This window comes from Sorex araneus, chromosome 1, assembly GCF_027595985.1.
Source record: "Sorex araneus isolate mSorAra2 chromosome 1, mSorAra2.pri, whole genome shotgun sequence".
In the NCBI taxonomy this organism is placed as follows: domain Eukaryota; kingdom Metazoa; phylum Chordata; class Mammalia; order Eulipotyphla; family Soricidae; genus Sorex; species Sorex araneus.
The window spans coordinates 403,636,742-404,702,211 of record NC_073302.1 but is presented as its reverse complement, the minus strand read 5'-3'; the positions used below and the strand labels follow the sequence as shown (position 1 = coordinate 404,702,211).

At 41.2% G+C, this 1,065,470-nt stretch overlaps 4 protein-coding genes and 5 pseudogenes across 15 annotated transcripts; 4 read left to right on the top strand and 5 right to left on the bottom strand.

Moving 5' to 3' along the window:
* The first annotated feature begins 21,185 nt into the window (after positions 1–21,185).
* Positions 21,186–21,639, top strand: LOC101541055 (10 kDa heat shock protein, mitochondrial-like; annotated as a pseudogene).
* A 13,246-nt stretch (positions 21,640–34,885) lies between these two features.
* Positions 34,886–254,419, top strand: SRPK2 (SRSF protein kinase 2). Of its 5 annotated transcripts, XM_055130757.1 has the most exons (18): positions 34,886–35,097; positions 35,791–35,845; positions 125,688–125,751; positions 182,776–182,868; positions 193,972–194,123; positions 212,617–212,725; positions 214,227–214,314; positions 214,664–214,753; positions 217,259–217,363; positions 227,133–227,298; positions 228,510–228,535; positions 230,083–230,332; positions 230,949–231,431; positions 237,949–238,049; positions 238,165–238,272; positions 244,155–244,224; positions 244,887–244,979; positions 252,574–254,419. In XM_055130757.1, the coding sequence occupies exons 3-18, from the start codon at positions 125,714–125,716 to the stop codon at positions 252,756–252,758; spliced, it is 2,157 nt and encodes a 718-aa protein (XP_054986732.1). In that variant the 5' UTR covers positions 34,886–35,097; positions 35,791–35,845; positions 125,688–125,713; the 3' UTR covers positions 252,759–254,419. The 5 variants fall into 5 exon arrangements, with proteins under 5 accessions (XP_054986732.1, XP_054986739.1, XP_054986709.1 ...); XM_055130764.1 differs by lacking the exons at positions 125,688–125,751; positions 182,776–182,868 and adding an exon at positions 245,285–245,377 and having other exon boundaries at positions 34,947–35,097; XM_055130734.1 differs by lacking the exons at positions 125,688–125,751; positions 182,776–182,868 and having other exon boundaries at positions 34,947–35,097.
* Positions 254,420–256,490: 2,071 nt separating this feature from the next.
* Positions 256,491–341,491, bottom strand: KMT2E (lysine methyltransferase 2E (inactive)). 5 transcript variants are annotated; one of them, XM_055130706.1, is made up of 27 exons: positions 341,104–341,491; positions 322,544–322,616; positions 317,372–317,556; positions 307,605–307,719; positions 306,300–306,529; positions 302,953–303,033; positions 295,828–295,886; positions 294,584–294,756; positions 289,162–289,200; positions 285,657–285,887; positions 285,431–285,561; positions 284,290–284,407; positions 282,461–282,570; positions 277,706–277,970; positions 276,329–276,427; positions 267,766–267,930; positions 267,194–267,502; positions 264,963–265,217; positions 264,671–264,815; positions 263,489–263,739; positions 263,165–263,221; positions 262,489–263,052; positions 261,251–261,537; positions 260,375–260,463; positions 260,142–260,267; positions 259,876–259,973; positions 256,491–258,826 (listed from the first exon to the last, which is right to left on the bottom strand). In XM_055130706.1, exons 3-27 carry the CDS (start codon positions 317,440–317,442, stop codon positions 257,327–257,329), a joined length of 5,568 nt encoding a protein of 1,855 aa, XP_054986681.1. In that variant the 5' UTR covers positions 317,443–317,556; positions 322,544–322,616; positions 341,104–341,491; the 3' UTR covers positions 256,491–257,326. The 5 variants fall into 5 exon arrangements, 4 of the variants coding, with proteins under 4 accessions (XP_054986681.1, XP_054986675.1, XP_054986688.1 ...); XM_055130700.1 differs by lacking the exon at positions 322,544–322,616; XM_055130713.1 differs by lacking the exons at positions 260,142–260,267; positions 322,544–322,616.
* Positions 341,492–354,346: 12,855 nt separating this feature from the next.
* Positions 354,347–355,578, bottom strand: LOC101541579 (pre-mRNA-splicing factor SLU7-like; annotated as a pseudogene).
* A 49,293-nt stretch (positions 355,579–404,871) lies between these two features.
* On the top strand, positions 404,872–406,228 carry LOC101541843 (40S ribosomal protein S28). Its single transcript, XM_055128947.1, has 2 exons — positions 404,872–404,971; positions 405,962–406,228. The coding sequence occupies exons 1-2, from the start codon at positions 404,872–404,874 to the stop codon at positions 406,213–406,215; spliced, it is 354 nt and encodes a 117-aa protein (XP_054984922.1). The 3' UTR covers positions 406,216–406,228.
* A 29,957-nt stretch (positions 406,229–436,185) lies between these two features.
* Positions 436,186–436,675, bottom strand: LOC101541666 (histone deacetylase complex subunit SAP18-like; annotated as a pseudogene).
* Positions 436,676–445,818: 9,143 nt separating this feature from the next.
* Positions 445,819–996,814, bottom strand: LHFPL3 (LHFPL tetraspan subfamily member 3). 4 transcript variants are annotated; one of them, XR_008631063.1, is made up of 5 exons: positions 996,229–996,814; positions 629,127–629,363; positions 501,145–501,191; positions 459,361–459,390; positions 445,819–447,982 (listed from the first exon to the last, which is right to left on the bottom strand). XR_008631063.1 is itself a non-coding variant. In XM_055144598.1 (4 exons), exons 1-3 carry the CDS (start codon positions 996,662–996,664, stop codon positions 501,175–501,177), a joined length of 690 nt encoding a protein of 229 aa, XP_055000573.1. In that variant the 5' UTR covers positions 996,665–996,814; the 3' UTR covers positions 445,819–447,982; positions 501,145–501,174. The 4 variants fall into 4 exon arrangements, 3 of the variants coding, with proteins under 3 accessions (XP_055000573.1, XP_055000584.1, XP_004602178.1); XM_055144598.1 differs by lacking the exon at positions 459,361–459,390; XM_055144609.1 differs by lacking the exon at positions 459,361–459,390 and having other exon boundaries at positions 501,165–501,191.
* Positions 649,068–653,478, top strand: LOC129400852 (enhancer of rudimentary homolog; annotated as a pseudogene).
* LOC105943486 (60S ribosomal protein L21-like) lies at positions 837,349–837,939 on the bottom strand (annotated as a pseudogene).
* Positions 996,815–1,065,470: the final 68,656 nt, after the last annotated feature.

The window sequence follows — 1,065,470 nt, the reverse complement described above, 5'->3', positions numbered from 1 at the left end:
TGCTCCTTAGGTTTCTCCGGGCCGCATGGTGCTGGAGATCCAATCCGAGCCTCTCGCTGCCTCACACATGCCCAGGTCATGCAGCCCTCGCTGGCCGAATTCGATACATTGAAAAGTCTTTCCCGGGACTGGAGCGATAGCACAGCGGGCAGGGCGTTTGCCTTGCACACGGCCAACTGGGGTTCGATTCCCAGCATCCCATATGGTCTCCTGAGCACCGCCAGGAGTAACCCCTGAGTAGCACCGGGTGTGACCCAAAAAAGCAAAAAAAAAAATAAAGTCTTTCCCTTAGGCACTTCCTGGATGACCGAGTGTCGTGTATTTATCTCTTTTGTTTGTTCTGGGCCACAACCTGTGGATGGTGCTCAGTGCATGCTCTCTGCTCAGAGCTGAGTCCTGGCAAGACTTGTGGTGACTACATGAACCTAGGGTGGCTGCATGCAAGGCAAGTGTTCTACCCACTGCAGCAGTGGCCCACAAATCAACGAGAACCAGAACCTTTATTTACCTATTTGTGGTGCCAGTGGTTGAACCCAGGCCCTCACCTATGTGTAAAGCATGTGTCCTACCACAGAGCCATGTTCCTGACCAGACCCGTGAGTTATTTAGGGGGCCCATTAGAGCTCCAGATACTCAGATTTGGTTTGTTTCAGTGTCGAGGGGCAGACTGAGGGTCCCATGGGTGAGGCAGGTACTCTACCATGGAACACTGCAACCACTTCCAACTTGCTTTCCTTTTAGCTTTTTAGCTATAATTGGTTTTAGTTTAAAATGTACTTACTGTTATCTAAGTGGGGTTGTTTTGTTTGTTTGGTTTTTGCGTTTTGGGTCACACCCAGTGATGCTCAGGTGTAAAAAACTAAAGCATGCCAAGGGGCGTGTGCACTCTCGGGCTCTCCGGGCTGCTGTGTCTCACCGCTCGCATTCGGTGCTCTGGAACTGCTGTGTATGGGAAGGACAGGCGAAGGAAGAACGAGGACCAAGTTGGTTGCTGATTAGTTACCATTTATTCAATCTTCCATCTTTCTCATCTCCCACACTCCCAGCTCAGTCCTCTCTCTGGATCTACTCCAGCCTCTCTCACTTCTCTAGTCTCTCCTCCTCTTTTCTCTCCCACCTTGCCCTCTAGGCTACACCCAGCCAGGTAGCAAAATCAACATAAGAAAGCCCTTCCTGACTCTTAAGGTTTTTTTTCCTTTCCTTAGTCCAAACACTTATTAACATCTTAATACTAGTTATTTTTATATGGACATAGCTAGAGATACATTGAGGTTTGCAAGGCAGCTCTCCTGGCAACATCTTGCCACAGGCTCAGACCACAGCACTCAGGCCAGATTAATCACTCCTAACCCTAGCAGGGTCCAAATCTAGTTATCACTGTTTGGATCATGACAACATTTGTCCATGATCAAGCTCTTAACTTATAGTTAAGCATTAGGCACTTTGGCCAGGCCCATCTCGATGCCAGGGTAGCACACAACTCACCGCTTGCCCTGGGTCCGTCTCGTCCCTTGTCGGGACCCTGCTTTTGGGGGTGCTAGGAAGTAAGGGCAGCTGAGGCTTAGGTTGAGAGAACAGATGCCCAGGAGGAAAATATCATGTAGAGTCAAATGACTCCCAGGTTACAAAAGCATAGCATTTGCTAAGTCTTCCTGTGTCCATACAAAAAGGACATTGCTCTGAATAAACTATGCAAAGGACTAAAGGAGAAGAGAAAACAAGTATTTACAAGTCAACAGAACACTAAGAAAGAAGCTATAAATAAAGAGGAATGGGAGCACATGACGGGAGTAACCCAATAAACCTAAACTACCTGAGGCTATGTTATCCTACACTCAGGGGCTACTCCTGGCTCTGCACTCAGGAATCACTCCTGGCATTGCTTGGGGCACCATATGGGATGCCAAGGATCGAACCCAGGTTGGCCGCATGCAAAGCAAACACCCTACCCGCTGTGCTATGCTCCAGCCCTCTGAGTATGTTTTTTATACAATTCCTTTGACACCTGTGTGTGTATACATATGGAGGTGCACACCCCTTGGCGTTGGGAGGCCGTGCAGGGATGAGGATCTAACTCAAGGCTTCACGCCTGCTAAGCATGTGCTCTCTTCCCGAGCTCGCTCTTTGGGTCCTCTCTGACTCTTGGTTTTTGCAAATTGTTTCATGGCCCTGAATGTGCATCGCTTTGGCAAATGTTCGCAAAGAGTCTGAGAAGTATGTAGTGTTCTGCAGTGGGATGAAATTGTCTTACAAAAGCTAGTGAGACCGGGGCTGGAGCGATAGCACAGCAGGTAGGGCGTTTGCCTTGCATGTGGCCGACCAGGGTTCGATTCCCAGCATTCCATATGGTCTCCTGAGCACCACCAGGAGAAATTCCTGAGTGCATCAGCCAGAAGTCACCCCTGTGCATCACCGAGTATGACCCAAAAAGCAAAAAAAAAAAAGCTAGTGAGACCGTGCTGATGCAATCTGCTGTTCATGTCAACAAGAAAATCTTTGCTGATTTTCTGCCTCTTCAACTTGGGTTCTCCACCATGGAGATTGGCTTACATCATGCCTCCTGTGCTTTTTCCCCTCTGGAGAAACTCATGTTATCTCAAATATCCCTCCCTCTCGCTCTGTCTCTTTCACTCTCCTGCTCTGTTTCACTCACACAGCAACAACAACAGAAATCCTGTGCCAGCCCCAGCACCTCTGTTATTTGTATACCCCAATTACTGAGTTCCCGTATCCTGGTGTTTTTTTGTTTGTTTGTTTGTTTTGCTTTTTGGGTCACACCCAGCAATGCTCAGGGGTTACTCCTGGCTCTCCACTCAGAAATTACTCCTGGCGCTGCTTGGGGGACCATATGGGATGCCAGGAATTGAACCCGGGTTGGCCGAGTGCAAGGTGAACGCCCTACTCACTGTGCTATCACTCCGGCCCCTATCCTGGTGTTATTTTGCTTTTTGTTTGGGGGCCACATCCAGCAGTGCTCAGGTGGACTCAGGCCACAGATTGTGAAGCTCACGGCCTACTCCTGGCTCCGTGCTCAGGGATCACTCCTGGCAGGGCTTAGGGGGACTGTAAGGCAAGTCCTACCTGCTGTACTACCACTCTGGCCCATAACCTGGTGTTTGTGAGGGACATGACCCCTGGTGGGCCATGCAACTGGGAAGGACGTGCCAGCACCACAGTGACCCCTAGAGCTCCACCACCAGTCCCCGTGTGCCTCAGCAAAGAGTGGAGACCCCAAAGGGCAGAGCCAGAGCACAGGGGGTAAGGGGCTTGCTTGCCTTGCACACAGCTCACCCTAGTTTGATCTCTGGCACCTTATACAGTCTCCTGATCCCCTCCAGGGGTGGTCCCTGAGTGCAGAACCAGAAGTAAGCCCTGTGTTTCACAATGTGTGGCCCCCACATTCGCGCCGCGTGTCATCTCTATACCATTGGTCTACCAGGAGGGGCACACATTGGATAGGATGTAAGGTAGAAGGCAAACCACCACAGTTAAAAAATACATATTAGTACACAAGACTCAACCTGTAACATTTCAGTAATCTCTTATACAAGGGCTCAATACAAGGGCAGTGTAGGATATAATACTCTTCACACACTTTCTTCTAAGGAAATCTTGTTGGTTTTTATAGAATTATTCATAGCAAGCAATACAAAATAGGGCCTACTATTGGGGCAGTCTTGAATGGTGGTTGGGAAAATTCAAAAGGATGGTACAGGTAAGGTGTAATGGTGGGATTGGTGTTGGAATATTGAATGTAATAAACTATTGTGGGGGCGAGAGCGATAGTACAGCAGTTAGCATTCACCTTGTATGTGGCCAACCCGGGTTCGATCCCCAGTATCTTTTATGGTTTCCTGAGCACCCACCATGAGTAATTACTGAGTGCAGAGCCAGGAATAACCCTTGAGCAACGTCAGGTGAGATCCAAAAAAGGAAAAAAAAAAAAACACCCTATTTTTAACAATCTTAAAAAGTGTGACCCTGAGGGATAGAGCAATAGCACAGCGGGTAGGGTAGCCTTGCATGCCACGTTCGATTCCCAGCATCCCACATGGTCCCCCGAGCACCGCCAAAAGTTATTCCGGAGAGCCAAGAGTTAACCCCTGTGCATCACCAGGTGTGACCCAAAAAGCAAAAAAAAATAGTGTGGCCTAAAACCCCCTCTAAAATAAAAAAACAGTGGTGTCGGCCCCCAGGAGCAACGCAGCTAACGGAGTACAGGCTGCGGAGCACCGTGACTGTGCAGACACTGCGGCCCAATGTGCACCCAGCGAGCCCTGCAGCTGAAAGTGAGAGCCACTGCCAGGCCTGTGCTCAGTCCCTGTTTGTTGTGGGTCTATGAGCAACAGAAAAGTCACTTCCCACTTACTGTGTGGTGGGGGGGGAGGGAGCGAGGGAGGGGAAGGCATCAGTTCTGAGAACAGAGCTCAAGTACCCCCACTTGTGAGGCAAGTGGTCCACCACTGACTCATATATCTAAACCCCCACTTAAGAATTTTGTTTTGGGGCTGGAGCGATAGTACAGCGGGTAGGGCGTTTGCCTTGCACGAGACTGACCCGGGTTCAAGTCCCAGCATCCCATATGGTCCCCTGAGCACCGCCAGGAATGATTTCTGAGTGCAGAGCCAGGAGTCAGCCCTGAGCATCACTGGGTGTGACCCCAAAGCCAAAAAAAAAAAAAAAAAACAACCAATTTTGTTTTATATAATATATATCAGGCTGGAGCCATAGTGCAGAGGGTAGGGTGTTTGCCTTGCACTCAGTCGACCCGGGTTCAATTCCTCCGCCCCTCTCAGAGAGCCCGGCAAGCTACTGAGAGTATCTTGCCCGCATAGCAGAACCTGGCAAGCTCCTCGTGGTGTACTTGATATGCCAAAAACAGTAACAAGTCTCACAATGGAGATGTTACTGGTACCCACTCAAGCAAATCAGTGAGCAAATGGGATGACAGTGACAGACTGTAAGAGTCTATCTCACAGAGATTTAATTAAAAAAATTTTTTTTGCTTTGTTTTTTGGCTTTGGGGCCACACTCATGTGGTTATGTATACTCTGGGCTTACTCCTGGCTTTGTGCTCAGGGATCATTCCTGGTGGGAATCAGGAATATGTAGTGCCGGGAATCAGATGCAATGCAGTGCAAAGGCTTTAGCCATTATACTATCCAGCCTTATAACAACTTTTTTTTTTCTTTTTGGGGTTGGGGGCAGCACACTCAGTGTTGCTCAGGGCTTACCCAATGCTCTGCATTTAGGGATCACTCCTGGTAGGCTCGGGGACTACATGGGGTGCTTCAGATCAAACCCTGGTTAGCCGCATGCAAGGCAAGAACCTTACCTACTGTACTGTACTATCTCTCCAGACCGCCTCCATTTCTTTTCTCTTTTTTTTTTTTTTTTTGGTTCCATGACAAGTTTTGAGGAGTTGTGAAAATGCTCTTAAAAATGCACAATGGTGAGAAACAATGTTGCCTCCAAAATAAATAGTTAATGTTGTAAAATACAATTTTCTTAATAGTTAATTTGAAGATCAGCTTCTGGGTTTTGGCAGACTAAACACACACATCTACCTTCATCCACAAAGTATTAAATTTTGGAATGATAGAAGGGAGTCGACAGACGGAGTCCCGTTCATAGAGAAAAAGGAGAGGAAACTTCTTGTAGTCTGACTCACAAGTATGCAGTAAAGGAAATCCTGGCTGTTGGCAACAGGCAGTCATGCAATTCCAGGAAGCCATCTTTAGAGTGAAAAGCAGGTTTAGGATCTCAAGGGAGGGGCTTCTGAAAGAGTACGGGGGTATAGGTGCTTCCCTCGCTTGTGACATCACATACGATCTCCCGAGCACCTCTTGGTGTGGCTCCAAAATAAAAGCAAAAAAATCTCAGGAGACAGGGTCGGAGCCATAGTACAGCGGGTAGGACGCTTGCCTTGCACCTAGCTGACCCGGATTCAATCCCCAGCCTCTCCGATGCTCCTGTGAGCACTACCAGGAGTGATTCCTGAATGCAGAGCCTGGAGTAAGCTCTGAGCACAGCTGAGGGTGGACCCCCCCCAAAAAATAATAATCTCAGTGGACAGTTGCTTTGCTCCCATACCTACCATTATTTATTTGTTCAACAAATGTTGTTGGGCACATGTGCTGGTGCCATTGGGGTAAAGGTAGTGCAGGTTCTCACAGACAGTGTCTCCTCACACACGCCTGGTGGTGAGGCCGGAGTGTGGATGCTGAGCTGGCTTCAAAGCTCCAAGGAAGTGGGTGGGGAGGAGGGAAACACTGCCAACGTGTCCTCCCTCCATAGTCTGGCACGTGCTGGGAGGCCGCTCTGCCCGTGGGAGGCCTAAGGACAGGAGGGAACATCATGCCCACCGTCCAGAGGGGCCAGGAGAGAGACCTTGTCCCCAAGCTCAGCACAGACCTGGAGCAGCGGTGTGCAGAGAAGGGTCTGATGAACAAACCGAAGAATCGACCCCATCAGAATCTCACGGGAGCCAAAACGAAGAGAGTTTGTGATTATCCTATTTTGTATTCTCAGAGACTCATGTCTCTGTCCAGCCAGGAAGCTGCTGCAAGGAAAAGGGGTTGATTTGACAACTGAAAGAGGGATTGCCGAAATAACTACCAGGCTGGGGATTGACTACAGGCAAGTCATCAGGAAGACAAAGGAAAGGAAACTCAGAACAAAATAAGAACAAAACTGAGAGGGTAGAAGAATGGAGAAGTAGAACCAAATTTCCTCCAACTGGATTTAGGAAAATCCATTTCACCAGGTTTCCAGCAAGAAAAATTGGTTTGAGGCATTCAGATGAAATTCGTCACTGTATCAATGTCATCCCGTTGCTCATCGATTAGCTTGAGCGGGCACCAGTAATGTCTCCATTGTGAAACTTGTTGTTACTGTTTTTGGCATATCGAATATATCACGGGTAGCTTGCCAGGCTCTGCCGCGCCGGCGAGATACTCTCGGTAGCTTGCCAGGAGGGGCGGAGGAATTGGACCCAGGTCAGCTGCATGCAAGGCAAATGCCTTACCCGCTGTGCTATCGCTCCAGCCCGAAACAGGATGACTGTATCACTGTCATCCCGTTGCTCATCGATTTGCTCAAGCGGGCACCACTAGTTATTACTGTTTTTGGCATATCGAATACGGCATGGGTAGCTTGCATGGCAGAGCCTGGCAATGAAATTTCATAAGTCTTAAAATTACTAAAGTTGGGGTTGGAGCAATAGCACAGCAGGTAGGGTGTTTGCCTTGCACATGGCCAACCTGGGTTCAATTCCCAGCGTCCTATATGGTCCCCTGAGCACCGTCAGGAGTAATTCCTGGGTGCAGAGCCAGGAGTAATCCCTATGCATTGCTGGGTGTGACCCCTCCAAAAAAATTGTTTGAAAAGAGGCGACAAGTCATAGTAGTTGCAGAATAGCCAAAGTCAGAGAGATTCCAGCTTGATTTCTCACTGCTAAATATTCCAAAACATTAATTGAAACAGTGTCTTCAGACATCAAGGAGAAAGTGTTAAAACTAAAATTACACACTTCGTGAAGTCTTTGATCGCATATGAAGGCAAAATAAAGATGTTTAGAGTCAAGGGAGGTAGGAGAAGGGCCAGACAGCGTGCAGGGTCTGCATCCCACCCGGCTCAAGCTTCAGCACCACTCAGCCGGCTGAACACACCCCGTTTTGACCCAGCTGGAGTCCACGGGTCCACCTTACATGAGACCTCGCTCAAGGGAACTCTGGAACAGAATCAAAATGCTCAAACGGTGGGGAAGATAGTGGTAGCAGTTAGAAATGAAGTATTAATAGTTCCTGATATTAGAAATAACAGGCTTCAGGGGGGCCAGAGTGATAGCACAGTGGGTAGCGCACTTGCCTTGCATGCCGTCAACTTGGGTTCGATCTCCAGCATGTCATGTGGTTCCCCTGTGTACCATCAGGAACATTTTCTGAGTCAGAACCAGGAGTAACCTTGAGCATCCTTGTTTGTGGCCCCCAAACAAACAACAACAAAAAAGAAATAACAAACCATTATTAGGCCTTGATAGTCAAAAGCTAGTGCTGAGCTGAAACATCAATAACATCGGGTTATGTTTTCCTTTTTCTGGTTAATTCTAATGTTCTGTTTGGCACTTGCCTATGCTTAACTTTTTATGACTCTTGTACTTCACTCTTTTAGGATTCTTTTAGTTCTTCAGCAAATGTTTATTGAGCAGCTGTTGGCCAGGAACTGTGCTTTATGCCTTGAACACTCAGTGACCACAAGAGAATGCCCTCATGGACTTGCATCTTGGTGGGTGAGTAAAAAGATGGGGAGTGGAGAGGGTAAAAGAGAAGCTTTGCTCTTCTAAAGAAGTCAGTCCCCCTGGGAAAGGTGACTGTGAGCTGAGATCTGAATTAGATGAGAAAGGGAACCATGAAGAGCAAAGGCCCTGAGGCAAACACACACATGGCTCGTATAGCAAAGAGGAGTAGAGACTTTAGATGTAAAAATAAAACATACATTTTATTCTTGGTATAAAAGAATAACAGCAAAAATTGAGAGGAAACAAGAAGAATAAATACATTTACTGGTTTGGGGGAAAGGGGGTCATACCCAGTGGTTCTCAGGGCTCATTTATAGTGCTCAGGGACCATTGTAGTGCAAGGAATTAAACTATGTGGGCTCTGTGTAAGACAAGCATGATACTATCTCTTTAACCCCTACATTTACTGATTTTTATGGAGGAATATCAATAGATACCAGCTGACATCTATAAGCAATGACTTTCCTTGGACAGAGATGGTACAGCAAGTAAGGCGCTTGCCTTCCATGTAGCCTACCCAATTTTGATCCTAGGCACCACCGGTGAACATATGGCCCCTGAGATTCCGCAGGAGTGATCCTTGAACACAGAGCCAGGAGCCAGCCCTGAGTGCTGGTAGGTATGACCCAAAACCCAAAAAACAAATCAAACCAGAAACTGTTGCCAACCCTGTGACTTATTACACAACCCCTGGAAAGCAATGTGGTCTAGTGTACAAGCACCACAACTGGATGCATGACCCTGACAAACAACAATTCAGGGAGCCAGAGCCATAGTACAGTATGACAGCATGTAGGAGGTTTGCCTTGTACTCCGCTCACTCAGACTCCATCCCTGAACATCCCACTTGGCCCCCCAGCCCTGCCGGTACTAATTCCTGAGTGCAGAACCAGGAGTAACCCCTGAGCACAGCTAAGTGTGGCCCCCAAACAAACAAAAGCATATGAAGTATGTGGGGCAGGAGAGACAGGACAGCTGGTAGGGTGCTTTGCCTTGCACCCATTTCCAAGCATCCCATAGTGTCTCCAGAGTCTGCCAGGGGTGGTTTCTGAACGCAGAGCCCCTAATAGTTACTGGGTATGGACCAAAACAAAAGTAATTTTTTTTTTTTTTTGCTTTTTGAGTCACACCCAGCAATGCAAAGGCTCCTGGCTCTGTACTATCTGTACTATCTCCCTGGCCCTGACTCAGGAATTACCCCTGGCGGTGCTCAGGGGACCATATGGGATGCTGGGAATCGAACCTGGGTCAGCTTCGTGCAAGGCAAATGCCCTACCCGCTGCACTATCACTCCAGCCCCCCAAAATAAAATTTTTTAATAAGGGAAAAAGAAAAAGATAGTGTTATTGTGCTCCTGTGCAATGATGGTGATGTGTTTGGGTACCACTGCCAGAGCCATCCTGACACATTCATAGGTGGCACCATACTTGTCTTTCCCCTTCCCTAAACTGTTGTCTGTGGTGGACTGGAGAGACACTCAGCCTGGCGCTGAAGCTTGCACATGTAGTTACGATGCTCAGCAGGAAGGCACCCTTTCCAGTTGTGGCGTTTGCACTCGAGTTTGCCAGGGTTGCATCAGTTTTGGGGGGTGTGGGTGGGCCACATTGGCCTGAACCTCCTCCTGGCTTGGTCTGTTGGTGTGTTGGTTTTTAGGACACACCCAGCTATGCTCTGAGGGTACTCCTGGTTTTACACTCAGGAATCACTCCTGGCAGTGCTTGGGGACCGTATGAGATGCCAGGGTTCGAATCCAGATCAGCCAATGTTCAAGGTAAATGCCCTACCTGCTGTACTACCTCCCTGACCCTGAGTCTGAGCCTCTTGCATGCAAGGAAAGTGTTCTACCACTGAGCCATGTTCCCAGCCCAATTTTTCTTTGTGGGAGACAATTTGGGCCAGTTTATCGGTACCTAGGGCCTACTGCCAACTCCCAACCCCATGGCAAGTTTTTTACTGCTAAACTACATTCCCTCCTCTTCCTTATTTGTTTTTCATCTGTCTGTTCATTTGTTTATTTTAATTGATGCCATAGTTTCAAACACTCTTTGTGGAGCTGGAGAGAGAATATAGGTGTTAAAGACACTTGCTGGGGGCTAGAGCGATAGCACAGCAGGTAGGGCGTTTGCCTTGCACGAGGCCAAACTGGGTTTGATTCCCAGCATTCCATATGGTCCCCTGAGCACTCCAGGAGTAATTCCTGAGTGCATAAATCAGGAGTAACCCCTGTGCATAGCGGGGTGTGACCCAAAGAGCCCAAAACCAAAAAAACAAACAAAAATTAAAGACACTTGCTTGTATGCAGTCTACTCTGCCTTAATCCCTAGCCTTGCATGGTCCTCTTCATATCACCAGGAATTAGCCCCTGAGCACAAAGCCAGGAGTAGCTCCTGAGCACTGCTGAGTGTTGCCCCCAAACACAATTTACCTCAAAACCCCCACTTGTATATGAGGGCAGAAAGATAGGTCAGGGGCCAGAGAAACAGTACAGCATGTAGGGTACTTTCCTTGCATGCAGCTGACCCCAGTTTAATCCCTAACATCCACCAAGTTCACATCTTGAGCCCATCCAAGAGAAAAAAAGAAACAAATGATGAGTCAGGTGGCAGATCACTTGCCTAGCATGAATGAGGCTCTGAGGGGCTAGAGCGATAGTACAGCGGGTAGGGCATTTGCCTTGCACGCAGTCGACCCGGGTTCGATTCCCAGCATCCCATATGGTCCCTTGAGCACTGCCAGGAGTAATTCCTGAGTGCAGAGCCATGAGTCAGCCCTGAGCATCGCCAGGTGTGACCCAAAAACAAAACAAAACAAAACAAAACAAAAAGAATGAGGCTCTGAGCTCAGTCCCCAGCTCCGATGTCCCCCTGAGCACTGCCAGAGAGCAACAGCAGGGGTCAAAGACCTAGCCTGGTGGTCTGAGCACTCTCTCTGCATTCGGGAGGCCCCGGTTGAGTCCCCCAGCACTGCCCAGTGTGGCTCCAAACAAAAAACACAGGGGCTGGAGCGATAGCCCAGCGGGTAGGGCGTTTGCCTTGCATGTAGCTGACCCGGGTTCGATTCCCAGCATCCCATATGGTCCTCTGAGCACTGCCAGGGGTGATTCCTGAGTGCAGAGTCAGGAGTAACCCCTGAGCATCGCCAGGTGTGACCCAAAAAGCAAAAAAAAAAAAAACAAAACAAAAAAAACACAAAAGCAGTAAGAGCAGGGGGAGGAAAGGGTACGGGGGGTCACTCTAGGTGGTGCAGTGCCTAGGAAAGAACCTGGGCCTCCTACATGTAAAGCTTGCATGAAGCCCATTGGGTTATCTCTCCAGCCCAAGAGCTTCACCTCTTTTTTTGTGGAAGGGGTGGGGGTGCACAACCAGAGGAGCTCGGAAGTACTCCTGGAGGTGCTCAGGGAAACATATGCATTGCCGGGGATCAAATCCAAGACAACTGCATGTAAGGCAACACGCCTTTTACCCCTGCTCCAGATCTAGGGACTCAGAGCTTCACATCTGGTCTGTAAGCTTGCTGTCTTATTGAGCTGCCGCTGCTACTGAGAAGGCCTGTTTGTGACACAGTGCTAGGACTGTGCTGGCTACCTGTTCCCTACTACCCGAACTCTACAAAACCGCAGAAACCTAGGCAGCAGGTATTGTCATTCTCCTGTTACAAAGGAGGAAAGTAAGACTTAGGAAGATTAAATTACTTGTCCAGAGTCACTGCTGGAAAGTGGCTGGGGTGGAAATTCAGCCCCTGTTCCGCACAGACCAGGCTTCAGATGCAGATTTTAATTCAGTATTTTTTCTCCTTGTTTTCCTTTCTAATTATTTTTAATTAATGTACTTATGATATGAATTTATTAAATTAGTAGTTAATGCAGTAAAGACTTTAAAGGGGCCAGTAACACACCAGTTTACAGGAAATAAAAAAGCAGTCCGGGGAGAGGGGGCTGGTGTTAGGACCGCACCCAAAAGTGCTTGGTTATTGCTTCTGGCTCTGTGCTCAGGGATCGCTCCTGGTGGGATTTAAGGGACCACATGTGGTGCCAGGGATCAAACCCAAGTGAAAAAACAAGTGTCCTACCCACTGTACCATCTCTCTGCCCACTGGAAAATGTTTGTATGCAGTCCTTACTGAGGACTTCGGAGTAAAAATAAGTATCTAAGGATACCTGTTACTGGACGGGCGGAGGCTTGGATCTCCTACATTACAGAGCAGACAAGGAAGATATAGCTCAAAAGAAATAAGAAAGGAAAAAGATTTTTTCCTCTGCTAGGGTGAGGGAAAGTAAGTTTGGAGAAGGCTGTGATAGCAATGAGACGCGTGACACAGCAAGTAGGCGACTCTGGGTGTAGCATTAGCAGCTTAGGGTCGATGTAGTGAGAAAAGCTGGGTATTAATTAGGAGACTTATTAACTAGTGGAAAATATAGGAACACTGTAGCTTTAGCGTCGAATTTTTTTTCTTTTCTTTTCTTTTTTTTTTTTTTTGCTTTTGGGTCATACCCTGCAATGCACAGGGGTTACTCCTGGCTCTGCACTCGGGAATTACTCCTGGCGGAACTCAGTGAACCATATGGAATTGGTTCAGACCAGGGATTGAACCTGAGTTGGCTGGTGTAAGGCAAGTGCTCTACTCTGTACTACCACTCTGGCCTCAAGTGTGTAAATATTTAAATCTGTTCCCCCAGCTGGTGTATTTGCCTCTTAAAAAAAAAGGGGGGGGTGCTGGATCGATAGCACAGCGGGTAGGGCGTTTGCCTTGCATGCGGCCAACCCAAGTTCGATTCCCAGCATCCCATATGGTCCCCTGAGTACCGCCAGAGGTAATTCTTAAGTGCAGAGCCAGGAGTGACTCTGTGCATTACTGGGTGTGATGAAAGAAAGGAAGGAAGGAAGGAAGGAAGGAAGGAAGGGAGGGAGGGAGGGAGGGAGGGAGGGAGGGAGGGAGGGAGGGAGGGAAGGAAGGAAGGAAGGAAGGAAGGAAGGAAGGAAGGAAGGAAGGAAGGAAGGAAGGAAGGAAGGAAGGAAGGAAGGAAGGAAGGAAGGAAGGAAGGAAGATCCCAATGTAAGAGATCAAAGCAGGCTAGGGGAAGATATTTAGAAGACAGTTTTGCTCCAAGGTAAAAAGCAGAAGAGCGTGTTCACAGACTGTACAGAGTTTGAAATAGAATCTTGAGCAGGTGCCCCTGCGTGATGCTGAGGCCAGTCCACTGCCGTCTTCTCTGTCAAGGTGCTCCCAGGAGAGAGTGTTGTGATAACTCTTGAATTAACGTGCAATGGTCTAGCTGCTGCTACTGCTGCTGCTGCTGGCAAGAACTAAAAGTGCTCTCAGAAGACATTGGTCTACTTTTCAGACTTCATCCTACTGCAAATATTATTATTATTATTATTATTTTATCATTATCATTTTTGGTCACACCTGGCAATGCAATAAGGGCTACTCCTGGCTCATGCACTCAGGAATTACTCCTGCCAGTACTAAGGGGACCATATGGGATGCTGGGAATCAAACCTGGATCGGTCACGTGCAAGGAAAATGCCCTACCCACTATGCTATCGCTCCAGCCCCCTACTGCAAATATTAACAGCAAGCATTTTATTTCTTTGCTAGATCTCACATAGCTGATTTTCAAGACACTTCCAAAAGCACTATCCTTTCTAAATTGATTTTGATGCTTGCCAGGAACTATTCTCTGATAAATTGGTTTTCATCATGTTCCGTGCATTTGTTCTCAGGCAGCAGTGTTTTTTCCCACAGCCCCCCTCCGCCCCCAGGTTTTGGGTCACACCCAGCAGTGCTCTGGGCACTGCCAGATGTGGCCCTAAAACAAAATTGCATTACTTCAGTCCTCAGATTCAGATACACATTGTAAGACCCAAACTTTGGCTATAATTGGGCTATTGGCAAGTCCCACAAGCCCTTCCTCAGCCCTGATAATTTGCCAGCATGGCTCAGAGAACTATTATCAGTTGTTGTGCAGATCCTGATGTTTTTTCATGCCTTCCTCAACTCTTGTCCTTGTTCGCTTGTCTCTTGCAGTGAATTTGGCCTTATGATGTGTTCAACCAGCAGCTACTGTGGAGAGGAAATTAAGAACTCCAGTGACTATGTAATTTGTGTCAGTGTTGAGACTTAAAGAAACTCATGTAATTGGGGCCAGGGAGATAGTAAAGTGGGTAAGGCTCTTGCCTTGGGTGCAGCTGACCCCCGTTTGATTCCTGGCACCACATGTGGTCCCTGAGCACCATCCCCAGTGCTCACATCTGAGCAGAGAGCCAGGAGTAGCCTCTCTCTCCACCTGATTTTGGTATCTTGAGCCTCTTCCCTACTCCAGACGGCCGATGGCAATGGGTGAAAGAAGAAGGAAGTGAGGGCCTGGCTGATTGGTCTGGACTGCACTTCATTCCAATCTCATCTCCATTCTCTTCTGATTCTCCTTCACCCAATCCCCTTTATCCCTCTTGGATTCTTCCTCCTGGATTCTCTCCTGATTCCTCCCCTTGCCCACTCTTACAGCCTTAGTTTTCTCCCCCCATCATTCGGGGTTCCAGTAGCAATTACACCTAAGTACGGTCATACAATCAACAGATGTAAGGTCCCTCCCTCAGGGGAAGCTTCTTTTAGGACAATCTCTCATACAGCAAGAAGATCTGCCTAAGGGCGTAATGCCATCTATGGATGCGTTTCTCCTTTCCTTAGTCCAGCAACCATATAAACATTCATTCTTAATTCTACTTCTTAATAATATTAGTCATTTTGTATGGACACAGTAAGAGATCACTGTTATCACTGTCATCCTGTTGCTCATCGATTTGTTTGAGTAGCCAGTAACGTATCTCATTGTGAGACTTATTGTTACTGTTTTTGGCATATCCAATATGCTGCGGGTAGCTTGCCAGGCTCTGCCATTTGGGTGCCATACTCTCGGTAGCTTGCCCGGCTCTCTGAGAGGGGAGGAGGAATCGAACATGGGTCGGCCACATGAAAGGCGAATGCTCTACCGCTGGGCTATCACTCCAGCCTACAGTAAGTTGCAGTAAGAGATACATTAAGTTTATAGGATTGCTCTTCTGGGGACATCTTGCTATAGATTTCTGACTACAGTACTCAGGCCAGATTAGTCTTTTCTAACCTTAGTAGGGTCCTAATCTCGTTACTCTTTGAATCATGATAGAATTTGTCCATGACCACGCTCTTAACTTATAGTTAAGTATTATGGCACTTTAGCCTGGCCCATTTTGATGCCAGGGTAGCTCAAAGCTTGCCCTGGATCCATCCAGTCCCTCATCGGGACCCTGATTTTAGGGTACTAGGAAGTAAGGGCAACTGAGGCTTAAGTCAGATGCCCCAGAGTGAATATTAGTCAGAGACAATTAACTCCCAAGTTACAAAAGCACAGCATTAACTGTCTTCCTGTGTCTATACAAAAAGGACATTGCTCTAAAGTAACTATGCAAGGGACATAAGGAGAAGAGAAAAGCAATATTTCACTCACAAATACAAAAATCATAGATTTCTTTTTTTTTTTTTTTTTTGCTTTTTGGGTCACACCCAGTGATGCTCAGGGGTTACTCCTGGCTTTGCACTCAGGAATTGCTCCTGGCAGTGCTTGGGGGACCATATGGGATGCCGGGGATCGAACCCGGGTAGGCCACGTGCAAGGCAAACGTCCTCCCCGCTGTGCTATCGCTCCAGCCCCCAAAAATCATAGATTTCTGAGGAATCTGACCTTACAAGTTAACAGAGCCTGATTAGGGGAGAAAGGTGATAAACCGGTTGGAGAAGCAGAGCACAGAGAAGGAAGTTACAGATAAGCACAGAGGAATGGGAGTGCCTCAGGAGCACTGTGATAAGCCTAAGCTCCCTGTGGCAAGGGAGAAAGAACATACCAATGTTATCCCACAGGATGGTCAGGGTTTCTTCCTGGCTTTGCTCAGGGATCACTCCTGATGGGCTCGGGGGACCATATGTGGTGCTGGGAATTGGACTGAGGTTGGCTACATGGCAAGGCAAGTGCCTTTCCTACTGTACTGTCTCTCTGGCCCCTATGCCAGTTTTATAGCCAGAGGCTCAGAAAGATAGGAGAGGGGTTAAGGAACTTGCCTTATCTGTGACTGACTCAGATTCAAATCCTCAGCACTGCCCATAGTCACCTGAGCACCACTAGAAGTGATCCCTGACTCCAGAGCCAGGAGTAAGCCCTGAGTACTGCTGGGTATGAGCCAACCCCAGCAAAGCAAAACAACACCTCATTAAATCTGTTACAGTAAAATGGAAAAAAATTTATTTGGGGGGCTGGAGCGATAGCATAGCAGGTAGGGCATTTGCCTTGCATGTGGCCAACCCGGGTTCGAATCCCAGCATCCCATTTGGTGCCCCAAGCACTGCCAGGAGTAATTCCTAAGTGCAGAGCCAAGAGTAACTCCTGTGCATCGCTGGGTGTGACCCAAATAATTTATTTATTTTGGAGGAGAGCTATGAACCCGCTGGGCAGTGCTGGAGCTTACACCTAGCTTGCACTTCAGGGACCATATGGTACTAAGGTGGGATTCCTGTGGGCCAGTGTGTACTCCAGCCCTTTTAGGCACCTCCCCACTCCTCAACTCAGTTTATTTTGGATTATACTTGGTGTTGCTCAGGAGTTACTCCTGCATCTGCGCTCTGGAATCAGTCCTGGTGGGGTCAGGGTACTACATGGGTTGCGGGGGATTGAACCCTGGTTGGCTACATGCAAGGCCAACTCCCTACCCTCTCTCTGGCCCCCTCAAGTCAGTTTATTATAGCCAGATTTTTAAATATCTCTAGATATGTGCTAGCATCCCAGCATTCTGAATTTATCCTTATGTAGTTCTGGGCAAATCTTCACAGGACCCTTTCATTCTCATGGGTCACTTAAAAAATAGCTGTTTTGGGGCTGGAACGATAGTACAGCGGGTAGGGTGTTTGCCTTACATGCAGCCAACCCGGACTCCCAGCATCCCATATGGTCCCCCGAGCACAACCGGGAATGATTCCTGAATGCAGAGCCAGGAGTCAGCCCAGAGCATCACCGGGTGTGACCCAAAAATCCAAAAAAATAATAATAATAATAATAAATTTAAAAAAATAAAAATAGCTGTTTTAGGTAAATATATATAATGCACTTGTTTTTTCTTTTTTGGGTCACACCCAGTGATGCACAGGGGTTACTCCTGGCTCTGCACTCAGGAATCACTCCTGGTGGTGCTCGGGGAACCATATGGGATGCTGGGAATAGAACCTGAGTCGGTTGTGTGCAAGGCAAATGCCCTACCCACTGTACTATCACTCCAGCTCTGCAATACACATTTTTATTTAAAACAAATATATTAGGTGCATATGCTGCTCAAATCCATGTGCTGCTTGTGCCCACGTGTCTGAGCACATGTATATCTGAGCACATGTGTTGCCTGCATCTCCCCTCTTAAGATGTGTACTTTTCATGTTTTCATATCTAATGCTGGAATGTATGTAAGGGCTTCTTCGTCTTTGGGGAAGTCTGCGCTGTCATTTTTTTTTTCTTTCTTTTTCGGTCACACCCAGTGATGCACGGGGGTTATTCCTGGCTCATGCACTCAGGAATTACCCCTGGCGGTGCTCGGGGGGCCATAAGGGATGCTGGGAATCAAATCCGGGTCGGCCACGTGCAAGGCAAACACGCTACCTGCTGTGCTATCACTCCAGCCAGCCGCGCTCTGTCTTGAGTGCGTTACTCTATCCTCTCCCACTTTCTCTCCCTCCTCTCCTTCAAAACCTCCAAATAAAATCTGTTTTGCTTCAAAAAAAAAGCAACAAATATATTACTATTAATGATTTTAGATAACATATCTAACAAGGCTGAATGTTAAATGGAGAGCTCCCTTTCATTCCTACTATTTAGAAAAGAACAGAAGAGGCCTCTGAAAAAGTCTCACTTATAAATCAAAAGCGCTAAAAGGAACGATGGAATGACCCCTGGTGGTGGTTTCCAAACAGGCCCACACATTCTCAGGTAATCCACCATCCAAGCAGCTTCTTTTCCCTTCTTTTAGCAAGTGTGGTGGCCATTCCTCAAGAATAGAATGTGGTGGAAGTGGTGGATTGTGACTTCTCAGGGTAGGTCATAAAAGGCATGTTCAGTTTCTTGCCTGCCCTGTCTGGGCCCATTCACTGGGGGCACATCCAAGCAGCCTTATGGAAAGATCCAGGTGGAAGCAGTGAGGTCTTTAAAAATAGCCCGCAAGGCCCCCGGGGCTGCTGCTAACAGCTATGTGAGTGAGCCATCTTCAAAACAGAGTTCCCCGCAGACTCACGCCTTCCCATGGCTGCAGACCCAGACGACGACAGCTCCACTTTCCATAGCAGCTTCTCCGAAATGCCCGGACAAGAGGAACCGTGAGAGATTGTTTGCTGTTTCATATCGCTAGATACGCAAGGAATTTGTCATACTGCCATAGACGTACACATCTATAAGAATAGTTCTCATCGTATTATCGAATATTGAATGCCTAGATGTCTCTCTAAGTATTTTATGTAAAATCATTCATTTATTCCATTATGAACGTATAAGGTCTGCCTACACAGTCTGCCTTTTGCAGATCAGGAAACTGAGACACAGAGTAACTTGTTCAAGGGTGCCCAACTAGCTGAGAACAGAATTTGGATTTGAACGTGGCTCTACTTTTCTGAACACTAAACTTCTGTCATAACACTGCTGCTCTTATGGTATTGGTGCCACTGGGGAAAATGCTATAATGAAATTATGAGGTAGGTTAAACTTCATAATAGAAAGCATTGATTAGAGATAAAGAAACTTTCCCCCAAATTTAAACAGACCAAAGAGCCTTTAAAAGAAGACTAACTTTGGGCTGGAGCGATAGCACAGCGGGTAGGGCATTTGCCTTGCACACGGCTGACCTGGGTTTGACTCCCAACATCCCATATGGTCCCCCAAGCACTGCCAGGAGTAATTCCTGAGTGTGTGAGCCAGGAGTAACCCCTGTGCATCGCTGGGTGTGACCCAAAAAGAAAAAAAAAAGACTAACCTCTATACTATTAAAACATACCTATTCTTGTAAATCAAAGTTACTGTAATTATTTGATGCTATATTAGTTTGGGGTCACACTTGGCAGTGTTCAGGCGTTATTACTGTGTCTGCATTCAGGGATCACTCGGCGGTGCTAATAGGACTGTATGTAATGTCAGGGTCTGAATCTGGGTTGGCTGTATGCAAGGAAAAGCCCTACTTATTATTATTTTTTTAATTTTATTGAATCACTGTGAGATAGTTACAAGCTTTCATGTTTGGGTTACAATCTCACAATGATCAAACACCATCCCTCCACCAATGCACATTCCCCACCACCAATATCCCCAGTATATCCCCCTTTCCCACCCTCCCCCTGCCTCCATGGCAGACAATATTCCCCATACTCTCTCTCTACTTTGGGACATTATGGCTGGCAACACAGACACTGAGAGATCATCATGTTTGGTCCATTATCTACTTTGGACACGCATCTCCCATTCCGACTGATTCCTCCAGCCATCATTTTCTTAGTGATCCCTTCTCTATTCCATCTGCCTTCTCTCCTCTATTCATGAAGCAGTCTTTCAGCTATGGGGCAATCCTCCTGGCTCTTGGTATCTACTGTCCTTGGGTGTCAGCCTCCTGTGATATTATTCTATACTCCACAAATAAGTGCAGTTCTTCTATGTCTGTCTCTCTCTTTCTGACTCATGTCACTTAGCATGATACTCTCCATGTCTATCCATTTTTAAGCAAATTTCATGACTTCATCTCTCCTAACAGCTGCATAGTATTCCATTGTGTAGATGCACCAAAGTTTCTTTAACCAGTCATCTGTTTTAGGGCACTCAGGTTGTTTCCAAATTTTAAAACCCTACTTATTGTACTATCTCTCTGGCTCCTAATTTAAAAAATATTGTGCAGGGGGAGAGAGAGAGAGAGAGAGAGAGAGAGAGAGAGAGAGAGAGAGAGAGAGAGAGAGAGAGAGAAAGAAAGAAAGAAATGGAGACTGGATTGTTATCCATTGAAGATACCAAAATGGGCTATATGACCTTCCAGCCCTGTTCCAGTTCTCTGTTGTGCTAAATATAGCTTTTAAAATATAACAAGGGGCTGGAGTGATAGCACAGCGAGTAGGGCATTTTCCTTGCATGTGACGGACCTGGGTTCAATTCCCAGCATCCCATATGGTCCCCTGAACACTGCCAGGGATAATTCCTGAGTGCAGAACCAGCAGTGACCCCTGTGATCACCAGATGTGACCCAAAAAGCAAAAAAAAAAAAAAATTAAAAAAAATAAATACAGCAAATTAGGTACTGGAGAGATAGTACAAGGGATAAGGCACTTGCCTTGCACATTGCCAAACCCAATTCCTTCTCTAGCACTACTTATGGTCCCTTGAGCACAACCAGAAGTGATTCCTGAGCATTGACAGGTGTGGGCCCCCTGCCCCAGATTTAGTTACTCTACTTAGAACTATCCGAATACATGGGACTGGAGATAGTACGGTAGGTTAGGGCATTTGCTTTGCATGTAGCTGAACTGGGTTTAATTCCTGGCAACCCATATGGTACCCTGGAGTGATACCTGAGTGTAGAGAGAGGACTTAGCCCTGAGTACAGCCAAGTATGGTCCCCAAACAAAACAAAACGAAAAGAAACACCAATACAAATGGATTAATGATATTGTTTTAATTTTCTCATAACTTGATAAAAATGAATATGATATATTGATTCTTTTCTCAGAGGACTAAGTTGTATCATGGTTAGCCCCATGCAAGGCAAGTGTCTTAACCCCTGTATTACTTCCAGTCCCCCCTTTAGGTTATTTGGATTGTTAGAGAGATTAGAATGTATCCAGGTTCGGCAACGTGAGTGCAGAGCTTGGGAGTGCGGCAGTCGGCGTCATGGCAGGACAAGCATTTAGAAAATTTCTTCCGCTCTTTGACCGGGTATTAGTTGAGAGGAGTGCGGCTGAAACTGTAACCAAAGGAGACATTATGCTTCCTGAGAAATCTCAAGGAAAAGGTGTTGCAAGCCACGGTGGTTGCTGTTCGGTCGGGCTCAAAAGGGAAGGGTGGAGAAATTCAACCAGTTAGTGTAAAAGTTGGAGATAAAGTACTTCTACCAGAATACGGAGGCACCAAAGTGGTTCTAGATGACAAGGATTATTTCTTGTTTAGAGACAGTGACATTCTTGGAAAGTATGTAGATTGAAATACCACTATTGAAATGGCATCCCATGAAGCTGCCCATTCCACTGAAGTTCTGAAATCTTTCATCATGTAAATAATTTCCATGTCTCTTTTATAATAAACTAGTGATACCCAAACTAATGACAAAAGTCTCGAACTTTTAGTTTCACTGTACTGATATAAATGCTTCTAAATAAAAATATATATAAATGAAAAAAAAAGAATGTATCCAGTTTTATCCGATACTCTCCTTAATTATGATATTTGTGTAACTGATTTATATAGCAAGCAATAAATCATTGTAGAATAAATTAAATTCATGCTTTTACGTTTCTTTTTCTATTTCTTCTAAAATGCCATTCTAAATCATGAGGGTATCTAAAGAGATAGAACTGTGGGTAGAGGGGCTGGAGCGATAGCACAGCAGGTAGGGCGTTTGCCTTGCACGCAGCCAACCCGAGTTCGAATCCCAGCATCCCATATGGTCCCCTGAGCACCGCCAGGAGTGATTCCTGAGTGCATGAGCCAGGAGTGACCCCTGTGCATTGCCGGGTTTGACCCAAAAAGCAAAAAAAAAAAAAAAACAAAAAAAAAACTGTGGGTAGAGCCTTGCCTTGATTACAGTCGAACCAGTTTCAATCCCTGGCATCCCATATGGTCACCTCATCTCGGCCAGCAGTGTTCCCTGAGTACAGAACCAGGAGAAAGTCCTGAGCATTGCTGGGCTCCAAAACAAACAAAAACCAACAACAACAAAAAAATCATGACAAACCTCCAGGAAATATTTTTTCCTTTTTTGGGTCACACCAAAAAGTGCTCAGGCATTCCTCCTGGCTCTGCACTCAGGAATTACTCCTGATGGTGCTCAGGGGGACCATAAGAAATGCCGAGGATAGAACCTGGGTCAGCTGAGTGCAAGGCAAATGCCCTACACACTGTATTATTGCTCTGGCCCCTTGAGAAAAAAAAATTTTTTTTTTTTGCTTTTTGGGTCACACCTGGCGATGCTCGGGTTACTCCTGGCTTTGCACTCAAGAATTACTCCTGGCGGTGCTCGGGGGACCATATGGGATGCCAGGGATCAAACCCGGGTCGGCCGCGTGCAAGGCAAACGCCCTACCCGCTGTGCTATCGCTCTGGCCCCTCCCTTGAGAAAATTTTTAATTTCTGAATTAGCAATGAGTAGGTCTACAATTTCTCATTTCTGAAATTTCTAATGTATTGAAAGTTGTTTATTAATAATTGATTCTTTTAAAAATCCATGAATCCGGATCAAGTCACAATATTCTAGGTAGCATAGTTACTCTCCTGATTTATAGAAGCAAAAGATAAACATGATAAGCATCAACACTGTGTGTGAGTGTTGTGTGTGTGTGTTGCAGTGTTGGAAATGGACTCCTAGGGCCTCACCCACACGGGCACATGCTCTGCCCCTGAGCAGCGTCCCACACCCCTCACAGCTCCCTCTGCCCCCTTTCCCATGAAATCTTTCCTGAAAACCTTCCCAGCACGTTGCTGTCTTTTAACCACGGACGTTACCATCATCCAGCAAACGGCCTAGAGTTCAAGTTTATTTTGTGTCTTTTCTGTCTTTTAGCCAGAGGATGTAAGTTTTATGAGAACATGGAGATTCTGTATGCTTTGTTCACTGCTGTATCTTGAATAATGGCTGCTACGCTAAGAGATTTTGATAAATATTGGTTGAACAAATACAGAGAGCTCGCAAACAGGCAGGAGATGTATCTTCCAACTGATGCTGTCGTGACTATTTATTGACTATTTGAGTACCACATTGATCTATGAGGGGTTCTTTTTAATCTTTATTTATTTATTTTTTTGCTTTTTGGGTCACACTCAGCAATGCACAGGGGTTACTCCTGGCTCATGCACTCAGGAATTACTCCTAGCGGTGCTCAGGGGACCCTATGGGATGTTGGGAATCGAACCCAGGTCGGCCGCGTGCAAGGTAAACACCCTACCCGCTGTTCTATTGATCCAGCCCCGATCTATGAGGTTTGAAATTAATATTATTTTAAAGGGTCGAAGAGATAGACCAGTGGGTAAGACATTTGCCTTGAATGTGGCCCACTCCGATCCTTGGCACCCTGAGCCCCTCCCTGTGTGCAGAGTCAGGAGTAAGCCCTGAGCACAGCCTGGTGTGATCCAAAACAAAACAAAACAAAACAAAAAAGAATGTTTTAAAGTTCCAGGTGTTGGGGCTGGGGCAATAGCACAGCAGGTAGGGCATTTGCCATGCATGCAGTTGACCCGGGTTCGATTCCCAGCATCCCATATGGTCCCCTGAGCACTGCCAGGAGTGATTCCTGAGTGCAGAGCCAGGAGTAACCCCTGTGCGTCGTCAGGTGTGACCCAGAAAGCAAATAATAATAATAATAATAATAATAATAAAGTTCCAGGTTTTGTACTTAAATAACTTGCTCAAGATTTTGCAGAAATATGTTTCAGCATTAAGCTAAGTGAGAGAAGTGAGTCAGGAAAGGTGATGCGCTTATATGGTTTGACCAGAAGGGGAAGGATATAAATTGAGCTAGTTTAGGGAAATGGAGAGTGACTGTAAATGGTTAGAAAGTTTCTTTTAGTGGTGAAAAAATTAGTTTCACTTTTTGACTCACACCCAGGGCTTACTTCTGGCTCTATGCTTAGGGTAATTCCTAAAAGTACTCAGGGGATCATGTGCAGTCCCAGGGATCAAACTGGAATCAGCCACATGCAAGGGAAGTGTCTTAGTCTGTATTATCTTTCTTTTTATTTAATTTATTTTTTAAAGTAATTTTTGTGTTGGCATTTTTATTTTTATTTATTTTTAATTTTTATTGAGTCACCATGTGGAAAATTACAAGGCTTTCAGGCATAAGTCTCAGTTTTACAATGCTCAAGCAACCATCCCTTCACCAGTGCACATATTCCACCACCAAAAAAAACCCAGTATACCTCCCACCCCAAGCCTCCCCAGCCCCCCAACCCCGCCTGTGTAACTGATAAATTTCACTTTACTTTCTCTTTACTTTGGTTACATTCAATATTTCAACAAAAAACTATTATTGTTTGGAGTTTTCCTCCCTAGAATCAGACCTGAAGAAATATGAGGTCTGAAGAGATATGAGGTTTTGGATTTCTGTATTTTACTAAGTCCAGGGAAATTTGTGGCAGAAATTGGATCATTGCAAGCTCGTACCTCTCATTAGTGGTCCTCCTAAGCTGGCGGTCGCCATGCCCTTCGCCCCCAGCAAGGAAATGGTGAGAGAGAAAAACCTTTCCCCTCCTGGGAAGACATGGAGCTGCGGCTTAGTTCATAGTCTGGAGACATTTCTGCAAGAAGCTGCCGGTACCAAAAGTAGTTTAGCTGGCCTCTGGAATCATACTTGTGCAGCTGCAGAGAGACCCCACACGTTCGGCACTGGGGTCACATCTTGGCCTATTTTTTTAAATTTTCATTTAGTTTTGCTTTTTGGGTCACACCTGGTGATGTTCAGGGCTTACTACTGGCTCTGCACTCAGGAATTACTCCTGGCAGTGCTTGGGAGGCCATATGAGATGCCAGGGATCAAACCTGGGTCGGTCCCATGTAAGGCAAATGTCCGACTTGCTGTACTATTGCTCCAACCTCTTATCTTTCTTTTTTTAAAAAAACATTTTTGGATGGACATGGAGATGATCATGCTGAGTGAAATGAGTCAGAGCAAGAGGGACAGACATAAAATGACTGCACTTATTTGCGGGATGTAAAAAAAAAATAAATAGTATGAGACTAAAACCCAAGAGCAGTGGAAACAAAGGACTGGTCAATGGTTGGAAGCCTGCCTCAAGTGTGTGGGGGGTGGGTGTGAGTGGAGGGCAGTTAGGATAGAGAAGGGACCGCTATAACAATGACAATGATAGTTGGGAATGATCACTCTGGACAAGAACGTGAGTGCTGAAAGGAGATAGATATACACAGTAACCTTTCAGTACCTACATTGCAAACCATAATACCCGAAAGGAAAGAGAAAGAGAGAGAGAGAATAAGAGAGAGAATAAGAGAGAGAGAATAAGAGAGAGAGAGAGCAAATGAGAGAGAGACAGACACAGAGAGACAGGAGACAGAGAAGTATCTGCCATAGAGGGAGGCTGGGGGTGGTAGGAGGGAAACTGGGGACATCGTGGTGGTAGGAAATATACACTGGTGGAAGGACAGGTGCTGGAACATTGAATAACCCAAACTGAATCATAAAAAAGTTTGTAACTGTGTATCATGGTGATTGAATTAACAACAACAACAAAAACAAGAATAAGGTACTAGGATTTACAATACTGTTAACCATACTTCTTCCTGGATACATCATTCCAACATTACATCATCACTAGAGAGCCTCCTTCCCTCCACCCATGTCCTCCAAACACCCCCACCCCTTTTAAAGTCAGATCTGTAAGCAAAATTGTCAGTTCTGATGTCTTTGACCAGTTGTTGTTCCTTTACTAATGTTTCTTTTATTCATCTCACATTTGGGATAGATCTTTCTAGCTCTTTTTTATTGTGGATGTGGTGACACCTATATATACAGGCTTACGTAAAGAGCTCATGTCCTTGATCTCCTTGAATTTCACAAAATTGTAAATAAAAATTGTTGGAATAAAGCCAACCTGGGTTTAATTGCAGCACCCTTTATGGTTCCCAGAGTCCTTCTAGGAGTGATTCTTGAGGGCAGAGCCAGGAATAAACCCTAAGCACTGCCAGGTGTATCTCCCTTCAAAAAGTGTCCTTCCTGGGCTGGAGTAACAGCACAGTGGGCAGGGCATTTGCCTTGCACGCGGTGGCCGACCCAGGTTCAATTCCCAGCATCCCATATGGTCCCCTGAGCACCGCCAGAGGTAATTCCTGAGTGCAGAGCCAGGAGTGACCCCTGTGCATTGCCGGGTGTGACCCGAAAAGAAAAAAAAAATCAAGGAAAAAAAATGTCCTTCCTGATCAAAAATGGGGCAGTTCTAGAATAAATTATCAAAATAATAGCAGTTACCATTAATATTCATTCCTAAATAAAAATAAGAATCCGGAAGGAAAAGTTAAGGGCTAACAAGGATGCCTTCCCTCAGAATGACATGTAATATGTGTGTGTGTGTGTGTGTGTGTGTGTGTGTGTGTGTGAAGTTAAAAGAAATTGCATGTGTATGTTGGGGGGGTGATTAAGTCACACTTGGCAGAGCTCAGTGGTTGTTCCTAGCTATTCAGGAGTGATCCCTGGTGGTGCTTGAAGGGAATAAATACAATGCTAGGATAAAATTGATTTCTGCCACATGCAAGGTAAGAGCGTTAACCCCTGTCTTCTCTCTCTGGCCTAAAGTAAAATTGTTTTATTCAGAGAATATAAGGAGGGGGAGAGATTGAATCAGTTTCAGCCACATGCAAGGCAAGTTCCTTAACCTCTGTCCTAGCTCTCTGGCCTGAAGTAAAATTGTTTTATTTAGGGGACATAGGAGGAGAGAGGGCAAGAGTGAGTGTGAGAGTGATAGAACAAGAGTGAGCAAATGAGTGAGAATGAGAGAGAAAAAGAGAGAGACTGAAGACAGAAAATGGGGGTTAGAGAGATTGCACAGGGTAAAGGAACTTGCCTTGCATGCAGCTGATTCCCAACTCAAGATGAACCATTGCATATAGTTCCCTGAGAGCTGCTGGAAGTGATCCCTGAGCCCTGCTAGTGTGGTCCAAAGATATGAGAGGGAGGCAGAGAAAGAGAGACAGAGACAGAGAGAGACAGACAGACAGAGACACAGAGACAGACAGACAGACAGAGAGGAGAGAGAAAAGAGAGAGAGAACTTATATCCAGAGGAGAGAGTTAGGGGTACTCCATAAAGTAAAAGAAATTCAGAATTATACATCCCAGGTTGAGATGGTGGGCCCCAGAACAGAGATGTGCCAGAATGTCACTGGTGGAACAGATGGATAGGACTAATGTGTCATTGTTCTACTGTCACTAGTATTTGATTCAGGTAAGCTTCATCAGTGGATTCTAACCCACTGAGCGAAAGATTCTTGGTGAAAGATACATGTCCTCCAAGTACTGACTCACAGAATAAAATTCTTAGCTCCAGCAACTTGAGAGGCCACCAGGACCACAGCCAACCAACAATGCTGACACGGGCCCCATGTTCAATTCTTTTCATTTTATTAAATTTTTGAAAAATTTGAGGCACTGTGGAGGCCAGAGTGACAGTACAGCGGGGCACTTCCCTTGCATGTGGCTGACCCGAATTAGATCCCCAGCATCCCATGTGGTTCTTCAAGCACCATCAGGAGTATTTCCTGAGTACAGAGCCAGGAGTAACTCCTGAGCACTTCCAGGTGTGGCCCCCCCGAACAGAAAATAAACAGTATAACTTGAGGTACTGTAACTCAGTCCTGTTCACGGCAGGGCCTCATGTATTCAGCACACGAGCCCAGACCCTCGCCAGCCTGGCTGCTCCCCCTGCCATTGTCTCAATGGCCCATCTCTCACAATTTTTTTGTTTTACAAATTTATTTATTTACTTATTAGCTTTGGGGCCACACCCGGCAATGCTCAGGGGTTACTCCTGGATCTGCACTAAGGAATTACTCCTGGTGGTGCTCAGGGAACCATTTGGGATGCTGGGGATCAAACCTGGATTGACTGCGTGCAAGGCAAACACCCTACTCGCTGTATTGTCACAGCGAGTCCTATCCATCTGTTCCACCAATGACCCCTAATTCTTTTTTAAATTTTTTTGGGTCACACTCAGTGGTGCTCAGAGGTGCTCTTGTCAGTGCTGAGGGAGGACTATAGGGTGCGGGGAATAAATTCGTGTCTTTTGCATGCAAAGCATGAGCTCCAGTTCTTTGAACTATCTCTCCCATTTTTTGCTTTTAGTTATCTTGGGTGTATACTACCTGGGAGTAAAATTGTTGATATTCTGTGCTTAGCTCAGTTTTTCTGTGGAATCATAAAACTGTTTCTTTTTTTCACAGTGTTGGAGCTATTTTACATTCCTACCAGCAAAGTGTAAAAATTCCAATGTCTTCACCAACATATTTTCCATTAAAAACTGAGAACTGGACTTCAGTAGGAAGCTTAGCAAAGCCAGGGGAATGGGGGCGGGAGGCGGTTGGGGTGGGGGGAGACACTGGGACAGTGGAGGGGGGAAGTGGGCACTCTGGGAGGGTGTGATGCTGGAATGTTTCACGGATGAAGCCTCAGCAACAGTTTTACAAACTACAGTGCTTAAAATAAAACCTAAAGCTTTATCAGTATGCTAATAAATATAAAGTGGTATCTCATTGTAATTTTGCTTTGCATTTGCCTAATGTTAAAATCTTTTCATATCTTTGATTATTGTTTCATTAGAAAGTTATTTGTGCGCATATACTGCCTGAGCCCATGTGCTGCTTGCGCCCACGTGGCCGAGCACATGTGTCGCCCGCATCTCCCCTCTTGAGATGCGTACTTTCATGCTTCCATACTTTTGTGTCAAAAGCTCGGTTATGTGTAGGGGCTTCCTCCACCCTTGGAGAAGCCCGAGTTCTCTCTTGAACGCGTTACTCTTACCTCTCTCTCCCTTTCTTATCCCTTCCTCCTATCCTCAAAGGCTTCTAAATAAAATCTGTTTACTTCAAAAAAAACCAAAAAGAAAGAAAGTTATTTGTTTGGTGTTTGGACCACACCTGGCAGTGCTCAGGACCTACCCCTGGCATCGCACTCAGGCATCACTCCTGGAGGTGCTCCATCACACGGGGTGCCAGGGATTGAACCCAGGTTGGCCACATGCAAGAAAAGTGTCCTACCATTTATAATAGGGCAAATGTATTATTGCTCTGGCACCTGTAGCACTGTAGCACTGTCGTTCCATTGTTCATCGATTTGCTTGAGCGGGCACCAATAACGTCTCCATCATGAGACTTGTTGTTACTGTTTTTGGCATATCGAATACGCCACGGGGAGCTTGCCAGGCTCTGCTGTGGGGGTCAGATAGTCTCTGTACCTTGCTGGGTTCTCTGAGAGGGACGGAGGAATTGAACCTGGGTCGGTCATGTGCAATGCAAACGCCCTACCCGCTGTGCTATAGCTCCAGTACACTCTGGCACCTATATAAAAATATTTAGTTTAAGGGTCATACCCAGTGGCACTCAGGTTTACTCCTGGTTTTGTCTTCAGGGTTGACTCCTCTCAGGACTCAAGGGAGTTTTATGGGGTACTGGGGATCCAACCCTTGTGGGCTGTATTCAGGGCAAACATTTGAAAAATATCCATTTTAAGTTTTTTTGGGGAGAGTATCTTATTCTCTGTACTATAGCTTCGACTGCATCCTTGGCTATTTTTAATATCTTCTGTGGAGAAAGGTCAACTCAAATATTTTCCCCTTTTTAGGGTGTTTTGGGGAAGGCCACACCTGCTGGTATTTAGGGCTTACTCTTGGCTCTGCATTAATGGATCACTGCTGGCAAGGTACAGTATGGGATTAAATCAGGGTTGGCTATGTGCAAAGCAAACTCCCTCCTTGTTGTACTGTCTCTCTGGCCCCAGCAAACTTTTACTTAAAAAAATAGTTTGTTAGAAATTGAGTTTCCATATGACCCTGCAATACCACTTCTGGAAATATATCTCAAGGATGCAAAAAAGCACAGTGGAAATGACATCTGTACCTATATATTTATTGCAGCTCTGTTCACAATAGCCAAAATCTGGAAACAACCCGAGTGCCCTAAAACAGATGACTGCTTAAAGAAACTTTGGTACATCTACACAATGGAATACTATGCAGCTGTTAGGAGAGATGAAGTCATGAAATTTGCTTATAAATGGATAGACATGGAGAGTATCATGCTAAGTGACATGAGTCAGAAAGAGAGGGACAAACATAGAAGAACTGCACTCATTTGTGGAGTATAGAACAACATCACAGGAGGCTGACACCCAAGGACAGTAGATACAAGGGCCAGGAGGATTGCCCCATAGCTGAAAGACTGCTTCACGAGCGAAGGGGAGAAGGCAGATGGAATGGAGAAGGGATCACTAAGAAAATGATGGCTGGAGGAACCAGTTGGGATGGTAGATGTGTGCCAAAAGTAGATAATGGACCAAACATGATGACCTCTCAGTGTCTGTGTTGCAATCCATAATGCCCCAAAGTAGAGAGAGAGTATGGGGAACATTGTCTGCCATGGAGGCAGGGAGAGGGTGGGAAAAGGGGGGTATACTCGAGATATTGGTGGTGGGGAATGTGCACTGGTGGAGAGATGGGTGTTTGATCATTGTGAGATTGTAATCCAAACATGAAACCTTGTAACTATTTCACGGTGATTCAATAAAATTAAAATAACATGTTTAAAATGTTTATGTTTATAATAGACATAGTTGTATTAATATTTGTGACATGTTTTTATAAAATTAAATAAATGTAATCTATAGAAGCATAAAGAAAAGTTTGTTTTTTGGCAGGGGTTGGGGACCCAGGAACTAAGCTCAAAGGACAGAAGGCTTGCCTGAATTTCCACCCCTGTATTTCATAGCTCCTCAGCAACATAGAGTGCTGCCTTGGAGGCCCCCTCCCCCAAAAATGTATTAAGACAATATTTTTTACAGCACTTTATAGATTTCAGGTTTACCGCACTATATACTAGCACCTATATATATATGGCTTCAAGTTCACTACCCAATGTTTGGTTTTCATCTTTCACCATAAAATTGGCCCATCTTACCTGATATCCCTACCCGCTGTTTCATGGACCCTTTTCTTCTCATAATCACTGTTTAATTCTTTTTTTTTTTTTTTTTGCCTTTTGGATCACACCTGGCAATGCACAGGGGTTACTCCTGGCTCTGCACTCAGGAATTACTCCTGGCGGTGCTCAGGGGACCATATGGGATGCTGGGGATCGAACCCGGGTCGGCCCCGTGCAAGGCAAACAAACGCCCTACCCGCTGTGCTATTGCTCCAGCCCCAATCACTGTTTAATTCTTATAGAGACTACATTTTATTTTACTTTTGTAATGTAACACTTGCGTATGTTTGTATTGCTGGGGATCAAACCCATGCAAGGCAGTGTGCACTTGCTCTACCACTGAGCCATATCTTCACACTATTTTAAATTGTATTTAATGTTCCTTTCTGGTCCTCATTGTTACTATTTTGGTGTCTTAGTGGTCTTTGCTGCTGCTGCTTCAAGGAACTGGGGTTGCATTTCAGGCGACGCAGCGGTGGTGCTTATTGTAGCAGTGTTACCTGCTGCAAGTAACATACTGGTTGTAATGTTGCAGTTTTAGTTGTGCTTGCATTCATGTTTGGGGTTGTCACACTCTTCCTTGGTGCAGAGAAGTGACAGTTGGGTTACTTGCTTGTTGCTGCATTGCTCATACATAAGCTCACTTGGGATCACTTGTGACTATGGCTCTTCATCATCATGGTTTTTTTTTTCTTTTTATGGATTATCAGAGTCATAACCTGGTTCTTTGCTTAAGGTCCATTCTTCCTAGGTCTGTACTCAGGGATCACCCCTGGGGATGCTCCGGGGGACTGTATGTGGTGCTGGGATTGTCATATGCAAGGCAAGCACCTTAGCTGTTGCAGTTGGGATAACTCTTCAGCCCCAGCTTCTTGTTAATTTTGAAGCTTGCCTGGGCTCACCATTTTTTTTTTTTTTTGGCAGTCACTTAGTCACTCTACTATAGTGCATCTAGAAATTACTTGCGGTCTCTGTTGATCACATTAAGACTGAGTGGAGCTGCCAGGCTCAAAGAGTAAGGCTGCCAGGATGCCGTGTGCTTGGGGCATTTTGCACACCAAGAATTTGCACTCTTGCCATATGCCTGACCATGCTGAGAGCATGGCGGACGCTCTTAAACCAGACTAATCTTTTGTTGTTGTTTTTGGTCTACTCTTGGCTGTGTTACTCCCAGCTTGATACTCAGAGGTTGTTCCTGATAGTGCACAGGAGGAACATGTGCTGTTAGGCATTGGGTTTGGGGCTCCCCATGCAAAGCACACTCTCTAGCTCTTTTTATTTTTTTTTAATTTATTATTTATTATTTTTTATTTTTTTAATAATATTGACGACTTTATTTAGTTATTTATTTATTTATTTGCTTTTTGGGTCACACCTGGCAATGCACAAGGGTTACTCCTGGCTCTGCACTCAGGAATTACCCCTGGCCGTGCTCAGGGGACCATATGGGATGCTGGGATTTGAACCCGGGTCAGCCGCGTGCAAGGCAAACGCCCTACCCGCTGTGCTATCTCTCCAGCCCCATATTTTTAAAAAAATTTTAATTAATTAATTTATTATTATCTTTTTGCTTTTTGGGTCACACCTGGCGATGCACAGGGATTACTCCTGGCTTTGCATTCAGGAATTACTCCTGGTAGTGCTCAGGGGACCATATGGGATGCTGGGGATCAAACCCAGGTTGCCAGCATGCAAGGCAAACGCCCTACCCGCTGTGCTCCAGCCCCTCTCTAGCTCTTTAACCTGTGTCTCTCATCTTACCTAGGCCACTTATTTTTTTTAATTTGGTATTTTGTTTGTTTTTAGGGCCACACTTGGAAGTTCCACTTACTTGCTCTGGGTTTATTCCTGGCAGTGCTGGAGGGGACCATGCTCTGACTATGCAAAGCAGGTGCTATAGCCCTAAGCTATATCTCTCTGCGCCCTAGTCCACTTTTTAAATATATAGAAGGTAGGTTTTTGGGGCCAGAGCCATAGTACAGCAGGTAGCATTTGCCTTGCACGTGGCCAACTCAGGTTTGATCCCCAGCATCCTATCTGGTCCCCTGAGCAATGCCATGAGTAATTCCTGAGTGCAGAGCCAGGAGTTAACCCCTTGAGCATTGCCGGGTGTGACCCACACACACACAAAAAAAAAACACAGAAAAAAGTAGGCTTGCCCTTCAAACTCGTACTCTCCCTCAAACACATCATCTTCCTTGCGTTTCTCTGTCTTTGCTCACCTATTTCCACTCTGAAGAAGCCAGAGTTTGTCTTGAACATGTTTTCCCTCTCTCTCTCTCTCTCCTCACATCTTTCTAAGTAAGTTTCATTTAATAAAAACTATTTTGCTTCAGGGGACAGAAAGAGTGGGCTCTGTGTGTGTGTGTGTGTGTGTGTGTGTGTGTGCATGCCTTGCAGGCAGCCATTCTGGGTTAGATCTCTGGCGTCCCACATGGTCCCCTGAGCACCATCAGGAATAATTCCTGGGTGCAGAGCCAGAAGTAACTCCTGAGCACCTCTGGGTGGGCCCCCAAAGAAAAAACAACCAAACCCCCCCCAACAATCTCGCTTCACTAATATATATAGTATATATGTGTCATATATATACTATATATAAAACATATATACTAATCTATAACAAATATATACACACATAGGCCTTTGCTATGAGAAATGACTAAGTGTAACACTTATAATGGAAAAAACTGAATTCTCTTTCTTTTCTTTTTTTGTGCTCAGGGATCAAAAAACCAAAAACAAATGTTTTTGGAATAGAGTTTCTATGTTATAGATGAATATATTCATATTGTTTTCTTCACATAGTAATCTGATTAAGGAGAATATGTGTTGTTAGAAAAAACACTGAAATATTCAGAGATAAAATAGTAATATCCTCAAAAGATTCAGTGATTCAGCAAAAAAGAAAACAACAACAACAAAAGTGCACACACATACACATGGAAAGTAAACATGAAATGTTAAGAATTGGTTGGGGTTAACAGGATTGTATTCATTGTTTTTCTCATAATTTTTTTTCTGTAGGCTTGATATATTTGAGAACAAAAAACGGAGAAAGTATAAAACAAGAAACAATTTCTGTTGTGTTTAGCATCTTCAGAGTAAAGCTAACTACTTTGATCAGCTAAGGAAATAGTTGTGGAGGTTTGGAATGTAGCTCAGCTGCGCACGTTTGTGACTTCGGGTTCCACCAAACAACAGCAAAAAGTTACCAAGGGTCAGAGTAGCATCTTTCAAAAACGTAATTACACCTGACAATTACTGAAGTAAAGGAACCTCTTCAGCCATCATTTATGTTCCATTATCAACTTGGTTGCTTCTTTACTGGGTGGTCCGATCTTGGGAAAGGGGTTTGGAGTCAGCAAGGCCTAAATATGAGCCATTGCAGGATAAACTGTTCAGCTCTCAGGATCATTTCCTCCTCGTCAGGTGCACAAAGCAACTTCCCGGTGGGGAGTGGTCCTGTCTCATTGTTCTAGGCGGGGTGCTGGCATAAACCCGGCTTCTTCAATTCATATGTTAAAAAAGGGTCCCATCTATTCTCGTGCCATTTGCATCTTCGACTTAAAAACTCCAGCACTCCGGTGGGGTGGGGGGTGCAGGCGAGCCGGTGACTTCTCCAAGGTCACCTGGCTAGTGAAGGACCCAGGTGTCTCGCAGCTCCGGCTCCCGGCGCGCCCTTTCGCACACCCCGCGCCGGAGAGGGAGGACGCGGCGCTCATGGGGATGCAAGGATGTAGGGGCGCCAAGGGAGAGAAGAGGCCGCGCGAGGAGCGGTGGTGCGAGAGCCGCGGAGGCGCCGGGCCGCTCGGGGCTCCTGGCGAGGCGCGCGGCGGCGGCGGCGCCACCGGCCGGGGTACGTCCGGGACAAGTGCGGCTGCGGACGGAGAGGGTCGCGCGGGCGGGCGGCCCGGGGAGAGCCGTGCGGGGAGGCCTGGGGCCAGCCCGCGAGGGCGCGGGGAGGCGGAGGCCCGGGCCGAGGCTTGGGACAAGTCCTGGAGGGCCGAGGGCGGTCGCGGGGTGTGTGTCTGTGTGTGTGTATGTTGTGTGTGTGTGTGTAAGGGGTGCGTGGTGGGGGGAGGGGCAGAGTGGCCTCCGCACAGGTAGGATGCGCGCGCGCGGGTGGGTGAGGGGCGCGGCGCGCGGCGCGGGGGTCCCGACCCCCACCCCCGCGGCGGCGGTGGGGGCGGGGCGGGGGCGGGGCGGGGGCGGGGCCGTCCGGGGGCGGGTCCTGCCGGGCCCCCCGCGGGAGCGGCGGCGGCGGCGCAGGCGCGGTGCCCGCCTCCTCCTGGCCGGCGGAGCGAGTGGAGAGCTGCAGCCGGGCAGGGCTCCCGCGTCCCCGCCGCTGCCGCCGCCGCCGCCGCGCCGCCCCGCCGCGCCCCCTCCCCCCGCCGCCGCCGCAGCCGCCGCCGCGTCGGGATGAGCTCCCGGAAAGGTGAGTGGCCCGCGGGCGCCCCCTCGTCCCCGCCACGCGGTCCCGCGGGCCGGCCCACCCGACCGTTAATGTGTCTTCTCTTTCCTCTTCCCCCCACCCCCCACCCCCATTCAGTGTTGGCCATTCAGGCCCGAAAGCGGAGGCCGAAAAGAGAGAAACATCCGAAAAAGTGAGTCCGCACTGTGCTCAGCACCCCGGCCCCTCGCCCTGGCGCCACCCCCCCCCCGCACCTCCCCTCACCCCAGTCCGGCGCGCCTTGGGGAGCACGCCGGGGAAAAGTTGTCCCGATCCCCGCTCCCCCACCCGGTGGTCCCCCCGGGCCGGCCGGGCACAGGCTCATTTCCCCCCCCTCCCTTATCCCTCCCCGGGTCCCCCCAGGGACGCCGCGCTCCGCTCCTGCGCGCCCCAGCGGGGGTACCCAGGGGAGAGGGGCGCGCGCGTGCTGCGGTCCGGGCCCCCGAGGACCCCGGGGGGTTGGGGGCGCCTCCCTGCTCGCCGCAGCTTGGCCTGGGGGTGGTGGTGGGGGGCTGGGGGACTGGCGCGGGCCGTGCGCGCCTCCTCCTTCCCCGGGGCGTGCCGAGGGTGGGGGGTGGGGGGTCCCGGGTGTTCTGGCCCCTCCCGGGAGGGGCGCTGCGGTCGCGCGGCCCGGGGCGCGGCGTTGCAGGCGTGGGTCTCGCGGCGCCGCCCGCTCCCACCTGGGCGCCCGGGACCCGCGTCTGGGGTTGGCGCGCGCGCGCGCGCGTGTCGCCTCTTCCTCCCCGCGCACTCCCCGGGCGCCCCTGCCTCTTCTGCGGAAAACCCGAGCGGCTGGCGGGTCTTTCGCGGGGGGCGGGGAGGTGTATGTGTGCGGGTGTGGGGGCGCCCGGGAGCTGGCGGACCCGTGCGTGTGTGCGCTCGGCTCTCGGATTCGAAACTTTGCGCCCCGGCCGAGCGTGGTGATGACTCGGCGGCGCCCGGGTCGCGCGGGCGGCGCGGCGGCTGCGGTGGGCGTGTGCGCGCGCGCGCTCCCCGGCGCGGCTCGTGCTGATGGATATGCGGGGCGCTGGGGACCAGAAACGTGCGGGCCGCGGGGGCCTCTCCCCGAGGAGGAGCCTGCCCGAAACCGCAGCGAGAGCACCGTCGCCGTATTTCGTCTTAGTTCTTTAAAAAAAAAAAAAAATTAAAATGATGCATGCGCGCATCCTTGCATGGTTCCATCGTCTCTGGTTTTTAAATTAAAAAAAATTTTTTTTCGCCCTTCTGAACAACAGCAACAAAATCTGATAGTTTGGGCACCATGGAGGCCCGTCTGTGCTTGGAATAACGTTGGGGGAGCAGCAGCCTGCAGCACGCCGGGGTCTTCCTGTTCCCCCACCCCACTGCGTTCTCTGTTCTCTGTACCCAGCGGCCAAATCTGCGAAAAGTTAAAAGTCAACACACTCCCTAAGTCGTAGTAACGTGTGGAGAGCGTGGCAGGGTTTTTGTTCGTTTGAAACGGAACTCAAAATGTGGAAGTATTTTTAGGATTTGACAGAAATGTAAATAAACCTTTTCAAAATGTAAATTTTGGGGGGTGGGGTGGGGCCGGGTGCTGGGGGTCAGATTCTGAATTTCACACGCGTGTGCTCAAGGGAAGTGTTCTGAAGCTGAATCATATCATTGGCGCTGAGACAATTCCTTTAAACAGGTGTTGCACTAGATGTTGTAGAGAGAGAACTGCGGGGTAAACCTTGTGCGCAGCGTGCCCGGGTGGAACCCTGGTGTGCATAGTATAGCCTGCCCTTAGCCTGCCCAGGTGTCTGGGAAATTAGTCCCCAGCAGGCCTTGCATCCTCCAGCCCTCGCGTCTGACCACCTGGGTTGGCTGAAAAAATTGCAAGGAGAGGCACTCCGGCTTTCTGAGCGCCCCCATACCTGGCCTTCCTTGCCAGAAGGGGGAAAAGGCAACAGCCCTCAGCTGAGTGGCTGGGGAAATAGTTAACTGGACCAACTGCTTTGCATGCAGAATCCCTGGTTCTGTCCTTGGCACCACCTGATTCTCTTGAGCACCTCAGGTATTTCCGGGGAGCACCAAGCCGCGAAGCCCCAGAACACTTCAGGCTGCGACCCAGGAACCAAAATTCCAAACCCAAACAAGCCATTAGGATGAGGAAAAAGGGCTTGAACTAATTAGTGTGTAAAAGTTGGCTATTGGTTTAAGGTAGAGTGGATATCTGGTAGTTTCAGACGCCTTTTCTTTGTTGATGGGCCATAAGCAGCAGCCAGTGCTTGCTTTTGGCTCTATGTTAAGGGATCACTACTGGTCCTGCTGGGGAGACAATTTATATTGCCCAGGTTTGAACTCAAAGTCTGCCATGTACAAGGAAATTGCCTTCCTGGTATGCTCCTTCTGGCCCTGTTTTCAGATTTTTTGAGGGGAGGGGCTTGTCGAGGGGGGTCACACCTAGCAGTGCTTAGGACTTCTCCCTTTACACTCAGGGATCACTTCTGGCGGATCTCAGGACCGTATGGGATGCCAGAGATTGAACAGGACTCGGCCATGTGAAAGGCAAATTTGCTATCTGCTGTGGTATCACTCCAGCCCATAATTTCAGATCTTTTTTTAAAAAAAAAACAACCTAGCCTTTGGGCCTGGAGCACTAGTAAAGTGCTTGCATTACATGCAGCCAATCTGATTTGATCCCCAGCACCCCTAGTAAGCCTCAGCACAGCCACGCTTGTTTTGGGGCCACACATGGCTGTGGCTTACTCCTGGCTCTGTGCTCAGGAATCACTCTTGGAAGTGCTCAGGGAGACCATATGGGGTGCTGGGGATCAAATCGGATTGGCTGCATGCAATGCAAGCATCTTACCCACTTTACTAGTGCTCCAGCCCCAAAGGCTAGTAATTTTTTTTTTTTTAAAGATCTGAAATTTTGGGGCCTAAAACAAAACAAACAAAAATTAGCCTTCAAGTCACTCAGAACCTTCTATTTGGCATTTCCTCTGTAATTGTTAAAAGTTTAGCCTATAAGAGTTTTCGCCTATAAAGAGAGCTATAATGTTTAGAATCCTGAGTACTGAGTTTTAATCATAGCCTTTCCTGATACTTGTTTCCACATAGCCCATTAAGTTAGAAATGAAGAGGAGTTGAAAAAAACATGGCCCTGGAGCCAGGGATGGAGGTCTGTGGTGGAGCACTTGTCTTGGAACAAAAAGTAAGAGCTACACCCTGCTATCTTCAGGGTTTACTCCTGGCTCTGAGCTCAGGGATCACTCTTTGATAGCTCTGGGTAGGTTGAACTAGGGTTGGTTATGTGCAAGGCAAATGCCCTACCCTCTGTACTATTGCTCTAGCTCCAGTGTCCAACCCTTATAAATATACCTTTTTTTTTTTTTTTTTTTTTTTGCTTTTTTGGGTCACAACGGCAATGCTCAGGGGTTACTCCTGGCTCTCCACTCAGGAATTACTCCTGGCGGTGCTCAGGGGACCATATGGAATGCTGGGAATCGAACCCGGGTCGGCCACGTGCAAGGCAAATGCCCTACCAGCTGTGCTATCACTTCAGCCCTTCAGCCCCCCTTTTTTATGCTGTTTCTCTCTCTCTCTCTCTCTCTCACACACACACACACACACACACACACACACACACACACACACACACACGATTATTTTGGTGCCACACCCACCCAGAAAAGCTCAGGATTTTCTCCTGGCTCTGTTCCTGGATCTCTTCTAACAGTGTTCTGGGGACCTCATGGGGTGCTGGGGAACAAATCCAGGTTGCCCAGGTGCAAGGCAAGCAACTGACCTGCTGAATTAACTGTGATTAAATTTGAGAAACAACCTCCCCCCTACCAGCCCCTCCAATCCTCCCATGACTAAATGAACTGGTTGGTCTGCAAAGTAGTTGGTAAGAAAAAAAATGAGCATAATTATGTACTTATTTGAAGCAGTTTAATTTTTGACTCAGTTCTTTGAATTAAGACTCGAGCACAACCAGCAGTGCTTCTGGCTCTGCACTCAGGGATCACTCCTGGTGGTGATTGGGGGACCACCTGGGATGCCAGGAGTCCAACCTGTGTTGGCTGTCTGCAAGGAAAGTGCCTTACTCTATGTGCTCTTGCTTTGGCCCCCAATAAATCTTTAAAAATTGATGTTATTCAACTTTGTGTTATATTATTTTTTACCAGTTTTTTTTTAATGTTGCAAAATTCAATACGTATTTACATGCTTTTTCTAGGAGATGGTGATCCCTTTGAGCAAAAGGAAAGTCCCTCGGGATGTTTTCATTCCCTAAGGTGACCCTCCCCCACCCCAAGGATGACGGGTAAAGATTTCTGATGGTGCCATGAGTTAGGGAGAAAATTAAGTGGGAGAATTATGTTAGTTGTTTTTATTGGGGTTGGGGTCACGTCTAAGAGTACTCGGTGCTCATCTCTGCTCAGTGCTCAGGGATTGTTCTGGTGGTGCTCAGGGGACTCTGCCGTGCTGGGCATGAACCCTGACCTCCTGCGTGCAAAGCACATCACGTGCTCTCTGCTCCCAAGTTTAGAAGTCTTAAGAAATAAACGATGAATGACATTTAAACAGAATGCTAGTCCTAAAGCCTAATCGCTTATGTTATCTCGTGACTGTCCGATGAGTTAGGCACTGTGAACTGCCATTTTCACCGATGAGGAAATACTATATGTCTACGTCAGTGACATATCCAGCTATTATGTTGGATCCAGGCAGGCCGGGACCAGAGTCCACGTATCTGTCCCTTGAGGACGTGACATTTGAACAGAAGCTGGAGTGAGGCTGAGATGGCAGTGTGGCAAAGGCCCTGCTGAGGAATGTTGGATGGAACCGCAGGCCTGGGGTGCTCAGATGCGTCCAGAGATGTTGGTAGGGTGAATTCCAAAGGAGTTGGCGAGGGGAAGGCCTTCCTGGGTCTCTGAGAACCTTAAGGTTGAAAATGACCAGATGTTGCTACTGGTTTTGTTAAAAACGATAGCTGTGGAGAATGGATTAAATGGGGGCAGAAGAGAACTCGAAGCTGGCCTGCTATGGGAAGTAATTGTAACTTGGTGTAGGGTGCTAGGAGTGACTGGTACACTGATAGTCTTGGAGGTATTCTCATTTTACACAACTCTGATAGGGTCAAGTCGCACATTTAGCTTTGTGTGTGGACCAAAATTCAGGTCTCTTGATGCCCAGTGGTTTTGCTAACTAATGAATTCTCCAGAGGAGGTAAAGCAGTAATATCTCTAATTTTGCATGATATTAATGGACTAGCAAACTTGAATTATGTGACTGCATAGGCATGGTTTGGTGTAAGCAGGCTTTGCTTTTGTCATTTACCTATATATAGATAAAGATACATATCTTTATCTTTTGTCATTATTTACCTGTATGTGCAAGCTGGCTATTTCGGGTCAGTTTCCCTTTGTTTTTATTTATTTATTTATTTTTTTGGTTTTTGGGTTACACCCGGCGATGCACAGGGGTTACTCCTGGCTCTTCACTCAGGAATTAACCCTGGCGGTGCTCAGGGGACCATATGGGATGCTGGGATTAGAACCCGGGTCGGCCGCATGCAAGGCAAATGCCCTACCCGCTGTGCTATCGCTCCAGCCCCCTTCCCTTTGTTTTTAATTTTTAAAAATTTTATTTACTTAATTTTTTGTTTTTATTTTTTTAAATTAAAAATTTTTTTTTCTTGTTTTTAATAGCCTAAATCTAATAGTCTAATTCTCTCTCTTGGAGAACCTGACAAGCTACAGAGAACCTATTGTCCGCTCGGGAGAGCTCCCCATGGTGTATTCATATCCCAAATACAGAACAGATATATACATATCTCTTGGAGAGCCTGGCAAGCTACCGGGAGTATCCCTCCCGCATGGCAGAGCCCGGCAAGCTACCCGTGGCATATTCGATATGCCAAAAACAGTAATGATAGGTTTCATTCCCCTGACCCTGAAAGAGCCTCCAATCATTGGGGAATATGAGTAAGGAGAGGCTGCTAAAATCTCAGGGCTACTGAACTAATTCCGGCATGGGACCAGAGACCCCACGGTGCGCTGAAACAGTGGGACCCGGGCATCCCCCAATTCTTTTAACCTGTCTCTCTCTCTCAACTCCTCCCTCCTGAGCACAGCGCAGGACTTCTCCATCTTATGAGCACCATAAAAGGGTAAAAGTTTGTAGTGATGTTATTTCTGGTTGTACTTTCCCTGGACTTTATACAGAAACCCAAAACCGCGCGGCCGCTGCTGCGGCCGCGCGACCTAATGTCATCTTAGCATCAGCAATATGTAATGGTTCGCTTTTAATGGGTCGGACTTTTGTGGGAGATCCTAACAAGAATAGTAAGTCTGTTGCTGAAATATTGAAGGCAATCAAAACGGTAGCCATCTCTCTAGACTAAACTAAGCTATATCCCCACGCCAGCTGAGAAGAAATTTTCTTCTTTCTCGGGAAGAAACGCGGCGTGTCGTCAACTACAGTGTGATGTCCATTAAGCAAACAGACCTGGTGGCGTGGGAATGGGATATAAGGGGAAAAATTATGTACATGGAACAGTGGGACGCTGGTGGAATCTCGAGCCGGAGCCGATACCAGCGCAAGACCTTCGGTTCCAGAAACTGCTTCCAGACACTCTACTAGTCTATCAACTAAGCCAGAGCCCCACGTCTGCTGATGACGGGAAATAACCATCCTTTTCGTTTTTTTCGTTTTTTTTTTTTTTTCCCTTGTCAGGCAGCGTGGCGATTACTAAACAGGTGTGAACTCGGTGGCGCGGGGCAAGGGGGAAAAAGAAAAGTTATGTAACAAACAGCGGGACTTAATATCTCTATATTCTTAGCAGTGGAGAATTATCAAATGCCTCCTTGGCAATAGGACTGCTTTTCTTTTTTGGGGGAAACCCCAACAACGGTAGTGAGTTGTGTGTTGAAACATGGAATGTAATCGAGATAAGGCATAAATGAAGTGAAACTTATCAAGTACAAGGGTGGGGACTGGGGAGGTGGGAGGGGGCGGCAGGTATACTGGGGGGGTTGGTGATGGAGGATGGGCACTGGTGAAGGGAAGGGTGTTTGAGAATTGTATAACCGACATAATCCTGAGAACTATGTAACCCTCCACATGGTGATTCAATAAAATTTAAAAAAAAAAAAATCTCAGGGCTGAGTGTAATAGAGACATTACTGGTCCCCGCTTGAGTAAATCGATAAAGAGCCGATGACAGTGATACAGTGATTTTTTTGTTTTTGGAGCCTCTCTGGTTATACACTTAGAAATTACTTCTGGTGGGGCTCGGGGGACCAAACGGGATGCTGAGGATCAAACCTGGGTAGACTGGGTACAAGGCAAACACCCTACCCGCTGTACTGTCACTCCAGTTCTGTGAGGTCTGATCCGTACTGTGCGCTTTTGCGAACCGAGCCAGTTCCTGCAAGCAACTTTTTTTTTTTTACACTGGAATTGTCAGAAATAAGGTTTCAGTAGTTGCGTTAAAATTGTTGTGATCTCATCAGAGATTGCTCCACTGCATTTAGTTTGCTAGTTATTGTTCCTGTTACGTGAGTAACAGTCAGCAGGACAGGGCTGCAGTTCATTCAATCAGAAATGTTACAAAGGAGTTAAATTGCATAGCTTCAGGCTAATTTTTGCCTTGGGACACGTGTATGTATAAAAATAAAAACTCATCTGGCTATAATTCACAGATCATAGCACTTACCTTTTAAAATGTATAATTTGCAGGGTCTTATATGCACAAGTTTGTGCAGTCATCACCTTTATCTAATTTCAGAGCGTTTTATTTGGTGTGTGGTGGGGTATACCTGATAGTGCTCAGGGTTAGTACTGACTTCTGCTCTCAAGAATTACTCCTGGCGGGCTTGGGGGACCAGACGGAGTGCCCGGGATTGAATGTGGGTTGGTTGCACGGAAGGCAAATCCCCTAACTATTGTACTATCACTCAAGCCTCTCCTTGCAGAGCTTTGTTGTTGTCTGTTTTTGGGCCACACCTGGCAATGCTCAGGGGTTGCTTCTTGTGGCTCTGTGCTTAGAAATTACTCTTGGCGATGCTTGGGGACCCTTTGGGATGCTGGGGATGGGATCCAGGTGGGCCGCATGCAAGGCAAGCACCCTACCCGCTGATTTCTATTTTTTTTTTCTTTTTGGATCACACCCAGCGATGCTTAGGGGTTACTCCTGGCTTTGCTCTCAGGAGTTACTCCTGGCGGTGCTTGGGGGACCATATGGGATGCTGGAGATTGAACCCTGGTCGGCCACGTGCAAGGCAAACGCCCTACCCGCTGTGCTATCGCTCTGGCCCCTGGCCCTGATTTCTATTTTTTAAAAAAATTTTTTGAGGCTGGGGAAGTAATACCTGGCTGTAGTGCTCAGGGGTTGCTTCCAACTCTCTGCTCAGGTCTTGCTTCTGCAGGTGCTGGGGAGCAGGACCTGGTGGTGCCTGGATTCATCCTCGTCTCCAATATGTACAGCCTGTGCCCAGCTCCTGGAGCTGCTTCTGATTTTTACCATGAGCTATTGAGCATTTTGTATAGGTGTTTTTTCCCCCCTGTATAAACATTGTTTCCATTTCTGTAGGATTAACTACTGGAGAATTTGTTGCTGGAGGATTTACATTTTGGTTTCCTCCAAGTTAGTCAGCAGCTTGGTTTTAATGCTGTTCTTAATGTTTTTGACTTTGCACAGGGGACGGTGCCATTTTCTGAAGCGCAGGTTCTGAGGGCCAAAGAAAATGATAGGCCTGAGGTTGGTGGCACTGGGTCAGGAACTCAAAGTGAGACAATTCAGGAATGCTGTTGTACAAGTTTATATTGTTATTAGGTGAGCCTCAACCCTTACCTGTAGTATAAATTCAGGTGTCCGTGATTTTGGAATACCTCCCCATGGAAAGTGTTGATTTAGCTTTGACTTTTTATGATACATTTATTCTAAAACATGTTTGCTTACCCGTAATTTGGTTTAATTAAACACACACACACACAAACACACACGTGCACACATGCACACACAAAGTCCAAACCAAGGGCTCAGTAAGTAGTGTGTTGAATGCTAGAAAGGTTATGATAAAAGTGAAGTCCAGGCGGATAGTACAGCGGGAAGGGCATTTGCCTTGCGCATGGCCCACTCTGGTTCATTTTCCTGGCATCCCATCTGGTCTCTCGAGCATTGCCAGAAGTAATTCCTGAGTGAAGAGTCAGGAGCAACCCCGGAGCATTGCCAGATGTGACCCAAAAGCCCCCCTGCCCCCCCCAAAAAGAAGCACCTGGTATTATGATAAAAATCAATCTCAGTATTAAATGATGAATAGAAAGCAAGACTTCTCTTAATCTGTAGTTCAGTGTATCACCTGTGTGAGGAGCACTGTGAAACTCGGTAAGTGGGGCTTTGGGGAAACTCAGGAGAAGGAAAGAAGCCTGTTCGATTTGAGCATTATTGTTTATTTGGGGGGGATGCTCGGGCTTGGGTCTCAGTGCTGGCTCCTCGCTCTGCTCAGAGATGCCTGCCTTTAAGTGCTTGGAGGACTGTGTGCCATGGCCAGAACCAACTGGGTATAAGGTGCCCAGGGTCTAAGGAAGCACCTTACACTGGACTATCTCTCCAGCACCATGAAAGAGCTGTGCGTTTTGGACTACACCCTGTGTTCTCAGGGTGCCCTGCTCAGTCGGGTGGGAGGAGGTGAGCTTCTAGCTCTCGGATTGCTACCTTGTCTCCCACAGGTTAGCTCCTGCCCTTTGAACTATCTGGCCCAGAAATAGAGTTTTTTTAATGATAAAAGTAATATGGTAGAAAATAATATGTAATCAACATAATTAGTTCCACTTATTTGGTCATTGTTTTACCAGTGTGGAGGTTTTTTGGTTTTTCTTTTTTTTTTTTTTTCTTTTTGGTTCACACCTGGCAATGCTCAGGGGTTGCTTCTGGCTCTGCACTCAGGAGTTACTCATGGCAGTGCTCAGGAGATCATATGGGATGCCAGGTCTGCTGCGTGCAAGGCAAATGACCTGCCCTCTGTACTGTCACGCCAGCCCCAAGCATTATGTTGTTTTGTTCTTGGGTTATACTGTCTTGCTCAGATGCTGCTGGAGGGAGGAGGAGCCAGGAATTGCGGGGCCTTAACCTAGGTCTCCTGCATAAGGAGCATGCGCTCCAGCCCGCTGAGCTGTCTTTGGCCAGTCCCATTGGTGCTCAGGGGCCACGTGGGCTCAACCCGACAGGGCTGGGCAGTTGTCCAAGTAGTTCAGGGTATCAAACCCAGGGCGCCACACAAACAGGGCATAGCCGTTACGTCTTGAGTCACATCTCCTGCTCTACAATTTAATTTAACATGTTGTTTCTGGGGCAGCAGTTCTTTCTTGCCATTTTAGGGCTTCATTAGGGGTTGATGAATTCATTCATCAGGTAAGGCGCTTGCCTTACATGCAGCTGACAGTTTTGATTCCTGGAACCCTGTAGGGTCCCCAGAGTGATACCTGAGCACAGAATGATGTGACCCAGATCCCAACCCCATACACGTAATTATAAATACATATTAGAATTTGAAATTATCGGAAAGTAATTTTTAACGACATGCACAGTTTGTTCCTGTTTACCAAACCAATCTACTGACCTCTTTTTATTTTTTAATTTTACTTTATTTTATTTTTTTTTGGATCACACCTGGCGATGCACAGGGGTTACTCCTGGCTGTGCACTTAGGAATTACTCCTGGCGGTGCTCAGGAGACCCTATGGGATGCTGGGACTCTAATCCCGGGTCGGCCGCATGCAAGGCAAATGCCTTACCCGCCTGTGCTATAGCTCCAGCCCCGACCTCTTTTTATTTGAGTGTACATTGTCTGATGTGACTTCCCAAGTATGAGCCATAGTGGTATGCACTGGTATCAACATGTTAGTAAAAGGACATTGTGTATGTAATCACGTATGATATGGAAATTATAAGTATGTGGATCCCCCCCCCCCTTTTTTTTTTTTTGGCCACACCAACAGTGCTCAGGGCTTACTCCTGGCTCTGCACTCAGGGGTCACTCCTGGCAGGGCCAGAGGAACATACGGGGCGCTGGGGATTGAAACTATACTAACCTCATGCAAGGTGAGCGTCCTGCTTGCTGTACTCTCTCTCTAGCCCTGGGTTTTGTATTGTGTTCTCTCTCTCTCTCTCTCTCTCTCTCTCTCTCTCTCTCTCTCCAAGTGACGGCTGGAGGATGCATTGCTCCTTTGGCCTGTTGGTGCCAGTCACCTTAACTGGTGCTTGGGGGGTTCCAGGGCCACACCTGGTGATGCTTAGAGGCCAAGTTTTACGGGGGATTTACCCAGATGGGGATGGGCACATGTGCTCTAACGACTTGATGCTGTCTGCCTGGCTCCTGCAGATGGTGTATATGGATATCATGAGCGTGGAAGTTAGCTGTACTATTTCACACATGTATCTTTTTCCTGTGGAGACATTACTGCTTCATAACATGTCCAGCACAATGATTGAGATTGACTGTCCCCCTCAGCATATTGGTGCTGGAAAAATAGAGATTCATTGATATTAGTGGGTGGATAAAATCCTTTTTTTAATTTTTTTTCTTTTTTGAGGGAGAGTCATAGCTAGCTGGTAGTGTTGGAGCTCCTAGCAGTGCTCATGGACTCAAGTAGTAATCCTTGGTCTCCCTCATGCAGAGCACGCACTCCAGCCCTTTGTGCTTTCTCATTTCTTTTCATTGCTGGGTACTAGTTCATGGTGAGCGTTATAGTGTTTCCCCACTACCACGTGTATATTGTGAAATGATTACGACAATAGGTTAGGTAACACCTCCATTCTCTCACATCATTACCTCTTTTTCCTTTGTGTGTGTGTGTGTGTGTGTGTATAATATTCAAGCTCTGCAGTCTTAACAACTTACAAAAATTTAATATGGCACTGTTATTTATAGTCTGCTCGGACAGGTTATTTAAAAAAAAAAAAATGGGGTTTACATATGAGGCCCTGGATTTGATCCCTTCTCCCAAAGCAAAATTGAGCTATTGCTTTATGTCTATTAGGGCGTCTTACTGGTGTATCACACACACAGTGTATGTATCCCTAGATGTAGTCTGTAAGTTCTCCATTCAGTCTTAATGTAACTTTTAATTTATTTTGTCCACACCATCCATACCGTGGACAAAAGGCAACTTTTAATTTATGTTGTCCACACTGTGCAGTGCTCAGGATTTTTGGCTCTGCGCTCAGGAATCACTCCTGGTGGGCTCTTGGGACTTTTTGGGGTGCTGGGGATTGCACCTGGTTACCCTCTGTACTGTGGCTCCATCTCCCAGAGGTAACTTTTTTTTTTTTTTTGCTTTTTGGGTCACACCTGGTAATGCTCAGGGGTTACTCCTGGCTCTGAACTCAGAAATTACTCCTGGCGGTGCACAGGGGACCATATGGGATGCTAGGAATCAAACCCGGGTTGGCCACATGCAAGGCAAACACCCTACCCACTGTGCTATCACTCCAGTCCCAAGAGGTAACTTTTTGGGTATCTTATCATCTCTGACTTGTTTTACCTGGAATTTCATGTGAATGAAATCTGGTCTGTGTTTTTGTCTTTGTTGTTTGTGCCACATTTGGAGGTGTTCAGAGCTTACTCCTGACTGCGCTCAGGTATGCTCCTGGCACGGTTTAGGGGCCCCATGGAGTGCTGGGGATAGAACATGTGGAAGATAAGTACCTTACACAGCATGTACCAGTGGTACTCTCTCACCCCCGTTTGCATATCCACTCTCAAACTTTGGAATGATACGTACCACGTTGTACAGAGGGTACCATATTATGTGTGGAAATTCTGAGAACATTCTCTTGGAGAAAGTCTAGCCCTGAGACTTGTGGATTGCACAAGTAAACCCTGAGCACAGCCTCCGTGCCTCAAAAACCATATTTTTTAAAAAAGGCAAGTGAGGCTTTTAGAAAAATGCCCACAATTTTGGGAAGTTGTGGTAAAAGCTAATTATGGGACATGAGGAGGAAGCAAAAAAAAAAAAAGAAATGTTACATTTGCAATGAGAATATTGGAGTATGTTTTTTGGAGGTGGGAATTTGACAAGATAGGTATCTAAAAGGAGGTGTTTATTGTGGGGAGCTGGTGCACAGGCCGGAATCTGTTATATAGAATAGGAGTTGAGGACAGTTAGGACAGAGGGGTCTGCTTACTGAGAAAAAAACCTTTTTTTTAATGGGTTAAGATCTGAAACGTGGGAAGTATCTGTTGGGCAAAATAAAAGAAAGGAAGCTAAAGTTCAGTTCCTAGAGGATATATGTAAATGTATCGAGATGCGTAAGAAAAGCTACATTTGATCATATCTCATTGGATATGTTTATTTAGTTCATGGCTTTCATCTTCAGCAGTTAGAATTTTTTCCTTGCTTCCAATCCTCCCTTCATCTCCTCCTCCCTCCCCTTTCTGGATTTTGGACCATAGCTGGTGGTTCTCAGGGAGTTTCTGGCCCTGTGCTCAGGCGTGACCTCTGGCAGTGTTCTGGGGACCATAAGTGGCCCGGGAATTCCATCCAGGCTCCTGGCCCACACAGTCACACGCAGGGCATGCACCTTAGCCTTCTGTAGCACCTCTTTAGCCCCTTTTTCCCCCTTTATATTTTTCTTCTTTTGGTTCTGGGGTCAAACTCATGGCTTCGCACATGCAAGGCCTAGTCAGCTCTCAGTATCCTTGGCCACTGGTCGATCTTGACAGCTCTAAGTAATTTATGTATTTTTGTGTCATCTGATGTAGGCAGATAGTAATATTTGTATCTATGACTAAGGATAAAAGGGATTTTTGCTTTGCTCTATTTTGTATTAGAGTTCTCTTAGGATCCCAGTTTTTGATACCAATCTACTGTTCTCAGAAAAAAAAAAAAAGAAAAAAGTATTTGCAGTTGGCTGTTAGGGTTTTGTTTGTTTTTCCCCTCTCAGGTCTCATGCATGGACGCTTCTGCTGAGCTCCAGCCTTAGCCTAGTTGCTAGGTTTTTAAGCTCTTTTAGTTTGCCTTGATTCTGGGGACATGACTAACCAGGGTAGGGGGAGGGAAGGATAAGTGTGTACGTGAGGAAGAAAACAGGAAAGAGCAAGAGCAGGGCATGGAGGGCTCCACATGATCTCAGGGACAGTTGGTAGTAAGGGAGCTTTTCCTTCTTGTTCTGATGGGAGTGCTGAATTTTGTTCTGTTTCCAAGGAGACATTCAGATGGTGTTTGTTTAAGATACATCCCATACCTCTATCGAGAGGTCTCCTCTCCCAATGAGAAGATTAAAAGGTTACATAACTTGAACATACAGATTTCAGAGATGACATGGAAGCCAATTATGTTCTGTGATCTTACTATAGTTGATTAAACATTAAGTTTCAGGGGCTAGAGTGATAGCACAGTGGGTAGGTGTTTTGCCTTGCACGTGGCTGACCCAGGATCGATTTCCAGCATCCCATATGGTACCCTGAGCACCGCCAAGGGTAATTCCTGAGAGCAAAACCAGGAGTAACCTCTGTGCATTGCCGGGTGTGACCCAAAAGCAAAAAAAACAAGTTTCATTTTTGGCCTCCATCTGGAGGTGCTCAAAGAGCCAGCCACTCTGTTAGTTTAGTGCTCTGGGGACCATCCAGTATGCCAGGGATTGAACCCAGGCCTGCACGCAAAGCTTGTACTACAGATTAAGCTATCTCTCCAGCCGTGGACTTAATATATTAAGTAATATTGGGGGCTGGAGCAATAGCACAGCGGATAGGGCGTTTTGCCTTGCATGCGCCGACCCAGGTTCGATTCCCAGCATCCTGTATGGTTCCCCGAGCACTGCCAGGAGTAATTCCTGAGTGCAGAGCCAGGAGTAACCCCTGAGCATTGCCAGGTGTGATCCAAAAAGCAAGATAAAATATATATATAAAGTAATATTAAATAGCACTGCACTGTAGCACTGTCGTCCCGCTGTTCATTGATATGCTTGAGCGGGTACCAGTAACATCTCCATTGTGAGACATGTTACTGTTCGTTTTTGGCATATCGAATATGCCACGGGGAGCTTGCCAGGCTCTGCTGTGCGGGCAGGATACTCTCGGTAGCTTTCCTGGCTCTCCAAGAGGGATGGAGGAATCGAACCCAGGTTGGCTGCATGCAAGGCAAACGCCCTACCAGTTGTGTTATCACTCCAGCCCAATATTAAATAAGTAAAATAACTAAAATGATAAAATATAAAATATTAAATAATATATTTTTGGTGGGGGTGTGCCATGGAGGGCGGCATACTCAATGATGTTAAGGGGTTACTCCTGGTTCTGTGCTCAGGGACTGTTCTGGTGGGGCCTGGGGGACCTTACAGAATACTGGGGACTGAACCCAAGTCTGCTGTTGTATTCTCTCTCCAGTCCCTGTGTATTTAGTTACATGTGAATTTGCATCTGCAAATTTATACCTTCATGCTGAAGTGCCTCTTTCCCACTTCATAAGGCAATTTTATTCTGACATTTGCAGCACTAGTGATTATTGGAAAAATTAAAAACAAACAAACAGCCATTAGAGGTTGTCGGCAGCAGGGCTAGGGAGCCCAGGGGCCACTTTGAGCATTACTTGATCTTACAGCGCCAAGCTTGTACTTAGTGGGGCTCAGCCTTTTCTCCAGCTCCAGGAGGCCCCATTTCTCATTGGGAACATTTCTTACTTCTACGGTTTATGTGACCCTTGAATACAGAGCCCAGACATAGCCCTGAGCCCTACTGGGGGTGGCCCCCAAACTAAAAATCAAAAAGTCACTCAATCATAATATGAGACCAACACCCAAGCACAGTAGACCAAAGGGCAAGGAAGAGTTGGGAGCCTGCCTTATGAGCCGGGGAGAAGGCAGCTGGGATAGAGAAGGGACCACTAAGTCGGTGGTTGGAGGGATTGCCTGGGATGGCAGTTGTGTGCTGAAAGTAGACAAAAGACCAACCGTGATGGCCTCTCAGTATCTGTATTGCAAACCATAATACCCATAAGTAGAGGGAGAGTGAGAGGGAAATTGTCTGCATAGAAGCAGGGGGAGGGGTGAGATGGCAGGGGGGGAGGAGGAGAGGGATACTGGGGACATTGTTGGAAAATGTGCACTGGTGGAGGGATGGGTGTTCGATTATTGTATGACTGAAACTCAAACATGAAAGTTTTGTAACTGTAGCTCATGGTAATTCAATGAAAAATGTCATAAATGACCTCATATTTTATCATTCCTAATGTCTACAATAGTCATCCATATAAATGGAAACTAGATTATTAGTGATGGCTGAAGTGGGGATGGAAGGGAATGGGAAATGATTGGATATGATTTTTATTTTGAAGTGATGAAAATATATTAACATTAATTATGGTGATGGCACAAAACTGAGTAATATTGTTGAATTGTGCACTTGAGTGGGTGAATTGTTTGTTATGTGAATTATTCACGATTAAAATTTATACAACATACTCAGCTGAGGGGAAGGAGGCAGTGGAACAGGTAGAGGTGATGAATAGTGACAAGATATTTGGTGGTAGGTGTGGTAGGACAAACACTTGCTGAGGTGAGAAACTATAGCTGAAGCTTGTTTTATTGTAAACCAATATTACCTCAGCTAATCAAAAAAATGGTGAGGGCGGGGCTGGAGAGATTATAGCGTAGTGTGTAGGGTGCTTGCTTGCCTTGCATGCAGCCCACCTGGGTTCGATCCCCAGCATTCTATGTGGTTCTCTGAGCCCTGTCAGGAATAATTCCTGAGTACAGTGCCAGGAGTAAGCCCTGAGCCTTGCTGGGTATTGCCCAAAACAAAATAACAAATAAAATATATTAAAAAAAAAATAGGGTCTGGAAGATGACCCAGTGTCTGAAAGTCTTGGCCAGGGAGAGTACAAGGTTGTGAGTTTCCAGCTTGATGCCCCTGCAAGTGCTGTGGCCGTCTTCCAGGGCTCCCTGTTTGAAATGCCCAGGGTGGGTGGCTTAGTGTCATTCACATGCCAGGTGTGCCCACAGTCCTAGGTCCTCAGCAAGGAGGGACAGACAGACATGCGCGCGCGCGCACACACACACACACACACACACACACACACACTCTTGATGATAACAAAATGGAAAGGATTCTAACAGCACAGTTGTTTTCCTTTGACAGACGAGAAACCAGTATTGCTCAGACTGGTGGAACACCAGGCCCATTGTTGACAGCTGGTAGATTGTGACTGGAAGTCCAGTTTACAGTGGTGCTGTTATTGCCTTTTACAGTCCTGAGCATAAGACTCATCCTTATGGAGCAGTGAAATTGGCAGTAGCTTAGCAATTACTTGATTCCTTATTTTACTGGGAAAAAATGGAACTTCAGATAATGCAATGACTTACTTAAGATTGCAGAGTTAATTAGAGGCAGCCAGGGATTTTATGACCTGTTCAGAGAGGCAAGTAAACAACTGGGATGGAGAGTAGAAGGGATTAGTAGCAATTTGAGCTACAGGCATTGTACTGTGTAAAACATGGGAAGGGAAAGGCCAGCTCATCCTGATGACTAACCAAAGGAATTTTCACAGAGGCCAGGGCTGTATTGAGAGGTTCTAGTCCACTAATCAGGCACCAGTATCAGGGTGTGAGACTCGGCCCGAGTGTCTGAGTGCTGGTGGAGGAAACAGTAGGTGGCAGAAGGTCAGTCAAGTGGGAAAGTCACAAGGCGTCAACATGGTAATGTTAGGGAATGCTCTCTGACTGTTCTGGGGCTAAACCCAGGGCACACTCAAAGGCACTTCTGGCTCTGTGCTGAGGAGTGACCCTGGTGTCCATTGTTCAGCGACCCCTACCTGGGTTGCTGGGGTATACGATTATATTGCACTGTAGCACTGTCGTCCTGTTGTTCATTGATTTGCTTGAGTGGGCACCAGTAATGTCTCCATTGTGAGACTTGTTACTGTTTTTGGCATATCGAATATGCCACAGGTTGCTTACCAGGCTCTGCCATGTGGGCAAGATACTCTTGGTAGCTTGCTGGGCTCTCTTGAGAGGGACAGAGGAATCGAACCTGCGTACAAGGCAAATGCCCTACCCGCTGTGCTATCGCTCCAGCTCTCTGACTATATTACCTCCCGTATTCTCTCTCAGGCCCAGGGAACTCTGGCTTTGTAAGCTGTGCAACCATTGCAGAATTTAACAATTTAATTTAAAAAAAAAAATTTTTTTTTTGGTTTTTGGGTCACACCCGGCGAAGCACAGGGGTTACTCCTGGCTCTTCACTCAGGAATTACCCCTGGCGGTGCTCAGGGGACCATATGGGATGCTGGGATTAGAACTCGGGTTGGCCGCATGCAAGGCAAACGCCCTAGCCACCTTGCTATTGCTCCAGCCCCACAATTTAATTTTTGTTAGGCACCATGATTGGCAGTTTTGTTAACAACACAATTTCAGGTACAAACCCACTGTCAGTGTTAAGTGTACCCTCCCACCCCTGCCCTACCTCCTTAGCAAACCCAGTTAAAAAAAAAACCTGGCTTTTCTAGTATCTGCTAGAATACTGGATCAGCACCCCTAGGCTCCTTCATTACTCCTCTCTTTCCCGCTTCCCCCAACCCCTTTCTTGGCCACCTCAATGCTTCCTTTGACACCAAGAGTTCGCAGATTCTTTCAGAAATGGAGTATCTTGAGAAAGATAATTGGCAGGCAGCTTTGTGAAGGGAAGAGATGGGAGATTTGGGGCTGTTCTAGTATGTTCCTGCCGTGGCCTTGTGTGAGAAGCTGGGTGGCCGTGGTTGAAACTAGAAGGGAGGCGGGGGTGGGAGTCTGCCCAGGTGGACACTAAGACACTTAGTCTTCTTCGGGATGGACTGGACTGGCAGTGCCTGCAGGCGTTTGTCCTGCTTGCCTGCTGTAGATCACCGGCTCATGGCATGGTGCCAAATCTGTTTGCCGAAAGCAGAAGGGGAAGGATTTTGCTATGACTTTGGATATTCCATCTCCTGACTGAAGATTTTGGTCTTAGTTGTTAATAGATAGATGGGGAAAAAGGAAGCAAAAGTAAGGAGATGGGCAAAAATAATTCAGATTAGGGAATGGGCTCAGCGGTAGACGTGGCATGCTGCACGCATGAAGTTCTGAGTTTGATCCCTGACTACACATACATAATCAGATTAAAAAAAATTTTTTTTTCTTTTTGGGTTATACCCGGCGATGCACAGGGGTTACTCCTGGCTCTGCACTCAGGAATCTCCCCTGGTGGTGCTCAGGGGACCATATGGGATGCTGGGAATTGAACCCGGGTCTGCCGTGTGCAAGGTGAATGCCCTACCTGCTGTGCTACCTACGTGCTCCAGCCCCAGATTTTTTAAATTTCAAGAACTTTGCCTGACTTTGACATGGGTTTGTTGAGTTAGAAGAATTAGGACCTGTGACTCAGAACAGGAGAGGTAGAGATTGTAAGACATTTAGAACTCAGAATCGTTCATAAAAAGGTTTTTGATGAGTATGAGAATTGACGATAAATTTACTTTTCTTTCTTTTTTAAATTTTTTTTTATTCTTTTGGTTTTTGGGTCATACCCAGTGATGCGCAGGGATTACTCCTGGCTCACGCACTCAGGAATTACTCCTGGCGGTGCTCAGGGGACCATATGGGATGCTGGGAATCGAACTCTTAACTTGGGTTGGCCGGGTGCAAGGCAAACACCCTACCCGCTGTACTATCGCCCCAGCCCCTCTTTCTTTTCTTCTGACTTACACTCGGAAGTGATCATATTTATCTCTTGCTCAGTTGTCAGGGGTCTCTTCTATTGCCTTGGTGGAGGGTGGGGTGGGGGAGGGGGATAACCATATGTGGTGGTGGGATTGAATTATAATGGTCCATGTACAAGGCCTTATCCACTGTATTATCTCTCTGGCCCCAAATCTACTTTTCGAAAGAGCAGCAGTAGCAGAGACCAGAGGAGTGATCATGTTATTCAAGTTCTTTCACCAAAGGAATTGATTGCCTGAAGTAAATGAAGACCAGTAAGAAAAGACTATTCAGGCAATGTAGGAGAATATTGGCAGTGCTCCCCTCTTAAGAATTGTTAACTTTATTATTTGTAGATCGAGGGATCAAATTCAGGGCTTCACAGTGATTTACAGTCGACTTACATCCTGGCCCCAGAATTGGGATTCTTTTTTTTTTTTTTTGGTCCATCTGTTTTTGGGCCACTCTTGGCTTTGTACTCAGGGATCATTTCCCAGGATCAAATGGTGTGCTGGGGGCTCAAACCCAGGTAGGCCACGTGCAGGGCGAGTGCCCTACCCACGATACTATCACTCCTGCCCCCAGAATTAGGAGTTTTTTGAAGTGTGGTTCCAAGTATCTGCCCTAGTGAAGGGCAGGTAAGAAACTGGACTAACATTAGCCAGCGATTCCGGAATCTTTACTATAGATAGCTTGACAGAGTCTGAGAAATTCCCCTTCGTCAGGAGTTCGAGTAGAACAGGTGTCTTGCACGGGTTCGACCCTGGCAGTGCAGGCCTGAGAGCACTGTCAGCAGTGGCCTCTACAGGTCACAGGTTACCTGCAGAGCCTGCACTTTTATTTTTTAAATTTAATTTTGTTTTTATAAAGTAGTTCACAATATTTGATTACATTTAATATTTGAACACCAGTCCCACCACCATTATACCTTCCCACTATCATATTTCGGATGTTGCCATCCGGAACCCTAACCCCTGCCCCAAAGCAGAACCGAAATAATTTATTTTGTATTGTTTGCTATGAATAAGCCGCTGATAATGCTCCAAAAAAGTTTCCTTAGAGGAAAGTGTGTGAAGATTGTTATATTTCATCCAGGAGTTGTTAAGCCCTTCTACAAGAGATTACTAACATGTTGTATAAGGTTGAACCTTGTGTGTTTTTTATATATATATGTATATATATATAAATGTATATATATATATATAAATATTTTCTACCTTCTACTTTAAACCCAATCAAATGTGGTGTGCTACTCTTGGAATATGAGTGGTTTGAGTTATGAGATTGCAGCCGCGTGGTCCAGGAATAGGTTCACTCATGGGTGAGGCTCGACCTGAGCACTTGGGGAGCGGCCGTGAGCATGAGCCTGCAGTCTCATTATCTTGATGGCAAGGTGCTGGTCCCTTCCATTCTTTCCTAGGAGTGATAGCACAGCAGGTAGCGCATTTGCCGTACACGTGGCTGACCTGAGTTGGATTCCTCCGTCCCCCTTGGAGAGCCCGGCAAGCTACCGAGAATATCCCGCCCACACAGCAGAGCCTGGCTAGCTACCTGTGGCGTATTCGATATGCCAAAAACAGTAAATAGTCTCACAATAGAGACGTTACTGGTGCCCACTCGAGCAAATTGATGAACAGCGGGATGACAGTGACGTCCTATATAACAGATGACTTTCATCCATAGCAGTGACTTAATCACAGGATGTGCACTTGAAGTATTTTCCCCTTTGGTCAGTCATCAGTGAGTTCTTGAGCCGAGGGGGAGTTGTGTTCTGGGAAGAGAGGTGTATTGAGCGACTTGGGATGTCTCCTGTGAGGCCTTGGGCTGGGGTCGTCCTACAGATGCTTGGCCCGTCTGGGCCAGCCCAGTGGTCTGTCGTGCCTGGAGCCCACCAGAGCCACTCCAAACTGTGCTAGGGCCTGGGGATTGAACTCGGGGCCTTACACCTGCTGGGCAAGTGCACCCCACTCGAGCTCGCCTCTCCGCTTGATGAGTATATACTCTTTCCTCCTCCTTTCTCAGGGCTTATGCCTGGCAGGTTGGGGGCCCATATGGGGTGCTGGGAATCAAACCCAGGTGGCCACTTGGAAGGCAAGCTCCATACTATAACTCCTTGTATCTCTTTCTCCACACCTGGGGGTGCTCAGGGCTTCTTCCTGGCTCTGCACTCAGTAATCACTACTAGTGGACTTGGGGAACCCTCTGGATTGCCAAGGATTTCCTGGTGCAAGGCAAGCCCTCTCTCTACCCACTGTGCTATGGCTCCGGCCCCACCACCATTTATTTTTAATAGACGTGCTACTTTGGAGACCTGTATAAATATGGGATCCTTCAGTATTTGTCTGTGACTGACTGATTTAGCATTATTTTCTCCAAGTTTTTTGGTTTTTTAGCCTATGACAGGATTTCTCCTTTTAAAAGCCTGAGTTTATTTCATTGTATTTATACATTCTCATTTAAAACCTACTCTGATTTATAGCCAAATAAGGAGGAATTTTATATTAATCTTACATTTTTTAAGACAATGTGCAGTACTTTCCCCTCCCCCTCCACTCAATAGACTTCTTTTTTCTTTCTTTTTTTTTTGTTTGTTTTTTCTTTCTGTTTTGGTTTCTGGGCCACACCTGGCGGTGCTCCAGACTCACTGCTGCCTCTGTCCTCAGGGAGCAAGGCACAGGATCACAGGGAGTGGATCAAGCTAGTGTCACCCAGGTGCAGGGCAAATGCGTTCACCCCTGTACTGTCTCTCCTCAACCTAGACTTCATTTTTATTGTTAATTAGTTTGACTGAAGCAAGATTTTGTTGTTGTTGTTGTTGTTTTGTTTTTGGGGGCCACCCCTGGCAGTGCTCAAAGGTTACTGCTGGCTCTGCATTCAGGAATTACTTCTGGCTGTGCTTGCTGGGGACCCTATGGTGTGCTGGGATAGAGCCCGAGGCAGCTGTATGCATGGGGAGTTCCCTACCTGCTGTGCTCTCTCTCCAATCCTTCCAATAGCTTTTATTGAAAGAAACCTACTTTCAGCTTGTAAGGGGAGAGAAAGAGGCCAGTACTTGGACAAGAGAGAGGGTGGGCTTGAAAGAACAAGCCTTGGCCTTTTGTTTTTATGCACAAGAATCTATGCTTAGGATCAGCTGTTTGGCATTCCATTAATGTTTGTATTGAAATGGAATCTGAAGTGTTGTTGTTTTTGATAGTTTTACAAAGAAAGAGTTCATTTACATTTTTTGGTTTGTTTTATGTTGGGGCTGTCCCTGGAAGTACTCTGGGGGTAGCTGGTCAGGGCTGTGCACTCGAGGATCCCTCCTGGCGTTGCTCCGGGGAACTATATGGAATGCAATGCCGGGGTTGGAACTCAGGTCGGCAGGTCCCGGGCAAGCGCCCTACCCATGGTATTCATTGATCTTTTAAGTAATTATGTGAGTATTTTCTGTGTGCAGAGGTGAAAAAGAGAAACTTTTCCATTTTATTTTATTTTATTTTTGCTTCTTGGGTCACACCCGGAGATACTCAGGGGTTAGACTTGGCTCTGCACTCAGGAATTACTCTGGGCGGTGATCAGGAGACCCGAGGGGATGCTGGGAATTGAACCCGGGTCGGCTGTGTGCTAGGCAAACGCCTTACCCGCTGTGCTACCGATCCAGCCCCTTAATTTGCTTATTAAATAATAATCATGAGTACTTACTGTATGCAGAGGTGAAAGAGAGAACCTTTTCTCTTTTAAGGAGAGGGACAGTTGTGGGACAGAGCAGAGCGCTCAGGGGCGGGAGCATATGCTTTGCATGCTGGCTTCCCGAGCACCGCAGGGGCTCCTGAGCACTGCCAGGTACAGCTCAAAACAAACCCAAACAGTGAAGTTTAGAATTAGTTTGTTGGTTTGTTTTTGGACCACACCTGCTGAGGGCTTAGTTAGACCTGGCTTTTTGGTCAAGACATCATGCCTCAGGGAACCATTTGTGGTACCAGGGATTAAACACGGCACAAGTGCGTGCAAGGCCAAGCCCCTTACTCTCTGTACTCTGTCTAGCCCCTCAAGTTCAGCGTTGTTTTACAGTGAAATACTCCAATTGGAAATATTGCAGGTGTGATCAAAAGTGGTTTAAAGCTAATTAGGTTGGTTTGGAGAAATAATTCAATGGGAGTCTCTTGCCTTTACATGTGACTCACCTGGTTTGATCCTTTTATTTTATTTTTATTTTATTTTATTTTTTTTTGCTTTTTGGGTCACACCCAGCAATGCACAGGGATCACTCCTGGCTCATGCACTCAGGAATCACCCCTGGCGGTGCTCAGGGGACCATATGGGATGCTGGGATTTGAACCCGGGTCGGCCGCGTACAAGGCAAACGCCCTACCCGCTGTGCTATCACTCCAGTCCCCTGGTTTGATCCTTTAAAAAAATTTATTTTTAGGGGCTGAAGGACATTTTCTTGGCTATTTCACTCCTGCCCTGGTGCAGAGGATGGAGGTACCACCCTTATAGGTTCCATCTTTTTTTGTTTGTTTAGGGTGTTTTTTTTTTTTTTTTCTTTTTGGGTCATACCTGGCGATGCACAGGGGTTACTCCTGGCTCTTCACTCAGGAATTACTCTTGGCGGTGCTCAGGGGACCATATGGGATGCTGGGAATCGAACCTGGGTCGGCCGTGATCAAGGCAAATGCCCTACCGCTGTGCTATTGCTCCAGCCCTGTTTAGTTTGTTTTTTGGCAACACTTGACATACTATTCAAGAATGACTCCTGACTCTGTGCTCAGGAATCACTATCCTCCGCCCCCCTGTTCTTTCCTTCTGAAGAAAGGAAGAGAGCTGAGTTCATGTTTCTGTCTGGTGAGGGGTGAGCCGTGGGTGCTGGGGCTTACACAGCCACCACCAATAGCACCCGGTGTGACCGTCAGTCCAGTAGCATGACTGTGAGTCAGCTCTTGAGCACTTCTCATGGCTAGGGTGACTGAGGAACTGAAGTTTCAGTTTGATTTATTTATTTAAATTTTGGTGTCACACCCAGCGGTGCTCAGGGGCTACTCCTGGCTCTGCACTCAGGAATTATTACTCCTGGCAGTGCTTGGGGAACAATATGGGATGCAGGGGATCAAACCCGGGTTGGCTGCGTGCAAGGCAAACGCCCTACCCCCTGGACTATTGTTTGGTCCCTAATGTTAGAAGTTCATTTAAATAGTCACATGGGGTAGTCACTATGAGAGGGAACACAATGGAGAACATATATTTTGTGTTATCCTAGACCAGGACTGTTCTACACTCTCCCTCTCCCTCTCTCCCTTTCCTCCTTTCTCCATAACCTACAGTTATAAAACTTTCATGTTTAAGTTTTAGTCATAAAATGATCAAACACCCATCCCTCCACCAGTGTGCATTTTCCACCACCAATGTCCCCAGTATCCCTCGCCCGCCTCTGTGGCAGACAATGTCCTTCTTACTCCCTCTACTTATGTACTTGCCCAACTTTGTATTAAATCACATTGAATTAATTTATGCTTACAATAAATACTTAGGAATTCAAATGAATTTGAGAAGAGTTTTTCTTTGTTTCTGTATTTGGGGCCACACCCAAGCAATGTCCAGTGCTCACTGCTGGCTCTGTGCTCAGGGGGCAGTATGTGGGTGCTAGTGTTGGGGTTTGAACCTGACTTTGGCTGTCCATTATACTCTCTCTCCCACCCTTAAAAAAATTATTTTTCTAAAATAAGAATATCTCAGCTTTTATCTTGTTGCCTATCATAACAATCGTTGAATAATGTGTTTTCCTTGTAATGCCTTATTCCTTGCACTGTACTTAAGCAGATTAGACTGCGTCATGTTATCAGTATAAAACTTAAAAACTATGGTTTAGTTTTTGGTTAGGTTTTGAATCTGTGGGAGGGGAATTAGGACTGAGAATTGAGATTCATTATAATAGACTCTTTTGACACTTGACATCAATATAAGAGTTGTCATTGTTCTTTGTTCCATTTACACAATTACTTAAAATCCCTTTTCCTTCCTTCTCTGTTTTAAATCAAAAACTAGATAAGCAAGTTTAAAAATATTTTCATTTTTTTTAGGTTTTGAAGTGTTAATGTGGGTGAAACTGAGAAAGGGTTTAAGAGAAAAGAATGCCTAATTATTTTCCCAGAGGCTATCACACACTTGGGACTTAGCTGAAAGACTTACAAGTAAAATTGCTTATAGTCCTCAGGAAATAATAGAATAATGAAAGCCTTGTATATGGAACCTTTAGGGTGTAGAGCAGGAATCTTTGGCTGGCTGTTTGAATGGAGCCTTTCACCTGTGTCACGCATCTTATGCTGTGAGATGACATGGGTTTTTATTTTCTTTGGGGGGTGACCCTGTGGTGCCAGCGTGGGCTCCAGCCCTTTGAACTATCTCCTTGTCCTGGTTTTTCGCTTCTGGTTTCTGTTTTTGGGCTACACCAGGCAGTGCTCAGTGCTTACTGCTTGGCTCTGTGCTCAGGGATGATGCTTGGGGATGTCGGAGAGCCATACATGGTGTGTGTTGGGCATCGAATCCAGGTCAGGCATGTGCAAAGCCCTCTGCATCTCTTCAGATTGTTTTTATATATATATTTAAATGATTGAAAACATCCAGAAGATTATTTTATGACATGAAAAAATAATGTGGAATTTAATTTCCAGTGTTCATAGTGAAAGTTTTACTAAAAATGTTTGTTTACATGTGGTGTATGTGCTTTTGTGCTTACAAAGGCAGAGTTGGGTTGTAGTGAAGCCTGGAATGTTTACTAGCTGGCCTTTGAGGGTGAGCTTGCCAACTTCTAGTGAGAGTATTACTGAGAAACAGAACAATATGACACTGTAAACTGAGATGCAGCTATGTGAAAAATGGGAGACATCACAAAACTAATAGTGATGATGCTGCAGTGGAAAGTGCACTCATGATGGTGAATCAGCAAGAAAAGATGAAGGAGAGAGGTTTTCCTTCAAAGGGCTGGTGTTCTTAAGCGGGGAGGAGCACTCCTTTGTTTTGTTCAGGGATAACTCCTGGCAGTGCTCTGATGACCATAGATGATACTGGAGATTGAGCCAGGATTCTTACCATTACTATCTCTCTGGCCCCAGACCCAAGTTCTTTTAGAGAAGTTGACAACTGAACATACACATTTCCCCTCCCCCCCTTTTTTTTCTTTTTGGGTCACACCCGGCAATGCACAGGGGTTATTCCTGGCTCTCCACTCAGGAATTACTCCTGGAGGTGCTCAGGGGACCATATGGAATGCTGGGAATTGAACCCGGGTCGGCTGCATGCAAGGCAAAAGCCCTACCCGCTGTGCTATCGCTCCAGTCCCCCAGCCTAATTTTTAAATGAACAGAAAAAATGAACAACGAAGTCAGAGTACCTGATGAAAGACAATACACTATCATTTTCTTTTTTCTTTTTTTTTTGCTTTTTGGGTCATACCCAGCGATGCACAGGGGTTACTCCTGGCTCTGCACTCAGGAATGACTCCTGGCAGTGCTCAGGGGACCATATGGGATGCTGGGAATCGAACCCGGGTCGGCTGCATGCAAGGCAAAAGCCCTACCCGCTGTCCTATTGCTCCAGCTATTGCTCTTCTTAATGCATCTACGTTAAATTTATAGTTTTGTATATGTGGGGGCTATATTTTATATAAAGAGAGCTACATAGCAGGTATCATTTCACATTGAGTTTCTTAATGGTTAATGATGTTTAGCATCTTTTTAAAATTTTTAAAAAAAAATTTTAATTGAATTACTGCAAGATACAGTTACAAAGCTTTCATCATTGAGTTTCAAGTCATTCAGTGATTGAACACCTATCCCTGCACCAATCAGTGCCCCCAGAATCCCTCCCGCCACCCCCACTCCATCCCACCCCCTGCCTCTGTGGCAGGCACCTTTCTTCTTACTCTCTCTCTACTTTTGGGCATCGTGGTTTGTAATACAGATACTGAGAGACTGATGTTTAGCATCTTTTCATGTGCTTCTTCGCTATCCTTAGAATTTTGGTGTGTTTAAGTATTTCCAATTTAAAAGAAATGGAGCTGGGAATGTAGCTTTGGGCTAAAGCATATGCTTTGCATGTATGTGTCTCTGGACTTGATCCTGGCTACTTCACACAAAAAAGATTGTACCTTTTTGGGGCCGGAGAGATAGTGTAGCAGAGCAGCTGACCCAGGTTTCATCCCTGGCATCCGATATGGTCCCCCGGGCACTGTCACGAGTAATTCCTGAGCGCAGAGCTGGATGTAAGACCTGAGCAGCTTCAGGTGTGCATCTCCCTGCCTTCCCCCTCTTTCCCAATCCTCTCCCCAAACTCCCAGAACCGGTAACAGTCTGTGTTATTGGCGATATGGCATAAACTGTCATCCAGTGCTGTTGGGAATGTTGTCTGGTTTAGTTTCTGTGGAATACAGTGCGGAGATTTCTCAGAAAAAAACTGAGCTGTTCACATGACTCAGCTTCTGGCTGTCTACTCCCAGAACACAAAAACATACCTTCAGAAGGACATATGCACCCCATTATTCACTCTAGCACTGAGCACACATAGCTAAGATATGGGGTCACCTTTAGGTATCCAACAGCAAATGAATGGATGCGGAAGGTGTGGGATACGCACGCAGTGAAATGCTAAATGTGCTGTGTGCCTTCTCTGCCTGCATGAGTCCCAGTTGTGATCCCTGGCTCCAAGTGGTCCCCAAAGCACTGCTGGGGGAGGCCCAAGTCTCCCTCTTCCCCTACTCTTTGTAGAAACTTTATGCTAGTTGGAGAAGTTATAGCTAATTGCATTTTTTTTGCATGGCAAAGAGGAATGAAGAAATGGAGTCTGATTCCTGTTAAGAAACAGTACTGCTGTGCGTACTTTCTCTTGTGTCATATCTTCCTGGTGTGGTTTTATTATTTTATGTCCAAGGTTGTTGATTTCCTGAATATTTTTTAAGGAAAAACTAGTGTATTTAAAAATCATAGAAACTTCACCTTGTCTTGTGTGCATGTGTTGTTTTTTTGTTTGTTTGTTTTGTTGTTGCTGACCATCATTTCATCATCTTTCTGGGGGTGGATTGGGCAATGCTCAGAGCTTATTCCTCTTAGCTCTGTGCTGAAGGATTATTCCTGGTGAGGCTCGGGGGACTGTGTATGGTGTCTGGGTGAGCTGCTCGCAAAGCAAACACGTCCCCTGCTGTAGTATATCTCTGGCCCACTTCCCCCCAATTTAAGTTTTCTCCTAAATAATACTCCTAAAACCTGAATGTTATGGAACTATTTTCAAATCAATATTATAAATGAACATTTTACATGTACTGTTTTTACTGTTTTTTAATGTATGCTCATTGCTTCATCTATTTTCTTTTTAGTGGAGAGGTGTTTTGTGAATATAAAAGTGCTCTTGGGGCTGGAGTGATAGCATAGCGGGTTGGGTATTTTTCTTGCACGAGGCCAACTCGGGTTCGATTCCCATCATCCCATATGGTCCCCCGAGCACCTCCAGGAGCGATTCCTGAGTGCATGAGCCAGGAGTAATCCCTGTGCATTGCTGGGTGTGACCAAAAAAGAAACAAAAAGTGCTCTTAATAAAGAAAAATACTGGTCTACAAAAAAAAATACCAAAACCAAAAAGCAAATTTCACCTGGGATTGGCCATTCTTTTTTGTTTTGTTTTGTTTTTGCTTTTGGGGTCACACCCAGCGTTGCACAGGGGTTACTCCTGGCTGTACACTCAGGAATTACTCCTGGCGTTGCTCAGGGGACCATATGGGATGCTGGGAATCGAACCCGGGTTGGCCACGTGCAAAGCAAGTGCCCTACCCGCTGTGCTATTACTCCAGCCCAAGAGCCATTCTTTTTTGAGGTTGAGGATAGGCTACACTGGTTCTTGGAGGCTACTCCCAGCTCAGTTCTGGCAGTGCTTATGGGACCCTGCAGTGCTTAGAATTATACCCAGGCCTACTGCATGCACAGCATGCTTTCACCCTGTTTTATTCTCTCTGGCCTTGGTGGTCCGTTTTGAGACAGATATCACATCCATTTGATGGTGTAGGTTTTTCTGGCAATGGAGTAATTTTAAAATGAATAAACCAGAAAGTAGGAAATGTTTTACATTCTACACACACAGGGAAACTACCTATTTCCGTGTGTGTGTGTGTTTGTGTGTGTGTGCACTTGTGTACTTGCGTGTGTCTGTCTCCCAAGCAGTGGTCTAGAGACCCGGGGGCCCACTGGCAGTTCTCTGTCAGCTGGGCCAGCCATTCAGTGCCAGGGCCTAAGGATGCCACGTGCTGCCTTGGGGCATCAGAGCTGTGCCCACTTGCTGGTCTCCTGCCCTAACTGTTGAACTAGCTCCATCCTGCCCCTCCTCCCCAATATCCTGTTTTAAGAAACTTAACTTCTCTTAGGCTAGAATGTTTTTGGTGTGCTTAATAGCCTTTTTTGGGGGTTTGTTTGTTTTTGAGCTTACAGCACTGAGTTTGGCAGTGCTCAGAGTTTACTCCTGGTGGATTTGGGAGATTATGTGAGGTGTCAGGGATCAAATCCAGATCTGCTGTGTGTGAGGCTCTCTCTCTGGCCCTGGGATCAGCATCTTTTTCTTTGCAAGGGGAGAATCCATACCTGGCAGTACTCTGGGCTGTTTGCTGAGGGATCACTCCTGTTGGTACTCAGGGGGGGACCATAAGGGATGCGGGAATCGAACCTGGGTCAGCCACGTGCCAGGCAGATGCCCTACCCCCTCTATTATTACTCTGGCCCAGGATGAATATTTTTTATCTTTAGTCTGAATACTATCCAGATGTCATTGAACTGGGTGGTTCTCCCAGTGAAGGTCATGATGAAAACCTGCCTGGCAAGTCTTCGTGGCATATTCGAGATGCCAAAAACAGTTACAAGTCTCACAATGAGACGCTACTGATGCCCGCTTGAGCAAATCGATAAACAACTGGACAACAGTGCTACAGTGCTACAGTTGTCAAGGTGACTGCCATGGGTTTGCCTTACCCCCTTCCCTTGTCTTGACTGCAAGTAGAGTTTCTGGATATTTAGGTGAATATTCTTTTGGACCCGGCTAGTCTGGTGATTGCCTAATGAATTTTCGGCAAAGATGTATCTGAGAATTTGTGATCTTGGAAAGCAGATGAGACTGCATAGATTCTCAGTCTGCGACACCTCCTGTTATTTGAAAACCAGCTTGCAGGGTATCCCTTTTCAGTGGCACTTGAACATTTCCCAGGAAATTAGAGTAGAGGCCTCTTGTCAGCCTTTATTTACTATTTGACTTTCTTTAATCTTGGAAGTAAATTACTGTGCTTAAAGGATCTTGTTGAAAAGAGTTAAAAGTTTCCTTTCTTAGAAAGGAGCTCCATCCTTGTTTATGGAAACTGGTATTTAGAATATTAGTAAATACCCAAGACTTACAAAGCTCTAAAAAAGAAAAAACACCAAAACCTCTACAACAAAAACATCTAAGAAACCCATCAGAAAATAGGGTGAACAGATGTTTTCATGAAGAGGACAGAGGGAGTCCCAGGAGGCAAACTGCTCACTGTCACTTCTCTGGGAAGTGAAAATAAAAACAGCAGTGAGTTAGCTCGCATGCCTGAGAATGGCATTGCTTCTGTTAACATTATGAAGGTCTGATTGATATTTTGTAACATCTGCTAGGTGGGGCCACACTGTGCAGATCTTGGAGCTGCTTACAGCTCAGTGAGAAGAGGCTCTTGCAGCAGTGCTCAAGGGACCGTGTGGTGCCAGGGCCTGAACTCTTGAGTCTTCCTGAATACAGCGCTTGTGCTTTCCAGTTTTTTGAACTGTATCTCCTTGGCTCACCTTTTTTCTTAAAATTGTTTTCCTTTTTTTCCCCCTTTTGTTTTCCTTCATTTTTTAAGTTGAACCACATTGTTGTTCACAATTGGGTTTCAGTCCTTGGCTCACTTCTAAAGTTCTTTTAGTTTGGTTTGTTTTTGTTTTGGGGGGGCCACATGCTCAGTGCTTATTCCTTTCTGACTCCGTGGTCAGGGATCACTCTCGGTAGTCTAGGAGGACCACATGGAATACTGGGGATTGAATCCAGATCAGCTGGATGAGGGCATGAGCCCTGCCTGTTGTACTCTCTCTCTGGTCTCTACCCCTCAAATTCTTGCTTTTTTTTGTTTTTTGGGGTGTGTGTTGTGGGGGGGGAAGCACACCTGGCTATGTTCAGGGGTCACTCCAGCCTCTGTACTCAGGAAATAATCCTAGAAGTGCTTGGGAGAGGATATGGGATGCTGGAGATCAAACCTGTGTCTGCTGTGTGCAAGGCAAGGGCCCTTATTTCTCCAGCCTGCCACCCCTAAAATTCATAACAAAAGATCAGGGTTTTTATTTTTTTTTCTTCTCTTTTGGGCCATACCTGGCATACTCAGGCTTATTCCTGACTGCACTACTCAGAAATTACTTGCCAGGGCTGGTTGCGTGCAAGGCAAATGGACTATGACTCTGGCCTATTAGTGTCAGGCTTTTCAGATTTTGTTTTCTGATAGTAAATTAGCATTGTAATATACATGATTTCAGAAATACCTGCTGTCCTCTTCATTTTATTATTTTGTAAGTGGTTTGGGCCAAACCCAGTGGTGGTCAGGAATACCTAGCTTTATGCTCACTGGCAGTGCTCCAGAGACCATCCCTTTGTCAGGGATCAAATCAGGGTTTGCTTTAGGCAAGCACCTCAACTCCTGTAATATATATTTATGGCTTCTAGAAGATTCCTTTCTTTCCTTCTTTTTGAAACAATTTGGGGTAGTGGTAGGATGTAATATCTACAGTCTTACTCTGAGTCACATCACTGAACTTCTGTGACTTTTAAAGTGGAGGTTTGGGGGGGGCGGAGCGGGTAGGGTGTTTGCCTTGCACACATCTAACCTGGGTTCAATCCTGGGCATCCCATATGGTACCCCAAGCACCATGAGGGGTAATTCCTGAGTGTAGAACCAGGAGTAACCCCTGAGCATCGCTGGGTGTGACTGGAAATCATCATCATCATCATCATCATCATCATCATCATCATCATCATCATCATCATCATCCCATTGATCATTGAATTTCTCCAGTGGTCTCAGTAACATCTCCATTCGTCCTAGCCCTGAGATTTTAGAAGCCTTTCTTTACTTGTCCTTCCCAATGGTGCCACATTGGAGGCTCTTTCAGGGTCAGGGGAATGAGACCCAGCATTGTTACTGATTTTGGCATATGAATACGCCATGGGGAGTTTGCCAGGCTCTCCTACATGGGCAGGAAACTCGGTAGATTGCCAGGCTCTCCCAGAGGGAGAACTAGGCTATAAGATGTCGCTCGGTTACGAAGCTTCCGGGAGCTTGATTTTAAAGTCTCTGGATGTTGACCATTGGTGGGATTACAGGGCACCAGGGGCAGTCCCTGGTGACTGCCTAGGTGCTGGAGATGGGAAATCCGGGCGGAAGAGGCCCAGTCCCTACCCGAGCAGGCTTGGAGGTCTCAGCCCTGGGTCCCACACACCTGGGTTCCTCTGCCGGTTCCTTCATGCATGAGGCTCATCCTAATGTGTGGAGAGGGGCCTTGAGCATGGCTGTGCTAGAGTCCGGAGGTCTTCGGCCGCAGAAGTTCTGCTCCAGGCTGGGTGGAGGGGTTGGGGGGACTGAAGCCCACCCCCTCCGAGGGGCCCCGGGGAAGACAGCCAGGCACGAGGTCAAGAGACTGTCTGCATGGCAGAGATTGGAAAAACAAAACCAAAAACAAAGCCAAAAACAAATAAAGTCGGGGGTTGGGGATGGGATGATAGAGCAGGTAGGATGCATGCCTTGCACATGGTTGACTTGGGTTTGATCTCTGGCATCCCATATGGTCCTGGGTGCAGCTCTAATAGTGATTCCTGAGTGCAGAGCCAGGAGTAACCCCTGAATACCCCTGGGTGTGACGCAAAGACAAAACTAAGAAGTGGGGGTCATAGTGGTGATCACAGCTATCTGGAAATCAATAGGTGGCCTCCAAAGAAAGTCCTTGAGCTGCTAAAAATTAAGTTGCATCTATTGTAACTGGAGGAAAGCCTCTGAATTTTATTGTTAGCACCTTCATGGTTGTTTCTTCATGGTTTATAGATTTATACTTACATGTTAGGTTGTGAAAGAATAATAGAATTATTATGACCAAAAATGCTCGGGGTCATGGAGTGCTGGTGATTGAGTCTGTGTATCCCACTTCTGAAGCAGTACACTAGCCCTCAGAGCTAATTCCCCAGCCTAAGTTTTATTTTTTTATTATTTTTTAAAAATAATTTTATTTTATTGAATCACCATGTGGAAAATTACAATGCTTTCAGGCTTAAGTCTCAGTTATAAAATGCTGAAACAACCATCCCTTCACCAGTGTCCATATCCCATCACCAAAAAAAAAACAACGTACAGTACACCTCCCATCTCCCCCACCCTTCCCCCTACCACCCTGCCTTGTAACTGATAAATTTCACTTTACTTTCTATTTACTTTGGTTACATTCAATATTTCAACACAAACCTCACTATTATTGTTAGGAGCACCCCACTAGAGTCAGACCTGTTGTGAAGAGATATGAGGTTTTGATTTCTGTACTTTAGCAACTAAGTTCAGGGAGATTTCTTCCAGATATTGGATCATTGCAAGCTTGTAAACCCCACCTGTGGTCATCATAATATGGCGGTCACCCCCCCGGCAAGGAAGAGGTGAGAGAGAGAAATACCTTTCTCCTCCTGGGTGGGCATCGGGCCTCGGCTCAGTTCACAGTCTGGAGACATTCTTCGAGGAGCTGCCCATGCCGAAAAATGTAGCTGGCATCTGGAGTCACGCTCGTGCAGCTGTGGAGAGGCTGCACACACGTGCGGTCCCCGGGATCACATCTTGGTGGCAGGCGGGGCCGGTGCCACCCACCTTCCCAAGAACACCCTCGCGTCCTATTGCTGCAGTTTGTAAATCCCATCTGTGGTCCTCATAATATGGCGGTCACCATGCCCTTCACCCCCGACAAGGAAGAGGCGAGAGAGAGAAATACCTTTCCCCTCCTGGGCGGGCATGGGGCCGCGCCCAGCCAGCCTAATTTTTAAATGAACAGAAAAAAATTTTTTTTATCATGGAAAAGAATACTATAAGTACTGTTATTGGTAGCTGTCACTGCCTTGATTCATAATAAGGCACTCACACTTTTACCAGCCATTCTTACTGCCTTTTCAAGGACAAAAGCAGAGTATTTTAGCATTATCTGGAATACTGCTCTGAGACTATCGATCAATACCACTCAGTATTCACTTTCTCTTGAATTCTTCTATATAATCTCCAGCATCTTTCTCTGGCATTTTAAACATTGCAATGATGTGAGCTCTTTGAAGATGGGAATTTTCTCTTACTCTCATAGTTTTCCTCGCTGTCCCTGTAATATGATGCATAGGATGAATGAGGTGTCTGAAAGAGACACTTAAGAACCCATGCACTAGTCTCAAATATATTGGAAAGATAGAAATGGCTGTTTATACTCAGTTCAGAATTCTCGGAGTGAGCCAAAGGCAGGTAGGGCACTTTCCTTGCAGCGTCTAACTTGGGTCGGATCCCTGGCCTTCCATGCGGTCCTCTGATCCCACCAGGAATGATGCTGAGTGCAGAACCTGGAGTAAAGCCTGAGCAGTGCTGGGTGTGTTGTCCCACCTCCCCTGCATTCCCCCCACAGAAAAAAAAAAGAAGAGAAAAAACATTTCCAAGGAAGAGGACTGTGATACTGTGAAAATGGAAGTTAATCACAACAGAAATGAAGCTGGGGTTGGGTGCGAGCTCAGACACTCGGAGTGAAGCAGGTACTTGCTGAGAGGGACCTGGAAGAATCGAGCCCTGGTTCAGAATACCTGCCTCGTGAGCCTGGTGTCCCGAGTTGGGGCTCGTGCTGCGTGTGTGGCGGGGCAGCTCTGCTGTCTGTGATCTTCTCTGCAAGGGACTGTGTAGCCCCACAGCCAGGAGGTGAGCGTCCCGGCAGGCCCATGTGTAAGGGAGGCCCGTGACTGAAGGAGCCGTGCGGACCTCGGCAGCCTGTGCCTGATGTGCTCCCTCTCCCCCCCCCCCCCCCCCCCCCGATTCATTGCTGCAGAAACCCTGCAAGAGAAGGGAAGGTGCGGAATTTAAAAAAATCAGCTCTCGAGAAAAGTACTTTCTGGGCACCTTGTTATTTATGTGCATCGTTCACAACAGTAACCTACAGTTTTAACATTGACTTTTATGTATAATAAAACATTTTTTTACACCTCATTGCTTAGGCCAGGACTTCTGAGCCATGTTTGCCTGTATTGGAAACTTTATAAACTAGGATTGGGACCTTAACATCATGAAAAAAGCGGGGGCCAGAGTGATAGTACGGCCGTTAGGGCACTTATCTTGCACTCGCCAACCTAGGTGAGGCCCCAGAACAAAAATGTCAGTAGCATAAAAATATTTCAGTAGTTATCTTTGGGGTATATAATAAGATGTCCTATTTGCCCGTGGATTCAGATTGTAAATTCTCTTGTTGTCTTATTTTGTTTTGCATTAACTATTTTTTGTATTACTATTACTATTTTTATGTTTCTGGGCCATATCAGGGGTTGCTCAGGGCCCAGTCTTGGCTCTGCACTCAGGGACCACTCCTGGCAGCGCTTGGGAAACCATGTGGGATGCCGGAGGTTGAACCCGAGTTGGCAAGCACCTTACCTGCTCCAGTACCTCTCCTTAATTTTAATTTATTGGGGAGGTTGGACTCCCGGCTTTACATGGGAACCCAGAGACCACTCCCACCCATAGCCACTGTGGGTGATGCTCAGGTCCACTGGGCTGTCAGGGACTGGCCTGGTGTTTGCCACTGATTACAGGATCATCTCGATGCTGGATGTGGAGTGCTGGACCTGAATGTGCAGAGCAAGACTTCTGTCACAGGCTGGCATGGGTCTCTGTGCCCCTTGTTAGCAATTTAAGCCGGCAATTTGGGCAAGTTACTTAATTAGAACATGAAAGAATGCTTATGGTCAGCACTTTTAGGCTGACTCTTAGGTGTGAGAAATCATTTAAGATTTTTTTTTTTCTTTTTGGGTCACACCTGGCAATGCACAGGGCTTACTCCTGGCTCTGCACTCAGGAATTACTCCTGGCGGTGCTCAGGGGACCATATGGGATGCTGGGAATGGAAACCAGGTTGGCTGCGTGCAAGGCAAATGCCCTACCCTCTGGGCTATCGCTCCAGCCTTATTTAAGATCTTAACATGAGTCTTTCCCAGATTTATTCAAAGAACGTTGCAGACTGGTGAGGTAGCTCAGTGAGTTCAGTTCTTGGCATCACATGGCCCCGTGAGGGAGGAGCTCTGGGACTCCTCCCTGCACACAAAGATGTGGGTGTGGTCTAAAAACCGAGAAAAAAGAGTACTAATACAGCGGGTACTAGTGATCCCTGAGTCCAGAGCCAGGAGTGAGCCCTGAGCACAGCTGGGTGTGGTCTTAAAATTAAAAAAAAAAAAAAAAGAAAAAGTTTAACATTTTTTGATAATTACAGATGAGTGTTTCTCCTGAAAGAAAATGTCTCTGGAGCTGGAGTGATATTCCGGTGGGGAGGGTGCTGGCTTTGCATGTGACTGACTTGGGTTCTATCCCCGGCATTCCAGATGGTCTTCCTAGCACTGCCAAGAGGAGTTCCTGAGCACAGAGCCAGGAATAAATCCTGAACACTGCCAGGTGTGGCCCCCAAACAAGCACACAACTGCTGCCCCCCCAAAAAAGACCCAGAACAACCCAGAAAAAAAAAAACAATGATAATGTGGCTGTGGGGGCTAGGGCAGCAGTTCAGCAGTCGGGTACATGTGTGGCACGAGCCGGGACCCAGGTTTGAACTCCAGTACCCTATGGACCCTGGGATCAGCACTGCTGGCAGCCCTGCTCGCCTCTGAGCCCCATCAGGCTTGCTCTGATGGCTCCCAGTAACATCTGGTCCCTGCTGTGCTGTATCTTGGGGCTCCAGCACTGAACTGACTGACCCCATCAGCCAAGTGTTACTGAGCACCGTTTGGAGGCGCCTTCCCCTCCTCCCAAAAAGTCATGAAGTGATTTGCTTATGATGCAGGAAGAAAACCTCCTCTAGGGATGGGGGAGAGAGTGCAGAGTGAAGGTAGCATACGAGTTAGTACACATGCAGTCAAACCCAGTTTGATCTTTGGTACTCCATGGGGTCCCCCAGACACCACTAGGAGTGAGCCCTGGGCACGCTGGGTATGGCCCGAAACCAGAAGTCAAAAAAAAACTCGGCGCAAAACAAAAAAGCATTGCACTTGGAAAGCACACGCTTTACACTTGAGCTGCATCTTGGACTCATTTTGAATTTTATATTAATTGTGGTAAATATTTGACATGAAATGACATTCAGATATGAATTTAACCAGTAGGTGGCAACAAATCAATATCTTTATTTCTCAGAAAATTTTAGGGCAAATAGGTACATTTGATTTCTTTCACAAGTGCTTTGTGCTTATTAATGAATTTAGTCCATTTAGAAAAAATACAGCTCATTTAAAAACAGTCTTGATAGTTGGTTTGTAGTTATTTAAAAAGCAGCTATGCATCTATCTGCCTTTGGAGCAGGCTTGGATGGCTGTGGGAAAATTTGAACTAATGATAGTGGGATTGGTGTTGAAATACGAAATTTAATCAACTATTGTGAATAACTGTGACAATAAAATTAAAAATAAAAATAAAAAGCAGCTATGTGACATTTGGGGAACTTTTTACTTTGCTTTTTTTGAAGTAATGAGTGGTACTAATTGTAAGAAAAAATTTCTTGTACTTAAATATTGCCAGAAATAAAGTAACTGTGTTTAAAGAAATTGGGAATGATTAGTATTGACCAGTGGAGGCATGTGCATATGTTGTCGTGTTTTCAGTTCATTAGATCTATTTTTATTTCATCAGTTGGATGGCGATATATTAGAAAGCTTGATGTGATACCAAAAGTACAGTGCTACTTATGAAAGTTTTCCAATAACTTGGTATGATATATTGCTGATGTGTCTTCTTTCTTTTCAGAGTGGTGCTGGGGTTGGAGGGCATGTGGTACTAGGGATAGAACTTGGGTCCTCACATGTGTCAAGTGAGCACTTTAGAGGTTCTTCTCTATGTGTTTTGTACAACTATGAGAATGAGTCATAATTTAAAAATGAAAAGTCACAGGTGGGGAGATCACTGTCACTGTCATCCCGTTGCTCATCGATTTGTTCGAGCGGGCACCAGTAATGTCTCTCATTGAGAGACTTATTACTGCTTTCGGTATATCCAGTACGCATGGGTAGCTTGCCAGGCTCTTCGAGAGGGCCGGAGGAATCAAACACAGGTTGGCCGAGTGAAAGGCAAAAGCCCAACTGCTATGCTATCCCTCCAGCCTAGGTGGGGAGATAGTACAGCAGATAGGACACTGGTGATCCCTGGTCCCACATCTGGTCTTCTGAACTCAGCCACTAGAGATCCCTGAGTTCCAAGCTAGGAGTAAGCCCTGGGATACTGCTGGGTGTGGCCCCAAAATAAACAAAAAGAAAAAGATGAACTACTAAAGGTAGTTTATACCTTCCTACCTTTAGGGAAGGAACTGTACTGTAGCACAGAAGAATGGAATTTAGTTGAAGGAACAGGTGTTGGAACATTGTATTACTGAAATCAAATCATGAACAACTTTGTAACTGAGTATGCCACAGTAATTCAGCTAAAAAAAATGAGAAAGAAAATATAAAAGGGCTGATTTAGTTGTTTCTGTAACATTTGCATTTCTAACTCTGAAGAGTGGCAGTAAGAATATTTATTAAAAAACTTTAGTCATAGCACAGCAGGTAAGTTCTTGCCTTGCATACAGCTGGCCCAGATTCGATCCCTGACATCCCAGATGAGGTAAGCAGTGAGCGTCAATGGCTGTGAATCACCACATCTTCCCCAAAAAAACAAAAACAGAAACAAACAATCCAAAATATTTCATGAGGGACTGGAGAGATTTTTTAAAAAAGATTTTAACTTTAATTTTATCATTTTTAGGAACTGGAGAGCTTGTACAGTAGTCAGGGTGCTTGCATGTTGCTGACCCAGTTTTGATCCCTGATACCTCTTAGATCCTGAACGTATCATCAAGAGTAATTTTTCACCCCCTTTTTGGGTTACACCTGGCAATGCACAGGGGTTACTCCTGGCTCTGCACTCAGGAATCACCCCTGGAGGTGCTCAGGGGACCATATGGGATGCTGGGAATCGAACCCGGGTCAGCCACGTGCAAGGCAAATGCCCTACCCACTGTGCTATTGCTCCAGCCCTGCCAAGAGTAATCTTGAATGCAGTGCCTGGAGTAACCCTGAGCACTGCTGGGTATTGTCCAAAACCAGGAAGCATCAAAAAACTAAGCATTTAGGAGTAAATTTTACGATTTTCCTGTTTCAGACTGTAGCTTTAAGATACTGCTTTTGTTGTGTGTGAGGGGTTGGTGGGGGCAAATCAGACTCTGCTTAGAGTTTACTCCTGGCTTTGCTCAAGGATTACTGCTGGCAGTGCTTGGGGACTGACTATATGTGATGTCAGGGACTAAAGCCTGGTAGGCTGTTTGCAAGGCAAATGCTCATTGTTTTTAAATAGTTTATTTAGTAATAAGCTTTAAAATTCTGGTAATATACATGTATAACAATCACCATTTAAATCGTTTTAGTATTTTGTGAAGCCTCTAATAATTTTACTATCAGTGTGTCATAGAAATTTTTCGTAGTTCCTCCTTGACATTTTAATCTCTAATGTTAAAAGGCAGTGCTATGCTCATGCTTACGTAGGTTTCTTATTAATTAGTATTCAGTATTTGGTCTCTCCTTCCAACTTTAGTATTTTAGTAATTAGTATTTAGTAATTAGTATTTTGTCTCTCCTTCCAACTTTATTTTGTTTTTAACTGTTTCGAGAGTATTGCTGACCCATGTTAACTTCATCCCTAAATAATTATTACAGTATAAGAACAAGATAATTTCTGTGAAAGGACAATATGATTATCACTCAGAAAATTTAAGTAATGCAGTATTGTTGCACAGTGTATAATCTGTGTAAAATTTCCCCGTAGGAAAAATCAAAAGGGTGCTTTTGGAAAAGTACTGTAATGGCCAGACAAGTCTGTGGGTTGGAGCCCATACTTTGCATGCGGGACAACGGGGTTCTCCCCTTAGCACCTTAGGGTTTCCAAAGTTCCCTGTTCCTGAGTCCTAGCTTCCTGTTGAGATATGAACTTGTCTTCATGTCAACGGAAAGGTATGAACTGTTCTGGTGGATTCAGCAGACTGTTTTAGCCCTAGAAGCTTTTGATTTTGACAAGTCACTGCTTTCTCATGACCCTTGGTTCAAGAGCTGGAGAGACGTGGTTTATATAATGGTTTTGGATAATTTGGCACCAGTCTTCCGAAAGTATTGTTGAACCAATCACCAACCTCAAAAGAGCTTGCTGGTGTTGAGGTAAAATACTGAATGGTTTTGATCTTATTCTCTTAACTCTTCTCATCACTGAGCTGTATGAATGCACAAATCATTGGGTTGCTAAGTCAGTATATATCCGGGTATTGTTAATTGCTTTTGGGGGTAATTGGGAAGATTCTGAACAATTGGGAATCACAAAAAGCCTTGTTTGAATGAAACCGGATATCCGTGTTTGTTGTCCTCCTGATGCACCCACTTCAGTGTCCATAGTTTGGAATTTGTAATAAGATTGGACAGTAGATGGTCGGAAATGTGAGTGTCTGGTGGTTGAATCTCATACAGGTCAGTAGTTTTATTCCCCAAGGGCATACCGGCTTTGCTTATTCTAGAGTACATTCTTTAGCTTTGGACTTTTCATAACATTCTCTTTCTCTCTTTCCTTCATTCTTTCTGTCTTTCCTTCTTTCCTTCATTCTTTCTGTCTTTCCTTCTTTCCTTCTTTCTTTCTCTCCTTCCTTCCTTCCTTCCTTCCTTCCTTCCTTCCTTCCTTCCTTCCTTCCTTCCTTCCTTCCTTCCTTCCTTCCTTCCTTCCTTCCTTCCTTCCCTTCCCTTCTTTTCCTCTCTCCTCCTCCCCTCCCTTCCCCTCCCGTCCCTTCCCCTCCCCTCCCCTTCCCTCCCCTCTCCTCCCCTCCCTGGGTTCAGGAAGGTCCTACCCTGTGGTACTCAGGGATCACTCCCAGCCCACATGCTGGAGATTGAACCTGGGTTTCCTGTTTGCAAGGCAGATGCCTTCCCCTGTGTACTATCTCTTGGACCCTTGTAACATGCTTTAAAGTTATCCCATTGTTCATTGATTTGCTTGAGTGGGCACTAGTAACGTCTCCATTGTGAGACTTGTTGTTACTATTTTTGGCATATCAAATATAGCATGGGTAGCTTGCCAGGCTCTGCCGTGTAGGAGGGATACTCTCGGTAGCTTGCTGGACTCTCCAAAAGGGACAGAGGAGTCGAATCCGGGCCGGCCGCGTGCAAGGCAAATGCCCTACCTGCTGTGCTATCACTCCAGCCCATTGTAACAATAAAATTAGAAATACCTAAGAGGGATTTAAAAAAAAAATCTTTCAACATTATGGTTAAAGAAAAAAGTGCTTTCTCTTTTTTCCTTTTTTGCTGTGCTGGAGATCTAACTTGATACCACACATACCAGGCATGAACTTTTCCACTGAGCCACGTTTCCTCCCCTAGTCAAAGTGCTTTTAATGAAGGACAGTTTGAATTCTTTTTTGTTTTTTAAAAATTTCTTTTTGTTTTCTGGGGGGGGGGGTCACACCCGGTGATGTACAGGGGTTACTCCAGGTTCTGCACTCAGGAATTACTCCTGGCGGTGTTCAGAGGACCATATGGGATGCTGGGAATCGAACCCGGGTCACCCAGGTGCAAGGCAAATGTCCTACCCACTGTGCTATTGCTCCAGCCCCAGGACAGTTTGAATTCTTCCAGAATTTTGTTTTATGCATTCTTGAGTTGGGCATTTTTTATCTTAAAAATAGCATTAGATGAAATATTTGGTCACATAGTTTGGATCTACTATGGAAAAGAGAGGAAGCTGAAGTGATAGTACAGTGGGCAAAGTGCTTGCCTTGTGTGCAGCTGAACTGGGTTCAATTCCTGGCACCATATGTGGTCCCCTGGGCACCTCCGGAGTGACCCTTGCACACAGAGCCAGGAATAAACCCTGAACATAGCTGGGTGTGGCCCCAAGGTCCTCCCTATCCCCCCAAAAAGGAGAAAAGATGGAAGTGATAAATTCAAGATATACATATAAGTAAAAATATTCACTCTTTGGGCAAGAAACACTGTTCCTCTATGTTCTGGGTTTAGTAGCATCTTGTAAGCATCTTGTAAGCTTTGTTGCTGAGTAAATGCATAGTAAGTAACTGAGAAGAAAGACCTCATTGTTCTTAACTTTCTGAACAGAGCCAGTAAGAAATTTATTTGTATTGAGAAATCACCACTTGAAAAAAATGAGGCTCACTGGAATGTCTGTAGGTAGTTGCATATTTGCAGCATAAAACTAGTACTCATTCAACCATTTAATTTTAAATAAGGTCTTTACCTGTTTTATATAGTTACAGAGCTTTTTTGGGAAGGTGTTCCGCCTTGTATTTGCTGATTGAAACTTAGGAGGAAGTCCCAGTGTGCACACTTGAATACCAGTCACTTTCTTCCTGGAAAGTTTTATTTGCACTTGTTTTTAAATGTTGTTAAGGTTGTTTTGTTTGGAGGCAAGGAGTTACAGATGGTGATTCTGTACAAATGGTGTACAGAATATCTCCCGGGGCCTTTCTGGTTTGCCCAGTCCAGACAGTTTAGTGCTGGGGACCCTAGACGTGGTGCTGCTCAGACCCCCCCCTAGGCAGTGTGGGGGTGGGGGTGGTGATGTGATGCCTGGAATCAGACTTGTTGGTCCACCTCCAAAGCCTGTGCTGCAGCCCTTGAGCGACTGACTTCCTTAGCCCTGCTGTTAAATGAGGTCATTTTTAGTGTATTAATAAGGTTCATAGTGTTGAGTTTCGATGGTGTTTCCTTGACCCCCCCTCCCTTTTGGTTGTTTGATTTTGGTGCTTGCACACTTGGTTGTGCTCATTGGGGGGAGGGGGTGTCCCACATCAGCTGTGCTCACAGTTGGCATCCTCACACTCGCAGTCCTGTGCCACAGTTGGGATTACACTCACCATGTGTAGATTGAATTTGTAGCCTCAGGCCTTTGAAACAGACGCTATCTCTCAGTCCGCTTCTTTTGAAATTTTTTTTGCCCAGCATAAAGTTTCAGTTTTAAATGCACTTTCTTCCTCTTTCTTTTCATAGGCCCCTTTTGACTGTTTTCTGTTTCATCCAGGTCAGAGGAACTTAAAGTGTTGGAGAGGGGTCTGCAGGGCTGGGGGTGGCCCAGGCGGCATGTGCAGACTTGAAAATGGAGACATCTTTGCAAATCTTAAAAAAAAAAGAAAAAAAGAAAAGGAAGGGGGGAAAGAGGAAAGTGTAAGGCTGAGCTTTTAATCCCCAGTGTCATCTAGATGCCCTGAGCATGGTCCAGGCTAGCTCTGCTCTTTGGGGCGCTGTGGCCATGTGTGTGTGATCACCACAAGGAGGAGATGTGACCCCAGGTGAAGAAGACAACTAAGGAGGTGTCAGCTCTATGGTCAGTTGTGTGACTCCAGGTGAGGTGGGGTGTGGACTGAATCCAGAGTGCTCTCTCTGGCTGGACACTTTCCTGGCTCGCAGCTCACCTGGGTTCAGTCTCTGGCATCATGTTTGTTCCCTTGAGCCACCCCTGGGAGTGACTCTGAAGCACAGAGTCAGGAGTAAGCCCTGCATATGGTAGGGTATGACCCAACTCCCCCCTACCGCCCCCAAAAAAGCAGTAGATGTTCAAGCTATATATACCTTGTCTTTTCTGAATAGTGATTTGAGAATTTCCACTGCTTCAGTAACTCAAATGATTTTTTTAAAAAGATAATTTAAAGAATGTCTTTATTTAATATGTCTTTTTGTTTTCGTGTAAAAAGGCTGGAAAATTTTTAAGATACTGATCAGGAAGTGGGGGCTGAAGCGATAGCACAGCGGGTAGGGCGTTTGCCTTGCAAGCGATTGACCCGGGTTTGATCCCTCTGCCCCTCTCAGAGAGCCCGGCAAGCTACCGAGAGTATCTCACCCACGAGGCAGAGCCTGGCAATATTTCGATATGCCAAAAACAGTAACAAGTATCACAATGGAGATGTTACTGGTGCCTGCTTAGGCAAATTGATGAGCAGATAAGCAACGGGATGACTGTGATACAGTGACAGACAGATCAGGAAATAATTAACAATTTTTTTTTGGGGGGAGGCCACACCCAGCAGTGCTCAGGGCTTTCTCCTGACTCTGCACTCAGGGGTAACTTCTGGTGGGCTTTGGGGATCATATGGGGCTCTGGGGATAAAATCTAGGTTGGCTGTGTGCAAGGCTACTTGCTGTACTCTTGCTTCTGCCACAAGAATAAAGTTTTAGTGGCTAATAATCTATTAACTTGGACAGGTCTTAAAAGTAAGGCGATCATAGAATATGAGATATATATATATTTTAATAGAGGCCCTCTCCATATGGATGTGGGGCGGGGCGATCACATTCTGAGATGCTCGGGTTGGTGGTATAGGACTCACGGTTCGGTGATTGAGCCCAACAGTGCTCAGGGCAGCACCTTAGAATTAATAAAATGAATTTTGCTGTATATCAGTCATGTCATATATGGTTAGCCTGAGTTTTTATTATTTGTATGTTGGCTGTTTTAGAACTTGCCATAAGGAAGAGAATACAGATGTATAATGTTTACATTAAAATAATATTAAGACTATAGATCATCTAGGTAAGTGGTTTCAAAACTTTCAAAATAGTGACCATTATTCTTTAAGTGTGAAATTGTAGATAGGAATCCAACATTTTAAAGTAGCAGATGATTGAAATGAAGAGTTGTGGATTGGAATGCTGATGCATGTTTTAAGATCTCTGGCTGTTGCTGTGATTCTTAATGGAAATAAATGGTATTAATATGTATAAAGTGTTTCTTTGTGGATGAAGTATTGAAGCACTTTATTTTATGCGCATGAGTTCATGGTCAGAAAATCATTCTTTTTTTAATCTCTGAAGAAATAGATCCAGAGAGCTTAAGTGAGTTTTCTGGTGTCTGAAACTAGTTTTAAGTAGAATTACTGTTAATGTTTTTTTTTGTTGTTGTTGTTTTAGTCAGTGTAGGTAATGGTATGTGTATGTGTTATTTCTGCAGACATTCAAGTAATTCGTGCTCACAAATTTCTGAGTTCACATTGAATTTACAAAGAGTAATAAAAGGAAAAAATACGGTGTTAATATTTTGGGGTTTTTTTTGGCTCTTTGGGTCACACCTGGCAATGCACAGTGGTTACTCCTGGCTCTGCACTAAGGAATTACTTCTGGTGGTGCTCAGCGGACCATATGGGATGCTGGGAATAGAACCTGGGTCGGCCGCGTGCAAGGCAAATGCCCTGTCCTCTGTGCTGTTGTGCCAGCCCCAATATTTTGGTTCTTAATCTTATTATTATTTTTTTTCTTTTTGGGTCACACCCAGCGATGCCCAGGGGTTACTCCTGGCTTTGCACTCAGAAATTACTCCTGGCGGTGCTTGGGGGACCATATGGGATGCCGGGGATTGAACCCGGGTCGGCCGCGTGCAAGGCCCTACCCGCTGTGCTATCGCTCCGGCCCCTTGGTTCTTAATCTTTAGCTCCTTTATAAATTTTCTTTATTAAAGGACTGGACATGTGGCTCAGCGGTGAAGTATGTGGGCTGGGGTGAATCCTGATATTACCTGCCCCTAATAAAGCAACAGCAGCTAAAAATGAAATGGAATGTTGAGACTATTTGAAACTACATTTTCCTTATTAGAAATGGAGATACTCATATTGTACTTTTTTTTTTCATGAGTCTTATATCTTTTGTAGTCCCCCTTTTTTTTTTTCTTTTTGGGTCACATCTGGCGATGCACAGGGGTTACTCCTGGTCGTGCACTCAGGAACCATCCCTGGCGGTGCTTAGGGGACCATATGGGATGCTGGGATTCAAACCCGGGTCGGCCACGTGCAAGGCAAATGCCCTACCCGCTATGCTATCACTCCAGCCCCTCTTTTGTAGTCTTTTAATTAACAGAGCTATCTCTGTGTTCCCTTGTCACCTGTTTGGTCTCCCTGTGGGTCTCTCTGTGGGTTGTTTGCACATCAAGATGTGGCACTTGTGGGTGGTTGCAAACTTCAGTTGTATTCACACCCAGCTAAAGGGGTGAGTGTGTGCCAGTCATCCTCTTGTGGCATTAGAAGCCCATAGCAGTGCCACTGGGCTTGCACTCAGTGTGGATTGAGCTGTGGCTTTATACCTGCACATCTGTTTTGTCATTGTCATTGTACATTGTATCTGTTTTATGGATTGCACATCTGTTTTATGGATATCTATGGAGCACATTCCCTTTTTCTTAAGCTGTCTTTGTGACAGTTATTATTCAATGAAGTCTTACTATACATGAACAGTTTATTATTATTTTTTGGCTTTGGATGTTTATGGCAGTAGCAGTAACAAACGATATACTTCTATATTGTAACTTTGTAAATTTCAGGTTGCTCGATCAGCAGATGTTTGAGACTGTATATATGGGGGAGTCTCCTCAGGAGGTGCTGGGGCCTCCAGGGCCCATCCAGTGTGGTGCTCAGGCCCTCCAGAGCTGTACCTGGTGGTGCCTGGTGACTGTGGTGCTGGAAATTGAACCCAGGTTGGAGGCATGCCAGGGATGTGCCCTAACCCCTCTACTGTTTGTGAGTCCCTGAGAGTATAATTGAAAACTTATTTTTAGAGGCCAGAGTGATAGTACAGCAGGTAGGGCATTTACCTTGTATGTGGTTCACTAGGCTTCACATCTCTTCATGATGTGAGGCTTGTGGTCTCCGAACCCTGAGAACAGAGCCCTGAGCCCTGCTGGGTTGCCCCTGAAACCAAACAAACCAGACCACTAAAAAAAACAAAACAAAACAAAAAAAACCCAAAAACCCTTATTTTCAAATTGGAAAAAAAAAAAACTTGCTTTGTTATTAAATCCTGTCAAATTTTTGCTGAGTGAAACTTAGATATCATTTTATTTGAATGGCTATTTGCTTTACCTCCCTATATTTATTAGCCATCCATATCTTTTTTATTTGTAAATGTCCAGTTTCTGTACTTTGCCCTTTTTTTTTTTGAGTTCATAATACTTTTTTTTTACAGTTCATAATTTTTTTTTTCACTTTCATGTTTGAGTTTCAGTCATACAATGACCAAACACCCATCCCCCTACCAGTGGACATTTTCTACCACTAATGTCCCTAGTATTTCTCTCCGCTCCATCTCACCCGTCCCCATGTCTCTATGGCAGACAATTTTCTCTTACTCTCTCTCTACTTTTGGGCATTATGTTTACTTTGCTTTTTTTTTTTTTTTTTTTTGGAGGTGCTGTGGCTGGACCTCTGGGGCGCTTATCCCTGCAGTGCATGTACTAGACCTCTGAACTCTATCCTTGGCTTTCCCCCTCCTTCAACTTTAAGACATCATTGTTCAAGAAACACATCCACACAACTTTCTACTTTCCATGCCCAGAAACCCCCATCCCACTTTTTTTCTCCACCCCTCCACCAAGTATCTATCTCGTAAGTTTTTACTCAGGCTTGTAAAAAAGTCATTACATTTTGCCAGAAGCTTACAGTTTATGTTTCAGAGTATATGATGTCTGGATGTCTGGTTTTACTTGCGTTCCTTTTTGGGGCCACACCCAGCAGTGCTTGGGAGATACTCCTAGTGCAGTGCTTGGAGGTTTCACCCTAGCCATGAGATGCTGGGGCTCAAACCAGGGCTCCTGCAAGCAGTGCCTGTGCTTCAGCCTGGTGCGTCATCTGCCTTGCAAGCTGCTGCTGACCTCGCGATGACCTCTGCCTGTGTCCATTAATTAATTCTTCAGGTGTTCCCAAATATTAATGTTTCAGTTTCATTATTTCTGCCTTTCTGTATTCACTCCTTGAAATATCTACTTGAGGAGAAGCTTCCTCACTTGTGAACTATGTCATATGCAGTTTTGGAGGAAAGTAGAAAGGCTTGATTCTTTTACTGTAGCAGATTCAAAATAATAATAGATGTCAGATGTCAGTGAAGCAGAGTGAGCACTAACACTTGTAGTCCCAAACTAGCTATACCGAGACACTTCATTGTTAAACTTCATTGTTAAATTGTCAAAAATCAAAGATATGGGAAAAAAATATTGGCAGCTGCTAGTGAAAAGAAGAAAAAGGTAAAAAGCATGGCGATTATGTCAAGCTTTCATCACACTTCTTTGCAAAAACATTATGTAGGCTAGAGGAGAATGGAATGATATTTGCCCTACTGGAAAGAAAAATCTGCTAAGAATTTTTCTGGCAGAATTATTCTAATATGAAGAATTTAGGGATTTTTTTTCAGGCAAACAAAAGCTGATTGAGTTTACCAGGAAAAGATCTGTCCTGTTCAAAATGTTCTCCCACATGAAAGGGAAAATAAAAGTTCATAAGTCTTGATTTAGGGGATTAATAGTAATATATTAACAGATATAAAGACGTGATACAGGACAAGAAGATAAAAGGGGGGCGAGGGGGGGGGAGAAGGAGAGACCTGGCACAGCCCTAGGAGGCAGTGATGAATGACAGTGCTTGTGCAGATAGTATGGCCTGAGGCCTGGGAGTTGCCTCAGGGGCCTGCAGGAGACCTGGGGTTTGATCTCCAGCCTCTGGTGGTTCCCCCAGTCCCACAAGAGTGACTCCTGAGCAGCATGACCAGAATATCCCCCAGCTTGACATCCCCCAAATAAAAGAAAGTATGACTCCCAGGCTAACCACAAAACAAAAATAGAGAGCAGAAATATTTTTAGCAAGGGAAAAAAATTGAGATATTGTGGAAGGAGCATGAGGGTGTAAAGTAGTTACCCATGACACAAATAGCGTGTTTGAAAGTGAAAAAGTGGTGTCTTTCCTCAAAACCGCAGAGTAAAAGAATGATCATGAATAAACCCCACATACCAGTAATCAGACTAAATGTGAATAGTCTGAACTCACTATTCAGAGGAGTCAAAATGGTTGAATGTATTTAAAAAAATCTGGGCCATGTGTTGATTCCCAGCATTTAATACGGTTCCCTGAGCTCTGCCAGGTGTGGAACAAAGTGCCCTCTCAAAGCAAATAAGTAGAATGAGTATTAAAAAAATCAGGATGGGGGCTGGAGTGATAGTACGGTGGATCAGGCATTTGCCTTGCACGCGACTGACCCGGGTTCAACCCCCAGCATCCCATATGACCCTGAGTGCAGAGGCAGGAGTAACCCCTGAGTGTTACTAGGTATGACCCAAAAAGCCAAAAAAAAAAAACAACTTACCAAAGCAACAACAAAAAAAGTCACGATGGGCTCAGAACATGTCAGTGACTTAGAGCGCCTGTTGTGCAAGTGTGGTCCATGTATGGCCTTTTTTAATACTTCAAGGGATAGGTGGACAGTGTTATGCTACCTCCTGCCCTTGCTTTCAGAGACCACATGCAGTTAGGCCATGTATACCAAGAGATAACAGAAGATCACTGAAGAGTTTTCAAGGGGAGCTAACTTACTGTTTGTTAGTATCTATTACTGTCATTTCTTTGTTCTGCGGGCTAGAGATGCAGTAGTGACTGAATAATTTCAGATGCATGCTCTTGAGAAAATAGGCAGGGTGATGATGCATACTATGTTGAGTGAGTGTAGTAGTTTAAAATCAGTGAGTAGAGCCGATCTGGAGTAATAGCACTTGGAGAGACTAAACAAATGGTTGACATCATCATCTTGAACAGTAAAACTATATGGACACAAGGGCTTAATCAGTAATTGCTAAAGTGACTGTTGAAGTTCCTAAGGTCTTGTATTATTCACTGACTTTTCCCCCGTTCATGTCATATAAATGTCTTGATCATTTAATGGGAGTTAATTTTATTATGTTTTGGGAGGGGGGGTTGGGCAACATCCTGCAGTGCTCAGGGTTTCTCCTGGCTCTGAGTTCAGGGATCACTCCTTTGGGGCTCAGGGAATTGACCATTTGGGGTGCTGAGGATCCAACCTGGTTCAATGCCATGATAAGCAAGTCCCCTGCCTACTGTACTACCCTACCTTTTAAATAATGAATTTAAAAAAGGAAAGCAAGATTTGACTCTGTCTCCTTAGCTTGTCTGTAGTTATTTTTCCCTTTTTTTTTTTATTGAGAAGGGCATTTATGGATTTAATTAAAAAAATTGTTTTGTGACTTTTTTGGTCACACCTTGTGATCTGTTAGGGGTTACTCCTGGCTCTGCACTCAGGAATTACTCCTGGTGGTGCACTGGGGACCATATGGTGTGCCAGGGATCGAACCTGGGTTGATCTATGTGTCGGCCAAACACCCAGCATGCTGTACTATTGCTCTGGCCCCCATTATGGATTTTTAAAACCAGCATTATTAGTATTTTAGCTAGTATTATTAATACTAATTGGTATAATTATCAGTTAGCATTAATTATCTATTTGTATTAATATAGTGTTGGATATCTATTTTTATACAATATAGTATTACTATTGTAGCAATAATGGGTTGGGTCTATTATTGCTTTATAATTGTGCTACTTGCACATTTATATTATGTATTTGTATACATAAATATTTGTACAGGAGATAATACTTTATTTGTATAGAAGGTATTACTTTATTGTATAGTAAATTTGTATAGGAGATATTATTTGCTTTATTTTTGTTTTTGGGCCACACCTAGCAATGCTCAGCAATACTCCTGACTCTGCTCAGGAATCAATCCTGGCATTGCTCAGGGTTATATGGGATGCTGGGAATGAACCCACCTTGGTTACGTGCAACACAAGTGCCTTACCCGCAGTACTATCTCTCTGGCCCCCATTACAATTAAGAGAAACTCTAAATTACATTTTCCATATTACATTCTTCATATTCTCATTTGCTTCTGCCTTTGAGTTTACATACTGGTTCTAGTTTTTTCCTATGTGATCATAGCTTCTGGAGATCTCATCCTGATCCACCAGAAGAGGAGACACAGGAGACACGTTTTGTTTCTGAGCAAGCAAAACTATGGTAGTCACCAGGTGGCCTGGCACAGAGGCTGAGGCCTTGCCTTGCATACTACCAACCCCCATTCTCATCCCTAGTTCCACACTGGCTCCTCCAAGCACCTATAGGGTTCAATCCTGAGCCATAGATCCAGATCTAGAGTCTGAGCAGTGCCAGGTTTGTCCCCCCCCCAAAAAAAAAAAAAAAAGAGAAGCTACGGGGTAAAGTTGGGGGAGAAGATGGGAGGAAGAGTCAGTGTCTTGTGTCTGCTGGGATAGTTTGGAACCTTGATGGTGGCTATTAAGGGCATATTATGCACATGGAGAGAAGTGTTGCTCTGCTCTTAAAAGTTCTATGTTGGGGCTGGAGCAATAGCACAGCGGATAGGGCATTTGCCTTGCACGCGGCCGACCTGGGTTCGAATCCCAGCATCCCATATGGTCCCCCGAGCACCGCCAGGAGTAATTCCTGAGTGCATGAGCCAGGAGTAACCCCTGTGCATCGCCGGGTGTGACCCAAAAAACAAACAAACAAACAAACAAAAAGTTCTATGTTATTGTAAACCAGTGGAAAATGGCATTTTTTTTTTGAAAGGGAGAAAATACAAAATGCTTTTTTTTCCTATAAGAAAAGGTTGATCATCATCTGAAGGTGATGGAAAAAATGGTGTCTAAGGGATTAGCTTAGTACTGCGTTGCTCCAAATCTTTAATTTATAAAAAGTACAATATCTGTGGAGTGCATTTAAGTGAGTTGTAGACCATAGAGAAGGACTATATGTGGTACTGGACATCAAATTTGAATGTTGTGTTTTTTTTTTTTTTTAAAATTTTGGGCCACACCCAGCAGACCTCAGAGCTTCCTGGCTCTGTACTTAGGGATCATTTTGGTTGGCTTAGGGGGGCCATATGGAGTGCCAGGGCTCGAACTTGTGTCTGCTGCATGCAAGGCAAGCCCTCCCTGCTGTACTATCGCTTGTACTATCAATACATTTTTTAAAAAGATCGAAATTAAATTTCTTTTTCCAGAAGAGTAACTGGTAATTAGAAATATTTTTAGAAATAATTCACATGTGAAATTCACCCATTGAAGTGAGTACTTTTGAGTGGTTTTTAGTGTGTACATAGTTGTATCACCATTATCTAATTGTGGACTGATAATTATCTCACAGACAGACTACTAATTTGCAATTTTCCCCTACTTTCCCCCCCTCCCCCCGCCTCAGTTTCTGGCAGCCACCAGTCTGCTTTCTATAGCTGGATTTATTTTTTTTTGTATTCTGCAAATCTCATAAAAAATGAGATGTTTTATAGCTAAGTTATTTCAGGATAGCATTTCTTTTGGAGATTGAGGGACTCCTAGGCAGTGCTCAGGAGACCGCGGGGCCTTCATAGAGATTCTCAGCCATCCCAGCAGGTGATTGAGCGCAAGGTGCCGTGAATGTGGTGCTGCTTGTGCCCCCAGTGCCAGGGTCAAGCAGGCCACCTCAGCAGTGCGTAGGGACCCCCAGGCCTGTGCCTCTCATGTGGAGAGTTGCGTATGCACTAACCTCCCTGTTATTCCACCGCCCCTGTATGCCAGCAATTCTTCGTATTGGCTACTCGTTTGTGCTCTTCGTGTCTGCGTAAAGAACCTATGTGTGCTTTCTGGGGTGATATACGGCCCATAATTTCCATTATTATTTCATGGGGGTACTGTTCTCAAGGCCTTCAGCAATGGACTGAAGCAGTGGGAAAGGGACAGATTGAAGGGTGTTAAGCAGGGCAATACTGGGATCAGTTTCCTCTTTTTGAAAATATTGTGGCATTGTGGGCTGAGAATTAGAGAAGTGTGAAACACCAGGGGCAGAAATGTTAAGGGCCCCTAACTAGAGTGAACTATTGGAGTGGGAAAAGTTCTAGCATTTTTTTTGGGGGGGGGGGAGGTGGCAGGTGGTGAGGGGCCAGGGCGTGGCGAGGGCTGGGGGCAGGGTGGCGAGGGCTGGGGGCAGGGTGGCGAGGGCCGGGGCAGGGGACAGAGCGGTAGCATTTTTACTTTTATTTAGTTTATCTTTTTGCTTTTTTGGGTCATACCCGGCGATGCTCAGGGGTTACTCCTGGCTCATGCACTCAGGAATTACTCCTGGTGGTGCTCCGGGGACCCTATGGGATGCTGGGAATTGAACTCGGGTCAGCCTCATGCAAGGCAAACGCCCTACCGACTGTGTTATCGCTCCAGCCCACAAGCATTATTTTTAATAAATCATCTAAGTACCTAACTCACTATAAAACTGTGAGATAAAAATGATTGCATTCTGGGAATTCTCTAGTTGGCCGTATGCTTTTTTGGTAAGAATTGAATGAAAAACTAGGTGAGACAGTGTCTGAATTCTCTGGTGGAAAATAATTTTGTATTTTAATTGGAAGAAATTAAGATGTCAGGTGTTTTAGTCACTCTGAAAAAGTGAGACCTGCCAATGGTTACCTAATCGTAGCAAATTGAGAGTACTTCCACGGTAAAAGCAACTAAAAGCAAGCAAGTCTCTGGTGGTGCTAGAGAGAGTAGAGGGGGCCGGGAGTGGTTTTCCTTGTGTGCCCCTGACCTGAATTTCATCCCTGGCAATATCTTTTTCTTTTTTTTTTTTTGCTTTTTGGGTCACACCTGGCGATGCACAGGGGTTACTCCTGGCTCATGGACTCAGGAATTACTCCTGGCGGTGCTCAGGGGACCTTATGGGATGCTGGGAATCGAACCCGGGTCGGCTGCGTGCGTGGCAAACGCCCTACCCGCTTGTGCTGTCGCTCCAGCCCCATCCCTGGCAATATCTTGAGCACCACTGGGAGCTACCCGAGTCAAAGCTTGCCAAATACTGGCGGGTATGGCCCCAAGCTCCTTCATTTCCCCAGAGAAAAGCAAATGGTTCTGTTACAGATTTGCCACTTCCTTTCTCTGTGCTTCAGTTTCCGGAGCTATGCCTGGGAATCCCAAAAGTAACTACGTCATAAAGTTTGTTGCAAAGACTCAATAAACTCCTCCATGAAATGTTTACAACAGTGTCTTGTATTTAATAGACACTTAGTACACAATGCCTCTGCTACCACAATTTTTATATGGAGAGTTGTAATTTTTCTGAGTGTAATTTCTATTATGTATTGTAAATGCCATGTGAGATAAAATGTTATATTGCTGTAAGAACATAAATGATAATAAATTATTAGAAAGCTTCAAAATTATAGATAATACCATTAAATTAAATTAAGTTTTTGTATTACAACTTTTTTTTTTTTTTTTTTTGGTTTTTGGGTCACACCCGGCGATGCACAGGGGTTACTCCTGGCTCTTCACTCAGGAATTACCCCTGGCGGTGCTCAGGGGACCATATGGGATGCTGGGATTAGAACCCGGGTCGGCCTCGTGCAAGGCAAATGCCCTACCCGCTGTGCTATTGCTCCAGCCCCCTGTATTACAACTTTTTAACTGGTCACCAGAAACCAAATTAAATTCAGTGTAGTTTCATGGAAATCTGTATATATAGACCGCTCGAGACAATCAACGATCAGCGGGTGATGATGATGATGATATCTATATCTACATATATGTATCTCAATCATTTCCTTTAGATAACCTGGGGCCCTATATTGATTGCTCTAAATAGGTATATTATTAAGGCAACACAACCATTTTTTTTTTCTTTTTGGGTCACACTCAGTGATGCACAGGAGTTACTCCTGGCTGATGCACTCAGTAATTACTCCTGGTGGTGCTCAAGGACCATGTGGGATGCTGGGAATCGAACCTGGGTCGTCCATGTGCAAGAAAGTGCCCCACTGCTGTGCTATCACTCCAGCCCCTTTTCTTCCTTTCTATACAGTTTCCTCAGCACCATTTGTAGGCTTTATTTCTCCAATGTATGATCTTGACTCCTTTGTTATAGGTTAGCTGTTCATATATCACATGGCTGTGCTATGCTCCAGCCCCTGTATCAACATTCTTGCACATAAAGACAGCTTGTAGCAGAATGAGTTTTCTCGAGCTTCCTGAGAGTCTAAAGCTATGCATGTTTGGGACATGAACTGGACATGAACTGGGAGACGGATACCAGATGAAAGCAGCTTCAGCTAGTTTCACAGTTTGTTGTTGGAGAGAGTTAAGTTTGTTTCTACTGCATATTTTACTTTTCTTTTTTCAGAAATGAAAATACTTTCTGATTTAGGTCCTTACCTGGCAGTGCTCAGGGCTTATTCCTGGCTCTTTGCTCAGGAATCACTCCTGGTGGTACTCGGGGAACTGTGTGGGATGCCGGGGATCAAGCTCCCTACCTGCTCTATTATTGCACTCGCTCCTCCAGTGTGTATTTTAAAATTCCCCTTGGTGCAGAATTAATTTTTCATAAACAGTATCATAAACCATTGTGACCTCCAGGTGGAGCAACAAAACCTCTTGATTTCAGACTTCTGAGTTTGAGACCCATTTGGGTAGTAGTGAAACTATTAGCTGATATTTGTTACACTTGCAAATATATTTATTACAGTTGCAGAGTATTTGAAATTTTTATCTTGTGTGGTCTTCACCTCATATTTTTTTGGGGGGGATATAGCCTTGCTTTTATTTTTTTTTGCGTGTGTTTCCTTTTAGGAGTTGTCATTGAAGTCTTGGGAGTTGGCTAGATCTCACACTCTAAATCACAGTTTGATACAGCCAGGTTTCATTAAAGAAAGTATTGTGATTATGAAACAGTATATATACTAATTTTTACAATGTTGATTTATGGCTAAATGTGGGGAACTCAGTAGTCTAGAAGGGAGAGTTGTAAAACAAAGAAAAAACTACTCCTGCTGGTCTTATACTCATATAATCACTTTGAACTTATCTGGATACTACCTCAGATTGGATTTACTGATACTTCATAGTTCCGCAAGGCACTGTGTCCAGGCATTTTTCTAGAGGAATACTTGGGGGGCCAGAGACTTGGTAGAGTGGGTAGGGTACTTAGCAATCTGGGTTTGTTCTCTGGCACCCTTTGTGGTCCCAGGCACCACTAGGAGTGATCTCTGAGTGTAGAGCAGGGCGTAACCCCTGAGCATTGTTGGGTGTGGCCCACCAAAACAAAAAATTATACCTGGGATCAGAGGGAGAGTATAGGAGGTAGGCCTTTGCGTTACGCATGGCCTGCCCAGGCTTGATCCCCTGTACCATGTGTTTTTGCCTGATCACCGCCAGAAGTGATCCCTGAGTGCAGAGTTAGGAGTAAGCATCAGCAGTGTGGGATGCAACTCAGTTGTAGAACTCTTGTCTTGGAATATGGGAGGCTCTCACTTCATTCCCTTATAAAGGGAAAAAAGGGAGAAGGAAAATGACTATGTTGTACTTGGAAACAACAGGTGAGAGTCAAATCTGTCTGCACCAATTGTCAGTTGGAGGACAGTGGCAGCAAGTGATGTAAGAAGAAGCTTTCTTGCCCCCCTTGCTCATTTTAGTTTGAGTCCTGAGTCATCACTTTAGCCAACTATGGTTATATGCTTCCCCATTAGAAATTGTTAGATTTCTATGTGCCCTCTTTTGGTTTATCCTTTTTTTATCCTTTGTTTTAAAAGATCACGGAATTCTCTTTTAATGATAAGACTTTTTTTTTTTTTTTTGGCATGCAGAACAACAAAAAAGGCCTCTTTGTATTCACCATGGCAGATGGAGTGGCATTTGTACTTCTAAATTTTTTATTAGTGAATTTCTACTAAAAGACTGCTGAAAATTCATCACTTTAATTGCCCACCCCACCCCTATTAGTGAAGTCAGCTTGGTCAGTCTCCCTCTAGGGCATAGTTCATTATCTCTTTTCCAGTATAAAACAGAACCTTAAACAAAACCGGTCCTTGTGTTTTGGGCATGTGTAGTTAGACCCGCCAGGCCTCTTTTATGGAGAGGCAGACTCATTACTTTTCCAGTAGGTCAGTAGGTTGGGGGTGATAATTTGACCTTTCTTGTATTTGCATTTTCATCGTCAAGCTTTTTGTTCATTTAGTTTTTTCACTTATTGTGTTCACTTATTTTTTTTTTTATATTATTCCCATTTCTTGTATTTCTTTCTTTTAGGTATGTACATGCTCTTATAATATTTCTGATTCTGAGAATTTTTTCACATTTGTTTATTTTCTTTTTAGATGTTCACTATCCACTTAAGTTAGAGATAGTGCAAAACCAAGATGGATATTTGTAAGTGGACATTTCAGTAGGCGGTTTTCCAGCTGAAGGCGGCATGCTGCCAGTGCGAGGTCGGCAGTTAGCCAACAGGTCTTTTTCTACAGGACTGTTATTTTTTTTCCCTTTGTTCAGGCAAAATAACATCCTGTTGCTTTGAGTTGAGAAACTGCCTCTCTTGGCTTTATGAAAAAAATCTTTTCGTGTGTGGGGCCACACCCAGCATTGCTCAGGGGTTACTCCTGGCCTTGCACTCAGAGATTATTGCTGGCGGTGCTTGGGGACCATATGGAATCCCGGGATTGAACCCAGGTCTGCCGTGTGCAAAGCCAACACCCTTCTCACTGTACTATCCGGCCCCTTGCTGAAATTTTAAAAGATTGTCTTTTGCTGAGCCAATGGTGATTATGGTATGGATTTTTTGGTTTTGCTTTTATTTTGGTCACACCCAGCTGTATTCTGGGGGCTACTCCTGCCTCAGTGCTCAGCCTACCATGAGGTATGGGTTTCAAACTTAGATCTTCTTGCAAATCATTTACCCAAAACATTGTGTGATCTCTCCATCCAGGTTGTATTTTCTTAAGCTTAAATTTTTTTGGAGGCTGGAGAGATAGCCCAGAGAATAAGGTACTTGCTTTGCATGTGGCTTACCTTGATTTGAGCCCCAGCATTGCAGCAGTGAGCCCTGAGCTCCACCAGATGTGGCCCTAAAACTCCATTTTTTTTTTTTACTTACTCTAGTGATAAGTCCCCCCATTCTTTTTACTTTAATAAGTCCTTTCCCACAGTAATTTGTAATTATTAGGACTTTGATTAAAGTTGGAAAGCTCTTTGGTAGTGTTAATTTTTTAACAAAATCACTTTTTATTAATAAATCACTACTTTGTTATTAATAAATTATTTTATTAATAAGTTACTATTTTGTAATACGGTGCTCAGAGTTTACTCTTGGCCGCACGCTCAGGGATCACTCCTGATGTGCTTGGAGAACCATGCGGGGTGCAGGGATTGAATCCAGGGTGGCTGCTAGCAAGGCACATGCCCTACTCGCTGTACTATCTCTCTGTCCCAACTTGATGGTATTTTAAAATATATTTAAAGCCACAAAGTGAGAACAAATAGATGATCTTCCAGAACTGAGCTACCCAGACTTGTTTGGTTTCCCACCCTCTTGGGGGGTAGGATGGAGGGAGCGTAAGGAGAGTCCGTGCCCCACTGGAAGCCTGCCTTTTCTAAGAAGGAAGTGATTACTCTAATGCCCTGAAGTTACTCAACTACCCACCCCCCTAGTTTTTCTTGTGGTCTCCTCTCCCCAACATAGCTCCCACTTTGGGAAACATTGCTGTAAGATCTTTAAAGTCTTTAAAAGGTCCTGGCACTCCACCTCTTTGTCCCCTTTCAACATGAAACAGAGGATACTGACCTTGCAAACTAAAGAAGTCTCAGAATTCTTCAGTTGCCTGATACCTGGGAAAGCACACAAGGGGGCCAGAGAGATAGTACAGGGGTTAAGGCACTCGATTTTTCACACCTCTGACTCTTGTTCGTTCAGTCCACACCATCACATAGTGTGCAGTGGACCCGAACTCCGCCATGAGTCAACCCTCAGTACAGCCATGAGAACTGCTGGATGTGGCTTTGCGGGCAAATACACAAATGAAAACAAAACCAACCTAATAATACAGAAAACATTAAAAAATTAAAGTGTTCTCATATACATATATATATATATATATATTTGACTGCACCCACCTGTGCTCAGGGCTTACTCCTGGCCTTGCTCTCCGGGATTATGCCTGGTGGACACTGGGGGCCCCACTGATCGAACCTGGTTTTGCCGCATGCATGGCAAGAGCCTTACCCATTGCACTCTCTCTGTGGTCCCTCTCCTAATTGTCTTGATAGTCTTCTTTTGATTCCCTGTGGATGCTTAGGTGGATTAGAATAGGTATATCCCAGGTACCAGCTATGTCTCCTTGGTATAAAGGTTGTTTTGGATCAATGGCAGTTAGGTCTTTGTCCTTCTACTTTCTGCTTTGCCCTAAGTCTCTTTCCAGGAAGAGGAGACTGAGCTTCACAAACCTTCCTAAACAACCTCTGTTTACCAGGCAGTTGCTGGTTACCTGCCCACTGCCCCCTTTCCTTTGTTTAGCTGTTTCTCTGCCCTTTAAGTACCTTATAGCTTAAGATGGTGTCAGATTCTAAACAGTTTCAGCAGCTATGTTCTCCTGTAGCAGTCCCTGTCCTTCCTCTCCCCTCCCCCACTCTTGGTGACTCTTAATGGGTTTGATTTGTGTATCTCAGTTACTGGGTCTGTGAGAGTAGATGGGAGAGTCCCTGCACCTCTACAACACAACATGCTCCACCTTTCTTTCCAGTAATTTAGCATTGACTCGCCCCCAAGTTTTATGATTAAAACAATACAGGAAGAGGAAGGAGGGCATAGTTTATCAGGAGGAAGGATTTTTTTTTTCTTTAAAAAATTTTAAAGATATTTCTCTTGAATGGCTAAATATTAATTCCTTGTCATGGTCTTTTGTGTACTGCTGTCATAAAATAGTAAGTGGCAGGATTTTTGTTTAGTGAACATCCTTTTATTTTCTCCATTTGAGGTTTCAGAATTCCCAATAGATACTTGAAGGGATGGATAGAGTACCCAGAGTAAGGTCCCCTGCTTTACTTTTTGTTTGTTTTTGTTTTAGTGTTTGGGCCACACTCAGTTTAAGATTTATTCCTGGCTCTGCATTCAGGAATTACTGCTGGTTATATTTGGGGGAACCATATTGGATTCCAGGGATTGAACCTAGGTCAGCTACATGCAAGGCAAGCTACCTACCTGCTCTACTATTGCTCCAGCCCCTGCCTTGCATGAGGCGACTCAGTATGACCTTTTGGCACCAATGTAGTCTCTGAGCATTGCTAGGAGTGATCCTTGAGTGCAGAGCCAGGAGTAAGCTCTGAGCACTGCGGGGTGTGACCCAGTGTATTCCCTCAAATAGATACTTACTCTGAAGCATTTTGAGCAATACTTATTTATTATCATAATCTGGGGGTGATGGCAGGATCTTTAATAGTAGGGTGGTAATTTGGTTTTAAAATCATGTTTTCTGGAGGGCCAGAGATACTAGAGTATAGTGAGTAAGGCCTTGACCTTGTGGCTGACATGGTTTCTTTTCCTAGCATTTCATGTTTTCCCAAGTCCTTACAGGAATGATCCCTGCGCATAGCCAGGAATAAACCCTTGAGTGCTAACTGTGTATAGCAATAAAAGCAATCCCCCCACCTTCCCATTTTTTTCTGATATCTGTAGTCTAGGGAATAATTCACTTGTTTAGAGTCAGAGATAGCTCAGAGAGCTGAACTGAGACTGATTTAGTCTCTAACGTTGCATATGGTTCCCTGAGCACTGCCAGGAGTTAACTCCCCAGCATTGAGCCGGGAGTAACTGGCATTTTGGGGGTGACTCAAAAAAATTGTTTTTAGCAAAAGTTGGAGGTACTTATCTGAGGACAATGTAAGCAGTTACTAGTAACTGATAAAAGTAGTCACTAATTTGTACTACTAGGGCAGTCTTGAGGCTTCTATCTTGGATTGCTTCACACTTTTAGATTTCTGTAAGAAGGATGCTAAAATGAAAAGGTGTGCCAAGTAATTTGCCATTTTAGTTCTTCTTTTTCATTAGTTTTTCTCTATTAAACATCTAATTGAAGCTCAGGAATTTTTGGGAAGGGAAGAGTTAAGACTCAGGTCAAGTCTGGGCAAGACATTTTTATTTACTTTAGTAGTCATACGTATATCCTGTCTTTTGAGAAAGTAATTAAGGTGGCACCTCTCAGATTTTCAAGGCTTAAGATTTACTTATGAATACACTGATAACTCTTTGGTTGAAATGAATCTGGCTTTCAAATGACATTACATTATTGCAACAATGCTACCATTGTACTCGAGGGGCTCGATGCACCTTTAGGGTTTGAATATATTGGTCATAAGTCCTTAAGCTTTGATGTTAGAATCAATTTTTGGCATCAGCCACATGTCATTAAGTGCCAAGTCTGGTGAATAAACTGGATTGTCAATCTAGGCTGTTGGAGCTTTTGGTTTATTATTTTTGACTCATAGAGTTAAGTGCCAGAACGGTTTCAGGATGATGAAAGCCGTTTCTCAGCCACAGTTAACTCTTTATTACATCTAGCAGACTTGAACAATGAATCCAATTGACTTGGTCTTTGTGGGATGCTCTTGCTTTAGTAGTGCAGCTGAGATAAAATAAACTTGACCATTGTCTTCACTTGTGGTTTTGATAAAGCTCTTTGCTTGAGTTTGGGTTACAGCAAATTTCATATTTGAACGTATTAATATACTAAGTGTTACTTCTTTCTTGGATTTTTGGGTCACACTCAGCAGTGCTCAGGACTTAACTCTGTCCTGTCTCTGTGCTTGATGTTGTGGGCCCCATGCATGGCTTGTGGGAAATGGGGAGGAGAAAGATGGTCACTTTCTCCCTATCCATCTCTTCCACCTGCGACCTAGGGCTACTGGTCTCACTTTGCAGAAAAGAATTTCAGGAGTAGATGAGCAGTGAAATAAAACAGAATTTATTTGAATGTTTTGAAGGGAAGGAGGAAGAGAAAGTGGGAGAGAGTACAGAGTAACCTGCTTAAGAGTGAACCCGGGCTTTTCTAAGGGCTACACCCATCCCGGCATTAGATATGAAAGCATGAAAGTACACATCTCAGGAGATACGGGTGCTCAGGCACCACACGTGCTCGGCCATGTGGGAGTAAGGCATCACATGGGCTCGGGCAGCACTCTCCCTTTGTTCAAGGTGGCTTTTATAGGGTATCTTCTCAGAAAGTCTTGGTCTGGAATGTTCTGAAGTCTTCCCTCGTCTGAATTAGTTAATTAGGGGTTGAAGGAGAGGTTGTAGGGTATTCCAGGAATTTCCTTCATGGGGAGGGCTTCAGTCTCCCCGGGGTCCTCTGCTGAAAGTCATATCTAGGGTCTTGTCCGACTTTAGGACTTTTTTCTTCCCAGCAGTTTCATTGTAAATTCTGGTGGCTTTCTTCCTAGAAGTTTCATTGCCGTGGGATCCTTCCCTGTCTATCTGCCTGCCTACACGGTGCTCAGGATCACTCCATGATGTGCTGATTTTCCCTGGGTTTGCCTGGGTTTGCCTTGTGCAAGTTAAGCACGTTATCCAGTGTACTCTCTCTCTCTCTGGCCCCTCGAAATACTATATTCTTTAAAGTTATCTGTGTAAGATCTCGGTGAACAGACTCTGTTTTAATATCTTAGTGAAATAGATACAACATTATATGTATCTGTTTCCTTGCCACCATGCTGCACCCTTTATTGTGTTCTGATTTTCCTGTTGGATGAATGGAATCATTATTTTATCGATGAAAACAGCTTATGGAATATGAGACTTGATTTATAAGAATCCAGGGCACGGAGGCTCCTCAAGCCGTGCTCATGGGGACCCCAGGGCAAGGATGGGTGCTGCTCAACCACAGTGGGATTGGAGACCATTCAGAACCACCCAGTGGGTGGGGTTTTCCTCAGGATCTGTTCCCGTGGCCAGTGAGATCCAGCGGGACTTTTGTGCAGGTTTGCATAGGCGCTGAGGATCCTTGACCCTGCCATCGACTCAGATACCGGTTTGTGTCCTGCTGTATTTGCTTTCAGTTGGTCATCATTATCGGTGGTGATTCAAGGGCCATAAGCTTGGAATATTGGTGTAAATCCCCAGAGTATCTGTCCATCTGTCCTCAGGATTAAGTTCTACACTACATATATATATGTATATTTCAGTGCCTGGCACCCTGTGTGGTTACCTATGCCCGCCAGGAGTGATCCTGAGTGCAAAGCCAAGAGCAATCCCCGAGCATGGCCAGGTCCTCCCCCCACACACACAAAAAAGTCTTTTCCGGGTCATAAGTGGTGCCCTGGGTGGGGTGTGTCACACATCCGAATGCCCTGCTTTCATTCCCTGCTGAAATGAGCTGGGTGGCTGGGTTTCTTGGTTCCATTGTTGGTGTGGATTTGTTTGTGATGGGCGGGGAGAGAGGGGCTGGTAACACAGGTCTAAGGTCTTCTCTCTTGGGTCACATTGTCACTCATCTCTGCACAGTTGATTGCAGCTCTGGTCGCACACTTACTGCCCTGCGTGGGGTATACGTGATGCGGGAGGTGGAACTGGCCTTGGTGCCTGGAAGGCATGTGCTCTGAGTCAGTCTCCAGGCTCGGTAGCCTGTTGGTGAGCGGGGGTGTGTGGGGGTGTTTTGGGCCACACCTGTGGGGTGGGGTGGGCCATGCCGACTTTACCTGTTTGTTTTATTGATTTATTTTTAAGTTAAACATTTTAACTCATTAAAATGTTTTTATTTATTTTAAATTGAATTATAGTGATATACACAATCTACCTGTTTCGGGGTCACTCTTGATGGTGCTTAGGGAAACATTCAGTGTTGGAATTGAAGTGGGGTCAACCACATACAAGGTAAACCCCATAATGCCTCTGCTCTCTCTGGCCTTTGTGGTTTTATTTTAATTTAACTTTTTTTTTTTAGTTGCCAATAGCGTGGGAATCATTCAGATTTCTCTCATATGGTGAATCAACAAACTGTGAAATATTCTTGCTGGATTACTGCTTAGTAATTAAAGCAAAACTAATGCCATGCATAAAAATGACTACTAATTCCATGAAAGAAATAGATGAGTTAAAGATGTATTGTGTGAATGAAGGAAACTAGGCACAAAAGCATATGAATGCTGTTTAGATACCTTTGTGCAGGGAAAAAGAAGGTTCTACAGATGGAAAACAGGTGCATGGTTGGTAGGTGTGAGTGCGCTGTTGAACAGTATTGAACACTTTTGACTATGTCTCTCTCCTAGGAATATATATATATATATATATATATATATATATATATATATATATATATATGCCTTTTGGGTCACACCTGGTGATGCACAGGGGTTACTCCTGGCTCTGCACTCAGGAATTACTCCTTGCAGTGCTCAGTGCTATGGGTTTCTGGGAATCGAACCTGGGTTGGCCGCATGCAAGGCAAACGCCCTACCTGCTGTGTTATTGCTCCAGCTCCTCTCCTGTATATTCTTTGTTACACAGCTGTGTGGTTGTGTCATAGCAGAATACTGAAAAATGGAAATGAGGCAAAACCAATTTATTAATTTACAAACCAATTTATTAATTTAATTTTTTTCTTAAAAAAAATTTTTTTTTTTTGAGGGGCTGGAGTGGTAGCACAGCAGCTAGGGCATTTGTCTTGCACTCGGCCGACCCAGGTTCTATTTCCAGCATCCCATATGGTCCCCTGAGCACCAGGAGTAATTCCTGAGTGCAAAGCCAGAAGTAACCCCCGTGCATCACCAGGTGTGACCCAGAAAGCAAAAAAAAAAAAAAAAGTAATTTCTGAGTGCACGAGCCAGTAATAACTACTGTGCATCACCCGGTGTGACCAAAAAGCAAAAAATAAAAAATAAAAAAAATTTTTTTTTTGAGAGGCATTTTGGGTCACATTTAGAGGTACTTGAAAAACTTTTTTTGGCATGGTGCCACATGTGCCACATGTGGCTGTGCTTTGGGACTACTTGAAACTCTGCTTGGGGGTAAGTACCAGGTCTGGGGACTTTGTGGTTCCAAGGATTAAAACTGGATTTCTCTCATACAAAGAATGTGTCCTTTAACCCATCCCAGCTAAGGTTTGTTCTGGGTTTTGTTTTGGGATGGGGTACATCCAGCTGTGCTGAGGGATTACTCCTGACTCTGCTCAAGGATAATTCCTGGCGTAGAGCTCAGGGGACCTTGTGTGGTGTTGAGGATGGAACCGGGTTAGTTGAGTGCAGGAGAAGCACCTTACCTGCTGTATTGTCTTACCTATCTAGCTCTATCTCAGCAGCGTTTTTTTTTCCTTTTTAGGTCACACCTGGCAATGCACAGGGGTTACTCCTGGCTCTGCACTCAGGAATTACCCCTGGCGGTGCTCAGGGGACCATATGGGATGTTGGGAATCGAACCCGGGTCGACCTCGTGCAAGGCAAATGCCCTACCCGCTGTGTTGTCACTCCAGCCCCTCAGCAGCGTTTTTATTGACACAATAAAACAAACATACTGGTTTCAAGGAACCAACTACTATAGTCTCTGATGGCCTTCCCTGCATGCCAGCCCTCTGTATGGCTCATCTTTGTAGGACTGACCCTCTCTACAGCTCATCTTTCATAGGACTTGTCTACCAAGGAGGTAGATTGCAGGGAATTGGCAAATCTCAGGTTTGAGTTGCTCATTGTGTCAGGGAGATGATACCCTGTGGGTTTTTTTTTTTAGCCTAAATATTCAATATGACAATGCCAAGGACAGTTTATGAAAAGAAAATATCTGGTAATGCTGACCATTATTTGTGTTTTATGGAATCAAGGTCTGCATCACTTTATTCTTGCTGTGCACCATTGAATTCCATGTCACAGTGAAAATTTCTGACAGGCAGTTGGTTTATTAGTTCTATTAGTCTTTTTTGCTTTTTGGGACATATCCGGGGATGCACAGGTGTTAGTCCTGGTTCTTCACTCCTGGCAGTGCTCGAGGAACAGCCATGGAATGCTGGGAATTGAACCCGGGTCTGCTGCATGCAAGGCAAATGCCCTACCTGTTGTGCTATCCAGCCCCAGTTCTATTAGTCTTTGTTTAAAATTTTTATCTAAAATTGAGTTTTTAATCTCTTTTCTCCCTTGACCCCCCATCCCTTCCTGGTTTTTGGGCCACACTTAGGGATGCTTAGGGATATCTCCTGGCTCTGTACTCAGGAATCACTACAGGTGGTACTGGAGGGGATCCTATCTCTCCACCAGGATCATATTTCATCTTGACAGATTGGTCACACCTGTGAGGTACTGTGCCTAAAGACTCTGCTGGGTATTGCCTAAGGGGAGTGGTGGCAGCTTCCATAAGCATTTATATCTATTTTTATGTGTTTTATTTTTAAGCTCTACATCCCATTGTAATGCTAACTAAGTATCAGGAGAGACAGGTGGTCAGGACTGTTGTCTAGCTTCATGTTGCCAGGTTTTGTGTCCCAGGGCTACCTCTTGCTGTGTGACCTCAGGAAGAAGGACTCTTGCCTGTTGTTCTTTCCTTAGTAAATAAGGGGTGCAAATTACATCCCAGGTGAGAGTGGGTAAAGGGTGTCATTTGTTGAGCTAGTAAATATAGCAGGCAGCCCTGGGTGGGCTGGTTTGCAGTTAGGTGTTACTATTTCTGTTGTTATTGTTTCAGTGATTAGCCTTCAGAAGCTATTTTTTTCTGTTTAATACAAGCATGGCTACCTTCTCTCTCCTTTGATTTCCTGACTTTGCTTCTTAATAAGCCAGCAGGCATCGTTCCCACCCACCCCCCAACCTCTCCTCCCATTGTTGTTTTATGTCTCATTACATATTTGATTGTTAGTAAATGTTTGATACATTTGCAATCTATCCTGCAAAGAAAGTGACTCTGTGCTCAGCAGGCAGGCTTGTTACAATGTAACTTTTTCTTTGGTGACATAAAAATACCTCATTGTTTTGGGAGGTATAGATATATTTAAATGTATCAATTTGAAGCTGGGGTTGCTGGTTAGAAGAAAAAAATTGGAAACCTGGGTATGAGCACTGAATTATGACAAAACTAAAGACCATATACTTGTGAAATCTGTTTCTTTTGTCCTCGTCACAGGCCAGTGTTCAGGTTGTAGGAAGTTTGTGGACATCACTGTGAGGTGGTTCTCACACAGTTTGTGTTCTCAGATCTGCTCTGTAGTTTGTAAAGGTGCAGTTTGCCTTTTAAACTTAATAATAGCAAGCCAAATTAACAAATTAGCAAATTTCTTTTGGAGCTTAAATTGAGTACTGTTCATTAGGGTTACTTTAAAAAAAATTGTGACTTGTTAGTAGTACTGCTTCATATCCTCTGTGCTGAAAATTTAAGGTAAGTTTTGGGGCTTCTTTGTGGAATCTAACCCCCAATTCCTTACATTTTTTTTTCTGGCTCCAGTTAACCCTCTCTCTCCCCCACCCCCCTTTCTCTTTAGTTGTTTATTCTCAGTACTTAAGTGGAATCATGCATTATTTTTTATTTTGTGTGTGGCTTATTTTACTTAGTGTGTTTTTGAGGTTTGTATTGTGAACATATAACAGAAATTTTATTCTTCACAGCAGCTACATTTCAGGTACCTATGAACTAAATGTGACTTATGGCTGCAATATTGGATGGTGACTCTGGAATAAGGACCTTTCAGATTATGAAGTCACACAGGGACACCCCCGCCCCCCTTGCTGCTGGGTTGCTAGGGGTCACACTATCTTTAATAAGTGTGTTGGTGGTGGCAGGGATCCAGACTTGGGGCATCACATGTGCAAGACGAGTGTTCTGCCACATGAGCCACATCCCTATCAGGCACGATTTATTTTTGGGGCCCACATCCGGTGCTACTGAGGGTTTACTCATAGCTCTGCACTCCGGGGTCACTCATCGTAGGGTTGGGGTGCCCGGGATTGAAGCTGGGTACGCTGCAGGTAAAGTGGTGCCCTACCCGCTGTCCTATTGTTCTGCCCCATCTTTGTTTTTTTAAAAAATGGAACAATTATTTGCTGAAAAACAGATCCAGAGAGGGAGGGAAAAGGTATTAAAACATGATCCAGATATTCGATAAGGTCCCAGTTACAGCTTCCCTTTGCTTCACCCTTGCTTCACCCTTTGCTTCACTGCAACACCTGAGGCGAAGACCTGAGGAATAATCTGGGAGTTTTCTTTCATTCAATCCTTACTGTCCTAAGAGCAGTGCTAGTAAAGAGTTGGTAATTATGCTTGTGTGGAGAAAAAATTTGAATGAGTAAAATTGGAGCAGAAATTGGCAGTGGGTGCCTTGGGGCCTGCTGAAAAATGTTTGGCTGTGCTGTGGGACTTTTCCCTTTCTGTTCCCGATTGTTTTCTGCGATGTATGTCAGTCACTCTGCGAACACCTGGGGCTGTCCTGTCCTATCTAGCATCACACCGTCGGGTGCAGACTGCAGCCATCTCCAGGCAGATTCTTTTTCCCACGTGGCTCTCTTGCATACAGTGTTGTCCAGAGGAATCGGCCGAGGCGGGCAGCCGGCACCCAGTGCGGGCAGTCCAGGTGTTCATGGGATCCTACGGAGAAGGGCAGCCTGGCCAGCAAGGTTGAAGTGGAATACTCCACCTGGTCCCTCGGGCCTGGAGTTCTGAATGAGACCAGGTCAGTTTGGTGAGTTTGGTAATAGATAGTAGCATTGGACTTTAGTGTTTAACATCTTTGTGGGGAGGAGATTCTGTGCTGGCTCCTCAGAGCTGTGGACATGTTATTTCATGAACGACTCCGGCTTCCCTCCTCATCTGCTGATCCAAAAGATGAACCTGATATTTGGAATTTTTTTGTTTAGCTTTGTTGTGTTTTGTTTTTGGGCCACACCTGGCAATGCTCAAGGCTTACTCCTGGCTCTGCATTTGAGACTCGCTCCCAGCAGTGCTAAGGAGATGCATATGGGATCCGGGGGACTGAACCCAGGTTGGCTGCGTGCAGAGCAGACACCTTGCCCGCTGTACTATTTCTCTGGCGCAGTGGAAATGTTATATGTAGTGGTTTTATAAAGATTAAAATATACCGTCTATGCTAGAGTCAAGGTTTACCTTTGTCATCATACCAGGAGGCAAGAGGAATTGTCAGTGTGGTTCTGTGGATCCTGGTGGTTATGTGAGCTGCAGTTATAAAGTTTCTCAGTCCGGAAAGAATGGAACAGGTGCCCCAGAGGAACTGATGTGTTGTGGTCCTGCGACTTCTTGAAAGGGAGTGCAAATAGAACTCATATTCATATGTGGATCTTTGTATATTCATCTATGGTGGTAGAATTCATAAACATTGATGTGATTATAGTTTAAGGGAAACTATAATGTTAGCTACTTTTTATGTTTAGTGGTTTTGTTCACGGTTTTAGTTATTCTCCTAGTTTATGTATAATCTTGTTAATATGTTTCTATAATAATAAAATAGGGACTTGTATTTGCATGCCTTAACTCAAGATATAGGACACAAAATAGTCATCTTGTCTTCTTCTTTTTTTTTTTTTTTTTTTTGCATTCCAAGAAGTGCTCAGAAAGATTGAACTCAGGGTTGGCACTTGCAGTGCATTTATCCTGAGCCTTCTATAGATGCATTTGCAGTGCATCTATCCTGGCGCCCTAGTATTGCATCTTTCCATCCCATCCACTTTCTTGTAGTGAGACCCAAATTCCAGACTGAACAAAAGGAAAAACAATGTATTCATTTTATACATGGGAGAGAGAGCTATTGTTATGGACTTGTTGCTTGCTTTGTATGTGGCTAATCCTTGTTTGATCCCTGATCCCCGGCACTCCATAAGATCGCCAAACACTGCTTTTGAGTAAAGAACCAGGATAAAGCCCTGAACCACCAGGTATGGGTCGTGGTTCCCCCCTCCCCCATTGCCACCAAGCCAAATCAAAACACAAAACAAGAAAAAAATAGTGTATTGCAGTATAAATTGAAAAAATATTTTGTCATTAAAATAGGCATCACTTAGTGCAGGGGTGATTGTAGATTGTAGAGCTCACTGGTTCCAATCCCTAGTGTCCCATGTGGGTCCCTTGTGCACTGCTAGGAATGATTCCTGAGCACAGATCCAGGAATAACCTGAGTATGACCAGGTGTGGCCCCCAAACCAAAATAATAATAAAAACAAATAAACACTACTGGTTGGTGTTACCAAGAAACAAAGAAACAAAGATTGGAGTGCGTGTAGGGAAACCAGCTCCCAGCCACGGTCCTGGGGATACCTGCCCCTGTGGGCGCCATGCTAGACACAGGACTTGAGCTACGTAAGTACTGGCAGGCACTCTAAGCCCTATTCTTTGGGCCCAGACTCTGCTTTTAAATTAATTTTATATTTATTTAATTTTGTTTATTGGGTCACACTTGGCAATACACAGGAGTTACTCCTGGCTCTGAACTCAGAAATTACTCCTGGCATGGCTTGGGGAACCTTATGGGATCCCAGGGGTGGGGTGGGGGGATTGAACCTAGGCTGGCTGCATGCAGGGCAAGCTACCTTATCCACTGTACTGTCTCTATTGCTCCTGGATTCCACTTCTCAAAGGCTCTTGTTTCTTGGGCTGGAGAGATGGTATAGCAGATAAGGTTCTTGCCTTGCATGTTTGTTGACTTCAATCCCTCAAAGTCCACCAGGAGTGACGCCTGAGCACAGAGCCAGAATAAGTCCTGAGAAGAGCTGGGAATATCCCAAAGATTTTAAAAAAGAAAAAAAAAAAAAGAAAAATGCCTCCCAAATTAAAGAGAAGAACGCATCTTCTCGAACTGATTTGTAGATTTATCTCTTTAGAGTTATGGTTCCTTTTGTGGGAAGCAATTCCCAAATATTTGACTCTAGATTGATTCTTTAGTCTTTACCTGCCTTAGTTCTAGCAAAAGGATCCTTATATATATATATATATATATATATATATGTACACACATATACATATATATACATATATATATATATAATTTATTTTGCTTTTTGGGTCACACCTGCCAATGCACAGGGGTTACTCCTGGCTTCGCACTCAGGAATTACTCCAGGCAGTGCTTGGGACCATATGATATGCTGGGAATCGAACCTGGGTTGGCTGTGTGCAAGGCAAATGCCCTACTTGCTGTGCTATCGCTCCAGCCCCAGGATCCTAATATCTTTATTTCAAGATTTTAGTTTCTTTTTTTGTGGGGGGTTGGTGGAGTGGCTTTTGGGTCACACTGTCAGTGCTTAGGGCTTACTTCTGGCTATGTGTTTGAGTCATTCTTGGAAGCCTTGGGTGACATATGGAATGCCAGGGATCTATCCAGTTGGCTGCGTGTATGGCAGATACCCTACCCATTGTACTGTCCCTGTAGCCCCAGATCACTCCAGTTTGAGTTGCAAAGTTCTGAGATGCATAGTCTTTGTATGGCCCACACAGACTTGGCAGGATGTATTCGGAATTTTCAGGAATTCCCCATCTGTCCTGAGGAATGCTGGCTCGAGCTCCAGCAGCATTTCTTTCATGTACACATTCCAACCACATGAGACTTGCTTTATTTGTATATATATTTTTGTGGGCTGCTATGTTTGTGAATTTTTTCTTTTAAGTTTATCAATAGCCTAAGTTTCTTTTATCAATCCCCTCCAAGGGGCACTGGTGAAGACAGCCAGGCGAGGGGGTTGGGGAGAGGACTGGAGGGGGAGAGGGGCAAGAGACTCTGTGTCACTCTCTTCCGGGAGCTTGGTTTTATAGTTTCTGGTTGTTGGCCGCTGATGGATTACACAGTGCCCGGGGACAGTTTCTGGGTGTGACTGCCTAGCTACTGGAAAATGGGGCATCTGGGTGGAAGAGACCCAGTCCAGATCCGAGCAGCCTTGGAGATCTCAGCCCCAGGTTCCACAACACCTGGGTTCCTGTGCCAGTTTCTTCATGTGTGAGGCTCGTCCGAATGTGTTGAGAGTGGCCTTAAACATCTAATAGCCTAGTTCTCCCTCTTAGAGAACCTGATAAGCTACCCAGAGACTATTCCTGCACGGGAGAGCCTGTCAAGCTCCTCATGGCATATTCATATCCTAAATACAGTAAAAGATATATACATACCTCTTGGAGAGCCTGGCAAGTTACCAAGAGTATCCTGCCCGCACAGCAGAGCCTGGCAAGCTACCTGTAGTATATTCGATATGCCAAAAACAGTAACAATAGGTCTCATTTCCCTGATCTTGAAAGAGCCTCCACTCGTTGGGAAAGACAAGTCAGGAGAGGCTGCTAAAATCTCAGGGTGTGTGTAATAGAGACGTTACTGGTGCCGGCTCGAGTAAATCGATGAACAATGGGATGACAGCGATACAGTGAAGTTTATCAATATATTTCTGCAATTTTGTTTTAAAAGCAAAGCTGGTTTTCAATGCAGTTATACAATCTTCCCAAGACTCCCTCTCTTGTTGATAGAAGTGTCGGGAGAATCTAGCTGTTCTTTTTTTCCCCTCTTGTTTCAGTACAACACCCTCAAAATTTCAACAGAACATTGCTTTGACCTTGATTAAACTGTGAATTTTATTTGAACGTGAAAATTGGCCTTTCGGATGCTATTTATAATAGTGTGGTAGCAGTCTTTTTGCAGTGTGTCATTTGAAAGCCACAAAAGGAATTTATTTATTTTAAATTGAGTATCCTTTGTAAACTTAACATTATTTAAGAAACTGATTTTTAATTAGAAAAAAATTCATCCTGTTCAAAATTAAGTGTAGATTAAGGCCAAATCATCTTAACTAGTAAGAAAGATCTTTTCCAGTCATTTTGGAGTATAGTCTTTATTTTCATTTACCTAAAAATCCATGAAATGCCATGAAAGTGCCGATCTATAACAAATGTTTATCACATGAATATTACTTCTAGTTTGATTTGGAAGAAGTGGAGTTACTGGATTATAAAAATTTACTGTGCCCTCCATGTGTCTGTCATCAGAGCAGAGGTTCCTGGTCTTCATTGTCCCACCATCTTTTTGATGGAAAAAATAAAATAACCTAATGCCCTACTGAAACTCTTCCTCCTTTAAACAAACAGCTTCATTGACTCTTAGTTGCTTCCAAGGCACTTCTGGCCCTCACCCCAGCAACCCTCTGGCCTGGATGCTGGCCACTTAGGGAAAGGGTGCTGTAGGGCTGATTGGCTAATTAATTGTGCTTGTGAAATGAAATTTGCTTTTAACTACTGTTATTTATTTATTTTTTAAATAAAATTAGAAAATGGAACTCAGGGGTCATGGCCTAAGTGATTCTCAAAACTGATTTTCAGCATAGGATTTTTTTAATTTATCATATGTCTGGGAAGAAGTACAGACATCCCTTGTAATGAGGAGGGAAATTAAAGACTAGGGATACATCACCAAACTCTTCAAAAAGTTTAAATGAGGAGCCCGAGGAGGAAGATGATGGGGGAAATCACAGTTACCCAGGAAGAGATTGGAAAGGGACCTGGCAGTCAACAGAAGGAGATTGCTAGCACCATCTGGGAGGAAGGGGATAGATGATTTCTGATCCTGCAGTCACAGAAGTGCAGGTAGATCATTGAGACATAGCAGTCACCCCTCCCAATCGGGTATCACCGCCACCAGCGTGTGTGAGACCATATTAAAATTTATTTGCCTGAGGAAAAAAATAAAGCCAAATTACCCATTACCAGTTCTATAACTAATTCCATAAAGGAGACAAGATAGAATTTTGTTACATTTTCTTCAGACTTCTACTGGAAGTAATTTTTTTTTTTTTTGGTTTTGGGGTCACACCCAGCGATGCACAGCGGTTATTCCTGGCTCATGCACTCAGGAATTACTCCTGGCGGTGCCCGGGGGACCATATGAGATGCTGGGATTTGAACCCGGGTCAGCCAAGTCCAAGGCAAATGCCCTACCTGCTGTGCTGTATTGCTCCAGACCCGGAAGTAAATTTTTATCCTCTACAAGAACTTAGTTGAAAATTGTTGAGAACTTTGTAACTGTCTTAAAATTGAGAGGGAGGATGGAAAAGATGATTTTTTGGGGATAGGGACACACCTGGTGGTAGTTGGCTCAGTACTGGGGGGTGACGGGGGTCACTCTTAGCTGTGCTTAGGATACTACCAGTGCCAGGTATTGAACCCAGGCCTCTGCAAGTGAAGCATGTGCAAGACTGTAGCTCTCTGGCCCCTGAGAGAGATTGTTTTTAATCTATTAAGCAATAACCAGAACAAGAGGTCCTGCATGTGGTCCATGGCACATCATCTGGTTTCCTGAGCATCACCAGGAGTGATCCCTGAGTGTAGAATCAGATCCGAGAACCCAGAGGGCAACATCAAGGTTGCCACAGCAGGAACCACTTTGGACCGCCAGGGACTGGCTAAATCAGGTACATGATTTAAGACCAATGAAGAACTTGGACTTTGAACTTGGATTTTGAAGGACCAGGTTATGTTGACTTAACCCCCTAATCACCTCCAGATATGCCCCCCTCCAACCAAAAAACAAACAGAAAACCATGACTAGGATTGAATTTGAAGGATATTGTTATGTATGTTTTATAAATAGTGTGCTTGTAAATGGTTGTGTTCCTTCTTTCCTTTAACAGAAAAGTTTGAGGACATTGTAAATCAGAGACCTAAGAAGCAGAATGATCGAGGGTGGAGGCCAGAGATTCCCAGACTTTCTATCATCCTCTTTTCAGAAAAGAGGATCACTCAGTTCCCACCTGGAAACCTGCTTTCCTGACACAGACAATAAGAACCTCTGCCTCAAAATTGCTCCTGAGGCTTGTGTCACCCCCCACTTAAGTTCCACTTAGCCCAGAGCACCTCACCGATGAGACCCTGTGCCGAGACTGCCTGGTTATAACCTTCTCCCACACTGACTCTGGGAACCCCGGCAGGTTCCTTAGGTTCTCTCTGTGCCTTAAATTTTCTGTCTGTACAATGGGCCTAAAGGCAATAATTCTGTTACTGGGGTTTGGAGTATTGAGAGGGAAAAAAATGAAAGAACTCTTTGTAAAATCTGTGTATAATCTTAGCTATTGTTATTACTATCTAGATTCTGTTATTCTGGAATCATCTTCAGGAATTATTTTATGTTAAGATAGGGACTGGCTAAATCAGGTACACAGCTAAAGATAATGAAGTACTTGGACTTTAGTCTGACTCAAGATCACTTTGACTTAACAAAAAAAGCTTAAGATTTTATCATCCTTGTTGCAAGGACACTTTTTTCTGCCTGCGAGTTTTTGGGTCACACTGGCAGTGCTTACTTCCGGCTTCCTCCTGGCTCTGAGCTCAGGGCTTGCTCCTGGTGGGCTTAGTGGGGTGGTCTGCGGCACTATGTGTCAAACCCAAGTTGGCCCAGGTGCAAGGCAGACAAATGCCTTGCTCACTGTGTTCTCTTCTCTGGATCCTGAGAGGACATTTTGTTTATTTCTATATCTAAAAAATGGAGAAATAAATTAGTTGTGTTGCTCATATGGTTGATAGGAAATCAAACAGAATGCAAGGCACAAATAAAGTATTCCCAATATGGTTTGCTAAAGTGTTCATGGTACTTCATAACATTTTGTATAGCAACAAAACCTTGAAACTAGACTTTACTATTGCTTGCTGCTGTTAACGATTTTTATAGAAACAAGCAACAACCGAAGCTTGAAGTGAGAATTTTAGGATTTACAAATGAGAGAAGTGATAATTGGCAAAGTTTTAGTGGGGTACAATGTAGGTGTATAGACACAAAATTAATTATGGTGAATTGACAAGCCTTATAAATAGCCTCATGAAATTCAATGTTTTTCCCCAGTGTGACATAAAAATTTTTTTTTAAAATCACATTCACCTGTTGAATTTTTATTTTCTTTTTGCTGCTATGTGTGTCTACTAAGTAAAACATGTGCGGTGTGTGTGTGTGTGTGTGTGTGTGTGTGTGTGTGTGTGTGTGTGTGTGTGTGTTTTGGGAGGATTGGCATATAAGATTCTGTAGGACTAGGACCTGACAGTAGGTCTATTTTCACCTTTTACTTTTTCCTCTCCACAGTCATTAAGACCATTTGCATGTCCATTTGATTCCAGTTTTGTGCTTTTGCTTGCAACAGAATAGCCTTTTCTTCGCCTGGTAAATCCTACTAAACCCAGTAACTAAACCTAGTAATTTAGCCCAGATGCTTACTGTAGATGCTAAATCCTACTAAAGCTAGTAACTAAGCCAAGTTACTAAACCAAGTAACTTTAGCCCACGGGCCTTCTCTGACCATTCCTTCTCCCCTGGACATACTGATTATTTCTCCTTTGTAGGTTGTGCCACTTGCCTTTTAAGGTCAACTGTTAAATGTGAGACTTTGTAGTTAGACTACTTATATTCTTATCTTGGATCAACTATATATTAACTCCGACTCTTTAATAAAATATATATTTTTTGCTTTTGGTTCACACCCTGCCATGCAGAGGAGTTACTTCCTCGCGGTGCTCAGGGGACCACATGGGATACTGGGAATCGACCCCAGTCGCCTGTGTGCAAGGCAAACGCCCTACCCGCTGTACTCTTGCTCCAGCCCCAATTAAATATCTTTAAAATAAATTGAGATTAAAAAAAAAAAACCTCAAATGATTGTTTTAGTTATTTTAATTTGAACCAGAAATTTGCAGGTTTTTTAAAGTTCTAATGTAAAAATATTATTTCCAGAACCTTTTCATCATCCTTCAAAGAAACCACTGCTGTGAATGTTCACACACAACTTTCTTTCTCCTCCTAGCTTGTTTATCATAAATAACCCTAGTTTGGATATTGCTGAGTGATGGAGTTAATTGAATGTTTATGCATGATATTTTTCTCTATCCCTGTTACCTGCAACATATTTTTCTGTATCCCTGTTACCTGCAACATCTACGTGGTAGGAGGTGTCTGCACTCCACCTTCTGTTTGAATATATCACATTTTGATTATTCACTTGAGGGACATTCAGATTGTTTCTATTCGTGGATTATTGTAGATAACACCTTTTAATATTTGTGTGCACAGTAAAAGCATGTGTTCAATTTTCTTGGTTGTATTCTTGGGAGTGGAATTGTTGGGTCGTTTATTAAAGAAGTACAGATTGCTTTCCAAAGTTACACCCTTTTAGATTCTCACTAGTAGTCTGTGTGGGTTTCAGATTTCCACATTTCCCTCAGTTTTTTGTATTTTTGTTTGATTTGTATAAAATGCCATCTACTGACAAATTATTTCAATCTCTTTGTGGCCATTGTATTTTTCCTTGGAGAAATGACCGTGATTGTTTAAATCTTTGATCCATTTGATTTTTATTATTTTGTGAATGGTAGACAAATTTTAATTTGTTGGATGGTGCTTCTTGATAAGTTATATGATTTGCGAATATTTACTCTTTTTTAAATTACTTTAAAAAAGGGTGCTGGGGATTGAACCCAGGACAGCTGAGTGCAAGGCAAATTCCTACCCACTGTACTATTGCTCTATCCCCCATGCTTTGTTTATTGGTGTTTTTAATTTTAGATTTTATTCACATCTTGTATTTGTTTTTGAATTAATTTTTTAGTAAAAGTTTTTTTTTTTTTTTTTTTTTTTTTTTTTTTTGGGTCACACCCGGCGATGCACAGGGGTTGCTCCTGGCTCTTCACTCAGGAATTACCCCTGGCGGTGCTCAGGGGACCATATGGGATGCTGGGATTAGAACCCGGGTCGGCCACGTGCAAGGCAAACGCCCTACCCGCTGTGCTATTGCTCCAGCCCTTTAGTAAAAGTTTTTAACTTCATATTCATTTGTGTTTGGACTCTTAGTTTCCTAGCACTGTCATTAGTAAAAGAGACTGTTATCTTCCCTCAGTGTGTTCCTGGAGCTCTTGTTGAAAATCAGTTAACTAATATAAAGTTTTATTTTTGGATTATCAGTTCAGTTCCATTGATTTATATGTCTCCTCTTAAGCCAGATACACAGTATTGATTACTATAGTTTTGTTATGTTTTGAAATTGAGATATTATGTGTCTTTTAAATACGTTCTTGTTTCAACACTGGTTTGGCTACTTAAGATCTCTTATACTTCAGTATAAAGTTTATGATGAGCTTGTTTGCTTCCTTCTTTTCATTTTTGAAATACTGTTTTGCAGTTGACCCTAGAGATAGTGCAATGGTAAAAGGTACTTATTCTATGCATGAGATTAACAGGGATTGATCTTCACCACCTCACTTCTGAGCACATATTAAAAAATATCCCTGAGTACCACTAGGTGGCTCCCAAATCTTTTAATAGTGGTAGTGATAATCATAATCATAATCATAACAATAACAACAACAATATTTTTTCATGTACAAGTCTTGCACCTTCTTGGATTAATTTATTCACGTGTTTTTTATTTTTATTTTAATATTCAGGTTGTTGGGTCACACCTGGCTCTGTGCGCAGGAATTACTCCTGGCAAAGTCAGGGGACCATATGGGATGCCAGACATCGAACCCAGGTCAGCCACGTGCAAGGCAAACGCCCTACCCATCGTACTACTGCTCTAGTTCTAAATATTAGATTTTAAACTAAAAAAGAAAAGGAATTTTGCCTTCGATATGTTTGGTGGTGCTCTCTTTGCCCCCATTCATCCTCAGCGTAGTTCTGTAGCTAGTTAGCTGTAGGAAACAGCAGTCAAGGGGGAAAGCTGTTACTTTGCATCAGTTCCAGTTCCTAAGGATGTTTGAAAGTCAGTGCGGTTTGGGAGTTAAGGACCTCCTTCATGCTAACTTTGGCCTGCATATGTTGGCTGGCTTTACTTTCTGAAACATGTCCATATACGTTACATATTAATTTTGCCGCCTTTTAACAAAATGAAGTTTTAGTTTCTTTTTGACAGGGTAAGTGGGGTTTGCCTTACTTAAAGAACATAAGAAAAAGGAATGAAGGTACGGGCCCTTGCTTGTCTTGCACATGGCTGACTCAGGTTTGATCTCGGACATCCTGTATGGTTCCAGGAGTAATTCTCGAGTGCAGGCCTAGAGTAACCCTGAGCAGTGCTAGGTGTGTTCCTTAAACAAACAGACTGAACCTGTGCTGCGGGTGTAGCCCAGTAGGCTAGAGAGTATGCAAGTAGCCTTGGGTTTGAACTCCGGGTACCACTTTGATCTTCTTTGGGGAGCAACTCCTGAGCACTGGGTGGAGAATAGCCCTGAACACTGCTGGGTAAGTCTCAAAACCAGAACAGAACAAAAAATAAATTGAAAGCAGGCACTCATTAATTTGTTAACAGTTTTTTTATACATTAAAATTGTAAGGTAAAATTAAGTGTCTTAATTTATGACATTTATGACACTTTGAACCAGTGTCAGTGACCTTGTATTTGCACATTAATAAAAATCTGTCTTTAAATTAGGATTTTGAAATGCTTGTTTTTCCTATCTGCATTGCAATTTAAAAAATTTACACATTGGACAAATATGCAAATATTTAAAATGTAAATGTAAAACAGAACAATATGAAACAGACTCATGGTGAGCAAAGCATTGCCTCTTGCCCTGTGTGTAACAGCCACATCATCTCAAAACTTGTGTTACTTCTGCCTCTGTAGTTTGTGAGTAGCAACACCCTTGATCTATTTAGACTTCATATGAATTCTATTTTCGATTGTTGTTCTTGATTTTCGTTGTTGCCCGGCGGTGCTCAGGGCTTACTCCTGGCTCTGTGCTCAGGGATCACTCTTGGCAGGCTTGATGGGGGGCCCAATGGGATGCTGGGGATCAAACCTGGGTTGGGCCACATGCAAGGCAAGCACTATGCCCACGGTCCACAACCCAGAATAATAAGGAGAGGTAGAACGAGAAGCCTTTCCCTCCGGGAAACCAAGTCCTCTGCTGAGTGGCCACAGAGCAGCTCCCCAGGAAATCACAGCAGAAACCTACCCTGCCCGACGAGGTGGAGGAGGTCCTCTTTCTGCTCCTCCACAGCCGCCTCCCACACCCAGGCCATTGCAGTTGGAGTGGAGGTGGTTGGCACAGTACCACATTTAGGAACGCAAGGAGTCCTGTTTCAGAATTGTCCCAGGTAGAAATTTGATCCTGGAGAAAAGGCTGTCCTGGGAAGGGGGTGCTGTGAGATTGGGAGTTTATTAGGACATGAACATTTGAATTTCAAAAGTAAGCTTGTGTTATTAAAACGATATAAGTTGTCATTGAATAATATGAATGAAACTTTAGAGTAAAGTGATGATGTATCAGGTATTGATTGTCTTGGCATTCCTTTTATGCTGTTTTATGTAATAGAATGATTGTATATCCTTTTAACTTTTCTGTTAACATGCACTTACCAAGATGTGATTTTTTTTTTTAAATCCCTTTCTCTAAGAAGAACAAGACTTGTTCTTATCAAGAATTGTCATTCCTTCGGGGCTAGAGTGATAGCACAGCGGGTAGAGCATTGGCCTTGCATGTGGCCGACCTGGGTTTGATTCCCAGCATCCCATGTGGTCCTCCAGCACTTCCAGGAGTAATTCCTGAGTGCATGAGCCAGGAGTAACCCTATGCATCTCGGGTGTGACCCAAAAAGTGAAAAAAAGAAAGCAAAAAAAAAAAAACACAGTTGTCATTCTTGAAGCACATTAGGGTTTAATTGACCTTGTTAATGTTTTTCATCAATTAGTCATATTCTTCATTCTTCTTCATTTATTGGTGCATTGGCTGAAATTTAAAACTTTTTTTTTTTTAGGCTGGAGCTAGGGTTCTAGGCCACACCCAGTAGTGCTCAGGTGGACCATACGCAGTGCTGGGGATTGACCCCGAGTTGGCCTTGTGCAAAGCAAAAGTCTTACCCACTGCACTATCGCTCCAGCCCAATTATAGATCATTTTTTGTACAATTGTTCTTTTTCTGTGCATTCTTTAACAGAAGATTTGAGTAATAGATGTTGGATAGTTTGGACTATTCTAGCCTTAGTCGGTATTGACCTTCTTGGAAGCCTCTGGAATCTTGGTTTACTCCTTTGCATTTGTGCAGTGGCCCTTATATGTCAATTTCTTGAATTTTGAGTCAGGACATCAATCTTGGTCATCAGGGATAGATACAGAGGCTTTAAAGTCCTTGTCTCATTTTTGTGTTTGATTTGGAGTCCTGAAAAAAATACTCACTGGGGCTGTGGTATGTGGTTCAAGTGGTAGAGCATGTGCCTTGTGTCTCTGTAGGACCCCTTGACCCCATGACCCTTTCCCCTCCACCAGTGCTACCATGAGGGGCCCTGGTCTCCTTTGAGCACTGTTGGGCCCGAGCACTGCTGGACTTATCCCCCCTGATTAAAAAAAATGAAAAGAAATGATAATGGTAGGGCCTAAGTTGGAGATCCCAGCCTGAGGAGAGCTTCTATCCTGAAGCAGTAGACTTGGAAAATGTTGGCTATAGAAGAGACACGGTTAATGGATAGTGACAGGAGAAATGAAGTGAAATTAGGATCCAAGGAGAAGCAGAACAACCAAATTGGGGAAGTAGGAGCAGAGAAGAATCCAACGGTAGCCCAGGTTGAATTATAAGAGCTGTCTTGACTTTCGACAATGATTCTGCTCAGTAGACGTGCTGAGGCACTCCCCTGATCTAGATAAACTAGCAGCAGTAATCTAGCATCTCCAGTACCTGCAATAGGACGGTTTTTGTTTGCTTTGAGTTTGGGGGTTGCACCTCATGCTCAGGATTGACCCTTATCAGAGCTTGGGGGCTGTAAATGGTGGTGGACTTGAATCTGCATGCAAAAAAAAGTGGCTTAGCTGCTGGGCTATCTCTGTAGCCTCAAGCACTGAGTTTCTTGCAGGCTGAAATGGCTTCATGTAAATATATGGCAGTAATTAAAAATTCTCATATAGCCATAGGGATAACATTAAAAGGATTGACAAAAGGCTTTTGCATGTCTGATTTGATCCCTGGTGGTGCATGCTCCTCTGATTTTATCCCTGGTGGTGCATGCACCTGGGAGTGACAGGCCATCCTCCACCCAGAGCACAGAGCCTCACATAACTGCTAGGTGACTCAGGTGCAGATGACAACCCCCTCCCGCCATCCCCGTTATAATGAAGCTAAATTAGATTTGTTGATAATGATGTAAAGATTTTGGCAAGTGTAAGGAAGTTTTTTCAGTCTATCAGACTAATAACCATGGGAAAAGGATGTGGGTCTAAGTATTTAGGTACAAATACTTACTAATCCAGCTGCTATGTCTTGTTTAATTTGTATATCATGAACGTGAGGGTCCTGTCTGAACCCTATGCTTGGGATTTGATCTACAGGACAGACACAGGACTTCATATATATATATTTTTTCCTTTTGGGTCACACCCAGCGATGTTCAGGGGTTACTCCTGGCGGTGCTGGGGGGGACCATATGGGATGCTGGGAATCGAATCCGGGTTGGCTGCATGCAAGGCAAACGCCCTACCTGCTGTGCTATCACTTCAGCCCCAGGACTACATAGTTTTTATGTTGCCTGCTTTGTTAATTTTTTGGTGACTGTTCCTAGAATTTTAGATTCAAGACTCTTAAGTCTTTGAAGTGCCTCCTTGTTTGGAGTTTGTTTTGATACTTGTTACTAATACTTTACTTCTACTGGCTGGATTGTCTTAACTCTGGGCTCGTAGCCCTAAATTTTCCAGGAGTCTTCAAACTCATGTTACTGAGTGGAAATTCAGTGTTAGAGAGTGGTTGGCCATTAACTGAAAAGTTAAAAGCTGTTCATTTTTATAAGGGAATTTAAAACCATTTGTTTTGTTATTTGATGGGTTTTAGGACACTTGTGCAAAAACCCAGTCAAACACCTGGCTGTGCTCAGGCCTTACTCCTGGGTCTGTGCTAAGGTGTTACTGCTTGGAGAGGACCAGGTAGGGCTGGGATTGAGCCCGCTCACCTGAATGTGTCCCACAAACGAGCAATCTCTCCAGCCCCGTGAGAGCCTCTACAGTGAGTATATATGAGGTTTAAAGGCAGGATCTCATAAGGAAGGTCTGTAGGATGGAAGAAAAGAATGTGTGAGGGAATCCCAGTGGATTACTTTCTTTCTTCATATATAGAGATTTCTCTCTCTCTCTCTCGCTCTCTCTCTCTCTATATATACATATATATTTATATCTGATGATTTTGAAAATGAAGAATAAGTATTTATACAAATAGCTAGTTGTTTTTTTAAAGAAAATTTGTGATGATTTTAACCGAGACATGAGAAAAATAGCATTTATAGGATGGTTTTAAAATGGGGTAGAGAGAATCCTGAGATTAAGTACTGCCTTGTGTGCAGTTGATCCTTGACCCCTGGTCATTAGCATGCATAGTCCCTTGACTCTGCCAGTTATAATTCCCCAAGGGGTGGGGGGTGGGAGGGAATAAGGGAAGGGAAAAATCATTGGTTGAAAGAGGGACCAAAATGTCTTGTTAATCTCCTGTCAAGTTTCTTCTTTATAAACTCGTGGTTCTTCTCAGTGATAATCTCTGAGGAATCCTCTCACTCTAGTTATTTGTATTTCTGAACAATTTCATCTGGAAAGATATATTTACAGAGAAGGAAACGAATGTAACTAGCTTATTACTTTATAACATAAGTATGTTTTTGGCTCGTGGACCACACCTGGCAAGCTCAGGACTTAATCCACTCCTGGTTCTGTGCTCAGCGGGAACACCTCATCGAGCTCCAGGCACCATCTGTGGTATATCATCATCATTCTGGTCACTTGGGGGAGGGAAACAAGGAAAAGAAAGTATTTTGGTAAATCAGCATTACCAGTTATGCGGTTTATGGTAACAGTGTTGCACTGTAGTCCTGTTGTCCATCAATTTGCTCAAGTGGGCACCAGTAATGTCTCCATTGTGAGACTTCTTACTGTTTTTGGCATATCGAATACACCACGGTTGGCTTGCCAGGCTCTGCTATGTGGGTGGGATACTCTTGGTAGCTTGCTGGGCTCTTCGAGCGGGACGAAGGAATCGAACCCAGGTTGGCTGCGTGCAAGGCATATTCTGTCTGAAAGATGTCAGGGAGGCGATAGTGTTTGGGCTGGGATTAGAAGGAGGGGATAGCGTTTGGACTGGGATTATAAAAGTGAGTTAAGGGGCTAGAGTGATAGCACAGCGGGTAGGGCGTTTGCCTTGCACAAGGCTGTCTAGGGTTCGATTCCCAGTATCCCATATAGTCCCCTGAGCACTGCCACGAGTTATTCTTGAGTGCAGAGCCAGGAGTAACCCTTGTGCATCGCCAGGTGTGACCTAAAAAACAAAAAAAGAATAGAAAAGAAAAGTGAGTTAAGTGTGTAATGGGGAACAACTGGCAATCCAGGGAGAGAAACTTAGAAAAAGCTTGGTGGCGTGAGAGAGCCCGGCATTCCAGGAGCATAAAACATGGAGGAAAGGAGAATGGTGATGAGTCAGGAATCCCTAAAAACAAAAATTCTTCAGGGGGAAAGGGAGGTTGTTTTGGGGCTACACCCAGTGGTGCTCAGAGGGTATTTCTGACTGTGCTCGGGAGGGGCAATGCTCAGGATCGTATGTGGCATGGGAGATTGGAACCCAGGTGTGCAAATGACCTCTCTACTAGCTCTTGGTCCCTGTCCCTCATGGTGGGTTTTTATTTTCCTCTGAGGGGCTGTGATATGTTCGTTCACTAAGAAAGACACAGAAGAGTGATTCGAGTGAGAAGTGGTTGGTTAATTCTGCCTTGTGTAAGGTATCCAGCAATTAAAGGTGGGACCAGGATATTGGTTGTTGTAGGAGCGAGGATTGGTCTAAAAATTCTTAGTCATTATCTTCCAGTTGTGTGTGTTCAACTATCCACAGTGAGTTGTGTATAGTTGTGGTTAGGGAACGGAGGTTGTTAAAAGAATCCTTAGCATTTAAGGTACCTATGAAAGGAGAGGATCCCCCTAAGAACCCAGAGGTAGGAAAAAAATTTTAAAATACAAAAAGTTGGACTGGTGAGTGAGTATGGCGGGTCAGCCCGCCCAGGTTTCATCCCTTGTTCCACAACGAGTAAGCACTGCCCAGGAGTAAGACCTGACACTCAGTAACAGCTGGGTGTCCGCCGCATCCTTCTCTTCCTCTCCCCACTCCCACCCACAGGGGGAAAAAACCCTCAGTTCCAGAGAAGCTAAGGGAGGGAGGGAGCAGCTTGTATGTGGTCCCAAGTGGAGCCCCAGCACTGCATGGTCTCCTGAGCCCCAGTGGTGGGTGTAGCCCTGGAGTATTGGCAGGTTAAGCATCCATGGAGGGACCCCCGGACTCCCTGAGCACTGCTTGGGAAGTGCACTAAAAAAGAGGGAAGGAAAAAATATGTACAAACAACATTTAATGTTTTCCTATTATTATGTTCTCAAGAAATTAAAATTAGACTGAGGAAAGTCAAGTGTACCATGGTGCAAAATGTGCTTGTTCAGACTACTACACAAGTATTATTTGCTAATTTTCTTTGTGATCAGAGGAGGTACGATGTGGACAAGAGGGTGGTATTTTGCCTGAATGCCTAAATGGATGGTTGCTTGAGTTTGTAGGTATTTGCAGGGCTTATACCTTTTGCGAGTTTGAGAGACACAACAGGCTGGAGTGCCTGGATTGCGTGTAGGAGACACTCTTTCCATCTCTCAGGATTAAGCAGTCCCAGAGCACTGAGCTGAAAGGAAGCTTGGAGTCCTGGTGGATGAGGCTAAGAAACATAAAAAACAAACACACACCTCTAATTTTGAATGAACAAATGTGAGTGGTAGAGGGAGAAAAGAGAATGTTTTAGAATTGTGAGGATAGGTTATAAACTTTAAAAAAATGACCTTTGATGGTAAAATGCAACTTTTTAGTTCTCAGATAAAAATTAATTCTAGAGGGCTCTACAATCTATTTGCAGAATAAAATTGTGAAGTTTATTAGAGAAGGAATAAAATTGCATTTTTAACATTTATTCGGTTAATGGAAAGTTTAACAGGAAGTTTAACTAATTCAGAAAGGAAAAGTTTATTAGTATATTTATTTACAGAAATAGAAAGTACGGGTTATTGGATACCGTGAATTAAATCAAAACAACACATTATTTTTGGGCCGAACAGTAGCAGCGTGCTCAGGAGTAAAGTGTGGTCACGGATGACGCAGGTGATCGGAGATTCAAGAGGCTTTGAGGAGGCCTTGCCCAGACCATGGTATTTATTAGCCAAGAGGCTTTTTTTTCCCCTGGGGAACTCATATCAACATGAATATCAAAGCTCTTAAGATATGACTGGTATTTTGGTGCAATGAAGTGCAATGACATTGGTTCTGGCGATCTTTTCTTTTTTTTTTTTTGTGAAGGTGTGGAAGGTGAAGCAAGATAGTTTTATTGAACTTGTTTAGAAAGATGAGGGAAAAATAGAGAAGTACGTGTTCAGGGGAGAACATGGCTTGCGGAGCAAGATGGTTCTGGAGTTCTTTCTTAGGAGTCACTAAGGAGTAACACGACTCAAGGACATTGTTGATAAGGAGAACCAGATTGTAGGAACATGGAAAACTTGGGCTTGGGCCTATCGGCAGAGTGTTTGTGAACTTTCAGTTTAGTATTGGAAGGTTTGAATAAAATATGAGCATTGAAACCTCTTTGTATTACTCAAAGCTTTTTATTTGGATTTCCCAAAATCGACAGCCAAGAATTATGATTAAAAACATCACTGTATCACTGTCATCGATTAACTTTTTTTTTTTAATTAGACAGGCAGCTGTATCACAATTTTCTCCTTTACCTTAGTGTCTTTCTATTTCCATACCCAGGTTTTATATAAATCTACTGGTATGTAAGCATTTTGTCCTTTTGCAGAGGGAATTTACTCTGATGATGATGATTCAATCCTAAATTGTTATCCTTGTTTTAAAAGCATGTATTTTGGGGGGTGTAGGCCTCTGTGCTCAGGAATCTCTCCCGGGACTGTATTCAAAACAGGGTTAGCTGTGTATACTGGCAAGTGCCTTACCCTCTGTTATATCTTTCGTTTCTGAAGTGGTTTGTTGGATGAATAATACAATTTTTTAGGACTGGGAGATAAAGGAATGGAGCACATGGTTTGCATTTGGGAGCCCCAGGTTTAATTCCCTCAGTTGGGATTGGAGATGCATGCTGAAAGTAGATAATGGACCAAGCATGATGACCTCTCAGTGTCTGTGTTGCAAGCCATAATGCCCAAAAGTGGAGAGAGAGTACGGGGAATATTGTCTGCCATGGAGGCGGGGGGAGGGTGGAAAAGGGGAGGTATACCAGGATATTGGTGTGGGGGGGAATCCTCAAGATAAGTTTTATCACTGTGGTGGAGGGATGGGTGTTTGATCATTGTGTGATTGTAACCCAAACATGAAAGCTTGTAACTATCAATAAGATAAAATTAAAAAAATGTTGCGTACCCAATGGTCCCCAGATCACTACCCAGTATGGGACAGTCCCTAAAAAATAAGTTTTTTGGAAGGAAAACATACTATAGTTAAATTTTTACATAGAGTGATAAAGAGCTCAATACTGAAATCGATGATAAGAATGAGGAAGTAGGTTTAAATTATGAAAAGCTTTTAACATTGGACAGACATAGTATAGCTCATTAACTCATTCAACAAATAATGATTTAGAATTGCTATCTTAAATAAATCCTAAATAAAATGTTAAATAAAATGTATTGCTAGCTGCTGACCCGTGTTACATCCCTAAACATGAGCCAGGAGTAAAAATGAACAAAAAACCCCCCACAGAACCAAAAGAATGACACCACGTAACTTTTCATGGATCATTAGAATAGAACCTGGGTTGACCACGTGCAAGGCAAATGCCCTACCTGCTGTGCTATTGCTCCAGCCCCTACAAAACAGGTTTTAATATTGGAATTACTATCTCATTTGTAGGAGAGGAGATAGAGGGTTAGAGTTTAAATAATTTCTCCAAGGTCAGATGTGACTTTTGCAAATGATGGAGGAGACTGCTTTCAGATCCAAGGTTGCTTGATGATGGCAGGGCCTTTGCATTGAAACCCTGTCTTTTTAAGCATGCGCAGGAAGGGCTTTATTGAGTTTGCACTGTGGCACCAGGTGCCAGGATCTGTCATGCACTTCAGAATCCTCAAGATAAGTTTTATCACTGTCCCCGCTTAGCCACTGTGCTTTGTGCTCTCCCCCGTGATTCTGCAGTTTAGATGTACCGCCTATGATACTTTGTATTCTCCCTGTTTTATAATGCCTATTGTGTGAAGTTGTAAGCTTACACAATCTGGAAAAAGCCTTAACAACATGCAGAGGGTATTTTTGCAGAAAGCCATTGTATCTCATGCAACTCTGTTTTTCTTTTTCTTTTTTGCTTTTACATCTTATTAATTTAATTGCTGTATAATCGGGATTTTTAACGATTAAGAATTTTACTCTTAAGTAAAAAAAAAACTCCAGAATTATTTATTTCGAAATTCAGACACTGCAGAGCAATTCATTGGATCTGTGTTTTATTTTGGGAGTGTGAGCTTTTCTATATAAATAGGAAAACGTGTATATACGTATGTATCAAAGCAACTATGTATGTGAATTAATTAGTCTGGGCAGTAGGGCCATATCGGTTTTATTTATGTAAATTTAATGTGCTTCAGATCAGTCAGTATTTATTAAGAAATATGTTGACTGTTTTTTCTTCCACCACCCCCCATGCCCCAAATTAGCATCAGAAATTTTCTATTAATTGAATGGAGTTGGTGCTTGCATTTGTGTTGTAGAGATGGCATTGTCAGTTTTTTCCTAAAAAGACAAGTATATTATCTGCTCGGTAACTGGGTGTTGCTGTTCACTTGTGCTGTACTGCGAAGGAGGAGGGGAAAATTAAGGTGTAAATTAGCAATCTTTTTCTAAAGGAGTTAGGGACCCGACAGTGAATTTATAGTTTAAATTAAGGCAACCAAGAAATTACATACAGGCTAAAAATTTAAATGTATATAAACTGGGGTTCTAGTTTAATATTTTATTCTTAAGTGACAAAAATGATTCACTGAGCCATATTTTTTAGGACTGGTAAAACAGAAGCAGTCAAGGGTTACAGCTTTGTTCATTTACAGACTGTAACTTTATTACCCAGACTTTTCAAATTATCTTGTGTATTGAAGACAGATGTTAGCGTTTCTTGGTTGTATTTTAATTCGCTTCATTTAAAAATCTTCCTGCAGAACCATGCTGGTTCTACCTTAAAAAAAAGAAAACACCCCTCTGCTGAAAAGAAATGGTACTTCCTGCTTTCATAAACAGTCATGTGCATACTTTAGCAAGGCCTGATGCCTCGGGAGCTTTTTCCCTTTATAGCACCATTGAATCCCAGTCCTAACCGAAGTACTGCGAATCTTGTGGCCTCATTTTGAACAAAAGGGATTAGAGAAGAAAAATCTCTTGATAAAAGGCTGGAAAGCAAAGGCAGGCAATCTTGGTTGTGAATATTTTCTGATTTTTCCAGAAATCAAGCAGAAGATTGAGCTGCTGATGTCAGTTAACTCTGAGAAGTCGTCCTCTTCAGAAAGGTACAGCTACATCTCTTGCATGAACAATTAATGGTGTAGCATTGCTAAGAAACCAGATTATATATATATACATATATACACACACATAGACATATACACACACACATATATATGTAGTTTTTTTCCTGCCTTGTCAGGTTTGCCATTTAACATTTTATACTGCATGCTGGTCATTGTGCTGTATTGGAGATGTTTTGGGGAAAGCTATGCTGCTTTTGGTAAAGGGTAATTGATTTTTTTTAAAACAGTGAAGCCTAATCAGCTGCAGCATGCACATCATAACACAGCAGACCGCTGGTTCATGTGTGACAGCTGTTCAGGGCTTTAAAAATAATTTACTTAGCTAACCAACAAACACATATACTGCTTTCTTTCAGTGTTAGATTTTCCTCCTATATTTTGAGATTATTCGTGTACAAATTACCAAAATTATTTGTAAGATTTAGGTAAATTTTTTTTTAATTTTCGTGTTAATTTTTTCTTATGTGGAAAGGGAGTGCCATTTGTAAATAGCTTAGGAATTGCAAATCCCACATATTAGTCACATTCTGAAAAAGAGATGTGATGCTTCTTCAAGTCTGTGCTAGGAAATGGAACAGTCACTGCATGCAGTAATGGTTCATGCCTGCAGGTAAGGACAAAATGACTCACAAGTATTTTTAAAGCAATGGTTTTATCTGTCAATCAAATAATTGAAAGGAAATAGTATCTTAAAAAATGACTATTTTTCTTATAAAACAGAATTCAAGTAATTTTACCTCTTATCTCAAAGAGGTTGTATTGGCCTATTTTGATCCATAAAAATTGTGCTCACTTCTGTTTATCCAATTGTGTATACCACATCATTGAGATTTTCGTCATTTCCTTTTTTGGTTACTGATAGTTTATATATAATGTTGATATTTTGCTTTTAAGGGGTGTTTCCCCGTTTTGTAAGGGTTTCAAGATTAGGGTTAGCTTTTTTTGTTGTTCATGGATTTAATATTCAGGAAAATATTTAGAAAAAATAATTTGGTAGCTTGTTAGTTAAAGGATTGAGGTAGAAAAACCAGTGAGGGGTGGGGGCAGTCGGAAACAGGGTGGCAACCTAGCTTGATAAAATAGATTTAATTAAAGTATACTAGTTTATGGTGATCTGCTGGTAAAATGATGACACTATTCCAATTTATTAGCATTATTATGTGAAAGGCTCCTAGCTATAATTTAGGGAATTGCAAATAAGGAAATGTGACTGTTTCCTTTGGAGACTGAAAATAAAAAAAAAAAAAAGGACTATTTGTGTTTATTTTTCAGCGTAGCTTCTAACTTTTGGTTTGTGGCTAGTCATCCGGTCTTAAGCACACAGTTTGCAGAGATGTAAAACAGTCTTGAGCCTTGTGTATGTTCTGCCAGTAAAATGGTGGTGGTGGGAAAGGGAGAGAGGATGGCGTGAATTGTGAACAGTCTGGGTGCCAACTGTAATGTAAGAGTTTTGTTACTAGGAAGAACATTCTTAATGGGAAAACACCAGTAATTATGTTAGTCCTTTTGAGTAGGCATGAATTCTCTATTGATAAATTGAAGGTTGAACAGCGTAGATGATTTTTGAGAAGGAAGTTAGGCACCAGTGAGGTTTTTCAGTGTATAAATAAATTTACTAAGGAAAGGGTATAACAGGTTTTTTGTTTTTTGTTTTTTTTTTAAATCAAGCTCCTGGGTTAAATTTGATGAAAAAGGAAGATGCATCATGATTTTAAAGTTCAGAAACCAGGCACTATGCTTATGACAACTTTGAACACAGTTTTATCAGATCTTGCTTGTTTTGTTGTTCTGTTGGTGTGTCACGTATTTGACAGTGTGATCTGTCATAACGGATGATAAATGGACATACATGTCCGCTAACATTTCAAAACAAGTTTTATTAATGTAAATATATCTAAAATAAGAATTGTTTGACCTTTTCAGAAAAAGTATGCAATAAGTGATGAAGAGTCGAGTCATCTGTCTTTGTAATATTTTTGGGAACCGTTGTAAACGAATCTTAAGTTAAAAAACAACTAACGACCTAGTAACACTATATCCTGCCCAAGAATTTAATAGCTTAGTGTCATGTAGCATTACCTTCACATCCTTCAATTCTTTGTTCACCATTCAACTCAATTACAAGGCTTTGACTTCTTATTGTTGATTGAGGCAGGCCCTGAGTCTTAAATATATTGAAATTTAAGTATGGGTTGTATTCCTGTGTATTTACAACTAGAAAGATGGTCGAAGAAACCGTCTTTCTTTAAAGGTAAAGGGGGGGAAGCTTTCTGGGAAACCAACTTTACCATGTACCACTAGAATTTTCTTTATGAAAATTTTGTGGTGAAACACTTTATAATAATATACATAGTATATAGTGTTGTGATGCTTCTAATAACTTTCCCTCTGTACTTTTACCTTGATTATAAATTGCTAGTCTCATGACAGTTAACATGGGTTGATTTAATTTTATTCAACAGTTTGAATAAAGGGGAAAAAAACCACTGATTTCTTTTGGTTTTTAATATCCATCATTGAAAAAAAATAAAGGTGGTTTTGGGGCCTAAATGAGAAAATATATTGTCTAATATGATCTCAGTACTATTTTGAAGTCTGAATTTTTATTATTTTCATGAAAAGATAAGTAACAGGGGTCAGTTTTGTAGGGGGGAGCGCGGTATTAATTCCATAATAAATATTTTGTCTTTGAATACTTTTTTGGGTGATATTTTTGTCATGTTTTACTGCTTTAACCCACTGAATGTAAAGTCATCCAATATTTATATGGTAAATTAAGTTTCAGGAATTGGTTTCTTTGCCCTTTTGTGTCTAAAACACTCTGGGGCTTTAGAAATTTATGTTAGCGAGAGGGGAGGAAACGTAATGAAATTGGTAAGAGGAAAAGAGGAGTTATTATTTATTAAAAAGTATTTCTAAATGAGGGTATATTTTAGTTTCCCATATTAGTTATTATTAGATGTTAGCTCAGTCAGGAGGAAGGGAGAGGAGAGCGAATGTGTGGGCGTACACAAGGAATGGCTATTGAGAACACTCTGACACATCCTAGAAAGAGTCTGAGGGAAGAGAAGACACTTGATGCCTCTAAGGTTTTTGTCAAACTGAGTGTTCCTCTTTCTGCAGTGAACTTATATAACAAAATTGTACAGCTTTTAGTAAAAGAGTTGAATTTAGACCAACTGGAGGAGTTCAACCTGGGTCAGCCTGCAGGAAAACTTGCTGAGGGACCTGAGCAGGGGCACTTGATCTGCATGCATCTGGCCTGGGTTCTGTAGGAACCAGGCTTGGTCCCTGGCAATGCTGATGGTTCCCCAGCACTGCCAGGAGTGATTTCTGAGCTCCGCAGGGTGTGGCCCAAACCCTTCCAAAATAATCTACATTCACTGTAAGCATTGAGCATATCTGCTATTGCTAAATGTTAACCGATGATGTTGTTGTAATTAATAAAGTTCACACTTAGTCAAAAATTAAGTAACAGTGCCTTTGTAGCCTTGCATTTTCTCAGGAAACAGATGGGGGTGGGGCTGTTAAAAATAGGTCCTTAGACTGTAAAGATAAGAAGTGCTAGACCCTCATCACTCACACCCCATCAAGAGTACATACTTGAATTCATGATTTGCTAGATACCTTTTTTAGGAAAGCAGAGAGAGAGAGACTCATCAAACTATTTATGCTGTGGGTTTGTGTTTTTCCAGTGCTGCACGGACAGAATTTGATGCAAAGTGAGAGATTGTGTATTGTCCCTCCCCCAATGCAGGAACATTTGAAACTAGAACTTGTGCTATTTTTGCATCTGATTTTTAGAATTTCTTTTTTTATTTTGGAACCTCTCAAGTGGAGAGAAAAAGGGCATATGATAATGATGCGTGGTTGCAGAAGCAAAAAGAGAAGCCTGGAGAATTGGAAGGGAGGAAATAAAAGTGAGGGCAGGCCTGGGTGAAGAGAGAAGTCAAAGTCGATTGTGTGGGAAAGGCTCCAAGAGCAAAGGTGTTGTTTCCTGCTTGAATGTGGACTCCATCCCTCCGGGGCTCTGCGGTGGACACAGAGAATCACAGAAAATTTACACTGTACTCCTCCCCCACCGCGCCCTGCCCCTCGCCGCTGCCTCCACCTCCGTGGCAGCCAGAGGATAGATGGACGGATGCTTTCTCATGACTTATTGTTCCTTTTTCTGGCCTTCAGGATTGGGGGGGGGGGTGCGCGGGGAGTGGTGGGTGGAGGGTGTGGGTGAGGGCAGGAGCATGGGAGCTACACACACAGTAGCCTTCAGGGGATCACACTGTGCTGGGGAATGGAATCAGGCTTCCAGAAGGCAAAGTATCTTTCCCAGTCCTTCAAGCTGGGTCTTAGGCCCTGCCTCTAAGAGTTTTGTTTCTTTGCTTGCAGAATGTGTTATTTCCAGAGTATGGGTATAATATAAAAACGACTGTTTTCATCATTCTGGTCTACCCTTATGCTTGCTTTTATATCCCTTTAAGTAATAGTTTTTATTATAGGCGTAAATGCCAAAGTGTACAAGTTGCAGATCAGTATGAAATCCAGTTTGTTGATTTCTTTTTTTCTTTTTTAGTGTAAGTTTGTGTGTGTTGTATGTATATATGTGCTATAGGTAAGAAATCTTTCCCAAACTCTCAAGGGCAAGATTTTTTCTTAGGTTATTTGGTTTTTGTCTCTTACTAGTTAAGATTGTGATTAATTTTGAGTTTTAGGGTTGAGGTAAATATTGAGACTTGTTATTTTTTCCTGTGGATATATACTTGCATGTGATTTTAAGCATTAGATACAAATAGAAACCCCCTGTGTATTTTTTCAAGCCGTCTTTCCCCAATGTTATTTATGTGAGATTCTTAAGTGTTATCTTTTTTCCCCCTTTGGGCTATGAGCCACGCCCCATGGTGCTCAGGGCTTACTCCTGGCTCTGGGAATATACTGGGGGCAGGGGATCGGATCGAACCTGAGTCTGTTCCATGCAAGGCAAGTGCCCTAGCTATGTGTATTTGCATTTGATTCCATCTCACTCTCAATTTGTACAATAGTATTTACTGTACGAATATTCCTTTCTTTATGGGCCTGAGTGATAGCCTAGTGGGTAGAGCACTTGCATTGCAGCCATCAGACCTGGGTTCGATTCCCGGGCATCCCATATGGTCCCCTGAGCCTGTCAGGAGTAACCCCTAAGCATTGCTGGGTGTGGTCCCCAAACAAACAAAAGCTTTTATTTGTTCTTCCTTTGATGAGAGCAAGAGGACTGCTTGCGATTTGTGGCTCTTAGAGTGTTTCTGTGAATATTTGTGTACCTGACTTTCCGTGGATGAGCCCATACACAACCTTCTCATAGTATAGTGTACGTGCAGAGCGTTACTGGACATTGCCAGTCTCCCTGAGTGGACACGCCAATATGTACTGTACGGCAGATTCTTGCTAAGTTGCTACAGTGTATTTCTATCCTTTTCTTTAGCCCTTTCTTTTCTTCATCACGTATCTTTAAAAAAAATTTTTTTGTTGCTGCTGTCCATGTGACCCAGAGTTTGAACTATTTTGAGCAAGATGAGAATTGCACGGGAGACTTCTCAGTATTTACTTTTCGTTTAATTATGTTATTGTTTCAGTATTTGCTTTCATGAGTTTAGAATTGGTTTAGCCCAAACAGGAAACACAGGGCATATTCTATCTCAGGTATGCATTGTCCACTGATTGGTTTTATTTACCTTTTTCTTCCTTCTCTCCTTTAGCTTCACCTGGCTATGCTCAGGGCTTACTCCTGGCTCTGTAGTCAGGGATCATTCCTGGAGGTGCTTGGGGGGCCGTATGGGATACCAGGGATAGAATCTAGTTCAGGCACATGTCTTTGGCCAGGTTCTAGAAACCACTTCAGTTTTCCGAGTTAGGTTTAGTTGTATAACCATTTCTTTAATTAAACCTTAGTACCTGTAATTTACAAAGCAGAAGTCTGATTCCCAAACCGGGGCAAGTAAGGCAGAGCTACAGGTATTATTGCTCAGGCATTCCACTTTTGGGAAACTTCCTAGCGGTCTATTTCTCTTTTCTTTAAAACCCTGCATGTAGGCTGACCTTGATAGGTTTTTAGATTTTTAGGTATGACTAAGAAAAAGTGACTTTTGGTTGTTTATGTGTTCAATTTAGGATTCTTTTAGGTGTTTAAATTTTCTGTGTCGTACACCTAAATAAAAATGCAGTGTTATTTATTTTTTTTAAACTTCAATTAGAAAAAGTGAAACCCAGACCTGGAAATCTGGGCAGTTCTTTGAGCTTCCTGTTAGTCATTGTGTATGTGGTCTAGATTGAGTAGTTTGTAACTTAGTTTGTGTTTTGTTATCAGCTTGAACTTGCATTCTGATTTCTAATGTCCCTTTGGTAGGTCATACACATTATTTAGCCTGAGCTGCTCAGGTGGGTCTGTTCCACTTTTTATTTCCCTCTAATCATCTTCCCATTGTTTGGGGTAGATAAATCTCATCTATGACCCAGTGAACCATCACACTCTCCAGCCTCAACTCAGACTCTGCCTTGATGTTTGGCAGATTCCATTGTTACTGTACCTAACCTCCTCTCTTCAGCCTGGGAGATGAAATCCAGTTGACCCTGTAATAAATCCCTACATCTATATGAGAACCACTCACATCTCCATTTTTGTATTTGTTGCATAGCTTCTGTTTGACAGGGTGAGTATCAATGACATATCGTTTACTTACTAGTAGTCGCAGCTAAACGTATGTTTGGAATGTTTTCATCAGTTTTTTCAGGATGAGTGTTGCTTTTGCCATCTAACAAAGGTCAGTAAACCTGGGAACCCCTCTTGGTGATTTGGCTAGCCTGACCTCTGTAACACTAGAGATTACCTAGGTAATTACCCTCTTGTTGCTCAGGGGCCCATGTGGGACCCTGGATCAGACTGGGTTGTCCAAACACAAGTTATGCTGCTTAATCCCTTTACTGTTTCTCTGGCTTCCATAATGTATTTTTTAAAAAAATTATAGTTCACAATAATTTATTACATTCAGTAATTCCATAATGTATTTTTGTTAATATTTGAAGCTTCCACATTACAAATTATATGAGAGGCTCTTAGTCTGGCGTTGTTTTACTTTATGAAATTGGCCTAGATTGAAGTGTTACTCTATACACACATGATATACAATCAGATTTATTCGTTATTTATTATTTAAAGTTATTCATTAATTAAAGTCACACGCTAAAATTTAATCATTCAGGATACAGGTGTTAGGTTTTTCTGGTAGAAAATAGTACAAAAATGAGACTTAGTATATACACTTTTACAGTTGTTTTCATGTATCAAAAATTAAGGTAAATCTGAATATTTCCATATCTGTGCTAAAATGGTAACATGAAACCATGATTTGTTTATTGCCCAAATGCTGATGTTTTATGTAACACTTTCTGTGTTTTTTGGCCACTCTCTGCTGTTATTTTTGCTTTATATTGTGCTTCTTGTAGCTATGCTAGAATACATGTAAATTAAACTATCTTTCTTTTGGGTTCACACCTAGCTGCCCTTGGGAATCACTCCTTGTGGTTCTTAGGGGACCATGTGGTGCTGTGAATTGAATTCAGGATCTCAAATGTGTAAGACATGTACTCTACCGCTGAGCTACATCCTTGGCCCTGAAGTTTTTCTTTCTTTTTTGTGGATTCACACCTGGCATTGCTCTGGGGCTACTCCTAGTGCCTTCTATATACAGCCTGCTTTGTATATGCCCAACCATTCAGCTGTCTCTCATAAACTTTTAAATGCATTCTTAAAGTTAATTTCTTAAAAAAAAGTCTTATCTCTCTGAATTGGAGACTCAGTATCGTTCCTTTTAAAAACAATTACCATGCAGTCTCATCTAGATTTTCTGTTTGATAAGAGTCCTGAGCCATATGCTCCCTCTGTTTACAGAGAAATTAAATTGGCAAGTGTCATAAAGCAACTTAGATATGTGTTAGCACAAAAGTGAGACTTGCTGTCTGATACACGGGGATAGATAGATAGGAATCTTGGTAAACGGATTGGCTTTCTCACTATGTGATTCATTATAACTCAATATCACGTTCTAAGTATCACCTAAGATCATTTTTGTTTATTTGTAGTTTCACTTGAAAACCAAACTGCTCCTGGATGGAGATAAGGGAAATTTTTTGACAAACCTGAGCAACTATTATATAATATGAAAGCAATAAAGAATAACTTGGCTTTCAACAGTCTCATGTCGGTTTTGTAGCAGAATTTATCATGAGCCGGTAGGTAGCTACAAGAAATTAAGACTTAACTTTGGTTGCCACTCTCTGTCAAAATTGGAGCAGCAGGTGCAGTCCTGAAGAAGAGAAAGACTCGTTACATGAGACTTTACCACGTGGCTTGCTCCTTGCATTACGTTCTTCATTTTGGTCATTTATTGCTGAGCACTGTATCATGGATGTCTGTACTGTGGGAGAACTGTCACTCTCTTTGAAATAATTGCAGATAATCAACGACTGCATTTCTGGGAAACTTACATTAGGACCATTCATTGCCGAATTACCAACACAGCTGACGTACCAACACAGCTGTCTACCAGAAGCCACCATAAATGAGTGACGAGAGCCAGGTGGTACTCTAGGAAACTGGAGACCGAAAGCCCAGAAAAGGGGCAACTGCTGATCGGTTTTGCTGATTACTACCTCATTGAATGTAGGCCAGATGTTGCCAGATCCTGTGATTTTATTTTTCACTTTTTTATTTTTCCTGCTCCCGTGATTTTTAAGATAAGATTGATTCTTGGGACAGAGCTCTTATTTTATTTTAAATCAAAGTGCAAATTAAAAAGCAAAACCTCATACCAGCCTTTAAAAAACAAAAACAAGGAGGCTTTACTATGTGAATTCAAGTTGTGGCAGATATGGGATGTTGAGGATTGAACCCAGGTCAGCTGCTTGCAAGCCTTACCCTGATGTCCTGTTTTTCAGGCCTCACTTTGACATTTCTTAAATGAGAAATTGTTATATAGATTTATTTTCAAAGATTGCGTATATTTAGTGTGATGAAATGAACTTTGATAGTCAAATTATTGACAGAGAATGATAGTCTTCAGAACTTCATTTCTTACTTTTCTTTGTTCACACTCCTTTCCAGTGAGAATATTTTGAGGTTAAGATAGAAGAGTATCTTATAGCTAAAAGAGACTCAACACAAAAAGGGTCATAAGTTCAGCATAGAGAGTTTCGGAGGATAATTATATTTATAGCGGTGTAGATGCATGGCACCAAGCATCATCACGAGTGATCACCCCTGAGCATTGCTGGGTGTGGCCCTTAACCAACCAACCAAACAAACAAACAAAAAAGGTTATTTTATTTTGTTTTGGGGGCATTCCATCTGGTCATCTGCAGAGGCTACTCTGGTCATTGTGGTTGGTTGGTTGGATACCACAAGTCCAGTGCTGTCATCTAATTTGCCTGGAGCAGGGGCCGTGTGCTGGTGCAGAAAGGTTGAAGGCCTGGAGAATAGGCTTTTTAAATGTTTAGAATATTCTAGGCTTCCATCATACAATATGCTTTGTGCACTGATGAAAGATTGTAAAAATACAGATATAGCTTATTAACTATTTAAAATGTGACTATAATGACTAATGCAATAAACTTTCCAATAATTTTAGGTAAAAATGAACTCATCATAAGACAGGATTGCCAATGAACTTTTAAGTGTTTTGTTTTATTTTTAATTATTTGTGGTTCCGTGTATTGAGCCTAGAGCTTCCAACATGCATGGCAAGTGTTCCCGCAGTGGGCTACATCCTTGGCCCAGCCATTTTTTCCCTTATTTTAAAATAAAAGTTTAGTGGCCAGAGTAATAGCACAGTGCAGCAGGGAGAGTGTTTGCCTTGTAGTTGGCCAACCGGGGTTCAATCTTCAGCATCCCATAAGGTCCCTCTGTGCACAGCCAGGAGTAATTCCTGAGCACAGAGGCAGGAGTAACCCCTTTTATTTTTAGAGGAGGTCTATGACTGATTATTGCTTTAGCTCTTTGGACTCCAAATGAAGCAGAACGTCCTTGGTGCCAGCATATTCATTAGTCTTTGTAATGCAGTACTGAGATAGTTTATAAGTAGGTAGAATATTTATTTATTGATTGATCAAGGAATTTTGTAAGGGACTTAATTGGCAGATTAAGTTGGATAAAGAAAAGTTTTTTGTTCATTTTAATTAACAGTCTATGGATAAATAAATGACTTCTAGTGTTTCTTGAATTTGGAGTGTGAACCCATACTGGGCCCTGGAAACTGGATGGGCAGGGACGAAGTCAAGAAGAATTTGGTGACACTTAGAAGTTTCTGCACATACAGAAACCAAAAATGAGTTTGGAATCAAAGATTCCTGAGGTGCTCTTGGCAGTGCTCTTGCATGGTGCATTTCTTGGCTGTCAGGTCCTCCTACATCCTGCCCCTTTCCTGGCATGTGGCTCAGCAGCTGTGCATGGCCTGTGTGCTCGAGAGGTCCTGGGTCCACTTCTTGGTACCAACAGCAGCAGAAGAAAATCCTGCTCAAGCAGAATCCTTGGTCTTAAGTGATTTCCCCTCTCACCCTCCCTGTGCAGGACACATTTTGATGGTCATTTTTATTTACTTTGTAACTGAAGCTGGAGACTATATTAGAGTTATTGCGTTGATGGCATTTTGCTAGTCTCCCATTTCAACATGGGTGCAAAGTATTTATTTCACATTAAACAAATCAGGCCTTTGTGTTTGCATGGATTGAATTGTGCAATGGCCTTCCTCCACTGCCTTTATCTCTTAAGTAGATAGTTGCCCTCAGCTCACTACCTTTCTCAGTGGCAGTTTGCATTTTGCTTAACAGTCTTTCTTTCCTGTAGAAATACTTTTTACTCCAGATTTGCTTTGAAGAATATTGAAGGAAGTGATACTACTCCTCCCTCCCCCCAAAAAAGTTCCCCAAAAAGAGGGAACTCCTGATTCTAATTGTAACAAAATTTATCTGCAGTGAAGTTCTATTTTATGGAGAATTTTTTTTTAATTCTTAGAAATAGATACTAGGATGGCCTGTTTATAGCTTTACCTTTTTGTTCAATTTTGGACCACACCTGTTATTGCTCAGGCCTTACTCTTGGCTCTGAGCTCAGGGATCACTCCTGGCAGGCTCAGGGGACCCTGTGTGGCACCAGGTATTGAATCCTGGTCAGCCTCATATTGGCAAGCTCCGTACCTGCAGTACTGCTCTGTTCCGTATCTTTACTTTTAAAATATATAAAGCACTTTTCAAGGAGTTGCTTCCAATTTAATTAATTAAGTAATGTATTTATTTGCCACACCATACTCGAGGACCATAGTGGTATTGGGGATTGAACCCAGGTCAGCCATGTGCTAGGCAAGCAATTTGCCTGCTGTACTGTTAGTTGGGCCCTGTCCTTTTCATTTCTATTGGGTTACATTAAGTGATGCTCAAGTGGTACTTCTTGCAGTGTTCAAGTCCACTTCTTGGAATATTTGACCTTGTGAGCCTGAAGGCTCTGGCCAGTACTGCGGACCACTGTGGCCATTCCTCATGGTTCTGGAGATGGTGTGTAGTTTGGGGGATCATATTCTGGTTTTACATATGCTGGCCATGTGCATTATCACTTGAGCCATATCTCTGGCCCACATCTACTGATTTTAATTTTTATTTTTAATTTTTTTTAATTGAATCACCCTGAAATTTGACCCTTACGAAGCTGTTCAAGATTAGGTTTCAGTGTTCCAACAGCCATTCCTCTGCCCGTGTACTTCCCAGCATCAGTGTCCCCAGTTTCCTTCCCATCCCCAGCGTGTCTATGCCTCTGGCTCTCTCTCTCTCTCTCTCTCTCTCTCTCCTCCCTACCCCCCATCTCCCTCTCCCCCCTTTCCTCCTCCCCCCTCCCCATCTACCACCCCCCCTAGTTCTTTTCTGGGAGGGCATTGTGGTTTGCAATACAGATACTGAAGGGTTATTCAGGAATATCTCTTTACCTACTTTTAACAGTTAGTTGTTGTTTTACTTGTTTTCTGGCCATCATACCAATTTTTTTTTTTTCTGGAGGACTCAAACCAAAATACTTTATTAGGGTAAGATTTTATCTATTTGACATTTAGCTAGCTTCTCAGCACCTTAAACAGTATTTTCCAAGCTTTAACCACTAACTATATACATTTGAAAGGTATAATCTGAATTATACATGTTAACCAATCTACTTCCAATTAAGATGTTATTAAAGACCAGTATAATAATGATGATACTACTTGGTATGCATTAAGTGATATAGATGTATTATTTCATTGGATTCACAATATCATGCAGAAAGTTCTCATTATTCTCATCATTAAATGCTTATATATTCACAAGTGTAAATGCTCAAATCAGAAATCAAACACAGGTTTCAACCCATGGGTTTGATGACCAAGTTATGATGCTTTCCACTAACGTATGTCTTAATATTTTGTATACTAAAACCTGATCATCATACCAATTTTTAAGCCCAAATTGATACCATGCGAAGATAATTATGCATTTTCTTTGGAAAGTGGACCTGTGTTTAAATATAATGTGACTCTTACACTCTGTCATTTCAGAATCACTTCTCTTATCTATTAACGGCTGTTTTCAGAAAATGATAAAAGTTATTAATATAATCAGTAATTCAGCACTACAAGTTAAACCTGATCTTTTAAGCTTTGTAATACATTTATTAGGTATTGTTAATAAAATTTAACAGCTTTGAACAATAAAAATGAGGCAAAGCAACAGAAGGTGTAGTGGTTCCCTTTGTTTTGATTCGGGTTCAGTTTTTGGGATTTTGGGCCATACCCATCTGGGATCACTCCTCGCAGGCCTAGCAGACCCGGGATACTGGAGCTCGAACCCAGGTCTGCCAAGTGCCAGGCAAATGCCACACCTGCCCCTGACCCTAGTGTTTTCTTTTCTTTTCTTTTCTTTTTTTTTTTTTGATTTCTGATTCTTATGGTTCATATCTGCAGTGTGGGCATTTTAATGATTAGTGATTCTTCTGTCCCTCTCGGAGAGCCCGGCAAGCTACCGAGAGTATCCTGCCTGCACGGCAGAGCCTGGCAAGCTGCCCGTGGCATATTGGATATGCCAAAAACAGTAACAATAAGTCTCACAGTGAGAGACGTTACTGGTGCCTGCTTGAACAAATCGATGAGCAACGGGATGACAGTGACAGTGACCCTAGTGATATATGTGCAGGGCAGAGCCTGGCAAGCTACCTGTGGTGTATTCGATATGCCAAAAACAATAACAGCAAGTCTCACAATGTAGATGTTACTGGTGCCTGCTTGAGCAAATTTGTGAATAAAAGGGACTACAGTGCTACAGTGATATATGTGAAGGTCACGTCATCACTCCTTTTGTTTTCATTCATTTTTAATCATAACTGTCTGAAGCTTTTTTTATGCACTCTTAATCTTCATGGATTACATATGAATTGGAGATCATTTTCACAAATCACTGTCAATTAAAAAGTATCTCCTTTTACAGTACAGAATGTATTAACATTTCATCAAAAAAAACTGTAGGTGGCTTTAAAAAAGACTAGCAATATTAAAGAAAATTGTGTGACTTTGTATTTCCATTTGATACTGGCTTTGATTCCTAGTTCACAGGGACTATAAATAAGCAAAATTCTGTTTTTGTTTACAAAATATTGGATTTTTCTGTTGGAGGTAAGGAGGCTCAGGCTTACTCCAGAACTAGGATTTCATATTTACTGTGGTAATTCACTCATATCATCTTGATTCTTTTTTTGAGGCATGGACTTGGAAAAAAACAAAGCTTCCTTTATCCAGAAATGCCACTTATCAGCCATGCTTTTGGGAATCTCTCTTTCTCTCTGTCTCTGTCTCTGTCTCTGTCTCTCTCTTAAGGGGACCCCCAGGCCCCCTTGTGGCATTAATTAGCCTATTGAATTTGGTAGCACTGACAGTTGATTGTCTTCAGTTTCCAAAGTCTCTGGCATTGAAATACATAGATGGTGTTTTGGGTGTCCAGTGTCCAGCCGGAGTCTAGTCCGAGGCTCTCTTACACAGATCATGCGCTGTAGCCCTCCCAGCCAAGCCTGGGCTCATGGACGTACCCCACACACTGGATTTCTATCTTTGGATATTTGAAGATGTTGGGATAAAAGAGAGAGAGCGTGAAACTCCTTCATCAGTTTTTCGTTCGGTTTGTCCTTTATCTAATTTTGGCCTTTCCTCGCTCGCCGTCCTGGGTCTATTGCTCTTCTGTCTGCTCTCTTTCTGAAGATGATCTCATCTGTTTCCATGGTGTTGAATACCATCTGTGTGTGGTGACTCCCAAATTTCTGTCTTCACTTTTCCATTCTGAGCCACAGACTTCTATATCCAGCTGCCCACTTTTCATCATTATCAAATGCCTGATGAAACCGCACATTTAATCGGCCCTAAACCCAACTCATTATCAGTCCTTCCTGACGGTGCTGATAGATTCTATAGTCAGTCTGTCTTTTTCTGACTTGCAAAATGCAGATGTAGTAGGCAGGGAGAGAGAATTGATCCTTTTGGTTTATGGTTGCCCTTAGGGATCTGGAGTCAGTGACAAATGACCCCTGTGTGTAACCTGCCTCTGGTTTTAAATGAACTTTACAAATATATTTGAAACAAAGCAGAAGGCAGCAGGAAATGTATGTCTGCACAAGGATGACAGGACATTCCCTAGTCTGCCCCCAGCAAGCAGTAAAGAATTTTGCTGGTTTATCCAGCTTCTTTGGCCTGTGGCTCCCTGGGCCACCGTTACACTTTTTGCTCATGTTGTTCTCGACTGCCAGCCTCTCACAGCAGGGGTACCCACAGAGGGGACTAGGAAGACTCCTGTCGTTGCTCAGCTCATTTTCATGTTTCAAAGTGAATGTTGATAACTTCATCTGCAAACTCAAAAGCCTGCACATTTTCTAGATTCTGTTGATTCCTTTGCAGAATCCCTCCCTGCTTCATGTGCTTTTTTCCTGAGCTTATTGCCCTGCTCTTATCGAGCATCCTTCTGCCTTCCTTTCTGCCCAGTCAGCTTCTCCCTTGGCCTTTTGCACAACTTCCAGGTTTGCATTCCTAGCAGAGACTAGGAGTGCAAATTCCTAGCAGTGACTTAAGAATATTCATCTTGTGCTGTGTGACGCCCTCCATCTATAGTTCTCATGATTCCTTTTCATTTTATAACTGCCTTTCCCCCTCTGCCTATCATTTTTTTTTCTGTTATTTCTTTCTGGAGCTGCAGGTCATTTGCAGAGGATCCTCCTCCCCATTTTTGTCTTTCAGTATACCTTTTATACATTTGTATTTAGCGATCTGCTACCCTGCTATATAGTTTTATCTGTATATCTTCTGTCTGTGTTTAGCACATTCTTAGATATATGTAGGTATATGTTCATTCGAATCAAGTTTTTGTGGTTTTTTTTTGAAGTCACACACATTTACTAAGTTCTATAAAGAAAAAATATCTTGAAAAACATTATTTTGGACAGTATTGTTTTACTCCCTTCTGCAAACCTTTGCTGATGTTTCTTTCATCAGCCTTCCCATGTACTGAGCATTTGAATGGACGCCATTGCTTTTAGTGGTGGTTCTAGCAGGTTTATTTGGTCAGCTTCTTTCCTTTTGAGGGGAGGAAACTTATCTCATGTTCGGTTTGCTCCTGAGCCGCAATCCTGGAGCACATACCGAATTAATCAGGGGCCGAGTTGCAGCTCCAGCTAAGGTCACCTCTTTGTCCTCTTCTCTTGTCTGGCTCATACCAGTGGTCAGAACACTAGATACAGCTCCCAGGATTGAGTTAAGGGAAATTTATGTTAATTATTATATTCAAACTCATGTAATCTGCTGAATTGTCAATATTTATAAATCAGTGCATTAAAATAGGTAAAATAATCTTTTAAATGGAAAGTCAAATTTTTTACCTTATGCATAGTTTATTCTCAACTTTTTTTTTTTAACAGCTAAGTACTCATTCATCTTTAATTACTTAAGGTTCTTTTAACGTGACATTAGATTTTTATTTTTTGGTGTTTGGTGCCACACTCGGCAGTGCTCAGGGATTCCCTCCTGGCTGGCTTGTGGGGGCCTGGCACTGAAACAGGGGTGGTCACATGTAAGGCAAGCTCCCTACCCACTGCACTGTATTGCTCAGGCCCCAACTTTAGAATTTTGATCTTGACACCATTGCTTCTCACACTCCATAGTTGTATGTAAAAATATGCACAGAGACCTGGAGAATTCAACTAGAACATAGAGATGCCCAAGCATTTGCGCCTCGTCTGTGTCTTCTACCAGAGTTACGAAAATACCAAGGTAGTACTTTTGAAATGCTACTTTCTCAGTTAGCTTTAAGCTCTTCAAACTTTCTGTTACTGTATTCAGTTGAAACCCTTATTTCAGCTGAAGGCTACTGTGAAGAGTTGGCGCTCCCGTGCTGCCTTAAGACTCATTGGTGAGCCCAGCAGTGTGTTCAGTTGGCTGTTGCAGGCTGGGTTAGGCCCTCTCTTGGGTAGTTTTGAACTAATAATCGATTTATTTGGAGTTCGCACTGTGTACAAGATCTAGTTTGTTTTTCGTTTCACATTGGACTTTGTGTGCCTGCTTTTGGGTATGTATGTATGTATGTATGTGTACATCAGAAACTATGATGACTTCCATGGAATTTTATCTCTAGTCGTGTTCCCAATTTCCAGTCTTTACCTACAAGCAAAGAATAAGGGGATGTGCATAAGGTAAACAATAAAACTCCAATGATGAAAATGTGAATCTTGAGAAGTGGTGTGGACTTTATTGCAGGGGTTAATTCAAAGGTCCTGTTTGAGCTTTGTTTTTTACAGAATTACTGTTGAAGGTGAATGATAGGATCAGCTTCTGGGGAGATGGTGTAGAATGTCAGAGGGCATATTTTGCACGTGAAAGCCTGGGGTTTGATCAACTGGGTCACACCACCAACTTGGGGCTCCCTGCACACTGCCTAGAGCCACTGCTGAGCATTCTTCATGGAAGGTACTTAGGTGGCATCTCCTGTTAGGGTTCAGCTCAGGCCCTTGCACATGTTGGCATATGTTCTAAAGAGTGGAAGGAAACATGATAGAGTTATTACATGACTTTGGAGCTAGGACCATTTGTTAAATCACCACATTGCCTAAGTTCTGTTCCACCTGTTAATTTTCCTAATCTCCATAGATATCGTAGTTCACCTCCTAGCCATAAAGGATGGAAAGTTTATATGATGGCTTGTCAAGAAGTGGTGGGTGGTGTTTTGTGATAGAAAATTTTGTGCAGAAATTATTAGAAGATCATTAGATAGTTTTGAATCAACTGTATTTTGTTTTAAAAATTTGGGAGGGGTTGCTGAAGGGCTAGAGGAGCTACCCACAGCTAACCCCCATTTAAATCTCGGCACCACATATGGACCTCTGAGCCTGACCAGGAGTGTTCCCTGAGCGGAGTTGAGTGTGGCCCCAAACAAGAACTATTCTACCTATACCTTAAACTTTATATATATGTATATGTATATACACACATATATTATAATATACACACATACATAAAATGTCTGAAAGATTATTTTCCTTCTCTGATTTTTATTTAGACATCATAATTTATAATAGTGTTAATGTCCTAGAGCCAGAGAGATAGTACAGGGAGTAAGAGGCTTGCCTTGCATAAACTTGACCCTTTTTGAATCCGTGGCTCTGCATATCGTCCACCAAGCACTGTCAAGAGTGACCCCTGAGCACGAGCCAGGAGTAGGAGCAAACCCTGAGCAGGACTGGGTGCAGAAAGTACAGTGTTGTGACTCTACAGGAGCCACAATTGTTTGTTAGACTTCCTCAACCAATGTCTGAAGATTCCTTCTGACCCTCCTTGGAAGAGTCATTTTTTTTGGTTTTGGGCCACACCTGGAGACTTTTAGGGTCTGTTACCGTGGTCAAGGTTAAGGAATATATTTTCATAGGATCCCCAAGCTCTGAATTGCTTTGTTTACTCTAAGGTCAAGTAGGCAACCGTCTCTGGGTTAAACATCTCTCTCTGTATAAAGTAAATGTAATGATGCATTACCAATTGGCAACCACTTGTGTTGGGCAGTGCACACAGAGTATTTAGGCCAAGATATCAGTCACTGTCACTGTCATCCCGTTGTTCATCGATTTGTTCGAGCGGGCACCAGTAACATCTCTCATTGAGAGACTTATTGTTACTGTTTTTGGCATATCCAATACACACAGGTAGCTTGCCAGGCTCTGCCCATGCGTGCTCAATACTCTTGGTAGCTTGCCGGGCTCTCTGAGAGGGGCGGAGGAATCAAACACAGGTCGCCCCTGTGAAAGGCGAACGCCAGACCGCTGTGCTATTGCTCCAGGCCAAGATAACCATTTGATAAATGGTCTAGGATAAGATGGTTACTGCAAAGAAGGAGCATCTAAATTTAACCTCACAGACTTTTTGCATATCTCAATTTGTCACCATATAATTTTAGTGTCGAAATTAGAGCTCTCTGAAGCAAAATTGTAAAGAGAAGTTTACATCCCTTTCTTCCCATAACATTTTTAAAAAGTTGATTTGTATATTTTGTACATTTTTTTCTTTCCTTTGCAGCTTTTACATCTTTTTATTTTTGCCTTCAAACTTCCCTTCTAATTTAGCAAAATTGTTCCTTGAATGTTATTTAAAAGGTAAACACAATATTAAAAATAAAGCACTGAAAGCTGTGAACAGGAATAGTACTGCCAAAGATACTACCTTATTCTTACTTATTTGATTTTATTTTTAAGCCACACCTGGTGATGCTCAGGCGTTAATCCTGGCTTTGCATTTAGTAATTACTTCTGGGGGACTTGTGGTGGTGGGGATTGAACCCATGGTGACTCTATGACTTTATACTAGTACCCACTGTACTCTCTCCCTGGCTCCCAGCTATCTCTGGCCTCCACTGTATTATTATCTCTGGTTACTTTAATGAAGTATCTTAAACACTTAGATGCATGATTTTTGTTAAAAAATAATTGGTAAATCAGAAAATGTCAGGTTTTCACAAAAAGGTTCTCATTTTGTGGTAATTAAAAGTCCCACAATAATCAAGAACATGTTTAAAACACAGCATATGGGGAAAGATGTTTTTTCAAATTGCTGTTTCAAAGCAGTGTTCTCATTGCCCGGAAGTCTTACCATTTGCAGAGATATGAAGTTCAAAGGTCAATTAGTTCATCCTATACTCTTCTGAAAGGATTATGTTGAGGATAAGCTTTTCTCCTTCCTTCCCACCCTTCTTTTCCATGAGGGATTTATAGAGAGAGAACTTTATTTGCCAGACATAATTGTATTGTTTCAATTTTTATACCTTTTCTCTATTTTTGGTTATTAGTTTAAAGAATGTCTATTCATTCCATATTGCTTCCAGGTAAACTTACTGTTCTTCAAGTGGATATGAAAAGTGTAGTTAATTTGCTTTTTATCTGTGCCTAAAATATTTGATTGAACTTAATCTATTGTAGGTGAACCTTAATGGGAGGATTAATCCTAGTAGGATTCCTTTTCAGAAAAGAACCCAGCAGCTAGGGAAGTCTCCTGTAGATCAGGCCTGGGGGCTGACTCAGAACACAGACAGATACCCCGAGATTTAAAGGGGGAGCTGAGCTGAAGCTCAGAGACTCCATGACCAAATGTGCAGCACTCGGTTGAAATCTGTACTCAGGTTTCTTTCTTTCTTTCTTTCTTTCTTTCTTTCTTTCTTTCTTTCTTTCTTTCTTTCTTTCTTTCTTTCTTTCTTTCTTTCTTTCTTTCTTTCTTTCTTTCTTTCTTTCTTTCTTTCTTTCTTTCTTTCTTTCCCTTCCTTCCTTCCTTCCTTCCTTCCTTCCTTCCTTCCCTCTTTCTTTTCTTTTCTTTTTTGTTTTTTTTAAAGATACTTCATGTCCATAGAACCACCCAGCCCTGACCTCCCGTGGTACTGCTGTAGGCCTGTGCACTGCTGAGATCTGGTCCCCAAGCCCTGGTCCCCACAGGAGACTGTGCGGCTGACAGTGACCAATTTCTCAGTACATGGGAGGCCCCTGGTATAGGGGTATGGGCACTTCCTGTTTACTTGCTTCAAGAAGGAGATTGGGGGCACTGCATGATGCCTTAAAGATTTGTTCTGTATTGCCCAATTTAACTGGACTTTGTTTATGTGTATGTGTTTGTGTGTTTGAAATACGATTTTATTTTATTTATGGCTTTTTGGGTCACACCCAGGACAGTACTCAACACACCTGTCTCTGCACTCAGGATGTTCTCTTGGCAGTGCTCTGAGAACCATGCGGGATGCTGGGGATTGAACCCCAGTAAGCTACATTCAAGGCAAACATCCCACTGGCTGTACCATCACTCAGGCCCGGTTTTTATCTTTTGTTCTCTCTCACATCTATTCAATTTCTGTATGTTTGAAACAATGTATTTTGATGTTCTGGCTTTTTTGCCTTCTCCATTCTTCTTCAGGGCTCTGACCTACTTTATGGGGTGGGGGAAACAATGAGGTAGTTTGTATGTGAAGAACTGAATGTACCATTTCAGTGGTGCCTTAGATAATTCAGGAAAAATGTCTTTTGTTCTCTTATTTTTTATTGTGTTACTTCCTGTCCAAGGACAAATCATATCAATACTTTTTTTGATTTAATGAAGTGTCAATGTATCTATAGTTGAGCTTTCTGTTGCTGATTATATCATAGAAAATTGTTTAATACTTTTTTTCCATTAAAATTAGCAAGGTGTTTTGTTTAGAGGAATAAGAGTGGAATAAGAGTTATTAATAGGAGGGAAAGAAGTTTTTAGCTTCACATGTATGTTCATCGCAGCACTGTTTACAATAGCCAGAATCTGGAAAAAACCCGAATGCCCCAAAACGGATGACTGGTTGAGGAAACTTTGGTACATCTATACAATGGAATACTATGCAGCTGTTAGAAAAAAGGAGGTCAAGAATTTTGTAGTTAAGTGGATGGGCATGAAAAGTTTCATGCTGAGTGAAATGAGTCAGAAAGAGAGAGACAGACATAGAAAGATTGCACTCATCTATGGTATATAGAATAACAGAGTGGGAGACTAACACCCAAGAACTGTAGAAATAAGTACCAGGAGGTTGACTCCATGGCTTTGAGGCTGGCCTCACGTTCCGGGGAAAGGTCAACTCAGAGAAGCGATCACCAACTACATTGTAGTTGAAGGCCATGTGGGGGAAGGGAGTTGCGGGCTGAATGAGGTCTAGAGACTGAGCACAGCGGCCACTCAACACCTTTATTGCAAACCACAACAGCTAATTAGAGAGAGAAAACAGAAGGGAATGCCTTGCCACAGTGGCAGGGTGGGGTGGGGGGGAGATGGGATTGAGGAGGGTGGGAGGGACACTGGGTTTACGGGTGGTGGAGAATGGGCACTGGTGAAGGGATGGGTTCCCAAACTTTGTATGAGGGTATAAGCACAAAAGTGTATAAATCTGTAACTGTACCCTCACGGTGATTCTCTAATTAAAAATAAATAAAAAAAATAAATAAAATAAAATAAAAACAAAACAAAAAAAAGAGTTCTGATAATTATTTTTACTTCCTTTGTTGTAATTTTATCTACCTTCTAGCATTCTGGTAAACAAAATGTTAGCAAAATTAAAAAGGAATTATTATACAGTGGTTTATTCACAAGCTGTTTAATTTTCAAGTAAAAGAAAATGGAGACCATGCAGTGGTAAAGCCTGTTAATCGGGCTTCTCTTTCCCCTGGTAACAAAAACTGAGTTGCACGGCTTAAATTAGAAACCCAGCGTACTGGAATGGTAAATAAGGCCCCTTGTGGGAGAGACAGCACCGCATCGGGGGCCTTCATGTAGGTCTGTCCTCCCGCTGCACTGGACCCCGTTTGCTGTGACTCTGCGGACGCTTGTCCAGTGGGAGTCTCCCAAACTGAGCCTGTTCTTGGGCGCCTAGGGAGCAGGGAAACTACATCTCCCGCCCACAAGTGGAGGCGAGGCTTTTTTTTTTTTTGTTTCCTCTGTTCTGCATTTGTCTTACAATCTGTTCACACCCCGGGGAAGAAGGTAGCCATAATAATCATCATCTAGTGATTTTTATGCATCTGGTAAGAATTGGACTTGGGCAGCCAGCATCTATAACATCGCTCTGCTTTGATTTGAATATAATTGATAATTTACCACTATTTGTAGTCTCCAGTGATGATTTATTGCTGTTTGCTTTCCCTGGTTCTTATTTGAACTTTTGTCATTTGTCTGGTTAAGGAAGTGTGAAAACAGTTATTTTGACAGAGAAATTGGTTTAGATAGATGCTCTGTGTTTTAATCCTTGAGTTATTTTTGCTAATTTGTTGTGTCAAATGAAATGGCACTTGCAGCCTTTTTGGTACTTTGTCATTAGGTACTGTCACTTGTTATTTATAAGGTATAGTTACTGGCTGTTTACAGATACCTAAATACTTTCCCCTAAATCAGTCCTAAGAAAGTTTGGCCAGTGGCTTTAATAGAGGACCCAGATGTTCCGTAACTGGATGGTAGATACTGTGGATATAATAGTTCTGTGCTTACCAAGTTCTCAGTTTTTTAAAGCACAGGGCGATTAAGCTTTGTAGCCTCTTTTTTGTTCTGTTTTGCATTTTTCTTCTTAAAAGTTGACTATGAAGGGGCTGGAGTGATTGCACAGTGGGTAGGGCGTTTGCCTTGCACGCAGCCAACCCGGGTTCAAATCCCAGCATCCCATATGGTCCTCTGAGCACCGCCAGGAGTAACTCCTGAGTGCAGAGCCAGGAGTAACCCCTGTGCATCGCTGGGTGTGACCCAAAAAGCCAAAAAAAAAAAAGTTGAATATGAAATGTGTGTTTAGAATTTCGTAGAGATGAAAACAATAAGAATCATCAGCTCAGAGGGTGGCTTTGCACCTCTCCCTTTTGGTGAGGAAACTTTGTTTGATGAACAAGAGTATTTGCATATCTCCCCCCCCCCCCCCCCCCAGGAATTGGAACACTTAATCCACACCAGCAGAGGTGTACACGTGCTTTCCACAGTGTATTTAGTAGCTTGCATAATTCAGTGGATCTTTTCTTAGTGTTCTTTCAGTCAGAAGGGGGAATGTACTTACAGGATGTCATGACAAAATGGTGGATTTTCTCTCTTTCTCTCTCTCTCTCTCTTTTTTTTTCCACTTAAGTTTTAGAATTAAATCAGTTTGACAGCCTGCAGAGTGATATTCTAGAAAGCCACACCTTTTTAAACCCAATTTTTTTGCTGTCTAAAGTTGGTAAATTTTGGGATAGTCCGTGTTGTTTGCTGTGGGACTGCCTTGAGTTGTTGGCAGTCTCGCAGGAAGCTGATGCTGATGGTCTCTGGCAGCCTTCCAGGCTCAGCGCCCATTTTGGCACACAGCTGACTTCATGTTATCACATACTATCATTTAAACTGAATCCTCAAACCAGAGTCTGTCTCTTTAGAGACGTTATGTCATATTCCGAGTCTTGCAGCACTGTGCGAAACTGTTCCCAAACGGCTGTTCTGATTCTGTCTTCATATTTGTGGAGGTGGTTCATTTGACTATTTTCATCACTTTCAGTTCCTTAATAAAAATCTTGAAGCAGTTTTTCAAACTTGGTATGCTATACCTGGTGTCTATAAACTTTCTTGGGGTATGGTGGTGGTGGTGGTGGTGGTGGTGGTGGTGGTGGGTTTTTTCCTGTGTGTGCACTGGCCTGTACTCCTCGTCCGTCTTGCTATTTGGCAGGCATACATTAGCCCGTTACTGTGATCGTTATCATATTATGGGAGAGCTGTTTGGTTTCTGTGTTCAATTTTGTGTTTCCTAATTTTGGAACTGTCATGTAGTAGTTGTGTGATCTGTACGGCATCTCAATATTAGGTTCTCTAAATTCTGTTTCCTTAAGTATAAGATGGGAATAAAATCTACCTTTTCACCCTTTTTTGTATGAGAAGAGATAGTATTGTTTTTCAGTGAATTATCCACCACCAGTAAATTATAAAATTAAGTCTTTTAACTGTGATATACACCACTGATTGCAAAATGCGTGCTGCTGCTGGAGATTATGTGTGCCACAAATGTTAGAGCAAATAAATATTGCAAAAGCAAATAAACAAATGTTAGAGCACATGAGAGTAAAGAAGATGTGTTCTGTGTGAAAATTCTGTTCTACATTTTTAAAGGTCCCCCAAATAGTGTTCAGTAAGCAAGGGAGGCTTTTCTGACTGTGCTAGCGAAGGTTCAGTTCTGGGGTCCAGCACTGCTCAGGGCTGGTGATTCCTACCCACAGAGCTACAATTGGCAATGCTCAGGGGGCCCGAACAGTGCTGGAGATAGAGCTTGGGCACCTAGCTGCTGTCAATCATGCACTGTTTCCCTGAATTCCAGAGTATACCTCTTGTAATGCCACTTCTCTGCCTTGACCTCTTATTAACTTCCCATCACATATTGATCAATTGCTAATTTGCATCTAATGTGGTGAATGGGAGTCTGGGACGTATGGGATGCAGGGAATCGAACCCAGGTTGGCTGCGTGCAAGACGTATGGTCTAACCACTGTACTATTGCTCCAGCCCTGAATAGTTATTTCTGACTTAGGATAACAGTTTGACTAGCAGTATTGTAAATGCTTAAGTAAAAGCAACAGTCTGCCTCAGACAACTACATATGAACTGTTGTAGTAGTAATGTATCTTGGGAAACTGATTTTGAATGATAATAAAAATGGTTATGTGGAGCATTTGAATAAATTTGGTTCATAAGACTGAAAATGTATTTCTAAATAATATACAATATGTGACTTAAAAAAATGAAATTCATCTCTGTATCTCATGTCTGTACCTAAACTTCACTGAGAATATATGAAAGATTTTAACACTATATAACATTTGTAGTTTCCAAATATTGTTCATTTCTGTGTGGAATGAGTTATCACCTCTTTCTTCTCAGCCAGTCTACTCTGCCCATTTTTTTCTTTTTATCCCAGTGTTAAGGTACCTTTTCTTTGCCTCCCATAGCATTCCTTCTGTGCTTAGTACTTTGTATTGGCTAGTACCTTCTATTTGCTTCATTTAGTTCTTTTGTTAATGTGTAAGTTACTCCAGGTTCTCAATTAAGTTAATGTATAACAAAGTATTTGCGTGGACTTTTTAGATCCTCTTAACTGAGAGATCCATTTTTATTCTGTTATGTAGGAAGGTTACTTCGTTTTTCACAGCCCCAGAAATTGAATATAATAATTAGTTTGTTGGATTTTTCACGTTTGTATTGTTTTCTGAACAGTATTTGATTATTCCCCCTTCTTAAAATAACCCACGGGGGCGGGGGGACAGTGGGCAGGTAGTACAGAGGTAGTACAACGTGCTTGCCTTGCTGCATGCAGATGCTTGGCTCATCATGTCGGGCTTCTAAATTGGCCAGGATTGGTCCCTGAGTTGCAGGATCAGATTAAGCCCCGAGTAAATGAAGGTATAAATATTTAAAATTACCATAGTCTCATTTGGTAATGTCTACCACTTTGTATCTTTGCATTTTTTGTTTCTTTTTTAAAAATTATGTTAAATAGATTTTTTAAAAATGCAGTCTCATTCAATTAAATTCAAATTAGAAAAAGTTTTATAAAATGAGTATTTAAATAGGGATTTAAAGTTTATGTAAATGATTAAGAGTTAAGATAAATGATTTAAAGTTTATGTAAATGATTAAACTGGACTGTATTTTGATAAAAGAATAAAACCAAATTACTAAATTTCTGCTTTGTCTTACATTTAAATTATATGATTATTACATTTGGAAAGCCAGTTCATAAAAAGAACAGTAAAATGACTAAAGCATTGCTTCTGGAATAATCTATCTATATATATTTAATTAAAATTTTTTTATAAATAGGTTGTGTCTCTACCCTATCCCCCATGTGCAGTGCTATGGGTCAGACTACATTTGTCTTAACCCCTGTATCATCTGCCCATTACCCACCCACTGCCCTTTGTGCTCACGTGAGCTCGAGAGCGCATGCGCACGGGGAGCTGGGGGAGAGGGCGGAGAGAGAGAGAGTACATGGAGAGAGAATACACTGTTTAAAAGTATTTAGTCATTTCTTGTCAATAGATTTTCCCTATATTATGAACAACTAAACGTGTTTTATAGTTCCCATTGAAATCTTGAATATTTCAGGATTTTCCTTCTTACTGAATTACATCTGTACTCTCTTATCAGCTGCTTATTTTTAGTAAACACTAATGAATTGATCTATGCCTCCATTACAGGGATGTATGATTGTTTGTTTGTTTTTTAAATAGATTTGAATAGGCATGAATTTTATCAAGGGTAATTTATTTACAAATATTTTTGTACTGTTATTATTTTCTCACTTGAAAGAATGTGAATGACACATTCAATTAAAGTTATATGACTAGATTTTAATTTTCATGGTTTTTAAATTAATGTTTTATGGTATTGGTATTCAGCATTAAGCTTTATACCTTTATATATATCTAATAGTCAGCATTTCTAAAAGTTCTGATGTCTTCCACTGAACCCTGCTACATAGTCTCTGTACTAACTGGCATAATTCCCATAGTTCTCAGAATGTTCATTTGTTAATTTTTTTGTCATTTTTCTAGCAATTTTTCTATTTAGTTTTGTTGTTAATTTCTAATTTATTTTCATTGTGGCTGTGAAAGTTTGCATTTATTAAGTTTGTCTCTTGGAGTTAACAAATAATGTGACTTCTTTGTAAGGAAACTTTTCCCATTACTCTAAGTGGCATGTTGAGATCACCTACAATTTTGTGTGTATGTGAGTTAATTGTTTTGTATATTTGGGTTTACTAGGCCGGGTGCAAGTGTATTGTTGACCATTATATCTTCTTGCTGAGTTCTTTGGTTTCCCTTTTCTTTTTCTGGTATATTTTAATGAAAAGCCTGCCCCTTTTGTTTGCATTGGTAGTCTTGCAACACCTTGCTTCAGATTTTCACTCTTGAGTTTATGTTTGAATTTACTTATGTTCTCACATGGTTTATATCTAATATTTAGAAGACTCTTGTCTACAGTTATAGATCCTGATGTTTTTCATCCACATTACCACTGTATGTGTCTTTTGGTGCATCTCCAATACCAAGCTGCTTTTATGTCCTTTGTTTTCTGCTTTATGTCATTATTTTCTCCCATTTGGTTCCGTCTCCTAATCTCTTTCTTTGGATGCTTTGTCCTGATGATTCTCATCATTTCCTGACTTTGTCTGAAATCTTTCTCCTCTCCGACTGGCGCAGTACTGTAGTGCGTAGGGAGCCTGCTTTGCTTGCAGCCAACTGGGATTTATTCCCAGCAACTGGGGTTGGTTTCCAGAGCTCTCCAGGAGTAATCCCTGAGTGCAGAGCCAAGGGGAAGCCCTCAGAACAGCTGGGTATGGTCATGAGACTGGACACCCTTTCACCTCCACCCTCCAATTTTTCCTGCTTCAGAAAGAAAGAGAATGAGAGGGATGGGGTGGAGAGCTTATTACGTCTACTTGCAAGGAAATGAGTGTTTGGGGCCACATCTCGTGGTGCTTGGGGTCTACTTCAGCTCTGTGCTCAGACCATGGTGTACAAGAGTTGAACCTGGACCTCCTAGAACTTTAGCAAAGCATGTGTCAATGTCCTCTGGGCCCTTTCTAGCCCTGCTGTGTGGATTTTATCAAACTTTCTGTGTTAGTATTGCCTCATCGTATGAACTATCAGTTTTGTACTTCCCCTTTCATCTTTCTCTTGTTATCTCCTATCAGTTGTTTTTGTTTCTGTTAATATCTTACTGTTTGTCTCCTTGTTCAAGATCTTGAAGTCTTCTGTTGATGTGGGAGAACTCATTTTCACATTTCTCACTCTTCTATACTCTCTTCTCCCCCCTTCGCCCTTGCCTTTAGGGGCTACTTTTGGTCACACCCGGCAATGCTCAGGAGTTACTCCTGGCTCTGCACTAAGAAATTATTCCTGGCAGTGCGTGGGGGACCGTATGGGATGCTGGGAATCGAACCCAGATCGGCCACGTACCGGGCAACTGCCCTACTCTCTGTGCTATTGCTCCAACCCCAATATATTATAGCTCACAAATGAATGCAGTCTTTCTATATTTGTCCCTCTCCTTCTGACTCATTTCACTCCACGTCCACCCATTTATAGTCTACCTTTACTTTAATGGTACTCTTTGCTTGTTTCTGAGGAAGTCAGTGCAGTCGTTTTTTTTTTTTTTGTTTGTTTGTTTTTGGGTCACACCTGGCGATGCACAGGGGTTACTCCTGGCTCTTCACTCAGGAATTACCCCTGGCGGTGCTCAGGGGACCATATGGGATGCTGGGATTCTAACCCAGGTCGGCCGCGTGCAAGGCAAACGCCCTACCCGCTGTGCTATCGCTCCAGCCCCCACAGCCGTTTTTTTAAACCTTTCTTCTTGGCCACAAATGATAAATTTTAGTTTAAAACTGCTTTTAGGGGGCCGGAGCGATAGCACAGCAGGTAGGGCGTTTGCCTTGCACGCGGCCGACCCAGGTTCGATCCCCGGCATCCCATATGGTCCCCCAAGCACCGCCAGGAGCAATTCCTGAGTGCAGAGCCAGGAGTAACCCCTGAGCATCGCTGGGTGTGACCCAAAAAGCAAAATAAATAAATAAATAAATAAATAAATTGAAATAAAATAAAACTACTTTTAGGCTTAGGGATAGCGCTCAGAGTGCCGGAGTACATGACTTAGATGGTTGAGGCCCCCAGAGCGGAGCACCTTGTGTGTGTGGGGTGCATGTGTGAACGTGGGTGGGTGTGGGTGGGCTCATGTGCTGGGAGTACTCATGGTCACAGCAGCTCCTCGTCATGCTCTGGGCACCGAACCTTAATGGCCCTCACAATCAGGCTAAGTATAACCAGTTCCTCCATATTACTGCCCCTCGGAACACTGTTGAAGAGGCCGAGGCAAAATTATTTCTCATAAATCCAAGCATATTTGTACTAGTAATATAAACTCTTAAAGCAATATTTCAGTAAGTTTTGTAATATGGTTTTGCAATAGGGTTTTAATATTTAATTCAACAGGGTTTTCTAATATGTTTGTTTATCAAAATATGACTTTGAAAAAATTTTATTGGATCACTGTGAGATAGTTACAAACTTGCGTGATTATGTTTCAGTCATGCAATAAAAAAATGATTCTTGAATGTTTTACAGTTTTGTTTTTAATGTCATATTTGGTTGTGTTCAGTGATCATTCCTGGTGACTCTCTGAGGAACCTGTGATTGCCAAGTTCCTTACCCCGTACTCTCTTTCTGGCCTCTTTTAGTTTTGTTTTTCTTCAATTAAATATGTAGGATTTTTTTTTGGGGGGGAGGGGAGCCCACTTGTGGTGCTTAGAGCTTACTCCTGGCTCTGCACTATCACTTCTGGCAGACTCGGGTGCCTCAGGTTAAACCCCAGTTGGCCATGTACAAGAGCCTTCCCAGGCGTACTAGTGCTCCAGTCCCTTGTTCGTTCGTTTTTCTTTTTTTCTTTTTTTTTTTTTTTAGTGTTTCAATTAATGAAAATAGATGTTCTAGATACTAATTTTTCCTTGACTAATAAAGGAATTTCCTGTGGTCTGTGGCATATGGTAGTTGGTGGTTGATTTCTAGTGCGGAAACAAATGAGATTAAGGTATAAAAATTAACTGAGAGGAAAAGTAGGTGGGAGGGTGATAAAAAGAGAGTTTGCTGCAACATAGTCTTGTAAAATGTTTGCATTAAACTTCTCTTACATTCCTGATGATTCTGGCTTCTTCTTTTCCCCCTTACCTGACCTAACCCACCTCAGTTTTCTATAAAATGGAGTATCCATATAAGAAAAATACATCACAGGGTTCCAGAGAGCATTATTTTAGTCAACTTAGGAAATTGCTTAAGATTTAATATCAGTTTTACCAGTTTCTGTTTTGTTTTTGTTCTTTTTGCTTTTTGGATCATACCCGGCAATGCATGGGTTCACTCCTGGCTCTGCGCTCAGGAATTACCCCTGGCAGTGCTCAGGGGACCTTAAGGATGCTGGGAATCGAACCTGGATCGGCCGCTTGTAAGTCAGACACCCTACCCGCTGTGCTATCACTCCAGCCCCTTAATTTTATTAGTTTCTTTGTAAGTCATGTTGAATAAAATTACTACTTCTCCTTTTTTTAAACATATGTAATGGATGGGACCAGAGATAGCATGGAGGCTAAAGTGTGTTGCTTGCTTATGGCCCACCTGACTTTGATCCCCAGCATCCCATTTGGTTCCCTGATCACCACTGGGAGTTATTCCTGAGTGCAGAGCCAGGAGTTAGCCCCCTGCGCATCACTTGGTGTGATCCAAAAAATTAAAAATAAACTATATATTGGCTTCATTTGGGGAATTTTTTTTTCCTGATACCTGCCTCTATAAAAGGAAGAAATGGAGAAATAACAAATGCCGCTTTGTTTTCCAAATAATGTATCATTTTATTTTATTTAAGTTTTTTTAATGAATCACCATGAGATTACAGATTTACAAACTTTCATGATTATATTTCAGTCATACAATGATTGAGTACCCATCCCTCCACCAGTGCCAGTTCTCCACCATCAGTTTCCCTCCGCCACCCCACATCCCCTCTCCTCTGCACGTGCGCGCCCACCCCGCCCCGCCCCCCCCCTCGCCTCCCACGCTATGGCAGCCGCATTCCCTTTTATTCTCTCTCCTTTTGGGTGTTATGGTTCGCAATATGGGTACTAAGTGGCCATCATGCTTGTCCATAGTCTACTTTTAGCACACATCTCCTATCCTGAGTGGGCCCTCCAACCATCATTTACTTGGTGGTTCCTTCTCTATCTCAGCTGCCTTTTCCCCCAGCATGTGAGGCCAACTTCCAAGCCATGGAGCGATCCTCCTGGTCCTTATCTCTACTATCCTTGGGTGTTAGTCTCTCATTATGTTACTTTACATTCCACAGATGAGTGCAGTCATTCTATGTCCCTCACTCTCTGACTCATTACACTTAGCATGATACTCTCCGTATTGATCCACTTAAAAGTAAATTTCATGACTTCATCTTTTCTAACAGCTGCATAGTATTCCATTGTGTATATGTAGCAGAATTTTTTTTTTTTTTGCTTTTTGGGTCACACCCAGCGATGCTCAGGGGTTACTCCTGGCTTTGCAGTCAGGAATTGTTCCTGGCAGTGCTTGGGGGACCATATGGGATGCCGGGGATCGAACCCGGGTCGGCCACGTGCAAGGCAAACGCCCTACCCGCTGTGCTATCGCTCCGGCCCCTGTAGCAGAATTTCTTTAACCAGTCATCTGTTCTCGGGCACTCAGGTTTTTTCCACATTCTGACTATTGTAAATAGTGTTGCAGTAAACAAAGAAGTTCCAGATATCATTTCTACTGTACTTTTTTGCATATTTGTGATATATATGTATCATTTAAAATAGATGAAAATTTTGAGAACTCTGGAGGATGCAGTAAAATAAATCTGGGAGGTGAAGAACATCTTTGAGATGTACTGTGTGCTGAGTTGTGATAGGCAGTTAAGCATTAAATACTGGGAACCCAACTAATTTCACTGTTGATGCTGCAGAATAAACATTGATGAATGAAAAGAATTTATAAACATTGAAAGGGGAGAAAAGGCTTGAAGATGTTTGGGTGGGTCATGAAGAATATGACCCTCACTCATTCTCAATTCTTCCCAATTCCTAAGAGCATTTGCTGCATTTTGACTTTGAAATGTGTATTTCCCTCCCCACCCTGCCCTCTTTTGTTTCTGTTTTTGCTTTTGTCTTTGAGTCACATTCAATAACATGGTTACTTGGAGGTTTGTAGTCAGGCTTTACTCCTGGTGGTGCTCATGAGATGCTGGGGATAGAATACAGGTTGGTCATTTGAAGGCAAGAGCCCTACCTGCCATACTCTCTCTCCAGCCCCTGTGTGTCAAACTTTCTTTGTGGCAGATATCCTGGAGTTCACTAGCATCTCAAAAGGCTGGGATGTGTAGTGTTAGCCCTTTGCTCTTGGAGAAGCCAGTTCTCACATCAAAGTCTCTCTGCCATCTGTCCCCTTTCCCTAATCCTCTCTCCCCCATAGTCCTCTTCCTCTAAAATTTCTGTAAAATTACACACGTTGAATTCATAATGGAGTTTTCCTTTGAAGGTAAGGTATGAACTTGGAATCCAATGAAAGAAAGAAGACTATCTTCTAGTGCCCATTCAATCAATAACATGCAAGTCATAATTGCTATTTGTTGATTTTCTGTTTGTAATTCAACTATACCCACCCCCACTCTCTCTCTCTCTCTCTCTCTCTCTCTCTCTCTCTCTCTCTTTATATATATGTATGTATAAACTGTGAAGTATTTTAGCAAAAGATTGCAAAATGTCAGGGCTGTATTACTCTGGCATCTCTTGTTACCCCAGAAAGAGCCCTGTCATTTAAGCAATCATACTTTAGTTTTTAATCTTCTAGTAGTGGGAAACCACTAGTTTCTCTATTTGTCTAATTCAGAAACTGTATCTAATTCAGACATTTTGATCCTTGAATTTCTTATACTCAATGATTTCAATTACTGAAATGTTTTGATACTGTAGCATGTATACTGGTGCCTCATTACTTTTGATTGCCAAGTAATTCTCCATTTTATATGTTTTGTTTATCCATTCAGTAGCTTACTAGTCTTTTTTTTTGTTTTATTTTTGTTTTTTTATTGGCTATTGTAAGTAATGCTTCTCTGAACACTGATGCAAGTTTGGGAGTGGAGGAATGTTGTGATTGTTCTTTGGTTTCTACTTGGAAGTGAAAATGATGGGTCATATGGTAACTCTTATTTTGAATCTTTTGTGGAAACTAGCCAGACTGTTTCCCAAAGTTGTTTCATTCTTACATTTCCATCTGTAGTGTAATAGGTTTCCAGAGTCTTCACATCCTTGCCAATACTCAGTTCTTGTCATTAGTTAACTTTGTTAATTATAGCCAGTTTACTAGGTGTGGATGTGTATTTGAATTGTGTGCCCCTGATAGCTAATGATACTAGATTTCATTATTTGCCTTTTGCTCATTGGCCATTTAAATATCACATGGAAAAAAATCTGTTAGGGTCCTTTGCTCCATTATTAATTGTATCAATTAATAAAATCAGTTTTGTTCTGGTTGTTTTTTATGACCACACCTGGTAGTGTTCAAGCACCGTTCCTGGCTTTGTACTCAGGTATCACTCCTGGTGGGTTCAGTGGAACCTTTGGGGTACTGGGTATCATATTCTGGTCGGCCACATGGAAGGCAAACTCCCTGCGCTCTGTACTATTCCTCTGTCATGTCCCGTGGCCCCCCCAGTCACCAGATTTTAAGAATTCATTATTTGCTTTCAGTTACCGTGTTTGGAATCATGTGCCTTTGATACCTGGGTCAAAAGGGTCAGGCAGTAGATAATAATCCAGATTATCAGTGCCAAGGTCTTTCCTATAGTCCAGCACAGAAGGTTAAGAAGAGTCCAGAGGAAGCTGTTCCTCAGTGCACAAGAAAGAAGTAGTTGCTGTTTGACTCAGCAGTCCTTTTGATTTTGCCCTGAAACTGGGAAACAATAGTATGGGAAGGGCTCTGTATCATTTGACATGAATCACTATCAGATGCGTGAGCAGTATTCTCAGGGCCCCTCAGCTTGAGGTTCAGTTTCTGTTCCCGAGGTGCCATTGGGATCTATGAGGACTCTAGGCAGGACTACTGGAGGACTACTCTGGGGGCGTGGGAGGTGCCACGGATTGAACTTGGGGGCCTAGCACATGCAGAGCTCTCACTCTGACCCCTTGTTCACAGCTTTAAAGCCTTGCAGCAGTGTTGTTTAATAAAGCTTGTCATCACGAAGCTGTTCAGGTCACGCTGGCAGCTCCTAGCCCCTTGGCCCCTATGTGGTGACTGAACACTGGCCATTGTATGTGACCAGTTCAGTAGGACCGCTGAATTTTTCAGGGTGTGTGTGTGTGTGTGTACATCTGTGTATATATACATATGTGTGTATGTATCTATGTGTGCGCTGTGTGTGTGTGTGTATAAATATATGCGCTTTTGGGGTATACCCAGTGATGCTCAGGTTATTTCTGGCTCTGCACTCAGGAATTACCATTGGTGGTGCTCAGGGGATTTATATGCGATACTTGTGATTGAACTGAGACTTCTCCATGCAAGGCAAATGCCCAACTCGCTATAATATCGCTCTGTCCCTGGAGTCTCATTTTTTTAAAAAAATAAAAATTCACTCTGGAAAGCACATGCGTGGAACTTCAATGCCATATGGTTTTCATTCTCCCCCTCCACCCACCCCACCCCCCCACTGTTCAATTTAAAGAGGTGTTTTTTATTTTTGGTTTTTTGTTTGTTTGTTTTGTTTTTGTTTGTTGTTTTTTGCTTTTTGGGTCACACCCAGCAATGCCCAGGGGTTACTCCTGGCTCTGCACTCAGGAATTAGTCCTGGTGGTGCTCGGGAGACCATAAGGGATGCCAGGGATTGAAGGCAAGGCAAACGCCCTACCTGCTGTCCTATCGCTCCAGCCCCAATTTAAAGAGATTTTAGAACCAATACATACAGTATAGTTTGTAACGTGTGTGTGTGTGTGTGTGTGTGTGTGTGTGTAAAACGTTAGGTGAATGGATATGTTTATGTTTGTTTTGGGGCTGTATTCTATGGTTCTCATGCATTTCACTTGGAAGGCTCTGGGACCAAATGGGAATTCAGGAACTGAACCGAGTCAGCCACCTGCACGGCAGACTGACCTACCTGCCCTACTTGCTCCATCCCCTGTTTTGGTTTATGTTTTATTCAACTAATTCACTCTTATTAATGCTTGTTTTCTTGATACAGACCATTTCATTTGGATACACATAACATCAAATTTGTTTCTGTGCCTGTAAATTACAGTGAAAATAAGTTGCTGGAAAAATTTTCAACAAATTCAAAAGATATAAGATGTTCTAGATCAAAATACTGGCCCCGTGTACGTTCACTCTAACTGTGGGGGTCACTGGGCTCAGAAAGGATGAGAAGGGAGTCTGGTGCCTCATGGATGGGTGATGGGGAAACGCTACCACATCTCATCCAGGACATGGGACTCACAGAGGGATCCAGTGGTTTGAAGTACATATCTTGGGGTGAGAGGTGGGGTGACTGTGACCCCCTGGATCCAACCCAGGGTCCAGGGTCCCCAAATGTGGAGCATGCACTCCAGCCCAGTGACCCCGCTTCCTGGCCAGTTGGAAGGGAACCTTACAGGGAAAGAAAGGCTGACTGTGCTCCAGCATCTCTTTGCCATTCCCTGCACCCTTCCTTCTCCAGGGAGGAGTAGCAGTCGTCCTCCAGTGCAAAAAGGAGAGAAAGATTGTTGGTCCCAAATCAATCACCCACAACCTCTCCAGGCAGAAAAAATGAGACAGATTTTATTGTGTTTGGTTGTTGGCAAACTAATAATTTTGCAAACACAGTGATGGAGGCTTCAGAAAGGAAAGGAAATGGTTCTTTGATAATTGAAGCAACCGTGTAATGTAGCTTAGTTGGATCTTGTGAAGAGGGCCTTTAAAAAAATTTTTTTTTATTTTATAAAGTAATTCACAATAATTGATTACATTGAATGTTCAAACCCCACTCCCACCACCATTACACCTTTCTATCACCATATTTTGGATGTTTCCATCCCAAGTCCTTGCCCCTGAGCAGCTGAGAGCAGGGCAACAGCTGGGTTCTGGAGGTTTTCGGCTGGGTCCTTTGGGGTGAGTAGGGGTCTCAACCGCACCCCTCTGGGGCGCCCCAGAGAAACGATCTGGTTCGGGGTCCGTTGGCCTGCGTATGTTATGTTCCCTGCTGGAAGAGAACGTATATGAGATCTGGATGGTGGCTGATGACAAAATGATCTTGCGCCAGCCAGGGGTGGCTTATAGGTGTGACACCTGGGATAGGGGTGAGGGCACAAATACAGTGGGTAGGGGATATCCAGTCCTAGTCCACTGAATCCTGAGTTCTCAGTCACAAAATTCCTCATACGTGGGTTTTCTGGGGGTTCACTTGTGGGTGAGGCTCAGCCGAGCATGTGGAAAGTGGCCGTGAGCAGGGATGGGTCCCTTCGGGCAGGGAGGGATCTCATCAGCCCCTCAAAGAGGCCTTTTTGGGGCAGAGGTGGGAGTAAATTTTATATTTGATTTGTCAAATGTTTGAAACATTTTCCGGGTAAGGTAGGCTGTTAGGTTCACTTTTGGAATGCTAACTAAAAACTAAATACGAAGAATGGGTAAATGTATTTTTAGTGATTGTAGTTTCATTTAGAATTCCAAGTGCTCAAAAGTAGAAGATGGGAGCAAACTGAAACTTGAGCCAGCACTGACCAAGTGATAGGTGAGGGTATTGACTGGGTAAAGTATTTTTTTCCTGTAAAGGATCAAGATTCTGGATTCCTAGAGATAACAAACAATGTACAACCTTTACTGAGAAAAATTACAAACTATTACTGAGGTCATAGAACGATCACTGAATATAAAATGAATATTGAGGATGGGTTGATACCATTGGGAAGATGTTATTTTTTCAAAAATAGCCTGTATATTCAGACAAACCTGTGTCATATGAGTTTGATCTAAAATAAATAATTACTTGGAGAGTTGGCTAGTCATATGAAATACAACAGTAGTAGACCTCTACCTTGCACTTGAAAATGTCCAGGAGGACAGTTCTTTAATTTATTTGTGTCAGAGTTGAAATTGTTCACAAGTCACTTCTGAGGGATTTTGCAGAGATTTCTTTTAGCACTGTGTGATGTTACTTTTTTGTGACTCAGTGCATAAACATATCTCTCCATATTTAACTGAGGTATGTTTTAAAGAGGCTCTTAACTGCATGAAGCACTCTTCTCTGCTTCCTGCTACATACCACATAAAATAGAGCTGCCCGTGAACCTGTAAATTGACTTTACAGTTTGCGAAGTGTAGTTCAGTGATGGTTGTCTCTTGTTAGGTCTGCATAGAATGTGTGTTAACAATTTGACATATTATACTATAAAGTGGTACATCCTTAACATTAATTTAAAAGAGTTCAGTGAAGTACTGTGTTAAAATTAAATGATTGGACTAGGATGTATATCAGGAAACAAAAATTGGCAGGAAATGAAAACTAATACTGTTTTTTGCCACGTAGTAGAACGATAACATAGAGCTTTTGTTGTTTTTAAGGTTAACATGATTTTTTTTTTCTTTTTGGCTCACACCTGGCGATGCACAGGGGTCACTCCTGGCTCTGCACTCAGGAATTACCCCTGGCGGTGCTCAGGGGACCATATGGGATGCTGGGAATCGAACCCGGGTTGGCCGCGTGCAAGGCAAATGCCCTCCCTTAAATTTTAAGGGAGAATTTCAACTTAATCTATAATTAATTTTCATTTTTTCATTTTTTGGCCATATCAAGCTGTGCTCAGGGATTAGCCCTGGCATCACACTCTCACAGAATCACTCCTGGTCTTCTCTGGAGATCATATTGTTATAGGATGATTGGAATTGAAAGTGGGTGGGTCTTGTGCCAGGCACGCAACTCTCCCATTATAATGTCTCCTGGCCCCTTTACTACTTTTAAGAGTTCCAGTTTCAGTGTAACAAAATATTAGAACGTATCTTTAACATTTAACTTTAGGTTGTGATTCCAGTTGTTTTTGTTATGTTTTAAATATTGGAATATAAATTTAGTCTGTTTTGGGCCATCCATGACTACGACTGGCTCTGTACTCAAGAATTTCTCCTGGTGGGGCCTGGGGCCAGTATAGATGGGGTGGTGGGAATCGGACCTAAGTTGGTCATGTGCCAGGTGAGGGCCTTACCTGCTGTATCACATTGCCATTGTATCATGCCTGGGTTTGGGCCACACCTAATGTTGCTCAGTGATCACTCTAATTATTCTTCAGGGACCCTATACGCTGCCTGGGAGAAAACCAGGGTTCCCTCATAGAAAAGCGTGTGCCTTAGTCCCTATTCTCTCTCTGCCCTAGAATATTGTTTTCATAATATAATTTATTATAGCAGAATCTTGTGTTAAACTTGTTTAAATTCACACACTTGAACACCTTCATATTTTCTAAAAATCTTCTCAAAGATGTAACTAAGGATTAAAAAAAAACTCATATAGCTGCACCCAATCTGAGCAATACTCACTGTAGTGTTGTTCATATTGAACTCAACTTCAGTATTAAAGTTGAGAGTGAAGGAGGTAATAATACAATTTTCAAAACATTCCACAGTGATTTACTAATACTATTTTCTGCCTAAAATACTTCACGATCACGATCACAATCACGAAATCCTGTTAATCATCGATTTCTCAAGCGGGCTCAATAACCTCTCTATTCGTCCTTTCCCTGAGATCTTAGAAGTCTCTCTGGACTCGGCCCTCCCAATGATGTCTCACTGGAGGCTCTTTCAGGGTCAGGGGAATGGGATCCAGCTTGTTACTGGATTTAGCATATGAATACACCATGGGAAGCTTGCAAGCTTCCTAAAATACTTAGCATGGTAAATATTGTCTTTATTATTTGGTTGGCTCTTCATATTTAAACTATTTTGAGGGAAATGTCTTTAATGTTTTATAGCACGAGTTATACTAATAAGTTGCTGAGCATTAGTAGAAAGGAGCCCTTTCTGTATTGCTTAGGATGTTTGTAGTTAAAGTGCCAAGAAATACTCTGAGGATGCGTAACTTGTTTAGAATTCCATAATAGCAGCTTGGTAATATTTTGGCTTTCAAATTTCTGTATTCTTTTAACTTGATCAGTTACTTCTGAAAGCATATTTGAAGAAAATTGCTTGCTCAAAAGGGTAGAAATGTGTGACTAAAGATGTTTTTGCAGGAGTGCATACAGTCCCTCAAACCATAGGCCAAGGAATCCTTACATAATGTGCCTGCCAAAATGTATTTTTAAAAGTAATATGAGAGAATGCTTTATGAGAAAAGTAAAAGCAATCATCTCAAAATATGTAAAGTATATATAGGCAAAACTTTGGAAAAAGTATGTGATGATGTTACAAATTTTCTGTTTATCAGGCCTGTAAACAATGTAAATTTCTGAGTGTTATACATACACAGAACAGGCAGACACACTATTACACACACACACACACAGACACACACACCCACATTGTTTTGGGACCCTGTCCTACTGTGATAGGCAGGGTATGTGGCTATTTCCGTCCTCCCATCTGGGTTCTAGGCCGATTGGTTGCTTATGTTGTTTGAAGTATGGTGGGAGGCATCAAACCCTAGACTATAGCATGCAAAGCATACATGTCAGTCCTCTGAGCTATTTCCCTTGCCCCTGTATTTTTAATGATGAATAAGAGTCATTTGTGCAATCTGAAGAGACACCCTTTTCAAACAGAAACCTCAGGTCATCTGTTTGAACTCTCAAACGGTTGTACTGTTTGGTGCCATGGCATTAGAGATCCATGATGCAGGATGGCTTTAGAGGCAAAGGGATGAATGAAAAGGGAGAACAACATGGGAGAAAGCAGTAGGAAGATTCACAGTGGGTAGGTAGCAAGAGTGTGGTCTGAGTGTTAAGGTGTCAGACTTGGCAGAAGGGTGTGACTGTGACAGAGGAGGCATTTGTCCATGTTGGTTTGGGAGTCTAGAAGAATCCGTGGGTTCTCCACTTAGGTTCAGTAGGCAGATGGAAATGCTTTTCTGGATGTAAAGAAGAGCATGAGGACTGGAGGAATGAATTTGTAAGTGGGTGAGAAAAAAGCTATATAGCAGATTGTTTAAATAGACCTGCTCAAGGCTTTGAAGTCCTTGCTGTCAGGTACTTGCTTTTGAAAAACCACTACTACAAGCTTTGCCAGTTTTAATGAAGTAATTAAAAGAACTTATAGAAATGGGTGTAAAGTTATAATAATATGCTTTATTAGTGATTTTTGCCTAAAATTGGTAAATGGGGTTAGTAAATGTCTTTCTTGGGCCAGTTCAGTTTTGGGAATGTTATTTCTAAAAATTCTGCCAATGTTTAATAAGAATAAAAGCTTTGTAATTAACATCAGTTTTTGTCCTGTGTTCCTGAACATAAAGTTTATTGCTTGACACATTCTTTACTTTCCTCCAGTTTTCCTTTAAAACATTTTAAATGACTCAGTTCTGTTTGAAATGAGTTAGACATATCCTTGGATGTGAATCTGTCTTGGATTGTGGGTTCAAGAGTATCAGAAATAGCTAATGGGAGTTTGGTTTTTTAAAAAATCATATATTGATATTCAATTCAAAGAGTAAAATAGTGAGAATTTTTTTCTGCCACACCCAGTGGTGGTCAGGGCTTACTCTTGGTTCTGTGCTTAGGGATCAACATGTGGTGGGACTCAGGACCATTGGTGGTCCTGGGCATCAATCCCTTGTTTGTCCTGTGTAAGGCAAGTTACCTGCACACTGTACTATGTCTGGCCCGGAAAAGCTAGTTTTCAATTTCGTAGGTGGTATATTTGATGTGCTTTCAGGATTATTAGTTTTAATTTTAGCTTGGTTTAACTAGGAAGATTTCCAGAATTACAAATGAATCCAAGAAATAAAATACAGAAGACCTTAAGTACGTAAGCATTGATTTTATAGCCACATTGAAATGCCATCTTTCCCCCTTTGCTTTTAGTGTTGATTTTTAAATTAGAAAACAATTTTTTTTGTTCACCAATTTTTTTTGTTGTTCTTGTTCATTACTTTTAGGACTGGAGCTATAGCAGGGGGTAGGACATTTGCCTTGCACACGGCCGACATGGGTTTGATTCCTCTGTATGTGTTGGAGAGCCTGGCAAGCTACCCACAGTATCCCTCCCGCACAGTAGAGCCTGGCAGGCTACCCATGGCTTATTCGATATGCCAAAAATAGTAACAATAAGTCCCTTGGAATTGACCTGGAGTCCTTATGTTTCTCTGCAATGTTAACAAGGCATGACTGCACGAAGTGTAAGCACCTACTTCCCTGTACTGTCTCTCTGGCCCACACCTCATTTAATGCATGTATTACAGGGGAGAAATGGGTCTCCGAAACATTAATACAGAATACTATGGATCCCTTGATGAATCAGCATAGTAATAATAGAGTTTAAGGAATAGAGTTTAAGAGATGGGCCTAAGGTAGGGTAGAGTGTTCGTCTTGCTTGTAGCTGACTTGGCTTTGAACCCTGTTTTAACTTTTTTTCATTTTGATTTTTTTCTTTAGTTTATATTATTTACACATGTCTCTTAGGATGATCAGTGCCAATCAGCACAGTCACACTAAGGTATAGCTTTTTATTATTGTTGTTGTTTGGTTTTGGGCCACATCTGCTAATGCTTGGTTATATTTCTTTGTATTCTTTTTTTTTTTTTAAATGAATCGTCTTGAAATACAGCTACAGACTTAGAAGCTTACTCTTACTCTCTCTCCTTTTGAGTGTTACGGTTTGCAATACAGGTACTAAAATGGTCATCATATTTGGTCCATAGTCTACTTTCACTATGCATCTCCAATCCCGAACAAGCCCTCCAACCACCAATGTTAGTTGTCTCTACTCTATCCCAGTGGCCTTTTTCCCCTAGCATGTGAAGCCAGCTTCCAAACAGTGGAGCGATGCTCCTGGCCCTTATCACTATTATCCTTAGCTGCTCATTTCCTATTATGTTACCTTATATTCCACAAATGAGTGCAGTCATTCTACGTCTGTCCCTTACTCTCTGACTCATTTCATTTAGCATGATACTCTCCATATTGATCCACTTATGCAGATTTCATGATTTCATCTTTTCTAATGGTATAATATTTCATTGCGTGGATATACCAAAGTTTCTTTAGCCAGTCATTTGTTCTTGGGCGATCAGGTTTTTTTCCAAATTCTGGCTATTGTAATAGTGCTGCAATAATATATACAAGTGCAGATGTCATTTCTACTGCATTTTTTTTTTTTTTTGCATCTCCAGGATATATTTCCAGAAGTGGTAATTGTTGGGTCAAATGTGAGCTCAAATTATGTTTTTTTTTTTTTGAGAAACGTCCATTTTCTCTTCCAAAAATGCTGGACCAGTTGACATTCCTACCATCAGTGAAGGAGAGTCCCTTTTGTTTGTTCTTTTGGGTGTGTGTCAGTATCTGTGTCGTAATGCTTGGTTCTTTCCCCATGATTAGTGCTAAGGACCGTATGGGTTGCCAGGCATTCAACCTGGTTTGGGTGTGTGCAAGGAAGCACTTTCTGTGCTGTTCTGTCTCTCATGCCCCTCTAAGGTATAGCTCTTCTACTCAGTTAACGATTCAATATAAAAATAGTGAAAAGGGTCAGGACAGCATCCAACCCCCTATTCCCACCCCAGCTCACCCCCCATGCTGGAAATGAGCCTGGGTGTTGGAGTTCATAAGTTCTATGGAGAGCCCACTGCTGTGCCAGGTTTTATCCCTGGCACCCCACATGGATCCCGAGCCCCCATCATGAGTGATCCCTGAGCTCAGAGCCAGGAGTCTGCCCCAGGCACCAGTGCGTGGAACCAGATGAGCAAAATAAAGCTACATTTTCTCAAGAAAAGGGTCAGAAAAAAATTATCTTATTGTCATATTTTACTATGACTTGTGTGTGGTTATTCTGTTTCTCCAATAAAAACTGTTTATTTATTATTAATGGTAAACAGTTCAAGGGTGAGAGAAAGTGAAATCGGTGTGTTCTCGGAGTAGAGTCAGGGAGGGGGAGATAACAAACTCTTGCAGGTTTCACTATTCATTATGAAAACTGTTTTTACCTACTCTCTTTCCAAAAGTGCCAGAATCACCAATATTCTTAGTCCTTAACCTTGGGAAAGGTTGTGATCTGTTACTAGATGTCTATGGGGTCTAGCCGTGACTCCATGCCGCTGAGTGTTGTGGCATGTACTTAGTGTGCATATATTCTCTCCCACCTTTCCGTCATTCCTCAGAATCTCTAGATTAGGTTCTTGTGTGTCCAGCTTTATTTTACAGTTGCTTATGTTCTTGTTCTGTTCTCTGTTCCTTTCTTGTTTCTTGATTTTTCACTTTTATGTTGCCCCCTCCTTTTTTTTCATTTTTAAACCATGACGGGAACATGAAAAGTGTATACTTCAGTCACATTCAGATTAGAATTCCTGGCTTGAGACAGAAGTCACTCTGATCACTGGCATACCCTGGTCCTGGACCACAGCTTTGTACCACTGAGCTCAGAGCTGGGAATAAACGGAAGCACATGCAGCCCCCTCTCACCTTCCCCCCACCACATGCACACTGGGACCATTCCTCATAAATATTCTGGATAACTGTCAGCAGTTAACCAAAAGCATAATTCTGGATTTTGATTTCTATACCATAAAAAATACTCCATGATATTGGCTTCAGTCACGTCTTTGGAGATTAGACCACAACAAAAGTCAAAATTTAGCAGATGGGATTAAATCAAACTAAAAAGTGTCTGCACAGTGAAAAAAATGATCTTTAGAACACAAAGACATCATGTCAGTTAGGGAAAAAGTAACAATACCTTAATTCTGACCAAGGCTAATATCCAGAATATATAAGAACTCACAAAGCAAACACTTTAATCAGAATATGTCAGAAAGTGCTCAGCAGGCTGTCAGGAAAATGGGAAAAATGCTCATTATCACTTTAGGAGGGTAGTGCAAATAAAAAATGACAAATAGGATGCCACATCAGAAAAGTCCAGAATAATTGTTGGCAGGGGAGTGTTTGTGGTTCAGAGTTACCTGATGGGAGGGAGTTGGAGGACCCTCATTCACTTTTGGCTGTGAGAAAGCCTTCCAGCCTCTGTAGAAAGAGTGTACAGGACACTTAGAGCATCACAAGTGTATCTACAGGATAGCCTGGCAATTTCTCTTTTACATGCCTCTCTGAAGAACACTAAAACACCAATTCAGAAATAATATGCGGAGGAACTGGAGTGGTAGTTCAAAGAGCTGAACACATGGCCTCCACACAGGATATAGAAACAACAACATATAATCTCAATTATGTTCAGTCAATTATGTCCCAAATAACTAAGGTAACCAACCCACATGTGTGTTTTAAAAGGCGTAGAAAATAAAATGTGCTGTAGGTACATAAGGAGATACTTTTCGGTCAAAAGAAAAAAAAGAGAAATGTAACTCTTTTGATAACATCGATGGAACTAGAGGGTGTCCTCTTAGGTGAAATTAATCCAAATGAGAAAGTCAAATCAGCTGATCATCTATGGAATATAGAGAAATAAAGCACTGAAAGAGTAAAATCATCAGCGTACACTTGGACCTGCAGCATAGTAGGGCTTCTAGGATGCTTGCCTTGTACTTGGCAAGGGTTTGATCTCCAGGGTGATGACCTGGTTCCTCCTGCACAGCCAGGAGTGATCCCTGAGCACTGCTGCGTGTGGCCACAAATAGACAAAAGTCAGTATACCCAAACTGGTGGGTTAGGGCAATAGAGCGGGCTGTTGGTGCAGTAGTGTGGGGTAGAGGAGGATGGGGAAAGGGAGGGAGTTCCAGTGCAGAGTGGACTGTAGGGAAAGGAAAATCAAGAAGTATGAAAGTGTGCCCTTAAAATGTGAAGTTTTATACACAGTTTTAAAACACAGATGGTTTTCTGGGTTAGGGTTTTTGTTGTTATTTTTTCCTTTTAAGTAGGAGTCTTTTAAAAGTGTTTTAAAAGTGTTTTTAGAAGTGGTTTAGAGTTGTAAAACGCTGTGTTTCATTGATCCTGGTTTCCACATAAAAGTTGATTTTCTTTGAATCAGATATTTGAAAAGAATGTGGTGGAATGGGCTGGAGTGATAGTGCAGTGGGTAGGGCGTTCGCACTCGGCTAACCTGTGTTGATTCCTCCGTCCCTCTCGGAGAGCCTGGCAATCTACGGAGAGTATCTGGCGCGCACGGCAGAGCCTGGGAAGCTACCAGTGGCGTATTCGATATGCCAAAACAGTAACAACAAGTCTCACAATGGAAATGTTACTGGTGCCCGCTTGAGCAAATCGATGAACAAAGGGATGACAGTGATTCTGGTTCTGTGGTGGAATAATAGTCAAAAATGCATTTATTTGAAGCACCTTTTTGAAGCTTTAGAAATTTTTATTTCTAATCTGCTCTTTGCCTATTTCTGTTTCTGATTTTCTCACTTGCAGAATCTGTGGTGGGTTACCTGTTGACATCTTGTAGAGATGGTAATGATGTCTTACCTCAGTGATTCTTAGCCCTGGGTGTGTATCAGCAGCCCAGGGAGGGGTGCCCAGACCACATTCCAGAACTGCTGAGTCAGAAACTCCTGTCTAAATGCGTCTGTATTTAAAAAAAAAAAAAAAAAAAACTTCAACTTGATTGAGATTTTTCTTTAAGAACCAGTTTGTTACAGCTTCTGAAACAAAACGGATTATAAATTCTGTAACATTTCCTACTTCTCTAGTAATACACTCCTACTTCTTCATTCATTGATGGTAAAATCTTGCCCTAACCTTTCTTTCTTTTCTATTGGTGTACTCCTTTGTGGGTTCCTTGTAAGTCAGCAAAACTGAACAAGCCCATTCCTGCTGCTGTGCCAGAACTCACTCACACAGTTCCTCATACCTCGAACCCCTTTGTTACCTAGCACATTTTCTTCCTTCCAGACTAACTTCAATGGTTACTTTCTCTCAGCATTCCTCTGGACACACAACCAGTCAGAGAACACTACCATGTTTCTTTGAATTCATTCATTTTTGTTAGTTATTGTGTGCCCTCCCACACACTCCCCCCCCTCCTCCTGCGCACAGCACTTGCCCCCCCCCCCCCCCACACACACACACACACATTTACTTCTGCCCCTTTTCTGTGGGGTCACTCTTTTTTTTTTAAATGTCGGAGTACTGCTAGTTATTTGTTGGGTAACTCTTGGTGGTCGTCAGGGATCCATACATGATGCCCACAGATCCAGCCAGGGCAGGTGTTGCCTTAATTCCTTCCTGTCAATCAGGCCCTGCATTTCATTTTTGTGATTACAAACCTTGAATCCTATTATAATACTGGAAGCATTATATCTAGAATGTAAGTTGCTTCATTTAAGAGAGTTTAAAAAAACACAGTAAGAGTTGTTGTTTCCTAATCTGGTTTAATAATTTGTATTTTATTTGTAAGTGAAAATATTTGATACATCGTTTGCTTATTAATTTCATTTTGTACAAGTGCTTTGAAGTTCACCTTTTTGCCTGAAGGCACAATTTTGACTTTTATAGTGATAGACTAATTCTCTGTAGCACTGTCGTCCCATTGTTAATCAATTTGCTCAAGAGGGCACCTGTAACATTTCCATTGTGAGACTTGTTGTTACTTTTTTGGCATATCAAATACACCAAGGTTAGCTTGACAGGCTGTGCTGTGCAGACGGTATACTCTCAGTAGTTTGCCAGGTTCTCCAAGAGGGACAGAGGAATCGAACCCAGGTGGGCCGTGTATAAGGCAAACACCCTACCCTCTATGCTATGGCTCCTGAGTGTAATAAACCACAGCTTCTTTATGCCAGTCATTATTGATGGGCTTTTAAGTTGATCTCATACTGAGGTTTTAGTCCTGGGTCTGCATTCAGGGATCACTCCTAGTCGGACTCACACTCAGAGCTGGGTATCAAATCTGGGTTGACTGTGTTCAAAGCCTTCCCATGTGGGCCATTTCGGACCCTTGAGTGTTTTTGCTTTTAGTTATTGTGGGTCATCTGTACATGTTCCTTGAAGAAATACTGTTCATAAATCTTTGCTTTTTTTTTGGATTGGCTGAGTATCTTTAGTTGTAGGCAATGTTGGTGCGAGCTGTGTTCCAAAGGTCCCAAGAAGCAATAACCAGCTATTGCTTTTTTTTTTTTTTAAATTTTCAGAATGGGGTTGGTCTTAAGTGGTGCTCCTGGGTTTTGGAGATGCTCTCAGAGAATCTTCGTCAACTTTGCTGTCATTTAAATGGAAGATCCTGTGGTGCAGCAGCCCTAGTTATTCCCAGGATTCTGGGAAAGGGGGCTAGGTGGTCCTTAGGCTAGAAACCAGAGCCCCCCTGTACCAACTTACTGATATTTATTTTTTAATTTTTGTGCTTTGTGCCAGACTTCTGGCTCTTCCTTCAGGGATCACTGCTTGTGGGGCTCAGGGAACCCATTGGGGTGTCAGGGATAGAACCTAAGTTAGCTGCAATCAAGACAAACACCTTATTTTCCTTGTACTATCTCTCTGGCCCCTCATTGATGTTCTAAAAATCATCTTTGTTGGGGCTTGGAGAGATAGGATGAGGTTAAAGCAGTTGCCTTGCATGCTGACCCTGGTTAGATCCCTGGAACCACATGTGGTCCCCTAAATATTACTAGTCTCATACTTTTACAATTAAGAAAAAAGATGTTTGGTAAGATCTAAGTTTTCATTTATTATTTCTTTGCTTTATTTGTAATAGTACATGTTCCAATACTGATTTTTTTTTGGTGTATCTTAACTACATTCATCTCTTTATTTAATATCATTGTTTTCTTTTATCTGCTTCTTTTTGTTTGGGGCCCCACTGACCAGAGCTCAGGGATTACTCAAGTGGGGCTCAGAGGACCATATGATGCTGGGGATTGAACCTGGACTTGCCTTTTGATAGGGAGACACCCTACTCTCTGGACTATCTTTCTGGCCCTGTCTTTTGCATCTCTAATGTGGACTATATATGTGGTATGTTGAGTCCCCAGTGATGATTGTATTATTGTTAATGGTTCTCTTGAGCTCTGTTAATAATTGCTTTGTGTATTTAAGTGCCCCACTGTTGATTGCATATATATTGATGACAGCTCTATCTTCTTGCTGGATTGACCGCTCAATCAATATAATATTCCTCTTTGTGTCTCATTTTCTTGGTTAGTGGAAAGTTAATTTTGTTAGGAATGAGAATAGCAGTTCCTGTACTTTGATGCTTCATTGGCTTGAACACCTTGCTCTCCAGCTTTCCCCCCTTGTTATTTATGTATTTATTTTTATTTTGTGAGGAGGAGTGTCTTTGTGTGTGTGGGGGGGGTCACACCTGTCAGTGTTAGGTTACTCTTGTCTCTGCACTCAGGTATCAGTCCTGGTGAGCTGGGGGAGGCAGGTTTGGGTTCTTAGAGTTTTGGAAGGGAGCAGTGTTCACTCTGGAGCATTTCCTCGTGAAGCCTCTCTTCTACCAGTGAGTGAGGGCCTAGGAGGTGACTCTGTCTGGGAACAAACTCAGGCCAGGGCGTGCATGTGCTCTGGCACTCCTCCCAGGCCCCAGGTCCGTTCAGTTACTGTGTCTTTTACTTGGTTAATGAAAACTATTTATAATATTTCCCCCCCCCCTTTTTTTTTTTTTTTTGGTGTGGTTGTGGAATCTGGCAGTGCTCAGGTCTTATGCTTGTGTTCAGGAATCAATCCTGGCGGTGCTGGTCTTAGACTATGTGGGGTGCAAAAACATGACCTACCCACTGGACTGTTACTCTTTTATGAAACTTACTATATTCTCTCTGTGTTTCGTGTTTGTGTGTGTGTGTCTGTATGTGTGTGTGTATGTTTATAATTTATCTGTATTGTTATGTGGTTGGTTTGCCATGATCATTGTTTTCAACATATCATTTTTTTCCCCCTCTGCCTGCTCAGAGTGTGTGTGCGCATGCGTGCATGCACATGGGATTTTTATCATGTTTTCTGTTGTCTTGAATCTTATTTGAATTGGCAGGGACATCATCCTTTGGGTATACTCTCTCTCTTCCTCTACCTTCATTTTGTTGTTTAAAATATACCTTTTTTTTTTTTTTTAACCAAAGTGGTTTTTTTTAAATCCCCTTCCTCAGTATTTCGTACTCTTTTTGTTTCTTTTCATGTGGGAGAAAATTTTTTGGTTGGGTCCTGAGTGATAGTACAGTGAGTAGGGCGTTTGCCTTGCATGATGCTGACCAGGGTTACATCCCCGGCATCCTGTATGGTTCCTGATGCACCACCAGGAATAATTCCTGAGTGAACAGCCAGGAGTAACTCTGGAGCATCGCTGGATGTGACCCAAAAAGAAAAAATATTTTTTTTAAATTTATTTTCATGTGGGAGAAAAGACCTAGTGGTATTTAAACTAATAGACCTTGGGGACTGAGTGATAGCACAGTGGGTAGGGAGTTTGCCTTGCATGTGGCCGACCTGGGTTCAATCCCTGGCACCCCATATTGTCCCTCGAGTACAACCAGGAGTAATTCCTGAGTGCAGAGCCAGGAGTAACCCTTGAGCAATGCTGGGTGTGACCCAAAAAGCAAAAAAAAAAAAAAAATGAAAAAGAAAAAGAAAGAATAAATAAACTAATAGACCTTTTTGTTAATCATCTTATTTAAATGTTCTTGCCACTTAAAGCATTCTTGGCTAGCAGTTTTGGTTGTTTTAAAAATAAATGTACTTTTATTTATTTGTGATGAAGGGATTGGTACGTCAATACCTGGTGGTGCTCAGGGGACATTATGTGGTGCTGGGGATGGAACCTGGGTTACAGCTGAAGGAACCTTGTGCAAGGAAAGTGCTTCATACATTTACTGTCTCTAGGTGATTTCTCTCCGCCCCAATCCAGCAGTGCTCAAGGCTTGGGAGTGGACACTCCTGGCTAGTTGGGCCTGACACATCACTGCTGGGCCCAAGGAGTCAGTCAGTGCTGCTTGGGTCTGCTGTTCCAAGAACCACTTGGGCCATTCTGGCAGTACCTGGGCTGCTGTGTGGTGCTGAAGATCAAGTTTGGATCCTGTGCCACTGCAGAACATGCACGCCTGGCCCCACATCTTGTCTTTGAGCAGTTTGCTGCCATTTCAGTCTCTTCCCGCCCACAGGCTTTCCGCTGTGACGAAAGGCTTGAGATAAACCCCTCAGTATTTCACTCTCTCTGAGTCCCCAGCTGCTTTCAGTATTTTTTTCTTTATCAAGACTTGATTATTTACCAGTATTATGTCTCGGTGTCACTCATTAAGAATTGGGGAGCTTTTATCAGCATCCCATAGCTCTGTGGTCAGCGTTCCTTTAGCTTTGTGGAGTTCTTAATTATTTGTTGATCTGATGTCTTCTTTTTTCTTTCTAGCTGGGTACTCTTGTAACTGTTTACTCATCTTTCGTCATTTTCTAAATCTTGTTCTCCTTCCTTTTGCGTCATTGCTTGTGATTTTATCTCCACTTTCTCATATTCTTTGTGAAATGGAGTCTACTTGTTATGTTTTTCATGTTAGATTGAGTTTCATTTAATGTGGATCTGTCTGGACTATTTTAATACCTTCAGTGTCTGGTGAAGCAAAGGTTTCCTTTTTTTCCTGTAGCTCTTTTTTTGGTGCCTTGGACTTACTTCTGCGTTGGGTTGGGATTCTGTAAGGTTTTTTTTTTTTTTTTTTGCTTTTTGGGTCACACCCGGCGATGCACAGGGGTCACTCCTGGCTCTGCACTCAGGAATTACCCCTGGCGCTGCTCAGGGGACCATATGGAATGCTGGGAATCGAACCTGGGTCGGCCGTGTGCAAGGCAAACGCCCTACCCGCTGTGCTATTGCTCCAGCCCCGGGATTCTGTAAGTGTGTAAAAAGTTTTTTGTTCTTGGGTGTGTGCCCAAAAAAAAGAAAAAAAAAAAGCTTTTTTGTACCTCTTTTGTGAAAGTGGACTGTCATCACTAAAGTTTTGTCCCTGCCTGGGTGATGCTGGCTTGTTTATAGTCATGGCAACTGATAAGTGCCACCATATTCATTTATGAAATGTTTCACTGATGCATCCCTCTCCAGTCGTCCCATACTATTATCCAGCAAGTACCTATTACACCTTCTAATAGCGGCATAGATAACATCTCTTAATTGAAGCAGACTGTGTTCAGGAAAGGCTTTTTCTTTGCTGTTTATTCCTAGTGATTTTAGGGGAAATTTTTGTTTATGATGTGGTTCAGTATATTTGCTGAAATTCTGGATCTAATGTTTAATAAACACGGTCCTCTCTCCTCCCTTCCTCCCCCCCTATTCCACCCGGTTTATATTTTGTCAATTTTTTATTGCCTATCTAATCTTTATTACTTCGGTTTAATAAGTTCAACTATATATTAATACTTGTTTTAGGAATAAAATATTTTATTAAGTAGTTGAATACCCTATCGAGCCCTGGTCTGCATACCTGGGTAATCGAGCAGAATTTGGAGCCGGACGGAAACTGCAATCTCTGCCCAGGGAGCACTCGCCCCCGTGAGCGTTCTCCCACCTCGAGGTGTCCCGGGGGCCCCCAGGGTGCTGTGTGTCTTTCTGATGCTCTCCCAGATAGTTTTTAGTTTCAGATCAACTTGCAGGCTGAGAATACAGTATTGTCTGGGCCTGCTGGAGAACAGTTTGTTCTGTTTGGTTTCGCGGCTGCTATTCTCAGCACTGTCTTGTGCTTTGAAATTTTGTTCCAGCTTAGGTAAGGCGTCTTACCTTCAACCCTTCACAGCGATTTCAGTTCTCTGACATTGTCAGTGCTGCTCTTGGAAGCTTGTTGACAGTGAGGCTGGGAGGTGGATGACCTATTTTCCTGAGTGATCAAAGAAACGACTTCATGGGCTTCCAGCGTTTCCTATTTGGTACTCAGAAATAGTGGTCAGTATCCAGTGAGACTGCTGATGGGAATATGTGTTGAGAATAGCACCCCTCGCACTACTTCTTAACCCAGGGGGTCTCGAGTGATAGTTTCAAGGGCAGGAGCACATGCTGATCCCCAGATCTCTGCAGTGACCCCCAGAAGCATGGTGCCCCAGTAGGAGTATCCCCTGAGTATCATGGGTGTGACACTCCTCTTCCCCCAAACAAAGCAAAACAAGATAAATAGTTGACAGGAGAGAAGCTGTTGCTGGCCATGAAGGTAGTTAGCTTTACTGACCGTAATGTATAGCGAGTGTAGCTCTGTGAGTAATGCACCCATACATTGTGCTGTTCAGCAACAGTCATGTAGTCATATGCCACCAGCACCTACTTCCCATAGCGCCCTGCTGTAGCCAGCATTCTCCCCCAGGGGCCCTGAGTCTGCTTCCCCTGACTTTGCCTTTGTCTCTCAACAAATAGAATATTAAGCCATGTAATCATTTGCTTGGCTTTTCACTTGCCTGATGTTTTAAGTTTATGTTGTTGGATTTATCGTCTTACTATTGCTGAGTAACTTATTCAGTGTTTAGCCATAAGTTGTTCTTTTACAGACTTAAGACTATCCCTTTCTAGGTATGAACTCACAAGGCACATAATATTCAAGCTGCACATGAATATGAAAGGTCCTTAAAATGCATGGAGAACCAGGCTCAGGGACCTGAATGTACCTCAGAGTGGTGTCTTGTGCACGTGGTGATGTTTCTCGAAGGCTGGCATTTGATCAGTTTTTCCAGGTGCTGCTTTTCTCAAGTGAGTTTTGCATTGGTGAAGTCTGGATTGCCTTTGTGGGTTTCTTTACTCACAGAGGGCTCACCACTGCATCCTTGGGGTGACTCTTTCTGTAATGCTTCCTGTTCTGACTCATCTCCTGTGTCAAACATTTTTCACCTACCCTTCCCTCTGCCTGTTGGAAGACCGAGAGGACAGCCAGGTTGTGTGACTGCTCTCGGAGCAGGCCGCTCTTTGTTCCTTCACCTCCATGCTACTCTGGAGCTCAGGTTGGAACCACTGTTCTCTCTGCCTCTGTAAAAACAGGGTGACCGAAAGCAGAACTGTTTGATTAAGCGGGTTCACTTTCTAGAGGCTACTCCTGCCCCCTCCGAATGTTCAGTACCAGTTAGGGGCAACATTACACACTTCGATTAGACCATTGGACCTTTTGGGAGAGGGGACACACCCGGTGATGCTCAGGGCAGAGTCTCAGCTCTGTGTTCCGGCATTGTTCCTGGTAGGGCTTAAAAGGGACCATATGGGGTGCCAGGGAGCCCAGTTTGGCCACGTGCATGGCAAGTGCCCTACCCACTGTGCTATCACTATGGTCCCAGGTACACATTTTTTTCTTTTTCCACTTAACTGCCTAAGGAATTCTTGCTTATGACTTCTTTATATTCTTCCATATTCTTGTTTTTGGATATTTGGGTGAGCAGTTCCTGGATCTTCACTGCCCACTCCCCACTCACTTGGTTCTGAGCTCAGGGATGAATCCTGTCAGGCTTGGGGGACAATGTGAAGTGCAAGGAATTAAACCTAAGCCCCATGCAAACTACATTACCCAGTGTAAGGTAGTGTCCAGCTTTCTGGCCACTCATCTTTTTTCTTTTGCTTTAGTAGTTTACAGTTCTTTCTTCATTGTGAAATGATTTTATTGTATTTTCATATTCCTAATATTAATGATTATCTGAAAAAATTTTTTTGCTGTATATTATTTATTTTAGCTTGTCTATGGTTGTTTCTTCCTTTCTGAGTTGCAGAAAACAATTGTTGACATGGTGGGTTCTTTTTAAGTGTTTAGAATTTCAAAGAGCTGTGGATGAGGCTTCATTTCTCTTTGGAAAAATTCTTTTTAACAGATTATTGGAACTAAACTGGAGGGCCGTTTGATCATGAAATAGCCGAAATTAATTTTTTGCTAAGGGTGGAGGAGTGGCCTCCCGTCCCGGTATTCTAGTCCATTGAGTTGCTGACCCAGTACGAGTGGATAGCCTGCTCCTGCCATTTCCCTTCTCTGAAGGAGCACAGGTGTGGCTTCTCATGTTCTCTCTGAACTTTGGGTCTAGGCTTATTTTTGTTTTGTTTTGGGCATTTGGGGTCACACCTGGTGATGCTCAGGGGTAAATTGTGGCTCTGTTCTCCAGGATCACTCGTGGCTGTTCTTTTGGGGCCTATCAGGGGTGCCAGGGATTGGACTCAGGTCCAACCTGCAAGTTGCTGTACTCTATCCAGTCACTGGGGTTTGGTTTTTCTTTCTCAGCTTTCTGCTGGGGATCAGACCTGGGTCGGCTGCATGCAAGACAAACCCTCTACCCTGTGTACTGATTGCTCTGGTCCCTTATTTGTAGCACTGTCGTCCCATTGTTCATTGGCACCAGTAAAATCTCCATTGTGAGACTTGTTGTTACTGTTTTGGCATATCAAATACACCATGGGGAGCTTGCCAGGCTTTGTCCTGTGGGCGAGACACTCTTGGTAGCTGGCAGGACTCTCTGAGAGGGACAAAGGAATCGAACCTGTATCGGGCCCGTGCAAGGCAAACACCCTACCCATTCTATTTATTCCTTATTTGTAATTAAAAAAAACTAATTAAAAAAATTCCCTTTCATTCCCTTTTTGTTGTTTTTGCTCCTGTTGTGGCGGCCTGAGGGAAAAAGCATGCTTGGTTCAAGCGCTCATACACGGGGTTTCCTTGTAACACAGATCTCCTGATTGTTTATAGTGCTGACATCCTGAAGGGATGGGCTGTGTTGATTGGCACGTGGGGTTGAGCACTGGGGACAGATCTGGCAGACTAGGAGGACAGTATGCAATGCTTAGGGCCACCAGGGCCACACCCAGTGGTTGGGTGGTGGGGGAGGGTGGAAGCCATGATTTCACTGTATGCATGGAATGTGCCCCAAACCCAGCAGCTAATTCCCTCTGGGGAGTATGGTTGGTGTTTTTTTTTTTTTGTTTTGTTTTGTTTTGTTTTGTTTTTTTTTTTGCTTGAGTGGTGCAGTTCTGAGGGACAGGGTTTGGCTTACACCCAGGAATGCCTGTGGGGTACTCCAGACTCCGTGTTTGCTGTTTGACTCCTGTGGTGGTTGGAAGTATTGCACTGTAGCACTGTCTTCCCATTGTTCATTGATATGCTCGAGGGGTCACCAGTAATGTCTCCATTGTGAGACTTGTTAACTGATTTTGGCATATCGAATATGTCATGCGTAGCTTGCCAGGCTCCGAGAGCAGGGGGAGGAGTCAAACCTGGTTTGTGCAATTGCCCTACCTGCTGTGCTAGTTCATATGTAAGGAAGGTACCTTAACCCTTGTTCTGTCTCTTCAGCCCCAGGAAATCTTTTATTTTGGATCTGGGGCTGGGGAGCATACCAGGAAACTCTTAGGAATTGCTCTTGGCTCTGCACTTAGGAACTAGTTGCTAGCAGGTGCTCAGGGAACACTGTGGGATGCTGAGGATCTAACTGTCAGCCTTGTGCAAGCCAAGTGCCCAACCATCTACACTGTTGCCCCAGCACCCGTGTCAATGATTTATTTAGGTTTTGTTTTTGTTTTCTGATTTGTTTTTTGGCCACAGTTTAGTGCATTTTGTTTTGGTTTTGGTTCTGGTATTGCAGAGGCTGTTCCTGGTTCACTTCTTTATTGCTCCTGGTGGTGCTCTTAGGAGTATGTGTTACAGATTTTAACTGAGGGCTCTCACATACTAAGCCTGGGTTGCGACCGTTTGAACTTTTCATCCTAATTCCATAATACAAATTTCTAAAAATATTTATTTTACATTTAATGCACCATAATTTAGCAAATTCCAGAGTATCAGGCATACAATATTCCAGCCCCCGTTCGTCCTGCCACCTTTGGGACCCATTAGGGCTCATTGTCCAACAGCACTCTCAGATTTCTTTTCAAAACTCAGTGTTTCTCCTTGGAGGCACAATCTTACGTTTATTGTTTCGTCCTGCTTATGTTGTTTTGGTTCTTTGGTTTAGATCATGCATGCACCTCACCTCTACACCACCATGTACCCTTGGACCTGTTACCTGTAGACTGCTGCTGCTTACTCCTCCCTCAGTTTCTTTTTTTCGTTGTTCTTCTCATTTCTGTAGTTGGGGGCCATTGGTGATCTCAGTATCCTCCCGTTTTGATAACTTGCTTTCCCTTGTCCTGTTACTCTATGTGCCACAGATAAGTGAGATCATTAAGCATTTGTTTGTCATCTTCCGACTTAAGTCAGCACAATATCCTCCAGTTCCCTCTGTATTGCAACAAAATGCATGATTTCAACATTCCTTGCAGCTGCATAATATTCCACACCTTCCTTATCTTCTCATCTGTTCATTGGACCACCTGGGTTGATTCTGTTTACGAAGTTATTTATTGTAATAATTTTTGCAGTGACTAATGGTGCCCATATATCCTTTTGTAAGATTGTTTGATTGACAGATACCAAGAAGTGGAATTGGTGGGTCATAAGGCATCTTAATTTCCTGAGAGATCTCCGTACTGTTTGCCATATGGGTTGAAGCAGAGAACATTTCCACCTGTAGTAGCTTAAGGTTTCTTTCTTTTTTTTTTTTTTTTTTTTTTGCCACATCGCCACCAATACATTGTTTACTTTTTCCTTTTTGATGTATGTCATTCTCACTTTTAGGAGAGATCTCGTTGTTTTAATTTGGATTTCTCTGAAGGTACATGATAGTGAGGACTTTTCACATGCTTGTTGGGCATCCATATATCTTCTTCAGAGAAATATTTGTCCATTACTTATTAAGCTTTTTGAATTTTTCTTTGTTGTTTTTGCTTTTTGTGAGTACCTAAGAAAGCTTATCACTGAAAACAATTTTGAGGTACAGATCTTGAGTTTTTGCTTATATTTTTTGCAGTGTATTTTTAAATCAGTTTTCATCTGTTCTAAAGGACTTTAATCCACCTTGAATTGATACTAATGTAAGGTGTGAGGTATAGTCCAGCTTTTAAAAAAAGTGATTACTCAGTTTTCCCAACATTATTTGTTAAAGAGGCTATATTTCCTCCATTTTCATAGTATAGTTTCAAATTTTCATTTTGTTCATTCTTTGTGATGCTCTGTACTATTCTGAATTCAGTCTATGTGTCTGTCTGCTTTAATTTTATTGTGTTAATTACAAGTTACTATACTGTTGACCAATATATTGCTGTTTGCAGACATATCATTTTGAGCAGATTACTTGGGTGAATTCCAATAATGAGTTGTGCTGAATGAAAATGTATTTATCTTTTGGAATCATCTGTTGAATTTTAATGTTTATATCCTACTTACCACTATTACTTACTATTATTATTATTTTTGTTTTTGGGCAACACCCGACGATGCTCAGGGGTTACTCCTGGCTCTGCACTCAGGAATTACTCCTGGCAGTGCTCGGGGATATGGGATGCCGAGGATTGAACCCAGGTCCGCCGCATGCAAGGCAAGTGCCCTACCTGCTGTAATGTTACCCCAACTCCCCTGTATCTTATTTTAAAAACTTTTAATCATTGTACTATACAAACAAGTAATTTGGGCTTTCCCCCGTGTTACATCCTTCATAAATGTGTATTTGCTGGGACTCTTGAGTACTTTTGCTGGGACTCTGAGTGGACTGGAGTGCATGCCTTGCGGGGGGCCCGGGTGTGGTCCCAGCCCAGTTATCATGAGTGATGCTGAGTACCGAAACCAAGAGTAGCCTCCAAGCACCTCAAGTACTACCCCCAAACAGCACAAAAGAGCATGTGAGGGAGGTGCCAGCCCGAGCCTGCTGGACTGCGGTTTCCCAAAATGAGGACTTCCTACAGCTGCACGGCAGCACTGTGAATGTTTAGAATGGAATGAAAGGTATTGGATGGTGAAGTTATTAGTGTTTGTTTAATTAATGTGGCTGTGACGTATATCTTCACTGAGTTTTTGTTGACTGTGTTTCATATTCGATGTGGAATTATACTTGTGCTAGAAGTTGAGGAATAAGGTGGTCCATCCACCCCGCCCTTTCTACCCTGTTCTTCCTGAAAAGGCACTTGCCTGTTTGTTTGCTTTTTACATTCAAGTCCTTTGAGGCCAGAATCTGATCCACTTATAAAGGACTGTTCCTATTTGGAAACTAGGCGGATGTCTCCATTTTTTTCACTGCTGAGAGTAACAAATTGCCTCGCGCTTAACAGCTGAGCACAGTTCCTGGATCCTTGCTTTGGGTCCTGTGGGTGAGGGGTGCCGGCAGCTGCAGAGCCACCGGGCTGTGGCCTGAGGTTGGCTTCTCATTCTGGGCTCTGAGCCCTGCTCCGGGATCCCTGACCGCTGGCAGAGTCCGTGAAAGCTTTGTGATTCGTCAGGGTTGGCTGGGACCGCTCTCACTCCTAGAAGCCACCCGACTCCCTTGCCATGTGGTTCTGGGGAGCATCGCACAGCTCCTCCTTCCATGGCAGCCCGAGCACACCTCTGACTTGTTCCGTGACCAATTGGAGATAACTTTTCACTTGTTATTTTCAAAAGCTTTTGTAATTATCCTAGGCCTGCATTGATGTTGACCCTTTGCCATATTACATCTAAGGAGAGGGATATTGAATTTATAGGGAATTCCATATTGATGGGGAGGAGGCAGGGGAGGGCGCTCATTGCAGAACTCTTCCTACCCTAGGAGACATTTTGGGGTTCAGTTGGACTTCGATGATGGTTTGAAATTCTCTTTTCATGTGAGAGGAGCACATCAAATTAGTAGAGAGTGTTTTCTTCTGTAGCTGTGTGGCTGTAGCCACTGGTTTTTGCAGTAGGGCGCTGTAGACAAGTTGTTTTCAGAGACAGTGTCTCTTGAATGAGTGTGTCATAAAGCGGGAATGCCAGACTGCGTCTTTCTGAGGCTGACAGTTACCACTGAGAGAGGGTGAGGAGGTGGGATGGGAAGGAGAGTATTTGGGATCTGGTGGTGCCTGGAGCTGGAGAGCTAGTACAGCATAAGGTGCTGGCTTGACCTGCGTTCAACCTGGGTTTGACCCCTTGCCCTGCAGATAGTCCCCCTACACTGCCAGGACTAAGCCCTGAGCACAGCAGAGTGTGGAGGTCGAAGGTGGATGGGGGTCAGGGACATGACAAACGGAAAGGGAAATTGACCTAAAATACCACCTGTAGAAATTAATTGGGAACTCATTTCTAATCATTGAGAAAGCGTTTGTTAAAGCGTGTTTTGTTGACCAAGTCTGGAGTTTTGTTTTTTTTTGCTTAATAGAAATATTAGCTGTAACGAAATCATATCCCCTACTTAGTTGTGGTGGCAACATGGAGCTGATGATATAGGAGTTTTACTAGGATTGTTTAATTTCTTTTTTCTTTCTTAATCCCTTTTCTAATAAAGCAGCTGATGATGTCATGTTCAAGAAATTAACATTGTTTTAACCAATGCTTACATTTTTATCATAGTATAATCTGTAATAATGATTTTTAGTTCATATGTATTTAGGGCGAGATGAATATAGTTATTTGCAAAATATATGAATAGCGGTTAGTTGGGATTTTGAATTTTAAATACGATATTCCTGTTGGTGAGGTGATGGCATTTTATAACATATATACAATAACATGAAATTCATTCCTGTATAAACTTTGGATATAATAGACTTTTTTTTTTTTTTTACAAAAGTGTTTATTTTCACTGTGAATGTGGCTACAGTAGTTATAAATGTGCCAAAATAAATACTGATTAATATCTACATATACACATTTTTTCTGGAATCATAATCTGGGAATAAGCTGAACACTCAAACTACTACATACATAGGTTGTATGGGTGTTAGCTTTTTTTTTCTTCACAGAATTGCTCCTTTGAGATATTGTTAGTTTATCATTCAGTTTTCCAGTGATTTTCATTTTTCCTGAACGCTGCTATTCCATTATAACAATTTGCCACTTTTTTCCCCCATTTATCTATTTATGTATTGATGCATAGGTTTTTCTTTTTGTGTATTGAGAATGGCTGGTACCCTGGACATTTTCGCATAAGTCATGTGTGTTACGTTTCCCCCCCTAATCTCTCATCTCTCTGCCCTCTGTTCATTCATTGAACCCCAGGCGTCATACATGCAAAGCAAGTGCTTTACCTTCGGAATGCATATTTGGTCCTGTTTTCTTTTCTCTTGGGTATACATGCATAAAGAGTGGAGTTGTGTATGATAACTCTGAAATCTGCTGTTTTTCGTACTGGCAGATATTCTCAGATCATGGTGCCATCCCAATATTCCTCATTCACAGTTTGAGATTGCCAGCTTTTACTTTTGACAGTTCTTGTTCCTGTTATTAAAAGAATTATTGTAGCTGCCCATTTTAGGTGGTATGTCGTCATTCTCGTTTCTATGTTTAGCTTTTCAAATGATGGTCTTCTGTTCATATTCAACATGGTCATTTGTGTATTGTGCTTGAGGAAATGCCCCTTCTAGTCCTGTTTCTATTTTCATTAATTCCTTTATGTGGAGCCACACCCAGGTTTGGCTGGAGTCTGTTCCTTGTGACTGAGCTCAGGGGACCATATGGTGTGGGGGGTGGAGTGGTCCCCTGTGAGTGGGAGGGTCAGGGGTGTGTGTTTGCTTTTCAACTTGGGTTCCTGGATACAACGCAACTCTCTGTCCCCCTTTTCCTATTTTTAAACAAATGTCTTTTTTTTTGAAGTTGTAGATAAAATATCTGTTGTATATAGAAGTTTATGCCAATTTCATGATTTGATAGATATTTCCTTCCATTCTTAGGGTTTTCTTTATTTCCCTTATGGTACCCTTTAAAATACAAAGTTACTAATTTGGATGAAATCCAGTTTTATTTTCTTATTGCTTATTAGACTTTTAGTGTCAAATTTAGAAAACATTGCTTAATAGAAGGTAACACATTGACCTTCAGTATTAATTTGGTCAGTCTTAATTTTATTTCTGGAACCTTTGTAGCTTTGTAGTTTTAACTTTTTTCAGTGAAATATTTTCTCTTGTTCTGAGATAATATTCACAGATGTGAGGTTTTGTTCCAGCTCTTTATCTTTGCATACAGATCTCCACTTGTTGGAAAGACAAAAGCACCCTTTAGTTTTATTGGCAGCCTTGTCAAAAATATTTATTGCTTTTCCTCCTCAGGGCTTTTTAAATGCTTCTGAGTTCTTGCATGAAACCACTTTTTGGTGGTTTGAGTCAGTTGATATATTTTATGACTATGTGTGTAGTGAGACAACCTGTCAGCTTGATTCTTTGAAAAATGAGATTTAATCAGACTTTGAAGAACTGTTGAGGCCAGTAGGTGCCACTTTAAAGAAGTCTGTCTTAAAGATGACACAGCATTGTTTTCTTTCCTTACATCTGCCCTGAGACAAATGTGCCTGTTTTCTTCTACATAGTGGGTTGGAACAAGGTTGGATAGGATGAAAAATGAATCACCGATGGACTGTATCATGTGGCAATTAGATTGTACCAAGATTAAACTATAATGAATGGGATGGTTTCAAAAGTGCTGATGATTGGTGTGTAGGAGGTTCATTAGAAAAAGCCTTAGAGAAAACCAGAAGTCACTGGTAAAACCTGGATTCTTTTAAGTTTAAATCTGATGCCAAGATGTTCTCCGGTATCAATGAATCAGAACCATGTAGCATTTTGTGAAGGAATGTATAAGACTCATTTGTAAACTGTTACAGTGACCATGGATTCTGCGGAACATAGTAGGTGGGCAATATACAGTTTACACTTGCAAATCCCTTGTGTCCCTTATACTCAGACCCATTTGGACTTTCTACCTGTCACATGCTTGGTTCCCACCTGCCACTAGTGGCCTCTATATTGGACAGCCTAGTTCGGGGTGTTATGTCAACTATTACATCAGCATTACTCAACATCCTCTGTACTTCAAGGTACCTTAGTCATCTATTTTTAATTGATGGACTGGCCTTTGGGGAAATTCCTGCCCAGCAACCATGGGGAAAGGTGAATGCCTGCTTACTAAGCACAGCATCTGAGGCCTGTGTGACGAGAGGTGGCAGAACATAGTAGGTGGCTAAAGAGGAACCGAGAAACTGCTACTCCCTCCTTACTCCTTTATCCATTAGGGTGAAGATACCAAAGTGTCTCAAAACCCATGGCAATGGGACATGAAAATGGGATCATTGAAGAGCCTGATCAAGTTGAGTAATTGAGAGTGAGTGTGAGTGTGTGTGTGTGTGTGTATGTGTGTGTGTGTGTGTATGTGTTTGTGTAAATAAAACTGGTAAATGCGGTGATTTTCAAATGGGCATGATTTTCTTCCCAAGGGGTTTATTAAAGTTTGGAGATGATTAGATGGTCACAACTAGTGTTGTGTCTGTGTGTGTCTGTGTGTGGGGTGTGGGGAGGGCACATGTAGTTGCTAGAGACCAGAGGTGTTGGTCGCTCTCTATAGGGCACAAAATGGACACATACAACAATGAATGATCTGGCCCCAGAGCCCTGTGTTCCTTGCTGTTTGTAGCTCAAGAATAGCTGGTTGTTCTGTTTTTGTTTATTATTACATAGTTTCTATAGGGATTGTCTTTTATATTCTTCTGTATGGGGCAGGGTGGGTGGATGCTTTACACAATGTGTTTTGGGGCTCCTCTCTTGATACTCAACCCTAGCTCTGGGGTGTTGATGGTTAGCTCGTCTGACCCCAGCGGTCATAGGGGACGGCCAGTCGTGCCTTAGCTGAGGGTGCTGTTGGGTCAGGCTCCATCATGGAGATCCAGCTTGGATCCTCGGTGTCCCAGGCATTCGTGCAAACCTTTTAACATACCTCCCAGCCCCATCTTATTTTAATAGACATATTTTCTGTGGAAGAAAGTAAACTTTTTAAGAATTTTGGATTGAGCAAGATTGTCAGGTAGAGTCTGCTGACACAACAGAAGAGCAGTTCTCTCACCTCATCTTCCCCCGTGGAATTGGTAGGTTGTTCCTCTCCTGCTCCTCTCTGAACTTTCATCCTGACAGTTTCACATTAAGGAGCAGCGTGCGCATTCCACAAGAACTGCACAGGGGGCTGGGGAAATGGTTCAGCAGGGAGTGCGCTTGCCCTGCATGTGGCCAAGCTGGGTTTGATCTCCGGCATCCCATATGGTCCCCTGAGCCTTCCACAGGAGATCCCTGAGAACCCGCGTATTGGGTGTGTGTCCCAAAAACAGACCAAAAAAGTAAGAAAAGAAAGTAAAAAAAATGTTGTGGGCGCAGGCTGCTGCTGGAGAGGTAGCAGACAATCTGCCTTGCATGTGTTGGCCCAAAGTTCCATCTTTGAAGTCCACCAGCTTCAGCCCAGGTGGACGCTTCCCGTCACTGGGAATCGCTCCAGGCTAGCAGCCTTAGCCCCTTGAGAAACAATCAACAAGACCACCAGGAGAGGCTCTCAACTGACTCAGAGCTGCTGGAATTTGAAGCTTACTTCTTTTGTTGGGCTTTGATTTTGGGCCATACTGGCCGTGTTTAGGGTTTATTCCTATCTCTGCACTGAGGATTCACTCCCGTTAGTGCTCCGAGGGCACCATATGGGATTCCAGGAGTTGAACCTGGCTAGGTTGAGGACCTGGGTTTGTCAAATGCAAGGCAGGTTCCTTCCCTGCTTGTACTATCTCTCAGGCCCCTTGTTATTCCCTTCTACATCCTGAGGGCTTGTTAGCTCCAAGATGGTGGAGAATGATGTCTCCCTAGCTGGATGCTCTTAATGTTTGTTATTTGGGGAACTATAACTTCATACATTGCAGGTAGGTGTCGATATAAGTTGTTTTCAGCTTACGAGGACTGGAGCAATAACACAGCTGATAAGGTGTTTGCCTTGCACCCATCTGACCCGGGTTCGATTCCTCTGCCCCTCTCAGAGAGCCCAGCAAGCTACTGAGTGTATGCCTCCCGCAAGGCAGAGCCTGGCAAGCTACCTGTGGTGCATTCGATATTCCAAAAACAGTAACAAGTCTCACAATGGAGACATGACCGGTACCCGCTCGAGCAAATCAATGAACAGTGGGGCAACAGTGCTACAGTGCTTCAGCTTATGGGGGTTTTATTTTTGGGTGTGTGTGTGTGTGTGAAGCAAAGCAGAATCATTTTTATCAAATGAAATTGAGAGATGTGGCTGGGAGTCAGAGAAGAATATACATTCGAGAGAGAATCCAAACTTGGAGAAGCCAATACACGTGTTTTATTAAAAATAATATCTTATTTAAACACCGGGCTTTATAGAGTTGTTCATAGTACAGTTGTCTAGAGTTTTCGGTGGTCCAATAACAGTTCCACCACCACAGTGAGCTTGTTACACATATTTCTCTGTTAAAGGTAAATAACGGGTCGGGTTTGCCTTGCAAGGTCTCCTCTAGGGTCTGGTTTAGGCCCATCCCTGGTTCTAGTTCCTTTTCTCTTCCTCCCTGGACCTTGTGTAGCTTATGTTGGTATTTGGTGGCAAATGAACTAAATACCTAACAGGATAAAATAGCTAATAGGAATCGCACAGCTTCCCTAAGGCTGTTTGGGAAATCTCAGATTGAGCAAGAATTTAGGCCCCTGCTTAGCCAGGGCTTTGTCAGTCTCTCTTCCTTGCAGATGCTGAGAATCCCGTGCCAGTGGCAGCTGACATTCCCAGGATTCCAGGAGCGCCCCTGAGCAGTGTTTCTCAACTTGTTCTGATGGTGACCCCCTTCTGACTGGTTTCCTTCCTGGTTTCCTTCTGCTGGCCCCCAGTCAGCTGGTTGGCGTTTTGGTCTTGTCCTGTGTGACCTTCCCATGAACAGGGTTTCCACTTGTGGTGTCCTTGCAGGGCGAGGGAGGGTTAGCCGGCTGCTGGTTGACACCTTCAGTTGCAGAGGGAATCCTGGAGCTCTGTTCTCATGTCTGGGAGTGTGCACTGCATCCTGCAGAGACACTTTTGCAAACAGAGCTTCTGTTCTGGGCAGGTGTCCGTGAGTGACACTTTCCCCTCAAATGGGACTCCACTCAGTCCCCAAACTAGTCTCCTCCTTTCTTGCCTGACTAAGGCGTAGAACATTTGTGCCCCCAGCCTCCTAACCTCTGCCCAGGCACTGCCCCTCCCTCCTGCTCTGGCCCTTGCAGCGTGGTCCTGAGTGATGGGTGTGGCAGCATCCAAATTCATGGAGAGATGAGCTTCTGGCATTCAGATGGGTAATTCCTCTTCAAGTTGTCCCATTTTGGCATGGTTAGAAATTACATGCATTTTGTACTAAGTTTACGTTTGATTTTTACAAAGCTTTGTTACTAACACTTTTAAATTTACTCTTGTTATTTTACATTTTGGGGCCATGCACAGTGGTCTGAAACACCTGGGCTTTTTGCTCTATGCTCAGGGATCACTCCTGTCAGGCTTTGGGGAACCATATGGGGTGATGGGGATCAACCCCAGGTCAGCTCCTTGCAAGGCAGTTGCCCTGCCCGCTGTACTGCTGTTCTGGGACCATGAATTTTTAATGTGCCCTTGAACCAGTTTGTATATTTGAACAGTTGACATTGATATCATAACACCCGGCTATGCACAGGGGTCACTCCTGGCTCTGCACTCAGAAATTACTCCTGGCGGTGCTTTGGGGGACCATATGGGATGCTGGGAATCGAACCCGGGTCAGCTGTGTGCAAGGCAAACGCCCTACCTGCTGTGCTCCAGCGCCCCTTTTTTTGTTTTGTGCGGTTTAGGACTTGGAGCGATAGCACAGTGGGTAGGGCATTTACCTTGCATGCAGCATTCGATATGCCAAAAACAGTAACAAGTTTCACAATGGAAACGTTACTGGTGCCCGCTCAAACAAATCAGTGAGTAAGGGGATGACAGGGATAGGGACAGGGCTTAGGAGGTGTCAGGTACCACTGACCACTGGTGCTGGGGAAGCAGGAACAGGGTCTTGGCATTGCCCAGAGGGTACTTGTCTCAAGATAGAAAACAGCCATAAAGAAACAGGCTCTCTCATGTATAGTATGCACTCCAGCCTCTTGAGCTATCTCCCTTAACTCGTCTTACTTTTTTGGCCTATCATTAATCATAAATTTTCCTATTCTTTGAAAAGTGTGTGCTAAATATCACCTAGCTTCTTCTTCCCACTGGGTAGTGCAATACTCAGGGCTCACTCTGTGTTCAGGAATCATTGCTTGCAGTGTGTCGGGGTACCTTGTAGGGTTCTGGAGGTCAAACAGTTGCATGCAAGGCAAGTGCTTTAATCCCTGGAACCATCCATCTAGTCCTTCCTACCTTCTCCCCACACCCTGTAGTGTTCGGGGGCTACTTCCGGCTCTGTGCTTGGGTCACTCCTGGCATTTGTGTAGGGGACCCTGCTGTGCCAAGCGTTGCAACTGGGCTTCCAGCATACTTTGTGTAAACACTTGTCCAGGGTTCACTCTCTCTGGTACTTGGCTTTTTTCTGTTATAAACATCAGTTGAGGCGCTGTGATTTATTTTGTTGGTAACAATGGTTTCCTGTGTATCACATTTCGTCACCAGTGTACCAAACTCCCTCTCACAAGGTTCTCAGTCCTCCTGCCTTACAAACCACCCCTCCCCCAAAATCAGTTTTGTGGATCAGTTTTTGTTGTGTTGAAAGAACTTTGTTGCTACCTGGCTTGCTAAGTCCTACATATAAGAGAGATAATTTTGTCTGGCCCCTTTCATTCTGAAGAACTTCATGCAGCCTGTTATAACCTACTAGTTCCACTGCTGTGAATTACATGATTTTGTTTTTTCTTAGAGCTGTGTAGTTATTCCATTGTGTATATACCATCAATTCATCTGACATTGGGCACCTAGGTTGCTTTAATGTCTTGGCCATTGTATTAAGCATTGCAATAAACACAGGTGTTTATAAATCCTTTAGATTTACTATTTTTGTGTTTTGGAATTGGTATGGAAAGGAGGTATCAGTGAGTCATAGGGTTCTAATTCCATATACTCAAATCATTTATAGGAGATCTTAACCTATGTTTTGGACAGATCTCCTTTTTTCTTTCCATAGAGGCTGAACCAGATGACATTCTTTCCAACAGTGATTGAAGGTTCCTTTGTCACTATGATCCCGCTAAATATAATTGGAGTGAGATGATATCTCAGTTGTCCTTTCTCTCATAGTGACTGTCACCAGTTTTCCATATTCCATTGGCTATCTTGTATATATTATTTGGGAATGTTTTTGTTCATCTCCACAGTTTTGAGTGGTGACATTGGATTTTTTAATTTTTGTGAGTGCTTTATAGAACAAGTTTGATATGAGCTCTTTATCCGATGTGTGCAAAAAAATTTCTTGCATTCAGTCGGGTTTCTTTTTATTATCCTAATTGTTCTGTTAATAGTTTCTCAAATTGAGTTTTTGGGGTTATTTCTTTTTTTTTATACCTTCAAAAAATTAAGAATTTTTAGTGTTATCTTGTGTTTTTTTTAATCTCTTTTACGTTTACTTTCCTGAAGAATCACTGTCACACTGTCATCCCATTGCTCATCGATTTGTTCGAGCAGGCACCAGTAATGTCTCTCATTGTATGATTCATTGTTACTGTGTTTGGCATATCCAGGCTCTGCCATGTGGGCGAAATACTCTCGGTAGCTTGCCGGGCTCTCTGAGAGGGGCGGAGGAATCAAACTCGGGTTGGTCCCGTGAAAGGCGAACGCCCTACCTGTCATGCTGGAGACCGGGGTTTGATTCCCCGATGGGGAGTCATCAAAATGATTATCACGAAGAATATGCAGTACAATTTTGATTTGATTTTTTTACATGTCAGTTTTTCTTATGACCATTTTCTTATGATCATTCGAAAGGCCATTATAAAACTTTATATTAGTGATTTTTATCTGACTGATGAGCTTTTTATCTTTCTGAACATTTCTTGCTAAGCAAGGTTGAGTGGACACACAATTGAATTTTTTGATGAAAACTGATACATCAGCTACACTGTCTATTGATTACTATTGATTACTATTTATAATGTTATCTAGGAAGCATTATAAAGTTATCTAGGAAACATAACCACATTTCTATTCAGTATCAAAAATAAATTGTTTAAAAATCCTAGAAAATACTCTCCTTATAAGTACATGATTTTTCTCATCTGTGGTCTTTGTTCTTACTAATCAGGGTGTCTTAATTAGGGAGACTATGGGTTTGTGCTATATGTGTCACACCTAGACGTTTATGGAGACTACTTCTGGCTTGGGATCAGTAGCAGATCCTTCTGACTGGGGACCTATCAGAAACTGTTGACATACAAAGCATACTAGCCCTTTTAGATAATCTCCTTGGCCCACAGTTACTGCTTTATTTCACTTTCATTTCATAATATTGTTAGGATATAAGAAATCTTAAAGCTGTAAGTGAATATGTGTCTCCAGAAATAAATACACTCGAGTAAAATCATGATGTTGTTTTCCTCCAACCTGAAAGAGAAACTATTACTAGAGTCAACTATAGTGGATGGAGTAATATTAAACTGCATTTCTTAGCGTGTGACAGGTTTTATTTTTTGCCTATCAAGAACTCTTGTATGTGTCAGTACTTCAGTATTTTTCTCCTAAGTAGGATCTTTTCCTTCTGCTCTTTCAGGCCGGAGCCTCAGCAGAAAGCTCCCTTAGTGCCGCCGCCGCCACCACCACCGCCACCACCGCCTCTGCCAGACCCTACACCCCCAGAACCAGAGGAGGAGATCCTGGGATCTGATGATGAGGAGCAGGAGGACCCCGCGGACTACTGCAAAGGTGATGTGCAAACCCACCCGTTGGGCCACCCTGCAGTTTGTTGTGCAAGTTGGACAGATGGATAAGGGAAGTTAATGACACAATCTGCTTTATTCACTTTAGACTATGTTTTACTTTTGGAGGGGAGGTGTGTTTGGTTTCTGGGCCACTTGGGCGGTCCTCAGTTCTCAGAGGATGATGGTGCTTGGAGAACTATATGGGATGCACGGCCTCAAACCCGGGTTGGCTGAAGGACTCCTGATAGCACTCAGGCGACCATACGGGATGCTCAGCATCAAATTGGGGTGGGCCGCATGCAAGGCAAGCACCCTACCCGCTATGCTATACTATCACTCCAGCTCTCATTTAGACTGTTGATATTATTTCAAATACCAGACTCAGTATTGAGTGAAGCCAGGAAATGTTAGTGATATAGAAGGAAAATTTTGTTATAGACAGAAAAGCTGTATGTTACATATTTTTTGAGGCAGGACAATAAACTGAAATAAGCAAGAGGAATAAGCAATAAAGAGAATAAGCAAGAGCAACAAAGAGAGCAGATAGTTCCATACTCCGTATAACTATGCACTGCATGTGACTATATTTTCTGGCAGCTAAGTCTATCCAGGACTCTCTTTTCTCTGTATAGCATGGATTTTTCATGTTATTTATTGTTGAAAGAAAGATTGCCTATTTATCTGCAGAGACATTTTCCTGTCACTTAATACAACAAGCTTTGTGAGTTCTACTATTGTTTTCCAGTATTACGTTGTTTTTTTGCTATGGTTGCACAGAAGATTAACTTTTCCAGTGCACTGCTCTTGTATTGATGGTGTGTAAGACCAAGAGTATGTAGCTAGTACCCAAGGAGCACGCAGGTTATGTAAGGAAATTGAGACCAGCATTATCCTGACTGCATCCTCTGTGTAGATTAGACAGAGAATCTCAGGGAAAGTAACGGTCTAAGTTGCTGGTTTCTCTGGGTAACCCTCACTACTTTGGGGTTTGAGTGTCCTCTAATAGAAAATTACCACTGTTTGGAATGTTTAGCTTTTCAACATTCATCTAGACTTTCAATACAGAGTAAGGAAAATGTAAATTAGAATCTATTCCGCATCATAATATATAAAGAACATGGACACTTGTTGAGGACAGCAAAGCATTAATGAATCTTTTGCGCTGTGTTATCAGTTTGTCTAGTGGACTGACCTAGGCCATTTTTTAAAAAATCTATTTGAGGAACAGTATATTTTGTGCTTTACTGCAAAAGGATGAGAAATTTATTCATTTTCTCTGAAAATTTTAAAATAATAATTTCGTTGTTAAGATAGTGTTTCTACCATACGTCTCAGTACCAATATTTCTCTTAGAAATAAGCTCATGGGGGGCTGGAGCAATAGCACAGCGGGTAGGGTGTTTGCCTTGCACGCGGCCGACCCAGGTTCAATTCCCAGCATCTCATATGGTGCCCCAAGCACTGCCAGGAGTAATTCCTGAGTGCATGAGCCAAGAGTAACCCATTGTTACTTGTGCATTGCCGGGTGTGAACAAAAAAGCAAAGAAAAAAATTTAGGCTCATGGATCTATAGAAATTGTATGATTATTTTTTATAACTGCAACAGTCCATGCTATACTACTTGGAAAAAATCATACAGGAATCATTTGGAAGGTAAAATTATATTTTTCATTCTCCGTTTTGATATGTGTTTCTTGGTTTGACTCAAATCCAGGTCAACTGCATGTGAAGAAGCAGGCAGCCGGCCACTATATTACCGCTCTGGCCCTGTTCCATATGTTTGAAAATATTTTTCAAATATATGAAACTACTTTTCAAATACATGGAACAGTTCCTTAACCTTAGATTTCCTGTTTGACTATTTTGAAAATAGTAAGCCAGTTTTTTTGAAAATATTTCTTTATTTGGAATACCAAAGGATTCTCTGAGAAGTTTTCTTTTTGTTGAATTAAGTATTGTATATACACAATGTGTGTGTATATATACAATTAAGTATTGTATAGCAGGTAAGGCACATTAGCCTTGCATGCAGCTGACCTTTATTCAATTCCTGCAACATATATAGTCCCTAAACCCCACCAGGAATGATCCCTAGCCTCACCAGCTGTGACCTATCACATGATAAGGGGGGGGAAAAAGATTTTTACAGTTTACCAGTTTATTATCCTTTTTCCTTCAGTTGTTGGTATTTTGTTGAGAGTTACTTTGAAAATATGTAGATTAAGGCTGGAGTGATAGCACAGCGGGTAGGGCGTTTGCCTTGCACATGGCCAACCTGGGTTCGATTCCCAGCATCCCATATTGTCCCTTGAATACCAACAAGGGTAATTCCTGAGTGCAGAGCCAGGTGTGACCCCTGTGCATTGCTGGGTGTGATCCAAAAAGCAATTATATTAAAAACCTTTTGTCAGCAAATTTATTTCCTTTTACTCCCTTTGTCTGTGTCAGATCTTTTTTCCCATCCATCTCTCAGGGAGCAGTTTTATGTCCTTTGAAATGTCATTGTCATTTCTTTGAATGAGAAGTAGGGTTATATGTTTTAGATTCATTTTGCCTTATTCTTCCTTTTGCTCCAGCCTGGTATCAGCACCTGGCACAGGACTTCTGATTTCTTATATTAGAGAACATTATTTAGGAAGCAGGATTTGGACATCAGATACTATTCACTGCTTTGGAGTCTCTCAACGCGGAACTGGGTTCACACATTTACATACACTTCTTATTTAATGTGTGTATACATATGTATATATATGTGTGTGTGTATACATATTTACATGCACATTTGTATTCGTGCATTCAGTCTGATCATGTCTACTTCTACTGACATGTCACAAGCTTCAAGTTTCTTTTTTAACTGATTTCATGTCAAGAAATGAGGCTGTGCATTGTTCTCAGTGCAATTTCTGGTATCCTTAGTGTACTTGACAAGTCACTTCCTTTCTGCATGCCCTGCGTCTTCCCTCCTTAACCTCGATGTTGCTCAGCCCGGTCAAGTAGCTGTGAATCAGTTCTTTGGGACGGGGCAAAAGGGATGGTAACTTTCCTAGTCCAGGAATATGTTTTTCTTAGTCCACTGAGTTGATTTGTCTTCTTTCATTTCACCAATTCCTTTTTTTTTTCCTTCGAGCTTGTTCCCAAAGAAACTCTGCCCTTCTGACCTCTCCCCAGCACTGCCACATAAAACAGAGCACCCTTATCAGCGATAGAGAGCACCACGCAGTGTCTCCCTTTGAGAGAGAGAAATGTTTGTTCCTCACAGGAAGTGGAGGCTTGTTGTAGGACAGAGTGTGGAAAGTTACCTGGAATCCCCCGTCGTTAAACCGAAGCTGCAGTCAGTGTTGCTGCCGTTTTCAATCACTCATGACCAAGTTTGCGTCTTAAGTTTTTGCCTCCTTCTGCTTGGATGTCTGTCCCTGCTTAAACCTTGTAAAATCTCAGATTCTTTAATGAAAAGGTTGTTGTTCCCAGGTCCTTTATGGCTCAGTGCCCTTATTATTATTTTTTTCTATTATTTTGTTTGCTTTTGTTTGGTGGCCACGCCCATCGGTCCTTAGTGGTTACTCCTGGATCTGTTACCATAAATCACTCTTGGCCTGGCGTGAGATCATATGAGGTGCTGGGGCTTTAGCCCGGCTCTGTCTGTGGAGGACAAGGGCCCTGACTGCTGTGTCATCTCTCCAGCCCCAGCTTTGTCTGCTTATATATGCATATATATTTTTATATGCATCTCTACATATATATAGTACTGTCATCTCATTATTCATCGATTTGCTGGAGTGGGCACCAGTAACGCCTCCATTGTGAGATTTGTTACTGTTTTTGGCATATCGAATTTGCCACAGCCAGCTTGCCAGGCTCTGCCGTGCGGGTGGGATACTCTCGGTAGCTTGCCGAGCTCTCTGAGAGGGATGGAGGAATCGAACCCAGATCGGCCTCGTGCAAGGCAAACGGCCCTACCCGCTATGTTATCGCTCCAGTCCATATATATATATATCTGTAACAAATATTTCCCTCTAAGATTGGTTGCCTCTTACTTTAAACCCCATCAGATGTGGAGTGGTTCTCTTGGAGTTATGGGTGGTGTAAAGTGTGAGTTGATAGGCGGCCCTGGTGGTCCAGGAATAGGTTCACTGGTTTAACCCATATCTTGAAGTGATTGGTTTTTGTTGTTGTTAAGTTTTGTATGTTCTTCATTAACTTGACTATTAGCCCTTTGTAAAGATGTATTGTGAGCAGCTATTTTTATCCCCCATTAAGTAGGATGCCTTTTTTTTCTTAATATTTCTTTCATAATACAAGTGTTTGGTTAAGACACCTCCCCTAATCTGCAACCCACCTAGTGGGAGGGATGGGAAGTGCACAGCATAAGCTAATGTGCTCAACACTCACTCTTGGCTCTGTTTGCAATTGTCACTTCTCCTGGTCCTTGGGGCACAATATCCTGGTGGTGGAGATTGAGCGTGAGTTGACCACTTACCAGGTGAGCCCCCTACCTGCAGTGCTATTTCCCTGGCCTGTATGCAGAAGTTCAGGGATCCCAGTGTCACTCCTGGTGAAAACTCACCTGCCATCTCTGACAGCTCCATGGCGCGTCTGGAGAATCCTGTGTTGTTCAGGCCTCTGGTGCCTTCAGGTCTTGCTGTGCTGAGGAGCAAAGTGGAGCTGTGTCCCTGAACTCTTGTCTGTCTCCCCATGCAGCCCTGACTAAAGGACTTTAAAATATTAATTTTTTTATTTGTTCGAACTCTTTCCTTCCTTTGGTGGTTGCTGCAGAAGCAGCATCAATGCTCCAGGATCAGTTTGTACACTTTGGTGTGGTGCTGCATTTTTAGTTGTGAACACACTTTCGGTTGTATTCTTGCTACTGCTCATAGCTGTTCATAACTTTCTTTTTTAGTACAAAAAATGAGATGAGTCCCAGTTACAGAATTTTAGAGTTGCCCATTATTAAGTTTCAGGCATACCATGTTTCAACACTAAACCCTTTGCCTGTGTCCACATCAGTGTCTGCAGTTTCCTCTGGCCTGTCATTGTGGCATGTATTTTCCCCTCCCCCATTGTCCTAGAATTCCTGTCCCTACTTTATCCCCATCCCCCCTTCCCCGCCACACACCAGTGGCAAGCTTCCTGCTGAAGATCAGTTCTCCTGGTCTTCATTTCTAGTGTTATTCCCATCCAAAGTTTATTTATATCCCAGGTATGAGGGAGATCAGGGATTAAGCTCTGAGCACTGCCAGGTGTGGCTCAGAAACACACACACATACTCTCTTTCTCTGCCCCCCTTGGCCCATGTGTAGAAATATGGTTGATTCTTGGGGCTGGAGTGATAGCACAGCGGGTAGGGCGTTTGCCTTGCACGCAGCCAACCTGGGTTCGATTCTCAGCATACCATATGGTCCCCTGAGCACCGCCAGGAGTAATTCCTGAGTGCAGATCCAGGAATGACCCCAGTGCGTCACCAGGTGTGACCCAAAAAACAAACAAAAAAAAGAAATACGGTTGATTCAGAATCAGATTCTTCCAGGAAGTGGCAAAGTGGCAAAGCTGCTGGTTGGAGCTGCTGAAACCACACCACTTGGCTACCCCACAGCATGTGTCTGCTTGCCCGGGGCTGGGGAGGGATCTGTTTCACTTCAGGACTTTCCACAGAGGACTGCCAATTTAGGACAGATGCAGGAGCATGTGGGTGGGCGTGGGGGTGGGGAAGCACCCAGATGGAAGCCAGGAGTACGTTAATTGGGGAGTGGATTTAACTTGAAGGTTGAAGCTTTGATTATCATTTCAGGTGATTTTAATGATTAGGTGAATTGTTTGTCAAGTGATGGGTTAATTGCTTGTTTTCTCTGGGTAATTTTGGCAGCTATATGTCATCTTAATGTGTGGAGTCCCAAAGACTTTTTTTTTACTATGCTAATGAGGTTGATTATATAAGAAGCAATTTTGTCATCTTAAATGGCTGTAGACAAACCCCTGATACCCTCTCATGGTGTCTCATTAATCTTTAACATTCCTTCAGGTGGGTCTGGGATAATGCCAGGTCAGCTCTGTCCAGAGATGGATTCTCGAGATACAGCCATGTGTGCAGAGAAATAAGAAGCTCTATGCAGCACAGCTAGTAAATACCACTACCATGATTCAAAATAGTGTCTTTGCATTTGTATAATGGTCAGCAGGCAAGTGCTCGAAATTATTTGTTAGCCTCTATGTGAACCTTTCAGGATCTCAACCTGTGGACTTTAGTCTCCCTGCAGTCCTGTTTCTGCATTCATTAAATTTGTCTTAGCATAAAGACAGATTGTTGCCTTTTTTAAGCCATTAACTGGAATCTTCCTGGTTGGGTTTTTTGTTTGCTTGAATATATTATTTTTTCAGGTTTCTCCTAAGAGCTCTCATTCATGAATTTTTGATAAGAATAGGATTAAATTACCCTCAATTGTATCTGATTGACTGCTTTTGAGAGCTTGATTGGGGATTGTAGCAGGGAAGCACAGCTAGAAGTTCGCCCTCACTGAAGGCTGGTTTGTCTCTCTGTTCTGTTATGGCAAGGGAAAAGGGGGACCACCTTGGGGCGCGGGTGGGAGCTCACATCTGGCAGTGCTCAGAGTTTATTTTTGGCCCTGTGCTGATGGATCACTCCTTGTGGTGCTGGGAGCATTTGAGCTGCCAGGACATGTGCACGGTTAGAGCCATCCATCTGGCTCCAGGTGTCACATCTTGACCCGTTACTCCTTCCGTCTTATTATACTTTAATTGTTGTGTAAGAGGCTTCTTTATATTTTTATACTCTTGGTTCTGTTTCATTTTTCGTTTTTTGGGCTTTGCACCACACCAGGGGAAGCTCAGGGTTACTCCTGGCTCTGTGTGCTGGCTTCACTGCTGACTGTTTGGGGGATCATGGGATGTTGGGGGAGGAGCAAGGCAAGCACCCCACCTGCTGTCCTATCACTCCACGCCCCCCTCCCTACTTTTTTCTATATTGGAGATTTATATTTCCACTGGGGTGTATTGAATTTGAATTACTAAGGAGGAAAATAATTGTTTTCTTAGATTTAAAAATTTTAATAGATGCTATGTATAAAATTTTTCAAAATTCAGATGTGTCAAATTTTAGAGTTTGATAGTATTTTAAAATAGTAATTTATTTTTCTTTGTTTTGTAATAGAAATTATGGCACCTAAAACTTATATATTTTTATTTATAAAGACCAGTTATAATAGATTCTCATGAATCAGTTGCTGACAGACGGTTTTTATTTTTTTATTTTTATTTTATTATTTTATTTTTGGTTTTTGGGTCACACCCAGCGATGCACTGGGGTTACTTCTGGCTCTTCACTCAGGAATTACCCCTGGCGGTGCTCAGGGGACCATATGGGATGCTGGGATTAGAACCTGGGTCGGCCGCGTGCAAGGCAAACGCCCTACCCGCTGTGCTATGGCTCCAGACCCAACAGATGATTTTTAAATCAGGCAATGTCTTTTCCTCTTTCATTGAGAAAACACCTAGCATTTAAAATCGCATTTTTATATTTCAGACTTTTTGTTGGTTTACTCATTGTGCTGTATACTTCTTTCATGTTGGAATTGTTGTAGAGAAAAGGGGTATTCAACTTTTGAGTCACTGTCACTGTCCCTGTAGTCCTGTTGTTCATTGATTTGCTGGAGCGGTACCAGTAACGTCTCCATTGTGAGATTTGTTATTACTGTTTTTGGCATGTCGGATACACCATGGGTAGCTTGCCAGGCTCTGCCGTGCAGGCAGGATTCTCGATAGCTTGCTGGGGTCTCTGAGAGGGACAGGAGTCGAACCTGGGTCAGCCGCCGCGAGCAAGCGTGCAAGGCAAATGCCCTACCCACTGTGTTACCGCTTTGCGCAGTGGCAGTATCTTAGCCATTGAGGTTTATCTGAGGCGCGATTATTGCAACTTTTGAGTAAATACCAAAATATAATAGCAAAGAGGACAGTTTATAGCATCCTGTAGATCACCATTCAAAACCTGATTCAGTTTATTCCGTCCTGTTGATACTGCTTTTGATCAAGTACTCTCTAGAGGTTTTTCTCTCATGTGTCGCTCAGTAGGAACTGTGTTAATAAAGTATTACTTGTTTTTCATGACACAATAACTGCAAAGAGTCTAGAATGGGCTTTAATTAGATTCTGTTTGTAACATTTGGAACACCCTGTCATTATTACATATTTGGGGAGGGATCTAGAGTTCGTATGGTGGTGCAGGGCATTTTTTAGATATTCTGTCTGCATGTTGCCCATGGTCATCTTCATATGACATCTGCATTAGCTGTTGTTTTATCAGCCCTCTCTCTGTTGAGGTGTGTGTCTACCTACTTGGACATTTGTCTTGGACATTTCTTCTCACTGCACGCCTTGGGAATGAGGAAGAGACTGGTTAAATATTATATTATTGGGCCAGAGAGACAGTACAGGGGATGAGGTGCTTGCTTTGCATGTAGCCAACTCTGGTTATGTTTCTGGCACCTCTATAGTCTTCCGAGCACTGCAGTGCATATCCCCAAAACGTACAGTACAAATTACATTTTTGTTTTATTTTAAGACCCACCAGAAATTCTTTAGGTCACTCCTATTGCAGTACTTGGGATCAGATCTTGAGTTTCCACATTCATAGCATGTACTCTAGTCTTTTTAGTCATCTCTTTTGCTCTCCCACCCACTCCCCCCAACTGAAATGAAACTCCTGGGCTTTTTGTTTAGTTTTGGTTTTTGGACCACATCCTGCAATGCTCAGGGATTAATCCTACCACTGCACTCAGGGATTTTTCTTGTGTGTTTCTCAGGCGATCAAATGGGGTGGTGGAGATTGAACCAGGTCGGCCACTGTGCAAAGCAAGCACCATACCCACTGTACCTTCGCCCCAGCACTTGATATACAGAATCATTGAAGGGATACAATAGTAGTGATCTATTTTCCCATTTATTGATAGCAGTGCTTTTGGAAACACTGTTGAAGAATTGCTAATATTTTATTTTATGTGCTTTATTTTTTATTTATTATTATTATTATTATTATTATTTGCTTTTTGGGTCCCAGCAATGCACAGGGGTTACTTCTGGCTCTGCACTCAGGAATTACTCCTGGCGGTGCTTGGGGGACCATGTGGGATGCTGGGATTCAAACCTGGCCCTACCCGCTGTGCTATCGCTCCAGCCCCTGTGCTTTATTTTTTGTTTTTAATTTTTTTCTTTTTTATTGAACCACTGTGAGATAGTTCTTTTAAAAGCACTTCATGAATAGACTTCAGTCTTACAGTATTCTAACATTTTATGTGCCTTATTCAATATTTCATACACCTGAAGGTTTCTTTGGGAGTTTTTTTTATATTTTGTTGTTGTTGTTTTAAAAGTCACAACTTTATAATAGTACTTTTCTTGCCAAATTATTGCCCTGCCACCACCACCATAGTGCCCAAGACTGCCTCCCCCTAGTCTTGCCATAGATGCTCAGGACTCAGCTCTGGACTGCTGCTTCTTCTTGCTGCTTGAACCTTCATTTCTTGATTCAAAGTCCAAAGGGTTTTTGTCTTAGGTAATGGCCTCCATTTGGGTTTTGTTCTGTTTGTCTTTGAAGGAAACTAGTTTCATTTAGAGAAATTCACTGAAGAGAAATATAGTAGGAGACCGAGAACAGGGGTTCTTCCAGAAAGGGGAAAAAGCTGAGAGTACTTATCACAGGTTGAAATGGGGGCAAATCTCCAGGGTGAAGAAGCATCTTGTTGGATAGGGTTTTTTTGTTTGTTTGTTTTTTCTTTTTTTTTTTTGTTTGGTGGCCATACCTGTCCTTGCTTCCTCTTGGCTTTGCATTCAGGGTTCACTCACTCTCGGTGTTTTGGGATCCAAATGAGTGTGAAGGACCCAGCCCTGGCCTGTTGGTTGCATGCATAGCCTGCTGTCTTGCCTGCTGTACTTCTCTAGCCCAATGAGATCACCTGGTATTTATCATTCTTTCAATGACTAATTTTGCTTGACATGACTCCTCTAGGTCTATGTTAGAGTTGTAGCTAAAAGCAAGATTTAAGCTTATAGCTGAGCATTGTGTGTATATCACAATTATTTTTTTTACAGTCTCTATGACATTTTCCATAAAGGCTGAACCAAATGACACACTGTGCGAGTTGAGGGCCCACATCTTTACCATCACCAGTTGTTTGCAGTCTTATTACTCACTTAGGACACTTTCAGTGTTGGTAGATGATCTCTCCTTGTCATTTGATTTGTATTTTCCTGGTAGGAAGTTATAATAATCACCTTTTAATATGCTTATTGATCATTTGGTTTCTTCAGGTTAGTGTTCATCTCCAATTATTGTTGGAGTGGTTTGTTTTATTGTTGTTCAGCTTTATGAATGCTTTGTATGTATTTTTTCATTTTCCCATTATCAGATATTCAAGTTGTAAACTTTTTGTTCTTCTTCAATAGGATGTATTTTTATTTTGGTCTTTGATTTTTTTTAATTCGGTATAATCCCAGTTATTTGGCCAATGGAGTTGGTTCATAGATGGAAACCCTTAATGTTAATATATTTGAGAGTTTTCCCTATGTTTCCTTTTATACATTTTATTGATTCTGGTATGATATCAATAATTTCTATCTTTTTTTTTTTTTTTTTTTTGCTTTTTGGGTCACACCCAGCGATGCTCAGGGTGCTTGGGGGACCATATGGGATGCCGGGGATCGAACCCGGGTCGGCCGCGTGCAAGGCAAACGCCCTAACCCGCTTTGCTATCTCTCCGGCCCCTCGATCTATTTTTGAGTTAACTTTTGTATATGGTGTAAGACTTCAGTCCAACTTCACTTTCTTTCCTACTGGCTATCCCATTTCCCAAACACCACTTGTTGAATAGACCTTTTTTGCCTCACTTGATGAACCAGTAGCTTTGTTTGTTTATTTGTTGTTCTGAGCTTTCTGTTCTGTTAAGTTGATCTGAAAGTCTGCTTTCATTCCATTATGATACTGGTTTAATAACTATGAAGATGAATTTGAAATTTACTTTGAAATTTAATCACTATAAAGTTTGGTTTAAAATTGTGCTTCTCATTCTCAGACTTGTTTTGGCCATTATGAGAGTTTTATGGTTTCCTATAAATTTCAATAGTATATTTATGTCCTTGAAAAGTGCTGTTGGAACTTTGAAAAGGATTCCATTGAATCTCTGCAATACTTCGAGTAGTATTGAAATTTTCATGTTTGTTCTAATCTGTGATATAGGTGTAGTTTGCCACCCCCTTTTTTTTTTTTTTTGGTGTGTGTGTGGGTGTGGGTGTGTGTGTGTTTTGAGAGAAAGACAGACTTGGGGAAGGAGAGTGGTGGGAGGGCAACTGGGGATATTGGTGGTGGGAAATGTATTTCTTTTGATAGTGTCATAGTTTTCAATGTCTGAGATGTTGTTTTGGAGCAGGGACACACCCAGCCGTGCTAAGGGCTTACTCCTGGCTCTTTGCTTGGGGATCATGGATGGGTTGAGATATCATATGTGTTCCCAGTAATTGAATTCTGATCAGCCTTGTTGAAGGCAGACACTCTGTTCACAATACTATTGTTCCAGCCCCATTAGTGTTTCAGACTTTGACTTTGCATGTAAAATTGATTCCTAGGTATTTGATGTTTTGGGGTACAATGGTAAATTCTTCTTGTTTTGTTGGCCACATTAAGTGATGCTTAGAGTGTATGCCTGGATCTTTGCGAAGGGATCACTCCCCTGGTGCTCAGGGAACACTTGTGTGGCATCAGGGATGAAATCAGTTTTGGCTGCATTAAAGAAGGCACCTTAGGCCCTGTACTGTTTTCGTTTTGAATTCTCTTTTATGCTTCCCTAGAGAAATGCAGTAGAGTTTCCTTTGTTGGTTTTTTAGCCTGGTATGATGTTGGATTGCTTTATGGGGTATTTTTGTGGTGGAGCCTTTTGGAGTTTCACGTAATGTTGTTCTGCTAGATGATCAAAGTATATAAAATTAGACATGTGAATTTGTAAAAAATCAGGATAAGCATGTACTAACATTTTTTTTTTAGGTTTGAATTTGTATTTTAGAATTAACTTTTCTGACCCCTCCTATTGACTTGGCTTCTTTTGAGCACTGTATTCTTAGCTAGTCTGTGGGCTCCAGAGAGAGCCGGACTACACTAGTAATTTCCTTTGCTCAACTTTCAAACTCCCATTGAGCACAGTTACTGCTGTGCTTAAGCTGTCATTATACTGGAAATAGTACTCGTCTATTTTTGCTCACACATACACACAGGCTGATTGAGAATTCAGTCTGAAATGTACAATCGTGACAGAAGTTTCTTTATACATAATTAAATGTTAATGGCAATGTACAATTAATTGTAAATAGCTTTTAATTAAACTATCAAGTATTCTCTGTGCACTGAGACCTGGAAACAGTCTTTAGTTGTTAAAAATGGGGCATGTATTTTACTGCTGGACAGAAAATAGGCTTTGTAGGGAGAGGCAGTTTCCAGTCCTGAACCTACTTTTTAGTGTCTACGAGACTGCGCTCATTCCAGCAGTGTAGAAATAATACCATCTACTTTGCAAAATAGTAAGAAATTAGGGACATCACTGTTTCTTTACCTTTTTTTAAATTGTAGTTTAGAGTCATTGACATTATGATATGACATTTATGATTTTGACATTTATGGGTTTCGGTTTGTCATTATTCCATACTGGAGATTCTCTTGTTTTGTTCTTCTGTGTTCTAAAGGAGAGTGAGACCACCTGATTTATATTTTCCTTCTCTCTCTGACCTCCAGGCAGTATACCCTTCAGCTTCATCCATGTTGTTTCAAACCTAATGAATTTTTTTTATACAGCTGCATGGTATCCCAGTGTTCACATATACCACTTTTTGTGGTGGGTTGTGCCCGGGGATTAATCCTGGTGGTAATCAAGGGACAATATGTAGTTCATGAAATAAAATGAGATCAGTTGTGTGCAATGCAAGGTGCTTTAATTTCTGAACTATCTCTTTTCACCCTCACAACTATTTACCACCTCTCCAGTCTTTTTAATATTTCTTCCTTTTTTTTTCTTTTTTCTTTTTCAAGTGCAGAAATTAAAGCTCTCCTTCCCGAATCCCATTCACTCTTTCTTTGTTGCACTCCTATCCTCTTCTCTTAATAACTTCTCTTGTCAATGCCCACTGATTTCATTTTGTTTAGTCTTTAGTTCATCACCTGTATCTATTTCAGATAGGTGTAAAATCATCCTTGTCTTGTCTTCCTTTGAATTTACTCCACTTTGCATAATCCTCTTGTTCTGTCCATTGTTTTAGGAATACCAAAATCTCTTTATAATTCTTTTCTTATCTTTTTGTTTGTTTAGTTTGTTTTGGGGCCACACTTGGTAGTGCTCAGGGCCTGCTCCTCACTCTATTTGGGATCACTCTATGCAGTTTCAGGGGGCTAGAGATTGAACCTGAGTCGTGCAAGGGAAGTGACCTACCAGCTGCACCATGGCTTTCATCCCTGATCCTTAAATATTTTGTGGTGTAGGATGACTAGCTCTGAGAGGCATTGGTTTTAAGCACATCTATGACTAGATTTTGCCTCACGCTTTATTTTATTACGGGTTCACACCTGTATTAAAGATCTGGGACTTTGAAAACTCCCTTGATCAGGAAACATGCTCTATTTTGTCAAAGGAAAGTTTTCTTAAACACAAAATTTTCCTTCTATCTTTCCTATCTTTCCTGTGTGTTCCCTCTGGCATACCTGCTATATCTTTTAGTTTAGTTTTTGTTTCATGGAGCATGGTTATTAATGTACAGTGCCCTTTGTACTTGAAAAGTGAGTTTTTGCTTTTTCTTTTTGTAGTTATTTTTTGTGATTGAACAGTATAAAGTTGTATGGTGAAAAATGGATATTAGTGGTTTAGAGCAATAGTGCAGTGGGTTGGGCACTTGTGCATAGAAGACTTGGTTCAATCCCTGGCACTTCATATGATCCCAGATCCTGCCAGGAGCAGACCCTCGAGCACAGCCAGGTGCCATCTTTCCCTCTTCCCCCTCCCCCCAATAGAACAAACTGATATCCAATAAAACTGGGGTCCAGAGAAATAGTATAAACCATTTGCCTTGTGGCCTACCCTGATTCCATGTCCAGTACCACGTATGCCTTTTGAGCACTTCTCAGAGTGAATTCTAAACACAGAGCCAGGAGTAAACTCTGAGCACTGGCAGGTGTCGTCCAAGCCTCCCCCCTTTGTGCTCCCACCCCACCTTTTCCCCCATGGAGAATAATACCAAATACTCAGACGAATAAAATAGATTTAAAGGTCCTGACAGATTTTCACATATTTAAATGAATAAAGAAAGGAGCCAAAAGCCTAGAATGGAGAAAGGAAAGCCTTTGAGAACTGTTTCACCATATACATAAAATGAACTCAAATGGAATCAAGACGTAGACATGTGATCTGAGACCACAAAGTCTGTACAGAAATTTTGGGTAAACACTCCACCATAACTCTTTACTGGTATATTCAGTGATTTACTTACATTGTCAAAGAAAACCAAACTGAATAATATCAAACTTAAAAGCTGCTACACTGATAAGAACCTGTCCCTAAAACAAAAGAACATCCTACTGGATGGGAGGAAATATTTCCTCACCATACTATTCCAAAGAGCACGATACAGAAAGCAGTCACAAAACATCAAAAATACAGGCACCCCATCTCATAAAGGACAATATATCAACAAACACTTCTATAAGAGGATACATACAGATGGCCAATAATCACATGAAGAATGCAAATCAAAATGAAAATAAGATAGCACTTCATACTAAAAAAAGAATATCAGAAAGGCAGAAACAAGTGTTTGCTGACACATGGAAGAAAAATTACTCCCATTCACTGGCTGTGGGAATGCAGACTGGTTCAGTCTCTTTGGAGAAAATAGTGCACACATTATTCAGACAATTAAAAATAGACCTCTATAATCTTGTAATTCCACTCCTAGGTTTCTGTTCCAGTCACACACTATTTAACAAGGTAAATTCATGGCTATAGTTATTGCAGCTGGGTTTCCAAAAATTAAAATCTGGGAACAATTCCGGTACATATGGACAAATGAATAAGTACGTGGTCAGCGAGATAGTACAGCAGATATGGTTCTAGCCTCTTGACCTGGGTTTAGCCCCTAGCCACACAACCCCCTCCCTTCCAACACCCCCCCCCCCCCCCCCCCCACGGCTCAGAGGCAGGAGTCAGCCCTGAGCATATCCAGGTGTGTCTCAAGCAAACAACAACAAAGATGTTGTAATAAACCATTGTGTGGTTTATTACACAATGGAAAACTTAGTTAAAAGATGAAGACTTTGATTTCACTGCAACCTGGATAATACTAGACAATGTTATGCTCGGCAAAATAAGTCAGAAGGAAAAATAAGCAGATGGTGTTTTTTGTGGTCTGCAAAGAAAAGAAGCAAGGGAAGTGCCCCACCTACTGTACTACCTCGACCCCTGATAGAATGTTTGGTTCCATACTTAACTTGCAGTGTGAGGCACTGAGTTCAGTTTTGGTCACCTTTGCCACCCCGTCCACTCTCAATGTTTTTTAAAGTTTTTTTTTCCCCTTCCTGTTGTGTTGAGATATCATTGCCAAGCAAGCTTGTATACATTTAAGGTGTAAACTAAAAGAATGTGACATATGTATAGAGTGTGAAATATCACTACCATAAATAGAGCAAGGCCAGTTTATCCATGTAATAGTGTAATATATTTATTACTAATTTTGTTCCTAAGTTCATATCTTTTGCCAAAAATGCTTATGTTAATTTTGCTATTAAAAGTTGGGAGAAGGAAATATTGGGAATCAGATGTTAGAAACTCAGTGTTTGGTCAGGAACCTTTCCCACCTTGTTTTAATATTCATAGTCATTTGGTCTTTCTTCTTTAGTTGTTTTTTTGTTTTTGGGTTGCACTTAGCTTCACACAGGGCTTAACCCTCCTGGGTGTGGCTTGGGGGACACCATATGAGGTGCCTGGGATCAAATCAGTCCATTCCAGACTAGAGCCTTTCCTGCCTTACTAATGCTCTGGCCCTCACCCTGTTTCTTGAAGGATTGCTTAGTCCTACCCTTGTGGCCGATGGCATACATGGCCTGTATAGATGCAGTGCTTTAGATCCTTCAGTTTCGGGTAGCCTCTCACTAATAGACACGAGACATCAGTGACTTTCTTGAGAGTAAATACTGAGCAGATTTAAAAGTAAAACATAACATCCTGGCAGCAGAGAGATAACACATGGCTCATGATGCATATCGTCCACTCAGATTTGCACCCCAGCACTGTGTGGCTGTTGGAGGATCTCTGGATGCCCTTGTATGGTCCCCAGCACTTCAGGGACTCTATCCTCAGGACTTCCCTTGCAAGGAATTATTTGCTCTATTAGCTCAGTATTGGGGGGTGGGGGGGAGCGGGGTAGCAGTCTCCCTGAGCACTTTGTAAAAAACTAAGGCTAGCCATGGGGCAAGTGCACTCGTGGGCTCTCCAGGCGGCTCTGTCTCACTGCCCGCGTTCTGTGCCCTGGAGCCACAGTGTGTGGACTGGATCAGGACGGCTGGTGGTCAAGGAAAGGCTAAGGAAGACCAAGGACCAAGCTAGTTGCTGATTAGTTATTCAGTCTTTCATCTTTCTCATCTCCCTTACTCCCAGCTCTGGCCTCTCTCTGGATCAATTGCTGCCACCTTCTCTTGTGTCTCTCCTCCCTTTTTCCTCTGTCCACCTTGCCCCTAGGTTATACCCAGCCAGGTAGCAAAATCAACATAATAAAGCCCTTCCTTCCCTTTAAACCTTCCTGTCAGGCTTAAAGGGAACATAACCTAGGGCGTTTTTAAAGCCCTTCCTGACTGCCAGTAGGCAAAATACCTCTTAAGGGTTTTTTCTCCTCTCCCCATTCCAAACACTCATTAACGTCTTAATACTAGTTATTTTTGCATGGACACAGTAAGAGATACATTGAGGTTTGCAAGGCAGCTCTCCTGGCAACTTCTTGCCACAGGCTCAGACCACAGCACTCAGGCCAGATTAATCATTCCTCACCCTAGCAGGGTCCAAATCTGGTTATCACTGTTTGGATCATGACAACATTTGTCCATGATCAAGCTCTTATAGTTAAGCATTAGGCACTTTGGCCAGGCCCATCTCGATGCCAGGGTAGCACACAACTCACTGCTTACCCAGGGTCCTTCTTGTCCCACTTGGGGATGCTAGGAAGTAAGGGCAGCTGAGGCTTAGGTCAAGAGAACAGATGCCCTGGAGGAAAATATCATGTAGAGTCAAATGACTCCCAGGTTACAAAAGAATAACATTTGTTAAGTCTTCCTGTGTCCATACAAAAAGGACTTGCTATGAATAAACTATGCAAAGGACTCAAGGAGAAGAGAAAAACATTATTTATAAGTCAACAGAACACTAAGAAAGAAGCTACAAATAAACAAAGAGGAATAGGAGAACTGTAAAGGGAGTAACCCAATAAACCTAAACTACCTGAAGCTGTGTTATCCTACACACTTCTTGTCAGCAAAAACCCACTCCCAATAGTACTTGCACTAAAAAGTAGTAGGCATTAGGAAATCAAAGTCACAAAGACTGTTTTAGGAAAATTTCAAGTTGTGTGACCTTTTCTGGGAAAAGTGTGTTACTGTACATATGTAGCCTGCTTGTTTGACTGAACTTGAGAGAATCTGGGGTGAGGCAGGGATAGGGAGAACGAAGAAGAAAGGGAAGGGGTGGGGGAAGTGTCTGCCTTAGATTGGGGAGGATGGTGGGGGCTGGGGAAACTGGGGACATTGGTGTTGGGATATTTACACTGGTAAAGGGACAGGTATTGGAACACTGGCTCGCTGAGGAAAAAATGCTTAGGGGCAGAGAAATAGGAATTTTGGTGCTTGCTTTGCTGATGGCTGAGCTCTGCATGGTCCCCTGAGCACTACTTACTGGGTGTGACCCAACACAGACCAAAAATCTTAAAAGAAGGCATGGGCCTACAGAGTCGGGGAGGGTATAGAAGCAGCCTTCTGTTCTCAGGGCTCACTGCGGGCCGGGCTCAGGAGTGCCAGCAGTCACACCCTGGTTAGCCATGTGGAACCCAAGAGCCCTGCCTGTTGTGTTGTCTCTCTGGACTTACTAGGCCTTTTAAATTTTTTTTTTCTTTTGGGTCACACCTGGCGATGCACAGGGGTTACTCCTGGCTCTGCACTCAGGAATTACCCCTGGCAGTGCTCAGCGACCATATGGGTTGCTGGGAATTGAACCTGGGTCGGCCGCATGCAAGGCAGACGCCCTACCCTCTGTGCTATTGCTCTAGCCCCCTGGGCCGCCTTCTTTTTTTAAAAAAGAAGGTTTTCAAAAAAAGGTTATTGCAGGAAAAAATGTTTTATTTGAAAGGAAGAGATGAGGTGACTTTCTGTTGACATTTTATATATATATATATATATATATATATTTTTTTTTTCTTTTATGACAGGTGGATACCATCCAGTGAAAATTGGAGACTTGTTTAATGGCCGGTATCATGTTATCAGGAAGCTCGGATGGGGACACTTCTCGACTGTGTGGCTGTGCTGGGATATGCAGTAAGTCTTCCTTGTGTCTTGTGCTGTGGGTTCTCTGGGTCTGTGCCAAGGGTTTGTCTTTTACAGCTGCTACAACTGAGGGCACCCCTAATTCATGTGGAGTGCTTGCGCGTAGCCCTGTAGACATTTTCCCCCAGCTGCTTAGTTACTGCCCCCTTACTGTAAAACACTGATAACTTTCTCTCCTGTCACATCTGAGGTTATCATTGATATCTTTTTATTTCCATTTTGGTTCCTCCTCCATAGTTAAAATATAATACATTCAGGGCCCGAGAGAGAGCCAGGTGGTCAAACACTTACTTGCGTTGCATACCACTGACTTGGGTCCTATCCCTGGTGTCCCACACAGTCAACCAAGCACTGCCGGGATTCATCCCTGGATTAGCTCCAGAAGTTATCCCTGAGAATTGCTCACTGTTGCCCCAAAACAAAACCAAAAAATTGCACAGCTATAAAACATTGTAGAGAAGTTTTAGGTTAATGGTTTCTGACTTTAATTTTTTTCTATTTAGCTATCATTATTTAAATAATACAGTTTCATGCATGCCAGCATCACACCCACTCATGCCCTTCATGTCAGCATCCCTCCGCCAAGGCGTCACTGTCCCTTCCTATCTACCCTCTTGGGAAACTCAGCTCCTTACGTTGAGTCTCTCTGTCTGTTGCCATAGACTAGTTGGTATCCGCTCACTAGATGCTTCTTTATACTCCACATCTGAAGGAAATCGTGCCTATCCTGTCCCTCTGCTTCTGACTGATTTCTCTCAGAATGGCTCCCTGTATTTATTCCCACACTCGGAGAAGAGTGCATGGTTTCATGTTATTGTTACTGAATTTGTTTGACCCAGGGATTGGGGGGTTTGGGCCATACCTGGCTGTGCTCAGAGCTTACTCCTGTTTCTATGCTCAGGGATTCCTCCTGGTGGTGGTTGGGGTTGAGGTGTCAGGACTTGAACCGTAGTTGGCCACAGGAAGGCCAGGGCCCTACCTGCTGTGACAATCTCTCTGGCTCCGAATTTTTTCTTTTTTATCCTGTGGCCTATAGTATGAAACTGCATTCTTAGTCTGCATATAAATTGAGTCTGTGTGTATGGACTAGAACAGCAGTCAAAGGATTTACCCTTATATGTGATGAGTACAAACCTTTATAGTTTACTGGTATATATTTTTTTCCTATTAGAAAAAACAAACACAAATTTCAGAAATGTGGCATTTGTACCCATGGCTCCATGGCTGGAGAATTTTTAAATTATTCATATTACTGTTAATTATTCCTTTCCTTTGTGATCTTTGTTGCTGCCAGGCTGGAAGTTGTATGCCCCTGGGCTCAAATGTTCAGGTGTTTCTTTGTGTAGTGTGGCAGGGTGTTCATGCTTGGTTGTTGTGCTGCGTGGAAAAGTATCATTTATATGAAAGCTTTTCAAAATTTTCTCTTTCTTGGAAAGTGTATTAATCACCTCTGTTTATTATGTCAAACAATGTATTGTTTTTTTTTCCCAAGGGGGAAACGATTTGTTGCAATGAAAGTTGTAAAAAGTGCTCAACATTATACAGAGACAGCCTTGGATGAAATAAAATTGCTCAAATGTGTAAGTACTACAAATACTGTGAATGATAAAGGAGGCATTGTTGATAAATTCTTCCACAAAAATTTTCTCGGCTGGTTTTTACTCAAGTAAAATTGAATATATGTTTTATCAGTTCTCATCCTGAATCTTCTCTGAAAACATCACTATTTTTGCATTTAGTGCATGTGCTGCCTGGGGGCTCTCAGGAGCTGCTCCGGGCTATGTACTCCCAAGGGTGCCGCGTAGTACTGGCACTTGAACTTGGGCCTGCCGCATGCAAAATGCTGCCCATGGAAACATCGCTTGGTAAAACAGTTTTGATTACTGTGACTTTCTGTTAAACATTTTTGCTTCCTTTTTCTTACCACAGGTTCGAGAAAGTGATCCCAATGACCCAAATAAAGACATGGTTGTTCAGCTAATTGATGACTTCAAGATTTCAGGCATGAATGGAATTCATATCCTTATTCACAGTTCTGTTACTTCCTGACAGTGGAATTATATTTTAGTTTACTTTTTAAATTTAAGGCCTAGAAATATTTCAAGCCTGTATAAACTTCTACTTTCTGCTTCATCATTCACTGTGACATACCAGTTACTGTTATTCATAAAATCTGAAGCAATTTGTCTGACAGGCTCTGTCAGGGCCTTTGCTGATTTTCTTTTGTGTAGTAATAATCTTAAATATTTTTATATCAGCGTAGATTTTGTTGTAGGATTTATTTTGTCTATTTTTATCGAAGTGAGTTATAAATGTATTGGCGTTGCTTGAAACTTAAAAGAGAATAATACTATCTGCTGGAGTATCACAAGAGGTTGATATATTCATTAACACAGATAGCTGTTCTACTAATGTCAAAGTAATAAAGTTTACTTCATCCTTCAAAGTTTCATATTTCTCCAGGGAGAATATGGAAGTATTTTTGCTTGATGCACTTTGCTTACACATTGAATATGAATACTTAAAACACTCATTAAAAGTCATTCTCTGTAAATCTGACAAAGGTTAGTGCTTAGTGGATGAGACTTCCTTTTTTCCTCAAAGTATTTATCTTGTAAATTTTCCAATTCTTAAAGTAAAGAATGTAATACAGTGATTTTCTATAGATCCATTATTCATATTCAACAGTCCTCAAGTTCTTTGCATGATTGCTTGATCTATTATTTCTTGCTGAATCTTGCTGAATTATTTCTAAGAAAAATCCTAGAACTTCTGTTTTTACCAGCATAAATGTTCACTGTATCACTGTCATCCCCTTGTTCATTGATTTGCTCGAGCAAGAGCCAGTAACATCTTCAAAATGTTATTGACAGTAATTTCCTTTGCACACATAAACCTATTGGTAAAGTTTATAAGTTAAGCATAATAAAAGCAATAACACAATGAGCAGTTTTGACAGTGTATAGTAATGCATAATTCTGGTCTCTGTCACCTAAATGACATTGATTGAGTTAGAACTCAAACGTATAAAATTGTTGATCTAACTCTTCTCAGAGTATTGATAAACCTGCATTTTGTTTAACAAGTAAAAATAGCTCTCCTTCCCCTATTTTCAAAATGTTGCAATACCATTTGGTTTTTTTTGTCTTACAATTATTATATAGTAGAGTTGTTGAGCTATCATTCTGGCTATTTGTGGTTTACTAGAATTCCCATTAAAAACAGTAAAGGTAAATAAAAAAGACACTCCAGACTTCTGTTGGATTTGGACTTAATGCAATACATTAAATTTATTGTAGTCTTCCACTTCAAAAACAACAACAGAAAATTGTTGTTTTGAAGGGAGGGTTTGGGCCGCAGCTTAGGAAAGACCCCTCGTGGTGCTTGGGGCAAGTATATGGTGCCAGGATTTTGATCAGGTCAGCAGAAGGCCAGGAAGGACCTTCCGTCCTGTGTCACCGCCCCCCAGGATTGTCATTGTACAGTTGTAAGGGCGAGCTGCTTCTCTCTCATGTGGGCAGCCCCGTCCCAATGCTTAGCACCACCTGCACTACACAGCTCCCCCCAGCATTGTCAAGAATAACCCGCAATCCTGCTAGCTATCAGTCAGTATATCAACTCCTTCCATCCCCTGCAGCCCCGCGGGCCCCCTCTCTCCATTTAGGCTCCCGAGAGTATTAAAATTGATTTAGCATACACCGAAAAGTGTGATTGATGGGAAAAAATTGAGTCTTGTTTTAGAGCTCTATTTTGCAAAGTGTTTTATTTTACCCATAGCATAGAAATTTATACAAGCAAGCAGATCCCTGTGCTAGACTTCTTTATCTTTCTTTTTTTCCCTGAGTAGTTTCTATGAGGTTTGAACCTTCCTCGTTTTTGCTATTAGTGATCAGTAAGGAGTAAGCCGAAAAGAGTATAATGTGTATGTGACATTAGCCATAGTTGTGCTACCAGTAGACTATAGAACGCAGGAGAGTTACTCATTTATTGGAGATACTCAAGGAGTCTTCAGTCTGTGGGGCTCTTATGGCCAGTGTTTGCTTGGCAATGTGTTGCTACTTGGACAGGAATTTTGGGATGCTGCCAGGGTTATACCCAGCAGTGTTGGGGTGGGTGGGCGGGGAACCATGTGCCAGGCTGAGAACTTCCAAATACAAAGGATGCACCAAGTGAGCCCTATCTCGGTTCTCCAGAGAGATCGGGAAAACAGTAAGGTTTTGCTCTCCTTATAGAACTCTATTTTTGCTATTTAGTATGTATGATTAGGTCCTCTATTCTGAAAGTGATTATAGTTGCACATTAATATGTAACCGGTTACCAATAATCATAGATGTTAGATCTTTTTGGGCGAGAAACAGCAAATGATCATTTCAGTATTCTTCATAGTGTTGATGTTGTATTTTATAAAAGTTGAAAAGTTGAAAGTTTTGCCTAGTGCTGTAATGCTGTTGCTTTTTTTTTTTTTTCTCCAGTAAATCCTTCCAGATATTCTGTCTGTCATTGATCCTTAACTATCTCCCAGATGTCTGCATGGTCTTTGAGGTGCTTGGCCACCATCTCCTCAAGTGGATCATTAAGTCCAACTACCAGGGCCTCCCAGTGCGTTGTGTGAAGAGTATCATCAGACAGGTGAGGCTCAGGGGACAACCCCCACTCCACCAGTGCCTGTCTGTTAGCTGTTCATCCCACACTCCTGTTATAATTATTTTTTTTAACACAAACACCTGTGTGTGTGTGTAAATTTTTGTTTTACATATAACATAAAAATAATGAGCATAACTTTTCCTCATATAGTGCATTTTGTGGGAAGCATAATACAGGGGTTAAGCCACTTGTCTTGCATGCAGTTGACCCCTGCACACATCTGGTCCATGCTTGGGAGCGGCCCTGCGTACATAGCTGGAAATAACCTTCAAGTGTTACTTAGTGTGACAGCCCCCCTACCCCCATCAGTATGCCTTTAATGATCTGAATGTATTGTCTTGAACAATATGCAATATATAATTTTTAGTCATTTCTTCTGATTGTTGGTCTTTTTCAAAAAGGTCTAGAATGAAATTGTTATATTTGAAATCATTATTGCAACGTGCCCCGCTGAGTTCCTTAGTACATACATGGGGGATCTTGCAGATAGAAATGTGCACCAGAATCAGCTTCCTTGCTGAACATCGCAGTCTGTATTCAGCTATAATTTAAACAAATTGTTGATCAGGCTTATTCTGGATTTCCTCTTCTCACCAAGTGGATAGCTACCATGCATGAGTCTTCATGTAAGTTTCACTCTTTCAGAGATGTTGCCTGTTAGCATGAGAAGAGGACGAGGTGATTTGACACAGACCTACTTGGCAGTCCATCCGCCTGGGTCAGGGATTCTTCAGTAGGAGAAGAATCAGGGAATATTTGTAATTGAGGAATTGTGAGTTCAGGGGTCAGGAAGTGTTTCAACAGTAGCATATACGGGTATGTTTATGTATGAGGCTCTGCATTTTTGTGCAAAGATACACATCTAAAAAAAAACCTAATCACTGGGAAATATGAATATAATGGATGGAGTATCTAGCAGGGCTGGAGGTAGTAGTGTTAAGGCACCTTCTTTGCATGCGTCCAGCTCCAGTTCAGTCCCCGAAATTTGGTCCCCCACTAATGCCAGTATTGATAACTGAGCACAGAGGCAAGAGTAAGTTCTGAGGACTGCTGTGTACAGGAAATATGATATCTGCAGAAGAATGTAACAGTTATGGATAGTATATATTTTCATCATTGCTTATGTGAGTAAGATTTTGCTCTTTTACAAGCAGCTTTTTCAGTCAGTAAATTTTTTTAATTAATTTATCTTTTAATTAGTGAGTCACAGTGAGGGTACAGTTACAGATTCACACATTTTTGTTCTTGTTTTTCCCTCATGCAATTCATGCAATGTTTAAGAGCCCATGCCTTCACCAGTGTCCATTCTCCACCACCCAGTATCCCTCCTACCTCCCATTCCTATCCCCCCACCCCACCCAACCTCCTTGGCGAGGCATTCCAATTTGATATCTCTCTTTCCTTTTGGGTGTTGTGGCCTGAAATAGGGGTATTGAGTGGTCATCCTGTTCAGTCTCTAGTCTACTTTCAGCACGCATCTCCCTTCCCATGCAGGATCTCCAGTCACATATTACTTGGTGTTCCCTTCTCTGTCTGGGATGTTCAGTCAATAAATTTTAACTTAAATTTGTTTAGTAAGAGTAGTCTATATTACTGTTTTAATAGTGTTTGAATTGCTTTGTTTAGTTGGTTTTTGTGTTGTTTTTTTTTTTAATTCTGTGGAAAGTTCAGGTATGCCTCCCCCTGAGTTTAAGAACAGGTTTCCTGACACATGTCCCTCTTGGCATGCAAATCGTTGTGGTCAGACGAGGTCTGTTTAGACTACCTTAACTGTCTAAAAATGTTCTTGTTAGGTCTTACTCAGAGATGTTTTCTTTGTCATTTTTTTGGGGGCATACTTAGCTGTGAGCAGGGCATACTCCTCACTCTGTGCTCAGGGATCACTCCTGGCAGGGTTCAGGGGATCATATGTGGTGCTGGGTTCAAACTCCAGGTTGGGGGCATGCAAGGCAAGTACTTTAACAGTGCAGTAAGTGCTGTACTATTTTTCTGGTTCCCGAGTTGTTGTTTTCACTAGAAGTAATCTTTTCTGAGATTCCCATTTCTGTAGCAGGATGGTACAACTCCTTACAGAGCTTCCTCTAGTCTCTGCACTGTGCGTCCTTCTCTCCTCTCCACTCTGGCTCCCTTCCTGCCTCCTCCCAGCTGACCCCCCTTACTTCCCATCTTTAGATCATGATGTGTACCTGCATTTTAGCTCTGTCTTTACAGTCACCATAAGTGCAAAGCTGCTGTCAGATCTACTGGCTTTCTTCCCAGTATGTTTGGTGTTCATTTGATTTTGGCTGGTTATTTTGTTATATTATGTATTTGCTCCCTTTTAGATTTTAGATGATCATATTTGTATTAGCGTCCCGAGTGGGTTAGGGATATGACTTAGTGTTAGGGCACCCATCGTGTGTGTGTGGGTGGGGGTTGCAGGGTGGGGGGAAGGTGGCCTCATTCCCTCCTTGCATCCTAACCCCTGTCTCCCAAAAGTAAGTCACTAGTCGCTTGGATAATATCTAGTGGGGGAAAAAAAACTATTCTTCTTTAATGGAGAAAAATCTATGTGGTTTGTGTGCTAAGCTGGGGAAAATGAATGTGCATGCGAGGATTATATGCTCCTGGAATAACATGTGGGAATTAATTGTTATTAGTGGCAGTACTAAACTTGGAAAATTTCATATTGCTAAATGTCTGAAGAAAACTATAGTTCTGTAAATATTAGGAAAAAAAAGAAAACATGCACTTGGTTATAATGTCGGAAGTAACAGTTCTGGGAGTATTCAACACAGGCCTTGTCATTCCCTTGAAGGCAAATCCAGTATTTTGCACGATTTCCTGCGCCCGGCCCCCTCGCTGACTGCCCTGTGTCATCTCAGCTCCAGCGAGGCATTGTTGGCCACATGAGCTGGTGAACTGCAGGGCTAATCCTCTATGGCCAAATGGGAAAATAAAATCTAGCTCACCTGAGTACGTGAAGGAGACTCGCCTTTGGAGCATTCCCGGGGCCTCCCTCTATACTTGTGGAATGCTGCTATTTCTTTAGGTCACTTACTTATTTTTTAAAAATACATGATTCTCCCTGTTGTGTTCAGGGGACCATTTGTGGTGCAGGGGTTTGAATTGGGGTCAGCCTCATGCACGGTTCATGCTTAAACCTCAACAGTATAGTCTCTTCGGATCCTTAGTTCTCGCTCTTAACTCAAACCCTTATTCTTTGATTCTCACAAGCTCTTCTGTGCTTGTTGAGACTGTTGCTTCCTTTATAAAATCAGAATAATACACACTCTGTGACTTTTATTGTGAAGATTGATAGTGAAGCATTACTATGGTCATATTACTCAAGCATTACTTGAGTTATATGACAACTCAAGTGGAAGAGTTTTGGCTTACCTTGGCCACAGCCCTGATTTCTGCCCTGGCCACTGACTCCCAGCCCCTTGTGTCCCACTGAGTGTGGGCCTCACAGCTTTTTAAATTTTTTTTTTCTTTTTGGGTCACACCCAGTGATGCTCAGGGGTTACTCCTGGCTTTGCACTCAGGAACTACTCCTGGCGGTGCTTGGGGGACCATATGGGATGCCGGGGATCGAACCCGGGTCGGCCGCGTGCAAGGCAAACGCCCTACCCGCTGTGCTATCGCTCCGGCCCCACAGCTTTTTAAATTTTTATCTTTACTTTGTTGGCTCCTGATAAACAGCATCACCCACTGTGGCCTGCACAGAGTGGCCCTTGCACTATGACATTGGAGTTCCACTTCTGTCGCTTTTTCATGTAGTATGTGATCCAGAAATGTTTTCGACAGTTATCTGTCCTTTCCTTTTATTTTATTTTGCATCAACTCCAGCTGTGTTCAGGGACCTACACCTGACTCTGCACTCAGAATCGCTCCTGTTGGTGCTCTGGGGGTGGTATGGGATGCCAGGGATCGAGCCCAAGTCTGCTGTCTGCAAGGCAAGTGCCTTTGCCCACTATACTTGCTCTCCAGCTCCAGTTAATCTCTCAGGACAGAGCTTTTGTTAATCTTACACATGACTGAATCATGGGCTGTGTAATAGGTTCCTGTAATTTATTATCCCCTGATTAAGTTTTAGCACTCATACAGCCCTGGTGACCTTGGCTGCTGGTGCTGGAGGTTGAAAACTCACGCCACCAAACGTGTGTCTCCCCTCGCCTCAGAGTGTGAAGTCTTGTCTGTTACCGCCCCCAGCTGCTTTTAATTATTTTGGTGCCAAGTTGTATTTTATATCTAATTTTTATTTCTAAAACTGATAGGAAAGGTGTTGGCAGTACTTAGTATTTGTGGGGCATTACAAATGTGTCATAGGTGATGACTTCTTAAAAAGTCCTTGCTGTCTCTCTCTTTTTTTTTTTTTTTTTGGTATTGGGGCACACCTGGCAGTGCTCCGGGGTTGTTCCTTGGCGTTCAGCTTGGACGGGGACCAAATTTAATTGAACCCAGGTTTGCTGTGTGCAGTGTAAGCTATATTTGGGGAAGCTGCTGCACTATCTCTGGCCCTGCCCTTGCTATTTTTAAATGGGGTTCAACTTTCATGTGCAATTGAAAGATTAGGTGATGTTTTAATTTTGAAAGCTTTATGGTGTCTTTGCTACAATACTCTAGTGCCAGAAATTTTCCATTTTCATTTTATTTTTGGACCATATCTGGTGGTGCTTGAGAATTACTCCTGGCTTCAGGCTTGGGGATCTCTGTGTCAGGGCTCCAGGATTGTACCTGCTCCTGCGAATCAAACCTGGATTGGCTTCATGCAAGGCAATTAATTACCTTCTCTTCTGTATTCTCTCCCCCCCATCCCCCGCCTCCCTGCTGCCCTAACATTTGAAATCAGTGAACTTTTTCTATTACATTTGTGATATTCTTTTAGGGCCTTGCTTTTTGATGTCGATGTTGTCTTTGAGGTTCTGTTTGGTGGGAGCCTAATTCTGCTGGGTTGTTTAGGGGACGCCCTGGGCTGTGCTCAGGGGGGCCAGATGGTACCATGGCTGGAACCTGTGTCACATCTGTTTCAACCCTTTGGGCTATCTCCCTAGCCCAGTTCCCTCACCTTGTTATTTGTGTTGATCTGTCCTGGCTACACCACACCACAATTTTGCTAGATCAGGGGTTTAACTGTCTCTACATTTTACATGGCATGTTACACAGAAGATAAGAATCTTCCTCAGGATGGTACCAGAGTGATGGAACAGGAGGAGGGCATTTGACATGCATATGGCCCACCCCTCTTAAAAGCCCCACCGGCATCCCATTTGGTCCCCCGAAAATCGCCATTGATTCCTGAATGCAGAGCCAGGAGTTAGCTTGGAGCATCGCCGGGTGTGGTCCTGAAACCAAAAACAAAAAGAGTCTTATCCAGGAGTTGGGCTATAACTCATGTGGTAAGGTGCGTGTCAGGAGCATGGCCCTCCGTTCCCTGCATGCTGCCGGGCCCGAGCATCGCCACGTCACTGGTCTCAAGGAACAGTCGTGGAGGCCCCCTCCCCCCAACCCAACATCCAGTATCTTATTTCAAAAAAGAAAATTTGCTTCAATCCCACAGTTACTCTGATGGAACCAAGGTTTGAAATCAGGTGATGTAACTCCAGAATCCACGCTCACGTTTTGCAAGTATGAAATTGTCTACAATGAAATGTTTTGGAGCATTTTTCTGAACATTTCTTTGTGAAATGTATGCAGTCATTCCCCCGTCACAAATGGCTTTCTTAATCAAAGTAGAGCTGGCGATCATACGCTTCCGAAGCGCAGGGCCACAGAGTTGCTCAGCGGGCTGCAGCATATGCTTTGCATGCAGGAGGCCCGAGCTGGACCCTGAGCTTGTTCTTCATCCCTGAGCACCGCCAAGAGTGACCTCAGAGCATAGAGCCTGAAGTAGCTTGTGAGCACTGCTCAGATTGAGCCGCTTGCGCGCCCCCCCCCATCCCCAAAGAAAAATAAAATGTAAAAGCATTAGATTTTATATACTAAAATTGTTGGCTTTGGGGCTCGTGTGTGATACCCCGGGTCTTTACTCCTGGCTCTGTGTGCCCAGGGGTCACTTCTGGCTGTGCTTGGTCTACTGTAATGTGTGCCCGGACTTAGAGTGGCATCAACTTTAGGGCGAGTAAGCACCTTAACCCCACCTGTGCTATCATCAGTGACGAGAAACTTTCTATATTGCTCCTCTGTGCACGTGACTAGGACTTTATTAACCAGTGCCCTGTGCTGGAGAAAGAGAGAGATAGCCCAGTGGCCCCAGGCTCCATCCCAGGTATCACAGGGTCCCCCTGAGCACAAAGTTGGGAGTTTTCCTCAAGTATGGCTAGGTGTCACGCCCTCCTTCCCTACTAGCCCCCCCCCTTCAACAAAGCAACCAAAAAAATGCCTAAAAATTGCCAGTGTTTTTTCTCGTTTCCCCCCCCAAGCCTTCTGTGGGCTCTTGGACCCTCTGGGTTTCTTGAGGGGCTCTGGTCTTATGCATCCCAGTTGGTTCTCCCCCCCCCCCCCCCCCCCATTACCAGGGAATGATTTTCTCTACGCTTAGCACTTACTGTCGTTATTTTACTGTTCTTCATTATCAATGAGCCATGGTTGTTCCATTTTAGACCGGGAAGAGTAATTTAAATTGGTAAACATTTTTACATTCTTAAATGTGTCCAATGTGGTGTCCATATGGTCCTGTTCCTCGCCAAGCGTTGGCGCCTTTCCGCCAGGATGATGCGTGCGCGCTCTCCGCTCCCCCGGGTACAGTCGCCTTGCTGACTCTGGTTAGAGGTACAGCTGCTTGGATTCTTGCCGAGTCCATTTGAATGGGCGCTGAAGGAAGGCCGCTTCAGGACTGAGTAGAGAAGGCCAGAACCCCTGAATCCTTTGAGTGTGTGACTGTCATGGTTACCTCCTCTGTTTCTCCTTTCTCGATTCGGCTTAATCACATGCTTGTCAGAAGACACCTGGAGCATTGGCCTTACCTGTCCTACTGAGGAAGAGAGGGAGATGTACTTGTCAGCTTTGGTTGGCTAGGAGTGAGAAGAGTGCCTCTAGAGTTTGACTGCATTTTTTTTTGTTTTTTTAAACAAATCAGCATGACACAGCTATCATGTTTGAATTTCAGTCATACAATGATTGAAAACCATTGAAAACCCCTTCCCTCTACCAGTGCACATGTACCACCACCAATGTCCCAGTTTCCCTCCCGTGAACCCCTCCCCAGCCCACACCCTGCCTCTGAAGGAATGGCAATTTCCTAGTTTCTCTCTACTTTTGGGCATTATGGGTTGCAATACAGATAATGAGAGGCCATCATGTTTGGTCCTGTATCTACTTTCAGCACACATCTCTTATCCTGAGTCATCCCGCCAACTATCATTGATGTAGTGATCCCTTCTTTATTCCAGCTGCCTTCTCCCCCAGCCCGTTGGCAGGCTTCCAACCATGGAGCAATATCCTGGCCCTCGTCTCTACTCTCCTTGGGTATTAGCTGTTCTGGAAAGAGTCAGTATGTTGGGAGAGTGCTCCTGGTTTCCCACGCCCTTCCCCCAGCCCCATTGGCTTCCTGTTGGCTTTCCCTTATTCTACAGGGACTTTGGAACCCGGGGTAACCATGTGTCCATACTCTGTGTCCTTTGTTTCAGAGTGGGGACAGGACCGGTGGGGATGGGGGGAAGCGTGAACTTGTCTTGTGACCAGTCAAAATAAGCCAGGGTATGAAGAGACGGTATCGCCTGCGAGGCTCTTGCCTTGTGTGCCTCTACCTCCTTCCAGGCACCACACAGTCCTCCTAAGCACTGCCAGGACCCAGGGCATCAGCATCAGCAGTTGGGAAGATTTCCCTTTGCAGTTCCCGATTTGAGGGTGACTTATCTCTTGATTGTTGAGCCATTGCTGAGCTAAGTCTTTGAGTTCTCAGTATGTTCCTTCTATCTGCCAGATTTTGAGATTATTTAAAACTTCAAGCGAGCTGTGCCAGCCTGTTGCAGTGAGGAGCAAGTTTATGATGTTAACACCAGTAATGGGTCTGTTTTTATCACAGGCACATAAATACTAAGAAACCTCAGTGGTATCTTGATCAGGCAGTTTTTCATTATAGCTGAATTTGAGGTCAGAGAGAGGAAGCCACCACTAGATAGCTCGTTAGTTCTGGACTGGCACTGCATTGCTGAGCCCTGCAAGCTTGACTTCCCTGGAGTAATCCAGGCCCTGCCCAGGGAGGCTGTGGGCTGCCCTGGCCTTCTGAGCTCCAACTGCTGGCAGCCTGCTAGCAAGGCCTCTCCACAGCCTCTGCTGCCTCCTGCTGTTGTTGAGGGGGAAGGCAGCTAGGCAGGAAAGAGCCAGCATTTCACTCATGACAGCAACAGAGGAGGCAGTTCTTTAACACTCCTTTTCACCGTTTTTCACATCTTGCAAGAGGAAATCTAGTCTTCGTTGTCAGTCTTGATTCATTTATAATTTGCGTAGTCCCTAGTTATTCTGCATAAATCATAGTTACTCATCATAACCCATTAATAGTTTGCTCATCATCATTGTTTGAGTCTGGATTTGGGGGTAATTTATTTCTTTAGACCTCACTAAGTGAGAACAGAAATACATGCTAATTTTGATAAATAAAACCATTTCCTAAGTTTGAAAGAAAATGTATGTTATTTTTAAAGTCCCAGATTAGCAAATTCATGGTTGTTTAGTCACTATCCATCCATGTCTTCTCACTTATTTTGGCTTTCCATTTATGTTGAAGGCCTTGAGGTGTTCTGGTTTGTTTTTGTTGTTTTTTAATCAAGTGTCCTGATCCTTGCTCAGCCTTAAAATTTGAGGTATGTGCTATGTCTGATGCCATATTGGTAGGGCTTACTCCTGGCTCTGTACTCAGGGATTACTCCCGATAGAGCTCAGGTGACCATATGGGGTACCAGGGATCAAATCAGGGTCATCCATGTGCAATCACTGTACCTGCTTTAGATTGTAATGTTACTCCCAACAGCTATTGCCCCTGTTATTTTATAAAAATAGGGAGAGGTCATGCTCAGACAGCTTCAGTTAAGATCAGCTTGAGCCCCAAGGTTGTGTTTCAATGCTGCACTGCACTGTCTCTTTATGGTTTCCTGCTCTTTAATGATTCGCTGTGTTTTAATTAACCCACTTAATTTGTCCCAGTGGTAAAGTCTTTTCCTGTGTTCATTGTCAGATGGCACAAGTTGTGCTTTATACAGAAATCCAACCCAGTCTAAATGCAATAACCAGTGTTTTAAAAATCTGGAACCTTGGACCAGAAAGCTAGTATAGTTGGTAAGGCATTTATTTGGCATGTGGCTGACCTGGGTCTGATCCTTAGCACCGCATATAGAGATGCATTTTGCCTCCTTGAACATAAATTATCTGCAGAATGATTGACATTGAAATGGGGGGAGGGGTGCCAGAACTACAGTCCAGGAGGTCAAAACTGTAGTACAGTTTGCTCTGCATGCTACTGGCTTGGGTTTTGTCCCTGGCAGCCCATATGATTCTCCTAGCGCCAAGTGGAATGATCACTGAGTTTAGAGCTGGAAGTTAGCTCTGAGCACAGCCGGGTGTGGCCACCCCCCACTGCAGTACTCCTCCCCCCCCCATCCAAAACAAAAGAAAAAAAGTTGTGGCAAAGAGCTGGATTCCTGTGGGGCCTGATAGGGAGAGGTGTTCACTCAACAATGTCTTTTTGTGCCTATTGTATTTTGTGTCTCTTGATCACTTACCTGTTTTGCCAAATAAATGTTGGATAACAAATTTTTCAATTTTCTATAACCAGGTCCTTCAGGGGTTAGATTATCTACACAGTAAGTGCAAGATTATTCACACTGACATAAAGCCCGAAAACATCTTGATGTGTGTAGATGATGCATATGTGCGAAGAATGGCGGCTGAGGCCACCGAGTGGCAGAAAGCAGGGGCCCCTCCGCCTTCGGGGTCCGCAGGTGAGGATGCCGAGCCAGCCCCCCGGGCTTCCCTGTGTGGGCGACCTTTGCCAGTCTGCAGAGTTGCCCTTTGGAGGCATCCAAATATATCTCTCCCCAGAGACCTTTCTCCTTGAGGAGGAAGATGTCCTAAGTCAGACATCAGCGTTTTTAAGTTGTTCAACTTCTCATTTAAAAAAAAAATTATTGAACTTCTTAGCTGCATGTGAACCGTTTTCTTATTTGCAGTTTCTCTGCCAGAGGAATACGGACAGGGAGCTTTCTTTCAGCTGAACAAGTCATCGGAATTTTCCTTTTAGATTCAGGGGATTTTGGTTTTGTTTGTAGTATACTCTGGAGTTAGCAAATCTGTATCAGGCTCTGCCTCCCGGTAGATTTGGAACCAGGTACCACAGGCCTCACGGGTGGGTCAGAACAGACACAGCTCTTATCGAGTAGCTTACTAAGATGTTTTCATTTCGGTTTTTCACTGTGTATAACGGTGATGATGAAAGTGCAGCATGCGCCTTGCCGTCCCTTCACGTTAGCAGTGACTCCCATTTTGTCAGGCAAGTATGAAGACCAGAGAGAGGTCTTGGGGCTCTTGGGAGATAAGTCACCATCAGCACGTCGCAGCTTTCTCCCCTCTGGGTCTTGGTTAGGTCAGGGGGGGCCCTGCTCAGTCTGACAAGTCCTAGCCTCTGAGGCAGCTTCTAGGTTAGTTTCCACTGTCCTTCCCCTGTCCCTTTCCTTTCGGGAGGCCGCCCCATCAGAGCCTGGGGTGCACTTAGTGGTGCTGGGGTGGGGGTGGGGGCACGCCACGCTTGGCTGTAACCTTTTATTGTTCCCTCTGATGCATTAATGTTGTATTTGATTTACTTTAATTGGCGAAACTTGCCTGATGGTTTTCAGGCATTGATATATATCTTGTAATGTAAAATGTTTATTTTCATTGTAAAAAATATTTCCTAATGAGTATATGAGTCCTTTTGTATATTTTTTGTCTGCCCATTGAGATTATCTTGGAAATGAAATTATAGTTAATTTTAGTTGAAAAAAGAGAAACTCCACTATAGGTATGCCGTTGAAGAAAGCCACCTTAATAGTTTTTGAAGTCAGATTGCCATTAAAAATGGCAGTAATTTATTTCATAGTCATATCATCGACATAAATAGTTGTCTCTATTTTCCTGTAAACTTTCATTTGATTTATTTTGTTTCTTTCTGTTTTAGTGAGTACTGCTCCACAACAAAAACCTGTAAGTAGTCACGTATACAGCTACTCAGTTTCATGTCAAATGTAAATGATCATGCTTGTGTGATCTTTCTATCATTAAATTCGACTGTACCAATCTTTCTGTTTCTTTTTATAACAGTTTTTCATTCAAGAATTGTTCGAGGGATTAGCTTTAGTTTTTGTGCCTTTCTCTGTGAGCTGCAGATCTCCTCATGTAATTTAATTTAAAATACAGTTGTTTAGAAATGCTGCCTTTCGATAAATGCTTTATTGTTTCGGTCAGTTGACGTGATTCTTATAATTAGTCTGATGCAAATCTTTCCAGGTTCCATCTTTATTTTCCTTGTACCCTGTTGGGGGCGCTGTGCTCCTCATTATCTGGTAAACTGAAAGATGGTGGCATCAGGGTTGAATATGATCATTCCAAAGTCACTCCATATTTTTTTTCATTTGATTTCTGGGGTTTTATTTAAAACTATTGGTCTTTCTTGTATTTTAGCCAATATGAAAGAATCTGCCCGATTTTGTGCTCCTCTATTTTAGTACACGTAGTCCAATAAAAAGAAATGCTGCTTGAAATAAAATGGTATTCTTATAGATCTAAGCCTGGCTTGGTTCCAGTAGAAGAATCTTACCATTGACTGTCTACAGAAATGAATTTCTGTATAACAATATTTCTTCTCGATATATAATCTTAGAGAAAGAATAAAGTGTGGGCGTGTCTGAGCTCACATGCGTGGACAAGAGGCACCTACAAGTTTTAAAAGAGCTCTGTGTATCAAAATGATCTGAAAGGGAAATCCAGATGTGAAGATTGCTGGAATAGATGTCTCAGTGCATGGCAGAGCTGTCAGGGGAACAGCCCCTGGCCTGCTCTGGAGCGGGGCCACTCCCTATCTTTCGGCTCATGGCTGAGTTCGGGAGACAGGCACGCTCCCAGTCACATGCCTGTGTCTGGAGACAGACCTGGGATTATTTCTTTTTTTGTTTGTTTGTTTTTTTGTTTTTTCCTCTCCCGACCTTCCTTTAATTCATATGCTCATTTGTGATAGTTCACCCAGTCTTGGCTGTTAGTAAGGCCCCAAGACAGAACTTGACGTTCCCAGCACTGCGTCAGATGGCACACCTCTGTGGGCAGGCTTTTCAGTCAGGCATGTTAGAAGAGGGGAGGCAGCTTGTGGCTCTATATCTTGGCATCAGCATGGAAAACTTGCAAGAGGTGCTCCTAGTTCAAAGGATGCGCGTGTTCGCTCATTCAATTCTCTGTGGAGTCTACACCAAAGGGACTTCCTGCATTTAAGCTCTGTTTCTTGGCGGGCAGGATCTCCCAGTTGGTTCATTAATTGCAATTAGGCAAAACTCTGTTATTGATGGTGGTTTGACCTCACCATAGCCACAAGGTGCTGGTATGTCTGGGCATGCGATTTTAATAGACTATGGCCTGGGGAGGGGGGTGGGGGGCGTGGATAATAACCTGTTGGTATTTGCCACATTGTCAGCATTCATTCTATTGTGCAGTGCTTGAAAAAGAAGCTAGCTGACCTTTGGTATTTTCTTAACATGTTGTAGATAGGAAAAATATCAAAAAACAAAAAGAAAAAACTGAAAAAGAAGCAGAAAAGGCAAGCTGAATTATTGGAAAAGCGCCTACAGGAGATTGAGGAATTGGAGCGAGAAGCCGAAAGAAAAACAGTAGAAGAAAACGTCACGCCTGATATACCCTCCAATGAGCAGGATGGCGAGTACTGCCCGGAGGTGAAACTAAAAACAGCGGAATTGGAGGAGGCGGCCAAGGCAGAGCCGGCCGCTGACAACAATGGTCAGTAAGAGCAGAGGGAGGGCTGCTAGCGGGGCCCTGTCAGTCACCACGTGACTGATTCTCTTTAACTCCTTACAGGGATGCACGGGACATTCTGGCACTTTTTTGTGTGCCAGAAGTATGTAATTTTTTTTTTAACACTTTTTAAATGGGCAGGCAACTCTGGAGAAAAGCTATTCCTCTTTTGGGATCATGATTGTTGTTTATAATTAACCTTTTACTTAACAGGCCTTTTCTACAGTTCTTGTGGAGAGGTTAGAAATGGAAGCCTACCGCTCTGGAGATTGTCATTCCCCCAGTACTGGCTTTCTCTATTGAGAGCATGCCGATTAGTAAAAATAAAAACCCTACAGATTGTACCCTGGGGAGCTAGAGCTTTCGCTGTGTAGTCCATGAATTAAGTACATTAAAATATCTTGTCTGTGGAGAGAAGTACCTAGTGCCATTGTTTCAAGGAGATTAATGAGTTCTGATTCTTTTTAATTTTTTTTAATTGAATCACTGTGAGATACAGTTACAAATGGTTTCAGTCATACAATCTCCCAACACCCATCCCTTCACTAGTGTCTCTTTCTGTCAGTGAGAGTTCTAAATCTTAACACCATTGATTCCTAAGGTGAAACTGAGGATCAAGAAGAGAAAGAAGACACCGAGAAAGAAAACATCGAGAAAGATGAAGACGACGTTGAGCAGGAACTTGGAAACATAGACCCTACGTGGATAGAATCCCCCAAAACCAATGGCCATATTGAGAATGGCCCGTTCTTACTGGAACAGCAGCTGGATGACGAAGATGAAGAAGAGGAAGATTGTCCCAATCCTGAGGAGTACAACCGGGATGAGCCCGATGCAGAGAGCGATTATGCATACAGCAGCTCCTATGAACAATTCAATGGTGAATTGCCAAATGGACAACATAAAATGCCCGAGTCACAGTTTCCAGAGTTTTCCCCAGCGTTGTTCTCTGGGCCCTTAGAACCTGTGGCATGTGGCTCTGCTCTTTCCGAGGAATCCCCTCTCACGGAGCAAGAGGAAGGCAGTCCATCCCGTGACCGCAGCAGGACCGTCTCAGCCTCCAGCACCGGGGAGTTGCCAAAGAGTAAGTGTGTCTCCTTCCTCACACTGCCCTCGGTGGCCCTAGCCAGACCCTTGGCAGATGCAGTGTCGGGAGCTAGCTTCAGGCCCCAGGGGGTTCGTGTATGTGTGCATTGACTTTGTTTCTTTAAAAAAAAAAAAAAAAAAAACACCACAACTACTTCCTTGTGATTGAAGTAATGTAATTTAAAATAATTTTATATCTATCCGTTCCCTTTTCTGAGCTTTTCTCATTCTCTTTTTATAGACAGTGACATTAGACATTTGGAAAAATCCTTCCAAATCTCACAGCTTCCACCCCTTTTTTGGAGGTCGGGGGTGTGTGTGGATCACTCCCGGTGGTGCTCGAAGGAATTCAGAGTTGCCAGGGATCCAACCTGGGCCGGCCCCAGGGAGACCAGCACCCCACCTGCTATCTGATAGTCTAGGGTTTGGGTTTAGTTGGTTTCTACTTATGGAAAAATGTGCCTGCTCTTTGTCCATACTGAGGGAGAAGCGTCTTATTCTCTACTGGTTTCTAATGATAGTATGCTGCCATTGTAATTTTCACAGAATCTTAGAGGAGGTGCAGTGGACTTAAATGTCATGGGGACTTACTCCGAACCTTATTTTAAGCATGAAAGCCATATCACGCACACATGACACGCCATGGGTAGCTTGGGCAGGCAGATGCGAGGCATTCCTATTGGTGCAGTGTGGCTGCAGTGAAAAAACTCAAATCTCATTTGCTCCTGCTACTGACAAGCTTGTTTTTCACGTGGCAAAAGAATTGTTGTTGGTCCAGGAAATCCTCCAGCCCCCTCCCCTGTGGTGGTGGGGGCGTCCTGCTCACCGGCGGTTACCCCTAGCAGTAATGACTCATCCTCAGGGTGGGGGTAGACTTCTCCCCTCCTAATGCCCCGCACTGATCACTCCGGTTTGAAGATGCTCTCACATGAGAATCCAGCACCTCTGCGTTTGTTCTTAGATCTTAGATACATCACCACCTCACTACTTGTGGCACCTGAAACCCATGGTGTGCATTTCTTCCCCTCCCCTCCACACCCCCCTGTATCACATAGTGCTGTGATGCCAACTGGTTTTCCTACCTTTTAACTCAGTTTGTCAAGGCTCCACAGGGTCACATTTTTTTCACACACGCCCCAGGCCAGTGGCAAGTACCCATTGTCACCTGTGATTCTGACCTATCAGCTTGATTCAGAAGTGTCCATGGCTTCTCAGATTTGGCTCATGAGTTTGGGTACGTAACTCAGGAAATAGGAGCACAGGGAAAGCATTTCCTGTATTAGAATGCCAGTTGATCCTGAGCCACTATAGCACAGAAGGAAGTGATGTGTGGGATAGTGTGTCTGGGAGGGGTGAGGCACTGTCTGACTCTTCTGGAGACACTCCCCGCCCCACCCCCACACCCCCATTCTCTCTCACGTGTCTCAGACCCACACAGTCTCTTTCCCTCTTGCCAGTGGTCATCATGCTTTTGAATAACTTGTAGCTTTTATTTTATTTTATTTTATTTTGCTTTTTGGGTCACATCCGCAGATGCTCAGGACCTTACTCTGAGCTCTGCACTTAGAAATTGCTCTTGGCATTACTCAGGGGACCATATGGGGTCTGGGGATAGAACCCAAGTCGGCAGTATGCAAGACAAGCCCCCTACCTGCTGGACTGTTTTTCAAAAAGCTCTGGGTTTGAAAAATGCAGTGCTGTGTTTAAAAAACTCTTTAAAAAAATTATTGTTGTGATTGGCCACATGCTCAGGCTGGTCTGGCAGTTCCTAGTAACCCAGTTGTGTTGGGGACAGAACCCCAGGCCTTACAGAGATTCCGCATGAGCTCCACCCCTTGAGCCATACCCCTGGCCTCAAAAGCCTCCCCACCCCCCTCGCAGAGTTGGTTGGTGTGAAATATTCAAGTTGGCTTATATTCTTTTTACACAACTCCAGTTTTGGAGGTTAGGGGTGGTGGGTCGGGGGTACACGGTCAGGTGCTCTGCTTTCTAGAACCAGGGTCTGTCTCTGGGTTAAACTTCCACTCTCCTGGACTGGAGTTGACCATGTCTGCAGACTGTTTTTGTTATTATTCATATTATTTTAACAGTGTCTTATGTGTCGAAAACATCAGGACAATAATCTGTAAATATAGTTACAATTAGTATATCACTGTATCAGTGTCATCCCATTGTTTGTGGATTTTCTCAAGCGGGCACCAGTGGCGGCTATTCCTCCCCAGCCCTGAGATTTCAGCAGCCTCTCCTTACTCATCTTTGCAACGATTGGAGGCTCTTTCAAGGTCAGGGGAATGAGACCTATCGTTACTAGTTTTGGCATATCAAATATGCCCCGGGTGGCTTGCCAGGCTCTGCTCATATGGGCGGATACTCTCGGTAGCTTGCTGGGCTCTCCAAGAGGAGATTAGTATAAATTAGTATAAATATATAATTAATATATATGTAAATGTACAAAATACATATAATTAGTATAATGTATAAATATACAAATGAATTATATTTTATAGATAATAACTATCTATATAATATAAATATATAAATATATTGCATATTTGATATGCCAAAAGCAGTAACAAGTCTCGCAATGGAGACGTTACTGGTGCCCTCTCGAGCAAATCAAACAATGGGACAGCAGTGCTAAAAATATGTTATATAAATAGATATAAACTATAAACATACACTGATGTTTGGGTTGTATTTAACTGCACTAAAACCTATTTATCAAGGGGCCGGAGATAGGATTTATCAGTGGGATCATACTCCTGCATGTGAGGGGCCCTGGATTTGGTCCTGGCTTAAAACAAAACAAACTCTTTGCCCACCTCCTCTACTGACTTTTTACTAGTTTCTGAAAAGTCTGTTCCATTGTCCTCTTTGGACTTGCTGCCAGACCTCCTCCCACCCCAGCTCCCTCTGCAGTCTCCCCCTGCAGGGTCCTGCCCAGAACACACCTCCTCCCAACCCCCTCCTCATTCCCCGTGTTATTTCTCTGGTTTTGCTACGTTGTTGTCAATAGCAAAGTAAAGCCACTTGGCAGGATAGGCCAGAGTTGTTTATTTTAATTCCTTCCATTCTCGATTCATCTGTGAGTATTTCCAGTGTGAAGAAAACATCCAGCTGCTAGCAGGGACAGTGTAAATCCTTAATGTCCACCTAAGTCTGGAATCGGCTGAGGTGACTGAGCCTCTTGATCCTGATACTGGACTGAGTACCAGGAATAAGCTCCTGTGCTTAGGAAGGGGTTGCAGGTGTCCCTGGTATTGTGAACTGTGACGTCAGGCTGGAGCGGGCCTTGCCCAGGTAAGGCCGCTGGCTCCCATCATGGTGCCAGTGGTTGCGATTGGTTTGGACAGCCGCCTGCAGGACTGTCCGTCCCTGTGTTTGCACGGCGGGGGGTGTTGTAGTCAGTTGCATGGTACCAGGAGCTGCCGACACACTGGTAAGAGGTAGCGAGAAGCACCAGCAGGTTCCCCTTTACTTCCTCCGTGTTCTCTAGCGGGGAGGCATTCGCTCTCTGTTGGGATTTGCTGCGGGCCAGTTCACTCCTTAGAAACCTGACCCAAGGGACCACAAAAAGCGTCTGAAGAGATGATTAGTCTCTGATGGTCAGTGAGGGGTACTAAACGCAGAGAAACAGCACTGTTGATGATGCTGTGTCTGTTGGAACGTAGTGTTTTCCTCAGGTGGCTTCATGTCATCAGCTCCTGTGAGAGGCTGTGAGAAAGGCAACCCCGGGGTGTGAGGCGGATGGTCCCTTCCTCCTTAAGTATCCAGGCCTCGTCCCCTCACCACAGCTCTGCTGCCTCAGGCCCCGGTGCTGAGTGGGGTGTCGGGGGCTGCCCAGCATGTGTCTCCGTTCTCTGGCCGTGAGGCCGGATGGCCAGCCGGGGCCTCAGCCTTACCCAGTGCCGTCTAGTGGCCGCTGTTCCAGTGCTCGTCTTCCCATTCTTTTTTATTCTTTTTTCTGACTGCCTCAGTCCTTTTCCTTTGTCTCTGTTCCCGAGAACCAAGTCTCAGGGAGTTGTGCTCATTCTTCAACTGGATGGCGGGAAACGTGCACGGGTGCTAGACCCCCAAGCCTGGGGTTCCTTTGGCCTGCCCACTGGCCCTCCTCGCGTGCGTGCCCTGCGGAACCCGTCTACCGTTTTCCTCCTCTCCTGCCCATTGTACCCCTGGGCGTCCCTTCGGGTCCCCTCACTGCTGGTGATCCATTCTCAGCCTCCTTCCCCCAGTTTGAATGTCCTTTTTCCCTCCTGGTGTGGGTCTTGGACCATTCGCTTTCTGCTCAATTCCGTGTGTCCGTGTCTCTCCTTCTGGCTTCTGGTGAGGTCCCCCTGTGGGGCCGGAGCACTGGCACCTGGCAGGCCCGGGGCACCCGCCAGCCTGACCAGTGAGTCTCTTTTTTTTTTAAGATTTTATTGCTGAATCACTCCGAGATAGATCTTCACAAAGCTGTTCATAATTTGGTCTCACTCATACAGTGTTCCAACACCCATCCCTCCACCAGTGCACATTTCCCAGCACCAGTGTCCCCAGTCTCCCTGCCCCCAGCCTTTGTCTGTGGCACACACACTCGCTCTCCCTCCCTCCCTCCCTGCTCCCCATATACTGAGTGGTTTTCGTCCCTTTACCTATTTTTGACATTCAGTATTTGTTTTGCGTCATCATTTCCTGCTATTATTGCCATCTTCTCTATCTTACCTACCCTCCACGCACCCCCCCCACCCCAACACACACACACTTGTGGTCCTTCTAGACCCTGTTTTCCCTGGCTGTAGCTATGTCTTCTACATATATACATTTGTTATATACCACAAATGAAGGCAATCACTGTCTCTGTTCATCTCCTTCTGACTCATTTCATTCAGCATGATATTCTCCATGTCCGTCCATTTATAGGCAAATTTCTTGGCTGCATTTTTCCTAACAGCTGAGTAATATTCCATTGTGTCGATATGCCATAGTTTCTTTATCCGTTCGTCTGTTCTCAGGCACTCACACGGTTTCAGATTCAGATGAGTAGTGCTGCACTGAACATAGGGGTGCAGATGGTGTTTTTTCTGAGTGTTTTTGGGCCCCCAGACGGAGTGAGTCTTCAGAGGGTGCTGGTCTATGTTCTTGCTGCCTCCCTAGAGTCCCAGAAAAGATGAAGGAGACCGGGACCTGCCCGGGAGTCCGGGAAGGCCTTGTGCCCAGGACTGCTCCATCTAGAGGCTGGGCGGTCTGCAAAGGGTCGCACAAAGGCTGGACAGGAGGAAGCACTGCGGAGCGGTAGGAAAAGCTCCAACAGGGGAGCAGGAACAGGTGCACACATGCCAGAGTCAGATGCGCTATTCCATCTTGCAAGCAGAATGGGAAGAAGGTTAGGGCTCAGTCCTGGTGGGGCTCAGGGGCCCACAGGAGATGCTGGTCAGTGAGCCCAGGTTGTCTGCCTGGAAGGCAAGCCCCCTTCCCGCTCTTCTATTACGTTGCCCACTCTCCAGCAGCCTCTTACTCCCTCAGCCCCCAGTGCTGATTGGGGGGTCGGGTGCGACCACCCCGAGCCCAGGTCAGCTCTGGCTCCTTGCGCGCCCGCTGCCTGGCTGACGGCGGGGAACAGAGCCTCCTCTCGCCGCCACTGGAGACGGCCTGACGTGGGTGTGCCCAAGGGGAACTGTACAAGGCTGTGTAGTGTTTGTGCCGGGCAGACTTTGCTGTTTAGTCTCTAAGTTCCAGTTTGGAATCCTGAAACACATAGAAACCGCAGCTGCATTTCATCCTTTGCAGAAATCTGAGCTTTCTAGGTCAGTTTGAGGTTGGGTGATGAAGATGCTGAGTCACTTGAAGATTCTCTGTCTGGCCCACACTGGCTTTGTTTCCTTTGTTACTTGTCACCGGGTTTGCTCCTGAAATAACCGCCATGGTTTGGGATTGACTGAAAAGCAACCCTGGGGCCCTCCGAAGCTGGTGTGTGTGTGTGTGTGTGTGTGTGTGTGTGTGTGTGTGTGTGTGTGTGTGTGTGTGTCCGTCCGTGTCCTTCCTCTGGGTCACCTTGGAGTTGAGAGTGGCCAGAGCAATCTCAAATTTCACCAGGACCTTGTCCTGGGGATTTTTCTTCTCCACGGCTTGATTCTGTGGTTGTGGGTAGTCCCCGAGCCAGTGCAGTCCATGCACTCAGCCCGGCCCGAGGCAGAGGTTGGCTGTGGGTGTCAGGCAAGCACAGTCACCGGGAAGGGGGTGGGCTGCCAGAGCAGTCTCCTTTCTGCTGTGCCTCACCAATCCGAACTGGGTGTGCTCCACAGGAAGGGGGTGGGCTCTGCCACTGCGGACTCAAGAGGAAGGGGAGGAATGTAGCCGCCTGTGAAATATTCTCAGAGGCAGAGACTGAGAATCGCAGAGACTCGGGATTCTGGGCCTAAATGGCCCTGCAATGTGTTCTCCTAAGACTGCGGACCCCATGCCCGGCAGGCGTGGCATCCGCACAAGCCTCTCACTCAGCCCTGAGTCCTAATCCTTCTGCTGTTACTTAACACCAGCGAGAACCCGGGCCGCCGACTTGTTGGTGAATCCCCTGGATCCACGGAATGCAGATAAAATCAGAGTGAAAATCGCCGACCTGGGAAATGCCTGCTGGGTGGTAAGTGGCCCCTTTCTCTCTGAAGCCCGTCGGTCGTGATCGTATGTGTCGAAGCCTTGATTTCTGCTCTCCGTGTCCATGTCCCTCCCCAGTAACGCCCTCTGTTCCCTTCCAGCACAAACACTTCACGGAAGACATCCAGACTCGTCAGTATAGATCCATAGAGGTGTTAATAGGCGCAGGTTACAGTACACCTGCGGACATTTGGAGTACGGCGTGTATGGTAAGAACGGCCTTTTGCCATTCTCTCCCACCTGTGCACTTGGCCCCTTCTGTGCTCCACCCACGCAGTGAGGCTAACGCCGGTCCGTATGGGGTGCCGAGGGGAAGGTTGCTTCGAAGCGTCCTGGTCTAGAAGGCACCTCAGTGGGGTCAGCTGCTGTTGTGGCAGCAGGAGGGCTGGGTTTGCTCCCCCAGCCCCCAACACCCTTGGGCACTGCCCTGGTGTTACCAAAAAAATGGAAAAGAAGAAGATTCTTCTCAAACCATCTCTTTCTCCTCAGGCCTAGTCAGGGAGTTTTTGCTTTCTTCGTGTTTCCTGAGGACCCACTCCTACAGCCTCCCCACGTGCTGTACACATCCCCCTGTCTCCCCGTCCCGGGCAGGAGGGGCCTTCTCTGATGGGGAGGGTTGTCTGTGCGCGAATGCTGGCACCTTCTCCGTGGCCTCTCTGGTAGAGCCTGTCTCCCTGCAGGGGAAGAAATCATTCCCCAGAGCCAGCGCTCACCCTGCCTTGCGTTGAATGTCTTCTTTTAAAGCTGCTGCACCCAGCAGTAATAAAAGGGCAAGGGGCAAGGGTCCCTTCCAGCAGTGCTTTGAGGGAGTCCAGGGCCATGCCCTGTGGAGCTCAGCGGCAAGCGAGCGCGTGCGCGCGCGTGCATGCATGGGGGGGTGTGTGTGTGTGTGTGTGTGTGTGTGTGTGTGTGTGTGTGTGTGTGTGTGTGTGTGTCCATGTCCTCATGCATGGATACTGGTCAGACTGAGGGCCCCTGCTGGGCCTGTGCTCTACTGTGAAAGCTCTGTCATGGCCCTATTTCTTCTGCCTTTATGAAGCGCAGTCTTGAAAACCTTTTAGCATGTTCATTGCCCTCGGCTGTCTGGGCACTTCTGCATAGCCCCAGAGTGCTTGGGGAGTGCACGGTGAGTGCTCACTCAGCGCCCTGGGGTGTGCCGCCTCACCCCGCTGTCAGCCCTCGGGGTGCCACTCCCCGCCCTGCACCTCATACTTTCCAGACCTGTGAGTAGATGAGCATGAATGTTCCCTCTTAGCCAGTCTCTGTCTGTCTGTCTCTCAGCAGCTTTTAGTGTGTTCAGCCACATTGTTCTTACGCTTAAAAGGGAAGCGTTGGTGGTAACGGTGTGTTTCTTAGGCTGGTGTTTTTTTTTTTTTTTTCTTTTTGGGTCACACCCGGTGATGCACAGGGGTTACTCCTGGCTCTGCACTCAGGAATTACTCCTGGCAGTGCTCAGGGGACCATATAGGATGCTGGGAATCGAACCCGGGTCGGCCGCATGCAAGGCAAATGCCCTACCCACTGTGCTATTGCTCCAGCCCCAGGTGTTGTATTTTCTTAACTCTCTAGCGACCAAAGTCAGGACTTCACACCTGTAAGGGAAGTGCTCTCCCTCCCACTCAGCCCCCTTCCTGGCTCCCTCCAGTGCTCTGATACTTGGTAGTTTCTCTCAGCCATATGTTGTCCTCATTCCAGATTCTCTTCTCATGAAGTGAAAGGACGTTGCAGAAAGCAGGGCCCTTGCCTCCTCATGCGCACAGCATGCACGGCCAAGAGCCGGGAGCATGAGCTTTGCCTGAAGAGGCTCTGGGTCTGGCTCCAGGCACCACGCTGTCTCCTCAGCACCCCTAGGTGACACCCAGGGAGAACAGAAAAAATTTTTTTATAAAAAGCTATGCACAGAGCCAGAGCGTTTGTCTTCCATGTGGCCGACCCAGGTTCAATTCCCAGCATCCCACATGGTCCCTTGAGCACTACTAGAAATAATTCCTAAGTGCAGAGCCAGAAGTAACACCTGAGCGTTGCTAGGTGTGACCCAAAAAGAAAAAAAAAAACACCAAAAACATAATAAATGTAACTTTTTTTTCAAAAATTAATGATTTTTTTTTTTATCTTAATGTGCTATACTGTGTGTCTTTGGATGTTAAAGGACAAGTTTTACAGAGATAATGCTATAATCAGCATTTGATGTTTTTCATTCAGGTTTTTATTTTTGGACCACCCCACCTCAGTGGCTCAGGGCTTCCTCCCAGTGGTGCCCAGGGGACCATACAGTGATGGGGAACGAACCCAGGCCTCCCCCATGCAAAGTCCGCCGCTCTGTCCCTTTGGACTGCCTCCTGACTATATCCAAATCATCAGTATTTTTTTTTTTGACGTGAGTCACCAGATGCGAATGCTTTGCTTTTCTATTTCTGTATGCCTGTGACATAACACTAGATCACAGCTTTAAACATAAAGGTTTTCTGTGACTATCAGCACCTAAGCCATGCTCAGTATGTTTGGAGAGAACGCTTCAAAGAAATGTTGGCCAGGGACCGGTTCCTTTGTGCTCATCTGAGACGCTGCCATGTGGAGCAGAATCCACCTCACCGTGTGAGGCCGGAGGAGGACGAGGAGGTGGCGCTGGGTTGCAGCGGGTGGCTGAGGTCGGGGCGCTAGAAAGGGAACACGGCTCGAGGCCGTAGCTGTGGGGAAGGAATGTTCTGCCTCTGGATGTGGCGAGATGGCGCCTCCCCCCCGTGCCGGCAGCAGAGACGGGCCCCCGTTGGGGCTGTCCAAACCCGGGCTCTGAGAACTCTTTCAACTCTGAAACCTTGTGCTTCTAAGTTGGAGGGTTAGATTCTGATGATGTAACCTGAGAAATAGGACATGGTCACCGAGGTGAGGAAGTGATGGTGGTGCCCTCTTTCACTCTCTCTCGCCCTCAGATGAGGACACCTTAGGCTGGTGTCCAGTCTCAGTTTGGTTGGCTGAGGCTGGCACACAGTCTCAGTTTGGTTGGCTTCTGCTCTTGCCTAGGAAAGTGGCAGGAGCCACAGTGGGCAAGAGTGTGCAAAGACCGGGCGCGTGGGCGTGTGTGCACGGGTGTCCACGTAAGCACCTTGAAAAGTGGCAGGAACCTCAGTGAAAAGGGGGGTTGAAAAGACTGCTGGGAGGGGAGCTGGTGTCTCTGTGTGTGTGTGTGTGTGTGTGTGTGTGTGTGTGTGTGTGTGTGTGCACGCATACGCTCTTTTGAATCTGTTCCGACACCACTCCTGCGACTCAGGCACAGTCGTTTCCAGCTCTTTGTGGGCTACTTCTGAGGTTTTAGGCTTTTGTTTGTTTTAGTTTCTTATCAGAAAAGATTGTTGTTGTTCTTGTTTTTCTTCCTGGTAACCTGTTAAAGCTGCGATATTATTTGATCTTATTTGCCCACTCCTCCATTTTCCTTATGGTTTAATATGCAACTGTGTGTTGAATTCATAGGACCAGGCTACAGTGATGCCTTGGAGAGTTTTGTGGGCCCGAGCCCGGAGTTCCTCCAGTGTTGCAGCCATGGAGACAGGCACTGTCCCTGCCCACACATGTTCTGGGGCGGGAGGAAAGAGAAGGAATGAAAGGCCATGATGGCTTCTCGAAGGGGGTTTTTGGAAATCCCTTTCCTCTTCTTGTGCTTTGGGGCTCCTGGAGTTTTCTGTCTGGTCCGAAGCTTCTGTAGGGGGAGAGAAGTTGCTCCTTTGTATGTTACATGTGGGGGCTCCTCAGTCGGTGACTTTGCTTTGGCCTGTCTGGAAGCCACACCTGGTGTCACTCGTGGGCTGTTTCCAGCTCAATGATCAGGTCACGTGGAGCAGACAGTGCGGTGCTGGGGGCTCAAAACTAGCTGTCCTTCAAGCCACCTTCCATCCTGGCCCCTGAGTAAATGCCTTTGTACCCGCTCCATAGTGATGTGGAGTTGAAACAGGAAGTCAGTCAGACAACCTCACCACCCTGGGTTCCCTCCTGGAGCAAACAGGCAGCATGTGAGGGCGATTCCTGTCTGTTGTCTTCAGATACTGAGAATAGAGGTCCAGCTAGGTGCACGATCTCCCGGGGGGACGGGGAGTGTGTAGTGAAGATTCCGAATGCCCAGGTAGTAAGAATTAATGGTCAGGGCAAAAAATGTGACTTTAAAAGTGCTAGAGCACAGGCCTTGCATGGCAGAGGCCTTGGGTCCCAAGTCCCTGACACTGTACTTCCCACCTTGAAGGCCGCAGACCTCTGTCATATTCCCAGGTGTGCATTTTTGGCCTGTTGTCCATGCCCCAGTTGTTTGTGTTTTGTTTTGGTTTTTGGGTCACATCCGGCAATGCTCAGGGGTTAAGTCCTGGCTCGGCACTCAGGAATTACTCCTGACGGTGTTCGGGGATCGAGATGAGATGCCAGGGACCGAACTGAGGTCGGCGCATGCAAGACAAACACCCTACCTGCTCTACTATCGCTCCGGCCCCTTTGCCCTGGTAGTTTAGATCTCATCCCTCTGCAGCAAACCCGAGCCAGGTAAACCCAGACCAGGACTCCAGGCTGGCTTGGTACTGGGGGCAGCCCTATCAACCCAGGAGGCCACTGCCTGGCTCCACCTGTCAGAGTGGACCCGGCGTCCTCCCCTCCTTAAAACAAAGCCTGTCCCCTGGGGTTTTTTGTGCTGCTATGTTGATGGGACCTTCTTTGGCCAAAGCATCTCGTTGGACACTCATCCACGGGTGCCAGTCCATTGGCTTTCCTTTCAGAGGACACTCACCTGGCACATCTTTGTGTCATACCTTAAGGACATTGCTCTACCACCCTGGAGGGCTTAGGCAAATGCCCAGAGAAGCAGTGGTCCTGGACCTTGGCCCCAGTGGGTCCTTCTCAGGGGCCACTGGCTGCAACCCCGGCTGGGGAAGACCTTCCAGTGTGTTTCCTGTCAGCTCTGAGTGCTCCCCTAGGCTTGTGCTGCATTGATAGGTGGTGAGGGGCTGACTCCATGTGTGTGTGGAACCATCATCCCCCATGCTGGGACTCGGTGAGCTGCGTCCTGGTCAGACCGCAGGGCTCTTCCCCACTGCCTCCCATCCTCCCGCCTGTGGACTGTGCTCCCTGACGCCCAGCTGGGGTTGCCAGCAGAGCAGGACAGGCAGAAGCATGGGTGGGGAAAGCCAGAAGTAAGATGGAGCTTCCTCTTGAGAACACACGCCTGTATTGGACTCTGGTGCTGGAGCATTCGGTTGGCAGAGAGCTGTCAATATTTTTCATTGTCTGTTGCCACCCAGGTGGTCCTGAGGTGGTTCTATTCGGTTAGCTGGCTCGCTGGATGCAGTTATGTCAACCCAGGAGGCCACTGTCCTCCCCACCCTCAGGGGTGTCTTTGTTTCACTGGCTTTCTCCTGAGACCTGGGACTGAGCAAGAGTGGCTGTCCTGGGTCTGGCTTGTCCTTTGAGTCCGGGATGGTTTAAGAGAGAATGGAAATAGGTGATGAGGTGCTGGTAAGAGCTGCTGGCCATAGCGCTGCAGGCTCAGTGTCCTCAGATCTGCCGTGGGGACTGCCTGTGGCCGCGGGCGAGCCTGAGCCGGGCCTTGGCCCTCAGACCTGCTCTTCCAGCTCCCGGGATGAAATAAGTCCTGCTTACTTCCTTTCAGAGATCTAATGATGTTGCCGAAGCTTCTTTGAGCATTCTGGGAAGAAAGCTGGTTTTCAAAAGTGATGTGGGTTTTTTTTTTTTTTTTTTTGTGTGTGTGTGTGTGTGTGTGTGTGTATGTGTGTGTGTGTGTGTGTGTGTGTGTGTGTGTGTGTGTGTTTGGCTTTTTGGGTCACACCCAGTGATGCTCAGGGTTTATTCCTGGCTCTGCACTCAGGAATTACTTCTGGAGGTGCTTGAGGGACCCTCTGGGATGCTTGGGATCGAACCCGGGTCAGCCACGTGCCTTGCAAACACCCTCCTTTCTCTGGCTTTGATGTAAAGTCCTCCAGGAGGCCTTTTGATTTTATTTGGATCCTCATAAATGGGTCCTTTGAACCAGGAGAAAACGTTGCTGACTCAGGGGTCCGTTTCCGAGGCCTGCCTGAGCCTGTGATCTGTTGCGTCCTAGGCATTTGAGCTGGCAACGGGCGATTATCTGTTCGAGCCACATTCTGGGGAAGACTATTCCAGAGATGAAGGTGAGTTTGTCTGGCTGCCTTCCCACGCCCCTCAGCCACTTGACCCTATCTTCCCCAGGAGGGTTGGGTTTAGTCTACCCCAGTGGGGCAGTGTTCTTGTTTCTGGACACCAAATTCAGAAGCTTTTCATTTGCTCTGAAACCCCCTTAGTGGCAGGGAATGGGCAGAGTATCCCGGGAGCCCTCGGGGCTTCTCCTGCAGCTGCTGCTGCTGGCCAGGAAAGGTGGTGTTGGGGGGGGGGGGGTGCCTGAAGCTGCTCTGTTGACTCACGGGTCCACTCACCACCTGTCCACTTCCAGGTGTCCCATTTGGGAGCTGAGTTGGGAATCCCGGATTCCGGCTAATGAATCCCATCCGTAGACCTGACCATCTCCATGCTTATTGGCTTGGCAGTGCTGGGGCGGGGAGGGGGAGGGGGGAGGGGTGCTGGGGGAGCGGGCACAGCTACTGCCCTGCTGGGTCTGTGCCACCGGCCTGCCCTCCTGGCACTCCTCGTGAACATGCTGCAGACATTGTTGGTTTGAATTGAAATCTGGTTTTAGTTTAGTTTTGTTTTTTTTTTTTACTAATTTCAATTTTTTCCCTCTCTTCTTTTATCCCATCCTTCCCTCCACCCCTCCTCCCATTCCCATATCCTTTTTTTTTCTTTCTCTCCTTCATAGACCACATAGCCCACATCATAGAGCTGCTAGGCAGTATCCCAAGGCACTTTGCTCTGTCTGGAAAATACTCTCGGGAATTCTTCAATCGCAGAGGTAGTACCTCTTCTTTTCGGAAAGCGCCACGATGCAGACAGAAACTGAATAGCAGCCGAGTTGGTGGCGTTAACGGTGACAGGCAGTGCTCCTAAATTTCCAAAAAGCAGAATCTCTGAGCAGGGAAGTCTGCATTTCGGCCCGGGGCCGTGGTCACCTGTGCAGCAGCCTCCTCGGCGCCCCGGGGCGAGCCCGAGGGCCCAGGCCGCTCTGTTTCTGTCTGCGCGGGCAGCGGCCGTGTCTGCATGGTGTACTGATTAAACTGTCGTGTGTTTCTGTTTTGCTGGCAATGTTTCCCAATGCAGATCACATAGCATTGATCATTGAACTGCTGGGGAAAGTCCCTCGAAAATACGCTATGTTGGGGAAATATTCCAAGGAGTTTTTCACCAGAAAAGGTAAAGGTATTTATGCAACACTCATTTTCCTCATAAAGTACTCTCCCTAGAGGGGGAGGAAATTTTGCATTTGTCTTTGGGCAAAGAAGATCTGGACTTTTACGACCGAGGAACCTGCTGAAGAAGACAATGCTCAAGAAATAAACTCGAACCATCTATTCATGTGGTAAAAGAATTTTGTAAGAAAATCTTTATAAAAAAAAGACTCATAATCTCCTCTCCCTCTTCGCTCACCAACTCAAAGCACCAATCTGTATAATAGGGGTTTAAGATGTGTTTATATATATATATATATACACATATATATATACACATATATATATATGTACACTTTTTTTTTGGGGGGGGGTTGTTTTCCTGCTATACCTGGCAGTGCTCAGGGTTGACTCCTGGCTCTGCACTTAGGGCACACTCCTGGCAGGGCTTGTGGGGGGCATCAGATCTGGGGTTCGAACTGGGTTGGTCACGTGCAAGACAATCGCTTTGCCGCCTATATTGTGTTCTCCAGCTCCAAGTGATATTTAAGAGTCCACCAGAATTATCTTCCCTTTTTCAATTTTTTCCCCCTTGTGGTGCTCCCAGCTCCGTGCTCCCAGCAGTGCTGGACGGACCGTGTCTGCAGTGTCAACTATAGTCGTTTTGAGCTGTCTTCACAGCCTGTGGCCCCCCCGCCCCCGTTTTCTCCTGACTGTTTTGTGGGGGTGGGGGAGAGCCCGCTCTGAGTCCGGGTCTCGCAAGTGTTGGGCTGCGGTCTCCTCATGCACGCGTTCCCCTGCAGTGTTGCAGTGAAAAGTCCTTGCCTCGTGCATGGTGAGCGGCAGAGAGGGGAGCCCAGGGCACCTCTAAGCATCGTGGAGTCGTCTCCTGGCCTCTCGGTGGGCAACGTCGGTGGGCAGCGTCCAGCCTCTCATGAGAAGAGGGCAGGCGGGTGCGGCTGCTGGGCCCTCTGAGTTGCTTCTCAGGTCCTGACGGAGCCAGATGGCGCTGGCTCAGTGAGCGGGTGCGCCCTGCCCCCAGGACATGTCCAGAAAATTATTTTGGAGAATGGCAGGATTTCTTTCGGCCCGGAACCCAGTGTGTCCTTTCTCGAATCAAGGCAGACCACTCCCACCCAGACTGCAGAAGGTTTCCGGATCTCGTGGGGGACGGACCTCGTGGTTGTGGGTGGCCTTGCCTGGTAGAAGACATGCAGCCAGCCCCTCGGGCCGCCCGCCTCACCCTGTCGTGAAGACGGTATCGTTGACCTGCTGACGGAAGAGAGAGGTGCCAAGCACCAGCAAAGCCCAGGTTGAGCCGTTTCCCGCACCAGGCCACGGGCACCTCCCTTCCCTGTTGTGGGCATCAGTGAGGACCAGTGCACACTCGTTCCCTTCACCAGCTGGTGCTCGAGCGCTGCAACCCCAGGGTGGTGTGCCCCAGTGCTTGCCCGCCTTTGTTTGGGCTGGGAACCACCTGTTGGAGAGAAGAGAAAGGGCAACAGGAAGGGGCCGCCTGGTGGAGGTTGCGCGGGGTAGTGTGTGCAGCCTGCACTGGGCTTGCTCTGGTCTCGGAACGATGCCCTGCACGGGCTTCTTGCCAGCAGGACAGCCCTTGCTTTTGGCTCTCCTCTCACCCTGTCGTCTATTAGTCCATTCGTCCGACTGTCCATTGGTCATCAGCAGGGCTTTCCTTCCTTCGAGGTCAGACTGGTGAGGGAGCCTGGTTCGTTTCTGCTCCGAGCCCCTGCCCAATGGGCCGTGTCTGACATCACTGGCTTTCTCAGGCGCCCGTGTCAGTGGAGCTGCCTTTGCTCCCTCCTTTGCCTGTGCCCAAAGGAAAATAGGAAGTGCTTGACAGAGGCTCCAGGGAGAGAGTACAGCCTCCCCCATGCAGCCGCTCTGGCTATAGCCCCGCTCCCCCAGACCCACACCCCTTCACTCTGGTTTCCCAGCCAGGCCAGGAGTGAACCCTGGGCACAGCGGAGTAGGCTGAGCGCCCTCAGTGCCTGCATGTCCCTGGCCCTCAAACACGGCAGCATCCGCCACCAAAAAAAAAAAAAAAAAAAAAAAAAACCAACAAACACGCCACTCTGTGGCAAAAATGATGCTAGAGTAAAATCGGTAAGTGTATTGAAGGTAAGGGGCTTCCCCGCGCACAGCAGACCCAACTCCACGTGAGGCTTTCTGAGCACCACCAGGTATGATGTCTTCCCCGCCCCCGCCCCACATTGCTTATGTGGCATTGTGTCCCATGGGGTGGGACACGAGGATTTTTGTGTTACAGTTAAAAATCAGTGCAGCTAAAGTGTCATCTTTCTAGCTTATACGTCAGTGTCAGTGATTGATGTTTATCCTATATTGTCCAGGAATTTTGATAGGAAGCTGGAGTTTGTGGTAAAGAATATCATTACTGTTCTTAGCTTATTAAAATTTGGTTATATAGCTTTTTGAGCTATATATCACACCCAGCAATGCTCATGGGCTAATCCTGGCTCTGCACTCAGGTCCAGAGCATCACTCTGCCCTTGGTGATGCTCCGGGGGCCATATGGGATGCTGGGGATCAAACCCAGGTCAGCCGTGTGCAAGGCAAACGCCCTACTCGCTATACTATCATTGCGGTCCCAAGTTATTAAGATTTATGATTTTTTTTTTCTTCAGGTGAGGACATCAGCCACCAAAGATGGTTAAGAAAAACATTTTGAATAGCGTGGCAGGATGTGAGCCAGTAGTACTCAGCGCTTATGAGTTTAGTCTTCATCCACTTCTGCCTCTCTATGTCAGATTCATATATCGAAATCCTAATGTCCCCCAACAAGCGACAGCTTTATTTGCTTTGGGAGGCCAGGCCATGGGGAGCCCTCAGGAATACGTTCATCTTCCAGTGGGTTGAGAAGTGATTTCTCCCCATTCCCTCTGCCTGCTGAGGACAGGAAAGACCAGTCTGACCTGGACTCTTACCTCGCCCAGCCCTGTGGGTGGGCACCTGATCCCTCCCTTTTTTGACATCTGGATGTGGGAAAGGCTTATTGCTGTCCTTTCACCAGCTTCCCTCTGTTTGGGATCACGACCCCACCCTCCACCCCCTCCAGCCCCCCACCCCCGCCCTAGGGGCAGACACTTCCCCAATAGGATGTGTTCCTGCAGAAGGCCTAGCCCCTGAGTGATGGGTGGATAGTGCAACCAAACCCCCTTGGAGATATTAACTGCCTTCTCCCTTGTAAACTTGCCAGAGTTGAGGATGGCAGTGTCAGAGGAAGAAACATTTAACTTTTTTAATTGTTTTAATTGTTTTGTTTTGTTTTTGCTTCAGGGCTACCCCTGCAGTCCTCAGGGCTTAACCCTGGTGGGCTTGTGGGACCATAGGGAGTGGGGAGGGGATCCCTGGATTTGAGCTAGGATTGGCCATGTGCAAAGTAAGCGTACTACCCACGTAATTACTGCTCCTGCCCCTAGCTTATCTTTTTAAATTGGTGTGTGGTTCTGGATGAGAATAGATTTTACTGGCGTCTGTGTCCGTAGTGGTGTGCATCAGACCAAAGATGATCGAAAATGTTTAACTGACATTGTAGTTGCGGGATCATCTTTGTGGCACAGAACACCTCTTGCCTTTGGCGGGTTATGGATCCCAAGGAGAAAGGTGAGAACCAGGGACTGAGTAGTCCTGAAAAGCAAGAATTCATCAGGCCAAGGATATGGGTACCACAGGTAGGGCGCTTGTATTGCACACGGCACACGAAACTATACGGATTGCCAGGGAAGGAACCCGGGTTGCCCAAGTGCCACGCAAATGCCCTCCCTGCCATGCCATCTCTCCAGCCCAAGGTAAAAATTCCTTGATTTGATAGGGTGCCACTGTATTTTGTGTTAAAATAGTTGCAACCTGGGCTGGAGCGATAGCACAGCGGGTAAGTCTTTTGCCTTGCACGCGGCTGACCCGGGTTCGATCCCCAGCATCCCATATGGTCCCCTGAGCACCGCCAGGAGTGAGTCCTGAGTGCAGAGCCAGGAGTGACCCCTGAGCATCGCCGGGTGTGATCCAAAATGCCAAAAAAAGAAAAATTGGTTGCAACCTTTTATTTTATTTTATTTTATTTTATTTTATTTTATTTTATTTTATTTTATTTTGTGGAGGGGTTCCCTCCAGCTTGCTCAGGGCTTATTCCTGGCTCTGTGGTCAGGAATCACTTCTGGTGGGCTTGGAGGGGGTGCAAATGAATGCTGGGGCTCAAACCTGGGCTAGCCACATGCAAGGTAAACACTAAATCAAAAAAATAAGGAAAAAAATTTTTCCATGTTATTTGCTCCAGCCCTGTACCCCCTCCTTAAAAAAAAAAAAAAAACACCCTTACATTCTGTGCCAGTTTTGCAGTGAAATTTGGTACTTTTCCAAGAGGAAGATGTGTAAAATAGTTTTCAAAGGGTCACTTGTACTCAGGGGCTTCACTGGCTCTATGCTCAGGAATGACCCCTGGCATGCGGTGATGGCAGGATACAAGGTAAATTATCTCTGTGGCCCATATCATTTTTGTATTATTTATTTTGGGGTTTGGGACAAACCCACCAGTGCTTGGGTTTTCTGGTTCACTCCTGCTTGGGCTTGGGGGACCCTGTGCTGTGCCCGGGATTGAAGCCTGCTTGGCTCATACTATTTTTAAGATCATCAGTAGTGGTAGTCGAGGTAGCTGGAAGTGAGGGTGGCCTGACTCCTCATAAGGTGCTGCTGTTTCTGCAAGTAGGAGACATGCAAGCCTTAGAGCTCCCAGGTGGGTTTGGGGCCACACCTACTTCCTCCTGGAGGTGTTTGGGGGGCCCTCTGCTGCAGATGACCAAGTATGTTAAGCTTTGTACTCTCAGGTCCCTTGGTGGTAGTTTCTAATTTACTCTTATTCCTTAGCAGAAGTCATTTTGCCAAGTATATGTGATTTTATTCCCTCTCGGAGAGCCGGCAAGCTACCAAGAGTATCCCACCCCCACAGCACAGCCTGGCAAGCTCCCCATTCGATATGCCAAAAACTAACAAGTCTCACAATGGGGACATTATTGGTGTCCACTCCAGCAAATCGATGACCAATGGGACGACAGTGCTACAGTGCTATTTGATTTTCTAGTCATCTTATTTTGGGGTTGGGATGGTTTCTTTAGGTTGGATTGGTATTTTTTCCCCTTTTGGGGCCACACCCAGCAGCACTCAAGACTTATTTCTGCATTCCTGGCAGGGCTCGTGGAACAATATGTCAGTGAGGAATAGAACCTGGGTAGGCCGTGCGCAAGGCAAGCACCCAGCCCTCTGTACTGTCACTCTAGGTGCATAGATTGGGTTAGGAGAATGTCAACTGAGAGATTAACGGGGATAAACATATGATGAGTGCCTGAGCTTTTGTGTTTATGGAGACTGTTTCCTTCCATAGGATGGAACCCTTTTTCCTAAGTTGTCTGGCCACTTTCTAGTTTCAAACAGAACCAGCTGTGGTCTGGAAGTGATGCTTAACTCTCACTTCATATTGAAGCCAGAAGCTTACAGCCCGCCTACCCCCCCCCTTTTTTTTTGGCTTTTCTTTTGGTCCAGCTATGCTCAGGGGTTACTGAGCAAACCCCTTACCCGCTGGCTTACAGCCCCTTTAACAGGAAACATTCTCAGAGCCAGAAACATAGTACAAAGAGTAGGGTGTTAGCCTTGCATGCGCTGACCTGGATCCCTATGTGGTCTCCTTAGCATCTCCTGGAGTGATCCCAGAGCCCACAGCCAGGAGTAAGCCATAGGCATAGATTAGAGTTCCCTGCCCCAAACAAAAAAATTTTCAAATATTTTGAGTCATGAGTCAAATTCTGCAGACATACGCTTCCATAAGAAGGCTGAAAACATTATAGGCAAAAATGAGGTGGGATTTCACATCATTCCTCCTCTCTAAGTTTTAATTTTTTATGTTTTGCGATTTCCTATAGTCTTTTACTAACTTATTAGTAAAAAAGAAAGTGTGTTGAATGAATTGTGGTGAAATAGATCTGGCTTCTAATCTGGCTTTTTGTAATCATAGACATGATTCTCTGTCTGTGCACTATCAGAGTGAGGGTACGGCACATCCCCTCTGTGGGTGCTGCTGGGACGGACACTAGAGGGGACTCAGGGAGGCCTCTGGACAGAGTGGTGTATTCTGTGGAAATATCTATCAGAAAGTACCTTGACAGCTTCCGCCTCTCCCCCTCCGCACCCAGATCACTTGCCATTTCCTTGTCAGGCCTTTTTGAACTCCCAGAATTTATTTTTTAATTGAATCACTATGAGATTACAAAAGTTACAGAGTTATTCATGATTGGGTGTCATAGAGTGGTCCAATATGGTCCTTTCACCTGTGTTCACTTCCCACTACCAATGTCCCCACTCCCCCCACCCTCCCACCTGTGCGCCCTTCCCACCTACCTTTATGGCAGACTGTTCTCTCTCTCTCTTTCTCCCTTCTCCCTCCCTTCTTCCTTCCCCATTTTGGGCATTATGGTTTGCAATGCAGATACTGAAAAGGTTATCTTTTACATCCTTTTATCTACTTTCAGCACTCACCTCTTGTCCAGAGTATTATGCCCAGAATTTTATACCTGAGTTAACTCATTTAAAAGATTTGCAGATGAATGCCGTGACTTTCATGAAATTCTGATAGACTTAGGTACTGACTGATTTGAATTTTCCACCAAAATTGTGCTTGCTGTCCAGGGCAAGTGGCTATTTAAAATGAAAATTGGAACGTGATTCCTTAGGCCCATGAATCACATCCCAGGTGCTCCTAGGTACCACTTGCAGCGCCGCTCTTGGGCAGTAAAGTCGGCTGTCCCAGAAAGCACTCTAGTGGTGCTGCTCTGTGGAAGTCTCACGCATGCTATAGGTGTACAGAATATTCTGTGGAGTTTAGCCTCTTAAAGCTCATTTATACCTAAATTGTTTTTTTTATTGCAGAAAAAAAAGTTCTATGGTGAACTCAGTTTACCTAGAGCCCCTGTAACCGGAATTGTTGCCTTGTGAATTAATCTTGTTTACATTGACTGTGCTCATTGGAAATACCGAAGGGTCTTGGTTACTGCTGGGGGTGGGGGGCTGGCTTGCTTGGTTGTTGCTATAGTGTTGAGCAGGTTGGTTTTCCTTGCTTTTACAAAAATAACCTGACTGGACTCACAGTAGGAAAATGAAAACTTGGACTTGCTTGACCTTGCCTGTTTTTCCCTGTAGGAGAACTGCGGCACATCACCAAGCTGAAGCCCTGGAGCCTCTTCGATGTACTTGTGGAAAAGTATGGTTGGCCCCCTGAAGATGCGGCACAGTTTACAGATTTCCTCATCCCGATGTTAGAAATGGTTCCAGAAAAACGAGCCTCAGCTGGCGAATGCCTTCGGCATCCTTGGTTGAATTCTTAGCAGATTTTACAAATATAGCATTCTGAGCTAGCAAATGTTTTCCAGTACATTGGACCTAAACGGTGACTCTCATTCATTAACAGGATTACAAGTGAGCTGGCTTCATCCTCAGACCTTTATTTTGCTTTGAGGTACTGTTGTTTGACATTTTGCTTTTGTGCACTGTGATCCTGGGGAAGGGTAGTCTTTTGTCTTCAGCTTAGTAGTTTACTGACCCACTTTCTTCTGGAAACAATAACATGTGTCTAAGCTTTGTTTCTTGTGTTGTGTGACATTCAAGTGTCAATTTTTTGGAACGAAAAATACTTTCCCTCCTTGTGTTTTGGCAGGTTTTGTAACTATTTATGAAGAGATATTTTAGCTGAGTACTATATAATTTACAATCTTAAAACATTATCAAGTTGGAATTAAGAACTATAGCAAGGAAATGTACAATTTTATCTCCTGGCAAAGGGACATCATTCCTGTATTATAGTGTATGTAAATGCACCCTGTAAATGTTAATTTCCATTAAATAAGGATGGGGACTCAAATTTCTGAAGAGCTACTAAGTCTTGAGTGCTTTGTAGCCTAAGTTGCATGTAACAGAATTTAACTGCCCAAGGAGTTGTGAGAACTTTCATTCCATAGCATAATCCTTTTGCATTGGAGTTTTAAACAAAGTGGCTCTGGGCTAGAGTATCATTCCATATATGGCACTTTACAGGAAGTAAAGATATACTTCTCATGCTAAAATAAATATTTGTAAGGATTAGGATTTAGTGTTCCCATACTTTTTTTTTCTTCTCTCTTCTCATAAGTTACTTTTTAAGAAGAGCAGTTTCCGGGTCTAGAGCTATAGCACAGCGGGTAGGGCGTTTGCCTTGCACGCGGCCGACCCGGGTTTGATTCCCAGAATCCCATATGGTCCCCTGAGCACCACCAGGAGTAATTCCTGAGTGCAGAGCCAGGAGTAACCCCTATGCATTGCCAGATGTGACCCAAAAAGAAAGAAAAAAAAAAAGAGCAGTTTCCTCTTAAAAATGTGTTATCTTGATACCATGCGCTATTGCCTCTTCCAGGCACCTGTAAGTTAAACTCAACATAGATTAAATTGGACAAGGAAACATGTTCAGTGTGTGAATGAAAAATATATATCTATGCTGACGGGTGGAAGGCTTGCGAATGTTTGCTAAAACCAAGGTATGGCATATACAATTTACAATAGGCAGAATTCTAACACTGGGAGGTAAAAGTGATCACATTCATTCCATAGGCAGTTTTATGTATGGCTATGGCACGTTTTACTACCTTTTTATTTTCTTCTCATGAACTGAAGTTGAAAAACTGATTTTCCCTTTGCAGGTCGCACAGTTTAGTTTGTGCATTTCCTCTAAATTGCAGAATCCAGGTCACAAACCATAGTAGGCAATACAATTTTAGAATGTAACATATTGAGGTGAATTTAGCCTCTTTTAGAAGTCATTGGATTGAATGTTTTTTTTTTTATTAACTCATTAAGGTGCCTCTTTTTCTTGACTTTGTCCATTAATATTTATCCATATATGCCTTTGCAATAACTAGATTGTGAAAAGATAACAAGTGTTGTAACAATAATCCATTGTTTGAGGTGCTTGCAGTTGTCTTATAAAATTAAAGTATTGGTTTTTTTTTTTTCCAGACATTGCCTTGGTCATTGGCCTATATATGAAGTGATAGTCAACAAACATTTGCTATTTTAGTGTAATCAAAAGTAAAGAAAATATCCACATTCTCGTTGCAGGAACTGTAGTTTTATAACATACATTGAGGCTAACAAGGAAACCCATTCATTGTTTTTGTAAAGATAGAATGTAGATGTAGAAAAGATGCTGTAGTATAGATATTTACCTAGAATTTAAGTGCTCCTTTTTCAGATTCATGTTTAATCAAAACTGAATTTCATTGAGCATTGTAATTTTTTAAACTATTCATTGTAAGAAATAAGACACATATCCTCTTAAAAGTTAACGGTGGAACAGACCAATCATTTATGAAAGGTGCATGCTTTTTAAAATTGAGGCTGTGAGATACCTATATAAGTTCTGTGGCAGATGGTGACTATGCTAACCACAATTCCCATAGGATACAGTCTTACAAGAACCGCTTTACAGTTGTCTTCCCAGGTTCTATACCAGTTTTTATCAGGGTTATTTACACACTTGAACTAAAGTTGTCTAGGTCAGTTTTGATTCGTGTTAGAAAAAGTTACGAATTTTGTTTAAGGGTTTATTCCTTATGATACATAGCCAGTTTCCAATGTAGAAACAGTTACTCTAGAAGGAATATATATTTGTATTAGGTACAGCATGGATTTTAGCATTCTTGGTATCTTCACAAAGAACGCATAGTAAGTTAAATGAAAACCACTGGTTATGCAAAACATTATAACCAGCACCATGATTTTTGAACTTCCTCTATTTTTCCCTTTGGATATGTAGAGCCTTCAGAATAAAGACAAGCAGCGGTCACTTACGTTATTATAGCAGATTCCAAACACTGGCTATATGAAAGTTAGGACTTGTCTTAAGGCAGAGAACTGTTACACTGTTTTTACTAGGTTAGTAAATGCCAGTTTTCCTTCTCCCATTATTATGTATTTCTCCCTCTATTATAATAGAGGGTAGTATTTGAGAGGATATGAATGTCCCTCATCAAGGAGTCAAAAAACTGTATGAGATTCAGCAGTTCACACAGTATATACTTTTTTCATACATTATATGTATAGTAGTAAAAATTAAACTGAGAAATTTAACATCCTTAAGACATTCTCCTTAAACAGGTAGTTATGGACAATTTACTATGCTAGTTCAATCTGTTCTGTGTTTTAAAATTCAAAGAATGGATGATACAAGCCATCTCTTTTTGATCAAGCGTTTCTTTAGTGAATACTTAAGTAGAATTTTGTTTGCTGGTAAAGGATGACAAAGTTCATGTAAGTTCATTTAAAACTTGAAACTAATCGGGTTTGAGTAATAAGTGCAGCTCTGTTAATGTGTCATTCGAACTAATTTTCAGAAAGAAATGAAAAGTGTAAGACAACTTATACTACTGCTAAATATAATCTGCTTACTTCTCCAAAGCACAGAATTTGTGTGCTGTGCCAAATTGTCAAGTAATTTGATGATGAAAAATGTGCTGAAAATAGTGTCATTATTGGTTATACTTAATCCTTCTCAGAAGAAGACAAAGAACTTTTTATTTTTCCAAAGTTATAAACTAGCATTTTATATTTCAGCAATAAAATGCCTGCTTGAGAGGCCATTTTCATTTCACTTGATATATGAATGCCTTTTTTCTTTAGTTTTATACACCCCAATTTTAAAATATTTCCCACTACTTTTTTAAATACTATAGCAAATAGTAAGTGCTAAGATTTTAAAACAATTTTGATTAACCAAGGAACTTTCAATCATGTTCTAAAGTGTACAAATTAGATATTACTGTGTTTTTAGGAAAACTATTCCATATTTTCAAACAGTTGTAAATGATAATCCATAATTGTATCATGTATAATGCTTTAATGATATGGGTTTAGTTTGTATGATGTTAGATATAAGAAAATGTACATACATAGCATGGTAGTTTCCTATGGCTCTTGGCTCCTACAAAAATGACAAGTAGGAATACTCTGGGAGTAAGTCCTTCTGATGTTTACTGTGGTCCAACTGAGGTAGTAGTCACTAAAGAAAATGGAAGCTCCTTACAAACTGATATTGTAAAAAATGTAACTTTGTAAACACACTTAAACAGATCCCAGTTTCAGAAGTTGTACAGGACAATTTGGTAAAACTTACATAATTGTGATTTATTAACATGAATTAAAATGCCCAACCAGTGCTTCAATGTGATAGTATATTTAAAATAAAAAAGAAATTAAAGGCCATATACTGTTCTACTTTCACAAAGATCACACAGTTTTGCAAAGACTTGTCAAATATGTACAATGCTATATATCAAATGAGAAAAGCTGTAAGCAATTATATACGCGAAAGAAATTCAGTATTTACAGTTTGTCAGGAGACATTAAAAATCATCTATACATTAAATTACATCTTCCTTGCAAATAACCGGTAAAACAAAATGAGCCATGTTCACACCAAACTATAAAAATCTGTATTGCATTTTTATACTTACAATGCACTCAAGAACGGCTGACAAGGTGGGGAAGGGAGGAAAGAAAATTCTCATAGTGCTATTACCTAGTTCTGTACTTAATGCATATGTATAAAATAATATAGAAAACATTCACTAAATGAATTTAACTGCAACAATAAAATTTAAAGATCATGTAGCATCCAACCAATTGCAAGAAAAAACAGCTGGAATGTTCACTTACAAATTAAAGATACCTAATACTGGCTTAACAGCACATTTTTAAAAGGAATTTTAAAAAGCAAAAATGGGGAAAATACAATGAAAGAGCACTGGTGCTTTTTTTTTTTTATACAAAGTTTCATGTACAAGCTTTAAAAAGTACCTTAACAGGTACATATGAAATATACAATTTATCTTACAGAACATTTAAAAAAATGCTTTTGGAGTCCATTTTAATGCCACCCTGAACCATGGTAATTGTTCTGAAATGTTGGTGGCACCTGTGCTCTGTGAATTGGAATCTGTCCAGGCACTGGAGATGCCTGCTGAGGTCCTTGAACCCCATGTGGCAGGGCCACAGAGCCAGGATGAGGACAGAACCCTGAAGCAGTAGGTGTTGGAATACTGTTTGGTCCTTGGGGCTGGAGATGAGGACCTGCAACTGGTAATGGACAATGTGGCCCTGCTGTTCCAGAAGGCTGGTGTTGGGGTCCCGGTCCCAGAGTGGTATGATGTGTAGCCTGTGAGGGATATGGTGGTACAGGTGGATGAGTGCTTGAAGGAAAGAGTGGCGGTCCTTGGTGAGGAGGATGGTGTATGGCTTGAGCTGATGTGGTATGGTGCCCAGGAGCCAAAACACTGGAAGGTGGCGGAGGAGGTGGGGGTGGGGGTGCTGAATTGACAACATGCTGGTGTTGTGCTTGTAGACCTTGGAGTCCCGTGGAAGGATGGGGAGGTGGATGGTGGTGAGGGGCAGGACCAGGAGGTGGAGGGGGTGGTGGCAAATGGTGTCCTGTAGTTTGAGTGTGAATATGTGACCCAGGGGTGACAGCATGAACAGGGCCTACCACATGTGCTACAGAGTGTTGCTGATGGGTACTTGGCTGTTGTACAAGGTGTGGTCCTGGCGCGGGTGGTGGTGGAGGAGGGGGTGGGACTACAGCAGCAGAAGTTGGATGGTGAATAGTAGGGTTCTGAGATGGCAAAAAATGCCCTGGAGTAACATGGTGTCCCGGAACTGTTTGTTGGCTTGTGGTGCCAGGAAGTGCTTGATTTGGTCCTGATGTAAACACAGTTTGTTGAGGAAGACTACCTTTAAGCTGATTATAATTCTGGAAGTTTGCAGAGGGCTGCTGGTTTTGATAATAAGAAGAAGAAGGGGGTGGAGGGGGCGGAGGGGGTGGAGCCGTGCTGTTCAGGCTCTGTTGGTTAAACTGACTGTATGGTGCTGAAGATTGTCCTGAGGGTGTTTGTGTAAATAGTGCTCCGGAAGTTGCTTGTTGAGTATTGCCTTGAACATTCTGTGCTGCTGGATAGTAGTTTCTCTGAGATTCTCTCTGAGGTGTTCCCACTTGAGGTGACTGTGAATGATGAGGCCTGTAGGGAGATCCTAACTGCTGTGAAGGAGGCTTTGGTGAAAGGTAACCATGTTGTACAGGCGTGTGAGGCGTCGATGACTTTGGAGGATTTTCTACTTGAGGTGATGGAGGACAGTGCAGCTTGATTGGTACAGAAGGCAGCTTTTGTGAGTGTTGCTCAGACGAACTGCGAACAAATGGCTGAGGAGGAGGATTTTTTGAAAGTGCTTGGGTGTTATTTAATATCTGTTTTTGTTGGAGCTCTGCTGTTTTGAGATGAACACCGTTTTCAGCTTCTGATGGTTCCCAAAGGGAATCTGGTTTTGTGAGTATTTTTCCATGTTGTTGAGAAGAAAGTGGACCTGGTGAACCAGGCTATGGAAAAAAATTAAATATTTTAGGTACACTGAAATTTTAACAACTAACAACTTTTTAACAACTACCCAAAAAACATTAAGAAGTAAAATCTATCTGCTAATTCAAATGGCTCTGGTAATAAACATCGACTCGATCAATGTTTTATTTCAAGACAAAAGTATTTAGCTTCCCCTTTTCTTTACCCCCCCACCCCCCTTGCAAGTGATGAAGCCTAATTTATGAGCTTTATTCTCGGGGCACTGGTGGGGACACACCCAGCAGTGCTCAGGAATGATCCCTGGTAGCGCTTGCAGTGGGAGGACCATATAAATTGCTAGGAATTTGATCCAGGGCAAGCACTTCTCTGGCACTGAAAGAATTCAAGAATTTAATTTGGGTGAATAAACTTGCTCCTCAAGCGGTTTTCAATTCTAATTCCTTATCCAAGTGTACAAGACTTTTAATTCTTTCTCTTCCCCCCTTTCCCCCAACACACACACAATCTCTGTTTTCTTTTTTCTTTTTGGGTTGCACACGATGCTCGGGGGTTACTCCTAGCTCTGCACTGAGGAATTACTCATGGTGGTGCTGGGGGGAAAACCTGGTCGGACTCTCGCCACTGTACATATGCTCCGGCCCCTGATTTTCTTGATTTCTGTGTTGAGTTGTAGTTGTAGTGGGAAGGGGCAGGGTTTGAAGGGGAACCAGGGGCTCACAGTGGCAAAGCAAGTGATTCATCCCTTGAAGCCTTGTCCCCAGTCATTAGGGTTGTTTTAGGGGCTACACCCAATGGTCCTTGGGGTGCTGCCAGCTCTACCCACTGTACTATCACTTAAGCCCCTTTTTAAAAATCAAATTTTCTTTAGTATGCAACTACATTCCTCAAAATCCAGAATAGAAGATGCATTCTATCGTGACCTTATGTGTTTGGGATGAAACACTTGGAGAGTATACAAGATATTAGAACCTTGAGAAAAAGCATAAACTAATAAACAGGATTGACAGGGGAAATGTCCAGAAATTACAAACATCATTATTTCAGCAGGAAAATCTCTGCATATTATTACCTTGCTTGTTTTTGAAGGACTTCTGCAAGTATTTTGAGAAGCATCTGGGGATGGACATTCATTTGCAGCTGTGAGTTCTGGATTATCAGCATCAGGATCTACAAAACAGGAAACTTTAAGTGTAAAGTTTCACAATAATTTGCCCCTTATTGTTAATTCTACAAAAGCATTACGAATTCTGTTCAAACAGACTTCATTTTATAAAGGTTCTCTTACTTAAAAAATTACTTAGAACAATAACCATGATATGTCATCTGGTTACTGACCTTCCATATGTTCACTGAATGAAGGGACTGGGCCCTTGGGTTGCAACTGGGGAATGTGATTTGAATGAGATGAAGGTGAAGACGGAATATGACTCGGTGAACATGGGACACATGGTGATTCTCCCCCTAGAGATGAAGTAGAAGCAGACCCAAAGAGAATATTAGCACAGCAAAGAGTGAGGGAGCAGAGTGATTAGCTGACTCCATTTTGGTGAAGGAGCAAGTTCACTTACCACTGTCTTTATCTTTTCGATGGTCACTGAGAAGTAAAGCTCTCTGATAACTCCTTTCTCTCACTTGCTCCACTGAAGTTGAAGCAGTCCTTTAAAATAAAATCATGTCATGAATTCAGAGCAATTACTATGAGCTAGATTATTTGTCTTTTCATGGTCAAGTGTCCTCAGATCAAGGGTTTTTGCTCTTTGGGGAAAATACTTAGGCGTAAAGCTTTGTAACAGCACCTCAAACATATTTAACTTAATTTATTTAAAGAACTTGATCATGGTCTGCTCCTTTGTCTAAAGCAGTTTCTAGTACCAAATAGATGTCTTTTAATATCACCCATGGAAGGGAAGATCCTTGGGAACAAAGGTTTCCTGCCAACGTGTGTGTGTGTGTGTGTGTGTGTGTGTGTGTGTGTGTGTGTGTTACACTATGTGCATTGCAAGCAGCCATGCCTAGCTCGATCTCTAGCACGCTGTGTGGTCCCCCAAACTCTACCAGGAAGGAGTATTACAGATTCAGGAGTAACCACCGAGCATCACCAGGTGTGACCCATAATATAATTATTATAGGGTTTCAAATAAACTGTAGAACTATTAAGGAAAAATGTTTTTTTGGCAAGTAATATTTGTGAAAGTCACCAGAATTTATACCTTTAACAACACAGATGGTTAAAATCCCTGTCATTGAAGAACTTTTAAAATCACAATCACAAATCTCTATCTCCTCAATGTTGGAAAAACAGCAGTAAAGGAAAATTCATTAACAATTTACATATTTGAGAAATATGAAAATTATCTTTCCGACAGTGATAAATAACAAACTTTTAAATTATACATATTGTTTGCAATTCTAAACTTTCTATTAGAATTTTTAAACAGGTTTACCATTGAACTTCTGGGTCATTCTTCTCATTGGCAGAAGCTTCCTTTACGGGACAGTTATTGCTGGCTTCCTCCAAAGTAGTATTATAAACTGCAGATGGAGCTGGTAAGGGAAGACTGGTAGAGCTTTCTACCTGCTCTCCATTTTCGTTCCTGTTGGCACATCCATCACCATTGCTGCTCAAGTTTCCACTTGCATGAGGTGATACACTAACCAGTGGGAAGTGTTCCGCTTTAGAGCCACTTTTTCTAGCTTCACGTTGTCTTTTACGGTATTCTAATAGAGAAACCTTTACCAAAAAAAGATAAGAAGCAAATCTTTTATTCTTGTTTTATATGTCAGAGTCAAACTATTTTTTCCAAAAAGAATTAATTTATTTACATTAGGAAAATTATACAAAATAATTTGATTCCAAACAATAGTAATTAACAATTATCAAATGCCTGGTGTACATACCAGGCATCATATTTAGATGATTTAAGCACATTATCTCATTTAATCCTCACAACAACCCTAAGAAATAGGTATATTATCCCCATTTTACAGATGAGGAAATTGAGTAACTCACTCACTCAAGGTCACACAGCTGGTGAGTGTTGGAGCCGGGATTCGAACCTAGGTCTTACTTGAAAGCCCGTGCTCTTTCCACTATACTACATTGCTTCCCACAAAGTTGCCAACTGGACTCTGTTATAAAAATTAAAAGCACACCATCACTAAAATTCTTTGACTTTCAAAGCAATAAACCTATTAACAAGTAAAATTAAGTGTTGTAGTTTCTCCCAATCCTTCAAAAATAAGGCATTCTAACCATTTTGGTATGTCTGAACCAAATAACAATGGCAGTAAACCAATGAACTTTTATGTTAAATTCATCTTTTAGCAAATTAGTTATGTTCCCATCTAAATGTTTTAAATATAATGGATAAAAGGCATTTCTTACATATAAGAATGCCTACTGTGTATGAAATAACAGTAACAACATAATTTTCAAGTCTTGTTTATTTGTTGGGAAGTAAATTACTTTGTTTTTAATATTTGAAACCATAATCATTATAAAATTTTTCATATTCAATTTTCTACTTTTCTCCAAACTTTTTCTAATCCAATTTTAACAAAGCATTTTTAAATGTATGTTTCCAAAATTGAATAACTAAAGAATGCCTTATAGAACATTTATAAGCCTTCCAAGTAAATATTTAAAACTGCTATTTAAAAGATAAATAGTTAAATTTGTAACCTTTTTCTTCTGTGGTGGATTCTGGGGTGTGCAGCTTCCATCCATCAAACTGTCATTAACAGCCCTTCCAAAAGCAGATACCAGGCCATCTTCAGAAGTACAAAATACAGGCGTTTCCATAAACATGCTTCTAGTATCATCCTGTATCAGGCACTTTGACTCACTCATCCGGAAGCCACCTCCAACTTCCAATTGATGTGAGGGTGTCAAGTCCCTCAAGTTTGAGTTTACTGAGAAGTTAACTCCTGTCCTGTCAGGACTCTTTACCCATGAAGAATATATCGTGCCCCGCCCAGAGTGAGTAGATTCCAGTTGGTTGTTCGAATCAGTCCTGTCATGTGTAGGTGTTTCCATGGTCTTATGCAAGGCTGTTTGCTCGATTGCATCGAGTCCCAGTTGTAGGTCTGACACAGATTCTTTTTCTCCAGGGCACTGTCTATTGACTTCAGTCCTATTCCTAGGGCTGGTATAGCCAATAGTTTTAATTTCTTGCAGACCCAGTTCAGTTAAATTAGAATTTCTAAAAGGCCCCAAAGTTAACATTGTTGAAGATCTGTCATATCCCTGTTTATAGGATTAAAAAAGAAAAATTACACAACCACATATTGAATCTTTTTAATAATCAATAATTAAAGCAAAACTGATAGAAAAAAGACCTTTTTGAATAACTCCTTACCTCTTGACTATAAGTGCGTCTCTTAATTTCTGGAGAGCTTTCTGGGGATGAAATATTCTACATAAAAAATAATTAGAATTGAAAATTAAAATCGGTCCATGAAATTTAAAAACTTAACATGATCAGTACACTAAGATGCTTTAAAGTCAATTCAAAATATGATCATTTAGTCTTACTGTATATATCAATATAGGGTGAATGACTAAATTTTTTTCATAAGTTCATATTTCAAGTTTTTTGTACATGAATTGTTAAAGAAGAGAGAAAAGCTATTAAATCTCATCCCCATGAGTTCAGACTTTTTTAAAATTTAATTTTTTTTACCTCAAAGTGCATGGTATTTCCTGGTGTGCCAGGAGTTACTGGAGTAACTGGTGAATATATGGGTTTATAACCATTTCTACAAGCTTCATCATCTGACTTTATCCGTGGTGGAGTAGCAAATGATGGGTCCGTAGGAGTAATATCTGTGTGAGTTGGTGTAGCATATGGTGAAGGAGTAGGTGTGGAGGTTTCTGAGTAAACAGAATCTAGCAACTGATAAAGTCTTCGTTTTTTTAATGGTGTAGTTAAATCTGTTGGTAAAATAATTTACAAGAAATTAGAAAGCTGGTACTTACAATACTCTGTTTTTGGAAGAATTGAAATATCAACAGTAATCAATTACAATGACCTTCACACCAAAACTAAAATTAACAGGCAGGGAAATAGTTCAGGGGCCCAAAATACATGCTTTCCCGAAGGTTCAATTACCAGCACTGCCGGGATTAGTCCTAAGTACCACTGAGTGTGGCCCCCAAAACAAAGCCTATCTATGGGTATCTAGGAAATCATGACAAGTACAGGTCATAATTACAACCAGATTCCTAAAAGGTAGCCTCCAAAGCTAAACCTAGGAGAAAAATACAGTCACATACCCCAATATACATAGTACTAAAATGAAGGTTTTCATTCAGAAAGTTAGATACAGAAAATACTGATCTTCCTCAATTACCAATGAGGTTATTTCCATATAGATAATATTAAGTTGAAAATATTGCATTTCAAACCTATATTCCCACTGGCAATAACACACCGTGGGGGCTGGAGCGATAGCATGGCAGGTAGGGTGTTTGACTTGCATGAGGTTACCTGGGTTCGATTCCCAACATCCCATATGGTCCCCCGAGCACCAACAGGAGTAATTCCTGAGTGCATGAGCCAGGAGTAACCCCTGTGCCTCCCCAGGTTTGACTCAAAAAGAAAAAAAAAGCACACTGGTACACTGATGACTATTAACTCTCAATTACATGCCACTTCCACTATCCCAAGAGTATGTAGTCTGGGAAAAGATTAAAATTTAAAGAAGGGTTTTAACTATGTGCTTTCCCACATTTAAAATAGAAAAATTGTAACATAGGTACTATCTATCTTAACAATGCACCTATACTTATAATATGCTGTTTTTATAAAGCATATTCATCATGCCAATTCTTTATGCTGAAATAGTAATGAAAAAAATTCTACCTGGAAGGGAACAGCTATCATTTAGTAATAGTGGGCTTTGATTTTCACCATTGACTGTAGGACTTCTGGATCTTTCTTGGCAAGATGAATTAAATCTATGTAGAACTGTTGAGTTTTCCTCTTCTAGAGCTTGTTTCAACCATCGCTGAAATATATGAAAAGAATAGAAACAAATTTGTAGCTGTAGCCCATAAATACAGACCTGGCTCCCAAAACATTTTATTACTAGAAATGGTATAAAGGAGTGAGATTGGTATTTGCTTCGGCCTAATATATTCAAAGGAAAGTTTACCTTCTTGCACGAGCCAGAAATGTTTTCAGTAGGTTCCTTCCTCCTCCTTTTTTCAGAAAGGAATGGTGAAGTAAATCTAATATAATGCTTAGGAGTAGAGTATACGTGGGGACTGTAAGTGAGGCCTGGTAAAGAATTGAGCTGTGTAGCTAACACTTCAGGATCTGTAGTTATGCGCAGAGGCCTTTCTGAAAGGCTATCTGAAGATTTTCCTGTCTTCTCATTCTTCTCATTTAACCATTCATTGACCAAGTGCTAGAGAAAAGGAAAATTTGATTACCGTATGTGCAAACTTTTAGTGATTCTCCTATAGACTATAATATGCAAATTGAAATTGATCTAAAATGATGTGTTAAGTCATTTGTGTGTGATGTCTAAAATCAGCATATTATGAATAAAATACATGGTAGATTTTGAAAAAATTTAAAATCTTGGAGACTAGTAAACTACTGCTACATAAACACAAAGCTTATATTTGTTACTGCTTTTCTTAGAGGTATAAAATGTTCAGATAATTAGAAATACCTGGCCTTTATTCAGTGTTTTTCTATTCTCTCTGTCTGTCATAATCCCTGTTACAAGAGGCCAGTTTTTCAAAAGTTCTCAGCATTGAATATCTATCTCCAAGTTAGCATGCCCTGAAAACTGAATGAAATTTTTGAAATCTCTTAAATTCTAATGCTTGAAAAATTTAGAATTTGCTTTTACTGTTATTACTTTTTTGATCTGTGTGGTACATAATTTAATCTTTACTTGCTACATGAAGATCCTAAAGTATAAATAGCACTTCCTCCATTTTTAATTTATAATAGATTCATTTATATCTGTGTATTTCTGTATACATGCTCGCATATAAGCTGAGGTAGAAACATGCATTTAAAAAAAAAAATCTAGGGGCCAGAGTGACAGTATAGCAGGTAAGGTATAGCACAGTGTGCTATTGCCAGCACTCCAGGAATATAGGTTTGAATTGCAGTATTTTCAACTTAAGGTATTTGCCTTACACATTGGCAAACCAAGTTCAATCCCCCACATATGAGAGTGTCCCACGAACTCTCCACGAGTGATCCCTAAGCATGGAACCAGCAGTAAGCTAGGTATTACCTATGACCTTTCTTCCAAAGATAATCAGTAAAACATTTGACATCTTTCCCTTCTCATTTTTCAAGGGAAAGTAAAGTTTGCAGCTTCCGTACCCAGGTATGAATTTTTAATTATTCACTCAACCTTGAGCGAATTTTTTACATTTCAGTCCTTTCCTGCAAGGAAAGATCCTAGCAGAAACTATAATTCTACAAATATGCTAATTTTGATATTAAAAATGTTAGATGTATAGCACTTCAGACAGTATGCAGTACTAGAGGAAATCATTATTATTCGGTAGTCTGTCAAAAGAATCTTCTTAAAGGAGAATCAAATGATATAGGATATGGAAGTCTACTACCTCTCAAACCAGGGATTTAAATCAATTTACTTTTATGAACACTAAGCAGTTTGGTTTGTTTAGTAATTAGTGATTTAAAACAGCATCTCTTTTGAACACTTCTTTTCACTAATAACAGTTATAAAGAATAGTAGCAATTAGCAGTTACTTCCTATCCCCCTCCAAAATTGCCAAATTGCTCATAGTTAGGTCCATGTATTGGCTTGCCTGTGCCAAATCTAATGTACACTAAGTAGAATATGGACTGGGGTTAAGACAGAGCTCTAACTATACTCCGACCTACCTTTAAATTATACTAAATATGTAACGATGCTTATTAAATATACATCTCATGATGTATCTTGTTTCACAGTTCCTACAGTAACATCAATGATTTTGTTAAGAACCAAGGCAAGATATGTACAGAAATGTACATACTGTCCTTCTCCAAGATGCCTTTTTTGTATATACTCTAATCTTTTGTACTCAAGAGTAAACCAGAAACTCCATAAAATGTCCTGATATTTCTAAGCTGTCAATCAGTGAAATTTCCCATTACTCCACAGATCTTTTAATAAACTGATCTACATAAGATTACCTACAAATTTTGATAATAGCAAATTCTAGGAAATTAACAAATATGTCATATTTGCTTCTTATAATCCACCTATAAAGTGGAAATTAAAAACAAAGAATAAAGGAAAGGCAACATCTGAGATTCATTGCATTTGACAGGTGTTACTCTGACATAGATAAATTAAATATAAGACCTTTGACAGAAAACAGTGCTTGACATCAAGAATTATACCTTCTTTGTTTTGGGGTACTTTGTAGGACATTTATTAAGTGCTGGAACTTCAGTTTCAGTGATTATTTCTGCTAATGCAGTTTCAGTTTCTGGTTCTATTGCAAGTACAGTATTTTCGATATCGTTTTGTTGTGAAGTAACTTCTATGTCAGGAGAAGATGGTTGGATATCTGAGCACATGCTGACAGTTCTGTGTCTACGACGTTGCTGTCCAATGTGAGTTCTACTTCGAGAAAAACTTTTTCTCTGTTTAGTTCTATTCACTTTGGCAGGTGTTGGCTTGCTAGTATTTTCTTCTTTCACATGTTCCTAATCAAAACAGCAGAACGAAGCGTTAGATACTGTGTTTATATACAGTGCAAAGGTGAAATCTATAATTGCTTTAAATCTAACTGTTCCCATATGTTCGATTCTGATTTAAACAAAATCGACATTATTTTTCTTACTCTAATACGGAAATCAAGTGGAGTCCTTATCATGAGATAAATTAAGTATTAACAAAAATAAAAATAATTTGTACCTGTAGTTAAATCATGTGTAGCAATATTACTACTAAATGTTTAAAATAGTACCTGGATAACTTCAGCATCACTGGCAATCTGTGCATCTTTACATTCACTTTTAACTTCAGTTTTGGCTGTGCTGATTCGTTCCAAAGCTTGTTCTCTTCTTTTTTCTCTTTTTTCAAGTCTGGCAAAAGCTTGCAGAATTGCTTCCATTTTCCTTTCTTCTCTTGTCTATGAAATTCAAATTGTAAGTGACACAATATTATTGTTCTGTTTTGACATTCAAAATCCACATTTTCATGGCAAATTTTATAAAAACGTTAGCAAAAACTTGTATGGGAAGACATTTATATTCATTTGATCACTTTATTCCAATATGTTGGTAGTCTGGTCATTACAAATCAAATACTTGGATGTTTGTCATTGATAAACTAGCATATAGAAATCTCAAAAGGCCCCTTTAGGTTTTATTAAACTGAAATCTTTCTTTCTTATCCACCCCCAAGATTCTATGACAATGATATACTGAAAGGGATAAATTCATATGAACTTACGAAACAAATATATTGTTTTAAGGGGTGAAGTCCTGGTTTTAATCATGACTCTCCCAAATCATTCTACATGACAGCCTAGTTTATAACCTTTTTGAGACTCATAAAATGTGGGTGATAATACTTACACTCCACTGATTTGTTATTGAGTTCAAACAGAAAATATCTGTGAAGTTTTCCAACAGTACTTGGAAAATGGTATGTATTCCATTTTACTTATTATTTCTACTTTAGCTCTCATGCCCTCCTTACAGGCATTCCTCTACCTTCTGCTCTTCCTGTCTTACACTGACAGTTCAAGGCAGGGACTGAGGAACAGCAAGAGTTCCTTTGAACAACATTAGCTCTCTTTGGAGAGAGAATATTAAAAGCAAGACCCAGAGCCTTGACCAGTGGGCCTGGCAAATGCTTCAGTTTCAACAAGAATCAGGAATCACGTCCATCAACTGTCCAGTTCTCCAAATGAAAAGAACCAGGTCCTGAGGATCAGATCCATTTGTCTTTCTTCCTTTATTTGTCATCGATGTGGGGAAGAAAGAAAGAAAGATCAGAAACTCAAGGTCTAGCTGAATGGCTTACTCAACAGTGGAGCTTTGTTCCAGTAATTAGCAGAGATTCAAGCATCAAGACATCTACACTCAAAACTAGTGCTTCACTCTTGGATTTTATTTTTTTCACACAAATTTGAGGGAGGGAGGGGGCAGGGCACACCTGTTAGTGCTCAGAGCTCGCTCAAGGTGAGCTCACTAGGGATCAAAATGGGTTCATCCATATGCAAGGCAATAGCCCTGTACTCTTTTATCCAGCCCTCATATATGCTTGTTCATAAATTCATGTATCTTCAAAATGACTCTTAAAGAATAGTTCTGAGTTTGTTCAGTCACAACGAATTGACATACTGCAGACATGCCACTTATAAAATGTGTTACCCTTGCCATTCTTATTTTGCAGGTAAGGAAACTGGGGTCGAGAGGTAAGATTACTTGTCCATGGACTTACCTCTGCATTTTATGGGACTGGTGATCAAAAACTAGTATAGCAATATTTTTTAAATGGAACTGGAAGTGATAAAGCTTACTTCTAGACTCTCCCTCCCCCTCACCCCCTGCCAATATAACTCCTCTCTCTCTGGGTTTGTTTACTTTGGTTTTTGGTTTGGGGGCCACACCTGGCATTGCTCAGGGGTTACTCTTGGCTCTGCACTCAGGAATTACTCCTGGCAGTCCTTGAGGGATGCCAAGGATCAAATCTGGGTCGGATGCATGTAAGGCTAACACCCTACCTGCTGTACTATCGCTCTGACCAGAAAGGATTTTAACAGAGTTCCATATTTACTTGTCTCAGATGGTGACATGGTTTTATATTCATGTGTTTTGGATGGTGGGAATGTCATAAAATTATTTGATGTAAAAACTCAAATTTAATTATAATCAAATAATTTTACATATTAATATAATAATATAAACTATTACAATAGCATATTATCGATCTGAGGCTGTAGAGATATAGCACAGCAGGTAGGCGCTTGCCTTGCACATGATCAACTGGGTTTGATCAACAGCGCTGCATATGATCCCCAAGCCCAAGGAGTGATCCCTGAGTGTAGAACTAGGAGTAAGCCCCGCTAAAAATCTGAATTCACTACTTTCCCTACTCAAGTAACACAACTGTCAAACGCTCTTTCAGATGATTCATAATTTATCTTAATTCATAATCTTATCCTACACTAAAGAAACCAAAGTTTGTGTGTACTAATAAACTCAAAGGTGGAGCCATAGTTATCATTCAAGTTTTCTAGCTCCTTGTTTCCTATCAGTAACCGGACATACTATCTATAAACAAAAAGCATAACACTTCCTACATTCTGTATAACTATTAAATGAAAAGAACTTATCATAATGGTTTTAACCACACTTCATCTTAGAACATACAAATGCTAGGAATATGTGCTTTTTTGTTTGATTTTGGTCCACATCTGGCAATGCTCAGGGGTTACTCCTGGCTTTGTCCTCAGGAATTACTCCTAGTGGTGCCCGGTGTACCAGATAGGATGCCAGGGACCAAACCCAGGTGGGCTGCACGCAAGGCAAGTGCATTTCCCACTGTACTATCTCTTTGCTCCCTAGGAATTAAAATGTGACTTTGATTTTCTACCTGGAGGGAAAAAGTCGTTGAATAGCTACTTGTAAAATATTTCTTATTTGTTACTATGCTTTTATATTCACCATTGCATCTAATACACTGACAAATACATCCTCATTACAATTGATTGCATAGCGGATTTCAGAAATTAGTCCCAATTGACTCTAGCAAATTTTCAAAGATGCTTAACATCTGTCTTGACGTAGTTTAGATATGCCGTGTTAAAACACTATTTAAGGCCATGAGTCTTCAAGCCAGTGACGACTCACATCTCAAGATCACTTCACCAACTGTGATTTGGGCAACTGACAGAACCTGGTAAAATCAGAAGACTGCCTTTTAGGAAAACTACATCAGCTTTTGACATACTGAATTATTATGTGCTAAGCTGTTGTTTGGGCAAAGTTGCACAGAGCTTTGTTCAGGGCTTACTCCTAGATCTGCACTCAGGAATCACTCAGGAGATGTAATGTGATACCAGAGATTAACCCCAAGATTGGCTCTGTGCAAGGCAAGTGCCCTACCACCTGCATTATCTCTCCAACCCCTTTGGATTTGTTTTTTGTTTTTAAACTGAACCTAATGGTGCTTGGGGCTTACTCATGACTCTGTCCTAAGGGATCACTCAGTCCTGTGCCTAAGTGCCGAACTATTAGTCACATTTACTGTATATACTGTCTTCTGAACAAGTCTTCTGAATACTGCCCCTTTATAAGATTTAATCACTTAAGTGGATATTGAGAATTTCTGTACCAATTTTGTGTTTCAAAGTAAACATACATCTTAAACACAGATTTACTTAAAGTCAAATAAATTTATACTTGAAAGAAACTGGGGGGCTCTTAAGATTCCTATTCAGCAAATGAAAAATAATCTGTGGTCCCCATGGCTCAAGGATTTACACAATGAAGAACAGAATTAGAAATGGAGATAAAACTGAAAAGAGAAACTGAACAAATCATTCCAGTACATCCCAATTAGTAGAAAAATGTACCTGATAATTAAAAACTGAGTTAAAATAACTATAATTTGTGACAGCTTCAGAGGGAAATTTGCTTAGTATTAAGAATTGAGAACAGGCTTTGAACCCACAGCCAACCTGGGTTCAATTCCCAGCATCCCATATGGTCACCCAAGCCCAAAGGAGTGATTCCTGTGTGCAGAGCCAGTAGCAAACGCCTGAGCACTGTTGGATATGGCACATAAAAGAAAAGAAAAGAAAATTGAGAACATAGAATGAAAACGTCGAGTGACATGTTCCATTTTTCCTTGCTAGAAGTGGCTCTTCCTACCTTGATAGAATAATCACATAAAAATCTTGCCTCATCTTTATTTTCCTCCAGTGCAACTGATTAATCCAGGGCCTCATTCATGCAAGGAATGTATCTACCACTCAGTCTTTTAAAGCTTTATGTTTTAAAAATATTTTTAAGTTGTGGTCCTCCGTACCAAACCAGGGTCATCTGCATATCCCCTGTACCAGCCCTTTAAATTTGTCTTTAAAGGAAAGGAACATTCAAGGATTTCATCCTAGCAAGCTATCTTTATTCCTCAAATTTCTTTTTTGTTTTGATTCTTGGGCCACATCCTGCAGTGCTCAGGTTACTCCTGGCTCTGTACAGGAATCACTCCTCATGGGCTTGGAGGGATATATGGGATGCCAGTGACTGAACCTTAGTCGGCTGCATGTAAAGCAAGGGCCCTACCAGTTTTACTTTCTTCAGCCCGTTTCTCAAACTTTTACCCTTATAAATGTAAAGACCTGAACACCTTGTTGGACTTCATTTTAAACAGTCTGACTAATTTATCAACTACCAGAACTATTCCAAGTAAATATTTCTGTAAGCTCATGACAAACTATTTTCAAAAATACAAAAGATTTTTTCATGCAGTTCTCAAGTAGATGTATAAAGGAGAAAAGCAAACATTTTTCATTTAAGTCTTTTGAAGGCTTATATTTCAGTTGAGTGTTCTTTACATCTCATAATAAGGTGAATTTCCCAGTATACAATTTCTAATTCCCTACCAACACTCTTTACCTGAAAAGTCACCTCAGCTATCATGTAGGCTGGAGGGGTGAATGCGTTCTAAATAGTTCCCTGATTTTGGAATCCAATGAGTATTGTGTAAACAACCTACTGTATTTGAACTACCAAGGCTTAATTGGACAGTCTCTCAATTCCAACCCACTGTAAAGAAAAAATTATCAGTTACCATCTCTATTAGGAGAAGAGAATTATTTTCTGTCCTGACCAGAGTGATTTGAGTAAGCTAAAATCAGAAATTGATTGCTTAAGAATCTTTCTTGGAATCTGAATATTTCTTAGGATCTACACTATCTCACTATATCCCTCTGTTACTTTGCTAGAGGACCAGATTGTAATTCCAGCTAAACCACATTTGAATTGCCTCCAGATGAGACCCCTAGGGAAATAGAATCAATTCCATATAATTTAGTCACAGAGCTAACTTGTAATTATATTTTCTGGTGTGGGGGACATATGTGGCTCTATGCTAAGGGGTGTCTTCCAGAAATGCTTGCAGTGCCAGGGATTGAACAGGGACTAGCTGCATGCTTAGTTCTCGATCCAGCCCTTATCCTGTTTAAATCTCTGCGCACAAATCCCATCAAACTTACTGCCTAGTTCTCTGATGACCCTGGCTATATGCTATCAGATTGCTATATCCTTTATCATTTTTGCTGCACTGTAATTATTTTTTGTAAAAATGCCTCTGCTGAAAATGTCTTCCTTTCCCCTTTTTTCCCCCTTGGGTCACATCCAGCAGTGCTTAGAACTAAACCTGTTTGAGGGCTGGCTTCGTGCAGGGCCCATCACACATGTATTTTGGAACCAACATTCAAATACACACCCTGGCAATCACATTGAACCACAAGCCTGATAATCACCTGTAGGCCCTTCCCCCACAAAAACAAGAAATCAGAAGTTTGTTTTGGCTGCAGTATCTGAGAAGGAAAAAAATCATTAAGGCCAGAATATGTAGTTTGAAATGAAGATGGGAAGTCTTGAGATAAGTGTAACTTTGGAACTCCTGGGCTTAGTTTCTGAAAATGGGTCTCATAACTACTCAATATAATGTTAGTAAACAATTCTTTATATTCCACTGTTACCAGCTTACAATATATTCCCTTTTAATTTGGAATCCAATGAGTACAGACTATAGCCTGAGCTAATGTGATTAAGACCTCAATCACTATGCCATTTTATTTGTATTAAATCCTTTGTCAGTGTTGATACATTTGGGGTGGGGGAGGGGGGAGATGGTGGCACACCAAGATTTGTTTAGGGCTTACTCCTGGAAGTGCTGGGGAATCGAATCCAGGTCAGCCACATGTGAGGCAAGCACCTTATCCACTGTACTTTTTCTGCAGTCCCCAGTGTTTACTTTTTAATACTCAGTTTAATCACTGTCATCCCATTGCTCATCGATTTGTTTGAGTGGACACCAGTAATGTCTCTCATTGTGAGACTTATTGTTACTGCTTTTGCATATCAAATACACCATGGGTAGCTTGCTGTGCTCTCTGAGAGGGACAGAGCAATCAACATGGGTTGGCTGCATGAAAGGCGAATGCCCTTCCGCTGTGCTGTCGCTCCAGCCCTACTAAGTTTAGTAAAGGAAAACTAAAAATTTTATTATTGCAAATTTTGGAAACTAAGCAGAATGATAATTATAATGTGGAGCATGAAATTGCTATTTGTATAAGCTAAAGTGAACTTTATATGGTTCAAGCCAGAGTGTATTTTAGAGGAGACTTGATAAGTACACCTGATGAATCCTAATCTCATAAATATACTTGAAAACTAGTGTCTCCATTATATCCATGATTTAAAATCTGTCTTTTTTTAGGAGCTTTATGATAACCTATTTCTAATAACCTATTCAATAAAAACAAGGTAAAATAAAAGTTTTTCAAATCAAATATTTTGGTACTCACAAAGAAATAATACATTGGAGTAGTACAAAATTTAGACCAACTGCTTGAGTTCCAGGATGCATATTTTTTAATTTTAGGAGAACCAAAATTTCTATAATAGAAACACTGGAGTGAATGTGCCAGTAAGATACTGCAATGACTGTTAGAAATGCAAGCTAAGAAGCTGAATATTTTTGTTTTTAACCACGCCTAGCATTGTTCAGTGGCTATAACTGGAGGTGCTGGGGAACCATGTGATAGTAGAGATCAAACTGTGTTAAGCCAAACATTTTTAACCATTTCCTATTCCTTTAAAATACTACACAAGATTATACTTTTTCCACACTTTATTATGAAATATTTACTTGAGCTATTCAGCTACCTTGTTGGCATAGTAATACACCACACTATTAGGCAAAATCAAATGAAAAGTTTGATCCCAAAGTAAATTTTTCTGTCTATTCAAAGTTTCACATTGCTTAACACTAACAAAAGTGATTCAGGATTGGGTCTATTCTAAATTCCACTAACTTTCTGAACATTGATACAAAATAATATTGGGGGATTTTCGGGCAGGGGGTAGGATTTGGTGCTACATACAACACTGCTGAGAGGACTATATGGGGTGCTGGAGATCAAATGGGGGACTGAATTTGGCCAAGTGCAAAAACAAGCACCCTACCTGACACAATGTGCCCCAGCCCCTTCACTTCGACACTGTGATCTGAATAAAATTATTGTGCATGCATTGTAGAACAAGCATCTAAATCTAAGATTGTTAACATCCCCTAAAGCAACTTGTGAAGTATGCTCCCACAGACACAGGAGGTCTCCTTTTTCCCCCTAAAAACTACTGCAAAATTAGTACAAATGCAAGGATGCAGCAATTAACTGGCCAATAAATACTGAAAATCAAGTTAAAACAGCCTTAGTTTAGAACTTCATGATAAATTTTAATTTCTAATAAATTTGGGAGGTTTGAGGCCATACCCATCTGTGCTGGGGATCATCAGGGGTGCTAGGAATCAAACCTAGGGTCAGCAGCAAGCCTGTATTATCTCTTGGACCTCAAAGTAATTTCTTTAGGTAGAACTATTTTTTCCTTTTTATTCCATCACAGCAGTTTTTCTCAAATTCCAAGTATGAACAAAAATGAATCATTATCAAATGAATAACTATCAAGGGATTAAAACAAATGACATATGCCTTACAGTGATCATATTTCAAATACCTTATACCTGATATTGGTGGAAGACAGCATAAAAATTGTTAAAAATAAGAAGATATAAAATAGAGGCAGTGAGGAAAGTCATTTCTGAGATGAGATCATTTGTTAGTGATTCAAGTCATTTTCAAACCTTGTTTTTAACTGGCCTAAATATTACATTTACTGAAAAATTACTTTAGATTTTTAAGAAAGTATATTGTCCCACATGCCAGGGAGATAAGTTATAGGGTCAATCCCTGGCTTTACATGGGTCAGAAGACCTCCACCCCTGGCAGCACAGGGAATATCAATCCTAAATTCATTTTCATGAAAAACCTTATGTTATTAGTATGAATACAGGAATAGTAGCTACCAAAATAAGTTATTTTTTTGTTTTGCAAGATGATTTATTTGATTTTACTATAAGCTTTAAAATTCCATTTTTACATTAAATCATGAAGAGAAAGGATACATTTAGCTAATGAAAGACATTTAGAACAGAAATTCTATAATTAAAATTTATTAAGTTTTGAAGTAGAAACTTAAAATTTCCTAAATAATTTTAAATACAATGTGATTTTAAATGCAATCTAAAATTTCTATTTAACATAGTAAAAATACAGGAGAGAAATTGAAGTTAACGTGAATAATATTGACAAAGCCCAAAATCCAGTGGCACAGAATGCTTACTAACTACAAAGAACAGTTTGTAATCCCTCATAAATGACTGGTATTACTGTAGGAAGCCCACTCGACCAACAGCATGCAGTAGTTACTGGCTTCCCAACTTACCATCTTCCTTTTTCTTTCTGCAATCTGCTCCTCTGATTCCATTTCTACTTCATTGCTAATGGGAGTTTTTTCTTCTATATCATCAATAAAATCTGGTTCCTGTAAGATAGAAATTACTCTGTAGAAGTACACCTTACAAAACTATTATAAATCTGCCTTTCAACGTTACTAAGCATTCCAAAATTACAATTCTACTTGTATTTGCAAAGTTTAAAACCTCATTCAGGAAGATTTTAAATTATCAAAATAATTTTACTTTTTAAAGTATGTTTATTGGGGGTAGGGAGAGGGCACACCCAGCGATGCACAGGGGTTACTCCTGGCTCATGCACTCAGGAATTGCTCCTGGCGATGCTGGGGGGAGGGGGGACCATATGGGATGCTGGGATTCGAATCCGGGTCGGCTGCATGCAAGGCAAACGCCCTACCCGCTGTGCTATTACTCCAGCCCCTCCAGCCCTGTTTTTTGTTCTTTTAATTGCTATCACTATCATCCCATTCATCGTTTGCTTGAGTGGGCACCAGTAACATTTTCATTCATCCCTGTCTCGCGCCAGTGCAGCCAAACAGCATCTGCTCATTCCAGGAACACGAAGAGCACGTTATTGTTACTGTTACTGTTTTTGGCATATCAAATACATCTTAATATTCTTAAAGCACAAGAACAAGGATATTCTTGTGAGTATAGCCATTTATATTCTCCAAATTTCACAAAACCATATTCTTTAAATATCAAGAATCCAATAAATGTTTCAACATATTTTGGGTTTTGGGTCACAGTGGTGCTTGGACAACCAACCATAGTTGAGGTGACTGAGATAAAACAGGGCTGGCCAAGTGTAAGGCCTTCCCCTGGAGAAGGTGTTCCTAAACGTTATTTTCAATAAACTATTCTGGAAAAACAATTTAAATTTGTTTTTGTTTTTTGCATTGAGCTATCTACCTAACCCCTCAATTGAAAACTTAAGGCATATAATAAAGTATAGATATAGAAGTATTACCAAACTTTACCCCAAGTTACCTTAGATGTTAATTTTCTGTCAAAAATCTTATCTGCCACCCTCTATAAAATTAGCTTATTTCCCAATTGCTAAAGGAAGTTTTGTGACTTACAGCATTATATAAACATAAGGAAAATTGACTTTTCAAATTACCCATTCTTAGAAAAATGCTATATTTTGCTGGCTTGAGCTGTTTCTTGATTGTGTAACAAATATTAAAAATAATAAGTTGTGAATTTTCACAGAATCAGTACTTATCAGTAATTCATTATATAGCCTAATTAGTGAACTTAATTTTAAAAAATATTTTACAAAACAAAGACAATTTAAGAGACCTTTAAAAAAAACTTTTGTCATCAAGAATCAGAGCATGTACCTGATTATTCGATACTGATAGTCTCAGTGGAGAAAGCTTCCTCTGTTTTGTTTCTGGGCTCTTCATTTTGTTGGTTGTTCCTTCACAGTCCAAAGTAATATTCTGATTTTGTGAGTCTTTTTCTTTTGAAATATCCTTTTCCTTTTTTCCTTTTTTTCTTCTGGTCTCATAACCACTACTGATGTTTTCCATGGATTCCAAACTACGTTTTAAAACAGGGCACTCTGGATTTTCTTTGAGGCATGCACAATCCACTTTATACTTACTGGAAAAATAATAAGTTGAATATTAAAGATCATAAATAAAAACTTTCTTTGGGGGAGGGCATACTCAGATTGGCACTCCTGGATTTCTTTGTGGGGTCATATATTGCTGGGAATTCCTGCGTGCAAAGTATATGCTCCAGGCTGTTGAGCTCTTTGGCCTCTAAGCTAAAATTTCTGCTCCATTTTATTATGCAGTTCCTGGAAACTATCACAGAAGAAATTTCACGTCATAAAAATAATAGTCTAAAATGAACCTTAAATCATAAGGGTAAATTATAAAGTATATATATATAAAAAGAATATGTGACAAAAAGTACTTATTCTAAATTTGACTTTTAATAGCCCTGGAGGCCCCTAGTTCCTCTACTGTGGCCTGAAGTAGTGTCATATCCTCGTCATTGTACTGACCCAATGTACTGGTGCAGCTATCTGAGAACTGACAGTGGGGCCTCTGAACCTCCTCCACCCCCACAAATAAAAAATTAGTTAAGGACAGAGAGACAGTTCATATCTAAATATAAACTAAATACCTAAACCCAAATTAAACATAGAAGCCTTCCACTTTGTTTTCCAAGGAAGGGTTAAGTAAGACTTCCCTTTCACAAAGCCAACAAAAAAAACCTAGTTACGATAAATATCAAACTTCATCTGTATTACAATTTATGGGATGATTTTAGTAACCCCAGGTATTTGGGTGACAATTCACTCTGCTCAGATATTATTCCTGGTGGTGTTTGGGGAACCAATCATACTTGATGTGCCTGGGGTTGAACCAGAGTTGGCTGAGTGTAAAGCAGGTGCTTTTTCCCCTGTACCATTTTGAGAAAATAAGTTATAATTTATTTTTGCTTCTTTTAAATACCCTTTTTCCAATGGGAGCTTCAAAATTATTACTCCCATTTAATAGATGAGATGTCTCAGGTTGAATAAGTATTTTGCCCACAGTAGAAAGTTTAATAAGGGGCTGGTGCAATGGCATAGCAGGTAGGGCGTTTGCTTTGCATGTGGCCGACCCGGATTCGATTCCCAGCATCCCATTTGGTCCCCTGAGCACCACCAGGAGTAATTCCTGAGTGCATGAGCCAGGAATAACCCCTGTGCATCGCTGGGTGTGACCCAAAAAGCAAAAAAAAAAAAAAATGCTTAATAAAAGAGATGCTATTCAGATACAGTTCTGAGTGTAAACCTCACATTTTAAGTCTAAAGGGTATTTTTAACTCTCTCTTAAAACCAACACTCAAAATTTGTTCATATCGAACACATAGGCTGAAACCGCAAGCCCAAATTAAATATTTTGTTCCAAATTTACAAGTTTCTATACTTTGACTTACATATGGAAGGAAATGTATAAATCAAGTTGCCTGGTTCTGTAAGAAGGTGATAAAAAAAAAATATATTCCTGGTCTAGCTCTCACCTCTCCCAATTAGATATTCATGGAAAACTAATTTAAAACCCTTGGGGCCGGAGCGATAGTACAGCGGGTAGGGCATCTGCCTTGCATACTGCTGACCTGGGTTTGATCCCCAGCATCCCATATGGTCCCCTGAGCACCGTAAGGGGTGATTCCTGAGTGCATGAGCCAGGAGTGACCCAAAAAGCAAAAAAAAAAAAACAAGAAATAAAACTCTTCTAGATGTTTACTTTGATTTCAGGAATACTCAAGTAACAAGGTGAAAAGATAAACTGACCTTAGGTCACATATTAAGATATGAAACCTAATATAGTAAAGGAACAAATGCACAGCCTGTATAAATTCTTAGGAAAGGAGCCTTGTCGAGTCACTTCCTGCTTTGATGCCCATTGGCTCTAAATGGGCTTGTGGAGACAAATACTGAACTTTGCTTTCTTCCTTAAAAAGAAAAAAAGCTGTTTTGTTGTTGTTGTTTAGGAATGATAGTTTTACAATACTACTGAAATTGTTAACAACTGCAGAGTTATTACATAAATCTGTCTACTTGAAATTAGTGTTTAAGATCTTTGCTTTATGCCTTTAGTCTTTAAAAAAATTCAGTTTTTGAAAACTACTGTAGGTCTTTTGTTAAAGGCCAAGTATCATAATGCAAACTTTAAAAACAGGAAATACCTATATTCTTAACCAAAGCAATATATAAAGAGACATAACTCTGATAACTCTGAGTCTGTGAGTGAAGTGGAGATGAAAATTAAAACCGCTATATTTTGGGCTGGAGAGATAGTACAGGGCTCTTGTCCTGCATATGTGCTTCCTTCCTCCCTGCATTGCCTGGTCCTTCAGTTACCTACCATGGAAGATTAACATATGCAAACATGTTCAAAAAGCAGAATGTTGAACTTTTTGTAAATCTAAATGACTAATAGTATAATAAATAAAGGACATAAGAAGTGAAATTATAAGCTCAAAGTACACTTAAGAGTATAGCTCTAATCTCTCTCTTTCCCCCCATTCTTTATTCTTATGAGAATATAGTGGAACAGGCTTGCAAGAGGCAAATCTGGATGTGATCTCCATCACCACATCAGGTCCCCTGAGCTCTTCCAGGAATGATCCCTAAATACATTGGATATGGCACAAAACAATAAAGAATGGAAATAATGAGTTAAAGATTATTATTGATAGTACTTTACATACAAGAACACATATGGACAATAAAAAAAAAATGTTAAGATACCAAACTCAAGATGGCAGTTATCTCTGAAAGAGGGAAGAGATGCAACCTGACTTCCTTACATAAGAGGATTCAATGAAAAGCTTATTAATTTGGATAGCAAGTATATTAAATTTAGTATTTATATTCTTTATATATTTAAAATTTCAAGTTGATGTCTATACTGAGAATTAAAATTCCCCTCCCAGTATTCAGAATATTATTTCTCAGATTTTCTTTGCAGGATCTCTTTATCTTGCAAAGGAAATTAGTCACAATTTTCATTTAGAAGAGAATATGAAACTATTCCAAATTGTTTTTGGATTTAGGCCACAGCCAGGAATGTATTGAGGCCAGAAGGGTCAAAGTGGTGCCAAGGAAGTACCTTGATCCTGGTACTATCTCTCAGGCTACTAACCAAAGTATTTGTATTGAGTAAAACTGTCTGGGGCCAGAACAGTAGTATGGCAGATAAAGTACTTGCCTTGCATATAGATAACTCAGGTTTGATCCCCTGAGCATAGCAGGGTTGCCACCCACCCCCCCACCTGTACACTTAAAACTGAAGGAAAAAAAAGAAAAGTCATATTCAGTGTTGTATACCTGCATTATTACTGTAATTATTAAGAGCCATTTATATTATACTTAAGGAAACATTTAGAAAAGAATAGACAAAAATACTACAATGGAAACTGATACCAAAATGCTTGTCCTTAAGTACTTTTAGTTACATCAGATAAAAACAGAAAGCAATAGGCCTAGACAAGACCCGAGCCGCACACGAACGGCTCCTCTGTTCCTGAGCGACCATGATCCCGGAGGCCCACTAAGTACTTTCAGCACCCAGCGGCTTCTTGCAGAAATGCCTCTAGACTGTGAACTAAGCTACAGCCCCATGACGCCCCAGGAGGGGGAAAGGATTTCTCTCTCAGCCTTTCCTCTCACTGGCGGCGTGGTGATCGCCATCTTGTAGACCCCACTAACAGAGGTATGAGTTTGCAGTGCTGCAACTTCAGGCAGAAATTTCTCTGGACTTAATTACTAAATACCAGGAATCTAAAAACGCGCAGGTGTGCTACCTCATATGCGCTTCATTCTCAACAATGGAAAACATTTATCAAATGATGCCTTTTCAGCAGATCTGATTGCTGGGGGAAAATTCCAAATAATCATAGTGAGTTTTCTGTTGAAATATTGAATGTAATCAAAGTAAAGAGAGATTAAAGTGAAAATCACCAGCTACACAGGCAGGGGGTGGATGTGGGATGGGAGGTATACTGGGGTTCTTGATGATGGAACATGTGCACTGGTGAAGGGATGGGTGTTTGATCATCGTATGACTGAGACTTTAAATCTGAAAGCTTTGTAACTTTTCTCATGATGATTCAATTAGAAAATAAATATATATATATATTTTTTTTGCTTTTTGGGTCACACCTGGCGATGCACAGGGGTTACTCCTGGTTCTACACTCAGGAATTACTCCTGGCGGTGCTCAGGGGACCATATGGGATGCTGGGATTCGAACCCGGGTCAGCCACGTGCAAGGCAACCGCCCTACCCGCTGTGCTATCGCTCTAACCCAAAAAATAAATAAATTTTTTAAAAAGTGAAAAAATAAAAGCAATATAAGAAACTATATACCTATCTGTTGTAAGGACATTAAGGAATTTTTCTTGCTTAGTTTTGCCACACCTAGTGGTGCTCAGGGATTACTGCTTGTGAGCTCAGGGGATGATATGGGATGTTGAGAACCCATTCAGTGGCATTTAAGACAAATGCCCTATACACCACTGTACTATCTCCCCAGCCTAAGGGATTATTTTTAAGTAACAAATACATGTTATTACAGGTTTGAACTTACCAATTTCCATAGTCAAAATCAAACGCAATAGTGATTTCAGTTCCCTTTGGAATACTTTGTATGGAATAAATATAAAGATGTATGGTTCCATCTTCAATTTCATGCCTCACCTGTTAAAGAAATCATTTTATTTATAAATTATTTTCTAACTTGAGAAGCATTTTATAATTTGAGAACTTCAAAGCATTCACTTTCGGGGGCTGGAGCAATAGCACAGCAGGTAGGGTGTTTGCCTTGTACTCGGCTGACCCGGGTTCGATTCCCAGCATGCTATATGGTCCCCTGAGCATGCCAGGGGTGATTCCTGAGTGCAGAGCCAGGAGTAACCTCTGTGCATTGCCGGGTGTGACCCAAAAAGCAAAAAAAAAAAAAAAAAAAAAAAGAACAAAGCATTCGCTTTCAAGGTAATTCACAAACAGTATGAAAAAGATTCTCTCTATAAACGCTGTTATATATAAATCAATGGATAGCAACTAAGGAGAAGCTTACATTGTGGAAGCCTAAAAACAAGTTTTATTTTTATGGGGTTGGGGTGAGTTGGTAATAGATCACACCCAACAATGTTCAGTAGTTACTCCTGACTCTACTCAGGAATTACTACTGGCAGTGCTTGAGGACCATATGAGTTCTGGGAATCAAACCTGGGTCAATTGCATGCAAAGCAAAAACCCTACTCACTGTACTATTGTTCTGGCTCCTGAAAACAAGCTCTATAGCCCACCATGTGGCACTGCATAGAAAAAATACTGTATTTCTCTCATTTTTTTAAGATTTTTGCCCATATCCAGTAGTGTTTTGGCCTTACTTCTGGCTCTGTTTTTAGGGATCACTGCTGTTGGGGTTTGTGAAACCAGATGGGGGGTGGAGGGGGCGAGGATCAAACTCAAGTCATCAGGCAAAGCAAGCCCCTTATCCATTATATTGTCTCTCTAGACCAGAAAATTCTACATTTCATATATTCTATAAAGAATTTTCACATTAAATATCTGTAAAACTGGGAGTTTTTATAAGTGATGGCATCTCTATTTTCTCTGATCTAATGAAATACAATAATGACATAATATTCTCTATTATCTAAGTCAGACACTGTTCTGGCTACTTGACATAATTAACTCCTTTTAGTTCTCATGCCTTCTTACAGACAAATTAAAGCATAGGTAAAATCACAAAAGCAGCCAAAAAGAAGATACAATTCTAAAATATAGTCTGACTTTCAAATCGTACATTTTAAATGATTATAAAATTTTATTAACGTATTTATGGAGCTTAGTCCTACACCAAGTTCCTCCCCAGCTGGGGAGTTTTTCTCTTTTCAATAGTTCCCTATGTAGTAAAAGGAAAAAAGGGAATTTTGGGGTGCCAGAGACAGTACACAAGGTAAGGAAGGTACTTGCCTTGAACATGGCCAACCTGGGTTAAAACCCTGGCACTACATATGGTCCCTCCCCTGTGCCCTGCCAAGATACTCAAAAATAAAAATGTACTTTTTGACATGTAAAACACCCAAACCAGAAATACTTTACACTCTACAGAAAATACAATACTGTTAAATTATAGTAGCATGTATGAAATCTACTTTATCGTTCATGTTTGTAATCTATTTGACCCATAAAATTTTCTAGGATAAAAAGATGCCCATGTTCCTCATAGGGAATGATAGTTATCTCCAATGTACAAAATAAGACTTTCCAGTCACTACCACCTAAAATTTCAAAATGAGAAGATGCTGGGCAGTATAAAATGCATTAACAGTAAAATGTTTTTAGGTAACAATTCTCAGATTCCACTTATCCACAATCTCTGCTTTCCCAATTTTCCTATAAGCTTACCTCTGCATTTGGTGTACAAGAACGCCTGATGAACCGAGCCTCATTCCCAAAAGTCCTTGAATCAACACACATTTCTAGCCCATGAAATTTAGAATAGAATAAAACAAAAGGGTATGGTCTACAAAGAAAGAAACAAAGATTTGAGAGTTAGGAAACTTTCTAAAGACTTAAAGATTTAAGTATAGGCAATTGAGGGCCAGTGACATGGCTCAGTGATGGATTGCGTTGCATATAATGTCTTGGGTTTCATCCCCAGTACTGGAAATATAGGCAAACTCCAGACCTGATTTCTTTTTGTTTGAGGTGCCAGGGGCTACTACTGGCCCAGGGGTCACCTCTGATGGTATTCTGGGGACCACTGGGGTGCCAAAAGTCTACCTAGGGACTCCTGCATACAAAACGAGTTCTAGCACAATGAGTTATCTTTCCAGATCCCAGAACCCATTCTGAAGCACTGGGTTAGTTAACACTAATCAGATGAGATTTTTACCTATTTCCATAATTAACACCTAACCCAAAAGAAACTCAGTTTCGAAAGAAATAAATAAAGACAAAAAGGGCATTACTACTGCATTTATCAAACGATTCCTAACTAGATACTTTTAATGTGTCTAGTTCCTGGTGCTTTTAATGTCTGATTTAGAACACTGCTTCAAATTATATTTGCTACATAGAAGGAAGAATTCTTATATATCACTTTTTAAATTACAGTTATAATTACCTTCAATAATAGGATACAGACTGAGAATGTCATCTCCCTATTGATAAAAAATACTTAAAGAACACAGGAAAGTAATAGCTATATAGGCGAGCACATGTTCCCACTCACAGCAAATAAATTCACAAATGAAGGCATCTTTCAGTAGCAAGTGTTCTTAGAGTGTTGAACTCTGAAAGGATTGACAGTTGTCAACAAGATTAAGAGATGGATAGGCTCAGAGGGTGAGGGCATGCTTTGTAATCTACAGGCCTGCCTTCTGTGGTGGAGATCGGGATACCACATAGCCCCCAGAGCACAGCAGAGAGCACTTGAGAGTTTTAAATACTAAAATAATCACTTTGGAAAACAAATGCACATAAATATGAAAGCACCTCAATGGCCTAAATTTTAATATTTAACCCAGAAACAAAGTGTTTATACCTCTTAAAGAAATATCCATTTGCTTCAAATTGTTCTCTTAACATAAACTTCCCTCTGTATTCAATGATAAGTGCATCAGGAGGCAAATCTTTCGCAGATTTTAGAATTTTCTTATTCTTTTGTATGTGGCTCTAAAAGAAATGTTAACATTAATTAAACCTAATTGTTTTTAGACTACTTAAAATGTAAGGTAGAAAAAGTTTTATAATTTTGGTAAATTATTTACCTCTACGGGAGGTTTGAAAAGCAAATTGTTGGTATTCAAATCTGATTTACTCATCTCTTTTTTGTCGTTTCCACTGCCTAATCTCAGAGCTAATTTTTGTGCCTCCCTCTGAACACCCTCACTATATTGGTTGTTATTTGCCTCTTCATATCGATCCATCCATGCTTTGATTTTTGTCTCCCATCCAAAATTTGAACCATCAGATGAAGGATCAATCTCTGGAGCTGAACCCTAAAAATCAGAGCAAACTAGCATTAATATCTAGACTTTAAAGTATTGTATACACAGTAAATAGTTATACAAAATATAAACTAGAATAATGTTACTTTCCAGATTAGTCCTAGTAAGAAGACCATAAATAATAATATACTGAATTTTTATATTCCATATGCCAGTAGAGGAAAAGACAGATAACCTGGGCTAGTTAAAAAAACAGAAATTAAAGCATCACTGTCAAGATTTCATGAAGTTTTGTATACAATCTGCGAGGTATGTTTATGTAAATGTTACAATTTTACATATAAGTAACTAATCTTACTATATATAAAGTATCATGTAAGGGACCAGAGAGATGGTATTAACAAGTAGGGTGTGTTGCACAATCCAGGTAGGGCCCAATCCAGGTTCCATCCCTTCCCAAGAACACTGCCAGAAAGAACAAAGATCCCTGAAAAAACAAGATCTCTGCCACTCTAAGTTGCTCAGTTATTTGATGGGAGAGGTAAATCTGCCAACTGATACTGAATACTTTTATATTTTACATTACAATGACCACTTGATAACAGATTTAAGGCTTTCCTTAGCTTTTATTAAAGCAATCTATTCAGTTATTGAAATTTTCTTTTGGGGGGCCGTAGCAATAGCACAGTGGGTAGGGCGTTTGCCTTGCACGCGGCCGACCCAGGTTCGATCCCCGGCATCCCATATGGTCCCCCAAGCACCGCCAGGAGTAATTCCTGAGTGCAAAGCCAGGAGTAACCCCTGAGCATCGATGGGTGTGACCCAAAAAGAAAAAAAAAAAAAGAAATTTTGGATCTACCAATGTTCTCTAATGATTTGACATATACTTCATATATATACATGTATATATATATCTTCTGTAGCTCTTGAACTTTATAAGCATCTCTTAATTTCTCAAAGTATAACACTCTTACAAAAAAAGAGATTTAAAAAAAGAAAAGATTTATTTTTAGAGTGAAGGGTATTCACAGTGTTACACATCTAGAAGTGGTGTTCACCAGAGTTATACATCTAGAAGTTCTGGGTGAGGGAGGGCATACAGTGCCAGGGATAGAATTCAGGGCCTCTTACTAATAAGGAATGTGTTCTTACTACTTCAGTCACATCTCTAATCCAGGAAAAAGATTTGTTTGTTTGTTTTAAGGCTTGGGCTGCCAGTGCTTAGAGGACTATGTGATGCCAAGGATGCAAATTCAACACATGCATAAGCCCTTAGCCCTTTGAATGATCTCCCCAGACATATGAAAAAAATATTTTTAAGTATCTGCAAAGCAAATTTTGGTCATTTATTTATGCAGTAATAAATAAAAATATTTTAATTAAGCAAATGATACTCCTTCCTCATTAACATGTTGATGCTGATGCATACTACCCTGGCTCACAGTTGAATGTGATTTAATTAAAAAAAACTGCAGTGCAAAAATCAATGTGTTAAGCCTGAAATTGACGTGAATCAAATAAACTGGAAAGGAAGACTGCTGGAGTATCAATAGTTAATCCAAAAACTTACAGACCTCTTTATTTTTGTCAGAAAAAAACTCATAAAAACAAAATTTAACATATTAAGTATATAATCCAAGTTCAAGGGTCAGAGAGATAGCCACAGGGCTGGAGTACATGCTTTGCATCATACAAAATCCCCAGGTTCCATCCCTAGCACCACATGGTCCCCTCTCCCCCTGGGCAATGTGGGGCATATCATACTGACCATTAAAGAGCTTAGTTCTAAAAGGGGGGAAAAAAAAATCCAAGTTCAGTATATTAAATAAATGTTAGCATTTGGGGACCAGAGTGATAGTATATCAAGTAGACATTTGCCTTGCACACAGCTGACCCTGGTTTGATCCTGGTATCCCTTATGATCCCCCAAGTACCTCCAGGAGTGATTCCTAAGATTTCTAAGAATTCCTGAGCATCTTAGGAATGCTAAGGTGTGCAGCCTCAAAACCCAACTAATAGTAGTTATTGTTAGCATTTGAACTAATTATAAAATTGCAATAATTAACACTGTTTTGGTTTCCTTTCCAAAAATAATGACTGGGTGATAGGGTCAAAGATGGACTGTAACAGAAAGAGAGAACAAAAGGGAATTCCCTGCCATAGTGGCAGGGTGGGGTGAGGGGAGACGGGACTGGGAGGGGGGGAGGGATGTTGGGCTTACGGGTGGTGGAGAATGGGCACTGGTGAAGTGAAGGGATGGGTTATCGAACTTTGTATGGGGGAAACATGAGCACAAAGATGTATGGATCTGTAACTGTACCCTCACGATGACTCTCTAATTAAAAATAAACTAATAAAAAAAAAAAAAAGATGGACTGTAACATGCTCCCCATGCCTTATTGTAAGTCTAAGAAGCCACAGAAACATAGTACAGCTCAGGCGCCTTGCTTCCATCAGCAGCTGTTACAATATGCAAAACACAAGACATATTCTAAATAATCCAAGGTACAAGTGACCAATCGGAAGTGATGTAGCAAACCTATACAGTTTTATGGAGCCACTTCAAACATGTGACCTGACTAAATTATGAGACTCAGAATTATTCAAAACAGTAAACTTTCTATTAGAAAATTCCAAATGTGATTTTGCTATTATGTGTCCTGTATTTAGTACAAAGTGATACTGGAGAAATGGAAATCAATGATGACTGAAATTATATTACTCAAATTCAAAATTTCTTATATATAAAATGCTTCTTAATGTAGTAACAGTGGTGGGGCTGGAGCAATAGCATGGTGGGTAGGGCATTTGCCTTGCACAGGGCCGACCTGGGTTTGATTTCCAGCATCCCTTATGATCCCCTGAGCACTGCCAGGAGTGATTCCTGAGCATCGCCGGGTGTGACCCAAAAAGAAAAAAAAAGGGGGGCTGGAATGATAGCACAGCGGGTAGGGTGTTTGCTTTGCACGCAGCCGACCCGGGTTCAAATCCCAGCATCCCATATGGTCCCCTGAGTATGGCCAGGGGTGATTCCTGAGTGCAGAGCTAGGAGTAACCCCTGTACATCGCCAGGTGTGACCCAAAAAGCAAAAAAAAAAAAAAAAAAAAAAAAAAAAGTAACAAGTAACAGTGGTAATAAAAACTCCCAAGAGTCCTAAATCAGCCCAATTACAATTCTCTTCAATCCAGCTTCTGGGTAAAAAATAATAAGCAACAAAATGAAAATCACTGAAAAATAAAGGAAGATAATAGACAAGTAAAACTATTTAGCAAGCTCATGAAAAACTGGCAGTTTATATTAAGGGATAAACTTTAATATACTTACCTTAACTCTTGATGATTTTCTAGATCCTTCACGAAAAGCCTGAAATAACATGAAACTTTGAATTAGCTTTTTCCCCCAATCTTAATATAATATTTATGAAGAAACTGGTTTCTTAGAAAACATTTTCAAACAAAAGTTTTAAACAACATTTTTTTATCATTCTTACCTACTAAGATAGTATGAGTAAGGAAAAAAATATCATGAGCTCATAGGTATCTCATTTTAAAACTTATACTTTTATTAATTCACAGGACCACACAAAAAAATAAAGATACGAAAGATAGTGTAGAAGGTAAGGTGATTGCTTTGCATGCAATTAAATTCATAAGATTCTCAGAGCACCACCAGGGGTCACTCTTGAGCCCAGAACCTGAAATAGTCCAAAATCAAAAATATTTTTAAAATAATAGAGGGTCTAGAGAGATAGTACAGCAGGTAGGGAGCTTGCCTTGTGTGTGGCGGACTGGGTTCATTTCCTGGCATCCCATATGGCTCCTTGAGCCCACCAGGAATGGTTCCTGCGTGCACCAGGTGTGGTGTCAGGAGCACCGCCAGGTATGGCCCAAAAACCAAAAATAAATTAATTAAACCTAGAAAGTTGGGCCACAGAGATAGTACAATAGATAGTGTGATAATATGTGGAAACAAAGGCTCATAATGGGTTTGCAGAACAAAGAAAGAAAAGCAATACTTCAAATAGAAAATTTGTTGGGAGGACCAAATAAAAGGGAAAAAATAAAACATTCATAAATACATATTGACAATGATTTTATGAAACAAATGGAATATAGTTAAAAGAATTTTCTAGTTAAGGTTAAAAATATTACCTTAACTCTTGGATACTATACATACTATATCTTCATAGTACTTTACTCTGCATTGTTAATGTATTCTAGCATCTGAACTGCTGAAACACCAATACCTGAAAAGCATATATTTTGAATTTTCTCTGCTCCAGGGCTTCTCCTGGCAATAATCAGGGCTCAGTTTTAGATCTGCACTCAGATGCTGCTTGAAGGAACCACATGTGATGCTGGGGACAGAGTCCAGGTTGGCTAGCAAGCCAAAGCACCTACCCAATGTATTGCCTTTCCATCCCCATTATAAGTAGTTTTAAAAAAGAAATAGTACAGTGTCACATGCTAGAAATGTATCCTTAAACATGTGGCACCAGGAAAAGGCCTCCACGGCAACACTGAGTGTGGTCCTAGGTGCTCCAAACACCAAGTTGGCCATGATGGGTCCCATTACAGAAGTGCCTAAGAAGCACCATGTACTGAGGCCATAGCGTAGAATCACTAGTCTCTTTGGTCAAGTATTGACTGGAAGTGGGCCCTAGGTCTCCAGAACCCCACTAGGGAAACCAACTCCCACCAATTCATCTCCCCAGAATGTTTGTCAACTCCACATTTCTAACAATCAGTCGTTATAGGCTAAATTTCAAAACTACAGCTATTGTAACAGTAGTTTTTCACTACAGTTCTATGAGATAGTATAGCAAATAAGGTGCTTGATTTGTATTGCAGCCAACTCAAATTGAGTCCCCAGTACTAAGAGGGTTCCCTGAGGCTAGCTAGGAGTGATCCCTGAACATAGGGCCAGGAGTAAGCCCTGAATATAGCCAGGCATGACCAAAAAAAAAAGAAACCACTACATATATGTTTTTGTTATTATCTCTTAAATTACATATTGTCCCCAGTTTTTTTTTGTTTGTTTGTTGGGTTTTTTTTTGGGGGGGTCACACCCGGCAATGCACAGGGGTTACTCCTGGCTCTGCACTCAGGAATTACTCCTGGCGGTGCTCAGGGGACCATATGGGATGCTGGGAGTCGAACCCAGGTCGGCCGCATGCAAGGCAAAAGCCCTATCTGCTGTGCTATAGCTCCAGCCCCTTGTCCCCAGTTTCACAGTAAAAATTGTAGACTTTTTTTATGCCCATTTCCTAATTTTTTTTTTTTGAGGGGAGGGCTGCCAAAGCAATGCACAGAGGATCAAGGGGTTCACTCACAGTGATTTCAGGAGTGGGAGGGATGGCTCAAAGGGCTAGAGCACATGCTCTGTTATCAGGAGTTCTGGGCTTAATCCCCAGTAACATACATATGGTCTCCCATCACTTCAGGGAGAGGCTCCTAATCATTGCCAACTATGACTCTCAACCCAAAATAATTTTTTTTCAAATTCACAGCAATAAGCAGAAATAAATTACACATTTCAAGATAAAAGACTAATTCAATTTTACCACCCCAAAGTCAAGCCAATGAAAATGCTTCAGTTGTGCTTTACTCAAAATAAATCTAAATTAAACCATACAAGTTATATAAGGTTTAATTAGTTTTAATTTAAGATTAAATTTTCAACTCATTTTTATGCAATTATGAAAGAAATACTTTAATGAAATAACAATGACAAAAAAACATGATTAAAAGCTATAATAAAAAAGTCAGATGGTATAGCAAAAGAGTACCCATGGGTAAGGCTCTTTGCATATGATCCACCTGGATTTGATCCCCACCACACCATATGGTCTCCTGAGCCCTCAAGGTATGATCCCAAAACAAACAAACAAAAAACAGTAAAAGTACCATGATGAAATAGAAAGATAGATGACTGCTTTGTACAAGAAAGGAAAATCTAAGGCTTAAGATGGTTTTGAAAGTAGAGTAGAAGTTTAAAAGATAAAGATGGAAAACAGAATTTTCTAAATGGTAAAGGTAACAGCATAAGCAAATATATATATTCACAAAGCAAAGGTAGAATTTGGTAACATCAAGTTGTCTAGAGTGAATAAAATACAGGTAGAAGAGTAGCAGAGAAGCAGAACTGGAGAGGAACATATATACAAAGACTTAATTCAAAAATCATTTCACACTACTGAAATAAATTAGAAAACAAAAATTATATTTTTGAAAAGTATACACTTGGGGGCTGGAGCAATAGCACAGCAGGTAGGGTGTCTGCCTTGCCCGCGGCTGACCCAGCATCCCATATAGTCTCCTGGGCACTGCCAGGAATAATTCCTGAGTGCAGAGCCAGGAGTGACCCCTGAGCATCGCCAGGTGTGACCCAAAAAGCAAAAAAACAAACAAACAAACAAAAACAACAAAAAGTATACACTTACTATATACGTGTATACTTATATACCTCATGAAGAATTATTCAAGGAAATACATACTTATATATGTCATACATACTTATATATGTCATGAAGAATCATTCAAGGAAAAATTATTTTTTTAGTTTCTGGCTCACATCTGCAATGCTCAGGGATACCGCTAGCTCTAGGAATCACTCCTGGCAGTGCTCAGGGGACCATATGGGATGCAGGGGATCAAACCTGTGTTTGCTGTGGGCAAGTAAGACAAGTACCATTGTTGTACTATCTTTCCGCCCCCAAATTGCTATTTTTTTTATACTAGTTTATATCTAGGTGCAATTTTACTCTATAATAGCAAGACACTGAAAAATGTAGTCTTAACTGTTTATGAAAAAAAATCATTAGCAATTAGAATCAATGAAAAAGTTCTATAAAAAGTTGTCTACATGGGGGCTGGAGCGATAGCACAGTGGGTAGGGCATTTGCCTTGCATGCGGCTGACCCGGGTTTGATTCCCAGCATCCCATAAGGTCCCCTGAGCACCGCCAGGAGTGATTCCTGAGTGCAGAGCCAGGAGTAACCCCTGAGCATCGCCAGGTGTGACCCGAAAAGAAAAAAAAAAATTGTCTACCATCATAGGTATGAAATTAATCACATAAAATTTAAGTGAAAAAAATTATGTGGTAAGAAATTCAATATTTCAGCCCACCCAAACAGAGCCCCAGCAGCCAAAAACCTCCATAACCCAATCTCCACCCATGCTCACTGCCAAACTCCACATGCTTGGGACAAGCCTCATCCAGGATTGAATCTGTTGGAAAACTCAGTTATGGAGGTTTTGTGACCAAAATCTCCAGGCTCTCACAGAGTCAGAATGGGTGATCTCCCCCCATCCCTCTGTTCTTCTGAGAGCCTGGCGGTCAGGTCTACAATCTGCCTCTGCGCCATGTAAGTTTTTAACCAATCAAGATCCAGAGTCTCACAAATAAATCTCAAGAGATCAACAAGCTGCAGAGATGGCCTCAGTCATCAAAAGTCACCATCCAGTTAAAAATTTAACTCCAGCTATATCACCCTATTTAAAACTTTAGATTTCCTAGAGCGACATCTCATGGACTATACCACTGATGTACCAGGAGTAGCACAGTACAGTGGATAGAATATAAAGTAGAAGGCAATCAATTTTGATTAAGGAAGTATTAGCACTTCCTTAAAACAAGGCTCAACCAGTAATAGCAATCTCTTAAATAAAGGCTTAGTGGCTCCAGGGTGAGATACAATAATCTTCACACTTCCTTCTAAGAAAATCTCTCTTGATCATTTTTTGTGAATTATTCATAACAATACAAAACAAATTATTTAGGTCCTGCTATTGGGGCAGGCTTGTGGTGGTTGGGAATATTTGAAATAATGGTGGTGGGAAGGTGTAATGGTAGTGAGATTGGTGTTGGACTAGTGGATGGAATAAATCATTGTGAACAAATTTATCAAAATAAAAATTTTTTTAAATTCAATAATAAAAACAGAAACTCAATAGTCTTACTTAAATGATTAAGTATGATTCAACTACAATCATTCAACAATCTTATGCAGGAAAAGACCTGCCTGTAAATTATTAAAAAGTTAGGACCGTTAGTTTTTTAAACAGCAATCTTTTTCCATGATTAGTTTCATTAGAGTAGTGATTTTAAAGCAGTTTGCAATTGGGGTGGGTGGACAATTGTGTTCAGGACCCACTCAGTTTGGGGGGACCATACGGTGCTGGGGATCAAACCCAGGTTGGCTGTGTACAAGGCAAACACCTTACCCACTCAGTGTACTATCTCTCACACCTGCTAACATTTTTTTCTATCTTATTATTTTATTTTATTTTATTTATTTATTTATTTATTTTTGCCTTTCGGGTTACACCCCGCAATGTTCAAGGATTGCTCCTGGCTCTACACTCAGGAAGTACTACTGGTGGTGCTTGCGTACTACTAGTACGCAACAGGGATGAATGAATAGAGACGTTACTGGCGCCCGTTCGAGCAAACTGATGAACAATAGGATGACAGTGATACAGTGAAACCAGGTGGAATGGTAGGGATGGAACTAGGGTACAGCTACATGCAAGGCAAATGCCCTACCTGCTGTATTATTTCTCTGGCCCCTTTTATATCTTACTCTTAATAAAAAATTTTCTCCCAATTTGTTTGTTGGGTCCTACCACTTTTTCTAGGTACTACTCGTACCTAGAAGTTGTCTAGGTACAACTGTCTTGCCTTTCCAGTAAAAACTCAGTTCTAATTATTTCCTACAGTCATCTAAATAAGAGGAATGACTTACTTTTTTGCATCTTGAAATGTTTTGTTCTTTTTCTCCACTTTTTTTCCTTCTTTTATCATTAACTTTGGAAACTCTTGAAGCTGTTAAAGTAATTGATGTTGGAGTATGCTGAAATGCAGTATATAGTTCCACAGGAACCTCATCACCACTCTCAGTTGCACTGGTATCACCATCTTCAAAATCAAAACAACATTAATGTTCATATGATAATTTTACTTCAAGTAACAAAGTGGAACATTCCACAAATTACTGTCATGCCCAATTTTCTTTAAAAATAACAAATTTTATGACTTTTTCACCTTACTCATAAGATGATACATTTAAATTTAAAAACAAACTTTATAATTTCTCAGCTGTTAAAAGAGAAAAGCTACAAAAGTCTAACTATGCTCAGGTAGTATGACTGTGGAAAAGTACTTTCATGTATTGCCAGTGAAATTTTTTATTTCCATATGGGAAATTTACCATATTTAGTAGCATTTACCCTTTCATCCAGCAATCTCATTTTTAGGAATCTATCCAAAGATAAAATAGTGGACAAAGAACCTCATTCAACAGAATCTCATGAAAGTCATTATTAGGCTGTAAACAACCCAAAGCCTATCAAACAAAAATAGTTTAGTAAACTAAGATTCCCACATGGCAGAGCCTGGCAGGCTACCTATGGCGTACTCAATATGCCAAAAACAGTAACAACGACAGTCCTCATTCCCCTGATCCTGAAAGAGCCCCCAATACACCATCGAGCTACACTAGTACGCAACAGGGATGAATGAATAGAGACGTTACTGGCGCCCATTCGAGCAAACTGATGAACAATAGGATGACAGTGATACAGTGAAACTAAGATTATTCAAAGCCATTTGTATTAGTATCAAAACATTTCCAATCAAAAATTATGATATAGGTTTATTAATAAATTTTGCTCCTAGGAATGGAAGAAATTCTACATGATAAACTAATGAATCATCAACTTTTGGGAGAACAAACATATTTACTTCAGTAGTAGGCTTATTATTTGTAGAAAAATATGATTTAAGGATTTTTATTGAATTTTCTTCTACATCCCACAGTTCCTAAAATAAGTATATTATTCTATAATCTGTAAATCATATATAAAGTCTATACCAAGATTGTAAATATATTTCCAATCAGTATTCATCAGTCAGGTAGAACTGACTGAAATATGCAAGCAATTTATTCACAATCACGTAAATCTTAATTTACTATAAGTTCTTTCTTACCTGACATATTTTCCCTTTTCCGGCGTTGTAGTAGCACAGCTCTTTCTTTATCCAAACTCCTACATTAAAATAACAACATTATTATTATAATATTTTCATGAACATACATAACATAAATAGATATCTTAAATATGATAAGCCTTGCAATTCTGCTAATATTCTTGCTGAAAGCACCAACAGTAAAAAATAGGGCTTGTAGTATAGGAAGTTAAAGTACTTAACTTGTACATGGCTGACCCCAGTTAAATCTTCAGCCCTGCATATGGTCCCCTGAGCGACACCAGGAGTAATTCCTGAGCCACAAAAAACGACCTGAGCTCATATCCGCAACAGAGAGAGAGAGAACAGATAAGAAGGGGGAAGAGAGAGGAGCAGAGGAGAAGAGAGAAGACGAGGCATACCTTACAGTTTTTTAGGGGGCCACACCCAGCAATGCTCAGGGGTTACTTCTAGCTCTGCATTTAAGAATTACTCCTGCCAGTGCTCAGGGGACCTCATGGAATGCCAAGGATCAATCCTGGGTAGGCTGTGTGCAAGGAAAATGCCCTACCCGCTGTACTATCACTCCAGCCTCAATGCCTTACAGTTTACAGTTCATCTAGTGCTGGTGAGGTAGTTCAAAGATTAAGGTGATTGCCTTGTAAGTGGCTCCCTAGGCACAGTGGCTCCTAAGCACAATGATTTCTCCCTAAGCATATGGATCCCTAAGCATAATGCTAGGAGAAGCTTCTGAGCACTACGAGGTGTGACCCAAAAACAATAAAATAAAACTAGTGTAATTAGAAGCTGCCTGTGACTACTGCATTCTATAGAGAATACAATTTACTTAAAAAATGAATACCTCTGCCATTGGTGTAATGGTATATAATATCATCTTTATTAATATTCTATGCAATGACATGAGGATATATTATATTAGGTCAGTTTGTTTTTGTAAATAATAATATTTATCAGATTACAATGTTCCAAAAGGTATGAATAGATCATAAAGAAAATAAGACTTAAAAAAAAATGAATACCTCTTTTCCCAAGTATATTTAACAGAAAACATTTTTTTAAAAGACTATTAATTGAAATTAAAACTTAATTTTTTTTTCAGTCCTTATCCAGCTTTTCTGAGACAGTATACCTGGCTCTATACTGTTCTTGGTAGTCACAGGGAACCATGAAGTGCCAGAGACCAAATACAGACTCCCAGATGCAAAGAATGACTTTGAATTCTTTGGTCTACAACTTAAATTCTTTAAAATGAACATATGAGTATTATAATCTATATTTGCAATCGATATTATCATTTTATAATCTAAATTATAATTTTCTTAAAATTATTTTTAAAGTCTATTATCATTTGCTAATTTACAATCTATATTATCATTTTCTTAAAGTTCTAATTTTGAAACAATAAACAAAAAAATAAGATATTCTCAGATGGGAAAATAAAAATTAGACTGAAATTCACATTTGCCTTAATGTTTACGCAGATATGTAATTTTCCTGATATCACTCATTACTAACCTTATAAAAAATGGTAAGCAGATAATAGTCAACAACTACCATCCCAATGTAAGTTGCTTTTGGGACGTTCAGGGGCAAGAAGTTGAGCAAGTTGAGCCACACTTAGTGATGTTCAGGGCTTAGTCCTTACTCTATGTTTAGGAATCACTAATTATGGTGCTCAGGGAACCATATGTAGTGCTAGGGATCGAACCCAGGTCAGGCATGTGCAAAATAATTGCCTTGCCCAGTATTAGTTAATCTCTCAAGCCCTCTAATGATCAGGTTTTTAACCAACTTTTACAGAATCCAACAACAGATATTACTCCATCAAAAACCATCTGGGAACTGGGGAATGTACCATTTCAAATGATGGATGAGGAGACTTAGGTTTGACCCCATGTATCACATGGCCCAACAAGTATGACCGGGAGCATCCCCCAGAATTCAGTCAGGAGTAGCCCATGAACCCTACACCAAGTGTGGTACAAAACCAAAAAGTCTTAATGATGGAACTTTTCTTCATCTAGCTATCAGTGTCAGTATCCTGGCTGTGAAACCACAGTCATAATTTTCTAAGATGTTACCAGGAGAAACTCAGTAAAGGAGACAAAGAATCTTTATATTATTATTTTACTCTAATAAATCTATAACTCTAAACTTAAAAAAATTTTTAATAAAAAAATGAAACTAGGGGGTATGATGCTGCTAACAGGTCAACCTGTACCTGCGGGGCAAGTGCATCAGCAGCCTGATGGTGTCTTCAGGCTTCCTGACACGCCAAAATTGCCGCTGTGCCTTTGGTCGGACCCCAACAACTTGGGACCAAGTTTACCAAGAAATTAAATGGCCAAAAGTTAGGTATGTGGGAGCCATGCCCACAAACCACCTCCGGCTCAGCTATACAAGCTCATTTATTGGCCTTATTTCAGAGACCCATAAATAAATCTAGAAAGAGACCAAAAGTCACAGTTAATCTCAGACCTGTGCATTGCTGAACAGACTGGGGTAAATTGGAGAGGGGCAGGTTGGCCTGTACCTGCCCAAGCAGAGCCCCCAGCAGCCACTTGCTTCCACAATCCAAAATCGCCATCACACCCCCAGCCTGACTCCACCGTCTCAGGACGAACCTCACCAAGATATAATCTGCTGAAAATTCAAGTATGCGGGTTTTGTGACAGAGATCTCCAGGCTTTCATGGAGTTGTGGTGGGCTACTTCCCCCCACTTCCCAATACATATGGAAGCACTTACAGTCACCCCCATGAACTAACTCCAGTGCCATCCTGTAAACTCTATTGCTGGCCTTGCTTCAGAGACCTATAAACAAATCTCGAAAGAAATCAAAAGCCAGAGACACAGCAGCGAGTCCCGGAAGACACCACAGAACCGGAGATCACTCCAGGCCCCATACTGAGCAAATTTCACCAGGGCACCCCAGATGGAGCAGGGGCAGTCTTCCCGCCTGCTGCAGATGGGATCCCGGCAACCAAGAGCTTCCACAAGCAAGGCCAGGTATGTGGGTTCCAGGATTAAACCTCGATGCCACATGGTGGCAGAGGCTCGGGGCTGTCCCTCCCTGGCTCCCCTCCCGCTCATTGGCCTGACTGTCACCCCCACAATGTGCCTCCGGACGCCACCTTAGTGCACCAACAGTCCTCATCCAGAGACATAACAGCAAGTCCCAGAAGACACCACAGTGCCGGAGATCTCTCTGGGCCCCATACCTAGCCAATTTCACTGGAGCACCCCAGATGGAGCAGGTATACTCTCTCCACTTACCCAAGATAAAATCCCGGCATGAGGGTTCCAGGACTAAATCTCCATGCTGCATGGCGGAAGAGGCGCTCGACTGTCCCTCCCTAGCTCCCTGCCCACTCATCAGCCTGGCTGTCACACCCACAATGTACCTTAGCACACCAACAGCCCTGGTCCAAAGACACCCAATTGAATCTCAAAATGGATTAGTGCCCTACAGAAATGTCTCTAGAACCCAACCATTCACAATCTAGGATTCCAGAAGTGTGCGACCACGGCACCCAAGACATTCAAACTGAGCAACGGACAATAAATTAGCTAGTGTCTGCCCCTGGCAGGCAGGCTTGAATGATTGTGGGAAAATCTGAGCAAAACATAACACCCAAAAGTAGAAAGAGAGTAGCATTGTAGCACTGTCCTCCTGTTGTTCATCAATTTGCTGGAGTGGGCACCAGTAACCTCTCCATTGTGAGACTTGTTGTTACTGTTTCTGGCATATCGAATACGCCAAGGGTAGCTTGCCAGGCTCTGCTGTGTGGGCAGGTTACTCTTAGTAGCTTGCCAGGCTCTCCGAGAGGAACAGAGGAATCGAACCTGGGTCAGCCTCGTGCAAGGCCCTACCCACTGTGCTACTGGGGAAATTGCCTGCCATGGAGGCAGGATGAGGATTGGGATGAAAGAGGGGATACACTGGGGACACTGGTGATGGAAAATTGCACTGGTGGAGGGATAGGTGTGCGATCATTGTACAGCTGAATTTCGAACATGGAAGCTTTGTAACTGTATCTCACGGTGATTCAATTAAAAAAAAAGTAATGTGAAGTTCATGCCCAATTCAATCAGCTTAATCAATGGCTGAATAAATAGCAGTACTCCTACATTAAAAACAAGGAACTAATAACTGCATCAACACAAGAACAATGGTGTAACAACCACACAGAAATTCTTTTAGGGATTTAAACACAATAAATATCACTTGTGTAAAATATTTAATAGGGAAAAAGTTCTGAACCATTTTATGTAATTATATTTTTAATGTTAGTGTTGGTACTGTGATTCTAAGTCTACTGCTTCAATGAGATTAAGCAATTGAGTTGTTACATAATATTTAAATTACTATCTGTGTTGAAACTAGGGTAACAAAGAGCTTAGATGAAATGTAAGAATAAGACAAAATATATTCCCAAACTTAACATGTAGTTAACATTATAAACATCTGCATTTTATCTTAAAAATAAAAAAAACAGCATAGTCCTTGAGCACTCCTGGAACACTGCTCAAGCTCTGAGTTAGGAGTAGTCTATGAACACCACCCTGCTGTGCTCCAAATCAAAAGCAAACAAAAAGTTTTTTACATTTATTTCTTTGGTTTGGGGGTGATACCTGTGGGGCTATTCCTGGCTATGAGTTCAAAAGTGACCACCGGCTGTGCTCTGAAAAATCTTATGTAGTGCTAAAGATTCAAACTAGGATCAGCCCCATGCAAGGCAAGTGCCTAACCTCTATACTACTTCTCCCTAGAAATATATTTTTAATTAAAAAAGTAAAAAATAAAAACAGTACAAGATGCATTTCCTAGGTTTGTCTATTGAGACCTAAGAAAAATGACCGATCTAGTAGGAAGGAACATGTCTAGCACTCAGATCTATCTGACCTTGCAAACCTTCTGACTTTGGGACACAGAACCCTAAGATTGGCCAGAGATTACCTCTTCCTTTTTGTTTGTTTTGGGCTACATCCAGCTATGCTCAGGGCTTACTCTTGGCTCCATTCAGGGATCACTCTTATTGATACTCATGGGACCATACGTGGTGCCAGGGATTTAATCCAGGGTTGCAACATGCAAGGCAAGCACCTCACCTGCTATACTATTTCTCTGGCCCTTCAGACCTCTTAGGTCTTACTAGATAATGCACACATAGGCGCATGCTTGTGTGTGCGTGCACACCCACATACACAAAACCCAAAACAAATACACAAAACCCCTATTAAATTCTACTAGTATACTACCAAAGGGTAAAAGACTTTAAACTGGATCCCAGTGACTAAATATGGCATAATTGTGAAATAAGGATAACTGAAACAAATGGAGATCTGTATGCTTAAATTACTGACCTGAGGTCTCGAAGTGATAGTAGGGTGTTTGCCTTGCATGCAGCTAACCTGAGTTTGTTTGATCCCTGCATTCCATATGATCCCCCCAAGCACCACCAAGTAGTAATTCCTGAATGCCTGAGCATCTCCAGTGTGACCCAAAAAGAAAAAAAATTCCTGGTCTCATAATAACTTAAGTGTTCACTATTCTGAAATAGATACTAACGCTGCAAATAGCATTTATCCTTAATGCAATATACCCTGAGAACTAGTTTGTTTCTGTAGGAACAAGATACATGTGTCACCTGATAGAACAGTCTATGAAATAATCTTATCAAAACAACAAAAATAAATTAACTTAACTCTGATCAAAAACCTATTTACAGAATTACTGAAATCTATTAAATCATGGCAATGTTCTCAGGAAAATCATCAAGATAAAGAACGGTAAAGGAATCTCCTGGGGGTAAAGGAAATAGGTTTATATTACTAAAGGCATAGAAGTGTCTACACATGGTTGGACCAGAAGAACAGTATAATGTTTCAATCCCTGGTATCACATGGCTTTCCAAGCATTGCCAGATATAGCAAGCATCACTAGGTATGGTTCTAGTGGTTGCTGGCATCACAGGGTCCAAGCAGCATCAAATTGTTGGGTCTTACCACTGAACCATTAGCCTGGTTAGCTGAACATTAACGTGACTAGGAATAGCCCCTGGATTGCTAAGCACTGCTTGGGAGCCCCCCACACCCTCACTCAAAAAGAATCTATGAACTAACCAGTATGTAATTGATGGCTGTTAACAGGTTTTGTTTTGTCTATAATATTGAGCATATAGTAATGTTTAAATTATTTAGGGATTCTTTTGTATTTATAAATATATACATACAACATATATACCAAATATAAAACAATACCTGAATGAATATCTGGGATTTATATTAATACTGAAGAGTAGAAAAAAGTGAATATACTGAATAAGTGATTGATAAACAGGATGTGAGAAATAGGCAGGTTAATTTAATTATTCTACTTTTATGTAGATCTGAAATTGTCAACTAAAAGACATTTTGTTAGTGGGGGCCGGATTGATGGTACAGTGAATAAGGCTCTTGCTTTGGCCAACCCAGGTTTGATAACCCTATTCCATATGGTCCTGAGAGCATTGCCAGGAGTAATTCCTGAATGCAAAGCCAAGAGTACCACTCTGAGCATCACTGAATGTGGTTCAAAAACAAAGAAATAAAAGATTTTGTTAGTGAGAAAAACACAGTACTGCCAATAGGAGCAATACTAATATAATCTACAAAATTCTGTAAATAGGAACTAACCATCTAACAATTGTTTTTTGCAGCAGAGGACCACTCCCTTCAGTGCATGGAAGACCATGCAGTGCTGGGAATCAAACCTAGTGCTCCTACAAGCAAAGCACGTGCTCTAGCCCTTTGAGTCATTACCCTGTGCCCTCCTCTAGTAATTTTCCAACAGTGCATATTCTAGTGAAAAACAACACAGTTACTTAGAATACATACTATTATTTTATAAATCTTCAATAAATTAAAAATCTTTCCAATCACGAAACACTATAGAGAGCTCAATTCTTCCTGATTGATAGCTCATAATGTCAAAAAACAACTAATGTAAAATCAAAATCATTTACCTTAAAATTAACTATAATAATACAAAAACTGCTTAATCTATAATTCATACATATACTTAAACTGACTAAGGATTACCTTTGTATAATTACTAGCAATCTTTTCAGTATGCACAACTTACCTAGGTTGACAACGTTCACACAGGTAAGTATCAGGAATATGCTGCCTGTTAATCCCCATGCAGTCAATATGCTGCCAAACACTTAATAAAGAAAAAAAAGAAAAGTATAAAATATTAAAATAATCCTCAAATTGAGATTTAATACTGAATAAATTCTGAGTCGTCAAAACATGAAGACAAATATAGAATACCATATATATATAATATAAATTCCAAAACAAAGTATTTTAAAATGTTAAAAGTATAGTTTCAAATATCAGAAATTAGAAATTACAATGTGGAGGTGTCAACATTACTTGAGCTTAAAAAGGAAATAAGCCTGAAGAATAAAAATCTCAATTGGGAAATTCAGAAAATAAAAATTAAGTAGCAATATTTTCTCAAGTACATAGATTAAAAAAAAACAAAGGCAGTTAATACACGTGAAAAGGAATGAATGTTCAAATTCAGAAACATCGAAATAATTGGTTAACACTGTAGTCGGAATATATAAGATTTTGAATGTCAGTACGCATGCAAATTTCCTGTAACATATAAGAGGGTAACTAGAGATGCCTTAATACAGTGTACAGTATAATGTTAATTAAAAGAAATTTTAAAAACTAGTAATTTTTTCAAATAAATCAAACCTGAGTTCAGAAAGAGAAAAGGAAATAATGGCAGAGATTTAAGAAGGCAAAGATTAAATCTATTTATCCTCAAAATCTTTCGAATAGAATACATGCACTGGATTGAAGCAAACTTTTCCATCTGTTGTTATATTTTATTACCAAGACTTTAGTTGGTCTAAGGTAGATATATATGCCTGATTCTAAAAATAATCTTAGGAGCTGGAGAGATAGTACAACGGGTAGGGCGCTTGCCTTGCACGCAGCCGACCCGGGTTCGATCCCCGGCATCCCATATGGTTTCCCGAGCACCGCTAGGAGTAATTCCTGAGTGCAGAGTCAGGAGTAAACCCTGAGCATTGCTGGGTGCGGCCCAAAAACAAAAACAAAAACAAATTAATTAAATTAAAAAATTAAAAAATAATTTAAATTATTCTTTACATAATAATTAGCCACTTCTAACGTACACCTTCTAAGCTGACTGTTCATCACTTAAGGATGTTGTGTCAAGAACCAGTAGAATTTGAAAAGCTATAAAATATATATCAAAGATGTGAAAATAAAAAGAGAAACATTCCAGAGGATCAGATAAATTTATTTTTGGGGAAAGGGAAAAATAATAATGGGATAAAGACAATAAAAAAAGGAAAAAAATTAGGAAATTAATAAATGATCATGGCTTCACATGTCAGACTTGAAATAAACATAGTATGTGCATAAGAATACAGAGAATCAATGTAAATGAAAAACAGAAAAACAGAGGTTGGACATATGACTCTTTTATAGAGTACATGGTTTACATCAAGTCCTAGGTTTGATCCAGAACACTACCAAAAAAAAAAAAAAAAGAAAGAAAGAAAGATGGAAGGGGAATGGGGTGGAAGAGATTAAATCTTATAGTACATCAAGGTTAAACAACAGAAAAACAGAAGAACAACAACAAAAAAAATCAATTCCATATCTAAAACAACAGCTGCTGAGAAGCAAGTACTTCAGATTATCTAAAAACCATAAACTGGTGCTTTATTTTATAAACCATAAACTGGTGCTTTAGTTTATAAGTACGTATGCAATTACTTGCTTTACATGCGGCCAACCCTAATTCAATATTCAGTATTGCCTTGTGGTCCCCTGAGCACCAACAGGAGTGATCTCCTGGAGCACAGAGCCAGGAGTAAACACTGAGCACTTCTAGGTATAGCCCCCAAACAAACAAAGAACCTTGGACTGGAGATATAGTTTTAGTGATAGATCATTTGCTTTGCATGTATGAGACATTAAGTGCAACCCCCAGCTCCAAATATAAATAATAATTAAACAAAAAAACCCAACTATCTCAATATAGAAAAGACAATAGATTATGGATTTAAGTAAAAACATTGCCAAACAGCATGTAATTCATCACATTAAGTAACAGCTATGGCAAAATTTTAAAAGGCTTTTATTTACAAAGGCTATCTATAATTAAAGTATGAATTACTACTTAAATAAGTAACTAATAATTAAAAGGTTTTAAATATTTTTAAAATAGTGAAGAAAAGAAGTTACAACTGAAGGATATATTTTTTGTTTTCAAATTTACCTACTAAATAAATTTACCAAGGTGATTACTTGTGGTAATTATATGTGCACAGGTAATAATTTAAACTTGAAGAAACTAGATGTTTTATTAAAATTAACTCAAAGTATTAATATTAAAACTTTCCATAAAAATAATGACCACATAACACATTCCACTTAAGACAATTTTCCAACTATTTGGCAAAGACAAATCAACTTTTTTAACTAAAACACAGCTATTTTTATCAACAACATTCAACTCTTAGCTAATCTGATAGATAGGATTATTATAGATAATGCAAAGTCACTTATATTTGGTTCTAGCATGGACTTTTACACTCACAAACAGGGATATGTGCTATGCTACTATAAATCAAAGAACAAAGTTATGCTCTATGAACCAAGTACAGAAAAATTCTGTAAAGCTACCAAGTTTTCTTAGCCTGCACAGCAGACTTCTTGTATAACCTCTAATTCTCTCACCCTACATAGGGGATGGACACAAAAAATCCCAGGCTGAAATCTACTAATCCCTCTCCATCCTCCCCAAATCCCTCCCAACAAAAACAACCCCCAAAAAAGCTAAATATATATATATATATATTATATAAATGAAAGCAAAACCCCACTTTCTCTCCCAATCACACCTTCTCTAGGGGAAGAGGCCTTTCTTGGTGGCTGAACCAGGGTTGGGGGAGGGGAGACAGTGGTTCTGGTTCAAGGAGATTCCAGAGTGCTGCAAGGTTCAAGTCAAAAGGAGGTAAGAGAGTCAAGTCAAACAAACATCAACCAAAATGTATAATTCCCCCAAATTGGAAAGTCACAGTTGACTATACAGCACAAATAATTCCAGAGAAAATAGATTCATTTTTCTTATTTCTGTCCTGTCTACCACTATATGTAGTTGCATCGTTATTGAATGAATGAAAAGAACAATGTGATACCCTAGGAGTAAGTTAGAACAGTTTATTGCTCAGTTAACAATGGTGAGTTCTAATCTAAGACTTTTTTCCCCAGAGGAATTTTCTAGGTAGAAAATAGACTGTGCTGACAGTAATAGAAATCTCACTTTAAGAAAGTATATCATTATCTTTAAAGGTGATTTAAATATCTTTTCTAACATTAACAAAGATTAGCAGCATTTAAAACCATGTAAACTAAAGGTATGAAATATTTTACCTGCATTTGTCACAACAGATCATGTATCCATCATCATGTGTAAAACCACATATGCACCTGGTTACATCAGTACCATAACTTCCATCCTCAGATGTGCTGATGGTAGTAGCACTGGAAGTTTCATCAAAATTAGGAGTGGTAAAAATGCCTACTTCATTTTTGCTAATAAGAACTGTTGGAGGAGGGGAAGCTGGAGGTGTTGGAGGAGGACGAGCACCATAATTGTGGTCCTGCATAATTGAACACAAATATAGCACAATACTATTTCAACAGTAATATGAATTTAACAAGTTAGAGAAAATTCAATGATTAATTTCAATATATAAGAAATAAGAAATTGGCCCATTTTTACTCTTAATATCTTTAAAATAATGATATTAAAACACAATAGAAAGTATGTCTATCAAACACCTTGGCTACCTTCACTAAGAATTCCCTCAAATTCTGTCCCTTTACCTCACAACTCAGGTATCTTATTCATATAGTCCTGCTGTCACATAGTTCTGTTTTCAAAATAAAGACAGTGCAAGATATGAGGACAGAGATTAATAAACCTCTGGAATACGGAGCCAAATAAATAGCAATATCCAGGCCAGAGTGATAATATAGTGGGTCAGGTGTTTGCTTGGCTGTGGCCAATCAGGGTTCAATCCCTGGCACCCCTTATGGCCCTCAGCCTACCAGTAGTGATGCCTGAGCACAGAACCAGGCATAAGCCCTCAGCACCACTGAGTGTGATCCAAAACAAAACAACCCAGCAATATCCACAATAAAGATACAATATGACTATAAAATTCGATCCCATGGGATCGAATTTTATAGTCATATTGTATCCCATATAGTCTCCTAAGTACTGCTAGAAGTATTTCTTGAGTACGGAGCCAGGAGAAAACCCTGAGCATTGCTAGGTGTGACACCTGTAAGGCTCCTTCCCCGCCCAGCCCCCACCCAAAAAAAAGGAAAAACAAAGCTTTGCCTCTAATAGCTTATGCAACACTGAATAAGTTAATCTATATGATTTTTATTTACTTAACCATGAAATGAGAATTGAAATTACATCTCATTTAGTGCTTAACACTGGATGAGGTCAGTCTATGTAAAAATGCTTAGCACAGAGCCTGGCAAGTGACTGCTCAATAAATGGTTGCTATAAAATTCACCATATAAATTACCACTTAGAATTAAACTGATAGTTTAATTAGTTTAGAAAAAAGGTTCTTTTAAATATGCAGTTTTAAACTCAGTACCATGCATGTTCAATCTCCAGATATAAACTATCTCTTTAGAAAATTGTTTGACACTTACCGCATAAGGCAAACCAATATAACTGTGTGAATGATGCGAGCTGCTGGTATATAACTGGTGGGGATAACTGTTGGATTTCTCAACTACCACAGGGCTAGCTTCTACGGATTCTGGTCTGGAGAAAAAAAAAAGTTGCATCAAAGAGAATTCCATTTAATTTTTCCTTTTAATCAATTTAAAATTATAAGCACAATTTTTAAACAAGTCTTATTTTTGTTTTAGGGTCACACATGGAAATGCTCAGGGCTTCTCTTGGCTCTGCACTTAAGAATCACTCCTGGCAGTGCTCAGAGTACCATAAAGGATGCTGGGGATTGACCCCAAGACCAGCCATATGCAAGGCAAGGACCCTATCTGCTGTACTACATCTTTAAAAAAAAACTTATCCCCACACTTCCCTTCTCTCTGTTAATGTTGTTGCAATGCTCCAGGTTTGAACACATACTTGCTTGTGGTGTTTGTATATTTTGGTAGTGGTGCTTGCCAGAGGTCACACACTTTAGTTGTGTTCAAGCATGTGCTCTTTGGGGAAGGAGGGTGCCATGTACTTATACACCTCTTTGGAGGTGGGGAGACTGGGGGGAGGAGCCACACCCAACTGTGGAATCACTCTTGGCAGTGCTCAGAGAAATGTATGTGGCCCCAGGGATTTGAGCCAGAGTATCCAACAGGTAAGGCAAGCATCTTAACTCCTGTATGTAAGAGAGATCTCCAGCCCCCAGGTTTGTTTGTTTGTTTGTTTTAAGCTACTATGCTGGCCAGAAGTCACACCCTTTGGCTATGTTGCTTTGTACACACTGAGCTAAAATATGAGTGGAAATTGCTTGTGGAATTAGGAATCATGCAGCAGAGTTGCCAGGATTGGTGCTTCAAATATGTGGATGGCACTGGGGATCTAGCAGCCTTGTTTGCAATGTAATCACTTTGGACACTGAATCATTTCCTGGCCCTTTTTATAATGAGTGTACAACCTGTAGAAAAGCCGTATCTAATACTGATTTACTTTAAAAAAGATTTTTTAATTAAAAGTTTCACCTCTGAATTCAAATATAATTTCCTTCTCTAAGGAGGAAAAACAGAGATACAAGTGGGAATCATAAAATAATACAATTTACTAAAACTTAAACATTATTCAATACACTCGAGCACTGTGTCCAAATAACTGAAATAGAGAAAAGGACGCACTGTTCCAAATTTGTGCCTCACTCTTGTCAGTGCTCAAAACTACATGTGTTACTGTGTCAAGAAATAACACAAAACAAATACTTAAAATGTCAATAAAATTAAAGGCATAAAAAACTTTAAAATAAACCAAGATTTTGCCAAGATGAAAACCAAGATGAAAAAATAATCTCTATGGGCTGGAGCAATAGCACAGCGGGTAGGGCGTTTGCCTTGCACTCGGCCAACCCAGGTTTGATTTCCAGCATCCCATATGGTCCTCTGAGTACCGCCAGGAGTGATTCCTGAGTGCAGAGCCAGGAGTAACCCCTGTGCAGAGCCAGGTGTGACCTAAAAAGCAATAATAATAATAATAATAATAATAATAATAATCTCTACTGGGGGAAAAGGCAACTCAGATAAAAAAGGGACCACCAAGTAAAGGACACCAGGACACACACACACACACACACACACACACACACACACACACACACAACGAGGTGGGGGTGGTGGGAGGGATGCTGGGACCATTGGTGGTGAAAATGGGCACTAGTGGAGGGATGAGTACTCGATCACTGTATAACGGAAACGCAATCACGAAAGTTTGTAAGTCTGTAACGGTATCCACGGTGATTCATTAACAAATAATGATGATAATAAAATTATTTTTAAATCTCTAAGCAGTAGCCTGGCAGACCAGCAGTACTGGCTTGGCAAAGGTTATGTGATGATAATCTGACTGATTTCAGATACAACTCTGAGTAACAATACCTAGCATTGTAGAAAGTTCCCTGACCCAGAATTTTTCATCTGTCACTTTTCCAACTTATTTGCTCATACAAATTCTCCTAACCATTACTCTGGCTAATTTGTATTGATCAGTGTGGCAGAGAATCAACTTCTAAGACCAACTTATATTGAAATTAATTTGTTCCTTGTACACACACAGCAATATAATATCTTTGCCTTTATTCTTACCAAATGACCATTTGAGTGTAAACCCGATGATTACCCTTATTCTCTTATTAGTCAAAACTTACCCTTAAAACTAAGTACTATTTACATTCTATAAGATGTTTAAAACATCTTATAGCCAACTATTTCTTTTAATACTGTCTCTATTTCACCAGTATAAAGTCAAAATTTAGCTCCAAGTAGTTATGTGATCCTATGCTAGAATCAGTAATAAAATATGGTTGTTCAATGGTTCTGAAGATTACAAAAGAAGAACTCCAAAATATTCTGAATACTTTGAAAATCCTGCCACTGTATATCTACACCACTATCAAAAATGAATTTTAAAAAATTTTTCTTAAACTTTAAAAGTTTCTTAATCTTAAAATAAATTATGGGGGCTGGAGCAATATCACAGCAGGTAGGGCGTTTGCCTTGCACGCAGCCGACCTGGGTTCGATTCCCAGCATCCCATATGGTCCCCTGAGCACCGCCAGGAGTAATTCCTGAGTGTATGAGCTAGGAGTAACCCCTGTGCATCGCCAGGTGTGACCCCCAAAAATAAATAAATAAATTATGGTCACAATATAAAATTTAAACATGGGAGTTTGGAATGTAGCTCATATATATAGTACGTGCTGTATTAATATGAGACCCCGAGGTTCAATTTCCAATACTCTAAACTTTAATACAAAAGTATATGAATGAAAGACCACTATCACCATGTCTCCATACCTATATTTCATGATTTTATAATGCTATGCACTGTAGCACTATAGTACTGTCGTCCTGTTGTTCATCGGTTTGCTTGAGCAGGTGCCAGTAACGTCTCCATTGTGGGACTTGTTACTGTTTTTGGCATATCGAATACGCCACAGGTAACTTACCAGGCTCTGCCGTGTGGATGGGATTTTCTTGGTAGCTTGTCAGGCTCTCTGAGAGGGACTCAGATCGGCCAAGTGCAAGGCAAACGCCTTACCTGCTGAGCTATTGCTCCAGTAACTGCTATGCATCCCACTCTAAAAGATGGTGCTCAGGGCTTACTCCTTGCTGTGTTCAGAGATCACTCCTGTCAGCACTGAAGGACTATATGGGTATAAGGCAAGCACTCTACCCATAATACTATCTCTCCAGCCCCTCTGCCCCTTTTTGGCTAATAAAAATTTTTTTTTGAAGTGGTATGGTTAACTCCTTTTTTTTTTTTTCTTTGTAACCACCTGCCTCTGGGTTCAGGGATCAATCCTAGAGTTTGGGTGGAACCATTACCAGTGCCAGAGATCAGACTGAATAAGGGTTAGCCAAATACAAAGCAACCACCTTAACCCCAGTATTATCTCTCTGGCCCAGAGTTGTTCTTTTGCATTTTTATTTTGTTTTAGGGCCACATCCAGCTGTGGTCAGGGCTTATTCCTGGCTCTGTCCTCAGGGATCACTCCTGGCATACAAAGAAATGACCTACTCAGCATGCAAAACAAAATGCCCTGCCCACAGTACTATTGCTCTGACCCCAAGAATTGTTCTTTCTTTGGAAAGAGAAAACTTCTTTCACTTTAGAAAAGAAGCTGCATAGTGGTTAAGTATTCTCAAAGTGGTACACAGCCCACGTAATAACTCTACTTCATGACAAATTCCAAAATACAAACAAGAAAATCACAATAAACTCCTAAGTAACTGAAATGTTTGTGGTAATACTATCCAAAAACTAGATATACAAATATTATTTTAAAAGAAATAAATATTATCTAAAAGACTATCAATGGTAAGTGAACAATTAAGCCCAAGCAATTTTACCGTGTTTACATGTTAACAATAATTTAGAATTCACTGTTCGCTGCAACAAAAATAACTATATTAAGGTCATAGTTTTCTTCAAAAATCTCCTGGGATAATGCCATAGAACTTTAATTTCAATAGTAGGTTTGACGGAAATAAAATGCAGAAATTAATTTTTGTATACAATATTACTCATTTCATTGTTATGAAATAATAGTATTGTGTCTTTAAATAAAAGTGCTTGCCTGACATGGGTTTGATCACCAGCCCAAGTGTGGTCCCCAAGCACCACTAGGAGTGACGCAATCCCTAACTAAATACTACCATATGTGATCCAAGCAGCAATAAAAACAAAGGCAAACAAATTTGTAACCTATATAATTCACTGTTACTGTCATCTCGTTGCTCATTGATTTGCTCGAGCGGGCACCAGTAACATCTCTATCGTGAGACTTGTTACTGTTTTTGGCATATCAAATACGCCACAGGTAGTTTGCCAGGTTCTGCCATTCGGGTGAGATACTCCCAGTAGCTTGCTGAGCTCTCTGAGAGGGGCTGAGGAATTGAACCCAGGTTGGCCGCATGCAAGGTGAACGCCCTACTCACTGTGCTATCGCTCCAGCCCCACCTATATAACTGATAATTTGAAAATTAGAAAAGCAAAATGAAATATCACAAAAACTTTTAAAGTGGGCCAGGAGGCAGAGGTAATTAAAAACGCTATAGAGTGCATGCTTTGCCTGTTGAAGGCTCGAGTTCAAACCCCAGCACATGATCCCCTTGAAGCACCCAAATTGGGCACAGCACCTAAGTAGCCCAGGTGTAACTCAAAAAGCAAAACCAAACAAAAATCTGGCGACAAGGAGGTAGCACAAAAGTTAGAGACACGGGGCCGGAGCGATAGCACAGTGGGTAGGGCGTCTGCCTTGCACGTGGCCGACCCGGGTTCGATCCCCGGCATCCCATATGGTCCCCCAAGCACTGCCAGGAGTAATTCCTGAGTGCAAAGCCAGGAGTAACCCCTGAGCATCGCTGGGTGTGACCCAAAAAGCAAAAAAAAAAAAAAAAAAGTTAGAGACACATGAAAATCATGCATCAGATATTAGTTTGATACTTGATAGCCACCCAAGCATTGCTGAGTGTAGCCCAGAGGTCCCTGAGTACTGCCAGGTGTGGTCCCAGAGACTCCTGAGCACTGCTGAGTAGCCCTAATGATCCCTAGTACTGCAAGGCCTAAGCATCACTATATCCCTCAGGATTTGGCATTGAACTGCTGGCCTGGCTAAGTATGAGTGGCCACCCCTCCCCCAAAAAACATTAAAACTGTGAAGCAAGATAGATAGTACAAGTAAGGTGTATGCCTTGCACGCTGCCAACCTAGGTTCAATCGCCCTGGCATCCCACATGGTCCCCCAAGCCAAGCAAATTCCTGCACTCTCTCTCCAGTTTAACACTATTTCAAACTTGAAATAGTATGATCTGGTAGTACAGTACACTAGGCACTTGCCTTGTATGAAGCCAGTCTATGTTAGGTCCTTGGCATCCCATACGGTGCCTAGAGCCTGCCAGGAGTCAACCCTGAGCTCAGAGCTGGGAGTAATCCCTGAGCACAAATGGATGCAGCCAAAACAAAAATTAAACTTAAAAATAAACAAAAATTCTCAACAGTATGATCTGGAAAATGTATCATTTAATCCTTCACTACTGAAAGTCAAAATAGTATCAATTTTCAAAAGTATATCCCTTCATGAATCAAACCCAAGTGTCCCAAGTGTTCAACCCACTGATCTCTGAAAAACTGTAACATTTAACTAACTGAAATTACACTATTTTGTAAACATAAGGGACATACTGCCCAAATAAACAGCCTCTTACATCTCTCTACAATAGAAATGCTATAAAATATGTGTTTTCCTTAAATACTAAAACACAGTACTTTAGGATTACTGCACATCCCATGATCATTCTTGTATATTATGCTTTGGGATTAACCATGAGATTTCAAGCAAACTAAATCATTATTCAGTACACCTCAGTGGTAGCTGTTACAGAATCAGTGAGATTTATATAAAACAAAAGAGATAAGGTATTTGTACTCTTGCAGCTTGTATTTTTTTTAATTTTTGGGTCACACCCAGCGATGCACAGGGGTTGTTACTCCTGGCTCTGCACTCAGGAATCACCCCTGGCGGTGCTCAGGGGACCATATGGGATGCTGGGATTCAAACCTGGGTCGGCTGCGTGTAAGGCAAATACCCTATCCACTGTGCTATTCCTCCAGCCCCACAGCTTGTAGTTTAATAAAGAATAAATAACATAATTTCAGAAAGATTCACACACCATTTTAGATAGTGAAGAAGGAAGACATTAACAGAAAAAAAATTTTTTTTTCTTTTCTTTTTGGGTTACACCCAGCGATGCTCAGGGGTTACTCCTGGCTTTGCACTCAGGAATTACTCCTGGCGGTGCTTGGGGGACCATATGGGATGCCGGGGATCGAACCCGGGTCGGCCATGTGCAAGGCGAACGCCCTACCCACTGTGCTATCGCTCCGGCCCCCAACAGAAAATTATAATTGAGGTTAGCTAAGACTATAATAAGAAAAGAATAATGATCCACGTAAAACAGAAGAGTAAATATAAATAAAACAATCAAGAACAAAGTTAGAACAAAAACTATAAGAAAAATAGTATCACTGTGGGAGTAATAATAGGCTAGTGGTAAAACAATAGAGACTAGAGAAGAAGTGGTTAGGTTGAGACCAAAGGAAATTATGATTTTATTGTCAATCAAGAATGCACTAAGGAAGCTGAAGCGACAGCACAGTGAGTAGTGCATTTGCCTTGCACGTGGCCAACCCGGGTTTGATTCCTAGCATCCCGAATGGTCTCCTGAGCACAGCCAGGGAGTAATTCCTGAGTGAGTCAGGAGTAACCCCTGTGCACTGCCGGGTGTGACCCAAAAAAAAAAAAAGAATGCACTAAAAGGTTTTCAAGCAAAAGCTTGTGATTTGGTTCATAGTTTAGAAGAATCATGTTACAATCTTTGGCAGTGACTAGGCAAGGAATCCAGGTTTCATAAATGCATGTAAGCACTTTACCACCGAGTCTCATTCCTACTCATCACATTAATTTATGTTTTGTAGTTTTGTTTGGTTTGGGGGCCACACTTGGCAGTGCTCAGGGCTTATTCCTGTCTCTGCATTGAGGAATCAAGTCAGTTGGAGCTTGGGGGATGATATGGGGGGACTGGGGATTGAATCCAAGTCGGCTATATGCAAGGTTAAGTGCCCTGTCTGCTATATTATCTCTCCAGTCTCTCCTCTCCTTACATCAATTTTTCATAGAAAATAGACTGTAGAAAGCGAAGAAGCTTAGCAATTATTTAAGAGATGACAAGGGTAATTCTGAGTGAAATGAGTCAGGAGAGGGGCAGACATATAACAACTGCACTCATTTGTGGGACATTAAAAAAAAAGGTATGATGCTAATACCCAAGGACAGTGGGCTGGAGCACAGTGGTTGGCCTTCCGCCTTTCACTCGGCCAACCCGTGTTTGATTCCTCCGCCCCTCTCGGAGAGCCCGGCAAGCTACTGAGAGTATCGAGCCTGAGCGGCAGAGCCTGGCAAGCTACCCGTGCGTATTGGATATGCCAAAAACAGTAACAGTAAGTCTCTCAATGAGAGTCGTTACTGGTGCCTGCTCGAACAAATTGATGAGCAATGGGATGACAGTGACAGTGACCCAAGGACAGTAAAAAGGATCAAGAGGACTGGTCCATGATTGGAAGTTTGCCACATTTGGGGGGGGAGGGGGACCACTATGACAATGATAGTTGGAAATCAGCATTCAAGAACTGAGACAAACATGATAAATCTTTCAGTACTTGTATTGAAAACCATATTGCCTAAGGGAGAGGGGGTAACAGGGGGTGGGGGGAGGGGGAGAGTACCACTAGGTGTGGCCACAAGGCCCAAAACAAAATTAACAAAAATTCTTAAAAGTCTGATTATTCATCAGAGAGATGCATATCAAAACAACCATGAGATACCACCTCACACCACAGAGACTGGCACTCATCCAAAAGAACAAAAGCAACCGCTGTTGGCGGGGATGTGGGGAGAAAGGGACCCTCCTACACTGCTGGTGGGAATGCTGACTGGTTCAGCCCTTTTGGAAAACAGTATGGACGCGTCTCAAAAAATTAGAAATTGAGCTCCCATTTGACCCAGCAATACCACTCCTGGGAATATATCCCAGAGAGGCAAAAAAGTATAGTCGAAATGACATCTACACTCAAATGTTCACTGCAGCACTGTTTACAATAGCCAGAATCTGGAAAAAACCCAAGTGCCCGAGAACAGATGACTGGTTAAAGAAATTTTGGTACATCTATACAATGGAATACTATGCAGCTGTTAGAAAAGATGAAGTCATGACCTTTGCATATAAGTGGATCAACATGGAAAGTATCATGCTAAGTGAAATGAGTCAAAAAGAGAGGGACAGAGATGGAAAGACTGCACTCATCTGTGGAATATAAAATAACAGAATGGGAGATTAGCACCCAAGAATAATAGAGATAAGTACCAGGAGGTTGGCTCCACGGCTTGGAAGCTGGCCTCACATGCTGGAGGAAAAGGCAGCTCAGATAGAGAAGGGAACACCAGGTAAAGTGTGGTTCAAGGACCCGCTGGGGATGGGAGATGAGAACTTAAAGTGGACTATGGATCAAACATGATGGACATGATGGCCACTCAATACCTCTATTGCAAATCATAACACCCGAAAGGAGGGAGAGAACAAAAGGAAATGCCCTGCCACAGAGGTAGGGTGGGGTGGGGGGGGATGCGATGGATACTGGGATCATCAGTGGTGGAGGGATGGGTACTCAAGCATTGTATGACTGAAACACAAGCATGAAAAGTTATAAGTCTGTAACTGTACCTCACGTTGATTCACTAATAAAATAAAAGTCTGATTATTTTGGCTAAGGTACTTTGCTAACCAACTTAAAAAAATTATATTTGCATTTTTCTCCCCTTTCCCTTAAAAATATTACTTTTCCATATTTCCATACTAAGGATTGTGCCAGGAACAAGTGAGAAAATCAGTGCATCATTATGTTACTGCATGTGATATGATTAGCATTTTTTTTTCTTTTTTTTTTTTTTTTTTGTTTTTGGGTCACACCCGGCGATGCACAGGGGTTACTCCTGGCTCTTCACTCAGGAATTACCCCTGGCGGTGCTCAGGAGACCATATGGGATGCTGGGATTAGAACCCGGGTCGGCCGTGTGCAAGGCAAACGCCCTACCCGCTGTGCTATTGCTCCAGCCCCTGATTAGAATTTTTATTTTTTAAAAAGGTGTTAATCAATAGTGCTTGAAAGCAACCAAGAAAACCTCCAGTGTTCAGGATGCCATGCAGTGCCAGGAATTAAAATTTAGCACTGCCGTGTGTGAACCAAAACAAAGAGAAAATTACAGCATTTTGTCTCAAAAGTTATATACGATCATTTTAGTGAGTGGCAGAGAGATTATTCAAAGGGTCAGAACTCGTGATTTGCATAAAGGAGCCCGAGTTTCAATCACTAGCACTGCATGGTCCCCCATGACTGCGTGAGCAACCTCTACAGCAACACACACTGTGTAGTCTCTTAGTCCCACTGGGTAATGATCCAAAAACAAAATGTAAGTAAGCAAAAAGTAATTTTAGTAAAAGTAATTTTTGCCTTCAACCTTCCGATGTTTTCTTTCAACCAAGAGTTGAAAATAAGTAAAGCTACAAGACAAATTAAGCACTGTTTGGCTATGCTAACTGAATGAGATATTTAGCCTTCCCCTACCCAAAATACCTTTAATTGAAATACTTACTCTGAGCCTGCAGCCATTTCCAAGTATGACGTTTCTGCTGTGTCAACCCCCAAAGGGATCACTATGCTCATGACGTTCGCCTCTGGTAAATTCGATTACTATGGAGTCCTATGCATTGGTATCCAAAACACTGGGGCATGCCAGCCACAGTGCTCATTGCAAACATCTAAGTGCATCCACAAACCCTGTTTAAAAGAAAAGAGAACAAAAATGAAAATAATCTTCAGCCTTTGAATGACAGTCACACTATAACAGTTTAAAGTTAAAGATATGAAGAAAGTAATCTTTATTAAAAATACCAGTAGATTGCTTTGCACATGTCCGACCCAGATTCAATCCCTGGCATCCCATATGGTTCCCTGAGCACTGCCAGGAATGATTCCTGAGTGCAGAGTCAGCAGAAACCCTTGAGTATGGCTGGGTATAGTCCCCAAAATAGTAATTAAAATAAATACCAGTAGAAGTTTGGTATTGTTCTAGGGATATATATATATTCCACCCCCACCCCCACCCCCCAAATCAACTTATATGCTTGTGATCAACAGTAAAGTTTCTGGGCTAGGGAGATAGCTCAAAGGACTGGAGTGCACGCTTTGCATGCTAAAATCCCAGGTTCAATCCAGGGCATTCACATGATTTCCCCCACCAGCACCACAGGTTGCTCCCTCCCCGCAAAAAAACTTCTGAATCATAATCTTCCTTAGGGAATAAATTTAATATGCCAAAAGAATAATTAAGACCATAGCAATAATACAGTGGGTAGGGTGCTTGCCTTGCATGCAGTTGAGACCCAAATTTGATCCCTGGCACTCGATATGGTTCACTTAACCCACCAAGGAGTGATCCCTGAGTGCAGAACCAAGAGTAAGTCCTGAGCACTGCCAGGTGTGGCCCCCCCCAAAAAAAAAAAAAAAAAAATAAGATTTACTAAGACACTCTGCTGAGTGAAGAAACAGCATACTCATTTTGAAAGGTAAATGGAATTACTTATAGTATAGATATCCCACAATAATTCTTGTTACAGTGATGAAGAACAAATAATGAATATTTACTATGGACTACCACAAATATTAAGTTTTTACATGGATGACTTGTCACAACTCTGAGACAAGAATCTCCATTTTACCACAGAAGAACATAAAAGCAAGAAATAGTAAATAACTTAACCAACATTGCCTGGTGTAAGAGATAAAATCAAGATATGAACCAATTCCATCTATTGTTTACATATACATATTTAAATTTCATTTGTAATATATTTTACAGTGGTTGTTATTTTCTATACGAAACACATATATTGACTGGGGTCTCCATTGGTGGGGAGGGCAGAACTTTATGCAGGGATGGTAACTGGGTCAGCTTCATTGAAGGCAAGTGCTTTACCCACCATTGTATCTCCCTCCATTGATCACTAGTATTTTAATAAGTACTAATTCCTCAAGAATTAATGCTCCCAGCAGTAAAGAAACCAATATACTTGAAGAAATTTTTTTTAAAAAATTTACCAAAGCAATAAAAGTAGACTGAGCTTTAACATCAATTTCTCTATTCTCAATTCACTTTAACACTTGCTATGTGTACTGTTTGTGAAACATTCACCTGAAGTCATTTCAATATATTCAGTACAACTTAGGAATGAAATGGATAATCCTATTAGCAAGATAAAATAACTACCAAATTGTTATCTTTAAAGAAACATTTTTTTCTGCATTTCAGGTATACTTTCTGCAAATATTATTTATTTTTAATTTTCACAAGTAATCTTGAAAATAACCTCACAACTTAATACATATTTCACATCTGATACAGATTGTATGACAAATTACCAAGATCATGGTAAGGAAGGTTTAAATTCCCCAAGAAAACTAGCCTTTACTATATATGATTAAGGGGGAGCTATTACACTGTAAGTTAAGATTTAAAAAAAAAAAGAAACAATAATAGGGGCTCAAGTGATAGTATAGCAGGTTAGGCATTTGCCGTGCACATGGCTGACCCAGGTTTGATCCCCAGCATTCCATATGGTCGCTCTGAGCACTGACAGGAATAATTCCTGAGTCCCAGGAGTAACCCCTGAGCACCACTGGGTGTGGCCAAAAAAAAAATTTAAGCAAGCATTTACTAGATGTGGGTACTAGCTAAATCATTAATCCTTTCTAAGCACCATGTTCCTTGTTTATAAAATAGGGAGCCAGAGGCCAGAATGTAGCTCAGTGAGACCCTGCTTCCCTTGCTTGTGTGAGTGAGTCTCTGGTTTTAACCTCCTGCATAAAGGAAAGAAGGAACATCGTCTTCATAAAGACAGAAGAAAGAAGAAAATAATAATGAAAGAATTTACACAATAACTACATATATTTTAGCAATAAGCAAGCAGTTGTCATAAGTTTTTCTTCTCTTATTACAAAATATAGACAGAAAATTATTTAATTCTTAAAGAGAATCTTCTTAGAGATTTTAAAATTACGGTTTAATAACTGCCATTCTATTTTCTCCATCAAATTAAATTGTCATCTAAAAGCAAAGCAGAATTCATTTGTGGAATATAAACTAACAGAATGGGAGACTAACACCCAAGATTATTAAAGATAAGTACTGAGAAGATTACTCCACAGCTTAGAAGCTGGCCTCACATACTGGGGGAAAAGGCAGTTCAGTTAGAAAAGGGATCACCAAGTAAATGGCGCTAGGAGGATCCACACGGGATGGGAGACGCACCTAAAAGCAGACTATACACCGAACATGATGGTCACCTTAATACCTCTATTGCAAACCACAACACCCAAAAGAGAGAGGGGGCAAAAGGGAATGTCCTGCCACAGAGGAGGAGTGCGGGGAGGGGGAATGGGATGGAGATGGTGGGAGGAATACTGGGACCACTGGTGGTGAAAAATGGGCACTGGTGGAGGGATGGATACTTGACCATTGTATGACTGAAATGTAAGCACTAACGTTTGTAAGTCTGTAACTGTACCTCACAGTGATTCACTAATAATAAAAAAAAAAAAGCAAAGTAGAGTCTACATACAAGTAATATACAAAACTATGCTTGCTTATCCTAACCTAATAATACATCATTCTATATTCTAAAAGCTTAACACTTAAGGGGACTGGAGAGAATACAGGGGTTGAGGTGCTTGCCTTGCATGAGCTGACTCAGCTTATTTCTGGCACCACATAATTCCTCAAAGCACCAGTAAGATTTTAATTTTTTGGTCAAGTATCATCCCAAAATAAAACTAGAAATTAAAGTGGAAGACTTAACCTAACTGTAAAGAACTGTAGTTTTATAAATTACTATTCTTGTTGGTAACAGGTAATCAGACATTTTCTTGAATTCAATTGTTCTTATTTTAGACTCAAAGGAAGTATTTTAGGATATGTTGTTAAAAATTTAAGGTGTGCAATATTTTAAATCAGAGGCAGACACTGGAAAGCCAAAACTTAACCATTATGCATGGGGGAAGAGGGGAGTTGGAGAGGGAAGTACACGACTGGTGATACTCAGGGGTACTCCTCACTCTACATTCAGAAATCACTCCTGGCGGTGAGCCAGAAATCAAACCCAGGGTGGTCATATACAAGGCAAGTGCCTTACCCACTGTACTATCTGGCCCCCATTATGTATTTTTTTAAACAGTAAAATATCCAACTGTAACAAGAAATTTGAGTATATATTTAAAATGTACTCTATTCTTTAAATATACAATCCCTCAACATTCCATTTAGCTATTTTTAGACAGCAGTGAAAAGTTTGCCCTAAGTCTGAAACAAAGGTTCATATTTTAAGATAACTGATTGTCCATAAACCCTGGGGCTGGAGCAATAACACAGTGGGTAGGGCGTTTGCCTTGCACTCGGCCAACCCAGGCTGGATTCCCAGCATCCCATATGGTCCCCCGAGCACCTCCAGGGGTAATTCCTGAGTGCAGAACCAGGAGTAATCCCTGTGCATCGCCGGTGTGACCCAAAAAGAACCCCCCCCCAAAAAAAAACCCACCTGTATAATGACAACTACATAACTGCAAAGGATTGTTGAATGAACTTCACGTTGGATGACACTGCAGCTCCAGTCTCATTAATCAAACTATACAGTTTAGTGTCTTATAAACAACTAAATATAACTGTATCAAACTATAAAGTGTCCTATAAACAACTACATGACACCTTCCCCAGAAATGTATCTTTCTGAAAATACAGAAGCTCATTCTCTGGATAAAGACCCAACATCACATTTGAAACAAAACCACATGCTAAAAGTTTGATTCAATTTTTAAGTTTAAGCAATTTATAAGTGAGAAGTGTTGATACCAATTCAAACCATCACACAGCAAATATTCCCTACATGCATTAAAAGAAAAAAATCCACAGTCAGAAAATTCATGCTACTCAAAAATACAACTAAGCCATAGCAAAAGGTAGAGTGGCAGTGAGTAGGGTGCTTGACCTTGTATGTGGCCAACCTGGGTTTTCATCCCCAGCATCTCATATGGTTCCCTAAACCCTGCCAGGATTGATCTCTGAGCACAGAGCCAGAGTAGGCCCTGGGCACCACTCTGTGTGGCCCCAGAACAAAAATACAACTGATGGGGGCTGGTGCGATAGCACAACAGGTAGGGCGTTTGCCTTGCACTCGGCTGACCCAGGTTCGACTCCCAGCATCCCATATGGTTCCCTGAACACTGCCACAGGTAATTCTTGAGTGCAGAGCCAGGAATAACCCCTAGGGGTGGATCACCAGGTGTGACCCCAAAAGCAAAAAACAAAAAAATTAAATTAAATATATATACACAGATATATACACACACAACTGAAAATAACAAGAAATTTAAGCTCTTCTTTTCTAATCACAGATCATCCAATCTTGCTCAAATGATAGAGCAATATTGGCCTTTCATGTGCAAGACCCTTGGTTCTATCACTAACAGATGCGCCCCAAAATCACCAGGAGTAGCCTTAGGAATCACCCTCACCCCCACCACCCAAAAAGTTGCAAGCACATAATATAAATCCAACTGGGAGGGGGGGAAGTTCAACAGAATCTAAACAATCACTGCAAAGTTTTCCATCTCATACATGAATCCAATACCTGGTTATCCAACCAGCAGGAAAATACACACAACATATACTGAGACTAAATGGTAGCCATTGAAGAAATAATATAAAAGGAAATACCATGAGATGTCTGGTAAATCTGAGGTCCAAGAAAGAATAAATGTCTTCACAAAACCTGCTATCCAGAATAGACCTAGAAACCAAGTGAACATAGTAGTATTCAGCTGTTTTTAAAATATCATAAATTGTAGTCATTTTGTTTAACATAAAAATACCTAAAAATTAAAGGGACTACAAAAAGACAACAGCTAGTTCTTTAAAAATCTATGAATTTGCTTTTTTTTTTACAAATGTTCAATAAAAGTAATGGCAATAATTACACTAAAAAAACTGGGAAAATACAGTGTTAAAAAGGAATATTGTAATACAAAAACAACAATATTAAAACCAATGTTAACTTAGGAAAAACTCAAAAGGAAAGAAAAAAGCAAACTAAGTTTATCAGAAAAACCGGAAAACTGTGGCTGAAGTGATAGTATAGTGGGGAGGGCATTTGCCTTGCATGTGGCCAACCCAGGTTCAATCCCTGGCATCCCATATGGTCCCCCAAGCAACACCAAGAGTAATTCCTGAATGCAGAGCAGGAGTAACCCCTGAGCAGGGCCAGGTGTGAGCCCACCCCCTCCCAACAAAAAGGGAAAAAGGGGGGGGGGGAAACCTGGAAAACTGAGTCACCTTTAAAAGCCGTATTTTTAAAAAGTCCAGAAGACAAAAAAAAAAACACTGAAAAGATGCATGTGATATCCAAAATGCAGAAAAGGATGAAAATTCAGGAAATATTTTTTTAAAACTGCAAATAAAAATGCCGCTTAAACAGTCTTTTTGAGGGAAGAGTTAATTCGTATTATTGTTCTCTTTTATAAGCACCTGAGATCAATAAATATTTAGAGAAGTATTTATAATTAGACCTGCATCACTAAGAAAATAAGTAAAGGAATTTTGGGTTGAAATGACTGGATTACTGATGGAAATAAAACAAATTTGAATTTGAGACCAGATGCCTGCTATTTCCTTATAAATTAGAAATTAAATTAGCCTCATTATTCACAAAATGTTTACTGATTTATAGCTAAAGACTGAAAATATATTATGATCCATTATCGATTATTGCCTATGACACTGGGCAAGTCATTCCACTTGAAACTCAGATTAATTATAAACCGGAGGTAGGTTAATTTGGTGCCCTACAACACAACATCAGATTCTTAAAAGCTATATTAAAAAAAAATCTGACAACAGAATGAACTGCACATTTCTCAAATTATTACTACTTGTACCAGACAGTACTTCATTACCATTTACCTGGGTTAAAACTCAAACTTCCAGAACTAGTATTTATAACAGCAGAGAAAACATATACTGAATACCTATAATGCTTAATTCTATTAACAAGCCTATTGGTATCAGTATATTTGTTATTGTTATTTTACCAATAAGAGTAGTTATCCAAAGTATAGATTAAGGATTTAATAGTTTGATTCCAGAATAGGGCTGGAGCCTTTCATGAGGCCGACCCGTGTTCAATTCCTCTGCCCCTCTTGGAGAGCCCGGCAAGCTACCGAGAGTATCACACCCGCATGGCAGAGCCTGGCAAGCTACCCGTGGCATATTGGATATGCCAAAAATAGTAACAATAAGTCTCACAATGAGAGACGTTACTGGTGCCCGCTCGAACAAATCGATGAGCAACGGGATGACAGTGACAGTGACATATTATTTTGACTGAAATTCAAACTTGCTAATGACTGGCAAAATAAAGAATCTAGAATTTACAGTTTAATAAAGAAATATTGACAAAAAGGGCTTGAGCAATAGTACAGCAGGTAGGGCATTTGCCTTGCACAAGGCCAACCTGGGTTTGGTCTCCGGCATCCCAAATGGTCCCGATATGGTCCCCCAGCACCGCCAGGAGTAACACATGAGTATCACAGGGTGTGACTCAAAAGGCAAAAAATACACAAATATATTGACAAAAGACTATCAATAAGAGGTGAAATTAAGTGTCTAGTCCTAGAGTATCTGGGCTAAATAAAAAACAAAGTAACAACACTTATAATTCACTCCCCCTAGGTTCCACAGCAATACCTTAAGACACTATAAAAATACAGAAGTACAGGCTTTAAGTCTAAAATTTGTGTTTAAGTATTTCAGGGATTTAACTCAGTGATAAAAACACTTGCAAATGTTACGGTAGAGGTTCATGTTTTACATATAACCGGTAGACGGTTTAGGTTCATGTTTTACATATAGGAGGCCTAGCAATCTCTGGCACTGCATGGTTTCCAAGCACAGAGCCAAGAGTCCCTGAGAACTTCAGGTTATAGCCCTGGAATAAAAAACAAACAAACAAAAAACTTTTTTTAAAAGGCACATTTTCTGGTTCTACTGGAGATTAACTGCAACATATTGAGTAATATCAATCTAATCAATCTTACTAATATCAAATCCAATAAAGTAACAATGTTGTAACTGTCACATTTTGCCATTTATTATTGGTTACTTATTGTCTTTGAGTCATAGTTCCCCATCTGCAAACTCAAGTAATCAAAGAACATATTCCTAAATTGTTCGAAGGGCTGTGTGTTGCACTATGTTTGCTGTAATTATCAGCTAACCTTTTGGGAAATTAAGTATTTAGGAAAAGTCCTTTAGGAAAAATTATATTAAAATAATTCATAGCTATTGTACTTGTAAAAGTCAAGTATATTACTAAGAATTTCTTTTTGGTACTGGAGATGGAACTCAGTCTCACTCAGACTCTCATGTGGAGCATGTACTCTACCACTATATTCCCAACACAAGAAATTCTCACTATTCCAAAGTCCATTCCTATCAGTACGGGAGAAAGGATACTTCTGTAATACAATACAAATTCAGAGACTGAAGTATAGTTTCACTTAAAATGTCAATCATCAAGGGCTAGAAAGATGATTCAAAGAGTTTATCTGCATGCAGAAGGTCTGGGTCTAATCCCTGGCATGGTCCCTCAAAAAATGCCAAGGAGTGATCTTTGAGCAAGAGCTAAGAGGAGCCTAAGCATTACCATCCCTGGCATAGTCCCCCAAGCACTTCCAGCAGTGTCCTCTGAGCACAGAGCTGGAAGTGTAGCACAAAACAAAACAAAACAAAAAAGTTAAGAGTAAGAAAAACTTAATTACAAACCTTGAAAATAGTTTCAGTTAACAGCAAGAGCAGCAATAGCATAATCATCACCATAGTGCCAGGAATAGAAATCATGGCAAGGATGTGCTTACCCCAATTATTTTCTTAAACTTAATTCTGTGTGCAATATAATAAATCATCAAGGTTGTTTTTTAAACAGAATTTTGGTCAAAAATGGGATTGGCTCTGATGAAATTCTTCAAAGAATAAACCAGGGGACAGGGAGAAAGCTCAAAGAGCTGAAGCACAGTCACATATGCACCAGGTCGCAAGTCAGATCCCCAGCACAGGAGGAAGTGGCCCTAATGATACCACTGAGCACAAGCAGCACCACACAACCAGTTCTTAATAACAAATTCTCAAGCCTCCACAATTTCCAACTGGGAGTGGCCTCCAAGTACAGAGTACTACCCCCAAAATACCAAACCATCCCATGTATATTTAAGAATAAGGTACTCTCCAACGTCAAACATTATAAATTCAAACTCTGGAACTGCAAGGTTACTAATTTTGCAATCTAGTTTACCTCATCACTAAAGACTCAAAATTAGCTACATACTGCAACAATCTTTTCTTCTCCTTGTGTTGGGGCCAGAAAGCAATGCTCAGGGCTTTCTCCTGGCTCTGCACTCAGGGATCATCACTCAAGGCAGACTTGGAGTGCTGAGGATCAAACCCAGGTTGGCCGCATGCAAGGCAAGTGCCCTACCCACTATACTTATCACTCCAGCCCCAACATTTTAAAGCCCATATTTAAAAAAACTGTGAACATAAAGAGTATACCATACTGATAAAGAATGTTAATGGAGAGGAAAGGTGGGAGGGATGGTATGAGGAACTCTGCAATTTCTGCTTTTCTTTTTTTTTCTGGGGGGGGGGCAGGGGCAGGGTGCCTCCCAAACAGTACTTATGAGGCTCTAGGGCCTATGCTTTTCTGTGATTGCTAATATCAACAAAATAATGTGTAAAAGAGGCTACCGTCACATATAATGGAAAAAGGCCAAAAATAACAATGCCTACTAATGGAGATAAAAATAGGCATTTATCTCTCATATCTGCTGAGGTTAAGGACAGTGGCAGAACAATGTCCCTTTCCTGTACATCCTCCCACCTATCAGTTCAATTTGATGAAAAGTCCAGTCTTTCCTAAAGAGTATTTTGCAAAATTAATGGTTCTACTCTAGACTCAAACTATGAAAAAAATTCCACTTTTAATTTCTACTTGTTCAAAGGGCAGCAGAGAAAAAAGAAATTCCAAATACTAGTGCTTAAAAAGTTGTATAGGGTCAGAGTGATAATACACTGGATAGGGCTGTTTGCCAATGTGGGTTCAATCCCTAGCATGGTATATGGTACCCTGAGCCTGCCAGGAGTGATCTAGTACAGAGTCAAGAGTAAGCCCTGAGCACTGCCAGGTGTGGCCCAAAATAAACAGAAACGAAAATGTTGTATGGGGGCTGGAGAGACCGTATATCAAGTAGTGCACTTGCTTTGCACAAGGTGGAATTGGGTTTGATCCCTCGCATCTCATATCATCCCCCTGTGCGCCGCCAGGAATAATTCCTAAGTGCAGTGCCAGGAGTATCACCAGGTGTGCCCCACCCCCTACCCCTTCTCAAAAAAAAAAAAAAAAAAAAAAGCTGTATAGATAAAAACAACAACAAAAGACCCACATGCATCGTTCAATCTAAAATGGACTACTAGAGACTGGTTCATTCTTACTTTTTTAGCCCTCAAGTATGCCACCAGGTAAGGGCACACATTTTGATGAAAACTGTCAAAGTTAGCAATAATTTTTTTCTTCTTCTTTTTTTTAATCTTGTTTTGGCTCTTTGGATCACACTTGGCGGTGCTCAGGGGTTACTCCTGAATATGCACTCAGGAATTACTCCTGACACTGCTCAGGGGACCATATGGGATGTCAGGGATCGAAACTGGGTTCAGCCAAGTGCAAGGCAAACACCCTACCGACTGTACTGTCACTCTGGCCCCGAAGTTAGCAATAATTTGACTCACACATTTTTCACTGTAATCTCAAGAAAACAACGTCCTCAGTCTGCAGGATGATTATTTGAATATTTTAATATCATTTCTTACAGACTAGAGAACTAGCAGCTTCTTCTCAAAAAAGAATGTACATCAAATTGAATAGGATTTAAACAAACCCATCTATAGTCAATGATCTCATAAATTATCATTGCCCATATATAATGATCTCATCACCTAAGACCTGAGCTACCAGAGTAATTTCCCAAGTAGTGTCTCTTCCTACTATAATTCAATCTTTAATTTTGTTGTTTTCCTTCTTTTCTCTTTGTTGTTGTTGTAATGACCAACACACACACACACACACACACACACACACATTTGGTTATAATACTAAGGTTGTAGTGTTTGCCTGTCAGAGACTCACATGCATATCTCAAACTCTTCATTATGACACTGGGGATTATAACTAGAAAGTAGTGCCATGATTACACTTGACATGTGAAGCAGTGTCAGGGCTTGAATTCAAGGCCCATGCATGCAAGACAGGAACTGTAACACTGAATGCCTTACTTCGCTGCTAATTTGACCTTTGAATGTCTGAGTGGTTCTCAAACACAAAAATATAAATTGCTATTTTTCATATTTTAAGAGTTGGGAACTGGAAATGACCATATTTCTAGGTCTCACACAAAGATTGATTTATTTAGGCCTATCCTATAAAAAAAAAAAGTTGTTTACTCTAGTGGTCTATTTTTGGTGAGTCCTTAAATGGTGAATATATTCCAAAATCAACTTATTTCCTAACTTTGACCTATTCAAAAAAAAAAAAGCACAGCATGCACAGTAATTAGAATTGAGATCCTAATTATGACATTACTAAAGTAATAGCCCATAGTAGTAGTTCAATAAGTAAAATCTTTGATTATGTCAGCCTTTTTTCTATTTTTGTTATATCCATGGCTCACTCCTCTTTGAATTTTCCAGCCGTTTTCCTCTACTTGCATTAATCCTCTTTGAGTAAATCTTTTCTTTTTCTCTTTGATTAAATCTTAGCAAACCTTCAGTGACCATTTAAGTAGCAATGCTTCCTTGAAATCTTCTCAAGTTAGACACTGCTACCACAAAACTAGCTTGAGATCTCTAGAGGACTATTTAGACCTCTTGAGGACTGTTTCATTTGTACTACACTTGATCTTGGCCAAAAGGCCAAAAAGTGATAAGGACTGTTTCATTTGTAAACAAAAATTTGACTAGGCTTTTCAAAAAAAAAAAAAAAACCTAGTCAACTATAAACTTGTTCTGCACTAATCTCTTAACCTCCCAAAGAAGGTATTACTTACATTTTTTTTAGCCACTGGTTTATATTTTGACACATTATTCTGAAATAGTTGTTAGATGTATAGCTTCCACAATTACACCATCTACTTCACCCTAAGCAAAAACTGAAATATTTATATATTAGCTCTTAAAACTGTAATGTGGTGGCTAAGATGTTATTTTTTTATTAAACCATACATTTCCTTTCCCTAATATATTTAATGCTCACATCCCCCCTTAAGATGAACATGTATCTTAAAAAACAAACAAAAAATTGGGGGCTGGAGCAATAGCACAGCGGGTAGGGCGCTTGCCTTGCACACAGCCGACCGAGGCCGACCCAGGTTCAATTCCCAGCATCCCATATGGTCCCCTGAGCACCGCCAGGAGTAATTCCTGAGTGCAGAGCCAGGAGTAACCCCTGTGCATCGCCAGGTGTGACCCAAAAAGAAAAAAAAAAAAAAAAAAAATAAGGGGCTGGAGTGATGGTACAGTGTGGGAAGGGCACTTGTCTTGCAAGCAGCTGACCTAGGGTTCTATCCCTAGCATCCTATATTGTTCCCTCCAGGTGTGCCCAAAAAACATACTTAAAAATAAAATTAAAGGGGCTGGAGCGATAGCACAGCAGGTAGGGCGTTTGCCTTGGACGCGGCCAACCCGGGTTCGATTCCCAGCATCCCATATGGTCCCCTGAGCACCGCCAGGGGTGGTTCCTGAGTGCAGAGCCAGGAGTGACCCCTGTGCATCACCAGGTGTGACCCAAAAAGCAAAAAATAAATAAATAAAATTAAAAACTTACAACTGAAAGATGTTATTTCCTTATAGAACCTTTCTTTCTTTCCCTTTTTTTTTCTTGGAGGGCAATGGCACACCTAATAGTGCTTAAGGATTGTTCCTGGCAGTGCTGGGGGACCACATCATATGGGGTGATCAGGGATCAAACCCAGATTGGCTCCATGCAAGGAAATCACCCTACCAGCACTGTACTATTTTTCTGGCTCCAGAAACTTTTAATGATACTGAAATATTTCCCTCCAAATTATGGCAACCACTACTTATAAATATAATTAAATTCAAATTCACTCAACATTTATTGGGTACCTATATACTAGGTTCTGGATACTGGGGTTCAGGGGAATGAATAGTGAAAAATTAAATTATATGTAGGGCACCTGAAGTAAGCCATAGCAATCTAATATAATCAAGGGCACCTTAATTTTTAAATAGCCATCTTTGATCAACAATTTTTGTATTCTCATTATATTAACAAGTAATGAAAATTTTCAAATGACTTGATTCCAATTTGCTTTGTTTTGTTTTGTTTATAGGTCACACCTGGCAGTGCTCAGGCTTACTCTTCCTCTGCTCTCAGGAATCATTCCTGGAGGGGTCTTCAGGACATATAGCCCTGGTACATGACAGGAAAGAACACAAGGAACAGGAAAGACACTGTGACCTATCTGCCTATATTGTATGGCCCACAAATGCTATTATAAATACCCAAATGGTCCATGGCAGAAAAACAGTTTCCTACCCTCGAATGGAGTTTACATGTAGGGAGTTGAAGGATAAGGAGAAAAAGAGATCTATGTATGGAATTATGGAACCCATTTTTTAAACTAAGATAATGAAATACATAAATGTCTTTCTCATTATGTACCTTGCTGGAGACAGGTTTTGCTAGTGTAGCCGGTCTTTCCCGCCCTCCCCCCCCCCCCAGAAGGTGTGGGTTTGGTCCATAACTAGCAGGTGGTGTTCAGGGCTTACTGCTGGCTCTGTACTCAAGAGACAGTGTTACCACTATCAGGGGGACCATATCCAGTGCCAAGGAATTGAACTGGGGTCAGCAGCGTACAAGACAAGCACTTTAACCCCTGTACTATCTCTTCGGTTCCTGAAGTAGGCTGTCTTTAATGGGACATACAATGAATGAGAAATTTTTTAATAAAGGGAAAAACAAAATGTCAAAATAAAGTTGGTAAACAAAATGTGTGTTATGAGACGAGTATTTTTGCTATAAGACAAGTTACACCCGCTTTCACTTCAAACTCTACAGCAAAAACATTAACATGAAGAAATGATAAATGAAAAGTAACCCACATGTACTGGGCTGATCTGTCAGCCACTATTATGAAAGTCATTTTAACATGAAGCTTAAGTAGCTCTGAGAAATTAGGAGCTGAACTTGCAAGTACTTTTCCCTAAACTGTCAATGAATCATTTACTTTAGGAGATAAGACACACTAACTTTAAACTTCTTTAAAGGAATGGCCTTTCAAACTAGATCAAAGAGTATCTCTTTAAACATCCATCATTCTATATTAAATTCAAATAGTATTTTAGTTTCTTAGATATTCTCAAAGTAATTACATCAAAAAAATTTTGTCTTTTAGCATAACTATCCAGTCCCATAAGATGTCAGATTTTTAAGAAATCTAGTCAAGAAGAAATTGTTACATTAACATATAACTATTTGGTTACTACACTTACAGCAACTATGTTACTATACATCAAACAATTACAGGCTAAAATTTGTTAAAATTACAGGCTAAAATTGCTAAAACAATTACAGCCTCAGAATCAGACAGGTTCTATTAAATAGGGAAAAGTAACTTTCTCAAGGTCATACAGAAAAACCTGGTCTGAGTGCAGCTTAAGAACGGTTCTGGAATTTCTACTCTTAAATTCTATGAGCAGCTTCCACTGAAGAAGTACTGCTGGAGTGGCTGGTGTACACTTGCCTTGCAGGCAGCTGATCTGGGCTCATTACCCACTACCTTATATAGTCGGTCCCCTGAGCCCACCAAGAGTGATTTCTGAGCATAGAGCCAGAAATAAATCCTGAGCACTTCTAGGGGCAGCCCAAAAACAAAACCAAATAAAAAAAAACATTTCTGGAAAGGCAGACTAGAAGTAACATTTAAAAAAAAAATGGTGGGGCTGGAGCGATAGCACAGCGGGTAGAGCGTTTGCCTTGCACGCGGCCGACCCAGGTTCTAATCCCAGCATCCCATATGGTCCCCTGAGCACTGCCAGGGCTAATTCCTGAGTGAAGAGCCAGGAATAACCCCTGTGCATCGCCAGGTGTGACCCAAAAACCCAAAAAAAAAATAATAATAAAATAAAATAAAAAAAAAATTTAAAAAAAATGGTGCAGGAGTTGGAGTGATAGTACAGTGGGGTAGGGTAGTTACCTTGCAAACCGAAGACCCAGTTTTGATCCCAGGCATCCCACATGGTCCCCTGTGCACTTCCAAGAGTAATTACTGAGTGCAGAGCCAGATGTAACCACCAGGTGTGGCCCCAAAACAAAACAAAAAAAGAGTGTTGCATGGTCCTGGGCGTTTTGATGTGAAAGTGCAGTAACTTTGTACATCAAAACCATAAATATTAACACTATTGTAACCAGGTTACCTGAATTAAAACAAAAACTTATTTTTTCAAAAGCTCTTAAATTTACGTTGAGTTCTTTTAATAAGTGTATAGTTTCAGAGTTGAAGAGATAGTACAGTGAGTAAGGCACTTGCCTTATATGCAGCTGACCAAGGCTTGATCCCAACACCACCACTTAGGGTCCCTTAAGTATTACCAAGAATGACCCTGAACAGAGAGAGTAAGCCCTAAGCACCACTAGGTGTGGCTCAAAACCTTAAAGGATTTTTAAAGCACGTATTTTCAAAATCTTAAGATTTAGAGGGAATAAAGTATGTTCTAGTACATCACTTCCCAAAGCAAAATTTTCACCAGATCTCCCATTTCTTCTCCTAATATTCAAGGCTCCCATTTGATACCAATTTGTATGGACTGCTATAAATCCAACAAAGGATTCATCAAAATAACACATGGGTTCTAGAAATCAACAGATCACCTAAATGCTGGTGAACAGAAGCACTAAATATAGTCTATCACCTGATACTACACAAAGAGCAGCATTCCCTCAGAGAATCCAAAAATACTGGCCTAGCTTTGCAAGAGGAAAGTCAGCACAGTTCTTGGGGAAGAAAAAAACCAAGGAGCATCAGAACCTAATTTTTAATTCGTGATCAAACATTAACTCTATGACATTTAGAAAATTATTTAACCTCTCTAGGTTAGGACTTGGTATATTGATGATGTGGGAGGGTGATGCAGCTATATATCCAAGGCACAAACTCAACAACACTGGAAATATGACATCTAAGCTGCAAACACCGAAATTTGTAATGTGTCTGTCAAGTGTCAAGTTGACAGGTTGGGGTGAAGGGGGTGAGGTGGGTGGAGTATGAGAACACTGGTGGAGAGAAGTTGACACTGGTGGTGGAACTGGTGTTGAAATATTAAATGCGTTTGTAAACCTCAACTATCAATAACAATAAAGTCAGGATTTTTAATTAAATTTTTTAAAAAATTTAAAGGAAAAATGTGTTTTACAAGTTGGTTAGTCTATTAATATGTTAAAAGCAAAATGTTTGTCTCAATGTTTTCAGAAAAATATTTTACTTCAGGGAGACAGGAGTCAAGGTGCTTGCCTTACATGTGTCATGTGGTAGGCCCAGTTCAATACCTGACACCACCGGAAGCAATCCTGGAGCACAGAACTGGAAACAATCCCTGAGTATCACCAGGTATGACCCACTCCTCCCCATTTACATTAAATTAAAAAAAAAAAAACTGAAGGGGAAGGGAAAAAGTTCAAAGGACTATAATAGCATGCTTGAAATGCAGGTTGATCCCCAGCAAGGGGATCCTCCAAGCATTAAAGAGAGAGTAGGGGCTGGAGTGATAGCACAGCGGGTAGGGCGTTTGCCTTGCACGCGGCCGACCTGGGTTCGAATCCCAGCATCCCATATGGTCCCCTGAGCACCGCCAGGGGTAATTCCTGAGTGAAGAGCCAGGAGTAACCCCTGTGCATCTCCGGGTGTGACCCAAAAACCAAAAAAAAAAAACAAAAAAAAAAAGAAGAAAAGGAAATTAAATAAGTGACAGGCGGTGGGCGAGGTGAGAGGTGAGCATGAAGCTGAGGACACCAGTGGCTGTTAATGTACACCAGTGAAGGGATGAGTATTGGAACACTGTATGACTGAAATTCAATCATGAACAACTTTGTAACTGTGTATCTCATTGGTGTTTTAATAAAAAAGAAATTGTTAAAACGAAATAAAATAAGGATTCCTTATTTACCATACCATAATGGTTTGGTAAAGAGCATGAAAAGAGCAAAGGTCTCCAGATGACAAAAATACCAATACTTATACTTAATATTCTAGTTTAAAATGAAAAATCTGATTCTAATCCTAAAGAAACCTTAAATGAACCCAAATTGAGGAGTGATATATAACTAGCCCCCCAAGCCATGAAAGGCTCTAAAGAAAGAATGAAGAACTCTTCCAAATTAAAGGAGAATAGTGGCTGACACTGTCAATTCCTGTGAAATCCAAATGTACTTCTTCAAATAGTCTGTGAGACATTCCCTCATAGTCTTATATCAAATCTTTTACTTAAGCTAGATGAAACTGATTTTTATTTCTTACATCCAAACAAATCACATAAGAGCAATTATTTTCAATGATGTTGCCGGGGGGCCTCCAAAACTGCATCCTGTGTCACTCAGAAGACCACCAGTCCTGGAATCTGACCTGAGTGCATGCTTTGAATGTGCCTTAACTGCTGTACTATCCCTGGCCCCAGAAGTAGAATTAAATGGTGCATGGGAAATAGCAGCCATTCAAATATCTTTTATTTCAAAAATTGTGTTTTGGTGGGACACAAGGCTGTGTCAATTCAATCAATTTTATTACTTATTTAAATTGAGGTAGCAATGCAAATAATTCCAAAAGAAACAATCTTACTTTCTCAGAAAAGTTACATATCAAGCCAGTCTCAGACCTTCATGATTTCAGGCTACAGAAGCTCAGTCCTAAGCATTCATATCAGTTACATCAAGAATCTGCCTATCTTCTGCCACATCATTTAAAGAGGAAATGGATCTTCAAATTCCTGAAGCTTGTATTTCTTTAAAAGACAGATAAAGCCAGCTAGGAGCAAGCCAAGAGGTCTCTCTGTAAACTCAAAAATAGAAGCGATTATATTTCACTACCAGAATATAAAAAAAATAGATTAGTGTTTCTCATGTGGCTCCAGATATGTGAGCTTCTGGGAAAAATGAAACTTTTCTGACAACATTATAAGTAACAATGGTAAAGTAATAATGTTTTTTTAGCACATTTCTTATTTTTTGCTTTAAAAATGTACCATCATATTTTATCTTATCAAAGCAAATAATGAGAAAAATCACAAAACATTTATTCTTTTTAATTTACTTAAATCAAGTTTAAAATAACTCATCAAGGTGAATTTTGTGTCAGATAGAAATATTTAAAATACTCTGTAAACAAAAGCCATCAAAGATTTTAAAAACTAAATTGTTTTTTGATCTGAGATAAATTGTTAAATAACATGAGAACTTGAATTATAAAATTACCTGATAAATACCAAACCAAAATAACTCAATCCTACTGTTATAATACTGGCTTGCTGCCACAGACTCAGACCTTAATGCTGCAACCAAGTTGGCTGTAACACAGGTGTGATTACTCAATATTATCTTTCTCAATAATAAACTTCAGGATCAAGAATATTTACTCTTCTGGATTAACTCTTATATTGAGCAACCATCTAAGACTGGCTAGTTTTGCTCCACTAATGACTGTTTTTCACACTGATTTATATAAAGGTCTGTTCTTAAAACTAAATGCCACATTTCAATGATTTGCAAACACAGAGATAAACATTTTAAATAAAATAATGGAGCAGGTGCTGGAGAGAGAGAGGGGCTTGCCTTTTATATGACCAACACAGGTTTGATCCTGGCGACCCAGTCCCCCAACTTCCAACAGGAGTGACCCCTGATAGCAGAGCCAGAAGTTGCCCTGAGCACCACTGGGTATGGCCCAAAACAAAAACAAAATGATGGAATTTTTACTCACTAAACTATTAAAAGGTGTAGTATCAATTTTGAGGCATCCTAAGGCAATTGAATAAAAAATGAATTCATGTGATTGACCTGTTACATCAATTGAAAATGTTTATCATCCCCAAAACCTTAAGCAGTTTTGGGAAATAACCAAATCAGATTTTCAATAAAGTTGTAATAGTCATCTAATAATATGAACATGTCTTTCCAAAACTATGTACAAATCAAATTTTACTTACAATCTATACACAGGAGAAAAAAAAAACTGCTTTCATGTCAAGTAAAGAAACTAAAAGAACTGGTTTTGAATCTTTAAATGAAAAGAATCAGGACAGAGAGAGCACTGGGATAAGGTGCTTGCTCTGCAGAATGGACCCCAGTTTAATCCCTGGCACCACATAGGGCCCCTTAAGCTCCATCAGGAATGGTTCCTGATTACAAAGTCAGGAGTAAGCCCTGAGCACTGTTAGACATGGCCTCCCAAAATAAACAAAGAATCCTGTCACCAATGGCTAACAAAAAGTTCTCTCATCTTTAAAAATATAAATAAGATCTTAGCTGAGTCATCTCTGGTTGAATTTTAAAGTACTTAGCCTAAGTATCCCTAGTGACAAAAACAATTTTGGTTAAGTCTACCTCTTTAAATAATAACCATTTTATGGACCAGAAAGAGAATTCACAGGCTGACTCCATTATCACAAGCAGGAGGCCCTACTAAATCTCCAGCATCACAGTCTCCTGAGCACCACCAGGAGTGACTTCCCTAGCCTGCAGAACTCAAGGAGTAGCCTCTGTGAGCCCTACTGAAAAATTTTAAAATACTCAGTTTAATTGTAATAGCAAAATTTTTGCAGTCAAATATTGCCTGCTTCAAATTAGTGCACTAAAAACAACTTTCAAACACAAATAGTGCAATTTCATATAATTTTTAAATGTAAAATTTTGCATTAAAAAAAAGTTTCTCCCAAAATACAAAAGTGCAGCAAAACATTCCAATTTTAAAACCCCGCATAATGCTGGCCAGCATTTATATAGCAATATCAAGAAAGTAGTCAACATAAAACTTTTACCATGTAGTAAAAATAATTTTATATTCAGAGATGGGGTAAATAATTGTATATTCAGCATTAAAAAGTCTGAATACATTTATTCTAATACATGACAAGGAACAGTCCTGATCACCCTGATATTTAAAATGTAAATGTATTCTCTTAAACAAAAGCTTTAAACTCAACAAATAACTGAACACTGAACACCTACCATCTGCTAAGAATAAATTCCATGGAGATAAAAACTGTTACATTGAAATATTTTTTAAAATAAACTTAGCATCTCTTAAGAAAATTCCTCTGTAACATTTCTTAAGCAGTTTTTGATAGCTCTTCAAAGTCTCTTGGCTTTTTTATACAATGTTTTAAAACACACAATGGTAACATTTAGTTACAGTTCTAGCTTCCAGAAAAGCTGAGCTGGTAAGTGTTAAGGGATTTACATAATACTTTAAAAAACAAAACCATTGGTCTAAGTTTGATGCATGAAAATGAAAACAATCTTATAAGTAGTCAATTTAAGAAGTAATAATTCTACAACGATTACTAAGATATGTACTGTGAGAAAGAATTTCTCCTTATTAACCAGCTTTTTTTCTCACTTCAACATTTTTCAGATCCAAGAAGTCCTAGAGCCAATTATGATACATGGCAAAATTTTTCTGGCTGAGAGATGTGAAGACAGATAGCCAAAAATTTTGGAAAGCTTTAACACACCTAAACAGCTGAAGGGAAACGGTGGACTAGCAAAAGCTCTAAACTTAAATGGATATAAAAGAAACCCTATAACCTACACAGACAACAAAAAGATCAAAAGTAGCCCTCTAAAAATAAAATTTACTCTCCAATTACACTTTGATTTCCAACAAATTCACATAAACAGAAAACTAATCGCTCAAACTCAACAATCATAAAAACAAAGACCATTTGACTAGTTTCCCCCCAAGCTATCAGACGTTTCAAAACTCTGGAAACATAAAGACTTAGCAATCCTAACTTGAAGTCAATTAGGACATACACTAATAAAAAGCAAACATCTATGGTCATATTATTTCTAAAATCATTTAAAACAAAAAGCAATATGCTGTAAAGAGCTGTTCTTATAGGAAACAAAACTATCCAAACAAGCAAAAAGGAAAAACAATCCAAAGAAAGGAAGCAGTGAATATGAAGCAGAGTGAAGTCAGCTTTTCTTATAATTTCTAACTGGATATTGTTTGTTTGAAGCCAAATTAAGTCCAAATGCTTTGTGTCTGGTTCTGACCATGGTCATGACCATGGTCACTCAAGAAAAATTCAGTAACAGAAAATGTTCCTTTCTGTGGTTGCATAAAACCAAATTTCCATAAGCATATGATTCCTTATTATTACATAGGAAGCTTAAAGATTCAACCTTAACCACAGATCTTTGCCACTTAGTCTATAAAATATACAATCTTTATACAGCAGTTAAGGAACTGGGCCTCCGGGATCATTCAGAGAATAACAGAATGAGTATTGACCCCAAATTCCTAAATAAGCCCTCACTACTCATGATCAGTTCTCTCTAAATAATGACATATTTTGAAGATTTCTCAGTAAGGTTTTATGCTCAGTCATCCAAAATGAAATCCCTAAGCCAATTTTCCTAATTGTCTCTGCAATTATTTTGCAAAATAAAACTATCAATCTAGCTTAAATGAACATGATTCTCTTATTTCACTGTAAATATTTTAGAGCAGAACTTACAATGGAAAGGAGAATGATGAAAGGGTGTGTATGCTCCAACCTTTAAGTACTTACTACTGCATTGAAAGGCACAGCTTTCAGGAGCTCCACAATCAGAATGATCATTAAATGCTATTAATGGCCCTCTCATACCTCACAGCACAGTTCAGGCCAGAAGAGATCAACCTCATACTAAAGAGATGAATTCTTACCATCCACTTTTAAAAATACACTTAAATGATGCAACTTTAATTTTCTGCCTCAATATGTGAGATTCTAAATTAGCATAAAATGGACTCAGGACCCTATTATGGTATGACTTTTACTTCAAGTCTATTAAAACTGAGTAAATTCCACATCCTATAATAGGTAAATGGACATGTACAGAGGGCTTGGGAGGGGCGGGTACAGACCAAGAACTAAAGCCTTACTTTTTACATTCACATAATTATAGTATACTAGAACACAATTTTAAAAGGCATCAAGGCAAAGAACTACGTTTTACCAAATACAAAACCATGAAAATTCTTAACACACAGAAAAACCTGGATGCAAACTATAATAGTAAGAAGGACAGTCATCTCCACACCAATGAAGTAACAGGTTTGGGCTTGTTTGCACAGGTCCCTAAAAATTAATCTGCAACAGAACAAAACCCCACATTCACAAAACTGGTGGAGTTGAATGGGAAATGTTTCACTCTAGATTAAAATGACTACTGATACGAAAAGGGTGCACTTACTAAACCTTTTAATTTACTTTGGCATACTAAATAAAAGAGGATTAGATCAAATGGTACAAAAGCTATTATGCGCCCCCAAATTATTCTTTTAAACATTTAAGCTTCACCAGTATAACATCTAAGGCTACCTGAGTTTTAATTTTTTGTTGTTGTTGTTAAAAGTACTGTCATTTAAATTTTTCTCTCAAGGAAAAAAGAATCTACTAAAAGCACACCATTCTGATTTGCAGGAAAACCAACACTTTCTTTTTTTTGTAACTGGTTTGGGAAAGGAAAAAAGCACGGTCTTTTCATGTAAACATAATAAGCCTGTAATATGCTGCAGACAAATGCACTGCATGGGGTGTGGAGGACCCGAGCTGATTAGATTACCACAACATCAGCCTGGGGCCGCCATTTTTAGAATCAGTAAAGGACAAAAGAGGGAAATTTCACTTTTTACTCTGTATATCAGGAAGTAAAGCGGCAAGGGGGCTCTATCTCAATTAGGTATTGATGTCTCCAGCCTCGAGTTGAATGCACCTCCCTTAATTCTCGGCAAGGTCTCCAGAACTCCGAACACCTTTACGGATATTCACCTCCCTTCTCCAACAACAACAACAACAACAAAAAAAGGTGGCGTGTGGGGCGGGGTGGGGTGTGGGGGTTACTTTAGCAAGCTGCCTCCCTCCGACTTTAAAAACTGGACCCTCCGTGAGCGCCCAGCAGGAAGAATAGGCTCGCCACCGACGCCCGGGCTAGGGGACGCGAGCGCTCCCCGGCTTGTTGTTCCTCGCTCCCCCTCCCCCGGGCAGCACAGTGAACCGTTTGTTTCCCCGACTCGACTGGCCCGGGTGGGTGCCAGCAGCCCTCGGTGAGAATCAGCTTTTCTGAAACGGGCCATATTGTGGCTCCCGCAGGCTCCCGAGGAACCTGGAAGCCGGCGAGAATGCAGGAGTGGTGGTAGTGGTGGTGGTGGTGGTGGTGGGGGAGACCGAGACGGCTGGGGACCCGGGAAGACCACCTCCGGGGCTGGCTCGCCCACCGCCCGGAGAGGAGAGGAGCGGTCCCGCTCGCCCCACAAAAGAGGGAGCTTGGCCCGGGGGGCGCGGGGCGGGGCGGGGTGGGCGCCGTTCTCAGAAGCCCCTGGGTGGTGGCGGTGGTGGCGGTGGTGGCGGTGGTGGCAGTGGCGGCGGTGGTGGTGGAGAGCAAATGCAGCCCGGGCCCGACACGGCCGGGGAGAGGCAGATGGGGCCGGCCCCGGCGCTCCGCACCTGACCGAGATGCGCCGGAGTCCCGGGAGCGCCGGCCGGCCACCGGGACGGCTCGGCCAGAGGCGCTGCCAGCAGCAGCAAGCGCCCTCCGCGGCCCCCGGCGGCCTCGCCCCGCTGCCGGCGACGGAGTTCGCCCCCTCCCTAACTCCCACTCTCAAGGGGGTTTAACTGCCAGTCCCCCCTTCCCCAGCCCTGAAAACCCGCCATAATGCGCCCTTCCCCGGCGGCGGCGGCGGCGGGGAGAAAAAGGACAAATCCCGGCCCACCCAGCCACGTCCAGCCCCGACCCAGACACCTGAGAGTCCCGCGTCGCCTCCCACTCACCCCCCACCCACCCACCCCGGAAGGATGGAAGCGGAGCGAGCCCCCTAGCCCGGGAAACCCCCCGTCCCTGCGTCCCTCCGGTCCCCCCCGCCAGAAAACTCCCCGGGAGACGACATGGCACTGACCTGTGATGTTCACACACCAGGCACCCGAACCCCGTTATTGGCGCGACCCCCACGGAGTCTCTCGGCGCCTCCGCGACCAGGCGACCCCTAGACAGCAGCCACACTGCGGACGCGGGACCCGGCGGTTCCACACACCCCCTCCCCAAACAGCAGCGCGCAGACTCTTCCACCGGCAGCCGAGGCGCAAGGGGAGGGGGGCCCCCGAGTCCGTCCACGGGAAATGCAGAGATGACGGCGAGGCTGCTCGCAGTGTCTGTGGGCCCCCCCTCTGTTCGCCGTCCGCTCCCGAACTCAGGCACCGTCTCCGACTCGGCCCCCTGCGCCCGCTCAGTGTCACTGCCTCTCGCTCTGGGAAAATGGCGGCGACGGCGGCGGCGGCGGCCGCGGCGGCGGCGGCGGCGGCGGCGGCGGCGGCGGCAAGTGCACGGGGCCCGCCCGCCCCGCTCCGCAGGGGCAGAGGGGGAGGGGACGAAGCTGCCCGCCGCCATCTTGCTTGTGGGCTTGCCGCCCGCCCGCCCGCGGCCTTCCCCCACCGAGGCTCGCAGGGTGGGCCGCTGGAAGCCAGGCAGGTCGGCAGGATCTTCGGCCTTTTCACAACGGGTGCATTCGGACACTTGACCGGAGGTTAGGGGACGTTTCGGGACTTGGGTCTTTAAGCGCTTTTTTTCCCCCTGAGTCACCCCCTCAGAGCTGGATCTCGGCGAGCGTGAGCTGCAGAGCGCCTCGGGGTGGAAGGCTATCAAAGGCCGTCGGGCGCCCGGACGACCCCTCCGCGGCCACTCCACGCCGCGGCTGCCCCCCTCCCCCCGCCCCCGCTACCCAGGGACGCAACTTTCTCCCACTCCCAAAGCCCTGGGTCCGGCCTCCCTCCCCCCGCCCCCAGCCTGGCCTCCAGCTCAGGGTGAACTTGATTGGGGTGTCACTCGACGCCCACTAGGGGCCGAGGCGGCTCCACTGCGCAGGCTCCAGGCGCCGGATAAAAGCGGAGCTGGCGAGTCCTGCTTCGTCTGGATGGAGGAGCGAGAAACCGAAGAGCTGGGGGCCGCGGGGGGGGGGGGCGGAAAGGTGCGAGAAGGAAAGCCACAGGGGGGGTGGAAAGCCACCACGACAGTCTGCGCTGCCTCCCTGCCACCGTGTCTCGTGGTAAAAAAAGCCGCCGTCGCCTTCGGTGCCGTTGACCGTTGCTGCCTCCTGCTTGTCGGCCTTGGGGAAGAATTTCCCCCGCTGGGGGATTACTGTGTGCGGGAGGGGAGAGGGGATTCGTGTGATGTGGCGGTGATTACAACTAGGGAGGAACGGAGACGGGTTATCTTGAAGGCGAATGACGGGGGAGGGGGAGACCAAAAAAAAAAAAAAGCATTTTTTCCCCCACTCTTCCCCCGCCCCACTACCAAAATGACACGGAGATTCCGGCTCTTGTTTTCGGGGGGTCTTTCCCCGAAATGGCGGTTTCCTTCTCGCCCCACGGAGACCCGGAGCTCCGGGTACGCGGAGTGGGGAGAGGCAGAGGCGGTCCCTGGGGCCAATCAGCGCCCGAGGCGTTCGCCTGGGCGCGCTCTGATTGGCTCACGATGACCTCATGCTGCAGTACGGGTGGGGCTAGAGCCGCGGAGGGGCGGCGGGGGGCGGGGGGCTGTGGAGGAGGGAGGCTGTGGCAAAGGCAGAAAGCGAGAAGTGACGATGGTGATCGTTGCTGCCGCGGCCGCTGTGGACCCCAAGCAGGGGCGAAAGGGACTCTCAAGGCGCTTCCCTGGCCATTTCCTCCTCTCCCTGCGCGAGGTGAGGGCCCCGGCTCGGCCTCTGCGAAACCTGAGGGGCGCTGGCGCGGACGAGGAGACCATCTCTCCCCTCCCTCCTCTCTCTCCCTCTCTCCCGTGACTTTTGTTAACTGCGTCAGGGCAAGATGGCGCTGGGTCTCTTTGGGGCGCGGGGGGAGAGGCACGTCCACCGCCGCCGCAGCGCATGTGACCGGGCTGCATTCCTGTGGGGTTTGGCTCCGACCCAGGCGAGGGCGGGGGAGGGGAGCGGGCCGGGGCGGAGGAGACTGTGGTGCGGTCGGCGTTGGCGGCCTGAAGAGGAAGAGATGACGGTTGGCGAGCGCTTTCCCTCCCCTCCCCCCCCACCCCACCCCTTCCCTTCCCCCCACGCCGCTAAACAGCTGCGGCCCCCGGGGACGGCCCCCAAAGGGACACTCCTTACGGGGTGTGACGGCTGTCGGGGAGGAGAAAGGTTGGGCGCCCTATTTTCTTATCTGCCTTTCTCCTTTGCCAAAGTGGCCTTACGTAAGGTGGCGAGTGCCGGCCTCGGTGCCCTGCGAGCCGCCCGGCCGCGCGCGCTGCCGGGCCCGCCCTGCCCGGGGGTCGCGGGGATGCCCCCTGAAGGCCTCGGGTCTCCAGATCCCAGTGGAAACGGCCTCCCTCGGTTTGGAAGCAGGTGTTATAGGGGTCCGGGACCTGCCCCTCCCCACCCCGCCCCCGCCGGGGCCTTTTCCTAAAAGCTCAAAGAAACCAAAGAATTGCACCGGCTGGATGTTGAGTGCTCGGGGTGGATTTCGGGCCTTCGCCGTGTCCCCAACTTCTGCCCAACCCTCCCTCCCTCTCCCTCCCCCGCCCTGTATCCTACGAGAATATGTCACCTTCGTGGCTTTGTTTTTCTTGTGCCACTTAGGCCTGATTAGTCATAGTTAAGAGTCGAAAGGCTGCTGGGCTTCCCCTCTGTTGCAGTGCTGAGGGGTGCTTTCAGGACTTCTGTTCTCTTGTCTTAAACCGTCGCCGCCCTTCTGTGTGGTTTTGAAAATAAAAGATGGAATTCTAATCACTTTTGGTAAATGTTCTTCATTGAAATGACCTGCACCGTTATTAAAGCCTCCGTCTCTAAATCACGCATATCTTATTTGAGCTTGAGCATCTGGTGTGGGTTCTTCAAACCTTGATAGAATGAAGATCTCCAGCAGTTTAGAAGTTTTGTGTGGTCTGTATTGGCAGATGGGGGGGGGGAGGGCGGAGGGACGCGGGGAACAGCTGATTGTTTCCCCTGTGCCAAACCTCTGTAGTAGCCATCAACTAATATGTTAAAGGCTGCGGGAAGTAGAGAGATCAGGGAGTTACCGAAACCAAAGGATCATCCAAAACCTTTTTTGACAAGGTGTTTGCTGAAAATATGGGCTTACCCTGGGGTCAAGGTAGTGCTCTTCTCGGGTGTTGACTCTAGATAGTTTGGAAATAAGTTTTGAGTTTTTAATTCACTGTTTTACTCAAATCTTTAGATGTTGTTGTGACTCTTTTAAGTAACTGACCATAAATTGAACTACATATTAAACAACAGGTCAGAGGTTTTAAAGTTCAGGGCTTTAAAAATCCTTGTCAGCTATAAAATGGGCATTTAGCTATAAGAACTGAATAAGGGTGTTATGTTTAAGTAATGTTTCCCTTTTCCACATAGCAACGTTTATTCCTGCTTAAGGAGAGGGACTAAACAGGAAGTAGGTTTTAAGTTAATTTAAGCTAGAAGAATGTTTCTAGTTTCGTTGCCTTAATAAGGAAGAGTCCATCTTTCAAGCTAATAGAAACTACTTTTGTACATATTCAGCTTGGGTCCTTAATTACCAAAATCATAAACCTCTTTTTTTTTAACACTTCGAAAGCAATTTAAATTCTGGGTCTTGTGGTTAAGTTTCTTTGTCTCTTACATTTAGTATTCTCTGTGTTTCTGTTAACAACATCAAAGTTTGTCTTTTAGTTAACTAGCTTCAGAGTTGCATAAGCAGTGTAAGAGTTGACAGCCTTCCTGAACTAAGATAAAAGTACTTCATTCTTAAGAATATCTCTCCCATTCCCTGAAAAACAACTTTTTGCAATTCCTTATATATTTTATTATTCAAGTTGAGACCAGGGTCTGCCTGTCATTGTTTTTCTTCAGATAGTCTGTCTCTTTTACAATTGCAGTCATCTTCTTATTAGGTCCACATAACAAACATCCTCTGTGTTAAAATACATACTATTTCTGGTGCTTCTCAAACAACGAGTGCTTTTTCTTTGCCTTGGAAACTACCAAATCCCAACTCCCAAGTAATTGAGGCCATTCTGGTGATAAACCCAGTGGTGCCGAATTGGTATTCTGATGTGGATTTTTGTTGGGTTTTTGCTTGTTTTTGGATTTAGGGCTGTGTCCAGGGGTTACTCCTTAATCTGCATTCAGGAATTAATCCTGGTGGGCTTTCGAGACCATATGGGATGCTAGGGATGGAACTTAGGTCAGCAATGTGCAAGGCAAGGGCCCTACCCACAATGCTATCACTTGGCTCTATGTACTTGTGTCTTTAGAAACTGACAAATGGGGGCAGAGTGATAGTTCAGGTATGGTGTTTGCCTTCAAGCAGCAGACCCAGCTTCTATCCTGGCTATCCTGTATAGTCCCTTGAGATTTCCAGGAGTAACTCCTGAGCACCGCAGGGTGTAGCCCAAAAAACAAAACAAAAATAACTGGGTAACTATTTACAAATAGACCTTCCAGAATAATTTGCTAATGGTTTCAAGCATTTCCAGAAGAACTCTTTAACCAACATGCTGGAGAAAAGATGAAGGTTTAGGGGCAAGCGTTTTCTTTTTCTTATGGATGCAGGACAGAAGGCAGCTGATGGAACTATTCTGCCCTCCCCCCAAAAAGATAGAGTATTTTTAATTTTGTGTGATTTTTATGCCACACCCAGCAATACTGGGATGTGCTCTCAAGGTTCAGTGCTTCTAGAGTCTATTGTAGTGCCAATGATCAAACCTAAGCCTCCTACATACAAATATGCCCAGCCCCTTGGTATTTTCCCAGTCAAGGTGGATATTTTTTTAAAAAGCGAAACTAAAACCAGACTCAGTATTTTTGGACACAGTTCTCAAATCTAGATGGCTTTTTGCTCTACACCTGGTGGTGCTCAGGGCTTATTCTTGGCTCTGTGTTCAGGGAACACTAATGGTGGTATTAGGGGACCATACGTGATATGAAGGATTAGATCATGGTTGGCCATGTGTAAAGCAAACACCTTAACCACCATGCTATCTCTCCAGCCCTTAGAACATTTTAACTTACAAATTTGAACAGTGTATAACCACAAGTGATTTTGGTTTGTAATTCCTTACTGTGATTGAGATTTATCTGGGTATGTGGTATTGTTTGCCCTGATACTAGAGAAGTTGTTATGCCCTTGATTTTTGTTTTTGTCACCTTTTCTGCTGTCAGTACTTGTGTCAGTATGCTAGCTCTAGTAACTATGTTCCATGTGTCATGAGATTGGCATGCCAGTAACAGGGTTTTTAAAATTCTGTATGTGTGAGAGGATCACTATCACTGTCATCCGGTTGCTCATCAATTTGCTCAAGCGGGCACCAGTAACGTCTCCATTGTGAGACTTGTTACTGTTTTGGCATATCAAATACACCACGGGTATAGGGAGTATATTATCATACAGGGGATCGGGGACCTGAACCCAGTTCTATCACCAGCACCACACAGAACCCCAGCACTGATTCAGGTAGTCCTCCTATCCCACTCCCACCCTCCAGCAGCAGTAGAGTAGCCCTGGCAGCAAACTACCTGACAAGAGGTGTCCCCCAGGTTTCATGGCCAGTGCTTGGGGAGGCCCCGTCTCCCTCCCCATCCTCCTCCTTTGTAGGTAAGATAAAAACTTTTAAGACAAATTCATGGGGGGGGGGGTTGTTTTGTTTTTTTCCATAAGTACATGCATCTTTTTGTCTGCCCCTGATGATTTTTGTGATTTTTGGACTTTTAAAAAAGATATCCTTTAATTGGATTTGGTTTTTTTGTTTTGATTTTGGGGCCATACCTAGCAGTGCTTGGGGCTTACTCTGGCTCTGCACTCAAGGATCACTCCCTGTTGGACTCCAGGGACCATGTGGGATGCCAGGGATTGAACCAGGGTCAAGCATTGTGCAAGACATGTGTCCTACCTGCTGTGCTATCTCCCCAGCCCCTGAAGTCCGGTTTTGGTTTTTATCTTTTGTTTTTTTAATATGAAATGTTCCTCTACTACATCTGACTATAATACTTCTCTCTGGGTATAGAATGGAGAGTTAAATCTGAGTCACTTGAACTTAAGCCATTAAAGAAACTTAAAATAACATAGTTAAACTATACATAACCTGGTTTAACTACTCAAAAACGTAAAAATGCCCTATGTAGACAACATGTTGTTTCTGTTAGCATTAATCGTAAAGTACATATTTGCAAGCAAGGTCAAAATCTCAGGAGACTTATAGGTATCTTGAATACATTTTATTTTTCTTTTGATGAGACAGGGGTGGGTGAGGATCAAGGAGCCAGGTTATACCAGGATCAAATCCTGGCTTCCCACATGCAAAACTTGGTCAGGCCATTGAGCTCTCTTGGGCCCTGATTTATTTTGTTAATGTATTCCTGACTATAGGAATCAAAAGAAAGAACATTTGGGGATTTTTTTTTTCATCCTTTTTGGGTCACACTTGGCGATGCACAGGGGTTGCTCCTTGGTTTGTACTCAGGAATTACTCCTTGTGGTGCTTGGGGGACCATATGGAATGCTGGGAATTGAACCCTGTTAGCCGCATGAAAGGCAAATCCACTGTACTATTGTTCCAGCCTCAGAAAGAACATTTTGAAAGTTACCTATAGTTACATATTATGTCCATAGTTGGTGGTATTGTTCAAATTTGAAACATTACACATTTTCACCTTGAATTTAGAACTAATTTCTTACACTCAAATGAAGTAAATAGGAAGATAGCAGAAACTTTTAGAACGCACTATTCTTTACACTGGTTTAGTAAACAATATGGTTGTAGTAAAACAGACTCATGGCATTTTCTGACTACTCATATTAGGACATTTGGAATCGCTGGTTTGGGGTCCACTCTTGTCAGGGCTTACTCCTGACTTGTTGCTTTAGGGGGACTGTGTATAGTGCTAGAAATTGGTTCAGGGTTGGCCACCTGCTAGGCAATTAACACCTTGTACTATCTCTCTAGCCCAGGAATAACTTTTAGCAAGTTCTATTACATCAGGTCATAGATATTAGTGTTGCAAATAGAAGGGAATTATTGGAAAGTTGATTTGTTAAGGACAATTGTACTTCAATGGGGATGTACTTTAATATCTGGTAGTGTTTAGGGGTACTCCCAGCTCTGCTTGAGGGAAGCATGTATACCAAGGATCAGATGCAGGCCTCCCACATACAAAATTGCACTCAGCCGTTAAGGACAGACTTGAGATTTTGTTGTTTTGATTTGGGACCACACCTTGTGATGCTGAGGGCTTGCTCCTGGCTCTGTGCTCAGGTATCACTCCTGGCTCTGTTTAGGGGACCTGTAGGGTGCCAGGGATTTAACTCTGGTTGGCATGTGCAAGGCAAGCGTCATGCCCACTGTATTATTTCTCCAGCCCCAGATTTCAAATTCTCAACTGCTCATGACTCCCTCAGTTCCAAATAAGAATGTTCTTGGATGCCCAGAGACATGTTTGGTATTTGTATACTTTATCTTTTAAGTGATAATCTTCTCTAAGGTGATAGAGCAGTGAATTCATCTTATCTCTCCACCTTCAGCAAAGTTCATGTTCCTTGCTCTAGTTACAGTAAAGAAAAACTTTAAATTTTGAGCCCAAACACTGGAAATGTGAAGCACATGGTATCATTTAAAACAAGTGCTAGGGGCTAGAGCAATACCACAGTGAGTAGGGCATTTGCCTGTACATGGCCAACCCGGGTTTGATTCCCAGCATTCCATATGGTCCCCTGAGCACAGCCAGGGGTAATTCCTGAGTGCAGAGCCAGGAATAACCCCCATGTATCACCGGGTGTGACCCAAAAAGAAAAAAAAAAAAAAGAAAACCAAGTCCTAAATCTCTCAGCTTATGGGAAGGGACTGACCTTTGATCCCTGGATGTAGATGGAAAAAAATACCTACAGTAGTAGTAATAAATGAGGTACATAAAACATTGTAGAACTATCTATGCTTTTGTTGCTAGGGTATGAAGAGAACTGAATTTTAAGGTGTAAGAGTGGTGATTCGGTGGTCATCGAAGATTAAAGTCAGGAGAGTGCAGCAGGCTGAACACATGCTTTGCATACATGAGAATGGATTTAATACCTGACACCACCAGATGTGGACCCTCAAAAGTTAAAACTGAACAGATTGACTCTCTCCTGAGGTTGAGAGTCACTCCCAGTGGTGCTTGGGAGACACCCGTGGTGTTGGGGATAGAACTAGGCTTTCTACTGTCTCTCCCAATCTTATTAGGAAACATATTTAGTAAGAAAACTGGTGTCTACACTTTAAATTTATTTATTTATTTTTTTTTTTGCTTTTTTGGGTCACACCCAGCTATGCACAGTGGTTACTCCTGGCTCTGCACTCAGGAATAACTCCTGGCAGTGCTCGGGGGACCATGTGGGATGCTGGGAATCGAACCCGGGTCAGCTGCGTGCAAGGCAAATGCTGTACCCGCTGTGCTATCACTCCAGCCCCTGGTGTCTACACTTTAGACACAGGAGAAGATAACTATTCCATGTGTGTATGTGTAGTAGTCTATGACTGTTAGCTTTGTGAGAATGTTTTATTCATAACTATCCTAAAATCTTTTGTTGTTAGTATAATGCCAAAAATGATATGGTGCATTTATTTTTATTTTGGGGTCTTTGGGCAACAGTGCTCAAGGACTTACTCCTGGCTCTGCTCAGGGATCATACCTAGTAGGGCATGGGGGAACTATATGGGGTGCCAGAGGTCCAACCCCAGTCTGCAGTGGGCAAGGCAAGCATCCAGCCCAATTTTTGACCCTAGGATTTTCTTTGTGAGACCTTCCTTAGGTAGTGTATAGATAAACTCTAGAAACTGAAAAGCATATCCTGCTTACCTCTCAAGTGCAGATTGCTACTACCACTTAATACTTGAGGAGAGGCAAGGTAACAGGAATTCATGGTATCACATGAGACAGTTTAATGATATTGTATCATACTCTGGAGAAATATCTGAATTCATACTATATGCTAGGACAGAAATAAAAGTAGGAATTCATAAACTTTTATTTACATAAAAAATGTACTGTCACCTATTTGCACCTATTGTTACATACTGAGCCCTTTGTGTTGTGCCCAAGCCTAGTTCCTGTTTGTGTTTCTGATAAACATTAATGTTGTTAGGTAAAGAGAACCTGTTCCTCCAGTTCAGTTGTAGAGTTTGCGGTTTGCTTTTTTTTTTTCCCCCATTGGTTGGTTTTGGTTTGGGGACCACACCCAGCAATGCTTAGGGGAACCATATGGTGTTGGGAATTGAACCTGGGGCTTCTGCATGCAAAACATACTCTCCAGCACATTGAGTTTATCTCCCCAGCTTTCCACTGTAGTTTTAATCCTAGGATTTAAAAATTTTCTTAAAGGCTTATAATAAAGTGGCTACTCATTTCTCTAGTTGAAACTTGAAGACAGCAAAAATATTCATCCCCTGTCCTAAGTGCAACATTAATACAACAAACATTCTGTGGCTAATCATTATCTTTATTTCCATACTCTCACTTTATGGCCCGTTATCTTTTATTTCCCTGCTTTCACTTTATGACGAGTTAAAGGGCAAATGGGAGTGAAAGATATATTACATCATATAAATGGAGAATCCTTTAGAAAATTGACAAATATTCTGCCAGTAACCTTAGTTGAGTTCACTTTTGCCAATGTGGAGTTATATTCTGCCAGTAACCTTAGTTGAGTTCACTTGTGCCAATGTGGAGTTTTTGTTTTCTTGTTTGGTTGGTTGATTGGTTTTGAGGCCACACCCAGCCGTACTCGTAGTTTATACCTGCTCTGCTCTCATGAGTCAACTCCTAGCAGGCTCAGAGGATCTTATGAAGTGTTGGAGATCGAATCTGGGCTGGCCGTGTGCGAGACAAGCACCCTGCTTGCAGTACTATCACCCTGTTCCTTAGATTATTTCTTTTTTAAGTATAAATTATAAAACAAATTATAAAATTACATTTGTAAATCCAGCCTTATAGTTAACTCTTACTCCCATGGAATGGAAATACTATGTGCGTTTTTTTTTTAAATTTTTATTTATTTATTTTTTGCTTTATGTGCGTTATTTTAAACATTTGTGAAAGTTCTGTATTTTCTCTAGTTGTGAGTAGTTTTATATCTTCTTGGGCTTTTTTTTTGTTTATTTTTTTAATTTTTTTTCTTTTTTATTGAATCACAGTGAGATAAAGTTACAAGGCTTTGGTGACTGAGTTTCAGTCTCACAATGATCGAACATCCATCCCTCCACCAGTGTACTTTTTCAACAACCATTGTTCCCAGTATTCCTTCCGCCACTCCCACTCCAACCCAGCCCTTGCCTCTGTGGCAGGTACTTTCCTTGTTACTCTCTACTTTGGGGCATTATGGTTTGCAGTACAGATACTGAGAGGCCATCGTGTTTGGTACTTTGTCTGCTTTCAGCACACATCTCCCATCCTGAGCAATCCCTCCAACCATCATTGACTTAGTGGTCCCTTCCCTATCCCAACTGCCTCCTCTCCTAGCACTTGAGACAGGCTTCCAACAGGACCAATCCTCCTGGCCCTTGTCTCTACTCTCCTTGGGTGTTAGTCTCATACTGTTATTTTATATTTACTTAGACTTTTTCAACAAACATATGTATATTTGTATCAGATACAGAATCATCTGATTTATTTCAAGTGGGTGTTAGTCTCATACTGTTATTTTATATTTACTTAGACTTTTTCAACAAACATATGTATATTTGTATCAGATACAGAATCATCTGATTTATTTCAAATGATTACGTTGAAAAAGTTTGGGGGGGAGATGCATACATCAGTGTTGGTTCTCAAGTCTGGTTTCCATCCTTTGTGTCCTAGTCAAGCAGATATTAAGCCATGTATATGTGCATTATACATCTTCAGGAACTCTGGTTCGTGGGGAACATGTTTTATAGAGAAAAAACTATTTGGACAAGGGGGCAGATGTTTAAAAGGTTTCAGTAGTGAAGAAGGAAAGACTACAACAGGAATAGAGAAAAGGTGTTTGAAACAAATGTTTCAATTAGACTTCCATGGATGAAGTACCAGTGAGCTGGTGAGGCTAGGAATAGGAAAAAAGATTGGTTTGGGGACTAGAAAATTAGTTACTTCTAAAATTTAGGGTTCTGGGGCCAGAGAAATAGTAAAGGGATTAAGGTGCTTGCTTTGCATGTTCGATCCCCAGTACCACGTATGACCCAATAAACACCACCAAGGGCCCCCAAAACAAGAAATAAAATCCAGAGTCCTTTCATTAGTGAAACTCGAGTTATTTTTTTTTCTCCACCACCCCACCCTTTCATTTTGAGGAATTAGTCTTTTTTTTTTTCTTTTGGGGTCACACCTGGCAATGCACAGAGGTTACTCCTGGCTTTGCCCTCAAGAATTACTCCTGGTGGTGCTCAGGGGACCATGTGGGATGTAATCCTGGGAATCAAACCTTGGTCAGCCGCGTGCAAGACAAACACCCTACCCACTGTACTATCACTCCAGCCCCTGAGGAATTATTCTTGAAGAGGAAACTACTGGAATTCTTTATATGGGCCCTTGAGCACCACTAGGAGTGATCCCTGCGCCAGGAATCCCTGGGCCAGGAATAACTCCTAAGCATCACTGTTTATGGCCCAAAAAGAAAAAAAAAAAAGGAATAAAACCAAACACAACTGGGTGAGAGACAAACCCCACTTCCACCCCACAAAAAAGGAAATCAAAAACTTCAAGAATATTTTATTTTCTTGGCATACTCAAATTTGGGTTTCTTCCCCTTACATGAATCCATCATGTTAATGACATTCAGTTTTGTTTGTAATACCTATAATGTATGGCTGGTCATTAACAGTACATGAATCCATCGTCATATTAATGACATTCATTTCTGTAATGCCTGTAATGTATGACTGATCATTAACAGAATAGACACCTAATTTTTGGTTTCCTTTATTTCAAAGTTAATTTATTTTGGGTTTGAGGCTATAACCAGCAGTGCTCAGGGCTTCTGGCTCTTTGCTCAGGGATTGAATGCTGATCAGTCATGTGCAAGGCAGATGCCCTGCCCACTGTACTATCTCTCTGCACCTCTGCTTCCCATTTTTATAGCCACTCTGTCCTCCCACACCCATACTTGAAAGACTGCACCTCTTAACTATGTAATTTCTGTGTACTAATTTAATAGTTTATAGTTTTCTTTTGTGGATACATATTTATTAGTCTTTCAAATTTGTTGTCCTTACCTCTGGAGCCAAGACTTTCATTTGTAACATCACAAATCAAACTTTATTTGTTGGGTGTCCACAGCCTCTGTAAAAATAGCCAGGGATTCAGCCAGGTGATACAGATACAGCTCACTAGTAGAGCCCTTTCCTTGCCTGGGTGAGATCTTTGGGTTCAATCCCCATAACAAAATCAAAACCAAAAACCTGGAGTTAACATAGTTAAATTATTTCATCTGTGGCTGCATTGGCCTATTCCTAGCTCTCTGCTCAGGGATCACTCCTGTTAGGACTTGGGGTTTCATATGGAGTGCTGGGAATTGAATCTGGCATCAGCTTCATGTAAGGCTAGAGCCCTAAACACTGGTACATTTTCTCTGGCCCAAATTTAGAACTTTTTTAAAGCTCTTTTCTCAATAAATATATAATTAATTGACTTTCAATTGCACCTAGGTAAGGATTACTTAGTAATTCATAAGTTAAGGTTACAAATAACCTTGTTTGAAGTTAAAAACAAAAGATACAAACACTGAAAGCAGACTGAGGTTATGGCATGACAATTAAAATGACCTGGGGCCTGAGCGATTATATAACAGGGGTAGGGTGATTGCCTTACATGTAGCCAAGCCAGGATTGACCTGGGTGTGGCCAAAAAAGCAAAAATTTTAATGATCTTGAGACTTTAATAGGTATGATATACAGCTTTTTCTGCATATCTGTCTTTTTTCTATCAGCTAAATGTGGATTATCAAATTATGTTCAAGTTTAAGGACTAAAGTCTGAATAGTTTAATTAAAAGCCTTGATCAAAGTATAACATTTTAAAGATTAAACTTCATTTACTATGCAACCTCTGGAAGTTTTATTATTTAAGTCAGGCAGCATGAAGACCATACATGATTTTTTCCGTTTCTCATCTTCGGCTATAAGCCGAGAAGAGTGAGTTCACTGTGTATCTGGGATGATGTCTGTGACTAGTCTCTACTGTCCTAAAAAGGAGGCCATAGGGTTGTCTGGCCTCTGGCATTTCATTCTGTAGGCCTCCATTTCTTCCTCTGTGGGCTCTCGGAGTTCATATTGTACAGCCGCTTCCACTCATTGATCTGCATGATCTCCTTGACATGAAGGCGCGCCTCCTTGGCATTCAGCACCTTCTTCAGTTTTTCGTGTTTCTTTTCTTCATCATCACTGTCTGAACTACTCTTTCGATGCTGCTTTTTCTTTTTCTCTTTTAGTTTTTCCTGATGTATCTCCATAAGGGTTTGAGGCTTTTTCACTGATTCTTCTTCAGTTGTCTCATTTAGAATATATATTCCTCTGAATTAGCAACCTCCTTCCCAGCCTCTCCAGTACAGTAGGATCTAGATGAAAAAGGGGTGACAACATTTGTATCCCCATCTGCCATCTTTCCAGTAAGATTCCCAAATATGAGTGTGGTTGTGGATCTCCACATCCTCCTCATACTTGGAGCAGGCGACAGCCCATTCCTGCCCTTTGGTGACAGTCCTATGTTGAGTATTCTACATAGTCTTTGGCGTGAACTAAGAGTTCTACTGGAGGGGCATCCAGATGTTCTTGGCCACGATGCTTGCTTTCTGCTGTTTTTGAAGTCTTCTTTTTTGACTTTGAAGGACTTATACAACAGTTCGAGTTTCATAGAATCAGCTTGTAGATGCACTTCTGATCCTTTGTCAGAGGCTTCCCAAGCGAACAACTGTGTCTGAGCCATTGAAATGGTATCGCCTGCATAGCTCACTTCATCTGATTCTTTCATGCATTGGAATAGGGATTCTCTCATTGCTCTGGTTTTTGGGATCATAGTGGGCAGAATTTGGATCTAAATTCCACAAATATCTTGCAATATCTTCTCGAATCCTAAGATTCCGGAGAGTGATCTGTCTCTTGGAATTACTGGTGCCACTTAAGCAAATCGATGAACAATGGGACGACAGTGCTACAGTGCTAAACTTTTGGCATAAGGGTTAAATTATATGTACAGATGCTCAGTGAAATCAGTTCTTTGTGGAAGAGAAGCAGCTGCTGGATTCTTTACATACATAAACACCCCTCCCAGCCTTGTCATCATGCATTATTCTCTTCTCACAAAGTGAATGAACCATAATTAGGTTCTGGTGTCTTCCAGTTGTAAAAGTTAAACAAGTTGTGTGTTCTCTGGAGCAAACTTCATTTTTGTAAATAAAATTTTTTCCTTGCACACATTTTTATAACAACTATTTTGTATGAAAATTCTTTGGAATTTTATATACAGTATAAAGATATAAAATTATGGGGTGGAGCTTGGAGATAAGAGAGTTAAGCTTTCATATGTAGAATTTTAATTATGTGACAATTATTCTCATGGGAAGGAATTATCAAAAGGGGAAAAGATATTTTTTCCATCATCAAATTTGGTATAAATATAACCATTGTAGATTAAACCAGAAAACTTTTTCAAACTTGATATTCTCGGGTAATTTATATAAAGGTTTATTCTCAGGTAATTTATATAAAGGTTAATACAGGGTATTTGGATTTCTTTACGTGAATAGAGAATGTTGACATCCGTCTATTTGGACTAAAATTTATGCATCTGAAATTCATTAAAGTTTAATTATCCGTGCTCCTTGCCTCTCCATCTCACAGGTAAATTTACTTCCTTGTCTGTTCTTTGTGTTAGTACTGTGTATCAAAGAGGCATTGTGTCCCAAGAAGGCTTTGAGCTACTTGGAAAAAAGGTGCTTATAAAGAACAGGGTAATTATTAATCATAATAAACAATCTTTCTCAAGGTACCTGGGTAACTCCCTTATATTAGTAGCAGTCAGCAAGCAGATAGCTTTTCCCAACAGGCAGGTTGGATTTGTTCACTTTGAATCAAGTAGTTCATAATTTAGGTCAGTGTCTTATAAGAGCCTTTGTAACAGAATGGTTAAGATGGAAAAGACTGGGACAAGAGAGAGAACGCAGCTGGTAAGGTGAACTCCATACACATCCAAATATCTATATAGGATATGAATCAGCAGAGCAAAATAATTAAACTCTTAGAATTGGGGTGGGGGGTGTTTGTTTTGGTAGAATCCAGTACAAACTAAAAAGTGGTTGGTAGGGTTTTATAGATAATAAACCCCATTAATTTTCAGACTTTAGTATTTCTTGAGTGAATCAAATGAGAAATATGAAAAGTAACGTTTATCAGTGCAAATTTCTGGGTAGTAACACTAATTTTAACATTTAGTTTTAAAACATTAGGGGGCTAGGGGCTGGATTGATAGCACAGCGGCTAGGGCGTTTGCCTTGCACACGGTCAACCCGGGTTGATTCCCAGCATCCCATATGGTCCCCTGAGCACTGCTAGGAGTTAATTCCTAAGTGCATGAGCCAGGAGTAACCCCTGTGCATTGCCGGGTGTGACCCAAAAAGCCAAAAAAAAGGGGGGTGGGCTAGCATAGGCTTAAGGCGTAGAGCACATGTTCTGCCATGTGCAAACCCTGAGTTTGATTCCTGGAACTACCTGAAGTACTACCCTCCCCGCCAAGAAAATAAAGACTTTTTTTTTTTTAGGTGCTAAGATTGTATGGTTTATTTGTTTTGTTTTGTTTTGTTTTGTTTTGTTTTTGCTATTTGGGTCACACCCAGTGATGCACAGGGGTCACTCCTGGCTCTGCACTCAGGAATTACCCCTGGCTTTGCTCAGGGGACCATATGGGATGCTGGGAATCGAACCCGGGTAGGCCGCGTGCAAGGCAAACGCCCTACCTGCTGTGCTATCACTCCAGCCCCTGGTTTATTTGTTTTGACTATGCCAAGAATCTGAGGACCTCACAAATACAAGGTACACTAGTAGCCTTATATATTCCAGCCCTAAGAATGTTACCAGCATATAAAAGCATTATTTTAAAGTCGTGAGGGTGAGAGGGGTTGAGGAGGAAGGGAGAGGCAGTGCTCAGGACTTACTCCTGACACAATTTGGGGATTACTCTTGGCAGGACTTAAGGTGCCATATGGGTGCTGGGTGCAAGGCAAAGACCCTACAGACTGTACTGTCCTTCCCCCATGCCTCCTTAAAAGTCTTTTTTTTTTTTTAAGCTGTCACTTTCTCATTTTGCTGTGGAATACTGAATAATTCAAAATTAGGTTGTTGGGGCTGGAGTGATAGCACAGCGGGTAGGGCGTTTGCCTTGCACTCGGCAGACCCAGGTTCGAATCCCAGCATCCCATTTGGTCCCCTGAGCACCGCCAGGAGTAATTCCTGAGTGCATGAACCAGGAGTAACCCCTGTGCATCGCCGGGTGTGACCCAAAAACAAAAAAAAAACAAAAACAATCAAAATTAGGTTGTTGTTTTTTGTGTTTTAATTTTATTTTTGCCTCACACCTGGCAATGCGCAGGGAGTTACTCCTGGCTCTGTATTCAGGAATTGCTTCTGCTGGTGCTCAGGGGACCATATGGGATGCGGGATGCTGAGGATGAAATCCAGGTTGGCTGAGTGCAAGGCAAATGCCCACTGTACTGTCACTCCGGCCTCAAAATTAGTTTTAAATTTGATAGTCACTTATTTTATTTGTGACAAGTCTGACTTAAAAAAAGAATATGTGGCTTAGGATAAGTTCATGAGACTGCCATTAAAATTGTTTCAAGGTATCACTGCAAATAGCAAAAATATGAAAATGGTATAAATGTGTAGGCCTTTTAGATACTGCTTTCTTAGAAATCAAAAAGGTGGCCAGAGAACCTTAATGGGGTGAGTACATGTTTGCATGCTGAGTGTGTTTGATCTGCGTCCCCCTCATGGTGACCCCTGAGCACCACTGGGTATGGTTCAACAAATAACAAAATGGTTTTACTTGTTGTGTTGGAGTTCTGTGTGGGGTTGGGTTTTATTTGTTTGGTGTTTGGGTGTTTTGTTTTTTTTGTGTGTGTGATCTTACAAATGGATACTTTACAACAGACATTACCCAAAAAAAACAAATTTTCGGGGCTGGAGCGATAGCACAGCAGGTAGGGCGTTTGCCTTGCATACAGCGGACCCGGGTTTGATTTCCAGCATCCCATATGGTCCCCTGAGCACTGCCAGGAGTAATTCCTGAGTTTAGAACCAGGAATAACCCCTGTGCGTTGCCGGGTGTGACCCCAAAAGGAAAAAAAAACAAAAAAGCAAATTTTCAAAGATACTCTAGATTGTAATAAGAGAATGATCTCAGCTTGTCAGCAATTTAGGAAAGGGAACTTTAAATTTTGGGATGGAGGACCCTCTGCGCCTAAAGACTTTGATTCCAGAGACCTAACACTTTCGGGCACCCAGTGCATTTTCTAATAACAATGCACTGGGACTGCGAACTGGGCTATGCAATTTCTGGTAGAATTTTTCCTGGACTTTATACAGAAATCCAAAACCGTCCACGAGACTTAACATCTATAATTGTCAGCTATGTGAAACAGTTCCTTTTGAACAGGTCTGACTGGGCGGGGGGGGGACTCCAAGTAATAACAGTAAGTTTTTGTTGAAATATTGAAGGTTATTAATGTAGCAGCCACCTCTCTGGACTGTGAACTAAGCAAAAGCCCCACGCCAGACAATGCGGTGTGGCGTACACCATACTATGAGGAGCGGGAAGGGGGATGAGGGGGGAAAAAAAGAGTTACATACTTGTAGCAGTGGGGCTACATATCTCTTCATTCCCAGCAAAGGAAAACTGATTATCAAATGCTTCCTTGGTAGTAGGTCTGTCTCTCTTGGGTGGAAACTCCAGCAACTGTAGTGAGTTGTGTGTTGAAATATGGAACGTAATCAAGGTAAAGAGAAAATGAAGTGAAATTCGTTAGTTATACAGTAGAGGGTAGGGGGTGGGGGCGGGGGGTATACTGGGGTTTTTGGTGGTGGAATATGGGCACTGGTGAAGGGATGGGTGTTTGAATATTGTATAACTGAGACATAAACCTGAGAACTTTGTAACTTTCCACATGGTGATTTAATAAAAAGTTTTTTAAAAAATGGGGGGTGGAAGGGAACAATCTCTCAAGCAGTGCCCAGAGGGTGCCTGGGGCCACATTCAGTGATATTCAGCTTATGGCAATCAGGCAATGCCAAACACCTTTCCCACACCCACCAAAAAATGTGTTAAATTGTGTTGGAAGACTCAAAAGATTCCTTCCTCCAGTTTTGGCTATAAAATCTGGGTGGAGTGGGGTCAAGGGTAGAGCGCTTGTTTTATCAAGTACAACAGGGATTTGGTCCCCAGTGTCCCATATGTCCCATATCGTCTTCCATATACTACAGAAGTAATTACCAGAATAATTCCTGATCACAGAGTCAGGAGAAACCCTAAGCCCAAAAACCAAAAGAAAAAAATCAGAGTGGGGGTAGAGGAGTTATGTTCATCATTTACTATTTATTCCTGTTCTGTGCTCAAGGATCACTCTGTAAGTGCTCAGGGGGTCATATTAGTGCTAGGGATCAAACTGGGGTTGGCTACATGCAAGGCAAGTACTTTTCTTTCTCTCCCCTACTTTGCCATTTTTCTTTTTTTTTTTTTTTTTTTTTTTTTTTTGCTTTTTGGATCACACCTGGCGATGCACAGGGGTTACTCCTGGCTCTGCACTCAGGAATTACCCCTGGCCATGCTCAGGGGACCATATGGGATGCTGGGATTTGAACCTGGGTCGGCCGGGTGCAAGGCAAACGCCCTAACCGCTGTGCTATCTCTCCAGCCCCCTACTTTGCCATTTTGTTTTTGGTGAGAGCAATGGTCAGAGGACCATGCAATGCCAGGAATGGAACCTGGGACCATGTTCACTAGCCCATTGAACTCTCTAGTCCCTACCTTGCCTTTCAAATGCATACTTTTTAGAAAAAAAAAATGTGGAGACACTCTCAGCAGGCCCTAATAACAGGCTTAGAAATTTAAGGGTAGATTCTGGCATCTTCAAAAGAATTAAAGGCCTATAAGTATGGTTAGATCCATAATGCATACTAATATGCAAATCCTAGGGATTACACTGGTGTTTACCAAAAGGCATTTTTTTAAAGGTTTATCTTCTCACAGAAAATTATTTTGCTTCCAATCTGATTAAAGCTAATGAAAGATTATACTGTACACATTTTTGTAAGATTGGACTCCCATTAGTATAGCCAGATCTACAAACAACTTGATATTCTTTGGGAAGATTTGGCACTAACAAATATCTTTTTGTATAAGGTATTAGTTAAAGATACTATGTAACTGGTAGAAAATATAAAGCATTTAATCATCTAAGTAGATGTTAGTCATAAACTGAGAGGGTGGTTTGGGAAGAGGGTGTATCTTCCAAGGGCCCAAGGTCTATTCCCAAAGCTGTGTTTGAGGATCCATGTGGTGCCAGGTACTAGACCCCATCTTCCTGAATGCAAAGCATGTACCCTTGCCCTTTGAGCTGGTCATCAATTTCTAAGAGATTTTTTTTTAACTTCAGGAAAGTTCTTATGCCCAGGGTTATAGGTCATGACTTGCCAGATTCTTTGAAAATTACACTTTTTAGAATATTTTCCTAAGTCAGTCATGTTAAAATGTTCAAGTCAGTGGTTCCCAAACCAGTTAGATCACCATAATTATCTGGGAAGCTATTAAACTGTACATTACTGACCTCCACACCTTGAGTTCCCTAAAACAAGCTTTCTGAAAAATCATCTGCTGAACTAGTATGTTCCAGGCTCTACATTTTTGAAGAATCCTTCAGTTACAGAGTTGTTCGTGATAGTTTTAGGCACAGTGTTTCAATACCCATCCCTTCACCAGTGCACATGATTTCTATCACCAACGTCCCCAGTTTTCCCCTGCTCTCCACTCCAAAGTATTTTTTTTATTTATTTATTTTTTTTTTATTGAATCACCTAGTGGAGGGTTACAAAGTTCTCAGGATTATGTCAGTTATACAATATTTAAACACCCTTCCCTTCACCAGTGCCCATCTTCCGTCACCAACCCCCCCAGTATATCTGCCGCCCCCTCCCACCTCCCTAGTCCCCACCCTTGTACGTGATAAGTTTCACTTCATTTACGCTTATCTCGATTACATTCCATGTTTCAACACACAACTCACTACCGTTGCTGGGGTTTCCCCCCAAAAAGAAAAAGACAGTCCTATTGCCAATGAGGCATTTGATAGTTCTCCATTACTAAGAATATAGAGATATTAAGTCCTGCTGTTTGTTACATAACTTTTCTTTTTCCCCCTTGCCCCGCGCCACCGAGTTCATGCCTGTTTAGTAATCACCACGCTGTCTGACAAAGGGGGAAAAAAACCGAAGAGGATGATTATTTCCCGTCATCAGCCGGCGTGGGGCTCTGGCTTAGTTGATAGTCTAGTAGAGTGTCTGCAAGCAGTTTCTGGAACCAAAGGTCTTGCGCTGATATCGGCTCCGGCTCGAGATACCACCAGCGTCCCGCTGGTCCATGTACCTAATTTTTCCCCTTATTTCCAATTCCCACGCCACCAGGTCTGTTTGCTTAATGGACATCACACTATGTTTGACACCACACCACGTTTCTTCCCGAGAAAGAAGGATATTTCTTCTCAGCCGGTGTGGGGATATAGCTTAGTTCAGTCTAGAGAGATGGCTACCATTTTGATTGCCTTCAATATTTCAACAAAATACTTACTATTCTTGTTAGGATCACCCACAAAAGTCCGACCCATTAATAAGGAACCAATGCATATTGCTGATACTAAGATGACATTTTGGGTTTCTGTCTAAAGTCCAGGGAAAAAGTTGAAGGAGAGAGAGAGAGATTTCCGCACGGGGGACCTGGCGGAAACTCTCAAGTCACATACTGCAGGTTGCTGGTGGGCTGCTGGTGTCCCAAGCAGCTCCCTCCTCTTCGTCAGTCATTCTGGGGGTGCTGGCGCGGAGAAATGGGAAAGCCCACGTGGCTGCACTCTCTTTAAGTGTCCGATGTGGGCGGAGACCGGTACTTCCCCGCCCTCGATCCCCCCCGCCAGCCGCGCCGCGCATTTGGGTGCGTCTCTCCATTTTGTGCTCAGAGAAGTGGGGTAGATGCTGTGCTGTGCCCCGGAGAAGTTGAGGGAAAGAGAGAGAGATTAAAGAAAAAAAAAAAGAGAGAAACGCCGGTCCCCCGCTCGGGGGACCCGGCGGAAACTCTCAAGTCACATACTGCAGGTTGCTGGTGGGCTGCTGGTGTCCCAAGCAGCTCCCTCCTCTTCGTCAGTCATTCTGGGGGTGCGGGCGCGGAGAAATCTCCAAAGTATTTTTAACAACTATTTTGAGCAACACTATATAGAGGTATGAGATGAGGCATTTTATTAAAATGTATAAAGCTATACTACTTTGATTTATAATTTTTCTAGCAGGGGTTGGGAGATAAAGAGTTAAAACAGTGCCAGAACTGGAATTTTTTTGGGGGGGGGGTCACACCCGGCAATGCTCAGGGGTTACTCCTGGCTTTGCACTCAGGAATTACTCCTGGCGGTGCTCAGGTGACCATATGGGATGCTGGGAATCGAAGCTTGGAATTGCCTTTAACACTTTGTTTGTGGTGGAGAGTAGCAGGGGGGGTTCAGTTCTGGGCTCAGGTATCATTCTAAACAGGCCTCAGAGAATTTTGTGGTGCCAGAAATCAAACCTGAGTCCAGTGTACAAGGCAAGCATCTCATCCACTATACTGAACAGTTTCTTCAGCTACTTCATAGAGATTTCATCAGAATAGCAATGTAAGTGATTTTCTGGTGTTTTTTTTCCCCCTTTGGGGTCTCACCTGGCATTGCATAGGAATTAGTCCTGGCGATGCTCAGGGTACCATATGGGATGCTGGGGATCGAACCTGGGTTGGCCACATGCAAGGCAAATGCCCTACCCGCTGTGCTAACTAACGCTCCAGCTCCAGACTTGAAGTGTTTTTTTTTCCCCCCTAAAGTGTGGTTGAATTTGTTGTGAGAAGATTTTTAAACTCTACTTTTTCTATACGGCCATCTTAAAAGGGAAAGCAGTAACGATTTTAAATATAGGGAGGACCAGAGAAATAGTACTGAAGGGTAAATTGCTTACCTTCCAACCAGCTGACCCTAGTTCAAATTTCAGCACCACTTAGCTCCTCCAAGCATACCAGGAATTATCACTACTGAGCAGCACCAGATGTGGCCTGAGTTTGTGGGAGTTTTGTCATTGTTTTGGGCCACATCTAGCAATGCTCAGGGGTTACTCCTGGCTCTGCACTCAGAAATTACTCCTGGTGGTATGTAGGGAAACGCGGGATGTCAGGGATTGAACCTAGGTCAGTCATGTGCAAGATAAATGCCCTACCCATTATACTATATCAAGTTGGGTATTTTTGTTTTTGTTTTTAGTTTAAATTGAGAGTGTATGGAAAGATAAATGGGACTGAGAAGGGGTAAAGATGACTTTCTAGCTCCGTGTGCCTAATTAATGACTTGAAGGGACAAATGAGATATGGAATTCAATTCTCCCAGCATTCTAATAAGTTTTCTTGTTCAACAAAGCATTAGGAGCCATTTATGAATGACTGCAGTTATAAGTGCATTATAAAATTATGCACCCAAAGGTAGGGTGGAATTAAGGTACTCAAAAGAATAAATTGTGCTTTATTCTTTATTGTTTATCAGTTGATGTTTTTCCCTAGAGGCACATCTAAAATGCAATATTTCCCAGACTGACATGATTGCTCAACAAGCTGAGTATATGTTTTGTTTTCAATCCTCAGTACAGCGTGGTCCACTGAGCATCACTGGGTGTGACCCTAAAACAAAAGTACTGATATTTCTAAAATCAGTCTACACAGTGCCAAATATGTTAGCAAGAGCACCCCATTAAAAGTCTCAAAACATTGTATAGCTTTTTTTTTTCCTTTTTTGGGTCACACCCGGCAATGCACAGGGGTTACTCCTGGCTCATGCACTCAGGAATTACTCCTGGTGGTGCTCAGGGGACCATATGGGATGCTGGAAATCGAACCCGGGTCGGCCACGTGCAAGGCAAACACCCTACCTGCTGTGCTTACTGCTCCAGTCCCTGTATAGCTTTTTTTTGAGAACAGATTTATCTTTTTCTTTTTGGGAGGAAGGAGGGCATTTGGATAGCTTTCTTTCTAAGGGGCCCCAGAATACAGTATCAGAAACTTAAATGTCTCACAAAACAGGAATAAAGAGCAATTGAGTAGGAAGGTGAAGGGGCAGCATAATTTATTTGTACATGTAGCCATTCCATAAGTAGATTAACATAAGTAGATTGTTCCAGAGGCCAGAGTGAGTACAGCAGGTAGGGCGCTTGCTTTGCACAGTGGACCAGTTTCTGTTTGTACACCCCATATAGTCCAAGATTGGCAGGAGTGATTCCTGATCTCCAAGCCAGGAGTAAGCTCTGAGCACCATTTGACTTGGCCTAAAAAACTCTTTAAAAAAAAAAAAATTTAGCTGTTTCAAAAACGTAAACCTTAAATCTTTTTAAAATTTATTGATTTATTTGTGGGCTTGGGAGCCACACCTGCAGTTCTCAGGACTTACTCCTGGCTCTTTGCTCAGGGATCACTCCGGACAGTTCTTAGGGGTATGGGGTATCGGGGACTAAACCCAGGGGATCAAACCCAGGTCACCTGTGTGCAAGGCAAGCACCCTACCAATTTAATTGTACCATTGCTCTGGGCCCATTTTTATTCTATGAAAATGTTCTCCAAATATAATAATTTCTATTAAGTTTGCTACAAGAATTACTGTGGCAAGTTTTAGGAGCTATTTGGGATGTATATAAAATTATACATATCAATATATAACGTATTTATGTTGGAATAAACAAGTCTGTTTCGGTCCTTTATAGCCATTGAATTTATCTTCATCAGGGCATAGTATAAATTTTAATATTTGCTATATTAATCTGAGATTTAGAAAAAGAACACTGACATCCAAACTGAATATTCCACTAGCACTAAAGCTACTGTGATCATATATGCCTACATGAAGCTGGATTTTATTTGCTCATTTCTCCATTAAGAACAAGGAACAAGCAAGCACAGCCTTTTTTTGATACTTAAAAAAATGAAATTAGTGATGTTAATCAATTGAAACATCTTTATTGGTAAAAATAAAATTCAGAGATGACACTACTCAGTTGAGAGTTCTGATGCCGTGGAATCACAAATTACAGTGGCTACTTTGGCAGACCAATAATTAATCATACATAATAAATATTTAAGATGTGAAGGGGCCAGAGGAAGTGTAAGACACTTGGTTTTACATGTGGCTGACCCTGAGTTTGATCCCTGGCACCACATGTAGTCAGTCCTCTGAGCATTGCCAGGAGCAAAACCATCAAGGAGTAAGCCCTAAAAGTTGTTGGCTTGATCCCAAAACAATATGGAAAAAAGATTTTAGGATGGAATCATCTGTAAAATACAGTTTACAAAGTAGTTATTTAAGCACTAAACTCACTGGATTTTTTTAATTATCAACATTTCAACAACCCCATATTTACCTACCTTCCTTCAGGAGCCTCTAACTTAAATAAAAATTTAGAAAACAGTGGTAGTTTTTTCTTTGTGTTTTTGGGCCATGTCCAGCAGTGCTAAGGGACTGAACTCAGGTCACCACAAGTCAAACAACTAATTCAGGGTACTCACTGGTCCCCAACACACCTATATACTTAATCCCATTCTCTTAAAAAATAAATTAATAAATTTATGAATTTATGAGAATGAGGCATTAATAAGTAATAAACAATGAATCTTCAGTATTATCCAGAGATTCTTGGAAACCTTGAGACTAATTATTAAGAAAAAACTTGCTAATATAGTATATTACCAATCACTAAAAACAAAAATTCTAATTAAAGATTCCAAACACTTTTTATATTGAGAAATAATTTGTATTCATTCACTCATTTTCCAACCCACTGGGTAAAGTTTAAAGCCTTTCCTGGCAACTCAAGGGCCCAAGACCGGAACTAACTCCAGACAGGATGTTGTTTCATTGTAGGGTACACTCACACACACACACCCATACTTACTCATTCTGGAACAGTTTAGACATGCCAATTAATATGTACATCTTCGGGATGTGGGAGGAAATAAGTACCTGGAAAAAACACACACAGACATGTGGAGAACATGCAGAGTCCACAGACACTATCCACCTGGGATGAGGTTTTTTTTCCTTCACTGATAATTTGAAGACCTGTATACTCTAAGGTCAGTTTCATAGGAAAGGCTGGTGTAAGAGTTTAATTAGAAAAAATACCAAATCCCATGTATTTATCAAATTATTTATGGGAATGAGGTTTAAAAAACCTTTGGGAAACATACTGGATTTACTTAACTACCGTACCAAGTATTTGGCAGGGTTGACTGCTTTTAATGCCTAAGGCTCCATTTGCTAACTCTAGTACTTCCCTCACCGTAGGCTCTTTTTTCACATTAATCATAATAGAGAACTGTACGTTTTAATCATAAATAGGTGAAAGATTTAAAAGCTAATTTAAGAACTTGGCCTATATTATCATAGATCTTGGGTCAGCGTACGTCAGAATATTCTGTTTAAAGAGCAATTTCTTGGGCTGGAGTGATAGTACAGCTGATAAGCCATTTGCCTTGCACACAACAGACCAAGGTTTGATTCCCATCGTCCCATATGGGCCCCTGAGCACCATCAGGAGTAATTTCTGATCATGTGCCCCCCCAAAAATTTCCATAAATAAGAAACAGCAGCTTAGGACCAGAGAAATAACAGGGGTTAAGGTGCTTTCCTTGCATGCAGGCAATCCCAGTTTGATACTGAGCACCGCATTGTCCCATGAGTACCACCAGATAGGTCCCCCAAATCAAAGGAACCAAAACAAAGTTCTTGACAAACCCACCATGTCAAAAATCAGATTAGTTTGAAAAGCTATTAAATTTTCCCTTTTTGAGATATTGAAGCTGTGGTGAATGACTCTGCTTTTGAACATTTCAATATGAAATGCCATAAAAGACATTTACAGAATAATTGATAAAACAATGTACAAACTTTGTAGCAATGCAAATATTTATTACAGGACATTGCATGAACAATTGTAGTGTTTACATGAGGAGTCTTTTCTTATATTTAGGGAGCTATGAAGTTAAAGCACCATCCTCCAGGGGAAAAGTGAGGGGGAGGAAACTGCTATTTTGAGCTGCGTGCAGAGCAGAATTACATCATATCTGAGATTTGATAGTCCCTATCATAATCCTCTTAAACAGGAAAGCTACACGATTAAAGGGTAACTTGATATAAAAATATTTTTAATTGCAGGAGGTCAGAACATAAGAAAAATATTTCAAAAATTAATGGGAGCAGGATTCTTCTGATCAAATGAATTAAAATTACACAGGGATTGACAATATCTAAAAGAAGTTCTCTATTTGCTTAGTGGGGTCAACATAAACTGGTATGTTTATGCCTAGATTATCATTTGTTGATACAATTAACTTTTTTTTTTTAATGTTAAATTAGTGGCTGGAGAGATAGTACAGTGGGTAGGGCAAGTGCCTTGCACATGGCAGACTAGGATTTGATCCTGGGTATCCTATATGGTCCCCAGTGCACTGGCAGGAGTAACCCCTGAGCACTGTCAAGAAGTCATAAAACAAAGTTAAATCAGTAGGCTCTGATCTAAAAACAAACCCCCCAAAAGGTACATTAGTATCCTGTGCAGTCAGCTGTAACTGGGAATTAAGGGGAAGCAAGATGCAAAATCTAGGTTCTTGTATTTGATATTAAGAAATTCAGCTTCGTATGGATTTAAAATAATTACCAACCAGAATCGTTTTGTGATGGTTTTACTGAACCAGCTTGCTTACGAAGAAAAATCAAACTTCTGGGGCCAGAGCATTAGTACAAGTTGAGAGGGTGCTTGCTTGCCTTGCTGGTGGCTGAACTGGGTTCAGTTGCCGCCATCCCATACGGTTCGCCGAGCACCACCAGGAGAAACCCCTGGGCATTGTCAGGTGTCACACCAAACCAAAACTAAAAAAAAAACACAACATCTGGTTTCTGTGATAGTCTTTTAAAGACTAAGTATATATATATATATATATACTTTCCTCCCAAAAAACCTCAATATTTGGTTAAAACAAGTTTAAAGTGTTTCAAGCTCCTAGGAAATGAGCTTAATTGGCTTTTTTTTTTTTCTTTTTGGGTCGCACCTGGCTCTGCACTCAGGAATTACTCCTGGCCGTGCTCAGGGGACCATATGGGATGCTGGGAATCGAACCCGGGTCGGCCGCGTGCAAGGCAAACGCCCCACCCGCTGTGCTCTCGCTCCAGCCCCTTAATTGGCCTTACTAGGAGTTGCTTTCAGAGATGTTTGCCTCATCAAATACTCGAGACTCTTTCTGGTTTCGTGCTGTGGATTTTTGATAGCCTCATGAAGCTTCTGAAGCCCTTTCTCAGTGTTTATGCACATATCCAGTTCTGTCTGTGGGTTTCAGGTGAGGAATCCCCTGCCAAATGTTAAAATTTGGAGGGAAGACTGAGTAATGATTAGACCCGTAAGGAACTAAAGAATTCCAGCTACCTGTTGTGTACCTGTTCAGTTATGTTGTTCTGGTGTCCAGGTAGAACGAATGACACACAGCACCACACCCTCCCTGGAAAAAACTAGCACCTTACAAAAGAGGCTGAGATGAAAAGCCGCAGTGAAGAATTCTACTTTAGAGAGAAACACAGAAGGCACTCCACCCTCTCCAAACAGTCTGAAACCAGGGGTGCCATTTTCGGCCGTTGGCGGAACCGGCCCCCACGGCCCAGACTAGATGTTACAGACGCGCGCCAGGGCCCGCCGCACCAGCCATCCACACCCGAGAGGTCTCCGCGCCGGCTCGCTCTCTGCGCTGCTGTTTTGCCCTTCTGCCCCTCTGGCCGTGCAAACTCGGCCAGCCCCCCACCCGTCCGAAAGGCCGAGCTGTGGGCGGCTGTGCGGACGCTGCCCGGGAGGCCCTGCACAGTCCCCTGGGGGAAGGGAGGGGGAGGGACGCTCCAGGGTTTCCCCAGCCGGAAGCCCCAAGGCTCAGCCGGCCCGGGGCGCGGGACCGGCGGCGCTCGTCATCTCCGAGGAGCCCCCCGAAACGCACTTCCTCTGCGCGGGGGCTCCCCAGCCCCACTTCCGCTTGGCGCCCACCGGAGGAGCGCGGGGCTAAAGCTCAGGCCCGCTCGCGCGTGTGGCACTGGTCGGGAAGCGCCTCGCCCGGCGGTGACGCACTTGGCTCCCGCCCCAGCCCGGCGCGCCGCCATCTTCCGGAAGCCTGCGGGGATGGGCCGGAAGGGACTCCATGATTCACGGCGTCCTTCCCCGCGCCCTCTGCAGCGCCGCCCGGGGTTCCGAGCTTCCTTGGTTCCTGAATCTGATCCAAAGGCAACGAATTCAGAGCCCTGAGAACAGTAAGTGGCCTGGAGTGGTGTCTGACAAAGGTTTCCTGAGGATTTCTTGCCCACTCCCGTAGTTGCCCGGTTGAGTAGGGAAACTGAGTCTCTTCCCACAGAATGGTCTCCTCCTCTCCCCCTCACCAAAGCCGGCTTTTGCGGACTGCTCCCGTCTCCCAGGCAGCTTCCCAGGTAGCTAGTTCCAGGGGGGTTTCTTGATCGCTCGCGCGGGCGCTCTGCAATTTTGCCTGGGGAAGCACACGCAGGAATCAGCGCGAGCACTCCCGGGTGGCCTAAAAACTTTTTTTTTGGGGGGGGGGTTACACCTGGCGATGCACAGGGGTTACTCCTGGCTCTGCACTCAGGAATTAACTGCTGGCCGTGCTCAGGGGACCATATGGGATGCTGGGATTTGAACCCGGGTCGGCCGCGTGCAAGGCAAACGCCCTACCCGCTGTGCTATCTCTCCAGCCCCGGCCTAAAAACTTTTATTTTAGGGAACAAAATGGAAATGAGATTCACGAGTTTCTTCTCAAGCACATTCTTGGCTGAAGTGGCAGCAGATCCCACCCAAAGCCTCTTCCTTATTGCAGATGGGCAGAGAAGAAGTTTCGCCGAGGGCTAGCAGTCAGTGTTTCCTGTAGTTTTAAAGGGATTGGTAATCATACACAGACGGTCATCCACTAAAAAGTGTACAAACTCCAAGCGTGAGATACAGTACGATGCAGTGAGTCTTGAGATGTTTAGGAATAATAAGAACTTTCCGAGTTAAATTTTGCTGGCTTTCTGCAATCCTTCCAGGACTCTAAATCCTCACCCCTTCGCACATGAACTATTCTTAGAGGCCTATAGCAGATGGGATGATATTTTCAGTCACCACAATTGCCACTGTGGAGTGAAATGATCTAATCCCTACATGGTTGAAGAACTGAAGGACCCTTATGCTCTCGAGCAGCTTGAAGCCAGGGGCCACGTGGCCGTCTTTGTGCTCCCAGATTATTGCAAAAGGGGCACAGGTAAAAATCATAAATGGGTCTGGGTGGCTGGGAGTATGGCAGGAAACTAGGGAGCCAATGGGCCGGATTGGGTGGGGAGGGAAACGCAGGAAAGAAAGAAAAAAACGACTGAGAAACTTTCAGAGCATTTGATTTTTAATTAAGTTATACTACAATAGAAAAATATCTAAATATGAATACTTGATGACATGGAAAATGAGCATGGTTACATGTATGCAAAGCAATCATATCTGTAAAAAAAAACTGTAGATATGTATCTAAATGTTAATAAATTCCTGTCTTCTGAATGTTATCCTGTGTTGTATTTCTCTCACAATAATAGGAAAATTATTTTGTAAACTACTCTGGGATTTATATTGATATTCTGTTAACCCCTCCATTTTCATGAAAAAAATATAAATGATAAGGAATAAGTAAAAGCATAGTCTAAACACCAGGGCTACTTCCAAGAGATGATACCACCATTTTGAGGTTAATGGGAGAAGAGCATGTATACTTTTTTTTTCAGGGAGATATTTTTATACATATCATCTTATCTAGATTTCCCTACATTTTTCCTTCTCACTCAGCAGGCAGAAGAAAGAGAAATTAAACACCTGACTGAAAGGCCTTTGAGTAATAATCAGTATCAAAGAGGCAAATTATGAATTGCTCAATATATGGCATTTAGTCTTTCTTAATTGAGAAGATACAGAATGATTTCTTAATTATTGTAAACTGCTGCATACTTTATTTGGGAGGGCCTTTTGACTTGAATCCAATCCACTACTGATACCTGGTAGTACTGTGGGAACTGCATTATCAACAGTTCTTAGTACTTGTATTTGGCGCCATCTAGTGCATTGTTTATAGATTACAAAGGCAGAAAGTATTGGTTCTGTGTCTTCTAATCCCTCTGGAGTATTCACATGTCCTGGGTGTAATAAATATCCCCATTCTTACTTTTCCCTTGTGCCTCAAAGTTTATTACTCCACTGCCTTGGTGGTAAAGAAATCACCTCAGTTTTCTCATAAACAGTGACCCTTTACTTGGACATGCTCAGAATTATGGATGCATTACTTTTCAATCACTCAACCACAATTCAGTAAGGTAAAGATATCTTGCTTTTCAGAGCAGAAAACTGTGCTAGGCTACCTGTATACCAAGTATCAGAGCCAGACTTGTAATCTGAAGTACCAGAGCCAGACATGTAACCTGAGCCAGATTCTTGAGCTCTTGATTTCAACACTACATCAGAAACACTTTCTCAAGGGGGAATTTTGAGTTACTCAAGTCTTCAGAAATGTAAGGAGAACCTCACAGCTACCTTCTGCCAGTAAGTCATCAACTGCAGAGGGTTTGGTTTGGTTGGGGGGGGGTGTCACATATGATGGTGCTCCAGCCTACTGAGCATTGCCCCAGCCCAAGCCATCAGTTCTGCAGCTTCCTCCTCTTCATGAAAGCCTACCTACCTAATCTTTCATTCCATAATAGTCATCATTAAAACCATGAAACGTTCACATTTGTTTGATACCTAAGAGGGAAAGTTTATGTGTTGGGGGGGGGGGGGCGGAGCAGACCCAGCAGTGCTCAGGGTCTATCCCTGACTCTGCTCTCTCGTGATCCCTCGTCCAGCTCAGAAGGACCATATGTGGTGACAGGATGAACTAGGATTGACTGTGTGCAGATTAAGTGCTTTACCTGCTATCCTATTTCTCCTGCTTTGGCACCTCAGTTTTCAAAAGATGATCCATATTCTTTTCCAGAGAACCTTTTGCACTCATGATCCACTGCACCCTCTAGCTGGGGCAACAAGTTCTATTATTGATAGCCCCACCTAAGCCTCAGGGCTGATACATGGTGGAACCCTAGTCTTCCTGGGAACACTGAGCTCTGGCTCTGCATATAAAAGGAAATCTTGACCAAGCCAGAGGAGTGCTAACATACTGATCACAATGCATCACGCCTGGAAGCTGTGCTTCAAAACCAAAGGGGCTGCCTTAGCTACCAGGACCACATTCAGCGCCTCTTCAAATCAGTGGACCTTGCAGACACATGTGCCCATTCACTTAAGCCTAGCATGTGGCCTCTTAATTGCTTTTCTTTTAACTCACTCCCTCTCCCCACCTCTAACTGTAGACTTGAAGAGTTCCCTCCAGGTTTGCACCTTAGCCTACAAATGGTAAGGGTCTCAGTGAATGCCAAGGCTTGTGAGGGTGGGAAATCAAAGGCACACACACATAGGCACGGGGGAGGGGCCGCCGCCTCCATGGGTGGAAGGGCCACAAAATGAAAACAAATGGGCCTCTTTCATCCCAGTGGGATTTTTGTTGTTTTTTCTAAAGCCTGCTGTTCCAAGCTCAGCCAGAAGTTAAGCTGCCTGGAAAATTTAGAAAGAACAAGCACAGCAAGCAGCCTTGCCCATATGTGTGTCCTCTGCAAGTTCCAACAAAACTTGGGCGACCCAGGGAAGTGTTAATTAAACAAATCTCAGTTTCTCCATTGGCAAATGGATTTGAAAAGCAGTTGAAGCATCGGCCATAACTATTTTCTCAATGGTTATTACTGAGTTTCACAAAATGACAGGAGTCAGAGTTGAGAGATCTGACTGAAAATGAAGAAGAAAAATCTGTCAGTTCTTAATTATCTGTGCCAGTGGAAGGGATCAAGACAGAAAATTCTATTGGGACTTCAAGGCACTGTTCATTTACATTGGGTTTTACAAGGCATTTTAGTAATTAACTTTTATAAGGGTGTGCCTGTGGTTGTGGGAATTTACATCTGTTTACAGCAAATAACAAAGCTACTCAGAGAAGACGCTGACAGGGCAGGAATGCTGTCAAAGATTTTTCCAGTCTCTCGGTCAACTCTGCTTAGAGTTAGTTGGTTGAAAACAAAATGAGCTTTGGCCTCAGGGGAAGATTTAAATTCTGATGCTGTTTGTGTGCCTTTTCTTATGGGGGGTTAAAAAAACGGGGGAGGGGTAAAATACCGTGGTATCAGGATAACCTTGTTAAGGAATTCTCAGACAAAATGATGAAATATACCAAGCATTATTTTAATTTGGAAGTAATCCAGATGGATTCCAAACACTGAGGAACTCAGAGCGCTGGCTGCTGCCCGCTTGGGTCAGAGAACTTCAGACCTTCAGCCTCCCTTTTTTTTTTAATTTATTGATTTTTTAAAAAAATTCTTTGGTTTATACACACAGTTTGTTTTGTTTTTGAGCCACACCCTGTGGGGGGTGTTCCGGGCTTACTCTTGGCTCTGTACTCGGGGATCACTTCTGGTGGGGCTTGGAGAACCCTATGGGTGCCTGGGATAAGACCCTACCCACTGTACTATTGCTCTGGCCTCTTCAGTTCCGCTCTTTACTAAGAAAAAACTGGGAGGTTTTAGGGAGCACCCCCAGCAGTGCACAGGGCTCATTCCTGGCTCTGTTCAGAGGCTACTGCTATGCTTAAGGATCAAATTGGGGCCAGCCGCATGGGAGGCAAGTGCCTTAACCTCTGAATAACCCTGTGTAAACTTTTTTTTTCATTTTTCCATGTTTCAAGTGGAAATTACATTTGCTTTTTCTAAATTACATAAGACAGTCATGAGAATCAAGTATTCCTTTAAGCACTCTAGGGTGTGTACCATGTGGCACATATCCAGAACTAGATAGACATGTTCTGTTTCCTGGAGTGGGAGCTCAGGGGTAATGCATATAAAGTTTGTTTTTCTGCAGCTGGAGAGTGCTCAATGGACTGTACAGCATGCTTTGCATGCAGAAGTATTGAGCTAGGAGTAATCCCTGGAACTACTGGGTGTTGCCAGATTTTTTGTTTTGTTTTGTTTTAATTTTTCCTATTAAACTACATTTTTGTTGGGCTACATAGTATGGTGGGAAGTGCTTCCCTTGCATGTGGCCAACCCAGGTTTAATCTTGGCATCACATATGGCCCCCCTGAGCACCACCAGGACTAAGCACAGAGCCAGGAGTAAACCCTGGAAACAGATCACTGTATCACTGTCATCCCGTTGCTCATCAATTTGCTCAAGTGGGCACCAGTAACATCTCCATCGTGAGACTTGTTGTTACTGTTTTTGGCATATTGAATACGCCATGGGTAACTTGCCAGGCTCTGCTGAGTGGGCAAGATACTTTCAGTAGTTTGCCGGGCTCTCCGAGAGGGGCGTAGGAATCGAACCCAGGTCAGTCGCGTGCAAGGCGAACGCACTACCTCCTGCACTATCGCTTCAAGCCCTGGAAACAGATATAGACCGGAAAACAAAAACCTTTATTTTAGCTTTTTTATGGTAACAGTGACTTGCAAGACTGTTTTAAAGGTTTTGTTTCACCTCTTCAAATATTACTGCACCCACCATCCAAGCACCAGGATCCCCCAATATCCCTCCACCAGAGCCCACTGGGTCCCCTTCTCAACTCCCTCCAGCAAACTCAGTCCTGTGGTCTGAGTTTAAAGATTTGTTTTCATTTGGTTTTGTTTCTTCCCTTGATTTGCTTCTCTATATCCCACATATGAGTGAGGTCATCTGTCTTTCTGGCTTACTCGCTTAGCACGTCCCCCTCTGGTCCCATCCACATTTCCACAAAGACAGAATTTCCTCTTATAGCTGCATAGTATTCCGGGGGCGGGGAAGGGGAGGAGTGTGTGTGTGTGTGTGTGTGTGTGTGTGTGTACCACTTGGGTTGTTTTCATTTCTTGAAGACTATTTCCACGGAAGACAGAATTTCCTCTTACAACTGCATAGTATTCCGTGTGTCTGTGTGTGTGTGCCAGACACTTGGGTTGTTTTCATTTCTTGGAGACTATAAATAACACTGCAATGAACCTAGTATACATCCTGTCAAAATGCACATGAGACCTAAGTAATGACTGGACTGCACATGTCAAGGGGAAACAACCACCCAGTGTTCTTGGACCCTCAGTTCCCTCATATATCTTCCCCCTGAGGTTAAAAAGAAGAGGTGAGAGATAATGGTTCAAGGGGAGGCTGTGACCTCTGGTCAGGCTGCCATTTTGTCCTCCTCCTGCTCCTTCCCTCTCCCTTCTAAAACCTGCCAGCCCTAACTACCACTGTACTAATCAACATTTTCTGGGTTTATCTCAGTTCTACTTGCCCCACCCTCTTACAGGAAGTAGGGAAACAGATTTGCAGAAGTCGGTAGAAACTAAAGTCAGAAGGCAGAGTTCCACTGCAGAATCCAAGAAAAACTTCCTGTTTTGTTAAGACCCTTCTTAGGAGCGGAAACTTGCTCACTCAAATGAAAACCACAATGAATAATTTCACTGATTTATACCATATGTTTAGTGAGTCTGAACTCCCAAGAGGATGTCGGTGAATAAGAAGAGAAACCATCAGAAGGGAACTGTCTGCTATCAAGATTGGGGCTTTTCCTCGCTCCCTCTTTCTTCACCACTCCCTGCAGGATAGGCTTAGGGTGCAGTGAAGTAACCGTGGGGCACTTGGCCCGAAGGCAGCCAGGCAGAGCCTCCCGTGGGTCATTCAAGGACTACATATCTCGGATTGTTCATCCTTCCTCCAGATGGAGTTTCCTTTTTTATAAAAAAAAGTCTAGAAAAAGCACAGTATTCGCCTAAACAATGTTGGCATAACAGATTAACCCCAGAATCTGAACTTGACACCAGAGTTTATTCTCACTTTCATTTCCCGATGATTGTGGGGGAAGAGGAGGCAGAATCCTTCAAGAACCCTAATTGCAGATTGGAGACGGCTCAAAGGGTTGGAACCTGTGCTTTGCATACAGGAGCCCCAGGTCAGTCCCCAGCACTGCATGGTCCCCTGCACTGCTGGGTAGAAACCATACACACACACACACACACACACACACACACACACACACACACACACACACACACCTGGTTGGCATTTCAGTCCCCAGCACTGCATGGTCCCCTGCACTGCTGGGTAGAAACCACACACACACACACACACACACACACACACACACACACACACACACACACACACACACACACACCTGGTTGGCATTTCAGTCCCCAGCACTGCATGGTCCCCTACACTGCTGGGTAGAAACCACACACACACACACACACACACACACACACCTGGTTGGCATTTGGAGTTGTATCGCCTGACTGCCAGCATGAGGCCACACTGCCTGTATGACAGAATGGAGAATCCACAAGGGCTTCTCTACGCTTCAGCTCAGAAGTTCCACTTCTGCAAACACAACAAACTGATAGCTGGGATCGACGTTGAGGTGTACATTAACTCAAGGATCCGCGTAAGCATCTGCCATAGCAGCGCTTTAATCAGGCTGCAAACAAGTAACCAAGGTTCAGAATCCCAGATGGTGAAAAGGTCACTTAAAGTTTGTTTGGCTGGAAAGATAGTACATCAGGATAAGGCCCTTGGCTTACACATGGCCAACCTGGGTTCGCACCCCAGCACCACATGAAGTTCCACAGGCCGTAGGAGGAGTGATCTCTGAGCACGGAGCCAGGCGTAAGCCCTGAACAAAACAAAAAAAAATTTAAATTGGAATTTGTTGAAATTGGTCTCACCTAACAATCTGTTTTTATGTTGATTGGGGGTGGTGGTGAACCTCAAAACTAAATGCGTGGGGCCTCTCCCAGGAATACTCAACCTGTCTTTGCTGGTTGAGCAGTTTAGTGCCTGGTGGTGCTGGGGGCCTGCCAGGGTTACATCTAGCAGTGCTCAAGCGTCAAACCTGGGGCTACATGCATGACAGACATGTGCTTCAGCCCTTTGGGCTATCTTCCTGGCCCTGTTGGTCTTTTCTTGATCTAACAGGTTGCCCTCAGGTCAAACCTATTAAAGGTGGGTTTTACATTAGGTTTTTACATGCCATGAACTCCACACATCATTAATTTACATAATTCTTTTCCTCCTATGTTGGGGATTGAACCCAGGTCACTTGCATTCAATCATCTACCCAATTAGCTTATCCACAAGCACTAACTTCTCAGCACGGGCCACAATACATTGACACTGACATACATAGTTCGGTGTCCCCAGAAGCATGATTTGGTCAACAACAGGGATTATAGCTGTGTTTTATTTTACAGTGCCAAGAACTGACCCCAGGACCGTGCATGTGAGGTATGTGTTCTGTCACTGAGCCACATCCCTGGCCCCAAAGCTGGAGTGCTCTGAAATTTTATAATGTTGCAAATGAATAAGCCAATTAAAGGGAGGGGCAATGATGAAAATACATAAGCCACTTAAGATCCTTAAAAAGCTATGGGGGAGGGGCATTGCTGGAGAAGATAGTTTAGGGGTTAAGGTGCTTGCCTTGCACTGCCAACTTGGGTTTGATCCTAGCACCCTCAGGCATCGCCAGGAGTGATCCCTAAGTTTGGAGCCAGGAGTAAGCCAGGTGTGCTCCCTCCTGAATAAAATAGAAAAAAAAATTTTAATTATGGAATTTTAAGCTGGCCTCCTTGATCCCACAAAAATGAGAACATGAAAGTGGAGAATTGTTCTCTACAGAACTGTTGACCAAAATGGTTCAAAATATATTCTGATTCAAGCCTTCTCTTGCAGTTGACTCATGTCTGGCTCTTGTGCAATGTTTTAGGCAAGGGAGTATGCTCTGTATTCACCGTCATCCTCAATTACACACACACACAGGGTCTGTACACAGACGGTGTCTTCTCTTGAATGAACTGGTATGGCCTTGCCCTTGCCAGGGGGCAAGGGAGTCACTTTCTAAAGCAGCTCACTCAAGTCCTTAGTTTCTCTGCCTCCCTTCCTTACTCCTTGTTTTGGGGACATTTTGCCAACCACCGAAAAGGCAGGAAGAGAGGGAGGGAAATACAGCTCAGTGTGAGACCAGCTGACTTCACTGGGTGGTTCTCAGTCGTTTTGTTGTACTTGGCCTGCTTTGGAGCTGTTTGGGGACATCTGAGGTTCTCAAACCGCAAAGCTCTTTCCAGACCTGCTTTCCCCTTGGAATGACACATTATCCTCCCTTCAGCTGTACCAATTGTAAATTCCTGCCTAGGGAGCAGCAATTGCTTTGAATTACAGGCTATTTGAATAAACCAGTATGGGATTAACAAAGCCTTATTGTTCTGCAATAGTTTACTGAAACCTGCTATAGTAATTTCTGTTGACATTATATTTTCCTGCCTAGCATTTGACTATGCAAAGGAATACTCCTCCCCACACATCCCCCTACCCCTCATTTAATCGGTCCTTTTTAGTTGTATGTAATGAAAACCTCTTGGTACCATTTTACCAAGAGAAAGAATACTATCAGAGTTTTTTTTTCCCCTCTCCTCTTCTCTTTTGGCATCTTTACCCATAATTCCACATCACGAAGAGTGTTTTAGATTTGTAGGGAGAGATTTATTACTTCAAGACAGTTACAGACTTGTGCAAACAAAAATACAATGCACACAAAATTTAGAGTCCTCTCTTTTATGTTTGCATATAAGTTTGCTTTTCCTTTTTTGAATTTGATTTTAGTTAAGGTCATATTGACATAAGTGTTAACATTTCTGACTCTGATGTACGATTACTGCACCTCACCACCACCAGAGTGCCTGAGACCCTCCAGCACCATCCTTGTGTTACTTCTAATCTCATTTCTATACATCATGGCCAAAGGTATTTATAGATATATTTATTCCCATTGTTTCTCTACATATCATAGATGAGTGACATCATCGAGGGTATTTGTCCTCGCTCTGATGTATTTCACTTAACAAGACCTTCCAGCTCCATCCAAGTTGCTGAGGGGGGTAGAGAGATAACAGTGGGTAAGGCATTTGCTTGCTAACCCAGGTTTGATCCCCAGAATCTCATGTGGTCAACCAGGCACTGCCAGGAGTAATTCCTGAGTGAAGAGCCGGGAGAAAATCCTGAGCATCACCGGGTTGTGTCCCCACCCTGCAAAATAAATAAATCCAAGTTGCAGAGAGCTAGAAAATTTCTCCCTTTTCTTATGGCTGTATATTTTTCTGTTGTTTGTATATGCCATAAGCTCTTTTTCCATTTATTTGTCATTGAACATTTAGGTTGTTTCCATATCCTGGCTATTGTTACTAAGTGCTGCAATGAGTTATGTGTGCATGTCAGGAATATATAATCAAATCAAGAAAAGTCCCTGATTTGTGACACTTTTCATCAATCTGTAAACATCTTTTAGAACAGGGCTTTCGACAATTAAAGGAAACAGTTTACACTTATCCTATTCCATTTTTTTAAATGTTCATACATATCCAGGAGAATGACCTCTATCAAGACTGGAATGGGGCTGCAGAAAATTCTGTGTGTGGTAAGAGGATATATGTAGCAGGTCTGAGGTCTGTAAGGCTTGTGTTCAGTCCCTGCACCACCCCACAGACCTACACATGATCCCAGGGGCTCTGCAGTCTGGCATTTCCAATGCTCCACAGACTCTGTGCAAGGTGACACTGCTAAAATGTCATGCCTGGCACTGTAGGACCTGATCAGTTTTGTTCTTTGGCTTTAGCACTGAGCAGCCACCCCGTTGGCCAAGTATCATTAGGTGTTGCCTTTGGTTCTCCTGACCACCAATTCGGAGCCCACCACCACCACCATCTCCAAAGAATGGTAGCCGCAGTGAGCACATGTGCAAGTTACCATAACCATGTGTGTACAATCTCCAGTTATCACAAGAAAAGAAGGAAAACGAATAAAAAAACAAAGGGCCAGGGAGAGAGTTTAACAGGCTGAGCATATGCTTTGTATGTTGAAGGCACAGGCTGAATCCCGACACTGCATGGTTCCCCACGCACCATCAAAGGCGACCCCTGGGTGTGGCCCAAACATCAAAAATGTCAGCAAAACACAATGACACAGAAATATTATGGGGAAAAAATTAAGTGTCTGGAAAGGCAAAATTAAGGTGTGTAGATCAGTGGTAGAACGCTTGCCTCTGGCATGTCTGAGGTTCTGGGTGCTGTTCCTGCATTGAAGAGAAGAAAAAGATGGGAAACAAACAACTAGGGTGGGTGAGAATATGGAGAAGAGTCTCTGGCACACTGTTGGTGTGAATGCAAACCTAAAGTCAAGAATTCAATCCTACTGCCACTACAAGTGCTGAACACAGTTCTGGCAGCTCTGCTCTTTTTGAGCACCAGAACGACTAGTGATTTTAGGGGCACATCAGCCAGGTGCATGAGAGCCTCGAAACTTAAGAGACACCACCCCCGGGAGCAACCAAAGCAAGAAGTGCGAACCTTGGAAAACACACCATTTAGTACCACAACTAAAGGAGTTGTGGTGAACTAAGACTGTGTGACCCCTTCCCCCCAAAACCCAAAAACCCTGCACTCCACCCCCCTCAGCAAACACCAAATGTGTAAGCCCCCCAGCCAGGTAGATGCATGATCCCTAGTCCTCTTATTAACTATTATAATACAGAGGTTGGGGCAGGAGAGATGAAAAGCAAGGCTGGGAGATAGTTCAGCAGTTAGGGCACATGCCTAGCATGCACCTTACCTGGGTAAAATTCCCAGCACCACATGGTCCCCATAGCATCACTAGGTACAGCCCTGGAACCCTAAACACCACTGGATGTAACTCTGGAGACCCTTAAATTGCAAGGCACAAGTAGTAAGACATCCGTGGACCCTTACATACAATCACAGGCCCAGTGATTGACTGAGAGGTACTTATAGAACTTCATAAAGTGTGATTCGCAAAAGTGAGGTGATAAAGAGTATTTTCTAGCTGGCTTGCCAGCGAAGTCTAATCAAGATCATAAAGACAGAAGCCAGGGCTGAAGCGATAGCACAATAGGTAGGGCGTTTGCCTTGCACGCGGCCAACCCGGGTTCGATTCCCAGCATCCCATATGGTCCCCTGAGCACTGCCAGGAGTAATGCCAGGTGTGACCCAGAAAGCACAAAAATAGAAAAAAAAAGAAAACCAACATAAAGCCAAAATAACAAAAACCATTTTGTATTCTGTTAACAGGTGATGAAATTAAACCTCAGCATCCCTGAATGAAAATATAAATTCTAATTACATAAAATGTGGGCACACAATTATCACTCTAGAAAGAACATCTTTGCAAAACTTTTAAATTATTTTGGTGCTAGGAATTCAACTCAAGTTTTCATATACAAGCACAGTGTTTTTAAAGTTAGTTTTGTTGAAAATCCTCAAGGAAAAAACTATTTGTCCCCAAAACTGTTTTCTAAAATCTTGTACTTAAGTTGAAATTTTTGTGTCAGAAAGAAATTGAAAGATACCTTCAGCTAGTTACTCTAAGAAATATGATAAATTGTTTTTAAGTCATTAATAATTCAACTTAAAAAGGTAAGGGGGGTCTATTGGGGAGATAGTACAAGGGGTAAGGCACTTGTGTCACCTGCAACTACTTCAACCTACCCAGTTCAGTCCCCAGCACTACATTTGACTCCCTGAGCACAGATCCAGGAACAGGAGTAACAAAGGGAAAGGGGGAGACTTTGTCTCCCAAAGTCTCTCTGTCTTGAGAGACTTTCATTCTATAATAGGAACCTGTTTCGCCTCATTTTCAAATCGGGAGCTTCAGTGAAATATTTTCTCTTAGAAAAAATAAATAAATAAAATGGGGGCTGGAGCGATAGCATAGCAGGTAGGGCATTTGCCTTGCATGCGGCCAACCTGGGTTCAATTCCCAGCATCCCTTTATGGTCTCCTGAGCACTGCCAGGAGTAATTCCTGAGTGCAGAGCCAGGAGTAACCCCTGTGCGTTGCCGGCTGTGACCCCAAAAAGAAAAGAAGAAAAGATTAAAAAAATGGTTGTGGCTGCTATAAATAATTTCAATACCAGGGCCAGAGCACGTAGGTTGTTTACTTTGCACATGGCTGATCCCTGGCATCCCCATAAAGTCCAGGAGTAATTCCTGAGTGCAGAGCAAGGAGTAACTCTTGAGCATCACCGGATGTGACCCAAAAAAGTTAAATAAGTAAATAATTTTAATAGCAGGGACAGAGTTGATTCTTCCTCTAGGGAGCTGTTTTCAAAGCTGAAGTGAAGTGTAGCTGGAATCCTCTGACTGGCTCTTGAAGCAGGGTTGGCCTTATATAGGCAGCGGCTCCTGTAGTTCATAAACAGAGTCCAGTGAGACCAAAAGCATGGCTTCTAGGGCAGACCTAGATATTCTGAAATACAACCTAAAGAGCTGTTCAAGTCTTATGAGCAAATAAAATCAGCTATAAAATTTAGGAAACTAAAAAAGTTTCCTTTTAAAAAATTTTTAGGAAAACTGTCCTCAATCCCTGTCTCATATGACATGTCTACAAACAAATTAGTATTGAGGCTGGAATAAGAGTACAATAATAGGTAGTGGGCTTGCCTTGCATATGGCAGATCAGTGATTTCAGGATGCACGCAATCCCAGGTTCTGCACATACCTAGTGACCTTGAATCCCGCAAGCAAGTGTGAGTACAGAAGGAGGATTAAGTCCTGAGCAGAGCTGGGTGTGGCCCCAAAACAAAAGAAAATTTAAAAAACAAATGAGTAAGGAAAATGAAATAGAAACCTCCAGACTCCTTATAGTAGTTTGTACCAGTGTTGAAATACCTAGGGTAGCTTTTATTATTTTTAAGTTTTTAATTGAAAAAATTTTTTTTTCCTTTTTGGGTCACACCCGGCTCAGGGGTCACTCCTGGATCTGCACTTAGGAATCACCCTTGGCAGTGCTCAGGGGACAATATGGGATGTTGGGAATCGAACCCAAGTTGGCCGCGTGCAAGGCAAATGCCCTACCCGCTGTACTATCACTCCAGCCCCTTAACTGAAAAAAATTTTTAAGTTTTTTAGCTACACAGACAGAGCTCGCTCAGGGGACCAGCTGGGGTACCCCAGGGATGGAACCTGGGTCAGCTACATGCAACGCAAGCATCCTGCCCACTGTACTATGGCTCCGGCTCTTTAGGGTAGCTTTTACAGTAAAAAGAAACAAAGTGGGTAAAGCCCTATTTAAATCTTTAACTTTTGTGTTTGGGCCACACCTTATGGAGTTTAGGGGCACCTCCTAGTATTATGCTCAGGGGCCAATATGCTGTGCCAGGGACCAAACCAGAGTCAGCCACATGACAAGGCAAATGCCTTAGACTCCATTGTCTTTCTTTTTTTTATTATTTAAGTTTATTTTTTCATTTAATCACAATGAGATACACAGTTACAAAGTGGTTCATGTTTGGGGTTTCTGTCATACAGTGTTCTAACACGTGTCCCTTCACCAGTGCACATTTCCCACCATTTCCTACCAGTGTCCCCAGTTTCCCTCCTGCACACCCCCACCTCTCTGGCAGGCAGCTGTGCCTCCCTCATTCCGTCCCCCCATAATCTTTCCAGGATAGGTCCAGGAGGTGTTTCTTGTTTGGGGCGTTTCCCCCCCAGTTCTAGGGATGTAACTCAGGGCCTTATACAACATCTGACGCATGTATTGTGCTGCAGAGCCTCATTCCCAGCATCTCAGGGGGCTTCTTTGCCAAGAGCTGGCATGTACCACCTAGGCAGGTGAGGTCTTTTCCTAGGCCAGGGAGATGGCTCCAAGGCCTTGAATACTGCCGTGTCCCCTGGCTTCGCTGGAAGTGACCCCAAACACAGCATCTGAGGGTGCAGCCCCCCAAACAGAAAGGAAAAGTCTTTTTCCTTCCAAGTTCAGTCTCCTCTCACTCACTGCTGAGGAACATTCTTCCTCCTGTCTCCCTCAGTTCACCACATTCTGACCACTCTGACCTCCTGAGCATTGCAGCTGGTCCTGGTGCCAGTGAGTGACTTGTCCGGCCACAAGGTCTCCAAGTCACCCATCCTCCCTCCCCTTCTTCCTGTTCAACATCTACCCTGCAATGACCTAACTCATTAGACATCTCCAGGGCTTTGGTTGCCCTTCCCAGGACTGAAGCCCTACTGCCCCTTAGCTGAAGTTCCGTTGCTCCAACCTGCATCTTGCCAACTACATGCCTTTGTATCCACTGTTTCACAGTCCCCACCAACTGTCACAGTGCTGAGAGCGTCACTTGCTCAGGAGTCCGCATGACAACAGCCCACCATCTAGACACACTCTGCCCTTACATACTCAGCTCCCTGAACAAAGCCTTAGTGACCTGAACCAGATCCTAAATTGCCTGGTCTACCAAGCCCATCTGCAGGATCACCTTTTCCAGAGGCAGCCTCGGGGGCCAGATTAGTCCCCTGCTCCCTTTTCTCATCAGCTGACACTGCTAGAATCCCGAGGAGGATAACGGCAACAAAGGGTGGGACCAGCTCAGGTGCCTGATGTACTGACATTTATCTAACAGTGACTACAACATTTGGAAAAACACTGGGAGTAATTATGCACCTTGCTCAAGGTTACTCAAAGAGTTCATAACAGCACAGCTAGAGTGAGTTTTCCAAAGCCTGGTATATTTCTGCTCCCACTTCTCACTTGCGATTTGTTCTCCCCATGCTACACCAGAGCCAGATACCAGCTGAGTGTCCTACAATTCAGCTCAATTCTGAATTCCAGGGTTAGAGAGAGTACAACAGATAGGGCACCTGCCAAGCATTCAGCAGACCCCAATTTGATCCCCGGTGCCTCATATGGTCTCCAAGCACCACCAGGAGTGACCCCTGAGCATAGAGCCAGGAGTAAGCCCTTGATCACTGCTGGGTGTGGCCCCAAAACCCAGGGGAAGAAGGCCAACATATTATCCCTGGAGTCATTGTCAGATCCCAGAGGTTCAAAGAGCCTCCCAACTGGGTTCATAGTGCAAGATAGAGCAGTTCACAGAGCTCCTAGAAATAACTCACTTACCAAAGCGCTGGTGTATCAGGTAACTCAGGAGCAGCCAGATGGAGGAGCAGGATGACGGCGAGACGTGGGAAAGAGCACAAGCTTCCACACTCTCAGGGCACAGCACTCTGTCCACATCTCCGTAGTAACTGAGAACTCAGAAGCTGTCTGAACTCCATCCATCTGAGTTTGGATGGAGGTCTCCCGAGCTGCGCTGAAGGGGGCCAGGGGTCACTTTCAGTAGTACTTGGCCAAGCAGGCTGGATGGTTCAAAGCCCAGGCTGGCAATGTGGTGCTTGAAAGCAGGGTGACTGGTTCTCCCCAATCCTCCCATTAGAGCTATACCTGGTGGTGCTGAGATGGTGACTTGTAGGGAAGGAGGTAGAGCCCAGGGCCTCACACATGCGAAATGTGCTTTCTCACTTAAGCAGTGAGCACATCAAACTCAGCTGGAGGAATGAACTCTGTCTCAAGAAGTGGGACGTTGAGTCTCAACTCTAATCACTTGGCTGTTTGTCCTGACAGAATGAACCCTTGAGGCTGACGCTGTAAGTAAGGTGTTTGCCTTGCATGTGGCCGATCCAAATTCAGTTCACGCATTCCATATGATCCCCCGAGTCCACCTAGAGTAATTCCTGAGTGCAGAACCAGGAGTAACCCCTGAGCATTATTGCTGGTGTGGTTCAAAAAGCAAAACAAAAACACTCAAGACAAACCCCCAACCATAAGTATGTTCCAAAAATTACCTCAGTAGACTGCACTCATTTGTGGAGTGTAGGGTAGCATCACATGAGGCTGACACCCAAGGATGGTAGATACAAGGGCCAGGGGGATTGCCCCATAGCTGGAAGACTGCTTCATGAGCAGAGGGGAGAAGGCAGATGGAATAGAGAAGGGATCACTAAGAAAATGATGGCTGGGGGCTGGACTGATAGCACAGCGGGTAGGGCCTTTGCCTTGCATGCTGCCAATCCGGGTTCGATTCCCAGCATCCCATATGGTCCCCTGAGCACGGCCAGGGGTAATTCTGAGTGCAGAGCCAGGAGTGACCCCTGAGCATCGCTGGCTGTGACCCAGAAAGCAAAAAAAAAAGATGGGAATCAGTTGGGATGGGAGATGCATGCCGAAAGTAGATAATGGACCAAACATGATGACCTCTCAGTGTCTGTGTTGCAAGCTATAATGCCCAAAAGTAGAGAGAGAGTATGGGGAATATTGTCTGCCATGGAGGCAGGGGGAGGGTGGGAAAGGGGGGGTATACCCAGGATATTGGGGGTGGGGAATGTGCACTGGTGGAGGGATGGGTGTTTGATCATTGTGAGACTGTAACCCAAACATGAAAGCTTGTAAGTATCTCACGGTGATTCAATAAAATTTTAAAATTTTTTTTAAAAACTACCTCAGTAACAAAACAGCTAATGCTACTTCCTGCAGGCCTCAGACACCAGCTATTAGAAAACTATGTCCTGCTTCTGCTCTCCCTCTTTCAACTAGCTTCACTTGGTTCTTTGGCAACGTCAAACCTTAACCCCTGAGTACACCCAGCCTGTGTAGGTCTGAGGCCTGTATAAGTTTCCCTATGGTATAGAAAGTCCCAAATATTAAGGTTCTAGCCCAAGACTTTAACCTACTACTCAGAACTAAAGCTCAGAGAAGTGAATTGAGTTACCCTATGTCACAGTGTAACATGGGAGGGCAGAGAGTGAGATTTCACAGGTCTCAGTCCTCCCTGACGAAGCTGGAATCCTGGAAGGCTACATTTCACAGCAGGGCTCTTAATAGCAAACAGGGTAACTGGATGATACTGCTTTAACCTGTGAGTTCTGCCTTTTATTTTTTTTAGTTATCGAGTCAGTCCCAGTGGTTCTGGGGAGCCAGCTATTCTCGACTCTTTGCTGGGGAGACCATTCTGTGCCAGAGATCAAACCCAGGCCTCCTGCATGCCAAGCATGCACTCAGTCTGTTAGGCTTTCTCTCCCTTGCCCTCTGCCCTTTCATAATTTAGTCTGACAAGCAGTAGCAAAGATGGCCTAACTAAAAGGCTAACAGATGCTATTTATAAGGAGCAATTTATAGCAATGTTCCTCGTCTTTGCCAAAGACCAAGACTTTGTAAATCTGTTACCAGTCTGGAAGCCAGCAAGATACTCATGTAGTGGATGTAGTCATATAATTGGGAGCTAATTTACAGCACACAGAGCAATGTCATAGTAAGAACAGCCCGTTAATCAGTTCACTACAATCCAGGAACTGCTCCAAGCAAGCACTTCCTAGGTATTAATTTACTTGAACTATACAATAATCCTATAAAATGGGTCTTTGCTTTATCATTCACATTTCACAAGAAAGGAAACAGCCTTAGGTTTTTATTTCCTTTTTGTTTTCTTGACTGAAATACTTACCTGCCTTGTCAGGTGGCCAACTCCTGTAATGTGTTTTTCTAAGTGCTGAATGAATTATGGAGCTCTGGTTGTGCAGCCCGCTTTCCTATAACAAGTCTTCTGTCTCTGGAAGCTTCCGCACCAACTGTCTGATCTAACCTTCCTTCAGGGCTATGGCTCCCGAGAGACCCGAGACCACACTTAACAGGCAGTTTGGACAGGGACCATACCATGAGGTGACTTGTCTCTACCCTGAACGGGGTCTGCTAACTTGATTTTTATTATTATTATTATTATTATTATTATTACTATTATTATTCTCAGAGACCCTGGCAAGCTACTGAGAGTATTCCCCTGCACAAAAGAGCCCGGCAAGCTCCCCATGTCATATTCAATTTGCCAAATACAGTCTCATTTCCCTGACCCTGAAAATCATTGGCCTCCAATCATTGGGAAAGACAAGTAAGGAGAGGCTGCTAAAATCTCAGGGCTCGGATGAATGGAGCTGTTACTGGCACCTGTTCGAGTAAATCGATGAACAACGGGATGACAGTGACAGTGACAGTTTGTTTTCTTATTTTAGTGCTTCCAGGGATGGAACCTATGGCCTCACACATCAAAGAGCCTTTGAGTGTTTAAGTAACTTGCCCCAGACCACACCATTAGGAGGAACAGGAACTGGGTCAATATGTCTACTCCTAGGGGTCACAGTCCATACTGTGGGGTCAGGACGATGATTTTTTTTTAAATTTTATTGAATCACCATGAGATAGTTACAAGCTTTCATGTTTGGGTTACAATCTCACAATGATCAAACACCCATCCCTCCACTAGTGCACATTCCCCACCACCAATATCCCGGGTATACCCCCTCTTTCCCCTGGTATACCTGGTATATCCTCCTGGTGTACCTGGTATATCCTCCAGGTATACCCTCCCCCTGCCTCCATGGCAGACAATATTCCCCATACTCTCTCTCTACTTTTGGACATTATAGCTTGCAACACAGACACTGAGAGGTCATCATGTTTGGTCCATTATCTGCTTTCAGCATGCATCTCCCATCCCAACTGGTTCCTCCAGCCAGCATTTTCTTAGTGATCCCTTCTCTATTCCATCTGCCTTCTCCCCTCTGCTCATGAAGCAGTCTTCCAGCTATGGGGTAATCCTCCTGGCCCTTGTATCTACTGTCCTTGGGTGTCAGCCTCATATGATGCTACCCTACACTCCACAAATGAGTGCAGTCCCTCTATGTTTGTCCCTCTCTTTCTGACTTATTTCACTTAGCACGATACTCTCCATGTTTTTATAAGCAAATTTCATGACTTCATCTCTCCTAACAGCTGCATTGTATTCCATTGTGTAGATGTACCAAAGTTTCTTTAACCAGTCATCTGTTTTAGGGCACTCAGGTTGTTTCCATATTTTGGCTATTGTGAACAGTGCTGCAGTGAATGTATAGGTACAGATGTCATTTCTACTGTGCTCTTTTGCATCCTTGGGATATATTCCCAGAAAAGGTATTGCAGGGTCATATGGAAGTTCAATTTCTAGTCTTTGAAGGACTAGAACGATGATTTTTAAGGGCCAAAGTGAATGAAAACTTTTGAAAACACCCCAGAAAGACATTCAGATCCTCAACTAAACAAAGTAAAAGATGAGGCTCTGCAATGTTTTGCTGGGAGGAGAACAGGAACCGGTTATGGACGCCTACAGCCCTAGTGGGCGTTCAAGGCTCCTTCCAGGTGTGGCTGACTCTGCTGGCCTGCAATCAGCTGATTTTGGATTTAGCTCAGAGACTGCCCTCCAGCCCAGGGAACCTGGTCCCCCTCACGGCGCTCTACTGCCAGTTCCCTTCCTGAGCTTAAAGTCCAGAGCAGATAAGGTAAACAAGAAGAAGGAACCAATGAAGGTTTCCAATAAAAGCTTGGCAGCTTTGGAATCTTATTGCGTAAATCTTCACTTGGGAAGAAGTGCTCAAAAAAATCAACAAAAGGAGGGAGAAACAGGATGTTAAAAAGCGCTTTAGTAATGTTTTAGACTTTGACTGCCAGACTGTAACTTCTGCTGCCAAAAATAACAAGCCTCCTCCCTACACCGTTCACAGTACAACTGGGGGTTTACTGGAAAGTTCATGAGATTTGGGGAATGAACCCATAAATTCCTGCCACATACATTTATTTACTTTTTATTTATTATTATTATTATTATTATTATTATTATTATTATTATTTTGATTTTGGGGTCACACCCAGGAATGCTCAGGAGTCACTCCTGGCTCTGCACTCAGGAATTACTCCTGGCGGTGCTCGGGGGTCCTTAGGTGATGCCAAGGATCAACTTGGGTTGGCCACCTACAAGACTAAACCCCTACCTGCTGTACTATTGCCCTGCCCCCACACACACCACATACATTTAAAAAAGAATATCTCTCCTGGACTGAAAGAAAGCTTGAAAGACTGGAAGCATGACTTGCACAGAGTAATCTTGGGATGATCCTCAGGATCACCCCAGCACTGCAGGGATCAACCCTGAACATAGAGCCAGGAGTGACCTCCAAACATCACCGGGTGGGGCCCCCAAAACAAGCAAAAACTGTCCCAGAAATAAATACCTAGGGTAAGATCCCTCTGGATGGAAACAGTGCTCCACCAGCCCTTTTTTGAGTGACCTGTCCATCCCCTGAGGTGCTGACCAGGAGTGCGATGGTGGGTTTCCTGCAGCTTCTAGTGTGCCTGAGGCAGTGATCTGGATCCTCTGGGCTGGGCATGCAGAAGAAGGCGGGATCGCGAAGCCATAGGAAAGGAGCCAAACAAAGCTGGTCTGGAGCTGTCACCTAACACTGTCACCTCTCAGCCTCCATCCTCCTCTGAACACAGAGAACCCAAATTGTATCCTGCAGGACAGGTTGGTGGTGGAATGAGTTGAAGGTTGCTCAATGTGGTTTCTGGAAGTAGTGTGAAGTAGTGGGTGAAGTTCTTCCACCATGTACCAGCCTGGAAACACCAGGGTGACTGGCAGCCAGGAACAGAGAGGGAGGAAGAAAGAGATGGTGGCCGGACAGAGGAGTTGGGTGAGAGACCAAGGGTCCAGAATGGCAAGAGAGAGAGGCAGGGCGCAGAGAAAGGACTCACTGCATTTTATCCTCCTTGATATACTTGGTGGGAAATGAGAGAAGATTCCAGGAAACAGAAAAGTATTTTTTATTATCATTATCATTATCATTATTATTATACAAGCCTCACACATGAAGGGACCAGCAGAGGAATCTAGGTATGTGGGACCCGGGGCTGATATCTCCAAGCCTGCTCAAATTGGGCTTGAGTGAGCCTTCTCCATCCAGAACCCCCATTTTCCAGTACCTAGGCAGCCACACTCATAAACTGCCACCACCACCACCCCCCCCGGCGCCGTGTAATCCCACCAATGACCAACATCCAGAGACTAAGACCAAGCTCCTGGAAGCATCTAATAGACATCTAATAGCCTTGTTCTCCTACTTGGAGAACCTGACAAGCTACCAAGAGTCTGTTGCCCCCACGGGAGAGCCTTGCAAGCTCCCCATGGCGTATTCATATCCCACATACAGTAAAAGATATATACATACCTCTTAGAGAGCCCAGCAAGCTACCAAGAGTATCCCGCCCGCATGGCAGAACCTGGCAAGCTACCCATTGCATATTCAATATTCCAAAAACAGTAATAATAGGTCTCATTCCCTTGACCCCGAAAGAGCCTCCAATCATTGGGACAGACGAATGAGGAGAGGCTGCTAAAATCTCAGTGTTGAGTGTAATAGGGACGTTATTGGTGCCCGCTTGAGTAAATAGATAAACAACGGGATGACAGTGACAGTGATTATTATTATTATTATTATTATTATTATTATTATTATTATTATTATTGGACTGGAACTATGGCACAGTGGGTAGGGGGTTTTCCTTACACACGGCCAACCCAGGTTTGATTCCTCTGTCCCTCTCGAAGAGCCCGGCAATCTACCGAGAGTATCCTGCCCGCACGGCAGAGCCTGGCAAGCTACCCGTAGCGTATTGATATGCCAAAACAGTAATGACAAGTCTCACATTGGAGACATTACTGGTGCCTGCTCGGGCAAATCGATGAACAATGGGAGAACAGTGCTACAGTGCTATTATTATTATTATTATTATTATTATTATTATTATTATTATTATTATTTTGGTTTTGCCATACTTGGTGATGCTCAGGGGTTATTCCAGGCTTTTCACCCAGGCATTAGTATTCCTGGAGGTGCTCAGGGAACCAGATAAGGGACTATGAAGCGAAAACAGGTCAGCCGTGTGCAAGGCAAACACCCTTCCTGCTGTAAAATCACTTCAGCCTCAGAAAAAATTAACACATTCAGTAGCAAACATTTAAATTCTATTCTTCCATTTGATCTCCGGCACAACAAAAACAATAATAATAAAGTCCATGGTATCAAACATTAAAAGCATGGTAAATATCATTATGAAGTGGTGGAAAAATTTTTTATCTTTTAAAAACATTAAGTTTTTCCTAGATGGTTTCCAGTTGCTTTATTTAAAGAAATAAGCTATTCTCTTGTTTTTCAATTCTTATTTTTGTGTTTATTTGAGGATCCCACCCAGCGGTGCTCAGGGACCACACCTGGCTTTCTTCTCAGGAGCCTCATCAGGCATTGCTCGGGGTATATCTGAACTCTAAGCAGGGTTGCACCACAGGCAAGGGAAACGCCTTACTTTTGTATTATTTCTCCTACCTTTTTTTTTTTCTTTTTGGGTCACACCCAGCGATACACAGAGATTACTCCTGACTATTGCACTCAGGAATTACTCCTGGCGGTGCTCAGGGGACCATATGGGATGCTGAGAATTGAACTTGGGTTGGCCACGCGCAAGGCAATTACCCTACCCGCTGTATGATCGCTCTGGCCCCTTCTCCTACCTTTTATTTTATTTGTTTTAATATTTTTTTATTGAGGTACTGTAATTTACAAAGTTATTCATAGCTCCCACCTTTACAATCAGTCAAGACCAAATTCCATATGCCTGGTTTACCCGGCCTCAGATCTCAACCTCATCACACATCACTCCCGCCTGGGCTCTGGGGCCATATGGGGTGCCAGGGACTGAACCCGGGTCAACTGCATTGCAAGGCAAACGCCGTAACCGCTGTCCTGTCACTCTGGCTCCTCTCCTATCTTTTAATTTTGCTTTTTATAGCACTCAGTGGGGGATAGGAGTCAAGAGGGGAAGTAGGACCCAGGGAAATGCTTGACCTGGTGGCTTGGTGCTCAGAAGCCACCAGGCAATACCCAGCAGTGCTTGGGCAGGGTGGAGGGAGGGCATGCAGGATCTAGCATTGAGCCACACCCCTGACCCCAGATAAACCATTCTTTTGCTTATCTGGAGAATGGGAGTTGAAAATAGCACAGACTTAAAGAATCTCAAAAGTTTGGGACAGGGGCCAGAGTGATCATACATGGGCATGGCATCTTCCTTGAGTCGATCCAGGTTTGATCCCCAGCACCCTATATGGTTCCATGAGCATCGCCAGAAGTAATTCCTGAGTGCAGAGCCAGGATTAACAACCCCTGAGCATGACCAGCTGTGGGCCCAAACAAAACAACAACAAAAAGTCTGGGACAGTGCTTTGCAAAATGCATCCCCAAGCTAGCAGCATGAGCATTGCCTGGGTTTCAAGAAAATGCTTATTAGAAAGACAAAATCCCATCCCCGGCTATTGAATGGCTAATATACTCAGAATGAGGCCCCGCAGACAGTGTCTCAACAGGCCCTGCTAATGATTCTGATGCTGGTGCAGGTGCTTACACTCATATGGCTGACAGGGTTCAATACATTGCCAGGAGTGGACCCTGAGTACAGAGCCGGGAGTAAGCTCTGAGCACTGCTAGGTGTGACGCAAAACAAACGGACAAAAAAAAAAGTGTGCATCAAATTCAAGAATCCTTTGGTCAATACATAAGGAGAATCAAGGACCTGCGTTTATGACTCAGATGCTGGTTGGCCTATCGGAAGGGGCGCGCCCCAGATGAAATAAGCCACTCAGTTTAAGGAGCAGCAGGCAGTGACTGAAATGAAAGAGAAAGGGGAGTAACAGGGAGAATGTCCTGCTTGTTCCAAACACTTCCTGGAAGTCAGATCCTCACTGGACAATGCACTCCTGTGATACGCCAGCTTTGGCATCAGTCTTACAACATGAGACTAGGGTTACCCCCACTCTTTCCCACAGGTTTATAAAATGTTCACATTGTTTCAGAGGCCCCTGAAAATATGCCGGATTGCTTTCTTTGATTTGCCATATTTGGTCAAAGAGGACAGAAGAAAACAAGTCACTCCATTTTTCTAGTCTATTTAGCTGTTATAAATTCTAATAAAGGAAAACATTGTGACACGGTAAATACTGTATAACCTCATCATCATCATCATCATCATCATCATCATCATCATCATCATCATCCTGTTGATCGTCGAATTTCTCGAGCGGTCTCAGTGAGTTATACAGCTCTCACTGTATACTATAAGCTCTCACCTTATACTATTTTATGGTGTCTTCTGGTTTAGGAGCTAAGACATTATCTCCTAATCTGATTTTCACCTTGAAAGTAGATTATATGTCTGTTTCTGCTTAGATTATGTGTGCATGGAGAGAGTCTCCATTTTTTAAATTAAAAAAAATTGTGTGTTTTGGGGCCGTATTCAGGGTGCTCAGGTCTGTGCTCAGGGATCACATGGGATGCTGGGGATTGAACCCAAGTCAGTTGTGTACAAGGCAATGCTCAGGGGTTACTCCTGGCTTTGCACTCAGGAATTACTCCTGGCAGTACTCAGGGGACCATATGGGATGCCGGAGATCGAACCCAGGTCAGCCACATGCAAGGCAAACGCTCTCCCCGCTGTACTATCATTCTGACCCTGAAGAGAATTTTTCAACAAATTAAAAAGTCAGCCTCTGGGGACAGGGAGGAAGCTCAACAGGATGTGGCATATGCCACTGCATGCAGGATGCCCTGGGTCAATATGCAGCATGATCCCCTGAGCACAGCCAGGACTGATCCCTGAGCACCACCAAGTGGTCTTCTTAGCCTAAAAACAAGAAGTTAGTTTCCATGGAATCAACAGTTAACTGGTGGGTTTTGTTGGTGGGGAAGGGGGTGCTTTGGATTGGTCACATCAGCAATGCTCAGGGCTTAATCCTGGCTCTGTATGCAGAAATTACTTCTAGTGGTGCTCAGGAGACCATATGGGATGCCAGGGATTGAACTCTGATGCAAGGCAAGAGCCTTAGTTGCTTTACTTTCTCTCTAGCCCCTCAACAGTGAATGTGACACCTTGAAAACGATCCCCACATCCAAAAGTGTTTTTAAAACGAATCCCATTATTTGTTGCACATTGTGAACTAGAGCAATGTTTTTTTTTTGGGGGGGGGAAAGGAAGGCACACCTGCCAGTGCTCAGGGATCACTCCCAGTGGGGACCAGGGAACCATAAGTGGTGGCTTGTGATCAAAGCCAGGTCAGCCACGTGCAAGGCAGGTGCTGCTGCACTATCCCTGTATTACTGGCTGTACTATCTCTCTGGCCCACGTTGAACTATTAGGCCCGCATAGCCAGGACCCTTCAAGCACTGTTTGAACCTCGCTCAAGCTGCTCCCCCAAAAGAAGTGGAAGTGACGACACAGACACACACAAAGGTAAGATCATGTGAAGACACAGGAAGAAAATAGCTATCTGCATGCCAAAGAGACCTCAAGAGAAAAACCAAACTGCCAGTACCTTGATCTAAAACTTCTAAATAAAGCCTTGGCTCTAAAGTTGGTTAAGTTACCTACTTCATGACACTTTGATCTAGCAGCCTTCACACACTGCGGCTAGGGCCCAAGTTTGAAATAATTCCTCTTTTAGAAATAATTCCTCTTTTTCAAATTCAGTCATTACTTCAACCCATAATTAGTTGAAGTTTCCTTTGCTCTCAATTCTTCAGAATAAAAAACATCTCTTAAATTTTGTTTTATTATTATGTAAAACATACTTATCAGAGCTACAACATAAAGTTCACTGAGAGAAGTCGAGTGTCGTTTCTTTCTCTTTCCTCTCTTCTCTGTGCACCCTATTTCCTCTAGGAAACCCTTTTGACTAGTGTGTGGTCTACTTTTCCAATAAAAGAGAAGGCAAATGCTTGTAAGGAGTTGCAGTTCCTGATCTTGGGTAATAACAGCGTACTCCATACTGCTCTGCACCTTGCTTTTTCCACTTAACAATATATTCCACAGATCATAGGAAGACAGTTACTTTTCATTTTTTTTCCCCCCACAGCTGCACAGTATTCCATAGTGTGGATATTTCCTATTGAGACACATTTGTATCCTGTCTCAAAGTGGGTATTTCTATAATTTAGCATATTGCATCTTTCACTCTCATCTCACTTCACAGAGGAAATGCTTAGCATGAATAAGCTTCAGTATTCAAAATAACAGCCACAGATTGCAGAAAAACAGCAATCTATAATTCTCTGACTTACTTACTGTTCAACAACTAATTCCTCATTCCTCTCCTCAACTTCTCCTTTTTCTCTCCCTTCCCCTAAGCAAAACTAAAGCCAGGGATTGTGCAAATGATTTTGGTTCAGTATTCTTTATTTCTAGAAAAGGAAACAGACCACAGCCCCGTAGGCCCCATCACCCATCGCAGGTATTAAAAGCACGCTGTTCCGTAGTTCCACATACTTACTATTCAACAGACTAACGTGCATTGCTGATAAACACCAGGGTAGGTGCGGATACAAAGCCATGATTAAGACAAACTCAGTATCTGTCTTCCTAGGGCTCAGAGAGTACCTCTTATATAAGGATGACTGGCGCAAGCCTTTTTAGTCTGCACAAAAGACAGCATGTAGTAATCCTTTTGCAAGGAGCTCACAGTCTCAGCAGCCAGAGTTTCCTACTTCACGGAAGTGAAGGGAAAAGCCCCCAGGCCCCGGCAATCCTCCCGGGGCCTCTGTCTTTCTGTGATCTGAAGGATGCTATTGCTCTCATTCTAGTGGCCATCTTCTCCTTCACATGCTCCTTCTAAACCAATCATAGCCAAGGGACCAGAGTGAGAGGACAGAGTGCTTGCTTTGTATGCAGCAGACCTGGGATCAACTCGCATTCTGTGTGGCCTCCCGAGACTAGCCAGGGAGTGGCTATTCCTGAGTGCAGAGCCAGGAGAAAACCCTGAGCATTGCTGGGTGTAGCTTCAAACAAAACAAAATACATTGAAAAATCAATCACAACTCAGTCCTCATTTTGCTTTATTTTCACTGGACTAGACAATATGAAACAATGACGAACCCTTGGACTTCAGAAGAGTGTTTTAAAGATACCTTTGGGGGATTTGAGCTGCTTTAACAGGACAGTCCTCACCTGCATTTTCTGAAGAAAAGAGAGAAACTGCCTTGGGATTGGGAAATAAAAATGAGTCAGGAACAATTTTTGAATCAGCCTAAGGGGAATTTTGGGGGGTATGACATACCCAGAAATTCAGATAAGCAAGCAGTGGGGAGCCAGGAAGGAAGATGCGGACACGAAGTGACATGGGGACAGTAGTACAGGTCTTGGGCACTTTGGTGGGGTGAGATACATGAAGACCATACACTCACCTTAGCACAACGGTAACCATGCTACCTCAGTCAAAACAGGCAAAACAATACCAGTTATAAGGTTGTATTTTAATCCCATTAGCTTGGTTCCTCCTGGCTTATCCTTTAATTACTCAGAACCTTGTAAAGAATGAATAATACACTTTAATATACTCTTTAATTTTATTTTAATATTCTTTTTGGCTTTTTGGGTCACACCCAGTGCCAGGATTGCACAGCGACAGCCAGCGATGCACAGGGGTTACTCCTGGCTCATGCATTCAGGAATTAACTCCTGGCAGTGCTCAGGGGACCATATGGGATGCTGGAAATCAAACCCGGGTCAGCCGCATGCAAGGCAAACGCCCTACCCATTGTGCTACCATTGCAGCCCCTTTAATACACTTTTTTTTAAATATATATATATATGTACACCCTCTTCATGAAACCTAGACCTTGGGGCTATCAAGATGGCCTTGGCACACATAGGGGATTAAGTTTGCAGACTAACACTTGCCCTAGGCACTTTTTTTTTTTAAACCATGGAATCCTCTTCCTAATATCCTCTTGCTTCCCCAAACTATGAACTCATTTAATCCTAACAAGAATTCCATTTGAAAAGTACTGTTCTTCTAGATGAAGAAACTGAACAGACCTCATTTAGCCTTTCCATTGGAGTAAAAAAAAAAAAAAAAAAGTTCTCAGATCAGGTTCAGATGAAATAAAACCATGTGAAAGTATTTGCAAACAATTCAAGCAGCGTTCACAGAAAGCCACGCTTGATGGGCAGCAGTTCTGGGGTCTCACGCGCTAGCTGGAGGACCCCCCACCCTCCATCTCCCATCTTGCTTGCAGTTTCCCACTTCTGGGTTCCTCTCTCAGTACCTGAGGGCACCAATGGCTGCACTTTGCGGATATTGCTCAAATACTGAGTCACTGTATGACAATGAGGACTAGCCCTTGACTATTTCCTAGGGTTTCCTTTGCGTCATCAGGACTTTTGTAAACCACTTTCCCTGGGTTGAACTAGGCCAGCTGTCTGGGGAACTCAAGGCTTTTGAAATCCCCCTGCCCACAGACATGTTTGAGGGGTTGGGTCTTCTGAGTTTTGCTGCCGTAGCACAGCACTGCCCACAATTCCCTTCTGAGAGTATACTGAGGGCTGAGTTGCTGTCAGACAGTTACAGGGGCTCTCCGCGGCCCAGTTCTGCAGCAAGCCAGAAGGCAGGGAAAGAAATCCACCCATCATTCCTAGAGAGTTTTGTGGAGGAACTCAAGTAAAATCAAGCAAATAATTTACCAGAGAAAAAGCAAATCTGCACCAGGTCAGTATTGGAAAAATCTCTGAAAGATTTGGTGGGAGTGAAGGGACTACATGTGCCTAGGCTAGGGTCTCCGCTCAGTTCTATTTCTGAGGGTCACTCCAGGTGGTGTTCAGGGTGGCAGACCAGGCCTCACACATGCAAAGCATGCACTTGACTCTTTGAGCTACATGTCTGGATCTCCAAAAGAAAAACAATTCCTTGGTTGTTTTTGTTTTTGAACATGCGGTACCGAGGGCTTACTCCTGGCTCTGTGCTCAGGGATCACTCTTGGTGGAGCTTGATGAACCATATCAGGTGCCGGGGATTGAACCCAGATCGGCTGCGTGACAGACAAGCACCCTACCTCTGTACTATTGCTCTGACTCCTGAAAGAAAAATCTTAAGTAATTCAGGCTCAATGTTTAGAGTGTTGCTCAGAACAGCAAATTCTGTCTTTGCAAAAGTGTGCTCTATTTAAACAACTGGCCTCAGGAAATGTAGTTTAGTCACCACATTCTAAGGCCGGGTGGCAGTCCTTCAATACAAGTTTCATCTGATTCTGAAACTTGGTGGTTAAACTCCGGAACAGAGCTTAAAAGCAAGGAACAGGAAGTGGAAAAAACATTTTGCCTAGTGGAAACTACCTTCAGTTCACCTGCTTTCCTCCAAAATAGCAGATCAGCCCTGATATCCACACTTAGGTATCCCCAAATGGTATATACCACCTGCACCCTAAGAAATCTTATCTGATAAATTTGATGCCCCGGAATTTCAGAAGAGAGTTTTAAAGATATCTTGGGGGTATTTGAGATGTCTTAAAAGGACAGTCCTCACATCTTCTGAAGAAAAGAGAGAAACTGCCTTGGGGTTGGGAAATAAAGATGAGTCAGGGACAAGTTTTGAATCAATTTAAGGGAAATCTTTTGAGGGTCCAGTCTAGTGGTGCTCAGGGCTAACTCCTGGCTCTGAGTGTGGAGATCACTCCTGGCAGTGCTCAGGGGACCACATGTGGTGCCAGGGATCCAACCCAGGATAGCTGTCTGCAAAGCAACTGCCTTATCTGCTGTATTATCTATCTTGCAGCCCCAACCGTGGAATCTTGGCACTCAAGGGCCTGAGACAGGACTCGTATAAGGAACAGTGATTTGTGTTTGCTTTGGCTGACAGGATAAGAGAGGTAAAACAAGTACAGATTTGGTACTGGAGACATCGTACAGCAGGTAAGGCACTTGCCTTTCATGAAGCAGACCCAGATCTGATCTCTGGCATCCTATATGGTCCCTTGAACACCACCCAAAGTAATTCCTGAGTGCAGTCAGGAATAACCCCTGGGCATAACCAGGTGAGATCCAAAAAACAAAAGACAAACACAAAAAGACATACACTGATTCTCAAAGTGTAGAAGTATGGGAATGACAGTGTGTGCCAAAGAGACCCCAGCAGGAGTCCAGGATAAGAAAGCTTCGGTCTTCCTAGCTCTTGCCTTCTGTGGACATGCCTCCAATGCAGCCTGCATTCACTTCCTCTTCTAGGTGAGGGAGGGCGAGGGCGGCTGTGGCCCCTGTGGCATTGTTCCCAGAATGGAAAATGTGGCTGCTGGTAGCCCCATCAAAGGGCTCTAAGAGTTCAGAAATCTTTACACCTCAGATCACCAGATGGCAGAGCCCAAGAGTCGTCAAGGCCGCGGAAACTTTGGAACAATAGCTTTGGCTCCCTGCCTATCAATCTGCGGGGCTTTCTGAAAGAAGGGGCGGGGCCCCCCAAAGTTGACCAATTACCATCTTACCTCTCTCTTTCAAGCCAGTTCTCACAAGTTGAAGCCTTGCTGAGAGTCAGCACTGGGTTGCGATGTGCAGCTGAGATTACTGCCGGCCTGCCAAGGAGCCAAGACCAGACTAGACTGAGGCCAATGAGCTGCTCCTCTGGCACACATTTCAGAGGGTGCCAGAAACACAGTCATCAAAACAAACAGCATTGCGCACAGTCCTTAGAGCGTGCTCATTGCAGGTTACTTTGCACTCATTTCCTACATCAAGATATTGTTTACCCAATAATAGTGAGTTTTGTTGAAATATTGAATGCAAAGTGAAAGTAAAGTGAAATTTATCAGTTACACAGGTGGGGGGGGCTAGGGATGTGGGGGAGGCTAGGGGTGTGGGGGGGGCTAGGGGTGTGGAGGGACGGGGTGGAGCTATACTGTGATTCTTGGTGGTGGAATATGTGCACTGGTGAAAGGATGGGTGTTTGAGCATTGTATAACTGAGACTTAAACCTGAAAACTTTGTAACTTTCCACATGGTGACTAAATAAAAAAAAATTTTAAAAAGATATTGTTTACCATATGGACAGTCCTTCAAAAACTAGAAATTGAGCTTCCATATGACCCCGCAATACCACTTCTGGGAATATATCCCGAGGATTCAAAAGAACACAGTAGAAATGACATATGTACCTATATATTCACTGCAGCACTGTTCACAATAGCCAAAATATGGAAACAACCCGAGTGCCCTAAAACAGATGACTGGTTAAAGAAACTTTGGTACATCTACACAATGGAATACTATGCAGCTGTTAAGAGAGATGAAGTCATGAAATTTGCTTATAAAAACATGGAGAGTATCATGCTAAGTGAAATGAGTCAGACAGAGAGGGACAAACATAGAGGGACTGCACTCATTTGTGGTAGGGTAGCATCATATGAGGCTGACACCCAAGGACAGTAGATACAGGGGGCCAGGAGGATTGCCCCATAGCTGGAAGACTGCTTCATGAGCAGAGGGAAGAAGGCAGATGGAATAGAGAAGGGATCACTAAGAAAATGCTGGCTGGAGGAACCAGTTGGGATGGGAGATGCATGCTGAAAATAGATAATGGACCAAACATGATGACTTCTCAGTGTCTGTGTTGCAAGCTATAATGCCCAAAAGTAGAGAGAGAGTATGGGGAATATTGTCTGCCTTAGAGGCAGGGGAGGGTGGGAAGGGGTGTATACCCGGGATATTGGTGGTGGGGAATGTGCACTGGTGGAGGGATGGGTGTTTGATCATTGTGAGACTGTAACCCAAACAATGAAAGCTTGTAACTATCTCATGGTGATTCAATAAAATTTAAAAAATTTTAAAAAAAAAGATTGTTTACCTTGATTGAGAATTTGGGTGCCCCCTTAGATTTTGCACCAGATAGCCTCATTCCCTTTGCCATCTGTCCCGGACCTGCAAAGATGTGATGTTCTTTACACTCAGAAAGAGACACGGCAGAGCTCTACGGGGATTCATCAGAATGTGAAGGTAAACCAGGCTAGGTTCTTTTCTTCTTTCACTCTCCAATATTTATCAAGGCATTGTGATTTATGGTACTGTTTTACTAGTTTCATGCATACAGTGTCTAACACCACCCCCACCCCCAGTGTGTCAGCTTTCGTCCACCAATGACCCATGCACCCACATACCTCTTTGGTAAACTCAGCTCTGGAGAACAGTTCTTAGGTTCTGTTGCCTTTGGCCATTCAGGCTATGTTTCTTTTTCTTTTCTACCACCATCCCCCCCCACACACACCTCTTTTGTTTTGTTTTGTTTTGTGTGCCACTCCTTGCAGTGCTCAAAGCTTACGCCTGGCTCTACTTCCTGCTCAGGGAGAGAGCTCAGGGTCCATAGAGGATGATGAGATCAAACCTGGGTTGGTCACGTGCAAGGTAAGTTTCCTACCCCCTGTACTATCACCCCACTCTCACTGGCTATGCTTCTTAAGACCTAGATGTTGATAGCTGGGTAGGGATGTGAAAGAAGTTAACCTTGCCATGCTCCAGATACACAACAACTCTGCTGGGGAGCAGCTGAAAAGCCATCTGCAAGAGTCAAGCCTAGATTCCCTGGAATCTTTCACCGGGAGGAGAGTAAGTATGATTTGATATTACCTGAGAATGGGGAAGGCTCCATACCAGGTCAATCTTTTGCCTTTTGAAGTTAGTTTGCTTTAAAAACCTTCTATTTGGGCTGGAGCTATAGCACAGCAGGTAGGGTGTTTGCCTTGCATGCAGCCCACCCGAATTCGATTCCCAGCATCCCATATGGTCCCCCCAAGCATCGCCAGGAGCAATTCCTGAGTGCAGAGTCAGGAGTAACCCCTGTGCATTGCCGGGTGTGACGCAAAAAGAAAAAAAAAGAAAAAGAAAAACCTTCTATTAAAAATATAGCCATCGAGGGCTGGAGCAATAGGACAGTGGGTAGGGTGTTTGCCTTGCACGCGGTCAACCCAGGTTCGATTCCAAGCATCCCATATGGTCCCCTGAGCACTGCCAGGAGTAATTCCTGAGTGCAAAGCCAGGAGTAACCCCTGTGCATCGCCAGGTGTGACCCAAAAAGCAAAAAAAAAAAAAAAAAGCCATCGATAAAGTAACAGAAGAGAAGACTAACACCCAAGAATGGTAGAGATAAGGTCCAAGAGGCATGCCCCACGTCTTGGAAACTGACTTCACATGCTGGGGGAAATGGCAGCTCAGATAGAGAAGGGAACACCAAGTAAAGGGTGTCGGGAGGACCCTGCTCCGATTGGGAGATACGAGCCAAAGTAGACTATAGATCCAACATGATGGCCCCTCAATACCTCTATCGCAAACCACAACACCCCAAAGGAGAGAAAGAACAAAAGGGAATGCCCTGCCACAGAGGTGGGGTATGTGTGTGGGGGGGGAATGGGATAGGGATGGTGGGAGGGCTCCTAGGATCATTGGTGGTGGAGAATGGGCACTGGTGGAGGGATGGGTACTCGATCATTTTATGACTGAAATGCAAACACGAAAATCTGTAAGTCTGTAACTGTACCTCACGGTGATTCACTAATAAAAAATAAATAAATAAAATAAAATATAGCCATTGGGGCTGGGTTGATAGCACAGCGGGTAGGGCATTTGCCTTACACACGGCTGACCTGGGTTCGATTCCCAGCATCCCATATGGTCCCCCGAGCACTGCCAGGAGTAATTCCTGAGTGCATGAGCCAGGAGTAACTCCTGTGCATCGCTGGGTGTGACGCAAGAAGAAAAAAATAATAAAATATAGCCATTTTAGACTAGGGAGATAGCGCAATTCAAAACATTGCATGTGTGAGATGCTGAGTTGGATCCTAGCATCACATGCCCCCCTCCAATAGCATAAGCACTGCAGGATGGTGTCGGGGGCACCCAGAACCACTAGGCCCAAGCATTAAGCTGTCAGTCCCAATTGACTTGTACTACAGGGACCTGGGACTCGGGATCCCTGAGCCATGCTTGAGAGACTTCTTCCCCCTATCCCCCCCCCCCCACACCCCGTCCCCATCTCCCCACCCCAGAGAACCATTTCTGAGGAAGCACCGTTGTCAGAGATGTACACTCACTCATTCATTCCTTTAATGACCGTATCCTGCACATGCCCCACAGACAAGAGTAAAAGAGTTAGAGAAAAATCAACTCTGTACAGTAAGGACAGGACTAGGACCAGGACAGAAGGCTGCAGAGAACTTCCTTCAATTCCGATTCCTTTTTAGACAAGACCCAGCTGAGGATGAGCAGAGCTCGAGGAAGGATCCTGACTGGGATCACTAGAACAAATGTAGGAAGGGATGGAGGGAATGCTCAAAGCGCAGACTGACTGTTCCCTGTATGTCTGGGAGTGGACAATCCCCTGCTCCTCACTCTGCCTCCTGGAAATCTGAACACAAGGCTCCAGTGACCGGAGCCACCTAAAATACAATGTGGGGTCAGTTGCCTGGACTTGGGACTCGGAATCAGCCGCTCACCAGGAAGGTTGGCTCGGTTCTGGGGTCCTGGCCCATCTCCATGTTTCCTGATGAGAAGGCCGCTGTGACCCCAGTGGGACAACTTTCCCTGGGAAAGATAAATGGCTCCAGGGGCCCTGTTTGATGTACTTCTCAGGGGAGGTGACTGGGGAGCTAATTATTGACTTAACAGCCTGGGGAATAACCCGAGAGGGGAGGGCGGTCAAATTTCTGGGTCCTAAAAACACTCTTTGGAAACAACCCGCATAAGCAGCACCCTGGGAGGCATGATCCAGGCCTTGCAAGTTCCTTCTCGGGGCAGCTGTCGGGAAAGCAGCGCAGCAGGTGAAGCTCCTGGGGCATGCAGTCGGGAGCGTTCTTGCAAAGGTCAGCGCAGTAGACCTGCGCTCTTCCCTGTGAGTCCCCACACAGTGCCTGTGTCTCAGGCTGGACACCACAACTGTCCCCTTTGCTTTCCCCTCCCTCTTCCTCCCAGCTCCTCACATGCTTCCCATGACAGGTTTGTATTTTTTTTTTTTTTGGAGGAGGGGGGCAGGCGGAGGGAACCACTCCTGGCTCTGTGCTCAGGGGCCATGTCTGGCAGTGCTTGAGGACCTTCTGCGATGTTTAGATTAGCACCTGGGTCACAGCCTTCCCTCCATCTTTGCAGCCCATGACGAGCTGCTCTACTGAGAAAAGTTTCTCACATCCGATCATTTCTCTGCCTCACTGTCCCCATTCTTGGTCAAGCCATCTTCATCTTTCACCTCATCTCTGTGGTCGCTCTAGCACACTTCCGAAGAATTGTTTTTATTCCTACCAGTTGTTTGAATATGGGTCACTGTCACTGTCACTGTCATCCCGTTGCTCATCGATTTGTTGAGCGGGCACTAGTAATGTCTCTCAGTGAGAGACTTATTGTTACTGTTTTTGGCATATCCAATACGCACGGGTAGCTTGTCAGGCTCTGCCAAGTGGGCTCGATACTCTCGGTAGCTTGCCGGGCTCTCCGAGAGGGGTGAATATGGGTACATTCCTTTTGTGTGTGGGAGTGGGGGAGTTCTTTTCAGCAGCTCAGGATCTATGTGTTTTCTAGGTAAGAATGGAAATGAGGGGGGTCAGAGAGATAGTCCATCAGGTAAGGGCCTCGCTTCGCTGGTGGTCACCCGGGTATGATCTCTTATACCCCATATTGTTTTCCTGATCCTTACCAGGAGTAATTCTTTAGTGCAGAGGCAGGAGTAAGCCCTAAGCTTCACTGGGTGTGGCCCCAATTTTTTTTTTTTTTTTTAAAAAAGGAAATGGGAATAGCATGCTCTGGTGGGAAGTTGGCAAAGAGCAGACACAGGCTGTGTGCTTGGAGTGCGGTGGCCTAAGAAAAACGGAGCTCTCTACAGTCCCCTTGCCCCACGGCCGCCATCGTGGACACCAGCCGCATGCAGCCTATCAAATTAGCCCGGGTCACCAAGGTGCTGGGAAGGACCAGCTCGCAGGGACAGTGCACGCAGGTGTGCGTGGAATTCATGGATGACACAAGCCGCTCCATCAGCCGCAACATGAAAGGCCCGGTCCGCGAGGGGGCTGTGCTGAGCCTGCTGGAGTCGGAGCGAGAGGCCCGGCGGCTGCGCTGAGCCCGGTCCTGGATCAAACCGGCTCGACCCCTTGGCCACCCGCGCAGGACCCATCACTGTTAATAAACCGATTTCTACCACGTGGGAAAAAAAAAATGGAAAGACTCCAGTTATGGAATACGACCAATGACAAAGCACTTACTTGCCCTGGGCTCAGTCCCTGAAACCTGTAAACAGACAAAAAAGAAAAAGAAAAAAAGAAGCAAGAATTGCATCTTCAAATTTTGTAGTGGGACTCAGCAGGAAAGCGCATGCCTTGCATGTGTGAGACTTGGGTTCAATCTATAGTACCTCCTCCCTGAAAGGTTTTTTTCCTAATCACCATAGTAAAAAAAAAAGAAAAGAGAACCCTAGAAAGCAGGGAAACTGATTGTAGTCATCGAGTCTATTAAACACACCATAGGAAAATAGCACCTGATTAAGGTGCAATCAATATTTGTAAAAGATTAAAGGAGGGGGCTAGAGTGATAGCACAGCAAGTAGGCTGTTTGCCTTGCATGCGGCCGACCCGGGTTCGATTGCCAGCCAGGAGTAATTCCTGAGTGCATGAGCCTGGAGTAACCCCTGTGCATCACCAGGTGTGACCCAAAAAGCAAAAAAAAAATAAATAAATAAATAAAAAAGATTAAAGGAGCCCTTTTAGATTCCTCGTTTAGTAGAAAGTCCGACAGGGGTACTTGTCTCTGAACACCTCTCATAGGGGAAGCTGGTCCAGTACCTGTCCAGTGTCATGGGCCGTGTGGCCTCTGGGGCTGAGCCCGAGGCTGCCTCACTCTTTCCATGATGGAGACTGTGCCAGAACCTGGACCACTGGCTGGTGACTCCGCCTGCACTCGGTGGCTAGATATACTGCTCACGAGCTCGCGCTTGCTCTCAGCCTGCCCACCACCTTCCAGACAGGAGGTGACAGGACGGATGGTCAGAGACACCACAGTCAAGTCTCCTGTGATCCTGCCAGACCTCAGCGGTCCTACGGTACCCTTGCACTTAGCTAACCTACTTACGTGAATCCACCCTCATGTAACTGGCACATCTCTTGGTTCCCCAGGAGTGGGAGGACATATTTTGGGCAAGGAGGGCTCAGGAAATGCCTCTGGAGTCAGGAGAGGACATGGCTTTCCCTGTCCTCCTTTCTCTGTCCCCTGTGGGGGATGGGCCAGGCAGGAGCTGCCTCAGAAGGCCGTAATTAGGGAGGGACTTGTGGGCAGCTTAGCACATCCTCTCCATTTCAAAAGCCTTTGGGTGCGGGGTCAGAGAGCCAGCTCAAAGGGCGACTACTGTGCCTGTTTTGCATGTTAGCACCCCTGCATGGTTCCCTGAGCACCACTGGAAGCAACTTCCCCCCACCCCCTCCCCCAGCCCCTGCCAGCACCTGGCAGGAAGTAGTTCCTGAGTTCTTCAGGGTGTGGCCCTAAAATTAAACAAAATGAACCGACGACAACAACAACAAAATGTTTGCCTGGAAGCACCTGGAGCCTGGAAGGAGGTTCTGCCCTTCCCCTACCCCACCCAACCCCCCATCCACGACCCCCGCAGGGGTTCCTGCCCCCATCCTTACTGCTACCCACTGCAGCCCAATTGCAGGAACAAAATTCTCTCTTCAAAGATGAGAGTCAGGCAGGGTCTCTCCTGGGGCGGCACGCAGTCGCTTCCTCTGTGCTAGGCCAGACCTTGTGCGCGTTCTCCAAATAGGCTGGCTCTCCCCTCCCAACGTCTGTCACAGGCTTGGCTGCCCCAGGGCCTGTTTCTCAGAATTCAGCAGACGCGACTAACATTCAAAGCACCACCGCTGGGAGGCTTCCGGGACAGACAGCTATTGTCTGGGCTCTGGAGCTAGAAGCCGGAAACCAAGGTGTTGGCAGGGCTGGTGGTGTCTTCTATGACCAGAGAGGGAAAGATCTCTCTCTCCCTCTTTTTTTTTTTAAAAATTAATTTATTTTTGTTGTTGTTGCTGTTTTGTTGGGCTACCCCTGGAGGTGCACAGGGCATCCTCCTGGGATCACTCCTGGCGGGGCTCCGGACCATATGGGGTGGCAGGGATTGAATCCAGATTGGCCGTGTTCAAGGCAACTGCCCTACCAGCTACAAATGTACTATTCTGTGGGCCAGAGACAGTCTCTGGCCCACAAAAGTAATAGTACATTCCTATTTTTCTGGAAGCCTCTGCAATTCCTGGGTTTGTAAAGGATGTTCTTCTTGCATCTCGCATCATTGTCGCTGCCTGCATTCTGTCTCTGGGCTCACGTATCCCCATTTAATCTATTCTAGTTTATATTTTGGTGGTACTGGCACTCAAACCCAGGGTGTCACAAATGCAAAGCAAGTGTTCTATCGTTGAATTACATCCCCAGTCCCCTATCCTCTTATTTGAGAGAAGGAGGGGTTCCAAGCAGTGCTCAGGCAGCTTGGGGTCTCTCCTGGGGATATGCAACAAATGAATGGTGCAGTGCCAGAGCCTGAGAATGACATACTCATCAGGTCCTATTGTGCTGGGGACTCCAGGACGACACCCAGTGAGGCTGGGGAGGCACGGGGTGCCATGGGTCAAAACTAGGTTGGGGGCATTGCAAGGCATGCACCCTAACTCTGCTACTATCTCCCCAGCCGTCTTGTTATTCTGCCCCCTGTCCCCCACCCCATGTAGGCAGGCAGATACGGAAGACCCCTCCTCAAGCGACGGCAGTATATTTCTTGGGAAGTAATAGCCCTGAAGTTGCAAGGGCCAATCTTGCAAAAAAACAAGAACTAAGGACTGATAAGACCCTCACCTGGAGCCAGTAGCAGACCCTGAGGAGATAGGATCCCTCCATGAGGGAAATTCCTCAAATACTCTCGGACCTCTCCCTTAATCTGATTAACTTTAGTGATTCAACGCAGAGAAGACCTTCAGAACATTCCAGACCAAGACATCCTGAGAAAATACCCTATAAAAGCCACCTTGAACAAAGAAGGTGCATGCATATGCTGCCCAGGCACATGTGTCGCCTGCATTTTCCCTCTTGAGATGTGAACTTTCATGCTTTCATGTCTAATGCTGGGATGTATGTGTGGGCTCTCTCCGTCCTTGGAGAAGCCTGGGGTTTCTCTTGAGCATGTTACTCTCCACTCTCCCCTACTTTCTCTTCCTCCTTCTCTTCAAAAACTTCCAAATAGGGGCTGGAGCGATAGAATAGCGGGTAGGGTGGACTATATTTTGTAGGCAAGTGGGAGGGAGGGGTGTCATTGAGTCATTGAGAGTTTTCCAGCAGGAAGATAACGTAATTCTAATCACTGGTCAGTAAGAACTTTTTGTCAGCAAGAACAGATCAAGGAAGAGTTAAGGCAGAGTAGGGGATAACAAAGACAAAAGGCCAAGCAGTGCAGGAAGGAAGATAAATAGCCAAGATAGGGCATTTAATTATGGAAGTGGCAGGAGGGGGTGACAAAAGCCCTTAGAACTTGAGGATGGAGTGGCTGCTTTAGTGTGAGAAAGAAAACAAATGATGCTGGGTTTCCGAGTTGGGCAAGAAGGTGAGGGGTCCAGAGACACAGCAGCCGGTCCCAAAAGATACCACATTCCCAGAGACTGCTCCAGCCCCCGTACCAAGCCAATTTCACTGGGGCACCTCAGATGGAGCAGGTGCGCTCTCCCCGATGGCTCCAAAGGAAGCCCTGGCGACCATGAGCTTCCACATGCAAGGCCCAGATATGCGGGATCCAGGACTAAGACTCCAGGCCACATGGCGGCGGCTGCAGAAGAGTCCGTCTGTTCCTCCCCAGCTCTCCGCCTGCTCTTGACCCTGGCTATTTTTGGATATCAACCCTAAGTGTTTTAGGCTTCGCCGGTGAATTGCCCCTTTCCTCCTCCCAGAGAAGCTTATTAGGCCCTTGCTAACATCTCTAATTCGGTTAGAGCCTATCTTCAACCTTTCCTTTGTGTTGTATATTAACCCTAAGTGCTTTAGGCTTCAGCAGTCAATTGCCCCCTTTCTTTCTCCCTGAGAAGTTTAACATGCTCTTGCTAGCATCCCTAACTTAGCTAAAGTTTATCTTTAACCTTTCTCTTGTATTTTACCTCTCATTGTCACAGTTCCCCAAGTCAGTCTTGATTACTTGTAAGCCAAAACTTTCTGGTAATTCTGAACTTGTATTTGTACTGCTTTGTATTTGAAGTGTTTTATGTTTGTACCTGCTTTTCTATTTCCCCTATAGCCTTTTTGTATTTTACTATAAAGCAATGTTCTTTGGTTAAACACAGAAAGACCATTAATGCTATGCTCCTAATATTTGGGAGTTGATTGACACTGAAATGTATCTACTCCTGGGCATAATTACTTGGTCATAACTACTTGACTCAGGCTTCAGTTTCTGTAGTTCCTAACACCCCAAAAGAAAGGTCCCGCTGTGGGACTGGGATGAACCCGGGGCGAGTGGCAAAACTACCCGGCATCAAAATGGGACATTCTAGAAAGCATAAATGCATGGTCTTGATGCAAAACTTTTACAACCTAAGAGACAGGACCCCTATGGGGAAGGATTAGCTGAACTGTTCTGAGGACTTAGTCTGGGATTTAAAAGCCTTGCTTGTTCTCAGAGCCCAGACAACTAAGTGTTAAAAGCCTTGCTTGTTCTCAGAGCCCAGACAACTAAGTGTTAAAAGCCTTGCTTGCTCTCTGCCCAGAGAACTAACTGTTGGGATCTTTGTCTCTTACTGTGTTTATCCAAACAACTGCAAGTATTGATAACTTATATAATTAGAGGGAAACATAAAAGCAATGTAGCTGTCCCTGGAGACAGAATTTCTTCTTAAGTTGATCTCCCTAAGAGAATTTCCTCTGCCAAATGTTTATCTATGTAAATGACCAATCACACCGGTCCTTACCTCAACCCCCCTTCAGGTGTTCTATAAGTATGTTAGCAACTCTGCATTAAACGGGCCATATTCACCATCAGACTGTGGTCGCCAGCCTCCCCATCTCCCCATCTCTCTGTGTCTCTATTGGGGAGCCCTGGGGAGGTGGGGATGCAGGGAGGCAGCTGAGGGCCACAGAACGCACACACATGTCCAGCAGCAGCCCCCGAGGATTACTTGGTGAATTTACAGCTGTCACGCCCAAAACCTGCCCTCTGGGTGTCATGCATAATACATGTATATATGCATATATTATTTTATGCTATATACAGAATGTACACATGTATAAATTATATGCATTTATATATGCATTATATACATATGTATACATTAACTTCGGCATACACACATATAGATAGATAAATAGATGGAAAGATATAGATATAGATATAGATAAAAACATAAGTTCAGCCTACAGCTGGCTTGGAATGTTTCTGATTCTGATGTTGGCACAGATCCCTGTTTTCAGTCCATGTGTCCTGGCTTCTCTTCTTCTAAAATGAATAGAAGATAACTTTGTTTCTTTGGAAAAGCTTTTTATTTTCTATGTGCTTGTCCAGGACTCTCTCTCTCTCTCTCTCTCTCTCTCTCTCTCTGTTTGCTTCCTGCTTGGCATACCTTCTTCCTACCCAGACTGCAGGCTTCGTGCTTTAACTCCCTGCTTGCCAATTCCAGGCCCCGTGACTAATGAGGCAAACACTCTAATGTGGGCCAGAAGATGTCAACAAGTTCTGTGCCCACTGGCTGACTTGTCTATTTCTTTTATTTTCCTAGGTTTTTCTTTCTCCTTCAATAAAAATATGCTTCTCATGAGATTTTAAATCAAATACAAGGATTTCACAACATAGACCTTTGGGAACATTTCCTCTGTGTTTTCCCAGGAGAGCAGAGGGAGAGGGAGAGCCAGCCCCTTCTCATTGCTTCCCGTCTCAGTAGGATTGCTCCTCTGGGGACTGCTGGGACGAGCGAGCCTGGGCCCTGGCTCAGCCTCACTGCCTTCCTTAGGCAAGGGAGGGACTCTTGGGCAGGTTGAATGGCTCTTGCTCCCAGAAGGCCAGTTAATTGGGTCCTGTAGGAGGTCTTTCTCTCTCTAGCCTTCTGCTTGCCACCTGCCAGCTGCTTCATGAACAGGGTTTCATGACTGTTTCTGGTCTCAACCCTCTGACTGCCTTCCAGTGCTATTGTGCCCAGGCCAGCTGGTTAGCAGGACAGGTTTTTAGAGTAATAGAGTCTTCTGGTCACATAGGGGTTACGCACCAAGGGAAGGCACATGCAAAGCTAGAAAGGCAGCAGGAAACCAGGGACAGTGGTGACAGGTGGTGACCTCTCTGTACAATCGTGGCTGAGCATGTGTCCAGTAAGTAGGTGGAGTGTGTGAGCAGGGACTGGAGTGTAAAGTTCCTGCAGTAAACTTTCAGGGTTCAGGGGGCTGGGAGGATATCTGTGTGTTCCTCATACAGTGATACGAACCTTTATTTTATTTTACTTTTTTATTGAATCACTGTGAGTTACAGTTACAAAGCACACTGGTGGAGTGAAATGAAAATGATTGAGTTTCAGTCATACAATGATTGAACACCCATTCCTCCACCAGTCTGCATTTTCCATCACCAATGTCCCCAGTATCCCTCCTCGCCACCCCCACCTCTGTGGCAGGCACCTTCCTTCTTATTCTCTCTCTACTTTGGGCATCATGGTTTGCAATACAGATACTGAGAGGCCATCATGTTTGGTCCTTAGCCAACTATTGCAATACTTGTCTCCTGCCCAGACAGCTATGCAGACTTTGGCCACTGCACTGCATTGAGATCGCACCTCGATGCACTGTCTCACCTTCCAAAGAGTACCAAGTCTGCAATCAAGGGTCCTCTTGAGTTTCTAAGTTTCCCTCCTGGGAGAGCATCTGGGTGCATGTGAAGCTTTTGAAGCTTTTGAAAGCAGGGCTTGCTTGTGCTTTGGGAGTCTTAATACTGACCGGTGTCGGGGCTGGAGCAATAGCACAGCAGGTAGGGCGTTTGCCTTGCACGCAGCCGACCTGGGTTCGATTCCCAGCATTCTATATGGTCCCCCGAACACAGCCAGGAGTAATTCCTGAAGTGCAGAGCCAGGAGTAACCCCTGTGCATCGCTGAATGTGACCCCAAAAGAAAAAACAAAAACAAAAACAAAACACTGACAGGTGTCTTCTAGTGGAAAGATCTTGTGAATGCCTGACTCTGGCTGGCTATACTGCTTTTGACTCCTTTAAAGACAAAAGTCCTCAGGGCTGGAGAGATGCCCCAGCAGGTAGGGCACTTGACTTGCACCAGGTCGGCCCAGGTTCAATTGCCAGCACCACCCATCATCTCCCAAAGCCCTGCCAGAACTTTATATTTATTAATAAATAATAGCACCACTTTGGGGCCCAGGGGATAGAACAGGATCTAAGGCACTTGCCTTGCATGTGGCCTACCCTAGTTTGATCCTAGGCACTGCAGAAGGTCCTGCAAGCACTGCCAAGAGTAATCTCTGAGCACAGAGTCAAGCTCTGAGTACTGCCAGGTATGGCCCAAAAACCAAAACAAAAAAAGATGAAGGCACTAAACGCATCAATTCCAGGTCCAGAGACAGAAACTGCTGAAAAATTCTGGCCATTTTTTAGTCACCTGACCTCAATTTCTTTTTATATGAAAGAAAATGATAATAGCATATGCTTTGGAGGTATGGTGGAACAATGGATCATAAAGAATTGAAGAGGACAGTATTGGGAGCCTCTGAAGCAGGGGTGAACTTGAACAGCAAGTGACAATGAGTGAGGGCAGAGACAGTCTCCTATCTGAACGGAGAGGAGCAGACTGCTCAAGCAGGTTCTGGAGGACCTTCTGGTGTGGGGCATTAACCCTTGAATTGCTGGGTTGTAGAGAGTGTAGAGTAAGGCTAGAGATGCAAGTAGGTAAATAGTGCTTTTATTGTTTGTTTTTGGGCTACATCCACCTGTACTCAAAATTTCTGGCTCTGTATTTAGGAATTACTCTCAGTCTTGTATTCAGGACCATCTACAGTGCCAGGGATCAAACTAAGGTAGGCCATAGACTAGGCACATAAGAATCTTAAATCCAATTCTATCCGTTCAGCTCCCAAAGTAGTGCTATTGATAAACAAATATAAAGTTTCCTTGAATATTTTTGTTTTGTATTTGGTTTTTGTGCCAAACCTGGCAGTGTTCAGGACTTACTCCTGGCTCTTCACTCAGGAATTACTCCCGCAGACTCAGGGAACTACAGGAGATGCTGGGGAATGAACCTGGTTTGGCCCTGTGAAATGCAAACACCCTACATGCTGTAGTTTCTTAAATATTTTATTTTTTTGTTTTTTGTTTTTTTGCTTTTTGGGTCACACCCAGCGCGATGCTCAGGGGTCACTCCTGGCTCTGCACTCAGGAATTACCCCTGGCCGTGCTCAGGGGACAATATGGGATGCTGGGAATCGAACCCGGGTCGGCCGCGTGCAAGGCAAACGCCCTACCCGCTGTGCTATCGCTCCAGCCCCATTTTCTTGAATATTTTAACAAGTAGGTATGGCAGCATGCCACCCAAACATCAATTATATTTCTAAGCATTAAAAATTAACATTAAGGGACTGGAGCGATAGCACAGTGAGTAGGGTGTTTGCCTTGCACGCAGCTGACCCGGCTTCGATTCCCAGCATCCCATGTGGTCCCCTGAGCACTTCCAGGAGTAAATCCTGAGTGCAGAGCCAGGAGTAACCCCTGTGCATCGCCAGGTGTGACCCAAAAAAGAAAAAAAAAGAAAACATAACATTAATTATTTATATAAATTAATATTAGTGATAGGGACCGCAGTGATAATACAGCAGGTGGGACACTTGCCTTGCCTGTGGCTTATCCAGGTTCAACTCTGGCACTCTGTTTGTTCCTCCATCACTATTTGTTATACTATCACTTCAGCCCCTTATTCCGTAGCTGCATGGATTTCTTTTTCTTTTTGGATCATACCCGGCAATACTCAGGGGTTACTCCTGGCTCTGCACTCAGGAATTACTCCTGGCAGTGCTCCTAGGCCTTATGAGATGTCAGGGATGAACCTGGGCCGGCTGCATGCTCAGCGAATGCCCTACCCGCTATACTATCACTCTGGCCCCAAGATGCCATACTTCTTGATTTTAAAGACAGAAACACCAGAAGGCATATAGTGAAGGGTCAACATGTGTCAGCCTGGATTCCCATGTTTCCATGTGCAAGGCCTGGGATCTGGGCAGGCACGGGGGCTGCCAGCCTGTCCAAGGCCACTGCTTTCTGGTGAGCGAAAGAGAGCTGGTTTCTAGGCTGATGGGGCCTTGCCGTCATGTGCTACCTGGTGTGGGTTCTGGTTGCCAGACTGGTTACTGCAGGGACAAAGGGCTGGGGTGAGACATGGGAAAAGGCTTTTGTGTTGGGGGGATTTGTCTTCCCAAAAGGGTCTGCTAGGCTTGTCTTAGCGTAGACCTTCTTCCATAAATGTCACTCACGTAAAGGGAACTCCAGGATAATTGAGTCCTTCACAGGGAGAAATAATCATTACTTACAGAATGCAGATTATTGGGCTGGGGAGAGAGCATAAAGGGCTGGAGCATGTTATTTGCACACAGGAGCCCTAAGTATGTTAGGATCCCCTGAGCAGAGTGTGACCACCAAGCTCCACTGCCAGGTTTGCCCCTCCCCCCCAAACCAAGGGCAAAAAAGAAGAAAAAGAATTCAGATTATCTTAAACTAAGAGAAGTGATGGCCCTTCTCCTTTCATAGGCCTGTGTGTGTGTGTGTACACAGTTGTGTGTGTGTATATGTGTATGTACACACACACACATAAAGAAGCCATCAGGGTCAATGAGATAGTACAGTGGGTAGAATACTTCCCTTGCAGCAGCCAACCTGAGTTCAATACCTGCACCCCATATAGTCCCCTGAGCCTCACCAGAAATGATCCCTGAGTGCAGAGCCAGGATTAAGTTTTGAGCACCACCAGAAGTACTCCCATCCCCACAAAGAAGCAGTCACTGCAGCTCCTCCTTTATATGATCTAGAATGTAGTTTTGGGGATAGTTTCAGGGGTGCAGATTTATTAGTGAGGATGCCCTCCCAATCTGAAAACATTCCAATGATGCCAGCCTATCTTATTATGTGAAATCTCTCCCTCTTCTCTCAGAGACACCCACAGTTTCTGGGTCCCTCTTCAGTTCTTTGAATTGACAGCCTTGTACATTCTCAGAGCTCTGTTATTCAGCTGGTTTTCCCCTTGGCTCACTTGTATAATGCTGTTTTCATGGACCATCCAGCTGGAGAATGCAGCAGTGTGCAGAACCAAACCCCCTGTGCCCAGACAGGGGCAAGTTGAAAGTTGTTGTGTGTGGGTTTGCTGTGGTGGCCTTCACTAAACACTGCAGGTGCTGCGATAAACTACTCACAGTCCCTGAGGCCAGATGGTGGGAATCCGGGCCTGGATTCCCTCCCGAGTCCGAGAAAAAGGGTCTGTTCCTCACTTGGATGGAGATGGCCATCACATCCCTTTGTCTTCAACCAGATTCCTTCTGCCCACATTTTCTTTTTTGGTTTGGAGATGGGTCATATTCATTTGGGCTCTGTCTCCAAATATGGTTACAGTCTGAGTTACTGGTGGTTCGAATTTCAACATATGAATTTCTGGGAGATACAATCCAACTCATAACCATTTTATTCTTCCCAGCCTGGTATGACCCAAGTAGTGTGTGGTTTTCTTGACTAAACATTGGAGGGTGCCTGATCACAAAAATATTTACTCTTGTCTTTCTATGCTTATTTCATGAGCTGACATGTTTTTTTCTTTTTTTGGTGGGGGGTGCTAGGGATTGACCTCAGGGCGTAGGACATGAGCAACAATTGCTCTAGGAATTGTTCCACATTTCTGGTCCCTATCTTACTTAGTTACTGATAGTGAAAAAAAAAAAGAAAGAAAGAAAGTTAGTTCCACCTATATCTCCACTTTAACTCAACCCTGGACAATATTTTGCTAGATTTCAAAACTACTTCTAAATATATCAGGATATTGGGCCAGAGAGATGGTGTTCAGGGCAGGCTAGTACACATGGGTTGCATACAGGAGGACTGCCTTTGACCCCTGCACAGCATGGGTCCCTGAGCACCTAACCCAGAGTACTTCCTGAGCAACACTGGGTGTGGCCCAAAGACCAAAAAAAAACTAATAAAAACACTCAGAATACAAAAGAATAAGGGGATGGAATGTTAATACAACAGGTAGTGTGTTTGCCTTGCATATGACTGACCCGGGTTCAAATCTCGGGTAATCCATATGGCCTCCCGAACTTGCCAGGAGTGATTCCTGTGCACAGAACCAGGAGAAAACCTTGAGCATTTCTGGGTGTGACCCCTCAAAAAACCTAAAAATTAAGCCAACCCCCCCAAAAAAAGAATAAATAAAAGGAGATTCCTTTACACATAGCCATAAATCTCCTGCCCCCGCGCCAGGCTATCTTCACTTGGGGACCCCCTCAGAGCGGGGCGGGTTGAGTTTCCCTCCCCACCCCAGTCAGAACCCCGATAGTTGAAAACCTCCAAAACCCAGCCACAGCCATGCTCAAGGCCATTCTCCACACACTCGGACGAGCCTCACCCATGAAGGAACTGACAGAAGAACCCAGGTATGCAGGACCTGAGGCTGAGATCTCTAAGCCTGCTTGGATTGGGACTGGGCCTCCTTCACCCAGATTCCCAGTTTTCCAGTAGCTTGGCAGTCACACCCACAGACTGCCCCCCCCCCCCCAGTCTCATCAACAGCCAAGATCCAGAGACTATAAAACAAAGCTCCTGGAAGAGAGCAATGCAATTTTTTCTGGAGCATGTGGCTGTGAATGACCTCTTTATTTTTATTTATTTTTAATTAATTAATGCTCCCCTTTCCCCGCATGGCAGAGCCTGGCAAGCTACCCATGACGTATTTGATATGCCAAAAACAGTAAGAACAACGTGCTCTTCGTGTTCCTGGAATGAGCAGATGCCATTGGGCTACATTCACATACAACAGGGACAAATGAAGATGTTACTGGTGTCTGATCAAGCAGTCGATGAACAACGGGATGACAGTGATACAGTGATACAGTGATAGCCATGATGCACTGTCATCCTTAAATGTCCTATAATAATTAGAATGTAGAAATTTCATCTAATAATCAATCCACATAAAAATTTCTCAGACTACCATAGAAATGTCTTATATTGGTTTCTTCACCAACAAAGATTCATGCATTGAAAATGGTTACATCTTTTCACTATCTTTTTTGGGGGTGGGTGGGGTGAGCCACACCTGGTAGTGCTCAGGCTGACTCCCTACTCTGTGCTCAGGGATCACTCCTGGCAGGGCTCAGAGGACCATATAGGATGCCAGGAATTGAACCAGAATTGGCTGTGTGCAAGGCAAGTACTTCCCTGATGTAATATCTCTCCAGCCCCCTAACTTTTCACAATTTTAATCTGGGCTACTTCTCCCCTGCCTTTTGTTATTATGGTATTGATTTACGGAGGGGGTGTTGCGGTCATGCCTGGTTGTTGGGGGGGCTGTCTCTGGTTCTATGCTCAGGAGTGACTCATGGCAGTGCTTGGAGGGACCATATGTTGTGATGGGGATCAAACCAGAGTCAGCTGCATACATGGAAGTGCCTTAACTCCTGTACAATATTTCATGCACAGTACCGATATTTATTGGGGGCGTGACACTGGCCATGCTCCAGAGTCACTTCTGGCTTTATGGTCAGGCCCACACCTGGCCGTGCTTGGGGGACCCTGTGCTGTACTGGGATTTATTTTTATTTTTTATTTTTTTGCTTTTTGGGTCACACCCAGCGATGCTCAGGGGTTAACTCCTGGCTCTGCCTGGCCACATAGGATGCCGGGGATTGAACCCAAGTTGGCCACATGCAAACTCCCTACCTGCTGTACTATCACTCTGTGCGGTGCCGGGATTTAAACCAGTGTCATGGCTGCAGCCACATGCTAGGCAAGTGCCTTAACCTCTGCACTATCCCTCTGTCTCCTATCCCCATGTTGACTTTTTTTTTTTTTTTTGCTTTTTGGGTCACACCCAGCGATGCTCAGGGGTTACTCCTGGCTCTGCACTCAGGAATTACTCCTGGCGGTGCTCGGGGGACCATATGGGATGCCGGGGATCGAACCCGGATCGGCCGCGTGCAAGGCAAACGCCCTACCCGCTGTGCTATCGCTCCGGCCCCCCGTGTTGACTTTTTGAAGACACTAAGCTATGCAAGAATATCCCGGTTGCTGGTGTTATGTAATCCTATCCCTTGGGGTGGTGTTTTATTTCAGATTATTATAATAAATAACCACATGGAAATCATTAATCTCTGTAAAACAGTTGTTGAGGAAAACTGGAGAGATTCCAGTTCCTTTTATATATTCTATTCAAGACATTTTCACCAGAATTTAGTGCCAAGAAAGAGCTCTGTCTCCCCTTACAATTGTGACATTTTCTTTTTCTTGTTTTTTTCTGGGGGTGAGGGTGGGAGCCCACACCCTATAATGCTCAAAACTAACTCCTGACTCTGTACTAAGGGGTCACTCTTAGCAGTGCTCAGGGGACCTTTTAGGGTGACGGGGGTCAAACTTGGGTTAGCCATGTGCAAGGCAAGTGCACGCCCCTTTGGAATAGCTCTCCAGTCTTTATTAAGATCATATACACCAGGGACATGTGTGCCTTTCTTATTTAATGTCCACACTCTTCTACAATACAGGCATCAGTGAATACATTTTCTAGACTAGAAATAGGAGGCTCAAAGGTGCAAAATAACATGCCTAAGTGGGCAAGGGAGAATCTGACTTTCCCTCTTTGTTTGTTTTTTTTTTTCTTTTTGGGTCACGCCTGGCAATGCACAGGGGTTACTCCTGGCTCTGCACTCAGGAATTAGTCCTGGCGGTGCTCAGGGGGGCCATATGGGATGCTGGGAATCGAACCTGGGTTGGCCATGTGCCAGGCAAACACCCTACCCACTGTGCTATGGTTCCAGCCCCACTCCCTGTTTTTTAAACTTGTTCTTCAACAATGGGCCATATTGTCTGGGTTCTGTGTTTTGCAGAGAAGAAAACTGGGGGTGAGAAAAGCACGGCTACTAAACCCAGAGTGCAGAACTGGAAGTGACTCTGCTCCGACTTCTCCATCTACACGGGGCAGGCGCATTCAAAGGCAGAGTTGGGACCAGGTTAATTCTGGCTTTTTTCTTGACCACAAAAACCAAAATGAGCTTCTCATGACCACAATGGCAAGTGTGCTTGACAGTGTGACACTATCTGGTTACAGGCCACCGAATGGCCAACAACAACCTGTGCCCTTTGTACTGGTGAAAAAACAAAAAGGCTTCCACGTTCCCTGACCACTGGGCTTGCCATCAACTCAAAAGTTTTGTCAATACTATGCTCAAGGTTCAAGAGAAACTTTGCAATTTGCTTATATGTACCGGAAGGCAGAGCAGCTTCTTCCCCGAGCACCCTCAAATAGTTTTGTAGAGGGAGGAACTTGGTCCCAGGTGTGATTTCCCCAGAGCCATCTGGATGTGGAGGGACATTATGTGGCTACTTCGATTTAAGAGGCGTTTCCTGGAGCACTAGAGTTGTGCTTTAGAAGCAGAGCACCTGCTTTGCAGCTGTGAGGCTGCGAGTTCAATCCCTAGCACTGTCCCCTCCTGCCAACTGTGATCCCAGCGGTGCTGTCCTGGTGTGATCCCCAGGGCCACAGCAGAAGTGTACGATCCCCAGTACCCCTCAGCCCAGCAGCACACTGTGGTGTGTGTGTGTGTGTGTGTGTGTGTGTGTGTGTGTGGTGTGTGTGTGTGTGTGTGTGTGAGAACATTGTGAATAAGTGTGTGGCCCCTGATCATCATAGCAGCAGCAGCAACAAAAAGGGAAGGAAGAAACAAAGAGTTCTCTCCATCTTGTATTCAGGGAGTCCCCAAAATCATTTTTTTTTTGCTTATTGGGTCACTCCCGGCAAGACTCAGGGGTTACTCCTGGCTCTACACTCAGGAATCACTCCTGGCAGTGCTCGGGGAACCATATGGGATGCTGGGGATCAAATCCGGGTCAGCCGCATGCAAGGCAAACGCTCTCCCCTCTGTACTATCGGTCCGGCTCCGAGTCCCCAAAATCTTATGCACAGATTATATCTCTGTGTAGCTGTACATCTTTCTAGGAAGAGGGATCTTCGTTACTGTCAGATTTTTTTCAGCAGAGTGCCAGACCTCTAAAGGTTAAAGGTCATTTCATTGGGAGGTAGGGAATGAACCTCTATGAGCTGGACTCTGTGTGCAAAAATGTATAGCTTTGTATGCACAGGGACCCAAGTTGGATCCCCTGTATTGCACGGTCCTTTGAGTACTGCTGGGGTGGCCCTTGTAAGCCCTGGCACCATCCTCCCATCCCCATAAAAAAGAACCATTCCTTTGCAACTAACTAATATAATGTTTTGTTGATTTACTATTAACTTGAGCTAGTTTAAAATTAATCTACCTTTCCTACGAGACTTCTGTTTGTGTGTCTTGGAATTTGGCTAAGTAGTGGGAAATGTTAAGTAGAGTGAAAAAAATATGTCATTGATGAAGTGGGAAATTTAATGCAGCTCTGAAGTGCCCAGGGCCTGGAGTGAGATGCTGGGGCCCAGACCCAGCTTTGCTGTTCACAAGTGGTATGAACTCAGGCTAGTTATTTAATCTCTGAGCTTCAACTTCTCTGTAGAAGGTGCTGATAACTCCATCTTATAGCCTACTTCTCTCTCTGGGAGAACCTGGCAAGCTACTGGGAGTTTCCTGCCCACATGGGAGACCCTTACAGACTCCACTGGCATATTCATGTGCCAAAACCAGTAGCAATGCTGGGTTTCATTCCTCTCTTGGGAAGGACGAGTAAAGAGAGGCTTCTAAAATCTCAGGGCTAGGACAAATGGAGATGTTACTGAGACCGCTTGAGAAATTCAATGATCAACGGGATGATGATGATAATGATGATGATATATTAGAAAGGATACATAAAGAAACTAAGTTAAACTTAGCTGAAATTTGGATGGCTGTTTTGCAGTTACCATGGTACTTAGAACACTGGTTTAAATCCCGACACTTACATAGTCTCCCTAAGCACCACCAGGAGTTATCCTTAAACACTACCTGGTATGCTATGCCATTCCCTCCCAACATCCCCCAAAAACATAGAAGGGAAAAAAAGGGACATTTTGTAATTTTTTCCCCCTTTGATTGTTACTTATTGTAACTTTCCCCATCTTTCTTTCTCTCTCTCCTCATTTGGTCCTTAGCACAATCTTTCAAAGATCTTAATATATCCTAGTAGTCTAATTTGATATGTGAGCAAACTGAGGTAAGTGATTTTTGGGGGGAGGTTTGAGCCACACCCGGCAGTACTCAGGAGCAAGTCTTAGTTCTGTGCTTGGGGAACCATGAGCTGGTAGTTTGCCAACCAGTGTCAGGTAAGTGATTTTTACCTAAACCCACAGAGACAGTAGATTGCAACTCTGATTGCAACTCTGAGGTTGAAGAGTTATTCCCTCAAAGCAAATCTAACTCTCCATGCTATTTAGTCAAAATGTTCTTGCAACTTCGCTCTTCGTATTATCTAATAGTATTGTGAAATTTACTGTACAGAAACCCTATGTATTTTATTTCATGGTATTGGGGATTGTACCTAAAGCCTCCCAGATGAGGGGTCCTATACACATTACAGCCTGGACCCCGGAAACCCTATTTAAATAAGGTCCTGGATGCCCAGAATTAGCAAATAACAGGTTCTGACATAATTGGAATCTCAGAGGGGGAAGCAACGCTGCTCTCTGGCCCCAGTGGAAGAAGGAAGAAGGAGGTTCCCCTGCGCAGCCTGGGCAGTGAGGTAGCACTGTAGCACTGTCAACCCTGTTCATCGATTAGCTTGAGCGAGCACCAGTAGCATCTCCATTGTGAGACTTGTTGTTACTGTTTTTGGCATATCAAACACACCACAGGTAGCTTGCCAGGCTCTGCCGTGCGGGCGGGATACTCTCGGTAGCTTGCCGGGCTCTCCAAGAGGGACGGAGGAATCGAACCCGGGTTGGCCGCGTGCAAGGCAAATGCCCTACCTGCTGTGCTATCGCTCCAGTCCACATATATATATGTATATACATATACATATATATATAATATCAGGAAATGTCCTGAAGACAGCAATGGCTTCTGAGACTGTTTTGCAGATATCATGGTACTTAGAGCAATATCTGGTATAATGGGTTTTCTAGAAACACATGTCCATGATTTTATTTATTTATTTATTTATTTGCTTTTTGGGTCACACCCAGCGATGCTCAGGGGTTTCTCCTGGCTTTGCACTCAGGAATTGCTTCTGGCAGTGCTTGGGGGACCATATGGAATGCCGGGGATCGAACCCAGGTTGGCCGCATGCAAGGCAAATGCCCTACCCGCTGTGCTATCGCTCCGGACCCATGTCCATGATTTTAAATAATAACAGGTATAAAATCATTTGGAAGTAGTTTTTCTCCATAGTTGCATACTTTTTCTAGAATTCTTTAATAGGCTTGCATGTATAAAATCACTGGGAAATAGTTGAAATGCATTTATATACTCTTTGCATTTTATTTAATAAACTTGGGGAGGGGAGCCCCTAAGTGGTGTTTAGGAGACCTCAGGGCTCTTCTTGTGATTCTCAGCACCCCAGGCCAATGATCCAACACGAGGGCAGGATGATACGATGCTTCTCAGACCCAGTGGAGCTGGGAACCACCCGGAACTCCCCAGCTCAGGGACTGAAAGAGTTACCCACGGTGGTGCCAGGTCAGCTGCATGAATCTTTCTTTCTGGCCTCTCTTTAATAATTTAACTCCTCTCGTTTACTCTAAATAGTCATTGTTGTTTGTGGCGCTGCGGATCGAGCCCAGGATCATACACATGCAAAGCATGCATGAGCTCTCCCACTGGGTGCCCTCCCGGGTTGCCCTCTGTACGGATTAAGTGCATGCAGTTTGTGTAGAGTATTTTAAAAGCGTGGAGACAGTTTTTAAAATAGGGGCGCCCCCTAGTGGAGCTTGATGCCTGGAGCCGCCAGGGCCACACACAGCAGGGCTCAATCAAACTCAGGGTTTCACACATGCTAGGTTTGTGCTCTACCCCTTGAGCTACCTGGCTTTCTCTATTGTCCCTGTTTTTTAAATATTTTTTTGGTTGTGGGTGCATACCTGGTGATGATCAGGGACTACTTCCAGCTCAGTGATCCTCAGGACCTTCCTGAAGGCGCTTGGGGGACCACACAAAGTGCTGGGGATTGAACCTGGCCCTTTGAGTTAGCTTTTCAGTCCTCCAGAAGGGCTTATTAAGTATAATTTCTGTTTTTTTTAAAGTTTATGTATATAATATTTCTATTTATTTATTTTTGATTTTTGGGTCACACCTGATGATGCTTAGGGGTTACTCCTAGCTCTGCACTCAGGAATTACTTCTGGCAGTGCATGGGGGGACGATATGGGATGCTGAAGGTTGAACCCTGGTCGGCCATGTGCAAGGCAAACACCCTACCCACTGTACTATCACTCTGGCCCTACATATAATATGTTTAATGCTGTGCATTTTCCAGTGTAGCACAGGAAATGTAAAAGCACAGAGGGAGTTGTGGCACAGGAAATTCCAGAATTAAAGTGCAAAGCACATTGCACGAAATACACTTGCACAGTTCCTTTTCCCCTTGTTTTGGGTCACACCACGAGGAGTGCTCAGGGCTGGCTCTGCACTAAGGGATCACTCCTGGTGGGGCTTGGAAGACCATACAGGGTCCTGGAAATTGAACCTAGATTGGCTGCAGGCAAGGCAAGTACACTGTACTATTGCTATGACTCAAGTTATACAATTATTACCCATCATCATCACAGAACTTACTTTGAGGGAATTCTTTTTCTCTCCCCTTCCTATCATTTTTGTCACAGCAGTGTTTTGGGGGAGTGTCAGACTTAGCAGTGTGGGGGCCGGATTACTTGCCCTCACACTTACAAGATAGGAGCTGTACCCCCGGGCCACATCAATTTCTCTCTTTCTCTCTTTCTCTCTTTCTCTCTCTCTCTCTCTTTCTTTCTTTCTTTCTTTCTTTCTTTCTTTCTTTCTTTCTTTCTTTCTTTCTTTCTTTCTTTCTTTCTTTCTTTCTTTCTTTCTTTCTTTCTTTCCTTCCTTCCTTCCTTCCTTCCTTCCTTCCTTCCTTCTTTCTTTCTTTCTTTCTTTCTTTCTTTCTTTCTTTCTTTCTTTCTTTCTTTCTTTCTTTCTTTCTTTCTTTCTTTCTTTCTCTCTCTCTCTCCCTCCCTCCCTCCCTCCCTCCCTCCCTCCCTCCCTCCCTCCCTCCCTCCCTCCCTCCCTCCCTCCCTCCCTCCCTTCCTTCCTTCCTTCCTTCCTTCCTTCCTTCCTTCCTTCCTTCCTTCCTTCCTTCCTTCCTTCCTTCCTTCCTTCTTTCTATTATCAAGGGCCACATTTTCAAGACCAGAATTTTTTGTCGTTGTTATTTTTGTTTTTGGGCCACACCTGAGCTAGGGGTTACTCTTGGCTCTGAGCTCAGAATTACTCCTAGTGGTGCTTGGGGGATCATAAGTGATGCTGAGGATGAAACCCAGGTTGGCCACATGCAAGGCAAACACCTTATCCACTGTACTATCTCTCTAGCCTCATGGGACCAGGAATTTTAATTTTAATTAATTAATTTATTTAAAATTTATTGAATCACTGTGAGATAGTTACAAGCTTTCATGTTTGGGTTACAATCACAAAATGATCAAACACCCATCCCCCCACCAGTGCACATTTCCTCCCATCAATATCCCCGATATACCCCCCTTTCTCACCCTCCCCCTGCCTTCATGGTAGACAATATTCCCCATACTCTCTACTTTTTTTTTTTTTTTTGCTTTTTGGGTCACACCTAGCGATGCTCAGGGGTTACTCCTGGCTTTGCACTCAGGAATTACTCCTGGAAGTGCTTGCGGGACCATTGGGATGCCGGTGATCAAACCCAGGTCGGTTGCGTGTAAGGTAAATGCCCTACCTGCTGGACTATTGCTCTGGCCCCATATTCTCTACTTTTGGGCATTATGGCTTGCAACACAGACACTGAGAGGTCATCATGTTTAGGACCAGGAATTTTTAACTCAGACTTTAAAATGTTGCAGCTTTGTGTCCACTCCAAAGTATGCCCCCCCTCAAAAACAAAAATTAAGAAGAAAAAAGGGATCTGTTGCTGTAAACTTTTCCTCTTTGATTGATACTCAGGCTGTAGAATAAGTGTCATCTCTGTTTTCACCTGAGTTCTAGCGAGCTCGTGCTACTGACCCAAGGGTTGTTGAAATCAGAGTTTAAATGCAGTGGTGGGTCTGTCTTCAACTCCCCTTCTACACAGACACTACGACTGGAGAACAAACAATACCCAAAGCAGCAGGTAAAAGCAATCCATATTTCTCCTTTCAAGTGGTGTTGGAGGCTGAAACTGCGATCAAGCTGTTCACTGGGCTGTGTACGAGGCTCTGCTGGGGCCAGGGGTGAGGCTTCTAGGCTCTTGTGCCGGGTGACTGGCCGGTGGGGTGGAATTCAGCCAAGCGCCTCCCTCTTTGCTTTGGAGGCTCTCCACAGCCTCTGGAATTTGGATTCCTCCAGGGGGCAGGAGAGAGCGTTCCAGGCAAAACTCTTTATCTTAGTATTTTTTTTTTTCTTTTTTGGGTCACACCCAGTGGTGCTCAGGGGTTACTCCTGACTCTGCACTCAGGAATCACTCTTGGTAGTGCTCTGGGGATGCTACGGGATGCTGGGAATCGAACCCAGGTTGGCCATATGTAGGCAAACGCCTTCCCCGCTGTCCTATCGCTTCGGCCCCTTTCTTATTATTTTTATTTTTTCTTCTTCTCTTGGCTGTTGTTTTGAGCTGGGGTGACCAAGCTCCGGTGCTTCTGGGGTTCTGGTGCTCCACTTTGCTACTCTGGAGGCGGAATCACACTCCGAGCACGTGGCCAGGGTGGAGCTGAACTCTCGCTCTTAGATTGGTAAGGCAGGTGCTTTTTGTCACAGAGCCATTCCCAGGCAAAGATACCATATTTTATATATTTATTATTATTATTATTTTTTGCTTTTTGGGTCACACCCAGCAATGCACAGGGGTTACTCCTGGCTCTGCACTCAGGAATTACCCCTGGTGGTGCTCGTGGGACCATATGGGGTGCTGGGAATCGAACCCGGGTTGGCCGCGTGCAAGGCAAACGCCCTACCCGCTATGCTATCACTCCAGCCCCTATATTTATGATTTTAATTAACTAATTCATTTTGCTTTGGAGGCTTCACCCAGAGGTGCTTGTGAAACTATGCGGTGCCAGGGATTGATCCCAGTGTTCTTGGGAGCACGTAACTTAGTCCTTGAGCCACCCCACCCCCACAGCCCAAGACAATGCACAGGGGTCACTCCTGGCTCTGCACTCAGGAATTACCCCTGGTGGTCCTCAGGGGACTATATGGGATTCTGGGAACCGAACCTGGGTTGACCACAGGCAAGGCAAATACCCTACCTGCTGTACTATCGCTCCAGCCCCCACATACTCCTGGTTTTCCACTCAGGATTAACTCCTGATGGTGCTTAGGGGACCATATGGGTACTGGGCATCAAACCTGGCTCCATCAAGTGCAAGACAAGTTGTACTTTCGCTCTAGCCCCTAGACACCATAGTATAAGGGCAAACATCAGAAATGACATATTATTACTTCTGCCCTATATGGTTGGTTCTAGGCAATCCTGGTAGAGTAAGGGAGATTATGCAACAGTCTGAATGCTGGAAAACGGGGATCAGTGGAGGCCTATTGGAGGTTGGTTATCAGAAATACTTAAGCTGATGTGGGAGCTACACTAGACAAAAACTCTGGGATGCCAATTCCTGTGCCAAGTGCACTGGCTGTTTTGGGGGAACTTGAGATCACTCTTAGGGGCCACCTGAAACACCCCGACTTCTACCCTGGGTTGTGTGTACATGTGACTGTCCAGACTGATGAAACCATGTCTATATGCAGCCTGCTTCTGAAACTCCAGCCCTGAACATGGAAAGAGCAGACCATCAAACTCCTGCCATAATTATATATATATATATATATATTTTTTTTTTTCCAGCTCACACCTGGGAGATGGCTGAGTAGCAGAAGGGCCTGCATTGCCATCACGAGGCCACACAAGTTCTATCTGCGGTATCACCACATGTGCTAAGCACAGTCCCGGTGGCTGTGCTGTGTGGACCCCTCAGTGCACAGTCAGAGCTGGAGAATGTGGCATGTCTGAGAAGCATCGTGACTAGAAATGTGTCAGCACTGCGGTTGGGGGTGCAACCTCCAGGGAACATTGTGTGAACACCCCCGTGGCCCCTGGATGAGCACTACACCAGGATGGGAAAGAACATTAACAGAAAGTGTGGGGGACCCCGAGGAGCCCATGTACACACACAGTACCTGAGGTGTGAGGTCCTTGCACCATGGGCTGGGTGTGTTAGAGCCACGGTCAAACATGAGTGACTGCCACGGCTTCCAACAGTGGCGAGGGGATGAGGTTGAGGGGGGCAGAAGGGTGAGTATTCATAGACCTAAAGTGTGACTTTCCACCGGAGTCTTGTGTAGATCAGCAGAAGGGGCCCCTGGTGGTCAGGGCTTGAACACTGAGGTTAGACTTCCTTGAACCATGTGTCTGATGTGGAAAAGTGAGTCTTGAGATCTTGCTTTCCTATGCCCTAAAACAAGGTTAATAATATCCACCTCATAGATGGTTTTTAGGGAGAGAAAAGGAATGAGAATTAACTTCAATAAGCTATAATGGGACCCCCCATAAAAAAAGCATAATGGAACAAACTGTGTTTTCCAAAGACTGGCTATCCATTTATCTGTGGAGGGATAGTTAGATTATTTTTACCTTTTAATAATGGTGAATAATCCTGCAAAGAACATTGACATACAAATACCTGTGTTTTTGCTGTTCGATACCAAGAAATGGATCACATGCTAATTCCAGAATCTTGCCTTTGGGTTTAAAGATCTATTTGAGTTGGGACTGGAGCCATAGCACAGCGGGTAGGGTGTTTGCCTTGCACGTGGCCGACCCGGGTTCTATTCCCAGCATCACATATGGTTCCCCGAGCACTGTCAGGAGTAATTCCTGAGTGCAGAGCCAGGAGTAACCCCTGTGCATTGCTGGGTGTGACCAAAAAAAGCCAAAAAAAAAATCTATTTGAGGGGCCAAAGAGATAGTACTATGGGTAGAGTGCTGGCTTGCACACGGTTGACCCAGGTTCAATTCCTGGCACCACATATGGTCCCTGAGCCCTGCTGGGAGTGATCCCTGAGTGCAGAACCAGGGCCTGGAGTGATAGTATGGTAGGTAAGGCATTTGCCTTGCACATGGCTGACCCAAGTTTGACCCTCAACATCCCATATGATCCCTCAAGCACTGCCAAGAGTAATACCTCAGTGCAGAGCCTGGAGTAACTCCTAAGCATTGCCAGGTATGACCTCCCCCCATCCTCTCCCCCGCCAAAATAAAAGTGAGCACAGGACCAGGAATAAACCCTGAGCACCGCTGGGTTTGGCCCACAAACAAACAAAAAAATCTACTTGGTAATGAAATGGGATAGGGTCCTTAAAAATATCTAATATCAATATGCATGAGGACATAGCATACCCTACATTTCCTTCTCACACTGTTCCAGGGTAGAGGAAGAAATCTTTTCTGTTTTTTTTGCTTTTTGGGTCACACCTGGCTCTGCACAGGGGTTACTCCTGGCTCTGCACTCAGGAATCACTCCTGGCGGTACTCAGGGGACCATATAAGATGCTGGGAATCGAACCCAGGTGGGCCGTGTGCAAGGCAAACGCCCTACCCGTTGTGCTATCGCTCCAGCCCCTTTTCTTTTCTTTTTTTTTAACTTTATTTTTTTAAAATGAGTCACCTTGAGATACACAGGTACAGAGCTGTTCATGATCAGGTTTCAGTCATACAGTGATCCAACACCCATCCCTCCATTAGTGTCCATTTCCCACCACCAGTGACCCCAGTTTCCCTCCTGCCATCGCCCCCCAGCCCCCTTTCAGCCTGCTTCAAAACTGCATCAACATAAAACGAGGCCAAAGAGCTGCTGTGTGATTCCAGGACCAGGCAAAAGGCAATGAGCTGGGGCTGGAGTTATATCATAGCAGGTAGGGCGTTTGCCTTGCGCACGGCTGACCCAGGTTTGATTCCCAGCATCCTATATGGTCCCCTGAGCACTGCCAGGACTAATTCCCAAGTGCATGAGCCAGGAGTAACCCCTGTGCATCGCCGGGTGTGACCCAAAAAAGAAAAACAAAAAGGCAATGAGCTTCTCCCTGCTGGCTTATCTTGAGCCACTCGCCCTTTGACCCCAGCTACCACGTTGTGAGGAAGCCGGGACCCAAATGGATATGGAGCGCATATGTGGGTTTTCCCACTGGTATTTACACAGCAGTCAGCGTCAACTACTGACATAAGATTGGATGAGCCTTTTTTTTTTTTTTTTTTTTTTTTTTTTTTTTTTTTTTTGCTTTTTGGGTCACACCCAGCGATGCCCAGGGGTTACTCCTGGCTTTGCACTCAAGAATCACTCCTGGCAGTGCCTGGGGGACCATATGGGATGCCGGGGATCGAACCCGGGTCGGCCGCGTGCAAGGCAAACGCCCTCCCCGCTGTGCTATCGCTCCGGCCCCTGGATGAGCCTTTTGATGATTCCACACTCCAGCCTTCAAGCTCTCCTTGTAAGATCCCAGACACCCTAGAATAGAGATAAACCATTCCTACCTTACAGTACTGGAATTCTTGACCCACAGAAAATGTGACAAAAAAGATTTTTGTTGTTCTAGGCTATAAAGTTTTGGAAAACTTGTTACACCCAGCTTGTTACACACACACACACACACACACACACACACACACACATTTCAATTCTCAATGTATTCAATACAATTCTCTCAGTATAGTATCTAAAAGTAGGCAAGCCTTACATTCTGGGCCGTATGTTAAAAAAGGAGGTGCCTCACCTCGGAGCCGGGGGGGTTGAGTTTCCTTCCCTGCCCCAAGCAGAACCCCAGCAACTGGAAACCTCCAGAACCCAACCTCCGCCATGCCCAAGGCCACTCTCCACATACTCGGGACAAACCTCACCCCAAACGGGATGAACGTCACCAGAGAGCAGACCGGCAGGAAAACACAGATATTCGGGAACCTATGACAGATCTCGAGGCCTGCTTGGAGCGGGACTAGGCCTCCTCCCCCGGGGTTCCCAGTTTTCCAGAAACTTGGCAGTCACACCCACAAACTGCCCGCTGCGCCATGTAATCTCATCAATGGCCAAGCAAGACCCAGAGACTATAAACTAAAGCTCCTGTAAAATAATGACACAAAATTTCCTGGACATTATATTCTATCCATAACAAGCAATACAAAACAAATCTAGCATTGCCTTTATGGCAGGTTTGAGTGGTGGTGAGGCTGGTGTTGAAATATCGAGAGAGAGAGTATGGGGAAATTGTCTGCCACACAGGCAGGGGAAGGGTTGGAACAGGGAAGGGGTGGAGAATACTGGGGATTTTGGTGGTGGAAAGGGAAAGTGCGCACTGGTGAAGGGATGGGTGTTTGATGATTATATGACCGAAGTTCAAACATGAAAGCTTTGTAGCTGTATCTCACGGTGAATAAAAAAAAAAAATGGGGGGAATAATAATTATAAAATACTAAAATAAAGTTAACATTCAGAATAGAATAAAAAAATAATGTGGAGTTCATGCCCAATTCAATCCTCTTAATCAATGGCTGAATAAATAGCAGTACTCCTACGTTATTAAAAATAATAAATAAATAAATAAAGGAGGTGCCTCAATATAAAACAGTTTTAAAAAGTTGGGCCAAAGTTTTAGCTTCCAACCCCTCCACCCCCGCCCCAGCTCCTTTGCCATGTAAAATGAGTTATTCTGAATACAAAGCATGTAAAGAAGGTTTTGGGTTCTCCATCTGCTGAGCTGTCACGGGATTTCCGGCCCATTGCTGGGGCAAGAACCACAGATGTTTCTGAATCTGGCTTATCTTTTGGTTCATTGGTTCACTTAAACTGTTTCTCAGCATTAATAAACAGTAACCAAGTTGCTCTACTTACAAATGAAAAAAAAATTTTTTTTTTTGCCACACCCAGCTGTGCTCAGGGCTTACTCCTGGCTCTGTGACCAGGCATCACTTCTGGAGAGCATAAAGGGTAGTGGGGATGAAAGACATGGGTCAGCTGTGTGCAAGGCAAGCACCCTATTTAATGTATTATCTCTCCGGCCTCCAAGTCAAAATATGAACCACGTGTACTACTTTTCTGATGTTTTTTCTTCTTTTATTTATCAATTTTATTGTATTATTTGTTTTACTTTTGGGGGTCACACTTAGCGGTGCCTGGTGCTACTCCTTGTTCTCTGCCAGGGTCGCTCCTTTTAATGAATTTTGTTTTGGGATAACACCTCATGGTATTTGAGAGCCACCGCTGGCTCTGTGCTGGGGGTCACTCCCAGTGGTGCTGGGAGACCAAGTGGTTACAGGAGATCAATGGTGCTGGAATAGAACCAGGACTGGACACAAGAAAAAAAAGTACCTTAACCTCTATACTATCTCTCACATTTAAAATGTTAAACCAGGGGCTGGAGTGATGGCACAGAGGGTAGGGCGTTTGCCTTGCATGCGGCTGACCCGGGTTCAAATCCCAGCATCCCATATGGTCCCCTGAGCACCACCAGGAGTAATTCCTGAGTGCAGAGCCAGGAGTAACCCCTGTGCATCACTGGGTGTGACCCAAAAAGCAAAAAAATATATGTTATAAGTATAAGGTGAGTTACAAGTATGAAGTACAGTCATATCACTGTGCACAACACCTCCTTCATACTCAGAACTTTATTATCTCAAATTCAAACTCTACCCACTTACACAATAGCTTTTCCTTCCTCCCTCTCAGCTCTCACTACCCACTATTCTGCCTTCTGTCTCTCTGGATTTGGCTTGTTTTGGTTCTTCTTCCCCTCTCTTTGGTGCTCATGGCTTACTCCTGGCTCTGTACTCAGGGATCACTCCTGGCAGGACTTGAGGGACCGTATGGGGTGCTAGAGACAAAACCCAGGTTGGCAACATACAAGGCAAATACTTTACTTGCTGTACTATTACTCCACTTCTAGTTTAGGTTTTTTCATTTGAAAGGACTCATGCAAATTCCTTCAGTGCTTGACTTATTGCATCAAGAACAATGCTTTCAATGTTCACCCCTGTTGTGGCATGTATCTGAATTACATCCCCTTTCTTTGATTTTTCTTTTTTGATGTTGGCCACACCCTGGGTATTACTTTGGATGTTACTCCTGGTTTCGCATTCAGGAATCACTCCTGGTGGTGCTCAAGGGATCATATGGGATTGAACCTGGGTTGGCTGTATGCAAGGCAAGCACCCTACCTGCTGTACTATCTCTCCAGTCCCTGAAGTGAATTCTTTTTAAAGGCTAAATAAAATCCCACTGTATGTATATATCTCAATTTGTTCATCCAATATTATTTGTTGAGGGACATTTGTGATTGTGACTAACAGTATAATGAGCAGTGGTGTACCAACAGCTGTTTAAATCTAAGTTTTCAGTTCTTGTGGTATACCTGGGAGTAGACTTGCTGAATCACACCGTGGTTCTAGTGTCCAGAGACCTCACCTTGGGCTCTCACTGGGTCTAAGGATCCATCTGCTACTGAAATGGCTAGGGGGTTGTGCTACTATCTCAGCCTCCTTAGGGGCTATGCAAATTAGGCTAATTGGGATTGATTTATTCTTTTTTAAAAAATTTTTTCTGTATCTATTTAAATTTTTTTAAAATTTTATTGAATCACCGTGAGATAGTTATAAGCTTTCATGTTTGGGTTACAATCTCACAATGATCAAACACCCATCCCTCCACCAGTGTACATTCCCCACCACCAATATCCCTGGTATACCTGCCCTTTCCCACCCTCCCCCTGCCTCCATGGCAGACAGTATTCCCCATACTCTCTCTCTATTTTAGGGCATCATGGCTTGCAACACAGACCCTGAGAGGCTATCATGTTTGGTCTGTTATCTACTTTTGGCATGCATCTCCCATCCCGACTGATTCCTCCAGCCATCATTTTCTTAGTGATCATTTCTCTATTCCATCTGCCTTCTCCCCTCACTCATGAAGCAGGCCTCCAGCTATGGGGCAATCCTCCTGGCCATTGTATCTACTGTCCTTGGGTGTCAGCCTCCTGTGATGTTATTATATACTCTTGTATCACCCTCATGTGATGTTATTATATACTCCACAAATGAGTGCAGTCCTATGTCTGTCCCTCTCTTTCTGACTCATTTCACTTAGCATGATACTCTCCATGTTTTTATAAGCAAATTTCATGACATCATCTCTCCTAACAGCTGCATAGTATTCCATTGTGTAGGTGTGCCTAAGTTTCTTTAACCTGATTTATTCTTATTTATTCATTTTTTTTTGGTTGGAGGGGAGTTATGCCCACAAGTGCTCTGTGGCAATTCTTGGCGCAGTGCTTGGGAACTGCTCCTGGAGGTGGTTAGTGGGCTCTGAGGTCTTGGAGATTGACTACAGACTTTCTGCATGCAAAGCTTGTGTTCATCTCATGGGACTATCTCTCTGGCCCTCACTATGATTTATTAATACTTTACTTTGTGTTAGTTAGTCTCAGTGCTAATTATACTTTCACTAAAAGGACTCCCTGAAGTATATTTGATGATTATATTCAATTTGCAGATTTGGGAACTTTTCTACATGGAAAAGTTTCATAGCTTGATTTTTAATTTTATTCATAAATTTTATTATCCATGGAAATATTTCATAACTTGTACAAAGACACACAGACTGCAAGTTCTGAGCTAGGACCTCCTCCAGAAAGCATCGTTTAGCTTCTGTACCTTTACACAATTCTGTCTTTACATAGAGAGTGACCATTAAATTAGTCATCTGGGAGAAACAAATATGATTATTTTGGATAATCATAGAAAAAGAAAAAAATTAATGATGTAGATAACAAAGCTAATTTAAGAGATCCTTGTGATTATAGAGTAGTTCTTTCCTCTGGGCCCCACTTTTATATTTATTATAGTGTAAAGTATACGAGGGGACATTTTATGCTGCATATAAGAATGATTTCTCTACCTATTTGCTCTATACATCGTATATTTGCACTATACATACTGTTTTTGGGGAACCTTACAAAAGGTTCTTCGGGGTGCTGAAAGTGCCAATAATATATTCACCACTAGATGGCAGTACAAATCAATTTTTTAAAAATCCAACTGCTTCCTCCTTGACAAGAGCAACTGCATAGAACTAGAAATGGATTTTCATCACCTAGAAGAGAATTTAAAAGTTCTTCTTTCAGGGGGCTGGAGCAATAGCACAGCGGGTAGGGCGTTTGCCTTGCACGCGGTCGACCCGGGTTCGATTCCGAGCATCCCATATGGTCCCCTTAGCACCGGCAGGAGTAATTCCTGAGTGCAGAGCCAGGAGTAACCCCTGTGCATCGCCAGGTGTGACCCAAAAAGCAAAATAAATAAATAAATAAATAAAAGTTCTTCTTTTAGAAGACTTGAAAAGTGTAAAGGACTTCATAAAGAAAAATGGTTTTAACTTTTTTTTTTTTCAAATGCTCAGGGGTTATTTCTGGTTTACACAGTAAAGAAAAGTGGTTGTAACTTTTTTTTGCGGGGGCTTTTTGGGTCACACCTGATGATGCTCAGGGTTTATTTATGACTCTGCACTCAGGAATTACTCCTGGAGGTGCATGGGAGACCATATGGGATGCTGGGAATCGAACCCAGGTTGGCTGCGTGCAAGGCAAACGCCCTACCCGCTGTACTCCAGCCCCCACTTTTTTTTTTTGAGGGGAAGAGTAAAGTTTATTTTACATAACTGAATGAAAAACACTCCAAGAAACAGCAAATAAAATTTAATAGGGTCTCATGCCCAGACGGTGGTGGTGCCCTATTTGGAGGGGTGATTGCTATATCCAAATAATCTCCCATCTGGAACTTCTGCGACTGTAGGGCCATAGAATCATCTGTCCCCTTCCTCCCAGACATGGTGCTGCCAATCTCCTTAACTCAATAGTCGGGTCTTTTAAGGTCCGTAAAAACAATGGCAAAATTGAAGTGTGTGCCCTTCTTTCTAGCTTCTGGATAAACTTCCTTTACTAACCTAGTCAACTCTTTCAAGGTTGCATCCATCCAGGTGTAGATCTGCAGCTCGCTGGATGGCACGTTCCCGAGAGAGAACTCGTCCATGGCGGCCGTTATTGGTGGTGAAGACACGGAGCAGCAGCGGGCATGTCTTCTCCTGGTCGATTGGCTTCTCGGGTTCCTTTTTAATCTCCTCCTGGGTAACGCGAGACTCCACTGCCATCTTCTTCCTCGGGCAGCGAGACGATCACTTTGACCTCCGACCCCGCAGCAAGCATGAGCACGAATTCTCTCGTGAGGATGCGCGAGAATCCTAGGACACTGAACTTATATTATAAGTTAATATTGCCTTTCTCAAGTGTTCTGCATCACTAATCATCAGAGAGATGCAGATCAAAACAACTTTGAGATACCACCTCACACCACAGAGACTAGCACACATCCAAAAGAACAAAAGCAACCGCTGTTGGAGAGGATGTGGGGAGAAAGGGACCCTTCTTCACTGCTGGTGGGAATGCCGACTGGTTCAGCCCTTCTGGAAAACAATTTGGACGACTCTCAAAAAATTAGATATTGAATTCCCATTTGACCCAGCAATACCACTGCTGGGAATATATCCCAGAGAGGCAAAAAAGTACAATCGAAACAACATCTGCACATGTATGTTCATCGCAGCACTGTTTACAATAGCCAGAATCTGGAAAAAACCCGAATGCCCCAGAACGGATGACTGGTTGAGGAAACTTTGGTACATCTATACAATGGAATACTATGCAGCTGTTAGAAAAAAGGAGGTCAAGAATTTTGTAGTCAAGTGGATGGGCATGAAAAGTTTCATGCTGAGTGAAATGAGTCAGAAAGAGAGAGACAGACATAGAAAGATTGCACTCATCTATGGTATATAGAATAACAGAGTGGGAGACTAACACCCAAGAACTGTAGAAATAAGTACCAGGAGGTTGACTCCATGGCTTCGAGGCTGGCCTCACGTTCCGGGGAAAGGTCAACTCAGAGAAGTGATCACCAACTACATTGTAGTCGAAGGCCATGTGGGGGAAGGGAGTTGCGGGCTGAATGAGGGCTAGAGACTGAGCACAGTGGCCACTCAACACCTTTATTGCAAACCACAACAGCTAATTAGAGAGAGAAAACAGAAGGGAATGCCTTGCCACAGTGGCAGGGTGGGGTGGGGGGGAGATGGGATTGGGGAGGGTGGGAGGGACACTGGGTTTACGGGTGGTGGAGAATGGGCACTGGTGAAGGGATGGGTTCCAAACTTTGTATGAGGGAAGTATAAGCACAAAAGTGTATAAATCTGTAACTGTACCCTCACGGTGATTCTCTAATTAAAAATAAATAAATTAAAAAAAATAAATTATGGCATAGTATCAACAAATGATTGATTTGCATTCATTTTTTTAATAAGAATTTTATTTTATTGAATCACCATGTGGAAAATTACAATGCTTTCAGGCTTAAGTCTTAGTCATACAATGCTGAAACAAAAAAAAAATATTGCCTTTCTCTTCTCCTTATGTCTTTTGAATAATTTACTTTAAAACAATGTCCTTTTTGGGGGCTGGAGCGATAGCACAGCGGGTAGGGCGTTTGCCTTGCACGCGGCCGACCCAGGTTTGAATCCCAGCATCCCATATGGTCCCCTGAGCACCGCCAGGGGTGATTCCTGAGTGCATGAGCCAGGAGTGACTCCTGTGCATCGCCGGGTGTGACCCAAAAAGCAAAAAAACCAAAAAAACAAAAAAAAACAATGTCCTTTTTGTATAGACACAAGAAGACAATATTATGCTTTTGAAACTTGGGATTTAATTGGCCTCGAATATTATTCCCTCACGGGCATCTGTTTTTCTCCACTTAAGCCTCAGTTGCCCTCAGTTCCTAGCACCCCAAAAGCAGGGTTCCGATGAGGGACGGGACGGATCCAGGGCAAGTGCTGAGTTATATGCTACCCTGGCATCGAGATGGGCCTGGCCAAAGTGCCTAATTCTTAACTATAGGTTAAGAGCTTGATCATGGACAAATGCTGTCAGGATCCAAAAATAACGATGAGAATAGGACCCTGCTAGGGATAGGAAAGACTAGTCTGGCCTGAGCACTGTAGTCTGAGATCACGATGGCTCCAGGAGAGCAATTCTATAAGCTTTAATGCATTTCTTATTGTGTTCATACAAAATGATTAACATTATGATTGCTTATATGTTTGCTGGATGAGGAGAGGAGAAACACACTCATGGGACTCCACCCTTGGGTAGATCCTCCTGCTGAAAGAGAATCAGTCCTAGGAGAAGCATCCCCTGAGGGAACGGAACCTTATCCCTGTTGATGGTAACCACACCTATGTGTACGCTCCAACCCCCTCATGCTGGGGGGATTTAACTAGGCTGTAAGAGTGGCTTGGGGGCAAGATCCAGAGAGAGATCCAGAGCCAGGAGAGAAGCAGAGAGAGAGAATGAAATAAACTGATCGAGCAACCAGTTTGGCCTTCTTCCTTCCGTCGCCTGCCCTTGACCAACAGCCACACACAGCGGTTTGAGAGCACCGAACCCGGGCGGTGAGACAGAGTTGCTCGGAGAGCCCGTGAGTGCACATGCCCGTCGGGTGCATAGTTTTTCACATCCTGGGTCTAATTTTTTTAAGGAGTCTGGCTTTGGAGGAATCCTGAGTTGTAGATAAACGCTTAAAAAAATTTTTTTTTTTGGCCACACACAGTGGTGCTAAGACCATACTTCTGGCTCTGTGCTCAGTATCACTTCTGATGGGACTCAGCATATGGGATGCTGAAGAGTGAACCTGAGTCAGTCGTGTGCAAGTTTAGTGCCTTATCCACTGCACCATCACTCTGTCCCATAAAAACTTTGACTTGAGAAATTAGCATGAAGAGAATGCCATAGCCACAGGTTTCTAAGGGTCTTTCAGATCACTGTCTCAGTAGGGCTAAGAATTAGCCTGTTGTTCATAATTGTAGACATCTATTTAGTCCTTGGGGTCATTTCTTTCAGTTAATGCCAGAGAAAAATCCAGTGCTTAAATACTCTGGGAAGGAAAGATTGATTCACAGGTTAGTTTTCTAAGCGCTTGGGCTTAATGACTTCTAAGATAATAAAAGCTATCTCACCATTCCACAGGAATTGCTAGCATTTTATTTAATAGAGTGACTAGCAGTGAGAGAGGAGGTAAATGCTTTTACTTATTTATCCAATTTTGGCTCTCATAGGATGGACTATAATAATATCATAGTTATCCTACCCAGGTTAAAGAAATCAATGTTTTGTTTTAGAGAAGATGGTATACTTGTACTTGGATGCTGAATGTTCGTAAAAATAGAAAACTAACTTAAAAGTGGATTCTTTATTTTTCTATCATCTGCAAGTACTAGTCTCTTCTGGAAAGATCACAGAAAAACCTGCATCAAAGCTATGGGCTTTAGCTAAATCCTCCAAGAAAATGAAGTTTCAGGTGGTGACTTCCAAAAGGTCAATACAAGCCCCAAGTGTATCTGAGGACAAGTCTGGTCTCTGCAGCTCTTTCTCAGGTCTCTCTGAGCCCAAATCATTTATAAAAAGGAATGAACTGTGGGCCAGAGCAATAGTACAGTGGGTAGAGCTTTTGTCATGCACATGGCTGACCCAGGTTTGATCCTGGTATCCTGTATGTTCCCCTGGGCACCGCCAGGGATAATTCTCCAGTGCAGAACCAGGAGAAATCCGTGAGTATTGCTGGGTGTGACCCCCCAAAAATAAAAAAAAAACCAAAAACAATCCCCCAAAACAACAACAACAACAAAACAGGATTAACTCAGAGAGGCTATTGTGAGGGCAAATGAGGTATAGGAGGTATAGAACGATGGTGCCCACAAGTTCTTTGCTGCAAGGCAAATAGTAACTAGTACTGATGAATCATGTCATTTTACCACCCCACTGTCATTTCCACCCCCTGCCTAGCCACATCTTTCTCATAATGTTATCTGGAAATTCTGGAAAAATAGCCCTTTGGGGCCTGGTATAGGCGGTAAAGCTCTTGCATGCGGCTGACTCTGGTTTGACCTCTAGCACTGAATAAGTCCCCTAGCTTATCCTTGTGTATTCAGGAGTAATCCTCTGAGCATCGCCTCTGAAAGTCATCAGGTATAGCCCAAACATCACCCTCCCCCAATAATAATGACATATAATTCTAAAAATATTTTAATGTTTTATATACAAAATATAAAATGTTAATGTTTTGTGTATGAAACCTGATTACTTGATATTCCGTATCTGGTAGCTCTACATCTAAGATCTATGGAGCCATCCAGGGTTGATTTTTCCTGCTCACTCACTCTTGTGGTTTATTTATGTTTCAAATGTTTTCCTCCCTCTGTAACTGTGGTTATGGTGACCAGAGGTTGCACATTGACTGGGGTGCTACCTACACTATAGCTGCAGTGCTTTCTGGGGTCACAATCCTGACTCCAGTGTCTGCACACACACTGCAGAGACCACATACTCTATCCTGTCCAGGGGGGACAGTGCAGTTTGCCAGGACAGCATGATTGGAGCATGTGGGCAGCACCAGGGATGCAACTCATAACCTCACACTTGCAAGGCAGATGCTTTTAGCCAGTGAACCACAATACTCCAGAGTAATGTGTAATGAGTTGATCCCCTCCTGCTTTGGGCGACTCTTGGGGTTTGCTACCCGTGGAGTTGGGAGAGTGGGGAGGACATGTGGTGCCTGAGATGGAAGCCAAGAGACCTCCATGAGACCTCTCAGGCCGCCCCATCCTTTTAATGATCTCTCCAGCCTTGTATTGAACAGTTTTACAACTGCGGGGGAATACTTTGTTGTGCTTAATCAGTGGGATCTATGTTAAGATGCTTTCTTCCTAATAAAATTGACATCTGTCTGCACTTACGTCTACTCACTACCAGAAAGTCTAGCTAATTCTGTAATTTCTTGGGGTATAGTATTTCTTTCTCCAAATGGAAAGTCTAGGATTGAATTATAGGCTGGAAGTGGGGCAGAAGTGGCAGGTGTATGGGGAAAAAAAATTCCGGGTGTGATCATCTCTCTTCTTTTTTACCCTTCATCTGGAGGAAACGTGGAGATAGAGCTCTTGATAGGCTTTTTCATTTTCCAATACAAGTATTTCTCCTGGGCCACCCTTGCCTAAGGCTGTAAAACAGGACAGGATTTAGGGCGAGAATCTCAAATTTAGCTCATCTACTTCCAATGGCCCAAGGCTGAATCTCTGCTAAGATATAGAATCTGCCTATAGAAAACCGATTTGTCTTTTGCTTACACTTTATTTTCAATTTTCTCTTCTCCCCTCTCTCTCTCTCTCTCTCTCTCTCTCTCTCTCTCTCTCTCTCTCTCTCTCTCTCATGCCATTGGGATTTCTCTTAATTTCTTGCCAGCTAAACTGTGTATTAAAAACAAGCTCAATGTAATTTATCCCAGACCTGGTGGTATTATGTAAGGAACATTTCTAAGTGTATGTAGTATATAGAGCTAGAAGCAGAAGCCAAGAACAATCTGTCAAAAATGTAAAAAATTTTGCGTCATTGTCAGTTTAAGACCAGAAAATGACCTTTTATTGCTCTTCAAAAATGAACAAATTGGGGCTGAAGTGGATACTCAGCATGCTGGGGCCCTGGTTCTATGGTCTCCCAAGCACTGCAGGGAGTAATTTCTGGCCACGGAACTGGGAGTTGCCCCTGAGCACCACCAAATGTGCCACCCAAATAAAATAAAATGAAACAAAATGTACAAATGCTGGGGGTCTGTATAAAGGGTTTCAATGGTGCAAAAAGCGGGTCATATGTTTCACATATGGGAAACCCCAAGGTTGATCATGCACTGCATGCTTCCCCAGAACTGCTGAGAGCAATCTCCATTACAACACAACAACAACATAGAAACCACCTTGCCTATAAAGTCTGCAGCTGTTCCTGGCTCTACCTTTCCTGATGTCATTTTGGTCCACAAATATTGAAATTAGAGCCCTAAAGTGATGCCTGTTGTGGATAGCCCTCCTTGCCTCTTCCTCTTTCCTTACCTCCCGTCTTTTCATCCCTCCCTCCTTCCACTCTTCCTGTGATTGGCTCCTTCTTCATCATTCAGGTCTCACTTAATTTTTTTCTTTCTGGGTGACATCTAGCGATGCTCAGGGGTTACTCCTGGCTCTGTACTCTGTACTCTGGAGACCATATGGGATACTGGGGATCAAACCTGGGCTGGCCGCATGCAAGGCAAATGCCCTCCCCGCTGTGTTATCACTCCAGCCCCTAGGTCTCACTTTTTTTAAAAAAAATTTTATTGAGTTACCATGTGGAAAGTTACAAAGTTTTCAGGTTTAAGTCTCAGTTATACAATGCTCGAACACCTATCCCTTCACCAGTGCACATATTCCACCACCAAGAATCACAGTATAGCTCCACCCCGCCCCCCATCCCTAGCCCCCCACCCCCTTCCGCCTGTGTAACTGATAAATTTCACTTTACTTTCACTTTACTTTGATTACATTCAATATTTCAACAAAACTCACTATTATTGTTTGGAGTTTCTCCCCCTAAAGTCGGACCTGCTAAAAAGGAAGACTTTCCTTGTGAGGGAGCAGTCAGGTAGGAACTTTTGGCAGTTCTTTTTTTGTTGTTTTGTTTTGCTTTTTGGGTCACACCTGGCGATGCACAGGGGTTCTTCCTGGCTCTGCACTCAGGAATTACCCCTGGCGGTGCTCAGGGGACCATATGGGATGCTGGGAATCGAACCTGGGTCGGCCATGTGCAAGGCAAATGTCTACCCGCTGTGCTATCGCTCCAGACCCGACTTTTGGCAGTTCTTAAAAAAAAAAAAAAGAAACCTTTGGAGAGACTTTTCTTTTTCTTTTCTTTCTTTTTTTTTTTAAAAAAAAATTTTATTTAATTGAATCACCATGACAAAAGTTACAAAGCTTTCAGGTTTAAGTCTCAGTCATATAATGATCAAACCCCCATCCCTTCACCAGTGCACCTTTGCCCCACCAAGAACCCCAATATACCCCCCTCCCCCCCCACCTCCCCGCACCTGAGTGGCCAATGATCTTCACTTTATTCTTGGAGAGAATTTTCTTGTGAGGTAGCAGTTAGGTAGGAACTTTGGCCGTTCAAAAAAAGAACCAAAAACCTTTGGAGAGACAAGATGCATTCTGAGAAGGAGTCCCTGGTGCCAGCTCAGGAAGAAAAACAGACCTGTCTGGCAGAGACCTGCAGTGCTGAAAGCCTTTTTCTTGACAGCTCCCTAGCAATTACCCGAAAGGAAAAGAACCCTCTACCCTCAGCTTCCCAAAGCAGATCCCCCATCCCGTTGCTTTGGTTGAGCAGCTCTGAGCCTTTACTTCATGGTGCCCTCACTCTACTCTGGTGTGACCTGTCCCTTCCAACTTGGTGGTGGTGCTGGTGGGGAGCTAATTTCCTTTTTTTTATTTTATGGGGTCCTCTCATCTCTCTTTCTCTTCTCTCACATTTCCTAGATGAAACAGCTTTACTAGCTGTCTTCTCTGGAATTTTTTTCTGCGACAGAGAGACAAGAGCTTGAACCTGAGTGGAGAAGGGGACTGATTTCTTTGACTAATCCCGAGTTCCTTGGACTTTCCCCCTGCCCCAGGCTCCCCGACAACCCCCACATAGCCTCCACATTTCTCCAGCACATCAGTAGACTCTGAGTCTCTGGATATTGACTGATCTCTTCTGTTTATCGTCTCTTTTCCTGCTAGAAATGGAACCAGTGTGAATAGGGATTTTATTTTGTCTGGCTTACCACTATGTATGCAGGGTTCAAACAGCTCTTGCATATAATAGGGACTCAGTATTTTTTGTTTCTGTGCCACACTCAGAGATACTCAGGGATCACTCCTGTTGAGCTTGAGGGCCATAGAAGGTACAACTGGCAAGGTGAGCACCCCATCTGCTGTACTATATCACTCTGGCCCTGGAGTCAATGTTTTTGAGTCACTATTCTCCAGTGCTCCACTGTCCCAACTCTTTCCAATGATTTCTCCTACTCAGCTTTGCTTGGCTCATTTAATCTGATTGGCCCCTGTCATCACCTGAGTTTCCAATCTTTAGTTATAAATGTCACTCTACTGATCTACAGCAGGGGGCAAGGAAGGGGCTCAGTTATGGAGCTCTTGCTTTGCCTGTAAGGTCCTAGATTCCAGTTCCTGATGTCGCAAAAAATAAAACAAAACTGGACAAGTAAAATCTTGGTGGCCAGAGAGGTAGTATAGGATGTAAAGCTCTTGAATTGCATGAATACAACCAATCCCATTTCCATCCCTGGCACCACCTATGGTCCCTGAGTAGGGCCAGGAGTCACTCATGAACATAGAGTCAGGAGTGGCCCCTGAGCACTGCAGACATGGCTGAATTACCCCTATCTATCCCCTCACCAATTATGGATAGAATTTTGAGAGCAGAGGTTATATTTTGTTTCTTATTTGTTTGGGGGCTCACACCTGGTGGTGCTCATCCTGGGTCTGTGCTCAGGGATCACTCCTTCAGTGCTCAGGGGGGTCATATGGGGTGCCGGGGATTGAACCTAGATGGGCCATGTGTAAGGCAAGTGCCCTGCCTGGTGTATTATCTCTCTGGACCCTATATTTTGTTTCTTTCTTCAGTGTCTTGCATAGAGTAGATGGGGAAGAAATTATTATTTATTGACTGTCTCCTACCTGCCAAGCACAATGCTAGAACTCATTTTATACCTGCAGGACAACACCATGGAGTCAGGTGTTATAGACACAAAATGACCTGTGTCTATTTTGTAGATGAGGACACAGACGCTTTGAGCTGGCCACAGTTATCAGTAAATGAAGGAGCTGGCATTGACTTGCTACCCAGACAACACATAGTTAAGATGAATCATTGCCAAAAGACTGCTTAATACTGTGGAATATACACCTATTTTCAATTTGCAAAGTGGACATTGAACAATTCATTGGATATATTAGGTTGAATTTTATTTGAAGAGTCTGGCTATTAATTATCAATTTCATTCCACTGAGAATATGAAAATTAGCTTGAAGGTATGTCTATATTTGGCTAGTAGAGTCTTTGGGGATGTTAATCATGCCTTCTACATGAATTCTTCCCGCATAGCTAATCAATGCCTGCTATTGGCAAATATAGAACTTGGCAGCAAAGGGATTTTCTGAAAATAGTTCTTTTGGTCACATCATCATCTGTCTCTGGATCACTGGACATATACTGAATGCACAAAATATGTACCATACCACCACACAATTTTTAAGTAACAAAATCTTATTTTTATTTTTACAGAAATTCAGATATTCCAACAAATTTCTTTACATTTCCTGGACCTTAAAAAAATTACACACAACTTTTGGACGCAATATAACAGAACAGAATGAGAAAGGGAGTCACTTTATTTATTTTTCTTAAAAAAGATAAAAACAACTTCTTATACTTAACATTTAGTGATTTACATGTGTATTATCTATGTACAAATGGTACATCATCAATGACCCATCTTCAGAGCACTGTGGCATGTTAAATTACACTTAGGTTTAATGGGAAAAGAAACTTTTAAAAAGTGTTTTCATGTAGATAGGAAGCACTTTTTCATATTTTGCAAGTTCACTATTAGTTCACTATTATGGGACTCCCAATGGAATCCACAATTTGTATGGATTAGGAAAGTCAACACCTTTTATTTTTGTTGTAGATAAAGTGGAAAGGTACCTTTCTTTAAATAAAATATGGATTCTTGAAAAGTTGTGTGTAATTAAATCTAGTAAGGAGGGTGTTTTGAATATAGTGGGAGAGCTAATATTTAAAGCAACAAATAACTCCCAGAATGGTTAATACTTCAGTTAGAGATAATAAGTATTCGCATGTTTTTCAAAAAGAAAATCTCTGAATTGTGTTTAACTTATTGAAGCATACCTGTAATAGACTTTCAGTCATTTGAAACATCATTTAATTTTTGGTGAAAAGATGGTCAATACCAGAAGCATTTAGCTAAATTTGGTGTGCTGTCCTAAAAAATAGAGGGTAAGAGAAATCCACCTTCCTGTCTTATCCTCTATCTGATATTATTTGCTAAGTTGATCTTATTTTTGAGTCTATGAATGAAAGCATTCTGTATGCTTGTATTTTTTGCTCAAGTAAAGAACGTGATTTGACTTAACACTGATAATTTCTGCATGTACAGTTTAGCTTGTGTTCATTCTCAAGCTATTGGCTACTTCACAATGAAATATTTTCTGCTGTTGTGTATTGTAGGATATGTAGTGAGGATGATGGGGCATGGGGAAGCCTGGGAGTGGAAGATCACTGAAGACAACTGATCAGTTATAACTACTTTCAAATGCTAACCGACCCCAATAATCTGAGTATTTTTTGAAATCAACATTAGTAAACAAAAAGTCAACTTACTCTTACCAAGTTTCTTTGACCTGTATAAGTATATATTCATTTATTTCTAAGGCTATTAAATTATTATTTTTGCTAGTACCATTTACTATCATTTAGAAATAGGATTAATGGAACATTTTTTTAAAAAAACAAAAATGATGTTAGTAAATAAAAGGATATAAATTTCTGATGGCATGTATGATAAAGAAATAGAAGGGGAAAAGGAGATATCTTAGATACCTATTTATAAAGTGTATTAAATTCCTATGCATATACTAGGGAGAATTAGAAAAAGTGTTTATTTGATAGAAGCCTATATATTACATGTGAGCATCCATGGTGAAAATGAGCTTTCTAGATTTTTCAGTATTCCTTGGCATTATTTCCTGAAAGACAAGGAATTCTATGTTGCTCAGGATCCTATGGTGTAAAGATGTACTTCCTGTAATATACAGCTGAATGGAGTAGTAGTATGTGTCAAAAACACTTTCTCAGTAATAACTTGTACGGACAGATTAAACTGAACAAAGACTTGGTAAAAAGTTTGTACCAGTCCATCTCTTAACAGAGTGGCTGTAACTAATTACATGGTGAAATGAATGGCAGAGATGGGGACCCAGATAGCGAGGATCCTGTGAAAACAAACATTCAGAGGCATTTTCTAAGATACTTGCTTAACAAATGGTGCTTTACTGAGATCGTAATAATTTAGATAGACTGCCTTTTTTAAAAATGACGTTGAAAGATTAAAGCTTTTGTTTTCAGTTTGATTAAAAAAGGACAGTTTACAAACCTCAGTACATACATTATTTTACACGTTAATGCTAGCACAAGTGTATTTCTCTTTCCCAATGTATTTCCTGAATATGATTTCTCATGAATGTTATCTGATCTTATTCAATGACAGTTTCCAATGAGCTGGTGGTGTTTGATCCATGATTGTATCTCTTTCCAGAAAACACTCCCATCTCTGCCCATCTAGATTTAGAAGTTGCTTTCACGAGAGGGTGCTTCACTCTTGTCCGTATCCATCTCTGTACTCTGATCTTTCCCAAGCATCTTCCTTTTGGATGTTGATGTACAAAAGCTGTTGTTTGATTTGTTTAGCTGTTATTTGACTTGTTTTGTGCTCATTCTAGAGAATATTGGCTTAGCAGAACTGCAGAAAGGGAGAGAGAGAGAAAAGAGAGAAAGAAAAAAATGCATCATTTTCTGTCAGATTTTGAATGCAATACATGTCACAGAAAACCTGGATTCAAACGCAGTCTTTGATTTGTTATCAAAAGAGATGGAAAATTCCACTAAACTGCAACCTTTGGCAAGGAGCCTTCCTATGACCCAGAGTGAGGTGAAGATTATAGGTGGCTTTGAAGGAGCAAGGAAGAAGGGGGACTGATCCCAAGTATCACTGATTTTATTCTGCCCAGCATAGGAAATATTCCACTTGAGTTGTTTTCTTTTCCTTTCCAATTTTGCTCATTATACAATCACATGATAATAGCTACAAAAGAAATGATTATGAAGAATAATTATCCACAGGCCAATCACCTTGACATACAACCCGTTTTCTTTCTATTCCATACTTCCTGTGCACTTGCTTTATTTGCATATGATTTCTAAAACAAATTGTAGTTTAGGCAACATGGCTACAATAATGCTAACACTGGTGGCTTTGATATATAAAGTTCTGTGCTTCATTACCACTTAAGTGCCCAAGGCTCCCACCACTGTCCTTATGTCACTTCTAGTCCTCCTCTTCCTACTGCTTGGTGATTTCAGCTTTGCAATCAAAGACCAAAGCTTTGTTATAATTTGATATTGTCTATTCCCTTGTTTTGTTTCTCTCTATCCTACAAATGAGTGAAATCATCCATCCAGTATTTTTTCTTCTCTCTCTGACTTATGTTGCTTAACATGATGCCTTCCACTGCCATCCAAGTTGCAGCCAATGTGTGCTTATTTATACTGTTGGAATCACAAAGGACATTTTTAGCATAATTTTTATATTTTTACAGCTGGAAATATTAAGATTTTTTTTCTGCACCCCATTGGTGATCATGACTTACTTCTGGCTTACTCCTGGCTCTGTGCTCAGGGATCACTCTTGGTGTTGTTCAGGGGACTATCTGGGGTCCTGGGGATTAAACTTGGATTGGCTGCTGTATTATCTCTCCAGCCCCTCAGGATCAGTTTCTAATGACGGCATAATATTCATCCCATTCTTATTCATTTCCATTTCATGATTATCATTCCATTATCAACTGTTAGTTTATATGTGGTTGGTTTTAATGTCATTGTTAAAATAAACAGTACTGTATTTAAAGTTTAATTTGTTCCTGTATTTTCTTTCTTCTTCTTTTTTTTTTGGAAGGGTCACATTTGGTGGCTTTCAGAGTTTACTCTTGACTCTGTGCTCAGGAATCACTCCTAAGGGTGCTTGGGGAACCATATGAGAATCAAAGGATCAAACTCAGGATGGCTGTGTGCAAGGCAAGTACCCTATCTGTTGTACTATCCTCATGGCCCCGCTGTTTATTTTTGAGGGGTCTTGGGGCGTGGTGCTAAGGAAACTTTCCTTGTTCTGTGTTCAGGAGTCACTCCTGGCAGTGCTCAGGGGACCATGTGTTGCTAAAAATCAAACCAGTATCAGCTGCAACAAGACAAGCCTCTTAACCTCTGTACTACCTCTCTGGACCCTCTTGCTCTTTTAAATTTCTCCTCTAAGATAACTTCTTAGAAAATGGCTGCTTTTCTTTTTCTCCAACATATTAGACCTATACTTTTACTGATAAACTCCCTTCATTGGATGGTTTTCATAATATGGAACTATTATTGGAAAGTGCCTATTATATTGTGAAGTTGGGTAAATGCACTTCATTGGCCACATTTGGCCTGGAAAGGAACAGCTTGCTAGGTTTTACATCACAGAGCACTTAGAAACACAAATTAAAATCAAACAAATGTGCCATTTTTCAGTTATAGTCCTTGTTCCACATCATAAGAAAAGATTAGGGTTTCCAAATGAGCACGAGAGAATCTGCTGATTCTGTGGCTGTTTCTAGTATTTATCCCCTTGTTTCCCAACATGCTTAACAAAATCTTATGCACATTATGATTTTAAGTAACTTCTCTTGGGGAGAGAATTCACAGTTACTTTAATGTATCCAGACTACACAAAGGGATAATTGAAATATGATCATGTCATAATGATGATTAGTCTGTAATGATTTCAAAAGCTGAATCACGCTGGTAAAAATTCTGTGGAATGAGAATGTTTTCTTCAGATATTGTGAAAAACAACATAAACTGCCATGGAGTTTACATGGTACTGTAGATGGTTCTGAACCTTGGGAGGGGGGGGGGCTCTTCCCTGGTACCATGGAAATGCTCCAGCTAAATGAAAGCCAAAGTTAAGATTGTGGATCCATGATTTCATTATTCATTCCAGCATTACTCACTCTGAATCAATTTCTCCTGTTAAAAAATCCACAAAGCTGCGTGCTTGGGTTTTCCAGTAAGCTCCATGGAAGGTTCTAGCTGGGGTGGGGTAAGAAGTGGTGGGGAGGAGATGTAAATGTCTAAAGGCACCCAGGGAAATGAGTGCTGGAAGTGGTCAGGTAGAGAAAGTGTCCATGTTCTTCTGCATGTGACTCAAAGGTAGAGAGATGCAAGAGTCCCCATTTTCCTGAGATATACAAATAAATCTATCCCTATATTTAGAAAAACCTGATTTGTGTCAGCCACATGTGACTATACAGGAACCAGAGACTTCCACTTTCTTTCTCTCTGGCTCTGCCACTGATTTGGAAAGACAGCAATAGATGGAAAGGCTTCAGATCAGTCCCCTTAACACTGACACTCAAGCCAGGGCACAGAAGGAAGACAGGATAGCCATCTCCCTGGGAAACACACCTGAGAATACATCTGAAACAAGGGCCTAGTCATGGCCTGTCATCTGGACTCTCTGTCCAGGGCTACCCAGGACAGGTCAGCATCACCAACTCTTCTAGCATCTGCTCTGTGAGTGGTAGTCAACAAGTGTCCAAATTCCTCAATGGACCCCCCACTGTAATCCCACCAATGATGAGTCTACTCCTCCTCCTAAAGCTCTTCTTTCTTGACTATTGTCAACAGTGGGAATACAGAGTCGGTGTCTATGTTAGGCAGTCAGTTGAGTGAATGGGAATGGGAAAATGAGACAGTAAAGCCATGAGCCAGACCTGGACTAAGCAGAGGCAAGTAATACTTCGAGTAGAAGCTACAAGGGGGCCTTCACTCTCAGCTCATGCAAACACAGAGGAGAGGCTCCTTAAATTTTATACATTTGTCACTCATTTGTCTCACCCTAGTTCTCAGCCCTGCCCACTAGCTAGCCTGTCACGAGGCTTCCTTTCCGTGTGTTTTGGTTACTTAGATGCTGCTACCACTATATATTTTTTTCCTTCCTATTTCATGTCACTACCATGCAAAGGAATCCCAGGGCCTGTGAGAATTCTGCAGGCTGTGCGAGGCTAAAAATAATTCAGCATGCTTGTGCTAGTGGCGATCAGAACAGAAACATTCCCCACAAAATGTCAGAAAAAGCTTTGCTTGGAGGGGTAAAATTAGGAAGCTAGACAATGACTAAATGGCATGTGCAATAATTTTCCACCTGCAGGCTCAGAAGGGCTTTAGCCCTTCAAACACATTTGTCGAACCAGTAGGTGGAAGAGGATAAAAGTCAGGGTTTTCTTCCCTCTCCAGATCTGCTATTGGCCCTTCAGCCTAGAGACTAATTTTTTGTTTGTTTGTTTGTGTTTTGGGGCCATATCCAGCATTGCTCAGGGGTTACTCCTGGCTCTTCACTCAGGATTACTCGTGGCAGTTCTCTGGGGACCATATGAGATGCTGGGGAATCGAACCAGCGTTGCCCACATGCAAGGCCGACACTATCCACTATACTATCCCTTTGGGCTTCCAAGTCTAGAGACTGTGCGACACAGGGGCAGTTTGCAAACTCTACTGGAAACCTGTGTATAGACTGTGATCTTCACTTTGTAAAACATTCCACTTTCCCCTGCCCCAAACATTGGTGAACATTTCCCATGCCCTGTGATGCAACTGGCAGAGCTCAGGGGAGGCAATTTAAAAGATGTCATCGTTTCCCAGGTTTGCAGAGAGCAGGACTGAATAAATAAGTCATTCAATGCTGGTCTGAATCTCTGTGCAGCCGGGTTTGTCCTTGTAACATGTCATGGGCTCTGAGTTGCTCATGTTCTCCTTCCAAAGGGCTTTCTGCAAATCCTTTTTGAAGCAGTCCTTGGAATCATTGCCCTTGAGTGTATAACGGTCACATCACCCTCCCCCAAGAGCCTTATTGCAGAATTTTTCCACGTGCTGAGGTTTTCGAAAGGTCTCTGGTGGTTGGTCCACTGATTGTTCTTTTCTGACCTATTCAATTAAAGCCTGGAGCCAGCGGGCACTGACTGAGGGGAGAACCACTTGGTGAGAGGATGAAGCTTCAACAGAGTTTGGTGAATTTGGATTGGGAAAATGAATGAGAAAAACGGTGAGCCATGTTTTTACACATTGGCTAGAGGGTTTTGCCATTTTATCTTATTCTGTTGTTTCAAACTGCGGGCACTTCTAATCTAACAGAGCCTTCTAATTACCCTGCATCTCTGGGAGGCTGAAAATGGTCTCCCAGAAATAACATTTTATACCCTACATCTTCAGAAACCGCAGAGAAGACTCAACCACAATGGGTGTGGCTGGTGCAAATCAGCTGTAGATTCCCTGCCCTCCCCCTCACGGAGTTGATTCTTTGTTCCCTTTCCTTGAAGCTGGACTTTCTGAGTATTGGCATTTTTTTTATGGTGCTTAAAAAAAAAGTAAATTATCTTGAATATTTTGTTGGAGGCGGGGCAGTGGGGGTTGGGGGAATAACTCCAGACGGTGCTCAGGGGTCACCCCTAGCAATGCTGAGAGTCCTGCATGCAAAGCATATGCTCCAGCCCTTTGAGCTGTCTTTCCAGTAGTATCCATCTTAACTACTTAAAGAATTTTTTTTTTTTTTGGTTTGGGGGCTACACCCATCAGTGCACAAGGCTTACTCCTGCTCATCCAGTTCTCTAAATGCTAGGTATACAGTCAACTGACCTTCCTTGAAAATTGAATTCGATGGAAACTGAGCTGACAGGGATGGAAAATGAGGGGGCAGATAGCATAATGGCTAAGTGCTCATGTCCTTGCTTTGACTCCTAATCACATCTTCTAGTTCGGTGACTCTATAAGTTCCTTAACATTTCTGCTCTTCACTTGGAAGCTAGGGCCCCTTTTCCTAAAACTATCATGAAGAAGGGTTGAAATGTGTTTATGACTTAATGGACAGACCTGGCAAATTAGAAGACCTCAAGAAATGTGAGTATTTGTTTTTTTTGGTTCATTCTGAATGTAGAATAGTATAAGTAGCACTATCTTGATCTAGAATTCCTACATATGCACTTTGACCAGTAATGCATCGTGAAAGCTTTGACTTTTTCCTGAATCAGGATGGTCCAATGGTTCTAACTGGGGACACTGTAGATAGATGATTTGAGTATGTACTACAGATTTACTATTTTATCAGCTCTATGGTCTATCTTAGTTCTTTCTTGTGCAAAATGGGATGGGGGAGTAGTCTTGGCTTTGTGCTTGGGGGGTCACTCCCAGTCATGTTTAGGAAGCCATGCAGTGCAAGGGATGGAATGTGGGTCCCCAGAATGCAAAGCATGCACTCAGGTACTTAAAGGTGCAATCGAGGTTAAGTAAAGTAATAAAGGGGAGCCCTAAGCCTATAGAACTAGTATTTTTATTAGAAGAGGAAGATATAACACTTTGCCTGCATTAAAAAAGTAAAGATACAGTAAGAATGGGAAGCTGCTGGCCACTGAAAGAGCCTTCAAACTTCTCTCTCTCTCTCTGTCTATCTCCTTTTGGTGGGTGTGAGACTCATCCTACAATGCTCAGGGCTTGCTTCTGGCTCTGAGCTTAGGGATCACTCCTGGAAATTAGACCATCATATAGGGTGTCAGGGATCAAACATGGGTCAGTGACATGCAAGACAAGCACCTTACCCACTATATTATCGTTCCAGAACTTTTCTTTACGTTCAACCTTTAGAACTGTGAGGAAAAGATATTTCTTTTATTGTTTAAACACCCAGCCTGTGGTGCTGTGTTAGGGAAGCCCAAGAAAACTAAGAAAGCTATCAACTATTTATGCCAAACTTCTTTTTTGTAATTGAGATTTTATAATTTACAATTGATAATGGCTTCTTACACACATAATTCCAATACTACCACCAGTTTCCTTTCCTATTTCCCCTTCCAAAGACCCTTAATCGCCTTCTTCTCATCTTTCCCTCACCCCAAACTCAATTGCAGGGATCAATTTTACCATTATGTTGCTTTTGGACTTTGTTCTACCTCACAGTGCATTTTTTTTTCTTTTTGGGTCATACCTGGCGATGCACAGGGGTTAGTTACTCCTGCCTCTGTACTCAGGAATTACCCCTGGTGGTGCTCAGGGGACCATATGGGATGCTGGGATTCGAACCCGGGTTGGCCGCGTGCAAGGCAAGTGTCCTACCCGCTGTACTATTGCTCCAGTGCTCACAGTGCATTTTTTTAAAATAATTTTTTATTAGTGAATCAAAGTGAGGTGCAGTTACAGACTTACAAAGTTTTGTGCTTGCATTTCAGTTATACAGTGGTCAAGTGCCCATCCCTCCACCAGTGCCCATTTTCCACCACCAATGGTCCGAGCATCCCTCCCACCCCATCTCCTCCCGTTCCCCCTCCACCCCGTCTCTGTGGCAGGGCATTCCCTTTTGTTGTCTTTATCCTTTTGGGTGTTGTGGTTTGCAGTAGAGGTAGCAAATGGCCATCATGTTCAGCCTATAATCTACTTTCAGCCCGCATCTCCCATCCCGAAAGGACCCTCCTAGCACCCTTTACTTTGTGGTCCCTTCTCTGTCTGAGCTGCTTATTCCCCCAGCATGCAAGGCCAGCTTCTAAGCTGTGGAGTAATCCTCCTGGTACTTATCTCTGCTGTTCTTGAGTGTTAGTCTCTCATTCTCACAATGCATCTGTAAGTTACACATATGGGAGAGATCATTCTGTATCTATCCCTTTCCTTCTGACTGACAACTCAGCATATCCTCTAGTTCCATCCGTGCTGTTGTAAATTGCATGTTTTTGTTCTTTTTTAGACTGCATAGTATTCCATACTGCAATTTCTTGATCCATTCATCAGTAGTTGGGCATTTGGGTTGTTTCCATATCTTGTATGCCAATCTTTCTTGGTGAGAGTAGGTAAGCATTCTGAAGCTCAGAGAAATAAAATTTGCCCCAAGAGCTGGATTAGAATTCTTCTCTAAGGCATTTGTCTCACCTGGCTAACCTTGATTCGATCCCTGTCATCACATATGGTTCCCTGAGCACTATCAGGAGTGGTCCCTGAACACAGAGTCAGGAGTAGCACTGAGTCACACAGGATGTGATTCCTTCAAGCTCTTCCTTGCATCCCTCCACCCCCCTGCATCCTAAGAACTCTGACCTAGAGCTGGGGATGCGGCTTAAATAGTAGAGCATATGCTTTGCAAGTATGAAGCCCTGAATTCCATCCCTAGTATTCCATATGAAAGCCCCACCCCAGCAATTTAAGATGTGGGCTAGAGGCCCCCAAGTGTAGACAGGAGTGTGTGTGCAACGCAGTGTCATATTTTATTTTTTGCTTTTTTTGGGTCACACCTGGTGATGTTCAGGGGTTACTCCTGGTTTTGCACTCAGGAATCACTCCTGGCGGTGCTTGGGGGACCATATAGAATGCCAGGGATTGAACCTGGGTCGTCCATACGCAAGGCAAATGCTCTCCCTGCTGTAGTATCACTTTAGCCCCCCACGTATTGATAGGTGTGTGTGGGCCCCAGAACAATTAAGAAATGAACAAATCAATTCTGACAAAGAATGTTCTTTCTCCACCAGGTTTTCAAATTTCTCCCCCCCAGGGAAAGCATTTTTTCTAGTGAATATTTTAGGAATTCTAGTCAGAGGAACTGAACAGAATTGATTGCAGCTGCCCAAGTGAAGAGCTCAAAGTCCTGCCTGTCCAGACTTTCCTCTCAGCCTGGATTCTGCCTCTGAACTCTTCATGGAGTCATGGAATTTGGTTTTAAAGCTGTTGTTGTACCCCCTGCTGCCTTCTTCACACAGTATCACAAATTTCCTAATTTATCTGGTTCCCTTTGACTGAAGTAAAGCATTAGAAGCCTGTGGTGAGGCAGAAAAGCCAATGGAGTGAGCAGAGGATAAAAGACGATGACCCAGGGGATAGACGGATGATTAGGGTCTCAGAGATAGAAAGGCCACTGGAGGTGAGAGGATGCTGTTCTAAGCTGATGATAAGGAAGATATCAACAAATACAGCAGAATCATCCAGAAACCAGGACCTGGTCTGGGATCCATTAAAAAATAAAAATCACATGCCCCCTACCTTCTACAATATACCCAGGCTCCCTTCTAAGTTTACTATAAAGTTATTCTGGTAAAATCATAGTGCTCGAGCGACCCCTCAGAAACTGCTGGCCAAGGTGGCTGCTTTTCTCACAGTGTGGCCCTTCCTGGATCTCAGTCTCTTGGTATTTGTTAATATGCAGATTCTGGTTCCTTCTGGGACATGGTAGCTTTAGAGTCAGTTCCTCAGGGGACACTCAGGTGCACGAAATTTGATGAGTTGGGGATGTGACTCAGCAGTAGAGCAGTCAGGCATGTGTGAGGTCCTGAGTTGGATCTCTGATACTTGAAAAAATCAAAACCTGGAATCTGACAGATCGAAGTTTGAATCATGGTCTGGTCACTTCCTAGATGTCATTCATTCAGTTTACTTTTCATAACTCTGGTTTTTCTTAACAATAAACTCAGGAGAATAAACATATTATGGGGTTGTTTTAAGGAATCAATTGAAATGTATCCTCCCTAGGGATAGTTACAGAGGAGATAAAATAAGGTGGATTTTAGAAAAGATGTTTCTAAGATCTCTCTCTCTCTCTTTTAAAAAATTGAATCATCATGAGACACACAGTTACAAAGCTGTTCATTGTTGGGTTTCATTCATACAATGTTTAAACACCCCTCCAACAGTGTACATTTCCCAGCACCATTGTCCCAAGTTTCCCTCCTGCCACCTCCCCAACCTCTCTCTCTCTCTCTCTCTCTCTCTCTCTCTCTCTCTCTCTCAGCATTATGGTTTGCAATACAGTTACTGAGAGGGTATCTTGTTTCAGCACACAGTTCCTACCCAGAGTGAACATTTCCAACTTCACTATAAGTTAAGACCTCTCTTACACAAGACCTCTCTTATGTAGGGAATTGAGTATTCCCTATCTCGACAAATTATCAAATAAGAAACCCAGATAGTTTCTTAAAGCTCATCTAGAAGAAAGCACTTAAAAAGAACTCTGGAGGGTCTTGAAGGACCCAAGGATGGACACAGAAATATCATTGCATTCAGGATTAGCTTTGGGAGGAGGAGGGAAGAGCAAATGACTTAACCCCAGAAAAAGACTGTTTGCGGTTTCTTGGGAGGAGGTGAAGTCAAGTCTCCAGCATCACCTTGGCTGTGAGGAGATTGATGGGACTCTCAGGCTTCTCTACAATGTTAATAGCTTCCTTTACTGAGCACTGGGCCTCTTTTTTTTTGAGGGGGGTGTATGTGGGGTTTCAACTCAGTACTGCTCAAGGCTTACTCCTTGCTCTATGCTCAGGGATCATTTCTGGTGGAGCCTGGGATCAACGCTGGTGTCTACTCATTGTTCTGTCTCTCCAGCCCCTAGGCATTGTGTTTGGCTTTACCTCTACTGTCGCACTGTAGGGTCCTCCCGTTGTTTATCAATTTGCTTGAGCGGGCACCAGTAACGTCTCCATTGTGAGACTTGTTACAATTTTTGGCATATAGAATACGCCATGGATAGCTTGCCAGGCTCTGCCATGTGGGTGGGATACTCTTGGTAGCTCGCCGGGCTCTCTGAGAGAGACAGAGGAATTGAACCCGGGACAACCATGTGCAAGGCAAATGCCCTTCCTGCTGTGCTATCGCTCCACTCCCCTGCTAAGCTGTTCAATCCCCACAGCAGCCCAAAGAAGCTTCCATATCATTAATTCTGCTCTGCTAATGAGAAAACTCATTCAATAAGGTTGACTCTGGGTCACAGCCATCAAGATAAGAAGAGCAGGCCCAAACAAAACCCAGTCTTCTTATTTTCTTGGGCATTATACCATACTTTGCTATTATTCCCCAGACAAGTACAAACCTTGAGGCAATCTTGGGCCATGGAGCCTCCATCAATAATGGGCTATGATGTTGCCACTGAGTGGGCGAGCACCCCACTCAGCATGTGCATTCACAGTTAAAAATATCTGTGATCTTAGCCAGGTATGTGTACAATCCCCATTATTACAGCAACAATAGCATAGGGAAGGGAATAACAATTAAAAAAATTGCTGTGAGTTTGAAGACCATCAATGAATAGCAGTCAATTGATGTTAGTTGGGTTGGGGAAAAAGTACAGAGGGTAAGGCCCTTGCATTGCACACAGCCAATCGGATTTCAAATTCTGGCTCTGAATATGATCCCCTGAGCTCATCAGGGGCAAGCCCTGAGCACAGAGCCGGGAAGAAGACCTGGATACAGGTTGGTGTAGCCTTTAAACTGAAAACAACAGGGTGGGGGACTGGGGAGGTGGGGGGAAGGGGGGTGGTATATTATGATTCTTGGTGGTGGAATATGTGCACTGGTGAAGGGACGGGTGTTTGAGCATTGTATAACTGAGACTTAAACCTGAAAGCTTTGTAACTTTCCACATGGTGAACTAATAAAAGAAAAAAAAATAAAAAAAATAAACTGAAAACAACAACAAAACATTAAAAAAATTGCTCTGAATATACTATAACAGTAAAACAGAGTTGTGATATTAATGATCATAGTACAAAGTTGAGAGAGTAGCCTTAATATCCTCAATAAAAGATTGGATAAGTTAGGGCACTTCCACCTAGTCATTCAAACAGAGAGTGTATGTATATTTAATGATATCTATGACATATTCAATGAGAAAAAGCAGGTCATTAAATAGCGTGCACAGTGTGATGGCATTTTAGAAAATGAAATATGTTCATATATGCATATAAAAAGCATAGACAGATCTATCCTATAATAGCTAGTTAAACATTGAGTGATAGGTTTAGGATATTTTCACTTCTTTACTGACTGATATTTTGTTTTACAGTGAGCCAAGCATGCACTACTTTTATAACAAGAAAAATGGTAGTTATCATTTTGAAATTTAAATGCCTTAGCAAGAAACAGAAACCAATTATTCTATCATCCTTTGTGTTTCCACCAATGGTGTTTTTTTTTTTTCCCCGAAGAAAGTGTGTAGGAGAAGGTCCAAAGGCTGAGCCTACCAGGGGATTGCAACAAGGGGTTTCGAAGCATCTCTTTGCCACCTCCCCATGCACTTACTGTGTTCCTGGCTGCATCACTCTGTACAGACTTGTTGAATGAATGAGCATGGAAAAGAAAACCTGTGATCAATATGCAAAGTATCTCAAAAGGACCTTTTCACAAGGATCGGAAAAAGCCACAAAAATGGGAAGAGGGCTGGGGTTACAGCTCAACAGCTGAGCACGGGCTTCACAAGATCCTTGGTCCTGCATGGTCCCCAGAGAGTCAAGCTGAGAGGAGCCCCAGAGCATCCCTGGGTGTGCCCACAAACCAAAGAGTAGGGCTGGAGAGGTAGTACGCAGATAAGGCACTTGCCTTGCATGCAGCTGACCCAAGTTCGATCCCCAGCACCACATATGGTCCCCTGAACACTGCCAGGAGTGATCACTGAGTGTAGAGCCAGGAGTAAGCCCTGAACACTGCTGGGTATGCCACCCCCATGCCCCGAAAAAAAAAAAAGCAAAAACAACAATGAGACAACAAATTCAATTTCTTTCTCTTAGATTCCTGGTAGCAAGAGTAACTCATGTTCAAAATGATTTACTCGATTCTGTTGAAACCAGAGTTTAGGTGGAACAAGGTATGAGGTTTTGTTTGTTTATTTGTTTGTTTGGGTTATGAGAGCTGGAGCTGTCCCTGGCCCACGCACAATTTCTGCTGGCCTATCTCCACCATCTCTCCTCTCTTCATGATTGTAGCATTGGTGGCTCTCACACACAGGCATGCCCATGCAGGGTCCCCCAGCACACACACTATTTATCTTTGTCCAGCTCCTATTTGTACTAGGGCTTCCTCCTCCCACAGATAGGAAACAGGCTCCTGGTTCTTAGAAAGGCTACCAACCCCTGACTCAGCTTTGCTGATTTTATGTTTGATTCAGGGGAATGATTCCTGGGCAAAATAAGACAAGCCTGGTTCCAGAACCATTCAAAACACTCTTAATTTGAGTTCTGCCACAGAGGCACTTCAGGATCCAGGAGAAACAGAAAGGATCTGTATGAGACATTCCAGGCAGATACATACACACAACAACATCAAGGGGCCGGACAGACAGCTCAAAGGGCTCAAGACATGCTTTGCATGCAGGAGATCCAGGCTTGGCCTCAGCACCACATGGTCCCCTGAGCACGCCTGAGAAAGACCACGGAGCAAAGAGCTGGGAGCAGTTCCTAAGCACTGCTAAGTGTGGCCTCTAAAATCTTAAAAAACAATAAAATCAAAAACAACATCAGACGAACATTCAATGACCACCTGCTGTAGTCCACGCAGGCACAGCATGAGGCCAGTGGAGGCTGTGGGGGCCACCGGCCGGGCCCCCTCTCTGCTCCAGTCTCTCCTCAGGCTGGAGATGCACGAGACACCTGGCCCAGTCACACTCAGCTGGGAGCCACACTCAATCTGTGCTTCTGAAACACAACCACACACAGGATCAAGCCTGCTGCAAGGCTGAAGGCTTCCCTGCTGGTCCTTGGCCGTCCCTGGCTGGTAATTCTTCCTTCCCGCCAGCAAGGAATCTCAGCTCCAGGGCTGAAGCTTCCAGCAGGCAAAGGTTCCCAGCCCAAGTGGGAGTCAGGTCCCAAGGGATAAGCACACCTGATGGACGGGGCAGTTGGGTTCATTCCCTGGTACACACAGCACCCCGGAGGCTCAGGGTGGGGGGAAGCTGTGGCTTGGAAGCAGTGATCAGACCTGAGCTCCATGGGGAGGGATACCTCAGGGCTGGCAGGACTGGGGCGGGGGGTGTGGTGGGGAGGGAGGAAGCGGATTAGGAAGGGAAGCAGTCGATGGGCTAGAGACTCTGAGAGGAGGAATGCTTTATGCAGGGTGCCACTGAGAGCCCCCCAAACTCCATGTTGCTTCCTCTTCCCAAGACTGAAAAGAGAAGAGGAAAGCACACTTCTAGGAACTAGAATTGCTCCTTAATAAGAAAAATGGATTGAGTTTACATAATTTCGAGAAGGGTCCTAGGTAGAGTGCAGCAGCTTGAGTTTTTAAATTTCTCTTTATGAAGGCAAGAGGTGAATGTCATTAAAAAAACCAAGCTGTAAAAGTGATCTTCTGATGAAAAGAAGAAAACTCTCTGTCCTTTCTCATATCCAGTCTTGTTCCCCTGAGACAATATTTTTTTTTGTTTGTTTTTGTTTTTGTTTTTGGTCTACACCCTTGAAGAGCACAGGGGCTACTCCTGGCTTTGTGCTCAGGAGTGATCCTGGTGGTGTGTTCAGGGGATCATGTGGTGCTAGGCAGATGGTACCCCCCACCGTTTGGTAGTAACCTGCCCCCGCTCACTTCCCCTAGCTTCCATACTGAAAAAACGACCTGCATTCTCCTGACAGGATTTTCCTTGTAACTTGCTCTGACTCTCAGGCTATTACAAACTGTCACACACCAAGTCCAAACTCAACCTTGAAAATCTGACCAGTCCACACAACATGAAGCAGAATGGCTAGTTTCAAAACACATCTTCATGGTTTCAGCTTTCACTGAAAACATTCTAGATCATTCCTATTAGGCTTTGTTCCTACACTAGATGACTGAACATTTGTTTTATTGATGGGGTTAGGGGCGAGGGCAGGGCCACACCAGTGATGCTCAGGGTTTATTCCTGGCAGTGCGCTCAGGGATCAGTACTGGTGATGCTTTGGGGAACCCACATGATGCTGGGGGAACTTGAACTGGGGATCAAGCTGCTGTCAGTGGTGTGCAAGGCAAACTCCCTGCCTTCTGTACTATTGCTCTGGCCCCCAAATACCATTTTTAGAGACAAATTCTCCGGAAAAGTCAACACTCATAGCAGAAGCTGTTGATCCAAATCCCAACACTAACCATGGTATTTTATTTTTGGACAGGAACTTTTTCTGGACAGCAAAGTTCTCTCTGCTTAGTCACAGGGCAGATTGGACACGCCAGGGAACCAATGTTCCTACCGTCAGCTGCCCGATACTTGATGTATTAATATCACCTTCATTACTCCTGGGTTTAGGAGCTGCATTACCCAAAGAGTAACTGGCCTAATGACCCAACTACAGTGGCCTGCCCTCCTTTACCTGAGAAAATATCTCACACATTCTCACCTCCAATCAGAGTTTCTTGAACAAATTGCTAACATTTGATTTCTTGTTTTGGATAGACCTCTGGAGGAATCCAAGCTAAGATACTATTTTTAGGGGGTGGAAGGCTGGGGCTTCACCTGGTACTCAGGGATATTCCCTAATACAGAGTTTGGGGGTTGCTCCCAGAAATGCTCAGGGAGGACCATGTGGTGTAGCGGCTGAAACCTGGACTCTGGCATGCAAAGCATGCACACAAAATCTCTGAGGAACTAAGAAATATTCTCTTATTTTTGTTGTTTTATTTTTTTGGTAGAATGGAGCGATAGCACAGCGGGTAGGGAATTTGCTGCATGCGGCCAACCCGGGTTTGATTCCTCCGTGGCTTTTGGTGAGCCTGACAGCAAGTCTCATAATGGAGATGTTACTGGTGCCCATTTGAGCAAATCGAACAATGGGACAATGGTGCAGTGCAGTGCAGTGCTATCTTTTTGGTCATACCCTGCAGTGCTCAGGAGTTACTCTTGGCTCTGTGCTCAGGAAAGATCTTTGGAAGTAAAGTTCCAGGGTTAGATAGGGGCTGGCAAAACCTTAGCCACTGTACTATCTCTCTGGTACTTTGGGGTGGATGTTGAGTCAGACCCAGAGATGCTCAGGGGTTACTCCTGGCTCTGCACTCAGGAATTACTCCTGGTGGTACTTGGGATGCCTAGGACCGGAACCAGATGAGCCATGAGCAAGGCAAACACCTTACCCACTGTAGTATAACTAGGGACTCTACTTTTTTTTTTCCTAATGTGCCACAAACATGAAAAAGCTCTGCCCACCAACCCAGGCATTGAGCTAGGATGAAGGAAGGACCATCTGCTTTATCCCTCAATAAGACCAACACCACCAATGAGTATCTTTTTTGTCCATTGCCTGGGTCTAAGAACATCCCTGTAGAATGTTAGATAGTCGCTTTCCCTTGAGCCCAACCATTTCCCACAAGGAATCACTTTTGCTTTTGGTTCTGCCCTGGGGGGCAGAGGCTGCTGGAAATTGGTATCCACTGCTGTGCTTTCCACTATTGGGAAAAAGGTTGCCAGAACCACCAGCTTTGGCACGAAAAGAGAAAATACTGTGGGTTTCCTTAAGATAAAGAACCAAGGCCCAAAGCAGATTTCCTCATCCATAGTTAAATGTTGAGAGTCCATAAGCTGCTTTGTAAAGCTACCTCAGTCTTCCCTTCCCTTGACCCCTGAGACTTGGGGAGTCTGAAAGAGTTTTAATGTGATTTCTGGAATGTGTTTAACTTTCAGAGAGGAAGCAGCTTAGCTCCTGGGAGAATTCCATTAATATAATTTTGCAATATAAAAGCTTCCTATTGCCTAATCTCATTAGCTCTGTTTTATGTACAGTAAGTGGGTAAAAGCTGAGTTTGTGATTTGGTAATTGTGAATGTGTAATTTTTGAAAGTGTTAGAATGTGCAACAGAGAAGAGATTTTTCTGTGTGTGCAAATAGGATGCCGAGAAGACCAGGAAGGACCATTTATTGGGATGAAAGGGGACCTGCTTTCTCTAACGACTCCATCATGAAAGAACACAGCGGGAAACAGGAAACAGTAACTCCATTTTCTCCAAGTAAATAAGAACTTGGTTGTAACCTTGAAACTCCCAGTCAGTAGTGCACCTCACTTACATTCCTCCTTTTTCTGAGTTCTGTTGTATGATTTCATTTAAACAAATGAGCACCAAGAATGTGTCAGGCGCTGTTCTAGGCACCCAGGACACAGTGGTGGACAAAAGAGACGAGTCCCAGCTTTCATAACACTTATGTAGAGATGACGAAATTTGGCAGCTGAGAGATAATTCAGGGGCTGCGTGTGGTCAACTCTGGTTTGATCCCTGGCATGGCCTATGGTCTCTCTTCAGGGGTGACTTCTGAGCACAGCTGGGTGTGTCTCCCTGGATAAAAAATTCAGTAAAAGAGAGCAAGAAAGAGGTGGGCACTGGAATTGCATATTTGTGAGTCTTCAGTTACACAGATGGGCTGGAGCGATAGCTCAGCGGTTGGGCGTTCGTCTTTCACACGGCTGACCTGTGTTTGATTCCTCCGACCCTCTTGGAGAGCCTGGCAAGCTACAGAGAGTATCGCGCCTGCACGGCAGAGCCTGGCAAGCTACCCGTTGTGTATTCGTATGCCAAAAACAGTAACAATAAGTCTCACAATGAGAGACATTACTGGTGCTCGCTTGAGCAAACAGATGAGCAACAGGGTGACAATGACAGTTATACAGATAGTCTTTATGGTTTTGTTTGTTTTTGTTTTTTTGGGGGACCACCAGGTGCTGTCAAGGACATACTTCTGAGTCTGTGATCAGGGATAAATTCTGGTGGGCTCTGGGGATCACAGGGGGTACTGGGTATGGAACCTGGCTTGACCCGGTGCAAGACAGGCACCTAACCCACTGTGCTATCACTCCTGGCCCTGGTAGGGGGAGGATTTTAAGATCCCATGTCCCTCTCTTGTCTGTACCACACCCCACTTCTTCCCTCTTTCCCATCCCCTCGCTGTGCCTTCCACTTCTCTCCCTCCACACCAGCTCTTTCCTCTGCAGCAAGCCTGACTCATATATCCTTCCTCCCTGCACATACATCAGCGGCTTCCCCTGAGGTGTGGGTCACAGGCAAGGTCGATTTTTCCTTTAAACATCCATCCCACAGGTTTCACTAATTGGAAATTCATTAAGGTTTGCAAAGTGTCAGAATGCAAATTTCCCTGGTAGAGGAGTTTATTTGTTCTTCTCAATTCAGTGTGAATTACTTTAATCAGATAATCAGCTAATTTACCTCCTAACAGCTGGTTGAGATCATGCTGCACTTGATTCTTTTTTTTTTGGGGGGGGTGCACACCCAGCAGTGCTTAGGGCTTAGCACTCAGGAGTTGCTCCTGGTGGAGCTTGGGGGACCATCTGAGGATCGAATCCAGGTTGGCTGCATGCAAGGCAAAAAGGCCTGCCCTCTGTACTATCTCTCTGGTCCCACATTTAGTTGCCTGTGCACCTGACTGGTTTTTTTTTTTGTGCTGTGGGGGATCACATTCGGTGATATATTTCAAGTCCTCAAGCCTACAGGCTTCCTATGTATGAGTTATCACCAGGTCCCACCAATCCCAACTTTAAGCCCCAGATGATTCTGAGACAGGAGGCTCCTGAATCCTGATCACAGGGAAACAACATCAGGGTGGCAAAGATGGTGCAGACTTTGGTGGAGGGGGTTGGGAGGGAGGCATCAGTTTCTCTTATGGAGAGCATCCATCAGCTGCAGAGGGAAGGCCTTTGCACTGACAGAGGAGGGGGTGTGGAAAGGAAAGGGAAGAGAGTGGAGGACAGAATGAAAGGGAAAGGAGCTAGAGCTTCTCTGCCTGTTGTCAACTCCTGAATCCACCCAACTGACTTCCAGCACCTGCTTCCTGCTTCCAGAGGAGCTGGACTGGCCTCACAATTGGCTGCATGCTTCAGAGCAAGCACTTTGCAGTGCCAGTTCTTTCATTCTCACCACCTCCCTCTAAGGGCAGGGGAGTGGTACTTTGTAATCCCTATTAGTGGATTCAAGTGGCAAATAAATTTTCAGTGGCAGAGCCTGTTCTGGAACTCTTGTCTGGGTCATTTCCCCATTGACAGGCTCAGCACTGGCATGCTTTGCTGAAAGGTGAGGTCTGGGCACGGAAGCTCTGAGGGTAGGTTGAGAAGATCACTCAGGAGCAGAGGAGTGTCAATGACTTGATGAGGGGCCTATATGCCTCTGGGGGTGCTGCTTTCCTGCCCTCACCCTCGGTGGCTGTTAATTGGGAGCATTGAAAAGTTTCCAGAGATCATCCCTGAGACATAGCTCCTAAGGAGAGGGAGGGTGCATTGGGATAGAAATGGTTCGTTGTGTATTTGAAAAATAAATTACGAAAGGCCACGGCGACTCTCTCCCTTACCGCCTGCATTCGGTGGTCTTGCACTGCTTCCCCCACCTCAGGGTGGCCGATGGCAATGGGCGGATGAAGGAGGGAATGAGGGCCAGGCTGGTTGGTGTCAAGTGCACTTTATTCCAATCTCATCTCCATTCTTCTCTGACTCTCCTTCTGCCTCTTCGGTCCCCCTCACCCTCCTCATGGATCCTGCTCCTTCATACTTCTCCTTCCTGTTTCTGCCTCCCCCAGCCCACTCTTACAGCCTTAGTTAAATCCCAGGTCATGAGGGGATGGGGTAATAATTACATGTAGGTGTGGTCATACAATCAACAGAGGTAAAGTCCTTCCCTCAGGGGAAGCTTCTTCTAGGACAAGCTCTAATTCAGCAGGATGACCCACCCGAGTCAAACACATCTATGGGTGTGTTTCCCCTTTCCTTAGTCCAAACATATATGTTATAAAACATATAAATATTCATAATATTAGTCATTTTGTATGGACACAGTAAGAGACATGTTAAGCTTATAGGGTGGCTCTGCTGGGGGCATCTTACTATAGATCTCAGACTACAGTGCTCAGGCCAGATTAGTCTTTCTTAACCGTAGCAGGGTCCTAATCTCGTTATTACATTTTTGGATCATGACAGAATTTGTCCATGATCATGCTCTTAACTTATAGTTAAGTATTGTGGTGCTTTGGCCTGGCCCATTTCGATGCCAGGGTAGCTCAGAGCTTGTCCTGGGTCCATCCAGTTCCTTTTCGGGATCCTGCTTTTGAGGTGTTAGGAACTAAGGGCAACTGAGGCTTAAGTCAAGAAAGCAGATGCCCAGGAGTGAATATTATTCGGAGTCAATGAACTCCCAAGTTACAAAAGCATAATATTAACTGTGTTCCTATGTCTATACAAAAAGGACATTGCTTTAAAGTAAACTATGCAAAAGGACATAAGAGAAGGAGAAAAGCAATATTACACTTATGAATACAAGTCAAGTGTCCTTAGAAGGATCTGACCTTACAAGTTAATAGTCTGATTAGGGGAAAAAGGTGATAGACTGGCTGGGGTGGAGAGCACAGAGAAGAGTTTACAGATTAACACAGAGGAATGGAAGTGCCTCAGAGCACTGTGATAAATCTAAACTCCCTATGGCAAGGGAAACAGGACATTACTAATGTTATCCTAAAATGTTTAGAGCTATATTCCAATAAACAAAGAGGAATGGATGTGCTTCAGGAGCATCCTGATGGGTATTACTCAGTAAGCCTAAACTCCTGGTGGCAGAGGAGAAAGCACAAACCAATGTTATCCTACAGTTCGTAAAAGACCATGACCTTGCACTTGATCAAATACACAAATCCTTCGCTCCCACTAGCTGAGCATTCCCAGGGAACTCAGCCCTGTCCTTAATCTGCCTCAGTGACACCTTCCTTACTAATTTCCAAATTATAAGTCACAGCCTTTTAATCTGATCACCGCTACACACACTTCCCTCCAACCATTTAGGCTCAGATAACTGGCTTCATTTTCATTAATCAGGGAGGAAAAGCTCCCTGACTTCTGTGCTCTCCTAGGTCTGCTTCTATTTTCAGACCGTCTGTCTGCCAATGCACTCCAGGGCTAAAAATAGACATAATACAATTCATCATGTATTCAGCTGCTAGGGGGAAGCTTAATTTAAGCTTCATCTGCGGCAAAATACCTTTAAAAAACATATTACTTTAATGTAGCTGTTTGTTTGTGTGTATATATGTATACATATACACACATATACATACATATATTTTAGTATATATAAATTAATCCCTTAGTTCCTTGATATGAACACTTTGACACAGACCTTGAAAATGAGACCTTTAGTCAGAATGATTGTGGAAATAGGTTTTGGTAAAAGCTATGTTTTTGTGTCACAGTCTGAGCTAAGATTATAAAATGCTTTCAGAGCCATTTTCCTTATCTTCAATCTCCTTTAATTTTTTTGTTTTTGTTGATGTTTATTTTTGTTTTGTGGTCACTCCTAGTGATGCTCAGGGGTTACTCCTGGCTCTGCACTAAGGAATCACTCCTGGTGGTGCTCAGGAGACCATATGGGATGCCAGAGATTGAGCCCAGGTCGTCTGTGTGCAAGGCAAGTGCCCTATATGCTGTACTATCTCTCCAGCCCCTATACCTTTGCTTTTTAAGATTTTTGTTTATTTTTTTAAATTTTATTGAATCACAGTGAGATAGTTACAAGCTTTCATGTTTGGGTTACAATCACACTATGATCAAACACCCATCCCTCCACCAGTGCACATTCCCCACCACCAATATCCCAGGTATACCCCTCTTTTCCACCCTTCCCCTGCCTCTATGGCAGACAATATTCCCCATACTCTCTCTCTACTTTTGTGCATTATGGCTTGCAACACAGACACTAAGAGGTCATCATGTTTGAAAAAAAATGATGGGAATAAACTATAAAATGAGCAAAAAAAAAAAGAAAGGTTTTTCTTTTCATGTTTGTCAATTAGCTTTATGTGTTGTGAGATCAAGGCGCTCTCTTTTCTGCTACTAAGACAGAAAGTCTCAGATTGTAAGTTATTTTATTGGTTTGCCCAGAAAATGAAGATACATGTTACTTCAGATATTCTACATTCATAACAAAACTAGTTTTTATATTAAGATAGCTGTTCAACTTGCAGGTTGAAGCTTTGCTACTTGTTAAAGTGGGTAGTTTAACCAATGAATATTTTTTGACATTTATCTGTGTTTTAAACATTTTAATACCTGTGAGACAAAACTTCTCATAAATAAAAAATCTAAGAAAAAAATTTTTGTTTATTTATTGACTTGGTTTTAGGGTCACGCCCAGAAGGGCTTACTTCTGGCTCTGCACTCAGGGATCATTCCTGGTTGTGTCTGGGAGTGGGGGATGGGCATAATTATGGGATGTGGGGATTGAACTTGGAAGGCAAGTACCCTATCTGCTCTGCTACCTCTCTGAGCCTGATTTTTAAGATTTCGATGCCAGGAATTGAATGGAGGACATAAGGACATAAGCAGCACGTACTACTACATGAGCTCCAGACACCCCCAGCTGGCTTTTCAATATGTATTTGAGATTCCTAGTTCAACTTGATCTAAGTGAATTGGATCATCTAGTAAACAGCAGTGGTTGCCAGATTTAGCAAATGAAAATACAGGATGCCTAGTTAAATAAACACTGCACAGATTTTTAGTATAAATATGTCTCAAACATTGTAGGGTTTGTCTAGGACTTGCTCTCTGAAAGTTGTATGTTTAAGAATGTCCTCAGTCCCAGGCAAATTTGTCACCATACGTGTAGACATCACATTGAAATGTACCTTAGTCCTTTGTAACTGATTTCTTTTAGTTAGTACAATGTTTTCAAAGTTCATCCATGTTGGGGTTGGAGTGATAGCACAGCGGGTAGGGCGTCTGCCTTGCACGCGGCTGACCTGGGTTCGATTCCCAGCATCCCATATGGTCCCCGAGCACTGCCAGGAGCAATTCCTGAGAGCATGAGTCAGGAGTAACCCTTGTGTATTGCTAGGTGTGACCCAAAAAGCAAAAAAAAGAAAAAACAGAGTTCATCCATGTTGTAGTTTATGAGTACTTCTTTCCTTTTTATTGTCAAACAAAATTCCACCATATTGATATGCCACATTTTGTTTACTCATTTTTTAGCTGACAGTTCCTTTCTGCACCCCACCCCCACCTCATCCTTTTAGGCCACTCCTGGTGGTGCTCAGGATGGTGCAGAGGATAGAATCCAGGACCCCCCACATAAAACATATTCACTCCACCCCTTGCACCATCTGCCTGACCCATGAGAGTTTAGATGGTTCCAACTATTGACTTATAAACAATGCTGTTATAACCTTTTCATTTTTCTTGAACATTTACCTAGAAGTGCAATTACTAAACATTTTGAGAAATGTCTAAACTGCTTTATAACAGCTGTACTATTTTTATTGCCATCAGTAGTATATAACTTTTTCTCATATCTTCAACGTTAGGTATTGCTCATCTTCTTTGAATTCATAAAAAAAAACTATAGCCATCCTAATGGTTTAAAGTAGTTGCTCATGGTTTTGGTTTATTTAATGCCCTAATGATTAATGATATGGAGTATCCTTTCCTATGATTCTTGATCATCGGTATATATTTTCAGAAATGTCCATTGCAAGTCCTTGCCTAGGTTTTACTGGATTTGTCTTTTTAGTATTGATATCTTCATAGGTCAGGGCTGTACTTCTGGAGTAAGGCACATGCTCACATTTGGGTTCTGTCCCCAGACTGCCCCTGCCCTCCCCGGTGCCTCACAAATTCTTTATATATTCTGATATAAGTCCCATATTGGAATATATTGCAAACATGTTTTCCCATCCTGGGAATTGTCTAAGAAATCTCTTTTTTTTTGTGGGGGAGAAGTTGCCACACTTGGGGGACCATGCAGTGCTGGGGATTCAACTAGGTTTGGTTGCATGTAAGACAAATACTTTATTTTATTTTATTTTTGTTTTTTTTGCTTTTTGGGTCACACCCCGAGATGCACAGGGGTCACTCCTGGCTCTGCACTCAGGAATTACCCCTGGCGGTATTCAGGGGACCATATGGGATGCTGGGAATCGAACCCAGGTCGGCCTCGTGCAAGGCAAGCGCCCTACCCGCTGTGCTATCACTCCAGCCCCCAAGACAAATATTTTAACCATTGTACTTTCTCTTCAGCCAGAAGCAACTTCTTTTTAGTTGAGGAAGACCTACTAGAAGGAGTTCAGAGTCTGATGGAGGAGAGAAAAGTGTGCAAGCAATGATTTTACAAGAGCGAGAAGGAAGAATTTTGTAAACACAGTTTTTTTCATCTATCTCTAGCATTTGGTAAAATGTGGGACAGACAGTGGTAATTGACAAATACTTGAATTTGGCAGCTGACTAGACAAGTGTCTTCCACCTCTCTTTTTTGTGATGTGGAGTTATGGTGGTTTTTTGTTTGTTTTGTTTTTTGGTGTGTGTGTGTGTGTGTGTGTGTGTTGCTGTGTGTTTGTTTATCATGTAATTTAAATACTAATTAGCACCATTCCCATCACTGTTAAATATGCTCAGACTGGAGCTGGAGAGATAGGATAGTGAGTAGGATGCTTGCCTTGCATACCAATGACCTGAGTTCGATCCCTGGTACCCCTTGCAGTCCACTAGCTCACCAAGAGTGATCTTTGAGCACAGAGCCAGGACTAAGTCCTGAGCACCACCAGATGTGGCCCCTAGTCACCCCTTCCCCTCAAAGCTTTTCATGTTGTAAACATCTTGGGGAACTTGGAGTTCTGTTATTTGGGGGAAAGGAAGAAGCTTCCCTCCATCTGGTCACATTCCACCAGGAATTACTGGCTCAGATGAACATGGACTCTAACAACCTGCCAGGTCTCAGGACCAGTAACTTGTGGAGAACTCTGGCCAAAGAGCACAGAGTTTGCAGTGATGTGGGTTAGGGGAGGGAGGGTGGTTGGAGGTGTGGAATTTGGGGGTGGGCACCAAAGAAACATGGAGGAGTAATAAAGGCAAAATCTGATTTCACCAGTGTGCCTGGGGACAGCCTATCTCATGGTCAGTGAGCATTTTACCTTAGGAAGAAAGAGAATACTTCATGTAAAATTATTCTCTGCGTGGAACCATTGAGATACCAAGCTTTAATGTCATGGGATTAGGGGCAATGAATGAGCATGAATGAACATGTATGCATTATGTCTCTGAGAACCTCTGGAGAACTAGTTCATTTGAATGTAAAAATTACCTTCGTGTAAAAAACGTTCTTTCAGGCACTAGAAATACCATCAGTGAAAAGACACTCTTTAAAACCCTCTCCCACTCATCTCCTTTTATATAAGTCAAATATTAATTAAAGCAAATAAATTAGATTGCAATTATGTGTAATTGTGAATTGTAGTATTAAGAGGAAATGTTCTTGAGTACAGTTAATTGGCATCAATTGTGATTTGTCCAAATTAATTTAATATCCAGAGTGAGGTTAATAGCTTGAATATTCTGATAATAAAGAGAATTAGATAAGATGAGAGTAGCAGCCACTCTCTATGGGTGATGTTGCTTGGAAGTCTTACCCTCTCCTGGGCTTTCCTTCCGCTCACTTCAACACAGTGTGTCCAATGAGGGAGCCAGATTTCTTTACTTTATTTTAAAATTTTATAAAGCAGTTCACAACATTTCATCATATTCAAACATGAATTCCACCACCATTACACCTTCCCACCACCATAGTTTGGATTTTCCATCCCGAGCCCCAATCCCTGCCCTCAAACAGAACCAAAATAATATATTTTGTATTGTTTGTTATGAAAAATCACTGAAAATGCTACAAAAAAGTATTCTTAGAGGAAAGAGTGTGAAGACTGTTGTATTTCACCCCAGAGCCATTAAGCCCTTCTATAAGAGATAACATGGTTTTGTTAAATGTTGAGCCTTGTGTACTTTTATATATAGATATGTAAAAAAAAAATTCCATCTAAAATTAGTTGTCTCCTACTTTGAACCCCATCAAATGTGGTGTGGTACTCTTGGAGTAAGGGTAGGTGTGTCCTATGAAGTGTTTTGAGGTTGTGAATGTGGCCTCACAGTCTAGGAATAGGTTCACTTGTGAGTGAGGCTCAGCCCGAGCATGTGGAGAGTGGCCATGAGCTTGGTGGTGATTGAGTTCTGGGGGTTTTCGGCTGCTGGGGTTGGGTCCCTTGGGGCGGGGAGAGATCTCATTCGCTCCCCTTCCAGGGCACCCCGAGTGAAACAGCCTGGCGTGGGGTCTGGTGGCATGGTTATGGCGAATGTCATGTTATGGGAGAGAAGGACATTGTATCTGGATGGTGGCCAATGACTAGATTGTCTGGTGCCAGCCAGAGGTGGCTTATGGGCATGACTGCTGAGTTGCAGGAGACAGGGGGAGATGGACACAGGATTTCCATTCCTGGTCCCATTGAACCCAGAGTTCTCAGTCACGAAGTCCAGCATATCTGGGGTTTCTGGGGATTCACTTGTGGGTGAGGCTCAGCCCGAGCATGTAGAGAGCGGCCGTCGGCAGGGCAGCAGTTGAGTTCTGAAGGTTTCAGCTGCCGGGGATGGGTCCCTTGGGGCAGGGAGGGATATCACCCGGCACCCTTTGGGGGAGGGAGGCTAGATTTCATTAAGCATCTCCAAAGGCTTGCTGACCCACCACAACATTTTCCCCTGGCCATTTCTCCCATGAGAACATTTTATCATAATATTGACATGGGCTGGAGTGATAGCACAGCAGGTAGGGCATTTGCCTTGCACGTGGCCGACCCGGGTTCAATTCCTCCGTTTCTCTTGGAGAGCCCGGCAAACTACCCATGGCATATTCGATATGTCAAGAACAGTAACAACAATTCTTCCAATGGAAATGTTACTGGTGCCCACTCAAGCAAAGTGATGAACAATGGGATGACAGTGATACAATGATACAATGATTGATATGGTGGTGGGGAGTGGGGCTGGACCACAGCTCATGGTGCTCAGGGGTCACTCCTGGCAAGCTCAGGGGACCATATGGGGCACTGGGGATCGAGTCTAGGTTGGCTGCGTGGAAGGCAAGCATCTTATCCACTGTATTATATCTCTAGCCAACTTTAACATACATTCTAATATTCTGAGGACAACTGAGACTAACTCAGTGAAATATGTACAACTAGTCTGTGGACACATTCTGAAACCTCCCGTGTGGGGAGGCCAAGTGGGTGAGAAGGTGGTTTGCAGCCAGCCCTGAATTCCTTTGGAAACACACAAGGAAAAATGTGTGCAAATTGAGAAGGTGGGCGTGTTAAGAAGAGGTGTATGGGAGGTAACACGACAGGAGGCAGGGAAAAAAATAAAGAAAAAATATGCGTTGAGTGAGTGAGGGCTTGAGCATCCTCAAATACATATTTATTTGTTTTTGTTTCCAGGATATACCTGGTGGTACTCAGGGCCATACCTGGTGGTACTTGGGAGAGCACACACAATTCCGGTATTCAAATGAGGGCTGTAGACTCAGTTTCCTAGGCAAGTGCCTTAACCTGCATATGCCCTCTCCTGCCCACACAGTTATACATTATAAAAAAAGTAAAAATTAAAAAAATGTAATATTCTGGATTCATTCATTTGTTTTTTCTTCATCAGAACTCTGCCACTGTTTTTATTGAATAGTCATCTAACATATATTTATTTGACACTTATTCTATTAAGAGGGAGTGTTGAAGACAAAAATAGCAGAAACACTCACCTCTATCTACAGAAACAACCTCTTTGTCTTCTCTGGCCCAGAGCACCCACCTGCACAGGCTCTGTCAGGATCCAAGTGGTCAGTGGGACGAGACCAATGAGGCCCCTCAGTCAGCTCTGCTGGATGATCCAGCCCAAAGCAAATAGAATGAAGTCTCCTTCCCTTTGGTGAGGCAAAGAGGAGCCAGATGAGGTCCTTCCCTTCCTTTAGGATCTTGGGGAGGATGCTCTCATGGGGAGATTTTGTGGTCATGTTGTCTAGACACTTGATTCTACCTTGCAGTTAGTTTGGTTCTGCCTCCCAGTGTGCTTGTTAGAGAACATCAGAATTTACAGAAAATCCCACTCAGAATTTCTTTCCTGGTCCACAGCCTCTCACCTTGGGGCCTGACAGCTCCCTGAAGTCAGCTTCTTGGACTGGAGATGCTGCCCCCAGTGACATCAGCAGTCATAGTTTATTTTGCCCTGACTGAGGGTGAGGCAGGCTCTGGGCTAAGAGCCTTCATCCATTCTTACTGCATCTTTATCCTGTGAACCAGATAGTACCGATTCCTGTTCTATAGAAGTGCAAAGAAGCTTGGAGAAGACAAATGTCTAGTGGTTATAGGGCTTCATGAAGTGGCAGACATGGGGTTTGTACTCAATCTTTGTGGAACCAAACCCTCTGTTGTTGCTTCAAGAATTTATTGCTATCTCCTGCACAAAACATTTTTGTTTTTAGCCCCTCTTGGAGAGCCTGGCAAGCTACCAAGAGTATTTTGCCTGCACGGCAGAGATACCTGAAAGCTACCTGTGGCATATTCACTATACCAAAAACAATAACAACAAGTCTCACAATGGAGAAGTTACTGGTGCCCGCTTAAATAAATCGATGAGCAGCGGGATGACAGTGACAGTGACAGTGACAATTTTGGACCACACCTGGTGGTGCTTAGGGGCTATACCTGTGATCACGAGTCACATGGTGTGGTGCTGGGTATTGAACTTGAATCAGGTGCATGCAAGGCAAGTGTCTTAACCCCTGTGTTATCTTTCTGGTCCCTGAACTGAACTTTTGCCACAGGCATTTGCTGTCAGAGTGAAGAAGAATTGCTAAGAGTATAGAGCTAACTATGCCAGCAAGGCCCTGGGTGTTTATGACTATAGAGATCATCACAATTCTACTGCAATTCCAAGGCTATCATGATTCCCATTTTATAGATGGAGAATGGTGGCATAAAGGGGTTATGTCACCTGTTCAAGGTCCTGGAACTAGCAGGTGGCAGTATCATTATCACAATAACTGGTAATAGTAAAATGTACTTATATTGCTGGGCTGGAGCAATAGCACAGTGGTTGGGCGTTTGCCTTTCATGTGGCCGACTTGAGTTCGATTCCTTCGCCCCTCTCGGAAAGCCTGGCAAGCTACTGAGAGTATCTAGCCCGAGCGGCAGAGCATGGCAAGCTACCTGTGTGTATTGGATATGCCAAAGACAGTGACAATAAGTCTCTCAATGAGAGACGTTACAAATCGATGAGCAACGGGATGGCAGTGACAGTGACTTATATTGCTATATCAGGAATTTTATCACAGGAAGTTTGAGGGCCCCAAAGTCTGAGATCCTGAAAACGTAGAGTGTACTTCCTTTTTTTTTAAAAAAAATTTTATTAGTGAATCACTATGAGGTACAGTTACAGACTTACAAACTTTCGTGCTTGTGTTTCAGTCATACAATGCTTGAGTACCCATCCCTCCACCAATGTCCATTCTCCACTACCAATGATCCCAGTATCCCTCCCACCCACCCCCCACCCCATTCCACCTCTGTGGCAGGGCATTCCCTTTTGTTCTGTCTCTCCTTTTGGGTGTTGTGGTTTTCAATAGAGGTATTGAGTGGCCATCTTGTTTGATCTATAGTCCACCTTCAGTGCGCATCTCCCATCCCAAGTGGATTCTCCAACCACAGTTTACCTGGTGTTCCCTTCTCAATCTGAGCTGCCTTTTCCCCCAGCATGTGAGGCCAGCTTCCAAGCGGTGGAGCCAACCTCCTGGTACTTATCTCTATATTCTTGGGTGCTAGTCTCCCATTCTTTTACTTTATATTCCACAGATGAGTGTGATCTTTCTATGTCTGTCCCTCTCTTTCTGACTCATTTTACTTAGCATAATACTTCCATGTTGATCCACTTATATGCAAAGGTCATGAGTTCATCTTTTCTAACAGCTGCATAGTATTCCATTGTGTAGATTATACTCCCTCTCTTGAATAAAATGTTAAGTCCATCTGAGAGCTGTGGTGTGGTGTGACTTTTGATGTGTTTGTTTGTAGAAGATTCTGTTGGTATAAGGATGGATTATCCTGCATGGGGAAATTTTTGGAAGGTCTCCCAGTGCCCCAATCTACTTAGCTAGTTCTTTATTATAGGATCAAACATTACTTCAAGTTGGTTTTCTTGTCTGTCTCTCTTGGTAGGTAATAGGTAATTCAACATATTTTAAGTGAACAAGTGATGAAAAGTCAACTATTCAGTTCTTACTAGGCAAGGCAAGGTAAGGGAAAAAAGGGACATTAAAAATGTTTTCGAGGGTGTGACTCAAAAAGAAAAAAACAGAACAAAAAAAACAAAAAAAAGGGGTTAGAGCAATAGCACAGTGGATAGGGCGTTTGCCTTGCATGTGGCCAACCCGGGTTCGATTCCCAGCATCCCACACGGTCCCCCGAGCACCACCAGGAGTAATTCCTGAGTGCATGATCAGGAATAACCCCTGTGTATCGCCGGGTGTGACCCAAAAAGAAAAAAACAAAAAAAGTTTTCAAAATTGGAGAGGTAGTACTGGGGTTAAGACATCCTGGAATCAATCTAAGTACCACCAGGACTGATCCCTGGGTCTCTGAGCATAAAGCCAGGAGTAAACCCTGAGCACTGCCAGGGTTTGAAAGTACAAAAAGAAAAAAATATATTGGAGGACTGGGCAGGTGGCCCAAGTGACAGAGCAGGAGCTTTGCATATGCGAGGCCTGGACTCATTTCCAGAACTGCATGATCTTGGTGACCTTCAAGCACGGCTGGCAAGGGGGTTCTGAGGCAACATTTTCACACACCACTGGGTGTGGGCCCCCAAAATGACTTTGGAGAACAGGAGAATGATAGAGAGGGGGAGGAAAGAAAATGATGTGATTTTGAGAAAAAGAAGAGTAGGAACTAAACCAACTTCTACAATGGAGTAGGGGGTCAGAGAAATAGTACAGGGGCTAAGGTGCTTGCCTGCATATGACTGACCTTGGTTCAATCCCTGACACCCCATAACGGTCCCCTGGCACCACTGGGGATGTTGTAATCCCTGAGTAGAGAGCCAAGAGTAAACCCTGAACACTGCTGGATATTGCCTAAACCCACCACCCCCACCAATAAAAATAAGTAGATCCCTTCCCTCACCTCAACTACGTCCGTCTGTGTCAGGACATGGCTTTGTCCATGCCTCCTTAGCTAGCATCAGTGACTGATGCCCATTTTATAGAGCCCAGTGCCCCCATTCTCCTGGGAGTGAACAAGAGACAGGAACACAACACATAGAAGATAGACTGTGTAATCAGAGAGAACTGTGTTCAAATCCTGACCCAATGGTCACCTCACATCAGTCCACGCAGTCACTCAGACAATGAGGATGATAAATCCCACTCCTTTGGGTCATGTCAAGAACAGAATGATGCTAACAGATGGAAAATGCCTGGCGTGCAGTAGGCACTCAGTGAAAGTCAGCTGCTTCCCGCCAACTGGCCTCGAGCTGCCCCAAGGCCCTCAGAATTTGGGCTTTGTGAATCCCAGCTGAAGAGGTGCATGTATCTGAGACAAGATCTTCCCATCAGCACTGCATTTGTAGAGCCTCTGCTGTCACTGAGAAAAACGGTTTTAACAGCACTGCTGTATTTGTCGTCAGTTAATAGCAATTGTTGGCAGGTGCTCTATAAAAACAGGGGGCAGGAGAGCTCACTTCATTTGACCAGAATGAAATTCAATACACCCCTAAGAATAGATCACAATGACTCCAGTAGAGGACCAAGCCTGTGTCCATCACTTTTGCAGTGTCTGCGTTGTAGGGTATTGAGATGAAGAGAGGGAAGTCAAACAGAGGCCAAGGGGAAAAAAAAGACAACTATTATCCAAAATCAATAACACAGATACGTCGAGTCTGGATTTCTTTTCTGGGTGGAACAAGGAGCTTTCATTAGAGAAGAATAAAACCCACTCAAGTCAATGATGAAGAGCATGAAGAGAACATCATGTGACTCTGTGTAGCCAGGCCACTGTGGTTGCATCTAATCAGGAAACACTAACTCTAGGATATGGCAGGTCCAAATCCATGTGCAGCTTTAAGCTTTGCAGGGCTGAGGAGCACCTAGTTCTGGCATTCCCGAAGCCCAGCAAGACCTTCTGCTCAGAAGCAGGCATCCAGGAAGCCCAGATCTGCCTTTCTCCAAATCCCAGATCGAAGCACCAAGCCTTCAGCTGCCTTGAGGGGTGTGGCAGCATGAGCTTGCGCTTGAGGTTAGAGAAAGTTGGGATCAAACACAGACCTACCACTGTGTGACCCTGGGCAATGGCTTGGCAGCTCAGAACCTACACTTCTGATCTGTAAAAAATGAAAGAAAGAATACCACCTACCTGAAGGGTAAGTATTAGAGGCAATGTTTTAAATTGCTTGGTGCCTGGAGGTGGCAGTGTGTGGGAGCTCCTACATTCACTCCTTTCAAGTCACCCCCTAAAGTTCATTTTGATCTCATTTCGCCTGTATTAAAATTCAGGAGACAGGGGATTCTGACTTGCCCTCGTCTGTGACTCCCAGCTAAAGGAAAGGCTTTAATTCTACTAGCAGAATGACTCTAAGGCATTTTGCTAAGTTGTAGTTTTGTTTTAGTTTTATTTCCCAGTGATTCTTGGGAGCTATTCCGAGCTCCATGATCGGGGGTCGCTTGCAGTGGTGCTCAGTGGACCACACAATACTGGGGCCAAACCCGGACCCCCTGCATGCAAAACTGTGCCCAACTCTTTGAGCTGTGCCCCTGGTTCTGGGAGGTTGTTGAGATTTAAACTTGAAGATGAAATTTGGAGAGTATCTTCTAGTCTCAGGTCAATTTTTCTCCTTTCACTCTTTAGTAGTATATCCCATTCCCAAATATTTGGTGGGGTGGGTGGAGGGGGAGACACACCCATTAAAGCAGAGAGCTATTCCCCGCATAGTGCTTAGAGGACCATGGGTGCTGGGGTCAGACTGGGGCATCTGGGGCAGAGCAGCTTTTCAGCCCTCGAGCCCTTTCCCAGCTCTTACTCTTTTTTAAAAAATAAATCACCATAAGATTAGTTACAGACTTACAAACTTTTGTGATTATGTTTCAGTCATACAATGATCAAGCACCCATCCTCCACCAGTGCCCATTCTCCACCATCAATGTTCCCAGTATTCATCCCACCACCCTCACCCCTTCCCACCCCCTGCCTCTGTGACAGGCACATTCCCTCTTACTCTCTTTCTCCCTTTGGGTGTTATGGTTTGTAATACAGGTACTAAGTGGCCATCATGTTTGGTCCATAGTCTACTTCCAGCACACATCTCCCATCCCGAGCGAGCCCTCCAACTATCATTTACTTAGTGGTCCTTTCTTTTAAATTTTTTATTTTTTTTATTTATTTATTTTTTTTTTGCTTTTTGGGTCACACCTGGCAATGCACAGGGGTTACTCCTGGCTCTGCACTCAGGAATTACCCTGGCTGTGCTCAGGGGACCATATGGGATGCTGGGATTTGAACCCGGGTCGGCCGCGTGCAAGGCAAACGCCCTACCCGCTGTGCTATCTCTCCAGCCCTCTTTTAAATTTTTTAAAAAAAATTTATTGAATCACCGTGAGATAGTTACAAGCTTTCATGTTTAGGTTACAATCTCGCAATGATCAAACACCCATCCCTCCACCAGTGCACATTCCCCACCACCAATATCCTGGGTATACCCCCCTCTTCTCACCCTCCCCCTGCCTCTATGGCAGACAATATTCTCCATACTTTCTCTCTACTTTTGGGCATTATGACCTGCAACACAGACACTGAGAGGTCATCATGTTTGGTCCATTATCTACTTTTGGCACACATCTCCCATTCCAACTGGTTCTTCCAGCCATCATTTTCTTAGTGATCCCTTCTCTATTCCATCTACCTTCTTCCCTCCACTCATGAAGCAGTCTTCCAGCTATGGGGCAATCCCCCTGGCCCTTGTATCTACTGTCCTTGGGTGTCAGCCTCATGTGATGTTATTCTATGCTCCACAAATGAGTGCAGTCCTTCTATGTCTGTCTCTCTCTTTCTGACTCACTTAGTGGTCCCTTCTCTATCCCAGCTGCCCTTTCCCCCAGCACATGAGGCCATCTTCCAAGCTGTGAAGCAATCCTCCTGGCCCTTATCTCTACTACCTTAGGTGTCAGTCTCTTATTATGTTACTTTATATTCCACAAATGAGTGCAGTCATTCTATGTCTTTCCCTCTCTTTCTGACTCATTTCACTTAGCATGATACTCTCCATGTGCATCCACTTGTATGCAACTTTCATGATTTCATCTTTTCTAACAGCTGCATAGTATTCCATTGTGTAGATATAGCTCTTACTCTTTGATGGCTGAAACAAGCTGCTGGATGTGGGTGAAAGAGAAGCTCTACAGCGCCACCTGGCTGAGTAAGATCTAGCTCTCCATGTGTCTCCATGAATGAGAAGCCATGGTGTAGTCAGAACAGGTCATCAGCCAGCCCTCACTTGTCTATCTGCTTCCCAAAGTCTGTATGTTGCTTCCCTAGTAGCATCGGACACTCTCTGTGCAGACAGAGATGCAGAGAATAAACCAGATGCCTAAGCCAATGAAAACCCTAACAGAAGAGCCAATTGAGAAAGAGGTTCTCTAAGGTTCACCACTGACCGTGTCAGAACATGACGACGCTATCCCAGGACCATTGTTGTAGCATCTCCTGGAACCACATCACCGAGATCCACTAGAGTGTTACGCCCTGATCCATCACTCCTTGGAAAGGACTCCTTTTATTTATTTTTACATTTTAATTTTGGGTCATACTGGCTGTGCTCAGTGCTTATTCCTGGCTCTCCACTCAGGGATCACTCTAGGAAGGTTTTTTTGGGACCATATGGGGTGCTGGGGATTGAACCCAGGTTGGTCACATGGGAGGAGAGAGCCTTAGCCACTGTACTATCTCTAGCCCTAGAAAAACTGCATTAAAAAAGAGTCCTCTGATCTGGGGAGACAATGGGGACAGAGTTGGAGCATATGACTTGCATATTGGAGCTGGGGTTTGGTTTCTGGCACCACATGGTCCCCCTGAGTACTGCTGGGTATATTCTCCCTCAAAAAGAAACTAAAATATAGGACTAGAGTGATAGTACAGTGCAAAGGGCATTTGCCTTGTATGCAGCCAACCTGGGTTCGATCCCCAGCATCCCATATGGTCCCCTGAACCCACCAGGAGTGATCCTGGAGTGTAGAGCCAGGTGTGCCCCTCCTCCCCCAAAATTCCCCCAATTCCCAAAAAACTAAAATAGAACTCAAAATCTATTGTCAAGGAAACTTTCCAGGGTGTCATTGCCACACACACACACACATATATGTATATATATATATATATATGTATATATATATATATATATATATATAAAGTCCTCTACTAGATGTTTATTATAGGGGCCAGAGAGATAGCAGCTAGGGTGCTTGCCTTGCACAAGGCCAACAGGTTTGATTCCTGGCACCCCTTATGATGCCAAAAATCATTCCAGGAGTAATCCCTGAGTGCAGAGCCAGGAGTAGGCACTGAGTATCAACCCCCAAGAGAGACGAAACAAAACAGAAATTGGTCACAGCATTTAGTGTTAGAAATATGTCTCTTTTTTTTCTCTAGAAAATACTGTGATACTCCTTTTCTGATAGGGACAATTGTGGATCGGACTGAGGCCATCAGACTTGACACTCAGCTAGGGAAATTGGACCCACCACCTGATGGGCATAGTTGAACAGTGCCTCATTTCTTGGAACTTTTTCTCTTTTCTATCAATAAAAGTACCTTTAGTGGTGCATATATTATTTATGATAAGTAATACAGAGAGGGGCATAGATGTGTTTATATACTAAGATATATAATTTATGTAGTAATCAATGCTCATTGAAAAAAGCCTGAGTGCCTAAAATATTTTCAACTCACAAATCTGCGTGCCTCAGTGAGGGAAATGCATAGGCAGAAGTGAGGAAGGACTGAAGGGATCAAACGCTGGGTTTAGTGCTTTCTCACTGCCCCATCAGTCCATTCTCTACCGCTTCCCCACACAACTCTATGCCCCAGGCAGCCAACCTGCACCAACTGGGCTGCTCTGCCCCTTAGTTTCAGCTGGTAAGGTGAAAGCAGGAGATGGGAGGATGGAAGGAGAGGAAGGGTTTGCTCTTTCCTGGCCACAGTTTGGATGGATGCCTCTGTCTACTCCCGGCTCCTCCCTTTACTCCTCCCTGACTCCTGCCAGGGCTCTCTGTCCAGCCAGCCACACATGCACCTTCAGCCACTTTCCTCACCTCTCGGCAACCACTACTTTAAGGAATTGCCCCCTCTGATGCAAACTGGGGAGGGCTCATCAGTTCTGCTCATCCTGCCCATGCCATGGTAAATAGCTGCTTCACTAAATTCTCCTAAACAACCCACTTTGAGGGCACCATCTGTTTTCTGCTGGGGTCTAGTTAAGGCTCTCCCACCCTAGTCTCCCAGCACAAATCCTCACAAAAATCTCTTTGAGGTTAAATATCGCTTATTTAGCAGATGAGAACAAGATACGGATAACAAAATTTCCAAAGGCCATATAAGAAGTTCATGCTGTAGAGGTAGGCATAAAACTTCAATCTGTCATAGGTACTTTCTGTCTTAATTCTGGTGGCAGTGGGTATATGTGTGTATGTTTGTGTGTGTGTTTGTGCTTACTTTTTGTTTGTTTTTGGGCCATACCTAGTGGTGCTCAGGGCTTACTTACAGCTCAGGGGACTATAGGGTACTGGGGAGCAAATCCCACTGAGCTTCATGCAAGGCAAGTACCCTATTCGCTTGCTCTGGCCCCAACAATTTTTTAAAAAATGAAAAAGAATGCCTTTATTTATTAGTAGAATGTATTTAAAAATAGCCCTTGTTACTAGCAGTGTTAATTATCTACATTATTTCCCTTGCACATAATATTACAATATCAACTATTAATCTTGTAGAGCAGGCCATTACAGACATTTTTCTCAGCATGAGTTTACAACCAGCTCTAAATTGTTAGTGTCAGTTCCTTAGGTTGAGAACTTCCTAAGATCACGTTATTTAGATGCCAAGGATTAGGGGTATTTATCAAACTAGGGGACTGGCTCCAACATTTTTGATATAATAGCAGGACCTCAAGCATAATGTTCAATGGGAGAGACATTGTCTTTTGCTCCTGACTTTAAGAGAAGGATTTCCAATGCTTCACAATTAAGAATGACATTGTTGTGTTTTTTTTAAAGACTACACCTCGCAATGGATTAAGGAAGTTCTGTATTCCACATTTAAAAAATTTAAAACATTTCCGAAATCATTGACTCCCCCCCACCCCCCGCAGCTATAAGAATATTGGGGCTAGGGACATGACTCCAGTGATAGAGTTCTTGCCTAATACATGTGGAGTTCTGTGTTCTATCTTTGGCACTGTGCAGTCCTCAAAACACTGCAGCATACTACAACAGATACTGAAAACTGACTTTTTTCAATTTTAATATATTTTATGGAGTCCAATATGCTATCCATTGAGTGATAGAGCCTGATTTCCCATTTAGGAAGTTACAAATAAACAAGGATCTTGATGGTAGAAAAGATCTGAGTAGAGGGAAATGGAATATCCAAATCCACTGAATTTAGAAACTTCCCCCGGTTGCTCATTACCTCCCCGGGTCCTTTCTGCAGTTCCAATTTGGCCTGTGTTGAGCCAGAATCCTAAAGCGCCCTCTACTGGCACTGAGTCATGAAGCCATTTAGTTTCTTTTTTTCTGGATAGCCCTTAGAACATTGTTATAGATTGCTGGCCATATTGTAGGTACTTTCGCGGTCCCATTTCTTTTTGAAATGCCCTCAAAGTTTCCTGCAGTCTTGATTTCAATATACTGTCCAGAACTTAAATCAGTACTGTATTCCTGAATCAAATTCTGTAGAATTGAGGAGAACTTCTTTGCTCTAGATATTTTATCTTTTATATCTAAGATTCCATTGAGTTTTCACAGTATTGGTATCCAATGATATTGCCATTTAACTCCAACTTAACTTACAGCCTCTCTAATCATGCTAATGGGTATTACCATGTCTGGGTCTCACACTGACCTTTGTTAATTTCATCCTTCAGATCAAACCTGCTAGGATCCACAGTCTGCTATTCTGTGATAGGAACATTACAAAGATTTGTACCCTTCACAAATGTGATAAGCTCATATTTCCGACTGAGTAACCCATGAGAAAATCAAACAGGAGGGGGTTGAAGACAAAGCCCTTGAGTTTGCCAGTTTGAGTTGCTAGCCAAATCATGTAAACAGAGATTTGTAAATAGATCTTCCATGAAAACTATTGACTGGGGATTTAGATTTAGGAGCCAAGGAAAGATGAAGCCATGGAAAAAGATAGTATGGAGGCATTCCAGAGAGAGGAGAAGAGGAAAGAGATTAAGCGATGAAGAATGGAAATAAGGAGCAAACAGTTCTAAGGAGAAGGCTTAAATAAGGTTGAAGAGACATTTTGAGAAAAAAGGTCCATGTGTTTCTGTGTATGAGCAAAGGTAACAGTGCTGGGGGATCAAAGCAAACTGAAATTCCAGTGCGACTCTGTGCTTTTGCTTTGCTCTGGGGTCTTCCTCAGCTGTGATTAGGTCTTACTCCTGGCTTAATGATTTGGTATCACTTCTGGTGATGTTTAGGGAACCACCACGTGTGTTGCTGAGGATTGAACTGGAGTCAGCCACGTGCATAGCAAGCACTTTCTCCCCTATCATATATCTCTGTCCATACGCTCCCCCTGACAGTCCAATTCTAAATGTGGATAGTGGTAATTTCCCCACCCACATCAATTGGTGTTTACTACATCATAGTTTTGAATGAAGAAAATAGAAAATGTATCATTTTCCAAAAGAGAGTGAATAAGAAAATGTTGCAGTAGCTATCTAAAAGACAAAGGTTCCCTCTGTCTACATCCATTGCTGATGGCTGTTGTGATGACAGGGAAGATCCAGGCTTAGTTGCAGTGACTGCTGGAGATTGGCACTTCTGCTCTCTTGCTCATAGGCTCATTGCAGTGCTCTCTGGAGTGGCACATTTTCAGCTGGGATGCTTGAGCACACACACTCAGTGGGATTGGCACTCCTTTTACTGTGCTGCCTGTGTGCTTTCTGGGGTGTGCTCACTCTGGCTGTGTCTCTCTGGGATGTGGGGTGCTCATACCAGCTTTTAGTTGTGAGGCCCACTTTAGATGCAGTGCACACCTAGACTTTGCTGCGGTGTTTTTCCGGAGATCACACAGTCTGTGACTGGGGGTCTGACCAGTCGAGTGACCAGGACACCAACCAGCACCTGCAGCACATATGGGTGGCACCAAAGACCTCACACTTGCAAGGATGCCTTATCTATCTATCTATCTATCTATCTATCTATCTATCTATCTATCTATCTATCTATCTATCTATCTATCTATCTATCTAGGTTCAGAGCCCCACAGTGTTCAGGCGCTATTCTGACTCCGGCTCTGTGCTCAGGAGCAACACCTGGTTGTCTTCAGGGGACAATAGGTTGTACCTGGGATTCAAACTAGGGTTGGCCACATGCAAGGAAAACACCTCACCTCCTGCATTATCTCTCCAGTCCAAGGCAGGCATTGATTTTTGGCCAAAAGAGTCATCACTAGGGCCCCAATAGATTGTTTTTAAAAATAAAATTCTAGTGGTGGGAAGGCAAAAGCAAAAGTTTAAGATGAGGAAGGTGGAAGCCATGGATGTGAGTAGGATCTAGTGGGATGAGGGTAAGATGCCGATGGAGTGAAAGAGGTTTCATTAATGACAAAGGAAAGTGACTGGAAAGTGAAAGGAAAGGGCCAAGAGGATTGTCCCATAGCTGGAAGACTGCTTCATGAGCGGAGGGGAGAAGGCAGATGGAATAGAGAAGGGATCACTAAGAAAATGGTGGCTGGAGGAATCAGTCGGGATGGGAGATATGTGCCAAAAGTAGATAATGGACCAAACATGATGACCTCTCAGTGTCTGTGTTGCAAGCCATAATGCCCAAAAGTAGAGAGAGAGTTTGGGGAATATTGTCTGCCATGGAGGCAGGGGGGGTGGGAAAGGGGGGTATACCCAGGATATTGGTGGTGGGGAATGTGCACTGGTGGAGGGATGGGTGTTTGATCATTGTGAGATTGTAACCTAAACATTAAAGCTTGTAATTATCTCACAGTGATTCAATAAAATTAAAAAAAGAAGGTTCAGTTCCAAATTTACTGTCCCCCCTCTCCCACATGAGTTTTGTTTAAATAGGGAGAGTCAAACTGGTACTTGTTTCCATGTCGAAATAACGCAGGAGTTAGAAATTACTTTCCTGGGGAGAATGGAGAAAGGCATTCTCCAAACAGTTAAATGGTTTCGAGATTGCTCAAGGGCACTGCGGGTTCTGACATCCAATTTTAGACTTTCTATATGACTAAATGTCTCTGTATCTAGAAGGTTCTTGAGCACACATTTATTCATTGTGTGTCCCTAGAGCCTGACATAGATTTATACTGCATGAATTTAACACAGAATGATTCAAGGCTGGCATAGAAATAAGCCGACCATATGGTACAGGGCAAAGCATTCACATTTGCTAGCAGTCCCTCCTGGTTTCCTGCCTTACTGGGGGAAGGAACTCTATCACGACAGCTGGAATAGGAAGAAGAGCCTGCGTGCTGGGAGCAGAAGCCGGGAAGTGAATTCCTGCTCCACTGCTTACTAGTCAAATAGCCTCCGTAAACTGCAGTAGGATCCTCGTTGAGAAAAAAAGGATAATGTACTCGTGCCTACTTCCCAGATTATTTGAGAATGAAATCATATAGGCAAAGCCCCAGCACATAGCAAAATTACAAGAGGGCAAGGGAGTTGGGAATCTCTTAGCTATTATTACCTTTCCTCTTACTCCTCTCAAAGATCCATTCTCCTCCTTCTCATGCAGCCTGAGGCTTGCCTAAGTACCTATACACCAAACACAGAGGGTGTCATTGTTCATAGACAGCTAGAGGTCAGTTGATTTAAAGAGCTTGGTACAGTATCAGGTCATCATATGACTTCGTATACCTTTTATTTTCATTGAGTTTTTGGTTTTGTAGGCCACCCCAGTTATGTTCGTGGATCACTCATGGCAGTGCATGTGGAATCATATGTAACATCAGTGATTGAACCGGGGCCAGAGATGTGCAAGGCAAGCACCTTAACCTTTGTACTATCTCTCCAACCCAATCACACAACTTCAGTGCATGCTTACTGACAAAGGCTTGACAGAAATTTGCTCTCAACATCTGGAAATCACAAATGTACAACTAAAGTTGACTAAGCAAGCAACTGAGAATCTTCACATGTGCAAAAGAAGTACTGGATCCTCAGTATTTTTTTTTTTCAACAAAACCAGGCTGGCCAGGGCAAGGCCAGTGCCTTTATTTATTTATCTTATTTTTTTGGCTTTTTGGGTCACACCCAGCAATGATCAGGGGTTACCCCCTGGCTAAACTCAGGAATTACTCCTGGTGGTGCTTGGGGGACCATATGGGATGCTGGGAATTGAACCCAGGTCAGCCGAGTGCAAGGCAAACACCCAACTGGCTGTGCTATCGCTTCAGCCCCTGGATCCTCAGGGTTTGAATGTTGAATTCCCTGGGATTACTCAAAGCATCTGGAGGTCAGTGGTTCTCAAATATGATGATGCAAGAATCTCCTGGTTAATTCAAAATTGCCTGAAGAGTAAAAATGGGAAGATCTGAGCAGAAGAGAGATGTCACCATGTTAAAACTATCCCCAGGGAGCACAATTGAAGGGGGCTGGGGGGTGGTATGCCTGCAGGCCTCTGTTGAGAAGCTCAAGAAGTGAGTGAAAATATGATGAATGTGCATCTGTATTAATTCCTTTGCTCTTTTGTTTTGGGCTTTCTTTGTTCTATCTCCAGTGATTGTTCTTTCTTCAGTCCTAAGCTGTATTGCAGGAACTGGGTAGTGTACGTGCACAGACATGCTTCGGTGATTTTCCACAAAGATCTAGAGTTACCGGGTCACTCTATATGCCTGAAAAGAAAACAGAAGGACCATTCTTTGGGCTAGATCACTTAGAAGTCAATCTGTTTCTCACTCTAACATTTCAGGAGGGCTGTATTTTCTTCTGCAGGATTAAAGGAAGAAATATTCCACAATGCCATTATAAATAATTCAGGATCGAGAAGGCTTAGTATGAACGGCAAGAATAGAACCTGCTGTTACCCCTCCAAGCCCAGGAAAAATACACCTAGATCAGCGTTAATATTTAGTTCAAGGAAGTGAGCACGAAGTCCATCAAGGAAAATATTTTTATGTATTTCTAGAATTTTTTTTAAAGGAATGAAACTCCCCCAGTGTCTGGCCTTGACCTTAAACCTCTAGTTGAGGTCACTGTCTGTTCCATCACGACCCAGTGCCCTGCGCCCCACAGCCCAGAGTGCAGCACCACGCTCCCCCCCCCCCCACTAATCAGTTGTTGGAAGTGTTGCCTTGAAAGGTTTTAAGATTCAATTATTAATCAGCACCAATTTACCAGGCTGTTGATGCCAGGAATAGCACTTTTTTTTCCTCTCCCTATTTTCAAAGCTGGGATAAGCTGATCAAGGAGAATGGTACAAGTTCACAGGAAATAATACATTAAGCTTCCCATCTTGCCCAAAGAGTTTCCCCTCGGTTCACAAAAGTGCAGGGAAAGGTGTGTTTAGGTGGAGACATTACTGTTGACGAAGAATAATTAGGTGGCATGTATTAACCTTAATAGGGCACAGTTCAGATAAACTTTTCATAAACCGGAGCAAGGGCCAAGCTGCTCTGTCTTTAAAATCTCATTTGTAATGTAGCCTCACAAATTTCACTTAGTCAAATACAGCCATGGAAATGATATTTTCTACACTTAATGTGCTTTATACCTCCTTTTCTCATACGAAAATTATGAGAAGCTGTGAGTTTATTAATTATCTTTTCAGGCGCCAGACTTCAGACAGGAAGTAATAAATGACCGAACTTATCGGCAATATGCTGAAAATACAGACAATCCGTGTTGAATGTGAGAAGCTCCTTTGTTGAAGGTCTCATAATGAAAGAATCGACCTCACCATGGCTCCCTCCTTAGGTGTCTACAAAGGTCCCTAAAAACAGGGTGGATAATGCCCAAGAGGGGGGGGGAGAGAGAGAATGAGCAGGAGAGGGAGAGAGAGGGGGAAGAAGGGGAGAGAGAGGGAGAGAGAGGAGGGAGAGAGGGAGAAGAAGGAGAGAGAGGGGGGAAAGGGAGGGAGAGAGAAAATGAGAGAGAGGGGAAGAGAGAGAGAGGGAGAGAGATGGGGAGAGAGAGAGGGGGAGAGAGAGAGGGAGAGAGATGGGGAGAGAGAGAGGGGAGAGAGAAAGCGGGAGAGAGGGAAAGAGAGAGAGGGGGAGAGAAAGAGGGAGAGAGAGGGGGGAGAAGGAGAGAGGGAGAGGGAGAGAGAGAGAGAGAAAGAGAGAAATAGAGGAAAAATTTCCAGAGGCAGGTGGTGGGGGTGGGGTGGCAGGGACTGGGGACATTGGTGGTGGGAAATGTACACTGGTGAAGGGACGGGTGTTGGAGCATAATATAACTGAAACCAACCATAAGCATCTTTGTCAATGTGTATCTCACTGTGATTCAGTAACAAAAATTAAAAAAATATTAAAAATGATCGGCTGGAGCGATAGCACAGCGGGTAGGGCATTAGCCTTGCACACGGCCGATCCAGGTTTGATTTTCCATCCCTCTCGGCGAGCCCGGAAAGCTACAGAGTATCCCGCCCGAACAGCAGAGCCTGGCAACCGTGGCATATTTAATATGCCAAAAACAATAACAAGAAGTCTCACAATGGAAACGTTACTGGTGCCCACTGAGCAAATCTATGAACAATGGGGCGACAGTGCTAAAAAAATGATAAAAATGGGGTGGGGCTCATCTGAGAGGCAAGAACTTTTCTGCTTTTTTTTTTTCCCTTCTGTGGGTGATAGACACTTAGATTGGGATTATCTTCAGTCATAGACTAGGAATGCTCTGTCCTCATAGGATTAGCATTTCATCTCTAACACTGTATAAGAATTAGTATGGTCATCTCAATGGTCATCTCAAGGCAGTGTACCCCAGCCAGCTACACAGCTGGCAGGCCCAGTGCTAGATGAGGATTGTTCCAAAGCAAGACACAGAACCCCTGAAGTTATTAAAACCATGAGTGTTTGCCTTTTTTCCCCCTGTGCTCTGTCACCTGGTATTGGAGTTCATTTTTGTTTGCTTGGGGGTTTTACACTTTTTTTTACTGTGGAAAATTACACATAACATAATATTTACTGTCTTACCATTTACATCTAAATGAAAGCTTAGCAATATTAAATACATTCACAGTGCTGGGCATCTATCACCAGTCACGGTACTTTAATTTAATTAGTGAATGAATTAATTTTGGGTGAGCATATTGGGTAGTACTCAGAGGCTACTTCTGGCTCTGTGCTCAGGGACCACTCTTATTTTTAAATTTTTATTTTTTTAATTGAGTCACTGTGAGATACATAGTTACAAAGCTGTTCATGATCAGGTTTCAGACATACAATGGTCAATACCCATCCTTCCACCAGTGTACATTTCCACCCACCACTGTACCTCCCCCATCAGGGAGCACTCTTGGCAGTGCTGGGAAACCATATGTGGTACCAGGTATAGACTGAACCAGGGTCGGTGGCATGCAATGCAAGTGCCTTATCCCAGTTTTGCTTCTTCTTCTTCTTTTTTAAAAGTATGTTATTTAATGTCATTCTTTTTTAAAAACAATTTATTATTTTTTTAATTAGTGAATCACCATGAGGGTACAGTTACAGATTTACATATTTTCATGTTGTGTTTCAGTCATACAATGCTTGAGTACCCATCTCTCCACCAGTGCCCATTCTCCACCACCGATGATCCCAGTATCCCTCCCACCCCCCCCCACCCCCCACCCCACCTCACCTCTGTGGCAGGGCATTCCATTTTGTTCTCTCTTTCCTTTTGGGTGTTGTGGTTTGTTGCAATAGAGGTATTGAGTGGCCCTCGTGTTCAATCTATAGTCTACTTGTCATTCTAAGTAAACAAAAATGTAAGCACTGGTGTTAATTTTACCATTCGTTTTTACACTGTATAATGCCAATTTGAGATGCAAATGTCAGAACATTTAATTCACTGGTGTAATCATCAGAATCACAGTTTGGAGTTGGTCCCTGGAGGATGCCTGGCACTGGCCAGGAGAGACAAGCATAGGCAGCCTGAGGAAGGCTGGGGGAAACGGAGGCTTCTACCTGGATGGGGGCCCCATGGGCCCACCTAAGAAGCCCTCTCAGACGGAAGGTCCTTCAGGAGCCTCCTCAGTGCCCAGGATCCTCACTGTGACTATCAGGACCAATAACTGACTGACCACCCTTCCCCGCAGTGCGTCCACCACTGTTTCCTGTCCCGATGGAGGTCCTGGGAATTGTCCCCTTCTTTGTGACAATACCCCCAACTCCCTATCCCAAGTCAGTTCACCTTGTATGCACAGAAACTGCATCAACAGTGGGCAGTGGACTCGGCATACACTGAGCCGTGGCTCTTGCCTGATGTCCACCACGTGGACTTCGTACAGTCCGTGTGGGCTGGGGGCACCGCATGCCCACCCCAAGAGGCAGCAGTAGAGATGCAGCCCACCATGTCCTTCCCACCTGTGCTCAGATACTTGCCTGGCACCCAGGGTGGGGGGCAGTGATCTTTGGGCAGCCATAAGGCCTGGATGCAGCCAGGTACTGGTTCCAGGGGGCAACCCAGTGGACCTGGTATGGGGAGTGAGCTGGAGGGCGGGAAGCCGGGCACCATGGATGGTATCAAATGCTCCACTGTCCCATTGATGTCACTTATAAAACACTGTTTCAGGAACGAGGTGCAAAGCATTCAGCTCCTGTGAAGGCCTCCGGCTCACGACCCCATGACTACATTGGCCACACAGTCATGGATGGAGCTGCCTGGGCTGGCGCCCAAAAAACATGGGAGTGAGGACAGCTGGAAGGTCCCCACTGGCACCTCTGTTGGAGGGGTGGGCTTGTTCGCTGGATTAGTGTTCCCCAGTCAGAGATGATACAGCTCCTGGGGTCTCCCAGGAAATTCCAGGTGGGTCTCAGGTGAAAACTGCCTAAGTAACAGGGCACAGCAGAAGACTGGGGGTCAACCAGTAGGGGGGCCATGTGGAAGGAAGCAAGATGGCGGGGGTGGGGGGTGGGCATAGGAAGGAAACACGGTCAGCAGGAGGCCACAGTTGGGAAGCGCTAGAGAAGCCTGCTCTGGAGAGAAAGCCCTCGGTCCTCTGTGATGGCCCGGCCACCCTCTTCTGTTCCTCCTCCTTCCTCTCCCATGTTCAGCATTAGACCTGGGCCCCACTGCTGGCACACGGAGTTCTGCAGACAGAATATGTTTAATAACTCAGACTCCTTCATGGCTTTCACTTGGGATTTCCCTTCGTGGCGCTTCCCTCTCCTGCGTCCCTGCTTTCTCAGTGAAGGGAGATGGAGGCCTGCTCATTGTTTAACAGAAAAACGAAGGCGGTTCTCCTGGTCCTGCAGGGTGTGTGTGTGTGTGTGTGTGTGTGTGTGTGTGTGTGTGTGTGTGTGTATGTGTGTGTGTATGTGCACAGTAAATGCAGGCGGGTTCCTCAGACCCCAGGAGTGCAGCATTGGGGAGGTCCAACAAGAAGAAGGGAGAGACAGGGAGGGGGATAAGCTGGAAAAGGTCACAGAATATCATACAATATGGGAATGGCAGCATGACAAATGGATAAGGGTAAGAGAAAGGAAAGAAGGGATAAAGGAGGGAGGGAGGGAAGGAAGAAGGCATAAAGGAAGAAAGAAAGAAAGAAAGGAAGGAAGGGAGGAAGGAAGGAAGGAAAGAAAGAAGGAAGGAAAGAAGGGAGAAAGAGAGGGAAGACGGGGGGAGGAAGGGACAGTGTTCCCTTCACTTCATCTGCCCACAGACAGCAGAGTCACACCATGTGCCCACATGGTCTGTGAGTACAGGTCTCACCTGATAAAGCTGCCGCCACAACTCACTTCTGCTGACAGGAAGGGGCGGCAGGAAGTCTTTTGTTTGGCTCCTGGGAGACTCTTCATGATGTATGTTATTCTCAGAGCACAAACCAGCAAATCCGTGCCCTCAGAAGGGATGGGTGCTCAGAAGAGTATTTTTGGGGAAGGGGCAAGGGGCTGGGTGAGCTCAGGAGAGTTAAGTGTGAAAGAACAATGGCCCATCTCTCCCATGGCCCCCCACAGAACCTTGCTCTGCATTGAGAATTGGGAGTTTCCATTCATAAAGCCCTGCACAGAAATGAATTCTGCCTTTCTAGAATGATCAGTGTGGAGGCCCTCAGAGCCACATGTATTCCCAATGTGAAAGGAAACCCTTCTTTTCCAGCAGAATGGCAATGAACTGGCCTCGGGTTCTGTTGGGGGAGCACCCCTGAATCTAACCGGTAGAGAGGCCACAAGAAAAGACAAAACCCAGTGTCTTGATGGAATGTGGCACATCACCCCGGAGACCTAGACTCCCAAGAAACCACATGCCCCCTTTTCCTGCTCTCTCAGTAATTAATATCCATCCAAGAGACGTTTCACTTTTGGATTACAATATGGACCCCACTGAGATTTCCCTCACAAAGGCAGCAAAGCCTAATTTGGTAAGAGAGCAATATAACTCCCTCAAAAGACAGTGGCGGTGGAGGGGGTGGGGTGGGGGGAATGACTTGCAAACACCCATTGCGATCTCAGCCATGGCCAGAGAGATATGGAAATATTTCTCTTTAACCCAAGAGAGGAAACGAAACTGTGTGAGCAGAGATAGCCCTGCTCTCTCAAGAGTGAAATTTCTCCAAATGCTGATCTTCAGTTATCCCATATCAGAATTACATGGAATAAAACTTCTATACCTCTAGGTCAGGGACCAGTCTCTCTCCCCCTCTCCCTCCCCTCCCCCCTCTGTCTCCCTCTCTTTCACTCTCCTCTCTCTCTCTCCCTGCACTCCCCGTGTCTCTTTATTATATATGTATACTTGTTTTTTTTATTTTTTATTTTGGGGCCACACTCAGCAGTACTCTGGCGCTACTTTAGACTTGGTGATTGGCCACCAGTGATTCTCTCCTACAGTACCTGGGGGACCATATGGTGCCGGGGACTGAGCGTGGGCCTCTCGCAAGAAAAGCCTATACTCCAGCCCACAGAGCGATCTGTCCAGCCCCCAGATCTACACTTCAACTGAGCTAGAAGCCTGGAGTCCTGTATGCTCTGGACATCAATGTCTCGGGCAGTCATTCTCAGACCTGGGACCACAATATACTGCCCACTGGGCCTGTAACACGTCTGGCCTGTCCCCACTTGTAGAGTTTCTGATTCAGTAAGTCTGGGTCAGGACATGAGGATCTGTGAGATTTCTAAAAGCTCCCCAGTGACACGGAGGCTGCTTTCTCTGGGGAGCCCACCCCGAGAACCACCAGGCTAGGACACGGGGGGCAATTCACTCTTGTGCCAGTCTTGTGTCGTCTACTTCCTGTACTCATTAGGACCCTGAGGAGCAGAGAGGCATGGGAGACAGACAGGGCTGAGGGACAGGTTTTCTGTGTCTCTGGGGGTGAGGAGGCCCTCAGGCCCTGAGGAGCTCCTCAGGGCACAAGTGGTGGCACACCGGTCAGGTAACCCGGACAGTCTCTTGGGCTGGTTCTTCAGACTTCCAGGTGCTCAGTGGATGCCCGGTAGGAATGGACTTGTAGATCTGGTCTGGGCCAAGACAAGAACCAGCCAGATCCAGCCCGTCCAGTGGAGCCCAGAACCACGCACGGAAGAGGACAATGTCTCTCCACACTGTTAAGCAGGAATCTGGCCAGGGGTCCGGAGAGCGTGTTCATCAGGACAAACTCTTAAGCCCCCCAAGGACCACCAGAAATAACCTCCAAGTGTAGAGCTGGGACGAGCCCCTGACCCAGGAGAGCAATCTCCCCCCGTCCCTACAACAAGGTCAGACCTCTTTGAGAGGCAATATTCACATGCCATAGGCCACCCTGGGCTGATATTTCAGGGGCCCCAGGCCACAGGTGCTTCCTTCCTTCCATCTAGAAAGTGTTAGGTAGAGACCTCCGCGCACAGTCCTGGCAGTGCTTGGCCTTGGCTCAAAGGCAGCCAACGGTTTGGGGCTCATTTTCCTCAGACATCCGCAGTTACCAATGCAGCCACTAGAGGTCTCAGCAGGACAGTGATAGTCCTCCACAGCTCCCGGAGAGGAAAGGAGCCGGCGCAGCCTGAGAAAGGGCCCCACGGGTGGTGGTGGTGGTGGTGGTGTGTGTGTGTGTGTGTGTGTGGGGGGGGGTTAGCTGTCTAAACTGAGAGGTAAGATAGGCATGATCTTTGCCTTTTCCTCAGGAGTCCTCAACAGAGCAACAGGGCTTGGGCGGCTTCAAGTGGGCTACAGTTGTATCTGATGAAGGAAGGGCAATGCTGTGGCTTGCCAAGAAGGGGTCTACAGGCCCTTGCTACTCTTTCTTTCTTTCTTTCTTTCTTTCTTTCTTTCTTTCTTTCTTTCTTTCTTTCTTTCTTTCTTTCTTTCTTTCTTTCTTTCTTTCTTTCTTTCTTTCTTTCTTTCTTTCTTTCTCTCTCTTTCTCTCTCTTTCTTTCTCTCTCTCTTTTTTTCTTTTTGGGTCACACCTGGCAATGCACAGGGGTTATTCCTGGCTCTGCACTCAGGAATTACTCCTGGCGGTGCTCAGGGGACCATATGGGATGCTGGGATTAGAACCCAGGTCGGCCGCATGCAAGGCAAATGCCCTACCCGCTGTGTTATTGCTCCAGCCCCTCTTTCTCTCTCTCTCTCTTTTTTTTTTTGCTTTTTGGGTCACACACAGCAATGCTCAGGGGTTACTCCTGGCTCATGCACTCAGGAATTACTCCTGGAGGTGCTCAGGGGATCATATGGGATGCTGGGAATCAAACCCGGGTTGGCTGCATGCAAGGCAAACGCCCTTCCCTCTGTGCTATTGCTCCAGCCCCTTGCCCCTGTTTCTAACAGCTGCTTGTGACCTGGCCAACGTTTGTACTTCAATCTTACATAAAGTTATATAAAGCATGCGAATGCAGCCCGAGGAGCCTCTTGGTACAACAACAGAAGAAGAACCCCTGTGCCACCACCAAAATTCTGGTGCTAAGTTTCTACTCCAGGGCACCTTCCTGAAGTCACATCTTTTTTTTTTTTTTTGGCTTTTTGGGTCACACCTGGCAATGCACAGGGGTTACTCCTGGCTCTGCACTCAGGAATCACCCCTGGTGGTGCTCAGAGGACCATATGGGATGCTGGAAATCGAACCTGGGTCGGCTGCGTGCAAGGCAAACACCCTACCTGCTGTACTATTGCTCCAGCCCCCTGAAGTCACATCCTTCAGGGCTCTGTTTTGAGCGAAAAGGTGCACAGAAACAAAAAATCTCTCTGTTTGTTTTCCCTTGCTCTCCAGATCATTCCTGTTTCCTCCCAGCTCCCACTCCTCCCTACCCCCCACCCCATCACACACACACACACACACACACACACACACACCAGCTTAGAGTTAGGATCAGATACGGGGAAGGACTGCTTGCAGACTAGGTGGGTTAGTTTAGAAGAAGTTGCATGTTCAATGAAAAAAATGCTGATCCTCACTTATTATTAGGGAAATCCCAACCAAGATGACAAGGAGATCCATGGCACAGCAGTGAGAATGGCACATACCAAAAATACTGGGAACAATCTGTGTTGATGGGGGTGGGGTGAACTCTCATTCACTGCCAATGGGAATGCTGCCTGGCTCACTTTTACGGAGAACAGTATGGGGAGTTCTCGGTAAACTAAGAATTGAACTGCCATATGATCCAACAGTTCCATAACTGGGTATCTACCCCCAGGACACAAAATCTTTCACTTAAAACAAAAACCATATGCACACCATTATTCATTGCAGCACTTGGTACAACAGCTCAGATATGGAATCAAACTATCTAATGACAGATAAGTGGATCACGAAGATATGGTTTATATACACAACGGGATATGATGGAGCTCTAGGGAAAGATGGAATATTCCATTCAACATGGATGGAACTGGAATATGTATTAAATGAAGTAAGCAAGAAGAAGGACAAGCACAGGGTGATATCACTTATATGTGGTATACAGAAATACAGGACAACGGAATGCAATGCTTGAAAGCGGGGATGCTTAGATAACCTGTGATCCCAGAACACAGGGATGAGAAGGACAATGAAGAAAAGAAACCCAGGAGAAAAAAGAGAGAGACAGGAAGCAATGAGGAGCAGGCATCAAGGGGATCTGAGGACATCAGTGATGTAAAAAAGTGGTATAGCTAAGTATCCAAAGCACAGAGTCAATGACACTATTAACAAGAGATCCAAACATCACCAACCAAAATTTAAAATGTGCCTGTTAGGGCCAGAGCGATAGTATGGCAGGTAGGGCACTTGCATTGCATATGGTCAACTGGGGATCCATCCCCAGGACCTTATATCATCCACTCAGGAGTGATTCCTGACTACAGAACCAGAAGAAAGTCCTGAGTATCACTTGGTGTGGCCCAATCCCCCACTCAGACCCCAAATGTGTCTGTCTAGGTGGGGGACTGGGGATTGGGGTAGGAGGGAGGGAACCTGGAAACTGTGGTAGAAGGAAGAAGACACTTGTGGTGGGATTGGTGCTGAAACATAGTATGTCTAAAACTGAACTACAAATAACTTTGTAAATCATAGTGCTTTAATAAAAAAAATTTTAAATGTTTTATGATTAGCTAAACTTGCTTTGTGGAAACCCAAAGAGTCCCAAATGTTAAAATCAAATGACAATTTCTTGGTTTATAAAATTAATTCCTCATAAAAATGCCATGTATTTACCATGATAAAAGGAAGCTACATATTTACATAATTTTATGCAAACAAGGTATGTATCTCAAAACTCTGCAGGCAAGTGTGGGTCTCTGCTCTTGCCTTATTGGCTTTCAAGTTATTCTCAACCTGCCTCAGAGGTTTCTCTGGCACTGTTAATTCAGCTGTAGGTAATATACTGAAAGGAGAGAATGTAACCTCGTTTACCTACTGGGGCTCCGAAAGCTCCAGAGCTCATCAGTGGCGTCCTGGGAAGAAGAGAAGTCAATACCTGTCAAATAACCCCAAACTACAGAAATCAGCGTATACGAGATGATCAAACTTGAGAGTCATTCACAGTCTCCCTGCATGCGCGCGCGCACGCGTGTATGTGTGTGTGTGTATGTGTGTATGCATGTGTGTGTGTACGTGCATGAGTGTGTGTGTGTATATATGTGTATGCATGTGTGTGTGTACGTGCATGAGTGTGTGTGTGTGTTTATGCCCTTACTACTTACTTTTCACCTGCATCTTTCCCCTCCTGTCCTTGTCTTCTGAGACTCTTGGAGCTCTAGCTCCCACAGGCTGTCAGCAATTGCACAGCCTGACTGTAACTTTCCCCATGGTCTGGTGGAAATAAGCTTGTGTGAGAGAAATGTGCAGGAACAACAGCCTGAGATTAGGAAGCAAACTTCGTATCATGTGCCTTTTGAAGCCAGTTGTTGTCAACTTCATTTCATAGATGATGAAGACCATGTGGTCAAAGAGGTGAAGGAAATTCCTCAGCTCCTCAGACAGTAACAGAGCCAGGACTAGAGTCCTATCTTGAGATGTAAGTCCCCTCACTGTCATTCACTTGTACAAAGCTCCCTTGGCTGTCTACAGGTTTGTCTCCTAGAGAACAAACTTGTCCCTGCTGAGCAGAGACACCATATCTGTAAGATGCTTTGATAGAAAGAGGATTGAGGTTTAATCCAGGCTCTGCCCTATCTTTGGCATTTTTTGAGGCCTCAGTTATCATCTAGGAATTAAAGGATTTAGAGAGAAGGATCCAATGTTGGATACACACAGAATTCTGGAGCAAAATTTTCCAGAGTTTTGTGCACGTCCAACATTGCAGAGGACTGAGCGGTGCTCAATCACATCTGAGAGCACGGTCAGTTTAACAGTTTCTGGGCTGAGAAGTCAGCACAGGGGGCGCTTGTCTTGCATGAGGCCAACCTGGGTTTGGTTCCCAGCACCCCATGTAGTCCCTCAGCACTACCAGAAGTGATCCCTGAACACAGAGGCACAAGAATGCCCTGAACACTGCTGGATGTGGCCCTCCCCCTCAAAGCAAATAAACAAATAAACAAAATTTTTCCTCATCTCTGACAATTTGGAAAGTCCCCATGTTATTGCCCTTCAACACACACTTTGAAACTTCTGATGGATCAAGAACAAGTTCCAAGCCTGAAATCATGGCCAGATGGGGGAAGGCTGCACCCTTACATACTTTCATCATTTCAGGAGTGCTCATTGTCAGCTTCTCCACACCATGCCCCATCTACTTATTCTATTAATGGGATTTTGATCCTATTGTGTAGCCCTTCAAAAAACCATTGACAGCTCAGGTAGACTGGAGGAACGGCAAAAGGGATTGTGTGCGTGCACATGTGGGTATACAATGAAGGTCCAATATGACCCGTATTTAGCTGATGAATGATTATTCTTTCTGTTTCCCAATCCCAGGCGTTTCCAAGCTCTGTGTGTCTGCCCTGTCCATATGCACAGAGAGACAATAATAAATAACCAAGAGGGACTTGCTCCTGCAGAGCCAGGGAGCTGTCCTCTGCTTAGATGGGCAGCCCTAGGAGACCACCGCACAGCACACATAGGGAAGGCGACACCGCACAGCACAGACACAGGCGGTGACTGTGGCGCCACACGTTCACAGCCGTGGAGCCCGTGGCAGTAAGAACATGGACACATGTCGGGAATCCTGAAAGCTGACACTCTGAGAGTTCCGTGTCAGCACAATCAAAGGCGGGGAGCTACCTTCCCCCAGGAGCTCCCCACTCCCCTGGAAAACCCTAGGTACCAGCTCTCTTCCCCCAAGTGCTTGCATTTGCAGGAAGAGAGCTGCGCCAACAGGAAACGCAAATCAGAGACACAGGATCTATGGCTTAAAAGGGACGGGTCATGCGGCCCCGGTGCTAAGCGGCGGAAGCGGGAGTCGGAGAAGAGCGGCGAGGGCATGCGGGGATGGTAGGCAGAAGCGCACAGGACAGCGGCCACCCCAGGAGCCATGCTCACACTTACATGGTGACGTCTCACACTACCTTAGTTTGCTTAAGCATTTCCGTCGTCTGAGAGTTTGGGAGGGAAAAACACAATGGTTAAAACTAAAGTACATCAAGAGCTTAGGCTTTTTTTTTTAACACTTAAATATTTTTCTTTAAAGTATTAATTGCTTTTTTTTAATTGAATTACTGAGATAGTAGACCCTTACAAAGATAAACCCTTACAAAGCTGTTCATGATTAGGTTTCAGTCATACAGTGTTCCAACACCCATCCCTCCACCAGCGTACATTTCTAAGCACCAGTGTTCCCCGTTTCCCTCCCATCACCCCCCACCCCTCCCCGAGCCTCTATGGCAGGCGCTTTTCTTCTCTCTCTCTCCCTTTCTCTCTCTGTCTCTCTTTCTTTCTCTCTGTCTTTCTTGTTGGATATTGTGGTTTGCAATATAGATACTGAAAGTTATACTTCATTTTTAAAGGTTCAATCACAATATCACTCCCCCTCCTCCCAGCCCCTTTACGATGCAGGGACTTAGGCACAGAAAGGACAGCTCCTTGGAGAGCTAGACAGCGCAGTCCTGTTTCGTTTCTGCCACACAGCCAGAGAGCTGTGTGACACAGGCCCTTGGCTTAGCTTTCTGTGCCTCAGTTTTACCATCTGCAAAGTGGATCTAGTAGTGACACTTACCTTATAAGATTGCAGTAAGGGTGGAATGGGTTAAGAGTGGTGAGGTACTTTTTAGTGCTATTGTTATTTTTGGCTTCCTCAGGCAATTATCACTTGGACACAAGAGGATCAAAAATTTATAAAATGCCAAGGACTTTTAGGTGCTCAATAAGAAAAATAATATCCAAAATAACACCTAGGAGAGGGATCAAGGATGTAACTCTGTTTGTTTGCTTGTTTTGCATTTTGGGTCACACCCGGTGATGCACAGGGGTCACTCCTGGCTCTTCACTCAGGAATTACTCCTGGCAGTACTCAGGGGACCATATGGGATGCTGGGAATCGAACCCGGGTCAGCCACATGCAAGGCAAACGCCCTATCCGGCATGCTATTGCTCCAGCCAGGGGTAATTCTTGAGTGAAGAGCCAGGAGTAACCCCTGAGCATCACTGGGTGTGACCCAAAAAGAAAAAAAAAGAAGGATGTAACTCAGTGGTATGATATATGCTTCACATAGATGAGGTGTTGGGTTCAATTCTTGGCACCCAAACCAAAATGGAATAATCCATGACTTCCTCAACCCCCACCCCACAAATTAACCATTTAGGAGAAAAAAGATAAAGTTAGAAATGCACAGTCTAGAAATAATTTCACATGGTTGTTATTGATGCTTTTGGGGCATAATTTTAAATTCCAATACAGTTCAGAGTAGCTTTTCAAAAGAGATAAATGCAAACCATTGTACACACACATACAGATCAATTAGAACCTGGAGTCCAGGCTCACAGCAGACAATTGGAGGCTGCATACACATCATTAAGTACGGCCCTTTGGATTAATGTCATTTGCCTTTTCTAACTTGCTTCTGTCCAACCCCTCAAATGGAGAACTGCTGCTCAAAGGTACTAGAGCAAGAATTTGGTGGGCGTGAGTGCCAAGCTGTTGAGTAAGCGGTGAAGAACAGACTTCTGAGAACCACTGCATCAGCTGTAACCTCCCCTAGCAGGATATGGTGGGCAACAGGGAGGAAGAGGATCTAAGTGTAAAGGGCACCGCAGAGTCTGCTGGTGTGACCTGGGCTGATCCCACCTCTGTGAGTCACTCTCTGTGTCCCTGGGTGGCTAAAACAAGTACCAACTTATTCACTTCCAACTACGCCCACTTCCAGTGGTTCGTGCTAACAAGTTTAATTAAAAAAACATTAAGGAGCTGGAGAAAGACAAACACAAGAATATAATGAAACAAAACAACTGAACAGCGTCCACTGCACACACACTGTTAGACTCAGATGACAGAACTGAGGTTACAAAGGTAAATATGTTTACGAGAAGGACAGATGTGGACACTGGCACTTTGGATGTGCATATATATGGCAACACTGTACCTTTATTTTTATTTATTTATTTATTTTTGGGTCACACCCAGTGATGCACAGGGGTTACTCCTGGTTTTTGTACTCAGGAATTTCTCCTGGCAGTGCTCAGGGGACCATAAGGGATGCTGGGAATCGAACCCGGGTCGGCCACGTGCAAGGCAAATGCCCTACCTGCTGTACTATTGCTCCAGCCCCAACACTGTACCTTTATTTAATTTATTTTTTTTGTCATCTGGACTTTATTGATCTAATAAAATTACATTAAGAATTGAAATGAATTATACAATATTGTGCTCATGTTTCCCCCATACAAAGTTCGAGAACCCATCCCTTCACCAGTGCCCATTCTCTACCACCAGTAAACCCAGCATCTCTCCCACCCTCCCCAGTCCCGTCTCCCCCCCACCCCACACTGCCACTATGGCAGGGTATTCCCTTTTGTTCTCTCTCTCTGATTAGGTGTTGTGGTTTGCAATAAAGGTGTTGAGTGGCCATTGCAACATTGTACCTTTAAAGCATAAACAGCTCTTTCAAAAATAATATGGATGATTCTTTCAAAAAATTAGAAATTCAGCTCCCATTTGACCTAGCAATACCACTCCTGGGAATATATCCAGGAGAGGCAAAAAGGTATAGTAGAAATGACATCTGCATTTGTATGTTCATTGCAGCACTGTTCGCAATCGTCTAAATCTGGAAAAAACTGGAATGCCCAAAAACAGATGACTGGTTAAACAAACTTTGGTACATCTACACAATGGAGTACTATGCAGCTGTTAGAAAAGATGAAGTTATGAAATTTGCATATAAGTGGATCAACATGGAAAGTATCATGTTGAGTGAAATGAGTCAGAAAGAAAGAGACAGACATAAGAAGATCGCTCTCATATGTGGAATATAAAGTAGCAGAATGGGAGACTAAGACCCAAGAGTAGTAGAAATAAGAACCAGGAGGTCTCCCACAACTTGGAAACTGGCCTCACATGCTGGGGAAAAAGGAAGCTGAGATAGAGAAGGGAACACCTAGTAGAGAATGTTGGGAGGACCCACTCGGGTTGAAAGATGCGTGCCAAAAGTAGACTATAGACTGAACATGGTGGCCACTCAATTACAAACTACTATTACAAACTATAACATTCAACAGGAGAGAGAACAAAAGGAATGCCCTGCCGCAGAGGCAGGGTGGGGTGGTGGGGGTTGGGGTGGGGGTGGTGAGAGGAATACTGGGAACATTGGTAGAGGAGAATGGGCACTGGTGGAGGGATGTAAACCAAATGCAAACATGAAAGTTCATAAGTTTGTAACTGTACCTCACAGTGATTCACTAATAAAAATTTAAAAAAATAAAGCATAAACATTTGTCCTCTTGTAAACCAATGTGAACTCAATAAATAAAAAATGTTTCCCCCTAAGAAATTATGGCACATCTACACAATGGAATACTATGCAGCTGTTAGGAAGAATGAAGTCATGAAATTTGCCTATAAATGGAAGGATGTGGAGAGTATTATGCTGGGAGCAATAAGTCAGAAGGAGAGGGACAGATATAGAATGATTTGCTAATTGAAATTAGCCAGGAAGAGCGGGACAGACACAGGATAACTGCACTTATTTGTGAAATATAAAGTAACATAATAGGAGACTAACACCTAAGGACAGTAGAGATAAGGGTCAGGAGAATTGCACCATGACTTGGAAAACAGTTTCACATGCTAGAGGAAAAGGCAGCTGGGATAGAGAAGGGACCACTAAGTAAATGATGGTTGGGGGGGCTCGCTTGGGATAGGAGATGCATGCTGAAAATAGACTATGGACCAAACACGATGGCCTCTTAGTACTTATATTGCAAACTATAACAACCAAAATGAGAGAGAGAGAGAGAGAGAGAGAGAGAGAGAGAGAGAGAGAGAATAAGAGGGAATGTGCTTGCCACAGAGGCAGGGGGTGGGAAGGGGGTGGGGGTCAAAGAAGGAATACTGGGAACATCAGTGGTAGAGAATGGGCACTGGTGAAGGGATGGGTGCTCGATCATTGTATGACTGAAACGTAATCATGAAAGTTTGCAAGTTTGTAACTGTATATCATGGTCATTCATTAAAAAGAAAAAAGAAAAAATTAAGAAAAAAGAAAAAAAACCCAAACCAAACCAAAACAAAAACTAAAAGCTTCACGGCAAGTTTTTATTTTATTTTTATTTAAATATTTTTTTATTAGTGAATCACGGCAAGTTTTTAGCCAGGAGCCCACAGAAGGGAAAAGTGACAAGTTACAAGTCAGGGGAGTCTCTCTCTCTCTGTCTCTTTTTTCTAGATGTGGTCTAGCATTATTTATTTCATTTTGAAGAGTAGAAAACTGATACACAGAAATCTCTTCTTGGATAAATTGCAAATCTTGAATGATTTCTTTGGAAAATTAGGGTGCTTTTTTTTCTAACATACTAAAAATTGAGTTATGCTTTCTTCCCTTTGTTTTTCAGTTTCAACTTGTCTTTTATTTATTTCATTGAATCACTATGAGATACACAGTTACAAAATTATTCATGATAGAGTCTCAGTATCCAACAGTGGTCCCTTCACCTGTGCACATTTCCTACCACCAATGTCCCCTCCAGGGTTCCTTTCTGCCCTCCTCCACCACCCTGCCCCTACAGCCTGCCTTGATGGCAGACTCTTCCTCCTCCTCCTCTTCCTTTTCCTCCTCCTTTTTTTTCCTTCTCTCCCCCCCACTTTCCTTTTAGGCGCTGTGGTTTGCAATATGTTACTGAAATGATATCATGCATATCATTTGACCTCTTTTTAGCTCTCAGTATGTGTCCAGAGTGATCATTTACATCCATCATTGTCCTAGTGGTTCCTTCTCTGTCTAATCGCCCTTCTCCTCCCCTTGGTGACAAGCTTCAGAGTAAAAGTGAATAGGAGTTGCCTCAAGAGTGATGGTGTCCCCAAGGGCCCAGGGGACATGATGGAGCATTTTCCCAACAAGCAGGGCTCTGTCTGTGTGCCCCAGGACGCAACTTTAGGCTGTGGGGCTCTGACAGACAGACCTCAGTGCAATCTGGAGGATATTTTTACTGTCCTTTACTTTTCCATTTCCCATTTCCCATTTAGGTGTAAATATACGCCAGCGGTTAAATTTTCCAGCTGTTCTTTGAGCCGTAGGCTCCTTACGCTGGGAAGCCTCCTGACAGGAACACGAGAGCTGAGAGCCCCGAGGCTCCTGGCGATCCCAGTGATTAAGGTTTCGTTGGCCTGGCAGGGACTCTGGCTTTTTAAAGACCCAGTTGTCGATCTCTCCCAATGCGAGCACTGTTTCAAGGACATCCATTACCGTGCCTGGGCTCTGGAATACAGAGTGACACCCTGATTGGTTCAATATCTTGCTGGAGGGATGCTATTTATGGCCTCAGAATGTTGCCCGGGCAAAAAAGTACACACAGGAGAGATGGGCAGAGGATACTGAGAGAAGCTGCAGATTTCCAACCGGAAAAAAAATAAAGGCAGGGCCAATGAATGGATGTTTGCAGAAGCAGAGAGACATTTAAACAGAGTTATTAAGCAATTAGCTAAATTACAACCAGGATGGGAAGTGCAAGATGATTTCAAAGGGAATCATTTCAAATAAGTCATCCTCTCACTTTCATTCTGCACTCTCCAGAAGGTGATTATTTTGACAAATGAGATAGTGGCTGTCAGTTTTCTCATGGAAACAATGCCTCATCTCCTGGAGGGTCAGTGGGCCCATGGAGGGCTGGACACAGAGTTTTAGGAAAGAGTTCAAAGGCAGCGCCTTCTACATTATCCTCTGGGGCCCAGGACCCAAATCTCTCCTGAGGGAGATATATGTTGTCAGTCGATTTTAGTGTCTGTGTCACATAAGTAAAAAACACCAAAACTGGGCTCTGTTACTAGACCAGGGGCTGGTGTATGAGAAATCTTTACATTTTTGGGGGGTTGGGGGATGCCGTCACATTAGCCTTTATATTTCTGTTTCATTGACTCACAATCAAGTGAACAGCTGTCTCATTTATTTGAAACGTTATTTAAAAAGCACCTTAGCTGTCCCTCTGGGTATTTCTTTATGTCTGGGTGATTTACACAAAGCTCTGGGATTTGGGGTTCTGGAGTTTGAGCTCCTACTTCCTAGAAGATGGTAGATAACAGGAGAAATGCTGAGTATGAGTTGATGTTTCCTCAAGAGCCCTAGGTGCTGAGGGGTGGAGACTAGCAACAGAAAGAACCTTCTAGAGAAACCAAGGTTCAGCTGAGAGGGAACACAAGGCAGCCCAGTAACTAATGAACTGGAATTAGAGACTCCTGTGCTGGACACAACCCTGGTTATTCTCTAAATACAGCTTCATTTCACAGACGAGGAAATAAAGCTTGGGGGAGCAGCAGGCGACACAGACTGGGGGAGAGAGTAAGAGTGAGTGGGAGGCCCAGAGAGACAGTACAGGAGAGAGGGCATCTGCCTTGCATGCTCTTGATTTCTCTTTGATTCCCAGCTCACCCTTCCACCCTCCTTGGCTGCACGGAGCCCTGTCAGCAGCGGTCCCTGAGCACAGAGTCGGTAGTAAGCCCTGAGCACAGCCTAACCTGAAACAACAACAAAACAAAAACAACACAAAACAAATAAATCACTTCCCTCCTCACCCCCTCCCCGCAAACAAATATAAAACAAGCCAAAAATAAGAGTTAATGGTTATTCCTGATTCATGTCTGGGGTCCACTTCATCGTTCTGCTTCCCATTTTCAATGGAGGAGTGGAGTTTTCTATGCAATGGCACATTGGGAAATAGTAATGTAAGCACTGAGCCCATCTCTAGAAAGGCTTAATTTCTTCATTAGGAAAATAAGGGAGTTAGGAAACTGTTTTAACTTCTTCCATCAGATAAAAATAAAATGGTGCCAACACCCAAAAGGAGAGAGAGAATAAAAGGGAATGCCCTGCCACAGAGGTGGGATGGGGTGGAGGGGACAGGGTGAGGTTGGTGGGAGGGATGCTGGGACCATTGGTGGTGGAGGATGGGCACTGGTGGAAGCATGGGTACTCGACCATTGTATGACTGAAATGCAAGCATGAAACTTGTAAGTCTGTAACTGTGCCTCACGGTGATTCACTAATAAAATTTTTTTTAAATGGTGCCTAGACTCTAGATCACTGATGTACAAATACAAATAAATTATGGTCACCTAAAAATAATTCTCTAAGACTTAAGTGTGTGTGTGTGTGTGTGTGTGTGTGTGTGTGTGTTGGGAATCAAACTAAGGGCCTCATATCTGAGAGGCTTAGCCCTTAGCCACATTCCTATTGCCTTTGAATAATTTTTCTTAATTTTTTGATAAACATTTATGTGACAAGGCTAACCTCACTCTTTGAAATTTTTAACTAAGCATTTTCACTGAGGAGAGACAAGTTTGAACTTTATTGATGGTAAAAATAAAGCACACAATTTAAATGCTCTTATTAAAATCAAAGGCTATGCCTAGTCCTGTCCCACCTGTCCAAGACTGACTGTATCTTTGAAACCAAATTCAAGAAGCCTTGTTGTAACTCAAGATTCATTCAGGATCTCTTCTCTGAGTGTATTAATAAATTTCAGCTCATGTCTCTTCCCACCCCTTCCCATCTTTGTTCCTGTAGCAGTGACTCGGGTAGAATGGAAATGGCTTTTCCATTCATGGGTTTGGAATAGAGTTTGCACTTCTTATACTGCTGTTACCTCATCACTCTTCCTCTTTCTGAATTCTGGGTGATCACCCTAATTAGATGAAAATGCAGCATAGTCCTGTTGGTGGGGGAATGTTATATTTAATGAAAGCACTAGATTTCTACAATGAGGTTCAGGTTTTGAATATGCCATATAGGCAGCACCAGTCACTGCCTGGGTTTCAGGAATGAAGTTCTAATCTATTAAAATGCACATTATACACTCCAACTAGTCTTGTACAGTAGTTAAGATCCCTGTTTTACAACCTCACTGATTTAAAATTGCCATCTTCTCCTCCCTCTGGGGTACCAGGTGTCTAAAAACACATTTAGCTGCTCCTTTGAGGAAGAATTTCTCTCTCCCTGACAGTCTCTCATGCTGAGTCTCATAGACAAGGAGGAATTTGCCAGTGAGCTCCCCTGGGGATGTCTTCTATCCTACCTACCTGCTTTCACCTGCCCCTGGGTCAGAATCTTTTTTCTCATGAAGAAGTCATTCCCCAGAGGAAATGCAAGCATACTGAAAATTCTTCTTGGCAAGCTTACATGGTTTTTTGATGTTGTTTTGGATTTTATGAAAAGTTATTTAAAAAACAGGAAAAAGGGTCTAGTTTTACATTATTTTGGTTAAGAATCCAAAAGGCTATTTCTCTGTCCTTGCACATTCCAATATGGTAGCCACTAGACAAATAGCAATTTTAAAGAAAATTAAACTGAAGTACAATGAAGCGCTTAGGTCCTCAGCCTCATTAACCACATTTCAAGTAATCAAAGCCACATGCCGGTTAAGGGACTACTTTGTGGAAACAGAGAGAGATTTCCATCACTTCCTAAAGACAGTGTTGTTGTCTCTCTCTCTCTCTCTTTCTCTCCCTCTCTCTCTTTCTCTCTCTCTATATACATATATATATATATCATGCATTTAGCACTGTAGCACTGTTGTTCCATTGTTCATCAATTTGCTTGAGTGGGCACCAGTAACTTCTCCATTGTGAAACTTGTTACTGTTTTTGGCATATTGAACACACCACGGGTAGCTAGCCAGGCTCTGCTGTGCAGGCGGGATACTCTCGGTAGCTTGCCAGGCTCTTGGAGAGAAATGGAGGAATCAAACCCAGGTCGGCCACGTGCAAGGCAAACTCCCTACCCTCTGTGCTAAGCCGAAGTGGAGAAGGGTTCCATGCGAACATTTAAATAATGTCATTGTCACTGTCATCCCATTGCTCATCGATTTGTTTGAGCGGGCACCAGTAACATCTCTCATTGAGAGACATTGTTACTGTTTTTGGCATATCCAATACTCACGGGTAGCTTGCCAGGCTCTGCCGTGTGGGCGGGATACTCTCGGTAGCTTGCTGGGCTCTCCGAGAGGGGCGGAGGAATCGAACATGGGTCGGCCACGTGAAAGGCGAACGCCCTACCACTGTGCTAAAATTTTTTCAATAGGAAATCACCCCCAGGAATAATTTGGCAACTTAGGGGTCACTCATAGAGTGTAACTCAGCCTGGTGTTGTGGGCCTGATGGTGGAGTGACGCCTGATACTGCAGTGGCCAGGCCCAGTGGTGTTGGGGGCCTTTGGTCTATATTAGTGGTGCCGGTGGACCATAAAGCACTGGGGGATAGAACTCAGGACCTCTCATACGCCAGGTAGGAGCTCCACAACTGTGAAGCTGGTCTTCATTTATCTCTGACCCCAGATCAGCCTTTATTTGAATGAACATATGGGATTGACTACACCAAAGTGGTGATTGTCAATGGTGCTGTGTATGTGGAGTGGGCGGTGGAGGAAATACCTGGGAACACATTAGACATCTGGGAACTGTGTCAAGCTTGGTATTTCCTTCCCTGCCAAGAGAGGACTAGAACTATAGGGGACTGCCAGGGAGAACTTTGTGTAGGTTGAAAAAGTTCCTTGGGTTGTTCTCCTCTCTTTTCTTCCACCTCATCTTTCCAGTTCAGATCCATCTCTACAAAAATGGTTAAACTAGTCAGCAAGATATGCCTAATTACAGAACAGCAGGAGCCTTTATAGTAGGTTAAGTAGATGAGTGCTTCCTTAAATTTTATCAGTCAGGATTCTCTAGAGAAGCAGAAACAATAGGTAGATTCATTAGAGAACTAGTTCCGGTGATTATGGAGGCCAACATGATCTACTGCCTATAAGCAGGAGAACCAGGAACAATATGAGTCAGCAATGACATGAATTTCAGCTATTCAGAGCCAGTATTTCAGACCAAGACTAAAGCCTGTGAATGCAGGCAGCTGCCAGTGAAAGTCCTGGTCTGAGTCTTTAGATAGAGTCAGAGGCAAAATAAGTGTGACAGCTAAGTTCTTGCATGGGCTTTTGAATCAGTCTTGTTTTAAATCTGTTTCCAATCAGCATGTCCTCAGGGAAATTACTTGACTTCTTTAGGGTTCAACCTCTGGCATTAAATTTGGGATCTGTATGCACTTACTTCATGGAGTTATTATGAAGATTGAATGACCAAAAGTACATAGAAATCATTCAGCAAAAGAGGTGTCTACAATATTGTTAGAGTAGAAAGAGTTGGGCAATTGGCTCAAGCAGTGGAATACATGTATTGCATGTATAAGACATTGGATTAGATTCCCGCACAGCCCCCTGGGTACAAGCAAATGTGATTCCTACCACAATTAGAAATAAAATACATAGTATAGGAAGGAAAATGAGGGTTACTCATACTTACTACAGAGAGGCTGGTTCAGCTGAGAATGAAATGGTGCTAAAGCCAGTGGGGAGTCTGTCTGATCCCTGTGTGACACTCAGGTTTTGGAATACATCACATGCTCCTGCGCTCAGTCATACCTTCTCACAAACTGGGCCACTTGGAAACCTGGATGATGGTTCATCAATATGGTTCATTCATCATGGTCAATCAAATGTGAGAAATGAAAATGATCCAGAATGGAGTCAAGTTCAATCTCCTTCAGAAATGAGCAGACCAAGAGCTTGGTCAAAGTTTATTTTAAATTACTTTAAAAAAGTATATTACTGGCCCTCCGCCGACATGTAACCCCGGCGGCCGCACATGTGCGGCTTCTCCGCTGCTGCACGACCATGGCCCTGGAGGCCAGCTAAACTACTTTGGGCACCAGCAGCTTCTTGCAGAAATGTCTCTAAACTGTGAACTGAGTCCCAGACGCCATCTTATGATGACCACAAAAGGGAGATACTTGCAGGGATGCAATTTCTTTCTTTTTTTTTTTTCTTTTTGGGTCACACCCGGCGATGCACTCAGGAATTACCCCTGGCGGTGCACTCAGGAATTACCCCTGGCTCTGCACTCAGGAATTACCCCTGGCGGTGCTCAGGGGACCATATGGGATGCTGGGAATCGAACCAGGGTCGGCCGCATGCAAGGCAAACGCCCTACCCGCTATGCTATCGTTCCAGCCCCAGGGATGCAATTTCTGGCAGAAATTTCCCTGGACTTAGTTACTAAAATACAGAAATCCAAAGACAGCCTACCAAGAGATCCTGAGGAGGGTCAGGGTTCCATTACCCATGATACTTGGCCAGTGCTAGGACCTGAGGATGGGATACTGCTCAGGCTTTGTGGTACCCAGATCTTCAGGACTCCACCTGGAGATGCTTGGCAGGCTGTGTAGTGTTGGAAATCAACTTCAGTTAGATGCATGCTAGGCATGTGCTCAAACTGCTGTATTATTTCCTGGCCTCGTATTTTATTGTATTGAAAGAAACATTTATAATACTGTTAATGTTTTATGCTTTGGGCATACAAAGTCACTGTACTAATACTAAATCTAAGTGTCTAAAACCCTCTGTAGCACTGTACTTAGGTGAGTGATTTTTCCCCATCCCCAAGTTAGTAACTTTAATTTAGTTGTTGAGTCCAAGGATTTGTTTTCACTGGATATTGTCCAACCCCTTTGCTTTCTATCTATATGTGCTACATACAAATGAGATCATCTAACACCTGTCCTTCTCCCTCCGACATATGTTGCTTAACATGATAACCTCTGTTTCCCCAAGCTGTAGTAAAAGGCAAAATTTCCTTTTGCACTGTAGCACTGTCGTCCCTTGTTTATTTGCTCGAGTGGGCACCAGTAACGTCTCCAAGTGAGACTTGTTACTGTTTTTGGCATATTGAATACGGTATGGGTAACTTGCCAGACTCTACTGTGAGGGCAGGATACTCTCGGTACATGATAAATTTCTTTCTTCACTTACCTGTCATTAGGCATTTGGTTTCAGACTTTCTGCCCAAATGTACACCCCCAGAGTTTTGTTTTTATCTTTGTGCCACAGTTGGTGTTGCTCAGATGCTACTCCTTCCTTGGTGCTCAGGCATCATTACTTCTTGTGATGCTTGGGGAACCCGTGAGGTACCAGGTATTCAACCTGGGTGTTCTGCCTACAAAGCCTGTGATCTAGTCTATTGAGCCATCTCTCTGACCCTGTTTCAGATATTGACTATTGTATATAGCACACTCATGAATATGCACTGCAGATATATTTTAAAAATTCACGTTTTCGTGTTCATAGGCTGGATGTCAAGGCAAGGAATCATTGAATCATATGATAGATCAATTTTTAATTTTTTGAGAAGTCTCCACACTGCTCTCCCTAGAAGCTGAGCCAGATGAGGATGTTTTCCTTTTACCCTAATCCCCACTGGTTATTTCTGGATTTTGTCATCTAGGACATTCTTATTAGTATAAGATGATATATTGTTATAATTTTTATTTGCATTTCCTTAATAATCAGTGATAATAAACCTGTCTTCATATTCCTGTTGGCCATCTGCATATCTTCTTTGAGGAAGTGTCTATTCAGTTCTTCTCCCCATTTCTTGGATGGTGTTCTCTGTTTTATTGTTGAATTTTGAGAATACTTCATTAATCTTGGATATTAGCCTTTTGTTAGATGTATGGTATATGAATATTTTGTCCTATTCAGTAAGGTGTCTTTTTTATTCTAGTCATAGCTTTTACACAACACAATTTTTTTGATTTGATCTAGTGCCATTTGTGTATTTTAGCTCTTGTTTACTTAATGAATATAAATCTGGCAATAAATACCTTCCATATACATAAATAAAAGGTATTAGTAACTCTGATACCTTTGATACCAAGTTACAATGGTCGTCGGTGATATGAAAATGTCAGGGGGCTGGAGAGATAGCACAGCGGGTAGGGCGTTTGCCTTGCACGCGGCCGACCCGGGTTCAAATCCCAGCATCCCATATGGTCCCCTGAGCACGGCCAGGGGTAATTCCTGAGTGCAGAGCCAGGAGTAACCCCTGTGCATTGCCAGGTGTGACCCAAAAAGCAAAAAAAAAAAAAAAAAAAAAAAAGAAAATGTCAAATGAGGTGAAGAAACTTCTTAGCATTATAGAATTCCAATAATGGGATTCCTTGAGTATGTTCAGCCAAACCCCCATAATCCCTCAGCTGACTTTTAGTCTATCTATTTCCCACTTGTGAAAATGTTTGTTTCTATTTGCAGCTCGGTCTTATGCACATTATCTACCATACTGGTCTCTCTTGCTAAGATGGATACCCTTGGTGTTTCAAATTACCCAAGTTCAAGATTTTAGGAAGCAAATTAAGCTACAGAATATTTCAGGTCAGAGTCAAAAATAGTGGTGTTATCCAAGGGCATCCAAGAGATAAAGGAGAGAAAAGGGTGAGGGTACAGGGAAAGCTTGAGGCTGAGCCCTGATGAAATCTGAGGCAGTAAGTCCTCTTGAGGATTTAGTTATTAAAACCATTCTGTCTGACTTTTACCTCAAGTAGAAATACTGAGCAGAAAGATTGTAAGACATGATGGTGAGCCATGACAAGGAAAGAGCTTTCTGAAGTGGATGGAACAGTACTTTAAATGAGAAGTAACAGTAAAATAAACGGTTTAGGAATCACTTTGTGGGTTAGGTATGCTTTCCAGGACTATTACTCTGTGACACATTTGGACAGAACGAACACTGGTTATGAAGAAAACTCTTTCTGTTGATGTAAGCATTCAAGCCCAATGAATTAAAGTCCTTGAATGTGTAGCTGGGAGCAAAATTTGGTTCTTCATTGTTACTCATTTTTATGTTCAATAGAGGCTGTACCATTCTGAATATCAATAACACCCAACAGAATGATGGACAATGCAGTAGATTTTAGATTTTCCACCACAAAGGGCCAATGACAAATATCTGGTGCATCTAAAACGTCAACATTTTAAATATTCCAGTCTATCTTCTTGGCCAAGTTAGTTCACTGGAGCAGAAAATAATGAAGAACAATACTGAATACTCTAAGTTTTATTACATTTTAGGGTTTTCTTGCTGCCTCAAGCTTGGCTTTCACCAATATATACCAAAATGGCAAAAGATAGGAAAACAGAAGTACTTGGAGGGCTGAAAAGTGTTACATTGCACACACATCATAAGTCCCTTAATAACTGAAGGGTCATCAAAGAAAGGGACTGAGGGTGTTTACTATATGTCAGGCATTTCTCTGCTGTCTCAGTCCATTTGCACCGCCTCTTCGAAGCTGTGTACTATTAATCTTCCTATTACAGATCAGAATAGTGAGTCTAAAAGCTTTAGCCTTTCCTCTAGTCACCTAACTAGTAAGTTGTAGTGCAGGTTTAGTGGAGAGCCAAATTCAGTTCTATTGTTCCAAAGACTCTATCTAGAATCCCACATAGGTCAGAGAGCACACAGAAGAATCTCTGTTCTGTTTGGGAGCCCCAACCTGTTAGTGTTCAGGGGCTACTTTCAGATTGGTACTCAGAGATTTGCTCCTGGCAGTGTTCCTGGCTGTGTTCAGGGGACTATGTGGTGTTGTGGGACCGAATTCAGGGTCTTAGGCATGCAAAGCATGTTCATTAGCCTTTTAAGATATCTCCCTGGCCCTCAGAAGCATCTACTTTTTTTCTTTTCTGATGTAATTAAGATGTTCTGTGAGCCATCACATCAATCATCTTTACACTCTTTCATAATGCAGGAAAACTCCTGCTGCCTATACTTTGCAAATAAGAGAACTTTGCTGCCTAGAGGCTGTCAGAAAATCTGGAAATCTTACTAGACCGTTTTGTGCTTTGGGGTAAAATAAGTAGACACAGGGACTGCAAGTGAGGGGGGGATGAGGTCTGGAGGAGAGGGCACGGTGGGTCACTCTGACACCAAGCAACTGGCTTACATTTGATTTAACTCTCTGACACCAGGACTTGGCTATACATATGTGGACAAATAGCTTCAGGCTCCAAATGTTGTTCCTTGCTTGGTTTAAAAAAATTTTTTTTACCCCCTTGAAACAAAACAATCTGTTTCTTTAAAGGAAAAATGCTTTCAAGTACAGTTAAGTTTTGAGAGCATGTCTACTTTCTCCCCAAAGTTTTCTTTATATAAGTTGGAGCTGACTGAATTGAATTTTCTAGCAACTGGGAACAAAAAAATTGCACAAACTGCGCTTTCATGAAAATGATTTAATTCCAGTGTCGTCATTATACACGGATGAAATTTCTTTTATTAAGAATAAAAGCACAGCTTGAAGACATAGAACTTTGATTAACTTAGTTTAGATATTAAATTTTAATTTCACATTTAATTTTCAAGTAAAAACAACTAAAAAGAATAGGGTCAACTATAATCCTGGGTTATTTTGACTCCATGTTTCCATGACACTTTTTTTTTGATAGAATATTTTTTATACAGTATATTAATTTTTCATATTTCCATGCGGTTTATCTTTTTATAGAATAGATAATGTATCATGGCAAATTTAGTACCAATTCATTGCATAGGCAACTCTTGTCTAAATATTCCTTAGACCATCAGGTTCACTGCCGCTCTCCCTGATACCTGCCTGCCAACCCGTATGGGGAAGTAGAGAGAGTGATGATCCCCTGTATCTCTTTGACTTTAGGTCCCAGTTTCTTCTATTGCCTTCACTACCTAAACAAACACTCTTCTGGGTTTTTCCCTTTTTCATACATGCTTGTCAGAAGTGGATAATAAAGGCTGTGTGATGGGCTATCGAGTTATTGGACCCACTGTTCCATTCTAATATCATCCATTTGTGTATCCAGACATACAAGCATGACGGACACCACTAAGTCCGATCACAAGCTGGGGCCTTGTGCTTTTCAAGCTCCTAAATCTTATTTGACCAGTTTATTAACCATCTCTCCCTCCTCTCCCCTCCTTGCTGTCTTTCTACAGTTTAGTAGCCATATTAGTAAATGTGGAGGTTGATTTACAGTTTATACTTTGTGCACTCTCTGAAGTGGAGCAAAACATTGAAAGGCGATAATATCAAGCCATTTCATTCAAAGATATATTCAAGATCAAATTAATTTTAATGCATTTATGGGTGATTTCATGTTTCTAAGTTTTGTCCTACATGACTATAGTGATCTTTATAGTATATCAGTTTCAAGCTAGAGAAATTGCAGACGTAAGAATATAAACTTTCTATATAAAATATTCTGAGATGAGATACACCATAGGAGATATAATTAAGCTCAAAATAAAGAGGCTCCAAATAGCTTAGAAAATAGACTAAATAGGGGCCAGAGAGATAGTACAATGGGTAGGGTGCTTGCCTTGCATGTAGCTAACCTGAGTTCAATCTCCAGCACCCCATATAATATCCTGAGCACCACCAGAAGTGATCCCTGAGCACAGAAGTAAGAGGGAGCCCTGAGCACAGTCAGTTGTGAGTCAAAAACAAATAAACAAAAAAAAAAAAGAAGAAAAATAGACTAAATAAAATGTTCTGGAGATAATTAACCAAAAGGGGCTCAGAGCCATGCAATGTTTCTGTAGGAAGGTGCAGTGAGATGACTTTGTGCTCCTCTTTCTTCTCATGGAATGAGGTCTACGGCAGGAAGTGGCAGCCAAGGTGCTGCTGAGCTGGCTAGGGCAGACCTTGAAGCAGGCCTTCCTAACCCATCATTCAAATCAAAGATACAGAACAGGCATTTTGGTAATAGGGTTTTTCGGAACAAATTCAAAATATCTGTCAAAAAATTGTTATCAAGGGAGCACTGGAGAACATATTTCACATACTACGCTATAGGATATTTTCTATGTCCTACAGCACATGAGGAAGGTCCTCAGATAATGTTTTTTTTAGTTTACTTAAATTTTTAATTTTGTTATTTTCTTTCTATTTGTGTCCACATCTGATAGAGTTCAGGGGCTACTCCTGGTCCTGTGCTGGATGGGGAAGGACTGTTTCGATGTGTGTGCAGAGTCCAAGCATGAAAAGTGTTTCTGCTTGTCAAGCTACATCTCAAGTCCTGAACTTTTACCTTTTATGGTAGCTTAGGTAATGTATTACAATAATGTTAATGTTTATGGTTTTGATGCACAAAGTTACTGCACCTTCACAATCCCCAAGTTCCTCCACTGATGTCTTTATGTTACTTCTAGTTAACCTCTTCCTCTGATCCTTATTGCTTGGTAAACTCAGTTTTGTGATCCAAGACCAAGGATTTGTCCTCATTTTATACTGTCTATTTCTTCATTTTCTTTCTTTTCTTTTATTATAGATGGGTGAGTACATTTGGTATTTGTTTTTCTCCCTTTGACTTATTTCATTTAACACAAAGCCTTTCAATTCCATTAAAGTTATAGCGAACTGCAAGATTTTAGCTTTTTAGTTAACAGCATAATATTTCATTACACACATAATATAACTTCTTTATCCACCCATCTGTCGTTGGGTATCTGGATACCTGCTATTGTACTTAGTGCTGGAATGAACATAAGTGTGCATATATATCTTTGAGTTAATGTTCTCAAATAATGTTTTATTCAATGTCACTTTACTACAAAGATGAAAAAATATATTCTGGTGGATGCAGAATGAAATTACGTCATTTGGAGGCCTGCTTTTGTTATAAAACTGCAGTTTCTTTGTGTGTATACCTGAAGATTTGGGGTTTTGGATTATACTTGAGGGCTGCTACCAGGGATGTCTGGGGGACCATGCAGTTCAAGAGACTGAACCTCGCTTTCCACATACAAAATATTTGTGCTAGCCTATTTAACTCTCCCTGGCACAGAGTGGCCAGTGTTTAAGACCCCATTGGCAAGTTAAGTGATCATTCTCTTTTGTGCATCACATATTGGCATGGAATGTAATCTTGCTGTTGAGTATGTCTACGTTCATCTCAGGCAGATTCTAAAGTTCTGGAACTTTAGAACAACTCCATGCTATTTTGATTTTATGTCCCAATAGTTCTGAGCCTGTCATAAGTAGACATTAAACAAATACTTTCTTTTTCTTTTTGGGTCACACCCGGCGATGCACAGAGGTTACTCCTGGCTCATACACTCAGGAATTCTCCTGGCAGTGCTCGGGGGACCATATGAAATGCTGGGAATCAAACCTGGGTTGGCTACATGCAGGGTAAACGCCTTACCTGCTGTGCTATCGCTCCAGCCCAAATGAATACTTTTTTTTTGTAGAATTAACAATACAAACCAAGCAATCTTTGGCTATTAGCCCACTGTCCTTTAAAATTCTTCTTTGCTTTCACATTTCCACTTATGTCCTATCTTTTTGTGCTAGTTCTTTGCTGGATATCCAGTGATTTTGAACCCCTATTCTATCTAAGATATCCCCACAAGCTAATCTGGCTCATTTGGTCTCAGGGGTTTGCTAAAAGGCCACCACCAATGCAGAAGGTGCCAACCCATAGTAGAAAAAAGTCTCTCCTTCCTCTAGTCAGGAATTCTCAACCAGGGGGAATGATGAGAGATATGTGAAAGATGTGGTATTAGGGAGGAGAGAGGTCAGAATGCTGTTACACATCCTACAGATGCACCAACAAGCAGCCCTTCTAAAGAATTGGCCAGGATAAAACATCAACGGTGGTGAGAATAAAAAGTCTGCAGCAGTAGGAAAATTTTCAGAATTATCAATGGCCAAGATCCAGAGACTATAAGACAAAGCTCCCGGAAGAGAGCGATGTAGAATCTCGCACGGCAGAGCCTGGCAAGCTACCCGTGGCGTATTCGATATGCCAAAAACAGTAACAATAATGGGCCTCATTCCTCCTGACTCTGAACACAATAGGGACGAATGGAGACGTTACTGGTGCCCACTCAAGCAAATCAATGAGCAATGGGACGACAGTGATACAGTGATACAGATAGCAAAAGGTTTCAGGGGTTTGCTTCTACTTCTGAAGGAAGTAGAATAATAACAATTTAGTGTTTCCTGCATCAAATACCAACGTGGAACAAGACTGAATACTTATAGACATCTATATTTAAAAACATCATGGCCAGGGGCAGGAGTGATAGCACAGCGGGTAGGGCATTTGCCTTGCACGCGGCCGACCTGGATTCGATTCCCAGCATCCCATATGGTCCCCTGAGCACTGCCAGGGGTAATTCCTGAGTGCAGAACCAGGAGTGACCCTTGTGCATCGCTGGGTGTGACCCAAAAAGAAAAAAAAAACATCATGGCCTATCTTGGAAGTGGGCCTCACATGTTGGTGGAAAGTCATCCCAGATAGAGAAGGGAACACCAAGTAAAATGTGATTGGAGATCCTGCGCGGGAAGGGAGATGCGTGCTGAAAGTAGACTAGAGACTGAACATGATGGTCACTCAATGCCCCTGTTGCAAACCACAACACCCAAAAGGAGAGAGAGAGAACAAATTAGAATTCCCTGCCACAGAGGCGGGGTGGGTCGGGGGGATGGGATCGGGGGGTGGGAGGGATACTGAGTTCATTGGTGGTGGAGAATGGACACTGGTGGAAGGATGGGCTCTCGAACATTGCATGAGGGAAAAACAAGCACAAAAAGGTGTGAATCTGTAACTGTACCCTCACTGTGACTCACTAAAAAACAAACAAACAAACAAACAAACGAACAAACAAACAAAAACAACATGGCCAACTAAGCTGTAAGTTTTCCAGCTTTGAGAAAAGCCCTTCATTTGTGGAACGGTAAGAGCCCTGCGTTCCTAAACTACCATCCATCACCGTCCACAGAAAGCTTAAAGGGAACAGGATAAATCCCATTTGTGGTGTTAATCATTGAAAGTACAATCACCTCCTTGCTCTTTTAGGTGATAATGTCATCAAACTAAGTGATAGCCTCTAATTGCTTCTCAAAACAGGCCCTTTCTCTCCTTAGTATTGATGCCCTCCTAATATATACAGCTTGTTATCATCACCGCCATACAATTCGGGAGCAAAGTAGCTCTCTAAGGCTCTTGGTATATTTACCAACCTGTGATTCAGTACTTAATCTGTTTGTAAAAATGATTCACCTATGTTCTCCTAATTTTGTCTTGTTTGGGTTTGTTTTTTGGTTCATACCAAATAGTGCTCAGGACTTACTCCTGGTTCTGCAGTCAGGGATCACTTCTGCTGGGGCTCAGGGTACCATATAGGATATTGGGGATTAAGCTTGGGTTGCCCATGTGCAAGGCAAGTGCCCTACCTCTTGTCCTATCTTGTTCCTGCTTCACCTATATTTGTATTTGTGCAGTTTATTGTATGTAAGTGAAATTTCAGTTGGTGCTGGAAAGACTGGTTATTTTACTCATTTGTCTGCAAATTCTTTTCTTTTTTTCAAATTCACCCCATTTTATTGTCTTGCATGGCAAATATGCTGATCACCTGGTTTCTTTTTCTTTTTTGACAGCAGTCTATTTTATAGAATATAAAAAATCACTGTCGCTGTCACTGTCATCCCATTGCTCATTGATTTGCTCAAGCAGGCTCCAGTAATGTCTCCATTGTGAGACTTATTGTTACTGTTTTTGGTATATTGAATATGCCATGGGTACCTTGCCAGGCTCTGCTATGATATAAAACATATATATGATATATATTTATATATAAATGTATATTATATATAAACATATAGTAATTCTATTTCTGTACTTTCTTAATTTTACTTTATTTAAATAACCATGAATACACAATTGCAAAGTTATTTATGATTGGGTTTCAGTAGTATCATGTTCCAACACCAATCCCTTTACCACCAATGTCCCCAGTTTCCCACTCGCCTCCTCCCCCCAGCCTACTTCTATGGCAGGCACTTTTCTTCTCTCTCTCTCTCTCTTCTCTCTCTTTTCTCTCTCCTTTTGAGCATTATAGCTTGTAATACCTGCAGCTCTAGAAGCTCTAACTCTACTGCTTCATCTTTAAAGATGAAAAAGCAAAGCTATAAAGTAGTGCATTGTGGTGGTCACACTACAGGTTAAATCAGATTCCCTGAACTGGATGTTCAATCTCATTCACCTCATATGGCATGCCTTGGAAAGGATCTAGTTTTGTCTTTCAGAAACTCTGGGAAATTAGGTTCTAACACCTGGAATCTGGATGTGATTCTCTTTGAGGAGCAGGGGACATTGAATTTACATAGAGTATATTTTGAGATTCCATTCAGAAACAAGTAAAAATTTACTCTCTAGCCTTTTTTTTTTTAAAACAATGTGGACTCAAGAACGAGGAATTGAACTTCCATATGACCCAGCAACTTCACTCCTTGGCATCTATCCCAAGGGCCCCAAAGCACTATAGAAAAGACATTTGCAGTTTTATGTTCATTGCAGCAGTATGCACAAATTCCAAAATCTAGGAACAACCCAAGTGTCCAAGAACAGATGACTGGATAAAGAAATGATGGTACACGTACACAATGGAATACGATTCGGTTTTAAAAATGATGAAATCAAGCAATCTGCTACATGGGTGGTTCTGGAGCATATACTACTGAGTGACATTAGTCAGAAGTCATAGTTAAATCCCTTTGTATTCCTAATGATAGCATAAACAAACTTTTGCAGCTGGCTAGTGAGCACACACAGAGAGCCTGCCCAAATCTTGGGTTCGGGAGAGAACATAAATGTGAACTTTAGTACTACCCTTGGGAAAGCTAAAGGAAAGTTGTCACACACAGTTAGGAGAGAAGGCAAAAACACTTAAGATTATGCTGCAGAAAGAACAAGAACTGTAGAATAGGCATACAACAAAGATCTGAGAATAAGGTGCCTAGCAGGGCTGAGGAAAGGAATTTCCCCTTGAAGCAAGGAAATGCTATTAAAAATGCAAGGACAATATTGCATGATATCACAGAGTAGAAAAAAAATAGAAAACAGGATGCTACTAAAGGCACATCATAATTTTCTAGTAACTAATCCCAAAGGAATAGAAATCTTTAATTTACTTGATAAGGAATTCAAAACGGGTTCTTAAAGGAAGTAGCACAGAAAGCATAGAAAGATAAAGCAGGGGAAAAAACATGAACAAAGCTAGGAGTTTAACATAAAGATAGATAACAACAAAAAGAAGCAAATTCTAGAGTTAAGAATACAATGAATAAAATTTTTAAAATGCAATAGGAATAATCTTTATCAGAAGAGATAAGGAGAAGAAAGAATCTGTGAATTAGAAGATAGGAATTCATTATTTTTAAATTTTTTATTGAATCACTGTGAGATACAGTTACAAAGCTTTCACAATTGAGTTCCACTCATACAATGTTTGAACACCCATCCCTCCACCAGTGCGCATTTTCCACCACCAACGATCCCTGTATCCCTCCCACCATCCCCACCCCATCCCACCCCCTGTCTCTGTGGCAGGCACCTTCCTTCTTACCCTCTTTCTCTACTTTTGGGCATTATGGTTTGCAATACAGATACTGGAGGCCATCATGTTTGGTCCTTAGTAGAATACAGAAATTTAGAGGTTATCCAATCAGAAGAGAAACTAGGAAAAAAATATCAAAGACTGAAGAAAGCCTATGTGATCTATGGAATACCATTAAAAGGACAATCAATTAGGGAAAGAGAGATAGTACAGTGGGTAGGGTTCTTGCCTTACATATGGCCAACCAGGATTAAATCCCTGGTCCTCTATATGGTCCCCCAAGCACTTCCAAAAGTGATCGAGCAGAGAGTCAACAGTAAGCCCTGAGCATCATGTGGCAAAAATCCCTACTCTTTCTTTTTAATTTTAATTTTTTTAATTAATAAGTCACCATGAGGGTGCAGTTACAGAGTTTCGTGCCTGTATTACAGTTATACAATACTCAAGTACCCATCCCTCCACCAGTGCCCATTCTCCTCCATCGATGGCCACAGGGTCCCTCCCTCCCCCCTCCCCCTGCTCTCTGCCTCCCCCCGCTCCCCCCTGTAACAGGGAATTCCTTAATGCTCTCTCTCTCCTTTTGGGTGTTATGGTTTGAATGGAGATACTGGGTAGCTATCATGTTCAATCTATAGTCTGCTTTCAACCCGCCTCTCCTATCCTGAGTGGATCCTCTACTGCACTTTGGTTGATGTTCCCTTCTCTGTCTGAGCTGCTCTCTCCCCCAGCATGTGAGATCAGCTTTCAAGCTGTGGAGCAGGCCTCCTGGTATTAATTGCTACTATTCTATTTTATATTCTGCAAATGACAACTCCCTACTCTTGTCCCAATAAACAATTTAGTGAACTATCAGGATTCCAGAGGAGAAGAGAAAGAAGAGTGCAGGAAAATGAATAAGCAAAGATTTGAAACTTCACAAATCTTGGGGAAAATTTAACCAATCAAACCTAGGAAGTTCATAGGTTTCCAAGAAACTCATGGAAAAGAGACCTTCATCAAAAACATTAAATAATACTGTCAGAAATTGAAGACTATCTTAAAATAAGAGCAAAGAAACTTGGCATTTATAAGTAAAATGATTTAAGGCTAACAAAGGACTTTTCAGCAGAAATTTATAGGAAAGAATGGGACAAAATACTTTAAAGTGCTGAAACTGAAATTTAAAATTACATCAAGAATATATGGCAAATAAGAGAATTATTTTGTCCTTCAGAAATGAGAGATTTAATGACTTCCCTCATGACCATTAAGATCTACTTTACAAGGGATATACATGACATCCTTCAGTATCTGTATTGCAAATCACAGTGCCCCAAGGAGGGAGGGGAGAGAGAGAGAGAGAGAGAGAGAGAGAGAGAGAGAGAGAGTGCCTGACATAGAGACAGGCTGGTGGTGGGGTGGGGGAGAGAAATTGGGAACACTGGTGCTGGAAACTAGCACCAGGTTGTTCAACAGTCAGTAACAGATATTCCACTGAGCAATTATATCTTTTCAAGTGCTTTTATATGGAAAAATTATATTTATCTTTTTAGCTAATTTTTAAGTATATGTGAAAAGTGCTCTATTGAGCAAAAAAGCTCCTTTAATATAACTAAAAAATTACCTTGCAAAGAAGAAAGGAGTCGAGGTGCAAGAACCTCTGAACCACTTCATGCTTTTGAAAGTTTTTAGGCAATAACCAGTTTCCTGAGTTTAAGTATTTCACCAGCTGCTCTGAGGCCTTCTGGTGCTAATTTTACATGTATTCTCTTAGAGTTATCCTTTGCCAAAAATTATTTAAAAATACCACAAACATTTCTATACATATTGGCTAATGTTGATATAAATTTTGGTAGAAACTGAATGTTAATTTTTCCTCTGAGGGTATTGGGATACTTCTAAAAGAACTTACATGACAAACTGTTGGTAGTTTGGGAAAATTCCAAAAACCCCTAGTAAGTGCAATTTAATATTTTTAAAATCAGCCATCAGTATGGTCTATAGAGCATCACTGCTACCATATGTGGGGCAGAGATTTCTCAGTCTTACAGAGAATGCAGACAGGTGGTGCCTGGAGGCATTTGCAGCTCAGAGTAGGCAGCAGATTTTAGAGTATAAGCTTGGAGTTTTGCAGTTAAGTCTTAGCTGTACCACTTACCAGGTTTGTGACCTTGGACCAATTACTTTAACCCTTTTAAGCTTTCATTGCTTCCTTCCTATCCTGACTGAGAAACTAATAGTGTCTTGCACAAGTAGGAATACCGTTAACTGTTAATGGGGAATCTGGGTGGAAGAGGCCCAGGTCTGATCCGAGCAGGCTTGGAGATCTCAGACCCAGGTACCACACACCTGGGTTCCTCTGCCGACATTTTATAGCCTAATTCTCCCCTTTGGAGAACCTGGCAAGCTACTGAGAGTTTTCCTGCCCGCCCAGGAGAGCCTGGCAAGCTCCCCATGGCGTATTCATATGCCAAATACAGTAACAATGATGGGTCTCATTCTCCTGACCATGAAAGAGCTTCTAATGCAACACTGTTGGGAAGGACAAGTAAAGAAAGGCTGCTAAAATCTCAGGGCTAGGACGAATGGAGACGTCACTGGGCTCGCTCGAGCAAATCGATGATAAACGGGATGAGAGTGATAGTGATAGTGGTGCTGGAAAATTAAAAAAATATTCACTCTACAAAACTGTTGGAAGGAGAGCTGTGCCCACCCCCCATTTTTTTTTTATTGAATCACCATGAGATAGACCCTTACAAAACTGTTCATGATTGGGTTTCAGTCATACAGTGTTCTAACACCCATCCCTCCACTAGTATACATCTGCTAGCACCAGTGTCCTCAGTTTCTCTTATCACCTCTCAACACATCCCCAGCCTGCCTCTACGGAAGGCACTTCTCTCTCTCTCTCTCTCTCTCTCCCCCCTCCCTTGTTTTGGGCATTGTGGTTTGCAGTAGATACTGAAAGGTTGTCGTGTATATCTGTTTACCTACTTTTAATACACAGTTCTTTTTCAGAGCGATCATTTCCAACTATTATTGTCATACTGGTCCCTTCTGAATCTTACCTAACCCCCCCACCCTCACCCCGGTCCCACACACACCTGTGGTGGATTCTAACCATTGATCAGTCTGGAATGATAATTTTTAGAGAAAACAAAATCAACATAAAGTGGTAACATAAAAAACACATGGAAACATAAAACACTCAGGTAGAGGTAAATATACTGTCAGATTCAGAATATTGTAATTCTGAAACATTCTGAGTAGTAAGTCTTTAACTTTTTGTATAAAGGTCAAAGAAAAAAATAACTAAATTACATGATTTTGGTAAAGAGTATATAATAGAAAAAGAGGTAAATTGTGATATTGGGGCAGAGCGATAACTCAACATTTTAGAGCACAGGCTTTGATTGAGGGAGGCCCAGATGCTAGCCCAGACACCACATTGTCTCATGACACTATTGAGTGACCTCTGAGCACAAAACCTGTTGTAGCTCCTGAGCACTGCTAGATGTAACCCCAAATCTCACCTACCCATGCAAATAATTGTGACATCAAAAATATATTAAAGTAAATCCTGGCCTTTGTTTGCAGTCATAATTGTTGTTAGGATAAATTAGAAGTTAATTGAAATTGTTATCAGTCTAAAATAAAAATTATACTCATAAGACATTTTATGTAAACCTCATAGTAACTACAGCAAAACCTACACTAGACATGCGAAAAATATACAGGAATTGAAGCACATCAATGGCAAAACCGCACCAAATTACAAAAATAGCAAGAGAGAAGATAGGACTGTGAGAACCTCAAAACAATAAGTTGGCACCAATAATTCCATACCTACTAGTAGTTCTAGCACCCACTATTGATTAAAACTTCAATCAAAAGGCACTAAGTGTCTGGATGGATAAAAATAGAAGACCCAACTGTTTGCTATTTAAAAGAGTCTCACTTTGGTGTTGAGGATACATTGTTCAAAGACTGAAAGGGAAGGGATGAAAAAGATATTCCAAGCAAGTGAAAACAAGAGTCAGAGTGGGACTGACAAAAGTAGACTTCAAAAATGTCACAGGGTATGTAGAAAACCACTAAAAAAGACAAATATTTTTGATTTCATAAGAAAGATACAGCAATCATAAATATATGTGTCCACTGTTATTGCATGCAAATATTTTAATCAGATTTTTAATAGTATCAAAGGAAAACACAACTTAAAATTTATTAATAGGGCATGTGGATGGCCTGTTTGAGAAATGAAGAAAGCTTGATATAAGATGGGCTTTTTGGAATCTTAACAAAGATCCCTGCAAACACCAATTCATCCACCTTATGGTCTTGCTACTGTAACACCTGCCAGCTTAATATTTGCTACTGGTGTGACAAGGTGTGTCTTCTTTATGAAAATGTATCTTGACCATACAGTTTACATTTCTTTGAGGAGCTTCCTTTCCTAATAAAAACCCAGAGAAGCATTTTAGCTGTTCAGATGCTGAGCAAAAGAACTGACACTTTAATCTGGAGCTGTGGTACGTTATTAGCACTCCGCTCACCCTTTCATTCATTTGCTTCTCTTGCAGAAGAAGCCGCCTGTACAATTTCTTCACTGAGAATGATAAATGGGCTTGGCGTTTCCCACCCTCGTTTTCTGCACGGTCTGTGAATATACTTGCATTTTCCAATTTTCAGATATAACATGCCCAGATGTATGTGAGTAAGAAGGTGCAAATGCCCTGATGAGCCCAATTTTTCTGGAGGGAATTCTGTAAAAATATAAATATGGAGTCCAAATTGTGAAAAACACAAAGAAATGGAATAGAGAGCTTTCACTCTCACTGGGAAAAAGTCATAATCAGTTCATTTTTGAGCAGTGCTTTGATCTTACTTCCCTTGCATTAAATAGCTAGTAATTGTGAGGTTGGGAGAAGGTGATGGCTGACCTCTATATCTACGCTTGACTTTTTGTAAGTTTTGAGACCTATTTCTCCTTGACAAGTGTCCACATGCTTTCAAAATTATAGACTGCACTGGTGGATTTGTAAAGATGGCATGGAATCCCTACTAAAGTATGCAAAAATCAATGAGCTCTGATATGAAATGACTGGAATCCTGAGTGGTTATGTCTACTTTTGGACCAAAGGGCTTCCCAGTGAACAACATTGAAATTGATTAACTTCACTGCTGTGATTTGGGGTATTAGTACTGTAGAGAAAAATATACTTTATATTACAGGAGTAACAACTTCTATTTTTTTCATGAGAGAGAAGAAAGAGAAGAAAGGGCACAGACTTAAAATTGAAAATTCCCCCTCACCCCCTGTCAGGATTTAGGAAATCACTCAAAAGAAAGGGCCAACATTGTGTGTGTGCGCGCATATGTGTGTGTGTGTGTGTGTGTGTGTGTGTGTGTGTGTAATCACAGAGAAATCTGTGCAAGACTGAATGTAAGTAGTTGACACAGTGTTTTTTTTCCCCCCAGATTCAAATCAGCCAGAAGACTGTATTCTTTTGGAGAATGGATGAATGACAGCAGAAAATGTTGGCATAAAACTGAACTGTGGTGAGTCATGTTGGCTTTCTAGTGGTGACATGTTCATTGTGATGGTTGTAAATAGGAACCATCTGCTTTACAATTATTATTAGATCTGCAGTCACGTTTCCTATCATTCATGTTTACTACTTTCTTAGCAGGATTCAGATGAGAAAATTTCAGAAATTTCAGTTGCATTTACAGAGATCAAATTAAGCTAATATTAAATTCATTTTAGAAATTCTGGGAATTGTTTAGGGCCTTGCCTAGTGCTTGGAGGCATGTAAAATAAACATTATAAATACTGATAGGGTCATGATAAATTTTCTCTAAAAATTCTCTATAGTTACAATTTTTACTATTAGTTTCCTTATGTAGAAAACACTTGATAAAAAATTACATCAGTGATGGCATTATCAGAGATTAAAAGAGAATTAGTGGGAAAAAAGGCCCCAAAAGATAAAATCTCAAAGATCTTGAATTTGTTTAGAAACTCCTTCTTTTGTAAAAAAAGCATTTGACTGAGAGGATGAAAAAATTTACTAAAACCAACCAACCAACATATTCCCAAACTATGTAAATAACATTACAGGGAATCAAAACATCTTTTCCCCCCTCCTCGGGTTTGCTATAATTGCACTCTGATTATTTCTGAACATCTAAAATTTAGGCCATTGATTAATTCATATACAAATCTGAGTGCATAGTGACATACTAATAATGTCAGGGCCAAAAAGACTCGAGAATAAAGCACTAAACTGAAATGAAAATGACTGGCATGAAAAAATCAAGATGATAGGAATATTGAAGATGCACATATATAGAGCTGCCTAGGTCAGCTACCATAGGCAGGTAAGAATTTGACAAAACTAAATCTCAAAAGTTCTCACAGGAGAACTTTCTACCTGTGTAGATTGTGACAGGCTCAACAGATTTACTGAGAGTGGTGCAAAAAGGCTTTTCTTGAAATCAATATAAAATAAAAGAGGGCGGGAAAATGAACCACCAGATTCCTCAAAGTAGTGTGGACACACACACATCCCTAAGAGCTCTGGAATAAACTAAATGACCTGTTCTGAACTGACAAACCCTTCCTTCTGTTTTCTCATCAGTTGTCTATTTTGCTCTAAGTCAGCACTCACTGTCCAGTAAAACTTTCTGTGGTGTTGGAAATGGTCAGCATCTATGCCATCCAAAATGGCAGCCACATAGTGATTGATCATTTGGAATGTATCTAACAACGGAGGGAATGAGTTGTATTAAATTTTAGTTAATTTAAACAGCACAAATCTAAAGGCTAGGTATTGAACTAAGGTTTCAAGTTAAAATTTGACTATGATTCATCAAGGACAGGGTTTCAAAGGACAGCTGATGTGATATGAAGGTGGGACTGTTTGGAAAGGAAGATGTGATGGTATAGTTGTGGGGACCAGAACAAGCAAATTGGTAGTGTCTGAAGGAGGAGTTTTAGTGAACCAATAGCTAAAATTATCAATCAGTGAATCAGGGAGACTGAGTTTCTATGGGATGTAAAGTTTAGGTGTGCTATATGTCTGAGGATTCTACTTTTATATTCAGAACATACAGCAGCTTAAACATAAGCACAAATATTGCAAGATATTAAGGGAAAGAATGGAATCCAGAGTTTGTGCGGGGAAAAATGGTTACCCAGTGCCCCCTTATGGGGAACAAAAAAGACATGTTCTTTTCTGATTTGCGTTCTTTTCTGCACTGGGTTAAAGTAGAAGTGCAAAAAGGTGAGTCAGGTGAAAAGGGAAGGGAAGTAATCCCGTGTTGTTTGAATGAAAATTATGGGGGGGGGAGTTAAAATAGAGCCTTTACTCAACACATGTCTAGGAAAACCTAGCACTACAGAGACATGTATGCACTTGAACAGGTGTACTGAATAAATCCTCTGCTCAGGGAAATTTGAACAGATGGGCCAACCAACCTTATGGAAGCAAAGCCAAATGTCAACCCCCAACAAAGTGCTCAGAGAGGCAGACACAGACACAGAGAACTTTCAAATTCAGACCAGAGAGAGGACATGTGATTCGGGGCAGATATGGTGAGATGGTGTTTAGGTCATGAAGAGTCTGGGTGAAATGAAGAAAAATGCTGAAGGGAAACTGCAGAACGATTGGAGAGGTGGTCTTTTTTTGTTCTTTTTTTTTTGGGTCACACCTGGAGATGCTCAGGGGTTACTCCTGGCTCTGCACTCAGGAATTACTCCTGGCGGTGCTCAGGGGACCATATGAGATGCTGAGAATCAAACCCAGGTTGGCTGCGTGCAAGGCAAAAGCCCTACCCACTGTGCTATCATTCCAGCCCCTGGAGAGGTGGTCTTGGTCAGAAGTGTGTGCTTGACCCAGAAAAACTGAAAGGTCAGAAGAAAGAGGGTTAAGGCAGCAGGGCTGAAAAGTGCACTTTTCTCGACAAATGAGGCAACTTTAAAAGTTCCCAGACCTGGGAAATCCTCAGGGAGGTAGTAACTGGAGCAAGGTGATACATTTCTACAGCTGGGCAAAGGCTGTTTTAGATCTGAGCCCTTGACCAGGTTGAGTGGGCTGCAAAGGAAACTGCTCAGCTTTGACAGCTGCTGCCTGCCTTTTAAAATCAGGGTCTGAAGTTCATTCCATAAATGAGTTGCCACCTAGACAAGTGCAGAAATTTCAGATGGGGTTTAAGAGATTAAACCCACCATCTCCTTTATTCAACCACTCCTAGTAATTGAAAGAAGGCTTCGGAAACCATGGTTACCAAAGAGAACTAAAATTAAGATCAAAGGTGATGATTTCAAATCCAAGGAAATAGAATAGGTTCAAGCTAGAGCTCACGTTTATGCTCTTTATAGACTATCTGATTATCTTTGGTAAATGCATCCTTTCATGAAGCAATCTCAGAGGCTTGTGGCGGTTGGTGAAGCCCTAAGTTTAGTGCAGAACCCCAATCCTAGGTGGAGGATCACATGCTCCTAAACTGAAAGGAAACTGGTTTGAAATAGGAAAGTTTTAGATCTGATCTTCATCCAGACTGCTGATACTATCAGCTACACTGGACCTTATTATTTTTTTTTAAATTTGTACCATTTTACCTGTTTCTCTCAGAATCTGTTTGCTCCCTCGCCACTCAGAATCTTAAGACTAAAGATCTTTTGGGTGAGGCACCTTAATGGGCTGGAGTGCCTTTTGTCCTTTTCTATTTTTTTTCTCTTTTGCATTCAGGAGACTAGGTTCAATTCCTGGTAGAATTGGAAGCAAACGCTGAGCACATAGCTACTAAGAAACATGGGGTGTGCCACCCCCCCCAAAAAAGAAAAAGAAACAACCAAGAATAAAGACTTTGCTTTAGCACTGGCTCCTCGAAGTTCTTTCAGGCTGGGACCTTCATCTCTGACTCAAGCCATCAATCAAGTCTGAGGGAGAACAGACGGCGAGAAGTACATGAGGGGCTGAGTCTATTCTCTATGAAAGATTCTACATGGAAAACTGAGCTCAGCTCTGAATTATGTACTTTCCCTTCTGGGTGAGTAAAGCAGTGCTATGCACAGTTCTGCCTGCTCCTGAGGTTGGGGCTCCCATTCAAATACTGTCAGTGGGGCAGTGGCCAGTTATTCTCACCACTGCCTTTCCCCCAGGACTGCTCTGAGGCACTGTGGCCACTTTTCTGTAGCCCTACATGAGCCACACCTATAGGCTGCCAAAAAGTGGACTTCCTTTTGTGTCAAGAATCAAGGAAAGGTCCGGGTGTAAGACTTGACTGGGGGTAGCAGAGAATTGAGCAGAATTAAGAGAAAGGATTATCTGTGAGAGAGGGGGTATCAGGAAGAGCTTTGACCTGAAAAAAAAAGCAGAAAAAAGAAGCAGGACTAAAAAAAGTTCTGTGTATCTTTTGGATACATAACAGTAATTAGAATTTGAAGATGTACAGACAGGTTCCATCATTTATCCAAGTAGCCTTTTTATCTTAAAAGGTGTGTGTGTTGCCCTAGAGTGGGGGCGGGTGAGGCCCCTCCCTGCCCCAAAAGACCCAGCCCCAGCAGTCCAAAACCTCCAGAACTCAGTCACCACCATGCTTACATCCACTCTCCACATGTTTGGGCTGAGCCTCCCCCAGAAGTATATTTTTAGGCCGCGCGACAATTTATACCTCACACCACCCATACTCCAAGAGTACTGCACCACATATGATGGGGTTTAAAGTAGGAGGCAACCAATATTAGAAGGAAATATAATTTTTTTACAGATATATATGCCTATACACACATATATGAACATAAGTCTCATCCTTTTATTTTTTTTCCTTTTGCATCACATCCGGCGATGCACAGGGGTTACTCCTGGCTTTGCACTCAGGAATTACTCCTGGCAGTGCTCAGGGGACCATATGGGATGCTGAGAATTGAACCCGGTCAGCTGCGTGCAAGACAAATGCCATACCTGCTGTACTGTCGCTCCAGCCCCAAAGGTCATCCTTTAAAAACATGTTAGTGATCTCTTACAGAAGGGCTTAATGGCCCCTGGGTGAAATACAACAATCTTCACACTCTTTCCTCTAAGGAAACTTTTTTGTAGCATTTTCAGCAATTTTTCATAACAAATTATGCCAATGAAATAATTTTGGTTCTGCTTTGGGGCAGGGGTTGGTGTTCAGGATGGAAACATTTGAAATATGGTCATGGGAAGTTGTAATGGTAGTGGGATTGGTGTTCGAATATTAAATGTAATCAAATATTGTGAACTACTTTATAAAATAAAAATATTTTAAAAAGGTGTGTGTGCATTTGAGAGAGAGAAAGAGAGAGGGAAAGAGTATAGAACACACATGTCATGAAGTGCACAGAATATAAATGCAGCCTAACCAAACAATATAAAGTGAACATTGGCCTAACCACCACCGCAAGAGATAGGACATTGTCAGAACCCCAGAAAACCCATGTGTCTTTCTCTCATCCTTTCTTCTGCCTCCTTGGGATTACATCTTCCTGATTTGCATCACTTCCTTGCCTTTCTCTATGGGACTATCAGCTATGTTTACATTCTTATAATATTTGTAGTCACTTTTTGATCATGGAATAATGTGGTATACAGTTCTTTATGTTCTCCTTCTTCACTCAACATTATGAATGATAAAGTCGACCTGTGTGGAGGGGCTTAATTGTGGTTCTTTGATTTTTGTTGTTGTAGACTATTCCATTGCATGAATACAGGAATTCATTCATCCATTCTTCAAGGAAGGGCATTTGGAGAATTCACTTTTATTTTCAAGACCTGTTTTAGCAGTTGTTAATTCTGCTAACAGAAATCATGCCAAAAACAATGAATTGAAATCCAGAGGGGCAATTCCAAAATTGTAACAAAGATCAGTCACTGAGAAAGTGTTACCAATCATTTTCCAAGTAGCACATAATAAACAAAAATAGAAAAACTGGGGGTGGGTCGTCTTGGACACATATTTTCACTTGCTGCTCTTTTGTCAGACTTAGAGGAGAAATAATTTTCTGTATTATTATATTCAGGTAAACCAAATGATCAAATAAAAAATTAAAGCTTGTTTGTGGAAAATAGTAACAATTCTGCAAACTTACAAAATCCATCGTTATTGTGTACATTTTCTATAATAGCTTTCTCTTATGATGCTGTAATCAGCTAATAGGTGACAGCAGTGAATGCCTTCATGTTATTTCTGGCTTAGTCTTCAAAGTGGGAACAAACTAAAAGGGGAAAGAACTTTAATATATGCATTCATTTATGCTAGCATTGACAAAGACTGATGCTTAACATCAGCATGGCATCTGTCATAATAATAATGATAATTGCTAATGATTATAACAGCCACCGCAACAACATGCTGTCACGAAGATAGAAAACGATGTCACTAATCCAGAGCCAGTAGACCCTTTTTGAGCATTTTTTTTCTTTTTGGATTGGGGATACGTGCACTCATCCATCCTTGTTTTCTTAACTGAACCCCATTAAAAGTCCATCTCTGAGAATGGAGCAATAATATAGTGGGTAGGGTGCTTGCCTGAACCTGGTTGACCCAGGTAGGATCCCAATACCACATATGGTCCCTGAGTAGTTTTCTATGGTTGCCATACTAAAGTACCACAGACTGAGTGACGTAAGTAATCGAAATTTATTGCCTCCAAGTTCTGGAGGCAGAAATTCTGGGATCTTGGTGTTGGCAGGGCTGATTCCTTCTGAAGGCTGGGAGTCTTCCAAACCCCTTTGTTCCAGATCCCCCCCTCTAGATTCATGTGGTTTTTGATGATATTCCTGAGTTTGTATCACTTCAACACTTGCATCGTCTTCACAAGGCAATTTTTCTCCCCTCCCCTCCCCTCCTCCCCTGCCCTCCCCTCCCCTCCCTCCCCACCCCTCTCCTCCCCTCCCCTTTTTTCTCCTCCTCTCCTCTCCCCTCCTCTTCTCTGTTCTCTGCTCTCCTCTCCTCTCTTTTCCTCTGCTCTCCTTCCCTCCCTCTCCCCCTCCCCTCCCCTCCCCTCCTCTGTCCACTCCCCTCTTCTCCTCCACCCCACCTCCGTCTATGTGTGTGTGTGTGTGTGTGTGTGTGTGTGTGTGTGGTTTGTTGGTAATGGGATTAGGTTCCACTTTATTACCCCAAGATAACTTTATTACTGCTGTATAGAGACTACTTCCAATAAGGTCTGTACCCTAAGGTGCTGAGGGCTAGGACCTGAACACATCTAACTGTTCTGTCCACAGTAGTGTTCTATATGCAGAAGGGAGAAAGAACTGAAAAAATAACTTCCAAAAAAAGCGTTTAAGGCCCGAGACGTGTTTTAAGAAGAAGAAGGTTGAGAACTCTGGCAGCTGGGAGAGTTAAAGCAGAGGCCTGGGATGATACACTGTCAGCATTGGGGGCACTTTCCTCATTCCAGGACCCAGTCCTGCAAGGACCTTGAAAAATATTCTGTTTACAACTGAATGAAGGCAAAAGTATCTCCCCAAACTTTCAAATAATTCTTCATGGAATTTAACTGCCCATGGAATTTAATCAATTTATTATGTTTTTACATTGAAACACTCAGAGGATGCTCACCAAACAACACAACAGGCAAAAATACCTAAAAATAGCTCAAAGGTTTTTTATTTTAGGGCCAAAAAGAAATTTGTTCATTGTCATCTTGAGAACATGTATTATTACTGAAAAGAGAATTTTGATACTTTGGTCCTCAGAATCCAGAACTTGTATAAAAAAATGTTTGAAGTCAGTGCAAACCATTTCTTATTGTTAAAGAATGTGCAAAGGCTGACAAACTTTTGAAGGTTTTTAGGATCAACTGTCATTGAAAATTTTCCCCTAACAGAATGAATAAATAATTCAAAAGATGAATCTCTAAACAGTCTATGAAAAACATAGTCCTGCCCTAATGGAAATTTAAGTATGAGTGAATCATGCTGTATAGCATATAGCAACAGAATTCTAAAGAAAAAAATAAAACTAAGTAAAATACCCAAAATTTCCAGGGGACGGCAATCTAACACATGTAAATGTCAATTAGAAAAAAATTTAGTGAGCTTTCCCTTTAGAATCCTGTTGTCTGAAAGCTTGTGTATCATGGCAGCCATGCGACAGGCAGAGCTGTTTCTTCACCTCGGATTGCTGGAATTCCTGCACTGCCACTTACGCATTATAAACCCGTGGCAGGCTTTAATTACCCACAAATACCCCACCTGCAGCCTTTTTTAGTGCTTAATCATGAAACAGATCATAGTTTACCATGCAGTGTGACTGAAATACGACACCGAGTGGAAGCTCCACAGAAATATAAAGCTTAGAATTCAAATAAAGCAACATAGCTCAAATAAAGCTGTTAAGTCCTATTTCTGGATGGAACCCAGTCCGAAGACTGTGGATCGGACCCAGAAGAGATAGGTGAGGGCAGAATGGGGTTCTGCGTCAGTCTAATAAGACTAATCTCACAGGAATGAGCCAACCGGACAGGCCACATAGGATTTTGGTTCTGCTGAGAGCGGGGAGACGCAGGAGCCTGGCTGAAAGGACGGCTTTGTGCTCGGATGGCTGGAAGCTTTTGTGCAGCTCTGTGAATCCTCCTTCAGTGCAACCACAGGCCTGCGCTGGGGGCTGCAGCTGCACATCCCTGGGAAGTGTGAGAGAGCAGGGGGAGAGGAAGGAACTGAAGGCAGAAAGAAGGCTGGTGTGGGGCTATGTAGGTCACGCCTGGCCATTTCTAGCAACTCCAGATAGGAGAGGATTTCAAAAGCATTAACAGGGCATTATTACCCACACCGTCACAGCAGTCATGACCTACCATTAAAAAGGGTTACATTTTCATCAGAGCCGTTTCTCTTTCCAGAAGTAGTTACTTGGGGTCTAAGAGGCATCCATGCCTTTCTGCTTGGCACTCACATTATGTGCGAGGAAAACTGAGGAGTTGAACTTAGGGGATTCCGGGTGGACCCCGGATTTCATCAAAGAAGAATGACACTGAATGTCCTTTCCTTTGGGTGAGCACATGAGGAATCTGTGACATATGGCCAGTCAGACACTTTTCTCTGAACAATAAAGTGGGGTCAGGGCACAGGTCTGTGAGTGAACTGCATGGAAGAAGGAGTGCTAGGCTTTGCCCAGGGTACCAAGCCCTCTGGCTACGCAAAATTGTCAAGGCTGTGGAGTGGGAGGACCTGAGCAGATGTGGGCAGCCTGTATGAAGTGTACTGGCTGTCTCGGGCTTCCTACAAGATCTGCAACCCTAGTGCTTACAATACCACACACTGTTGTCTAGCTCTTTTGTGCATTATGTCAGCATCTCTCACAAAACTGCTATCAAGGTTCCAGCACTGAAATCTCTTCTGAAATTACAACTGGGAAGTTCAGAACTTGGATCACAGTCGGTAAAATTCAGGGCTTTGAGGGTTTTGAGGCTGAAGACTTCATTTCTCTAAGACCGCCTTCAGGTACCTGCCACAGGACAGTGTGTGCAAAGCAGGCAAGCTTGGAAGGTTATAGCATCCACAAGCAAGAGGGAGGCTACCATCTTATGCTTCTTAAACATAGAAGTGATAGTCTATACTGTTTCCCTATTCTGAGGATTACAAATAAGGATAGGGGTCCCCCATCTGGACTCAAGGCAGAACAAAAAGGGCAGAGCACCAGAAATTGGGGACTATTGGAAGACATTCAGAGGCCACCCATGCAACCAGAGAAAAAAAGAGGAATGATGGCATTATTATCTGTGACTTTTTCTTCTATCTGTCCATCCCCTTTCTTATAGTCAGTATACTTAGATTTTCCCTTTGAGGAAAATCCCATTAATGTCAAAATGATTCTGGCAGTCTCTGCTTCAGCTGTGGACAGAGATGTGATGTGAGCTTGGGCAACCAGAACACCTGAAGTTTAGGGCTTATGACTTGCTTAGAGTAAGACATGGGACCTAACAAGAGACAATTAAAATATAAACTTCTCTTTTGATGGTTTTGTTTTTGTTTTTGGGCCACACCTGGCCATGCTCAGGAGTCAGTCCTGTCTCTGCACTCAAGAATCACTCCAGGTGGTGCTCAAGAGACCAAATGGGATGTCAGGGATTGAATCCAGATCTGCTGCATTCAAGGCAGGTGATTTACCTGTTGTACTATCAAGTGGCCACCCCCCAAAAATATTTTTTTTTCAAATTAAATCACCATGAGATAGTTACAAAGCTTTCATGATTGAGTTTCAGTCATACAATCTCAAACACACATTCCTCCACTAACATTTTTTTTGGATCCTTGAAACTGTATACATATATGCTACATTTCTCAGACTGACTTGAGACAGCAAGTAGGTATTTTAGCCAACACAGCAAAAAAGAACCAAGAAGAAATATCAAGATTAACTGCCATAAGTGAATTATCACAAATGTGCTCAATCCAGTTTGGATAAAGTTTTCTGAAAGGATCCTAATTAGCACCAGGGAAGATGACCATCGGGTATTTCTTCTGGGGGTAACATTCGTATAGCCTACAAATTTAGTATTGACTTTATTATTTACTTAGTATTGACTTATTTTAGCTGTCAGGAAAAGTATTTTACCAAAAACATTGGTAAAAATTTTCTAAAGTAAGGAACACAAGGTTTGAGATAAAGATGGTGATATGAGTTCCATGTTTTCCTTCATCCTTAGGAAACTAAGAAACCCTAAATTCACATAGTCCCTGAAGAGGAGTTTATAGAGCTTCTTCTAGAGCAAATGTATAGCCAATACATGTTATTAAAGAAAAACAAGGCAGACCACAGTACAGTGCCTTTATTGACACACACTGTGTCCGTAGAGGATTCTAAACCTCTCTCCTTACTTTACTTTCACCTTGGCAAGGAAAGGCTTGTGCTAGCATTTCAATTTACTTCAGCCCACACCAGAGTCTTGCTGGCTTTGTTCTAAGTTAGCTTGAAGACTCAATGTGGAAATAGTCTGCGGGGGCACACTCCAGCTGGTTGAGTGCTTGAGCCATTAGCAAGAAACAGACCTGGAATTTAGTAATAAGCCACTAATATTCCACCAATGTTACGGCTGCTGTTATTTTTATGACACAGTCAATTGTTACCTTAAATCTAATCTCTGAACACAGTTCACTTACTGTCAGACAAGAGATGGGGATAATGGCTATACTGCAGCCCTTAAGAGAATGGCAATACAATTTCTAATATTAATGTCAGTTTTATTTACTAAGCATATGTTGAGTACCTGTGCTCAGTGCTCTACCACTTACTGGTAAATAAGTTTTCAGTGATGCTGCACATTTCACAGTATAATCAGTTTCTGGGACTATAGAAATCAGAGTGTACCAAAAAGCTAAAATGGTGTTTTATTATTTAATTTTTTTTAAAATTTATTTTGCTTTCTGGGTCACACCCAGTGATTCTCAGAGGTTACTCCTGGCTCTGTGCTCAGGAATTACTCCTGGCTGTGCTTAGGGGACCATATGGGATGCCGGGGATCGAATCCTGGTCAGCCGCATGCAAGGAAAACGCCCTACTCTCTGTACTATTGCTCCAACCCCCTGTTTTATTATTTTTATTACAATATGTAAATGATAGGTATGCAGTTCATAAGATAAAAGCAGAAAAATGGGGGAATGTTTAATAGAAAAATTCATCAACAACAATTTAATTTGGAATTAAGTCATTGTTCTATTCATTGGGCCCTTTGCCTTGGTATAGAAGTACAGCCATCCTAGAGAAGTTCTTAATTGCTTCTAGGCCACTTAACCCTCTGTTAATCTGTGTAGGATAGTAGTTTTGTACATCATAGGGATTTAATTCAAATGAGGGGTTCGACATACAAACTGAAGAGCACAAGAAAATACAATGAAAAGGGTGATAATTGTGTTAGTCTTTTTTGTGACCAGGGCCTTAGAATCTCAGGCTGAGGAAGATGGTACTCCAATATTTCCTTTTAATTTGTGAATGTGCCAGAATAATAGAAACTAATACACAAAGAAATTTGTGTTTGACTTGAGGGGAAGAAGAGTTAGAGCATATGTCGAAGGAGCAGAATGTTTGAGCTGATTTGAAGGATGGGCTGGAACTGTCAAGAGGAGAAGAACAAACAGCAAGTGCAAAAAGTGGTGGTGTGAAAGCACTTGGCTAACCCTAGAAATGGCTGCCCTGGCTTACATCTGCCAGGGTGTGAGAGAGGGAAAAGTAGGATAGAACTGGGGGTGGGGTGGGACTGGCTGAGGAAGAGAGTTCTTGAACAAGTCATGAAGTTTGAACATCACCAGAAGATACAGGACACCACTTGGATTTTAAAGCTAGGAAGTGACAATTTTTAAGAAGATTCAGTTGTATATGGGGATGAATGGGTTAGAAAGAGCAGATATGGAGGATAGGACTACATAGATTCACTGGGGTCACAATATTGAGTTAAGAAACAACCAGAATGTATCTGGGTATTGGCTTTGAGAATGGAAAAGATGAAACATCCATACGAGACAGTTCAGACAGTGACCCTAGTCTCCTATTAGAGGTAGAGAGAGAGGAAAAGAGATTACAGTGATGCTTTTTGTATGTCACTATTGAAAACCACAAATACAACTTAAATGGGGGTTGGGGGAGAAATCATAGTTTTTCGACTGTCTGCTATGTAAAAAAAATCATAGCTTTTCTACTGTCTACTATGTAATCATCTTGGATAGCTCTCAACCCAATTGTAAGGGAGTAAAAACTTAAAGAAAAACATGCCAGCTATGGAAATCTCACTCATCCACCTTTAAACAGTCCACATTTCAGATTAAATCAATAATCTGTGGTTATTGAGAGAGGATGTTCAGCAAGCTGAGAAGTAACTCAAATTAAAAGTTGGATTTTTCAATAATTTGTTGATGCAGTTTCTCTTTTATTTTAGTATAGTTAGATGTTATTTACAGTTATTGCCCAGATTTGAAACAATATAGTTTATGATAACAAAATAATGAGATCAATTTTAAAAAAAGAGTTGGATTATTTATTTATTTATCTATTGCTTTTTGCATCACACCCAGCGATGCTCAGGGGTTGCTCCTGGCTTTGCACTCAGGAATTACTCATGGTGGTGCTTGGGGGACCATATGGGGTGCCAAGGATTGAACCCAGGTCAGCCTCGTGCATGGCAAATGCCTTACACGCTGTGCTATTGCTTCGGCCCCAGAGTTGGATTTTTTGTTTTTTTATTTTTTATTAGAGAATCACCATGATGTACAGTTACAAACTTATGAACTTTAGTGTTTGCATTCCACTCATACAGTGATTATTTACCATACCTCCACCAGTGCCCATTCACCTCCACCAATGATCCCAGTATCCTTCTCACCACCCCCACCCCATCCCCCACCATCCCACCCTGCCTCTGCGGTAGGGCATTCCCTTTTGTTCTCTCTCCTTTTGGGTGTTGTAGTTTGCAATAGAGGTATTGAGTGGCCTTTATGTTCGGTCTATAGTCTACTTTCAGTTCGCATCTTTCAACCCGAATGGGTCCTCCTAACATCCTCTAATTGGTGTTCCCATCTTTATCTCAGCTGTCTTTTCCTCTAGCATGTGAGGCCAGTTTTCAGGCTGTGGGGCAGACCTCCTGGTCCTTATCTCTACTACTGTTGGGTGTTATTTTATATTCCACAGATGTGTGCGATCTTTCTGTCTGTCTCTTTCTGACTCATTTCACTTAACATGATCAGAGTTGGATTTTTTAAGGGAAGACAACATCAGCTGTGGCTTAGCATATCTTTTCTTCAGGAACAGCAGTTGCATGTGAAAAACGGCGATTCAGAACTTTGGAGGTGGAGGTGGTAAATCAGATACACAGAGGTAGAAAAGTATTAAGCAGTACCTTTGAAATGCTCCTATTCTGTAAACTGTTGAATATCAATTCCTTAAAAAAGGGAAAGAGTTCTACTGCCTTTCCTAACAACCAAGGACAAAGCCTAGACCTGGTGTTTGAAGCTGTAAGAAGGAAAGTCATCTGCAGGAGCAGAACAATAGATTCCAGCCACCACTGGTCTTCAGTCAGGAGAAAAAGAAACCTATCAATATCATTGTCAGGAAGTGGAAGGAAAACAAGGCACAGAGATCACAATGGCTACATTGATAGCTGACCGGCGGCTACATGATGAAACTGTAGGAAGCAACTTTATAAAGGGCATTCATCAAGGATAAAGCAAAAGGCAAAGCAGGTGCTTCACCTGCCTCAAGTGCTGGGGGAGCAGGCAGTTGGGATAGAGAAGGGACCCTTATGACAATGATGGTTGGAAGAGATTGCTCTGGATGGCAGATGTGTGCTGAAAGTGGGTAAGGGACCAGTAGCTGTACTGCAAACCATAATGCCCAGAAGCAGAAAGAGAGACAGAGAAGAAAAGTGCCTTCCATAAAGGTGTGAGTGTGTGTGTGTGTGTGTGTGTGTGTGTGTGTGTGTGGTGTGTGGCAGGAGGTGCACTGGAGATATTGGTGGTGGGAAATGTACACTGGTGGAAGGATGGGTGCTGGAATATTGTATAACTGACACCTGATCATGAAAGTTTTGTGCCTGTATCTCACCAGTGATTCAAAAAAGAAAGAAAGAAAGAAAGAAAAAAATATTAGTGAAGAATTAAAATAATAGTTTATTAATTACATGGAAGATAGGGTTATTGCCAAATACAAAATTAAAATTAATGCAATATATTTAGACACCACACAAAAAAAGGTGCTTTAGCACAACATGTGTAAGGAGCAACAGTGACCCAGACACTAGTGGAGATTCCTGAACCATCCCTGCAACTCCCACCGGGCAGGCACTTTTATCAGTGGGAGTCTATGCTTCTAGTGAAGTGATGAGTGATCCTGGGAGAGCCTGTCCCTTCCTAACAGTGTCTAGACCACAAGAGAGGACAGGGGTAATGGAAAGTGCTGAGGCTTCCTCTCTGGATACCCACAGACCCTTTGGTACAGGGAATCTCTTCTTCAGGGAGGGTTACTGAGGTGGGTAGGTTGAAGGGGGCTGCACCTCTTTTCCATCAGCTTAGGTCCGCATTGCCCTTCTTGTCTAAACCTTCTTGCTCCAGCACCAATAAGTTGGATGGAAACCAGAGACTCCCAGGTCTCACAAGCCAAAAGACAATTGAATAATCATTTCTGTGCCCTCACATTTTGTCTCAGAAAAAAAGGAGTATGAAAACAGCTCTCAATTTGAGAATTATGATTGTACTTCAGAATGGGGCAAAAGAAAAACCCCAAAACCTGAATATGAGTATCTCATCACCATGCCATTGTACACAGTATGTTTTGAAGGCATGGCCTTGTCAAGAATAGCCAGGTATTCTGGATGAAGTATTGAGAACTTACAGCCAAGAACTCTTGGAGTTCTCAACACCTGGACAGGCTGCTTTGGAATGCAATAATAAAAAATTATTTAGAAGAAAGAAAATAAATGGGCTGAATCTTAAATATTACACACAGAGTAGAAAACAAATTCCGAATCATTCTCAAGTTATCCCAAGGAATTCCACACAATCCATTCTTGTTGTGGTGGTTAGAATTTTTGTCAGTGGGCTGGAGCTATAGCACAGCAGTTGGGCATTCACCTTTCACGCGGCCGACCCGAGTTCGATTCCTCCACCGCTCTCGGAGAGCCCGGCAAGCTACTGAGAGTATCGAGCCTGCGACGCAGAGCCTGGCAAGCTACCCATGCGTATTGGATATGCCAAAAACAGTAACAATAAGTCTCTCAATGAGAGACGTTACCGGTGCCTGCTCGAGCAATGAGATGACAGTGACAGTGATACACAAGTCAGAGTCAATCCAGAGAAAGCATCAGTAAAGACAGCCATTTATTTTTTATTTTAGGGGTTTTATTGGGCATCATTTTGGTGATGCACTGAGGTGTGGTGCTCAGGGATCATGCCTGGCTGTGCTTTGGGAGCCATATGTGATGTTGAAGATCTAACTGGTCAGTTGTGGGAAAGGTGAGCTCCTTAATGCTTATAATAACTCTCTGAGTTCAGTAGTTGGTTTTTAAAGATTTTTTAAAAATAGGAGAGTAGTGGTCTAATATCTGAAAGAGGTTCTAGATATTAATATGAGACTATTTGTTTCATTTTCAAGAATTAAACTTTCAAAAATAAACATTCTTAAGGCTGGGGTGATAGGAAATCAGGTAGGGTATTTGCCTTGCATGCAGCTGACGTGGATTTGATCCTTGGCACCCCATATAGTCTCCCAAGGCCACCAGGAGGGATCCCTGGGCACAGAGCCAAGAGTATGCCCTGAGAACTGCTGGGTGTGGCCCTAAGACCAAAGTAATAATAAAAAATTCATAAACTTTATAGCATTTAATTTGTTACTAGTAAGATAATCTATGCTATATATTTATTTGTTTGTACTTTTAAAATGCTATTACTTTAGGGGAAAAGGTAGTTTTTAGATAACATGTTACTAAATTATAATTTATGGTTGGCTAATACCAGAACAATAAATTATATATATGTATAGCTATGTGCTGAAGCCCAGCGGGTAGGGCGTTTGCCTTGTACATGGCTGACCTGGGTTCAATTCCTCCCCCACTCTCGGGAGAGCCCAGCAAGCTACCAAGAGTATCTCTCCCATACGGCAGAACCTGGCAAGCTCCCCATGGCGTATTCAATATGCCAAAAACAGTAATAAGTTTCACAATGGAGATGTTACTGTGCCCACTTGAGCAAATCCATGAGCAATGGGATGACAGTGACAGTGATGTATAATTATATACGTACATATATGTTCATTAGCAATAACCTTCATATATCAAATGCATTTCAAAATGAAAATATAAGAAATGGTATTCACTTTTCTCTTTTGTAGGCTATTTATTTTCATTAAAATATTTCTGACTTAATAGTTTATACAAAATCCACTTTTTTCTGAGTTTTCAAAATGTCTTGAATAATTTTCTTACTTAAATAGACAGAAATAAGTTTCCTTTTAATACTTTTTTTATGCCAGGCATGAAAACCACTTAAATTATACATTTTCCCTCTCCAAAGATAAGTAAGCAATGATCTTTTTCTTTTGATTCTCCTGAGGACAAAAACTAGAGTGGCAGCTCATCCTTAGAAGGGAATTTGCAGGAAAAAGGCCTTTCCTAGTTCTCTTATATGCTTACTCACCCTGTTCATGTAAATGGGTCTAATAAGGCCTGTCCACACCTCACTGGTATCTAGCTCCTCTGACCTCCCTAGCTAGGACAAGACACCAACTGCTCACATCAGCTGCTGTCAACATGATGTGCCTCAGAGAAGCAGCTCTGAAGTGAAATGAAAATATTATATTAAAGTGAAATAAAATATTAGTGGCTTTGCTCTTTTGGGGAAGGGGAGCTGGGGCCGTGCTCAGGCATGACTCAGAGTGATGCTGGGAATTCAAACCATGAATGGCTGCATGTACTAAGTCTCCACTTCATCTTAGTTTTTTTTTTGGAAAGGGGGAAGTGTGAGAAGATACAGCAGTAGTACTCAGGGCTTATTCCTGGCTCTGTACTCAGGGATCATTTCTGGTGGTCCCTGGAGGACCATATGGAGTGCCAGGGATCAAACTCAAGTAGGCACCCTTCCTGCTATACTATCTCTCTGATCCTCTAGTGTTTTAACACCAAAGGTTTATTTCTTGCTCATGTCCATCATGGATTGCCTTGGTTGTCTGCTCTATGTATACTCATTTGGGCATAGAGACTACAGCAGTAGTTACTATCTTGAACATTTACTTATTCTCCAAGCATAACTAAAGGTAGGTCTGGATGCCTTATACTGGCCATTGAAGTTGCTGGCCTGCTAGTGACATGCGTTGCATCTGCTTATTACTGATTGCAAAAAGTCTCAGGATCCCACCTAAGCACTAGGAAGCAAGAAAGTGGGAAATTAGAAAAACTTGATGAACAGCATTCATGACTATAACTGTCAGGTGCACAATATAAATCATCTTCTCCTTACTAAGGGAGTCCTGATTTTCATTAGTTAACTTGTTTTCCCATATTCCCATGATTTTACACAGATCTGACCCTCCTTCCTGTCCAGGAACAAACTTGGATGCATTTGAATCAAGCAAAGTCATCTGACACTGGTTCTACTTGGTTCAGGAAGGAGACATTGGGGGCCAATGATTGTCTTGAAATTTTCTTCAAAGTCTTCTAGGTGTGACTCTCTTGCTTCAGGGAGAAAGCATGGAAAGCTATTACTACTCACAGCCTGCCCAGCCTTCCTGTGACCTTGGGAAACCAAAGACACGATGGATTTGGCACCAGAGAGGGCTGAAAAAAGTGAGGGAAAAGAATGAAAACTACCACGGGTCCCTGATGAAATGAATCTCTGATGAATACACCAAAAATCTAAAGACCAGCTTTAATTTTGGACTTCAGATACCTTAATCAACACATTTTAATGTCATTTTAATTTAGATGATGATGATGATGATGATGATGATGATGGTGGTGGTGGTGGTGGTGGTGGTGGTGGTGGTGGTGGATCATCATTATCAGCAGCAGCAGCAGCATGGTGGATTGAACCCAGCACTATACACATGCAAGGTACAGTGCTCTGCTGCTCAGCCATGCCTCTGCCCTGACTCAGGGTTTTGTTTGTTTGGGGGCCATACCTGGCAGTACTCAGGGCTATTCTTGGCTCTAGACTAAGGGATTGTTTCTGGCAGTGTTCAGGGGATCACATGTGGTGCCAGCAATCTAACCAGGGTTCTAGCCAAAACAACCACATGCAAGTGCCTTACCTTCTCCTGTATTATATCTGACTTGCAGTTTTGCTTTACCTGCGGTCAAGAGCATCCAAACTGTACATTTGGTTGCTAGGTTTCTTGCCCTGGTCTTCCTACTTGATCTGTGCCCCATGACTTCAAACTTGGTCTTCTTACTCACACCCTAATGACTTCTCTCTGTCTGATCACTTGGATACTGAATTTAAATTTGCCTCAAACTCCCAGTAGTGCCCTATGTTCCTCCCTTTGCTTCCTGAATTCATGATCTTCATACAAGTTTCCAATTCTTTAGTCTCTGCTTTTGAATACCTGGAGCTTTTTTGGCCTATCTTGAAGGACTACCTTTCCCCCAGTGCTGAGAAGAAATACTGTTTTTCTATTTTTTCCACCAGTATTTTATTTAGTTATTAAAATTTTATGGAGGTATCATAGTTTACAACACACCTGAAGAAACCAATTTCTCAAGGATGGTTTAGTTTTCTGAAAAATGTCCTTTGCATCACTGAAATTGCATCTTGCCTACACATGGCTAAACTAAAGCAGTTTAGGTGGTCAGAAATTGCAAAATAGAAAAGGTCAGAGGAGCAGTACCTCCATGGGGTCAGCTGCACATACTAGCCCAGAGTAGTGAGCCTCGTGATTTAAAGACCTGCATGAATCCTAGATCGTGAATCCTGCACTACTGATGCCTCAGCAAGCTAATTTAGCTGCCCTGAGATACATTAGGCCATCCTATACCATCCATAAGCTGAAGGGGACAGATGAACCTGTTTCTATGGCACTTCTCAGAGCAAAAGAAAGAAGATTCATACTCATATGGGTAGGGATGTTCTTTTTGATCTGGTTTTAATGAGTATATTTTAAGTGAATTCCAATAGGCATAAAGCTTATATATTTCATCCAGTTTACAAACTTTCTTCCAGTCTGGCTTATTAACACCGTAAGATGAAGAAGCTATGTGTTAGGTGCTGAAGAGATAGTACAGAGAGGTAAGGCACATGCCTTGCCTGTGACAGCACATGGTCCCCAAGAATAAATGGGTGCAGCCATGGCGGTCCCTGAGTACTGCCGAGTGATCATAGACCTTGAGCTCCATGGGGGTGGTCCAGGTAACCCAGCACAAGGCCCAATCAGTACTGCATCCTTGGGTCTTAGTGTCGAATGCCTGGTACAACTGACTGAGAATCACGGGGAGGTACCACTTTGAGCACCCCCACCGCCCCTCCCCCCCAGTCACACACATGTACATACACACACAAGAAGCAATGCCGAGTTAATGTACCTTAAGCAGCTTGGGAGAAATCAGGGACAAGTCAAAGCTGCATGTAAGCTAAGAGCTAGGTATATCCTAGGAGCTGTGCAAGGTAAAGGCATGTTATTACTGATGTGAGTGGACATGGGGAATCTGGAGTGGCCTTTTCCTGAGTTATTAATTATTCCTAAGACTATACCAGGGAAGAACTGGACATTTAAAAGACATAGAAAATTTATTGTCCTTGTTTTGAACACAGAAAATTTTTTGACTTTGGCAGGTTCTAGGAAAGTAGTCTAAGACTGACAGTGGCTTTGGGGAATAAAGAGAGAGCATGTGTCTGTGTCTGTACCCCCTACTTCTCATCCCCCCATTCTATTTCTTTTCTTTAGCTCATTTTATCACACCATGCAAAGCTTTCACTAATACAATTGAGGCTTACAAACTGTTAGAAGAATTGCTGCTTAATGAACATCATTTAAGGAAGAGAGAAAGAAAGAAAGAAGGCTAGAGATGAGGAGAGAGAACAGAAGGCTGTTATCTAGCTGGTTTGGCCTCCTCTCATCCAGAGGCGGACTTTCCGGCAGTGGGAAGGAGGATGGGTCAAATTATGGTAATTAGGATCTTATGTGGCAGCTCATGATTTGCATTTCCTTCATTTCATTGTCTCCCTTCATGTGTTCGCTGGAAGACTAAATAATACACTTCTATGTAAGTACCAAAGGATTATTCTTGGGATTCAGAAAAGACATGGCGAAGAGAGAGTCTGTCTGGCCTGGTTTTCCAGAATGATTTTTAGAGGAATGAAGGCAGGTGACTTAGTTGAATCAGGTGATTTAGCTGTAGGGATCTTTAGAGACTTTAGAAAAGGGTCAGAAGATTTTAAGAATTTCCCTATGGATCTATTACCCAAATGTTGACTACCTCACTGGTGCAGTGGATGATCAGAATCATTCCCACCACCCCCTTCTGCTTCCTATCAAACATATTTTATCTTCTGAGACTAAAGTTGAAGATAAGTCCACAGGGAGTAGTAAGGCAGAGTGCGTTTCTTTATCAAATGGAGATTATGGTAAATTCTGCTCTCTGGCCAGCAAATATCCTCTAATCCAGGCCATGGCCCTTTCTTGTTCACTGTGAGAAGTGATTGGCAACTTCTCGTTGACAATGGACATTGTGATTCTCCCTAGCTGCCAGTTACTTTACAGGTCACCTTCAAATACACTGTAAATAAAACAAGAAGGGAAAGGAACTATTTGAACCCCCAAATGCAGGACTGCTTGGAAATTTCTGTAGCATATTTGAACAAAAACACAATTTCTAACAACTATTTTAAGAAGAAACTATTAGTGAATACTGGCTCTCAAATTTAAAGTGATCCCACATATAACTGATAAACTGTCACTGTCACTGTCATCCTGTTGTTCATCGATTTGTTCAAGTGGGCACCAGTAATGTCTCTCATTGTGAGACTTATTGTTACTGTCTCTGGCATATCCAATACACCACGGGTAGCTTGCCAGGCTCTGCCGTGTGGGCGAGATACTCTCAGTAGCTTGCCAGGCTCTCCGAGAGGGCGGAGGAATCGAACACGAGTCGGCTGCATGAAAGGCGAATGCCCTACCACTGTGCTATCGTTCCAGCCCAACTGATAAAGATCTGCTTTTAAAGCGGGAACCCACGTTGAGAGTCACTCTACCTCTCTTTCTTTACTATGCTCATGAGCCCTGTAAGTGCAGTGACTCTATATCATCACCCACATAGCAAATGTATACAACCTTCAGTTCACTGCCTGTTCTGGGAAGGCCATTGGCAACTTTGCTCATGTTTGGTTTATTTATTTATTTATTGAATCACCATGAAAAAAAGTTACAAAGCTTTCAGGTTCATGTCTCAGTCACTCAATGATCAGACCCCCATCCCTTCACCAGTACACATGTTCCATCACCAAGAACCCCAGTATGCCCCCCCCCCCGTCCCTCACCTGTGTGGCTAATGATCTTCACTTTATTCTCTCTATACTTTGAATACATTCAATACTTCAACAGAAAACTATTATTATTTAGAATTTTCCCCCAACAATCAAAGCTGCTGAAAAGGCATCATTGGATAATTTGTTTTCCATTGCTGAGAATGAATATATGAGCTTGCTCGGCCACAACTTGGCCACGCGGTTTTGGATTTTTGATATTTTAGCTCAGTTCACAGTTTCGTGTGCTCCGGATCTCGTCTGGGCGGAGAGCGTGCCGGTAACACCCCCATCCCACGAGCTCCTGCGTGCCCCGTCACTGAAAGCTCGTACCTCTGGGTAGTGGGTTCTAGAAGATGGCGGTCACCACGTGGGCGCCGCCGCAGCCGCTGCTGCCACCCCCGCCGAAAGAGAAAAACCTTTCCCCACCCGGGGCGGCATGGGGTTGTAGCTCAGTTTACAGTCTAGATGCATTTCTATTAGAAGCCTCTGGGTGCCAAAAGTAGTTAGTAGACCTCCAGGATCATAGTCTTTAAGCAGCAGAGGAGCCGTTTCATATGCGGCTGCTCTGGATCTCCTTGCTCATGTTTTGACTATTATTTGAATCATTAAGAGCAGCAATATTGTGGTACACATTAATCATGTGCCAATGATCACAGCCCTGAGAAGCTCCAGAGCTGGCTCCGTCTGGCCAATCTTTTGCAGAAAAATAAGGGTTCCAGTGCCCTCCTCCAAATCTATTGGGTATTTAGAGTAGATTTGCACAGAGAATGCAAACACTTTTTAATGTGAATGTTTTGTTGTATTATGTGTATTATACCTCTGTTGTATCTACAGAAAAGTGCATTCATATATGTCAGTCTGATCAGCTCACAGACTGGAAACACCTGTTTCTGTAGCCAGCTCAAAACACAGAATCAGCATCTTTCTGCTCCTTCCCGGCTACACCATGTCTCTCGAAGTGTGAGCCCACCTTGACTTCTCAGACGTTACTCTAATTTTGCCTATGTTCTTAGACTTTATATTCATGGATTCAAAAGCTCTTAAAAGCAGCTTCCTCCCACCAGCACAATTTCTTTGAACAAGCACAGTCTTCTCAAAGAGATAAATAAAAGGATGTAGCAGCTTCAAAAATGAGACCGAGAGTAGAATCAAATTTCTCCATTTTGAAGCAAGGTTTCCATCAATTTAAGTGGACAGCAGTATAATCTTTCACCTTTAGGGACAAGACAACTTTCCCAAAATTGAGTTGCTGAAACAAAACAACAAAGAACAAAGCCCTCTCCTCTCCCGTCAGCTGCTGTGTGTGCAGGCCCACAGTTGCAACCTGGCCACCCTGCTGATGGTTATAATTCCATAAAGTGTGAGTTCAGTCACTCTTTAGAAAAATGTATTACCTCTTGTGGCTGCTATTGATTTTTTAGTCTGACATATTACTGTCTTGGAAATATTGCTTTTTTAATCACTGATACCTTAGTAGACCCAAAGAGAGAGATCATTGCAGCGCTTTGTAAATTTCTTCACAATGAATAACCAACTTTCTACTTCCCATCCTCTATAATGCAATATTAGTCTATTTGCTTTCATTTTGGTTTCAAGACTTAGTTTTTTATAACTGACATTTTCTCCCTCTCCTCTGTGCCTGTCCCCTACTCCTCCAGGAGGTAATGTAAATCTAACCGCTTCATTTGCATCCAGTTGTGCAGCTGGCTGCATCTTATAAATGCTAGCTAAGAGCGGAGCTGATATGGACGAGTGAGTTGCTCACAGGATAACTACAAGATACCCATCTTTCGGTCACACATTCCTCTGGGCACAGTCAGATACTTTCCAAAGCAGTTCTTTACATATCAAAATATATGTAGATGCAAAATTGGGTCTACCAGCTCTTCAAACTTTTCCAGAATTATCTGTGAACTTTTTCTGCTCTATGAGCTACTGAATATGATAAAAAATTCTCCTTATCCAGTCAATGAATGGGGGACAAAGAGACAAAAGTGTTTGGGTTTGTTCCCCAGAGGGGCGTGTACATCCAGCCAGAGAGGAAGAAGTGTGGTCTGTCATCTGAGTCTTGAAGAAATATAAGTACCAAAAGTGGCAAAGGTATGTAGTCATAGAGAGTGCCACACCAATGTAGACTAAAATAAGTAGCTGTGATGTAGATCGTTAATTTGTCTGTAAGAGGGTCTCAACTAAGAGAATTCTAGCAGTTTTAGTATTCAAATAGAAGAAGAGATTGGAGTTGGAACAAAAAAAACTGGTATTAATAATTTTATAAATCATGTTGCCTAAATAAAAGGGAAAAATGTATATTTCTTTGCAAAGAAAAAAAATAGGACACATGTGACTCCAAGGAAGAAATTTGCTACAGAGAGTTTTATTTCCCCCTTTGGATTAGCATTCTTTTTTTTTTTTTGCAGTGTTGAGAACTGAACCCAGGGCTTTGCACATGCAAAACAAGTGTGCTTCGCTTGGGATTGGAGATGTGTGCTGAAAGTAGACTATGGACCAAACATGATGACCACTTAGTACCTGTATTGCAAGCCACAACACCCAAAAAGAGAGAGAGAGTAAAAGGGAATGTGTCTGCCACAGAGATGGGGGATGGAATGGGGGTGGTGGGAGGGATATTGGGAACATTGGTGGTAGAGAATGGGCACTGGTGGAAAGGTGGGTACTCGATCATTGTATGACTGAAATGTAATCATAAAAGTTAGTAAATCTGTAACTGTATCTCCTGGTTATTCATTAAAAATAAAAAAAACCTCCAACTGTGCTTTACCACTGAGCTACAATATCTCAGGTTAAATTAAAAATTTTTTTTCTGATTGTTTTAATATTTGGGTGACACTTGGTGGTGCTTGGGGATTACTCCAGGTACAGTGCTCAGAGATCTTGCAATCCTAAGGAACAAACCTGGTACTCCCACATGCAAAGGACACAACCCAACCCTTTGAGCCATTTCCATGGCTGCCAGCATTTTAGTTAACAGGGACGCTGGAGGCACATTCTTCTATGCACCCTCCCTCCTGAAATACCTGCTCAATGCTTCTCTCTTTGTGGGGCAAAGAAAAAAAGTAAGAAAGAGGGTAGAATGACACAGATAGAAAAACTATATTTTGACTTTGAATGGGAGTGGGAATGTTTCTTTCCCTCAACAGTATCAACATTTTGGTAACTTAAGTATCTTAACCAAGTACTTTGGCGGGGATGAAGCTCAGTGGTAGAATTCATGCCTCATGTGGGCAAAATCCTGGATCAAATCCCTGGCACCACAAGGGGAAAAAATTTCCCTCATACTCTCTCCATGTCCCATGGAGAGACTGGGAATAACTCAAGTTGTCCCAGGTGAGCTTATTGGTCCCTGAGAGTTGAGTATCTCAAGAAAGAAAAACCTGAATCATTGTGTGGCCACAACCAAAGATGTCTCAGACCTGCATGTTTTCATGTGATAGGCCAGGAGAATCAAGACTTAAATGCCTTACAGTCTAAGAATACAAGGTCTTACATTCCTGGGGGGTGGGGAACATTACTTATAGTCAGGCAGGATTATACAGCCCTGGGGATCCCTAAAAATCAGAGCATATTTTCAATCTTCTTTGATGGACAGAAATAGCGGTTGACCAAAGAAGTTGAGATTCCCAAGGGTGGTAAGACAACCAGCAATTGTAACGATGCACTCCAGGCGGGTGGGAAGAGCACTGAATGGCAGATGCTAAAAAACGGGCAGGGAAGATCTCTTTCTCTCTATTAATGCCACAATGAATGAAACTCATTTTAATTATGCCAGAATTAGCCTTGTCAATAGAAATGTTGCCACAAGCTTGGTTCCCAGATTGAAATTTTCTTTGTACTTCTGTGTTTGTTTTGTGAGCAATCAGAAAATTTCCCCCAAGCCAAGGAAGGCTGAGCCAACACCCCCTCCCTCCTCAGATCACACAATAGTGATAACTTAGTTACTAGCGAGGACTCAGCTTAGAAAGATAATTCCAGTTGTACTAACAAGAAGCATGAAGGAAAAAGGGAGGAATAGCAACAGAACATAAATCAGAGAAAACAGTGATAAAGCTTGAAATTTGAGGAGGATCTCTGAGAAAGTTTAAGACATTCTAGCCATGTGTTTCTTCCTTGTTAATAATGGAAAGGAAGACCACACAATTTAATAATTAAGCCACACTTTTTATTCTGGTGTTTGGTCATAACTGACAGTACTCAAGGCTTACTCCTGGATCTGGGCTTAGGGATCACTCCTGACAGTTTTCAGGGAGACCAAACGTGGAGCCAGGGAATCAAACTAGGTTTGGCCACAGGCAAAAGAAAATCGCTTAGCCCCTGTACTAATTTTAATACTCATGTTATAGGCATCCAAAGTTACTTGCACCACATCCAGCACCAAAGTGTCTGGAGCATGCAGGGGAGGTGGATCAGCCCTGTGGGCTGGCTGGAGCTTAATTTCTGATGCCTAGTATGCCTGGGAGTACAACAGAAAACTGGAATTTATGCTGTTAAGTTAGTTTTGTTTCTTTCTTGGTGTCTTCCTAGACAGATAGCTGAAGGTTGTTTGTGATATGAAAACCCCAGAAATACAACTCAGTTAAACATAACTATTTAGTATTGATCTCAGCATCAATACTCTGTTGGAATTAAGTCTTTAAACTAATTTATTCCCTGACTATTGTGTTCACTGGTCAATTGAGTTAGGTTTATCCATATAGTCTCCACAGAAAATTTAAACCATGTAGAAAGGTTATTGGCCTTCCACTGCAGTTATATGGAGCCTAAACGGCCAGTGAGTTTGTGATGAGATTATGAGTATCAGTCTTTACTCAGGGCTTCTCAGTTTCCTGTGATTTCCATACTGTGAGCATCTTGCCATGCTCTGTGTTTTAGAATTTAAAAATAAGTACTCAAAAAACAAACACTCTAATCCATAAGAGCGAATGGTGTTGAACCAAGATGCAGCAACTATTTTCTGTGTTCACAGGAAAGTTTGGGGCTTTGGACTTAGATAAATGGTAATTTCATAAAGATATGAAAGTGTAATCTGGATATACATAATTTTTCCTCAGGCACTGACCTTAGACTACAACTCATGAATAAACATAGTCAAGTTGAAGAGAGAGAGGGAATGGCTGAAAGAGAAAGACTCAAGTGTGCTAGTGTGTTTTAGAGGATTCTCCTGTCATCACCTGATGAAAATATAGCCCTGTCCACAAATGGTCACATGCTTCATTGCAGAATTCCTCTCAGAATTCAGCAACTCTCATGGCTTTCATATGGGACAGCCAGTGATAAAACAGTTTTCCCTTATTACAAAAAGAAACAATGAGAAAGTCACAATATTGACTGACTTTAGCCACTGAGAAAGCATTAGACTTTGAACTTCAGACTCAGTTTATCTTTGCACATGTATAGTTTCAGCATAAAATTGAGTTCTGCTTTCTCAATAGTGCAAAAGTGAAGTAACAATAAAAGGTTGTTAGAGTCTCATTGAATGAAGCCCTGCAATAGATTGGAAAGATAAAGTGTGAAATGGCGTGTGAAGAGAATGAGCTCAGTTAGTGGAAGAGGCAGTAGGGATGCTCTCACTGACATGGTTCAGGATGTAGCATCGTGGATGCCTTGTGGAGAGCCTGGTCTCAAAGTGTCCAGTCAGACTCCCTGATACTGAGTTGACATGGGATCACTCCCTGATACCGTGCTGAGCTCCATAACATTTAGATTGTGGGTGAGTCACTTCTGCTTATTAAGCTATAAATTATTTGACCCACATCATATATCAGAGATTAGAAGAACAGAAGTGGGAAATCTGTTGAGAATACCGTTCATAAAGGAACTACATTTTATTCCATGTTTAGTTTTTTTTTTTTTTTGCTTTTTGGGTCACACCCGGCTATGCACAGGGGTTACTCCTGGTTATACACTCAGGAATTACTCCTGGCGGTGCTCAGGGGACCATATGGGATGCTGGGATTCAACCCAGGTCGGCTGCGTGCAAGGCAAACGCCCTACCCACTGTGCTATTGCTCCAGCCCCTTTATTCCATATTTAAATGGAAAGAAATTATTTCAATTCTTCTGATGGTACTACACACAATTTATGAAATGATCAATGGGGATAGGTTGCAATGAAAAGGTTTTACAAAAAAATTCAATGAGTGTTTTTTTTTTACTTTTGGGGTCACACCCAGCGTTTCTCAGGGGTTACTCATGGCTCTGCATTCAGGAATTACTCCTGGAGGTGCTTGGGGGACCATATGGGATGCCGAGGATTGAACCTAGGTCAGCCACATGCAAGGCAAATGTCCTACCCACTGTATTATTACTCCAGCCCCCCAAAATTCAATGAGTGAAATGAACAAGAAGATAAGCACTCCACATCTATTTGTTCTCATGCTTTTTATTGTTTTAGGACATGTGACTATATAGGGGACAAGCTAACATTAATTTCTGGCCTCACAGCTTCTGTGTTTCAATAAGTCAACTTAAATTGAACTGAAAGCAATTGCAAGACTTTTCTATATCTGAAGGGCAAAGAGCATAAAAGGAATAACATGAGGTTTCAGAGACAACACAGTGTTCTGAATGCTGCTCAGCACAATTCTGAGAAACAAAACAAAACAAAACAAAGCAACAACCACTATTTAGAAGTGGAAGAATATCTACCATAATGTCTAAAGATGAAACATTTATAAGAGGACAAAACACAAAGGCAAGGATTTGCAATAACAAAGATGGATCATAATCATTATAGGTTGCAACTAGGTCTAGTCATAAATAGTACAAAATTTTCAACAAGAATTTTCTAGAACTCTTTTTTTGCTTCTGAATAATGGTAGTTTTTTTGACAAATACACTGCATTATTTTAGAAGTTATTTTTATGGTAATACAAATGCATTCATATGATCTGGGTAATTAAACTTAATTGCATAATTAGAACAAATGAGCAACACTGGATTGCACTAACCATATGTAACAAATTATTAGGCATATAAATCTTTTCTTTAAGTTTTATATAGAATACACACAGCGATTTTGTTCGACAGGACCATGTACCTTCATCTTATTGTGTTGTTCAGGATGACACCTATACCTTTATGCCTCCTACAAGGAATTATATAGCAGTACTAGAGATATTAATGTGGTCTGCTGGTAAGATTGCATGCTGAAGCAGTGAGTTGGGAAAGTTGATTCTCTGATAATTATAATAAAAGCTGCCATTTATAAGCATATTTCATGGTAGGTACTGGGCTAGTCACTTTATATATCATCTCACTCAAAATTGAACATACTCGTGAGATGGGCATCATTTGCATCCTATTTGACAGATGAGAAATTTGAGTAAATAGCAATTCAGCAACAGATAATTCCAAAGCTCAGTTCCTAACCAATATGCTACTCTAACTTTATTGAAATTAACTATTTTAATTCCAAATTCTGGTATTCAAAGCTTCTATTGCCTATCCTTATTGCCTATCCTTCTATTGCCTATGCCTTTCTGAACTTTGCAGAATTTCAGTCTGAAACTAGCAGCTAAGATGGTTGTATCATTTGCAATGAGGTGGGGCAATTTTCAAAGTAAAATTGTTTTCTCCATAGTTAACTTATTCCTTGGCTAAATGTTGAGTTAATACATATGAAGCAAAAATTGTTCTCCGGGGAGAAGTTGGAGGTAGTGTAGAGTTTAACCACATGGAGGGTCTGGCGTGGGCATAGACATGGTGTTATAGAATGTCTGTTCCACAAGAAAATGTGGGGTTTGGGATGATGGATGAACAGGGTTGGGGATGAAGGAGTCGCAGGACAGATGAGCATCAAAAAAAGGGGTCTGGCAGGAAAAACCTTCAAATGCTCATGAATTTAACTCTTTAGGAGATGGGGGTGCTATTGAGTACAAGGTTAAGCAGCATCATTATAAAATGAAAAACAGCAAATGAAGAGAGGGAGATAGCTACTGTGGTAGTCTAGCGTGGAGAAGAATGAGGGCATGAGCAAAGAAAAATGAAAAGCATATCAAGATACTCCTACCTTATTATCAACAGTGTTTAGAATTCAATTGGAAGAGTACTACAGAGGTGGCTCTAGGGCCCCCTAAGCACTGCTTGGGAACACCCCCAGTAAATGGACTCAACAGGGTTTACATTGTGAATGCAGGTTGAGAACATTAACAATATTACTTTCTTTTTACTTCCCTTAGGAAAGTTTATATAAAATAAAATGCTGGATATGTTGAACTTGAGACCTACAGGACACTCAGCTGGAGGTGTTCAGAGAACAGATGGAAACAGGGTTTGGGGTTGAGTAGAAGCTACTATAGATTGAGGCCTTAATTTATTCAACAGGTTTTTATTGTTTACAAAGCTCCAAGCCCTATTTTAGAGATCTGGAGTATAGCAGTCAATAATCATCAACATGCAAATGATTGGTGAGACAGAAGTGTGGCTAAAATTCTTGACAGCATGAAAGTAAGAAGAGAGAATGGTCAAGGACAGAACCATGATGAAATTTGGTAAACAAAAGGGAGGTGGAAGACACAGAGGATAAAATGAAGGGATAAGCATGGGGAGAAAGGCAGGAATATATAGACTTAGAGGGAATAAGAGGAGAATATCATGCCCTTTTTTTTTTAAGAGAAGATTTAAAGTGCTGGCGAGATAGTACAGCAGGAAATGCACTTGCCTAGAAGTAAACACCGAGCATAGCCAGGTGTGCCCACAAACAACAAAAACAAAATAGATATGAACCTTTTCAGTGCTGGTAAAAAGCAACACATCTTTTGAAAGCTACCATCATAGTAATTTTCAAGCATGAAATTTAATAAAATTTAAGTATAGTTCCAATGCTCGCTCATCTGTTTTGCCACTCCTTCATTATTGTGCAATGGATTTCCAGAATTCTATTTTTTTTTTGCTTTTTGGGTCACATTCAGCGATGCACAGGGGTTACTCCTGGAATTACTCCTGGCAGTGCTCGGGGGACCATATGGGATGCTGGGATTCAAATCCGGGTCAGCCGCGTGCAACCTCTGTGCTATTGCTCCAGCCCTAAACATTCTATCATCTTGTAAAGCTGAAACTATATACCCTTTAAACCGCATTACAGGGCGGATAGTAGAGTGGGTAGGGCATTTGCCCTGCACATGGCTGTTCCAGATTTGATTCCTGGCACCCCATATGGTCCCCAGAGCTCTGCCAGGAGTGATCCCTAAGCACATAACCAAGAGTAAGCCCTGAGCACTGCCAGATGTGGCCAACCTTGAAAAACAAATAAATAAGTAAACACTACATTCTTCCTCTGCCCAGACCCTACTAACCAATATTCAGCATTCTGCTTCAGCAAGATTGATTATATTTATTTTTTAAAAATTAAAGAAATGTTACATTTTAATATTATGAAACCCTCAAATATCTATTCTCAAAAATCAACGTGTGTATATGTTACATTAAATTAATCACTGGAAGCTCAGTTCTTTTCTTCACCACACATGTAAAGTTTGACTAGTTTAGATTTCTCATGTAAGGGGGATTGTATAATAGTTATAGTTTTGTGATTTGCCGATTTTACTTGGTATGGTGTTCTCAAGCTCCATCCAGCTTGTGACTGGACTTGCTTCCATTTAGGGATGGTATAGGTATAGAACATATTTCATCTATTATCCATTAATGGACATTTGGGTTCCTTCCATCTTTGGCTACTGTGAAAATGTCTTTCCAAGTAATTGATTTCAATTCATTTTTGGTTTCAATTCATTTTCATTTTTGCAGAACTAGGGAGCAAACCCTGGACCCCCTAAACACAAGGCAAATATATTTAAAATATATTCTGAGAATATATTTCATATTCTCAGAATATATTCTCAGAATATATTTTATAAGGCTGCTCGATCATAGGGTAGCTTGAGAAAATACTACACTGTTTTCTATAGTCCACTTGGCATTTGATTCCACTGTCTAATTTTTCTTGGGAAGAACAGAGTATTAGCTGTCTTGAATATTAGCTTTGCATTGAGCAGAAATTTCCCATTATCTTATTCATCATCATCATCATCATACCGCTGACCGTTGAATTTCTCGAGCGGTCTCAGTAACGTCTCCATTTGTCCTAGCCCTGAGATTTTAGAAGCCTCTCTTTACTTGTCCTTCCCAACAGAGCATTGGAGGCTCTTTCAGGGGAATGAACCCCAGCTTGATACTGGCTTTAGCATATTAATACACCATGGGGACCTTGCGAGGCTCTCCCATGTGGGTAGGAAATTCTCGGTAGTTTGCCAAGTTCTCCTAGAGGGAGAACTAGGCTATAAGATGTCGGGAGCTGGCTTTTAAGTCTCTGGATGCTGGCCGTTGATGGGATTATACGGCGGGGGCAGTCCCTGGGTGTGGCCACCTAGCTACTGGGAAATGAGAAATCTGGGCAGAGGAGACCCAGTCCCGATCCAAGCAGGCTTGGAGGTCTCAGCCTTTGGACCCACACACCTGGGTTCCTCTGCTGGTACCTTCAAGCGTGAGGCTCGTCCAAACGTGTGGAGAGGGGCCTTGAGCATGGCTGTGGCTAGGCTCCGGAGGTCTTCGGCTGCCAGGACCTCTGCTCGGGGTGGGGAGAGAAGCTGGAGCCCATCCCCTCTGAGGGGCCCCGGGGAAGACAGCCAGGTGCACGGGTAAGAGACTCTCTGTGATTATCTTATTATCTTATTTGATCTTCAAAACAATATTTTGGGGGCCAGAGCGATAGCACATCGGGGAGGGCGTTTGCCTTGCACACGGCCGACCCGGGTTCGATCCCCGGCATCCCATATGGTCCCCCAAGCACTGCCAGGAGTAATTCCTGAGTGCAAAGCCAGGAGTAATCCCTGAGCATCGCTGGGTGTGACCCAAAAAGCAAAAAAAAATATTTTGGGACTGGGGATGTGACTTAGTGGTATAGAAATTGACTGTGCATAGGTGAGGTTCTGGGTTTGGTTCACAGCAAAGAAAAAAAAAAACAGCCCCAACCCCAAACAAAACAATGTTCTGAGGAGGCTTTACTATTCACTGTTATTCCTACCATCACATGCAGGGGAGGTCCCGAAACATTAACTAGAGTTTATGTTTGACACAGACCTATTATAACCTGAGGCTTGAAATCAGGTCTACTCTGATTTTCAGAAGTAGACATTTTTACATTTTATTTCTAATGAGAATGGCTTATTTACCCAAATCCTTGAGCAATTTATGAAATGTTTTTCATCATTTGAAGAGCATTTTGTGAATCACAGGTTACATTTAAAAGGACTGAGAGTCAGTAATTATACTGCCACTTTTTGATAATTCTGGCTCCCAATTCTTAAAAAGTCATGTCTTTCTGAGTAGAAAAAAAGCTGTTTCTTCCTGTTCATCAACAACAGCGTCCCAGGTTAACACTACACTGAGCCTCTCATCTTCAACTTGGTGTCTGCATTGTACACGGTTGCTGTTATTGTGCAGGATTAATGAACAGTTTGCAAACTAGCATCGCTTCTGTGAAAGTTGATGGACATGTTAATTATACCTTATTTAGATTTCACAGTTCCATGACCCAGATTCTTCTTTTCTGCCAAATTTTCAAAGATTCAGTGGCATTTTAGAAACACCAGTAAACATAGTATATTAATATGCAAGTAATGGAGGAACCGACCATGCAGAAATGGGCAGATGATGAGTTTGGTTTATCTGATTTCAGGTGGTTTATTCTCAGGGTTTTAGGTTGATTCAATAGTACATCTCCTTCCCTCTGAGATTTTATTATACACTCTGTTGTAGTCAGGTGCCCTGTATCTACTTTGCATTGCCTTTTTATGAAGCAAGCATCAAAGCCTTTCCTTGAAACCTGATACCAGCTCATTTCAAAGGACCTTAATGCACTGAATACTTTGTTTTTGGTGTTTGTCATCTACCTTGGTAAAAGATTATCCGCTGTTCTAAAAGATTGCAAACCCAAATGTATATCTGTTTTTACATCATGGCTCTACTGTTTCTTATTGGGCTACTACAGTGTCAGGGATTATGTAGATGCTGGGGAAACAGCCATAAACAAGATACAGTCCCTGCTTCGGAGACAGCCCACTGGGGTTGAACAAATAATAGCAATTACACCACCGCGTGATAGGGATATGATCAAGAGAAGGAAGAGGGACTCTGAAAACATGCAGGAAAACATACACCAGTAGGTGGGTGGAAAATTAGGCTAGGAAAAGCTGCCTTGAGTAAATATCTAAACTAGCAATTGTCAAGCTTCAGCGTACACCACAGCTATCTGGGGGATATTATTTCTGTGTGCCACCTCTGGATTTTCTGAGTCAGCAGATCTGGGGTCACATCTGAGAATTTGCCTTGCATCGATCTCTTCTTGCTTCTTGTTGCTTTTGAGAATTATATCTCTAAGCTGAGATCAAAAAGAAAATAAAAAAAGAGAAAAGTGTTTATGTGTGTATGTGTATGTGCACGTGTGCCCATGAAATCCTGTTCACCCATGGGAGGTGGGACATAGGGGTAATCAGTAAAGAAGAATTATGAAGCACACAGAAATTTGAGATTAAAAACACAAGCAAGACATACATAGGGTAGAGTAAAAACGTGGTCCGAGTTATAGGCAGTGACAATCACCAAAGGTCAACTTTCCATGCTAAGGAGTTCAGGATTCTCCTTTCGGGCAATAAGAAGCTATGAAAGTGGAGTAAGCAGGAGAGTGATGTGATGCTATAATCATTTTGGACATGCTGCTCTGGCTTCTTTGTGGATAAGGGCCACTTCTGAAAACAGATCAAGGGTATTCCCTATAGTAAGTCCTGAGCAAGCATGGAGGAACAATTTGGAACCAGGGAATCCAGCAATGAAGGCATTGCAGCAATCCAGGAGAAAGATGTTGGTGAGTGTGCAAAGAATTTTTATCATTGAGGAAAAAGTGATTGAAGATGCTTCTTCCTTCCTTCCTTCCTTCCTTCCTTCCTTCCTTCCTTCCTTCCTTCCTTCCTTCCTTCCTTCCTTCCTTCCTTCCTTCCTTCCTTCCTTCCTTCCTTCCTTCCTTCCTCCCTCCCTCCCTCCCTCCCTCCCTCTCTCCCTCCCTCCCTCCCTCCCTCCCTTCCTTCCTTCCTTCCTTTCTTCCTTTCAAAAATTTTTTTTTTATCGAATCACAGTACAGTGAAACACAAAGCTGTCATGATTGGGTTTTAGTCATATAATGTTCCAACACCCATCCCTTCATCAGTGAACATTTCCCACCACCAATGTCCCCAGATTCCCTCTCCAACCCTGCCTGCCTCTGTGGCAGGCACTTTTCTTCTCTCTTTCTCTCTCTCTCATTCTACTGCCTGAGTTTCTGACCCCAATATTATGTAGTAACAGAATGGTTGTAAGCTATTAAGTCTTAGGATGGTCTTTTTCTTTACTGGAATAACAGATCACTGAAATAACTTTTAGTAACAATGATAAGGAATGCCACACTGACAGAAGAGAAGAGAAAACCTTCAAAGCAGACTTTCAATTTGAATTATAAGAAGGAAAACAGAGTGTGGCGTTGCACAATCCAAAAGAAAACAGCACTTCAGGTCGGAAGGAGTGGGGATCAGTCTCAAATGTTACAGAGAACTAGAAAAAAGTTAATCAACAATTTCCACTGAACTTAAGGGCGTAGAGGTCACTAATGGCACTGGAGAATGTTTAGGAGGCAGTTTTCCCTGTGTGGGAGCAGAGGCAGAAAATGAAAGTAACAAGTCATGTTGCTTCATGATGAAGTTAGAAGGCAGATCTGGGAGTATGGTGAAATTCCTATATTACCTCTCTGGCCACAAAAAGATAAATAAAGGCTTTTACTTTCATATTTCAGGGATGAACATATTTGTAAGCATATTTCAGGGCTGATCTGAAAAAATATGAAGTGTAGGAGTGTAGGGAGAGAGAAAAGAGTTATGGGGGAAATGGAGACTGAAAGAACCCGCAGGAGCTGAAGGAAAATGCTTTAGCGTGCAAACAGAGGGATTTGCTGGGTATAGAAGAGGTGGGTCTCTTCTTCCACGGTGACAGAGAGAATGGGAACATGATGACAGAGAAGAAGATAATGTGTAGATATATATGTCTATCGGACACTACCTGCTTCTCCTGTGAGGTGGGAGATAAGATTGAGTACTTAAGACTAGTGGAAGAGTTGGTGATATAAGCCTTTTAGGAAAGTGGAAAAGGTTTGATATAGTCACAAAGGGGATGGCAGGGAACCATGCAGAGAAATGGGAGTGCATCTTGGTAAGCAGTTAGACCTGTGTCAGCTGGTCATGCTTGGGGGCCAACCCGGGCTCTGTGCTTAGGGTCAACACATGGGTTTCAAGTGGAGTCACAGCACAGTCACATGCTAGGCAAGCCCCTTAACTTTTGTACTGTCTCTCAGGCCCCTCCTCCTTTTAAAAAATATGAACTTTGTCTTCTTGTTGGGGCCACACCCAGAGATACTCAGGAATCACTCCTGGCTCCACACTCAGGAATTTCTCCTTATAATGCAAGGGGGAACATATGGGATGCAAGAGATTGAACCTGGTTGGCTGTAAGACAAGCACCCTACCTGCTGTACTACTTCTCTGGCCCCCCAAAATATCAACTATGAACTTCGAACTTCTAAATTTTTTATTAATTCATCACTGGTTTATAGTATTATGGAATAATTGTCACCACATCCATCACCAAAGTCCTAGAGTTATGCCACCTCCAAAAATATTCCTCCTACCCATTCTTCCCACTCCCTTTCTCCTTTCTCTCTGGTAATCACCATAGTTTTTACTGAGTCTAGGAATTGATTTTTTTAATTTCTTGCCAGTTAATTTACTTCAGTAATTGATATTCTGTGTTTCACATTGATAAACTGTGTTTCACATCCTTAATCATTTCACTCAGCATAATAACCTTGCGTTCCATCTATTTTATCCTAAAAGTTACAATTCTATCCTTTGTAATGGCGTAGCAGTCCACTTAGTGTATATACCACAGCTTCTTTATCCACTCATTTATCAGTAGGCTTAGAGGTTGATTCCATGTCTTACTATAATGAATACTGATGCTATATCCCTTGGTCTTCATGTTTTCACATCCTTTGGATAAATGCTTAGGAACTACCAGTATTGCTGGATCACACGGACTTTCTACATTTATGGTTTTTAAGGGCCCCTTCCATTTAGAGGACTCTGGAACACAGAATGGTTAGCACCACTGAATTGACAGACTTGTATTGGACCCTAAAGTTTAGCTGAGGCCCTCTACTGGGCCTGACCATGCTGATGTAGGTGCCCCAGCCCAGGAATGGATGGAGAAATGGCAGGCTGTTGTAGGGGGTGATGGAGACTTCAGGGATATGTGTGTGTGGGTACTACACTAGACATCATCAAGCTCAGGGAGTTCCAGAAGAGTGCATGCAACTGCTAGAAAACTATAGAAATACCATGAAGAATTTATTTTCAATGGGCAATCAGGATCACTGTTGCTTTCATGCATTTTTGTTGGGTGCCTTTTGATGCTATCAGAGTTATCTCCACCTGTTTGGTTTCCAGCACTGAGTATTGAGCTAGGGCCTTAGATATGTGTGCTGCTATGGCACATCCAGTTAATTTACTTCAGTAACTGATATTCTGTGTTTCAATTACTGAGTAAATCTGTGGAGTAAATCTGTGGAGTGGTCCAATTTGTCCTGGGTATGCTCCTGCCTTCTCAGTGTTGGTACAAGGCATATGTTTCAAATTCCGCATGGTTCATCCATTCTAGCAGCCAACTGATTCTGGCTTGATGAGGCCACCGTTGTTCAAGACACTCTGACTCAAGGCTGGAGGGCTTGGCACCAGGTTGTGGGGAATGCACTGGTTCATAATGGAGATGGGCTTTAGGTGAGTCAAGGATGTGGAGACCATTTGGAGACCATTGAGAGCCCACAAGGGCAAACAATCTATACCCCAATCTTCTGGATCTGAAATATCATGATGGACATTTATTTATTTATTTATATTAGTGAATTCACCGTGAGTTACAAACTTATGAACTGTCATGTTTGCATTTTGTTTACATCCCTCCACCAGTGCCCGTTCTCCTCCACCAATGTTCCCAGTATCCCTCCCACCACCCCCACCCCAACCCTCACCACCCCACCCTTAGTGCCTCTGCAACAGGGCATTCCCTTTTGTTCTCTCTCCTATTGAATGTTGTAGTTTGCAATAGAGGTATTGAGTGGCCATCATGTTCGGTCTATAGTCTACTTTCGGCACGCAGCTTTCAATCCGAGTGGGTCCTCCCAACATTCTCTACTAGGTGTTCTTTTCTCTATCTCAGCTGCCTTTATCTTCAAAGATGACACACCACTGGCCAAGCAAGTGAAAACAGAGATAAATAAATGGAACTATCTTAAACTAAGAAGCTTCTGCACCTCAAAAGAAACAGTGACCAAAGTACAAAGACAGTCTACAGAGTGGGAAAAGATAGTTACACAGTACCCATCTGATAAAGAGTTGATATCAAGGATATACAGGCACTGGTTGAACTCCACAAGAAGAAAACTGCCAACCCAATAAAAAAATGGGGTGATGAAATGAACAGAAACTTTCTCAAAGAAGAAATCCGAATGTCTCAGCGGCACATGAGAAAATGCTCTACATCACTAATCATCAGGGAGATGCATATCAAAACTCCAAACAATAATAGTGAGTTTTTTTGTTTGTATGTCATCAAAGTAAAGAGAAAGTAAAGTGAAATTTACCAACTACACAGGCGGGGGAGTTGGGGGGAGGTTTACTGTGGTTCTTGGTGGTGGAATATATGCACTGGTGAAGGGATGGGTGTTTGAGCATTATGTAACTGAGACTTAAGCCTGAAAGCTTTGTAACTTTCAACATGGTGATTCAATAAAAAAATAAATTAATTAAAAAAATGAGATATCATCTCACACCACAGAGACTGGCACATATCCAAAAAAACAAAAGCAACCAGTGTTGGTGCGGATATGGGGAGAAAGGGACTCTCCTTCACTACTGGTGGGAATGCTGACTGGTTCAGCCCTTTTGGAAAACAATATCGACGATTCTCAAAAAATTAGAAATTGAGCTCCCGTTTCACCCAGCAATACCACACCTGGGAATATATCCCGAAGAGGCAAATAGGTTTAGTAGAAATGACATCTGCACTTCTATGTTCATTGCAGGACATTTATTTTTTAATCAAATCACTGTGAGATACACAATCACAAAGCTTTCATGATCAGGTTTCAGTCATACAATGTTCCAACACCCATCCCTTCACCAGTGTACATTTCCAACCACCAATGTCCCCAGTATACCTCCTGCCACTCCCTCCCATAAGCCTGCCTCTATGGCAGGCACTTTTCTTCTCTCTCTCTCTTTTCTCTCTCTCTCTTCCCCTTGAACAGTATGGTATGCAATATAGATCCCAAGAAGCTATTATGTTTGGTCCCTTACCCACTTTCAGCACATATCTCCCATCCAGAGCAATTCCTCCCAACCATCATTGTCACAGTGTTCCCTTCTCTATCCCAACTGCCCTCTCCCCCAGGAAATGAGGCAGGTTTTCAACCGTCCTTTGTATCTACAATGATAAAGAAGCTTCATTCATTAGGAATGCATTTAAATTTATCCCTACTGAATCAACATCTTTTTTTTGACTTTGGGTACCCAGTTAGTTTACACCTTAAATACAAAGTAGGAAATACAGATATAGCCTATTTAGGGATATAGTTTTACTCTTTGCTTCTAAGCAAAGCAAGGTTTTAATACCAATTAGATGCATTTTAGAGTATGTGGTAAACCAAGGTTGAAGAAGAATGCCAGCACTTGTAAGATGTTCTGATAAGCTGAGAAAAACAGATGAAAAGAAAAAGTTCAGAGACTTTCAAAGAATGAACCCTGAAAAACGTCTTGTTAGGTTTTTGCTATATTCAGAAGATTTACATTTTTAAAGTTAATGACTAATGTAATAAAACGTCCCAGTTAAATTATTACAGTTGGCTGCTTGCTTCTGGGCAAGCCAGAAACCTTTGAGGTTTTAAATCACATTCTTCAGACTGGCAAGAGAGAGTATTTTAAACTCCAGCAAACGATTTCTTTAATCTCTGTAACTTTTTCTATCTGGCCTCTAATTCTCACACACCCGACAGTAAGAAAATCTTTTCTTCCATTTTTTTCATTTTCTTTTCAAAAATTGTTGGTATTCAGGCACATCAGGGTAATCTTAAGAGAACCAAGGCTTCTGTGGAAATTGTGGCTAATAACTAACAAAACATTAACAGCTGTATGTAGTGACATGAAATATATCTTATTATTATGCCCATTTTTGAGCTTGGTGTGATTCAGTCTTTGACAAAGAGGCGGGACCATAGGAATGAAACATACCCCTAGAAAAGCCAGAGTGATTGGCTGCAACATAGCATCGGGGCTGATGGCTCAGCTGAGAACTTGTCCTGCATCAGAAAGGAAGGGCAAGTGGAAATTTTTTTTTTTTGCTTTTTGGGTCACACCCGGTGATGCACAGGGGTCACTCCTGGCTCATGCACTCAGGAATCACCCCTGGCGGTGCTCAGGGAACCATATGGGATGCTGGGATTCGAACCCGACTTGGCTGCGTGCAAGGCAAATGCCCTACCCGCTGTGCTATTGCTCCAGCCCCGCAAGTGGAAATTTTACAGCGTGGTTCTTCTGCTTACATATATAAAAGTGCTTAAAAGTGCTAAGATCCACAGATTTAGCTTCTGGAATGAGGCTTTTAATCCTGTATGCTCCTGTCATTGCAAACAGAGATCCTCAGAAAAAAACCTCTATAAACAGAACAAAATTTGAAAGAACTGAATATAAAAGGACTTGGGCAAAATGGACCTACAGATGGACCAAGAATATAAGAGGTCAAGCAACCTTTCCCTTACAACCCCTCCATCCACACCCTTGTCCTGCTCTGCCAAATAGTTCTTATTAAATTAAATTTAAAGAGATGTGAGGGGAGAGAAAGAGGGAGAGAGATAAATGGTTCAGTGAGAACATGGGCTTCTTCAGCAGGGAAAAGGTTTAAAGCAACTTCTTTCTAACAAAGCCCAAGTTCTGTAAAGACACTGTGAACCCCAGTGACAAACATTTGTTGAGATGCTTTCCTGGGGTTTAAGCACTAAAAAAAACCTAAAGGCTTTGTTGACCTCATGGTACACAGACCCTTTTCCTCTACTTGTCTGAATAAGAGAAGCAAGACAGCAAAGAGGTTAGAACCAGGCTCTGGAGACTCACTTCCTGGGACCAAATCCTGACCCCAACCAGAATGACACTGATTAAATTGCCTAAAAATCTTTGACTTTATTTCTTCATCTGCGCAATTGGGATAATAGCAGTATTTAATTCACTATAAGGTTTAAGTAATGTTGGAAATGGTTAGAATCACACCAAGTATATAGCAAGTGCTCACCAATTTAGCGATTATTACCGATTTAACTGTAATTGTTATTAATGAGGATCCTGTGAGAAAAGGAAAAGAGGAAGCATTACTTTCTTATTTTCCCTTACTTTTCTGCCACATCTCCAAAGAAATTAGAAACTCGGGCGTGAGCATGGACTGTTTCCAATGTTCCAAAGAAGGCAGCGCTGTTTGAAAGGCTGAGCCCTACACTCTCTTTCCAGCTTTACCATGAATCCAGCTGTGTGACTGCAGGGAAGTCTTCTTACTCTTCTCTATTAGTTTTCTAGGCCTGCTAAAATGAATCACCATAACATAGGTGGCTAAAGACAGCAGAATTTTTTTTACATGCATTGTAACTTTATTTTTATTTATTTATTTTTTTAGGGCCAGGTGACAATGACTTTATTTATTTATTTAAATTAATTTATTCTTTTATTGAATCACCATGTGGAAAGTTACAAAGCTTTCAGGTTTAAGTCTCAGTCATACAATGCTTAAACACTCATCCCTTCACCGGTGCACATATTCCACCACCAAGAATCACAGTATACCTCCCCCCTCCCTCCACCTCCCCAGTTCCCCACCCCGCCTGTGTAACTGATAAATTTCACTTTACTTTCACTTTACTTTGATTACATTCAATATTTCAACAAAAAACTCACTATTATTGTTTGGAGTTTCTCCCCACTAAAGTCGGACCTGCTGAAAAGGAAGCATTTGATAATTTGTTTTCCATTGCTGAGAATGAAGAGATATGCAGTCAAGTGGCTGCACTAGCGGCCGCACAGTTTTGGATTTCTGTATTTTAGTATTTTAGTAACTAAGTCCAGAGAAATATCTGCCAGAAATTGCATCATTGCAAGCTTGTACCTCTCAGTTACTTTATATTCCACATATGAGTGCAATCTTTCTATGTCTGTCTCTTTATTTCTGACTCATTTCACTCAGCATAATACTCTATGTTGATCCACTTATATGCAAATTTCATAACTTCATGTTTTCTGACAGCTACATAGTATTCCATTGTGTAGATGTACCAGAATTTCTTTAACCAGTCATTTGTTTTTGGGCACTCTGTTTTTTTCCATATTGTGGCTATTGTAAACAGTGACAGCAGAATGTTTTTGTCTCATGATGCAGGGGGCTAGAGGTTTACACCAAGATATTGGCAGGGTTGGGTCTTCTGCAGGAGAATCAGTCCTGAGCTACAGGCCTAGCTTCGGGGGGTGGGGGGTAACCAGTAACCACCACCTTGGACTGTCAGGGCTGCAAGAAGCATCATTCTGCAATCTGTCCTATGGTCCTATGATCTTCTCCTTGTGTGGCTCTTTGTGTTCAAATATCCCCTTTTTGCTAAGGGTTGGATTAGAGAGCCGCCCGACTCGAGGTAACGAATTTGCTTTAATTAATTATAGGTGCACAGGTTCTATCTCTGGGAAGGTGATGCTCTGAAGAACTGGGGGTTAGGATTTCAACCTACATTGTGGAACAGGGGCACATACACCATTCAATCCCAAACACCCACTGACAGTTTTCGAAGTTGTCTGGACATTGCTGTGTGATGGAATGCTCCAAGAGGGACCTAAAGTGGGTGTGGTGGTATTTATCACACTTTGCTAACTGGAGAGAACTTTGTCCTACTGTGGAGTCACGAAGACCTTGAGATGACTGTCTGTTTGGGTGATGCCAATGGAGCCACGACATTCCCCACGGTAAATGTAGACACTCAGGGCCAAGCATCCCCCCCACACAGGAAGCCCTACTGGCTCCCTCTGAGGGCAGAGCCTGCCCTGTTCGCTCCCTCAGCAGTGCCCTGCCTATTCCTTAGTTCAGTAGGGTGAGAGGCGAAGCCACAACAAGGACTCCTCCCTGCCTTGTCAATTCTTGCCCCTGCCCCGTGAGACCCCCAGAAAACCCTCTGGTTCAGAGGCAGCTGGTGCAGAGGACAGGGCACTGGGCAGCTTCACTCACATCCCAGCAGCCTCGTTCCTATACAGGCTAGAAGGGAAAGTCCACAAGGGAGAAGAAAAGGACTGACTCATACAATTTTAACAAATCGCTTACAAGCAAAATCGGCCCCAGCTTCTCTTTGTGCTCCTGTCAGCGAGCTCATCTCTCAGCGAGCTGACACTCTGTTCGACAGCGCTGTTAACAGCGCCCCGAATCAGGCAATTACCCAATAAAGTTAATGCTAGCCAAATTGCATGAATCTTGAATTAAATATATATCTGATTGCAGAACTGAAGCCCAAGTCACGAGCCTCGCCCACTGAACGTGCAGCCTGCTTGCTTGGAGAGTAAGCACCGCCACAGGAAGGAAGCTGCCATTGGTATTCTGAAGGTGACCCTCCTGCTCTGAATGAGGAGCCCCAAGGATGCTTCCTCTTCTACCCTGAGGCGGCAAGGGAATGAGAGTTCTGCTTTCTATTTATCTTTGCGTGATGGGTCTGTTTGCTTTGAGGTACCGGTGCGGATGAGCACAGACTGCCCTTCCTCCGGGTGACAGTGAATCAGGTGGCCTCAGAATGGGGAAGGGATGATTGCCTATGGCCTGGGGTCTGGACAAGATGGGTGAAGAGGCCGTGAGCACTCCTGTTGGTACATGCTGGCCACTGCCTGCCTGAAAGACAGTTCACACAGAGGTCACTGAGTTTGAAGAGAAAAAGTGAAGGACCCGGGGGTCAAAGAATTGGGTTCTAATAGTTACTGTGACATTAGCTAGCTGAATGGTTTCAGCAAGGCAGTTCCCTTTTTCATGCCTCATTTTCTCATCCGTCAGATGGAAGTAACACAATTCACTCAGTTTCTCCAGCATGATGAAACCAAAAGTATAACAGACAGAGAAGGACCTTGCATTTAAGTAGTTATCTTTTAATGGAAAGCCTGAAATGACTACTGGTCAGCAGGAAAGAAATCATTTTAGGATCTTAAAAAAGACCCTTGAAATAAAAAAACATAAAAATCAAGGGTTGATTGTGCACTGAGGGTAAGACCCCAATGTACCTTATTTTCTTTAGAGAAGGTATCAGAATAAGCAAATTATTCAGGGGTGAGGGTCATGATGAGCAGTAATAATTAGCAACAATGGAATGGAGGCAAATATATCCAAAATCATTGGGCTGAAAAGCCAAAGCTTTCTTTTAAAAACATCTAGTAAAGTACTCAAAACATCATTACAACTACATAGCTAATATGTATTTGCAAAGTCTGTAGATATGGATCGGAGTATATTCTGAAGGAAATAAAATGATATTTCAAATGACAGAATTATCTAATGGAAAGGCACTGAGCAGATGACCACTGCCTCTGACACAAATTAAAAGAGAACTATCTTTCTCTCTCTGTGCCCTCACCTATAAAACTAAGATGACGATTTCTGTCCAATTTGGCTCACAAAGTGAAATGAAATGAAATACATGACTGATAAAGTGAAAGTGCCATAAAACTGCGAGATACCATTATTTTAATTATGGGGTCAAGAATCTGTTCTTATTTTAACTTAATTCAGCTGACATTGGTTGAGGGCTACAGGCTGACTGTAGGAAATTCTTCAAAGAAGTTACTTCTCAATGGTTCTTTGAAATAAAAGGAGAGATAGATGGCTTCTAGCTGGAAGGGCTGGGGAGAGTTCATTACAGAGGTAATGTATGAGCTAATCCTGACCAGTCTGAATAAACAAAAATTAATTCATTCACTCATTCATTCATCTCATATATGTTAGTTGAATTTTACCCTTAGGTGGGAGCACTGTTATTGAGTCTGAGAGCTCATCAGTGAACAGAAGGAAAACCCTCCCCCACCACACACACACACTTAGAGAACACTTAGAGAACATTCTATAGTGGCCCATTCAGCAGAGAATGAAAGTGGAGGTAGGAGAGATCATCTGGGAAGAGACAGTAGGATGAGCAAAGGCACAGAGTGGGATTCACAGGGTGATAGAAAACCGGCTTCACTCCTGGTGTGAATGCAGACGTTGGAGAGACTGCAGAGGATCTATGTTGAGGATTTTGCAATTTCCTCTGGCTCTGGGAGAAGAGTACCAGCATTTGCACTCTGAGGTCTGCACAGGGTGTGGAAAAGGAGAGAGCTGGGACATCCACATAAGACTTTGTCAATCCCAGAGAGGCCCTACAGGGCTGGATTAAACCTGAGCCATTTTGGTTTGTGTTCTTTTAGTCTCCTGAGAAAGTATGACACTTATTAAATAAGTATTACATGTAGCACTTATTTGTGCATAAAAATACTTGGAAATTCTTGGAGAAAATTATCCTCCCTACATCCAAAAATTATTGCAGTATTTCCCTTACTTTTAAAAAAATATCCTCTACATTGAGAACTATGAGTAGTCATGTAACAGCTATGTTTATTGCACCTGTTTCTATCTGTGGCTCCACTTTTTGGCCATACTGGACCTTAACTCAAAGAGAGGGTCAGTTTCTTAGAGTCTGTAGAATTCTAAGTTGCTTATGAGCTATTCTTGTCCTCTGCAATCATCTAAATCTTCCCCTTCATAGCATCTCAGAGAGCAATCTACCTCTTTCTTTTAAGTCTCCTGAGGAAACAATACAGCCCTTCTTGTTGACTTTACTCCTGCCTTTATAATTCTTTCAGTACACTGAAAGTCCAAAATATCTCATACTATGTTGATTCTAGCTATCTGGCTGGGTCTTGAAGCAGATGACATTTGAAGGGGTCTGTATTTCTTAGTCCTAACTATGAGAAATGCATTTAAAAATGTTTTTCTTTGTTGAGATAGTATTGTTTTCAAATTATTGTTTTGTTAATAATGTCATCATTGTTTTTTGAGACACACCCAGTGGTGCTCAGGGCTTACTCCTGCCTCTGCACTCAGGGGTCATTTGGTGAGCTTGGGGACTCTATAGGGTGCTGGGAATTGAATCCATGTCAGCTGCATGTAAGGTAAGCACCCTTCCCTCTGCCCTATCTCTCCAGCACTAAGTTATTGTTCTATATATGTCATAGATAAATTGCTCATTTTTTTCCTACTTGATTAAACTATAAAAAGATTCCCCTTTAAGGTAAGAAACCAAGTGATACTTTTGAAATTTCACTCTTTCAAACAACTATTTGTATATCTTCCTTAAAAATTCTTATCCTGAGAACCTGGGCTTTGGTCATTTAGGGAGTGTGTCTTATACTCAGAAATGCAAATGAAGTGAACATCAATACTTTTTTAAAATATGTTTTTATGTCTTCAAAGATGGTCTGTTTCCTCCTTTAACGAGAAAAAAGCTGCTGTAGAATGCGATGAATTATACAGCCCTAAACTCAGCTTGTCTCCTTTAGCATTCACTAGCTGGGAGGGGATATGAATCCTTTGATGAGAAACTTCTGGAAAGTTGCAATGATAGTGACACTCTATTTGTTTCCCTGTGACTGAGGGTATTGTAAATTAAGAGGGTCTATCTGGATTATATCAACTATATTTGACAGCTGATGGAACGCTGTAGGAAGAAGATGCAGGTGTTCATAGAAGTTTTGTTCAGGTATTCTATTTTATGCCATCAGCGGTCGGGTATGGGCCCGACTCTCCAGCGCCATCCATTTTCAGGGCTAGTTGATTCGGCTAGCATAAATTGAGGCTCCCATAAGCATGCCACCGGACTCTGCGCCAGAGGCTGTTTCCATTCAGAGTGCCCCAGCGAGGGGCGGCTGAGAGCCCTCCTTGACCCAAGGGACCCACCCGGCCCCTGCAGCCCACCACCACTACCCGACCATCACCATGCTCCAGGCCACTTTCCACATGCTCAGGCCGAGCCTCAAGCATGAGTGAACATATTCCTGTTGCGGCCGCACGACACATCATCATAAAGGGAAATATATATATATATATATCCATATACATATGTACCTCTCAGAAAGCCCAGCAAGCTACCTAGAGTATCCTGCCTGCACGGAAGAGCCTGGCAAGCTTCCCATAGCGTATTCGATATGCCCAAAACAGTAACAATAACAGTATCATTCTCCTGATCCTGAAAGAGCCTCCAATCGTTGGGAAAGACAAGTAAGGAGAAGCTGTTAAAATCTCAGGGCTGGAATGAATGGAGACGTTACTGGCGCCCGCTCAAGTGAATCAATGAACAATGGGATGACAGTGATACAGTGATTCTATTTTATTTCATTCATTTAGTCTTACAACTAGATGCATGTGGGTATGTATAGAAGTAGCTAGGTGTTCTGATGAACATTTGTATGAAGGGTATGAAGGGTTCTAGTATAACCGGAGCACCACAGTTGCAGAGGTCTATTTTAATTTGATGAAAGGTGGCAATAAACCTATCTTCTAAAAGGGAATTCTGGGAGTGACTGTCTGTTCCAAAAAATGTAAAATCAAACTAATCTCTTAGTACCAGGGTCTTTGCTCATCAGACTCATTTCTCATCTTTGAAAAGTATCAGTCTGCTTCATGAGTGAAGGGGAGAAGGCAGATGGAATAGAGAAGGGATCACTAAGAAAATGATGGCTGGAGGAACCAGTTAGGATGGGAGATGCATGCCAAAAGTAGATAGTGTACAAAACATGATGACCTCTCAGTGTCTGTGTTGTAAGCTATAATGCCCAAAAGTAGAGAGAGAGTATGGGGAATATTGTCTGCTATGGAGGCAGGGGAGGGTGGGAAAGGGGGGGTATACCCAGGATATTGGTGGTGGGGAATGTGCACTGGTGGAGGGATGGGTGTTTGATCATTGTGATATTGTAACCCAAACATGAAAGCTTGTAAATATCTCAAGATGATTATATAAAATTTAAAAAATTAAAAAAAAAGAAAAGTATCAGTCATAGAAATAATGCAACCAGCTCTGTAATTCGCCGGGATTTTTCTGCTCAGAAGGGAGAATGTCTAGATGACAGGAGATGCTAAAAGACCTTAGGTGTTCCCTGCGTTGTAACTCACACTGTTCAGCCACATAATGTCTCCAGTTCTGGAGACAGAGGAGAAGATTCAAGTCCAACTCTCTGACTTCACTAATAAAAATGGTAACACAGAGAGTGGTGTTCACCCTCCGGAGATAAGAGTGAGAAGTCAGTTTGCAAAAGGCCAGAGAGATGTTGGCGTCTTGTGTCAACTTTTTCTCACTGAGCCAAGTAAGTATTTTCAGCAAATTCTCAGACTCCCTTAGCCAAGTGACCAGGTCACTGTGCTCAAAAACAATGTACAACACAAAGATCAAAACTGGAGGTGAGATATTTCCAGTAATATAAAGGAAGAAGCAATGTTTCTGCCAAATTCTTTTTATTAGAAGAATCACAAGGGTTTTGGGATGTGTACTTCAGACTTTCATGAGTATTGTCTTTGGAGGTCGATGTGAAAGAAGTCAATAGCTTCTTTTATGTTGTTGTTAGATGAAACAAACACTTTCTTAGAAGCTGAGAGATCAGAAAATTGGGGGTGCCAGGTGGTAGGGATGAGAAAACAAAAAAGAGAATCTGAGAGTATATGTTTTTAGGTAAATATTAAATCAAGTCTTCCTTTTCTCCATCATTCTATTTGTCACTAAAGGCATGCCAATATGAAGACAATGTAAATTAAAATTATAAGTGGGGAAAAAAATCCCAAATGTGGTGTTGTGATGATCAAGAGAGGGAGTTGAAAGCCCAATTATGAATTTTTATAGTCAAGATAACCCTATAAATTTGGTAATATGCTCTGGGAATGGTTTAATTTCTATGACCTTATCAACAAAGTATTTCCCTACCTAAGTAGAAGTTGCAAAGGTAATTTAACAAAGAGTTTGTACTTGGTGAATCTCAAAGAAAGGTGCCTATAAATACAAGGTAGTAAGCTGAGAACACTGTAGAAAAGAGATGAAAACTGTACACAGGGTTCCCAAAGCTAATTTTGAAGGAACAGAAATGTAAACTTTACCTAGAGACTACACAAATGCCAGCCAGGGACAATCAAATCTGCTTCCCTGGGTCTTAATATCAGAGATGGGTTGATTTTATTAATCTTTTCCCTCTTTCCCTCTGGGTATTATTTGCATTTTCAGATGTTCTTTCTTAGGTTCTCTCCCGGGCTGCAATAATCTGCCAGATTGTAACTCTGTATGTAAAGATCCACTAGCATCCAGAGATCATTCCTTACCTACAGGAACAAAGGACCTTTCAGTTCCATGCAACCCCCAAATACTCTAACCCAAAACCTTTCTATTTGATCACTATTAGTTTCCTTAGACAGGACTAAATTAGAAAATTACTCTCTAGGTAATTTTCATATCCTATAGGCATCAAGGCACATGATGGTTACCTTGACCCTCCAGATTGTCTTTTGAGTTTCCTTTGTTCTCTAGAGAGCAAAATAACAACAAAACACAAATTTACCATCATATACATGATTGGAAGATCATTCCAGATAATGATTATGGATTTCTGTGCTAAGAACAAAGAATTTTGTTAAGTCATGATGATATGGCAGAAAATATATTAAAATTAGCCACTGAGTACAGTTTAGAATTATAAGGGCTGACTTCAAAGTAGGGAAGAACTTATTGACATTTTAGAAGAGTTCCCAAGTACTGATCTGAAATGTAGAGGGTTGGTGAGAAACTGGCGTTGACCGTGAGCAAGCTGCAAGAACTATTTCAGAAGAGCAAAATTTCTACACAAGAGAGTAGTGTAGACACTTCCACCACTGCACTACAAAATAATCAGACATCTGCACTTCACATAAACGGTGGGAAGTGGAAGTGCCTGCTGAAAGCTCTGCTGTGAGAGAATTATAATAATTGAGACTTTGATCACGGGGTTCTGCCCTGCTGGCACAAGGTCATCATAGAATAATGGAGAAGTTTACAAAGATGTAGAAATTTGGTTCTTCGGATGCTCCACATTGCATTTAGTATACAACAGAAGCTCAAAAAGATTAAGGATGGTGACAGAAATACCTTTGTGATTTCTCCTAGGAAATGTCTTTCTTTTCAAAATTTAGGTTGAAAGGAAAGCATATCTATGTCTAAAAGTGATGGAAAAAAGAAAGAATTTTCATGCTAAAAACATTCTTCCCAATGGAAATAATCTCCAAGCTTTATTAAAATGGTAATATCTTTGAAGAACCAGTTAGCAATACACTATAGCAAGGTCTTCAGCCTAATACTGAGTTCAATAGCATTCTGTCTTCAAGTTGATCTTTTATCTATGAAGAACATATCTAATTTCTTTTTAAAATTTTTAAAAAAATTTTATTGAATCACCGTGAGATAGTTACAAGCTTTCATATTTGGGTTCCAATCTCACAATAATCAAACACCCACCCCTCCACCAGTGCACATTCCTCACCACCAATATCCTGGGTATACCCCCCCCTCTCCCACCCTCCCCTGCCTCCATGGCAGACAATATTCCCCATACTCTCTACTTTTGGGCATTATAGCTTGCAACACAGACACTGAGAGGTCATCATGTTTGGTCCATTATCTACTTTCGGCATGCATCTCCCATCCCAACTGGTTCCTCCAGCCATCATTTTCTTAGTGACCCCTTCTCTATTCCATCTGCCTTCTCCCCTCTGCTCATGAAGCAGGCTTCCAGCTATGGGGCAATCCCCCTGGCCCTTGTATCTACCGTCCTTGGGTGTCAGCCTCATGTGATGTTATTTTATACTCCACAAATAAGTGCAGTCCCTTTTTGTCTGTCCCTCTCTTTCTGACTCATTTCACTTAGCAGAACATATCTAATTTCTATTTCAGATGTTTTATCAGCCTCTTGCTAGTGTCAGAGCCTTTCAGTCTGCTGAGAAGGGAATGGCAAGGAATCTTCTTGCATAGAGTCTGGAGTCCAGTCCTTCCCTTAAAACTGTCATATATTTAGAGTTATCAGATTATTAGGGTCAAATATTGACCACTTCATAACAAATAAAACAAAAGTATAATGTAGCTTCTACTTAGAACCCACGCGTTGAGAAATGGCTTTGGTTGTTGTACAGAGTGTTAGGTGATTGCGTGTGTGTGGTCCACTCTGGTCTCTGGCACCACATGATTCTCTATTGCTGGGAACAACCCTTACCCCAAGCACAAAGAGCAGCCCCCAGGTACTGCCAGGTGTGGCTCCTGCCTCTTCTCTTCAAAATGTAAAAAACAACAACAACAACAAAAAAACCAGCTTTGGAGTATGAGATCTGTTTGATAGTCTATGAGATTAAACTTCATTTGCATTTTTGTTTTCTCAGACTTGCAGCCCAGCATTGATTCCTCTAAGAACCAGAAAGTTTGAACAATGATGGCAACTCTTATGACCTGTATGACCTTGAACAAGTCACCCAACTTATATGTTAATTTTCTTTTTTTTCCCCCCTTATATGTTAATTTTCTTATGGGTAAAGTGGGGATAAAAATAATAGTGGGGTTTTAGAAGGATCAAAAGAGACAGGATACAAAACACTGTGTATTGTAAAGAACTTACAGGCAGGGTTAATAAATATCAAAGAGACAATTATGAGAGATCATCAATGGTGAAGATGATGGTACAGTGGAATGGGCATCAAATCTGGGGTCATAAGAGTTGGTGTTACTCCTGAATATCCTGCTTTATAGTTGTGTGATTTGGGGCAAAACATTGTAAACTGTCTAAGAATCTTGATTTTAGATTATTAAACTACTAAAAATTTCACATGATTTTGTTCTTAAAATAATAACAAACTGAGTTGGGAGGGCAGTGGGAAGACGTTTAGCCTTAAATAGGCCAATTTGATTCTTTTCCCTGGGAGTTTGAGATTGAAATTAAAGAGTGTTTTATCATTTCTGAGCAAGCATGTTAGATAAAGAAGAGCTCAAGTGTGTTATAGAAAGTGATCATTAGTAGAGAAGTAAGTAGGGAAGATCATAAGTAGAGAAGAAACAATGAGAGAGAGCGAGAGAGCAAGAGGAAGTGAGCGAGCGAGCGAGCGAGCGAGAGAGACAGTGAGTAGAGTGACAAAATATTTCTTAGTCTTTGCTGTCCCATGGTAAATTCTTTCTGGATTAGTCATGGTTCAGTTGGAGATAATATAATCCATTCTACTCAGTTTATCAGAAAGAGGTTTAGTGTAGGAGTTGGTTGCTTACAAAACTGGTAGGAGAGGAACATGTTCTAGAACAAATATTCAGGACAATTCCCCAATCCATCCCACAGAAGTGTCCCCTCTAGGAAATTAATGTCCCTTCAAATCTCTGCAGAAGAAGCTACTGTATGGGAACAATGTCCTTCCTTCCTTCCTTCCTTCCTTCCTTCCTTCCTTCCTTCCTTCCTTCCTTCCTTCCTTCCTTCCTTCCTTCCTTCCTTCCTTCCTTCCTTCCTTCCTTCCTTCCTTCCTTCCTTCCTTCCTTCCTTCCTTCCTTCCTTCCTTCCTTCCTTCCTTCCTTCCTTCCTTCCTCCCTTCCTCCCTCCCTCCCTCCCTCCCTCCCTCCCTTCCTTCCTTCCTCCCTCCCTTCCTCCTTCCCTCCTCCCTCCTTCCCTTCCTCCCTCCCTCCGTCCTTCCTTCCTTTCCTGCTACAGTGATTTACAAAGTTTCTTATATTTGAATTTTAGGCATACAATGTTCCAGCACCAAGCCTCAGGTTCCCCTCCCACCCTGTAGCCTGCCTTCTTTACAGGTACATTTAAAAATTTGGTTGTTGTAGTTTGGATCTCTGGCTTTCAGTCTTGCTGACTCTGAGATTTGGACATATTGATAGGCCACTCCTTTGCACCATGGATGTATCCGAGGCCCTTGATTCCTGTCTACTGTTATTTTCCATGCAGTTCTTCTTGCTACCTTCCTTGATTTCTTTCTTTCTCTGTCCTTCTATACTCAGGACCAACAGGTGATTTAATTATAAACTCCTCTAATAAACTTGAATTCCCTTGTCCAATTATTCTATATACCACAGGTAAGTGAAATCATGCTTCTTCAGGCTTACTTCACTTAACATGATATTCTCCAGTTCCAGTCAGTGAAATTCATGATTTCATCGTTCCTTGAAGCTGCATAATATTCTATTGTATATGTGTGTACATATATATACATATATACATATATATATACATATATACCACATCTTCATAATCCATTCAGCTGTTGTTGGACACCTAGGTTGATTCCATTGCCTAGCTATTGTACTTAGTGCTATAATGAATAATGGTGTGCATATGTCCTTTTGAATGAATGTTTTGTGTTCGCATGGTAGATACCAAGATAAGGACTTGGTGGGTTGTATGGCAGTTCAATTCTAACTTTACTGAGAAATCTCCATACTGTTTTCCCCAGGGGTTAAACCAGACAACATTCCCACCAGCAGTGGAAGATAGTTCCTTTATGAAATATTTTGGTTTTCGATTCACATCCAGCTGTGCATGTCCAGCAGTACCATATAGAGTACAGGGGATCAAAGCAGGAGGGGCCACATGCAAGGCAAATGCTCTATCACAGCATAATCTCTCCAGCCCTAAGAGAGTTCATTTTTCACCATATCCCTGCCAAGACAGATTGTTCCCAGTCTTTTTTTTTTAATGTAGGAATGGGTTTGTCTGGGATTTGAACCTGGGACCTCTCGCATCCAAAGTGAGAATCACACCCCTAGACCAATGAGCCGGTCTAGCATAGTGGGTAGGGTGTTTGCCATGCACGTGGCTGACCGGGGTTTGATTCCTTCGTCCCTCTGAGAGAACCCGGCAAGCTACTGAGAGTATTTCGCCTACACGGCAGAGCCTGGCAAGCTACCCGTGGTGTATTGGATATGCCAAAAACAGTAACAACAAGTCTCACAATGGAGATGTTACTGGTGCCTGCTCAAGCAAATTGATGAGGAACGGGATGATAGTGATACAGAGATACAGTGAATGTAGGAGTACTGCTATTTATTCAGCCATAGATTAAGCAAATTGAATTGGGCATGAACTCCACATTACTTATGTTTTAATTTTTTTAATTGATTATCTGTGATAGACCATTATAAAACTGTTCATAATTGGGTTTCAGTCGTACAATAATCCAGCATCCATCCCTACACAAGTGTATGTTTCCCACCACCAATATCCCCCATTTCCCCACCACCATCCTCCAACCCCCAGCCCCCCACCCCAAGCCTCCCCTATGGGAGGCTCTTTCTTTCTTGTGCTCTCTCTCCTTTTCCTTTTGTGCATTATGGTTTGCAATACAGGTGCTAAGAGGTCATGGTGTTTGTTGAGGGCATTCAGTATTTTTATTGGGATGGTAAGGCTGGAGTAGCTTTTAAGTTAGGTGGCAGCTTTGGGTTGTGGATGTGACTGCCAAAGATTTTGGAAGTACAGGGTGGTGGGAGGAGGTAGCCCATCCCGACCCCGAGAAAGCCTGAAGATTTCAGTCACAAAACCCACATACGTGAATTTTCAACAGATTATATCTTGCTGAGGTTTATCCTGAGATGGTGGAGTCAGGCTGGGTATATGGCGGCAATTTTGGATTGTGGAAGCAAGTGACTGCTGGGGCCTCTGCTGGGGCCTCTGATAGGCAACCTGACCCCCTTTGATTTATCCTGATCTATTCAGCCATGCGTGGGTCCAAGATTTTTTTTTAAAAAATTTATTTTATTAGTGAATCACCGTGAGACAAAATTACAGACTTACAGGTTTTCATGCTTACGTTTCAGTCATACAATCCACCAGTGCCCATTTTCCACTACCAATGGTAGTGTGGGTCCAAGATTAACTGTCACTTTTGGTCTCTTTCAAGATTTATTTATGGGTTTCTGAAGCAAAGCCGGTAGAAGAGCTTACATGGTGGTGCTGAAGTTGGTTTGTGGAGGTGACTGTCAGTGCTTCCATGAGTACTGGGAAGTGGGGGGAGGTAGCCCATCCCAACTCCAAGAGAACACCTGGAGATTTCAGTTATAAAACCTGTGTACCAGAATTTTCAACAGATTATATCATGGTGAGGTCTGTCCTGAGATGGTGGAGTGAGGACTGGGGTATAGTGGCAATTTTGGATTGTGGAAGCAAGCGGCTGTCAGTGGCTCTGCTTGGGCGGGCACAGGCCAATTTGCCCCCTTCAATTTACCCCAGTCTGTTTAGCCATGTACAGGTCTGAGATTAATTGGGGCTTTTGATCTCCTTTGAGATTTATCTATGGATCTCTGAAATACGGCCAATAAATGAACTTGTATAGCTGAGCCAGAGGTGGTTTGTGGGCATGGCTCACAAATACCTAACTTTTGGCCATTTAATTTATTGATAAACTTGGTCCCAAGTTGTTAGGGTCCAGCCAAAGGCACAAAAGCAATTTTGGGGTATCAGGAAGCCTGAAGTCACCATCAGGCAGCTGATACACTTGTCCTGAGGACAGGTTGATCTGCTGGTAGCACCATACCCCTGTGTTCTCAGTATTTTTGATGTGTGCTATTATCACTGGTGTGAGATGGTACCTCATTGTCACCTTGATTTGGATTTCCTAAGAATGATAAACATTTGTGATGGTAAACATTTTTTTCCTTAGTACTATTTTTATTGAATCACTGTGAGATAGCTACAAAGCTTTCATGATTGAATTTCAGTCATACAATGATCAAACACCCATCCCTTCACCAGGGTACATTTTCCACCACCAGTGTCCCCAGTATCCCTCCTGTCACCACAACTCTACCCCATCCCCTGCCTCTATGGTGGACATTTTCCTTCTTACCCTCTCTTTACTTTTGGGCATTATGGCTTGCAATACAGACACTGAAAAGCCATCATGTTTGGTCCTTTGTCTACTTTAAGCACACGTCTTTTACCGCAAGTGATCCCTCTAACCATCATTGACTTAGTGGTCCCTTCTCTATCCCAACAGCCTTATCTCCCAGCTCATAAGGCAGGCTTCCAATCATGGACCAATCCTTCTTGCCTTTGTCTCTACTATCCTTGGGTGATAGTCTCATAATATGTTACTTCATATTACACAAATGAGTGCAGTCATTCTATGTCTGACTCTTTCTTTCTCATATTACTTAGCAAGATATTCTTCATGTCCATACAAATTTTATGACTTCATCTTTTCTAACCCTGCATATTATTCCCTTGTGTAGATGTGCTATAGTTTCTTTAACCAGTCGTTTGTTCTTGGGTACTCGGGTTGTTTCCAGATTTGGATACTGTGAACAGTGCTGCAATGAACATACAAATCCAGATGTCATTTCTATTGTGCTTTTTTTTCTTTTTGGGTCACACCCAGCGATGCACAGGGGTCACTTCTGGCTCTCTCTCAGGAATTACCCCTGGCCGTGCTCAGGGGGCCATATGGGATGCTGGGAATCGAACCCGGGTCGGCCGCGTGCAAGGCAAACGCCCTATCCGCTGTGCTATTGCTCCAGCCCCTCTATTTTGCTTTTTTGCACCCTCTGGATATATTCCCAGAAGTGGTATTGCTGGGTCATATGGAAACTCAATTTCTAGTTTTTTGAGGAATGACAATGAATGAGAGTCCCTTTCTCCCTGCATCCTTTTTTTTTTTTTTTTTTTTTTTGCTTTTTGGGTCACACCTGGCTATGCACAGGGGTTACTCCTGGCTGTACACTCAGGAATTACTCCTGGCGGTGCTCAGGGGACCATATGGGATGCTGGGAATCGAACTCGGGTCGGCCACGTGCAAGGCAAATGCCTTACCCACTGTGCTATTGCTCCAGCTCCCTCTCCCTGTATCCTTGATAGCACTGGGTGTTCTTGTTCTTTTAGATGTGGTCCAGTCTCTGTGGAGTAAGATGATATCTCATTGTTGTTTTGATTTGCATTTCCCTGATGATTAGTGATGTAGAGCACTTTTTTCATGTGCTTCTTGGTCATTTGTACTTCTTTTTTGCAGAAGTTATTTATTCTCCCCATTTTTTGATGGGGTTGTGTGTGTGTGTGTGAGTATGTGTGTGTGTATACAATGTCTTGTATACCCTGGATATTAACCTAGATATTAATCAGGTGATGGGTTTTTGTAAATAATTTTTCCATTCCATGGGCTCTCTCTGTATTTTGGTCACCATTTCTTTTGAGGTGCAGAAGCTTTTTAGTTTAATGTAGTCCCATTTGGTTAAACACTTTTAAATGTGCCAACAGGCTGTCCAACTGACTTCCTCAGAGAAGTGCTTGTTTATTTTCTCTCCCCATTTTTGTATTTTTTTGCTGATCTTGTCAGTACTTTATATGTCCTGAAAATCAACCATTTATCTGATGGAACACTATTCTCTCTCTCTCTCTCTCTCTCTCTCTCTCTCTCTCTCTCTCTGTGTGTGTGTGTGTGTGTGTGTGTGTGTGTGTGTGTGTATACTCAGAGGTAATCAGAGGTTACTCCTGGATCTGCACTTAGGAATCACTCCAGGCAAGCGCCATATGGGATGCCAGGATAGAACCCAGGTTGACCTCATGCAAGGCAAACACCCTACCTGCCACATTGTCTCTCCATCCGGAAATGGTGACTTTTATTTTTTTTATTTTATTATTATTATTATTATTATTTGCTTTTGGGTCACACCTGGCAATGCACAGGAGTTACTCCTGGCTCATGCACTCAGCAATTACTCCTGGCGGTGCTCAGGGGACCATATGGGATGCTGGGAATAGAACCCGGGTCGGCTGCATGCAAGGCAAATGCCCTACTCGCTGTGCTGTCACTCCAGCCCCAGGAAATGGTCCCTCCAGCCCCAGGAAACTTTTAAACCACACTACTTTTGTTAGCATACACTGTAGGAAGTTTCTTGACACAAAGCTAACACTTTCCAAGGAGTTCAAATCTGCTTCCACTCTCACCCTCCAACCAATGTTAACTGTGGCCTCCATCTCTTGATTGAATCCCTGCTCCCCAGAAGCTAAATGGTATGAAAAACTGCCCTCATGGGAACTCCCATATAAGGGCTGGGAGTTCATCTGTATACCCACAGCATATCTTCCTGGCATTCTTACTTCCAAACTAGGTCAAGTAGATTTCTGCTCCTCCTGGAGTACTAATCAACACCCACTCTGGATGGCCAGGCTCTTGAATATGCTCTAGGACAACCATCTAGAGGTTCAGGGAGAGGCACCTGAGAGATCCACAAAGAAATAAGGACAAGGTGTAGCTAAGGTCAGAATGTTAGGACCTTTATAATATCTCCCCATTTTTTTTTGTTTTAGTGAGGCAAAATAGTTTCTATTGAAAGAAATTTAGAGAAATGTGAGTGAGGTGGGTGGAGGGAGAGAGAGAGGAAGAGAGAGAGAAAGAGGGAAATAGAGAGGGATGGAGAGAGAGAGGGGGGATGGAATGAGGGGAGGAGGGAGAGAGAGAGATGGAGAGAAAGAGAAAGAGAGAGAGAGGAGTGATGAGAGATTCAAGTTGGGAAGTTATATACAAAGTCTCCAAATTGTTTTAGCCTGCAGTCCAACCTTTTCTGGTTGGTGCCTCAGTTTCTATTACAATTTCTCCATCTCCAAGGTGCTCAGGATTTGCATCTCAAAGAGATGTGTTACTCTTACATTTAGGCTACTTCAGGGCTAGGCATTTTAATTAAGTAATTAATTAATTTTTAGTTTTTGGGCTACATTGGACTGTGCTCAGCGTTGATTCCTGTCTCAGAGCCCAGGGATCACCCCTGGTAGGTTTGGATGCCAGGGATAAAACCCAGCTTGGCCGCAAATAAGGCAAGGGCCCTTTCTACTGTCCCAGCCCTAGGCATTATCTTCTTGTTTTTATCATTTCCCAAACACTCATTACCATGGCCCATTCTTTTGTCTTCTTTCAATATTTGTTGTGCTTGTCTGCTTCACACACTCAGGGCTTCACATATGAGTATTTCCCATGTGAGATGAGGTAACTCTAAAAAAGTGAGGATGACTTTTGGCATAATAAACCATAACCTTAAGTGGTAGCTCTTTACCCAGTGTCATTCAGTGCCTGGCACCCGCCACTTCCCTCTCTCTTCCATCTATAGGGCAGTCCACCAGTGGTACAGAACACTCCGCTCCCCCGATGGAAAGCAGAGGGCATGAACTCCAGGTTAGCAAACAATGTGTTCTTAGGTCTGCATGGGCATGGGAAAGAACACAAATGTGAGCTGATTGCTTTATCACTCATTAAATAAGGGATCTCAGGTAACATGAAATCCCTCTGGGTTGCAGACACTTCTTCAAGTAGAGTGATAATATGCATCACTGAGATTTGTGAGAATTACACAATAGTCAAGTACAAAGCCCACAGTGACAAAAATACCTGATGTGCCAGCCATGCGTACTCAACGCTGGCTTTTTGAGGGCTGGCTTTGAGCAGCTGCCTTTTCAAATCTCTATATGGGCTCAATCATGTTTCTTAAGGTCCAATTTTGGCTAAATGAAATCTTTTCTTGTCATTGGTGTGCATTTGTGTATCAGACCTCTCACTGTCCTTTTTTATTTTTTCCTTCTTTTTTTTTTCTTTTTGGGTCCCACTTGGTGCAGTTCAGAGGTTGATGCTGGCTCTGCACTCAGGAATTACTCCTGGCAGTATTTGGGGGACCATATGGGATGCTGGGGGTTGAACCCGGGTAGGCCACATACAAGACAAATGCGCCCTACCTGCTACACTGTTGCTCCACTCCCCTTACCATCCTTTCCTTCTTACCAAAATCTGTATCTTCCTCTCCTTCCTTTTCCTTAATACTTCATCTCTCCTCTGAATCTGTGGCTAGAGACCTACTCAGCTGTTGGCCTGTACAGATGCTTTATATTTGTGAGATTGCTAGGGGGATGGGAATCCTTTCGATGACAGTGACTCTTAGATTGATAGTGCTTGCCAGAGTTACCGCCTGCTATTTTGCCCATTACTTCCTGGATGCCAGATCCACTTCTTTTTCTTGTCACTTGTAGCTGGATCCTTATTTTTTTGTCCTTGCAACTAGCCTCTTTCCTCAATCCTTCCTGCACCAGTGAATATATCTACTGTCTTTTCAAAGTATGATGCACTGACATCACTCAGAGCTTATTCTGAATCAGAATCTGCATTTACACAAGATTGCTAGGTGATTCACGGGCATAGGAAAGTCAGCAAAACACTGCAACAGTGAGCAGATGTGACTAGGCTAGAATATCCTGAGGCAGTATCTAGCAAAATCTATTAACCTTCTTTTTTTTGTAATGTTCTAAAGGCAAACTGTCTCCTGACATGGCTTTCTGGTACTTCTATCAAAAGAGACTGCAGCATGGTATTCTGTCTCTTTTCATCCAGGATATGGGTTTTGTGTACTAAAGATGAAGTATAGGCTTATGTCAAGATGCATTTATAAGAAAATGATAGTAGGTTATGCATTTGAAGAAATTAACTCTAAGGTAGCTCTATTTCTTGCTAAAATAGTCTAATTATGAAATGCATTATAAAAAGAAATAGTTCTTTAATGCATGTATCTTAAATTCTATTAAAATTACTATTTTTTTGTAGTGGTCTCTCTTATTAGTGCTTAGGGGTCTGGGCCAATTTATTGCAATACTCGGCCTGGCAGTGTGGACTGATGCTTTCAGGCTTGGGCCCAGCATTATGGTGCTACTCTTTTTTTTTTTTTTTTGCTTTTTGGGTCACACCCGGCGATGCACAGGGGTTACTCCTGGTTCTACACTCAGGAATTACTCCTGGCAGTGCTCAGGGGACCATATGGGATGCTGGGATTCGAACCCGGGTCGGCCGCGTGCAAGGCAAACGCCCTACCCGCTGTGCTATCGCTCCAGCCCCCTATGGTGCTACTCTTAAGTCTGTTTGTTTTTTTTTTAATCCTATGCTTTCCTCCTCTTCTTACTTGTCTGTCCCCAAACCTTGCTTTCGAAAAGTCCCTCCAGAATTTGTACCGAGGTTAAGAACACAGTCATGTGGTGGGGGAAAGCTTTGAGGAATGGTATTTGGATAACAGGGCTGAATGGGGGGGTCTCTTATCCCAGAATTTCATTTTCACTCAACACTGGCCTGTGACAGTGGCCATTAGACTGTTCAATCTTTCCCATCGATTCAGTGCACTTGCATTCGGCCTGCTTTCTTGTCAAAGTTCTAAGTCCAACAAGGGCAGACTAATCAAAAAGTGAAAAGAAAATCCCCCAACACCCTCCCCCACAAACCGAACAGACCAACCCTAAATCCATTCATTTGGACTCAGATAAGGAAATAGGATTGAAGTATCTTTATAAAAGGTGCAGACCCTGAGTGGAGCTGGGAGTCCCTTAGGTCTAACAGATTAATGAGGAGAACACTAGCCTGCCATTGCCAGGACTGAAGAGACAGTACAACTCATAAGGTACTTGTTTTGCATGTGGTCAATGTGGCCACCTTCGCCACAGTTCAATGTGAGACCTGGGGATGTGGCACTGTTCAGGTTCTGCAGTGCCAAGGACCACCAGGGCCAGCTAGCAGTGCTCTGGAGGCCATGTGATACTGGTAGTTGAATTTGGTTCAGGCCATGTCTTGCCTCTGTCCTAACCTAATACTCTCTCTTTTGCTCCTCTAACATTTTCTCATTTTTGTATTTGAGGTTTTTTATTGTTTTTGTTTTTGCACCTGGCTCTGCTGGGGTGTATACAGTGTTAGGGACAGAACTGAGGGCCTCCCAGATGCAAAGTCATCCACTCTGCCCCGTGAACTACTTCTACAGTCAGATATGAGCATACCCAAAACAGTTTTGTAGATTTCACTAGGTAATATTTTAAAAAATACAAGGTGAGTTTTTCCAAAAGGAAGTAGCAATGACATAGATTACTACCAATGATTATACAAAAGCATCTGCATATATTATTTCTTCTTTCCTCAGGAACTGAGTGAAGTGCAAAAGCTTCCTAGCTTGTAATAAACAGTTTAATAATTTTCATGATAAATCAATAAAATATTTCATAATGGGGAGCCCATCCCAGTCCACATTACATGGTGACTAAGGTGACTGAGAAATAACAATGGATACATTTATAAATTGCAGTTTAGTTTGGGTAGTACTGGCAAGAAGTTGTGGTATATATTCACAGTGGATGGAATATGATGCAGTTATGACAAAGAACAAATATCATGAAATTTGCAGCAACATGAATGGATCTAGAGAATATTATGCAGAGTGAAGTCAATCAGAAGGAAAAGGATATATACAGAATGATCTCTCTCATATGTGGAACTTAAAGGTACACAGCAAAGTAACAATAAAGGTCCAAGGCAATGCAACGGAGGAGTGGTCCACACAATTGAATTGGAGGGATGGTGAGGGAGGGGGTACACTGGTAATGTGTGGGTTGTTGAAATTGTGTGCGTGAGAAACCATACTAATAGCATTGTCAAACACAGAACCTAAGCCAAAAAAGAAGGAAGAAGAATGGGACCTCAATTCTCAGCCCTATTATCATCTGACAAACAAAACAACCTCTGAGGTTGGAGCCCCAGTACCAAGGTTTTTGCAAGACCCACAGGTATTAGGGATATTTGTGAGTCAGAGTGTGATTCTCAGACTTAAGAACACAGTGGAACTGCCTGAACAGCCTTAAACATACTGAGGTCTGAGTCCCTGCCTCAGAGATGATTCTGATATAATTGTCAGGATTGTGTCTGGTTCTCAACCAGGTTGTTCAAAATGATAGAAAAGCATTCTAAAAGCTCTCAAGGTGATTCAAATAAGAAAATATAGGAAAGCTGAATTAGAGAACGACTGGTACCTGGTGATGTTTGACGAGAGACTATGACACAGTGGAAAGTGTCAGGGCTCAAGATCTAAGTACTGCCTTTGCCTGAACTAGCGGTATGACCTTGGCATGTCCTTGGCCTCCCTGAATCCTAATTCTATCCTCTGAAATAGGAGAGTTCTTTTCTTTGCTTACAAATTTGTTGGGGGTACAAATTTGTTGGGGGTAGTAGGTGAGGAGAGCAAAATGAGAATAAGTTTTGTTCACAGAACAGGTGTTTAGAAAGCATTGTTGCTTTTCCTCTTCCTGCTAGAAGTCTAGGAGGTAAGATTCATTAATAATTAGGGGAAATCAAGATCATTTTCTCATAGTCATAGACAATTTCAATGAAAGTTGGAATCTCATACTATGCCAGCTGGGTCTAGGCTTATGCTGGTCATGTGTGGCCAAGAAGCACTCAAATGGCAGTTTGTCTGAACTGAGACGAGCTGTGAGTGAAAACAGACTGGATTTCAAAAACACCATAAAAATTATAAATATTTAAAATTGTTTATACTGTTAGCTTAAGAAAGAACCTTGCCAAAGCAAGTATATCCATACTCAAGTAAAATTTTAGGTGTATAAGTCAAATTATATTCTTAGAAATGAATTTCATCTTTAAAAAACCTTCAAAGATATGACTACTAGACCGAAGTGCAAAAGGCACCCATGTGCTCTGCGACATTTCTGAAGGACACTACTGGCTTGGGCAGCCCTGGGGGTGGCCGTTGCATTCTCCTCATGGCAAAGCCAGGGGACAAAGGAAAAGTCTTTGATAAAAACTGCTTGTTCGTTTCTTGGCTACAAAACGTATGATCTCGGTGGGACTGTTTCTCATTATCATCTTTCCAGCATTTTTGTAGTTGCAAAAGGTTCCATGATTTTTTCATCGGTTATTCCTCATAACACAGTCTGTGAGGCAGGTCACCGCTAAATTGTGAGGCTCATTAAAGTGATCTCCATCACTCAGAGGTCGGTGGAGGCCTGCGGAGGCACACCCTCACACAGCGGTAAAATGAGATTTCAAAGGAATGACAGGACTATAAAGCAGAGGTGTGGGGGTGCGGGGTGGCGGGGAGGGGAGAGTTAATGCAAACACAGGTTTAACTCTGAATAACTTAGGCTTGTTAAGAATGTCTTCTCCTAAAGAAAAAGTGCACTGAGGGCTTCCCAAGCCCATCTAGTATCACTCTACTCCCCTCCCAGCCCCCCGCCCCCAACCCCAATTTTACCGTCTTTTCCGATTTGGTGTGGACAACCTCACTCTGTAGTGGTGGTGGTGTGTATGTGGGGGGGTAGATTCACTCTTGGCCCAGTACTCGGGGGACCATGCATTGCTGGGGGATAGAGTCCAGGGCTCCTCCACACAAAGTATATACTCCAGCCTTCAGTGTCACCTCCCTGCTTCCCATATTTTTTCTTACACCCAGAATCTTTGGGAGTTCTGAAAAGCCAGTTTTTGGGAAACGAGAGTTCTTAAGCATCAGCCTACTCTATCTTCTCTGGTTTAACAAAGTCAGCTAGAGGCAATTCCCTCAGACGTCTATTTGTCCTCGGTTTGACTTAAAAATCGACTCAGGAAATCATCCGTCAATCAAGCATATTGCAGGGAAAAACATTCTTAGAATTACCTGAGTTGAGATCTATCAAATGACATTTTGTATTTGCACCTCTTAAATTATTCAAGACAATCGCTCTTATCTTTAAAAGAGAGTTTAGAATTAAGGGCACTTGGTATCTGGGTTATAAATATTTGGTCTTTCAGGAGACTTAAAGGGACTCTATTTAAAGAAAGTCCCTCGGTGTGAGGTCTAGGACAGACAGCCTGCAGCTGTCTTCAAGCCCTTTTGGGTGACGTTTCCCCATGAAATGAAAAGCAAGTAAAAGGAATTGTTGGTGGTAAAGACAGATGACTCGATCCCTGAGAAGCCATATTCATAATGCATGGAGTATCTGTTCATTTTATTTCAGGGTTATTTTTTTAGGGGTGTGTGAGCAGAAAATACTCAGTTACGTTCAAATGAAGACTGAGCACCTTTCGATACCAGGCACTGTGGGGTAGAACAGAAAGAGACCTGTCTTTATCCCAACTCAAAGTAAAATCTCCACTACAAATTTGTGCATATTTCATTGGTTTTCATATAAAAATATGGACTCTCTTTTTCTTCCTTGCAGGATACCAGACCCTTGGTACAATGCCCTAGTTTTAAAATATGAAAGGCATATTTGAATATAGTTTTAGCAGTACTGAAAGGGATACTTTACAGAGTGGTGGGAAAAAATTGTCTTTAGAAACTGTATTTAGTATTCAAACCAAGATTACCTTTTTGAATAAAGGAATGCTTCTTTGAAAGGTGGAAACTGTTGTGTTTATGATGTGATATGAATACACATTTCATGCCGTTTAAGTAGAGTGCTACTACCCTGGGACAAAGGATTTTTTTTCTTCATAGAAACTTGTGCATTCCACATGGAACTGTGAATTTCACATTTAAATTTTATATACACTAGACAGTAGCTGGAGATATTCATATGGGCATCAACATTAGGCCATGATAAGTCCTGGGCAAGGTACAGTTTCTTAATGCCCAGGAAAAAAGCTCTATAAAAACATGCAGTTTCATCTTGATCTTAAGTAAATATTTCCACGTTTGCCTGGGTTGCAGAAAGCTGTTTTACATCAGGGGCAAAGGGAGGGATCACACTAAGCAAAGTAAGCCTGAAGGAGAAAAGACAATTATCAGATGACCCCACTTGAGTTATTTACAGAAATACAGACGGGACAACATCCAGAAAACACTGTGTTTGTGTGTGTGTGTGTGTGCACGCATGATGGGATGAATACTGGGGAGATCAGAGATAGGAGGGGAGAGAATGACACTCTGATGGTGGGTGGGTGTGGTGTGGTGACACTGTACTCTAAAATGTATAAACATTTATATCCTCGTAAGTCAATATTATCTCAATTAAAAAAGTTTCATCCTGGAGCAGTGCCACCATGGCCCCAGGTAAATTCCTAGCACTGCAGTGTCCAAGTTGGACCTTGTCATCAGGTCTTTGTGTTGAATGACTGGGCTGGTTGGCCAAGAATACCAGGTGGGACCTCTGGCCCTTTGGAGCACTGCTCAGGAAACCACCGTCATTTCATAAAAGAAATTTTTTCTGTTAGTTTCTGCTTGCTTATGGTTTTGGGGCCATACATGGTGCTGTTGAGGCTTGACTCCTGGCTCTGTGCTCAGGGTTCACTCCTGATGGGGCTCAGAGAACCTATGCAGTGCCAGAGATCAAACCTGAGTTGTCCATGTGCAAGTAACTCTTGCACTGTCTTCCCAACCCTTAAAATAAAGTGGGTTTGTAAAAAATATTCCCAGCAGGAATATTTTTATATTCCTTTATGGACTGAATATTAAACATTTATTAATACTTGCAGAAATGTAGTCTCAGAATGAAACTACTCCCCACGTTGGTTTGCCTTAAGTAAAAACTTCTGATTGCAATGATTACTCTGTGTTCAGGTGTCAATGTGGTCAGTGGTAATTCCAAGATCTAATTCTCTTCTTGAAGCAAAAAGCTTAGACGTTTTTGTTTGTTCTTTGGCCAGTGGTGCTCAGGGTTTATTCCTGGTTCTGCACTCAGAGATCACTCCTAATCAGCTTTGAGGATTATATTGAGCACTGGGAATTGAACATTGGTCAGCCAGTTGCAAGGCAAACACCCTACCTGCTACACTATCACTCCAGTTTAAAGGGTTTATTTTATAAATATTTATAATATTTCTGTAAAGAGACTGGAGCGATAGCACAGCAGGTAGGACATTTGCCTTGCATGCGGCCAACCCGGATTTGATTCCTCTGTCCCTCTCCAAGAGCCCAGCAAGCTACCGAGAGTATCCTGCCCGCATGGCAGAGCCTGGCAAGCTACCCGTGGCATATTCGATATGCCAAAAACAGTAACAACAAGTCTCACAATGGAAATGTTACTGGTGCCCGCTCGAGCAAATCGATGAACAATGGGATGACAGTGCTACAGTGCTACAGTGATTTCTGTAAAGAGCCAGTTTCTAGTTATCAGTATATTCAAAACATAAAATCAAGATAAAAAGGATAACAAAGATGTAACAGACTAAACATATTTCCCTTTGGATGGGGGAAGACTTTCAAAAAGTCTGAGGCAACCAGTTGTCTTTAAGGATTTCTTTAAGGATTTACTTCCACCTCCTGAACTTTCTATAACAGCTCCCATGGCAGGACTATCAATCTGTGTTTATCAATCAGCTGTGTTATAGCCAATACAGTCGTTGGTGCTTCTGCCATAATGTGTGTGAGTAATTTTGAGTGTATATATAAGCTGACCTGGGCTTGTTCTTTGCATTGTCTGGCACTCAGAAAATTTCCCTGATTTCTTGGACTTCTTGGCTAAGTGTATTCCCTTTCACCTGTCACTCATAAGAAGTATAATTATGTGGTTCCCTGTGTTGATTTCAGAAATGGTCCCAATTTTTACACTTTTCTGTTCTGTACAATTTTAAAGGTCATTCCTATGGGTGAGGTATTATTTCCCACTGGGCACAAACATGTAACTTACTTGTGGGATGTTAGCAGCTTGGAGACAGCAGACTTCAAGTATCTCAATGATCATGATTTTTCTGTTAACATCATGAAAAAGACATCCTACTAGGTATAAAAAGAGGACCAGGGACAAGTGAGGGAGACAAATCTAGTCTATAGATGCACCAACCTCCAGGTAACACCAATTTGTAAGGAATAAAAACATAATGGTTTCCTTAAGCCCTTGAGTGTCATTTGTCTTTTCATTTTTTCAGGGGCTAAATCTGGCTGTACTTAGGACTTATTCCTGACTTTGTACTCAAGGATTGCTCCTGGCAAGGTTTGGAAGACAATATGTGGGGTCAGGGATTGAACCCAGGCTGACTGCATGCAAGGCAAGGACCCTATCCACTGTACTATCTTTCTGTCCTAAGTCCTTGAATGTTGGGAAGGCTGGTACACAGCAGTAGCTGTCTTCTTGTTCATCATCATAGATCTCAGATTTTCACCTTTTCTGCTTCTTAGGAGTCTCTTTTTATTAAGTCTCACTCTGCTTTAGCTCCTGAGTGCAAAAATGGGATCTACTGAACAAAGAGGAAGTTGAAGAGAAAAAAAGGGGAAGAAAGAGGAGCAAAGGAGAAAAGAACCAGGAGATTCCCAGGGGAAAACTGAAAACTCCATTGTCACCACACTAAGCATGCTCCTGCCTCAATCCTTCATCTTCTTTCTTCCTCACCAGTATTTCTTACTCTTACCCTGGTACATAATTTTTTGTGTGCCACAATCAGTTTCACAATGAGGCTGGTGTGTGTGTGTTTACTATTAATATTCACATTTACTGAACATGAACTATAGTAACCACTGAGATTAGTGATTTAATCACTGTCACTGTCACTGTCATCCCGTTGCTCATCGATTTGCTCGAGCGGGCACCAGTAACGTCTCTCATTGTGAGACTTATTGTTACTGTTTTTGGCATATCCAGTACATCACGGGTAGCTTGCCAGGCTCTGCCGTGCAGGCGTGATACTCTCGGTAGCTTGCCGGGCTCCCCGAGAGGGGCGGAGGAATCAAACATGGGTTGGCCTCATGAAAGGCGAACGCCCTACCACTGTGCTAATCAGATCACATATTTTATATCTTACTATGATGCTCTAAGATAGATAACAGTTTTTACACACAAAGAAGATTAAGATAAATCAAATGATTTACCAAAGACAGCAATTCATGGAGTTGAAGTTATCATCAAGCAAATTTATGTCAAAGCTGTGCTCTGGCCCCCTACACCACACTGTCCCCTCTTGTGTCCCTTTATTCCCATTAGCCAGTCTTATGCAACCATAATGAATATATTTGCATTCAAATATATGTCAGCACATTGTGGGTCACTGTTTTGTATATGCTATTTTAAAAGTACATAAATACTATTACCCATCCTACTGTTTCCTTTTATGTTTTTTTTTTTTGCAAACTAACCATTTTTATGATCCATTTTAATGTTGCTCTGGGTTTCTGCTTGTCTCTGATGTGCTATTTAATAGCTAATACTTTCCATAACACTCCAATAATGAATTCCCAGATTTCCTCCACTTCTCTGCCAAATAAAAAACTCCAGTGAGCACCCACGTAGAGTCTATTAGCTCTATCGAGAAACTTCTAGTTATAAACTCAGGAGCAGAACTGTCAGGTCACAGGGCGAGTTCAATGCTGGGATGGGGGTTATACAGGTTGCTTAGGCTACACTTTCATTAGCGGTGCATGGAGGAACATCCCTGTCTGTTCACTCTCAATTCTGCCAGACTTAAATGGGCAAGCGGAGAACTCACTGTTTCAATTCACGTATTTACATTTTCTTTTTAAATTATTTTTTATTTTTAATTTTATTTTCATAAAGTTGTTCACGATATTTGATTACATTTAATATTCAAACACAAGTCCCACCACCATTACACCCTTATATTACATTTTCAATCCATTATTAATTGTTCTGGGACAATTGTTCATATGCAGGTTCTATTTTTGATCTTCCTCTTCTACTAACTGACCACTCATACCCTACTCATTTTTAATTAAGCTTAATTTTCTTTTGGGGAGGGGTTTGGTCCATACCAGGCTCTGTACACAGGACTCATTCCTAGTGCCAGGAACTGTACTGGGATCAGTAGGGTGCAAAGCCTTAACTTTTCTAGCCCAGCTTTTTTCTTTCTTATCTTTTATTTTTAAATTTTTGGGTTTTAGACCACCTCGCAAAGTTTAGGGCTTACTCCTGACTCTACACTCAGGGATCACTCCTGGTGGGCTTAGGGACCTATATGTAGTGCTTGGGGATCGAATCCAGGTTGGCCACATGCAAGGTAAACATACTAGCCACTATGACTATCACTCTGGCCCCACTTCTTGTTAATTTGATTAAGATTCTTTGATTATTTGGTACTTGTGGATTTGAGACACCCCAAATAATTAAGTGTCACCTGGCCTTTGTCCCTGTTGCCTTCATTACAGCAGCTCTACTTTGATGTAATTCAACAAATGATATATTTTTTCCTTTATGGCTTGTGTCTTTAAAGTTCTGTCTAAAAATTTCTATCATACCTCCAGATTTCAACTACTATAACATTTTCCTGTTAATCTTATGGTTTTATATTTTTGATTCATTGAAATTTTTTTAGTTAATTTTTTTAAATGTAGGAGTACTGCTATTTATTCAGCCATTGATTAAGCTGATTGAATTGGGCATGAACTCCACATTACTTTTTTTTTTTTGCCTTTTTTTGGGTCACATTCAGTGATGCACAGGGGTCACTCCTGGCTCTGCACTCAGGAATTACCCCTGGCGGCGCTCAGGGGACCATGTGGAATGCTGGGAATAGAACCTGGGTCGGCTGTGTGCAAGGCAAACGCCCTACCCACTGCGCTATTGCTCCAGCCCCTCCACATTACTATTTTTAAAAAATTACTGTGAGATACAGTTACAAAGCTTTTATGTTTGAGATTCAACTGTTCAATGATCGAACACCCATCCCTCCACCAGTGCACACTTTCAACCACCAGTGTCCCCAGTATATCTCCCCTCCCCCATCCCAGTCCTTACCCTGCCTCCATGGCAGGCAATTTCCCCAATACACTCTCTCTACTTTTGGGCATTATGTTTTGCTTAAATTTTCCCACCATCACTCAAGCCTGCCTGCCAGGGGCAGGTGTTAGATCATTTATTGTCCATTGCTCATTTTGAAAATCTTGGGTGCTATGGCCACACTCTTCTGGAATCCTAGATTGTAAATGGTTGGGTTCCAGAGACATTTCTGTAGGGCACAAATCCATTTTGGGATTCAGCTGGGTGTGTCTGGACCAGGGCTGTTGGTGTGCTAAGATGGTGCCTAGAGGCACATTGTGGGAGTGACAGCCAGGCCAATGACTAGGCTGGGATCTGGGGAGGGACAGCCCGGCTCCTCTGCCACCATGTGGCATGGAGATTTAGTCCTGGAACCTGCATACCTGGGCCTTGCTTGTAGAAGCTCTTGGTCACCGGGATTCCATCTGGAGTAGGCAGGGAGACTGCACTTGCTTCATCCTGCTTCAATTTCACCCAGTGAAATTGGCTCAGTATGGGACCTGGAGAGATCTCTGGCTCTGTGGTGTCTCCCAGGACTCGCTGCTGTGTCTCTGTTTTTATTTTTTTATCTCTTTCAAGATTTATTTATGGGTCTCTGAAGCAAGGCTAGTAATAGAGTTTACAGGGTGGCGCTGGAGTTGGTTCATGGAGGTGACTGCCAGTGCTTCCATGTGTATTGGGAAGTGGGGGGAGGTAGGCCTCTCCAACTCTGTGAAAGCCTGGAGATTTCAGTCACAAAACCTGCATACCAGAATTTTCAGCAGATTATAACTTGGTGAGGTCTGTCCTGAGACAGCAGAGTCAGGCGGGGGTTATGGCAGTCATTTTAGATTGTGGAAGCAAGCGGCTGCTGAGGGTTCTGCTTGGGCAGGTACAGGCCAACCTAACTCTCCCTCCAACTTACCCCAGTCTGTTCAGCCATGCACAGGTCTGAGATTAACTGTGGCTTTTGGTCTCTTTTGAGATTTATCTGTGGGTCTCTGAGATAAGGTCAATAAATGAGCTAATATAGCAGAGTCGGAGGTTGTTTGTGGGCATGGCTCCCACATACCTAATTTTTGGCCATTTAATTTCTTGGTAAACTTGGTCCCAAGTTGTTGGGGTCCGGCCAAAAGCACAGCGACAATTTTGGGGTGTCAGGAAGCCTGAAGTCACCATCAAGCTGCTGCTGTACTTACCCCACAGGTACAGGTTGACCTGTTGGCAGCATCATACCCCCTAATTTAATTTTTTTTAATTTAGATGCTTAGCCAGACTTTGTAGGTCTAATGGTTTAATTTTAAGGATTGTTGCTTCTTTATTTTAATTAAAAAATTTTTGGAGGCTCAGGGCTTATTCCTGACTCTGTGCTCAGGGATCACTCCTCATGGTGGTTGGGGACTATATGCAGGTATTGGAGATGAGCTTGAGTTGGCCACATGCAAAATAAGACTTTTGGCCCCTGTTTCTTCCTTTTAAAATGTGACTTCTAAATTAACCTCTATTCCTCTAACATTATGAATGAAAAATTAGCTTTGGAAGGTAGTTCCAAGAATTTGAAAGTGGTGTACATCAATTGTTTCTATGAAAATTGTGTGATATGAATTTCAGAACACCAAACTAGGAGTAATTTTTGGAAATAGAGCCTATTTGTGCATTAAAGGTAGCTAGGATATTTATAAAAAGGAACTATAAAATAATAATCTGGCTATGGCCGTTGGCCTGAGTATTATTACATTATAATTGTAGTGTTAACCTGATTACAAATGACCAATAAGTATACTGCTTAAAGTGTGATCATCTAATCAATTACATCACATTAATTTAATGTGTTTACTAAAAACAAAGATTTCCTTTGTCCAAGGTCATTTATATACAACCATATATATAAATAAAACCATAAAGAAAACTATGGATTTTGGTTGATAATAATGTCATTGATGGCTCACTGATAGTTACTATCACTAAACCACTGATTGTAATTATCAATGGTCACAACCATTTATTTAGTTATATACTAAATGAATCATATTAATGGGAAATATAGATGGTAGGGAGTCTGTATATAATGTGATGGGGGTTTGGGGGAAGTCTGTACTTTCTGCTCAATTTTGCTATTCATTTAACCTACTGTAAAACATAAAGTTTATTAAGAAAAATTACAGAAATGTTTCTTAGAACTACTGAAGCTAGAATTTCATTTTACTTAAAATAAGCATCCCAGGAAATGTCATTCCATTTAAATTAAACATGTCAGAGAGTGAGTGAGTGAGCAAGAGAGAGAGAGACAGAGAGAGAAGTGCCTAGAAGTGCCTGCCATAGAGTCAGGCTGGGGGTGGGATGGGGTGTGATGAAAGGGAAATTGGGGACACTGGTGCTGGAAAATATACACTGGTGGAGGGATGAGTGTTGGAACACTGTGTGATTTAAACGTAATCATGAGCAGCTTTGTAAGGGTCTATCTCACAGTGATTAAAAAAATAAGGCAAACAGAATGATCAGAAAATAAATCAGTAAAAGCCAATTTGTAATTATTATATAATTTTGATCTATGTAAATGAGAAACTTAAAACCATTTAATACAATAAAATGTTTATTCTCATATATATAAGTTTTCAACTCTGAAATCTAAAGCATATTACATTAAATTGCAATTTATATTTGGATCTCATTATGGCAAAAAGTAAATACAATAAAAGAAACATGTCAGTTAAAAATTATGTTCACAGAAGTTGGATAACTACAGGCTGAATATCATCATCATCATCATCATCATGTTGAAGATATTATCTCAAGGGTGTAAACTAGCTGGTAAGGGAAGGAACTCCTTCCAAGTGTATCAGGAAGTTCAGTCAGAGAGAAATGGGTTTCTGAATACTGGGGCACAAGTCCCCTTCATTTTAACACCTAATAAAATGTTTACTACTATGTTTCTTGACATGTGGGTTTTATTTGCTATATTTATAGGAAAGAAAATAAAGATGTGTTCTGATCAAAACCTACGGCCTTCTGTGCTTAGTGGCACTAAATTTTTATTGCTCTGTGGAAGAAAAACAATGATTGCTTTCTCTTAAATTCAAGGGATTCTTAACTTTATTACTTCTGCCTGAGTGGAATTCCTTCCTTCCATTTCTTCTGAGGGACATCTCTCTCACAGACATTTTTAAGGTATTGGGTTTGCTCTTCATCTGTCCAGTAGCACAACTGGAGGAATCTTAAGAACAGTAACACCGTAGGGTCACATTTCCACCTGGGGATCCTAGGCTCTCCTTAATGACTGTTGCTGAATTTATATAGCTTATATAGAGTCAGCTGGATTGATTGAGCTTTCTGGGTGGCAAATGTAAAGGAATAAACTCTCGCTTCCCCAACTCATCCTGAGACATGGTTGTCAGGGAGCATGGCAAATCAGTAATCTGCCAGCCAACCACCACAGTGTTCCTCACCAGTCTTATTTGAAATATTTGTAAATCCACCATATGAAAAAAAATTAGATAGGTGGATAAAGTAATCCCTAGATTAACGAGCTTCTTTTTATGACTGAGAGATCCTAGGGGCCATGGGAGGCAGGGGGCCTGTGGCAGCAGTGAGGGCTCTGCACTGAGCCCAATAGGCACTCAATATGGGTTTGCCAAGTAGAAGCAAAGCTCTGGCAATAGCCCATGGATTTGTGTCAGACACTATGACAGTTTACATGCATTGCCTCATCTGATTTTCACAAATTTACTAGGAGCACGTTCTTGTCCTTCGATAAGAAACTGAAGCTCAGAGTAAAGAGATGGCAGAAATCAGTTTCTCAGGGCCACTAGGGAACGTTATTTCTAAAAGACATAGTCATGGAGCACCAGCATGGTGATGGAGGCTGTGTGTGGTTGAATGAAATGTGTTTCAATGTCATGGGCTACACTGACTTCTAAATTATGATTATTCAGACTGAGGAGGTGCTATTTTTCCTCTCTTTGTCCATTTATCAAAGGAAGGGGTTGGGTAAACTTATGGATCCTCAACCCTGGCTGCATGTTGGAACAATCTGGATAGATTTTCTACCTGGATCCTACTTTGATTTCCTACATAATTAGAACATCTGGGGGAAGGCCGGAGTCTGAATTCTTCTCCCACTCCTCTGCAAAAGAGCTGCCTAGGTGTTTTCTGGCTTTAAATGTTCTCACATGTTGGGAGGACCCACTAGGGTTGAAAGCTGCATGCTGAAAGTAGACTATAGACCAAACATGATGGCCACTCAATACATCTATTGCAAACTACAGCATCCAACAGGAGAGAGAACAAAAGGGAATGCCCTGCTGCAGAGGCAGGGTGGGGGGTGGGGGATAGGATGGGGGTATTGGGAGGGATACTGGGAACATTGGTGGAGGAGAATGGGAACTGGTGGAGGGATGTAAATAAAATGCAAACATGAAAGTTCATAAGTTTGTAACTGTATCTCACGGTGATTCACTAATAAAATTTTTTTTTTTTAACCTGTAGCTCCAGAAGAATCTTTGATGTCCAAACCTTTCGGGCAAGACTTCTGTTTTATTGACAAGTTTGATAAACATTTGACTAAAAGCAAAAATTAAAATCATAATATTTTGTAATTCATAAAGCATGATTTGACTAGAATTTTTTTTTTAATTTATTTATTTTTAATTAGAGAATCACCGTGAGGGTACAGTTACAGATTTATACACTTTTGTGCTTATACTTCCCTCATACAAAGTTCGGGAACCCATCCCTTCACCAGTGCCCATTCTCCACCACCCGTAAACCCAGTGTCCCTCCCACCCTCCCCAATCCCATCTCCCCCCACCCCACCCTGCCACTGTGGCAAGGCATTCCCTTCTGTTCTCTCTCTCTAATTAGCTGTTGTGGTTTGCAATAAAGGTGTTGAGTGGCCGCTGTGCTCAGTCTCTAGCCCTCATTCAGCCCGCAACTCCCTTCCCCCACATGGCCTTCGACTACAATGTAGTTGGTGATCGCTTCTCTGAGTTGACCTTTCCCCGGAACGTGAGGCCAGCCTCGAAGCCATGGAGTCAACCTCCTGGTACTTATTTCTACAGTTCTTGGGTGTTAGTCTCCCACTCTGTTATTCTATATACCATAGATGAGTGCAATCTTTCTATGTCTGTCTCTCTCTTTCTGACTCATTTCACTCAGCATGAAACTTTTCATGCCCATCCACTTAACTACAAAATTCTTGACCTCCTTTTTTCTAACAGCTGCATAGTATTCCATTGTATAGATGTACCAAAGTTTCCTCAACCAGTCATCCGTTCTGGGGCATTCGGGTTTTTTGCAGATTCTGGCTATTGTAAACAGTGCTGCGATGAACATACATGTGCAGATGTTGTTTCGATTGTACTTTTTTGCCTCTCTGGGATATATTCCCAGCAGTGGTATTGCTGGGTCAAATGGGAATTCAATATCTAATTTTTTAAGAGTCGTCCAAATTGTTTTCCAGAAGGGCTGAACCAGTCGGTATTCCCACCAGCAGTGAAGAAGGGTCCCTTTCTCCCCACATCCTCTCCAACAGCGGTTGCTTTTGTTCTTTTGGATGCGTGCTAGTCTCTGTGGTGTGAGGTGGTATCTCATGGTTGTTTTGATCTGCATCTCTCTGATGATTAGTGATGCAGAGCACTTTTTCATGTGCCTTTTGGCCATTCGTATTTCTTCCTTGGTAAAGTTTCTGTTCATTTCTTCGCCCCATTTTTTGATGGGGTTGGATGTTTTCTTCTTGTAGAGTTCAACCAGTGCTTTATATACCATTGATATCAACCCCTTATCTGATGGGTATTGTGTAAATATCCTTTCCCATTCTGTGGATAGTCTTTGTATTCTGGTCACTGTATCTCTTGCGGTGCAGAAGCTTTTTAGTTTAATGTAGTCCCATTTGTTGATCTCTGTTTTTACTAGATTGCTTAGTTCCGTGTCACCTTTGAAGATACCTTTATCTTCAATATCCTGGAGGGTTTCGCCGACCTTGTCTTCAATGTACCTTATGGTTTGTGGTCTAATGTTGAGGTCTTTAATCCATTTTGATCTGACTTTTGTGCATGGTGTCAGGTCAAGGTCTAAACCCATTTTTTTGCATGTGGTTGTCCAGTTGTGCCAGCACCATTTGTTAAAGAGGCTTTCCTTGCTCCACTTCACATCTCTTGCTCCCTTATCAAAGATTAGATGGTCATACATTTGGGGTTGTGTGTAGGGATATTCCACCCTGTTCCATTGGTCTACGGCTCTGCCTTTGTTCCAGTACCATGCTGTTTTAATTGTTACTGCTTTGTAGTAAAGTTTGAGGTTGGGGATGGTGATGGTGATGCCTCCCATCATCTTTTTCCCAAGAATTGTTTTAGCTATCCTTGGACGTTTGTTATTCCATATGAATTTTAGGATTGCTTGATCCATTTCTTTGAAGAGTGTCATGGGTATATTTATAGGGATCGCATTGAATCTGTATAATGCTTTAGGGAGTATTGCCATTTTGACAACATTGATTCTCCCTATCCACGAGCAGGGTATATGTTTCCATTTCCTCATGTCCTCTTTGATTTCATGGAGTAGCGTTATGTAGTTTTCTTTGTAAAGGTCTTTTACTTCCTTGGTTAAGCTGATTCCGAGGTACTTGATTTTCTGGGGCACGATTGTGAATGGGATTGCTTTTTTCATGTCCCTTTCCTCTGCCTCATTGTTTGCATATATGAAGGCCATGGATTTTTGGGTATTGATTTTGTAGCCTGCAACTTTACTGTATAAGTCTATTGTTTCTAAGAGTTTCTTAGTAGAGGTTTTAGGCTTCTCTAGATATAGTATCATGTCGTCTGCAAATAGTGAGAGTTTGATTTCTTCCCTTCCTATCTGGATGCCCTTAATCTCTTTTTCTTGTCTAATAGCTATCGCAAGTACTTCCAGTACTATATTGAAGAGGAGTGGTGAGAGTGGGCATCCTTGTCTTGTGCCTGATCTCAGAGGAAAGGCCCTTAGTTTTTCCCCGTTGAGGATAATGCTTGCCGTAGGCTTGTGATAGATGGCTTCGACTATCTTGAGGAAAGTTCCTCCAAACCCCATTTTGGCGAGGGTTTTCATCATGAAAGGATGTTGGATCTTGTCAAATGCTTTCTCTGCATCTATTGATATGATCATATGGTTTTTATCTTTGCTTTTGTTGATATGCTGGATTATGTTGATTGATTTCCGAATGTTAAACCATCCTTGCATCCCTGGGATGAATCCCACTTGGTCGTGATGTATGATCTTTTTGATGAGTTGTTGGATCCTATTTGCTAGTATTTTGTTGAGGATCTTCGCATCGGTGTTCATCAGGGAAATTGGTCTGTAATTTTCTTTCTTAGTGGTGTCTTTGTTTGCTTTTGGTATTAGGGAGATATGTGCTTCATAGAAACTGTTTGGGAGAGTTCCTGTTTTTTCAATTTCCTGGAAAAGTTTGAGGAAAACAGGCAATAGGTCTTCTTTAAATGTTTGGAAGAATTCGCCAGTGAAACCATCTGGGCCTGGGCTTTTGTTTTTGGGGAGGTTTTTGATTACAGTTTCAATTTCCTTAACATTGATGGGTCTATTCAGGTATTCCAGGTCTTCTTTCTTCAGTGTTGGGAGATTGTAGGAATCAAGGAATCCATCCATTTCTTTTAGGTTCTCCTTTTTTGTGGCGTAAAGACCTTCAAAGTAGTCTCTAATGATCTTTTGAATCTCACTGGTTTCTGTTATGATGTCCCCCTTTTCATTTCTGATTCGATTTATTAGAGTTTTCTCTCTTTCTTTCTTTGTGAGACTTGCTAGCGGTTTATCAATCTTATTTATTTTCTCAAAGAACCAACTCTTTGTTTCATTGATCTTTCGGATTTTTTTTTGGTTTCGATGTCATTAATTTCTGCTCTAATTTTTATTATTTCTTTCCTTCGGTCTGGTTTGGGGTCCTTTTTCTGGTCCTTTTCTAGGGTCTTGAGTCGTGAAGTCAAGCTATCTATGTGGATCCTTTCTTCTTTCCTGAGGAATGCTTGGAGAGCTATAAATTTTCCCCTTAACACGGCTTTAGCTGCGTCCCATAGGTTTTGGTAGCTCGTGTCTTCATTCTCATTTGTTTCTAAGTATCTTTTGATTTCTTCCTTGATTTCCTTCTTGACCCACTCATTGTTCAACATGGAATTGTTTAATCTCCAGGTGTTTGATTTGATTTTCCGTATTTGTGGGTGGTTAGCTTCTATCTTCAGCGCATCGTGGTCTGAAAAGATGGTTGATACAATTTCTATTTTTCTGATTCTATTGAGGTATGTTCTGGGGCCCAGTACATGGTCTATTTTTGAAAATGTTCCATGTGCACTGGAAAAGAATGTGTATTCTTTCTTTTTGGGGTATAAGGCCCTGTATAGGTCTATTAGGCCTCTCTCTTCAATTTCTTCATTCAGAGTCAGTGTTTCCTTGTTGAGTTTTGTTCTTGTGGATCTATCTAGAGGCGATAAGGCCGTATTGAAGTCTCCGACTACAATTGTGCTGTTAGTGATGTCCTCTTTGAAGTCTGTTAGGAGTCGTTTTAAATATTTAGCCGGTCGTTTGTTAGGAGCATATACGTTTAAGAGTGTGATTTCTTCCTGTTGTACATATCCAATTGCATCACTCGCTGGCAGCGCCTGGGCCAGAAGCTCCAGCACACAGTTTGGAGGCATTTTGGGGGCGCCGCTCGTGTCCAAAGTGGTTCAGTTGCCTCCGGGGTCGATCTCGCGCGGGGCCCCAAAGGAGCGTCCCCACATGGCTCTCTGCTTAAATGTCGGCCTGCACAGGGCGGGTCCGGGAGTCCCGCCCATCGGCTATCCCGGGCTTCCTGTAGAGTCTAAAAACCGGCTATAGCCTCGCTGCGTTCAAACAGAAAGAGTTGAGAGAGAAAAGAGCATACCCTGCCGGCAGCGCCTGGGCCAGAAGCTCCCAGCACACAGTTTGGAGGCATTTTGGGGGCGCCGCTCGTGTCCAAAGTGGTTCAGTTGCCTCCGGGGTCGATCTCGCGCGGGGCCGCAAAAGGGTCACTAATAAAAATTTTAAAAAATGTTCTCACTCTGTGATTGGATTTTTAGTATTCATTTAGTTTTTAATTTTTTTTTTTAGTTTTTTGCTTCTACCCAGTGATGCTCAGGGGCTGCTGTTGGCTCTGTGCCTCTTTGTGAGGCAAATCTATAAGGCATGTTGAGGATCAAACAAAATTTATCAGGGTCATTCCAGCTGCCACCTTTACGAATTTTGGTTCCTGATAGAGATGAGGAGTGAGGTAGTCACTATCACCCCACACCTAAAAGTTATAAAGCCCACCAAGATTTTCCCCCAGAGTGACCCCAAAATAAACAAACAAGAAACAGTACAGTTTCTCATGCTTTTTTGAACACATTTCTGGAAAAAAAATGGACTTCCAGAGTTTTATTTACCAGTATGCACCAGTTCACAGAACATCTCTGGACAACCTAACCTAACCTTATTTAGGTTAGAAAAAGATTTTCATTCATTCATTCATTCATTCATTCATTCATTCATTCATTCATTCATTTATACCTGGCAGTGTGCAGGAATTTGTGGTTTGAACAGCCAGGGGTTTTTCCTGACTCTGTGCTCAGGAGTAACCTTTGGTGGTACTTAGGGGATCCTGTGTGGTGACTGGGATAGAACCTGGTTCAGCCACACACAGGGCAGATGCCTTAACCCCTGCATTACCCCTCGGTCTCCAGAACTTTTGTCTGAATGTGTTAATTAGAAACAGAGCTCCTAACAATGACCAGTCCATGGCATAGCTGCCACCTGAACAGTTGGAGAATACCTCACTGATTTTGGACCCTGGCACTTAAAGGCCAGCTTCTGCCAAGGTACTCACAGGCTGGCCTATGGAGTCAGGGGACTTGTTCTGACCATGTCATTTTCTTTGAGATGTGGCACATTCACTTTAGACTTCCTTTGGAAGTCAGCCATAGGAGAACTCTGGGTCAGACCGTCCTGGAGATCTGTATTGTCTCCTTGCTTGCCTTTGTGATGGGCTTTCCCTGCACCCCATTGCTTGGGTTTCTTTCCAGTGAGTAGCCTGTCTGTGGCTTCACCAGAATACATGTAGGGCTGGCTGACACAGACCCCTCACCCTTCTGTCCTCCCTTTAGTGGGCTCTGCCAACACACCACCAGGAACAGCATGGTAGGGTGTTGTTGACATTCCTGGTTCAACTCCTGATTATTCCAGCCATATCTTCAAAGGTTACATGGTTAAGTTAGGGTGATGTTATCTCTTCAAGCCAAACTGATTTCTCTCCTTACCAAATTTTATGTGTGCAGTAGAGCAGAAAGAAAAGTTCAGCAAAAGGCTTCCATATATCACTTTCCCAGGGTCAGCTGTCAGGCTGACTGAAGGCATGGTTCAAGAGTGATAATATTGGCAGCTACAAATGCAACTCTCCCCTCTCCAGTTTCTAGATTTGAAATAGGTAGCTCTAGAATGCATGCCTTAGAGAGGAAACTATCCATCTTGCCCACCATTTTTCCTTGCTCATCATCTACTTTATTTCCCACTTTTGTCAAGTTATGGTATCCTTTATTTTACTTAATACAAATAGACTCAGGGCTGGAGAGATAGCACAGCAGGTAGGGCGTTTGCTTTGTGCTTAGCTGATCCGGGTTTGATTCCTCTATCCCTCTCGGAGAGCCCGGCAAGCTACCGAGAGTATCTTACCTGCACGGCGGAGCCTGGCAAGTTACCTGTGGCATATTCGATATATTCGATATGCTAAAAACAGTAACAACAAGTCTCACAATGGAGATGTTACTGGTGCCCGCTTGAGCAAATCGATGAGCAATGGGATGATAGTGATACAGTGATGTAGTGATACGAATAGACTCACCAATGTTTTTTGACAAGCTGGGGATTTTTTTCCCCAATTCCACCAGCAGGTGATATCTGTTCATGTCAAATTGTCCTTGGGAAGAAGTTCTGCTTATTACAGCATCATCTTTCTCTGGAGCATGACTATGCTGGCTGTCAGGAATGGCAGTTACTCATTTTTTTTACAGAGATGACACCTCCCAAGGACCTTCAGGAAGCTCTACTCCTACTACTGGTGACAACATCCTCCACTCCCAGGCCCACCAGTGATCCCAGTTTCTCTCTTCATCATTCCCCCCCACCCCACCCCCACAAGCTGCCACCTTGACAGGCACATTTTAAAGTTTGGTTGTTGGAATTTGGATCTGATGTTTACAGTGTTGTTGACTCTGTGGTTTGCGGTTTGGATGTATGGCTATACTACCCTCTCCCCACCATTACTGAGGTACCCAAGGCCTTTGACCCCTACTTCCCTTCCCCATCTTCTTATTTCTCCCCACTTACTGTTTTCCTTAGAGAGACTTCAAGAAAACCCTGTCCCACTCATTCTGAACACCCACCCAGTGTGTATTACAGGCTTGGCATAAGGCAAACACAAAATGCTTAAGAGAAAATTGAATGCTGTATTTTTACCCATTGCTTCAACATATGTTTTACATGGTTGAAAGAAGGCATAAAAAGGTATGGTGAGACAGACAAAGAAAGATTGCACTCATCTGTGGAATATAGAATAACAGAGTGGGAGACTAACACCCAAGAATAGTAGAAATAAGTACCAGGAGGTTGAATCCATGGTTTGGAGGCTGGCCTCACATTCTGGGGAGAGGGCAACTCAGAGAAGGGATCACCAAATATAATGCTGTTGGAGGCCATGCGGAGGAAGGGTGATGCGGGCTGACTGTAGACTAGAGACTGAACACAGTGGCCACTCAACACCTCTATTGCGAACCACAATACCTAATTAGAGAGAGAGAGAACAAAAGGAAATGCCCTGCCACAGTGTCAGGGTGGGGTGGGGGGAGATGGTATTGGGGAGGGTAGGAGGGATGCTGGGTTTACTGGTGGTGGAAAATGGGCACTGGTTGAAGGGATGGGTTCTCGAACTTTGTATGAGGGAAACATGAGCACAAAAATGTATAAATCTGTAACTGTATCCTCACGGTGATTCACTAATTAAAAATAAATAAATTAAAAAATAAACATTTTAATAAAAAATTCATCTTTAAGAAAAAAAGGTATGGTGATTTTACAATATATTAGCTAATATATTATGCCTAGATTCTTTTAGAACATTTATCCATGTCTTATGTGCAAATGCTATTTCCCCTATGATCAACAAATTAAGAAGGGACACACTGCTGCTATGTACTGAGGCAGGTTAAATGGGGGGATTAATTTTTTACAATTTAATTAGCACTCAAATTATTAAGCAAAATATTCCAGGAACATCACAGATAACAGATAAAAAATATACAGTTCTAGTTCTCAAGAAACTTTCTGTACAAATACAATTTGAGGGAGGGGAAGTCATGTTTTGTAAGGCACTAACAGAGATAATGCATATTCTGCAAAGAATTCAGCATTTATTTATCTCAGCAGTATTTTATTTGGAACTGTGTTGTTTCCTACCCTGCTAGATATTAAGAACTAACTATGTTTCTGTTTTGCAAGTGAAGTAACCGGCTATATTTCCACTGTATTCTTGGGCTTCACAATGGGGTCACTTAACCTGCAGTGAAAATGCAAACATTTCTCTGCCCAAACAAAAAACAAATCTGAGGAGGGAGGCAGAGGCCCAAAGAGAATAGACTTGAATTAAAGTGAAGAAAACAAATGTTCAATTTATCTCTTCTGTTCTTGTCTCCATAAGACACACGGAAAAGAAACGGAGCCTGTAAAATGGATGAGATGTGCATATATGTGTGTGTGTGTGTGCATATATATATATATATGTAAAGAGAGAGAGCTGGAGAGAGAGATGGAGAAAGAGAGAAATAGAAATGTCCATTGTTGGCAAATTAGAGCAGAGAAAACAAACTATTTGTGGTATATTTATGGGAAAAATACTTTAGAGGCATATTTGTGGTAAGAGAAACTCTAAACAATAATAGTGAGTTTTTTGTTGAAATATTGAATGTAATCAAAGTAAAGTGAAAATAAAGTGAAATTTATCAGTTACATAGGCGGGGTGGGGGGTCGGGGAGGTGGGGGGTGGGGGGGAGGTATACTGTGATTCTTTTTTTTTTTAATTTTTTTTTTTTTTTGCTTTTTGGGTCACATCTGGCGATGCTCAGGGGTTACTCCTGACTCTGCACTCAGGAATCACCCCTGGCAGTGCTCAGAGGACCATATGGGATGCTGGGAATCAAACCCGGGTCGGCTGCATGCAAGGCAAATGCCCTACCCGCTGGGCTATCGCTCCAGCCCCAGTGATTCTTTTTTTTTTTTAATTGAATCACCATGTGGAAAGTTACAAAGCTTTCAGGCTTAAGTCTCAGTTACACAATGCTCGAACACCCATCCCTTCACCAGTGCACATATTCCACCACTAAGAACCACAGTAAACCTCCCCCCACCCCCACCCCTCAAGTCCCCCACTTCGCCTGTGTAGCTGATAAATTTCACTTTACTTTCTCTTTACTTTGATTACATTCAATATTTCAACAAAAAACTCACTATTATTCTTTGGAGTTCCCCCCCACCACCCCCTGCAAAGTCAGCCCTGCTGGAAAGGAAGCATTTGATAATTTGTTTTCCATTGCTGAGAATGAAGAGATATCAGGTTGTGTGGCCACAATAGTGGCCGTGAGTCTTGGTGGTGGAATATGTGCACTGGTGAAGGGATGGGTGTTCGAGCATTGTATAACTGAGACTTAAACCTGAGAGCTTTGTAACTTTCCACATGGTGATTCAATAAAAAAATAAATTAAAAAATATTATGTTTAGGAAAGTATTTGGGAAGTAATTATTGACAAGAAAAATTGTAATAAGCTACTATTTGCTGTTTTCAGCTGGGTCTGGATACAACATTATGGACTTTTCATACTCATAAAAATCAACACAGAAACAAAAAAAAGAGAAATATGGATGAAAGGACTAGAAATAATAGATTTTTTTTGAATTAAAAGCAAATTTGCTTTACTGAACCAGTCTGCAGTGAAAGTTAAAACAAAGCCAGCAAATTTAGAAAGGAATCACTTACTGATAATTAATTAACTTCCCATACTGAGGTGATTATCAAAACCTGTTTAGGCAAAGAGAATACATTTAGTCTTATAAAAGAACTAGCCCTAAACCAGTAACTTTAATGATACATCAATCCAGATATATAATCCCTACACGTGGCCCCCAGTACTCTCCCAGCAGTATGGCGGGCCAAGGTGTGGTGGCATGTAGTTCCAGGAATCAAATCCAGGGCCTCAACCATCGGAGACACTTCGCTGGTCTTCCAAAGCTGTTATATTTTAACACAACCTATAAGATTCTATTTTATTTTAATTTAAAAAATTTACTTTGTTTTTTGGGCCACAGCGGGTATGCTCAGAGTTTACTCCTGTCTCTGTACTCAGATTTCACTCCTGGCAGGGCTTGGGGGATTGAATCCAGGTTGGCCGCATGGAAGGCAAGTACCCTATCACAGTACTATTGCTCTGGCCCTACAATACTTCATCTAAAATTATGCAGGAACATTGAAACTTTACTGATAGAGTTAATTCTCAAATTTTATGACTCTGTTGCAGAAGTTTTTTTTTTTTCTTAAACTTCTTCCCTCTCCTGTTTTTTCTTTCTGGTCTGATATTTGCCCAGAGATCCTTCTTCAGGAATAAAAAGATTAGTCCTTATCTCTTGAATTGAAAAGATCATTGAAAATGTCAAAATTATCTTCTCTATTGGAGTAAATAACACTGGAACGTGAGAGAGCCATTCCAACACAGTACTTCCTTTGCCCTCAGAGATTTAAACTGCTTATTGGAAGTATATGTATTGCACAAGGCTGAGAGGAAGACTCCAACTTTGAGGGTTAATTCCCCATGCTCAGGGAGGTTCTTTCTTTTTTTTCAATCCTAGGGGTCACTTCTAACAGTGCTCAGGGACCAAAACAGTGCTAAGGATAGAATCTGGGCCTCTCATACTCAAGGAAATTGCTCTGCCATTGAGTCGGCCACATTGCAGCAGCTCTTGTGGAGGTTTTCTGGGGAGGAAGGGCAGAAAATAAGAAAAAGAACTAGAATGGGTAGGATGCCTGCCTTGCATGTAGCCAACCTGGGTTCAATTCCTGGCACTCCACATGATCCCCTGAATGCTTCCAGGAGTGCTCTGATCCCTGAGAACAAAGCCAGGAGCAAGCCCTGAGCACAGCCTGGTGTGGAAAAATAACAAAAGGAGAAGGAAGGGAGGAAGGAAGGAAGGAAGGAAGGAAGGAAGGAAGGAAGGAAGGAAGGAAGGAAGGAAGGAAGGAAGGAAGGAAGGAAGGAAGTGAGGGAGGGAAGGAGGGAGGGAGGGAGGGAGGGAGGGAAGGAAGGAGGGAAGGAAGGAAGGAGGGAGGGAGAAAGGAAAAGGTAAATTTGTAGTGAGTTCAGTGGAATACATGTGTATGTAACATTTTAAATAAATTGGCTGTGGAATACTTCATTTTCAATGTGACCTTTGGGTAGAACCTGAAAAGTAATGGTATGGTCTGTGGAGCTTTGAGAGCAAGTACATCAGGCAGAAGATACAGCAAATGCAAAGTCCCTGAAACAAGTCTCTCTCAGTATGCTTGAGGAACTTGGAGGAAGTCAATGTGCTCGGAGTAGGGAAAATGAGGGGGCAAACAGAGCGAGGGTGAGAGTAGCAAAGAAAGTGATAGGTCTTTCCACAGAATGGGAAAGGATATTTACACAATACCCATCAGATAAGGGGTTGATATCAATGGTATATAAAGCACTGGTTGAACTCTACAAGAAGAAAACATCCAACCCCATCAAAAAATGGGGCGAAGAAATGAACAGAAACTTTACCAAGGAAGAAATACGAATGGCCAAAAGGCACATGAAAAAGTGCTCTACATCACTAATCATCAGAGAGACCACCTCACACCACAGAGACTAGCACGCATCCAAAAGAACAAAAGCAACCGCTGTTGGAGAGGATGTGGGGAGAAAGGGACCTTCTACACTGCTGGTGGGAATGCCGACTGGTTCAGCCCTTCTGGAAAACAATATGGACGATTCTTAAAAAACTAGAGGTTGAGCTCCCATTTGACCCAGCAATACCACTGCTGGGAATATATCCCAGAGATGCAAAAAAGTATAATCGAAACAACACCTGCACATGTATGTTCATTGCAGCACAGTTTACAATAGCCAGAATCTGGAAAAAAACCGAATGCCCTAGAACGGATGACTGGTTGAGGAAACTTTGGTACATCTATACAATGGAATACTATGCAGCTGTTAGAAAAAAGGAGGTCATGAATTTTGTATTCAAGTGGATCGGCATGAAAAGTTTCATGCTAAGTGAAATGAGTCAGAAAGAGAGAGACAGACATAGAAAGATTGCACTCATCTATGGCATATAGAATAACAGAGTGGGAGACTAACACCCAAGAATCGTAGAAATAAGTACCAGGAGGTTGACTCCATGGCTTGGAGACTGACCTCACATTCTGGGGAAAGGGCAACTCAGAGAAGGGATCACCAACTATAATGTAGTTGAAGGCCATGCGGGGGAAGGGAGTTTCGGGCTGAATGAGGGCTAGAGACTGAGCACAGTGGCCACTGAACACCTTTATTGCAAATCTCAACAGCTAATTAGAGAGAGAGAACAGAAGGGGATGCCCTGCCACAGTGGCAGGGTGGGGTGGGGGGAGATGGGATTGGGGAGGGTGGGAGGGATTCTGGGTTTACTGGTGGTGGAGAATGGGCACTGGTGAAGGGATGGGTTCTCGAACTTTGTATGAGGGAAGCATAAGCACAAAAGTATATAAATCTGTAACTGTACCCTCACGGTGATTCACTAATTAAAAATGAATAAATTAAAAAAAATAAATAAAAATAAAATTAAAAAAAAGAAAGAGATAGGTCTGATCTTGTAAACAATGTTAGAGGAGCTGCTTTTATTCTGAGGCCATCCTGCCACAAAGGCTGTTGAGCTGAGCAATCACATGATCCAGTTTCTCTACTAGGATTTCGCTGTCAGCTTTGCCAAAATTGAGCTGAGTGTCAGTGTGTAACCAGTGACACCATGCAGGAGAGTCTTATAAGAGATGCCAGGGAGAGCAGAGGTGGCCTAGACTAAGGGGCAGCAAAGATGGACTGAGAAATGGAAGGATTCAAGGACATATTTGAAGGGAAAGCTGACAAGATTTGGGGATGAGTTAGATGTGAGTTGTGAGATAAAGAACAGTACAGAATGATTTAAGCATTGCTTCTTTTTTCCTTTTGGGCCCACACCCAGCACTGCTCAGGGGACTATACGATGGTGGGGATGGAATGAGGAACTCCAGCTCTTTGAGGCATTTCCTTGGCTTCCAAAAGGATGGGAGTTTCAACCTGAGAAGTTGGAAAGAGAGGTGTTACTATCTGAGAGCAGAGAAGATCACGAGAAGAGGACGGTTGGTGGGAAGTATCAGAATCTCAGGTTCAAAAATGTTAAATTTGTGATATAACTAGATATTCAAAAAAGGATGATTATTGGTGGTAAAGATCAGGGTTCACTGGGGGAGGGGAGGACAAATCTCAACAGCTATTAGGGCACAGACATTATTTAAAGTAATAACACAAGACAACCAAGAAAGAGAGTGCAGACAGAAATGTAGAAAGATATGGAGTTGTCAGCAAAGGAGATTGAAAAGAAAGGGAAAACCCAGGCAAAATAAGCTACTGGAAAAGTCAACTGAAGAGTCTTAAGAAGGAACCATCAGCCAATGAAAGTTGTGATTGGGCAGTACAAGAACTGACACTTGATTATGAAATTTAGCAACTGACTCAGAGTGACCTTTCTATGACAATGTCAGTAAAATGCTGGATGAGAAAACCTTAACGGGGTAAATTTAAGAAGTAGTGGGATGAGAAGAATTAGCTATAGCAGGTACATGAAACTATTCAATGAGGACCCCCAAATTCTGCTCAATTCTGAGCCCTTGTGGATAAGTGTGAGGATATAAGCAATTTTTCCCGGCACATTTTGAAATGCTTTGACCACTATGACTTGGTTCAATAGAAATCCAACTAGAGAACAGACAAATCACCCTGGCCTTATTAAAAGTTTAATTCAAAGCACTTGAAGATAACTTTTTTTTCCTGGGCTTCCTGCGATTCCTATTTTCTTTTTTTCACCCCCTAACGTTACATAGTCAAGCAAATGACTCCGTTTGAAAGGCTATTCTCCATTCTCAAGTGTATTAAATTTTTGATCAAATGCCTATGAGCCACCGAATGAAAAAAGACCAAACTCTTTACTTGAAAAGAGCTGATTGATAGCAATAGAAGCCACATCTCTCATGATTATATCATGTTGTATAATACAAAGAAAGAGCTGGAAATTTTGAGTAAAATGATTTGTGCTTGAGTCCTGGATCCATTCCTTCTTAGCTATGAACATTTAGACAAAATATTTAACTATTCTGGGTCTCTGTTCCTGATGTGTGAAAGCAGGATAATGATCTCACAGAATCAAATGTTAAATAAAATGTTACAGGGGAAAATGATTAGTAACAAGTGAAACCTATACAGATATTGATTATAAATTGCTTCCTTGCACACACTTTCATCAGATTCTACCAGGTGCAGTTGGGCCTGCTTATTCTTCCCACTATAAAGAAGGTGAACACAGGATGCTGAGTTGCTATTGGACTCAATGCCCTGTCACTAGGAAGTAGTAGAGTTAGGACCAGGTTTCTTCTGTTTCTGTTTTTTTGAGTGAGTAAACTGTGTTAGCCAAATGATATAGAATATGACATTGACATATTCCACCAAATGAGTTTTGCTACAGTAATTGGAAAAAACCCACAAATTAATGCATAACTTTCCACAGGATTTAACAAAAATAAATCAAATTATCTTAGTAAACATATCTACTTAAATTATGTATCTATGTTTTCAATACATGATATTTTAGTTAATCATTAAAAAGTGACAGACTTCATGAAACTATATTGACAATTCTATGACATGGGGTAGGGGGGTTGTGACACAATAGTACAGTGGGTAGGGCACGTGCCTTGCTCATAGCCAACTGTTTGATCCCTGGCACCCCATATGATCTCCTGAGTGATTCCTGAGTGCAGAACCAAGAGTAAGTCCTGAGCACCACTGGGTATGAGCACCAAAAACACAACAGAAAACTATGACAACATATCAAAGTTTGCAAATACATTTTTACTCTCTTATATGGAGATATCAATATTTGCAAACAAAACCACATCTTAAAGAAGAGTGAAAGAAGTATCAAACAATGTGTATAATAGTTATATTTGCCAGGTGTAAGCACAATACCTTGACCCAAGACTGGCAAGAAGTGACACATTGGGTTGATGATCAAGGTGATAAGAGATTTTGGGTTTTTTTTTGTTTACTTTTTGCTTCAGAGCTATTCAAAGGGAATAGTGAGTGAAATGCTAATTTTGTGGTTTGATTTCATGATTGGTATATTTGAGACCAAAAAAATTATTTTGTTGTTGTTTTGGGGCCACACCTGGGGGTATACAGGGCTCTACTCCCAGGAGGGTTCTGGGGACCATATAGGGTACTGAGGATGGAAGAACATAATCTGGCCTGCCACCACAAAGATTTTGTCTCTGAACGGAAACTCTGTCTATAATCCACATGTCCACAAGGACACCACACAATGGGACTCTAACCAGAAAGGATTCTTCTCTGATGTGGTCAGTTTCAAATATCACACTCTCTGTTCTTGGTGGAGTGAGTGAATGGGGCTGCGTTTGGTACAATTCAGTACGTACAGTGAGAGATGCCCTTCGAGTTCAAGAGCTTCTTCCCCTGGACCTTTATCTCTCTCTCTCTCTACCCCTAGCTCTTCTCCTGGCTAACAAGTCCCTGGAAGAAACTCAGTGTGTTCACTGCAGTGAGAGCAGGAACTCTTGATGGCCTAGAGATCTCTCCGGGACAGCTCAAAAAGTGTCCTCAGGGTGAGGAGGGAGAGAGAGAGAGAGCACAGAGACTAAAGCACTTTCTTGTGGTTCGAGGCAGTTTGATCGATCCTTGACACTATATATTGTCCCCTAAGCACTGTCAGGAGTGATCCCTGAGCACAGAGCCAGGAGTAAGCCCTGAGTACAGCTAGGTATGAGCCAAACACTCTCTGCCCCCACCCTGCCCCTTAAGAAATATCACCAGAACTGAGGTGGAAAATATCTCAGATGCCATTAATATATGTCTGAATGTTTTTGATAAGGAAGCTGGATTTCCATCCCTCCATGAAGAGGATGAAGAGGGAGGCTCAAGGTCCCAGAGTTCATACTGGACAGAACCCTGTATGGTGCCCGTGTACTCCCCCTACACCATGCCCAACACAGGGTGGAGGACCGTAAATCTAAATTCCGAACGGTTTCACAACTAATTATTTCAGTGAAAGGAATTTATTTTAACTTCCTCTATTATGGCATTAAAGAGAATTTAAACCACTTAATAAAAAAATGGTAAGTGAGGCTACCTCTTGATGGATAATCATGTTTTCTCATTTGCAGTTTAAGTGCTGGAAGACAAAGTGACTTTAAAACTGCTCATGAGAGGACTCAATTTTCTGATAAGCAATTCCAAAGACTATATACACAAATGCAGAAACAGACCTCTTTATGAATGATGTCAGACGAGGAAAGAGATATTTGTGGCACCAGAGTTCTGGAAAATGTAATTATTTATCCTTTCACAATTAATGAAAGAAATTAAAAATGAAGCTTTCAATTCAAATCCCTTTTATCTGGATGCAATTTTAATTTTACATAATTAAATTGACTCCATAATTCAGTGTGTTAAAATATGCAATTAAGCAGCATATCAAGGTTAAATGCCTACTGTTGTTGGCTCACTTAGAAATCATGCTTTTGAACTCCCAAACAAGAATAAGTACCTGCCTGTTCACTATTATCCCCAGGGCCAGGGGCAGCACATAACTTGGACTTGGTTCTTCCAGTTTGGAGCAGCACTGCTCACACAAACTCCAGTATAAAGTGAGCTGGATATATAAGAAGTTTTTACTTATTTTATTTTCAGTGAATGGGCTTTTTTTGTTGTTTGCATGAACAAAAGTGTTCTGGGATTTGGATAAAGTTCTTAAGTATTAATTCTATTTCTTTTATTATTATTATTTTTAATTTTTTAAATTTTTTAAAAATTTATTTATTGAACGTGTGGAGAGGGGCCTCCAGCATGGATGTAGCCAGGTTCTGGTGGTCTTCAGCTGCCGGGAGCTCTGCTCGGGGTGGGGAGGGAAGCTGGAGCCCATCTCCTCCAAGGGGCCCCGGGAACATAGCCAGGCGTGTGGGCAAGCGACTCTCTGCCTCATGCATGGAGGTACCGGCAGAGGAACCCAGGTGTGTGTAATCCCATCAACGGCCAACATCCAGAGAGAGACTTAAAAGCAAGCTCCCAGAAGCGATATCTTTAGCCTACTTCTCCCTCTGGGAGAAACTGGCAATCTTCTGAGAGTTTCCTGCCCACATGGGACAGCCTTGCAAGCTTCCCATGGTGTATTCATATGCAAAATCCAGTAACAAACTGGATCTCATTCCCCTGACCCTGAAGAGCCCCCAGTGCAACATTGTTAGGAGGGCCAAGTCGAGATAGAGTTCTAAGATCTCAGGGAAAGGACGAAATGAGATGTTACTGAGCCCACCCGAGAAATCAGTGATTAATGGGATTTCGTGATTCGTGATGTATTGAATCACCATGAAAGCAGTTACAAAGCTTTCAGGTTTAAGACTCAGTCATACAATGATGAAACACTCATCCCTTCACCAGTGCACATTTTCTACTACCCAAAACCCCATTATATCCCCCATCTCACACCCTCCCCCTACCCTGTGTGGCAGATGATGTCCACATTACTCTCTCTACTTTGATAACATTCAATATTTCGACACTGGCCCCACCATTGTTATTTGAGATTTTCCCCCAACACTTAGATTTGCCGAAAAGGCAACATTAGACACTTTGTTTTCTACTGCTGATTATGAATAGCATAAGATTTTGGAATTTTAATACTTAAATCTGGAGGGATTTCTGCCAAAAGAAACAAGATTTGTTTCTGAGTCTCTGGGATCATGGCCATTCAGCTACTCGATTGGGAGCCAGCTAATTCTATTTATTTAAAAATAAATTATTAATTACAGAATTTCCTTTGAAGTCAACACATCTTCAAAGTCATTGCCTTCTATTTGTTAAAAGTGCGCTAAGATCTCTTTATTATAAATTTTCTATTTCACGACTTGTGGCCCATTTCAGCTGAGGCCTCTTTCAAATTATCTTTGTGATCTTGGGAAAAGAGGTGCTTCAGATAATGTTGAGAGGAAGGTTTTGAGGGAGTGGGACACAGAAGTGGGACTAAGTGTGCATTACCTAGAAACTTATCTTAAGAGGCAGTGGTCTGACTAAATGAGCTCTTTCATGTCTGGAACCTAAAGATATACAGTAAGGGTGAAGAGAATGGCCAAAGGAAACAGAAGTAGAGATTTGATCCTTTCAACTTAGCTTATTAGGTGGGGAGAGAGGGTGTGAAACAGGAGGGCCCTTTGGACTTTAGTGGAAGGAAGTGGGTTCCCTGATGGTGAGACTGGTATTGAAATGCAGGATGCATGAAACTACTATTAATAGTATTGTAAATTACAGTACCTCAATAAAAATTAAGAAAAATAGTAGAGATAAAAAAAACTAGCCATATGAATGGTTCCTCTGCTCTTGAACGACCATGATCCCGGAGGCCCACTAACCAATTTTGGAACCCAGCAGCTTCTTGCAGAAATGCCTTTAGGCTGTGAACTAAGCTATGGCCCCATGCCGCCCTGGGAGGGGAAAGATTTTTGTCCCTCGGCCTTTCCTTTCAGCGGTGGTGGCAGTGTGGTGACTGCCAGCTTTTGGAGCCCATTAGACAGAGGTACGAGCTTGCAGTGATGTGGCTTCTCAAAGAAATTTCTCTGGACATAATTACTAAAATACCTGAAATCCAAAACCTCATATGCTCTTCATTCTCAGCAATAGAAAACAAATTAGCAAATGATGCCTTTTCGGCAGGTCTAATTGCTGGGGGTAAATTTCAAATAATAATAGTGAGTTTTCTGTCGAAATATTGAATATAATCAAAGTAAAGAGAGTAAAGTGAAAATCATGAGCCACACAGGCGGGCGGGGGAATTAGAGGTATACTGGGGTTCTTGGTGGTGGAACATGTGCACTGGTGAAGGGATGGGTGTTTGATCATTGTATGACTGAGACTTAAACTTGAAAGCTTTGTAACTTTTCTCATGGTGATTCAATAAAAAAATAAAGTTAATTTTAAAAAAATCTAATAAAAGTAAATTAATTTACCTTCAAACAACTAAAACAAGAATTTCATATGCAAACAATTCTAATTTTTGAAATGTAATTTAAAAATAAATTTTATGTAATTTTAAATTTATTTGTTTTAAGAATGTTTCCCACTACCAATGTCTCCAGTTTATCTCTTGCTCCCCCACCTCCATCCATCTCAGCCTGCCTCTAAGGCACTTTTCTTCTCTCTCTCTCTCTCCCTCTCTCTGTGTCTCTCTTTCTCTGTCTCTCTTCCTTTCCTTTTAGGCACTGTGGTTGCAATACTTTCACTGAAAGGTTATCATGTATATATCACTTTACCTCCTATCAGCATTCAATTCTTGTCCAGAGTGATAATTTCCAATTATTAATATCATAATGGCTCCTTCTCTCTGTCCTAACTGTACTCCCCCAGCCCACACCCCCTCACATACACACAACTTGTAGCAAGTTTCTTACCATGGATAGGACTTCATGGCTGTTGTTTCTACTGTCTTTGGGTATTATTCTCATATTATGTATTCCTATGCTCTTTATAGCACTATTCACAATTGCCAGCATATGGAAACAACATGAGTGTCCGAGAACAAATAACTAGATAAAGAAACTATGGTACATCTGCAAAATGGAATACTATACAGCCATTAGGGAAAAATGAAGTCATGAAATTTACTTATACATGGATGAACATGGAGTATATCATGCTGAGTGAAATGAGTCAGAGGTAGCAAGATAGACATAGAATGATCACATTTTTGCAGGCCATTTTTTTATTCTTTAAAACATAAAATTGTATTTTTATGAGAAATATTTTATAGATCTCAATTTTCTATTTTTTTCTTTTTTCCCCCTGGGACATACCCAGCGGAGCTCAGTGGTTACACCTGGCTCTGACCTCAGGTATCACTCCTGGTTATGCTTGGGCAACCATATGGGATGCCAGGGATTGAACCTGGGTCTGCTATTTGCAAGGAAAACACTCGACCTGCTATACCATCACCATGGCCCCTCAATTTTCTATTTCCAACAATTAAAATGGTATTCAGAATTAAAAATAAAAGGGACAATAGTCTGTAAAGATAGAGACACTGACTGATGCCTCTCTGTGTTTTCCTTTTTGAGTAGCACTTTTGTGGTAGAATAGTAATTTATAGCTCCACAGAATCCTATACTGCCTGCAATCTTAAATCTGACTCTGACAGGATGATATCACTTATCTGTGATGCACAGGCTACCTGGATAAGGAACTGTAATGTAGTAAAGGGGGGTGCCTAGATCAGCCTCGATCCTGGAGTACAGGGAGGAGAAAGACAGACAAGGAAAAAAATCAAGGGGGGTGGGGAAGGAAGAAGAGAAAGGGAAGTAATAAGAGAAGAGGGGCAAAGGGACCTGGGTATACAGGTGATGTGAAGAGTGGTGTAGTGGTGTATCCAAAGCACACACTCAATAGAACTGAAGACATGAGATCTAAACTACAACCACAGAACTGTGAAATGTGCCTGTCAAGATGACAGGTAGGGGACAGGAGGAACAGGTGGTAGGACTAAGGTGAAAAATACTACATTCCTAAAACTCTATCACTAACTTTGTGGATCATGGCTCTTTAAATAATTTTTTTATAAAACTAACAAAAATAACATTAAACATTTAATAAAATTAATAACATTAAAAACAGACTATGAGAGGAGAATCGCATAACAATTATATTTGAGCTTCTATAGTATGTGTATATTAAATGTTTAATGCTATTAAACATTTAATAACTTTAAAAACAGACTGTGAGAGGAGAATCACATAACAATTATATTTGAGCTTCTATAGTATGTGACAGTGATTCTTGCTTCATTCGTTGGCATGGCTGTTAAGATGGAATCTTAGAATTTCCTTGCTATAAAGAGAACCTGAACCCATTTGCTGACTTTTTCAGGCTAACGGGGGAAAGTACTGCCAAACTACTAAAGCCCCTCTTCTTCTTATAAAAGAGATTTCACGAAATGAGACTGCTCAAGAAACCCCTCTTCAACTTGTGCACATATTAGTATTTCTGGGTTTATTCTTTCTATAATACTCCTGCTACTTATTATAGGATGTAGGTAGGAAGATTATAGGATGTAGGTAGGAAGATCAGCAGACAAGAAATGGAAGAAGACTGTGAAAGATATCACAGTATGAGATATGGTGTATCAGAATATATACTGATCTTACCCTTTGAATCATATCTTGAGATACAGTACTGTTTACTTCCATGATACCAGATAAGATTATGGAATTAATAAATTCTTCTAAAGTATAATATGAACCAATTATGCTTCTTTCTCAAAAGCATTGCTCTGAACCACAAAGGAAGACTCTCAGAAGACACTTGGTAGTTTTGCCAGAAAAAAAGTAGAAATACTGTTTTAGTAAGTAAAAAGTTATATTAATGTATCCATGCAAATTGTAAAATCACCTACTTATAATGAATTTTAAAATTACAACTTGTCCAACTAGAGCTGTTTCCCTAGATCTGTGGATAATACCACACCACCATTCCCACCAGGGGGCACTGGAGTGACCCATGGTGGGTGGCAATGGGACTGGGGGCTGCTTCCTGTCTGTTCTCTTAAAAAAGTTAGATTTCCGGAGGGCACTGAGAAATTTTTGTTTTAGGGTGATAGGCCAAAGAGCTTGAGAATCTCTGTCTTAGATATATGTAAGGTAAATTTGGTGACGATGATTGGTCTGGTTATTGAACACACTCTAAAGACATTGAAATATTGTTTAGTGAAACTATGTTCACACACAAACACAGAAAATTACTAATTAATTTTCAAACAATTTAACTTTGGAAGTTTCAACACTGAACAAGTGTTTAAGTAATATCAAGCAACAAAGGTTATTGTGTACAGCAAGTCTAAAACCTGTTCAATTTAACAGAAACATGTAGGCTTGATTACATTTTCTACAAGGTTTATAAACCCTGTTGTGATTTTATATAGACCCTATTTATTGTGTGAGGATCTAAAATGCCTGCATAGAGTCTCAGAAAAAAGGAACTCCAATTGTGAAATAAAAATGTAGGAGCACTGAAATGTTCCATCAATGTGGTCTGATTCTCTTTGCAACTTTAGTGGATCTTATTTAATACAGACCAGTTGCTACTGATTTTAGTTATTTAGAACCAGATGGAAGAAGCTATAGAAACAGTCACATATGATATACGAAAATGGAGATGACAAACAGAAAAATCATATACATCTAAACCTTATTATATTGGCCTCTTTTAACTTCCCCATCAACACATTTATCAAAGTGTTTTTAAACATTGACATTCCACTGAATCAACCAGAACAGAATTCCAATTTTGAAATCTGTAGACTGTCATACTACGCTTGCTTTGCTCACTTCTAACTTCTAGAAGAAAATAAAACAAAAAATATCTCCCAGCCTTGCTCCTTTTTCCTTTTTCTGTCTTTCTCTTTATGTGTGGCTAAAGGATGCCTGGAAAGTTATAGGGTCTCTATGTGTACTGTGCACACATAGCATTCTGGGCCACTATTGGATCAGGTGGGAATTTAGAGTTTGCAGGGGAAAATGGTGTTTTATTTGACTATTTTTTTTTTTTTGCTTTTTGGGTCACACCCAGCGCTGCTCAGGGGTTACTCCTGGCTTTGCACTCAGGAATTACTCCTGGCGGTGCTTGGGGGACCATATGGGATGCCGGGGATCGAACCCGGGTCGGCCTATTTGACTATTTTTTAAGTGATAGTGATATATGGTTAAATTTTAAGATATTTAATTCATTTGTTAGGGAGGGGAAATATTCTAATACTGAATTATCCATCTCATTAAGTCTCAAGTTAACTGGACAGAGACCTGTATACATTCAATAAATCACCAACAAGAGCATCAAATATATGAAAGCATGTGCTGGTACTTTAAATCTGCAAATGCTTTCTAAAGTGCATTTGTTATCTTCCTTCATTGACTGTATTAAGAATTGGCAGGCCTAAGAGGGAAGTAGCTACATTGTCAGGAAGGGTCAAAACTTCTTTCCTGTGAAAGGATAGCTTGGTGTTTAGGATACTTTTGATAAGGATGACACCTGGTAATGCATATACTAGCAGTGCTTGGGGAGAAGGGGGCTACCAGGACCACCACTGGGGATGAGTATGGGGCCATGTGGTGCCAGAGACGACCTCACTCATGCCAGGTTTATGTTCTAACACTTGAGCCACTCTACAGCCATAAAATATTTTGGATAGGGGCTGGAGCGATAGCACAACAGGTAGGGTGTTTGCCTTGTTTGCAGTGACCCCAGGTTTGATTCTCAGCATCCCACATGGTACCCTGAGCACTGCCAGGAGTTATTCCTGAGTGCAGAGCCAGGAGTTAATCCCTGTGCATCACCAGGTGTGACCCAAAAAGCAAAAAAAATTTTTTTTAATAGAATGAATGAACAAATTCAAAATAAGTAAACTAATTCTGCCAATAAATAAGAGAAATAAAGAGTTTGGTGATTCCTGATATGCCTCTGGATTTCTCAGTCTTGTGTCCTTGTATTTCATAGTTTATAAGTATAAGCACCAGTGATCTAAATACAAAGCTTGCTGCACTACCATTAAGAGTGACATTCGCCCTCCATGCAGATAAGATCCGGAGCTGCCACGCGCAAAACGGATCCTCTGCTCCTAAAGACTATAATCCAGGAGGTCTTCTAATACATTTTGGCACCCAGAGTGGCTTCTTACAGAAATGCATCTAGACTGTAAACTGAGCTAAAATATCAGAAATCCAAAACTGCTCACAGAATCTTCATTCTCAGCAGTGAAAAGAAATTATTAAATAATGCCTTTTCAGCAGGCCTGATTGTTGGGGGAAAATTCCAGACAATAATAGTGAGTTCTCTATTGAAATATTGAATGTATTCAAAGTATAGAGAGAATAAAGTGAAGATCATTAGCTACTTAGGTAGGGGGTGGGTGGAAGGGGGGTTTATTGGGGTTCTTGGTGGTGGAACATGTGCACTGGTGAAGGTATGAGGGTTTAATCGTTATATGACTGAGACTTAAACCTGAAAGCTTTGTATTTTTTTTTCACGGTGATTCAATAAAATAAAAATTAAAAAAAAGAGTGACATTAAGGTAGATACTAATAGACGCTTATATTTGAGGCTGGCTAAAACAGTGAAGAACTTGTACAGTTAGCAATTAGAAATAAGTTTTCATAATTCAAGGATGGATTGAACATACAGTGATAAAAGGTAGAAGGGGTGAAAATATGGCTCAGTGATAGAGTTCAGGCTTTGCACGTATGTGGTTCTGAGTTTCATTACCATTTCCAAAAAACCCAAAAGATAAAATAGTTAAATGTATCCTAATCTATAACCAAAGACAGTTTTATTCCAAGAAATTGACTTAGAAATATGAAAAGGAATTTAAAAAATCTTTAATAATGAATTGATACTTTTATCAACCTGCTCTGGTACTTCTGTGTCACTCACAAATGTCTTATTTCCTATCTTAGTTTTGTTATATTTCAGAAAGCAATTTTTTTTTGGGGGGTGGGGGTGGCAGGCTCCCAAGCAGAGCTCAGGGGGTCTCTCTTAAGTACGACTCCTGGTGAAACAGAGCTCAAGGAATCTCTCCCAAGTGTGACTCCTGGTGATGCTCAGCGCAGCTGTTCAGCCCTGACAGTTCAGTGCTTGGGCTCCAGGTAAGGTGCCGCTCAGGTGCAGCAGTGCTAGGAGCCAGCAGGACCTTCCTCTCACTTTGAGCTATTTCCATGGCACTGGAAAGGGAAATTTTCTTTTTGAAAAGAGATTTTTTGGGCTGGAGCGATAGCACAGCGGGTAGGGCATTTGCCTTGCACACAGCTGACCCAAGCTCAATTCCCAGCATATCCCATATGGTCCCCCTCAGGAGTAATTCCTGAGTGCATGAGCCAGGAGTAACCCCTGTGCATCGCCAGGCCAGGTGTGACCCTAAAAGCAAAAAAAAAAAAAAAGAAAAAGAAAAGAGACTTTTGACTAATTGGACACTGCTGGACACTGTCACTGTCATCCCGTTGCTCATCGATTTGTTTGAGTGGCCACCAGTAACGTCTCCATTGTGAGACTTGTTGTTACTGTTTTTGGCATATTGAATATGCCACGGGTAACTTGGTAACTTGCCAGGCTCTGCCCGGGTCGGCCGTGTGCAAGGTAAATGCCCTACCTGCTGTGCTATCGCTCCAGCCCCGCTAACTGGACACTCTATTTAAAATTGAACTAAGTAGGTAACTACTGAAATTTCCAACTATAACTGTTTAGGACTAGTAAAACAACCTTCCAGTGGATGAGGTGAATTAAAAAGACAACAATTGTGAGCAGTTTTATAGTTTTCTGAGTGATTTCTCAGGTGTTGATTTCAACATAGAAAGCAGCTGAATTTATTAAGAAGTAGCAGTCTCTATTTAGACAGACAAAATAAAAGCATCGTTGTCATCAACTTTAAGAGGGAGGGGGTAAAAAAACTGGAACAGTGTATTTGAAGAATAATAATAGGCTCAGAGAGTCCATTAGTGTAAAATAGTCCACAGTCTGTGAATTAGACAGTATTAAAGAATGAGGCCAATTAGACTCTCAGAGGTATCTAAGAGAAGGCCTGGAAAGTATCATATTTTGTGATTGCAGTGTTACAGTAAGAAATCCCCAAAGCAATCTTACCTTTGTTTTCTGCCTTCAGTTCTTCTGCCATCAAGCTGTCTTGTCGGTTACCAAGAACAAATGCCAAAAACGAGAGGATCAGGGCATCCAAAATCCCAATAATCGCCAGGATGTATGCCCAGCGGACAGAACAAGCTCCAAGAGTGTACTTGTCTGTCTTTTCTCCACACATCCGTTTTACTTCATCAGAATCCCAGCCATCAGGGAAAATCATACAGCCAAGCACAAGGCAGGCAGCTGAAGAAAGACAAAGAGAAAGAAAAAGTGTTGTTATCAATTTTATTTTCATAAAACATCTCTGCAGTTTGTCAGATCACTGTTTCATTCTAGATTTCAAGAACTGACAACAGTACCACTGTCCTACCCAGACTAATTCTTTCTGGTTAACTGCACAGTGAAAGGGAGTTCTGGAACTGCACTGTGTAGTGAGTCTGCACATACTGAGAAGGTATGCTGATCTATAAGACAGCAGTGAAAAATAGAATTCTGGTGCGTGTTTATGGCAAGGCTTCCATTGTAAATAGGTCAGAAGGAATCATAACACTGCAGAATGACAATTCAATGCTGGCTTTGAAAAGCTATGACAGCAGCTAGATAAGGGATTAGGATAACAGGAAAAATATCAGTGTATATTGACTTTCAGTCACAGTAAAAAATAATTTCATACAGTGACCTCCTATACACACACACACAGAAGCAGCCACTGTGAAATGTTTGTTGAAATGATACCTACCACATGCAATGCACTCTGTTATTTTTTATTCTATTCTCGGTTCTACTTCATATTTTAAAAGACTGAAAAATATGGCAACAGAGTGTGGCACCACAGTGCTTTTATGGAAATTCAGAAACTCAAGGAAAATACTTATTTCCTATTTCCAAAACATCTCTGAGGGAGTCATATGAACACTTTTTATAAAAATATGTTATTTAGAAAATAAAAGAAGGTAAGAAAGCTATTGTTGCCATTCTACTTATATAGAAATAATTTATGGACAAATTATGATTGAGATAAACTCACCAGCTCCTTCCTTCCCTTTTTAATTCATTATGTCAACACTTATTGAGTATCTCCTATGGAGTACCAAATATGGTTCTTGGATCAAGAAATGTAGTAGTCAGGAAAAAAAAACATAGCTTTGTTAACATGGAGCCTATGTCCTTCTCAGAAAAGAAACAAATAAAATAAACAAAGCCCCAGAAAACAAGAGCAGACATGTACATCAAGTAGTTGTAAGTTGCATTAAATGTGAGGTAAGAAAGAAAGTATTTATATTAAGACTAACAGATGAGTCCTTCTTTAAAGTGGCAAATAGGTAAGGTCTCTTGAGAAGTTATTAAAAGGAGTATCTTAGGCATTGGACATGCAAAACTGATGGGAAAGATATTCCAGACAATGGCACATACAAAGTCCCCAAGGATGAAAAGAGACTGTGTAAGGAGTCTCATCAAGGAGATGAGAAAGTGGGATGGAAAAAATCATGTAGAGATTGTTTCCAGGACTAGCAATAGAAAGACTGATACTAACACAAGATAGAATTCTGTGGCTGTTAGAACCAAAGAACTTCTAAAGCTGTCAAGAAGTATTACTATCTGTTTTAATACAAAAGGAAAAATTTAATTTTTCTTTAGGGCTGAGTAAAATTCTTGCAAAGACCATTTTGATGAATATAACAAAAACCAGACTATTTTGTTTTTTGAGACCCACTCAGTGGTACTCAAGGCTTACTCCTGTCTCCGTGCTCAGGGATCACTTCTGGCAGACTTGGGGGACCATATGGGGCACCAGAGATTGAACCCAGGTCAGCTGCATGTAAGGTGAGTGCCCTACCTTTTGTACATCACTCTGGCTCCTGAAACCAGATTTTTGAAATGCAATTAAAAAAATGTTGAGGTATCACTATAGTACTAAAGCCATTGTTTTATGGTTGCAGAGGTGCTACACCAAGCCTTTCATCACTGTATCAGAATTTATTCTGGGAATTCTCTTTCTTTTTAAAAACTGAATCACAAAACTGAGATACAGTTACAAAGTTGTTCATGATTGGGTTTCAGACATATAGTGTTCCAACACCGGTCCCTTCACCAGTGCACATTTTCTCCCACCAATGTCCCCAGTTTCTCTCCCAGCCTCTCACCCCATCTGCCTCTATGGCAGGCACTTTTCTCTCAGTTCTTTAGATCATGCCTTAGGGTTTGTTTCCACTGGAACTGTATAATTCCTCTCAGTGTCTTCACACTCTGTAAATGAAAGAGACCAACCAGTATTTCTCTTGATTTCTGACACTTCACTTGCATGACACCCTCCAATTCCATCCAAGCTGTGACAAATCACAGGTTTTCATCTTTTCTCATGGCTGAGAAATATTGCATATACTATATTAAGAGTATATTCTCAAGAGTCTAAGCAATATGTCTATTTAGAGAACTCTTAAGCTAAAACCTGGGGTAATTATATCAGGTTTTGCCCTTCTGAAAGATGTCTAGGTTCCCCTAGGAAGTATACTCTAGGTGGCCCTCAGACTACAATTCATGGGGATATGTCAACTTTATAAATAAATTCCATCATTTAACTCCAATTAAAAAAATACTATTATCCTGGAAGCTCTGTGAATACATATATTTTCTCTTCTCCTCTACTCAAACTTCCACTTCTTGGCTGTTTTATTTTTGAAATACAAGGACTTCTAAAAGTCCTAGTGTATTTAAGTAATGTTTAATTCACTGAAATGGTTAAACTTAAGGCTCTGTTGGCTTCTTTGGGAAGGTATGATTTTTACAGTCTGTACTAATGCTTGACTGCTATAATAAATTCTGCTTTCTGACATTCTATTAACCTAAACCTTATTAACCTGCACTATTTGTACAGCGCCACTGAAAGCTAACAGTTGTTCCAAATCCTCTCTAAGAAGTACTTGCAAGATCCCAGGCTAATGTCTCAGTCAACCAATGATTAAATAATATTTTTTCTTGGCTTTATAATTGTTGCCAATTCTTTAAGAATTGATCATCCTGTAAGATGTAGCACCCTCCACAAAACATCGTAATATACAATATTGTGTGCACTGCTCTAGGACATTTGATTAATTTGGACATGCTGTTTTCTGTCCACAGCATAGAGGAAAATTAGACCCAATTGGGTTATTATCCCCAAATGGGTTTCTTATTAGAATGTCACCTTCTTCACAATTATATATTCTCTTCATTCCAGCAGCAGTTTTACCTGAAGTGTATCAGGGAACATTCTCGAATGCTAAAATAAGCTGACGGGCTGGAGGTGAGCAGAGATGCATGATGAAAAGAAACCCACAGTCTCAAAGTCCACTGTCACAAAGTCTCTGACTTGGAATATATAATAAAGGCGTCCTTGTGAGGGCATGGCTGTTGATTTCAATTTTAAACATATTCCAATTGGTGAGGAAGTGCCCCCATTCTCAAAGAAATCTCTGTGTAAGGGGCTCTGATGTCGACAAAGGGTTCTTCTGAGCTAGTATACAAACAGCTAGTAGTCCCCAGAGCCACTAATTACTCTGGTATTTTTCTTGCCAATGAGCTGAATGTAACCTCTGTGAAGAAAATATCCTTAGAAAAATCCACAATTATTCTTAATTGGGTCTTTCTCCAATGGAGAATGAAGCAAGATGAAAAAAACAACAACAAACAAACCCACAGTCAGGGGTCTATAACTCAGGCCACGTGGGCCAGCTGATATTGCTGGTCCAACTTCTTAGTCAGGACTTTTGAAGTTGTGAACTGAAGAATTGCTTATTTTTTGGACAGGAAGAGAAAGTCTAAATTCATCCTTTAAAAAGTCTACGCACTGTTGCACAAAAGCATGATAAATTGCCTTGTGTTGCTGAAGCACTCAAGGGGAACTTGGTGGGGGAAAAAAAGGAAGCCGAATTCACTTAACTCTATCAATTATTCAGGCATACAGTAATTGAAGAAACTGATGCCAGCTGAGCTGCCAAATGCAGAAGGGGAACTTCCACATGAGTATTGATGGTCTAACCACCTGGCAAAGAGGATACAAGAATCAATCCTACTGCTTCTTCATCAGCACATGTGAGACAAACTGGACCTAGATATAGTATTTGTGTAACCTCTTGGAAAGGTTTTCTATTTACACTCCAGTTTACAAATGGAAAAACTAAATAGCCCAGGGTATAAAATAGGTATTGAGCCAGAGAGATATTAGAGTGGTTTAGGTGCTTGCCTTGCATCTGATCCCACAAACACCACCAGGAGTGACTCCAGAGCACAGAGCCAGGAGTAAGCCCTGCGCACCACCTGTTGTTGTTGGTGTGTCCTCCCCAACAACAACAAAACCAAATGAATAAAAAGATACAGAGGTGGAGAGTCTTGTGAGAGAGCAAACTGCATGTTGATAAAGCTTGGCTTCAAATCTAGCATAATTTTATGAACATTTAGCTTGGGGGCTTATAACACAAAAAATACAATATCCTTTAAATGTGAGCGGGAGATAACTTCTTGATTAAGGGCACATCACATACCTCGCATGGGTAGTCCCAGAGTTTATTCCCCTGCATCACATGGCTCCCCAAGTACTGCTGGGTGTGCTGCATTGCCAAACCCTAGCAACAAACCCTAACTTGAGCGGAGTTAACCACAATACCTTCACCACAGTTGAAAGAAGGCAATTGCCCTTGAACTTATGAATAACAGCTAGAGGAAAAACAGCATTCATAGACCGTAACAATACACTGAAGAGAAGGAATAACATTTCATTGTACAGCACAATTTGCTAATTTGTCCCAAACTAGAGGGTTTATTATCAAAGAAAATATAAATCAGAATTTGGTTCTTAAAATTCAACATAAAATTTTGTTTTGGGGTGATGCCCCCAAACAATCCTAAGTGGTCATTCATGGTGGTTCCGGGGGTACCACAGGATGTCTGGGATCAAATCTGGGTCAACTGTGTGCAAGGCAAGTACCTTACTTGCTGTACTATCTTTCCAGCTCCAGCATAGTTTTGACCTTTAGTATGTTATTTGATACTTTTTGATAGGTATGTTGGAACCTCACAAATAAACTGAAATTACAAAGTTAATCTTAGATGTCATATTAATAGCTGGTATTTATTCAAAGCTCACCCTGCATGGGGCACACTACACATGCATCATCTCATTTAATCCTCACAGCTCAGAGGAACATGAGAACACTGCCTTCTGTGTTGACTACCACAAGATTTCTGTGAATTGTAGTTGGTGCCTTTGCCAGTCCAATTTCTCTCTATGGAGAAGGAGCAAGTTCCCTGACGAATATGTGTAGGATAGGAACTGGGCACATGAGCCCTGGTGCTCGTCCCTTTGTTCAGGAGCTGTAGCCACACAAGCTCACATTCCATCCATTTCCACGTGGTGCAGACCTGATCTTCCAGCATCGTGGGAGATGAGGAGGATCAGCTGGACTTTGTGGTGCGGGCTGGGGAGTCTCTTAGGTGGAGACCTGAAGCCATGTTCTTCCACCTAACCTTCCTTATGTCTGCTCTTTTCTCAGTTGTTAGTGAGCTCTTAGAGGCTAAAGTCTGAGAAGCTTGCGCCTGCGCCTCGTGGCTGTGATGGACACCCTCCTCTGGGCTGTGGCGGCTGCCCGCTGGTTATTTCCTCATACAGGTGCAATGAGTCAAGAGGCTAGTGCTCCCTCTGGCCTCTTCTGTGTTTTTTGGTTTTTTGTATTTTTTTTGCTTTTTTGGGTCACACCCGGCATTGTGCAGAGGTTACTCCTGGCTCATGCACCCAGGAATTACTCCTGGCGGTGCTCGGGAGACTATATGAGATGCTGGGAATCGAACCCGGTCGCCGCGTGCAAGGCAAACACCCTACCCGCTGGGCTATTGCTCCAGCCCCCTCTGGCCTCTTCTTCCAAGGCCACCCATCTCATCACGAGGGTCTCCCACTCCCACCCTGATTACCTCCCAAAGGTCCCGTCTCCTCACACATCATTCTGGGATTAGAGTTTTCAACAAAGGAATTTTTTTGGGAAAGGCATCTCCCAAGTGGTGCTCAGGGGGTCGAGGGACCCGTCCTGGCAAATGTAAGCCAACCTGTCCATTGGTGGGGGTTCACTACGAGGGCCTGAGATACTGCTGCTGTTTAGACCCTGCAGTGTGAAGATTGCCCCGGCAACCCCCAAGGTCTGGGGCCTTCACATCTGTGTCTGGCAATGCTCAGAGGACACTAGTGAGAGCCAGGATTGAAGAGGAGGGCTGAATTAGCTCCTGTAGTATCTCTTTATCCCCACAGCATATACATTTTTGAAGGTCACAAATATTCAGTCCATTACAGAGAGAAATAGTTGCCATTCATGGATTCTTTGAAAGCCCCAGCCTTTGACTTTCCTTTTTTTTCACATGAGAGAGCAAGAGCAGGCAAAGAAATTTCAAATAGCTGGTTCAAGTCACACAAAGTGAACAAATGGCAGCATCTGAATCTAGACAATTTAGCTTTGGAACAAATGTTTTTTTACACTATCTACATGCTATTATCCTTCACTTATCTACAACACGGTTGCGTGTAAAATCACTTTAGGATATTGGTTTTCATACTAAGAAGACTTACAGAATCTTGGCAGTGCCTAACATGTTTATAATTAGACATTTATTCTGAGTACAAGAGCGAGTACTAAAGTGATGCCTTGAAACTGTTAGCTTTCCTGTGTATAAATATTTCTTTTGCTTACACCAGTATTTTACTAGTATTTTACTTAATCAGAATTTCATCATATATGTACTGCCAAGAACATTAGGGTAGTTATAACTTCAAAATGCAAGAATTGAGAATTAATGAGGTTCTATTGTATAAATATGAGTATATTTGGGCTTTATGCATTTCAAAAGAAAAAGCATCCTTTCCCACTGCTGCCTTCTGCTTGATATATGAAGCTGACAATGTGTTAGCCAAATATTTTGGGAGGGTTGCTCTTCCTGGAAATGATCAGTGTTACTAGGGCTATACTTGATGGTACCTGGTGAGGGGGCAGTGCTAGGAGTGAGTCTAGGCCAGGTTGGAGCTACCTCCTGGCCTGAGGTACTCATTTTTTAAAAAATGCTCCTAAAAATAAACTCTTCCTTAAGCTTACACACACACACACACACACACGCACACACACATGCATGTATGTGTTTATGGCTACGAATATTATATCTCCTTTATTCATTTATAACTGATTACTTATTTATAGAAGTTTATGGTTTTTTTTTGCTTTTTGAGTCACACCTGGCGATGCACAGGGGTTACTCCTGGCTCTGCACTCAGGAATTACCCCTGGCCGTGCTCAGGGGACCATATGGGATGCTGGGATTTGAACCTGGGTCGGCCGCGTGCAAGGCAAACACCCTACCTGCTGTGCTATCTCTCCAGCCCTAGAAGTTTATGTTTCAAGTGAAAACAAAGATATGAATCAATTAGGTTCTCTTTTAGTGTTTGTGAAATACATTTTCTTTAATTTTTAAAATTTTTAAATTTTCACAGCCAGTATATTTTGGCAGATGGGGAGCATGCCCCTTAGTGCTGAGGGACCACTCCTGTCAGGAATTAGGGGGACATATGTGGTGCTGGGGACTAAATGTTGGGGATATGGGGTGCTGTACAAGGCAGGGGCCTTACCGGCTGTATCATCTCTTCAGCCTCTGTAGCCAGTGTTTTAGCAAACATTTTGGCAAACTCAGAATGGAATGTTCTGGCAGGTCACAAATGCATCTGAGTTTTATAGGACAGCACCTGTCTAAGGTCACATTTTTACATGCTAGAATCTATCATTTCGGTCACAGATTTGAAGAGAGATCATTTTTTCTCCATGGCCATATGAGCAGGACTTTGTGTAGGGCCTCCTATCACTGTTCTTCCAGAAAAATACACTTCAGTCACGGGAACATTCAAAACAAGGGGACAGGGACAAAAAACTTCTCCATGAAAGTGTTTCATGTGGTTCCTTGTACCAAAGCAAAGTAAAACAGGAAGCCTAGGGCTAGATCAGCAAACCCCTCCCTTGCAGGAGTATGGATATGTGTGTGTGTGTGTGTGTGTGTGTGTGTGTGTGTGTGTGTGTACATGCACGCAGGCACTCTGAAATAATCCAGATTTTTTTTTTTTTTGGTGGGAAGTGGTGGAGCAGCATACAGTGTAGCTGCTTTAGATACAACAGGGGGTATTTTCTGTTTTGTTGAAGAAGGTTGATTTTCAGGGGGCTGGTGAGAAATTCTTCACTTGAAAATGGGGCAGTAGGCCAAATAGATTTCAGAAACTGTTCTGGATTCTTGAGTGGTTACCTGCCATTTGCTTTCTATTACTCATCTTCAAAATAGATTTGTATTCATCCATGCATTTCTATTATTATGTTATAATTTCTATAACATAATCCCAGACATAGCTGAGCTTACAGAAACAACTTAGGAGCTGATTCTGTGCTCTTCTATGCAGCAGAGAGGATAGAGGGTGCCAGCCTTATACCCGGCTCACAGTCTGGGACTTCTGAAATGGCACACTTGGCTGGAGTTAGACAAAGTCAGGATCTCTGGTAGCCAATCTAGCTACCAGCATTTCATTTCTCACTGAAAGTAGTGACCTTGGAACAACTGAATTTCTTCTTCATGAGGACAAATTTTCTCAAGTCTGCTAGACCCCAGGGGGACACAGTGCCCATTTCTAGATGATCCCTTAAAACAGAACTTGGCACTAATACAGCATTAGTGTGGGGGACTTTCCTTCCACACAGATTGACAACTATTTTACTCTTCAGACTTAAAAGTTTAATACTTTAAAAATTTCAAATGGCAAAAATTAATTGTTTCCAAGAAACCGTGGAAAAATATTGTATACTAAAAGGTCAAAGGGCAATCAAGCTGGAGAAAGATAAGTGCTTTTCCAACCTTCTTTCATTTAGATCATAAGTGCAAATTTGATGCAAACGCCATAAAAATGACTTTATTAGACATGAAGGCACCGTGATTTACAGTTATTCTTAGCTGAGTTTTCAGGTTCACCCCATCCCATACCCCATAAATCTAATTTTTGGTTGTTGTAGTTCTCATTTCATATGCACAATTTAGTTGGCTCTATCATTTAGATCTATACACGTATGCCATCTCTATACCAGGGCTGTGCTCAGGGCCTCTGATCCTTACACATTACCTACTATGCCTCTCTTCTTATTAACTGTACCTCTTGGTATCTTTCCTTCCCTGTACTTCTCATTTGTATGCTCAAGGGTTAATGGTAATCTGGGTATCCCTTTGAGATCATGCATTCCCTTTTCTTATTAATCTTTTATATGCTGCAGATTAGTGAGATCATCCCAGTATTTGTCCTTCTTACTTCACTTTACATTATAGTCTCCTGTTTGATACAAGAGGCAAATACTTTTAAACAGATTCCTAGGTAATAGCTTTCAGTCTATCTTCCCCCCACCCAAACTTGATCCTAACACAGTTTAAGAACAGTTGCACAGGGGCCCCATAGAGATGGTATAGTGGGTAAGGTGCTTGCTTTGCATGCGGCTGACTCAAGTTCAATCCTTAGCATCTCATGTGGTTCCCCTGAACCCCACCAGGAGTGATTCCTGAGGACTGCTGGGTATGGCCCCCCAAAACTGTTGCATAAACTATGGAGTACTATCAATCTCAGCATGGAGGGTTTATTAAATCATTTATGACAGACAGTCTAGATCAGAGGATCCCAAACTTATTTGATCTTTTCAGAAAAAAACAACCTCCCCTCCCCTGAGAATCTACCTTTAATGCAAACAAAGAGAACCTCCTCTTCTTTTCCTTAATTGTACCCCCACACCCTTCATACACCACCTTCTGCTCACTTTGAATTATTTTCCATGCATCAAAATGTCTGGGTGACAACAGTTTGGGACAATACACCTTTCCAGATGACTGTCCCATACATCTATTCTCTTGCTATTTATTTTGGGGCTTTTTTGGGGGGTACACCCAGCAATGCTTAGGGGTAACTATTGGCTTTACATGCAGAAATTACTCCTTTGCAGTGCTCAGGGGACCATATTGGAATGGTGAGAATCAAAGCCCAGTTGGCAGCTGGCAAGACAAATGCCCACCCACTTATACTATATCTCTGGCTCTATTCTCTTTCTCTCTAGTGTCATTTTCTTCCTCTAATCCCTTGGTCCTTTGGATACTTCAGATTAAGATTATGTAGAATCAGAAAGAACAGCTTTCTTACATCTACAGCAGAAACTGCTAAGGAAAAGAAAACACTGGTAAGTTGTTTGAATTCTTGCTTTTTTTCTTTATTGCTTCCATTCCCCATAAACATTTTTTTCAAAAACTTTTTAGAATTATATTCTTTTTGCTGCTCCTTCAAAAATAACTTAAGGCTTTGAAAAATAAACAATTTGAGACATGTCAGGCTACTTATGGAGAATATTGCCGCTTTAGAAAAAGAGACTGTTTCAAGAGACACTGAATAGGCATCAAAAAAAGTGTAGGACAAAACAAGGTCAAAAAAAGGTGAAAGAAGTCAGAGTGTGTTAAATGTTCTGTCAAAAGATTTTCACACATTTTCCAACTTCACCTTCTAAAAGCAGTAGTCAAAAGTGTGTAGATGAACCTTGACCAGTAAGACAGTCTAAGAACAATGCTTGAACTAGAACAATGCCTTCTCGTGACTAAGACTTTACCTGCAGATAAAACACCCAGAAGGAGGTTTGGCTTTGAACACAGGAGATGGAGTGCCCCAGGGGGCTGAAACGGAAGTTTGGAGTGTGGACAAAGAGCGTTTGCTTAACCTCTGAACATTCTCTCTGCCCCGTGACTTCACAGCTTAACTACTTCCTGAATTCATGTATCTGCCTAGAATAGGCAGTATTATTCTTGATATAAACTAATAAGTAGCTGTGACCAAAGCTTAACTTTTCAGAATGGAAAGGAACAGTGATAATCTTGGGCATTGGTCGGGAAATAAAACATTCATTCTCCACCTTACAATGCTGCTCACCCTTTTTCCAGGGCACTGCAATTCTTTAAAGACAAATTCATTCTTATATAGAAGAAAAAGTCATTTGGGACATAATGTGCTATTTTAAAAAAAATTCAAGTCAGACACAAACTCTAGCAAACATTTCCTTGTTGTAATGTGAATCAATATTCTATTGTGACTGCAGCAAATTACTACAAACTTAAGTTCTTAAAAACAGCACAAGTATTTTATAAATCAGATATGGCCCACAGCCCACATCAAATATTATTTTCTGGAGGCTCTAAGTTATAGACTACTTTGTTGCCTTTTCTGATTGCTAAAGATTGCCCACTTTCCTTAGTTCACGCTTCCTGCCAATTTTCAAAGCCAGCAATGGCAAATAGAGCCCCCATTTAAAATTTTGTATTTTTTTAATTTTTTTTGATTCACCGTGAGCTAGAGCATTACAAAGCTATTCATGATTGGGTTTCAGTCATACAATGTTCCAACAACCATCTCTCCATCAGTATAATTTCCCAGCACAAATGTCGCCAGTTTCACTCCCACCCCCTCAAACCACCTCCCACCTTCCTACCTCTCTTCTCTCTCTCTCTCTCTCTCTCCTACTCTCTCTCATTTTAGGCATTATAGTTTAGCAACACAGATGCTGAAAGGTTATTATGTATATCCTTTTACCTGTGGAACATAGTTAAGACAGAGGATGGTCCATTATAACAATATTAGTTGAAAGTGATCACCTTGGACAATAGACCTCCCCCCCTTAAAAAATTTTTTTTTATTAGTGAATCACCATGAGGTACAGTTACAAAGTCGTGAACTTTCATGTTTGCATTTCAGTCATACAGTGATCGTTTACATCCCTCCACCAGTGCCCATTCTCCTCCACCAATGTTCCTAGTATCCCTCCCACCACCCCCACCCGAACCCCCCTCTCTTCCCCACCTTTTTTAATGAAAAATATTTATTAAGGCACTTTACTTTACAAAGTTTTTCATTGTTGAGTTTTAGATATATACTGTTATAGCACAGATCAGTAACAACCTCCATCTACCAGTGAATAGAACCCTTTTAATGTACCCTCTTTCTTGAATCCCATTCACCTACTTAAAACAAGTTATGTGTTAAAAAATTTAGACATTGTGATTTACATAGTTAATTACAATGGATCTTCAGACTTAACCTTCCCACCTCTAATGCCTTGCTGTGCCCCCATCCCTCCACCACTGATTCCATGTTTCCTAACCTTACCCCCCATCCTGATTTCTTGAAAATTCTACTTTAAAGAATTCATTTGGCTAAGTTGACCCCAGATGATCCAAAATAATATTGTTCTGACTACGACATGATGTTACACAAAGTAGTTTGCTGTCATACCTTATTCTGGACTTCTAATTTGTAGTGACTGTGTCCAGCCTGAGGGACACTAGATCTATTTGTACTTTAAGTGCCTATACATTCACAAACTATGTTTCCAAGGATGTCAGTTGGGTTTGCTCAATTTGTAACAAGGATCTGTCTTGGTTTCTTCATTAGCTTTGTATTTCCTCTTGTGACATTTGACCTTATTTTGAGTCTTAAAAAGAGCCCCAGTGTATCTATATATATTTTTGTTTTTTGTTTTCGGGGGGGCATACACATTACTTCTCAAGGCTTACTCATGGCTCTGTACTCAGGGGTCACTCCTAGTAGGGCTCAGGGGGACCACATGGGGTTCCTGGGATTGAATCTGGGTGAATGACAAGTGCCCCCTGTAGTAGAGTCCTGATATTCTGCCTGATATGGTTGCCCTTTCTTGGGGCAGGACCTAATTCAGTACTTGACCAACTCTCTGTCTTAGCTATTGCCTTTAGCGGGAAGCATGACAACCTTCAAAATTCTTTAGGTTACTGACTAGTCCACTAATGACTATAAGTCCCATATTTATCTCTTTCAGCAATGGCTGCCTATTGTGTTTTGACAAGCTATTTGGAAGAACACATCTAAGCTGCAGCAAATGAGGCTACCTCAACAGCTCCAGTTCTGTAGAGGATGTATGCAAATATATTGTCTCCATTCTCTATTAAAGCATGATGATCAATATTGAATAATTCTGATATCTGCAGAGTGACAGTGCTAAATAAAAGTTTCCCAAAATTATTTTTTACCATCGACACATTTGGAAATTCGAGTAAGAGTGACTATTATTCTGTCATATTGTTTCTAAGTACTAATGTGCTCAATTTGTGGGCTCAGCCTTTGCGCTTCTAAACCTATGAAGTGCAGCAACAAGTTCAAAATGTAGCTGCCAGATTTAGTTGTGTATCTAGTGTATAGAATGAGCTCAACAATTCACTTTTTACCCATTATTGCCATGTTATCAGGAGTGATCCCTAAATAATTAGTGGCATTGTGGTTGTTCTTTTATTTTGGGACCATATCTGGTGGTGCTTAGGTCTTTACTACTGGCGGTGCTTGTGTACTGAACGGGGTTTGGCTGCATGTTATACAAGCATGGTAACCCTATACTATCTCTCCTGCCTCTGGTATTATTATTCTTATATAAAATCAGTCATTATTTAGGTCCAGGATCTCTAGTGAGATTAAGTAGTTAGAGCCAATGTTAAAAAAAATGTCAGGAAATGCAGAACAAAAATTAGAATTGCTTTTGTTTTCCAAAACTATTCTGAGAATTCAAAAAAACAATAGCTAATGTTATTGAGCAGTGTCAGAGAGAGTATCTATAAATCAACTCATTTAAACCTTCTTATACCGTGGGGGTAGAGAAATTGTACAAAAATTAAGGCACTTGCCTAGCATGTGGCTGCAATCTTGATTACTCCTGTCACACATATGCACCCTTTGTGCTCCCCCTCCTCCCCAACACACTGGTAGTAATCAAGTGCAGGATTGACTCTTTTTTTTGCATCAATTTTTTCTTTTATTTTTATGTGGTTTATGGTTTTATCTTTTATGTGTACAAAGATGAAGGACTGACTCTTGAAGTTGTCTTCTGTTCTATTAATCATTATCTAATTATAGAGCTTAACTTTTACTATTTCAGGAAACTACTGAGCGATTAGACTTAGAATATATATAAACACAAACATAAAAGAAATGAAATTAATCAAAGAGCTGATGAGACTGATGTAGATAATTTGACAAATGACTGTAGTTTAAATAGCCAATTGAAGTCCCAGAAGTTTGGGAATGTGCAAATATTGCATTCATTGACTAATATTTCTATTGAAATACATGGTTAGAAGACCATTACTGAGAAATGGTCTTATGGTTGAGTAATACCTGAGTTCTTGTGAATTTCAAGAAATGGACCAATTTATCTAAAAACACTGGCATTTTGAGTTGTCAAAATGACATTCCTAGGAAAAACAATCTGGCAGAAAAATTCTAGTAAACTAAAAATGCAGGAACGTCATTGATTTTTGTTGTTGTGAACTTTAGAGCAATATATTCCCAGCTAAGGGAGTTCCTGTCAGTGACTGATGAGAGACTTAAGAGATACCATTTTTTTGGGGAATGACCAGCAATTAAGCAATTAACATATTATTGGCAATTCAGTCAGGCAACTATTTTCTATGTCTTGGGTCTAGGGACATCAGTGATTAAGATAAAAAAAATTTCTTTTATAAAGGAATTTACAATCTAGAAAGGTATTCAATTTATTTGTTGTAATGATAATCTAATGGAGGACAGAAAAAAGAAAGGCATAGGCTACTGAGTTTTTAAAATATATAATGTTAAACCCCCAATCTATACTTTGGAATCTCAAATTTTATTGAAGGGGAAAGATTGAGATTTTAATATGAGGTCATTATTCTTTTCACCAGATCCAAGATGTGGAAGGGGACTGGGGCTTAGAGAACTAAGAGGAGGAAAATAATAGTGTTCACATGTATCTGTGTGGAGGAGTATGGTTATTAAATTGTAGACTATGAATGTTAAGATATAAATGTTAAGAAGGCAATCAGTTAAGGTAATATTTTAAGATAATTATGATGGTATAAGCATCAAAATTGAACTATGCATCAGATCTTAGGATAAAAACATCAGATTTTAGGGTGAAAAAGTTTGTGTGTGTATGTGAGAGAGAGGAAGAGAGAGAGAGAAAGAGGGAGAGGATATGAATGAATCTAACCCAGGGCCTATACCTGCAAAGCATGTACTCCACCACAGAGATCTATTCCTAGCCTCCCTTTAGCAGGAGATGTGTCTGGTTTCTAATCTCAGGCTGAAAAGGTCTGGGTATCCGTTACATTATAGGACTGAACCTTAAGATTCCTTATCAGTAGGGCTGTAGGTTGTTCATATCTTCTAATCAACTAAAAGTTTTATTCCCTTTTAAAGAGTCCGAAAAACAACAAAAATTATATTACTAATTGCATATTTGGGGTGAGGATATTCATACCATTCTTTTCAGTGCCAGATCCTTGAATGTTGTCCCCAAATCACTGAAATGCCAAAAACTCTCCACTGTTGTTCTATGATCTCTTCAGCCCTCCCCATATGTCTTCCCTGCCATCATGATAACTGATCTTCCAATCCTATTGTATTGTTCTGAGTCATATCTGTTTGTTTGATCTGAGTATTTTTATTCCAGTACCACACTATTTTTTTTAATTAGTTTATTTTTAATTAGAGAGTCATCGTGAGGGTACAGTTACAGATCCATACATCTTTGTGCTCATGCTTCCCCCATACAAAGTTCAATAACCCATCCCTTCACCAGTGCCCATTCTCCACCACCCGTAAACCCAACATCCCTCCCCCCCTCCCCAGACCCATCTCCCCCAACCCCACCCTGCCACTATGGCAGGGAATTCCCTTTTGTTCTCTCTCTCTGATTAGGTGTTGTGGTTTGCAATAGAGGTGTTGAGTGGCCATTGTGTTCAGTCTCTAGTCTGTATTCCACCCGCCTCACCCTTCCCCCACATGACCTCCAACCACATTTTACTTGGTGGTCCCTTCCCTGAGTTACCCAGAATGAGAGACCAGCCTCCAAGCCATGGAAACATTCTCCTGGTACTTATTTCTACTATTCTTGGGCGTTAGTCTTATAGTCTATTATTCTATATTCCACAGATGAGTGCAATCTTTCTATGTCTGTCTCTCTCTTTCTGACTCATTTCACTTAGCATGATACTTTCCATGTTGATCCACTTATATGCAAACGTCATGACCTCATTTTTTCTAACAGCTGCATAGTATTCCATTGTATAGATGTACCAGAGTTTCTTCAACCAGTCATCTGTTCTAGGGCACTCGGGTTTTTTCCAGATTCTGGCTATTGTAAACAGTGCTGCGGTGAACATATAAGTGCATATGTCACTTCGACTATACTTTTTGGCTTTTCTGGGATATATTCCCAGCAGCAGTACCACACTATTTTTATTGCTTTAATATTGTAGGATAGTGTGAAGTCAGGGAATGTGATGTCTCCTGTATTTTTTCCCCTAAGGATTGCTTTGGTTATTTGGGTATTTTGTGATTTCCTACACATTTCTATAATGTTTGTTTTAATTTCCTTGAAGAATACTACTGGAATCATGTGTGTGTGTGTGTGTGTGTGTGTGTGTGTGTGTGTGTGTGTGTTGGTGGGGAGCAGGGGTTGGTGCGAGGGAGGCATACTTGGCAATGCTCTGAACTACTTCCATGCTATGCTCAGGAGACCATATGGTGGCAGGGACTAAACCCAGGCCCCCTGCATGTGAAGCACATGCTCAGCTCTCTCTCCATTTCTGTTATTGGAATCTTGGTAGGGATCGCATTGATTGGTATAATGTTTTGGGTAGGATGGTCATTTTATTTATCTGTTTATTATAGCCATTTTTTTTTGGTGGGATCAGGAATCAAATCCAGGGCCTCACAAATAGAAGGCAAGGCTCTACTGCTGAGCTGGTAGTAGTCAGCCCTTATCATTTAAACAATGTTAATTCTTCCAAGAGGGTTCCAGTTCACCCATGACCATGAAGTTTTCACATATGGAGAGAGAGACTGGGGGTTTATTCTTCCAAGATTGATGCATTCTAAATATAACACAATGCCTTTATTCATTTGCTTGTTTTATTTTTAGTGAACTGGCTGTTGAGATAACCTACAGCTTCTGATTCTCCCTGACTAAAGAATCTTTAGTCTGGGAAATGGTTTGCTGGAGTGAATTAAGCCTAATGGAGCATAAACTTAGGTTTCCATCCATCTGCTCTCAGGGACATTAATATACTGGGTTTGACTTGAGATAGTACTTGATATGAAGTTGAGTGATGATGCAGTTGCTTCTGTGGCATCTAAGATGTTGAACGCCTGGTGTCAAATGAAAATGAAGAACTAAGGCCATTTTCCATTATTTCATCATCATGCATGGAAGGTCCAGAACATTGGTCAGCGTCATACACTAGTTAGCTGGGCATCAGATTTTTCGGTGGTTTTTAACCTCTTTATGCCTGCAGACTGCTTGGTAAAAACCACAGGTACAATGATTACTCCTTTTGCACCTCCCCCAGAATCACCACTGCTACTCTTACTGGTGAATTTTTTAATTTGGTTTGGATTTTGTGCAACACATGTGGTATTCAGGGATTATCCTGGCTCTATTCTCAAGGATTATTTCTGGCAGTGCTTGGGGGACAATACGCAGTGCTGGGGATCAAACCTGGATTGGCCATATGTAAGGCAAGTGCCTCTGCCTGCTGTACTTTATTTATGGTCTTAGCCAGTGGGTTTGTAAAGACCCCACCAAGAATGAGAATCATGACTAGGTCATTAATTGTGGGATGATATTAACATCCGTGCATACCATTGAAATTTTATGACTCAGACAAATATCTCCTTTACACTAAAAGGGGAGAATAGTATTATCCCTGAACTAAAGCTTGGAAGCAGTTCAAAAAACCCCACAAATTTTAGTGGAAGCAGAATGCAGTGGTGTAGTGATAAATAATTACCAACTAACTCTCTAATCATCTATGGTTTTTATAAACAGAATTTCTCTGCAATGTTTGACAATTTCCAAGGTACAAACTCTAATAATACCTTTCGAGCTATCAAGATGATGTTACCAAATATGGGTTAAGGAACATATAAGAGTCAGTACAAACTATTTCCTGGACACCACTGGAGGGAGAAATAAGGTAGAAGAGAGGTTATAACAGCCTAAAAATATCTTCATGGAGTGCAAGACGAATTCGCAAAGAAACTACCTTGAGGGAAGACACTGTTCATTTTTATGTGTTAATAGACAAAAGGTAGGTGGAATTATAGGTATGGAGGCGAGAAGGTGAGATTTAGCAGAATTGAAAACAATTAGCACTTCTAAATTAACTAGGCAAAACACATTGAGAGAGCTGATCAAGTTAGTGAAGAAGGAATCCCCCATGTAAGGAACTCAGAAGTTACCATCCATCCTAAATGGATAAACAAACAGCTGAAGAAATTAAAAGCCAGATTATCAGGAGAGAGAAGTGCAGGGCAAAGCTCCACGTCCCAAAGGGAAGAGACAGACAGGTGTACATAGAGAGTTACAACATATCAGAGCAAAAAGTCAGGATTAGAAATCTCCTTGGGAACTAGAGCCTGGAAAGGAAAATTTAAACTTTAATTGACAAGTTGCTGGAGGTTCAGAATGGATATCTGACGTAAAAATACCAGAGGCCCTAAAGGGTAGCCTCCACATTTCTCCGGTTTCACCTCCTGGAACTCTGCCAGGTCCTTCCAGTGAAGGGTAGAGAAAACATCTCCTGGTGCTTCTAGCAGAAGAGGAGAAAAAGGGACCATTCTGAAATATGCCAGACCATTGCTTTCCTGACCATGGCATGGCCTCAAGAAAAACTATCCATTGGGGTTATCAAATTTTAATCAGCCAGTCAGGGGGAGGGAAACTAACTCGGTTTAGCCCTTTCTATCTATCCTGTTTCACTCAAGGCTGGGTGATAAACTGAGAAGCGATTGTGAAAAAAATAAAGTAGAGAAAACAAAAATAATGTAATATGTTAAACAGTATACCTAAGATAAATGAAAAGGATGATACAAAGATAAATGTTAAATCTGAACTTCCTAATCCAAATACATCATCATATATTAGAAAAAATTCAACTATAAGTTAACAAGAATCACAATAAAAATAAAGTGACAAATAAAGAGTGAAAATAAGGATATGGACAAAGATAAGCCTTGTTAGTGCAAAACAAACAAGACTACCAGAAAATTCAAAGTCAAAAGTATTAAAAAAAACCTATCAAAATAGAAAGTATTGTATGAAACAAAGAAATTGATATACTGACAAGAATACACCCATGAGAAAAATAGGACATAAATCTTTATACACTAGGTTATATATAAAAATAACATCCAAGTACTTAAGGAGAAATAGCTTATAAATTTGAAGAGAAAATGGTAAAATCACAGTAGGAGGTTTTAATAAACTTCTTTTAGAATTTGACAGATAAGACAATCTCAAAATAAACAAACCAAAGGAGCTGAATAACATAATCAACAAGGTCAAGTAAATTGACATTTGAAGAATTTTTACCCTACATATAGAATAGATAATCTGAGTCCATATATTTGGCTATAAAGAGCTGAAGTAAATTCATCAAGTATGAGGTTTTTAAAAGATGCATTTTGATTTGAAAAGACCAGAAACCAACAATAAAAATTTGTCCAGAGAAAAATGTTTTGAAATTACATACTAGACTTTTTTTTTAAACTTTGAGAAAAAAATGGAAAGGAAGGGTCCCTCATATTAAACTCTATAGTATAAAGTTTTCCCTGTCAATGAGACTGACGATCATACTTATTTCATGGTTTTGAGCCCCAAATTAACTTATGATAGAGGAAAATGATAGAGTTCTACTACAAACAAGACTGTAGAGGGAAATGATTGTTACTGGCAACTAAATCTACAATGGAAGCAGAGAGAGGAAGGGGCCACGAAGGAAGATAAATGTAGTGTCTCATAATATTCAAAAAGCCAAGTGGAGTTCAGGATGAGAACTGGGAAACAGGAGTTAACTGAAGGTGTCTATCGGAAGAGTTGGCCTCGTCCTTCCCAGATGCATCATGCCCACCAATCAGAAGTTTATATCTCAGGTAAGATAATTGGAACATTTCCTTTACAGAAGATGAACTAATTGGGGGAAAACTAAGAAAATGATTATAGGAACTGACTTTTAAGAGACAAAAAGGCTTGCTACTCTGGTCTTTTATTTATTTTTTATTATTTTAAAAATTGAATTACTGTGGGGCTGGAGTGATAGCACAGTGGGTAGGGTGCTTGTCTTGCATGTGGGCGACCCGGATTCAATTCCCAGCACCCCATGTGGACCCCAAGAGTGATTCCTGAGTGCAGAGCCAGGAGTAACCCCTGTGCAACGCTGGGTGTGACTCAAAAAGAAAAAAAAAGGAATTGAATTACTGTGAGATATACAGCTACAACGTTGTTCATGATTGAGTTTCAGTCATACAGTGTTCCAAAACCCATCCCTTCACCAGTGTACATTTCTTGCCACCAATATCCATAGTTTCCCTCCCGCTTGCCCCCTTCCACTTCCACCCCGGCAGTCTGCCTCTATGGCAGACACTTTCTCTCTCTCTCTCTCTCTCTCTCTCTCTCTCTCTCTCATTCTCCATCTCTCAGTATCTGTCACTCTCTCTTTCCTTTTAGGCACTCTGGTTTGCAATACTGTAACTAAAAGGGTATCTTGGATATCACTTGACCTCCGTCCAGCACTCAGTTGTTGTTCAGAGAGATCATTTCCACCTATCATTGTCATAGTGGTTCCTTCTCTGTCCTAACTCCATTACCCCTCCCCTTCGTGGCAAGATTCTTACCATGGACCAGGCCTCATCACCCTTGTTTCTACCGTCTTTGGATATATTCACATCCTATTTTTCATATATATGTATGTATCTATCAAAAATGAATGCAATCATTCTATCTTTGTCCCCCTCTCTCATTTGACTGGCTCATTTGACTCAGCATGATATTATCCATGTCCATCCATGTATAAGCAAATTTCATGACTTCATTCTTCCTAACAGCTGTGTAGTATTCCATTGTGCTACTCGGATATTTTTGTCTCTTAGTCTAGATGCGAGTTTGGAGGTTGCTTATCCTTATTTTGTTTGTTTGTTTTGGGGACATACTCAGCAGTGCTCAGGGCTCATGCCCAGTTCTTCACTCAGGGATCATTCCTGGCGGGGCTCGGAGGACCATATGGAATGCTAGGAAATGAGCCCAGGTTTGCCACATGCTAGGCAAGTATTCTACCAGCTATACTATCTCCACATCCCCCTGGTTGCTCTTCCTTATTAGAAGTCTAGCAATTAGTTAGCCCATTTCAGATATTTTGTGGTCACAATGAGCTTCTTTGACCTCGTTCTGAAATGTGAATTAAAAATTAAGGATTATCATATGTCTAAGAAAAATCTGTGCATGAGAACACAATAAGCACAAAAGTAAAACTAAATGAATAAGAAAAAGTGTTGCAAAAAGAATATGGCTAGAAAATGAAACACACACACAGACACCCCCCCCACAAGCTCTACTTACTGCTCCCACTAGCACACAAAAATACTGATCAGTATCCTCTAAAGAATAAACACGGAGCACCACACAAAGAATCAGAACAAAAAGGAGTTCTCAGGAAAAGAATTTACCAAAGCTGGAAGAAGGAGATTTTTAGATGAAAAAACTTCACTAAATGCTGAGCAGGATGAATAAATTAGATAAAAGGTCATTTTATAATTATAGAACACCAAAGATAATAAAGCAATGTTAATGGATTTTAAAAAGAAAAATGGACACTCAAAAGAAAAGAATCAGATGGCTATCAAGGTCTGAGCAACAACTGAATGCTTGAAAACAATGTGGTGCTTTCTTAAAATTTTAAGGAAAAAGGATTTTTCTCTTTTTTGTGAAAAAAGATATTCTATAATCCAATTATTGGCCAAGTACATAACAGAGTCAAGACACTTATTGAGGCAAAAAGACTCACAGTTTAACACCTACACATCTATTCTTCAGAGTTACACTACAGCAAAATGAGTATAAGCCAGTTTCCCAAAGTAGGAAATACTGCGCCCTGAGGCACTGAAAAGATGAAGGGTTGGTGAGTTACACACATTGGAGCGATGGGTGGCACTTTCTCTACATCCAAATAAGATTTCCAGGGGGTTCTGGGGATTTTTTTTTCCAAAAAGAATGGGAGACCAAATAACTCTGAATACCACTGGTGGAAAAAAGAAAAAAAAGAGAGAGAAAAGCACAGGAGGCTTTAAATAATAGGTGCAAACAAAAAGAGCAATAAAAACAAGTTATTAAATGTATTGAAAGTATATCAGGATGGGAGAGAAAGTGGTGCAGATTGGACAGGAGGATAAGAGGTTCCAAGAAAAATTAATTTTGTCTAATAGAAAATATGGGTGTTGGGGGGGAATTGGAGGACATAGTAAAGTTAAATAAGAAAGACAAAAGGTAATTAAACTAGGTAAATCAAAACTTTAAAGTTTGGCAATAATTTAGATAACTGGTTAAATGTAAGAAAAGTGAATCTATTAACCTTAATGATAAAAAATACCCATAGAGAAAGGAAATATATTAACCTGGAGGCAAAAGCACATTTGCAAAATCATACTCAGGCAAAGATGTGTTAGACCTTTCCAACTTTTGTTTTGTGATTTTGAGTCAAACCTGGCAGTACTTGGGGGCTACTTCTGGCATGGTGCTTGGGGGGCAGGGGTCCCCTCCTGAAGGTAATTTTGAGATTATGTGGTGTTTGGATCAAACTCAAGGCTTGTGCATGCAACATATACTCCAGCCCTTTGAGATAACTCCCAGACTCCTTTTCAAATTTTTGAGTCAATTAAGGAACAGAATACAGAGGATTTGATATTGTTTGCAGGATAAGTTATAGAGGAACTTATAGTCTTCGTCCCTGGATAAGAAATGGAAAGCTCTGAATAATGGTGCAGTCAGAAGAGGGTGAGACACATGGCACCGAGTAAACGAGAATGAAGACTAATTTGGCTCCTCATGAAAACAGTGGCTACATTGATCTGGACTGAGATGATTGGAGAAATAATGGAACTCTTGGGAAGGCTCAAAGGAAATAAAAGTATTTCCTTCCTTCCTTCCTTCCTTCCTTCCTTCCTTCCTTCCTTCCTTCCTTCCTTCCTTCCTTCCTTCCTTCCTTCCTTCCTTCCTCCCTCCCTTCCTCCCTCCCTCCCTCCCTCCCTCCTTCCCTCCCTCCTTCCTTCCTTCCTTCCTTCCTTCCTTCCTTCCTTCCTTCCTTCCTTCCTTCCTTCCTTCCTTCCTTCCTTCCTTCCTTCCTTCCTTCCTTCCTCCCTTCCTATTTTTATGCCACACCCAGAAATACTCAGGGGTTACTCCCAGCTCTTAGAAACTACTCTTGGAAATGCTCAGGGGACCATACAGGATGCTGGGGTTGGGGGCATGCAAGGCAACTGCCCTATGTGCTGTACTATCTCTCTGGCCCCAGATCAAGTACTTCCTTTGTTGGTGATCCCTGAGCCAATATTGGGAAGAAATTGTAGAAAATGAAATAGTGGTTTAGTATGTTGATGTCAAGAGAGGATGTAGTTAGCATGTACGAATTCCCTATTCTCCAGTCGACACTGCATGGTCTTTATATGTGAAGAATTTTGAAGATGCCTAAAGATGATGATGGGTGGTTTCCAGAGGAGGGGGAGAGTGGGCATTTTAGTAATGTCTGTAGTGGCCCTATAGCCAAGGTCAGAGGGGTAGATCCATAGACTGGGGAATAAATACTAACTGCAGCCAAAGCCAGGAGATCTGTGAGGTTTGATGGCTGAGGTGTGGCCCTACTCAACAGAGGAAGAGAGCACACTCCCTGGGAGAACACTAGAATTTTACAACGCGGGCCGTCTTAAATCCCTAGATCCAAATTCATTGACTTTCTTAATCTCAGCAGCTTCACTGACCTACTTTATAATTTGTACATATTTCTCTTATTCACATGACATTTCTTTTATTTATTTTTTATTGAATCACCAATACATGACATTTCTTGAATATGGAGGATTCAAAAAGCTAGGTGGTCATCGAAAGTGTTTTGTACCATTTTACTAGTCCAGACCATCAAGAGGCCAGAAAGGCAGAAGTTATGCTATGAATCTGTAAATGAATGCATGGAAAGTGTTTGTAAAATGTACAAAAAATATCTGAAGAGAATGAACCCCAACAGCCCCCCCCTACTACATATAAGTCATTGATTTGATTTTATTGATGATCTGGCAGACCTCAGCTGTCTTGTTTACTGAGCTGGTACCCAAACATACCAGCCTTACAACAAAGACTGGATTAAAGAGAAGATCTATGTGCTTCTTTGTTGGCAGTTCCAGCAGGCCAGGAAATAATTGAGCCAGAAGCATTAGGGGGATGGGGGTAGGCTTGGAATGCAGGTGTGTACAGCAAACTCTAGGTTGTTTTGTATTCTAATAATCCTTTTTCCATTTGTTACAATCTAGTCAGGCTTGAATGTATTGAATGGAATATGATGATCCTGTTCAATCTGAATTGCCTCCTTCATTGCCTCCTTCCCTCTCCCTACCCCCAACATTTTTTTAACTTGAAACATTATTTTATTTTATTTTTATTGAATCACTGTGAGTTACAGTTACAAAAGTTTCATGTTTGAGTTTCAGTCATACAATGATCGAACACCCATCCCTCCACCAGTGCACATTTTCCACCATTAATGTCCCCAGTATCTCTCCCCCTATATAGCACCCCCCTCCCTCTATGACAGACAATTTCATTCTTACTCTTTCTTTACTTATGGTTTATAATATGCTTTATAATACTATGGTTTGCAATACAGATAATGAGAGGCCATCATGTTTGGTCCTTTATTTACTTTCAGCACATATCTCCCATCCTGAGCAATTCCTCCAACCATCATTGATTTAGTGATTGCTGTTCTATTCCAGCTGCCTTCTCCCCAACTCATAAGGCAGACTTCAACCATGGAACAATCTTCCTGGCCCTTGTCTCTACCATCCTTGCCTGTTAGTCTCATATTATGATATTTCATATTCCACAAATGAGTGCAGTCATTCTATGTCTGTCCCTCTCTTTCTGACTAATTTTACTTAGCATGACACTCTCCAAGGCCATCCACTTATAAGCAAATTTCATGACTTCATCTTTCCTAACAGCTGCATAGCATTCCACTGTGTAGATGTACCAAAGTTTCTTTAACCAGTTGCCTTCTCTCGGGCTCTTGGATTGTTTCCAGATTCTGGCTATTGAGAACACTGCTGCAATGAATGTACAGGTGCAGATGTCATTTCTACTGTGCTTTTTTGGAACCTTGGGATATATTCCCAGAAGTTGTATTGCTAGGTCATATGGAAGCTCAACTTCTAGTTTTCTTATGGAATGCCCCTATTGTTTTGCAAAAAGTCTAGAGCAGTCAGCATTCCCACGAACAATGAAGGAGAGTCCCTTTCTCCCCACATCCATGCCAATACCAGTTGCTTTTGTTCTTTTGGATGTGTGCCAGTCTCTGGAGTATGAGATGATATCTCATTGTTGTTTTGATCTGCAACTGCCTGAAGATTAGTGATGAAGAGCATCTTTTTTATGTGCCTTTTGGCATTTAAATTTCTTCTTTGAGAAAGTTTCTATTCATCTCAAATTTCTTCTTTGAGAAAGTTTCTATTCATCTCAAATTTCTTCTTTGAGAAAGTTTCTATTCATCACATTTTCTGATGTGATTGGATACTTTCTTGTAGAGTTCAACCAGTGCCTTGTATATCCTTGATATTAACCCCTTATCAGAAGAGTTTTGGGTGAATGTCCTTTCCCGTTTCATAGACTGTTTTGTATCCTGTTCACCTTTTTTGAGATGCAGAAGCTTCTTAGTTTAAGATAGTCCCATTTGTTTATCTCTGCTTCACTTGCTTGGTAAGTGGTGTTTCATCTTTAAAGGTACCTTTGGCTTCAATGTCATGAAGAGTTTTGCTGACCTTTTCTTCAATGTACCTTATGGATTATGGTCTGACATTGAGATCTTTAATCCATTTTGAACTGACTTTTGTGCATGATTTTAGGTAGAAGTCTGAGCCCATTTTTTGTATGTAACTGTTCAGTTTTGCCAGCACCATTTGTTAAAGAGGTTTTCCTTTCTTCACTTTATATTTCTTGCTCCCTTATCAAAGATTGGATGATCAGATATTTGAGGGGGTGTGTAAGGATATTCAACTCTATTCCATTGGTCTGAGGATCTATCTTGGTTCCAATACCATGCTGTTTCTGTTATTACTGACTTTGCAGTGCAGTTTGATTTTGGGGAGGCTGATGCCTCCCATATTTCCCCTCTAAGAATTGCTTTAGCTATTCGTGGGCACATGTTGTTCCAGATGAATTTCACGAGTGTTTGATCAATTTCTTTGAAGAGTGTCATGGGTATCCTTATAGGGATTGCATTGAATCTATATAATGCCTTCGGGTATTGCCATTTTGCCAATGTTAATTCTCCCAATCCATGATCAGGGGATGTGTTTCCATTTCCTCCTGTCCTCTTTTATTTTATTTTTTTTCCTTTTTTTTTCCAAACACACAAAGTGGATTTTTATTCTTCTATTTAACATAGAGAGATAGCATCTTCCATTTATATAAGGAGAATATTTTGGACATTATCATTGTTTGAACAACATATACATATCTATACATTTTTATTCTTAACTCCATATTAAAACAATAATAAAAATATAACCTATAACAATTTTTAAGATTTGTGTTACAGAATCAAATTAATATATTGCTAGTAAAGAGGGCTATATTACAATTAAAATTTCTACTAGAGTTGGCATACATGGATCTTTCTTCATACTCATCACATCACTATTGTAGATATATACAAAGTGAAATTCAGAGCTTAGTAATATAAAACAAATAATATTAAGACAATATTGATAAACTAATAAACACGCCTTTAGCAGAGTTAGAATTCACTGATGAGTAGAAATATTGCTGGTCAATCTTCCTGATAACCATTTAAACTCAAAAACAAGAGGAACTGTCAATCAAATTACATATAATTTGATATATATCAACATAATATAAACTACTTTTTAAAGTAATTAATTTTCTCCAGATAATTTTTTTTCTTGTTTGGGGAGCTCAAATGGCAGTGCTTCTGGCTCTGTACTCAGGAATTACTCCTAGTGGTGCTTGGGGGACCATATCAGATCATATGCTAGAAATCAATTCAACTGGGGTCACCCACTTTTAAGTCAAGGGCCCTACTCACTGTACTCTTTCTGTCTCTGGTTCTTTTGTGTGTGTGTGTGTGTTTTTTTAATTTATTTATTTTTAATTAGTGAATCACCATGAGGGTACAGTTACAGATTTATACACTTTTGTGCTTATGCTTCCCTCATACAAAGTTCGGGACCCCATCCCTTCACCAGTGCCCATTCAGTGTGCTTTCATTTTTAGGAAGACTTTTGATTACTGTTTCAATTTCCTTGATAGTGCTAGGTCTATTCAGTTATTCGAAATCTTCTTGGTTCAGTCTTGGGAGGTTATAGGAATCCAGGAATTTATCCATTTCTTCTAGGTTCTCTTGTTCCACAGACTTCAAAGTAATCTTTGATAATCTTTTGAATTTCTTTGGTTTCTGTTGTGATATCCCCCTTTTCATTTCTGATTCAGTTTATTAGGGTTCTCTCTCTCTCTTTCTTTGTGAGTCTTGCTAGTGGTTTATTAATCTTGTTTATTTTCTCAAAGAACCAGCTCTTGGTTTCATTGATCTTTCAGATTGTTTTTTGGGTTTTCATGTGGTTAATTTCTATTCTTAGTTTTATTTCTTTCCTCCTGCCTGGTTTGGGTTCCTTTTTTGGTCCTTTTCTAAGATCTTGCACTGTGAAGTCAAGTTATTTATATGGGCTCTTTCTTCGTGCTGGAGAAATGCTTACAGAGCTATAAATTTCCCCCTTAACACTGCTTTAGTTGTGTCCCACAAATTCTGGTAACTGTGTCTTCATTCTCGTTTGTTTCCAGGTATCTTTTAATTTCTTCCTTGATTTCCTCTCTGACCCACTCATTGTTCAACATTGGGTTATTTAATTTCCAGGTGTTTGATTTCATTCTCTGTTTTTGTGTGTGATTAACATCTATCTTCAGTGCATCATGGTCTGAAAAGATAACTGACACAATTTCTATCTTCCTGATTCTGTTGAGGTATGTTTTGTGGCCCAGCACGTGGTCTATCTTGGAAAATGTTTTTGTGTGCACTGAAAAAGAATGTGGGTATTTGGATTTTGGGGCATGGAAAACCCTGTTTTCCATGGAATACATATATTAGCCTTCTCTCTTCTATTTTTTCCTTCAAAGCCAGTATATCCTAGCTGAGTTTTACTCTTGTTGATATATCCAGAGGTGATAAGGCAGTGTTGAAGTCTCCAACTACCATTTTGCTACCAATCTCCTCCTTGAAGTGTATTAGTAGTTACTTTAAGTATTTTTTCTGGTCCCTCATTGGGTGCATATATGTTTAGGAGTGTGATTTGTTCCTGTTGTAACATATGCCTTGATTATTAAAAAATGGCCTTTGTTGTCCCTTCTAATCTTTTTCAATCTGAAATCTATGTTGCCAGATACTAGTATGGCTTTTATTAACCTGAATTTTATGACGGAGCTATTTTTTTTAAGGATTGTTTTCCATCCTTTGATTTTGAGTCTGTGTTTGCTCTGACCAGGTGTTTCTTGAAGGCAGCAGAATGTTGAGTTCGATATTTTAAACCATTTTGCCACTCTGTGTCTCTTAATTGGTGCATTTAGACCATTGACATTGAGAGAGACTATTGCCATGGGTTTTTGTTCCATCTTTCTGTAGAGGTTTGTTGTACTTGTACTTGTAGGGCTTTTTCTTGTCTTACAGTAGCCCCTTTAGTCCTTCTACTCAAAACATTTTTACGATGTTTTAGATGGAGGTTGTTCTTTGTCAGTTATTGTTTGTTTCAGCCCTTCCAACTATTTGTTTCCACTTCAATAATACTCACTATACTAACCATTCTTCAGGACTGGGTGTGGGGTGGGTGATAACACAGTTGTGTCCTCAAGATAAAATCTTAGTGAAAGACAAATAAATGTTCTAAAGCTATATAAAAAATAGCTAGGTTACCCATAGAGAGGTATAATCTTTTGATAAGGGTTTCATTCGTGTTGTTTCTTTGTGGTTTTGTGTCATTTACTGTATTACTCATTTTCTGTGTTTGAGTGCGGGGCATACCCGGCAGTACTCAGGGCTTATTTCTAGCTCTGTGCTCAGGGATCACTCCTGATAGGGCTTGGAGGACCATATGTGGAACAGGAGATTGAACCTGGCTCAGTTGCATGCAAGGCAAGCATCTGACCTACAGTGCCAACACATTCTGGCCTCTGTGTCACTCATTATTAAATTATTAGCATGAATTAACCTTATTACTACTACAATATAAGAAACTGAAGTATGTAGGAATAGAGTTTTGGGCAGCTTATAGAAAATATGGTGTTCTATGTAAATTGTCTCAAGCTGAAAACCACCAAGATCTGACAGATCCAAGAAGAAACTTTTGATTATTTTACTTGACAATCTAAAATATTGGAGAAAGAGAGCATGTTTTTAGGAATGGCGCTATCATCACAGACTGCTACTGTACAATATGGATCAGGTATTAGAAAAGGAGGAAACTGGCAATGATGTGTTAAAATTTCTCTGTGTCCCATTATTTCTGCATAGTCCAGTAAATCATTTATCAAACTCTTGTTCTTCTTATCTGCCCGTAAATTATCTTTTTTCCCTTTGAATCCCTGCACCTTTCTCCCATCTACCCAGGATAGAATAGAATATGTATTCCATTTTGCCTGGTTATCTTTGGTTTTTCATGTTATCACGGGACCTCTATTCATATATAATTAAATTTGTTTTTCTCATGTTAACCCATCTTTTAGCATTTCAATTATTAGACTACCTAAAGAACATAGAAGGTATAAGGAAAAATTTCCTCTTCTACAAAGGAAAATTAACAGAAATAACAAGTTATGCATTAGTGTATGTATCAGAAATCCAAGTTTTATAAGTAATCCAGGCAACAGAAATGATGCTGCAGGACTAACAGGGGTAACTTCCATCCCTAAATATAGATAAGCCTTTCCATAAAATTTAGAAAGAGAACTATTTTTCAATTCATAATTGCCATATTAAAATAAAAGCCATAGCTGTAAAATATAGTTGGATTAACAGGTCTGGTAGTGATGCCTTCTTCTGGGTACACTGGTATCAACTAATAGATGGTTTTGACCTTAAATTCCATGATAATTTAAGTGAAATAAAAGGAATTAAGTGCTTTGTTTCTTTGTCAAAAAAAGCCATATTTGCACTTTTATTCTGAGATTTGAATCAAACTAACAAACAAAACAAAAACAACTTATAAATATACATTAAAGCAGAGGAATTGGCCATATCAATACTTTTATTTTGATTTTGCACCACACACATTAGTGCTCTGAGTTTCCTCATGGCTCTGCAATCCTGTTGGGTTCAGGGGATCAGAAGGGGTGCTGGGAATCAAACTCAGGTCATCTGTGTGCACGGTAAGCACGCTACACACTATACTATTGCTCTGGCCCTGTATTTTTAAAAATGTACCATTTCCCCCCCACCCCCACTCCCGGTAAGCAAAGTCCTATTCCAGGACTCTTGAAAGTCATCCCCTAACTTTATCCCTGTAGTGCCAAAACACTTTGGTCTTTCCAAAAGGCTTCAAGTTACCCATAGGAAGTTAGGAAGTTAGGGAATTTCCTAACCTGTAGAAAGTTAGGCTGTAAGGAACAAAATTCTATGAAACACTCTCAGGTACTACCTTGAATATTCTCTGTTTACCAGATGAGGTCACTGAGGCGTACACTGAGAAGAACAATTTTGTGCTTCTCAAAATTCAGTGTAATTTATGAGTCACTGAAGTCACTTAAGGAATCTGTGAGACCTTAAATGGCAGATTCTGACTCAGTGCATCAGAGTGTGGCACACTATTTAGTATTTCTAACAAGTTTTCAGGGAGTCCTAGGCTGCTTGTCCCTAGAGAACAGCTTGAGAAGCAGGGGTTACAAAGGGGATGTCCAAAGTCACACAGTTAATAAAGACTGGGCATCGAGTAACTTTCTAATTTGGGGGGTATTTTTACATAAAATGAGTATGAAAAGGGATAGAGGAAACATGAACTTTCACAGGAGGTCTGTGCAAATTATTTTCTGAAACTTTTCAGGAAATGTGTCTGAAACAGCCATTAAAAATATTTTTTATTAGAGAATCACTGTGATGTACAGTTACAAACTTATGAACTTTTGTGTTTGCATTTCACTCACACAGTGATCGTTTACCCATCCCTCCACCAGTGCCCATTCACCTCCACCAATGATCCCAGTATCCCTCTCACCACCCCTACCCCATCCCCCAACACCCCACCCTGCCTCTGCAGCAGGAGATTCCCTTTTGTTCTCTCTCCTTTTGGGTGTTGTAGTTTGCAATAGAGGTATTGAGTAGCCATGTTCGGTCTATAGTCTACTTTCAGTTCGCATCTTCCAACCTGAATGGATCCTCCCAACATCCTCTACTTGGTGTTCCCTTCTCTATCTCAACTGCCTTTTCCCCCATCATGTAAGACCAGTTTCCAAGCTGTGGGGCAGACCAGTTCCTTATCTCTATTACTCTTGGGTGTTAGTCTCCCACTCTGTTATTTTATATTCCACAGATGAGTGCGATCTTTCTATGTCTGTCTCTCTCTTTCTGACTCATTTCACTTAACATGATACTTTCCATGTTGATCCACTTACATGCAAATTTCATGACTTCATCTTTTCTAACAGCTGCATAGTATTCCATTGTGTAGATGTACCAAAGTCTCTTTAACCAGTCCTCTGTTTTTGGGCACTCTGTTTTTTTCCAGATTTTGGTGAAATAGCCATTTTAAATCAATAAAATTGACAGTAGTTCATTTTTTTCCAAAATATATTTTGATAACTATTAAATTGTGAATCTATCAATTTATTTTGAAGAGATAACTGTTATCTATGTGCCATGGCCCAGTGAACTATACACAGTCTCTCCACCTCCTATACAGAAGGCTGGTGGCAGAATCTAGATCCAACCTGAGATATGAAGGTAGCTTGCACACATCACCAACTTGCAGGGGAATCTAAACCAATACCACATGTGGTGTCTGGCCTCTTATGCACTGGTGTTTTTTTAAGGTCAGGAGAAAATATGTAGAAGGAAAAATGTTAGGTCTGGACTGGGAATAATGTACTATGTGAGGAGAGCAGGTTTGGGCAGGATACTTAACCTCTCTGAGCACTGATACTGTTATTTGTGAAATAGGGATGACAAGGTGAATTTGTCCCTCTTTGAATGTTTCTTTTCTTCCATTTTGGTCACTGTCACTGTCATCCTGTTGTTGCTCAGCCATTTGCTCAAGTGGGCATGAGTAACGTCTCCACTGTGAGACTTGTTGTTACTGTTTTGGGCATGTTGAATACACCACGGTTAGCTTGCCAGGCTCTGGTGTGTGGACAAGATACTCTCTGTAGCTTGCCGGGCTCTCCGAGAGGGACGGAGGAATCAAACCTAGCTTGGCCTCATGCAAGGCAAACGCCCTACCCGCTGTGCTATCGCTCCAGCCCTTTCCATTTTGGTATGGAAGTAGAATTCACTCATTTGAGGAAGCCCCACTTCCCTTCTTTTTTTCCTGCGCTCACCACTGAGATTTATCTTTGTCTTTTTCTTCTAAATCATGACCTTGTAGAAACAACAGTAAACACTTCCTATCAAATGGTCTGCATTCTGTGTAACTCTTTAATGTAAATTCTTTCTTTTAAATTTTAATTTAAAAATAAAAGAAAAGTTTTGATCTTTCTTCTTTATTAATTGAATCACAGTGAGAAGTAAAAAACTAAAGCACGCCGACGGGCGTGTGCACTCGCAGGCTCTTTGGGCGGCTGTCTCTCTGCCCGTGTTCGGTGCTCTGGGCTCGATCAGTTTATTTTGTTCTCTCTCTCAGCTTTTCTCCTGGCTCTGGATCTCTCTCTGGATCTGTGGATCTTGCCCCGCAACCACTCTTAACCACCTAGTTAAATCCCCCCAGCATGAGGGGGTTGGGGCATACACATAGGTGTGGTCACAATCAATAGGGGTAAAGTTCTTTTCCCTCAGGGGATGCTTCTCCTAGGACTGATTCTCTTTCAGCAGGAGGATCCACCCAAGGGAGGAGTCCTATGAGTGTGTTTCTCTTCTCTTCATCCAGCAAACATATAAGCATTCATAATATTAATCATTTTGTATAGACACAATAAGAAATGCATTAAAGCTTATAGAATTGCACTCCTGGGGCCATCTCAATCTCAGACTACAGTGCTTAGGCCAGATTAGTCTTTCCTCACCCTAGTAGGGTCCTAGTCTCGTCATTACTTTTGGATCACGACAGCATTTGCCCATGATCAAGCTCTTAACTTATAGTTAAGAATTAGGTACTTTTTTTTTTTTAATTTTTTATTGAGTCACCATGTGGAAAGTTACAAAGTTTTCAGGTTTAAATCTCAGTTATACAATGCTCGAATACCCATCCCTTCAAGGAATTAGGTACTTTGGCCAGGTCCATCTCGATGCCAGGGTAGCACACAACTCACCGCTTACCCTGGATCCATCCCGTCCCTCGTCGGGACCCTGCTTTTGGGGTGCTAGGAACTGAGGGCAACTGAGGCTTAAGTGGAGAAAGCAGATGCCCGGGAATGAATAATATTTGAAGCCAATTAAGTCCCAGGTTACAAAAGCATAATATTGTCTTCTTGTGTCTATACAAAAAGGACATGGCTCTGAATAAACTATGCAAAGGACTCAAGGAGAAGAGAAAAACAATATTTACAAGTCAACAGAACACTAAGAAAGAAGCTACAAATAAACACAGAGGAATGGGAGCACTGTAACGGGAGTAACCCAATAAACCTAAACTACCTAAGGCTATCTTATCCTACAGTGAGATATACAGTTACAAAGTTGTTCATGGTTGGGTTTCAGTCATATAATTTTCCAACACCTGTACCTTCACCAGTGTACATTTCCCAACACCAATGATCCCAATTTCCCTCCTGCCCCCACCTGTCTCTATGGCAGGCACTTTTCTTCTCTCTCTCTCTCTCTCTCTCTCTCTCTCTCTCTCTCCTTCTCCCTCCTTCCTTTTGTGCCTTATGTTTTTTTTTAAATTCTTCCCTGTACATTCATGGGGAACAAAATCCACAAATGTTTTTGGGACCCCCTTTCTCTGGAAGGGCCTGAGCAAATCACACCATCAGAGCACCTGGGCTTATATAAATGATGAATGAATGATCCCCTGTGTTGGTAAATATTCCTGCAGCTAGGAGGATGATGAATGCTGACAACAGTAAGTACTATGACAACCAAGTAGGGGAAATCTGTTTTCAACTTGGAGCTCGATCAGGAAATGATTCTGCTGCTGGAGTAGGCTACAACTCCTGTGCCCAGTGTGGCGAGTCACACAGTCAATTGTGGGAAGGGGGGTTGTCAGGGGGGGGGGAGAAGGTTGACCAAGCAGTCACATCACCATCTGGGCAGAAACAGCCCATTCTCTGTGGTGCCGCTAGCCCTTGGTGCTCTGCATGCTTATCTCACTGTCTTCCTCTTGTGCGTCTGAAGGCAATAGGCTGCTTTGGACATGGTAGGTTTGAGAAGCCAATTAATCATCCCAGTGGAGACTTGAGTAGGCAGCTGGATGTACCAGTCTGAAGATCAGGAAAAGGTCTGGACTGGAGATAAAAAAAATGTGTACCTTGTTGAATTGCATGAGATCACCCAGGGAAAGAATGCAGACAGGGAAAAGCAGAGGGCTAGGAATTATTTCAAGTAGTCTGTCTCTATCTGTTAAAAGCCAAAATGTAGGACATATGATATTATAATTTTCTGCCCCTTTCCTTTAGAGTTCAGAGACCACTTGAATTTTCTCTGATCTGTTTTTATGCGATGAGCTTAGTAGAAATCTTGGAAAAGTGCATTTTGGGGGTAACATGCATTTAAATTAAATTTTTTTTCACTTTTTATGCCATGAAAGCACATTCTTTTTTTTTTTTTAATTTTATTTATTTTTAATTAGAGAATCACCGTGAGGGTACAGTTACAGATTTATACACTTTTGTGTTTATACTTCCCTCATACAAAGTTTGGGAACCCATCCCTTCACCAGTGCCCATTCTCCACCACCCGTAAACCCAGCGTCCCTCCCACCCTCCCCAATCCCATCTCCCCCCCACCCCACCCTGCCACTGTGGCAAGGCATTCCCTTCTGTTTTCTCTCTCTAATTAGCTGTTGTGGTTTGCAATAAAGGTGTTCAGTGGCCGCTGTGCTCAGTCTCTAGCCCTCATTCAGCCCGCAACTCCCTTCCCCCACATGGCCTTCGACTACAATGTAGTTGGTGATCGCTTCTCTGAGTTGACCTTTCCCCGGAACGTGAGGCCAGCCTCGAAGCCATGGAGTCAACCTCCTGGTACTTATTTCTACAGTTCTTGGGTGATAGTCTCCCACTCTGTTATTCTATATACCATAGATGAGTGCAATCTTTCTATGTCTGTCTCTCTCTTTCTGACTCATTTCACTCAGCATGAAACTTTTCATGCCCATCCACTTAACTACAAAATTCTTGACCTCCTTTTTTCTAACAGCTGCATAGTATTCCATTGTATAGATGTTCCAAAGTTTCCTCAACCAGTCATCCGTTCTGGGGCATTCGGGTTTTTTCCAGATTCTGGCTATTGTAAACAGTGCTGCGATGAACATACATGTGCAGATGTTGTTTCGATTGTACTTTTTTGCCTCTCTGGGATATATTCCCAGCAGTGGTATTGCTGGGTCAAATGGGAATTCAATATCTAATTTTTTGAGAATCGTCCAAATTGTTTTCCAGAAGGGCTGAACCAGTCGGCATTCCCACCAGCAGTGAAGAAGGGTCCCTTTCTCCCCACATCCTCTCCAACAGCGGTTGCTGAAAGCACATTCTTGGAGGGGAAAACATATCAGGTGAAAAAATTCAATTGCTATCTAACAGAAGTCCAATAATCAAGGGGAAAACTATTATACTAATGACATTTGACTATAAATCTCAAAATAAAACTTCTAAGTATGATTTTGCCTTCTATATGACAACATAATAAAATAAACAAAGTAAGCTAGTTAACAGCCCGAAGTAGTTCAGATGTGTTTTTTTTTTTATTTTTGGTCATTTTGGGTTCACATCTGGCAGAGTCCAGGATTTATTCCTGGCTCTATACTCATGGCCTCTGTATTGACCAAACATCCAGTAAGGAGCAGAGATTTCCTGCCAATAGCCATGCTAGAGGTGGATGCTTCACTAAGAGGCTCTCAGGAGGCTGTAACCCTGAGAACAACGTGGATTCAATCTCTGGAGAGTCGTTGGACCAGAATCACCTAACTGAGCTGCTCTAGGACCCCTCAACTTTCAGAAACTGTGCTTTAAGCTGTGAAGCGTAAGGTTAACTTGCCACAGAGCAACAGATAAGTAATACAATGTACAATTAAAACTTATATTAATTTGAAGTGTATCTTCTTTTACTTTTTAGAAAACTTACTTAGATTTAAATTTAATTTTCCATGAATCTTATCAGACTAATGTGCAAAAAAGGTTTTTTTACATAGGCTATTTTTAAAAAGGAAGAAATCAGTGAAACCTATGGCCACACTAATGTTAGTGCTCAAATGCAGAGTTAATTGCAATGTAATGAAAGTCTAATTGAAATTTTTATTAAGGCTATATAATTATATCCAAATGACTCTGCCATAATTTCATTATTTTAAAAACATTATTCTCCCATCAGAGTATAATAGTTACATTACCCTAAGTGCTATAAAATTTAATAATCCTGGTTAAGAAGAATTAAGAATTGTGCTTTTTTCCTTCAGTTAAAAACATACAGTAGATTTTTAGGGAAGCTTTTAAGCACATTAACCAGAAGGAAAAAGCCCTTAAAACAGCCGCCACAAAACAAAATAGCAAAGAAGAGTGGGTTTCCTCCATTCTGCTTTGAAGAGGTCATTATAGGGTAGTTTTTCATATGTGACTCTAATGCGTAGCACACGTGGACAGAAATAAGCTTATTTAAGAAGCCCTCCTGGTAGAGGATGCTGATAATCTTATCTTGCCTGTAGGATCTGAATAGCATTCACTTTATCCAGAATTCTATTTTTAGTAGGAGCTGGAAAAATGCTCTGTTGATACATTTCCTGGGCACATATACATACACAGAGACATATGGATCTCGTATCATAAAGTAGGGTTTTTAATATACATATGAAAATATATTTATGAAAACAGATTATATAAAGCATCCTACTTTATGATATGAGAACTCTATAGTTGTTAGCATGGCAGTTAACTTACATAAAGCAATTACATGCATTTATACATTTCACACACTGGTGTTGTACTTCAAGACAATTCAAACTTGTCCTAGAAAACTGACAGGGATGCTAACTTCATACCTGGTGCCAATCTGGGATCTGAGCTAATATGGAGTTCTGCTCACATCAAATAAGGTCTGCAATTCTTTTTTTTTTTTAATTTTATTGAATCACCGTGAGATAGTTACAAGCTTTCATGTTTGGGTTATAATCTCACAATGATCAAACACCCATCCCTCCACCAGTGCACATTCCCCACCACCAATATCCACCCTCCTCACCCTCTCACCCTCCCCCTGTCTTCATGGGAGACAATATTCCCCATATTCTCTCTCTGTTTTTGGAAGGTCTGCAATTCTTTCCTGAGAGCCCTTGCTTATCTGCCACAAACTTCACTGTCTAATACAGTAACAATTATCTGCAAATGACTCTGTAAGTTTAACATTTATTAAAAATGAAAAAGAAACTGTTCAATTGTTTCAGCTCTATACCCAGTTCTCAGTGGCCAGATGTGGCAGTCATCTTAGGTGATAGCTGTGTGCAGCATTTCTACCATCACTGCTGAAAGTCCAAATGGCTATACTGGCCCAAACTCTTGCTTCTATGCTATGTTTGAGAATAATTTCTAGACTTTCTTTTTTTTTTCTTTTTGGGTCACACCCGGCTATGCACAGGGGTTACTCCTGGCTCTGCACTCAGGAATTACTCCTGGCAGTGCTCAGGGGACCATATGGGATGCTGGGAATCAAACCTAGGTTGGCTGCGTGCAAGGCAAACACTCTACTCACTGTGCTATCGCTCCAGCCCCTCTAAACTTTCTCTTCTGTAATTGCTCCATGTGTCAAAGTAATTAATATAAGCTAGAAAATGTGTTATTGGTAAATAAAATAAAATTAAAATAATTTGTCTTATACTACCTGCAGATGAACACATTGATTTATTTTTCACCATTTTTTTCCAGGCATATGCAAACAGAAATAGGTCGTACTATTTCATTATATTAGAAACATTTTTTTCTGTGATATAATTTTGATGAAGCCATTTTAATTGCTGCACAGAATTTTATCATTAGACATTTAGTACTGTTTTGTCATTTACAACTTTTCTTAACTTCAGATGGGATATTATGAACATTTTGTAGTTAAAAACTCTGCTCTCATAAATTTTTGTTTCCTAGATATTGTTTTCAATATCTAGCATTGTTTTTTGTTTTGTATTGTTTGGGGGGTCATATCTGGTGATTTTAAGGGGTTACTTCTGGCTCTGCCCTCAGGAATTACTCCTGGCAGTGCTTGGCGAACATATGGGATGCTGGGGATTGAACTCTGGTCGGGCGTATGCAGGGTAAGTGCCTTACCTGCTGTATAGTTCCTAGCATTGGTTGTTTAAGGTGGAAATTACCAAGTTAGTTTTAAGCCTTTTTAGATTGCTTTTGAATTTAGGGATCACTTCTGATGACTCTGCTCCAGGGCCATATGCAGTGCTGGATATTGGACCATCTTTGTCCATGTGCAAAGCAAGTGCCTTACTCTTGTACCATCTCATAGCCCCATGTTCAGTCTTTTGATATAAATAGATAAACGGACCTCCAGAAAATATAGCTGGATATATTGCTTTTATGTATGGTTTCTGAGAGACCATTTCTATTTTCTCCTGGCCAACTCTGGAATACTATTTTATATTATCTGTGTATTATTCTGGAAAAGTGTATTTATCTATACATATTTATTAAATTAATGAGGCTAACTATCTCCTTTTCTATTCTCTACCTCTTTGGCATCTAAATAAAGATAATCTCACGTGGTTTCAAGCTTTGCTCTTTTATTTCCTCTGAACTCCTGCCTCATACATCCAACAGGATTGGGGGGACTTCCAACATGATGTGTCGAAGGAACCACTGAGCTCTCCTCCCAAATCAGTTCTTTCCACAGTCTTCCCTATATTGCAAATCACTGATCCATCCTTCCAGGTACTCCAGTCAAAAAATACCAGTGAAATTTGACTTTTTTCATACTGCATATTGTATCCTTCAACAATACCCATTGATTTTGCCTTCAAAATATCAACTTCACAGAAGTTGATTTCTTACCATTTCCTTTGTTGCTGCCCTCAACCCAAGCTGTTATCACACCTGACATGGAGAGTTGTAATGACCTTTGAACTTTTTATTCTGCTTCAGCCTTTGTTTTCTGCCCCTTTTCCCCAACACAGTAACCAGAACTATGATCCTTTTATGCCATAAGCCATATAATGTCAGAACTGTGCTTCATATCTTATTCAAGAAAGGTGGGTATGAAGAATCAGGGAAGCCAATTTATACTCATTAACAGCCATGATCCAGAGACTCACAAATACATCTCTTGGAGGAAAGCCACAACCTGTAGAGATGCCTCCAGACCCCAAAGTTACCTTCAGTTGTATCACCCTATTTAAAATTTTAGAATTCCTGGAGCGTATGGCCGGATTCATAGCTGCATGACATGTCACGCCCTACGCCAATGATGTACCAAGAGTTGCCAACTACATTTGATGGTAGTGTAAGGTAGAAGGCAATCGCTCTCGATCAAAAAATAAAAATTAGCACACAAGGCTCAACCTATAACAACATGTTAATAATCTCTTATATGTAAGGGCTTAATGACTCCAAGGTGAGATATGACAATCTTCACACACTTTCCTCTAAGGAAACTTTTCTGTATCATTTTTAGTGGATTATTCATAACAAGCAATGCAAAATAAATTACTAAGGATCTGCTTTTGGGGCAGGCTTGTGTGGTGGAGGGAAAATTTGTAATAATGGTGGTGGGAAGGTGTAATGGTGGCAGGATTGGTGTTGTAATATTGAATGTAACAATTGTGAACAGCTTTATATAAAAAAAGAATCAGGGAAGCATGCCTTCTCCTTATTGCCCACTTCTCTCTCCTCTGCTCAGACACATGGTAACTCTTACTCAGAAGAAAATACTCTTTGTCTCAGGGCACTTGCACCAATAATTTAACTCCTAAAAAGCTCTTTTCTTAGATATTTAATTGGAGAGTTGTCCTCTCTTCCCTCTGCTCAAAAGTCACCCTCTTCTATGGGTGTACAGCCTCTCAACCCCAAGGATTCCATATTACTTGGGGTAATTCTTTATTTCTCCAAAGTACTTACCACCATTGGGCATATTATATATTTACTTAATCAAAGCATTTATTTATTGCCTCTTTTGGCATAAAAATGTGTTTTCCATGAAGATGGGAATTCATACTGTTCTGTATTGCCAAGTTCTATCACCTAGAATTGTATCTTTAAACAGATTTAATATTTGTTTGATGAATAGGCATGCCTTTCTTCTCCTCTGAACAGCTCAGACCTCTGACTCCCTTTTCTTCCAAGTTTTTACTGTTTAAATGGAATTTTGAGTGCACTTTCACCCTGTAGAAAATATTTTCTGTCTTATTTGCATCAAAATTGTATTTTTGATACCCTATTAAATAGAAAATATGAACAACCACCCATATTTCTTATAGTATTTTTTAAAAAAAATCTTTGAGCTTTTCACTCCTTTGCTATATGATGTGATTCATAGAAGAATAAATGAGACCTGACCAGAGAACTGGGGAAATAAGAACTTCTAGAATGCAAACTGATTCCAAAATGATAAAGAGTATGTATCCAAGATCCTTCTCATCACTGACAAAGCTCTTGAAAGAAGCTTCCTCATTCTTGCTCTGGGACTCTTCATCTGTCCTCTCACCAAGGATTAGAATAGTTAGAGGACATCCCTTGAGCAACTTAGTTTCTTCCCTTCTTAGAAGGACTGAAAAATACTGTTTGATGGAATATAAAAAAGTATACACACAGTTATCAAGAATCACACAGGTACAGTTCTAACTTAGGGTGGTTAAAAGGGAAATGGAGAGGGAGAAGGAGAGGGAGAGAGAGAGGGAGAGGGAGAGGGAGAAAGAGAGGGACAGGGAGAAGAAAAATTACTGCTCTCATTCAGCCCTGAGCTCTAATACTGTTTAAGGGTGCTCTAGCTTAAGCCCATCAGATCACTAGCTTACTATGATAGCACAGTGAGTAGGGCATTTGCCTTACATGCGGCCGACCCAGGTTCGATTCCTCTGTCCCTCTTGGAGAGCCCGGCTAGCTACCGAGAGTATCTTGCCCTCACGGCAGAGCCTGGCAAGCTACTAGTGGTGTACTCGATATGCCAAAAACAGTAACAAGTCTCACAATGGAGGCCTTATTGGTACCCGCTTGAGCAAATCGATGAGCAACGGGATGACAGTGATACAGTGATACTACGTGCAATGTCCCCAAATTCCATATCATTCAGATTTTAGCAATTTTTCTCTCCATCATATTTTCTTTATTGTTGTCTTCATTACTGAATATCTTATTTTCTCAAAGAGAAAGTTTTTTTTTAAAGTCTGACGTATAATACTGCTTTTGGAGAATTTAGCTTGATTGAAGCTAAGATTTCACACAGTGCATGAAGCAAAGGTGTAAAAATAGGTAGTAAGTACTAGCCAGAAGGTTCACTGCATGTTACCTTTGATTGCAAAGATCTTTGATCATGCATCAGCCATATAAATAACATTACATAAAATTAGTGGTCCTCCAAGAAGTGTTAGACAAGAATGCACAGCACAGGTAAAAGCAAATAATTTTATATTTAATATTCTATTTTGGAACTTCTTAAGGCAAATCAGTGAAATAATGCTATTTTAGCATTTTCCAAGAAATGCTAAGTTATCGTTGATCTGCATATGATTTCTTTTTAAGTTTTTTACTCAGGTATTTAAAAAATAAATTCAGAGTTAGTTCAGATTTCAATTCATTTCAATCCAGTCTTTTAATAACACAGAGCTGACTCAGAGAGCAGGCTGTGAGCTGGCAGGGGGTCTACGGGATGTCATAAAGGATTATCACAGAGATGAAAAGTAATCAGTAATTGAGCTATAGCTGAAAAGGTAAACATCTAAGGATGAGTGAAAAGGGACATTATTTTATTCAGATTAGGAATAAAGAACAATCCTGGAAGAGTCAGTCAGAGAAACTTATTTTTTCTTTACTGTTGGGATAGAAAAAAAATGATGTTGGAACCTTGAGGGCTCAGATGATCTAAGGAGAAGAAAAACTGCATGAAATGGTTCCCCAAATTAACCAGAATGGCAGAGGAGGAAGGCAAAGAAGTGATGGGAAACTATAGGAGCTCCAGGGTTCCTAATCAACCAAACAGGCAAGTGCTTCTCTTGAATCTAATAAAGCCGTGACTGAGTCAAATTGTGATATGGAAATAAAGCTTCAGGACTGAGTTATTTTAAAATGCTTTAAGAGAAAAGTGGAAGAAAGAAATAGCCTATCTCACTAAGTGTGAGGGACATCCACAATCTTATGAGGATAATTTTCTCCTTAACTATGTAAGATACAGAAAGGAAGAAGAAATGAGCTGGTACTGCCACTTTTAGGAGCTGACCTTGAAGAAGTGGTTTTATTCTCTGAGCTTTGGTTGCATGTCCTTCACTTTTTAGTCAGTTTCTCATTCATCCAAACATTTATTGATCACATTCACAGTGCCAACCACTGCCCCAGGAACTGCAAACACAAGATGAATAAAGATATGGGCTGTAGTCCCAAGAAGATCTAAGTCCTCAGGGAGAAAAATACACATAGGAAAAAATTATTAAACAAGATGGTTAGTTTAAGTAGGAGAGAGGGCCTGTGCAAACCCAGACCATTTATATTCAGAGGATATTAAAGATATTTAACAACTGAATTAAAGTGGCAATGGTGAGTGTGAAGGGATGTAGCCATAAAAAAGTCTAGTAGAAAAGGATAAAACTTGGTGGTAGGGATTGGAGAAATAGTATAGAAGGTAAGATGCTTGTTTTGCATGCAGTCGACTGAGACTGGATACCCAGAGCCCCATACAATCCCCTGAGAACTGCCAGGAGTGATCCCAGAACAGAACGAGGAGTAAGCCCACATATGAGCACCATCAGATGTGGTCCTAAAACAAAACAAAAACAAAACAGCCTAACTTAGACTAGACACCAAACAAAAACAATCTATAAATTTATTGGTTTTGTCTTTCTTGAACCTACTGCATAAATATTAGTCAAGCAGATATTCTACCATATAGGTAGTTTGCATCAGTAACCATTACAGCAAAAGCAATGGCAAAAGATAAGTACCAGGAGGATTACTCCATAGTTTAGGAGCTGGCCTTGAATGCTGGGGGAAAGGGCAGCTCAGATAGAGAAGGAACCACCAAGTAAAGGGTGCTAGGAGGGCCCACTCGGGATGGGAGATGTGGGCTGAAAGTAGACTATAGACTGAACATGATGGTCACTTAATACCTCTATTGCAAACCACAACACCCAAAAGGAGAGAGAGAGCAAAAGGGAATGCCATGCCAGAGAGGTGGGATGGGGTATAGGGGACAGGGTGAGAGTGGTGGGAGAGATGCTGGGACCATTGGTGGTGGAAAATGGGCACTGGTGGAGGGATGGGTACTCGATCATTGTATGACTGAAACACAAGCACAGATCTTTGTAAGACTGTAAATGTACCTCACAGTGATTCACTAATAAAATTCTTTTTAAAAAAAGATACCCTAGGAAATTAAACCGAATCTTTTTTGGCGGCAGTGGGGAGGGGTGGGGAACATCTGGTGGTGCTCAGAATTGGACAGTTATATATTATCCGATTGTGGGAAAGTCCATCACTCCCCCTATTTTTCAATTAATCCTATAAATTGTAAAATATAAATATAATAGTATGTTTACTTACTATTTACCCTGGTCTGTTTTAACAAGTTCAATGTTGTAAACCAAATGGGTAACAAATATTAGTTATGCTAATGCTTGATCTAATTACGATGTTTACAGGAAGACCAACTAGTTTGATCACAAGTTCATCACACTGGTGACATCAATCCTTTTGGGGCAGCTAATTTAAATTACAGGCAAGAGCAGCCAGAAGGATGGGAGCAGCATTTAGATTGTGAGACTTGAAAAGGCAAATCTATAAAGTGACAGCAATGACCCGTAGCGTGTTGATGTTTAATGCAGGCAGGGGGGCGTGAAAGTGATTTGTGATTACAAGAGAGAAGGCATAGCCACCATAAAACACCTTTATGTGTTCATATATACCAAATGCTGTACAAGCCAAATTAGGATACTTTCTTCCTCCACGCACAAAAATAGATAATCAAGCCTGGAGATAGTTTAAGCCTAGAGCTTCTGCCGGGACAGATATGATGCCATGAATGAGACACCTAGCACCATTCCGCATCCACGTGTGAGCCCGTGACAGTGCTGTTTGAGATCTCCGGTGCCACAACGAAGGACTGTGCTCAATGGCACACTACATCCTCAGTGCCCAAGAACCCATAGCTGAGGGAGCAGCACCTGGCAACTATGACCATGAAGTGTGTGGGCACCTTGACCAAGTACGCAACTCTGGTTGCTGCAATAACAGAAAAAAAGGAAGTGAAGAGGGCATTTTTTGTTTGTTTGTTTGTTTTAGGGCCACATCCAGCAGTGCTCAGGGGTTATTCCTGGCTCTGCAGTTGTTAAGCCTGGGACTATGGGTTCCCAAGCAGCGAGACAAACAGAGACACTAACTTGATAATGCGAAAGCTGTAGGAGTTTTATTCCAGTATACTGGGGTCAACTATCTCAACCACAGAGTGGTCTCTTGGTAGCAACCCCAACCTTCAAGTGCAAGCAGTTTATATAGGGTTCGATTACATAAGCAGTACATGCCTGATTGTTTCAGAAAAATCTTACTGAGTTACCAAACAAACATGTTTGGACAAGTGTCTAGGGTAACAGTGGTCAGGCAATAGTTAAACAATAGTTTCCACTAGCAGTTTATGGTTACATATGTTACTCATTCTTTTAGGGTTAACAAGAGGTGATTTCTGGGACATTGTGATTGATGGATTGAGCCCACTGGCTGAGCCCAGGAACCGTCCCAGGTGGGTTCAGGTTGGCAAGTTACACATTGTTTCATTGCTGGGAAATGGAGACTGTTTCAGTTCCAGGAACTGAACCTGAGGCCTAGCTGATTTTGTTGATTTCTGCTGCCTATCATGGCATGAGTTTCGCCCTTACACAGTCAGGAACCACTCCTGACGGGTGCAGGAGCCCATAGGGGGCCCCGGGGTGGGAGTGGGGATCAAAGTGGGGTCTGTAAGGCATGCACCCTACCCACTGTACTACCTCTCTGGCTCCAGAAAGAGAACATTTCCCCCCCATTTCTTAAATTAAATTAAATTAAATCTTAAATTAAATTAAAACACTGACTTACAAACTTATTCATAGGTTGAGCTTTAGACATACAATATTGCAGCACTGATCCCACCACCAGTGTCAGCTTCCCTGCAATGCTCCCAGGTTGCCTCCCAGATCCCCCAAACCCCTCTCCCCACCAGCCTGCCCTTTTGACAGGCACCTTTCTCAGTTTGATTGTTAAAATGCTGGTCTCTTGATTTCACTGTTATTGGCTCTATGGTCTAGATGGCTCTATCATTCCTTAACACCACCTTTATGCCTGACTGCCCTGACCTGGCCCCTGTTCTTCTCATTTATCTTTTCTCCTCCTGCCTTCCGCTCTTTCTTTGGTTCTCCTCCCTAAAAAAGAGGACAGTTTTTAGAAAACAAGAATTTCTGAAATTTCAAAAAAAAATCACAGAAGGATGTTTGCATTCATAATCAGCACCTTCAAAAAGAGTTTAAAAATCATGTAAGCTTTAAATGATAAACTTTACAGTGGGCCAGAGAGATAGTATAGGGGCAAGGCACTTACTTAACTTGCATGCGGCCTAATGCTATCACCCTTATCACATATGGTTCCATGAGCCCTACCTGGAGGGATCCCTGAGCACAGAGCAGGAGTAAGGCCTGAATAATGCTGGGTGTGGCCCCAAAGTCAAAGAAAAAACAATGAATGGCAATGGAATATTTTTGTTAGAATTAGTATACCACTGAACAATGAGTGCATCAAAGAGGAAGTCAAAGAAGGTGCCTAGCCAAAACTGACTCAGCTTGGAAAACTTTAAGGGACCTTGTCCTCAGAATGACAAAACCCAAAAAGAGACAGAATACTGAAAGCAGCAAGATCAAAAGAGGAACTTATGTACAAAGGAAAGCCCATAAAATTCATATCACATCTATTAAATGAGACCCGATAGGGCAGAAAAGAATGGAAAGATATAGTCCAAAACTCAATAAAATAAATACCTCATCAAGAATACTCTATTCAGCTAGATTATCATTCATATTTGAAGGAATTATATAGAGCTTCATGAACAGGCAACATATTAGGGAATTCATAGCCTTGAAACCAGTTTTGCAAGAAGCATCTTTAATTTGTTCATTTTGATTTTTTGGTTTTGGATCACACCTGGTTATGCTCAGAGATTACTCTGGTTTTGCATTCAGGAATTAGTCCTGGAGAATTTGAGGGACCATATTAGGGTGTTGGGGATGAACTTTGGTTGAATGCATGCAAAGCAAACACCCTACCCACAGCACTATTGCTTCAGCAATGGAGCATATTTAAAGGACAGGATAAACTTCCTACCATGTGGCACTGAATATGACACTCACTCATGGTCCTTATGGTTGCCCTCAAAGGTCAAGGAAGGTATGTTTACTTCTAGCTTGCTAAGGGACTTTATACATTTTTAGTAGTAAATTAACATCACATTTATATTAATTGTTCTATGTTTGATCAGCATTTTTACATCTATAGAAGTTTTATTGAAATATTTTACTTAATGCAGGCACTCACGAAGTATCTAATATAATATTTTCTAATGTAAAAACAATATTCCTTTTTCAGGATAAAACTGTACTTTTATAAGCCTATTCAAATTTTTCTGCTTAAATTCTCTTAATTCTCTTCACTCCTACTAAATTTTATGTTTGTAGGTTTTATTTATTTATCTAAAGTCTAAAATCTATTAGCACAGAATTTTAAAAATTGATTAATTTTTTAATTGAATCACTGTGAGATTTGCAGTCACAAACTTTTTTATGACTGGGCTCCAGTCATACAATGTTGCAATACCTGTGGCTTTACCAGTCAGTGTACATTTCCCACCCCAAGGGCCACAGTTTCCCTCCCACCAACCTCCCCATCACCAGCGTGCATCACAGAATTTTAAAAAATGTTTTAAGACAGGGAAGGACATGCTAATTACCATGATAAGATCCAAGTACAAAATAAAATTTAATGCAATATATTTTAGATGGCACAGTTGAAAAATCATTTATGAAAATGAGAATAGGCAGTATATCATATTATAAGGAAATGATTTGAATTTTTTATTTACATAGATTAAAATCATGGTAGCAATCAATCATCACAAGATAATCTTTACTAATTTATTTCTAATAATTTCATTTGCGACTCCTTTAAATTGTGTTGGAGTAAGCTATATGAAATTAATCTTCTATATGCCTGCAAAGGGTGCAGGCTGTGTGTGTGTGTGGAGGGGGGGAACCTGGCACACTGGTGGTAGGGATTTGTGTTGAAACATAATAAGCCTGAAATAACTATTATGAACAACTTTGTAAATCATAGTGTCTTATTTAAATTTTTTTTTTTTTTTTTGCTATTTGGGTCACACCCAGCAATGCACAGGGGTTATTCCTGGCTCATGCAGTCAGGAATTACTCCTGGCGGTGCTCAGGGTACCATATGGGATTCTGGGAATCGGACTCAGGTCGGCCGTGTGCAAGGCAAATGCCCTACCCGCTGTGCTATTGCTCCAGCCCCTTATTAAATTTTTTTAAAAAAGAAATCAAAAGATTCTTGGAATCAAATGAGAAAGAAGACACAAGTTAACAAATATGGGAAACAACAAAAGCGGAGCTAAGAGGGAAGTTCATAGCAAGGCAAACATTCATCGGGTAGCGAGAAAGACTCCACATAAATAACTTACCAGAACAGCATAAGTTACTAGAAAAAGATCAAGATCAACTAGGGAGCACAAAGTTGGGGGGAAAAGTAAAACAACTTAGATCTGAAATTAACAAAACAGAAAACACACACACACACACACACACACACGGAAGATGAATTAAATTAAGAGCTGTTTTTTTCAAAAGAATAACAAGAGGATTTGTAAAGGTAGAGCGAGGGTCTTTTGCAATGAATGTGGAGTATGTGGGGGTTTCACTTCTACTGGGGACGGCTTCCCATGCAGATCTCAGGGAGCCAATTCCCAGTGATTCTCAGCCAGTTGCTTCCACCAGTTGCTCAGTGCTTAAGTCTACAGATGGAGGAGCCTCTGGAGCTACAGGCAGTGGTTGGTTCTTTGGGGTGGAGGAGATGTGGGCCAGGAGAGAACCTCTGGTTCCAGTACAAGCCAGGCAGGCACCCCTCATCACTGGGATATTTTCCTGGGCCCTGAAATTTGTGGCCCAGAGATTCCAAGAAAGAAGAGATGAGCAGCATTCTCTTGTAGACTCAGGCAGTTTTCCTTAAAAGTAAAGACATTACAGATAAAGACACCTGTCAATCTAGATAATGGGAAAAGCAAAAAAACTAAGCAGAAGATCAATTCTTTCCACATCCACAAGTCCATTTGAGATAGGTCATTGTTTACTCATGCATTTGAAATAACTTACCTCTGGACAAAGATAAAACAAATGGAAAACTTTGATGAAAAGTCACATTTTCTTTCAGACACATTAAAAGCCAACGTATAGGGGAATTAGGGTGTCTATACGCATAGCTCTTAGAGCCTCAAACAAAACCAGATCTTGAAATAATGCTTTTGTAGCTACACAAAGTAGAGACTTTCTTTCACACAGAGACTTTCTTTTGCACAAGAAAGAAAGTCACTACAAAAATTACAGCTTAGAAAGTCTTAAATATTTTTCAATTAAAATAATTGAAAATTATTAGGTTGTGCTTTTAATTGAATAAACAATTATCATCTGATCCTGGCTTTAAAAATCTCTGAACTATATTTCTTTATAATTAGAAGAACATGCTTCAACTATGAGATAATTTAAAACAATTTAATATGTCTAGTGTTTATGGATAGGCCCACATGTTGGGTATTCCCATAAAAACAACTTTTCTGATATAAAAGCCATATCCATATCAAGTCGAAAGTAGTCATATATAAAAGTTATATGTTATATCAGATAAATCATATATACTACTACTTTCCACGAGCTGCAGATAACATTTCATTAAAAAACATCTATGGGCTACTGAGGTAGTATAGGGATTAAGGCATGTGCTTTTCAAGCATCCAACCATGCATGGCTCTATCCCAGCATCACATGGGCCCCAGCATCCCTGAGTGCAGCCTTGGAGGTCTCCAAGCTCTGCTAAGGTGGCTAGGGAAATGTGTGGCACCAGCCTTGCATCCATGAGCTCTAGCAGTGAATGGCCAGTTCACTTGATTGAGAATCATCAATGCGACCTCTGGCCATCCTGAGCATTATTTGGGAGGCCCCTAAAAACCAAAACCTAGCCCAAAATAGAAAAAAAATTAAAAATACACTTTAAGAATGTGCTCAAAGACGGTGCCCACGTGGTGATCGCCATCTTCCAGACCCCATTAACTAGAGGTACGAGATTGCAGTGACGTGGCTCGCAAGAGATCTCTGGAAGGGGGGAGGTGTTACCGGTGCGCTCCTCGCCCAGACGAGAACTGGAGCAGCCACACACGCGAAAAGGCTCCTCTGCTCCTTAAAGACTATGATCGTGGAGGGCTACTAATCACTTTTGGCACTCAGCGGCTCCTTACAGAAATGCATCTAGACTGTGAACTGAGCTATAACCCCAGGCTGCCCAGGGAGGGGAAAGGTTTTTCTCTCTCGGCCTTGTCTTTTGGTGACTTCTGGCAGAAATCTCTCTGGACTTAATTACTAAAATATTAGAAATCCAAAATCGTGCGGCCGCTATTGCACTAGCTCATATATTCTTCATTCTCAGCAATGGAAAACAAATTATCAAATGGTGCCTTTTCAGCAGGTTTGATTGTTGGAGAAAAATTATAAATAATAATAGTGAGTTCTCTGTTGAAATATTGAATGTACTCAAAGTATAGAGAGTAAAGTGAAGATCATTATCCACTCAGGTGTGGGGATGTGTGGGAGGGGATATATCGAGGTTCTTGGTGGTGGAACATGTGCACTGGTGAAGGAATGGGGGTTTGATCATTATATGACTGAGACTTAAACCTGAAAGCTTTGTAACTTTTTTTACAGTGATTCAAATAAAAATTAAAACTCAAAAAAAAACAAACCCAAATTAAACAAACAAAAAAAAGAATGTGCTCAAAGATAATTGAAAAGCCAAAATTTTTATAGTGTCTAGAAGAAAGAATGCTTGGGTAGAACTGTTAATTTTGTACAAAACTGGTTTATGATAATAACCAATAAAATGTAGTAATTGAGGAACCAGAGTGATAATACATCAGGTAGGGTGCTTGCCTTGCACATGGTTGATCTGGGTTCAACCCCCTGCATCCCATATGGTCCCCTGAGCCCGGCCAGGAGTGATCTCTGAATGCAGACCTAGGAATAAATCCTGAGCATTGCTGACTATGACCAGGAAAGCAAAGGGGGAAAATGCAGTAATTATCTTTTCTATAAAAATATGAAATTAAATGATTTATTCTCCCCCCTTCCTTTTTTTTAACTGGATCACCATGAGATACAGTCATAAAGTTCAATTGAACAGTCAAAAGTCATTGAACAGTCATAAAGTTCAATATTGGGCTTCATTCATACAATGTAGGTCATTATTTTGTCGAGAATCTCTATTTCTAATTGACAATGTTCATTGGATTGCCAGCGGACAAGAATTATTTTCACAATCCTAGAAAATCAGGTAATTTCCAGGAAGCTTTACAGGCTAGTATGTCACCTAACAGAAAATATAAGCAGTATTTTTTCCCCCTATTTCAAAATTGTAACACTCTTACAGGCAAGGTGAAAAAATGTGTCTAAGTGACTGAATGAACAGTTGAGTACCAAAGGCCAAAGACCTCCAGTTACAAGTATTCAATCTATGGACCAAGGGATTCTCTGACACTTAGTGTATATACATGTATCTGTGTAACACATAAAGAAGTTCAAGTTCTCTTTTACATAAGATGTGTATATAGTTCCCCAAACTTGCTCTCAGACACATTAACCTGGAAATTTTTGGCATATCTTCTAACTTTCCTTGATGTGTGTGCGCGCGCGCACACACACACACACACACACACACACAGCAAGGCTACTAGCTGGACAGATGACTCTTTACAACTGTGCTTGCTGTATGGGAATTCTTTGTTCATTGATGCAGCCATATTTTATTGTCACCAGGCGGGATAATGCTCTTGAAAGATAACAGAGGGGTCAGAGAGATAGTACAGTGGGTAAGGCATCTTCCTTGTATGTGATGAACCCTGGCTGGATCTCTGGCACCCCATATGATCCCCTGAGCCCACCAGGAGTGATTCCTGAGTGCAGAGCCAGGAGTAAGCTGAGTACAACCTGGTGTGCCCCACCCTCCAAACTTAGAAAACAAAAACAGAACAAAACAAAAAGAGGGAGCCTTTGTACTCCTCCAGCTGGTCAGTGTGGTGTGTGTGCGTGGGGGGGGGGGCGAAGGGCTGGGGGAGGTGTGGGGAGGGAAGGATTCCCAGTTAGAACTGATGCCTGGTGTTCTGAGGTGAATCCCTCCAGATGAAAGTTCAATTCCTCTGGATTAGAAGGCTAACACTGACTGCCCAAAAATATTTAGGAGAAAGGAGAAGCTACACAGATTGTGTTTATGTTCTTTAGTTGTTATTGTTACATCTAGTCTATTTTCTCCATCAGTGTATGATCTGCCCTTTTATCATACAGCTAAAATAAGTTGATTTTAAAAATCCATAAAGCATTTCAAAATCAAAGTAACATGCAATGTAAACAAGCTCAACTACAGACTCAAGAGAAAACCTTCAAGTTTTGAGTTTGTGATCAAGGCTCTTAGTTTATAGAGTGAAGTTAACTTTGCTAGAATAGGCAAATAATTACTTTCCATAAGTGGGTTGTTTTGAGAGGAAAGACTGTATAAGAAATTTGACCTTAAATAAAACATGATAAAAAGGAAAGCATTTTAAAACACAGATGGGTATGACATATTTGAGGTAACTAAGAATTAGTTCAAAATATACTAACAGTGATTACCCCCAGACACACCACCTTCCTTGTAACCTGGTGGTTCATTAGTTTATGTGCATTATTCATCCAACATACTTTCATTAGATGTCTTAAGAGCATAGGTAGCACTCTTGAAGCTAAGTATTGCCCTCATACCACACAGAGCACATAGTTATAGGGAGAACTAGCTCCGTATGTTATTTGTCCAAAGACACTGATTTTGCTTCTAGATACTTTGATTTATTGTGTAATTTTAAGCAAGTCATTAAGCATCATTTTGCTTGGGGCTTTCACTTGCATTTTGAAAATTAATCATATACCCTACAAATTTAGGCCTTTACAAGAATTAAGTGATATGATATATGAAAAAAATGCACAAATCAGAAGGCAAATAGTACTTCTGCAATAATACTTGTAAGATGTTTCAGATCAAACACACTACCAGAACTAAACTGTAAAATGTAATCACAAACTGTGCCTTGTATCCTGAGTTACTTGAATCTATGTAATACAGAGTAAACAGTTTTGAATTTACCAAATCTCCCTTGTTCTCAAACTCAAATAACACAGAGATGTCTCTTTTTACATTTTCAAATATATAAACTGGAACATAGCCATCTTTGCTTTTTGACTTAATTGCCTGTAGTTCAGAGAAGGGCAATCCAGGTATTCTGCTTTCTGAAAGGGTCATCTTAAATGAATCTATGACGAGGGTAGCAACTGGGAAAATGCCTCCAGGGAAGAGGATACAGGGATGGAAGGGGTAGGATGGCAGCATCCCACTCCTCAGGCAAGAGATCAACATCTTTAGAGGCTGAGTTTTCTGTGTATAATTAACATTTTTATCTCCTGCTGTCATTCCCATCTTGCAGAAACCTGAATTTCCTTTAAAGATATTTTTCCTTTAAAACAATTTATTTTTACTGTTTGAATTTTGGGTCATTTCCTGGTGCTCAAAGCTTAATCCCAGCTCTGTGCTCAGGGATCATTTCTGGTGATACTCAGGGTACTATACAAGGATTGAACCTAAGTCAGCTGTGTACCATCTCTCTGGCAGATGATATCTTAATTAAGTTTTCCTTTCTGGCTCTCAAGTTTCATAGCTGAAACTCTGTGTTTCATAGTGCGAAGCTCTGGGACCATAAACCTCATGGGCATTGCTGCACTAGGCCTGCTTGATATCAGTGCTCAGAGATCTCAGTATAAAATATCCATCCATTATGAAAGTTAAACTATGAATACAAATGTGGTATCTCTGTGACCACATTGCCAGTCATCGGCAGCCTTAGCTGCAAAAATTTTGGTGCCGATATGGACAGGTCTCAAGTAGTACTCAGGAGACCTGGGGGATTCTCTGGGCAATTTTTAGCCAAAAGGACCACATATTCAAGGCAAGAACTCAAGGATGGAGCACTGCTTGGTCCTGGGGTCCCAGGGATTACCTGGGATACCCTGGTAGTGCTGGGGTCCTCAAGAGCTGCACCCAGTGATGTTTCAGAACCCATGTTGTTCTGGGAATCAAACTGGAGTTGGCTGCATGCAAAGCATGCCTCTTACTTCCTGGAACTATCTTATTTCTCTCATCTCATATGAAGATGAGTGGCATCTGGTTTAGATAAAGTAATCCAATTTGATAAAAAAAGGATCAAGTAAAATGATACACTGTGGCACATGTCACCTTGGGAAAACCATTTGATGTTGATGTGTTATGTAAAAGGTGATGAATATTGATGAGCAATGGACTGCTGGAAGGCCAAATGTGGAAGTTCTCTAAAAAAATTGAAAGAGCTATACAAATACGGCTATTAATGGACACGTCAAGCAAAGAATGAATTTCTTCAGGAATAATTTCAATATTGACTACAGTGTAATCTATTTTGTGACAACTTCACATACAACAGAAGGTGACAAGGAAGTTCACATTGCATTGTTTATATAGCAACTTTCAAATTCACTCTTACAATCATGCACCTTCTGCTATATTTGCTTCCACTTGATAGAAATAGGCAATTCAGTATAGTATAAATAGGAACCAGGGCATGACTAACATTCTCCCCCATACTGGCTGAGAGAAAAGAATTCATTATTTGTCCAAGTCATGGTTTATCAGGAAGAGATTTCAGCCTGGTATTGGAGCTGGGCAGTGCTGACAAAGCAGCTGATAAACGGATTGCTTGTTGTATGTCAAGTTCAATTAAACAAACAGGGTTTCTATGGAAACTTGAGAGTCAAAAAGGAAACAATTTGAAACATCTGACACTGGTCAGGAATGAAATGTCCACAAGGTTAGTTCTCTGGGGACAGAGAGCAATGGAGACACTAGCGAATCCCTTCTAATGAAGCCTTTCACTCTAGTTTTCGAGGTAATAATTGGCTCAGAGAGATACAAGCTAAGTTACACCAAAGCCAGACTACTTTCTGTGCTAGAAGTTCAGCTTCTCCCCCAATTTCATGTTCTGAAGTTTGGAGATGGATCAAATGTGAAGATCTTCCACTGGCCTTTCAGCAGCTTATTCAGAGCATTGAATTCTACGATACCTTATTACTGGCTTCAACTTTTGTGTACAAGAGTCATCTGGGAACTGTCTCTGGGTCTTAAATCAATCTCCTTATCCTGTTAAGAAATCCTCATACTTCCGTGGATTTAGGTCACAAGAATATCCAAAGGAAGCATGTGACTATTCTGTGTGCTTGGGATCACCCCTGGAAGGCTTCTAAGAGTTCATGACCCGTTAAGAGCTAGCTGACTGGAATTCCCTGGTCTGAAGACAAGAGCAATAAAAGACCAACAAAGGATGAAGTTTGCATCCTACCTCTAGACTATTTAGTCCCAGGCACTGGGGAAACCTACTGAAAATAAAGTCTTCAGGGAGGTGCTGAGAGTTGATAGGGGCACAGACAGGTATAGAGCCAGCTGGCTTCAACACGGAATATACCAAGTCTCAGTATACCAAATGTCAGAGCAAGAACTCACTGCAAGCAAGAGAGGATAATGCACTCTGATTTTCTGAAACTTCTTAATGGTGGTTTCATTCGGTTCCTAGGTATAGGAGGCTTATGTACAAAGGCAGGTAGTAAGACTTTTCTCACTGGACACAGCTTTCCACTGATAACTGTATCTTTCTTTTGGGGGACTGGGGTGGAATTCTGGTCATGCCCAGTGATTCTCAGAGGTTATTCCTGGATCTGTGCTTAGGAACGAACCCTGGTGCTTTGGAGACCTCATGTGGTGCTGGGAATTCAAACCAGCGTAGGTGGAATGCAATTGCCTTAATCCCAGTTATTTCTCTCCAGCTCCCCTACTGGTAAATTCCTTCTTCATAAGTCTGCCTGTAGAATCCAACAACTGATTAAAATTTTTTCTCTGTAGTTTAAATAACATGGTCACAATCATGTGAACATTTATGGATTCTGATGTACCAAATTACTGCATCCTCATCACCAATAATGGGCCCTACTAATATCCTAATGTCACTTCTAGTCCACTTCTTCCTTCCACCCCACTCAAAGGTAATATTTATTGAGCTAGATATTTATATCTTCCAGGTGATCTCAAGGTAGAGTTTGCACAACCACCTGTGTCAGAGTAATCTGGTATACTTGTAAAAAAAACCCAAAAAAACAACAGATAACCCAGACCACCTAAACTTAAATTGAGGATGCAGCCCAAGGAGAAGATTTTTGAGTAAGTGCTCCAGATATTAAAGATAGAGAGCTACAGATTTTGTCTCCAGGGATTTTTCACAGATCAAAGATGAACTAAGCTGATCTCACAAACTCACTATGTAGTTAAAGGATTGGATCAGCATCTTTTTAAAAGCTGGACTGGAGTGAAAAAGTACCCAGGAAGATGAGTGTACACACATTTTGTGAAAAGATATTTCCCCTGAGTCCTTCTCTTCATCTATCTGAAAATGTACTTGGTATTTAAAGGAAGTCAGAACTTGCAGGAAAAAATATATACATGTATATAATATATACACACAGAGATACATTTAATAGTGCATAAAGACCAAGTCAGCATTAAATATCAAGCAATTTTAACTGCAAGGCAGCAAGGAATTTGAAAGCTCTCCATAATTTTACTTGAAGTCATGTATTATTTTCTTCTAATGAGTACTTTATGATTTAATACTATGGGTTCCCCCACTTTTTATCAAGACTTCCCACTGAAAATAACTATACTAGTATCTGTGAAAAACACTTAATTAAGCAAACGGACACGTCATTTTAATTGTTTTCCGCTGGCAAGTTAGCAGTCAAATAAAGTGGGATGTTATTCAAACCATAAAGACAATCATTGGGACAGTTTAAGTTGGATATCATTGTGGAAGTTTTTAATACTGAAGGTTTAAAGTTGTGACCTGTGAATGGAGGGAGGAAATCTGCAGGTAGATGCCCAGAGGAAAGTGATGCAGTAGAATCACAGAATGCACCATGAGCTAATTGTTCTGGCAAGTCTGTGGGATTTGAAACCAGATCTACAATCACCTCTAAAATAATTAGCAATGTGAGGTTGAGATATTATTGTTCACCTTGATGGGTTGCTATGAACATTCAATATCTGCACATAATGAACACAAAGGAGATAACTATAAACACTTGATACTGATTGATACATAGCCAACAGAAACTAGTTTTAAAACCATAGATTTTATTTTAAAATCTTGTAACGTATTTCGACCAATCACCTACTGCCTGAGGAAGCAAAGTTAAATATTGCCTTTCGAATGTCATTAGCTTCACATGACTGAGAAAGCTGGAACTCTGGATAAGCAGGCTGACTGGGGCATGCCTTAGGGGGCAGGGATCTTTCAGCAGCATTTCATTTAGTCTGAGTTCTTCAAAGATGGGATTTCTACAAACAAATAGCCAATGGTTTTAAAATAGAGTTGTAAAATATGTTGGGGCTAGAATATTTTAATGCCTAAGAAGTACTTGAAGAGGAATTCAATTAGTATGCACATACAATTACTCAGCACATATTATCTTCAGCTTTATGCATGAAGGCAAAAAATAAAAAGGGGTATATGGGGAATTTGAGTCATCCACCATCCCCCATCCTCCACAATTCCCTTGCACTCCTTCCTTCCTTCCTTCCTTCCTTCCTTCCTTCCTTCCTTCCTTCCTTCCTTCCTTCCTTCCTTCCTTCCTTCCTTCCTTCCTTCCTTCCTTCCTTTTCCTTCCTTCCTTCCTTCCTTCCTTCCTTCCTTCCTTCCTTCCTTCCTTCCTTCCTTCCTTCCTTCCTTCCTTCCTTCCTTCCTTCCTTCCTTCCTCCTTTCTTTCTTTCTTTCTTTCTTTCTTTCTTTCTTTCTTTCTTTCTTTCTTTCTTTCTTTCTTTCTTTCTTTCTTTCTTTCTTTCTTTCTTTCTTTCTTTCTTTCTTTCTTTCTTACTTTCTTTCAATAAAAGGCCAGGGTATGGTTTCCAGAAAGGTATGATTTGTTTTCTTTTGTTTTTAATCAGAAATTTAATTGTAGACAATCACAGGTTTAGAAAAATGTGAATAAGATGGGTCCAAAGGTAAGTGGTAATACACAAGTACTCTCTTGAAAGGGGCTATAGAATGTGAAGATGCTGGTCTTAGGAATGAGAACAGACACAGTCTCATAAAGGGAAAAATACAATGGGACAGCGAACAGTTATACTCAGTAGATATTTAGCTAGCTGGTCCACAGCCATTAACTCAGGGAGTTCTGGAGAGGCCAGGGGAAGGGGGTGGGGGTGGAGGACACTGAAGCTAGAGTTGAAAGTCTATTGCAGTGCACTGGGCTGTAGATTTCCTGGCAAGCTCTTCTAGGTTGAGCCAAGGAACAGGGATGACTCTTTCGACCCTCTTTAGGAAGCATGAGGATGCAGGATGCCAATATGCTTCATTCCCCGACCCAGGTCTCCACTAGGACATCTCATCAGCAGTCCTGGGCAGCACTCAGAGGGACGGAGAAGTGGGGCTTCAAACAGGGACTTAGTCGTATTGGATCAACAAAAGCAGCACCCCAGATCTGTGGCTGTGGAATGTGATTTTTTTCCATTAAGAACCATGTAAGCCCACATTTCCCATTTTTTTTATCTATACTGGGCCTTTATATATATTTATATATATAGACACACATATATAAGTACATATATACATATATATATATTTTTTGATCACATTCAGTAATGTTCAGGAATCACTCCTGATGGGGTTCTGCATGATACTGGGGATTAAACTCGAGTTGCCAACCTTCCCATTGTACTATCTCTCTGACCCATAGGCCTCTTCAATCTTATGGATTCATGTGGGTTAAGCTCATTTCAACCAGCCACTGCATGAATGGCACTTAGTAATTATGAAAAAAATTAAGGTCTCTATGGAACACATTTTTCCCCTGCAGACCTTGACTTGTATCTTGAGCTTTCTCCTGGTATAATAAAAGCATATTTAGTCAATTCAGATATGTTGGAGGAAATAAAAGTTTTAAAAATTAACAGCAGCAACTCTGTTTATTTCATTTAGGTAGAGAAGCTCAAATTATTTTTTGGTACAACATTATTGATTGTAATGAGTTTTAATTCAAATGTCTAAATTCTGAAATCTGTGACTAGAGGAAATAAAACATCTCCAGTAAAAACCCTATGAGTAATTTTCTGTTCTTTTGTTACTGTAGTAATTTTATTGAAATAACAAAATGCAATGCTTTTCTGGAGATGAAAGCACAATCACTAGCTCTAACCTTTGTCAATGTAGCACAAAAGCAGAGATATTTTGTTTAACACCAGAAATCCACAAATGAAAAACTGAAAGTCATTGGTAACCAAGGAAACACACAATGAATGGTTGGGTGTTGCTGGAACTCTTTCAAAGGAAGATAAGAAGGGGCAGGAAAATGATAAAGCAACACAGGTTAAATCCCACTGCAAGAAAAGTTGCACTGTGCCAAAGTATCCTGTAAGTACCACCTCTATTGTGCTTATTTCTTGTAATAAAATTCCATGCTACAAAAAATTCAGCAGAAAGCATTCTTGTTTTGGACCTTTGTCCAAATAGGATGTTTTATAATAGAACTGTTTAGTGTTTCATTTTGCCTGTGACCCTCTACATAGCCCCAATTTTGCTGTTAAAGGCTGTTACTCCAAAGTATCAAAAACCGTGTTTATTTCCTGCCAAAATATTCATTTGCCGGGGTGATTGCAAGGCTGTCATTTTGAGATTCTAACATTGTTAGTTGTATCTATTCATGAGATATAACCAGATATCACCTGGTCATTTTTCTCCACCTTGAGTCACCACCCATCAAAAGCAGCCACAGAATGCCAGCCAGGGACTGAGAGGCAATACAGGAGAAATGAGATATAGAAACTCAGGTCATGGAAAAGACAACATAGGCAAACATCTGGAATAGGAAAAAAAAATCCAACTGGAGAAACAGCAAGAGGAAACATAGGAACTGCATTTTGTCAAAGCCACTTATGGCACTGTACAGACACATGGGAAGATGGAGGAAGCTGATCAAGGATTGTCATCACTGAAGGATGTGTACAAACTGTGGGGGTCAGGGAAAGAGATAGAGATGGAAGAGGCAAAGCAAAGTTCTGAGATAGGGGATTTGTCAAGTGTAAATGCTTGGAAGTAGGCAAGAAAAATTCACTCTTGGCATTGAAATGTGGATCTGTGTGTGTGTGTGTGTGTGTGTGTGTGTGTGTGTGTGTGACTGTGAGTGATTGAGAGATGGGGGGAGCGGGGTGGTGGGAGAGAGGGTTTGCTTAGTTTGTGCATGCAGTATAACAAGAAAGAGATATGGGGATAAGTCTGGAGTTGATAGGGTTTGAGCTGAAAGGGTCTCTGAAACAAACAAACAAACAAACAAACAAACAAACAAACAAACAAACCCCTAATGCATCAACCTTTCATTTTCAGAGAGAAATATTCAAAGTATAGGGCATATATGGTATCCAGTTTCTTTTTACTTTTTCTGAAACAAAGACACTATGACCTTGCAAATTTCATTACAACCATTTACCAAGTAGTTTCTTGGTGTCAGATGACTCATTTTGAAGGCCACAAATATTCCATCTCCTCATAAAATCCTGCAAACTTTGCAAGCTTATCCTCATTTCGATCACGTCTATGGTTCAGAGAAGTTGGGTAACTAGCTTGTGCCACACAGCTATTTAAATCTGGGATTCCTATCTAAGTCTCATCCTGAAATTTGAACATTTCAGCTACAACATGCTGCTTTTTTTCAGACGTAGCTTCAGAGGGTATGACACTTAGGAAGACATTTAATCATGATTTCCCACCTCAACCCTGGGGTCTTGGAAACATGCCTGAATGCTTAAAGCAAACAAACAAAATTCTCAGACTATTATCATTCAAGAAAAAAGCGCATTCCTTTGGCGAGTCCTTGTTTTTTGCCGAAGACATGGGGTAGAAGTACCAGCATGGCTCAGCAGACAGACACCACATCTGCTCTTCTGTTTCTGTTCCTAGATAATGCAGCTGACTAAGAAACCTATTAATTAAATCGCATGTGGAGTTGCAATCCAAAGGGACCTGGAACTGCCTACTTGTGGTTTATCTTTGGAAGTCAGTCAGAAATTTCTTGGCACGGCATGAATGGACAGACCTTAGGTGCCATCCTAAGATATTTTTAATGTGTGCATTGTCATGCAGGAAGTTGTTCCCAATTAAGCTTAAGTAGTGGACAAAAAAATGCCACCTCCAGGGAGCACCTCACCTGGTTCTGGATGGAGGCTGCTGGCACACAGCTGGACGGAATGAACTGGGCCTGAGGATTTGGGGGCATGCCAAACAACAAATTAGTTCTGCATCTAGTAGAGGAGGCTGTCATTTCTCTTTCTTGGCTGGGAGGAGGGATGAGATTTTTGCAGGTAAACATTCTGAGAAAGTTCCTATACGCGTGGGTATGTCAGTGTGTTTGTTGTGAATCTGAAGGGTGAAAAGGGCAACTTCCACACATCCATGGGAGCTTAGGAAGGTGGTGGGGGGGGGGCGCCAAATCTGGCTTACAGCCTGTTTTGGAATGAATGGAGGATTTTTGCATTTTTTTAAAGGGTTCACTGTATAACTGTATCACTGTCATCCTGTTGCTCATCGATTTGCTTGAGTGGGCACCAGTAATGTCTCCATTGTGAGACTTGTTACTATTTTTGGCATATGGAATACACCATGGATAGCTTACCAGGCTCTGCCGGGCAGGCGAGATACTCTGGATAGCTTGCCGGGTTCTCCGAGAAAAAAAGCAATCACAGCGGCCCTGAAAAGTATGAAGTGTTTCCTCGCTGGCATTTTATGAAGAAAACTAGCCAAGCCCTGTTTGAACACTGCCTCTCTGTGATTTTAAGTCTCTCCATACCTTACAGTTCCATGTGTGGTATTCGATCATGAGTGTGTTTTACTCCATCCTAAATTTCTGGTTCAGTTTTCTCTTTTGGATCTTTCCATGAACTTAAAAACATCTATCTATCTATCTATCTATCTATCTATCTATCTATCTATCTATCTATCTATCTATCTATCTCTCTCTATATATGTATATATATATGTTGCTTTTTGGGTCACATCTGGCGATGCACAGGGGTTACTCCTGGCTCATGCACTCAGGAATCACTCCTGGTGGTGCTCAGGGGACCATATGGGATGCTGGGAATCGAACCCGGGCCGACCGCGTGCAAGGCAAACGCCCTACCCACTGTGCTATTGCTCCAGCCCCACATCTTTATATTTTTATGACCCTACCTCCTGACATATTGTCTCTGTTCTAGGTTCTTAGGAGCTTCTTCTAGCCCTCAGCTTCTTAAATTGTGGGTCATGATGTGTATGGGGGTCGTGTAATTGAAAGCAAGGTTTGCAATACATGTGGCAACAGCAAAATGTTATGAAACAAGCAATGACCAAAATGAGTTCAAAGTCCACCATGCAAGGAATCCACTGTGGTTTGGGCAGTGATTGCCTTTTTTTCTGGTGAAAAAGGATCCTGAGAGGAATATGTTTAAGAAGCTCCATTTGAGCCTACATCCAGCCTTTGGCCACAAGCTCTGCAGACTCATAGTATAAACAACATTTTACACAAAGGACCCTTAATACTAAAACACCTAAACACACTACACTCCAACACAGTTTCTAACTACTCAAGGCCACGCCTTGGGTCAACCCAGCTTCCCTTTAAATTCCTACCTGGTGGGGAGAGGGGTTGGAGAAGCAGTATGGTGGGTAAGATGCTAGTCTTGGATTCAGCCAATCCAAATTTGAGCCTCAGCACCCCGTATGGTCCCCTGAGCACCAACAGGAGTGACTCTTGAGCAGAGCCAGGAGTAAGCCCTGAGTACTGTTGTATAATTCTCTACTGCCCCTCAAAAAACTTAATTCCTGAGAAAGTTCAAGACAGAAGAATTTATTATTCCAAGCCAGCACCTTATTGTCAAAGACAGGACCCCCAATTCTCAGTCTCTGTGGGCAGCAGGACCTTAACTCTAGTCAACAACTCATATGGTCTAGTCATGCTGACCACCTTTTACCCACATGTTGTAATTTTTTATTTCTTGGATATAAGCTCAAGTCCCAATTCCACCCCCTACTCACCTCACCTAACCCTCATTTGTCCTTTGAAATATTCTGTTTTCTCCACAGAGATGAGAATGAACACAGTGTACACAGGACCCTAGAGTCCATGTTAGTCTTGACTTTAGTGATTCCCAGTTTCCTCTCTCTGTCAACTATGTTACCTGACTACAGTGGCCTCATACAGCACTTCAGAGTTCTTGCTACCCTTCCTAGCACTTAATGTATATTGCCAACAAATCCCCACTGGGGGCCAGAGAGTTGGCACAGGACTTAGTATGCTTGTTTTACCTGTGTGGCTGATCCAGGTTTGACCCCTGGCACCACATACGATCTCCTAAGCACTCAGGGGATGATCTTAGGTAAAGAGTTAGGAACAGCCCAATGAGCACTGCTGCATATGGCCCAAGACCCCTTTGAATGGCTGGGGCTCCTTTCATCCTTATCCTTCCATGGCCTTCGAGCATCTCATGCTTCACAAAGACCTTCTTTCAGAGAATCCCCAAGCACATGGACATTCCAACCTCTGCCACCAATGTGGCTCACTCCTCCCATGCAATCTTCAATGCTGGTTCTCCCCTGGATATTTTCTTTAGCCATTTTTCCTACACTTTCTACATCCTCTGTGTGGCTTCAATACACCACCTACTGCCCAAGATTATCAATTCATTTTTTCATCTATCTCTAGACATCTCTTTTTCTCAGACCCAACACATGCCAGACCAAACCATCCAGTCTCCATATTTTTCCTGTTATTACATGTCCTTTTCTTAAAAAAAATTGAATCACCATGAGATATAGTTACAAAACTTTGGTGACTGGGTTTCAGTCATACAATATTCCAACACCCATCCCTTCACCAGTGTACATTTCCCACCACCAATGTCATCAGTATCCCTCCTGCCACCCCCGACCCCCCAGCCTGCCTCTATGACAGGCATTTTTCTTCTCTCTCTCTCTTTTTAGGCATTATGGTTTGTAAGAAAGATATCTTGAGAGGCTATCATGTTTGGTCCTTTACCCACTTTAGCACGCATCTCCCATCCACAGCATCATTGTCACTGTCATTGATCCCTTCCAACCATCATTGTCATAATGTTCTCTTCTCTATCCCAATTTCCATCTCCCTGGGCTCCTTGAGGCACACTAACAACCATGAACCATTCATCCTGGACCTTGTTTCTACTGTGCTTGAGTGTTAGTATACTATTACATGTCCTTTTTCTGTATAAAGCTATTCTATTTGTCTAGTTGCCTGTCTTAGAAAGCTAGGCACTTGTCTCCTGAACATTTCCCCCTATTTCCTCACAAACAGCTCTACTAGCATTTCTCAACCAGGAGCCCTAGGGTCCACTGTGGGCTCCCAGGATATTCCAAGGGAGTCACAAATGAAAATTTCATAAATAAGGGGCCACAGCACAAAACTTATGAGGCTAACTGGTAGGATGGGGGCAAGGAACAGGAATAAAACAAGGTTGGGAGGGTACCAGAGTCAGGAAAAGGTTGAGAAACACTGTTTTCCATCACAGGAAGAGTAGGAGATAACTAAAATTTACTGAATACATTTCATGGGTCAGACAGCCATCCAACACCTCCTAGATGTGAGATCATTTAACCTTCACAAACACCTGCACATCTGTACTCATAAACACCACCAATTAATCAGGACACTGTGACTCAGACGGAGTTACCACCTTCCCCAAGGTTGAACTGCTAAAGAGAGATCGTGTGATTCCAGAATACAGGCTGTAGTGTACTTCATGGTCAAGACTGAAGTGATGGTGTATGTCAGAGGGATAGAGGGTAGAGCAGACATGCATCACTGTGCACGGCCTTAGAGACAGAAGCAAGAATACAAGGCTCAAGTCACTTCTGTTTCTTCTGTACATTTCTGTGAAATAAAAAGATCAGTCTCATATCCAACTGAGCTTTGCCTGTGTGAAAAACAAAGGCAGCATCCCACCTCCCTTCCTCCCCCTTCCCAAACTGCACTGCAGATCGCATGTGCCAGGGTGAGCACCTGATCTCCTGCCAGGCAGGGAGGCACCTTGGAGCAGGTGCCAAGGCCCCAGGCACATGGACTCATTAATCCTGCAGTACCCTGGGTTCACACAGCTCACAGTGCAGTTCAGTCATCTAGACTGTGGTTTTAAATCTTTATTTCAGAGCACCAAATTTATTCCAGTAACCCAGGCAATCAAAGCTTTGTTCAAATTTCTACTTGTTTCATTTACTAATTTCTCTCTCTCACTCTCTCTATCTCATTCTACCAGTTTTCGAGCTTAAAGAGATGTAATGTTTCTCTCATGGAAGAGAAACCTCATCACCAAGGACAGTGCCTCTCAGTGTGGGACCTTAACCGGCAGCCTGTTTTCCACTTACTCAAAGAGCAGCATAACCTTCTCTGTGGCTCCGTTTAAGCTCACCCTGGTTTCATTCATAACCCATGTGGTGCAGTGCAGACTGACTTACTCATATGGAGGCTGTACCCTTACCTCACTGTTGCATTTGGAGGCAACCCAGCCACATGAGACAAGCTCTAACAAGTCTTTTGAAACAAAGGGAGTCATTGTTGAGACTGATTTTTTTTAAAAACCAGGCTCACTTTGATGAGTCATGCATGTTGGAATTCCCATTGTGATGTCTCATCAAAATTTCGAATCATCTTAAGTGACTGTATACTCTGCATTTTACAATGGTCCCCCTTTAGCCTGCCATTGACTTCTTTTGCATCAAGTCACAATGTCAAGGGCAGTCATACCAAGACTTTCTAGAGGTTACAAATTCCAGCCAGGCTCAAGAGTAATGCAATCAACACTTTCAGTCAGGAATTCACCATTCTAAGTGGGATAATTTAATCTTGCTTATGCATTGTCATTATTAACCCACAGCAAATGTTTTTCTAAAATTCCAGATTCAGGAACTGGAGTAACATTACAGTGCGTAAGGTGCTTGCACTGCACATGGCTAATCTGGGTTGGGTCAGTTAGCACTCCATATGATCCTCCCAAAACACCAGGAGTGATCCCTGAGCACAGAGCCAGGAATAAGCTCTGAGCATCACCAGGAGTGTCCCCCAAACAAAAAATTTCTATATTCATTGTCAGAAGTTATTTAACAGGCTAACTTTTGCTCCCATAGCTTTCAGGTCTGACATGTTCTATTTTGTTCTTTTCCCCATCTCAATCTCCCAAATGTCCCCTCCAGAGTTCTCTAAGGTCTTGCAAAGTATCTGGGCATTACTAGCATCAATCCATGTTGTTTTCTCTGCTTCTCAAACTAATGTAACAAAAGCTGCTCTGCTGGCTAACTCATGGGCTCTTAAAAATGGTCAAACCAGGTGAGCAGTGGGGTGAAGAGCCTCTAAGCAGAGGCCCAGCAATCCACTGCCCTGGAATTGAAGGAGTGAATAAAAACAGAGGGGAAGGTGCTTGAAAGGTCTTCAGGCCAATATGTGTCCACAGAACTCCTTAGGGTTTGGGCTGGAGAAATAGAAAGATGTGTTGAACAAACACATAATTCGATAATATCAATTAGAAATGTTCTAAGATGTCAGTTCCAAGAGTTAGTGCCACCCAGAATGGCAAAGATCATAACACTGGAATCAGACAACCTGAGTATCATATGAGGAAGCTAATTTATGTTTGGAGCCTGTTTTCCTATACTAATATCAGCAGTGCTGTGATAAGTGTTATGCTTGCTATTAGTAATAGGAGCGGCCCATGGAATATGATCCAAGAACGAACAGAAAATGACACACAAGTCAAGATTGTGTCTTTGCCACTGGCTTCCTACATAAGAAGAGATTTCTCAGAGATAATTATATAGATGCTTTGATTCTTGAGATGGAAATAGCCCAACTCAGTAAGGAAGGGAAAGCATGAATCTAAATGTCTGAGATAAACATTAGATATTTCACTCTCTAACCATCTCATTAAATGCATTCTGCAGAAGTCAGATACTACAGCTGTTGTAAGTAAATCCATGTTAATTAGCAGACATGTGAGGCCAATTATACATTTATTTCAACATCATCTACTTATGCCATAAGAGGGGCATATACTAGATGTTGAGCACTGGCTGTCTTTTCGTCTTCCCAACTTCCTTTTCATTTCTGGCCAAGAAATTGTCAACAGAAGTTGACTGCAATCTTCCTGGACAACTATGTTTTCCTAAATCAGATGCTGCCTCTTCCTCTTCCTACTTCTTTACCTTCTTGATGAAAGGTAGCAAGAACTGCAACAACTATCCAAAGATTGTGAAGAAAAGGCCAAGAGAAACAAGGACTTTTCTGCACTGGCCTTGAAGATTTGCTGAACAAATTTTAGTAATTTTATGTGAGAAAAAGAAAATATCTTTTCTGTTTAGGTTCTGGAGAGATAGTACAGTGGTTCAGGCATATACTTGGTTAAGGCATATACTCTGCATGCAGCTGACCTCAGTTTGATTCCCTGGCACCACACGGTAACTCACTTAACTACAGGAAAGTTGGTTAAGAACTGTAAGAAGGGGCTCCCAGATCTGAATAGCACTATGGAGATCCCACAAACAAGTAAAGAAAATAAAGAAAACTTTCTTTAAGCTGCTCTACTTGAGAGTACCTGCAACTTGCCATTGAGAGCACGTTTAGTAAATAGTATGATACTTTTTATTTTTTATTTTTATTTTTATTTATTTATTTATTTTTGCTTTTTTGGTCACACCTGGCGATGCACAGGGGTTACTCCTGGCTCTGCACTCAGGAATTACTCCTGGAAGTGCTCAGGGGATCATATGGGATGCTGGGAATCAAACCCGGGTCGGGCGCGTGCAAGGCAAACGCCCTACCCGCTGTGCTATCGCTCCAGCCCCAGATACTTTTTATTTTTTATTGAAGCATCATGGGATACAATAGGCTGTGGAGTCCATAGAGTGCTTTCAATGATGGCACTCTATAGGCTTAATGAGTGCCTCACTGGAAATCAACATGAGTGCAGCACCTTTCAACTAAATTTTGGAATCTCAAGAATCAATGTAACACCAGTAAGACATACTGGTAAGTTATTCAAGGCTTACCAGATGTCTGTTGAATTTGAACTCATAATTCCAATTCAAATTTGTTATATTTCTTTGGAGGCTGGATGGATACTGTATTTGGGAAAATCTCACTAGTTCAAGCCAAATTCAACTACCACAAGTCCAAAGACACCCACAGCTAAAATATGTCAGCCTGACTGAATTCAAGGCATTTGACCTGGGCTGCTAGATGACACCAACTTTTCTGAACTCAAAAATGAGGCTTTCTAAAATTGGTGGAGGTTGAGGAATTTAAATCATGAAAAACTTGGGTTCACAACTCATGAATTTCAACATGTATATTACAAACAGTTAAGCTGAATTAATTAAAAAATTGGAGAACCTGAGCTTTCATTGGGTAAAATGAGAAATAATCAAGACTGTGCCTAGACTTTCAGACTTATCCTTGGGTATGCCAGAGATATTTTGGAAAAATTTCATTGGGTGTAAGAGGGGATCCATAAGTCTGGGGTAATCAATGACTTTAGAATGATGGCCATAACACTGCAGTTGAAATGCTGCAGTTGACTGAGTTGAGATGCTCATGATTATGACTCCAAGGGGCTCTTAGCAGGGTTAGTTGGGGTGAAGTAGACACAGTTGCTTACTCATCTTTGAATTCTAGCACTTAGCCCAGAGTCTAATATTCAGTAAAAGTTTTGCTAAATACTAAATGAGGGCTTCTATTAATAGCAAGTTGGTAATTCAAGTCTCATCGCTATACTCTAATAGAAAATCAACTCAGTGACTAATGATTTAGCTTACATAAGCATTCAATAGCCCAGTCTTCTACAATTATATTTATGCTTTCTTAGTAAAACTATAGAATGTACCTGCCTATTTAATATGTTCTAGTACAGTATGCATCAGAAGTAAAGTTGGAGAGTCCTTTTCATTAAAACAATTTTCCTGAGTTTTAAAATCTATTTTTCCAACAGGAAAAAAGATAATACAGTCCTAAAGTAACTCAGATCTATTTTTTGTTTGCCAATTTTTATATTCCATTTCACTGAAATAAAAACTATGAATTATAATTCCTCACTGCATGCATATAGCTGCAACTTCTTCACTTAAAACGGTGCTGATGACCATTTTAAAGTGTTAACAGCACATGAAATGTGCCATATAAAATAAAACTTGCAGTTTTTGAGAAGTAACTAGTAACCCAAGTGAAAGAGAAGGAATCCTTTAAAAAACGTAGTTATAAAGTGGACAGTGAATTCACTGACCATGTATTCTCAACCCCATATGGCACTGGGGTTGTTGCTGTACATAATTAAGTCATACACTGACACTGAAAGAGACATTTGACCTTTTGACATAAGGATTATTTTGAATTGCAGGCAATTATGCATCAATAGATATAGGAAGAGTTCTCTGTCCCCACTTCTTATTTGCCTAAAACCAGGGCATACATTTCCCGATCTCCTGGTCACCTATGCCGAAGAGAGTGTCCTTATCACTGGAGACAGAGGACCGCCACCAAGATGAGTCTGTATTAAAAATAAGGGGGGTGTTATTTTACTAATAATCCTTCACTTCCACTAATTCCCTCATATTTTCAGTATGTCTTCCCTACAATCATCTCTTGAAGTTCAAACCTTCTTTTTTGTTAATAATATCTAAACCCTCAAGTCTAATCACTTCTTTTTTTGGTGATGGTGGTGATGCTCAGGGGTTACTTGTCTCCACGCTCAGGAATTACTCCTGGTGGTGCTCAGGGGACCATATGGGATGCGAGGGACTGAACCCAGGTTGGCCAAGTGCAAGGCAAATGGCCTACTCACTGTACTATTGCTCTGTCCCCAAATCACTTCTTTAAGTTTCATTTTTATGTGAACTCCCAAGCACACAAAAACATAGGTATATTTTTGGATCAGAAGGATAATATAGGGACACAACAATTGCCTTGTATGTGGTGAACTCTGGTTTGAACTCTAGTACTGCAAATGGTGCCCTGATCACAGAGCCAGGATCAAGCCCTGAACACCACATGGTGTGGTCCAATCCTCAACACCATCACCCCCACCCCCTCCACTACTCCCTTTAGTATATTCATATTTTTTTCTCCTGTCAATCTGACTATTATTGTGGGAGTAACATTCAGCAGTACTTAGCTGGTGGTGTCACTTGATATTGGAAAGTCAAATTCACAGATCCCCATTGAGAATGAAGACAGCAAAGTTTTTATTTCCCAACAGCATTACTATGTCTCTTTCATGTAACTTGGGAACATCAAGCTCCAAAGATCAAGTACTTCAATTTTGGTTACCATTTAGTAAGAGAGGGCAAATGGGGTAAACCTAGAGCCACCAGAGTGAGCAGACTCATGTTCATCTATGGGCTAATAACCCTGCTTTCTGCTGATGAAATCCTGATCCCAAGGAGCAGCAGTCTGGAAAATCTCCTTTACAGAGCAGAAGTGTCTGGAGAGATTGCTCACATCAGGAGAAAAGTTAGGAGGGTGGGGAGCGGGGAATGGGAGAGAAGAGAGAGGGGGGAGAAAGAAGGGAGAAAGAGGGGAGGAAAAGGGGATAAAGAAGGGAGAGGGGAGAGAGGAAGGAGAAAGAAGGGAGAAGGGAGAGGGGAAAGGGGAGGGAAGGAGAGGGGAGATGGGAGAGGAGGAGAGAGAAGGGGGGAAAGAAGGGAGAAGGGAAAAGGGAGAGGGGAGAGAGGAGAGGAGAGAGGGGAGAGGAGGGGAGGGGAGGAAAGGAGAGGGGAGAGGAGAGGAGGGGAGGAAAGTAATGGAGAGGGGAGAGGAGAGGAGAGGAGAGGAGAGGAGAGGAGAGAGGAGGAGAGGAGAGGGGAGGAAAGGAGAGGGGAGGGGAGGGGAAAGGAGAGGACAGGAGAGGAGAGGAGAAGAGAGGGTAGGAGGAGAGGGGAGGGGAGGGGAGAGGAGGGTGGGAGGAGAGGGGAGGGGAGGGGAGAGGAGGAGGAGGAGAGGAGAATCTGCCATAGAGACAGGCAGTGGTTTGGGTGGTGGGAGGGAAACTGGGGACATTGGTGGAGGAAAATATACACTGCTGGTGGGCTGGATGTTGGAAAATGGTATGACTAAAAGCAGACCATGATCAGCTATGTAACTCTGTATTTCATGGTGATTCAATTAAAAAATCATGAATCCTTCAGAAACATTTTCTATTCATTAATGCTTCAAAAAAATTACTTCACACTACCTTTATTTTGAGTGGGGGGGTGGTGGTGGTCAGGAAAACAATTATTATGAGATATTCTGAAGAAATATAATCAAGAAAATTTGTTAAATTTCAGATTTACTCAAAAAATCACACTTTATGGTAAGGTCAGATGTTGCTTAGTCTATTTTTTTTATTTTAAAATATGACCAAGTGGAGGATGAATCTATTTGAAAGATTTCAGTGAGAACCAGGGTTAAAGAATATTAAACTGTTCAAAGGGTTGAGGCAACTATTAAGTGAGAAACAAAGAACTCTTATTTTGAAAACAGCGAATTTATATTTTATTTCAACATTTTATTTAATTAAAAAATATTTATAAAGGATGGAGAGAGAATACAGTGGATAGGACTCTTGCTTGTATGCAGTTGACTGGGATTCAATCCCTGGCACCTCGTGTAGTCCCTTGAGCCCCACCAGGTGTGATACTTGAGTGCAGAACTAAGAGTGAGCCCTGGGCATTATTATGTGTGTTCCCCCCCTCCCGTGTGTGTGTGTGTGTGTGTGTGTGTGTGTGTGTGTGTGTATACTTGTGGGCTGGAGAACTGGAGAGATAGTATAAGGTACTTACTTACCTTGCAAGTGGTCAACCCCAGATCAATCCACCACATATATTCTGTTTATTCTGTTATATATATATAAAATCATATATATGTTTTATATATATCTGTTATATATATAAAACATATATATGTATATATAAAATATATATATGGACCAACTTTTTCTTAGCTAGCTCCCAGTTGGTAAAAAGCGTGGTTTCTAATTTTTTTGCTGTAGTGAATAACATTATACATATATTTTGTGCACATCCAAGCATCTCTAAGATCAATTCCTAGAACTTCTATTGTTGAGTAAAAGTATGTGTACATTTGCAATCTGACAATTAAAAATGGAAGCAATGCATTCTTCATAAGCTACTTATAAAAGCAACTTTCCACGGCAATAATAAAAGCAATTTTCTTAATACGATGGGTTATCAATTTTTTTAAAGTTTATATTATGTGATAGGTGAAAATGACATCTCAGTGAAATTTGAATTTTTTTAAATTATGGGTGATCTTTTAAGTCATTTTAAAAAAGTCATTGATTATTTCTCTTTTGTGATCCATTTCCCCACTCCTCCCCATTTTCCCCCTTTACTTCTTTATTGATTTTTCAGGAGGTCTTTACAGAGTTGGTAAATTTAGCCCTTTGTCTGTGATTTGAGTTACAAATATTTCCCACAGTTGCATTTTTGTTTTGTTTTGCTTCAGGTGGATTATATTTCTTTTTGCCACTTAGAAGTTTTTTTTTTAATTTCATGTATTTGAAAATATTGGTTTTTACTGCTCTTTGATTTTATGTCATAGTTGAAAAGCCTTTTTACTCTAACATTACATTAAAATTATTTTGGTATTTTCATGGTGTTGTTCTTTAATATATGATTTATTATCATGTGACATATGAGTCAAATTTTGCTTTGTTAAATTGCTCGATTGCTCTAATACCATTTATTGATGAGATCATCTCTACTGATTTGCTATATTGCTTTGATCATATACAAAGTCCCATCCATATCAGAGTCTATTTCAAGCCCTCCACTCAATTACATTGGTTTGATTTTTCATGTACCACTGCTGAACCACTCAACTAGGTAAGACTTTACAGTGCTATAAAATCTAGTAGGGTCTAGTTAGTTCCTCATCATTGTTTAGTTTCAGTTTCCTGACTATACTTGATTGTCTAATTTCCTTTTGAATTTAATCACCGAAGTGAAAAAAAATGGAGGGAAAGAAAGAGGGGATTCAACTTTCAATACCTTTACTATCACTGGGCCACATTTAAAATCTGACTTAGAGAGAGATGGGACCTTTCATTTGGGATAGAGGGGAACATTCCCAAGCAGTGTTCAGGGAGTCCAGGGCCAGACAATCTAATACTCCTGATGCTTCTTGGGTCCTGCCATGCAGAGGGCCACCAGGGCCACCTTAGTTGTGTCAGGATTGAAATTAGGTTCATAGGTGCATTCCCCTCATCCCTGACCTATGTCTTCTGATTCAATGCCTTTATAAAGTTTGGCTTCTCATGGCTTCTTCTCCTGGAAGGGAGCATAAGATGAGGCCCCCATAACCATGCCACCGGACTCTGCACCAGGAATGCCCCAGAGTGGGGCGGGTGAGAGCCCTCCCTGCTCCAAGGGACCCAGCCCCAGCCCCAGCCCCAGTAGCCATCATCCATTACCCCACTGCTGCCATGCTCCAGGCTGCTTTCCATATGCTTGGGCCGAGTCCTGCACTTGAGTGAACATATTCCTGGACACATCCTCATAAAGGGAAATATATATACGTATACATATACATATACATATACATATACATATATATGTCTCTTGGAGAGCCTGGCAAGCTACTGAGAGAATCCCACCTGCACAGAAGAGCCTGGCAAGCTCCCTGTGGCGTATTCGATATGCCAAATACAGTAACAATAACAGGTCTCATTCCCCTGACCCTGAAACAGCCTCCAATCGTTGGGAAAAACGAGTAAGGAGAGGCTGCTAAAATCTCAGGGCTGGGACGAGTGGAGACGTTACTGGCACCCGCTCAAGTAAATCGATGAACAACAGGATGACAGTGATACAGTGATACAGTGAATGTCCTCATCCACAACTAATTAACTTGCATAAATGTTTAGTTTGTTATTACAAATAAAATTTCCATCTTCAATTGTTTAGGAAAATCATGCTCCAGGGTGATTCCTATAAGTTATATGTATATTTTGCTTTTTGGGTCACACCTGGCGGTGCACAAGGGTTACTCCTGGCTCTGCATTCAGGAATCACCCCTGGCAGTGCTCTGGGGACCATATGGTATGCTGGGAATCGAACTCAGTTCGGCCGCGTGCAAGGCAAATGCCCTACCCGCTGTGCTATTGCTCTAGCCCCCTACCAGTTATATTTCTGATTCATCCTTCGAGCTATGTACATCTTTGAAATAGAAATCCAAGTTCTGAAGAGTTAGCATTGTTTTAGAAATGTTTTCTCCCTGCAACATAGTTGGTATATATATATATATAACCAGAACCGTGATCATTGAAGCTGCATATTAGCTGTGTCTCCTAAGTTGATTAATGATCCTTCTTAGCTCGTTGTGAGCCTCCAGTTCACTTTAGTCATATGTAGTGGAAGGGTCCAATACTATATTAAAATGGTCTTTTTGTTTGCTTTGTTCTGGGCTTCAATAATTGGATTTGAGAAAATATGAAACTTGCATCCAGAAATGTACTATTAGGGTTGAGAAGGAACAATATCTTTCTTCTCCTTTCTCAGAGCCATATCCAGTGGTGCTGAGGAAGGGTGAGGGCCAGTCCCAGTGACTCTTGGCCCAAGGATATGGGGCTGATGATTCTTAGCTTAGTCAGGCACTTCTTTGTGCCTGGGGGTCCCCAGTATTATCCCTGAAGGTACTAGATGGACTTGTGGGGCTGGGAACAAAGCCAACTCATGCTAGGTATGTGTTCTCCCTCTTGAGCTAGTACCTTGGTCCCAATTTCATTTCTTTTAGTGGCTGGGCCTGTTTGACTCATGGCAGTTAAGTTACATTTACAACTGAGGAGGAGACAAAACTGGCCTCATAGAAGAAGAAAGCATGACTACTGAGAATAGATGAGAGCTAGTAAAATAGAAAACAGGAGACCAGTCTTGAAAATCTCCCAAGTAGACAAAAACCATTTAGTTTTATAAACAAAGCTGATTTTTTTTTTCAAAATAAGTCTGATCTGGACTATTTTTTGTTTTGCCTCTAGAAGTTGTAGGCAAAGCTTAAACTGTTTCCCAAGGTTGGTATGAAGTAACTGCTGACCAATTTGCCTACCCATTAGAAATTTTTAAATATTACAGCCCATTAGTGTGGTGATTCACTGTCCCCTCCCTACATAAGCTGCCAATTTTAGAGCAATACACTCTTGAATCTCACCCCCTGTTTTGGTCAGAGTGGTTCCAATTTGCAAATTGTCTTCTAGGTGTGAACACAATACATATTTACTTGTTGCTCCTTTGGCAATTAATTGGTTTAAGTTCAGCTACTTATGAACTTCAGGAAGGAGTATGTTCAGATCACAACTGGTGGTACTTGGAGGCTATTCCCAGCTCTCTCTGTGTTTGGGACTCATTCCTAATGCTGATCAGGGGACCAGGTGGTGCCTGATGGAACTGGAGTCAGCCACATGCAAGTTAAGCACCTTGACTGCTGTATTACTTCTCCAAAACCTATCTCTGAACTTTTTTCAGAACAACAGAGCTCCACATCAATCGAGACCACTATCCTATTATTGAATTCTACTAAACATCTCTGGTTCTTAATCATGAAAGAAATCAAGCTGTTTAATGAGTCAGAATTGATTTTTAATTTCTTTTGCCCCAAAGTGAATACAGCCAATGCTTCCACAGGATGTGATCCTACATTAACTCCATGATAATATGGGGAAAAATCTTTCAAAATCTATCAAATTTAAGACTCAAGAGGAATAGGTCATTGGCTTAGAATTCCTGCCTTGCAAGAGTCTGGTCAGGAGCTCAAATCCCTGGTGCCACCCTAAATCACATACGGAGTATAATTCTGGCTGCTCTGCTGTTTAAGCCGAGTAACTCTGATCTCTGTGTCACCCATGGACAAAAATATGTTTGAGCATCATGGACAGAAAGTGTAATCCCTGCTGAGCCAGGGGGTGAGTGCTGCAGTGATCTCTTGTAAGCTCCAACCACAGCTCATGGATCTCAACTGAAGACTCTGACCTTCGGCGTGCAGGTATGCAAGCTCCACAACTAAAGGAGAGCAAACCTTGGTGAGCACCACGGCAGAGTGTGCGAGCACCACAACCTGATGTGTAAGCCTTAGCTGAGTGCCACAGTCAGGCAGCTGTGCACCCTTCAGTCATGGCAGCAACATCAACAACAATCAAGGGAAGGGAGAAGGGGAGGGGATTTTTAAAAATTTCACAAACTTAAAATTGCTCTTAAGTACCTAATCATAGCAATAAGAAACAATGGCTGCATACTTACTATGCATGGAAGTACTTGATTCTCTCATTCAATCCCAACAAGTCAATCCCAGTTTGGAGATCTTGAACCTGAGGCTCAAGTATGTCAGATAAATGATGTTGCCAGTTTTGAGGAAATCAAGATTTTAGCCCAGAGCCCAAGGCACTGCCTCCAATACCTCCCCAGAATCAAAAGCAAGTTTAAGTTAATTAACTATATAAACTGACCCAAGCTGAAAACTGGATAGCTACCTGCAAAAAAAATGAACTCTGACCTCTGTCTAATGTCAGGCACAAAAGTCAGATCAAAGTGGATTAAAGACCTCAATATCAGACATGAATCTATAAGGTATAGAGAAGAAAAAATATAGGCAGAACTCTCCATGATATTAAGCTAAAAGCATCTTTAAGGATGAAACAGCACGGACCATGCAAGTGGAAGCAAACATAAACAAATGGAACTACATCAAACTAAGAAGCTTCCATACTTCAAAAGAAACAGTGACCAAAATCAGAAAGAGCCCACAGAATGGGAAAGAATATTTACCCAATACCCATCTGATAAGGGATTAATATCCAGGATATACAAGACACTAGTAGACTTGTATAAGAAAAAACCTCCAACCCCATCAAAAAATAGGGAGATGAACGGAAATTTCCTCAAAAAAGAAATACAAATGGCCAAAAGGCACATGAAAAAAGTGCTCCACATCGCTAGTCATCAGGAAGATGCAAATCAAAACAACAATGAGATATCATCTCACACCTACAGAGACTGGCACACATTCAAAAGAACAAAAGCAACCAATGCTGGCATGGATGTGGGGAAAAAGGGACGCTCCTTCACTGTTGGTGGGAATGCCGACTGGTTTAGCCTTTCTGGAAAACAATATGGACAGCCCTTCAAAAACTAGAAATTGAGCTTCCATATGACCTCGCGATACCACTTCTGGGAATATATCCCAAGGATGCAAAAGAGCACAGTAGAAATGACATCTGTACCTATATATTCATTACAGCACTGTTCACAATAGTCAAAATATGGAAACAACCTGAGTGCCTAAGCAGATGACTGGTTAAAGAAACTTTGGTACACAATGGAATACTATGCAGCTCTTAGGAGAGATAAAGTCATGAATTTTGCTTATAAATGGATAAACAGTCTGTAACTGTATCTCACGGTAATTCATTTTAAAAAAAGGAACTTAAGTAACTTTCAGGGTTATTGGGTATGCTTAAGAATCTGAACAAAAAACTCTGGGCAAAGAGATGTGGAAGATGCGTGATCCCTGTCCTATTTCCAACCTTGTCTGCTTATTCTTGTTTTTCTATCCACAGGATATGTTCATTTGTGAAAAGCAAACCTAAAGTAAACTAGTCAACTGGGTTTATATCGTGTAAGTACATCATAAAATATAAGGACACAACCTAAGGATAAATCATACATCATAGATCCTAAAATCATGACACATGATAGCCTAAAACCTAGCATGAATCTTTTTAAATCCAATGCCATAGGTTATTTGTGCAATTCTCTCCACAGGTAGAATTAATCAGCAGATGATTATAAAGTGACAACAGTCATAGCTCAGAATGCACAATTCTCTAGACTCTGGTTTTAAAGAAAGTCTTGTCAATGGTGGCCTTTTCAGCTGTTGGAGGGGAGAGAAGGGAGACATCATATAACACATGCTGGTACCTGATATTCTAAATGAGGCTCATTTTGCCATTAGTCTATTTATAATCTAAATTGTTTTCCCAATACTTAAAACTGTAAAAACAAGCATATAATGATTAAGTTCTAGACATGGAAAATTCAAGTACATTGCCAAACATACAATTTAAATAATTTTCTTATAAATAATTTTATATGTTAGTTTAAGTGCTTAACCCACACAAATGTGGCACATGGATAAATAAATATTAATCACTAATGTATGCTTTAGTTTCCTTCCAAGTCAAGAGATAGTTTTCATCGCATTGTTAAAAATATAATTCCTCCCACCAACAAAACACTGCTGTGTAGGGAATGAGGACTTCCCTGCTCTTTTACAAAATATACAAAATAAAATGATTCCTTAATAAAATTCTTACACATATGAATAGTTGAAAAAGTCAAAGAGTGCTACAAGTCATATTAAAAATCTGTTTCCAATCCCTCACAGGTAAATCTTTCAACTTTTTGAACTGTTTATTCTGATACTAACTTCAATATTTCTAAATAATATACTTGTACTGCTACTTGTGAACACATCTGATTTAGACACTATTGTACAGGCTTCATTTCCTTTACAGTACGTGAATGCTTCCCCCCTCCTGTCAATGTCATTATTCTTTTATTTGCTTAGGTTCATACATTTTCAGAGTTTTCATTCTAATGACTATGTAAGAACCATTCACCACTGAACCAGAAAAGTAATATGATTCTCTTTTCTTTCTTGCATTATATTTTACTGTTTCTAGAGTTAATAAATGCCTTTTAAATTTACTCAGTTGTTTTTCTGGGGCAGGGGGAAGAACATTTGATTGTTTTTTCTTATAACCTCCAACAGATCTATAAAATCCCTCCCAGTAAGGTTTTCTATAGGGTCAAAGCTGTTCCTTAGTTTATTTGTCTATTTCTCCCTTTGAAACATGACTCCTGGCGGCCTCTAGTTTTCTACTCCAGTCTTGACTAGCTGTGGTCTGGTTTGAGGCAGAGCCATCCTGCTGGTCTCTGTTGTTCTCTTTTTTAGGGAGATATAATTTCATCACATACAAATAGTTTAGAAGATGGGTTAAACAGGAGGTCTGGGCCTTGTGTCTATGAAGGAATACTGAAATAAGCTGGGCTTTTGTAGACTGTTCATAGAATCATAAAGGATAACAGAAAGAAGGACTCATAAGGAAATTTGTTCCATCTCTATCCAAAATGAAGAGACTCATTATATCCTGAAGTGGCTTCTGAACTTTCCCAGCATTGCTAATTTAGCATTGCTAGATTGGATTTCAGTTTTTTTACCATAACTTATTCCTGATGTGTCCTCTTCTGTCTTCTGGGATGATAATGAGTAAAGTGAAATGATGTTTAATATGAAAATATCATAAAGGCTGTAATCATGTCTTTCATATGCCTTATTTTTCTTAGGGTTTTCCTTGGACCTTTCACCATTTTAAGTTTTGTCATTCTGTTTTCGAAGTTCTCTAATTCTTCTTTCTTTAAAAGGAGGAGGCTAGAATTGAATGCAATATATAGGACATAGCAAAAGCTCTGCAGATAAAAACTAGGCCAATATACCTCAAGTTCTGAGTTCAATAAATGCATCCTAAGATTGCACTTGCTTTCACCAGAGGTCATACCTGAGAGCTCATTAAGAAAGCAAACGAACTTCCACTCGTACCTGATATTTTTTCACAAAACTGAGAAATTTATTCTTCCTACATCCTTGGCAGGTAGAACTAATGGATCAATAATCTTGACGAATGTAGAAATGTTAATTTAGCTAGTGATTCTCAATCATGGGTCATGCTCTCACAAAGACAAATCAGGGTGACGAAAGACATGAGTAGGATGGGTAAATAATAGTTTATACAGCATATTTAATGTGGTTTTATGTTTGAAAAAGTAAAGAGGGCATTTCAACACTCAGAAAATGAGAAGTTTAAGTGGACCCATTATCACTTTGTTACTTTAGCCACAAATTCATACTTTACCACATGCTCTGTAAAAACTGAGTGAGGGCTTCTAAATTATTTTCCTTTGCCAACTGGTATAATGTTAAATATTGTCAGGAAAAGGGTGTTGCAGAAATACTGCAAGAAATGAGTTGCTAATTGGGAACAACTTTTCTTGACAACTGAGAGAAGAATTTTAGCAAGTAGTGGTTGGAAGGTAACCAGTCAATTCTCTAACTGAGGTACCACAGTGACTTCTCAGTGAGGCACAGCTCTTCTTTATCCAGCATGGTCTGGACTTCAATCATCAGGCAAAGGGTGGTTCTTTCTTGGAGTCTAGGCTCTAAGTGTAGTAGCTACTGCTTATCTCTGATTTCCTAATTTTCATTAGAGTTCTTTTATTTTCTAGTCAGTCTCTATTCAATATGCTGTTATAATTAATAATTATTTATGTTCAACTCTCCGTATTCATGTTTCTGAATATTTTTTTCTCTAATTGGTACTTGACCATTTTTCAAGAGTGATAACAAACCACTGGCTCTTGTTTGTAGAGATCCGGTATGTACCTATCTTCATAACACCTGACAAACACAACATAAAACAATGAAGCAGCTCCTACCTTGAATAATCTGGGATTGCGTTTCTAGATTTAACTAATGTGCATTGAGTTTTGAGTCTCCAACCAATAGTCTCTATTCTACCAGCTTAGAAATTTTGTATTTTCTATTATCCTGCCAACATTTTAATTTGTCAACTATGCATACTGGCCTGCACAAAGTGACCTATATTCTCACATTCATCCATACACTTTTTTGCATATGCTCACTTCCATCTTGAATGGATTATTATCGTCTTAAACATTAAATATTATATAATTTAATAATATTATCAAACATTATCAACATTATCAATGTATTAATATTAACACAATGTATTATTAAATAATATTATTAAAAGTAATGTTCTTATTAAATTGGACTGGATTTCATAAGCCATTAAGTCATGCCATTCTAAGATATATATTTTAGATTAAAACATTTGACATAATATTTGCTCATTTGTCTTGCATCTGCCCTCTGCACTTCTAAGGACTATGTGGTATGTACAATCTAAAAATGATTTTTTTGCATGTCTGAAATCTTTATAAGTCTGCTGAGACTCGACAATAAATCACCAGTGTAGAATAACATTGCATTTGTCCTTTTAGCCTTGCTGCAGGGAACTTAGTTTACCTTAAAGCAATATCCTTTCTGTATGGACACAGGAAGACAGTTAATATTATGCTTTGTAACTTGGGAGCTGATTGACTCCAATAATATTTACTCCTGGGCATCTGCTTTCTCCACTCAGTTGCCCTTAGTTCCTAGCACCCCAAAAGCAGGGTCCCAACGAGGGAGGGAATGGACCCAGGGCAAGCTGTGAGCTAACCTAGCATCGAAATGGGCCAGATCAAAGTGCAAAAAAACCCAACTATAAGTTGAGAGCATGGTCATAGACAAATGCTGTCATGATCCAAAAGTAAGGACGAGACTAGGACCCTGCTGGGGTTAGGAAGACTAACCTGGCCTGAGGACTGTGGTCTGGAATATATAATGAATATCCTCAGGAAGAACCAAATCTTAAGTCTGATATATCTCTTACTGTGCTCATACAGAATGACATTGCTAGAAATATTAGAAGTAGATTTACTACAACTAATTAAGTGGATTACTAGCAGAAGAAGGAAGAAATCGACACACCCTTGTTTGGATCCCACCCTTGAGTGGATCTCCTAGTAATCTAGAGTAATCTCTTTAGATGGTATTTTGTTAATCTTCTGGAGAAGTGGTCTTACCCCTCTTTGTTGATTTGTTAATGTTCAACCTATGTTATTGTTATATAAACTAAGACTGTAACAGAAGTTGGTATAAGACATAGAAGCGAGGGAGAAGAGGCAGAGGCAAGACAGAAGACACAGAAGAAGACCACAAAAGTGGAGAGAAGACACAGGAGAAGACACAGAAGTGAGAGGGAAGACACAGAAGCAGAGAGAAGACACAGAAGTAGAGACAGAGAGAGGTTGGAAGAGACCAGAGGAGAGACTACAGAAACAGAGACAGAGATAGAGAGACAGACAGAAAAGAGCACAGCGGCACACACAGAAGCAGAGCACAAGTAGGAGCCCTCCCGATCCAGTCCATACACAGTGGCTTGAGAGCATCGAACTGAGCAGCGAGACAGAGCCACCCTAAAAGCCCGTGAACAACACACATACATCACCCCCCTCCTGCACATGCATCTTTGTATTTTTTACACACCAGTTCCTTGAAAACTAGAAATTTGTTTTTCATTTCTCCTGTGTGACTTCCTTGAAGAACTGGGTACTGTGCACATTGAGATTTATTTTGAGCTAACTGAGTGACTTTGGACAGATAGAACCTTCCATTTTCTGTCAGTTCTATGACAAATGATATACTGACAATAACTGCAGAAGAAGATAAATGAACAAAGTATTCATACCCTTGAGGTATATGTAATGTTAAAAAATTCACGTATTCCAGTTTGTAAATTTCCTACTTAACCCTATCCAACATGAGCCCTATCCAACATGGCATCAACACCGCCACCTAAAGACTCTGCTGATGTTATAAAACATGGACCATATTTAAGGAACAACATTGCTGGGATACAGATTATCTATGGCTACTCTAAATGGCTTATTAAGTAGTTTTCTCAACACCTTTTGTGCATCAATAGGCAAATCTGAGTCAGTGAACTGGAACTGCTACTCCATCAGCACTGAAATCAGGCATCAGCTTTATAAGTCTGATAATGCACAAATGCCACTACCAGGAGACCTGCTAAGCAACTTCTATGTAGGGATATGAAAAGTAGGCAAAGGAAATGCAGAGAAAACCTTGAGAAAGACTGAAATGCTAGTTTCTACACTATAAATACCATAGAAGCAGCAAGCTAATTAACCTGGGTAGTGCCTTCAGTGATAAAGCAAATCATTTTGAACTGTGGAACAATGAATTATAGAGAATGCAAAAGTCAATTGTAAACATGACCAACCCAGCAGCTAATTTTATAGACAGGCATAGAAGCAATGAGTACAGAGTTACTGATTCCTCAGTGCTCGTGTCAGGCTAACAGTATCCTTTGATAAGTATGTCAAATATGTCAGAAGAAATATGGGAGAACATTGACACTATAAAGAAAAAAGACTTTTTCAGTCAACAGCTGATAACACATACAAGATAGCTCAGTTGCTTAAATGTCAGTTTTACAATTACAAAAAGGAATAAAATCCCCCCAAAATTAATTTGACAGGAAGCATGAAAGTATTTTATTTGCAATATTTCCAGACACTTAGGCAAACAAGATTTCCAAGATATCTTATTAACATCGTAGGACTGATGGTGAGGACAGTTACCAGAGTTATGAATTTGAGACTTCTATTTCATATCTGATATCAAGAAACGTTCCCACATAAAGAGTGGCCTCCAAAATCATGTCCATTATTAATCACTGAGAATTGAATTAAATTCTTAATTTATTTGAAAAGAAAGAACATTAAGTTTAAAACTACATAAAATTCCTATAAAGTGGTACATTTAAAATTTAACTGGAAAAACCTTAATTTAGCTCTACAGAAACTCAGTAATGTAAATTTCTCTGTTTCCCCCAATATACACATACTGTCATTTATTCCCAATCAGAAAACACCACTATGTGTTGTAGTAGTTTAGCAATTCTGCACATATAGTTATGTCCTTGATGATTTTAGCTGATGGAACTAGAGGAAATATTTTTGTTTTGGAGATACACTTGGCAGTACTCAGAGCTTAGTCCTGGTTCTGTGCTCAGGGAAGACTCTTGGCGGGGCTCAGGGGACTTTATGGGGTGCGAAGAATCAAATCCAGGTCATCCACATAAAAAGTAAACACCCTACCAATTGTATTATCTCTCCAGCCACAAATTTTTAACCAAATTTGGTATTTTAATAACACAGTATCAAAGTAAATACTGTTTCTTATTACATTGCTTATGCTACCAAAGATATCTCCCCAAGAGATATTTTGCAAATATATGAGGATCCTTGGTACATCATAAGATAAAAGACAAAGCAAAACAAACAACTAAGTATTTGATTTTTGCTGCCTGTCAAATCCTATAGCTTGATTTGCCAGTACTTGAGGGTTATAAATGCCATGGGAGTACTGGGATTTTTTGATTTCTCTTGCTTTATCTTAGTTGAATATGTCAGTGATTTAGGGCATGCTTAGTTTAGATATTAGCTGGAGACTGTACTATACCGTTTGTGGTTTGCCTGATAGCATACCTTTTACAACATTACAACCAATGAGATTCCCTATCATGCATAATTATCAGACAAGACACAGAGAAGGAGTAGGACACATGTATCTGATTTTCACTGGACAAGAGAACAGCTATCACTGTCATATTCCTGAGACTGTGCCTGCTCTCCAAGTCAAGAGAGTTTCCTGTGGACATCCCCCCCTGACACCAGAGATGCAGAGAACGAATGAATACAGAACTACTGATTTGCAACTCTGAAAATGCACAAATGACACTATCAGAAAACCTGCTAAGCAACTTCTATGTATGACTCTGCCTTCTCTGATGACTCAGGAAGCAAGATTAACACATTTTCTTCTGCTAATAATAAAGTCACCTGGGTTAGATTATTCACAGTTATACTCATTTACTTATTTTCCTTTATTACAGAGTGCGAATGTGAGGTTTTCCAATGAAGCTTCCTGAAACATCACCCGAGTTTTTTTTTTTAAAAAAGTGCTTTCTTTGGACTTTATCTGGGGGCAGTAGAAGTTGGCAGTTTTATTATAAAACAAGTTTGAGAAATTCATAGTTTTAATTTCAATTTCTAGACACAGAGCAGCTACAGTGCTCAAGAAAGTTCTACTTGGTTATTTAGAAGATCACTGGGAACAAGCAGTAAAGGAATGTTATCTTCCTGGGGCCCTGGCAAAATTAGAAGTATCAGCAATGCTCAACAGAAATATAATTTTGTGAATAAGTTTGCTCATGACAACTCAAATACAATATCTCCCTCTAGTCCCTCCCATTACCTGTTCCTTCCATTACCATAAAACCCATAATTTGATTATGAAAGCATCAGGAAGGTGCTAGATAGTTAAATATTTAGTTATAAGTATTCCCAAGCAAGTCATCTTTATACTTAATAATATCAAACTTAAAAAAATCTCACAGCATCTTGACCGGCCCCTCCCACCGCTGCCGAGATGTGACCCCAGGGGCCGCACACGCGTGCGGCTCCTCCACAGCTGCACGAGCGTGAATCCAGACCCAGCTGAACCAACTTCAACATGGGCAGCTCCTTGCAGATTGTCTCCAGCCAGAGAACTAAGCCGCGACCCCATGCCCGCCCAGGAGGGGAAAGGTATTTCTCTCTCTCGCCTGTCCCTTCCCAGGGATGAAGGGCGTGGGGACCGCCATATTATGACGACCACAGATGGGGTTTACCAGCTTGCAATGATCTGGAAGAAATCTCCCTGGACTTAGTTGTTAAAGTACAGAAATACAAAACCTCATTTCTCTTCACAACAGGTCTGAGTCTAGTGGGGTGCTCCTAATAATAATGGTGAGGTTTGTGTTGAAATATTGAATGTAACCAAAGTAAATAGAAAGTAAAGTGAAATTTATCAGTTACAAGGCGGGGGGGGGTGCGGGGGGGGCGGGATGGGAGGTGTACTGTGGTTTTTTTTTTTTTTTGTCTTCGGTGGTGGGATATGGGCACTGGTGAAGGGATGGTTGTTTCAGCATTTTATGACTAAGACTTAAGCCTGAAATCATTGTAATTTTCCACATGGTGATTCAATAAAATAAAATTTAAAAAAATCTCACAGCATCTAATATTTGTGAAAATTCTGAAATGACAAAAATTCATATAACAGAAGGTCATGAAAAGAGTCCTATAGACATGAAGGATGAAAGGGAGGGAAGCATTCTATAGCATGTAAGCGAGAGAACAAAGAAAAGATATTAGACAAACCAAAACAACTTAGCTTATTGTCAATCCCAAACTGGGAAACTGAAAAAGTAGGATGCAAGTGTGAAAGTGTCTGCCTCTGCTATTAACTCTTGTAACTGCGAACAGCCAGATGCTAGAGAGAGGAAGCCTGATGTTCAGAGTCCTGACATCAAGTGTCTTTAGGGTTGATAATCACACACAAACACACACACACACAGAGTCTTCTCCGGAAGTAATATTATAAGGAGCAGGCACTCTTGTCTAAAATGTGAGACCCTGCAGCAGTGCATATTTGATTAAAATGAAAAGAAAAACCCACATGGGCTTAGAGGATGTGTTTTCCCATCATATTACTGTCATCATTATTTATATGAAAGGGATGTCTATGGTACAATGTATTATTTATTCTTACTGAGCTAATGCCAACAATGCCAAACATGAGAGCAGAGCTTATTAAGGGCTGTCAGGCAAAAGGGCTCCGGCAAGGCCAACAGGACAGAAGATGACAGTTGGCTGGTTTGGGTGTTATTTCGGAAGCTGTGAAGAGGCTTCATGATATGAGTACCGTGTGACCAGTCAACACATCACCACCCTAATCTTGACTTTATTTGGTTGAAGGTCATAGTGTTTCTCATGAAACACTAGGTTATTGAAGGTTATTCGGGTCCCTGCAGGCCCCAAGGATATTCCAAGGGGGTGTCACAAGTGAAAATTAGGTAAATGGGAGGTCTTGGTATTAGACTAGGGGACCAACTAGTAGTATAGGGAGGATCACAGGAAGGACATGAGTTCATAAGGGGGCCATGGTTGGAAAAAACACTGCTGAATAGCTGAGACAGAGAGATAGTAGAGTGGGTAGAACATATGCCTTACACATGGTGGACCCAAGTTTGATCCTTGTCATCCCATATGGTTCATCAAGCGCCAAAAGGAGTAATTCCTGAGCACAGAGTCAGGGCTAACCCCCTAGCATCACAGGGCATGGCCAAAACAAAAATAAACACTAGTGAATGTGGAAAGCCTAGGAGAGAATTCACAAATTGGCAAAGGTTTCTTCTTAAAGGTTAAAGTTTGGCAAGAGAAAACTCCTTAGAAAACCAGGAGCAACAACAAAAAGCTTGCTAGACTACGCGTAGTGAAATTAGCTTATAACTTAGAAGGCAAGGAGGCAAAGCTGATGAGCAAGGGAGGTTGGTGTTCAAATCACAAATGACTGGTGATAAAACACATGCCAAGACCTTAGCTTTCCTGTAAGGGTAACTTCTAGAGGCACAGAATTCAGGGAGGTATGAAGACATTGTGATGAATGAAAATATCAAATGCTACTTCCCTCTGTGCTGGAATGCCAGGCTTCAGACTGCTGCTGAGGACTTTATTTGTTCCTGATTATAGAAGATTTCTGTCTCTGGTTCTGTGGAACTGAGATGGACAGCATTTTGCTCATAGAACAAAAAAGGCAAAATTGTAAGTGTGTTGTTTAAGCTGGCTGCTTTCTATGATAAGAACTAAAATGCTAAATGTAATTGCAGTTATTGTTTTCAAATAAATGTCATAATTAATTCAGAATGTTCTCTCATTGGTGAAGAAAGGCATCATATTTAGTGTAATTAATGTCTTTTAAATAATTGTGTGATACATAAAACTATCCCGTGGAGACACTGAGAGCTTCATCCTAGTGAAGGGTTCATCTGATTATGTGTGATTTGCTGAGATGCTTAAATAAATTAGAAGTAGGAAGAGCCCTTTATATCTGACCTATTGGCAGTCTGGCAGGTGTCATCTAAACCACGGTCGGAAGATGAATATTTAATTCCTCACAATCTTTAAGGTAGTGAAATCATGATGCTTTTTATCTGTAAAAGAGTGCAGTGATTAGCATCCTGCAGGATCATGGAGTTCGTTTTATACCTGAATCCAGCTTTATTTTACTTTTGCTATTGAATGCATCCTCTGGAGATACTTCTCTTTCATCTAGCCAACTGATTTTCCTAGGGACAGAAGCACACCCATCAGGAAATCTCAATCTGCCACATTTTTGTATAGCTTCAATTGAGATAAAGGGATAGATACTACTAAATCATTCAAAGAATATTTTCTTCAGCCTTTCCCCTCTCTTTTCTCCTTTCTTCATCTTTTTTTGTTTCAAATAACAATTTAAAAATAATCAAAATAATGACTCGCTTCTTGAGCCCAATATTTAAAATTTACAAAGTAGAACGACTGTAGTCAAAGGAGAAGGGAGGAGGAGGCCACCCACCTGCTGGCCTTGTCCTTCATCTCACCTCATCTTTCTTGCCTGGGAGCACAGCTGAAGAAACTGCACCTGACTTACAGGACTATGGGGAGGCACTGGGTGATGGTGAATCCCAAGGAGAATACAGTGACTTGTGTCTGGGTGATTCACTTGTAGAAACAGTTAAAAATCCATGTGTATTATCTCAGATGTCCAAGGTTTTTTTAAATTTATTTTTATTTTTTATTTTTTTAATGAATCACCTTGAGATATAGTTACAGACTAACAAACTTTCGTGCTTACGTTTCAGTCATACAATGATCGAGTACCCATCCCTCCACCAGTGCCCATTCTCTACCACCAATGATCCCAGTATCCCTCCCACCAACCCCACTCCATCCTACCCCACCCCACCCTGCCTCTGTGGCAGGGCATTCCCTTTTTCTCTTACTCTCCTTTTGGGTGTTGTGGTTTGCAGTAGAGGTGTTAAGTGGTCATCATGTTCAGTCGATAGTCTACTTTCAGCCTGCATCTCCCATCCTGAATGGGCCCTCCTTGCACCCTTTATTTGGTGTTCCCTTCTCTATCTGAGCTGCCTTTCCCCCTCAGCATGAGAGGCCAGCTTCTAAGCTGTGGAGTAATTCTCCTGGTACTTATCTCTACAGATGACTAGTTAAAGAAACTTTGGTATATCTATACAATGGAATACTATGCAGCTGAAAAGATGAAGTCATGGAATTTGCATACAGGTGGATCAACATGAAAAGTATCATGTTAAGTGAAATGAGTCAGAGAGTAATAGACATAGAAAGATTGAACTCATTTGTGGAATATAAAGTAACAGAATGGGAGACTAACACCCAAGATGCCCCAGTTTTAATGTAGATAGTAACCAACCCTAATTTTTCTGTTTTAAAAATTAAAAATTTCATTGATTTACCCTTAGTTTATAATACTACATAGATTTTTAGGAATATGGCTCCACACATATCTATAGACCAGCCTCATTATATCCACCATCAGTTAATATGCCTTTCCTTTATATCTAAGAATGACTCTTTTATCTTTTCCCCTAACTACTTTCTCTCTAGTAGCCACCATATTTTGCAGAGTTACTTTGTTATTTTGATTATTTACATTCTGCATATGGAAGAAATATGTCTTTCACTCTCTGATTTATTTTATTTACTTATTTTGGTTTTTGGCCATACCTAGAGGTGCTGAGGACTTACTCCTGGCTCTGTGTTCAGGGATCACTCCTAGAGGGTCCGGGGAATCATATATATAGTGCTGGGAATCAAACTCAGGTTGGTCGCATACAAGCAAGCTCCCTACTCACTGTACTATTGCTCTGGTTTATTTAGCTTAGCACAATCACCAAGTTCCACTTATGTTGCTGTAAGACAAGATTTCATTTAAAAACAGCTGAGTCATATATTCAATTGAGTATAGACACAAGAACTCCTTCATCCACTCTTTATCTGTGGATGGGTATTTAGGTTGTTTCCATATCTCAACTATTGTGAATAATACTACTATGAGCAAAGAGGTTCAAAAATTTTTGTGAGTTAGTGTTTTCCTATTATTAAGGTTAATTATCTAGAAATGATACTGCTGTAGTGTATGGGTACATCTATTTTGAGGTGATTACAAATTCACTGTACTATCTTCCATACAAGTCATACCTATTTACATTCCATCAATACCGCACAAGAGTTCCTTTTTTCCTCGACACTCTCCCCAGTGTATGCTGTTTGCAAACCTTTTCATATAGGCCATTCTTACAGGTGGTATGATGTCATTGTGGTTTAAAGTTTCATTTTCCTGATAATACAGTTGAGCATTTTTTTGTGTGCTTGTTGACTGTGCTTTCTTTGGAAAAATCCTCTCAAACATTCTAAGTATTAAACAATGACAAACCTTTAGTTTGTATTACAAAATCAATTATGAAGAAGTGGGGTGATGGGTAAGGGAATGAAGACCAAACTAGAGGTGAGATAGAGACAGTTGTGGGCACTTTGGGGTAGTGGGATGCAATAAATTTGTATACCAAATAACACATACCTTAATACTATTGCAAACATCTTACCTAAACTATAATAAAATTTTTAATTTATTTTGGGGGCTCATGCCAGCTGTGCTCAGGGATTACTCCCGGTTCTGTGCTCAGGGGTCATTCCTTGAAGTTCTTAGGGGATTACACGGGGTGCTGGAGATCAAATTCAAGTTGGGCATATGCAAGGCAAACACCCTACTTACTTTACTATCGCTCCAGTTCCAACAATAATAAAAATTTAAAAATCTTTTGCCTATATGAGACCTTGAGCAGACTGTCTATATCATATATATGAAAATATTTTCTTCAGTCAGTAAGTTGTCTTTTTATTTTGCTGTTGTTACATTTGCTATATAGTAGTTTTAAAAAATTTGATATAATTTCACTTATTTTTGCTGTTTTCTTTGTTGCAAGTATCCCAACTTTTAAAAAATGAACAAAGAGTTTGAATAGAAATTTCTCTAAAGAAAATATATAAATGGCCAACAAGTGCATGAAAGTATATGCAACATAATCAGTCATACTAGAAATGCAAAATAGGGGCTAGGGAGATGGCTCAAATGGCTGGAGTGCATGTTTTTTATGCCACTATCTTCACAGATGACAATATGATTAGGATCTACCAACTCCATGGAGGGAACAGTGCTGAGGTCAGTACGTCTTTCTCTTTGGAAACTCCAGGCCCATCTGGCCCAGCTCACTCTTCATCTTTATCATTCTTGCACATAGCAGTTTCTTCTCTTGGTAGGAGTCCAGTAATTCAGGTAGCAAATGTGTTAAATTCTGGGAAGTGTTATATTCACATTGTGTTTTTAGGAACAAATAAACACACACTCAAGTGTATGTTGTTTCTGGAGCCACAAACCTTCAGTGAAACCTCTCATATAGAATGTGTTTTCTAATAACAGACAATGAAAGAAAAAACCAATTCAACTAAACCTCAAGGGTTAACAGAATTAATTTCCAGAAACAGACCTCATTTTGACTTCCAGGTGGTTAATGGAGGGATTATGGAAGCTACCGGTAGAGTTAGAGACTTACAACTGGGATATCTGCAAATAGGTCCACAGATTAGAAGGGGAAAGAAATTTGAGAACCTGAATCCTCGTTTGGCTTTCTGAATTGCTTATACAGAAATGTATAGAACAAATAAATGTCTGATCAGAAGCAACTTTTGTAAATAATGGATGATCATTTTCCTAAGAGGGTTAGAGGTTATACTGTGAAGGAGTAAAAAGGACCTTCTCTTTGAGGAAGGAAATAAGACAAATTCCCCAGCCTAATGGCACTGAAGCCAGCCTCGATCACAAAGTCATGGCATAGTTTCCTAGTATTAGTACTCTGGTTGCCAAAGAGATAGTTGGTTGCTCCATTTAGTTTTCTTAATAATCATAAATCCCCAAATGGATTCTTACATGCAGGAATTACTGCCATTTTAATATCCTCAATGAATAGCTAGAGAACCTGGGCCACTACATACCAAAAATGGAAAATCACTATATAAAAGCACTAAAGACAGAGTACTTGCATATAGCTAAAGATGTTATATAGACTAAGTCAGATGGAGGCTCAGACAAAATAATTCATACTGATGAGGAGTACCTATAGAAAATAAAATGAAAGCTAATTTATGAAAATGTTCAAAGAATCAAGCACTTGAAAGAATAAAGTGAGGCTGTCATACCATGATAAATGGTCCAAATGGAAACAAAAGTTGTACATTTGACAATGAAGCAAAGAACAAGTAACAATCTATGCCCACCAAAGGGTTTATTCATCAAAGTTGTCTGGTAAGAGATTCTGAAACTCTTAACAAACACCTTAATAAATCTGTAGCAGAGTGATAAACCATTTTTAATTACAATTCTAACACACATTAGATTCCAAGGTGCCATCTGAGCAGTCCAAGATCAAGTTATTTAACAAGACTTTCCTACTTTTCTGATTCCCCAATTCACAGTTTTGTCTAAAGGCCCCTTAGGAATCATGTTCTTACCTTCATCATATGATCCTTGTCATATTATAAAAAATTTGTCTAGTTTCCCAAGTAGAACAAGAAGCCCATGATTATAAAAATGCTGACATTGTTATTTTTCTAGTATATTGCTAGAACCAGCTAATAAATGTTTTCTCATTAAAGTAATAAATCAGAGGTCCTTGATTAAATATTTGAGTTATTTAGAAATTTATACCACATCATACTGATTTTACAAATATGTAATATATACATATACACATTTTCTTAATATATAATTTATATTATATAATTTAATATATTAATTAATTATATAATTTCTTTAGTCCTTCCCCTCAAAGTTATAAAACATATTCTCTCTTTTTTAAAATTTCATTGAATCACCGTGAGATAGTTACAAGCTTTCATGTTTGGGTTACAATCACACAATGATCAGACACCCATTCCTCCACCAGTGCACATTCCCCACCACCAATATCCTCGGTAAAACCTCCCTTTTCCACCCTCCCCCTGCCTCTGGCAGACAATATTCCGCATACTCTCTCTCTACTTTTGGGCATTATGGCTTGCAACACAGACACTGAGAGGTCATCATGTTTGGTTCATTATCTACTTTCTGCATGCATCTCCCATCCCATCCCGACTGATTCATCCAGCCTTCATTTTCTTAGTGATCCCTTCTCAATTCCAACTGCCTTCTCCCTTCCATTCATGAAACAGGCTTCTATCTATGGGGCAATCCTCCTGGACCTTGTATCTACTGTCCTTGGGTGTCAGCCTCATGTGATGTTACTCTATACTCCACAAATGAGTGCAGTCCTTCTAAATGTCTGTCCCTCTCTTTCTGACTCGTTTCACTTAGCATGATACTCTCCATGTCTATCCATTTATAAGCAAATTTCATTACTTCATCTCTTCTAACAGCTGTATAGTATCCCACTGTGTAGATGTACCAAAGTTTCTTTAACCAGTCATTTGTTCTAGGGCACTTGGGTTGTTCCCAGATCTTGGCTATTGTGAGCAGTGCTGCAATGAACATATAGGTATGGATGTCATTTCTACTGTGCTTTTTTGCATACTCAGGATATATTCCCAGAAGTGGTATTGTGGGGTTATACGGTAGCTCAATTTACAGTTTTTGAAGAACTGTCCATATTGTTTTCCAGAAAGGCTGGATCACTCGGCATTCCTGCCAACAGTTAAAGAGCGTCCCTTTTCCCCCATATTCAAAAACACATTCTCTTATATAAAATGGACATTGCATATTGCAGTAAAGGGGTATTAAAATAATCTGGTTATTTCCATTGCTGAGGATGAAGAGGTAGGAGGTCGAGTGACCACACTTAGCAGCCTCTCGGTTTTGGGTTTCTGTATTTTAGTAACTAAGTCCAGAGAGATATCTGCCAGAAGTTGCATCATTGCCAACTTGTACTTCTCAGTTACATTATATTCCACATATGAGTGCAATCTTTCTATGTCTGTCTCTTTCTTTCTGATGCATTTCACTCAACATGATACTTTCCATGTTGATCCATTTATATGCAAATTTCATGACTTCATCCTCAGCAATGGAAAACAAATTATCTAATGCTTCCTTTTCAGCAGGTCTGACTTTAGGGGAGAGACTCTCCAAACAATAATAGTGAGTTTTGTTGAAATATTGAATGCAATCAAAGTGAAAGCAAAGTGAAATTTATTAGTTACACAGGCGGGGGGGGGGGCTACGGGTGTGGGGGGGTTAGGGGTGTGGGGGAGCGGGGTGGAGCTATACTGGGATTCTTGGTGGTGGAATATGTGTACTGGTGAAGGGATGGGTATTCGAACATTGTATAACTGAGATTTAAACCTGAAAACTTTGTAACTTTCCACATGGTGACTCAATAAAAAAATTAAAATAAAAATAATCTGGTTATTAAAAAATTGGATAATGGCTAGAGTGTAAAGAGATTATAAAAATAGAACTGAACATAATTCTACTTTCATCCCCAAGCATACTTGGGAGTTCTGTTGTAAAACAAGCATATATTCAACCAATAAATATGTTCTGACGTTTTTTGAGGGGGAGGGGGGATTTCTTTCTTTCTTTTTATCAAATTACTGTGAGCATTACAAAGCTGTTCATGATTGGGTTTCAATCATACAATGTTCCAACAGCCATGCCTTCACTAGTGTAATTTCCCAATATCAGTGTCCCCAGTTTCCCTCCCACCCCTTCAAGCCACCCTCCACCCTGGCCTGCCTCTATGGCAAGCACCCCTCTTCTCTCTCTCTCTCTTTCTATCTCTCATTTTAGGCATTATGGTTTGCAATATAGTTTCTGAAAGGTTATCATGTATATCCCTATACCTACTTTCAACACTCAGTTCTTATCCAGAGTGATCATTTCCAACTAATGTTGTCATAATGAACCTTCCTCTATCTTAACTACCCCCAGTACCCTTGTGGTAATTTTTTTTATCAGTGACCAGTTCTCCTGCCCTATTTTCTCTGGCCTCAGATATTAGTTTCATACTGTTTTTTTAAAAATATCTCCAAAATAAATCCAGTCATTCTATATCTGTCCCTCTCCTTCTGACTCATTCCGCTCAGCATGATACTAGTGGATCCATCCATTTGGAGGCAAATTTCATGATCTAATTTTTCCTAACAGCTATGTAGTATTCCATTGTGTGGATTGTACTGACTTTAGTGACAGACATTTGCCTTGCAAATGTGAGGTTCTGGCACATAAACAGTGCCCTGCACCAAAACAAGCAGTGTATTGAAATTCACAATTGTAATTGTGCTAGATGCTATTGCACTAACTATAGGATGTTAAATCAAGGCAGATTTTTAAAAAACAGGACTTTTGGAGTAAGAGTTGATAAAATGAAAACCCTCTTAAAACAACTACCACTACTATCAAATCAGTGAACAATGTGCTTATGCCAGGACGTGCTGTGCGTGCCTGTATTTTAGCAGGACAGACATAGCTTTTTACCTATAAAATGGTGTCTGGGTGGAGTGTTTATTGAGGGTGTAGTGTTACTTAGTTTATTTCTTCATTTTCTAATGACATAAGAGTTACTATTCTTGGAACTGAAGAGATAATGCAAAGCTTAAGTATAATGGATTGCATATAGTCAATCTGGGTTTGATCTCAGGCACCACGAGATTCCCCAAGGGGTCACTCTTGAGTATTGAGCTTGAGTAGTCCTTGAGCACCACCTGGTGTGACTCCCAAGCAAAAAAAGTTTCCATTCTCAGGGCCCCATTCCTTAAGAGCAGGCTGATGTAGTACTTATACATGCATTTCCACTATATGTGCATTTCTATCAAAACCACGTCTCTGTCAAAGTTACCAATGACGTGTGTGCATGTTGCTAAATCCACGATCAGTATCTAAACCTGTTGCTCTTCCTGGAGGCAGGATCCTGAACAATCTACCTTATCTCAGTTAATGGTGAGTCTGTCTTCCTGTTGGCTCAACCTAAACTCCTTGTAGTCATCCTTGGCTGCTTTATTTTCCACACACACCAGGTCCAGCCAATCCTAATTGCTGTATCTTGAAAACATTCCTAGAACTCACCACTTTTCACCTCCTCTACAAATATTTCAATCAAGACCTTTGCCATCTCTATAGGAATAGACCATGGCTTCTTCTTGGCATTGCTATGTTAATCTTGCCTACCTAGACTCTCTAAAAACATTAACCAGTTATCAGAATTACCCCATTCTCCTTACAAGCTATTCCTGTTATTATTATTTTTTTATAATTTTAGTGCAGCTGGCTAGGGCATTCACCTTGCACGCGGACGACCTGGGTTCGATTCCTCCACCCCTCTCAGAGAGCCTGGCAAGCTACCGAGAGTATCTTGCCCCCACAGTGGAGCCTGGCAAGCTACCCATGGCATATTCGATATGCTAAAAACAGTAACAAGTCTCACAATGGAGAGGTTACTGGTGCCCGCTCAAGCAAATTGATGAGCAACGGGATGACAGTGATACAGTAATTTTTCTCCCTAGTTATTTCTCACACCTGGATTAAGGGTTCCCCTTTCAGGAAATACTTCCTTGTGTGTCAATCAATTTATAAGCTTAACTGTTCCTAGCACATACTTGTATGCTTATCTGTCACAAGAGGGTTAATTGAGCGGGTGTTAAGAATGTTTAAGCAAGAATTTAACATTCTTTCTTTCCCACTATGCAGTAGATTATTGAGGGCAAGCACCCTGATAATTATTTCTCATAAACTTTAGGTCGAGCATAGTGTATGGCACTTATTATTGTTAGGAAAAAACAAAATTAGAAATGTAAATCAAATCACACCATCCACCCCTTTGTTCAACTCTTGAAACGTACTTCTTTAGCTCCAAATTATATACCAGTTATCTGCTCAAATGATAGTTTATCATTGAGGTCTTCCCAAAATGCTCACCCATATCACTCTCATATATAAATACTGCCCTCAGAACCAGAAGCTTCCTCTTCCCCTTTACCATCCTCTCTTTCCTCCTCTTTGGTGCTTATCTCCTTGACTATTTGTTTTTGTTTTTGTTTGCTTTTTGGGTCCACCTGGCGATGCTCAGGGGTTATCCCTGGCTCTACACTCAGGAATTATTCCTAGTGGTGCTCACGGGAACATATGGGATGCTGGGAATCGAACCCGGGTCAGCTGCGTGCAAGGCAAACACCCTACCCACTGTGCTATTGCTCCAGCCCCTCCTTGACTATTTGTTTTAACTCCCTATTTTTATTTTTAAATACCTCTTGCCTCTAGACCATACACCCAGTATATGCAGGGCTTCATCTGTTTGCTTAACACTTACTCCTAGGGCTGATGCTTATTCCTAGGGTCATCGAGGAATTCGGAAAATAGTTGCATAAGAATAAATGACAAAATGTGCTCTAAGAATTTTAGAATAGCCTGCTGGTTACCTATCCAAATCCATTTCTCCTCCCTTGTTGTCAAAACTTGCTTTCACTTGGGCATCCAAATGATGAGAAAAACTGATTTTTTTTCTAGACAGTCTCATTCTTGCTACAAGTGATTGGTTTAGTCTGGAACATTGGGTTGAATAAGAAAAGAAAGATTCCTTGATAGTCATTTCAGAGGAAAGGTATCCTCTTTTTCTGCTGGATGCTGTATCAATGCACACTGTCTAGTTAGAGAGGTAGCCTTTTGAACCTGAGGATAAGGAAGACGCCTGGAAATCTCCAGAACAGTACCAAGGACAGTGAGGCTATTGTTAAGCTGTAGAAGTAACTAGTTTGGGACTGCTTCCCCCTACATGATCTTGTTCAGTGAGATAATTCAATTCTTTATTGTAGAAGTTTGAGGCCTAAGGTATTTTGAGTTCATTATTTGTTACTTGGCAGCTGCAAGCATTGTAATTGATTTGCACAAATTGCAAATTTCCCCTAGATACACAGGCACTGGCTCTGATTTTGTCTTCAACCAACTATGGAATTATTGTTGTCATGAATATGTTATAGAAAACCCTAAAAATCTAAAATCTCAGCTTGATGTCATTACTGAAGCCATAGAGAATTGAGCTTTGAGGCTTGTTGAAGTTACAATGTTTGGATGAAATGAAAACAGTTCAACTAATTATTTGTTGACAATAATATATCTCTGTGATCCAGGCATCTGGAAATATCTGAATATTAGGCATCCGGGGGAAAAAAAAGCACAAGGTAATGAATCAGAATCTTCTCTTTATCTGTTGAATCTCTTTCCCACAAAGGATCCAGAGTAAGTTATTTTTCAAATACATGTCACCTTGGTGTGTGGTATTTGTGTAATGTTGACTAAAGCCCTGTGGGCTGCAGGAGAAATTTTTACTTAAAAAAATAACCACTATATCAGAGAAAACTATCAAAAGGTAGGGTAAACATACAAAGGCAAAGCTGAGTCATATAAAGTTATCTGAGCCTCATCATGTCAAGCCCCTTCCTCTCTCTGTGAGGCCCCTCATTTCTTTATTATCCCTAATTTTTATTATTATTTTGAAGTGGGGGTGGGACATCGGGGTCATACCAAGAAGTGCTGGCAATGACTCCTGGATTTGCAGTCAGGGATCACTCCCGACAATGCTCAGAAGCCACATGAGGCACTGGGTAAGGTAAATGCCTTCCCCACTATGCTAGCTCTTCACTCCTATTCTGTTTCTCAACAGCAGGAGAAAACTTGGTTTGTGCCATTTACCTTAAAATTAATAGCCAGCTATTAAAATTAATAGCTGTGAAATTCTTGGTCTGTATATTATTTTAAAAAATCAGTTATTTAAAATTTTGATCTGATAATAATTTATTCATTCAGAAGAACCCGCTGGGGAGTTTTCCCTCTGGGCGCAAACACATTCAGATATTTTAGCATTATGTAAATGTGGGCTGTATCTAGGAAAAACAAAACAATGTAAGATGCAATTATTAATAATTTTCCTAGGCTGAAACTTTAGAAGGGACCGATTAGCTACATAAGAAAGTAAATAAGCTTTTATTGTCTAATAGTGCAACCTCAAACTGGTTTCTCACAGAAAAGGAAGTCTTTATTCTCTGCTACAATTTAGGCATGCCGTCCCATGTCCTGCATTAAAAAACCCTGAGTGATTCTTAGTGATGAGAAAAAGTTTGAAATGTCTAGACTCATTGTTAATAAAGTCTGTTCCATGGGGCTTAACAATCATCTTATCAGCAGAATCACTGAATTTAGGTGAATTATCCTATTGAGAAAGTTTGTATTGCAGATTATGTACACACTTGAATTCTTCTATCACATCTTATTCTTCTATCCAAGGCTAGATTTGAGTGCTGACTTAAAATATTTATAAAACTGCAATGACTACTTCTGAAGAGGAGGTGCTATGGATAGTCACTTATGGGTGTCCAGGAGCAAGGGGAGAAAGGAGAAGGAAGAGAGAGGATGGGACAATTACCATAGGAAACAAGTTAGGCCATCTCAAGTGTCCAACAAAGAACAGGAGGAATTTGAGACTAAAGGGACTTAAGATTCTAACCCAGATATTCTGTGATTACTGACTTCCAGAAAAAGAGAGAACAATGGGAAACCAGTTCCAGTCGGTTGGAGAAGCACGCTCAGCAAACAGAACCCTGACCTTATTTCACTTTTCTCCTCATTAAGCCCCAAACACATTATTAGCTTACATGTCTCTGAGCTGCATAATTATGTACTAATGGTACCTCTGATACATAAGCAAGCTCTTATACACACACGGTTCTAGTACCACTCCAGTCGTGCTACCAATGCCCAAAACCTTATGTATATTCCTCCCTTTAGTTACCTCACACTTTAAACCCTTATACCAAACCCCAGTACCTAATTCTTTCCCTGGAAAATACGCAGGTATACTAATAAGTCTTAGTTTGCTGTTATTTACACTGTCTTGTCTTTGAATTCTTTCTCTGACAAAGACAAAAAACAAGGTCCAGCAGGGCCCCAGTCCAGCATCCCATCATCCTGGTGACAGATGGATCAATAGAATGATTGTAAATGCTTTTATTTGCTTTGGGGAAGTATTCTTGAGAGAAAAAACATGACATTAATATGTTTCCAAGTAACTTTTAAAAAAAGAACATGCCATTTATTTTGGTATGTTGTATTTCCTTTACTTTTCAAGAAAAATGCAGGCAAAAGATACTGTTATTTCTATAGGACAGTGCTGTGGTCATAAATAATATTTATAAATTAATCAATAAAATCCTCTTTTATTGAAAATCCATATGAATCTTTAACGCTGTGATAGCAAAGAACAGTGAAGAATTATAAAGAAACTAGATAGCACAGCGGTAGGGCATTCGCCTTGCACGCAGCTGACCCGTGTTCGATTCCTCCACCCCTCTCAGAGAGCCTGGCAAGCTACCGAGAGTATTGCGCCCCCACAGCAGAGCCTGGCAAGCTACCCGTGGCGTACTGGATATGCCAAAAACAGTAACAAGTAAGTCTCACACTGAGAGACGTTACTGGTGCCTGCTCGAACAAATCGATGAGCAATGGGATGACAGTGACAGTGACAGATTCGTTTAGAACTGTATCCTTTCCACAATAATTATTTAATGAGTGTCTACTATGTATCAGATACTATGTATACACTGTACTAAAACACAGTGACAAACAAAATAGAGGTACTGTCCTTGGACTAATAAACATATTAAATAAACCCAGTATCAATTAAATTACATTTAAGCAAAGATATAGGCACCATTGAGACTCTCACCCAAGATCTCTTCCTCTTCCTTATTTTATTTGCAGTACTGTGATTTATAATGCTGTGAAGGTAGGGTTTCATACATACAATGTTCCAACATTACATCCTCCACCTGAGTGTCTACTTGCTTCCCTCTATCACTGTCTCAAGGTCTCCTCTCCAACCAATCTCTGCCAGCCCCCTCCCTTGGTTAACTCAGTTCTGTAAACCAGTTCTCAGTTCTGTTGCCTTAGACCATTTTTTAAATTTCCTTACTATGTTTCTTTATATCCCACACTTGAGAGATATCATTCTCACTCAGAGCTCTCTTGCAGCTTGTAAAATTCACAATAAAACGTTCAGAAGTCCAATTAAATAACTGGAAAAACTGTTTATAGGTTTGTCCTGAAAGCATACATTAAAAAAACAGAGTCCTGATCAAACCAAGATGCCTTTTATGTTTTCCCCAACCTGACTAACTTTAGGCAACCTGAATAACTTCTGATTATAAGCTTCTGATTCACTTTGAACATTTAATTTAGAAAATGTATAATGACAAATTCTTTCCTTCCACTTGTGAGATACGAGTCTTTCCCCAGGTCCTGCCAATTTTATGACTCAGGAATAATTTTTTTCAAGAACCAAGAGCCATCTCTGAAATTAATCAAGGAAAATTACCTGTCTGTTGATGGCTCTCTCTCTCTCTCTCACACACTCTCTTTCTCTCTCTCTCTCATACCAATTAGGAAACACAGATGACCTAGTCACATTGACCAACCTTCTCTCTAAAGTCATCCAGTACTTTTCCACCAATATATCCCAGTGGTTAAACCTCTCCTGCCAATAGTCCTGATTAAAATCTTCCTTGCCTCTTTCACTTTCCCAGCACATCTTTTCCTTGACAACTCTCGCCTAGTTTGAGTGGCAGAGTGGTCCAGGATTCAGGATACTTCACAGAAGAAATGATTTAGCTAAGTTGTAGTTACCAAAGTAAACAGTGCTTGTAGATGAGGACAGGGTGGGTAGGTTGGGATGGGGATGGAACTGCAGGGTAAGGTGGATAAATTACTCTTTACCACCTTTCATCAAGAATAATTTTAGAATCCCTACTGGTTCTAAAGAGGTAATTTCAAAAGAGGCACTTTCAAGATGATGTCCTCAGTCTGTAACTCTCTCTCTCTCTCCCTCTCTCCTCTCCCCCCCGCCTTTCTCTAGTCCACGTCCAGCAGTGTTCAGGGCTAGCTCCTGACTCTGTGCTCAAGGAACACTCCTGACGATGCTCAGGGGACCATATGGGATGCTGGAAACCTAATCCAGGTAGGATGAGTGCAAGGCAAATGCACTATCCACTGCACTATTATTTGGGTCCCTGATCTCCCCTCCTTCCTTCCCTCCCTTCCTCTCTCCCTTCCTCAGAAATTAAAAGACATTGAAAGCCATTTTCAATCATAAGAAATGACCAGACTTCAAAGCAGTGGAGCTTTTGTTCTTCAAATTCTTGAATGGTTCAAGCTGTTTTTAAATCAAAATTTCCCCAAGCTGATCTATGGAGTTTCCATCTTGAAAAATGTTCTCAGACTGGTTTCATTTACCACTTACTTCTTCCTCCCACTTATACTGAAATATGATTGAGAAAAGAATATATTTATGGTTATACAATTGTGAAATAATGACCACAGACAAGAGATATGACAGATATCCTCACACTGTATTGTTTTTGTTATTGGTAGTGTGGTCGTGGTGGCCTGTGTGTGTATATATGTGTGTATATGTCAAAAACACTTGATATCTATTTCCTTAGAAATTACAGCATGTTAATAATTAACAATAGTCACCAGCTGTATATTAGCCACTGGCTTTTATTCATCTAAATAAAAAATCTCTATATTTTGACCATTTCTCACCCCATTTTCCCACCTCTTCTAGACTCTGGTACTCACCCTACTATTCTGTTAATAGTTTAATTTCTTTCAGATTCTATGTAAAAGTAAATAAATTTTATTAGAAATGATATAAAAAATTCTTTGTATATTTGTTTCCAAAGGAATTAATTCCAATTCTACCTCTCAATCATAAACATGAGAACTGAGTGTAGCATGAGAAAACACTGATATAAAAAATTATGGGGCAAGAAAACTACGTTTGTAAACAGTGCTGCAATGAACATATAAGTGAAGATGTCAAAAAGAGAGGAAGAGCAAATGGGAATGCCCTGTCACAGAGGCGGGATAGGGTGGGGGGAGGGATGCTGGGATCATTGGTGTTGGAAAATGGGCATTGGTGGAGGGATGGGTACTCGATCACTGTATAACTAAAATATAAGCACAAAAGTTTGTAAGTCTGTAACTGTACCTCACGGTGATTCACTAATAAAATTTTTTTAAATCCACTCAAGAAAAACAATTTTCACTGCATTCCAGAATGCTGTTGTGTGGTCACATACCTACCTATATTAAATTCAGTTTACATCTATAAAAAAGTAAAAAAGAAAACTGTTTAATGTTGCAAGTTAATTTACAATATTTGGATTCTCAAAAATTGTCTGTGGAGGAGGAAAAAGAGTAATTTAAAATGTCAGTTACAAAAATGAAACGTCAATCTCTCTAGGCAAAGGAGTATCACCATACTTCACAATACTCCTCCTTTCTGTATTGGCCCATAATTATATGATCTATCAGTTATAAAGTGTGAAGGTGTGAAGCTTTAGATATAAGTACAGGTGTCTGTGCAACATTACTCAAGAGCTCTTCTTAGACTCTAAAATTTAGTATCAGAAGAATAATAGAGGAGCACGGTGCTTGTTTTACATGTGGCTGGTCCTGTCAATCACCACATATGGTCCTCTAAATGCCTCCTGGAATGATCCCTGAGTACTACCAGGTATGGCCCAACTCCCCCCCCCCCACCACCCAAAAGGAAGAAATTATCTCAGGGCTAGGAGATAGCAAAGAAGTTAGGGTACATGCCTGGTATGAATTAACCTGGGTTTGATTCCTGGCAGCATTATCATTATTGGAATCAATCCTGGAGCCACGAAACATCACCAGAATATCTAGAGTATCCCTGGTACTGTATGGCCAGAGTAGCATTGTATCCTTGGGTCTTCTACTAAGCCGATGACCTGGTTTGCTGAGAATCGCTTTTGGGGCCCTATGGACCTCCTAAAAACCACTGGGAAGTCAAAACATATTTTTGTAGTAAATTTTCAGAGTCCAAATATATCATATAGACATTAAAATACTTCCAAACCACTAGTAGGTTTTGGAAAGGTGGTATCCTTTCTGAAAATTCATGACATTTCTCAATTTTGGTAACTCCTAACTTCACACATTTACCTTCGGAACATTCACTATTTTATTTTGATCCTTTGTTTTCCTCCCTTTCATTTATCCATCCATCTTCCTACCTATTTATTACACCCTTTATTGAAGCATTAGGGTAATATTAGACACATTTTATTCAAGTATAAAGATAACAGCCCAAGATGCTGCTATAAACACTAGCTTACAAATGTGTTAACTAAGACTCAGAGGAATTAAAAATTCTGGAGATCGTTGGTGTTGGTGAAGAAATGGATTAAAAACCTGTTTTGCATATACCTTGCTCATGGATAGGGAGAATCAATATTGTCAAAATGACAATACTCCCCAAAGCATTATACAGATTCAACGCGATCCCTATAAGTATACCCATGCCATTCTTCAAAGAAATGGATCAAGCAATCCTAAAATTCATATGGAACAACAAACGTCCACGGATAGCTAAAACAATTCTTGGGAAAAAGATGATGGGAGGCATCACCCTCCCCAACCTTAAACTCTACTACAAAGCAGTAACAATTAAAACAGCATGGTACTGGAACAAAGGCAGAGCCGTAGACCAATGGAACAGGGTGGAATATCCCTACACACAACCCCAAATGTATGATCATATAATCTTTGATAAGGGAGCAAGAGATGTGAAGTGGAGCAAGGAAAGTCTCTTCAACAAATGGTGCTGGAACAACTGGAAAACCACATGCAAAAAAATGGGCTTAGACCTTGACCTGACACCATGCACAAAAGTCAGATCAAAATGGATTAAAGAGGGGCTGGAGAGATAGCACAGCGGGTAGGGCGTTTGCCTTGCACGCGGCCGACCCGGGTTCAAATCCCAGCATCCCATATGGTCCCCTGAGCACGGCCAGGGGTGATTCCTGAGTGCATAGCCAGGAGTAACCCCTGTGCATCGCCAGGTGTGACCCAAAAAGCAAAAAAAAAATGGATTAAAGACCTCAACATTCGACCATAAACCATAAGGTACATTGAAGACAAGGTCGGCACAACCCTCCACGATATTGAAGATAAAGGTATCTTCAAAGGTGACACAGAACTAAGCAATCTAGTAAAAACAGAGATCAACAAATGGGACTACATTAAAATAAAAAGCTTCTGCACCGCAAAAGATACAGTGACCAGAATCCAAAGACTATCCACAGAATGGGAAAGGATATTTACACAATACCCATCAGATAAGGGGTTGATATCGATGGTATATAAAGCATTGGTTGAACTCTACAAGAAGAAAACATCCAACCCCATCAAAAAATGGGGCAAAGAAATGAACAGAAACTTTACCAAGGAAGAAATACGAATGGCCAAAAGGCACATGAAAAAGTGCTCTACATCACTAATCATCAGAGAGATGCAGATCAAAACAACCACGAGATACCACCTCACACCACAGAGACTAGCACACATCCAAAAGAACAAAAGCAACCGCTGTTGGAGAGGATGTGGGGAGAAAGGGACCCTTCTACACTACTGGTGGGAATGCCGACTGGTTCAGCCCTTCTGGAAAACAATATGGACGACTCTCAAAAAATTAGAGGTTGAGCTCCCATTTGACCCAGCAATACCACTGCTGGGAATATATCCCAGAGAGGCAAAAAAGTATAATCGAAACAACATCTGCACATCTATGTTCATCGCAGCACTATTTACAATAGCCAGAATCTGGAAAAAACCCGAATGCCCTAGAACGGATGACTGGCTGAGGAAACTTTGGTACATCTATACAATGGAATACTATGCAGCTGTCAGAAAAAAGGAGGTCACGAATTTTGTATTTAAGTGGATGGGCATGAAAAGTTTCATGCTGAGTGAAATGAGTCAGAAAGAGAGAGACAGACATAGAAAGATTGCACTCATCTAGGGTATATAGAATAACAGAGTGGGAGACTAACACCCAAGAATTGTAGAAATAAGTACTAGGAGGTTGACTCCATGGCTTGGAGGCTGGCCTCACATTCTGGGGAAAGGGCAACTCAGAGAAGGGATCACCAACTATAATGTAGTCGAAGGCCATATGGGGGAAGGGAGTTGCGGGCTGGATGAGGGCTAGAGACGGAGCACAGTGGCCACTCAACACCTTTATTGCAAACCACAACAGCTAATTAGAGAGAGAGAACAGAAGGGAATGCCCTGCCACAGTGGCAGGGTGGGGTGGGGGGAGATGGGATCGGGGAGGGTGGGAGGGATGCTGGGTTTACTGGTGGTGGAGAATGGGCACTGGTGAAGGGATGGGTTCCCGAACTTTGTAAGAGGGAAGCATAAGCACAAAAGTGTATAAATCTGTAAATGTGCCCTCATGGTGATTCAAGAATTAAAAATAAATTAATTAATTAAATAAAAAAAACCTGTTTTGATGGGGCCAAAGAGATAGTACAGTGGGCAGGGCACTTGCCTTGAAGGCAGATGACCAGAGTTCAATCCCTGGTATCACATATGGTCCCCTAAGTACTACAAGAAGTGATTCCTGAGCATAGAACCAGAGGTAAACTCTAAGCTCTTCCAGGTATGGTCCCCCAAACAAACAAAACATGATCACAACTGTTTTTACCAAAATATGTGCACATTTATGTTCATCACCTTACTAGAATAATAGGCAATATATGAAAACAACCCAAATGCCCAACTACAGATGAATGGATGAAGAAGTTGTGGTACACATACATAATAAATACTATGCAGGTCTAAGAAAAAAATATGCAAGTTTCCATGACATAGATGGAACTAGAGGATATCATGCTGAATAAAGTCAGACAGAAGGAGGGGATAAGTACAAAATGATCTTTCTCGTATTTGGGACTGAAAGATACACAGAAAGTAGCAACAGAGGGCCAAAGAACTGAGGTTGGTGGCGGTGGGCAGTTCTGAATTGGGATCTTTGGGGAAGTGAGGTGGGTACACTTGTGATGGGTGTGGTGTTGGAATTATGTACATGTGAAATCATTGACCATATTGTAAATAGCAGAAACTCAATCAACAATTTTTTTTTTTAAAAAGCTACACGTGGCATATCCGATATGCCAAAAACAGTAACAACAAGTTTCACAATGGAGACGTTATGGTTCCTGTGCGAGCAAATCAATGAGCAACAGGATGACAGTGATAAATTGATACACAGTAAGTCACAGTCACAGTTATCCCTTTGCTCATCTATTTGCTCGAGCGGCACCAGTAACGTTTCATTGTGAGACTAACTGTTACTGTTTTTGGCATATAAAATACGCCACAGGTAGCTTGCTAGACTCTGCCCCGAGCGGGCGAGATACTCTCAGTAGCTTGCAGGGCTTTCCGAGAAGGGTGGAGGAATCGAACCCAGGTCAGCCACGTGCAAGGCAAACGCCCTACCGCTGTGCTATCGCTCCAGCCCACATTGATACAGTGATTATTAAATAAATAATAGCTCAGATTTTTTTGTTGTTGATTGAGGTTCTGTTATTTATAATAATGTCAATTTCAATCTTAGAAATAGGAATATTGGAATGCTGTGTTTCTCTTAAACATTGAGATTAGAAAAATTATTTTATTTCTCTTTTACCCATCACAGTTTATTTATTGGCATGTCAATTATCCTTACTGACAACTTCTCTGAGCCAAAGCTAAACATTAGAGACTAATCTCTCTTGTTTGCCTCTTGATTCAGACACTCTCAAGTGTTCTAATAAACACATCCCTTCTCTAATTAGATAAGTGCAGAGCACAAAGAGTGCCATGGTTTTTTTCCTGCCTGGACTCCTCCCTTTGCCTATACTGCTTGGAATGGATTTTCTTTTTATTTGTATCTCATAATGGGTTGGGATTCCAGTATGGTACCATGTGATACTAGATCCCTGTTTCCTTATTTGTAAACTGAGAGATAATAATAGTAGATATCATATAAAAAGAGTAAAACTACTCTAGATTTAATACTTTTACATCAAAAGGATAAAAAACTGTAATAAAAATTCTGGTCTTTTATCTTGGGGACTTGTCCAGGGGCCCAGTAGTGAAGGGCATGTTCAGGTATCTCTTTTATTTCTGATTTGTTTTCTTATTTAACCTTCTGAATTTAGAAGCCATGATTTAATGTTCAGGAATACAATGTTGCTACATCCATCCAAAATCTGGGTGTCAATACCCCTCTACTACTGTCTCCAGGATATCTCTTTTGAAGTAAAGAATGAAATACTTCAACTGAACACTTCTACAACCAAGGAAATGTAAGTTCTACTTTAGTGTTACAATGACCCATTTACCGGGTGACTTTAGAAGATGCTGGAGTGGCACTTAGAGTGGCACTTGACCACTGACTTCTGGGCATACTGCTGGGCAAGCTCAACTATGGTTTGGACGACCTGGTTCAGCAAATCTAATGGAAGGGGCAGTGGCAGACAGAAGTGTATGAGTCTTTGGTAGGCCCCTGTGGCTGAACCACAGTGCAAGTTCATAACTTTGGAGCAAAGCTCCGCCATCCTCTGCATGATCAATAGCCCTTTGCTGGGGATTGGGCCTTTGGAGAGGGTAAGCTGGGCCACCAAGTCACCAAGTGATCTGTTTCCCATATCTGACCTGTCAAGCCATAATGTTGGGTATATACAGCAGCTCTAATCATAAGTGGAAGTCGAATATATATGACTGATTTTGGCTTGAGTAGGCCCTGAAAACCCAAGTTAGCTATATAAAGAACTGGCCCTGGGGCTGGAGCGATAGCACAGCAGGAAGGGAATTTGCCTTGTAAGTGGCCGACCCAGGTTCGATTTCCAGCATCCCACATGGTCCCCCGAGCACTGCCAGGAGTTATTCCTGAGTGCAGAGTCAGGAGTTAACCCCTGTGCATCGCTGGGTGTGACCCAAAAAGAAAAAAAAAAGAACTGGTCCTAATGCTCATAATACCCATCACACTACACTCCCTTCTCTCTCTCAGCTATGCCTGTGCATTTATGCCCTCCTAGGGAGTTCCTCATCATTGGCTGAAAGAGAAGACTGGGGTTTAGAGATGTTCTGTATAACATGTTGGTATCATCCAAAAGTGGACAGCAGTACCACTATAGCTCCTTTTGGGACATATCTGAAGGACAGCAGTGAATTCCTTCAAATATCATTATATGTAAGTATGAATGTGTGTATAAATGTGTGCAAATATATATATATATATGTACATATATATTCCTTATTTGAACAGCTCAACTACTATTCTACAGAATTGAACTGTGATTAGAGTCCTAATGACCAGTACAATATTGGAAAGCTAATGATGAAAACATTAAGAAGAATTTGTAAGGTGCTTTATAGCATGTAATACAGATAAGTTTTGCTTAACAAATTTAAAAAAACTTAGAATTTAGTCAAAGATATACAGAGATATTCAGTGAGTTCCTGAGATAACAGACTACAGTCAAGATTATTTAAAAGTTACAATTCAGAAATCAACACTTCAAAGTTTGGATTTATTGTACTGGCTCTTTAAATAGTAAAACAGCCAAATGGAATCAATACTAGAATGCACTCAATCCTAGAAAAACTGAGCATAATTTTTGTTTTAGCAATAATATCAGAGTAAAATGTTGGTACGTATTTTAATTATAGAAACAAGAAAAGTGTGTCTTGTATTAATTAGATACTTTTGTTGGTTCTATTAGTTCCAAAATGAAAAATCAAATAAGAAGTAGTTAAGTTAAATCCCCTTAAAAAGGCCCATTGCTTCCCAGGCAATGTCTGAGAATGCAATGATCCTTTTGTCCAAATAGTGGTTGGAGCAATAGCACAGCGGGTAGGGTGTTTGCCTTGCATGCAGCTGACCCCGGTTTGACTCCCTCATCCCTCTCAGAGAACCCGGCAAGCTACCAAGAGTATCCCACCCACACAGCAGAGCCTGGCAAGCTACCCGTGGCATGTTGGATATGCTAAAAACAGTAATGAGTCTCACAAGGATGTTACTGGTGCCTGCTCAAGCAAATCGATGAACAACGGGATGACAGTGATACAGTGGCACAGTGGCTTCCTTTTATCCTCTCAGGAGATAGCACAGCGGTAGGGCATTCGCCTTTCACGCAGCCGACCTGTGTTCGATTCCTCCACCCTTCTCGGAAAGCCCTGCAAGCTACTGAGAGTATCCCGCCTGCACGGCAGAGCCTGGCAAGCTACCTGTGGCATATTGGATATGCCAAAAACAGTAACAATAAGTCTCACGTTGAGAGACGTTACTGGTGCCCGCTCGAACAAATCGATGAACAACAGGATGACAGTGACAGTGACTTTTAACAAAAATATTTTGAAACCAATTAGGCACTGTTTTAACTATTTTTCCAGATGCTGTCTTTGCTTGCCAGCCAATTTTAGGAAGTGATAGAAAATAAGCCTGGCAGGAACTGCATGTGGAACTGTTTTATAGGCCCCGTGTAAAACCAATGTTGTCATTTAAAATGTATCTTACTGTTCTCCTGGGCTTTACAGTCTCTGCACCAATTCTATTACTAGAGATTTGGTGCCACTTTCCACTCGTTTAGGCTAAAACCCTATATTATATCCAACCATTTAAACCAAAGAAAATATTCCTTTTGAACATTCTTTGCTTAAAAAATAATCTATACATCTCAAAACATATCTGAACAAAATTTCTTACTTCCAAAGAATGTGTAGTTAAGAAAATGAAAAATAAAACTAATCGTTGATAACAACTATTGAGATTTTACTATATTGCAGACACCGTTTTAAGTGCTTTATTGTTTCATTTAAACCTTTTAACAACCCCATTAGATGCGCATTATTACTTCTTCCACTTTAAAGATGATAAGACCTAGTAAGGCACAGAGAGGTTATGTAACTTGCTCATGCAAGCAGATAAAGCAGGATTCACTTTTTAAACTCTGTGCCAGATTGACTCAACCACATGCCCATATTTGACTGTATTTGCATAAAAGGCTAAATACCTATGGATGCTGTCTATAGGACTGACATATATCAATGACAGCACCAATATCATTAATTCCTTGTTTTCACTTCAAGAAAATGTGAGCATGCTCCTATGTGCCAGGAATGGTGCCATTGGTCCTCTGCTTGAGTTGTTGTGGGTACCGGCCTTCTGCAATCAGCACTGAACATGCTGTTTTTCTGGACTTCAGCATGGTCATGAGATCAAGAAGGAAACGCATAGGGAATTTTGCAAGGTCCCTGACAGGCAAGCCAGCAACCTTATCTGAAACCACTGTTCTGCAAGAGGTCAAGGCTTCTGTATTGTTTTATGCAGACAAGTCTTCTGAGACCATGAGAATAAAATGAAACATTTGTGTTGCTCTTTGTAGATTTCAAAGCCCTTCATTTTATAGGATATCACTGGACCTTCCTTCCAATGCTTTGAATTAGACAGGCATTTGAGTTAGACAGTATTATCATTATTTTCATTTTTCACTTTTTTTTTCAGGAAACCTGAGTTCAAAGAGGATAAGGGATTTGCCAAACTCATAAAGATGGAGCATTTCTAATACAAAACCAAAACAAGTCAGTCCTGGACATCTGTCCAAAACAAAGCTAGTTGTTGTCTGCAGACATGGTCTAATAAAAATGTGAAGAATGAGTGATGAGAAAAGCTATAGTGCCTACCAATCTCTGTTTTTAAAATTCCGACAGAAATACTTTTAAAACTCTGTGCCAGATGGACTTAATCACAATCCTATATTTGACATACCCACCATTCACTGCTATCCGGGCAACATTCGAACTATATTGGGTGACCCAATCAATAAAGGAGAGGATGATGATAGGGAGGGAGTACACAATGAAAGTCTGTAGTCGCTACCAGCTACCACATTCTGCTATCTGTCAGTTTCCTCTTGATAGAACCTAACCAACACCTTTATATTTTAAAAAAAGAGTCTATTCAAGTCTACAGAAGCTTTTTAATATTTTTAAAATGCATTCCTTTTTAGAACTGTCATTTTGATTCTGATCAACTTCAAAAAAGACTTGAATTTTCTGCCTGTTTAATGTAAGAGTAAGCCTGGTATTTTCTCTGTAGCTGCATTGATGTTAGTAAGCACTGCTTTATACAACAGTGTGAGACTATTCTTGATAGATATCTGTAAACAGAATCATCAAAAAGGTGATTTTATGTGCTAAAAGATAACATTGCTTTTGGAAGAAATTTACTGTTTGATAGTTGGCTCTATCAAATCATAGAATAAAAATTGAAATTTTTATTTATCTATGACTCTGTGAATATATATATGTAACCTGTAAGTAAATTTTGATAAAATATTTTTCAATCATATTTTTGATCAGCATTTTTGAGTTAAGTTTGTACTACTCTAGCTTTATCAGGGAACATTATTTCGAAAGACTTAACTAAAGGCAGATAAGCTAGACAGATAGAACAGAATTGCAGCATTTGCTTCCCACGCCACCAACTCAATTAGAATCTCTGGCTCTTTGAATACCACCAGGAGCACCCCTGAGCACAGAGCCAGGAATAGCCCTTAAGCACTGCTTGGTGAGTCCTAATCATCTCTCTCCCAAAAGAAACAATGCACATATGTATCACCATGACTGGAAATCTGAGGAACTGATTATTTTCCTCACTTGTTTTAATACATTAAAACTTTTTAATTTTTTTTTCATTGGTTTAAAGTAATTTTGGGAAATCCAGGTTACTAGAAGGAATGTTAAGGAGCTGTCTTTATAAAAGAATGAAAGCTGCTATTTTGACTGAGGACTATCAATTAAGGGCTTAAGAATTTTATTTAATAACAAGTAGAATTTTTCTTGCGGATTAAGAAAATAAGCTAGTTGCTATGTTTACATTGCCAAGGCATAATGGTTTTTTTTTTTTTGAGTAGTTATCAAAACCTTGTAATGACAGCTAAAAAGAATTGTGTTGAATGAAAGATATTTCTCAATGTGGAAGGATAAAGGAAATAGCTGGTAAATCCCAGAATGAAATGAACTATTTTCCCCCCAATAAAGTACATTTAATTCTGATAGTCCTTTGTGACCATTCTGAAACAACTCCCAGGCTCCCCAGAGACTGACAATTCTGATAGCTTCATCTGGCAGTAGAATAGTCTTGAAACCAGCCCTGCATGGCCCAGCAGCTTCGACAGCTGAATAAATTGAGTGGAAAAATCCATTATTGAAGGATTTTGATCTTCCTACTATTTGCCTTCCTCCAAAGCTGAAAAAAAAATCACATCACAGTGACAGACACAGTGTATTCTATATTCTGTTATACTGGGGGAGTTTATTTCAGAGTTTCTGCCAAATGAGGTAGATGCAAATTAGACACTTAAGCTTTTTAAGTCCTAGAAACCTCAAAATTAAATCATTAGGACTTCATATTTCAAAAGTGGTATAACTTATTTTTAAGTGTGTATTTTAAAATCTATGAAAGGTAAGTAGATCAACATAGTATATGCTAATGAGCACTTGCTGAAGGTATGAATAAGCTAATTTGTAGTCCAAGTCCTACTTGAGAAGCTTATCTTAGAAACCTGTTCTTTTTGTCAAAATGTTTTTTAAAAAATCAGGAAATGTCAAGGATCTGAATAAAAGGTTTATCTAATAGATCTCAACATCTATGTATGAGGCCATTAGGGGACCACAAAGGTGAAAGAAATCTGTCTTTACATTCAGATTAGGTAGGACAAAAGGTTCCTGGGATGCAAAGGTGCATCACAGACATAATAAGTATTCTGGGAGTGTGAGAGCGGTTAATTCAAAAGTAGGGCTCATCAGTTATGACTGTGCAAATTATGACCTCAGCAGATAACTTCTACAAGTTAAAGTTTACTTAGAGCTTGGCTTTGGGAAAAGTGCTTTCTAGTGGATTCTAGAACTTTCTGCTTCAACACAGATCATGATAACAGACGTAAGTACAATGACTACTACCAGAGGGGTACAATTACTACACCAGGATATGTATTACAAGCACATTCTTTACAAGGAGAGAAAAGAACATGAATTTGAAAACTCTTCCCAGAAGGTCTATCCTTTCTGTATTCACATCACTGATCTTGTAGGTTAAGGTTTATAGTTTGTTTCACTTTTATACAGATAAAAACTTTCTTCCCAATCAATCTAAGTTGCAGAATGATCTATTTTGGTGATTGGTTTGTAGGAAACATTTTACTGACATAATTAATACTGAAGACACCACTGATTCTGTGTCCCTGAAGTTTAATTATAGAAAACTTCACCACACCCCTTTGTAATCAATACCAAGCATAAACCTAGTTGTCAGTCATCCTATATGTAAAAGCTACTGGGTATAAGTTAAACACGTGTCCAACAAGGAATCAGGAGACAGACAAGCTGCTTTCTACTCTACTAGTCACTGTATTTCCTATTGTATATTAAGTTCCACCCGGAGACCAGAAAAAGAAAAGATTCTGGATAAAATAAAGATATGTTTTTCACTTTCAAAAAGTGGTATTTTTCTCACAGTGGTTTACTAATAAAAATTTATTAAAAATTAAAAAAAGTGGTATTTTTGTGTGCATGTTTTAAAATTTTTTTCTTATATCTTCTCATTTTACAGAGTTGTAGCTTTTTTATTGCAGCAACTTTGATTTGGAAGAATATAAATCATTTTATATTTTAGGTGTTCAATATTACCACATCATGAAAGTGCCAATATCCCTTCAACAAGTCCATTAAGCTTCGTCCCCCTCTGATACCCCATCCCATGATTAGTATACTTCAGCTGTGTTCAGAGTCTAAAAGTCTATTTTTGTTGGATTTTGTCTCTTTTCTTGCTTTGTTTATTTATACACTACATGGATAATCTGATATTTGTCTTTACTGTTTTATTCCCCATTAGTATGATATCTTCCAGTCTATCAATGTGGTAGCAAAAGACAAGATTTTCTCTTTTATAATAGTTTAGAAAGTAGATTTCATTGTGCATATAACCACATCTTCTTTATCCACGCATCTGTCATTGGGCACTTGGATTGTCTTGGCTACTGTGAATACAAATGTGCACTGAATTTTTGACTTAGTGTTCTGGTGTTTGTTCTGGTGTTCTATCTCATTAAGGGGTAGAACGGCTGGATCCTATGGTAGTTTAAATTTCTGAGAAATCTCCATGCGGTTTTCCATGGAGGCTGCACCAATTTATGTCATTACCTTCAGTGAATGAAGGAATGGTCACACCTCTGGCAAAACTTGCTTCTTCTGACCTTCATGATATGGGTCATTCTCACAGGTGTGGGGATGCTTACTGTTCTGATTTATATTTACATGAAAATTAGCATTTCTTTATGTCCTCGTAGGCCATCTGTGTGTCTTCTTTGGTGTAGTATCTTAAAAATTCTCTCTTCTTCTCTCTCTCTCTCTCTCTCTCTCCTTCTCTCTTCCACCTCCTCCGAAAGCTCACCTCATTTTTTGGGGGAAAACCTGGAAGTTCTCAGGAATTACTCTTGGTTCTGTGCTTAAGGATCACTCATGATAGGTATTGTGGATCAAAACCGGGTCAGTGCATGCAAGGCAAGCAAGTTCCCCATTGTACTATCTTTCCAGCCAAAAGAACTGCTATTTTGAAAGCTTGCTTTCTCTGAGAGGTACACCTTCATCAAAGATGGAGTAAGTACTCCTAGGACTTTGGGAAACTAAAACAAAATATAGGGCCATAGGTGAGTTCAGGTTGTTTAGATTGCAGTCAGTTCCAGACTGGTGTAGACAAAGGCTGTTGAGCTAGGCTTTGCTGGTTCTTTCATATACTGGACAGACCTGGGAGTTCAGCTTTTGTTTAGTGCCTTAGTGCCTTTGTAGGCTTAAAGGATAGTAACAGTGCAGTGGGCAAGTAGACAGGAGTCAGCTTTGAGACTACTAGGCACAGCCCCAAATTTAAAAAAATTCAAGATCTGACACTAACTTTCTGCATGTTGTTGTTAATTGTTTTTAAAAAAATTGTTTATTTTTTATCTGGACTTTATTGATCTAATAAAATTACATTAAGAATTGAAATGAATTATACATTATTGTGCTCATGTTTCCCCCATACAAAGTTCGAGAACCCATCCCTTCACCAGTGCCCATCCTCTACCACCAGTAAACCCAGCATCTCTCCCACCCTCCCCAGTCCCATCTCCCCCCACAACCCCACACTGGCACTATGGCAGGGTATTCCCTTTTGTTCTCTCTCTCTGATTAGGTGTTGTGGTTTGCAATAAAGGTGTTGAGTGGCCATTGTGTTCAGTCTCTAGTCTACATTTGGCATGCATCACCCTTCCCCCGCATGACTTCCGACCACATTTTACTTAGTGTTCCCTTCTCTGAGTTCCCCAGAATGAGAGACCAGCCTCCAAGCCATAGAGTCAACCTCCTGGTACTTATTTCTACTATTCTTGGGTGTTAGTCTCCTAGTCTACTATTCTATATTCCACAGATGAGTGCAATCTTTCTATGTCTGTCTCTCTCTTTCTGACTCATTTCACTTAGCATGATATTTTCCATGCTGATCCACTTACATGCAAACTTTATGACCTCATTTTTTCTAACAGCTGCATAGTATTCCATTGTATAGATGTACCAAAGTTTCTTCAACCAGTCATCTGTTCTAGGGCACTCAGGTTTTTTCCAGATTCTGGTTATTGTAAACAGTGCTGAGATGAACATATAAGTGCAGATGTCATTTCGACTATACTTTTTTGCTTCTCTGGGATATATTCCCAGCAGTGGTATTGCTGGGTCAAATGGGAGTTCAACCTCTAGTTTTTTGAGAATCGTCCATATTGTTTTCCAAAAGGGCTGAACTAGTCGGCATTCCCACCAGCAGTGTAGAAGGGTCCCTTTCTCCCCACATCCTCTCCAACAGTGGTTGCTTTTGTTCTTTTGGATGTGTGCTAGTCTCTGTGGTGTGAGGTGGTATCTCATGGTTGTTTTGATCTGCATCTCCCTGATGATTAGTGATGTAGAGCACTTTTTCATGTGTCTTTTGGCCATTCGTATTTCTTCCTTGGGAAAGTTTCTGTTCATTTCTTTGCCCCATTTTTTGATGGGGTTGGATGTTTTCTTCTTGTAGAGTTCAGTGCTTTATATACCCCCCTTGATATCAACCCCTTATCTGATGGGTATTGTGTAAATATCCTTTCCCATTCTGTAGATAGTCTTTGTATTCTGGTCACTATATCTTTTGCGGTGCAGAAGCTTTTTAGTTTAATGTAGTCCCATTTGTTGATCTCTGTTTTTACTAGATTGCTTAGTTCCGTGTCATCTTTGAAGATACCTTTATCTTCAATATCGTGGAGGGTTTTGCCGACCTTGTCTTCAATGTACCTTATGGTTTGTGGTCTGATGTTGAGGTCTTTAATCCATTTTGATCTGACTTTTGTGCCGAGTGGTTAAGGCGATGGACTGCTAATCCATTGTGCTCTGTTTATTTATTTATTTTATTTGTCATTCATGCTTTGGCTAAAAGTTCAGAACTCTTTCCCTTCTTCTATCAAGTAGCTATTCTTCCCTATGCCTCTCTCATCTCCTGTATAATATCAATTAGAGAATTCATCACTTTCTGGAGTGTATGCATCTGAGTGTAAGCCTCGTGTTTTTTCACTGCAAGACCTTACCACCCATTGAAAAGGCTTTCCTTGTTCCACTTTGCATTTCTTGCTCCTTTGTCAAAGATTAAGTGGCCATATATGTGGGGGTCTGTGACAGGGTATTCAACTCTGTTCCATTGGTCTGCAGGTCTGTTTTTATCCCAATACCATGCTGTTTTAATTACTACTGCTTTGTAGATGAGTTTGAAGTTGGGGAAGGTGACACCACCCATCTTCTTTTTCCCAAGGATTGCTTTAGCTATTCGTGGGGGTTTATTGTTCAATATGAATTTCAGGAGTGTTTTGTCTATTTCTTTGAAAAATGTCATGGGTAAACTGGAAGACTGCTTCATGAGTGAAGGGGAGAAGGCAGATAGAATAGAGAAGGGATCACTAAGAAAATGATGGCTGGAGGAACCAGTTGGGATGGGAGATGCATGCCAAAAGTAGATAATGAACCAAACATGATGACCTTTCAGTGCCTGTGTTGCAAGCTATAATGCCCAAAAGTAGAGAGAGAATATGGGGAATATTGTCTGCATAGAGGCAGGGGGAGGGTCAGAAAGGGGGGGGTATGCCCGGGATATTTGTGGTGGGGAACATGCACTGGTGGAGGGATAGGTGTTTGATCATTGTGAGATTGTAACCCAAACATGAAAGCTTGTAACTATCTCACAGTGATTCAATAAAATTTTTTAAAAAAGAAAAATGTCATGGTATACTGATAGGGACCACATTAAATTTGTATAGTGCTTTGGGAAGTATTGCCTTTTTGATAATGTTAATTCTCCTGATCCACGAGCAGAGGATGTATCTCTATTTCCTAGTTTCCTCTTTTATTTCTTGAAGTAGTGTTTTGTAATTTTTCTTGTATAGGTCCTTCTATTCTTTAGTTAAGCTGATTCCAAGGTACTTGATTTTCTGAGGCACTATTGTGAACAGGTTTGTTTTTTTAATGTCTCTTTCTTCTCTTTCACTATTTGTATATAAGAAAGCCATCATTGCAGCACTGTTCACAATAGCCAAAATTTGGAAACAATCCAAGTGCCCTAAAAGAGATGACTGGTTAAAGAATCTTTGGTACATCTACACAATGGAATACTATGCAGTTTTTAGGAGACATGAAGTAATGAAATTTGCTTATAAATGAATAGACATGGAGAGTATCATGCTAAGTGAAATGAGTCAGAAAGAATGGACAGACATAGAAGGACTGCACTCATTTGTGGAGTATAGAATAACATCACATGAGGCTGACACCCAAGGACAGTAGGATAGATACAAGGGCCAGGGGGATTGCCCCATAGTAGGAAGTCTGCTTCATGAGTGGAGGGGAGAAGGCAGATGGAATAGAGAAGGGATCACTAAGAAAACGATGCCTGGAGGAATCAGTCAGGATGGGAGATGTGTGCTGAAAGTAGATAATGGACCAAACATGATGACCTCTTAGTGTCTGTGTTGCAAGCCCAAAAGTAGAGAGAGAGTATGGGGAATATTGTCTGCCATGGAGGCAGGGGAGGGTGAGAAAGGGGGGGTATACCTGGGATATTGGTGGTGGGGAATGTGCACTGGTGGACGGATGGGTATTTGATCATTGTGTAATTGTAACCCAACATGAAAGCTTGTAACTATCTCACAGTGATTCAATAAAATTAAAAAAAGGACCTTAACACCAAGAACAAGAGAGGAACAAAGGATGTGACCAACAGAAAAGCACTGAACATTCTTAGCCTTTTACTTCTCACTTTCTGAAGCCTCCCTGAGAATCTCAACTACACTTTCAAGAGAGAATTATTTGCAAAATTGATCTTGAAAGTCAAGCTTAATTCAAATGAAAATGCAAACGTAAAACACTTTTTTGAGGACCCAGAGTGCCTCATGAACTTGAAAATACTTCTTTGAAAGTATATATTCTCCAGTTTTTTGTATATATTGAATCCTTGGTGTTCCCACATGTGCCAGGATTAAGCCTGGAAGCATGATTTCTAAAGTTCCTAGTATCACAAATAGTTTATAGTCAAACTACTGCTAGGTTTATATAAGCAACACAATAAAAGGTGGGTCCCTGCAAGTGGGGCAAGTAAAAAAAAATGATATATTAGTGGCATTGGCCAGGAAATGCAGTTCTTGACAAGCATAAGTGATTGCAAGGAATCACCACAACCATAACATGTGCCTCAATGATGCATGTGCCCTCAGTGAGCATGTGTGAAAACATGGCTGGCAAGAAGGAGTATAAACTTCAATAAGCACCAAAACTTAAACTGTGTAAGTGCCACAGGAAGATGTGTATGCAATCCCTGGCCATCACAACATTAACAACATCAGGGAAGGGAAAACAGGGGAATAGAATAAAAATAAATGAAAACAATTCTGACAGACTATCACTGGTAAAGATAATTATTTTACATGCATGGTTTTAGTAAGAACCACATAACTAGCAGAATCTATAGGAATAGCTCCCCTATTGGATTACCAATTTTCAACTTGTGATTATTTAGATAGGAGTCAGTGTAAAGTTGTCTTTTCTATTATCTTTTAAGACAAGAATCACAATGTTTTACCTATTTAAGGAAATTACAGCCTTCAAGTCCTTTAAAAGCAATCAAATACATACAAAAGGAATAATTACAATTCTAACATAAGTCAGTTTTGTCAATATACAGTATAATTTTAAATATTGATTGAAAGACAATAATTCTAGTCAGGTTTTGGCACAAAATTCTACATAATTCTAGTTCCTTAAGAATATAGTCTATTTCAGACTTTAATTAAGACTCTACTTGCTCTGAATTAATTCAACAGTTTTTAAAAAATACATAGCTCAATAAAAGCAAACTCTACTTCTAGACTTAAATAATCTAATGGGATCCTTCATTTTCTTTTTTATTAAATCACTGTGTGAAATACATAGTTATAAAGTTGTTTATGATTGATTTTCAGTCATATGGTGTTCCAACACCCATCACTATACCATGTACATTTCTTACCACTAATGTCTCCAGTTTCCCTTCTTCTACCCCCCCCCCCCAGCCTGCCTCTATGGCACACTTTTCTTTTTCTTCTTCTTCTTCTTCTCTCTCTCTTTTTGGGAATTATGGTTTGTAATATAGGTACTGAAAGGTTATTAAGTATATCCTTCTATCTTATTTTTTTTACAATTTTTATGTATTTTATTTTCACAAAGTACTTCACAATAGTTCATTACAGATAATATTCAAACATCCACCCAACCAGGGAGCATCTTCTCACCATAATAAGAGGGAAGTGTGTGAAGGTTGTTGTATTTCATTCTGGGGCCATTTAAGCCCATATATACAAGAATACAAGCAAGTATGTTAAAACCAAACACACGTGTGCTACTTTAGGAACATCAGTGGACTAGAGTATAAGAGATCGTATGGCTGCACGCTCCTGGAAATACTGCAATGCTCTCTTCAGGGAGCTTTATTTTATAGTCTCTGGATCTTGGCCTTTGATGAGATTACATGACACTGGGGGCAATTTGTTGGCATGACTGTCAAGCTACTGGAAAACTGGGGATATGGGTAGAGGCCAAGTCCTGATCTTAGCAGGCTTGGAGATCTCAGCCACAGGTCCTGCATATCTGAGTTCCTCTGTTGGTGTTCCTCTGTTCCTCTGTTCTTCATGTGTGAGGCTCCTCTAAGCATGTGGAGAGTGGTCTTGAGCATGGGTGTGGTTGGGTTCTGGAGGTTTTTGGTTGCTGGGGCTCTGCTTGGGGCAGGGAGAGAAACTCAACCTGTCCCCCTCTGAAGTGCCCAGTAAAGACAGCCTGGTGAGGGGTTGGGAGATTCTGCTTTGCTCTCTTCCGGGAGCTTTATTTTATAGTCTCTGGATCTTGGCTGTTGATGAGATTATATGGTGCTGGTGACAGTTTGTGGGTGTGACTGCCAAGGTACTGGAAAACTGGGGATCTTGGTGGAAGAGGCCCAGTCCTGATCCGAGCAGGCTTGGAGATCTCAGCCATGGGTCCTGCATCCCTGGGTTCCTATCTTCTTTTAGCAGTAAATTTTTGTTAAAAGTGTTCATTTCCTATATGCTGGTGAAGATGTGAATGTTGTAACATTATATAACTGAAACTTAATCATGAACAACCTTGTAACTGTGTATTTCACTGCAATTCAATAAAAAAAATTCAAAAAGAGTGATCATTTCTAGCTATCATTATAAGTCATAGTAGTCTCTTTCTATACTAACTGCCCTCTTTCTAAACCCCACTTGTGGCAAGTTTAACTTTATCAAGTTTCTAGACTTAAATAGTCTAATGAGAATATGCATTTAATTCCTTCTGGTTTGACTGTATTATCAAATACCTGAAAACTAGCTTTAATCAAGAGGGATCAATTTAAAGATGCATCTGCAAATCTTAACTAAAGTGTTTAATGATTCAGTTTTACTGAAGCTTGAAATATAAAGAGTGGGAATGGAAATTTATTTTATAGTAAATTCTAAAGTCAGCTTTAATGAATATTCACACAAAAATGATTGAAATGAATTTGTATGCAAAAAAAACCCAGAAAAGTCAACCAAAAGGACTTTAAAAGGAAAGAAATGATCTTACATGTCATATGTACAAATTAATAAAAGAAATGCTTCTTTTATTGGAAAAAGGACTTTTGTGACATCATTCACATACATACATTTATCATGCCACAGTCATGTGACAAAACAGATACAACATATGTTTATCTGGAGGGAAGATGATTACAATACTTTTGATGGAAAAGGACAAAGGAAATAGTAATGTTCATGGGTTTCCGTAGTTCAACAAACATTTGTTCATCACTCAGATATGGGTCAGATGTTGAGACTGAGGCTGGAGATAAAATGGATTCACAAGAAAGAGTTGTTAATTCCCTCAATGAGCTCATGGTCACTTGAGAAGGATGCTATGTGAGAAGATAATGATTTAGAGCTCATTAGTCACTCCAATAAAGAGTGCAAAGGCCTAGCCACATATCTTCAGGCAAGAATGTGGGAAGCTATTAGGAGGAAAGCTGGCTAAGTCTAGCAGTGTAAATCTCAAGTGGTATTATTAGCAAACTGAAGGCCACCTTCACCCTTTAAAAGTAGATCCTATGATTACCAAGGAAGTACAAAGCATACTAAAGAACATTCTCTTCCCATGATTTATTATTTAGATACTTTCAAGATATGCACAGGGTGATTTTAATTTCTTAACCTTTGAAATGATCCCAAGAGATATAGTAGTATTCTTATTATTGATACTTAATGTTGACAAAGAAAGCTTTTAGACTTCGATCTGTCCATAGTCATATCAAGAGATTATTGATACTGATTATTGATATTGAATGTTGACAAAGAAAGTTCTATTTAGACTTGCAACTATCCACAGTCATATCAAGATATTTAAATTAAAAAATGGGGGAAACTATTTCATGAAGAGGTTGCTGTCTTTGAGGAGAATTTCTGTGATGTCTGAAAAAAAGTCAAGTCTAATATTTAAACATTCATGAGATCACTTTCAATGTGGAATTCACAGGGAAGCTCATGATTGGCACCCCCTTCCACCCCAGAACCCAGGGTATTATATTTTTCCTTGAAGATCAGGGATTGCACAGTTCTTGCCTTTCCTTTTCTGTTTATTTCTGATGTCCAGCACATCTTTATTTCTAGTACAAAGCATTAAAACAATTATGAAATATTTGTTAGAAAACCAAAAGTTTTTCCTCAAGTGGGTTTTTAATTAACTTCTTATACTATAAAGAACAAGGTCAAAACAGAAAAAGGTATATAAATTATCATTTACTCGGTTAAATTGCTAGTCTCACCTTTATTTTTTTCTTTTTTATTTTTTTTGGGGTCACACCCAGCAATTCTCAGGGGTTACTCCTGGCTCTGCACTCAGGAATTACTCATGGTAGTGCTCAGAGGACCATATGGGATGCTGCGGGGGATCGAACCTGGGTCGGCCGCATGCAAGGCAAACACCCTACTCGCTGTACTATCGCTCCAGCCCCTACTCTCACCTTTATACTACATTTTATGACTTCTGCTTTTCCAGAAAACTGAGTTTATTTTCCCAAAATTTAAACGTGAACATTGCAGTCTCTGTTCTGAGATTTGCATGAGGTGGTAGTTTTACTAGCTATCAAAGCAATGATTGTTAAGCTGAGTTCATCACAAGAATCTGACTTTTACCTACTTGAGTTATAGTACTATCCAGAATTTTCTGCAGTTTCATACATAGTAAGCTGATGAAAGGCATAATCATATTTTTACCACTGAAACTGGTGTTTGGGGCTCTGATTCACTAAGAATCCCTGGGCAGTCCTTCCACCTGTCTTTTTATGGCAATTTTCAAATGGATATGGTTATTGTTACTGCTTTCAGTTTATTTTTTCACACTTTTGAGGGTACAGCGAGATGATGAATTAAACAAATAAGTGTGACCTTAATAAGAGGTAGGGGAATGTAAGATGTGGATGCATGAGAAGGAAAGAGATGATAATTCCGCAAAGGTTATGGCTGGCTCTCATGAGATATTTTGGATGGTCCCAGAGAATTCCCCAAGGACAGGGATCACGTTATTTCAGCTTTAAACTATAACTGTGAACATATGAATCCAAAGGGCTTGTGATAAGCATGGTGGAGAAGTAATAGGGGCTAAGGTGGTTTTTGAGCTCCCAGGACAGAAGGCAAAAACAGGAGGAAAAATAGCTTTCCCTGGCTATCACACAGATGATAATCTAGTGATAATTACTGAATGTTTCATCTTTTATAAAAAATTTGGGGGCTAAAGAGATATTACAACATGTAATTGTAAAGGTATTTTTTGTTGTAAAATTGTAAAGATATTACAATGGGTAAATTGTAAAGGCGCTTGCCTTCCATATGGCTGACCTGAGGTTGATTCCTAGCACCCTATATGGTCCCTAGAGCCTGCCAGGAGTAACCCCTGAGTACTACAGGTGTGATCCCCAAACCAAAATATCTTTAAAATATTTTTCCTTTGGAGCAGGGTCCAGGGCTTCAGATATATTGGTAATGTGGGGGAAGCGGGTATCCAAGCCATATATCCAAACCACAGAGTGAACAACACTGAAAATAAGAGATCATCTAAACTACAACAATCAACCTTAAAATATGCCTGTCAAGGTGGTGGGCTGGGAGAGGGTGGAAAGTGGGGTGGGCAGGAAATTTAGAACACTGGTGGAGGGAAGTTAGCACTGGTTGTGGGATTGGTGCAAGAATATTATATGTGTAAAACTCAAATATCAATAACTTTGTAAATCATGATTCTTTAATAAGACTGAAAGTTATGGAAGCCCCCCCCCCAATAAACCCATTTTCTCTTTTAATACCTCCTTCCTAGAATCAGAGAAATTTTCATAACTATCAAACTCAATTTGATTTTTTTTCTCTGCTTAAAACCTTTTCAGGTCTCCTAAATGCCTGCTAGATGAAGTTCAAACAACTGACAGAGCTTAAGAAAGTTTGCATAACCTAGAACCCATCAAATCCCCTAACTCAGCATCCACTAAGTGATCCAAATCATAGTCTAAACTTAGCTTCTGGTAATTTCCACAATTGGGCCATTTCATGGTACCCTGGGCAGCTTTTGTACCTGTTTTCTACGCCTCTCCCTCTGGAAAGAAGTTGAATATCCAATTCATCCTGTAAGAGTTAATTCTCAAAACATCTCTGAACCTCATCCTTCTGCTGGCACTCATATGCCCTTGCGTTAGCTGGTCTAGATATGTATCTCTGCACCCCACCAAAGATCACACCTTTGCATTCACTCCTGTATCTAAGGAATATACCTCAGTGCCTGTAACATGGTAATTGTTCAATAAAACACACTTAATGAATCAATGGATAACTGAGCATTTCCCTTTATTATTGTTGGCATCACGACAAACACAATTTCACTCTAGCTCTAATTTCACTTCACACACATGCACGTCCTTAAATTTGTGTCTCCGAACTGGAGGAGAGCATAGAACATGATTTTCCTATAGGTCACATCTTCCTACAGGGCACATTTTAACATTTCACACATTTCCAGACTTCTATCTACTAATATCTGTAGTAGCTGGTTAGTTAAACAGTCCACAACTTCTGTTAACAATTTCTTCTTCTGTTACAAGAAATTTTATGAAACATTTTCCTGATAAATTACATAGAAGACCTGTTTCTATTTAGTAAGCAATCACTTTTTTTTAAAAGTTACTGCACCATCTGTTATGGCTGCTTTCTATAAACAGTAAATAGTTAAGTTTGAAGAATTTAAGATGGATTTACCCATTACACATTTTAGCAAAATATGTAAAGTAAATTTTTAATAAAACTATAACTGTGAAATATTTAAGGGGAATGAGGAAAAATGAGATAAATTAGAATAATGTATTTTACTGTAAGTCATCTGAACATTCTACTTTTTAATGTTTTTACAACACCAATTATCTTATGAACAAGAAGGATAATTTATATACTTCTCTTAAAGATATAGAGGAGGAAAAAATGTGTGTGTACAGATAATATCGAGGAAAATAAACTTATGAGTGGAAGTGGTTGATGAACTATTACAGTTATTTTCAGCATTCAAAGAAATGGAAGAGCAGGTATGAAGAAATACTGTTCAATTTTATCAAGCGATCTTTCCCAACTATTCTTAGCTCCTCTTTCTCCTTTTCCAATAGAACTGCCCAATAGTTAAAAATTTCCTATGTTGGAATTCTAACACTCCTTTTATTTCCCCCTTTCAAATGAACACAAATGAATTTTAATTTTTGTGGTTCACCTTCCCCACAATTTATGCACGTTCTGATATCCTAATTCAAACTTTCATTCTATTCACTTTCTACATTAATTCTCAACTGACTGACCCTCTTTATCTGTAATTATTACTATGAAGCTTTTGAATATCATTAAATTCTTTTTTCACCGACTGCATTAACTTTGAGGTAATTTGATTAATTCAGCAAGCCACTGGCAGACAAAGATTTAACACCTCACAGAACTTGTGCACTATCAGTATTTTGCAGCTACCAGATCTCAAAGATAAATGAAATCCTGGGGGACCAGATTATTTTTTAAAAGTTGTTTATTTTCCTGCAAAATTTTAAGTAAGCATGTTAAGTTTTGAAAATGTGTTCAAGTTGTATCCCCAGAATTGCAAACAGAGCATTTCTCTGCATCCCCCAGAAGTCTGGGTCTAATAACTTTTCATTTCTATAGGTGTGTACAGTTGCAGGGCCTAGTCAGAGGTTCTTCACCTGGGAAAACACAAGGACTTGAAGGCAGAAAATGTTACAAACTGATAAAGTGAAGAACAATGAAGTCTGCCAAAGGTTTCTGCATACTTCCAACATTTGACAGGAACTCTCTGTCTCACAGTGTCACACTGTGTTAGTGTGTGTGTGTGAGAGAGAGAACACTTTCTTATAACCACTCAGTATGATATGTGCATGTGTTTCCCTAGTGTCTCATTCCCCTCCATCATAGATTCTATCATATTCCAATGAAGCTATGGATAAAAACTATGTGCTGAAAATTCTGACAACTGCTATTTGCTATTGCTTCAACATTTAACTTTAGTTTTTCCTTTGCCCTCTGAAACCAACATATCTTTTTAAAAAAACTGAATCACAGTGAGATACATAGTTACAAAGTTGTTCATGATTGGGTTTCAATCATATAATGCTTCAACACCCACCCCTTTACCAGTGTTCATTTCCCACCACCAGTGTCCCCAGTTTCTCTCCTGTCCCCAACCCACATCTGCCTCCATGGCAGGCACTTTTATTCTCTCTGTCTCCCTCTCCCTCTCCCCACCTCTCTCCTTCTCTCTCTCTCTCTCTCTCTCTCTCTCTCTCTCTCTCTTGCTCGCTCGCTCTTGGTATTATGGTTTGCAATACTATACCAAAATGTTATCATGTATATCCCTTTACCTACTTTCAACACTCAGTTCTTGTCCAGAGTGATCATTTGTAACTATTGTTATAATGATCTCTTCTCTATCCTAACTGCCCTTCAAAGAGTTCGAAGCTTAACTTCCTTTTTGATTTTGAGACGCACATAGTTTTCAACCACATACCACTGCACCCCAACTCCAGGCCACTGGTTCCTTTCCCTCTATGGTATCCCCATCAACCAAGAAGCTTTGTGGGACTTTCTCACCTTCTTTTATCTTCTAACTTGTAATAGATTGTCTAGTATGATAAAAAACAACAGAGCTTTATTGTCAAATAATGCTTATATTAAGATGGTATTTAAGTTAACTAATAAGGCACATGATAAAGTTATGTTAAGACTGCACAAATGATGATGAAGTAAATTACTTTCACATTTTATTTAGCTGTTTTTTTAATGGGGGAAATTTGGATGTGTCTTAAATTTGTTTTGGGCAAGCCTATTTCAGCAGTGTTTTAAAGCATCACCTATAAAAAGCATCAAAAACAATAAATTTTAAGAGGAATACATTTTAAGAAGATGTATAAATCCCTTTACTTCTCAGTTTTCAGTATTAAACTATTTCTAAAAGACAGTAATGAGGACTAAATAAATGAGAAAATATATTATGCATTTAGGTGGGAAAGCAGTGCAATAAAAATACCAATTTTCATAAATTGACCATAGATTCAGTGTAATTCTAGATTAATTCCAATGAGGAATTTTTTGAAAAAATAAATAGATTTAAATTTTATATGGAAATAAAAGTACCAGATTACAAAAAAGCAACTTTAAAGAGGAACAAAATGAATAGACTTCAATACTTAAAAAAATACTATCAAGCTACAGTAATCAAGACATTGGGTACTGCCATAAGAATACACAAGAAGATCAATAAATGATAGTTCAAATAACAGAACAGACATTTCAGATAAAGACCTACACTAACATGATCATTTGCTTTTTGATAGATGATGTACAAAGACGGTTCAGTGGGAAAAAGAACTTTTTCAACAAATAGTGCTGGACAATTGGGTTTCTATATGGAAATAGTGAATCTCATTAATACAAAACATTAACTTGATATGGATCACAGACCAAAATGTGAAAGTTAAAACTATGAGACTTCTAGAAGGATACAAAACAATAAATATGTGGTGTGTATATATAAAATGAAATACTACTCAGCTCTTATAAAATATTTTCCTTTTATAAAAATATGGATGGAACTGGAGATATCATGCTAGGCAAAAGAAGTCAGAGGACAAAGACAATTGCTGGGTTATCTAAATCCTGTGAAGTATATAAAGAAACAAATCAAAGAAAAATATCTAGTGAAGACAAATATTTCGATTCTCAGTAGCGTCTTTGTTAAATTTTTTGTTTGGTTGGTTTTTATGTTTTGAGGCCACACCTGGTGGTGCTCAGTACTTATTCTTGCCTTTGTGCTCAAGGTTCATTCCCAGTGGGGCTGGGTGGGACCATATGTGTTGCCAGAAATCAGATCCAGGTTGGCTGTATGCAAGGCAAGTGCCCTCCCTGCAGTACCATCACTCTGGCCCAAGTTTGATTTATTTTATTTTTATAAAGTTGTTCAAAATAATTTATTACATTCAATATTCCCAACACCAATTCCACCACCATTACACTCGTCTACCAACATTATTTAGAATTTTACCACCACCACCCAAGTCTGTCCCAAAAAGCAAAAGCAGGTCCTATATAATTTATTTTGTATTGCTTATTATGAATGGACTGGAGTGATAGCACAGCAGGTAGGGCATTTGCCTTGCACGTGGCCGACCTGGATTCAATTCCTTTGTTCCCCTCGGAGAGCCCGGCAAGCAAGCTACCGAGAGTATCCCGTTTTCACAGCAGAGCTTGGCAAGCTACCCGTGGCATATTCGATGTGCCAAAAACAGTAACAAGTCTCACGATGGAGACTTTACTGGTGCCCTCTCAAGCAAATCGATGAACAACGGGATGACAGAGCTACAATGCTACCACAGAACAAGGTTTCCAAAGTTGGGTCAAAAGAATGGAGTGGGTACAATGAACTGTGGGAGAGATATTGGAATTTTTGTAGTGGGTCTGATTACTGTGAAATCCTAAAACATATACACATTTGGAGTCTTACTAAACCAAGGTTTCCTCAAGGGAAAAAAATTAAAACAAGGTAAGGATTCATCAGGATTTAAAATTTTTATCAAAGACACTTTTTTTTTTTTGCTTTTTGGGTCACACCTGGCGAAGCACAGGGGTCACTCCTGGCTCTGCACTGAGGAATCACCCCTGGCAGTGCTCAGGGGACCATCTGGGATGCTGGGATTCGAACCCGGGTCGGTCACGTGCAAGGCAAACGCCCTACCCTCTGTGCTATCACTCCAGCCCCTCATCAAAGACACTTTCAAGAAAATGAAATCAATACAATATCAGTAATATAGTGGGGGAGGAAACGTGAAACATACATTTGAAAAGAACCTATATACAAAACACTTAAAAATCTGATACTCAGTAATAAATGACAAAAAGTGAAAATGGACAAAATATCTAAACAAACTTTTCACAATAAAGGTATATATACTTTTACAAAAGAAAGAATTCAAGAAGCACAAGAAAAAATTGATAAATTACCTTAGGGTAACTGCAAAAATAAACCCCAGAAATACATTATTATACTTCATAGTTTTAGAATGGTTCAATCTAAAATGACTCATAACATGAAATGTTGGAAAAGATGTGGAGAAATTAAAACCAGAAATCAGACTTTTCTGATGGGATGTACAATGATTCACCTAGTTGGAAAATATTCTGGCAATTTCTTATAAATCTAGACACATCCTACTCTGAGTTTCTGACAAGAGAGCTGAAACATCCACCAAAACCTTTGTACAACAATGGACATAATATTCACTTACTGAAAATAAATTTAAATGCCCTTTAGCAGAATAATTGATAAACAATCTAGGGTTAGTCATACAGAGAATACTACTCGACCAGAACAACTAGAATAAACTCAACACAGACTGATTTCAAAAACATGCTAATGAAAGAAGCCTTACACAAAAGAGATCAATTTATATAAGGTTATAGAACAGGCAAGACTAGTTTTCTTTGGGAAAAATAGTAACAGTGGTTGTTTTGGAGGATAGGAGTAGTGGCTGACTAGAAAGAGTATGGCGAAATTTTCTGGGGTTATAATATCCTATATATTTACAAATTGATATGGTAGTGTATCAAATTGTTAAAAATCACTAAATGGTATGCTTAAAATATATCAATGTCACTGTCATCCTGTTGCTCATCGATTTGCTCAGGCGGGCACCAGTAACATCTCCATTGTGAGACTTGTTACTGTTTTTGGCATATTGAGTACGCCACGGGTAGCTTGCCAGGCTCTGCCATGTGGGCGAGATACTCTCGGTAGCTTGCAAGGTTCTCTGAGAGGGACTGAGGAATCGAATCTGGTTCAGCCGTGTGCAAGGCAAACGCCCTCTCCACTGTGCTATTGCTCCAGCCCCACTTAAGATATATACAAGTATCATGTTAAATGAAATGAGTCAGAAAGAGAGGGACAGACAGAGAAAGATCACACTCATCTGTGGAATATAAAATAACAAAGTGGGAAACTAACACCCAAGAGTTGTAGAGATAAGGATTAGGAGGTCTGCCCCACAGCTTGGAAACTGGCCTCACATGCTAGGGAAAAGGCAGCTCAGATAGAGAAGGGAACACCAAGTAGAGGATGTTGAGAGGACCCATTCGGGTTGGAAGATGAGAGCTGAAAGTAGACTATAGAACATGATGGCCACTCAATACCTCTATCGCAAACTACAACACCCCAAAAAGAGAGAGAACAAAAGGGAATGCCCTGCCACAGAGGCAGGGTGGGGTGGTGGGGGATGGGGTGGGGGTGGTGAGAGGGATACTGGGATCATTGGTGGAGGTGAATGGGCACTGGTGGAGGGACGGGTAAATGATCACTGTGTGAGTAAAATGCAAACACAAAAGTTCATAAGTTTGTAACTACACCACAGTGATTCTCTAATAAAAATTTTAAAAAAGATATATACATTATTATAAAGTGAAAATATTGAGGTGAAGTTAGCATATTAGGTAGAAGCACTTAGATGCAAAGGTTATAGATGCCTGAAACTCAATGTAATACATATGAAAAATGGGTTAATGGATAGTCAGAACGAAAAATAAAAGCATAAACTTGTTAGCTAAAATTCTCGAATCAATGTTGCAACTATATGGATGATTACTGTACAACCTTTCAACTTTTATTATATTCAAAATTCTTCATAAAAATTAATAAATCATTTTGGAAAATGGAAAATAGCATTCATTGCAATTAATATCTGTAAATAATATGCTCCCTTGGCTTTCCCAAATAGCCACCAGCAATTTCTATCTATCAATAGTTTAAAAGAAACCACTCAGTTGGAATAAGTTCACTAAACATAAAAACATTTAAAAAAAGGATTTGTTTTAACTAAAAATGAACATCTTAATTTCTATGAATCTATAAGGGTTACTGATGGATATCTCACTTTTAAATATAGGACTAAATATTAAAAGGTAAAGAACCATCAATAGTTGATAATTTAACTAAGTTCCCTCATTAAAAAGCTGAGTACTCAGTTGTAAATATTATAATCAATTAGTAGAGAGATTTAACTCTCAAGTCCCAAGTAAGTAAACTCTAGCTCAGAATAGCTACATAGCTCCAGGAATGGAGAAGCTCTAAAATTACTTTGACCCCAGTGCTCCCATAGTTTCCTACACATGCTTAAAGCTCATTAAATAATTGTACTGAGGGGCTGGAGCAATAGTACAGATGGTAGGGAGTTTGCCATACACGCAGCCAATTTGGCCTCAATTCCCAACACCACATTCGATCCCCTGAGCCCTCTAGGGGTGATCTCTGAGTACAGAGCCAGGAGCAAGCCCTGAGCATCACTAGTTGTGGCCCCCAAAACAAAAAAAATATTGTACTGAATAACACAGTAATATTATGGTTTGGAGCCAATTTTCTCACTCGGTTTATATTCAGTTTATATATCTTACCTCTGAATCAAGCAATTTACCTATCTACAAAATCTATAAAATACAGAAGAAGTGCTCACTTAAAATGAAAATATGGGCTTATGTTGTTCCTACTCCAGTTATGTTGACACACTGGTGAATTTTTTTTTTTTGGCCTTTAGCAAATGTGGATGTGTTAAATACAAGGTTAAATCAAGCCATATATATTTAAATCCAGTAACTCTCTAATGCTTCCAAAATTCACTATTAAACATATTTATACACTTGGCTCAACAGTAATGATCCTCCAGCAAACCTGTATGAAAGGCCCTAAGATCAAATTGGAACACCAAATAAATTTATTTTAAGTTCAAAAGTAGCCAATTATAATCTTCAACGGAATACTCATTTTTTTGTTTTGCTTTCTTTTTTTGCCACATGATGCTCAGGGCTAATTCCTGGTGCCAGGGATCAAACCCGGGTTTGCTGTATATAAGACAAGTGACTTACTTGCTTTGCTATCTCACTGGCCCCCATCAATTGGTCATTCTTAGTTGTATTTCAACTTAACCTTATCTCCTATTTGCCCACGTAGTAATTTTATCTCTTTTCAGGGTCACATCTAAACACAAGATGAAAGATATTTTTTAAAAATACATGTAAACTGTGCTGGAGCGATAGCACAGCGGTAGGGCATTTGCCTTGCACTTGGCTGACTAGAGTTCGATTCCTCCGCCTCTCTCGGAGAGCCCTGCAAGCTACCAAGAGTATCCCACCCGCACGGCACAGCCTGGCAAGCTACCCGTGGCATATTCGATATGCCAAAAACAGTAACAGCAAGTCTCACAATGGAGTTGTTACTGGTGCCTGCTTGGGCAAATCGATGAGCAATGGGATGACAGTGACAGTGACATGTAAACGGGTAAAGGGAAGGGTATGGAAACATTATATGACTGAAATCCAAAGGTGAACAACTTTGTAACTGTGTGTCTCATGGTGATTCAATACAAAAAAAATGTGAAGTGAGAACCTGGAGGCCTAGAGTAGTCACTAATGAGGCATGGGAACAATTCAGTAGCATCTACCATTCTAGGGTATGTCTAGGCAGACAAGGTCCAAAGACATAAATATATATATATATGTATATTTATGTGTGTATCAATATATACATACATATATGCTAAGGAATGAGCAACAGAAAAATTGAAGTGACAGTAGTGCAAAACAGATTATAAATAGTATGATTTTATGTGCTATAGCACACAATAAAATATATTAAAAATAGTTCTACATGATTTGAGACTCAGAATAAGATCTGGTTGCTGTCAAATCCAGAATTAAAGATGAAGGCAGGGTTTCTTCCTGGATGGTAAGAGAAATGTCACTGAGAATCTGTCATAATTGGTAATTCCTATTCAAGCATCTCATGAATTAGAATAAAATGTGATAAAGATTTTCACATAGGCAGGACCATCATAGAGAGACTTCTTAGCAGGGAGTTCACCTGAAGTGGTTACCCATGTCCAAAAGAAACCTTTCCAGAACAAGTCTATAATACTGTGAATCATACGTTATAAATCACAGTGAATTTTTTTGAAACCTTTCCTGGAAAATCCTACTGACTATGACTTTTTCTTGACACTTGGGATACAAACAACCAATATTAAGTGACTTAGAAAAATGCCTTAAATAATTATTGTCTATGGCATTTCTTTTCCTGTGAGGTACAGTTTCCCCCTTCTTACTACTTAAGTCAAAATAAAAAATTATATGCTAACAAAATTCCCCTCTAGAATTTCCTTTTGTTCTTCCATGGAAAAAAAGACCCCAATTTTTTTCACTTCTCCATGGATGATAAGATCAAAGAGAGTCTGCATTACTATGGAAATACTTTAGGCATTTATTAAAGGTATCAGAATGCATTGCAGGGGGGGCGTAATGGGCACAGACATAGTTTTCTAGAAAATACAAAGCAATAATGAGACTGACCACTCATAGTAACCACCAATATGCCTCATGTAATGGAGAAAAAACTCCAAACCCTACATTGTGATTTATGGACAGTATTGCATAGTTTTTAAAACCACAAGAGACTATCAGATTCTAGGAGAAACCATTTGTAGGTTTAAAAACTTTAGAGAAAAAAAAGATTCATTTCTGTCAAGGAATTTTGTGTACATTATATATAATATACACATTATTTATATCAAATATGTCATAAATATACATTTCTTGATACTTCTATTTATATACTGCTGGAATGTAATTCATTTTGCCCATCCCCCAACTGTTTTAAAAGTATAAATGACTAGATTTCCTTTTATTGATTTCTCTTATTGATTTCTTTTGTTTTTTTATTGGATCACTGTGAGAGAGACCCTTACAAAGCTGCTCATGATTAGATTTCAGTCACACAGTATTCCAACACCCATCCCTCCACCAGTGTCCATTCCCCAGCACCAGTGTCCTCAAGTTTTCTTCTATCACCCGCACCCTGCCACCCCTCAGCCTGCCTCTATGGCAGGGATTTTTCTTCTCTCTCTGTCTCTGTCTCTCTCTCTTTCTAGATTTTCAAAACATTCCCAACTTAAATTAAATCTTTTTTTAGAAAACAGTAGGTATTTCTTCTTCTTTTTTTAAAATTTATTTATTTTTTTAATTAGTGAGTCACAGTGAGGGGACAGTTACAGATTCACACATTTTCGTGCTTGTTTTTCCCTCATGCAATGTTCAAGAGCCCATCCCTCCACCAGTGTCCATTCTCCACCACCAATGAACCCAGTATCCCTCCCACCCTCCCATCCCATCCCCCCGCCCCACCCTGCCTCTGTGGCAGGGCATTCCCATTTGTTCTCTCTCTCTCCTTTTTGGTGTTGTGGTTTGCAATAGGGGTATTGATTGGCCACATGAGTGGCCAACATGTTCAGTCTCTAGTCTACTTTCAGCACGCATCTCCCTTCCCACGCAGGATCTCCAATCACACTTAAATTAAATCTTGAACAAATTTTAAAAAATTATATTTAAAGATATAATGCATATGTTCACATTGGGTTGAAACTGATTTGTTTTTGAAGGAGGCATGTGTCCTTCTTCCCCCATCCCAGTCACTTTCTGCACCACGAATCATATATCCCAAGTGACTCTTAGACTCTCTAAAGGACTTGATACAGGCTCATTTACCAATTTTAGTTGCACCTATAAATACCATCACAGAGTTTGAGTTTCATATCAAAATTATTAGTATACCTTCTACAGGCAATTAAATTTTGACAGCTTGGTTCTGCCATGTCAATGATCAATCCCATGTTTACTCTAGGTTCTATTTATTTATTAAATTAAGGCACCATGGTTTACAAGTTTATTTATAAAAGAATTTCAGGCATACAATATTCCAGCCCCAGTCCTACTACCAGTTTGACCTTCCCTCCACCAATGTACTGACTGACATCTTCTACTGAAAAAGACATGCCAGTTTAAAGGAGAGGTGTGGGGAGGCAGTACTTATGCTACTTCATTCCTGCATTGTCATTTTATTGGGGATGTCAGGAAGATCTGCCATATTCAGTGTACCCTATCTATGCTTTTAGAAATCTTAGAATTAAGTTTGAAGCTCCTTTGTAGCACCTACCTTAATATAGGGTTTATTTTTCTCAATTCTTATTTGGGCCTATCATAAAAAATCCTGTTATGATTGTCTACTGTGCTTTATTTCACACAATAAAAACATTCCCTTACAAACCACCAAAAATATTCTGTGAACAAGCCTATAAAATAATGTTAAAATCTTGATGCTAATAAATATACTGATTTCAGAGAAATAAAAACGAGAGAACTGGCACATTATTTTTGTTTTGTTTTGGAGGCACACCTGCTACTGCTCAGAGCTTACTCCTGACTCTGTACTCAGGGGTTACTCCTGGTAGGCTTTCGGGACCATATAGGATCTGGGGATTGAATTCAGGTGAGCAGCATGCAAGGCAAATACCATACCTTGTGCTATATGCCACTGTATATCACTCTGGCCCAACAAGCACATTATTACAATGGATAAGATGTGGACTCTACAAGACAGATGTAGCACTCAGCTCCGTGGATCTTTCCAGAGGGGTTTCAGGACACTGATCGATGAGGTTAGCAAAGGACACGTGATGGTGTTCTACTAAGGGAATAAGAATGGGAAGGGAAGGGAAGGAACAGTGTTCATAGGTTCCTTTTATCGATGATCACAACGTTGGATGAAACAGTGTTTTGTAAATTTGGGGGTGTTGAAATACAGTTCCAAACAGGCTTGTCTTCCATAGAAGTTACACTGGTAACAAAATCACTTTTTTCTTTCCCTAACTGAGTCATCAGACACTCTGATTTCAGTGCCCAAGTTTGTTTTACCTCCCCCAAATCATTAAAGCTGTATCAAATAAAAGCTGGTAAAAATGGCATTTAAAAAAGATGTGGACTCTAGTGTATTATTTGTCCCTAAAATTATGCTTAGAGGCAGTTTGAAGGCTTAAAATAAATGAATTAATGAAGTTGCACACTCGGCTCAGTTTCCAAGGACAGGATGGATGTACAGTGAGCACCTTTACTGGTATTCTGGGCAAACAAGGAGATATCCTGACTGGTAACTCAGGCCATCCTCAGTAAAAAAGCTTTCTCCTCCAAAATTTGTATCTTTAAACCCCACAGCAATGAAAGACCTTGCAATTGATAAGAATGCAATAAAGATATGTGAAATTAATCTCCATGGAATTTACATAATAAATTTATAGAAGTAAAGACTATTTAACTTCCCAAGGCTAGATTTTAATAAGATGTCAAGTTAAGCCCAAAATTAAATTTTAGGTAGATTTCAATATTTTTTATGTATTTTGTTTACTTTTGTTTCTGGGTAACACCTAGCAGCATTCAGGGATCACTCTTGGATATGCTTGGGTGACCAAAAGCAGTGCCATGGAATGTAAGAACCAAGATTGACCACATGCAAGGCAAGCATCTTTTTTTTTTTGGGGGGGGTCACACCTGGCGATGCACAGGGGTTACTCCTGGCTCTGCACTCAGGAATTACTCCTGGCGGTGCTCAGGGGACCATATGGGATTCTGGGATTTGAACCCGGGTCGGCCGCGTGCAAGGCAAACGCCCTACCCACTGTGCTATCACTCCAGCCCCAAGGCAAGCATCTTAACCCCTGTAGTATCTTTCTGGTCATCAATATGTTTATATTTTATTTAAGTATAAGTTACATAATGTATTGGACATAGAAATCCAATCCAATCATTTTATGGTCTTGATGCTTATAGCTTCGTATAATAAATAACATGCTGCTATGCCAGTGATACTCAATAAAGTAGTACAGTAGTACATAAGTCAAGACTAGGTTCTTGTGCGGGCTGCCTTGTGATGGGGAGTAGGGGAAGGAGTATGTGAGAAGGGTTGAAAAGTACAGCTCAGGCTCCTCATCTATGAAAAAGAAACTGGCTACGTGAGCACCTAGGCTTTTCACACTTCTTCAAGTTTGATTCTTTAAAGCTAGGATAGAGGTAAGAGAGTTAATACAAGAGTTAGGACTTGCCTTGCATGTGACTAACACATTTCAATCCCAGGCACCACATATGGTCACTAGATCTCCTCCAGGAGTGATCCCGGAGTGCAGACCCAGAAGTATGTCCTAAGCCCCATTGAGTATGGCTCCCAAACAACAAAACAAAAATATGTTCCCCCCGCACCATTCCCCAAATGAAACTTGGCATAAATAAAGTCATGAGAAGATCAATTCTGTTTCTTGGCAGCCATGTAATCCTGACCCCACTGTTGTCACATAAAATACCCTGACTTATTTTCATCTCTTTCCAGAATGCTTTCTCATGAACACTGTCAGGCTAGGCCCTTCTTAAACACTCTGTCTTTGATAATAATTATAGTTTCCTTGAAAATGTATCTATGAAATGGAAAATCAACAGAAATGATTTTATTTGAATTGATGCTATGTAGCAAATAAACAAAAGCTGATTTTAAAGTAGAATAAAATTAATTAGTGGTGTTACATAATCATGCCTCTGACCATCAAAATACTTAACAGGTACTTGAGCAACTTTTAGACAAGGAAATTACTGTTTCTCTAAAACATTCCCCTTCATAATGACGTATAAAGATGGAAATGTTTCAATTGTCTATTGCTAATGATTATCTATTAAGGGGGCAGCAATGTTTTCCTAATCAAACAACGAAGTTTATAAAAGAAAAAAGACCCAAACATAATAGAATGCTTCTTTGACATAGCCAATGGGAATAAATTCCCTTAATTAAACTTTTTGATAGTATACATCCAATAGAAACTAAACAGTTCACAGGAAGTACTAGTTTATAGGGCAAAGGAACTAGACAATTTAATTTGTAGTCACTGAACAGAAAGGAAATCCCCAGAAAAGGTTAAAATATCAGAGAGCATTGACAGGAAAATAAATTACATGTGGTCCTTTAATGAAATGCAGTGGCTAAAAGTTTAAGACTTGATAACCACAAAGGATAAAGAACACTTTACAAAGATATGAGTGAGTATTTTCTTCATATACATCAAGATAACCCTCAGTATAACACAGAGCTCTCAGTGTCAAAGGAGATTTAAAAAAATCCAACTGACCCAACAAGCAAAACCCAACTTGGCATGAATTCAAAGAATGGCAGCAGTAAGTGATTAGTATGAGGAAACTGAATTATTAGACAAGGATAAAGGAATTAATCATGTGTGGGTTTGGCCATGTATAAATCCAATGCCAGGCAGAAAGTGGGGAGAGGATTTCACTAACACATGAGCAGTGGTTCCACTGCCTCTTTCTATTCACCTAAGAGAGAAATTGAAGCTGGGGGATAAATGCGATTGGAGTCAACAGTACAGCCCAGTATTCCTGATGATAAAGCCTGAGTATAGTTCCCAGTTTATGGGTATCCATCCTACCATCTGACTCAGAGGAATCGTGTGTAGGAAGAGTTCTCTCACCAAATTGCAAGGGAGCCTCAGAATCTGGAATTTTCCCTGCCTGTTCACTTTAGGGATTATGAGACTCTGGGCCATTTAAACACCCCACCAACCCCGCCCCCCCCCCCGAAACAAATCTGAGCTTCCAAAAATGCATAAACCTGGTGGTGGCACTGCCATCATCTTTCCTTTCTGACTGGGACATACACTCACCACACTTGCACCTGCAGACAGTGAGAGATATTGGGGGGGCGTATGAATTCAATAATAACCATTATAATTCCCTTCCCCTGAAGTCTCTCTCAAAAATTCTCCTCTTGAGAATGAACATACAGCCTATATATAAACATTATTGTTGCAATGTTAACTGTAAGACAATTTTTTAACTTTCATTTCCAAAAATGACTGCATTCTGGAAACACTTTCTACAGGTTTCTAGAAATACTGCTTTAAGAAAGAGTGGTTGGTGGCACCTATTTTTCTTTTTTTAATATGAAAGTACCATGATTGGCAAAGTTATTGATAGCTGAGTTTTAGACATATAATATTGCTGCACTGATCGCACCATCAGTGTTACCTTCTCCCTTCTATATCTAGGTTCCCTTCCACATTCCCCCACCCCAATCCCTGCTGCAGCCTGCACTCTTGACAAGCACCTAAGTTTGGTTGTTAAAGTTTGGGTCTCCTGATTCTGGTGTTGACTCTGTCATTTGGATATTTGGCTCTATCATCCCCTAACACCACCTTTGTACCTGACTTCCCTGATCTGGCCCCAATGCTTTTCATCTAGTTCTTCTCCCCTCCCCCTCCACTTGTATCACTTGTCATCTGTTGCTCATTGATTTGCTTGAGTGGGTACCAGTAATGTCTCCATTCGTCCCTGTCATGTGCTAGTGTAGCCTAATGGCATATGCATGCTCCAGGAACATGTAGAGCCTCAAACCATTTGTTCAGGGTCTTGACGAAGAAGTCTGGCCATGTCATAGGTGGTCGGCCATGTGTTCTTTTGATGTCCCATGGAATCCAGTCGGTAACAGCTCTAGTCCAGTGGTCATCTCCAAATCACATTACATGTCTGGCCCATCTGATTTTTGATGCCTTGGCAAATGAGACAGCATCCCTGATTCTTGATTGGGGACGGAGGTCGGAACTTCAGATTCCTTCTCTCACTTGAGTGAAAAGTTATACTCTAAGCATAGCTCTTCTGATTCCTCTTTGGGAGACCCGAATAGCATTCTTACCCATTTTCGTAGGGCCCAGATCTCTGAGGCATATATTTGTTTGTTCTCCACTGAGGACAAAATGAAGAAGAATAGCATGGGAATGTCCTGGACAGTTTCCTTACCATTTTTAAAAAGTGCTTTTGGTCCTGCCTGATATTTCATCACCCACTCCCCATATGTTAAAAGAGTTATTTGATAGTAAGATATTAAAATGTACTTTAAACTTTCAGTGAGTTTTATGGTCTGAAGATGGAACTGGTCATATTCGATTTTTGTTAACATTCTTTTTTTTTCTTTTTGGGTTACACCTGGCGATGCACAGGGGTTACTCCTGGCTCTGCACTCAGGAATTACTCCTGCTGATGCTCAGGGGACCATAAGGGATGCTGGGAATCGAACCCAGGTCGGCTGTGTGCAAGACAAATGCCCTACCCACTGTGCTATCGCTCCAGCCCCCTTTGTTAACATTCTTTAAATAAGCTAACTTCTAAATAAATTCTCCTGGTTAAATGTTTTCAATGTAATAAGGTACATACCATAGATTTCATGTAAACTCTTAATGAAAATTTTTAGAGGTGAGGTAGTAGATAATAGACAGAGGAAAGAACAAAAGTGTTCGAGTGACTGGGTTCTTGATACCTGAACTTAGTTCAGGTCCAGTGGTTAACTGAGTCAAGCACAAATTCTCTGGTCTTCAGTTTCATGACTTGCCAAACTAGGAAACTGGATTCACTCTAAAACTATGCCCAGCTTGCATATAATATTCAAACAGTTATTAGCTTTTTTAAATAAAAAATATTTGTGGGCTAGTTTTGGAGTTTTTCCTGGCACAGCGCCTTGTCTACTAGAGGTCACTGGGCCAGGTGAAAAACCCCAGGTCCCGACTTTTCTGGGAAATGAGCTGTTGCTGGGGAAACTTGACATTTTCAGAGAATAACATAGATTAATTGGCCTTGTTATTGCCCGCAGCTGATGACTTGGGAAGTGGGAAGCAGAAATCTTATGTTGTCAGCACTACTTCAACCTTGTCTCTGCTTTAGAGTCTCAAGAACAGTGCTCTGGCAGCCTCTTCCTAGCCAAAACACTTCCCTGCCTCCCTTCATCACCTTTTGTTAGTATAGGCAGGCATATGACTAGTCATCTGTCATATAACTCTGAGTGTATGGCCCAAGTGGGTGGTTTCATCTCAGCCATACTGCATGCATGAACTTTGAGCATCAGTTGTCCTAGATGCTTGAAATAATCTCCATGTTCCCAGGGTCTCCATAGCAGCTGGATGGTTACAGTTTAGAGAGATTGTATACTAGGTAAGGCACTTGCCTTCTACATGGGCCGGTCCCCCAATCCCAGTCAAAAGTGCAGAGCAACATGATGACCTCTCAGTGTCTGTGTTGCAAGCAATACTGCCCAAAAGTGGAGAGAGAGTATGGGGAATATTGTCTGCTATGGAGGCAGGGGGAGGGTGGGAAAGGGGGGGTATACCTGGGATATTGGTGGTGGGGAATGTGCACTGGTGGAGGGATGGGTGTTTGATCATTGTGAGATTATAACCCAAACATGAAAGCTTGTAACTATCTCATGGTGATTCAATAAAATTTAAAAAATTTTTTAAAAAGTGCAGAGCATGGAGTAAGTTCTGAACACTGCTGGATGTGACCCAAAACCAAACCAAACAAACAAAAAAAAGAAATATTCTGTTGTTCCATCTACAAGAAACACACACAAATAAGTGATTTATTACTTCCATTATACATATAAAGATTATGGAATCAAAAGTCATCAAAAGAAACAACCATTTTCTAGTGAAGTTCTTCTCATAGGTGCTACTCTCATAGGTGATTAAAATGTACATGATGCCCTTTCTCATCCTTCCCCAATCACCCACAGGAACTAGAGTGTCACATTTTCCACGCAGAATTCTATTACAACGGAATTACTTAACATTTTAAGACAGTGCAAGAGAAGAATATCCATCAAGCTGCTCAGAGCAGTTTTTTTGTTGATGGATGGGCATTATGATTTTAGAAAGGAGTCTTTTCTACTTTATTTATTGCTTATTATTATTTTAAATTAAGAAAAGGCTTTATTTATTTATTTTTTGCAATCCAGTTCACTCAGAGAAACATCAAGGTTCTGATGTTCTGAACCCTATAGTTTGAGTAAGGAATAAAAGTATGAGAATATATAGTTGTGAGAAGACTTGGTTCCCTGCAAATGTCTGCCAAAATGAAAAAAGATAAAGAAAAATAAGTGTGATCTTTCCAGCTTGGGTTAATTGGTGGGAATGATAAGAAAAATACTTTTGTCACTATTCAACGAGCATGTTTAATATAACCTAAGTCACCCATTAGTGGACATGGATTCCTTTGAAGGCATGAGTCCTTTTCTGTAAATGAGCTCAAGTCTTGGGTATCACTTGCCAAGGATTTCAAATGGCTGCATTGTGAGGAAGCAGATCACAGTCATTGGAGAAACTTCCAAGATCTTCCCAATGGAAGGTGCTTTGATTTGTGTTGAAACAGAGAACTTCCTTCCACATCTCACTTCCTGCCAACAACAATCTTTCTTCAAGATTAAAAACACACTGATGGTCTTTAAACTTGACTAAATGATATTTTTTAACTTTTTCATGATCTTTTTAAAAATTATAGTCAAAAGTAAACACTTAAGGGCATCATGTGAAAATGAGAAATATGAGCTACTGACATAAACCACTGAAGGCGAAGTTGTTGAAAGAATTCATAAGAGGGTTGTAACATTGAGCTAAGATGAATTCAGGCAGAATATGAAATATAATCAGATTAACATTTTAACTCCAGTGTTATTCATTCACATAGGCTGGGTTCTCTGAAATAGCACTTTTTACTGGGTGAACCCTAAGAGCAGGGAATATGCAAGTCTGAGATATATTATCATTTGTTATTTGTGAGATGACAATGGCAAATATTCTCTAATTTTTTAAATTTGAATCACTGTGAGATACAGTTACAAATAATTTACAAACACAGTTACAAATACAGATACAGTTACAAATACAGTTACAGATACTTTCATATTTGAGTTTCAGTCATACAATAATTGAACACCCATCCCTCCACCAGAGCACATTTTCCACCACCAATATCCCTGGTATCCCCCCTTCCCATTGCAACCCTCCCCTTTCCTCTATGGCAGACATTTTCCCTCTTACTCTCTCTACTTCTGGGCATTTTAGCTTGCAATACAGATACTGAAAGGCTATCATGTTTGGTCCTTTATCTACTTTCAGTACACATCTCCCATCCCAAACAATCCCTCCAACCATCATTAGCTTAGTGATCCCTTCTATATTACAATTATGGTTAATATTCTTAGCTGAAGACTTTCCCATCTATTCTGTAAATAGTGACTGCCTATCATAAATACAGGGTCAAATACAAGGTCAAAGAAGAGTACAATATGGTCTTAGACTTCAAGTAGTTTATAGTTTTGGGAGAAAAATGAGCCAAGAAAAGTAGTTTTAAAACAAGATGAAGAGTGCCAGGTGGAACTGAAACTTACTCAGGACAGTACTTAGGGATCACGTAGGGAGTTCCACTTTGCCATCTATCAAGTCAGATCCTCTTCATGGAATCTGAATGTGAAAATTTTCCTCAGGTGAAAATCAGAGACATACTTATTAAAGATCATTTTAGAAACATTCTTCAGAGTTGCCTGAGGGCCTATGGGAGGGATGGAAAGGACCGAAAAGAACTATACTATCTGAAAACTGTGTTTGAATTAAAGTTGATCTTACTTTGTATATCAAATAAAGATAACAGGTAGTTGTCAGGGAAGAAGCTGTGCAAATGGAATCAATTTAGTCAAGGCTCACAACAGTCACTAGAAGACTGGTGCAGGAGTTTGAGTACTAAGCTCCAAGAATAGTAATTGGAGAAAAAAATAACTTAAGAGGAAATCAAGGAAACTGTAAAATTCTATTTGAAATGTTAATTTTTTCTTATGAACTACCTTATGTTATAGTAGTTATGAAATAATAATTACATTTAGAGAAAATATTTCCCTCAGTACTTGTATAAACAAAGAACTGGTACAGAGGGGACTTGGCTTAATTGCATGCAATATTTCTCAAAATTTTCCCTTTAAAAAATGAATGAAGGGACTAGAGACAGCTCAAAGAGCTGAAGGAGTCCCAAGTTTGATTTCTGGTACCAGTTAAGTGTACCCCCACCAGCATTGCCTGGTATGCAACCCCAAATCAAAGGGTCAGGGAGACAGCACATAGGGGTGAAATGAACTCCAGCACCATCAAGTTCGGTCCAAGTGACATTCAGCACAGCTGACCACAGCATCAGTCCATCAAAGATCCCGAGCACTGAAATGTCAGGCTGCACAACTCCTCCAGGATTGATACAAGTGGCACCCCAGCCCTCACTACCAGGGAGGCATCTATAACAACTTTTTAAATACTCATTAGTTCTTGGTATCTAGGCTGAAAAAAACTATCATTGTATATTCATTGAGGAAGGAAAACACAATTATTACGGCCAACAGCTGACCAGTGGAAAAGAACTCAGAAAAGTCTTTAGGTCCCTTTTGCTGCCCTCTGTGCATCTCTTAGTTTTAATAATCTGAGCAATATATAGATCTTACTCAAAACCCCCTTCACTTACCTTCTCCTTAGTATTGAAAAGAAACCTCAAAATGCTTTTTGTAAATATTCATATCTACAATAGAATTTTGAAACATAAATAAAATGACTTGTGAGAAGTACAGTCAGGGGATATTTATTTTCAGGTTGTAGAAGCCAGTGGTCAAATGATAAGAGTAGGAAGAAGGTGGGTTCCTTGTCACAAAACTGACCAAACTTCTTATTTCTGACCATTTAAGTTGAAGAGAACACACACATATTTCTCCCTCCTCTCCCCTTCTAAATCATATTTTTACTTTAAAAATTTTTTAAACTGACTATCCATTAGGTATTCAATAGACCATTACAAAGCTGTCTATGATTGTGTTTCAGTCATACAATGATCCAACACCCATCCCTTTACTAGCACACATTAGCCATCACCAGTGTGCCCCCTTTTCCTCCCGCCACCCCCCCATTTAACTTGTTAATGGCATATGAAGCAAAATGACATTCCAGATCAGCCTAGTGATCTGGTGAATAAACTTCCCTAGTGAAGTTTTTTAAACTAAACTTCCCAAATTCACTAGATGCCATCTCTGCCCTCCTTCTATTTATATTTCACTGTCTTTAAGAACACATTTCTATATCCAATTTGCCTGTTTCGTCTTTGTCACATAAAAGAATTAAGTTTTTAGTTATATGATAAAGGTCTATGAGATTTCTACATGACTTCATTTTATTATTCAGATATTCTGAAGTTCGTTGCAGTAACCAGCTTTATATATTACACACCAGAGTTCCTTGATAAACATTTGTTAAATTAAGTAAAATAAAATTGAGTGTATCAGTTTAAACTGCTGGATATTTTACTTATCCTAGTGGTATATTTTGTAATTGAGAGGAGAATTTTCTACAAGTAATATCGAGATTTGTCTTGGATATGACAAGCTGAGCTATGACTATGGCATGGGCTATAGCTTGGCAGCAGAGGAATTGCTTTGCACTTATAAGATCCTGGGTTTAATTCTTGTAACTGAATGAAAAATTAAAGAGTTGTAATCCTAATTTAGACCTCAAAACATTAATCAGTAAAAGCAAAGACAAAGATCCCACAATATAGAGAATACGAACACAGGCTTTAGTCAGGCACATGTAGATATAAACACTCATTCAAATGAGTATGTGACTTTGGCCAAGTTAATTTTCCAATTCTTTCTTGTATGAAGTAGCAGCAGTCACATCACACAAGGACTGGTTGTGAGGATCAAGTGAGATGCTGCATATGAAATGTTTTGCATGATGCCTGATACATAATAATTATATAAATGGCAACTGTAAATACTGTCATTCAAAATTTTGACAGACTGGGCTTTGCAACTCCATTTGCATAAGACACAATCATTATATTCTTTTAATTTTTTTTTATTTTATTGAATCACCATGTGGAAAGTTACAAAGTTCTCAGGCTTATGTCTCAGTTGTACAATATTCAAACACCCATCCCTTCACCAGTGCCCATATTCCACCACCAAAAACCCCAGTATACCTCCCACCCCCCACCCCCACCCCCACCCCCGCCTGTATAACTGATACATTTCACTTCATTTTCTCTTTACCTTGATTACATTCCATATTTCAACACAAAACTCACTATTGTTGTTGGACTTTTCCCCCAAAAAGACTACTGCCAAGGAAGCATTTGATAATTAGTTTTCCATTGCTGAGAATGAAGAGATATGAAGTCATGCGGCCATGGCTGCAGCCACGCGGTTTAGGTTTTCTGTATTTTAGTATTTTAGTAATTAAGTTCAGGGAGATTTATGTTAGAAATTGCATCATTTCCCTTCCTGGGGCAGTATGGGGCAATGGCTTAGTTCGCAGTCTAGAGACATGGTTGCAAGCAGTTGCTGGGGCCAAAAGTAGTCTAGCTGGCCTCTGGATCCTGGTTGATCAGCAGCAAAGCGATCGCACAAAAGTGTGGCCACCCGGGTCAAATCTCAGTGGAGTATGTGCTGGTATTGGCCCCGTCCCGAGACTGCCCAAGCGTTCTGTTGTTCCAAGTACATAATTAATTTTTTTCTTCTTCCCGCGCCACCAAGTTCATACCTGCTTAATAGTCCTCATAATATGGCGGACGCCATGCCACTTCTCCCCAAAAAAGGGAAAAGAAACCGAGAAAGAAGGATATTTCCTATCCTCGGCCGGCGTGGGGCTATGTCTTAGTTCACAGTCTAGAGACATGGCTGCTACTTTGATTACCTTTAATATTTCAACAAAAAACTCACTATTATTGTTTGGAGTTTCCCCCCAAAGACAGACCTGCTAAGAAGGAACCATTTCACATTGCTGACAGTTAAGAGATATTAGGTTTTGGATTTCTGTATAAAGTCCAGGGAAAATTCTGCCAGAAATTGCATCACTGCAAGCTTTTACTTCCTTTTTGTGGTGCTCATTAGATGGAAAAGCCTGGAGAGACAAATCCTACCCCTCTGGCGCTGCATGGGGCAGTGACTCAGTTCACAGTCTAGAGGCATTTCTGCAAGCTGCTGGTGTCCAAAGTAGTTTAGTTGGCCTCTGGGATCATGCTCGTGCAGCAGCAGAAAGGCCATTATTATATTCTTGACAGAAAGCAAAATGTAGTATTTCTGCTTAATTTATACTCATTGAGGTTTTATTTGGGGGGTGTTGGGTTTTGGGGCCACATATGGCAATGATCAGGGATTACTTCTGGCTCTTCATTCAGGAATTATTCCTTGCGATGGTAGGGGCACTATATGGGATGCTGGGGATTGAACCACCCAGGTTGGCTGCACACAAGGCAAACAGCCTACCTGCAGTGACCCCTATACTTATTGAGTTTTATGTAGAAAATGTATTTAAGGGAGATAACACATATTTTTCATGAACTTCTCAAAAGATTGTTGCCTTGCAGTCCACCTAACTTCTTTGCAAGACATTGAGCTTGATTGCAAATAAGCTTTGCAAACAATCTAGGGTACACAATAAGGAAAATAAATATTAATGAACTAATTATACTATTATAATCCATTCCTATATAAAGACAAGAATGTTAAATCAACTGAGGTTGACAAAAGCATTCTCAAAACAAACAAACAAAAAGTCTGGCCACTAAAATTATTGAGCTGTTTATCATAAGGAAAAAGAGAAGGATGATTTAATGGAAGACTGGTGGGCAATGTAATGCATACTGTAAAAGATAATAAAAAAGATTCTTTACTGATGCATTATCAACAGAAATACTTACATAATTAGAAATCTGGGGGTATCCAATGCAAATGACTTTGAGACACAGGCATTAGAAATGAATAACAAGAGAGAAAGTAAGGATGCATATGCAATCCACAGTAATTCACATGAATACAGTCAACACTTGAGCATCCAGCCTATCCAGATAGTTACTGGGAAAGGAAGATTCCTCCAGGCTGATATAATTAAATTCTGGTGTTTACTTTTCAGCAGGAAATGTAAATAATGTCTGGGATGTCAGAATTGTAACAGAGAGGGAATTCTTAATTTTAGGGTGTTAAAAGATGTTAATATTCTTGATTTTAATTTGAAAACTAGCTAGAAGAATGAATGAGTGTAATCAGTAAGGCAGAGATAAAAAATGGGAAAAGAAATGGTAACAAGGTATTTTCTATAACTTAGAGTGTGGATTCACAGTTCTAAATCTATTGGGTCTAAGGCAGTTTCATATCTGTCCAGAAGAGTTGGGGTTAGAATTTTCAGGATGATGTTTGGCAATTAGAGAACTAACTAGAGGTCTAAGTCATACCTTACCTCATGTTAGACAACAAAAAATGATCTAACTTTATCCAGTCTGATGGTGCTGGCACTTCTATAACTTGCTATCAAATTAGAAATGTAGTAAAGCAGAGAAAAGTGTATTTTTGTGTATTATGGCGTAGTTACTGTTAGCTGCCTTCTGCCCTGAGCTATTAATCTGAATGCCTATATCTGGCTTCATTTCAAAAATGAACTCTAAGAATGTTAAACAGTGTTCCTCTAAGATAAGGATATTGCAAAATGTCTATGAAACAAATCAGAATTCTTTAGATTTAGGATTAAAATAACATGGTAAAAGCTACACGGTGAGCTGAAAGTATGGAAAGGATACCTTAAAATAAAACAACCTAAGTATAACTAATAAACATTAATGTTCAATAAAAACCATAATAAGTGATTTATGGATATTAACCCAGCCAATATTTATTTAAAATAACACGTAGCAGGTACCACTCCTATCCTCATTTAGAGAAGGTAAATCAACATAAGTTAAAGAGTGTTCCAGGTCACACAGGTAATCAAAGGCAGAACAGGATCTGATTTCAGTGATCTCTCAGTCAAATCAGAGGACCTCAAATAGCTCAACACAGAACAGGGTAACACTTTGGGCACCTCTAAGACCCAGTGAGCTGGGAAGAAATGGCTATTGTAAGCAGAAAGTCAGGAGAATCCTTCCATACGGAAAGGTTAATATTAGCCTAGTGCACACAGAGCTGTCCTTGGTTCTGTTCAACCGGTTATTTGCCCCACGTTTTGCCAGAGGCTCTTTTTCCATTTGGGTGATCACTTGGTTCATGTCTTGCTCATTTGACAGTTACGGGCCACCTGTCTATGATGTTTCAGAGCCCTTCTTTGAAACCTGAGGTCTTGCCAGTTTTATAGAATAACAAAACTGAGGCATAGGGAGGTTTAAATAATTTGTGTAAGATATAGCACATGGAGGTTCATATAATTTATTTCAGGCATATATTTAGTAACTAGTTAAATGGGGATTCAAACCCAGACAGATTAGTGACAGAGAGCATGCTCCTAATCTATACTTACCACTGCTCCCTAAAGGAAGGGTCAATAAGACTTGAAGCTATAAACCATGAAGAAACAGGAAAAAGGAAGAGATCATAAGTCATGAGTTCTAGAGAGAAGGTGGCTGATGAGAGGAACAAACACATGAAATGAGCAAATGGCCAGATGACCACGTTGACACAAAGAAAAACTTTTTAGAGATTTATTGACTTCAAAGGGATTTGTTTACGTTCATATTTTACCCTAAAAGATTATTACTCTATTTAATAACCCCTACTTATTCCATTTTTAATATCCTGATATACAAGAATCACCAATACCTTCATTTTACACAGGCTTGTCAAATTTAGGATAATTATTGAGTAGCTGTGTTGCCAGATATCAGTACTTAGCATCCTGTTTTCTACATTGTCATCGACACTGAGATAGAATTACTACTTACACTAAATAACTTACAGAGGCATATTATGAACAAACTTGATTCTGCATAAAAATTACCTTACAATATGGCATATGTTTCCGTGAGAAAAAACAACCCAAACAAGCAGGAGCAGGAAAGAGAGAGGCAGAAAAGAAACCCAAGAAGATTTCTATTCCTAAGAATATTTTACCACTGCAGGTCAATCACCACATACAGATCCTGCCTGTAAACCAAACCAGTCCTGAGAAATGGAACCCCAGGGAGAGGTGTTAAAGGTAAGATTTATAGCAATGGAAACATGTCAACCTCATTCAAACAGAGAGAAATATTTCCTAAGAAAGAAATGCAAATCCATGTTTTCCTTATGCACAAAGAACTAAAGGCTATGTAAAGCATATTTTTAAAGCAAAATTACAAAACACTTTCCCTCCACTCTGGACTAAGTAACTGTTTTCCAAAACACTATGTAATATAAACATGACAGAGAGAAAGACAAAGACTGAGTAAGAGAGGCGCGCGCGTGTGTGTGTGTGTGTGTGTGTGTGTTTGTGTGTACAAAGCCAGGATTGGGGTTACTAACCTCATTCAAGTCTTTTGAGGAATGTTCTGATTAGTGCATCATGCTGTGCACTCTATTGAAAAGGTCAAGGTTTATAGCTGAGCTAAATATAACCTGGTAAGAGACTAGGAGCGCTCTGGAAATTTTTGAGAGGTTTTTATACTGTTTGAAAGATGAGAACATTTTTGAAAAGATTTAATGTTTTTAAATAAAGTGTGTGATTGAAAAAAATGAAGCATCAAGGACAACTTTAATATTCTACACAAAGAGCTTAAAGAGAAGTCTAGAGTAAGTCTTATTCAAAAATTGTATACATGCATATAACATCTTTCTCTAGTCTATCTTTTAAGAACTTTAAATCATTTTTTTACAAGTTTAAATATAAATAGAGTCTGTAATCTTGCTACAGAGGTCGGTGTGACCTTCGAAGGCACACAGCTGATGAGTTACTCTGTTGCTTTAAACTCTAGCGACTCCTCATGGCTTTGGGGAGAAAGTTCAAATGCACTATGCCATACAACGTAATCAAGGCTCTTGATTTTTCTGGCCAAAGATTACATTTCCAGTTCTCTCTACTACTATTTTCCTCCCACTCATTCTGTGATCCTTTAAAGGACCCATGGTATAACTGCGTGCCTTTGGACAGAATGTCCTTTCCTATATAATGTCTTTCAGACTTTCTTGCTTCCAAACTGTTATTTCCTTAATCACACCATTACCAACAGTCCTGTTCCATTTTCTGTTTCTTCAAAGGTAAAAAATCATTACTTTGTCTCTTAGGTTTCTATTTTGTTTTGTTTTTTACAGGTTCTTGATATAACACCTCACATAATTATCATATTTAATAGTGAATATAGTCCTTTTGGATGAGAATTGCAAAAGAACAGTGCCCACACAGCCTGGTACATAAAATCAAATCATAAATAAACAAGGTCTTTAGATATGTACAGAAACCCTAAAGTTAAGCATAATTCCCTTTATGTAAAAGTATCCCCGGATTACTCAACACTAGTAATTTTTCTTTTCTAATTTTTTTCAGGGCTGGAGCAATAGCACAGCAGGTACGGCATTTGCCTTGCATGCAGCCAACCTGGGTTTTGTTCCTCCGCCCCTCTCAGAGAGCCCCACAAGCTACCGAGAGTATCTTGCCCACATGGCAGAGCCTGGCAAACTACCTATGGCGTATTCGATATGCCAAAAAACAGTAACAATTAGTCTCACAATGGAAACGTTTCTGGTGTCTGCTGGAGCAAATCAATGAGCAATGGGATGACAGTGATACAGTGAATTTTTTTCACCTAACCATATCTCCTATTGTTAGCTCCCAATTTTAAAGTCAAATTCTAACAGCAATGGCATTCTGGTTTCTCATCACCCTAATATATATTTGGATCATGAAGTGTCTAATAAATATGTATTCTGTAGGTAAGTATGTTTATATGTGTATGGTGGGAGAGGCTTAGATGCTGAACAAAAACATATTTTGAGAAATTATTAAACTCGGGACTCTAGCTCTATTTTAATCAATTCTGGTTATCTTTGCCAAGTAATAATAGTCACCATGTTCTTATCATTGGTGTGTTATAAAATAGCTACCCCTTCCTATTATAACCATTTTATACAACAGGAGACTGAGACCTCACTTGCAAAAGATTACTTTTATCAGGATCTCATGTCTCTAGACCAATTTCCTAATTCATTCCCTTACACTGAGCTGAGTTCAATGACAGAAAATCACACTTAATGTTCCTTCCAGCACTTCCCTTTAAGAGCACTATAAGACAGTGCTTGAAACTATTATTTGGAACTGCCTGGGTTAAAATTCTAATTCCGTCATGGGTTAGTTATGCAACTTAGGGAAGTTTTTTAAACCTCTCTGACTTGAGTGTCTATCTTTAAAATAGAAATTGAAACTGACAAACAAGATCTACTTGTAATGGGACTGTAGCACTGTAGCGCTGTCATCCCGTTGTTCATTTATTTGCTCAAGTGGGCACCAGTAATGTCTTCATTGTGAGACTTGTTGTTACTGTTTCTGGCATATCAAATATGCCACGAGGAGCTTGGCAGTCTCTGCCATGTGGAATACTCTTGGTAGCTTGCCTAGCTCTCCAAGAGGGCCGGAAGAATTGAACTGGGGTCGGTCTTGTGCAAGGCAAACGCCTATCGCTCTAGTCCTAATGGGACTGTACTGAAGGTTAAATATACACACATGCAATACATATCCACATACTTTTATCTTTATTGTATACAGACTCTAGTCTATATAATACTTAGACCTTCACATTGTTTTCAAAATCATACTTGTGTTTTACTCTTTCCACAACTGTGTGCCAGTTCCTCGCATTATCCCCTACATAGGTCTTATTAACTCTCTTCTATACTTCCAGGAGTCTCTTATCTGCAAGTCAAAGTTGGATACTGAAAAAAGTGTACTCTGAGAACTTACTAGACTAGGATTCCTCTAGCTCTACTTTAATATATTCTGCAAAGGTGAACACAGTACTGGCCTCTCTGATATTTCCTGACTTTAAGAATCTGCTAAATCTTGCTCCATAAACAGATCAAAGACTACACAACTTTATCAAACATCTTAAAAAGACGCACTCAGTATTGTCTAGCAGTTTGTGTCTCAGTTATCCAGCAGGGTTCTAAGAGGCAAGACCAACTTTGCTGCGTTCTTTCCTCCTAGCACTGGTACACTGTCAGCTAGTACTATGGCTGAAAACCACTGCTTTGTCTCACTTACAAGAAGACACAGAAAAAGAGATGTTGGTTGACACCACTTTTTCCCTATTCATTACTCACCTGGTCTACCTCACCAGCATACACCTGGCCAAGTCATACTTCTTGGCAACATTTCCAACTGGAACAGTTTAGGAAGGGATTTTTCTCCAGTAAATAGCAATAAACAGAAATCTTAATTTAAAAAATCATTTAAAAAATTTAAAAGCCATTTTAAAAACTACAAGCATTTTTTTCAAAAATGGCTAGAAACATACATAGGCTATATAAGTTTATATTTACTCGAACTCTCCTTTTTGTCCTTTTCTCTTTTATTTTATCCAATACAGAAATATTTGTGTGTTCTTATATACATGCAACTATAGAACTAAATGTTGAAGCAAAATGAGAAATCAAGATTGACGGAGGAAAAAGAATTAATTATTAGAAACAGAATTTTATGGTTAAAAGAGCGGTGGTCTTAAACATATGAATTTAGTATGAACAGTGTGAAAAAGATATCCAGGATAAAATAATGCACTAAAAGATGTGGTGGGCTTCAAATGTATAATTTTTTTTCTTTTTGGGTCACACCTGGCGATGTACTGGGTTACTTCTGGCTCTCCACTCAGGAATTACTCCTGGCTGTGCTCAGGGTTGCTGGGAATCGAACCTGGGTTGGCCGCATGCAAGACAAATGCCCTACCTGCTGTGCTATCATTCCATCCCCAAATGCATAAATTTTAATGTGTATATTTTCATTGAAATCATGAGACCTAAACTACAACCACTGAACTTTGACATGTGCCCGTCAAAGAGGCAGGTATTGGGAGAGAAGGGAGTGGGTATGAAGGGAGTAGCATGCAAACTCTGGTGGAGGGAAGTTAACACTGGTGGTGGAATTAGTTGGAATATTGCATGCCTGACTCATCTATCAATATATTTGTAAATCATGGATGTTTAGTGAATTTTTCAAAACAGAATTATTACACTGTCATAGTTCCTAGATGCAGTTTATATTTCTAAAAATAATGTCATACTACTTTCCACAATTAGAATAGCTGGGATTTAACTTTGACTTACTGATAATTAATGTGAGAACAAAATATTTTTCCAAACAGTTTGCAACTTTAGTTTGTTCTCAGATTACTTTTCTTTGGTTTGATAAATTTTAACTGAAGAGTGGTAGCCCAAATATTCCTTCCAGAAGCTATACTGCTCCCTGAAACTTGGAAACCTCCAGTCTGCCTCATGTACTATGTCATAAGAATGGTCAGTGAACTGGCAGGTCAACGAGCTAGTTGGAAACCTGGATATAGTATGCAGAAACATGGCCTCTGGGCAGCTGTCTACTCTCACCATCTTAAGAAATCACAACATGTGTAAGCCTCAAGAATCCAAATGCATGCAAACTGCTTTCATATTCAAGAGGCAAAAATGAAGCGCTCTGGAACCGTGTCATTGTTGATTATTCACACCTGTTATAATTCTCAAGCTCCTGAGCCCAGATTCCAACTCCTGTAATAGAGCATTAGAAAAAAACTGCACTATCCTTCCAGATTTTTGGAAGTAATCAATTCACCTTCACTATAAGGTGAATAAATTAGTTCTACCTAGTAGCAGGGGAATCAATTAACCTGCAGAGATTACACTAAGAGTCACCATTTGTTGAGTTCTTGTTAACACCTGTGCCTTTAGCCTGACTTTTTCATTTAATCTTCTCAGGAATCTTATGAATTAGGTATATGTTATTACTCTTGTTTTACAGAAAAGAAACCTGAAGCAAAGATCAGTGACGAAGGTCATGTAGCTTTCTGAGAACAAACCATCAAACTAATATCTGCACCCAGGGCTCTAATTCCAAAACAAGTACTTATCTCCAACTCCACTGTGCAGTCTCTGGAGAACCCAAGAAATCATTGTAGGTTATGAGCTCTCTTTAAGATCTTCTATGGCTGCAGTGAAATTTTAATTCACTGTGATAATAAGAACATTTAACAATAGTAACAATTGGCACTTCAATGAAAAAAATCTACAGTCAAATTACAGAGTGAGACTCATTCATTAAGAGAGCAGTCTTCACATCAGTTATTAGTTTTATGATCTGACTTCCTTTTGAAGGCCTTTTATATTTCCCGCAACAAAATTATATTTATTACTTATTGCCTTATGAACTTTTATGTTACAATGTGTGGTTAGTAAGTGGCTGGCTATGAAACTTGGTTAAAAGAAATATTGAATAGAGAGAGAGTATGGGGAATATTGTCTGCCATGGAGGCAGAGGGAGGGTGGGAAAGGGGGGTATACCGGGGATATTGGTGGTGGGGAATATGCACTGGTGGAGGGATGGGTGCTTGATCATTGTGTGATTGTAACCCAAACATGAAAGCTTATAACTATCTCACAGTGATTCAATAAAATTTTTTAAAAAAGAAATATTGAAGATAAATTAATTTACTGATTCAAAGGTGCTGGGTAAAATATTTTTGTTATGGATTTATGTGTTTCCACTACAAATATGCAACTATACATAAACCACAAATGAGGTGTTAAATCAAAATCCATGGTTCTTTGAGATATTTCTTTCAGTTAGGCTAGAAACAGATTGCATCCCCTGAAGACCTATTAAGTGTTCTCTGATTCACAAAGTTAGTTAAAATGTTTGTCTTATAAAACAAGCCTCAATAGCTCAGAATAAGTTTGGAACAGAAATTTTTTACTTTGCTAATACCAGGGAAATTTTTTCCTCTTTTGTAATTTGTGTGTATGTGTGTGTGAGAGAGAGTGGGGGGGAGGAGAGAGGAAGGGAAGAAAGACTATCCTTTGTAAAATCTTAATTCATAGCAGGCTCTCAGGCAGCCAAAAATCCTTTAAAATACAGTGTCTGGAGATTTCCATTTAAACTGAGAAAGGAAGAAAAATGCCCGACTGCTTCATGGGGAAAAGGTATGCTTGGCTGACGAGAACTCTTCATTTGTAATATTCCACTTGAAAGCAGGTCTGGTGAAGCCAACAGGCCAACCCAGGAAGACTAATAGAGAATGTCCTTACTTTCGGACTTTCCAAAATTTTCACCTCTTAGAAGGAAACCTAATAATGAACAGCTTTGCAACTGTACCTCACAGTGATCTGACTAAAGAAAAATTTTTAAAGCCTTTCAGAAGGGGAGGTAAAGGCAATATGAGGGATGGGTAAAAGGTCCAATCTAACTATGGTAAAGGCACTAGATCTTTGGTGGTGGATATGGTGAGGTTTATTCATAAACAAAGATATGTAGTTATATTCCTGATATTTACATAGCATGATAAACAAATGATAAGTGAAAATTTATTTTTAAATTATCTGAAAATCTGATTAGGGTGGGAACAGGGACACAGAGGCAGGAATTCAACATGAAACTTAGCTGTTTCTGTTTCAGCATACATTCCAGTGATCAAACTGAAAGATTCTATCAAATGCATCCAGAAATTCTAAATTTGAAGTTTAAATGGTGCTGTTCTCTAGTTGTTCTCAGATGTCATTTCAAAGGCAAAAAATGTACTTCTTGGTTTTCCAAAAGCCAGCTTATAACAGTAGCTCCACTTCAGCATAAGGGTGGGAGAAGAATTTTAAAGAATTCCATAACAGCTTACTTTTTCCCCCCATGTCATTTTCCACTTACCATATCAGATCACACATCTCTTCAGTAATCATTTTTGCAGATAAATAGAGATGCACTATGAAGGACGAAGTGGAAGGGAACTGACCTACAGGGAAAACTATTTTATCTTTGTCAAAAGACCCCATCACTGTGGCTGAACTGTTCTTACCCATCATTTCTCAGCTAAAACTCCTGGTTGTCCTAGAAAGAGCTGAGAAATGACTGCAGGGCTTGGGGGTTAATGGGAAAGAAAATGTTTTATTTCTGAGGGAGAAGACAACAGATGTCCCATCAAAACGCATCTGACCTTATAATGTTCCAAATTTCTGTCTTTGTGAAGGCAAATTATGATCTTGTGGTTGCTTGCTCTTTATCATTGTGATGCCAAATGACTTGTGTACACAGTTTGCTTTTGTCCTAATGTGACCAAGAAGTCATACAAATTGTCCCCCAAACTTACACAAATGAGTTTAATATTTGAGTTATGTTTGATCATTTAAAAACAGGATCTTAAAATTCATTAGAAAAATATGAAACTGCACTGTTCACAACAGCCAGAATCTGGAAACAATCAAAGTGTCTGAGAACAAATGAGTGGTTAAATAAACTTTGGTACATCTATACAATGGAATACCATGCAGCTGTTAGGAAAGATGAAGTCATGAAATTTGCTTATAAATGGATGGCCATTGAGAGTCTCATGCTAAGTGAAATGAGTCAGAGAGAGAGGGACAGACATAGAGTGACTGCACTCATTTGTGGAATATAAAATAACATAACATGAGACTCACACCTAAGGACAGTAGAGACAGGTCCAGGAAGATTGCTCCACAGTTGGGAGCCTGTCTCATGAGCTGGGGGAGAAGGCAGCTGGAATAGAGAAGGGATCACTAAGTCAATGATGTTTGGAGGAATCGTTAGGGATCGGAGATGTGTACTGAAAATAGATAAAGGATCAAAAGTGATAGCCTCTCAGTATCTATATTGCAAATCATAATGCCCCAAAGTAGAGAGACAGTATGGGGAATGTTGTCTTCCATAGAGACAGGGGGAGGTTGGGATGGAGGATGTATACTGGGGACATTGGTGGTGGAAGATGTGCACTGGTGGAGGGATGGGTAGTTGATAATTGTATGACTGAAACTCAAATATGAAAGCTTTGTAACTGTATCTCATGGTAAGTTAATAAAAATTAAAAAAGAAGGAAAAGCCTAAAACACCAATTCTTACTTCTTTTTGGATTTTGGGCCATACTCAGCTGTTCTCTAAGATTCTTCAAGCTCTGTACTCAGGGATCACTTATGCAGTGCATAGGGGACAGCATGTGGTGCCAGTAATAGAAACCAGATCAGCTGTGTGCAAGGTAAGCACCTTACTTCCTGTACTATCTCTCCAGACCCATAAATATTGGCTCAGTAATAACTTTAACTTAGCTTTGGGGCCACAACTGGCTGTTCTTAGGTCTTATTCCTGGTTGTGTGCTCAGGAATCACTCCTGGTGGTGATTCCAGTGAGCTAGATGCAAAGCAAGAGCCCCACCCCTGTACTATCTCTCTGATCCTTACAATCGGTACTGTTTATACTGAATTATTTGCATTTGCTCTGAAGGGAATCTCGGCTAGTTAGAATTAAAACCAGACAATTCCATCCTTCCTCCCACACTTACATGGTTTTGAAAAAAACTTGAAAACCTTGAAGAGCAGGTATTTTTTTTTCAAAGCAGATGAATGGGTAGGCCATGCCAATTGTCATCTCTTATGCAGTTAGTTCCCAGCAGCTTCTCATTGGGGTGAGTGTGTACAAGGGAAGGAGACAAGGCTAATGCTTTGAGACTCGGCTTCTCTGAGCAGGGTCGTCTATCAAGATTCTATCTGGGAAATGATGAAACAAAAGGATTTGGTATCAGAGCATTTTATGTAAAGGACTAATTTGGGAGGTCTCAAAGCTTGGCTTGAGCCTGAGATCAGGTGTAAAGGGTTTTATGAACGGACCACACATGGTCTGTTCACTGGCAGTTAGGATGAGACTCCATTGGTCCACCTCCAAGTTATTGAATAATCCATTCACTGGCTTGCCAGCCCATTCAGACAAGGGAAGCTGTCTGACAAAGAAAGCACTGTTTCTTTTTACTTTTATTCCAATTGTAGTTTAGGTAACCTGGTCACAACACTGTTGAGTTTCCTGGTTTTGCTGTACCTAGTGCTTCCCTGCCACCAAACTTCCCAAGACCTTCCACTGTCCTTATGTCCACCTTTATTCCACCTCTTCCCTCTCCCCACCTGCCTCCCCCTACTGTTTGGTAATTCCAGTTTTGCAATCAAAGGTCAATGGTTTGTCCTCATTTGACAGTGACATTATCCATTCACTAGTTTTGTCTCTCTGTATACCACAGATATATGAGGTCATGGTGGACCTCATCAAAACTCCTTTCCTGCCTTTCATAGGACATTCTTTTTCTTTTTTAAAATTTTATTGAATTAACATGAGATAGTTACAAGCTTTTCATGTTTGGGTTACAATCACACAATGATCAAACACCTATCCCTCCACCAGTGCACATTCCCCACCACCAATATCCCGGATATCCCCCCCCTTTTCCACCCTCCCCCTGCCTCCATGGCAGACAATATTCCCCATACTCTCTCTATACTTTTAAGCATTATGGCTTGCAGCAAAGACACTGAGAGGTCATCATGTTTGGTCCATTATCTACTTTCGGCATGCATCTCCCATCCCAACTGATTCCTCCAGCCATCATTTCCTTAGTGATCCCTTCTCTATTCCATCTGCCTTCTCTCTCTGCTCATGAAGCAGTCTTCCAGCTATGGGGCAATCCTCCTGGCCCTTGTATCTACTGTCCTTGGGTGTCAGCCTCATGTGATGTTATTCTATACTCTACAAATGAGTGGAGGACAGGACATTCATTCTCCTTGATTTTATTTCTGCTTTTTCATCCAGGTTTCTTCCTTCACCTACCTACTAGTGTTGGTGTTCCTTGTATGTGATGCTTTCTATTCCTTGTGAGGGTATTAGGAAGTCCCCTTACAAGGACTAGGAGCAGGGGTAAGAAATGTCTTGCCCTGGGGCATTATGGAACATGTGTGCTTCTCATCAGCAGCTTGTGGCCCAACTACTGTATTATATGACCCACAAATGATATAAATATCAAATTGGCCCTTGGCAGAAATTAAAATAGTTTTCTCTAATATCTTGTCTATGATCCCACATTGACAATCCTTAAACAAGCCATATAGACTATATATATGTGTAATATATATATTTGTATTTCAAATTCTCCCTTTTGTTCCCCATGTTCAAAATCTTATTATTTTGTACTTATGGGGGAAAATAACTTTTTAGATGGTCTTCTTATGTCTGGAGGATACTGAACCTAACTGTTTATAGAGAACAAAAATGGGAGACATTTATTTATTTGCACATATCCTTTGGAACTATTATGTGCCTAGAACTGGTGATACTTATGCTTATCACCCTATTTTTACTCTCAAGTTTTTCACATTTTAGTGGAAGAGATGAACCAATAAATCAACCAGTAATTCAATGTGTTAGGAAAGGTGATGATGAGTTATGCACAAATGGCAGAAAAGTACATAGGAAGCACACATACCTGTCTCAGCTTGCAGGTAAGGGAAGTGCCTGCTGTGGAAATGCGTTCTGACAGAACTGGGGCAAGAGTTACAGGGCACACGCATGCATCATGCGAGTGCCCATAAAATAAGGATAGGCTTAACGAAGTAGAAATTTTGTGTGTGCTGTGTGTGTGCACACATACACACATATGTGGAGGAAAATAAGCACAGGCTTGGTGAAGTAGAAACTGATAGTGCCTCCTCACCACAGGGTTTTAAACAGGGAAGTCAAAAGGCCAGAAGTTCTCTTTAGAACATTCCCTCTTTGTTGTAGTTTGGAGAAAGATGAGAGGAAGCTGGTAGGAAGTTGTTGCAGTCAGTAACCCAGGCAACAGATAATGATGGCTTTCAACTAAGATAGTGAGATAGTGGTAGTGGGGATGGACAGAAGTGGAACAATCATAACTACTGGTCTTGGAGAGTGATTAAATGAAGCAGAACTAGTTTAAGTCTGATCTTGGCCATTGAGACAGGCAATAACAACTACCCCTCACTTCGGTTCCTCATCTGCAAGAGGGAGATAATAATTAAAATCAAGATCAATGTGATGTTTAGAAAGAATTTACTGCAAGTGAGAACAATACATAGAAAATTATTGGTAAATTTTCATTTCTTCCCAGGAGACATAGCAGCTTACTCTAATTATATTGAAACTAACTTTCCTGTGGTGCTATTTCCAGCCTTGAGACTACTAGCATTTGACACCTGACAAATCTTTGTTGTTGGGACTGTTCTGTACATTCTGGAGTAGACTCTAACCACTAAATACTAGTCTAACTCTATCCCCAGAAAAGACAATAAGTATCTACTTAACAAAGGTCCTGGGGGTAGGATTAAATTTGATTTAGAACTACTTTTCAATTCCCTTCCCTATGCAAATAATACTTTTTTCCCACGTCCTATATTTTAAAAATACAATTTTCCTTCCTTCCTTCCTTCCTTCCTTCCTTCCTTCCTTCCTTCCTTCCTTCCTTCCTTCCTTCCTTCTTTCTTTCTTTCTTTCTTTCTTTCTTTCTTTCTTTCTTTCTTTCTTTCTTTCTTTCTTTCTTTATCCTCTCCTTTCTTATAAATCACATTCCTACATGAACTATCACTTTAGGCAGGTAAATTGGGTTATATCTCGTTCTCATTTAATAGCACATCATTTCCACACATATTACACAATGCCTAAGACACAACATTGAGCATCACTGAATGAATTTTAAATATATCCATAAACTCTATTATAAAGATATTAAAGCCCAAACTCCTCATAAGGTAGTAAATAGTCAAAAAAAATCTATCTTCTTAAGTCTCTAACTGGATCTCATTATCTCCTATTATCTCTCCCTTTCCACCCAACTCATCCTTTGCTATATAACATGCCTTCCAAACGTCTACATTTCATGGAACTGGGACCCTCTCCTCCCGACATCCTACACAACAAAAATTAAAATAGTTTTGACAGTTTTCTACTTTGCCTAGTGAGAATGTTTCAGCAGCAACAACACCTACAACTACACCACAATTATTTTGTTAAAGGGAATTTTAATACCCCAAATAAAATATAATCGAAAGAAACAAAATCTCAGGATAAAAGAAAGTAATTTAAATGGAATGAATTCAGATTTATGAAAAGACTCACTACATTATTCTTGTTTACCTCATTCAGAAATAAGACAATGGTACAGATTATATTATTTAGTAACTGCTGGAGAGATAGCACAGCAGTTGGGCTTTTTCCTTTCACTCGGCCAACCCATGTTCGATTCCTCCACCCCTCTCGGAGAGCCTGGAAAGCTACTGAGAGTATGGAGCCTGCACAGCAGAACCTGGCAAGCTTACCCGTGCATATTGGATATGCCAAAAACAGTAACAATAAGTCATCTCAATGAGAGACATTACTGGTGCCCGCTTGAACTGCTGATAAAATTTCTAGGCCATCTGAACATAACTATGTTATTTTCTTTCCTGACTTAAACTTCTTAGCCAATGTGTTTCTTTAGGTCTCTACCATAACAGAACCATCCTATTTTGGCCTAGGAGGCCTTCTACTCAAAGCCTACATGTAATTAAGTTGTGCCTAAACTAGAGACAACTCTCTTTCCCTTTTAGTTTGCTTCTTGGGATACTTATCAGGCCCTACACAAACTGTATTAAACTTACTCAGGAATTGTTTTCATATAGTAACCAATCAATAGCATCTCACCTTTGTAGGAAAAAGGTCTAGAATGGAATAGAAATACAATAAATGTCTACTTATGAATAAAGTGGTTGAACTGACTCTGGATTTGGATTTTTTCCATTACCTCTACCAACTTACATTAAAAAACCCACATATGTAGAGGTTTATAACAACAAAAGTTTATCATCTTATTGTTCTATAAGTCACAACCAGACAAGATTTCATTGGGCTAAAACCAAGGTGTTGGAAGGGCTGAATTTCCTTTGGGCGGGAGGTCCTAAAAGAAGCACTGTTTCCTTGATTGTTTGTTTTCTCCAGTATGTAGAAGGAGGCTTCCCAAGCTTCCATTCCTAATAATGAATATATGCCAGGCTCTATGTTCAAAGACAAACATTTGTGGTAACCGAAGACCTCTAAAAGCGGAATTTTCTAAATTGAGCATCAGCATTTGTACCTCAGCTTCCTGAAGTTAGGTGACACTCATCTCTAGGTGTCAGTGTATTTTTAGCACCTTGGGACCTTACAGCTAGGCTTTCTGAGCTTTGATCTAAGAGCACATTTCTCACCAGCTCCCGTGTTAGCTATCAGTGTTCAGATTTAAAAAGCTAGTATGGAATAGAAAGTATTATTTTTGATTAAAATTCAGCATTGGCTATACAGTCAAGTTTTAATTAATACAATGGTGTGTGGTAAGTAAGGACTTTGTGGCAGAATTCATCACTAATTACCACTGAACCAAAACCTGGAGTTCAGAGTTTTGTTCTCTCTAGCAAGGCTCAGATTTTTTCTTGTGGAAGAAATCTCTTGACTTCCATTCACCATGACTTAGTCTGTTGAAATGGTCAGACAATGCCTAAATTTTCTAAAGAATTTAGAATAGCTTTTACCTTAGTGGAAAACCTTAGTGGCAAAGAATCATTTTCAATTTATAGCAGGACTGTACATTAATGATCATAGGCCACGATTTTCAACTCATAAACTTCCCCTAATCCTTTACAGTAGAGACAAATGGAAGAGTTATCTCTATTCTCTCACTGCTGACTTTATTAAGATGTAGCTGACAAAAACACATGTAAATTTCACAGAGTTAATATGTGAAAACTATTGTTCTAAAACACGGATATGTAAACTGATCACCACAATCAGGATTTATTCATATTGCTCAACTGACAAGTGCTCAGGGCTTACTACTGGCTCTGTGCTCAGGGATTACTCATGGTGTGGAGCACACACATGCATTTGTGAGGCTGGGGACTGAACCATGGCTGACTGCATACAAGGCATGGCATGCACCTTGTCCTTGTACTGTCTCCCTGGCCTATATTTTAAAGTTTGAATAATATTCTATTACAAATCCATAGTATATTTTTGTTGTTGTGTTATCATAATTTAGGGAAGCAAAAGAAGTGTTACTGATTATAATAATCCTTCATCTCCAAAATGTTCAAGCCCATGAAGTAAATTCAACCATTTGGTACATGCTACTAAAAACTTCCGGTTGCATTATAGATTTACAAGCACAATTTTTTTTTAAATTATGGGACACATCAAGCAATGCTCAGGGTTTGGGAGTTCAGGGATCACTCTTGGCAGTGCTCAGTGGCCATATAGGATCAAACCCAGTTAGGCATAATGCAAGGCATGATTGATAAAAACATACACCATTTTTTGTATTTTCTTTTTTTATTTTTTTTTGGGGGTCACACCCGGCAATGCACAGGGGTCATTCCTGGCTCATGCACTCAGGAATTACCCCTGGCGGTGCTCAGGGGACCATATGGGATGCTGGGATTCGAACCCGGGTCGGCCACGTGCAAGGCAAACGCCCTACCCGCTGTGCTATCACTCCAGCCCCAAAACATACACCATTTTTATCAATCATCAGGGTAAATAAAACAGCGAGAGAGGATGGATGTTTCAGATGTAGGATTAGTGAGATCAGCTTGATTCATCACACAATTCTTCAGACGCGGGAATATACCTAGAATGATTAATAATTTGGGCTGGTACACACAATTGAGTAGGAGGGTTAGAAACAAATAAACAACAAGCAAAACTAAGGCTGCCTAGCATGAAATTCAACAAGAGAATATCTTTCTTATAAATAGTCTACAGATTCTGCTGATAACCTCATTTTCTAAACATTCTCTATGGAAAATGGAAGTGTCAGAAGGAGGAGGAAATGAGAAAAGAAGCTGAGAGCTTTTAGAAATAATTACTGTTAACTGGAAATGTCACTCTCTCCCACATCCCCAAGTCTCTTTTTAGATTAGCAAGCAGCAGTGACCAGATGGAAGATGTGTGTTGAAATGCATTCTGTGATGCAAGCCAACCATTTTCAGGAGTCAAGCTCCTCTTGAACAGATGGACCATCAATTTCTTGGGTTAAAGATCAGCCAGGCTCATTAAAGAAGCTGCAAGGGTTCAACAGTTAAAATTCCTTGTTAGCCTCACATCCCGAGTGGCATAGCATCTCTTCAACCTTAAAAAAAAAAAGGCTAGGAGTTGACTGGAATTGGGGGATTAAATAGTATAAGATTAAAATTTTCAAAGATAATAGGAAAAATCACGAATCACGAAATCCCATTGATCGTCGATTTCTCGAGCGGGCTCAGTAACCTCTCCATTCATCCTATCCCTGAGATTTTAGAAGCCTCTCTCCACTCGGCCTTCCCAAGGATGCCACATTGGAGGCTCTTTCAGGGTCAGGGGAATGAGATCCAGCTTGTTACTGGATTTAGCACATGAATACACCATGGGAAGCTTTTTCCTAACAGGAAAAATATTAGGATGAAATTAGTGGCCCTATAAACAGGTATTATTACCAATTAATGGGCTTCTTTAGTACTTTTTGGTGTGATCTATTAGAAATGTACTAGCTTCAAAAAATTATTGAAAGTGTCGATGTAAATGAAAACTTAATTTGGTAACTGCATACATCTGTAAGGGTGAAGTAAAAAACATAAATAAATATAAAAGAATTAAAATAGGGGCTGGAGTGATAGCACAGCGGGTAGGGCATTTGCCTTGCACGCGGCAGACCCGGGTTCGATTCCCAGCATCCCATATGGTTCCCTGAGCACCGCCAGGGGTGATTCCTGAGTGCAGAGCCAGGAGTAACCCCTGTGCATTGCCAGGTGTGACCCAAAAAGCAAAAAAAAAAAAATAATTAAAATAAAAATACTTGAAGCTGATATCCAAGAGGAAATATGTAAGTAACCAGAGGTCAAAAGTTACATTTTCTGAGTAAATCCTCAGACAGAATTACAACTTGAATTGATATTGAGAAGGAGACAATTATTTATCATACTTTTTGAAATGTTCTGGGAAATTGTACTTGAGGAAAAATTTCCAAATTGTTCTGGCGATGAAATTACAGATATTAAAGGCAAAATACCTCAAGCACCTGGGCTGGTTGAAACAGTAAAAGATACATAAATTGGCCCAGACTGACTTCATTGCCTTTTCATACCATCTGTTTTCTATCTTTATTCATTGTACCTTGGGGTCAAGTTTTCCCCAGTTTCATTAGAAATGGTGCACTTCCACTTTATGCTCCTTCTTTGAAGCACCATACTAAATATTTTCTCATTTTATTTTGGGGAGTGCCATTTCTAATGGTGCTCAGGGGCCATTGCTATGCTTGGGAGTGACCACTGATGGTGTTTGGGGAAGCATATACAGTGCTGAGGATTCGAACTTGGGTCAGCAAGAATAACCAGAATGTCAGCAAGAATGTCTTGTCAGAATGCAAGGCAAGTGTTTTCATCCCTGTACAGTATCTCTCTAGCCTCTGCTCATTTGTAATAAGGTTATGTTCGTCTGTATTTTTTGAAACAGAGAATACAAAATGTCATTTTGTCTTAATTTGAGTCTGGGTCTTCTTTATGATTATGAATAATTTACTACCCCCTCCATTCAGTGCAGCTGCAGGTGAAGGTATACATGACCTACTACAGAAGATGGTGCAGCTTATCAAGGATAATTGACAGGTAAGTGATGGTCAGATGGCAGAGCTGCACTAACTGTGCTAAGAAGCACACACACAAGCTGACTCCAACAGGGTGACTAAAGTTGTATGCTGATACTACCTGCTTCCCATCTTGTCACAACTGATTTTCTCTTCTGTCTTTTCATGGTTTATACGCCAGCACAAATAGCAAATCTATGGTTTCCATGGATTTTTAATCTCTTCTGCTTTTAATATCCACTTCTTCATGTATTCCTTCTTTCTTGTCTCTTTGGATGTTCATGGTTTCCCCCATGCTCCTTTATTCTCAAAAGCTAGACTGATCTTTATGAAGTCCTTCCTGATATGTGATTTGCTCCTCCATGCCTTTCTAATATGCTTAAAGGCCAGTCACATTGACATTTACGTTTTCTGTGAATTTCATTGTTGTTGGCCTCAAGGATTATTCTTTGACTGGTAAAGATCCCTTTTCACTTATTCCTGAATTTAGAACAGAACTGGACACTTGGGAGAACTTTTAGTGGTAAAGGTGTCTATAAATTATCGAGGCTTTTTAAAGAGTAGGTTCTGGATTATTTCATTCAGTAATAGAAAATTAATGAATATTTTCCAGCTATAACATGGACATGCACAGAATTAAATGAAGGGTACATTTCTGAATATTTTAGAAATTACACTTGGTACATTTCATTGGATTGTAGCCAAATACAACGTTTCATAATACAGATTCAGAATAATTTATACTGTTTGATAGAAGCATCATTTATGTCTTTGGCAAATTGTCATCAAATTATACGATGTGAGCAATCCTTTTCCAGAGCTATAAAATAATACAAAGTATTACATTTTCTCCTGGGCTTTCATTCTTATTAAAAAAATAGTGCATCTCAAATAAGTTTGTTTTTTAGATCAATCAGAGAAATACTAATGCCTGAAACAACAAGTGCTAGCAGTAATGAGTGACTAAGATATAGGTTACAGGACAACAAAAGATGGCAAGATGGTAAGCCAGAGTTCAGTGTCCCTAAAATGTTGGAAATAACTCATTTTCCCTGCTATCTCTTTATTTTATGTCTGAGTCAAACATGGGAGGAGTAACAATGAAACTTAACTCTTATAAATCACAACTGCTTGTAGGATAGCAATGGTCTGTCTTTTCTCCCTTGCCACAGGTGGCTTGGGTTAATTGGGTTACACCCATCACTGTGCTCCTGAGTCACTCCCATTCCTCTGTGTTTGCCTGTAAACTCTTCTCTATGCTCTCTTCCCCAACTGGTCTATCACCTTTTCCCCCTAATAGACTCTTTTAACTTGTAAGGTCAGATCCTTCTAAGGACACTGAACTTGTATACAATATGTATTGTTATATAAACATAAAAATATGAAGTTATATATTGCCTTTCTCCTCTTCTTATGGTTTTTGCATAGTTTACTTTAAAACAATGTCCTTTTTGTGTAGACACAGGAAGATAGTCCATATTATGCTTTTATAATTTGGGAGTTAATTAACTCCAAATAATATTTATTCCCGAACATCTGCTTCCTTGACTTAAGACTTAGTTACCCTTAGTTCCTACTACCCCCAAAACAGGGTCAAGACAAGGGACTAAATGGACCCAGGGCAAGCTATGAGCTACCCTGGCATCAAAATGGGCCAGACCAAAGAGCCACAATACTTAACTATAAGTTAAGCGCATGGTCATAGACAAGTTCTGTCATGATCCAAAGAGTAACAACTGAACAAAGATCCTGCTGGGATTATGAAGACTAACCTGGCCTGAGGACTGTGGTCTGGAATATATAGTGAGATGTCCTGAGGAAGAACCAAACTTTTTTTTTATTTTAATTTTACTGAATCACTGAGATAGATACAAGCTTTCATGTTTGAGTTACAATCACACAATGATCAAACACCCAACCCTCCACCAGTGAACATTTCCCTCCACCACCACCAATATCCCAGGTATACCCCCTTTTCCTACACCCCTGCCTCCATGGTAGACAATATTCCCATATTTTCTCTCTACTTTTGGGAATTATGGCTTGCAACACAGACACTGAGAGGTCATCATGTTTGGTCCATTATCTATTTTCGGCACGTATCTCCCATCCTGAATGATTTCTCTAGCCATCATTTTCTTAGTAATCCCTTCTCTATTCCACCTGTTTTCTCCCTTCCATTCATGAAGCAGTCTTCCAGCTATGGGGCAATCCTCCTGGCCCTTGTATCTACTGTCCTTGGGTGTCAGCCTCATGTAATGTTACTCTATACTCCACAAACGAGTGCAGTCCTTCTATGTCTGTCCCTCTCTTTCTGATTTATTTCACTTAGCATGATACTCTCCATGTCTATCCATTTATAAGAAAATTTCATGAATTCCTCTTTCCTAACAGCTGCATAGTATTCCATTGTGTAGACGTACCAAAATTTCTTTAAGCAGTCATCTGTACTCGGGCACTCGGATTGTTTCCAGATTTTGGTTACTGTGAACAGTGCTGCAATGAACATACAGGTACATGTGTCATAAGAACTAAACTTTAAGCTTGATATATCTCTTACTGTGCTCACACAAAATGACATTGCTACAAATATTAGAAGTAAATTTACTTCATCTTCAAATATTAGAAGTAAATTTACTACAACTATTTAAGTGGATTACTAGCTGAGGAATATGGGCTGGAGCGATAGCACAGTGGTTGGGCGTTCGCCTTTCATGCGGCTGACCTGAGTTCAATTCTTCCGCCCCTCTCGGAGAGCCCGGCAAGCTACTGAGAGTACCGAGCCTGCGAGGCAGAGCCTGGCAAGCTACCCATGCATATTGGATATGCCAAAAACAGTAGCAAAAAGTCTCTCAATGAGAGAAATTACTGGTGCCCGCTTGAACAAATTGATGAGCAATGGGATTCTGCTCTGCTGCTTATTACTAGCTGAGGAAAGAGGAAAGGAACACATCCTGGATGGAATCCCACCCTTGAACGGATCTCCTAGTAATCTGGAGTAATTTTCTTATATGAGATTTTGTCCTTGAGTTAATTTGGAGGAGTAGCCTTGGCTCTCTTTGTTGATTTGTTAATGTTCAACCCCACCTTTGTATCCCCACCCTACATGATTTCTATATAAACTAGGCTGTAAGAGTGGGCTGGGGGGATCAAGAGAGAGAGACAGAGAGAGAGAAGCAGAAGTAGATTCAGAGGAGAATGGAGAGGAGATTGGAATCACTATTACTATCACCCCGTTGATTGTCGATTTTCTCGAGCAGTCTCAGTAACGTCTCCATTCGTCCTAGCCCTGAGATTTTAGAAGCCTCTCTTTACTCTTCCTTCCCAATAGTGCCGTATTGGAGGCTATTTCAGGGCCAGGGGAATGAGACCCATCATTGTTACTGGTTTTGGCATATGGATATACCACGAGAAGCTTGCCAGACTCTCCCATACCTCCTCTGTCCCTCACACTATCTTTCATTAAAAGCATGAATCTCTGTGGGCTGGAGAGATAGTACAGTGGGCAAAACACCTGCCTTGCAGTTATCTCATCTAGGTTCACTTCCTGAACCCTAACTGAACACTGAACACAGAGTCTGGAGTATGAACTGCAATTAATATTGATCAGCCTGGCCCTCATTCCTTCCTTTGCCTGCCCATTGCCATTGGCCTCCCCAAGGTGGGGGAAGCGGCGTGGCTTTTCATATTTTATTTTTTGAATACACAATTGCTATCCTCAATGGGCTCACAATCTAGTTATTCAAATCAGAAAAACTAAAATATAAGAGGTATGTAAAAGAATGGAAGAAGTCAGGAAAAATTATCAAATTATCACTGTAGGAAGAAAAGGATTCCTAAATTAATAGTGTGGAAGCAAAATGCATACTGCTTAGTTAAGTGATGACTAAGTGAGGATATAAAAGCAGTCTATAAATATTTCAAAGGTATAAATACCAAGTAGGGTGAGAAATTATTTTGTCTAGTACTCTACAGAAATAGCACTGAACATGGAATTAAGGGAAGTAGTACACTGAATTCTAGTGTGAACAATTACAAAGGAATTCTTTAAAATGTAGCTTCAGAAATCTTAATGACTTCACAACCAGCTCTGGTTTTTATAATACTTGCATTATCCTGCAGTTGTCCCATTACTGCCAATGAACATCAAGCCTTGGAAACTGCTTCATGAATCAGAAATGTGAAAGATACGTATCCCAGCTCTCTTGAATCAGAATGTGAAATGAAAAATGTGATTAAAGCTATCCAGGAGAGGAATTGGGGTCCATGCAAAGGAGGCTGTATATTAGAGTTTCCAAAAAATGTGCTTTCATCACAGTGATGCCACAGTCCTGCATCAGATCCACTGAATTACTACCTCAAAAGACATGCATATATACACAATGAATATTTTTATCAATATAGTACCTATATTGAAGAAGAATAGCCTTCCTGTTGCTCATTGATTTGCTCGAGCAGGCCCCAGTAACGTATCCATTGTGAGACTTGTTGTTACTGCTTTTGGCATATAAGGGTAGCTTGCCAGGTTCTGCCATGGGGGCAAGATACTCTCGGTAGCTTGACAGGCTCTCCGAGAGAGGTGGAAGAATCAAACCTGGGTCGGCCAGTGTGCAAGGAAAACACCTTACCCGCTGTGCTATTGCTCTAGCCCAGTACCTATATTATTATATGTAACTTAGATTTGCACATCTAAAGACTGGAACACACAAATATATAATTTATATTTGAAATATATTTAGATGCATATTTTAAAAGTACACATTGAAAATGCTTTATGGATTTTTATGAATTATCACTGTTATAAATATTTGATGATATCCTGAAATTCATATGGAACAATAAACCCCCATGAATAGCTAAAGCAATCCTTGGGAAAAAGATGGGTAGCATCACCTTCCCTGACTTCAAGCTTTATTACAAAGCAGTAGTAATTAAAACAGTATGGGGTTGGATTAGAAACAGACCTGCAGACCAATGGGAGCAGAGTTGAATATTCTGTCACAGACTCTCAAATATATGATCACTTAATCTTTGATAAAAGAATGAGAAATGTGAAGTGGAACAAGGAAAGCCTCTTCAACAAGTGTTGCTGGGAAAACCGGACAGCTTCCTGCAAAATAAAGAAAGCCCATGGAATGGGAAAGAATATTTACCCATTACTTGTCAGATAAGAGGTTAATATCCAGGATATACAAGACACTGGCAGAAATTTACAAGAAAAAAACTCCAACCCCATCAAAAACGAGGAGAAGAAATGAACAGCTTTCTCAAAAAAGAAATACAAAAGGCCACAGGCACATGAAAAAAATGCTCTACATTGCTGATCGAAGATTGCATTTTTTTCCCCCTTGTGGTTCTCAGGACTTACTCCTGGCTTTATACTCACCAATTACTCTTGGTGTTGCTTGGGTGGCCATATGTGGTGGTGGGATTGAACCTAGTTCGGCTGCATACGAGGCAAGTGCCAAACCCACTGTACTGCCTCTCTAATCCTAAAGATTGCATTTGGATACAAGACATCAGAGTTCACAAGTCTGGATTCCCAGGGAGACTCATCATAAAATGTCAAATAGTTAAAATTCTACAAGTAAGATCAAGCTGTAAGAGAACCTTAGGGCCAAGAATGCATACCATTATTCAGATATTAAAGGAAAAAACACATAAAAGATTTTCAAGGAAAATAGATGAGGAAGAAGGAGATTCATGAGTGATTCTGTGGAACTGAAGGGAAAGGAGTTTCAAACTAAGCATGGTCACTCATCAGCATTGAAGACAAGAGCTCAAGAGAAGGCCCATTCGATCTCTGGTTTCTGTGTAGAAATAGGAACCTCAGTCTATGTCAAACCAACAAATATAGACTGATTGCATTAGTCTGTGAGACATAAAAATATTATAATAGGAGACACATACCCAAAGAAAATAGAGTAAGTGCAAGGAGGACTGGTCCATGGTTGGAAGCTTGCCACAAGTAGTGGGGTGGGTGTGAGGAGGCAGTTGGACAGAGTTGGAAATGACCACTCTGGACAAGAACTGAGTACTGAAAAGTGGTAAAGGGATACACATGTATACGTGATAACCTTTCAGTACCTGTGCTACAAACCATAATGCCCGAAAGGAAAGAGAGAGAGATAGAGCAAGATAGAGAGAGACAGAGAAAGAGAGAAAATTTTTTGGGATAGAGGCAAACTGAGAGAAAGGTGGTGGGAAGGAAACTAGGGTGCTGGTAGGAAATGTACAATGGTGAATAGACAGGTATTGAAATATTGTAGCACTGCACTGTAGCACTGTCATCATGTTGTTCATCGATTTGCTGCAGCAGGCACCAGTATAACATTTCCATTGTGAGACTTGTTACTGTTTTTGGCATACTGAATACTCCATGGGTAGCTTGCCAGGCTCTCCGAAAGGGACGGAGGATCAAACCCAGGTTGGCTGCGTGCAAGGCAAATGCCCTACCCGCTGTGCTATCGCTTCAGGTGATATTATCTGACTGAAACCCCATCATGAATAACTTTGTAACTGTATCTCACAGTGACTAATACTTTTTTTTTAAAAAAAAAGAAATAGAAACTGCTATTAGCTACCAGAACATAGGCAATTCGGCTAATGTCAATGGATAAAATGTGAATATAAAGTCACCAAATAATATATAAACTTACAGATTAAACAGTATAATTTGGAACTTGAAGCACGAGCATTATAGATTCATTAAAAAATGTCTGGGAAACTGATCCCTTCTTTACTCTCTCCTAGGTACGTTAAATATTTTCTCTTTAACATTGAATTCTGTGACAAATTCAGAATTCTGTGACAAATTCATAAACTACTCAATGCATCAGATTTAATAGTTGTTTATAGTGTTTTGTCTTTCTGACCAGTGAATAAACAAATCAACCAGGTATCTGTCTTTTGGAATGTAAGTACATGACTATACTAGAAATTTTTGGTAGTAAGTTTATGATTTATAATTTTTCACCCCATATTTCCTATGTTTTATTTCCCTTCAAGAAAACAAAGATTTACTACAGAAACTTCTATTATTTTATTTTATTTTTTATTGAATCACTATGGGATAGCCCATTACAAAGCTGTTCATATTGGGTTTCAGTCAACAAAGAGAAACTTCCATTCTTAATGTTTATTTCTAAAAGCAAAAGTCCATTGACAGTAAAATGTAAAATATGCAAAAACAAAAAAAGGTGTCCAAAACTAAAACAGATTCTGCTGAGTTGGAAAAAGAAGAATAAGGATCATACATATAAAAATAAAGATCACTGTCACTGTTACTGTCATCCTTTTGCTCATTGATTTGCTCAAATGGGCACCAGTAACATCTGCATTGTGAGACTTGTTGTTACTGTTTTTGGGATATCGGATACACAACGGGTAGCTTGCCAGGCTCTGCCATGTGGGCGAGATACTCTCAGTAGCTTGCCGGGCTCTCCGAGAGGGGCGGAGGAGAAATAAAGATAAAGGAAAGAAGTTTCTGAGATTAAAAGCATTATCAGACAGAAGGTAGAGAGAGAGAGATATGTGGTTTCTTGAGTATTATAATCTGTAGCCTAGTTCTGGCAGTACGAAGAAGTGGTAGAACATAGAAGAAATTAGGGCCCAGAATTCCTAATTTTGATATAATTTATGTTTCCAGTATCAAACCAAAGTCATCAATATATGACAGGGCTTGAGATAACAGAGGCACTGATGCTTCGTGGTTGGGGACAGCTATTCCAACTAACTTTTAGAAACATTATAATCCAGCAAAATGTGAAGTATTGAAAAATCAGAATAATGCAGCTAACCCTGGTTCAATTCTCAGTACTGCATAGTACCACTTCCAGGGTCACTTCTGGACATAGAGGGAGGAATAACCCCCGAGGTACTGCTGGATATACCCAAAACCATAACCTCCACCCCCAAGAGCAAAGTGAAAATTAAATGACTAAATTAAAAATTAGGGTATTTCAAAGGCAGACAGTCTGGGGGAAATTGCGGAGGAGGCAGGGGAAGGGTTGGAAAGCTGCGTGGTAATGGGGACATTGGTGGTGGAGAATGTGACTGGTGGAGGGATGAGTGTTTGATCCTTGTATGACTGAAACTCAAACATGAAAGCTTTATAACTGTATCTCACGGTGATTCAATAAAAACAATTAGGGTATTTATAAAAATGGCATTTCCTGTACTGTTGGGCTTTTGACAAACTATACTGACAATACAAATAATTTCTAATGTGCTATATCTAGATAGGATCCTTAGGGAAATCCTAAAAGATAATGTGGAACAGGTTGCTCCTTGTGAGGGTCATAGTTTCTGAGAAAAGTAAAAATACTGCCTTCTAAAGCATCTCTGAAAGATTCTCAATTCAAGCCAGTGACATAATTATGTAAACACCATGCCAGAAAGTTAATCAGGACCCTAAGTATGTTAATCAGAAGTTTAACCTTCCCACTGGGAAAATAATCAGTTCAGGCCGAATGGTCCTTGCCAATGCTTATTTTATCTAGTAGTTAACAGATGTTGTGGTAAATTGTTAGGCTATGATCACTGCATATATCTTCACTGGAATCCTACTGCTCCATAAAGTTCTAGCTGACAAAGTAAGCTGAACAATTAAAGAAACCTCTGTTTAGAGGAAAGGGAAGAGAGGTGAGGAGAGAAAAGAATACATAATATCAATGATAATAATTAGATGAGCTAAAATAATTATCATAAAAACATAGATCTGTGACATTTAGTGCAAGAAGCAAATGTTAAGTGGCCATCCTTCAGTGTGAAGCCTTGGGAATTCAGAGTCATTCAGGCTCTGATTTTTCAGAACTTTTATTTATTCTTTAAATACAGGCAATGTTTTTGTTTCAGACATTTAGATAATTGTAAAGCACTAACAAAGAGCATTAGTTCTCAGCCACTAAGAGAAGTATAAATGTAAATCGATATCTTGTATCATAAATTACTTTTTATTACAGAACAAGTAAATGACTGCCTTTGAAAGTGGACTTGCTGGCATGGGCATGTCAAAGGATTGGAAATATCTATTGTTATAATCTAGGCCTTTAAAACAAACTCCTTGGACATAGAAAGGCAGATTTTAGAGCTTCTTTACTACTCTGTAATATCCAGCTAAATCAGTCTCCTTTCTTAAAGCAGCTAGTAATTTATTGCCTAAAATATGTCAAGTTGTCATATGTGAATTCAGAATCACACAACTGTTAAATTTAATGAAATATGGTTAAGAAATTGATGAATAGTTATGAGCTTTACAAATCAAATTCTCAAATCTATACTTTGCTTTCCTTGAATTCTACATGTGTTTACAATGACACAGCTCCACCCCTCATTGGCTTGTCATGCTCATTTTATTTATTTTTATTTTTTAAAACTGTATGAAGGGACTATGATTTACAAAGTTACTGAGAGTTTATTTTAGGCATATAGTATTTTAGTACCAATTCCACCGATAGTGTCAACTTCCCTCCACCAGTAATTCCAGGTTCTTTCCACATGCCCCCTACCCCAAACCCCTTAACAAGCACATTTTTTTAGTTTGCTTATTGTAGTTTGAATCCCATTGTTGTTGACTATGTGGTTTGGGTATAGAGCTATACCATTCCTCTATCCCACCAATGTACCCAACGTCCTTGACCCCTGCCCCCTGTTACTTCTCACAAGCCTCTCATAAGCCTCTCTCTTCTTCTCTCTCTCTCTCTCTCTTACACACATACATACACAAACACATACACAGAGCCCCGAAATTTTTCCTTTTCTGTCCTTCTCCGTATTATTCCTATATACTGGGATCAAGGGTGATCTAGGTATCTCCCCTTTTTTTGGCTTTTTGGGTCACACCTGGTGATGCACAGGGGTTAATCCTGGCTCTGCAACTCAGGAATTACTCCTGGCGGTGCTCAGGGGACCATATGGGATGCTGGGATTTGAACCCGGGTTGGCCACATGCAAGACAAATGCCTTACCGCTGTGCTATCGCTCCAGTAGGTATCCCCCTTTTACTACATTGTATTTCCTCATCCAGTTATTCTAAATACCACAGATAAGTGAGATCATTCTGTTGTGTCCTTCTTCTGGCTTATTTTACGTAATGTGACATCCTCCAGTTTCATTCATGCTGTAGCAAATTGTATGATTTTGCTGTTCCTTACAACCAAATTGTATTCCATGGTGTATATATACTATTACCTTAATAATCCGCTCATCTATCATAGGACACCTAAGTTGATTACATATCTTAGCTATTGTATTAAGTGTTGAAATGAATAGTGGTGTGCACTTGTCCTTTAGAATGAATATTTTTGAGTCTTGAGGGTAGATGCCAAGGAATGAAATTGCTTGGTCATATGGCAGCTCAATTCTTACTTTACTGAGAAATCTCTATACTGTTGTCCATAGGGACTGAACCAGACAACGTTATCATCAAGAGTAGACAACAGTTCCTTTTTCACGACATCTCTGTCAACACAGATTGTTTCCACTATTTTTGATGTGTGCATTCTCAGTGATGTAAGATAGTATCTCATTGTTGTCTTAATTTGGATTACCCTAATAATAAGTAAGCTTGTTCGCCATCTGTCGGTCATCCTTGGAGAAGTCCCTGTTCACTTCCTCTCCCCCAATTTTTAATAAGGTTTTGGGATTTTTTCCTAATTTAATCTTTGTAAGTTTCTTATATATCCTGAATATCAACCCTTTATTTGATGTTTTGAGTGCAAATATTTTCTCGCATTCAGTTAGCTGCTTTTTAGTTTTATTCCATGTTTCTTTTGCCATTCAAGAACTCTTTAATTTGATGTAGCCACATTTGTTTCTTTTTATTTGGCTGCCTTTGCCAATGGCATCCCACCATTGAAGACACCTTTGGGGCCCAAATATTGAAGCACTCTGTCTATGGTTTCCTCGATGTACTTTATAGATTCAGTATAAAGTACATATACTGAATTTCAGGATGTTTCATTCAGACTGAATTGACATCTGAGTAAGTGATGAGATATGGATCCAGTCTTAATTTTTCACACATGGTTATCCAATTTTCCAGCACCATGCCACCCAACTCTGCACGAGGCTTGTGGTGCTCCAGAGGAGGGTGAGTGAGAGCCCTCCCAACCCCAAGGGACCCAGCCCCAGAAACTGACCTCCACTACCCAACTGCCACCACTCTCCAGGCTGCTTTCCACATGCTCGGGCCTAGCCTCTCATGTGAGCTAAGTCCCACAGAACCCAGGTAATGCGTAACTTTGTGATCTTGGACTCTGGGCTCAACAGGACCTGGGAGTAGAGATCCTCTGCCTTCTTCCCCCAGTCTCTGGTGACTCAGGGGTCACACCCATAAGCCACCTCCCACCGGTGCCAGATCACCTCATCATCGGCCACCCTCCAGAACTCACTGGTGCTTCTCCCAGGAGGGAGCATAAAATGAGGCCCCCATAACCATGCCACTGGACTCTGCACTAGGCTGTTTTTACTCAGGGATCCCAGAGGGGGGCGGGTGAGAGCCCTCCCCAACCCAAGGGACCCAGCCCGGCCAGCCAACCTCCACTACCCAACTGCCACCACGCTCCAGGCCAATTTCTACACTCTCGGGCAGAGCCTCACACATGAGTGAACATATTCCTGGGCACATCACTATCACGAATCATGAATCACGAAATCCCATTAATCGTCGATTTCTTGAGCGGGCTCAGTAACCTCTCATTCATCCTTTCCCTGAGATCTTAGAAGTCTCTCTCAACTCGGCCCTCCCAACGATGAGCACTGGAGGCTCTTTCAGGGTCAGGGGGATGAGATCCAGCTTGTTACTGGATTTAGCATATGAACACAACATGGAAAGCTTGCAAGGCTGTCCCATGTGGCCAGGAAACTCTCAGAAGACTGCCAGTTTCTCCCAGAGGGAGAAGCAGGCTACAAGATATCGCTCCTGAGAGCTTGCTTTTAATTCTCTGGATGTTGGCCGTTGATGGGATTACACACACCTGGGTTCCTCTGCCAGTACCTTCGTGTGTGAGGCCTGTCCGAACATGTGGAGAGGGGCCTTGAGCATGGCTGTAGCTAGGTTCCGGTGGTCTTTGGCCACCGGGAGCTCTGCTCGGGGCGGGGAGGGAAGCAGGAGCCCATCCCCTCTGAGGGGCCCCGGGGAAGACAGCGAGGTGTGTGGGCAAGAGACACATCACCATAGAGGGAAATAAATATATATGCCTCATGGAGAGCCTAGTAAGCTACCGAGAATATCCTGTCTGCACGGCAGAGCCTGGCAAGCCCCCCATGGCATAGTCAATATGCCAAAAACAGTAACAATAACAGGTCTCATTCCCCTGACCCTGAAAGAAGCCTCCAATCATTGGGAAAGATGAGTAAGAAAAGGCTGCTAAAATCTCAAAGCTGGGACGAATGGAGACATTACTGATGCGTGTTTAAGTAAATCGATGAACAGGATGACAGTGACAGTGACAGTGATTTGTTAAAGAGGCTGCATTTACTCCATTTCATGCTCTCAACTCCTTCGTCAAATTTTTTCTGACTAAATATGTGGGGATTTGTCCTTGGATACTCAATTCTTACCCACTGGTCAGAGAACTTATCCTTATTCCAGTACCGTTCTGTTTTGATCACCATAACTTAATAATATAGACTCAATTTAGGTAATTAGATACTTTCCGGTTTCTTATTTTTTAGTACAGCTTTGGCTATTTAGGGTATTTTGTAACTTCATGCAAACTTTATTACTGACTCTTCTTTTTTTTAAAAATTAGTGAGTCACAGTGAGGGTACAGTTACAGATTCAAACATTTCGTGCTTGTTTTTCCCTCATACAGTGTTCGGGAGCCCATCCCTCCACCAGTGTCCATTCTCCACCACCAATGAACCTGGTATCTCTCCCACTCCCCAATCCCACCCCCCCAGCCCACCCTGCCTCTGTGGCAGGGCATTCCAATTTGTTCTCTTTCTCTCCATTTAGGTGGTGTGGCCTTCAATAGGGGTATTGAGTGGCCATCATGTTCGGTCACTAGTCCACTTTCAGTGCGCATTTCCCTTACCATGCAGGATCTCCACTCACAATTTACTTGGTGTTCCCTTCTCCATTTGGTATGACTTTCCCCCAGTGTGTGAGGCCAAGTTCCAAGCTATGGAGTCAACCTCCTGGTATTGTATACTACTATTCTTGGGTATTAGTCTCCTACTCTGTTATTTTATATTCCACAGATGAGTGCAATATTGCTATGTCTGTCCTTCTCTTTCTGACTCATTTCACTTAGCATGATACTTTCCATGTATATGCAAAGTTTATGACTTCATCTTTTCTGACAGCTGCATAGTATTCCATTTATTACTGACTCTTCTAACTCCAATTTTATATGCAAACAACCAGTTGTGCTCAATGTTCTAGTTATTTTTAGCTCTTTCCAAGAGTGCTAGAACTCTTGGAAGAAAAATCATATGTTCTCTGGGGCTGGAGCGATAGCACAGCAGGTAGGGCATTTGCCTTGCACACAGCTGACCCGGGTTCGATTCCCAGCATCCCATATGGTCCCTTGAGCACCGCCAGGAGTTAATTCCTGAGTGCATGAGCCAGGAGTAACCCCTGTGCATTGCTGAGTGTGACCCAAAAAGCCAAGAAAAATCATATGTTCTATGTCTACTGTTACTGTGATCCTGGAGCTCCCAGAAGCTAGGATTCAAAGTCTGAAAGTGAAAGTAATACAGGAAATTTCACTGAGAGCTGGAGGAGAAACTGAACTTTCTGCATTAAGTCATGAATAAAAATAGACAACACTTGACTGTTTGGTTATTTAAGCTAACAAAATGGCCAACACCAATTTGAGTTAGTTTTCTTATTCCTTCTATCTCTCCAAAGTCTTCAGCTACACAATTTGGATACCAAACTTTGCTTTTTGAATTCTCTAGAAAAATTAAAAAGAATGGCAGAGAGTCTCTTGCCCACATGCCTGGATGTCTTTCCCAGGGCCCCTCGGAGGGTATGGGCTCCAGCTTCCCTCCCCACCCCGAGCAGAGCTCCCGTCAGCCAAGGACCACCGGAACCTAGCTACAGCCATGCTGGAGGTCCCTCTCCACATGTTCGGACAGGCCTCATGCATGAAGGTACCGGCAGAGGAACCCAGGTGTGTGTAATCCCATCAATGGCCAACATCCAGAGAGACTTAAAAGCAAGCTCTCAGAAGCACGCAGCCACAGCAGCCATGCAATATCTTTAGCCTGCTTCTCCCGTTGGGAGAAACTGGCAGTCTTCTGAGAGTTTCCTGGCCACATGGGACAGCCTTGCAAGCTTCCCATGGTGTATTCATATGCAAAATCCAGTAACAACCTGGATCTCATTCCCCTGACCCTGAAGAGCCCCCAGTGCAACATCGTTGGGAGGGCCAAGTCCAGATGGACTTCTAAGATCTCAGGGAAAGGACGAAATGAGATGTTACTGGGCCCGCCTGAGAAATCGGTGATTAACGGGCTATCGTGATCGTGAATGGTTGGTGAGTGGGGATGTGTCTGTGAGAATTCCTGACACCTCCCATGGTCCAGTCTCTGGAGTGCATGACCCCTGAGCATTGCCAGCATGTAAGGTCCTGGCCCTCAGGCACTACAACAGTAACAGCTATAATAACAATAACAACAAATTAAAAGATGAGGTGTACAGACATGATGCTCATACAATCATGACTCTTTGTAAGAAAGTACAAATTGCTTATGACCTTAAAGATGTTTTTTCTTTGTTTCTCAGATGCTCACCTTATTAATCTTCCTTTATGGATACCAGAGACTGTGATTTTTACATGTATTATATATTACTGAAAATAATATAAATGTTTTATAATTGTATGTTTTACTGGGGTACAAACAATTAGAAAAGGAAGGCAAAATCCTATTAACTGGAGTCTGTGACTCCTTCTATCCTGGCCCTGTGTTTAGGAATTACTCCTGGCACTGCTCAGGGGACCATATGGGATGCTGGGAATTGAACCCGGGTTGGCTGCATGCAAGGCAAATGACTACCCACTGTGCTCCACCACTCCACTACTCCAGCCCCAAATGCATAAATTTTAATTGTGTATTGGTTTATTGTTTCATCACTAGAGTGTAAACTTCTCAAGTGTAGGGAACTTGACTTTCTAATCCTGGGAATTTCTCATTTCATTTGCTACTCAATACAAAAATTGAATCTGTATTATGTATCTTTGATAATAAAAGTTACATGTTATTGATACTGGTGACAGAATCAAACAAATTTCTGTGATATTAAAATGTCTTACTAGTCTCTGTTGTTACTGTATCAGTCTTAATTGCAGCATTAATCAAAATCTGTTAACAGTTCTTAAATGGGTCTAAAGATCATTCAGCCATGTCCTGGGTGATAGTTTATAAAGAGCAGAAAATTATTTTTCACAATTATGGAAGCTAAGAAGTCCAAGATCAAGGTTTCATCATTGGGTAGGCAAGAACTCTCATCTGCATTTCATTGCTTGTTCCTTAGTTTCTTTTCTTAGTTTCTACTGTGCCTTCAAAGTGGAAATTATAATGAAGCTCATGGAATCTTTTTCTAAGCTTCATACTCATGGTAGTTAGGGCTTACTCCTGGTTCTTTGCTCAAGGATCACTCAAGAGACCATACATGGTACCAGGGATAAAACTGGGGTCAGTCACATGCAAGGTAAGTGCCTTAACTCCTGTACTATATCTCTAGTCCCATTTCAGAAAAATGCACCAATTCCATTCATAACCTTCCAGATATTTTTACCTCCTATTACCATGAAAACAAATGTTCTGATTTAAACATACAAATTTGGGAGTAGGTGGTACACATACACTAAGACTGCAGCAATCAGCACTTCAAAGAAATGCTTAACTAACATCACGAAAGGTATGTCAAACTTTCAAGTTTATCTTGACCATTATTAACTTATACAGAGAATGGATAATACACATAAGTAGCTAATTATTCTGTGATTTGTATCTAAAAAACTGGGAAGCACTGTTTTACTTTAAATTTTTTTTAGTCTGCATCTAAATTTTCATGGCTTTACTATTTTGTCATAGAGACTTTGTAGACATTTTCATGAAATTAGAAGTCCTAGATTGGTGATTTTTAACTATTAGCCTGCAGACAGATGCTGACCCACTGGTATAAAAGGCTAAAAACCTTTTATAAATATAGATAAATCTTAAAGTTATTTTGACTAGTGCCCAAATATTTTTGAAAACTCTACCACATCCAATGTGCTTTCCTATTAATGAATAAGAATTTCTGTGTGGTAATATCTGGGAACCAGGATTTTCAAAAGCATCTGAAGCAAATCACTTTTGAGACTGAGAGGAAGATGAGTTTCTTCTACTGGGGCTGCCAAGATGGGATGGTAAGAATCTAGGTCTTCCCATGATCCCATGACCACATAGGCTGCTGTCCACAGAGGGCCTACCGACATGCAAGATAAAACCAATGAGAGATGATCAGAGTCAAGACAAAATAAAGACAGATATGTGAGGCATTATTCTGAACAATCCCTGAGAGTTGATTCCTTAAACACATCTTTGAATTTTGTGAATAATACTAGAAGCCTTCTCAATTCCATGAGCCATCACTTTCACCTTCTGCCTAAATTCACTGACTTGGGTTTCTATCACTCCCAAAAGAATCCTTACTATCATAGGATAAAATAATTGCCATGAAAGCAAAACATAGGCTATAGGAGGCTCTGTACATATTTATCATAGGCTCTGTACATATCATATCTTTAACTACTGCTATTAGTCCAACTTCTAATATGTAAAATCATTATGTTCCATTATGCGTAAAATTAAGTATAGGGTGCTATAAGCAGTTTGAAGAGGGGAGGAAGTGCTTTCCTGGGGACAATTTGAATTCTATGGGTTTTGAAGCTAAAACAGTGAGCAGCATATTGAGATTTAAGATGTGTGATACACACTGGGGAGCTCAACTCTTTTGAGTGGGAAACAAACACTCCCACCACTACTTTAAGAAGAACTGTTACTCCAACACAAGCTGAAGGAGCTGTTAAATCAGCACCACCTTCTCATATTTCCATGAGGGTACATATGGTCACAGCACATTCTATTTCTCTAGGAAGCCAACATTATAGCAGAAATACTAGGTGTATGTAATTTGTCCATGGTTTGAAGCACTGCAGAAGCCAAACCATGGGGGAGAAATGAAAACCTTGCTCCATTGGTTTGTTTTGATTTTTCAGCAAACTGCTGAGAGTAAAAAAAAAATGAATAGGTTGAGAAGAACAGGGTGGAAAGAATACTTTAGGGGAAGTACTTACTCTGGAAGAAACTGAATGCTTGTAGGTCAAATACGAATCAGGAATAAACATTCCTATTATTTCTGATATTTATGCAAAGGAGCATTGTAATAAGTATTCCAAAATGAATACAACCTTTCCCTGGAGATAAGATTTTATGACATTTGTGAGCATGAGCTAAACTGAACTCTTATTCAGTTTAATTTAGTTCAACAAACACTGAAAAATGCTGGCCAGGCCTGAAGATACAGAGATGGTCATTAGTTTTGCCCTTAGATGTTTCAAGCTGAGCAGGATATACAGATGCATAAGCAGATGATACTAGTATCAAAAAGGCCACTTTGTTCTTCCCCATAAAATCAGAAAGTGAACTTATCCCTGTCAAGTCATAGCTGTGAGTCACAGATTCCTAAGACTGAGATCTTCACAACAAACTGTGGGTCTTTTGTCTGGTCTCTGCCTGGTGTCCCCCTCTGGGCCTGACTCCTTGTTGTAGAGAGGGTGATGCATACTTCAACATCTATTTGTGTTTGATATATCTCCCTGCCCTTTTCCTTGCCATAAAGCTGGGAGGGGTCTTTGTTTGTTTGTGGTTTACAACACTGTTCAGTGTGTACAACTCCTATCTTCATCCTCTCTTGATAGGATATATTCAGACATGAAATTCTATTATTAAATGTCTATAAGTATTATGAATACAAAAGAGATATGAATTTCAAGAGTTTGCCTTCAAGGGCAAAGGAAAAAAGCAGCTATTAGATACATCAAGATTCTGTCACAGTTATTGATAAAAATGATTCCTAAACAACACCTGTTTGTGAACTGACTGCCACAAAATCATATGAAGAAAAATATTAAGTCATTGCTTCTTGGAATGAACCAGATAGTCTCTTCCTTATTAAGTCTGAAATGAGTATTATAAATCTAAAGTATTCTCCCCAGTGGTATGCCCAGGCTGGAGGATTACCAGTTTTGAGGTTCTGTTGATTCCTCTACCAAACCAGACTGAAAAGGCAGCAAGGGTCTGGATTTCCACGGCTCTTTGCTGCTCTTCCAGTTATTTTCCAAAAAGCAACAAACCATTTAAGAGTCAGAGGACAGACCACATAGCTGGTCCATAGGTGGTAAAACATATGCTTGCATCATGTATGTGCATATCTGAGAGGTTCTGTGTATGTGAAGCATTCATGTGAAAGGGTTCAGAACAGGTCTCCCTGTTGTATCCCACATTGGCCTATGGATTAGTTTGAGTCCAAACAATTCAGAACTTCCAGAATCAAGTGTAAGGATTTTCTCTCTTTTAACTGTGGATAATGTAGATTGGAGAGGGATTGTATTATCCATAATGAGATTCATAAGAAATAAATTTTTAGAAATTAACTGTACAGAAAGGTATAGATCAAAGTACCAAATATTTACTCTTTTTTTAAAAAAACTTTTTTTAATTGAACCATTGTGGGATAGACCATTATAAAGCTGTTCATGGTTAGATTTCGGCTATACAGTATTCCAACACCCATCCCTCCACCAGTGTACATACATTTCCCATTACCAGTGTCCCCAGGTTCCCTCCCATTACTCCCCACCCCACCCCTGCCTGCCTCTATTGCAGGTGCTTTTCTTCTCTTCTCTCTTCTCTCTCTCTTCCTCCTCCTTTCCCTCTCTCCCCCCTATCCTTTTGGGACTTGTGGTTTGTAATCAAATATTTGCTCTTATCATCAGGTAAATCATCCTTCTCCTGCTGTAAATCTCAAGCTCACTATTTTATTTCATGATTCAAGATGGCTTTATCTCATTATTTTTGGACCTCTTATGCCTATGTGGGATAATATAAGTATACAATTAAATTTGTTTCATTCCTGTTAATTTTTCTTGTATCCATTTAATAATCAGAGGAGTTGAAGGAACTGTAAAAATAGAGGAAAATATTTATTTCACTTATTTCTGAGGACTTTATTTTATGGAGATACGAAAAAAAATCTAGGGCACAGTTTAGGAGATAAAAGGTCAAGAAATAAGAGGCAACATAGGATGCTTCTTGATCCAAATAATCTTGATCATTGGCTGATGAGTAATAGTTTTTACTTCACTTCATATGTTCGACATAATATTTTACTTCACTTCATATCTTTGAAGTGATACTTTTTACTTTACTTAGTATGTTTGACATGGTTAAACAAATGTAGTACAAATATAAGAGAAAAAACAATTTTTTGCTGTTTTTCTTACCAGTCTGAGTCAATGACTTACTTTATTATAAAACTAGTTTGAATTTTTTTAAAATCTTCAATTTATAGCTGTGAGCTAGTATCTTAGAATTCAGCAAGATTTTACAAAGGTAGAAGGCCAGAAAAATAGGCAGATGACTTCTTGTGCCAATTACATCCCATCTACAATTTGATTCTTACAACTTGCCTGAAAAATGCCCCTGATCTTCACTTGATACTACCTCTATGGTCATTTCCCTATACCCATGAATATTTCTGTGCACAGATGTTTGTTTTTCCTGAATCAATTATTGAATACAGTTCCCAGGCAACACAAAATTTGTATCAACACAATCATAACAGCCATGCCCCTGGCCTTTGAGTGGATTTCTTTAAATGGAAAAGAAAATCAAAGGTGCTCCTTGACACAGGTTCAGCGAGGGTGGGAAGGATTGAAACAATGCAATGTAAACAGCCTTAAGAACACAAACAATTACCTTCTTTCTAAAGGTGCTCATCCCCTCTATTAATAAACAAGTTTCAACCTCATCTGGAGTATGTAAGAATATCTGCCAAAATTGGAGTGGACAATGTCAGAAATATCAAGTGAGTGAGTTCTGGAAACGCCATCTCTTCTCTCAAATGTGTTTGCCCTAGTTGAAAATGTTTCACTCTAACATAATTCTTTTAGATAACATTATTATTCCCAGAAAACCCTTATGTAGCACAAATGGCATTTTTTTTGAGGTAGCAGGTGTGTAGGTGAGTAACAGTTACCCACACTAAAGTGAACATTGGCGTGTCAGGTTGCGATCAATAAGTATTCTGAGGTAACAAAAAAGTGTTTTCTCAAACTCTTTTCTTCATCTATTTCAGACCTCAAACATGAAAAATAAATACTATGTATTACTTTGCATTTTTTCAAGTTTTGAAAGTGCTTTGTTGTTATACACATAGGGAGTTATAAACTAAATTTATTAGTATTCTAAAATATAACTACTCATATAATTCTATACTGTGATGTGGGTATGGTGTTGGAATACTTTATGCATGGTATTATACATCACAGTATCTAAAAATATAAGGTGAAATTAAAAATAAATAAAATGCATTTGATGGAATTTAAGTATCATAGATATGTGATATGTTCTCTGATTCCAGAAAACCAGGTCTAAGTCTTTGTTAGTAAAATTTTTCTATCATTCCTTGTCTAGAGTGGATTTGCCTTCCATGTCTTCCACTAATTATTATTCAAGCATGTTACATTTTTATCCCTAAAAACTGTTATTGATTATAGTTGTTTTAAAAAAAGTTAAAAATTTTAATAGCCTTTAATCACAGGCTGCATAAAAACCATGAAATTTGCTTTCTGAATGAATTCGTTTTTATTAGCAACACATAAATATGATTGGTAATATACTAGTGATAAAAATAATATGCATGTTAATAAATTATGCTACAGTAATGAAGTAAAACACTACTGGAAATGCAAATAAAAGTTAATTTACTGCAGTTTAAGTAACATTAGCTACAACAGCATTAAGATTTCTGACTTTGATGTAACAAGTTATTGAACCTTCATCACCACTGATGTGCCGAAGACCCTCCAACTCTATCCCCAAGCCTCTCCTCATTCTCCTTTTCCTTCCCTCTCCCCTCCTGCCCCCACTGCTTGGTAATCTCAGTTTTGTCATCTGACAAAAAAGCCAGGATTTGTCATCGTCCATACTGTCTATTTCCTTGTTTTGATTCTCTGTATGCCACAGAAAGAGTAAAATAATCCATAAATTGAATGAGCTAGATTTGCAGCTCCAAACTTTTTCTGATTGGTTTTTGGCTCACATCTGGCAATGCTCAAGGATTACTCCTGGCTTAGGAAATGCAGATCTTAATAGTTCATTCTTACTGCTGACTTTGTGGTTCAGATATTTCTACAGTTGCTATTTATTGCTAAGTAAAACAAGATTCATTAGTCACTTGATTCTCATTTTTATAAATAGACCCTGAGAAATGTCGCTCACATAAATAAATAGATAAGATTTGGTCATAATAATGCCAATTATTTATTGAACACATTTTAAGTTATATGCCAAAGTTCACAATGACCTATTTAATTATTTAATGAGTTAATGAACAAAAGTTAAATGAAATACATTTCCATTAGTTTATTAGTTACTACTAATATTAAAATTAGTCATTAGACATTTTAATTTATTTGAAAAACAGAAACCTGTCTTACAAAGGTATTTGATATTCATTAGAATCATTAACTTTATCATATCTGGAATGTTTATAAAACATTTTGCCAAAATTTTCTACTGACTACTTATTATCCCAAGTTTACCTTTTTAGGAATCTTATTTACTCAGTGTGCTCAGAAATGTTTGAAAATAACAAAATTATATTCATTTCAATAAAATTTCCAATGCATCTTTTTAATGATAATGAACAAATCTTTGTCAAAACTTGGAAGCTGTATGGCCAGAGAGATAGTGAAATAGGTAGATTGCTTGCCTTACACGTGGCCCACTTGAGTTTGGTTTCCATCACCACATATGGTCTCCTGAATGGTGCCAGGACCCCCAGAGCACAGATCCAGGAGTAATACCTGAGCACTGCCAAGTGTGAGCAATAAACCAAGCAGAAAAAGTTTGGAGCTAAAAATCTAGCTCATTCAATTTATGGAAAATGCCATTTATATAACTGGAAAAACTAGTCCTTATTGTCAAGCAATTGGTCTCACAAGTCTCCTTTTTGTTAGAAGTGCTCTGGCTTCATGTTTCAGTCCTAGTGTGTTGATATGTCCCCACTCTTCATATTTTTAATTTTCTTATAGAGAGGCAGATAAGGCAGGGAGCTCTGCCAAAAGTTTGTTGTACAAATGAGAAATAAAGCACTGTCATCTTCAATCTTTTTAATGTTTTGTTTACTATGCAGTCAAAGATCTATCCCTTAGGAGCAATACATTCTTTGAAAATGGTTGGGAGGAGTGAAAAAATTAGGTGATTAAAGAAAAATTGCCATCAAGCTGGAAATTCAGATCTTCTCAAGAAGGGACAAGTATTGCTGTTTCCAATAATATCCTTGGCTTGTCCCAAATGTATGTAAGTCAGGAAAGAAGCATACCTTGCCTGACTTCTCAGTTTAAGGGAGGCTGTCCCAATATCATAATTTCTAGTTAGCCCTTTGTTTCACACTCAGAGGTTACCAAAATGAGATGTGGAAGGATAAAATAGACTCCTCTGTAAAGCTGGCAAAGAATGACTATGAAAGAGAAGATGGAAAGAAAGAAATAGCTTTCCTACCCAGATGATGGCCACTGACAATCTGATTGTGGATTCCCTTAGGATTGCTGTGTGTGTCACCTCTGTGACCATTAAGTCCTGTACCAACCTCTAGGTGCAGCTCACTGATTGGGGAAGCAAAGGGAGGATGGAAGATAGCCCTAAAAATCAGTGTGTGGGTATGAGAGACATTGGTAAGAACACTGGCACAAGTTTTCCAAAGGAACTTCTACTTAGTAATTTTTAGGGTAAGAGAAAAAAGCATCTTATGTGTTTCAAGTAACACTTTTCTCAACCAGGGGCCACATGGGCTCCAGGATTAACAAGGGGTTCAGTGGTGAAAAGTCAATAAATGTCAGGCCATGGCTAGGGGACCAACTGATAGGAGAGGAAGCCAAAGGAAGGAAACAAAGTCAGAAGGTGCCCCTGTCAGATAAAGATTGAAAAACACTGATCAAGAGCGATGGAAACACCCAATGTGAAGAAAACATATTCTTACTTTGGCATAGTTTGAGAGCTAAATTTACTCAACTGAATGAAGCAGACAGAACTTCTTTCAAATACCTCTGGCCTACTCCACGTATAACCTCTGACTCTAGATCCTCACCTCTATGCCAGGAACTCAGACACCTTAGAACATTTGAAGTCCCCCACTCTATGACTCCACTCAAACCCCCCTTATTTATGCTCCAAAATTAACTTCATTCCTCATCTCTTTCCCAGATTCAGATGTGAGTTTGGTACCAATCAATACCAGCAAAATCCAAGATGCAACCAGAGATGACCACACATGACTTTTTGTTTTTGCTCCTGTTGACCCCCCATAACTTTTTCTCATATAACCTAAACGTAATTTATCGGTATAATAAATTTCATACCTACACATACTTTGATAGCCTGCAGTTGTTATGACAACCCATGGATAGCATCTGATGAGTCAAAAAGGGTGGAGGTAGTTTTCAGAAAAACCCTTTTCATCTTCAGAAATTTTGTGAATAAACTTTCTCCTGCTTTGCATAAAATCAGCGATAATCACAAAACACCCAGTGAACCTTTTCTTGGAGAGTCAGCCTGGATCCGGACCCCTCTGTTGCTTCTCCTTTGCCCAGGTAAAAGCCTCTTCCAATAAAGTCCAGTTCTTGCTCTTTTACCTCCTGCTTACATGTGACAAAGTGATCTGATTTCCTAATTTACATAAATCCCACTAAAGTTTGAATGAATAACATGCTTATTCCCCCCCCCCCCCGAAGTTCCTTACAAGTGGATCTTTGGACAGACTGCTGCCACTATTAAGAGAAATTGTTTGAGTAGGGAAGTAAAAAAATGGGGGGTGGGTGTTAAATTACCCCCATTTACTATCCTTTTCCTAGTATGAAGACTAAATAGGCAACCAGCTGCCTGCCTCCCACCATTCCTCAAATAAAAGATAATGTGTATGATCATTTTTAAATGCCAGCTTTATACTTAACCTACTCCAACTACATTCTCATATCTATCCTTTAGCATTAAGTTAAGCACTCAGAGTAATAGCATGTGAATAAATGAACAACTACAAAAATGGATTCAAATCATGCCATTTGGACCTCAAGAACTGAACAGTCTTTCCAGATACTCATCTGTGTATCAGCGTGTCCGAGGTAAAGGAAGAAGTGCATTTGTTTACACCGTGCAATAATGAAGAGGGCATCTCTGCCTGAATGTCACCCAATGACTTATACTGTCCCTAAATTTTCCAGGCATCTTTCAGTCTTAATAGGGCACTCCAGAAGTACTCTTTATGTCAAGGAATGCAAAGGTTTGTAAAAAATTCTTGCTTTTCCTACTGCTTTTGTTTCTTATGCCAATGGACTCATAATTAAAATGAAATGACCATATTATAAACTATGATTTCTTCATAATTACAGTGATTCTGTGCATCAATTAAGGCTTGTGTCACAACCCCTATTTTTTGTGTAACAAAAAATATTACAACTTGGAATAAACCAAAGGATGCTGCCCTAAGGTTTTGAGACTGGAACAACCTTTTGGATGCCTGTGTGATAATCTCTCTCCTTCTTTGTATTTTGTGATGCCAGTTCTTTGAGCAGAGGCATGGATAAAAAGTCCAATGAGTTCTTTTAAACTCAGAGAAAATTGCAGCTCAAAAGTGACAGCAAATGGAAGCTGGCGTTAGACATTATTTTTAGTTCCAAATATTAAAAACCAAACCAGGAGACTGCTAAAGAGTATAAAATCTCAGGGAATTAATCTTCAATGCAGATTAATCCCTCAGGGCATTTGGATGGAAAGATGTGTTTTAACACTGCTATTTTGAAGATCAGAAAGTTAACAATCAAAAAAGCACATTTATATTTGCTCTGTGTTTGTGTCAATAATTAATTCCAATTTACTTACACCTCGTATCACACCATCCCACAAGCTTATTCCACAGCACACCATAGGCCAGATCTGTGGCAAGATAGCTGTACGAATAATACTACTGTTGAAAGAGGTGCAGGGAAAAAGCAAAGTGATCATTAAGTGATTACCATTCCCTTAGCATCTCTTCCCAAATGATTGAGATCTTTGGTTTCCTCTGAGTACATATTACCCTAAGAGAAAAGAAGAGTTGTTTCAAAAGGTTGCTTTATATGATCCTAAAATTTTCTAATTGTGTCATATTTATCTGTCATTAAGGCAAGCTCCTCGTCACGTATTCGATATGCCAAAAACAGTAACAAGAAGTCTCACAATGGAGACATTACTGGTGCCCGCTTGAGCAAGTCAATGAGCAACGGGATGACAGTGACAATGAAAAGTCCAGTTCAATAGTCCTCCCCTTTGCACCTTAATCACACTGGAGTATTTAAAAATTCATAATAACTACTTCAAATCAGCTAAATTAAAAAAATCCGTGCCACTTATATGTTCACCGCAGCACTGTTTACAATAGCCAGAATCTGGAAAAAACCCGAGTGCCCTAGAACAGATGACTGGTTGAAGAAACTCTGGTACATCTATACAATGGAATACTATGCAGCTGTTAGAAAAAATGAGGTCATGACGTTTGCATATAAGTGGATCAACATGGAAAGTATCATGCTAAGTGAAATGAGTCAGAAAGAGAGAGACAGACATAGAAAGATTGCACTCATCTGTGGAATATAGAATAATAGACTATAAGACTAACGCCCAAGAATAGTAGAAATAAGTACCAGGAGATTGTTTCCATGGCTTGGAGGCTGGTCTCTCATTCTGGGTAACTCAGGGAAGGGACCACCAAGTAAAATGTGGTTGGAGGTCATGTGGGGGAAGGGTGACGCGGGCCGAATACAGACTAGAGACTGAACACAATGGCCACTCAACACCTTTATTGCAAACCACAACACCTAATCAGAGAGAGAGAACAAAAGGGAATTCCCTGCCATAATGGCAGGGTGGGGTGGGGGGAGACGGGACTGGGGAGGGGGGGAGGGATGTTGGGTTTACTGGTGGTGGAGAATGGGCACTGGTGAAGGGATGGGTTATCGAACTTTGTAAGGGGGAAACATGAGCACAAAGATGTATGGATCTGTAACTGTACCCTCACGACGACTTTCTAATTAAAAATAAACTAAAAAAAAATCCGTGCCGAGTCCAAGATGGAGTTCTGTGCAGTCAAGATTAAGAATCATACCTATTTCACAGGTAGAAGGAGATCTAGCGACCTCCAGTTGACTCAGAGACCTGCCTAAGGGCATGGTAACTAGTTTTCTGCAGAATAATTTCCTGACAACTTTTTGACAACTTTTATGAAGACAACCTTGATCTCTGCTGTAACCTCCTGAAGTTTCTAAATAGAATTTGGTTGGTTTGTGTTGGCAACAAATTATTTATGGAGTGCCTACGATGTCATGCACTGAGCCAGAAGCTGAAAGAAAACAGTGAGCAAAAACAGATGAGATGTCTGGCCTAGTTGACAGCAGAGACACAGATATTCTATGGGAAATAAATATGAAATTCTAATTGTGAAAATTACTGGGAAGGAATGTTTTATGGTGGCTGAAGAGGCTGACTTCTCTGAGCAGGTGAAGACAATGGAATCTGAGGAAACCAATTGGCAAAGGAAAGAAATATGGGATGGCGAGGAATTAAAAGAAGGAGACTGACTTCTTAAATTAAATAGAACACTGGCATATGGTAAAAATCTGAGGCAAGAGAAAGCACAGAATGTTCTATGGGCTGAAAACAGTGGTGCAGTTAGGGAAGTCTTAGGCGAAGTTAACCATCAAGTCTATTCATCTACCCTTAAAATGCACACTTAGTTTCAGCCCCCAAAGCACAGTGAAAAAAATACATGTCACCTGTCCCTTTACCTCCTATGTAAAACAATCACAAGCTATATAATCAGCAATGACACAAACCTTGGCGACACTTAGCAGCCACTTGGATTCTTTAAAAATGATAATGCCCAAGATTATCTTAAACCAATTTAGTCAGACTCTTTGGAAGAATGATCTAGGCATTGAGTTTTGCTTGTGTGTTTTGTTTTCTAAAGCTCCCCTTGTCAGCCTCTGGTGATTGACAAAAGACTAAGAACTGCTGTTTTTTTTTTTTTTTTTAGCTTGTGATTTGATCAGGGAGAGTATGAGGGAAGACATTGATAGTATTTGTATTTACCATTCTCTATCTTTAATTGCTATATCCACTTGATTACACTAGGACTTACTGTGTTATGGAGATCTTTGTGTTATAAAATCTAAATAAACAGCTGAATTGGATAAAAAAAAACTGGGGGAAAACAGGAGGAGCTCCTAAATAAGAAGTAAAAGTCCCTGGTCCTACTTCATTCTGAGACTCTCTTCTCATCCTCAATCTTTCCCTTGCTCATAGTTCTATACATTTTATTTTTTTAAAAACCTTTTTTTGAAAGTATTGTAAATTACAACTGCACATAGCTTCATATGCAGTTGTAAGAAATAATGTAGAGACAACTCCTCTCCCCTTAATTCAATTTTCCCAGAGGGAAAATCTGGCAAAAGTGATGGCACAAATATTACAATCAGGATATTGATATTGTTACACTTATGGTACAGAACATTCCATCACCATAAGGATATTTCACATTGTAGGTTAAGCAATAACCTTTCCCTCCTCCTTACCCTAACCATCCTTTATCCCTGGTACAAATCTTCTCTCCATTTCTACAGTTTTGTCATTAAATGTATGTGGTATAGATAAAAACATATAATACAAAAACTTCTGGGATTTTTACTGAACACCATTCTATGGACGTTCATTCAAATTGTAGCATGCATCAATAGTTTGTTTCTTTTCACAGTAGAACAGTATGGGTATGCCACCGATTTAATCATTCAGCTAATAGTATGAATGAAGCCGCCATAAATGCCTGTGTATAGGTTTTTGTGAAAACACATCTGTTTCTCTGAGATAAAAGCCAGAATAACAAGAACTGAACATTTAGCTTTTAAGAATATTGATAAATTGTTTTCCAAAATGGCTGGACCAACTTACATTTTTTGCTAGCAATGCATGAGTGATTCAATATATCCATATCTTTACAAAATTAGGTGTGTCACATTTTTTTATTCTAGCACTCTGCTGTATAGTGCTGTATAGTGACAGGTCATTGTGGTTTAACCTTATTTGTATATGATAAATAATGACCAATGACATTGACTAAGTCTCATTTTTATTTTTCATCATTTGTGTGTATATATGTGTCCATATATGTATATATAAATATACTTATCAATGAAAAAGTTTCCAATGTCTTTTTTAATTAAATTGTTGGTATTTTTCTCTTGAGCTTGAGAATTTTTTTCAGAGGTTATTTGACATTTATTGAGATGTATTATGATTTGACAGATTACAAAATTGTATAACTTAGTCATGTGGGTTTGAAAAATAATGTAATCTTTAACTTTTGGATGCAATTTCTATATATGTTCACCACATGTAGTGTATTTTATTCTCACAATCATGATCACAAAATCCCGTTAATCATCTATTTCTTGAGCGGGCTCAGTAACCTCTCCATTCATCCTTTCCCTGAGATTTTAGAAGTCTCTCTCGACTTGGCTCTCCCAACGATGTCACACTGGAGTCTCTTTCAGGGTCAAGGGAATAAGATCCAGCTTGTTACTGGCTTTAGCAGTAATATACCAAGGGAAGCTTGCAACGCTGTCCCTTGTGGGCAGGAAACTCTCAGAAGCTTGCTAGTTTCTCCCAGAGGAAGAAGTAGGCTACAAGATATCACGCGACCGCAAAGGGGTCGTGCACTTCTGGGAGCTTGCTTTTAAGTCATTTTTATTAAAATTAAGAAAATTTTATTCTAATTTTCTTTTTTTTACATTTTTTATTAGTGAATCACCATGAGATAAAGTTACAGACTTTCAATTTTCATGCTTGCATTTCAGTCATACAATGATCGAGTACCTATCCCTCCACCAGTGCCCATTTTCCACCACCAATGGTCCCAGCATCCCTCTCACCACCCCCAGCCTGTCCCCTTTACCCCACCCTGCCTCTGTGGCAGGGCATTCATTTTTTGCTCTCTCTCTCTTTTTGGGTGTTGTGGTTTGCTACAGAGGTATTAAGTAGGCATCATGTTCAGTCTATAGTCTATTTTCAGCCTGTATATCCCTATCCCTAGTGGGCCTGCCTAGCAACCTTTGCTTGGTGATCCCTTCTCTATCAGAGCTGCTTTTTCACCTAGCATGTGAGGCCAGCTTCCAGAGATTGAGGATTCTTTATATGTAGCACTATAGCACTGTTGTCCCATTGTTCATTGATTTGCTCGAGTGGGCACCAGTAACATCTACATTGTGAGACTTGTTGTTACTGCTTTTGGCATATCCAATACATCACAGATAGCTTGCCAGGATCTGCTGTCCAGGCGTGATACTCCAGTAGCTTGCCTGGCTCTTTATATGTGATTTACAAAATATATTTTCCCACCACATAGTTTGCATTTTCTACTCTTAATAAAATCCTTAATAGAGTCAGAGTTTTCTATGTGATTAAGTCCAGTGTGTTAATTTTTCTTTTTAGGGTCTGTGTTTTATGTAAACTTTAAAAAACTCTTTGCTGCATATCATAAACATTTTCTTCTACAATTTTTCTAAAGACTTAATAATGTTAGATATATATTTAATCCAGAGATAGTTTTAATATAAAATGTAGTTCAAGATTCATTTTTAAGTCTATAGTGTTTTATTACCCCAATGCTATTGTTGAAAAGACTCTTTCCTTTATTAACCTGCTTCCTCATCTTTGTTTATTTTTGTGTTGCCTATTTAATCCAGGTATGAATATCTTTCTGCCAACACCACTATGGCTATTTTAACTGCTATGCTTAAACTACTTACTTTTAAAGTTAAAACTCATGTTAGCACTAAGTCTGATACTTTAAACTTTTTAGTTTGTTAGTCTTTTGAGTTTTCTTTTTGTTTTTTTTTTCCTGCCATCCTGTGTTTACTTGAACATCTGTACTGGTGGTGGAGAATGGGCACTGGTGAAGGGATGGGTTATCGAACTTTGTATGGGGGAAACATGAGCACAAAAATGTATAAATCTGTAACTGTACCCTCACGTTGACTCTCTAATTAAAAATAAACTAATAAACTAATAAAAAAAGGAAAAAAATAATTCTATTTTATTGGGTGTTTTTATTGTATCTTTATACATATGAATACATATGCATGTATACATACATAATTATCCCAGGTATAACATTTTATACATAGCATAACATTCAACAGTCTATCATTGTCATCATTTCACCAATTTGAAGCATGGAAACATCTCTTTCTTACTTACCTTTATTATCCTCTAAAAGTATATTACTTTAGAACCATATTAATGTTGAAATTTTTGCTTCAACTGCCAAGTTGAATAATTTAGAAAATTTAAGAGGTGAAATAAAGTCTATTATATTTACCCATATTTTTGCTTATCATGTCCTTTATTCCTTTTTAAAGCTTGAAGGCCATTCTCTTATTTCCTATTTAGAAATTTTTCTTTGGTCATTTTGGGATGTCTACTGGTGACAAACTCCTTCGTTTCCCATTATCTGAGATTGTCTTAATTTCCCCTTCATTTGTGTTATTTTTCTGGGAATAGAGTTCTGTGTTGACAGTTCTTCTATTTTAGAACTTAAAAAATAGGGTTTAAAGTCTTTGCTTCTTTTACGGTTTCTGATGAAAATAATCTATTGTCATTAAAAAAAAATCCTCTGTGGAAAATGAGTGTGTCATTTTCTCTGGCTGCTTTGAAGTATTAAAGACAAGTGTTTTCCATTACTTTAATTTTGAGAAGTTTAATTCTGAAGAGCATTGGTGTAGATATCTTTGGGTTTGTCCTGTTTATCTTACTCAGATTCCTAAATCAGTAAATTTATGTCTTATCAAATCCTTCAATCTTTTAGAAGAGAAGTAGAATGAGGAGGAATCTGAAAAAGTACTTTTTGAGACTCTGATGACATATATGTTATACAGTATGTTAAAACCCCCAAGTATCTGAGACTGTATTCATCTTTTTTCCTCTCTTTTCTGTCTCAGATTGGGTAGTTTCTATAGCTTCGTTTTCAGTTCATTGATTCCTCTCCCCCCTACATTTTGTCACTGGGAACATCCACTTGAGTTTTACAGTTATGTGTTTTCAGTTTGAACACTTACATTTTCATTTGTATCTCTACTTATTTGCCAGGGGCTTCTACTTCTTTCATATCTTTTTCTACTTTTTCATCTACTTGAAACATAAAGCCACATGTATTCATGGAAGCATTTTATCATAATTGTTTTAAAATAGATGTCAGATAATTCTAACATCTCTGCTATCTTGGTATTGACACTTTTTAAAAAAATCAGTTTGAGATAATCCTAGCTTTGAGTATGGCAAATGATTTTTTAATTGAAACACGAAATATTTCATGTTATAAAACCTAGATCTTAGTTAAGATTTGATTAGCTTGTTTTCTGTGACAGGGCTCTGCAGAGGAAGGGAGGAACACTGCATTGTTATTCCGAGGTACAGGTAGAACTCCATGTTTCTTCTTAACACCCAAGTACGTGAACTCTTTATTACCCCTAGGTGTTGACTAAATTCTGGTTCCTATGTGTCTCTACTGACATTATAGTGGGGATGACCTTATTTCTGGTAGATGATAGTGAAAGCTCTGACTCTACACTACATCTTCTCTACCTATAGAATTAGAGGGTCTTTAAGAGCATAGGGACAACATAGGGCCCAGCTCCTCAAGTAGCTACTGCTGGTACAGTCTTAGTGTTAGGTAGTGTTAGGTCTCAGTTTCATCTATAATATTTGGCAGAGTATAAAATATTTTACATTGTATGACTGAAACCCTGATCATGAACAGCTTTGTGACTGTGTATCTTATGGTGACTCAAAAAAAAAAAAAAGACCCAAAAATGTATGCTTTGATAGGTTATTGCTTTCCGAGATCCTTTGGCTGGAGAATAATAGCTTTGCTTTTTCCTTCCTTATCTGTTGCCATTTTTGTATTAGTGGTTCCTTCAGCTCCATGTTTGCAAAAACTCTGGAAATTCACTTCCATGTTATTCTTTGAGGTCAGAGGTCCCTAATCTACACACTTTCTTTCCTCTATCAGATAGTCTCTTTATGTTTGTTTTATATAGAATTTCCACAGAATGTAGTTGTGTTTCAGTGGAAGGAAACAGGAAAACACTTCATCTTCATTTCACTTAATATGATGCTTTCCGGGCTGGAGCGATAGCACAGCAGTAGGGCATTCGCCTTTCATGAGGCTGACCCGTGTTCGATTCCTCCGCTCCTCTCGGAGAGCCTGGCAAGTTACCGAGAGTATTGTGCCCACACGGCAGAGGCTGGCAAGCTACTCGTGGAGTATTGGATATGCCAAAAACAATAACAAGTCTCACAATGAGAGATGTTACTGGTGCCCGCTCGAACAAATCAATGAGCAACGGGATGACAGTGACAGTAATGATACTTTCCATGTTGATTTACTTATATGCAAATTTCATGACTTCATCTTTTCCAATAGTTTCATAGTATACCATTGTGTAGATGTACCAACGTTTCTTTGACCAGTCATCTGTTCTTGGGCACTCAGGTTTTTTTTTCCAGATTCTGGCTATTGTAAATAGTATAGCAATTAACATACAAGTGCAGGTGTCATTTCTATTATACTTTTTTGCATCTCCTGGATATATTCACAGAAGTGCTATTACTGGGTCAAATGGGAGCTCAATTTCTAGTTTTTCGAGAAATGTCCATGTTATTTTCCAAAAGGGCTGACCCAGTCAGCATTCCCAGCAGCAATAAAGGAGAATCCCTTTCTCCCTACATCTGCGCCAACACCAGCTGCTTTTGTTCTTTTGGATGTGGGCCAGTATCTGAGGTGTGAGATGATAGCTCATTGTTGTTTTGATCTGCATCTCCCTGATGATTAGTGAGGAGGAGCATTTTTTTCATGTACCTTTTGGCCATTCAGATTTCCTCTTTGAGAAAGTTTCTGTTCATTTCATCACCCTATTTTCTAATGGGTTGGATGTTTTCTTCTTGTAGAGTTCAACCAGTGCCTTGAACAAGAAAATTTCTATTGCATATTATTTTCTCTAAATTAGCTTATTTGTGCTTCCATTTTCAGTTTCCTGCTGAGACTGTTCTTAAAGATGATCCATTATCCTCATATTTTATTTTAATTAAATCCAAATGTTTACAGTATCAAGTACAACATGGTTACTCGTAGTAAAATTCTAGATTTTCTGGTTTCAAATTACCAAATGTTTGAATCATGGCTCTCTTACTACTTGACTGTATGACCTTGTGAAAATCACATAAGTTCCTACAGCCTCATTTCTTTTGTTATAACTGTGGAATATAAACCTGACCCATCCCTTGAAAAGATCAAATCGAGGTCCAATTGATATTACTTGTAAATGATGAAGACTGTTTAATGTCAGATGTTATGGTAGTCCCAGCCCATACAAAGAGATTATAAAACAGCTTCAAAAAACATTTCAGTTGCAAATACAGATAAATAAATAGACCATAGAATTAAAGGAATCCATAAGCACAGCAACTGTCAAAGGAATACTTAGAAGCCTTGGGGCTGGTTTAGTTTCTTATAGAAGATACATTTAACAGGAGACCTGAGGTATATAAGCTTGCTGTTGGAATAATCTATGGACTGTGTTCTACATAACTTGGGTTTCTCAAATATCTGACCCCATCTATAAATGGGGAGAAGAAGTGAACAGAAACTTCCTCAAAGAAGAAATTCAAACAGCCAAAAGGCACATAAAAATATGTAACATCACTAATTATCTAGGAGATGAGATATTCTCTCACACCAGAGAAACTGGCACACATAAAAAAGAGCAAGAACAACCAATACTGGCGAGTATAGGGGGAGGAAGAGACTCTTTCATTATTGGTAGCAATGCCAACTGTTCAGGCCTTTTTTGGAAAACACTACGGGCATTCCTCAAAAAAACTAGAAACTGAGCTTCCATATAACCCAGCAATACCACGTTTGAGAATGTACCCCAGGAGACCAGAAACATATTGCAGAAAAGCCATCTGAACTTCTATGTTTACTGTAGCACTATTCACAATAGCCAGAATCTGGAAACAATCCAGTGCCTTAGAACAGACGACTAGATAAAGAAACTATGGCACATCTACACATGGAAAACCATAGCCACCAGGAAAAATGAAGTCATCAAATTTGTTTATAAATTGATGGGCCACGCTGAGTGAAGTGAGTCAGAAGGAAAGGGACAGACATAGAGTGATTGCATTCATATGTGTGTTGGATATCATTGGTTTGTCCTTTCCCCTTGCCACTAGGAGCTTAGGTTTATCAGTCACACCCATCAAAGTGCTCCCGAGTCACTCCCATTCTTTTGTTTATCTGTAACCACTTCTACCAGTTTATCTGCTCTTCCTCTAATCAAACTCTGTTAATTGGTAAGGTCAGAACTTCCTAGGACACTGAATATTATAACATTGCCTTTCTCTCCTCTTTATGCCTTTTGAATAATTTACTTCAAAGCTATGTCTTTTTTGTATAGACACAAGAAGACAATATTATGTTTTTGTAACTTGGGACTTAATTGGCCTTGAATATTATTCACTCCCGGGCATCTGCTTTCTCCACTTAAGCCTCAGTTGCCCTCAGTTCCTAGCACCCCAAAAGCAGGGTCCTGACGAGGGACAGGAAGGATCCAGGGCAAGCGGTGAGTTATTTGCTACCCTGGCATCGAGATGGGCCTGGCCAAAGTGCCTAATTCTTAACTATAAGTTAAGAGCTTGATCATAGACAAATGCTGTCATGATCCAAAAGTAATGATGAGACTAGGACCCTGCTAGGGATAGGAAAGACTGTTCTGGCCTGAGCACTGTAGTCTGAGATTGAGATGGCCCCAGGAGAGCAATTCTATAAGCTTTAATGCATCTCTTATTGTGTCCATACAAAATGATTAATATTATGAATTCTTATATGTTTGCTGGCTGAGGAGAAGAGAAACACATTCATGGGACTCCGCCCTTGGGTGGATCTTCCTGCTGAAAGAGAATTAAGTCCTAGGAGAAGCATCCTCTGAGGGAAAAGAACCTACCCTATTGCTGACCACACCTATGTGTATGCCCCAACCCACTCTTGCTGTGGAGATTTAACTAGGCTGTAAGAGTGGGTTGGGGGCCAGATCCACAGATCGAGAGAGAGACCGAGAGCTGGGAGAGAGGCAGGGAGAGAGAATGAAATAAACCGATCGAGCAAACAGTTTGGCCTCCGTCCCTTCCTTTGCCTGCCTCGTCGCCCTCGCCTTTCTTTTTATTTTAGTTTTTTACATATGTGGAAGGTAAAAAAACATAGTATGAGACTAATACCCAAGGACAAAAGAAACAAGGGCCAGGAGGACTAGCCCATCGCTGGAAGCTTGTCACAACTGGTGGTTGTTGGGAGGGCAGTTAGGGTAGAGAAGGGACCACGATGACAATGATAGTTGGAAATGATCATTCTGGACAAAAACTGAGTGATGTGAGTAGGTAATGGGACAACCATGATAACCTTTTAGTACCTGTGCTGCAAACCATAATGCCCTAAAGGAAGCAAGCTGGGGGGAGAGGATGATGGCAGGAGAGAAACTGGGGAAGTTGGTGATGAGAATTGTATACTGATGAAGGGATGGGTGTTGGAACATTGTATGATTGAAATCCAATCATGAACAACTTTGCAACTGTGTATTTCACAATGATTCAATTAAAAAAATTAAAAACGAAAAAAATTCCTTATAGTCATTTTCCACACCATTGCAATGAGTTGATTAATTCATGTTAAAAATGCCCAGAGCGATAGACAGGAGGTAGGGCATTTGCCTTGCATGCAGCCAATCCGGGTTTGATTCTTCATCCCTCTCAAATAGCCCGGCAAGCTACCGAGAGTATCTCACCCGCATAGCAGAGCCTGGCAAGCTACCCGTGGCATATTTGATATGCCAAAAACAGTAACAACAAGTTTCACAATGGAGACATTACTGGTGCCCGCTCGAGCATATTGATGAGCAACGGGATGACAGTGACAGTGATACAGTGAAAACTGTATGAATAGTGACTAGAGAGAGAGTACAGCGGATAGAGCGCTTGCCTTGCACAAGACTGATTGGTGTTCATTCTCTAACATCCCATATGGTGACCCCAGCATCATCAGGAGTAATTTCTGAGAGGCAGGAGCAATCTCTGAGCATCACTGAGAGTGGCCAAGAAACAAACAAAAAACATGAATATTGTCTGAAATCAAGTCCAGTTTTCACTTTGAAGAAAGAAATATGTATAATATACCTTTATAACACATAATTGCTCTATACCTACAATCTTTGAAAATGGAGAATAATTTTTTATTTTATTTTATTTTTTTATCATTTTTTTGAATCACCATGAAAAAGAGAAAGCTTTCAGGTTTAAGCCTCAGTCATACAATGATCAAACACCCATCCATCCCTTCACCAGTGAATGTTCCACCACCAAGAACCCATTCCACCCCCTAACCCCCACATCCCACCTGTGTGGCTGCTGATTTTCACTTTACTTTCTCTTTACTTTGATTACATTCAATATTTCAACAGAAAACTCACTAGTATTATTTAGAGTTTTCCCCAAACAGTCAGACCTGCTGGAAAGGCATCATTAGATAGTTTTCCATTGCTGACAATGAAGAACATATGAGGTTTTTAGTAATTAAATACATATTTCTGGTATTTAGTAATTAAGTCCAGAGAAATTTCTGCCAGGAGTTCAGTCACTGCAAGCTCGTACTTCTGGTTAGTAGGCTCTATAAGATGGTGGTTGCCATGCCACCGCGGCCACTGCCACCACCGAAAGGAAAGGCCGAGAGAGAAAAACCTTTCCCCTCCCAGGGTGGCATGGGGCCATAGCTCTGTTCATAGTCTAGAGGCATTTCTGCAAGAAGTCGCTAGGTGCCGAAAGTAGTTAGTAGGCCTCCGGGATCGTGGTCTTTTAGGAACGGAGGAGCCGTTTGTGTGCCAAAAATAACTTTTTAAAGACTTTTTATTAATCTACTTGAGAGAGATTAGCTTTCTATTACAATGATGGCATGCCTTGGTAATTTTAACAGTGACTAATTCAATTAATTGCATTTATTCATATTTGAATACTTGACTGACTTCTACTACAGTTAATCATTCCCCAACTTATGCTTATCTTTCTTGATACATAAGCATATTATATATATATGATAACTGATTCAATTGTGAGATTCCCAAAGAGTTTTAATTTTTTTTCTCACGAACAAACAAACCAAAAAACTCATTCATCCATTCTCAATCTTTCCCATGACACCTGATGCCATCAATGATGTTTTCTCATCTGGAACTCACTGACAGCTAATTGTTCTCTAGTTTTACTGGTTGCAACTTTTTACTCTTTGCTTTCTCATTACCTTTAGGCATATACAGGAGAACGCAAGGTTGTACTTTGTAATTATCATCATTTCCTTCTAATTTGCTCTTCAACACTAGCAATGTGAAAGCTTTTCATTTCCATATCTCATTTCAATGTGATGGCTTTAAAAATAAACGCAGCCCAGGTAAAATGTTTTCCCTTGCTCATGACTGAATATAATCATGGAGTCAGAAGACATAAATTCTACTGGTGATAAGATTTAGGACTTTTAAAGCAGAGCAGCAATATATTTCTTTAATTTCTTATCTCCTCTTAATATTGGTTTTGGGATCTGGTGCCAGGCATTATGGCACAACTGATTATGTTAAAGTGTTTTTACTTTGATGCACTCCCTCCCACATATAAGCAGTGTGACTTTGCAGCCATGAAAACAAAAAAATAATTTTCATCAGGCTAACTGCTTCTTTACTAATTACTAGACAGCTAAAAACATTCAGAATAGCTTTGTGAAGTATGAAGTATGATAGACCAATTGCAATTCTCTTTATGATATCATCGTAGAGCAAAAACAAAAGGATAAGATATTCAAGAAAATTATCTTGAAATCTGGCAAATATTCTAATTCTATTACCCACTATGTCTCACTAAGAATACAGGAAATGTTTATTGCCATGATGCACTGTGGACATAAAGATAAAAAAATAAAAATGAGAAAAACAAGTGGTATGGTTTATACTAGAGTCAGTCCTGGGGTGATTGACTACTTCTATGCAGGATACAAAATCAGGAATGCACTTTCCAGAACTGCATGTAATTCTCAAATTAGAGGGTACTTTCTTTTTTTTTTTAAATTTTATTTATTTTTAATTAGAGAATCACCGTGAGGGTACAGTTACAGATTTATACACTTTTGTGCTTATACTTCCCTCATACAAAGTTCGGGAACCCATCCCTTCACCAGTGCCCATTCTCCACCACCCGTAAACCCAGCATCCCTCCCACCCTCCCCAATCCCATCTCCCCCCCACCCCACCCTGCCACTGTGGCAAGGCATTCCCTTCTGTTCTCTCTAATTAGCTGTTGTGGTTTGCAATAAAGGTGTTCAGTGGCCGCTGTGCTCAGTCTCTAGCCCTCATTCAGCCCGCAACTCCCTTCCCCCACATGGCCTTCGACTACAATGTAGTTGGTGATCCCTTCTCTGAGTTGACCTTTCCCCGGAACGTGAGGCCAGCCTCGAAGCCATGGAGTCGACCTCCTGGTACTTATTTCTACAGTTCTTGGGTGATAGTCTCCCACTCTGTTATTCTATATACCATAGATGAGTGCAATCTTTCTATGTCTGTCTCTCTCTTTCTGACTCATTTCACTCAGCATGAAACTTTTCATGCCCATCCACTTAACTACAAAATTCTTGACCTCCTTTTTTCTAACAGCTGCATAGTATTCCATTGTATAGATGTACCAAAGTTTCCTCAACCAGTCATCCGTTCTGGGGCATTCGGGTTTTTTCCAGATTCTGGCTATTGTAAACAGTGCTGCGATGAACATACATGTGCAGATGTTGTTTCGATTGTACTTTTTTGCTAGAGGGTACTTTCAATACTACTAACTGAACTAAAGATGATCTTAATATTTCTGAGACATTTTACCATTAAATGAATACAATTAAAAGAATTAAAGGACAAATGATAAAACATTAAGTACAAAAAATCTAGCAACAAACAGTAGATTGAAATAAATATAGTAAGATGAAAAGATGGCAAAAGGCAAAAAGCTAAAAATATTAGCTGTTTATAAATGGAAAATGAATGCACAACTATTTTTATCAAGAAAACCATCATGCTCTGGAGTCTAGGTTCTGAATATTCCTTTCACTATGATTATTCTTATATTTTTCTTTCTTATATCTTTCTTATAGTTATTATATTTTCTATGAGTTTTCTCTAACTTAATTATTACATTTTAAATTCTATGTGAGAAAAATTAAGTTCAGAAAAGAACAAATTAAGATTAAAGGAATATAAAGTAGGCTGATGAAGGAAGATTAAAAGAATGGGCTCTTTGTTAGGTTGAAGAGAAAAACTAGGAACAGGTGTCTAGATTACTATCTTTAACTAGAGGATGGATCACATAAGTCTGCTGAGCAATTATTTTTAAATGTAATCTAAATAAAAACAAAATATTATAACAAACAGAAGCCTGATGAAAACAAATGGGATTATATGACTGCAAGGAAATGTTGGCAGGATTTAAGGAAAAACTTTTAAGTATGGAAATGGTGAAAATATAAAATAGAAGCTTTAAGAAATTTGGAAATCAATTCCTAGAGCACATATCAACAAATGTTTCTTATAAAATAAATCACGATCACGGTATCCCATTGTTTGTCGATTTCTGGAGCGGGCTCAGTAACTTCTCCATTCGTCCTATCCCTGAGATTTTAGAAGCTCTCTCATTGGGCCTTCCTAATGGTGCCACATTGGAGGCTCTTTCAGGGTCAGGGGAATGAATCCGGTTTATTACTGCCGTTAGCATGTGGATACACCATGGGAAGCTTGCTAGGCTGTCCCATGTGGGCAGGAAACTCTCAGTAGCTTGCTACTTTCTCCCAGAGGGAGAAGTTGGTTTTAAGATATCGCAAAGTGGCCGTGCTCTTGTGGAAGCTTGCTTTTAAGTTTCCGGATGTTGGCCGTTGATGGAATAACACACATCTGGGTTCCTCTGCCGGTACCTTCATGTGTGAGGCTTGTCCGAACCTGTGGAAAGGGGCCTCGAGCATGGCTGTGGCTAGGTTCCGGTGGTCTTCGGCCACCAGGAGCTCTGCTTGGGGCGGGGAGGGAAGCTGGAGCCCATCCCCTCCAAGGGATCCTGGGGAAGACAGCCTGGCGTGTGGGCAAGACACTCATATTTAAAATAAATAAGTTTAAATATAAAAAATCTTGAAAAACATGTGAATGAAGAGATGAGTACTAAAATTATTTTTAATTACACAAAAGTGCAAGCTAAAATCTACTAGTGCTTGACTTGTCTAGGCATTTATACGAAAATGTATTTATTTTTAAACAGAGCATGGTAGCTTTTATTCTACATTTTTTTTTGCAGGGAGATGGGGAATGTTGGCATATACTTGGGTAGTCAGGGATTACTCCTGAATCTGTGCTCAGGGATCACTCCTGGCAGGCTCTGGTGACCCTATGTGGTACTGGGATCAAACCCAAGTCATCAGCTGCAGGCAAGGCAAGCACCTGAATCCCTTTACTATCATTCCAGCCTTGCATCCTATTTTTAACTTGACCTTTCACTTAAATTATATGTGCCTGGAGTAAAAGTACAACAAGGAGGGCACCTGACTTGCACACTTTCTTTTTTTTATGGTCCACGAGTCTCTTTATTTTTAAACAAACACTTCTCATGCCATGAATTCATAGGGGATGGGCTCCAGCAGCTCAGGTTCCTTTCTGTTGTTTCTTACAAAGTGGGCTTCTCTGGGTGGAGCAGGCTGGCGCTTCAGTTGAACCCAAGTCCCTTTCTCTTTGGCTTCCTTCTTTTTTTGATCATTTTCCTTCACCCATTTCAGGAAGCTGTCTCAACTTTTACAGTGCTTAGTTTGCTCAATGCGGACATTAATTCTCTTGGCAAGAAACTTGCCCTTGACTTGTTTGTTAATGACAATGCCAACAGTATGCTGGATAACATTGTAGACTCTTCCAGTTTTGCCATGATAACATTTGTGAGGCATTCCTTTTTGAACTGTGCCCATTCCCTTTATGTCTACGATATCACCTTTCTTGTATAGACGCATGTATGTGGCCAAAGGAACAACTCCATGTTTTCTGAAAGGTCTAGAGAACACATAGCGAGTCCCCCTCCGCTTTCCCTTTGTGTTGGTCATTTTGGTGATTTACTGGGCACTGGCGGTTCCAGCCGAAAGGGACTTGCACACTTTCGACCTGGATTCAATCCCTCGCACCACTTACAGTTTCCTGAGTCCTATCAGAGAGATCCCTGGGCACACAGGCAGAAGTAAGCCTTGAGCACTGTTGAGTGTGGTCTCCTCTCCCCCATCTCCTCCAAAAAAAATAAAACCTTACAGGTGAATTTTCCCACATAACTTCATAACATTCTACTATATTTGATACATCTTAACTTATTTAACCAATCATTTATATAGTGAATTCATATATAATAGTTTCCAGTTTTTCTTTTAACAAACATGTGGTGATCATTTATGCAATTAAGTATTCGCAAATATATGTAATTATTTTTTGCAGTTGTCTTTAAACTTATCTCTTTAGTATAAATTTCTAGAAGCAAATTGCTGGATCAGTGTCTGAAGTATTAAAAAGTATTTTGTGTCCATTTTTTCTTATTTCCCAGGTAATTTTAAGTGACTTTTGCTATCAACAACAATAGGAAAAAATACTTTTTTTCTAGGGCCTCAGGTGTATCTAACATCATTCGAAAGATAATGGTCTGAAAAATGTGATCAACCGTAAGCATCCTATAATCAACATGGAGAAGTTGAATAAGCAATATAAACATTATTTATGCCCTAACAATTCTGAAATTGGAAAAATTAATGTTAACAGGAACTCTTTGAGTTGACAAAGCTAGAAAAGCAACTTAGCTAAATCACACAATTGTATTTTACCTTCCTTGAAAGAAACATACTTTAAAACTCCCTAAGAAAAGAGAGTATGGGGAATATTGTCTGCCATGGAGGCAGGGAGAGGGTGGGAAAGGGCGGGTATACTGGGGATATTGGTGGTGGAGAATGTGCACTGGTGGAGGGATGGGTGTTTGATCATTGTGTGATTGTAACCCAAACATGGAAGCTTGTAACTATCTAACGGTGATTCAATAATTTTTTTAAAAAAGAAAATGATGTGTGTGATGGAATCAAATGGAATATATAACTTCATAGATCCACCCTCATCTTCTGTAGTCTTTCAACACAAAATAATAATAATACATACAGAGTCATGAGCTCTCTAAGAATCTATTGGTCAGAAGAATGAGCCAACAGGCAAACACATGTCTATACTCCTGCTCCTCTTGTTTCACTTCAAATAAGAATTTAAATCCATTCTTTTTTTTCTAAATTTGGTGGGTAGGCATTTTATTTTTCTATAACTGAAGCATTTAGCTGTGATTCTTCTCTATGCTTTATGCAAAAAGTGGAATTTATATCCAAATTCAAAAAATTTAGACAACAAATTTTAACTATGTTTTAGCAAACAGTGTTTTGCCCTATATTTTTCTGTAACATAGAAAATAATGTGTTCAGAGACCAAACCTACAGTTCGGTTGAACAGGAACAATTTTAATTTAATTGTTCTACTAGCCATAAAATCTCAGAAATTTTATGAGAATATTTGAGGATTCATGTCTATTTTCACTAAATCATTCACCTTATAGGTATCTTTAAGAATCTAATTTCCACTACTTTGACCAAACACATTTACAATAAATGGGCCACAATCTGATTATTTAGACATTCCTTTCAGTTAATTTGATTTCTAGCACAGTACAATTGATCTAATTTATTTTTTAGAAATCCAGTTATTATAACTATAAAATGAAAAGAAAAAGGACAACCCTTAAATCACCTACGCCACAGCTAATTTAATAGCAGAGTCTAGACAGAGCTATGGAATAAATTCGGTTTTCTTTGAGATTTTCTTTGGTTACGATCTTTCCTTTCCACTCTCTTTTCAAATGGAATATCTATAAAAGTCTCTTTCATTTCTCTTAACATACACAAGTCCAGGCTGTACCAGTCTATTGGCAGAGAAGCTTTGAACTCAAGTGTTTTATGGTGGCAACTGGAAGAAAATATGACTTGGAAATACAGTCTCCAGAGCCTAAGAGGGGTGAGTGGCTTGTCAGCCTGACTCACCATTATGTTGGAGGGATTAGATTATATATTCTGTTTTAGACATCACAACAATAAAACCACAGGTAAAAAAAATCCATTTAGCTGGAATAACAATGGTTTTAACATCTTACTCTTAACTTCACATGTAAAAATGTCTACCTTCTGTTTAAATCATATTAGCAAATATATAAACTATTTAGAAAGTATTTATACTGAACAAAGCAGTTCAGTTGACCACTTGAATATGTTATCTTACTTTGCAACTTTTAAATTAGCAAAATGAATGTTGCTTAAAGAAGAGCATCATTAAAGTGTACTGACCAAAGAATAATAAATTCTTATTGTTGCTGAATAATAAATTATTATTATTCAAAGAATAATAAATAACAAATTCTTCAATCAATAAACACTGAGTGTGTGTGTGCATGCATGCATGTTTTTAGACATTGGAGATGTATTCACAATAAAGATAAGGAGGTAAGATGCATGTCCGTGCCAAGAAAACTGTATGTGGGTACACTAGAGGATAAGCTATGCTCTACAAAGGAGATAGAGCAGCAAAGCTCCACCGGTACCAAGCAAAGGAGACAATGCCAAAGACAAATTGAAAATAAAGCACTTTCTCTAGGCAGACAAACAGCCTGAGAACAGCCTGAGATCAGGCTAATAAAATCAGTCACAAGGAGAAATACAGATAGTGGATAATTTCACACATATATTAAGGGGTTTGGAGAGTGAGTACGGGAGTTGAGGTGTTTTGCATGTGGCCGACCCTAGTTCAATTCCCAGCACCACATATGTTCCCCCAAGCACTTCCAGAAGTGATCTGGAAGTGAGTATAAAACTGAGTATAAAACTAGGAGTAAGCCTTGAGCACTGCTGGGAGAAGCCAAAACACAAACAAAAACTTTTAAAAAGCAAAGCAGTGGAAGAGATAAAGTTCAACAAAAACAAACCCTGACTGTAGAAATAAGGCCACAGAAGACAGATGAGTAGGTTGAATGGATGGAAAGTGTTCAACAGTCTATGGTGGAGAGATATTGTCATTTTCATGATAGGGGATGTGAAGTAACATTGGACACCTAAAATAAATAAACATATACAGTCTTGCAGAAGAATGATAAAATGTAATAAAATTCTCTATTTTACCTAAAAGACTGGAGCGATAGCACAGCGGGTATAGCACATGCTTTTGCCTTGCATGCAGCCGACCTGGGTTTGATTCCTCTGTCCCTCTTGGAGAGCCCGGCAAGCTACCGAGAGTATCCCAACCGCATGGCAGAGCCTGGAAAGCTACTCAGGCTTATTCAGTATGCCAAAACAGTATTTGATATGCAAATACAGTAACAAGTCTTACAATGGAGACATTACTGGTGCCCACTAGAGCAAATCAATGAACAATGGGACGACAGTGCTACCTAAAGGACACACCCAGCTGTGTGTTTGGGGGGACACATCCAGCTGTGCTCAGGGATTACTCCTGACTGTGCACTCAAGGATTATTCCTGGCTGGGGTTGGGGGGACCATATGTGGTTCCAGATATCAAACCCATGTTGACATGTGCAAGGCAAGTTCCTTGCCTACTGTACAATCTCTCCGGCTCCAATAATGAAATCCTTAAAAGCAATTTACTTAGTTCTGTATAGATTTTAGGTTAAATGTGATTATAACTGTATGTGCTTTATTATCTTGCTTCAAAATATGGATGCATGATTAGTTTAATGATTTAAATCTCCCAATAAAAAGCAATTAACATAACAGATTGAGCTAATTCATCTAGTACTAGTCACCAGGCCTCCTTGGAAAGGGAAAACACTAATTAATGATATAATAGGTGCAGTGAAAGTTTTCAGAGATACACAGAATTCTCTCATTGTTTGGAAGGGTTTTCTCCAAAGGTCTGGAGGTGGGAAAATTTTCAGCCAGGGCTTACAATAGGATGTAAAGTCAGTAAAATGATAAGAACTGGATTATGCTTCATTTCAAACTTAACAGGTATCTTCCTTTAAAAGAAAGGAGTAATAAAGAACAAAACAGAGCAGGTTGGCATAACATTTAAAATGTTTTTTTTTTAATCGTGCAATTTGCTGGTACACGGATAAATCTGGAGAATACTGGGGTGAATAAAATAAGTTAGAAGGAGGGACAATCTCCTGTATGCCTGGATATAAAGAAATATAGTAATGAAATGATAAATGGACAAAAGAGTCTCATAAATGATTCATAAAACCGAGTTTACCATGGTAGAGGGAGGGGTTGAGGGGCTGGGTTGGGTAGTTGGGGGCTACACTGGTGGAGGGTATGGTGTGGCAACACTGTATGCATGAAACCCTATCATCAACAGATTTTAAGTCACAGTGCTTAAGTCAAAATATAACTTTAAAAAATAAAATTATTACCTCCCCCACAAAATAGATATATTTCAAGTTCATGATATGAAAGACTTATGTTTTATAGTAAGAGCTGTGCTGAGCAAGCAAAGTGCAATTCCTTTTGTAAACAAGGAAACAGGGAAACAGGTGAGGATGACTTGATACAAAGTGGATTCGATTCCTCCGTCCCTCTGGAAGAGCCCAGCAAGCTACGGAGAATATCCTGCCCACATGGCAGAGCCTGGCAAGCTACCCGTGGTGTTTTCTATATGCCAAAAACAGTAACAATTCTCACAATGGAGATGTTATTGGTGCCTGCTCAAGCAAATTGATGAACAATGGGATAATAATGCTACAGTGCTACAGTGCTACATATTTGGGACTGTTCTTCAACAAAGGAGTAGATGAATGTATTTTTCCATTTTTAAGTTTACTTAAATATTCTACTCTTTGCTTAGAATTGATTGTGAACCTGTTTATATTCTAAGAGCTGGCATTTCTAAATGTTCTTATTGCCAAGGGGGTAAAAGTCTTATTAAGTAATTTCCATGTGCCAAGAGTGAGGCATGAGAGAATGCAACAAATAAGAATAAAAACCTCATTCAAATTTAAAGTTCTAAGCCCAGTTCTCATTTAGTGGAATAAACAGAACAGAAAGATAACAAAGAAGGCCTCAGTGCTCAAGTCTGTGATGGACTGTGTGAGGATTAGTTTCTAGTTATGGTAGATTTTATTACAGTTGATTTTATTACCAGGGTAAAAATATAATCACAATTATTAAAAACACATTTTATGGTACTGTGGTTTCATAATGTATACCCCTGTGATTATATTTTTTACTTCATCTTCACAATAAACCAGTAAAGCGAGTATCTTTTTTTTTGGTCCTCATTTTAGAAATTGGAAAATTAGGATCAAATATAAAATTGTCCTTAGGAAAAAAAACATGACAAATACCATTCTGACCTTGGGCACCTCTGACTGCCCATCTCCCTGGCTAGCTAATCTGATGTCCCCAAACCTGGCCTTTGATCCTGATTTCTCACATGTCTCCTGCATCAGGCTATGACAGATTAGGACTCTGATTCAGGGGCTCAGACAATGATCAAAATGAGCCATGCAGTTCTCTAGCTGAGCCTTCCAGGTATCTACCACTTTCCAAGGTATCACTGGACATGGGATTAATGGGCAACACTGAGCATCAGTGCCAGATTTTTGCCAAAACTTCAGATGGCTCGTATGCAGCAGCCCTCTGCAGAAAGGAACGGCTGATACTGCTGACACCCCCAGAACATCTTCTGTCTGGTTTTGAATATTTGGGGGATGTCAATGTTGAAATTTGTGTCTGTGAGATTTTTCTCCGTTTCTTTTTTATTGGTGTGTGCAGGGATCCTGTAGGATGGTAACCATAGTAACAGCAGAACAAGAAAAATGAGATTTCACCCCCAAAATGCATATCATAGGCTGTTTACTAAAAGTGGCAGATGTGCCAGCTCACAGAAGACAAAGGCTTCTAATGTGGCTTCCACTGGGTTTACTATTGTCCTATTTTAACATAAATACCATCATATTATATATGTGCAGACTTACTAATAATGTCCAAAGTGATAGCTGACTTTCTGATACTCAAATTTAAGAATTTCCTTTATCAGATAAGTTAGAAATGCCTTTAGCATACATAAACCTTCACACTCATATATATGTATATATATTCAATTTCAAAGGGAAATTTACTTCTATGATTTATTTATAACATAAGAATCTTCTTTATTCAGTAAATTACCAATGTCATGTTCTGACACATAAGTAAATCTTATAAAGGTATAAGACATGTAATGGGAATAACATTTTTGTTTTTGTTTTGTCAATTATACTTGATGGTGCCAATAATAATTATAATTTACTCTTTCTAACACCTATTGTGACCTGCAAATCACCTGTAACTGCAGATATCTTTAAACATAAGAGCCTAGGATGGTTTCTACTGATATGAAGGAAATTAAGAGGTGTTTAGGCAGAAACAGTAAAAATGAGCAAAAGAACTCTTGTTTCCCCACTGGATCTTTAAGAATTTTATATCATATAGAAGCATAAAAGTGGGTCTGGAGAGATAGTACAGGGATTAAGGTGCTTGCCTTGCATGTGGCCAACCCAGTACAATCCCTGGCACTGCAAGGTCCCCAGAGCAGCTATGGGTATGCCCAAATATGTGGGGGAGGAGCAGTAGTAGGAGGGTGGGGAGGAAGTAAAAAAATGCAGAAATGATAACTGAGAAGTAATTTGGGAAAGTTTTCAAAAACTGGTATTTTTTTAAGCACTTAGGTTAAACTTTTTCTAGACATCCTCTGTCTTCCTTATCATGAATGCTTTCTCTTCAGAGTCTGTCTGCCCTGCTCTTTGCAGGCATGGGGGTATCCCTCAGTGGGCTTGGCATCAGGTGGAGACAATGAGATTCAGAAGCCTGTGTCCCATAATGTTAAAGGTGAGTTAGTACAGGTTAAAGGACAGACACCGACTCTGGTACCAGTAAAACTATTTAAAATTCTGATCCTTCTAATTACAGTTAATCTATTTCATACAAATAGCTTAAATAAAGCCTCTCTACATGTAGTAAAAGTAGATAGGAGATAGTATACATAAAGTCTCTGGAAAGCTTTTTTTAAAAAATGTTAAAGTTGTTTTTATTTAATTTTTAAATTTTAGACACTATAGCTTATAAAAATGTTAATGGTAGTATTTCGTGCATAAGACATTCCAGCTCAACAGCCTCCACTATTGTCCATGGAGGTAGTATTTCCATAGAAAATACTACCCCTCCCAGACAATTTTATCACCCCTTTCTCTAAGCTCCAAATGCTTCCTACTGAAGACCAGTTCTCAGTTTCTGTTGCTGTTTCCCTGTTTTAGTATATCCTATGTATAAGAGAGATCATTCTGTATTTGCTCTTCTCCTTCTGGCTAACTTCACTCAGCAAAGTACTCTCCAGACCCACCCATATATCAGAGAATTGTATGATTTCACCTTTTCTTACAGACAAGTAGTATATATGTATATATGGACCATAGTATATATGGACCATTGTATATATGGACCATAGTTCCTTTATTCAATCATGTCCTTGGACACTTGGGCTATGAGGAGTGCTGTAATAGACAAGGGAGTGCAAATGACTATTCTAAATAGTTTTTTGGCACTTAGGGTAGATGCCCAGAAGTAGAATTTCTGGATCACATGGAAGCTCAATTCCTACCCTTCTGAAAAGTGTCCACAGTGTTTTCTAGAAGAACTGGACTAGATGACATTCCCAGCAGCAGTGAATGAGTGTACCTTTCCAAGCCAACTTTGGTTATTTTTGTTCTCTGTGATGTGTGCTGCAGTTTGGAAATTAAGATTAATATTTTGTATTTTAGATAAGAATGGTTGATCAGAAGAGTTGAGTTCTACATGAGCAGGACAAAAGCGCTGCTAAGGTACTCAGGGATACAAACCATAACACCATTCTTAACCCAAAGAAAGAGCTGCCAGCACTATATGAAACCAACTCCCACCTTACTTCCCAAGTCCAAGTATGCTTTGGGTTTCTATTATTGCCCATAAATGGGTTAGTAAGGTAAAAGAAGACACTTCCCATCAAGCCAAGAATTCAGTTAGCCCTGATATGATTTAAACACATCCAGCATAATAATTATGAAGATTCTAAAGCTATTTTCTCATACTATCAAAGGAGTGTTTGGTACAGAGGTAACTTTTTTCTGGCATCTAATAGCAGAGAAGATACCAAAGGTAATGAAGGATAGAAGGCTATGGACATAGAAAAACAAGAAAGTTCTGACAGAACATTATAAACAGAGTAGAATGCAAAAGTATGGGCGAGAAATAAGTTGCAGACAGTTTGAGCCAGCAGCTAATAGCTGTTGAATATATGACTTAGTGGAAATAAACATTTACATAAAATGGGTCAGTATATGAAATATTGAACTAAAAGTTTCAGGTCCCACACTGAGACACACATGTGAAAATAGCATATATTAAATTTTATTTTATTGTAAATAATATTTTATTGTTATGAGCTGCTAACGTTGTTGAGAAAAATAAATAAGCCTCACTAAAAATAAACTAGCACCATAGCACTGTCATCCCGTTGTTCATCGATTTGCTCGAGCAGGCATCAGTAACGTCTCCATTATGAGACTTGTAATTACTGTTTTTGGCATATCGAATACACCACGGGTAGCTTCCCAGGCTCTGCCATGCGGGCAGGATACTCTCGGTAGCTTGCTGGGCTCTCTGAGAGGGATGGAGGAATCAAAACCTGGTCGGCAAGGCAAACGCCCTACCACTGTGCTATTGCTCCAGTCCAAAAATAAATAAAGTCTAATTAAATGTTAAAGCAGGAATTTGTTCTTTTTAAAATATTTATTATGATGGAGTGATAACAGGAGGAATCACTGCTGATCCTGGTGACACAATGACCAGGAGTGTGAAGCCAACAGTGGACTGGGAACAGAAGCCACTAACTTGGAAGATGAGTTGGTGAGCTCCATTTTGATGTTCCCAGGAGACACAAAGGTGCAAAAGGTCAGAAAGTCTCAAGGTATAAAAGCTCTTAAGAAAAAGAATGGGCATTAACAGTTAGATTAGAAAATATTCAAACTCTGATACTGCAGAGCTAGGTGGCTTCAGCAGAGAAGAGTCAAGGACTTAAACTGCAGTGCTCGGGATTGATCCATGGTTGGGAGCCAGCCTCAAGTGCCAAGGAAGAAGGTAGTTGGGATAGAAAAGAAACCACTATGACAATGGTAGTTAGAAGTGCTCACTCTGGATAAGAACTGCATGCTGAGAGTAGGTAAAGGAACAGCCATGATAACGTCTCCTATCTGTATTGTAAACTATAATGCCCATTTTGGCATTATAGTTTACTACAGATAGGGGGGAGAGGGAAAGGGAGAGAGAGACAGAAAGTGAGAGAGAGAAGAAAAGTCCCAGCCTCTTTGGTGGGGGCGGGGAGGGTGCGGCTGGAGGGAAACGAGGCACATTGGTGGTGGGAAACATACACTGGTGAAGGGAAGGGTGTTGGAACATGACTGAAATCCATGAACAGCTTTGTGGCTGTATATCTAATGGTCATTCAGTAATAAGTAAGTAAGTAAGTAAATAAATAAATAAATAAATAAAGCAGTGCCCAGATGCACCCGGTGCAGGTAGGCGCTAGAAAAAAGGACCAGTATTATGAGTTGGAAAATTGGGGCAGTCATGTGTCCAAGAAGAGCACTTTTCAATCTTACACAGGGTCAGAAGGATGAAAGACAAGATCTGAAAGAGGTAAATTACATAAGGTTAAAAGAACCTGTATAAAACAAAGAGGAATATTGCATAGATGTTACTCTTTGAATAGAGTTAAAGAATTTATAAGGAATGGATTTATAAGAATATATAAAATATAAAGAAAATTTGCTTAAAGGAAAAAGTGAAGTTTTCAGTGTTTGTCTTTTGAGATCTAGAAGTCATGTACCTGTTTATAGACTCAGGAAAAGTTCCCAAGGGGAAAAAGGATGAAAGCAGGACACGATGATATATTGATGAAGGTACACAAAGAGTCAGCAGAGAACGGTCTCACAAACACAAACAGAAAAATATGTCAACAACTTCTTCCAAGAAAGAAAAGAAGAGAAGGGTGGATAAAAATACAGAAATTTTAAACTGGAAAGAAAGGAAATTGAAAGCTTTCATAAGTCCAATGTCCTTCAAATTAGTGGGCATAAGAGTTACAGAAGAATGTGAAAGCAGAATAGATTTTCATAGAATTTACATAAAACAGTAGCATATGTCTTGAATATTTATTATGATACAATATTTATTAAGCTCTTCTGTGTATGCACACAATGTTCCAAATGGAATACAATGCCAACACAAAACTTAGGAAGTGCCAAGCAAGGCTTGGTGGCAGGCTATTGCCCAACAACACTTCATAAAATACACCTCTTTGGCAAGTTCAACATGGCCTTGGATAGGTATACGCTATATAAATGCATTTCAGAGATACCCAACTCAAACTTATCTCCCTAAAACAAATCACTAAGCAATTTGGGGCAGATCACTCTCTGCCATGAAAATCTAGTACTTCAAGAATGCTTCAGTCCTACCACAGAACTTTAAAGGCTTCCCTCCCCCCCTCCCCGCTAATAATTACTTACAGAAAGGCAAAGGAGATCATTTCATGAAATATCAAATGCAAAGCCACTACCAACATTCAAGAATTACGGGAACCAGAGAGATGGTACATAGGTTAAGGTGTATGCCTTGTAGGCAGCCAATCCCTGTTTGGTCGCTGTGAGCAGATGGTCTCCTGAAAATCATTGAGTGTAGTCCTGGAGGCCTCCAATTAAGTGGCATGGGTGAATTCCTGTACCACAGACTAGTACAGCACTGAATCCTTAGGTTCTTGCATTGAATAGCTGGCCTGGTTGTTTGAGAATCCCCAAGAAGGGCTCCTGTAAATTCATAATACCATTGTTATGTAAAGTATTCTGTATTTGGAGAATTTCTGCTATAACAGAAAATTTTAATTTCAGAATAAATCAACTCCTAATGAATCGGCATTCTGAAAACAGCATTCAAACCCGATTAGTTTTTTCCATACAAACCTTCCAAACTTGCTAACATTTCTTTAGGCGACGTATGTGACTTTTGAATGAGTATGTACATGTATAAAGTGTGGTGGCCATGAAGCTGAGGGTTTTAAGCTAGGAAACATGACAACAATTCTAATTGAAAAATGTGTCTTTTGTGCTATTGGATTTTTATTTTGTATGGGAAAACTTTTAATTGATTATTTTGACTGTAGTAGAAATGTTTAATGCTATCTCTCAAGTTTCCACCTTGAGTGGGATGATACTCTCCTCCAACCTTTAACTACTAATTGTATTTTGTGCTTATAATGCTGCAATGTAGACTTCCCCCAATAGTCATACTGAAATGACAAAAATTGGCTTGAAGTATAAAGTGAACCCTCTCTACTGTAGGAGCTAGCTGTTGAGAATGACACCCAAGAACTCAAAGCCTGTCTTTTATCACTTGCCTGTCTTTTATCACTTTCTATTTATTCTTAACAATAGAATCTAGTTCTTGTTCATTGCTCAGTCTATGTTGTCTTCCTGGAACTTTGTTGCATGTTCTGAACTCATAAAGTATTGTGTCATAGGTCTGGATGGAAGGGCAGGGTACCTTGGAATAATGGTGGAGGGTTCTGATGATGGGCACAGTTTAGCAGCAATGTATGGGGAAAACAATAATATTGTAATAGTTTATACCATAGAAAGAAAAGAAAGTAGTACTGAGTCAGGCTGGGACGATAGTGCAGCAGGTAAGGCTCTCTTCTTGCATGCAGCTAACCCCAGTTTAAATCCCTGGTACTGCATATGGGTCCCCAAGCACCGCCAGGGGTTAATCCTGAGCAGAGTCAGGAATATCCCCTGAGTACTGCCATGTTTTGGGGCCCAAAAACAAAAATAAAGTACTGTGGCACCAGAGCTGGGTGTCACCACCTCTACTGGATTAAGCATAAGAACCATGTACTGCCCTATGACCACATACCCTATGCTGCTAAGCACCTGGACCTCCTCCAACAATCCCTTCTCATCCCTTGACATTTGGAATTCCTAAGAGTTTGAAAAGTAGTAAATCAAATTCAGTTTCTTGGATCTTCAGAATCTGTTGACTCTGAAGAAAACAGGAAAGGAAGAGGAAGGGAGGGCAGGAGGAAGGGAGGGAGAGATAGACACTCACGGCCATTCTCCACACACTCGGGCTGAGCCTCACCATGAGTGAACCTATTCCTGGACTGCGCAGCCGCAACAATTCACACCACCCATACTCCAAGAGAACCTCAAATATTTGATGGGGTTTAAAGTAGGAGGCAACCAATCTTAAAGGGAAATATTTTTTTTACTGATATATATGTATATACTATATATACATATATATGCACACAAGGCTCAAACTTTAACAATATTTTAGTGATTTCTTATAGAAGGGCTTGGCCCCTGGGTGAAATACAATAATCTTCACACTCTTTCCTCTAAGGAAATTTTTTTGTAGTATTTTCAGCAGTTTTTCATAATAAACAATACAAAACAAATTATTTTGGTTCTGCTTTGGGGCAGGGGTTGGGGTTCAGAATGGAAACATCCTAAATACAGTGGTGGGAAATTATAATAGTGGTGAGATTGGTGTTCAAATATTAAATGTAATCAAATATTGTGAACTACTTTATAAAATTTAAAAAGAAAAAAAAGAATTAAAAAAGAGTGAGAGACAGGAAGAAGGAGAGAAGAGAGAAATTATGCAGCCACATGCCTCATACACCTAAGGTGAAGTGTCCCAGGACCCCAAACCCAAATGGGTCAGATGAACGGTGCTATGAACGCCTTCTTGATCCTTCCAAACTGAAGGTTACACTCCAAGGAAAAGTGAACTGATCAAAGTAGTACTGCTACCTGAAGATCACTAAGGGATATTTTTTGACACACTTGGTTGTGTAGCTTGGTAGTTTCTCATTCTCTTTCTTTTGAAAATCACCCTGAGGCAGGTTTCAATTTTGGAGAAAACTAGAAAAGAAACTTGAAAATATTTGAAAGGAATGACAAAAACAATCAAGTTCATTTAAGATCTTCATGGAAAAATCTGGAGAAGAGCCAAGAGGAGGTTTCTACTCTAGGAACACAGTGGGTCTCAGAAAATAATGAAAAAAAAAAACCAGAAACAAAACCATTTTCTAAAGTAATGAGACCCATTCCAAGGCGACCATGCCCACAAGGTTGGAGGTGGGAATCGCAGTGAGCTGACCTACTTTAATTCATAGAAGCAAAGGAGAATCAACAACGGGATGATTCACTACGACAAGTCATACTGCAAAGAACAGCCTGTTCAGTTGCACAGTCACGAATGAGAGTCTCAAATTTGTGAATCCCAGCTTGCACCCCCATTTCACTTTCAGTTAAAAAAAGATGGAGAGGTGTGAGGTATGTGAGAGGCTCTGAGTTTGATTCCCAGTACTACCTGGTCCCTAGCATGGCTGGGTGATACCCCGAGACCAACAGGCTGGACACCACAAGCACTGCTAGAAGTGACCCCTCTCCAAACACCATTAGGGAGGGCTCCTATACAAATCTTGTAAATTGTCTAATTTCCATAGATTTAATAAATCTACCCAAAGGATCTCTTTTAGTCCTGAAAAAAAATGGTTAGTTCAAAATGCTTCCACAGGAAAAGCCCACCAAATCTTAAATATAAATATGATCACAAAATTATGTAAACCAGGGATTTTTCATTCTATTTATGCATGCAGGCTAGCAGCCATCCATGAACAAGTGGTTGAAAACTTGTGGAAATTACCAATCTAGAGATAAACAATAAAACAATTCAAAATTCTGATTATGATATATGTACAATAAAGAGTGTACCAAAAACCAAGGAAAACTTTTTCCTAACTTACTAGTGAAATTCTACATACCATAGCAGTTTTATTGACTCCAACAACACATTAAGGAATAAATGACAAGGGGATTGGATAATATTCAGAATTATGTTAATATGATTTATAGTACCAGTATGGTTATTTTTCTGTTTGGGAGGGCACACCTGATGATTTCCAGGGTTTACTCCTGGCTCTGTACTGAGGAATCATTCCTGGAAGGGCTTGGAGACTATGTGGGTGCCAACTGTGTGCAAGATCAGCACCCTGACCGCTGCACCATCACTCTAACCCCATACAAGTGTAGCTAGAAGAAAGTAAAAGCATGATCATCATCAAGAATATTTTTTAAACACTCTATAAAATGAGAGGTAAGGAATGCTGCCTTTATCTAATAAAATGCATATTATTGCAAAAGTCAGTGAACTGCCAGTGAATTCGAGAAGTTAGGTATAAGATACAGGGAAACAGAATGATTACTGAATATTCTGATATTTCATGTTTAAATCACATGACTAGATAACCTATTAAAGATCATTAGTAATATGTAAGGGAAAAACAAAGACCTTCTCAACAAGCCATTGTTCTCCCTTTATGGCAAACTTCTTACACTTTCATTATCTACCCTTCCTGCTCTATCCCTGGTACTTTATTTTTTTATTTTTTTTTTTTAATTTTTTATTGTGGAAAGTTACAAAGTTACAAAGTTTTCAGGTTTAAATCTCAGTTATACAATGCTCGAATACCCATCCCTTCATATCCCTGGTACTTTAGCCCAGAAGTATCCATGCTCCACAAGATGGAGTGAAGGGCATGTGAGACTGGGGGACTTGCAAAATTGCCATTTATAATACATTCCTCATCCAGAGTTCTAGCTTTACAGCTTATTGCTGCCTTCTAATGTCCCACATACTGAGGTTGTTAAAGATGCCCTCTTCTTTGTTGTTGAATGTAACTTTGGGAAGCACCTAAAGATGAAAGTTTGTATGCCAGGAAAATTAACATGAACCAAGCCTGGACTTTTTCTAGGCCCTTCACCCTCTGACCTCCAAAGAGGGGAGAAGAGCTGAAGGCTGAGTTTAACCGCTAATAGTGCATAAGTTAATCAGCCTTGCTTACATCAAGGTCGAAAAAGGAGGAGAGAAGCTTCCTGGCTGTTGAAGAATGAAGATTTGGGGTAGAATAGCAAGCCCAGAGCAGGCAATGAAGCTCCGTACATTTTCCCCATACCTTGTCCTTGGCATTTCTTCTATCTACTTGAGGACTCATATCCTTTAATATCCTTTGGAACAAACTGATGGCTTAGTAAATAGGTTTATTGACTACTGGGAATAATTTTAGAAAATAACTAAAACCTGAGGAGAAAGTCTGGGAGAATGTCCAGTCTATAGCTGATGGATAGAAGCACAAGTACCCAAACACCTACATATTGGAACCTGTCTTTGAAGGGTGGTCTTGGGAAGCCAAACCCTTCATCTACAGGGTCTGAACCTATATCCAGTGGATAGTGTGAAGAGAGAGCAGTTCACCTGACTGTGTTCCAAGAACACCTTGCTGGTATAAAGAATCCTGCCCTCATATCCACAAGGAATAGTGATCTCAGGACACCAACTAGGTAACTGCATAACATGGTAATGCAGCTTGTGATCGTTAGGCATTAGGTTATCACTAGTGTTTTCCTGCTCACTCCTGCTTTCCTGGCTCTTTCAAGCCAGTGGTTTATTCAGAATCTGATGGAGAAGATCTGGGATGCAGAATTGTATGAGATGAATTTTTGTATTGATAAAGGAGATATAATAATTTAAAAAACCTCCAAAACATTGATAGAGGGAAAGAAATGAAAAATTATGATTAAGACTTTAAAATCTAATGTTTTGTAGAGATATAGATAATAAAGATACTACAGAACTCAATCCTGCTTGTTTATCTGGATCAGTATCTTAAAATGGTTACATATCTAAAACACAAGTTTAAAATTTTTTACTTTACTTGGAAGAATCATAAATATTTCAAAATGTGTCAAGAGTAACTCGCCCACGAGTTTACTTTTACATCTCCTTTACATGATATACTATCTTTGGGGAGACATTTTTGAAGGAATAAATGCATATTATATATACATGTTGTTTAAAAAACCTGAAGATCATAAATTTTATAACCTTGCTCTCCGGTTGGAAAAATAAAGTAAATAACAAATGAACATTAAATGTGTAAGCAGTGAATTAGCATAATGAAGTGATTTCATCTCAACATCCAAAAATAATTTATCAGCAACTAATTGACTAAAAAGTAGTTTGTCACCACAGGCTGAAGATTGCTTTCCATTCTACTTTAGAGCAAGAAGGAGATCTAAAGGAACAGAATCAATCTTGCAGAAAGAAATAAGGAATGAGAATAAATGACCATTGCTTATCCTTTCATCTGTTAGTGGACTCATCTCTAAAATTTAGCCTGTATCAAAATGAGCAAGTTTTCATAGAATTTAATGACTTCCATCTATATTGGCCTCAGTTCTACCATGAATTCTAACTCTCCACAAAAGCAAGGCTGATAGAATTTCCATGTGGTTCCACAGGTGTTCAATAGCACCAGAGCACAAAGGGCATTCAACCTACTCCTTATAAACTTGTGTACAGTTCCATACGGGTAGATAATAGATACTGTCCAAAAAACAAGAACCCAGATGGAGACTTGGCTTGTGAAGGACTGTGCTGAGCATTTCTTCCCACATCTTCTCTTCTCTTCAGACTGGGCTCCAGCCAGCCACTCCAGAGAGAGAACACCTGGAGTGGGACAAGGCAGCATATGGCACACTGGGCAAAGTGCCAGCTGCCTTGGAGGTTCAAAATCTGTGCAATGTTCACGAGATGCCAGCGACTGCTGTTTCAGAGCTTGAGGGGGTGGAAGGGAAAAAGGAACAACAAGAAAAGCAAAGCTCAGAAAGGCTGTGTCTCCTTTTAGCCCCGTTTGTGACAAATGACTGACTCACTCTGCCTACTATGCACACAGAAGCAGGGAGAGGTAAAAGGAGTGTAAACACGTCAGTGCCGAAAAGGCCAGATCCAATTTAAGAAGAGCTTTATTCACTGCCCCTCTGGTGGGACATCTATTTCAGGCATGAAGAGTGACTTTGAAAGAGAATCCACTAGGGCAAATACATGATTGGCAGGAACCCTCTGAAATCCCTTGGTCAGGAAGGTTGCACACCATGGCTGTGGCTCTGACTGCCTCTCAGAAACCAAGTCAGAGCCAAGCAAGTATGCAGGTGATTAACTGGGGGAGTGTTTTCAAGAGACCAACTTGTAAGTAGTAAGGAAGTGGGAGATGGCAGAGAAAGGACATAAAGCAAGAATGTGGTGCAAATTAAGGCCAATCTCCCTAGTAATATCCTCCGGAAGAATGTGAAAAGTGAGCACCACAGAGTTTTTTCACCGTGAAGGAAAGGACCTGGACATATGTACCCCGACATTAACATTTGTATGACCCTTCTGAGGAAAACAGAGGGGAATGTGTAACCATGCTGGCAAGGCGATCATTCTTCAATAAAGCCAATTCCGCAGTACAAGGTGCAAGTGTGATCCCAAGGAAGCATGGGAGATTCACGGAGTGGGAGGGGTCAATGGGTGCACTGTTACACATGTGGGCAAGGCATGAACAATGCTACTACATAGAGCTATAAGCCTAGACTATGAAGTCAACAATTTAATCTTTTTCCCCAGTTTCCTTTCCAAGAGGCATCTTCAAACACCATGGCTCTTACTGATGAAAAACATGGTATAATGAGCTACAACTCATCAGATATGTTTGAGATGAGGTAATATATATATGTATATATGTACTGCATTAAGAGACATTCAAAGTGCTAAGTTTCTCAATATGCACAGCAATACTGTTTCAAAACATTTCTGTTAAAGAACTGGATTCCTTACCAGCTCTCATGCTTTTGTTCTCATTTCTGATTTCCAACTCTAAACCCTTTACTTCTTCTTTACCATGCCCTTTCTCCATACGTCCTCATTGATGGCTTTACAGAAAAAAGCACAAAATAATCAGAATGCAAAATTTTTCTCTCAGATTTCAAGAATTCTGCCCTGATAATCTCTCATCTCTCTTCCAGTGATCTTCACAAAATTATCTGAGTTTTATCTCTATGTTCTAAATATTTGCTTTCTCTTATTGGCAAAACTAGCTGTTAGTTTGAGCAGCTATGGCTGAGCTCAACAAGTACCACTGTAATGATCTGGAAGAGAAATTGTAGATCAGACAATGCAGCACAGAAGGACTTTGCTTATGTAAATATCACAATTCAAGGGTCTTATTCATAGTAACATAGAATGTCTATTAAAACAGCCCAGCATTTAATAGACTAGTCAAGTGACCCAACGAGGCTATAAAGCATGATGGGCCAGTGGCAGAAATGCTACTATCATGTGGTGGTCTTGTTATATTCACACTCAAAGTAATTCACCAAGAGGCCAGACTTAGTACTTTATTTTATAGAAGGTGAATATCACACTTTACTAAATAAACCAGAATTCCTATCACCCCACCTCCAGCTGCTCTAGTTTAAAACTCAGCAGAAATTATCTACCAACATAAATTCCTAAATTTTCCCATGGGTTACATAATATTTCATTATTGTTAGCTCATTTGCATACCAAATACCTGTTTTATGCATGTCACTCTAGTGACCATAATTTCAGCTCCGGGACACTCAGTATGCAGACTAATAGAAAGATATGCCCCATATTTTTTTCCAGTTACTTAACTTTCTATTAAAGTGCTTCAAAACCACTTACAATAGGGAGTTGTATAAAGAGACAACCCTCAATTTGGCAGTTGGGCATAAATAACTAATGTTAAAATATCAGTTATTGGTCCTTAAAATATTCTGAGAACAGTCCACTCCAATGATCTAAGTAAAGTTGCTGTTCATTCTCTTTCCCAGTCAAATATGCATACTATATTACATGGAAATATTTGTTCCTTTAGATTTTCCATCTGTATTTGTGCAGATCTGTATATAGCACAAACTTTTTATTTATTTATTTAATTGAATCACCATGTGGAAAGTTAAAAAGCTTTCAGGCTTAAGTCTCAGTTATACAATGCTTGAACACCCATCCCTTCACCAGTGCACATATTCCACCACCAAGAACCACCCCGTAGCCCCCCACCCCACCTCTGTAGTTGATAAATTTCACTTTACTTTCTCTTTACTTTGATTACATTCAATATTTCAACAAAGAACTCATTATTATTGTTTGGAGTTCCCCCCCCCCTCCAAACTCGGACCTGCTGGAAAGGGAGCATTTGAAAATTTGTTTTCCATTGCTGAGAATGAAGAGATATGAGGTCGTGTGGCCACACTAGCGGCTGTGAGGTTTTGGATTTCTGTATTTTAGTAACTAAGTCCAGAGAAATTTCTGCCAGAAGTTGCATTATTGCTAGCTCGTACCTTTATGCTACTTTATATTCCACATATGAGTGCAATCTTTCTATGTCTGTCTTTTTCTTTCTGACTTATTTCACTCAACATGATACTTTCAATGTATAGCACAGACTTTAAAACTAGGTATTGAGTATTTGTGCCTTTAGAAAGTGGAAGATATATCATTTGTTGTGTACCTGCTATGATGAGTCAGTGAGCTAAATCTCATTTGCTCTTTTCAGCAATTCTGAGTGGTAGAATCAATGTTCCAAATTGAGAGTTAAGGACAGAGACAGAGGTCTCACAACACTAGAGTTTACAACAGAATCTTTCTCCAACATGCTGACATACCTACTATTTGATGCTCTCTTTTCTATGCATTTATATCTATGTGGAATGCTTCAAAATGTTCTTTGGTGTAAAATTATGGCTATAATCTCTATCTTAAAGTTCTCATTTCCCATTGTGTATATGAAGATACTGACATCTGTTTTCCCAATCTTAAAGGAGATGATCAATTACAAATTTCTAGAAAATAATTAGTTTCTCACAAACAGACAGTATGATTACTGTATGTATAACACACATACTACTACTATATACTACTGTATAACTACAGTAGTCACAACTGTAAAGGCTGGGGTAAGAAAACTGATACTGGGGACAGAACGGGCTGAAACAATCAGAAGTCTAAGAACTGAGCATATTTTCTTCTCAGGGCTGTGTAATATTAACAAAAGTGGAGAAAACATTATGTGTTTCTGATGATAGACTAGAAATAGCAGATCTAAGAGCCTCTATGGGATCCCTCAAAATGGCGATTAGGGAGGGAGTCAAGCGCCAACGGAAAACAACTCCTTAAATGAAGTTGTTAGAGCTCACTGTGAAGGATACAAGAAGATGAGATTGGGGTACACCAAATCCATTCTTTGCTCCCTTCAGATATGGCCCTGACACTCCCTAAGAGATTACTTCCTGCAAACTACTTCCTTTCATACCTGTAAGAAGAGCAGCTCTACTCAGCATCTTACTGCAAGACTATATGTTTCCAGTAGTTCTTTACACAAGCTCTGAGTAATATTTTAATGTAATTATTGTCTCCTAATATGATCCTGAGACAACGTTGTCTTGTTTTTATCCTACCTGCAAGCAGTACTATCGTCACAGGGCCTCTCTGCTACATCCAGGAGCAGCATAAGAGAAATTACTAACACTTAAGAGCTATACATGTAATAACACTAAAAAGTGCCTGAAACTTGGTTAGGTTTTTTTTTATTCGTGCCCTTTAAGAATGTATGTGTTTTGTTCATATCAAAATTTAAGATCGGGCCCAGAGTGATAGTACAGTGGGTAGGGTGTTTGCCTTGAATGCTGATGAACTGAGTTCAATTCCTGGCATCCCATAGACTTCCCCAAGCACTGCCAGGAGTAATTCATGAGTGCAGAGCCAGGAGAAACCCCTGAGAATCACTGGGTGTGATCCAAAAAGAAAAAAAAAGATGTAAGTTCAAGGAGCTAAATGCAACACACAAAATTTCAAATAGCACTCAGAGAGCAGCAAATACCTTTCCCCAGAACCCTCAAAACAGAGACACGAGTGATAAAAGATTGACTTTTGAAAAAGTAAAACACTGGACAGTGCAGTGATGAATCAGTATAAGCAGAAGTGCCATACCTGTTCCCCACCCCTGCCTCTGAAAGATATCAGGCCTCATTAAGACTTTCTGTGTCAATGCCAGTGGAACAGTGAAGAGTAGAAGAAAAGGAGTCATACATAAAATTTCCCCAAGAAACCCCTAAGGTCCACCACCATGGATCGGACTCATTTATGAACAATGACTCTCTGATGACTACTATCCCAGAAACCAGTAAACAGTACCTGTTCCATACAGTTTTATGAAAGCTGAAAGAAATTCTTAACCAATCCAGAAGTTTGCTAACTAATTCAGATTCCTAAAGTTATTCATTAAAGTGATCTGGTTCTTAAGAACTATCAAACTGGTAAAATTATTTTTTGATTTATGAGAAAATGTATAACTTTTTAACTTGAACGTTATTCCACTGCACAATAAAAGTGAGGAGAAACAAAGGTTAAAAATACAAAGAAGCAGTCTTCCAGTTATGGGGCAATCCGCCTGGCCCTTGTATCTACTGTCCTTGGGTGTCAGCCTCATGTGATGTTATTTTATATTCCACAAATGAGTGCAGTCCTTCTATGTCTGTCCCTCTCTTTCTGACTCATTTCACTAAGAAAATGACAACTGGAGGAAGCAGTTGGGATGAGATGCATGCCGAAAGTAGATAATGGAACAAACATGATGACCTCTCAGTGTCTGTGTTGCAAGCCATAATGCCCAAAAGTAGAGAGAGAGTATGGGGAATATTGTCTGCCATAGAAGCAGGGGGAGGGTGGGATAGGGGGAGTATACCCAGGATATTGGTGGTGGGGAATGTGCACTGGTGGAGGGATGGGTGTTTGATCATTGTGAGATTGTAACCCAAACATGAAAGCTTGTAACTATCTTACGGTGATTCAATAAAATTTTTTAAAATTAAAAAAAATACAAAGAACTCAAATTTTACATTTTTATGCTCATTCTTTTGATATTTCAGGAAAAATATAGAAAGCATTTTTGAGAATTAAGTAACTATTCCCCAGGGGATTGAACAGTGTTCAGCATAGGTTTTTCTTTACCTTCTCATCTGATTAGCTTCTGATCATCTTCAGATTTCAGGTAAGGGTCCCTCAGGAAAGCCCTCTCTCCTTGACAGATGTTAACGTCTTTGTTAATGCTCTAGTAAGATGGATTTCCTGTCTTAAAAACATTTTTTAATTGCCGGGACCAAAGACATAGTAGAGTGAGCAACACACTTACCTTGCACATGGCCGACCTGGGCTTGATTGCTGGCACTCCATTTAGTCCACTGAGCACCACCAAGAGTGATCCTTGAGCACAGAACCAGGACTAACTCACTGAGCTCCCCTGGGTAGGGCCCCCAAACCAAATATTTTTAAAATTAATAAAATTAAAATGTTTCACTACAAATTTGGGAACAGGAAAATTTCACTAGACAATTATGTGTCTTGCAGGCATAATGCTAAAGGTGACCCAGAAGCAACTGCTATTTGGAATGCTGGCACTAAAATGAAGTGTGCAGCCTACAGCACTGCCCCACCAAGAGTGAGTGACCCCAGAAAAGCACCGTAACTGTTGGAAAATTACAGCCAAGTGTGGGATCCTGATCCTTACAACAACAGAAAGAAATAAAGGGGGAAGTGGAAGTAAATTAGAACTTAAAATATATCAAAGAAGATAAAAACAGCACCATGATCATAATCATCCACTCACTGATACAATTATGGGCTCATCTCTTCATGGTAGACTGCATAAAAGCACAGCTTATATTGGATGTGTTCAACTCCTTATGTGCCAAGTACAGTATTAGTATGCAGTAAACTTTTGATAAAAAGTTATGAATAAGAAAATAAATATATCAAATTGCCTATAAGGAATTATGTAATGTAGACACCAGGATCTCAATGAAATGTTTAACACAGATAAGCAGTGATTTATCAAATAAGTGTCTTCCTTCTTTAAGGTTGTTAACATAATCCAGACATCCCCTGAAGGAATCTACTTGTTTCTAATTTATCTAATACAACAATTTAATAATTCCACCAAGAAAATTTTCTTTACTTCTTCCTTCCATCATCAATTTCCCCCTACCTCCCTCTTCACTGTTTTCTCTCCTTCCTTCCCCAACACGTATTTCTTTTTCTTTTTTTTTATCATTTAGCAATAAAAAGGACTGGAGCAATAGTACATCATGTAGGGCATTTGCCTTGCACTCAACCAACCTGGGTTCAATTCCTCCATCCCTCTCGGAGACCCTGGGAAGCTACCAAGAGGTGTAAACAGAGCAGAGCCTGGCAAGCTACCCGTGGCATATTTGATATGCCAAAAACAGTAACAACAAGTCTCACAATGGAGATATTACTGGTGCCCACTCGAGCAAATCTATGAGCAATGGGACGACAGTGCTAGCAGCAAAAAGGAGAGAGAAACCAAAGAATATTGGCTTTGTAGACTGTCATTTAAGATCTGTGGTACAAACCATAAAAGCCCTTCTATTACCTGCAGCACTGGGATCTTATACTACTTGAAAGCAGTGACAAATGTCAGGAACAACATCAGCAATCAACATCATCTAAAATCTTGTTTTTCAATCCCTGTACTGGACAGTTCTGTCTCATTATTTGGTTATATTTCCTAGATGATATTTCCAGGTCAGAAAGTCTTTGATGGAACTTTAGGTCATATTTTCTCCTTCGAATATTATTGTCAACAGGGGCTCCTTTGCCAAATACATTTTAGATGATATCCTTAGACGTTTGTCAGTGAAAGATACTTGGGGAAAATCTGATGTATTTCCATAAATGAAAAAAAAAGTGTTACTACTTCCACTTTCCCTAAATTGAATATATGAGCACAGCTTTAAGGCACGCTACACTACAGCAAGAAGAAAAATTAGTGCTGGACTAGAATAGGGTGAACACCAACATGTTGCATTTTCCTCAAAATTAATAGCCTAAAACATCAGTATATGCCTATTCCTTGATGAACTTCATATTATCCTACTGAAGAAAGAGAAGCAAACAGATAGGCATCGGGCATTGACAAATAGTTTCTAAAATTGATAAAGAGAAAAGCTAGTGTACTACTACATTTAGAAACTCAGTTCTAAGTGAAGCTGAATGGGTTCGTTTACTGCTACATACTCAGAGCCTTTGCAAATCTATTCATCAAGTAGAATTGTAAGTATGCATATTTCACAAATGTACTTCACAATGGTGACTTCCAGTAAGACATAATTTCTCAGTTTTTAAAATTTTTTATTGTGATAGAGACATTAATGTTAACCATTTTAAAGTACAAAGTTTAGTAATGTAACTGCAATCATTTGTTATATAACAGACTGCCTTAGCTTTTTAACTGTGTAAAACCCAAAATTCATAACCTACTAGCAAAAACTTCATTATTTCCACTACCCTCTGCCCCCTGACAAACACTAATTTTATTTTTATAAGACATGCTTGTTCTCTTTCCTTTTTGGTATTGTAGTTTGCACTAGAGGCATTAAGTGGCCATTGTGTTCAATCTATAGCCTACATTCAGTTCATATCTCCCAACCTGAGAGAGAACAAAAGGGAATGCCCTGCCACAGAGGCAGGGTAGGGTGGGGGGGAGGGGATGGGGGTGCTAGGCGGGATATTGGGATCATTGGCGGTGGAAATTGGGCACTGGTTGAGGGATGGGTAATTGATCATTGTATGACTGAAATGCAAGCACAAAACTTTGTAAATCTGTAACTGTACTCCATGGTGGTTCACTAATAAATATTTTTTTCTAAAAAGACATTCTTGCTAATATACCAAGGAGCAAAACTTTTCAAGTAAGAAGTCAAAGAATTCTGATTCTATTTAAAAATGTAAGCCACCAAGGCAGAAATAGAACAAACAAAAATAAAATTAGTGATTTGATGATGATGGTACCAACCTTTCTAAATATCTACACACTGACTCTCAGGAGTGTCACTGGTCAGAGAATGAGAAGAGGCAAATAATGTTTAGATAAAATTAGAAATGGGAGCCTTACCATCTGTAATAAGAACCTAATGAGAACAAGGGATGTTCTATATAGAAGGGAAAATCCACAGAGAAAACTATCATTAAAATTATCATATCAAGTCACTTCTCATCTTAACAATCTGTGATGGCTTCTGTGTGGTCTCAATGCTTTTAAATTCTTCCCCACTGTTTCCCCCTTCTGACCTTTTCCCCTTTCTATGAGTGGCCTTCTGCTTGGTCCTACCAACCTGTTCCACTGATTGGCCCCAAGTCTTGCTGTATCTTCACCTCCTCCCACCCTTCCACACCACAAGATTTTTGTGATTTTTTGCCTGTGCTCCCTTGGAATAACCAGGTAGGACTAAAACACAATTTTCAAGTTCCAGGGCAAGAATTCTGTGCCCTTTGTAATTTAGTCCCATTAGATATTTGTACATTTCATTCCTCAAATCTCAGTGCTTCAGACATCCCACTGAAGTACATTTCTCAGAATGCTGTAAGCTAATTTTAGACTCTATGTCTTCATCTTTTTTACAATTTTAATCGGAATGTGCTTCCTTCATATTTTCCACTAAGACAGATGCACAGTCTCTCTCTGCAACAGAAAATAAACCTGTCCATTATCTTTGTTCCTGTCATTCCCAAATGCATGTATTCTGCTATCTATACCCCCATTATAGATTCTCAGGGTCTTCAAGATCAAGGATAGTTTCTTGATCTTTATGTGCATTCTATCCTTAGCAGAGTGACTTTTCATAGTAAACATTCAAATGTTTGTCTAATTAACTTGACCTAAATCACAAGGCAGATCTTTGAAGTAGATGGTATTCTAAGTGTTCTGGGACAATTCATATGTGCACTTTCCACATAAGCAAGGAGTGGACTAAATTATATCGATTTGATCCTCTTAAACTATGATGACTTTGGGAAAAAGCAAGAAAATCTTATGATTAGATTATTCATCTTACATGATTCTTGACTGTGTAGATCACATGTGCTTCCTCACTTGGGATATTTTCCTGCTCCATGATAGTCGCAAATATGAAGGAAGAGTGGAGTTTGAGGACAAAAGGTATGTGCATTTTTGCACGTGATTAAGTGTAGAAGGAGGATATGTATGTCACACAATTTTATAAATACTTTAATCAAAAATAAATGTTTTATTTCTTGCAAAAGACAGAAGTTAGGGCACTCTTTTCAGAGCCATATCTTTAGCTATTATATGTCCAACTCAGTCTTTCAAAAATTTTATTATAAAATTTATTTAGCTCATATAAGTGCCAGACATTATTCTAAATGTTTGACATGGATAACTCCTCCAATTCCCCCAATAACCCCATGAGACAGATGGAAACTCATTCTAATTTACAACCAAGAAAAAGGAAGCACACAGTAAGTAACTAAATTTACCATGGTCACACAGAACAAAGAAACTTAAATCCAGGTTTTGTTATTTCTAGAGACCAAGTTCTCTTTCACAGTCCACCGATATGCAGGCACAATTACCACTAAAAAATTACATTTTATTCACAAATGATAGAAGTAACAGATGAGATATAAATTTTTAGAATAAAGTATAACTATCTTAAAACTTATATTTGGGGCTAGGAGAAAGCTCAAGGGTTGGGAGCTCATGCACTATCTGCACAAAACCCCAAATTCTATCCCCAGAACTGAAGGGTGTACCTCAGTTCCAATCAGCCAAACAGCACTCTAAGAGCAAACCTGAGCATACAACCTTCAGGCTCGGTTGGCTTAAGTGTTGCTGGGAGTGGTCCCTGGACACTCTGAGCATTGCATGAAAGTCCCCACAACCCCAAATAATAATGAATGAAATAAAAAATTACTGTAATTTGATAAACATGTTATAGGAAATATCACTTTTTAAATGGAGAGATAAACAGAGAGAGGGAGAGAGAGAGTGTGTGTGTGTATGTGTGTGTTCTTCTGAGAAGTCCAATTGGAAACAATATTGAAAAAGAAAATATTGTCATTAGGTCAACCATAAATTACATAGGAGAACATTTTTACAGATTGTAGTACTTCTATAAAAATGCCTTTTTCTTCTACAGTTTGGCACTTGTGCTTACCACAGACACTATGTTGGCAGCATTTATGCTTTACAGAATACCTCAGTATAGTTCTGAGTTATTTGTTTCTAAACAGTTTTCATTACATTGTCTCCAGTTTCACACAGAATAAAATCTTAATTTCATAAAAATTACAGCTATTTAGAATTAGGAATTTCTCTTTCTCATCTTAATTATATTTTATAGCCTCCTGGAGGGTGAAATTAAAAAGGTTCCTATGATGCCACATCACATTTTATCCCAATCAGGTTCGAAACCTCCAATCAATAATTGGATTATGACATTTTATAATGAAGCTGAATTTTTTAACAAGCCATCGTCATAAAAAAGATTATGTCAAATTAAAAGAGACTTAAGGGATAATAACCAAATATAATGATACTAGCTTAAACAAACCGAATGAACAAAACCACTTGGTCAATAGAGGTCGTGATTTAGAGATGATGAAATTTTGCCTAAATAGAAGGGCAATCGTTGACTGAAAACAAAACGATTACACAGCAGTGTATATAAAAGATTAACATTTTTATTAATTAAAAATGAGCAATTTCAAATACTCATGTACACGCAAATACAGTGAAATATGGAAATACAGGCAGAAAAATGTCTTGGTAGAGCTCTCAGAGTGGCAAAAATATGTTTATTGTTTATCTTTTTCTTTATCTAAATTTTACCTAATAATATTTTCTAAATTCTACAAAGCACACTTAGCTTTTGTTGTAGATGTGATTGCTCTTTAGTTTTGGTTTTGGGGGGCTACATCTGGCTGTGCTCAGGGGCTTTTACTCTGGGCAGTGCTTGGGGGAGGGAGAAATCATATGTGCTGCAGGGGGTTCAAACTAGAGTCAGTGGGATGCAAGGCAAGTGCCTTAACCCCAGTACCATCTCTCTGGCTCCAAAGCACATGTAGTTTTTAAAGGTTATTAAAAATTAAATGAAGTATCTTTTGAGGACAGTACTTTATATTACTATTTGATGAGCAGTGAGGCTGAATTCTTGAACTCAGCTTCTCCCACCTCCCATCTTTCTTTTATTGAAAGTACATTAAATACATCAAAGACTCAAGGTCTAGGGGCTGGAGGAATAGCACAGTGGGTAGGGCGTTTGCCTAGCATGCAGCCGACCCAGGTTCGAATCCCAGCATCCCATATGGTCCCCTGAGCATCACCAGAGGTGATTCCTGAGTCTGTAGAGCCAGGAGTAACCCCTGTGCATTGCCGGGTGTGACCCAAAAAGCAAAAAAAAAAAAAAAAAGACTCAAGGTCTATAATGTTATTCTGCTCATACATTTAGAATCTTGAATAATAATAAAAACATTAAGCAAAATATCTGATCCAAATATCTGGATCCATTTAATGATCCAGTTTCCATGTAAGATTCCTTATAGTATTGATGCACTCTGTCACTGTCACTGTCATCCCCTTGCTCATCGATTTGTTCAAGCGGGCACCAGTAATGTCTCTCATTGAGAGACTTATCGTTACTGTTTTTGGCATATCCAATACGCACGGGTAGCTTGCCAGGCTCTGCCCCGCGGGCTTGATACTCTCAGTAGCTTGCCGGGCTCTCCGAGAGGGGCAGAGGAATCGAACTCCGGTCGGCTGCGTGAAAGGCGAACGCCCAACCACTGTGCTATCGCTCCAGCCCTGATGCACTCTAGTTACTTATAATTCAATTTTAAGGAATGAATCTGTGGAGAAGTAAAAAATACAAAGTTGCATTATAGCTTTCTAGTACTATTAATTAAAATAAGCAAGGAAAAACGAGACAGAGAGAGGTGATGGAAGTCACCTAAATCACTCATTAGGAAACAAGTACTTCAGGTCCATCCAGGTTTCTACAAGCCATCTTCCACAGTCTTTTAAGACCACAGATTTTGAAACCACTGTCTTTATTTTGAATCCTGGCATTAGCATAGATGAACCAGGGAAAGTTACCTAGCCATCCATTTTCTCATGTGTAATGTAAGAGTAATTATCACTATTTTCACTGACTATGAGTTTTAAATATGATGAACGTCAGACTTAGGGCTGGTACACTAGAAGCACATGGTCATAATGATTATTATCATTACTAAAATATTTAGTAAGAAAATCTCATGGGATACTTTGACCTGAATTATTATTGCATCTGAGAATTATTACTGCATCTGAGACCATGAACACAAACACACAGAAGGCATACCAAAAGTAACGGCATAATCACCATTAAAGTAAATAACTGAGTTCTTATATATACCAGGATTATGAATCAGTAATGTGATAAATAAGAACTCATGGGAATCCCATATTTATAAAGAGAAATTAGCTGCTTGTTGGTCAGGTATATTTTTAAAAGTGAAGATGTCCTGATTTACTAAAAATTGAGAAAGCTTAGACAAGGCAGTACTGGTAATGAACCCTAGATGAGGTAGGCTGGTACGGATGGAAAGGCAACAGGCTCCATAGGAAAGGTGCCAACAGAAGCTGGATTATGGAAGTGAGAGATGGAATGGAAGGGAAGAAAGAAAAGCCAAAAAACTTTCTGTGAAGAGGTTTGTCTGTGAAAAAAACTACAAGAAATGGCAGACAAGGTTGGTTGTGCTGGAGAAACAGGGAATATGAACACAAGGCCAATTGTGTGGGTTCAGATTCTGATTTGGGACTCACTAACCATGTGACCTTGGCTGAATTACTTGGCTGAATTTTCACTGACCCTCAGTTCCCTCATTGGTATATTAGTGTTGTGATCGAGGCCCAGACATAATGATTTTTGTAGAGCTGGGAGAGTACTCAGTTTGGATAAACAGCTCATGCAAAGATTGTTCCAGGCTGGGATAGAGAGGATCTACTGAGTCAATATTTGTCTCATTTGAGATATTGCAAATGCTTTAAAGCTTCAGTCTTACAAACCATCTGTTATATGCATGGGGAAGAGACTGACAAAGAATGAGGAACCCCTGTTTGCAAAATTTTGTTTCCTCAAATTTAGAATTTCACAGCTTACAAGTACAGAACTAACAACAGAAGTCAATTCTGGCTAAGGTTACTCTAACTGATCTTATATTTGTTTCTTATTCTTGAAAATATAGAGCCTGACACTTAAAAACAGTCAGTCCTGAGGCTGTTTCTTTAGAAAGTATTTACACCAAGTTTTAAGAATTAACCTATAAATTTATACTAAAGTAATAGGGAGATTTTGTGTGAGGAAATTTTCACTGAGAGAAAATCAGGCACAAACAAAATCCAGTCTGGCACTACCCCCAAGTTATGCCTAACATGAAGTGTTCATAAAATGAGTACCATTGCACACTGCTTTACAGCTCCATCACCACAGAGGCTGATTTCATGGACTTCACTGATTTCACAAAAGGTGACAAGGTTTAAAAAAATGCCCTAACTCTACTCACACAAAACATATTGCTGATAAGCTGGGAACAGTCCTTGCAGACCACTTTTAGACAGCACTTGTAACAATGCACGACAAGCATTTCGAGAACAAACCCCTCAGCTCTGAAATGGCCAGTGCTCACTTTGTTTAAGCCAGTGACCAGAGGCTGCATCAAACCTTCCATGGGTCCACAAGGAAAAAGTCTGACATGAGCTTGTTAAGCTAGAGTTTCTTATGGTATGAATGACACAAACCCTGAGTGAATCAAAGTTCTTTTGCCCAGGGTTAAATGTAGAAAATGTTCTCACCAGTTCTTCTGACTTTGGGGAATTTTTTCATTCTCCATGGAAACTGAGCCAGGCTGAAATATGACTACATAATGCTCAGTCTGAGAACTGTAGCACTGTAGCACTGTCGTCCCGTTGTTCACTGATTTGCTCGAGCGGGCACCAGTAACGTTTCCATTGTGAGAATTGTTGTTACTGTTTTGGGCATATCGAATACACCATGGGTAGCTTGTCAGGCTCTGCCATGCGGGCAGGATACTCTCAGTAGCTTACCGGGATCTCCGAGAGGGATGGAGGAATCGAACCCAGGTCGGCCGCATGCAAGGCAAACGCCTTATCCGCTGTGCTATCATTCCAGTCCAGTTTAAGAACTTCATATCTTTACCCTTGCTCACTGGGGCACAAACGCCTGTAAGCTATAATCCAAAGCCATCATTCTCTGTGTTCCTCAAAATAAAGTCATACAAGCTCCCAAAGACATCAGCACTAATTTCATTCTCAATTTTCACTCAAGAAAAAAGATAGGAAATTAAGTTCTGGGATATGGTTCAAGCAGTAAATCGAATGCATATGTGAGGCCCTGGGTTTGACCACTGGAACCACATTGCATTTTGCCAGCCAAAACTCACACAAGAACCCTCCTGGCAGACAGAACATTATTGCATATTTCTGTGAGGAACTCCAGAAATGCAGCTCTTTTTGAGTGATGGCTCCTCAATCAGTGCTTGGGGGCCTGAAGGACCACGTTCAGTAGGACTCATAGGAGTGGGGAGAAAGCTAGGGCCAGTATCTTTGGGAGCCTGGGTTCCAGATTCGGAAGTCCAGTTTGCCAGCTTCAAGAGTGAAAACCAATTGAGCAGCAACTATGAGCAGCACCAAGAGTGACCCAAAAGCACGGAGCCTAGGAGTAGCCTCCAAGTACTGCCAATGTGGCTCAGAAATCAAAAACTAAAACAAAACTTGAAATTCACAGTACAGATGTGGGTCAGAGAAATAGAACATGGGTTTTTAGATGCTTGCTTTGAACTCAGCAGAATCATCAGTGGATCCCCTGCACCATATGTTCTCCCAAGCTTTAGCAGGTGCAGCCCTGGAGATCCCCTAAGCACAAAGAAATTCCTGGTACCACATGGTCTCAGCAGCCTCGGCAGCACCACACCCTCCAGCCATCTCACTGAGCTGCTGGACCAACTGGCTGAGAGTCACTGGGAGCAGCCCTGTAAACTCTAAGCACGGCTTGGAATAAACTTAGGAACCCCCGCCCCAAAGTGTTGATGATTTGTTCCTTCAGTCCTCCTTTCAATCACTTTGTAATCTATTAATTCCCTGTATTAAATCTTTCTGTTTAAAATGCCTTGAGTATATCTATCTAAATATATAGATCACTGTATGACTGTATCAATGCCATCCTGTTGTTGATCGATTTACTTGAGCGAGCAACAGTAACATTTCCATTCATTCCAGCCTTGAGATTTTAGCAGCCTCTCTTTACCCGTCTTTCCCAATGATTGGGGGATCTTTCAGGGTTAGGGGAATGAGACCTGTTATTGTTACTGTTTTTGGCATATCGAATATGCCACAGGGAGCTTGCCAGACTCTGCCATATGGGCGGGATACTCTCAGTAGCTTGCCGGGCTCTCCAAGAGTATATATGTATATATATATACATTTTCCACTATGATTTTATGGAAAATGTATATACTATATATAGTATATATACATATATATATCACTGTGTCACTGTATTACTGTTATCTAGTTGTTCACCAATTTGCTTGAACGGGAGTAAGTAACATCTTCATTTGTCTCTGTCACATGCTAGTGTAGCCCAACGGCGTCTGCTTGCTCCAGAAACATGAAGAGCACATTGTTGTTACTGTTTTTGGTATATTAAATATGTCACGTCACAGGTAGCTTGCCAGGTTCTGCCATGCAGGGAAAAAATAAATAAATAAAGAGGTCACGCGGCTGCCAATGCAGCGGCGCACTCCAGGAAAAACTGAAAAAATATAAATTTTCCTATATATACACACTATATACTCTCACTATATATATATATACTCTCACTATATATATGTATATATAGTGAGAGATAAGAATTACCCTTTACTGAGAATGTTATGGATAATTATGGGAAGGCAAAAGCACTGAACAGTAGAGAAAGACAAGGTCAGCCTACAGAGTGAAAAAACATAATGGAGAGAAAAAGAAAGACAAAGAGAAACGGGTGGGGTAAGGGAAGGTGAAAAGGAAAGAACAGTAAAGAAAGAAATTAAATGATATTGGAGCTCATCATTTGCTCAGTGCAAATTCTCAATTTTTGCCAATCTGTGTTTTTAATCTATTCTCAAATATGGTTCTGTACAAAGTTTCTAATTTCTTGATTGGGTGAGCAGAAACCAACCCAAGAAATATTATTAAATTGGTTATGCATCTATATGCAGTCAGTCAAATAACAAAAAAAGCTTGTTTTCCATGAAATACAATTTAATACAGGAATAATGAAATGGATTAATCCTACACTGACAACTTGCCAGTTTTTTCTTGAAGAGATAAGTCCATACGACCTACATTTTATAGCACTTAATAATTTATAAGCTATATTCAGACTATATCCCATTTGTCCCTGATAAATTCATATAATAAGTGGGTTGAAATGACTTTATTTCCATTTTACAATGGAAGAAACTGCTAGTTGGAGACCCCATATTACTGATTCATAGAGATAACTTAAACTAGTTTTCTGCTTCTGCCCAATTATAGGTTCTTTCCATTATTCCCACTGCATCCTGATGATTCTCTTTTTTAAAATGGAATCACTGTGAGATACAGAATTTCAAAATTGATCATGGTCAGGTTTCAGTCATATAGTGATCCAACATCCATCCCTCCACCAGTGTATATTTAACACTACCAATGTTCCCATTTTCCTCCCACTACTGCTACCTGACTCCAACCCTGTATCTATGGCAGGCTCTCTCTCCTTCCCTCCCCTCCCCTCCCCTCCCCTCCGCTCTTCTCCTCTCTCCATCCCCCCTCTCTTCCCACTCTCCCTCTCCCTCTATTTCATTTAGGGCATTATGGTTTGCAATACAGGTACTGAGAGGTTATCATGTTTGCTCCTTTACCTGTTTTCAGCATGCAGTTGTTATCCAGAATGATCATTTCCAACTATCTTAGTCATAGTGGTCCCTTCTTTATCCCAACTGCCTTCTACCGCAGCACTTGAGGCAGGCTCCCAACCATGGAATCCTCCTGACTCCAGTTTCTACTGTCCTTGGGTATTGGTCATATATTTTGATTTTTTATATCCCACAAGTGATTCCAATCATTCTTGTCTATCCCTCTTCTCTTGATTCATTTCATTCAGCGTGATATCCTCGATATCTATCCATTTATAAGGATATTTCATAATTTCATTTTCCTAATAGCTGCATAGTATTCTACTGTGTACATGTACCATAGTTTCTTTAACCAGAAATGACTCTCCCTTTTTTTAATTTTTATTTTTATTCAGTTAGTTATTTGGCTTTTCAGAACATTTATTTATTTATTTATTTATTAAAAATTTTTATTAGAGAATCACTGTGATGTACAGTTAAAAACTTATGAACTTCTGTGTTTGCATTTTACTCATACAGTGACCATTTACCATCCCTCCACCAGTACCCATTCACCTCCACCAATGATTCCAGTATCCCTCTCATCACCCCCACCCCACCCTCCACTACCCCACCCTGCCTCTGTGGCAGGGCATTCCCTTTTGTTATCTCTCCTTTTGGGTGTTGTAGTTTGCAACAGGGGTATTGAGTGGCCATCATGTTAGGTCTATAGTCTACTTTCAGATCTCATCTTCCAACCCGAATGGGTCCTCCTGACATCCTCTACTTGGTGTTCCCTTCTCTATCTGAGCTGCCTTTTCCCCTAGCATGTAAGGCCAGTTTCCAAGCTGTGGGGAAGACCTCCTAATCTTTATCTCTACAACTCTTGGGCGTTAGTCTCCCACTATCCCATTATGTTATTTTATATTCTACAGATGAGTGCAATCTTTCTATGTCTGTCCCTCTCTTTCTGACTCATTTCACTTAACATGACACTTTCCATGTAGATCCACTTATATACAAATTTCATGACTTCATCTTTTCTAACAGCTGCATAGTATTCCATTGTGTAGATGTACCAAAGTTTCTTCAACCAGTCATCTGTTTTTGGGCACTCAACCAGAGATGACTCTTTCTTGACTGTCACACTGCCCATTCATGACAGAAAGGGAAATATCATTTGTACTTTTTCTTGTTTTATTTTTATTTGGAGGGGGCAAACATGGAGGAGCTGATGGGCTCATGCAGTTCCCTGGATGAAATGCTGAAAGCATACACTGCAACACTTTCAGACATTTCCCTGATGACAATAATATAGCAATAAATTCTAAGTCTTTGCTCCTGAACTGACTTACAACTTAGACACTACTGAACTCCATAAATGGCAGACAGAAGTTTAAAAAAATTGTTCTAGAGAGAACTTGGGAAAGAGAGGCAACAATATAAGACAAAACAGGAAATTGATGTCAATAACAATTTTGACCATCAACTTTCTGTTTCTTAGTGCTGAGGATCGAATCCAGGTCTCATGCATATAAGCCATGTGCTTGACCACTGAGCCATATCCCTGTTCAGACACAATGTTGACCAGTGAAGAAAGAACTGTTATGGTGAATTTATGCTAAGCAGTAATGCGCACTGTGGAGGCAGGTAAATAAAGGAATGTTCAGAAAAGGGGGTTCCTTGAGAAAGGAAAAATGGGAATAGGAACCAAATTTCAAATGATTATTCTAGACAAATCTAAGTCGTCTAGAGCAGGTGGAATCCTACAGTATGGTTTCAGTTGATTTTCATCAGATTTTAATTTTGGCTAAAATATCTTTTAGTTCATAGTTTGGTATTATCATTAGATTTACTATCCAGATCTACTTATTCATAACATCTTGCTCCCACAAAATAAAACAAAACAACAAAAACAACACTAGTTTATTTCAATGCAGTAGGATACTAGCAAAGTTACAGCTGAGCAAGGACTGACAGAAGATAAAGCTTAACTAGGTACTATAGAATTTAAGAAACAATAATCACTTTTTTAGTAGTAGAAGAGCACATTATCCCCAAATTACCTAGATATTCTTAGTACATAGCATTGCATAGTGCTAGAGAACAAATATTTATGTCCTTCCCAAATTTGTATGTTGAGCTTCTCATGCCTAAGATCATACAAGAAGGAGGTGGGAACTTTGGGCGGGGGGGGGGTGTGATCAGATGACTTTAGTGCCCTTTTGAAAGTCACCTCAGAGTACTCTTCACTTTCTGCCATTTAAGGATATAGTGAAAAAACAGCAATGTCGAAGCAGGAAGCAGGCTCTCACCCAACATCCCACTTTTGATTTTGGACTTACCAACCACCGGAACCGTGAGAAACAAATTGCTATTGTTTTTAAGCCACTCAGTCCATGGGATTTTGTTATAGCCGCACAAATGGAGCAGAACAAACACAAAGTTATCTGAGGCATGGTAACCCTTTTTAAAATTTTTTTCTTATTTCTACATATCAACATTTACTACTCTTCTGTGCAAGAATAAAAGTGAAAATATTATCTAAAAACACCTTGACTTAATGAGCTGCTGCAGTTCATTCCTTCAATAAAAATGTTTCCTGGACTCTGGGAGTTCTTGAAAAAAAAAACCCACAGTTTTAGAAGACTAAACAAAAAACAAATCACAAATTATAAAAAATTGTGGGGTATTCTTGCTTTTTTTGCTTGCTTTTTTGCATTCTAAACTATTATTATAAAGTGATTGAATAAAGATGTGGTAAACATACACAAAGGAATACTAGACTAATTCATGCCATACAAAATGTATATTAATGAGTAATAGATATTAATAGGGCAATAAAGCAAAAACCTTTATAATAATTGGGTGTTTGTTGTTTTGGGTGGGGGCGAGGGGGGTCACACTTTGCAGTTCTCAGAGGCTCTCCCCCACTCTGTGCTCATTCCTGGCAGCATTAGGGAATCATGTGCAGGAGATTAAACTGATGTCAGTTGTATACAGGGCAAGCACCTTAACTGTTCTACCATCTCTCTAGTCCTCTTTGTTCTCTGACATCATGTATCAAACCCAGGTCAAACCTCACATATACAAGTCATGCATCCTACACTGACCTTTATCAATGACCTCGGAAGCCTAAAAAATTATTTTTGATATAAATCTTCAGAATGTAAATTATTACTAGGCAAAAAAGTTTTTGAAACACATTTTGGTAAATCTATTCAAGCAATAGAGATAGATTTTTCTTTAAATTAAGGTTAACGCTTCACTGGAAAACCTTTATGCAAAGGAAAATAACTTTCACAAAGTAAATCCCATCATTAATTTCAGAACAAAAAGACAAGCATATACTCTTTTAGCTACTTATTTTCTCTCCAGCACTGGTCATAGCAAGGCCCTTTTCCTTCTGCCAATCTGTAAGACTCTAGCCCAGGGAAGGCAAAATTCAGTTGGAAGATGTTTAGGTAGAGTCAGCCATAAAAGTACTTGTATTCCTATAAAGTTCTGCCTCCGTGAAAATATACCAATAAAACACACATTGGATGGTCAGTGGTGGCAGTTTGTATCATCAATTTTTATATACTGTGAGATCAATTTTTCTGCCCACTCCATCTTGTTTTACTGGCTCTTGAGGGAGATTCAGAAGGAAGCATAATGTCCAAGGCTACAACTTTATTTGAGGCTTAAATCTGTTACTTCAGATAAAATTTTCACAGCGTATATTAACATGCCAGGATTGGAACCCATTAACAGGTAGCAAGCAGTATTTAAATATGGAGTTGAACATAGCATACTAAGAAATGATAAGAAAAGAGGAACTACTCTAAACATATTTTTAACTTTAAAGGTGAATTAGTTACACAAGTGTTATAAGCACTTAAGAAGCCGAAGCAGGGCCAGGAAAAATGGCTCAAAGAGATGAAGCTCATGTTTTGCATGCAGGAGGCACAGGTTTGATTTCTGACAGTGGATAGATCTGTGAGCACAGAACCAAGAGTAGTCTCAAGCACTACCAGCTATACCCCCTACTAGGGAGGGAGGGAGAAAGGAAGGAAGAAAGGAAGGAAGGAAGGAAGGAAGGAAGGAAGGAAGGAAGGAAGGAAGGAAGGAAAAGAGGGAGGGAGAAAGAGAGAAAGCGAGAAGTAGGGAGGAAGAAGAGAGGAACTCAAGTATTAGTAACTATAAGAAATGACTGCTGCCCTTATCTGAAGGAGGAGAAATTCTCAGAGGAATTAGCTCACTACTGCAATTTAGTTTTCTGTTGCAGCCTGGATCTATGAAGAAAAATCCAAGAAGTTTTGCTGACCTGCTGACCATACTTCCTGCCACCGTCCTCTACCTTTTCACCATCCACTGTTCTGCTGATAACCTCTATTGCACTGTTGAAAATTTTACAGGATCCAGATATTCCTCACCAGTACAATCCCCCTTCTTTAGTAGAACCTAATGGAAGTCGTACTGGCAAGAGGATGTGGGAAACACAATCTGAGATGGTCCAAAAGCAAATGAAAAAGTATTCATTTATTACCTGAGAAATAAAGATCAAAATAATGAGACATCAGCTGACATCAGAGAGAAAGGCATGAACTCAGTAATACCACTTCTGGGAATATATCTGGGTCCCAAAAACACATAGCAGTAGTGCTATCTGTACTTCTATATTCATTGCAGGTTGTTTAGACTCAAGCTATTCACAATAGCACTCAAGCTATTCACAATAGCTTGAGTCTAAGCAACCTGAATGACTGAGAACAAATGACTGGATAAAGAAATTAAGGTACATCTACACAATGGAATATTATGCTACCACCAGGAAAAATGAACTCATGAAATTTGCTTATAAATGTAAGGACACAGATAGTATCATGCTGAGTGGAATGAGTCAGAAGGAGAGGGACAGATATTGAATGATTGCACTCATTTGTGGGATAGAAAAAAACATAATATGAGTCTAGGATCCAAGGACAGTAGAAACAAGGGCCAGGAGAACTGGTCCACACTTGGAAGCTTGTCACAAGTGGGGTAAAGAGGGCACTTAGGATAGAGAAGGGACCACTATGACAACGATAATTGGAAATGATCATTCTGGACAAGAACTGAGTGATCCAGTTATATCCAAGTTGCAGGGAATTAAAAAATTTCATCTTTTCTTGTAATTGAATAATATTCCATCATGTATATATATATTACATGTATATATACATACATTTACATATACACATAACCCCCCCCCCACACACACCCACTAGTCTTTCTTAATTGGGCACCATATGGATATTGGCCTCAAGGTTATTGCAAGGTGACCACAGATGAAAAATTTTCTCTTTCTTTTTCTTTGTTATTAAATCACCATGAGATAATCACAGAGTTGCTTATGATTGGGTCATACAATGTTCCAATGCCCATTCCTTCAATAGTTTATTTTTCTTTTTTTTTTTTTTTTTTTTGCTTTTTGGGTCACACCGGCGATGCACAGGAATTAACTCCTGGCTCTACACTCAGGGGTAACTCGTAGCAGTGCTCGGGGGACCATGTGGGATGCTGGGAATTGAACCCAGGTCGGCCTCGTGCAAGGCAAACGCCCAACCCACTGTGTTATCGCTCCAGCCTCAACAGTTTACACTTTACACCACAGGTTCCACAGTTTCCCTCCCTCCCACTAACCTCAGGCTGCCTCTATAGCCGGGACTTATCCTCTCTTTCTCTCTCTCTCTTTCTCTCATCATTTGGGCATTATGGTTTGCAATACAGATACTGAAAGGTTATCATGCATATCCCTGGTGTGTGTGTGAGAGGGGTGTTTATGTGTATATGTAAATGTATGCATATATATACATATAATATTTATATACATGATAGAATATTATTCATTTATAAGAAAAGATGAAATCTTTTAATTTCCTGCAACTTGGATATAACTGGAAGACAATAAAGTAAGTAAAATAAGTCAGAGGGAGAACAAATACAGAATTGTCTCACCCATCCGTAGTGAAGAGAAAATACAAGGCAATAGGCAATAATATGGAATGAGGACAAGTCTTGGTCTTTAATTGCAAAACTAAGATTGCCATGTGGGGCAGGGGTTTGGGGAAGACATCGGTTTAGGAAGAGGACAACCAGAGTAACATATGAGCAATGATGTGGAATCTCAGGAACTTGAGTGATAGGGGGGTGCAGTAACTTTGTACATATGTAACCACATTTGTTAACACTACTGTTACCATGTTACCTAAACTACACTAAATTATTTTCCAAAGAAAAAACTGAAAGTAGTACAACTGCAGCAGAACATAGGATGTCTGAGAGCAAACAGATCAAGAGCAGCACACAAAGTTAAAAAAAAAAAGCAGAAGAACTAGAAACGCCTTTTCAATGAGTTGGGCATAAAACTGAATACAATCAAAACATGTATTATTTAAATACACATCCACTGTACATGTTACCAAATCAGATGCAACAATCCACAATGTAATTAGTTTTACATATTGGAGTTTATTTTGAAACCATTTGACTGTATATACTTACATTTTATCTCTACATTATTTCAATTTTAAAGATATTATTTTTAAAAAATGTATCATTAATTCTCTATGACTTATACTTCAATTTTACCAGAAAAGAAAAAGCTCTGAAGGTGAGCAGAAAATAGCTATATCATGATTAAATTATACATTCATAATATTTGAACTTACAACAAAGTACTGCACTGTATGTACATGTGAAACTTTATAAATTCAAAGTTTATATTTGAATTTTATTCAAAGAGTACATCAAATTTAAAAAGCACTTCACTTATTTATGTAGAACTGTAAGTCAACTCACTAAAAATTGATTCTGATTATACTAACAGATGCAGAAAACAAGAGCATTCTTGACACTTAGGTGCTCCCTGCCATGTTGGATAACAGGGGGGGAAATCTTATAATAAAATAATAAAATTCCCATTGTGAATATTATGAATATAAAATAATTATCATTAAATAATGATATATATTTATATCACTATAAATATATATTTACATATTTTTGAGATTTATGAGAACTGAAAATTGTTCATTTCAAGCATTTTCTTACAAACAACTAAAATATTTGCCCAATCATATAGGAATATACTGCCATTTCTGTAAGCAGTTTGAGAGAAATAACTATTAAACAAATTGGATTCAAAGTCTAATCCATCTTTTTTTACGACTCTAGGTTTAGATTGCTTTTTGAAGTGTCTGCCATACATTATCCAAGTTCTAAGATCAGAAACTTTTTTGATTACTTGGGAATCAACTAATTTGCACATTATAGAACTCAGATAAGCATTTTGTGACTCAATTAATTTGTCTCACCACCAATAACTCATTAAGAGCAAAATGCTAATTAATGTGCATTTTAAACACACACAATCCATTTCTGGTGAACAGGGCTGCCCATAAGTCAATATGGATATTGGTGATAAAGTAGAAAGTTGCAATCTAACCCCTCATTGTGCAGCAAGATTAAACAAAACTATAAAGGAAAAACATCCAAGGTATAATGATGAAGTCAATAAGGAGGCTAGCTCACTGATCACAGCTAATATGACAAGATGAAAGAAGGTTACAAACCTTGTTTCCTTTCTATTTAGCATCCAGATAATATCAACTAGACCATAAAAACAAAGGTTGGAATTTCCAACTAGATTAAATTGTTTTAGATGGGTAATATAGGAAAGGAACTGAACAGCTGGGCAACTGTGACCCTCATGCCTTTTGATCAAAGTAGAGAAGCAGCATTTCTAAAATAGGAGACAACATATAGGGAAGAGAAAATAATGATGTGATGTTCGCTCCATATGAGAAAATTAGGCCAAGACACTTTGCACACATGATCTCACTGAATTACGACAATAATCTTAAAGGGATAACATCCTGCCTTCACAGGTGAAAACACTGAGTGTCACAGAGGTTAATTTTTATTTGTTTACAAGGTATGATTAATAATAAGTACTAGGATTAGAATCCTAGACCATGTAACTAGGGGCTTTAGATCTTCCTGGTATTAAGGATAATATCTCTAAATGCCTGTAATTTTTTGGGGGGGAGGGCCGAGAGATAGTATAGCAGGGTAAGGCATTTGTCTTACCCCAGGCAGCCCATATGGTCCCCTGAGCCCATCAGGAGTGATTCCTGAGTGCAGAGCCCTGAGAACTGCCAGGTATGACTCTCAAAACAAAAGGAAACCAAAAAGTCCCTTGACAGCTACAATTTATTGATGGATGAGACACAGTAACTCAAGCAAGAGCTAGCAGAATCCTAGTTTCAACTGCTCAGTGACAATACACACTTCTTATAAATGAGGGTTGACTGCTTCACTGACTACTACTTCACCACAGTAGATTTCAGAGAAACACACTTATGCTCTGATGCCCCACCCCCAACATGTTTCTTTCCATTTCACTAGCATTGGAACATATATGACACACTTTCCACTCCTAGCCTGCCTGGGAATGACTTCAGCCACTATACAGAAAAATTAGTTCTTCATTTGCCCAATTCCTTCCTTTCATTACCTTTCTTTTTCCTGAGAAAAGCATTACTACCATTCCCTAAGTGAGCAAAACAGTCTTAACATTTCTCTCAGCTTGAACTGAACAATAGGTTTCTTACAATGTGTCGTTAACTCTCACTTCTCTTAGAACATTTACTTTTGGAAACATGTAGATATAATTATTTTTTTGCCCCTTCAAGATGAAAATCTATGCTCCAGTGTGACTTTTTAAGGACCTAAAAGGCATTCCTTTAAAATACAATCATTAAGAATCATAGCAGCTATATCTCTCTTTCTGTGGGACGGTAGGAACATAATTTCAATAAGCACCAATTAGAAAATACAGACTAAGGCACATTTACTATTCTCCCTCCATCTCCTGAGTTTTCAAGCATCTGTTAATTAGCTCTCTAGTGCTTAAGTACCCCCCCTTTTTGTTTCAGTGGAGTTGAGTTCAACCTCTCCTATTTCAATGGTTTTTAATAAAGAAAGTCATGCTTGCCTATTTAATTGATTCAGTACAATTGCTATTTTACACAAGAAAGTCTCAGATAAAGAAATAGTCGACTGTAAGAGCACTATAAACAAATTCTAAATGGTCAGGGAGATAGCTTAAAAGACTAGCGAGCATAATTTGCATGCAGGGTGCCTGGGTTCCATCCCTGGCACCACATGGTCTCCTGAGCACGACTAGGAGCAACCAGCAAACAACTGGCTAGGAGAAGCCCCTGAACACCACTGTGCTTTATTAGTAGTATGTGACTTCTTTATGTATTTTGGATACCAATCCCTAATTAGATGTTTGATGTGGAAATATCTTCTCTCAATTATTAGATGACCTTTTGGTTTTGTGGTGGCTTCTTTAAATTTTGTATAGTTCCAATTCATTCTTGCTTTTATCTCCCTTGCCAGTGGAATAAGTCTCTAATCACATCTTTGACACTGATACAAATATAAAACAATAACCACAGAATACTTTGAGGTCTTAGAGTATCTTGTTTTCTTCTGTATTTTTTTATAGCTTCAAATCTAATATTAAGGTATTCCATTCATTTTTATTTAATTGATAATGATCTACTTGCACTTTGGGGTAGGGGCTTGAGCCACACTAAGGACCTAAAAGGCATCCCTTTAAAATCCAATCATTGGGCTGGAGCAATAGCACAGTGGGTAGGGCATTTGCCTTGCACGCGGCCGACCTGGGTTCGATTCCCAGCATCCCATATGGTCCCCTAGCACCACCAGGAGTAATTCCTGAGTGTAGAGCCAGGAATAATCCCTGTGCATCGCTAGGTGTGACTGAAAAAGCAAAAAAAAAAATGCAATCATTAATTGCAAAATCCAATCATAGCAGTTATATCTCTGTTTCTGTGGGAAGGTAGGAACATAATTTTAATAAGCACCAATTAGAAAATACAGACTAAAGTATATTGACTATTATCCATTCATCTCCTGAGTTTTTGAGCACTTTTTAGTGTTCAGAAGTACACAGGGCTTACTCCAGGATCTGTGCTCAGCGATCACTCCTGTCTTGGTTTCCATGAGATCATATGTAGTGCCAGGGATTAACTGGGTGTCTGTATTTACAAGGCAAGTGCTATAAGCTCTGCATTATCTCTCTGGGCTGCCTATTTTCTTATTTACAATAAAAATAGATAATATTCAAAATCAATTTTATCGTGTACATATGTATCACATAGAAAAAGAATTTCTACAAAAAAAGTTTATTGTTACATGATCTATATATGAAGTTTAATTACCAAATTTTACTTTTTTCATTCTTCTACTGTTCTATTTAATTGCCTTGTGTATATTACTTTTAAAAAACAGAAAAGGCATTGCATTAGGAAACAGAAAAATAACACAACTTAATCACCAGCATCATAGCATTCCTCCTTCCTTGATATATAGTGCCTTACAGATTAGATGTGCTTAATCAATTTATAATTGATTTGTTTGCTTTACTGTTTCTAATTCCTTTAGTTGCCTTAACCTTGAGCATGGCAGTCAAGTTCATCCTCAACCTTGACAACCTAAGACCACAAAGAAATTTTAAAAGCTATAATCTGTAAGAGTGGTATCCCCAGTTTTCTATCAAAACTTCCCATACACTATCCACAAAAAAAATTAGTTACTACATGCATATGATATTATGCTGAAATGCAACACTAGATCTCAAGTTGAAATTCAATTTTTAGGTCGTTTGTGATCCCAGGACCACTTACTTTTTTTTACCACCCTCCTTCTCCTCCCAGGACCACTTGATTTTAAAGAAATAGCTCAAGACTGGTCAACCCATGAGCCTCCCACGTTGCTGAAGAGGGTGAAGTAAAAGGTAGAAAATAGCTAATAGGGGTCATATTCACTCATTTTCACTCTGCTTTGTCTTTTTAGTGAAGGTTTTTCATAGAGAGTGAAAGACACAGAGATAGAGATAAAGAGCTCATTGAAGAATGTGGAAAGGACATTCAAATGGAAGTCAGAAGGGCTAACAGAATCATTCTTTATCATTTTGTCATTTCCATCTAAAAGGGGGACTTCACTTCCTACAACTACTTTGTAAAAGACACTATTTAAAACTCAGAAGTCAGGAAGAGTCTTTAAATGCCAAGGATGGCACTTTTGATATCAAGATCTCAAAGCTTGTGTGAGTTTTATATGTGAGTTTTATTCCCCCTTTATTTTTTCTGTCTCTCTCTACTCTCTAGATTTCTCTGATAGGTTAGAGGGGGAACTTCTCTTTCTTGTGTAAACTGGGAAAACTCAGGAAGACAACAGCTATTTCTAAGGGTGGTAAGGGATCAAGAACAAAAAATAAATAAATTTCCATATATCAATTTAGAAGGGTCTCCTTTGATACTTTTTCCATAAATATTTCCATTCAAATGAGGAATAAAATTGTGAAAACAAAACCAGACAGTTTTAGGGACTAAGGGAAATAGTATGAGTCAATGATCTGCCCTCCCCCTAGGTCACCAACCAAAATATGCCAAGGAGACAACTCTATGGATGAGGAGGGCATCCAGGTCAGAAAACTTCACTAAACATTTCAGCATTCTTGGGGAAGATAGCTAGATCATGCTAGGAGAAAGAATACCTTCAATACAGCACTATAGCACTGTAGCACTGTCATTCCATTGTTCATCGATTTGCTCGAGCAGGCACCAGTAATGTCTACATTGTGAGACATATTGTTACTGTTTGGGGCATATATAATATACCACGGGTAGCTTGCCAGGCTGTGCCATGTGGGCAGGATACTCTCAGTAGCTTTCCATGCTCTCTGAGAGGGATGGAGGAATCGAACTCGGGTTGGCCGTGTGTAAGGCAAATGCCCTATCTGCTGTGCTATCGATCCAGTCCCACTTTCAATATATAAATAAATAAAACTATAGTTATCATCAGAGATAAGCAGGCAGCATGATGGAACTACCCTTTCTCCTATACTCAGTTTCCTGATCTGATTAAATTGTAGATGGACCGTAAAGATAAACTGAAGGAATTCCGGAGGAATGCAGATGAATTCCAGCAAACCCCAATAGTAAGGTCTAAGAAAACAATGAAATAGGAACCAAAGTCCATGTTAAAATTGTACTGTTTACCCTTGTCTTACTGAATGCAGCAGGACCTGGCATGGTTTGTGGGGTTCAGCCAGAAATTCTTAAAATGATTCCATTCTCATTTCCTACCTCTGTAGTCTGTAGAGATTTGTTCATGAGACTCAGATTGTCACATTTGGACTCAGCATGTGTATCATGCCATTGGGAAAAATAAAAAATTATATGACATTTTCCATCACAATCCAGTGTACAGTGTAGAAAGGCAGCTCTTTAAGGTTTTTTTAGAGGAAAATATAACATTTTGTTACACATCCTAATTCACTGCTTTGTTAGAATGGTCATCACTAGAAAAAAAAATGAGCACAGATCCTTTGCTAATGTCTCCATGGAATTCTATCTTTGTTCTGAAGTCTTCTTGGTGCCTGCCTCTGGAATAATATGCCAAAAACCCAAACTGTAATTTTGTCCTGAATGAAATGGGTCCTTTCAGAGGATAAAAGGAAAGCTTCATCTTACTTTGAATCTGAAATATATCTTGGGGAAACTAACCCTATTTGTATCAAAGTTCAGTCTCTCTGGGGCACACCACCATCCAGAGAGCAGCTATAGATGTTTGAAGACATATTCCTAGGTAGATGTTACAATTCTGTCATTAAAGGAGTTCAGATTTACAAGATCAAAAATAATTGCTAGTGCCTACATATTATAAAATAATCTCCTATCATTCTTTAAAGACAATCAAATCATTTTCATTTCTATCAAAGCAATTCACATTAATAGTCTAGGCTCAGTGTCACTGAGAGACTGCTCATAATAGAGATCTATTAAAACAACCAGCCTGATTTTTCATGCCGAAATAGAGCTTTGTATATTTCTCATAGAGGATAGTAGTGATTTTCAAAAAGAGATTCCAAAATATTCATAAAGAGTAATGGGAATTAGCTGAATGCTGTGGATTGACAGGCTATCAACAAAATAACACACATTTTTTTTATAAATTGACTAAATCACTATTTACTTGATAAACTGCAATGTAATGGCTCTGAAGGAGCCATTTTGCTGTATTAGCTAAATAACGTCTGTTTACCCAAACCGGGTAATTATAGAGTTATCATATAAAGCACTGTCCATGTCTGCCAAGGAACAAGATGAACCTGCCACAATGTGAAACCTTGAAATTTGGCTACAGTTATTTTTAATTCTGGTACTGTGGACAGTTATGAATAAACTATGTACTGTAGAAAAACAGTAGAGAAGGAATTTCCCAGTCATTTTCAGTATTCAAAACTCCCCAGGCAAAGACAAAAAAGCCTATAAGTTAAATCTGTGATTCCAATATTATTTTACTGAAAAGGACGTCATCTTCCTTTGAAATATTTGTATTAATGATAATGAAAATAATCCACATGACTTGAGGAGGAAAAGACAACATTAAAATAAATCAATTTAGTTTAAAATGAGAATTTTTTCATTAAAATGCATTGAAAGGCCTAAAGGTAAATCATATCTCAATTTATACAGCAGAAAGATGAATGAATTTTCTATGTGTTGTGGAGAAGGCAAATAAAAACATAGGAATATGAGAGGAAAATGCCAATATTTAACCACTTTGACCTGCAAAATAGTTATTTCACATGGTTCAGCTGAACATACACCAAGTACCCTGAACATTTACTTTCAGCTCAACAAATGTTTTTGTCTATTAAACTAATGAGTAGAAAGATGTACAAAGTATGAAATGACATTTCAAAAGCAATTTTATAAAAGGAAATGTTTCAGAGAGAATAGAAAACGTCCAAGACATGAGCCTGGTAAAATAATGAGGAACACACAAGTCAAAAGAGAGTATCAGCCTAGAGTGCCCGGGAAGGTGGACGTTTGCTGGTGCTCAATATGACTGGGAGATACTCTCCAGGACCCCCCATATGCAGTGTCTGAGAATCACTGGCAAGTCCTCTCCTGGGTCTCCTAAGCAACCCATGGGAGATAACAGTAACGATAATGATAATGATGAAAATAAGGATGATAATGCAATTTCTAAAAAGAGAGATTAACCACTGGTGCACTTGATTTTTCCAGAACCTAACTAATTTTTATATTTGTTTTAACACCTGGAGAGACATTCTGTTGAAGGTAAGTAACTTGTCATTCCTTGAATTGTTTACCTAGTTCTACTTATATCCATACATGTTTTTGCTGCTAATTTGAAAAAGTATTATTTTAAAATGTAGTGTATAGAAAGTGAATCCCAATGACCACTCACTGGGAGGGGAAACTTTGTTTGCTGCAGATTAAAGTAACCTATAATGGGCGGTTTCAGAGAAAGAAGTTGGGTTCTTTCCAGCAACTGTCCCAACAGTACAGGCTAAGTCTCCCCTTTGCAGTCTGAGGCACAAGTTCAATGTGATTTGATATTCATTTATGTAATATACTAGAAGCTGTAGAAAGGGGAGTGATATATACTTAAAAGTTTTATTTTAAATCTAAATACAAAATAATAACTACAGGATTCAATATTGCATCTGATGTGACCATTTTCCTATTATTCCTATCATTCTAGAAATATTATTTAGGTTAATAATTTGTTTACCTATAGTATGAATTCTATAGCATAGTATGAATTCTATAATATAGGACAAAGAACCTCCAGCTCCGGGCACATGTTTTCGACTCCACCGTTCTTCCTGCACTAACATACGCCTCAGAGACCTGGGCCCTATGAAAACAGGATAAGAATGCTATTTGGGTCTCCCAAAGAGGAATCGAAAGAGCTATGCTTGGAATATCACATCTGACTCAAGTGAGAGAAGGAATCTGGAGTTCTGACCTCCATCAATGACGGAGAATCAGGGACACTGTCTTGTTTGCCAAGGTGTCGAAAATCAGATGGGCCAGACACGTAATGTGATTTGGAGACAACTTCTGAAATAGAGCTGTTACCGACTGGATTCCAAGAGATGTCAAAAGAGTGCATGGCGGCTCACCTACGAGATGGTCAGTCTTCTTCATTAAGACCCTGAATGAACAGCTTGAGGCTCTTCATGTTCTTGGAATGAACAGACGCCATTGGGCTACACTAGCACATGACAGGGACGAATGGAGATGTTACTGGCGCCCGCTTGAGAAAATCGATGATTAATGGGATGACAAGTGATACAAGTGATACAAGTGATAGTATGAATTCATCAGAGGACAGATGCTACTTATAACTGAGATTTTATTTTCTACAAAGATGATAAAATATGGAAAAGTATTTTAAGACTCTAAAGGTATTAAGACCTAGGTGGAATGGTTGTCCAACAAAACATTTACAAATAGTCCTGATAAAGATTTTTTCCTATTCAAAAGGTTAAGAGACACACATAGAATAAACATAAGAAACTCTACAAGATCTTCTGGTGCCCATATCTTTGGTGACTATGGTGTTTTGGTTTTTTGCAGGAGAGAGGGCAATGGAGCACTACTACCAGTTAGGCCGATGTGCTCTGGGGACACCAAAGCTATGCCCAGCAAATTTTGGGGACAATATAATGCCAGGGATACAACCCAACATTGCTCTACACCTGAGCCATCTACACCTGAGTATCTACACCTTTGGTCACTATAATGTTTCATCTTTGCTTTTTCTCCTTCCCACTTCTCGCTGCAATGCAAGAGGCTATTTCAAATGATCATAGAATGAAAAGCCAAAACTTATTTCCCCAAAGTCAGTTTATGCTGAAAATTACTTTCTCAAATCCAATTTTTTTTTTATTTTTGGGATCATTCCCAGGCTCTTGAGGAAAATTCATAGAAACTGGGCTACAAAGCATTTTATCAAATAAATATCCTGCTTTGTACAATTACTCTGCATCTCTCAGAGACAACACTGACTAATAAACCTTCCTGGTGATAAGAACAATGTCTTATAACACTTGACTTTCATTAGTAGCTCCTACAGGAGATGAAGTATTCTGCTTTATGGATCAGGGTCAAGAGGCTCAGATTAAATTAATGGACAAGAAAATCGTCTTGGTTCTCTTCTTGTTTTACTACTATTAACCTACAAAATAGATATTAAGAGAGATAATATCTGAAAAATTGGCATACTACAAGTTCAAAACCCCATTCAAAGTACATCAGAGAATAAAATAAACTGCTTATACATATTTACCTCCAACTTTTCCTTGATATGACTTTGATTGTTACAAATGGAGTAAAGGAACCACTAGGCCTGCCCATTTTGTGAAAAACCACTTTGTAATTTTCTTAAAAGTGTGGTAAGCAGACAGTAATTAACTCCAGAGGAAAGCACTATTTCTCAAGCCTGTACGAACATTAATAGATGAGATGATAAAAGTTTATTGAACATTTACTGTTTGTCAGGCCATGTGTCAAATGGATTGAATCATTTAATCTTCACAACAACCCTATAAGGTAGATATTTTTAATAGTCCCATTTAACAAAGAAGGAACCAGAGATTAGAAAAATTAATTAGCTTGCACAGGACACATCTAGCAAGAAGGCAGTCAGAATTGAACTCACAAACTCTGATTCCAGAACTGTTACACCATTTTTCTATAAACCAAAGTTTATGAAACAATATTTCAGTTTCATAAAATATCAACCCATATTTGTCATACTCAAAACAAATGGATACAAAAGACCACCACATCTTAGTCAGAAGAACAACATTACATTAAAAACAAAAATAACAATCATAAACAAACCAAAAACCTCCTGTTCAACACAAAACCTCAAATCAATAATTAAACATATTCAAATTTACAATTACAAGAATGTTTTCCCAAAACTATGAAAATCTTTCTAAAAAATCACCAAGATATCCAAGTGTTAGTGAGGAATCACATAGTTACATGCCCTTGTTAGTTAAACAGAAGTACTTGGGCCAGCCTCCATTATTTTCTGCTGGATACTTATGAATTTACTTCTAGTAGCCATGGAAGCGCTTTAAAAACCGAGTTATTTATGAAACATTTGCCTGACCTATGAGTAGTGGACATGATGGGGGAGAAAAGGTGGTGCCAAGAAGTCTAGTCGGCTTGTATCTTTCAGTGCTAATAAAGTCACAAAATGACCAGAGCTCATGAAAAAAACAGATCCTGGAGGTCAAACACCCATGCATCCGTAACAGTCATGCATTATTCTGGCTCTTCTGACAAGTCATTTACTCCCATGTGTGCCACCCAGAATAAGTGTTTCTGGGATGCTCAGTGCTGTTAGATGATGCTAGTGGTGAGTGATGCTGTACTGATAAGCAGGAGAAAGGCTTAGGGCTACAGCTCACCAGTCTCTCCATTCTTTTTAGTGGCTACACAGGACCTCATCATGACCCAGCCACATTGATTTTCATTCTCTTTAGCTACCCTAATCACACTTTATTTTAAAATGACAAGGTAACCAACTTTCAGGTATAAACTATTGATACGGCTCCCCAAAATAATCTAAGGTAATAATATGCAGATTAAGGGAAACATCACCAACCAATAGATCACTAAAGACTACTCCATGGGAGGCTACAGGTATTGAAAATTTTGAGAACTGTACGTAGCAATCAGAGAAGCCATGGCAGGAGTAGAGTGAAATCAAAATTTAAGTAAATCCTATTAAAAAGTTGAAGACCACTCTTCCAGGGCATAGGAAGTTAAGTGGTGATCTCTGCCAGACCCAGAAATATACTTAATAAAACACAACCTAACTCAGCAGTTTGCCAAGGAGATGCTTTAGAAATGCACTGACATATTGCCAAAAAGAACAAGATTTAATAAACACACAATTTAATGATCTAACAAAACACTGCCTGGTCAGATGGCATCCATCCTGCAGAACCATCTGGCTGAAGAAATATTCAGAAAATCATCAACCTAAAAGCCCAGATTCTTCTCAGTAGGTCTCAAATCAAAATTCTTAGATATAAATAGCTGCACAAAACATAATTTTACACAAAACCTTAGCAAATATCTCTTTTTTAAAAAAATGAGCAAACACTAGTTTGCAATAGTGTAAATGCTTGTGTGCTTGTGTTTGTGGGGCTGGGAGATGGGGGTTACAGTATTACCATATCATGGCCATCTCAAAGTGAAATGTCCTATCACAATACTCCAGGGATTCATTTCAGCCCATTCCCGACCTTAGTAATCTCCATTCTGCCATCAGAGTCTAAGAGTTGTTTCCCTTAGGCACTATTTATTTCCTTTTATTCTTTAAATAACATATATGAGTGAGATCATCTAGTATTTGTCTTTTCTCCTTATTTCACTTAGTATGACTCTCTTCAGTTCCATTCATGGTTATAAAAAGTAAAACTTAACACTTTATTAAAGCTGAATAGTATCCTATTATACACACACAGAGCCTACCTTCTTTATCTGCTCATTTGTCTTTGGGTACTTGGCTGGTTTCTAGAGCTTGGATCTAGCAATCTACTATCTAAAATATCAATATTTATTTATTTATTTATTCATTTAATTTTTAATTAGAGAATCACTGTGATGTACAGTTACAAACTTATGAACTTTTGTGTTTGCATTTCACTCATACAGTGATCATTTACTGGGGCTGGAGTGATAGCACAGTGGGTAAGGCGGTTGCCTTGCATGCGGCCAACCCAGGTTCGATTCCCAGCATCCCACATGGTCCTCCGAGCACTTCCAGGAGGAATTCCTGAGTGCAGGGCCAGGAGTAACCCCTGTGCATGGCCGGGTGTGGCCCAAAAAGCAAAAAAAAGAAAAACAACAACAACAAAAACAGTGATCATTTACCCTTCCCTCCACCAGTGCCATTCACCTCCACCAATGATCCCAGTATTCCTTTCACCACCCCCACCCCATCCCCCACCACCCCACCCTGTCTCTGCAGCTGTCATTCCTTTTGTTCTCTCTCCTTTTGGGTGTTGTAGTTTGCAATAGGGGTATTGAGTGGCCTTTACATTCAGTCTATAGTCTACTTTCAGTTCGCATCTTCCAACCTGAATGGGTTCCCCCAACATCCTCTACTTGGTGTTCCCTTCTCTATCTGAGGTGACTTTTCCCCCAGCATGTGAGGCCAATTTCCAAACTGTGAGGCAGACCTCCTGGTCCTTATCTCTACTACTCTTGGGTATAAGTCTCCCACTCTGTTACTTTATATTCCACAGATGAGTACGATCTTTCTATGTCTGTCTCTCTCTTTCTGACTCATTTCACTTAACATGATACTTTCCATGTTGATCCATTTATATGCAAATTTCATGACTTCATCTCTCCTAACAGCTGCATAGTATTCCATTGTGTAGATGTACCAAAGTTTCTATAACCAGTCATCTGTTTTGGGGCACTCCGTTTTTTTTTTTTTCAGATTTTGGCTATTGTAAACAGTGCTACAAATGGACATACAAATGCAGATGTCATTTCTACTATACATTTCTGCCTCTCCAGGATATATTCCCAGGAGTGGTATTGCTGGCTCAAATGGGAGCTCAATTTCTAATTCTTTGAGAATCGTCCATATTGTTTTCCAAAAAGGCTGAACCAGTCAGCATTCCCACCAGCAGCGAAGGATTTAAAATCTACTCTTATTTTCTTTTAAATTTTGTACAACTTTCCTTTCTTAAATTTCCCATTCAACATGTTATTAATCTTTTAACTTAAAACATTGTGAATCTGTACCTGAAAGTTCATGTCAATGTATTTAAAAACAGGTTAAAATGGGGAAGTACTAAGACTAGTGCTTCCCTGAGAGAACTGAAATAGGTAAGAAATGAATATCCAAAATGCATAAGGAATTCCTGTAATTCAAAAGCGAAGACCACAAGAAATTCATTTCAAAAATGGACTAAATAGTTGAGAAGACTGTGCTTCCAGAGCCTTATGGGCAATAGGTGCATAAAAAGTCCTAAACACAAATCATTAGGAAAATGTAAATCAGAACCACACTGTCATACTATCTCTCACCCACTAGAATGGCTATAAGATGTATACCAAATGTGGAGAAACTGGAAGTCATAAAATACACTTGGTAAAAAAAATGCAAAATGTTGTAGCTACTATAGAAATCAACATGGAGATTCCTTAAGAAATAAAAAAGCGAGGACCAGACACATAGATCAGTGGGCTAAGTACAAGCTTTACATATGGGAGACTCAGGTTCAATCCTTAGCAACACTTGGTCCCTCAAGCACCATGGAGAGCAACCAGCAAGCACAGTGCCAGGAGAATCCCTCAAGTACAAGCATAATAGCCCGGTGAGATCCCAAAACCCAAAAGTGAAAATAAAATAGACACAAAATGAGCTGGGATTTGGCTCAATGGAAAAAAGGACTTGCACTGTAGATATGAAGGTCTGGGTTGAATCCCCAGTACCACATAGTCCCTGAATACCACCACAATTGACCCAAGGAAGAAGCTGGTAGTAGCTACTAAGCTCCAAGTACCTCCTTCAATCCCCCACCCTGACCCCCCCAAAGTAGAACTTCCATATTATAAAAATATATTTCTGCATATATATTAAAAATAGTAAAACACTGAACATTAAAGCAGTATCAGTCATGTTCACTGCAACAAAATAGACAACATATGGGCACAAATGAAGAACACATGGGTGTACAGATTGAAAAAAAACCTGTGATGTGTGTATGTGTGTGTATAAAAAAACTAATATTCAAACCAGAGATAGAGAACGGCTAGTAAAGCACTTGCCTTGCACACAGCTGAACTGGGTTTGATCCCAAGCAACACAAACCATGCCCTGAGTCCTTCCTGGAGTGATCCCTGTGTCTAGAACCAGGAGTAAGCCCTGAGCACAACCAGGTCTCACCCCAAAACCCAGAGTGGGAAAAAAATTCCAGAATATTATTCAGCCTTAAAAGGGAAATTCTGCCAATGCAATGCATCTTTCCTGTGGAAGTCTATAAAAATAATTATTTGTGATCTTGTTGTTTATGTGTAAACTTGTATGAGAAGATTTAGAAAATGTATTCAACTGAATGAGATTTATTATGTCATTTGTAAGCTATACATGGAGCTCAGGGGACCCAGGATCATTTCCAGTAGGAGAGGCAGTGCTGAGCTCAAGGGATAGTACAGAGGTCAAGGCACACATACACCTTGTATGTGACTGATCCTGATTCAGCACCATATGGAGGTGCTGGAGATCCCTAAGCACTGCCAGGTGTGCCCCTAGATTCTTTAGCACCTCCCAGGTAGGCAAGATAACCCCAGAACTGCAGAGTCTGAGCAGTACCACATCCTCAGGGTCCCCTCCACTGGAGAAGACACACTGTTCATGCCCGGCAGTGCCCACGATAAAAGTCAGGGCTGTAAAGGGCTGGGCATGCACTCTGCCATTTGAGATATCTCCCCTGCCCCTATTATTCTGTTCAGGTCATAGAATCTGTACGGACACTCCCTTTCCTTCTTTTTTTTTTTTTTGCTTTTTGGGTCACACCCAGCGATGCTCAGGGGTTACTCCTGGCTTTGCACTCAGGAATTACTCCTGGCAGTGCTTGGGGGACCATATGGGATGCCAGGGATCGAACCCGGGTCGGCAGCGTGCAAGGCGAACGCCCTACCCGCTGTGCTATCACTCTGGCCCCTCCCTTTCCTTCTTAACAGTTTCTTCTTATTTCTTTTTCTCCTCAAGAAATCTTGCTAGAGATTCAATAATTCTGTTGGTGTTTTCAAAAATTCACTTTGGCTGGGGCCAGAGAGATAGCACAGCGGGTGGGACATTTGCCTTGTATGTGGCTGACCTGAGTTCCATCCCCAGCATCTCATATGGTCCCCTTAGCACTTCCAGGAGTTAATTCCTAAGTGCAGAACCAGGAGTAAACCCTGAGCATTGCCAGGTATGGCCCCAAACCCTACCTCCACAATATCCACTTTGACTTTGCTAAGTTTTCTCTATTGTTTACATTCTGTTTCAAGAATTTCAGCTTCCTACTTTCTGACTACTTTTACTCTATTTTTGGGTTAATTTTTCTCATCCTTTTCAACTTTCTTAACAAGTAAACTTATAACACGGATTTTTTTAAGTAGTGGCCTCCACAAAAGTGTCGGGGAGCACAGCCACCCCCAGCAAAGCAGGCCTACCTGGTAATTTTGGTGCAGCTCAGGCCCAGCAGTTTTAGGGGAACCAGGATAATATCCAGGTAGACCTGGCTATCTGTGGTCAGGGATTGACCCTGGGAGCTATTAGTGCAGGCCCTAATAATGGACTTTAATCCTATCCTCCTTGTAACATCAACATTTGAAGCAATAAATTTCTCTGAAGCAATATTTCAAAAACATCCCCAAATTTTGAAATACTGTATTTTCATTGTCAGTCAATTTGAAATACTTTCGAGGTCTCCTCAATTACAATTATGCCCAACAACAAAATCGTGATTTTGTTGTTGTTGCTGAACCAGGAGATCGTACAGTTGACTCAGCACTACATGGTGCCCGGGAACCAGGTCCTAAGTGAGTGGAGCAGTAATCTCTAGCGCTGAAGGGCCTGAGCAGCGTCACATACACAGGCCCGTGCACTGAACCACTGAGGATCACTGCAGTGACCCCTGGGATTTCCTGAGCACCAATGGGAAAGTGTCACCCATCCTACCCCACTCCCCAAAATAATATTTTTTTGCAAATGAAATCAATAGTAGGCAATCTCTATGTACACAGTATATCAATTATTTGGTGAGAAGAATTATGGAAAACCCATGCAAATGTAATTAGTGGTGAAGTAACTTTTAAAATTAGGGGGGAAAATTCTGTACCTTTTTCCTCTGATAAAAAGGTATGGAAAGAGCCTGTGAAATTCATTCATTCCACATATGTATTTCAAGTGAATACAATAAAAACCAAAAGTACTCACGTAATGGAGCATCATCAAAGTACTTTTGTCCAAGATTTATTTTAAAAATTAGAATCTTGTAGAAGCCTCACAATACTTTAATACTGTTGCTAACTACACAAGTTGTTTTATTTCTGGTGACAAAACACAGCAGTAAGAAAACTGTCAAACTAAAAGACTAAAACACCAAAAGACTGTCGAATTGCGCAATTCTTGAGGGAGAACTAGTGCCGGGAACTTTGTGAACTTCCTTCTGTGGTGACAAGTAATTAACAGACATGACAGATATTTTAAAGAAAAAAAAAGTAATCACACATTGATTACAAAACATAATGTATCCCTTCAAGATCAGGGCATCATTTTTAGTAATGAGAGTAAAAAGATATAAAAAGATAATCATGAGAATATTTAAACAAGTGGAATTTTAAAGATAAACATATGAAAATGTTTCAGTCTTTTCTCTTCATGAAGATTGTGTGCCACCTATAAAAAGTTTCACATAACTTTAAGCCTGTTTTAAAATTTCTACAGAGAAATAAATTTAGTAGGAACCACTTGGTAATATAAAATGTAACATCATTCAATTAGTTTGCAAGAACAAGTTAATGACATTTGGAGAATTAAAAAAAAACCTACTAGCTGAATTTCAATTAAAGTCTTTACACAATGTAGGAGATTTTGAAAATTGGGCATGATGATTTTGTAAGCAAAGGCAATGTCATTTCTACATGATACACATATCATTGTAATATATATATTTCATCCATAAAATTTATGAAATGCACACATTTAAAAAACAAGACACAAAACCTACTATCTGACAAAACAGGAAGCCATAATTTAAGAAATAAATAATTTTTCTCAATTACTTTTCATTTTTGATAGCAGTGACAGAATGATGAGGCATACTAACAGATGCCTAAGGAATCACTGGTTATGAGCATTAATGCGGTTCAGTACTGGCTCTAATAAACAAAATGTAGGGATAACTTTATCTCTCTACAGTTTCTATGAAAAGAATATTAAACATGCCATTTATAATTATTGTAAAGATAGAACAGGACCATTTTACTTCATGAAGATTTTGATAATTTCTAATTAGAAATTCTGGTTTTTAATTGAAGCAACATTGTATTTTGGGACCAGAGAGATATTACAGTAGGTAGGATGCTTGTCCTGCATGCAGCCAACCTGGGTTCAATCCCCAGCATCACAATATGGCCCTAGAGCCCGCCAGGATTTAACCCATGAATGCAGGGCCAGAAGTAACCCCTGAGTGCCACCAAGTATGGCCCCAAACCAATCAAACAAAACCCCAAAACATATTTTAACATCTTTCACGTGTGCATCATTAAAAATCAAAATGTGCAGGCCACAGAGATAGCACAGCAGCTAACATGCTTGTCTGCATCCTTTCAACATGGGTTTGAATCCCCAGCACCAGATGAAGGTGCCTGAGCAACCTCATGAACCAGAGAAAGGAAAAAAATGTACATTTGGACAGGAATTCAATAATAGACTTACTGAAGTGAACTTCCAAAGTAGAAAAAAAGAAGAAGTATACCTAAGCAAGAAATTATTAATTGAAGATGTTTGCATGCTCCAGCAAATCCAGAAAGTATCCTACTAAAGAGGTAAATGAACTACCAATGTAAGTATGTTGTGTGGGGAGGGTGGAAAATAAAATATCTAATATTTAAGAAAAAATATCACCAATGTTTAATGAAATGTTAATAAGTGAATACTAAAAATATATTATGAGAAGTATTTAACCCCATTTGCTCATTCACTTTCAATTTTGAATCTTTGTTTTCTTGTTGCCATACTCCCAAATAGGCAAATCACTTTAACCAAAAAAGAAACATACCAGATGCAAGCAAAACAAGTGTTGACCTTTAATATTAATTAAAAATTAAGATAGGGGCTGGAGTTATAGTACAGCAGGTAGAGCATTTGTCTTACACATGGCCAACCCGGGTTCGATCCCCAGCATTCCATATGGTCCCCTGAGCACTGCCAGGAGTAATTCCTGAGTGCAGAACCAGGAGTAACCCCTGTGCATCGCTGGGTATGACCCAAAATAGCAATAATAAATAAATAAATAAATAATAAAACAAAAATTAACAGAGAGATCAGGGGATTAAGGCACAAAGGTGGTGTTAAGGAATAATACAGCCAAATATCCAAATCACAGAGTCAACAACACTGAAATCAAGACACCCAAATTTTAACAACCAAACTTAGAAACACGCCTGTTAAAAGGGCAATTTGGAAGGGGATGGAGGGTAGGGGAGGGAAGGGATGGGGTTACGAGAGGAAGCCTGGGAACACTGGTGGAAGGAAGTTGACACTGGTGGTGGGATAGGTGCTGCAATACTATATATGTCTAAAACTCAACTATTTCTAACCACCTCCCCACCTCAAACCCCTCACCCCAAAATTTACAGATAGTACAGGAGGTTAGGCACTTGCCTTCCGTGGAGACAATCTAGGTTTAAATCCCTAGCACCACATACAAACTCCAGACACTACCAGAAGTCACCACTGAGCAGAGTCAGGAATAGCCCCTCAGCGATGCTGAGTGGGTCCAATCCTATAAACACAAAATTGACACAATATACTAGATCAATAAAAGTCAAACACCTAACAAAATGAATCATCTTGTTAATTAATGTCAGAATGTGGAGGCAGCACAAAGGTTAGAGGCATATGCTTTGCAGCCTGGCCCGGTAGATCCCCAACAGCCCCTAGGAGACCTGTGAGCACCACTAAGTGTAGCCCTGCTGACCCTCAAGCATTGCTGGGATGGCCTTGGTGGTCTTCGGCATATCAAGACCTAAGTAGCACTGCCTCCTCGGAATCTTGTATTGACCCATATGTCCTGGTTGGCTTATTATAAGTGGGAATGGCCACCCTCTGTGCTGTGCACTCTGGGGAGAAAAGTGAGGGACATTAGAATTATTTGTCGGGGGCTGGAGTGACAGCACAGCGGGGAGGGCATTTGCCTTGCACGCGGCCGACCCGGGTTCAAATCCCAGCATCCCATATGGTCCACTGAGCACCACCAGGAGTGATTCCTGAGTGCAGAGCCAGCATGGCCGGGTGTGACCCAAAAAGCAAAAAAAAAAAAGAATTGTCTATTGAACTAAACAGTAATTAAAAAATTCTCAGAAAAGAATTTTATTCATTTTTGCACTTTATTAATTTCATAGTTGATTACTCATTAGTTAACAACAGAGTGATAGGTATATAAATGTATACTTCCACATGTGAAAAAAAAAGTTTCAGTTACATCCCTTCACCAAAAAGGCCCTTCTGCCCTATATTCCCACTCCCCTCCCCTTTTCTGATAATCACCATAGTGTTCACTGAATCTAGGACTTAACTGCTAGTGTTGTTGTTCATTCATTTGCTTTAACTAGTCATGTCCAATTATGAATAAAATCATGTGACAATTGGGTTATATGTCTCTACTTATCTTAGTATATTTCACCTCAGGCTGTACCTCTTTTTGTCCTCAAAAACACAATTTCACCTGTTTTGTTTGTTATTTTGGACCACACCTATTGATGCTCAGGGATTACTCCTGGGTCTGAACTCAGAGATCACTGCTGGCAGTGCTCAGGGAATAAACCGAGGCTGTTAGGGATAGAACCCATGTTGGCCAAGTGAAAAGCAAGTGTCTTATCCACTGTACTACCTTGCTGGCTCCACAATTTCATCTTTTTAATAGCATAATAACGTTCCATTGAGTATATGTACACAACTTCTTTAGTCATCTGTCAAAGGGCACTGAAGTTGATTCCATATTTCAGCTAATTCTGGGGTCACACCTGGCAATGCTCAGGGTTATTCCTGGATTTGCACTCAGAATTAACTCTTGTTGGTGCTTGGGAGATCATATGGGATGCCAGGGGTCGAAGCCAGGTCAGCCATGTGCAAGAAAACAACCCTCCCCACTGTATTATCACTCCAGCCCCTATTTTAGCTATTATTATAATGTTGTTTTAAATATAGAGATACAAATATCCTTTATAATAATGTATCTTCTTTTAGTAATATAACCTACTTACAAAACTTTTCTAGCATAAGATTCTCGTAGGTATGATTTGTTAACATTCACATGAAATTTTAGGTCTGAATTTTCCTATGATTACATTTCAAGCCTATTTGCACAATAGGTACCTGCTTTAGATTCATATACTCAGTTGTTACAGGACATAACACAAAATTCCACAAAATCAATATATAATTCTTAGTCATTCTAGGTTTCAAAATGCAGTTACAAAATGGACTAAGGCATTAACTGATCTTGCACCTAAGTTTACTCACTTTCACAGAAAATAAAACAGACCATTAAACACTGAAACTAATTCATTCATCATGAATTAGTTCTTAATACATTTTTTAGGATTCTTGACCTCTTCAAAGGTGAATGTTATCACTAGCTCTCCAGAAAACCTCCCACGGGCAAAAACATTGCATGCTTTTTTTATAGTGTCTCCTCTGATCCTTTGATCCTAGACTAATCTTTGGGGGCATAAAAAGTCCCAAATAACTATTTCAGAGTTCTAGGGAACCAAAAGAGATGGTAACACATAGGTAACTGCCTCTATTCTTAAAGTCCTAGCACTATAATATACATTACCTGGCAGGTAAAGATGGAACTAATCAGGAACAGTTAGTCCAGAGCAATACACCCAATACGCCACAACAAAATCTTACTACAATCTAAAACTAAAATTTTATAACAAGAGATTAATTAATACACATTTTATGATAAACTATTACATCAATTTACTAAGAACTTAAAGGAAAAAACTGCATAGGTCAGTTATAAATGCCTTATATATGAATATGTCATCCATAGATTTGATAGTGCTAGTGTTTAAGAACATCTACTATATGCCTGGCACTTTGCTAAAAACACATGATGATTATAAATGGATCAACATGGAAAGTATCATGTTAAGTGAAACAAGTCAGAAAGAGAGGGAGAGACATACAAAGATTGCACTCATCTGTGGAATATAAAGTAACAGAATGGGAGACTAACACCCAAGAATAGAAACAGCCGAGGGATACAGGGCCAGCCCCCGCCAGGGCCGGGGCTCGGCTCCGGCCGGCCGGGTTTTCGGCCCGGGTGCCCATGTCTCTGCAGAGCCGGTGGATGTGCAACGAGCAGGAACCAGAGACAGCTTTAGGAATTGGGGTTCCAGCAAATGCTTGCACCCGTGTATGGAGACTGTGAACTAAGCTTTTGCCCCACGCCGGCTAATGGAGGAAATAACCTTCCTTCTTGGTCTCTCTCCCCTCCGGGAGACGGCGTGGTGTCCGACATTTTGTGGGTCCGTTGAGAAGGTATGAACTTTTGGCGCGAGAAAAAAAAAAATGTGTGCTTTGAACTTGAAACAGCCGCGGGATACAGGTCCAGCCCCCGCCAGGGCCAGGGCTCCGCTCCGGAAGGCCAGGTTTTCGGCCCGGGTGCCCATGTCTCTGCAGAGCCGGTGGATGTGCAACGAGCGGGAACCAGAGACAGCTTTAGGAATTGGGGTTCCAGCATCTGGCAGAATTTTCCCTGGACTTTATACAGAAATCCAAAACCTCGCGGACGCGGCTTAACATTTATAATTGCCAGCAATGTGAAACGGTTCCTTTTGAACAGGTCTGACTTGGGGGGGAAACTCCAAATAATAACAGTAAGTTTTTGTTGAAATATTGAATGTTTTTAATGTAGCAGCCAGCTCTCTGGACTGTGAACTAAGCAAAAGCCCCATGCTGGCCGATGCGGCGTGGCGTACACCATACTATGAGGCGCTGGAAGGAGGATGAGGGGGAAAAAGGAAAAAAAAAAAGGGAAAAGGAAAAAGGGAAAAGAGAGAGAGAGAGAGAGAGAGAGAGAGAGAGAGAGAGAGTTATGTACTTGTAGCAGTGGGGCTACATATCTCTTCATTTCCAGCAATGAAAAACTAATTATCAAATGTAGTAGGTCTGTCTCTCTTGCTTGGAAACTCTAACAACTATAGTGAGTTTTGTGTTGAATTATGGAATGTAATCAAGGTAAAGAAAAAATGAAGTGAAATTCATTAGTTATACAGTAGGGGGTAGGGGGTGGGGGCGGGGGGTATACTGAGGTTTCTGGGTTTCTGGTGGTGGAATATGGGCACTGGTGAAGGGATGGGTGTTTGAATATTGTATAACTGACATATAAACCTGCGAACTTTGTAACTTTCCACATGGTGATTTAATAAAAAGTTTAAAAAAAATAACACCCAAGAATAGAAGAGATAAGGACCAGGAGGTTTACCCCATGACTTGGAAGCCGCCTCAAATGCTGGGGGGAAAGGCGTCTCAGATAGAGAAGGGAACTCCAAAGGGTATTTGGAGGACCAGCTTGGGTTGGGAGATGTGAACTGAATGTAGACTATAGATCGAAACAATGGCCACTCAATGCCTCTAGTGCCAACTAAACACCCAAAAGGGAATGCTCTGCCACAGAGTCGAGGTGGGGGGGAGGTGCTAGGAGGGATACTGGGAGGGATACTTGGTGGTGGAGAATGGGCACTGGTAGAGGGATGGGTACTTGATCATTGTATGACTGAAATGTAAGCACGAATGTTTGTAAATCTGTAACTGTACCCCACGGTGATGCACTAATAAAATTTTTTTTAAAAAAATACATAATGATCAAATTCAAGGATCTACAATGGAAGAGGATAAAGGCTAAGACAGGATCTAAGTTTAATGAACCCCAAAGCAAAGCTTGGTTTCTAGAGATGGTTCTAGGCAAAATTGGAACATAGGTTAGCCCAGAAGAATGAGTTGGTGTGCAAGTCACTTCAGGCCAAATGAGAAGCAGAAGCAGTAGACTAGAGAAGAGAAGAAAAGCAAGTATTCAGGTTTCAGGCATTCCAGCATGGTTAATGCACAGCTCAGAATGTGAACACCAAAGAAGTGGGTCTGGATAGATGGACAAGACCCAGATCATGATGTGTCTTGTATACCAGGATAAGAATGTTTGGACTTAATCCTTTGCACCCAGACAAAATGAAAAAAAAAATTAAAGATGAAATTTTAAAATATCTTAAACTGGGAAGCAAGAGATCACAATTAAAAGGATAAACTAATTATGGCTTCAAATTTGAGTTTCATTGAACCCTGGGATATTCTGAAGATCTTCAGGGGCTACATTAGTAAAAAAAAATTCCTAACAACAATTATGAAGCAAATAAATAGGAAGATATTATTGCTTAAATAAGATGACATTATATTTTTCGCTCCCTAAAACATATACAGTGAGTAACTACTTTAGGGATGATGACATCACGGGTGCGAAGACTTTTAGCACACGTGCTAAAAAAGAAGGGCCTGGTAAGCTCCCTATGGAGTATTCGATATGCCAAATACAGTAACAATAACAGGTCTCATTCCCTTGACCCTTAAAAGAGCCTCCAATCATTGGGAAAAACAAATAAGGAGAGGTTGCGAAAATCTCAGGCTGGGACGAATGGAGATGTTACTGGTGCCCACTCAAGTAAATCAATGAACAACAGGATCGCAGTGATACAGTGACAGCTAACATTACAAATGGACTAGTGTTATTCTTAAGTTTTAGTTTTTTGGTTTTAATTTCAAATAAAGCAGATATCTGTATCCTTATCTATAATACACATAAATTAAGATCTCTGAAGATCTTGACAAATTTTATTTAATTTTTTTATTTTGTTTTTTTTTGCCTTTTGGGTCACACCCAGTGATGCACAGGGGTTACTCCTGGCTCTGCACTCAGGAACTACCTCTGGCGGTGCTCGGGGGACCATATGGGATGCTGGGAATCGAACCTGGGTTGGCTGCATGCAAGGCAAACACCCTACCCATTGTGCTATTGCTCCAGCCCCAATTACAAATTTTAGAAACTGCAATGGTTCCAGAGGCCAAAAGTTTAAGGACTATCCAGTTAAATGTTTCATTCTACCTTTATGAATAAATCAGGGAGGGGCTTGAGGGAAACATCTAACATTTGGAACAGTCATGGAGATTCATCACAAATGAATGAGGATGGTGGCCTGGACTGAAGTTTATAGTGAAAATATTAAAAAGATGATGAATCTAAGGTATGTTGAGGAGATAGGTGCCTCAGAATTTGGCTATTAATAAGTTGAAGTCAAAAAGGATATCCAGATTCTGTCTTTGAATGTGTCTCAGAGTCCTCACAGAAACAACCCAAGAGTAGCTCTCAGGGACAGGGTGGGTGTTACCTATGGATTTGTTTGGCATCTATTGGACCATCTGTGATGGTAAGCTGAGTATAGAGTATATAAGCATATATATGAGTCTAGAAACTAAGAGTACTCTTGGGGCCAACAGGTAGTACAGCAGGTGGGATGTTTGCCTTGCATTCTCTACGGTCGTCTGAGCGTCCAGGAGTGATTCCTGACTGCAAAGCCAGGAGTAAGCCCGAGCACCGCCAGGTATGCCCCCAACCACTCCATCCCACCCTGGCCTGCCAAATAAAAAGAGTACTCGCAGCATACAGTGGATATGAGATCATCTCCAGAGAATTTAAAACATGAGAAGAGTAGGACTTGGACAAAACAGGACAAGCAACATAGAAGGGTTCCTCAGAGCAGAGGAAAGGAAGTGCCCCATACTGTATAACCAGGAAGATAAGGTGAAAGTGTTAGAAAAAGGCAGGAATCAACAGTGTAAACTGCTGCTGAATGAGTGCCTTCCTGCTCCAATGACGAGATGGTGCCAGTGACAGGCATGCTGACTTCTTAACCCAAAAGCAACCCTAGAGAAATTGAAGGATGCACAGCGAGAAAGCGCAAGGAACCAAAAAAAAAATACTGAGAAACTTTTGGGAAGGTCAAAGGCTTTCATAAATCAATAGGAATAAGCATGAGCTGATGCACTGGGAGAAAAGACTGAAGAGGAGATTTTAAATCTGCTCCTGTCTCACCACTGGTAGAGCCAATCATGGAACCTGGTAGCCCTGTTTCCCAGAGAACAGTATGGGGCAGCTCAACAGCCAGTGGGGCAGGGAGCTAGAGAACAGTGATGAATCCCTGGACATACATTCCTTCAACTCACCTCTCCTTCAAACCATCAAGTATAGAAGATGTCAATTAAGGAGATGAATGTGATCATGAGACATTAGACAGGAAATACACAAAAGCTCTGCAGACTTTATTGTCTCCAAAGGAATTAAAATCTATTTTTATTTTTATTATTATTTTTTTGCTTTTTAGGTCACACCCGGAGATGCACAGGAGGGGTTACTCCTGGCTCTGCACTCAGGAATTACGCCTGGTGGTGCTCAGGGGACCATATGGGATGCTGGGAATCGAACCCGTGTCGGACGTGTGCAAGGCAAAAAAGCCCTACCCGCTGTGCTATTGCTCCAGCCCTACTAAGATATAATCTAAAGGAAACAATACCTTATAATATAAAAACCAATTCAAAGTTACTAAAGCAATATTTTAAAATACCAAAGGCAAAAACTTAAAACCTATAATTTCATGTGTTACATATTACTATGCACAAGTGAATGGTGAAATAAAGCACTCAGGCCTATAGCATCTAGAAAGTGGGTCATACAGAGACTCACTTTGGAAACATTACTACTGGGAACATTTGTTGTTTTTTTAAATGAGATAAAAAAAATTTAAGAGAGTTTTACCAGAGATACAGGAAACATGAATGGTAAAATTAGAAAAGTGTAGTTTCTTTCAAAATAACAAGCACTAAAATAAAATAAAAAATATAAAGAAAAAAATAGCCTCAAACAATCCAGTTCTAAATACCAGAGGATATCAACAGTCTTACTGGGGGGAAATGCGGAGGGTGCTAAAGTCAGTAACAAATGGAGTAGGAAGAATGGTACAGGTATAATAAAGAGGTCAAAAGAAAGCCTAAAAGGTTTTCACTGAAAGAAATCTTTCTTAAAGTGTCACAATAATCAATTTAAGAAAGGCAGTGGGGGCGAAAGTCAAATAGCAGTGAATTTAGGAGTAAGAGAGTTTTTTGAAAAACAGTATAGAAAATTACTTTAAGGAAGTAGTTGGAAGGAGACTGGCACTTTGGTTGTGGGTGGTAGCACTGTACTCCTAAAACAAGTCACCCTCATGTAAATTATTGTTACCCCAATACATTTTTTTCTGGAGAAAAATTCCCAGGAGGAAAAAAAAGACCAAAATGTGAATTATTGAGTTGAGAAATGATTGCCTACATGGGAAAAAACTAAGTATTTTATATTGATTTATCACTACAAAAACAGATTTCAGGAGCCAGAGAGACAGTACAGCAGGCAAGGAATTTGCTTTGCAAACAGCCGACCAGGGTTCAAACCCCGGCATCCTATATGAATTATCAAGTACCTCCGAGAGTGATTTCTGAGTGTAGAGTAGGAGTAACACCTGAGCATTGCTGGGTATGACCCCCCAAAAAAAAACAAATAAACAAACACCCCACCCCCAGATTTCGGGTCACCTCTGAAATTTATACTAGCCAAATAATCGAATTATGATATAAAGGAACAGAAGGGTAGGAAAAAGTAAACATCATCAAATGGGCAAAATGCAAATTCTGTAAATGTGTAACATTATATGAAGGATAGTAGGTTTCCAGAGTAGCCAATACACAGAGAACATTGGACCTAAATATAAGACTACACAGTGGCTGGAGAGAGAACAGGGTAAAATGCTTGCCTTACCTGGACTCACTTGGTTCAATCCCTGGCAACACATGTGGTTCCCTAAGAACTGCCAGGAGTGACCCTTCAGGACAGGGCCAGGAAAAATCCATGAGTATTGCTAAATATAGTCCTCAACCAAAAGAAAATAATGACTAATAAAGAATAATAATTATTTTATGTAATATGTATCTCATTTACATGGGTTGCTACAATAGGATCTAGAGATAACAACTAAGTTCCTCAGCTTCGTGATCTATCATTCTATCTCTTGTATAATTTATGAAGGTACCATTACAAGAAAATAAATATACATATATATTGGGGATACAATGTTACCCCATCATACCTACCACCAAAATGCATCATATTTCTATTTTAAAATCATCCCGATCATTCCATAATATGGATGTCTCCCAGATATGGAAGTCAGTGACTACAACTCAAAGGCATATAGGGCAGATGAAAACATGAATTCTGCAAAACATGTCCATAAAAGAAGGTCTAAAATTTTGTTTTCCCCATCTTGTTTACAAGAAAATAAATATACATATATATTGGGGATACAATGTTACCCCATCATACCTACCACCAAAATGCATCATATTTCTATTTTAAAATCATCCCGATCATTCCATAATATGGATGTCTCCCAGATATGGAAGTCAGTGACTACAACTCAAAGGCATATAGGGCAGATGAAAACATGAATTCTGCAAAACATGTCCATAAAAGAAGGTCTAAAATTTTGTTTTCCCCATCTTGTTCCCATTATCTCAGTGACTCTTCCTGATTGGTGTTAAGACACTGCCAGGAACAACTACCTGCATGGTCAGAGCCAATGAATCTTTCTCCTTTATTTTGTCTTCCCACAGCAGAGGTAGAGCAGTTTATATAATTTTCTTTAAGAATAGTATAAATGAAAGGAACACTCATCCATTATTGATGGAAATATCATCTGTCTACCTCTATGAAAGACAATATGAAGATTCCTCAAATATTTATTAAATGAGAGGATGGAGTCAGTACAATAAGTAGGATGCTCACCTTGAATGTTGACAACCCAGGTTCAATTTCAGGTAGTCCCTAAGCCCTATTAGGAATGATCCCTGAACACAGTCAGGTGTGCCCCCAAGCAAAGTAATAAATGATTTTCCATATGACTTAGAAATTCTTCTCCTTGGCATCTACCCCAAAAGCACATATTAGTACAAAAAAGGCATTTGCACTCCTTTGTTCATTGCAGCACAATTTAAAATTGTTAAGATCTGGGAAGCAAACCAAGTGCCCAACAGTAGGTTAGCGCATAAAGAAGTTGTGGCATATACATACAATGGAATACTACTAAGATATATATATATATATATATACATAAAATCAAAACATATACATAATCAATTCTAGAGTTTGTTGCAACCTCATGAACTGAATGGCACCATTCTGAGCAAAATGAATCAAAGGACAAACAAATACCAAACTATCTCTACCTTAAGTATAAGGAAACATAGAGAATAAAAAATGACCAATGATAACAGACCCTAATAGTCTACAGTGCTGAATTTTCTAAGTGGGGTGTCGGGGTCATGAGAGTGGGTTACATACAATGGTGGAAGGATGCTAGTGCTATGATAGAGTTTGTGCTATACAACAATATATTCCTGAAAAATTAATATTAACAGTATTGCCTAAATAATTTTTCTTATTAGAAAGATCTGAAGAACACCATCAAGCATCAGCAGGCATGTCTCATTAACCACAAGTCCACTACTTTTTTTTTATTGATTGAGATTCTGTGGTTTACAATACAGTTAATAATGGTTTCTCATGCACATAATTCTAACACCACACACATCACCAGTGTGCCCACATCCTTCCCCCAAGGACCCTAATGCTCCTCCCTCTTTAACTCACCACCATAAGGAGCTCAGTTGTGTGGATAAGTTCTTCTATTATGTTGCCTTTGGCCCTTTTTTGTTATCTTACCCACAAGTCAGGCTGGAGCAATAGCACAGCAGGTAGGGTATTTGTCTTGTACGTAGCCGAACCGGATTTGATTCCTCTGTCCCTCTCGGAGAGCCCGGCAAGCTACCGAGAATATCCCGCCTGCATGGCAGAGCCTGGCAAGCTACCCATGGCATATTTGATATGCCAAAAAACAGTACTACCAAGTCTCACAATCGAGATGTTACTGGTGCCCACTCCAGCAAATCAATTAATAACAGGACATCAGTTCTACAGTGCTACCCACAAGTCCATTTCAACCCACAAGTCCATTTCAATCACTCCTTTTCTTTTCCAAATTGAACTTCAAAGTCTACTTCATTTTTCTTTTTGATTTTGCTCTAACATGTCTCAAATTGTTTGTATAAATAATTTCATTTAAGCCTCAAAAAATTTTTCATTTAAGCTTCAAAAAATATTACTCTCACCTTAGAGATAAGGGGTAATTATCAGAGTAATTTGTCCAGAGTGCTTTGCTTGTAACCTAAAATAGGATGCTTTCATGCTGCCCTTTGGTAAGAAATAAACCATAAAATGACGAAGACAGATCCCAGAGTATATATCACTGAATATATTCCTGAATCTCTGAATGACTGCTGCACTACTCTGGTATTCTTGATGTGATGCTATTTAAGTAACTCATGGAGAGTTAACATAAAAATTCCTATCTAGGAGAGTAAATCTATTTCAGAGCACACAGCAAGGATATGAGGTGAACTGTTCCATACACTGGCTATTTCAGAGGGAACTTCTTGCTGTCTTTAGAAGTGGAGGGAAGAATCTGGAAGCACATTAATAGATGCTCACAACTATTTCTATTTTTAAAAGTAAAATCTGTGCCAGTCATGTGTGAAGTGGAACATTAGGTATTTGACAACGTAGTGCCTTTAAAAAAAATCTTGATTGCTATTTTAAAAAAGGATAGTCTGACTCCAGTTATTGTTTTGGAGGTTAATTATTTAAAAGTCAGGGGCTAGGAGATAGAACTGTGGTTAGGGCACTAGCAACTGAGATTCTATTCCCAGTACCACAAGGAAAGAACCATGCAGTGTGACTAGAAGATCCTCAGCATTTTGTGGTGGCCCAGGTATCTACAGCACTGCAGGGTTGGAGAAGTACTGCATCCTCAGGCCCTTGCACTGGATTGATGGCTATTGGGCTGAGAAATGCCAGTTGGGCCCCCCAGACTTCCTGAGCACCACCTGAGCACCATCCGAGAGTCCCTTCTCTACCCCATAAAAAATTTGCACATCACCAATTTTATCAACAAAATCATCCAGCTCTGAAAAACATAGAAAGCACCTATGTCAATGAACAACAGGTATTGTTACTGGTAAATATGTCTTTCAGTATCTCACAGGTACGTTAAAACATGCATGAATGGATGTGTGTGCATGAGCATACATGCTTGCAAGCCTGCATAAACTGGGGTAGTTTTGTTTATTTTTGGTCAAACTCTAAATCTAGCCCTGATACTAGTGCTTTCGTTTCAGAGGCAAGTAGGTGTGTGCAAGAACTTCCAAACAATTTTTCCTATCAAGGGAATTATATGAAGGATCAGTCATGTCTCCCAAAGATATTACACCAAAGGTAGATTATTGGGGGGGGGGACAACACTTTGTAATTCATTAAAAAATTGAAATGTAGAGGTTAGAGAGATAATACCAAGGTAAAGGCACTTGCCTTGCACATAGATGACTGGTTCAATCCCAGCACCTCATCTGGTGCCCAAAGCATTGCTAGGAGTGAGCCTTCAGCACAGAGCCAGAAGTGAGGCGTGAGCACTACCAGGTGTGTCTCCCAAACCCTTTCCCCCCAAAGAAAATGAAAATAATTACAAAATAATTCTCTAAAGTTGAAAACTTACTTCACAAATCCTACGAAGTTAATATAATGCCACAAAAATTTTACTGTTAAGTCAAAAGCCAAAACTTGGTCATGAAACAGATGATTTAAAACACAGCTCTGTCAAGCTCTGATTAACTAAAAATTCTAGATTCAACACTGATCAGTCAATATATCAGAGCAACAATTCTTTTTTTTTAAATTTATTTATTTTTTAATTGAATCACCATGAGAAAAGTTACAAAGCTTTCAGGTTTAAGTCTCACTCATACAATGATCAAACACCTATCCCTTCACCAGTGCATGTGTTCCACCACCAAGAACCCCAGTGTATCCCCATCCCACCCACCCCCCGCCTGTGTGACTGATGATTTTCACTTTAATCTCTCTTTACTTTGATTACATTCAATATTTCAACAGGAAACTCGCTATTGTTATTTGGAACTTTCCCCCCAATAATCAGACCTGCCGAAAAGGCATCATTTGATAGTATGTTCTGCATTGCTAAGAATGTAGAGCATATGACGTTTTGGATTCCTGATATGTAGTAATTAAGTCCAGAGAAATTTCTGCCAGAAGTTGCATCACTGCAAGCTCGTACCTCCGTTTAGTGGGTTCTAAAAGATGGCGGTCTCCATGCCGCCGCAGAAAGGAAAGGCCGAGAGAGGAAAAACCTTTGCCTTCCTGGGGCGGCATGGGACTGTAGCTTAGTTCGCAGTCTAGAGACATTTCTGCAAGAAGCCTCTGGGTGCTGAAAGTAGTCAGTGAGCCTCCAGGATCATGGTCACTCAGGAACGGAGGAGCCGTTCGTGTGTGGCCGCTTGGGGTCTCGTCTGGGCAGAAAAGCCAGAGCAACAATTCTTAATGTGTCAACTGTGCATAGGGAGGTATTAGGGAAAAGATATATCAAATTATCTAACATAAAAAATGCCTTTCTTTTCTTGGTGACTTTTTAAGTCATCAAAAAGATTCAGTTGTGAGCTGGAGAGATAGTACAGCAGATAAGTTGCTTACCTTGTATGTGTCTGAACTAGGATAGAGCCCCAGAGCCACTTATAGAGCTCCCTGAGTGATCCTCGAACACAGAGCCAGGAGTAAGCCCTGAGCACTGCTGGATGTAGACCCAAAACAAAATAAAACAAAAAATTCAGTTTTTATCTCTAAAAAGAGTATTATTTAAAAAATACTTTGTAGTATGCATTCTTGAACATGGTAAAGCAATGTAATGAGTATTTTGGGATGCTGTTTTATTTATAATTTGTTTCATCATCTCCTTTTAAGTAAGAAAAACCTGGCACCCTGGGTCACATTATGAAGTTTCTGCATGTAGATTTTAACATAATTGCAGACAATAAGAATAGAGCAATAAATGAGGGTGTTATTTAGGAAAAGGCTACATTCTAAGTGGTTAAATTACTACTTAAAAACTAAAGTCAGTGAGCAAGGTGAAGCAGTCTATTGCCTACCTGATGCATCATGACACTGAGGTATTACCTGCTTTATTGAGAGAGCACTTTCTATCTGTTTTAAATAGAAAAGTTCCATCCTGACATATGCCATATAATCTCAGATTTCATTTTTCAAAGAAGCAGTCAGGACTGCTAGAGATAGTCCTCATTACTAATGCTCATCACAGCAAAAACTGATGCAAGAGGTATTTCTAGTTGTGATTGCTTGAATTGAACAATCTAAGCTACTTTATCCATGACCCTGTATATAAAAATGTCAAGTACTTGAAGAAGTAGATGATTTGAATTTGAGATAGGGCTCAGAAATTCTGATTTCACATGAATGACTGGTCTGCTTATAACCCCAGCTGGAGAGAGCACCAATGATTTTACATGCATAAAGAAAGCCCTACTATGGAATAAATCCACCAGTGAACAAGCCAGACTGCATCAGTACAAATCCTGGTTGTAAAAAGCTTTGTAAGATACACGGTTTGCTTCTTTCACATTTATACACCAAAATACATGATGGCCAAATATTTTCAACCAAAGACCTTTAAAGTCACAGCAGCTTTAAAAAATAATCTACAATGGCACCATTTATTTCTGAATAAGTAATTAGTGGATTCAAAAGAATAATTTCCTTCCTTTAGGAAGAAGAAAAACTCTGTTTCACCTGTTAATTTCTTAGAAAGTTCCATGTAGGTTGCACTGGATTTAAGAATAATAATATTTTATTCACCTACAAATTCAGAGGTTTTCTGGGCTTCATCTGAAACCTGGACTGGTCTTGAAGATATGCAAGGATATGCAGATATGCAAATATTGTATGTACTATTGCTGTTTATTCTATATCTCTTCATAAACTTCACTGAGAGCTAACAATGAACAAGTCTCTGCTAGATTTGACTAGATATACTTTTAACACCTTGAGACACAATGTCTTTCAGTTTTTACCATTAAGCACAATATCTAGACTATAATACTCTACAAATGTTCATTAAGTATTCATTAATTCAATTTTACTTAACAAACAGTTACTACCCAATATAATATTTATGATATGACATACATCTGGGTGACAGGGAACCAGTAAAAGTAATAAATAAAATATATTTCTCCTCTTTCAAAGAGTTGCATCTGATCAAAAGATCACAGTTGATAATTTGTAAGTAGTATGGAAATACAATGCTTATATATCAAAAGATATTTTTCAAGATGCTCTACATTGCTAATCATCAGGGAGATGCAAATCAAAACAAGAATGAGATATCTCACACCACAGAGACTGGCACACATCAAAAAGAATAAGAATAACCAGGTCTGACGCGGATGTGGGGAGCAAGGGACTCTCTTTCGTTGTTGGTGGGAATACAGACTGGTCCATCCTTTTTGGAAAACAATATGGACATTCCTTCAAATACTAGAAATCGAGCTTCGATATGACCCTGCATACCACTTCTGGGAACATATCCTGAGGGTGAAAAAAAGCACAGTAGAAATGACATCTGCACCTGTATGTTCATCGCAGCACTTTCAGAATAGCCAGAATCTGGAAGCAACCCAAGTGCCTAAGAACAGACAACTGGTTAAAGAAAGATTGGTATATCTATACAATGGAATACTATGCAGCTGTTAGGAGAGATGAAGTCATGAAATTGAAATTTGCAAAAAAAAAAAAATTGAAATTTGCTTATAAGTGGATGGCCATAGAGACTATCATCACTGTATCACTGTCATCCCTTTGCTCATCAATTTGCTCAAGTGGGCACCAGTAACATCTCCACTGTGAGACTTGTTACTGTTTTTGGCATATCGAATACGCCATGGCTAGCTTGCCAGGCTTTGCCGTCCGGGTGAGATACTCTCAGTAGTTTGCCAGGATTTCCAAGAGGGGCAAAGAAATCAAACCTGGGTCAGCCACGTTGAAGGCAAACGCCCTACCCGCTATATTATCGCTCTAGCCCTGGAGAGTATCATGCTAAGCGAAATGAATTGGGAAGAGAGGGACAGACATAGAAGGACTGCACTCATTTGTGGAATATAAAATAACATGAGACTAACACTCAAGGACAGTAGACACAAGGGCCAGAAATATTGCTCCATGTTTGACAGCATGCCTCATGAGCTGAGGGAGAAGGCAGCTGGAATAGAGAAGGGATCACTAAGTCAAGGATGGTTGGAGGGATAATTCCGAGTGGGAGATGTGTGCTGAAAGAAGATAAAGGACGAAATGTCATAGCCTCTCAGTATCTGTATTGCAAACCATAATGCCCAAAAGTACAGAGAGAGTATGGGGGAAATTGTCTGCATAGGGGCATGGGGGAGGGGTTGGCTGTGGGGTGGGAGGATACTGGGGACATTGGTGGTAGACAAATATGGGTGTTTGATCTTTGTATGTTATGGGTGTTTGATCTTTGTATGACTGAAACTCAAACATGAAAGCTTTGTAATTGTATCTCACGGTGATTCAATTAAAAAAAAAAGATAGTTTTCAAATCACAATGTAAAAGCAAGCATCAGTTTGGTCCAAAGAATAAACTTTGTTTGAAAAAAAACAAACTTTAATTATTATTCATTAAGCCCTCTATAAAAAGAAAAAAGGCTTAATAAAAAACTTCTTGGCAGGGCCAGGGAGACAGCACAACAGGTAGGGTGCTTTCCTTGCATGTGGACAACTCAAATTCAATCTCAGCACCATATATGGTTCCCTGTCAGAAATCCACTTCTACTAGAGATCTCTGAACACAGAGCCAGGAGTAAACTCTGAGTACAATTGGGTGTGACCCCAAAACAAAAACAAACTAACAAACAAAACCTTTCTTGGCAATGATTTTAGTAAATTACTTCCTAGAATGGTAAAAGAATCTCTCAAAAATTCCCAACTGTGAAAATATAAATACAGTCTAATCACTAGAAATATAAAACAAAAGTATAAGTTATCACCAACCAGTAAGATATTAGAGCAAAAAGCAAAAGCTGAAACTCGGGGAAAATATTTTAGTTTAACTCTTTCTTTTTCCCTTTCTTTATAGGAAAAATATTTCAGCTTAATTCTTTATTTTCCCTTTCCTTTCTGTTCTCTATATTTCCCCTTACACAACAATACAGCAAAGTCAATTATTTAATCATCATCACCATAATGAAAATAAGATCTAATGTTGATTAATTACTTGTGATTAAGCTTACAAGTTTAGAGCAGCTTGGAATAAAGTCAAGTACATGTGTATGTGTGACATGTAAACTTCCTTTATCAATATCAGTAGCACTTCCTTTGTCAACATCAGGAACACTCCCACCAACCAACCATTTTTAATTCACCTGTTAGAACTATTTGCATATTTTTGTTACAAGATATTCCAAAGTTTCCATTCCAGTGCCACCTATTTAAAAAGATAAAATTGTGCCTTTTTCAACACAGTGTGCACGGAACTGGAGGTAATTACACTAAGTAAAATAAATTAGAAAGAAAGAGACAATTACTGGATGGCTTTGCTCACCTGTGTAATATAAATAAGCAAAGCAAAAGAACCAGAAAAGTATAACAAAAATAACTCAGACCTAGTTAAAAAAATATGGTGGCACAGGGAGAAAGGGACTCTCATTCATTGTTAGTGGGAATACCGACTAGAGCAGCCTTTTTGGAAAACAATATGGGCATTCCTCAAAACACTAGAAATTGAGCTTACATAAGGGCCCAGCAATACCACTTCTGGGAATAGACCCCCGGGGAGCAAAAACACACAGCAGAAATGATATCTGCACTTTATGTTCATTGTAGATGTAGGATAACATTGGTTTGTCCTTTCTGCCTTGCCATGGGGAGCTTAGGTTTTTTGGGTTACACCCATCACAGTGCTCCTGAGGCACTCCCATTCCTCTGTGTTTATCTGTAACCTCTTTGTGCTCTGCTTCCCCAACCAACCTTTATCTCCTAATCAGACTCTGTTAACTTGTAAATATTGCTTTTCTCTTCTCCTTACATCCTTTGCATAGTTACTTCAGAGCAATGTCCTTTTTGTATAGACATAAAGGAAGACAGTTAATGCTATGCTTTTGTAACTTGGGAGTTAACTGACTCCAAATAATATTCACTCTGGGGCATCTGTTTTCTCGACTTAAGCCTCAGCTGCCCTTACTTACTTCCCAGCCCCCCAAAAGCAGGGTCCCGAAAAAGGACTGGATGGACCCAGGGCAAACTGTGAGCTACCCTAGCATTGAAATGGGCCAGGTCAAAGCATCATAATACTTAACTATAAGTTAAGAGTATGGTCATGGGCAAATTCTGTCATGCTCCAAAAAGTAACAACTGCATTAGGACCCTGCTAGGGTTAGGAAAGATTAATCTGGCCTCAGTACTGTAGTCTGGGACCTATAGTGAGATGTCCCCAGGAAAGACACCCTACAAGCTTAATGTATCTCTTACTGTGTCCATATGAAATGACTAATATTATTAAGGAGAAGAATTAAGATGAATATTTAAATAGCTATTAGACTAAGAAAAAGAGAAACACACCCTAGGTGGTATTTATCCCTTGAGTGGATCTCCTGGCTGCAGGAAATCAGGAAGGACTTTCATATGTTGATGTGCTAAAGGACGTGGGTGTGGTTGCTATGGTCAAGTTTCGGAGGGTGTGAGAGACCAGAGGGACCAGGATGATGAGTTGGGCACAGAAAGACTAGCAAGGAGGACAGGAGTAGAAGAATGTAGAGAGAAAAATGTAGAGGAGGGAAATATAGGAGCAGGATCTGGAGGAGAGGAATCAAGGAGAATTGGGAGATCAGGGAGAATCAAGGGGAATCCAGGAGAAGAAAAAGGGACTTAGGGAAGGAGGGTCAGAGGAGAATGGAGGCGAGATTGGAATAAACTGTAATTGATACCAACCAGCCTGGCCCTCATTTTCTCCTTCATGTGCCATTGTCATCGGCTGTCCTGGGTTGCGAAGTGGCCCGAGACCACCAAACACAGGCCACAGGTGGCAAGACAGAGCTGTGGGCTTCGTATTCATTTTATGAATACATAGTAGCACTGTTCACAATAGCCAGAATCTTGATATAACCCTAGCACTCAAGAACAGACGAATGATTAAAGAAACTAATGTGCATCTACACAATAGAATACTATTCAGCTGTTAGAAAAAATGAAGTCATGAAATTCGCTTATAAATGCATAGACATGGAGAGTATCTTGTCAAATGAAATAAGTCAGAAGGAGAGGGACAGACATAGAATGACTGCACTTATTCATGGGATATAAAAAAAAAACATATAATATGAGACTAACATCCAAGGACAGTAGAAACAAGGGCCAGGAGGATTGGCCATGAATGGAAGCCTGCCTCATGAGCTGGGGCAGAGGCAGTTGGGATAGAGAAGAGATCACTAAGATAAATGATGGTTGGAAAGGATCGATCTGGATGGGAGATGTGTGCTAAAAGTGGGTAAAGAATCCTACATGATGGCCTCTCAGTATCTGTATTGCAAACTGTAATGCTCAAGAGGAGAGAAAGAAAGAGAGGGAGAAGAGGAGAAGAGGAGAGGAGAGGGGAGGGGAGGGAAAGGGAGGGGAGGGGAGGGGAGAGGGGAGGAGAGGAGAGGAGAGGGGAGGGGAGGGGAGGGGAGGGGAGGGGAGGGGAGGGGAGGGGAGGGGAGGGGAGGGGAGGGGAGGGGAGGGGAGGGGAGGGGAGGGGAGGGGAGGGGAGGGGAGGGGAGGGGAGGAGAGGAGAGGGGAGGAGAGGAGAGGAGAGGAGAGGAGAGGAGAGGAGAGGAGAGGAGAGGAGAGGAGAGGAGAGGAGAGGAGAGGAGAGGAGAGGAGAGGAGAGAAGAGGAGAGAAGAGAAGAGAAGAGAAGAGAAGAGAAGAGAAGAGAAGAGAAGAGAAGAGAAGAGAAGAGAAGAGAAGAGAAGAGAAGAGAAGAGAAGAGTGTCATGGAGGGAAGAGATGGCAGGGGAGAGATGGCAGGAGAGACACCAGTGACATTGGTGGGAAATGTCCACTAGTGAAGATGGATGGGTGTTGGAACATTGTATGACTGAAACCTGATCACAAAATCTTTGTAACTCTATTTCATGGTTATTCAATTAAAAAATATTAAAAAAGGAAAAAAGAATATGGTGGTTACCAGCAGGAAAGGAGAAGGGATGGCCAGAGGGCTCATGGGATAACAAAACAGCAGTAAAACTTTCCTGACAGATGCAATGAGATTTATAGGCAGATAGAGGTGTGAAGCCATTCTTTCAAACATTTATAGTACTATAGAACTAAGGCAAATCAACACAATTTGTTTAAATGTTTAAATTTATTTATTTATTTATTTATTTTTGCTTTTTGGGTCATACCCAGCAATACATAGGTGTTATTCCTGGCTCTGCATTCAGGAAATACTCTTGGCAGTGCTCAGGGGATCATATGGGATGGTGGGAATTAAATCCGGGTCGGCCGCGTGCAAGGCAAATGCCCTACCCACTGTGCTATTGCTCCAGCCCCCAAATGTTTAAATTTAAAAAATGAATAACTGAATGAAGGAAACAATGTTACAGCTGACATATACTATTCAGGGCCCAATTAAAGTTCAAAAAAAATTTTTTTTTCTTTTTGGGTCACACCTGGAGATGCAAAGGGGTTACTCCTGGCTCTTCACTCAGGAATTACTACTGGCGGTGCTCAGGGGACCATATGGGATGCTGGGATTCGAACCCGGGTCAGCCGCGTGCAAGACAAATGCCCTACCCGCTATGCTATCGCTCCAGCCCCAAAGGTCAAGAATTTTTGAATAAATAAAAATTTTAATTAACATTTTAAACCAAAATTCCCACTCCAAACATCCCCCTTGTTCCAATCCCAGTCTGACTTTCATTTCTTCACTACCCTGACTTCCATAGTCACTACACAAGAAGAACTTATGATCTAGGACACAGTCCTTTCACCAGTTCAAATTACCTGCTTTATCACAATTTTTCTCAACTCAGCATTACTGACCTCTGGGGCCAGAAAATTCCTTGTGCAGGATGTTTGGCACCATCCCTGCACTCTGAGCTGGCTGCCCCAAACTTGGCTAGCTAACAACCTTTTAGATTAAGCAATATTTAGATTTATGGTTCGGAGGGGCTACAATGTGTTTATTCAATGAATCTACAGTTAATCTTCCTTTGGTCTTACCTAATTTCCTCTGTAATGGAAAGCTGGAGCATTCTGAATGAGTTAAAAGTACATCTAGTTCTGGTATGGTTCCTTCAAGAGTTCCTCTGTGCCTAGGTGGAATGTGTTTCTTCTTTCTCTATTTTATTCAGTTGTATTTCTATGAATTACAATAGTTCTCTGATTCCCAGCAAAATTACCTTGAACCAAGTGGGACTTTGAGGCCTCTTGCATAGCAAGTGCCTATTGAGAGAAAACTTAATCAGAAAACCAATTTCTACATAATAGTATCAGTAAATCATACACTTGGTAAAATAGTCATGGTTTTAAGAAACAACATGAAAAACTATAAAACAGCCTCTCTTTTTCTTTCCCACATGCTACTGGATAAACATACCCATAACATTGTATAAATTTAAGATGTATAGTATTGCTTTGATATATTTTATATTAAAACTACCAGTTGTAGTGATATTTACTGCATCACATAGTTTATATTAAAGCATTATTGACTATATAAGACTTTATGTTAGGTCTCTAGGATTTGTAATTTTTGTTACAAATTGACCCTTAAATACCATCGATTGCATTCCCGTACCCCATCTTCTCAAAATCACTTTGCAGTTCTTTTTAAATTTGTTTTACAGATTTAACTTTATACATTCTACACATAGGAAGTAACATATTGCATTTGATATCCTCTCATTATTTTACTTAGTATAATGTGCTCGTGTTTCATCCATGCTGTCACATATGATAGAATAGTGTCCTTTGTGATGGCTGAATAATAACCTACTGTGTTTATATATGCCACATATTTTTACCCATTTATCCTATTGGTAAGAGGATAAGTTACTTTCATATCAAGGCTCTTATCAATAATGTCACTCTAAACATAAGATTGTATATATCTCAATGTGACCCTGTTTTTATAACTATTGGATGGGTATATACCAAGAAGTGAAATTTTTGAATCGCATAGTAGGGCCACACATATATATTTTTCAAAGAGAACATAAAAATGGCGAATAGAACACACAAGAAATGGCTCAACATCATTATTTAATCAAGGAAATGAAAATCAAACCCCAATGAGCTATGACCTCATACTTTTTAGAAGACTATCATCAAAAAGGTAAAAGACAGCAGGTGCTGAAGAAGATGTAGTAAAAACAAGAATCCTACCAAATCCTGTTTACTATACTGAGAACTGCAATTAAAAATGTGCATATATCTTTTGAATCAATTTTTTGTGTTTGGGTATAGATTATAAAAATTGTTTCTCCTGTTGGTGGTTTGGCACTTGTGCCCATTCCTATGCTGGAGGGGGGGAAACTCCATACCTTTCCAGCTTTACTGGGATACTATAAGAAGTAGAGACCATCACTCACATTTCACCAGTTTTAGGGCATGGGGCTATCCTTGGGATCACCTCTGAGATGCTCCTGCCATGCTTTAAGGGGAGCTGGCCATCAAGACAGTGGGGCCATGTGCAGTTTCTCTATGGGGAGAGGAAACATTTCAGTGGTGGGTGGTATATTAATTGCTAGAGCTACTACACAAAGTAAAGTGCTTAAAATAATAGAAGCTTAGTTCTGGAGACTAGAAGTTAAAGCACTGGCAGAACGTCACTCAATCTGAAATGAGTAAAAGAATAAATTTTTGCTTCCTCTAGCATTGAAGTGTGTTGCAAACCTACACTGTTTGTCTTGGAGCTGCTCCACATAAGGCCATCACATGCTTGGGTGTCTTTTCCTCCTCTGACAAAGACACCATTCATATTGGATTAAGAGGTTACCCAGCTCTAGATGACTTAAGTGAAGACATCTGCAAAGATTTTCAAGCAAGGTCTCACTTTGAGGACATGAGGGCCAGAACTGCAACACATTTGGGGGAAGGCACTGCACATCAAAATCAAAGGATATCAACTGATCCATCCCAGGTCTCCAGTTGAAGCTGCAGTGTCAAGTTCATATGGCTTCGAGGAGCATCCTTGGACCCAACTGGAATTGACTCTGGATTCCATAGCTAATGATAACCCTACTGGGAACTCTGAAAGCCACTGTCATTTGAGAATTATTTTTCTACTGAATTGAGTTTTTCTGTATGTTAAATCAAGAATGCTATACAATAATTCTGAAATTTTAAAAGAATTATATATAAATTTTTTTTGCTCTTTGGGCCACACCCAGTGATGCACAGGGGTTATTCCTGGCTCACTCAGGAATTACTCCCTGGCAGTGCTCAGGGGACCATATGGGATGCTGGGAATCGAACATGGGTCGGTCACATGCAAGGCAAATGCCCTACCCACTGTGCTATCGCTCCAGCCCCAATATATATGAATTTTTTAACAAGTGTTTTCACTCTTACAGTGTTATAAAGAATCATGCAGAGCCTTAAAAATCCCCTTCTCTACTTAATACATCCCTCCATCCCCCAGCCCTGGAAATCACTTATCATTTTCATTGTCTTCACTGCTCTGATTTTTATAGACTGTGACAGAGTCACAAGCTAATGGTATGAAGCATTTTCAGATCTTCTTTTACTGAGCAATATGTACTTAGGGTCCCTCCATGCCTTTATTGAATTGATAGCCCATTTCTTATTATCACTAGATAACATCTTATTATCTAGGAATACCCCAGTTTATCCATTCATCTATTAAAATATGTGTAATACAAAGTGTGAATCTACATTGGCACATCAAATATCACAAGCAAACCACACTTATGCAAGATACTAGTAGAGAAAACTGTATGGGGAAGTTTAAAAATAGAAATTCACTATTTTCTCCACCAAATTATTTCGTAAACTTAAGACTACACAAAGACAAGAGAATCTAAACACTGATCTATAGAACTGAGCTTACCATGTTGGGGGGATGCTAGATGGTACGTTGAAGGGGAACACTTTGGTAAGGTGTAGTATTGGAACATTATGCATTAAATCCTATCATTAACTTTACTGTAAATAACCAACTAAATTTTAAAAAATTTAAAAATCCACTAGAGATAAATTTATCACATTCAATAAAAAGGCAAACTATAAAATAGATTGTTTTATAATTACTGATATGAAAATAAGTACTTATGTAGTCAGAAATTTGAAAGTAATTTTAGTAACAAAATACTGTATTAGGAAGAGCTGAGGGAATAACTGTGGCTTATTAATTTTACAGAACTGTCTTTGATATTATTATGTGATTTAATTTTTAAGAATTTCAGAGGCAGGAAGAAAAGAAACAATGACTTGAGTCTTCCTCCAACCTGATTCTATCATCTATTATTTCTTAATAGGATTCAAAGTACTGTTTGGGGATACAAGAATCTATCAGACATTTAGGTATCAAGAGAAAAATATCAAGTATTATTCACAGAATACTTAACAGTAACAATCACTCAACCAAGCTCTCAAGACGGAAACTGCTTCTTAGCTATTTTGATATTAGCACCTGGCATTTGCATCACAATCAGAACATGCTGAACGAAGATTTCCTGTTGAATGGTTAAATTATTAATAATTGGATGAGTATGGAAGTGTCCTTGATGTAGGATTAAGGATTTATTCTCCAACTTTTCTGTTTCTATTTCCAATTTCGTGGCTCTGCTCAAACCAATACCAATTGATATTTTTAAAACTATTCTCTTAAATCAATTTCTATGCTCATCATTCTGCAGCATGATCTCAATTACATGCTAATCGGACTTAACGGTTACTGGTAATATAACAATATGAGGCGATTTGTTCTCTTTCATGCTGACCCGTGAATGAATGCTAACGACCATTAAATCCAAACACATCCTAAGCAATGTTGTTTTTAAATATTGGAAACACTCATTTGGAATGGTGGATAAAATTTTTAGAAGGCAACATTATCTAAACTTGTCTCAGTTCTTTTAAAATCAGTAAGAGAATTAAACTCCCCAAAACTGAAATGTTAAGACTGCTGGTTGGCAGCATGAAATTGAATGCAATGAGCCTGTTTTGGATCACTGCTTAGCAGCTAAGGTCAATAAGACCTTGTTTGTGCCATCTACAGTTTATGCATAAATCTAACAGCATAAACAGATACTCTAGCCAATTTATATTCTCAACAGCAACTCTGCACTTACAAATTGTTTCTGTCTTCTGAAAGGAGAGGGGGAAGAACAATCTAATTGATTGCATAGAGTGTCTCCCTCACAATTTTCTTAAAAATATCAGGACAGCTGTGTTTCGTTTAAGAGTTCCCTGTCCTCAGATCTGGGCACCACCACATGTTGGTTAGAATATAGAGGCGCCTAAGAAACCCTATACAGAGCTCAACAATGTACTCCTTCTGCAAGACCCATTTAAAAGAAATTCCTCTGCGAGGGATCCTAAAAAAAAAGTCATCAGCTGCAATTTCTTCTTCTTATTTCTAAAGCTCTCTGTATGTTTCTGAAAATTCAAAGGGGAAATTCAAATGAAGAGCATATTTTAACATGGATAAAATATGAAAGTCACTGTGGCTGATGGTTAATCATTTTCAGCATAACTTTGATTATCTACTCTTCATGCTAAATGCCAAAGAATGGGTTTTAAAGAAAAAGATTAACTTTTGTATGATACAATTATCTCTCGCTGAAATAATGGGGGAAAATAGTGCCATATTAAGAAGAAATGAAGGCAGTGATTAAAATATTCCAGCCCTTTAACAGGAGGGGAAGTGGGGGCGGGCTTGACCCTGAGACCATCCTGGGGAAGCAAACACTCCAATGGAGAGGGTGCTGTTGGAACCTGGTATGCCCAAAGCCCTATCATGAATAGTACTGTAAACCATTTCAAGTAAATAAGTAGAGATTTACAGCACTGTTGTAAAATAGCTTTTAACCACTTTCTAATGAACAAAAGGTACAGTTTAAAATCGCTTTTTCCTGCTGCAAAGAACTTAATATGGCCAGTGGGTCAAATAGAAAATTACAAACATACAAACTACAGGTAATTCTAAATACCTGGAGTTCTCTTCGGTACTGGACTATGATGGGAATTGAGAGGTGCCGAAAACAATGACTTAAAAAACAAAATGAGATGGGATTTCTATGCGAGAGCACTAAAGTTTGTAGTGTAGAGCCCACCATTTTCTGAGTATCTCAGGAAGGTATCAGCAGAGGTGAGGGACATGAAGCATGTTGAAAAGACAGGAGAAGCACTGTTTTGGGAAGCATCTCTTTTTGAAAAAAAAGCAATAATAGTATTATTACTATGTAATATTTTATTATATTATTATTATATATGTTCCTAATATTATATTACACAATAATAGGATTGATCTGAGGTTTAAATGAGCTCATACAAAAGATCTTGGAAGGGTAACTTACCAAGAGCATTGTGGCCAAGAATGTGGCCTCTGGTGGGCTCAGTTACAGAATGGCATCCTCACATGTAAGAGGGTAGATTCAATTCCTGATTGTGGGGGAGCTGGAGAGGGGAAGGAAAGAGAGAGAAGGAGAAGCAGAGGGAGAAGGGGAGGGAGAGACAATGACCTCTAGAGATCATTTGAGTTCTAATTCCCCTTTTACCTCTGAAAAATACTACTTATCTTCAACAACTTATCTTACAGCCCTCTGCCTCAGCTTCCCCACCTACAAAAGTGCTATAGGGGCCAGAGCAATAGTACAGCAGGTAAGGCACTTGCCTTGTATGTGGTCATACTGGGTAAAATCCCAGCATCCCATATGGTAACCCAAGCACTGCCAGGAGTGATTTCTTTTTTTTTTAATTTTTTATTAGAGAATCACTGTGATGTACAGTCACAAACTTATGAACGTTTGTGTTTGCATTTCACTCATACAGTGATCGTTTACGCATCCCTCCACCAGTGCACATTTACCTCCACCAATGATCCCAGTATCCCCACCACCCCACCCTGCCTCTGTGGCAGAGCATTCCATGTTGTTCTCTCTCCTTTTGGGTGTTGTAGTTTGCAATAGAGGTATTGAGTGGCCTTCATGCTCAGTCTATAGTCTACTTTCACTTTGCATCTTCCAATCTGAATGGGTCCTCTGCATCCTCTACTTCTCTATCTAAGCTGCCTTTTCCCCAGCATATGAGGCCAGTTTCCAAGCTGTGGGGCAGACCTGCCAGGAGTGATTTCTGAGTGCAGAGCCAGGAGTAACCCCTGAGCAGCTCTGGGTGTGACCCAAAAAGTCAATTAATAAAAAGAGCTATAATGCCAGGGAGGTGGTTCAAAGAGATGGAGTGCACACCTGGCACACACACACACAGCCCGAGGTTTCATCCCCACCCCACCCCACAGGCCTCTGGCACCACTGATGTAGCCCTATCTCCAACCCCTTAATGAAAAGAGCTGCAAGAGCATCTCCCCAGTAGGACTGATCTAGGGTTTAAATGAGCTCATATAAAAATATCTTAGAAGAGTAACTGACCAGTAAGTTTTTTCTGAGTCCTAACTGCGAATATACCTAACTGTGTATAGAACTATAAGGCATCAGGATCACGAAATCACGAAGCCTGCCTCAAGTGCTAGAGGAGAAAGCATTTGGGATAGAGGAGGGACCACTATGACAAGACAATTAGAAATGACCACTCTGAATAAGGACTGCATGCTGAAAACAGGTAAAGAAACAAACATGATAGCCTCTCAATATCTGTATTATAAACCATAATGCAGAGAGAGAAAAAGAAAGAGAGAAGAAAAGCGTCTGCCATAGGTTGTGGGGAGGGCAGTGTGAGAGAAACTGGAGACATTGGTGGTGGGAAATGTACACTGGTGGAGGGTGGGTGTTGGAACACTGACTGAAACCTGAGCATGAGCAGCTTTGTAACTCTGTATCTCATGGTAATTCAGTTAAAAAATAATAAGTATTTTTTTTTTACTTTTTTTTTTTTGGTTTTTGGGTCACACCCGGCGATGCACAGGGGTTACTCCTGGCTCTGCACTCAGGAATTACTCCTGGCGGTGCTCAGGGGACCATATGGGATGCTGGAATTTGAACCCGGGTCGGCCGCGTGCAAGGCAAACGCCCTACCCGCTATGCTATCACTCCAGCCCCCAATAATAAGTATTTTTTAAATAATAAAATCATTACCTAAAAAACAAAAGAACATCCCAGAGTGATGTTGAGGAATAAATGACAGAATGTATATGTATATGAGCTTCCTGGCACATAGCAGACAGTCAATTATCTTAGTCTGTTTTGGATGTTTTAACAAAATATCATAAAATCGGAGATTTATAAAAACAGAAATGTGTCTCATGTAGTTCTGAAAATCCAAGATCAAGACACTAGTGGAGTCAGTGTCTTATGTGCCAGATCTTTGCTTCACAAATTATTGTCTTTCTTCTATATCCTACCTGGTATAAGTGACAGATGAGTTCTTTGGGGTCTCTTTGGGCATTAGACTCATTCATGAGACTTCTTGGCTCATATCCTAGTCACCTTCCTAAAACCTACCTCTTATTAACATAGGGATTGTCACTGTCGCTGTCACTGTCATCCCATTGCTCATCTATTTGCTTGAGCTGTCACAAGTAATGTCTCCATTGTGAGACTTGTTACTGTTTTTGGCATATCGAATACGCCACGGGTAGCTTGCCAAGTTCTGCCATGCAGGCGGGATACTCTTGGTAGCTTGCTGGACTCTCCAAGAGGGGCAGAGGAATCAAGCCCAGGTCAGCGAGTGTGCAAGGCAAATGCCCTGCCCGTTTTGCTACTGCTCCAGCCCAACAGAGGGATTAGGTTCCAACAAAAAAATCTGGGGAGACATAACTACTTCATCTATAGTGGTAATATATATTCTCTTTGACATTTTCTTGATTGCATCTGTCAGCTAGTCTCAGCTTTTAAACTGTTCTCCTAACATATCCATCTGGGACTGTATTTGGTGGGTCAAATGTTTCCTCTACTCCTGCCTGCAAGAGTGTTTTACTGGTCCAAGTCCACAACTTTTGGACTCACAATTTTTTCCAAATAAGAAAATGTCTACAGCACAATTACACGTCCCCTCATCTGGTGCCAACTCACCAGGAAGTTCTCAACTGGCAGGATCTAAGGGGAGAGCAAGTGGCTGTGCTATAAATGGAAAGCTTTATATTAGTGAGCAACTACAACTTTTCACACTTTGAGAAAAGTTATAAATTCTTATCTAAAAGACCTTCAAGGGAAAAAGATTCCTCACCAAAGGCATTAAGAAACAACATACTCTGTATTAGAATGCTAGCTGTTGCTTTGAGCTGTTAAAGTCAGTGAGTTTTTCTAACATCTTTAAGCTCCTGTGTCCTATTACAAAGCAGGAACAATGAACCTTACATTTTGTGAGGATTAAAGGAAACTGGATGCCACTGAACTAGGATCTAACATTTAATAAGCACTCAGATAATACATGTTGAATGCAAATAATTTCAAACAGACCCATACCTTAAATGTTGTGTTCTACCAAAGTTCCAAAACCCAAATTTATCATTTTTAAGTTGCCGGGAAAACAGTGATCAGGAGGCAGTATGGTGCAGTGGTTGAAGTCATAGACCACGGGGTCACGGATGGCTCAAAATATCATGCTCAAGGCCCTGGGTTTAACAATTAATTCATTTTGTGTCTCTCAAATAGTGCTCAGGGATCCCAGGGCCCCTTCAGTTGGTGCTCAGCCGACCAGACCTGCAGTTCAATGCGAGGCCCTGAGAATGTGGTGTTCCTCAGGACCTGCCATGCTGGGGAGTACCTGGACATTCTGGTGATGCTCCAGGGCCTTCAGGACCACACGTGGCAGTCCTCCAGGCTCTACAGAGCTGTAAGCAGTACGTATGGAGCCTCATGCAAGAGGGTATGTACCTTAACTCTTGTTCTATTTCTCCAGCCTTCTGAGATCTCACATTTGAGCCATGGCGCCCCATGGCGCCCCATGGCGTCCCAGCACCAACAGGCCCCAAACACTGAACCATCACACCTGCATTACATGGCTGAGCAAAAACAGGAAAGACCCTTGGACGCCTCCTTGCTCCACCAAGTGTGGCCCCGGTGGAAATAAACATATCGTGAGTTCCTGATTTAAACAATCTAATTTTAAATTATTAATAGTCATTGTGCAACTACAACTGACTTACTGTAGTTGACTTATAAACTGTCCCAGTTTATAAAATGAAATTAATCATAGTATCTACTTCATTAGATTGCTGACAGTATGAAAATAGAACTTTTATAGGAAATGGTTAGGACATTGCTAGGCACAAAATAGTTCTGAAGTAAATGTTACTGGAAATATCTGAATTTTATATACTTTGCCAGCTATTTGATTTAGTATTAAAGACACTACTGAAGTTTGCAATAAAAAGCAATTTATTTCCAGTCAATTCCATTTTTAAAAATTCTCACACAGTACAAGAAGAAAAAAAATAGGCTTATTTCATAAAATATTAAATAAAAGAAAATAAGATCTAAAAGGTCATATTTACCTCATTATATGATTCTATAGTCCTGAAATTGTTTTTTGCTAAGTTCAAAAGTTTAATCATTAGAAAAAGATTGACAAACCCCATATGATTTCTACCTTTAGTAATCATAACACTATTTTGAAAAAACTACAAATCTGAACTTATTACACACACAAATCCTTAAAAGCCAAAATAATGAAAGTAAATCAATAACTTGAGTCAGTTTAATAGACTTAATTAATGAATTTCCAGATATTAACAAGAGAACAGGGTGAAATAGCAAATTTAAAAACAATCTGATTTTTATCTGCTTTATATAGGTCATTCTGCCAAGTGTGTTTCTTTATGTTTAAACTATATGGATAATAAACGCCTGCCATAGAGGCAGGCAGGAGGTGGAGGGGTTGAGGGGTGATGGGAGGGAACCTGGGGACACTGGTGCTGGGAAATGGACACTGATGGAAGGATGGGCATTGGAATACTGTATGACTGAAATCCAATCATGAACAGCTTTGTAAGGGTCTATCTCACAGTGATTCAATTAGAAAGTTAAAAAAAAACTACATTGATACAAGCTATGAAATCAAGGCACTTATAGTACCTATAAAACAGCATGGGATAAAAATACAAAAGAGCTCAACAGGGGCTGAAGTGATAGCACAGCGTGTAGGGCATTTGCCTTGGACACAGCCAACCCAGGTTCGATTCCCAGCATTCCATACAGTCCCCCAAGCACCGCCAGGAGTAATTACTGAGTGTAGAGCCAGGAGTAACCCTGAGCATTGCTTTGTGTGACCCAAAAAGCAAGAAGAAAAAAAAAGTGCTCAACAAATATTTAGCTAAGTTTATAGGTGGGTGGCTTCAAGCAAGTAAAATACCACCTTGAGACTATCAGTCCAGAAACACGGAAATCAGCTACTCAGTCTTTAAAAGAAAGCTCTTCTCTGACACAGTCCACATGGCAGCAAACCAGCGACAGAACATCTAGTTTAAACAAGTGCAGCTTGTTTTTCCTTTTATGGCTCAGTTCTGATTCGTTTTATGTCTACAGATAGAAGTGACTGCGGTCACTGACTGCGACTAATCAGACAATAGTAATGTTGATTCTGATGACAGACTTTTCCTCTCAAATTCTCCCTGAAGTATTGCATGCATTTACCAAGCCATTTTACTTCTGTGAAAATGGGCTTCCATAATCATGGCTGGCTCTATATCTGTGGGTTCTGATACGTATAGCAGGTCCATAAGTGGGTAGGTTTTTTTACCTTTGATGTTACTACAAGTATGAGGGGAAAATCCTGGCCATTCAATCCACTGACTGAATGAAATGGTGTTAAAGGTGAACCTGGTTTCCTTATGCGTTTCTTTGTCTAACTTGTAATTTCCTAGAACTTATAGGGAATGTTAATCAGAACAACTTGTACTAAGCAATTATGTTACAGATAATACGTACCTACAACCATTACATCTATACCAAACATGTACAGACTTCCTTTTCTTGTCCTTAGTTCCTAAACAATACAGTATGACAAGTATTAAACAGCATTTACAAGGGCCAGACTAACAGCATAGTGAGTAGGGTGTTTGCCATGCACATGGTCAAAAAGGGTTCAATCCACCACACATTATTCACCAGCCCTACCAGGAGTGATCCTGGCAGAGAAGCCAAGAGTAAGCCCTGAGAACTGTAGGGTGTGGCCCCCCAATAATAAACAATGTTTATATTGCATTAAGTATTAAAGCATTCTAGAAATGATTCAAAGTACAGAGAAGGGACTGGGAATATAGTTCAGTGGTAAAGAACTTGCCTTGATGTGCAAAGACACAGATTCAATCACTGGAACCACAAAAACTAAAATTAGGGGGAAATGTATATCAATTACATGCAATTATGATACCTTCTTACATAGAGACTTGAGCATCCAAAAATTTAGGTGACTGTGGAGAAGATCCTGAAACAACCTCTTACAGATATGAAAGGACAGCTATACGGTGAAATTATTACTGATCTCAAATAAATCATGTAAACATTTGAAAATGTTCTTTACTTCATTTAGCAAAGTGCTAACTCCAAAGAAATTTTAATTAAATGTAACTGTATTTTTACATTTGAAATATTTAAACTGGCTCTTTCACCAAGTAGAAAAATTAGATAATTAAGCAATCTCATTAAAATAACTTTAAATTCAAAGTGGACTAAAGATCTCTGAATTAGACCAGAATCCATAAAATACAAGAAGAAAATATCGACAGGACTCTCCAGGAAATTGATCACAGAGGAGTTTTTAACAAGATGATTACAGTAGAAAAGAGAACAAAACCATTTTTTTTTAAAAAAATAGGACTACATCAAATTAAAAAGCTGTGCCGTGAACTGAAGCTATAATAAAAAGACACTCTAGTGAAGAGGAGAAAATATTTGCACACATCAAATAAAGTGCTGATATCCAAGATCTATAAAGCACTCACAAAATTCAATAACAAAAAATCCAACTACTCTATCCACAACAGAGGGAAGAAAGTGAACAGACACTTCCCAAAGACATATGAATGGTCAACAGGCATATGAAAAAGTGCTCATTGTCACTCATGACTAGGGAAATACAAATCAAAACAAGATTGAGATATCATTGAGAATGATATTATTGAGGTACCAGTGAGAATGGCACATATCAAAAGTCAGCAAACAGTTTCAGTAGGGATGTGATGAGAAGGGAAACCTCATCCACTGTTGGGAATGTTGTCTGGCTTGGCCACTATGGAAAGAAATAAGGAGATCTCTCAAAAAATAAGAATAGAACTTCTATGCCACCCAGCAATATCACTTCTTGGAATCTATTCACAAAACACAGAAACACTAATTCAAAAGTATATATATATATATATACATATGTATGTATATATGTATGTATGTGTGTGTATACCTAAGTGTATTGCAGCACTTAATACAATAGCCAAGATATTGAAACCAACCCAAATACCCAGCTGCCAATGAACAGATCAAGAAATTATGTACAATGGAAAGCAACACAGTTCTAAGAAAGAACAAAATCATGCAAGTTGCAGCAACATGGATGGAACTAGAGGATATCATGCTGAATGAAGTCAGTCAGGGGGGAAAAAAAAGCAGGGGTAGATACAAAATGATCTTTCTTATATATGGGACTTAACACAGCAAGGTGGCAACAGAGGGCCAAGGGCAACAGAACACAATAGGAGAACTGAATAGATGGGGAGGAAGGGTTAGAAAGGGAGGGACTTTAGGATCCTTAAGTGAGGAAGATAGCACACTATTGATGGGTGTGGTGTTGGAATTATGTGCATGAGGAACCATAATCATTATCAACAGTATCAGTAAATCACAGAATCTTAATTAAAAACAACTATTTAAAGATTTAGCATATTGATCAAGAGGAAAGATACCATTCTTTTCAGCAATGTGGTAGTACTTTCTACTCTCTCATTAGAGCAAGTGTTGGCAAGCTTTCCTCTAAAGTGCCAAGTGGGTGTTAGCGGTTTCCAAGCTATATGATCTCTGCTAGAACTTCCCCAAACTATGACTATTGTAGTGCAAAAGCATCCACGGACCATAGGTAAACAGATGAGCATGGCTTGGTTATGTTTCAAAGAAAATTTTATTTCAGCTTAAAAAATATTTGAAATTGTACCAGTTGCAATTTGTGTGAATGGACCTTCCATCTGTATGGATCAAGAGATGCCTGGTGAAATAAAGCAGCTAGAGAAAAATCCCATATCATTCCATTCACATGTAAAGGATAAACTAAGTAAACAAAAGAAAACACCTGTACTTATGTTCAGATGACAAAATGGTGGTTGTCAAAAGGGAAGCAGGAAGTGGGTAGACAGGATAGTGGCCCATTACCAAGTAGTGAGTGGAAAACAGACCTTGGCTGGAGGCATTGGTGTGCTCTAGGGATGTCAAGATGCAAAGCTGTATTTCTAAAACTTATATGACATAAAGCAATAGATAGGTAGATATAGAGAGGTCTGAATGAACAGACAATGAAATTAGAATTTCACATAATTTTCATACATTATTTACAGTATCTTTTTTAAATCATATTAAAATCATTCTAGAAATGAGCTAATAGGAAACTAGGTGAACAGGCCATAATTGGCCTGGTAGCTATAGTTTGCTGGCCTAAATTCTGTCATGTCATAGTACAGGAATCAATTTTATGTTGTCTGTCCCTTAAGGAGAGGGCATACATCTGCTCACTGATGATAAACTTTCATCACCAGTGTCACCAAACATTGGAAGCATTCAAGTAAGATCCTGAGGATTCCGTCTCTCACTCATATTCTCTATTCTTCTCCTCCCTCCCTGCCTCCCACATTCATTTAATCATGGAACAAGTTAACAGATAATTTACTCTGTGCACAATGAATGGGATGTATGGAGGGAATACAGAGATGGATAAAAATATACTGCTTGCCCTGAAGAAACTCAAAAAAACTAGGATACAGAGAATTTCATTGCATAGTACAGCACGTATCCTTATTCTACCCCAGAGAGAACCCACCCAGCCTTCAATTGTGTGCCAAAGGTTATATTAGTATGGTAATTTGAGCTTAATTACCATACTAATATGGTAATTGAGTACTGAGTTTTCCAGAAGGTATTGAGTTTTCCAAATAGAGTGAAACTGAATAGTATAAGCAAAGTCTGTTGGAAAGAGTTCTTGGATAAGACAAGTTTTTTTTTTTTCAGTTTAAACCTCTGTATACATTTAATTAGTGGATCTCCCCCCACCTTTCTAGAGTTTAGATCTGAGAATATTGGTGGATTAATTGAGGAGGTAACTAATGACAAAGAGGACCTATTTGCTTGAAAAGTTCAATGTTTAAAACCTATCGCATTTCCAGTGTGAGTAAATACCTCGCCATCGAAAATTACTCACTGGTTTTAAGCTCTTCTTGATAACCTTTTTGAGTTTATTCAGTTATTTCTCATTATACCCATGTGGCATCATGCTAAATAATTCCTCTCTTTTAGCAATGTTTTATATCTTTTTAATGTTTATGCACTGTTATTATGACTCCCCTGAGTCACTTCTAAGGAAAGCTACACATTCTTTTCTACTTTAATCTTTCCTTTTAAATTAATTGCATTGTTCCCTTAGTAATTTATATTATTTTTCTTTTACTGGATCTGGTCTTCAATTTTCTGAGCTCTTCCCATATTAAAAGGTCCACAGCTGGTCTACTAAATACCAACAGCAAAAAAAATCTAGACTAAATAAGTTTATTTATGACTGTTTTAGCATAAATCTATTTGTTTGCTCTTTATTTTCTAAATTGAATTTCTAAAAAAAAAGTGGCACTGGATACCTTGTATTTCCTAAATAAAGTTTGAGTTTAGGATTTCTGCTTTTGTTTTTCGAATTCTAAGTCATTGTAAAGGTTATACTTTTTTTTCTTTCTTCCTTCTCCATTGGTCTCTATCCTTCTCTATTTGGTAAATACAAATTATTTTATGGTCCTCTGAACACTGCTGAAATTGATTTGGCTGTTTTCATTTAATGAAAATGTTAGCTTGAATGTTATGCCAAATACTTTTTTCTAAATTCCATCCTTTGGTTTATGAGACTCATGCAGATGGGTTAGTTACAGCTTTTAGAAAATGAGCAAAAATAGTATGTCCTCTCGGATTTTCTTTCTCCCCAAGAATTTAAAAAATTTCTATGTGCTAATTTAGGATAAATGTTAGGGATGGCCCTGGAATAACCATGTTCTGCTGCATTTAAAGTTTGCAGCTGTGAATCTTGATTTTCCATGCTGCATTCAATCTCTTGCCAGGGAGGCTCCTTGCCATTGGCCAGAGATAGTTTAAGTTATCCAATAGCTAAACCCAACCCCCGACTAGAACAGATCTTTGAATTTCACCTTCATTTAAGAAGCATGAAAATATACTTTTCGTTACTTTGATAGGACTCCAGTATAGAAGATAATATAAAATCCATGTTTCTAAGTTACGCCTTAATGAAACACAACACAGGTTTAGTATACAGATAGTGGCTGTCTTCATCTGTGGGAAACATTTATGAAAGTAATTATAAATAGATCAGGGATATAAGTCAAGAGAAGAGAACATGCTTTGTAATGTAAAGTCCTAGGTTCAATCCCGGCCATCACTGAAAATAAATTCCAAACTATGAATGATGGAAATCATACACAAATTTTATTTTATAAAAGGTTTAGAGAAGGAAAAGGCTGAGATTTTTGGTTTGGTTGGTTTTAGTTTTAGGATCAGATGAGGCCATGTTCAAGGGCTACTCCAGCACAGTGCTCAGCGGTTCTCGGAAGACAAAGCTGTACCAGGAATCAAACTCCAGGCTCCCACATAAGGCACCTGCACTCCAGCCCTTTGAGTCATCTTCCTGACCCAAGAGGTCAAAATTTTTGAGGTCAAAATACTGAAAGACCTTTTAAGTGTCTATGGCTTTCACTGAAATTATAGTGGCTGAACCTACCTAGATAGATAGTGATAGAGATTTTAAGTTTAACTGAGTGAGAGATAAACTATTTTTTAAAGTTAATATTTTTTTTCCATTGAATCACCATGAGGTAAAGAGTTACCTGTTTGTTTATATTTGATTCATGTTTGGGTTACAGTCATACAATGTTCCAACACACCTCCTTCCACCAGGGTAAATTTCCCACCACCAATGTTCCCAGTTTCTCTCCTGCCACCCTCCCTCAAGCCTGTCTCTATGGCACGCAATTTCCTTCTTTCTCTGTCTCTCTTGCTCCCTCCCTCTCTCTCTCTTTCTCTCTCAGAGATACTATCTTTAAGATTAAATTTCTAAATATTTTCATTTTTCACCTCCAATCTGGTAAAAAATCATATGACAGGTAACAGAAGATTAGTCATGTTCAGTAAATAGTACTCTTGTAAAAATATAGTGTGACCTACCTAGACTACTTGATTTTCTTTTATTAATATATTAACTAAATGACTAATCATAAGGAAGAAGCCATAAGAATATGCCATGGGAACCAGGGATACGGCCCAGTGATAGAGTGCACTTCACCTGCATGAGGCCCTGAGTACAATCCCCAGCGCCAAAGTAAAACTAACTAAAGCATGCCAGAGGCTGGGGATGCAGCTTGATGGACAAGAGTTCATGCTATCTACGTGGAAGCCCTGAGTTTGATCCCTGGCACTACAAGATCTTCCCAGCACCTCTAGGTGTATGTAACCCTAATAAATCTGGAGCATCACCTGGGTGGCCTGGTGGCCCAAATACCCCCGACATAAACTGTACTACATTGTGAAGCCAGAGCACCAAACTCTCTGGTCCCCAGTCCCAGGCCAAGTCTCACTATGGATTGTCTCCAGGCCCTCTAACACCACTTGGGAGACTCCCCTAAAGTAAATAAGGTGTGTCACTAAGTTGGGGATATGGCTCAGCAACAGAGTATATGCCTCATATGAGTTCCTGGGTTCAATCCATATCACTGAAAAGGAAAAATTAACATATATGTGAATTTGTATTTATACATATTTATATAATATTATATACATATCTCTAAAAGAATTGACCTAGAAGATAGGGTTAAATGTCAGGCAAAGTCCATGGCCAGAGCAATAGTATGATGGGAAGGGCATTTGCCTTGCACAGGGTTAACACAGGTTCAATCCCTGGCATTTCGTATGGTCCCCAGAGCACCACAAGGAGTAATTCCTGAATGCAGAGCCAGGAGTATCAATCACTGTGTGTGACCCAAACTGTCACTGTCACTGTCACTATCATCCCGTTGCTCATTAATTTGTTCAAACAGGCACCAGTAACGTCTCCATTGTGAGACCACGCGGCTGACCCGGGTTTGATTCCTCCACCCCTCTCGGAGAGCCTGGCAAGCTACAGAGAGTATCTCACCCACATGGCAGAGCCTGGCAAGCTACCCATGGTGTATTTGAGATGCCAAAAACAGTAGCAACAAGTGACCCAAACACAAAAAAATAAAAAATTCTGGACAAAGCCTACCACATACAACCTTACATACAATGTAATTCATGCCAAACTGTTCTAATAATAGCTAATTGGCAGGGTCACATAATTTTTTATGTCCAACATCACCCATGAGGATGTCTTCTTTAAGCTTTAGTATTTAACTAAAATAATAATGTATGGCAGGTTAAGTTCAATCTTTTTCTTGGAGTCTTTATGTAGCCCTTAGTATAACTCCTTGGCCACTCCAGTGTATATTAATTGCCTTAAGATCAGGGGGAACAAGAAGATATAGCTTAATAGGATGAGGCCGTTAGCTATGCATACATATGGCCTCAGTTTGATCCCAGAACCACATGGTACCTTAAGCATCACCAGGATCAACCATAAGCATTGAATTGGAAGCAGTCTCTCAGTAGAACACTAGGTATGACCTTCCCACCAAAATCAAAGCACAACAATAAAATGGAATTCATAGACATTTACCGTGATTAACCTCATAAGACATAGGACAAAGGTATTTTCTGAGTGACTGCATTATTGGAGGGTAATAAATACACCATCTTCTGGTATCATGAATGTGTGTGGTGAATAAGGTGAGACTGCTCCCAGTCAGGAAGAAGAAAGAAAGGAAATGTGACTTGGGGGGAAATTATGTGATAAGATGATGAAGTACCTTGGTACAAAAGATGACTCCTGTACCAAGAAGCCTTATCTTCCTGTGATGCCATTATCAAAATGACCATGGGTTTCCAGAAATGTCTCAAAGTCTCAGATTTTCCTGAGAAGCATGGTAAAATTATTTGTTACATAACAATACCCAACAAACTGGAATGGGAGAGAAAGTACAAGGGGTAAGGCACCTGCCTTGTACATATAGTCTACTCAAATTCAATGCCCAGAACTGCATATGGTACTCTTTGTTGGGGTCTCAGTGGCCGGCCTGAGACTTTGACTAAATACCCTGCCCCTGAAAGAAAGAGTCAGCCCTGTTTACAAAGCCCAGCACTCCACACACGTAGGCACTCTGGTTGAAGATGAGGGATATAACAGTTACCATCTGCTTGAGCTAATACACCCGGCCCTGAGAGCAGGAGATGTGAATCATTAACATCTGTATTGAGCCTAACAAGGTAAATGTGATACATGTGGATTGCCCAAAATGTGTGTATAAAAACCCCGTCTGAGAGCTAATAAATGGATTGCTGATTGACCACCAGCTTTCTCCCCATCCGCGTGGTTCTTTCTCGGTGGCGGCAGGAGTTTGTGGGTGTGTGGAGGGTCAGGGCAGAGGCTTCTCCCCTTCCCACTCCCTCTTCTGTAGGGAGTAAGTGCGGCAACTGGGGGATCGTACTCCAGTGTGCCGGGGTCGACTGGCCAGGACCCTGGCAACTCTTAGCACCACCAGGGGTCACCCATGAGCACCAAGTCAGGAACAAGTTCTGAGCAAAGCTGGGTATCACACAACACACACACACACACACACACACACACACACACACACACACCACCTCCTTCCCCCGCCCCCAAACTAACACACATCAAAATCCTCTACTCTTGGTGTTGCAGCTTTAGAATATCTCTATCGTTTGGTTTTGATGTTATATTAGTAATGCTGGGTATCAAACCTAGGGCCTCACATAAAGCCAGGCAAGTGTTCTACCACAGAGCTACACCCCCATATCCTGAGCTATAGAATAGCTCTCAAGATAATGTTACATAATATAAAGTTAGTAATTCTTATACTAATGTCACTGTCACTGTCACTCTGTTGCTCATCGATTTGCTTGCGCGGGCACCAGTAATGTCTCCATTGTGAGACTTGTTACTGTTTTTTGGCATATCAAATACATCACAGGTAGCTTGCCAGGCTCTTCATGTGGGCAAGATACTCTTGGTAGCGGGGCTAGAGTGATCGTACATCGGGTAGGGCATTTGCCTTGCACGCAGCCGACCCGGGTTCAATTCCCAGCATCCCATATGGTCCCCTGAGCACTGCCAGGAATAATTCCTGAGTGCAAAGCCACTGCCAGGAATAATTCCTGAGTGCAAAGCCAGGAGTAACCCCTGAGCATCACTTTTGGTATTCCCTTTCCTACTCCCATCTCCCCACCATGGTAAGCTCGGATGATGTCTTTTAATACAATCAAGCAAAACACTACAAGAAAAGAGAGGGTGAAAGCTCTATTCACTTTTCAACTCCTTTCTTTAACTTATCATAACTGCACTTTTGTATCCTATTTCATAAGGAAGACGTGTGGGATCTAATCAAGAGTGTGACTGGAGAAAATGAATGCCTCTGACTCTCCTTGACTGAGCTCTGAGGAACCTTGAATACTATAGCTGTCATTCTTTTAGTAATTAGTAGTTAGAGCATCACTAACTAATCACCACTTTCTTCGTAATTAGTAGTTAGAGTATCACTATTAATCACTGATTGCTAATCAGTTACCTGCTGGGCACACCCTCTTTTAAATCAGACAATTGAACTCTTCATAAACCTACTTAACTCTGGTAACTTGGTAACTTATCATAACTAAAGTTTTGGAGACTTCTATTTTATTTCTCCTGTGTCAATGCTCCTCAGCATATTCTGTGCAGCCTTCATTTCCCTTCATTTGGCCTCCTTCCTTTCTATCCTCACCCCTTATAGCAATGAGTTTCTGGAAGGCATTATGCACAATAAGGTGAACAACTGAACAGAAGTTGGACAAGCCCCCTTTTCTGAGAATCTGGAATGGGCTTAGTTCATCAAAAGAATCCAGATTTGGTGTCTCCTAGTGTGGCTGAAACTTTGAGTCTATGAGCACAGAAATTCTAAAGGATTGGCATGGCTGTATTTTCCACCATATGGAAAATATGGATTCAATGACAGCAAAAACAACTCCAGAGAGAAAAGAGGAAAGAATAGGTAGAGATATTTTGGTGGTTCCAATATGTCTTTTTTTCTTTTTAGTTTTCTTTTTTTGGGGGAGGAGGGTGGTATATCAGGGGGCTCTGCTAATAATGAAGTAGACAAAATAATGAAGTGTCTTTGAGTAAGAGTATAGGAAAATCTGAGAGGGAACAAAGCAAACTAGCAACCAGTAATTCTAACTAATTAATTTCAATTGCCTTATTAACACCAAACAGAATTCTTAAAAAGAAAGTACAAAATCAATAATAATGTGAATGTATACATTTAGGTTACATTAGATTTTCATTACAAAATTACAAAATTAATTTCCCTGACAGAAATACAGAATAGAAAATAAGCATTATCCTAAAACAAATATAGCATGATAATAGAGGGTTTCTTTTCCTTTTTTGAGAAATAAGTATATAAACATTTTAATTTAAAAATATTTGAAGAACCAGAGAATCTAAAGTATAGAATAATATTTAAATGGATCAATTTAAGATCACCTTGTCCATTAATTGCTAATGCTTATGAATGTATCTTTCCATACTTTTTCTTTTTGCAAATTAGTTTAAGAATCAGAAGTAACAACATCATTTGGGAGCTGGTCAAAATGCTGACTCTCTAGCCCTACCCCAGACCTACTGAATCAAAAGTATGCATGCTAGTAACATTCTCCAGGTAATCTGGGATACACCACAGTTTAAAAGTTACTGGCCTTGGCAGCTTCTAGTTTTTCCAAAATTAAAAACAGAATTTTTATAAGTATTAATGAGATACAATTCAAACACAACTAACTTTTTAAAAATAATCGGGCTGGAGCAATAGCACAGCGGGTAGGGCGTTTGCCTTGCATGTGGCCGACCTTGGTTCGATTCCCAGCATCCCATATGGTCCCCTGAGCACCGCCAGGGGTGATTCCTGAGTGTAGAGCCAGGAGTAACCCCTGTGCATCGCCAGGTGTGAACCAAAAAGAAAAAAAACAAAAAAAATAATCAAGGCACTGATTTTTAGCCTACAGAGATGTATAGCTATTGTTACTATATTATTTTAAATGCAGTCATCAACCTACCAAAACACCCAGAGTCAGGGCAGTGCTGTTCCTCCTACCCCAACCCTGACAACCAATTTATCTTACAATGACCTCTTTTGTTTTGTGAATTTCACATAAATGGAATCACACAGTATGGCTAGCTTCTTCTATCAAACATAATGTTTTCAATATTCACATAGTTGCTTTTTACTCTTTTTACTGTTGAATAGTATTCTACTATGTTATGTGACATTCTGTTTATCCATTATCACATTTTGGTTACTATGAAAAGTCATGTACAAGTTGTTGGGGAGGGTTATATATTTTCATTTTTCTGGAATACACCTAGGAATAAAATTATTGTCATCTGCTATATTTAATTAAGGACTGTCATATTATTTCCCAAGGTAGCTTAATTATTTTATATTCCCACCACCAGAACATGAAGGGTTTTTTTTGGGGGGATGAGGGGAGGAGGGCAGGGAATTGGACCACACCCAGCTGCACTCAAGGCTCAGGTGATTGTATGTTGAACCTGGGTCAGCCCCATGCAAGGCAATCACTTTCCTTGTTGAACAATCACTATGGCACAGAACATGCATATTCTGATTTATCCATATCATGGATAACATGTGCATTATCTGACTTTTTTCATTATTATTATAGTCCTCCAGGGCTGGGCACAGTGGGTAGGGCCTTGCACGCAGCCGCCCCGGTTTCGATTCCTCCGTCCCTCTCCAAGAGCCCAGCAAGCTACCAAGTATCCTGCCCGCACAGCAGAGCCTGGCAAGCTACCTATGGCGTATTCAATATGCCAAAAACAGTAACAATAAGTCTCACAATGGAGACGTTATTAGTGCCCACTTGAGCAAATCAAACAACAGGATGACAATGATACAGTGATAGTCATCCTAGTGGGTGTCTCATCATGGTTTTGATTTTTATTTCACTTTGAGCAATGATGTTGAGTATCTTTTCATGTGCTCATTAGCCATTTGCAAATATTTTCTGAAAATGTATGAAGATCCACTGCCAAATTTTAAATTAAGCTCTTTATATCTTTTATTATTGAATTACAAAAGTTATATATATCCTAAATACTAGACCATCAACAGATATGTATTCTCAGTGGATTGTATTTTTAACTTCTTGATGATTGAAAGGGCGGGGGTGGGGGTTCACTCTTATGAAATCCAATTTAACCATCTTATTTCCTGTTTGTGCTTTTTCTCTTTTTCTCAATAATACCATTAACTACAATCATAAATATTTCTTACTATGTAGCTGGGGCAGGAGGGCTCCCAAGCTGTGCTCTGGAGGCCCAGGGGCCCTCCCAACAATTCTGGTCAACCAAGTATCACTGTATCACTGTCATCCTGTTGTTCATTGATTTGCTTGAGTGGGCACCAGTAACATCTCCATTCATCCCAGCCCTGAGATTTTAGCAGCCTCTTCTTACTTCGTCTTTCTCAATCGTTGGAGGCTCTTTCAGGGTGAGGGGAATGAGACCTGTTATTACTGTATTTAGCATATCGACTACACCATGGGGAGCTTGCCAGGCCAACCAAGTATTTAATTAATATAAAGGGCCTGAGGATGTGGTGCTTCTCTGACCCCACACTGCAGGGGACCATCTGGAACACCCCAGCAATGCCTGGGGGCCTCCAGTGCTGTACCCAGAGATGCTCCAGAGACCAAGTGGTGCCATGGATCAAACTAAGGCATGTGCCTTAACTTTTACACCATCTCTCTGGTCCCTACTACTATACTAAGCTTTCTATAGCTCTAGGTCTAACATTTTAACCTATAATCTGACATAGTTAATTTTTGTATATTATGAGGTAGAAGCCAAACGTCATTCTTTTGCTCATAGATATAAAATTGTTCAACTAAAATTTGTTGAAAGGATTAGTCTTTCTCAATTAGTGGTCTTAGCAAACTTATTGAAAATCAACTAATAAAAGTATGTGTGGGGTTTGTTTTTGATCTCTTGATTATATTCCCTAATCTATATGTCAATTTTTATGAGTGTCATGCTATCTTGAATAAGGTAGATTTATAATTGGTTTTGAAATTTGTTAAGTGTAGGTTCTCAAATCTTAGTGTATTTCTTAAGATCTTCTATGCATAAAGTTAAGACATTTAGGTACAGCTTTGCAAATCTATAATATGTATGGTCTTTTGCCTTTCAAATCATGTTAGTTTTTGTTTTTTATTTTCTATACTATAATTTACTATAATATGCCCATGTGTGTATTTCCTGGCTAATTACCTGGCTAGAACCTTTAGTACAATGCTGAATACAAGTTGTTAGTGAACATTCTTTGTCCTGCTCCCAATCTTAAGAAGTAAACATTCTGTCCTTTTATTAATCTTACTCATGCTAGACACTTGTTTCAAATGCTATTTATTGAATGAATAAATCTTCTATTCCCAATTTCTTGTGAAAGAAGAAATTTATGATAAAGGTGTGTTAAGTTTTGTCAAATTCTTTTCGAGTCTTGAAATTATCATGCAGTTTTTGTTTTGTATTTTATTAATATGCTATGATACATTTACATTTTTTTAATGTAGAAGTACTGCTATTTATTCAGCCATTGATTAAACTGATTGAATTGGGCATGAACTTCACACTACTTTTTGATTCAGAATGTTAATTTTATTTTAATTTTTATTTTTTTTAATCACCATGCGATAGTTACAAAGCTTTCCTATGATTTGAGTTTCAGTCATACAATGATGGATCACCAAATTCTCCACCAGTGAACATCTTCCACCACCAATGTCCCCAGTATCCCCCAACCCCCTGCCTCTATGGCAGACAATCTACCCCATACTCTCTTTTATATTGCTTGTTATGAATAGCATAAGATGTCATGTGGCTGTGAGAGCAGCCGGGTTCTACTGGAATTCTAAAAATTTTAGGTAATTGGGGTCTGGGGAAATCTCTGCAGTAAGCTGCTCGGTTTGGAGATTCTTGTGTGTCTCTGGGTCCTGGCTGTTAAGGAGCTTAAGTAGCAGCCAGAGGCAGTTTGTGGGTGTGAACTCTGAGGTCCCATGCAGGGGGCAGGGTGTGTGGATGAGAAGGACCAGCCCATCCCCTATCCCTTGAGGTCTGGAGTTTGTTGTCATTGAACCTGCGTAACTGCACTTCTCATTGGATTCTGGGAAGTTGGCAGCTTCCACTGAGCCAGAGTTTTAGGGGGACAGGTGGAGGGACAATACCTGACCTGTCTGAGGCACCCCAGTGAATTCGGCCTGGCTTAAAGTCTGGAGGCATCACTGCAGAGAGCTCTTGGTTTGGAGATTCTTTTGTGTATCTCTGAATCGTGGCCCTTGTTTCCATCTTTTCCAGAGAAATAACTATTGGCATATGCCCTGCAGTGTGCACCTGCTCACCTGCAGCATGCTGTGCCTCTGTCCCTCTCTGTGACTTTTGATCTCTTTTAAGATTTATGGGTCTCTGAAATAATACCAATAACTGAGCTTGTATAGCTGAACCAGAGGTGGTTTGTGGGTGTGGCTCCCACATACCTAACTTTTGGCCATTCAATTTATTGATATACTTGGCCCCAAGTTGTTGGGGTCCAGCCAAAGACACAGTGGCAATTTTGGGGTATCAGGAAGTCTGAAAGTGCCATATCCCCATACATTTACATTTTTAACTAAGCAAGCCTTATAGTCATAAATGTTCATAAAAGTCATAAATGTTCATAGTATATAAGCTATTTTATTGCTTTATTAGCTTGCTAAGTATTTTGTAGAGGATTTTTACGTCTATTTCTAAAGAATATTAGTCTGTAATTTTATTTTGCGGGCAGAGTTTCTTGCCCGCAGGCCTGGCTGTCTTCCCCGGGGCCCCTCGGAGGGGATGGGCTCCAGCTTCCCTTCACACCCCCAGCAGAGCTCCCGGCGGCTGAAGACCACCGGAACCTAGCTACAGCCATGCTGGAGGCCCCTCTCCACATGTTCGGACAGGCCTCATGCATGAAGGTACCGGCAGAGGAACCCAGGTGTGTAAAATCCCATCAACGGCCAACATCCAGAGAGGGAGACTTAAAAGCAAGCTCTCAGAAGCGCACAGCCGCAAAATGGTCTTCTTTAATCTTCTTCTCCCTCTGGGAGAAACTGGCAATCTTCTGAGAGTTTCCTGCCCACATGGGGCAGCCTTGCAAGCTTCCCATGGTGTATTCATATACAAAATCCAGTAACAAGCTGGATCTCATTCCCCTGACCCTGAAGAGCCCCCAGTGCAACATCGTTAGGAGGGCCAAGTCGAGATGGACTTCTAAGATCTCAGGGAAAGGACAAAATGAGATGTTACTGAGCCCGCCTGAGAAATCGGTGATTAATGGGTTTTCATGATTGTGATCGTAAATTTTATTTTGAAGTCTTTGGTTTTGTATTAGTCTAATGTTACTCTTTTTCAAAGAGTTTTAATGTATTAACTTTTCCTTCTCATTAAGGAAAGTTGGTGAACTGCTGTGGTATTGCTTACTTTGGGTACTCTGAATATATCATTACATTGTCTTCTGGTTAAAGCTTTGGTGAAAAGTTAGCAGTTCATCCAATTGGGAATCCCTATACATGACAAATTGTTCTCTTACTACTCTTAAGACTAATTATTTGTCTTCATCTTTTAATGATTTTACTATAATCTGACTAGGTGTCTATTTCTTAATTTTTCCTATGTAATAGTTCCTAAGCTAATGTTTAGTTGGTACTTTTCATCAAACGTTTATAATTAAGCCAATATTTCTTCCATTATTCCAATGTCCCTTTTCTCCTCTATTCGCTATTAACTTCTAGGATTCAAATTATGGACATGTTGGTATGCTTGATAATTTCCATATGTCTCTGGGACTAACAATTTTTCAGTTTTTTTCATTCTGCTTCTTGGGCTATTTTTATTGAACTCTTCAATTTTCCTGCGACTTTTTTTTACCAGCTCAAATATGTGGTTAAGCCCACTAATGAATCTCCCGTTTATTATTACATCTTTCAAACCAACTCCCCACGATCTTATCTTTTTATTAGTCTCTGATGGTATATCATTGTTAAAATTTCCATTAGTTCTTGGAATTTGTTTTTTGTTTTTGGACCATACCCAGCAGTGTTCAGTGCTTACTCCTGGCTCTGTGCTCAGGGATCACTCCTGGAACCCCCTATATGGGATGCTAGGGATTTAACCTGGGTGGACCTTGATCCAAATAAGTGCCCAATCTATGGCTGTACTATCACTCCAGCTCCTCATTTAGTTCTTAGGGCATATTTTCCTCTGTTTTCTAAATATATTTATACAGCTGATTTAAAATTTTTTGTCTAGTAAATCTAACATCTTGGCCTCCTCAGACAGATTTATTGCTTTCTTTTTTTCTAGTATGGGGAGCATACTTGTCTGCTTCTTTATGTGTTTTATAATTAGTATGTATCATGTGATGACTTTGGAAATATGAAATCAAGTATTTTTCCCATCCAGGATCTTATTTTTCTTTTTTTTTCTTTTTTTGGGTCACACCCGGCAATGCTCAGGGGTTACTCCTGACTTTGCACTACGGAATCACTCCTGGCAGTGCTCGGGGGGACCATATGGGATGCTGGGAATCGAACTCGGTTTGGCCTCGTGCAAGGCAAACGCCCTACCTGCTGTGATATCACTCCAGCCCCCCCATCTGGGACCTTTTGTTGCTTTTTTATCACTTGTTATTGAGTGACTTTCCTGAACTAACACTGTAAAGTTTGTATTCTAAGTATGTCCTGTCACTTGATAAACAATGATTGAACAGAGATTTTCTTGAATTTCAAGAAATTCCTTGAACCAACAGTTTCCTGGTCTTTTCTGTGTATTGGGAATCAGCATATGTATTGAGGCACACTATGGATGTTCATAACTCTATGTTTGAGCCATTATATCTTTCTTGTATAGTACTTCAAGGTCAGTCATAGGAGAAAAATTAGAACAATCTGTTTTGCTTCTTGGACATGATCACGCATCACATAAAGATGTGGTCTTCCAGATGCCAGGAATATCACAGAGCTTTAAAAAATCCTATGGATATCTTTTCATTGCGTACTCCTTTTTAAGTTTTGAGCCATGCTTTTATTTATTTCAATTGTCTTTGCAGCCTCAGGTAGAAATGATATTAAACACTTGCTATGAATGGTTTTTCACAAGCCTTCTAAAAAGAGTTGGGGGTGTGGTTTTCCCTGCACAGTATAAGTATAGTCTTTTCAGAGCATTGTGAGACAGATCAAATAATGGTAATGTTCTGAGATAATGAGTCTATCATATTGCATAAGTCCACTCCAATGGCTGTGAGGCTGATGGTTTTCACAACTACCATGGGTGAAAGACGGCTTATTTGCAAGGTTACCACAGAAATGGAGTAAACGGATGGGTACAGAATAAATAAAACTGCGAATAAATACACCTACTCTTAGTGAGTTTCAGCTGTTTTTCTGGAGCAATTTCTCAGATATATGCAAGTCCTATGTTAATTTCCAGAGTTCTGAAAAGTTGACTCTGACAACTTTCATGGTGGCATAATTACCGAAGGTCCACTCTGGAAGTTCTTCCATCTTTCAAACTTTTAAAGGTAAATATTTTAAAATTTGACTCTACTGAAAGAACAAAATGACATGGAGTGTATTCATATTCTATGTAGAAGTCCTGCTAACTTGCCAAATTATAACATATTAAAAAACTGTAGTTTTTTATATACTCATCTTACCTCATCCTAACATTAAAACAGTTCTTTCTTGTAAGCATGAATGAGTGAACTGATATATGAATGAATGAATGAATGAATGAATGAATGAATGAGCATATGCTTCAGTAATAAATAGCTGCCTACCCAGACAGCTCAGTGTCACCAGGAAAGGAAGACTGGCTGCCTACCAAGATGACTTCTAGAGAAGCAATCAATACCTCGGTGATTTTACCCTGGTGCCAAGTCTGGCCTTCAGCTTTGCAGGCTCAGCTTAAAGTCAATCTGTCAGCACATAAGTGGGGCCATATCTCTCAGAGAACTTCTCATTAACCCAACTCATAGAGATCAGAACATGAAGTCATTAATTTACAATCAAAATTATAGGATCCGAGGACTCAAAGAGGAAGCTGCAGGTTAGATCCCAGCATCAAGCTGAGAGCAGCCTCTGACCACAGCCAGGTGTAGTCCAGGAGCAGAAACAACAATAATAAAAGAACAATAAGTACCACGAGAAGCACAATCATTTTCTCAGTGGGTCTTGAGCATTTTCACTTTGTAGGGAGGTGAGTAACAAAGGAAGATAAATCCTTTTGAGAAGTCTAACAGGTGGGCCCCAGAACAGGACAATGGAAAATGCAAAGGTTTAAGGGCATTGGAAAAGTTGAAAGTTTATTAAAATCTTAACACTTGCCTTGGTCTTGTTGCTTTAGGACACTGGAAATAAAAAGTAATTTTACTAGGAAGGACCTAAAACTTTTAAAAAAATTTTTTTTTATTAATCACTGTGAGATGGACCTTTACAAAGTTGTTCATGATTAGATTTCAGTCATACAGTATTCCAAAATTCCCCTCCACCAGTGCACATTTCCCAATAACAGTGTTCCCAGGTTTCCCACCCATCACCCCATCATCCCTGTCTGCCTCTATGGCAGGCACTTTTCTTCTCTCTCTCTCTCTCCCCCTCCCTCCCCCTCTTCCTCCCACACCATTTTGGGCATTGTGGCCTAGAACTTTTCTTGAGAGAGTACTGAGAGCAAAAGACATGAGGAGATACAAGCCTTCCTGTAGACTTCTGGGGCCACTTCCAACCTTTGGTTACAGAATTGAATCTGGTATACACATAACTAAGATCTAATTTTCCAATTGTTCCTTGCCCTTCTTATGCCAAAGATTTCCCTTTTCTGGGAAAAATTTGGCAAGAATACGGTTCTTACCAAGATGCTCCTTGAAAATTCCCCTTTAAACTTTGGTACATCTACACAATGGAATACTATGAAGCTATTTGAAAAGATATGGATGGTCATGGAGAGTATCATGCTAAGTGAAATGAGTCAGAGAGAGACAGTCATAGAATGACTGCACTCATTTGTGGAACATAAAATAACATGATATGAAACTGACACCCAAGAACAGACACAAGGGCCAGGAATATTGTTCCATAATTGGAAGACTGTCTCATGAGCTGGGGAAGAAGGCAGCTGGAATTAAGAAAAAAGGATCACTAAGTCAATAATGGTTGGAGGAATCGTTTGGGATGAGAGATGTGTGCTGAAAGTAGATAAAGGACCAAATGAGATAGCCTCTCAGTATCTATATTGCAAACCATAATGCCCCAAAGTTGAGAGAATGAGAGAAACTGTATGCTATAGAGGCAGGGGGAGGTTGGGATGGCAGAGGTGGGGGCGGGTACTGGGGACATTGGTGGTGGAGAATGTGCACTGGTCAAGGGATGGGTGTTCTATCATTGTATGACTGAAACTCAAAAACAAAAGTTTTGTAACTGTATCTCACAGTGATTTGATAAAAAATTAATTAATTAATTCCCCTTTAAATCCATGTCATTTCTCAGAGAGAAAAAACCTCTTGATGGAATTATTCCTCATACTTATTTTGGATTCAAAACCAACTTAACAGAAGCTCTGACTCAAATGCATGGAGGCCTCCCAGTGTTGCTGACAAATGTTGATACTACCATCTTGGTAGGCATTTATTATACTAGAATCAAACAGGATATTGTGATATTTTGTGTTTGAAAAATACTGAGGGAACAATGAGATCACTCAAAAACTGGAGAACATGCCTGACATATACAGATCTGTATATGTCTGACTTGAGTCCTCAGCATTACATGGTCCCCAGAGCACCATCTAGTGTGGTCCTCACCGGACCAAGCAACACCACATCAGCAATCCTGTGTGCCAGCAGCAAGTCTGCACAGCCAGGCAGAAGATCATCAAGAGTGAATCGAATATCCCTGAACACTGCTGGCAAACACTCCCCCAAAATCTCCTGATTCCTTCCTTTCCCCTTTACCTTCTGTCTAATTTCCTATGTTCATTTTACTTAGAAGTTATTTTCATTTCCCTTGCTTTCTGACATTCTTATTCACTAGGTCTTCCTCTACCTTCCCCAACATTCAGGGATTGCTTTTATTTCATTTCACTATTTATGTTATTCTTCCCATAGACGCTGCTCTAATAAAAAAAATTTCTCATTTTAGCTACCCCCACAGAGGGAGAGGTAAGTCAGATCAGTAGCACTCATATACCCAACTTTCAGGATTCACGGTAGTTTTCTAGAGAGCTGAAGAAAAGCTACTCTCAGGAGACAGACAAGTGATGACATGCTTAGAAGTAATTCCACACAGCACAGAGAAACAAGCACTACTGACATTCGAAATTTAAAAATAACCTTTAATGAGGGACTATAAGAATTTCTAAACTCCAACTGACAAGACAACAAAAGGAAAAAATGCCATTTATTCCTCGCTTATTTGAAAAACATTTTTTCCCTCCAAACAAGTTACAGTTTTACCAAGAGCAATATTTCCTCCCAGAAATCTAATGAATTTAAGATGTTGCTCCTTAGGAGAAAAGACTATTTCCTTCAAAGCAAACCTTTGAAGGAGAAGCCAGGTGCTGTGTGTTCAATTATCAAACACTTATGAATGCTAAGATCTGAGGGCAAAATTGTTAAACTGTGGATCTTAAATGCCAGTTCATCTGAATATCTGTTAAGGAAAGTACAATCACAAGGGCCGGCACAAAAGTTAATTTTTGATAATTAACTTTCATTTTGATTAGCCCATGTCTAAGGAAATAACTGACTGTCAGTGCCCCTTCTAAGTCAATTAGCCCAAGGCCCCACCTATAGTTTGTCTTGGAGCCTAAACTCTTTTCTTTTTTTGCTTTTTGGGTCACACCCAGTGATGCACAGGGGTTACTCCTGGCTCTGCACTCAGGAATTACACCTGGCAGTGCTCAGGGGACCATATGGGATGCTGGGAATCGAACCCGGGTTGGCCACGTTCAAGGCAAATGCCCTACCCGCTTTACTATTGCTCCAGCCCCATGGAGCCTAAAATCTTAACATTAGAATCCAAGTGTTATGATCCAAAAAATGATACTAAGTTGCAATTTTTAGAAATAGACTATGAAGGATTTGATACACATATCCTTAATGGTCTTTTCAACATAACATATATTGGTATACATATATGTGTCTGTTACTATATGATCTTCCTCAAAAACTCCTGTGTTATGTATACCATTATTATTAAATATTAGCTCATGGTGATCATAAGCACAGGCTGTAGAAGTAGAATGCAAGTGCTAGGGAAGAACACACTTGGAATAGAGAAGGGACCACTAATTCAATGATGGTTGGAGGGACAGCTCAGAATGGGAGATGTGTGCTGAAAGTAGATTAAGGACTAAACATGATGTCCTCTCAGTATCTGTATTTCAAACCATAATGCCCAAAAGAAGAACGTAAGATGGACATTGTCTGCCATAGAGGCTGGGAGTGGTGTGGTGTGGGGATGACAGAAGAGGTATCGGGGACATTGGTGGTGGAAATGTACACTGGTAGAAGGATGAGGGTTCCATCATTGTATGATTGAAACTCAATCACAAAAGCTTTGTTACTGTATCTCACTGTGATTCTATTTTTAAAAAGAATGCTGTTACTGATGCCATATGCAGATGGTGAAACAATTTATCAAAATCAGAAAGCAATGATAGCTTTTTAGAGCACACACAGAATCAGGAGGCAGCACAGCATAAATTGTAATGAAGGGGATCTGGAGCAATAGTATAGCAAGCAGGTAAAGCATTTGTTCTGCACATGGCCAACCTGGGTTTGATCCCCAGCACCACATATGGTTTCCCAAACTTTCCAGGAGTGATACTTGAGCACAGAGCCAGGAATTAGCCCCGAATATGACTGGATATGGACCATAAACAAAAAAAAATTTAAGGGAAGATAGTATCACATTCTTAAGGATGGTTTTGAAGCAGAAAGATAGAATGAGGGTGGTGTTGGTATCAGCAACGAGTTCTCAGCAAAAATACCAAAGTGTTATTCAAAGAAGCTGCTATCAGTAGCCATAAAGTGTTGAAAATGCATAAAGGCTGGACCCATTCTGTGGACATGGGAACTGAGACTGATAAAACCTCAAGCACCAGCCCAGAGAAGGCTGTAACCCTTGGGAAGAAAAGAAGCACCAGCAGGAACAAAAGCCTGGGTAAGAACATGAAGGTTGTCTTGTACATGGGTGACCCAAGTTCAATCTCTAGCATCCCATGTAGTCCCTCCAAACCCCACCCCCAGAGCACAGAGCCAGGTGTAAGCCCTGAGCATTGCTGAGTGTGCCCCCCTAAATAAAGAACATGATGCTGGACCCTGTAATGCTGAAAGTTCTTCCCCTTGAAAATGTCCTAGCAACAGACTCTTGTCTACATAAAATGCAAGTAGAGGGCGATTTGGGAAGAAACCATAAAACCAACTTTGCAAAGACAAGCAGCATGCTTCCTCATTCTGGAGGCCACCTGCATCTGAGTGTGGGGGTGTATAATCTGTTTCTTTACAGAATTCTCTCCCTTCTAGAAAAGCCTGGGTTCTCTGCTGATATGCTCTCTTTTCCTTCTCATAATCTTGAGATATAAACTGTTTCCTCCTGAAATCCTCTCTTGCAAGGGAAGGCAAGAGACCTGTAAAGAGCTGAGTAGAGATTAGGGATGGGTTTTCTTTTTCTGCCAAGAAAAACTTCTCATTCCAGCCTGAGCTCCATGATGTCTTAAGAAATCAGTTACTGGGAATTGACTTCCATACCATGTAGATCAAGTGGGGCTCAAACAGTCTGACGATTGCTAGGTGGACCTGGTGAGACATGTCTACACCACACAGGTGCTCGTGGCAGACTTTTTCAGCTCTGATCTTCCCAGGCATGTCTCCTGGGGACCAAGGTAGCTATGCTTCTCTTATCCCCACTTCACATAAGTCACCTGCAATAGTCTAATGACAGGATGTGTGCAATCAAGATTCAAAGATAATCAGGGAGGATCCACAAGATAATCATTCTTCATTTTATTGATAATGAACTGATCAGGTGCTTGGGGCCCATGGAAATCAGTATCAGCTGCTTCCAAGAAATGATTCCTTTCAGTAACTTTTTGTTTGTATAGTCTTGAGCCCCCACTTTGCCGGTGTTGACCACAGAACATGTCCCTTCGTGATCATTACCTGATTATCTGGTTCATGATGCTGAAGCTGGTTCTGTAGCATAATAGTGCTTCATTGTGCCTCATTTATCTCCTTTCTGTAGGGAGGCAAATAAGAGTTCTCCACAGAACTGCTGTGAAGAGTCAATTAATCATTGTAGATAAACTGGCTCTAACAACAGCTGGTAATTATGTAAAGATATCTTTGTTATTATTGTTCTGATGAGAAAACTGAGCCATAAGTGAGGTGACTGAGTGACGTGGAATCAGTGTAATCCCTGAACAGTACCTAAGACCACTTCTCTGAAAACATAGGTATGCACTTGGCATACCCATTCACAACAAGATCGCTAATGAAGCTGGCTGCTTTGTTTTCCAGATTTCTTAGTAGAAATGGGACCAAGAATATATAAACTCTAATCAGAAATGGGTTACAAGAATGCTGATCTATAAATATCTAAGCTAGTGGCAGTCAAAGTCAGTGGCAAAAATTCAGAGCTCTTGATCCACAGGTCACATCAAAGAACAATTGAGTTCATGTCCTTGGGTTGGGACACGGGTATGCGACAGCTATCAAAACTCACTGGGTGATTCTACTGTGCAGTAAACTGAATGACTATCCAGGTCAGCATCCCTAGAAAACTAGTCAGACACAAAATGCTGATGTCCAACCCCAGATTTTCTGATGCAAAAAATATGAGATTGGGCCTGAGAATTTTCATTTCTAACATAATTCTCTGGTGCTGCTGATTTTGATGGTCAAGAGAAAAAATGCCCTGAGAACCACTGCCTTAGACAGTCACTAGCTATACACAAGGGCTGGGGATATAGTATGTAGGGTGCTTGCTTTGCTCACAGCTGACCCAAATCTAATCCTCTGCATCCCATAGCTCCCCAGAGGACCTCCAGGAGTAACTAGGAGTAACTCCTGAGTATTGCTAAGTATGACCCCAAAACAAACCCCAAAAAATTTAAATAAAAATAACAGCTATATAGATTCGATGAGTCTGAGGAGCTGTGATGTAGGAGGAAGAGGAATGTACAGTGAGGTAGGGAGGAGCCAAGAATCTCAGAAGGAAGCCTAAGGACACAAGGAAGGAGTGGGAAGACACATTTCTGCCTACCTCAAAATTTCTCTCCTAAAACTAATTTAAGTGTAAACAAGGGCTTACATTTTTATGCTACTCTTTAGCAGCTTTAATCAAATTAGAGACTCTCTACATTCCAGAGCAGCTGCTCCAGTAGAAAGAGTAATATTTCACTCAACATCAAGCTTTCAATGAAAGAGATTGAATTTTCTGAGTCAAAATTAACTTAGTGTTACTCATTTACCACCAAAAAAAGTCTTATAGTGAAAGGATGAGCAGAGACTCATCAGGAAAAATAGTGAAAAGAGGAGTCCCAATGTTGCTACCATTAGATTTTAAGTTCCCTGAGAGTTAGGACCATATATGTTTTACTTACAATTTCTTATGCAGAAGTGCAGGGACTGGAGCAATAGCACAGTGGGTAGGGCGTTTGCCTTGCACACGGCCCACCCGGGTTCGATTTCCAGCATCACATATGGTCCCCTGAGCATGGCCGGGTGTGACCCAAAAAAGGCAAACTGTGCAATGCCAGATACAAAGCTAAACAATAACCACAATTTGAAGAAATGAAGGGATGAAGTGAGGAAAAGAGGATGAAGAAAGGGAGGCAGGAAGAGAAAATCAGAAGATAACGCAGTACAAAAAAATTATTTATGAACTGAAGTGACAACACAGCAGATAGGTTGCACGCGGCCCACCTGGGTTCTATTCCTCCATCCCTCTCGGACAGCCCAGCAAGCTACCGGGAGTATCTCACCTGCACAGCAGAGCCTGGCAAGCTACTAGTGACGTATTCAATATGCCAAAAACAGTAACAAGTCTCACAATGGAGATGTTACTGGTCCCCGCTCGAGCAAATCGATGAACAATGGGATGACAGTGATTTATGAAATTTGGGGAATGGGGCTAGTGCCTTGATCTTTCCTCTGTGATCTATTGGATAGAAAGGTCGCTTTTTATAAAAGATAGCTTTTGCAATTTAGAGATTTTATTTTTAAAAAAGTCTTGGGTCAGTGATGTGGTTCAAGCGGTAGCAGAACATGTCTTGTACATGCAAGGCTCTAGTGTCAGTGTCTGGTCCCCCAGGCCCCCTGAACATTGCTGGGTATAAACTTAGTCCCCATACGCTGCCAGTCTAACATTTCTGACCTTGACAGTGTGTGCCCCAACTTCCCCCTCAAAAAAGGCCTTAATGATGTACAATTTATCACTATCACTGTCATCCCGTTGTTCATCGATTTGCTCGAGCGGGTGCCAATAACATCTTCATTCGTTCCTGTCACGTGCTACTGTAGCCCGATGGCATATTGTGGGCTCTTTCAGGATCAGGGGAATGAGAACCATCATTGATACTGTTTTCAGCAGATCAAATACACCACAGGTAGTTTGCCAGGCTCTGCCATTGTGGGCGGGATACTCTCAGTAGCTTGCCGGGCTCTCCAAGAGGGACAGAGGCTTCTGGGGCGGCCTCTCATTGCCTTTACAGGTTTTCCTAGTCTACCGAATATAAGCTTTTGGTCGAATGGCATGTTGTAACGATCTGCACACTGACACACACCTGCCTGAGTCTCTGGGCAGCATCGGGGACATCTGCAGCCTCAGGTTGATCTCCTTGAGGTTGGTGGAGTGCGCCCGGAGGTTGCTGAGCAGCTGGCAGAGCAGGACCCTATCACGGACGGTCTGTGCCAGGTCAAACACCTGTGCCGAGTCCCAGGTCACCCGGTGGTTGGCTGACAGCACCCCACAGTGGATAGGCCACTGTGCCCACTGCAACCATGGCTCTATGTCTGACGGTGCTGTGACTTGGCCCAGCCAGGGCAGGCAGCAACGCTGTGGCTGCTGCCATGGTTTCTCTGTGCTCACCGACACCATTTTGTCTGAAACTTACAAAACATTCGGCGATGTCCCTCAGGAATCACGTATAGAGTACCAGCAGGGATCACGCATAGAGTTCCATGCCTGACGTGCTGAGTCGCGCATTGTCAAAGGCAAGATGGTGAGCAGGGTTCGAGAGAGTGCGAGGGGTTTGGGTGGCATCAGCACCATCTTGCCTCCAGTCGAATATGTGTGGAAATTATGAAAAATGAGTAGGGAGTGTCTTATGATAGGAATATGTTAACTCATGCGTGAGGTTCAGCCTGAGCATGTGGAAAGCGGCCTGGAGCATGGCAGCAGTTGGGTTGTGGAGGTCGGCTGTCAGGGCTGGGTCCCTTGGGGCAGGGAGCTATAATTTATATGCCTGAAAATTACCCATTATATATGACTATTTGCAGTGTCTATGCTTTTTGTAAGCTATAGTTTCTATTTTTTCTTTTTTTGTTGTTTTTTGGGTCATACCTAGTGATGCTCAGGGTTTACTCCTGGCTCTGTACTCAGGAATTACTCCTGGCAGTACCTGGGGGGTCCATATGGGGTGCCAGGGATTGAACCCAGGTCGGCCACATGCAAGGCAAATGCCCTAACCTCTGTGCTATGGCTCTGGCTCCAATAGTTTCTATTTCTAGTTCTACTGTAAGTACCTTTAAAAAAAAAGATTGAATCTTTGACACTAATTATCCACAAGCGAATCAACAGTACTTATTAACTCACTCTCTTGGGGTTATAAAATTAACATATTTACTATTTTTCTCCTTATTACTCCTCACATACTTGCTATTTTTAAATATAACTTAGAATTTTCTACCAAGTTTAGAAAAGCTACACTAGCACTTATCTTCTTTCTGAAGAATTATTTACTATAATTACATTCTACTCAGTAAACACATTTTCAACAGTAAAGAATTAAATCTAAATGACCGATTTTCAACGTTCAGAACAATTTCTCTTTCTTGTTTCTTTTGCTTTTAATTCTCATATCTCATGCTTGATAAAGCCTGAAAGTAAAATTTTCAGGACTATATATAAATGACATATTTTCTAAGCCCTTCCAAATCTGAAACTATCCTTCTGATTCCTCAGGCATGCATGGTTTAGAATTCTTCCATCACAAGCATTTCCTCTAAAATTCTGTTGACACATGGCTTTTATCTTATAGAGATGTCAACAGTTAGCCTTTTTTGTTCCTTTGTAGAAATCTTTTTGCTGTTTTTTTGTTTTATTCTAGGGCCATACTCAGAGATGCTCAGGAGTTACTCCTGGCTCTGTACTCAGGAATTACACCAGGTGGGAGAGAGGAAATTGAAGACAGGTCAGCCACTTGCAAAGGAAGTACCCTACCCTATCTCTAGAGCCTGTGGGAAATATTTTTTCTTACTGAATTATTATAAGAATTACTCTTGAAATTTGAAAATACCACATTTGGATAACACTTATTAAAAGTGGTTTTTTTTCATTAATTTTCCTAAATGCGGCAAACCCTTTTAATTGTCAGATTCAGGCTTTCCTTGAGCCAATTACATATTTTTTCATTTGTTCTTGAATGTCCTACAAAAACAATGACCAGGTGCTGTGCTATATTATTCCCCATCTTCACATCTAACATCTCTAATTTTCACCTATCAGCACGTTTCCCATAAAAATCTATGTCACAAACAGAATGTTTCTGCTCTGATCATGTTGAAATGGCCATTCCATTGAGTAAACAATTAAGTTATTTCCCAAGAGCTTGGCAAAATCTCTGTCATAGTTGTGAGGGGGGTCCCACACTAAAGCTCCATCTATACTTTGTGCTTCCTTTACATGGAACTGGGGCTGTACTGAGAAATCCTTTCCCTCCATTCCAATCTTCCCCCAAATAAGAATTGATCTGTATCTGTAATAAAGCTTTGTGACTTCCTACCAGGTAGTTTGATGGCAATCTGTTCTATTAGATCATGTCCTATAAACATTAGTAGGTGCACCTAAGTCCTTTAGCCATTGTGTCTATGATACCAACCTCTTAAAGATACTGCTTCCTTACTGCTATGTTTAAACAAGCAATTAACTTGTCCAAGATTGTTGTTTTAGCTTTGGACCACGCAGCATTGCTCAGAACTTACTACTGGCTTGCTGCCCAGGTATTATTTCTGGCAGGGCTCAGAGGACCATATGGGATACATATGGGTTGACTTGGGTCAGTCACATGTAACGCAAGTCCCCTACCCACTGTACTATCTCTCAAGTCCCTGTCCAAGATCATTTTTTGAAAAGCACTTCATTACTTCTGAGACAATACCATTCCCAGATGTTTCATTATCCTTAAGAAGTCCCTATATCCACCTCTAGACCTCCATTTTCACATTCAGAAAAGCACCAAAGGGCTAAGGAGAGACATAAAGGACTAAAATACATGCCTTGTATGCAAGTAGTTCAATCTCCTTAATTGCATGATCATCAAAGCACTACCAGGTTCATTCCTAGTAGACCCTGAGCACCACTGAGTGTGACCCTGGTGGCCCCCAACATTACTGGGTCCTAGTTCTAAAGCTTCAAGTCTGAAAAATGAAGCCCAGCATGACCAGGAGTAACATGTAGGACCACTGAGATCAGCCTGGAAGCCCCTTGTCCTCTTTACACACACACATCAAAAGTGAACAGGCAGACTTATAAACGTATATGGGTCAATTCCTAACCTTGACAGTTTGGTTTGGTTCAAGTTCATCTTCAGTGAGGAGGTCCTAGTAAATATTATCCTCAAATCACCTCAAATTCCCATAAATTCCCTCAGAGATGAATCAAAGACCTTGTTCTGTACTGCAATGGCACCAGGAACTGTCAGTCAATCCCAAATTTCCAAACTAACCCTAGAAGTGAAGCTGATTGGACTAAAGTTGGCAAGAAAACCACAAGGTCCATATCATTAGCCTTTTCTGAGCTTAATTTATAATATTAAAAATCAGTGTTTTAATTTGGACGACTCTCAAAAAATTAGATATTGAATTCCCATTTGACCCAGCAATACCACTGCTGGGAATATATCCCAGAGAGGCAAAAAAGTACAATCGAAACAACATCTGCACATGTATGTTCATCGCAGCACTGTTTACAATAGCCAGAATCTGGAAAAAACCCGAATGCCCCAGAACGGATGACTGGTTGAGGAAACTTTGGTACATCTATACAATGGAATACTATGCAGCTGTTAGAAAAAAGGAGGTCAAGAATTTTGTAGTCAAGTGGATGGGCATGAAAAGTTTCATGCTGAGTGAAATGAGTCAGAAAGAGAGAGACAGACATAGAAAGATTGCACTCATCTATGGTATATAGAATAACAGAATGGGAGACTAACACCCAAGAACTGTAGAAATAAGTACCAGGAGGTTGACTCCATGGCTTCGAGGCTGGCCTCACGTTCCGGGGAAAGGTCAACTCAGAGAAGCGATCACCAACTACATTGTAGTCGAAGGCCATGTGGGGGAAGGGAGTTGCGGGCTGAATGAGGGCTAGAGACTGAGCACAGCGGCCACTCAACACCTTTATTGCAAACCACAACAGCTAATTAGAGAGAGAAAACAGAAGGGAATGCCTTGCCACAGTGGCAGGGTGGGGTGGGGGGGAGATGGGATTGGGGAGGGTGGGAGGGACACTGGGTTTACGGGTGGTGGAGAATGGGCACTGGTGAAGGGATGGGTTCCAAACTTTGTATGAGGGAAGTATAAGCACAAAAGTGTATAAATCTGTAACTGTACCCTCACGGTGATTCTCTAATTAAAAATAAATAAATTTTTAAAAAAAAATCAGTGTTTTTATCTTATGCAGCTGTCTCCTGGCTTCAGAATTTTGGAAGGATACAGTGAACTGATATGCTTAGAAACGATATTGACCCAAAGCATAAAATAAAAATATTAATAAACAGTTCTTTGAAACACTTCATTCTAAAAAATAAAAAGGCAATCCCCAGAGAGAGAAAATATTTAAGATCTCCATCTCTCTCTCTCTCTCTCTCTCTCTCTCTATATATATATATATATATATATATACATATATATGTTGGGTACATGAAAAAATCTCAATCCCCTCTGGTTTATTCTTGGGTTAAACAAGTAATCCAAGGGATCAGCAAGGGAAAATCAATATAATTATGATGATAATGATAATAACAATAAAAATAGGAAAATTAAAGCAGCAGTGAATTCTGAATAGATAATTCAAAGGGCAGATCTGGAATAGTCATGTGATAAAAACTGGGGCATCAAAGGGGAAATTTTCACACAAGGAGAAAGATGTTTGATCTTTATGAGACAAAAGATAAAAGCCAGAAAGAGTAAAGTGGGTAAGGCACCTACCTGGCATGTGGCTGATGAGAGTTTGATTTCAGCACCCAGATATGGTCCTCTAAACCCCACCAGAAGCAATCCCTGAGCACAGGAGCCATAGTAAACCTTGGGCATTGACACATGAGGTTCAACACTCTGCCCCCCCCCCCCACACACACACAAGGATAAAAAGACGAGCTTCTCCAAGCAAAAGACAAAAGGCAAATATCCACTCTTTATAAGCTTTTATTGTCGTTAAGGCTCTGCATTAAAAAAAATCAGTATTCTAAGCCAAACAACATGCTATCATGAGCATGTTGAGAAAGTCTATCTGACCTTTGGAGATGCCAATCTCACATAACAAAAACTGATATCAAGGCTATAGAAAGAATTCTTATTCCAAAATCTTATGTCCAAAATATCTGAATAGACTCTTCACAGAAAACATTCATGTCTAATAAACAGATGAAAATATGCTTAATGTTATCACTAGACATAAGAGAAGATCAAAACAAGATTCCACTATACATTTCACTGCACCGAAGTACAGACACTACAAGGTATGAATAAAGATATGGAGAAAGCATAACTCTCTTGCATTGCTTGTGCTATAGACTCCAGTTTCTTTAACTCTGTATGCAACAGAAACTGACAAAGGGCCAAGAATTTGTTCACAGACAAGATTACTGAGGAGTTATGCTCTAGTATGAAAGGCAAGCATACTTGGCTCTTCAAGGTAGTCTGATGAGGAGATTTTTTTTCTTGATTTAAGAAGCAATAGCACAGTGGGTAAGGTGTTTGCCTTGCATGTGGCCAACCCAGGTTCGATTCCTCTGCCCCTCTCAGAGAGCCCAGCATGCTACTGAGAGTATCTCACCCGCACGGCAGAGCCTGGCAAGCTAGCCGTGGCATATTTGATATGCCAAAAACAGTAACCACAAGTCTCACAATGGAGACATTACTGGTGCCCGCTCGAGCAAATCGATGAGCAATGGAATGACAGCGATGACAGTGAAGTTCATGAAGATTTACCAAAAGACTGTGCACTCAGTTCCAGGTACTGTACAGGGCCCATAGTCAGCACATGCCTAATTGGGATTTGCTATTTATGTTCCAAAGGTTGGCACAACAAACACTGTCTAGAGCCTATCAATAGCACATAGTCCACTCAGATGGAGGGGTTCAGTTCTATCTTCACTCTATTACCACCATCTTAAGAATGTCACACTGGCAAATTACCTATTAGTGTACAAGCGCCACGGTAATCCTTCTCATTGCGTTGACTGTCGGGGCAAGGAGGTGAGAAGGGAAGGGAGGCTTTTCAGAGCCAGGGTATATTCAAAGGTAAATTGGGTTGGTGCTGAAATTTTGTAGGGTAATCAGTATTTGATCTAGTGGCACCATATATTAGCAAAGATGTTTATCTGGCTCTGAAAAATTTAAAAGTTGGGCTTTTTTGAAGGAGTGAAGGGCCAAGTCCAGTCTTTATTCATCTCACTGACAGAAATGTAAAATGGTACAGTCACTTTGGAAATGAGCTTGGCAGTTTTTCAAAAGCTAAACACACACTAACCCTATGTCCAATAAGTCCACTCCTAGTTATTATCCAAGAAAAGTGAAAACTACCCAACACTAAGACTTAAATGAGTCTTAATAGCTTTATTCATAATAGCTTTATTCATAATAGCTAGGACATGGAAACATAAATCTCATCAGTGGGTGAACAAAGGTAGTACACCCTTACACCAATATGAAGCAGCAACAAACTTTAATGACAGACACAGTAACTTTGATGAACTAGAAAAGCCTGCATTTTCCATTTTTCTAAAATGGCAGAAAATATAAGCTAATCTATAATGACAATATGGAGATGACTGGGTGCCTGGACTCAAGGGTGAAAGGAATGATTGAAAAGATTCATGAGGGGAGTTCTGATAGCAGTCAAAATAGCCTATCTTGGGGTCAGAGAGATATTATTGAGGTTAAGGCATTTGCCTTGCATTGGGATGACCCCAGTCTGATCCCAAAACCACCTAAGCACGAGCTAAGAATAATCTCTAAATTAGGAGTAAGTGCTTAGACCCAAGAGATATGCCCCAGCTCAAAAAAGAAGAAAAACGGTATCTCTTGATTATGGTCATGTTTCTTTAGGCATTCATGCAATTTGTCAAAACCTATGAATCTAAAATCATGATTTTGTTGTACATAAATTATACCTAATAAAATGAGTTGAATGATTAAAAAAATTTTAAAAATAGGTGATGTGAATTTCACTTGGAACAAGTTCAACATTATAATACAAGGAAACAACTGTTTTATTTTCACAAGGTAGATTTTTTACAAAAATTAAAGAAGCCATATGCCAACAAGCCCTAAATTACTAAGTCCAGGGCAAATAAAAACATAATGATTATTGCAGAGAAGACACAGAGAAGCTTGGGAAGCACGATTGTAAAGATACAGATTTGCTTTGCTGGGGGGCGGTGTTATGTAATGCTGAGAAGACACTGCAGATGATTCGGTGTTTGGGTGGGGGTGAAGTGTAAGGCAGTCAGCACTGGACCAACTTGTCACTGAAGATGGTGAGAATCAACTTACCCTCATTGACCTCAATCTGCCTGGTGTCAGCTGACGATTCACAAAAGCTAATAAGTAGTTTTAAGTACATGCAAATAATGCTGCCTCTTGTCATTTCTTTTAAAAATAATTCCAAAGAATAAAAGCTATTGTGGCGAAGAGACGCTTTTCCAAGAATTTAATTTGAAATGTTCTTTTCCTTAAGTTCTTCTTGATCCTCCCACTTACATATGCCTGTGTGATACACGGAAACCTGATTTCCCTTCTTTTCCTATCAAAAAAAAAAAAACCCAAAACAAAACAGAGACCTGTCTCCTTACAAAGAATATATAAGCAGGAGAAAAATAATTTTCAACAATAAAGTGTGCTTTGCAGGACAGAAACAGCATTTTATTGCACCCTGAAAGTTCTCCCTCCATCACCTTTCATAGATGGTTTGAATCAGGCACCTTCAACGGATGGCAGGTGAGTCAGCAAATTTTTCCCTTCTATCTTGTGATTAAACAAGGCATGGAACTTTACAAGATGTCACAATGCATCCAGTCCCCTGCCACCCACAACGGGGATATTTTTGACCTTCCTGCAATTCTAATGGAGTTACCTAGAAATTGGATATCATCCAGATACTTGAGAAAATGTGGCCAATTTATGTCTCCTTTTTGTCCTTCCCAAGCAAAATTTTCGATGTGAAAATAATTTACCCTACATCATATGATAAAAATTTTAAGTCATGAACCACATATGCTAGATACAAGCAATGCTAGCTTGATTTAAAAGACTCAGATACATAAAGGCAAATAAACCCATATTTTGATTTGTAGATATATAAATATTATTGGTAAAGTGACTAAAACAATATAATTCATCAATATAGTTTAACAATTTGGAGCAAGAGTCCAGCCACAGTTTCCTTCCCAAAGGGGAAAAAAAGACTACTGGCAAATACTTTATTTGCTAACTACACCAATTTAACTGGCTTCTTGATCTCTACCCACTGAGTTTGACCAAAGCTTTCATTGAGCAAAACTTCCTTTCAACAAAAAAAAAAAACTTCCTTTCCACAATGCAATTTTTCACAAAGCCCTGCCAGTACACCATGACTTATTACCAAGACAACCTAGATTGTTTCAAAAACAGTAGGAATGTGATTGTAAAAATGGAAAGAGAAAAAATTCAACATTACACTTGTTCCTACCAGGAGATACTCAACTTCAGAGAGTGCATGTAGCATTTCTTTCCCTTTTGGATCTTAGTATTTGATCAAAAATGCTCACAATGAAAACTTCTTACAAACCAGACCACAGATTCAGGTTCAGTGGATTATGATTCTAAGCATCAGAATCTTGATTACTTAGAAAGATTTCTGCATGATGCCAAAGCCCCATCAGAAATACTAAGAGAGAAAAAAATGAAAGAAGCTTGATATATAAAATGGAGGCAGGCAGCTATGATACGGGTAAGACTATGAAAGACACAAAACAATATAATACTGCATTCTCTGAAAATAAAGTGAAGGAAATAACAGCTCATGCAAGTTTATCTCTGGAAACCTATTACTGATCCAGGACAGGATCTGTAAGGGTTCCTTGCTATCCACTGCTTCGACCAAATTCACTTACATTTTTGAGATCAGATACTGCAAGTCTAAGTTTCTAGATTTCCTTTTCCTGTGAACTATTAGCCAATAAGAAATTTAACCATGTGTAATTTTGAGCGTGGTTAGTTTTACATTACTTCGATTTCTTTTCATCAAGTCTAATTTTTCCCAGACCAATTTTTATATTTCAATTTTATCAAATAGATTTTGTCTTACAACTAATTTGACAACCTGAAATGTACCATATGCAGTCTATAATTTTATTTTACTTTGTACTGTTATTTATATCATTATGAACTTAATTAAAAGGAAGTAGTAGTTCATATTTATTATTTGAAGCAAACATTACTAAGGCAAAAATATGTTGTAATGGAAGATTGAGTCAAAATATTCTACTTCAAATTTGAGTAGCTCATTCACTAAACATCAAAAGAAAGTAATCTCATAGTTATCACTTGCTAAACACAGTGCCACAACCTAAAGATACAAAATCAGAGTCCATTGTAAAAATTAACAATGTACATGATGCCCCCCAAAAAAAGACACAGAGAGAAGGAAAGCAACTGTCATAGAGGCAAGGGGTGGATGCAGGAGGGAAACTGGGGATATCGGACATTGATAATGGGAAATGTACACTGATGGTGAAGGGACACGTGTAAAAAAAATCACAATCTAGTGAAGGAACCCATAATCCTCATGAGCTCCAAAATAATTTGTAGTAAAGTTAGTCTCTCTGATGCTCTTCACTAAAGGCCAAAAGCATTCCTTACCAAAAGCATTCTATTCTATCATGAAAGGTCTCTGCATTTCTGACACCCCAGGAAACTTCATACATTATGTTAGCTCATGAGCTGTGTCTCAATTTCCAATTTTTCTCTTAGATGTTGTGATGGTTATACAAAAGGCCCAAAGGGGCCACATTCAGAGTGCTGGGGACCCCACCCAGGGTCTCATACATGAACAGTATGTGCTCTATCATTAGAGACACATCCATTTCCAGGTTAAATATAAATCTCCCAACCACCTTCATCCTTAGTGTAAAAAAACTTTAATATTCACTGTTAGGTAACAGAATTATCCTCCCAAGCTCTTCAATGTGTAGTTCCAACTTGGGAGTTATAGGTTATAACATCAATAATATACAGAAAACAAAGATAACTTCATAAATATTTTTAAATATAAATAATGCTTTTCAAACCAAGTGGTTTGCTATGTTATTTAATTTTGTGTGTATAAAGTGTGGCTGCTACTGTGCAAATAAGCAAAGGACAACTTTCTCCTTTAATTTACTTCCAAGTAAAATTCAGGCATCTTATTATCTTGAAATTTTTATCAAAGCAGAATATACTAAATGAATACACTATTCACTAGATGTTACATAAGGGAATACATCTATCAGCCAAATAAGTAGAACATGTTGGATTAACAAAGAAGACTAGAAATATTTATTGTGGGACTTCTCAAAGCTTTAATATGTTAAAGTGCTTTATAACTCACTATAAAAAGGACTGAAGCATACAGCATTTCACAAACTGATTTGCCTACAGAATTGTTTTTCCAAAAATGATCTCCTGGGGAAATTGACAAAATGCATGTTTAAGACATAGACATTTTCCTTTACTCAGAACCATGGTCAATGAGGGACATAGAGGGCTTTATTTGACTTAATTTGTTATTCCACCATTAGTTGGATAATGTATAATAAAATCACACTCAACTGATCTGGGAAGTAATAGAATGTGAACAGCATTCTGAAAACAGTGGTCACAGATAAATTAAAAACTACATGAGTCTATGCCTTCCCTAGCATATTAGGGCTGGATCCCCAGCACTGCCAATCAGGACAGAACCAAGCTCAGTCTCCATTAAAGGAAAAAGATAAAGAGAGTAAAGTTAATACTGAGGTGCAAGTATCAGATTGACTGTTCCTGTCAGTCCCCTATCAATATTATCAACATGTTATCTTCAGAAGTACAGTCTTAAAAAATTCCATTTCAAAAGTTCCTGAACCAGAAAAGGACAAGATCCTAAAAGTCCTAGTGTATATGAGAAAGTAGTTTCCATGTCACCCCTCAGGAAGTTAAAAGGGGAATTTTCATGTTGTGCACGAGCATGTAAGTACTCCAGCTATAAGATAATAATTTAGGTCCTGACCACACTAGTCTTAAAACTCTGTTGCAACTGTCTTCGTGGGGGCGCCACCAGCTTCATGCCCAGTAATTTGCAGTGAGGCAGACAATGCTAGACCCAAGGCTGCAGCAATATCCGCAGATCTGAAGTTTAGTGTGTTTAACGGCTGTTTGGAACACTAACAAATTATCACAGGAGAGGCAAGCTAGGTTATTCCTAAATGGACTGTGACTTTCACCGGAGATAAAAATGAATTAACTGGCCATCTGCAAACCACCCACCAAAAATTTTTATCCATTCTGATGTTCTCAAAGTGCAGTGACATCATTCTGGTTTGGACTTTTGGTCTAAATAAATCTGTCATGGAAAATATTTATCTCCAACATGTATATTCATGGAGTAGGAAACACTCATATGCTATGTGCATATCCCAGACAGCTCACTTTATTTTGTTACAACACTATTTGTCTATGCAAAATTATGTACCTATACTCTTATAAATATTCTAAAACGTCAAAAATTCTGAGCACAAAATACCACGCAGCCTCCTGAACCAATTATGCATGTGTAACATCTATATTGTGACTCATTTGGTAAAAAAAGATAACTTGCCCAATTTCTCAGTTGGGGGATGTCATGAAATAGTACTACTCTGCTATATGAAGGTATCTGTAAGATATCACACTGAGTGAAGTCAGAAGGACAGATACCAAATGATCTTTTTTTACGTGTGGAGTATAAAGAAACATAATGGAAGAGCAAATGGCTGAGGACAATAGAGCCTGAGGACTGGCTATATAACTAAGCTTACTGAGATCTGAGGTAAAGAGGGACAGGTTGAGAGGGGGAGTCACTGCTGACGGGTGTGGGACTGGAATATTGCATGCATGAAACCTATTGTTGACAGTACTGTAAATTACAGTGCCTAAAATAAGTTTAATTACAACTTTAAAATATATGTACATATATACATATATAATACCTCAAAATTGCAACCTAAAGCAAGAAATAACTTTCAAGTCCAAAGTGAAAACGATAAACAATATTCTGAAGTGAAGAATTAGAAAGTAACTAAAACATAAGAGAAAAGAGACAACAACCAGAAAACACAGAACCAAGAAATGTGAACTCTTTTGCTTTACCTAGATGGTTCTCCTCTAATGCCAAATATATGCACCTACCATGGGTAATATTGATGGAGATAAACAAATACCACCAGTAAACCATTAAGCTGTTGTAAGAAGTGGGGGTTTGGAGGGAGGAAAAACAATTATAAAGTGTGGGAACTACCAGATAAAATGGCTTCTTTTGAAGACAAAAGCCAAAATTCAGACTAGGGTCCCTACAAGTAAGATCTAGAACTGCAATTCTACTAAGCTCCCAAGAATTTTGAATAACTGTAGTAATTTTTTCCCAACCAGCCAAATCAAAAAGGACCCAAGTGTTGACAACAGGACAGAGCACTACTTATAAACCATATGTTTATTACAGCCTATAACTAGATCAGAGATGCAGTGAGTTCCCATCCCAGCTCTTACCAATTTGGATAGCGTTAGAAAGTCAAGCACTTTCTCTTCCTCCATTTCCTCATTTGAGAAATGAGAATAAGCCGTGCATCATACTAGCATACATAACAATAGTATCACCTACCCATGCCAGTTATAAAGCTACAATGATCAGTTCTACCACCTAGTCATCGATTCTGGGACAGGGATTCTGGAAACCATCTTGGTTATTTTTTGCCATCTTGCTCCTTGTTAGACAGTTCCAATGAGGTGGAAAAAAGCTTTCGAGGGAAAATGGAAAGTTAGAAGAAATAAAAGAATTCCTTCATCTTCCCCATCAGTCACCTTACACTTCATTGTTGATTAGCACACCAAGCTCATAGCAGCAGTTGACTTCAGATTTCCATTTTTCAGCATTCTCAGAAACAAGCTGCTTGAGCCCCCTCAGAGATATGAACTGGGCAGTGGCCTCTCCTCAGAGGACTAACTTTCCTTCCCCAAACTTCTCTGATCTCATCTCTTACCTTCGTTCTTCCATTGTTTGGCTGTTAGCTGCTTCTTTCAGTGGTAGTTGCTTCCATAAAATTTGTGTGCATGTGTTTTTCTTTGGGGTTCTTAACTAATTACATGGTTAAGATGTATGTCAACATTGTTATTAATTCCTTATACTTAAATTCCATCTGTTGCAATTGATGTGTGAAAAGACCAGCTACAGGCTGGGATAAAACACTTGCAAGTTATAAATCTGATAATGGATGGGTATCTAGAACATACATGTCTTATAATTCAAAAATAGTAATATGAACAACAAACAAAAAAGAACTTTAACAGAAAACTTGCCAAGTAAGGCATAAAATTGACACATTAAAAAAAGTACTCTAGGGGCTGGAGCAATACCACAGAGGGTAGGGCGTTTGCCTTGCATGCGGTGACCTGGGTTCGATTCCCAGCATTCCATATGGTCTCTTGAGCACCACCAGGAGTAATTCCTGAGTGCATGAGCCAGGAGTAACCCCTGTGCAGTGCCAGGTGTGACCCAAAAAGAAAAAAAAGTACAAGTACTCTAAGTCACTTCTGATTCAGAAATGCAAATCAAGTCATAATGAGATACAACTAAACCTCTATTAACAAGGCTATAATCAAAAGCACAGATAATACCATATATGGCTAAACATGTGGAAACATTGGAAACCTCGTGCACTGCTCATGGCAATGTAAAAATGATACATCTACTGTGGAAAATAGGTTGGCAGTTCTTTTAAAGTCAGGTAGAGAGCTGGAGGGAACAAACAGGATGATAAGGTACTTGCTTTACATGCAGCCAACCCCAGTTCAATCCCAGCACTGCCAGGTGTGCTTTCTGAACACAGAGCCAATTGTAAACCCTGTGACAAGTGACAAGTGAGCACTACTGCTTATGGCCCAGAACAAACAAACAAGTCATGGAGCTATAACACAAATAAGTAAAGTAGCCAGTGAAATTGATTTTTTAATTGTAAGCATATACCCACACATTATTCATAACAAAAAAGAGAATTAAAAAAGTCAAAATGAAATTAATGTAAAATGTCCATCAGCTTGGGAATTCATTTTTAAAATATGGCGTAGTAGGAATAGAGCCATAGTATAGCAAGGAGGGTGCTTAACTTGCATTTGGTTGGCTTAGGTTTGATCCCCGGCATCCCAGATGGTCTCCTGAACACCGCCAAGAGTGATTTCTGAGTGCAGAGCCAGGAGCAATGTCTGAGCATCACCAGGTGTAGCCCGAAAACAAACAAACAAAAATGTGGCACAGGGGCCAAAATGACTCAGGAGCTAAAGAAGTACCTGCTTTGCAACCATGAGGCCTCAAGTTAGACAACTAGGGCTGTTAGACAACACCTGTACCAAGTATAGTCAAGAATAGTCCTGGTGGCTCTGTTGTTTGACTCTGGCAGCTTCATGATCTATGTTTTCTTAGAATAACAAGAAATTCCAGCGGAACCACAGTCAGGTATATTCGAGCACCAGAAGTGAAAGGAACATACTTCATGGCCAGGAACACAACTTCCTGCAAACGCCACAGTCAAATGTTTGAGTATGAGAAGTAAATGTGTATGAAGCCCCACACCCTACCCCTCCTCCATCACATTAACAGAGGGAAGAGCAGGGAAAAATAAATATTTTTAAATAATAGGGCCAGAAGATGCTTAGTGTCTGTGACAATTTGCTCCTCATTTGGTAGCCTTTGCTGTGGGTCCTGTACTTTATTTTCCCAGAAGCACAATTTTGGGCTGAGTAATACTTTCCTTAAGGTTACATTCAAAACTCAAATTTTGTCCTGGGTGCTTCCTGAAGCACTGAACCATTGTGGGGGTCCTTTCTTCCTATGAATCCCGGATATCAGGGCTGCCAGGATTGGCTAAGGACTTGTCAGGGTCACCAAGACTTGAACTTTTCATCTTATGCTTGCTTTTTCCTGTATCCTTAAATAAAATGTGAAATTTTACCAAGGAATTCTCCTTCCTCCTTTACAGTCCAAGAAACGCTCAAAAACACTTTCATCAATAAGTCAAGACAATCGATTTGTATTTGTCTTGGTAGCCAAAATCAAGCTAACACAGGCATGCATGCACACACATACACACACTCATACACTCACATACAGACTCTTTTCTAACACCATGTGAAGAGCTCCAGAATTTCAGTTGTAGAACATTATCTATTATGCTGATATTACCAAATCCACTATTTTCAGTTATGGTCATCAATATGATAGTGGTCCTCCTCTTCCTCCTTCTTCAAATCTATTGCTCTACATCCCACAGACAATAGTTGACCCATCTAGTTCAACATGACTAGTAGGTTGCAGTTAAATTTGAATCCCATTTTAAGACAGAGACTTGAGTGTAACATCCCAAATCATTAACTTAGAAATAGGACAGCTAGAAAACTGGTCATTTGGGTTGCAAGTCAAACACAAGGAATCTGATTTTCAAGTTATAAATGAGAACTGGTCTGACACCTTAGCCAATAAAGTTCTCAGGACGTAATGCCAAAACAGTTTCTCTGATAAGCAAATGCATCATTTGCATGCAATGAAGGCAGAAAGTTTATAGGGTTCTCAAAAAATGAAGAATATCTCTATGGTATAGTTTGATCATTAGAACCCAGTTAAACCCAACCTTATGTAATTAATCCACAACTTCCACAACAAAATAAAACTGCCACTCAGAAAAAAAAATCTAATAGAATAGTGGAGCAAGAGGGCCCCATGCAGTCCAGATTTCATTACATTTAGAAAACATGCTTCAGGACATACACCACTAAACTCTGAAGTATTATCATAAATATGTAATTAACAACCATCCACACTTAGAAAAATAAATGGGAAAATAACCTAAATTCGGCAGTTCTGGCTGTGTGATATATTTGTTTTCTTCTCCCTATTTTTCAAAATTCAGTAATCCAAGAACAGACTCACCCATCTCTAATGCAAACTAGCCGGGTCTTCAACTGCTATTTCATTTTCTTGGTATGATATTTACCAAATCTTTGGGAATGACTCTTTATCAAAAATACAGTCACAGTCGGGACCATAAAATGAATTCATACAAGCAAGCAGAAAGATATGATTTTGTATTATGATGATGGAAGAAATCCTTCCTCTAGAAGTGGAAGGCACAGGGATATGATTCCTTATTTATTGGAGTTAGCCTTAAAGAAAGGTAGAGTGAGAGAGCCTAATCTGCCCAAAATTTCAGGTACACACAGCTTTTTTTTTTTTTGACTGACAGCCTCAGGCCTTTTTGGAGCCAGGATGGGAGACCTCCTCCCACCTCCCAGTGCTTCTGGAAGTCCCAGCATCTACCTCCAAGTCCCACTGCCACCGCCATGTAAGCTCATCTACCGGCCTAGTTCCGTGACTCATAAGTAAATCTTGAAAGAGAAAATCTTAAAAATAAAGGTGAGGTGAGCCCTGGATGAGGTACTTGGCAAGAGAAACTAGGTCACTGCCCCTGAAGGTGGTACAGTCTGCACAGACCAACCTTGTCTAAAACCTGGCACTAGAGAGTTTTCCTGTGAGCAATACACCAAAAGCAAGGATACCAACATAAAGGAGATCTCTGGTCCTAACCTGCTTAAGCTCACAATCCAGAACTCTGCCCAGCTCCTTCCTCAACATTCTCAAATAGAATGTAATTCTCACTCTGACGTTTCACTTCATTTGAATCCTTGCTGTGCTGCAAAATGTTTCTAATCCCTTTGAGTAAATGTTTTGATCACTTTCACACAGCTGTTCCAAACTTTCTCTCTCCTCCTTAATATGGCCCTATTTCCTCACTTTCTCACTGATCACACATTAGAGGTATATTTTTTTTTCAGAGGTTGAGGGCAGGGTGGTGATCTGGGCTTACTACTGATTCTGTGCTCAGAGACCACTCATGACGTGCTAAAGAATAATGTATGGTGCTAGGGATCATACTGGAGATCAAATTGGGTCAGTGTACAAGGCAAATACTCGGTAAAACCCCTCTACTAGTTAGGCATATTTTTTTTAGGTCTTCTAAATGCCAGCCCATTCTCCTCAGCCTTGAAGGACTACTATATAGGCATCTATGTCATCAATCCAGCCTTCTCTTTATGGGTGGAGTGTAGGCTTCCCTTATAGTCTTTTGATGTCCCCCTCACTTATTTCATTCAAAAATTTGCTATAATATATATCTTTACTCTAACTCCAGTTACCACTGTCAATCAACTCCTCTAACTTAAATTTTTTTAAAGCATAGGTTCTGCTTCGCTTTGAATTGACAGTTCCTTTATTCTCATCACCAAATTTAGATTTCTTATCTTCCCCTACAGACTCAAGCCAGAAGTAGAAAGAACAAAGTTGAATGACCTACCCCATGGTTACATACTCTGTTCATCACAACGAATGCCTTGCATGTGTAAGGTCCTGCGTTCATTCCAGATCACAGGATGTGGTCCTTGGCACCACATGAGAAGTGTGATTACCTGGCCAATACCAGAGCAACAAAAACAAGGATGTTGTTCACCACAATGGGGTTCTCCAATATGATTTTCTATCTAACACCACATAAAGAGTATTTATTTTGGGGGGTAGGGGTTACTCTTCCCCTAAGCTGAATCCCAACTGTACCAGAGCATATGCAAAAGTCTTGGCAGATCTGGGTTATTTAGACTTCTAAAGGCTAAACAAGCATAAAAATCCAACATTCACTATTAGCTTTATTTTTTTTCTTCAAAGCCACTTTTTTTTCTTATTTTTCTTCTTGAGTGCCTCTTTCAAACCAGTTTGTAATAATAGCCAATGTTTCTTTTACATCTACAGTTTGTCATTCCAGTTCATGAAGGAAATGAAAGCCACAATGAAAGATCGTTGGACCACTTGCTGAAAAGAACAACTATTAATAAACAAGCCTCACCACCATGATGAAATATTATCAAACTGTGCTATTGCCAAAGGCTCTTACTACTTGTTGGAGTAATGATGGCATGGCTATCTCCTCTCTCAGGCCATCTAGAAAAATGGCTGAGGCCCAAGATTATCTTTGGATGTTAGCTAAAGGGTAGAAATTTTTATAGTATATCCTTCTTGTTACTTCACCTCTAATTTTTAAATCTAGGAACTTGCAATTCCAGCACCTTCGTACTTCAAATTTTCATGAGCTTGAAGAGGAAATTCAACATCTGAATTAAATATATTCCAAGCCCTGCTGATCTGCTTAATAGCTTAAAATTATTAACGTTCTATTAAGAAAAGGAGGGGACATTGCCATTCTCCTGGCCATATAGTAAAAGAAATAAGCTGAGGGTAAACCTCAGGGATTTGGGGGCAGGGGGTTATTTTTTATGGTAGCATATCTTCTTAGCATGCAATACATTACTTTTAGCAGACCTGAGTCTATAAACTAGGCCTAGCTATATATATGTATATGTATATGTATATGTATGTATATGTATATGTATATCCTAATGTATAACCTACAATATAGTATATATGTGATGACATGTATGTATGTATGTATACTACAGAGTATATGGCCTAGAGTGACCTTCTATCACTGTATTCCTAGGCTAAGTGACTGTGATTTACACAACCCCTGAGGTCCTTAATGTGAAATGTAAATGAAGATACCTTTCTGGGCTTTTCAGCATTAAAAAAACTACTTCGTTAAAGCTCCTGACATAGTGTATTACCAAAAATCCTGTAAACAGTTATATTATCAGATGATCAGTTTACTCATTTCAATGCCCCTAGGAAGGGCAAGTTGGAGCTTATTCTGCACATTGAGGGTTTCCCACTAGGTGAAGCCCCAGTTGTCTACAGGTTAATCATCCCAGAAATAGACCCTCTAATTGGCTTTTCTTCCTCCTCCTCCTCTTCCTATCTCCTCATTCGTATTTCTCAGGAGCCTCTCCAAAATCTATCTTTTCAAAACTCAAGCTAGATTCATATATTCTGAAATTACAATTGGTCTCTCTCATTGCTCCAATATTTCCTTGTTACTTTGGCACCATTACAAACATGTGTTTAATCATCCAATCTAAACTGTTTTAGTAGAAACTTATTATTTTGTGAGTCAGAGATGAAGACCATTACTTCCAGGTCCTCTGTTATTAATAATAAAAGTCTTATATGTATGGAGTGTTTTTCCTCAAGAAGCACAAAATGCTACTTTATACATTAATTCATTAATTCATTTATTCCCAAGACAGCTTTCAAGATGACCTGGGACCAAGGGCCGCAGCAACACAACCTGTACTTGCCCTTCAGTTCCCGCCCTCCAATGGAAAGTTCAAAAGCAATTTAAAAATTAAAGTGCTTTAACTGAAATCAATCATGCTAATCAAATCCCACATGCTATTCAGAATGTACATTCACAATGGGCAACAATTAATTCCAGGCTCTTCACACCAACACAGATTAGAGGAACACCAAAAATCTATAGGAATCTATAAATAAAATCTATTGCTCTCGTAGAGGGCTCTAGAAACAATGTTGGTCTATTTTCCCACCAGTGTCTAAAAAGGGGTTCATTCTTCTATGGCTTCAAACAGAGGTTTGCAAACCTGTTTTATTTTGCTTTGTTTGTGGGAGCGGTGTGGGAGGGAATCATACCTGGCTCTGTACTCAGAAATTATGCCTGGTGGGTCTCAGGGAAGCAAATGGGGTCCTGAGGATCAAACCTGGGTCAGCACTTGCATACCTTACCTGCTGACCTATCTCTCCAAGTATAAGAGGTTTGCAATTTTTTTTTTCCTGCGAAAAGCAAGATAGTAAATATTTCAGGCTTTGGGGCTGTGGACCTTCATTTCATTGTCGTAACCATTCAGCTCTACCCATTGTAACACAAAAGCAGTCATAAATAATACATAAATGAACAGGCTGTGTTGGGTTCCAATAAAAACTATTTTTGGATAACATTTAAATTTCATGCAACTTCAGTGTCAGAAAAATATTATCCTTTTGATTTTTTTCAACTACTAAAAAATGTAAAAATCACTCTTAATTTTTTTTTGTAAGACTATAAAAAAACAGTAGGCAAGAGGGACATGGCCCATATACTCTATTGGCTGGGCATAGGCTTAGAGAGTATCCGAGAGATTTTTGAGTTTTCAGATAAGATCATCTCTCCATTTCACTCTCCTGTTAGGTTCCATATTCTTTCTTTGTTCCCAGCGTGGCCAAGAATGCATAAAAATGAGAGCACAAGCATGTGCACACATACAGACATGAATTAGTTCAAAAAATAATTCACTGTATAAATCAACCTTCCTAAGGTTGAAAATACAACAAATAGAATATCTGGATTTGGTGACACTATTGCTGCATTAAGATTTCAGGTGCAGGGGCTGGAGTGATAGCACAGCGGGTAGGGCATTTGCCTTGCATGTGGCCGACCCGGGTTCGATTCCCAGCATCCTGTGTGGTCCCCTGAGCACCACCAGGAGTAATTCCTGAGTGCAAAGCCAGGAGTAACCCCGGTGCATTGCCAGGTGTGACCCAAAAAGAAAAAAAAAAAGATTTCAGGTGCAAGAGATTCATCCAATGGCAAACATAGAAATAGGCGGTTTGTTTTCAAATCTAGTCAGCTTAGCCCCAGTTTCCTATTTTACCTACCCAGTCTCCCCCTGGATCTCCCATTACCTGGGATACACCCAGATACTTTTCCTGACTAATTCAATAAGCATTCTGTGTGGCTCAACACGTCAACTCCCGGTCCAGGCCAATGCTGCTTCTTGCAGGGGGTGTCCATTCCACTCCTGCTCCAGGGCACTGTCAGAGCCCATTTTCTTGGCGATCCATAACTCTAGTTGAGAATTCATCTGTCTGTCAGTACCAACAAATCTGAAAAGTATTTCTCTGGACTGTCACCACTGCAAAAGGATCATTATGCTGACATCTACCTTATGCCAGGAGAGAGTTTGTGCTATACACAGAGGAAACGACCCAAACATCATGGTGTCCCCAATAAAGAACACGTCTGAAACACATTTATTGAGGGGACAAAAGAACTACAGCAGTAAAATATTCTCAGGAGCCCAAGAATAACAGCCAAGCTAAATCTCAGTTTCCTCTCTGACAGGCCAAAGATTCATGACTATCATCCCAATAGGCACATTCTAAGCAAAAGCTGCCTACAGCTGAAGATCTCCATCACGGGTTCCAGGAAGGTCACTCAATCCCGCACTGCATTACTCAGTTCATTTTCAAGCTGCCTAAGCCAAACCTGCCTGTATCCTCACATTATATTTGGTGGGTTTAGAGCTATCGGCTTGAACAATGTCCTTCTCAAGTATGTAAGGGAGCTGGGGCTGCCATTTGTCAAGAGCTGAATCCCTTGCTAGAAGGTAAACACACTAATCTGGCACTTTAAAATTACACCCTACCACCCCACAATGAGGAGCTGTTCCAATTTTGGACTTGCAGCCAACAGCTGGGCCAACCACTGTTTTGTGACAGTTAAATTTAATCATTTTTTATTGTGGCAAAAATACACAGAACATAAAATTTACCACTTTAAAGAGTACAATTTAAAGCACAAGGTATAGTTACGATCATCGCTACCCCATTCCAGAAGTGCTTCATCATCCCTAAACAAAAACTGGTATTCATTAAGCAGTCCACTCCCTCACAAAGGAGTCCCCACTGCCTCTTCATCCCTGGTAAGCACAAACCAGCTTTCTGTCTCATTGAATTCCTCTATTCTGGACAACACATAAACAGTTTCAAACATGAAGTGATGTCTGTGTCTTCGCTTGATTGTCCTCTTACCTAAAGCCCTTACCTTTAACCTAAGGGCTGGTTTCTGAAAAGTAGAATTGCCCATTTCAGGTGTCAATTTGGAAAGGCTATAGATCCTAGTTAATCAACTATTAATCTAGGTTGGGTTTTTTACATGATTATATTTCACAATTTTAAGAGGCTTAAAAGCAGAATGCAAGCTTCCCAAAATATAATGAAGAAATCCTACCTACAGACATCAGCTTCATATGTTCTAAAACCTGATCAAGAATTCTAGCCTGTATTTCTTGACAGGTCACTCTACAGATTTCATACCTGTCCATGCAGACCTCACAGTCACATAAACCAATTTCTTGCAATGGATACCTTTAAAACAGTGGCTTTCCCCCCCTTGGGTTGAAGCCTGAATGCTTAGAATGGGGGAAAGAGACCTAAATATAGGGCTGGAGCTAATAGTTTAGCGGGTAGGGAGCTTGCCTTGCACATGGCCCACCCAGATTCAGTCCCTGGCACCCCATATGGTCTTCCAAGCACACCGGACATGATACCTGAGTTCAGAGTCAGGAGCAAATCCTGAGTACAGCCATATGTGGCCCCAAGGGACAACAAAAAGTCTGATTATATCTGATTATCTGTAACTTGGGTTATCCATACTTGCTAATCAAGTATCAGGATGCCACATAGCTGATGACTTGTCAAGGAAACAAGGGTCACCAACACAGCTCTAAAGTACTATTGGTGCCTTCACAATCTACCATTCAGGCAGAACATGTACATGGATGTCTTTTCTATTTAGTCTTTTACTACAGGTATAGCATGCAAAGAATTCTATATGCATAACACTACACAGGACCACTCTCTGAAGGAAAGGTAAGTCCTTCACATTTCGCTTTTAACTAGCTCATCTTGGAATCCTACTTATGCTTCTAAGTTCAACTCAGAGACTAACTACTCAAGAGCTAATCCGATTTGACAAATCAAATTCACCATGAAGGCTTCCCTTTGTACTCATATAACATCATTCATCTTTCTTAGACTACTTAGAACACTCTGCCCTTGATTTATATTGCCTGTGAATTGGGGCCATGTCTCTCCTCATCAGATTTCGAGGATCATGCATCACTCATCTTTCGGGATTCTACAAAGAATGACACAGTGTCTACTGAAAAACAGTTTGCTGAAGTGAATTAAGTCTTATGAGAAGGGGGAGAAAGAGGAGTCAGAGAGTCCATCTTTTATTCTTTGGGACAAAACTGAGGGTTTCTTTTCTTCATTCTTGATCTGATCCCACAACCCCAACTCTTCCCTAAACCAACCATCCCCATATCCATTAACGCTAAAAATAAATTTAAAAAATACTTGAACACAGTTACTGCTATGGTCTGAATGAAATGAAATAAATGAGGGATAGAGGACAACCCTCAAAAAGATCATATCAAGGTGATTCTAGGGCACATATCTTTCCATTCTCTGGATTATTTCTTTTCATCATATGTTGCCCAAACTGGTCCATGCCCAATATAAAGGTTGAAACTGTATGATGCCCAATGGGAAAGGAATACAGTTGCTCTGAAGGCACTCAAACACTGCTGGAGTTGATGAATACAAGGGAACAGTATCTCTGCTCTGCTCTATTCTATTGGGGTGTAGAGGAGATGCACAATCAGTGGTGCTCAGGGACCACTCCTGGAAATGCTTGGAGATAACAGGTGGTGTCTGGGATCAAACCAAATTCAGCCCTATGCAAAGTAAGCATCTTAACCCTTACTATCTCTCTGGCTCCTATCTGCTATATTCTTGCCTTGAGTCTAAATTCGGTTCCTAGTTCATCTTATCCCCTGGACTAAGCAGTGACCAAGTCAGATTATGTGATTTTTAAGTTGCAAGCAACCCATATTTCTCATTCCTTCAATACAGCTTGTTTCCTTTTGTTATAAAAGCTATATCCTAATACAATCATTTTATAGATACTACATTTGTTCCATAATCTTTCATAGTCTCTTTATTATTAATGCCTACCATATGCATCTCATTATCTCTTAATTTGGTACATCTGTGTAATGAACTATATCAATGATATAAAGATGAAAATGAATCTTTCTATATATTTTCTTATTAAAATGATACTATTGCTGGTAAGAAGTACATTAACTAATTCTTATGTCAGATTAACAACAGATTCAGAGCTTGTTCTACTAATTCATTCTGAACAGATGCTAGTGAAGGAAGAGGCAATACCACAAATTTCAGGTCTAAGAAATTTCTTTAGTTACTTAATATATACTACAGTTAATTCTGAGGGTGGTTCTGAGGATGGGCCTTTATTGGAAAGGAGGTTTTCTGAAGAAATTAAAGTGGGAAGAAACAACATTTTGTTTCAGTTTTTTAAGTTTGATGCCCTTTTTATTAACTGTAAATAGAAGAATAAATCTGATTTATACATTTATAGATGTGTTACAGATACACTAGATACTTGGAAAACATCAAGAGTTGAATTATCAGACAATGAGCAATTGTTAACAAAGTCCAAATGTGATTGCTACAAGCTACCTTAGTTTCAAGGGACTCTTGTGACAGTCAAGAAAATTCATCTGGACACTGGCCCATCTACAGACTGCATTTAAAGATATATGTTGCTTTTAGAAGCCCACTTTAGGAAAGATGTGAGCTATTTTGAACGCAATTAACCTAAGAATGCAGTTTAAGTGAATGTACTTTGTCATGTGAAGTACAACTACAGTTTGTTAAGAACCAAGAAAATAAGGTATCATAAGAAAAACTCAAAAGCTATAACCCAAGTTCATCAGAATGTTCTCTCAAAGAGACTATACACTGTATGTGGAGTCAGGTAAAACATAATGATGAATCGCTATAAATTAGAAACAGATATTCAATCAACACAAGAAGGGCTTTCTAATAATTAAGCAAACCCCAAATTTTATAAGCAATGTAATTTTCTGTTAAAACTTTACTTATATAAAACTACTATATTTCATTTCAACTATTAAAAAGTTACATCTGAATTGAGATTTACTTTGTGTGTGTATATGCATATGTGTACATGCATGATGCCAGATCTCAAGTATGCAAGTCATGTGCCTTGCCACTGAGCCATATCCTTGACCCCAAGTGTTCTTTAACTGCTAAATAAGTGGGATTTTGAAGACACTATAGGGGGTGTAGGGGATCAAAAACAGTTTGCCATGTGCAAGGCAAACACCCTACCTGCTGTTCTATCACTCCGGCCCCTTTACCACGGATCTCCTGGGTACGGTGGAATACTAAAGGCAATGTGGAGTCTATCATCTGATGTAATCTGGTGGGCACGCCCTTGGTATTAACTACTATGCAATAATTAACGCCAGACTAGAAGCACAGTCACATAATGGATTGTCTAAACTTGGTATTGCCTGAAGAACCTTAAGTAATAAAAGGAGACAAATCTATAACAGAATTCAATATACTGAAATTTATAATATATGAACATAAAAGCACATTTTTTTGCATTACAAGAACTCATCCAAACAAAAGAACACATTGTATTCATGATAGTGATTTGTCAGGTGAAGAAGGCAATGTGGGGACAGGAAATGAGGACAAGAGAATCTGCGGGAGGAAACAATCGTAAAAGAGGAATGAAACATGGAAATACATAATAAAAATTAAAAATCCTAAAAGAGGAGAAAGACATGGTCATGAACCTTGCTTTTCTACTTGCTACGTTAGGTGGTTCTTAACAGACAAGTCACACAGTATCTCTGACTTGCAGTTACCTCATCAGCAAATAAAAAAAAATCTACCTTGAGGGAATGTTAAAGAAAATTCAAGGTGCCTCAGCACATTGCTGGAATATCCCAGCATCCCTTCAGTGGAGTTTTTGCAGGTTCTGCACCCCTTTGAAGCACCTCCTTCATGCTTGATTAACGCTGATGCTCATAGCTTATTTAACTGTAGGTTAATCGGGTATCAGTGGAGGAAATAAAGTCCCATAATCCTGATTTTCAGTAGTTATAAAGGATTATTCTTTATCTTATAGGAATTGCATTCACTCTGCAAACACTTCTTCTATCCACAATATGCTATCTCTATTTATATCACTGTACCACTGTCACTGTCATCCTGTTGCTCATCAATTTGCTCGAGCGGGCACCAGTAACGTCTTCACTGTGAGTTACTGTTTATGGCATATCGAATATGCCACAGGTACAAATGCATAATTTATCACTGTATCAGGAAAAAACTTAAAGGCCTGGGGAAAAATAAATATGAAGGACTAATGTAATTCAATGACAAAATGCCAAGTTTTGAGAAAATTGTGATCTCTCCCATATGTTACTGTCCTCATTATGTCTCATCTAGCATCACACCAAAGTCACATGGAGTTCCCTGCTCAGTGTGGTTGCTACAAAGTTTAGGGAGTATTAAAGTATCAATTCCTCCAACACTGACTATTAGTAAATGTCTTACACCTTCTCATGGAAGTGGGGAGTATATATTCCTGTTACATATATAGTATACTATAGATACATATTTTTGAAAAGCTAAATAAGCAAAATGCCTGATTTCATGAGCAAGTCAGCTTTCAGTGCTTCTTCACAAACAAACTGAAAACAGAAATCAGCATGTTTCAATCCTGTTGGAACCTTTGTAAGGTATCCAGAAGACTGCAGAGGGAAAATAGCCTTTCCAGGTGGCCCTCACAGGCTCCCCACCGAAATCAGGCACCTACCCAGAGCAGTTGGAGACTCACTCACTCTCACTTGCCAACTTTTGAGCTTTCCTAGACTGTTTTTAAGTGTGGCTGGGGAGCCCCAACTGTTACTGGAAGATTCGCCAGGAGTATGTGTCTCGTTCTACCTGGATCCCTCCACATGCACTGGACCCAGAACTCATACTGACTGCAGACACAGAGATGGAGCCACATAATCCACCCTACATTGAGAAAAAAGGAGGAGAAAGCAGAACTCTGAAGAAAAAGGCTGGGCTGGAGTGATAGCATAGCGGATAGGGTGTTTGCCTTGCACACGGCCGACCAGGGGTCGATTCCCAGCATCCCATATGGTCCCCTGAGCACCGCCAGGAGTAATTCCTGAGTGCATAAGCCAGGAGTAACCCCTGAGCATCGCCGATGTGACCCAAAAAGCAAAAACGAAAAAAGAAAAAGGCTATTATCTTCTACCTCAAGGCCTATCTTTGAGACTATAAAACACCTGTGGAAAGTAGGCACTATTTGAATGGTAGCGCCTTTGCATTTTGGAGCCACACCTGTCTGTAATCAGAGCTAACTCCTGGCTTTGCCTCTGTGGCAGGGCATTTCCTTTTGTTCTAACTCCCCTTTTGGGTATTGTGGTTTGCAATAGAGGTATTGAGTGGCCATCATGTTTGGTCTATAGTCTACTTTTGGCATGCATCTCCCAACCTGAGCGGGTCCACCCAACACCCTTTACTTGGAGTTCCCTTCTCTATCTGAGCTGTCTTTCCCCCAGCATGTGAGGCCAGCTTCCAAGCCGTGGGGCAAACCTCCTGGTCCTTATCTCTACTATTCTTGGGTGTTAGTCTCCTGTTCTGTTACTTTATTTTCCACAGATGAGTGCAATCTTTCTATGTCTGTCCCTCTCTTTCTGACTCATTTCACTTAACATGATACTTTCCATGTTGATCCACTTATATGCAAATTTCACGACTTCATGTTTTCTAACAGCTGCATAGTATTCCATATTGTAGATGTACTAAAGTTTCTTTAACCAGTCATCTGTTCTTGGGCACTCAGGTTTTTTTCTTTTTCCAGATTTGGCTATTGTAAATAGTGCAGCAATGAACATACAAGTGCAGATATCATTTCTACTATACTTTTTTGCCTCTCCGGGATATATTCCCAAAAGCAGTATTGCTGGGTCAAATGGGAGCTCAATTTCTAATTTTTCATGAATATTCCATACTGTTTTCCAAAACAGCTGAACCAGTTGGCATTTCCACCAGCAGTGAAGGAGAGTCCCTTTCTCCCCACATCCACACCAACACTGGTTGCTTTTGTTCTTTCGGATGTGGGCCAGTCTCTGTGGTGTGAGATGATTATGACTCTGCTGTTTAACCCTTAGTTTCTATCCCTTACTCTTGAGATTGAAGTCAACTCTCAGTACCAGGCCCTTTACTATGAATGGAAGTGGGGGCAAATAAGGCAGCTCAGTATAGCAGTTATGAGTGTGGTCTCTGCAACCATGTTCACTGGGAGCAAGCCTTTCTCCAATGCTTCATTAGTAGTGCTATGCAGTAGAAGTTTGTACAGTAATGGAATTGTTCACTCGACACTAATCACTAGCCACCTAGACCTAGAGAATACTTGCAGTGTGGCTAGTATGACTGAGAAACTGAATTTTTTCTTCATTCACATTTTTAAAACTAAGTAGCTGCAGGTAGCTAGAAGATAGCACAATTTTAGTCATAAATTCCTGGACAACATTTTCCTAATCTCTTTGTGCAGGGAAATGATGGTGGGAGGAGGAGGAGAACTATGAGGACAAGAATAAGGAGGTACATTTTATGATAATTAAATGAAGTAATATGTAGTGCACTAAAATAATGTCTAGTACATGAAGCTCTCGGGAAATGGTACTATTAGTAGCAAAAGATGTTGAATTTGAAATGACATTGAATCTTTACTGACACCTAACCAAAATATTAAAGTAACAAACATAGGAACATACAGGCATTTTAAAAGAGTTTACCAAACATATTATGCCATAAAATAGAGAAAGTCTAGAGGAAATCTAGAAGAGCATGTCAAAAAGTTGACAATTTTTAGTTCACTATAAATGGTACTTGTTAATAAAATGGCAGTTACCATAGCAGCCAAACATCACAAACTTATCTCAGAATCAAAGAATAGAACATATTAAAGAAACTTTGTGAACAATGTAGCTGAGCAATATCATTAAGGGTTCCCTTGTATGTCTGGAGTTTATCATAGAGAATAATTCATTTCCCAGAACTTTCTCTCAGCTTTCTGGGTCTACAACTGCACTTAGCTAAGATTCAATACATATTTCATATTTATGAGGGTTTAACTTAAGTGATTTTTTATAGTCAGAAGTGAAAGGATTTTTTTAAATTATAATAAAATTGACTATGAGGTATATATTTTATATCTTATTATTTCCATGGGAAGCATCAACTGCATGTTATTATGTTCTGAAAAAAGCTCAAATTATCTTAGTGTCATATATTATCTTTTTGTTAGCCTCCAAGTAAAATGTTCTTTCCCTATGCTAATTTTGATTTTTCTCATCGCAAACTTCCTTTATTTTCCTTCCCCAAGAATTTGAACATCAGACCAAATTTGTAGAAGGAATCAAAGAGGAGGGGAGGAGAAAAAAATATTATAAAGCTTATTTGGTTTCCTGTATAGATGTTAACTGATCAATTCTCCTCTTGCAGATATTACATAAATGTCTGTAAATGTAGCAGCAATAGTAGAAAATCTCAAGATTACTGCTGTGGCTGTCACATGCCAGTCCCATCTGTTTAGCTCCTTGAACTATGCTGCTCTGGATCTTTTTGTTTTTCCTTTGCCCTCTAGAAATTCTTACCTTGCCTGACTTTCAGGTTTTATGGCTATTGCCTTTAAAGTTGAGAATGTAAAGAATTTCTCTGGCAAATAATCTTATGTATAAATACAAGACCTATATTCAAATAAGTGATGCTTTCTTGGTTCAGGATGATTTTATTCTTTGTATTAAAGCTAAGAGCTATGAACCATAGGATCTACATACTGACTTGAACTGTTTGTTTTTCAGTGCCAATGCCCCTGGTCAAGGTGAGCCATTTAGAATAAACATCCCATATTCATAAACACAGGATACCAAGATATATCATTAAGTTTGGATCATGGTTTATCATTTTTTTAAACTTGAAGGAAAATCAGGGGCTGTTTCCTTAAGTAGAACTTAAGTCATAAGATTTCCAGTAGCACTCACTGTGGGAAAATAATTCCTTCTCCAGAGCTGAGAAATCTCTGTAACCAGTTCCTGGGATACAGCTTCACACTGTGGTTTTAGCTTAATACAATGGAAGACAATCCACACTCAGAACAACAAGCACTATAGGCACCAAATACTCAATAACGAATAAAATGGTCATGCCACCAGTCCTCAAGAAGCCTCCATTAAGGACAGAGCTCCAACTGCAAGCCATAACACTTTACTAATAATATCATTCCATGGTTTCCCAGTCTCCAACTCAAAAGCCTTTGAAGGTGAAAAGGGTATAACTCTCCTGGAAAGGAAATGCTCTGTCGTCAAATTTCCATGAAGGTCTGGAATGGAAAGGACTAAACACATCCAGCAAAAATGGAACAGCAGAGGCCAGGGAGACAGCACAGCAGTTAAGGTACACGTCTTGTATGCAGCTGATCCTGGTTTGCTTCCTAGCACTGCATGATCCCCAAGCATTGCAAAGCAACCTCAGTAATCCCATATACCATAAGGCATTGCTTTCTTGGGCCCAAACACTGAACCTTTGGCCCTGGGCGTCCTGAGCACTGCTTGGGAGCCCCCCAAAGGAAGCAAAAATAAAAATACTCTTAATGAAATAGCAACATACTGTGAAGCTTCACAAAATTCCTTTTTTAGATTAAAAGACAAAATATTGAGATCACACAGGATTTTTATAGAATAGAAACCTATGAGATCCTTTATACATACTTGTTCTTCCTTTGATGTGTGATGACAATAACAATGATGACACTCATGCCCAATATTTATTAGTGTTTTCTGTGTACTAGACATGAGAACATCAGAAATAATGATCCCTTTGGCAAATGTTAACCAAAACCAGAATGTTTGCTAGATTAAATAACATTATAACTACAATATAAATTTATATCACCTTCTCTTTCACTGTGCAAGTTCAAGCTTGCTTTCATATAAATCGTGTTTCTACAATAAACTTAGATAAAACTTCAGCACACTTGGGAATAAATTCCAAATGAACTCTTTGTGTCAGCATGAGAGTTGAAGAAGAAGAATTATATGTGAGATACATTCTATTTCCAGAATAAATGTTTCATGATTACAACTTTACTGTTTATTGACAATGTCTCACAATCACTGGGCTATTTTTATGAACCACTTGTAAAATAATAATAATAACAATAACCAGAACTTTCCACCTTTGTTCTATGCACATTAAATTCAACCCCAAAATTCTAGGCTGTACTATGTCAATGCTAGTGTGATACAGTTAAGATTTTCTGCTTGCCTTTTTTAAAGCGTAAATACTTCAGCAGGCTGTGAGGCTATAGTGGGTCTTTGGAGCTAATGAGAAGGAAATACTATGAGAATTAAAAAGAAATTTTTTTAGTATAAGATGTGGGGTTGGGGTGGCTTAATGCTGTGCAAAGAATTGTGCTTTTTCAAACATCTCCTCTGAAGAACTTTTGCTTTTAAGGTTCCCAAAGAGATAAAACAGAAATCAGATTGAGTTCAGGTTCTTTGGTTTTTATTCAAGCAGTACTACTGTATTATAACACTATGTCCAAGTTTCAGAGACATACATCTTTAAAAATATCAATAGGGGGCAGAGACAGTATAAGGATTAAGGTGCTTGCCTTGCACGCAGCTAACCCCAGTTAGATCCAGGCACCACCTGTTCCCCAAAGCTTCACCAAGTGCAATTCTGGAGGCTCCTAACCATCAACAGGTGGTGACCAAACCCCTAGATTATTATATCTACCTCATTTACTTTACCACTTAAAGTCCATATGGAACTTACATAATTTTGAATGACTTTCAGGAGAGAACATTATGCTTGAGTACAACAGACCTTCATTATTTTTTCTTTTCTATTATGATTAGAAACTGAGATATGTGGATAAATGCTAGTAATAAAGTCAGGTGCCCAGTTTTTCATTCTAATTATGCAAAGCATTATTTTCTTACTCACGTCGAGAGTTAATGCAAACATTAATGTTCCAAATAGTCCCTAAAGTTTCAAAACAAATGGAATTTCTATTCCCATGATGTTTTTAATTTTCCAAATGGGCTCAGACTGTTGCAGAGACAGCATAACACACAGTTCACAAGCTGAAAGATCAAGCAGCAATTTAGACTCCAACAGGTGTGAATCAACTTCTTTTGAATTTCCCAATGAGGTCTCTGGTGACATGATAATTTCCAGGGAAGTCCTATTTATCTCCAGGCTAAGAAATAATAGTTCTGTTGAGGGAAAGAGCCTGCCAGTGTGTGCTCTAAAAAAAAGTAAGCTACTAGAAAGGTAAGGTAAAGGGCAGAAATGCATCAAAAGGGGATATTTAGATAGCCTGGAGTAAGGCACTAAAGATAGGGAAGGAAGGAAACTAAAGGGGGAAAAGAAAGAAGAGAAAGACAGAGACAACAGGGGCAGAGGGCAGGGATTTCAGAAACACGAGTTGCTGAAACTATATTTCTGAACTATAGAGTCAACAAAACCGAATGCATGAGACCAATAACCAAGCTTAAATATGTGCCTGCCAAGGAAACAGGCTGGAGGGTGAGGTAGAAAAGCAGAGCACTGGTGGAAGCCAACACTAGTTACTGACGGGACAGTAAAACTCTATGCCTGAAACTCAACTATGAATACCTTTGGAAATCACCGGTACCTAAATAATAAAAAAAAAATATTTTAAGTAGGCTAAGCGAGAGTCACAAGAGTACTTTTCGGAGTCAGATAAATTATAAAGAATAATGGTAAAGATTTTGTATCAAAGCAAGGGACAGGAGAGAAACCAGGAAAAATTCGCTTTTTCTTTGTAAGGAAAGGAGCTTTCCCTTCTACTGCATGCACTCAGGATAAAGCCCTTTTCTTACTCTCTTACAACCTTCCTATTTAACCTACCATCCACTGTCCCTTAAATGCTATCTTAGAAGAAACTGGGCGCATTCTGGGGTACAGAATGACTCTTGACTGACCCTATAAAATTCAAAGTTCTGAGAAACAGAAGATAACAGGGCTGGAGCTCCCTCTAGAGCCCATTTTACAATCGATGGAGGGTCTTTAGTAAAGTGAATGTGGGTTGGATGGATGCCGACCCATTTCCCCATATCAGTTCCTCTTGCTTTGAGCGTGCCTACCAACGAATTAATGATATGGAAAGCAAACGGGATTCATATGATCTACAGGATGCACAAAGATAGCCCAGCAGGGCTCACCACCATCTCTTCATCGGAATCCCTAGACACTGAGTCTGATCAAGCATGCTTATTTAATAAGCTCTCTTGTCAACATCAATTCTGGATATTTACCACAAAAGGGATCTTGTTAAGATGTTCAACAAAGAATGTTCATTTGTTCATTATTCAGGAGTTTGGGTCACTGTCTTAAATGTAGTCAGTGACATATTCTCGTTTCATAAATGAACATGGAATAAAAATATGAAGAAGTGCTGGACTTAATTTCTTTAATCTTCTCTAGAAAAGCTAAAGAAATACAAGGAATTAACATGTTCATGTAAAACAAATGATTATTTTCACCTGTACACAAGTATGATAATCACTTCCTTTGCTTGCAAAGGAAAATTAAAAATTCAAAAATTGATTTTCAATATATTATAGCTACATCTGATATAGAAAACTATAACTACTGAGATGTTTCTTATGTTATTCAAGACTGCGAATATTTCATTTTGTTTTTGATAACTGTAAACTTCAGAGTCACACCTGTCATTATTTCTATATCATTCTAGTAGAATTGAAAAAGAATGCCCAAATGCTTAAGTATTAAAATAATCACAAGATTATCATGTTCACTGTCTTCAAAACATAGCTTAATTTTTTTCAAGTCATCCCACTGAACTTTACTAAACAGTTCAAAATTATTTCCAAAATATATTTTCATCATTTTTAAGTACTATTAAAAATAAAATGAAGTAGCTATGGCATGTTTTCAGAAATTTAACTCTTAACTGAGTATGGTATTTTGTTAGTAATCTACAAAACAACATAGAAATCACAATCGTTTTTATACACTATGTAGCTTATGAAAAGCTTACACAGACATTTTCTCTCTTGATATTCAGAACAGGGAAGATTCTAATATGTAATTTGTAAATAAAATTGTCCTTTAAGTCAGGTAGTATATATTTTGGTCTAAATTTTCCAAAGGTAAACCACTCATTAGTCCAGTTCTCAGTAGCAGTAGTAATAGTTGTAATAGTAGCAACAGTAGTGACAGCAGCAACAGGAATAGTAACAGTAATCATAGATAACATTCACTAAGTGCTTATTGTGTGCTAGGTTCAGTTTTTGTTTTGTTGATTTGCACACAATTTTGTTCAGTAATGTATATTCCAGCTCTCTGCTTGACCTGTATCAATACATTCTGAAGCAATTGATGAAACAAATTCCACAAGCTCTTGATACTATCAAATTCCACAGGCTCTTTAACCTTGAATTTCTTTATGTATTTTCTATTCATACCTCATTTACTCTTGGTGTCTCTCTTCTATGTCCCTGTCATTCCTCACAGCTGGATTTCTTTGCTTGTTTTTCAAATAGTGAGGCTTCTGTCAATAATTATACACATTGTCCATTTTTGTTTTTCAGTCTTGCTTTTGATGATCATTAAAACCAAAAAGGGCCAGGCAGAACACCTCTACTAGGTTAATTTCCACCCAGAGACCAGACATCTAGTAACTGGTCAATGATACATTATGTAGTCATGCTAACTTGAGTTCTCTTCAAGCTCCTCTCTGCCATTGTTTAAGAGGGTGACAAATATGTAAAGAATTCTCTTAGTTTGTTACATTCCACGCGTCTGCTTCTGAGATAATCTACAACTACAACCATTTTCTAATCTACAACCATTATCATTCATTTCACTACCTTTAACTACTTTTCTAAGAACCTTTCATTGGCAAGTGATAGTCTCACACTTTCATGTAATTAGAATGATGTCACTCAGCCCACCATTTAGGATTTTTTCTCCTATTAACTTCATATAAACCATTCCGCCCAGTTATAAACCTCACTTCAGACTGGGAAAGTTAACAGAAACCAGTCATGTGAAACCCATTCTGGCGATTCCACTTCATTCATTCTGCCAAATATTTGGCATGGCTTATGTCTATATATTGGTAATACATTCATCTTGCAAGGTATTTATTTTTCTGATTTATTTAAGAGATGAAAAATATGCTCAAGACTACAGTTAGGACAACTTAAACAATAGTAGAACTGGGAGATAGCTCAAAGGGCCAACGCACATGTCTGATACACACAGAGACTCAGGTTTGGCCTTCCACTTCTTGATCTCTTAAGTCCTGGGTGGCCATGATGACCGCCAGAAATGCTGGGCCCAACTAGAGCCACATTAAAAGGTTAAGCACTAAAATAATCAGACCATATCACCAAAATTACCAGGTTCCCTCACACTGCTACAGTTAAAATTCACAATAGAACATAATAGAACTGTAGTTATAATTCAAGGTCTCCATGATATTATATGAATATTTAGGATGCTGGGGGATGCTTTTATTTCTTTTTAATGTCCAAATCATGCTTTATAACAGCTTTATGCTTTAGTTATCAAATACATACCTACTCTTTGCTATATGAACCAAACTCTTAGTTTCTGTCTAATCTTCTTGTTAGTATTAAGTATAAAAGTCAGCTCCTACTATCAAATAAGAATTCCAGTGACTCATTATGAAGAAAAGTCACTTTAATTAAGGCTAATACTGACCCCCAAAGTTCAAAAATATTATAAAACTTATTCTTAAAACTCTCCCAGTTATCATGCTATTAAGCCCTCAAATTAAAATTCTGGAGCCTTCTTTGCTTCACGCCAGTGTGATCAAAAGTTCTCTCTATTCCTCTTCCCATAGTTTATCTCCTCACACCACACACAGAAGTGCACTGAGCCACATACTGCCAGTATAGCTATATACTGTTTCTTATTTTTATTTATTTAAAATTTTGCTCTCTGTGAACAATACCTAAGGTATATACACATAAAATAAAAGATAATGGCCTACCCATTTGGAGTCTCTTTACTAGATCATTCTCTTTATTAGATCATACAAAACAAAAGAACCAATTACTAAACAAATGTCACGTTAAGCATCTGATACAACATTCTGGTTAGATACACACATATGCACACATGCATTTATTATTTATATAAGCATCTTATTAACATTTTTAATGATGTTAACATTTTTATCATTTTTAACAATGAAGGGAAAACTATGTAATATGCAACCTTACACCAAGAAAAAAAAAACCTACCCAACAATATACTGAATGGGTTATGTGGGCCTGTTATTTTTCACAGATACTCACTTAAAATCTCCCTGTAATAAAAATAATTTGTTTTGACATTCACATTAATATATTTTCCAACATCTCTTCAATTGTCACATTCCTTGTCATATTACATAAAAGGGGGGGAAAACCCCAAGTTACTGAATTCTCATTTGAAATCTCTTCTTACAAGTTTGACTGCATAAACAAAGTATTTGTAAGTAGAATATGTTTGAAAGTAAAAACTGTCCTCACATGAGATATACACACTTCCGTCTGCATCTAAAGGAGTGTTTAAGACTCTATGACAGAAGAAAAAGCCCTCTTCAGAAATCTTTCATACGCAGAAATTAGGGTAATTTTGTCCATAACACTGAACTTAGGCTTTCTTAAGGCTTCTTAAAGCCTTTCTAAAGCCTTCTTAAGGCTTTCTCATGTGTTCAGTTTTGGTCAAACAGTCCTGATCTTGACTGTCCAGTCTGGAGGTGAATAAATCCCCCACTTGCCCCCTTCCTACCAAGAAGCCCTGTCAGAGCCCTGCATAGGATCCTGATAAGTCCAAGAACACTGTTTGGTTTGTGCTGGTGCATTCCCCAAAAGTGAAAAAACAAAAAGGAAAGCTTGGAAGTCACATACTCTCCTGTAACCTGAAAGCACATAAGGGAAACCAACTGGAACCCAACACCAACTCTTCCTGAAATCAAGCCTGTGTATATTCTTACATCAAACTTTCATTTCGAGTAATCCATATTCTTTAAATGAGAAATTAAACACGAAGGGGAAGTTTGATGAACCCTAAGCCATAACTGATTACATCCCAGTATTGAAATAAAATCCATTACCCATGTATCAGAAAACCCTCCATTGGGGAATCAACTCTTAAGACATGAGACTGTCAAGTCATGTCTCTTGTCATTAAATAAATGACAAGACTATCTTTAGTGCAGTTACTTCTCACGCAGCAAACCAAGGAGAAAGAGAAGCATCATAGCTTTCAAAGTATATGGCTTTCTCTTCTCAACCAGGCATGTAAGGAATTTTAAATCACTCCTTTCACTTCTTTGCTATATTTCATTTTAAAACTTACCTTATTAATTCAATAAAAATTTTATTTTAGGGGCTAGAATATACTGGGTACAGCATTTGCCTTGCACATAGCCATCCCACATTACATTCAATCCTCAGCACCACATCTGGTTCTGCAAGCTCTGCCAGGAATGATTCCAGAGCACAGAGCCAAGAGTAAGACCTGAGTAGAGTCAAGCGTGCCCTCTCCCCACCACATAACCCCTCCCCCAAAAGAACAGTAACTAGACCTAACACTCAGAGTACTTGTATGCAAGACTCTGTTCTCAGCACACACAAAGCTTATTTAATCCTTATACCACTCTCCTGTGATAAATACAATTACAAGGCTACTTTGTCAATGAACACCTGGAATACATAGAGTAATTCCTCAGGTCAAACAATCAGTGAATGTCAGAACCAGCTTTCAAACCCACATCTCTTTACACTGCTGTCCATGATCTTGACCTCTCCACTACATTAAGAAGAGTAGACATTGCTTTACAGAATTTTCAAGGCTCTAGATAAGGCAGATCTTCAACATGAAAACACATTTGTAACTGCAAATACTGAGAATACAGAAGAAAGGAGCACAAGGGAAAAGTGAGAGGAAAGAACAACATTTCAAAGGCTCTCCTTGCAGGCTAAGAAATGCTGTGATTTCCTCTGGGAATTCTCATCTCACCTCAATGACAGTTATAAAATTCAAAAAGACAATTTGGCTAAGATGATCACGAGAAGGAGTGCAGGAGAGAGCTCAAAGGGCTAATGCACATGCTCTGCATACAGGAGACCTGGATTCCATCTCTGAAACCTGAGCACCAACCAGGAGCAGCCCCTAAAGAACCCCTGGCCAAAATGTGGAGAAAACTGAAGCTGAGTTGTTCTGGAAACTGACTTCCCCTTAACCCTTGCCACAGGGACTTGCCATTTTGGTGGTCCTTCTGTTTGGGGGATACACCCAGGCTCAGGGCTTAATCCTGGTTGGCTCAGGCACCATATGTGGTGCCAGGGAAGTAACCTAGGTCAGCCACGTGCAAGGCAAATGTCCTACCCACTACTATCCCTCCAGCCCCTTGGTGGCCTTTCTTACTGCTACATTTATTAGAACAAGGTAAGGGATCTGGAAAATACGAGCCTTACTCCTATCCTGTCCTAACTAAGAAAGACCAATTGAGATGAGGTGCTCTTCACAGATGAAAGCAAACATCTCCATATCAACAGAATTCAATCAAGACATCCACTGTGGGTGGCTACAGACCCTTAAACTCTGCCCCACTGCCTTGTCTTACATTTTTAATGGCAGTGTTTCTTTTTCCTATTATGGTTAACTCTTGAACATCTGGAAATTCCACACAACTTAGTAAAATAAACCAAACACACCTTTAAAGGCTTGACTCTTAATAGACCCGAAAACAGACTGAAATAGTGATTTAAAGGACAAAAACATGAAAGCAGAAAATAACAATTTCCAGAGCAAAATTTCCTTTTTTTATCTTAATATTTTCCCCTCTTAAGGGGGGGAACACACCCAGTGGTTCTTAGAGCTTATTCCAAGTGGTGCTCGGAGGACTCTAGGGGTGCTGGGACTGGGGTCACCTGTGTGCAAGGCAAACACCCTTCCGCTGTATTAGCACTCTGGCCCCTCCTGTTAATGTTTTAAACTCTGACTTTATTACCCTGCTTGACCAATTACAGTTCTATCTCCTTTTTAGTGTTAAAGAAAACATAGAAGTCTTTCTTCTGAATTCTACAGAGAGAAGGTGTCTTTCTTCTTTCCATAGAAGATCTTGTATATATGATTATTATTATTTATATTATTTTACATCTTCAATGTTTGTATGAAGCATAATTAACAAGTATAGGGTTAGGGGGCTGAAGTCATAGCACAGCAGGTAGGGTGTTTGCCTTGCATGCGGCAGACCGGGGTTGATTCCCAGCATTCCATATGGTCCCCTGAGCACCGCCAGGAGTAATTCCTGAGTGCATGAGCCAGGAGTAACCCCTGTGCATCACCAGGTGTGACCCAAACAACAACAACAACAAAAAGTATACAATTATATCCAGGATGAGTATGAGAGATTAGCTCCTAATTCTGTTGTTTCACTATATTAAGGTTAAAAACTATTTAGAGGCTAGAGCAAGAGAAAGCAGGTGTTCATAAGATTATCATTAATCTAGATAGAAGAACAAAATCATTTTCAGGTCCAATAAATTAACTACTTTTTCTAGTTCATTGTTTAGAATCATAATAAGAATAATTCTTGATGTGATACTGCCAAAACTTTGTCTCCTGATTCATCATCTTACTGTTATCATTCCATATGAGGTTTTATATTTTAATAGATTCTAATTGATAATGGTGCCATATTAGACCTATATAGGTAACTAGATACACAAGTTAATAATGTGATTTCTAATGAGCATTAAGCAGTACCCAGTAAGCAAATCACACATTAAGTGCTATTCTTCACAGCAAATTACACTTGAGATTAGCCTGAATATACTTAAGTTATAAAGTATAAGGACTCTGAACATTAAAAAGCAACAATCTGAAAGTTATAAATTAGCTTTATAATAACTTACAAAACACAATCATATTCCTTTCTATTGTCATGAGATTTTAAATGAAAACTGGAAACTACATTAATGTGACATTCTTCAGAAATACATTTTTATCCCTTTCCTTAAGACAGCTGTAGATAGAACTGACTTTAATTCTTAATTGCCATATCAGAACTTATTCTTTAATATATTAATTAATAAAACTGTCCTTTTGTGGTTTATATAGAAATAAGACACCAAATATGTTACAAATAATGGCTTTAAAAGTATGCCTTTCAGCTGGAATAGAGAAAGGATCACTAAGTCAATGATAGTTGGAGGGATCATTTAGGATAGAAGATGTGCACTGAAAGAAATAAAGGACCAAACGTGATAGCCTCTCAATACCTATATTGCATAATATTGCATAATGCCCCAAAGTAGAGAGCGTATGGGGGAAATTGTCTTCTATAGAGGCAGGGGGAGGGTTGGAATGGTGCAGGGAGACTGGGGATATTGGTGGTGGAAAATGTGCACTGGTGGAGGAATGGGTGTTCGATCATTGTATGACTGACTCAAACATGAAAGCTTTGTAACTGTATCTCACGGATATTCAATAAAAAAAGTATGTTTTCAAATTAAGATTGTGGAATGCACCACAAACATAGCAAGTAAATCTTTTTATTTTCTTTTTTCAGTACAAAGGCATCATCACATTTTATCTTGATAGATGAAAAACAGGATGCATATTTATGTAAAATTTCATAAAATATGACATTTTTCACTAATACAATGATTTTTGTGTACTCTATCCCAGGAAGAGGAAAGAAAAAATATTACAACAGTTTCAGTTTGTATTAACTTCAAAGTTGGTAATTATTTCCCAAAAAATAGTCTTTTATTTTTCCCTTTAAGAAACAAAAAAACAAAGTAGAGTATAAAATTTCATAAACATAAAATATTTAGGGACAGTGAGAAGTTGAGAAATCACCTGCAAATTACTTTCAGACCTTTGAAAAAACAATCTAATTTGAATCACCAGTCTAAATAGGTCATTTCACTTAGAAAAATTAAAATTAGCTGTGCAGGGTCAATTCTTTTTCTAAAACATCTGCATCCTCCATGTCCTACCATCTTCAAAGTCAAGCCATAGCCAGGTGTCAAGAACAAGTAGAATCACAAATTTATTTCAAATCTCAAACTTAATGCGCTCTTGAAATGCCTATGAAAGCGAACATAAAGACAGAGAGTTGTTAAGAACTGGGAGTGCAGGTTAAAAAAAAAAGCTGAGAACGCTCACATTTCAGACTTTGTGAGGTGACTCTTCACTGATGCTCATTTCTTGCCTTTTACACGCCATGTTCATAGTACAAGGCAAATCAAAATAGCTGAGATACGAAGCACATACTTCCATACAAGTTGAGTCTCCCACAGCTTCTCTTTCATCCAGCTAGATACAGTCATGAGCCTTAACACTTGTGCAATACCTTACAGACTTAATCATACTGCAGCAAACTGGTAAACTGGGATCAAATCCCTATCCTCCAGAAAACCTGCCCTAGCAAAGGAGTAATTAGAAAACCTTGACGTAACATCTTAGGGAAAAGAAAATCCAAACACACATGAAAAATGTTGGCTGCCTGAAACATCGCATGCCCCCACTAAATGACCCATACAACCATATAGACCCCAATAATTTTTAAATGGCAGGGTATAAAGTGACTGGCGATGAAATGTGTCTTAGGAAGGGAGGGCATTTAAGGAGGCTAGCAGAGAGAGAAGTGGCCACCTGGGAGCCAGAGAAAACCTGGCAGTTTTGCTCCAGGACTCTGCAGAACCCCATCCTTCTGAGCTAAAACTTTGGAAGCTGGTGGGGGTGGTACTTTGATATTGAGCAACCTAAGAACATAGATCATGGGCAAAGAGTGATGATAAGATGCTAATGTAGTCTGGGTTTTCATGCTCTGCCCATCTCCCAGAATGAGATCTTGACATCTTGCTTCCCTTGAGACCTCTCTCGGTAGAAAGACAGAATAGACGGACCTTTACTCTGGGTAGGAAACCTCCTTTGAAGACCTGACATAGGGCAATTGCAAGGAATCTTCCTATATATATATGTATATATATACATATATATTCATACATACATACATATATGTGTGTGTATATATATATATATATATTTCTTTAAAAGGGTGAATGAAACCCAAGACAGAATTAAGACTCGCTTTCCAGAAGGGTGATAAACACGTTATAAGTCCCGGGATAGAGAAACAAACACACACACAACATCAAACACACACACATACACACACGGACCCCAGCCACCCTGTAGCAGCAGGGGTAGAAATGATCCCAGAGACGGACTCTAGTCACAACCGCCATGCCAAAGCCGATTTGTGCCTCTTAGTGCGAAGTCGTCCCCCTCACCTCCCACACACATACACACATACACACACATACACACACACACACACACACACCACCCCACTCCACACCACACCACCTCACACTACCCCACACCACCCCACACCACCCCACCCCACACCACACACCCCCTCCGGGTCCTTTGCACGCTCGGCACGGCAGCCGCCCAAGCTCCAGCGCGCCCCTCTGGGTCTCGTCCTAGACACTGGGGAGGCTCTGGAAAGCCTCGGGATGGTGCGCACGTGCCAGGGCTGGGGAACCCCGGGGGTTCCGGGCCTTCCAGGGCTCCCGCCCACCCCCCCCCCCCACAAGCACACACACTCGCCCCCTCCCGGCCCGAGAGGATGAAGTTGCTGGGCACCCCGCGGCGTGCGCGGCCCGGGTCCCTCCCACTCCCGCCCCTCCCGGGCTCGGGCGCCCGGGGGTCCCCCCTCCCCAGCTCCAGCGCAAACCCCGCGCCTCCGTGGAGGTGAGCGCGTACTCACCGGAGGTGAGCTGCATCCAGGCACAGATCTTGTACACGGTGGCCGTGTTGCAGAAGAAGAAGAGGGTGAAGCAGACGATGCAGGCGATGATGAGCATCATGGAGAGGCCGATGAAGAAGGAGGCGGCTTTGAAGGCGCCCGAGGGCAGCGTGGAGAAGTCCGTGAAGCTGCCCCTGCAGGTCAGCTCCCGGGAGAAGCCGTTGCCGATGCAGTAGTGGAAGAGCCCGAAATAGCCGGCTTGCGGAGTGTCCACGCCGTCGCCAATCCAGTAGGGCTGGATGAAGCACACCACGTTGACGATGGCAAAGCAGATGGTGAAGATGGCCCACAGCACGCCGATGGCCCGCGAGTTCCGCACATAGTTGGTGTGGTAGAGCTTGGCAGCCTCCTGAGCCGGGAGCATCGCGGCGGCGGCAGCGGCCGAGGCTCCGGGCATTCTCCCCCTCCTGCTCCTGCTCCTGCTCGGGCTCCGGCTCGGGCTCCTGCTCCTCCTGCTCCGGCTCGTCCTCCGCCTCCCCCCTCCCCGCTCTCGGCGCCCGGGAGACACACTCACCGAGCGGCGCGCGCTGCAACTCCGCTGCCTCCGCCTTCAGCCCAGCAGCGCCAGTTTCAGAGTCTGCATCGTCGCTCCCGGAAGGAGGGCGGGGGCGGGGGGCGCCGTGCACCCCCTCGGGCTGCCACGCACGGCCTCCCGGGCCTCCTCCTCCTGCTCCTGCTCCTGCTCCCGCCCGCGCGTCCGCCCTCCTCGGGCCCCCTCTGGCCGCCGCAGCTGCAGCCCGGCCAGCGGATCCCGCGCGGGGCAGCGGCGAGGCGCGCGTGCTCCGGCGCCCCCCGGCTCCGCTTCCCGCCTTGCGTGGCCCGCGCCCCGCCCGCGCCGCAGCCCGGCCTGCCGCCACCCTCCGGGCGCCCCTCCGGCTGGGCCGGGCGTGCCCGGGGATGCGGTCCCTGGAGTTTGGGGATAGAGTGGTGGTGGGGGGGAGGGTTGGGGGGGCACCTCTCCGGGGAGCCAGCGCGCGGGAGGCGGGTTCCCGGAGCTTGAGGGACAGCGCCGCACAGACACGTGCTTCGACCTCTGCGTCTCGGCCCGAGGCGCGAGGGGCTGTGCGGGCGGCACCTGATGAGGAGCAGGAGACACATGCACAGGCCACGGGAGACTTGCTCGGGACAGCCTTCGAGCCACCTCCTCCTGGGCCCTCCTCTCCGCCCCACCCCCGTTCCGCTTACCCTCAGCCAGGTGGGGAGAGAAGTTGGAAAAGGGTGCCCGGTACCACCAGGACGTGAGCGACTCACCGCCCGGGTGGCCTGGCGAGGGCCGGGGTGGCCCAGTGGCCCATTTAGTTACTTGCTCCAGGAGCGACTTGCTTCTTCACCTTTGCCTTAGGGAGGGGTGAGCCGGATTGAACAGGGCGAGAAGTCAATGGCCAATAAGTGTCTTTAAGTCCTTTATCCTCAAACTCCAGAAACTGGGCCATTGATGGGGTCCAGGGGGCATGGAAGTGACCGGGTGGCTGAACTGAAGCGTCTACCCAAAACCAGGCTCGTTTGGCCTCGTTATGGTAGTTACACACAGATAGGCATTTGCAGTTTCTATAGCCCGAGCACTGTGCTTGGTGTAGAGGAAACAATGAGGACTTCAGCAGAGTAGCTGTCTTTGTCCAGGTCTCTTGTAACTGCTCCAATAACCAAGGTTATTTTCAAAGTACCCCACCACCACCACCACCACCACCACCACCACACACACACACACACCACAAATTATTTGCCTCTTGAAGTCCTTGTGTTTTCATGGGGCATTGCTATTTCACATGCACCCTTTGTAAGTCCCTTTACCTTACTGGTTTCCCATTTTTGTCTGGTTGCTCTTACAGCAAAACATACCTTTCAAACTCCAATCTTTATTTGCATTGACTGCTTTTGGGGTGGGGTGGGGCTCCTTCTGATTCTGGAGTACATAAAGAAATATGTACTCCATCCCGTCAAAAGAGCAACAGATTTGGGCAACTGACCATCCTAAGCTATATGATGATCACTGGATTCCTAGGCATTGGAAAAGAGAGTTCTGGGGCTAGAGTGAATGTACAATGGTAGGGCATTTGCCTTGCACACAGTAACCCTAGTTCTATTCCCAGCAATCATATGGTCCTCTCCCCACCCAACCTCTTCCAATCTGCCAGGAGAGAGAGATTCCTGAACGCAGAGCCCAGAGTAAGGCCTGAACACCACCGTGTATAGCCCAAAAACAAAAACAAAAAAAAAAAAGGAGAACTCTGCTAAATTTTCAACCCTGAGGCAGACTCCAATGTTTAGTTAGATCCTTATTATAATGCAAAGGCATGAGGGGCCCTCCTTGACACCCATCTTTTCATTTTACCTCATCTGCCCACTATCTTCCAAATGCAGTGAAAAATTTGGTATGCCAGGTAAAATGTGAAACTCCCAAGAAGGGATAAGAAAGTTTAGAATGGTTTCTGGAGAGGATGCCTGCAAAAGTATTTGCTGCATATGTGGCAATTGATATGCAAGAGAGGTCAGACTCTATGATTAAGACTTCATCTGTGAATCTGAAGATTTGAGATTATATAAGGAGTATGGATTTGGAACAGGGGGCACACAAAATAAGGACTGCTAGTGAAACTGGGAATGAATTTTCAAAAGTGCTAACATGTGGTTTTTGTTTCCTATATATTTGAAATTCCTGGAGTGGTAGCATAACTGGTAGGGTATTTGCTTGCACACAGCCGACCCAGGTTTGATTCCTCCATCCCTCTCGAAGAGCCAGGCAAGCTACCAAGAGTATCCTGCCCACACGGCAGAGCCTGGTAAGCTACCCATGGCATATTCGATATGCCAAAAACAGTAACAACAAGTCTCACAATGGAGACATTACTGGTGCCCGCTCCAGCCAATCAATGAACAATGGGACGACACTGCTAAAGTGCTACATATATTTGAAATTCGAGTGTTACAATTGAGGTCCAAAGGCAGAATTTAGGAGATTAAAAATACAAAGTGAAACAGCACAAGATGTGCAAATTTAAGTGATAAAAAATTCTTATTGATAAAGTTGGAGACTCAAAAATTCTTTTAAAAGCCGAAAGGAGGACCAGGGAGAGGCACCAGAGTCTGTAATGCATCTTAAATGAACCAGACTCCAAATTGGAACCCTAGGACCACATGCCCCCATCAAGGGTGTCACTGGATGTGGATGCTGTGCTCCAGCATAGCTGAATCCAGGCCTCCCTGAGCACTACTTAGGAGGCAAAAATAAAGAGGAAATTGGGGAGTGTGTTGGGGGTGGGAGGGAGTGGATGACCTGAATATGAGCCAGCCCAATATAACACTTGCAAGTCTCTAAAAATATAATATGTGATGATGCATCATCAGTGCATTGGTGGCATTGAAAGGTCAGAAATCCCGTTACATTTTGTTTGTCTGAACTTTCAAGTGTTTGGTAAATCAGAAAATCAGAAGAGTTTAAGGAAAAAGAGGAAAGGTGAAGGTAATCGGATTTATGGGGCCATCTTGCAAGGCAGTGTCTGAAAAGTACCTTGACAGCAAGAACTGACAGTAATTTCTCCTGACTCTCCCAAGTTCTCAGAAAACCTACAGCCCCAGCCCTTTGTCTGAAGTGATCTTAAAAATCAATGCTGGGAAGCTGTCTTACTCTTCTCATGGGTAGTAAAGAGGAAAGATTGCTGAGAGGGGAAGACTGAGAATCCAAAAGGCCTGGTTTAAACCTCAGTGATTAAACACCATTTACAGGACAAAGAAAAGAGTGGCAAGTGACTCAGCTTAACTAACATGTTGTGGTTCAAAGAGCTTTTCTATTTGAATCATGCTCACGAGAGCCTTTTTCTTATTCCAGGTTTGCAATTGCCTCTGGGTTCCTGCTCAGAATCTCGACACTAAGGGGCCTGACTCTAGGTGTCCACTCTTGCCAACAGCCAGAAACAGAACAGTGCTGGTGTATTGCTGAATTAAATTTGAGCTGATATTCCTTGAGGTTTGTGGTCACTCTGTAATGAATTTAAGAATGCTGCCAATGGCCAGCTCCCCGGTTTTAGTCTGTCCTGCATCACAACAGATATTCAGGAAAATCTTCCAAGACTCCTCCAACTCAGGATGACCTAACCTGTCATCAATAAAGACAGTCCTAAACTTCCCAAATCCCTTCAAAACCTTCTTCTAACCTTGCCCTTGGCAACAATAATCCCATAGGTAACACTGGTCCTTAATTTAAAACTTCTGTCTAGCATATATATATAGACTCTAGGAATTCAGGCAGTTAAGCATCTAAGTAATTTAGAACATTCATCAAATACAATGTCATCAAGAAAGCTGGTATGGAGAAGAGGAAATAATAAAATTAGCCCAATTCATGCTAAGAAGTTACTATTGATAGAAAAGTATTTTGAAACTATAATATGATTCATATGTGCTAAACAACTAGAAGAAGTTGGTGTCATTGACAGGATGGAATTAGAAACACTGAACTCTCAAAGCTTCCCTCTTGAAAAATCTATTTTTTTTCTGCCACAAAGGGTCAGTAGTGAGACCGACTCTTTCCTCAAATCATGCTAATGAATATTAGAATTACACAAGAGAACAATGACGGAAAAGCCATTGGATTGTGTAACCCTACACACTAATGACTAAAAAGATTCTAGGTGAGTTAGTGAACTAAATGTTTTGATCCCAAATTAATCTGTCATAGCATGGTCAAGTGTGAAAGCCTCTAAGGTAAAGGGACTTGAGGGTCCAGCCCTTGGACTATCTCTGCCTGAGACACTTGGTGAATGAGTGGGAGGGGAGAATTGGGGGGTTCTATTTTCACACCTCTAGCATTTGGATGAGGGAGAGGAGGCATCCGATGAATTCTAAGGTCCCTTTCTGAAATAAAATTCTGTTCTCCAAATACTATACCAAGATGATATTACAAAAAAGATAAAATGCAGTACTTCAAAATGAGGTGAAATCTAACAAGAGATATAAAACTGATGAAACAGATATTTTATTTAAAATTGAGAATCCTGGGGCTGGAGCAATAGCACAGCGGGTAGGGTGTTTGCCTTGCACACGGCCGACCCGGGTTGGATTCCCAGCATCCCATATGGTCCCCCAAGCACCGCCAGGAGTAATTCCTGAGTGCATGAGCCAGGAGTAACCCCTGAGCACCGCTGGGTGTGACCCAAAAAGGAAAAAAAAAAATAAAATTGAGAATCCCTTCTGAAATCCTATTGTTTTCATTTTTGTCAGGCAATGAGTACTTAGTATTTTCATATGAGTCATTGCTTTGACCTTGGAAAATGGAGAAAGAGATGATTTCTAAAATCTCTTTACTGATTTCTGGGGTCATTACCAAGATCAATGTCAGACCCCACTCCAGAATATAAACATTCGAATAATGGAGCTCTGAGCTCTTTCTAAGGGTCTTCTTCAGTCCTCCCCTAACCTTAGTTTTCTTTCAGTGCTATTTAGAAATCAGGAATAATCTCTTCATCAGTCACTAGGTAAGTGATAGCAATCAAATGAATTGAGTTTATCGTACCCTGCAAATCAAGATCAAATTGGTCACAAGACTCTGACTTCACTGCAGCCTAATCTCTACCACTTTGCAGTGAGATGTGAGCACCTCACTGGGAGAGAAATGGGAACTAGAGAATGACTTTGCAGTCATTCTTTCTTTTTCCTGAACTTTGAGTTGGATTCTGTGTGAAAAAACACTTTTATATGTTATTTTCCCTTCTTCAGATCCCATTTGAAGCATGTTGTTCTTTACCAGGCTGATTACCTCCACAGTCTGCTAGAAGAAAAATCTCTCTGGTAACTTATTAAAGAATCTCCCTTGTAACTTTGATGATTTCAGGAAATTTTGGTCTAAAGGCAAGTAAAGAACTCTGTTAAAATAGGACAGTCAGGGCTGGAGTGATAGCACAGCGGGTAGGGCGTTTGCCTTGCATGCGGCCGACCCGGGTTCGAATCCCAGCATCCCATATGGTCCCCTGAGCACTGCCAGGAGTAATTCCTGAGTGCATGAGCCAGGAATGACCCCTGTGCATTGCCGGGTGTGACCCAAAAAGCAAAAAAAAAATAGGACAGTCATATGAAGTGTGTTTTTAAAAGTTTTTCATGGACATTAAACTTTTTTAAATTTCATACATAATTCTATTCTCTTTTAGTTTTGTGCTACTTGGTCTTTCTGATCTTTAAAACCATATATTTTACTTATTTACTCATAGATTCTTTTCATTCTAAATGAAATTGTTGGGGAAGACAGATCTTAATTCTAAATGCCATTCTTTCTAAATGTCCTCCCTAGAATTTCTTCTTCAACCTCCTTATTTAATTTGGGCCTTACATTTTAAACCACTTCTTGGAGCCTTTGATAAAGATCTCTTTGTCCAGAATACTTTGCTCTTCTATTTGGCAATCACTTGAGTCTCTCAGACCTCAGAGTCAGAGGTTTAAGAATCTGAGTCACATTGCATGTATTTTAAGTCTTAAAATCCCAAACATCTCTCTAAATATAAAAAATCCCATTGATGTTTTCTTTCACAGCTAGAGTAAGAAAAAATTATTAACCTGGATAATTTGTTGTTTCTGTCAGTGAGGCTTACTGCCTTTATAAGTTCATATCTGCTACCTGGACACTCAGTGGCTTTTCACCACAAACATTTACTTTAAGCCCACACCTTGTCATATGATGGTTGCTTGTTGGCTCAGCTCCTGCTTCAGACAGTGGGCCTGTCTGCAGATGGGGTTGTGTATTCATTTTATGATCCAAGTATAAGGAAGAGTTCCTATGTAACATGGTATTACATAAGAATATAGTAGAAGTTGTTGAGGCAAATTTAAAACAATCTCTAAAACTTCTGCTCAGATAAAGCATGCAGTTGGTCATCTCATACTCCATGCATAAAGCATAACATTAAAAAAGCTAAAGTTAGGGCTAGAGTGATAGTACAGTGGGTAGGGCTCTTGCCTTGCATGCAGCCAACCCAGGTTCTATCTCCAGTACCCATATGGTCCCCAAGATAGCCAGGAGTGATCCCCATGCCCAGAGCCAGGAGTAAGCCCTTAGTACTGCCAGGAGGCACCCTCTTTCCCAAAACAACAGAACTTGGGTAGGAGAGATTGTACAGAGGTTAAGGTGCTTACCTTGCGTGCTGGTGTTACCAGGACTCAATTTGATCTTCAACGTTGCATAGAGTCCTCTAAAAACTGCCAGTCCTCTAAAAACTCTGTGATCCCTGAGCAGCAGAGCCCTGAATAAACCCTGAGCTCTGTCAAGTGTGACCTAAGAACTGGAGGAAAAAGAAGCCAAAGTCAATATAGTGGTACATGTTATTCTCCTACACAAGCAAATGAAAAGTCAAGAACTTTAATCAAATGTATCATATCTGTCCTCTTATTAAACACCAACTCTTGGACTAGAGCAATAACATGATGGGTATGATGCTTACCTTGCATACAACGGACCAGGGTTCAATTCCCAGCCTCCCGTACAGTCCCCTGTGCATGAACAAGATAATTCCTGAGTACAAAGCCAAGAGTCACCTCTGAGGATTTGGCCCAAAACCACCGGGTTTGGCCCAAGAGCCAGAATAATAATAATAATAATAATAATAATAATAATAATAATAATAAATACTTTTAAAAGAAATTTAAAAAGACAGCAACTCTTTAAATGTTTCCTGAAAATGATATGATGTATATTTTTGTTTAAATACTATAGACTGTTTCATTTGGTATAAGTACATCATTTTGCTCACTTTTTTATTGAAGAATCTGTCATTTCCCCTCCACCTCCACATACCACCATGGAAAAACTAACAAAAATGACCCATGAAACCAAAATGCATAGTTAATTTCTGTACTTGACGATATTCAGATGTGATGTATGGTTTTGTCAAGGTATATACAAGAAATGGCACATATGAGAATTTCTTTAGTTTTCAAAGAAAATATATGTTACTGCAAATTCTTGTCAGACTATAGTGTTTTTAAAACTTGAGAAGAACCAAGATGGATCAATAAGGACTCACACCTGTGATGACACATATTTATGCTGTCATAGGTCCTTAATACATTGTCTTATCAGGTTGAAAACATCACTACTTTTGGACATATGCCCTCAGGAAATTATTTTTCTTTATGTGTATCTCTGAGTTTAGTTTGTAACTTAGTAACAAATATATAATACCTTTGTTTTTTTTTTCTTTTGACTCTAGTCAAAAGACTAGTTTACTTAGGGCAATGCCATAAAATGATTGTTGTACAGAGGTAATTTCAAAAGAATAAAACTTACTTGGCTTTTATTCTTGACTGTCAAGAAGTAAAAGAAATCATTCTGTATCCCTCTGGATCCCTCAGAGTCTGGACAATCGATTATCATGGGTAAGAGAAAAATAAGGAGTAATTTATTAATAACGTGAGCTTCCTATTTTTGAGTGGAATCCAGAAAAAAATGACTGAATCACCTACATGGTTTTAGATGGATCTTCAAGTAGTTTAGCTACTACAGAGAATGTTGGGAAAAAGCAAAGGAAGGTTAGTTAGGGAGGTTATAACAGAAGACCCAGTAAAACAGGAGTTGCAGGTTAAAGTTCAGCTTTCTCCAGTGAAGAAACAGGGGGATTAGTTCTTCCATTACACAGTGAGAAAGAGACTTTTACAGGAGACATTTATGTGTCAACATATCTTCCAAGGGTGACGTCCATTTTGCCTTCATTTTCCTCCTCCTCTGAAATTAACTTTCTACCAAAGACTTATTTGGGGGGTCATACACATCTGCAATGGTATGATAAAAATCAATGTATCCCCCCACCAAAAAAAGCATAAAAATTGCATTCAGTACTCATAACAACCATTTTAAGGCTCTTAAATTGTCCAAAGGCAAACAAAAAATTAAGAGGTTTATGAAGGACTGCTGAAATTTGGATTTAAAAAGTAGGAACCTGTGGTCTGGTTTAGGACAGTTCTTTTTTGTGCTCCACTTATACCCCTCCCCCACCCTCCCCCAGACCTGTCCTACTTAATTATCACATTGTTTTAGTAGGGCAGGACTGATAATAAATGCCACTCATCTGTATCTGCCAGAAGAGGAATACAAAAATTCATTTGGAGTGGAATACAAGAAGTTCATGCCAAACAACATTATTATTGAAATTAGCAAGCTCAGTTGGAAGAAACTATAGAAAGTCCACAGTGCGGCTAGCCTGGGTTCCCACTGAGAAAAAACAGCATACTAATCCAAAATTTGATGGGGATACCCAGGGAATAAGAGCACATTAGAATAGCTAGACAATCTCTCCACATACCTCTAGTATCTAAGGAGTGGCATAGCTGTTTAAGAAAGACAAAAAATAATTTGTGCAGAAAAAAAAGTAAGGAAGACTTAAAACTTTCTGAATCCATTGTCATAGAATAAAACTTTAAAGATTTGACGTATTTGAGCGTAGCCTCTGCCCAAATCATTTCCTGAGCACTAAGCTGTCTTCAAGAGAAAGAAGTTTTCTTTCAGCCTAAGAAAACAGGCTGAAAAATAAGATTTAAAAATTAAAATTTTCAACACCCAAAAGGAGAGAGAAAGCAAAGGGAATGCTCTGCCACAGAGGAGGGGTAGGGCAAAGGGGACAGGATGGGGGTGGTGGGGGGATGCTGGGACCATTGGTGGTGGAAAATGGGCACTGGTGGAGGGATGGACACTCAATCATTGTATGACTGAAACGCAAGCATGAAAGTTTGTAAGTCTTAACTTTATCTCACGGTGATTCACTAATAAAAAATCTAAAAAATATAGTTGGAATCAACCACAAGTGTGGGGGGTAGAGGATAGATAAGATAGAGAAGGAATCGGTATGACAATAATAGCTGGAATTGATCACACTGAACAAGAACTGAGTGTTAAAGTAGGTAAAGGAATATTTTTGATAATCTGTCAATGCCTGTATTTCAAACCACAATGACAAAAAGGAGAGAGAAAGAGAGACTGAGAGACAGAGAGAAAGACAGAAATGGATACAGAGACAGAGACAGAAGCAGAGACAGAGAAAAAGAGAGAGAGAAAGAAGTAAAGCACCTGCCATAGGTGCAGGCCCGGGTGTCACAGTGGGGGGCGAGGGGCTGTGATGGGAGAGAAACGTGGGATATTGGTGCTGGGAAATGTATACTGGTGGACGGATGGGTGTTAGAACACTGTATAACTGAAATCTAAAACAACTTTGTAAGGGTCTCCCTCGCTGGATTCCAAAACATAAAAATTAAAAATACATACATAAATAAAGAATATGGCCAAACAATGAATTCCTGGAGCACCACTGGGAGTGACACATGAGCACTGAGCTGAGATATGCCCTGCACTGCCAGATGTTGCCTCAAAATGAAAAAATATACATGTACATATACATGTATATGTATATGCAAACTAGTATATACATATGTATATATAAACAGAAAAGTTGTTTTATTCTCATAATACCATTCACTGTAAAGCTTTCTCTCTGAAAGAAGAGTGGCTACCATAAGGGAAGGCTTGGGGGGAGGTGGCAGGAGGAAAATGGGGACATTGGTGGCAGGAAATGTACACCTGAATAGGGACAGGTGTTGGCTGAACATTGTATGACTGAAACACAATCAGGAACAGCTTTGTAACTGTGTACTGCAGGTGAATCAATTTTTTAAAATCATTTTAAAATGTTAAAATTTTTTATTTATTTTTTATTTTTTTATTTTTTTAATTTTTTATTGAGTCACCATGTGGAAAGTTACAAAGTTTTCAGGTTTAAATCTCAGTTATACAATGCTTGAATACCCATCCCTTCACCAGTGCTCATATTCCACCACCAATAATCCCAGTATAGCTCCACCCCGCCCCCCCACACCCCTAACCCCCCCCTTAGCCCCCCCCCGCCTGTGTAACTAATAAATTTCACTTTACTTTCACTTTGATTGCATACAATATTTCAACAAAACTCACTATTATTGTTTGGAGAGTCTCTCCCCTAAAGTCAGACCTGCTGAAAAGGAAGCATTAGATAATTTGTTTTCCATTGCTGAGGATGAAGAGGTATGAGGTCGAGTGACCACACTTAGCGGCCTCTCAGTTTGGGGTTTCTGTAATTTAGTATTTTAGTAACTAAGTCCAGAAAGATATCTGCCAGAAGTTGCATCGTTGCCAACTTGTACTTCTCAGTTACATTATATTCCACATATGAGTGCAATCTTTCCATGTCTGTCTCTTTCTTTCTGACTCATTTCACTCAACATGATACTTTCCATGTTGATCCATTTATATGCAAATTTCATGACTTCATGTTTTCTGACAGCTACATAGTATTCCATTGTGTAGATGTACCAGAGTTTCTTTAACCAGTCATCTGTTTAAAATGTTAAAATTTTTTTAAACCTAAGCAGGGGATCAGTACCCACACACCTTTAGGAAGACAGATTCTGTTAACTAATTCCAACAAAGTGACTAGAAAAAAAATTCCTCAGGTAAAAAATCAGAATCTAAAGTTGTTATATCATTTAGTGTCTAAAATGGTCATTATTTAACAAGATAAGATATGCAAAGAAACAGAAACATCTAATCCACACTTGGAGAAAAAAATCAGTCTTGAGAAACCAACTTTGTTTTATTATTTTTTAAAAAAAATTTTATTGAATCACTGTGAGATAGTTGCAAGTTTTCATGTTTGCGTTACAATCTCACAAAGATCAAACATCCATCCTTCCACCAGTGCACATTCCCCACACCAATATCTCGGGTATACCCCCCTTTCCCACCCTCCCCCTGCCTCCATGGCAGACAATATTCCCCATACTCTCTCCCTACTTTTGGGCATTATGGCTTGCAACACAGACACTGAGAGGTCATCATGTTTGGTCCATTATCTATCTACTTTCCGTATGCATCTCTCATCCCAGCTGGTTCCTCCAGCCAGCATTTTCTTAGTGATCCCTTCTCTATTCCATCTGCCTTCTCCCATCCGCTCATTAAGCAGTAGTCCAGCTATGGGGCAATCCTCCTGGCCATTGTATCTACTGTCCTTGGGTGTCAGAGTCATGTGATGTAATTCTATACTCCACAAATGAGTGCAGTCCTTCTATGTCTGTCCCTCTCTTTCTGACTCATTTCATTTAGCATAATATTCTCCATGTCTATCCATTTATAAGCAAAGTTCATGACTTCATCTCTCCTAACAGCTGCATAGTATTCCATTGTGTGGATGTACCAAAGTTTCTTTAACCAGTCATCTGTTTTAGGGCAGTTGGATTGTTTCCATATTTTGGCTATTGTGAACAGTGCTGCAATGAATATATAGGTACAGATGTCATTTCTACTGTGCTTTTTTGTATCCTCGGGAAATATTCCCAGAAGTGGTATTGCGGGGTCATATGGAAGCTCAATTTCCAGTTTTTGAAGGACTGTCCATATTGTTTTCCAGAAAAGCTGGACCAGTCGGCATTCCCACCAACGGTGAAGAAGCATGCCTTTTCCCTCACATCCACACCAGCACTGGTTGCTTTTGTTCTTTTGAATTTGTGTGAGTCTCTGTGGTGTGAGATATCTCATTGTTGTTTTGATTTGCATCTCCCTGATGATTAGCGATGTGGAGCATTTTTTCATGTGCCTTTTAGCCATTTGTATTTCTTTTTTGAGGAAACTTCTGTTCATTTCTTCTCCCCATTTTTGATGGGGTTCGAGGTTTTTTTCTTATACAATTCTACTAGTGTCTTATATATCCTTGATATTAATCCCTTATCAGATGGGTATTGGGTAAATATTCTTTCTCATTCTGTGGGCTCTTTCTGTATTTTGGTCATTGTTTCTTTTGAGGTGCTGAAGCTTCTTAGTTTAATGTAGTCCCATTTGTTTATGTTTGCTTCCACTTGCATGGTCAGTGCTGTTTCATCCTTAAAGATGCTTTTAGCTTCAATGTCACGGAGAGTTCTGCCTACATTTTCTTCTATGAACCTTATCAGATTCATGTCTGATATTGAGGTCTTGAATCCACTTTGATCTGACTTTTGTGCTTGGCATTAGAGAGAGGTCAGAGTTTATTTTTTTGCAGGTAGCTATCCAGTTTTCCCAGCACCACTTGTTGAAGAGGCTTTCTTTGTTCCACTTTGCATTTCTTGCTCCTTTGTCAAAGATTAAGTGGCTATATATTTGGGGGTCTGTGACAGGATATTCAACTCTGTTCCATTGGTCTGCAGGTCTGTTTTTAATCCAAACACCATGTTGTTTTAATTACTACTGCTTTGTAGTAGAGTTTGAAGTTGGGGTAGGTGACACCACCCACCTTCTTTTTTCCAAGGATTGCTTTAACTATTTGTGGGTGTTTATTGTTCCATATAAATTTCAGGAGTCTTTTGTTTATTTCTTTGAAAAATGTCATGGGTATCCTGATTGGGACCGCATTAAATTTGTATAGTGCTTTGTGCAGTACTGCCATTTTGATAATGTTAATTCTCCCTATCCATGAGCAGGGGATGTGTCTCCATTTCTTAGTGTCCTCTTTTATTTCCTGACATAGTGTTTTGTAATTTTCCATGTATAGGTCCTTCACTTCTTTGGTTAAGCTGATTCCAAGGTACTTGATTTTCTGAGGTACTATTGTGAACGGGATTATTTTTTTAATGTCTCTTTCTTCTCTTTCATTATTTGTATATAAGAAAGCCATGGACTTTTAGGTGTTGATTTTGTAGCCTGCCACTTTACTATCTCGGCCTATTGTTCCCAGGGAGCATTTCTGTCAGTCTTTAGGGATTTCCAAGTATAGTATCATATCATCTGCAAATAGTGATAACTTGTATTTTCTAAAAAATAATTCGAATGTCCATGAACTCACAATTTCTTAAATGTAGATTATTTGGTAGTATTTGCTTATCTATAAAAATGGAAAAACCTACTGATATAAGCTATAAGGTAAATGAACCTTAGAAACAGTGTGGTAAGTTAGAGAAACCCAATGCAAAAAATTTTATTTTTAAGAAATTCTTAGAGAGAAGCAGCAAGTTTCTAGAAAGGGACAATAAGTAAGTGATTGCCTAGAGTTGAAGGTGGGAGTAGGAATTGACTTCAGATGAGCCCAGGAAAACTTTTGGAGGAAATTAAGATGCTCCAAAACTAGGTTATAGTGATGTTTCATAATTGTAGAAACTTACTAAGAAAATCATTGAACTGAACATTTAACTGGTTGAATTTTATGGCATATAAATTGTACTTTAATAAAACTACAAAATTAAACTCTTAATTGTTATTTCTTCTTTTAAAATCTGCTCTTGCTGTTATCAATGCAAAGAAACTTACAAATTAAATACCAGTCCAAATCACCAATTGAACACACTTTCAAACTAACATTTCCAGATTATAACTAAGAAATTAAAGATGCCATTTAACAAAAATTTCTTATTAAATATTATTCACTTATATTAAAAGTATAAGTTGATATGCATAGAGACAAAATCAACTCTATACGTCCTTTCTCATTGTGAGCTTGGCCACGGTTGACCTAGCACAGGATTTTTAGAGTCTGCAATGTCAGTGTGCCCTGTGGCAACTCAATTCTCTCACCACTTTTCTTTCTCTAAATTACTGCAACTTTCCTTTACACAGTTGGACCATAATGTGCTTTGGCTTTACTTGGTGCCTAAATGTTGTTTACGAGATTGTAATCTCCCTACGACCAGAAAATTGTTCTGATTCACTGCTGTATCCCTAAAACATAGAGTAGGCATATTGCAAATATCTCAAGAATAAATGAGTAAACTTACATATAAATACAAATTATTTTATATAGTGTTACTTAATAATGGTATCCTAACATACTATCTCATTTTGAAATGTTTGTATCGTAAGCACTAAATAGGAAATTAACTTCTTATTTTGTGAAATAACTTTTAGTGGCAAATTCTCACCATAAAAGAGAAGCGGTTGGGGCTGGAGTGATAGCACAGTAGGCAGGGCATTTGCCTTGCACGCGGCTGACCTGGGTTCGATTCCCAGCATCCTATATGGTCCCCAAGCACCGCCAGAAGTAATTCCTGAGTGCAGAGCCAGGATTACCCTTGTGTAATGCCGGGTGTGACCCAAAAAGCAAAAAGAGAGATAGATAGAGATAGAGAGAGAGAGAGAGAAGAGAGAGAGAGAGAGAGAGAGAGAGAGAGAGAAGTGGTTGGTATTGTAATAAAACCAGACATGCTCACCAACACATTTAAAATGAAATCCTTTGGTCAAATCACAAGCATCTGTCATTCGATGGTGCTCAGGTGACCATGCAGTGCCAGGAAACAAAATGTGGGCTCCCACACGTGATGCATGCACTTCAGCCTTTTGAGCATCCTCTCACCCCCAATACTTTTTCTGTATTATATACAGTACAAGTATCAGGTCATTTGAAATATGCTTGTATTGTTTTAAATTAGCACTAATTAAAATATAAAATTGAATGTTTTTCTAGAGAAGTCACAAATGCCGAAGCATAGATCATGTGGATCTCAGTTTAGAGGCTCTGGTATAGATCAGTATGCATTTCACCTGGTAGTGTTTTTCAGTTTCAAGAGTATGTATTTATATTCCATTAGTACCCTTGCAGCATGAAATCATGCTCCAACTAGTTATTTTGTTGGGAAGGATGTTCACTTGCTACACTTTCTTAAATTGAAAACACCTGCTTTTAATTATTTCTCAGCTTCAATTTATTTCTATTAACTTTTATGATGGAGAACTCTTAAGTTCAGAGTATTCCTTCAAATGCTGTAATTGGTTATTGGCTATGAGCAAGAACAAAAATCCTAGGGATAAGAACTGGAGAGAATGATGAAAATTAGGAATGCTATCAGAGACATGCTGGCTACACCAAGCAGAAATTATGGCAACATTAAGAAAAAGAAAACTAGTTGCACATCTAAAAGGATGTCATCTGGCACCTTTTCTTTGGGGATCCTAATGTACATAGAATTAGTTCCCTTGATCCATTGATATAAACAAATATCAATTATACTAGTACTTACTGTAAGTTCTAGACTGTGCCAATTTCTGGGGCTACTGAAGTGAATAATAAATAGTTCCTGTCTGAAAGATCTCACAGAATTTGGTGAAAGGGGAAAAGATAAATTATGTATTCTGAGGCAGTGGCAAAGTTCTAATATTCAGTGGATTATTAGAAGAAGTCTTCTGGAGGCATAGGAAGAATGCATTCAACTAGCCTGAGATCCTGGAATGCTCTCATGAGGAGGAATGGGTTGATGAAATGATGGAGAAATGTGAGGACAAGCAAAAAGCATATTGTAAATGGAGAGAGCAATATAAGTAAAGGCAGTGAAGCAAGAACTAGAGGATGTGGAAATGAAGAGATTGTGTCTTTTTTCTTACTAATTTTTCTGTCCATCCATCCACCCATGCAAAACTCATTAATTAACTCTTAAATTCCAGATGCTAGACTTAGTGGTGTTTGTGCAAAAAATTAAATTAAAATTTGGCTTTTATTACTCTAGAACTCACTAACATACTCCTCAGAGACCTGGGCCCTACACAAACAGGATGAGAACACTATTCGGGTAATCCAAAGAGGAATGGAAAGAGCTATGCTTGGAGTATCATGTTTCACTCAAGTGAGAGAAGGAATCCAGAGTTCTGATCTCCATCCAAGATCAAAAATGAGGGACAAAGTAAAGTGAAATTTATCAGCTACACAGGTGGGGTGGGGGGGGGAGGTTTACTGTGGTTCTTGGTGGTGGAATATGTGCACTGGTGAAGGGACGGGTGTTCAAGCATCGTGTAATTGAGACTTAAGCCTGAAAGCTTTGTAACTTTCCACATGGTGATTCAATTAAAAAACAAAAAGAATCAGGGACATGTGTGCTAGTCTCTGTGGTGTGAGATATCTCATTGTTGTTTTGATTTGCATCTCCCTGATGATTAGCGATGTGAAGCATTTTTTCATGTGCCTTTTGGCCATTTGTATTTCTTTTTTGAGGAAACTTCTGTTCATTTCTTCTCCCCATTTTTTGATGGGGTTTGAGGATTTTTCATATACAATTCTACTAGTGTCTTGTATATCCTTGATATTAATCCCTTATCAGATGGGTATTGGGTAAATATTCTTTCCCATTCTGTGGTCACTGTTTCTTTTGAAGTGCAGAAACTTCTTAGTTTGATGTACTCCCGTTTGTTTATGTTTGCTTCCACTTGCATGGTCAGTGCTATTTCATCCTTAAAGATGCTTTTAGCTTCAATGTCATGGAGTGTTCTGCCTACATTTTCTTCTATGAACCTTATCAGATTCATGTCTGATATTAAGGTCTTGAATCCAATTTATTCTGACTTTTGTGCTTGGCATTAGACAGAGGTCAGAGTGAAAGGAGTCAAAAGAGAGGGACAGACAAAGAAGGACTGCACTCATTTTTGGAGTATAGAATAACATCACATGATGCTGTCACCCAAGGACAGTAGATATAACGGCCAGGGGTATTGCCCCATAGCTGAAAGACTGCTTCATGAGTGGACAGGTGAAGGCAGATGGAATAGAAAAGGGATAACTAAGAAAATGATGGCTGGAGGAACCAGTTGGGATGGTAGATGCATGCCGAAAGTAGATAATGGACCAAACATGATAACCTCTCAGTGTCTGTGTTGCAAGCCATAATGCCCAAAAGTAGAGAGAGAGTATGGGGAATATTGTCTGCCATAGAGGCAGAGGGAGGGTGGGAAAGGAGGGGGTATACCCGGGATATTGGTGGTGGGGTATGTGCATTGGTGGAAGGATGGGTGTTTGATCATTGTGAGATTGTAACCCAAACATGAAAGCTTGTAACTATCTCACGGCGATTCAATAAATTCTTTAAAAAAAAAGAATCAGTGACACGCTCTCATCTGCCAATTCATCAAAAATCAGATGGGTTGAACACATAATGCGATTTAGAGAAGACCGCTGGACTAGAGCTGTTACAGACTGGATTCCACGGGACGTCAAAAGACTATGTGACCACCCACCTACGAGATGGTCAGACTTCTTTGTCAAACCCTGAATGAATGGTTTGAGGCTCTTCATGTTCCTGGAACAAGCAGATACCATTGGGCTACACTAGCAAGTGACAGCAATGAATGGAGACATTACTGGAGCCCGCTCGAGCAAATCAAAGATCAACAGGATTACAATTGACAAGTGTCTCTAGAACTTACCAACCCTTTTACTGAGAATAATAATAATAATGTTCCCTTGGGAATCTACTCTCTTCAAGCCAAGGAACAGAAAGTGCAACCCAGTTGCATCTGACATTACTTCCACACTCCTGTATCATTCCATTTCCCACAACTGGAGAACATAGTGGTTCAGGAAAGAGACCTAAATAAATCTAAAATATTCTATTTATTTCTTGAATCAGTTCAATTTTGTCTTTACCACAGGCCTGTATGTTATTGATCACCTACCTCCTCCTCCACCCACATCGTTGTTCTTGCTTTCACCTTCCCCGATTTATCCTTCAGACTTAGGACACTACTTTTTGAAATGCAAATCTGATTATGCCAGTTGTCTCTGCTTAAAATATTTCAGTGGCTTCTCTCTCTTCTGATGCTAAGGGCAAAATGCCTTAACATGTCACTGCCTAGACTGGACATTTCCGCCAGACCCTTCAGCCTGAACTAATTCTTTCACCCAGGCTTCTCTAGACATGGAGGCCATCTTTGTGTCCTTGATCTCATCAAGGTCCTTCTTTCATCACTGAGGCCTTTTCACATGCTTTCCTATGCATAGAAGTATATCTTTCTCCACTTTTCCTGAATCCATTTAACTCTTGATTTTCCTGAAAGAAGTCTTTACTAACCTCCTCAGCCTCTTTGTACTCCATCTTGATCTCATACTTGTCCATTTATTTCTGTTACATATCTATTTATGCAAATTATTTGAATAGAATGTATTTTTCCCGCCAGATAGTAGGTGCATTTTTCATAACCATGGAAAAAACTCCTAATTCAGTGCTCAGTAGCAGTTGGTTGAGTGACTAAATGAATGAACGTGGCAGATTGCATTTTCCAAAGATGGCCATAGTATCTTGTCTCCCATCTGATTGTCTTCCTTTACTTGTGGAGGTAAACCTGGTGATGTCTGGGGAACTGTGCAGTGCCAGGGATGGAACCAGGGCTCCTGGGTGCAAAGCTTTGTGCCATCTGCTTAGTCCTCACATGCTCTTCTAGGTGTGTGGCTATAATGCTCTCCTGTGGAGACGAGAGACCCATATCTCTTCTCTAGACATGCTTATGACTAGAGAAGGGCTGATGCTCTCTCATATCTGAACCTGGATCATAAAAGGCATATCATGTGCCTGGCATTTTTAAGACCTTTGTTCTTGAAACTCAGCTGCTATGCCTTGAGGAAGTCCAGAAAGCCTATGAAGAAGTTCATGAGAAAAGGAACTTTTAACCCCCATTCCTCAGTCCTGGTTCAACACCCCACTGGAGACCAGTGTTTCTTTTCTGTGAGCCATCTTGAAAATTGAGCCTCTAGGAAATGGAGAGATAATATAGGGACTAAGGTGTTTGCCTTGCTTCAATTTATTTATCTTGGTTTGATCCCTGATATCAAAGATGGCTCTCCGAGACTGCAGGAGTGACCTCTGGACAATGAATCACAAGTAAGACCTGAATACTCCAGATTCTGCCACAACCCAAAGCCAAACAAAGAAAAGGAACTGCAGGGCTAGAGCCATAGTACTTGCCTTATATGAAACAGACCCAGATTTGAACCCTGACATCCCATACAGTCCTCTGAGCACCAACAGGACTGATTCCTGAGTGCGGAACCAGCAGTAACCCTTGAGCACTGCCCCAGCCAGGGCCCCGAGACCAAACAAAAACCAAAAACAAAATAAAGGGAAATGCAGCCTCTTGTCCTCAGTGAACCAACACAGTTAGTACATGAGAGATGGCAAGTGCCACCTCCCAAAAACAACTTTTCCCAAATAAATTATCACTATTTTAAATAATTGTTCTTAGGAGAGATGATTTGTTAAAAGTCCAGAGATAAGTGGAACATATGGCTAAAAAAAGAACCCATACTTCAGTGATGGATTATCCAGATTATATTGTTAAGATTACTAAATTGGATTGAATATTTGGCCACTCACAAAGTGGTTTTTTTTTAAGCAACCATTTTAATAAGTAAGGGGTCAGGCAGATAGTTCCCAAGCTCCACCACTGACCCAGTATCTCCATGCATGACCTGGTGGTCCCAACAGTGGGGCCTTGCAGGGCTGGGCAGTGAAACACTGTTTCTGGCTGGCTGAACATCACTGAGAAGTGGCCTTGGGCCTCCTGAATACTATTTGGGGTCCCCAACAACCAAACCAAATCAAGCAAAAGCAGCTACCAAAATAGCAAACTAAAAACTTGTTTTAAGAAAAGTATCATTTCAATAAAGAAGATTTATAGCCTTTTCACACGGTCTCATCTCCATTGTGTTTTATTTTTGTTTGTTCTCTGTTCTAGTCTCTCTGGTATCTTCCCAGTCTTCATTTCCTTTATTAAAATACTTAAATCCACTAAATTGCCTCATTCTAGTTTTTGTGACACAGGGTCCAAGCTGATGACAATTTTGTGATTGGTAGAGAAGCAATTTAAGAGATTGTTGCAAGGATCATAGAAATACCCGATTAAAGGACTTTTCAGGGAGCTCTCTTTGGGACAAAAATGTCCAAAATGATTTCATTTCTTGATATTGCTTTCCTGTTTTTTTGTCACATGTGTATTACAAAATATATACACGTGAAGGGACTTTGTGGGGTCCCTGAATTGCTGAGGTCAGAGTGGCTGGAATTGGAATTGGGTGATAAAACCAGTGTCTCCAAAGCCCACCTTGTGTTGCTCCTGCCTCCTCATAAAAGTTGTGCATCTACTGTCAAGCTTCAATTAGCAGACAGGAAATTATAGGTAAGGAGTGCCAGCTTTTGTGAGTTCAAGTTTCTGGGGTTGAATTTTGGCTTGTCATTTATTCATTGTATCACTGTATCTTTCTGAGACTCCATTTCTTTATTTCGTGCACAGAGTGCAAAATGCATCCCCACTTGGAGGATTGTTGAAACGGTTGCGAGATTAAACCCCATGAAGTGTTGAAGAGGTGCTGTTCTATAGAACGTGCTCAGGAAACACCAGCTCTTACATTGTACCCATCACGAGATCATTACTTCCAGTTTCATCCTTTATCCTCAATGTCTGCCTGACCTTTAAAAGAGTTAGACAGTCCTGAAAGACATGAATTCATTTACAATTTCTCAGACTCCCCCTGTACCACTGGTAAGCTCAGTGACAAAAGTGTCTGCCCTGTAGGCATGGGACTGAGTTCAATCTCCAGTGCCATCCATGTGTGCCAAGCAGAGTTCAGTGACCCTGCTGAGTGGGACTTCAGACACGAGTGTGCAGTCTCCTGTAAGCACAAATGTAAATACCACAGCTAGCTAGTGTGAATTTTGTATGCAAGCACTGCGGCTAAAAAGTTATGCAACCCTGTAGAGCACCATAAACCAAGCATGCATGTGAATCCCTGCTCATTCATAACAATAGCAAAAAGAGAGAAGGGAAGAGAAGAATAGCTCTCATCACATCAAATTATTTTCCTTTCTACTTTTATTATCCTTGTATCTTTTACAGTTATATTATAGCATCATCAAAAAACAATTCTTAACTTGCAGTTTGCTCTAATAGCTTGGGGAAGCTGAATATCATTTAGAAATTAAACTTGAATGATTGCATCATGTTTTCCACAAATTTCCAGAAATGCCTATTTTATTTTCAGGGGATTGTTTGAATGTCAGGAAAATCTAAATGAATATATATTTTAAGTGTGAATACCAGAATTTTTCCCAGAGAAGTTAAAGGAAGAATAATCAAGTGTGTTTCCTTTCTTACAGAATTTATCTACATAGTGCAGTGGAATTTCGTTATATTAGGCGTAACTGATATGATTAAATATAAAAATGTATTGAGATAAGAAAAGACTCAAAATCAATTTGACTAGCAAATTAAAGTTGCATTGATGTGAGCCAATTAAAATTGTGGTTTATTACATGTATATTTTAACCTAGGAATAAAATAGTCTTGCACTGATAACGATGTGAAGTATAATAACATTTAAAGACCTAGTAGTGTTCTAAATGGTTTGTTCACACAAATGGGCTTATTTAATTTTAATAGAAACACCAGTTGGAAGCAGAGATTACTACTTCTATTCTATACATGACGAAACTCAAACTTAAAAAGTTAACACAATTTCCCCAAGTCATTAAGTTTGTAAGAGTCAGAACTCTTTTTAATGTATCATCTCACTTTCTTAACCACTGTGTTGTTAATAATTTGGACATCATTAAAATTAGATTGTCTGTTCTTCATAGGCACTATTAAGCTAAAAAATGATGTTTGAGAAAATATACAATTACATTATCTATATCTTTTTTTTGAAGCTGAACTTTTAAAAAAATATTTTTTAATGAATCAACGCGGGTTACAGTTACACTTACAAACTTTTGTGCTTACGTTTCAATCATATAATGATCGAGTACCCATCCCTTCACCAGTGCCCATTCTCCACCACCAATGATCCTGGTATCCCTCCCACCAACCCCATCATATCCCCACCACCACCCTGACTCTGTGGCAGGACATTCCCTTTTGCTCTCTCTCTCCTTATAGGTGTTGTGGTTTGTAATAGAGGTATTGAATGACCAACATTCAGTCTGTAGTCTACTTTCAGCATGCATCTCCCATCCCGAGCAGGTCCTCCAAGCACCCCAGCATGTGAGGCCGGCTTCTAAGCTGTGGAGCAATCCTCCTGGTATTCATCTCTACTATTCTTGGGTGTAAGTCTCCCACTCTGTTACTTTATATTCCATAAATGAGTGCAATCTTTCTAAGTCTGTGCCTCTCTTTCTTTTTTTTTTTAAATAAAATGTTGTACATAAGTGATTTAATTTTTCCCAGAAAAATTCAGAATTCATCTCCATACAAAGTACTACATAGTTTTGAAGAGATAATAACTAGATAACATAAAGTTATGATTTTTTAAAGAATACAGGAAAAGAATCTTTTTGTTCTACAACTGACATTTTCTATCATTCAAATTAGAATATGATTAGTTATGGCCAAAATCAGAGGTTCTTATAAACTTTGCTAAAATTACATATAAAAAACCCTTTCATGTCTTGAAAGCAATTTTCTGCACAAAAATGTACTTTGGGTATTATATGTGAAAACATTCATAATTACCAAAACAATACAATTAGCTTATTTCAATTTACTGGTTTACAGTGAAGTGAACATGTTTTTTTTTTTTTTTGCTTTTTGGGTCACACCTGGCGATGCACAGGGGTTACTCCTGGCTCTGCACTCAGGAATCACCCCTGGCCATGCTCAGGGGACCATATGGGATGCTGGGATCCGAACCCGGGTCGGCCGCGTGCAAGGCAAACGCCCTACCCGCTGTGCTATCGCTCCAGCCCCTGAAGTGAACATGTTTTAAGGAAAAGAGAACACTATCAACTGTAACATTTGACTTTTAATAGCCTATAAAATCGTGTTTAATTATTAATAGTATGATTGATACCAGAAGATGGATTTTGTTGCTCTTGAACTGGGTAAGCAAACAGAAATTTGTATTGTATTGAGGTTTGTCAATATTTTTGTGCCCTGAATACAATAACAAACCCTTTTTCAAAGTTCATGCTGTTGGTTTGTTTTGCACTATGAATTTTCCTGCTCAAAAAATTAAAGGTAGAAATGATTCTGTTTAATGTTATCAAAGCATAGGGGGCTGGAGCGATAGCACAGCGGGTAGGGCGTTTGCCTTGCACGCGGCCAACCCGGGTTCCAATCCCAGCATCCCACATGGTCCCCTGAGCTCCGCCAGGGGTAATTCCTGAGTGCAGAGCCAGGAATAACCCCTGTGCATCTCCGGGTGTGACCCAAAATACCAAAAAAAAATGTTATCAAAGCATATAGACAAGAGAAATAATACATAGAATATAACATAAACCAGATATTTTAATAGCTAGAATTTTTTTTTGAGTATTAGTTTTTCTTTGTTTTTATTTTGGGAGCACACTCAATGGTGCTCACAATTTATTCCTGGCTTAGTGCTCAGGAATAAGGATCATTCCAAGGAGTGCTTGGGGGACCCTAAAGGTGCCAATAATGGAAAACAGGTTGGCCATGTGCAAAGAAATGCCTTACTCCCTGTACGAAAGCTCTGACCCCACTGCTTTTATCTGGGATCTCACTCGGCATGTGCTTATGCCTTCAAGCTTACTCCTGGCTCAGCACTCAGGGATGACTCCTCATGGTTTGGATTTTGTTGCTCTTGAACTAGGTAGGCAAATAGAATTTTTTATTGTATTGAGAAGGAGGATTGGACTGGAGCGATTGCACAACGGGTAGGGCATTTGCCTTGCACGTGCTGTGCCTCTCTTTCTGACTCATTTCACTTAACATGATACTTTCCATGCTGATCCATTTATATGCAAATTTCATGACTTCATCCTTTCTAACGGCTATATAGTATTCCATTGTGTAGATGTACCAAAGTTTCTTTAACCAGTCATCTGTTCTCAGGCACCCGGGTTTTTTCCAGATTCTGGCTATTTTAAACAGTGCTGCAATGACCATACAAGTGCAGATGTCATTTCTACTGTACTTTTTTTTGCCTCTCTGGGATATATGCCCTGAAGTGGTATTGCTGGGTCAAATGGGAGCTCATTCTCAAAGAAGAAATCTGAATGGCCAAAAGGCACATGAAAAGATGCTCTTCATCACTAATCATCGGGGAGATGTAGATCAAAACAACAATGAGATATCATTTCACACCACAGAAACCGGTCCACATCCAAAAGAACAAAAGCAACCAGTGATGGCACAGATGTGGGAAGAAAGAGACTTTCCTTCACTGCTGGTAGGATGCTGACTGGTTCAATCCTTTTAGCATTATCTATATCTGAGTATAAAACAGGCTAATAATTTTTGGAAGGTGTCGTGGGTGACACATAGAAGGCAGCTGAGATGCCTACTGAGATGTCTACATGCAGAATCAACATTAAGTGTTCTTAGAAGCATAATTTTTTTCTACTTGGGCACCTGATGACCATTGGTCCTGGTCTTCCTAACATATTAGTAAAAATAATTTGTTTGCATTTCAAAAGAATCTGACAATGAAATTGTAATATAAAGAAGACAAACAATAGGATAGAAAATGTGTAAAAAGTCTAGCCAAGCACTTCATAAAGAAAAGAATCAAGTGCTATTAAGCATATGAAACTGGTTCAGCCTCATTATTCATCGTGAAAATAAAAATCAGGGAGCTGGACTTATAGTATAGCAAGTAGAGTGCTTGCTTTGCTGCAGTCAACCCAGTTTTAATCCTCAGTACCCATGTCCCCTAAGCCCTACCAGGGGTGATCCCTAGGGCAGAGCCAGGAGTAAGCCTTAAGAACCATTAGGAATGGCCCAAAGAAAATGAAAATCAAAATCCTCATGAGATATTATTGTAACCACACCAGTAAGGCTAAAATAATACAGCAGGTAGGGCATTTGGCTTGCATGCTTCTGACCCAGGTTCAATCCCTGACATTTCATATGGTCCCCTGAGTCCACCAAGAGTGATTTTTGGGTACAGAGCCAAGTGTGAACCCTGAGCACTGCTGAATGTGGCCCTCAAACAAACAAAGGGTAAAATAAAGATAGAAATACCAAGTATTAGTAAGAATGAGAAATAGCTGGATACCTCCTTTAATGCTGGTGAGAGTACTTACCATTCAGTTAAACCACTTTGGAGAAAGTAGGTTTTCAGTACATATAAACATTTACATCCTCTATGATCACTATTTTTATGATTAAGTATTTTCCTAACAGGCATGCATGGGATTATGTATAAATGTATATATAAAAAATTAGGCCCAAGAGTGTTTACTGCCCAACCATGTTAAAACACCCAAAATGGAAACAATCTTAATGTCCATAATCAGTAAAATACATTTTTAAATCATATTCATAAAATAGAATTCTTCACAGCAATGACTGTAATTCTTACCACACTTTCATGCAACATGGGTGAGTGTCCTGATGAAAAGATAATAATCACAGGAGAGCATATTGAATGATTCCTATTATAGAATTAAAAGATAGTCATAAGTTATTGGCAATGACAAGAAAATGGTTAACACTGAAGGCAGTAGTGACCAGAAGGTTTCTTTTTAAAATTTTTTTTTTAATTTTATTGAATCACCGTGAGATAGTTACAAGCTTTCATGTTTGGGTTCCAATCTCACAATGACCAAACACCCATCCCTCCACCAGTGCACATTCCCCACCACCAATATCCCTGGTATACCCCCCCTTTCTCTCCCTTCCCCTGCCTCTATGACAGACAATATTCCCCATACTCTCTCTCTACTTTTGGGCATTATGGCTTGCAACACAGACACTGAGAGGTCATCATGTTTGGTACACTATCTACTTTCGGCATGCATCTCCCATCCTAACTGGTTCTTCCAGCCATCATTTTCTTAGTGATCCCTTCTCTATTCCATCTGCCTGACCAGAAGGTTTCTATTGGGCTAATAATGTTTATTTCTGAATCTTCGTATTAAGTAAATGAATGTATTCACTTTGCATATGTTCATCAAGCTATACACAAAGTATCTGTACTTCTGCATATATATTTAGCATTTTTAGGCATAATTCCTATCCGATAGCTTATAGCTCTTGGTAAATTTTAGACTTCTCTTTATTCCCTAAATCCTTTTTTTCTGTACTCCCAGAAGCCCTGGGATCAAATAAATATAGGATATCATTTGACTGCTCATCACCATACTTTGCTTTCTAGAATGAAAGAACGTATACCATATTGCTACTTCAATTCATAAGAGCTTACCAAATCTTTCCCATTTTTTTCAGTTTTATTTTAGGCACCATGGTTTACAATATTGTTAGTGATAGGGTTTCAAGCATAACACCATCCTTCATCACTCCTTCCCCCAGAGTGGCCACTTCTCTCCACCACTGTCCCAGCGACCCCACACATCCTAATAGCTGCATCTCTCTCCTGAAATAAACTTCCTATTGAAGACCCTATTATCATTTTGTGTTGCATGTGGGTATTTGTTATACCCCTAATCACTTGTATCACTTGTCATCCTGTTGTTCATCGATTTGTTCGAGTGGGGCCAATAATGTCTCCATTCATCCCTGTCGCGTGCTAGTGTAGCCCAGTGGCGTCTGCTCACTCCAGGAACACAAAGAGCCTCAAACTGTTCATTCCGGGTCTTGAGGAATAAGTATGACCATCTCATAGGTGGGTGGCCAGGTGTTCTTTTGACGTTCCGTGGAACCGTGGAACCCAGTGGGTAACAGCTCTAGTCCAACAATCGTCTCCAAATTGCATTATGTGTCCAGCCCATCTGATTTTCAATGCCTTGGCAAATGAGATATCAAGATAGCATCCCAACAGCACTACTGGGTGTGGCACAAAAACAAACAAAAAAAGTACCTAGTATAGCACCAAGCAACATTAACACAAAAAATTAAAAGCTATTAATAACTTTTTTGTTTGTTTTTGTGCCACACCCAGTAGTGCTTATGTCTAACTCCTGGGTCTGTATTCAGGAATCCATCCTGGCAGAGCTCAGGAGACCATATGGAATACTGAGGATAAAATCTGGGTCAGGAGACGAGACCCCGAGAGGCCACACACCAATGGCTCCTCTGTTCCTGAGCGACCATGATCTCTGAGGCCCACTGACTACTTTCAGCACCCAGCGGTTTCTTGCAGAAATGCCTCTAGACTATGAACTAAGCTATGACCCCATGCCACCCTGGGAGGGGAAAGGTTTTTCTCCCTCAGCCTTTCCTTTCGGCAGTGGCGTGGCAACTGCCATCTTTTAGAACCCACTAAACAGAGGTACGAGCTTGCAGTGATGCAACTTCTGGCAGAAATTTCCCTGGACTTAATTACTAAATACCAGAAATCCAAAGCCTCATTTGCTCTTCATTCTCAGCAATGGAAAACATATTATCAAATGATGCCTCTTCAGCAGGTCTGGTTGTTGGGGGGAAATTCTAAATAGAAATAGAGATTTTTCTGTTGAAACATTGAATGTAATCAAAGTAAAGAGAGATTAAAGTGAAAATCATTAGCCACACAGGCAGGGGATGGGGTGGGATGGGGATTATACTGGGGTTCTTGAGGGTGGAACATGTGCACTGGTGAAGGGATGGGTGTTTGATCATTGTATAACTGAGACTTAAACCTGAAAGCTTTGCAACTTTTTTCATGGTGATTCAATTAAAAAATAAATTTTTAAAAAAGGGAAAAATAATCTGGATCAGCATCCTGCGAGTCAAGTACCTTATCCACTATACTATCTATCCAGCCCCACTATACTACTTAACTTAATATTTTATAGTATTTACACTCACCTATATGTGATATTATAATTATCCCCATTTAAGCATCTCCATTTAATAATTTCAAATTTCAAGGAATTTGAAATTTTGAAGTAATAAGCAACATACCCAAGAATGCCCAGCAAATGAGTGTCAGTCAGTGTTAGAATTTGAACTAAAGACTATTTGATCCCAAATTTTACTATCTCGACAGAATACTTCACTACCTTTATCTACAGTAGGTAAGTGTATGCTGAGTGGAGCATAGGCTTTAGAATGTATATGGGGATTAAAATTAAGTGTATTGCAATAGAGTGTTTTAAAGATGAAGCAAATCTCATAAATTAAAATTACACATGATGCTAAACAGGTCTAATAAGGAGATATAATCCATAAACCCATGTACCATGTTATTTTATTTTATGGTACCTGAATGCATTCATCAGAGATATCTATACTCCATTAACATTCATCAGCATGTTATTTGCTTAGAAATTGAAGGTTGTTATATGTATTGAGACCAATTTATAAACATTATGGATTTTATATATCATCTGTAACCATTTTTTACTACTTAGTGCCAATACCAAGAAAGAGATAAAGAAGACTTAGATTCTCGGGGTTCACTTTATGATTTTCCTGTTACCATGACAACTCCTAGGATCTTCTCTGATGAGCTGTTTCTATCATTGTTAAAAAGCGCTAATTTTGCATTTTTATTTTCCATCATTGACTTTTTCAATGTGTCTTATTTCTTATTTCTCATGATCCATGACCAGACAAACTACAAAGAATGCATAATCTTCTTAGTTGCTTTGGGATCACACTCATTGGTTTGTGTAATCAAAATTTTCAAAAGATATAAAAATAATTACTGTGTTTTCAATTTAAAGTTATGATGTTCTATGTTTGAACTAATTGTGTTGGTTTGGTTAGTTTTGAATGGTTATGGCAAAATCAGTAGACTGTCCATAAATGACCAGTGCCAGACTTTTCATCCTAGTGAGAAAGAATGTGGAGAACAGGGTTTCCTGAGAGACAGAGTAAAGAGTCGGAATTGTGATATGACTGAAGAGATGATAGATCTTCTCAGTTTCCCCTTAGATATCTCCCCTGATACTTATCAGGTGTTATATTAAAAATGACAGCATTAAAACATTATAAGGGTCTTGAAAATGTTTATTTTGTGTGTGTATGCATTTCGGGTGTTGGTGGGGGACTCTCAAGTGTTTCTCAGGAAAGCCCGGTGATATTCCCAGCAATTCTTGGCCTCCTTGACTGGAAATTCAGTGTAAGGCCTGAGGATGTGGTACTGATCATACCTTGTGTTGCTGGGAATCGTCCAGGCCACCTGGTGATACCCAGAATATCCAGGGCTGCACTCAGTGATGCTCAGAGAATCCTGAAACCTTTGAGTATTTAAGAGATTAAAAGTTATATAAAGCAGACATAGCCCTCAATCTTTTAATATATCCTGTATCATAATGCCATAATACTTAACTATAATGTTAACCTCTCTGGGATAAAAGTTTTTATCTTTCTTGTTTTTGGTTTTGAGGTCATACCCAGCAATGCTCAGGGGTTACTAATGGCTCTTCACTCAGGAATTACTCCTGGTAGTATTTAGGGGGCCATATAGGATGCCAGGGAGGAGTCCACCTCATGCAAGTGCCCTAAATGCTGTACCATTACTCCAGTCCCTAAAAGTGTTTCTTTAAAACAACTTTTGGGTGCAATATAAATACATAGTAGTGCATTAGTTGGAAGTTCGGGCCACTGAGACATTGATGGACGATGAACCCCCTAGTAGAACATTCTCATCTCTTTCATACTTTCAGTCTTTAGTATGCCATAGTTTATTATTAGTCTCTCAAAACTGTGAGAGTTACCTAGTCATTGTGACTTAGAGATTTCACCTTAAAACAGTTAGGTTCTTGAGGAGACTCAGTAGAACAACTTAAAAGAGTCACTGTATGGTGTCATATCACCCATGTGGACCATATCAGTAACTGCTCTTTTTATCTGGGTGCAGGAATGTGGGCACACCTGACAATGCTCAGGAGTTACTCTGGCAGTGCTTCAGGGACCATATGGGATGATGAGGACTGAACCAGGGTTGGCTGAGTGCAGTGCTTAGGGTTTACTCAGATGGTGCTCAGGGACCCAAATGGGATGTTGGGGGTTGAACTCGGGTTGGCTTCATGCAAGGCAAATGCCCTATCTATTTTACTATCACACCTCTCTTAACTCGAGAGAAGGGCTCATATTAACCCACGTCAGATAAATTTCCTGTTCCTGAGGTCCTTTAGAAGTTTCCTTGCCTGTCATTGTCACTTTTGAAAAAGTGTTTTTACCCTGAAAGTGAGAATTCCAATACCTACTAATAGTCTCAAGAGTATGTAACTTAGAGACAAAAAAGGGACCCAACAATGAATTGTTTGTGGAGATACACTGAATCCGATAAACAGCTCTTTGGCACATGAATGATGATTAGGCTAGGAGTAAAGGTAAGTATTCATTCTTTATGACCTATTCGAAGCTGTGCCTGCCTATGGTAAAACTTCTATGAATTGCTACCTTTCTGAAATATATGGGCAGTTTCCTTGTCCCTTCTATTCAGGACATTTTAGGAAGAAAGTGTTGTTTTGGGAAATTATAGACACTTTGCCCCATCTGAAGAAGTCTTTAATTAATTTCTCTTTCTTCTTCTCCCCCTCCTCCTCCTCCTCCTACTCCTCCTCCTCCTCCTCCTCCTCCTCCTCCTCCTCTTCCTCCTTCTCCTCCTCCTCCTCCTTCTTCTTCTTCTTCTTCTTCTTCTTCTTCTTCTTCTTCTTCTTCTTCTTCTTCTTCTTCTTCTTCTTCTTCTTCTTCTTCTTCTTCTTCTTCTTCTTCTTTTCCTGTTTTTGTTTGTTTTGTTTTATTTTGTTGTTTCTTGTTTCTCTTATTTTGTTTTATTTTATTTTGTTCTGTTTGGCAACCCATCCAGCAGTACCCATCCTGCAGTATATTGTACAACCGTCACTCCAAGTGATGCTGGAAGGGGACCAGACAGTGATAGGGTTAGAACCAAGGCCTCCTGCATGCAAAGTATGTGAATTAACCCACTGAGCCATATCTCTACCCTCTTCTGCTTTTTTCAGTTCCGTTTTTTGCTTAATCCAATGGATGTATGCTTCCAGAAATACTAGGTAATATAGATGCCTTTAGAATTCGCCACTTGCCACTTATTCTTTTTTAGTTAATGAGGCACATAATATACTACTGAAGGGTCAGAGAGTACAGAGGTTGAGATACTTACCTTGCATGCAGTAGCGGGAGGTTGAATCCCTAGCATCATATATGCCAGGGGTCAATCCAAGCACAGGAATAACTCCTGCAACACTTGGGTATCATAAAAAACCTCCCACCAAAATTAAGTTTGTATTTTTTTCTATCTTAAAATATACTACTGAATTAATGGAAGGAAGTTGACTTAAAAATGCCATGTAGGGAGGGTAAGAATTAATCTCTACAATTGATCCCCAGGTGTAATCTTCATATTGTTTTATAACTTTGTAAAAGCTGCCGTATGGACCACAGAGATAGTACAAGAGGCAAGGAATTTGCCTTGCCTGCAGCTGTGTCAGTCACAACAATGGTCCAGTTACCCAGCCCACATCTGGTCCCTTGAGTACCACCTGAGTCACTCAATCACACAGCCAGGAATAGTTCCTGAGTACTGCTGAGTGTGACCCCAAAACCCTAAAAAATTAATAGGTAAAATAAGTGCCCTTTTCTCTCTTCTGCCCCTTCCTTCACTTCTGAATTGTATTTTTAATTTATATTTTTTGGAGTTTTTCTGGAAGTGCTCAGGGGCTGCTTCCAGCTTGATGCTCAGGGGTTGCTTCTGGCAGTGTAGCACTCAAGGATCAAAACTGGGCCTCCTGCACGCAAATCATGTGCTCCAGTCAGCTAGCTATCTCTCCGACCTTGTTTCTGAATCACTGTGAAAAGAACAAGCATTCTTCCAACAACTAAAGGATGAAAACAATAAAATTTCTATTAATTAATAATTATATTACCTCAACCATTCTTCTATTACATTATTAAGATCTTTTGGATTTTTAAAAAAATTTTATTCCTGTTTTATTCTTCTCTTCCCTACAGCTACTATCTCGCTCATATTTCTGTAATATTTTCCATTATAGTTGCTTCAGCTGATTGCCTTGTTCTTCCATTATGTGGCAAAGATGTTAATAAAATTAGCCTGTTTTCACGAACAATTCTAGCAGTGTATTTCCTGCCTAGGCGCGCATTTGCATCCCTCATTGTCTAAGCCAAGCTGTACTTGTTCTATACCCAGGGAACTCTCCTGACCTTGGGAGCTTTATTAAAGGGTGTTTTGTCATTTTTTATTAATGATTTCCCACAGTCAATCATTTAACACTTGTGTGTTCTTTCCCCTTAGTCCCTTAGAACTTAGGATAGGGGAAGCCCTGAACCTTTCAGCTTTCTCCAGCACCCTCTGTTCTTTCTTGCTCTAATTGATGGTTAAATATTTAATCTATAAAATAATCCTGTGAAGTAGATTGTTATAATAATTTTATAGAAGAGCATAGTAAAATTAGCCAATAATATAAACAAAATTTACAAATGAGATTTGAACCTCATCCTTCTGGATTTAAAATTTACATCTTAATTGTGATATTTCATGACTTCCTAAGAGAATATCTGAGATGAGCTTTTGTTCCCCAGTTAAAACACACATGGGCCAGAGTGATAATACAGTGAATAGAACATAGGTCTTGCACATGGTAGTCTCTGGTTCAATCCCTGGCACCCCATATAGTCCCCTAAGCCCTACAAGGAATGATCCCTAAGCACAGAGCCAGGAGTAAGCCCTGAGCACCACCACAAAAAAGTAAAATGAAATAATAAAATATTAAAATAAACACAGGAGGTGGTAAAATATCAAAGCATTGAGCACATGACTTGCAGCACGAGGCCCCAAATTTGGTTTGTTTTTTTTTTTAATTTATAAAAATTTTATTGAATCACCGTGAGATAGTTACAAGCTTTCATGTTTGGGTTACAATCTCACAATGAGGCCCCAACTTTGATTCATGGTTCCTCTCCCAACCCTCAGCACCACTGGATGTGGTCTGTAGCACTGCTGGGTACAAACAGCACTTCTTTGCCATGCTATCCTACTGAACCAGACCTGTAGAGTAGAGCTGAACAATGCCTGGAGTGGCCTACGAGGCTCCACACCTGATGAAGACGCGGACCCCAATTAAAGCTATGGTATGATAAATTCTAGGCCTCCATTCCTTTCTTAGGCCTTTAAAATAAGACATGATGTCTTGTTTTGATGAGGTAAAAAATATATAAATTAAAGACAAAAAGAGTGACAATATTCTTGACTCTCTAGTCAAAATTGGATCATCAAACCAATGGCAGTAATAAATAACCTGACTTTAGGCTTCATATTATGTGACAAATCAAAACTCCTATTTATCTGAGTCACTTTAATTGGATTGAAACCGAGCTCCTTCCTTATTTGTGTTATTGCATACTACTCAATTGCACTGCTTTTCAAGTTGCAGAAATCACTTGTACCCATAACCCCTTCTCTTACCAGATTAAATGTTCCTCAATGGCAAGAGAAACTAGTGCAATAATTAGTACCTATAGGAACTGAGTCCAAACGATCCCTGCCCCTTAATTCATGTCATTATGTGATACCCCATCTCCACTCAACTATGTGAACAAGAGCTAGTGGCTTGCTTCTGCTGAGTAATTAATGGTGTGTGAAGGGGTAGAGTGCTGACATCAAGTTATACAAAATCTGTTTCTGCCATGCACGTTGTCTGTCTAGGTGTCTAGGCTGTGAAATGACCTGTGGAGAGGCAAAATAAAGAGTAACAACTTTAGACCAACCACTGTAAGAAGCAGGTCCTCAGTTTAAACATGCCTTCTAGAAATAAATTTTGCTATTATGAGTGATTTTGAAAGTGAATCCTTAAGATGACAGCAGCATTGGATAACATTGTTTTGGGAGCCGGGGCTGGAGGTAGGGGCTTGCTCCATGCGGTGCAGTGCTTAGTAGGTCCCAGTGTCCCATTGGCAATTATCGGCCAGCTGGGCCATAAATTTAGCAGAAGGGCCAAGGGTGTGATGCTGCTCAGGACCTTCTATACCAGAGGGGATACTTGGGTCAACTTGGGGTTGCTGGAGACCCTCACAGTCACATACATCAGTGCTCAGGGACATTGGGGCTGTATACCCAGTGATGCTCTGGGAACTATGTGGTGCCTAGGAATGAAACCTGGACCAGGCTTATGCATGCTAACCACTGCACTACCTCTCAGTCCCAGGCCTCATGCATGCAAAGCATGTGCTTTACTATTAAGTTGCATCTTGGGCCTTTGGATATCATCTTAATTGAAGCCTTGGCAGATACAGGAGACAGATGTTAGTGATATAATAAAATGTGTCAGGTGACAGGAGAAATCTCAGTCTGGAGAGAGATGACAGCTCCACCAAGGCTTCCAAATTTAGTCCACCTTCTGTGTGACCGGGAATGAGTCTCTCTCTGCTTTCTCGAAGGTGACCTATTGGGTTCTATGACTATATATATATATATATATATATATATATATATATATAGACTCTTCCCATTTTTTGAGATATTTAAGATCTAATTCAAAATTCTTTTGAAGGGCAACTACAGAAAACAAAAAAAAGTTCTAAAATGATTTCAGGCTCTACTATAAATATTCTGTGTGACTTCTTAATTTTTGTTCCTTCATACTTCCTCAGATTCCTGAGATGCTGTAAGGACTCACAAGATCATTGTGTTCATTTTTATACCTGCCTAGCACACAGCACAGTATCGTGTACCACATTGGAGTATTGTGAGTGTGTAATGAATGTTTTACTTTGTATCTGCCTCATCCCGAGGAATTAATTGTGCCTACTGTAAAACTCTTCAGGAAGATTTCAATTTTTCAGACCCAAAGGAAAACCTGTATATTTAAGTATTTAATCTTTGCAATCCATAGATTAAGCTAGCGTTTATGTGAGGTATAAGATCTAAAAGAAATATCTAAAAAAAAGGGAAAAGTTTTATTTTCCATCAAGGCATTTTCAGTATAGTGGTGGTTTTCTTTATTAAATCTATGTAATTTTAAAAATATTTTGCAGTAATTATTTCATTTGTTTGCTTTTTTTATTTCTGGGTCACACTTGTTGGTTCTCAGAGCTTAGTTCTGGTTCTGGGCTCAGGTGTCACTTCTGGCAGGATTCAGGGAACCATATGGGGTGCCGGGAATTGAACCAGGGTCAGCCATATGCAAGGCAAGTCCTCTATTGTTCCATCCCCAGTGCTGTATAGTAACTCTTTTGGTGGGGAGGAGGCACACTCAGCAGTGCTCTGGGCTTACTCCTTGTTCTGTGCTCAGGAATCATTTCTCCCAGTGCTTGAGGAATCATATGCAATGATTAATAGTGTGTAAGGCAAGCTCTTATTTACTAGCTCTCTGGCCCCATATCTAGTCACTCTTTTTCAAATTGCATCCATATAGAAGAAACCCAGACCCACCCCTTACCCTTACCTCTTCATTTTCATTGAGTCTAAAATTTACGGAATGAAGTGAACAGAATGTTTTTGTCTCCATCCAGATTCAAGATCAAATAAAATACCAGTAATATGCCTGCTGCTCTGAGCAAAAGGGTTAGATTTTGACTGCATGCTTTATATCCTTTGCTTCTTGTGTCACTCAGTATAAACAGGAGCATATTTGAGCCAAGGGTAGGAGAATTAAGAGAGAGGGGCTGCATGTTAAAAGTCCTCCGGTGCATCCCTGGCTTTGTGGTGAATTTTCATCATCAGAGTGTTTAGAGGTTACGTGCCTAAAAAGACTGTCCATCAGCAAAAGACATAAAGCAGTGTTCTGGGATGCATTTGATCGATAAATATCCCCTGGCCCTTCTGTGGATAACCGGGATAGTGACCTCAGTGTCACAGAAAATTTCTAATTTGGATAATTACATTCAGCCCCTCTGTGTTGCTCCTGTAGGTTAAATAGAAAATGAAATTCTTCATTTTCGTCCGTCAACTGCTGCTTAAGTTGCACTGCTGTGAGGTGTTGCTGTGAGCTGTTAAACAGCTGCTGCGCCCTACTTTGGAGGTGGTTGCATTTTAATTGAATTTTACTTTAATTGACTTGAACATAGTGTATCAGTAATAAATCTGTTTGCAAAATGCTTTCCAGTCTGCCAGCAAGATTCAAAGAAGTATTAAATCAATTGTCAGCTTTATGAGAAAATATTTGAGCATAGGTTTTCCTTAAATGATAGTTTGTGGGGACTGGATAGAGAATATAGCGGGTAGGGTGTTTGTCTTGCAAGTGGTCAACCTGCTTCAATCTGCTTCAATCCTTGGTGTCCCATATGGTCCCCCGAACTTAACCAGGAGTTATCCCTGAGCACAGAGCCAGGACACAGCACTGAGCACTGCCAGGTATGGTCGATAACAAACAGAAGAGTTTGTAAAACAAAGTTCCCCAGTGTTTTCCGTGAACTGCAATAAAATGCACATATTTTTCCTTTGTAAAGTTAAGTGTTTTGATTGGCAAATCATTTAGGTGATGTGTATGTTCTCAACATCCATTTAGCCCAGGACTGGGCTCTGCCTCTAATATAGAGGTGCTAAGGAAATCAAACAATAGGTTGTTCCAATGGAGGTGAAGCAGATTCCACTAATACAAATATTGGGGGATATGAAAATAAAGGGTGAGATAATACTAGCTACTCTGCCTACATCCAGTCATGCACAACTCCCCTACACTCCACTAGTAAAGTTCTGGGGGAAAATATCCTTGAAATGCAAATGTGTGTCTTATAAAAGTTTCTGAACTATTGACTATTTGTTTTTCTAATTTTTTTATTTTATAAGGTAGCTCACAGTATTTGATTACATTTAATATTCAAACACCAATCCCACCACCATTACACCTTTCTACCACCATATTTGGAATGTTTCCATCCCCAACCCCAGTACCTGTCCCAAAGCAGAACTATTGAAATAATATATTTTGTATTGTTTGCTATGAAAAAAGCGCTGAAAATGCTACAAAAAGTTTATCCATAGAGGAAAGAGTGTGAAGATTGTTTTATTTTGGCAGTGGCCATTAAGAGCTCCTATAAGATATCACTAATGTGTTGTTAAAGGTTGAGCCTTGTGAACTTTTGTATATATAACTGTAAATATATATATATATATGAATATATATACATATGTTTCCCTCAATGACAGGTTGCCTACTATTTGAACTCCATCAAGTGTGGTGTGGTACTCTTGGAGTATGGGTAAGATATGTCTTATGATATGTCTCACGGTCCAGGAATAATTCATGTGTGAGGCTCAGCCAGAGCATGTGGGGAGCAAGCGGCCTCGAGCATGGCAGCGGTTGAGTTTTGGAAGGTTTTGGCTGCTGGGGCTGGGTCCCTTGAGGTGGGGAGGGCTCTCATCCGCCCCCCTCTGGGGCACCCTGAGTGAAACAGCCTGGCTCGGGGTCCGGTGGCATGGCTATGGGGAGCACTGTTGACTATTCTTGCAAGTTTTTCTTTCAACATTTACTGACTGCCTTGTATGTACTAGAAATCTTGTCTACAGAATGATTACTGTTATTGGGGAGCAAATTAACAAAGATTGCATGGTTAATAAACATTAGAAATGGAATTCAATTCTTGGCAAGTTGTTTATACCCTGGTGCTACACTTCTCTGCCAGTCAAACAAATCCCCCACCCCCACTCGACACCCAACAGCTGGCTTCCCTGCTGGTGAGTTAGATGTGACTCTGGTACATCTGGTTGACAAGATGACAGGCGTGTGTGTATATAACTAGGGTACAATGTTATGACAGTTACCACTGTGGCACTGGACCTCAGAAAAGGAAATGGCCACATAGGGAAGTCAGAAAACATTTCATGGAAGAGTGGCCCTTGGAATTGGGTTTTGAAGGACAAGACAGGATGCATTTTAGGACACATTCGGATCCAATAGAGCTCACTTTAACTTTACAATCACGAAGGCTCGAGTTTGAACACTGATTCTAGTTAGTCATTCTGTGAATTTGATCAATGTTTTACAATTTTTCTAACATGATTTTCTTATTTCCAAAATAGGCAAACAATGATGACATCTTGGAAGGGAAATAGCACAAAACCTGACATGAGGACACTAAGCCATCATTGGTCACCTAACTTTTTTTTTTTCCAAAGATAGGGCTAATTGAGGGAACAGCTAGAAATTGATTTAGTTCCAATTTTAAAAAAAGGTTAGACCAAAAGAAACAAAAAAAGGTGAGGCTTTCTGGTGAGGGAAAGATTTAGAGATCCTGAAAGGCCTTAGGTTTTCTGCTAAGAATTTGGACCTTATCTTTTGTCAAAAGTTAGGAGCCACAAACCACTTTTAGATAGGAAAATGTCATGATCAGATTTGCATCTCAAAACAACCAGAGCAGGGTGAGAAAAGGCTATTAGACTCACAAAGAGCCTGCTAGGATACTGGTACAATAGAACAATCGAGGATAAGTTTAAGAGACCCAGTACCTAGTAGTAACAGTAGAAAAATGAAAAAGCCATGCATTTAAAAATATATATGGAAAAAATTGAGGGGCCTTCCCTAGTAGCACTTGACCCTAGTAGCTGTACAGACCTGATAATTTGATGCTCAGGTCTGGAGATGAAGCTGACTGTCCTGGGGGCTACCAGGGTCACATCTTATGGTGCCAAGGGACAAGAGCATGCAGTGCCAGAGATAGAATGCAGTATCTCAAGACAGGCACTCCAACTCTTTGAACAATCTTCCCAACTCTGAGCAAAAATTTTGACCAATAGAAATTAACCACGATTTGAGCTTTTTAAGTGCGGTGGAAAGGGCATTTGCCTTGCACGCGGCTGACTCAGGTTCGATTCCTCCACCCCTCTCGGAGAGCCTGGTAAGCTACCAAGAGTATCTGGCCTGCAGGGCAGAGCCACCCATGGCATTTTCGAAATGCCAAAAACAGTAACAAGTTTCACACTGGAAACGTTATTGGTGCCCGCTCGAGCAAATCGGTGAACAATGGGATGACAGTGACAGTGACAGAATTAATGAACTATGTGATTGTGACCCTACTAATTTGATACGGGAGAAATATTTTGGGAAGAATTATTTATCTTATTTTGTAAGAAAAAATTTGAGGAGCTTGTGGCACAGACACAGCAGAACATAATTTCCAATAAATAGTTAGAATGTTTGACCTGAAGGTTAGAATAGAGACCTTAACTTGAACATTAAGAATATGCAGCTGGAAGTTGAAATCATGAGATTGGGGAAATTACATTGGGAGACTTGGGGAGAGCAGGGAGAGCACTAAAAAAGAAGGCTCAAGGGAGGGACTATGGAGAGCATAAACAATCGAAGAAGGAGCAAATAAGGTGAAACTGAGAAAAAAGCCTGGGAAACTATCAGAGGAACTTGAAAGGGAAACTTGGAGGAGTCTAGGAGAGGGCAAGCCAGGAAGTAAAAAGTGCGCACAAATTTTCCCCACTTGCCAGGAATGAGGTCCTATGAGAGAAGGGACTTTTGTTTTTGCTGTGTTTTATTGATATCTATGTGAACGTCCGGAATAGTGCCTGGAAAGTGGGTGCCAAATAAATTCACTGAGTGAAGAAAAGGTGTTTCACAGTGTCAAACGCTGTGATGAGACTGGTAGGGTAGATGGAAAAGAGGAGCATTTGGAAAGAACTGGAGTGTCCAGTATATGGCAATCATACTTAACCTGATTATATTTAATTTTTTGAGGCACCAGTGGCTTACAAAACAGCTTATGCTTCCACAGAGTTGTGCTACCACACCCACTCACCACCAAAGTAACAACTCACCTCACCCTTCGTCACACACCAATGGATCCTCTCTATTTTTTAACCTACTCTCTTCCATTTTCAGTAATCCAGTTTTGCAGAGTCCAAGTATTTCTTTAGTTGTTTGTGTGGGAGGGGTAATTTGTTGCCTTACTTTTCTGCTCAATTTTCCACATATGAAAATAGAGTAGAGATCATTCTTTATTAGTGTTTTTCCTGACTTAACACAAACACTTAAGTTTACACAATCCCTTCCAGTTACATCTGTGTTCCTGCAACAGGCAAAAATCTCATCTTTTCTTGCAGTTGAGTAATATTGCATTGTATATTTTTATAAATTGGATGATCAGGGTGGGTGGAGGGTGCTCAAGGGTCCTTTTTGGTGGTGCTCAGAGGACCATATATTGTGTCAGGGATCTAACAGGGGTCATATACAAATCAAGGGCCTTAAGCCCTGTGCTATCTTTCTGGTCCATACAACTTTTTTATTCATACATGTGTAACCAGGTATTCAGGTTGTTTCATGCCTTGACTACTGTAAATAGTGCTGCAATAGACACAGATATGCATATATCTTTAAATTGATATTTCTGTGTTTGAAGGCATGTATCTAGAATAGAATTGCGGGATAATGCACAGTCTATTTTTAATATTTTGAGTCACCTTCACACTATTACCTATAGAGATTGGACTGATTTTCTGTCTCACCAAAAATGTACAAGGGTTCCTTTTTCTTCACCATTCTTGCCCTTTCCCTCATCCCTGCCTGAACAATTGTGGATTTTGGTCATTTTTATATACGCCATTCTCACAGGCATAAAGGTAATAGCATATTGTTTTGATTTGGGATATATTCTAACAGAAAAAGCATATATACCTCCATGTATCTATATCTATATCTATATCTATACCTATCAGGGAGCCCAGCAAGCTACTAAGAGTATCCTGCCAGCATGGGCAGAGCCTGGCAAGCTACCCATGGTGTATTTGATAAGCCAAAAATAGTAACAATAGGTCTCATTCCCCTGACCCTGAAAGAGCCTCCAATCGTTGGGAAAGACGAGTAAGAAGAGGCTGCTAAAATCTCAGGATTGGGAGGAATAGAGACATTACTGGTGTCCTCTCGAGTCAATCGATGAACAATGGGATACAGTTGATACAGTGATACAGTGAACAATATACATGAATTAGGAGATTAGTAAGCAAAATCAATCGAATATAAGTAGAAACTATAGTATGATCCCATTTATGTGAAGAATCTAAAAGCATAAGTACAGAAAATCAGGAGAAAAGGGTAATTTCCAGAAGCAGGGATGTAGAGAAAATGGGAAAAGTTGGTCTGAGTACAAAGTTGTAATTATTAAGATGAATGAACCTAAAATCTAACTCCACAGTGAGTTCTAGAAACTTGTTGAAAGTAGATTTCAAGTGTGACATGTTATGTTAATTAACTTGGCTGTGTAACCAGCTACAGTTACTTAACATATTTAACCAGGTACATATTTAACCAGTAAATTTATGGAAAATCATTTTATATGCCTTAAATATATACACATTTTTATTTAATTTTAAGGCAGAGAGTCTCTTGCCCGTGCACCTGGCTGTCTTCCCCAGGACGCCTCGGAGGGGATGGGCTCTAGCTTCTCTCCCCAACCCGAGCAGAGCTCCCGGTGGCCAAAGCCACCGGAGCCTTAGCCACAACCAGGTTCAAGGCCCCTCTCCACATGTTTGGATGAGCCTCATGCATGAAGGTACTGGCAGAGGAACCCAGGTGTGTGGGACCCGGGGCTGAGACCTCCAAGCCTGCTCGGATTGGGACTGGGCCTCTTCTGCCCAGATTTCCCATTTTCCAGCAGCTAGGTGGTCACACCAAAGGACTGCCCCCGGTGCCTTGTAATCCCATCAATGGCCCACATCCAGAGACTTAAAAGCAAGCTCCTGTAACCTTGAGGCCTCAAAGCTACCTTATCTTATAGCCTCCTTCTCCCTCTGGGAAAAACTGGCAAGCTTCCAAGAGTTTTCTGCCCACATGGGACAGTCTTGCAAGCTCCCCATGGTGTATTCTATGCCCAAACTAGTAACAAGCTGGGTCTCATTACCCTGACCTTGAAAGAGTCTCCAATGCGGCATCGTTGGGAAGGACAAGTAAAGAGAGCCTCAGGGTTAGGATGAATGGAGACGTTACTGAGACCGCTCAAGAAATTCTACGATCAACGGAATGATGATGATGATGATGATGATGATGATGATGATGATGATAAAAATAAATTGAAAAGAAAAATAGCAAATGAAATACATAAATACATGTAGTGAGAATGCCAAGAAATTTCAAAGTGAAGAAAAGACTCTTTTCTATTTTGTGGGGGCTTGGGGGGTTTGAGACACATCTGGCAGTGCTCAGGGTTTACTCCTGGATCTGTGTTCAGGCTTGACTCCTGGCTGGGCTTGTGAAATCATAGGAGGTGCCAGGGATAGAACCCTGGCAAGCTGATCACATGCTTGGCAAGCACCCTACCCACTGTACTATCTTTCCAATCTCAGGAGGACAGTTTGGGGACAGAATCATCATTAGTATGACTGCACAGGGAAAAAGAACTGATGAAAGAAAGCAAGTGATCATACAAAGTCAAGTGGTAACAGGAAGCTTTGAGTCCAGACTTGAGAAGAAAGAAGGACAGACATTGACAAGGACTTTGAACATTTCTATTTTTGAGGTGAAAGAGAGACTGTGATAAGGTAGAAGGAAAGATGGCCTAGTGACTTTGGGGAGATTGAGGGATAGGTAAGAGCTAGGTTGAGTGAAGAAAAGCTTAAGAGAGTCAATGATGCAGAATACAACAGAGGATTGAGGGCATATTCATTTATTCCAACAACTAGAGATCTTTGAATGCAGAAATAAAGGCTCAAAGGAAAAAAATATTTTTGCTTTTTTTGGGCCACACCTGGTAATGCTCAGGGCTTACTCCTGCCTTTTGCACTCAGGAAATCACTCCTGCGGTGCTCAGGGGACCATATGGGATGTTGGGAATCGAACCCGGGTTGGCTGCGTGCAAGGCAAACACCCTACCCGCTGTGCTATCACTCCAGCCCCCTCAGAGGAAAAATTTTTTAAGAATGAGAGAAAGTCTAAAATGAATAAAAGGCACATTGGTAGAGGAAAAACAACGACAGAGACAGGGAATGTGTGGGGCCCTTGTAGAAGTCGGAGAGAAATGAATGGGGAGCCCACCTAGTTCAGGTATTCAACTCCACAGTTGAACCATGAACTCTGAGACCATGATTCAGAGACTTATAAATAAATCTCAAGAGATAAACAAGCTACAGAGATGTTTTAGGGCCCTAAAGTGCCCCAGTTAAAAATTTAACTCAGCTGTATCCCTCCATTCAGAAATTTTGAATTCCTGGATCGCTCAGTCGCAGTTGTGGCCTTGCAACATCGCAACCTCTACACCATAGATATACCAGGAATAGTGCACTACATTAAATGGGATGTAAAGTAGAAGGCAACCAATCTTGATTAAGAAAATATTAACACACACAGCTTAATATGTAACAACACGTTAGTAATCTCTTATACAAGGGTTTAAGGGCTCCACAGTGAGATACAACAATCTTCACACACTTTCTTCTAAAGAAATCTTTTTGATAATTTTTAGTGAATTATTCACAACAAGCAATATAAAATAAGTTATTTAGGACCTATTATTGGGGTGGGCTTGAGTGGTGGTTGGGAAGGTCTGGAGCAATACCACAGCGGGTAGGGCGCTTGCCTTGCACGTGGCTGACCTGGGTTCGATTCCTCTGTCCCTCCTGGAGGGCCTGGCAAGCTACCGAAAGTATCCCGCCTGCACGACAGAGCCTGGCAAGCTACCTGTGGCGTATTTGATATGCCAAAAACAGTAACTACAAGTCCCACAATGGAGACGTTACTGGTGCCTGCTCGAGCAAATCTATGAACACAGGATGAGAGTGCTACAGTGACAGTGGTGGTGGGAAGGTGCAATAGTGGTGAGATTGGTGTTGGAACATTGAATATAATGAATCATCATGAACAACTTTATAAAATAAATACATTTTTTAAATGTCTCATCCCCCACGTTGGAAATTTTACTGTTGATTCTAAAGAACAAAGTCTACAATGTTATTACCATCTTGCACTTTATGTACTGCATCATCAAGTAGATTCAAAGACTAGATGGCAGAAATGCTGTGCTTTTCAAGAAATAGGAGAAGAGAGGGATCATGCTAATCAAGCATACTGAGTAGATCCTAACCGAGTTCAAGGGAACAAGCTTGTGAATAATGACATCATGGAGACAAAATAAATTTTTTTGTCATGCAGTTTGCTGCAGCATGGATAAAATCAGGGGCATCAGGTTAAGTGAAATAATTCAGAGGAAAAAAGACAAATGCTGGATGATCTCACTCATATGTGGAATACAGAGTCAAAACAAGAAAATAGGCAGTATTGAACAATGAAAAGCAGTGGACATGTGCATTCAGAATCAATTACTAAATAGTCGGAGAAGAAGACCAGACTAGAAGAGACAAAGGAACACTTTGATGGTCGGTGGGTGTAGTTATTTTATATAGAAATATCATGAACTTTAACGTTATTGCTTAGAAGATGTGTGAACAGATGTGTGGGAACTGCAGACAGGGCTTCCCACCTGCAAGTAAATGGACCCCTCAGAAGAGGGAGGGGCAGTCAGAGAGTGGCAGATATCTATTGTTTTCATATGCAAATTGTTTTATGCCATGGGTCCATTCCAGTAGGTTGATTTCAAAACTTGCAAAGGAGTTTAATTCAGAGTTTGAAGACTACCACTTTAGGATTTATAATGAAGTTTTCTATATTCTTCATTTTGGTTAGGATGAAGAAGTTTTACAGTGCTACAATACCATTGGAAAGCAAAAAGCAATATCAAAGACACTGATGAAGAAATAATGTAGAAAAAAAAGTAAATTTAGAAATTAATAAAAGATAGTCTCTCTGGATGAAAGTTCTCACAGCCACTCTCTACTCATAAGTCCAGAAGTTAAGAAAAGTAACTGGAAAACTTTAAAGGCAGAAGAAGGGATAACGAAAGAGAATGCTTTGAAGAGGGACAGTTAACTATCACCAATGTGATTTCTAGGCCATCTTTGAAGGAAAACATCCCACTTAACCTGCCCAGAGTGCAGTTTGTTAGAGAGAGGTACTCAGGAACCATTCCTGAGAACAGTAGGATGTGTGGAGTTCTCTGGCAATGTTCCAGGTGCTAATTTGAATTGCTGATGGTCGATGATGAACATCCTTATTTGAATTGCTAATGAGGCAGGATCCAATTTTGATATTTCAGGGGTTCAGATGTGTAAGGAAGTACTTCCAATCTTAGAGAATAAAAAACAATCTGACATCTAAAATATGAAATATTTGTTATTTAAAATCCCCTTTCCATCTTTTTTCTGTCCTTACTATATTCTCCTGAAAAACATAGTGGTCCTCAGGTGGGTGGCTGAATACTACACCAACCACTTGCTGAGCGTCAGTTAGAGATTATGAGAAAACTGGGATAAATGGGTAAGACTGGTTTTAGGGACAGGTAATTCCCAAAGAAAAAGGTTTATAAACTGGGAGGCCAGCTCAGCACTAAAGCTCCTTTGTTTCTTCGTTTGCAAGTAAGAGGGAAAATAGTCATTTTAAGAACACAAAGAAGAAGAAAAAAGGATGGAAAGGGAGGAAGGATGACAGTGAAAGGGAATGGAAGGAGGGAAGGAAGGCAGGAAAGAAGGAAGGAAGGGAGGAAGGAAGGAAGGAAGGAAGGAAGGAAGGAAGGAAGGAAGGAAGGAAGGAAGGAAGGAAGGAAGGAAGGAAGGAAGGAAGGAAGGAAGGAAGGAAGGAAGGAAGGAAGGAAGGAATCATTGTTAGATTGACCTGCAAATTCAAATAAGCAAGTTTGTACTAAGAAAGTACAGTATTCTGAGAAGTCTGAACACCTCAGTAATAAGACCCACTGGGAAAGGGTTAGTCCCTTGATTCAACCTCAGTTCAAGAGTTAAATTCCCAGAAGAAAGGCTATAATGGTCTGATTTGGGTCAGAGTACTTGCCCTTGACTGGGATCCAGGACATTTTGATAAACATACCTATGAAGTCTGTATTCAGTAAAAAAAAGGAAGATAATTCATCAGTGTATACCTAGGTTGCAAAGACATACAGTACCAAATTCTAGGCAGAGGAAGATCCCAATGCCCACCACCACTGCCTCCAGGCACCATGCTGATAAAGAAGGCAGTTTCAGGAGGCCTTCTGGGATTCAGAGAAAAAGAGGACTTGACATGGGTTTTGATAGACCTGGGATCCTCACATGGCTCACATCCAGAACAAATGCATTTTACTGTCCACATTCCCTTTCAGGACTTAATTTGGAATTCAAATCAAACATTATTTGGATGGAAGAGATAACTTTACCAAGCTGTTTCAAAGAGTACATCAAAGGAACTCTTTGTAAATAAATCATACCGCTATAAGTGTTACATAAATCTTGAAGGACTGTAACGACTCTTCAATATGCAACTGGGTTAACGTACAATTAATGGCAAATGCCAAGACAGTGCTGCATTTATTTTTTCCTTTTCCTTCTATCCTTTCAAGAGGTGCAAATATTGATTTCTATGTCTTGGGAGTTAAGAATCAATCCAGTATATCCTGCTTGTCATCTGCCTTTCTATCCTATAGTTTTACACTCTCCCAAGGCCAGTTTGGCTTGCCAAAAATACAGTTTATTTCTGAGAAAACTAGATTATCTTTAGTCATTGGAGAACATAATTTATGAAAAGATAAAATGCTCCTAGTAATGTCACTTCCTGAATGAATAAACTTCACACACAAGTTCAGAAGTGTCTCTTTAATAAGTTTAAGGAATATAGCACAGTGGCATTAGCATGCAAATCTATGCATCCTATTGCTACTGCTCAAGTACTTCTGATGCTGCTTCTTCCAGAGCTCATGAGCCCATCTGCAATTGAAAATGTCCATTCTATGCATCCTATTGCTACTGCTCAAGTACTTCTGATGCTGCTTTTTCCAGAGCTCATGAGCCCATCTGCAATTGAAAATGTCTATTTGTGACTAGCTCTCCCTTCCCTATAGCAGAGATGCTTCCTGAGAAGAACTAGTGTTTTCAGAACTCAGATCATATTAAATACGTGCTTCTTGCCTCGTGGTCTGCGTTAACTAAAAACTTTCAACAATCTTCTGATTTCCACTCAATTTGTGGTCCCTGCTGCTGCTGCTGCTGCTGCTGCTGCTTACCAATATGTCACGGACTTTGTATGAAGACAAGAAAATTCTTAAGCAATATCAGCAGTGTGATATCTTAATGCAACATTCAGTTGCTTAAATCCAGAAGTTCCCATGAGCTTTAGGACTAAAGAACCTCTAAATTCCAACTCCTAGAGGTTACTCCAACCTCTAAATTTCAACTCAACTTTTGCTGGCACAGACTTCTCTAAAGTTGTGTGTGTTGCTGTTGATATTCTATGTAACTAAACCTCTCAACTATTATAGGAGTAGGTAACCTATTTCTGAGTATTGGATTCTATAAAGAAAAAAATTTTAAATCTTAAAATTTCTATGAGGAAAAATATTTTAAAAAGAAAGAAAGCAGTGCAAAAAATACCATAGCAGCAGAAAGAATTTAAGAAGACTATTATTGTTTCCAGTCTCTGAATGTTAATCCTAGTTGGAAAGGAAGAAGATGAATGAGGGCCAGCGAGGAACCTGAGAAGGTCATCTGCTTAACGTGAATGGATTAGATGGATCAACATGTCATTTATTCATTTCATGTGGTCACCAGACAATTTCATATCTTTTGACAGGTTATCAATTTCACTGAAAACTGGACTTCATATTTATATAGTGAATTTCAAAAACTTCTCAGTTTTAATTTCTTTGAAAATATGCAATTATAAGTGAAAGAAGGTAAAGATATCTGTATAGGTAATTCCTCCCTACTGTGCTAGGGAAGAATATTTCAGAGGATATTTATCCCAAATGTCTAAGAAAAAAATTGTGAGATTCACAAAAATTTCAGCAATTTAGGTTTATTTCATTATGAAATTAATCAATCCCATAAAATTCCCAATTGGCCCTATTATTATATTATTAGAGTGTAGTGTACTTCAAGTTACCAACCTTTCTCATGCATTATATGTGATAATAGTGATTCTTCACTGTGCCTATACAAATACTTCATGTAACCATTTTCCCTCTGGATTTGCATCTGAGCAAACAACCAATTCTGTGACCACTAATATTAGTTCAATATGCCACCTCTTCAACATAATTAATATTGAAAGTTTTAGTTTCAATTTTTTCAGATAATACACTGTGTTTTCCATGACTTAAATCAAATTAGGAATAGATCATTTTTATAAAATATATGAATTTTATACTTATTTTATACTTCCCACACTTTTTCTTTTCCAAATAACATTGCTATTACATGGACAATCACTAATGCTTTGTCATAATATGAGAACTACATAGAATTTTTGACTGCAAAGATTTGAGGTTGGAAGGATCATCTTCTGATCTTCAACATGGCCAGAGACAGTAATATTTTCTTATCACACAGTTCCACTAAGATCCCTGACAATCATTTATAAAAAATTACAATCAACCTCATGTGGGCTGTTCTTTTATCAAGCATATAGAATCAGTTTAGTCAAGTGCAGCTCACTCATCATGCTACTCAATAACATGAATAATTATAACCCAGGAGACTTCTGAAACAAAAATACAATTTTAATATAGTTCTTAAATTCTTAAGGGACTTAATTATAGGCCAGGAAATTATAAAAAAAGTGTCTGTTGTTTGATTTTCTTTTGGTTACTCTAGAAGTTAAGTGATTACTTCAATTTTTACTCCATCCTAGAGTTCTTATAAAATTCTTTATGTTGGATGTTTCTATAGATTATGGTTATTATTGATAGAATAATTGCTAAATCAGTTAAACTAATTGGCACATATGACCAAATTTGGAGAGGAGGCAATATAACTTTTCCCAGGTAGTTTTCTTTGAAGCAGTTGTCTTAAATGTCTGATTCTCCACTCACTGACCATTTTGACCAGCCTCCCCTATTTCAGAGTCAGACATAAGTACAATATGAGTCAAGAGTAAGAAGAAAATATCTCTTCACAGGAAGTAAAACTTTCCTGTACCTGCCATAGCTTGAAATTCTTTTATCAAGAATCAAAGTGTTCGATTTCACAGCTAGAAATCAAGGACAAAGACCCAGAAGATTTAAATTGTAGTGTAGATGGGATTAATTGTAACTTCATGTGCCACTTATGGGGGTTGACTATGTAAGGCTTGGGAAGATGAAAGATGGACAAACAACAATGAAGATTAGAGGCTGTTAATAATAAGCAACAAACAATAAAAGAAGCTCCCGGGGAAATTGGACCCAGTAGCAGATAATCTAAAAGCTGAGATAGCAGCTGGAGATTTTTTTGTAAGGTTCTAGGGTAATTTTTAAAGCTAAAATCCGAATCATTAGTGTATGTATCATGGAAGTAAAAAAGAGGAGAAGTATAAAAGTGGTGGTATTTATTCATATGTTTTTTTTCTTGGTCAAGCTGCTGGTACAAGCTATAGAAATTGGAAAAAACATCCTAAATTGTAAATTTGGGGGCAATATTTCAATACTTTGAAATATCTTGTGAATAAGCATTTAGATGATAATCAAAGTGTTTAGGACATTAGTAATAGAATGTGAAACAAGTCCATTATATGGATAATCAGGATATAATAAAATATGTTTATACTCATGTGTCAGAAATTAGTGTACTGAATGAAAATTGTACTCAGAACTCTCGCTAAAGGACTTGGAATGGAAAATAAAAGTATATTTTTAATGTTATTTTAGACTCTCATGTGGAACATGGTAAGACTTTTGAGAGAGAGTCCATATAATTCAGATTAGGAAGAGTTTCTCATCTCTGTAGTGAACTATGCTACAGAAATGTAGTGAACCATGTCAGCAAAATACTCTAGGACAATGAAGCAATTCCAAACAAAGAAATCTTCTCTGGCTTGAGGTCTGACCTAACTATTCAAGGTAAACATACATATGAGAGAGAAAATAGAAAGGCAAATTAAAGTATTTCTGAAAAATTAAAGTCAACATAGTGAGAAAAAACAGACATGACTAGAAACTATAGTACTTTAGTTTAAAACTAACATTTTTAAACTAAGAATAACTTTAAACTAAGAATAATAATTTTAAAACAATAACTTTCTTTTAAATAATACTTCTGGTTTGGTGAGATGCAAATATTATAAATATTTATGTCTTTCTTGCTTTTATATTTTAATTTTTAAATTGGGTCATATCTGGCAATACCTTGGCATTAGTCTCACATCCTATAAAACCCAGGGATATATAGGAGCTACCAGGACCAAGCCCAGTGATGCTTTGGGTCATAGTAGTGCCAGGACTCAAGGTCATACCCTCACATGACTTCAATTTGTACTCTATCACTTGAATAGCATTCTCCAATCTCAATTTATAATAAATATTTAATGAATATTTCTACAGCAGCCTTTTGGATTAGTTATTGACATGACATCATTGTTAGTAAGCTATGGAAAATTTTACAACCATGTACAATCCTAATGAACGATAGTCTGTGCCTCAACCCACCTCCAGAGAAAATCCTAAGTACACAACATCATCAGTGGAGCATCATTTCAAATAAAGTTATTTGATTTTGCCCTATTTGGATAAGTGATTTTGGATAAGACTCAGAAAGCCACATCGTCTAAATCTCAAAAGGTAAAATTAGCAATTATTATTATTCAATAAAAGGAAACTACATAATAGATTGCATAATTACAGATTTTATTCTATGAACTAGAATATTTGGTTACAATATGTAGAAATTTAATAGAAATAAGCAGCAACTTACATATCTTTTACTAAAACAGCAAACCAAGGGAATGGAGAGATAGCATAGTAGGTAGGACAGTTGGCATGTATGCAGCTGACCTGGAGATGTTCTTTGACATTACATATGGTCTTCCAAGCACTGCCAGGAGTAATTACTGAGTGCAGAGCCAGGAATGACCTTTGAGCATTGCCAAATGTGGTGCATTTGGCACACACAGATACACAGACACAGACACACACACACACACACACACACAAACCTGAATGTCCCTTGTGTTTATTGTAGAAAGAGAGGGACAGACATAGAAAGACTGCACTCATTTGTGGAGTATAGAATAATATCACATGAGGCCAACATGCAAGAACAGTAGATAGATACAAGGGCCAGAAGGATTGTCCCATAGCTGGAAGACTGCTTCATAAGTGGAGGGAAGAAGGCAGATGGAATAGAGAAGGGATCACTAAGAAAATGATGGCTGGAGGAATCAGTTGGGATGGGAGATCGGTGCCGAAAGTAGACAATGGACCAAACATGATGACCTCTCAGTGTCTGTGTTGCAAGCCATAATGCCCAAAACTAGAGAGTATGGGGAATATTGTCTGCCATAGAGGCAGAGGGAGGGTGGGAAAGGTGGGGGGGTATACCAGGGATATCGGTGGTGGGTAATGTGCACTGGTGGAGGGATGGGTGTTTGATCATTGTGATATTGTAACCCAAACATGAAAGCTTGCAACTATCTCACAGTGATTCAATAAAATTTTTAAAAGAGAGAGAGAAAAAAAAACAAAAGTGACATATCTACGGGGTAACTAGAGCGGCCTGGAGACCATGCACAATGAGGATCAATTGAAAATATGCTGCTCAGTGTTGACAGAGAAAACAAAGAAATCCTGAGATATTGACATAGAAGCTATGCATATATACAATGGTATACTATTATGCTTTTTGGGTCAGGCCTGGCTATGCACAGGGGTTACTCCTGGCTATACACTCAGGAATTACTCCTAGTGGTGCTCAGGGGACAATATGGGATGCTGGGAATCAAACCCCGGTACAGCAAACGCCCTACCTGCTGTGTAATTGCTCCAGCCCCGTGCTATTTTTTTAAAGGTGAAATCCCAACACTTGTAACAAAATAAATGTACCATAAAGGTATTATACTAAGTGAAATAAGTAAAAAGGAGAACTGTTTTATGTATGAAATATAAAGGAAGAAAACTAAAGCACAAAACAAAGCAAAGTAAAAACAAATTCTTAGACTAGAAGAACAAAACAGTGACTTCCAAAAGGGAGAGGGCTGGGGATGAACCCCAAGGAAAAAATTAAAATATTAGACTGGAGGAGAAAACTCAGTGAGCTAGAGTGCAAGATTTGCATGCTGTCAACTGGATAGCACTGCTATCCAGTGTACCTCTGGGAGTAATCCTAAAGAAGAGGTAGCACCTGATAACTGTGAGTGTTGCAAAAAAAAATTTTTTTTGGCTTTTTGGGTCACACCTGGCAATGCTCAGGGGTTACTCCTGGCTTTGCACTCAGGAATTAGACCTGGCAGTGCTTGGGGGCCATATGTGATGCTGGGAATCTAACCCGGGCTGGCCATGTGCACAGCAAACGCCCTACCCACTGTACTATTGCTCCAACCCACCACAAAAAAAAATGTAAAGATGGTGAAGGATGGGAACCTGTTGTTTTGGTAGCAAACAAGCAGGAATATGTAATGAACACAAATACTTATTTATAATAAACATAGTTGCTGAAGGACAGGCAGCTGTTATGAATACTTTTCCTGTCTTCTGCCGCATCGGCCAACACTGCTGCTCTTCTCTTTGAGGTCTTCCATTATCGCTTCTCTGCACAGCTTTGCAAGCTCGGACATTAGCTTGTGATTCCCTGAGACCACATTGGTAAGTGAGCTCAAGAGTTTCCAAAGACAGGTGACTTTTCGTGGCTTTCTCTCTCTGCATTCCTCACACAATCATGGAGGTGCCGAACCAGTTGATGGAATTCCTCATTGATGTTGTCAATGATGGCATCTTCCCATATTGCTGCAGTAGTGCCAAAGAGCTCCCAGTTGGTGGTTGTTCTGAGAGTTCTCTTCTTAAACTTTGCAACCCTTTCTCCCTGCTCCATGAAGTAGAATTTCACACGAAGGAGATGGTGGTCTGATCCCGTTTGGAATTTTGGGACAACAGCAACATCAGTCAGGCAAAACCATCAATTGAATATGATGTGGTCAATTTCGTTGTGGAACTGTCCACCGGGAGACTCCCATGTCCAGCGTTTAGATTCGGCCTTCTGGAACTGCGAGTTACCATGGATGGTCTTGGTCAACATGATGAACTCAGTCTCTCACCCTGTTAGTTCCATTCTAGGCTATGGGTCCCAATGTGGAGTTCTCAATTTTTTCTTCATCGTAGTTGGATGTTGGTGCGTAGACGACGAAGATAGAAACTGCCAGCAATGAGCCACATCTATTAAAATGAAAGCGTCCGGTTCAGGTTGTTAGGCATTCAAACAAATCAATGCTCATAGCCAAGTTCGTGTTGATAAGGACACTGACACCACCAACGCCTCTACTCTCACATGTTACAAGGAACAGTTTTATCTCCAGCCACATCCTCCTGCCCACATACCGTATTCCGCAGGATGGATACATCATTCCCAACGTCCTCCCTTCCGAAATCCGACACACCATTTCATTGATAAAGACGTGTACAGAACCCGGTCTCTACTTGACATAAAACCGGAAAAATGTGTCCCCATATATATCAAATAGGATTTCAAGGCTTAGTTCTTGTGCATGTCATTAAAGTGTTTAGTACTGTGTATTTAGGCAGTATTGGGAAAGAATAAAGTTCTAGGTTGGAGAAGGGGGGATTCTGCAAAATGCTTGGTTAATCAGGAGTTATGATGGTTTACTTCTGACCTTCCAGAATTATATTCTTCTAATTATAGGACCACCTTTTTACAGGGAAAATAGGGAAAATATTTTTATTGTAGCTATGTTGGCAAAAAAGACAGTATCCAAAATAAATAAACAACATATTACTTATGCTACACAATGCTCACGTTTTCTAAATATTGCCAATGCAAAGCTGTGTCAAGAACATTTTTCAGAGGAATTTCACATCTTCTGGAATTACTAAATGCACAATATATAAGACATACATAGTGAATTATTGAAATATTTTAAAAATATGATGTTTCCTGGGCTCTATTTGCCAGTGCTGATAATCGTCATTAGTACAACTTAACATTGAGTCTTCCTGCTCCCATGCATGGCTCATGGGCTTCCAAGTACTCCTCAAGTAACACCTGGCACCTCTTAAGTACAAAGATGATGTTTGTTAATTCAAATTTTATTGCCTTTTAGCATTTTCCCAGGAAGTAATAAATGTGAGGATTAAAGCATAACTACCTTGTATAGACTCATCTATAGATAATATAAATAGTCTGATTAAAGACTTCAGCTAATTGTCATGCTTTGCAAGTGGAGGACATTTTAAAACACTGCCATCTACTGTGATAGATATGAATTGCATGGACATATCTGGAGCTGAAAGTAGACAAAAGTTCTAAAATCACTGTTAGCGTGGAAGTGGATTTATTTCTGAGCTCATGGGTTGAGAATTGTATGAAAGTTTTGCATACAAAACTCAGATGCTTAAGAAATCAAAGTTTATTGTACCGCTAAAGCAGTTAGTACCAGGCCACTCCTCATTGTTCAGACCTCTCCTTGCACTTGTGTACGTCGCTGTCCCTCGGTGCCCAGACCAGAATACAACTTCCTGTTTTTGTACCATGACCCAATCTTGGCCTACGCCACCGTTCTCTATCCAGTGTGTGCTTTTCTAGTCTGGAAGCTGCAGCTGGAACCCTGTCACGTGCATCCTCATGCTGGGGCTCGCTGCTCTGTAACTTGTTCTACCTTTCTAGGATAGCATCTCAGAGTCTCCCTGTCCCCCTGCGCTTTCCTTGGTCTCCAGCCTCCGCATCATGTGCGTAGGTGAGATCCCTGTTGTCCTGCCGTCGGCTTGGGCACGGTGAAGGATAAAGAAAGAGCTGCTTGGGCTGGGACTTCCTCTTGTCTCCTGTTATTTCCCACCCCAGCCATCTCAGCATCTGTTTTAATTGGGTCAAACCATACCATACCCCTCTATATCATGAAGCTAATTTGAAATCAGAATAACTTTCTTTTTGGAGTTTTGTGGATCAGTGGATCAACTCAGGAATAATACATGTGAGGCATGTACTATCCCATTGAGTTACATCCCATTCCTTTTTTCTAACAACAACAAAAAAATTCGATTTCAACTTTAACTATTTTATTATTTTTATTTTGGACTGGAGTGATAGCACAGTAGGTAGGGCATTTGCCCTGCACAGGGCGACCCAAGTTCGATTCCTCTGTCCTCTCAGAGAGCCCAGTAAGCTAGCAAGAGTATCCCGCCCAATCAGCAGAGCCTGGCAAGCTACCATGGTGTATTCCATATGCCAAAAACAGTAACAGCAAGTCTCACAATGGAGATGTCACTGTGTCTGCTCGAGCAAATTGATGAACAACAGATGACAGTGCTACAGTGCTATTATTTTTATTTAAGAATTGAAATGATATTTTGTAGCATTTTAGTTGTTTCATCTAAGTCATTAAAAAGTATCAAGGTTCCCAAAAAAATCTCTTATTGTTTTGCTATTTACAATATTACCTACTGCGATATTAATTTCTTTTTGTCCATGTAATATTTTATGATTTTTTTTTCATTTTTCTCTTGATCTTGTTGATCTTTTCCAGAGCTGATTTCTGACTTTACTGCCTTTCTCTTAGTTTACCTTCTTTTATTTCTCTGTAAGTTTATCAAGTTTTATTATTTTGTTCGTTATTTGTTTTTGAGACAATTTTATTCATCTTTATCTGGTTTGTTATTAATTTGTTTACTTTCTGTTTAGTAATATTACTCTTAGTACACTATGAATTAATATTTTCAGTGCTAATATACCGGCCCAGCACCAGAGTGCCAAACCCTCCACCTTTAGACCAAGGCCCCATCTCCCCACCTTTAGCATCCTCGGATAACAGTTCTTTTGGATATCTCTCTGTCCCCTGCCTTCCTGTTACGTTGCTTTACTTTCTAGAATGGTCAGACTTACTGGGAAGCAGGATTGAAAAGCACTGGTAGATTCTGACATAAGAAGCCTAGTATTAAACCAATCTGTTTAGTATACTACTTTTGTTAGTGCCAAACTCCTTTGGTGAGTCCTTTAATAACTAGCTTCAACATTAAATTCAAGCTGGGTTTAAAGAGAAACTTACAAAAGCTACTATGAAACTATCGTTCTGTTTCATTCTCAAAGTCCTTTAAATTCTCAGTTCAAGGAAGGTCATATAATTATATCATAATGCACAAAGTTAATTCATCTTTTTCTGGATTTTATTATTAAAAAGTTGCTTTCAATAGAGTAATTCTTCACTGATTCTTTTTATATTGCATTTGAGTATATATATGGAAAAGAAATTTTATGAAAATATTATCTGTAAGGCCTCTCTCACCCTAACATCATGAAAAGTAACCTTGACTGAATTAAATTTTTTAAAGATGCTTTTATTGTTAAGTCTCCATTTGTCTAGGGGAAAAAATGTTCACAAAATCTCTATCATTTTTATCTGTTTGCCTCTCACTGAAGTGTATGATCTATCTGATTATTTTGTGGTTATTTCTTAGTGACACACATTAAGGTGACATATCTTAGAATTTCCTTTGGCAAGACAAATATAAACAAGCAAGATCAATAGCCTGATAACCCCATGGATCAGAACTCTGGAGTCTTACTGTTTACCCATTATCTTTCACAAGCTTCTGTTTAGGCATGTGCCATGAATACCAAACATGCCTTCTTGGACTCTGTGAATAAAACATATTGGCTGAGGCAAAAAAGTGAGAGCATGATAAATGGGTGACTCCTGTTCTGACCACTGATTATTATTATTATTATTATTAGAACAAGAAGCTTCAAAATATGTATAGTGGGGAATCTGTATCATTAAGATTCAGCATTTGAAAGAGAATTCAAGTTTCATGGTTAGCCAGTCACTTTTGGGGGTTACTTATAAAAAGACTAAAAATAGGAATCTATAAAAATAATACTTAAATATATCATGTATATTCTTAGCATCCTCATTAAGAGCTTTATTTAAGCTCTAAATCAGTATGATATAATAGTTAATTTTATGTGTCAATTTAGCTAAGTCCATGATGCCCATATAATCACATGGTGCCCAAATGATTAAAATAAATATGTGGCTAAAATTATTCTGGATTTTTGTCAGAGAAACATTTTAGACAAGATAAACAATAGGTAGGCTTATTCCTGGCTCTGCGTTCAGGGATCATTCCTGGTTGTGTGATTGTGTTGGCTGTGTGCAAGGCAAGCACCTGCCCACTGCACTTTCTCTCCACAACCCCTGCTGGAACCCTGTTACATGTATCCTAGTGACTTTAATCATGTTTTCTGTATCAAGAATTTTCAGTTGTGAAGAAAACAATGAATTATCACTGATAAAGATTAAAATAAGCTTTATATTAAGAGAGTAAAAAGCCATGCCCTCCACCCAGATAAGATCCGGAGCTGCTGCTCTCGAAACAGACCCTCTGCTCGTAAAGACTATGATCCAAGAGGTCTTCTAACCCATTTTGGCACCCAGAGCAGCTTCTTACAGAAATGCATCTAGACTGTGAACTGAACTAAAACATCAGAAATCCAAAACCAGAGCTCATAGAATCTTCATTCTCAGCAATGAAAAGAAATTATTAAATTATGCCTTTTCAGCAGGCCTGATTGTTGGGGGAAAATTCCAAACAATATTAGTGAGTTCTCTATTGAAATATTGAATGTATTCAAAGTATAGAGAATAAAATGAAGGTCATTAGCTACTTAGGTGGGAGCTGGGTGGGAGGGGGTTATATTGGGGTTCTTGGTGGTGGAACATGTGCACTGGTGAAGGGATGAGGGTTCAATCATTTTTTGACTGAGACTTAAACCTGAAAGCTTTGCATTTTTTTTCTTTTTTTCTCTCATGGTGATTCAATATGATAAAATAAAATTCAAAATGTTAAAAAAAAATTGCAGCTAGGAGGCTGGAGTGATAGCACATCGGGTAGGGCATTTGCCTTGCACTTGGCCGACCCAGGTTCAATTCCCAGCATCCCATATGGTCCCCTGAGCACCGCCATGGGTGGTTCCTGAGTGCAGAGCCAGGAGTAATCCCTGTGCATCGCCAGATGTGACCCAAAAAGAAAAAAAAATTGCAGCTAGAAATAGAAAGAAAAAAAGAAAGAGAGTAAAAAGCTCATGAAATTGTAGCAATAGCCAGAGAGTGGGGCCTGAGATAAATCTAGGAAAAAGATGTTCCAAAAATACTGTAGAAGTGTGCCTATAAGGAAACCATGTCCAGACCCCGCACTGATACCAGAACCTTTATTTCTCTATAAGCATTGCTACTTCAGTGCCAGACAAAACCTTGCAGCCACTGCTTTTTCCTAAAGAAAATGCTTCAAGTGTTACACCAGGCTCTTTCTGAGGCAGACTCCAAAACATAATTAAACAAGCAAGGGCTTTATTCGGGGAAATACGTGTGGGAGAGTAAAATGAGAAAAAAGCTGGGATGGTAGGAATAAGCCATCAGACTTTCAACCAAGTTTGACCCTTGAGTAAAGGAGAAAGGGTGGAAAGGTAAATAGAGGTGTACTAAATGACTTTACTCTAAGGTAGTTTCTGAGAGAATTCTCTTGAAATAAAACCGTCCAACTGAGTTGGTGACCAAGGGACCAAGGATAGGAATGGACCTAGCTGAGTGTTTCTGCATTGCTCATGGAGCAGTCATGTGGAAAGTGTGGCCTTGGTAGGAATGATGCGTTGATTCTTAGGAACCCGCTGCTGGGCTCAGGGCCTTTAATTTCCCCCACAGCTGGGGTTCCTCTATACATTCTCATTGTGGCAGCACCTCTCTCACCTTCCCTGGCCCACATGCTGAATCTGCTGCTCAGGGTGAGCTTCTTACACCTCGTATTATGTGGGTGAGTCCTAAGACAAGTGGAATCTAAGTCATGTGTCAATGCTTCGCTGCCAAGATTGGAATAAGATAACTTCAATTTATAACTTGTACATTCCCCGAATATAGAATTAATATTTAAGAAACAATTTTGGGGTAAAACAAATTGGGAGGCAGATAGAGTATAGAAGGTAAGGCACTTGCCTTACATGTGGCTTCAGCCACAATGCTAGTTTATTATTTTTTAAAAATTGAATCACTGTGATATAGAGTTACAAAGCTGTTCATGATCTGGTTCCAGTAATACTATGTGATGCACAATTGTGATGCATAATTTAGATAGGAAACATTTGAGGTAAGTTAAATGCAAACATATATAAACAATTTTTTTCTGGTTTTCATTTTCTTTAGGCCAGCATGATGTATAATTTTACAACATGATTTCAGACTATAATGGCATTGCTGTGTTAATCCTGAAGAAATCAATTGCATTTTATATACTAGCGATAACAATCAGTAGTATTTTATAGCTATATGATGGCAGTTATGAATATTAATTGCCACTCACAACTCTTTCTGGTCTGCCAACATTTATTCTCTATTCCTTTGAATTACATTGCTCTGTAGTTAAACTTACTTATTATTTTTTATTAAATACAATTTTAAATTCCTCTTTTGAATTTTTTTGATTGGTCTAATTCTATCTTCTTATTTTTAATGAATGAATATGGAGATAATCTTGGAGTTGGAGGTCTGATTTTACTTTTAATTATTCATACAATTTTACCTTCTTTATACACATAGAATATATTATATTCTGTCACTGTCATCCCGTTGTTCATCGATTTGCTCGAGGAGGCACCAGTAATGTCTCCATTGTGAGACTTGTTGTTACTGGTTAATACACCGTGGGTAGCTTGCCAGGCTCTGCCGTGCGGGCGGGATACTCTCGGTAGTTTGCTAGGTTCTCTGAGAGGGACAAAAGAATTGAACCCGGGTCGGCCATGTGCAAGGCAAATGCCCTACCACTGTGCTATCGCTCAAGCCCAATTATATTCTAGCTGTACTAAAGAAAGAAAAATTGGAGGGGGGGAGAAACTTGAACGAACAAAAGAACTAACAAAATAAAAGAATTAAAAACCTGGATAGTTACATAAATTTTATAATATAATCAATAATTGCATAAGATCTAGTCAATAATATTCAGTGAAATTTTTTATATTTTTGACTATTAAGAGTAGATCCCTATTATGATTATACTCTTTTGGAGAAGAGTTGGCCACATTTGTCAATGTTTGGGAGCCACTCCTAGTGGTACTCAGAGGACAACATGGTGTCAGAATCAAACTTGCAACTCCCTCATTTAAAGCATGTGCTCTAGTCCTTTGAACCATCTCTCCAGCCATGATTACACATAGCTGCTGCATTCAGAGATATTCATTTCACTGAGAGCAAACCCAGTAAAAGTCTGAATAAATGATATGAACACTTGACCTAAAATATATTCAGATGGTACATATGTGCATATGAAAAATATGTTTGATATTTCTGTCATTCTGGAGTGACAGAAATACAATCAGAAATGCCATCTTTCCTGGCCATCTTCACCCAAGGACAGAAAGTTTAACAGTGAACATTGTGATGAGTAGAGCCCTCACGCAGTAGGGTATATGGCCATATGCTTTCGATGTAGCATTGGGCTTGTTAAATATGGCAGAGGTTGGGTGTAGAGGCTGCCAAGACCGAGCTAGAAATAATGGGAATTTGTCTCTATTCTGAAAAGGGCTCAGAGATGTCAACTGGTAGATTAATCTCACTTGGAAGGTTGGAGCAGCAAACAGGTTCAGGAGATGTGATACTGAGTACATTAATATCTTAAAATGCTAACTTTGGAAAGCAGTTGATAGTTTCTTTAGTGGGGGAGGGTGTTTGGGTTTTGAGGTTACATCTGTTGGTACTCAGAATTTATTCCTGTCTTTATACTGGAACGATAGCACAGTGGGTAGGGCATTTGCCTTGCACATGGGCAACCTGAGTTCGATTCCTCTGTTTCTTGAGAAGATACCGAGATACCGATACTGGCAAGATACTGAGAGTATCCCGTCCGCACAGCAGAGCCTGGCATGCTATCCATGGCATATTCAATATGCCAAAAACAGTAACAAGTTTCACAATAGAGACGTTACTGGTGCCCACTCGATGAACAATGGGATGACCGTGCAGTACAGTGCTATACTCAGGGATCACACCTGCTGGAATCAGGAGTACCATATGTGGTACTGGGAATTGAACCAAAGTTGGCTGCCTGCAAGGCAAAAGTCCTACAAGCTCTCTGGCCCCTGTTTTACTGCTTTTTGCAAATCTAAACATAGTCCAGGCATATGATTCAGAAACTGTGCTCCATAAACAGTTCCTTAACTGAGTTGAAAATGCATGTCCACACAAAACTTGCACATGAATGTTTACATCAGATTTATTCAAAATTGCTAAAACCTTAAAGCAATGAATACATCCCTCAATAGGTGATGAATAAACAAACTGTGACATATCCATACAATGAAGTATTATTCAGCAATAAAATTAAATGAGCTCTCAAACCACAAGGCTATGAAGAACCCTTAAGTTCACATTGCTGAAGGCTAGAGTGATCGTATTAGCGGATAGGGTGTTTGCCTTGCACACGGCGGACCCAGGTTCAATTCCTAGCATCCCATATAGTCCTCTGAGCACTGCCAGGAGTAATTCCTGAGTGAAGAGCCATGAGTGACCCCTGTGAATCGCTGGGTGTGACCCAAAAAGCCAAAAAAAAGTGCACATTGCTAAGTGGAATAAGCCAATATCAAAGATTGTATGACTCCAAATATCCTAGAATTATATTTTTATTATATCACTGTATCACTGGCATCTCATTGCTCATCAATTTGCTCGAGGAGGCACCAGTAACATCTCCATTGTGAGACTTCTTGTTACTGTTTTTGTCATATCGAGTATGCCACGGGTAGCTTGCCAAGCTCTGCCGTGCTGGCGAGATACTCTGGGTAGCTTGCCGGGCTCTCCAAGAAGGGCCAGAGGAATCGAACCCAGGTCGGCTGCACGTAAACAAATGCCCTACTATGCTGTACTATCACTCCAGCCATATTCCATAAAAGGTAAGAGTATAGACAATAGAAAAAGATCAGCAGTCATCAAAAGTTTAAAAAGGGATTTTTATGGCAACATTTTTTTAAAATCACATCTGGCTGTGCTTAGGGCTTTGTCCTGGCTCTGTCCTTGAAATTACTCCCTGCTGGCTGGAGGCTGATGGGAGGAGGGCAGAGAGGTGAAAAGATGGGGTGGGTGCTGGAGCTCAAGCTCAAACTGGCTGCTTACAAGGCAAGTGCTCTGCCTCTGTATTATCTCTCCACCCTCTGACTTCTCTCTTTAAAAGATTGTTATTTAGAGATTAGAAGATGTTCAGAAAATTGCAGACTGTGACAATGGAGTCTAACAAATATATTAAACAACCACATTGAAGGAGCCGTGAGAAAGGTACTGACTTAAGTAACTTTGGAAATGAGTGTAAAGGAAAGGCAAACATATGAAAGGAACCATGCAAAAACAATGTATTCTCAGTCTATAAATTGTTTCCCACAGGATTATGGCTTAACAAATCAGAAATTTCTGAACATGTTTACCAGAGTTGGACAATTAAGTAAATGAATGGCAGATGGTGAGAGTAGGATTTCTTCCTGCTGGAGTGGAAACTTGTACATTCACGGGGGAAAAATCTAGAAAAATCCTTGTAATGGATAAGAGTTGGCTACATCATTAAAAGCTCATACTTGACTTCCTATAAACAAGATGGCTATATACATAAATGTTTATAGATATGTGAATACATTTGGTTTAGTGTACAGATACATGTTTCTTTGCTCTGGCAGCTGAGATAAGTGTTAAGAAGCCCTGGCATGCTTATAACAACAATCAAACCTGTCACCCACTACAGATTTCCAATGCCTTTCTCCAGATTCCATTCTCTAATGCCATTCTTTCTACAACAGAAATCCTGGAAGGAATGGGTAATACTAGGACTTATAGAAAAAATGTAAGTGAGCCTGTAGCATCTTGTAGTTCCAGAAAGCAAATTTCAAAAATAAAACAAAATAATCCACACCAGTTGGGTTATGTCATAGGAGTCCATAATTTAATTAAAGGCTATTCCCATGGCCAAAGTTGGGTCAACTTACCACAAAACAAACCAGTATAGGAAGATATCGTATTGCATGAAGTAAGCCAGAAGAAGAAAGATAAACACAGGATGATCTTACTTATCTGTGATATATAGAATAACTGGGTGAGGGAATGTATTATAGTCTAAGTATATAGATATGCCTATATCACCTTTGACCCCAGAGTTTAGAGAGGAGAAGGGCAGAGAATGAACGAAACCACAGGGGTAGGAAGAAGGAAACAGGAGTAACGGGTAAATAATAGTCGAGACTTCAGTTATACTGGTGAAATGAGAGAGTGGTATAGCTATATATCCAAAAAACTGGACTCAGCAACACTAAAAACATGATATCTAAGCTATATAACTAAAGTTTTGTGATATGTCTTTCAAGGTGAACAAGCAGGGACTGGGGATGATGTGGAGGAAAGAACAGAGTATGAAAATACTGGTGGAAGGAAGTTGATACCGGTGATGGGACTCTATGCCTAAAATTCAACTATCAACTTTATAAATCACAGATCTTTAATTAAATAAAAATCATTTTTTAAAATCCTGTATATAGTTATATAAAAACATGCTAATACTTATTGAATACCAACCTATGCTAGAAAGTGTCTTGAATTCAGAAACAATGTGAACAGACATTGTTCAACTAATAATTAATGAAAATATTTCTCTTAGGTATGTATTTATTCATAAATTAATGCTTTTGAGTTCTAAAAAATAATTTGTTTTAAAATAATATTTTTCTTTTGGTGTCATACCCAGCGATGCACAGGGCTCACTCCTGGCTCTACACTCAGGAATTACTTCTGGCAATGCTCAGGGGACCATATGGGATGCTGGAAATCGAACCTGGGTCGGCTGCATTCAAGGCAAACGCCCTACCTGCTGTGCTATCGCTCCAGCCCATAAAATACTTTTAAAAGTAAATAAATGAAAAGAACAATGATTATAAGGCCAGTAAAATGATAAATATACTTAGAACATAAGTGTTTTTCTCCTGCTCCCTATCTTTTTCTACTCTTTCTGTTTGGGGACCGAACTGGGCAGTACTCAGGAACTTCTCTCAGCTCTGCATTGAGAGTTATCCCAGTGGAGGTCTCCTGCACACAAAGCATGTCCTCACCCTCAGCCTGTTGGAATATATTCCACCCATTTTTCTATGTTTTAAATTTTTCTTCAGTGAAAATTCACTTTCATAAGGAAAATTGTATGTTAAGTTGCTGTAGCAAACGTTGTCTGTGCTGCTCTTTGTCTGTCTTCCCCTTTCTCTCATCACTCGGAGTAGTTGGGGGTCTGTAGCGAAGACAATTAGAACTTGAGGGTTTAGAGTATCTGAGGTTCAGAAGTCCAGCAGGGAAGATGTAGAATTAGTGATAGCTTAGAGTAGAGATCCTTAACTATTTTGGAAATCCTGGATTACCACTTTTAGGATATGATAAAAGCTGAAGAACCTCTGCCTGGAGGACAGGGGTGGGGGTAGGGGGAAAGCGTTTGTTCAGTCATTTACAATTTCAGGGTTTCACAAGAGTTCCTGATCTATAGAAATTCAAGCAAAGAAGAACTGAGCTCGCTGGAAGCAGCCGTTCAGCATGGCCGCCTCACTCCTAAATCTAAGTAAGGGAAACCATGGAAGAGAGGAGATAGAATGACATAGCCTCTTCTTGACTGCACATTAATTTTATTGATGATATTCACGAAGGTGATCTGGTAGTTCTTTTTGAAAACGTAAAATTATTTAAAAAATTTAGACACCATGATTTACAAAGACTTGGGATTTCAGACCTGCAGTGTTCCCACCTCTAATCACACCACCCCATGACCCCGTTCTTCCACCAGTGACCCCAGGTCTCTGACCCTCCTAAACCTAACTCCTCGATAGACATATTTCAGTTGTGTTGGGGCTAGTGGCCTAAATGTGTAGAAATACCTCACCTCCGCGCCACAGACAAGCCCAAGGCCTCTGACACTTGCCCCTGTGTTACTTCCAGACCTCCTCTTCTTGCTTCCCCTTCTATTTCTCTCCTGTCTTGGCATTTTTGTTTCTGTCACCTATAGGCAATATTTTGCCCATCTTTGATACCTTCCAGTCCCTAGACATGTTATTTCATATATACAAATTAGTGACAACACCGAGTATTTTTCCTTATCCTTCTGGCTTATTTCACTTAACATGAGATCCACCAGTTCTATCCAAGTTGCAGCAAATTGTATGATTTCATCACGCCTTGTGGCTGCTTATATACACAATTCTATTGTATATATATATACAATAGAATTGTGTATATGAGCATATATATATGCTTATATATGCATACATATATGCTTATATATGCATATTTATATATGCATATATAAGCATATATGCATATATATATATATATATATATATATATATATATATATACCACACTTCATTATCCACTCTTTGGTCATTGGACACTCAGGTTGTTTCCAAATCCTGACCATTCTACATAATGTTGCAATGAACATAGGTGTACATATATCTTATCAAATGGACATTTGTGTGCCTTGGGGATAGATACCAAGCAGTGAAATCTTTGGGTATAAAGAAAACAAAGGAATAGTGATCCACTATTTTTTCAATGCAAGAATTCAGTGAAATTGTTTGCTCTTTAACACCTAGGGAAAATCAGGGGCTGGAGTGATAGCACAGCGGGTCGGGCATTTGCCTTGCACGAGGCCGACCCGGGTTCGAATCCCAGCATCCCATATGGTCCGCTGAGCACCGCCAGGGGTAATTCCTGATTGCATGAGTCAGGAATGACCCCTGTGCATTGCCAGGTGTGACCCAAAAAGCAAAAAAAAAAAAAAAAACACCTAGGGAAAATCAGATGAATTAGAGAAAAGATAATTTTTTTTTGTTATTCTGGAGCTTTGAGTGATTTGAGAAATAGACCACTGAGTTTCTAGATGCACACAGTTCAAGAAGTTAAAGAGATGTGCAGAAAGGAAGCAGAGATCCCAAATATTATCTCCATAATTTCTTAGGAAAACGAAAGGAACTTTTCCCAAACCAGCAGATTAATGACATGTCCAAGACCAATTGACCCCAAATTTGTTTTCTTCCAAAGTTTTCATGTCACAGAATTTTCTACTAGAATCTAACCATTCTCTAGAAGATTGTTCCATAAGAAATGTAGGTCAAAATCTTGAGTTACAAATAAAATTTTGAAACACATCCAATTTTTAAAATAGAGGCTGCCAATATTTGTTCTGACTGTAATGTTCTTCTTTGTTCTGGTGGATGGAGGGGGTTCTTTATAGGAGAGGGGACTGGCCAAAATGAGTTCTTTGTATTAATGCTTGATTTTCAGATGATCTCCCTGCAAATATGCTGGCATTCTCCAAACCACATGCCTGGGTTTTATTTAATTATCTGTGGAATAATAAAAATTGTGAAATGTAAGTTTACATGTTTTTATAAAACAAAGCAGCATATTTTTAAAGAAAGTTGTTTGCCACCAGAAAAGGCCATTTATTCAACTAATATCTACCAAGCATCACTTCTGTGCCAAGCACGGCAGGTGGGATTCCAGCAGTGAACCAGCAGTCTCTTTTCTCAGAGAGACCACGTCTCCTGAAAACCTCTGCAACAAAGTTTGAGATGTTTTTGTTATGCTGTCCCCGTGGAGTAAAACTTAAAACAAAATCAACATATTGAGAAGAATAGGCATAGAAATAGTCTTTTTTTATCACCATAAAAAAATCACCTCCTGATTTTTCTGCTCATATGGTGTACTTTAAAATATTTCCTGGATGAATGCCTGTCGTTCAATCATAAATTCAACTTTTTCACAGTATGGAATGTTTTATAATTCACGATAGGGGAGATATGGACATATTCTTAAGCAGGTTACAGTGTAATGGAGGAGAGCAGACAAGTAAAATAAGCAAGAAAACTCCAGGTCGAATGTTGAAAAATATTCTGTAAATGGCTGAATACTGAGATCAGATTTTATTTTTTGCTACTTGTTCTCTGTTACAGCTACTCATTTCTACCACTTCAGCACAAAAGCAGTAATAAACAAATATTATTACTAAATTCAAATAAAGCTTCATTTGTACACAAAGGTAGCATGCAAATCAGGCCATTGTTTGCTGATCCCCCCTTCAAGTGGAGGCAACTTGCTATGATATCTGACTTCCTGTGTGTGTTTGGCCAACATTATGGTAGACACGCATTCCCTTCCTTTCTCACCAACAGCTATGTATCTTCTCAGAGAGAAGGCCATCTTCCTGACAGATGGACCATGCTTTTAAAAAAAAAATTTTTTTTTATTTATTGAATCACCGTGAGAACAGTTACAAAGCTTTTGGGTTTAAGTCTCAGCCATACAATTTTCAAACACCCATCCCTTCACCGGTGCACATTTTCCACCCCCAAGAACCTCAGTATGCCCCCAATCCCACCTTTCCCCCTGCCTGTGTGGCAGACGATTTCCACTTTAATCTCTTTCTACTTTTATTACATTCAATATTTCGACAAAAGATCCACCATTATTATTTGGAATTTCCCCCCAACAACCAGACCTGCCAAAAAGGCATCATTAGATAATTTGTTTTCTATTGCTGATTATGAAGAACGTATTTGCGGCCACACAATTTTAGAATTCTGATATTTTAATAATTTGGTCTGGAAGGATTTCTGCCAAAAGCCACTGGGTTCCAAGATTCCTTCGTGTGCCTCTGGGATCATGGCCATTAAGGAGCTCAGGGCAGGGAATAAGAGCCGGTTCCCAAACCATGCTTTGAGCAATGAATATTTGTGTCTTGAATTCCTGTGCTAGAACTTCCAAGTTCTGGAAGTCAAAATGTCCTAAATCAATAGTCCAGATGATGACATGGAGTGCCTAAAATCTACTCTCTTGTCAAGATATGCTACCTACTGAGGGACATCAAAGGGAAGTAGGAATGGCAGATCTGGAAAAAATATATTAGAATCAAATACACTGGTTGACCATATAGACAGGACTGAGCAACGTAATCCTGACATAGGTACTTTTGGTAAAGAGCCAAGGGAAACTCAACAGCTTAATCATGCAAAAGGCATTTTTGGATGCAGTAGATGTTGATGACATAAAGCTCTATTGGAGTCTCCCTCTGTATATCATACCACTAATCCCTGTCAGCACAGTACAACTATCTAACAAGCCCTAATATTTGTTTTTCAATGTAGAATAGAGTTATGTTTTTGTCTTTAGAAGACCTGCTCCATTTCACTTTCCCTGTACCTCATCCCATGAAGCTTAAACATAGATGTGCCCTAATGTGTACTTGGTGCCAAATATATATTGTTTCAGTAATTTTGAAGTCCAGGGGCTAGAGAGATAGTACAGAAGTTAGGATACTTGCCTTGCATACAGTCAACCCTAGTTCAATTTTCTGGATTGCATGTGGTTCCTTGAACACTACCAATAGTGACCCCTTAGTACAGTTAGTAGTACCCAAGACCCACAAGGTGTGGTCCAACACACCCAAAACAAAAAAGTGCAAAATCCAATTTATATATGTATTTTTCTACTTTTTATGCATTTATATTTTGTGTTTCTATGTCCTGCTTCTCAACAACTACCCTGTTACAATTACCCATGTTATTCCACCATTAGGTTCAGTCAGTCCCAGCTAGTATTTATTGAGTATTTGTATACCTAGATGCTGTCTTATGCTTGGAAGTATAATAATGAATAAGATACAGCAG

Bases quoted from the DNA above. Each gene is read 5' to 3' on its own strand.
- KMT2E (XM_055130706.1), bottom strand. From the start codon at position 317,442: ATGAGCATAGTGATCCCTTTGGGGGTTGACACAGCAGAAACGTCATAC. The intron at 289,201-294,583 runs GTAAGTCATTCC...ATGTTATTTCAG, and splicing joins ACATTTCAAGATGCAAAAAA to GCTTTTCGTGAAGGATCTAG. The intron at 267,931-276,328 runs GTAAGTTGGGAA...TGAATTTCATAG, and splicing joins CAGAAAGAAAAAGGAAGATG to ACAAGAGAAGAAAGGAAAAT.
- LHFPL3 (XM_004602121.2), bottom strand. From the start codon at position 996,664: ATGCCCGGAGCCTCGGCCGCTGCCGCCGCCGCGATGCTCCCGGCTCAG. The intron at 629,364-996,228 runs GTGAGTACGCGC...GTCTTTCTTCAG, and splicing joins CTGGATGCAGCTCACCTCCG to CTGCCTGCCTTGTGCTTGGC. The intron at 447,983-629,126 runs GTAAGATTGCTT...CCCTTTCTGCAG, and splicing joins ACTGAAGGCAGAAAACAAAG to TTCTGCTAAGCCAATATTCT.
- LOC101541843 (XM_055128947.1), top strand. From the start codon at position 404,872: ATGATCCAGGCCTTGCAAGTTCCTTCTCGGGGCAGCTGTCGGGAAAGC. The intron at 404,972-405,961 runs GTCAGCGCAGTA...CGGTGGCCTAAG, and splicing joins TCGGGAGCGTTCTTGCAAAG to AAAAACGGAGCTCTCTACAG.
- SRPK2 (XM_055130764.1), top strand. From the start codon at position 34,962: ATGGGGATGCAAGGATGTAGGGGCGCCAAGGGAGAGAAGAGGCCGCGC. The intron at 238,050-238,164 runs GTAAGTGGCCCC...GTTCCCTTCCAG, and splicing joins TGGGAAATGCCTGCTGGGTG to CACAAACACTTCACGGAAGA. The intron at 238,273-244,154 runs GTAAGAACGGCC...GTTGCGTCCTAG, and splicing joins TTTGGAGTACGGCGTGTATG to GCATTTGAGCTGGCAACGGG.